The sequence below is a fragment of the Natator depressus genome, chromosome 1 (genome assembly GCF_965152275.1).
Source record: "Natator depressus isolate rNatDep1 chromosome 1, rNatDep2.hap1, whole genome shotgun sequence".
NCBI classification, from domain to species: domain Eukaryota; kingdom Metazoa; phylum Chordata; order Testudines; family Cheloniidae; genus Natator; species Natator depressus.
This window is the reverse complement of record NC_134234.1, coordinates 261,543,250-262,696,682: the sequence shown is the minus strand read 5'-3', so window position 1 is coordinate 262,696,682 and position 1,153,433 is coordinate 261,543,250. Positions and strand designations below refer to the sequence as shown.

The 1,153,433-nt window shown below is 43.1% G+C and overlaps 14 protein-coding genes and 3 long non-coding RNA genes across 28 annotated transcripts; 9 read left to right on the top strand and 8 right to left on the bottom strand.

Moving 5' to 3' along the window:
* Positions 1 to 14,392: 14,392 nt before the first annotated feature.
* On the top strand, positions 14,393 to 57,458 carry SLC17A8 (solute carrier family 17 member 8). 2 transcript variants are annotated; one of them, XM_074950989.1, is made up of 12 exons: positions 14,393 to 14,891; positions 27,159 to 27,411; positions 32,310 to 32,428; positions 39,688 to 39,802; positions 40,384 to 40,471; positions 45,067 to 45,153; positions 45,915 to 46,048; positions 48,403 to 48,552; positions 49,628 to 49,760; positions 53,495 to 53,605; positions 55,054 to 55,181; positions 55,768 to 57,458. In XM_074950989.1, exons 1-12 carry the CDS (start codon positions 14,791 to 14,793, stop codon positions 56,104 to 56,106), a joined length of 1,758 nt encoding a protein of 585 aa, XP_074807090.1. In that variant the 5' UTR covers positions 14,393 to 14,790; the 3' UTR covers positions 56,107 to 57,458. The 2 variants fall into 2 exon arrangements, with proteins under 2 accessions (XP_074807090.1, XP_074807082.1); XM_074950981.1 differs by having other exon boundaries at positions 45,915 to 46,060.
* A 54,964-nt stretch (positions 57,459 to 112,422) lies between these two features.
* On the top strand, positions 112,423 to 161,131 carry NR1H4 (nuclear receptor subfamily 1 group H member 4). The gene is made up of 9 exons (XM_074950970.1): positions 112,423 to 112,564; positions 120,722 to 121,084; positions 127,907 to 128,059; positions 131,803 to 131,936; positions 133,280 to 133,378; positions 135,533 to 135,632; positions 140,375 to 140,521; positions 157,889 to 158,002; positions 160,682 to 161,131. Exons 1-9 carry the CDS (start codon positions 112,534 to 112,536, stop codon positions 160,918 to 160,920), a joined length of 1,380 nt encoding a protein of 459 aa, XP_074807071.1. The 5' UTR covers positions 112,423 to 112,533; the 3' UTR covers positions 160,921 to 161,131.
* Positions 161,132 to 173,350: 12,219 nt separating this feature from the next.
* On the top strand, positions 173,351 to 206,682 carry GAS2L3 (growth arrest specific 2 like 3). 2 transcript variants are annotated; one of them, XM_074941821.1, is made up of 10 exons: positions 173,351 to 173,543; positions 174,573 to 174,792; positions 185,787 to 185,834; positions 188,087 to 188,255; positions 188,993 to 189,111; positions 190,748 to 190,889; positions 194,967 to 195,030; positions 195,918 to 196,056; positions 197,148 to 197,255; positions 202,705 to 206,682. In XM_074941821.1, exons 3-10 carry the CDS (start codon positions 185,811 to 185,813, stop codon positions 204,142 to 204,144), a joined length of 2,205 nt encoding a protein of 734 aa, XP_074797922.1. In that variant the 5' UTR covers positions 173,351 to 173,543; positions 174,573 to 174,792; positions 185,787 to 185,810; the 3' UTR covers positions 204,145 to 206,682. The 2 variants fall into 2 exon arrangements, with proteins under 2 accessions (XP_074797922.1, XP_074797923.1); XM_074941822.1 differs by lacking the exon at positions 174,573 to 174,792.
* Positions 206,683 to 274,756: 68,074 nt separating this feature from the next.
* On the bottom strand, positions 274,757 to 276,797 carry LOC141989025 (uncharacterized). The gene is made up of 2 exons (XM_074955289.1): positions 275,878 to 276,797; positions 274,757 to 275,298 (listed from the first exon to the last, which is right to left on the bottom strand). The coding sequence occupies exons 1-2, from the start codon at positions 276,458 to 276,460 to the stop codon at positions 274,757 to 274,759; spliced, it is 1,125 nt and encodes a 374-aa protein (XP_074811390.1). The 5' UTR covers positions 276,461 to 276,797.
* Positions 276,798 to 283,325: 6,528 nt separating this feature from the next.
* On the top strand, positions 283,326 to 566,159 carry ANO4 (anoctamin 4). Its single transcript, XM_074941819.1, has 28 exons — positions 283,326 to 283,660; positions 353,383 to 353,589; positions 380,337 to 380,447; positions 399,522 to 399,658; positions 406,049 to 406,207; positions 445,928 to 446,028; positions 450,224 to 450,268; positions 458,746 to 458,877; positions 484,032 to 484,138; positions 486,165 to 486,220; positions 487,797 to 487,918; positions 497,193 to 497,327; positions 498,282 to 498,378; positions 498,941 to 499,001; positions 503,285 to 503,367; positions 507,510 to 507,650; positions 516,504 to 516,668; positions 522,585 to 522,621; positions 524,249 to 524,360; positions 525,388 to 525,445; positions 529,756 to 529,853; positions 540,916 to 541,058; positions 542,544 to 542,696; positions 545,006 to 545,153; positions 553,627 to 553,746; positions 558,013 to 558,118; positions 561,344 to 561,539; positions 565,543 to 566,159. The coding sequence occupies exons 2-27, from the start codon at positions 353,520 to 353,522 to the stop codon at positions 561,533 to 561,535; spliced, it is 2,889 nt and encodes a 962-aa protein (XP_074797920.1). The 5' UTR covers positions 283,326 to 283,660; positions 353,383 to 353,519; the 3' UTR covers positions 561,536 to 561,539; positions 565,543 to 566,159.
* On the bottom strand, positions 429,277 to 480,545 carry LOC141980528 (uncharacterized). The gene is made up of 3 exons (XR_012637573.1): positions 480,479 to 480,545; positions 476,995 to 477,103; positions 429,277 to 429,352 (listed from the first exon to the last, which is right to left on the bottom strand). It is a non-coding gene; the product is annotated as an uncharacterized LOC141980528 (long non-coding RNA).
* A 4,279-nt stretch (positions 566,160 to 570,438) lies between the features above and the next one.
* Positions 570,439 to 617,366, bottom strand: SLC5A8 (solute carrier family 5 member 8). The gene is made up of 15 exons (XM_074941818.1): positions 616,906 to 617,366; positions 610,262 to 610,327; positions 602,290 to 602,341; positions 599,825 to 599,892; positions 599,242 to 599,396; positions 598,937 to 599,077; positions 594,414 to 594,543; positions 592,773 to 592,861; positions 590,308 to 590,420; positions 588,786 to 588,853; positions 588,371 to 588,457; positions 585,600 to 585,811; positions 579,960 to 580,063; positions 577,418 to 577,503; positions 570,439 to 573,382 (listed from the first exon to the last, which is right to left on the bottom strand). The coding sequence occupies exons 1-15, from the start codon at positions 617,242 to 617,244 to the stop codon at positions 573,251 to 573,253; spliced, it is 1,842 nt and encodes a 613-aa protein (XP_074797919.1). The 5' UTR covers positions 617,245 to 617,366; the 3' UTR covers positions 570,439 to 573,250.
* Positions 617,367 to 631,959: 14,593 nt separating this feature from the next.
* On the top strand, positions 631,960 to 715,540 carry UTP20 (UTP20 small subunit processome component). Of its 2 annotated transcripts, XM_074941806.1 has the most exons (62): positions 631,960 to 632,115; positions 637,217 to 637,297; positions 638,011 to 638,077; positions 638,355 to 638,487; positions 639,068 to 639,256; positions 639,411 to 639,492; positions 640,769 to 640,906; positions 641,405 to 641,560; positions 642,418 to 642,564; positions 643,036 to 643,170; positions 644,302 to 644,379; positions 645,726 to 645,904; positions 647,627 to 647,782; positions 648,321 to 648,409; positions 651,015 to 651,120; positions 652,493 to 652,643; positions 652,884 to 652,946; positions 653,280 to 653,438; positions 655,158 to 655,234; positions 656,155 to 656,234; positions 656,956 to 657,199; positions 658,021 to 658,224; positions 660,209 to 660,299; positions 662,548 to 662,633; positions 663,374 to 663,499; positions 664,728 to 664,894; positions 665,594 to 665,802; positions 670,680 to 670,823; positions 674,702 to 674,781; positions 676,509 to 676,741; positions 677,706 to 677,850; positions 679,818 to 679,905; positions 681,181 to 681,324; positions 682,042 to 682,092; positions 682,179 to 682,331; positions 683,029 to 683,184; positions 684,158 to 684,298; positions 685,512 to 685,649; positions 686,761 to 686,900; positions 687,161 to 687,240; positions 687,923 to 688,233; positions 690,197 to 690,336; positions 690,925 to 691,081; positions 692,205 to 692,303; positions 692,957 to 693,124; positions 693,877 to 694,043; positions 695,419 to 695,560; positions 695,877 to 695,993; positions 697,843 to 698,013; positions 699,646 to 699,774; positions 700,388 to 700,498; positions 702,700 to 702,779; positions 704,057 to 704,126; positions 706,246 to 706,428; positions 707,430 to 707,561; positions 709,413 to 709,545; positions 710,769 to 710,965; positions 711,354 to 711,425; positions 712,548 to 712,811; positions 713,903 to 714,029; positions 714,758 to 714,903; positions 715,081 to 715,540. In XM_074941806.1, the coding sequence occupies exons 1-62, from the start codon at positions 632,071 to 632,073 to the stop codon at positions 715,234 to 715,236; spliced, it is 8,403 nt and encodes a 2,800-aa protein (XP_074797907.1). In that variant the 5' UTR covers positions 631,960 to 632,070; the 3' UTR covers positions 715,237 to 715,540. The 2 variants fall into 2 exon arrangements, with proteins under 2 accessions (XP_074797907.1, XP_074797908.1); XM_074941807.1 differs by lacking the exons at positions 631,960 to 632,115; positions 638,011 to 638,077 and having other exon boundaries at positions 637,272 to 637,297.
* On the bottom strand, positions 658,451 to 671,709 carry LOC141980525 (uncharacterized). The gene is made up of 4 exons (XR_012637572.1): positions 671,597 to 671,709; positions 660,708 to 660,818; positions 660,356 to 660,461; positions 658,451 to 660,266 (listed from the first exon to the last, which is right to left on the bottom strand). It is a non-coding gene; the product is annotated as an uncharacterized LOC141980525 (long non-coding RNA).
* ARL1 (ARF like GTPase 1) lies at positions 713,654 to 726,633 on the bottom strand. Its single transcript, XM_074941812.1, has 6 exons — positions 726,424 to 726,633; positions 722,516 to 722,653; positions 721,655 to 721,736; positions 718,739 to 718,850; positions 716,939 to 717,117; positions 713,654 to 716,723 (listed from the first exon to the last, which is right to left on the bottom strand). Exons 1-6 carry the CDS (start codon positions 726,425 to 726,427, stop codon positions 716,693 to 716,695), a joined length of 546 nt encoding a protein of 181 aa, XP_074797913.1. The 5' UTR covers positions 726,428 to 726,633; the 3' UTR covers positions 713,654 to 716,692.
* A 1,438-nt stretch (positions 726,634 to 728,071) lies between these two features.
* NUP205 (nucleoporin 205) lies at positions 728,072 to 798,452 on the bottom strand. Its single transcript, XM_074941805.1, has 43 exons — positions 798,380 to 798,452; positions 794,488 to 794,630; positions 793,155 to 793,326; positions 791,864 to 792,008; positions 790,284 to 790,443; positions 784,132 to 784,360; positions 781,008 to 781,172; positions 779,978 to 780,153; positions 776,666 to 776,782; positions 774,907 to 775,044; positions 773,682 to 773,832; positions 772,402 to 772,607; positions 770,747 to 770,929; positions 769,962 to 770,012; positions 766,061 to 766,270; positions 764,832 to 764,931; positions 762,043 to 762,180; positions 761,582 to 761,771; positions 760,422 to 760,542; positions 759,586 to 759,667; positions 758,962 to 759,126; positions 754,283 to 754,407; positions 753,222 to 753,336; positions 751,319 to 751,468; positions 749,875 to 749,949; positions 748,970 to 749,127; positions 747,038 to 747,118; positions 746,386 to 746,577; positions 745,174 to 745,444; positions 744,563 to 744,661; positions 743,144 to 743,292; positions 741,898 to 742,089; positions 740,563 to 740,684; positions 738,964 to 739,102; positions 738,605 to 738,731; positions 737,591 to 737,667; positions 735,737 to 735,865; positions 735,398 to 735,524; positions 734,121 to 734,287; positions 733,290 to 733,413; positions 732,415 to 732,543; positions 731,589 to 731,662; positions 728,072 to 730,306 (listed from the first exon to the last, which is right to left on the bottom strand). The coding sequence occupies exons 1-43, from the start codon at positions 798,405 to 798,407 to the stop codon at positions 730,154 to 730,156; spliced, it is 6,045 nt and encodes a 2,014-aa protein (XP_074797906.1). The 5' UTR covers positions 798,408 to 798,452; the 3' UTR covers positions 728,072 to 730,153.
* An 18,623-nt stretch (positions 798,453 to 817,075) lies between these two features.
* LOC141986458 (uncharacterized) lies at positions 817,076 to 826,709 on the top strand. Its single transcript, XR_012639284.1, has 3 exons — positions 817,076 to 817,129; positions 820,796 to 820,895; positions 826,589 to 826,709. It is a non-coding gene; the product is annotated as an uncharacterized LOC141986458 (long non-coding RNA).
* A 5,787-nt stretch (positions 826,710 to 832,496) lies between these two features.
* Positions 832,497 to 950,951, top strand: CNOT4 (CCR4-NOT transcription complex subunit 4). 7 transcript variants are annotated; one of them, XM_074941799.1, is made up of 13 exons: positions 832,497 to 832,739; positions 886,100 to 886,366; positions 904,629 to 904,826; positions 909,049 to 909,135; positions 909,724 to 909,825; positions 910,367 to 910,492; positions 912,893 to 913,017; positions 917,235 to 917,390; positions 920,633 to 920,690; positions 921,044 to 921,293; positions 923,667 to 924,164; positions 948,612 to 948,824; positions 949,599 to 950,951. In XM_074941799.1, exons 2-13 carry the CDS (start codon positions 886,193 to 886,195, stop codon positions 949,898 to 949,900), a joined length of 2,289 nt encoding a protein of 762 aa, XP_074797900.1. In that variant the 5' UTR covers positions 832,497 to 832,739; positions 886,100 to 886,192; the 3' UTR covers positions 949,901 to 950,951. The 7 variants fall into 7 exon arrangements, with proteins under 7 accessions (XP_074797900.1, XP_074797899.1, XP_074797902.1 ...); XM_074941798.1 differs by having other exon boundaries at positions 912,893 to 913,026; XM_074941801.1 differs by lacking the exon at positions 917,235 to 917,390 and having other exon boundaries at positions 832,498 to 832,739.
* Positions 950,952 to 957,518: 6,567 nt separating this feature from the next.
* Positions 957,519 to 980,049, bottom strand: LOC141986453 (sushi domain-containing protein 3-like). The gene is made up of 7 exons (XM_074950949.1): positions 979,991 to 980,049; positions 979,282 to 979,360; positions 978,641 to 979,206; positions 976,020 to 976,208; positions 974,282 to 974,438; positions 965,742 to 965,927; positions 957,519 to 958,058 (listed from the first exon to the last, which is right to left on the bottom strand). Exons 3-7 carry the CDS (start codon positions 978,816 to 978,818, stop codon positions 958,016 to 958,018), a joined length of 753 nt encoding a protein of 250 aa, XP_074807050.1. The 5' UTR covers positions 978,819 to 979,206; positions 979,282 to 979,360; positions 979,991 to 980,049; the 3' UTR covers positions 957,519 to 958,015.
* A 14,814-nt stretch (positions 980,050 to 994,863) lies between these two features.
* On the top strand, positions 994,864 to 1,075,267 carry LOC141980521 (solute carrier family 23 member 1-like). Its single transcript, XM_074941811.1, has 12 exons — positions 994,864 to 995,005; positions 999,106 to 999,258; positions 1,000,863 to 1,001,020; positions 1,042,413 to 1,042,572; positions 1,045,842 to 1,046,023; positions 1,059,833 to 1,059,953; positions 1,061,211 to 1,061,367; positions 1,061,625 to 1,061,878; positions 1,071,139 to 1,071,303; positions 1,073,150 to 1,073,258; positions 1,074,080 to 1,074,175; positions 1,075,002 to 1,075,267. The coding sequence occupies exons 1-12, from the start codon at positions 994,952 to 994,954 to the stop codon at positions 1,075,265 to 1,075,267; spliced, it is 1,875 nt and encodes a 624-aa protein (XP_074797912.1). The 5' UTR covers positions 994,864 to 994,951.
* Positions 1,075,268 to 1,093,733: 18,466 nt separating this feature from the next.
* Positions 1,093,734 to 1,122,358, bottom strand: STRA8 (stimulated by retinoic acid 8). Its single transcript, XM_074950935.1, is given in 11 exon segments — positions 1,093,734 to 1,093,808; positions 1,102,673 to 1,102,784; positions 1,106,042 to 1,106,121; positions 1,108,552 to 1,108,822; positions 1,115,112 to 1,115,264; positions 1,115,708 to 1,115,792; positions 1,117,258 to 1,117,333; positions 1,119,238 to 1,119,435; positions 1,122,196 to 1,122,230; positions 1,122,233 to 1,122,296; positions 1,122,299 to 1,122,358. Coding segments are annotated over 11 exon segments (1,209 nt in total).
* A 2,098-nt stretch (positions 1,122,359 to 1,124,456) lies between these two features.
* On the top strand, positions 1,124,457 to 1,152,051 carry WDR91 (WD repeat domain 91). 3 transcript variants are annotated; one of them, XM_074941809.1, is made up of 15 exons: positions 1,124,469 to 1,124,659; positions 1,131,272 to 1,131,451; positions 1,132,335 to 1,132,542; positions 1,134,439 to 1,134,530; positions 1,136,106 to 1,136,239; positions 1,138,740 to 1,138,917; positions 1,139,197 to 1,139,355; positions 1,141,558 to 1,141,754; positions 1,142,127 to 1,142,277; positions 1,144,416 to 1,144,510; positions 1,145,408 to 1,145,576; positions 1,146,557 to 1,146,665; positions 1,148,627 to 1,148,739; positions 1,150,656 to 1,150,853; positions 1,151,517 to 1,152,051. In XM_074941809.1, exons 1-15 carry the CDS (start codon positions 1,124,537 to 1,124,539, stop codon positions 1,151,679 to 1,151,681), a joined length of 2,271 nt encoding a protein of 756 aa, XP_074797910.1. In that variant the 5' UTR covers positions 1,124,469 to 1,124,536; the 3' UTR covers positions 1,151,682 to 1,152,051. The 3 variants fall into 3 exon arrangements, 2 of the variants coding, with proteins under 2 accessions (XP_074797910.1, XP_074797911.1); XM_074941810.1 differs by having other exon boundaries at positions 1,124,471 to 1,124,659; positions 1,134,439 to 1,134,521; positions 1,151,517 to 1,152,049; XR_012637571.1 differs by lacking the exon at positions 1,151,517 to 1,152,051 and having other exon boundaries at positions 1,124,457 to 1,124,659; positions 1,148,598 to 1,148,739; positions 1,150,656 to 1,150,795.
* Positions 1,152,052 to 1,153,433: the final 1,382 nt, after the last annotated feature.

Here is a 1,153,433-nt window from a genome sequence, read left to right as displayed (position 1 = left end):
CAGTGGTGCAGCTATCCTGATGCAGCTGCACCACTGTAAGATCTCTCATGTAGCTGCTCTATGCTGAGAGCTCTCCTGTTGACATTATTAAACAACCACCAATGAGCAGCAGTAGTTATGCTGGCAGGAGAAGCTGTGCACACTACCACTTATGCCAGCGTAACTGTGTCACTCAGGGCTTTTTTCATACTCCTGAGCGACATAAGTTTTGCCGACATAAGTGTTAGTGTAGACCTGGCCTAAGGAAGAAAGTCCGAGAGAGACAGAGGCCTGGTCTACACTAGGTAATTAGGTCACTATAACTACATTGCTCAGGGATGTGAAAAATCCTCACTCCTGAGCAATGCAGTTAATAAACCAAACCAACCCCCAGTGTAGACAGCATTAAGATGACAGGATAATTCTCTCTCCAGCTTAGCTACTGCCTCTCAAGGAGGTGGCGTACCTACGCATTCAGGAGAAGGTCTCTTGTTGGCATATGTAATGCCGTCAGTGAAGTGCTACGGCTGTGCCACAGCATTTTAAGCATAGAACAGCCTAGAGCCTGAAAATAAGTTCATTACAGCTTGGCTGGTGAATTGTGGCTTGACCAGAATGGACTGTGCTTAACCTTTATTACTCAAGGCTAACCTAAGGCGGACTTCCGATGCTGTGTTCCGCTTGACCAATAAATCCTACTGTTTTGAAATGCTGTTTGGGTTGTCGCTGAAAATACTGCCCGGGGACCATTAGTCCCTGAAGAATGTACAAGTCTCTACTAGGAGATTATCTCAGTTGGACTTGCTGAGGAGAGCTGACGGTGTGAAGCGGGAGCGCTTGAGCCTATTAGCTCAGTGTAGGCAGCAGGGAGGCTTTGTGGCCTACCCTGAAGGAAGAGTGAGACCCTTGGGAGTCTGGCACACTAAAAGGGTTCCTCCAAGAGACCATTCCAATGCTGGGGCATAGCACAGATCCTGTGGCTCTCTGACACATGAATATTCACTTTTTGTGTTTAATTTTAAATGATTTTGATAGATTATAATAAGTTTAGGCCTTAACATAGGTTGTCAGAATTTGAAATTTCATTTTCAATAGGCTGATTTTTTTTAAAAAATGTATTTATTTTAAATTAAAAATTAAATTTAAAAAACTCATTTTTTTTTTTTAAATCCACCTTCAGCCCGTGTCATTGTGAACTCCCTTAATGAAAAAGAACTAGACTAAAACTCCTTTTGGAGAGTCAGTGCCATTTCTAACTTGGCCCAGGCATAGCTTCAGAGCAGCACAAACAAAAGACTCTACAATGGTTCTTAGATTTTTTTTTTTTTTTTTTAAGGCTAGATGAGACCATGATGGCGATCTAGTCTGCTTGCTTGCCCAACCCAGACCACAGAATTTCACCCAGTGATTGCTGTATCAATTTTAATTTGTGGGTGAGCTAGAGCATATTTGTTAGCAAGACGTTGAGTCTTAATCCTCCAATATAAACTATGCCAGTTCAGAAGTCAAACCACAGTGTCTCACTGCAATAACACTTCCCTAACCCTGGGGCTACCCGTATTTCCTTATGCAATAGCTGGGTTGGGGATTTTGTTTGTGTATCACAGGTTTTCTTTTCTCTAGCATTCAAAGCACATGGATGCTTTACACAAGCTGTTGCAATGATATACACTTTAAAAGACCCAGACCTGGGATTGGAGGAACACAGTGAACTAATATGCAGGGGGTTAGTGAATTATTCCATTGACTTCCTGTATTCTCAAATAGCAGCTATGGGTAGGTTTGAATTGAGGACTACACCTGCATTACTTAAAATAAATTTTCTAATAATCATGGGCGGACGTCAGTATGGAAGACTATTTTCCCTTTGACACATTTCCCCAGGGTAAGGGTGAAACAGAAATCGTAGGCAATTGTGAAGGAACCAGAATGAGACCATGTTTTGGGTCATCTTAAAACAAAAGCTTTTCAAAACCACAAAGACCTGTTCCTTAATGATAGTTATCGAATCTGGGAAACAATGACACGTCCTGTTTCAGAATGTTCTGTGACTTCAGTGGAGAGCAATAAAACTACCATGAGATGTCACTATAATCTAAACAATTAAGTGAGGATGCTGAACCTAATGCAGCACAGATTTTCAATCCTATTCAGTGACTTTGTAGAAATCATTTTATCCGACTACTGTGTCTTGTTTGTGTGGCTGAAAAAGGCCATGTTTTAAAATGTCATAGGAGAAAGCATGTGTGTATATTTATACAGAAAATGTCAAGATGAATTTGAAAACTCTTTTGATCTGTTACCTTGTCACTTTTCACCCTAACCTAACATGCAGGTCTAGTGTCTTGTGAGGAACTGCCAAATAGATAGTCACACAGAAGGTATGTCTACAACTCATACTTCCTTTGGCAGCATATAGAGGAGTACTTACACAGGTAGCCACCCTACCATAGGTATAAATAGCAGCCTAGAAGGTGAGGCACAGTTTTAGGTGAGTACAGTAAAGACATGCATGAAGCCTGTGGGAACATACCCGTGTGTCTATCCTACACTGCTTTGTACTCCCTCAAGCAGTGCCTCTCCATCTACACTGCTACTTTTAGCAGGGCAGTGTCTCGTCTGTCTCCCCGCTCCAGGAGCCTTTTCCCTCTGCAGGGAAAGACTTGAGCAGCAGAGAGAGACACTGGGATGGGGGAGCTACTGAAGGCTTTCCCTGCTGCCTCACTCTACCAGAGCCCTTCATTGACCTATGTAGTTACACACTGTAGTGTGAATGCATTTTGCTTTTCACTGGTTCATGCAGCTAAAAGTACTCTACATGCTGCCACCACTGCTGGTATGCAGTGTAGACATAGCCAGACACTCAGATTCTAGTGTGCAGTGGGTCTAAAGTTTCAAGAGTGATTAATGATTTTGGATATTGAACTTGCCAGACCTTAAAGATGGCTTGATTTTTCAGAAGTCTCGAATAACCACCTTCTGAAAATGACTCTCTTTTTAAATGTGTCTCAAATTGAACGACTCAAAAATTGAGGAACTATTAATCTCATCACTTGAAAATGTAGGCCAGATTTCTTCATATACTGTAGAGGTAATTTGCTTGCCTCCTTTTTAGCTGTCTTACAGTATTTGCTCAGTGTATTTGATTACATTGTAAGGTCTTAAAACTGCTATAAAACAACAAAGAATGTCTTTCTAGCATATATGTTTAGCATCTGTAAATGTGATAGCAAGTTATCTGCCTTTAGAAACAGGATAGGAGCTTTTTTATTTTTGAGGAAGTTGAAGTACTCCATGTAATAGCATCCACATACTTTTGGAAGAGTACCTTTGGAGATACTTATTAAAAACACCTCACATACCAGCATATAAGATGCAAGGAACTTAGCATTAGTAGCTTCAGGTAGGTTAAATATTAAATGTCCTATTTATTCTATATTTGTAGTTAATAATTTATTAGTATCATGGCACTTTCTGTTTTTCCTTGGATAACTATGGCTGAATCTCTGATATTTGTGACCTGGTCAGGAAGCAGATGCTAGAGCCTCAGGATGAAGTTTTAGGGGCTGAGATTTCATCCAGAATTGTGACTTGGGTTGAACCCGTGCAGGAAGCGTTGATCAAGTTGTAAAAAATAAAAGATCTAGATTCTGATCTCTGTTACTAGATTAACCTAGAGATCAGAATCCCAGTTAAAATCCACCTTCCGATATTGAGCATTTGTTCCAAGAGAACGGACTTTGTAGATTCATAGATTTCAAAGGCAGAAGAATGGTTTCAGAGTAGCAGCCGTGTTAGTCTTTATTCGCAAAAAGAAAAAGAGTACTTGTGGCACCTTGGAGACTAACCAATTTATTTGAGCATAAGCTTTCGTGAGCTACAGAAGAAATCATCTTGATCACCTTGTCTCAGCTGCATAACAGTGACCCTAGAACAGTGGTTCTTAACCTTTACTGCAGCCTGCACCCCTTTGGTTCTCAAAATCTGTTCTCGCACCCCTTAACAAAAATAGTTGAAATAGGTCAGTTCTTTAAACCTAGATATATCATAACCATAGAATGAAAGAGAGCGAATTATATACATATAAACATAGGTTTGATTAAACAAAGTAGTTGTACTTATGTGCCTGTGCTTAATTTGTGCTTTCAATGATTTACCTTCTAAAAAAAATCTGGTATGTCTCGCACCCCCAGAAAGGGGATCTCGCACCCCCAGCGACTGCGTGCACCCCAGGTTAAGAACCTCTGCCCTAGAATTTCACCCAGTAACTTTTGCATCAAGCTCAATAACTTCTGAATCCATTGTGTACATGATTATTTTTCAATGTTGTGATTGAACTTAAAGGGCCCAGAACTGAGATGGGGCCCTTAGTGTGTTGGGTGCTGTACAGATGCACAGTAAGAGACCTGCCACAAAGAGCTTATAAGGTGATAATAAATGTAGTTAGCACATAAGTAGAGCTTTACATTTTCAAAAGGCAAAAACAAACATGCCCTCATAGAACTCTTCTGACGTAGGGAAGAATTATCTCCATATTACAGCTGGGGAAACTGAGGGCAGGTCTACACTACAGTGGGGATTGATGCTCTGAGATTGGTCCACCAGTGGTTGATTTAGTGGGTCCAGTCGACCCCTGTACTTTACCCCCGACGAGAAGAGTATCATAGAATCATAGAATATCAGGGTCGGAAGGGACCTCAGGAGGTCATCTAGTCCAACCCCCTGCTCAAAAGCAGGACCAATCCCCAACTAAATCATCCCAGCCAGGGCTTTGTCAAGCCTGACCTTAAAAATATCTAAGGAAGGAGATTTCACCACCTCCCTAGGTAACGCATTCCAGTGTTTCACCACCCTCCTAGTGAAAAAGGTTTTCCTAATATCCAACTTAAACCTCCCCCACTGCAACTTGAGACCATTACTCCTTGTTCTGTCATCCACTACCACTGAGAACAGTTTAGATCCATCCTCTTTGGAACCCCCTTTCAGGTAGTTGAAAGCAGCTATCAAATCCCCCCTCATTCTTCTCTTCCGCAGACTAAACAATCCCAGTTCCCTCAGCCTCTCCTCATAAGTCATGTATTCCAGTCCCCTAATCATTTTTGTTGCCCTCCACTGGACTCTTTCCAGTTTTTCCACATCCTTCTTGTAGTGTGGGGCCCAAAACTGGACACAGTACTCCAGATGAGGCCTCACCAATGTCAAATAGAGGGGAACGATCACGTCCCTCGATCTGCTGGCAATGCCCCTACTTATACATCCCAAAATGCCATTGGCCATCTTGGCAACAAGGGCACACTGTTGACTCATATCCAGCTTCTCGTCCACTGTAATCCCTAGGTTCTTTTCCGCAGAACTGCTGCCTAGCCATTCGGTCCCCAGTCTGTAGCAGTGCATGGGATTCTTCCGTCCTAAGTGCAGGACTCTGCACTTGTTCTTGTTGAACCTCATCAGATTTCTTTTAGCCCAATCCTCTAATTTGTCTAGGGCCCTCTGTATCCTATCTCTACCCTCCAGCGTATCTACCTCTCCTCCCAGTTTAATGTCATCTGCAAACTTGCTGAGGGTGCAATCCACACCATCCTCCAGATCATTTATGAAGATATTGAACATAACCGGCCCGAGGACCAACCCTTGGGGCACTCCACTTGATACCGGCTGCCAACTAGACATGGAGCCATTGATCGCTACCTGTTGAGCCCGACAATCTAGCCAACTTTCTATCCACCTTATAGTCCATTCATGCAGCCCATACTTCTTTAACTTGCTGGCAAGAATACTGTGGGAGTAAGGTAAGTTGATGGGAGATTTTCTCCCGTTGACCCCCCACCCCCCATGGCGTAGACCCCGCGGTAACTCGACCTAAAGTACATCGACTCCAGCTATGTTATTCACGTAGCTGGAGTTGCGTACCATAGGTCGACTTACCGTGGTAGTGTAGACATAGCCTGTGATACAAACTGTGATCCTAATCTCTAATGTCCAAGAACAATATTACTATTAATTCTGATTGTTTCGCTTGTGTTATCATGGCTGTTTTGCTGATGCAAGCTCCAGCAGGCAGAGACTATGATCTGGTTTGTGATGTTAGAAATATTTTCACTTAGGCTTGACTTTCAAAACTCAGAAGTAGTGGGGCAGGCTACTTGACTAATGAGTGTCTTGCATCATGCTACCTTTATGAAAGAGCTTCTAAGGTGGTAGGTCTGAATGTGTGCTTTTTCTCATGTGATGTCCCCCTCCCCTCCTTGGGATTTCATTTAATGTCTTTACTCCTGTTCTCTCTCTTGATGGCACACTAGTGAGTTCTGCTGTTGAGCTGTGAGATTTCACCCTTGGAATTGATGGTTGCCATTTCTAAGAATTTCCTTTGTCAAGTATGTGGTTTGAGAAGAAAAATAAGGCTCCCTCATTCATATCCAAAAGGATGCTCTAGTGGGTTTTAATTCCCCATCATCTACAAGGCAAAGGAAAGAACCCACTTAGTTATGCTCTGCTCTGGGGAGTGACTAACCAATTGTCTCCTGACCAGAGGATGTGCAGCTAAACCTTATAAGTAGACTGAGGGAGCTAAGTGGGTGGAGATTACAGAGGAGAGAGGTGTCTGGAGGTCTTGTAGTGTTTGATGTCTTCAGAAGCAGGGGCTTTTGGTAAAACAAGTGGTTTCATGAGAATCCCAGCTTCCACTTTAAAAAAAAAAAAGAGAGAGAGAGAGAAAAGGGGGTGGTGGTGGCATGTTTCTGGGCAGCCTGGTTACTAAGAAAAACTTGAAAATATGCCCTGAATGCCCCCAAAGGCTCAAAAACCAAAAGACAAATAAAGTAACCATTAAAAATCCCTCATGGTTTTTAAGCCAACCTAATGAATCCTTGGGATCTAACTCTCAATTTTTTAATGTTTCTGCTTGGCAATACTGGAAAAACAATAAATGTAGAAATTTGAATCGGTGAAATTCAGCTTTTCTTGCTTTCTGTGTTCATTTAATTTTTCCTTCCATGTTTTCTCTCCTTTTTTCCAAATCATTTTTTTCTTCCTTTGTTTATCATTCTTTCATTTTTTTCTACCTTTTCTCTGCCTGCTCCACCTCAAGTCTTTCACGTTTTGCTGTTTCCCCACTGTTTGACATTTTCCCTTTGCTCTTCAGCAATTCCATCCACTGACTCCACTATCTATCTCTTCCCTTCCTTCCACGGAACCCTGAGTGCTGCCTCTGTTCTGAGCAGAAGATGTGGAGCTGTGTTCCTGAGTTCTCTGGCTGACTAAAGTATATAGCAGTACAGTGTGCTGCAAAAAGTGTAGGTGTGTCATCCCTTAGGAGTAGCTCTCCTGACTCAAAAGGTGCTATTTTTATGTAGGAACATCCCAAGCAAGAACATCCCAACCTCACCTTAAGGTTCAAGACACTCATTGCTCTCTGTGTGTGCGCAAATGCCCTCATTCTTGTGTGTCTGTATATGTTGTACCATGTATAGGCCACCAGTACTCCCTCAAAGGAACAGCAGAACGATCCGGCAAGCAGCCATCTCACTGCAGGTACCAGTGATGTCACCACATGCTTGGTCCCAGAATTCACATAAAAACAATCAAATATCAAACAGTTATTTTGTTCTTAATTTAAATGTTCATATTACAATGTGAATAATACTTAGCACTTAGACAGCGCTTTCCATTGGAGACCCTCAAAACCTTTTATATATATTAAAAAGACTCATCATACCTTATGAAGTGGATCGGTATTATCTCCATTTTACTGATGGAGAAACAGAGGCACAGAAAAGTTGAAGTAACTTTTGCACAGTCTCATAGTGAGTCAGTGTCAGTGCTTGGGTTGATATTACAATTAAGTATTTATCAAATGCTAGAACTTTGTATATTTTACAGAAATTAAAAAGTACCTGCATTCAAGATGTTATAAACTACAGCAGACAAACATTGAAAGTGAAAATAACAAAGGATATCAATGGAATTGCACCTACCTACACATTGGGGTGAAATCCTAGCTCCACTGTAGTTAATGGAAAAACTCCCATTGAGCTCAACGTGGGGCCAGGATTTCACCTGTGATCTGAATTTGATTTGATTTTTTTTCTTTTTTTAAATCAATGCCATCAGTGTGAAGTGAAGTTTCCAGTCCTTTCAATGAAAACACGCGCCCCCCAACAACAAATACGATAGCAAAATAGCCAGCCTCTAGGTAAGTGTTACATAAGAATGGCCATATTGGGTCAGACCAGTGGTCCATCTAGCCCAGTATTCTGTCTTCCCACAGTCACCAATGCCAGATGCCTCAGAAGGAATGAACAGAACAGGGCAATTAGAGTGATTCATCCCCTGTTGTCCACTCCCAGCTTCTGTTAGTCAGAGGTTGGGATACCCAGAGCATGGGTTCCATCCCTGACTGTCTTGGCTAATAGCCATTGATGAACCTATCTTCACAAACTTGTCTAATTCTTTTTTGAACCCAGTTATACTTTTGGCCTTCACAACATCCCCTGGCAATGGGTTCTAAACGTTGACTATGCATTGTGTGAAGTAGTACTTCCTTCCGGTTGTGTTAAACCTGCTGCCTAGTAATTTCATTGGGGACCCCTGGTTCTTGTCTTATGTGAATGGGTAAATAACACTTCCTTATTCATTTTCTCCACACTATTCATGATTTTATAGAACTCTATCATATTCCCCCTTAGTAATTTCTTTTTTAAGATGAAAAGTCTGTCTTTTTAATCTCTCTTCAAATTGAAGTTGTTCCATGCCCCTTATCAATTTTGTTGCCCTTCTCTGTACTTTTTCCAATTCTAGTCTATTTTGTTTGAGATGGGGCAGCCAGAACTGAACACTGTAGTCAGGATGTGAGCGTACTATGGCTTTATGTAGCGGCATTATGGGGTTTTTTTGCTCTTATCTATTCCTTTCCTAATGGTTTCTAATGTTCTGTTCACTTTTTTGACTGTTACTGCACATTGGGCTGATGTTTTCAGAGAGATATCCATGATGACTCCAAAATCTTTCCTAAGTGGTAACAGCTAATTTAGACCCCATCATTTTGTATGTGTAGTTGCGATTGTTTTCTAATGTGTATTTGTGACAGTTTGTATCCCTATACTCGCCCTTTTTATAAAACTATAATGGATTTTTCACAAAGTATGTCTTGTGAGTAGGACCCTACCAAATTCATGGTCCATTTCGGTCAATTTCACGGTCATAGGATTTTTTAAATTGTAAATTTCATGATTTCAGCTATTTAAATTTGAAATTTAATGATGGTGTAATTGTAGGTGTCCTGACCCAAAAAGGAGTTGTGGGGGGGGTCACAAGGTTATTGTACGGAAGGTGGCGGTACTTCTCCCCTTACTTCTGCGCTGCTACTGCCGGCAGCGCTCCCTTCAGAGCTGGGCAGCTGGAGACCAGCAGCTGCTGGCCGGGAGCCCAGCCCGGAAGGCAGAACTGCCACCACCAGCAGTGCAGAAGTACGGATGGCCTGGTACGGTATTGCCACCCTTGTGCGTTGCTGCCTGCAGAGCTGGGCCCTCAGTCCGCAGCCGCCACTCTCTGGCTGCCCAGCGCTGAAGGCAGCAGCCCAGAGGTAAGGATGGCCTGGCCTGGCCTGGCCTGGCATTGCCTCCCTTACTTCTGCACTGCTGCTGGAGGGGCGCTGCCTTCAGAGCTGGGCTCCCTGCCAACAGCTGCCGCTCTCCGGCTTCCCAGCTCTGAAGGCAGCACAGAAGTAGGGTGGGAATACTGCTACCCTCCTAAAATAACCTTGTAATCCCCCCCCACCCCACAACTCCCTTTTGGGTCAGGATCCACAATTTGAAAAATGCTGGTCTCCCCTGTGAAACTTGTATAGTATAAGGTAAAAGCACACAAAAGACCAGATTTCATGGCAGGAGACCGGATTTCATGGTCCGTGACATGTTTTTCATGGCCATGAATTTGGTAGGGCCCTACTTGTGAGGTGTCATTTGAAAACAAATAATTTGCTGATCTTTGTTATCCTGGTAAAATATGTTTGGCAACATTGTATTTAAAGTGATAAGATTTTACTGTATGATATTACTGAGACATTCCAAGTTTAGAAAAGAAGGCTCAAACCAGTTTCTCAAAGACAAAAGGCAAACTGATGCCTCAGTCAGGTGTTAACAAAATCTGATGGACTATCACCTGATTAAGCGGCCATTCTTTGGCAGGAAAAAGTGTGTGGGTGAGCAATTTACATCTTGGCAAAAAGGCAGCTGGAAGTTCCCATCTCCCCAGACTTTGTCTCCTGAACCCCAGCTGGAGATGATTGTCAAAGAAGGGGAAAAGGATCAAAATGAGGAACAGCGGCCCCAAATCATCTCTACTTACCGCGTCAACAACACTTAAAGGACAAAGGAAGCATCATTAGATTGGGGGAAGATCCTGGCTGAAAGGATTCCAGCCAGTAAGACTGCTAGACCATATGGTGAGAGAAACTTTGCTTTGAATTTACTTAGCTTGTTAAATTAGGTATTAATTGCATTTTACTTTTTATTTCTTTGTTACCAATTCTGACTTTTATGCCTCATTACTTGTAATCACTTAAAATCTATCTTTCTGTAGTTTATAACCTTGTTTTATTGTTTTATGTAAACCAATGTGGTTGGATTGAAATGTTTGGGAAACTCCATTTGAGATATCAAGATTTGTGCCTACTTATGAAATGACAGACTTTATATGAGGTTGTGTTGTCCAAGAGGGTACTGGGCAGTACAAGATGCACATTTCTGGGGGAAAGTCTGGGCCTGGGAACTTGCTGGTGTGGCTCTGCAGTGTAATTCCTAAGTGGCTGGCCATAGCACTCATACCATATAGTTAGGAGTGATTTACATGCTGGAGGCTATGTGTGAGCAGACCAGGAGTGGTTGCTCTCACAGTGAAGCAGTGTCAGAGGCACCCTAGGTTGGTAAATTGAGGGAACACAGCTGTCCATCAGTGCAGATTGTACCCTGGGAAATGTCACAGCATTACTTTGCATTTATCAACATTGAATTTCAACTGCCATCATGTTGTACAGTCACCCAGTTTTGTGAGATCCCTTTGTAACTCCTTGCAGTCAGCTTTGGACTTAACTATCTTAAATACTTTTGTATACCTGCACATTTTGCCTTTTCACTGTTTACCGCTTTTTCCAGATCCATTATGAATATGGTGAACAGCACGGGTCCCAGCGCAGATCCTTGGGGACACCGCTATTTACCTCTCTCCACTGTGAAAACTGACCATTTATTCCTACTCTTTGTTTCCTTTAATCTTTTTAATCAGTTACTGATCCATGAGAGGACCTTCCCTTTTATCCCATGAAAGCTTAGTTTGCTTAAGAGCCTTTGATGAGGCACCTTGTCAATGGCTTTCTGAAAGTCCAAGTACACTATATCAACTGGATCACCCTTGTCCATACACTTGTTGACACACTCAAAGAATTCTAATAGATTGATGAATCGTGATTTCCCTTTACAAACAAGGCACAAAGTATGTATACAGCAATGCGGTGTTTCATTATTGGTGGTTTTGACATTCTCATGCCCAGTATTTTTAAGGGGAACCCGCCATCCTGAAATCTAGTCGATTTTATAAAATGAGGTAGAAGTAATTTCAGTATTAAACCTGATCCTGAATCCCAGTGACAAATTTTGTGGTTTTACAAAGTTTATTGAAAAATGTCTGCAGTAAAAAGTTGAAATTTGGAAGGACCTGCATGGATTTATGCCGTGAATTTTAGCTATGGTGGATGTTCATTTGCTGTGTGGTTCTACCTGTAGGTTGTCAATCCTGGGGCTTATTTGCTGCATCCCCTACAGCATAAGTATTCGGAATATGCTGGGGGCTGGCTGACTACTAGGCCTCTCCTGTATTGCATGTTTGCTGGGGGCTGATTAACTGCACGCTATTCTGCAATTGTAGGTTAGTCATGCTGAGCCTGGGGTTTCCTGCCATTGCCTGTCATAAATATAAAGGGAAGGGTAAACCCCTTTAAAATCCCTCCTGGCCAGAGGAAATCTCCTCTCACCTGTAAAGGGTTAAGAAGCTAAAGGTAACCTCGCTGGCACCTGACCAAAATGACCAATGAGGAGACAAGATACTTTCAAAAGCTGGGAGGAGGGAGAGAAACAAAGGGTATGTGGGTCTGTCTATATTTTGTCTTTGCCGGGGATAGACCAGGAATAAAGCCTTAGAACTTTTAGTAAGTAATCTAGCTAGGTACGTGTTAGATTATGATTTCTTTAAATGGCTGAGAAAAGAATTGTGCTGAATAGAATAACTATTTCTGTCTGTGTATCTTTTTTGTAGCTTAAGGTTTTTGCCTAGAGGGGTTCTCTATGTTTTGAATCTAATTACCCTGTAAGGTATTTACCATCCTGATTTTACAGGGGGGATTTTTTTTTATTTCTATTTACTTCTATTTCTATTAAAAGTCTTTTTGTAAGAAACTGAATGCTTTTTCATTGTTCTCAGATCCAAGGGTTTGGGTCTGTGGTCACCTATGCAAATTGGTGAGGCTTTTTATCCAACATTTCCCTGGAAAGGGGGGGGTGCAAGTGTTGGGAGGATTGTTCATTGTTCTTAAGATCCAAGGATCTGGGTCTGTAGTCACCTAGGCAAATTGGTGAGGCTTTTTACCAAACCTTGTCCAGGAAGTGGGGTGCAAGGTTTTGGGAAGTATTTTGGGGGGAAAGACGTGTCCAAACAGCTCTTCCCCAGTAACCAGTATTTGTTTGGTGGTGGTAGCGGCCAATCCAAGGACAAAGGGTGGAATATTTTGTACCTTGGGGAAGTTTTGACCTAAGCTGGTAAAGATAAGCTTAGGAGGTTTTTCATGCACGTCCTCACATCTGTACCCTAGAGTTCAGAGTGGGGGAGGAACCTTGACATTGCCCTAGAAGCAGGAAAAAAATTATTTAAAGGGCAGAAGGAGACTATAACCAGAAAGAGTGAAGCAGTTAGTTCTGCAACAAAAAAGCCTTTCAGCCAACAATCTCTTCTTCATGAGGCTTTATTTTTTTAGGTAAAAGATGTCTCATCGATGGCAAAGGAAGCAAATACCTTATATGAATATGAAGGTTAAAAAAGCTCATCTCAGATTACTGACTCGCCTTTTAACAACTGAGTGAGACTCTGTCTTCCAAGAGGCATCTTCTCCACCAACTATGAGAGCAGCTTTTGAGGCATTCCATGACTTGCCTCAGAGATTATGGGCCTTTAGTCATTATTTTGCACCTAGAGGCTTTAATGGAGATCAGGGTCCCATTGTGCTGGTCATTTGTACAAAGAGCGAGAAAGAGAGTGCCTGCTCCAAAGAGCTTACCGCCTAAATAGACAAGACAGACGTAGGACAGGAGGGGAAATAGAGGTACAGAGAAGTGAGGTGACTTGCTTAAGGACATATAGCAGGTCCATGACACATCTGGGAATTGAAGTTGAACCTGGATCTCCTGAGTCCCAGCCCATTGCCCTGTCCATTTTGACCACGCTGCCTTTTGTGCTACTCTTTAAACGTGGGCAAGATCTAATCTGGAAGTTAATGCCCTGTCTGCTGATCATCAGATACGGCATCTACCATCAGTCACAGAGGCTGCTCATTTAACTTTATATCTTGAGGGATCAGGGGAATATTGGAAAGTATAAATCCACCTATTTTCCTATTGATTGTGAATTCAAAACCAGGAGAGTTTTGGGTCTCCCCACCCCACCATCACCAGGAAAGCAAACATACTGGCAGCATCCCAGCACCAATCAAAAAGAGGCAACATTTCTGCCTTTGTTTCCATAACCAAAGCTTGACAAGTGAGGCCTTGCCAAAAGCCAGGCTGCCTCAGGTCACCCCAGCTCAATGCCCATAGTATGCAGGCATTAGGGATTTGCCAGATAGTTGCATTTTTACAAGAGCTTTTGTTAAAAGTCTGAACTCAATGCTAGAAAAGACATGTTGTCCTAACAAAGCCATGCTGAGTGGGAAAGGGTCATCTCCCTCATCCTCTTTGTGTTAAAATAAAAATAAAGAATTAACCCAATTTACAGCCAATCTTTCATTGCCTGTTCAAAGAGCAGCACTTTAAAACTCTTCTGCATCTGCCTGCCTGAGGCCCTAGTGATATCAATAATAAATGACATGTCTTGGAAAGACATATTTGAGCCCAGATCAGGCAGGTGCACGTGGGTAGGGGGCTTATATGGACCGGGGGATAAATAGGGACTGGGAACTGTAGCCTGTAATTCCCATCCTGCATCAGAGAGAACTTGTAAATGTTTAATAAACTTTGCTTCTTCCCGTTGCTTTGGATGAGATCCTATTAATAAATTTGAGTGGCTTGAGGACAGGTTTTGTGTCCGTTACTATAGCATCACCTTGCATAGGATCTCGGCATGAGAGAGGCAGCGGGAGGAGGGAGGGAGAATGAGACTGAGCAAGCCAGTGTGAGGTGCAGGCAACAGCACCAGGTCCAGGAATACAAACATCAGCATCTCTCCAGCTCCTCCAGCTGCAGCCCTTTGGACTAGCCTCCTTCTTGCCAGGTGCAAGCCCTTGTAGCACATACACCGTGGAGCTGCAGCAATTGTGCTGCTGAGCCCTTCCTTCTTCTTAGAAGATTTCACACCAGAGCTCTGCCTGCCTGACTTTCTTGTTCTGGAGGATCTGCGTTGAATTTTCCCTCTGGGCTACTTTCTAGACCAACTGATTGTTGTCCCAGAGATCAACAAGGTGACTAACAGTGACCCCCAAGTCTGAAAACAGCAACTATGACTGCAGCAGTGAATAACTGTTAACCAAAAGGATTTATTTAGAAGACAGACAAGATGCCTTTTGAAGGGTTTAGTTCACTGAAAGACAGATTTTTGAAACCAGGGAAGGAAGAGGTGAAGACCACTGTCAGTGACTCTCTGGGGAATCTGCAAAGGTAAAATCTTATGGAAACATCCAAGAAGGATTCATATTTTGTTTATTAAAAGGAAAGATGTGAAGAAAAATCTGTTAATAAAAATAGGAGTTAAGGTTGCAGAAAAAATAGCTGAGCACACATGAGAAGATACAAACGTTAGCAAATAAAATAACGTTACAGCATTGACTCTATCTAGACTATAAGGTATGTTATGCTGAACAAGAGTTGAAAGTAAATTATGAAACATTACTCTAGTGTTATGTAGAGCATGAAAAAGGACCACAGTTAAACACAGTTTTAAATATTTAATAGAAGTGATTTCTACTTTTGGCTTGCATGTGAAATGATGATCATTGTGCAAATTACGACATGCAAACTGTATGGGTAGATGTTTAAAAAGATTTAGGGTAAAATATTCAAAAATGCCCAATTGACTTAGAAGCCTAGTGACTTTCAATGAGATTTAGGCTCCTAAATTGCTTAGGTACTTCTGAAAATTTTACCCTTGATCAATAACAGAAAAGCCATCCAGTGAAAATCGTGTGTGTGTGTGTGTGTATTTTAGCTAGGGCAAACAGGAGTTTGAAAGACAGAAAAGAGAATCTGGGGTTTATTAGGTGCAGGAAAAAAAAGTTCACCATTTTCACCTTAATTTGGAAGTTTAAAATAAAAGCGTGAACATTTTTACTTTTGAATAATTTAAAAAAACTATACACACACAAAGGAATCAAATTGATAACTAAAGGAGAAACATGGATATTAGTACAAAATAGTAATATCAGTAAAGGCCTCTATCCTGCAAACCTTTACACACATGCTAACTTTAAAGACATGGATAGTTCTATTGACTTCATTTATTTTTATATTTTATGCATAATAAAGTGCCAATAACTTCAATGGTGTTACTCACATGCTTAATGTTAAGCACATACTTAAATGTTTGTAAGATCAGGCCACTGTTTGCAATTTAATTTATTGTTAATTTATTTTATTCTATTCAATTGATATGTGCTTTTACATACAAAGATCAAATTTCTGCTTTTTAGTTTTGGGAGTGCTGGTCCAGGTATAATTCTTGGTGCATCTGTGCTTGTCTTCTATTCAGAGAAAGGGGAAAAAAATGAATTCATTTATATATTACACTGTGGTACATATATGCAGAAGAGTGGGAGAGAATGCTTTTTTTTAAGGAGTCACTAACATATCTCTTGCTATAGTGAGGACTTCTACACCAGGGATGGGCAAACTTTTTGGCCCGAGGGCCACATCAGGGTTGCAAAACTGTATGGAGGGACGGGTAGGGAAGGCTGTGCATCCCCAAACAGCCTGGCTCCCACCCCCTATCCGCCCCCTCCCACTTCCTGCCCCCCTCAGAACTCCTGACCCTTCCAACTCCTCCCTGCTCCTTGTCCCTGACAACCTCCTGTCCCCGACTGCCCTGACCCCTATCCACAGCCCCGTGGGACTCCCATGCCTATCCAACCCCCCCACGAACCTCTGCCCCCAGACAGGCCCCCTGGGACTCCCACACCTATCCAATCTCTGCTGTTCCCTGTCCCCTGACTGTTCCCTGGGACCCTCTGCCCCTTATTCAATCCCCCCACTCCCTGCCCCCTTACCATGCTGCTCAGAGCAGCAGGAGCTCGCTGCCCAGCCAGAGCCAGCCACACCGCCCACGCTGCCCAGCAGGAGTGACAGGCCAGAGCACTGGCGGTGCAGCGCGCTGAGGCTGCAGGGGAGGGGGCACAGCGGGGGAGGAGCCAGGGGCTAGCCTCCCCGGCTGGGAACTCAGGGGCCGGGCAGGATGGTCCCACGGGCCAGATGTGGCCCGTGGGCCATAGTTTGCCCTCCTCTGTTTCACACCTTGTAAACACACTGCAGCATACTCAGAGTATTTATTCCCTGCATAGTTTCTCCTGAACTTTTCTCCATCTTTTATACAAAGCCAGGCATTTGCTTTTTGATTTGCAAAATATATAAACAGTATACACACACACACACACACACACACACAACCAAGGAGCATGGTTGTACAACTAAATCACAAGTCATTTTGCTGTGAATCCTGCTGGTCCATATGAACAAATGTACTTAGGGTTTATAGTGTAACATTCAGGTGGCATATCCATGTGGCTTGTTGGCAGTGCATTTGGTTGCCATGTGAAAAACTCACTCAAGCTTTGAATTGTCTTTGTTACCCAAATGTTGCTGAACTCTAACAAGAGCTGGCAAACTGGTTCAAATACCCATCAGTAAGAACTGGTCTCAAGCTTTGCCCAGAACTTGTTGTGAGCCAAACCAAGCCCTATTTGAGGTAGAGAAAAGTCTGTTAAACTTTTTCTTTTTAAATGTTCACATGCTTCTGCCCTTCCCAATTTTAATGCCAAGGGAGAATACAATGCAAGGCTATTCTCATTGTGTCTAAAACCAGGCCCAAACCAAGAAGCATTGAAAGTTTAATAACAAAACCTGTTCTGGGGAGATCTGGAGCCCAAACTAGTTTGTTTATGTTTGAAAAAGTTCTGTAAACTATTAAAACGTAGCTGTTTAGCTTGAGGTTCACCCACGGCTATTTAAAACAGAAACTAAAAATATGAACTTTGCTTTTATGATGGTAATTGTGCTGGGCCAAATTCAGCCTTGACTTTGTTCCCCATCCAGCCACACTGACTTCAACAGTATGTAAATCAGCACAGAATATTACACATTTTGTAATATTTGGTTGATGACTGATTACAGATTGCTATTTAGCAACCTGTAGAAAAAATTACAGGCATTGGAAAATATGATGGGTTAAAGGTGTGATTTTTTTTCCAAAATAATTGTATAAACGGTATTATTCTACTTTCCATTCAAATATTTTAAAATGATCCTTGCAATTTAAGATCCATTGATCCAATAATTCCCTCCTGTGTGATCTTATGGAAGCTCAAGTTGCTGTTTGTCGTAGGGTGACCAGATGTCTCGTTTTTAAAGGGATAGTCTGTTTTGGGGGACTTTTTCTTATATAGGCGCCTATTACCCCCCACCCGTGTCCAGTTTTTTCACAGTTGCTATCTGCTAACCCTAGCTTGTCATCAGTTGGAATAACTTAGCTAGAGGTTTTAGAAATTGCTTTAACCATTCCAATTTAGAACAAGCTTAAAGTGCAATAATAGCATGTTCTTGATTAGCCTAATATAATGGGGCACCTGAAATTCATTCAGCTGATTTTGGATTTGGATTAATGGGTGTTGGGGCCAGGAGTCTGCAGGCTTTTCTGCATTTCCCAGGAAAACAGGCTTTCTCCTGCAAAACTTCTAAACTCTGCAGACGTATGCGCTTAAGGATTTCCGTGTAGAAAACTTTATACGCTACAGCACAATCTCAGGCCTTGTATACCATGAGGATCTCAGCTGTCTTTGAGCAACCACTTGTGTAGCTGCACCCCTAGTTTAGACAACCAAATCTACTATTGTGCCACTCCGTGTAGTTTACCCCTGCTTGAAACGGGGGTAAGCTGCTGTGTTGCAAATCACAGTTTGCATAGCGTTTGCCTGTCTACACTAAGGTTTTTGCATTGGTGCTGCTATTCCAAGAGTTGGCTATCAATGACTAGAACCTGGACAAATCCCGAGTGATTGAACAAGACCTCAGAAGGTGTGTTCATCTTTGGATAAATGAGGGTTTTATTTGACTGATATTTGAATCCTTGAGGTTACACTGAATCTGCTAATTCTTGCTGCCACGATGAAACTGATGAGTGTGTTGAGGATGGTTAATGATGTTAAAGAGGAAGATGTGAGATTTGAATGTTGTGTAATTGTCTCATGTTGCTACAGCCCCCTTGTATCAGGTAACGGTTATTCTGAAATGTATCAATTTGATCTAATTTATTGTAGGTATTTATAATTTTCCCATCACTATAGCATCTGTGCAATTTTAAATAATTAAAAAATGAAACTGTTTAAATTCTGCTCTATCCTTGTATGTAATTGCCTGTCTTTGCCAAATGTGGTTTAGTTTCTACACCAAAATAAATAAATACAGCAAGGTGAAAGTGCACTTGCTCTAAAAATTATTTTTTTTTCTTAGTAATTTTGGGACTTTTAAAAAGTTCATTCAGGCTGTTTAATCAGTAGTTTTAGTATGAAAAATCCAAAGACCTTGTTCAAGATGAAAGAAAATGACTAGAGAAAGCGGCAAAGGATAAACGAGTACCGTGTCTATGAACACTAAATATAGGAGCTCTACTGACGTTCTGTTTTGAATAGATTTTCAAATATTTAGTGTATGAACTTTAAGGGTGGGATACATACATCCTTAAAATTCCCAGGTGGATTGTGTCCAAAAGTTTAGATGGCTATCTATGGGGTAGATGAATGGGTAATAAATCTGAAAGTGTGTGGATAATGCCCCTGAGAAGTACACACACACTAAAAGGGGACATTTCTGAACTTCTAAAACTAATCCTTCATAAATGATGAAAATAAGAAGGCTTGTAGGAAAATCCAAGAGACTTTTGTATAGTAAGTCCGACCTATCCTGGCAAATGCATCCCAGCATGCAGCATTAAGCTCTCCTCTGGCTTGGAATCACATGCAGACCCAGTCAAGAGGAGTGGAACCTTCCCACAGGAGAGGAGATGTGGAGTGTTCTTTGCTTGCTCCTCTCCCCATATGGGACTACCTACCTGTATGGAAGAAGTGAGTGAAGCCTAAGGCCTGAGGCTCTGCATGGGGAGAGGTAGGGCAGAAGACAAGGCAAGATAAGACTGCTGAAGGGGTGAAAGATTGGGAGTCCCTCAAGAAGAAACATGATCAGATTCGAAGATGAATAATTTACAATGCACAACTGGGAATAGCCTTAAAATCCAGGGGCTGTGGAGAGAGAGGTCATGCATGCCAGGTGGCCATAAATGTTTTTTAAACAAAGCCCTATTTTAAATTATTATTGTAACCACCATTTTGTTTTCTTGTTTCTGAATTTTAGGAAGTACCAGTGTAAAAAGGGCGAGCAAGTGTGCGAGGCCATGCCTTGTGGAGATCTGTTCATCCGTGCTTGATGTCCAAATGTTCATTCTCATATTTTATTTTTCAGAACTTAATACCAAAAAGAAAAAAAATAGTGTGAAGGGCAAAGAAATGGCGTGATATACGAGATGATCATGGCCAGTATGAGCACAGGCGGAACAATGTCCTACAGCACTCTGGTCAGATTAAACTAGACAAAAGAGGGCATTGCATGTATTCTGAAGCATCTTGCAATATGCCTCAGATGTGAGGCATACACACATTTTTTAATTGGGTTACTGTGCTATAAGGGAGATTTGAATATTCAACCTATATCTTCTTAGGGCCCAGTCCAGCTCTCATTGAAGTCCATAGTAAAACTGTGACTCAGTGGAAGCAATACTGGGCCCAAGATCCTAGTTTTCCTGGTTCACTAAGCACTACACCAAGTCTTGGGTCAGAGGAATGTTTTCATGTCTATGAGCATTGTCAGTCAGCTGAAAATGTATAGGTGTGAACAGATGTTTCAGCTTTGCACAATCATCTCATCTCTGCCAGCTGCCCAAAATGCTGCTGTTACTTAAAATCTTACTTCTTCCAAGAAAGTGGAGCGAGAGGCAGGCAAAAGTAAATTAAAGAACTGTTCTTTGAAATATTTGCTTTGTTGATCAATAACTTCTGACTTAGATTGTCAAAGGAAGATAATTACATACTTTGGCTTACTAATTACATATTTTGGCTTACTAATAACTACTTTTATATCACAGCAGTCTTAATAATTTAACCTTTTCACTTTCTATGGTTGTTTACTTCTGGCATTTCACTCAGCTTGGACAATGAAACCAGACGGATCAATTTCACTTTTACGTTCAATTTCCCCAAAGAAAAAAAGGTAATTAAAACCAGTTGCTTAAAGGGCAAACCAACCCACACAAACCCTTAAAAGCAAGAAACTGTCCATTGAATGTGTCCTCATGTAATATATCTTAATTTTCACACATTACTTTCACTGACAAACTTTGATCCTTTGTCTACAAGTCCTAAACAAGTCCAACATTTATACATCCCACATTCTTTGTGATGGTACTATAAAACAAAATTTTAATTCCAACCTCATCAAGATCTCTTAGAAATCCATGCAATGGTGGACAGTATGATATGTTATTTATGATGTGAGGAAGTCTGAGGCTGGCGTTAAACTTTTGTGTTACGGTGAAAACATAAGACATACAGCGTGTGATGTATCAGTTAGCATTGTCATTGCAAAGTGTAGAGACTTCAGAACTTTTAAATGAAATCTCATGTTTGAAAGGATATGGTAAAATCAATAGGAAACCGCTAAATCTATTATTTTTGCCTTATGGATTTGCACAGTCTTTTGCGTGGGACACTACCTGCTGGTTAGGGAGGGATGGTAGGTTACAATTATAGCGGTCAGGAGGATGTTATGCTTAAGGCATTACAGCTCTCCCAGGATGCTTCAGCTAGCTACAGGTAGATCAGCTGGAGACAGCCCACCTGCATGTGCTCTGGCAAGATTTCTCTATCTGATTTCAGTGTGGTAACAGAATAGAATCACTCAACACTGTTTACAGCTATGGTGCTGTTAAAGCTTTGGCAGGACTGAAGGTTCAAAAGGGGCCTTGAATTTCTTCCAAGATTTAAATATGTGTTGTCTCTAGAACAGCTTTTCTGCCACACACCCAACTAAGAGATGCTATGGAGGTTCCACTGGCAGACAGCTATATTTTAATGCTGAGTGTGGAAAAACAACTTCATATTGTCCATATAAGTGACACAACCATTTCTTTTAAATGAGCCTAAAATAATCAGGAAACAAAATCATCCCCCTTAAATACAAAATATGTAAGATCTGCAACAGCTTTGTTCAGGAATCTCCACTTTTTAAAACTCTGAATTCTACTCTTGTGTCTATTGGAAGCAGGGGGGAAAACGCCTACTTCTGATCAAGTTTAGTAACTTTTGAGAAGAAATGAGTATTTAAAAAAATGTAGCAAGCTATAGTTAAGTCTAAGTTGCCTTGTGCCAGCAGGATGGCCCTCAGCACAGTTTTGTGTGTGAAATTATTTCTGTTTTAATCATATCCCGTAATTACAGTGGTTATTTAGACTGTGAGTAAATAGTTCTGACAAGCCCCTAAAGGCTACGGAATGGTGTAAATTAGCCATTTCTTAAGCAACCAGACCAACATCACCGTGACATCTTATCAGAGAATTATGTGAATATCAATTTTTTTTTTTTTTTTTTACTGTTTTGTATGAACGAACATCAACCAAGGGTGAGTGTGGCTATACAACAGGAGATATTAACAAGGGAAAATAGAAGAGTGATGTACTGCAAATATGCTACAGGCCGGGTACCTGGAAAAAGGAAATAACTAGCTCTTATCAGAAAAAGTTAAACCATTTCATAACCTTGCAAAGCAGTTCAGTCTTCCTCGGCGTTTCTAAGTAATTCTGCTCATCATTTCACAGCAATAAAATCCTTCAATAGTAATTCCTCAGGAGATGCAGAGAGTCGCATTCTGAGTCTGTCATTTCAAAGCTGATTTCCAGGTGACAAATAACATAAACTGAAAGGCTTTGTGTAATGCAAGTGCTGTCTAAGGGCTCCAGGCTTCATTGGATTAAGCACATGCTTAAGCTTATGAGTTGGCTATTGACTTCAACGTGGATATTCGTATGTTCAAAGTTGATCATGCTTTTAAGTGTTTTGATGGATTGAGGCCTAAGGCCCAAATCCACCATTTTAAAGCAATGAATAAAAAGTTAATGTTGGGAAGGGAAAAATTTAGCTTATGTACAGAGAGTGCACTTAAAGTTCATTCTGCTCTTAAGGTAACTAACTACCAGTTCTACCAGCGATATTCTTGTAGATTGGGCATGATGAATATGAAATGCATAACCACAGAAAAATGAACTTGCTCTTGAAAAGACAAGTGCCTAGATTGTTATGCTAGTTGGTTTTGCAACTTTTTAGTTGTGTTAAAATGAAAATTCTTGCTTAGCTAGACTTTAAAACTATACATAGCAAAATTGAATCTTATATTGGGTGAATGGCAAGAGGTGCAAAACTGTGATGAATCCCCCAAAGCAAAGATGCTTTTCCAAAGCTTATTCACACCTCTTCAGTCTGCAAAATGTGGTTGGAAATCTCACACTAACAGTATTTTTTTTCCAATATTTCTAAAAAATCCTGCTTCTGGTTGGATTGGAAAGCAACGTCCTGTGTAACAGCATTGTCTAAATGTAAGAGATTTGACTCATCTATGCTAGGGCCAGGAGTAGTATCAGAAGTAGGAGAGTGCTTTGAAAGGAATAATGCTAACTATAATGATAGTTAATGTAAATACAATCATGAGCCAAATGAGGTTTGGTTTTAAAGACGTTTCTTTTATCAATAGTTTAAGCGGAACAGAAAATGCTCTCATGTCTTAATGATTTCTGATAGGTGGGTGGCTTAGGGCAGTGCTTCCCAGCAATGGAGGACAGGCCGCCTTGGGGAAGAGGGGAAGGCTTAGCCCCCAGTCAGCTCCAACTCTCATTGCAAATGTGCTCACGTGATGACAGTTGAAGCAGCAGCTGGCTCCTTGAAAGTCACTCAACTTCCTTCCCTATGTCCACAATGACCCCTAAAGCAACCAGCCACAGGAACAGTTTGCATGTAGAGAACTAGTCTCTCACTGGCCCAAGGGAGCACATATAGTCTGGCCCCATGCAGCCACCAATAGCTGCCTCTAAACCAGATAGCATGTTGCCTTCTAGTGAATGAGGATCCAGGAGGGAGAGACAAAGCAAACGAGCAGAGGAATAATAATTGGAATGCACATGCGCACACACACACACACGTAAAAGATGCAAAGGAAAAAGAAAGGACTAGAGGCCAGGAGACAGAAAATGAGATTACAGGAATGGTGCTAGAGCACAGTGTGAGGAAGCACAGCAGGGGGAGTCACATCTTCCAATCAATCCAGCACAATGGGGGCTCAGGAGAAGTCTGGGAACTACTGGATTTAAGGAGATTTTTAAGTGGGCTGTAGAAGTGAACCTGTCGCCACTAGCTCACTGGGTCAAATCCAGGCCAGGACAGCACATTGTTACTATTTAGTGGTGATTTATTGCCCAGTGTGAATTAAGTTTCAATCTGGTTGCAGTGGTCAGTGTTTACATCACAAAATTTATCCCCACAACAGGCAATCTCAGCAAAGAGGCTAGGACCAGGAGATTAAATTATTTTCTTACCCTTCAAAGCACGCTCAAGGCATGATATAGGAACAGTGTGGGGAAGTTTACACTGTCGCTGCAGGCACTGGATCTTTCGTGTGGATAAACAGAAGGCTTGGGAGCTCCAGGCTGCCAGTTTGGCACTTTTCACCAGCACCGAGTTCACTATTATTCTTTTCTAATACTTACATTGAGAGGTGAAAGTAAGCCGATATGGGCCGATACGGTGTACTGGTAAGAAAGTGGCTGCCGGTATGGGCCGGTACACAGCTGACATTAAAGCGCTGCCGTGGCAGAGCTTTAAGCACCATACCAACAGGGCTGCTGGGAGGGGGAGGGCACAAAAGGGGCAGCTGCCCCAGGGCCCAGTGATTTCCCCGAGCCCTTTAAATCGTCACCAGAGTCCCGGGCGGTGTGGGCTGGGCAGGGCTGGCTGGGGGAGTCTGGCCCCAGCCCCACCCTTCTGCCCGAGGCCCCACCCCTTCCGGGGACCCAGAGCCACCCCCCACCTTGCCCAGGACCTCGGCCACCCTGATTACTGGTAAGTCCTTTAAGTTACTTTAACCCCTGTTTACATCACTGAAGAACCCAGAGCCTCCATCACCAGGGGCCTCATGGTGTTAAGTGCTGTAAGCTGGAGCAGTCATTGCCCAGAAGAACTAATAGTTCTGGTAGCTATGAATTCATTAAGAAGAGATGCTTGCACTAAATAAAGCGAAGTTGCTTTTGTCTGACCAAATAGGGGGATAAGAATTTATTAGAGCAATGTCTCTCAACTGTTTGGTCATGACCCCTGGGGGGTTGGGAGGTGTTGATAACAATTGAAAGCAAACAAAACCTTGCTTCCCCACTCCCTGCTCATTCTTATCCTTCAAGTTCTAGTATTCCATCAACCTCTCAAAACACACACACAAATAAATTATATAGGCTTATTGTTAGTATGGATACACTTTTTACTCTTACTTTTATAATACATGCAAGGACGTCATGAACATTTTTGATATTGAATAAACGGTTGCCCACCTGAAAACGCTGAGAGACACTGTATTAGAGCAATCTGAGTGTGCCCAGAAAGGTGGTTGTTAAGAGATGTTACAATATTTTTGTATTAAACAAGTTGCGTTCCACTTGTATTGGGATGTTTTTGTAAATGGTGTCCAGATATTTGTATAATAGTATAACCTGAATACTCTGCATGCCTTCCTTCAAAAAAAAATTATTTGAAACTGAAACAGGCCCAGAGATCTGACTACCCCTCTGTCATTCTGTTTGTGAGTGCCAATCTCAGGGATGACTGTCAGAAAACAGGGCAGACACCCCAAACAGGTGGTGCGTTCTGTAATGAGTAGGGCCCTACCAAATTCACGGCCATGAAAAACGCATCACGCACTGTGAAATCTGGTCTCCCCCCATGAAATTTGGTCTTTGTGTGCTTTTACCTTATATTATACAGATTTCACAGAGGAGACCAGCGTTTGTCAAATTGGGGGTCCTGACCCCAAAGGGAGTTGCAGGGGGGGTCACAAGGTTATTTTAGGGGGTCACGGTATTGCCATCCTTACTTCTGCTCTGCCTTCAGATCTAGTCAGCTGGAGATCGGGGCGGCTGGCCAGGCGCCAATCTCTGAAGGCAGCGCCCCACCAGCAGCAGCGCAGAAGTAAGGGTGGCGACACCATACCAGGCCACCCTTACTTCTGCGCTGCTGCCTTCAGAGCTGGCCGGCCGGACAATGGCAGCTGCTAATGGAGGGCCCAGCTCTGTAGGCAGCAGCGCAGAAGTAAGGGTGGCAATACCCATGGGTGACGTGTCACATAGGCTGGGGAAGGCTTTGCTTTCCCAAACAGCCCAGCATGGCCCCGCCCACGCTTCTCCCTGAGTGAGCCACCTCCTGCTTGCCCTGCCCCAGCCCACGCAGGCTGCTCCTCTTCAGGGAAGCCGGCTGGGGTGGCTTGGACTTGGGGTGGCTGGGGGGCCCCGGGTGCTGGGGCTGGATTGCCTGGCGCTGGGGCCAGGAAGCGGGGCCCATGAGCCCTACGCTTTGGGGGCCAGGGGAGCCCACCCTGTGCTCAGGGGGTGGGGCTGCATGCTGCCTGCCCTGCGCTCTGGGGCGGGGGGGGCACACACTACCCACCCACCCTGTTTTCAGTGGCTGTACTGCTGGCCCACCTGCCCGGTGCTCCGGGGCTGGGGTGGGGCTGGCGGCCGCAGAAAGGGGGAGGCTCCTTCGGGGGAAGGGGCGCGCAGGTCCTCAGGCGGTGGGGTGGGGCCGGCTGGGGACTAGCCTCCCCCATCTGGCGGTTCACCAGCCGCCCTTGGCAATACCATACCATGCCATCTGTACTTCTGCGCTGCTGCTGGCTGCGGCTCTGCCTTCAGAGCTGAGCTCTCAGCCTGCAGCCACCGCTGTCCAGCTGCCCAGCTCTGAAGGCAGTGCCATTGCCAGCAGCAGCTCAGAAGTAAGGGTAGCAGGTCCGCAACCCCCCCACCCCTCACACACGATAACTTTGCGACCACCCCTCCAACTCCTTTTTGGGTCAGGATCCCTACAATTACAACACCATCTGTAAAATGGGGCTGCTAATACCCTCCTTTTGTATAGCACTCTGAGATCTATAAATAAAGAGAGCTTTGTGTGTGCTTTCAGTATAATTTAGAACATTTGGTAATTATGGTTAAACTGGAGAGCACTGGCAATGTGGAGTTTATTTTCCTTTGTGGAGTTTGTCATTTCTGATAACCTCAGCACAGCTTCCATATTTGTGCTTGCAAACAGCACTTGCACGACCATCTGGCCAGTTAGATGTCCAACTACCTGATGTGGGTCTGTGGACTTGGAAGGTTGCACATGCAAAAAATTTCAGGCAGCTTTTGAAGATCTAGCCCTTTAAAAGTGTAACTGCTTTTTAATTCACTGCATTATAGCAAGAGTTAAATCTCTTCTACGGATTTAGTGTGTTGTGGCCGATTAGAGTGTGTTGCTGCCATGCACATATGAAAGAGTTTTACTGGCAGAATAATACATTTTCCTTTTCTCCTTCATATCCTTTTAGAAAAATTGATGGAACCAACACAGAAGAAGATCACATTGAATTGACTGAAGAGGGAAGGCCTGTGCTGGCGACTACTCACAAACCTCCCCTATGTGACTGCTATTGCTGTGGACTACCCAAGCGCTACATCATTGCCATAATGAGTGGTCTGGGCTTTTGCATTTCTTTTGGAATTAGGTGCAATCTGGGTGTTGCCATAGTGGAAATGGTTAACAACAGCACAATCTATGTGAATGGAAAACCAGAGCTTCAGGTAAAGAAGCATCTGTTGGTCTTCGTTCTTATCTGGCCTCTACTACCGCACCATCAAAGTACCTCACAAATACTTATCTTCATAACACCCCAGTGAGGTAGGGAAGTGCTATTGCAGATGGGAAAACGGAGACGCAGAGAGACTAGCCCAAGATCACACAGGAAGTCTGTGGCAGAGCCATAAATTGAATTTGGGTCTTGTGGGTCTCAGTCGAATATCTTAATCACAAGATGGGCCTACTTATAGAAACCTACATCTTTCACACAATGCATGGGCATACACTGGTCCAAAGAAGGTGCTGAGCACCCTCTACTTATAATGGCTTCCCCCCCAAAATTGCTTTTCAATCCCAGAGGTGGTCCCCTCTGGGTCAGGGTTTGGTCCCTCTCGGTCAGGGTTGAGCACACCATGGAGCAGCATATAGACAAGGTTGCCTTGCTGTGGCCTGTACAGAGCTTGTTCTGAGTCCAGTGAGCTTTTTCTGAGTTCCAAACTGCTTAGTTTAACATTAGATTAAGCTGAGAAATGGGAATGCAAAGATTTTTAGCGTTTCCATGCAAGGTACAATTAACATTTTTTGGATTGTTTTGCCTTTAGCCAGAAGTATTTCATGACTCATGTTTTATTTAGGCTTGGGCATTTTACTGTTTAATACCCAATTTATTGGTTTTCCTTATGGCTCAGGCGATATTGTCAGATAAATGCATGGGGATTCCTGTGCATTGCCATGGGAAGGGGGTCGCGTAGAGAAAACAAATCTAATAGCATTGCTTCTAAACTTCTCCCCACCATGCTTTAAAAAGACATTGTTTTTGGAGCAGTCACTCCCAAAACGAAGGGTGTTCTGCAGCCAGGTCTGGCAGGTGGGAAGCAACAGAGAAGGGAAGTTGCGTGTGCAAAACCTAGTAACTCTTGGGGGACAGGGAGCTACTTGTATACAAGGAGCAGCAACCCATCCCACTGATTTCCCTCGTTATCCCTTTTGCAGGAATATCCCCAAAAGATAAGATGCTAAATGGGGAAGAAACATAAGGGTTATCACGATCAGAACAGTATCCTGGCTCTGATAGCAGCCAATAGCAGAAATGTCCAAGGAAGGTATAATAACCTCCATAATAAACAATTATCAAGAACATAGCTAAGGGGGAAGGTCTTTCCTAATCCTCAGTAGTAATTAGTTGTTTTATGTTCTGGAGCGAAAGGTTGATATGCCCTGTACATTTATCCTAACTAGTGTAACTCCGGATGATCCTATTATGCATATAGGGCCAAAGATTTAAAAAACAGGTGCCTAAAGATAGGCTCCTAAATCCTAATTTTTGAAAATCAGGTCATTGATGAATTCAGTGCTGAGAACCTAGCAAAGGGGAGCAATAGGCAGACATGCCAAACCCATGAAAAAAAAATGCAGAAATTGGGCTTGTTTTTGGCTTAATTGGATTGTGAGTTGCTTGTTGGCTAGTTTTGGGCTGTAGCTTGTTGCTTGTTTGGCTTGTAGCTTGTTGCTTGTTTCTTCTTTTTTTTGATTGGCTCCCAGCAAAGGGGGGCAAGCTGGGGCAAGGGAGGGAGAGAGTCAGGGGTGCACAGCAGGCCCATTACAGTCCCAGACTGCACGCCGGGGGGATCTAGTCACATAGAGTGTTGGGGCTTTTAGGGATTGGCTTGTTTTGGCCTTGTTTTGAAATGGGATTAGCTTGATTTTTGGTTTATTGTGAAAGTCGGGGTGCTTATTTACCACGTGAAAGTTGGCAACTCTGGCGATAGGGTGCCCAGTACTTTTGAGAATCAGGCCACTGCCTCAGTTTGGTTTTAGGGGCCTAACTTTACAAAAACTCATTTAAAAAAAAATTTTAGTCAGCAATGTCTGATTTTTTTTAAAATCCTACAATTATTCTTTACTTTTGATGTCTTCCATCATTCCATCAGTGGCTGGGTCTTTAACTTAACTGCAGTGAGGGGGGAAAAGTTTGTCGTCATCAAGTACCGAAGGATCAAAGTTGCTGGTCCCACAGCTAGAGTGATTTCTTTAAGACCTCACATCAATATCTTTATTTAAGTGGAAAAATAGTCTTTTCTCAGGTGTATTCTGTTGACTTCTTGACTTCTGTGGGAGAAGTAGTGAAGTCCAATAGTCAGGGTTTGATTCTGCTCCATTAACATCAATGAGAGGTTTTCAAGTCCTTAGAGCAGGTGACTAATACCTTAGGGCCAGATTTTTAAAGAGATTTGGATGCCTACAGGTGCAGATATATGCCTAGTGGGATTTTCAAAACCACTTAGGCGCCCAACTTCCATTCATTTCAATTTGAATTAAGCATTTAGATGCTTTGAAAAATCTCACTAAGTGCCTAAATTCCTGTAAAAATTTTGCCATCAGAATTTTGGGTCTAATTCCTGGCTCTGCTACTGGCTCCCGGTGTGAACTTGACTGTGTTACTTACCTTTTCTGTGTCTTTTGACTGATTTTTCTAAAATGGGGATAATAACCTACTTCACAGGAGTATTGAGCTTTAACTTACATTTTTAATGTGCTTTGTGCTCCTTGGACAAAGGCCATTCGCTGTGGAACTGCAAAGCATCATATTACTCCCAGACGTAGCAGGAGAGCATAGCCTTGCCTGCCTGCCTGCCTATAGATGGCCTTTGTTTTGCCATTGTACACATTTTTCCAAGTCATCAGCTCAGCTCTAATGGGAAGCAGGCACTTCCTTGCTGCTACCAGTTTGTTACTAGAGCTGCTTGGAAAAAAGTCAAAATCTTCATGAATTTTTTTGAAAATTGTCACCAGTTTTTAGAAAAATGTAAAAAGGGCCCACAGTATTTTTCAAGACTAAAAAATGCTGATCAATTCTACTTGTGATCATAGGGACATTCCCACCCCTATGACTCTAAAGACAAGAAGCTTCTTTCTTATCATTCTATGTGGAAGATGGGAGCTGGATAAACCCTTCCCATCATGCTGTGTCTCCACAACCTTTCCCATTCTTCTCCCTCCTTCTCCTCCCATCTGCTAAACAAACTGATCAGATTCAGCAAGCACTAAATGAGCCCCCCAGAAGTGGATGGAAAGCCTACTACTTCTTCCTCACTGGTAGTCACCATTGGCCAGTCCCTGAGCATGGAGCTGCATGCTGGCCCTGGGCTTATTCTGTCTAATTCCTGATCTCTAGGATCCATCCAGCCTATGCTGCTTCTCACAATGAGGCAGGACTCGGTAAGAAGCAGAATAATCTCCTACACAGGCCAGGGAAGAGAGGGAGCTCCCAGATGAGAAGAGGCAGGTTGAGATTGGATTGCCTGTGCCCACAAGTCTTGATTTAGTCCTTACCCTGCTCTGGGCACAAATCCTCCCTTCTTCTTGAGAAGGTGCCCTTATAGGTCTCCCAAACACCAAGACACTGGTCAGTCCTTTGTGCTTTCAGGACTGACCATTATTTTAAGCTTTAAACTAGAAATCATTAATAGAAAATGGGGACATTCTGCAAAGTTAATTCATGCACTTGGAAAAAATAACCATAAAAAAATACCCCAGCCCACTAGCATGATCTCATCTGAGTTTTGTATTGATGGGTGAGAGCAATGTTTTCAGCTCTTTGTTAGAGTGACTGGCTAATTAAAGTGTCTGATCAAAATGAGAAACTGTTTTGCATTTTGTTTGTTTGAAAAAATCTAACAGGGCGAACTGAGTCTGCCTTGTAGCATACAGAAAGGCACAAACATAAACCAAAATGTCACTGCTAAGGACTCTCTTTAGTTTCCATTTTTTGGGTAGTGTTTTAGTGAGGCTTCCTGATTAACAATACAAATGATGGTGCTGTTTTTGAAAGATTCATCTGAAGGCTAACCACCCCTCCTCTCTGTTTCCACACCATGAGGATGACCATGAAACAGAATGTCACACTTCTCCTATGCCCAGCAGTAGAAGGTTGATCCAAACAAAGGATGTCACACAGGCTCATTTAAGCATTCTTACAAAGAACAGTAACAGCTGCATGCAGGGAGAGCTTTGAGAGGTAGACTGAAAATATTTCCGAATGCAATTACATTAAATAGGGACAGATACACACAGTTCAGGCTTGTGTCTGTTCATCAGATATTTGTAGGCTATGGATCATCTGTGTTGATTGCGCTGGTACCCCAATTTAAAACTAATATAATTCTTATCACATTTAATCTAATATAACATACCTAGCTAGCTATTTTTATCCAGGTTTGTTTTAAGGAGCCATCTCTCCCCACTAGCCAGCAGAGTGTCTCCTCTTTGGGCATTTCATCCCCACCTCCTCCCTCCCTCCCCTCCCCTCCCCTCCCCTCCCGTCCCACACACACCACTGAACACAGATGGTTGATGCTAGGAATCTAAGGGCTCAACAATAAAAACACTGCAATCAAATAAAAAGGTCCAAATGGTCCAAATATGCATCCCACCCAAAACAAAGGATGTGTCACAAGGGCAAACATGATAACTGCCAGGGACCTAACTCACCAGATGAAAGAGATCAGTTCCCTATTAATGCAAAGAAAAGGAATTTAAAAAGGGGATTGCTATTAGGGCCTCAAAAATGGTCAAGGCAGATCAGCGCCAGGAGGTAGTTGCACAACGACTTGACTGAGGAAGACCTGTCCTTGGTTTTATCCTGGTTGAACCCCAGAATCAAAACTTGACTGCTTAAGAGATTATCTCAAATGTGTTTCAAGGCACTATTTAATGAGCTAGTTGTCATAGCCGTGCTGTAACGGGTTGAGAAGTAGTCTGTACACGTCCAGTGTATGGTATCCATGGTACTATGGGAAGTGTGGCTCTAATGGTGACTTTTAAACAACTTCCAAACAGGATTTATCCAGGAATCAATATGTTAAATATTCACCTTATAGTTAAAATGCTGTTTCATTTGCAGAAAGCTCAGTTCAGCTGGGATCCAGAGACAGTAGGACTTATACATGGCTCATTTTTCTGGGGTTACATTGTGACACAAATTCCAGGAGGGTTTATCTCAAACAAACTAGCTGCTAACAGGTAAGATAAAATAATGGGGCATATAAATATTTTTTCATGATCACTGTTACATCATTTAACATAATATTTTATTGTGATAAATGTATTTCAGGGATATTATGGGTAGTAATCAATATGTGGTATTTATGTCTATTATGGAGTGGTGCTACTCCCGCTGTAGCTAACAATGGAGCTAGCTTCCCAGTCTAAGCTCGATTTCCGACTCCATTCTAACAGGTTACAACATTGTGCTCATCACAATAGTACCTGACTGCATTCCAGTAGCAAATTAGGTGACGTGACTAACATCTATCACATGTTGTTTGTTCTCTTGTCCTCTCCCCAGGGGACAGAAATATGTGCAATGGAGTGTCTTGTTTTGGTAGGGTTTTCTGATGGGGGTGAGGAGTGGGTTTGCAGGTGTTTAATATACATGTTGTTTTGTATTTGGGTTAGAGTAGGCAGGTCAAAGAAATGCACTCCTAATAGAACCCAAACCACTTCGTCTATCTGAAATTTTTACATGTTTCATGTCATCCCAGAAAATGTTTTCTGAAAAGTTTTGGGCAAATCACACAAGGGGATTTACACATGTCCCTGTCATTTGCTTATTTACACATGTCCCTGTCATTTGCTTTTCAAAGATTTTTCTAATGCTTTTTTGGCTCATCTTCTCTCTGAAATAGATTCGCAAAGAAACTTCAGCTTTTTCTCTTCAAGGATCCGTAATGTATAGAGATGCTTTTCATAGGTTTTGAAGAGGAGCATGTTGGAATTGTGGAGCTATTTAAAGATGCTATCCTGAAAGTGCACGTACACACAAAAATACAGCTAGACCTTCGCTTAAATACCTGTATTATGGGCTGAGCTAGTGGTAACATCTATGGCTAAGGCCGCCTAGCACTTTGCATTAAAGCCTCTGTTTTCAGTTTCTTGTAACTTCACCAGACTTTACACATTTGTGCAGCCATTTTCCAAGCTTGCTGATTTTAAAAAAAATTCAAGTTAAAAAACCCCACTCAATTGTTTTCAGAATGAACTTTAACAAAACTAGCTATTTTTCATTAAGTAAATAGTATCTGCAAACATTTGTTTGAAGAGTTTCCAGGATTTGGAGCATGAACATAGGTGATGGATAAATAAGGTTGTCTCAAAATGTCTGGTGGTTTTCAAGATGGCACTATCTCTAATATTGTTAACCAGGTTTTCTAAAGTATATATATGTGAGGGGGGGGGGGAGAGATCACAGAAATTATAGATGGAAAATAGCTGTTTGGTCATCAAGCCTATTCCTTCTCAGTGTAAGGTAGATGTTTACTTACTAGTGCTTTGCACCATCTAGATACAAATGTCTCCACAAATTGAAAAGAGTTTGTTTATTTGTATGGTAAGAAAAGAAGGGAACAGTACAACTGGCTTCATTGTGCTGTCTTGCTTGAAATCAAAGTCCCTTGCCCTCTGCATTTTGCCAAGAGCTATAAAAAGTTACATATGGCAAAAGTCCACTGCATGGCAGTTCTTCATCAAAGCATAGAGTCCCTCCCATGCACAGCTACTTCTATAATGACTCTGGGACTTTTAACTTTCCACACGGAATGGTCCATGGCTCCAACCCCTCTCCTCAGATCTTCCAAAATGTACTCTGGGCTTAGTTTGCATCATTCCTCTTACAAAATTAGCATCCTCTACTCTTGATTCCTCCACCAGACAAAATTGTCTGATCTCAGTGTTTCTCTTATCCATCCAGTCTGCAAATCAGCTGGCCTGACCGTAGAGGTATCCCCAGTCTTCTGATCTCTCTGAGCTGCCCACAGAATGGACCAACTCAAACTTCCACAAACGTACCAATATTTTACCGAGTAAAGCTGAAGAAATTTTTTTTTAAGGTCTGACAAATAGCACTCTTGGTGGGAAGATGAATCTGTGAGACCTTACAGCTGATTTAAAATACACATATCCATTTCTACAATCCAAATACACTGCAAATTACATACAATCTAATGGAAAATGTGAACTCAATCCAGAGCATTCTTTCTATAGTGAAATTTATAGTGTATCAAATTGTCCGTATTTTAAATAACATAAAGTTATTGCTTGTAATATCAAAAAACAACAACAAAAAACACCATCAAAAACACTTCTGTGACATTTTGGTAGGGGTTTCCATGTACTTGTATTGAAAAAGTACAGAATATGTCCATATCAGCTGGTACATGTATTCTCAAAAAGAAAAGGAGTACTAGTGGCACCTTAGAGATTAACCAGCTAACACGGCTGCTACTCTGAAACCTGTCTATATGTATTCTGTGGCTCATGAATCTAATTTATGGTCTCAATATGCCTATTTGATCTAATAACCAAACTCTACCAATTCAGCAGAGAAATTGGTGCTGGGATGGGAACCTTAAATGGGTGTATCACTTACCGTACATCACAGGCAAGAATTCAGTTAGGTTTTATACAGGAAGTGGCAAGCTACTGTTATCGTTCCTAGCATTAATTATACTACTTGGTTATCATGTTCACTTTGCATCAGAGCCTCCAAATCCTGTTTCTAAGTTGCAGAATAGATTCTCAGAGAAACCGATACAGACACAACAATTTTCTCCAGCTTTTACTGACTTTTTAAAAAAGTACATTGTACTTTGCTCTTTGGTCAAATTAATTTTTGGTTGTTTCCTCTATTTTCTTGTAAACAACAAAATCATAGGTAATTGTGACCTAACTGCATTTATTATATCCATCCATAGGCACATATCATGCTATTGATGCACACAATGTAATACTTCTGTGGCCACATGATTTTCATAGTTGTCATCTATGCAGTATATTGTGGCCTCAAGGACTTGACCATGATAAGTATGTTTAGAACTCAGGATGTCTTAAGACAGACTAGGTCCTTGAAAAATTCCCTAAAAGGGAAATTTCTATTTGCAGTAATAGTATTAAGGTTTATATCTAGAGATACTCCAAACTCCCTTGTGTTTACTCATGTTTTCTCCAGATTCAGTCCTGGTGGGTTCACCACCCATCCCAAGTTTCTCTTTTAGAAGAGGAAGGATGGCCTTGTTGTTAAGGACCTGGATAGTAAGTAGGAGATCTGGGCTCAATTCCTGACTCTGCTACCGACTCTCTTTGCAAACTTGGGGTGGTTGTTTGATCTCCCTGTGCCCCTTCTATAAATGGTGATAGTATTTATTTCTTTCCCCCTACCCTTTGTTGGTCCTGTCTGCTTACACTCTAAGCTCTTTGGGACAGGGACTATCTCACCACATGTTTGTATTGAGTATAGCACCACCGTAGAACCTCAAACTCAGCTGAACTCTCTAAGCCCTACTATAATACAAATAATTTATAATAATAATTTCAATTCTCAGCGCAAAGCTCAGCTGAAAACTCACTGGGTAACCTGGTTTTGTACTGGAAGTGATTCAAAACCACTCAAACCCACAAATTTCCCTTCATTATGGTGTAAAATCATAAATTACCCAACATTTCCACAGATCCACATTGACTTGAAAAGTTCACATCAACCATTTAATGACAGTGCCCCTTAAATTACTGCTCACCATTACAAAATATGTCTGATTACTGTAAGCACCATTTTAACTTGTCCATTGTTATTTCCTAATAAAAAGAGACTGAACCTGAGGCGCATCCTGATATCGGCTTTAAGGAATAGAACACCAATGGTCAGCAGAGTCTATCATTTAAGAGCTCTGTTCTGATTTCACAATGGCAGCTTGCCAGGGACCCAGATGGGGAGGCGAAAAGAATACATGAATGAATTAGAAACACTGGGCTATTTTTAGCCAAGGAAGAGACCAGCTTATCTTAGATTCAAGGTACTACACTGCTGGCAAGATGATGGCTGTTTTTGCAAACATGCCTCACCCTCATAAAGAGTAGCAAAACACTAGCTAATTCTAGCTCAGCCACTCTTATTTATATCTTTGGTGTACAAAGAAACTATATGGAATGAAATAATACAGAATGTGAATTCAATTATTAGAACTGTGCAAGTGGAAAATAAATCCTACTCTTTCCCTGTAGATAATTCTTTCCCTCACATTTTTACCTACATTCTATGTAATGCACTGTAATTCCCTGAAGCGTGAGGGCTCCTACAGCACTACAATAAAGAATGCATTTCCCTTGATGGCAAGGCGTGGCCAGTGTAGACAGCCTCCTCACCTCCTTTAGTGATGATGGATGTAGCACAACTAAATATTCACTCAGCTTTGAAAATGGCCCCTTAAATGTTCGTGGGTAACCATTTGCTTCCACCGCCATTTTGGCATTCTGATTCTTAGAACACTTTTCATATTGACTCTGTTCATTTTATTGTTACTGTCCTCTCCCAGCCCCTTTATCTGTTGTGTCCCTCAGCTGAATCCTGCTTGTCACTGAAGCGGTCAAAGGCTGAGACTGTCTTCTTTGCTGATGTATGTACAATACTTAGCACCCAAAGGAACCTTGGGTTCGTAGGCACTACTGTGATTGTGGAGAATCAGGGAGTGATGTGTTTTAATTTTATGAATATCAGGTGCACTGCAATTTACCTGTTATCATGCCAGACTACAAGGAGCTAAATCAAGGGAGTCTGTTTGGAGACAAACAGGAAACAAAACAATGGCAAAGATGAGGTACAGTCCAGGTAATAGCAAAGGTCCTTGAGGAAATAATGGGGAAGTTATTAATTGGGCAATACACCCTGCATGGTTACAGCTAGGCAGGCAAGGTTTATTTGCCCAGACATGAACCCAGGACTAGTGGGGATGCTAAAACCTTAATGATGCTGGTCTGGCAAAGAAGGTGGGGAGGGAGTTGAGCGCCCAGGGACAGCAATTGACAGAGACACTGAGAGAGAGAGAGAAATGGCAGCAAGCGGGCTGTTTTTCTTGGATAGAGACGGGGGATAACTGGGCTGAGGGGAACTTACAAAAGCTGGCAGGGAAACAATACAGTGTAGGTAAGACCCCAGTCAGATAAGCCTTTGTTTGTTTGTTTGATCCCTTTGCTTTGTGTGCTCTGTACATGTGGGTGAATAAATAAAGCTTTGTTTTGAAGAAAGCTTTGTTTTGAGCCACTTTAATCAGCTATTGTCACAGGACGAAAAGGGCTGACAGGTGCCAAACACAGTTGGGCCTGTCAGAATAACATGGCTGGAAAATGGGGGAGGAGGGGATGCAGCCCAGAGATCAAGTCTGAGAGTGGTAGAACTTGTGGTTCTACCCAGAGATGGGTGAAGGCATGCTGGATATAAATCTAGCTTTGGCATGCGGGGGAAGGACTAGAGGACCTCTTGAGGTCCCTTCCAGACCCACATTTCTGTGTTTCTAAGGTAGCAGCCCTGGGGGGCTGCTTTAATGTCTGCCAACTGGCTATGGTCCCTGTGCACCAGGGCCAAATATGTGCATGAGTGGACCGTGTCACAGGGACCTGATACTTCAACTTTGCACTAGGTGAGAGCAGACTAGGATAATTCTCAGTGAGCTGGATCTGGCTGATTTGAGACTTAGGCAGTGCAAAGGGCACAGAACCCAGCCAAGAATCTGACTCATTAAACTTAAAAAGGTGGCCTGAAAATGTCCTGTTACTACTGTAGACATCTTATCAGGGATCACTACTGTGATATGATCATTAAGCTGGTTCTTGGTGATATCAAGTTTAATAATTTCCAGAGACATTGGATTAGTGAACCTAGGAGATGCATAGCATATGTAATGCAATCCACAGAACTGATTTGTTGTCTAGAAATGAAATTCATAGATTTTGTCGACAAGGTATGAAAATTTGAGAAATACAGTAAGTTTTAGTTAATTCTTATATTAATAATCCTAACTAAATAAAGATTCCCATTTTTTGTCAGGTACCTTCTTTCCACCTTATTATTCCCACTGTCTATTTTTTCTGTTTTCTTTCCTGTGGCACTGTGGGGTCCAGTTTTTCAATGAATTCTTTAAGAGGGCATCCAAGTGCCATATATGAGGACTCAGACAGGCAAGTAGGTGCTTCAGCTATGCCATGGCCCTAGAGATTGGCAAGCAGTGCTCAATTTGTGCCAGGGCTCAGCCCCGGAACCTCTGGGCTTGCCACATCATTTATGAAAGTAAAAAAAAAAAAATTGCTTGAGCATTGGCACCTAATTGCTTGAACCATGGCTCTTCTTTCATTATAAATTAAGCATTGCTGGCAAGCATCCAGTTTATGCCAGGTAGAAAATGATCGTCATATGATTCAGTTTCAGACACTTTTTCTGTCACTTCTATTGTTACTGTTATTTACTATTTTTATGGTGCAGTAAGTGTTGAACTGCTCTCTATTTACACTCAGAAAACCCCAGGCTGAAAGGATTCACAGTCAGACTTGGGTGTACTAGGTAAACCTGCACTGGAAAGTTGGGTGGTCCTGTCCTTCAACTCCAACTATGTTGGGCACCCAAGAATGTTGCCTATATCTGTGGTCATGCCACAGACCTTTCTGCTACTCTTTTCTTTGTGTCTGAAATCGAATATATAGGTTGGGTGACTGCAGCCAATATAAATAATTTTCAGAACTCCTCTAGCCCTATGTGAATTCAGATTCTTGATTAATTTGAACATAGCCGTGCCCTACCTTATTAAGAATTCAAGAGTACGGATTCATAATTTTTTTGTAGGGTGCACCATATCTTATTAAAGATGCTGCCTTTTAGACACGTCCCCTCCCAGTCACTATCACATAAAATCCTCATGGCAATTGCTGACATGGAAAAGTAATATTAGGAAAGTAGTATCTTTTAAACTGTTTTCTAATGCAGATTAGCTGCTGGAAACTAGCAGAACCAGCAACATGGCTCAGGAAAGCACTTGAGCCAGTGCTTCACATTAAGCATGTGCTTAGATTCCCTTGAATTCAATAGGATTTAAGCATGGGCTTAAGCATTTTCCTAAACAGGGATGCTTTCCTGAATCAGTACTCATGGAACCAATCAGTTCACCATGAACCTCCAGCAAGTGCTCTAAGGACCCCAGTTTGAGAAGAAGAAAAATACCAGTAGACTTTTCTGTACCAATTTTTGAGTTTATGCAAAACTCTTGTTTTAGGTAGAGGACTCATCCCAGGGATAGATTCAGCTCCGGTGTTTGTAGCTGCAACTCTGTTGACTTCATATTCAGGATTGACCTTGGCTCATTGTGCAAGTCCTTTGCAGGTGAAATGGCACAAAGTATGGGCCAATGTCTTTTCTGCCCAGTGAACAATAATTATATCCACTTTTATGCTGTTTCTTTCCACAGGGTATTTGGAGCAGCTATTTTCCTAACATCTACACTGAATATGTTCATCCCGTCTGCTGCAAGAGTACATTATGGCTGTGTTATGTTTATAAGAATTTTGCAAGGTCTCGTAGAGGTAGGAGCACTCAGCATTTTGGCCTGATTATATTTTGGGGGGTTCCGTTTTATAATGTCAGAAAAAGATTCACTCAAGTTTTCTAAATCTTATTTTCTAAATAATCTTATTTTCCTTATTGTTCCTTATAATTTCCTTATTGTTCATTTTTAGCAAGTGATGTTAGTTTGTTTTACTCCTGCCAAGTATTATTACTCGGGAAAAGCCCCATCTTTATAACATTTTTTATGCTTTTTAAGTTGATTAAATTTTAATTATACCCATTTACATATTTCAATTAGTCTAAACTATAAAGTGAAAAGACCAGGATTATGGAATGGAAAGTAGATCTACCACATTTTAATACTATCATTCACTGCATGCACTATATATGTAAACATTTCCACCACAGCACTTTACCACTTAAATTCTTGTTCAAAGCCATTCAAAATCTTCATAAGCAACCAACAAACTTCTTCATAGCTCTCCTTAACCCTTCCCGTACCTCTTAATATTGAAGAGCAATTATACCAGTTGAAAATAACAGCAACTGTATACAGTAAAAGCAAAATCCTGTGATGTGTGTATGACATATTTGCTAGGGCGTGACCTATCCAGCATGCCATGGGATGTGGAGCAAATGGGCTCCCCCGCTGGAGAGAAGCAGGTTGGCAACCACGTCTTTCTGTGGTAAGTTTAGTGATTTCTAGATTTTCTGACCCTGTGTTTCTAATGTATTGGTGTTTCCATTTAGAAATGCCTTATTGTATTTATTCCTATTGGTTTGCAAGTGAAATATGGAGGGGGAGGATAGTGATGGAGAGGAGAGAGGACCAAGACGAGGTAGAACTGGTGGGTTGGTGGGTGGGGAGAGAATGCTGCAGAGACGCTGGGACAGAGAGGTGAAGAGAAGAGTGAAAGCAATGAAGGTAAAAGTGGACAGTGGGGGGAAAAACAAGGAAGAAAAATCACAGAAAAAAATAGCCTGCTAGCAAATGCAGGCATTGAGGGACTAGGGGTCTGTAATATCAAATACAGGATGAAAAGAGGGAGACTAGGAAAAGGCAAAAGTGCAAAAAAGGGAGACTTTTTTTTAAAGAATGTACAGGAATTTCGCTTTATACATGTTTTGAATCTACAATTTAATGGATGGGAAAATCCTGACAAACTCCCTCAGACCCCCAGCCACTTTGGATACTGTGGAACACACCCCATTTTATATTTGAGAAGTGAACTGGTATGAATGAAAAATTAGGAAGCCACAATATTTCTGAGTAGCTGCCAGATTTCTCTGACTAAGCGTCAAAGAGCCACAGGATTGGTGCTATGGCTCCAGCTTTGGAACAGTCTCTGGGAAGATCCCTTCAATATGCTAGGCCCCCCTAGGAGTCTCACTTTTCCTCTAGGGTAAGCCACACCACTTCACTGCCTCCTTAGATTGGACCTCTGGGCCTTCAGCTCTGCTGTTTCACACTGTGAGCTCTATTTGATGAGTGCCAATGAGACCGACCCCTGAGGGAGACTTGTACAATCTTAAGGAGCAATGCACCTATGCAAGCATCTGCAGTGACACTCAGCCAGCATTGTCAAACAGTAGGGTCTATCAGTCGTCTGGAACACAGCATAGGAAGTCCTTGGTTAGCACAGGGAAATGAAGGTTAAAGTGCAGTCCATTCTGGGTAGCCAGAGCCCAGCCAAGCTGCAGTGAACCCTGTTGTTCAAGTTCTGTCACCCCGTCCATCTGATCTCCTTTGTCAGACTCCCAGGTGTGTGCTCCCAACTGTTTCCCCCAGTCAACACCCTACCTTTTATCTTTCCCCCTGCCCACACACACACAGTCCTTTGTTCCCAAGCTGGGGATGGGAGGCAAGGGACATCCATATCTCTCTGCATCATTGGTTGCTTGGTGTCCATGTTCAGGCAAGTGGATTTGGCACTTTCTTCTCAAGAGCTCCATTGATATGGGACCTAAGGGCCCAGATAGCTAGGCACCATTCGCACCTGTGTCTTAGCCTGCCCTGAGAGCACACAATCTCTTTGCACCCACTCTGTAACAATGCTGCATGTAGGGGAAACTGAGGCACACATGGGCTTCATAAAAATGTTAAAAAATTCCACACTTTGTCACATCAAATCCTTGCATTCATCTTAGTTAATCCTGCAGGAGTAATTTGGGACGTAGACTAGATATGAAACTCCAGCCTGAGTAATCACCAGTGAAAAGTATTTGCAAATGAGTTATTCCAAGAAACTAGTAGAGTGAGGTGTTCTCTGCATGTCTGACAATAGTTTGTACGTAGGTCAAAAGTGTTCATTAACAAAGTATGAGCTAATGTCAAACAAACAGTGAAGACCTGAGTCTGCTCCTTCCTCAGAATAATTCATTAGCAGTACTTCTTACCTATGGCAGAGTTAATCCAGGAAGACCTCAGAGCCAACTGGCAGCAGCCCACCGTACAATAACTCATATCAGGCCAGACACCCATTCCCCCCAACACATTGTTGTCATAATATGTATCTAAAAGGTGCCATGTAAGGCATCATACGTAAGGTTACGATTTTGTCACGGAGATTGCGGAAGTCATGGAAGCCATGACTTCCAAAGACCTCCGTGACTTCAGCCCATGGTGGCTGGGAGCTGCAGGGTCCCGCCGCAACCCACAGCACCTGGTGGGGTCCCCCCACAGCTCCCAGCTGCCGCAGGTGCTGGGGTGACCCTGGAGTTCCTGGCCACTCCGGGCAGCAGGCGGCTCCAAGCCACTTTGGTGGGGACACTGCAGCTCCTGGCTGCGGGTGGCGGGGGACCCCCGGAGCTCCAAGCAGCGGGGGTCTCTGAGCCACCACCAGGGGACCCCGCAGTTCCTGGCCGTCCCCCACAGCTGCCCAGCGGCACCCCATTTTGTCATGGATATTTTTAGTAAAAATCAGGGATAGGTCACGGGCTTCAGTGAATTTTTCTTTATTGCCCCTGACCTGTCCGTGACTTTTACTAAAAATATCTGTGACAAAATCTTAGCCTTAATCATACGTAAACTGGTGACACACTGGTCCCGAATATAATCCGTGATGTGTGTACAGGTTGTATAGAAAGAATGTGTGTGTGTGTGCTGGAAATAAGTTCTTAAAATGTATTTGGGAGGCAGAGCAAAAACTCAGCTTGCCCTAGACAAAGGAATGTGGACTTACCTGCCTGAGCAGCTTGGTTACAAGCAGAGGACCATGAAGGTACATTTACATACAGGGTAAACAAAGCTGTCAAGCAGCAACTTAGAGAGCATACTGGGGGACAGAGTCTGCACCCCAGGAATCCTTCCTGGCTCTTGAGGCAGAGACCATGGACTTTGGGTAATACAATGGGAGCAAACAGGCTTTTAGTGATCTTTGGGAGCAGCACCTTTTGATTCTCTCAGTGCTGGTTTCCTTAGCCTGGAGTTGCTGATAACTTGATGTGAGTAACAAAACTGCTTAGGCAAAGATTGTAACTAGCGAGGATTAAGTTTTTTGGTCACTAGAAATCATGTTTTGTTTGTAACCATACCTGTCTCTTTTGTTCCTGCTTAGTGTCACTTAAATCTCTGGTCTTTGTTACTAACCTTATTCTTGTTTTATTACAAAACCATCTTAGTGCTGAGTATTACAGTGAAGTGCAAGACTTCAGCTAATCTACCAAGCAGCATGTGCGCTCTGTATCTTTGGAGGCAACGACCCTAATAATTTCTGTGAGGGTCCAGTAAGAGGGACTGGACACAGGAGACATCCCTGGGGAACGAGGTTTTGCTGATTGTTACCTGCAAGGCAAGATTTAGACTGGCAGAGACTTGAAGACTTTGCTGGTGAGGCAGACAGGCTGGTGTGTCAGGGAGCTGACCCACAGCTTAGCAGCAGCAAAGCTCTCACTCTCGCTAAGGCAGTGGGGTAACCCAGTGGTTCACAGTTCTAGGTATTCTGACTAGAACAGGTCAGATACCCACTTGCCAATGCTAAACTAGAGTTTCATCACCAGTCTACATGAATTCTCAGTGGAAATTCCTTGTTCAAACACTTAAATGCTCATGTCCTTTTCCACATCACACACCTCTTTTGGTCTGGAACTCAGACTTGTTAACCTGTTGCCATGTTGAAAATTGACTCTTTATTTTAACCATTTCTGCATACTATTGGTATAGTCCAGTAGTTCTCAAATTTTAGCAACCCGAGGACCCCCATTTTGATTTACAATTTTTCAGGGACCCTCAAGTCCTCCGCTCATCCCTTGCCCTGCCCCCTTCCCTGAGGCCCTGCCCCTCCTCTGCCCCTTCTCCGAGACCCCTCCCTTGCTCACTCCATTCCCCCTCCCTCCGTCACTTTGTCTCCCCCACACTCACTCACTTTCACCAGGCTGGGGCAGGGAGTTTGGGTGCAGGAGGGGTGCGGGCTCGGAGAGGGAGTTTGGGTGTGGGCTCTGGGTTCTGAGAGGGAGTTTGGGTGCGGTGTGCGGACTTTAGGTACAAGAGGGGTGTGGCTCTGAGCTCTGGGAGGGTATTTGAGTTTGGGAGGGGGTGAGGGGTGCAGCCTCTGGGACGGAGGGAGTTTGGGTGCACAGAGTTGGCACTCAGGGTGGGGGCAGTGCGCAGAGACCCCTTGTCCTCTTCCCCCACCCCCAAGGTCGGCAGGGCTGCTTCCGGGAGCGGGGCAGGGTCAGGGGAGGTAGGAAGCCTGCCTTAGTCCCACTGCGCTGCCGGACTTTTAGCATGCAGGAGGTGCTGGGAGGGAAAAGGAGGGAGAGGAGTTGATCATAAGGGCCCGCGGACCCCAGTTTGGGAAACGCGCCTACAGTCAACATATTGTTGAACATACTGATGGCAGGTCTAGATGAGCAATCCACTGTTGCTAGCATTGGTGGAGTTTCACGGGGACAAGCATAACAATGGGAGAATGTATTTAAGTTCTCCGTGTAAAATTGTGGCTGCTCACTGCTTCTGAATATCAGGCTCTTAACTTCTCCGTAGCGCAATTCATCCATATGCATAATACAGATAATACAGCTTACCTACCTCAACATATGCTGCTGCATGATAAAGGTACCACCTGGACTTTGTGATGCTGGTCTTAAGAGCACACTGTAGTTGCTGGGTGGTGGAACCAGGGGTGCCGGCTTGAAGTGGTTTCCATCATATACAGGGTTTACAGTTTGGTACACAAATTATTCCAGCCTCCCTGTGTAGTTGTTCTAATTCCTATAGGAAACAAGTTGGAGGAATTAGGTAACATAGCTGACATGTTTTCTCAATCCTTTTGATCTTCAGGTTCCTACGCTGGGGCAGTGGTTGCCATGCCCTTGGCAGGGATATTGGTACAGTACATAGGGTGGCCATCAGTCTTTTATATTTATGGTGAGTTGTTTAATGTAAAATGGCGCACAGTTGGATCAGCATTGTTAGACAGTGTAGTACAAATCTGATTTAAAAGTAGTACCAATCAATATTGTTCAGTCTTATTGTCAGCTTTCTGTGAAGTGTTACAAGATACTATGGTAAAATGCTTTTAAACTGTAATGATTTCAACATATAGTGCAGGGCTACATACTGGCGAGCCCTTGTGAAAGCCCACTTAACCACCCAAAGATGCCCCAAGCATGCTGATACATCCCTGAAGTTGCATCTTCTCTGTGCTTAAACGCTTACCCATTCACAAAAAAGTAGGGGCTCCAAAAGCCACGCACAGTAGGGAAGCTCACCCCTGCATGTTTGTCTGTTTCAGAGGCAGGATAGTTTACACTGATCCTTTGCACAGAGTGTGCTGCAAGGTTTGCCAATCAGGATCTGCTTTACATAGCCCATACCAATTTTTTTTTTCGGATTAATCACAATTCCCCCGGCCCCCCACGCACATCCCATGTAGATATGTGCTTCTGCCTTCCCCCACCTCCCCAGGCACATAAGTGCAGTGTGCTGAATAAGTGCTCAGATACCCCTGTGATGGGCAGAGTATAAATACACAGCTATAACTTTTCCATGTGAATTTGTGCAGATTTCCTGCCGGAGTTTGATTTGATTTGGTCCTCAGATAAATAATTGAAACATTAGGCATTACAGATACTTTACCATTGCACAATGGCATTTGAAACCAATCTGTTTTCTTTCCACCTCTACAGGAATGTTTGGAATTGTTTGGTACATGTTCTGGCTGCTTCATGCCTATGAGAGCCCTGCTGCACACCCAACAATAACCAGTGAAGAAAGGACATACATAGAAACAAGTATAGGAGAAGGGGCCAGCCTCGTTAGTGTAAGTGCAAATGTAAGTATAATTTAATGGTCATAGACAGAAAATACCTGGGTTTTGGTGGTCATTGTCATTTATGGCAAACAAACATATTAAAACTTTGCATTACATCAGTGTGTGGATAGGGATACAGTGTAGAACTTTAGCATACATAAGGGAAGCTTTTATTTTCTTAAAGGCTACAGAATCCAGCCCATGCATAAAAATATACAAATCCTAATCAATATACACAATTCAATGTCCTTTCAGCTCAAGGGTTCTACTCCTGTCTAAACTTAAGGGGACAGATTCTGATCTCGCTTACGAGTAATCCAACTGAGTTCAGAAAAAATGAAGTCAATTTTGCTCCCTAGCTCAGACGCTGCCAACAATTCTTGTCCGTGGAAGGTCTGAATGCACAGTCGGGGTTCTCTGACTCTCTTGATCTTCAGACAGCCTACGTTTTTTGTTTTTGTCCCCCCCCCTTCCACTCCCCAGACCTTTCCTTAGCTTTGTTACCAGTAACAGACTGGAAACCTGATTCCAAAATATATTTTCCAATCAAATTTGTCTTCCTCCATTTATGTAACTTGGTTTTGCTATTGTTTGTAAAAACAAAAGCTGTTTCTTGATAACCTATTCCTTCCTGGCTTCCATTCTTCAACATTCTGTAACAAAATAACTAAAATTGTCTTTGGATTATTGATGATTTGGCTAACAATCGTGGTGGTTGGATAATGTGTCAGATTCTACCCTTGGATGCACAACTGATGCATTCATTGAAATCAATCAGACCTTGGCTGGAGACACACATGCTCATCCAAGGTACCATTGCACCCTTAATATTAATTGGATCAACATAAATACATCCATGTGGAGTTCATACCATGCTGTGTACATAATAGGTCCATCTTAAAAAGAAGAAAAAAAATATATCCATGTTATCATCATTACAAATTGTTTCTTTTAGGAATTCTATTGTAAATAAGCGTGGTTCTGAAGTAATTTCCTTCCTGCTGTACGGATTACTGAAGCATAAATGGAAACTCAAAGTGAGAATAGTGAATTGCATAAATTCCATTTGATCCCAAGGACTTTACTTCAAGTCCCAATTTAGACTAAAACTGATATCTGCCTGTCACTTAATTACTGCATATTTACAATATTGAATTTATCAGATTGAATCACACCAGAAGACATTGAGGAACATATCAAGGCTTTCCCGCAATTTACTTTATAATTCTTCTTACCCACTGTACCACTGTTGCTCTACACCAGTGGTTTTCAAACTTTTTTTTTCTGGTGACCCAGTTGAAGAAAATTGTTGATGCTCATGACCCAACTGAGCTGGGGATGAGGGATTGTGGTGTGAGAGGGGCTCAGGGCTGGTGCAGAGGGTTGCGGTGTGGAGGTGAGGGCTGAAGGGGTGAAGGGGTCAGGGCTCAGGGTGCAGGCTCTGGGGTGGGGCCGGGGATGAGGGGGTTGGGGTGCAGGAGGTGGCTCTGGGGCGGGGAGGGATCAGGGCTGGCAGGGGGTTGGGGTGCATGAGAGGGTCAGGACTCTGGGCTGGAGGTGCAGGCTCTGGTGTGGGGCCAGGAATGAGGGGTTTGGGGTGCAGGGAGGGGCTCTGGGTTTGGGGGGGCTCAGGGCTGGGGCAGGGGATTTGGGAGCAGGGTTGGGGCGTGGTCTTAACTTGGGTGTCTGCCGGTCAGCGGCGCAGGGGGGGGTGTGCTAAGGCAGGCTTTCTGTCTGTCCTGGCACCGTGAACTGCGCTGGGCCCTGGAAGCGGCCAGCAGCAGGTCCTGCTCCGAGGCGGAGGTACGCATGTGGCTCTCAACCGCAGGCACCCCCCCCCAAGCTCCCATTGGCCGGGAACTGGCTGGAAACAGTGCAGAGCTGGTGCTTGGGCTGGGGGCAGCACGTGGAGCCCTGTGGCACCCCCACCTAGGAGCGGGACCTGCTGCTGGCCGCTTCCAGGGCACACAGTGCGGTGTCAGAAAAGGTAGGGGCTAGCCTGCCATAGCTGGGCAGCACTGCAATGGGACTTTTAATGGCCCGGTCGGCGGTGCTGACCAGAGCCAGCGTGACCCAGTGCCTTACATTCTGCGACCCAGTAGTGGGTCGTGACCCACAGTTGTAAAACCACTGCTCTACACAGTCTCTCAAAAGTCCTAACCCTTCAAAGAAAGAAGCTCTATCTTGCTCCCAGCCACAAACCCTCAAGGAGTTGATTCTCCCCTTGCTTAGACCAGTATAAATCAGGAGAAACTGTTCTGCAATCAGTGAAGTTGCACTGGGGGATACAACCAATATGAAAGGAAAATCTGTCTTTGCCTTGCTTTTACCTGTACAAAACATCTTCAGTTTGTCTGTTCTAGAAATTTAGTACCCCTTGGAAGAAGTTTTTCACTTCAATGCCGGTGTATGCAATTATCGTGGCAAACTTTTGTAGAAGCTGGACCTTCTATTTGCTGCTTATAAGTCAGCCTGCTTACTTTGAAGAGGTCTTTGGCTTTGCAATAAGTAAGGTACGTTTCTTAATTCCAGCTCTTTCACTTTGGACCTGGTCCTGCAAGGTGCTGAGAGGCCTCAACTCCCTCCAAAGCCAGTTACAGCTGATAATATCAACGTTTATCTTTAAGCTTTTTTTTCTTATTTTTATCTATTTAAATTTTCACAGTTGTGGGAAATTATGAGGGGAGAGGGTTAGACAATAATTGAATGACAGCAGACATTGAGATTGAAAAAGGTAAAGCTTTTATAACCATTAAAACACAAATTGTCAACATCACATGTCAAAATATACAAAGTAAATATCCTTAAATCAAACCCTAATAAGTTCTCAAGTAGCATTTTTCTTTCTTTGCCAAGCCATAAATGTCAATTATTATAGATAGAATTATTTTTGTTGGTTGCTGTGTATATGGTGAAAACAACGTTTACTGACATTTACCAATAAAAATCTAATCCTTCTAAGCTTATTTATAACAAGTGCTGGGGTAAGTGGAATTTTAACTTTCTTCTAATTAACTCCTTGGCAAGAGGAACTATAAGAACCAGAAAAATGTATGAAAATACTAGAGTGAGATTCCCAACCATTCTCTGGCTCCTCTAAGCTGACAGAGAGGGACAGAGTGGCATAAAAGGGCCCTAAAAGCCCCATTTCAGGCTGAGGGAGAGTTCCCCTGATGCAGAAGCTATGGAGAGAGCCAGAGAGCTGCCACCCAAGGACCCTGTCACAAGCCCTTGTGTAGGGGGACCCCCAAAGGGGCAGGATAGGGGCAGTAGATTTCTGGCAGTGCTGTGGCCTACTGGCTGGCCAAAGGAGGCTGCCATGACTCAGGCCTCCGGGGCTGTCTAAATTATGCCAAGGCCTCTCCAGCTCCTAGAACAGCACAAAACTGGGATGACACAAAGGTGGCTTAAAGATACCATAACCCCCTTCTCCTTGGGCTGAAAATTCTTTAAAAGGTGCAGCCCGGAATCCTCTGCCTTAGTATCTGTTTAAACAAATAAATACCAGAAGGGAAAAATATTGTTGAACAAAAGATAAAAATAGAACAAGAGAAGACATTGGCTTACATATACTTTATTTAATTTCAGGTTGGCCTTTTGTCTGCAGTTCCACATATGGTCATGACAATTATTGTTCCCATTGGTGGGCAATTAGCTGACTTTTTACGAAGCAGAAAGATTTTAACCACTACCACTGTAAGAAAAATCATGAATTGTGGAGGTACTGTTGGATTTTACAGATCAAACATATAGTCATGTGTTGCAATTTCTGCACAAATCACAACTTCTCTTTCCATGGGTTTCCTATTTTTCCCTCTCAAAGCCCAGAGAGTGACTGCCAACTTCCACATTGCAGCCCCTTTCTGCTGCAAACTTCCTGGCTTTGTATCTTAGCTATGCTCTGCCCACCCTGCCAGAGTTACCTGCAGGGGGCTGTGTCTTCCTCCCACCGTGTCTACCCCATGGCACGTTTGGTCGCTCTCCCTGGTAACTGGGCCTGCGTGGGGAGCGGGATGGAACCACTTCTCTCACTGGCTGAAGATGGCTGCTCTAGGTCACTGCTCTGTCCAGTGCAGCAACTGGCTGAGAGAGAGCCTGGCTGGGGAGGCAGCAGTGGCCCACCCCATCTGCTCCCTGCCCAGACCTGGCTACTGGGGACAAGCCAGAAATATGCTGGGATTGAGGGCAGTGGTGATTCTGGCAGGGGCCAAACAAATCGAGGGGGAGGCACAATGGAGAAGAATAGAGTCCCTCTCTCACTTCGGGTACAGTCAAGGCAACAAAAATGGGTAACAATTTAACAGTAAAGTATTACAGGGTAACTCGGAGGCATTGACACTGACGCACAGGCTGGGTTGCCCACTGGGGTGAGTCAGTGGGTAGAGGTGGTACTTCCTCCCCCAGGCCCACCACCCAGGGCTGAAACCCAAACTCACGGGCATCTCTTAAAGTCACAGAATCCGTGACAAAATTGAAATGAATTACAGGAGAGAAATATTTCTCTCTTTTTTCCAAGTTTGTTTACTTGAGGTATTTGACAGTACCTTGCATATAATCATGTTCACTGTTTCCCCTGTATAGTCAGTGTGTCAGTTTCCCTGGTTTTTTGTCTGGGTCTCTCACACAGCAACAGGGAAAAGAAGAACTATTAAAATAAATAAACATACAAACAGTAAAATCTTATAAAGAAAAGGAGTACTTGTGGCACCTTAGAGACTAACCAATTTATCTGAGCATAAGCTTGCGTGAGCTACAGCTCACTTCATCGGAGGTATAAAGTGGAAAATGCAGTGAGGATGTTTTATACACACAGACCATGAAAAAACATGATATAGCTCTGTGGTGACCTAGAATCCTATTTTCGACGTCTCCGACTCAAGGAATATTTCCAACACTCCTCTGAACAACATACTAACATACTAATCCACAGAGACCTCCCTACCAACACTACCAAAAGAGGGATTCTAGGTGGACTCCTCCTGAAGGCCGAGACAGCAGACTGGACTTCTACATAGAGTGCTTCCGCCGACATGCACGGGCTGAAATTGTGGAAAAGCAGCATCACTTGCCCCACAACCTCAGCCGTGCAGAACACAATGCCATCCATAGCCTCAGAAACAACTCTGACATCATAATCAAAATGGCTGACAAAGGAGGTGCTGTTGTCATCATGAATAGGTCGGAATATGAACAAGAGGCTGCTCGGCAGCTCTCCAACACCACTTTCTACAAGCCATTACCCTCTGATCCCACTGAGGATTACCAAAAGAAACTACAGAATTTGCTCAAGAAACTCCCTGAAAAAGCACAAGATCAAATCCGCACAGAGACACCCCTGGAACCCCGACCTGGGATATTCTATCTACTACCCAAGATCCATAAACCTGGAAATCCTGGGCTCCCCATCATCTCAGGCATTGGCACCCTGACGGCAGGATTGTCTGGCTATGTAGACTCCCTCCTCAGGCCCTATGCTACCAGCACTCCCAGCTATCTTTGAGACACCACTGACTTCCTAAGGAAACTACAATCCATCGGTGATCTTCCTGAAAATACCATCCTGGCCACTACGGATGTAGAAGCCCTCTACACCAACATTCCACACAAAGATGGACTACAAGCCATCAGGAACACTATCCCCGATAATGTCACGGCAAACCTGGTGGCTGAACTTTGACTTTGTCCTCACCCATAACTATTTCACATTTGGGGACAATGTATACCTTCAAAACAGCAGCACTGCTATGGGTACCCGCATGGCCCCACAGTATGCCAACATTTTTATGGCTGACTTAGAACAACGCTTCCTCAGCTCTGTCCCCTAATACCTCTACTCTACTTGCGCTATATTGATGACATCTTCATCATCTGGACCCATGGAAAAGAAGCCCTTGAGGAATTCCACCATGATTTCAACAATTTCCATCCCACCATCAACCTCAGCCTGGACTAGTCCACACAAGAGATCCACTTCCTGGACACTACGGTGCTAATAAGCGATGGTCACATAAACACCACCCTATACCGGAAACCTACTGACCGCTATTCCTACCTACATGCCTCCAGCTTTCACCCAGATCACACCACACGGTCCATTGTCTACAGCCAAACTCTACGATACAACTGCATTTGCTCCAACCCCTCAGACAGAGACAAACACCTACAAGATCTCTATCAAGCATTCTTACAACTACAATACCCACCTGCTGAAGTGAAGAAACAGATTGACAGAGCCAGAAGAGTACCCAGAAGTCACCTACTACAGGACAGGCCTAACAAAGAAAATAACAGAACGCTACTAGCTGTCACCTTCAGCCCCCAACTAAAACCTCTCCAACGCATTATCAAGGATCTACAACCTATCCTGAAGGACGACCCATCACTCTCTCAAATCTTGGGAGGCAGGCCAGTCCTTGCCTACAGACAGCCCCCCAACCTGAAGCAAATACTCACCAGCAACTACATACCACACAACAGAACCACTAACCCAGGAACCTATCCTTGCAACAAAGCCCGTTGCCAACTGTGCCCACATATCTATTCAGGGGACACCATCACAGGGCCTAATAACATCAGCCACACTATCAGAGGCTCGTTCACCTGCACATCTACCAATGTGATATATGCCATCATGTGCAAGCAATGCCCCTCTGCCATGTACATTGGTCAAACTGGACAGTCTCTACATAAAAGAATAAGTGGGCACAAATCAGATGTCAAGAATTATAACATTCATAAACCAGTCGGAGAACACTTCAATCTCTCTGGTCACGTGATTACAGACATGAAAGTTGCGATATTACAACAGAAAAACTTCAAAACCAGACTCCAGCGAGAGACTGCTGAATTGGAATTCATTTGCAAATTGGATACAATTAACTTAGGTTACCTTGCATAATGACTTAACCACTCCCAGTCTCTATTCAAGCCTATTTCCCCTTGTTTTTTCCTACCATCCCCCTCTCCCCCCCGCCCCGTTCCTCAGACGTTCTTGTTAAACCCTTGTGCTGGAAATGGCCCACCTTGATTATCATACACATTGTAAGGAGAGTGATCACTTTAGATAAGCTATTACCAGCAGGAGAGTGGGGTGGGGGGAGAGAAAACCTTTTGAAGTGATAGACACCCATTTTTTCATGGTCTGTGTGTATAAAACATCCTCACTGCATTTTCCACTTTATGCATCCGATGAAGTGAGCTGTAGCTCACGCAAGCTTATGCTCAGATAAATTGGTTAGTCTCTAAGGTGCCACAAGTACTCCTTTTCTTTTTGCGAATACAGACTAACACGGCTGCTACTCTGAAACCTAAAATCTTATAGTGAACCCACAAAAAATTGGCAACTGATTGCATTAACTCATATTTTAAAACTCACTAGATTGATTTGTCCTTATTGGTGTCTTTTTAACCAGTATATTTTATAGAACTTAATTTAGTCCCGTGTTTCTTTTGCAGGTTTTGGTATGGAAGCAACTTTGCTTTTGGTAGTTGGTTACTCTCATACAAGAGGTGTGGCTATCTCCTTCTTGGTGCTGGCAGTAGGATTTAGTGGATTTGCTATTTCAGGTAAAGCTTCATCTTATTAATTATCATATTAGCTACTTACATGGCTGCTTATGGGAAAGCCCTGTTTCCTGCTCCAACAATGATTATTGGAGTACCTGCATTATATGGAGTTCGTGAGAATCTGAGTCTTTATCACTCTAGGTTTACAATACCTCCATGCTCTTCAGATTGCAACACACATTTACCTCAGAACATTGGGCTGTTACCATTCAAAACATTAAACCTAATAGGATACAGGGCTAACTATTCTGAAACTCAAATGTAAGATGAGAAGGTTTGAAATGTGGTTTAAACAGTCAGTATAATTCTCAGACTGTAATCATGCTGGTTCTGTCTGTTTGCTCCTCTGACAGCCCCCTTCAGTCCTTCTGTAACTCTGATACTTGCAGAAAGTGTATGAATTACTTCTCCACTGCCTGTAGCCTAGTTGTCAGCTGGCTTTTCCCCTGCCAGCTGCACCTGCTGGGTCATCACGCTGTGTGTCCTATAACTGTCTCTGCCCCTGGACAGGTAGTTCCTTTCAACTCCATGGGCTTATCCAGCACATGCTGGGCTCTGCAGCTCCTTGGACACCATTGTTTTCCAGATGGTGACTTCTGTTCATCAGGAATTCCTGGTAATGAGCATGGAAGGCTGACCACAGAGAGATCCTGATAAAGAGGAAACTTGTGTTCCACTGCAGAAATATCACGATTTTTCTCATCGGAGAGGAGTTTTTATTTCTAATTTCCATTTTACCAATACTCAGCCTTTCTAGTGCTTTCAGTTCCCTGGAACTCTTGAGAAAATACCGTTTGGAATGTACATGGCTTTTCCTTGCAGTTATCCGCAGCTGATACGCACAGCTTTTGTTACCTACAGTATTACACTGCTTGACAATCACTTAAATTGCTTTTTATCTTGGGGTTTCTTTTCTAATAAAATATTTATCCACTAGAAATCTACAGGAACTGTAATTAAACTTTCCACTATATATTCTGGCTGTCTGGTATTTTGGCAAATTGTCACTAAAACTACAGGGGAAAAAGTTTCTGAAAATGCTCCCTAAATTAAAGCATGAAACTCAGTTGAAGAATTAGAGACTCAGACTTATGAGTTGTTAATCCTTTAATGAAAGATTCAATGTTGGGTGCATCACTTCAGATGCTAGGTGACTGCAGGCACTGAAGCCTTAAAGGATCAAGTAGTCAAAATAAGCAATATCTCCTGTACTCTGTTATGCCCCAAAAGTGGAGCTGCAGGGGTTAAAAGAAGGGGGAAGCAGGATAAAGGGGTGCAGCTTCCCCTTTCTTTGCTAAAAGCAGAGGGATTGCTCCCCATTCTCCCTAGTCAATGCAGTGTGGATTCTCGCTCCTTTGGCAATCTCCTTTAACCACTGTTAAGCAAATCGTATTAGCCCCGGGGCGTGAAACTGACTGTGTAGTTGATTGTTGCTGCTGCTGTTACAGGATTTAATGTCAACCATTTGGATATTGCACCCCGGTATGCCAGCATTCTGATGGGGATCTCCAATGGTGTGGGGACGCTGTCAGGAATGGTGTGCCCACTCATTGTTGGTGCGATGACTAAACACAAGGTAATGTTTCCTTACCTGTTTCTAGAATGAGGATTGAATTACATGCAAGATTAAGATCATTTCAAAGGTTATTGGATCTCTAATTTTTTTCAGCAGTATGTGTGGTTTTTTTCCCCTTTACCAAAATACTAGGTGCTGTATCCTCAGCTGGTATCAATGGAAGGGGGATACCAGTTTACACCTGCTAAGCATCTTGCCCTGAAATTTCACTAGGGTACTGTCTTAGGGTGGTATCATGCTCTCCTGCAGAAAAACCCGCAAGAGTTACTTGGAAAACTGAAGTGTAATACTGCTGAGGTTCCTAAGCAATCATCGCTCTGAAATGGGGTTTGCCTCCTCGCATTTAGTAAGGGCCATGGCCTTCTAACTTCATGAGTGTCCTACAACCTGAAATCCCATTAGTATTTTATTAGCTATCATTATGGAGGAAAAAGAAATATTCTTTACAATTATTTTCTTCAAATGTTTTATTTATAAAATTAGGAATCAGACAATCAATGTACAATGTGTGCTAACTCCTGGTCTAATCCAGCAGTTAATATTTCCATTTACTGCAAACCTAATGAGTCCTATATCATTCTTTCAGACCCGGGAAGAGTGGCAAAATGTCTTTCTGATAGCAGCTCTTGTGCACTACAGTGGAGTGATATTCTATGCTATCTTCGCTTCTGGTGAGAAGCAAGAATGGGCTGATCCTGAAAGCCACAGCGAAGAGAAATGTGGCATAATCGATCAAGATGAACTGGCTGAAGAAACGGAACTGAGCAGTGATACTTTTGTTAGTCCAAAGAAAACATACGGCGCTACCAGTCAAAACAACGATGTGCGGAAAAAGGCATGGAGAAAGCAAAAGGGAGTAATGCAGGACATAGAGGAACAGACTTCCTACCATTATGAAAATGGAAATTTTCAAGATAGGTCATAATATCTGAAAATGTGTGATTCGTGTGGCAAGTGTCCCAGCCCCTCCTGCCCAACCGCCTCCTAGTCAGACAGTATCCATATGTACTTGCTTATTCATTCATGGAAAATCCTGCCAAATGGCTAGATGTAAGCTGGAGTAATTCTCTCCTTGTAGCACAGAAAAAGAGCTAATAGAAATATAACTGGCAAACCTAGGTTTGGCTTTCAATCAGATCTGTGTGGGATGGACTGAGGGCTCCCTACACAGCCCTACTGAATTTAGCATTGGTGAAGCAGGTCTGTCTGCTTGGCTCTGATTGTGGGAGCAGGGCCCTTCAAGTAAGGAAAAGGCCATAATGGGTTGTGGGATTCATAGTAATTTAATGACATTCCCCCTACCCCAATGTGTGTTTACTAGGAAGCCCATAGACATAGAAGTTTGGCCATTGTTGCCTACCTAGGACAGGGGTTCTCAAACTGGGGGTCATGACCTCTCAGGGCGTTGCAAGGTTATGACATGGGGGTCATGAGCTGTCCCCACCCAAACCCCACTTTGCTTCCAGCATTTATAATAGTGTTAAATATAAAAAAATATGGTGTTAATTTATAAGGGGGGGGGGTCGCACTCAGAGGCTTGCCGTGTGAAAGGGGGTCACCAGTACAAAAGTTTGGTCAAGTTTTAGGTTCCTGCTGAGCGATGAGAGTGAAGGAAATTTAAAATTATTAAATTAAAATATAGTCAAATATGGTCACCCAACAGCAGTAGGGGAATGTGTAACCAAGATTGCTGAAACGATTATTCCAACAATGCTTTTGTTCCAGGAGAGAGACTTTTTTCTTTATACATGATGCACCCAGGTTGGATCAAGCAATATAATGGCTACTGTAGAGATTATTTCCCTCAACCTCCCCCACCCCTGATTTTGTGTTGGCATGAAAAAATACTTTTGAAACAAAAATCATCTTCCTATTCATCATAGTCCCATAAAGATAAGATTTTCACTCAGTTCCTTATTGTAAAGCGCTTTAAATATATTTTTCTAGAATAAAATGTGGGTAAAATTATAGGCCTCAGCCTAGCAGCCCTTGTTTCCGTGAATGAGATCACTTATGTGAGTAAAGTCTATAGTTTTGGGCCTATAGCTCTTTCCTTTTACATACTGCTGCCGTGTCTCCATTGCTGTGAGTGAGGTATGGTACGTTTTTTTGGGAAAAAGGGTTTCTCTTTAAAGAAATGACCCGATTCTCAGATATTCTAATTTTACTCTCTCTCTGCTATCAGTACATGTTGGATATCATAAAATGGCTTTAGATTTTTTTCCACCATCTTTGGAAGCTACCAAGATTACACTGGAGCGGCCTATATCATCTGAAACCTTTAGCTGCGCTCAAAAGCTCATTGTGGCAATAATAATATTTTCTTAATGAAGAATTTCAGTCAACTGTTTGTTTTACATTCGGATAAATGTCTCAGTAAAATCAAGTAAAATGACCCTGTTTACTTTGTGATGTTTTATGTCACATCTCAATCTTGTCATGTGGGGTTATAATGCATCTTTTATAGCCAATGTAAAGTGCATGATAAGATTAGAAATTTAAAACATGTTATAGGCACTAATCTGGCTGTTTTACTGTTGTGTAATTGAGTGCATAGGTGGGACTATCCTTAGAGTACCCGTTCGCTGAAGGTGGAAGGTATGAATTTCAGCTAAAGTAGACAAACCCATGCTAAACATAACAGTGTAGTGGCAGAAGCAGGACAGGATAGCTGCCCAAGTGCATATCTAGGGTCTCAGACTGGCTAACCCACCCAGCCACTCGTGCTGCTGCAGCTGCACTTCTATTTCTAGTGCGCTAGCTAGATCAGAGCTAGTGCAGGTGTGTCTCAGGAGGGTGACCAGGTATCCTGATTTTATAGGGATGGTGCCAATATTCAGGGCTTTGTCTTTTATAGGCAGTTATTGCCCTTCACCCTCTGTCCTGATTTTTCACACTTGCTATCCGGTCAGCCTACATCTCTGGAAATTACACCTTCCAGCTCCAGTGTAGATACACCCTGAGACATATTCACTTGAATCCACAGATGACTTATCTTCCACACACATAATTAAACAAGAGAGACAAGGAAGTCAGCCAATCCTCTTTCCCTGACTACAATCGCTTTCCTATACAGCAAAATCCAGTCTAGAATATATAGATAAAACCAAATAGAATGGGCCAAATTCTCTGCTGATGTAAATAAATGCAGAGAATTTGAGCCAGTATCTTTACCACTACATCAAAAATATAGTTGTCCTTTTACACAACACAGTCTATTAAAAAGCAATGGTCATCTATTAATTTTGTAATAATTTGATTATCCAAATCATACAAACCCCTTTTCCTATACATTTAAAAATGCCACAAGTAAGTCCTGTTCTATTAGAACAGAAGAAAACCCAACACACTTTTTGCTCTTTTAGAAACCTTTAAGCTAAATTCTAAAAGGGTTCATTGGCTACCTATTTGATTAAATTTGGAATAGCTACAAGAAAAAGCTTTTTCTTACAGTGTGTAGGGAGCCAGGGTGGCTTCCCTCCGAACCAGAGGGTAAAGAGCCACCCTCTCAGCCTGAGTGGGCGGGACCAGAGCGAGCTTCCGCCAATCCCCGGAAGGGGAGGGGTGGGACAGGAAGTACAAAGGGCGGGGCCCTTTGCCCAGTGAGGAGAGCACCAGGCAGGGAGACAGACACAGGCTGCTCCCTTGCGATCCTGCTGCCGACCCATGGGAGGCCCTGGGCCAGGAGGAACCTGACCGGGAGGAAGGCCTGTGGCGACCAGGACTGCCAGCCGCTGAGTACCCGGAGGACCTGGAGGGGCCCGGCTGTAGCCCGGGCCAGCGTGAGCCCGACACAGAGGGGGAGCTGGAGCTGCCAGCGGTGGAATACCCGGACGAGCTGGAGGGACCAGAGAGGCCCGCTTGCGAGACCGGGTAGGAAGTAGCCCAGGGACAGAACTGCACCTTGAGGTGGGTGTATTTGGTCAGCGGGGTGTGGATGGCCCCCCGCTAACCGAGCGGTGGGACCTTCGCCTCGCCACTGTCAGGGCCCTGGGCTGGAACACAGTGGAGTTGGGTGGGCCTGAGTTCCCCTACCCCGGCCAACCCGCCTTGGGTAGCAGGACTGTGCATGACAAACCCGTGCCGACGCTCCCCTGCCGGAGGGGCGTGCTGCAAGCTCGGGCCAGCACACCTTTCCCGCTAATTCCCCAGCGCCCAAAAGGTGTGACTGAGGCCTGCCAGTGGGACCATAGCTCTCCATCGCCCCCTAGGGGCTCGGAGGACCGATTGAAACTTGTCACACAGCGTATAGTCAGTCCTTTGGGATTTAGTGTCACAGGAGGTAGTCAAATATTGCGATTAGATTACAAAAAGGGTTGCATCAACCATTCCCAAATTATTCCTTTGCATCCACCATATCTTACTTGAGAAAGAGAGCGTGAGCAAGAGCATTAGCTCCCTTCATATTCACAACCGCACAGACAACCTCCCCTTCCATTTACAATCACATAACATGTCTGGGGCAGTTACAGCAAATGTTTACATGCAACAGTTTTTTTTATATATATATACATATATATGTGTGTGTGTGTGTGTGTGTGTCTCTTTTTAACTTGGTAGGGAGGAACAAGAAAGACAGCCAGCCAGCATTCCACAGTTTGAAAATCACTGGGATAAACTACTTTATGAACAGTAATAGTTACACTTCGGCATGCTAAGGGTAATCCTTATCTATAGGGCACATACATTAAGTGCAAATTATTCTTAATAAAGAGAGACAAACACCTCAGTTTGGGAGCCAACGTATCTGAGCTTTATAGGACAATCTCTAATGATCATTATTATTATTTTTATTGTTTGATCATCCTAGAAGTCCTCAGAGTGATTTCCTTCTCCTTGTACACTATTACACATTTGGCTAGGAGCTCATTCCTAACTGTTCAATAGATTGCACTGATTCCATGGAAGATCCATTCAAGATGATTTTAGTGGGAGCTGAGCCTTTGTCAGAACCTCAAACACAGTGACTCAGACCCTTTCAGGTTTAGCTGTTCGGTGCAACTGAGTCTTTTCACCTTCCTCTGGAAGTTCTAATGGTTGTCACAGGCAGAATACAAGGATCAATGATCTAATGTGTTATGGCCACTCCTCTGTTCCTCAAATAAGGCCCTTTAGCCAAAAAGAATAGGACTCCTTAAAGACCATTCAATTATAGGGGAGTGAGTGTGTGTGTGTGTGGTGGGGGGGGAGGTGGAGACGGATACAGGGCAGGGAACAATGTTTATATCTGAAGGTTCGCTTGAATCAAACTTCTCTGATATAAAACCCAAATAACCGTTCTGTTATTGCTAACTTTGTTTAATGTTGTGCACATGTTGGAGGGGTGGGGGTGGGAGGCATGATAATCCTCACAGGCTCAGGACTGTGGCACTTCATGTAAGTCCTCATACTCAGTAGTTTAATCATATCAAAATCATATATTGCAGCTGAAAGGCAAAATTTCCCAAGAAGGCAAATAACAACTTCTAGCAACTGCTGAAGCTTCTGCCTTGAGCAATATCATCAGATAGTAGTGGAGAGGGAGTGGAAAATCCCAAGCATTAAAACGTTTTTGCCAATAAAAGCACTGGCATGAACATCTGACCTCTGTCTATCACTACGAGGAGATCATTGACCAGCACAGCCAGTGCATCTCTGTATGATTGTATGCCCAAGCCTAAAACCAAACTCACTGGGATCAAGTGGTCTTGAGGACTCCAGAGCTATTTGGACACAACCTTTTCAACTCTCTTGTCACAAGACTCAAGACAGAGAAATTATTGCAAGAGTGTCAGTCTAAAGAGTGTTGTGACGGGTTGGATCACAGAAACCCCCTTGGGAGCTGCCACCTGATGTGTCAAGACTACTTCTGCCCCTGCTTTCCTGCCCTGTCAGCTTAGGACTTCAGTGCCCTGCCTGGTTTGAGCCAGACCTGCTAGCCTGTTGCAAACCCAGACCCAGGTCTGAACCACCTCCCCTAACAGCTGTAGGCTTAACTCAAAAGCAGCTTACAGAAGTGTTCCTGTCTTTAACACTCAAATGCCCAATGGGGTCCAAACCCTAAATAAATCAGTTTTACCCTGTATAAGAAACTCATAAATTGTTCGCCCTCTATAACACTGATAGAGAGGTATGCATAGCTGTTTACCCCTCCCCCACAGGTATTAATACATATTCTGGGTTAATTAATAAGTCAAAAGTGATTTTAGATACAGAATACAGAAAGTAGAATTTAAGTGGTTCCAAGTAGTAACAGACAGAAGATAGTGAATTACCAAGCAAAATAAAACATGCAAGTCTAAGTCTAATACAGTAATAAAAACTGAATACAGATAAAATCTCACTCTTAGAGATGTTTCAATAAGTTTCTTTCAAAGACCGTACACCTTTCTAGTCTGGGCACAATCCTTTCCCCTGGTACAGCCCTTGTTCCAGCACAGGTGGTAGCTAGGGGATTTCTCAAGATGGCAGCCTCCTTGTTCTGTTCCACCCACTTATATATCTTTTGCATAAGGCAGGAATCCTTTGTCTCTCTGGATTCCCATCCCGCCTTCTCAATGGAAAAACACCAGGTTAAAGATGGATTCCAGTTCAGGTGACATGATCACATGTCAGTGTAAGACTTTATTACCCGCTTGCCAGCACACACGTATACAGGAAGACTTACAAGTGAAACGGAGCCATCTTCAGACAACTGTCCTGGTTAATGGGAGCCATCAAGATTCTAAACCACCATTAATGGCTCACACTTTGCATAATTACAATAGGCCCTCAGAGTTATATTTTATATTTCTAGTTTCGGATACAAGAGTGATATATTTATACAAATAGAATGACCACACTCGGTAGAGTATAAGCTTTGTAATGATACCTTACAAGAGACCTTTTCCATGAATCATATTTTAGTTACATTATATTCACACTCATCAGCATACTTTCATAAAATCATATAGAGTGCAACATCACCAGCGTTTCTTCTAATAATTTCTTCTTTAATAGAAATCATCCTTTGGTGCACTTACAACCAACTCCAGGAACAGCCCCATCAGATTCCCAGTAGCTAGGAGAGGCATGGCTCTAACTCACAGGGCATAGTCCATTGCTCTCTTAATACCTCTAGAACGTTGACAGGAGGACTGTGCATTTGTTTCTACTAGGCATGGTTCTGTCGTATGGGCTTGAGTTGGATCTGAGCAAAATTATTCAGAAGTTCCTCATGGTGAGAAACAGCCGACTCAGTCACTAGATGCAAATGACTTGAATTAGCCATGTGGTTCATGATCCTAGAACTGCCTTTATGAAATCAATTTTTGAACAGTGAGTTTAGGCAGCCATTTTCACAAAATAAAAACCTGACACTATATGTCCTGTGAATGTACATTTTATTGCAAACTCACTGCATTAAGGGTTTTTCATACATACTTGTTCTGAAGTGATTCAGCTGGGTTTTGTTCCCTTTAGTACAGCAAACATTAAATCATGCCCATCTGAGGCAGAGTATAAATGTGAAACATTATTGCCTAACCCAGTGAATTTTAGATTATAATTAACAGATTTTAATTAGCTGTAGAATCCATATTCCTACTCACTGAATCTTGGCAATAAGATTATCACTTCAGGTGGGTTTGCGATCCAATTGCTTATCAGTAGAAAAGGCAGGCTGATCTTTAGTCTCTGTCCACACTATAACTTATAACTAAATTTGTTTCAGAGTAGCAGCCATGTTAGTCTCTATTCGCAGAAAAAAAAGGAGTACTTGTGGCACCTTAGAGACTAACCAATTTATTTGAGCATAAGCTTTCGTGACTTGAGCTGTAGTCATGAAAGCTTATGCTCAAATAAATTGGTTAGTCTCTAAGGCGCAGCATCCGATGAAGTGAGCTGTAGCTCACAAAAGCTTATGCTCAAATAAATTTGTTAGTCTCTAAGGTGCCACAAGTACTCCTTTTCTTTTAACTAAATTTGTGTAATTAGTTACTAAGGGCTTGGCTACACTTGCGAGTTCGAGCGCATTAAAGCAGCTTCAGGTGCCCTAACTCACGATGCATCCACACTGGCAAGGCACGTAGAGCGCCCAGACTCCGTGGCTGGAGCGCTCCTGGTACTCCACCTTGGCAAGTGGAATAATGCTTGATGCTTCCCCGCTGGAGCGCCGCGGTGACAGGGTGGACACCCTGGTCCATTAGTGCACTCTGATTGGCCTCCAGAAGTGTCCCACAATGCCTGTTCTAGCCACTCTGGTCATCACTTTTTGAACTCTACTGCCCTGCCCTCAGGTGACCAACCGTCAGACCAGCCCTTTAAATTCTCTGGGAATTTTGAAAATCCCCTTCCTGTTTGCTCAGCCAGGCATGGAGTGCTCTCAGCACATCTTTCCAGGTGACCATGCCTCCATGCACCAGGCGATCCCCAGTATGGAGCAATGGTGAGGTGCTAGACCTCATCAGTGTTTGGGGAGAGGAAGCTGTCCAGTCCCAGCTGCGCTCCAGCCGTAGGAATTATGATACCTTCAGGCAGATATCAAGGGACATGATGGAAAGGGGCTATGACCAGGATGCTCTGCAGTGCAGGATTAAAGTGAAGGAGCTGCGGAACACCTGCCATAAAGCTCGCCAGGCAAACAGCCACTCCAGTGCTGCCCCCACAACCTGCCATTTCTACAAAGAACTGGACGGGATATTTGGGGGCGACCCCACCTCCACTCCGAGGACCACCATGGACACTTCAGAGGCCAGTTTAACAAGGCAGGAGGAGGAAAGCAGGAGAGAGGGTGCTGAGGAGGAGGAGGAATACACCCCAGAATCCCTAGATGCATGCAGCCAGGAGCTGCGCTCAAGCCAGGAGGAAGGTAGCCAGTCGCGGCAGCCGGTGCTTGGGGAAGGACAAACACCAGAGGAGGTTCCCGGTAAGCGGCTTTTATTTTGGGAAGGAAGTTATTCGGTGTGGGCTCTTGGGGCGAGGAGGGTTAGGGTTGCATGCATGCCTAGATGCGGAATAGGGTGTTGATGTGCTCTTTCACATCGCGGTAATCAGCCTCAGTGATCTCTTCAAAGGTCTCATCCAGAACTTGGGCAATACGCTTGCGTAGGTTTCTTGGGAGAGCCACTGTGGTCCTTGTCCCAGTCAGGCTAACATGTCCGTGCCACTGTGCTATGAGGGGTGGGGGGACCATTGCTGCACACAGGCAAGCTGCATATGGGCCAGGCCGGAAGCCGCATTGTAGTAGAAGACCCTCCCTTGCTTCCCAGGTCACCCTCAGCAGCGAGATATCTTCCAGGATGAACTCCTGCGGAAAATGTGTGGACAGTGTTCAGTGTAGGGGCCCCCTGCAGCTGTTGGCTCTCCCCAAGGCACAGAAACCCAGAGGACAATACAGTCATGAAACAATCAGTCCCTTTTGTCCCTGTGCTTACTCACCATTTTGGGGCTCCTGTGGGTTATGTGCACTCACTTTGGGACGGGCAAATTCTGCTATTGTGTACACTGTGCTTGCCCTTAAGTATGGGGGAATCATTGCTCTGTCTGGTGTGAACAATGCTGCCTCTGTTAACTGTTGCATTTTGCCTTTACAGATGCAGCCGTCTGTGTTATCACTGGCCGAAAGACTGCAAAGAATTCGGAAGAGGCCACATAGAAGCAAAGAAGACATGCTGCATGAAGTCATGCAGCAGTCCCTTAACGAGAATCTAAAAGCACAGGAGTGGAGGGAGAGTGAAAGGAGGATCCACCAGCAGAATGAGGAGCGCTGGCACAAAAGCGCAGAGCTCCAGCAGCAAAGCACGGATTAGCTGATAAGCATCCTGGAGCACCAAGCGGACTTGATCCAGGCGCTTGCAGCCATGCAGGTGGAGCACTACTGCGCCCGCCCACCCTTGCAGCCCTTGTCCCCAAACTCTTTCCCTTGTGTCCACATGTCACCTCCAACCCACTTTCCCCAACATCTGGGTTCTTATTGCCACCAGCTGCCTCCAACACTTGTAGCTTCACCACCCAGCCCTGAAAACTATGACCATTACCCACTGCACTCAACCCCCATCACCATGCATTATAGCCATCCTGAAGTGCAGCACTCAGACAGGAAGTCTGAGTATGAGAACAGGACATATGCAAATCTGTGACTGAACCGTTCCCCGCCCCACCCTTGCCCTTTCTGTTTCCCAAGTTGTTGTGTTTCTTTTCAATAAATGGATTTTTTGGCTTTGAAAACATTCTTTATTATTGCTAAAGTAAAAGATATCTTAGCTCAGGAAAGCAACAGGCACTGCAAGTTAGCATATCAAACACAGATTCCAACTAACATTAGAACCACCACTCTTCACTCCCGTGCAGGGCACCAAACATTACTGGTGGCTTTCAGCCTCAAATTGCTCCCTCAAGGCATCCCTAATCCTTGCAGCCCCATGCTGGGCGCCTCTAATAGCCCTGCTCTCTAGTTGTTCAAATTCAGCCTCCAGGTGTTGAACCTCCGAGTTCCATGCCTGAATGACTCTTTCACCCTTCCCTTCACAAATGTTATGGAGGGTACAGCACGCGACTATAACCACGGGGATGCTATCATTGGCCAGGTCCAGCTTCCCATACAGAGAGCGCCAGCAGCCCTTTAAATGGCCAAAAGCACACTCCACAGTCATTCTGCACCGGCTCAGCCTGTTGTTGAACCACTCCTTGCTGCTGTCAAGGCTCCCTGTGTAGGGTTTCATGAGCCATGGCATTAAAGGGTAAGTGGGGTCTCCAAGGATCACAATTACCATTTCAACTTCCCCTACAGTGATCTTCTGGTCTGGGAAAAAAGTCCCGGCTTGCAGCTTTCTGAACAGGCCAGTGTTCCAAAAATGCATGCATCATGCACCTTTCCGGGCCAGCCTGCGTTAATGTCAATGAAATGCCCACGGTGATCCACAAGTGCCTGGAGAACCATAGAGAAATACCTCTTCCGATTAATGTACTCTGAGGCTTGGTGGGCTGGTGCCAGAATTGGAATATGCGTCCCATCTATTGCCCCTCCGCAGTTAGGGAAACCCATTAGTGCAAAGCCAGCCACAATGTCATGCACGTTACCCAGAATCACGGTTCTTCTGAACAGGATGCGATTAATGGCCCTGCAAATTTGCATCAACGCAATTCCAACGGTCGACTTTCCCACTTCAAACTGGTTAGCAACTGATGGCGGTAGCTGTCTGGAGTTGCCAGCTTCCAGAATGCAATAGCCACCTGCTTCTCCACCATCAGGGCAGCTCTCAATCTCGTGTCCTTGCACCGCAGGGTGGGGGCGAGCTCCTCACACAGTCCCATGAAAGTGGCTTTTCTCATCCGAAATTTCTGCAGCCACTGCTCATCATCCCAGACTTGCATGACGATGTGATCCCACCATTCAGTGCTTGTTTCCCGAGCCCAGATGCAGTGTTCCGCTGTGGTGAGCATGTCCTTGAATCCCATAAGCAGTCTCGTGTTGTATGCATTACTAACATCGATATCATTGTCGGAGTCCTTACTGTCAGTTTGGATCTTAAGGAGTAACTCGACTGCCAAACATGACGTGCTGGTGAGGCTTGTCAGCATATTCCTCAGCAGTTCGGGCTTCATTCCCGCAGACCGAAAGGGAAGACAGAGCGCACAGTACAAAAACCATTGAAAGATGGCGCCAAATGTGGACGGAAGCACAGGGATTCCTGGGATGCGAAGCGATGCATCATGCGGTATTGGGACAGGACCCAGAATGCCCCGCAATCCCCACCCCCTTCCCACAAGCCACAGCGCCAGAATGGGAAGAGGGGCTCTGTAGGATAGCTGCTCATAATGCACCGCTCCCAATGCCAATGCAAGTGCTGCAAATGTGGCCATGCTAGTGCGCTTGCAGCTGTCAGTGTGGACACACTACAACACTTTCCCTAATGCACTCTCCGAAGGCTGGTTTAATTCAAAGTGCTCTACATCTGCAAATATAGCCATGCCTTAAGATGATTGGATCTCAATACAGATCACATACCACATGGTTAAAAGCATTTAGTTATTGTGGCAACTAGCAGTATTTCATGCCTGCTAGGGGCTTAGGCTGGCACATGCTTTCTGTAACCAACTCAGCGCCTGGGCGGGAAATTAAAAATTTTGCTTCTATCCACCTGTATGCTGCCAAATTAAACAAAGAGACAGAACTTCCAATGTGGGGAAGATGTTTATTTCCAGGACCTTATTTCCATCTCAGCTCCAAGAAATGCCTACAGAAGACTCTTCCTACACTGTCAAGCATCAGAGGGGTAGCCATGTTAGTCTGGATCTGTAAAAGTGGCAAAGACTCCCGTGGCACCTAACAGACATATTGGAGCATTAGCTTTCGCGGGTGAATACTAACTTCGTTGGATGCATGTAGTGGAAATTTCCAGAGGCAGGTATAAATATGCAAGCAAGAATCAGGCTAGGGATAATGAGTTTAGTTCAATCAGGGAGGATGAGGCCCTCTTCTAGCAGTTGACGTGTGAACAGCAAGGGAGGAGAAACTGCTTTTGAAGCTGGCGAGCCATTCACAGTCTTTGTTTAATCCTGAGCTGATAGTGTCAAATTTGCAAATGAACTGAAGCTCAGCAGTTTCTCTTTGAAGTCTGGTCTTGAAGTTTTTTTTGCTGCAGCATGGCTACCTTTAAATCTGCTATTGTGTGTCCAGTGAGGTTGAAGTGTTCTCCTACAGGTTTTTGTATATCGCCGTTCCTAATATCTGATTTGTGTCCATTTATCCTTTTACGTAGGGACTGTCCAGTTTGGCTGATGTACATAGCAGAGGGGTATTGCTGGCACATGATGGCGTATATTGCATTGGTGGATGTACAGGTGAATGAACCGGTGATGGTGTGGCTGATCTGGTTAGGTCCTGTGAGGGTGTCGGTGGCGTAGATATGTGGGCAGAGTTGGCATTGAGATTTGTTGCATGGATTGGTTCCTGAGTTAGAGTTACTATGGTGTGGTGTGTAGTTGCTGGTGAGAATATGACCAAAATTGACCAATCTACATGGGAGGTCCACTTCCTAGACACCACAGAGCAAATAAGTGACGGTCACATTAACACCACCCTATACCGAAAACCCACTGACCGCTATGCCTGCCTTCATGCCTCCAGCTTCCACCCCAGACACACCACACAATCCATTGTCTACAGCCAAGCGCTGAGGTACAACCACATTTGCTCCAACCCCTCAGACAGAGACCAACACCTACAAGATCTTCACCAGGCATTCTCAGAACTACGATACATACATAAGGAAATAAGGAAACAGATCAACAAAGCCAGATGTGTACCCAGAAGCCTCCTGCTGCAAGACAAGCCTAAGAAAGAAACCAACAGAACTCAACTGGCCATCACATACAGCCCCCAGCTAAAACCTTTCTAACGCATCATCAATGATCTACAACCCATCCTGGACAACAATCCCTCACTTTCACAGGCCTTGGGAGGCAGGCCAGTCCTCGCCCACAGACAACCTGCCAACCTGAAGCATATTCTCACCAGCAACTACACACCGCCCCATAGTAACTCTAACTCAGGAACCAATCCATGCAACAAACCTCAATGCCAATTCTGCCCACATATCTACACCAGCAAAACCATCACAGGACCTAATACGTCTGTTAGTCTATAAGGTGCCACGGGACTCTTTGCCGTTCCTACACTGTGCTACTAATAAGGACTTCATTTCTCTAGGGAAGCTACCAAGAATTGCTTCCCTATACAACTGATGTTTTCTAGCTATTATGTGGTAGAAGTTTAATACAATCAAATATTCCCTCTTCTTATGCTTGGAAACAACTAAAAGTGGGAGTTAAATGAGATTTCACTCTCACTGAGAGGAAAACCATGGATTAAAGATAGAAAGAATGGAAACATCAGCTGAGTAGGAATGGAACCCACAGAAATAACCTCCTTGTCCAACGGGATACACAGAATTTTGGTCAAAAAAAGCAAGAGCAACCAGATGTTAAATGAGCTCCCCAGAGGGGTCTCATATGGTTCCATGAATGTAACATAACTTGAATTGAAATTAGCAAGGTAAAACTAATCCAGGGTCATGCAAAGTGTGTCCTCCAACTCAGATGCTGCTCCGCATGCATTTCTCTGTTTTAGGACTTGTCTATGCTTGAAACTCTACAGTGTCACAGCTGCAATGCTGCTGCTGCCCCAGTGTAGTGCTGCAGTGTAGCCATTACATCCGCCCAACAGCAGGGGTTCTCTCATCGGTGTAGTTAATCCAACTCCCAGAGGTCGGAGCTAGGTCAGTGGAAGAATTCTTAGCTGTCTACCCTCGGGGTTAGGCTGGCTTAACATGTCGCTCAGGAGCATGGATTTTTCTCACCCCTCAGCGATGTAGCTGGGTTGACCTAACTTTTTAGTGTAGACCAGGCTTTACTCTGATCTTATAGTTAACTGGTTACAAAGATCCTGGGAGGTTAGTTATCAGTTTAAAAACATGTTGTAAAAGGGAATATTGGCAAAACAGATTCATTGGTCTGTATTTCTTTCCAGTTTTCTTTCAAACAGTTAAACAATGGACCTGAGGTTGCAATTAATTTTATTTTTGCTTTGAGAGGTCCTTGCAGGAAGATAAGATTCTTCTTGAGGTGGGAAGGGAGGGAGGAGGGAAGAGAGCAAGAATAAAGGGGAGGAGTAAGGGGCTGGACAGAGTTGGGGGCACAGAATAGCCAAATTTCTACTTCCAAATCCTGGAAACTGAGATTAACCTGTTCCAGATTTTCGATCTAAAATCCATAAAATGGAGCTGGTTTAGGTATTCTATACACTCCCAAAGTTCAGGAGAGTTTGAAGCTGGAGTCCCACTTTGGTTGCATTTCTAAATGTAACACCTAACAATTGCCTGGAAAACAAAAATGGAAAAATTTAAACCTCTCCCAAAGATAGTGTTACCACACAAAGTATGCCTTGGCTATCTATAACCATGAGGCCATTCTATGACTAAGTAGTAGAAATCCCATCTAAACTTTTCCTTTTTAAAGCGGTCTAGAATTACTGACATACTAAAACTAATTATTTCTTAACTTTTATCTGATACTGATGCTTAGACAGGGCAAGAAATTCATTCGGGTTTTATTAATCACAACATGTTCTCTGGCGTGTTTATGTTATTTAGCATATGGTGTTTTTAAAGCTTCTGTATCTGCTAGATTACATAACTAAAGAAATAGCTTCACATGTTACTGTTAGAAATGCAGTAATATTTGATTGACTAGTTTATCAGTACAAAGTTGCCTTTGAAACAGTGAAGTTAAAGAGCCAGTTTTGAACATGCTTTCTCCCAAGAACTTATAATGCAGACATTTTAATTTTCCAACATGATAAAATCTGGCAAATGAACTGTCAGCTCAGCTGAACTTTTTGCAAATGGCTTTCATTCATGTATGGAATATCTGGAACAGTCAATAGACTACATTTTATTAGTGTATAATTATGGGTATTTTTTAACCCACTGAGTTTAAAAAAAAAAAAAAAAAAAGTGTCCAGATTCTTACAACACAACATACCCAGCTAGTGCTGGCAGCTGTTCCGCTATAATATGTTTGATTTGGTTTTGACTATCCGTACTATAGACTGTAAGCTCCTTGGAGCAGATCAATGTTCTGTTCAATATGTTTGGATAGGGCTGAGCAAACTGCGGAACTCAATTTTGGGAACAAAAATATTGCTAGAAAAATTTTTTCTCCCTCTGTTCTTCAGAGTTTATGCAGGGGTGGGAAAAGGATGGAAAATATTTAATGATTTATATAAAGTTTCTGATGATTTGGCCATTTACAAAATGCTTGTATGTCTGCAATTCTATATAGAGATACGGCCATGATTAAGTGAAAATTGGTCTGGAATTTAGTACACGATGTATCTATAATTCAATATACAACCCTATGGAAAAAAGGCCAATGAACCAACTGAAACTATCTGGGGTTTAGAATGTCTAATAGTTTCATCTGAGCTGAAAGGGCCAAATGCTCAAGGACCTGCTCAGATCATCAAGGACACTTCTGTCAGCAAAACAATCTAAAGCACTGACACTTTTTTACGTGGCCGTTAATAAAACCAGACTGTCAACATGAGACTTGCCACAATCAATAATTTTTAGGACTCAGGATGACAGTAAATGGCCAGCTGTATTTTTTGCAAGGCACCTAGACAATCGCTGAAGAATAAATAGGTGCCTAAGGCATATGTTTATGGCCAAGATTTTCAGAAGTGACTCGTGATTTTGGGTTCTCAACTTGGGTTCGCAACTCAGAGAGACCTGATTGTCAGAGAGTGCTGAGCGTCCACCCTCTGAAAAGGCAGCTCTTTTAAGGGGTTTCAAGTTGAAACCCCCAAAATTGAGGCGCCCCAAATCACTTCTGAAGTCACAAGTCACTTCTGAAAATCTTGGCCGTGATGAATATTGCTAAATGCAGTCAATTTGAAACATCAGAAAGGTGGCTAGATGGATCAGGGGACTAGTGAGGGAGTTTAGAGCTTATCACAACTCCATTGCTGGCTTGAAGTAACCTAAGATGAGTTGTGTGAACTAATGTAGATGGGTGTTTGGTTGGCTAAGCAGCCACATTTCTTTTAGTGCCTTTTGGACAGGCACCCATTTTACAACCATCATACCTCCAGTGTGGCCTCTTACTGGTAATCTCAGCAGAGAAGCCTTAGGAACACACTCCATCCCCCTTTCAAACTGAAAACCAGAAATCGAGCTGACCCACCACATCATCCAGTTTTGTCACTTGAAGAACTGAAGAGTGGTATTATTTACATCATAAACATATAAAACAGCCAAGAGGCTTAAAGTGTTGGGTTAATTACTGTTAAATTCCTGGAATAAATTGACAGCATTCCAAACAAGACGTTATCAGCTTCTTTGCAATACAGTACATTTTACTGGCATGCTGTTCAAAGGGTTCTGTTGCAACTCATTTTTAGGACAATTACGTAAAACCTGATGTAGCAGTGAGTGACAAAGGTTTTATTTATTTAATGTTATCTGTTGACTTTTAAAGGCCTATGTACTAGAGACAGATTAAGCAACAACTAGTCAATTATTAAGCTGATACAAGTATGAACAGTACTCATTTTAAAGAGCTTTTATGCTACAACTATAAAAAAATATAAATCTCTGTTGCACGGAGGCTGAGCCAGTAAAATTTGCTGTTGCAATAAACGTTTTTCAGTTCCTAATACTTATTTACAGACTCCGGTGTTTCTAAACTATTATTTTCTTCAGGCAACTATTACTTGTATAAACTAGTTCTAGATTTTCATGAAGTAGAAACATATGTTCCATAAATTTCATTTTAGATCATCTTTATAGCAGAGGTGGGTGTCTCTTTGGCAAATTTTCCTAAAACGATTGAGGTGTTGTGTTTTAAACAATTCATATATATCTTCAGAGTGCATGGTAGCATATTGGTGGTATTAAGGTTCAGCACAGATCAAAGTTACATTACTTAAGTATTTAATTAATCAACACTCTAGTTAGGCTTTTCTGAATTTGAGTTATCTTCTTTCCTTGATTCAACTGAAAGGGCTAAGAACTACTTAATCTTTTCTTTAACCCCCTGTAAATGAATCTGACATGTAGAAAACAGAATGCAATTACGTGGTTTACATGTATTTCCAAATCAATATTCTATATTCAACAGGGGATGGATGCTGTTTTCAAATAACTGAATTCTTTTTTTCTCCATCAATCTTTTATTTGACAGGATGTATATTTGTTGGCTTCACATCATTCAGTAGATAGACTATCTGAAGTACAAAGCCATGTGCTAATGTCTCTACAAGGTTATTTCAGTGCAGGCATGAGAAAAGGAATTCTCCTTTCTTGTGTTTGGGGTTATGTCTATGCTGCAATTAAAAACCCATGGCTGGCCCATGCCAGCTTACTTGGGGTTGTGGGGCTTGGGCTAAGGAGCAGTTTAATTGCTTTGTAGACATTCAGGCTTGGGCTGCAGCCTGAGCTCTAGGAACCTACAAGGTTGGAGGGTACACCACAATTAAACAACCCCTTAGCCTGAGCCCCGCATGCCCAAGACAGCTGGCACAGGCCAGCCACGGGTATCTAATTGTAGTGTAGACACATCCCTTGTGACAAAAACTCTCCTTGCAATCTGCTGTACACACAGGAATTCCTTAGTTTAATAAATGTAGAGCAGTCTCAGTTGCATCCAATAATCATGCTACTACTGTGTTTTCCGCTTTTGATGGGGTGTAAAACTTTTGCTTTCACATTTCTGCCATCAGCTGACGTTGCTGGGAAAAGCCTAATGCAAAGGGTGCAATTTTCTGCTGACCACTAGCAGAGATTGCGATTTTGCAGTGTGTCAGTTTCCCACTTCAAGAGAAATTAATGACAGGTTCAGGGCATTTTCTAGAGTAATTAATTTCTTCCTGAAATTTACACAAAGGTCCTGTTTAGCATGAACAGAAATTGAAAAAACAAGAGCAAAACCACACACACAGGCATTCCACTTGCACCAACCACTAAAACCGATGCTGGAACCAGAAAGAAACTCCGTTTTCTGACCCTTTGTCTCTCTGTCCTGCTTCCAGCACACAGTCTTCTCCTGTGAAGCCTTCCTTATGAGATCTCAAACTGGACCCCCGCCCCACCAAAGTCACATGGTCCTCAGCATTCTCAGCACGAAGCCTGAGCTAGTTCATGTGGACCTAGGTGCCCCTTTTGTCCAGCAATTCTACAAAACAAAGGAATGTCAGACATGTTTGTCTATATCCAATGTTCTTTGTAGCTGGCTTCACTGCTAGTCACCATCTGGACAGGAACTCCCCTATGTCTAGATCTTTCTGTGGAGAATTTCAGATTCGATATTTATCAATAATTTATAACGTACCTTTTATAATCTCCTTTGTCATAACACAATCAGTTTCTGTGCCCAGGAGATGGAATGAGAGGTGCAATAATAGATCACTAAACACTGCCGTGGAGCTGAGGGGGACCAGAGGTTTACAGAGACTTCCACAGTCATGGGCCAGCTGCTGAAATGGTTGTGTCCCCTGTGCAAGCCAGGCTTACTCTCAAGGTTGACAATTCCTTTGCTCAGGTGGAACACAGCTGTTGTGGGAGGGCCTGAATTTGGAGACTGACAGTTGCTGAGGTAGTAGGGCCTAATTCTATGGAGACTTTGAAGATAAGGAATGAGGCCCAGATCCTCAGCGGTGCCTACCCCCCCTTGAATTCAATAAATAACTTTGAGGATCTGAGCCTGGAACCATTAGCTTGACTGTTTGTTTAATGGGGAGCCAGGGCAGACAAGGAAGCAATGGCCTGTGCTTCTGAATAGGGGAACTGCAGCATTTTGAACTCAGTGGAGCTTTTTACAGGGTGATTCTTTCACACCTAGGTATATGGGCATTGCATTAGCTAGACTCTGGAGGTCATGAATTTGTAAACCACCATGTCCAATTGCAGGGCTGGTAGGATGCGTCACAGTCTCCTGGCCAGGCCCAGGATTATTTATTTAAGGATTGTTATATTATTATAAGGATTACTTATTTATGTGGGATCCGGTAGGTTTTTATTTATATGGGATCCCCAGGCTACAAACTGGCTTGATGACTTGGGTGCAGACCCCTCACATGATGGGTGATGTTTTCATAACACAATTTCCTACAAGTGCTTCCCATGCCTGACAACTTATTTCTGTCTTGCCTGGATTTAGCTGCTGATGTCCTCTAAGCACTGAGTAAGATGGGAGATGGATCTTGAAATGGACTTGGCATTGGAGGGTTGCCATTGTGGAGCACAGATGATTAGCATGATGTGCTCAGGCTGATCTGCTCTATTTTGGAGGCAGGCAGCCACATGTAGAACTAAGGATAGTTTTTTGGACGGCCTTTAGGGTCAAGGTTGAGCTTATTGCAATAGTCTATACATGAGGGGATGTAAGCATGGATTGCTGTATTGAAGCTATATATTGAATATGGTGTTCAGCTATAGTCACCCTACCTCAAAAATAGAGACCAGAAACAGGATGTTCAGAGACTGGGCACAAAAATGATCAAAAGCATGGAAAACCTTTCATATGAAGAGAGAGTGAAAGGAATGGGGCTGTTCACCACAGAGAGGAGATATGTAAAAGTAATGAATGGAGAAGACAGATTAGGCACTTCTACTAATCCTTTCTCATCATACAAGAACTAGGTTAGGGGTGTTCAACAAATTGAAAGGTAGCAAATTTTAAAACTGAAAAGGAAATATTTTTCCACACATTGTGCCATCAGCGTGTATAACTAGTTGCCTTGAGATATTGAGTTTAGCAGGATTCAGAAAGGATTATCCTGAGTTATACTACTAAGGATTAAAAAAACCCAGTATTTTGGAAAGGATACGAGCTCTCATGCTTCAGGATATCAGCCAGCCTCTAGCCACTGGAAATTTTCCTTATGGGCTGGTTATTCCATAACTTCCTACTGCACGGTTTCTTGCACCTTCCTGTGAAGCAGCTGGTTCTGGCAACCTTCTGGAACAGGGATACTTTTTTTTTTTATACACTTAATTATTCTTGTCACCATTCTTCGAACCACCGCTGTTTCCGATATATCCTTTCTGCCCTAGGGCAAGATGGGGACCTGAAATGTATCTGTATAAAACGAGATCTGAGATAAATGAGGGATTTGCCAATGCAAAGGAGGCATATTTTAGGCTATGACCCGATTTTGAACAATATGCTTTTCAGATAAGAAGATTCTTCATTAATAATACTATGAGATACTTAATGTCTGCAGTTCTGGACTTGTTTAGCTTAAATTTAATACGCTTGATATTGCATTTAATGTCTTTTTTAAAAGGGAACTAATTTGTTCTTTAAAAGGAAAGCTTTAAAAGGAAGCTAAGGGGAGAAAGAAAAAGGTAAAGAAAGAAGAAATGTAATCCTCTGTCTCCTCATTCATTTTTCCCTAACTCTCTCCTCAGCTCCCCAACTCCCATTCTTTCTATTCAGGGCCTTCAAACCTCTCTCTCAACCCGACAGGAGCTATAGGTCAACACAGTCAGTGGGGCACTGTAAACCTCTTAGGTACACGCGCGCCCATTGCATAGAGCATTTTTAAAATGCCCTTCCATTCTCAGCTGTGGTTGCTGGTCTGTTCTAGAAGACGGCTGCAGCTTTGGAGTCCTTTGCTGGAATGTCCACATGTTCAATACACCACACTGGCCCTGGGAGCAGTTACCCTAACAAGAGCTCTCATGCAGAAGATGGAAGGACAATACTATTAAATTAGCAGCTGTGCTGGCGCATAGAATTAGGATGAAGGCATTTAAAAGAAAAATCTGATTTTTTTCCTTATTTTTCTGAGTGTGGCAGTACCCCAGCTGTCTTGAACCTAGAATCATCATTGTCTCATCCCCAGCCCCCTTCTGTGTCCTCTCAGCCCCGGTCTAATTCATCGACTGTCTTCAGTTTGACTCACTGAATCCATTTTACGCGCAAGCTGATTAGATACACATCCCAATGCAGTCACCAAGGAAGGCTGTGTGAGCCTTAAGTAGGAGATTTGGGTTCTAATCCTGCTGCTGTGACTCCTCTGCTCAGCTGAGACAGGGACCAGAAATAACATTCACTCCCTGATGATAGTCTGAAAAGGAACAGAGACAGAGCCACTAGGTGTTTATGGAAACATAACTGGAGCCTTACATTTGTGCTTTGAAGGAAAAGCCCAACATAACCCGTACCCACCAAATGAAACCTCAGGGCTGCGGAATGACGTCCTTTACAGTTAAATCTCCCACTCTTTCCTTGACAGCCAGGCCCAGGCCTCCTGGTCATACCGGGCAAGGGTGGGCAGTGCTTAATTTGTAATGAAAGATGTGCCGGGGCTCAAGCAATTTTTTTACATTCATAACTGACACAGCAAGCCCAGAGGTGCTGGGGCTATGAACTGCCAAGCCTAGAGGTGCCAGGGCTCAGCCCTGGCAAAAATTAAGCCCTGGGGGTGAGCATAGTTTCCCACCAACCCTGAGAGATGCTGCAGTCAAAGTTGTCAGATGAACTGCACCTCTCTTCTCTTTGAATGCCACCCCACCTTCAAGTCTCAGGCAGCCACTTCACTCAGGATGGAATCACATGATTCTCCCACTATCAGACCAGACCTTGGGTTGCAGTCCCTTGTGTATCAACAGTGATTACCTCAACAGGTCTGACTTCTGTCCAGCATCTGCAAGTCTGTTCCTTCCGGGAACAATGACAGTGGTAAGCGGTGACCACCCAGCGTCCTTAAAGGAAAGTATTATTTAGTTAGAACAAAAGCATTTCAGAAAAAAACTGGCTTTAAACTAATAAAACAGACTGTAAACATGTCTATCTTACCAGGAGTCTAACCATCTTCCACCTGGGATCCTCTAGGTCTAAACTTCCTACAGAGACCTCAAGCGCCTGTCTGGTGTAGTCTGTTCCTTTAACTCACAAACCATTTTTTCTCTCCCAGCCTCAGGGAAAGAGGGAAAAAAAGCTGCTTAGTCATTTTGATCACTCCACTTTCCCCTAAGGTCAAGTCACTTTTTAACAGTTTATAGCCCTGTGATTTGTTAGTTCCCAGCACTGGCTGAACAAGGTTTGCCAATTGTTGGAGACCAAATGTAAGGTCCTCAAAGCTGGCAGCTTTGCCAACAGTCTTTCCAAGTGGGTGCTGGGATGTCCTTTTCTGGGGCCATTGTCTTCTTCCTGTTTGTTCATACAACATCCCACTATTAAGTGAGATCAACACATTCACATAGGAAAGCCTTATCACCCAATATACAATAACTTCCCCTCACTGACCAGATTGCATACAGTGTTCATAAAATTATTACCTCTCTGTATTCTAATAGCAATTCCCTGACAGTCCCAGCTACTGCACCATACAGGAGCAGGGAGAATGAGTTTTAGAAGCTCAAAAATCTTTGGCTATTTCTCAATGTGAATTGTTAAACTCACCATTTTAATTGTTTTTTTCAATTCACCTTGAACAGTGGTTAGTCATTACTGTGGACTCATCACCCGGCAAGTTTGAGGGGGCACATTGCTTCCGATGTTCTGGAGCAAAAAAAAAGTCTATTTTCAACAGGAAGATGTTTATCTTTCTACTCCTCTCACCAATAACCCACAGTAGTCTCCCTCTCACTGATCCCACTTCCAGAGGAAGAATGCAGCAGACTGGCAACTAGTAGAGGTAGTCTGAAATTTTCTGATAGGAATAATTTATCTCAGGAAATGCTGATTCATTGAAAACGAAAACTTTTGTGGAAACGTGGTTTTTCAACTGATTTTCCCCCAGAACAGGGGCAGCATTTTGATGGAACCCTGCCTGTCAGGCAGTTTTCTAAACTTGCCTGAGAGGTCATCAATGGAAATCTGCCTGATTTCCTGCCAGCTTGCCCCCTGGCTCCTCAGCAGCCTGAAGAGTCAGCCAAAATGGGAGCCGGCAAGCCATGGGAGCGTTGGTTCCCAGGATCTGAGCTCAGCTGTGGCTCCCATGGATTCTAAACTCCCAGCTCCCTGTAAGCCTGAGCTTCAGAGACTGGACTCCCAGGAGGAATTGTGTTTTGAAAATTTTGAGACAAACCATTTTTATTATTTCAGAATCAACTTTTTTGGAATTTTCCTTTCCTTGGGAGATTTTGAAATTTCTACTTTTCATTCCAAAATGGAATTATTTCTTTTGAACATTTTCAGAACTCCTGTTCCCCCCTGTTCTAGGGGAACAGGAAGTCCTATTTGCAACCAGCTCCAGCAATAAGTGCTCTATCAAGTTCCATGATCACGTATGTACATCCCTGCAGTTCTCATTGCCTGAATAAGGACTGCAGAATGTGGCTTACAATTTTTCACCACCACCAAGCTACTTTTGCCCTGTCTTGCATGCTCATACTCATTGGCAGACTTCTGCACTCACACAAAGACCCCATTTAAATAATTGGGGGCTTAAGTACATGATTAAACTTAAGCATATGCATAAATGCCTTGCTGAAATGATCTCCTAAGTTTGGAAATTTTAGCCATAGATTCAAAATCTAAAAATATCCTAGGATTTATTTACAGTAGAACCTCAGAGTTCTGAACACCTCGGGCATGGAGGTTGTTTGTAACTCTGTACAAAATGTTATGGTTGTTCTTTCAAAAGTTTACAACTGAATATTGACTTAATTCAGCTTTGAAACTTTACTATGCAGAAGAAAAATGCTGCTTTTAACCATCTTAATTTAAACGAAACAAGCACAGAAATAGTTTCCTTACCTTGTAAAATCTTTTTTTTAACTTTCCCTTTATTTTTTTAGTAGTTTACATTTAACACTGTACTGAACTGTATTTGCTTTATTTGTGTGTCTCTGGTGCTGCCTGATTGCGTACTTCTGGTTCCAAATGAGATGTGTTGTTGACCAGTCAGTTCGTAACTCTGAGGTTCTACTGTACAATACTTCACGGATCACTTTTGACATTTAGTTTCAAACAGCTATTTATTAAATAAAAGGACAGCAAATTAATTTACTGGAATAACATTTCACAATATTTGTAGCTCTCCAAATATTTACATAAACTAAGGATAACCTTTATTGAAATCATTCACTACCAAGCTGTCTAACATCAAAATGTCAGTGGGGAAAATGTGAAAGAGTTAAATATATATTTACATTGAGGACTCTGGCATAACTATTTATCAGTAATATAGCGATAACATATTTAGCTCAAAGCAATTATTCCTCCAATAGCTTGTAAACTTGTAACCTTTTAGAAACAAAATAGTCCTGAGCTATAAAGCCACAGAATTGCTATCAAAAAGAACAATACTTAAAATAAATGGGACATAGTATATAATCAAAATATCCAAAAATTACTTATATATAAAGCTCCAGTTGAAATCAATGGGAGCTGGCTCAGGTCTTAAATGCTTAAATAGATACAAATTTAGGCCCCCAATCCTGCAACTGATTTTACATGGGGCCCAAGATTCTTCCTGCACTGCTTCCATTGCAAGATTGGGGCTTGTAAGGAATATATTTCTACTTGCTACAGGGCATTGGCTAACCATTAACTGTCTATGGCATAGGTGTGGGAACTAGTGGTGCGGGGGAGGGGTGCTGCAGCACCCCTCGGCTTCCGGCCCCATGTGCCCGGGGTCCTGGCTGCCAGCTGCACACGCCTGGGGCTCTGTTCCCAGCCTCAGCTCCTGGGGGCAGGGAGGGGAAAGGGGGAGAGTGGACAGGGGTAAAGGGCCTGGTTTTCAGCACCCCCACTATTAAAAATGTTCCAGCACTACTGGTCTATGGTTAGGAAGAAATTTCCACTCTGGCCAGGTTATTCCATAATTGACCATTATAGGGTTTCTTGACCTTTCCTCTGAAGAATCTGAACTGGACATTCTCAGAGATGGGATATGGGATCACCTCAGAGAAGAAAAGAGGATTGTTGCATGCATCCGGTCATCCAACAATCCTCTTTTCTTATCTGCAGTGATCCAATATCCCATCTCTGAGAAAGGAGAAACATAAGAGATCAAGTTATGAGAAGAAAATGCTTATAATAGGAGGTTTATCAACTATTATATAGATTTTATGGTATGGCTTAATGAAATTATTCAATGAGGTAAATAAATCTTAAAAATTGAGTTTATTATAGTCTTCTCTCTACTTCCAAAATGCAACAAAAATGAGCAGAATTAAAAGGAATGTCTGCTGGAATAAACTGATTGATACTTTACACATTGTTCTTTTATTTCTACAGAAGCAGCCTTATCTATGAAGATTACTTGACTATCTTAGCTTGATAAAATTTATTGTAAGTTGGTGATAATTCTGTCCATAATTAAAAAAAAATCTTTCCTTTCTTCACTAAAGTGGTAGATAATGGTAATATAAGTAGAGCCCTTGTCACAAACTGGGACATGCGATCTGGCCTAATGGTCAGAGCAGAGGTTGTCAGGCCTAGTGGTCGGGGCTGAGTCAAAGGCCAGGAACAGTGACAAAGGTCAGGGACCAGAGTCAGAGCCAATGGTCAGGGACAGCATAAGGGGCTAGAAGTCAAGCCAAGGCTCAGAAACCGAAGAGGGCTGGAGTGGACTGGGCAGGACAGGAACAAGGCTAGGAGCAGAGCGGGCACAGGAGAGATCAAAGCTGCAAGTATGCTTATTGAGCAGCCAGAGAGCAGTTGCTGCTGTTGGGTTTAAAAGCAGGCTTGCTGTCTTCCTTGGCCAATCAGATGGAGTGGTCAATCAGGCAGCCCTACTGTGCTCATAGGCAGCCTACAGACTGGCCAGACATAGCTGCAAGTCCTCATTTCTGACATCCTGAGATTCAAGAAAAATCAGATCAAGGCTCGAACCAGGGATTTTCCTAGTGAGCTAAATAATAGATCTACTCACTCCAATACAGATTACTACATCATAATGCAGGGGTGTAAAGCTGGCAGGAGGCAGATAAAGGTATTAGCCCCATGTATATTTGGGTTGTGTTCAATGCTTTAATCCAGGGCCCTGGAAAAACTTCAAAAGGTTCAGTTTGGGCAGGCACCCAAAAATCTGCACTATCCATAACTTTTGGGACTGCAGAATTGGGTGGATGTGCTCCTTGAACAAAGAAGATTTCATTCAAGTCTGAAAGAGTCCCTCAGTCTGTCATTAGAGTCCAACTTCAGGTTTGGGCTCTGGTAGCGACTGGTTTGTAAATTGTACGAGTATTGTGCTAGTGCTCCAAACGCCAATTTGTGAAGTTTTCAGAAGGCTGCACATTGAAATGTGAACGGCAAAGTGATGTTGCTATGCAGAGTGGAATATAATTGGTCTGTAGTGGTCTGGATGGCTGTTGTGGTGTGTATTGCAAATGCGGGTGGGTTGGAGAGGAGAAACACAGTTCAATATTGAGAGTTAATCTCTCTCTTTTCCCTTCCTCCTTTACCAGGTTGTGCTATTCATACTTTGATTGAAAAAAATATTTCTGATGCCATGATTTGCCTCCTCATGGCTAACCAATGGCTATTGTGAATCTTACATTTAGCACCACAGAGATTGAGCTCCATGAGATAGGTCTTAACCCACGTAGAACACATTGCATATATAGGGGAAACACTGAGGAGCAGGGATTGCAGATTGTCCTACTAACCTTGGCAATGTCTATAGTGCAAGGTAAGCCCAGGCTCAGACTCAGGCTTGAGGCCAAACCCCCACTTCTGTTTACACACAGATCGCTCAGACCTAGGGTCCTAGGACCTTGTGCAGTTGATGATTTTGAGCCCGAGTCAAGCCAGAACCCTGGGTTCAATCCCTATTGCTTTGCAGAGTAGACGCAGCCCATCCTGGGAGTCCACCGAAAGTATCCCACACTTTCATAGACTGACTCCTTTGTCTCTAACCCAAGAATCTCCAAGTGACTCCAGGGAAATGGAAGCAACTTTCCTTGTTGTACTGCAGCAGCTTGGTGAGTCAGTGTTTAACTTTCCATTGTTTTCTGACCACCATGCTGCAAACACACCTTTTGGAGAACCTTCTGCGTTTGCAATGAAGACGGCCAGAAGTAGTCCTTTGCAAAGCACGCTGCTTCATGGTCAGGGGAGCACAGCCAGATTATAGTTAACTTCTGCTGCAAGGCCAGCAAAACAGTGGATTTTAGTAAGAGTACCAGGAATGACCAAGCATACCAGAAAATAGAGAAGATGGCAGTGTTAGAAATTTACCAGCCCAGTGCAGGGAGTGGGTTAAGTGGTTCAAGACCAAATACTGGAAAACCAGGGATCAGAACTGAACCACGTGCAACTCACCGGCATCACGTGAGGATGTTTGACTGGGTACTATGCCAAGAATGAAGCCAGTAGTGGTGCATGATGACCAGATCAGCCAGGATGGTGCCTTGCTGGCCCCAGAATCCAACATAGGGACTGATGGGAGCCAGCAGCAGGCGCCAAGAGAGGTCGTGAAATGACTGTGGGGGTGAAACCGGTCCCAGAGGAGGCTTTGCCACAGGAGCAGCTGCAGCACATCCTGGGTCTGTACTCAGAGGAACTTGTTGATGCCCCTTTGCAGAACTGGCAACAGACATGGAAGGGACAGAAGCCACCCCAAGCATTGTAAGTTTCTGGCTCCATTTTAATGTTTGTTAATATAGGCAGCAGGGCAAGTAGGGCGGTACGTTCTGGTACGCCGTACCAGCAAGATATTTATAGTTGGTACGGCATACCAGAAAGACAGCAGGAGCAGAACCTGTACCCGTCTTTGGCAGACCTCTCTTTTCCTGTTCCAGGCCCCTTGATCACTACAGGCTGCAGTAACTCCACAACTCACCCATGCTGCAGCAGAAACCTGGGCTCATGTACCTTCACAGACTGCTCCAAGTGGAAGCATTTCCACTGTGAATTTATGTTGAAGTTCTGGAGAGATCCAATAGGCAGGCTCAGTACCCAAAACAGAGGGACTTACTGCTACAGGAAAGGGATAGAGAGAAGCATGAGGAAAGGCTCAGGCTGGCTGTGCAGTTTGAGAGCAGGGTTTCAGCATACGAGCAGACACTTGCTTCCCAGTTCCTGGAACAGAAATGGCAGCAAAGGGAGGGTGACAGAGCTCACCAGAAAGAGCTGTTTGAGCAGCTTCTATCACTGATGGCTGCAAGAGTACTGGCTCCTGCTGTATCATGCCACGGCCGGAGTCCTCTCCCCAGTACCCTGTGCTGCAGTCCAGAAACAGCTTGGACAACTCCATGGCTGAGTAGTCCTGCAACTGGGCCCTCTGAGTGGCTGGACAGGGCAACTTTGCTGCATGCAGTCCTCCAAATTGACCCCTCCACTGTGGATGCCTCTACCGCTTCCCCCTAGCACCAAATGTGTGGCAAAAGTGGAAGGAAGGGAAAGGAGAATCATAGGACTGCAAGGGACCTCGAGAGGTCTTCTAGTCCAGTCCCCTGCACTCAGGGCAGGGCTAAGTATTATCTAGACCAGGGAAGGTCAAACTACGGCTCACGGGATTGCCTGCCCCATGGTGCAGCAGGGCTAAGGCAGGCTCCCTGCCTGCCCTGGCCCTGCACCATTCCTGGAAGCAGCCAGCACCACATCCCTGTGGCCCCGAGGGGGGGACGCGGGCAGAGGGCTCCGTGCGCTGCCCTCACCTGCAGGCACTGCCACCTGCAGCTCCCATTGGCTGGGAATAAGGGACCACAGCCAATGGGAGATTCGGGGCTGGTACCCACAGGTGAGGCCAGCACGTGGCAGAGCCGCCTGCCCCATCCCACCCCCAGTAGCCACTGCCAGACATGCTGGTGACTTCCAGGAGCGGTGCAGGGCCAGGGCAGGCAGGGAGCCTGCCTTAACCCGCTATGCACCGCTGCCACCCTGGAGCTGCTCGAGGTAAGCGACGCCGGGCCGGAGCCCACACCCCGAACCCCTCCTGCACCCCACACCTCAACCCCCTGCCCTGAGCCCCCAACCCCATGCCTTAAGCCCCCTGCCACACCACTGCTGCACCCCAATCCCCTGCCCTGAGCCCCCTGCCACACCCTCCTGCACCCCAACCCCCTGCCCTGAGCCCCCTCCTGCATCATGCACCCCTCCTGCACCCTAATCCTTTGCCCTAAGCCCCTTCCTGCACCCCATACTCCCTCCCACACCCCAACCCCCTGCCCCAGCCCTACATTCCTGGTCCTGCATACAATTTTCCCACCCAGATGTGGACCTTGGGCCAAAAAGTTTGCCCACCCCAATCTAGACCATCCCTGACAGGTGTTTGTCTAACCTGCTCTTAAAAATCTCTAGTGACAGAGATTCCACAACCTCCCTGGGCAATTTATTCCAGTGCTTAACTACCCTGACAGTTAGGAAGTTTTTTCTTGTGTCCAACTGTGACAGGGTGTGACTCACGACTACAGTGCCTCCTGCTGGCCATCCTGGGAATTAGCTCTGGTTCACCAGTGCACCCTCATCTAGTGGCATCTTGCCATTGTCATTTCTGTCATCAGGACCTGTGTTACTCTCAGGACCACAGTGTCCTCTTCTGGACACAGCCCTCCAGCTGTACCTCACTTGGTTCTCTGCCCCCCTCACTTCCAGGGGGCCAGCAGTCCTCTGTCCAACCACTTGCCTTAGTGGCTGGCTAAAGTCCAGGGTCTATTCACCTGCATCAGTGGCAACTGGAGCCAAAGGCAGGGGGGTAGCAGTCACGTGCTGTCACCTCCAAACCCCACTGTCTGTTTCCCTGGGCCACTTTCCCAGAGCCCTAGCACCTTCTCCATCTTTGTATCAGAGCCTCAGTCTGCCAGGAGCTCATTCATGCTCCCTGACCCACCAAGTACTGCTCTGACCATGGTGCTGTCTCTTCTCCCTTCCTTCAGGGCAGCCAGTCTTCCCTCCTCAAACTCCAGGGAGTGGCTGAAACTGCTCTGTTCAGCAGCCCTTCTTATATGGCTCAGCCTGGCCCTGATTGGCTGTCTCTCTAAACCTTCTCCTGATTGGATGACTATACAAGCCCTTTCCTAATTGGCTGTCTCCTGCGCAGCCTCCCCGTGGCTGCTTTAACCCCTCTTCTGCCAGCGTGGGGCAGATGCCCCACCACACCAACCTAAATCACCCATGCTGAAATTTAAGCCCATTGCTTCTTGTCCTATCCTCAGAGATTAATTAGAACAATTTTTCTCCCTCCTCATTGTAACAGAATGGAGAGGAGGGTGGGAGGGAACATGCAACAGTAGGTTATTTTTGTCTTGTATATGGTTTTACTGTTTGGACTTGTTCATTCACTTTTTTAAAAAAGGTTTTGTTGTTTCTGATGTTTTGGTGTGGTAATGGCAGCTGGCCTGCCTGGCAATGGATAGATGTTGCATTTTTCTAAAACATGTTTATCAATAAAGCTTTACATTTTATCAAAAAAGTTTAGTGCTATCACTGCATCACATCATACAATGCGTATTTCAATTAATGACGGTAACACATGTTACCGGGACAATTGGGAATTTGCATGCAAGTAACTGTATTCCTCAGCACAGTTAGCAACATTAATCCATGCATCAATCACTTCATTACATCAATCCATATTATGACTTAACCCCCACTTCTCCCCCGCATTTGATAGGTGGTCAGATCATTCATAAGTACATTGAATGGCAATCCACCCCCACATCCTCCCTAAGCACTGAAACCCTCCACAAGCAGTCAGCCCCTTCCTTCCACCACAAATACATTCACAGAGGTACTATTCTCCCTCTTCCATTGGCCCATGCAAGTCCATAACCTGGGAGCACAAAGCATTCCTGACTTCTGTTGCCTGGGAGCATCCAGCTGGGATAGCTGTACTATCTGGCTGAAGATACTGGTTCAGCGGCTCCTCACTGTCATAGGTCCATTCACAGGGAAATGGCTCACCTCTGGCTTCACAAAGATTGTGAAGAGCACAGCAAGCCACATGAGGTCCTTGAGGAGGATAAACTATGGTCATATGAGTTCTATCAATGGCCACTGGTGTGGTCTGTAAACCCAATTCTTTCAAAGCCAGCAGCTACTTTAGGGATATCTTTTATGTCTACCATCTTGGGGTAAATCACGCGCCTGATTGCCTCAGAAACCTCCACCACCATCTTACTGGACCAGCATGGCCAGCCCCATGTGGGTGTCTTTACCCTGTAGCGACAAGGCAAACTGCTCAGAAAGCTTCAGAAATGTAGCTGTCTTCATGAGAAATTTTTGGACTCACTGCTGGTCCTCCCAGGTCTGCACGGTGATGTGATCTCACCAGTCTGTGCTTGTGGCCCTGTTCCAGCAGTGCTGGTCTACATAGCGGGCATCAGTGGCTATCCTGAGCAGCATCCACCAGTGCGAGTCTGCCATGTCTGTGTTCTCCTCTTTCTCCTCCTGCTCAGTCAGCTGTCTTCGGTGGGTCAGAAAACCCTGCTAAAATGTCCACAGTGCCTCATGGAAGCTCTTCCCTTTTCCTAAAACAGGAGTGAAAGCACAACCGAGAGCAGTTCTGCAAATGGCGCCTCCACCACATTGTTGGCTCTGGTTGTTGGCAGCATGCAGTCCAAAATCACTGCTTGGGAGGCTGTGCTGGTGGGCTGTTCAAACTTCATGTGACCTGCAGAGTGGACAATCAAGTTTTCCCAAACCGCATCCTGGCCAAAGGGCTAGAGCAGCCAAATTTCAAAGGAGGGCAGAAAGGAATCTGGACATAGTTGGTTTGACTCAGATCTGCGTGCTGTAATGTGGACATCAGTGCCCTGGGTTGAGGCCCAGGCTAGAAAATTCTTAACCTAGCATTGACAATCAGTGTAGATGCTCAAGCCCAGGATTTGCTAACCCAGGATCTGCTGACTTGAGTCCCACTAACCCTGGGTTTGCGTTGCAATGTAGACATACCCTATCTGTGGGGAGGTGGCTGCAGCATGTGGCAAACCTTTGCTCTGGGAAGATCAGCAAAAATGGGACTGGGATTATTTGAGTAGAAGAAGCTTAGAGGAAGGAGATAGGAGGATGGGAAAGCACAAATCACAGCTAATCTTGTCCCTCTCCTTTCATGGAGTGTGGGTTTTATGAAGCAATATTTTCTATACATGCTGACTTTTAGCACTGAATGTTACTTATTTTTCAAGTATTATACATATATATCCACATCTTCATATTTGAATACTTTTTTATAGGCTGTCTGTATTCTTCATCTACTTTGGACCAGTGATATATGATCCAAAAATCTCAGAGTAAAATAAGCTACATAAAGAGCTGGGATGAAATTCTGACCCCATGGGAGGAGTTTTGCCAGTGACTTAAATGGGACTGAGAGTTCATCCTGATATCTTTAAAAAAAAAAAAAAAAAAAAAAAAAAAAAAGCAGCACATTTGCAAAGCATTAGCCATTTAAATGAACCATAGTTAGAGCTAGACATAAGTTACTAATTCCTTAGCCCTGGTCTACACTAGGACTTTAGGTCGAATTTAGCAGCATTAAATCGATGTAAACCTGCACCCGTCCACACGATGAAGCCCTTTATTTCGACTTAAAGGGCTCTTAAAATCGATTTCCTTACTCCACCCCTGACAAGTGGATTAGCGCTTAAATTGGCCTTGCCGGGTCGATTTTGGGGTACTGTGGACACAATTCAACGGTATTGGCCTCCGGGAGCTATCCCAGAGTGCTCCATTTTGACCGCTCTGGACAGCACTCTCAACTCAGATGCACTGGCCAGGTAGACAGGAAAAGAACCGCGAACTTTTGAATCTCATTTCCTGTTTGGCCAGCGTGGCAAGCTGCAGGTGACCATGCAGAGCTCATCAGCAGAGGTGACCATGATGGAGTCTCAGAATCGCAAAAGAGCTCCAGCATGGACCGAACGGGAGGTACGGGATCTGATCGCTGTATGGGGAGAGGAATCCGTGCTATCAGAACTCCGTTCCAGTTTTCGAAATGCCAAAACCTTTGTCAAAATCTCCCAGGGCATGAAGGACAGAGGCCATAACAGGGACCCGAAGCAGTGATGCGTGAAACTGAAGGAGCTGAGGCAAGCCTACCAGAAAATCAGAGAGGCGAACGGCCGCTCCGGGTCAGAGCCCCAAACATGCCGCTTCTATGATGAGCTGCATGCCATTTTAGGGGGTTCAGCCACCACTACCCCAGCCGTGTTGTTTGACTCCTTCAATGGAGATGGAGGCAATACGGAAGCAGGTTTTGGGGACGAAGAAGATGATGATGATGACGAGGTTGTAGATAGCTCACAGGAAGCAAGCGGAGAAACCGGTTTTCCCGACAGCCGGGAACTGTTTCTCACCCTGGACCTGGAGCCAGTACCCCCTGAACCCACCCAAGGCTGCCTCCTGGACCCAGCAGGCGGAGAAGGGACCTCCGGTGAGTGTACCTTTTAAAATACTATACATGGTTTAAAAGCAAGCATGTGAAAGGATTACTTTGCCCTGGCATTCGCGGCTCTCCTGGATATACTCCCAAAGCCTTTGCAAAAGGTTTCTGGGGAGGGCAGACTTATTGCGTCCTTCATGGTAGGACACTTTACCACTCCAGGCCAGTAACACGTACTCGGGAATCATTGTACAACAAAGCATTGCAGTGTATGTTTGCTGGCGTTCAAGCAACATCCGTTCTTTATCTCTCTGTGTTATCCTCAGGAGAGTGAGATACCATTCATGGTCACCTGGTTGAAATAGGGTGCTTTTCTTCAGGGGACACTCAGAGGTGCCCGTTCCTGCTGGGCTGTTTGACTGCGGCTGAACAGAAATGTTCCCCGCTGTTAGCCACAGGGAGGGGGGAGGGTTGAGGGGGTAGCCACGCGGTGGGGGGAGGCAAAATGCGACCTTGTAACGAAAGCACATGTGCTATGTATGTAATGTTAACAGCAAGGTTTACCCTGAAAGAGTGTAGCCAGTGTTTTATAAAATGTGTCTTTTTAAATACCGCTGTCCCTTTTTTTTTCTCCACCAGCTGCATGTGTTTCAATGATCACAGGATCTTCTCCTTCCCAGAGGCTAGTGAAGATTAGAAAAAAAAAAAAACGCACTCGAGATGAAATGTTCTCCGAGCTCATGCTGTCCTCCCACACTGACAGAGCACAGATGAATGCGTGGAGGCAAATAATGTCAGACTGCAGGAAAGCACAAAATGACCAGGAGGAGAGGTGGCGGGCTGAAGAGAGTAAGTGGCGGGCTGAAGAGAGGGCTGAAGCTTGAATGTGGCGGCAGCGTGATGAGAGGAGGCAGGATTCAATGCTGAGGCTGCTGGAGGACCAAACCAGTATGCTCCAGTGTATGGTTGAGCTGCAGCAAAGGCAGCTGGAGCACAGACTGCCACTACAGCCCCTGTGTAACCAACCGCCCTCCTCCCCAAGTTCCATAGCCTCCACACCCAGACGCCCAAGAACGCGGTGGGGGGGGCCTCCGGCCAACCAGCCACTCCACCACAGAGGATTGCCCAAAAAAAAGAAGGCTGTCATTCAATAAATTTTAAAGTTGTAAACTTTTAAAGTGCTGTGTGGCATTTTCCTTCCCTCCTCCACCACCCCCTCCTGGGCTACCTTGGTAGTCATCCCCCTATTTGTGTGATGAATGAATAAACAATGCATGAATGTGAAGCAACAATGACTTTATTGCCTCTGCAAGCGGTGATCGAAGGGAGGAGGAGAGGGTGGTTAGCTTACAGGGAAGTAGAGTGAACCAAGGGGCGGGGGGTTTCATCAAGGAGAAACAAACAGAACTTTCACACCGTAGCCTGGCCAGTCATGAAACTGGTTTTCAAAGCCTCTCTGATGCGTACCGCGCCCTCCTGTGCTCTTCTAACCGCCCTGGTGTCTGGCTGCGCGTAACCAGCAGCCAGGCGATTTGCCTCAACCTCTCACCCCGCCATAAACGTCTCCCCCTTACTCTCACAGATATTGTGGAGCACACAGCAAGCAGTAATAACAGTGGGAATATTGGTTTCGCTGAGGTCTAAGCGAGTCAGTAAATTGCGCCAGCGCGCTTTTAAATGTCCAAATGAACATTCTACCACCATTCTGCACTTGCTCAGCCTGTAGTTGAACAGCTCCTGACTACTGTCCAGGCTGCCTGTGTACGGCTTCATAAGCCATGGCATTAAGGGGTAGGCTGGGTCCCCAAGGATACATATAGACATTTCAACATCACCAACAGTTATTTTCTGGTCTGGGAATAAAGTCCCTTCTTGCAGCTTTTGAAACAGACCAGAGTTCCTGAAGATGCGAGCGTCATGTACCTTTCCCGGCCATCCCACTTTGATGTTGGTGAAACGTCCCTTGTGATTCACCAGAGCTTGCAGCACTATTGAAAAGTACCCCTTGCGGTTTATGTACTCGCCGGCTTGGTGCTCCGGTGCCAAGATAGGGATATGCGTTCCGTCTATGGCCCCACCACAGTTAGGGAATCCCATTGCAGCAAAGCCATCCACTATGACCTGCACATTTCCCAGGGTCACTACCCTTGATATCAGCAGATCTTTGATTGCGTGGGCTACTTGCATCACAGCAGCCCCAACAGTAGATTTGCCCACTCCAAATTGATTCCCAACTGACCGGTAGCTGTCTGGCGTTGCAAGCTTCCACAGGGCTATCGCCACTCGCTTCTCAACTGTGAGGGCTGCTCTCATCTTGGTATTCATGCGCTTCAGGGCAGGGGAAAGCAAGTCACAAAGTTCCATGAAAGTGCCCTTACGCATGCGAAAGTTTCGCAGCCACTGGGAATCATCCCAGACCTGCAACACTATGCGGTCCCACCAGTCTGTGCTTGTTTCCCGAGCCCAGAATCGGCGTTCCACAGCATGAACCTGCCCCATTAGCACCATGATGCATGCATTGGCAGGGCCCATGCTTTCAGAGAAATCTGTGTCCATGTCCTGATCACTCACGTGATCGCGCTGACGTCGCCTCCTCGCCCGGTAGCGCTTTGCCAGGTTCTGGTGCTGCATATACTGCTGGATAATGCGTGTGGTGTTTAATGTGCTCCTAATTGCCAAAGTGAGCTGAGCGGACTCCATGCTTGCCTTGGTATGGCGTCCGCACAGAAAAAAGGCGCGGAATGATTGTCTGCCGTTGCTCTGACGGAGGGAGGGGCGACTGACGACACGGCTTACAGGGTTGGCTTCAGGGAGCTAAAATCCACAAAGGGGGTGGCTTTACATCAAGGAGTAGTTCAGGCAGGACTTCACGGAGGGTTCCAATAAGAAATGGTGCACCTAAGTTATTGTTCTTATTGGAACAAGGAGGTTAGCCTGGCCTCTGATTGATACATGGCTAGATTTACCTCGCTGCACCTTCTCTGTGAGTGACTGCAGTGTGACCTAGAGGAATGAGTCCCCTAGACAGGGGAGGAGGCAAATGAGTACAAAAAAAATCTGGTCTATTTCTTGTTTTGATCCACTCCATCTATCTTTTACATCTTTGGCTGGCAGCAGACGGTGCAGAAGGACATATTGCCTACCTGCTCACCATAAGACGGTTCAATAGGACTGACTGCCGGACTTAAGAGAATGACCTGGTCAAGTCACTAAAAATTTAGTCCCTGCGCCCATGTCTGCCCAGGCACTCCTGATCGACCTCACACAGGCGACCAGGAGTACCTCGGACATGACGAGGACGGCTACCAGTCGTATTGTACCGTCTGCTGCCACAAGGCAATGGGTTGCTGCTACTGTGTAGCAATGCCGTACCGCGTCTGCCAGCACCCAGGAGACATACGGTGACGGTTACCTGAGCGGGCTCCAGGCTTGCGGTGGTATGGCGTCCGCACAGGTAACTCAGGAAAAAAGGCGCAAAATGATTGTCTGCCCTTGCTTTCACGGAGGGAGGGAGGGAGGGAAGGGGGGACTGACGATATGTACCCAGAACCACCCGCGACAATGTTTCAGCCCCATCAGGCATTGGGATCTCAACCCAGAATTCCAATGGGCAGCGGAGACTGCGGGAACTGTGGGATAGCTACCCACAGTGCAACGCTCCGGAAGTCGACTCTAGCCTCGGTACTGTGGAAGCACTCCGCCGAGTTAATGCACTTAATGCACTTCTGTGGGGACACACACACTCGAATATATAAAACCGATTTCTAAAAAACCGACTTCTATAAATTCGACCTTATTCCGTAGTGTAGACATACCCTTACTTTCCTAGGGTTCTTAAACTGACATATGGGAGTTCTGTATTGGGGAAAGCATGTGAGAACAGGACCAAGTTAGTCCTATTTTGTGTTTTGTTTCACTTAACTCTTTAAAGGACTAATCCTTTTTGAAGATGACTCTTTTCATAGATGTTACATCTCTGCATGGCTGAACTGTTGTCTCTTAACTTGTCTTATTTATATAAGAGCTTACAATCACAAAGGGAGTTTGAAATCTCATGTCGCCTTCATGAACTTATTTTACAAGGTCTTCCTCATTTCTTCGCTTGACCCTTCTTGTTGAAAACAAACTTGAGAGAGGGGTTCAGTATCGCAGCTAATTTTTGAGATCCAATATTCATCACCTGGATGCCCTGTAGATGTATTCTCACTGTTAATGATCTGAAGAGACTTTTAGAACAGAAGCTATCTTCAGTTATACATGTATTTCTAATATTGTTTAGTGAGGTACGTTTTATTAGTGCACAATACTATTTTAATGAAGATATCCTATTGGTGAATAGATGGACTTGAATTTACCCCCTTAACATTTTGTAAAGAGCCTCTTGTCTCATTATAGATGACTCACTTGATTTGATCTAATTCTCTTTTCTGTTTGATTTTTCATTTGCACGTCTAGCCACAATAAAATATGAACACCTGGCTCAGGGAACTAGTAATTCCACATATTGTTGCTATAGGCAACAGTCTCTTCCTTTGATCCAGAGATGCTTGCATTGTTCTCCTCAATAATGCTATATAAATATTGATTGGTTGGTGAAGCAAACTTTGCCTTTGGCCTCTTCATTATTCTAGAGAGAAGAAAAATAATTTAATGAAACAGTTGTAAGTGAATGTGGCCTAGCATGACCAGATAGAAAGTGTGAAAAATTGGGACGGGGGTGGGAGGTAATAGGTGCCTATATAAGAAAAATTCCCAAATATTGGGACTGTCCCTATAAAATTGGGACATCTGGTCACCCTAATGTGGCCATTAATTCCAGCTCCTTTGCTATTGGCTGTAAAGCAGCTTCCAAGTCCATGACTTCGTTGAGAAGGCCTTTTTACTAGACCTTTTTAAAGAGTTAGCTAAAATCTATCTCTAAATTACAGATATTCTGTGACAACAGATGTTTGGGCCCAATCCTGCAAGGTTATGGCTACAAGAGTGGGGAATTGGAGGGCTCCAAAACTTGCACTGAAGCATGAGGCCTCACAAGGTAAAGTTGGGTCTGTGAGCTTGGCCTCCTGGGGTATTTGAGGCTTCCTGAAACAGTACTGCTGCTCCTCCTGTTGGAGTGGAGGACAAATTCCACTCCCTATGCTATTCTCTTGTGAAAATTTTTGTGGGGCTCCTTGTGGCATGCCCTTCTCCGAATGCCCCCCGAGTGGCTATTTTGATAGGAAGTGTCAGTTTGGGCCACTGGCTTATCCTGAATAAGACACTGGAGGAAAGTGAGTATCCCCTGTGGGGAAGGATTGTTGGAAGAACTATCATCTTCAAAAGTGAGGTATCAGCTTTGTTAAATCCATAATTTTACTGAAGCTTTCAGAATTTTGTGAAGGCACCACTCACAAAGACTGCAGCGGAGATGTATTTAAGAAAGTGAGCCGTGAATATCTAAATATAAACCAGTTTTAAAATATAGTGCACAACAAGTGCATGCTGGTGTGAGTCCTGGGTATAATACACAGAGCACTGTTATCAGACCCACATTGGCTCCAGTCATTCACTTGTTGTTCGCCTGGGGCTTATTGGCTGCAGGGTCGAAAACTCCAAGGTTCAGTATTAACCTCATGACATTGGTCCCCTATTGATCTTTCTACAAATTATGATGACCTCTTCTGTACATGGCTTGCTGCTGGGTGCATTTGCTAGGAAATACAAATGATGCTGATTGGTTATTATTATTTACAGTCACAGAGGATTGGGGAGAGACATCAAAACTCCAAATTCCATAAAAATGAGGATCAGGGTGAATAAAATATTTTTTTCTTTTAATGGTTATTTTAGAGTCTGGGGAACTTTGGGGGGCCCTAAGGCCCTGATACTTGCCCCCCCCCGAAGCCTCATCCCCTTCTGTGCGTTGCTATCCATGTCATCTGTAGGCAGCATGGCCACCAACAGCACCAGGGAGAGCAGAAGAAGCTGCCCGAGCAGAGAACACAGCAGGCTGCTTCTGCTGCTTCAGATGTACTTGGAGAGTGATGGCAGGAAGGAACCACTGTTTCCTTCTCTGCCACAGGCAGTATCTGGTAGCTTGCCAGATAGGGGGAGAAGAACTTCCCTCTCCCCCCTTTAAATAAATAGCTGAGCTAGGGCCGGGAGAAGAGGTGGGGGGAGCTCTGTCACTGAATTCAGTGCCAGCTCCCTCTTGTAGCAAAGCATGGGCTCTGCTCATCTCCTTTCTCCAACAAGAAAACTTGCCTCGTGAGTCTCTGCCTTCCTGCCATTGCTTCCTGAAGTGGACGGGACAGAGCAAATGCTGTAAGGAGGAGGGCAGAAGAAGCAAGTCAAAGTGAGATCACCTCTCAGGGCTGACAGCTGCCTGCTATCTCTTCTATCTAAGTACTTATATGGCCCCCACTGTGGCCAAAGTATCTGAACTCCTCACAGACCTTAAAGATTGACATTATCATCACAAGGGGCAAGGATGTATTATTCCCATTTTACAGAAGGGGAACTGAGGCACAAAGCATTTGAGTGAAGTGTTCAAGGTCATCAAGGAAGTCTTTGGCAGACCTGGGAACTAAACCCAGATTGCTTGAATCTCAGTCCAGGGCTGTAACTACTGTTCCCCAACAACCTCTCCTTAAAGCACAGTAACACTCTGAAATGTTTGTTCTTTCCTGAGCAATGTAAAAATAACCGAGGTACTGAAGGAAAGTCACAGAGCTGCCTTGGAACTCCAGTCTCCATGAGAACATGCAAGGGGCTCCCCATCTGCATAAGGCCACTGGGTTTGGACTCCTATTTCTGTGTGAAATGGTCAACATCCACAACATGCCTTTTTTACGGCTGCCCTGCTGTGCGTGCTGGCTTAGAATAAGACCCCTTCCCAGAGTGTCCAGTAAGCATCCAAAAGTTCTGATCTGACTGACTTTCTGGGTTTACAAAGTTTTAATACTTGAAATCTATGTTTAGATAGGTTAGCAAAGAAAGAATTGTTAATGAGTAATCTTTGTCCATTAGGGCAATGAGCCAATGAAGAGATGAGCCCAAGCCCAGAGTCAGCCGGTTATCACTACAGGCTTCTGTTAAACCTAAAAAAGCAAAACAAAAATGTTCCTGTTTGAAACTTATTAGGATTTTGAACTGAGTGCAGAGGCTTTCCACGCACGGCCATTCTCAAGACTCTGGAAAAGGACAGTAAGTAATAATTGCTTAGTGGGTATTAATCTTGCTGTTTGATCATATTTAGTCATGGAGTACAATTTTTTTCTCACTTACATTATTTAATTAATGTAAATGCATTTCGAGGAGCTAGAAAAGTCAATGATCTGGACGCCAAAATCTCTAAATATTACTTAAATGAATGAAAAATATATTAATACTATAAGACAATGTAATCTCATCAGTATAGTGTGTGTGAGAACAGATATTTTCTTTGAGAAAATTTCATTGAATTGATGAAAAAGTAGCGACCATTAGGGTATGTCATCTTACATCGGTAGATATGGCATAACTTTAATAATAGGCCAGTTCTACCTGTTGATTTATACAGATCATCTGTATAGCAGCAGCTGGCATCTTTGACCTGTTAGAAACTGAGAGCATTTTAAATGTGTGTATAATGGGAGAAAAATAGATTGTTCTTCAGGAAAGATTTCAGAGTAGCAGCCGTGTTAGTCTGTATTCGCAAAAAGAACAGGAGGACTTGTGGCACCTTAGAGACTAACCAATTTATTTGAGCATAAGCTTTCGTGAGCTACAGCTCACTTCATGGGATTCATTTTATGAGTCCTCCTGTTCTTTCTTCAGGAAAGAGTTATTGTTTTATGTACTTCTCTTTTGTTGGCAAATTTCAGGTACAGTTGGTAGTGTTTCAAAATAAAGCCTCTTTTAACGTTCAGAGCTTTAACACTTATTTTCATATAATCATAAGTAATGATACACAGTGTCCTGCTAGAAGCGTCTATTGTCTAATTCCAGTCACAGCTTTTAGAAACATAGCAGTTTGTCCTGAATTGTTCTGCTAGACACTTATGTTAAAAAAAAAAAAAAAAAACCTGAGGTAAAACACTCTTACTCTGAATCTATTGTTTATTATTATGTTCATTACAGTAGCACCTAGAGACTCCAAACATTTGGATCTCAGTGTGCTAGGCACTGTACAAACAAATAGTAAGAAACAGCCCCTGCTCCAGCATTTACAGTCTAAATAGGCAAGACAGACAAAGGGTACTAGGGGAAAAAGAATGGCACAGAGACATGAAATGATTAGCCCAAAGTCATGTATTAGCAGAGCCAGGATTAGCACCCAGCTCTCCTGAGTCAAATTGCAATGCCCTATCCACTGAACCACACTACCTCTTTTGAAAGGTTGCTCACTTTTGTGTATTAATGTTTACATTATTTTTTTCCTCAGAAAGACCTTTCAGTCTATTCTACATTTTAGCCACAGGAGAGTATCTCTTTACTGAGCTAATTTTAAATGAATTGTTGAATTCCTAACCGTAATTTTCAAACAAATAAGAAAACAGTATTTCGGTCTGTGTGTCACAGAGTTCTCACTCTAGCCCATGTCCTTCTCATTACTTTATGTCATATGTTGTATTGGTTACCACCATGCCATGCAACTCAAAATTACTTGGTGACATGGGCTGGAAATAAAAATCTTCAAATTTGTTCATGTTTCTCAAATATTTTTTAAAGAATTAAAAAAAAAATTTTAAAAAATGAAGACACGGCATTAATCATTCCAGAAAAGATGTAAGACTCTGATTCAAAGCCCATTGAACTCAAGGGGAATCCTTCTACTGATTTCAGTAGCATTTGGGTCAGGTCCTAAATTTATGCCAGTATTAACATTTATTTTGGGGGTATTTGGTAGTTCAGGTATGTGAAGAACCGAACGCTCATATTACTTTTTTGGAAAATGTACCTTACTAATCTTTATGTATGAAAAATTCTGTCCCTTGTTTGGTATCTTTTTCTTCTAATAACTGAAAATAGATTTGATCACTCTCACTAAAGAAGATAACAAATATGACTAGATTTTCATGATAATCAAACTTATGTTTGTACTTTACCTGAAAATATGTGATTATGGTGCTTTTGCCTTTCAATGAACCTAGATACTTTTGAAATTAATTGCTTCAACAGAGGCCTGGTCTTGCTTTAACTGAAGCCAAAAGCAGTTTTGCTGGCTTTAACTCTGGTGGGGCCAGAAGCAGGCTCTTGATAGGAATATACAATAAAACTGAAATATATATAAGAAAACTCTGGGATTATATATATAATAAAAGTGAAAATCGTGTGTGTTTGTGAGTGTGTGTATGGAATATATATCTCCATTTAATATGGAATATTAAAAATATATATTGAATGTTTGAATCTGTTGAAGTATAGTAGGGCATCTCTGTGTAATGATGATATAAATGTTGCACTTAACTCAAAGTATTTAATAAGTATATGGTGAAAATAATCTCCAGGTATTGGGAATCAGATACTGTTCAATATCTGATTATCTAAAAGAATTCTCTTTGTTTTTCCATTGTTTCTTTACTACAAATAATTTTGTCATATGAAAAACTGGATAAAAAGTGGCAAAATTCATATCAGCTTGGATAGGTAGATGGGGAAAGAATATCTATTAAAAACTAGCATTCTAGCTTCCAAATCATGTCTGTGCTGTTTAATTCCTTTGTATTTTAGTAAGGCCTCCCCTTTCCTAGGTGGACATTGGTCTTCTATCCAATCTATTTTTTTCTTTCAAGCATCTACCTTTTACCCATAGTAACACATTTTTGTTCCACCTGCAGAAAGAATATCAGATAGTCATTTACTTTAGGGTTTATGCCAGGCTTATCTTGATAGAAAGAAAGTAGATGAAAGATAGACATTTAATCATTTTGGTAACCTTCTAAAAGAAGCTCTTGGAAATCATTTTGTTTTTGGGATACGGAGCTTTGAATTAAGAGAGAGACTACTGATCACTGCTCATACAAAGGAACTGACTCTGGAAGGAGTGGTGATGCAACTTTAATGTTTGAATTCTCAAAGAAAAATCTTCTACAGTTTGTGAAAACACCTCTGCCAAAATACCACATGTAGTAAGAAAGACTCAGTCCACAGGTGAAGATGACATCACTTGCCACACACCAGATGATATCAGCCGCATGATGGCTCTATATTTCTGTTCACTGCGGACAAGATTCCATTAATCAGAACAAGTATCAGAGGGGTAGCCATGTTAGTCTGTATCCACAGAAACAACAAGGGGTCCGGTGGCAACCGGCACTGTTTGTTAATATTTGAATATGTATTGTAGTAGCACCAGGATCAGCCCTTTTGTGTTAGGCACTGCACAATCACATGGACAATCCCTGTCCTAAATACCTGGCAGTGTGAATTATTCAATAGTAAACTATCACGCTTATCACTGACAAGGAAATATGAAAAGAACTAAAGATTTATAGCACCTAATTACCAGCTCAGTTGCAGGAAAGTTAGACTGGTGTTAAGCTCTTAGTCCTGCATATGTCCTGGGGACTGTTCAGTCAAGTTTGCAGAGGTGAAAAGGGCCTCCCACAGCTGTTCTCAAGGAGCAAGATGCAGAAACCCTCTCCAGATGCCCTGAACAATGGAGTTTCGTGCCACCCGATAGCAGCAGCAACTATAGTAGAGAAGCTGCTGGAGGAGAGGACAGAAGCACAGTCAGGGGTTCCTATAACTGGTGATTAGTAAGGGACCTTCAGGTTTGGGAACTTGAGGCGGGGGTTCATGAGAGAGCTGCTAGTCTATAATTCCATGCTTCCCTGGATCCTCTGTGGGGGAAACTCTCACAATGGGTTGCCATCTTCTTGACAGCTCTAAGTAGGAGACATTAGGAGATATATTTTGTCAGATCAGCCCATTTTGTCCCTTCCTGGCTGTCAGAGGACCCTGCCCCTTCCACTGGGACCCGGGAGGGCCACTGCTTTCCCTGACAGCACCCCCCAGTGATATACATTATAGTCAGGGAATCGAGTGGGGAGGGGCTTGGAGGTGGCCATGCTGAGCAGGAGGGGATGGGCTCTCTACCCCCATTCCAAGATACCAAGAGACTTCTGCAGTTGTGGAATCATGATTTTCTGCTGGCGATTGGTTTACATGTTTGCCACAGAAACATCATCTGGTCTATGATACAAGCACCATTTGACATTTCTGTGTAAACTGTTTATGTCTGAATGGACAATTTTAAAAAAAGCTGTCCTAATTAGAGGACCTTGGTTTATGTTAGGAAAGAGCTTAATAGATCCCTATGAACCAATCTAAAAATAATTATACACTTATTTTACTTGTTCCTAACATTAATTGCATGCCAGTTGACTCAGCTCTGGGATTTCTTCATACACTGAGACTTTATTAGACTCTTCCACTGTGGGTATGGGAGCTTTCTATAGCCTTTATTGGTTTACAGATACTGGGTTCAATTTTTAAAAGCAACGAAGTGACTTAGGAGTCTAAGTCCAATGGAAAGTCAATTAAGTGCTTTTGAAAATGTTACTCATTGATTTCATTTACCCATGGAAGCCTGAAACCCACACTATAATTTCCAAGTGAAGGAATGCTTCATTTAATAAAAACCTCTGAATACTGGGTCATAATAATAAAACAGAACAGGAAAGACAAAGCAAAAAATTCATGGTTTTTTCAGTGTGGGCAATGAAAATTCAGCAGTTATATTATTATTACATTTTAAATTGCTTGAATTAAGGAAGCACTTTTATAAAGGGGAAAACCATGCACACATACCAATCGTCTCCCTAGTCCATATGGTGGTTGTTCTTCATAGCTTTTCTCTCTGTTTAATCAAAAAGCTCTTTGTGTTTTAAATGGGGAGAGTGCATACTGATTGCTAAGGCACATTGTCTTCCTGCTTGAGCCATGATACTCTGTAATGAAAACTGTAACCCTGAATTTGTGAATAAAGGTGGGAGAAACTGTATATTTGTTTTGAGAATTTTGTTATTTTTTTCAAAATATGGAAAAGCCAAGATTTTCAAGGACAGGAGCCTAAATTTAGGCTTTTATATCCATATTTAGGCACTGTGACAGGGTCGGGCCAGATGGCTAGAGGAGAGTAATAGAAGGCAGATATATTAGCCCCAGGCTAAGTAGGTCCCTTTTCCCTGGGTAAGGTAACAGGGAAGGTTCCAGAACAATCAGGAACCTTCTGGAGACAATTAAGACAGGCTGATTAGAACACCTGCAGCCAATCAAGAAGCTGCTAAAATCAATTAAGGCAGGCTAATCAGGGCACCTGGGTTTTAAAAAGGAGCTCACTTCAGTTTGTGGCGTGCGTGTGAGGAGCTGGGAGCAAGAGGCACTAGGAGCTGAGAGTGAGAACGTGGACTGTTGGAGGACTGAGGTGTGCAAACATTATCAGACACCAGGAGGAAGGTCCTATGGTGAGGATAAAGAAGGTGTTGGGAGGAGGCCATGGGGAAGTAGCCCACGAAGTTGTAGCTGTCGCACAGCTGTTCCAGGAGGCATTCTAGACAGCTGCATTCCACAGGGCCCTGGGCTGGACCCCGGAGTAGAGGGTGGGCCCGGGTTCCCTCCAAATCCTCCCAACTCCTGGTCAGACACAGGAGGAGTCGACCTGGACTGTGAATTCAGAAAAACGGCCAAGCTGAGGGCTGCTGTGAAGCTCCAAGGCGAGCAAATCTGCCAATAAGCGCAAGACCCACCAAGGTAGCGCAGGAACTTTGTCACAGCACCTAAATAAGTGGCCAGATTTTCAAATGTGGTGAGCACACAACAGCTCCTCTTGAGGCCCAATACTGTGTGTGCAGCACATTTAAAAATTCAGGCCACTTATTTAGGAAATTATGAAAGAATAATGTGACAGCCTAATCCCCATCAGCTGCTGTGGAAAGCAGAATTATCCCATATAACATATGTCGTTGCAAGGAAAAGGCACAACATTTTTAAAAGGCTAAATTGCACATTATAACTTCACATCAGGGTTTGTTATAGTAAATACTGAAACAACCTTCAGAATTCTGGCCTGTAATATGTACACAGAAATGAATTATTATCTTGCTTTACTTATCCTTCTTTCTTTATCTTTCAAGGTTTCCTTTCAGCCTGTGCCCTGACTGTCACATTGTTCTTCAATTAAAGACCAGATGGGATCTGAAATGAATCTAATCGGACATTCCCAGCTACCTGTTGCTGATGGATTTTCACTTCCTGAAGGTCCTAATTTATTTGGTAAGTCATCAAATTAGCTTAAAATGTATCTACAGCAAATTATACCTGAACCAATAGCCTAGAATCAAAATACTGAAGTCCTACAGTCAGTCACCATGGTCTATGCTGTGAAATCAGTTTTTACGCAGAACTCCCGATTTAAATGAATGACAAAATAAGGCGCAATATGTGTTGTTACGTGCCACAGTTTAACAAAGCTTGTAGTTTACTATTATAGCATTATTCTGCTGCCATGATAAGTTATTCAGCAAGGATTGCCTATTATAGATAGGCAGGAAATGATCTTCAGGTTAGTCATTTATGTCCAGCTGAGCAGATACAAAATATTTTTAGTCAATTTATAACTAAATGATACTATAAAATATGTGTATTGCCTTCTTATATACATTTATGAAAAGAATTGAATTGGTATTAAAACCATTACTCTGTTTTTATAGAGACCATTAAAAACTGTGCTATTAACTTTAGTACATAATAAAAGTTATAATAAAGGCTGCAAAATTCTACATAGCTGAGACTCCACTGCATTTTTCCACTGTGAAGCATGGGCTTGTTAACGAATGAAGAATACTCTGTCAATATTTTATGAGTACAGGGAAGCTGTCTTCTATTATATGTGTTACTGGGAAAGAAGAAAATAACTAAGATAGCTGCCCTTTCTTCTACACCAATGTTGCCCCTCTTCTGAGTTGGAGCATATGTCTGGGGCCTTGCAAAGTGGCTTCCCAGTCGAGGAAAAAGTAGTGACAAGAAGTCTGGGGATATGCTACATGTAACATGCTTTCTTTATACCTATGCATCAGTCCTAAAATGCAATGGTCAAACAGCATGTAGGACAATCTCTTCTTCCAGGAATCTCAGCCCAACACCAGCACCTGGTTCTCAGAAACTCTGCCACAAGAATTGACTAATCTGAGCCCCAGGCAGAAAGCAAACTCACTTGCTGTTCACACAACTTCCTCTCTCCCACAGCATCCACTTAGAACTTTGCATAACCCAAAACTAACCACAACACAGCATGTCTTCCAATGCCATGTCTACACTAGCAGTGTTTTGCTGGTGTAGGAACACCAATATGCTGCACTGACAAAGTGCTTCTAGTGCGGATACAGCTATACTGGCAAAGCTGTACTTTGTACCAGTATAGTAAAACCACCCCTCACAAGCAAAACAAGTTATACTGGTACAAGCACAGCTTTTCCTGTATAACTTCGTCTACACTAGGGGCTTCTGCAGCAGCGCTATGTCAGTCAGAGAGCACACCCCTGACTGACGTAGCTCTGCCAGCAGAAGTTCGTAGTGTGGACGTGGCAAGAATCAAAACTTGCTCACATAAGGAAAAAATTCTTGGAGGACTATGTGTAACCGCATCACCTGATGATGCCTGCACTGACAACAACTGCAAAGGGCCATCTTGGTGATCTGGTCCATTTGCTGTATTAATTATTATTGTTGTTATTTATTCGGATTACATTTACTGCTTAGAAGACACAGACTAGGTAAGGGCTCCATTGTTGTATTCACTGTACCGTCCCTGCCCTGGACAGCTTGGAGTTGTAGGCCCTGGTACTGCAGTTTGCTGCATGCAGGGGGACTGCTATGCCTATATGGAGACCCGCTGAAGTTAGTGGGACTCTGTGCAGGCACAGAAGTCTGCCTGTGCACAAAGAAATGCAGGATTGGAGTCTACACAGACAAGACTGACAAAGGTGGGATTAAGGTTATTGTTACTGTCCCGCTTTTATAGCTGGGAAACTGAGGCACAGAGAGAGTGACTTGCCCAAAGTCACACAGAAAGTCTGTGGAAGGGCCAGGAGAGGAACCCAGATCTGCTAAGGGGCAGTACAGTGCCTTAACAAAACTATTTTTCCTCTTTATGAATTTTCTTCTTCACAAAGGAATTTTGCTTCTAAATATTTTTTGAAGGAAAATTTACTTTCCATAAAATTGCACATTTCCCTGGGAAAATTTGAATATGCTGATTTTTTTTCAATTTTTCTCCAGGAAAATCAAAATGAAATATTTAATTTGGGGCTAGAGGTTGACCTAAATTGAAATATTTCAAGGAAGTTGTAGTTTTGGGTGCTTTTTTCCTGCATACTCCCCCATGGGACAGGCTCCCTGTCTGGACCACATCTCAAGTACAAATTGTATGCTAAGATCACACAAGATTGTGTTCATCATTTCTCTTTTCCACATCAGTTTGTTAACAGCGTATATCTGGATCCCCTGTGGCTCAACTGGAATGTTAATGAGCAGATGTTTGAGTGGGGAACCTCCGTGAAACAAACTAAACCTATGAATGCTTAAACTTTAAAGAGATTTTTTTCCCCCTTGACTTTGGAGCTACTGTCCTGTGCTGGGAGAAGTATATTTTAGGAAATTCAATACCATGCAGTTTTTAAAACAGCAATAAATAGCCACAATTTTAGATATATTTGTCTATTTGTGAAATCCCATGGTCACAGGCCAAAATCTATGAAAAAAGGGGTGGCATTCAAATTTTGGGGTCAAATTCTGGATTAATTTTCACCAGTAAAAATCCAGAGTGATTTTGATTGAATTACTCCAGATTTTCACTTGCGGGAGAGTAGATTTTGGCCCCAAAGGTCTACTATGTTATTAAGTTCAGTGATATTTTCTGGAAAAGAGGTTAAGGCTGGGCAAAATACAAGGAAGTGTGTTGATTTAAAACATGTTCTCTTCAACAAGGGCTTGACTGACCCCTGCTGAAACTATCAGTTCTTGGGGCAAGGCTTGTACAATCCAATAGGACATGCATGAGGCAATAAATAATATGATATAGTGGTCAGAAAATAGTACAGGGACTTAGGAGACCTGGGTTCTAGGGTTCTGCTACTGGCCTGCTGAGTGACCTTGGGCAAGTCACTTCATCTCTCCGTGGCTCAGTTTCTCCATTGTGCAATGGCATAATGCTCATTACCTCCTTTGTAAGGTGCTGTGAGAGTTACATATTATGTGTGTGCACTGCCTAGCAAAATGGAACCTTGATCTAAGTTGGGGTATTTCTGTAATATAAATAATTAATGTATAATGGAATTGAATTAGGCCTCAAATCAGAAAGGACGTATTTCACCTACGCACAACTTTCAACTGTCCCTCTTTTAGAGGGATCTCACTCAATTTAGTCCAAAGCTAGTATGTTTCTCTTAAATTTGGCGTCCCCACACTTTTATTGTTGAAAATTATTTGCATCAGAAATACAGAATCATGAAACCAAGATGAGAGAGCATTACTTATATTAAGGAAATGACTCTGAGTGCTTTTTAAATTTTGTGCATGAATACTTCTTTGTGTCCCTCAATTTGGTCTTTGCGACACATTATGTTCAGCTTTGGGCCTTGGCAGATTGAGACTTATACACGAAAGGCGGTTAGAGGGTAATTTTATATTATAAAGACACTTGGAACAATTAAATTTCTCATGCAATGCCTCATATATTATGGCTTTGATATAACAGGAGGGGCTGTTAGTCGGTCAAAATTGATTTCTCTACAAAATATCCTCCACCCCTCAAAAATCTAAACACATTTTTCTTTTGTGTTTCTTTTAAAGTATTGGCTTTGCTTTGTAGTTCATTCAGGCTAGAGCTACCTGGAAGCCATTGTTAGAACCATGAGTGTATGTCTAAGTGTCCCTTCGAATGTACAGTTCTGAGTATTGGGGGTCTAGTTATTTAGTAAAGTTATGCTGTCATTGTGCAGGTTTACACTGTGAAGCTGATCACCATGGTAATCCTAAAGTAGCTCTCAAGATTTATCAGCACTTAAGATTTATAGTTGCAAGAAGTTCAGTGTGTCCTTCAGGATAAACAATTTCACTTTTGGTGGCTGGAGACTAAAAATTGCTGTATTAACAATATATTCCTAGGGTAATGTATCTATTCTAGTTAATGTCTATTTAGTCTCTCGCTCTTTAACTGAGATTTTGTTTGTGGAGTTATGAACTCCTGAAAAGAGGTGCTCCCTTTGGAAATGACAAAGTGACCTTAACCAGAGCAGCGCATGTGAGCGCCACTAAAATGTAGACATTTCTTTATTATTGTGTCTTCTATAACTGGAAAACAAGTTCTGTTTATCTACCTTGTCATTCTGATGGTTTAGAAACAAACCAGATGTCTAATATATCTGCACAGCAAGCATCTCTTGTTTGAAGAAGTCAGCAAACAAATACATTAAACTACCCATCTATACCACATTATTTGTAAGGAGAATGGGGACCTCCTATGGAGAGAAAGTTCCTCTTCTTCCCTCCTCCCCTATTCACCCACAGCTATGACAACTGTTCCAGGTAAGGGAAAGGGGCCTGTCCCTGAATAGGGGCTCTATGAAAGGCAGAAACAGAGGGCATCTGGGATTTCCTTGTCCAGCAGGAAGGGGCAATGGGAATAAGACATAAAAAGAGCAGAGAACCAGGAAATAGAGGGCAGTCAACTGGTCAGTGCCTAGAAGGAGCCTGCTGCTGGAATACACATACTTTCAAGATAGAGCTTATTTCCCTATAAAAACAGAGGAATTTGGATGTAGATACAGTTGGGTTTTTTTATGTGGCAAAATTTTGGGATACCCAACAAGGGGTCAGCTACTCCTCTTTTGATTCTGATGATGGTAAAAAAATTGGTTGACACCTTTAGTAACTGCAGTTGAGTTCATCATGCATGTACCACTGATTGCACCACTTGAGCACACTTGTGTGCATTAGAGCTGATTGAGAAATTTGCAAATTAAAAAAATTTCAATAAAAATAGGGTCAATTTTTTCCCCCCCAAAATGCTTGTGAAAAATGTGTCCCTTTTTTTGGCCAGCCTTTCTGTTTCCTGTGTTTTGTTTTCTGTCCTCTTTATCTTTTTTCCTCATTTTTATTGGTAAGTAGAAATGAGAGAGAAAAGGAAAAGCCTTTCAAACTGGAGTTAAAACTGAAATGAATAGAATTAGACTACTAGCCTTTTCTCTCCCTCCTTCTTTCCCTATTTAGATTGGTTCATTTTCTCCTCACTGGCCAAATGCTACTTATTTTACTTACCCAACAAAGTCCCATTGAATTGAATGGGACCAATTGTGTAAAGGAACCGGGATATCGCCCAGTATCATACCCTGAGCCTGTTGAAAAGTGGTACAACGCAACCTGCCAAACCAGGTTTTCAAACACTTCTAATTTATGGGTGAAATCCTGGCTCCAGTGAAGTCAATGGGAGATTTGCTAATTACTTCTACGGGGCCAGGATTTCACCCTATATTTCTAGAGTCTTATGCTTACTCATATTGAGTAATACCTTTCTTCTGGAGTAGTTGCATTGGAATCATGGTAATTGAAATCATGAGGTTTACTTGAGGAGTAAAGTACTATTCAATATGAGTAAGGGTTGGCCGAGTCAAGTGATTTCTTGGCTGCTTCGTATCAGTGTAAATATCACTTGGAAATAACAAGGAAATTCAGTTAATTATTAACTATTTATCATGATCTAGTAAATAGACAACAAAAAGAGAATAGCTGTGTGGGCTTGACAGCATGAAGCCCTTTTTTCGTGAATTCAACCCAAATATTTTTTCAATTTTTATAGGTATTTCCATCACCAATATTTCCCAAATATTCCTCCAGTGATAGCAATGTGCTACATCTAATAAATAGGCTATTAATCTAGTATGTTTTAAAGATTGTTGGTTTTTCAGTGGAAGTCCCAGTCATAGGATGCCAAGGTCCATTGCTAAATAGCAGTTGGTAATAGATTTAATTTGGTTTATAAAATAATCCCATTTTAAGACTGTTCTAATAATTGGGACTACAAATTTACCCTAACTGTGAGTTCAGTGGTAAAAAGTGAGTGTAAGTTCATAAGATGTCACAATAACCTATAAAATGTTGATGGGAAAAGGTATGAAAGGGAGACAAACTGAATTAGTACAAACAAAAAGACCTGCTGGTATAATTCAAGGATTGTGTTAAGATCATGCTTAAGAAACAAGAAAAGTGTAGAACCAGAGATCAAAATTGGTGTATCAGAAACTAGGCCCAATTGGTGGACAAAATAATGAGAAGATGGTCTGTTTCACCCATCACTCTCCTTTGCGGCCCATAAAGAAAGAGACTTTGGGGAAAAATGACTACTAGATTGAGTTTTGCCATCATGAGTGTCTAGGGTTGCCAGGCATCCAGTTTTCGACCAGAACGCCCGTTGAAAAGGGACTCTGGCAGTTCTGGTCAGCACCACTTACCAGGCCGTTAAAAGTCCACTTGGCGGTGCAGCAGGACTAAGGCAGGCTCCCTGCCTGCCCTGGCTCCGCACAGCTCCCAGAAGTGGACGGCATGTTCCTGCGGCTCCTAGGCAAGGGAGTGATCAGGGAAGCTCCGCGCACTGCCCCCGCCCCCAGCGCCGGCTCTGCAGCTCCCATTGGCCAGGAACCACAGCCAGTGGGAGCTATGCAGAGCTGCCTGGCTGTGCCTCCGCCTAGGGGCCAGACATGGCAGCCCCTTCTGGGTGCAGCGCGGAGCCAGGGCAGGCAGGGAGCCTGCTTTAGCCCTGCTGCGCCGCCGACCGGGAGCCACCTGAGGTAAGTGCCACCTGGCCGGAGCCAACACCATGAACCCTCTGCCCGAGGCTGGAACTTGCTCCCACACCCTAACTCCCTCCCAGACCCTGCACCCCCACCCACACCCCAACCTCCTGCCCTAGCCTTGAGCTCCCTCCCGCACCCAACCCCCCTGCCCCAGGTCGGTACACCCTCCTACACCCTAACTCCCTTCTGGACACTGCACTCCCACCTGCACCACAACCCCCTGCCCCAGCCCTGAACCTCCTCCTGGAGCCTGCACCCCGCACCCCGTCCCACAGTCCAACCCCCAACCTGAGCCCTGAGCCCCCTCCTGCACCCAAACTCCCTCCCGGAACCCGCACCCTCTCCTGCACCTTGAACCTCTTATTTCTGGCCCCACCCCTGAGCTCGCATCCCCAGTTGGAGCCCTCACCCCCTCCCACACTCCAATCCCCTGCCCAGCCCAGTGAAGTGAGTGAGAGTGGGGGAGAGCGAGCGACTGAGGGAGAGGAGCTGGAATGAGTAGGAGTGGGGCCTTGGGGAAAGGGTGGTGAAGGGGCAGTGCAAGGATGTTCGGTTTTGTGCAACTAGAAAGTTGGCAACCCTATGTCTGCCGCACCCACCGTCTCCTGGGATGCCGGGTCTTTGTCACCGTAATCCTGAAAGATGTCCTGAACTGATTGGGCTAGATGATGTTGCCATCTCTACTGGCTCTGGCTGAATCCTGAACACCACCTGGGATGTGAGACTTCATTTCCATTCCCCCCATGTGCCCTTTTCTTTCCCCACCTTATTTCTTCTCTTTTCTATCCCTCTCCTTTTGTCTTCTGTCTAATCAGAATCTGAATTAACTGGGCAAGATTGTATATTTTGCAACACTGCTGTAAGCCTGTGACCAGAAAAAGGCAGCTAAATTCAATGCCCTACACAGCCTAATGCTGGTACAAGTTTGTTAGGTCTCAGAGTGGCTAATGAGACACGTGCTGTGTTTGTGTTTCTCCAGAAGAGAGGGTGCAACTGAGAGTCAACACCAGAGACAGAAGCTGCATTTTCTGTCTTTGCTGTACTTTTCTTTCTCCTTTGTATATGTTTGTTTTCTAGAAAATGGGATTGGACTTTAAAACAGCCAGCAATGCTGACTGTTCCAGCCCATCTCAACTAACTTCTTCATTCTCCCCTACCCCGACCCCAAAGGACAGTTGTTACCATCTTCAATACCATCTAAGAGACTGTCAGACAAGGTTTTTTTTCCTTCTAATAACTGTCTCCAGCTAAAGGGAAAGGGAACAAGGGATGCTATTAAAATGAAAGCCATTTTTAATACTTTAACTGTTTTCCCTTCTTTTCTGTATCTTTAATAAAAAGATGGGAGATAAAAGGATTATTAATGGTGCTTTTGCCATGGTGCTAAGTAGGCTGAGGTCTCTATGCCAAACCCTGAATCTTGTTTAAAACTGTTTCATGCCACACAGTGACTGGGTTATGTTAATACCTCTGGCCATATATTCCATCTAAATTAATACAACAGGGACATAGCCACCTAATATGTGTGAAATGCCCTTGCACCCACCATTTTCTTCAACAGTTATCCCTTGCCCTTTCTACAAGGGACAAGTCTTTAGACATGAGACGACGTCATCTTTAGGTAAGGACTGCATGCCTAACATCTTACATGTACATACAGGTGCACAAAATCTGGTATTAGGGTGTCAAATGGGTTGCAACGCTTTGAATATGTAGCCCATTACAGCTTTCTCTTGAAACTTCTTGTATAGGTTTTGTTAATCTGCATGACGTTCAATCTTGCAGCTTCAGATACTGTGAAGATGGAAGGTTGTAGATAGATAGAAAAATAGAATTATACAATTGATTCAAATAAAGAGGCTCAGTTTAAAAAAATCTGTAATTGTAGTTTCGAGACTGAACTTGATAAGTTTATGGAGGGGATGGTATAATGAGGTTGCCTACAATGGCATATGGCCCAACTGCTACTGCTATTAGCAAATAGCTCCAACAGCTGGAGGTGGGACACTAGATGGGGAGGGCTCTGAGTTCATACAGAGAATTCTTTCCCAGGTGTCTGGATGGTGGGTCTTGCCCACATCCTCGGGGTCTAACTGATCGCCATATTTGGGGTAGGGAAGGAATTTCCCCAAGCTCACATTTGCAGAGATCCTGGGTTTTTTCACCTTCCTCTGCAGCATGGGACATGGGTCACTTGCTGGTTTGAATTAGAGTAAATGGTGGATTTTCTGTAACTTGATGTCTTCAAATCAAGATTTGAAAACTTTATTAACTCAGCTAGAGATTACGAGCCTATTGCAGGAGTGGGTGGGTAAAGTTCTGCAGCCTATGATGTGCAGGAGGTCACACTAGATGACCAGGATGGTCCCTTCTGGCCTTAAAGTCTATGAACTTGTGCTGATTTCCAGCAATTTCTCCCCAGAATGTAACACAGTACATGTGGGAAATAACTAGATATGTCAAACTCACTGGAAATGTGACAAGTTGGAGAAGAATGGGAAAAATAGAGTAGAAGTATTTTTGATGGCATGAGTATTTTTTATAGAATTCATTAAAAGACCCCCTGGAGTGGATAGTGAGATACAAGAATAAATTAATGTAAGAAGCAGAAAACAAAGCAACATATTTAAGCAGCGCTTAATGACTGGACAATGAAAAAAAACTCAAAAGTAAATGCTATATAGTAGCTGTATCAGTGACATAGCACCTTAGTGAATTGTAGAGACTGGATCCATTTGTTAGCTTTTGTTTGGTTTTTAAAAAATCTCTAAAATCAATGGTCGGAAACTATTTAACAACCAAAAGATCATAAGATGAAGTAGCTAACTATTTGTATCCAGCACCATCTGGCAGATGGTGCAGCATCTGGCATTATCATTATGATAAATAGGCAAGTGGTCGACTTCCAAGTCAAAGGGAAACAAAGCAGCAAAAACTAAAACAGAACATTATGTATGTACAATAATTATGGACAACAAATGATCCAGTGGAGCAGAAGTAACCTGAAAGATGTTCTAAAATAATGAGAAATACCTCAACTAAACCTGAAGGAGGTGAATGAATAAGGCTATGTGGCACAAGGTCATTTTATAGGACAGGACAACAGAGAATCACTTGTGTGCTCAGTTCCTCCTATGCAGGTTTTTAGCTTTTAAAAGGAATGATATACTTTTAGGGCCTGATTCTATATACACTTACTACCAGGTATCGTGGATACTTTCCTGAGCAATTTTATTGACCAAGAATTTTCTAGAACACGTGATTCTTGTCTGGGTAAAGATGACAGAATTTGGCCATCCTAAAATAATAGAGTTTTCTCTGTGCCTATGATACACATGCTGCATCAGCCAGTCAAAATGATTTTGAATGGTTAATCTATTAAGTTTAGTCACCTAAAAAAAGTAGTAGATTTTTATTTAGACAAAATACTAAGGTGAACGAAAACAAAAAATTACAAAATTGTAATGGAGGAGCTATTTGGAAGAGCCCCCTTGAATCCACTCACCCAGAGAAAGGTATCCAGATTTTAGTAAAGGACATTTATACTGTAATTTGGCATTGTTATTCTCTCAAGCAATTAGAAATAGGCTTCACTGTAATGAAGTTAATCAGTAAACTATATAACCTCTGGCCTGTATCACGCCTTAGCTAGTCTTAAAGAAGTTCTAGTTTTCAGTTCAGAGTAAAGCAACAAGATATTAAGGAAGCAGGACTAAGGAAGTGTAGATGATAAGTACTGACAAGAAAAAGTAAAGAGAACAACACGTTAAATAGCCCAAGTTTTTCAGGAATTGTCATGGAAATGGTCGGAATGAAGACTGCTAACGGTAGGATATTGTTCAAGCTCATGTTTGATCTATTACATTGTACAATATATCTGTTAAATGCTGTGAATCAGCTTGATGCCAGAGGCTGTCTACCCATGCCCTTAGACACCTGATAATAGTTTTTTCGGTACTTAAGCCAATTGATTAGCTTATGTTTCCCATTTTGGTTTATCCTGTGAATCACAGGAAATACATTTTGTTCTTTTTGGCTTAAGATCATTTGCTCTCTGTGACTCTTATGTTACATTAGTTTTATTAGCAGGCTCGAGGCCTTAAGGTTTAATTTGTTTGCTGTTCTTTTTCTTATAGTTTTATATTGACAATATTTGTTGTGCCAATGCACTACCACTGTAACTTCTGTAATATTTTGCATACAAATTCTACAGCCTGTATATAACTTCAACATAATACTGAAAATAAAGGGTGAGATTTTCAAAAGCAGTCAGTGATGGCTAAACTCTGATGGTAAAACTTCCTTTTACTTCAGTGGGAGTCCAGTTAAGCAAATGCTGAGAGCTTTTTAAAATCCCACCCAAAATATTCACATGTAAAATTGGAAAAAAAAATCTTCAACAAATCTCACCCACCAATTACATAATGGGAAAGTATTCACAAACTGATGGCCAGATTCAAGAAATAAAATTTCACTCTGACAACATTAGTAAAATTTGAGACATTTTGTGAAATGTTCTAATTACAATTTCTTTTGCAAAACATAACCCCCAATTTTTTCAGACCTATTAGTATTTATTTCAATTATCATATTTCAAAAATGATTACATGTGTGTTTCTGATGTGAAAAGCGTAATGGAACAGTAAGAACATATGAACATAATACATTACTAGAGACAATGGGTCTGCTTCTGATCCCACTTACACTGATTTACACTGCTGTAACTCCATTGCTGTCAGCAGAGTCACTCTTGCTTTACAAAAAGAAAAGGAGGACTTGTGGCACCTTAGAGACTAACCAATTTATTTGAACATAAGCTTTTGTGACCTACACCTCACTTCATCGGATGCATGTAGTGGAAAATACAGTGGGGAGATTTTATATACACAGAGAACATGAAACAATGGGTGTTACCATACACACTGTAACAAGAGTGGTCCCTGAAACAATGGGTGTTACCATACACACTGTAACAAGAGTGATCAGGTAAGGTGAGCTATTACCAGCAGGAAGGCGGGAAGGGAACCTTTAGTAGTGACAATCAAGGTGGGCCATTTCCAGCAGTTGACAAGAACGTGTGAGGAACAGTAAGGGGGGGAAATAAACATTGGGAAATAGTTTTACTTTGTGTAATGACACATCCACTCCCAGTCTTTATTCAAGCCTAAGTTAATTGTATCCAGTTTGCAAATTAATTCCAATTCAGCAGTCTCTTGTTGGAGTCTGTTTTTGAAGTTTTTTGATGAAGAATTGTCACTTTTAGGTCTGTAGTCAAGTGACCAAAGAGATTGAAGTGTTCTCCGACTGGTTTTTTAATGTTATAATTCTTGATGTCTGATTTGTGTCCATTTATTCTTTTACATAGAGACTGTCCAGTTTGGCCAATGTACATGGCAGAGGGGCGTTGCTGGCACATGATGGCATATATCACATTGGTAGATGTGCAGGTGAACGAGCCTCTGATAGTGTGGCTGATATGATTAGGCCCTATGATGGTGTCCCCTGAATAGATATGTGGACACAGTTGGCAACGGGCTTTGTTGCAAGGATAGGTTCCTGGGTTAGTGGTTCTGTTGTGTGGTGTGTGGTTGCTGGTGAGTATTTGCTTCAGGTTGGGGGGCTGTCTGTAAGCAAGGACTGGCCTGTCTCCCAAGATCTGTGAGAGTGATGGGTCATCCTTCAGGATAGGTTGTAGATCTTTGATGATGCGTTGGAGAGGTTTTAGTTGGGGGCTGAAGGTGATGGCTAGTGGCATTCTGTTATTTTCTTTGTTGGGCCTGTCCTGTAGTAGGTAACTTCTGGGTACTCTTCTGGCTCTGTCAGTCTGTTTCTTCACTTCAGCAGGTGGGTATTGTAGTTGTAAGAATGCTTGATAGAGATCTTGTAGGTGTTTATCTCTGTCTGAGGGATTGGAGCAAATGCGGTTGTATCGTAAAGCTTGGCTGTAGACAATGGATCATGTGGTGTGGTCTGGGTGAAAGCTGGAGGCATGTAGGTAGGCATAGCGGTCAGTAGGTTTCCGATATAGGGGGTGTTTATGTGACCATCGCTTATTAGCAATGTAGTGTCCAGGAAGTGGATCTCTTGTGTGGACTGGTCCAGGCTGAGGTTGATGGTGGGATGGAAATTGTTGAAATCATGGTGGAATTCCTCAAGGGCTTCTTTTCCATGGGTCCAGATGATGAAGATGTCATCAATGTAGCGCAAGTAGAGTAGGGGCATTAGGGGACGAGAGCTGAGGAAGCGTTGTTCTAAGTCAGCCATAAAAATGTTGGCATGCTGTGGGGCCATGCGGGTACCCATAGCAGTGCCGCTGATTTGAAGGTATACATTACAGTGTGTATGGTAACACCCATTGTTTCATGCTGTCTGTGTATATAAAATCTCCCCACTGTATTTTCCACTACATGCATCCGATGAAGTGAGCTGTAGCTCATGAAAGCTTATCCTCAAATAAATTTGTTAGTCTCTAAGGTGCCACAAGTACTCCCAAAAATTCAGGTTGGGGAAATCAGTTTTAAACTACACCTTAAATTGAACTGGGGCAACTTTCTTGTGTAGACAAGACCTAGGATAAGTTTCCTTGAAAATCAAAGGCAGGTCCCCGTCACTATAGTATCTGAGTGTATCTCTACACTGCAGTTAAAAACAAGCTGCTAGCCTGTGCCATCTGACTTGGACTAAGGGGCTGTTTAGCTGCGGTATAGACATTTGGGCTCAGGATGGATCCTGGGCTCTAAGACTCTGCAAGGTGGGAGGGTCCCAGAGCTTGGGCTGCAGCCTGAGCCAGATTGTCTATCTCACAATTAAACGGCCCCTTAGCTCGAGCCCTGCGAGCCTGAGTCAGCCAGCATGGGCCAGCTGCGGGAGTCTAATTGCAGTGTAGACATATCCTGAGTGCCTACCAGCACTTTAAAGTGTGGATATAAAGATCTGTCTCTCTCTCCCTCCCACCCTTTACCCCTCAGTGAGCAGGGACTGGCCGTAATTAATTATTTTTTTTAATGTGATGTTATTGTGGGAAGGCTAGGTCAGAGAAATAAAGATGTATGGGTTATTCAGGTTTAGCCAAATATAGAGAGATTTGTGTGTATTTGGTTTCTTCTGGAAACAAATATACAGCTCTAGGAACTATGAGGGGTTTTGTACATGTCTACACAGGTCTAACTAAACTCCCACAGTTCTGTCCCAGCATTGTACTGAACCCACCGTAAAACCCTGGATTGATTTGTTTTTCTTTTTGGGAGGAGTGCTGCAGTCTCTTACTATTATTTCAAAGCCCTGAGCAGATCAGGAAAATGGTTTAAAGCTTCTGTAGCATTTCTTGGAAATGACATAAAAGTAAAAATGAATAATGTATTTTTTATTTTAGTCCTGGGATCTTCCCACTCCCATTTGTGTAAATCAATCAACCAAATAATTAAAAATTAGCAAATGACATGTTATGTACCCATAACTAAAAGTTGTTTCCACAAAACAGATACTAAATATTTGTGCAATGGTTGTATAGTTGGAATCTAAAGTAACTCTTGTTATTCTACATAAATAATTTTGAACAATCTTACTAAATAACAGTCACAATAAATTGAAAATATAATTAACAGAAACAGGCCAAATATTTATTAATACTGTGCCCACGAGTACCCAGAACTTTGTTTTACATTGGAGTCTCCTGCAAAGCAATAGAGCCCACAGCAACTCATTGTTAACACAACATCATGCCCGTGTTTTTCTGTGCTGCTGCTGACAGATATCAACGATAGTCTTATGGTTAAAGCATGAGATTGAGAATTAGGAGACCTTGGTTCAATTTTAAGCTCTTCCACATACTTCTTGTGTGACTTCCAGCAAGTCACAAAATATTTTTGCCTTGGTTCCCCACTGGTAAGAAGGGGATAATGTACTTATCTCTTTGTCTGGTCTATTTAGAGTGGAAGCTCTTTAGAGCAGGGATCGTCTTTTACTATGTATTAATATCCTGATAGTATCTGGGATCTCTAAGTGCTACTGTAATTTAAATAATTATGAGTGGTATGTAGCACCATTGTCCTCCTTTGGCTTTGTCCCACAGCTTTCCAGACATACCTATGTCTGCTTGTCCTATGGCAGCATCTCTGCTTCTGCTAACTGTACACGTCAGTACATGAGTGGATGCTATGTTGATGGTGTACCATCTAAGCAAGTAAAAAGAACAGAAGTACTTGTGGCACCTTAGAGACTAACAAATTTATTTGACCATAAGCTTTCGTGGGCTACAGCCCAAGTAGATACTGAAAAGTGATTTGCGTCAACTTTTGCAGTGCTGTACGCTGGTAAGGGAGCAAGATGTAGCACAGCTGATGCCATGGGACATCTGGAATGAGAGTTTAGTTAAAACAGGAAGTTACAGTTCTGGTATTGCTTGAAGGGTGACAGAATAGAAGGACCCCTTTCATAGCTAATAATGTCTTGCTGTCATTGCAGGTGTTCCTATCTTTTATTGTTGGTACTTCTCCTTTCCTTTTGACTCCTTTGAACTGATGGAAACCTGGGGTGGGGTGGGGGAGAGAGGGACTGTTTTTGTACTGGTAGAAGTGCTCCTCAGAGTTCCCAGCCACACCTTCTTTTCTGGTGATTATCCCTCAAAAAGGAAAAGGAAAACAGAAAAAAATACTAAATTTCTTCTGATTTGTAAATACAGTACAAGTTAAAAAAGTACACTTAGCAATGTTCATCAATGACAGTTTATCTACAGGGTTTCTCATCTGTCTCACCATAGACTTCAGTGGGAGTTGAGGGCATTCAGCATCTGACAGGTTTGGAAACTTGAAACACACAATTTATTGCACAAAATGCCTCTTGTGATAAAATCTTACAAATCCTCGTGGATGAATGTTTGTTGCCTTACTGCAGAAATGTCAAAACCTGAGCTATCACCTGTCATTGTGTTACAGTAGACTTAACAGTGTTTACTGAGATCTCAAGCTTTCCTCCAAGCCCACTCAACATTAAATACAGAGAGAAAAGGAGTTATCTAAAGCTGAACTGAGTAACTTCCTGGAAATATAGTTACTTCTCACAGAGCCAATTCCCCAGGGGTCAATGTGAATTTTGCCATGCCCTTCAATAGCACCAGGATATGGACTTTCTTGAACAGAAAGTTTATTGTAATTTGTAAATCACTTTCCTCTTCTCTGTCCAACTTACTGATATGTTTCTTAGATTTAAACTACATCACAGAGGGAGTATTGAGTGTTGTTGAACTGGTTATAATTTATAACTGTGAGATTTAATTTTAATTTGTTTGCATTTTGAAAGTGACTAATAGAATTTTAAAAAGTCCATAAAGTACAAGGCTAAGGGAGCCTTCTGTTGGTGCTATTTATCTCTAGGACTTCATTGTTGTATGCTGCTTTTACAGTAACTGCTTCAATTCCTTATCACATTTGGTTAGCTGGTGCCATGATTTGTTATTGTCTTAAGAGGTTAATGCTGCAGTCCTTATTTGGGAAAAAACTCCCTTGTCTTCAATAGCCGTTTCACCAAAGGGGTACAAATCTAGCCCTTAATCTGCACTTTATCATAGGGGCTTTTTCCCCTGCGGCCCACCTGTGCAACTGAAATAGGCACTGTGGCCCACTAGTAACACTTCCCACTGCTTTCCAAGAGAGGACACTGAGGGTAAAGATGGTGGTGGGGATTGCCAGGGTAGGGCCATGACTCGAGCTGTTTTCAGGGTTGATGAACCTTTAAATTATGCCCCCCGCTATCAGCCTATACAGTATGATACTGTCCACTCCCGCCTTGCCCACCAGGCAGGTGAGTCATTGTTCCCTCAGGCTGATCAAATGGTAAATCAGGGATGGGGCTGCCGAGCACACAGCCTGGCCTTCCCAGGCTGCCACGTGTCCGTCAGGGAGAGGGGCATTGTGGGACACATGCAGCCCCTGACCTCAGCAGGGACCAGAAACAATCAGAGGGCGAAGGGGAAAGGCAGGTTCCACAGTCAGCCCCCGCTGACACCCTCCGCCTCAGCAGCTCACTGAGTACCTTGAGCTTGTCACTTGGCAAAGCTGCCCCAGTCACCGATCCAGCATCCTGGGATACCTCACACACACCCTCTGCCCGTGAACGAGGGAAGGGTTTGGGAGCTGCCAGTGCTGGACAGAGGCAGGCACTTGGGCTGGGCCTGGCCGTTACCTATAATTAAGACTGCGAGTTTGTCATGCAGGTCACGCAAGTCAGGGATTCCATGACTTTCCAGTACTTCTGTGACTTCCGCAGCCGGCAGGTGCAATTGACCCCAGGGCCACCTGAGCAGCTCGGGCAGCCCTGGGGCCAGATGCACACCCCCCCAACAGTGGTGGTCCCGGGCTGCCCCCCCGCCAGCAGCGGTGGCAGTCCCAGACTGTCCCCCGCCAGCAGCGGCGTGGTGGTCCCGGGCTGGCAGGGCAGTCCCCCGCCGTGCCAGAGCAGCTGCGGCAGTGGTCCTGGGTCAGCGGGGCTGTCCCCTGCCAGCAGCGGCAGTGCTAGTCCTGTGCTGCCCCCCTCCCAGCACCAGTGGACACCCCAGCAGGTGCCCCGGAGCCCCCACCCCAAGCATCAGAAGGCGCCCCAGAACCCCCCCAGCACCAGCAGGCACCCTGGAGCCCGCCTCAGCACCAGCGGGTGCCCCAGAGTCCCCCTTCCAGAGCAGCAGCTGTGCCCCTAGAGCCCCCCAGAACACCGAAGATTTAGTCAAGGGTATATAGTACAAGTCATGGACAGGTCAAGGGGATGTGAATTTTTGTTTATTGCCCATGACCTGTCCATGATTTTTACTAAAAATGCCCATGACTAAACCTTAGCCTTACCTATAATGGTCCTGATCATGGCATTGTCCAGGAGGAAACAGAGCAGCACCATTGAACCCTTCTCCTTGGGGGAGGCTGTGGGGCTGATACTTCAGGGGGCCTGCCAGCCATGAATCACAGGGTGCAATGACTCAGAGTGGGAACAGCTGCGAACTCTCCAGAAATCCTCCAGCTGTCCCGAGAGCTGCCGCCTCAGGGGGCCGGCCCCTTCTCCTTGCCCTCTGCCCATAGCCCAGCGGCTTCGCTTTGCCCTCTACCACCTGCCAGTGTGCTGGGCACATCTGGCCCTGGGCAGGAGCCATTGCTGGCCGCCACTCTGTTGCTGTCCACTTCACAATACAACCCCCACCCACCGCCATGCCCTTACCAAACTCTACCCATGGCTCCACCTTTGGGCCACAACCCACAGTTTGGGAACCCCTCCTGTATCTCATATCACTCTCTATGCTTGGAATATCCTCCCTGATCCTCTGTGTCATGTAATCTCACGCTTCCCCTTCAGACCCCTCCTGAAGGCTCATTTATTTTGGTTAACCTTCCAGCTCTTGCTAAACCCCACCTTTGTCTTTTCTCCCAGCTGTGTTCCCTCATGCTATGATACACTAACTCCAAATAAAACAGAAATGAACAAGATATGTGTATCTCCATCTTACTGTTGTAGCCTTCCTCCTTCCCATAGCCCCCTTGGCTTCTGTTTGCATTTCTTTGCTGTGTTTTTGTGTCTAATTCAGATTGAGAGCTCCTTTGTAACGTGGACTGCTTTCCCTTAATTGTCTGTAGAGCATCATGTACATTTTTAGCTCTGTAGTAATAATAATCTTTCAAGATTTTCTAAGGAAATAGCAGTGCAAAATATTTTCATTGCCTGTAATAAAGTAGCTGAGAATGTTAATTTATACTGAGAGCGTCTTTCTGTGTATTTGTACAGACCTAGTGCATAGGGGGTTCTGTGACTGGGGCCTCTGGATGCTCAGGGAAGTATAAATATTATCAAGACTATTTTAGAGTTCTTTATGTTTAGTCAATACAATCTCTAGGATTAATAAATAATTTTTTTCCAGTATCTGAGATTGGTATATTTAGGAATGGAAACTGTTCCAGTGACTGTGGTTTAACGGTACTAATGCATATTGTTTCTGCATTATTATGTAGGTGTTCTTACAGAGGCAATGAGTTCTCCAGTGCAAGAACCAGATGTGTCACCTTATACACAGTACAACAGTATGCCGTTCCCCCCAGTTCAGCCTCAGATTTCATCACCACCTTATTATTCCAACCTTGGCTTTTACCCCCAGCAGCCTGAAGAATGGTATTCCCCTGGAATGTATGAACTCAGGAGAATCCCCTGTGAGAACTTTTTCACAAGAGAGACAGAACTAGCGGATATACCTGTAGCCAAGAAGTCTAGACTGGGCCACTCCACGGGAAGAGTGAAAGGAGAAGAGCTATGTGTTGTCTGTGGTGACAAAGCATCTGGATACCACTATAATGCTCTGACTTGTGAAGGGTGCAAAGGTAGGGCAAAATATGAATGAATCTGTCACAAAATAAGTTTGGGGGGAAATGGATATTTATTTCTGAAATTTCATTTTGTCTTAATTGAAAAGCTCATTCAAGTGCTTACCCTTTGTAGATCTTTGCATTTGGACCCAATGCACTGTTATTAACTGGCTAGGTGGTAGTACTGTTGAAAAGGATCTGGGGGGTTTAGTGGATCACAAATTGAATATGGGTCAACAATGTGATGGAGTTGCTAAGAAGGCCAATATCATTCTGGATTGTATTAACAGGAGTGTTGTATGTATGTAAGACACAGGAGGTAACTGTCTCACGCTACGTGGCACTGGTGAGGCCACAGCTGGAGCACCATGTCCAATTCTGGGCACACCATTTCAGGAAAGATGTGGGCAGAGCCCAGAGGAGAGCAATAAAAATGACAAAAGTTTTAGAAAACCTGACCTCTAGAAAAGGTTAAAAAATTGAGGATGTTTAATCTTGAGAAAAGAAGGCTCAGGGGGGTGACCTGACAACAGCCTTCCAATATGTTAACGGCTGTTATAAAGAGGATGGGAATTAAATATTCTCCACATCCACAGAAGGTAGGTCGCAAAAAAAAATAACAGGCTTAGTCTGCAGCAAGGGAGATTGAGGGTAGAGATTAGGAAAATCTTTCTGACTCGAAGGGTGGTTAAACTCTGGAACAGGCTTCCAAGGGAGGCTGCGGAATCCCCGTCACTGGAGGTTTTTGAGAACAGGTTGGACAGACACTTATCAAGGATGGTCTAGGTTTATTTGGTCCTGCCTCAGCACAAGGGGCTGGACTTGAGGACTTCTCAAGGTCTCTTCCAGTCATACATTTCTATAATTCTATGATTATTTTCCCTGGGACACATTGGTAGTTTCATTCCTTAGTGGATATAGAATATACATTGCCTTGCAGCACTGTTGACTGTCAAACTTAAAGCAAAAGTGTTTGTCTACCAAAACCTATCATCAATCAATCAATCCATCCATCCATCCATCATTGTCATCAGCAGCAGCAGCAAAACAAACAGTTGATTTAAAATAAGAACTATCCCTGGTCAAGCCTCCATCATTTCTGAGTTCTGATCCGTAAATATTGTTTAAACCCCCCTCCCCACAAAAAATTCAATCTGTAGAGTATTACATTGCATGTCTTTCATTTCTTGAGAAGACAGCATGAGGGTAAAATGAGCAGCTGAAAGGACTGGTAATAGTATAAGAGCTTTTCACTTCTATGTTGTCAGTTCAGCATCTAATCCAAGTCAGTAGTGACTGAAAGTGGTCACCGTCTGATGGCTTGTTGGTGGCCTATGGGAACTGCATGGGTGCAATTAAAAAGTTATTTCCAGTGCTAGGACTAGTAACAGTCATCATTTTAATATTATTCTATAAGGAATACCTCCAAAATTGATAATATCTCTAAAACTAGAATGAACATTTTAAGTGTGCTCAGTGAACAGAGCCCACACGTGGCAAAAAAAGCCACTCACCGTTATTAGCGATCTGTTGTGGGTAGTTTCAGCAGAGAGGACAAGGACATAGCAGCTGAATAACTCTTACTCCTAGAGGTGGTTCTTCCAGGGCACATTGGTAGATAATTGCATCAAATAAGGAAATTATCCTTCCCTGCAACATAAGTCAAGACTCTTGAGCCCAATAACTTGTGGATGGAACTATGTGTATCTTTCAGAAAAAAATCCAGTGTTGATTTAAAGACTTCAAGTGATGATAAGTTTACGACCTCCTTTGGTAAGCTGTTCCAGTGATTAATTGCCCTCATTATTAAATGGCTTTTACCAAATTAAATGTAGTAATTTTCCCAGCAGTTATAACTAGAGACTGAGGAAACAACATGGTAAAAACTAAAAACATTTTGGGCCAAAGTCATTCCAAGTACAACTCTCATGTAAGTGTTGGGATCAGTGGTGACAGTAAATGTATGTTCAGGTCTCCTTGTTGATTTTACTTAAATCATTCTGTGAAACCATTATATTACTGTTTTATTGGGATAATTCATTTTGTGTTTTCACTGTTTCATTGCTACAACATCAGTTACAGAGGAAAGCACAACCCTTGGTCAAAGACTGTAAAAGTTGAATTATTTAAGGTTAATGTATTATGTTTCTGCAATAAACTTTAGAATGGCTTAAAGCAATAGTAAGATGATGTGCTGAGGGGGAGAGGAGAACAATTCTGTTTAAAAAGCTGGATAGTATGTTTTAATGGTCTTAGCATTCTGCCTTTCTGGTGCCCTTCACCCCAGAGCTGGCTGCATTTCAGTGGTGCTAAATGTGTGGAGTTAAGCACTTTGGTCTCCTTCAGAATGAAAGGCTCTATATAAAAATAAGATATTACTATCAACATTAATCTACAATTTGAATAGAGAGCCAGTGCAAAGCATGATAGAACCAATTAAATATATCTGTGATACCTGAATACAAACCAGTCTATTTATATTTGAAATTTTGAAGAGAATTTAGTGAACCTTGAGTGGTTTACTTATAAACTGAAAGGGCTGCTGACCTTATATTCTCTCTCTCCTTTTTTGTGGGGGAAAAAAAACATGTTTTATTGGCTCACAAGAGATTTGTATTCTGGAGCTGTGCATATATTCAGTTTTTTGTGACTATATTACTATCCACATACAAATACACGTAAATATTGCCCATCACTTGGCAAGAAAAAAATGGTTTGAAAATCTGATTTTCTATTTATCCTTTCCCCAAAATATCAATCAAAAAGCAAACTAAACAGGATGCACACCTCTTAGATCTAGACTTATGCTAGAATTTTTTTAAAAGATACTTTAAAAATTGAAAACTTCTGTGGGACATCTCTCATCCCTAATTGTGCAGTTATAAATTATTACATCATTCTACAATAATGGCATAATGGTCCATAAACAATGAGACAGTTTACAAGTGTTATTACAATGTTTGGGATATTATATATTACAATATTTTCTACAGTCTGTTCCATTGTAACACCTGTCCTGGTTAGGCATTATAAAACCTTCTTTCGGTATGTCTATACTGTAATTAAAAAATCTGCAGCTGGTCCGTTCCAGCTGACTTGGGCTTGGGCTAATTGCAGTGTAGACATTGCTGGAGCTTAGGCTCAAGGATCCTGTGAGGTGGGAGGGTTCCAGAGCTCGGGCTGTAGGCCGAGCATGAATGTCTACATCGCAGTTAAGCAGCCCCGTATCCTGAGCCACACAAGCCCCGGTCAGGTGGCATGGGCCAGCTGCAGAAGTCTAATTCCAGTGTAGACATACCCTGTGAGGAGGCCTTAGAGCACATTTGGCCTTAGAGCACATTCCTAACTGGAATCTAGAGACCCCTCTGGAAAGGGGTATACAAAGGTATACAAGTCACATGAATTTAGTGGGGCAGACTATAGCGTCATACTCATTTATTGAAGTCACAAAATCGTTTACATTGATAGAAAAGTGGATTATATACTCTGTCCCCTACAAAATGGCCTAGCTGATTTTTATTACCCCCAAACTATTCCTGATAATCCTTGATGTATGTCATGTCAAACCACAGATATTTCCTGTTAAAGTCATTCCACATTCATCTTCTCGCTCTCTCTAGAAAGTCAGGACAGTTTGTGTGGTGATGGAACTCAGCAGTATTCTTTGAAATGTCAATACTCTGACCGTTCAAAGTAGGCATGCATTGCTTGTTCATTGGGTAGCATTTAGAAGACTTGATTCGGAAATAGTGAAGTCAATGGTGTTACACCAAAGTAGAGTTTATCTCATTGTGTCTCAACACCAGTTCTCAGCAGACATTCTCCTCATGACATGACTCAGCATTGTTCAGCTCTCATGGTTTTAAACTCTGTGGAGCTGTGCTGGTATAGTAAATTCACCCTTTTGGTGGATTTCATTGTAGAGCACTTTTCATAAAAGGAAGAGCTAGAATCAAACTGTGTCCTTTTAGTTGAAGAGGCAACTCCTCTTGTTCTTTAATGTCTTATACAGTATATGCAACATACAATTCAGTATTTGGATATGATAGAACTGGTTAATTTCATTTGATTCATTTTGTAGGAGAGAGATAGACCACAAACATGCTCTTGTTTATTTTCATGCACCAGATGACCTCTACCTGATGCAAAACCAAACACTTCAACAGGGGACAGGGTGGGAAAAGCAATATATACACTGAAGCCCCCGTCTCACAAATTGTTCAATGTATCTGTATAAAGCCCAATTAAAGTTGGTGAGGGTCTGCCTGTGAAGAACAACTTTCAGGACTGGGGCCGGAAAAAGGGAGTTCTACCCATAACTAACCCTAATCACTGTTGAGGCTAACAGAACAAAACACATTCATGGTTTCTAACTGAAGCTAGTTGTTGAGATTTTGCAAGATCAGATAAGGTTAGCAATGTCAAAATGCAAAAAACACCTTATTTTTAACCCCCCCCCCCGACACTGTCTCCCCAAATATCTTGCCTGATTTGCCTCAGATTGTCCCAAAAAATTCTCCCTTAGCACAAGATCACACACGTGACATTTCAGTACGTTTGATTTAACTCTGGAGTTGTTATTACTAAGGGATATGTGTCAAAAATTGGGCTTATAGGGGAGAACTAACTTTGACATTACTAGGGAGAAGACTATCTAGAGAGAAACTGCTAAGAATGTCACTCCATAATAAAAATGGGATGAGAGTAAGGTTGAAAATTATGCTTTGCCAGAGCAGAAAAACACAGTTTAGTCACAGTTCTAAATTTTGTTGGTTTATAAATCTCACTGATTTGGCATCACTACATGTTGTCAATAAGATGCATTTGCTAAAGCTTTTGCAATTCTTTACATACAAATAACAGCTAATAAAGTGTTGCCTAGATCTTGTTTATGCTAGCCATAACAACAGCAATCTGACTTCTAATGGTCATAAACATATTTGCATACAGCTTTTGAATATAACTATCATAAATGATTTTCTTCATGAATTGCAGCCTTTAAATAAATTGTTTAAAATAAAATTAGAACATGATCTGAAACAAATTGAACTGCCATTTAACTGGTATTGAAAATCTACAGTTTAAACCTAGACCTTTTCTTCCTTCCCTGACCAGCATATGGAAATGTGTTAAACTCCATGTGAATGGCAAACAAAAATAATGTCTGGGTCTGACTGAAAGTTCCAAATAATCTGCATTTCAAAAGAGGTTAGTGTCAATCAAGTATATTTGAATGGAAAAAGAGAACTATTCAAAACACACAGTACAGGAGACAGGAGTCAAAGAAGTGCCAAGTTTGTTGTTGCTAAATAGAATTTTATTATTTTTTGTAACAAAATGTTAGGGCTGGGATGGATTATTTAAATTAAAGATGGGCCTGAGCCATGACACTGTAATTTGGATCCACAGTGAATTTCTCAACAATTCAGGGGTGTATGTAGGCATATGTGTCCTAGTTCAATGCCTTTCAGAGAGAAAACAAAGAAGAGAGCCAGATCTGAACTTCCCCCCCGAGTTGACTGTGGGTGATTGGATCCTGTGTTTTTGTTCAGTCCCACCTTTAGTGAATGGAAGTGTCAGGTAGAATACTACCAGGGCTGAGATTAGGGTTAGCCTGTACTACAAATCAGCCATGTGCCCTCAGGGGCTTCCAGGAGTCCCTTTTTAAAATTCTGCCACCAAACCGATGGAAGAGTTGAGATTATTTCCCATGCCTGACAGAGTTCACTCCCTCTTTGAATGCTGCTAAATCATCCCATCTAAAACGCAGCATTCGAAAAATGCTATGCTTGCAAAATGAAGCACTAAAAGTTCAGGAAATGTTAAAGCAAAGGTTGCCTGTGCAACTTTATCTTTGCCCCCCTAGTAAATGGTATTATAATCGTCTTTTATTGCATAGAATTTCACTGCATGAATGCATACTGTCTTTTCCACAGTAGCGCAGTCTGAGTACAGGTTGGACAGTGAATAAGGGCTTTGTACTGAATCAGAAAGGGGTCTGTGGATCCATGATTTTCTTTGGGTTAATTTCTGTTTGCAGTTCTTTACACCAATGTAAACCTGGAGTGAATCCAGGGAAACTAAATTCCGTGAAACTTGACTTCAGTGGAACTAATTGTGTGGTTAAAGTTAGAAAAGTGCTTAAGTACCTTGCTGAATTAGGGCCTCAGTGTACCAGAAGGGCAGAGTTTAATGAAGGAGGCAGGGGGTTGTTGCAAACGAGGGAGGAATCGTCTACTTTAATATGTAGGATGAAACTAAATATAGTTCAGATGCTTCATTCTGGATGGGCAGGCAGTTTGTGTGACCCTGCTTACACGTGTTTGCAAGTACTCTAATTCTCGGTAATTGAGACAATGGGAATTCACTCAGATGGGTTTGCTGCCTGCACTCTCATGGCTTGTCCTGTCCTCAGAGTCCTTCAGGTGAATTGTAGCCTCATAGTTGTTCATTGGCTATTAGAGTACTGTCCAGTATTGTGTATAATCCTGGTATTTGAACCACAGTGATGGGTTCCAAATTTGCATCTGAACCTTCTCAAGGATCCCAGATATTTGGATGTGGGATTTTAGTTCAGGCCAATGTCTAGTGTATAGACCCACATTATATAATATCTGGTTCTAAATGATATTGCATGGACCACTTAGGTGCAAGTAATGGTTTAAAGTAGCAATAATTCAGCCATCAGCATGTCCAAGTGATACCAAAAGAAACTGGAGTTGTTGCAGAATGTGTTGCATTCAGAGGGTGAAACAGTTATGCAGTCTCTTTTCAAGCTAATCAGTTCCCCAGTTTGCAGTGCCTTCTTACACATCTATCTCACTGTTGTTTGCACAGGCTTCTTCAGAAGAAGTATCACTAAAAATGCTGTATACAAGTGTAAAAATGGAGGCAATTGTGAGATGGACATGTACATGAGAAGAAAGTGCCAGGAGTGCCGCCTGCGGAAATGCAAACAAATGGGGATGTTGGCTGAATGTATGTATACAGGTATTTGCATCAAGCAAGCAAAGTACTTTGAAAATATATTCAATCTTACATTTGTCTAACTGGGCTGTGGCTAATATGCTGAAACCTCCATACATATACAAAGGTGGGTAAAACCCTCAAAGATATAATCTAGCAAATCTGAAGGCATGAACTGTAGCATTAAAGGCACTGCAGTCCATGCTCAACAAATCTTATTGAATAGGCATGACATACCCATGAATGATGAGATTTGGTTAATGATAGGGGACACCAGAGCGTGAGGTGCGTGATGATCTGGTGGTGAAGAAAGGACTTTCCCTGCCAGAGTGGGCTGACACAGCGAAAGGCAAGAGCCAAAGGGGCTGCCCAAGTGTGAGGAAAAGCCACTCCAGTAGCTATGGAAAAAGGATGGAGGTGGTGGAAGGCATCAATTGGAGAAGGGGAGGAATACAAAGAAGCAGGGAATTTTCAGTGCTATGTAGGGCAGAGAAGGAACAGACTTACCCCTACCCAAAACCACCTTTTTATGGACTGCCTGCCAGCCCTTCCCAGGCAATTCCAATGCTTGTATGAAGTGCTGGCAATCAACCAATGGCGGATCTCCTGAAAAAGGAGGGCTACCATTGGCTGGAAGTTGCTGTGTGCTGCAGTCCTCCTCTGGCAATCTGGGCTGGCCTGTTAAGGGGCAGCCCTTTTTTTAAATAGTCTCATTAGTTCTTCTAATGGAGGTATAGAGCTATATAGGTACAATCACCTCCAAAGAACTTGGCTTTTAGATTTAAACCACGTTTTATATTAAAAAAATGGAATTCAGGCTGACATCTTAATTATATACATTACCAAGCTCCAGGCCAATGTACTTTAAACATCTGCGATACTGCACTACACCCCAAAATGAGGAGTTAAAGTTCTACCAGTAATTCAATTTCAACTATAACAGTAATAGTCATTCCATATTTGAAGGCTCACTCCTAGAAATATAGTGTACACACCTGCATATGCTGCCTTCAGTGAATAGGACTGCAGTTTATTCTATTTATTGATGGCTCCAATCATTTTAGCACACTGTAGTGTCAAACCAATTTAGGTTCATACAGGAAATTAATCTACTCTGAGTTTTTAATATACTTCTCTTTTTTAATCTGATCATGGGATGCTATATTAACTGTTGGCTTTGTGAGAAACAATAACCTCCATCAATATTTGGAATGCATGCAAATATAATATAATTAATCTTTCATTCTGTAAATTGAACAGACTACAAAGATCCTGAGATATGACATATTCTCGTACAATACATAAATATCCAAACAAATGCCACCAAAGTGATGATAGCACTCAATGAGTCAGTAAGTGTCATAGGAAAATAAAAACCCATGGAGTTGGACTCAGATTCATTGTTCCACAAATTCAAGAGATCAGGATACTCTGAGTGACTCATAGCAGCAGCAAAACAACAGATCACAGAAAAAAAATAGGTTAGTGTAAATAATACTGACTGAGGACACATGAAACTTTTAAACTGGCTGATCATTTTCTCAAATTGGCATATGTGAAACAAAGACCGACAATAGGTGCTGCCATTTGAATCTTTCTCTGCAATGGAAACACTTACTTTGTTACTGGGTATCTCATGTTACTCATAACTTAAACATAAGCATGTTCTAAAGCACTTCAGTGAGGACATTTTGCAAGTCACCATTTAACAAGTTTCAAAGGAAGACCATACCGTATATGGTTGGTTTTAGATCAGGGCTTGACAGGGTGGTAAAACCTCAAGCTTCTATTTATACATTGTCTTAAGTTGAAGAAGTTCCTTTGAAATAAAAGGTTACCTTGAACTTTGTTTCAGTTACTCATACCAGAGGGTTGCAATTATAAACACTGAAGAATTTTGCTATAGCAAAAAGGGAGGTAGAGTCTTATAAACATTTATGGCCCTACTCACTAAACGTTTCCATGTCCTTTGCACATAAACCACAAATACGGTGAAATTATTTAACCATCAGCTTCAAATATATTTTTGTACTTATAGTTGCAGTTCTTTAGCGTGACCTGAGTTTCTACTTAAAGGCCAGATTCTGCCACTCTTATTCCGGCTGAGTCGCACTCCTAGTCTCACTGAAATGGAGCCATTTGTGGAATTAGAGTAAAATGCTGGCTGCATTGAAGGCAATGGGAGGTTTGCAACTAACTTCAGTGGAGCTATAATTTCACCCCCAAAGTACTACTCAGCATAAGTAAGAATGGCAGAATCAGGCCTTTAGTGTACAGGACACAAAGCAAACCAAATTTTCCCCAGAAAAGAAATAGGCCAGATCCTCATCTGGTATAAATCAGTGTAGCTCCACTGACTGCCCCAGTTTACATCAGCTGAGGATCTGGCCCAATGGTTTTAGTAGGATTGCTTTACATCTATTCTTTAGAAAAATAAAGCTAGGATGTTGTAAAAATGAGGCAGTACAATCACATACCTTGATGCCAATTATTATCTGCAACATTCCTGTCACTGATATTTTCCTATTTCAAGGTACTATATGTAAGTCTTATTTTAATCATGTAAACTTCCTCTTCTCTCAGTGCTGTTGGTAGGTTATTTTATATAGTGCTTAAACAGGAAATTAAAAACATTCACAACTGAATTCAGTGTTTACATATCTTTCCCCACCATCATATATTTTCTGAATGAGTCTCTTTTCCTGTTCTGCATTTTCAAGATTGGAGAGCCAGGCAGACTCCTTGAAAGAAACTCTAAATTGAAGTTCTGTGATGATTATATTCTTAGATCCATTCATACCTGCTTGCCTGTTGGTCAGTTTGCTGGTTTTCTTTTGAGAGTTGGTTCTGTTAATTGTTATTATTTAGTAATTGTTCAGCACAGATGATGTGCTGGTTGCTGTGCATAATGCACCTAAAGATAGCCCCGACCCAAGTTGTTTACAGTCTATAAGAATAAATACATAAAGTGACAAATATTTAATTTAAGAACACAATAGACTCTAATCAATAATAAACCCTGGGCTTGATTCAACCTGCTGGTGCAGGGAGGTACAAATTGTGGCAGTTGACCAGATAATGCACTGGATCAGCACATCTCCCAGACACTTCAGCCATATCCTCTCCCTGGCCAGCATGATTCACTTTTGGTTTGTACCAGCAACACTAGATCTGTCAGCAGAGTGGCGCTGCAGATGCCTGTGCCCCTTCTAAGTGGATGTTCTGCAAGTGAGGCTGCACCCTGGTTTGCACTAGTAGAAGTTGGCTCGTCCCAAAAATGCTGATCATAACATCCATAGCCTTTCATCTATGTATCGGAGGGTATGTCTACACTATGAAATTAGGTAGAAATAATCCTTCTTCATTACATCATGGATTCATACAGTAAACAAATTAGGTCGATTTTTTGAGTGGCCTAAGTACTTGTATCTAAGGAGAATGCTGTCTTCAGAAAGAAAAGGAGGACTTGTGGCACCGTAGAGGCTAACAAATTTATTTGAGCATAAGCTCACGAAAGCTTATGCTCAAATAAATTTGTCAGTCTCTACTCCTCGTTCTTTTTACGAATACAGACTAACACGGCTGCTACTCTGAAAGCTGTTTTCAGAGAATGTCTTGCATGGGTAAGTCGTTTATTGGTGTTAAAGGGCAATATGTGGGCATGCTCATGTACTTACTTGGTTCCACACTGGTATGTGAAAATTAACCTACCCTAAAATGTCTTTTGGGGTGCGAATCCTATGAATGTATTATTTGCAATGCTGCAGGTTTGTTAACAGAAATACAATGCAAGTCAAAACGTCTAAGAAAACATGTGAAACAGCCGCCTGATCAGACAGCCAACGAAGATAACGAGGGAGCGGACCTGAAGCAAGTGACATCTACAACTAAAATATACAGGGTAATAAAATTCATGGAAATAGTCTGTACAATAATTAGGATGTTTTAGCTACATGCAACGAACACAGCATACTATGGTTACACTGAAGTAATTTAGAGAATCACCTTATGTAGCCAGACACATTTCCCTCAGTGTTTATAGTGTTTACCTATAATTAATGAAGTAGCCTTATTTGAGGATCTAAGGCATTAGTCTACGTCAATAACATGTAAAACGATAACTTCTCATATAGATTCTAAGGGGAGGTGTCTTGACCCTAACATGTTAATTATGCATGCATGTGCATATGCACATGCACACGTTAGCATACACATTCCACACAGAGATTAGATCTATGTGGTAGAAATATGCATGGGATAAACTGAAGAATACACATTAAGTAAAATTCATCACATGGCTGTGCACATTATCCGTGGATATTTTTACGATATATATTTACAGATCTAATCTCTGCATGGGATGTGTCTATTGAATAATTACGGTTTTATAAATTATCATGCACCTTTGACCACCTCACGTGCACTCTGTCATGAATCCATCTCCCTCAGGACTACTATTAATATGCCAAATCTCTGAGTACCTGCAAACAGTTGCCATAAAAAGATCAGTTTGATAGAAGGAAACATTGCTCTTTCTCCCCAAATGTGGAATTCCAATCCTCCAACACTACCCCCCAAAAAATTTACAGCTGCCCAAAGGCCATGATGGCAATATTCAGTCCTTACTTGCATCAGTTACAGATTTAAATTTGGATACCTTGCTGCCCTTCAGGACTAGAAATAGGAGCAAAGGAAAAGCAAGATTTCTGACATTCCAAATGGACCTAGTGTTTGCTTCTAGACCTGGAATGTGCGGAGATATTAGACCTTAAAATCTGATATTCTTAGGTATAGAAAAGCAATATCAAGTCACGTTAGAGGCTTTTAGTGCTTCTTTTGAGCCTTACCCAGTTGGGGACACATGATAATTACGATACCTGAGATATACAAAGAGTCCAGATGTTTTTTGAAACTCGCTAAAACATCTATAAAATAGTTTTTCTGTAACATAAGTGTCATGTATAGAATATATGAGGGTATGGTATTGAGGTTTTGGGATGTCCACATAACTCACTAATTACCAAACCTGACAATACTTCCACTCCAAACTCATGCTGGTAAAACATTTATACCACTCTATCATTGATCTTTTGTATACATCTGCAGTCTCTAAGGGGCTAGGCAGACTTCTCATCTTGTTGACATCCAAATGTAAGACGTAGATCGATACAAACTTACTGAAGTAAGAGATGCTAGATCACTTCCAGTTACTGAACTTTATGGGGTTTTTTTCTGCCAGTATAGGAGAAAGTAGAACTTACCCCAGAACAGCAGAACCTTCTTCATTACATCATGGATTCATATAGTAAACAAAGAATTCCTCAAGAGGTATCAAAAAAACTTGTAAGTACACAAATTAATTAGTCTTTTGAAAGTTGTCATTTGGGTTGTATGCAGAGACTACGGGGCTTTATTATTATTATTAACATTAGTTAAGGTGGTCTAATGAGGGCTGTGTTTGAACTGCAAGCTGTCACTTTAAGAGTGGGAGGGTTTTCTGGTCCTGTTTGCAGGCTACAGGCTCTGTAACATCTGGGAGCAGCTTAAAGCAAGTTGGGGTGAGTTATGTCAGTCTGTTTTAGGGAGCAGTCTGTTTCCGCGCTCTTTTTGTTTGTAAACATTTTGAATTCTAAGAAATAAAGCAACCTTCCAGCAAGGATATTTATGTTTTTTTTTAATTTAATGTTTCTGGGTGTATGCTGTGAACATAAGTTAACATTTATATGGAAGTAGCACCTAGAGCCCTCAACCAGGTTGACACTGTACAAACACATAGTAAATTACAGTACTTGCCCCCAAAGAGTTTACAATCTAAAAGAAGAGTTTACAATCTAAAAGTATATAAGAAAATCAGAATCTGTTCTTAAATCACTACAATCTGACCATTTCTTTGTTCATTGAACCCAAATATTGAGGAGAAGAGTGTGCTTCTTGGGGGAAAGTGACTAACACCCTCAAATCACTCAGATAATGATTAATCACTGAAGACTTTCAAATAGGTAGTATAATGTGATGCTATATTGAATATTGCTTAACTGAAATCTACATTGACTAGTAGAATCTGAATTTGTGTGAATAAACTACAGCCTCCAACACTGTTGTCATAAAGTCGCCGTCACACACAAACACACATATAAAGACACTTGATCTTTTGGTCTGGCTGAGCACAGCAAAGAATCCAGGAAGTGGGAGGCAAAGGTGGCTTTTTATTGCCTTATCAGACTATGGTTATTCTTCCTAAGTGCAAGTTAGAGCAGCCTTAGGACTAGATCTGGTAAGAAAATAATCGCAAAAAAAATTCGGACTTTTCAACAAGAATATCAAACCAAAAACTTGAAATGTTTCAGTTTTTGGAACCAAAAACTTCTTTTTTTTTTCAGTTTTTCCTTTTGGGATTTCTCCCCCCTTTCTTTCTTTCCCTTTCTTTCACCGCCTCTCTTTTTCAGTGGCAAAATGAAAAATAAAAGAAGCAGAAAAAGGGGAGAAAAGATAAAGGGGGAAAAGAGAGGAGAAAATGGGAGAAAATATTTTGGTTTCCAAGTTTGAAAACTAAAAAAATTCAGTTTGGGGGTTTTTTTTTGTTAAAAAAATGGAAAATGTCAATAAACAAAACAACAACAACAAAAGTTTTGAACAAAAAATGTTGACCAGCTCTCCTCAGGGCTCAATCCTTTTGACTTTCCACTATACCGGGGGAGTTATGTGGCATGTGCGGAGAACTGGCTATGCCAGTTCTATGTCACTTGGGTTTTACAACCACTTCAGTTGTCTACTTAAATCAGCTATACTGTCCCTTTGCACTGCTGGAGCAATTTTTTGTAATGATATATTTCTTTTCTCGTCGTTGTGGTGAATCAATGTAGTAGCTGGTCTGAAACTATGCTACTTGTTGCTGCAGTTCCATCAGATCTTGCAAGCACATAGGGTTGGGCCAAGTAAATACTTAGATGGGTGACCTCCAAGGAATATCCTGGGTGCTGTAGGCAGTAATGTTAGTTGAGTAGTTGGCACCCTTCCCCTTGAATCCATATGAACTAATGTTCCAGTGTGGTACTGCTGGAGGTGCGGTTACACACACGATATTGAAAAAGCAAGGTTCTGATCACTTGGGGTCCGTAAAGGTTTCATGCTCTTTTCATAAGTGTAGGACTGTTAACCCTGGTGATCTGGCCAAATTCCAATGATATTCCAATGATGATATTCTGCCTTTCTAAATTCCCAGTGCAGTTGCAACTGAATACAGTGTCTTTCCTCACTCCTTAATCTAAACTACTGTGTAACATTGCTTTGTAGTGGCAAGCAGCTGCCACAATCCACCTGAAATCCTAAAATCCCAAACTTCTGTTTACTTTTATTACCTATTATATTACAGAGGTGTTGTGAGGATTAATTAGTAAATATTTGTGTAGTGCTTTGAGATATTCTTACAAAAAGAATGACAGAAGTCCAAAGTGTCAGCTTTTATTAACCATTGTTTTTTTAATTTTAAATACTTAGTTACAAGAGGAATTCAGTGCTGAAGAAAATTTTCTCATCTTAACAGAAATGGCTACCAGTCATGTTCAGGTTCTTGTGGAATTCACCAAAAAGTTACCAGGTATGTCACAATGGACCAAATCTTGCTCCCACGGAAATTAATGACAAACCTCCAATTGATTTTAGTTGCAGCTTGATTGCTATGTATATCTAGGTATGTATAGCTGAGAGGATGTATAATAGTATGTTCCATTGTCCCTGCCAATACACATAAGCCACTTATGCGACCTAAAAAACTGAAGCTTTATACTCCAAGAGACTGCTTTGAAAGATTCAAACTTAACCAGTTTCAGAAGGAATATCCTCTATATCTATTCAAGGACAAAATGTTCTGGGTGTTTTAGGAGTCTTTGAAGGTCCATTATTTTAAAATAATGTTGCAATGCAAAATATTGCTCCTTAAAATTGACTCTAACACTTTAGAAACTTTATTTTATTCCCTGTGCCCCCTTTTCTGTTTAAGCCTTTAGGTCAGTGTCATCCACTGAAGTGTGTGTGCTTAGAACATTGGCTTTAAGTGTGTGGAAGGGATGTTTATCAAGGTTTGTGTTTTGGACTCCTTGAATAATGAATCACAGAATCACATTGAAAACGAGATTTCAGTTTTTCAATTCACAGTGGAAGAGGCATTATAAAAATCTAGCATCATGCTACCTCGAGAGGCCAAATGTGTCACAGCTCTGTTAGGTTCATTCTGAAGCACATCCTGCCCCATCCCAAGTGGCTTCAGGTACAGCACAAGAGGCAGAGTTTTTCTATTTGGAGAGGAGGAGTGCAGAGTATATGCAGGTCATCCATCTCTACTCCTTTGTCATGGAACCCATCTCTGTGTGAGGCTCCCCGCACCTTTCTGTGCCATGTGGCTTGGAGTAAAGAGGCGTGGAGGTAGGGCGGGTAGATTCACTGGTCATTAATCCCTACACAGAGGTTTCTGGAGTCCTTAGTTCAGTGCCCCATCCACTAGACCAGGGGTTCTCAACCTTTTTCTTGCTGAGCCTCCTCCCCCGTCCCCAAACATGCCATAAAAACTCCAGGGCCCAGGGGGAGGGCAACCAAAAATTAAAAGTCAAAGTGGGGGCTCAGCTCAAAAAGTTTGAAAACCACTCAGGGTCAGGCAGGGGCTGGCTAGGGGCCATGTGCAGAAAGGGGGCGGGGTAGCTCAGGGTGCAGGGAAGGGGTAGCTAGCAGTTGTGTGCTGCTCCCCAAGGGCTTTGCCAGCAAGCAGTCAAAGGAGGCTGGGAGTTGAGGAACAGCTGCAGCGCTGGGCACCAGCAGCATGAAGGGGTGCAGGCGGGGGGAGATGGGGAAGTGCCTCGGCTGCCCGCTCCATGGTACCAGCCAGAGCAGCAGCTGCCCCGCACTGCCCCGTTCCGGCTTCCTGCCTCTGACCTGGCCAGGGGGTGGGGCCTAGGAGCAATGTGGGAGAGGAGGAGGTGAGGGGGTGTGTATGGGCCTGCCCCGCTCTGGTTAAGGCACTGCAATTTATGAGGGAGCAACTCTGCCCAAGGGCTTGGGGTTTCTGTCCTGTGGGGCACCAGGGCTCATGGACCCACTGAAATCAGCTCGCAACCCCCGGGGGGCTGTGGATCCCTCATTGAGAACTGCTGCACTAGACCATTTTGCCTCTCACCTTCATTCATACATACATATTTTCATATTCTAATATGTTAAAATTTCATTTTTTCTAGCATTGCCCTTTTCCTCCCTCTGTTATGGGATTATTTTAAAGCCTCTACAGTATTACAATTCCAATTGTATTTTCTTTTGCAAACTAATGGGCACAGGTTCACAGGAAATAAATGAAAAAAATAAAGTGAATGAGTTTTGAATGGGTTCAGTTCAGTGCTGAAAGATGATAATGCTACCAATTCTTTATTAACACTAAAGCAGGAATTTAATTTGTTCTATGCTAATCAAGTTGAAGGCAATCTCACCTGATCCAAAACAAGATTACACACACCTACATGTGTGAGTGAGAGGGGGAGGGAGACTTGGAAGGATGCGAGCCTGGCAGTTTGAAAAAGGAAATGGGGGGGAAACCCTTACAAGATTTCTGTAATACAGATGGTCTGTTGGCCTCAAGTCAAGAACAAAGTGAGGCCCAAATCTTCAAAAGTCTCCACTAATTCTGACTGCCTCATTTTGGGCACCCAACTTGAGCCTTATTTTCATAGCTGCTGAGTACCTGCAGTTCCCATTGATTTCAACTGGAGGAGGTGGATGGATCCTCAGCACCTAAGAAAATCAGGCAAAAGACTTCCCCTGGGCTCCTGAAATTAGTGGATTCTCATGAAAATCTTGGGCTTGCAGTCTTGTTAGAGTAAAATAACTTTGAGATGGAAATGCGGAACAAACAAGCTCTTTTCGGAGTTATGTTCATCAGTGTATACTGAGGAAAAAAGGGAAAGGGCCTTCTAGGATCAAATACAACTGCCATTTGAAAATTTAAAGTAGTGAGATTTAGCACAGTTTAGTTGTTGTGACTTTAAATCTGTGACTTTAACTATTTCCTTTCATTCTCTGTATTCTATTTCCTTGTTTGTGTGCTGCTTCATGGACTTGGTACAGGCTCATTGTACTGGGTCTGTAGTGGCAGTCAGCATGAACTGGGCTTTTCGTAACCTTCAGTTCCACTCTTGTATGTAGAGGCCCCATTCTGCACTCACTGAAGTTTATGGGAGTTTGGCAATTTACTACAATAGGGGAAGAGCCCAGGCCCACAGAAAGGATAAATCCCTATCCAAAATATAGGGGGAAGCCTTTATCCAAAATAACAAAGCTTAAAAATCATGAAAAGGAGGCATGATTTTTGATTGCCAGCCCCTTGTTTGCACATATCCCTATACAGCAGAACCTCAAAGACACGAACACCAGAGTTATGGACTTACCAGTCAACCGGACACCCTGTGAAACAAGAAGTCATCAGTCAGGAAGCAGCAGAGACAAAAACCAACAACAACCAAAAAACAGCAAATACTGTACTACCTCGGGGCTTTAGCCCTGGGGCTCACGGCTTCAGCTATGGAGGGGTTGGGGCTGCAGCCGCAGGGTGTGTGGGAGGGTCTGGAGTCTAGACAGGGCGAGGGCTGGGGGTTTATGACCCTCAGGAGCATTGGGGCTCAGAGCTTTAGACTGGGGGGAGCACTGGGGTTTGGGGCTTCAGCCCTGTGACTCTGCTCCTGGCTTCTGCCGCGTGGGGGGTGCCAGGGCTCAGCATTTCAGCCCCACGGATCCGTTTCCAGCTTGAACCCCGCAGGGGTAGCCAGGGTTTGGGGCTTTAGGTATGAGGGAAGCATTGGTTTCAGTCCCAGCACTGACCCCATAGCTCAAGCCCCGGTGCTGCCCCCAGCTGAATCCAGGCTTAAATGTACATGTAACCCTTCTGCCTGTCAGAGTTGGCAGCAACAAGGGCCGGGTTCAATATCTAGGGGATCCATTCCAATAACACAATGCAAAACTGGCTTGAGCCCCCACCCAGTGACCTGGGACAAATATATACCACCCCCGCTGGGCGCCTCCAAGAGGCAATACTTCCCCTCTCGCAAGCACAGAGTCTGAGTGTAGCAAAAAGCCTTTTAATAACAGAGAGAAACAATGTGGCATTATGTTGGGGAAACACCACCAACAGGATTCATAACACAACCCATGAGCAAAACCCACCCCAAGCAAATTGGGGCATGTCCTTTCCCTTTGGTTCTTGAGTCCAGCAACTCAAAATCACCCAAAGTCCAACGACCCAAAAGTCTCTGGTCAGGGCAGCCCCAGAGTTCAAAAGTTTATCTGCAGAGTTTTTACCTCCCAACCTGGGTGGAGATTTGGGGGGGGGGGCTGTTAAGGGGCACCTTACGTGGTCCAACACTGATGGCCCCACCTCTCCATGGGGCTCCACTCCACCAGTCGCTCTGCTCGCCGTCCCACAAACTGAACTGCTCCGCCAGCCGCTCCACTCGCTGTCCCGCAAACTGCTCCGCCAGCCGCTCCGCTCACCGTGCTGCAAACAGCTCTGCCATATAGCTTCAGGCTCCCCTACTACTTAACACAACACTCAGTGATGTCAGCTTGTAGTAGGGAGCCACAGTGCTGGTACACCATTAGCCCAAAGTGAATTCAGCTCAGCAGCCTGTAACTAGACTCCTAATGGAATCAAAATTAGCTCTGATATTCCACAGTGGAGAGAGGAGGAAGTGCAATTAGCATGTAAGGCCCTCACCAGGGGGCCCATGCCACCAGGTATTAATACCTGTTCCCAGTCTCTCTATTCACAGAGTTTTGGAACCCATGTCCCTTGCCTAGCGAGTGCTACCTAGTTGATGGCGAGTCCCTCCATCATAACAAAAGGCCAAGTACAGTTCCACTGTCCTTGATTCCCATAATCAGGGTAATAACAATCTATTCTTCCTGCCCCAATAACAGAGACACTGGGGATCCCACAGCAGCCAAAGTGACCATTTGGGCAGCTCTGGCCTCCTTCTAGGCGGGGTGGGTGTGCCTATGCAAATGAGATCAGCCCCTGAAGTTCTTTTCCACAACTTGCCACCCTCACCACCAGATGTCAGGGTGGAGCTCATCCTGACTCTGCTTACATCCACAATACTTAGCAGCCCTGATAAGGACACAGTTAGCTCTTATACAGATGCATGGCATGCCTGCTAACCAAATTCAGCTTAGTGGCCCACTTGGCCACTAAGAATGCTATTGCTTGGCTCAGCGAATATGCAAATGCTAAATAAAATAAATGGCACCTTATGATTAAGAACTAAAGGACCTAAAGTACTGATGTTCTTATTTCTAATATCCTTCCAGGCTTTCAAACCCTTGATCATGAAGATCAGATTGCTTTGCTGAAGGGCTCAGCAGTAGAAGCCATGTTCCTTCGTTCAGCTGAGATCTTTAATAGGAAACTTCCTGTAGGAGATGCTGACCTCTTAGAAGAAAGAATTCGCAAAAGCGGTAGGTGCTTTATTTAGTGGAAAAAAGACCTGCTTTCATGGGTCAGCATTTGTCCTTGAAATGTTAGCTCAGAATGTTTATAATTGGTAATGAAATAGTTTATTTGAATGTTGTTCTTCTCGGTCAGCCTTGAGTGCAAAGGTCATGAGGTAAATGTTTAATCATAATTTCATTGTAAACATTATGAATTAAGCTATATCAAATAAACTAATGTATCTCTTCAAGGGTGAGTATAAAAGAACTGTGACAATAAAATGCCATTCTATTGTGTTGTTCAAATAAAGTGTCAGTTTATATGCTTGTAAATGTCATTAATATAACAAAAGAATTATAGGTTATTACTGTGTATGATTGAGAGGGAAAAAACCCTGCCTCTCTGGGTCAGTTGGTAAGAAGGATCACGGAGAATAAAGAGCACTGAACAATGATGGTTGTAATGTATTTTCAGTACACATTCTGCTTCATAAGGGCTCTCAAAGGTCTGGTCTGCATGATGGAATTTTACAGTGTCTGAACACAGTTCTCAACAATTGAGAACAACAACAGCTCAACAACAGCTGAATAGGGACTGAACGTGGGTTAGGAATTGTTGTAGACTTGGAAAAGTTCTGTATTGTGTCAAGTCACTGTACTCATATTTCAGTGTAGAGTATGTAGAACAGTATAAACAAGTCATTGTCTGTATGAAATTTTAGTTTGTACTGACTTTGCTAGAGCTTTTTATGTAGCCTGTTGTAAAACTAGGCAAATACTAGAGAATTTAATGTACCCCCGGAAGACCTTTGTGTTCCCCCAGGGGTATGCTGATTGAGAACCACTGAGCTAGTGAACAGGAGCAGCTAACAGGGGAGTTTTGCAAGGGAGTTTAGAGAGGGAGCCTGAGAGCCAGATACACATTATTAACAGTCTCTAAATTTAGGCCAATAAACACTCCCACCCAAAATAACAACAACAACAAAAGCTACATGAGTAGAAAGAATGAAGGCAGAAGTCCAGCAGCAGAGTGGAGGCTATCCAGTTTATTGCACTGAATGCAAAATGTATGATTACGTGCCTTGTGGGCAGGTGGCATATGTGTGCATTCATTGCAGGGAACTTGTGGTCCTCAGAGACAGTGTACGGGCTTTGGAGACCATAGTGGCTGAACTGGAGGAGCTAAGGGAGACAGAGAGGTACATAGATGAGACTTTCCAGGACACAGTAGAATGGTCCCACCCTCAGTCTGTGCTGTTAAGAAGGATGAAAGTCTTGGGAAGAACATCAAAGTGGAGTAGAGGGAAATGATCCTATAGTTGGGATCCTCCTTCCAGATGATTTCATGGTATACTCTCGCACTGAGGATATCTCTCCGAGGGAGGGGACCCAAGTTATTAGAAAGAGACAGGTAATAGTAATGGGGGATTCAATCATTAGAAATATAGATAGCTGTGTTTGTGATGACTTGGAGAACCACATGATGACTTGCCTGTCAGGTGCAAAGGTTGCAGATCTCTGGAGACATCTAGACAGGCTTATGTGCAGTGCTGGGGAGGAGCCAGTGGTCGTGGTGCATGTACAGTGACATAGGGAAAGATAGGTGAGAGGTCCTGGAGGCCAAATTTAGGCTACTAGGTAAGAGATTGAAGTTCAGGACCTCCAGGGCAGTGTTCTCTGAAATGCCTCCAGTTCCATGAGCAGGGCCAGTTAGACAGGCAGAACTGCAGGGCCTCAATGCGTGGCTGAGACAATGGTGTAGGGAGGAGGGGTTTAGATTTATTAGGAACTGGGGAACCTTTTGGGAAAAGAGGAGCCTATACAGGAAGGGTGGGCGCCACCTAAACCAAAATGGAACCAGATTGCTGGCGTGTCAAATTAAAAAGGTCGTAGAGCAGTTTTTAAATTAAGGGCTGGGGAAAGCTGATAGGTGCGGAGAAGCACACGGTTCGAATGGAGGCATCCCTTAGGGGAGGATCTATTAACGGGGAATCTCTGTATGTTAGTAAAGAGGAGAGGATAGAAGCTGATAAAGTACAGATCGGAGCTGAAGAGAAACAGATGAAAAAGAGTGCCATTCAATTCCATCATATAATGGTAGACAACTAAAAAGTGACAAATTTTGTAAGTGCTTGTATACAAATGCTAGAAGTCTAAATACTAAAATTGGGAGAACTTGAATGCCTGGTAATAAATGAGCCTATTGATATAATAGGCATCACAGAAACTTGGTGGAACGATGATAATCAATGGTAGATGGTAATTCCAGGGTACAAAATACATAGGAATCACAGAGTAGGTCGTGCTGGTGGGGATGTGGCACTATAAAGAAAGCATAGAGTCAAATATATTAAAAATCTTAAATAGATCAAATTGTATAGTAGAATCTCTATGGATAGAAATTCCATGCTTGAATAATAAGAATATAGTGGAAGGAATATACTACCAACCCCCTGACCAGGATGGTGACAGTGATTGTGAAATGCTCCAGGAGATTAGAGAGGCTATAAAAATAGAAAACTCGATAATAATGGGGGATTTCAACTATCCACATATTGCCTGGGTACATGTCACCTCGGGATAGGAGGCAGAAATAAAATTTCTAGACACCATAAATGACTGCTTCTTGAAACAGCTAGTCCTGGAACCCACAAGAGGAGAAGCAATTCTTGATTTAGTCCTAAGTGGAGCACAGGATTTGGTCCAAGAGGTGAATATACATGAAGTTCTCAGTAATAGTGACGATAACATAATTAAATTTAACATTCTTGTGTGGGGAAGGAAATACTAAAGAAGCCCACTGGAGTAACATTTATCTTTAGAAAGGAGAACATAAAAATTAGGAAGCTAGTGGAAAGTAACAGGTACAGTCACAAATGTGAAATGCCTGCAAGCTGCATAGAAACTTCTTAAAAACACCAAAATACAGGCTCAAATTAAATGTATACCCCAAATTAAAAAACATAATAAGAGGACCAAAAAGTGACACCATGGCTAAACAACAAAGGAAAAGAAGTGGTTAGAGGTAAAAAGGCATCATTTGAAAATTGGAAGTCAAATCCTACTGTTTCCTGCATAATTTAGGGCTCTCTCCTCCCACTCTGGGAGCAATGACCTTCTGCGGGTTAATGGGACCTTTTCCCAGTGAAAGAGCCTTTATCAGAAAATAAATATTCTTAAACATGTACATGTATTTATTAGCAATCAACATTTATACCCTCCCCTAATCTTATTTTCCAAAAGATGAGGCCTCCCTCCATGAATTAATTAATTATGTCAGGCCAGGCCTTTGCTACTTTCCCCTAATTCTTTTTATATCAGCGTTTGTCTTTGCATTATATTTTTATCTTTCTGTGCTTTTGCACATTTCCAAAACCACAGGGTGGTAGTCATTCAAACTACCATTAAAAATAGGCTTACAATACAAACTAGAGGGTGCAAGCTTACCTCCTTTTTATGCTATTAAAACTTCTAAAATATCCCAGACAGTAAATTTCTTGAGGACCCACGGCCTCCAAAGAGCCGGGCAAAATAACCTTCCATACCCCTCCTGGTTTCACTATATATAGTCTTGCCTCCCCCAGACTTTCCTGCCCAAAAGTGATGGGGTTAAAAGTGTGTGTTTGCAGGACTGCTTTCGCTCTGACCAAAATAAAGCCAAAACAGTAATCATTTTGCAGCTGATTCTGATACTCTTACTCATATTGAATAGGTCCTTGCTCCAGCAGTAGTCCCAGTGATTTTGAAATTAATCAGATTACTCATGGACTGAGGTACTACTCTGCATGAGTAGGGGGTATCAGTGTCAGGCCCTTGGATATTTGCAATGTATATAGCTTCAGATAATGTAAAGGGAAAAAAAGCATTGTCAGTACAATTCTCTCATCAAAAATTTTCATTACCTTAGGCTTGAACATACAATGCAACATACAAATATGCAAAGAATACCTAAGTTTACTTCGTACTTTGTTGAACTTATACCAGTTAGTTAGAAAGCTGCAAATCTGCAATGTTTGGCTGTAAATTTTCTCCACTTTAGAGAGGGACAGTTGTTATGAAATGCAAAATGATACTTTTGTCTATCTCACAAATGCACTCTGTTAAGCTCAACAAATATTTCTTTCATACGCCATCTGCCACTGACTTATTACAGGATGCTTCTAGAATCTTAAAATATCGTAGGAATTTAATGGAATATGTAGCCCAGATCCCAACAAAATTAACATAATAATATGCTACAGGATAGAAAAATTACAGACTCTTTTTGCAAAAAGAAAAGGAGGACTTGTGGCACCTTAGAGACTAACAAATTTATTTGAGCATAAGCTTTCGTGAGCTACAGCTCACTTCATCGAAAGCTTATGCCCAAATAAATCTGTTAGTCTCTAAGGTGCCACATGTCCTCCTTTTCTTTTTGTGGATACAGACTAACACGGCTGCTACTGTGAGACTCTTTTTGGTGTTTTGAAGACTAAGGTATAGACACATGAACTGTTGTAGCATGCCTGACAGTTTATTAGTCTACTGCAGTGGTTCTCAAACTAGGGCCACCGCTGGTTCAGGGAAAGCCCCTGGCGGGCAGGGCTGGTTTGTTTACCATCCGCGTCCGCAGATTCGGCCGATCGCAGCTCCCACTGGCCGCGGTTCAGCGCTCCAGGCCAATGGGGGCTGTGGGAAGTGGCACGGGCCGAGGGATGTGCTGGCCGCCCTTCCTGCAGCCCCCATTGGCCTGGAGCGGCGAACCGCGGCCAGTGGGAGCCACGATCGGCCGAACCTGCAGACGCAGCCGGTAAACAAACCGGCCTGGCCCACCAGGGGCTTTCCCTGAACAAGCGGCTGCCCTAGTTTGAGAACCACTGGGAACCACAAACTTTAGAGGAAAAATGCTTGTCTGAAAACTCACCACAACACAGCTGTTCATATTTTATATTATTTGGGCAGTTTGTTTAAAATGAATCAATAATTAGAGATAAATAATTCCATATTGGAAAGTAGTCTAGCACATAAAAAAAATGGAATCTCACTTTAGTAAGTAGTCACAGGGTCAAACTTCAGAGTTGGATTATTAATATCTGGGGCCTAAATTTTCAAAAGTGACTAGTGATTTGGGGTGACTCTGTTTTAGGGTGTCCAACTTATTACACCCTAAAGGGGCCTAATTTTCATAAAGCCCTGAGCACCTATCTTCTGAAAATCAAATTTCTTTAAGTTGTCTTAAGTTGGACACCCCAAAATTAAAGCAATTTTCACTTGTCATCTTTGAAAATTTTAGTTAAGGTGTATATGTAAGCATAAATATTACTAATGCAATTCATTTATATACACAAGTTATTGGGCTCAATACAGGGGTAACTGGGTGAAATTTAATGGCCTGTGATATACAGGAGGTCAGATTAGATGATCTACTGGTCCCTTCTGGCCTTAACCCCCATGAATATGTTCTACTAAAAGTTGCAGATACCCACTGCCATTATTTCTTGTTAACGAAAATGCTAAACAAATAATTCAGGCAAAGAAATTAAAACTAACCTAGGTAAGAAGGCAAAATCCAAGAGCAGTAAAAAATATGATGCAGAGGGGAGAACAATGAAAAACAAGCAGCAAACGTGCAAGACAAAGTTGAATGAAAAGAAAAACCACACAAACAGAAAAAAGAACCACTGAGGAAACATAAATATAGCTGAGCAAAATTCAAAGCAGGTAAGCATACTATATAAAAGGGTAAGGATGAGAGTAGAGGGAAGCAATAAGGTATCAGGAATACTTGGATCTTCTAGAAGGGCACCAAGACTGACCCTCTTAAAAAGGAGTAGTATATTTTTGAATTTCGTCCTTAGTCAGAACTTCAATCCATATAGGATCATTTTTAGATGTAGGCGAGTGTCTAAATGTCAGCTGGGTCCTATTGTCAGGCTTTGATATATGGACCCATGAAAATGGGGAAAAACTGCCTGAAAGTCGCAAGCTGTCCAATGTTTTGTCCTCTGTCATGATGTGCTCTTAGAAATGGCTTTCATCTATTAATATTTATGCTATTCCCCCTCTACAGTTGTATTGAATTTAACATTTTCCTGATAAAGAAACCATAGAGATCTGGTGGCGATGACCTTTCAGCATTAGCAGCTTTCATTTGATTCTTATGCTGATGCAATATGGTTTTATTTATTAGTGTGACTAACATACTGGCTAAGTAGCAGCACATCTCACCAACTGTCTTGTTTATGCCCTCAGGGTCTTTTACATAATACGATATAAAAGTTCTTTCTTTAAATGTTGCTGAAACTGAATTCCTCTCCTACGTGGGCTACCGAGGAAACCTATTTAATGTTAATGAAAGCTTGTGCCTTTTTTTTATGTTAATTGATGCTGCAGAATGCGTACCACGTTGCAATTACCTGGTTATATCTGTGAAAGGCTGACATCTCAGGAATATGCCTAGTTTACTTCTGTAATTTTAAAGGTGCTTTGCAGATTCCACTTATTGATAGTGCAATATTATTAAAACGTTTATGAAGGGCAAAATATTTTCTCAATGAGCATTTATACACTGTAACTATGATGACACCTGCTTTTCTGGAAGTCATTAAGCGTCAGATTCTGATTCTTTTACTCTAGCACATTATTCCACAAATAAGCCTGTCGATATCAGCGTTAAGGAATAAAATGCTACTTCGCATCAGTAAGTGTGGTAGAATCTGGCTCTAATTTTTCAGTGAGTAGAAGAATACTTGTCAGTGTGAAATACACTATTGCCTATTGCCCTTTAGCACCTGAAACCCATCAACAATGAGATAAAGGCAGGAAGGGAAGTAACCACTTTATTCTAAAATATTGGTAAGAGTCTATGTTCTGTCCTTGCATGTGAACTCGTGGTTCCCACTGATTTCAGTAAGAGTCTCTCATGTGCACTCAAAGGCAAAATTTGGCTCAGGAATAATGGACAATCACTTCCAGTATTTCCAGCTTTATACATAATAATAAATTAATAATAATAATACTAAAATAAATTATTATTATTATTGTTATTATTATTTATTAATTACTTGTATTACTGTAGCATCTAGGAGTCCTAGCCTTGGACCAGGACTCCATTGTGCCAGCTGCTGTACAGACACAGAAAAAGAAGACAGTCCCTGTCCCCAAGAGCTTACAATCTTAGTATCAGACAAGAGACAACAGATAGGGGAGTGCAAGGAAACAATGAGGCATTATTGATCAGCATGACAGGGAGTGGTCTCAACATACAAGCAGCCCACATGTTGTCAAGATTTTTGCATCATACTAAAGGAGAGTTTTAAGGAGGGATTTGAAGAGGACTAATGACTTAGCTTTGCAGATATGTACGGGGAACTGCTCCCACATGTGAGGGACAGCGTGAGAGAAGTTAAATTTTCAAACAAATACCTTTGTACTAAGTGGTCAATGGAGGCTGGTATCTTGGGCCAATCGGACATGAGAGTTGACTCCTTGTTAGTGAATGTGAGAGGATAGGAAAGGATAGGGCCTTGAAAGTGAAGACAGGTAGCTTCTGTTTGATGAGATAGAGAAGGAGGAGCCAGTGGAGGGATCGCCAGAAAGTGTGACATGATCAAAGTGATGGTCTATGAAAATGATCTTTGCAGCAGTATTCTAAATAGATGTCAGTGGGGCAAGATTGTATTTGTCGAGGTCAGAGTAAAGGGTGTTGCAGTAATTGAGACACGAGATGAGAGCCAGGATGAGGGCTTTAGCTGTGTGGATGGCTAAGAAAAGTTGTATCTGAGAGATGTTTTTCAGCAAGACTTAGATTTGGCTGGGATGTGAGGACCTACAAATAGTTCTAAGAAGAAGATAATGCCCAGGTTATAGCCTGAGTGACGGACAGGATGGTAGTGTTGTCCACAGTGACACAATTTTTAAAACACGTTCAAAATGGAATTGCTGAAAAAGAAGAAGACAAAAACAAGCAAATAAACACAACCTCTTTAAAACCGGATGATTTAACATCTTCCGTAACATTTCACTGCATTGTAATACACACAGCCATGGGTATATATAGAATGGGAAAATTCTGTTCATGAATATTTCAGAGCCACATGAAGTAGCCAATTCCATATTCCTGCATTATAGCTAGATAAATAGGTGTAAGTGTTTAATTCATATCTACAGAGGCAGGGGAATACAGCATTCTAATTGCAATACGCAGGGAATTTTCTACTAAATTTGCACACTTAGACAGACCACAGAGAACACAACCGCTTTCCTTCGATATAAATATGCTTCCCAAGCTGACTACTACTGTATGTTTATATATATAGACTAGAGTCACCAAAATTAAGGGAGGTATAAATTATACTTCCTTGCCAGCCAGGCCTTCTTCCCTACCTGCAGGTAATTCCGCCAACGGAGGGTGTGTGGTGTTTCCACCACCACCTTCCCTCAGGGGGTTTCTGCTGGGATAGTACTGAAAGAGGGTTGGGTTGTGAAACAAGTCACAGACCTGGCACATACAATTTCTAGGGAGTGAGCTGAGTTGCTGAGGCGTGCACATTTTAATTGCTGCCCGGGGAAGCCCCTCTGGTTGGGTGCTTTTCCCACTTTCCTACCGCCTGGGGGAGAGTAGCCAATCAGGGCTGCTGCAGGAAGGAGGCAGAGCTCTCTTCCCCTCCCCTCAGCAACCTGACACCATTCTCAAGGTGGGAGGACAGGGGCATCATATTCTATTGCACGGGGGACAGTCGCTTCCCCCCAGCCTTGGTTTTCCCTTCCCCAGACCTTTCCTAGCTCCTTGCCAGTTGACACTATGTTGCCTCCCCAGGGCTGGGGGTTGGGCGGCACTGCTGTGGTGCGGCCTGGGCTGGGGCTCCTAATCTGCATGTTGCTCCTTCTGCTCCTTCTGGTCACTGGCTGGGCAGGAAGCAGCAGCGGCAGTCTGGACTGGAGCTGACAATGCAGAGGGAGCCTGGCCCCAATCCTTGCCCTAGGCTGGCCATCACTGAGACACCTTCCTCGGGCTCGCCATCTCCCTACTCCCTGGGATAAGATGGCCATGCCATGCCACCACCCTGCCTACATCCAGGATGGGACCGCGCTCCTCCCCCATGAGCAGCTGTGGCCTTAGCAGAAAGGTGGAAGGTGGGATGCTGAAGTGATGCCCCTGGGAGGAGGGAGACAAGGAGCCCAGCAGCCCATGCCAGCTCTGCTACCACCTCACTCCTGTGAGCAATGGGCTGCTTCCTCTGCCCCCCAATTCTCTCCTTGCAACACCCACCCTGGGAAGTGGGAGAGAGGACTCTACTGCAGCCCCCTCAGGTGTGGGGGGTGAAACCCCCCACAAGCTGCAGTAGGAACAGAGGTGAGGCTGGGGGGACAGAATTTATGAGTGGCAGATTGGGGGACAGGATTGATTTGGGGGTGGGAGACAGAATTAATTGCTGAGCATGGGATGGGCAGATGTGGGCATGATAAGACCCCCACTTTTCCAAACCATGTTAAGCATTGGCTGGGTAGCTTCTTTGGTCTGCAGTTGTGGTTCCATTTGAGCCTCACTGGTGAATGCGGAGGAGATGCACCACTTCCTTCACTGGTCATGACTTCTTCTCAGCTAATGCCTCTCCCTGCTCATCTCCCTAACAGTCACCTGATGGAGGAGAGGTCGTGTGTCCACTTTCTGGTGCTGCAACCTCTCTACTAAGTCGACTATGCCCTGCCAGGCTCTACACCGCTCGCAGCCAGCAGAGACCCTGGGTGTATCTGCCCCAATTATTATAGGGTCCTGTGATGCATTTCACTGTTAACATTCAAATAAAATAAAAGTCAAAGTTTCCAGTGAAAGTTTCTGAGTCTGGAAAACAATTTTGATAGACAAGATTCTGTGAGAGATTAGTTATAATTTAGTGAGTAATTAATACATTTTGTTTTCCATAAAACAACAGTTCATTTACTGCTAGGATTAATATCCACTGGCACCTTCACACTTATCCAGATGAAAGATCTTTTCATCCATATTAACAACACAGTATTAGTCATTGTTAATTAGAACAAAACAGTCTCCCTGGTAGAAGTTTTTTAAAAAAAATCTAGATGTCATAAACACTTCTCTAAAACTTACCTTCAGGTAGGTCTGTTTAATTTTTATTATTGAAAAGAGGCAAATGAAAATAAATACATACAGAAAATGTAGCTTATAAATAAATGTAGTGATAAATACTGACTGGCTACTAGGGAAAGGAATACTCATTTTCTCTGGTTTTAACCAGCTAACTGCTTAGGGCTTGAAGCTGCGGACCTCATTCACATTGCCTTTAAGGAGTGTTTCGCCAGTCTAAGAATTTCAGGACTCAACCCTTAAAAGCAAGATAAAAATCATGTATATGAAACCATGGATATTAATAAAGTTGTACAATAGGTAAAGTGGGCTGGACAAATAAGAGTCTCCGCTTTGATGAGCTTTCATGAAAAGATTTCATGACTATCTCCCATTGATTTCCCTAGAAGTTGCATCAAGTCATTAGACAGTAAAGCTCTTCAAGGCAGAGACTCTTATTTGTTTAGGACACTTTACTCATATATTGAAGTCAATGAAATGACTCCATAGAAGATGGATCAACCCTTGTAGGCCCAGATCTGTATGATACATGACATTACAAAATGGCACACAGAGTAGAGCATGTTCTTTGTAGCTGGAATGCTTCACAGAACAAATGGGACTAGCAGAAGATTTTTGAAAGCGGGAAGAAGGGGTGGCTGGTGAATATTAATCAGGAAGATATGCCTACAGAACAATATACAGCACAGATTTCTTCTACATCTCGTACAGATTTTTTATAAACAAAAGTAAGAGCTAGCATTTTTTTCTCAAAAAGAAAAGGAGGACTTGTGGCACCTTAGCGACTAACAAATTTATTTGAGCATAAGCTTTCGTGAGCTACAGCTCACTTCATCGGATGCTCACGAAAGCTTATGCTCAAATAAATTTGTTAGTCTCTAAGGTGCCACAAGTACTCCTTTTCTTTTTGCGAATACAGACTAACACGGCTGCTACTCTGAAACCTGTCCTTATTTTTTCTGTTCTAGGTGAGGCCAGAAAGACTTTTAAAATCAAATTAAAAATTTAGAATAAAACTACAAACACAATATGTCTTGGCTTCACTTCTAAACTGCAAACTGCAGCAGTGACATTTGAGAAGGTCCCATAACTCCCCCTAGTTAATATCCAAACGCCACCTATAATCTGCTTCTTAAGCACCTGAAGGGAGATGAGACCACCTCTATATTTCATAATAGCAATTAAAAAAAGAACAATCAGGCATTTTAAACATTTCTCTCTATTTTTTTTTCTGATGGGGCTTATTAAGTCCAAACTGAAATATTTTCAGTCATATAAGAAAACAGCTCCCTCTTGTGATGAAACAGCAGTTAGTGCATGGTGAAATAGTGTGGAAGAGGTCTGTAGAAAGATGAATAGAACAAAACCAGAAAAGCCTCTTCCACTGGGGCTTATCATTTTACATATTTACCTAACAATAGTCTCTTGCTTCATTTGACTAGTGAAACATTTCAAAATTCTATTCTTTTTGGTATCAACGTAAGCATACTCTCTAATACTATAACACTCCTCTTCATTCTTTCCTCCCTTTCCTGTTTATTATTATAAAATTTATTATTTGTATCACAGTGGTGCTGAGCTCAGGGCCTCATTGTGCTAGGCACTGTACAGGCATATATGGCTTGTCAACACTGAAAACACTACAGCGACACAGCATAGACATTACCTACACCAATGAGAAAGATTCTCCTATCAGCGTAGGTAATCCACCTCTCTGACAGATGATAATAGGTCAGTGGAAGACTTCTTCCATTGACCTAGCACTATCTACATATGGAATTAGGTCAGTTTAACAATGCCTCTCAGGGGTGTAGATTTTTTCACACCTCTGACTGACATAGTTAAATCAATCTAATTTTGTAGTATAGACGAAACCCTAGGCTATGTCTACCCTACAGTTTATGTTAGCATAATTTATGTTGCTCAGGGAGGTGAATAAACCATGCAGACATCTATCCCAGAACAAGAGGAGTGTAAAATGCTATCACGTCTGAATGGTGGTGTTCTGTACCCACTTTGCACTGTTATAAATGACTACACAATGTGGTGGGCAATAGAGAGATGGGCCGAGGAGTGCACAGCACAGCCCCAGAGATGAGGAAAGGGGTGGGCAAAGGTGGCTTTTGGGCTCATGTAGATCTGGGTCATTACATAAATGGCTGGTCTTCTGCTGCTCTAAGTCATGCCCAAACTGTCAATGGGCAGATAAAGACAGATAAGGCAGCCATGGATCAGAGAAGGTGCAGGGAAACCCCAGCCATTTCCCCCTATGTAGGAGCCACTGGAGAATCTCTCTACCCTGGGATGATCTTTCCATGGCCACCTATGCCTGTTTTAGATCCAGATTCCACTGCTGGCATGGTGCAGAGTGACTACATCCTTCTCCAGAATTGGGACCTCTGATTGTTGTCATTTTTATTTTGCTTTGGGTACACTGTGTATCAGAGAGGCTAAAGAAAACAGCGCAGAAACTCATCACCACCAATGCCAACCATTCAAAGCTCAAGTCAGCACCCCAAAAAATGTGATTGGCTGAAAAATCATGAGATTTTAGAATAAACTACACTTGGGGCTCCTTTTGTTTGCCTTCTAGCTTTTGAGACGCTGGGGTACCCTCTAGTCATGTTTTCAAGCTTTTCTCCACAACCATAAGGGCTAGAAACTTTTTTAAAAAACAAAAGCTGGGATTCTCATATAATCACTTGACTGCAGGGGCTGAAGTACCAGATGTCATGAGACAATCAGGAGAGGTGGCAACAAAGGAAACGGGGGGAGAGCAATGAGTCAGGAGTGGGAAGGAGGCAGTCTTGCTAGGATTCTCCCTTCCCTCTCCTATTTTCCATGCTTCCAATCAAGAAGATGATGGTAATCTAATGGCACAACAAATTTGGACATATTTGGTTTGCTCCCAGACCGTCATGCAGTCATTTTTGTGCCATTCACTTCCAATGGGGAGTTCTTTCTGGCAACCGCCAATGCTAAACTGTACAGATCTTTTACATTTTTCAGTTTTCATATGAGCTTTGGCATTTAATTTTGTCATATTTAATCATAGTGGTACTTTTAAAAAGCATTCTCTTTCTAAAGGAATAGATGGACCTGAAAGCTTAGTGAAACAGTTGTTCAACATTTTAAATAGCTAACTCTGATAATTATGAGAAAAATTACAGTGGAAAATTAGAGGCTCTGGCTGTAGTTCATTGTTTTTGAAGCCCCAAGAGTACAATTAACTCACATATGACAAGCGGACGCTCGTCATACATTTCTGCTTCATTGATTCTGACCCTTCTAAAAAGGGCCTGACTATGTGAAAACTTGTGATAAGAGCTTCAGTATTGCAGTTCGTAACCTGAAATTAACACAGGTGGTTAATGTTATATGTTTAATTACAGTGTGCACCATGGGTTAGATTTACTCTCCAAAGAGTGTGTTCTTTGTTGCTAGTTTATTCCAAACAGTAGAAATGTTTATTCCTATAGCAGCAGCAGAAAGTGACTAATCATAGTTTAGTCAAGTGACCTCTCAATTTTTCGATTTTGCTTCCTGTGGCTTTGCATCCACTGATTTTCACTTTGAGTTTTCGGGTTTGAACAATCTCCAAACCTCAAAGCAAAATGTGACTAAAACTACAAAGTTTAGCTTCCTTTTTGTGTAAATCATGAAAAACCACAGTGGTTTCCACCCAAAGCCTTAACTTTTAGCCAAGATTAGCTCAAAACTCAGAAATACGTTTCCTCCTAGGGATTGAGATAACTAAAGAACAAGTCACAAAGTTTTCACTTTTGGAAATAGAGTAGGATCCCTTCCTTCAAACCTATGGGGTTAACTGCCCTGGCATTGCTACTGCAGAACCACTGGTGTGGAATTCGAAACACACCCCAGACGCCCACCATCAGACAGCTTCAGGCAGCTGTATTAAGCAATCTTGCAACAGCCCTATTTTAATATGAAAGTTATAATGTACCCTGCGCTCCGATAAAAAAGGCATGAATTCATTGGGCCTGATTCTCAAGTGCACTAAGGCACAGTGTAAAGGAGATAAAGTGGGTTTGAATGTAATTAAAGTCCAGAGTGCTGTAAAGGTGCCTGAGCATAAATAAGAATCAAGCCCATGGTCTCTAGACCCAAGAGTCACAGAATCATAGAATCATAGAATATCAGGGTTGGAAGGGACCTCAGGAGGTCATCTAATCCAACCCCCTGCTCAAAGCAGGACCAGTCCCCAGCGAAATCATCCCAGCCAGGGCTCTGTCAAGCCTGACCTTAAAAACTTCTAAGGAAGGAGATTCCACCATCTCCCTAGGTAACGCATTCCAGTGTTTCACCACCCTCCTAGTGAAAAATTTTTTTCCTAATATCCAACCTAAACCTCCCCCACTGCAACTTGAGACCATTACTCCTTGTTGTGTCATCTGCTACCACTGAGAACAGTCTAGATCCATCCTCTTTGGAACCCCCTTTCAGGTAGTTGAAAGCAGCTATCAAATCCCCCCTCATTCTTCTCTTCCGCAGACTAAACAATCCCAGTTCCCTCAGCCTCTCCTCATAAGTCATGTGTTCCAGTCCCCTAATCATTTTTGTTGCCCTCCGCTGCACGTTTTCCAATTTTTCCACATCCTTCTTGTAGTGTGGGGCCCAAAACTGGACACAGTACTCCAGATGAGGCCTCATCAATGTCGAATAGAGGGGAACGATCAGGTCCCTCAATCTGCTGGCAGTGCCCCTACTTATACATCCCAAAATGCCATTGGCCTTCTTGGCAACAAGGGCACACTGTTGACTCATATCGAGCTTCTCATCCACTGTAACCCCAGGTCCTTTTCTGCAGAACCGCTGCCTAGCCATTTGGTCCCTAGTCTGTAGCGGTGCATGGGATTCTTCCGTCCTAAGTGCAGGACTCTGCACTTGTCCTTGTTGAACCTCATCAAATTTCTTTTGGCCCCATCCTCTAATTTGTCTAGGTCCTTCTGTATCCTATCCCTACCCTCCAGCGTATCTACCCCTCCTCCCAGTTTAGTGTCATCTGCAAACTTGCTGAGGGTACAATCTACACCATCCTCCAGATCATTTATGAAGATATTGAACAAAACCGGCCCCAGGACCAACCCTTGGGGCACTCCACTTGATACCGGCTGCCAACTAGACATGGAGCCATTGATCACTACCTGTTGAGCCCGACAATCTAGCCAACTTTCTACCCACCTTATAGTCCATTAATCCAGCCCATACTTCTTTAACTTGCTGGCAAGAATACTGTGGGAGACCATGTCAAAAGCTTTGCTAAAGTCAAGGAACAACGCATCCACCACTTTCTCCTCATCCACATAGCCAATTATCTCGTCATGGAAGGCAATTAGATTAGTCAGGCATGACTTGCCCTTGGTGAATCCATGCTGACTGTTCCTGATCACTTTCCTCTCCTCTAAGTGCTTCAGAATTGATTCCTTGAGGACCTGCTCCATGATTTTTCCAGGACTGAGGTGAGGCTGACTGGCCTGTAGTTCCCAGGATCCTCCTTCTTCCCTTTTTAAAAGATGGGCACTACATTAGCCTTTTTCCAGTTGTCCGGGACTTCCCCTGATCGCCATGAGTTTTCAAAGATAATAGCCAATGGCTCTGCAATCACATCCGCCAACTCCTTTAGCACTCTTGGATGCAGCGCATCCAGCCCCATGGACTTGTGCTTGTCCAGCTTTTCTAAATAGTCCCGAACCACTTCTTTCTCCACAGAGGGCTGGTTACCTCCTCCCCATGCTGTGCTGCCCAGTGCAGTAGTCTGGGAGCTGACCTTGTTCATGAAGACAGAGGCAAAAAAAGCATTGAGTACATTAGCTTTTTCCACATCCTCTGTCACTAGGTTGCCTCCCTCATTCAGTAAGGGGCCCACACTTTTCTTGACTTTCTTCTTGTTGTTAACATACCTGAAGAAACCCTTCTTGTTACTCTTAACATCTCTTGCTAGCTGCAACTCCAGGTGTGATTTGGCCTTCCTGATTTCACTCCTGCATGCCCAAGCAATATTTTTATACTCTTCCCTGGTCATTTGTCCAATCTTCCACTTCTTGTAAGCTTTTTTTTGTGTTTAAGATCAGCAAGGATTTCACTGTTAAGCCAACCTGGTCGCCTGCCATATTCACTATACTTTCTACACATCGGGATGGTTTGTCCCTGTAACCTCAATAAGGATTCTTTAAAACACAGCCAGCTCTCCTGGACTCCTTTCCCCATCATGTTATTCTCCCTGGGGATCCTGCCCATCAGGATCATATACAAACATACCATACTTGCTCTAAAAGAAGGGGCAGGAATTGGGCACGGGATTCCCTTTTTTCTGGGAGAACACCAGTCTCTTAGATTAATGAACCAGCTGAGGTTGGCACAGTCACAGGTTCTAAGGGGTTTGGGAAGCTAGCAGCAGCTACATACCCTTCTTTCCCTACTAACTGTCTAGGATGCTGTCTAGGATGCTCCTGTTTGGTTTGGCCCAAATAATAATCAGAGAGCCAGAAAGTGTCATTGTTCCTTGGTCCAAATACCTTACAGATGCAATTGTCACACAGCATAATGCCCTTGGCTCTGACCCCCAGGGTGAACTCAGGGTATGTCTACACTGCAATAGAACACCTATGGCTGGCCCATGTCAGCTGATTCAGGCTCACAGGTTTGGGCTGTGGGGTATAAAATTGCAGTGTAGATGTTCAAGCTCGGGCTGAAACCTAGGCTCTGGGACCCTCCCTTGTTGCGGGGTCCTAGAGCCAGGATACCAGCCTGAGTGTTTACACTGCAATTAAATATCCCCTTAGCCTGAGCCCCATGAGTCCAAGTCAACTGACACAGGCCAGCTGTGGGGTTTTAACTGCAATGTAGACATACCCTGACAGGTTTTTCTGGGTCTGATTGCAAATGCAGGGGCTAGGGGATTATTTGGCAAGCTGCGTGTATTGGATGCAGAAAGCCAGCAGACAGACAGATGCAGTCATGAATGTGGCCCTAAGAGAGAGAGACAGAGCTTTTTGGGGCACAGGACTCACTGGAATGGCAGGCTTGGAAACCATGAGCAAAGAAACTGTCTCCTGTTGTTTGTTCCTACTGTGTTCACAAAAACAGGACTTTGTGTACATTCTTTGGGAGTCAACAGGATTTCACTAAAGAAATACTGACTATCACCAATTTCTCCTTTAACGGAAACAACCTGGCAAAGGCCCAAATATTTGGCTAGCTGCTTAGGCCAAGAGGGCCACAGATAAAACTATTTATTTTTAGTATATTTTTAAAAAATCTGATTATATCACTGAATTTTTTAACAGGTATCGCTGATGATTACATAACCCCCATGTTTGGTTTTTATAAAAGCGTTGGAGAACTGAAGATGACAGAAGAAGAGTATGCTCTACTTACAGCAATAGTTATCTTAACTCCAGGTAATTTCTATTTCTAAATTCAATAGTCGACAATAATTTTTACATACAGGAAATCATAAAAATGACTTGCCTGTAGCAGCTAAATAAAAATTAAGATATTGTTGCTTATCAGAAAGGGCTTTTCTTTTCTCTTGTATGGAAAACTCCCAAGTGTTGATGATATATCTGAGCAAATCTGTCCTAACATTCCATTGCGATTTCAGTGGAACATCAGAACTTTGAAAGGAAGCTTCCACATCATGTATACTGTGCTCAAGAACCAGCAGCAAAGGGATTAAGTCTTGAAGAACAAACTCTGGCTGGCATATCATAAGTACATGGTAGAAAACCTGCAGGCAGAAGCAGGGGAGGGAAAGTAGCCGTTTTTTATGCTGTAAGCTCCGTCAGGACCAGGATTTTCTCTTTTCTATGTTTATATAGCACCGGTACAATGGTGCCCCAATCCCAATTAAGGCCTTTGGTCCTACTACAATATATTTACTATTATTACTACTTGTTCCTATTCCAGCTTTCACCAAAACATACGAAGAAGTTTTATGGTACCAAAGGCCTTCCATCACAGGAGTGGTACAGGAGAATTCTGGGACAAGGCATACAGGTCATAAAATGGCTGGAATAGGGACCAATTACTTATTCACATAACTTGGCAGTCACTCCCATTCCAACATGCAATATGGCAAAAACCAAGCTCTAAGTACAGTTCTTACTGGTGCCCATGGATCGGTGGGTATAACAAGCCAGGAGAGGCTAAGCCTCCCTTGGCGCAGCCGCTGCTGAACCAGATGCCTGGGCTGTGGTGGCCCCGCCTCTTTCCCTCCCTTCTGGGAATGGGCTTCCACGGGAAGGTTTTGCTTATTTATTATGCGCCATGCAGGTTTCCGGGCGGCTGAGGCGGCGGTATCTGCTACTCAGCTTCCCCGGTCCCTTGGACTCCCCAGGGAGATTACTGATGAACTCGGGAAGCTGAGTAGCAGATACCACCTCCTCAGCTGCCCAGGAACCTGCATGGCACATATAAAAGCTTGATGTTCTCCATCTGGCTGCTCCTCTCCAGCACTCTCCACCCCCCACTCTGGAGGTGCCCACTGCCACTTGCCAGTTCCTTCTTTCCTCCCCACTCAGCCCCCTCCCCGCTTGCCCACCACCGCTCACCCGCGATGGGCCAAGCAAGGAGGGGAGAGGAGAAGAAGGGATGCATGCAGCGAGTGGGGAGGGGGCTGAGCAGTGGAGTGGGGGAGGAGGGACCATCGAGCAATGTCAGGGGAGGCCGAGCAGGGAGGAGGGGGAAAGGAGAGGAGGGGTGCCAGTGGGTAGGGGACCCAGCTGGGGAGGGGGCAGGGTCTGGGGAAGAGCAGGGGCAGGGCCTGGGGTGGAGTGTGGGCGGGACTGTGAGCAGAAGAGGTGGGATGGGGAGCTAACCTCTCCGAGAGGAAGCTTTACCCGCTGCCCATGGTGGTACCAGGAGATGGCCAGGAAAAGAGTCATCCACCCCCCCCCCCCCAAAAAAAAAAAAATTAGATGGGGAAGAACAATGAAAACCAAAAAATTTTGACCAAAAGCTTTCAGCTGAAAACTAGAAATCTTGATTTGTAAATGCCACCATGTTGCTGAATGCAAGATGTAGTTTGGATGATTCATGCCCTCATTCTCTTCTATGGGCCCGTCTCCCTGGCTGGCCTACATAGCTCATGATACATGACTTCTTCCCCTCTTGGTGAGCCCTCACAACGTATCATGAGAGTTCCTGGTTGCAGTGCATCATGGGAGATGTAGTCAAGGTGGGGAGCCCAGCCCATAGAGGAGAACGGCGACACAAGGAACCTGAATTACAATGCCTCGGAGGTATGGTGGCAACATTTTCTAATAAAAAGCTTTTAGTGTTTGAAGTTAAAATGATCCATCGACAGCTAAAACTTTTCACAAAAAAGATTGTTTAGTTAAAAATCCAATTTTAGCTAGAAAAACAGTTTTGATGGAAAAATGTTTTCCATCATTGCTTAGAGCTTTGTGCTGGTCCTCTGTACTGGGATGTATTTCATAATTTTAAATGAGTAAAAGATGAAGGATCAGCTTTGTTTTATTATTTAATTTGTGTGTGTATTTTCCTGTAATAAAAAGAAGCAAACTAAAAAGAGGCCAAGTTATTGTCCCCAGAAGACCAAGCTGCTGGCATGAGAAGCTTCTGCCTGAAAATTAGTTTTTTTGCTAGTTATGATTGGTTGCAAGAAGGGAGTATGTATTAAAAAGAGCAGTCTCAATCATAATTGCAACACTAGGGCTTGTCTACATAGTGCATTAGTGTGCACCAGCTGGGGTGTAAATTCTAATGCACAAAGCACACTGATGAACTTTAGCGTGCACCAGTAGGATCCACAAAGACAATTGGTGCACGATACACTGGTGCATATTAGAATTCAGCCTCCCCCCCCCTCCCCCCCCGCTGATGAGCACTAATGCATCATGTAGACAAGTCCTGAGATCCTTACGCTTCCTCTTGCCTTGAAACATTCTTTTTGGCAGGTTTGACTGTTGCCCTATGCTAGGGTGAAAAGGTTTAATATTACATACTCTAGGCTGCAGTCCATCCATTTCTCATAAGAGATTCAGAGAAGTGTTTGCAATGTACAAAAGTACATACTTGCCAATTATTTTTTCCTTATTCTTTTTAAAACAAACCAGATCGACAATACATAAAGGATAGAGAGTCTGTGGAAAGACTTCAAGAACCACTCCTTGAAGTTCTACAAAAACTCTGCAAACTTTACCACACTGATAACCCTCAACATTTTGCATGTCTTCTGGGCCGTCTTACAGAATTACGGACATTTAACCATCATCATGCAGAGATGCTGATGTCATGGAGAGTGAATGATCATAAATTTACCCCTCTTCTCTGTGAAATCTGGGATGTGCAGTGATAAATATTTTTAAAGGACCAAATAGCATTTATTTTCATAGAACTACTCAACAGTTATTTCTTTAACTTTTCTTTATTTCTTTTTTACACACAAAGAAAACACACAAAGGATTTCATACAGAAACTTTGTTCATTATTTACTGAATGTTATGTAACTATCAGCCTTTCACATGTGAATATAGAACAACTTTCCCTGTATTTATACTTTCAGATCAAAAAGATAATCTTCAGCATCACTGAGATACCCTATTAGTTCCTTCTGAAATGAATGATTATATTTTTCAGTTCTTTCTTTTAAAATGGGTGATGCAGATTTTCATAATATTTGTTCATCACAGTACTATTATGCTTGACCTTTTGTATTAAAGGACATTGTTCAAATATTTACTGTAATAAACTAATGGAAATGATTTATGCCTCGACATACTTTTATCTTTTAACCATGAAATGTGTTAATTTGAGATGTCCAAGCTCTTATTTGCTCAAATGGTGGACAACCAGTTGGCTCTAGCAAATGGAAAGAGCCTCAAAACAGGCTATTGAACTATTTCTTGCATGCCATAAATATGTAACTTCTTGTTCTCTTTGCATTATCAATATTCACAAGTAAAATTGAGATAACATTGTGTATTTTGTGGAATTCCACCATAGACTATCCTATTTTACAATAGGTTACATAACAGAAATAGCTATCCGTGATCAGCAGCTCTGAGCTAAATCTCACTATTGATGTCTTAGAAACAGGTATCATTCTTAAAACTAATACAATAAATGTAGCACTAATTTTATGGGGACACTATTAAAGGGACACTGTAAATCTGAAAATCACAATCCTCTCTAATGTTACAAGTAAAATCCAAGAGTAATATAGCAAAGGTTACATGGAAAATATGTGCTGGAAATGGCCCACCTTGATTATCATACACGTTGTAAGGAGAGTGATCACTTTACATAAGCTATTACCAGCAGGAGAGTGGGATGGGGGGAGAGAAAACCTTTTGAAGTGATAAACACCCATTTTTTCATGGTCTGTGTGTATAAAACATCCTCACTGAATTTTCCGCTTTATGCATCCTATGAAGTGAGCTGTAGCTCACAAAAGCTTATGCTCAAATAAATTGGTTTGTCTCTAAGGTGCCACAAGGTCTCTAAGTCTCTAAGGTGCCTTTTCTTTTTGCGAATACAGACTAACACGGCTGCTACTCTGAAACACGGAAAATAAGCATTTTTCTCTACTTTCTCCAGTTTAAAGAAAAGGAGTACTTATGGCACCTTAGAGACTAACCAATTTATTTGAGCATAAGCTTTTGTGAGCTACAGCTCACTTCATCGGTTGCATTCAGTGGAAAATACAGTGCGGAGATTTATATACACAGAGAACATGAAACAATGGGTGTTACCATACACACTGTAACGAGAGTGATCAGGTAAAGTGAGCTATTATCAGCAGGAGAGCGGGGGGGCGGAAAAACCTTTTGCAGTGATAATCAAGATGGGCCATTTCTAAGGTGCCACAAGTCCTCCTTTTCTTTTTGCGGATACAGACTAACACGGCTGCTACTCTGAAACCTTTCTCCAGTTTGTTTACTTTGTGGATCTGATGGCACTTTCTGCCCCTTAACTTCCACTATTTTCACTGTTTAGTCAGTTAACCAGTTTCACCTCCTATTTCTGCAGGTCTTCTACACAGCAAACAAGGGAAAGAAAACCCTTTTTAAAATATGAAAATACAATTAGAAAACCATAAAAATTGCCAAGGTGGGGCTATGGGGTAGTGTAGTAACATAAACTAATTTTAATTTTTTTAACTGAGTAGATTTAAAATCGTTCACGTATGTCACTTTAAATAGTTTAGGCCTCAAATTTAGGCCCTGATCCTGCAATGTGGTGTTTTGGGATGATTCATAGATATCCAGGTCAGAAGGGACCATTATGATCATCTAGTCTGACCTCCTGCACAATGCAGGCCACAGAATCTCACCCACCCACTCTTGCAATAAACCTCTCACCTATGTCTGAGTTACTGAAGTCCTCAAATCGTGGTTTAAAGACTTCAAGGAGCAGAGAATCCTCCAGCAAGTGACCCATGCCCCATGCTACAGAAGAAGGCAAAAAACCTCCAGGGCCTCTTCCAATCTGCCCTGGAGGAAAATTCCTTCCTGACCCCAATTCCTGTGCCCATGCAGAGCCTTGTTAATATCAATAGGGCTTCAAGCAGGCAGAGGGTATCATATTGCAGGATCTAGACCTCACATTGTTGGGTACATAATTGTTACAAAATCTAACATAAATTAAAAAATGTTCATGATTTTCAGAAGAACATGCAAACAATCCAGTGTTTCGATAAATTCCTTTGTGCTGGTGGAAAACTGAATAGTGCACTAGTACATGATGAAACTGACTAGAAAGAGGTGAGCCTGGTTTTACTAAGAAAAGTACAAAAACTAGTTTTGATTTTTCAGTTTTAATACCTAGAGCTGGTGAAACAATGAAAAAATATCATGATATTTCATAATTATTTTCATTCTCTTCATCTTCTAGACCAGTCGTTTTCAAACTTATTTTCTGGAGACCCAGTTGAAGAAAATTGTTGATGCCCATGACCCAGCAGAGCTGGAGATGAGGGATTTGGGGTGTTGGAGGGGCTCACTGGGGCAGAGGGTTGGGGTGCGGGAGTGAGGGCTGCGGGGTGGGGCTGGGAATGAGGGGTTCAGGGTGTGGGAGGGGGCTCTGGGCTGGGGCAAGGGTTGGGGTAAGGGAGGGGGTCAGAGCTCTGGGCTGGGGGTGCAGGATCTGGTGGGGCTGGGGATGAGGGGTTTGGGGGGGCTCAGGGCTGGGGCAGGGGATTGGTGCGGGGTTGGGGCGCAGGCTTACCTCGGGCAGCTCCCAGTCAGCAGTGCAGCAGAGGTGCTAAGGCAGGGTTCCAGCCTGTCCTAGCACTGCGGACCATGCTATGCCCCGGAAGCAGCCAGTGGCAGGTCCGACTCCTAGGCAGAAGTACACAAGCAGCTCCACACAGCTCTTGCCCGCAGGCACCGCCCCCACCCCGGAACCGGCCAATGGGAGTGCAGAGCCGGTGCTCGGGAAGGGGGCAGCGTGCCGAGCCCTATGGCCCCTCTGCCTTGGGGCCAGAACTGCTGCTGGCTGCTTCCGGGGCGCAGCGTGGTGTCGGAACAGGTAGGGACTACCCTGCTTTAGCTGGGCAGCACTGCCGATGGGACCCAATGCCTTACATTCTGCGACCCAGGACTAGGTCGTGACCCATGGTTTGAAAACCACTGTTCTAGACTGCATGTTCTTTCAAAAATTTTTTTTCTATTTTTGAAATATTTCTCAAAAACTGTTTCTTTAAAAAAATTCTGTTTTTAAAAAGGAAAATGATACATGAAAAATGATAATTAAAAATAGTAAATATTGACAATTTTTGGTGAGAATTTTTTATTAAAAAGAGAATTTTAACTAAAAATTTTAAAATATTGTAATAAACTATTAATAACAACATACTGTTAGTAATACAGGTAAATTATTGTTATATTATTAATTATTATTATTATTATTATTAGGTCCTGCCAGTTCCTATCTAATTGCTTTGACTAAACATTTGATTGTAGAAGTTGCAGTTCTGATAACCCCAAGCAGTGAAAAATCATGAGTCAGGACCCCAAAATTATGAAATTAGCTTAAAAATAATGAGATTTTAACAAATAGGTTTTTTTGGAGGGGGGGATTATTTATATTATGGTCTTTGCCCCTTTAGGGTTCAAATTTTCAAGTTTTTGTTCACAATCATGAGGGCTGGATACTTTTTTAAAAAACAAAACAAAACTGAAAGTTTCACATATTCAGATAACATAAGCTGTAACAAAAACCACTAAATATTGTGATAAAATCATGAGAGTTGGCAACACTAAAGTTGTGGCAGAACAATATTATTATCCTAATCTAAAACAGGGTTCCTACTGATACAGATCATTTATAACTTTTTGAAGTGGTCTTTTGTCCGAGATGTTTTGTAGTAACAATACAAACATATCCTCTTCTTTGTCCTGCCCACTCCTTTCCCCATTACCCATTAGGCTGGAGTGCTTTTTTCTTTGATGTTTTTGAGCCCCTTTGTCACTAGTGGCTAATATTGCCTTATCTACAACTAAGGCTTCCATCCCACAAAGATGTATACATGTGCTTAACTTTATATCTGTGAATAGTCCCATTGACTTCAACAGGACTTTGCACATACGTATTTTCAGGATTGGAACCTAAGCGTTTTCTTAAAATCTCCACCTTTGCACAGTCACTTTTGTTGCTCCATAAGGCGTAGGACTGGTGGGTGTAGCATGTACAACAGCGGAATTGTCTAGATCTGCTCTGAGCAGGGTTAGAACTGACTGGTGAAAACACCTGTGCCCTGTTTATGCTAGCACTCCCACCTTTGCTGCCCTAGGGAACAAGAGTTGCTTTCAAACATTATTTGATCCTTAGATTATAAGGCTGACATTCTGCTCAGCACACCCAGAACTTTAAGTCATTGTATTACCACATTGCCTCAGCAGCTTTGATGCTGCTAAACTGTGTGTCAGCCTGTCTGCTTGCCAGCAAACTCCTTGAGACTCTGCCCGTCTAAACCTTGCCTTGCCGTAACAATCAGTGAACCCCAGTTCCCAAGTTCCTCAGAGACGTCTCCTTGCAGTATCCAGGCCCTCTTACTGTGACGCTGCCAGAAATTATTAAATTCGCTGCCTCTAAGGAGACAGAGCACACATCAGTCTGTTAGGCTAGTTGAAGACTTACACTTCACTTTAATACACAGTACTGAGATGGTTTTGTCATAAACCAAGGATAAGTTTATTATTAAAGACCAGAGATGTAAATGATACTAAACAAGAACAAAAGAGACAGGCTATAAACAAAACACGCCCTCTGTGACTAAAACTTAATTTTAGCAAGTTACAATCTTTTGCCTGTACAGTTTTTTATTTATATCAAGTTACCAGCATCCAGACTACTATACCTCCAGACTAGGGGATTGGCTCAGATTGTGGTACCCTATGTCCCCTAGTCCTGGATCAGTAAAATGTCTTTTTGATACCCTTATAAATTACCCAGAGTCCATTGAAGGCTTCCTGGGGTGCAATCCTGACCTCTGGTGAGTTCACTAAACTCCTTCCTCTGTTGCTCATTAGCTTGATTGCTTCATTTACCTGATATATACATGTATTTTCACTGTCCTCTGCCTATAATCAAGCCAGTCATGCAGGGGAGTCCACATTGCTATGACTATGGCAGGCTCAACATCTGCTCTGCCTCTCAAACACATTTTAAGAACATATTTCCAGCACCCACATATAACTTTTTGTACACAACCCGTATATACCTCATGCAATGACTTTCGGTGCCAGCATGTCACCAGTTTACATGAAACACCTTACAAGAAAGCCACCTTTTAGATATATATTATGACAATAGTGTGTTGTGGGTAGTGAGTGTGTCAGGCCTGATATGAGTTACACTATAGTGGGCCTTCTGCCAGTGGGCACTGAGGGGCTCTTAGAGTCATTGTGATCATCTAGTTTGACCTCCTGCACAACACAGGCCATGGAATGACACTGAATTAATTCCTCTTTGAATTAGAGCAGGGCTTTTCAAACTGGGGGTCATGAGATTATTACCTGGTTGTCACGAGCTGTCAGCCCTGTGCCCCAAATCTTCTTCAGAGTCACTGCTTTCCCATCCTGTAAGTATGGCTACATTCTTTGTTCCTAGAGGTATACATTTACATTTAGCCATATGAAAACACACAGTTTGGCTGCACCCAGTTTACCAAGTAATACAGATAGCTCTGTATTAGTGACCTAATTTGTGGTGTGAAGTCCCATTATTTACCACAAGGCCCGTTGACAGTAATTCCAGGCCCCATGGCAGAACAGTCAATGGGCCTCCACGCATGCACCAGCCACAGGGACGCGGTCCGCCTGACATTTGGGCGGTGCTGTGCCTGAGCTGGCTGGTGCCCAGTGGCTGCTGGATGCGCTTTTCCAGCACGGCCAGGGCTTTCATATGCCCGTCCGGTAGGGTTGCCAACGGTCTAATCGTGCAAACTCAAATACTCTTGCCCCACCCCCTGTCCTGCCCCTTCCCTGAGACCACGCCGCTGTCCTGCCCATTCTCCATGGCCCCGCCCCCTGCTCACTCCATCCCCCCTCCCTCTGTCGCTCGCTCTCCCCCACCCTCACTCACTTTCACCAGGCTGGGGCAGGGTCGGGGTGCAGTAGGGGGTGAGGGGTGCAGGTACTGGGAGGGAGTTTGGGTGCAGGAGGGGGTGCAGGGTTGGAGTTTGGATGCAGGAGGGGGTGCAGGGTTGGGCTCTGGGAGGGAGTTTGGGTGAGGGAGGAGATGTGGGGTTGGGCTCTGGAAGTGCGTTTGGGTGCGGGAGGGGATGTGGGTGCGGGCTCTGGGAGGGAGTTTGGGTGCAGGAGCGGTTCAGGGGGTCGGCGGTTACCTTGGGCAGCTCCCGAAAGCGACCGGTACACCGCTCTGGCTGCAGCGCTCCTAGGCGGGGGCCCATGAAGTCTCCGCACGCCGCTGCCTACAGGTACTGCCCCCGTAGCTCCCATTGGCGGCAGTTCCCGGCCAATGGGAGCTGCGGAGTCGGTGGTCGAGGTAGGGGCAGTGCACAGAGACTCTTTCCTCAGGGGCTGCAGGGACATGCCAGCCACTTCTGGGAGCAGTGCGGAGCAAGGGTGCACAGGAAGTCTGCCTTAACCCCACTGCACTGCCGGCAGCAGTGACCGGGGTCCCAGGCCCTTTTAAATCATGCGGACCCCTGGGCAATTGCCCCCTTTGGCCCGTCCGTCAGCGGGCCTGTTTACCACTCTCCCAATCTTTGTGTCATTTGCAAACTTTATTAATGATCATTTTATGTTTTCTTACAAGGAACTGATAAAAATGCTCAGTTGTGTAGGGCCAAGAACTGATCCTTGCCTGACACCACTAGAAACACACCTGTGTCATGTTTCAGAGTGGCAGCCATGTTAGTCTGAATCAGCAAAAACAACAAGGAGTCCTTGTGGCACCTAAGAGACTAACAAATTTATTTGGGCATAAGCTTTTGTGAGCTAAAACCCACTTCATCAGATGCATGGAGTGAAAAATACAGGAAGCAGTGTATATACATTACAGCACATGAAAAGATGGGAGTTGCCTTACCAAGTGTGGGGTCAGTGCTAATGAAGCCAATTCAATTAAGGTGGAAGTGGCCTATTCTCAACAGTTGACAAGAAGGGGTGAATATCAACAGAGGGAAAATTATTTTTGTAGTGCTAACGAGGCCAGTGCAATCAAGGTGGACGTAGCCCATTCCCAACAGTTGACAAGAAGGTGTGAGGATCAACAGAGGGAAAATTACTTTTTGTAATGACCCATCCACTCCCAGTCTTTATTCAGGCCTAATTTGATGGTGTCCAGTTTGCAAATTAATTCCAGTTCTGCAGTTTTTCATTGAAGTCTGTTTTTGAAGTTTTTTTTTGTTGAAGAATTGCCACTTTAAGTCTGTTATTGAGTGTCCAGGGAGACTGAAGTGCTCTCCTACTGGTTTTTGAACGTTACAATTCTTGATGTCTGATTTGTGTCCATTTATTCTTTTGCGTAGAGACTGTCCAGTTTGGCCAATGTACATGGCAGAGGGACACTGCTGGCACATGATGGCATATATCACATTGATAGATGCGCAGGTGAACGAGCCTCTGATGGTATGGCTGATGTGGTTAGACCCTATGATGGTGTCCCTTGAATAGATATGCAAAAAGAGTTGGCAATGGGGTTTGTTGCAGGGATTGGTTCCTGGGTTCGTGTTTTTGTTGTGTGGTGTGTAGTTGCCGGTGAGTATTTGCTTCAGGTTGGGGGGCTGTCTGTAAGCAAGGACTGGCCTGTCTCCCAAGGTCTGTGAGAGTAAGGGATTGTCCTTCAGGATAGGTTGTAGATCCTTGATGATGCATTGGAGAGGTTTTAGTTGGGGGCTGTAGGTGACGGCTAATGGCGTTCTGTTATTTTCTTTGTTGGGCCTGTCCTGTAGTAGGTGACTTCTGGGTACCCTTCTGGCTCTGTCAATCTGTTTCTTCGCTTCAGCAGGTGTGTATTGTAGTTTTAAGAACACTTCATAGAGCTCCTGTAGGTGTTTGTCTCTGTCTGAGGGACTGGAGCAAATGTGGCTGTATCTTAGAGATTGGCTGTAGACAGTGGATCATGTGATGTGGTCTGGATGAAAGCTGGACGCATATAGGTAAGTATAGCAGTCAGTAGGTTTCTGGTACAGGGTGGTGTTTATGTGACCATCGCTTATTAGCACTGTAGTGTCCAGGAAGTGGATCTCTTGTGTGGACTGGTCCAGGCTGAGGTTGATGGTGAGATGGAAATTGTTGAAATCCTGGTGGAATTCCTCAAGGGCCTCCTTCCATGGGTCCAGATGATGAAGCTGTCATCAATGTAGCGCAAGTAGAGTAGGGGTGCTTGGGGATGAGAGCTGAGGAAGCGTTGTTCTAAGTCAGCCTTAAAAATGTTGGCATGCTGTGGGGCCATGCGGGTACCCATAGCAGTGCCGCTGGTTTGAAGGTATAAATTGTCCCCAAATCTGAAATAGTTATGGGTGAGGACAAAGTCACAAAGTTCAGCCACCAGGTTTGCCGTGACATTATCGGGGATACTGTTCCTGACGGCTTGTAGTCCATCTTTGTGTGGAATGTTGGTGTAGAGGGCTTCTACATCCATAGTGGCTAGGATGGTATTTTCTGGAAGATCACCAATGGATTGTAGTTTCCTCAGGAAGTCAGTGGTGTCTCGAAGATAGCTGAGAGTGCTTGTAGCATCGGGCCTGAGGAGAGAGTCTACATAGCCAGACAATCCTGCTGTCAGGGTGCCAATGCCTGAGATGATAGGGCATCCAGGATTCCCACGTTTATGGATCTTGGGTAGCAGATGGAATACCCCTGATCAGGGCTCTAGGGGTGTGTCTGTGTAGATTTGTTCCTGTGCTTCTTCTTTTGGTAACCCTCAGTGGGATCAGAGGTAAATGGCCCGTGTCATGTCATGGTGTCACCTGTGTCATGGTGATTCTCCCTGTATAATTACATTTTAAGACCTGTTAGTTGGCCAGTTTTTAATCCATTTAATGTCTGCCGTGTTAATTTTTTATTGTTCTAGTTTTTTAATCAAAATATTGTACAATACCAAGTCAAATACCTTATGGAAATCTAAGTATATTACATCAACATTATTACCTTTGTCAACCAAGTTTGTAATTTCATAAAAAAATTATCAAGTTAGTTTGAAAGGATCTATTTTCCAAAATGTTGATTGTCATTAATTATATTTCCCTCCTTTAATTCTTTATTAACTGAGTCCTCAGCTGTTCCATTATTTTGCCCAGTATTGATGTCAGGCCTATAATTAACCAAGTCATCCTGTTTATCCTTTTAAAATATTGGCACCACATTAACTTTCCTTCAATCTTCAAGAACTTCCTCCATGTTCCAAGACTTATTGAAAATCAACATTAACAGTCCAGTGAGGTCTTGGAAGCAACTTATCAGGACCTGTTCATTTAAAAATGTCTAATTTTAGTTCCTGCTGTCTAACATCTTTCTGAGTTACTATTGGAATAGGAAGTCTTTCATCATCATCATATGATACGATTACATCATTTGGATTTGTCCTAAATACAGCACTGAAGTATCTATTTAACACTTCTGCTTTTCTGATTATGGACAATTTTACCATTTCCATCTAATAATGGACTAATACTATCTAGCTGGTATACACTAGTATTTATTAAGTACTATTATTTAATTCTCTTCTCTGACCAGTTGAAACAGACAAGGCTAGAAAATGATGTTTTTGGGTAAAGAAAGTAAAACCCACAGCAAAATGACCCCTCTCCTCCCCCATTTTATAGTGGCTAGAGCAGGGATGGGCAAACTATGGCCTGGGGGCCACATCTGGCCCTTCAGATGTTTTAATCCAGCCCTCCATCTCCCACCAGGGAGCGGGGGTCAGGGCTTGTCTGGCTCCATGCCGTAGCTCTGCACAGCTTCCAGAAGCAGTGGCATCTCCCCCACTCTGGCTCCTACACGCAGGGGCAGCCAGGGGGCTCTGCACGCGGCCCCTGCCCTAAGTGCTGCCCCCGCAGCTTCCATTGGCCAGGAATCACTGCTTGAGGTAAGCGCCACCCGGAGCCTTCACTCCTGACCCCCTCTTGTACCCCAACCCTCTGCCCTAGCCCTGATCTCCTCCTGCCTTCTGAGCCCTTCAGTCTCAAACCAGAGCACCTTCCTGCACCCCCCAACCCCTCATCCTCAGCCCCATCCTAGAGCCCACACCACCAGCTGGAGCCCTCACCCCCCCTGCACCCCAACCCCCTGCCCCAGTCCCGAGCCCCTTCCCACACCCTGAAGTCCTAATTTCTGGCCCCACCCCAGAGCCCTCACCCCAACCCCCAGTTTCATGAGCATTCATGGCCTGCCATACAATTTCCATACCCAGATGTGGCCCTTGGGCCAAAAAGTTTGCCCACACTTGGACTAGAGTTTGCACAGCACACAGCAATTTCTTGCCCACCGTAATCGTGGAAAGAAACTGTAAGCAAGGCCACATGTACTCCACAGTAACTATGACCTAAACTTTGCAGCAAGACCCCAGTATTCTTTGGCACTCCAGAGCAGTAGACTCTGCTGCAGCTTCAGCAAAATTCAAAAACTCGGATTTGTAGCAAATGTGAAAATGAGTAATACACACACTACAGTATCCCTGTGTCTCGCTATTACATTCATTTCTTTTGTGCTGTCTTTACATTTTTAATTTTTGTCATGCTGAACATTCCAGAGCTGCACTGCAAAGTTGGCAGAGGGAAGCAGAGGGTGGGTGGGGTGACTGGGTTGGGACTTTGGCACTCGGGGAAGTGTAGAAGACAACTGTTGGCTTGGAAAAGGGGACATTAGCTGGATGTTAAAATGGTCAGCTTGAAATGGCTAACAATCAAATTGACACTGCACATGATTCTCTGACTGCATAACCAGATGGAGGCAACACACCTTCTGGGAGTAGGAGCTATTGTTTCTGGTGTCTGCAGACTCAGGCAGCTAGTGCTGCTCTGTTCCCAGAGGGCTCTCATTGGGAAGGTTATCCTCACACCACAGAATATCAGGGTTGGAAGGGACCTCAGGAGGTCATCTAGTCCAATCCCCTGCTCAAAGCAGGACCAGGTCCCAAGTTTTTTCCCCCAGATCCCTAAACGGCTCCCTCAAGGACTGAGCTCACAACCCTGGGTTTCAGAGTAACAGCCGTGTTAGTCTGTATTCGCAAAAAGAAAAGGAGTACTTGTGGCACCTTAGAGACTAACCAATTTATTTGAGCATGAGCTTTCGTGAGCTACAGCTCACTTCATCGGATGCATACTGTGGAAATTGCAGAAGACATTATATACACAGACACCATGAAACAATACCTCCTCCCACCCCACTCTCCTGCTGGTAATAGCTTATCTAAAGTGACCATCAAGTTGGGCCATTTCCAGCACAAATCCAGGTTTTCTCACCCTCCGCCCCCCCCACAGACAGACTCACTCTCTTGCTGGTAATAGCCCATCCAAAGTGACCACTCTCTTCACAATGTGTATGATAATCAAGGTGGGCCATTTCCTGCAGAAATCCAGGTTCTCTCACCCCCTCGCCCCCCTCCAAAAACCACACACACAAACTCACTCTCCTGCTGGTAATAGCCTATCCAAAGTGACCACTCTCCTTACAACCTGCATGAAAATCAAGGTGGGCCATTTCCAGCACAAATACAGGTTTTCTCACTCCCCCACCCCCATACACACACAAACTCACTCTCCTGCTGGTAATAGCTCATCCAAAGTGACCACTCTCCCCACAATGTGCATGATAATCAAGGTGGGCCATTTCCAGCACAAATCCAGGTTTTCTCACCCCCCCCCCCAAACTCACTCTCCTGCTGGCAATAGCTCATCCAAACTGACCACTCTCCCCACAATGTGCATGACAATCAAGGAGCATTGGCCTGCTAAACCCTGGGTTTAGCAGGCCAATGCTCAAATCACTGAACTAGCCCTCTCCCCCACAAAGCACCCTTCTGCAGCAGGTTCGGGGGCTGCAGAAGAGCAGGGTGCATGGGCCACCGACCCTGTCCCGCCCATGGGGACAGTCTGCAGCGACACCCTCCCCCTCCCCGGGCGCCTCCTCACTCTCCCCGGACAGAGCCGAGCCCGGGGACGGGGAGGCAGCAGCACGGGGCTGTCAGGTGATGCTGTTGCAGCCGCCCCGGGCCAGGGAGCGACCGGCGGTTCGAGGCTGCGCCTGGAAGGCCCTGCAGCGGGCGAGGCCGGGCTCGCCCGACGGAGGGGCGGGGCTGGCTGTGGCCGACGCCCAGGGCTTGCGGCCCGGCTCGCCAGGCTCCTCCTCGCTCCGCCCGATTGGGCCTTTCGAACGGCGCGGGCGGGCGGAGGCGAATGAATCCGGGCAGGGAGCTGCGGGATGCCCCGGCTGCAAGGGCTCTGCCTGTGTCCGCAGCGCGCCAGGCCGCTGCACGGGGGGAGCGCGAGTTCTGCAGCTGCCGTCTGTGAGTACTTCCCCCCAGCGCGGCACACGGGGACCGCGCTGTATCCGAGGAGCAGCCCGGAGGTCAGCTGTCGACCCCACACGCTCGCTCTGGGGCTGAGGGAGGGGACTGCGCTCGGCGAATTTGTAAAGCTGGGGCTGTGTACAAGCGTCTCTCCTTCTGGGGCGTGGGGGATGATTTATTTTAGTGCGGCGCAAAAAAAGCATGAAGGATGCTCTTGGTGTGTGAGTTGCAGTGCGATAGACAATCTCTGAGCGCTGTCTGACATCTGCCCTGCAGCCAAACTGCCGCAGCAGCAGGATCCTGTGACAGGTCTCATTGAACAGGTCTCCTCTTTCCATGAGGAATCTTACTGGCATTGAAAATAAAACTAACCTTCCGAATAAGTTGCTGCTAACAATGATGATGATCATTATCATCCAGATTTGGAGATAATGTGACTTGGAACCTGTTCTAACTCAGTCTTTAAGCATTCTTGATTTGATCAATACACCCTTCAGTTCCTGTTGCTAGAGATCTTTGCCTCTCCCTCTGGCAGTGGAAAGAGATCTACACCTCTTGAAGTACAATGAGATGAAGTGCACTTTTGAGCTGACTGGGGTTGTTCATAATCAATATCAAGTACTTCAAAGTCAGGCAAAGGAAAAGCTAGAGGAATCATTTTAACTGTAACTTGCCAATTTTAACCATATGGTATATTAAGGTGTATATTAAACAGCATAACCATTCTCTAAAATTACATATAAGAAATATTTTTTCAGTTTATATGTTGTATCTAGCATAAATCTCAGTTTGCGGTAAGAGGAAATTGCCATGGGAACTTTTCCATTTCTTGATTTTTGAATGTTTAAAATTACAATTGTAATGTTTTGTTAATGTCTTTGTATTTTGTAGGTTTGTGCTGGAGGACATTTTATAAAACACTAGTCTCTCTCTGAAAGTATATACAACTCTAGAATGAAATGACAGCACCGCACCACACCATGAAACTATGAAACTTAAATAATGTGTATTTGTATTGCCTTCAAGGGGACTACATTTGGATCTGAGGGCAAGTGAAGGCAGCTCACTTCGCCAGATCATAAGAATGGCCATTCTGGGTCAGACCAATGGTCCATCTAGCCCAGTATTCTGTCTTCCGACAGTGGTTGGGGCCTGATAATCCAGAGGGAATGAAGTAGAACAGGGCTATTTTTCAGTGATTCATCCGCTGGGAATCAGAGGCTTAAGGACACCCAAGAGAATGGAGGTGCGTCCCTGACTAATAATCATTGATGGATCTCCATGAATTTATCTAATTCTTTTTTGAATCCACTTTTACTTTTGGCCTTCACAATATCCCCTGGCAATGCGTTCCACAGGTTGATTGTGCCTTGGGTAAAGAAGAAGTACTTCCTTTTGTTTGTTTTAAACCTGCTACCTAATAATTTCCTTGGGTGACCTCTAGTTCATGTGTTATGTGAAGGGGTAAATAACACTTCCTTATTAATTTTCTCCACACCATTCATGTTTTTATAGACGTGTGTCGTGTTATCAACAATTGAATTTCATCTGCCATTTTGTTGCCAGTCATCCAGTTTTGTGAGATCTCTTTGTAACTCTTCAGTCAGTTTCGGACTTAACCATCTTGAGTAATTTTGTACCATCTACACACTTTGCTACCTCATGGTTCACCCCTTTTTCCAGATAATTTATGAATATGTTGAACAGTACTGGACCCGGTGCAGATCCTTGGGGGACCCCGCTAGTTAACTCTCCCCATTGTGAAAAACTGATAATTTATTCTTACTCTGTGTTTCCTTCTTTTAACCAACTACTGAACCATGCAAGGACCTTCCCTCTTGTCCCATGGCTGCTTATTTTACATAAGAGCCTTTGGTGAGGGACCTTGTCAAAGGCTTTCTGAAAGTCCAAATACACTAGATCACCCTTGTCCATATATGTTAACCTCCTCAAAGAACTCTAATAGATTTGAGACATGATCTCTCTTTACAAAAGCCATGTTGACTCTTCCCAAACATATCATGTTCATCTATGTGTCTGGTTGAAACAAAATGATCAGTCTGCCTGGTTCTGAAGTTAGACTTACCAGCCTGTAATTGCTAGGTTCACCTCTGGGACCTTTTTAAAAAAATTGGTGTTACATTAGCGATCCTTCAGTCATCTGGTACAGAGGCTGATTTAAGTGATAGGTTACATACCATAGTTAGTAGTGCTGCAATTTCATATTTGAGTTCCATTAGAACTCTCTTGGGTGAATGCCATCTAGTCCTGGTGACTTATTACTATTGTTTAATTTATCAATTTGTTTCAAAACCTCCTCTATAGACAGCTCAATCTGGGACAATTCCTCAGATTTGTCTTTTAAAAAGAATGGCTCAGGTGTGGGAATCTCCCTCTCATCCTCTGGAGTGAAGACTGATGCAAAGATTTCATTTAGGCTGTGTACACAACTTATTTAAGCTACGTTGTGCAGGGGTGTGAATAAGCCAGCCCATGAGTGACATAAGTTGCGCTGACCTAAGCGCCAGTGTGGACAGCACTATGTCAGTGGGAGAGCTCCTGCCTCTGCTGGAATAATTAAGTCTATGGGAGAGCTCTCTCCCATTGACTTAGAGCATCTGCACCAATGAAGCTGTGCCACTGTAAGCTCTGCACAGTGTAAGCCATAGCTTCTCCGCAGTGGCCTTATCTATCTTCAGTGCTCCTTTTGCACCTTGATCGTCCAGTGGCCCCACTGATAGTTTGACAGGCTTTCTGCTTCTGATGTACTTTAAAAAATATTTACAGTTAAGTTTTGTGTCTTTTGCTAGTTCCTCTTCAAATTCTTTTTTGGCCTGTCTAATTACACTTTTACATTTGACTTGCCAGAGTTTGGTTGTTTTCTATTTTCCTAGGCAGAATCTGACTTCCGGTTTTTAAATGATGCCTTTTTGCCTCTAAGTGCCTCTTTTACCCTGTCGCTTAGGCACGGTGGCATGTTTCTGGTCCACTTACTGTTTTTAATTTGGGGTAAAAAATTTAATTTGAACCTCTACTATGCTGTTTTTAAAAAGTTTCCATGCAAATTGCAGGCATGTCACTCTTGTGACGATTCCTTTTAATTTCTGTTTAACTAGCTTCCTCATTTTTGTGTAGTTCCTCTTTTTTGAAGTTCAGTATTACTGTGGCAGTCTTATTTGGTATTTCTCTCCCCCCGCTCGGGCCCCCCCTCTCTCGATGTTAAATTTAATTACATTATGGTCACTATTGCTGAGCAGGTCAGCTATATTCACCTCAGGGCCTTAATAATCAAACTTGGATAAAGCAGGCTCCCAGGAACCACAGGTTCAAATCCAATCGGGTCAATACTGCCCTTCCGAAGTGGATCCTGTAAGATGAGTGCCACGGGGATCTTTTGGAAGACACCTTTAAAATCAGGGTGCAGTGTTCTCTACCTGGACCCTTGATCCCAGTACTGATTTTATAGGAATGTGGTTTGTGCAAATGTCCTTGGCTAAAATTCCCATTCCTGTTGTTCAGTGTGCCGAAAAATGGTGGGCTGCATTTTACCTTGTAAAACATTTTGGCATCTTTTGGGATACAGAAACTCTATATAAATGTAAAGTATTATGTACCTTTGGACTTTAAGGCATAGATTTATCCATCTGAAATCTTACTAGTGTTGTGTAAGGATTTTCAAAGTAAAACACAGGCAGGTTTTCCATATTATAATTTGTCCTGCTCCTGCCAGGGGTCTTTTAAAACCTTTTACTTGGTTCCTGACTATAGCCATGTAACAGGATGGCCAGGCTTTGCCTACCCAAAGAGCAACATGCTGAGACTTTTAGGGCTGCACTCCGAGTTCCTGCCTTGCTGGGTAAAAAGGGTGTTTTTTATCAGTCAGTTAGCTTACCGTGATTGAAAAGCACTATTGAGATGTGCTGTTGAGGTGCCTTTTCCTCACTGCTAAAAAAGGTGCGCATTTTACCTTGAGGTAACTAATGTGCATGAGCTATTCTGAGGTGGAGCGACAGTGAAGTCCAGGCACTCCAGTTTTGCCGTGAGGTAAGCTCCCTGACGTCAACCCGTGGAGGGGCTATAGAGCTGTTTACTTCACAGTAAAATTGAAATGTTGTGTTTTTTACCTCAGGATAGCTCATGTGCATTAGTTACCCGGAGGTAAAAAACACTTTTTTAGCAGTGAAGTCCAGGCCAAACGTATCTGAAACCATGTTAGCTGGCTCTGGCTGTGTTGTAGCCACGGGGCCCCCCAGGCTACACCCATTCTTATCAAGTGAACCAGTTACACCTTTGCTGTAAAGATGCTGCTTGCTGAGCTGACATGTTCCAGCAGGAAATGCTCCTTGACTTGAGTGAACTTCTCTGTCATGCAGAGACTTGTATGAGTTCAGGAGCCTCACTTCTGTATTAAAGTTGGGAGTTGCAGAATGCTGTATACTCCATTGTTTAGGGCTCCAGAAAGGGACTCCCTAAGGAGCACGGTTGCTATACACCCTGATGAAAAGATCGGTGGTTGCCAAGGTGTTTGAGCCCTGGTGACTAATTTGGTTCTTTCTCTATTCCATGCCTTTGAGGCCTTCCCCCGCCCCAGGAAATCAATTTGAAAGTAAGCAGAAGTTTTGTTTCCTATGATGTAATTGGAAGGCTATAGTTGCTGTGGTAAAACATATAGTAGCACGCTCTAGGCATCACATCTGTTCTGATACATTTAAGAACCTAACATACAAAACAAAATTGTCAGTATGTATAATGAAGATGTCCTGGATATATTAAATCTACACCAACTGACATTATGAAGGGAAAGAAGCTGTGTTTTTTATTTAAAAATGAACATATTTTGTAGGGATGTGGGTTCCAACAATACTGTCAGAACTAATATAAAACTTCCATCAGTTTCAGAATGGTCTGTTTCTGACTGTCTTGGGGGTTGCAGTCTTCCACCCCAGCATGCTTTATATTTAAATCTTCAACCTATATTTAGAGAGAGACAGTCTTACATACAAACATTTTGTAATGAGTTTATAAATGGCTTTGGCTTCCACATCCATCTAAATTAGTGGCTACCTCCTTTATAGTTCAGATGCCAATAACTGTTGAGTTGACTCTTTTGTTGTATTGCTCAGTGTCTGAACTGCTTATGGGTCACTCTAATTACAGCATATGTAACTTTGGACAGATTTGTAAACTTGCATTACAGAATAGCTTGTATCTAATTTAGCATCTTTTTGCAACATAATGACTTATAGGGCTAATGAGTATGAACTACCCATCTTATTTAATGCATCTAATAGATTGACATTTAAAACAATGCACTAATGTCTTGTCTTTATTGCATTGTTAGCTTGACCTGTAACTTGAGTTTTTCCCCTAACTCCTGTCCACATACAAATCTCTAGCTCAAGTTAAGTGATGCTTTAAGCTTAAGCTAACTGGCCTGACAGGGAGGTGGGCTGAAGGTCAAGCGCTGCTAACTGGAGTTTATAATGCAGTGGGGATGCAGCAGCTCAAGGTACAACAACTCAGTTTTGCTGATCCAGTCACTCTGAGTTGCCAATCACGCTCGCTTGAGGTAGCTGGCTTGAGTGTAGTAACTTGAATTAACTGTTACAGCGCAGACAAACCCCAGGATGCACGTCCTGAGTTCTTATTCATTTTTGCAGTAAATGCTTTGGTTTAGGGTGACCAGATAGCAACTGTGAAAAAACAGGACAGGGGATTGGGGGTAATAGGCGCCTATATAAGAAAAAGTCCCAAAAAATGGGACAGCTGGTCACCCTATTTTGGTTCATATAGACTGGGATCCCTGTGGTTCTGTTTCCTGGATCTGCTGTACACCAGGTGGTGGCACTGTGGGGTGTAGAGAGCAAGTGAACCACCTTACGAGGGCATGTCGAAAGTGTGTGTGTGGGGGGGGGAGTTTGCCTGGGCCATTGAGGCCTGTGCAGGGGGTGTGCCCCAAGCCATACCATCTTCCTGAGATACACTGACAGCTGTGTGATCCAGCACCCTCCCCTACCCTCCACTTAGTTCCATCACCCTGGCCTCCCCGGCTTACCTCTGAGCCTCCAGTTACTGCCAACTCCTGCCTCCATTAATGAATCAATTAATGCCTGGTCTGCACCCCACAATAAATCGGCCTAGCTAGGCCCCTCCAACAATAAATTCCGGGGGAAGGAGACCAAAGCCCTGAGGTAAGTGGGAAAACGGGATACCGGGAGGAAGGACAGGCAGGAACGTCTGTGAGGGGAGGGCTCCTGCCTCATACTGAGAATGAGGGGCGATCAGCAGGTTCTCTCAAGTGCTTATATACGAATGCACAAAGCCTTGGAAACAAGCAGGGAGAACTGGAAGTCCTGGTGATGTCAGGGAATTATGACGTGATTGGAATAACAGAGACTTGGTGGGATAACTCACATGACTGGAATACTGTCATGGATGGTTATAAACTGTTCAGGAAGGACAGGCAGGGCAGAAAAGGTGGGGGAGTAGCACTGTATGTAAGGGAGCAGTACGACTGCTCAGAGCTCCGGTACGAAACTGCAGAAAAACCTGAGTGTCTCTGGATTAAGTTTAGAAGTGTGAGCAACAAGAGTGATGTAGTGGTGGGAGTCTGCTATAGACCACCGGATCAGGGGGATGAGGTGGATGAGGCTTTCTTCCGGCAACTCGCAGAAGCTACTAGATCGCACGCCCTGGTTCTCATGGGTGACTTTAATTTTCCTGATATTTGCTGGGAGAGCAATACAGCGGTGCATAGACAATCCAGGAAGTTTTTGGAAAGCGTAGGGGACAATTTCCTGGTGCAAGTGCTAGACGAGCCAACTGGGGGGGAGCTTTTTTTGACCTTCTGCTCACAAACAGGGAAGAATTAGTGGGGGAAGCAAAAGTGGATGGGAATCTGGGAGGCAGTGACCATGAGATGGTCGAGTTCAGGATCCTGACACAGGGAAGAAAGGTAAACAGCAGGATACGGACCCTGGACTTCAGGAAAGCAGACTTTGACTCCCTCAGGGAGCAGATGGGTAAGATCCCCTGGGGGACTAACATGAAGGGGAAAGGAGTCCAGGAGAGCTGGCTGTATTTCAAGGAATCCCTGTTGAGGTTACAGGGACAAGCCATCCCGATGAGTCGAAAGAATAGTAAATATGGCAGGCGACCAGCTTGGCTTAATGGTGAAATCCTAGCGGATCTTAAACATAAAAAAGAAGCTTACAAGAAGTGGAAGGTTGGACATATGACCAGGGAAGAGTATAAAAATATTGCTCGGGCATGTAGGAATGAAATCAGGAGGGCCAAATCGCACCTGGAGCTGCAGCTAGCAAGAGATGTCAAGAGTAACAAGAAGGGTTTCTTCAGGTATGTTGGCAACAAGAAGGTGGTCAAGGAAAGTGTGGGCCCCTTACTGAATGAGGGAGGCAACCTAGTGACAGAGGATGTGGAAAAAGCTAATGTACTCAATGCTTTTTTTGCCTCTGTCTTCACTAACAAGGACAGCTCCCAGACTGCTGCGCTGGGCATCGCAACATGGGGAGTAGATGGCCAGCCCTCTGTGGAGAAAGAGGTGGTTAGGGACTATTTAGAAAAGCTGGACGTGCACAAGTCCATGGGGCCGGATGTGTTGCATCCGAGAGTGCTAAAGGAATTGGCGGCTGTGATTGCAGAGCCATTGGCCATTATCTTTGAAAACTCGTGGCGAACGGGGGAAGTCCCAGATGACTGGAAAAAGGCTAATGTAGTGCCAATCTTTAAAAAAGGGAAGAAGGAGGATCCTGGGAACTACAGGCCGGTCAGCCTCACCTCAGTCCCTGGAAAAATCATGGAGCAGGTCCTCAAGGAATCAATCCTGAAGCACTTAGACGAGAGGAAAGTGATCAGGAACAGTCAGCATGGATTCACCAAGGGAAGGTCATGCCTGACTAATCTAATCGCCTTCTATGATGAGATTACTGATTCTGTGGATGAAGGGAAAGCAGTGGATGTACTGTTTCTTGACTTTAGCAAAGCTTTTGACACTGTCTCCCACAGTATTCTTGTCAGCAAGTTAAAGAAGTATGGGCTGGATGAATGTACTATAAGGTGGGTAGAAAGCTGGCTAGATTGTCGGGCTCAACGGGTAGTGATCAATGGCTCCATGTCTAGTTGGCAGCCGGTGTCAAGTGGAGTGCCCCAGGGGTCGGTCCTGGGGCCAGTTTTGTTAAATATCTTCATAAATGATCTGGAGGATGGTGTGGATTGCACTCTTAGCAAATTTGCGGATGATACTAAACTGGGAGGAGTGGTAGATATGTTGGAGGGCAGAGATAGGATACAGAGGGACCTGGACAAATTGGAGGATTGGGCCAAAAGAAACCTGATGAGGTTCAATAAGGATAAATGCAGGGTCCTGCACTTAGGACGGAAGAACCCAATGCACAGCTACAGACTAGGGACCGAATGGCTAGGCAGCAGTTCTGCGGAAAAGGACCTAGGGGTTACAGTGGACGAGAAGCTGGATATGAGTCCGCAGTGTGCCCTTGTTGCCAAGAAGGCCAATGGCATTTTGGGATGTATAAGTAGGGGCATAGCGAGCAGATCGAGGGACGTGATCGTTCCCCTCTATTCGACATTGGTGAGGCCTCATCTGGAGTACTGTGTCCAGTTTTGGGCCCCACACTACAAGAAGGATGTGGATAAATTGGAGAGAGTCCAGCGAAGGGCAACAAAAATGATTAGGGGTCTGGAACACATGACTTATGAGGAGAGGCTGAGGGAACTGGGATTGTTTAGTCTGCAGAAGAGAAGAATGAGGGGGGATTTGATAGCTGCTTTCAACTACCTGAGAGGTGGTTCCAAAGAGGATGGTTCTAGACTATTCTCAGTGGTAGCAGATGACAGGACAAGGAGTAATGGTCTCAAGTTGCAGTGGGGGAGGTTTAGGTTGGATATTAGGAAAAACTTTTTCACTAGGAGGGTGGTGAAACACTGGAATGCGTTACCTAGGGAGGTGGTAGAATCTCCTTCCTTAGAAGTTTTTAAGGTCAGGCTTGACAAAGCCCTGGCTGGGATGATTTAATTGGGGATTGGTCCTGCTTTGAGCAGGGGGTTGGACTAGATGACCTCCTGAGGTCCCTTCCAACCCTGATATTCTATGATTCTATGAAATTAATGCTTCTCCCCCCACAATTAGTTCTGTACAGACTCCTCGGCTGGGGTGGCAGGAGTGGTGACAGAAATCCCCTGTCCTTCCAATGCACACACAGTTCCCCAGCCTGGGTGATGGTGGCAGGAGCCCACACATATGCTGGGCTGGGATGGTTGTGCCCACTGCTTTGGAGGGGGAGGGGATGAAACCCTGCCTCTGCTCTCTCCTTCAGGGGGTGAAGGTGGGATGCAGCTCTTCAGGTCAACTTACTCTTCATAGTGGCAGCTGACTCATCATCTGAACTGCAGTGGCAGGACTGGAGCCACTTCTGCAGATTTATTGACTGTCTTGGTTACAGTGTTCTCATTCTGAAGGCTTCCACTATAAAAACCAGCACTAGAGACTTAATCCTTTTTAAAAAGAAGGCAACTTCTTTAGAATGGAAGATGGCAATTGCCTACCATAGATTCCTACTTGCCCTGGGGGGGTAGATTTTTCAAGCCCTAGTTGTGATAGTTAAGACTGCTGATACCTATACTAAAAAGCAATTACACTTCAGAGTGTTATAGTGGAGTGTTTGGTTTAATGTGAGAAACTTCTATGTCTGGAAATTAACAAGCTTCCAGCAGCAGCAGCCTTAATTCTGACACTCACCCATCTCATATTCCAAAGAACTCCAATATCCCGGGGGGAGAAGACTTGTCTGTTAACCCACTTACTAGTTATGAATCAACTCCCCTGTGGATCACAGCATCTCACATATCTCTACACACTGGCCACCTGAGACCCGGTCCCATACCCACCAGCCCATTAGGGGCTATACATTCCAATTCCCCCATTCACCTTCCCTGTATTAGACCAAGGGCCAATCCACCTGACACCGGCCAACACCCATCTTTTACCATAACTGCTATACCTGTATGTGCTGTGGTAACCTACATTCGTCAACAGTATGAACTCCACATCTGCCTGTAACTGGTGGTTTGAGAGAGAATTTAAATTAGCAGTCTGTAATCCTAGTTTGAGTCCTTTGGGGACACGAAAAATGTGTCCTTGCTACGATTATTCAAATGTTTACTGTGTAAATGCAGAGTATTAGCTTCTTAGAGAGCCCTCCCATGACAACTAAGATTGCAAAATAACTTATGTAAAAAGAAGTGCATGAAGTTCAAGGGTCACAATTTTTCCTCAATCCCTTTGTTTGTTTGTTTATTTAAAAAAGACCAGTTTTGTTACGCATTCCCCAAAAGTGCAGATGCTGAACATTCTTGTAATAGCTGCTTTGTGAATATTTTACTGTGTTCTTGTTTTCAGCACTCTCTGTGAATTAGGCCACCTTTTGTTCTTCTATTGGCAGTTACCATGTTAAGTCTCTTGTTTGATTATGTGGGGCTCCTTATTTTAATGAGAGCAGCTTTTCTACTGGCTGTTCCATCCATATATATATATATATATATATTTTTTTTTTTTAAACCGTCAATGAAGCCTCTTACTGGGGCTCTCTCTTGGGACAAAGGATTTCTTATGCTAAAGGAAAATATATGCCCCTGGACTAACTCGTGGGAAGCATACTATGCTCATTTGTAATGCCTGCTATGTACCCTGCCCTTTTCCTCTAATGTGTAGAGAGGAAAATGACAGGGAGAGGACAATCCCACTATTTATTTTGTTTTCCTGCAAAATAAAAAGGTGATGTAACTCTTGCATGTTCAGATATAACCAACTCAGGGCATCTTTGGTAAATCTTTAATTGATCAACTTGACAAGTCTGATACAAAGAAAAAAACTTCTGTCTGAAAACAAACTGATTTCACAGTAAGTGTAACTGCATGGTCTTAAGGTATGTTTTGTAAAGTTTATTAAAATATGTTGTAGTGGGTGGAATACAAAGGCCAAGGTAATGGGGAGAATAGATGGGAAAGAAACAACACAAACGCTTCTTAGGAAATGGAAATACTTCGGTTTGTAGTAAAACTTACAGTTTAGAGAAAGCTAAAGACTTGTGTTACAAATGTAAGTTTACGTTTCTCTTTGACTTTACACACACACACACACACACACACACACACACACACACACACAGAGTCAGAACATCACAAATGTGCTTTAATCCCACTCTGGCTGTGCGGTGACTCTAGAACTTTTTCCTGTTGTCATCAAGCAGGTTTTTCTTTTTTTAAAGAAATGTCTGACAGATGTCTTTTCCTAACATGTGGTATTTACTCCAGCGTGATTGACAAATTATGAAAGATAAATGTATATTTCAGAGTTCATGCAACAATTATGTTGGGCATTCCTGTATCATATGTATGAAAGACATTCTGAATTTTTTTCCTTTCAGTTTTATTAAGTGCATGTGTGATTTAATTTAATTATTTTGCTACTTGAAATAGAATTACACCATATATGAAATGCATTATAGGATATGGCATTCTTTGGAAAGGACATTGGGGTAGGGGTTATCTTGTTCTGTGTTTTGTACAGCGCCTTTCATAATGGGGTCCTTGTTCAGGATTGGGGCTCTTAGGCCCTACCACAGTTCAAATATTATATAATGAAAACATTTTGCTTTTGTCTTTCTATGTGAATTTTGACTTCTCCTTTGTATTGCATGTGAATAAATGAATTTTTATAAATCACTTCCTTTTCCATACATAATATTTTACTTTAAAGACTGAGAAAACCTTAACACATGATTTTCTGCAGTTATACTGTTTGTGATATATAGGAATGGACTCCAACAACCTTAACTTCAAGTTAAGGTTTTTTGGGTACATGTTGGATAACTGATGTAATAGCACACTTGGAATTTTCTTCCTCTTCTACAAGTCGGAGAGCTTTGACACCTTCTTGGAAGCACGTGAACCATTTCAAATACTATTTATAGCTAAATAGAAGTGAAAAAACTTGCCATTTTGTCCTGTAATATTTACTGTTTTCTGACGGGGTAGAGTAGTAAAATATCAGGTCAAGATTCTAACTGTGTTAAGAGAGTCAATCTGACTGTTTTCACCCAATAGTTTTTTAACTTTTATATGAAATTAGAAGTTATTCCATTAAAAATAATTTGCTGGGTTTTTTTTTTTTTGTCTCTTCCTCCCTCCCGCCCCCATTTCCAGGGAAAGACTCTCGTATAAATACAGATGACCATGCAGCATTCAGTTCAGGTAAATGACATTAATAATAAAAATGCTTGATATTTCTTATGGCACCTTTTCTTTATGCAAGGATCACAGGGCACTTTGCAAACAAATTACTGCAAGGCTCACAATTGTCCCTGTGAGAACTTTACCATCCCCATTTTACAGGTGGGAAAACGTAGTCACAGAGGTTAACTGACTTGCCTTAGGTCACACAGGGAGTCAGTGGCAGGACTGATATAACCCAGACATTCTGGAGCCTAGCCTTCTGTTTCAACTGCTAGATCACACCACTTCTCCTTGAGTGTTTTTATCTAAGAGCCTTTCTAAGGCAAAGTAAGAGACTAAATCAAACACAATTATTCCTAAAATATAGTGATTTTATTTGTGTAACTATTAATATTTAGATTTTGCAAAGTGATTAATTCTATAAGAGAATATATAGTCAGTCCATCCACAAGTTAAAAAGTCTGGTGGGATCAACTGGCTAATCCTGGATGAACTCAATCAACAATTAGTTGTGTGTCTGGACTAGGTTATTGGGGTGATGGGATGGTGAGGGAATGAAATTTTGTGGGGTGAATGAGATCCTGTGAGAGGGAGGGGTTTTGTTTTGTTCATGATTTTTTCTTCATCCCCCATTATTCTCCTTGACTCCCTAAGCTAACCCTTAACAATGTTACTGATAGACATTTCCCTCTCTCATGGGTTTTTCCTTTCTTTAAATTCCACAAGGAATTTCCCAATGGAAGTTTGCCAGGAATCATGGGATGAATTACTCCCAGTTTACCCTTCTGTCCCCTTATCTCACAGGGTCATATTCCAATGATATATCTGTGGAAGGATTTCTATATAGAAGGTGTGAGAGGAAGAACTTGAATTTTTCCTTTCTCATTGTCTCCTATTATTCAGACTTTTTTCTGCTTTACTCTGTGGTGAAGTCTTTCCTCGCTGCTTCTCTCCCTCTCCCAGTACCCAAACTGTCCTAAAGAACTTGCAGTTCAATATAACGTTTTCCTCTCAAGTACTCCAGTGGAACTCCATTGAAAACAGTGGAGTTAAAGGCACAGATTAATACAATTCAGAACAAATTTTCATCTGCCCTGGTTTCTCTGTTACGTTTTGTTTTCTTGACAGTCACTGGGCACTGCAGGTAAAGTTTCTGCAAGGCTGGCTTTTATATATCACGTCAGAATTTCTTATTTCTTTGCTAACATGAGACAGGTGTTGACACAGGGAAAAAATACAATTAGAAGACTTGGACTGATATCCTTTTTTTATTGATGCTATGGTATATTGAACAAAGGAGGTCTTTCTTCCTGCCCCATAGTGAGGAAAACATTTTCAGTGCCCCTGCACATTGCTTTAGAATGGTTGACTACAAGAGGTGAAGACTAGTGTCTAAAAAGTGTGTGTTCCTGTATTAAACAAGTCTGAACAGTAACACATTTTCTACTTTCAGAGTGATAGCCGTGTTAGTCTGTATCAGCAAAAACAACGAGGTGTCCTTGTGGCACCTTAGAGACTAACAAATTTATTTGGGCATAAACTTTCATGGGCTAGAACCCACTTCATCAGATGCATGGAGTGCGAAATACAGGAACAGGTATAAATACATGAAAAGATGGGAGTTGTCTTACCAAGTGTGAGGTCAGTCTAATGAGACAATTAAATTAACAGCAGGATACCAAGGGAGGAAAAATAACTTTTATAGTGATTAATGAGAGTGGCCCATTTCAAACAGTTGACAAGAAGGTGTGAGTAACAGTAGGGGGAAATTAATATGGGGGAAATTAGGTTTCTACATTTTCTGCTGTAGCATAAGAATTTTAATGTTCTTTTTTCCCTCTAAACAAAAACCTCCTGTGAAATCTTTGATCAAAGAGAGAGAAACCAGCAGCAAATTTGGTTTTAGACTGTAGATTTGTCTTTTTATATTGTGGATTCTGCCCAGTACTAACTTTCTTACAAGTTTTATGAATTAATTCTTTATTTATAAGGCAGTTTAAAAAATAGACCTTTTTTGGGAGAGAAATTTTTCTTATATAACTCAGAGGGACAACTGTAAATCATAGTGATGTGGTAGCATCTGAACTTAGGAATGAAGACTGAAAGCTGCAATAGATTTTTGCAGGGTTGATGAGTGGCTTAAAAAAATCAAAATTAGATGTCTTATGTCATTACTTGATTATTGTTTGTGTGAGGAAATTATCAGATTCCATTACTGGAGGTTGCAGCTACTAGAGCCATTTGTTTTAACTTACTGAAATCTTGTTTAGGTGTGGTTTGGAGATGATATTCCTCTAACTCCACGAAGCCCTCTGACTCCCAGACATGGCCCGGGCTTGGCAGATGTTTGCCTATATGATCAGTGGATATCTGTGCGGCATGAAGCAACTCTGGTGCCTATGCAGGAAGATCTATCAATCTGGCTATCTGGATTACTGGGTAATGCTAAAATACATCATTGTCTAATGAATTTGAAAGATCCATTATCCTGGCCAATGTTGACCTTTCATATTCATAAATTTGCTAAGAGCGAGTGAATGTGACTGGGCTTGCATAATAAGGAAAATTGAATTAAAATGCATGTTCCAGTTTCAGATTTTATGAGCAGACAACTGCCGATGCTAGCTTAATACCTCTTATTTATATTTCCTATTCAGTGACTGGTCTGTCTGTAGTCTAGTTAAATAATGCATATTTTATTTGATTTTTATCTGTGTTTTAATAGAAATAGTTTTATAGGCAAATAAACATATTTAATTGTAAACGCATGCCAATTCTCTTTTTACAATCCAAAGTTATAGGGTATAACTAACACAGGCTGAAACAGTGGTTGTTGAGAAGGGGGAAACACAGTACAAATACTAATTTAGAGATGTATCTCTATTTTTTAGATTTAATAAAAGCTTATATTTATATTACTTCACTGGCAGTTGATTTTTACGGTGAATATGTAAGGTAGCGGAAATTTTAAAGTTTATGCCATTCATCAGTTGTTTTAGTTGAATGGAATAAAAACTGGTACTCAAAATACTGATGATTTCACTTCTATTGTAGACTACAGCCCAACTTTGTGTCTTTTTAATGGTGGAATGCCATGTCTGAGTTGTCTGCATATAGTTTGTGTTAGCTTGCCTTCCTCTGGAATAATTCTAACATTTTCCAATTTTTATTTTCAGGGGTAGACGTTACAGCGGAACGGTTGCTGGAAGAGCTTGATAATGGCGTACTACTCTGCCAGTTGGTTGGTGTCCTTCAAAGTACAATTAAAAAATGCTGTAGCTCAAAGGACTTAAGGGTGAGCCATCTGACTAGTACAGTAATTGATAAACTTCATCACTTTACATTCAGCCAATTTTTATCTGCATTTAACAAAATTGCATTCTGTGTGCATTGTACTTGGAGATAAGAAACACGATGTCTTTTTTTTGTATGCGTACTCTGTGTTGTAGAAGCTGACAGGAAGGCCTCCATTTTTAACTATAGCTAAATATATTAAGGCTATATATCCGTAACTAACTGCTAAAATTCTTCTTGAGGGAGGTGCTTGATAGTAAAAAGGGAGCAACTTTCACAGAGCACCATGTTATATATTTATAAGTAGGGTCCTACCAAGTTCACTGTCCATTTTGGTAAATTTCATGGTCATAGCATTTTAAAAATCTTGAATTTCACAGTTGCAGATATTTGAATTTAAAATTCAAAGTAAGGGTGAATTTAAAACCATGGGGAAGGTTGCCAGGCTATTGTAGGGGGGTTATGGTATTGCCACCCTTATTTCTGTGCTGCCTTCTGAGCTGGGAAGCCGGAGAGTGGCAGCTGCTGGCCAGGCACCCAACTCTGAAGGCAATGCCACCACCAGCAGCAGCGCAGAAGTAAGGGTGGCAATACCATACCATGTCACCCTTACTTCTGCACTGCTGCTGGCCGCGGTGCTGCATTCTGAGCTGGGTGCCTGGCCAGCAGCCACCCCTCTCCGGCTGCCCAGCTCTGAAGGCAGCATGGCAATACCATGACCCCCCTACAGTAGGCAGATTTCGCGGGGGGAGACCAGATTTCACGGTCCGTGACACGTTTTTCATGGCTGTGAATTTGGTAGGGCCCTATTGATAAGGGACACCCATGAATGTTGCAGATCATCATTGGCTGTGAAAGGAAGAGAGAAGATGCCTCACCTATATCCCCAAAGTTAATAAACTGCTTTAGAAAAAACTGAAAGCAAGTCACTACTTTCTAAAGGAAACTCTACCCTCTTCCTCCCTCCGTACCACAGCCATCTGCTTATGGAAGGGCTTGAAAAGTGCCTGACTGTGACAGCCAGTGCAGTTTCACTATATTCTGGGGGGATGGAGTGAAAGGACTGTGTCGTCCATGTAGCTAGTCAACACCCTCTGTGTACTCTAGAGATGCGCTCTAAGAGTAATCCTTTTGCCGCATTGTACAGGGAGTTTGAGGGTGCAGCCAGTGGAACCATGACTGCGTAGAGCCACCACCTAAATTTCCCCATGTGCTGTGAGTTGGTGGAGGTCAGTGATAGAGACTGCTTCAGGAGAGGCCACACTACTGCATCCCAGGATGCAGAGTTGCAGTGGAAGATTTCTTTTCCCCCGCCTTAATTCTTGACTTCAACAGAGTAACCGTACACACGCTGTCTTCTTAGACGGTGCACAAGAATGACGACTTGCCCCTTGAAGGCCTATATATGACCTGGCTGTAGCTAGCCATCAAATGGGGAAAGCTTCATCTGCATTCCAGATATGCATGTAGGTTACATCAGCTATTAAAAAATAATAAAATAGTTATTAGCCAGCCACCATTGTTGTACTTTAAATGTGATATTCTTATTTGATCTTATGAAAATGTGTTTCAAAATGTCATCTATGTATCTGTGTGCACAGCATATGTACATTAATTTTTGAAATACTTTTTGCCAGAATTTTCCTATGAGACGTGTTCCATGTAAGAAGAATGCACCATCAGGATCCTTCTTTGCTAGAGATAATACAGCCAACTTCCTGAACTGGTGTAGGTGCATTGGAGTTGATGAGACTTATCTCTTTGAATCTGAAGGGTTAGGTAATTATCTCTTCTTGTAAAGTTATTTTGGGGGCATAGAACTCTCCATGGACCCTATCCTGACCCTTACTGTGACACTTTCTTGGGGTGCCCAGGATTGTGACTCACCCCTCTGCCTCAGCTGTAGAGAGAGAGTTGCTGGTGCTAAACTGTGTATCAGTTCCCCGACAGGTTTCAGAGTAGCAGCCGTGTTAGTCTGTATTCGCAAAAAGTAAAGGAGTACTAGTGGCACCTTGGAGACTAACCAATTTATTTGAGCATAAGCTTTCGTGAGCTACAGCTTACTTCATCGGATGCATTCAGTGGAAAATACAGTGAGGAGATTTACACTCATTCAGATAGCCACCCAAACACACACCTCAGGACTCTGCCAACACTTATTTTGCTTTGCAGGGTAACACTTAGTGTACCCCCATCCCTGAGCTCCAGAGAAGCATCCCCCTGTAGTGTCCAGCCCCTGGCGGTAGACACTCACAGTAATTACCAAGTTAATCTGTCCCCAAAAAGACAGTGTACACACAGCTGGAAGGTTACACATCAGAATCAGGTCCTCTATAACACTGAATTATAATTTGTTTATGGTTAAAACGAATAAGTTTATTAACCAAGAACCGAGATTCACAGATTCAAATGAGTATTGAGTAAGAATAAGGGAAACAGAAATGGGTACAAATGAAACAAAGTATAAAACATTTTCTAGAGAGTAAAGCTTTTAACTGGTTATAATCCTTGTCTAAAACAGTCGCTCACCTAAGATTTTCTGCAGGGCTTGCTAGTTTTCAGTGATAACCAGGACCCAGATTTTATCCCTTTGTCCTTTGAAATGTATCCTTCTGAAGTGCACCCCCAGATGAGATTGATTTATTTATTTATTTTCTGGCATGCTGACTCCATGTTGAGTTCACATCCCCCCCCATCAATGTATTTTTCCTGTTCACTTTACATGCAAGTGGAGTTCCTGTGTATTGACTTTACCGTGCTTAATTTATATTTCACAGAGAGAGAACTACCTTCCCTCCTGTCTGGAAGAAACCTGGTTCTCCCTTTGTTTGGTTACAGACTTTAAAGCATAATATCCGTACATATGCATAATTCCTCATATAATCTTAATACATCCATTTACAACAACTTTAATGATCAGTATGTCACCAGCTTTCATTTGATACCTGACAAGATGCTTTTGGATAAATACTATGATTGCAGTGTGTTAGGTGTAGTGAGTTTGTCAGGCCTGATAGGAGTTGCTGACAGAACAGTGAAACCTTTGCCAGTTGGCACTGAGGCGCTCTTCAAACCATACTTGTATGAGACAGGAATAATCATATAAGCAGTGATTGGGACTTTGATAGGACTGCTCATGTGAGAAGCTTTGCAGGATCACTTGCTTATGGCTGCATTGAGTAATCTGACTGAATAGTGTCTTTGAAGCCTCTGAAAAGTTGCATTGTTGGAGGAAAAAATAAAAATAGTGCAGTGAAATGCCACATTTTCTGCATAGCAAAAAACCCCCAAAACAGAATAATTGAAAGAAAGACAAGCTTTTTTTTTTTAAAGTGCCAAGAGACTACATGGAAATTGTTAAAACACAAAAATCTCCTTTATTCGGTATTAGAAATCTTTCTTGCTATATAAAGTGGTCAGAATAGTACACGCATGATGGCTAAATTAGAGAGCTACGTCAGGATTCTGTGCCTGAAGTTACAACAGTCTGTTAGTAATTAACGTTTACCTCAGGATCTACCCTATATGACTCTCAACCCCTGACTTTTCCCCCTCTAACTAGACGGTTATGAAAACAGATTGTCAATAGAGTTTATGCCTCTAGTGTTCAGCCTGTACTTTGTTACCAGCAGCTGCTAGACTGATCTTCCAGATGGAATGAAATCTTTGACTGCTCATTAAGAAAAATTGTATATTCATTGTAAGATAATTAATTGTTTTTGCATCACCTACTTTTTAAATAGAAACAAACCAGCACAAGCCTTTCTGTGGCAACTCAGGTACCCTTTAAATATTGCAAAATTCTTTGTCTATCAAAAGAACATATAAAATTACCTATATTTGCAATGTACATTAAAACTTGCAATAGTGACCAAAAATGTAGTTTGCAGTTACAGTAAGGGTGATTTTATTTATTTAATTTAAAAAAACTGTTATTACACACTGCTAATGTTTATGACACTTTAATGGCCTCTGTCACTGCTTACTCATTTTATTGGCTATCTATTCTTTGAAATTCTCATTGCTACCATTTGGAGGTGCCCATTCCAGTTCCTGTCTCTCTGTCTATCAATCTAATCCAGGGGTGGGCAAACTTTTTGGCCCGAGGGCCACATCTGGGTGGGGAAATTGCTTGCAGGGCCGGGGCAGGGGGTTGGGGTGTGGGAGGGGGTGTGGTGTGCAGGAAGGGGCTCAGGGCAATGGGTTGGGGCAGAGGAGGGGTGCAGGGTCTATGAGGGGGCTCAGGTCAGGGGGTTGGGGTGCAGGAGGGGTGCGGGGTGCAGGAAGGGGCTTGGGCAGGGAGTTGGGGTGCAGGAGGGACGCAAGATGCGGCAGGGGGCTCGGAGCAGGGAGTTGGAGCGCAGTAGGGGTGCGGGGTGCAGGAGGGGGATCAGGGCGGGGAGTTGGGGTGTAGGAGGGGTTCAGGCTCCAGCCCGACGCCACTTACCTAGAGCGGCTCCAGGGTGGCAGCGGCGTGCACCGGGGCCAGGGCAGGCTCGCTGCCTGCCTGCCCTGGCCCCGTGCCGCTCTGCTCAGCGGCCGGCACCACGTCCCTGTGGCCCCTGGGGGAGGAGGGGGTACAGGTCTCTGCATGTTTCCCTTACCTGTGGGTACCTCCCCCGAAGCTCCCATTGTCTGCAGTTCCCCGTTTCTGGCCAATGGGAGCTTTGGGGAAGGTACCCACAGGCAAGAGCAGCATGCGGAGCTCTCTGCCGACCCACCCCTACCTCCAGGGGCTGCAGGGACGTGGTGTGGCCGCTTCCTGGAATGGCGCGGAGCCCGTGACGGTGGCAGTCCCCCGGGCTGGATCCAAAGCCCCGAGGGGCCGGATCTGGCCCGCGGGCCATAGTTTGCCCACCCCTGATCTAATCTAATCTAAAATATTAAATTTATTGCTATATTTCAGTCTTCAGTGGTGCAAGTAGGAGAAAAAAAATGCTTGTGTATATCCCCAGTTCACTCCCTGTATAAACTGAAGAGCCTAAACTCATTAAATGCACTCTGAAACAACTACTTAAAATATGTTTAACTTCCTTGGGATCAGCAGTCAGGATTTCCTAATGCTGTCTTGTTTTGTTTGTAGCTAGAAGTATTTTGAAGTCTGTTTATTGCTGTTTTCAGAAACTGGCTCTGTGGCATAAATGCCAACGTTGTGTGCCTTTGGCAATGAGTCTTATTAGGGAGGCTGCAAGTCTTCTCACCCCAATTCCCCCCCTGCCCAGACAAGCTTTCAAGCTCTTCTTGACTGGTGAAGTGGGAATGGCTGCTTTTGTGATTTGGCAATTACCTGTTTCTGTCCAAGAGACATACTGTAAAAACAACCCCTAGAATGGGCAGGAGGTTATGGAGGTAGCCAATTAAGTGACCCCAGAATGGCATTCACATGGGCAGCAGTGTGTTTCTGGATGCTCTGTCCCCCTCGCCCACTCTGATACCAAGCCAAACATCTTGATTGCTAGTGAAACAGAAGCTTGAGACTTCTGTTTGTGATCTAGGCATAAAGCTACTTGTCTTCACTTTCAAGGCCTTCACAGCCTATCCCACCCTACCCATCTTCTCTCATTCACTGTCAAGATGTCAACTCCCACCTCCGATTGGCCCTTGATGTCAGCCTCCATAACCCACTTGTTAAATTTTCAAACAGGCACCTTCTGTCTTGTTGAGGCTGTTTGTAATATCCCACACTTGAAAACTTAGTCTTGTGTGTTTATGTATCTTGTTTGCAGGATGTAAAGCTGGCTTAGGGAATGGGTGAAAACCCTACCTGCCTTCTATTTTCTGTACTTAGTTCACAGGCCACCCCTTATCTGATAGAGCTTTTCAGACGTGAAGTATGACTTATTTTTTCCTCTGTAGTTTTGCACAAGGATCCAAGACAGGTGTATCTCTGTCTACTGGAAATTGGTCGCATCGTATCGAGGTATGAACTCCGTGTAGTTTTCTAACTAGAAGTTAAAAATTGCTTTCTGTTAAGCATATAAAGTTTTAGTGTTGGGTTACATACCGTATTTTGCAAATTGAAGTCTTTTAATACAATGAAAATAGATTCTGTTTTGGTTCAGAGAGTAATTAACAGCTCTGCTGTTATGGCCTACCTATGCTAAGGATACTCTTGAAAAATTTCCCATCATTGCTAATACCTGCCTGAATGCTTTCTAGTGAGGTTCAGTTCCACACTGCTGCTTAATACAGGCTATGTCTGAATGTCACAATCAAGCACATAGATAGCAATAAGATATCTACATTTGTAAGGAGGGGAGATCATGAATGGAGACCTAAGTGGCCTCAAAAACAGAATTTAACTCTTGTTCTTAAAACTTTAAATTTGAAAAATGCCTCAACTGTTGCAGTCATGTCATACCTTTGAAAACCTCTAAGTCTTCTCAGTCTCCTGTTTTCCACTGGGAATAAGAACAACTTTCTTAACATTGCCTCATAACTTAAATTGTTCCGATCTGGTGAAAACTTTACTATCTTCTGCTGTAGCCTCTCTGAGACCATCTTTCCCCCACTGTGGTACATTCACTGGGGATGTGTACCTGCTACTTAAACGGAACCCAGACAACAGCAAAATGATTCTAAGCAATTTAAAGCATGTCTGAGAGAAATTCTAACCTTAATGCTATTATTTGACTTATTAGATAATTAATCCTCTGACTGACCAGACTTTTCTTATATGAGCTGTTTTTTTTTTCTCTGTTCAGTTATTCAGCACTTTGCATGTATTTTCTTCATTGGCTCCTTTGTATTTGTTTAGTTTCATAAGGTCTCCTCTTACCCCATTATCATCTTTGTATTTGTGTTCAGGTATGGAGTTGAACCTCCTGTGTTAGTAAAACTGGAGAATGAAATTGAGTTAGAAGAGACATTGTTAATGACCTCTGGGCCAGTAACATCTCTCAGCACCCCAAAGTCATGTTGCCACCATGGGGAACTGCATGAAGCAGTAAGTAATTGCACATATTTTGTGCGGTGTAGGCTTTGAATTACTCCAGCTCCTAATTTTGCATATGTGCTATTTAGATCATTAAATGCAAGGAATTTCTATGTAGCATATATGTACCTTCTTGCATTGAAAGGGCAAGGATAGGCCTCTGCCAATGGACATGTTCTAAATGTACACAGTGAATCCTTTTTATCTATAAGTAGTAGTATTAAACGGGTGCATGACAAACACTTCAGCAAAGGGAAAGCTTGTACTGAAATCTCTCCCTCCTGCTTTCCTGTACTGATGGAAGACAGGGAAACACTGGATGGGGAAAAAAACTACTGGATGTATAAGTCTTAACTGGTATTATTTAGTGGTATTTGGCCAAACTATTTAATATTAAAAGAATAGGCTTTTTAAAACATATGTTTCAAAAGAAAGGGTTTTTTTTTAATATGAAAACTTGCTAAAGAAACAAACCTGCTAAAATATCTTGGAGTAATGTGAGAACAAATTTCTGTAGTTGCACCCCTAAGGAAACAGACTTTCATCCAACTATCTTGGAGAATACTGGTGCTTTTGGACCAAATACAGAATCTTGACCAATTTGCTCATCTTATGAGACAGGTCAGACTGGGCCTACTAAAAACCATTTCAACAATTCAAGAGTGGCCCAGTCATCTGGTACAATTCCTTGAGACATAAAGTCTATCTTTATGAAGCTACCCTTACGACTGTTGACAAATGAATTGGGGTAAAGTAAAGAAAGGGAATTTAAATACGAAAAAGTTTGTTCTAATAAAATGAGAAATTAGAAGCACCAGATCTGAGCTATTCAAAAAATTAAAGTAATCTTGTGCGTGCGCATATGTTCTCGTGCGTGCACGTGTGCCTTTTTATGACCTTCTTTTATATTACATCTAGGAGTTTTATCTGTTCAGGCCATCTTGTAATGAGGGAAAGTTTTTTGACAGGGACATATTTAATCTTTTGCCATGGTTAAATGACCTATCAGTGGTTAATCCACAAAACAAAAAACACCACACACATGTAATCTTTTTTTGAAAAAACTCAATTTTCTAACAGATACTTTCCTTTTTAAAATCTAGGTTAAGCACATAGCAGAAGATCCTCCCTGTAGCTGTTCCCATAGATTTTCGATTGAGTACTTATCTGAAGGACGTTATAGATTGGGAGATAAAATACTCTTCATACGAGTAAGTGTGGTTCCTCAAAATGTTTCCTCACCTCATTTGTTAGCTTTGCCTCCATCCTATACGGCCTGTGGTCTGGGGTTTTTCACTTGGGTTCATATGTCTGTCCAGCACAACAGGAATGTACAATCTGCATGTGTTTTGTCTCACTGGATTCATCCCTGGACCATTGGCAGTGTCCCTCCAGTCTTCTTTCCCCTTGGAATCTCTTGCAGGTCTTTGGTAACCTCTGGTGACCTAGGAGCATAACAGGGAGGGAATAATGTTTAGACACATGAACACTGGAAATCAAGGACAGTAGATTGTTGTAATGTCCCATCAGAACGTCCATACACCCGTCTGTAGTAATGACAGTTTTATACCCTAGGGACCTCGGAAAGGGACCGGTATCCGAGGGTGGCCCATCAAAATACTCCTCTCGCCACCAGCTTGGTGGAATGGCCTCAACCTCCGCTTGGAGGCGGGGGTAATTGCTCTACAATGGGGGCAGACATTCACTCTATGAATAAAGCTATGAGAAGCAGAACTGGCAGGAACTTGAGTTTGGTCATAAGGAAAGTGTTGTTTTTTTGTTTTTGTTTTTAAACCTGGCTTAGAAACTGGTGTGTGGATAGACTGGGTGGGCATTACAACAACCTGCTATATTAGACAGTTGATAGAGTAGTGTGTGCGGCAGCCAGGAGACTTTGGAGTAGGGAGAAAGAGGCAGAAAACTTCTTTTTTCTTCTGACTATTAGAGGGTGGTTGGAGCTTCAAATATAATACTGTCTAGCCAGAGACTGAGCCAAAAGCATCTTGGTTGAACCTTCAGCACCTGCTCTCCAGCAGCTGTGAATCTGGGATTTGTGTCAGAACACTGCAGATATTTGGGTAGTGTCAGGGAGGGTGGGAAAGACCAAGAAAGAGAAAGATGACTTCCTGTCTGGCTAACAGGTTTAATCCTCTAGTCTGTAGATGTCTAGTACATTTCCTTCCCCCTCCCACCCCCCCAGTCCTGGCTGTTGGCACTCTGATCTGTATGAACTAATTCGAAAATATTAGTTTAACAAGGAAACAAGCACTGAAGTCATGAAATATTAGCTACACAGAAACTGATCACTATATATTTGTGTCTTCATGACTTTCATATTAAATTTGTATACAATTCTTACATTTCATAAAGAAATTCTCTAAAAGGGGATATCGTGATTTTTATACTGTAAATAATGACCCAAACATCATTGCCATGTAAATAGTGACAACCAGACAGAATCCCTTAAGTTTAAAGTATAGTGCCTTACTGAATTGTGTCTGCACTTCGGGTTTTGACTCTGAATAAAGGAAGATAAATGAATAGAATATTAATCCTTGAATGTTGACTATCAAACTTCTGGGCTATTGAGTAGTGTAGCTGATCTACCCCTTAACCTCACAAATTCTTATGCTATCCTAAATGTTGAAGGGGCATCATCAATGTGAAAACAACTTTTCTGTCTGAAAATGAGGTACCTATAGTTTGAAATGACACATACAGTTACTATAATGGAAAGAAGTAGGCAGGAACAATTTTCCTTTATTATTTCAGTTTACTGTGTACATGTTACAGACCTGCCTAGTAGCTACCCCCAGTTCGTTTTAAATGGATCCAGCCTTCCAAGCCAGCTGGGTCTGAGCAGAGTCCATTCACTGTTTTCTAGCTCTGGGCCTGTAAGGCAGATGCTTGGGTGCAGACTCCCTGTCCGACACTCTTCCTTGCAGTTTAACTCTGCTGTCCATCTGCCCTAGGCTCCGAAACCAGGGCTGTTACCTCCCAATCTGCCCTAGTTGCTTATGCATGCACCCCCAGCGTTTAACTTTGCCATAGGTGCTCTGGTTATACTTTAACTCCTTAGGGACCAAGTGGCAGGTAAAGCAAGGAACACAGGTATTTCTTAACCTCGGTAATCCTTACTCTCAAAACATACAAGAGTTACAGATCTTTGGGAAAAATAACAAGCCTATACGCCCTCTCCCCTGAGTGTATGTTCACCCATCTCATGAGTCCTAAGCCAGTCAGTATGTCAAGTGGACATACTGCCCTCCTGCCATCTGGCAATGGTTGGTCAGTGAGAGAGAGGAAGCCTTGAGCAGATCCTACTCTTAAATAAAGCTTCTGTCTCCTCTGTCAGGTGACCAACTGATCAGCTTCAGAACCACAGTTGGGTGATTAACTGGGATGGTGCAGCACCCCGGAGCCAAAACTGGGAAAGCCAGTTTCCTTCTGCCTAGCCACACTCTGTAGCAAAACCGTTGTTCTAAAGTTGGACGCCTTTGGTTGGAAAGCAATCACAGTTGATTCTAAAGTTGGTTTCTCCATGGAGGTGTTGGGCATTACAGTAAGCTGCCTTGCATCTGTCTTTGACCGCTCTAGGCAGTTCCAGTTACATACCGAAAGGATAGGTCACGTTCTTTGAAAGTCACAATTTGATAGAAAGGTGGGTGAGGTAATATCTTGTACTGGAAGGAAATGTTTTTGGGTTGCTGTGGCGGGGAAAACACCACAGCAGCTCCAACACTGTAGCATTTAATTTCAGAAAGGGGAACTACACACAAAGGAAGAAGTTAGTTACACAGACATTAAAAGGTACAGCGCCAAAAGTGAAATCCCTGCAAGCTGCATGGAAACTTTTTAAAGGCACCATAATAGAGGCTCAACTTAAATGTATACTCCAAATTAAAAAACATAGTAAGAGACTGCCCCCATTAGCTAAACAACAAAGTAAAAGAAGCAGTGAGAGGCAAAAAGGCATCCTTTAACAAGTAGAAGTTAAATCCTAGTGAGGAAAATAGAAAGGAACATAAATTCTAGCAAGTGAAGTATAAAAATATAATTAGGAAGGCCAAAAAAGCATTTGAAGAACAACTAGCCAAAGACTCAAAAAGTAATAGCAAAATTTTTTCTAAGTATATCAGAAGCAGGAAGCCTGCTAAACAACCAGTGGGGCCACTGGACGATCGAGATGCTAAAGGAGCACTCAAGGAAGATAAGGCCATTACGGAGAAACTAAATGAATTCTTTGCATTGGTCTTCACAGCTGAGGATGTGAGGGAGATTCCCAAATCTGAGCCATTCTTTTTAGATGACAAATCTGAGGAACCGTCCCAGATTACGGAGTCATTAGAGGTGGTTTTGGCACAAATTTGATTAACTATACAGAAATAAATCACCAGACCAGATGTTCTTCACCCAAGAGTTCTGAAGAAACTCTAATATGAAATTGCTGAATTACTAACTGTGGTAACCTATCATTTAAATCACCTTCTGTACCAGATGACTGGAGGATAGCAAATATGACGCCAATTTTTAAAAAAGGCTCCAAAGGTGATCCCGGCAATTACAGGCCGGTAAGCCTAACTTCGGTACCGGGCAAACTGGTTGAAACTATAGTAAAGAACAGAATTATCAGACACATAGATGAACAGAATATGTTGGGGAAGAATCAACACACCTTTTTGTAAAGGGAAATCATGCCTCACCAATCCATTAGAATTCTTTGAAGATGTCAACAAGCATGTGGACAAGGGTGATCCAGTGGATCTAGTGTACTTAGATTTTCAGAAAGCCTTTGATAAGGTCCCTCACCAAAGGCTTTTAAGCAAAGTAAGCTGTCATGGGATAAGAGGGAAGGTCCTTTCATGGAACAGTAACTGGTTAAAAGATAGAAACAAAGGGTAGAAATAAATGGTCAGTTTTCAGAATGTAGAGAGGTAAATAGTGGTGTCTCCCAGGGGTCTGTACTGCGACCAGTCCTATTCAACATATTAATAAATGATCTGGAAAAAGGGGTAAACAGTGAGGTGCCAAAATTTGCAGATAATACAAAACTACTCAAGATAGTTAAGTCCCAGGCAGAACTGTAAAGAGTTACAAAGGAATCTCATAAAACCTGGTGACTGGGCAACAAAATGACAGATGAAATTCAATATCAATAAATGCAAAGTAATGCACATTGGAAAACATAACGCCACTATTACATATAAAATGATTTGGTCTAAATTAGCTGTTACCACTCACGAAAGAGATCTTGGAGTCATTGTGAATAGTTCTCTGAAAACATCCACTCAATGTGCAGCAGCAGTCAAAAAAGCTAACAGAATGTTGGGAATCATAAGAAAGGGATAGATAATAAGACAAACTATCATTGCCTCTATAAAGCCATGGTACACCCACATTTTGAATACTGCGTGCAGACGTGGTCACCCCATCTCAAAAAGGGTACTGTATATTGGAATTGAAAAGGTACAGAAAAGGGCAACAAAAATGATTAGGGGTATGGATTAGCTTCTATATGAGGCAAGATTAATAAGACTGGGACTTTGCAGCTTGGAAAAGAGATAACTAAGGGAGGATATGATTGAGGCCTATAAAATCTCTGGTTGGGAAGACAATAAATAAGGAAGTGTTATGTACTCCTTCTCATAACACAAGAACTAGGGGTCACCAAATGAAATTAATAGGCAGCAGGTTTAAAGCAAACAAAAGGAAGTATTCCTTCACTCAGTGGAACTGTGGAACTCCTTGCCAGAGGATGTTGTGAAGGCTAGGACTATAACAGGGTTCAAAAAAGATTAGCCAAGATGGGCAGGGATGGTGTCCCTAGCCTGTGTTTGCCAGAAACTGGGATTGGGCAGCAGGGGATGGACCACTTAGTAATTGCCTGTTCTGTTCATTGCCGCTGGGGCATCTGGCATTGGCCGCTGTCGAAAGACAGGATACTGGGCTAGATGGACCTTTGGTCTGCCCCAGTATGGCCGTTCTTATGACCAACTTCTGCTGGTGAGACTGACGAGCTTTTGAGCTACACAGAGCTGTTCTTCAGGTCTGGGAAAGGTAACCTGGCACTGACATGGCTATAGCAACATTGCATACAACAATTTGATACAAACATAAACCAATCTGTCACATTACACTTATTATTTTATTACACTATAATTCCAGTTATCTGAATTCCCTTTTTCTGAAAACCCTACTTATCCAAATCCAGTATGTCCCCTCTCCAGAGCCCTGTGTTAGTTTAATAACTTTTTTTTTATCCTAATCCAGTTATCTGAAAGTTTCAGGTGTCCCCCAGGCCATTTGGATAAATGGGAATGTACTGTATTTGTATTTCCATAACACCTAGTAGCCCATAGACACTTAGTTGCCCCTGCATATTCAGTCAGTGTCTCAGTTGCTGGAAAAAACCTTATTAATGTCAAGAGGGGAGCAGAAAAACCCTGAAATCCTTTCCTTAAAAAAAAAAGGGGGGGGGAGGGGGAATTTAAAATAAGGGGAAATTCAGGCTATTATTTAAAGGCTGCTATTCAGGAAATTCAGGCTATTATTTAGAAATAGGATACATTAAAGTTGCTAGTGTCTTTCACTTCCTGTGTTACATTTGGTAATAAATTGTGTACTAAAGTAGATATGATTTTAGAGTTCTGCCATTCTCAGATGCTGCATGGAAAACATGTGATGGTACGTGTTGGTGGAGGCTGGGACACTCTTCAAGGTTTTCTTCTCAAATATGATCCATGTCGAGTGCTGCAATTTGCAACTCTGGAGCAAAAAATCCTGGCATTCCAGAAAGGTGGCCCCAATGAAGACACCCCTGATTCATCATCTAGAACTCTGCAGCCTCCTTTCATGAATCCCATATCGGCTATTAATATGTTTCAGAAACAAAATTCAAAACCAGCCACTCCTGTTTCAGTTCTAAAAGCTGCTCAGGTGGCCAGTGGTAAGCAGGCATTATCTAAACGTCCACAGTCACCTGCCCTGTCGTCCCCAAAAGCAGCAACCAAGTCCATATCAGCTCGTTCCAAGTTACAAGGATCTCCAGCAAAGGGTGCCCAGTCTCCTTTCAGATCCTTAACAGGTGCTTCAAAGAAACTGGATTCTTCTGCACGCAACTTACCATCTTCTGTTATTTCAAAACTTGCACAACCTGTAAACAAAAGTTCTTCACCTGCATTATTAAATACTGCTCCTGATTGTTCAGGGCCACTGTGCAAACGCATCTGGTCCCCTGATATTCCTAACATCAAAATTCCACCATCCCAGAATTCTCCAGCAGCAATTTTACATCCTACCCTCTCTTGCTCTACAAGTCAGCTTTCAGAATTACCTGGGACAAGAGAGATGACTGCTTCGAAACAAAAATATGCTCCTTCTAAATGCAAAACTGTATCTAACTCTACCACCAAACTTAATTCTGTTGCTTCAAAATCCTCATCAAAATCTGCGAGGCCACCTAACGCAAATCTGCCTGTTGTTTCTAAGCCTTCACATTCTTATCAGTCTCTTGCAAAAATAGCAAAACCTGCTTCCAAATGTAACAATGAAGCATTGGGAATAGGGTCCCGGCCTCCCAGAATAGTGCCACAAACAGGATCTGGCCCAGGGAGGAATCTCAGAACCACTCCTGTCTTAAAACAGCCAGGTTCTGCATCTTCGTTTGCAGCTGGTAAAACATCACAGTTAATGCCTCCACTGGCATCTCCAAGCAAGAGCGTAGCTTCAGCTGCTAATAAACGACCTGCAGTAAAGTGTTTACAGGGGCAAGATAGCAGTATAAGCCCACAGATAGGATCCAGTTTATCAAAACATCCTGAGCGCACTCCATTATCTGTTGTACGACTTCCCCAAACTTCAGCCAAAGCACAAACGACAAAAAAGACAGCACAGCCTTCCACAACAAATCTCTCCTCAATCAAAACCTCCCAAAAGAGCGATGAAATCCTGGCTTCAACAGCCAAGAAACCCCTCTCAAAAGGAAAGACTACAACTGCATATGGCAAGGGGACGCCTCGTGTATTAAAAGATCCTATTTTGAAGGCTAAACAAGATGATCACTATTTTGTTATGACTGGCAGTAAGAAACCCAGAAAGTAAGCAGAAATATGGTGCTTTCCATTTAAATAGCACTACACTAATCACACTTTTATGTCTCAGACATGTATGAGACCTAAGTGTGTTTTTTTTTTTCTATAAGGATTTACTAAATACTCTGTCCATACTTTGTAGTTAAATACCATTCCACTTTTATTACATATGAAAAGTAACTTTACTTGCTATTCACCATAGCGCAGTACAGATAGAGTACACCAGTTTGTTGATACCATGATGATTTAAGGCTGTTTTGGTTTTGGAGAGGAGGACTGTTGCTGCTTTCCTTAAATGGATTTTAGCTTCTTCTAGATATTTCTCCAAAGTAGGATCCAGATGATGATTCAGAACGCTCTGGTACATAGGTGTCAAGTACCTGCTGTTGCTAGTTACATTACATATACTGTACGTGTATAATATCACTAAAAGCCAACTTATTTGAAAATAAAGATAACAGGATTAACACTTTCATTTGGATGGGCAGTTGATACGGATTCTACGAATTAGGACTCTAGGCCAAGATTTTCAAATGGCTGGTGATTTTTTGGGTGCACACTGTGAGATGCCTTAAAGTGGCCTGGTATTTCAGAAGGTGCTAAGCATCCAAACTCTGAAAATCTGGCTGCTTTAAGGTATCTCAAGTTGGGCACAAGTCTCTTTTGAAAATCTTGGCTTTGGCACTCATCTTTTTAGTGCCTTAGCATGTTGAGTCTCAGTAACACTCTCACACTGAATGTCATGGCTGAATGTCACACTGTTGTTTTTTATTATTATGACAAGATACATTTTTTTAAAAATGAAAGAGGATGGTGCTGTTGACAGTTTTATTAAATTGCCATTGTTGTTTTTAAAGTGTCTCTTCCCCCTGAGCTACGTCTTCTGTTTAAATCTGCTATAATAACTCTACCTGGTCATTCCTTTTTGGAGTTAAGTAACCGTTTCCCAAAGTGCTAACAGGGCTACATTCACCCTCTTCAGAGGGCTGCATGAGGCTTCTTACATAACACTTAAGCCCTCAAAATAGGGTTTAAGAAGTACTAGTATGGTGCCTCAGCCTGGTGCTAACCTTTGCACAAGGGTGAAATTCTCCCTGAATGAATGAAAAACTATGGTCACTTGCACTAATTACCACCTCTGGGTCAGTGTTATCTGAAGTCAGGATATTTTACAAGTTTAAAGAACGGCAATGCAAGCACTTAAAAGGAATCTTATGTCTTACATTTCATAAATGAAATATGACTGTGTGACTTACAAACTGAGAGAATATTTTTCTCCTCCTAAAGAATTTACCTATGGGCCAATGATAAGGATACATGATAGTCTGAATTTTTTATTCTCAGAACTGGAGTTAGAGCTGTTTATAAACTAATCATGTTTTTTAATTGGCAGTGGCAGCCTCATAGATCTGTCATTATCAGCACCTTGTTAATTCTCCGTTATTTATGACTGTATTTAAAGTGTGCATACATACTGTAGAGTACCGGTTAGTCTGTTGAAAGTGGATGTTGTGTAAACAAGCTACTAGCTAATACTTTGGAATATTAAATACACCAACCTTCATATCTGAGACAGCAAGTCTCTAAAAAGCTTGTTTTTAGCTACAAAATTGTCTGTTTTGAAAAAAGTCTGTTGCTAAAGTGCTTTACCTACACAGTGGTGAGTTTGGCCCAGTGTATTTGTAAGTGGGAAAACTCTAGTGACTGCAGTGGAATTAATCTCATGCTAGTAATGAATTTGGACTGTTGACTCATACACTGAAAAATTCTCTTCTCAGTGAGAGAGCTGCTTAAGAGTAGACTTCCAAATATCCTGTAGTTAAGATTCAGTACATCCTCTTGGGTAGACTAAGGGCAGAACTCTTGGGTTTCTTCTTTATGAACTATTTATGTTTTTAAAGTTTTTTAATTGCTATGAAATACTATCTAAGTACATACTAATTCTATCATACTTTGAAATATGTCATCATGGTTTAAAAGAAGAGGAAATTGGATGATTTCATCTTTGACTTGTAAAATTTAATGTATTAAATGAGAGAATCACAAAGTAAAGCTTGAGTATCAAGCATAAACTTCTGAGCTGGGAAAGTGTGGCACTGCAGGGGATAAAAATGTGCCTTATATCTGAAATCAGTGCAATAAGCTATTAAACGGTTAAGCAATGCACATTAAGTTCCACTTTTGCATTTACAGAGATCAACCTGAGCATTGTGCTAAACAAAATGTAATAGTTATAAAATGTTGACCTAGGTTCAATCTTTAACACCAGTTGCATAACTTGACTAAGGCTTACATCCTGTAACTTGGCATGGAGTGAATCCAAAAAGGATAGCAGTAGTCAAATTTAACAAAACAGCTCTTGTCATTCTGAAGGCCTCTAACAGGAAATCTATAAGTTTTTTGCAATGTTTACACTGGCAAAAGATATGTCTAATCTCCTGCTTGTACCAAATTTTTGTGAAAGAAGTTGAAGCAAATCCCTGAATTTTTGACCTCTTTTCTGTACTAACACCAGTTACTTTAAATAAACTCTTTTGTTTTTTTAGTCAGTGATTGATTTAAAATGTACAAACTTGTTTTGCATTTTGGTGTATACAATATTGCACTTCTATAGATGTGGTGTTAAAGTTTTTTATGTTATAGCACAAAACATGAAGAAAATTCTCTGTGTTGAGCCAATATTAAGATACAAAGGTCTGTGCCCAATTAATTGCTTCGGACCAGATTCCGAAATTTTAATTCCATCAGCTCATTTCAGTGAGGCTATTTGCAGAGAAAGGCATTACTCAGGATCAGATCTTTAAGCTGTGAATAGCCAGACTAAGACTAGTCACAAATCTTTTTGAACTTCAGTTACTCGTTTCCTCATACTAAAATCGTGTGTAGAAGGTGAGGAGATTTGGCAATTACACAGACATTTTAACTTATCTGTTGGACCCAGTCCTGCTTTCATTTAAGTCAATCAGACTTTTGCTATTGACTGGGATGGAAGAAGGATTGCGGGGCCACCTGAAAGAAATCACCAGGGTAGTTTTTTATTGTTGCAAAGGGAAAACTATATGCTGGGACAGACTGGGGCATATTTTGTTGAAGTCAACAATGGGCAGCTCAAACAAGGGGCACTCAATAAAATATTACACTGTCTATAGAAACAACCTCTTTGCCTAATGGAACTACTACCCTGCACAGTGAAAGAGTGATCTGTGCCCCTGGTAATAGCAGACCTGTTTCTGTCACAGTAGTTTTGCTGGAGTAATTTCTCCTCTCCAAAGTGGGTAAAATTGGAGATCATGAAAAGAAATAACATAGATTTTATCTGTGCAACTTCCAGTACTACCAACAGGAGTCACACAGCGAAGTTTCCTTGTACTTTGTTAAAAATGTATCCCTCAGTGCAACTGAAATATTTTTCATAAGGTACTGTCAGCAGCCAAGGATACTGTTTGAATGGCCTGGGTTGGTCCTTGAAGTGGGCTCCAGCAACTTAAATCAGCGAAAAGGCAGAGACTATAAACCTAATATAAATGAGTCCAAAAGTCCTTGGTACTCAGTGCTTCATCCCCAGCTTCTGCTGTTGTACTCCAGAAGCCTTAGAGATAGCCTGGTGCGAGCTCATGCGATGAGTTGTATCCATAATTGATAATTCTCAGAGATGTTTTGCTGTCTGCAATCAGGATGGGTTCTCAACCTCTGCTTGCCTGTGGTTTTTTTTTGTTTTGTTTTTTTGGGGGTGGGAAGGTGCTTGTAGACCCCATCGCGCGTGCGCGTGTGTACTTGGGGCAATTATATAGCCTGTTATATAGACTTATAAGGTTGAATAATGAGCCATTTTGCTACAATAGTCCTCTAAAGTCCTATTTTTGGATTGGGGCCCCATTATGGTGGTTGCTGTCCAAACACAGCTTGGTTGTATTGTGATGAGCCACCATAAGTACATTTGACAAGAAAATGTACATTCTGTCAATGTTGTTTTCCTTGTTACGATACCCCCTTTTGATCTTCTGCATAGGTTCCAGTAACAAATATTAAATCTATACAAAATAGTAAAAATTCACCAATTGTAAGAAATTGATGAAATATCTTTTATTGTTACGTGGAGGCAAAAGCTTACATCAACCATTGCTAAAATGGGTATTGATAGAAGAGTTTAATTTTACTTTTTTTAAATCAAACTCAATGACACTTTTCTTCATCTTCAGAATTAATGGAGGAAGCACAGGAAAGAGTAAGAAAAATGTGAATATTAACATAGTAGATGCTGGTTTGCAATTATTGAGTCAATCAGATCACAGCTTTCCACTACAAAAGGCCAAATTCAAGCCTGGTATAAGTGCATTCAATTCTTCTGAGCTCGGAGGGAAATGTCACAAGACTTAAAATGGCAACTGAATGAAATTTTATAAATTTTAAACCCTCTTTCCCAGCCCTGTGAATATGTATTTATTATGAAAAGGAGACAGCTGGAGTTGATCCTGCCAAAGCTATTGCATCAGTTGCCATCACTGCTGGCTAGTGTAGGGGCCTCATACGCAAATGCAGGAAGGAAATTTGGTTCAACAGTCACAGGTGGTTTTAAAAACAAAAAACAACAACAAAAAAACCAACAACCTGCATATATTCTATATATTTGTAAATGGGTATGAAGTATTGCTTATCTTATCCTTCTGAACGTCAGCGTTCTGAATGCATGAGCTACATGGCTTTGCTGTTTGAAACATGCTTGAATAAGATTATTTGTCCAAGCTGTCAAATTATTTTGAATGGAACTAAAATTCTTCATGACTTCTCCCAAATCCATTTACAATCAAGTGCTAAAAATTATGTTGAGACATATGCATTATGAATGTGTGGACGAATGTCTGTATAGACAGATTCACCCACAAGCACACACTTAGTACCCCTACATCTGAGCATCAGCTATTCCACCTATGGAAGGGAATATCTTTTCTCCCTCATGGTTTTCTGTTCACCAAGTGTCAAGCCTGAAATACTTGAATTTGTGTTCTATTCAATAGTTTCTCTGCTCCTTTGTTTTTGTCTTGAGAGTCCTTTGTGTAACAAATGTGATGCAGTAGATCCCAATTTTGAAGCACTGAAGTAATCCAAAGGCTCAACACTTCCATGTTTAATCAAAATCAGCTCAATTCACGCTAGTCTGTGATTTACTTCCCAGCAAATGATGGGAGGATATAGCCCCAATACTGGAGATGACTACTGAAAACTATTCTGTACGCACACTTCACCAATAGGCTGAAGGCACCAGAAAATGACCAAAAATAAGGAAACTCATACATGACTTTCTATGTATATACATGCAGAAATTTATGTTATAAGGTACCATCTGTAGAGTCAAATAGATAAAAAGCTGCAGTCAAGCAGGTAAAAAGAAAATTCATGTATCCCAGAAAGACTTCCACATAACACTGTGTATATTCTCACAATAACAGATGTGTGGTAGAGATTGCTCATGCCTGCTATTCCCAAAATGTGTGCACTGCCTCGTGAAGAAACTGTTCATTTTGAATCCATTGTTGCAGAATGGTTTCAGCCATTGTAAATCAAAAGCTTGGGCCACAATAGTGTAGATCCATCATAAATACCATTTTCAGAGAATATTTGGGGAACTTTTCTCTCTTTTTATTTCTCTACACACCCTCAGAAGCCACATGTGAACAGGGAAAAAGAAAAGCGTGACATACAAAGCAAGGTGGGGAAAAGGCTGATTAGATTATGAGGACAAAAGGAAGGAGGACCGAGTCTCAAGCAGATTTATCTCTGAATATCATGACTATTCCTAGGTTTAAATGCTAATGTGAACATTCCATTCATGGAGCTTTTATAGGCAAAATATTCCATCCAGTGATTTTGTGGGTCTCCGTAGTAGCTAACAATTTTTCATGAGTCAGAAAAATTCTATAGGTTCAAATTATAGCAGAGGACGTAACCTATTGCAATTGGTGTGCAAAACCAATGCCGTTAAACATGAATCTTGAACATACATCTGGATGTATTATTCTCCTGATGCTACTTAAATAAAAAGTTTCTCTTCCCTATTCTAGTGATTGTTCATTCATTACATCTATCATTTCTGCAATTTATACTTAGGAATGGGATACCAATGTTGGTAGTGTTCTTTCCTTTATACTATTACCACCCCGTGATTCACTGAACTGTCACTAAGGCAAATGTTAATGGCTGTGTGCGGGGTGTTGATGACACATGATGATGGGATTTTTTTCCTCTGATTTGGATTCTACATAAAGCTTCTGAACTGGTTTCTTTACTTTCTTTTCTTTATGAATGAAAATTAAAGACTCTTGTTGTTTCTTCCTTTTAAAATCTGATGAAATGATAAAGCATTTTCTTTTAAAATTGTTTCAACGGGATGGCTGCAGAGCAGACTAACAAACTTCCTTTATTTTCATGGAAAGGAGAACGTTCATTCTTGAAACAAAAATAAAACTTTGCTGATCAAAGAGTATTATGGGGACCTCTAGTGGCTAACAAAACCACTGTCAGTGACCCAGTTTGCAATTGTATCTGAGCTGCTGAACCCTCTGTTTAAATCAATGGACAAAATTTTCCTCTTGGATCCATGCTATACCTTTCAAACTGCTGATGCCCAAATGTGGGGCATGATAAAGTCACAAAATGATGCCAGAAATTTTAAAAGCTGTGAAATTCTTTCATTTAGTGAAACTGATGTTCTATAACTCCATTTCATGATTATTTCTGATGTAAATAATTTAATGCTAAAAGTGCAGAGACAGCAAATTTATGTGGAATGTAGATAACTTTGGGACAAAAACGTGTTAAATCCCTTTAAAATAAGGAACATTTGAGAGGCCTGTTCCACACGATGGGTCTCTTATACTTGCTACACTCCCCCCTTGACTTGCAGTTGAGCTTCCAGACATGTTACAAGTACAGAATAGAGAACAGAGCGTGACAGACACGCTGTGGATGAAATGCTAATCAGAGAGATGGATTTATGCCCTACAAATAAAGGCTGATTGGATGGCTTAAAGGCCTAGTTTGTGGAAGGTACTGCTTTTTAGATACAGGAGAGAAAAGAGGGAGATTAGAGGGTTTACAGGAGCAAAAGAGAGGTGGGCTGTTTATGGAGAGGCAAGAGGCTGAACACAAAGTGTTGGTTGATGACTTTTGCAACCAAGGTTTTAGGGGTCTGGGAGTACAGCTGGGGGCTTGAATGTGAGCTGGGGTAGGGAGCAGAGGCAGGAGGCACAATGTAAAACTCCAGGGCCTATAAAACCATTAGGGCCAAATTTACATCTTACCCCAAAAAGAACATGTTTGGATAGCCATACGGTGGTAAAAATAGGATTCTTCACTGTATTTAACTCAAATGTGATATAAAAAAAACCAGTGTAATATCAAGATCAGGTTACCTATATTTCCAATGTATAAACATATACACTGGCTGCCAATCACTTGAAAACAAATTGTAATAATTGCAATTCAGGTTTTGATTTTATGTAACTCTGTCTCCTCCCACACTCTCACTCTCCAGATAAACATTCTTTTTACCTTTTCTAAACTTTAGCTGCTGTAACAGAGACCTCCCTGTACTGGCACCTGTGGTCCCAGAAGAACATAGATAATTACCATAGTGCGTCATTCTGATGTACGATATGTCTATTAGCACCTATTTATTTGCTGAGTCTAGCATTCTATAGACCTCTGTGAAATAGGATCATAATAAATTATTTGTATTGTGCACACACTGCAGCAGTGACCCTGGCAGTCCCTTGAAGGTATTTATTACTGCATTCAAAACTAAGATGAGCAGAGTGAGTTTGTTTAAAACAAACAAAAAACATCATAAACACTCAGGGCCTATTATACTCTCTTGGAGTTAAGCTTGTTTATAATATCTAAACTAGATCCAGTAGTCCTGTGTAAATGCAAAGGTGAGTGATTTGTCTTTTGATACATCGTTAGCAAGAGCAGAGGTGTGTGATCTGTATTCTTGTACATCCTTAGCCATAGCAAGATCCCCAGCTATGGTTATTACTTAGTCCTGCCTTGAGTGCAGGGGGATGGATCTTCTGCAGGGGATCTAATCAGCCCCTGCAGTACCAAAGTGGTAGGTTCATCATGCTATAAGGTTACTGTTGCACTTAGAGTATTGGATCCAGTCATTGCTACATGCTGCATGTTACATATGACCACAGGGGAATCTGCCCTGGACAGTGTCTGACCTTATAAAGGCAAACGTTGGAAAGTTTATGCAAGTTCATTTTGGCCATGGCTTTAAACTGGACCCTCACTTAGGTGCACAAGTCTGGTCTATTGAGCAAGTATATAAATATGCTAGAAAGGTCCCTTCTTCCTTCTCATTTAAGTCATATCTTGAGGATTTTAGTGGTGCATAGTTCTTGTTCTAGCCCTCTGCACAGAGGTGAATTTCACCCTCACAGAATCCCTTGGAGCTCTTAGAATGATCTCCCATTCAAATGTATATAGGTACAATATTTCAAACACACACAGTTTCACCATCTAGTGTGTGTTTTTCACCATTATTTATATTGCAGCAGTACCCATCATGCTGCGTGTTGTGCAAACTTTGGCCCATATTGTGCATTCCTTATTTCCACTAATGAGGTTCACACAAGTAGTCCCTTGCAAGTCAAATGGAAGTCAAGGTATGTGTGAATAGCTGCTCACCTGTGTTTGCACAGGGTTCACTATCTGGCCCATAAAGGAGGACACCGTTCCTGTGTGAAAGAGTTTATAATCTGGAGGTCAGACAACAGATGAAGGGTGAGATAATTGGATACAGTATATGAACACAGGTTGGTCTACACAGGTATTGTTGCATTATAGTCTCTGTTCTGGGTTATGTGTGGGACAGGTGTGCAGAAGTCTTCCATTTATTTTCAACCTGAATCCACCATATCAAACACATTGTTCAAATGAAGGGTTCAAAAACCATGACTTTTTAAAAAATGGCATCGTTTTTCCATCTGCCTTCTACTTTTTGAGGCTTTTGAGAGAACTGACCCATGCCAAATTAGTATGTGCTCATTTCAGGTTCAAAGTTCAATCTTAAAGGCACATGTGGAGATGTGGGCATCTCTGCTGGCTGGTTGGAGAGCGACTTCGATTACCCTTGCCTGTTGTCTGAGCTGTCATTCCTGCTCTACTCTCCTTTATCACTATCCCTCCTGCTCCCTTGTACATTCCCCTTCTATGCCTGGACACTCTCCTGTCTCACACCTCTTCCCCTTTCTCCTGAGTTTCGTACATCTCATTCTCTTCTTAAGTCTCCTCTCTGCGTCACAATCTCTCTTCCAATCCTCCTCATACACCCATTCCCTTGTCTCCCATAGCCTGTCTCCCCCACCTCACTCCAGTTACCTGCTGCTCCCCAGACTGACCCGCCCTCCCTCCTGACAGCAAGGTGCGTGTGCACCACAGTGAGAAGAAGCAGTTCTGGTGGGCTGCTGTTCTGAACATTCAAACGTCAACCTTTAGGTGCACATTCAAAAAGGCGAGTCTCCCCTCTGCCTGCATGGAGGAGGACTCCTCTTACCCCTTCCAAATCCCTGGGACATGGGTAGTTGCCATCCTATTCTTCTCCATTCCTTCCCCTTATCACTATCCTTGGCCAGTGCTAGCCCAAAACATACTAATAATTTAATAGGGGGGCCCCTGGAGCTGCTCAAGGCTCTAAGCAATTGTTTAGTCTGCTTATGCTTCGCACGGACTTTGATCCCAGCTATTGCCTTCCCTTCATTACCCTCCCCCACTCCACACCACCCAGACTCTTCTCCCACTCACATGCTTCCTCTGTGCCCCAGCCAGTCTCCTACCCCCACCCCACCCCAGCATCCTTACCCTGCATTTTCCTCCCTTTCTCTTTAGTGTCCTGCCCCTCACATTTCCCCCCTTCCCCATCACAATCTACTGCCCCTCTTTGGTCTCCCTTATATTGATCACATTCCCTTGCAGCCTCACTCCTCTCTCCACTCTCCTTTCAGCATCTGCCAAACCCTCACATCCCCCTGTAAGCCTTCCTCCCTGCACCTCCACAGTGTCCTCCTGCTCCCAACACTGCCTTGCATCCTCTGTCTCCTTCTGGGGCTCAGAAAGCTCCACAAGCTGCTCTCAGACTCCACTGATGGATGGAGCAGACGCCAAGGCACGAAGAACAGCAGTTTCCTGTGTCCCTTCCTTGCTGCAGCATAATAGGGAAAAGCCTTTCTCAGACCACCATTTTCCTAAGTCTTGGCATGGTGTAAGAGAAGCTGTCTTTAAGAAAGATGGCTGCCAGCTCCCATTGTTTAGAATGGGACAGAAACCAGGCTGCCCTCAGAAGATGGCTGCCACTCTGTGGTTAGCAGCTGGACAGGAAGCTATGAGGAGACAGAAGAATGTGGGGAGCAGAGGGGAAGCAAGGTCTGCTTTGCAGGAGACTGAGGGGAATGCAAGGAAATGTGGGGAGCAGGATGACACTGAGGTGGTGCAGTTGAATTTGGAGTGCAAGGAGGGAGACTTGAAGGATTTAGGGGAATGTGTGGGTTTGGAGGAGCCAAAAGAGGAATGTGGAGTAAGAAGGAGGCTGAGGAGGTTGTAAAGAAATGTGGTGATTACCTGGGAGACTGAAGAGTTGCAGCAGACTGTGGGAATGAAGGAGGAAGATGTGAGGGGTAGGATATTGTAAAAGGAAAGGGAGGAAAATATGGGGGGAGGAATGTAGGGGGTGGGGGTGGGAATGGGATACTAGATGGGATAGGGTGGAGCATAAAGGAAGGGGGGAGAGTGAGACAGCTCTCCACATCCCAGGGCTTAGGAAAGGGTAAGAGGAGTCCATGTCCAAGCAATCAGGGAGGAGACAGGTTTTTGCCTGTGCATTTAAGGTTGATGTTTGAAACTGAAATAATCGAGCACAAAATAGGGGTGGACTGTTTCCCTCAGAGATTCAAGAGTCAGAAGGCAATTTAAAAACATCCCCCAAAAGATACATATATAGAATTTAAAAAACGTGAGTTTTTAGGCCAGTCTTTAAATTTTGGGGGTTTGCAATACTGAGACTGACAACATGAGGGAGAGAACACAACTCAAAGGAAAGGAAGGGAACAGGAGAAAACACTAACAACAAACAAAAAGCTACTTGAGATGCACAAGAGAAGAAAAAGTGGAACTAAGGAAGGGAAAGAAGGAAAAACAAAAGCAAGAGAAACCTGATAAGTTATTTTTTTTAAAAGTTTAGTTAAAAGCTGAATATTAAATATTGATACAAACTGTTGTATTGTTTGAAAATATAATACATGTGGCATCATAAACATACATGCTGTTATACACTAGGACTAGGTGCTGTAAACTGCGTCAGAAAAAATAACCAACACTCTGTCAGAAAGACTTGCAATGCAAAATCACAGGTGGGAACTAAAGTGGTGTCCTTGTTGTTTTTGTAAATGAAGCCTATCAAAATGCAGACCAGCTCAGCTCTTTGTCCAGAGTCCCTATGAGAAGAAATGCCACTCCCTACTTTCTGAATGCAGTTCTCCTTTTGTATAGTAATTTATCTTCAATAAATTGAGAGAGCTGAATTACTATCTGACACTATAGAATCTGATCATTGGTGCTCCATTGCCAAGGTAAAGAAAGAAATTTCTGTGGGTCCCTTTGAATCACTCCAGTTTGTTGATTTAAGAATCAGTGGTGAAAGAATAAACAACTCCATGCCTTATTTTTCAATATCTGGACTAATCCCATTCTAATTTTTCCCAGTAATTGGGGAAAAACAAAAATTTTCAGAAGAAAATTGCCTTTGCTTTTATGATTTGCATAAGGCAGCATACCCAGAGAAGTCAGTTTCTTTTGTGTTGGAATTGGGTGGTTATTGGACACGAGTAGGGAGGGACTGTATTAGGGGAAATTAGGGGACCTATTCTGAGTCTCTTATAGCAGGATGTGGGGGAAAGGGCAAGGCTATTTATGGCCCCAATGTTGCAAACATTAATGCATGTGCTTAACTTAAATCAGGACAGTAGTCACTTGAATCTACTTAGATGCATAAAGTTCAGCACATGCGAGTTTGCTATAGAATCCAAGCGCTTTGTGCAAGCGACTTCAGCTGTTATTCTTTTGGATTTTAATTCTGCAAGACACTATAGCAACTAAATAGCTACTATATAGCAACTAAACTGCCTATATTCTGTGCAGTTTACTGTTACGTTTAGTCAGTATTTTTTCAGTAGACTATTTTTATGCTTCTCATTTATGCTAAATTTTGATAGCGTGTTACCAGTTACAATAATACATAATACCTAGCACTTCTATAGAGCTCTTCATCAGTTGATCTCAAAGTGCATTACAAAGGAGATGAGCATCATCATTCTCAGTTAACATATGGGGAAACTGAGGCACAGATAGGGGAATTGACTTGCTCAAGGTCACCCAGCAGACCAACAGCCAAGCCAGAAGCAGGGTCTTCTAAATCCCAGTTCACTGCTCTATCCACTAGGTCACACTGCCTCTCAAGCACTTGTCTTTTAAAAAAGAACATGAATAACTTCAGAGAAATTTATAAACTGATACTAGGAAGTAGGGCATTTCAAAACCATACGTTTTGGTTTGTACAGAATCAGCTTTTTTCCAGTACAGTTTTGTGTTCAGACTTTGGCCTGATTTAAATGCATTGTAGAGCAAATATGTTATCCTGTACAAGGACACAAATTAAAGAGAATTATACAAAGTTAATACAATTTATTTTACTGTTTAAATAGCTGAAAAAACAAAGTAATTGCAGCTGGAGATTCCCCTGAACCAAAATCTAAGATCTAAACAGAATTAAAAGCTGTGACTCTGTCTAGGCTTCTCCAGAACTCCTGGAATTTACATATCAAACTATAGACATCAGTCATGGGGGATTAATCTGGGCTGGAGTTGAAGTCAGGAGGTAGATTCATCATATGATACTGTGAGGCAGAGATTAAGGGGACCTTAACGGGTTGGCAGCATTTGTCTGAAACACTGCACCCTGTTAGCAGGCATTGATGATTCTAGGAAAGTGTTAAGTGGGTTTTGTTGCCTCACTGAGGTGGGTGCTTTGTTACCCCCACCTGGGTATAAGGGAGCTGGAGAAGTGGGGAAAGAATACCATTAGGGTGTGGACTGAATATTTCTGTGGAGAAGATATGTATTGTTCTTTCTCTTGGGCCTTTTCTACACTGGGGTTTTTAGCCACCAATGTAGTTATATTGCTACAAACCCCTAGTGTAGCTATGGTGTATTGATGACAGCAGAGTCTTGCACTGGTACAGCTTACCCCCGTGCAAGTCAAGTTCACACCAGTGTAGTATGTCTGTACTAGAGGGTTGCAGTGATGTGGTCACATCTGTGTGACTACACAGGTTTCTACAACCCCCAGGTAAGCGCACATCTAATGCTCTGGGCACCCTTGACAATCTGTTAAATTATACTAAAATAGACAGATCCATCAGTTCCTCCAGATCAAATAAAATAATCCAGCAAAACCACAAATATAATAGAAATTAATTTACCCATGTCCCAGGCTGTCTTGCTACCAGTACCAGCCTTACCCATCACCCATGGGGAGGTTCTCCTTGTGGAGATTTTTCTCAGATGTTTCTGCTGGGGTGTTTTCTCTCCCTTTTCCAATAGGACAGGCTGGTCACCAGACTCTGTGGGTCAGCTTGCAGTAGGGCTGACTTTTTTTTTTTGCAGAGGCTCTGGTCCTGTCGATTGGCAGCATAGTTCTAATAAAGCTACACTGCCAGGGAATCCACCCTGTCAACATGGAAGGAGCCTTTGGAAAAGTCACACATCCTTAGACTGTATTACTTTTCACGTTGAGCTCCATGGGAATGCTACACATCCCCCTTTCTCCGTTTATTCCCTCTTGGAGCACCCTCTGTGAGGAAGAAAGAATACTATGGAGGAGGCTGGCACATCTCTTTCATGCAGGAGTGAGAGAGCTGTTGCCAAGATCTTAAGCCCTTGTTATGTGAAATAATGTAATAAAATAGTACGTACCTGCATTACAGAATGGACACTTTGTTCACATACCATAGTTTTAATAATTTATGGTAATAATTTATAAGCTAATATTGCTAGTAATAGTAGTTTTCATGACCGCATTTCTGAGAGTTTGGCTTTTTTGTGCTGATTATATGTCTGAAGTGTCGCAAGGTTCTGCTGGTCTCTTTTAGTGAAGTCCTGTAGACGAAGCCAAATTCTTCCTTGTGCACATGGGATTTTTGCTCATGGGAAAGCTGCTTGGACATTAAGAAGCAGAATGTGGCCCATATAACTTTTTCCTATGGGAAGAGCCACCTCATAGTTGTACCTCTTAATCTCCCAAATCTGATTTGAGGCAACGACCCTCAGCGATGCACAGAAGTTGTTAGTCCAGATAGAGTAAAATGCTATGAGATTTATTTAGCAAACATTTCTGTAACTTCAATTTATGACTAATCCATGTGTGAGGCAAATAATTATAAACCTGAGGATTATCATATTCATATTGTGTGATGGAACATCTGAGTATTTGGTGTGGGTATCCCTCTTAATGAGACATAGCTGAGAGTTATGGCTCACTTCCCACGTAAATTGGAGAGGAGGAACATACTGATTGCCAAAGATGGAATATAAATGACTGAATTCAACCTCTCTACCACCAAAGACCAGATGGTCAAGTCAGCTTTACATCACCTCAAGTGTCAAACTTTCTGTGACTAACATCAGGATTTGGAAGTTAGGCAGAGAGAGATTACAAAAGCCTGAGCAAATACATGTACAGATAGTGCTATGGTGAAAACTGGATTCCTATTCAATCTGGACTTTAAAAGAAGTCAGGAGCACATAATTTCAGTGTTCTGCAGTTGTGAAAGAAAACCATGCATTGTAAGAGCAGAATCTCTGTCAATTAATTCTATTTCTTACCATTGTGTTTGGATAAATATATATACACATGCATGTACACACTTATCAGGTGTTTGTAGAATTAAAGAGAGCTGATGTAGATTTCAGCACTTTCTCGCCCAGTACCAGGCTGCAAGTGGAGTTCGTTATTACATTTTGTATGGCAGTGTGCACCTGTAAGTCATCTATTCTGACTGTGGAGAAGTAAACTAAATTAATCTAATTGTCTTGCTTGAAAAATACTCCAGGTAAGACTAATTAGCTCTTTGTATTTAGGTTAGCTACCATCCGCTCCTTATTAAATAAAATAATGTATTTCTTTAGAAGACCTTACAAAAATTGAACTGTGGAACATACAATACCTGGTTTTCTTGATAATTCCCCCTAAAATGTAAAAACAAAAACAACCCTCCAAAACAATCTCAATCTTTTTTTCCCCTGTTCCTGGACATGTATGTTTAAGTGTTTGCAGAAAAGTACACAAGAGGAAGAAAGATAACAATCAAAGTAAACCTTTTTGATGCATGAATCGACACCCCCATAATCTTACTGCTGTAGCCTATACTACTTCACCCCTCTGGTACCTCTGTTCCTGTTTTTATCTTAATTTTGTTTGTGAAATCCTTAGCGCACGGAGATAATCTCTTATTTGTCTGTAAACCATCATGCAGGTTTACTGCATTATTACAAATACTATTAAAACAACTGTTAGGAACATGGGAAATCTGTGTTATTTTTATGAATATTGTGTGTACCTCTGTTTATTTGAATTGAATGTCAGGGTAAAGGTCTACTGTGAAGTGTCGAGGAGCTACTTCCACATCCCAGGAAAAAGAGTACAATGGCTTTACCCAAACATCCTGCCACTCAAGAACACTTAACAGTGTGCTCTTTGGTAGTCCACCTCCATCCTTTGGTGTGCTCTCCAGACAACTTTGCCAATGCGAGGGAGGTGCTAGTGTGTGGACATGCAGAACAAGGAGGCCTGCCTGATTTTAAAAAGGGACACTCCCTGAATCTCAGGAGAGGCAGTGAGCATAGAGGCAATGTCTGCAGGGAAGCAGACTGAAACCAAGTAGCCAGAAGCAAGGGTTACCTGGGATAAACTGAGCCTGCCTAAGCTTGGAAGGAAATAAGTGTAGGTAAGAAATATGCATAAGCTTTTTGTTGTTTTAATCCTTGTCTTTGAATACTTGGTTCCTCTGGATAAATAAGTATTTTGTTCTGAGTCATTGCATTTACCTACTGGTTGCAGTTTCCAAGGGGAAATCTCTTGCAGATCAAACCCAGTTGGACGTGCTGAGGAAACATTATTGGAACACAGAGGGCTGCAGCCCACAGACCTAGTCTGAGAGTGGGAGAACCACAGGATTCCACCCAGGGAAGAGTGAAGTTGCAGAGCTTGTCACTTGAAAAGATGCTCTTGAGAGGACTGGAGGGTGGTCAAATGTACAGGTAACCCCGTAACTGTAACAACAGTCATAGGGAGTCTGATATTTTCAAAAAGCCCTAATCTAGAAAAACAAAATGTTAAATTATAGCACCTAATGTAGCAGCACCTACAACTGTTAATTATAGCTATATTTACAAATGAATTATAGCTATATTAAGGGGCCTAACCTTTGGACTCAACCTCTGATCCCCTCCTAGCTGTGGCAGTGCTGCTAATTTGCCCCACTTACCCACGGTTTGTTTTTATGTAGTTAAAACTGTAAGATATTGCCATGTTTGAAATCGGACCAAAGTGATTAACCAAGTGAATTGAATAAAATATGTTTCAATTAAATACATCTCTTAGATCTGTTGAGATGTTTTCAGTGAATTGGAATTTTATGGGTCAAGGTTTCTAAAGCTGGGTGAATCATTCATGAATATATACAAGCTCCATGAAATTGTTAAAATAGTGATAATGTTAATTATTTGTCCAGCGCTACTCACCACAGTGTAACACGGGGTGGGCAACCTTTTTGGCCCGAGGCCACATCGAGGTTGCAAACCTGTATGGAGGGCCAGGTAGGGAACGCTGTACTTCCCCAAACAGCCTGGCTTCTGCCCCCTCCCACTCCCCCCATCCCCGCCCCGACTGCCCACCTCTGGCTTAACAGAATTAGAACTTGCAACTATCAGTTTGTTTTTGAAACAAAATATAGTCTTCTAGCAAAGAATGGCTGTTGTGGATGCAAAGTGATGGCAGGATCCATTACAATACGAGTTAGCTTTAGAGCTATTCAGACAGGTCCTGATCCAACAGCCACTGAAATTGGTGGAAAGACTTCCATTGACTTCAGTGAGCTTTGGATCTGGCCCACAATACTCAGTTGACTATTTGTGCTATTTTATATCATAAAAAGTACTTTGTTCGTCTGCCACAACAAGACAAAAACTCCCCCTTTTCATCCACTTGATGGGTTTGCTCTAATTGAGAGGCTGTCTTTGCCAAAACAGGATGTTCAGAAAAGAGAGGTTTCAGAGTAGCAGCAATGTTAGTCTGTATTCGCAAAAAGAAGAGGAGGACTTGTGGCACCTTGGAGACTAACCAATTTATTTGAGCATAAGCTTTTGTGAGCTACAGCTCACTTCATCGGATGCATTCAGTGGAAAATACAGTGAGGAGATTTATATACACACAGAACATGAAAAAATGGGTGTTATCATACACACTGTAAGGAGAGTGATCACTTAAGATGAGTTAATACCAGCAGGAGAGCGGGGGAGGGGGGAAGAGGAGAAAACCTTTTGTAGTGATAATCAAGGTGGGCCATTTCCAGCAGTTAACAAGAACGTCTGAGGAACAGTGGGGGGTGGTGAGGGGGAAATAAACATGGGGAAATAGTTTTACTTTGTGTAATGACCCATCCACTCCCAGCCTCTATTCAAGCCTAAGTTAACTGTATCCAGTTTGCAAATTAATTCCATTTCAGCAGTCTCTCATTGGAGTCTGTTTTTGAAGTCTTTTTGTTGTAATATTGCGACTTTTAGGTCTGTAATCGAGTGACCAGAGACATTGAAGTGGTCTCCGACTGGTTTTTGAATGTTGTTATTCTTGACATCTGATTTGTGTCCATTTTATTCTTTTACGTAGAGACTGTCCTGTTTGGCCAATGTACATGGCAGAGGGGCATTGCTGGCACATGATGGCATATATCACATTGGTAGATGTGCAGGTGAACGAGCCTCTGATAATGTGGCTGATGTGATTAGGCCCTATGGGTTGGTCCTTGCCTACAGACAGCCCCCCAACCTGAAGCACATACTCACCAGCAACCACACACCACACAACAGAACCACTAACCCAGGAACCTATTCTTGCAACAAAGCCCATTGCCAACTGTGTCCACATATCTATTCAGGGGACACCATCATAGGGCCTAATCACATCAGCCACACTGTCAGAGGCTTGTTCACCTGCACATCTACCAATGTGATATATGCCATCATGTGCTAGCAATGCCCCTCTGCCATGTACATTACGTAAAAGAATAAATGGGCACAAATCAGATGTCAAGAATTATAACATTCAAAAACCAGTCGGAGAACACTTCTATCTCTCTGGTCACTCGATTACAGACCTAAAAGGCGCAATATTACAACAAAAAGACTTCAAAAACAGACTCCAATGAGAGACTGCTGAAATGGAATTAATTTGCATTAATTCAGTAGAGGCTAACTCTCGTTGGAGTCTGTTTTTGACGTTTTTTTGTTGAAGAATTGCAACTTTGAATTTTGAAGAATTTTTGAAGTCTTTTTGTTGTAATACTGCGACTTTTAGGTCTGTAATGGAGTGACCAGAGAGATTGAAGTGGTCTCCGACTGGTTTTTGAATGTTGTTATTCTTGACATCTGATTTGTGTCCATTTATTCTTTTACATAGAGACTGTCCAGTTTGGCCAATGTACATGGCAGAGGGACGTTGCTGGCACATGATGGCATATATCACACTTCTGCCTTTTCTGCATTATTACTGATAATTCTACCATTTCCATCTAGTAATGGTCCAATATGATTGTCAGGATTCTTTTTGTTCCCAATTCACTTAAGAATAAGGCTGTCAAGCAATTAAAAAATTAATTATGATTAATCGCAGTTTTAATCACACTGTCAGACAATAATAGAATACCATTTATTTAAATATTTTGGATGTTTTCTACATTTTCAAAAATATTGATTACAATTACAACACAGAATACCAAGTGTACAGTGCTCACTGCATATTATTTTTGATTACAAATATTTGCACTGTAAAAAAGATAAACAAAAGAGAGTATTTCAATTCTTCTCCTATAAGTACTTTAATGCAATCTCTTTATCATGAAAGTGCAACTTATATCTAATTTTACATAACTGCACTTAAAAACAAAAACATGTAAAACTTTAGCAGTTTTTCTCAAACTTTTTTGCTGGCAGCTCCATTTGGACTTAAAAAAAATCATGACCCCTCCTCCCACTAGAAAAAATTGTGATCCCCTACCTTCAGCCTCATGAGGCTGCAGCCTTCAGCCTCCATCAGGACGTGGGGCTCTTGCCTTCAGCTCTCCCACTACCTCCGGAGCTCTGGGGCTCAGGCCTTCAGCCCCCCTCGGGTCTCCAGGCTTCGGCCTCGCTTGGGGTGTAGGGCTCTGGTTTTGAGTGCCCCTCAGGGCTCTGGGCTTCAGCCCCTCTCGGGGCACAGGACTCCAGGTTTCAGCCCACCTGGGACTATGGGGCTGAGGGCTCCAGCACCCCATATCAGCTGCCAAGCTCTGGTGCAGGGGCTCCAGCCCCCTGCTGCCTCTGGAGTGTGATTAACGTGTTACAAAAATTAACACATTAATCGTGCTGTGAATTAATCCTTAATTGACAGCCCTAGCTGCAAAGTGAAAGGTCAGTGGAAGTGACAAAGGAGCAGTAAGACCTGGGTGTATTGGTTGATGACTATGAGCTGCCAGTGTGATGCAGCTGTGAAAAAGGCTAATTGAATCCTAGGATACATCAGGCGAGCTATGTCCAATAGAGAGAGGCAAGTGTTGTTACCATTGTACAAGGCACTAGTAAGACCTCATCTGGAATACTGGGTACAATTCTGGTTAACAAAGATGATTTCAAACTGGAACAGGTTCAGAGAAGGGTTGCTAGGATGTTCAGAGAAATGGAGAAACTGTTTTAGAAGAGGAGACTTAAGGATCTTGGCTTGTTTAGTCTAACAAAGCGAAGGCTGGGGGAGGTATGATTGCTCTCTATAAATACATCAGAGGGATAAGCATGATGAAGAGAGAGGTGCTATTTAAGTTAAGGGCCAGTTGCAGTGCAAAAACAAATGGATATAAACTGGCCATCAACAAGTTTAGGCTTGAAGTTAGATTAAAGTTTCTAACCATCAGAGAAGTGAAGTTCTGGAACAGCCTTCCAAGGGAAGTAGTGGGGGCAAAAAAACTAACTTGTTTCAAGACTGAGTTTGACAAGTAGGACCGTCAAGCGATTAAAAAAATTAGTCGCGATTAATCACAGTTTTGATCACATTGAATGAAAAGATGGCTATATGTAGCTATGGCAAAGCTAAGTTGCAATACCCATCAAAGTACTTCAAGTCTGCAGTACCAGCTAAATGCTAAACATGCATTCTCGAGCTCCTGATAATCCACCGACAGCACATGAATCCCACCAGCCGTGACAGAGCATGCTTACAGAGTTTCAGGATTGCTACAAGCCCATGGATCAAACAAAGTACAACAGCTTAACCAATGCTATTGCAAAGTGGATAGCTATGGACTGCAGACCACTCAACATTGTAAACAACAGAGCTAAGAGATATTATTCAAACTGCATCTTCTAATCAGTCAGACATCTTGCCCTTCCAAGGAACCACTGCATCACAAATACATGACCTATATCACAATGAGAAGACTACAAAGTTGGAACTTCTGAAAAATGCACTAGCTGTTGCTTTAACTGGTAATCACTTGTCATCCTTGAGCAATCACAGCTATCTTGGAGTTACAGCACACCCGACTGAAGCCGCATGGACACTGCAGTCGTTTGCTTTAACAGGAACGCATACTGAAGAGATACATTATGCTGAAACATGTGTAGAGCATTTATTGAATGTTGTGAAAGAATGGAATATTCAAGAAAAGTTAACATTTAGTATTAACAGCGTGATCAAAACTGCAATTAATCACAATTTTTTTAAATTGCGATTGATTTGTTTTGAGTTAATCGCTGAGTTAATTGGGTCTAATGTACATTATCACAAAGGCAATCTTTCTTCCTTTGTTCTCTTTCTTTTCTGTTTGGGGTATGAACCTGTAGGTCAGGTGGGAATTATCCTAGTGTAATAGTAAATGAGCAGCAACATTAAAAGTTCAAGGGGGGGAGAGGTGAGATAAACAATTGATTTAAATAATATTTACATTTTTGTTACTTTTTTGATTCACATAATTTATCCACTGGATAGTGATATAGTATTTGGTGATCATACCCGTGATAGACTTCAGAGGTTGGTACATATCTGTTTAACTTTAAACTTTCTGTTTAACTTTCTCTCCTTAGGTAGAGCAAGCTGGGGAGAAACCCTTGTAAGTCCTTATCCTGCAAATGCTTGGCATGCAGCCACTTACACACATGAGTCACTTTATACATGTGAGTTGTCCCACAGTGGAAGTGTTCATATTCTTACAGTTGCATGCATAAGTATTTGCACAATTGCAGTCTTAGCCTTGAACGACAGCAATGAAAGGGTTAATACATCCCTGTTCTGATCCTGTTGATTTCTTGTAAAGGTCAGAGCATACATAGCAAAACGTTCTGTTTTGACATTGGAACATTGTTCTTCTCCTGTGGATACGTGGTTAACTTTTATATTGTCTCCAGAAAAGAAGAATCTGATAAAATAAACCATGTCTACGAGGGACTTAATATATATACACCCTTTTTTCTCAATACGAGTGTATACGTTTTGATAGTAGCGTTGGTGATTTATCAGGCCTTTTATACAGTTGTTTTGCTTCTAATTTTAAAGTTTTCAGAATAATTTCCAGCTTTTATATAACAAGCCTGAAACATTATTCCCATTGTGAAAGAATCACACAGCACAGCAAAAAAAAAAAAAAAGTTTAAATACGTATTTGAGCAGGATAAGAGCAAAGGACAATTTCAGAAGTTATTTCACTTATTTCTGGGAGAGAAACAAAGAGAACAAGTTATTTTATGTCCCACTAATATTTCTTTCTTTCATTCTTTGCAAGATCATTCACTCACATCTGGACACTACTTAATCAAATAAGGATATTTTCAGAACAACAACACAGTTTATACATTAGAATTCAGATTACATTGTGTTCTCTTGTAGCAAAAAAGTACATGTAATTCAAAACAAACATTACAATGTTTAACTCCATGAAGAAGTCTGGAGTTTGGGGTTTCTGGTCTCTTTCTACTCCCTACGTCTTGCTGCTCCTTCATATTGGCTCATTTCAAGGTGCTGTGCCTCCACCCTGTACACCTTATCAAACAGATATCTGGAAAAAAATTCCTCATTCCTGGATTCTGATGCAGTGCCCTTTAGATTATTAATGGTGAAGAGCAAGAGAACAGTGGCTATCAATTAGCATAAAATAATGCCTTTATAGCTATCTCAAGGGAAAAACACAGTGAAGATAAGGCACTTTAGTTATATTGCGAAGTAAACTCTGCGAGTTCAACCAGAGGGGGTTGTAAAGCTGACCTTGCCTTTATCTTATGGTAAAACAAAAGTGCCTTGAAAGGGTGGAAAAGAGGGCAGAATTTGCACAGTATAAAAGCTGAAAAAAATCCCCTGGCTCTATTACCTTCCCCCTGCCCACTCTCCCAAGGACCAGTTGGCCAGCTGGATATCCACCGTAAAGTCCCTAAGCCATAACACTGTAAGGTAAGCAACAGGTTTACTACTTGCAAAATCTGTAATGAACAAATTGTAGAGCCTTTGATAGCTAGTAAAATGGATCAAATTCAGAACTGTTGTGATGCCATTGAAGTCAAGGGAGTTACACCAGGAGTGAATTAAATCCCAAATATCTGAAGGGGGAACCAAGTAGGCTATGTGGAAATGAGACTCTTAGCAAAATTTCCGGTATGTAAATTTGATTTGTTAGAGAAGCTTCTACTTCGTGAATATCTGTCAACACACATGCTCCTTTCCTAAGCAACTTCTGCAAGGATGCAGCTCGCACATCCTACATCTGCCCTGTCTTGCCAAGCTAGACAGCTGCACCTGGATCACACAGAATGACCTTGTTTTGGGTGTCACTCATTATAAGGACCATGGCGAGAGGATTTTGCACTGCGAGGGTTGTTAGGAAGAATAGCATGCGCCTTTGATTGTCGGTCCCTTTGCAAATTTACTTTAGCTAGTTGATTTTCTTTCCTTGCAAGAATTCAGTTCCCTGTGGAGATCTGCAACAGAGTAACCTTTCTTGGAGCAGCAGCAGCAGCATCAGTCATCTGTACCACATGAAAGGAGAGCAGCTCACACACTACCTCATCTGCCAGAGGAGCAAGGTGTATCTTGTTGCTGGGACAAGGCCTCCTAGGCAAAAATCTTTAAATGGTGAGATTGTGTGTGTGGCATGTGGCCGGTGTGTACTTTGCAGGCTGCAGGCAGTAGCTGGAGCCCACCTAGAAGACTCCAGCCAGGTAGCAGCACTGGGGAGAGAAGGCGCTGCAAGATGGGGGCTACCCAGAAGCCAGCGAATAAGGGTGAACTGCAAACACCCCGGACAGACCTGGCTGCTTTCTGTAGTCCTGCCAGCAGCCCAGCTCAGAACCGAGGCAGGATGTCTTCCCTGACTACACATGGTAAAGATATTTTCTTATTATTGGGGTAGGATAGTCTCTGATTAATGTGATTGGAGAACACTATTATTTTGGGGTGGGGGATGCAGTCAGGGTGGCAGATCACTGAGTAATGTGGCAGGAGATCCATGTGGGAGTCATAAGGGGCTGATGTAGGGGATCACTGTGTCTCAGGGATATGGGGTGGAGTAAAGGACTCTGCACTTAGGGGATTTTAGGACGTGACGCTATTGTTCAGCACATTTGAGAACACTTGTCACACAAAACTATGGGATGGAGCAAATGTGGGAGCTTCTCACTATGCAAAGTAGAGCCACACAAGTCTAAGATGCAAACCAAGGCACTTCTCAGAAGAATGCAGAGAGAAATCTGTGGAACTATTTTCAGATCTTCACTATGTGAGGTGCAAAGATAGTGGTTTAAAAAGTGGCTGTCCAGTAAGAAGGCTTGAGGGTTTCAGAGGGATGTGGATGCAAGGATTTCTTGCATCCATTTAACAGAGGGGAAATAAATTTCAGGGATTATTCATGGGAGCGCTGCACCTGAAAAGCTTTGCAGGATTTTTCAGCTCCATTATAGTTCATCTTCAATGGGGGAAATATTCCTCATGATATTAGCCATTTTATTTAGTTTGTTTATTTGTAATATAGGATGCATTTGTGTGCTTTAAAGCAAAGCAAGACTATTTTTAACACCTGAAAGCACATTTATGAATGAATTTGCAGTGTGGAGATAGCCTGAAAATTCATAAGCACAATGAAACTTGCTGTGCTTCCAGTCACAAGTTTTGTTAGGCTAGAAAGCAATCTCCGTAGTCATTTATCAGCAACTCTGTTCACTGCCTTGGTGTTAAGAAGCTGCATTAGGAGCTAGACTTTTGTTTCCTTCTTTATAGTAATTGTTAAAATCTGGATACACATTTTAAAAAGTCAGTGGCATAAATTTTACTGTAATTATGCATTATTTCTAGCACCATCTTAAAATGGAGCTGTGGGTTAGTGTCAGTTGGCAGAGTGAAGCAGAAAAAGCAGTGTATGCTTTTATATTATACTGGAAGATGTGTCCCTCCATTACTCCCACAAGGTTATACAGTTCCCTGCCATCTGCAATGATCCATAGCCTTGTGCTTAGTTTGAAAGATCAACTCTGATATATTTCTGAACACTTAAAACATTTTAAAATTAACCTTTACCAGTAGGTTTTATAAACTGCATGTCGATATGAGCTGTTTTCATAAAGGTTTCCCATAACTCCTTGGAACACAATTTTGATTGCTATTAGGGCTTTGTGATTTAATAGTTTTAAATATTATCTTACATCTCCGTGGAGCCTATAGCACCTTACAAACTCTGTAGTTGCAGGAATCACTTCACCAACTGCTGAAATGAAGCCACATATAGATAAGGTGAAACAAGCTGCTGATTAAGAGGGCTTGGTAACCGTACAAAACCATGCAGGAAAGGAGTAGGACTGCATCCAGTTGAAAATGCACAAAAAGCTCATTGCCTTATTATTTTTATCAGATAATCAACTCTATGTTGCTAGGCCCTTGCCAGAGTTGGGCCTAGTGGATATTGCTGCTTAAGTGTACAGTTAGCTTCATTATTAAGATAAATTACCTAGTGATTTTTATTTTTATATCTTATATGATCTGTCTTCACAGCAGCTAACTCTGTAATGTATGACCAATTTACTTCATTTCTAAACTTCAGATGGGGTACACAAGACTTTTCAAGTTCAAACGGTCTGTGCATGAATTGCTCAGTGTTTCAATTGCACACTCCCTTTTGGATGAAATTCCCCGTGAAGTCCGTGTTCTGTACTATGGGGAACAGCCCTGTACTGGCAGGGGAACTGGCAAGCTGACCTAATAACTCATTCCATTCCTAATGTTTATGATTTTGCTAGGAAACTGCCAGTTCTGTGAGTCATGACTGTGGTTGTAGATTCTTTAAGGGCAAAAAGGAGAACATAAGAGGAAGCTGCAAATGGTACTGGAGAAAGCAAGCCCGAGGAAAAGTATGAAGCCAAACTAAGATGATAGCACGGTTTACAAATTTTTCTATGGCCTTCTGTGCATCTCTCTGGTCACTGCATCTGAAGACTATCCATATGAAAACAGTATAATATGTACATGTGTGTCCAGATGTTATTGACCTTTCCTGAATGTAGAATGTTTTCTTCTCTCATGAAACATTCAGACCCACAGGATAAATTCAGCCAAATTCAGTCTGTAGTAAGTGGGTGCAACTCCCACAGAAATCTCTGGGCCTAAGTCAGTATTCATACAAATGGTTGTTTAAATTATAACTGAGAAGTGGGTGTAAGCAGCAGAACGTGCACTGACTTGACATTGTAGGTGTGCAAATTGAGTGGATCTTGAATATTGTGGTAGGAAGGAGGCACTGTAGCCTGTAGTAGGGAAAACAGCTACCAGGAGGGTTTAAGAAAAAGCAGGTTCAGTCTACCCATTTCAATTTGTGCTGCAACTAGCCCCAAAATCCTGCTGTCTAATTCAGCTCTGGTGTAAGTGGGCACTGTCACAGTTCAGGGCAACTGCACCTGCATTTTCCCTTAGTGGTTCAGCGAGGGCACCCAGTGTCAGGCTTCCACTCCCTAGTTATCTGTCTTGGGTGGAGAACTGCATATCTCCTTTCTGACTGGTTGTTCCCAGGCTGAACAATTCCCTGCCTTCACTGTGTTATTCCCAGCAAAAGACAGTTGTCTTGTTTCTCATCTTATATTTAGATTGTAAGCTCTTTAACGGTAGGGAGGTGTGGTGGTAGTGGGGCGGGGCAATACAAATCACCATCGTCATAAGCAGAGACATTTCCTTTTCAAGAGGTAGTAACATCCTACACCTGTTCCCCATTTGAGGAAGGAACAGTAATGTCTCTCTGTCATGATGACTTTTGACTACTTAAATTGTTGATTATATCATTAACCTTTCTGAATTTTTAATCTTACATTTTCGTGGACTAAGAGAGGCAGTCACACTCTTTCAGCTGGGAGTAGTTGCTACAGTTGTGTCAGCCAGATCACAGTAGGTAAGCAGATACGTGAAATCGCTTTTAATTTTGCGCAAAAATAAATCTGACACAATATTTGGTTTTGCATGTAAGTGGAAAAATGGATGAATTAGCCTTACGCCTCTAGGTGCAAATTCAACCTGAAGGTTTGTTACCTTCTGGCGGTTTGGCCATCAGGGAGTTTGGTGGTTTTCATTTGCCAATGGATGGGAACCAGCATATCTTGAGCCCAAATTGTCCGTAGTCTCAGCAGAAGTGATAAAGATGGGTTGGGTATGAAGCTCCACTAACTCGTAAAGGTCCCCTACAGATAAGTGGGGAGGTTTCATGGGCAGAGGGATGTGCAGAAGTGGGTGCCTCTGGAGCCTGTGGTAAGATGTTAAAACCTTATTTTAGTCTCCAGGGCTGTTGGCTGGGCACCTTTCACACTTCACTTTGAGTTCAGGAAGGACAGAGGGATTGATTGTTAGCCTGTCTGATAATAGCAGTATTACTATTCAGTTTTTAGCAACATTTTTTATTGGTCATTGACTTGCCCATCATTACATCTTGTTCTTTTAAAAAAATTCTTTAAAAAATATTTAAAAAAGACATTACCCTGGATTTGTGAACAAACACTGAATTTCATCTCGCATGGTGCTCCCCTTGTACCAAATTTTGTTAAGTCTATCTTTAATACCTCAGTCTTCTGTAATCTCGATTAAACTAAATAACTTTTTTCTACCTGCAAACGATGCCACCTCAGTGTTCCGATCATTAATGAATATATTAAACAACCCTGGCCCTAATACATCTCCTGTTCCTCTGTTACGTTTTAGCCATGTCGAAAATTGATTTTACAATCTGAAATGACAATAGATGAAGGATAAACCCTATTTTCACAAATCTGTTATTTTGCAGTTAGGCGGAGGAGAACATCCATCTAGTTAAGTATCCCTGATCTGAAAAAGTAAAAGCCCGTGTTATGAGAGCATTGACTTTGGTAGCTTTTGGCAAGGACTCTGGTTAGGAAGACATCCTAGATTTTAAGGCTGGAATGGACGATTATGATCAAATTGCAACTCCATCTCAAAGCAAGAGTAATATTAAAAAATGGAGGGGACAAATAAAAGATTCCATGAATGTTGTAATATGATTTATTTTTAATTTGGTGAATCGGGATTATTGAGAGAGTTATGTAGAGAAGTATTATAGCAAATTCTTTATACGTCTTGGGCTTCTACAAAAAGCTGTGTGTAGTTGGCTAAAAGTGGCTTTCTCTTCCTCATGTCAGTTTGGATAGCTTAAACAAGACAGGAATCTTATTGTTTTTTGTGAATGGAGAGATTGAACATAACTATGTGTCAAAAAGCCCTGGGCCCCACACAGTGTCTCTCAAAATTTTTACTAGAATTTATGTGGTTTTGCTGTTTTAGTTTAAAAAGAATCAGACAGTCAAAAGTAAGAGAATGACACTGCACAGGAAAGCTACATGAGTCGAATTGTGTAATAGTGTCTTTTTAGGGTACACTGCAAGACTTTTCTGTGCTTTTCCTGGGCATAATAGGGATAACTGGGTGTGGGGGGTAGCTGAGAGGAAAATAGATTGTTTTGGGATGAAGAAGTCTCTATAGGTACATCCTTTATAAATGGCTTTTTTGGCATGTTGTAAGCTCTATTGCTACTTGTACACTTTAATATACCATGGGAGCTAGTGATAGGACAAAATATAAATCTAAATACATCTTTTAAAAATATAACTGGATAAAAACAATAACTAATTCAACTGGTGGTTGAAGGAAGAAATTTTGAGAAACATATTTGATGACTTGGGGCTAAATTTTCTCCTCTTCCATGAGCACAGGAGATGGGTGATTGTTAGTGATCAACCCCTCCCCTAATCTCATGGAAGCTGCTCCAGGTTGCACCATGCAGTCAAAGGTCTGCAGATTGGCAAGGAATGGATATGGGGCAGGGCCAGAGAACTAGATGCTTTCTGCAGCCTCATTTGCTCTGCAAACCCACAGCGATTACATGTGCAAGATAATGCTAATGACAACAACAACCCGTACAATACCTGTAATTTACAAAGCTGTGCCATTTTTTCATCAGACTCATTTCCTTGTATGTTTTATCTCCATGTGCTACCCTTTGTCAGTTTGTGTCTGGTTCGTTAGCCTAACCAAGGCAGGCGTGGGCTCTTGTACCTTTGTAGTGCCCCTAATGCAATGGGGACCCAATCTCAATTCACACCTTTTGGCACTACGAAAATACAAATATGTATAACAATAGGGGTTAGGCCAGGCATGGCCAACCTGTGGCTCTGGAGCCACATGCAGCTCTTCAGAAGTTAATATGCGGCTCCTTGTATAGGCACGGACTCCGGGGCTGGAGCTGCAGGTGCCAACTTTCCAGTGTGCCGGGGGGTGCTCACTGCTCAACCCCTGGCTCTGCCATAGGCCCTGCCCCCACTCCGCTCCTTCCCGCCCCCTCCCCTGAGCCTGCTGTGCCCTCACTCCTCCCCCCCTCCCCCAGCTGCCTGCATACCATGAAACAGCTGATTGGGAGGTGTGGGAAGGGAGGGGGAGGTGCTGATCTGCGAAGCTGCTGGTGGGTGGGAGGCGCTGGGAGCAGGAGGTGGGGGGACTGGGAAGCTGTTGGGGTGCTGCTGATGTGTTACTGTGGCTCTTTGGCAATGTACATTGGTAAATTCTGGCTCCTTCTCGGGGTCAGGTTGGCCACTCCTGGGTTAGGCCATGGCAGCACCACTCGTAAATCCCCAGAATATAAATAAGATTTTTCCATTAAAGAGCAGGAGAAAACGATGTATTGAAAGGATACAGTGGCCCTGGTGTAGCTGTTTGATTTCAGCAGAGTTATGACGCAGGTGAATTTGGGCCAGTATCGTTAATATTTTTGATGTGGCCTTTCCTCAGAAGGGGAGAAGTTATTTAAGAGTTAAAATAAAAATAAATCAACTCCTGTATGTTAGATTGTTTTTTATTATTATTATTTTGTATGCTATAAAACAGACCAAGCATATGTTTTAAATCTAAATATTATTTCCAGGTTATGATGCTACTGGGCCATTTGCAATAGGTTTCTCTCACTGGAAAAATCCATATGCATATGGTGATCTTCATCTTCCTTTCTACGTCTCTGAAGATGCTGGCATTCCTGTATATCGATCTTTTGAACCACAGGTTGATCTATCAGCTACTTTATCCTGCCCAGCTTCACTGTCTATCACTCCAGTGCTTTCCTGCAGCAGCAGTAGCCAGGAAACTCTGAATCAAGACTCCACAGGTAAGATTTTTTTCAGATGCTCGCTCTTCAGGGCCTAGTCTAATCAATAGTTTGAGTGTGCAAATTAAGAGATTAGTTCCTGCTGTCATAGAATCATGGCCAAAACTACCATTGACTTCAGGGAGAAGGATTTGGCCACATGGACTCTATTCTGGAACCCTGGCTCACACCACATAGACTTTATTCCAGCAAGTAGTCTCAATGAACTAAATGCACCAAAAATAATGGGCACCAAATTTAAAATAGCATCAAGATAACCAGCGGATGCCTGCATTAGTCTAAGTCGGATTCTCAGCCTGGGGGGTTGCAAACAGACATAAGGAGGTTGCAACCACCATGCCCTTCCCAAATTGCTAAGTGGGACGGTTGAGGGTCCTGGCTAGATGCCAGTTAGATGAAAGCAGGGACCAGGGTGATCCCAGTAAGGAAAAGGGGATCATGATACGGAAAAGGCTGAGCACTACTGGTCGAAAGCACCACTGATGCTGAGCACCTGTATCCCCAGGCTTGAAGCTCTTATTAATGTTTGAACTTGTTTACTTTTAGAAGGTCCTAATACTTTTTGAACCATTTGCTGAAGTGAGCCTCTTGGTAATGAACATACATCAAGTATATTATACCGTTATTTGAGTTATGCTATTTCAGTTTTAATCTCATAGTACATAACTAACAATATGATTAGAGGGACTGATGGGAAAATTAAGATGCCCAGCCAAAGAATAATGGGTACTGAAACTCCAGGTAAGTGCTGAAATCAAAGAAAACCTACATTACTTCCCAGAATCTCATACTCTAACTCTCATTAATGACTTAATCTCTTGCAATTGATCGAACTTTCATACCATTGTATTTCTTTCAAATAAAAATCCCAGTTTCAAGTACTTCATTTACTGCACCTAATGCCTGCTGTTCTCACGCGGTGACAGTTACAAATCAAGCCTGGTTAGGCACCTGCTAAGCAGTTAGCACAAGGCAAATGTTATAACTTTCAGTAGCTATTTTGCTTATCTGTTACCAGATACCACGAGTGTAAACATGGCAAAGCCACCTTTCTCAGGAAAATGCTTTGTTATCTGTATGAGTTCTGTGACTGCCTCTTGGAAGTTTAACTGGTATCACAGTTTACCCTGCCTCCTCTTCTTTGTGATAGAAATACGACTTCTGTCAAGATATATAGCAACTTAACCAGACAAGGAATAGTGATTCTTGTGCTTAGCTGTAATTGTTTTTGCAAATGGGTCAAAAAGTCAATTTAATTAGTGTTACTCTAACAATTCACAAATACTGCCATCTAGCTAATAAAATTAACATCATTTTCAAAATTCAGCTAGGCCCAATAGGGAACTGCTAGTCCTAGGGAACAGACTCCAGATTATAAAGTGAGTATATAGCACAAACGACAGATTGTGTTTCTTATTGAATACTACATAGTAATATAGTTGTGTATGGACATCCTGATTTTATTGAAGAGTTTAATAGGCTGCACAGTGGCATAGCTCAGTGTGATCTGGTACATATCTCATGTAAGAGTGTTATTTATGTGGTTACAATCACATTGGTATTTTATTTTATTGTATTTTAATTGTTCTGTATTGCAAGTGGTGTCCAAAGCCTCGAATCAGGATTGGTTCCTCATTGCAATAAGTGCTACTCAAACACACAAGTAGATGCAATCTCTGCCTTGAAAAGTTTACAATCTCATTTTAAATAAGATGCAACAAGTGAGTGTAATAAACCATAGGAAACTCAGTGCAGTGCTTTCATTCACTGACAGCAGCTGCAGATGGTGAATTATCAGAACAGTCACCTGGAGTATCGTCCTCTCTCGTGGGTTTCTACTTACATATGCAAATTGGTATCATGCCGATGATGATGACACATTTATAGACAACCTCTTACTCAAGGATTCCGCAGGTTTTCTCTAAATTTCAGAAACTGAAACGATCCTCTCACAAATAATTAAAATTCAGTCACTTCTGATGAGAAATGATGCAGCCATTGAGCAATGTACAGCAACACCACACAGGACAAAGAGGAAGATACCTTGTCCAACTGAAACCAAAGGTAAATGTTCACGAGGCAGAAAGTAACGAACCAAGTTCGAATTTGGGTAGGAGACTGAGGCTTACATCTCTAGAAGTTATATTTTAGGTAATTTGGATCCAAAACAATCTGAGCAGGTCATTTACAGGAATTCACTATATAATTTGATGTAGAATATAATGCTACAGCCATTTTCCTATGTAGATTATCTACCATGAATGTACAACAGTCACTTTGTAAAGCTTTTTAATAACTAAAAAACAAATTAAGCAAAACCACTGGTCAAAAATCACCAGTTTATAACATGGACCTATGCTGTGTTATAAAATGAAGATATTTTCATGTAACACCACAGCCTCTAAAGTTACAGATCTGGTCATCTTCTGTATGTAAAGTGCCAATCATGCTAACAGCTATATGCTAGTACTAAAAATAAAGACTTAAGCATAAATATGGTTCATAGTAGAAATCAAAAATGCCTTAATTGAAAGTTTATTATAGTGGCATCTGAGCAACTGTAGTTTTGACCGCTGTGTTAACACCCTTTCTCTGCCCCTCCCCTCGCAAGAAAGCACGTTCTCTGAATGCTCTGTGGGATGTTCTGAATAACTTGGAAATTGTGAATATTACTACTTCAGTACAGTATGCAGCCCACTTTAGAGGCTTTCAGTGTGAATGCTTTATCTTGCAATAAACTGGATATTTTAAGAACTCATGGTTGATGTTATTAAGGGGGGTTCAGGGGAATACACCAGAGTTTAAATTATAGTCTTAGATGCCACAAGATACTGTCACTAAAACTGAACTATTAATATTAACACAATAAGATGCAATGTAATATGATACAGCATAAAGGATACAGAACTGCAACAAATAGCATTTGGATCAAAGATCCATTACCAGCTATATAAATGGGCACCACACTCATTTAAAATGTTTTAATTTTATTTTACTCTTTATGTTGGATTACAATGTTCTGTAATGGTGGATAATTTGCAGAGTAAGGTTTAAATTCTGTCTTTGAGTATGGGAACATAACTTCTATTACGGTCAGCAAATTGCAAGTGCTTTAGAAAGGAATCCTCTGACATTTGACATATTTGTTTCCTGTAATAGACATTTTGGTGGGAAGTTTGCCTGTTAATAAAGGTTGTTTTCTTCTAGGAAAAAAACAGGAATTAATCCCGTATGAAATTTCCTAATTCAGAATCAAGTATGAGGGAATATTAATGGGAAACCTTCCATTTTTTCTTCCTTGCTTTGCAAATGGCAAGTCACACATCAGGGCAATAGGTAAATCTTTTTATTCATCCCTGAATTTGTTACTAGAAGTGTACCCTACTGTGGCAGTTCTCAAACTGTGGGTTGGGACCTCAAAGTGGGTTGCGACCTCATTTTAATGGGGTTGCCAGGGCTGGCTTAGACTTACTGGGGGCCTGGGCCAAAGCCCAAACCCGAGGGCTTTCGCCATGGGTGGAGGGGCTAAGGTTATAGGCCCCCTGTCTGGAGTTGAAGCTCCCTGGCCTGGGGCAGTGGGGCTTTGGCTTTGCCCCTCCCCCTCACCCCATAAGGTGGTGGGGATTGGGCAGGCTCAGGCTTCAGTCCCCGCTCCTGGGGTCCAGTAGTAATTTTTGTAGTCAGAAGGGGGTCATGGTACAATAAAGTTTGAGAACCCCTGCCCTATTGTAATTAGAAACTTCACAAATGTTAATTAAAAATGATAGAGGCCTATGGTGAAGAAAAGTACATTCCGCAATCCAGGTTAATATTACTTTTTCTTTTCAGAAATCAGATGTACTATAATGTATAAATGAATGAAATGGAGAAGTTTGTGTATATTACTTATTTTGGGTGGAAGTGGAGGACCTTAAATTTGTCCCCTTATGATTGGCCCTAGTTGGCCTTTTGTTTAATGACATAATTGGTTTTTTATCTCCCCTCCCCCTGTATGGGAATGTGCACCATTTAACTTTCTAAGTTTATGTATTGTATTTCTAATTGATTTTAGATTATCAGTCTTCTCTATTGTTATTGACTGTGCTAGTGGTTAATTTTCCATTTAGTTGTCAAGAAAATGTCAGACAGACAATAACTTCTTGATTTTTATCTAAAATTTTATTAGGTTCGGGAAAGATGGTGAGGAAGATCCTCTAGAAAATCCTATCAGTTAGCCCTGTGTATCTGCCATGCTGTTAATAAGGATGCTCCAGGACTTTATTCTAAATGAAAGGATTACAGCATTTTTTTCTCTTCTGATGCTTGCTAGGTCAGCCCTGCATCTCCTATTCTTCCACACTGCTGTTTCATACCTGGCCATGTTCCCAGATCTGCCTCTGCCACTCATAGCAGCTTCCCCTAATGAGCATTAGGGAATGAGCCATACTAAAACACACCTTCAACAAAGTTCAGCAGGAATTGTGAGAGTAAAAAAACCCTGTAACTTGCCAGTGGAAGCTAGGAATACGGCATTTCATCATTATTTCTTCATTCATAGTCTAATCCACTGTGCCTACAGCTGCTAATTGTTGTCCCTCCAACTAAAAAGAATGGGGAGTACTTGTGGCGCCTTAGAGACTAACAAATTTATTTGAGCATAAGCTTTCGCGCGCTAAAACCCACTTCATCAGATGCATGCAGTGGAAAATACAGTAGGAAGATATATATACACACACATACACACCATGAGAAAATGGGTGTTGCCATACCCACTATGACGAGAGTGATCAGCTAAGGTGAGCTATTATCAGCAGGAGGAAAAAAAACCTTTTGTATGTAGTGATAATCAGCCACACTATCAGAGGCTCATTCACCTGCACATCTACCGATGTGATATATGCCATCATGTGCCAGCAATGCCCCTCTGCCATGTACATTGGCCAAACCAGACAGTCTCTACGTAAAAGAATAAATGGACACAAATCAGACATCAAGAATTATAACATTCAAAAACCAGTCAGAGAATACTTCAATCTCCCTGGTCACTCGATTACAGACCTAAAAGTCGCAATACTACAACAAAAAAACTTCAGAAACAGACTCCAACAAGAAACTGCTGAATAGGAATTACTTTGCAAACTGGACACCATTAAATTAGGCTTGAATAAAGACTGGGAGTGGATGGGTCATTACACAAAGTAAAACTATTTCTCCATGCTTATTTTTAGCCCCTACTGTTATTCACACCTTCTTGTCAGCTGTTGGAAATGGGCCATCCTGATTATCACTACAAAAGGTATTTTTCCTCCTGCTGATAATAGCTCACCTTAGCTGATCACTCTCGTTATAGTGGGTATGGCAACACCCATTTTCTCATGTTCTGTGTGTGTGTGTGTGTGTGTGTGTGTGTGTATATGTATCTTCCTACTGTATTTTCCAGTGCATGTATCCGATGAAGTGGGTTTTAGCCCACAAAGACTTATGCTCAAATAAATTTGTTAGTCTCTAAGGTGCCACAAGCACTCCTCGAGTATCCTCGTCCTTTTTGCTGATACAGACTAACACAGTTACCACTCTGAAACCTGCCTCCAACTAAAGTAATTTAGGCCATGACCTCATGTACAATTCAATATTGCCTTCTTCATACTGTACATAAGGTTTCTTGCTCTGTCTGTCTGTCCACTCAAATGCCTGCTCAGGTAATTGGACTCTCTCCCTTTGTGAAGCACTTGCAGCAGCAAAATGGATAAATTTGTGATCATCTCTAGTTGGACCAGGGTTAAAATAGAAGGGTATGTTGATGGATTGGGGGAGAGAAAGGGAATGGAAGGGAAGAATGATTGTGGGGGTCAGTGGAGAGAAGGGAGGAGATTTTAGATGGCAAAAGGGGAAAGGTTAATCAGGGTAAAGTGGCAAAAGCTGAAATTCTGAGGGAAAGAGACAAGTAGCCAGAAGAGAATAACTATGAATGTGGAATGAATTAAGGAAAAAAGAACAGAAAATCTGGGAGATAGAAGTAGGGCCCTACCAAAATCACAGTCCATTCTAGTCAATTTCGTGGTCATAGGATTTTAAAAATTGGACATTTCATGATTTCAGCTATTTAAATCTGAAATTTCACGGTGTTGTAATTGTAGGGGTCCTGACCCGTAAAGGAGCTGTGGGGGACGGAGGGGAGGAGCGCATGGTTATTGTAGGGGGGGTTGCAGTACTGCTACCCTTATTTCTGCACTGCTACAAGTGGCGGCGCTGCCTGCAGAGTAGCTAGAGAGCGGCGGCTGCTGGCCAGGAGCCCAGCTCTGAAGGCAGAGCCGCCGCCAGCAGCAGCACAGAAGTGAGGATGGCATGGTATGGTATTGCCACCCTTACTTCTGCACTGCTGCCTCAGTTAGCAGCCACCACTCTCCGGCCACCCAGCTCTGAAGGCAGCTCAGAAGTAAGGGTGTGTCAAGGTTCCTTCCCCACTCCGAACTCTAGGGTACAGATGTGGGGACCTGCATGAAAAACCCCCTAAGCTTATTTTTACCAGCTTAGGTTAAAACTTTCCCGAGGTACAAACTATTTTACCTTTTGCCTTTGGACTTTATTGCTGCCACCACCAAGCGTCTAATAGATATATAACAGGGAAAGAGCCCGCTTGGAAACGTCTTTCCCCCAAAAATCCTCCCGAAACCTTACACCCCCTTTCCTGGGGAAGGCTTGATAAAAATCCTCACCAATTTGCATAGGTGAGCACAGACCCAAACCCTTGGATCTTAAGAACAATGAAAAAGCAATCAGGTTCTTAAAAGAAGAATTTTAATTGAAGAAAAAAGTAAAAATCACCTCTAAAATCAGGATGGTAAATACCTTACAGGGTAATCAGATTCAAAACATAGAGAATCCCTCTAGGCAAAACCTTAAGTTACAAAAAGACACAAAAACAGGAATATACATTCCATTCAGTACAGCTTATTTTATCAGCCATTTAAACAAAACAGAATCTAACGCATATCTAGCTAGATTACTTACTAAGTTTTCAGACTCCATTCCTTTTCTGTTCCCGGCAAAAGCATCACACAGACAGAGAGCCTTTGTTTCTCCCCTACTCCAGCTTTGAAAGTATCTTGTCTCCTCATTGGTCATTTTGGACAGGTGCCAGCGAGGTTATCCTAGCTTCTTAACCCTTTACAGGTGAAAGGGTTTTTCCTCTGGCCAGGAGGGATTTAAAGGTGTTTATCCTTCCCTTTATTTTTATGACATGCCCCCCAAATCACAGATGGGGGGAACGCTGACTGTGATTTCTTCCTGGAGCTCTAGGGGAAAACAGAGTTAATAAGACACATGCACCTCTAAATATACTTCCAAGTATATAAAGACTAACAATATTTTCCACATCTCAAGGACGATTTTAACCACTTGATTCTGGGAAACTTTCACCGGAGATTGCATCAGCCACTTTGTTAGAAGTTCCTGAGATGTGTTGGATGTCGAAATCAAAATCTTGGAGCGCTAAACTCCACCGAATAAGTTTTTTGTTATTTCCCGTGGCGGTATGAAGCCACTGTAGTGGAGCATGTAGGGGGTTTTCATGCAGGTCCCCACATCTGTACCCTAGAGTTCAGAGTGGGGAAGGAACCTTCACATGGTGGCAGTGGTGGGATTTAAAGGTGTTTACCCTTCCCTTTATTTTTATGGCAGGGTGGCAATAGTGCAATCCCCCTAAAATAACCTTGTGACCCCCCCTGCAGCTCCCTTGAGTCAGGACCCCCAATTTGAGAAACGCTGGCCTCCCTACTGAAATCTGTATAATATAGTGTAAAAGCACACAAAAGACCAGATTTCACAGGGGAGACCAGATTTCACCGTCTGTGAAACATTTTTCATGGCCACGAATTTGGTGGGGCCCTAGATATAGATAAGTAAAAATGTTTAAAAGTCTAGTGTACACGTATTACAAAGAAATATACACTAACATTTGATTTGGGCTTCAGGGTCAGGAGGCGGAGGAGCAGGAACTAACTACTTGTGGGTGGAGGAGCCCTCAAAAATGCAAAGTAGATTAGATGAGACCCAAGTATTCTTTCTGTAGGAGCTAGGAAGCTGTAGAAGAGGGGTGAGTAGTGGGCTCAACCCCATCCTCACAGCAGCCAGGAGGAAGAAGAGTGGAAAGCTCTTCTTTCATTCCAGCAGTGAGAGAGAGGACAGAGTTTCAAATTTATCAAACTCCTGATTAGCCACAGGCTGAAAGCAGTGAAATCCTTGCTGATCTTAAACACAAAAAAGAAGCTTACCAGAAGTGGAAGCTTGGACAAATGACTAGGGAGGAGTATAAAAATATTGCTCAGGCATGCAGGAGTGAAATCAGGAAGGCCAAATCACACTTGGAGTTGCAGCTAGGAGGGGATGTTAAGAGTAACAAGAAGGGTTTCTGCAGGTATGTTGGCAACAAGAAGGTGGTCAAGGAAAGTGTGGGCCCCTTACTGAATGAGGGAGGCAACCTAGTGACAGAGGATGTGGAAAAAGCTAATGTACTCAATGCTTTTTTTGCCTCTGTCTTCACGAACAAGGTCAGCTCCCAGACTACTGCACTGGGCAGCACAGTATGGGGAGGAGGTGACCGGCCCTCTGTGGAGAAAGATGTGGTTCGGGACTATTTAGAAAAGCTGGATGTGCACAAGTCCATGGGGCTGGATGCACTGCATCCAAGGGTGCTAAAGGAGTTGGCGGATGTGATTGCAGAGCTATTGGTCATTATCTTTGAAAACTCATGGCAATTGGGGGAAGTCCCGGATGACTGGAAAAGGCTAATGTAGTGCCCATCTTTTAAAAAGGGAAGAAGGAGGATCCTGGGAACTACAGGCCAGTCAGCCTCACCTCAGTCCCTGGAAAAATCATGGAGCAGGTCCTCATGGAATCAATTCTGAAGCACGTAGAGGAGAGGAAAGTGATCAGGAACAGGCATCATGGATTCACCAAGGGCAAGTCATGCCTAACTAACCTAATTGCCTTCTATGATGAGATAACTGGCTCTGTGGATGAGGGAAAAGCAGTGGACGTGTTATTCCTTGACTTTAGCAAAGCTTTTGATACGGTCTCCCACAGTATTCTTGCCAGCAAATTAAAGTAGTATGGGCTGGATGAATGGACTATAAGGTGGATAGAAAGCTGGCTAGATCATCAGGCTCAAGGGTAGTGATCAATGGCTCCATCTCTAGTTGGCAGATGGTATCAAGGAGAATGCCCCAAGGGTCAGTCCTGGTTTTGTTCAATATCTTCATTAGTGATCTGGAGGATGGTGTGGACTGCACCCTCAGCAAGTTTGTAGATGACACTAAACTGGGAGGAGAGGTAGATACACTGGAGGGTAGGGATAGGATACAGAGGGACCTAGACAAATTAGAGGATTGGGCCAAAAGTAACCTGATGAGGTTCAACAAGGACAAGTGCAGAGTCCTGCACTTAAGACGGAAGAATTCCATGCACTGCTACAGACTAGGGACTGAGTGGCTAGGCAGCAGTTCTTCAGAAAAGGACCTAGGGGTGACAGTGGACGAGAAGCTGAATATGAGTCAACAGTGTGCCCTTGTTGCCAAGAAGGCTAATGGCATTTTGGGCTGTATAAGTAGGGACATTGCCAGCAGATAGAGGGACGTGATCATTCGCCTCTATTTGACATTGGTAAGGCCTCATCTGGAGTACTGTATCCAGTTTTGGGCGCCACATTACAAGAAGGATGACAGTTTTTCAAATTGGGAAATTCAACAAACCTGTTCCATGAAGAATTTCATGAATATTCCATGTTCCCCATGACATAGGAATAAAATATGAAATGTATAAGATCTGTGTCTGAGAGTTTTCTAAGTGCTGTTTAATTTGTTTGAAACTTGGCAACACCCAGAGCATTCTGTTTAACTTACGGTCTCTGCCACATACTTATTTTATTTTGTTGGTGTGATTTTTAAATTCAAACCTTTTTCACTTGTTGCTAAATTGCAAGATGTATTTACACAGTAATATTGCCATCTGCTGTGTGTGCTGTATCTAAAATGGACAAAAATCTAACTGATTATTCTTAAGTGCTCTGTAAGATGACAATCTGAATTTATTAAGTTTTGATTCCCTAATGTAGCGTGAGTGTGATTTTTAAAAACAAGTGAATTCCAGGAAGATTTAAAATCTGGCATAGGTTTCTGATTTTGATGAACAAATCTGTCTTGTACATTCTACCTTTTAAACAGGCTTTAAAACTCATTTCAGATAACCGTAAAATGGAAATGTGCTATACAAATAATTAATTTGTGCAAGTGACCGTTTCTGAGAATGGTGTGAAGCTCATTACAATGAAATCAGTCTGTTACCAAGGTAAATAATTTTGGCTGTAGTTTTCAAAGGGGTCTAAAAGAGTTAGGCACACAACTTCAATTGAAAGTCAATAGTTTTCAGTGTGTCCACTCTATCTTCATTTTTTAAGGTGGGAGGGGAATAGCTTTTGCCAAGGGACAGGCATCTGAGTATGAACTTATTTCATATCGTGACCAAGAGCATATTGTGTCTCAAGGAAGCACTGATTTCCCTCAAGGATGTGACTAGGTTATAGAATTGTTCCAAATTGGAGGTGGGCAAACTATGGCCTCCGGGCCACATCTGGCCCATGGGACTGTCCTGCTCAGCCCTTGAGCTCCTGGCCGGGGAGGCTAGCCCCTGGCCCTTCCCCTGCTGTCCCCCTTCCCCACAGCCAGGGGTGAAAGTAACTTAGAGGGCTTACCGGTACCTCGGAGTCCTGAGCGGGGGCGTGGCCTCAACTGGAAGAGGCGGGGACTTTAAAGATTTAAAGGCCCTGGGGCTCCGGCTGCAGCTGGGAGCCCCAGGGCCTTTAAATCACCCCCCTGAGCTCCCAGCTGCAGAAGCGGCTGGGAGCCCTGGGGCTCAGGGGCAATTTAAAGGGCCCGGGCCTCCAGCTACCACTACTGCAGCGGAGCTCCGGGACCTTTAAATTGCTGCCCGAGCCCTGCTGCCTGAGCCCCAGGGTAGTGGCGGCAGGGCTCGGCGGTGATTTAAAGGGCCTGGGACTCCCTGCAGTGGGGCTCGGGAGGGGATTTAAAGGGCCCGGGGCTCCGGCCGCTGCAGGGAGCCCTGGGCCGTTTAAATCGCCAGCCTGGGGAAGCTGGTACGGCGTACCGGCATACTTTCACCTCTGCCCACAGCCTCAGCTCGCCATGCCGCCAGCGCTCTGGGTGGTGGGGCTGCGAGCTCCTGCCGGGCAGCGCGGCAGGCTCCGGCTGGGCAGCACGGCTACCAGTCCTACTGCTCTGAGTGGCATGGGTGGGGAGGTTGGATAAAGGGCAGGGAGTCCCTGGGGGCAGTCGGGGACGGGGAGCAGAGGGAGGTTGGATGGGGCAGAGGTTCTGGGGTGGCGGGCGGTCAGGGGACAGGGAACGGGGGGGTTGGATAGGCATGGGAGGCCCGGGGGGCCTGTCATGGGGCAGTGGTGTGGATAGGGGGCGGGGCAGTCAGGGGACAGGGACAGGTTGAATAGGGGGTGGGGTTTCGGGGGGGCGGTTAGTCCCAGGTGGGAGTGGTCAGGGGACAAGGAGCAGGGCGGGGGTTGGATGGGTGGGGGATTCTGAGGGGGCAGGAAGTGGGAGGGGGTGGATAGAGGACAGGGGCCTGGCTGTTTAGGGAGGCACAGCCTTCCCTATCCGGCCCTCCATACACTTTCGGAACCCCAGTGTGGCTCTCAGGCCAAAAAGTTTGCCCACTCCTCTTCTAAAGAGTGCTGCAAATATGTCATGTGTGACTAGATTTTGGGTATTAAACTCTCTTAAAATCCAGTCACTTACCAGGCAGTGCTGCCTGCTAATGTGTTCTAATTTCAGTTCAGGACCTGCATTTTGGATATACACCAGGCCCTCGCTAGAACACGTGTCTATATAGTGTGAATTCGCATATAACGCGGTCGTGGCCATGGATCCCAAATTTAATTACTTTTTAATTGCAATTCATTTTAACACGGTACCGCACATGGATCCCAAATCCCGCATTCTAGCAAGGGTCCGGTGTACTACTCTTGGCTGGCAACTGCATAAATGTTTGGGTGAGTCAACCACCACAAGGTGGTGCTGATGCCTTCTAATGACTGGCTGAGTGGAGGTTTAGCTCAAGACATTCTTTGGGACTGGAAATCTGAGCAGACCTGGGGGGGACATGTATTTTCATGAGTGTAACTGGATGAAACCACTGTCAAGGCCACAGATCTGGACAAGTAGAGAAGCTGGTGACTCAACTGGAACTATAATTTAAAGTATCAGAGGGGTAGCCATGTTAGTCTGGATCTGTAAAAGCGGCAAAGAGTCCTGTGGCCCCTTATAGACTAACAGACGTACTGGAGCATGAGCTTTTGTGGGTGAATACCCACTTCGTTGGGTAGTCTAGGAGGTGTCACAGGACTCTTTGCTGCTTTTAGGATTAATACTTAAATTATAAAGACTCCTTACATTGAGGGGAAATAGGAGAGGAAGATGTGAGTATATGTCCTGTTCCTTTAAATCCGTAGCAGGAAGTGTCAAGGTTCCTCCCCCACTCTGAACTCTAGGGTACAGATGTGGGGACCTGCATGAAAAACCTCCTAAGCTTATCTTTACCAGCTTAGGTCAAAACTTCCCCAAGGTACAAAATATTCCACCCTTTTGTCCTTGGATTGGCCGCTACCACCAAACAAATACTGGTTACTGGGGAAGAGCTGTTTGGACACGTCTTTCCCCCCAAAATACTTCCCAAAACCTTGCACCCCACTTCCTGGACAAGGTTTGGTAAAAAGCCTCACCAATTTGCCTAGGTGACTACAGACCCAGACCCTTGGATCTTAAGAACAATGAACAATCCTCCCAACACTTGCACCCCCCCTTTCCAGGGAAATGTTGGATAAAAAGCCTCACCAATTTGCATAGGTGACCACAGACCCAAACCCTTGGATCTGAGAACAATGAAAAAGCATTCAGTTTTCTTACAAAAAGACTTTTAATAGAAATAGAAGTAAATAGAAATAAAAAAAAATCCCCCCTGTAAAGTCAGGATGGTAGATACCTTACAGGGTAATTAGATTCAAAACATAGAGAACCCCTCTAGGCAAAAACCTTAAGTTACAAAAAAGATACACAGACAGAAATAGTTATTCTATTCAGCACAGTTCTTTTCTCAGCCATTTAAAGAAATCATAATCAAACACGTACCTAACTAGATTACTTACTAAAAGTTCTAAGGCTTCATTCCTGGTCTATCCCCGGCAAAGACAAAATATAGACAGACCCACATACCCTTTGTTTCTCTCCCTCCTCCCAGCTTTTGAAAGTATCTTGTCTCCTCATTGGTCATTTTGGTCAGGTGCCAGCGAGGTTACCTTTAGCTTCTTAACCCTTTACAGGTGAGAGGAGATTTCCTCTGGCCAGGAGGGATTTTAAAGGGGTTTACCCTTCCCTTTATATTTATGACAGGAAGCGAGGCAGAAGGGAGGCTGGAAAACATGCTAGGTCTAAATTATGAAGCAAAGAGACAGTAGCTTTAGGGATAATGCCTATTTTTTCTTTTTTCTAATAAAGATCCTCATTTTAAATCCCAAATACTAAGTGATCTCTCGTTCTCGATCTCTCGTACTAAGTGATCTCTGGGTTCTTCCCAGCTGATGCCAAGTCATTGCCTGTCATGCTGGCCGATATTGTTTCCTTGAGTTGTACTTCCTTATCTGTAAAAAGAAAAGGAGTACTTGTGGCACCTTAGAGACTAACAAATTTATTTGAGCATAAGCTTTCGTGAGCTACAGCTCACTTCATCAGATGCATTCCTTATCTGTGTGTGTCCATCTGTTTCCTGTTTTGTAGTTCAATTGTAAGCTCTTTGGTGCAGGGACCATCTTTTTGTGCTGTGTTTGCACAGCACGTAGCACAATGGGTCCAGGTCCATGGTAATACAAACAATAAATAATAGCAACAACAATGCTATGCTTGTTGATACAGGGCCTTTAGAAAGGTTTCCCCACTTTTTCTGGGAATCTGCACGCTGTGATGAAAGCATGCGTGTTTCTGTAGTACATATCTTTTTGGAGTGAAACGTTCACCAGACTTAGTTTAAAAGAAAATCTTTAAATGTTGGTAATGGTTTTCTTGCTCGCCTGTGTGTGTTTTAGAAGGATTTTTGCTGGGTGGTGGGCTGAGGAGCAACACCACCAAACATGCTTAGGCCCTCCACTCTACTCCACTCCACTCAGCCACCTCACGATCCTTTGCAAGCAGAGTCTGAATGAGCTCTCCCCTGACATCTAGTAGTGAGTCATGGGAGAAAACATTAGGAATGAACCATATTTGCATAAATACACCTACAGCTGCTTTGCCAAAGTGATCAATTTTGATTGGTGATGTCTTACAAATCACTTTAGTATTGAGTAATAAAATGTTGGTATCATTACTGTATGAGTAAAGGCCTGCAGAACTGTACTTGCCTGCCCTGATTAGGGGTTCCCCCTAAACTGAACCTCACTTGCTAAGCAGGGGGTTAGGATGCCTGTGAAAGAGAGAGGAGGTGAGAATAAGTATTCCTACTGGTGGTGTGGGCTCTGCTTAAGGAGTCCTAGAGGCCATTTGACCCTCTTCTCTCCACTGGTTAAAGACAGAGCTGATTAGACTCAATTGAGAGTCCTTGTTTTGTTCAGTGATCACTGGAGTTGAATTCATTGATAACCAGGTGCTAAGCCTTAGATCTGGTGTGGGACAGCGTTCTGGTGGAAGAGACTGCGTAGCCTGCGCTAGCCCACTACCTGCTGGAATCACTGAGAGCTGGGTTTCGTGGTGGAACCTCAGAACGTGGTGCTGCAGGAAAGAGGCAGTGGCCAGCAGTTGCAGAGTGAGTGACAGTGCAGTGGCTGACGGCGCAGCGGCCGACGGCGGTAGAGTGAACAATGGCGGCAGCAGAGTGAATGGCAGCAGCAGAGGACAGCGATGGCCGAGTGAACCTCGGCAACTGTGAGCCAGGGGCAGCAGCACAGCAGGTAGGGCATTTCTCAGTGCTCTCCCTTCACCCCCAGGGTGGGAGGTGAACTCAAGTGAATGCACCTTTGATCTCGGAGTCCTCTCCAGGGGTGCCGGAAGAGGGCGGGCCAAGAGGCCAGGGCCTCCCATTTGTGAAAGAGGATGGGCCTGGCCTGTCCGTCTTTCGCCATAAGGCCAGTCCCCCGGCCAGACCAGAGGCTGGGGCCCGGCCCAGGTAAGAGTGGCCTGGGAACCTGGGCAGCTGTGCGTAGCCACAGACCCTCCACCTGCCTGGGATGTGGGGCCGGAGAGCAGCCCCCAGCCCGTGTCCTCACCCCCCAGACCTCCTGCCCAGGGCAGATGGAGGGTTTGCAGCTGCCCAGGCAGCTCTTACCGTGGCCCAGCTATGGCTGTTCAGCTCCTTAAGCCCAGCCCGCAGGCCAGGCCAGAAGCTGAAGCTGGGTCAGGGTAAGAGCCATGTGGGCAGCAGTGAGGAGCCAAGGACCCTCCACCTGCCCTGGGTGGGAGGCCCAGGGAGCAGGGACATGGACCGGGGACCGCTCTCGGGCTCCACGACCCTGGGCACGTGGAGGGGCCTGGGCTCCTCGGCCTGGCTCCAGCTTGGTCAGGGGGTGGGGTATGGGGGGGGGGAAGAGGAGGGGTGGGTTGGGGCCATGAAGGGATGGGGCTTAGTGGCCCCTACACTTTTAGGAAGAATCTGTCACCCTGGGTCCTCACTGACCAAGAGCAGCAACTGTGAGTGGGGTGTAGTGGAGGGAGAGGGGAGTGATATGTTAATGGAACATTTGTTTTTGGACTTTCACACCATAAGGTGAGAAACTGAAGCAAAGGACGCTGCCCAACATAATCTGGGGTGAGATGTTTGCTCTTGATCAAATGCTTTTGAATCGTGGTTGTGGTGTTTTCCCAAATTAATGCTGGGCCACTTTTCCCTTTTTTTAAAAAAAATTTATTTGCTGTACACAGACTCAGTGCTTGTGAGAGGGGAAGTATTGCCTTGTAGAGGCACCTGGGATGGTGTGTAATTTTCCCAGATTACTGGGTGGGGCTCAAGCCAGTTCTGTTTTGTATTGTTAAGAGGAACCCCTAAATATCTTGTTGCTGCTGCTGCCACAAGGCAGAAGGGTTGCACTTCTTCAAATACCTCCTTAAAACTTCTCTGCCAGGATGTATATGAAACCCTTCTGCCCGTCAGAGTTGGCAGCAACAAGGGCTGGGTTCAGTATTTAGGGGTTCCATTCCAATAGCACAATGCAAAACCGTCTCGAGCCCCCACCCAGTGACCTGGAACAAATATATACCACCCCCGCTGAGCACCTCTACAAGGCAATACTTCCCCTCTCACAAGCACAGAGTCTGGGTGTAGCAGAAGCCTTTTAATAACAGAGAGAAACAATGTGGCATTATGTTCAGGAAACACCACCAACAGGATTCATAACACAACCCACGAGCAAGACCCATCCCAAGCAAATTGGGCCGTGTTCTTTCCCTTTGGTTCTTGAGTCTAGCAACCCAAAAGTCGAACAACCCAAAAGTCTCTGTCAGTGCAGAGTTCAAAAGTTTATCTGCAGAGTTTTACCTCCCAACCTGGGTGGAAATGGGAGGGTTAAGGGGCACCTTACATGGTCCAAAGCTGATTGCCCCACCTCTCCGCTCTACCAGCTGTCCCACGAATCACTCTGCTCTGCTAGCTCCCGCAAACTGCTCCGCTCCACAAGCCGTCCCATGAGCTGCTCCAGCCGTCCTGCAAATTGCTCCACTCCACCAGCTGCTCCAGCCATCCCATGAACTGCTCCACAATATATCTTCAGCCCCCCCGCTACTTAACACAACACTCAGTGATTTCAGCTTGTAGTAGGGGAGCCTCAGTGCTGGTACACCATTGGCCCAAAGTGAATTCCACTCAACAGCCTGTAACTAGACTCCTCCTTCCCTCTTCACTGAGTTTTGGACCCATGTCCCTTGCCTAGCGAGTGCTACTTAGTTGATGGCGAGTCCCTCCATCATTACAAAAGGCCAAGTACAGTTCCACTGTCCTTGATTCACATAATCAGGATAATAACAATTTAGTCTCCCTGCCCCAATAACAGAGAAACTGGGGATCCCACAGCAGCCAAAGTGACCATTTAGGCAGCTATGGGCTCATGCTAGGTGGGGTGGGTGTGCCTATGCAAATGAGATCAGCCCCTAAAGTTCTTTTCCACAACTTGCCACAACTCACCACCAGATGTCAGGGTGGAGCTCATCCTGGCTCTGCTTACATGTACAAAAACAAACAATACTTGCACAATAGTTACACAGCTGGTTTGCTGTGACCAGTGTTTTTCATGCTGACTGGTATTATTTCTTTGTGCTCTTCCCATCTTTTTGTTTAATCCACCTGTTCATAGTCATACTTACATAGTAAGCATTTGGGGGCAGGGACATTATCTCTGTACAGTGCCTAGCACAATGGGGCCTAGCCTCTCAATGCTACTGTAGTACAAATGAATAATAATGCTCTTCTTTGCTTTCTTTCTGCTCAGACTTGCCTGTTGGTGAAAAAGACATTTTAAATTGGAAGGAAATCAGCTCAATAGTTCTATGAATGCACTTAGTGTATCTGTAAACTTTCTGAATTTTTGAATGCTTGATTTCTCAACCTTAACATTTAACTAATGGTAGGTTTTTGCATTTGATTTTATATTTACATAAATTCTCATAATTATTGCAGTTTCCTGCCCTCAGATACATATTTCCCTTTTTGTTTTTCGTGTAGCTTATGCTACAAAGCCTCATTATGAGAAATACAATGTGGTTTTTAAATTATACTGTTGCTTATTCTGAAGTGATATACATTAATATTACTTGGATTGACACCACTGAGAGCAGTTCTCTTAGTTTCTCTGGACACAATTTGTTTATAATATAGGTTATCTGTATGTATTGAATGTATTGTAAAATTAAGACAAAGTGGAGAAATGATGGTTTCTCTAACAAAAGGAATTGATGAAATGTTGGCAAATCAGGTTTTTTCACTTTATCTGGATTGTTAGATTTGAGGGTGTCGGTTATTTCCTGTGATTAAACAAAAATTAGCTTCTGGCAGAAATTTATTTGTGTGTGTGTGTGTGTGTGTGTGTGTGTGTGTGAGCGAGAGAGCTTGTGCAAGGTGTTGCCTTGTATCTACAAAAGTGGCACAGCACACGCAGTGGCGGGTCATGCTTCCCTATGATATCCGCTTGCCTGCAACAGGATCCAGAGGAATCGAGAGGTGGCAGAGGAGAGAAAAAAAATGCCGGTGCACCTTTCAAGTAGTATTTAAATTGTCCCAATTGGACTTTGAAGTTGACACTTGCACTGAAGTAACAGGATGGAGGAAAGGGGAATCCTGCCTGGATTACTGCAATTTGGCTGAAGTCAGGGCTGGAAATAGTGACAAGATTTGTATTGTGATGGTCCTATCTGTGCAGTAGAAAAAATTAGAAACCAAAACACAAACAAACTGATTGGTGGAGATTTTCAAAGACACAGAGGACATCTAGGCGTCCAACTCCCATTGAAAGTCAATGGCAATAGGGCATCTAATTCCTCTTTGTGCCTTTGAAAACTTCCCTCTTAGAGAATGCCACATAACAGAGTAAAAGCTTTGTTATCCGGCATTTTGGGGAAATGGGGGTTGCCAGTACATTAAAAATTCTGGTTAACTAAGAGTTATATGGAGGGAGGGAGTTTGGGTGTGGGACGGGGCTGGGGGTTGGGGACCAGGAGGGGGTGTGGGGCACGGGCTCAGGGAGGGAGTTTGGGTGTGGGAGGGGGCTCAGGACAGGGAGTTGGGGTACAGGAGGGGTTTTGGGGTGCAGATGACACTCACCTCGGGCATCTCCCCAGAAGCGACAACATGTCCCTGCTGTTCCTAGGCGGAGGCACAGCCAGGCAGCTCTGCGCGCTGCCTCCATCCGCAGGTGCCACTCCCGCAGCTCCCACTGGCCACTGTTCCCAGCCAATGGGAGCTGCGGAGCCAGTGCTTGGGGTTGGGCGAGGGCAGCACATGGAGCCCCCATGGCTGTTCCTCCGCCTGGGGGCAGCAAGGACATGTCGCTGCTTCCGGGGAGCCATGCAGAGCCAGGTAGGGAGCCTGCCGGCCCCGCATCACCTGGACTTTTAATGGATATCAGAAATGCCGATTTCTAGAGCTTTCTGGTTGATAGAGTGCCGGTCAACAGAGCTTTTACTGTATAATACAAAGAGGTTGCATTATATTGTGCAGAATGCAATGGAGTTCCTCAGATTGTGCAGTTCAGTTCCTCTTCTCTCTTGCATCCCTCCAAGATTTCTCCCTTCTCTGACTGTGTCTGTACTAGCAAAATTCTGCGTCAAAATTCTCCACTGGTGGTAGCAACTGTAATCTATAAAGAGCTCCAGTACTTTCACCACCATGTTGTCTAACCCAACTCTAAGTAATGTGGAACTGCACCAATGGTGAATAACATGATCTAGTGCTGACTAGGTCCGGACGATGATTAGGGTATGTCCATACCAGTTTCCCAACTCCAGCCATTTTTGCTGTAGTCTTGTTTTTGTCTCTTTTTAAAAATGTGGTTAGAATTTTCTTGTCACAAAATGCAAAATATTTTCCCCGTCTCTTCTGCTGAAGAGATCTTGAAACTTTCAAGAAAAAAAAATACTCTCCTTTCCAGGTAGAGAACATGCGTGGAAAACTAGCTCAAAGGGAGCGAATGTTTCTGGGAGTTCGGACCTTGTGAAGATGGGGTTATGATGGAAATTTGTTTTGCAACTTTAACAGGAGTATTCACAACTGAGGATGGCTATGCAATTAGGAATATTGTGCTGATCTTACTGCTAATGCATATTGGTATCTGTGTTTATAATTAGTGTGTGTATGAAGAAGGGAGATAATCCCTTTAATTCTTTTACCCACCTTTCCATAGAATTTCCTTGTGTTGTGAATGGCAGCTGTTTAATTACCTCCAGCATAACTGCTGACCGTAATCTCTGTACAAGAGCGCCCTGGCTGGAGTGCTGACCGCAGTTTTGCTCCTGAAATGGAGATGGTGCATTTTTCCCAAATAAAACTCTGCAGAAATGTATTTAAATCTAAACAACCCGAAATTGCTAAAAAGCATACTGCATTCAATCAATGTGCTGAATTATGATCTTAAAACGTTGACTATTTCAGTCATTAATAGCTTCTTTGCTGACTCTTGGGACATAAAATACCATTAAGTCAATACTTTTAAACAGATGACTGTGTGCGCCTTCATAATTCCAGGATTGTGGAGAGCTCATAAGCATATCATAAGCAGATAATATTGTTTACTCAAAGACTGTTTGGCTTACTTAATCAAAATGTACAGACAACAAAAAAGCTTCACACTTAATGACAGGGAAGAAAATGTCTTAAACTCATTATTTGCTATTGATTTTTCTGACTCCATCATGGGCTCGAAACTAGAAGGTGCTGAACAATCTGGCTGTGGTCGTGCAAAGCACTTAAAAAAATGCTTAATTTTGGGCATGTGAGTAAAAACACTGAAATCAGTCTGACTCTCTAAAAGTAATTTTCATCCAGCTATTGTTAACTGTGACATGCCTAGGCGGAATGAATCATTCTAGTTTCATGGTGTGCAGGTGTCCCTATCACCAATTGTATCATGTATCAATAGTGTTCTCTGTATCCGTAAAAGAGGTTCAGCATGGGCAGTGGCAATGCAAACTTTCCTATGATGCCCTGCCAATGTGCCTAAATTGTTCTACAGAGAGCACCTGTAGAGTTGGACGTGAGTCCAGTCTCCATGGCCTATTCACATCTAACTTCCCTGCTGAAACTGCCAATAAGGTCTGTGCGGTTTTTTTGTTTGTTTGTTTTTGGAGCAGGGAGGGTGGCGGTTGGTTGAGTTTTTAATGGAATAAGAACACTTCTCCTCCAGGAACTGATCTGACATCACCAACTGGTAACATAAGTTTGAACAGCCATCAGATGTTAGCACTATTTGCTTATTACCAGCCTGGGCTTTGTTTGAACCAATGGCCCTGGAGCTGAAAGACTCTGTAATATACAGTGTCTCATTCTCAAATTGCCCCGAGCCATACAGACCTCTTTCTATTCATATACATTTACATCCTTGTCTCTTATCTAATTCTTTCCTGAATACATTTCTGCCACAGCCAATGACCATAGTAGATATTAAATGAATTTATTTGAATTTCAAATTTCATGAAGTTTTTTTCCTTCCCTTTGGCCAATATTCTGTTTAATATGCTGGTCTTACTTCTGTTCAAGTTAATCTGAAAACCAGAAATTAGGCCAAGTTAAGTTCCAAGGAGGGGACAGCTGGGTATTTTCAGGCTGAGACCCCTATCTCTGAGGCACTTTTTTCCACTGGCAGTCCTCCAGTGATAAAGAAAGCAATCTTTAAGACTTGGTACAAGATCCATTGGCCTTTAAATATGGTAGGGGTTTATGGTGGCGGATATAATGGAGAGTGTTCTAGCTTCTTTGGCTTGTATTAACTGGGCAAGTTGTAATGTCTGTATTTATGAATATTGAAGCTTTGTTAAATGTTTTCTGAATGAATAATAAATAAATAGCTAAAAGACTACCATAGCCCAATCATTTATTTCAGCTCTCATAAGTAACTGAACAAGAATGGGGTTCCTCCAAAACGTTTCCTGAGAAATTAGGCACTCTGGAATAGATAGACTTTTATATAGTTGCTCATTAATGGACATCACCAAGTTAAAATCTTGATAATATGATATCTCTAAGTGAGAGAAAAATGCTTGTGCTAGAAAGACTTATTAAAAAAACCTCTGGTAAATGTCCTATAACTGTCTTTAAAATACTGTGAATGATGGCCAGGGCGGGAGAGTTGTTCAGTGTAGTTAAACAGAATAAAAAGGGATTTTTATTTTGCTCCTTTCTGTATGGGTTTCCCCCCATTATCTCAGTGGTATAATTTATTTTTTTAGTCCTATGGGCATTCTTATGGCTGAAAGAGAAACTCTCACAATAGGTTTTGTCAATGAAGCAGTATGTTGGGAAAACAAATAATTAAAAACAAATAATCCCCCTCCCACACACACACAAAAGAAAGAAAATCCCACTCAATGAGATTTCCCAGTGTTTTAATTTTATTTTATTTTGGAGGCAGGCATGAATAAGATTTATCAGAGTGGGATGAGGGATGGGTGGAGAAGAGGAGGGAAACCTGTGCAATGCTACAGTGCATGTCTGAGGCAGAGAGCAATGATTAGATAACTAAAAGGGAATGAACTATATATAATAGCTCCAATTAGGCCCTTGGTTTAACTGTTCTCTTTCTTCAGAGCTCAGCTTAAAGAAGGAGGCCTGTTGGCCCTGGTAGCTGTGAGAATCCTAGTGCTAGGGCCCAGCAAAGAGTTTGGAGAGAGTTGGAGATGAATTTAAAATTCACAAAGCCACTTCCTTTTCCACCCATTTCTTCTTTCCTTTTACTTATCTCCTATTTCTTTCCTTTGCCCCATTTTATTTTTCTTTCTTTACCACAACCATTTGCCACCTCACATCTCTTGACCTTCCTCCCCCCACCCCCCTTCTTCCAACCTCCTGAAAAACTTCCTTTAACTTGTTATTCCCCCTGACCCAACCATTTATCTTGGGTCTCACATTAATTTTCCTCTCCCCCACAATGCCCAAATTCAATTATCTTCAGCTCTACCAGTTAGCTGAGAGCATGTGTGAGAGCAGAGGCACCTTCTGGGGAGTTAGAGCCAAGAGACGAGCTAAAGAACCACCCTGAGATGGAGCTACTCCCTGGCCAGCTTGCCAGTGGGACCCTTTGTTTATATAGTAGGATGGTGAGGGGATTATAAGGCATTTGCTAAACCTAGTTGTCCCTTGCTCCTGCTTTCTTCTGGTGTCTCATGATAAGTTTTTATATTTGCATGGCTTTGCTGTGATCATGTGATACTTCCCATACAGGAGGCAACAGAAATATTTATCATTTAATCAACTTCAGGTAATATTTTAATGATTGTTGTGCAATGATTATCAGTAAGACCTGAATGGTTTGAATTTTCATTCATTTATATCTTAATATCTGTTTTATTGTGACTTTAGGAACAAAAATGGTCCAGAGGGTTTTCCGTATTGCCCTTTTGTGTGTGCCTTCTTGGTTTCCTTGGAAGATTTTATAAATAAGCATAATGCTCATAAAAATGTAGGATTTGATGACTGACAGAAATTCACCGTTTATCCATAGAACAGGCACAGCTGTGTCAGTTTACGTACCGTCCCATCAGCATATCTCAACCTAACCTGAACACAGTGTGAGAAGACACAGTAGTGCAGGCCCAATCAATCTATTGTGCAAGACTATATTTTTGCATTTTGAAAAGAAGTATTTAAAGTATTTGTGGCACATCATACTCTGATTCCCTGCGCTGCTCTGACTCTTGTGCAGTAAGTGGTCTCTACCCCTTTCTTTTTTAGGAATATAGTTAAAGGTATCGGCATCATGTGCAATGGTTACCTCACAATAACCCACTTATTTCCCGTTATATGCATAGGAGAAAAATGGAAGTATGTCAGATACAATTGTGTGGCTGTTGTGGACAAATGCTGCCTTTTAAAATGGCAAACACTGTAATTCCTCTGTAATTCTTCAAGAAAGAAAATCTTTTCCTTTTCTTTCTTTTTGTTGTTGCTTATTCCTCTTGCTTTTATTCTTATTATTAACTTATTATTAATTTTAATACTTCTCTTTGGTGCTTCTCTAAGGCAGCTCCTTGCTCTCTCAGCTGCCAAATATACTATCATGCCTGGGCCTGCAAAGTTCCAGTCAGTAAGATGAAAATTCTAGAAAGTGACAATTATCTGAAAACAAGACGTTAGAGAGGAAGTGCTTGGGCAACCCTAATGAGAGGTGTAATTACCACTCCACTTAGAAATAATAATAATCTTCAGCTGTTCATCTGCAGGCATCCAGGGCCCTTTGCAAAAGTGCAGAAGCATCATCCCCATTTTGTAGATCAGAAAACTGAGGCACAGACAAGTTATGTGACTCTTTCACAATTTCACAAAGTGAGGACTAGAGTCTATGCCTCCTGGCTCATACTCGACCCAGCAGACTATCTATGGAGAAAAGATTACATTTTGCTAGTGTATTAGCTGAGATGATATTTTAGCATCTACACTAACACTCCCTGATAAAACTGCAAAGAGTATCCGTGTCTTCAATTATGAGTGGGAAATGAGGCTGTGACATCAAAAATTGCAAGTATCTGTTTTGTCAGTCTTCGTTATATAATGTTCTTGAATTGAGGCAGCAAGGGAGTGAAGAAGAAATTGAATGAGTCATTGCTAAAGAAAGGAGCTGGATCAGCATTAGGTGCTGAGCGAGCTGGGCATCTGAATAAGGCAGGCGATTTATTGTAAGGAACAGGCAGTGACGTCACTCTAATGAACTTTGAATGCTGTAGTAAATTCATGATGATTAGGGTTGTTGATGCTTGAAATATTTTGTTTGTTTGGCCATTGAGGGCTGAAGGAATGCCTATCACATCCGAGTTGAAACCACAATTACAAGCTTAGAAAAAGAACATAATAGGTCCAGTTTCAGTTTGGTTTCAGACATTAGGTAACTGGAAAAGATTTGGGTTTATGGAAGAAAAGTAAGGTGCTGTCTTCCGCAGTTGTAATGACAGTAGGTGATGGCAAAACACAGACTGATGCTGATGTGGTTTAAAGTTGGCGTTTGACAATCCCATGCAAAGGTTCACCTGTTTGGTACCAGTGTAAGCCATATACTTTTAAAGAACTCGTCAGTTTACATTTTTAATGGTGAATGATTAGTAGCTACAGCTACAGTTTTGTTCTTTGGCACATGACACAAAAGCTGTGGATCCCAGTGGATGCGTTTTCAGCACCAGTTCACATTGCTCCATGTTCAAAGGCACTGTGAGTTGTGCACTGTGCATGTGAAAATGATGTGAGTTGTGCATTGTGCATGTGAAAGTTGTGCATTGAAGTCTTCCATTTGCCTAGTCTCTGAAAATGTGCACATTGACTAGGATACCTGAGTATTGTAGGGAAGGGTTATGAAAAGTGGGTGATTTCTAGAAGGCTCAGGGACCAATGTGGATTACAAACTTTTGGAAAAGAAAGCTAAGATCTGCATCCCTGAAATCCTTATTTAATTAAACTTCATAGGTACATGGTCTAATGTACAATTTATATTATATTTTAATGCGTTAGAACACAACCTGCAAACACCTCTGCATCTCATATCAAGCTTGTGAGTAAGTCCTATGAGGTTAAGGAAATGACACATGTACATAAAGGTATTCAGGATGAAGCCATTAGCTTGTATATATTAGATAGCTTTAGTTCCAGATATGAAGCACAAATTGGTTTAACCTTTTCATGCCATTTGTGAATATTAAAATGAAGTATTTAAATCACCTTTGGAAAAGTTTAGTTAAAAAATTTAGTGCCATAAAGTTTGAATAGGTAGTGTTTGAATATAATCGTGTTTGAGAAAAAAAATGTTCCTAGAGTTTCAGCTTGTGCTTAGCTTGCATCTTGGGCTGCTGAGACACTTGACATTTGTGCCATGGAGACAGGAGTACAAAGGCCTAGACTCCTTTATCCATCCATTTTTTCATCTTTCTAGTATCCCACAATTATTTCCCTTCAGCTCTTTTTTCCCCCTCTTCTTTTCTCCACCCCCTTCCCATTGTATTGATTCCCTGTCATACTTACAGCTTCCATCTTCCCTGCTGTTAAAAAAAAAATCACCTTGGAAGACATCTTGGTCAACTGATTCAAACCCAGTGAAGTCAGTAGGAATCTTTCCATTAACTTCAGTGGGCTGTGGAACAAGCTCCTGGTGAGCATCTGTAACCCCACTATTGGGAGTGCTGAGTACAGTACAGACATTGGGATTGCTTTTGAAATACTTGCCATGGATGCTTCACTTTCTTTATGGTCAGGCAATATTCTGTGTCACGCTGTCTGAAATGGCTCATGATCGAGAGGTCCAACTCTGGGCAAACTGTCAAAAAGCAGGGCAGACACCCCAAACTGGTGGAATGTTCTATAATTAGATTTCACCAACCCAGTAACAAGTGTGAACTCCAAAAGTCCTATAATAGTCTTACAATGGACTCACAGACAGTCCCCCTTGGACACTCCAGGCAAGATGGACTATGTGATAAATGGCCACTTACCCCACAGATCACAAAATATTCAGATTGCTCACAGTCCCAAGAGACCAGTCACTTACCCAAATTTGTACCTTAGATCTCACACCAAAGATAATGCCTGTAAGCCAATCCTGTAATAAACTAACTAAAAGTTTATTAACTAGGAAAAATAAATGAGAAAGTTATTGACAGGTTAAAGCAAGCATATATATATACACAAATGAGTTTTCAGTCTGTATTTCAACAGGTGACAGTTGTAGCAATCTGTCAGTTCAAAATGTCTTTCAGGACTAACCCATGCCAAGCAGCATGGGGATCTCTTGCGTATGTTTAGGAATCTTTGCCCTGCAGAGTCCAGACAGCATAAAAGAATCATAAAATCATAGAATATGAGGGTTGGAAGGGACCTCAGGAGGTCGTCTAGTCCAACCCCCTGCTCAAAGCAGGACCAATCCCCAACTAAATCCATCCCAGCCAGGGCTTTGTCAAGCCTGACCTTAAAAACCTCTAAGGAAGGAGATTCCACCACCTCCCTAGGTAACCCATTCCAGTGCTTCACCACCCTCCGAGTTAAAAAGTTTTTCCTAATATCCAACCTAAACCTCCCCCACTGCAACTTGAGACCATTACTCATCTGCTACCACTGAGAACAGTCTAGATCCATCCTCTTTGGAACCCCCTTTCAGGTAGTTGAAAGCAGCTATCAAATCCCCCCTCATTCTTCTCTTCTGCAGACTAAATAATCCCAGTTCCCTCAGCCTCTCCTCATAAGTCATGTGTTCCAGTCCCCTAATCATTTTTGTTGCCCTCCGCTGGATGCTTTCCAGTTTTTCCACATCCCCTGCTGGAGGAGAACACATCAGTAATGGATGTTTATCCAAATGGAACCTGAACGCTGACATTTTTGAAGTTTGCTCATCACCAGTTGTGATACTGTCAAGTGACCATGCCCCCTTCTAGTAAGTTCTCTTATCGTCTCCAGAAATAAATGGTTCCCATTCTCTTGAGATGAAGGAGGGAATCTCTCTATGGGGCTAAATGTGAGGAAGTGAATACGGAAAGAGGAATCTCCTCCATGGGATGACTACTAAAAGAACTGTGGCAACACTCGAGAACCCCTCCTAGTTCTCTATCTGATTTGCCAGTTTACTGGTAAAGTGCAATACAGTGAAGTGACACTGAAAAATGTACAGTGGGGGTTGTTACAAATGTATTCTCTGTCAGTGATTTCCCTTATTGAACCTGCTCACTTTACTAGTCCGAGGACTATTTTCTAATAGCCTGTGCTGAAAACTCCACCTGGAATGTGTTCCGTCTCCCCTCCCCACCCCCCGTGTGCAATAAAAATTCTGCAGTTGGAACTTAGCTGACAATTTTGTTGATAATGCCTGACGGAGAACAGAATCCATCTTGCTCCTATAGCTATATGTTGAGTCTCCAGTGTAGTAGTACAGTAGTTTACACTTTTTTTCATCAGTCAAGAAAGTAGGTATGACTCAAAGGCAACCCGGGAGCAGATGTTTGAATATGACTGTGTCATTTTAAGTTACTTTTCTGATTATAACCACACTTGAAGTTATCATTGATTTGACTAACTTTAAATTTAGTCAGTCTCTGTTGAGGTCCGTGGCTTGGAGTCTGCTGTGCTGCCTTATAGAAGTCTAACAAATTTCTTTCTGGCCCAGACCCAGGCATCAATGTTTAATAAATTAGAATATAGAGGAAGAAACTAAAGGAAAATAAAAACAAAATATTATGTTCACTTTTATAGTAACACTCAGTACAATCATTCTTCTTTGATTTATTTTTTGCATGTCTTAGATGATTTTAAATGATAATCCTGGCCAACATTTGTTATGTTGGAGTTCTGGGCAAATAATTTTTTCTGGGTGCTTTGTCCTCATTTTGTCTCTTTTCTGTGTAAGAATGAGAGGAGATTGAATGTACCTTTCAGACAGACTAATGTGTAAAACTGTCTCTGCATACCTTTTCTACTTCCTCTTTTTAGGCCAGGCCAGCAGAATTCAGTCCATAACAACAGGAGGAGGAAATTGACTAGAATCTTAATATCACAAATACTCTGCGTAATACTGCTTAAAAACGCAAGAACAAAAGAACCGTCATACTGCATCAGACCAATGGTCCATATAGCCCGTATCCTGTCTTCTGACAGTGGCCAGTGCCAGATGCTTCAAAGGGAATTAATAGAACAGGGCAATCAAGTGATCCATCCCCTGTTATGCAGTCCCAGCATCTGGCAGCCAGAGGCTTAGGGACACCCAAAGCATGGGGTTTCATCCCTGACTGTCTTGGCTAATAACTTATCTATTGCTTTTTTTTTTATCCAGTTATAGTTTAGGCCTTCACAACATCTCCTGGCAGTGAGCTCCACAGGTTGACTGTGCATTTTTTTGAAGAAGTATTTCCTTTTGTTTGTTTTAAACCTGCTGCCTATTAATTTCATTGGACGACCCCCCTGGTTCTTGGTTATGTGAGGGGGCAAATAACACTTCCTTGATCACTTTCTCCACACCAGTCATGATTTTATAGACTTCTAGCATATTCCCCCTCAGTTGTGTCTTTTCCAAGCTGAATAGTCTCCATCTTTTTAATCTCTTCTTTTAAGGAAGCTGTTACATACCCTTCCTCATTTTTGTTGCCCTTCTCTGTTTCAAGATCTTTTCAAGATCTAATATATCTTCTTTGAGATGGGTTGACCAGAACTGCATGCAGTATTCAAGATGTCAGCATGGCATGGATTTATGTAGTGGCATTATGAGATTTTTTGTCTTATTATCTATCCTTTTCTTAATGATTCCTAATTTTTCGACTGCTGCTGCACATTGAGTAGATGTTTTCAGAGAACTAGCCACAATGATTCCAAGATCTCTTTTTTGAGTGGTAACAGCTAATTTAGATTCCCCATCATTTTGTATGTATAATTGGGATTGTTTCTCAATGTGCATGACTGCATTTATCAACATTGAATTTCATCTGCCATTTTGTTGCTCAGTCACCCAGTTTTGTGAGATCCCTTTGCAATCAGCTTTGGACTTAACTATCTTGAGTAATTTTGTATCATCTGCAAACTTTTCCATCTTGTTGTTTACCCCCTTTTCCAGACCATTTATGAATACATTGAACAGTACAGATTCCTGGGGGACACTGCTATGCGCCTCTCTTCTGAAAATTAACCATTATTCCTACCCTTTGTTTCCTGTCTTTTAACCAGTTACTGATCCTTCCCTCTTGCCCCATGACTGCTTACTTTGTTTAAGAGCCTTTGGTGAGGAACTGCGTCAAAGGCTTTCTGAAAGTCCAAGTTCACTATATCCATTGGATCACCCTTGTCCACATGTTTGTTGACCTCTTCAAAAAATTCTTATCATAAGAACCATAGGAGTGCAGGTCTGGAAGGGATCTCAGTAGGTCATCTAGTTCAGTCCCCTGCACTCAAGGCAGGACTAATTAATAACTACACCGTTCCTGACAAGTGTTTGTCATGCCTCACCTATCCATTAGATAGGTGAGGCATGATTTCCCTTTACAGAAGCTGTGTTTACTCTTCCCCAACAAATCATGTTCTTCTATGTGTCTGATAATTCTAGTTTGATTTCCTTCAGAACTCTTGGCTGAATACCATCTGGTCCTGGTGACTTATTACTTTTTAATTTATCAATTTGTTCCAAAACATCCTCTACTAACAGCTCAATCTGGTCTGTTCCTCAGATTTGTCACCTATAAAGAATGGCTCAGGTGTGGCAATCACCCTCACATCCTCTGCAGTGAAGACTGATGCAAATAATTCATTTAGCTTCTCTGCAAAGGCCTTGTCTTCCTTGAGTGCTCCTTTAGCACCTCAGTCTTCTAGTGTCCCCATTGATTGTTTGGCAGGCTGCCTGCTTATGATGTATTTAAATTTTTTTTTACTGTTAATTTTGAGTCTTTTGCTTCAGAGCTCAGGATGCATTCTAGTCAATTTACTTGCTAATCCACTCACTGTAGCAGGGGAGTACAAGAACCAGAGAAGAGCTGGTCTTCTAAAAACATATGCTTGTCTGATCTGTGTGGGAAACTTTTGGATGTTGGCTCCTCCTTCGTGCTCCAATTACATTACTTCTCTGAACGTTGTGGGATGACCAAGTGTATCCCCAGCCACAAAAAAGGCAGGGAGGGCATGGGTGTTTATAGTGCTACCACAACATGATGCTACCCCAAAACCCAGGTATAATCCCTCTCCCATGTTTTCCAGTCTGCAGCAGAAATACACACACTACATCCTATGCACATTACAACCTTCAGGAGGGGGTAGCGTGCTTCCTTTTTAGTAATCAACCAGCCCTGCCCTTACCTATCCCCTGGAGCTGGGATGCATGGCACAAACAGTTCTTGCCTTACTTTGAGCACAGGGACTGCAGTTTTTCCTGGCCCTTGCGGGAGGCATGCAATGAAGAGAGGCCCTATGTGCACCACCCCCACCCACACGGGCACCACAGCCAGGGACAATCTAGTCCCTTAAAGAAACCTGTTACATCTGATTTTTTCCCTGGAGTCAGGGGCGCTGGAACAATTTTTATAATAGGGGTGCTGAGAGACATTGAACCAAACTGTAAACCCTGTATATGATGGAAATCACTTCAAGACTGGAGGTTTGGCAGCACCCCTAGTTCCAGCACCTATGACGGGAGTACAAAAGACACTGGTAAAGTCTCGAGGAAAAGTCAAACACTCGACTTCCCTTAGGAAAGATTGCATGAGTAAGGAGGTAGTTTAAAAGCTTAATCCTGGAAGCATAAGGCTAAGAGTGTGGTTGTCAGGAAAGGGAGAGGATGATGTCGTTCCATGACCCAGAAATGCACACTGTGTCGTCTACTTCTGGCATATCTATGTGGGAAATCTCTTCTGGGAGCTGCCAAGTTGGGAAATATTAACATAACAGTGTCACAGGGTGTGACCATGTCCTCCTTGCACCTCCTGGTTTATGATATCATCTCTCTTCTCTTTCAGTATTTATTGGAAAGCTAACACACATTTCATAAAAGTTATTTTCCTCCACATTTTAGGCATAATTTTAAAACCAATCGCTGGCCTCAGCTGGTTTATAGAAAATCTAGGCTAAAAAATAGGTCATGTTTAAAAAGTTAGCTAACATGTTTCAGCCAAATATTTTAAACATTAGTGTTGATAGGATTTAACACTTTTTAAAAATTGTGTTTGTTTATCATGATCAGCTTTGGTTGGGGAGCCTACAACGGACCACAACAAGTTAACGTGATTTTACCTATTTACATTACCTATTTTCCTATTGTAGACATGGCCAATGTCTCCTTCAGTCATTGATTGTCTTCAACACCTCTGATACAATATTTCAGTATTATTATTCCCCACCCAGTCTAGTCTTGCCTTGTCTGGTAAAGGTCACAGCAATGCTTTGCACAGAACCTCCACTCCCACCACATGTAGGTATTTGCTCTCACTTTTCATCAGCCTCTGATTACTAGTCCACCTGGGCATTGGGTCTTCCATGTCACTTTACTTTGTGAGGATAGCGTTCATCACCACTTGAACCAGCAGGCTTTTGACTTTAGCTTTTTATTAAGAAAGCAATAGTGAACGAATGTAGAAGGAACTCAGAAGCTTCTCTCCAGGGATTTCCTCACTTCCTCATGACTTTTTGCCTCTCCTTACCTTGGGTCATGATCAATAAGTCTGTAGCTTTGGAGACTTTTGTGGGGGAAATGGAAGCAGCAGGAATTCTGGGTAGCTACAGCAGCAGCATACTCTGTAGCCACTTTGGGCAGTGACAGCAACTGGATTCTTAAGTTACGCCTTTCTGACTATGTTCATTAAACTGCTATGGCGCCATTGTGAAGACTTCATGTGGAATAGTGTGTACAATTCTGGTCGCCCATGTTCAAGAATGATGAACTCAAATTGGAACAGTGCAGAGAAGAGCTTACTAGGGTAACCAGGGGAATGGAGAGCCTATCTTACAAGAGGAGACTAAAAGAGTTTGGCTTGTTTAGCCTAGCAAAACAAAGGCTAGGGGGTAATACGATTGCTCTGTATGAATACATCGGGGAGGGGGCCAAGGAGGATGAAGAACTATTTAAGCTAAAGAACAGTCTTGACACAAGAACAAAATGGCCACAAATAAATTTAGACTGGAAATTAGAAGACGGTTTCTAACCATCAGAGAAGTGAGATTCTGGAACAGCCTCCCAGTAAAATTTGTGAAGTAAAAAACATAATTAGTTTTAACATTGAGCTTGATAAGTTAATGTGTGGGATTGTGTGATGTGGTCGGACGCTGGGCTCGATGGCTGGGCCTTCTGGATCAAGTTTTATGTTCCTAAAGTATCATGCTTCAGGGCTACAGCTGTTCAGCTGTAGGCACCAGGAAGGGAATTCCACCTCTGCCCCATTGTATTCTGTTTTTTTGTGTGCGTTCTTTCTCTGAAGAATCAGAGATGGCCATGTCTGAGGATGGAACACTGCACAGGGTGGGCCAGTGCTTTGAGGAGATACTGTGGATTCTGTTTCTCAGGTACTTGGCTGGGTCTTTCTCACATGTTCAGGGTCTAAGTGATTGCCATATTCAGCACCAGGAAGGAATTTTCCCGAAGGTCAGATTGGCAGGGACCTTGGCAGAGGGTGTGGGGGTGGGAAGTTGTGCCTTCCTCTGCAGCATGGGGCACTTTGCTAGGATCATCTGGGTATATCTCACTTAATCAGTAAAAGATACTGCTTCATGCGCCTGATCTCTCTAATGTTCTGGAACCAACATGGCGACAACAGTACTGCAAACAACAATGTTTCAAATTGATACATTTTTATGTACAATTTAGCATCTACCATGGACCAAAAAAAAGTCAGAATTAAAAAGAACAAAAACAAGCCCTACCATTAACCATGACCAGCTTACATATTTTTAAACATGTTCCTGTTTACCTTAACTCAGTGCATTAAATTAAACAGGAACAAGACACTCTTATTTTGGAACACACAGCATTAATGAGGATCAATTAATTTGGAACAACTCCTTATGTAGACAAGGTGGCTAATGGCATTGTTTATGGCAGTTGCCTAGAACGATTCATTATAATAGCTATTTGAAGCCATAACCAGAATTTTGGAACTTCTGTTTTTCTTCATCCCTTCTTGTTTAGGGTACTATGTGGATCCCACATGATTAGTAATGGTATCATTTCTCAAAAAAAATGTTTCCAGTGTGGGCTCTCTGACAACACAAATCTTTATTCTGGTATATTTGTCTATTGTATTCCTAACAGATTAAAGGTTAAGCCTTCAAAAATGGAGGGCATCAAAGTGCTTACATGGCATATATTTCTGAGTGATCTGAAGTAACAGATCAACTAAGTGGGCAGCAGGATGAATGTAAAGAAATGTTCTCCCTTTCTTGGAAAAACATTTGAACTCTCTTTAAGATTTTTTGTCTCTTAGATGTAATACTGACTTAGCTTGTGCTTTGAAAATACATTTTGAAAGAGCAATAAAAAGGATAGGACCATGGGGGAGAATCCAGTTCTGCAAGATACCAATAATTTGGTCAACATTAAAGTTCATTAGATGGAGTCAGTTTCAACAGAGTTTGATCAGTCCTGTCTTTGATGTTTAGCGATGTGAAATCTTTTCTTATGGTTTCTGCTGTGAGGTAGAAGCCAGAACATGATTCTCTTGCCAGGACTATCCTGAACGTACAATGAATATTATACAAAATAGAACAAGGGCCTAACATTTTTATAACATTTTGTTTTTAACAATGATTTAGGCTTTTTTACATTGATCACAGTGCATCAATGTCTAAAAGCCTTTAGGTTTATTTTCTTACACTTGGGGGATGGATCTAGCTGTTAAGAAGCCTTCTTGTTGACAGTGCAAAATCTCAAAATTTTATCCACGCTCCTCAAGAATAGGTACGGAGCAGTTCTCACCTTCTGCCGGGCTAAATATTTGAAATTTTGTTTGGAATTCACCTTTAACATTTCTGCTGAGCACCATACTAAGGGTAACTTCCCTGCCTCCTATTTTGACATAAACATTGTTCCAGTTTCAGCTTTCACCAAGAGGAATATAACTATTCCCATCTTTGATTCAACCTGTGTCGTCTGTGGAGGTGCTTTCTTTTCCTTGCATTTTAAATTATCTCACCATTTTGAAAGTTACATATTTGAAAGGCTTAGCATTAGACTAAGCCAGTGTAAATTCAATAATCTCATGATATGCTTCATGAAAGGCCTGTTGTCCTTACTTGATGCTGCATGTGGCTGTGTTTAATTTGTTTACCCCCATTTAGATGTCATCAGCCCTTGTTGCTGGTAGTTCAGTGATGATAAGCAACAGTGACAGCTATTATGTGTTCAGGAAGAGCTTACTCAGACTGCAGCATAATGTGTTGGCTTGGACTCTAAAGCTATCATTAACTATTGTGAAAAAATACTGTGGATTCTTTAACTTTCACCCGAAAAAGGTAGGTAGACTTCAGTTTGAAATCTGATCAAAAGGACAGCATCCCTGCAGTGCAGGACTTGTCTGTAGTAGGCACTGAACTATAGGTTTGGCATTGACTGATTATGAGATTGTGAGGTACAAATCACCACTTTCTGGCTGTAAACTGAACCGTGCAGGAAAAGTTTGGCCTTTTTTTCCTCTTTGAATAAAATAGACAATAAACATTTGTTTGCACCTACAGTAAAAGTAAAAAGGTATGTGGCAAAATCACTTCTGGGTCTTTAAGAAAAAGTCCCAATATTTTGATTTCAACCACATTATCTCCTGAGCATCTGTTCTAGGTTTAATGCAGATATGAGGATAAATGCCTTATAAAGAGGGTGGGAAAATAATTGTATGGCCTATTAAGGGATTTGTTTTATTAGCAAAGCTTTCAAGTCTTTATAAATAGGTAAGTAATTGGAACAAAATAGAATATTCTGTTTCATTAATTGGTGATCTTTTAAGAGGTGTAATTGCTTCGCCTGCTATGATGTTTGTATTCCTATATTGTTAGCACTAATTTGCTTCAACTTATTGTATAATGAAGTATTCATTAATATGGCATTATATGTAACCACGACAGCTCAGTGGCTTACAAAAATATCCTTTATAGTCACTAAATGTTAATGATCAACTTCCCAATTTAAAATACAATTAAATTGAGACTTTGGTTTGATTTTTAGCAATAATAAGTCAATTCATGCAAAATTAAATCTGAGCTAAGGAAACAAATAGGAAATGAAGGGTACAGGGCCAGAGACCAAACAAGATAAATTATTTCTGATAAGATCTTTTAGACATGCGGTAAGTGCACTATGCATGTGAAGCATGGTCTACACGCTGAAAGGGCTGCCATTCCTGAAAACTAGTGTGAATATCAACATATAGTTTCCTTAAAACACCTGAGACATGGGAAAACAGGCTGATCCTTAAAGGTTGCAAGTTTTATTTTATTCAAATCTCGTATGCCCAAGTTTTTAAATCAGAAACAAGCAATATACTTTGGCAGGGAACCCCCAATATGTTCTTTAAAAAAAAAACGGAAAGAAGGAATTTTTTGAGGCGCCCCAGGACGGGGTCTTTAGAAGCTGTGGAAGAACTTGCTTGTTCCCTTCCTTAATTTACTGAAAAAGAAGAGTACTTAAAAAACCAAACAAACTCAAAAACTCCATTCAGAAAAACCCACGGAACTAACAAGACATACAGTAACTCCTCACTTAACGTTGTCCTGGTTAACGTTGTTTCGTTGTTATGTTGCTGATCAATTAGAGAACATGCTTATTTAAAGTTGTGCAGTGCTCCCTTATAGTGTTGTTTGGCAGCCACCTGCTTTGTCCACTGCTTGCAGAAAGAGTAGCCCGTTGGAGCGAGCTGGTGAGGGCTTGGAACCAGGGTGGGCCAGCAGCCCCCCATCAGCTCCCCTAAGTTCCCTGTGTGGCAGCTGCCCAGCAGGCTATCAGTTGCTGGCAGTTCAGTTGTCCCTCTCCCCACTGCCATGAGCTGCTCCTGCCCTCTGCCTTGGAGCTGCTCCCGGGAGCCTCCTGCTTGCTGTGCAGGGGAGGGGGGAAGAGGGTGCTAATGTCAGGGTGTCCCCTTTTCCCCCTGCTCCTGCCCCAGTCCTTTACCCCGTCTCCACAGAGCAGGGGGACATAGGACAGGGCTCAGGACAGAGGGAACGTGCTGGCAGCAGCTGCTGTCTCAACTTGCTGATCTACTTAAAAGGGCAGTGTATTTAGAGTGGAGTCAGCGTACTTAAAGGGGCAATACACATCTCTCTCTCTCTCACACACACACACACACACACACACACACACACACACACACACACACACACAGAGTGTGTGTGTGTCTCTGTCTCTCTCTGTCATGCTGTGTCTCCTCCCTCCATTTGTGCTGCCTTGTAAAGTGTGAGGCTACATTAAAAACGTGTTAACCCTTGAGGGCTCAGCCAAGTGCTAGTTCATCATTTAGTAAGGCATTCCCTGGGAAATATCCCTCCCTCTTCCACCCTCTGACTCCACCACCTCAACCAAGCTTCACAACCATCATTGCTGTGTACAGTATTAAATTATTTAAAAATTTGTGTGTGTGTGTGTGTGTGTGTAATATATATATATATATATATATATATATATATATATATATATATATATATATATATATATAAAAATCTTTTGTCTGGCAAAAAAAAATTTCCCTAGAACCTAACCCCTCTATTTACATTAATTCTTATAGGGAAATTGGATTCGCTTAACATTGTTTCGCTTAAAGTCACTTTTTTCAGGAACATAATCACAACATTAAATGAGTTACTGTACTCAAGTTCTACCCTTCAATTGCCCTGCTTTATCTTGTTTTTGTCTCCTTTTTCTGTACATAGTCAATCTAGATGGCAAGATCTCTGGAGAATCTTGTCTGCATATATCTCTAAAGGACCTAGCCCTGTGTTGCTGCTACACTAAAAATAAACCATAATAAATTAGGTAAGCTCATGGGTTTCTGGAGGTGGATATCCACCTTTACTTTTCATTACTAATTTCACACAGTTAAAACACAAAGGCTGTATTTTGTAGTGCAGCCTATGCAGTGCTGCAGAATACTATTTGCAAGGCTGGAAGAAGGGGGTATAATGAAGATATGTACATATTAGCACAAACTTACACACTGTATTCACAAAGGGCAGTTTCTGAAATACTGTAGTTTTAAAACTTTTTTCCTGTTTGGATTTTTTTTAATTAAACATATCAAAAGAAACTCTTTGGCTGGATCGCCATTTATAACCAAACAATTCAGAATGTATTAGCCAGCTGTTAAAAAAAGAAAGAAAAGAAAGAAAAGTAACAAGACATTTTTAAGAACATCATACTTCAAGTGGTAAAGCTCAAGTGACTGAATACCTGCACCTCTGCAACAGGATAACAGACTCAACTGTCACCCACAGACTCCTATCTTCCAGACAAACAGTTCCCCTAGAGAGCACTCTGACACACAAGCAACTTCCCTTAGTTGCTGAAGCAACAACCCTTAGGGTATGTCTACACTACGGAATAAGGTCGAATTTATAGAAGTCGGTTTTTTAGAAATCGGTTTTATATATTCGAGTGTGTGTGTCCCCACAGAAGTGCATTAAGTGCATTAACTCGGCGGAGTGCTTCCACAGTACCGAGGCTAGAGTCGACTTCCGGAGCGTTGCACTGTGGGTAGCTATCCCACAGTTCCCGCAGTCTCCGCTGCCCATTGGAATTCTGGGTTGAGATCCCAATGCCTGATGGGGCTGAAACATTGTCGCGGGTGGTTCTGGGTACATATCGTCAGTCCCCCCCTTCCCTCCCTCCCTCCGTGAAAGCAAGGGCAGACAATTGTTTCGCGCCTTTTTTCCTGAGTTACCTGTGCGGACGCCATACCACCGCAAGCATGGAGCCCGCTCAGGTAACCGTCACCGTATGTCTCCTGGGTGCTGGCAGACGCGGTACGGCATTGCTACACAGTAGCAGCAACCCATTGCCTTCTGGCAGCAGACGGTGCAGTATGACTGGTAGCCGTCCTCGTCATGTCCGAGGTGCTCCTGGCCACGTCGGCTGGGAGCGCCTGGGCAGACATGGGCGCAGGGACTAAATTTTTGGTGACTTGACCAGGTCATTCTCTTTAGTCCTGCAGTCAGTCGTATTGAACCGTCTAATGGTGAGCAGGCAGGCAATACGGATTGCTAGCAGTCGTATTGTACCATCTTCTGCCGGGCAGGCAAGAGATGACGATGGCTAGCAATCGTATTGTACCATCTTCTGCCGGGCAGGCAAGAGATCACGATGGCTAGCAATCGTACTGTGCCATCTTCTGCCAGGCAGGCAAGAGATGAGGATGGCTAGCAGTCGTACTGTACCATCTTCTGCCGAGCAGCCATGAGATGTGGATGGCTTGCAGTCCTTCTGCACCGTCTGCTGCCAGCCAAAGATGTAAAAGATAGATGGAGTGGATCAAAACAAGAAATAGACCAGATTTGTTTTGTACTCATTTGCCTTCTCCCCTGTCTAGGGGACTCATTCCTCTAGGTCACACTGCAGTCACTCACAGAGAAGGTGCTGCGAGGTAGATCTAGCCATGTATCAATCAGAGGCCAGGCTAACCTCCTTGTTCCAATAAGAACAATAACTTAGGTGCACCATTTCTTATTGGAACCCTCCGTGAAGTCCTGCCTGAACTACTCCTTGATGTAAAGCCACCCCCTTTGTGGATTTTAGCCTCCTGAAGCCAACCCTGTAAGCCGTGTCGTCAGTCGCCCCTCCCTCCGTCAGAGCAACGGCAGACAATCATTCCGCGCCTTTTTTCTGTGCGGACGCCATACCAAGGCAAGCATGGAGTCCGCTCAGCTCACTGTGGCAATTAGGAGCACATTAAACACCACACGCATTATCCAGCAGTATATGCAGCACCAGAACCTGGCAAAGCGCTACCGGGCGAGGAGGCAACGTCAGCGCGGTCACGTGAGTGATCAGGACATGGACACAGATTTCTCTGAAAGCATGGGCCCTGCCAATGCATGCATAATGGTGCTAATGGGGCAGGTTCATGCTGTGGAACGCCGATTCTGGGCTCGGGAAACAAGTACAGACTGGTGGGACCGCATAGTGTTGCAGGTCTGGGACGATTCCCAGTAGCTGCGAAACTTTCGCATGCGTAAGGGCACTTTCATGGAACTTTGTGACTTGCTTTCCCCTACCCTGAAGCGCATGAATACCAAGATGAGAGCAGCCCTCACAGTTGAGAAGCGAGTGGCGATAGCCCTGTGGAAGCTTGCAACGCCAGACAGCTACCGGTCAGTTGGGAATCAATTTGGAGTGGGCAAATCTACTGTGGGGGCTGCTGTGATGCAAGTAGCCCACGCAATCAAAGATCTGCTGATATCAAGGGTAGTGACCTTGGGAAATGTGCAGGTCATAGTGGATGGCTTTGCTGCAATGGGATTCCCTAACTGTGGTGGGGCCATAGACGGAACGCATATCCCTATCTTGGCACCGGAGCACCAAGCCGGCGAGTACATAAACCGCAAGGGGTACTTTTCAATAGTGCTGCAAGCTCTGGTGGATCACAAGGGACGTTTCACCAACATCAACGTGGGATGGCCGGGAAAGGTACATGACGCTCGCATCTTCAGGAACTCTGGTCTGTTTCAAAAGCTTCAAGAAGGGACTTTATTCCCAGACCAGAAAATAACTGTTGGTGATGTTGAAATGCCTATATGTATCCTTGGGGACCCAGCCTACCCCTTAATGCCATGGCTCATGAAGCCGTACACAGGCAGCCTGGACAGCAGTCAGGAGCTGTTCAACTACAGGCTGAGCAAGTGCAGAATGGTGGTAGAATGTGCATTTGGACGTTTAAAGGCGCGCTGGCGCAGTTTACTGACTCGCTTAGACCTCAGCGAAACCAATATTCCCACTGTTATTACTGCTTGCTGTGTGCTCCACAATATCTGTGAGAGTAAGGGGGAGACGTTTATGGCGGGGTGGGAGGTTGAGGCAAATCGCCTGGCTGCTGGTTACGCGCAGCCAGACACCAGGGCGGTTAGAAGAGCACAGGAGGGTGCGGTACGCATCAGAGAGGCTTTGAAAACCAGTTTCATGACTGGCCAGGCTACGGTGTGAAAGTTCTGTTTGTTTCTCCTTGATGAAACCCCCCGCCCCTTGGTTCACTCTACTTCCTTGTAAGCTAACCACCCTCCCCTCCTCCCTTTGATCACCTCTTGCAGAGGCAATAAAGTCATTGTTGCTTCACATTCATGCATTCTTTATTCATTCATCACACAAATAGGGGGATGACTACCAAGGTAGCCCAGGAGGGGTGGTGGAGGAGGGAAGGAAAATGCCACACAGCACTTTAAAAGTTTACAACTTTAAAATTTATTGAATGACAGCCTTCTTTTTTTTGGGCAATCCTCTGTGGTGGAGTGGCTGGTTGGCCGGTGGCCACCCCACCGCGTTCTTGGGCGTCTGGGTGTGGAGGCTATGGAACTTGGGGAGGAGGGCGGTTGGTTACACAGGGGCTGTAGTGGCAGTCTGTGCTCCAGCTGCCTTTGCTGCAGCTCAACCATACACTGGAGCATACTGGTTTGGTCCTCCAGCAGCCTCAGCATTGAATCCTGCCTCCTCTCATCACGCTGCCGCCACATTCGAGCTTCAGCCCTCTCTTCAGCCCGCCACTTACTCTCTTCAGCCCGCCACTTACTCTCTTCAGCCCGCCACCTCTCCTCCTGGTCATTTTGTGCTTTCCTGCACTCTGACATTATTTGCCTCCACGCATTCGTCTGTGCTCTGTCAGTGTGGGAGGACAGCATGAGCTCGGAGAACATTTCATCTCGAGTGCGTTTTTTTTTCTTTCTAATCTTCACTAGCCTCTGGGAAGGAGAAGATCCTGTGATCATTGAAACACATGCAGCTGGTGGAGAAAAGAAAAGGGACAGCGGTATTTAAAAAGACACATTTTATAAAACACTGGCTACACTCTTTCAGGGTAAACCTTGCTGTTAACATTACATACATAGCACATGTGCTGTCATTACAAGGTCGCATTTTGCCTCCCCCCACCGCGTGGCTACCCCCTCAACCCTCCCCCCTCCCTGTGGCTAACAGCGGGGAACATTTCTGTTCAGCCGCAGGCAAACAGCCCAGCAGGAATGGGCTCCTCTGAGTGTCCCCTGAAGAAAAGCACCCTATTTCAACCAGGTGACCATGGATTATATCTCACTCTCCTGAGGATAACACACGAACGGATGTTGCTTGAACGCCAGCGAACATACACTGCAATGCTTTGTTGTACAATGATTCCCGAGTACGTGTTACTGGCCTGGAGTGGTAAAGTGTCCTACCATGAAGGACGCAATAAGTCTGCCCTCCCCAGAAACCTTTTGCAAAGGCTTTGGGAGTATATCCAGGAGAGCCGCGAATGCCAGGGCAAAGTAATCCTTTCACATGCTTGCTTTTAAACCATGTATAGTATTTTAAAAGGTACACTCACCGGAGGTCCCTTCTCCGCCTGCTGGGTCCAGGAGGCAGCCTTGGGTGGGTTCAGGGGGTACTGGCTCCAGGTCCAGGGTGAGAAACAGTTCCTGGCTGTCGGGAAAACCGGTTTCTCCGCTTGCTTGCTGTGAGCTATCTACAACCTCGTCATCATCATCATCTTCTTCGTCCCCAAAACCTGCTTCCGTATTGCCTCCATCTCCATTGAAGGAGTCAAACAACACGGCTGGGGTAGTGGTGGCTGAACCCCCTAAAATGGCATGCAGCTCATCATAGAAGCGGCATGTTTGGGGCTCTGACCCGGAGCGGCCGTTCGCCTCTCTGGTTTTCTGGTAGGCTTGCCTCAGCTCCTTCAGTTTCACGCGGCACTGCTTCGGGTCCCTGTTATGGCCTCTGTCCTTCATGCCCTGGGAGATCTTGACAAAGGTTTTGGCATTTCGAAAACTGGAACGGAGTTCTGATAGCACGGATTCCTCTCCCCATACAGCGATCAGATCCCGTACCTCCCGTTCGGTCCATGCTGGAGCTCTTTTGCGATTCTGAGACTCCATCATGGTCACCTCTGCTGATGAGCTCTGCATGGTCACCTGCAGCTTGCCACGCTGGCCAAACAGGAAATGAGATTCAAAAGTTCGCGGTTCTTTTCCTGTCTACCTGGCCAGTGCATCTGAGTTGAGAGTGCTGTCCAGAGCGGTCAAAATGGAGCACTCTGGGATAGCTCCCGGAGGCCAATACCGTCGAATTGTGTCCACAGTACCCCAAATTCGACCCGGCAAGGCCGATTTAAGTGCTAATCCACTTGTCAGGGGTGGAGTAAGGAAATCGATTTTAAGAGCCCTTTAAGTCGAAATAAAGGGCTTCATCGTGTGGACGGGTGCAGGTTTACATCGATTTAATGCTGCTAAATTCGACCTAAAGTCCTAGTGTAGACCAGGGCCTAGTCTGTCTTTTCAAAAACTCCTGAGAGCTCCATCATAACCCAAATTGGCAGCTGACCCTTAACCTATTTAGAAAAAAAAAACCTTCAGGAGAACATTCATGACCAAAACAAGGGTAATATTCCCTCCAAAAGAACACTGAAAGATAGACTGGAAGCTATTGCCCCAGTCCTGCACAGCACTTACATACATACTTAAGTGCCGTGCTGGATTGGAGCCTAAGCCATCATTGGCACCAAAATGTACTTGGAATTGAATAATGACCATCTTCTCAGATACCTCCCCTCAAACATTCTGAGACTGAGTAGTGGTCACTGGCAAGCACTCCAGTATCAAGAAATAGGTTCTTGAGGAAGAGGCAGGTTTCTAGGGCCAAAACAAGATATACCCTACAAATAATGTACTTTTAAGCCTAAATGGTAGGATTTGTGCTCACAGTTAAATGCAGGTGCAAAATTGCCTCCTCCCGCATCTCCCAAAGGAAGCGTCTCATTATCATCCTTAAATAAAGAAAATAGCTAGAAAATCATGAACTAATAAAAACAATCCCCATTAGAAACATTTTTTCTTGGAAAATCCACTTAAAATGATACTTCTATGACATTTATATAGCCCACAAAGACTTCTCTAACGATATCTTGGAAAATCCTCTTTGTAGCTGTTTGTAGTTTTTCATTTTCTTTTAACTCTTGGATTTTTTGAATGAATTGAATTCTTGGAAGGGGGCCTGGTTTGACAGTCCTGGAGATCGGAAACTTTATCTGCAGAATTAGGTTTCTCACAATCAGCAACAAGTTTTATCCTCATTGTTCTTGCTAATTGCTATTGATTGCCTTCAGCCTAGACTGGATTTAAACTTAGGACTCAGAAGTGAAAGTCTGTTACCAATTCTATCCTCTTCCATTTTGTACAACTTCAGAAGTGGCTGTAAAGGATTCCTTATGAGGAAGAAATTCAAGATGGAAGCTATGAATTGGCAATTTTGATTTTGTTTAAACCATTATGTTTTTCCTGGAATTCCACTAAACTTTTCAGTTTTCCATTTTCCCCACCCCACACACAACTCAGAACCCACTTCACCCAGTGAGAGAATGTGTCAGCAGCTTCAAATACCATTTCTACAAGTACAAAAGTGTGCAAAAAACTCAGTTTTCACTATTCTGGAGTCCAGAAGCTATTTCAGTTTCATGTTGAATCAAACCATCTTGTGTCATGCTTAATTGGTCTGAAAAAAAATCAAAGCACTTCCATAATTGTGAACTGTTTTCATAACAGAATGTTTAAGAACATTTTACTAGATGCCCCAAAAGCCACAATCCCACAATTTGAAAAAGAGGGCTACATTGGTTTAAAAAAAACAGTCTGGCTTGGAGTGGAAGTGAAAACAGGTATGTATCAAACTGCTTTGTAAATTCACTTTATAAATTGTAATATCAATTAATATCAATTATAAACACAAGTGCCTTTAATAGACTAAACTAATTTAAACCAGTAACAAAACATTTTAAAATTTATTAACAAATCAAACATGAATTACTAATATTAAATGACCAAAAGTAGACATTCTGTACATAAATGATCATGTTCACCTTCTGAAAGTAATTGTATAAGCAAGTGTTAAATTAAATCTAAATAAAATGCAAGCCCTACCTCTTTGATGAGGTTTTTTCCTCCCACGAACATCCCAGAATGGGAGGGTGGCAGAAAGTAGACTACAAGAAAGAAAAAGCACTATGAGAGGGGAGGAAGAGAAAAGATGATTATGTTGCTAGATTAGATAAAAGGAATATGGGGAGTGTTTTGCAGAGCCGCAGCCAGCAGCAGTGGAGAAGTATGGGTGGCAATCCCATACCATACCATACCATGCCACCCTTACTTCTGCACTGCTGTTGGCAGCAGTATTGCCTTCAGAGCTGGGCGCCCAGTCAGCAGCCATCGCTCTCTGGCTGGCCAGCTCTGAATACAGAGGAGAGAGGGTGGCTGCTGGCTGGGCATCCAGCTCTGAAGGGAGTAATAAAATGTGGTCTCTGGTCACAGATGACAGGTGGTTGCTCTTCAGTTTCTTCAATCAAATTATAGGGGAAAATGTTTCATGGCCTCTGCAAGTAGTCACTTGTAACAGATGGTCTCTCTTCAGAGGTCATCGCCAAGGCAGGATTTACTGTGTTTTACTGAATTCGAAGCCTGCTGTTTCTTTTATGGGGGCGGCAATCCAACTGTTTGTTTGGTACATTAGTATTATCCCAGAATTCTTTCCAATGTTCTTCAGGATTGAATGAGGATGCTTTCAGAACTTTAGCCTGATCCCAAAAAGGTTTGCAAGATTTCAGGCATGTTACTGGAAGGTTTTGGAAGTCCTCATGAATTGGGAAGTTCAGGCTGGCAATAGTTTGCTTGTACTCATGAGCTGTATAAGTGTCTCTGGATCTTAGGGGCAGGGGATATTTATTTTAATGTTCCTGTTAAATTCTCCTCACAGCACTAAGATGCACACCTAGAGATTTGATATGTGAGCTGCCCACCCAAACTGGTCCTCAATATTCAGCAACTGAGTATGCCAGTGTTAGAGTGGCTGTTCAAAGTGTGTGCCCATTGCAGATGAGGCTTGTCCTTTCTTTTACATTTTTGCAGATGTCTTTTCCAGATGAGCTTTAAAAGTCAAGTTTCTGTCCAAAGTTACACCCAAGTATTTTGGACAAGGCTCATTTCTGACCTGTTGACCATAAAAGGTCACATTAAGTGGTTACTTGACGGCTTTGTTGTTTCAGTGAAAGGCGATTACCAAGGCTTTGGAGATGTTGGGGTGGAGCTTCCAATACTGAAAGTATTCCTACTATTACCTTGAGGTCTCTGGAGAGGATGTCACCGACGGCGGTGAGGTCTTTGCCTTGTACTGCAAGAATTATGTCAGCGTAAATGAACTTATGTGAAATTGTGTCATGTAAGTCACTAATATAGATATTAAATAGCGATTAAGCCTGCATGGATCCTTGAGGTAAACTATCATTGAGGGTGCGTGCTTTGCTGATCGGCTCATTCAAAAGCATGTGGTATCTATGGTTGCTCGACATTGTGGCCTGGAGTCACACATTGCTTCGACATTTGATGAGCCTTGATGCCTTCACCAATAGTTCATATCTTTAAACCATGTCATGGACGGCAGATAAATCTACCAACACTGTTCCACATTTTAGATTGCACTGGAAGCCAGCTGCAATGTAACTAATAATGTCAACAACCTGGTTGTAGCACTTTGTCCTGGTCTGAAGCCAGCCTGTTCCTTGGGCAGGATGGCCTCAAGGACGGGGTGAGATGGGCCGGTAAAACACTCTCCATTAACTTATGAGTGGTGGAGATAGGATGACCAGATGTCCCGTTTTTATAGGGACAGTCTCGTTTTTTGGGACTTTTTCTTATATAGGTACCTATTACCCCCCACCCCCTGTCCCATTTTTTCACAGTTGCTATCTGGTTACCCTAGATGGAGAGGAGTGACATGGGGCGATAGTTGGTGGCATCATTTGGTGGTTTCCCACATTTGAAGAGTGACTATTGCCACACACCAGCTTTGTGGGCTTTCCCCTGTTAAATGTTTGGCAGTGAATAGGTCTGGCAGCCATGCTCATCCCTTTGGCCCCAAATTTTCCACTTTTAGTGGCCATAAGGGCCTTGTTTGTTTTCTTCTGTAGTGGTGACATGGCAGGGTTTTCTTAGACATTTAGAAAGAGCACTTTCTGAAACTTCTGTCTAATCAGCTTGTCAGTTTTGGTCTTTCAATTACAGAGAAGGTGTGAGGTGACAGCACTGTGTGTTTCGTTTGCTGGTGTTTTACTGAGTCAGTGTCTCCAACCTTATGGAAGAGTGCCCAGGCTTTGCTCCTGGAATTAGTGAAGTCAAGACCTCCACTGTCTTGTTCCATCTCTTCAGGCGGCAGGGTTCAATGACTCTATTAGTGGTTTTGCTGTGTCCGGATCACCACTCTTCTCATATTCATTGAAGAGTGCCTATGCCTGTGGCTGAAGAGAGCCTTTGTCTTCTGCTGCTCAGAAGGAGTATAGACCTTCTGATAGCCACGAGGAAGGTGTTTTGTAGCAGCTTTAATAAGAAGGTGAACAAAGCATAGTCATAGTTTTCTGGGATTGGTGTAATATGGTGAATCCAGTCTTCAGCTTCTGCGGTGTAGGCAACCTAGTTTGCTTTGCTGGAATTCCAGTGTGGTTTCAGTATTGATTCAATTGATGGAACTCCAGAGCTGAAGTGCAGAATACTGGGGCAGTGCTGGCTGCAAGGAACATTTCCAAGCACTGTTAGTGACGCTTGCAAAGGAACACTGCTATTGTCTTTCTTCAGAAAACAGAGGTCTGGATTGCATTCAGTATTCCCTCTGGCAATGACTCATGGCTTAATCCTGCTCATTTCAGCCCAAGGCAGTTTTCTTTTTTCCTTTTCTTCCTCCTGAGTTCCTTTGCTGAATGGCTGCAGCACTGCACTCTGAATCCAGTTTATTTTGCCTCCACATGAGAGCGCAGTTTTAAGTTCACTGGCCTCCCTTACAGAAAGCTTCAGAATGTGAGCATTTCCACTCAGAAACTTTGGGGAACATCAGATAAATTGGATTTGCAGTTGTTGCTGTTGTTAAGAACCAGGCCATGGGTGATCTTGCCTAATGGTCAGGTCAGAAGGCTGACCTAGTGGTTAGAGCAAAGGTGACCAGGTCTAGTGGCCAGAGCCCAAATCAGGAGCCTAGTTATTAAGTCTAGGGAGTGAGCTGGAGCCAAGGAATCAGGAGCCAATAGGGTGACCAGATGTCCCAATTTTATAGGGACAGTCCCAATTTTGGGGTCTTTTTCTTATATAGGCTCCTATTACCCCCCACCCTCTGTCTGGTTTTTCACATTTGCTGTCTGGTCACCCCAGGAGCCAAGGACCAGAGCCATGGTCAGAAACCAAATTCCAAACCTATGGAGTGAACTGGAGCTGAGAGCCAGGAATCAGGAGCCAAGAGTCAGAGCGGAAACCAGGAACAAGAAGCCAGGGAGAGGGAACCAGGAGCAGGAGGCAGGAGCAAGGGTCAGGAGTGAGTGCCTGGAACAAGGAAGGAGCTGAGAGCAAAAGGAGCCAGACCAGAAACACAGTTGCGGGAGTGGAATGCTATTGAGCAGCCAGGGACCCTGGGCTGCTGCAGGATTGAAGAATGTGCTTACTGGTGTCTTCAGCCAATCAGGAGCTCAGGATCATTACTGACTCAGCTGAGGGCAAAGAGGTGGGTCTGGGTTCAGCTGTGGATCCCTGACCATTGTTGACCTTTCTTTTAGGACAACCTGTGGATATGATGTTTTGGACCTGTATTAATTCTGGCTTCCTCAGAATAGCTGAGCTTTCCCTCTCCCCACCATGCGGTGTTACTAACACCTAAACAGTCTCTTTGAAATTATTCTAATCCATTTCATGGTATGGCAAAAATCCATCCTTGACAATTTTTTAAAGGATATTAAAATCTAAAATCATTTTTAATTGCAAAATATGTCCATTTGGGGAGTATTCAGATTTACATTTCACATTCGGGTCCATATAGAACCCAAGATCCAGCCCCCAGTGTGAACTATACCGTGCAGTAGGATTAGGAGCAATTTCCCCTGCCGGTGGAATACTTAAATGCACCTGACTTAAATCCACAGATTGGGTAGGCTCTCAATTTTTTTAATAAACTCCATAAAGGTGCATATTTCCAAACCTGTATATCTCTACTACAAATTTCCTCAAGTCTTTCTGTAGTAGGATACACACCATATGCACCAAAGTATTTAATCCAACAATAATTTTAATTGATGAAACTTTTACATATACATGCCACATAGATCTGCTACTATGTAGGTCCAATAATATGTTGAAAACCGTACTGATTTTCACAAGGCTAATTGTGAACAAAATCCCAGCAACAAAATCCCTGTTTTTAAATCTTTAGTATGCTTTCCTTTTTAGGGTAAAATAAAATAAATCTTTGAAGAGGTGGCAATTTTCAGTGCTTCTCCTGTATACATAATAGATCATGGCTAGCAGATTTTGGGTTAACAATACTAGAAAGTAGGGGCAAATTAAGTCTCAAACTTTTATTCTGTGTTGTTTGTTTGTTTGTTTATTTGTCCTGACTTTAGTGTGACTGCAGAGACATAGAAGCTAGTGTATCTGAACGGCAATGTGAAGACCTCATATTGGGTACCTTTCATGCTTTATCCTTTGAAGGGAAGCCACAGCACATGCAGTCAATTTATTTGTGTAGGTGAAAATAAAGCCTCACTGGGGTTAAGAAGCAGATTACCCTATGAGTGTTCTTAGCAGTGGAATGTGAGGTTTGCCTCAATGTTCTGCTGTCAGTGCTTTGGTCAACTGTCATGCTGACACAGCTCACGCTCTTCTGATTGGTTGTTTGCAATGACTGATTAAGAATATTGATGCGGTCTCTCGGTTCCTTTCCACTTGGAAGAGAATTCTGTTTTCCCCACCCCCAGGCCACCTCTAGGATGCAAGTAATTGTGAGACTATGAAGATGAAAACAGAGCAGCCTGAGTGACTGAGGAAATACAACAGTCTGTTTTAACGGCAGAGCTATGTAGCAGTTTTCTTCAGACTTCTTAACATAGATTATACAGCACAAACTGCTTATAGGTTTTGGAAGGCTGTGAGAGGACTTACTGGTTGTATACTAGTATTTTATGTATATCATCACACTATCTTGCCTGTGTCTGGGCAGCTGTGGACGGAACTTCATTTGGATGTCTTTCTGTTGAAGATACATAAAAAGGATCCTTAATCTGATTCTCTTTGGATCTTTCTATTTTGATGGTAAGTGCCAGCATGTATTGGCTGAGCATAGCTTCTTTGCTGCAGTGCTCTCTCCCTCTCTCCCTCCCCTTCTATTCTCAGCTAAGCCTAGTGACCTTCATTCAGTATCTAATGCTCATTTTCATCTGCTTCATGTTGCAGTGTTTTTAGCCAACTGAAATAAAACTTTTTCTTTATTTTTCTCCTGAAAGCCCGAGCTTTTAAATATCAGTTGAAATCTGAGTCCTATCTCTTTGTCCTTGAAACAGGAGGCATGGGAACGTGTTCATGGTTGTGAGCGGCAGCAGTGTTACAGGCATTTGGTGTAACTGAATGAAATTACAGATTTGATAAAGGTTACTCCTGCATACAGATCTGCACCACAATACTGGAAGGACAAAAAAGCCTGCACTTGACTAGCCATCTAGAAAACTCTGTAATTCTTCAGCTTTAAGTGTGGTGCACACGTGTGGATTGTGCCAATGATTGCTATCCTCACCATAGTTAAGGAAGGTTCTGTCCGTATTTCCAGTATAAACCCTTCTCTTCAGGCATCTGCAAGTTGGATGGTAAAATTCACTCTGAGCTGACCTCTAAAAACCTACTCTGAGTGGGCTGGGGGGGAACTGATTGAATGACCTACCAGGTCTTTCCTTCTGTAATCTGTGTGATTCTAAATTCTTCACCTTTGAAAGTGCTTTTATAACGCTTCAGAGGAAAAAATGCCTTTAAGTTACAGTAACAGAAACCATTCGCTTGCTTCATCCATGCTTCATGCTATGTTAACAAGTCTGATTTTAAAAACAAAAAATAGGAAGGTTGTTATTTAGTCCGTAACGGAAAGTATGTCCTGGAGGTATTTGTTTCTAAAAAGAGGTTGAGCCATTGAGGATTAAAATGACGACAGCACAATGGCAAACTGGTATCTTTTTTAAAGAATATTTTTACAGCATATTTGGTAGCAGGAAGCCATAGTATGCAAATATTTCTTATGACTAAATGTATTTCATATTGTGACTCCATAATGTGGATTATCTATGTATGTCCATTGTACAGTGTAAGAATAATAAACACTTCGCTAAATCATCGGGGGTCCACTGATGGGGTAGGATACAACACTACAGTTCAAGCTTGTTACGGGCTGATGTAAATCCTTGCACAGCTACCTACAAGCAAGGCAACATGCAGATATGCTGCACCCCTTTTGTTCACTGAGGCAGGATAAGGGCAGAGTTTCTTTTAACTCGGAATTTTCTCTTATCAGGGTAGGCTAGAGAGATGCTGCTGCCTGGAAATCAGTTTTCATTGTTGAATGTATAATAAATTATGGATTCCTTAATAAAGAAATCTTTTGTTAGTGATGTAGCCTGTGATCTAGAGTACGTGTTTTATTTGCTTAACTGTAGATGTTTATCTTTCTCCTCCAAAGTGAGTGAAGACTCTAAATATTGCCATATAACCACCTGAATCTCTTTCCAACACTTTGGGCCCAATCCGGCCTTTATTGATAGGAGGAGGCAGGGCTTGCTGTTTGCGCAGTAATTGCAGGAGGTGCTAGATGCTATGGTGATGGGGCCATATACATACCTGTATGTGTGGGTAGCTGCACTGTGTGGTGGGGCACATACTGCTTCTCCTCTGAAACAGAGCAGCGTGTGCCAACATTTAGCATGTGTTGGAGAGGACACCACACGCTCCAGACTATTGAGGTCTGGGTAGGCTCCCTAACATGCAGACCCAGACATCTTTAGAGGATGATGCACTGGTTGGTGCAATACCGTTTCCTGTCTCCCTCCCTAGTGTGCTGTTGAGTGCTGGAGTTCTGCTGAGTCCTAGGTTTGGGATCCTGCCCTGCTGCTGTATCTGTGGGAGGTAAAGATGTCTGTTATCTTTCTCTGTTAAGACACCTGTGCAGTACAGAGAAAGATTTCATCCTTTCAGAATGTTTTAGCAAAGCGCTTCTAAAGTGCTTGGGTGCTGCATGGTACCAAAAACATTCTGTGCTTTCAAATGCATGGGGATTATTGTGTTTTTGATGTGGGTAATAGAGGCTATTTGGATTATTTTCTTTCTATTTTATTAATTTCTGGTGACTGTAATTAAAATGTAGAAGTAACTTTGTGTTTTTGAAACCAGCAGGAATCTTCCTAATGCACACATGGAACTATCAACTCCAGTGCATTACTTTTGACAGAGTAGATTCAGATCGCTGTTGACATACAGTATTGACTGAATATAACATAATTCTCTGTGTGTGTATGTAAAACTATATCCACACATACTGTTTTGTTCCCTGTAATATTTTTGTAAATTTTATTTAAAATATATACAAAATAATTTGTAAAAATGCTTGCACAAGTCTGGGTAACTGATTCAAGGCAGCTGAATTTGAGAACTTTTAAAGATTAGAGTTAAAAAATAACACATTATACTGTACATACTTTAAAAAAGATTATTACAAAACCACATTTTTTCCCGCTCCCCAAAACAACGTCTCCTCTCAGCAAACAGCTAACCAGGCCTTCTCTCAAAAATGACACATACATTTGAAAAATGAATTTCTTGCAAAAGTTATTTTTGATTATTTCTTAAAAACTAGACACAAAACCATGTCTTACCAGTGCAATGACAAATAGTTGAAAAGCCAAAACTACATCAGGATATGTGTTCCCACTTACCTTTTTCTAAAAAGTTTTCCATGTTGGGGAGAGGGAGAAGAAATTATCAAATTTACTTTGTCAGAACTTAGCTCCTCAATATTCAGAGCTGAATCTTGCAATAGAATGTGCTAGTGTGGACCCTTATGTCTATGATCTGTCCCACTTAAATCAACAAACTGTGCGTCTCTGTCGATAGTCTGTGTTAGCAAATCCCACTGCAGGATCGGGGTGTAAAACATAATGATGGAAAAAATATGGGGGCTAAGGATGAGGGGGAAATTGCTAAAATAACATTGCATAAGTATAAGTATAAATGCTTTTTAATTCTCATAAAGCTCTGAAGAAATGCTCTGATATGGGGCTGCGCACACAGTACTTCCCTGTCTCACAGCATGGTGTCATGTTAATTCCTTTGCAGAGTGTCTGAAGTCTGCATAGAAAACAGCTGCAGGGGAAAAAAGAAAAAAAGGAAAAAGCCCTGTTCCTTAGTGAGCTAAAAACATCCATTGGTCTGATGAAGTCTCTGCATTATTTTTTCTGTATATATTTAATGTGCATTCTTCATCTTGATTTGGCCATGGGAGCAGGTTCTTTAAAGGTTTATACTCACCTAAGACTATACAGATACTCAATCCTACACATTTATAGCAAATATTTAACATACAGAAGAACTACATTTACAAATAGCTCACTTGATTTCCATGTAACTTTTTCCGTTTTCTTGCTATGTATTTCATCACATCCTTTTCAGCTGCAAATATATTGTCTTTTCTTTTTCTGTTATACACAGTGCTGTCTTTTCTCTCCTGTGAAACATAAACTCCAAATGTTTCAGTATTATAAATGACGTAAAAATTACCCTATCTTATGATCCTGTCCTGTAGCGGACATTCAGACACTTTAAACTACTCTCCCATAATTTATTAGGCAAACCTGATCACAGACCAAATTCAGGTCTCAGTTACACCCCTGTAAATCTGGAGTGACTCTGTTCAAGCCAACGGAGTTACTCCAGATTTATATTGGTGAAACAGAGTAAAATTTGGCCCCATGCCTATTCGGCTAGGGCAAATTATTAAAGTAATCTCTTAATCCAGCGTTTCCCAAACTTTTTTGGCCACGGAACACCTGGTATATATTTATGGAACATTTCTAATATTATTTTCTAGTCATTTGGTTTTCAAATAAAAAATGGCATTATTTATGCTCAAATATATTTTATTTTATAAAACAAGCAAAAATATAAATTTAAAGTAACTTGAACTAACCATTTCTAACTGGAAAGCGCGTATAAAGCAGTTCAAAAATCAGGTGCAAGACCCTTTTTTAAAATTACGATTCTTTCCCGGAACACCGATTCACGCCATGCGGAACACCAGCGTTCCGCGGAATGCAGTTTGGGAAACGCTGTCTTAATCTATAGGTATATTTGTTGTGGGTTTTGTGAATATGAAACTCTATGGGAAATTTAAATGGAGTCATTTTCACTTTTAAATTACTGCAGAAATATTTATTCTGTGAGTGGCACATCTCTCTCTTCAAAGTTGAGTCAAGCCAATTTTATTTCAGTGGTAATCCTAGGTCAAGAACTTTACATAGTTATCTCATTTACAAGAATGCACAAATCAAGCTGTTTTAAATTAGAAGTCTAAAACTGGGACTTACCAGATAGTTCTTATAACATGAAATGGAAAGGATTCCAATATCACAACACATGCTGTCTTCAAGGGTCCTCTCTATAAGACCTACAAGACATGTGCACAGAGGCACATAAATGAATTTTGTCCCAAGAAAACACAGGTAGTGAAAGCTTTTTCATTATGCCTCTCTTCCATGTAAAAGGGAAAATGTAGCTATATCTTAAAAGATGCAATGTAGGGAGGTGTTTGGGGGTCGCTCGGCAACTCCCCAAAGCAGGGGCAAATCTGGCTTCTGCTGGAGAAGGTGGATAGCTAGTGAGAGCAGGCTGGAAGCTTAGGGCAGGAACAGGGGCAGGCTGAAAGCCGGGGTAGGCCATAACACCATGAGGAAGAGTTTCCAGCCATGTGATGACATTGCACAGACTGGCTTGCCGCTCTTCCTGTGGGATTTAATAGCTGTCCCTGGGGGTCATCTGACCCAGTCCTTGCTCACACCTGCTGATGCACACCTGAAGGATGAGTCATCGCAGGTTCTGCCGAGGGATGAGTCATTGCAGGCTATAGTTGAGGGCTTACCTCATATTACCCCCTCTTCAAGAGCATCTCTCAGGTGTCTTTGGACCAGGCTTGTCAGGACTAGGTTGATGAAATTCATGGACAGCTTGGATGTCAGTAGCCAGTTCCCACCAGCATTCCTCTAGGCCATATCCCTCCCTCCCTCCCAGTCAACCAGGTATAGGACCTTTTTCTGAAAGATCTTGGAATCAAGAATTTGCCTTATGTAACACTCCTCTTGTCTCTGCACCATGACAAGAGGGGTGATGAGGCTGTTTTCATCTGGGGAGGCAATTGGGTATGTGTTTCATTAAAAGGAAGACATGAAACACAGAGTTCACTTGCATCCTGGGGGGCAACTGGAGACAGAAGGTGACCAGGTTATTTTGTTGAATGACCAAAAAGGGACCAAGGTACCAGCAGTCAAGTTTAGTCAAGTTTTCAGGAGGGATAGGCAGTGTCCATATGTTGTGTGGACAGCCATATCTTGTCCCCAACAGTAGCTGGAGGGGCAACTCAATGATGGCAGTTGGTGAAGCGCTTATAGTCCTCCTTGGCAGCATCCAACTGGGGTTTCAGTTCCTCCTGGACATGGTGGAGGTGTTTAGCAGAGGCTGCAATGATGTGGGAAGTCAGTGGTAGGGATGGTTGGAATCAGAGGTGAAAGCCATCGTTGGAAAAGAAAGGGCTTTGGTAGGTGAATTTGTGATCAGAGTTGTTACAAGCAAATTCTGCAAAAGGTAAAAGTTGGACCTGTCATCCTGGTGGCAATTAATAAAACAACAGAGATACTGCTCCAAAATTAGATTCACCCATTCCGATTGGCCATCCGTTTGGAGGGTGATATGCTGCGGAGAGGTGCAGGTTGATGTTCAAGAGGCGGAATAACTCTTGCCAGAAGTGGCAGACAAATTGTGATCCGTGGTCAGACATGATGTTGGAGGGTAATCTGTGGGGCTTAAAGACAGGATCAAGGAACAAACAGGCTGTCATATGCACTGTGGGGATCTTCCAATAGCGCATGAAATTGGCAGGAGATCAATGACTACTAGTATGGCTGTGTCGTCCTGAAAGTTGGGGAGATCTACAATGAAGTCCATAAATATGGACTCATAGGGTAGGGAATGAGTAGGTAGTGGGACCGTGGTGCCCAGAGATTTATTACAGTGGACCTTTGTCCAGCAGCATACCTTGCAAAAGTCAACGTTGGCCCTAATGGAGACATGCAATCTTGGCCAATGGAAATGCCGCAAAATCAATGTTATCATCTTCCACTGCCTGAAGTGGCTGGCTGGAGTGAGTCATGGCATAGTTAGAGAATTGCAAGGTGAGATGGATCTTCTGGGACATAAACACAGTCTCAGAATAATATTACCCCAATGGTTTTGGTGACACTCCCAACAGTTGTGCAAGAGCATGAGTCCCAATTTCATGGCAGACTGTTAGAAAACCAGGTCACAAACCCCAAATTAGTCATGAGTTCTAAACTTAGATTTCACCAACAAACTGCCCCAAGTGCAAACTCTTCAGGCACTTTAACAGCCTCAAATGGAGTCACAGACAGTCTCCTTGGATACTCCAGTCTGTCTTGCCACCCAGACAAGGTGGCCCTTACGATCAAGAATCACAGCAATATTCAGGTTACTCCTAGTCCCAAAGGTCGAGTCACTTACCCTATGTCAATTGCATCTTAGATCTCACACCAAAGATAACACTTGTAGCCAATCCTATAATAAACTATATGAATATTTACTAAATAGGAAAAGGAAATTAGAGAGTTATTTACAAGGTTAAAGCTAGCAAATACAGAAACACAAATGTGTTAGTCTTAGGTTTTAAAGGGTAATAGAGGCTTCTATAATCAGCAAGCTCTATTTGTCTTTTAGGACCTTAGAGACTAACAAATTTATTAGAGCATAAGCTTTCATGGGCTACAGCTCACTTCATCAGATGCATAGAATGGAACATATAGTAAGATGTACATACATACAGATAAGTTGGAAGTAAGCTTATGCTCTAATACATTTGTTAGTCTCTAAGGTGCCACAAGTACTCCTGTTCTTTTTGCGGATACAGACTAACACGGATGCTACTCTGAAACTTGTCTTTTAGGGTTAACCCTGGCTAAGCAGCTGGGGATCTCTTGGTTTTGTTCAGGAAACTCCTTGCCCGTCCCCTACAGTCCCAGCAACAGAGCTGCTTAGTTCTTTTTGTTTTGGGGTTTTATCCCCTTCCCACCATGTGCTCTCAACTGCAAACTCAGCTGGTGGGAGGAGTCTACTTGCATGACTCATCTTCACAAGGAAAAGAGCAGAACAATAAGAGTCTTTAGTTCTTTTGCTGATGATTTCTCAATCCAGATGTAGAGAGTTTCGAGGTGTAAAAAACAACCATAGCCTTTGTTTTGGGAGGACCATACAATTTCTGTAGAAGAGCAGCTCCTCCTACTAATTAATGTCCCTCTCCTGTATGGTGATTTGGTGATTCATACAGTCAGACGCTCACACTACACCTGCCCAAATATTACATTACAATATGGAATACAGATATTACAAGTAAGATTAATGCATGCAGCTCACTAGCTTTTGATAGAGTCCAAACATTTTCTTATAAGTCTAATGTCTATCCCAGAGGCGCGCAAGCTACAGCCCACAGGCCGTGTCTGGCTCATCAGACCTTTTAATCCTGCCCTCAAGCTCCCGCCCGGGAGCAGGGTCAGGGGCTTGCTCCTCTCCGTGTGACTCCTGGAAGCAGCGGCATGTCCCCCCTTTGGCTCCTGCACATGGGGGCAGCCAGGGGGCTCTGCGCACTGCCCCCCTACCAAGTGCTGCTCCCGCAGCTCCCATTGGCTGGGAACTGTGGCTAATGGGAGCTGCAGGGGTGGCAACTGTGGACGGGGCAGTGTGCAGAGCTGCCTGGCCATGCCTCCACCTAGGAGCTGGAGAGGGGGACATGTCGCTGCTTCTGGGAGCTGCTTGAGGTAAGTGCCACCTGGAGCCTGCACCCCTAACCTCGTCCCGGGCCCAAACCTCCTGCACCAGCCCTAATCCCCCATCCACCCTCACAACCCCTTGGTCCCAACCCAGAGCACCCTCATGGAACCCCAAACCCCTCATCCCCAGCCCCCCCACACCCTAATCCCTTGCCATAGCCCAGAGCCCCCTCCCATACCCTGAATGCCTCATTTTTGGCCCCACCCCAGAGCCCGCACCCCCAGCCAGAGCCCTCACCCCCAATTTCATGAGCATTCATGGCCCGCCATACAATTTCCATACCCAGATGTGGCCCTGAGGCCAAAAAGTTTGCCCACCCCTGACCTATCCCATAATATTAACCCACAAGTGAGCCAGACAGATTTCAGCTTTGAATCTGTCAGTGTTTAGTTGAGACGGGGGGAACTTGGCATGAATTGGCACTTGATCTGCCAGTGTTATAGTCTTTACCCGCTGCGAGGGACTCCCTTTTGTGCGACAACACGTCTGGCTTGCCTTTGCAGCCCCCTGCTATTGTGATAGCACAGCCTCTGGATTGCATAAGCGACCCTGTCTGTCTCCATGATGAAAAACTTGGATGGGTGCATTAACACGGGTGTTGAAGTGAAGGCCACCTTCAGTTAGGCCTCCAGTGTCCAGAAAAAGGCAGAGGGCAAACAAGATGCAGTTTACTTCAGCTGTGACTGAGGCCGGCCCCAGAACTGGACTTGCAAGTGGGGCTGATGGGGGGGGGGGTCTGCTAGTGTTGGGGCACATGCTAGGATTTCCAACTTTCTAATTTCTGAAAACTGGACACTACAGCAGGAGTGGAACTGGAACCTCCTGCTCCGCCTCTTCCCACAATGCCCTGCCCATGCTCCGCCTCTTCCCTTGAGGCCCTGCCCCCTGCGCCTCTCCTACCCTCCCCTGTAGCTCATTGCTCTCCCCCATCTCCCTTCCTCTTCGCTTGAGCCTCTCCATCTCCCTCCCCCTCACCTCCCCAAGCTGGGCTTCCTCTGCTCCAGGGCTGGGACAGGAGCTGCAGCCCCTGACACAGAGCCTGCTGCCTGCCCACGAGATGCAGTAGGAGGCAGTCCCGGCTGAGCAAGGGCTGGTGCTGGTTGATGACCTGGCACCTTTCCTTCCTGTGGTAACTGGATTTTGGTGTCTGTTCAGTACATCTGACTGGACACTGGATAGGTCCCTTTTTGACTGGACTGTCTGGTCAAAAAATGGATACCTGGCAACCCTAGCACATGTGAGTAGTAGAGGGGGTCTGTCTGGGGACTCTGATCCCCTTGTTATGTTCAGCCATGATCCCTCTATCAAGGCTGAACAAGGTCATTTACTGGTATCGTGGCCGGCCTGAATGTGTGGCGGCACCCTGAAGCAAAGTGGCCGCACCCTCCACAGTACAGACAGAGGCCAGTCCAGCACTGGGACTCTCTCTCAGTCTGTGAGGCATCTTTGAATGGTGTGGATTTTCATGGGCTCTGGTCTGGTACTGGGCAGAATGCATTTTCAGGGGGTTGTGGTACTAGGCTGGGGTCCAGTGTAAGTCCTCCTCTTCTCCAGGCATTGCTCAAGCAGCCTGTTGTCTACTGAGATACCGAGCTTGAGGTAGGACGACAACTCAGCAGGGGGGTTGACCTGAGCCAGCTTGTCCTCTGTGGTGGTGCTCAGCCCTGGAGGAAAGTAATAAAACTCTACTGCCTTATTCCAGGCGGTATTGGCAGACAGATGCTGGAGGTGGGCTGCAGAGGCTGAGACAGACTGTGAACTCTGCGTGAGGAAATGCAGGGCGACTTTGGTGGTCTGGGCCTCCTGGGCCATCAAATATGAGCAAGAAGAATTAGATGAATTCTTTGAAATGGTCCAGAAATGAGTCCTCCTGTTTCAGAAGGGGATATCCAGTCCAGGGCTTCTCCTGTTAGTAAACTGATAATCAGCCCCACCTTTGCCTGGTCATTTGAGTACAGGAACAAAGAGGCACATAAAAAGAACCCAATATTCTTTTTCTTTTTTTAAAAAAAAACATGTCATGACTGGAGGATGTATAACTCGTGATTTTAAAATTCTTATGGTTGTCAAACTATTTTGGGGTTGTAGATGTGCCTTCATTATGTTGTGAAGGCCAAAACTATAACTGGATTCAAAAAAGAATTAGGTAAGTGCCTCCGGATAGGTCCATCAATGGCTGTTAACATAGATGCTTAGGGATGCAACCCTATCCTCTGGGTGTCCCTAAATCTCTGACTGCCAGATGCTAGGAGTGGACGACAGGGGATGGATCACTCGATGTTTGCCTGTTCTGTTCATTCCCTCTGAAGCACCTGGCACTAGTCACTGTTGGAAGCAGATGCTTTGGAAAATCCCATTAGGCACATATCTGCATCTTTAGGCACCTAAATACCTTTAAAAAAATGACTCTCATAGATAGACTCATAGATATTAAGGTCAGAAGGGACCATTATGATCATCTAGTCTGACCTCCTGCACAATGCAAGCCACAGAATCTTACCCACCCACTCCTGCAATAAACCTCTCACCTATGTCTGAGCTATTGAAGTCCTCAAATCATGGTTTAAAGACTGCAAGGTGCAGAGAATCCTCCAGCAAGTGACCCGTGCCCCATGCTACAGAGGAAGGCGAAAACCCCCCAGGGCCTCTTCCAATCTGCCCTGGAGGAAAATTCCTTCCCAACCCCAAATATGGCAATCAGTTGAACCCTGAGCATGTGGGCAAGATTCACCAGCCAGATACCCAGGAAAGAATTCTCTGTAGTAACTCAGATCCCACCCCATCTAACATCCCATCACAGGCCATTGGGCCTATTTACCATGAATAGTTAAAGATCAATTAATTGCCAAAATCATGTTATCCCATCATACCATCTCCTCCATAAACTTATCGAGTTTAATCTTGAAGCCAGATAGGTCTTTTGCCCCCACTGCTTCCCTTGGAAGGCTATTCCAGAACTTCACTCCTCTGGTGGTTAGAAACCTTCTTCTAATTTCAAGTCTAAACTTCCCGATGGCCAGTTTATATCCATTTGTTCTTGTGTCCACATTGGTACTGAGCTTAAATAATTCCTCTCCCTCTCTGGTATTTATCCCTCTGATATATTTATAGAGAGCAATCATATCTCCCCTCAACCTTCTTTTGGTTAGGCTAAACAAGACAAGCTCCTTGAGTCTCATTTCATAAGACCGGTTTTCCATTCCTCGGATCATCCTAGTAGCCCTTCTCTGTACCTGTTCCAGTTTGAATTCATCCTTCCTAAACATGGGAGATCAGAACTGCACACACTATTCCAGATGATGGCTCACCAGTGCCTTGTATAATGGTACTAACACCTCCTTATCTCTACTGGAAATACCTCGCCTGATGCATCCCAAGACTGCATTAGCTTTTTTTCATGGTCATATCACATTGGCGGCTCATAGTCATCCTGTGGTGAACCAATACTCCAAGGTCCTTCTCCTCTTCTGTTACTTCTAATTGCTTATAACTAAAATTTTTGTTATTAATCCCTAAATGCATGACCTTACACTTCTCACTATTAAATTTCATCCTATTACTATTACTCCAGTTTACAAGGTCATCCAGATCCTCCTGTATGATATCCCAGTCCTTCTCTAAATTGGCAATACCTCCCAGTTTTGTGTCATCCGCAAACTTTACCGTTAGCACACTCCCACTTTTTGTGCCGAAGTCAGTGAGTGACTTGCCCAAGGTCACACAGGAAGTCCGTGGCTGAGTTGAACCCAGGACTGTTAAGTCCCATTCTAGTACCATATTACCTCAACCATTCTTCCCATCTTGATTGGTCATTCAGGGGAAACACTGACATTTCCTATATATAAAGTACAGTCAAGTACACAAAGTAAGCTGGAAAAATACCCTCTAATCTCTTAGTCTGTCATTTTAAATATGACTTGTAACAAGTAAAAAAATTAAGGCAGAAGTATGATTTTTAAATTGGTGTCCTTTTAGGTTTACCATTTTCTTTACAAAATGCAAAGAAATATTTAGGATCTGTTTGCTAAGTAACTTTTGATACCATTGCCTGTTTATTTAAAACTTCCTGTTTGTTTGTCTTTCCGCTGCATGCTATGAAAGGCTATTGAGATTTTCAGACAATCTAAAATTCCTGTTTTCACACTGTTACAGTGCATGCCGAGCTAAGTGAGTCAGAATTCAAATAGGGTGTCCTGTGTAATTACTGCAAAGCAAGTCACCTTATTAGTTTAGAGACTTCAGGGTCAAAATGTATTTTAGGGACTACGCTTAGCATTTAAGTCTTCTGAGCTGCATTTATAGAAATGCCTGCGATTAGAGAATTTTATCCATCATGAGTATTACATTGAATTCTTATATATCTTCTACACAAAATCATTATATTAAAAGAATGTTAAGGGTGCAAACACAAGCATTCATGAGTTAAGAAATGCCAGTATTAAGGCTGCCTGTGCAATCTTAATTTGGCCCCCTTATGCATGTGCACTATGATACAGTCTTTAATTACACAATCACACACTACGTTTTCCATACGATGCCTACCTTATTCAGTGCACATTATGGACGGTGCTCCTTGAATGGGTGGCTGCTCAATATTTCTTTTTGTCTTCATCATTCAGTGTGTGACCCCATGCATCATTTACTGCTTACCCTTCAGCCCTTGCTCTGAATAAAGAATTATACGTTTTTTCATGGACTCTTTTATGGAACTCATCACCATAGTACCTGAGTGCGTGTGACATGTTAATGAATTTATCTTCACAACTACCCTTCAAGGTAAAATGGCATAATTATTCCCTTTATCATTTTAGTATTTTATTCTATCTGGGGATCTGAGGACCCGAGAGACGGAGGTTCAAAGGGTCCATTAGTGTTGGGTGCTGAATTTCAGATGCCTAGCACCTAATTTTTTTGAAAATATTTAGCATTTTCTAGCATTTATATAATTAGAGCAGAGCTTGTGTTGACTTTAGGAGCAGGTGAGAGTGTCCAGCCCTGCAGCTAATCTGGCCTGTAATGTCTCAAGTTGGGCACTCAGAAAATGAGGAACACACACTTTGTGGCCACACCTGAAAAGCTTGCTTTGTGTGACTTGCCCAGCATTGTGTGGCAGAGTCAGGGATAGATTCCAATTCTCCAGGGTGGCATTCAAATGCCTCAACCCCGGGACTCTCCTTTCTCTTCCTGCAATCTCCTACCTCATTCACAGCACACCTTCCAACTTCTGCAACCTATGGGGCAGGGGCCCTACAAACAGCAGCCTCCTTCACTGCATGACCTTGATTTATTCCCTGAGCAGCATCCATCTTGTGCACTCAATAAGGCAGAGGTCTTGTGGAAAACTAGTAAGGACATAGTGGAAAAATTGCTGTGTGGGCAAAGGCAGAGAGGCATTTCATAGCTGTGGATATGGTTATTACTGAAAGTACAGGGAGCCCCTCAAGTAGCTGTTATATGAGAATGTATGGTTTAAGTATTTTGAAATGTAATTGTGTTTAAAAATGTCTTCTGTCTTGAAGAAATGATGAGAAGTTGAGGCAGCCATGTTGTGTGGAGGAGCTCTAAGAACAGCAGCGCTCAAGAGTGCTGGATAGTTACATTGGTAGTTATTAGTTAGTAAGAGTCTGATCTTGTTTCACTAAAGAAAAGAAGAGTTTTCAATTGGAGTCGGACTGGGCCTTACATGTATAGCATCCTTGCCCTCTAGCTGAGACCATTTCATTTCAATGTCAAGGCACTCTTAGCTCATCTGAGAAAACGGCTATGCTACAACTTGCGGTACATATGGAAAAGGTCAAATTCTGTGCAAGCCTAGAAACGTGAGTTTTCCTGATAGCAGGAAATGTGACATGCTGATGGAATTCTACCCCAACAGGTGCCATATGCTCCACACATTTTACAATTTTAATCTGTCTGGTTTTAGTGTTTCAGTTTTGCTGAATATGTTCAGACACCAAGTGAGAGGAGATAATTCAGAGGCAGGTTCTTCAATTAATGAGGGAATGAAAGAGACACTGCAGCTCGTCTGATCTTGTATAAAGAATATCACTAGAAATTGGAGAAATTGAAAATCCTTAATGAAAGAGTGGAACAGAATCTAGTGCTGCAGTTGGTCAGGAAATCAGTTATGAGTAAAAATGCATGCTGTCTGTTTTCATCCTGCCCCTACTGCAGGGTATTTCCCAGTTCAGGCAGATGCAGCAGTAAGATATAGCCAGCAAAATCTCTGCAATTAGAATTTGCAACAGTCTAGACTGTTATCTCCCCAGTTGACTTTAGAATAAGTGTTCAAAGAAGTTTAAATCCAAGGTATCTAGCTCTGATGTGGCATGAAGTGGTTATCAAATCTTCAGCAGATCAATTATAGCTTTTTTGTGAAATACAATTTAGTATTGAAAAGTGTTGATAATGTAAAAGTCTTGCAAAGTTCACAATAATAAGGAATAAGTAGGTGAGGCCAGGAGACAAGTTAGGCAGCCGATGTGATGTGATTACTGCTTATTTCACTAATCGTAACTGTCTCGCCTTGTGCTCCCGTCTTCTGTTTGTTCTATCCACCTGTGTCTTGTACTAAGCCGGTAAGCTCTTTGGGACAGGGACTGTCCTTTTGTTATACGTGTGTACAGTGCCAGGCGCAATGGGACCCTGACCCTTGGTTGAGATCTTTAGGTGCTACTGAAGTATAAATGAATAATGACAATAAGATGAAGTGTGAAGGAGTGGTAAGAGCACATTGGAGTCTGCTCAACAGTTCACTGGTTGTAGACAACACAGATGAAGTGAGGTTTGAGTTGGGTTTTAGGACAGGACTGGGGAATCAGGGGGCTAGAGGGAAGCACAGCAAGCAGGCAGATTGTTCCATATTTTTTCATCCTCATTTTGAAGGATAATTTATAGCTGCTGACAATATATGAAGGCCAGATTCTGATACCCTTTCACTGAATATTGCCTTACTCCATAAATACAGGAACTCCTCACTTAACGTTGTAGTTATGTTCCTGAAAAATTCAACTTTAAGTGAAACTATGTTAAGTGAATCCGATTTCCCCATAAGAATTCATGTAAATGTGGGGGTTAGGTTCCAGGGAAATTTTTTTCACCAGACAAAAGACTATATTACACACACACACACACACACACACACACACACACACAGTATAAGTTTTAAACAAACAATTTAATACTGGTACACAGCAATGATGATTGTGAAGCTTGGTTGAGGTGGTGAAGTCAGAGGGTGGGATATTTCCCAGGGAATGCCTTACTGCTAAATGATGAACTAGCCCTCAAGGGTTAACTTGTTATTAATGTAGCCTCATGCTCTACAAGGCAGAAGGAATGAAGGGAGGGGAGACAGCGTAGCAGACAGAGACACACACCGTGTGTGTGTGTGTGTGTAAGTGTGTGTGTGACTGAGAGATGTGCATTTCCCCTTTAAGTATGCTGATCCCTGTCTTAAGTACAGTGCCTTGTTAATTAGATCAGCAAGCTGAGACCCACCTCAGCTGCTGCCTCCGGGACTGTCGTGTGTGTCCCCCACCTGCTCTATGGAAGATGGGGTAAGTGGGGTGCAGGAGCAGGGTGGAGGGAGACACCCTGACATTAGCCTCCCTCTTCTCTCTCTTCCCCCCTGTTCCCCGCCCTACCCCGCACAGCAAGCAGGAGGCTCAGGGAGCAGCTCCAAGGCAGAGGGCAGGAGCAGCACATGGCAGTGGGGGGAGGGACAGCTGAACTGCAGGCAATTGATAGCCTGCTGGGCAGCTGCTGCACAGGGAACTTAGGGGAGCAGGGAGCTGTGAGGGGGGCTGCTGGTCCACTCTAGTTCCAAGCCCCCACCAGCTAGCTCCACTGGACTGCTCTTCCTACAAACAGTGGACAAAGCAGGTGGCCGCCAGATGACGGGAGCATTGCACAACTTTAAACGAGCGTGTTCCCTAACTGATCAGCAATGTAACAACGAAACAACGTAAACCGGGACGACTTTAAGTGAGGAGTTCCTGTAGTCCCACTGAAACCAATGGGGCCACTCATGGAATAAAGAGCAACTAAACTGGAGTAAATGTATCACAGTCCGGCCCTTAGCTCAGTGCTGTACAGCACATAAAAAGGATAGTCCACATGCTGAAGGGTTTACGGTCTGAAAGATACAGAAAGCTGGGAGATCTTGAGCTGGGGATTTTTAAAATTATGCAATTGCTTTCTTTAGGCATTTTGGAGGAAGTAAGTTTTTAGAGACATTTGAATGAAGAAAGAGTTGTGACTTGATGAATTGAGATGCATAAAATCAGCATTTTCTCTCAAGTTTGGGAGCATACTTTTTCTTAACCTGAATCCAGAATAATACAATAAGTCTAAACCCCTCACAGTTAAAGGACTATATTCTCTTCCACAGATCACACTCCTATATTGCACTTAAAAAATAAAATATAAGAGGTTAATAACACTATGCTTAAATGTTATTGAGTTGTGAGATAATAAAGAATTGTTTGTTGTACTAATGAATTTATATTTCTTTAAGAGTGAGTGTAAGGACCCTGGAGAAATAAAAAGATTATTTTGTCAATGAAAGCTGGTCATAGGTATCCATCCACAGGCATAAAGTTCCCCTAGAAATCAGGTATTGGACTTTAAATACATGTTCAGGAGTCATGCAGTTTGTGTGATACATTTATCAAGGGATTAGCATAGGTCAATATAAATCCTATCGAAGAGCTGCTCAAAATTGATGTGAGAAGTCTATTTTAGTAATCTCTAAACTAATGAGCTACAATAGATCTGTGCTATCTGGATTACTACAAGGAAATTACTGAAGAATCCTTACTTAAATTATAGTCTTAGGGAAATTACAAATAAACAAACAAAATACCAACACCAGGGCCAGATCAATAAGTGTTATTGCTTTTGAGCCTTTCGCCTCTGAGTCACTGGCTAGAACCCAGCTCAAGTGAGAAGCTGTTGCTATCTTTTAGCAAATTAGTTTCATGTAGGTGAAAGATGCCTAGTTAACTAAAGTCCACATCACAAAAAAGCCCACTATGCCCAGTTGTGAACCTTGTTATCTGACAGTCTTAGCAGAGAGGACAAGCACCGAATAGGCACAGTGTAAAATGCAGGAAGACTGTGTGGAAGCTTGTTATTCTACTGAGATCTATTTCTCAGGGGCAAACTGTCAATATTATCCACAACAAGGCTTGGACTGAATAGCTGGATGAACTGTTTTTGTAAAAAAAAATTATATTTATTAATTTTATTACAGTCAGCCTTGAAAATAAAAACCAATAGGAAAAGAGAGCTATTAACAGCCATCAGTCCTCCCTCTGTAAAGCCCTCAAAGTATTTGAAAAATTTTATTAACTCTATCTAGAGAGTTAGAGCCTTAATTAAGTAAAACAGAGAGTCAGATGTGGAAGAAAATAATGCAAAGTTTAGAAACACCACAGCTGCCATACAATGCAAATGTCACAAAATAATCATTAACAGGAAGCATTATAAAGAAATGAAAGCAAAGGCTCAGGCTGGCCACAAACTAATGGGTACTTGTAAATTAATGAAAGGAACATTATTGCAATTCTGGAAGAGCTGAGTTCTAGGTACATTCCCCAACCAAATTCAGAGGACTTCCGTTCTCCCCATCTTATATTTTCTCCCTAAGCCTCTGACTCAGGCCATAATAAAATAGTGAGGCATTGTCATAGTCTTAAAATAAATAAATAAATCTTAACAGTTGGTGATGACTTGTGGCTGCCACTTACTAAGGAGCAGCAAAATGAAATAATGATACTCAAGCAGGGAACCACAACCTTTAATGTCACAAACTTCCTCATTGAGCTGTTTGTTAAAAATCCCAGCGAGAGGTAATTAGACAATCAGAGTGTGAAGAGGGTTAACCATCCCCTTAAAAGGCAGAGATAGATAAAAAGGTCCAGGAGCTCTACCTGCAACATTCCCTGGCAGCACCATATTGAATAACCGAGCCCTTAGTTTGGGAATTCTTATTCGTAGGACGTCTGCCTGACAAACTTGAAGTGTCACCCACCTCCACTTCCTTGACAAGAAAAAGTACTTTCTGTCTCCTCCCTACTCTAGTGCCTTCTGATGGCTACAACAAGAGGTCTACAGCCTTCTCACTTTTCCAAGCGGTGGGAAGTGTCTCTTCTACTCTGTCTCTCTGCTGGCGGACTATTTTTGGGTCCTTCTCTCCTATGAATAATTCCAAATCCGGCCTTTGCTGCTGCTCAGAGTTTTTCTCAAGTAGTAACAGTGGCAGGAAATGGATCTGATCTGGGTCAGTTTCACTGCTGCCTACAGGATTGTGAATAACTGCAATGAAAGCTGAACAGAACCTTCACTCTACTGCTGCACAGCAAAGCTAAGAGCAGCTGCCGAGGTACAGGAGCTGTCTGTTTTCAGACTCAGTGAAGACAACACTGAGTTGGCTTACGCTCTGCTCACCTTTGGACAGTTACCTTTACAACCATAAGGCCTTTTCTTTATCTTTTTATGAAAACTTGGATTCTGAAGAAATCAATGGCGAAGGCCCTCACATTAGCTACAGAGAGGATCCCATTTCTGGATTTTTCTAACTCTGTACTTAATTCACCACTGGAGTAAGCTGGTGCAATTGTACTGAACACAGGAACAAAAGAACAACAGAGAAATATATTTGCTTTAAAAACTGTAATAAATTGATGGTGGGTTTTGTCGTTATTTAACTATTTTTGAATTGCCTTTTACTTGAGAGGGAGGTACGGTGCATTGGCCTGACCATAGCAATTAGAGGTTAGGATTCCTACGTTCTGATCCTGACTCTGCCAGTGATTTGCTGTCTGGCCTTTGGGCAAGTCACTCAGGCCTTGTCTACTCCATTGGGCATTAGCCACAATTTCAGCCATCATTGTACCTGCAGCAGGGCAAGTTTCCTTGTCTGTGCTGAGGGTATCCACTGGTACAACTAGACTCATGGTTGAAATCAGGGCCAATTCCCAACATAGATAAGGCCTTAACGTCTCTACCTCAGATTCCTCGTGCACAACGGAGATAAAGCTCACTTAATGGGTGTTTTGCAAATTAAAACCTTTGATTTCTGGTGAAAATTACTCTCAATATAGAAATTAAGTAAACAACTTTACTTTAATTATCCGGCTGTATGCTTGGTTTTCTGTAATTAGGTTAGCTAATTTGAATATACCACTTGGGGTGGAGTGTGGGAGTGAGGTTCAGAAGAGGGACTTTGGTGATGAACCAGTGTTTAATAAACAGGGTCGATCCTGAAACCCTGTTAACTAAAAATCCTGAATATTTAAAATCTAACTGTAGATTTTTTTTCTTTCCCCAAAGAGCCTTTGCTTATATTAGAAAGTGAGTTAGAGGAACATCCCTGCATCGCTCTCATACCAATCACAACCAAAAGTTTATTGAGTTCAAGATTTTTTTTTTTAAAGAGTGAGTTCTACAGATCAGCAGGTTTCTTTGAAATTCCCTGCAGTAAACTACATGGACAGTGTGTTTTGCATCAGCAGTGTGGGTCCATTATAGCTGTACTGCCTTATCCACTGCCACACCAATACACATTTGAAAAAAGAATCAGGGATGTCCACAAGATTTAAACCATATCTTGAGTCTGGTGAGCCTCCAGTAGAATCAGGTTTGTCTTTACATTTCAGCTTCATTTTATAATGTAAGGTGTTTTCTTAAATTTATTCAAACATTGGTTGTATTTATGGCTCTCTTGTTGCTATAATCTCCTTCAGTACGTAATATGTATTGAGAAAAATATTGCAGGTACTGCTTTCTGCTTAATCGGTGCTTGCTGGTCGACTGACGAAGATGAACTTAGTCATGAGTGTGCAAAAATTCCCTGCATGTATGAAACCTATTGCTAAAGTGCACACTAATTCCGGCTGTCTCCATTAGATATATAATTGACTTCGCTGGGCATATCAATACATACTAGTCCTTTTGACTAGTTTAAAATATAGAGGCAGATTTTCTCTTGCACCGAAATGGAGGGAAGGGACGTAGTGGAGATGGTTACAATTCCCTGATTCTCAAACTGCTCTGGTTTATCCCTGACATAAATAGGAACAGCCTAGGGCCCTAAGAGCAAAAAAGAGTTGAGAATTGCTATAGGAGCGTTCTGTTCTGCCCCTCTCTCGCCCATCACATTCCTTCCCTGCCCTCAACACTCCGCTATTCTGGGGTGGGGGAGGGTGTGGTTAGCACAGGAGTCAGCTCGAAAAGGCTTCACACCAGATGAGAATTCCCCTCCCATGGAGGAGTTCTCAGTTTGACAGCTGTGGCCAGGTTACATCCCCCTTGCACCGCTCAGTTATGCAAAAGGAGACAGAACAGGGGTGGACAATTTAAGCCATTGTGGTGATCAGAAATATTACAAAACCTGACACTTATTTTTATTAACGGAAATAGTGTGTGTTATTACATGAGGAAGAGCTAATATGACCAATCAAAATTTTTTCATAGTTCAATCCCAGGCCTCAACTTTTGAATAATATTATCATCATCCTTATTTATTATTTGTATTGCAGTAGGGCCAAGGTGCCCCAGCTGAGATTCACTGTACTCAAAACCCATGTGGTGAGGAATCTGAAGCACAGGTAAGCCGCCATATGCTAGTAAATGGGTGATCAAAGCAAAGGCGCACATAAGATGTTTCAGTTTTGGATGGTGGTTAGTGGTTGCTCCACTCAAGTTTCTGAAGCTGGGCTGATCGGTAAATGAACATTGCCCCAGGTTTCTGAACAGGGATATTCAGCTGGCAAACAGTCTAACTATGGTGAATGTGAAAAAGGGGGGAAGAAAGTTACAAATTGCATAAAAATAAAAAGGAGAATTTGACAGAGCTACTCTTCAACTGTTTTTACTGAAGTTTAATATTAGCAAAATACAGTTGTGAACCTGAGGGAGACTCCAAAAAATCACTTGGTACTTATCCTTTTTGATTTACATTTGCTGTTTTTTATGTTGTAACATGTTGCCATGGAGGAATTGACAACTCATGGCATTAGGGACCCTTGGACAGCACCTTTGAAGATGCCCACAATTTAAGGCTTCAGTCCCGTAAACTGATCCTCATAGGTGGTATTTCTTCCAGATCAGGCCTAAAAGAACAGCTGGAGGACTCAGAGAATTGGTAACTGGGTCTGAACATTCCACCTGTACGTCATAAACTAGAACTTGATACAGGCTGGCAGTGACCTTGTGTTGATTGCCAGGTGGTCTGAAATGACTTGGTAGTTTTAGTCCTGTGCCTGGAAGATGTCCACATCCCAGAAACCACCATTACAATTGGCAGTCAATACAGTCCAAGCAGAGAGCTTAAGAAGTGACAATCATAAGGACAAACCCTAGCTGTAGTTCCCTCCTGCTTACAATTGAGGTACATTAGGTGGGGAAGCTTGTACTACTTTGCTCATTATGTGAGTGCTTTGGAACTTCTTGAAATTGTAAGCAAGAAGGAAGGATGGCTCACAAAGCTCTGAGGAGTGTTGGAGTTCCCCCAAGATCTCTTCCACTTGGTTCCCCAAGAATTCACTCTGACTCCAGCCTCATCCCTTAGCTCCTTCATTTGGCACACTGGCAAAGCTACACTGGAAAGGAGGACAGTCATTGAAATGACTCCTGTACTGACTGGTAGCTAAAATAACACTTTACCACTGGCCCTCTGTTCCTCTTCGCAGCTTCAAGCAGTGATCCTGGATGAGAAGGTGGGGAAGGAGGTGAAACATATGCTCCCTGGTTTATTGTGGAGGCCTGGAAATTGAGAGTACAGCCTCCTGAGTGATCCCCTTCCTGGATTGTGCATGGGATATGGAAGGGGCCTTTCCCCATAAGACTTACATTTAAATGTATACACTTTAATACTTTATATAGTCATAAATTCAAAAAAAAATCCTTGAATGCAAACAAATTCAAGACAACAACAGCACTAGAGCGTGGAGAGAAATGTGTACAGGAGCTCACAGAGCAGGGCTAGTGCAGAAGTCTTCAGAGTCAAAAAGGCGCTCTTCACAGCAGTGAAACTGACTATACACGAAGCTCTCTTGAATACAAACAGGAAACAAACCAAAAAGACGGGAGATACTATTTTCCCCTCTAATCTCTTTCATTTTCAATAAAGTAAGGTGTTACTTAGAACAATAGCGAGTAAATGCATTGCAGGCCTAAGTGTGACTCTTTAAACAAAAAAGACAAGATTCCAATGGTAGAGCTGAGATAATCAGACCAATAAATGAGATTAAACTAGGCTGTTTTACTGTTACAATATATAGGAAGTGCACTGCTAGATCAATATATAGAATATTACCATTACAATATATAGGAAGTGGTGTGTTAATTCAGAACATTGATCCAGCTAATGTAGTATCTTGACTTTGGCAGTGGCCACTATTTAATGCTAACAGAGGAAGAAGAATAACCCTCATAATGCATCTAGCCAATTCTGTACTGTTGGGACATGTGGGAAGGTGATCCCTTCCTTGACTCCTTCGGGCGATCATTGTAATCCTCTGAAGTCTGAGATCTGGTTTCCTTGGTAACACTGTCATAGCTTGCATAGTAGCAAATGTCATTAAATGGTCATAAAATGATCCAGTTTCTTTAAAAATTCTGTTGAGCCATTTGTCTTGGTGGCCCTCATCCAGCAGTGAGCTCTACACAGGCTGACAGTACAACTTATAAAAAATATCTCCTTTTATTGGTCCGCTCTCTACTGTAGCAGTTAACAGCTCCAGGGGTGTCAGGAGCAAGGCTGGGAGAGGGGAACAAATGATAGGAGATGGAATGGGTTCATGGGAAACTGTCTTCCACACACCCCAAGACTCAGGAGGAGCCAGCAAGGGTATCAGTTGGAATGGTCTGTCCCTCACTCCCTGCCCTGAACCAAGGAGCATGTGTCCCCCCCGCCCTTCCTTTCCCAACTACTCCAGAATCCTTTCATGAAGGTATGGAGAAGGACAGAGGGCCAGTGGGAAAATGTCTTTCCTGGCTGTGTCCCTGCACTGAGCTCAAAAAAGTGTTTTCCCCCGGCCCTCCCCAGGTCTCTGCATGGAACTGGGGAGGGAACCAGACAAAAAGTCATGCTGGGGATTCCCTTGAACTGTGAACCAACGCATTCCCTTTTCATTCTCCCAGGGACCTAGACAGAGACAGGAGAAAGAAGGAGGAAGCAGGTAGTGAACAGCGTGAGCTGAACGGTCCCCTCACCAGGGTCAAGGACAGCAAAGGGCCTGGATGCTGAATCTCTCCTCAACTAGTTTAAGTAAAGCAGAAGGGTCTGAAGGCTCCCCACCATGTCATTCACATGCAGAAGGGAAGAAGGTTTCCAATGCTTAGTTCAGTCTATAGGGCCAGGGACCAAGAGGGAGGGTGCTTTGGGGGCAGTGATTCTCCCATCCCCAGGCTCCCTTCTATAGAGCCAGAGGAGGCAGAGACAGCAGGGAGGGGATAGCCTAGCTGGGTAAGTGGGGAGCTCTTCTCTCACCAAAATGCCTCCTTGTGGCCCCAGTGGCATCAGAAGCAGGTAAAGCAAGGAGCTCCTGACTGTTGGAGATTAGTCCCCAGGGACAGGGATGGCACTGGGATAGTAGCAGATTCCGCTACAAGCCTAAAGAGAGCAATGAGAAAAGTTGGTGCCCCAGATCCTTCCACGGGACCAGGGAGAGCACAAAGACAACTGTGAGAGGAGCAGGGACAGGCACTTTGCATTGCAGTTCCAGACTATCAGTGATGTGTGTGTAGCAGGAGGGGTCATCCTTCAACATCAGTCACTAGGACTGTGGGATAGGCATACACTCTGGGCTGTTGGTTGGGGCAGGGTGAGTGCACCTTTAAGGTGTCGCAAAGGGGGTGATTCAGTTTTGGATATACCATATCACTAGTATTATTATTTCACAGTTTTTAAACCATTTTTTTAAAACATCAGGGCTGTTCCCTCTCAAACACCTGTTTAAATCATGAAAAAAGTGTGATTATAATTCAACTCTGACAGGAATTAGAGACCCCGGAATTTAAAAAAAAATTCTCTAGACAGACAAACATGAAATTTCATATTCATGCTTCAGAAGGTGATATTCAAAGCCTCCACCTCAAACGGAGCCAAGGCCAGACACACAGGGTATCCCTATACTGTAGCTGGCAGCTATAATGTCCGGGTAGATGTACGTGGGTAGGCGTAGATGGACTAGCTCTGGGCAGGCGTACATGGGTAAGCATACATGTACTAACTCTGTTTGAGCCAGTGTGCTAAAATTAGAAGTGTAGCTGCAATAGCATGGGTGGTGGCTTGGGCTAGTCGCTCGCGTGTGTTCCCAGGGGCTCAGGCAGGACTGTGCTCAGGCGACTAGCCCTAGCTGCCACCTGTGCTGCTGCAGCCACGCTACTATTTTTAGCGTGCTGGCTGGAGCAGAGCTAGCACCTGTATGGCTACCTAAGCCAGGAATTACACCTCTCAGCTGCTGTGTGGACAGACCCACAGATAAACTGAAATAGCTATTGTGGAGATCTCCAGAGTCCAGACACACCTAGGGCTAGACTGTGCAGCCAGGGTGAGCACTTACAAATGCAGTCAGTCTCATTGAATTCAGTGGGATTGCTCCCATAAGTGCTCAACGATAGGAGTTAGGGTTGCAGAGGGTAGCACTTGCTGTCTGAGAGTGGCTAGGCTCTGTCCACAGTAGGGTCATTTCTTGTCTGAAGTATTGTTTGAAAGATGTTGTTTTCCCGCCCTGCCCCCAGCTCATTTTACTTGCTTTACTTTATTATTTGAGCACCAATAGTGTGCTTACAGCTGTAAATATAATAAATTCCTGTCTTGAGATATTGACAGACTAGTTTAGACACACAACACACAGACACAAATAACACACTGAATGGTGATATAAACTCAAAGTAATGGAGAAAATCATTGCTTCAGGGTAATCTGCTATTACTGGCAAGTTGCCAGCCCAAATAAAATGGTGTTAAAAAGGTCCTTTGTATTGTTCTAGTTCTAACTCTGCTGGTGACTTCTGCAGACTTTGGAAAATTGTGGATAATAAGATTCACCTACTTCATAAAGGAATTGTGAGGATTAACTCATGAATTTTTGTAAAGGCTCTGTAAGTAAACTTGGAAGGATTAGGACTTCAGGCTCTAGGACCCTGTGTGGTGGGAGGGGCCCATAGCTCTGGCTCCAGCCTGAGCCTGGAAGTCTACACAGCAATGAAACAGCCCCACAGCCCGAGGCCCATGAGCCCGAGTCAGATGGCATAGGCCAGCTCTGGGTTTTTCTTTGCTGTACAGACCTACCCTCTGTGCCTCAATTCCCCGTCTTTCAAATTAGGATAATAGTGCTTCCCTCCCTCAATGGGGTGTTGTGAGGATAAATGCAATAAAGATTTTGTGGTGTTCAGTTACTGCCTGGGCCAAATAAGTACCTAGAGATAGATAGATAGATAGATAGATTCAATAGAAAGCCCATTGACTTCACACTGGATAAGGCACACAAACAGTATATTTCATTCACTATGGCATAACTTTATAGGTTGCAATAATTTATTTTATGGCTTAGAGAAGTCAGTTATTGTAAGTCATTAGAAGCCACTTGAGTTATCATGTATCCTTAAATTTTCTTATGTCCTTTTATAATTTGTGAGTAAAGCACTTCCCTGTCTCTACTAAGCATTTGCTGTTGATGATTATGATACTGGTGACCACAAATGAAGACGGAAATACTTATCAGTTATAAGTTAGAACCAAATCTGACGTGGCTATTTTTTTCCTTAAAAAATTGAGTTGTTGCCCTGTGGTGCGGCGGTGGCCCACCCCTTGAGAAAAAGGGCTGAACCAGGCCTGAGAGGCGGCGCAGACCAGCAGCCAATCAGAGAAGGCCTCGGGAGAACCAATCAGAGCAGGGAAAGAGGCAGCCAATCAGGGCCGGGCTAGGTCCTATATAAAGGCTGCTTAGTAGAGGTGAAGGTAGTCACTTCCTGACTAGCAAGGGGGAAGGACTGGCTGCTGAGCTGAGCTGAGCTGAGCTGAGCTGAGCTGAGCTGAGCTGAGCTGAGCTGAGCTGAGCTGAGCTGAGCTGAGCTGAGCTGAGCTGAGCTGAGCTGAGCTGAGCTGAGCTGAGCTCTGGCCCAGATACCTGCCAGGCTGTGGCTTTTGCTAAGAGGGGTTGCGAAGGTGTATAGGGTCAAAGGGGAAGTGGCCCAGGGAAATAGGCAGGGGCAGAAGGAGGCTGCCACTAGAGGGTCCCTGGGTTGGGACCCAGAGTAGCAGGTGGGCCTGGGTTCCCCCCCCTTGCACTGTCCCTAGCTGTTGAGGAGAGAGACCATGACTGCCCCTGCGATAAGAGTCTAGACTCTAGGGTTGTGGTTGGCCACTGAGGTAGGGACAAATGGTAGAACTGCAGTTAACAAAACTGCCCGGAAGCGGGGGTGGTGAGACCAGACTAGTGGGCAGTGTCCTCAAGTGAATGTAGAGTGCCCTGCAGAGGATGCAGCTGAGCAGGGAGCAACATAGGTCCCGGGACAGAGGAGCGGAGACAATGAACAAGCTACCACGTGTTGAGGATGCCCTGCAGCGGTCATGAGCTAATTCTTGGAGTGATCAGTGGGAGGTGTCAGCGGTGGTGAGTCTGGACCCCATCACAGGCCTCCTGTCAAGTCTCCTGTGGCCTTCAGTCCTGGAAAGGTTATGCACCACTTGTCATGGCCTAACTTACCATCCTTATGCATGCAAGGGTCCCATATTGTCTACCATGTGAGAAATATGGGTGTAGCGGGGGGCAGCTTTTGCCACCAGTAAGATAGTTTACAGCATGTGTGAAAACTACAGTATCTGATACTCATTTTCCAGACTTGGTGCCCTACTAAATACATTTTTTCAGTACATTTTGCAGTTTGTGTGTGTGTGTGCATTTCAGGGTGCCATGTTGCAAATGTTTGTATAAATTGTCCAAGCCATATGCTTAGAAAGTGCTGACTTGTTTCCCACCTAAAATTGCAAATGAAGAGCAAATTAAAATAACATAGTGCAGGCATATTGCACTTATGAGTGGTTGTACCAACTCTGAGATTTTGCAGCCCTAGGCAAACAGGAAAATGACCATCACTTTCACACTAAACATTCATTAGACATTTTGCTGTGTTAGGTCCCATCTACCCAAGAAAATTGACTGATTGCTGACAACCGTTCCCCATCGATTGGTGCTGAAAGGGATTTAATTGCTGGAGTAGATTGGGGAAAAAACTTTTCAGCATCATTACAGGAAGTATTCTTGAGGCCACTTTCTGTAGCAGTTTTGTCCCGGCTACACTGGTGGGTAAATTTTCAAGCACTGGTTTGGAGACCCATCTATGGCAAATATTGTCATGGGTCAGTTTCTTAATCAGCTATAGTACGGATCCATCTGTTGTGGTAGAGCTTGCCTTCAGGGCTGGCCCACAACATTTTGGCACCTGAGGCAGGGAGCTCAAATGACGCCCCCATGGCCCCTCACTTGGGCCAAAACTTTGAAAAGGTCGTCTTCCTGTTCTACTCCTCTCATGATACTGCTCTGCTATCTACCCCAATAAAGGAGAACTAACAACTTAAAATGCCTTGTTCAAAAATTTTAAGTAACACTTACATTTGCTGTTCAGGCATTTGAAATTTTGATTATTCAAACAGATAAAAATACCAGACAAGAAAAGTTAAAGTGGTGCTTTCCAGGGCTTCTTAGTTGCAAAGATTTGAACTGCTTCCTGCTGAAGGTCCACAGTCTGGTCCAGCTCATGATCTATTGAGATGGTTGCAAGGCCAACCAACCTCTCCTGTGTCATTGTGGAGTGCAGATGTTTTTTATTAACTTCAGCTTGGAGAAGCTGCGTTCTTCACTGGTAACTGTTACAGGAAGTGTTAGAAGTATGCGCAGAGCAGCAAAAGCATTTGGAAAGAGTGGTCATCTTATTTTTGTACATATATTCCAGAACAGCCTTTGGAGTTGATCCTGCTGAAAAGAACTGAAAGCCCTTTCAAGATACATCACCTAAATCCCTCGCATCAATATCGCGCATGTCATCATGTGTCAATGCTATCTCTAGTGCCCTGCATTGCTGGTGTAGGTCTTCAGGTATAGTGCGGAGTTTTGGAATATCATACAACATCCCAAATATACTGCTGTGTTCCTTGAGCTGCATGAAACGTTCTTTAGCTGACTGTATTGCACAGTCTAGCACCTGGTTAAAGAATTCAACTTTGAATTGTTGTTTGGGGTCTCTTATGGGATTATCCCGTGCCTTGTAATCAAAATGTCGTCTTCTTTGGTGACTCTTGAATGGGTGGGAGAATAGCTTCAGGGTGAAGTTCCTCTGCCAACTTCTGTGCACTCTTCAGAACGTTTTGAAATCCCTCATCTGGCCGGTAAGACTGTAGGTATGACTTTGCTTTCTCCAGTTGTTCCATTGCTCCAGATATATCAGGGTCAACACCATGGAGTCTCTTGCTTACAACATTTATTTCAAACAGTAAGTCATGCCACATCACTAAGCCACACAGAAATTTGAAGTTATGTATGTTTCTGGTGATTCCATTTCCCTCTGCCACTGTTCTCCCATAAACAGTTCCAGTCCTAGCGTCATCCCCAATAATGGCAACTATGGTGGCAGCTATCTTCCCAATTTGGTGTGTGTTAGGTTTTATCGCCTCCATTCAACTTTCCCATCATGTGGCACTCAGTGGTTTCAGTGTTGGAGGATGTTCCCAGATGATGCTTCAAAATTTGCCATCGATGAGTTGATGCAGAGAAAAATACATAGATGCTTTGAATTACATTAAAAAATTCAGCAGCCTCACTAGAAGCTGATGCTGCATCACTGACCACCAAGTTCAATGAATGAGAACTGCATGGGACAAAAAAGCTTGAGGGTTTAACTCTCAGATCTGTGTCTGCACTCATCTGTTCTTTCCTCTCATGTTGGCACCATTATCACAGCCCTGACCTCTCATGTCCACTATCGCAATTCCCGTAGCTTCCAGCTTTTTAAGAAACTACAGGAGCTGATATGACAAATGTGCATCATCAATGTCAAATTCTAGAAAATGCTCTCTGACAGTCACCATTGCAGGGACATTTTCACTAGGTTCTGTTGTTGTTTTTACAAAACACACCATTAAAGTCATTTGTTCCGTATGGTTGATGTCAGGTGTGCAATCCAGAATAACAGAGTAATATCTTGCTGACTTAAGATCTGCCACAATCTTCTGTTTGAGTTTTGTTGCCAGTAACTGTATGATCTCATTTTGAATTGTTTTTCCAAGGTAGTGGTGTGTACATTTCTTGGGTGGTGACTCTTCTTAGATGCTCCTGGAGTACAGCATCAAACTCAGCCATCAGCCCCACAATTTTAAGGAAGTTTCCATTGTTTGGCACATACAGCTGGTCTGAAGTGCCAGGCAGTGCTAGGTTTTGGGTAGCAAGCATTCTCACAATGGCAGTGAGCCTTTTCAGAACATTTTGCTGGTAAAGAGACTCTGATGCAATCTTCTCTTGATGCTGATCATCTATGGTGGCCTTTAACCTTAGTCTCCTCTCAAGCTCTTTCCACCTATGGAATGTTCTCTGGTGATCTGCTGCCTTCTCATGGCATGCCAGATTTCTAGCCAGATTTTTCCAGTCCTTTGTTCCTGTGGAACCCAATGTGGCTGGAACATTAGACTGGAAGAGTTTGCAACAAAAACAGTATGCAGCATTTTGGGTTTTTGAGTAGATAAGCCATGGCCTCTCCACTTTGTCACCATTGGGGATTTCACGCCAGTAATGTGTTGGATGGAAACTTCATGTTCCCCAAAGACAATGAAAATAGAAGTTTCGCTTGCTGTAGCCCATGCAGTACAAGGAAGTCCCTCAGGCTACTGCTCAAGTGGATCCACAGTCCTGGATCATCTAGACTTAAGGAAATAAAGTCAGCAGCAGCTGTTTCTTGCACCTCCACCACACTGTTCTCTGATCTATACTTTTCTTCAGGAATGTGCCTGGTTACATCCATTTGAGATGGAGATATGGATGCTGCAGTAGCTGCCAGGTCACCTGCACTCCAACTAACTGGAAGATCAGGTATCTCCTCACCACTCACATCCTCACTGGGGCCGGAAGGCTGACCGTGAACATTTGTGTCTATGTATCTCAGGAGAGCTCCTTCCTGCCTAAATAGAAAAGCTTCCTTTGCTTTCTTTCTTTTTCTGAATGCTGTCCCAGAGGGTCGTTTTCTTCTTTCACTCATGACTGCTGTTCTGTGCCAACTATAGTGGCTCTCAACACTCAGTTGAAGGGGACAAATAAGCAGGCTGGTATCAGGGCCTGAGTGAGGGAAGATATCTGCGTCTTAAGGGCCTAACTGGCTCCTACTACTTCAGCCGACTGCCTGTTCTCCTCAAGTGCGTTCAGGGAAGCAGCAGGAAACAGGAAGCTCCCTGAGAAGCTGGTGTTAATCAGTCCAGGCTCCTGGGGGTGCTAGAGAGGTACATAAGAGGCTCCTCCTCCTCCTCTCCCTGCTGCTTTCTGTTGTTCCTTCTCACCTTGTTCTCTTAGCTGCCTGTTTTATGTCTCTTGTGCCCTCCTTCCTCCAGCACAGCACTCCACCATCTCTGTGCATTTAGAGCAGAGAGAATACATACGCACCAGCAGCAGACACAATTTTCTACACTCTGGGTCCTCGTGGCGCACCCCCCCCCACCCCCCCAAAAAGTCTGGCATCTGAGGCAGCTGCTTCAGTTCGCCTCATGGTAAGGCCAGCCCTGCTTGCCTTGTCAACCCCAGAGTTGTCACGCTGAACTTTTGAGTGGTTAAGAACGATGGGCCTGATTTTCAGAGATGCTGTGAACTCACTGCTCTCACTTACATCAGTAGGGGCTGTAAGCATTCAGCTCTTCTGAGAATCTGGCCCAGTTACTTAATTGTTCTTAGACAAACGGCAGCATAGCTCATGCTAACGCAATATGGCAGGGATGTCCCTTTTTTGCATCTTTTCCTGTTTTGATTTGTTTGCAGTGTTTTTATTTGTTGCACATATATAGTATCTTTGTAACTATAAATACTACCAGTAATTCAGATGCAGCAAAGCATCATTCATTTCGTCCTAGTAGCTGGTACTGTGTTCTGAAGTGATAAATCTAATTTTAGCTTTCTGTATTAGAATTCTGTTTGCAAACTTACTATGTGGTAGGTATGATGCTTCATGCTGTAATATTTTTATATGGCTTGATGAATATCCTTAAGTATGTGGAAACTTCATCAAAATTAATCTTTCATTTAATCTTTTTTCTGAAATTGGATTTTAAATGCTAGATTTAAGTAACTTGTCAATATTGAAGCTCTGAAAAGTATGTGTACTCTGTATTTTGGTGCATTAAAGCTACATTATTCTGGATCTGGAGACTTGCTGGGAAACTGTCTAGTTTCACAGAAAAGAGTTTGTCCATCTCCCTACCCAGCACTATCTTATATAAAATATTACTCAGAAAAATCTCTATCTCCATCAGGTGAAATATTTTTCATGCATTGGAATGGGGAGGGGAGGGGACTTGGGGTGAACTAAGTCACAGTAATGGCACTAAGCACACACAACTCCATTCTAGCCCCTCATCCATTCAGACTCTTCCAGCAATTGTTTTACTTTATCGATTTAAATCTGCAAGTAAAAACCTTGAGTTAAATAACCAATTTTAAGTTTGCATTTGTACTTTCAACTTTTTTTAGGAAAATAACTAAAATCTCATTAGTGTTCAACTAAAACATGGTTTTTTAAAACTAAATTTGGTACTTCTTTGGGAGGATATACCATATCTGCACACTTATTTAAGCAGTTATATAGCTTAATTTACCTTTATTCAGGTTTTTAACTTACGTTTATGTTAAATTGTGAATGATGCATTTCTAATTTACTAAATTTCTTTTAACTTGTGATTTGTCTCAAGCTGTATGTGAACAGAAATAAAAATTCAATTAAAATACACAAACATTATTAATATCATTAAATTTACATTAAAAGTGCTGGATATATAAGAAATTTATCAAAACACATTTTGCATTTAAAATTAACTGATTTTATTCAACAAAAGTATGGTGTAGTTTTTTTCTAGACACTGTGTTCTTCAAGATCGTAGAAGGAGTAGATCCCATCGTCTCTTACTTAGTTTTTAATTCATAGATTGGAAGAAGAAAAACAAGCTTTCCTGTTTTTCTCTCTTCCCTCCCCCCCCCCCCCAAACTTCTAATTGGTTTCTTTAACACTGGTCATTGAACTGAACCAGTTGAATGAACTAAGATAAAAATATTCTCTTTGCACTTTCAGAAGAGGCTCCTGCTATGAAAAGCTGATTTTGCATTTCAACAAACTCTGGTTCCTGGTACTTAGCCAATGATTTCCACCAAGTCAGTGGTATGGCTTTCTTTAAAACATGGTATCAAACATGTATCCTTAATATTATTGCTTGTATTTTAATTTACATGATTTTAATAGACTACAATTTTAGGCCTTAACACAGGATGTTGTAATTTCAAATTTAATTTTTGAATTATTTAAATTTAAAAATCCAATTTAAATGTTCAAAAATCTAATTTTTTAAAAAAAATTAGATTAAATTTTATCCACCCTGCTAGAGTGACTCAGTGTTAATACTGGAAATATTAGGTTTGTAAAGAAATCTACATGGCAATCAAGCAAATGTTTAAAGTAATGTTACTTTTGTCACTATCTGACTGGGAGAGTGCCATTTAATCTTAATGCAGTGGAAGTTCTTAGTTTTTGATACTGCTTAAATCCTTTTCGGTTTAGACTTTTAGATCCTTTGTGATCCTGCCATATGGTGTAAGTGGCACATTTATTTGATACAAGACTGAAGAAAGACTTTGGTAATTTGAATGAATTGGAACCTGAAATGCCTTAACTATTTATTCAGAACCTGAATGTCCTTAGTTTTTTTTTGCTGTGAAGAAGTGGTGTTGTAACTCAACATGGGTTCCTCTTGTCTGTGTTTCATAAGTGGAGCAAATGCATATTAACTAGGTGGGTCAGAGATTCTTCCACAGAAGAGTTTTCATTGAAAAATGCCAGTTTGTCAAAACCAAAACACTTTGTGGAAACACATCAGTTGAGATTAAATGTTACTCAGGAAACTTGGTTGGGAGGGTGAGGGGAGACCGAATGAAAGAGACTGCAAAAAAAACCCCAAGCACCGCCTGGAGAGCACACTTATCTGGGATGTAAGAGACCAAGGTTGATTCACTGGACTATAGTTAGTCTTTCTCTCATGGTTGGTGGGGTGTGGTGTGGGTTTTTTGTCCCCCCCCCCCCCAAAAAAAAAAGTTTGAAGTTTCATTTTTGTTCCAATTTAGAATCAAGCCAAATTTCAAAACCTTGAAATTTTTTGCAGAATGGATTTCTTGCTTTCCAGCCAGTCCTAATGTTAACTGCATGAACTGAGTCATGCATTAGTGGTAAGAAGTGGACCTTCCCTCTTCTGCTCCCCTTATCTCAACACTTGAGGCCTCAACAGCCTCTTTGACCTCTACACAATGGGGATCTCTGAGGCCTGAAAGAATGGTCACCTGAAGGGTTGGAGTTAGGGAACAGCCACTCTAGGCACCAGGCTCACAGTAGAAACTACATATTATCTCAGTGAAAAGCCTTTGGAGGCTAATGCTGCAATAGCTGCATTAGCATTTGTGCCAGCTGATTTTTAATTTTCTTGCTTTCAGAGCTTTTATTGGTGATTTAGTAGCTTCTTAGGATACCCTATAAACTGGTTTAAATAGTCTGGATTCAATTACCAACCATGCTTTCAAGTTAGTGTTACAGAAGAGTACGGTTTATGATAATATCAGAGAATCTAATCATTCCAGAAAGTCTCCAGTTTGATTTTTACATTAGTTTAGAGGTGTGTAGTATATTGATCTATTGTATCTTTTTGTTCAAAACACTCAGAGCTTTTACGAGTTATATTCTACCTTAAGCTATCACAGTGTTCATCACGTTTCCATAAAATCAAATTCATGTTTCTTTCAATCTCTTTATCAAGGTTTTATAAAAGCTTTGTGTACACATTCTCAACGTGTACTTCTTCCACATGGAGCGACAATGGAGTTTTATTCTTCTGTGGCTCTTTTTTCAACGTGACTGTAGCCATTAAATAAATTAGAAATCATTGTTTGAGTATTCTTTGTTCGGCACACTTACCTGTGAAGATTAACTTCATAGACACATTTAGTTTTTCCATTCTGTTTGAGTTTTATTCCGCTCTGACCCAATGATGTACTGGGGAGAGATCCATGGTGGGTTCTAATGTATTGAACTGTATACATCTTTTAAGCTACATAATAAGAAAGTCATAGTGTCACCACTAGAAGAAGATCTTGTACAAACAAAACTGGCTATTGTGTTAGGTTATCCTTACGCTGTGAGTATTTTTCATTTATAAAGATCGTGGTAAAGTGGAAGTGAGGGATTTGTGCTCTGAGGATGTCCTATAGAAATAACAGGTGACTATTAGAGCTGGTTGAATTATTTGGCAATAAATTATCCAGAAAATTTAACTCTTATGTCGATGAATCATTAACAAACCAATCCTGATAGCCCATAATGTATTTGACCAATGGTCTTATGCAAACAAACATTTCCTCTGAGTTGTTTGTAAATTATTCACTTTGACTGTTCATGGTCTTTGGTCACTAAAATGAAATGGAACTGTTTGTGATCCCTGATTGGATAACTGAAACTTTCTATAGAAGAGAATAATGAATAGCACAGTGCTGACATGAATTTTCAAATGAATAATCATATGTACAAATAGCTGTTGAACTCTTGATATTTGCAAACATTGTCTCAAATAGACTGCTGGTGCATTACATTGTGCATAAACATATCGTGTGCGTACACACACACACACACTCTCATTTTGCAGTCTGAGTAGGGCCATTAGAACCATCTTTTAAAAAGAGTAACAAGATAATTTGTGGTTTAAAAATTCCATTTATTCACTATTTCTTGTATTGATTATTATCTAGCATTAACAATTATCCTATTAGTTTTACTTTGAAACCTTACTGAAATGGCACCAAAATCCTGAATGGGCACTGAAACTTGTGATGTCAGTGCAAAATGACATACATCCTTCTGATCTCTGAAGTATTAGAATTACTGTACAAGCAAGTCCTGCAGAAATACCGCAGAAGTGAGACCGTCGAACTTTAGATGGGGGTGGGAGGGCCAAGTTAGCATATTGATGTTGGCCATGCTGTATGCATAACTAGCTCAAGCTAGTCAGGGAAGTCAAATTTATAGTAAGTAGTCATGCCTGGTTTTTAAATTAGTCAGAACATCTACAATGCAGAGTGCATAGAATTATCCATAGAGGAGCTGGAAACTGTTCTCACCGAGAGCGCAAATTTAAATATCAATTTATCGTTCATTTAAGTGAGAGAAAGACAGGCTCTTGTTTACATCACCAAAATGAACAAAAGTTCAAAACAAACACTGGAGAACACTGCACCTTTTGCAGTTTGTTTTAATGGGTAGTGAGGAGAAAAACGGGTTGGGGGGGGGGGGAGGAGAATGGCTTTGGTGAAGAAACTGTGCAAAGCCAGAAGCTTCCAGACCTCAGCATTAAAACGCTTTATGAAAAAGATTAACACAAAGCATCTGAGCCAGCCCAAGTTTACTGGGAAAATTCAGGTCAAACCCTGGATTAATGCTTTGTGTGTTCCACTGATAACCTTGATGTTTTCCTTCTTATCTGTCTCTCCCTCTCATGGTTATTTAAGACCCATATTCTTTCTATTAGGGAATCCAAAAATGTCTGCAACTGCTCCCAATGCCATCAGTCTTTCACATAAATTGAGCACTAATACAGTATCTTTGATTTTTCAATACTGGAATATTTAGATGAGTAATTAGCAGACCTAGTGTTAAACAGCTGTTTCTCTGGGTAAAATTCATTCTGTCTGCACAAAGCCTAAGTAATTGGGTTTTATGTCCCAAGTCCATTAAAGTTTGGTAGGGAATTGGGGGGAGGGGATGTAGATCAAATGTATGCTGGCCATAGGCCTCCTATGCAGGCTGTCTGTGGCCTCTATTCAGTTTATGGGCTGCAATAGTCACTGCAGATCATCCACCTGCTTTATGCTGGTGATTTGGGACACTCAAGATGCATCCTGTGAGTTGATATCCCAGTTTTTATGTGCCATTCTGAATTGGCCTACTTGGGGCCATAAGAAATCTCCCTGCTGCATTCAGGAGCTGTGTAGGTTCCAATGCAAAAATGCTTTGCCTGTCCTCACTGCCTCCCTTCAGACCTGAGTGAATTTAACTCCTTAAGTGTAACCAGTAATGCATGTGTTGTGTTATCACGGGACCATCCATGGTGTGCTCAATAAAATCATGGTTTAAAAAGGTACTTGACCTTTAATAAGCTGTGTCCTGTCATTGCAATGGCTGCCCAGACATATTCATCTGTGTGAGAGGATTTCTGTTAACGTTGATTATGGATACAGTCAGGGCCTGGGGAGGAAGTGACGCATCCCTTCCAGGACTGACCATGCTGGCCAATCGCACCGGCCTATGGGGCCCCCCAAAGCGCAGGCCCTGGAGCAGTCACCCCATTTTGCTGTACCCGAGGGATGGCTCTGGGTACAGTAACCATGAATGACACAATGGTCAAAACATCATAGACTGAAAATCAAACACTATGGTCCAGATCCTCAGCTGGTGGAAATCAGCCTAGTCATGTCTAATTATGTAAATTTTGATAGGGGGGAGTAATTACCCATTGGAACAATTCTCCATCACTAGCAATTTTTAAATCAAAATCAGATGTTGATTGTCTAAATGATCTGCTCTAGGAATTACTTTAGAGAAGTTCTGTGGCCTGTGTTTATACAGGAGGTCAGACTAGATGACCACAGTGGTCCTTTCTGGCCTTTGTATCTATTAATCTATACCAGCTGAGGGTCTGGCCCTTTGTGGTTTTTCATATTATAAAACATTACAGGGAATCCTCCACTTGATATAGGTAGAGGCCATGCAGAACAAAATGCAGATTATTTTGGTGAAGTGGAGGAAAGCTGAACCCAGGTCACCATTCTCCTTTTAATTAAAATTGATACATTTAAGCCTTCCCTGGCAACCAGGCTTTGGACGAAAGGTAAGCTCACCATTGACGCAGTGGTATTGGAATACAAGGGTTTGTTGTGACGTTTCTGTCTCCCTCTGATACCTGTTTAACTGTTGTTTCAATGTTAAACAGTAACGTTCCATGCTCCCCACCACTGCCTTGGGTTTTTAACTGAGACCGGTCAACTTGTTTACATTGGAGGGGTTAAGATAAGGCCACTCTTGCTTTCCAAAACCCATTCTTTACCTGATGTGGAAAGTGAGCAGCATTTGTGCTACAGATCCCATCCCTGCCTTTCCATTTCTCCATTTGTCTAGCCCCACCATGTAGCATACTCGTGTGTGGCCAGCTTGGCTGGTTATTGCGTCTGCTGCTTTCTCTTGACCCCAGCACTTCCTTCAGGTGGGGGAGAAACGCTGCACCATACCTACATGTTACAGCACTTCGTCTTCCCCGTCCTCCCCTGCATCCCTTGCGTGCACTGCGTGCAAGAGAGATGGGTTAGCTCTGCTCCCTGACCCCTGATATCCCTTCATTTGCAGTACAGTCAGAGGGCAGCAGAAGATAAGGAAGAGAGCCCTGGGAAGGTCTCTTTCTACACATGGACTGTTGTTCTACTTTATATTGTCTTCCAAACCAAGCACAGCTTCTGGTGCAAAATCCTGCCAGAAAGAGCTACATTTTAAATAAATAACAGATAAAGGGGAAGATTTTTCAAAGACGCAAAGAACAGTTAGGTGCCCAGCTCCTATTGAAAGCCAACAAAAATGGACACCTAATCCCATTTGTGCCATTGAAAAATCTCTCCCCATGAGAACAAGTTTAAATGAACAAGCAGAGAAGGAAGATAATAGGTAATACTAGCTCATACAGAGTGTGCACCCTCTGGCCAGCCTCGCCTTGCTCAAATAAGATAGTAAATTACCAGGGTGAAAGTGAGGCATAGAAAGGGAAACAAAATCTTCACTCCCTAGAATTCTTTGGGAGAATATATTTCAAGTCGTCTTTGTTTTGGAGAGAGGTGGTTGACCTATAGATGGAAGGAGAGGTTGTCTTAGGTCATGACTACACTGGCAGAGTTGCACCGCTGGCACTTACATTGCTGCTCAGAGAGCGCTGAAGGGAAACTGCTGTTGTGTGTTCACACTGTCAGCTGCCTGCACAATAGCATGTTCACACTTGCGGCGTTTGCATCGGTATTCAGAGTGGTGCACTCTGGGCAGCTAACCCACAGAGCATCTCTTCCTCTTCTGCTGCTAAGAGTTGTGGGAAGGCAGAGGGGGTCACGGGGCATCCTGGTTCCTGTCCCAATGCCCCATGATGCATAGCTTCTCATCCCAGCAATCCCTGTGCTTCAGTCCGCATTTGGTGCCATCTTTCAATGGTTCGTGTACTGCGCGCTCTGCCTCTTTGGTCTGCAGGAGAGTGAGTAACTGCAAATGGTGAGTAACTGCAGGGTCAGGGGAAATCAGTGTTCCAGGACCGTACTGTACACTGGGCACGTGGCTCCAAGTGACAGCAAAGTGGCGTGGGAAAGTTACCCTTAATGGGGCAAGAAACAAAGCAGTTCTGCCAAAGTACATGCGGCAGCGGATTGCACAGTATCTCCATGAGAGTCTCCTGGAGATCTGAGGTGCATTCCCTTGAAGTGAGGGAGTCAATCAACACCTTGTTCCGCTGCTCAGACTAGGCACTTGGTGGTACATGCATCATACAGACACAAGCCTGCTTTCTGCAACCCTCCTCCCCCCAACAACTCGCTTCAGCGATTCCCATAATCAAAGCCACTTACCAGGGGCGGCCTCCTCCTGTTTGCACTTCACCAAGATCTGACAGCTGTGACTGGCTAGCCTCCTCTGGGGTAGAGAAGAGCTCCTGGCTGCATGCATCTCTGACTTCCAAGTCATCCTCTGCCTCTGGGTTCCCCTCCCCCTCCACATCTTCGTCCAAGATTTCCTCCTCCTGGCTCGGTCCACTCTCGACTGGCATGTGAGCCACCAAAGTATCCAAGTGGCCTTCGCAGTGGACGTGAGGTTGCCAACAAGTATCACATCCAGCTGTTTGTAGAACTGGCAGCTCATGGGCGCAGCACCAGAGCGGCGATTTGCCTCCTGCACCTTGTGGTAGGCGTTCCGCAGCTCCTTCACTTTGACCGTGCGCTGCAGTGTGTCCCAGTCATGGCCCCTTTCTGTCATGCATCGTGAAATCTGCCATGGGTATCATAATTCCTATGACTGGAGCTCAGCTGGGACTGCACAGCCTCCTCTCCCCAAATGCTGATGAGGTCCAGCAGCTCAGCATTGCTCCAAGTGGGGGATCGCCTGGTGTGTGGAGCAGGCCTGGTCACCTGGAAAGATGTGCTGAGACCACTGCAAGTGTCACCGAACAAACAGGAAGGGGACTTTCAAAATTCCCAAGGAATTTAAGATGTGGGGCTCACTGTGGGTCACCTAAGGACAGGGCAGTAGAGTTCAAACCAATGACCAGAGAGTTGAGAACAGACATTGTGGGACACCTCCTGGAGGCCAGTTGCAGCACTGTAATCGACCAGGGTGTCTACATTGGCATCGTGGTGCTTAGCCCCAGCACAGAAAGCTGTATGCCTCTCGTCGGGGTGGTGGTTTTTTTTGTTTTGTTTTTTACAGCGCTGCAACTGTGCAGTTTCCGCGAACTAAGTGGCTTGGCAGTGCGTCCACCTCGGGAGTTACAGCGCAGAAAGCTGCTTTACTGCACAGAAACTTGCCAGTGTAGACAAGGCCTTAGAAAAGTTATGTCTGTAAGGAAGAGAAGGAAGGGATAAGGCAAGCAGAATCTGCATGTTTCTTTGTGATTTATACCAGCTAAGGATCTGGTCCACCGATTCCAAGCAAGTCATCAGGATCTGAGTGACGTGTGTCTTACATGCCTCCTTATAGAAATGTGATCTTGGTGATTTTCTGTGCCTGTGCTGAAGGCTTAAGACTTCAAGTCTTTGTAATGTTTTGGGTTTATATGGCTGTCTGTCAGACTCGTGAATCTTTCAACGTAATGTGTGAAAAGAGCCTCAATTATTTATAAATAACCTCCTTTTGATATAATGTTTGCCATTTTTACATCTCACCTTTCAGATGTTTCTCACAGGGTATGATAGGTCTGAACTATACAATTATTTCTCCCTGCATTATTATAATCTGATGTTTGAGAGGGAGGCCTGAACTGAATCATTGATCACTGATGTCTGGACAGCTGAATCATTTTAGAGCAATACTGCATCAGTTGGGGGAAAATATGTGACTCTCTTGTGTTTCAGAATAACTTGTATTGTTTTGATTGAACATATTTTAAGTGTTCATCTTTAATAGACTATGGTCACATACCACAATCATAGTGAATCCTCAAGAAAATTGAATTAGCATAAGCAAGATCATTTGTAAAACTCATGTGCTTTAAAATAGGGAAAAAAGGATTGTAAAGATGTCAACTACAAATGATATAAAATCTAGTGCAATGAATTTGTGATAACTTTAAGTTTTGTGCTGATTAGCTCACTTGTCATCTCCTCTCTGCCTTCCACTCCCATATAAACCCATAGCTGTTATTAACTATCGCTTGCGTATTGTGTCTCCAAAGGAAGTTTTATAACACATTTAAAATTAAATAAGCAGCAAAATGACACTTTAAAGAAACATATATCAGTAAAGGAAAAAATCTTTTAGAAGCAATACAGCTTATAATTAATTAGTCAAAACTCATTGTATGCAGTCAAGTTAAAACGCATCTGCCTCTCTCAAGAAAAATTACCCAGTGTCTTGGAGTGTTCAAATGCTCCCCACACCTGGCTGATCTTGTTGCTATATACTGTAAATAGAACACGGTCTGATGCCACAATTTTCATATGGCAAAACAGAGCAATCCATGAAATAATAAACTAATTCTGTTTACCATCTTACCTGGAGAGGAGATAAGGAAACCAGGCATCCATGAAACTGACTCTATCTGTGACTAGCAATATCCGTCTTAAATTAAAATCAGTATTTATGAGTTCATTGCCCTACACCTTGTAACTTTTTAGTTCACTCTCGTCAGAATGGTATGTATCCCAATTCCCTCCACTGGACAAATCAGTTTACTCCTATAAAGGACAAGGCATTGTCTGTATAACAGAACTGGAAATTCATAATGTATCAAAAGTACAATAACAGTAAATGGTTAGTATATTTCAGTTATTTACTACCCACACCGAAAATGCAAATTCAATAATCTCTCTTCCTTGCCTTCCCCCTCAAAGAAAACACTTTCAGAGTCACCATCGCATTCTCTTGTCTGGCCACAGACGACAGCTGATTTCTTTAATTTTCTGTAGCGGGTGATTTGTTGACCATGAGAAAAACAGAAAATAAATGTTTACATTTAGAGAAAACCAGTAGCTTAACAAAAACCTGTAGGGTGACACTTCGGAATGGGTTCCCCTGAACTGTAAATTTGGTGGGCTGAATGGTGTTTGTCTAGATGGCCTGTAGTGAAGGACATTATTGCCTGCGCTTCCTTAAACTCTGTTCTTGACTACTCTCCATAAGTGTCTCTTGAATTCCTGTCGGACCATAACAGTGCTGTGACATACTTTATGGGAGAGGACTTTTTAGTCTGTGCTCTTTGGACAGAGAGTGCTGAGATGGGGCTAGGCTCCAAACATCTTCCTTTCACTGCCTCTCCTAAGAGACTGAAAGTTTTTTTTGTTTTGTTTTTTTCTTCTGGACAGTCTGTGTGAAATTGCTAAATGAATCTAAAATGAAGTGCTCTAATTTTAAAATAAGTTTTATTTAGAAAAGAGAGAGAACAGATAAAAACAAAAGAAACACTCTGGATAATGTAATCTAGACACTTGGCAAAGCCCATCTAGATTGGTTCATCTTAGGTTTGTTTCCAGCACAGTAACAGACTTACAGTTTGTAGAGGGCATAGTTTCCTTATCAGCCCTCAGCCTGTCACAGATGCATTCTTTATCTTACTGGCACCTGTCAGAGTCCTAGCCTCTGATAATCCCATCTCTCTGGTTTCTGTATATCTCCCTATTTCAAGTCCCTTTTTCACTTAGTCTGTGATCCTTTGCTATTCAGAGTCTTACAGGGTTCATTATCATATCAGGGTGAAATTACCTCAGTATTGCGACTATATAATGTTTGACTAGAGGGGTCATCTGCCTAAAGTCATCTTAAAAAAAACCAAGGGCGCTGAATCTTGATTTGCTTGTCACTGTTCCTTGCTAGAGATGGCTGGAGTTCCTTAGCGTATTACAATTAGGAAAAGGTCTGATACTAGAACTTTGTGATTTTATAACATCTGATTTAAAGTTCACTGATGATGAACTTTAAATTAAGTGAAGATGAAGCATTTCAGATGGTTATAAGACATTTAAATGATTATTTCTATAGTGCCATAAACATGTATAGCACATCACTGACAGCTACAAGAAGGCACAACCCTTGTTCCAAGGAATTTACAATCTAAATTAGACAAGGCACAAACAAACGGAAGAGTTGATATAAAATGGAATTTATACAGATATACATTATTGAGGTTTGGCTCTTGTCTTGTGATTCCAGGATTGTTTTTCCAGGAAGGAAAGTGGGAGAACATAGTTAGCAGTGAAAAGGTAATCAAAAGATAAAAGTTCCTTGGCGAGATTTGGGCTATTTAGTTGTACTGGACTTGGTGGCTGTTTCAGGCACAGGACATAGCACGAAAGAAGGTGTAGAGATTCATTTGGGAGGAGAAGATGAAGAGCTCCGTATAGGGAGAACGCTGAGGCAGCAAAATTTATAGATGATGCAATTATTTGAGTAAATCAAAACTAGAAAAGATTATATGAAAGTCTGCTGGACCTAACAAAACAATGCGAATGGGCAGCAAGATGGCAGATGAAATTCAGTGTAGATAAGGTAATGCATCTTGGGAGAAATAACTTAAATTTTTCATACCTCGCTAGGTTCTGAACTCACTATAATTACACAGGAAAAAAACACATAGGTGTCATTGTGGACAATTGAAGGAAATCTTCTGTTCAATGTGCAGCAGTGGTCAAAGAAGCAAACAAAATATTTGTCTCTATAAAGAATGGGAACATAGAAATTGCCATATTGGATCAGACCAGTGGTCTCTCTAGTCAAGTATCTTATCTCCAACAGTGACTAATAATACTATATGAAAAATTGTTTCTGGAAACATTTCTTTGAAGAACCCAAAAGATATTCATATTTTAATGGTGTTGAGGAGCTCAAAGTGGTGGCCATTTCTAGGGTTCAGGGAAGACAGTCCATCTCACCTACTGAAGTCAGAAGTATCTACTGAAGTCTATTTCCATAGCTAGTAGGGTTTTGAGGTGTGGCTTCAGTAGGTCAGAATTTCCCTTCAGTAGGGATGCTGTTTAAAATTAGTCATAAGGACAGAACTCACCCAGTATGCAAGGGTCAGTATATTATCCCAGGAGAAGCCAATGGAAGGCTAAATATGGTGGTTGATGTTGTGGCTAACGTATTTGTTGTTGCTCAGATGAATTATTGCTTTTCAGTAAAGCTGCAGCCTTTTCTCATAATGTCATTGCTCAACTGTCTTGAGGCAAGGAATTTGATTAACTCGTACAGAGTATGAAGTATCTGGTCAGCTCACCAATGCATTACTTCACATTGTAGGAAGGAAAAAAATATAGGGAAAACGGGGGGTGGGGGAGAGAACAAATTGAAACCCACTATAATGGGATTAACAGGGCACAGGTCCTGTCTAGACACCAGAGAGAAAAACCTTGTTGGTATCTTAATTGTATTAATTAGTTTTGTAAAGGAGATAATGTTTGATAACTTGAACACAAATTGCATTGTGTATGAGCTACAGTAGAATTTTCACATCTGTAATAGCCGTAGGTAATGAGTGATAATCAGAATGCTAAAATTAAGCATGCCAGCTATTTTTGCACATAAAATGTCCATGAACATCAGGAAATTATGCAGCTAGAAATCTCTGTTTAAATATAAAGACTTTTTCCCCACTGGGTTTTAATTTATGTCAAAGTATTATTAACTCAGAATAATGGGTTAATTTTAAATACCGTTACAGTGAGTGCACCTTGAGAACCTTCATCATAAGGCATCATGAAACCGGAAGTTCACATTTTAAATAAGAATTCTGCTTCTAATCTCATCAGGCAATTAATTCCAGAAAGCAGGTCTGTTATAATAATTAATGTGAAACAACGATTACCCAACGTGAAATATAGCATGGAAGATGTAAGGAGACCTCTAGCTGACCCAAACCAATAAGCTTATGTAAATAGTTTGTAGCCCTTGTTTGTAAAACAGTTTTTTTAATTATCACACACCCCTCACAGTTAATAAGAACCTGTGACTGGTAACGAGCACAACTGGGCTCATATAGGTGTCCAGCAGTTGGGGGCCATAAGCAAGTGTTAAACTCACAAGGGTTCCTTTATCTACAGCCTTTATCAGCAATTGCAGGCAAGATATTCAGATGCTCATAATGCCTTTATCTACTGTATCCAATATAGCACTGCAGCACACTGTGAAGAAAAATTCTACTCTCAGATCTTCTCCAGTTTCTTTAGCAGAGCTAGACTTAAATATTTTTCAGACACTAACCACATAAGAATTTCCTGCTCATGAGGAGAGCAGAATATCAGAATCAGGGTCTGCCATACAGATCAGAGAGCAGAAGTTTACCCTACATTTGTTACATTAATTCCAGAAGTACTTCTTCCAGCTGTTATAGCACCAGAATCCCTGGTTTGCTTATACTGAACGTTATGCCCAAATATCTCTGGTGCGGTAGACGTTTCTGGGAATATTTATAAATGGTACAACTACCTGCTGGGTATAGTTCGTCCGGATCCTGAATTTTGAAATTTATCATTCTAGTGGTGCAGTTGTGTGATGGTTCTTTGTTTCAGTTTGGAGGAAATGCTTTTATTATGAAATATTCAGATTTTTGGCACTTAGGTGCTCTCTTTGTATCTTTACCCAAGATTCACACAATGGAGTAAATCCATGAAAGATTTCACTGTCCATTTTACAAAAACAGTTGCACTTCTGGGACAATCCAGTCCAATTTCTTATGTGTGTGGTGTGTTGTGGGAAAAAAACTGTAGTCCACTCGCTGCACCTTCCTCCCAGGCTTAGAGAATTAAATAATATAGCTGAGACAGTGTATAGAACGAATTTCAGAAAACAGTATTACAAAGGCATTGGATGTTGTTGTGAATACATTGGCAACAAAGATTAAAAATAGATATTTTATGAGATTTGAAAAGAGATGGAGAATGGATGAGGAGAAATTTTGAAGGAGAAAGTGTGTTGGGAGGAACTATTCCAAATAGAGGTTGCTGCAGAGAAGGCATTTGCAATCCCTCCTCACCGAGATTAAGAGAAGGATCTAGGTGACTGGAGGGACTGCATGCACTACACTGCGTCTATTGTACTGCGGCACCACTGAAACATACGAAGCTTGTGTTATTTTCCTTATTTTTACCCCAAGAATGAGTAATTGGGCCCCAAAATGACATTGGAGCCTTCACTGTTTAACGCAGTGCTTCTAGGTCCCGATCCCACTCTCCTGGAAGTTAGATGGGAGTCCTTCCATTGTCTTCAGTAGAAGCTGGATCAGGCCCCTCGCATGGAACATCCATTAGTTGTGGTTCTGCTATTGGAAGCTTTCATGAGAATACATTCTACCTTTGTGACTATTTAAACCAATGCTATTTGCTTGGGATTTCCATTCTTTTTCTTGTGCAAAACCACAAATCCACATTATTATACCGTTCACGTGAATCCGGTCAATGTGAAGCCATAAATATGTGTGTTCAAGGAAAATGTAAAATGCAGCTGTGGCGCTGTGTGATCTGTTACAGCGTTACATTGCGGGCGATTTAACACGGGCAGTTGCAGGCCCCATTCTAAGCCTCTTGAGGCTTTAATAATGCTGCCAAAAAACCCTTCTGGAATTAAACACATGGCACCAGCTCTCAGCTAGAAGTGGGTTTGTTAGCTAAAGAAAATTCAGATTTCATTTTGATTGAGGCAGGATTGGTTTTGTGTGAGTGGCAATTTAATTTCTTTCTCCCTCCTCCCAACCTAGAGGTTGGGTGACATTTGAAATAAAACAAATTGATCAGAAATTCACCCCTGTATTTGTTTCTTACTCATGCACAAGGGCTTTACCTGGTTGTAAATCCCATTAAAACCAGGGGGGAAATCTGTTGTGACGGGTACTTACTTCTGTTATGGTACAGTATATTATTTTTTTCAGATGAAGGAATATTTAGTATGAGAATAGGCAGTTCTTACTAGCTATGCCATTAAAAGGAATAAACCCTTTATAAAGAATCTTCACCATGGCTCTTGAACTGTTCGATGATGGGTGACAGGACAAAAATTTAGGTGAGATTAGAGATTCTGTGTATTTGATAATGCAACAGTAGGCATTAGAGCTGGCAGGAAAGAGGAATTTCCATTCCATGAAAAAAATTGATTTTTTTTTGTCCCGAATCAGGCTGAAAAGTCAATTTTTCACTGAATTAACGTTCTGAAAACATTCAGTTTCAGGAACATTGATACTTTTTGTTTTGATAACTTTGACACGTGGTATCCTGGGTCAAAAAAGGTAGAACTGTTTTGTTTTGACATATAACAAGAAATCCATTATCTTACATCTTTTTCCAAAAAAATTCCAATCATATTGGTCTATACTGTTTCCCATTTATCTGAATGAGTAACAGGAAGTGTTTGGCCCGTTAGGGTGACCAGACAGCAAATGTGAAAAATCAGGACAGGGGATGGGGGGGGTGGGGGTAATAGGAGCCTATATAAGAAAAAGACCCAAAAATCGGGCCTCTCCCTATAAAATCAGGACATCTGGTCACCCTATGGTCAGTTGGGATTTCCCTGTGATCTAAAGTAGCAGCTACTCTACAGTATCTACCATAGATACTGACTTTTCGTTTTCCCCGGGGGAGGCTCCATCCCCGCTCTGCCCTGAGGCTCCATCCCTTTCCCCAAGGCCCAGCTCTTGCTCTGCCTCTTCCTGTCCAGATCCACCCTTCCCCTGAGGCCCTGCCCCCCTGCTCTCCCCCTGAGGCCCTGCCCTTGCTCCGCCTCTTCCTGCCCCCACTCCTTCCCCCCCAAAGCCCCCCTCCCTCCCCCACTCTTACTTCTCTCTGCCCTCCCCCGAGCCACCAAACAGCTGTTTGGTGGTGCTCCCGATGAGCTGATTGGGGGCGCTGCCAAACATCTGTGGCCGGTGTGTGCTCAGCACCCGCTATTCTTTTTTCCTGTGTGTGCACGGAGCCTGCGTCTGTAGTATCTACACGCACTCACGTGTTCTGAATGTTGGCAGTTTCCCAGTGTAGACTCCCTGGGGCGGACAGGCATCCAACTCCCATCTACTTTCAGTTGGCTGTAGGTACCTAGCTGCTTTTTGTGCCCTTGAAAATCTCCCCCAGATGCCCATCCACTATCCCTATTTAAAATGGACACTGTCAAATAGTTTAGGTTCCAAATTTAAAGTTTGTGGGCTAGAATATTTTTTATTTGTAAAATCCCATTTGAATAGCAATGACAAGGAATTGCAGAGAAAAGTGTTTTTGGTTTTTAATGAAAACCTTCCCGTGAAGTGCTGGAAACCCAAACAGAACATCATTCTGCTCGAGTGCCGTGATTTTGATGTGTTGGAGTCCCCCAAACAAGATCATGAAACTTTTCTGGGGGTTGTGAAATAAACAAAAATAAATTCAATAAATAATAGAAAATAGAAAACAACTTATTTTTGTGGACCTGTGAATCACGTTGTCGTATGCTCTGCACAGATTTGACGTGTTACAAACATGATGGTGCATGTCCAACAAGCAGGCCTATTCCTCTTGTGTAATGGTGAGGCCTTGTCTTTCTTTCCTTGTTCGTGTCTTTCTTTCCAGGAAGTGTTTTGAAGTGTTTGGTCTGCCATGTTTTCATCTTGACTATATCTATCTAAACAGCACTATTTAATCAAAATGCAGTTAACCTAACCCGGGAGAAACTATGCTGCAGTTCAGCTGAGGTTTAATAAATTAGGAAAAAAATTCAGAGCCAAAGCAAACCCCTGGCCAAACTGACTATACATAAAATAATATAAATTAAATCATGTTGACTGCCAGGGCGTGATGCTGGAATATTCTCCCTAGCTAGCTTGGCTCTTTAGCTAGTATTTATTCCTGAACACAAAATTAGTTGAGCTTTTATTACTGGCATGTCTACTTTTTTAATCAATCTCACTCTTTAATTGCAATGAATCATTCAGACATAGGTAATGTTCAGCATTCTGCTTGTTTCTCGACTAAAAAGATGTGGGATTGACACATCCAACAATTTAAATGATCTTAGGTATATGGTGTTTTTCACATCTGTAACATCAATTTCCCAGTGTGTAAACAAAGACAAATCAAGAACATGGAGGTAAGGCTTTTGCAGTTCTGAATAATAAGACTCTGGTCTATGAAAAATACAAGCTTTAATCCTGTCTCTCTCTCTTTCTCTCTCTTTGTGTGCCTCCTAGTTGCACAAGTCACCTTCCTAGCAGGGGTGTTGAGTATACACAGAACTTTCAAATGTGGTAATTGTGACACTGGTAAACCAGGTGCCGGCTCTTGCCAAGTCTGTAGGCCTCAGCTGAGCACTGACAAATTCAGACCAGCTCACCTATGGGTTAATATTGTTCAAGATTGGTGTTGAACTTGTAAAAATGTGTTTAGTGTTTAGACTCTATGAAATGCTTGTAAATCACTGCATACATTAATCTTAGGCCAGGTCTACACTACAGATTTATATCGGTATAACTACATTGCTCAGGGGTGTGAAAAATGCACACCCCTGAGTGATGTAGTTATACCGACCTAACTCCCAGAATAGACAGCACTATGTCAGTAGGAGAGCGTCTCCCATTGACACAGCTGCCACCTCTTGGGGAGGTGGAATAACTATGCCGACGGGAGAAGCTCTCCCATCAGCACAGAAGTGGCTTTACTTAAGCTGCATCAGTACAGCTGCGCCAGTGCAGCATTTTAAGTGTAGACCTGCCCTTACTCGTAATGTCTGTATCCTGTGCTATAAGGTAATATATAAGCTTTGCTTTATCATTGTAAAAATGCTTGCTCTTAATGTGTGAACCTAGGCTGGAAAAGTGGTTCCCCTGCCCATCCAGAAGAACTGTCAAGACTAAGTGGGCCATTGTGGAACATCACAACACACAGGCTGGTTTAATGTCCCTTGTACCCCATGAAGGTGCTAAGTCAGAGAAAACACATCCCATCAGCCTGAATTTCTGGAAGAGGGAAATAAAGATAGCTGATATGAAGATTTTTTTCATCTCTTTGCTGTTTGGACTCTTACCAGGGCGGGAGCTAAGAAACAAAAAAGCAGAGATCCCCAGGGTCAACCTGGGTTAGCCATAAAAAGACATTCCGTGCTGACAGATTGCTATGTCTCTGTTACCATTCAGAACCATGGACTGAACTCATTTCATAGAATCATAGGGACCCTGAGAGGTCATCTAGTCCAGTCCCCTGCACTCATGGCAGGACTAAGTATTAACTAGACTAGCGTTTCTCAGATGTGACCACATGCGGCCACTGGGGGCTTTTCTTGCAGCCTTCTGGGTGGTGGTTGGGGGTGGGGAGCAGCAGCCTCTCCCCTGGGGCCACCAGGAGAGGTTGGACCCTGCCCCTCTCTGGAGCCAGAAACACCAGAGGAGCAGACAGCTGTTGTGAGTTCCCCACCTTCCCCAGGGCGGTGGGGCTCAGGCTTCCAACTTCAGCCATGGGATGGCGGGTGGCAGGCTCCAGCCATGCAGTGGTGGGCTTTGGCCATGGGCTCCTTCCTCTGGCCCCTCGGCGTCACCGCCATTCCTCGCTGCCTTCCACCCCATCACACCCAACCCCCTCTGCCTCCCTACCCACCTCCACATCCAAGGCTTAATTTGTCTTCCAGCTTGCCAGGGCTGAGTAAGTCTGCTGTGAAAAGTGATATTTGTAATTTGTTAATATCACTTTTCACGGCCTCCCAGCTAGCAAACAAGTCTGCTGCTGTGAAAAGTAGATATTAACAAACTACTTACTAGCTAGCAGGTCTTAAAAACCAAACAAACAAACAAAAAAACCCAACCCACACAACAAACCAAACCAAAAGAAACAAAAACAAAAAAAAGACAAGAACATGCAAAGCACCTTATTTGTGTTTCTATTCTGTTTAGGTCCAGTAAAGAATAAAGACAACTGTATGTTTTTATTTTTGAGTTTGCAAAAAAGAAAAAAATCCTTGCATGAATAAATTACTATGATTTGGACATGTACATGTACATATGTATTAGTTTTTCCTAAAGTTAACTAAGTACTTTACGAAGAATTGTCATAGCAGCCACCAGCAAGAATTGGTGGCCACCCTCTGAGGCCACCAAAAACTTTTGTTATGAGAACCCCTGATCTAGACCATCCCTGACAGGTGTTTGTCCAACCTGCTCTTAAAAATCCCCAATGATGGAGATTCCACAGTCTTCCGAAGCAATTTTTTCCAGTGCTTAACCACCCTGACAGTTAGGTAGTCTTTCCTAATGTCCAACCTAAACCTGCCGTGCTGCAATTTAATCCCATTGCTTCTTGTCCTATCCTCACAGGTTAAGAAGAACCATTTTTCTCCCTCCTCCTTGTAACAACCTTTTATGTACTTGAAAACTATATTATGTCCCCTCTCAGTCTTTTCTTTTCCAGACTAAACAAACCCAATTTTTTCAATCTTCCCTCATAGGTCATGTTTTCTAGACCTTTAATCATTTTTGTTTAATCATTTGTGTATTTATGTTCCCTGATTTAACCTGTAAATAACTGGTTACCAGGATTGTCTTTGGTGTGAGATCTAAGGTACAAATTAATCTGGGGTAAGTGACTGGTCTCTTGGGTCTGGGAGTAACCTGTATGTTTTGTGATTTTTGGTGTAAGTGACTATTTATCACTAAGTTCAGCTACCTGGGTGGCAAGATGGACAGTCCCCTTGGGCATTCCAGTCCATGACTCCATGGTAAGACTGCTATAGTGATCTAGGACTTTGTAAGTATTACTGGATTGGTGAGATCTAATTATAGAACATACCACCAGTATGGTGTGTCTCGGTTGTGAGCCATTCTAGACAATGTGACAGTAATACCCAAGAATCATCACTTTTAGACAGAGTTACAATTAGCGTGGCATTGGATCTGTTACTCTGTTGTTCTATCCAGAAGTGTTCTGTGGGAGTCCTTTCACAGCGAATCGGGTCTTCATTAAGACTGTGCTCCAAAAGCTGAGCAATATGCTTCTTCTGAAAAGCAGTGATATCTGAGGATTAACTGCTTCCTGGCATCCCAAAGGGATGGGTGTTTCATATTCTCATTTGGTCTTCACCGATCTCAACCTGTCTCTGCGTGGCAGGTTGTAGCTTTTAGAGGTTGTTTTCCCTTTACGTCTCTAGTTTCACTTCTGTTGCATGCATGTGCACTCTATTACGGCTTTTTATCCCTGCTGTCATTTATTCGGTCTTGGAGGTGGAGGCCAAGTACATGATTTCTGCAGCATCAAGCCAGCCTGGCGGAGATTCTAGGCAGAATCTCTGGAGTGAAACGCACACACAGAGAGAAAAATCTAGCACTAGGGGTTTTATTCCCCCCTTTATTTCCAATTAACTTTCTTGTTCAGTGTTTGAAGAAAACTATGTCTTCTGTGTTTCTTTACCATTGACTGATGACCCTGAAGACATCTAGCTTTCTTTCCACAAAAGTAACATAACTTCAGAAACCACCAGTCTCTCTGAAGCAGCAGTTCTCAAACTGTGGGTCAGGACCCCAAAGTGGGTTGCAACCGCGTTTTAATGGGGTTGCCAGGGCTGGCTTAGACTTGCTGGGGCCCGGGGCCAAAGCTGAAGCCTGAGGGCTTCCATCCTGGGCAGCAGGGCTAAGGTTACAGGCCCCTGCCTGGGTCTGAAGTCCTCAGGCTTCAACTCTCCCCACAACCCCCCAGGGCAGTGGGGCTCAGGCTTTGGCTTCCTTACCCGTGGCGGTGGGGCTTGGACTTACTCAGGCTTCGGTCCCCCCTCCTGGGGCCATGTAGTAATTTTTGTAGTCAGAAGTGGAGGTCATGGTGCAATGATGTTTGAGAACGGCTGCTCTAAAGAGACTGCTAGAACTGGTCTTTCCTAGACTGGGACTTTCCATCTGAAACTCTGGGAAGGACTGCTTCCCATGGGTGGCAGGCATCATGGGCCAGGGGAGGCTGTGCCTCCCCAAATGGCCTGGCATGATTCCACCCATGCTCTGTCCCCAGAAGTGAGTTCCCATCATGGCCCAGGCTGGGACTGGGGTCGGATGGCCTGTCGCCTGGGACTCAGGAGGCTGGGGCTGGCTGGTGCCCGCCCCACGGTCTGGGGCTGGGTTTGGGGTGGCTGCAGCTTCAACTCCGGGGCTGGGGTCGGGGTGGGTGCAGTCACACTGCCCGCACCATGCTCTGGGGCTGGGTTTGGGGTGCTGCCATGGTGCCATCCATCCCACGCTCCGGGGTTGGGGTTGGGGGTGCTGCGGCCAAGGTGGCAGTGCTCTGGGTTGGGTAGGGGAGCAAAAGTGGAGGGGGTGCGGGGTCTTAAGCAGAAGGGGAGGGGCTGGGGATTAGCCTCCCCCAACCACTGCCCATGGTGCTTCTCTTTTGCCTGAGGCTGAATTGCACAGTATAATTGGCTATTTCTTTCTTCCTTACAAAGTCTTAACTGTACAGTGTTGTTGTAGCCATGTGGTCCCAGGATATTAGAGAGACAACGTGGGTGAGGTATAGGGTGACCAGATGTTCTGATTTATAGGGACAGTCCCGAATTTTGGGTCTTTTTCTTATATAGGCTCCTATTACCCTCTACCCCCTGTCCCGATTTTTCACATTTGCTGTCTGGTCACCCTAGGGAAGTAATACTTTTGATTGGATTACCTTTTGTTGGTGAGAGAGACAAGCTTTCGAGCTTACACCGAGCTCTTCTTCAGGTCTAAGCTTGAAAGCTTGTCTCTCTCAGCAACAGAAGTTGGTCTAATCAAAGATATTACCTCACCCACCTTGTCTCCCTAAAGTCTTAACTAGTAAGGCAAAGACCATACCAATGGATCACAGAGAAAACAATCTGGAAGCACTGCAAGAAAATAAAAAACGTCTGGTGCGGAATCTTACTTGCACAATAGCTTACTTTATGTGCATATTGCATTCCACCTGTCCCCTCCATCTAGCAAATAATTTTGAGTGTCGAAGTGCTAAATTTCTGTATCCCAAGTGCATGCTGTGGAAAGCCATGAACCCAGCAGGACTAGTGTGGCTCAGATGATGAGGGTGTGTTTTGGGGGTGGAGGGTTAAGGATGTGAAGAACTTGCACAGATAATCAACTATCCCTGTGCGCTGCAGAATACAGTTCTATGGGGACTCCTTGTGCATTGGTACAAAATTTATTTTTTGACGGGAGAGGGAGTTAATAAATTGCCAGGGAATCTTCAGTGACCCTGCTCCTCTTCCTCCCACCAAAGAGCAGTGCAGAAACTGCAAAGGCTACTGAAGTAATAGCTACAGAGTAGAGCTGCTACTCTCTGGGCTGGGGGCAGAGCAGAGAATTCTTTTCACGAGAGCTGACTGGGAATTTTCCAGTAAAACATTTTTCATTGGAAAATGTTGATTAATCAACACTGAAACTCTTTGCAGGAGAGGGAAGGTTTTGACGAATCTCCCAATTTGAATAATTTTAACAAGTTTCAAAATTGTTGATAATCGCCCATTTTGAGATTTTTGAAAAGGCTTTAATTTTGAAATTTAGTGAGTTTTTATATTTTTTCAAAAAGCTTTAAAAAATTTAATGAAACATTTTGAAATTATTAAAATAGAACACCTTGACTCAATCTGAAATTTCATGTGGATTATCAATTCACAGAAAATGTTGACTTTTTGTCCTGATTCAAGACTGGGGAAAAAATACAAAATCTCAAACTCTTGTGGGATGGGAAAACCATCCTCTGATCAGCTCTATTTTCTACCTTACTCTCATCTAATTCTTGCAATTCATTCAGGTTTTGTGCAGGGAACATGATTTGTGCAGATGAACATAAACAGAAGTGCTTAGTATAAATACACTGCATATGGACTTATGAAAACTTAATTTAAAAAAGAGAGAAAACACAGTTATAGTAGGAACTGTTTTTAACCAAATGTTCATGCTTCTGTTGATTGCTATTACTATTTATATGAATATAATACTTTCAGCATTATGTTTATCTTTTAAATTAATCAAATACTTGCCATTAGATAATGTAGTATGTTTCAGAGCTAATGTGGTCACCAGATAAAATAAAAAACCTTGAATATCTTGAAACCTTGAAACCTTTTCCCAGGCAACCATGAACGTAGAAATATTGACATACCATGCCTTGACATTTTCAATCTATTTTTTTTCCCCTGCATTTAAAAACCATGTGTTGATATCTGGCCCTGAAGCTTTAAGGTGAAGCAAGTACCTAAAAACAGTTTGACGGGTGGTATTAATCAACTGGATCTACAGCAAACATTTAGTTAAATATCTACAACCACTTCTGTCAGGAGAACTAAAATATTAAATATGTGATGAATAATGCAAATGTCTTGGAGTTCAGTGATCTTTATATGAACTGGAAAGTAATAAATGGCTGTGGTATTTAACAGGCACAAAAACTATTACTATTTCTACAGTGATAGCATGTAATAACGAGAGCATAACCTCATGCTAATCATTGTACATGTCTTAAGGGGTGAAGCTCTGTTCCTTTTATATGTGAGTGGAGCTTTCCATTCATCTGCCCATGAAGAAGAAAGAGTGAGGTGGAAATTCAAGGTTTAGGGTTTTTGGAAAACCTCCAAAATTCTACAAAAAGATGTAGATGGGAAAAGCCAATACCGTGAGATGGGTTCAAATGAAATTACATTCTGAGGCACAAAAGGAAACTTGAAAAAGGCTTCGAGCCACTCTTTGATGTGCTTTGGCTTTAGCATTCCTTCCTTGGTTGTGCTGTTTAAAATCCTACCAACAGGACTGCTGCGTGGTCATGCTACTGCAATGCCCCAAACACCACCATAATTCCCTTTCTACTGTCTCTCCCTCATTTTTGATGGTGCTGCCCGGCCCATTTGCTACAGCTTGACTGACTGGCTGGGAGAGAGGAGTGATTTTTTCCCCCAATCTTTTTTCTCCCTTTATCTGCTATAAACATTTATTCTCCATTTGCCCCTCTCTTTTTCTGATTCTCTCTTATTTTGGAGATATTCAGACCTTGATACACATTTTTGCTAAGGTCTTGCCCTGCTGATAAAGGAGGCCCTTAGTATAAATAAGAATCAATTCCACTCCTCTTTAATGGCAACAGATTTACACTATTACACTTGATTCATGAAGACCTAAGCTCTAGTTACAGAGCTATGCAAAGACATTTCTTTCTCAAAAAAGGGGAATAAGTTTCAGTTTTGAAAATTAATTACCATGGCAACCTCTACAGTATATTTCCTGATGTAGGAAGTTGCTTCTGAGCAATACGCTTCTCAAAGAGTAAAGTGAGTTCTTACAGCCTATAATAAAGCTATAAGAACCAGCGAATTCCAGAGCATTACAGATTTAACAAGAATCAGATGAGGAGCTTCAAATGCAGCCAGATTTTCATTGGGGAAAATAATTATTGGAACGTACTGAATGCTAGCTAACCTAACTACCATGCGTACTTATACCTGTAAGGACTAGGTAGAGCTGGCCAAATTATTTGCTGGGAAACTCATTTCCTGAGAGAATTTACAGTGACAATTCACAAATATTTCTCTGATCTTTACAACATTTGTCATCTTTTCATTATTTTTGCTGCATTTTCATGCACTTGTCATTTTATCAGCAGTTACCTCTGGGGAAAAAAGAAAGTGAGAGAGAAGGGCAAAGAATAAGGGAATCTCGTCCAGTATTTCATACTTTTAGTGAAAGGCAGCTTTAGTAGCTGGTTCTAAAGCTTTACTGCTGGCTTCCATCTTCTCTACTGCACCTTTTAATATCCCTTCAGGCAAAAACAACCTTCAGAGTGTGTGCGCGTGCACACCTGTGCCATAGCACCCAGGCATTGGAACAAGAAAGAGGACTCCTCTCCCCTCCTACATCATTTTCTGTATGTAACCATCTTAATTTGTATAATTATAAATCTTTTGAATCCACATTTTTGCACACTCCTTTATCCCCCTACAGCCTTCTTTTTACCCTGGCTTATGGGCTTTCCAAAAGATATAATGTGCACGGAAAAGATACTGGCTCATTTGCATGAACGTTGGCTGCTGCCCATCAGTGACAGATGTCAGTCATTCACTGACGGTAGACTCCAAATTTTTGAGGAGCAAACATTTAAATGTTTACAGGCTAGGTTCAGACAAACATTCAGCACTTCAGAGTGGTGTGTGAAGTTTAATTGAACCTCCAAATATTTTGCATTAACTACACACTTCCAAAAAGATTGCTGGGTGACTAAATTCCTTCCCCAAAGCAAGGCTCAGCTTTCTTCCTCATAAGCAGCCAAAACACTTGCCCAAATGTTCATATCCTCCTGTACCTCTTTCTACTCCCAGCTTTCTTATATCAACAAATCTGGTAGCTTCACCAGTTAGCCCGAGTTATCACTTGCTTCACGCTTCCTTGACCTCTGGAGTCTGTCTGTGGTTGCATCCGATGAAGTGAGCTGTAGCTCACAAAAGCTTATACTCAAATAAATTCGTTAGTCTCTAAGGTGCCACAAGTCCTCCTTTTCTTTTTGTGGATACAGACTAACACGGCTGCTTCTCTGAAACCTGTCTGTGGTTAGTGTCAGAACTCCCAGCTCAGATAAGATTGAGAGCTTTTGACTACATTTCTTTCCTCTCGCAACCTTCAGGTCTCTCAGCTATACCATGGTGTGATGTAATTAGTAAAGTTATTTGGAATTAGAGCCCAGCACGCTGACTTTAAATACGTATAACTGGGTGCCTACCTACTGGTTTTGTTTAGTGGCTGTATCGTCAAGTCATCTAATACTGCTGGAATTATAAATAGGGCTTCTGATTTCAGTTTTAAAAGATAAACACTGGTAAAACAGCCCTGATATGAGGAGGAAAAAATAAAAAATAAAATTAGTGTTTAACCAATAAACATCAGAAAAACACCAGAAATGGTTACCTCTATCGAAGGGTTTGTCTACACTGAACAGCAATGCGGGCTACAGGGGTGAGATTTCTCAAGTGCATTAACGTGTCATGTATTTATTGATCTGTGTAGACCCTGCTGGTGTGCACAAGGGAACACTGCAAAGACATTATTCGTTACAGTTTATATTACTATAATGCAGTGGTTTCCAACCTTTTTATGCCCAAGATCACTTTTTGAATTTAAGGGCAACCCAGGATCTACCCTGCCCCTTCCCCAAAGCCCCACCCTGCTCACTCCATCCCCTCGCTCGCTCTCCCCCACCCTCACTCACTCTCCTCAACTGGGGTAGGGGTTTGGGAGAGGGTGCAGGCTCTGGGCTGGGGCCAAGGGGTTCGCAGTGTGGGAGGGGGCTCTGGGTTGAGCCTGGGGCAGGGAGTGGGGGTGAGGAGTTCAAGCTCTGGGAGGGAGTTCAGGTGCAGGAGGGGGCTCCAGGCTGGGGCAGAGTGTTGGGGTGCAGGGTGCTGGCTCTGGGAGGGCAGTCAGAGCTGGGGCAGGGGTTTGGGGTGCAGGAGGGGGTTTGGGGTGCAGGAGGGGGCTTGGGGTGCTGGCTCTGAGAGGGGGGTCAGGGCTGGGGCAGGGGGTGGGGGTGTGGGGTGGTGGCTCTGGGAGGGCGGTCAGAGCTGGGGCAGGGGTTTGGGGTGCAGGATGGGGTTTGGGGTGCAGGTTGGGGTATTGGGTTCTGGCTCTGGGAGGGGGCTCGGGGCTGGGGCAGGGGTTTGGGGTGCACATGGCTCCGCACGCTGCCCCCCTCTGCAAGCACCACCCCCACAGCTCCTGTGAGGGTGGTGCTTGCAGGCAGGAGCAGCGTGTGGAGGGAGACCCCTAACCCCCGGGGCTGGCAGCTTCCTGGAGCAGCATGGGGCCAGGGCAGGTAGGGAGCAAGCCTGCCTTAGCATCAGCCCTGCTGCACCTCCAGAGATCGCGATCAGCTGGGGGGTTCTCTAGGATCGACTGCTTGGTGACCACTGCTATAACAATTAATTACTTATTAGAGTATATACAAAGAGAGAACCTCAAAACGCCCTGATTTTTGGACATCTACATAAAACTCAAAAATTGCTAAAAATACTCCCTCCAAATGAAATTAATATCTCTCCCTCTGTCCCCCCCCCCACCCAAAACAGAAGGCCTAATTATAAACAACAGATTCTGTTGGTATTCGCTGTGCGTCTCTTGTTGTGATTTCCTCTCCAGGAGAATTGGTTGTATAAAGCCTTAAGTTATGGAAAGTTTGGATTGGGCTTTTTTATTTTTTACATTCAAGCTAATTAAGAAGTTATTTAAAGGAGACAATCCTGAATTCTACCCTTATAACTGAGAGTAAAAGTGGTTAAAATAGGTTCTATGACTGTCATTCTTATTATGTAATATATCCGTAGGAAACTTTTTAGACCAAAGTTAGCAACAATTATCTGATGCTTTCATTCCTTTAAAACACCCAGGTATGTAGTAATGAATGCAGTGACATTTTTTATTTCATACAAATGCCATGAGAATGGAGTTAAGTATAAAAGATTAGTTGTACATTACTTTCTTGCCTTAATTGTAACAAAATAAAGGTTACCATAGATTGGAAAATAGAATCAATGCAAGGATTTTTGTCTTTGTGACAGAACTTGATTTTAAGATTCCAAGCCTATTGAAAGGTGAAGACACTGTTTGACTGATAAGCAGATCAACAGTACATTTGCAGAGTATCACCATCGAAGCATATGCTGTGTCTGTGAGAATGCTGGCGACAGGTCATATCACATCAACGTGGGTTGAATGAGCTCTTTCAAGTAGAAACAAATATTATGATTTTTACATGCCCAGGATTCTGAAAAACTTGGCATGAGAGTTGAAATTATGTTCCCTGTCAGATACATTTCCCCCACCCCCCACGTCTTTCTGGTATAAGACACTACTGCTAGGAGAGAACTGCTTTTCCTATCAGTGTGCACGCAAGAAAACCCAGTCCATATGCGATTTACAAAATAAATAGATTCTGGGCACACAGCTAACACAGGAGCAACCTGATTCTCATGCTTTTATAGTGGATGATTTTTGTTTCCATAGAAAGGGAAAGATTATTTTTTGCAATGTCTAAGAGAAGGCAGTAAAAATATTGCAGTGCTATTTATAAAATTAAGTGAAAGAGATGACCTGTTATATAGTGCAGAAACAGACTTTTGACTGTTTCAGACATTTATAGGTATTTTCATTGTAATGTGTAAATCCGACATCAAGCAGTTAATGAAAATTATCACTTTGCATAATTTAACATTTATGGCCTGTATATGCACAGCATAAAATTGAATGTGAAATTAGCGTAAAAGAGAATGATCACTGTATTTGAAATGGTGGCTGTCTACAGTGATTTGATTAAGGAAGTCATTTGAAATAATTCTTTGGGTGTGAAGATACTATATTGAAAGCCTTGATATATAAGACAAAATTACAAAGCAATGGGGAAAAACAGGGAGGGAACACAGCCCGAGACCACTAAGTGTTTTGATCCCACTTCTATAATCTGTAGAGAGCTTTTGAACTCTTATGAGAAATAACCAACATCCTATTTGGCCTAGTATAACAATGTTTTATTTAATTTTTCTTATATTTACTTACATAACAGATTATTACATTGGAAAGCTAATAGTAAACCAAACCAAATATAAATAGTGTAGTACAAGGGTAGCCAACCTGAGCCTGAGAAGGAGCCAGAATTTACCAATGTACATTGCCAAAGAGACACTGCAATACGTCAGCAGCCCACCATCAGCTCCCCCATCCCGCTCCCTCCCCTCACCTCAGGATCAGCTGTGTGCAGGAAGCTCGGGGCGGGGGGAGGAGGAGGAGTGAGGGCACTGCAGGCTCAGGGGAGGGGGCGGGAAGGGGTGGAGTGGGGGGCAGGGCCTGTGGCAGAGCCAGGGGTTGAGCAGTGAGCACCCCTGGGCATATTGGAAAGTTGGCGCCTGTAGCTCCAGCTCCGGAGTCGGTGCCTATACAGGTTTCAGAGTAGCAGCCGTGTTAGTCTGCATTCGCAAAAAGAACAGGAGGACTTGTGGCACCTTAGAGACTAACCAATTTATTTGGGCATAAGCTTTCGTGAGCTACAGCTCACTTCATCGGATGCATCCGATGAAGTGAGCTGTAGCTCACGAAAGCTTATGCCCAAATAAATTGGTTAGTCTCTAAGGTGCCTATACAAGGAGCCGCATATGAACTTCTGAAGAGCCGCATGTGACTCCGGAGCCATAGGTTGGCCACCCTTGGTGTAGTAGATGGATTTTTTTTTAATTGGATAGTTTTAGTTTTATTTTGAAAGGGCCTGTGCAAGATGCTAGATATAAAAGTACACGCTGTCATGAACAAGTTTTGTGCATTGCAGGGTTGGAAGGAAGATACAAAATCAAAGAAGCTGTTGTTTAGGGGAAAAGGGGAGAATATAACAGTCATTTTCTTCTAGCGGCTGGCTCCTTTACAGATGTATCAAACAATGGTGCTAGTAACGATAGCTAATGGAGACTCAACTTTATTTTCATCAGGTAGAGCTGCCAGCTGGGTGGTCTGAGAACCCCAGGTCAAATCGGAGCAGGAATGAAATGCCCAGAGTGAAACCAAGGGAAATAATATCAAATGTGGGTGTATTCTCCATTTGATGATCATTTTCTTGCAAACCATAATCACCTCAGGACAATACCCAGAATATTCTAATTCCAACTCACCTATTTTATTCACTCCAGAATGCACTTAGGTATACGTTGTATTAGTTTAGGTGTTGAAACATATATTACTGTCGCTCAGTGGTTCTCAAACTTTTGACCCGTGACCCCTTTCACACAGCAAGCCTCTGCGTGCAACCCCCCTTATAAATTAAAAAAAAACTTGTTTCTATATTTAACACCATTACAAATGCTGGAGGCAAAGCGGGGTTTGGGGTGGAGGCCAACACCTCGCGACCCCCCCGTAAGAACCTCGCGACCCTCCCTGAGGGGTCCCGACCCCCAGTTTGAGACCCCCTGCTGTAGCTGAAAGGATGCACATGTATGGAGGGTTGCTATTGCTGCACACGCACAGGCATGGGAGTTCTGCACAGCAGGCGAGTGTCTTTCAGGTTCTCTGCATGGTGATGGATATAACAACTGTTGTGGAATCCCTAGAAACATCTCTGCCCCCAAACCTCCTATTTTCACTCTTTTTTAATAAAGAAATGTAATGCACTAATGATACCAGCTGATTGCTGAGAGTTCAACCTACAGAAGTCAGGAAATACAAAAATGATCTTTTCTTGTTGTATCTGTGGCTTTTGTGATGCATTAATACCCTCTCATAGCCTAACTGCAAATATGAGCATGCTTAAGAGGTACATTTTCAGTTAGTGGAGGTTATGTGGCTAATCCCACATTCAGGTTTAACAGGCGTCATATAGTTAAAACCAGCCCTTTGAAAGCATAGCTCTTAATAATTCTAGCATTAACAGTAGGGTGCAGTTGGCTCTTCCAGGAGGGAAGTTGCAATTGTCTGTCGCCAGCTATTCACAAGGCTGAGGGGAAGAGCTAGCTTTTTCAAAAGACCTTGCATCAGGGAGGATCTGCCTTAACCCTTATTCCATTAATGGGGATGCCCTTCAGCTATATGAGACTTAAGTGCCCAGTTAATGGACTCTGTTATTCTGTTGCTTTCCAAACACACTACTGCTCCTGCATCAGCTCACCTAGTTTGCTGAAAGAACCATTATAGTGTCACAGAATGCAACTATCTGTAACCACTTTATTGCTATATATTATTAGAGCTAGATCAAGTACCATTTATTTAGCCCTTTCTTCTCAGATTTATCTACTGACAGGTTGTGATTTTTACTGATTCTTTTTTTATTATTCTCTTCTGTTCACTTACTATCTGTGATAATCTATTGTGCTATTTAAAAAAGTTTTCCAAATTGCCATCAGAGCAGATCTGGGATGCAAACCACCTTGCACATAAAGTTTATAAATATTTATTTACATTTATATTATGAGGTTTTACTTTGTGTAAATGTTCTTGCAAAAATCAGAAAGAGGAAAAGAGCTGTCAGAGATACAAGCAAAACAATAAGGAAGGTTTTATTTGCAAGAATATTAGTGAATACGGTTTACTCATATAACATGAGTGGTGGACCATCAGTGCTGTCCTATGCACTTGGTACGTCCTCTCTGAACAGCTAACGCCTTAATGGAATATTGACACTTCACAGAATGAAAAGTGCTGCCATTGCACAGAAGTTGCAGCATTGTTCTTCCGTGGAATGATGAAAGAATGGACTCAGGGAGAATACATTTACCATGTGCTCTTACAAAAGAGAGTGTGTATTACAGATGCAACATATCTTTGATCACGGACAGTTACTTTAAAGACGTTTTAGTTCTTTAAACTGGTATTTCGTCAACCACACCTTTTAGCGAGTTAAATACCAAAAAGTAAAAATTCAAGGTTTTGAAATGTACGATTACCCAAGTTTCATGCTGTTCTAAAACGTACAGGCATTTTAGTCTTCTACCAAGGTGGATATAGCCAAGGGGGGAAAAAAGGGGGTAGAAACTAACAGACTATCTCTCCCCATTTCCATGAACCACTTCACCAAATTCAAATGGATCAAAAGCTCATTACCTGACTACTAGTTTCTTTCAGAGTTTTATTATTTTTCTTCCAGAATGATGATTTAGTCCTAAATTGGGTTCATGATTTATTCCCTTAACCTTATAAGCACAATGGAGAGTTAGTTGGAGTCTCTTGAATGGAAATCCTAATAACACCCTGTCTATGGACAAGGCAAGTAGACCTAGCCTTTGAGTTACCACTGTGTTATTGCCAGTTTGCTGAACTCTTGCCAAAAAGGTTAGGTAACAAATGAGCATGGATTTGCACTAGCAGCTTAAACACAGCAGATGCCATCTCCTCTGGAAGTCACTCCTCACTTTATGACCATTCTGTTGGCACCATGTGCTGTGTTGAACCTGTCACTTACCTGTCGAGAAAAAGAATATTGTACATGAGTAATGCAGGAGAGAAAAATCCTGGTACACATGGACTCTGGCCCCTGCCAACATGGCAGACTGGGTTGCAGCAGGTTACTTTTGAAAAACATAAGCATAAGTATTTTGAATGGAAGAGGCTGAAAGTGGGGATTTAATTGTATATTATAGGAATTCTGGGGAATGTAGTTTCCCAGCAGGCAGTAGTTCGAAAGGATGAATTAAAATGATAAAGACTGAACTTGATTCAGCCTATGGCACATGTACTTTAGCCCAAAATATGGGACACAGCCTGTTTACCTGAGTAAACTTAACTGACTGTAGAGAATAACTTTCTGTGGGATCAACATTCCGAAAAGGAAAATGCAAAAAAACTTTGCTCATTTAGCTTCTGTCTTCTGATGATCATTGGGCACAGTTAAAGGTGTGAAAAAATAAGCTGTGGACACTAACCATTATGAGTTAGAGCCTCTAATGGCATAGGCGCCGACTCCGTGGGTGCTCCAGGGCTGGAACATCCCCGGGGAAAAATTAATGGGTGCTCTGCACCCACCGGCAGCCAACCCTTTTTCCATTGGAATATGCCATTTCACTGAAATTGCAGTTTCCCAGGGGAATGTGTTGATTTTGACAAACTTTAATTTAGAACTAAAATTAAATCATTTTGTTGTTGTCAAAATGCTCCATTTCAACATTTTTTTTGAATGGAGCATTTAAATATTTCATTTTGAAATGACTTCATTTTATAAGTTGATTTTTAGTACATTATTTTATATTCTTTTATAACTTAAAGTTGAAATTGAAACAAAACATTTCAATTTTGGCAAAATAAAATATTGTGATTGCTCCAAAACCGTTTTTTTGAAAATTTTGAAGTATGATATTTTGTTCCCATTTGGAAGAGAACAAATTTTAAAATCACAGAATTTCCTGTGAAATGGAAATTCTGATTCCTATAGTTCTCTAATTAATTAAAGTAATTATAATTAGATAAAATATATATTAAGTAATTATAGAAAGGCTCTTTTAGAATGTCTTCTGCTCATGGAAAGTCAGAGGAGCAATTCATTGTTTGTTCACTATACAACCAGAAAAAGTCAACTAGTTTACCTAGCCAAAATATTCTCAGTAGGGAGAGTGCCTCATATTTACTGCATCCACATTAAGCATTGGATTCAACATTACTTTGTATACTACAAAAATAGATAATTTATATAGTAAATAATTACATCATTTATTATAGATCATTGCTGATGAATAGTCACAAAACACTCAGAAAGGTAAATAACATTTGAAGAATCAGATGTGGAAAAATATGTAGCAGTGATGCATGAATTATGGCAGTGGGTCTAGGGGGTACATCAACTCATCTAGATATTTGCCTAGTTTTACAACCGGCTACATAAAAACACTAGCGAAGTCTGTACAAACTACAATTTCATACAGACAATGACATGTTTATATTGCACTATATACATTGAAATTTAAGTACAATATTTGTCTTCCAATTGATTTTTCAGTAATAGTGTGGCTGCGACACTTTTTTGTATTTTTATGTCTGATTTTGTAAGCAAGTAGTTTTTAAGTGAGGTGAAACTTGAAGGTTCACAAGACAAATCAGACTCCTGAAAGGGGTACAGTAGTCTGGAAAGGTTGAGAGCCACTGAATTATAGCATAATTTGTTGCAGAATAGCTACAAATCAATAAATAACATAGAATATACTAGACATTAATTAAAATACACAGATCTAATCTGCAAATTATGACTTGACAAATGTAGGCATTGCTCAAAACAAATAGGAAACTTTAGGCGCATGCTATCCCTGTATGGAAAGGACTGAGATATAGGGCCTCATTCAGCAATTCATTGGAGCCCTATAGATTTCAGAGGGACTCAGCATGATTATAGGAGTATGCTTGGGCCGTCTGATTGCAGTATCTAAGTTGTCATTGTTAGTGCTGGTCCTTCATTCTGGCAGACACAGGAACTTCTCCCTCTATTTTTTGAATAACTATTCAGAATACATATTGTTCTAATAGTACTAAAAGGCAATCCAAACTAAATGTACAAGTTACAACAACATAGTAAAATAAATGGTAAATAACAAAACAAAACACCCCGCTGCCAGCACCACATCCTAGTCAATTAACAAAATCAAAAAAGCAGACAGTCCTGATAAGAACTCAGTCATCTGAAATGGTAACAAATGACACTGATTGCAGCCTGCTGGGAGAATGGAAAGGGAACATATTTTACTCACAAATTGTGAGGCTTTTTTTCTTAATAGCCTAGCAAAAGGAGCAGCATAAACATACTGTGTCTTCCGTTTCCTTTTTGTGTATAACAGAGTGAGCTGTTACAACAGACAGCTAGGAATATAAATATATGCACCTTAAATGCATATAAATAAAATACCATTCATTTATTTAGATGTATACTCACAGCCATTAAAAAACGCACATGTGCCTTGCTGTAGGAGCTCGTAGACCATGCAAAAAGTCATTCCTGCAGCCCCCCCTTTAACAGTTAATCAATATATCCACAGCAATCAACAATAACCCAGTAGCAGAAAAAAATGCTTGAAATCTTTAGGATCTCAGCAGAACAGTCCCATTCTTAGGCAGATACTGCAGCTTTAACTCCATGATCAGTCCAGTTCCAGAAAAGGGTACAATGCGGTTACATTTCCCCCCCACCCTCCCAACTGATCTGATATTGAGTGTTCTCACATTTTCCGTACAACAGGGAGTAATCTAGGGTTAGGTGCAATGTTGTTATTACTCGTTACCAACGGCAAGTTAGAAGTTACATGACACTGTCACTGGAACAGAGATACTGCCTACAGCTCACTCAGAAATGATTTAATTTAATGCAGGGTTTCTCAAATGTTGTTGTAACACTCCTCTCCCTAAGATGTGGAAAAAACTAGCCAGGCCTCGCCAGACATTTGTGTTCTCATGGTAAGGTGTGGGGTGAAAAAAGAGAGCTGCCTTTAGGTAGTGTTTTCAGGGATGTGGAGAGGGGGCAGCAGGTTAATTTTTTTCTTTTGTTCAGCCATTTCCACCCAGATTCCCTAGCAAGCAGAACAGTGCATAGACCATTCTAGTTGCTCTCTCTGCTGAATCAGAAGTGAGAATGATTTAGCATGAAAAACATTCATCTCATTGGCCTTTTCCCTATGGAGGTTAGCTTCACAGTTTGAGAAACAGTGATGCCATGAGTATAGCACCATTGACTAATGGAAGTGTGGCAGTTTCCACCAGCTGAGAATCTGGCCCCTAAGTGAACCAATCCACTTTTTACTTTCTTGCATTTAGAAATCAATAGCAACCAGATGGGTGATTTACGCATTTATGTGACATATTTAAACGATCCCATTTTTTTCTGCCAAAACCCTCATTCATCCTTGTGCCTTGACTACAGCAAGCTCCTCCTTTCTGGCTTCCTCTTTACAAGATCTTCTTCTTCTTGACTACTTGCTCTGACTCTTCGGGGTGTATTATATTGATGCCTGGACTGCACAAACAGTTTGCAAAGCTGAGTCACTGCTATAGATAGGCTTGGAAGGATTAGATTTTTATTGGTAAAATTTGGTAAAACGTTGTTTTCCCTGTGCATGCAAACCAACAAAAATATGTTTCAGAGTGGTAGCCGTGTTAGTCTGTATCTGCAAAAAGAACGAGGAGTACTTGTGCACCTTAGAGACTAACACATTTATTCGGTCATAAGCCTCCGTGGGCTAAAACCCACTTCATCGGATGCATGCAGTGGAAAATACAGTAGGAAGATATATATACACACAGAGAACATGAAAAAATGGGTGTTGCCATGCAACTGTAATGAGACTAATCAATTAAGGTGGGCTATTAGCAGCAGGAGGGAAAAGAAAAACTTTTGTAGTGATAATCAGGATGGCCCATTTCCAATAGTTGACAAGAAGGCGTGAGTAACAGTAGGGGAAAAATTAGCATGGGGAAATATGTCCATCGATAATAACCAAAATCTACAGATAGGCAAAGTAAGAAAAATGCTGCTTGAGAACTTATTAGAGTTTGATGTAAGGATATTTACTTTTGTATATTTTGACATGATGTTGACTACTTGTGTTTTAATGGTGATAAAGCTTTAACTTTTTGAATTGCAGTGTCCGTTGTCATTCAATAATCATTGTCTGCCTCACATTGTCTGACACTCACCCCCTTGGAGTTGACATCATCGGACTGGGACGTGGAGTTGTACACCTCTAAACGATGCCGGCTCTGATTGGAGCGGCACCGTTCAAGACAGGAGGCGGGGCACACTGTCCCCATATTGTCTTAGCCAGCGCAGTGACAGATGCCCATGCAATGGCCCTTTTGGACCCCGTGGGTGTACCATCAGACCCGGGGGTCGTACTCAAGAAGGTCGCTGTCAGTCACCTCAGAAGGACAGGCTCCCCCACAGTCTTCCATGGCTCAGGAACCACCTCGTGGCACCAAAGCTGGCACCAAAGCCAGCACTGAGATCGGGGCTAGTGCTGCCCCCAGCGCAGAGTACGAGGTCATCAGCACAGGGTGACCCCTGTGAGCCAGAGGGACTAGGCATCATCTTTGTCTTCCCCATATGAAGTGGTAGCAGGGACATCAATATCACTGACTCCTGTGGACAACAGAGCTCCAGGAGCTACTAAGGAGAGTGGCCCAGAACCTGGGTCTTCAGGTGGAGGAGGTGATTGAGACAACTGATCCTATGGTGGATGTTTTGGCACCACTGAAGTTTCTGGGGCTACATACACCAGCCCCACAGAGAAAATTTTTTAAACCCCAGCCTCTTCTGCACTTCTGTCCTGCACAATCCAGGCAGGATTACAGCAGGAAGCAGGGCAGGAACCATAGGTGAAAGTCACCTTAGCCCCCTTCCAATCAAGGCCAGGGTTTGGCGAGGCAGTCCCCTGGTCCTAAGCTTTTGAGGGTGCGCCCAGGGCAACACACCAGACCAGATCTCGGATGCTTCTCCATGTTTCTTGAATCATCTATCCCACTTGTATCATGCATGGGCCCAGATAACTTCAGATCACTGTGTCCTGTGCACGATAGAACTGGGATATTCTCTCCAATTCTGTTCTCTCCCTCCCTCCCAACCCCCTTCTCCATCCCTCTTCAGGTACTCCTCTCATGAGCAACTTCTAATACAAGATGCCCCAAATCTTCTTCTTTCTCTCACAAGCAGTCCTACAATATAATCAATAGAAATGTTAGTAAAAAGAAAAGGAGTACTTGTGGCACCTTAGAGACTAACCAATTTATTTGAGCATGAGCTTTCGTGAGCTACAGCTCACTTCATCGGATGAAGTGAGCTGTAGCTCACGAAAGCTCATGCTCAAATAAATTGGTTAGTCTCTAAGGTGCCACAAGTACTCCTTTTCTTTTTGCGAATACAGACTAACATGGCTGTTACTCTGAAACCTGAGAAATGTTAGTGTTATGAAGGGAGCAAGGCTTACCCCCAAGTTTTAGTTTTCCTTAAACATGGAGCAATATTTTCATTAATCACTTTTGTTGCCCAATAGATATCTGATCTAAAGGTTTGATCCTGCTCTCCCTTACACAAGCATAAATCAGGAGTAATTCGGCTGAAAGCAGCGCAGTTATAGCAGTGTAAACAAGATATGAGATCAGAATCCGGCTTTACACCTATAAAGTGGCATCTTTCCCTACGAATGTACAGTGCATTGTATGTATTGGAAATTCAAGCTGCCTTTTTTTTCTGTTGGGGCAGTTGTGGTGATTTTTACCGTGAGCAGCACTTTCTGTGCACTTGTCAGCTACATCAGATCCATAGAATTTGGGGAAAAGAGTTGTGCAAAATAATTTGCAATGAACACCAGAAAAAATCAAGATAGTATCAAGGTTTTGTATGAAAAAGCAGAATCATTTTGCAGATTCAAGCTTGTGTCTGTTGTGTCATTACTCTTTTCCACCAAAATCAAAAAATGTTCCTCCAGAAATAGTCAGTGGTCGAAATGACTCTTTGTTTTTTTGTTTTCTTGGTTTTTTTTTAAACCTCTGATGAAATTTGACAAGATATGTGAATTTTTCTAAAGAAAAATGTTTACCTATCTGCAATTCTAGTCAGGAGTGGAGTGTTATTAAATAAACTCAGTGATGGTTAACCTATTGCTACTGCCCTTCATGAGGTGCGTGCCCCTTCTGTAGGAACTCCAGTTAATTCCTCCTTCAGGGCAGTAACTCATTAGACTGGGACTGTATATTAATTTAAATACCCATTATTGTGCTGGCCCTGTTGTCACCTGCACAGCAAGAGTAAAGAGGTTAACATTTTTTATTTTAATACAAAATTCATGCCTTTGTACTTTTCCCAAGAGGGCTGTTACCGCTCCATTTTAAACTGTGCCGATTGATATATTTTAGTGATTCTGAGCTGGTCTCCTGCATCTAACAGTGCTATTTCTCATTCCCATCAGGTATAAGTTTATCTATTCATGGGGCTGAAAAGCGTGTGCAAATCTATCAGAGGAGAAGGGCAGGAAGCCATCCGCTATCACAGCGTCTGCCTGCGGTTAGGCATTCTTCACTCCCACAAGTCAGAAGGTCAATAAAAATGGAAGCCTCATCTTCTGGATCTAATATACCAGCAGTTACTAATGGAAAAACAAAAATCCACCACGCAGGTAACAAATACGGCTTGACAACACTTTTCAGTTTGGTTTACAGACGGGCATATGCTATGAATCTTTGTATTCATACGTTCAGATCATGCTTGCATGGGAATCAATAGATTGATCCAAGGGTCAATAGATGGATGGTCATTCTGCCTATATTTGGTATGCTTGTTCACAAAAGTTGTGAGTTCTGTCAGACAAAGCAAGAGTTAGGACAGCTGGCTGATTTATGGGGAATGGGAAATAACAAATCAAGTGTCCTTTTTTTAAAAAACAAACAAACAAAAAAACAAAAACACCCCAATTACAATATCCCACAGTAATGTCCAAACACTGCCACTTACAGCGCTTTGAACTTTTTTTGTAGAATATGGGTGCATTTTATATTTGATTAACTTAATAAACAATGGCTAGATTCAACCCTCTGAATTCTGTATGCATCACTGTGTAACTCAACAATCTGATTTCTTGATTTGAAGATGACAGCATGTCATAAATCAGAGTGCAGACTATGGTTTGATTCCTGTGCTAGACTGAAAACTCTGTAGGACTGAAGGAGTAATTTGTAGTATGGATTAACTGTATAGTAAAATTAACCTTTTTTTATGAGGACAGAGTCTCCCGGGCACCATAAAATCCTAGTGGAAACTAGAATACACTAATTGTTAAGCAAATTTCCAGAGCTACTTCTAAAGTATTTTTTTTTTACTTATTCCAAAGGAATACACGTGGAGATGCCGTGTTCAAACATACTTTTGCAATGCAATGCAAATAAAACTTCAGATCTGAATGAATTTAAGATTAGGGCTGTGAAATAATGTGGTTGGATTTTGTGGTTTACACAGTGCAGGGTCTCATGGGACTTTCAGTTTTGCTGCACTTAAAAAGGTCATCACTGCCCCCATGTAAATAAATGGGATCTATTGTCTCAATGAGTGGGGATTTATGTGGGAAATAAGGGAGTTCCACATGTAAATCTTTGCGTGCTGTATTTACACGATCTTGCAGATTATTTAGTAAATGCAGTACATTAATTATTTTAAAAATTACAGTGGCGTTAAATACAAAATATGTGTTGTCAGCTGCTATACAATTTGTATTGACTTGAATTTTGGATGACCATATTATTCACAACAGCACAAGTTATGCATATCTTACTAAACATGTGCTAATTAAAATGTTATAGCATCCCGCACCATCACATATTTTACTGATGCCAATTACTTTGTCCATTTCTTAGTCCTTTTATTTTTAGCTTGTTTTTTTCTCTTCTTTGAAGCACATTAGTTACTATTGAAACAATGTTGTCATTGGTATGACAGAACTTCGTGACCTCCACCTGCAGTATAATGTCAACTGACAGCATTTTAAAAATGTAAAATCATGTTTTGTGAAATACAAGTGTTTACATAATTATCGTGAACATGTACACCATGTTACAGTAACAATATTCATTTTTGTAGAGATGTAGATTATCTTTATATTCAGTCATGAATATGGTTTATGGTTTAATACTAAATAATACATACAGAACAAAATAAACAAATATTGACTCTGATTTAGGAAAGTATTCCTAATGGGATGGATTTAAACATGTCCCCACATGCTTTCCTGAATTGGAGCTATTAGTAGATGTCAGAATGGTTTTTGGATGACTTTCTTTGCAGACATTAGCTTCCTATAAAATTATGTAGGGTTAGTTCATCTCTATTTATGGTGTATATGTTGTTTTTATAAAACAATTAGCAGCCTGTGTGGGACAACCCAATAGAGGAACCTGATCCCATTTGATGCTTGGGTGCCCTAAACTTAATTTGAAGTTAACTCCTACTGCAGTCAATGGGCCAATATTAGTAAATTGTTTTGTAATTACATCTCTCGTCATAGATATCTTGAAATATCATACTTCATTCGGTGTTGCAGTAAAACAATGTTGTGATGTAGGGCCTTAAATGTGATTCTATATCAGAAATCAGAATTTGTTTCCCTTTTGAAGTTAAATAACAAAAATCCCGCATACATGCAACTTACTTCTAAGAAATACTGTGCTGGAATATCTTCAGTAATAAATATTTCTTCTGAGAGAGAAGATTAATTTAAATTTTAAGCATATTTTATTAATTCATATTGAATGACAAATTAACTGTTGTCATCATCATCTTTAGTTCTATAAATACCTACTTAAACACTGTTTGTTTGTTTTTTTAAAAAAAATCACTTTATTCAAAGACATAGGTCAGAAATGGGGTGGTGGTGGAGAATTGAAAAGGTTCTCACTCTTATTAATAAGAGAATCACAGAAGTTATCAAAGAATAGGACTTTAAAGTATTTTGTTCTCAGATCATCCCCCTGCCATTGCAGGGCTGTTGCCTACATTATATTCTTGAATAATTTCTTAAGTCTGATTTTAAATAGCTCAAGCAGTTGAGTTTCTTGCTCCCCTCAGAGGTAATATTCACCCAGTCAATTCAGGCTGAATATAAAGTAAACTTCCCTAATAGATCTCACCATTAGGGAAGCTTACTTTATATTCAGCCTGAATTTTCTCTTGCTCAAGTAACAAATATTCAGAACATGAAGAGATTCTGGTTAAATTGGAAATCTAGAATAGGGCTAGGAGAACTTGAAACAGTGGTTCTGATTTTCATTAATCATAGAAATCAGAGTTGAGGTAAAAATCAGACTCTTTTCTAAAGTGCTAGATCAAAAAGGAATTTGGTTTTCTTCCTCTGACCGTGTCCTGCTACTGTTTTCTACCCACACAGATGCTTATCTTTGTCATTTTTCTTCCTGCCCAGAATGGTACCATTTAATGATTTATCAATAATTATTTTCACTTATTTATTTTGACTAAGGCTGAAAGTCACCTAAGTTGTAATGAGGACAATGATAGATTTCTATATGTCATCCAGTGGCTGCCTTATCAAACAGCACTTCTTTTTTAGGTTGTCCCCTCCCCTCCCCATACACACAATTTTATTTACTAGTGGATAGTACTGCAGCAGCAATCTGATGGTGTCAGGAATGAGGGCTTGCAGCTGGTCCTGGAATCAGCTAGCTAAGGACAGCTGAAACCTCTAATTGGCCAGATCACCTGATTGGCTGAGCAGCATTGCCGGGACTGTTCTTAAGCACAACGGTAGCACCTGGCCACGGGCTGCTCAACGCGTATGCCTGCAGCTGTGATTGTGCCATCTTCCTAGGCTGGTTCCAGTCCTGCTCCTCTGCCTGGTTCCTAACTCCATCTCTGAGCCTTGGCTCAGACTTCTGGATCTTGACTCTGGCCCTGGCTACTAGGTTTTGACCCCCCTCCCCCGCCCCACGAGTCCACGATAGATAGCTTATACCATTGCTCTATGTGTTGCCCACATCACTGAAGTGGCAATATAGCAGGGAGTTTTCTGTAGTATGCCTTGCTTTGTAAAAAGCCCTTTCTCCAGGGTGAGGCTGAATAGAGTTACTACAACAACTATTAACCTACCAGCAATTTTTCAACTCAGTGCTGAATAAGAAATAGAGAGGCAGTCTTGCTGTGGAGGGTGGCAGTGAATCTGCTGTTTTAGTAATTGCCCTTAAACCTAAACTCTCGCCAGTAACTTCTTTCATATAGTTTAAAAATTACATTTCTATCAGCTCAGATGTTCTCTTCATAAAATTTCCTTCCCGTCTATGTGGCTATCCTTGAGGTCTCCTCGTCTCACATTCTGCTTCTGCTTCTTCTTGATCACTTGTGGAGACATGATGTGACACTGGGGACCATTGTGGGGTTCACTGTTAGTTGGCTTTTCTGCTGTACTTGCTCTCTCCACGTGTTAATACTGAGAGACTTCATCATCATCTTGCTCCTATTACGCCTCTGGCTTTTAGGGCAGTGACAAAGCTCCTCCACTCCTGTCTGTTTCTGGCAAGTCTTTCAATGGTTCCCCAGTGGTGCCCCAGGTTTTTCAGCTCAGCTTCCACAGCTCTTCCCCATGTTGTTTTTGGGCGGCTACGCAAAAAGTGTTAGTCGTTTAACTAAAGGAGGGAAGTCATGTTCCTCCAGTTTAAATTGGTGCAAACATCACACCTTTATTTAAACTGGGGCAGTTGGTATGTGTAGACAAAGCCAGAGTGTAGTTCTGTACAGACTGAGCACAGAGGGAAAGAGCAACAGCAATGGATTAGCCCTGTCACCAAGTACTACATACAAACGTAGTCATGACTTCTGATGTCACTGCATGCCTTCCTGTGAGGTCAAGAAGCAAACTCTCTGTCTAGAAGAGGAAACAAAGACTAAAAAGGGGGTGCCCTTTCCCCTAGATCATAATGATATGAGCATTTATACTGATCTAAATCTTCATTCCTACACTGGATCTGGGATGGGCTGGGGGTTCTGATTTCTGGCAGAACCAAACCACCATCCTTAGTCTGTGGTAAAGTACTTCTCAGTCATGGGAACTGTTGTGTTGTGGTTGATGAGGCATTGGCTTATGAGTCAAAACACAGGGGGGCAGATCCTCAGCTGGCATAAATTGCCATAATTACAGATCTGCCCCTAGGGGTCTCTTCTCAACAGTGCTGTTGGTTTTCTATGTGATCTTGGGCAAACCACGCTATACTTTTCTTTCTCCATATGCAAAATAAGGACAATAATGCTTATGCACATTTGTAAAGTGTCTTGATAGTTATACAAAATGCTAGGTAAATTCTAAGCATTATTATTACTATTCTACTTTGAATTATATTTCCATTATTTAACACTCTCATTTCCTTTCAACTATCTAGCGGAATATAGAACCTTTTAAAGAACAGTGAATTTTCCTTATGGCTCTAGCATTATGTTAGTCATCAACTATGCACTTCTTCTGTCTCTATTTTTAGGTGTTGCTAGTTGCAAGGGGTTTTTGTTTTGTTTTAGTGTGTAATGTGAATCTTAAAGAAAAAGAGCATTGCTTAAATAACAGATTATTTGCGGAACTGGAAATCAGACGACTTTCTGATGCTTCTTCATTGTCTTGCTCTCATTCTTATGTAAGTGCCTATCCCTGTGTAGAGGGCTTAAATGGAAACAAAGTGGTACATATGCCTTGTGCTGGCCCCCTGCACAAATGTGCTGAAGTAACAGTTTTGTGATTTTGTAGAAACGTAGGGTGAAATTCACCTTTATGGAGAGAGTCAATGCAAGATGCTTCAGTTCCATGCAAGCCCTCAAAAGAGAGACGGGGATTTAAATAGCATATAAGCCTTGTACTGGGGTCTCCTCACAGTGGTGAATTTTGCTCAGATTTCCTCAAGGTGCTGTTTTGAGAGCAATATAATGAGCAAGGATCAGGAAGTCGTATTTTTAAGAAATAATATTGATGAACTCGTCAGTTCTTACCCTACTTAAATCGAATATAGGAGATGGACAAAACAGATTTAGAAAAATGTGAGGACCTTATGACTCTGGGAGATATAGAACTGTGGATGTTTCAGTAGATGTTAATTCTTCTGATCAGAATGGGAGTTACCTCATTTTTATATTAATATCAGAAAATATTGCTGGGAATCAAAGGTTATTTTTAGTGATGAATGAACCTAAACTCTTGTGATTCAGTTGGGGCAATGAATCCAACATTACTGTAATTATGTGCATCCACAAAACAGAACTGGAAATATCTTCTTTGTGAGATTTGCAGTATTTCTTAGGGGTGGGGATTGATCAGTCCAAAAGGACGACAAGCACAGTATTTCTTTTAGTGTTACTGCATTTCCATTTGCACTCCTGGATGGAATTCAGAAGTGTAGAGACACTTGAAAATGAGAGAGTTGGGGAAATATGGGAGATGAGTTTTTGTTCAGGCTTGTTCCTTTTCCTGAATCAGATGTTGTATCTCTAAACATTTTGTAAAACATCAAGACCTATAAGAGAGCCTTTGAAAAAGACAGCATTTAAAAGAGAAATTTCTCTCCCTTTCTCCTGGAACACAAACTTCAAAATTCTGAAAAATTCTAAATTATGCTGTTTGAGTTATCCTATCTTTAGGCAGGAAAAACACAGAAGTTGCAGTGTGGGGAGCTTCTGCAGGTTCACATACAAAGATCCATATTCACATTTCATTGCTCCTATTCTATTATTCAGTCTCCTCTGGAATTCAGACTAATATGCAATAGGACTCCACTTATGCTACATAAGGAATTCCAGTCTGGGAAATTAGTGTGCCAAAGATGAAAGTTGTTGGATGATGAATTGTTCCAAGGTAACGATGGGACTGCGGGAGTGTCTGACCTGTCTGCCATGAGATGGAAAATCAGCTAGTTTTTCTAGCAAAGAAAAGTAATTTGTTAAAAGAGCTGATGGTCTCAGTCTGGTTTCTAGTTGCCGTATCCATATTACACGCAGAAAACTTTTCCCAGTGGTGGTAAGCAGTACCCCTTTGGCTGTCGCAGGGCCTAGAACAGGGCTGAACAGGCCTAGAACGTAAATTGTCTTTGTATTCCATGGTGGTCCCTCTAAGTCAGGGTTAAGGCAATTGTTTGGCAAAAGGGAAAGCTCACACTGCTGTACCCTTGTCTGGTCAAGGAATAAATAGGACTTCAGTTTCCAATCTGTTAATGTGACATATTCAATGGGTACTGTATTTGCCTGTTGAAAACTTATTTTATTGAGGATGTACATAAGAGTCCAGTAAATAGCTAAGAAGCCCTTAGTCCAACAGAGTCTAAGAATGTTCTGTACACTTTTTGCTTAGTGTCCTATTCATTATTTAAAAATAAGAAAACCCTCACAAACCCAAAGAAAAGTTAAATTGTGAATTGGAATTTATTTGATATTCCAAATAGGTAGTATGGGTACACCCATGTATAAATTCAGAATGATCTGGACAAACTGGAGAAATGGTCTGAAGTAAATAGGATGAAATTAATAAGGACAAATGCAAAGTACTCCACTTAGGAAGAAACAATCAGTTGCATACTTACGAAATGGGAAATGACTGCCCAGGAAGGAGTACTGCAGAAAGGGGTCTGGGGTTCATAGTGGATCACAAGGTAAATGAGTCAACAGTTAATACTGTTGCAAAAAAAGCAAACATCATTCTGGAATTTATTAGCAGGAGTGTTGTAAGTAAGACACGAGAAGTAATTCTTCCGCTCTACTCCACGCTGATACAGCCTCAACTAGAGTATTGTGTCCAGTTCTGGGTGCCACATTTTACGAAAGATGTGGACAAATTGGAGAAAGTCCAGAGAACAGCAACAAAAATGATTAAAGGCCTAGAAAACATGACCTACGAGGAAAGATTTGAAAAAAATGGGTTTGTTTAGTTTGGAGAAGAAAAGACTGAGGGAGGACATAAGTTTTCAAGTACATAAAAGGTTGCTACAAGGAGGAGGATAAAAAATTGTTCTCGTTAACCTCTGAGGAGAGGAGAAGAAGCAATGGGCTTAAATTGCAGCAAGGGAGTTTAAGGTTGGACATTAGGAAAAAACTTCCTGTCAGGATAGTTAAGCACTGGAATAAATTGCCTAGGAAAGTTGTGGAATCTCTGTCACTGGAGATTTTTAAGAGCATGTTAGACAAACACCTGTCAGGGGATGGCCTAGATAGTACTTAATCCTGCCATGAGTGCAGGGAACTGGACTAGATGACCTCTCGAGGTCCCTTCCAGTCCTATGATTCTATGATAATATTTAAATAAGCTTTATATCCAAATACAATGAAACACTTACTGAAATCACTAGTTCCTTGCATTCAAATAGACGTCTAGCATGCTTGTTAGAATTCACAGGATCTTTTTTGTAAAGTTCTTGCCAGATATCATAAATTGTAGAAGCAACATTAGAGAAGCTGAAAGGAGATGCATGTTGCAGTTGTCATGCTTTTCCTGCTTTTTTTAAGCTGTTTTCGATTTGTATGGTTCAGTGAAATGGTTCACGTTTATTAGTTTACTTAATCACAGGGTATGAAATAAAAAGCAGGGGTGGGAATGTAGTGGTATTATATAGTAGAACCATTAATTTCAGAGGCTCTGAAAATGTGCAATTTTTGCGACTGTGGGAGTCCAGAAACTAAAGTTAAAAAAAGGTACTGTACTTTATCAGCTCAATTTCAAAGTCTCTTTAGCTGTGACCACCTTGATGGAATTCAGAGTTGAGCAAGTATTACACAGTTTACAATGTGTTCAACAAACCTCATCTCTTTTTCTGTTCACAGAATGTCCATAGAGAGGTTGTGATTTCCTCAGCTTTATCGATTATTCAAATTGTGTTATGAATATTCAATATTCAAGCTGTGTTGCTTAGAGGTGATTGGTCGGAAACCAATGCTATTTTTGTTACTGTTGGGAGGAGTGCTTCTGGTGCAAAGTCAAGCATCTATGAATTCAAAATTTGTTTTTTTATTAATGTTTCTGCTGGTAAAACCCTATCACTCAAATAATCCCAGGGAGCAACTTGTACAAAGGGCACAGCTGAAACGAATTCATCTCAACGTTCAAATTAGTATTCATCGAAATATTTTTACATTTACCCAACTGTACTAGAGCCTTATTTTTTTAAATACATTTGTGCAGGGTCTATCCAGAATTTCTTTGTTTGTGATGAGGAGAAGTGGTATAGAAACTTGAACATTTCTTTCTACCCTGTTTCTGAAACTAACTTGCACATTACAGTGACAAATAATTTCACAGATAAAAATGTTATACCATCAGGGAGCTAAGTTTTCCTGAAAGATGCTGAAGTGAAAGCTTCGGAGACTGAAATCTTCTCTTTATCTACAGTAAAGATACAGAACAGTGCATGTTTTATGCACCACCCTGCCAATATGTACCAACTCTGAGTTGGAAAGATGACATTACCTCTCCGGATAAAGAGAGAGTTCAGACTCCCAACCCATTCATTCCTTATTCACTGCCAGCAAGGGGAGCAGTTAATGTCAGTTGCAATTTGGATGCCTGTCAACTAAGAACTGGGCAGAGACTGTGATTACTTCTTGTCACTAGCTATTTTGAGGTGGAAAGCTCCAGATCTGTTGCCAGGGCACTCAGTCATCCAGCCCACTCCAATATCTATCTATATTGTTGTTGTTTGGTTCACAGCTACTATTACTGTGTGAGGGAGAGGTCTAGTTCTTTAAAAATTCCTGTGCTGTATTAAACTCATAAACAATTCTCACTAAGGATTAGGAGAACAATTTGTGAACAATTGATATTCAGGCAATCCAGTAATAAAGGACGGTGCTTGTAAACGGGCTCTCTCTTGTGCTTTTTAGATTGTAAGCTGTTTGGGGCAGGGACCATGCCTATCTTTGTGGTTTTGTACAATGTTTGGCACTGATCCTGACTGGGGCCTCCAAGCATTACCAGCATAGGAATAAATAAATAAATACTACAATAGTAAAAGTAAATGTTGGACATGACTGGGCCATTGTGAACAGTAGCCAGTGAGAAGAACTGAAATCAAAAGAAGAGGTATTATCATATTTCTTAGGTTATGGCTTCGAAAGAGTTTGACTGTGAATGCAACATCAGTCTTTCCTCCCCTGAGAGACCTATATTTTAAAACCTTGATCTTTTCAAAAGCATATGTTTCTTCACCAGTGATCAGTCTCCTATTTTGTGCTATGAGATGACCCTTCTTTCACTGATGCACTTAGTTACGTAATATAATCATTAAAATTAAAGGACACTTAAAATTAAAAAGGTCATAGAACAGTTTTAAACAAAGGACTGGGGGAAAGCTGACAGGTGCGGTGGAGCACATTGTTTGGACTGAGACATCCCTTAGGGGAGGATCTATTAATGGAGATTCTCTGTGTCCTAGTAAGGAGGAGAGGATGGAAGATGATAAAATACCGGTAGGATCTGATGAGAAACAGTCAAATGAAAAATGTAATGTAATCAAGTAATGGCAGACACCTAAAAAGTGACAAGTTTTTAAAGTGCTTAAATACAAATGCTAGAAGTCTAAATAAAGAGATGGGTGAACTAGAGTGCCTCGTATTAAATGAGGATGTTGATATAACAGGCATCACAGAAACTTGGTGGAATGAGGATAATCAATGGAACACAGTAATACCAGGGTACAAAATATATTGGAAGGCTAGAACAGGTCAAGCTGGTGGGGGAGTGGGACTATATGTGAAAGAAAGTGTAGAATCAAATTAAGTAAAAATCTTAAATGTACCAAACTGTACCATAGAACTCTATGGATAGTAATTCCATGCTCTAATAATAAGAATATAGCAGTAGGGATATATTACCGACCACCTGACCAGGATGGTGATAGTGACTGTGAAATGCTCAGGGAGATTAGAGATGCTATAAAAATAAAAAACTCAATAATAAAGGGGGATTTCAGCTATTCCCATATTGACTGGGTACATGTCACCTCAGGACGGGATGCAGAGATAAAGTTTCTTGACACCTTAAATGACTGCTTCTTAGAGCAGCTAGTCCTGGAACCTACAAGAGGAAAGACAATTCTTGATTTAGTCCTAAGTGGAGCACAGGATCTGGTCCAAGAGGTGAATATAGCTGGACCACTTGGTAATAGTGACCATAATATAATTAAATCTAAAATCCCTGTGGCGGGGAAAACACCACAGCAGCCCAACACTGTAGCATTTAATTTCAGAAAGGGGGACTACACAAAACTGAAGAAGTTAGTTACACAGACATTAAAAGGTACAGTGCCAAAAGTGAAAGCCCTGCAAGCTGCATGGAAACTTTTTAAAGACCATAATAGAAGCTCAACTTAAATGTATACCCAAAATTAAAAAAACATAGTAAGGGAACCAAAAAAATGCCATCGTTTGTAAACAACAAAATAAAAGAAGCAGGGAGAGTCAAAAAGGCATTTTTTAAAAAGTGGAAGTTGAATCCTAGTGAGGAAAATAGGAAGGAGCATAAACTCCTTTACAAGTGAAGTGTAAAAATATAATTAGGAATTAGGAAGGCCAAAAAAGAATTTGAAGAACAGCTAGTCAAAGACTCAAAAAGTAAAGCAAAATTTTTTTAAGTACATCAGAAACAGGAAGCCTGCTAAACAACACCTCACATGACACATTTTGTACAAGGTGCATCATCATTATGTCATAATCATACCACTGTGATGAATATGGAGTGCAAAGTGTCACAAATAGATATTACATTTGTAATGTTTCTAAGCAAGTAATGAACTGTGTTATTTACAAAGCTGGTACATTATTCAAGTAGACATAGGGCAGGGCTAGAACACTCAGTCATTTTGTTCCTGTACTGCTGGTTTTATAAATGTGTCGTCTTTGCAATATGGTTCTTGCCTGAAAGAGGCCAAGACTTATCCATTTAGACCAAAAACTTACATGTCAGACACAATATGTCTCATATAGTCTGAGAAAAAGCTTCTTGCAGATGGCCTTTCAAAAGACTGAACAAAATAGCCCTGCATTCTTTAGACGTGTAGTTATGATTAGGAAGGGACTCTGACAGTAATACACCTGGGTTCTTTATATTGTGCCACCAATCTCCATATCAAGTTTGCTCCATTTATGAGAAATACGAAGACTTATTTTCCAACTGCAAGCCCCACAGGTCAGTCTGGTCTCAAAATTAAGCTGTGTCCTTTCTTAGGAAAAGTTGTGAGGTTTTTTATTTTTTGAATGAGGAAAGAACTGATATAAAATCAATAATTGTAATTGCATATCAGAGCCAAGAGAAAATTCCTAGCACTCCTGGGTGGCCAGAGACGAAACACACAAGAAATACATAAAAAATCAATATGACAGTTGATAAAAGAATAGTACAAGTACGACCAAAAACTTTGTCCTCTGATTCATTCTTTGTGCCAGAAATAGGGTTCTTGGATCACAGCTAAGATTCCTTTTTGTTGGTGTTACATGAAGAACAATATAGTGGATCTTATTGTCTCTCAGCTACACATACATGTCAGGTGTCTAAGACACCAAGGGCCAGATTATTTTTAGCCCTTATGCAAAAGAAGAGGACACACTGAGCCTTTCTCCCCATTGTGGGAATGAAGCACAGTTGTTTTTCCTAGAATGAGGGAATTGCAAGGACTTCTTTCTGTACTGCCCTGGGAGCACTGCCTTGGCCCTGAACACACCTTCCCTGCCTACATCAGCCTCTGGAGTGTGAGTAGTGCATGGGGGGGGTATGCTGCACCCAGTAAAGCAGTGTAGTAGAAAGCATGTTCCCCTTGCATAATAGGGAGCTCTAGGAAGCGGAATGTTTCCCAGTTATATCCCTGGGGCAATGCAGTTGTTCACTGCTCCAAACATAAAGCACAACTGAGGCCTGGTTTACAATACTGGGTTAGGTGACGTAGGCTGCCTTGCATCGACTTAGCCATGGAAGTGTCTTCACTTAAATTTGGGTCCTGCCGACATCAGTGCCTCTCGATGCCGATTTTACTAACACCATTTTTCCAAGCGGTGGAGAGTCATGGTTGATGTAATTAGGTCGACACAGTGTCAGTGTAGACACTGCGTTGCTTACATTGACTGCTATTGGCTTTCAGGAGCCATCCCACAATGCCCCCCACTGACAATACAATCAATACACGTGCTCCTGGTGAGGACATGCACCACTGACACAAGGAGCAAGTGTGCTCACGCAAGCAATTTAATAACTGCGGTGCTGTATGCCGACATAAGTTAGGTTGACAATTTAGTTGTGTAGACATTGCCTGAGTGTTCAGTATTTGCAGTTACAGAACCTCATAGGTAACATTCAGGGTTCTTCCAATAGTAAATATAGGGAAGCACCAGTACAATGGAAAACTGCACATAAGCCTCAATTCAGGAGAGCACTTAAGTGCTCTTCTGGATCAAGGTCATAATGAAGTAATACCTTAGCTTAGGTAAATCTGGCAAGCTTTTAAGGACCATCCAAGTTGTGCCTACTTTAATGCCCTTTTGTACTGCTAGAATGGCGGAAAAAGACTTCAGTGTAAATGAGAATCAAGTTCACAGGGCCAGATTCACCTGTCTGGTTAAACTGTGCTTAGAGCAAGACAAGAGGAAGGGATGTAACGGTGCCCTTAGTCCACCTTTACAGCTCCCTGATCCTCAACCGGCTTAATGGGTTGGTTTTCCAGCACAGTTGAGCTGCTGGTGTTTGCTGTAGGCATGAACCGGATGAATTAGTGTGTTTGGATAATGATGGCAATGATAAATAAGGCTAAGATTTTGTCACGCATATTTTTAGTAAATGTCACGGATAGGTCACGAGCAATAAAGAAAAAGTCACGGAAGCCCATGACCTATCCGAGACTTTTACTAAAAATATGCATGACAAAATGGGGAGCTGCGGTGTCCCCAACTGCCCCTGGGTCTCCCTCCCCCACAGCCTGTTGCTTGGAGCTAGCTACGTGGTCCCTGTCTGTCCACAGTGGCTGCCAGGAGCAGCGTGGCATCCCCGCTGCCAGCAGCGGCTCAGATCTCCCAGCGCCCCACTACCCATGGTGGCTGGGAGCTGCAGGAGCCCTCGTCCCCTCCCCCCCCCCCCGCTACCTTTGGTGACTCAGAGCTCCGGGGGAGGCGGTGGGGGTACCCTGCAGTTCCCAGCCACCTCAGGCGGCAGAGGGACCCTGCAGCTCTCGGGCACCGCAGGCTGGAGGCCTGGAGGTCTCTGCAAGTCTCAGATTCCGTAGCCTTAATGAAGAGCTATGATATAAATGTATTCTGTTTAATTGCCTGTAACGCTCGAATCCATTTGGAAAGACAGTCTGGAATCTCATTAAGGTTATTCTGATGTGACATTTTATAAAATCACTGATGGCCCGGAGGATGTCAGTTAGGTCACATTCCTCGTCCCTAATGCAGCCAACATTTCTGCTTCCCCCATCAGCCCATAGCTGGCATTAGACTTGATCAAGCTCTTTGAAATGAACAATTTATTCAACAAATGTTGCTTCCTTTATTCCTTATTTGTCTACAAACAGTTCATGACATGGTATAAAGTTAAATGACAACTACACTGATCTTTCATTCATAAAAATCACCACATTGATCAAATACAGGTGAGTTTTTGATCTTACATGGTAGGTAACGAAAATGGAAGACTGCGTATACTTTAACAAGTGTACTGACAGTGTAAGAAGAAAGAAGCACAGCCAAAGTATAATCAATCCTACTGTCACTTTTAGGTAAATTAGAGTAAGGGGAAATGGACTAAATTTTCTGGTCTGTCTAGATTCCAGACTTTTCCAAATGGATTCAAGAGTGGCAAATAAACAATTACATAAACACACTATTACTGTTGCCCCTTTTCAATCTGATCAGCTAGTCAAAGAATGGCCCATAAGGATGTTCATGTTGGAAATAGAAATTGATGGAGTCTGATGCTTAGGGGGATGTTGTTTATTTGCATAAAACAGGCACATCCTGTTTGTTTACAAGGAATGTACAAAGTTCTGCTTCCCCAAATGCAGGAGGACCCACAAACAAAAGGAGCAGTTTCTTAGCTTACAGCCCCAAGCCTCTTTAGCCAACAGCCCCAGATGCTCGCTAGCTCTTTCCAAACACTGTGCTTGCAGGCTGATGTTTGGCTTTCTTCCTTTTGCCTCTGCCCCTCTCTCTCTGTTCTGTGTATTCTGCCTACCCGCACCTCTCTCTCACCACACAAACCCACCAGCAGAAACTTTTGAGTGGGTTCACATACTCCTTTGTCCTACATGGGGGCTTAACTTTAGTTGTGCTAATTGAATGGTCCCTTCTGACCTATCCATTTTAATTCAACTGTTTTAATTTCTCCCAGTTTATAATGTTAATGTATCATCACTGTTATCCAACCAGTATTTTTTATAAGGCTCATTTCTGCAGTGAACACCCACATGTACATTGGATTTTTCACTTATTTCTAAAATGTGATGATCTTAGCTATTTCTGAAATCACATGAAGGTTGTTCCATCTGATGAGTTCTGAAACAGCACTTTCCCCCCTCCTTCTCTAGTGGTACTTTTGTGAGGTTCAATTACTGTCACTAGAATTTAAATGTACGAAATGCTGTCTTTATTCTTTTGGGAAAGCCAAAGACAAATACTTTTCAAAATGAAACAGTATTGTTCTATCTATTTAAAGATACTATAAATCAGCTTTGTTTAGAAGTCACATTTATTATATCAATTGTGTGTTTTTATAGTATGCATATAATTGACCAGATTCTGAACTCAGTTACATCTAGGGTTTCCACCGCTGAGGGACCAAAAAAAAAGGGACATCTGGGATAACCCTGAGCCTGTACAACTGGACAGCAGGCAGTGTTTACTGAGCACCCTTGCAGATTTCCCAGGACAGCTACCTCAAAAAGGAGATGATCCTGGGAAGAGCTGTACAGGTGACAACCCTAATTATATCAGCATAAATCCAGAGTAAGCCTGACTTCACTGGAGTTTTCCTGGTTTTACATCTTTATCATTGAGAACAGAAACAGTCTATAACATAAGTAGGCCCAGAGTCTCCTGTATGATCTCTTCATTTTGTGCTATTCAGGAGGTGCAAAATAGATGGATTACAGCCAGAAATGGCCAGAAAGATTTCTCCTTGCAGAGGGTGATTCCTCACATTTGTAAAGCCAAGAGGGGTAATAGAGCCAGCGCCTATGCTAGCCACTAACCCTACCCCCCACCCTCGGCATAAGGGGTCTGCTGAGGTAGGGGAGGACTAAGTGTGGAAGAATGAGCTCCGTTCTGCTAATTTTCCACCAATGTAAGATCCCTTAGGAACTTTATGCTAATGGCATAAGTTAAAGTAGCCCCTCAGCTGGTCTAACTAATGCCAGACTCAGGCCAGTGTTGTATCATGAAGCTATAACCAGCTGCTTTATCGTCCTCGTCCTCCCCTGAGCCAAGCAGAGTTCCGAGGCAGGGACGCATTGAGCCCATAGTGTTTACAAGTATCTTAGCTTTATTCACATTAAAATAATTCATCATACATCAAACCTTAAACAAAGTCTGTTGCAATACAAAAGAGAACCCTTAAAGTACTTTTATAAAATAATTAGTATAGTTATTACATTGAAGTTCTTGATCCAGCTGTACACCAAAAGCCAGTTGTGAAACAGTTGTCATTCTTTATAAAAAGACAGAACAATTTGGCTTTGGAATCTTGTTTTTCTATTGCAAAATGGTATGTTTATCTTTTCCTATTTAAAATGTAAATAACTTCTTGTATTCATTTGAATCACTTTTGAAATATTGTTAAAATTAACCTGGATTTTTTGTACTTTTTCACCAGTTGTTGATTCTCTGCCATTTCCCTTACAGACAGATGTTATTGAACCTATAGTCAGAGAGGATGTTGTGAACTGTAGTAATGTTCCCATAGAAACAAAGAACTTGATTTTCTACTCTGAACCATCATCGACTATAGCCTGTCTTATGCAGTGGTGTTGTAGCTGTGTTGGTCCCAGGCTATGAGAGAGGTGAATGAGGTAATATCTCTTATTGGACCAACTTCTGTTGCGGGAAGGGATAAGCTTTTGAGGAAAGCTTGCCTCTCACCAACAGAAGTTGGGTCCAATAAGAGATATTACCTTACCCACCTTGTCTCTCATAGTCTGTAGGATAATTGCTAAGGCACTTACGGTCATCAAGTCCCTAAGTTGTAGTAATAATAATAGGTTGGCAGTCTACCAGGTCAAATGCTTTCTAAAGGTCTAGAAACATCACCTCAATTTACAGTATTCATCCAGTTTCTATCTTAATGGAAATATATCATGCTTTAATGTAGTAAGGATAGAATCCTGTGGCTTAAATCTAAGATCTGTAAAGGCTTTTGTTCCAATCTGTATCATTATATACTTATAAATGATATAAAAGTGTGGGAAGTGCTTTCTATAGATATAGAAAGACAGATTCCCTTGCTACATAGGGGAAAAAGCTTTCAAATTATGGAAAAATACATAACTGTTAGCACCATTGCACAGTTGGGGAAACCCAGCTTGTCATTACAGTTGCTTGAAGTGATCTTGAAAAACTTCAGAAACCAGGTGAGCCAAATTCTGAACTCTGTTGTTCCAGTGCTACTCCACAGAAGTCAATGGAGATTGAACTGAGCAGAATTTGGCCTGGCACTTTCTTTGTCTTAATCATGCAAACAAACAACTCCCACCCCAAAATAATAAAATGCTAGAAGGCCTGAAATGCATAAAAACAGGTAACTCTGTAAAAAAAAAAAAAAAAAAAAAAGGAACAGAATATGATAGCTGTTGTTGCAGTAAATCGGTGTTTGGTTCCTCTCTGGAGAAGTGCACAGCACAGGAATCTTCATGGCTCCTTTCCTCTAGCTCCCAAGAGAAACTAAGACCCAGCTACCATGAATAGCAAGCTGTGGTGGGCAGTCAGCTACCTCTGGAGAATGGTAACAGGCCCCACAGGTATTCCATTCAGGTGACCTTGTGCTAGTGCTGGTTATGAATAGCCCATCAAAAATATTGATTTTTGTCTATTTTTTTCCATCATGGAATTAGAAACAAAAACATTTTTGTTTAGAATTGATTTGAATTGAAATGTTTAGTTTCAGATCGCTCTGATGTAAATCTCCATTGACCTGAGCTCTCATGCAGCAGCAACACCAGAGGGACGATCTGCACTGCATCATGGGAGCTGTAGTTCAGCTGGGGAGCTCAGCATATACAGGGGAGAATGGGAATAGAGGGAGCCAGAACTACTGCTCCCATGAGGCAGCTCAGCTGAATGCAGATCAACGTCAAACTGATCCAAAAAGAAACATTTTGATGTTTCCAAATCAAATTTTTTCTAAAATATTTATTCCATGAAAAGTTTCATTATTTCAGCTCAAATGTCAAAACACTGGAATTTCACACAGGATGGACAGTCTTCTGCCTCCAGTTACGCCTCTTGGTTCCTGACTTTTGCCGTGTGCGGGGTGGGGTGGGGTGACAAACCTTTCCTCCTGGACCAGTGATACTCAAACCCTAGTGGTTCAGGAGCCATATATAAAGTTGATAACTTTATTGGTTATTAACATAGTAAAAGCACCCTGATTGGTTAATAATTTAGACTGGGTAATAATTAAATCAAACAATGTTTTAATATCATGTGCTGCAAAGAGCCACAGGAGAAACATTAAAGAGCCACTTGCAGCTCGCAAGCCTCAGTCTGAGTATCACTGCCCTGGACAAATTAATCCTAAAGAAACTCTGCAGGGGGAACTGTAGAATTTTTCTCCCATTTGTCTCTTCTTCTGGGTTTTCCTGCACGAGGCAATGATCTGGGCAGGGTGACCAAGAGAAACTGAAATCTTATGACCAATTTAGAGCTGGTTTGTATGAAACCAGATGATCCCCATGTGCTTAAATTTGGGGCTTTATTAACTACAGTCCAACAAAATGCAAATTCTTGTATTTATAAGGGTTACTGTCCACACATATAATGTACTTAAATATGCTTTTTCCTGTAACTCTACTTTCAACGGTTCATTCTTTACTCCCTTTTTACTTACTTGAATGATACAGTACTAGCTATGTTGTCAACGGCTTTTACATGATGGAGCACGTTAGACTATGTTACACTACAGTTTTAACAAACACCTGTGTACATCTCCCCTTTCAAAGCAGCTGCAGAAGCAGCTGTGTTTTAAACAACCTATGCCTGCAGCAGCATTCTCTCACATTCTGCTTCTCCCCAAACATACTAAAGCTCCCCAGACACTGATTAGCTGTCATCCACAGTCACGACTGCCAGCTCAACAAAACGTTACACTGTCTGGCATCATGCAAACAAAATCAAAGTCATTTTAATCTATGGTTTCTGCTTTTGACACGATAGATGAGCCAATATGTTCTCCATCCAAGTTCATAAGGTATGAATCATTAAAGCCAATCCACCAATTCAGACACTGGGAGGGTCTGTTTAGGATTAATTCCTTTCAAAAAATATAATGGCAAAATGTAGGTAAATAAAGTTATTGATTTCATATCTGTACCACTCTTGCTAAAATATCTTGATTTTACACAGCACCTTTACAGTATTAAAGTGATCTACCCAGCTGTATATAATAGGAACTCTTAGAAAGTTTTGCATCCACAGGGATTATTCACCCACTCCTGAAATCTGGTCACCTCTGGTGGAACATAACAACTAGTCAGTGTCAGTAAAACTGTACAACAGGTTTCGGCCATTTTAGGAGGGGATGTAGAGAATAATTTCTCTAACTGAAACTACAAGCGGGCATTTTATTAGGCAAAATATAATTACCCATGTTGGGGTTTCCATTACTATTGCTAAATGTTGTCCTACTAAAGAGACAGATGCCTCAAAGAGGACCATCTACCACGTAGCATACCAATCATTCGCTAATCATAATCCATATCAGGTTTGGAGTTCAACCATTACAAAATTACATGTTCAATGCCAAAGTGATAAAGAAAGTCAAACCACTGAACTGATAAAAGTCACTGGGCAGCTACCTCTATGGCAGAATTCTTTAAAGCAATAAACCTTTTCTCTGCAGAAACCTCTTCGGAGGAAACATTTTCTTCATTTGGACTATTTCACTGCAATTTGGGGTGGAAAAGATTATAGTTAGAGAAAGTAGGATAGCTAATCTTCCTGTTGGAAACAATGATCAGAAGCCAAGTGGCAAAATTAAGACATATTGTTCTCGAAAACCTGGCTGGTCCAGTGAATTACAAAGATCAGTTCAGTTCTCCTGCATGCATTCAAAAATATTGAGATTTCAGAAATGTCGACACTCACTTTATGGTCCTGTTTATAAAAAATGTTCTCTCTATTTCTAGGCCAGTTTGTGAAAAGTGTGCACGTGTTTTTCTGCATGCATGAGCTCAGATGCTCACCTCCAAACCATAATATGCCTATATCCATACACACAAATCTAGAGGTGTGAACATCAGAATTTGTGTGCGTACAAAAATGCACAAACTTTTGAAAATCTGGTCCAAAACTGATTATTAAGGTGGGCTTTTGAATTGTGTGACACATCTTCTAAATGTTACTTGTGATAATAGCTTACATGATCTATACAATACGGCCCCGATCCAGGAAAGCACTTAAACAGATGCTTAATTTAAGAGAGTACTCATGGTTACCAGTAGACACCTGTTTAGGTGCTTTGCTGGAGCTGGGCCTAAATGACACTTTGTTTTAACATACTGATCTAATATGTTTTCAGTTTATTTTATGAATACTTTAAAGATTGAGCAAGATGGTTGTAAAATAAAATTTTAATTTAGAGCCAAACCTACATATTAAAATGAAAAATGTTTTAAATCTGATTATTAATTCAGGGTAGAAAAATAGTATATTCAGAACAAATAAATGGAAATACTGTCGTGCTTTTTGAGACATAGTCACAATGGTGAGAAATGCTATGGCTGCATTTTAAGTGTTAATGTCAAGTTTGTGCTCAGTTACCTCACTTAAATTGAACTAGTGTCAAATTGAACTAAAACCAAATCTTACTTTTATCTTTTAAAACCTTAAAATTTAATTTCATATTTGCTCCACTTCTACTTTTTTGTATTCATTTTATTGTTGCAGAGAGAAGACCATTTCCTACTAACAACCCAGGAAGTATCCCTTATAGTTTCCTGTAGGAGGATCAGACACTGTGGCAGTAATGAGGTAGCAGTTAACTGCTGAAACAAGGTAGAGATGCTAAAGTTAGGCTGGTGATGCTTCAAATAGGGAATGACCTGGGAAAATCTGAGCTAGTTTGGGGTACTGGAGACCAACATCTGTAGCTTGCCAATGATATCTGCCAGCCTGGGGGATTCTCTCTAAGGATATCTGGAGGCAGGGAAAAGATACTCAACAGCTGCCCAGAGAAGTCTGCCATTGTAGCAGACTGGGAGCAGTACACATGGCCAACTAAAGAGATCTGCTTATTTGCGCCAGAAAAGAACAATGTGTCCTTCCATACATATCAGTTTACCTTAGAACTCCCCCAGACCAGGTGGGAGATGTGGTGTGTGGAGTTCTGTCAAACCAATTTCATTATTAACTCCCAAGCAATGTAAGCCTCCAGTGTCCACTTTCAGTTTCTTTATGCTCCTGGAAGAGAAGAATAAACACGTTTAATTTGGCCAGTAACTCAGCCATTCCTCCTCTCAAAAACGTTCAGCAGCCCTCCCATGAAAGGGGCTAGGAGAGAGAGACTGCCAAGATTCAGCTTTTTCTTCTTCCTTTTTCTGCAGCATGAAGGATGTGGGAGAAGGAAGGCTTTCCATTGATTTCACCTGTAGTTAGCTCTTGGAAGGCTCGGGTGTTGGCCTATGTTGTGAATGTGAAATGAATACAACCTTACTCTTCAGTTCGTGCTGGTGAATGCAAGATTGTGGTTAACAATATATTATATCATGGATGATTGACAAAGGATGAGGCCTCCAATTTGGTGTGTATTACAGAAACCCAGCTGGATGATACTCAAGTATCAGGGGGTACTGGATGACACTGTTGATCTGGTTTTCATGTAGTCTAGCCAGGTATTAGGGCAGTGTGAACTGAAGGAAGATGAGTGAGGAAGTGAAGTGGCTGTGCTGTTTGCGTACAGACTGAACTGCAGGGAGACTCCCGTACCAAAAATGGATCAAATACCGGGCATGATATCCTGGTCCCACTGAAAGAAATAGCAAAATTCCTGTTGACTTTAGTGAGGCCAGAATTTTTCTCAGGATTCCATCTAGTAGGCAAATCCTGACATGGAATTAAAATGGGGATATTTTGAGTGTATTGATTTCCCTGATGTGCTGAAAGTCCCTTCCTGAGCTCAGGAAGTTGCACACCATGGTGGTGATAGTGGTACTGTAGCTGATAATGCTTAGTGACATTAACAAATTTGGATGATGAGTCTTCTGTGTCTACTCATGATTTTCATCCTGACCATGAGATTATGCTAAATGGTCGTTAGTTCAGTCTTGAATGTAATGTTTGTGTTGGAATTATAGGCTGGGCAATTGGAAATTTTGCTCAGGTTAGGGACTGACCATTGCTTTTGCATGTTCTGATTGGGAAACACGTTTTGTGGAGAGGCAAGGGAGCTGTTTTGATGGTCTACCCTTGCACTTTAACAGAACTGAGGAAAAATATTGGCCCTTGGATGTACCATTCTATTATTGTATGAGCCTTTGATCTCAACCATTGATAAAGTGGTGCTTAGGCAATCTCTTTGCTGGCTTCATCCTCAAAGATCACCTTGGTTTACAGATGACCTGGCACAGAGGGAAGATAACTAGAGCAAAAATCATGGGATAATTTCTTTGCCTTTACTAAAGAATTTGCATAGCCCTGATTAGAGGATTTGTTGTGGCTGGTGGGTGCCTGGTCCAGCCGAGCTGTCTCCACTGGGAGGCTGATTTGTGTTCCTACTGCTGGGGGGAAATTGTGGTGCTTCATTTGAATCATATGTTGTTAATGTGGAGTGAACTGTCTGCATCCATTAAGAAACCAAAGCTAGTGCAGAATGCAGTGGGCCATTTGTCAGAAGGATTGTCTCACTGAGGAGTAGGACACCAGTGCTCAGGCACAGCATCAGTTGCGTATTGGTTTTTGAGCAAGATTAAGGTGATTTAGACATACAGCACCCTTAAATGGTTTTGAGATGGCCTGTTCAACAGGTTTCAGAGTAGCAGCCATGTTAGTCTGTATTCGCAAAAAGAAAAGGAGGACTTGTGGCACCTTAGAGACTAACCAATTTATTTGAGCATAAGCTTTCGTGAGCTACAGCTCACTTCATCGGATGCATAAAAGTGTAAAATGCAGTGAGGATGTTTTTATACACACAGACCATGAAAAAATGGGTGTTTATCACTTCAAAAGGTTTTCTCCCCCCACCCCACTCTCCTGCTGGTAATAGCTTATCTAAAGTGGTCACTCTCCTTACAATGTGTATGATAATCAAGGTGGGCCATTTCCAGCACAAATCCAGGGTTTAACAAGAACATCTGAGGAACAGGGGGCGGGGAATGGGGTAGGAAAAAACAAGGGGAAATAGGTTACCTTGCATAATGACTTAGCCACTCCCAGTCTCTTTTCAAGCCTAAGTTAATTGTATCCAATTTGCAAATGAATTCCAATTCAGCAGTCTCTCGCTGGACTCTGGTTTTGAAGTTTTTCTGTTGTAATATCGCAACTTTCATGTCTGTAATCGCGTGACCAGAGAGATTGAAGTGTTCTCCGACTGGTTTATGAATGTTATAATTCTTGACATCTGATTTGTGTCCATTTATTCTTTTACGTAGAGACTGTCCAGTTTGACCAATGTACATGGCAGAGGGGCATTGCCTGCACATGATGGCATATATCACATTGGTAGATGTGCAGGTGAACGAGCCTCTGATAGTGTGGCTGATGTGATTAGGCCCTGTGATGGTGTCCCCTGAATGGATATGTGGGCACAGTTGGCAACGGGCTTTGTTGCAAGGATAGGTTCCTGGGTTAGTGGTTCTGTTGTGTGGTATGTAGTTGCTGGTGAGTATTTGCTTCAGGTTGGGGGGCTGTCTGTAGTCAAGGACTGGCCTGTCTCCCAAGATTTGTGAGAGTGATGGGTCGTCCTTCAGGATAGGTTGTAGATCCTTGATAATGCGTTGGAGGGGTTTTAGTTGGGGGCTGAAGGTGACGGCTAGTGGCGTTCTGTTATTTTCTTTGTTGGGGCCTGTCCTGTAGTAGGTGACTTCTGGGTACTCTTCTGGCTCTATCAATCTGTTTCTTCACTTCAGCAGGTGGGTATTGTAGTTGTAAGAATGCTTGATAGAGATCTTGTAGGTGTTTGTCTCTGTCTGAGGGGTTGGAGCAAATGCGGTTGTATCGTAGAGCTTGGCTGTAGACAATGGAGCGTGTGGTGTGGTCTGGGTGAAAGCTGGAGGCATGTAGGTAGGAATAGCGGTCAGTAGGTTTCCGGTATAGGGTGGTGTTTATGTGACCATTGTTTATTAGCACCGTAGTGTCCAGGAAGTGGATCTCTTGTGTGGACTGGTCCAGGCTGAGGTTGATGGTGGGATGGAAATTGTTGAAATCATGGTGGAATTCCTCAAGGGCTTCTTTTCCATGGGTCCAGATGATGAAGATGTCATCAATATAGCGCAAGTAGAGTAGAGGTATCAGGGGATGAGAGCTGAGGAAGCGTTGTTCTAAGTCAGCCATAAAAATGTTGGCATACTGTGGGGCCATATGGGTACCCATAGCATTGCCGCTGATTTGAAGGTATACATTGTCTCCAAACGTGAAATAGTTATGGGTGAGGACAAAGTCACAAAGTTCAGCCACCAGGTTTGCCGTGACATTATCGGGGATAGTGTTCCTGACGGCTTGTAGTCCATCTTTGTGTGTAATGTTGGTGTAGAGGGCTTCTACATCCATAGTGGCCAGGATGGTATTTTCAGGAAGATCACCGATGGATTGTAGTTTCCTTAGGAAGTCAGTGGTGTCTCGAAGATAGCTGGAAGTGCTGGTAGCGTAGGGCCTTTTGAAACCTTTTGAAGTGATAAACACCCATTTTTTCATGGTCTGTGTGTATAAAAACATCCTCACTGCATTTTCCACTTTTATGCACCAGATGAAGTGAGCTGTAGCTCACGAAAGCTTATGCTCAAATAAATTGGTTAGTCTGTAAGGTGCCACAAGTACTCCTGTTCAACAGAGTGCCTCTCTCTCCCCATGTTAGGCTGCCATATTTGTGATCTGTAGAAGTACTCCAACTAGAACTCTCTTGGTTTTGAAGGGATAAGAGGCTGCTGACTAGGTGTTCTCTGTAAGAGTCCCTGGGCCTTGGAACTGACTTCTTTCTGCCCTTGTTGGGTGTGCTGCAGAGCTCATCTATTTTCTTGATCTTTTGGGAGTGACAATTGAGATGTGAGGAGGGTAGGTGTCTGAGGAAGATGGAGTATTTTAGATTTGTCGGTTAATTCTAGCTAAGAGGTGAGGCTAGGCTACTGGTTTTGAGGATATTAACAAGGAATACATGTTTAAAATTTATCAAACGTGAGGGTTTTTTACCTCTTACACCAACTGAAATAAATCAGTGACAAACAAACCACTTAAGTCAATCCTTATTTCTTTACTCTCCATCCCAGTTGTCTACAAATCTCAATCAGGGACTGCAATACCTTTCCCTGGCCTGTAGGTCATCCACTCTCCTTTCTGGGGCAGAGCTTAGTCCCTAGCCTTGTAGGCCACCTGCAGATTTCCCAAGGTTGCTATTATTTGAAATATCAGCTGTCTCACTTTAGAAACTCTTTGTTCTTGTCAATAAATGTTGTCTCCTACTACCGCAATGACAGATTACCTTACAGACTCTACAAGGGAAACTGCCTCTGATGTAAGTAGTGGAGTCTTCTCTCTGGAACAAAGAAATAAACTGGAGCATATATGGAGGTAGTTTAAAAGTATAATCTTTTTCCTGTTGAATAAAAAGACCAAGTTAATTCACTTTGATTCTCATATTTCCAAAGAGTGAGGTAACAGAGTTTGGCACTCTTTAAAATCGGGCTGGATAACTTGGTCAACAGGAATCATGTTTGTTGCTATGCAAACTAAAATAATGATGGGATAATCGAATCTCATGCTTCATGGTGAAAAAAAGACTGCTGCACAGGTCAGGAAGGAATTTCTCCACCATTTTCAGAACCAGTGCACAATTGACTTGATGCATGGCAAAGTATGAGGGGAAGGAAATCATCATAATCAGAAGCATGACTAATTAGCACTGATGGAAGCAGGGGATTGGGCTTAATGGTCTGATGCAGTATAACAACCTACGTATTCCTAAATCCTATAAGTGATATTTTGCTGATCATTGTAATCCCATGGGATATGTGTTGTGCTTACTCAAGGAGTCACTTGTACTTATCACAAGTGCTGTAACTCTTTATTGCTCTCCTTTGAAAATATGTTATATGTCCAATAGCCATGTCTCAAGTCTTAACCTGAGCTAAAATAGTCTGCAGACCAAAGCCTATATGCACAGTGCATCATCAAACCTCCAGAATAATTTTGCCTTCCTCTTGGAACACAGCTGTGTTACTGTACATGGGAGGGTCAGTTTTTCCAATTGTCTAATTTGCACATGCAAAAGAGCATTTTGGCTTGCAAAATGGATACATTATGTCTGTTCCATGTGCAACTAGATTTGAAAAATTGACTGCCTGCCTGTGCCAGTCTATAAAGTGTTGCAGAATTATGAAATGCACTATAATTCACACCATGGCAGCCACAAAACATCAAGGTGTGAATCATTCAAACCTCTTCAAAATGCACAGCAGTATTGCAGCACTTCAGGGGCTGGACTGCAACACCTCGACAAGTAAGCGGTCTTGTGCTGTTATCTGAGTGATGTACTGTCCTTGCTCTTTCCTTGCTGATGTCTATCATAGGCTGTTTGCTGTCTTGAGACTTTATTTGGCTTAGTGGGGTTTTTTTTTATTTGCTTGTTTTATTTTTGCTTATTTATTGTAGTGGCATGGAGATGTCCATATGCCTCTCCCCTTTGTTTTAACATAGTGGAGTTTGTCTTGTGGTTGTTGTGGTGAGAGGAACCCACTGTACAGGATGGTGAAGGAATTCAGCAGTGATGTCAGTGGGTAGTTGACATAAGAGGATTTTGTTGATGCTCTGTGTTGTCTTAACTCAGTGGAGGAACAACCAATAGATTCTGGGTTATCTAACAATACCTGTCTGGTCTGTAGGAAAATTGACTTGGGTGGGGGGGGAAAAAATTAGCTAGCTTTAGTTATTGTGGCAGCTGCCTCTCCGCAAAGCCCCTTGCTGGATTTTCTGCTGCACTGTCACAAACTCCATCAATCTCTTCGATTTCTTCAGAAGGAACAGAGGACTTGCAAAGTAACCAGTTGGAAACGCAAATTTCGATAAAGCCAGATGTCCAGAAGAGAGATGTGGACTTTTCAGAAATTCTTAATGCAATACAAGAAAGTAAGTTACTACTTGGTTCTAAAATCGGTTATATTGTACAAGAGCTGACTGAAATGAATCAAAATAATGTAATACTTGAAGGAATGGTTAAACTGGAGAACTGAATGATGTGAATAAATTGGAAACTTATGAGAGAGTTCAGTGGATAATTTAATTTCAACAGTAGTGAAAACTATTGTGGCCAAGAATCAAGACTCGGGGCCCAGTGTCCCTGTTGCTTTATTAACTCCCTTATCACCCTTATTCAAGGTTTTATTTTAAACTAGTTGTCTTCTCTGATTTTCTGTTGAGAAAAACAGCTCCTTAAATCTTCAAATGCTACAAGATATACAAGTGTGTGTTAAAAAACCCGTGTTCTTCTTTAGTTTGGTCAGAAATGCTAGGTATCATACATCTGATCTTCCATTCAAGTGACTGCATCATAAATTCTTGGGGAGTCCTGAGTGCAGCATAGTTGCAGCAAGACGGTTAGTTGTTTGATTAAAATCAATATCTTCTTGCTTACCCTTTCTATGCTATAGATTTGTACTGAAGTCTACGTGCTTTCTAAACTGAAGGAGCATTTTCCATGAGGATCCTTGAATGTAGAACTTGCTTCCTATCCTCTTTGTCCATTGCAGCCCCAATATGTTGATTATCAAGACACACTGTAAACAGAATTTCTTTTTGTATGTGTGTTTGGGGAGGGGTGGGTAGAAGAATGCAGTGACTTGATGAAAGTGGTGGTTAATTTGCAGGCTGACTTCTGTGGGAAGGATTAGAGTGTGAGGGCATGTCTGTCTTGATTGATTGTGTGTACAGTATCTTAATTTTTTGTACCAGTGCCTGGATTGAAGGCTCTCTTCAGTTATGAATATGAATAACTAAATAGCACAAAGCTGCAGTGTTTGTGTTGCAAACATTTCTGGGAAATGCTTAACCACTTTCTTCCACTGCTCCTGCTTTGTCAAATAAATATTTTAAAAGTCACAACAGCTTTCTACTAATATTAGATTTTGCAAAACTTTTTTTTCTTAAAACAAATTGGATTTTGGGACTAGACATATTGATAGAGTCCCTTTCAAAGCATCATTTATTTTGAGGCTGCCTTTCCCCATGTTCCCTAGGTAATGTGTCACACAATAAGACTCTTTTATTAGGTTATGTGCTTATACTGGGCAATCCAAAGTGTCACTGAATAGTGTGTGCAAGTTATCCAGAAAACCTATTAAAACATATTTAAAACTGCTGTAAAAGATCCCCACTTCCTAAAGAAAAGAGATGTTGGTTTGGTAGGGGGCTTTAATAACAAAATATTTGTAAATAATGACTGCATCTAACCTGCATTCAGTAGTTAGTCGTCACTAGCGTATGCCTAGTTCATCAGTTCCAATAGTTTAAAGAAGAATGGACATAAGCATAAGATCTAAGTGTGAACTTTGTTATAAATAGGAATTTCAGTGCCCATGCAGAAAGGGATCAGATTGACAGCCCTGGAGATTGAGGTCCTTTATTTATCCATAGAGCAGATGCAGCCACCATTGGCAATGTATGCTCCATGCACCTCACCACTGTGTCTTAATTCTCCTTTGGAGAGACCACATTTCATTTCAGAGCCAGAGTAGTTCATTCTCCAGGCCTACAATTCTTGGTGTGGCCACCTGCTTGCAGTGCAGTCTAATTTGCAAAGGTGGGCTACACATCTGAGGATTTTCTTGCTAACAGCAGTCAGGTGTGAATAGCAAATAATTAGGATATAGTCAGGGCCAAATTTACACCTTACACACACCTAAGCACAGCATCTTCAGGGTCCATTTCCCTCCCCGCCCCCGCCTACAGCTGGCCTATGTGTTTTCCATGAAAATGAAATGAAAAGAAAAATATTTTAAAAAATTAAATATTTATTCAATGCAATAACAAAAAACACATGTAATTAAAACAATCACGTAGGTAGCAGGTAGGTGCTACTTTACTTCACATGCACATAGAATCATAGGATTTCATCTAGTCCAGTCCCCTGCACTCATGGCAGGACTAAGTATTATCATGTTTTTTCCTTGATTTCTGCTCAGTGAACATTCTAATGATATCCTCGCAATCCATACCTTTTAGAAGTTCTCCTACAATAGTTAGAAGAGTCCAGAGTTCTGACCCTCGGGAGCACCGGCTTCAGCCCTGTGGGGGGCGCTGGGGCTCAAGGCTTTAGCTATGAGGGGAGTGCTGGTTTCAGTCCCAGCACTTCCCCTGTAGCTAAAGCCCAGAGCCCCAGTGAGCCCCACCCCTGCTGAAACCTGGAGTGGAGTCGTGGGGAGCCCCAAGCCCTGGTGCTCTCCCCTCCCTCCCCCCAGGCAAAAGCTGGGAACAGAGCCTTGGGGCTGAAGCCCTGAGCCCTGGTGCTCCCGAGGGTCAGAAGCCCTGACCCCACCCCTGCCCGGAGTCCTGACTCACCCCCATCCCCCAGTGGCTGAAGTCCAAAGGTCTAATTCTAAGTTACAGACATTTCAGAAGAAAGAACGAAGAGTACTTGTGGCACCTTAGAGACTAACAAATTTATTTGAGCATAAGCTTTTGTGGGCTAAAGCCTACTTCATCATTGCATGCAGTAGAAAATACAGTAGGAAGATATGTCAGAAGTGCTTCCCCAGACACTGTACAAAAACATACAACAAGTTGGTGGGAATGTGATAAGAGAAATTTGGCAAAGTTAATAAAGGTGGTTTATAAGGAAGGAAACAAACAATATTAAAAACTGGAGTAATGGGGCTTTACAAAATAGAATACTCTTTACTGTGCAAGAAAGTATTTTCAATGGTTTAAAATTTCTTAGGCCTACTTAGCTACAGTGGGTGGAAATCAGGCTTGGTTTAAATCAATTAATTTATCATTAATTTCAGCGTGGTCATGATTTCATCCCCCGCACCCTCCTTGGCTTTGTGTCTGTTTATAAAGGTTTCTTAAGGCTTTGCTGCTGTTTATAAAAGTTACATCGTCCAATTAGAGAACGGAAACCATAACGTCTGAGAAACCTGTCCCATTGCACAGACCAAATACCAGAATCTGACTAGTGAATACTCCTAAGCACTTCTGAATAGTTCGCAGAAACATATGGGCCCAACGATATTTGTAAACAAAATATAGGAAATAATGGACAAATTCATAACCTCATGACTGGATTGTGGGTGATTCATAAACATAAATAAGGGCCAAAAAAATCAGAAGGAGAAATTATTTGCAACTAGTAATTTTGCCAGTCCTGATACAGACACGCGACGATAGTCAGGAAAAGTGCTTCTGATATATCTGTGTTAAAGTGAGCATCAGCGTAGGTAATACAATTGAAGCTCTTTTGGCTTGGAAAGCTATTTGGGGAACTCTGCATAAAGGCCCTGCAGGCTGTTTGTGTCTTATGTATCAAAAGTCTAAGATCCTTGGGTTATGCTTTTAAAAATTAGCTCAAAAATCTATTTGTATCAAGTAGAACTGGTTTCAAAATAAGTATTTTCAGGGAAAAAAAGTGTGAAATGAAATTTTTTGGAGGGAGGATTTTGAAAATGTTTGACTTCTTTTTTCTAAAAAATCCAAAACAGATCAATTTTCTGTTTTTGATTAAAAATGGAAATTTTCAAAAGGAATGAAAATTATCTACAAAAACATTATCTACAAGGCCACTTTTGTTAGTGTCAAGATTGATAATACAGGTTAAAAGAGAATGAAAATCATGAAACACCATTCATTACCATGGTTCTCTTTAGTCCTGCAATATCTCATACAGGAAGATATCTGACTCTTAATTATTTCTGATTCTTAATATTTACCATTTGGTGTTTGTTGACGGGATCCCCAAGCATCACACCAGTGGGTACAGCTGTTCTTACAATAGATAAGATACAATAGGTAAGAACGGCCATATTGGGTCAGACCAATCCTCCATCTAGCCCAGTATCCTGTCTTCCGACAATGGCCAATGCCAGGTGTATCAGAGGGAATGAGCAGAACAGGTAATCATCAAGTGATCCACCCACTGTTGCCCATTCCCAGCTTCTAGCAAACAGAGGCTAGAGACACCATCCCTGCCCATCCTGGCTAATAACCATTGATGGACCTGTCCTCCATGAACTTATCTAGTTTTTTTGAACACTGCTATAGTCTTGTCCTCCACAACATCCTCTGACAAAGAGTTCCACAGGTTGATTGTGCGTTGTGTGAAGAAATACTTCATTTTGTTTGTTTTAAACCGACTGCCTATTAATTTAACATCATGATTTTATAGATGTCTATTATATACCCCCTTAGTCATCTCTTTTCCAAGCTGAGAAGTCCCAGTTTTATTAATCTCTCCTCATATGGAAGCTGTTCCATACCCCTAATCATTTTGGTTGCCCTTTTCTGTACCTTTTCCAATTCTAGTATAAGATCACACGGGAAATCCTGACCATCCTCCTCCTCTGCATGTGGATTCCTCTAGCCAGCACCTCAGAATCAGTGCCATAGCCTCTCTGACATAACTGAATCTGCTTCTCTCATATAATAATGGGCAGAAGCAGTGCATTACTTTAGGTCTCATCCATGCTTGGCTAACAGAAGCCTGGAAATGATGCTGGTGCCAGTGAGTTCTGGGATCCAGCATAAAGGATGATAGTTGTTTGACCTGCTGCTCTGACAATTCCCTCAGACAATTTCTTTCTTCCCCTTTTTCTAGCTACTTCTGCTCAGGTCACTGGATCAGTCTTTTCCAGGCTTGCTGGGTCAACGTTCGGTCCATATCCACTCTATCCTCCTGTATGTGTCCATTTACCATTTTCTAGGCCACCCGCTTGTTCTACACCTATGAATTCTAATCTCAAATGCCTCCTAAACAGGATTCCCACATTCCACCCTTTGTACATGCCCATATAATCTCAGACCTCTCTCTTGCACCTTCTTGCTGAAACTGCAGACCTTGGTTTTACTCCTGATGGCATCATTCCACATGAGGTCCAGCAATGTCAATCCTCTGACTGCCTATGGTTTCAAGATTTCTCAAGTGCCTCTCTTTGGTCACCCAAGACTCTGATCCATAAAGAAGAGCTGGTCTTATCATAGTTTTGTATAGGTTTCCCTCAAGTAGTCTGGGCCTGTGTTTATCATAAATCAGTCCACTTATCTTGCACTAGACTTCCCTGAATTCAGCAGCTTTGTTTGTAGTTCTCTGACTTTTCCTTTTGCCACTAACCAACTCCCACAAATCTCTGGTTCTGCACAAGTCACCCATATGACTTCAGTGTTTTCTTTATTCATTTTGGGGCCAGCAGAAGTATGAATAGCAATGAACTAAGTTCTGATCCTTGGTGGAGACCAACCTTCACCTCAAAACACTTTGTTCCACCAAAGGACAGCTCCACTTTTGTCATGGAACCATCATACAAATCCTTAACCATCGGGACAAGGTCCTCCAGTACCCCATAGAGTCGTAACAGCGGTATCTGCCCTCACCTAAGTACTTTGCCAGATTCTTTCTCCAAATCAAGGAAAGCCCAGCCATGCCTGACATTTCCCTCCACCTTCTTTTCAACTAGCTGTCTGGGAATAAACATACCATCAATAACCCCTTTTCCATTTCTAAAACCAAACTGCTCCTTTCCTAAAATGGCATTCACTATTTGACAAATGTGACGGTCTATGATTCTCTAACAGTTTCTTACAGCGGGACAGCAGCTTAATTCCTGAGGGCTTCAAACATTCATAGCCTCATAGACTTTAAGGACAGAAGGGACCATTGCGATAGTCTAGCCTGACCTCCTGCACATGACAGGCCACAGAACCTCACCCACCCCCTCTTGTAATAGACCTCCGGCTGCATTACTGAAGACCTCAGATCATGCTTTTAAAGAACTCAAATGTGAAATTGTGGAACTATTAACTATGGTTTGTAACCTGTCCTTTAAATCAGCTACTGTACCCAGTGACTGGAAGATAGCTAATCTAACACCAATATTTAAGAAGGGCTCTGGAGGTGATCCTGACAATTACAGACTGGTAAGTCTAATGTCAGTACCGGGCATATTAGTTGAAACAATAGTAAAGAATAAAATTGTCAGACACATAGAAGAACATAAATTGTTGTGCAAAAGTCAACATGGTTTCTGTAAAGGGAGATTGTGTCTTACTCATCTATTAGAGTTCTTTGAGGGGGTCAACAAACATGTGAACAAGGGGGATACAGTGGACATAGTGTACTTAGATTTCCAGAAAGCCTTTGACAAGGTCCCTCTCCAAAGGCTCTTATGTAAATTAAGTTGTCATGGGAAAAGAGGGAAGATTCTTTCATGGATTGAGAACTGGTTAAAAGACAGGGAACAAAGGGTAGGAATAAACGGTAAATTTTCAGAATGGAGAGGGATAACTAGTGGTGTTCCCCAAGGGTCAGTCCTAGGACCAGACCTATTCAACTTATTCATAAATGATCTGGAGAAAAGGGTAAACAGTGAGGTGGCAAAGTTTGCAGATGATACTAAACTGCTCAAGATAGTTAAGACCAAAGCAGACTGTAGAACTTCAAAAAGATCTCACAAAACTAAGTGATTGGGCAACAAAATGGCAAATGAAATTTAATGTGGATAAATGTAAAGTAATGCACATTGAAAAAATAACCCCAACTATACATACAATATGATGGGGGCTAATTTAGCTACAACTAATCAGGAGAAAGATCTTGGAGTCATCGTGGATAGTTCTCTGAAGACGTCCACGCAGTGTGCAGCGGCAGTCAAAAAAGCAAACGGGATGTTAGGAATCGTTAAAAAAGGGATGGAGAATAAGACAGAGAATGTCTTATTACCCTTATATAAATCCATGGTACTCCCACATCTTGAATACTGTGTACAGATGTGGTCCCCTCATCTCAAAAAAGATATACTGGCCTTAGAAAAGGTTCAGAAAAGGGCAACTAAAATGATTAGGGGTTTGGAACGGGTCTCATACGAGAGAGATTAAAGAGGCTAGGACTTTTCAGCTTGGAAAAGAGGAGACTGGGGGGGGATATGATAGAGGTATATAAAATCGTGAGTGGTGTGGAGAAAGTGAATAAGGAAAAGTTATTTACTTGTCCCCATATTATAAGAACTAGGGGCCACCAAATGAAATTAATGGGCAGCAGGTTTAAAATAAATAAAAGGAAGTTCTTCTTCACTCAGCGCACAGTCAACCTGTGGAACTCCTTGCCTGAGGAGGTTGTGAAGGCTAGGACTATAACAGAGTTTAAAAGAGAACTGGATAAATTCATGGGGGTTAAGTCCATTAATGGTTATTAGCCAGGATGGGTAAGGAATGGTGTCCCTAGCCTCTGTTTGTCAGAGGGTGGAGATGGATGGCAGGAGAGAGATCACTAGATCATTACCTGTTAAGTTCACTCCCTCTGGGGCACCTGGCATTGGCCACTGTCGTTAGACAGGATACTGGGCTGGATGGACCTTTGGTCTGACCCAGTATGGCCATTCTTTTATTCTTATGATATATATATATATATATATATATACAGAGAACATGAAAAAATGGGGGTTGCCATACCAACTCTTAACGAGACCAACCAATTAAGGTGGGCTATTATCAGCAGGACAAAAAAAAACTTTTGTAGTGATAATCAGGATGGCCCATTTCAAACAGTTGACAAGAAGGTGTGAGTAACAGTAGGGGGAAATTAGCATGGGGAAATAGAACTTAATTGATTGGTCTCGTTACGAGTTGGTATGGCAACCTCCATTTTTTCATGTTCTCTGTATTTATATATATCTTCCTACTGTATTTTCCACTGCATACATCTGATGAAGAGGGCTTTAGCCCATGAAAGCTTATGCTCAAATAAATTTGTTAGTCTCTAAGGTGCCACAAGTACTCCTCGTTCTTTCTGCTGGTACAGACTAACACGGCTACCATTCTGAAACCAGACATTTCAGAGTTATGGGCGACCTCCATTCCTGAGGTGTCCATAACTCTGAGGTTCTCCTGCATCATTGGAATGTTTATAATTTTTAAAATAAGCACACTAACCACTAACTGCGTATATATTAACTTTTTAACTTTTAACCCACTTTTAGGTACCCGTACAACGCCGGCGCCCCTAGGCCTGTGCCTAGTGTGCCTAATTGGAAATCCAGCCCTGGATATAGCACAGTTAAACATTCTTGCTAGGTTGGTTGGCCTGATTGGTCTTTGTCTGCTACTTTTATTTTATGTAGGCTGTGCAACAGAAGTAGCATTAGAATGGCTGTCACTGCTTTTAGCAACCACATTTTTGTTTGTTAACGTAAGTTTCCTGGGCATTTTCTTTCATTCTGTCTAACTTTTGTAGGCTGGGACATCACTGTTTGCTAGATTGCCATGTATGATTGTTGAACAGGATTTTTCAATTTTTATTTTATTTTTTAATAGAAAGACTTTAGTGTAAAGCTGCTCTGTCTTTATTTTCCATCCTGCTGATCTTGTGCTGCTATTCTCCTTTAGAGCGCAAAGTAAGAAAAAGTGTACAAAAGATATTAAAGACTTACAAGCCATTTCTAATGTTTCCTATCAGAATTCTCCACTTATGAACTCCAGCTCAAAATATATTCTCAATATTTTTAATAGGAAAGATTTCAGCTTATTCTGCCTTAAGACTAATTATTTCCCATATGCTCTTGTCCGTGGTTATACTCAGAATCTCTCTGAAATTGCCCTTTGCCAGTCAGACACAATCCAGAGATAACTACCTATAATGAACCTGGAAATGCTAAAACCACACCTTACAAAATTGGTCAGTTATGTTGTCTGGAGTGGCTCATGACCCATAAGTGCCAACCTCAGGGCAGACTATTAAGAAGAAGGGCACAAACCCCACATTGGTTGTGTGCTCTATAATTAGATTTCACCAACCCAGTATCAAGTGTGAACTCAAGCACTATAATAGTCTTAATATGGAGTCACAGACAGTCCCCTTGGGCACTCCGGTCTATTTTGCCACCCAGGCAAGCCTATCTTTGTGATAGATGGTCCCTTAAAACAAAAATGACAATAGTATTCAGGTTTCTCCCAGTCCCAAAGGACCAGTCACTTACTCCAGGTCAATTGTACTTTAGATCGCTCACCAAAGACAATGCTTGTAGCCAATCTCTATAAAAAACAATCTAAAGATTTAATAACTAGGAAAAAGAAGCAAGAGATTATTTACAAGGTTAAAGCAGGTAAACATACAATCACACAAATGAGTTAGTCTTTGGTTCCAAAAAGTAATAGAAACTGCTGTAATGTACAAGCTCTATATGTCTTTTAGGCTAACCCAAGCTAAACGGCTTGGGGATCCCTTGCTTATGCTTAGAAATATTACCCTCTCCAAATTCCAAGCAACACAGTGGTAAGAATTTCTTCTTGACAGGGATTTTGATTCCATTCCCCCAGAGTTCAAGCCATGATGGGATGAGAGTTTGTGCACCTACCCTCTTCATCGGTGTTGCTGAAGCAATCAACAAAGTTTTTTGTCCACTGATGTTCCACAATGGCTTGTCTAGTGTCTATAGGCCTTCTTTTGTTTGACAAGAGATGACACCTTTTGTGATAAACTGGTATTTCACACTTCTTCTCTCCTGACAGTGCGGGTTTCTAAGTTTCATAACAAACACATCTATAGGTACAGAGCAAAACATGTAAATATTACCTTATTACATGGTATACAGGTATTGTAAGTGAGATTAATGTATTCAGCAGCTCACAAGCATTTCATAAAGTCCAAACACTAAACAAATCTCTCTAAATCTAATAACTATTTTAACAATACTAACATGTAGGTGAGCCAGTTGGTTTCCAGCCATGCATTTGTGGTGTAGGGATCTTGTCATGAGCTGGCACCTGATCTGCCAGCATCACAGGGGCCATACAGTATCTGAACTACACAAAACATTTAAACCAGCCAGAACCATCTGCAATTCACAAGAAGCATGCCAAATTACCCAGAACCACCTTTATTCTGTCAAAATTAATCTGCCGAGAATCTCAAGATCTTCTTAAAGCTGGAGTGCTAAACAGAGGTGTTCTAAAGTATTTACTATAATATATTATTCTTTTAATCTTCTTTCAAAAAATTTCTCCATTCCCCATACTGTACTATTGAAGATGTGCAATGGAGAATGGAGAACTTTTAGAAAAAAAGATTAAAAGTAGCAAAGGCTTCAAGTGTAGTTTCCTAGTTATTAAATTGAAAGGGGGAACTTGCTGTCCACAGGAAAGCAATCAGTTTATAAAAATATCTTGGACAATTGTATACCTCTGATTTGAGACCTCTAAGCTATTGACCCTGATGATTTGCTTCAAAATATTTACCTTTCTTTTATCACTGCTGCAAAGGGAAAAGTCTAGAAAAACCTGTTGCTGTTCAGAGTATTTCCTATATGATGAAAGTATGCAGGTTGGGGAAGCACCTTGTGGTATGGATTTCCAAGGATTTTTTTAAATTATTTTGATTTACTAATTTTTCCTCTCTAAGTTGGAAGTATTTTCTAACATCCAGGTAGATTTCTAAGAAAGACTTGTTTAATTTCTGATTATTTAATTGAAAATGAATCATGGAAAAATGGGTCCAGATTGTGGACATTGTAGACTGATCTCCGTACAGAAAGCAGATTGTAAAATTGTATCCAACAGACTTGCTCAGAGCTTGAATCTTTCCATATCACAACGGGATCCTTGGCCATGACTAGGGCTCCTAGGTGCTTTACTATTTCATATAAATAATAATTAATAATAATTGCCAATGATGAATAACACATGAAAATATGAGGCATCAGCCAGAGTAAAACATCATCTGCTCACAATAACAAGCAATGGCTCCCATAAAGGAAAGGAGAAAGCAAACCACCAAAGAAAGACTTGAAAAATTTTATGCAGAAATCAATGCGAGGACATTGGACAGTGGTGTAAAGAGCTGGAAAGCATCAGTGATCGAAGATTTATTTATGGCTTTACAAGGACACCTCAAAAGAGACAGAGGGCTTCATTATCAGTGCACAAGAACAGCCCTTAAGGCTTAATTACATTTGAAACAGAATTGACCGACAAAACTGCTCCCCAAACTATAGACTGTGTTCCAAAAAGGAAGAGATGGTGGAGCATGTGTTGAGCACCGGCAGCAGCATAGCTGGGGGAGAATTTATGAAGAGATACAATGAGGTTGCCAAGTGTCTGCTTTGAAGCCTCTGTAGCAAGTATGGATTTAACATCACAATCAATGAGCTCCAGAAGACAGCACTCTTAGGCACTGCAAGAATGTTAAGAAAAGTCAAAGGAGATAGAATGAATTTGAGCACCTAAAATGCAGGAATTCTGTGGCGTATTTAACAAAACTCCTGACTTCCCAGACCTGAAGAGTTGATGCGTGGTCAAGATTTATGGGTGACTCCTGGTAAATTATAGATAGTAGCATTCCCCTTTTTATGCTTAAAGATCCTGAGTGTTGTGAAGGCTATTTTTAAAAATCCCCATGATGTAATATTGCTGAATAATAGTAATAGATATTTTTGTCAAAAAAGATGGTCTGAAGAAAGTGAAATGGTTCACAAAAACATATGGATTTATTTGAAATTTCCTAATGTTTGACAGTTTATTAGAAATATTTTGGTATAAGTTTAAAAAAATTTCCTGAAATTTCACACACAAAAAATCATGTTTCCACTTTAACTTGTCATTGGTGCACTCTAACTTGTTTGCTGACTGAGCTTTCTCACATGTTGCCATGTGGTGGTCTGGGATTGGATGGATGTGACACAGAGGCCCATTGGTGGTTCACTACAGTAATCAATTCTTGTCAGACCTGACATCCTCACTACACCTAACACACTGTCATAATCTGTATCTAAAAGGTGTCATGTAAGGTATCATATACAAACTAGTAACATGCTGGTCCCAAAAATAATTGTGTGGTGTGCAAATAGTTAAAGATTTGCTAGAATTATGTTCTTAAAATGTGTTTGGCAAGCAATGCATAAGCCCAGTGTGCCCTAGACAAAGGAATGTGTATTTGGTTGTCTGACCAGCTTGGTTATCAGGCAGAGAAAATGACGGTACATTTACATGCAAGATGAACAAAGCTGTCAGGAGAGTAGGAGGGGAAAGATGACCACTTAATCTCCTGGGGGAGTGGAACCTGGACCCCCAGCAAGCCTTCCTGTCTCTTGAAGCAGGGTCAATGAACTTTGGGAAGATATGAGGAAAAAGGAAGACAGACATTTTGGCATCCTTCACCTGAAAAAACAAAGGAACAGAGCACTTAGAGATCTGTGAAAGTGTCAGAGAGTCTGGTCAGCCATGCTGGAAACAGACTTGGTGAGAAACACATCTTTGAACCAGAGAGTCTAGTTTGTTAAATCAGGTTTTAGTTTTAGATGCATATTTTTACTTGTCTGCTTGTAATCCTTTCTACTTTAATTCCTTATACTCAAGATCACCTAAACCTATGACTTTTAATTTAATAAACTAGTTTTACTTTTACTATAAACCAGTCCAGTTCTTTGATTAAAATGCAATGTTTGTCAACTCCAGTTAAATTAAGGAGCTTCTGTTTACTGGTTTTTTAAAGGAACCACAAATTTACCCTCTGTGAGTGTTCCAGGAGAGGGCAGGACACTGCAGGGCAGACAGTTTTGGGAAAATTTGGAACTGGAGAGGGGGGTCTGGGGACAAGCTCCAACTAGTAACTGGGCAGTATAAGCCATGGTGTGACCTGAATGCTTGTAGGCTGGCTGTTGGTGTCAGGGCTGTGAGCAGTATAGCATTTAAAGCATCCAGAGTTGCAGGGCAGGCGGTAACACAACCCCTTAGTGGTTTGAGTTGAACCCCAAAGCATCACATTGGGTGTACCCATGACTGGCTCAATTGACTCGCATGTCACAGAAGCTTTACTGTTTCTCTGTGTAGGATGGGGCTTGGTGCTTGAGGCTAGGATGGGATTCATTGTATGACCGACCATGTGCTTAGTCTGTCAACAAGCAGTTTTTTGAAGTACTGGTCCAGAAAAGAAGATGGAAACATTTGGGACATGTGTTAAGAATGAAACTAGGGTGTCTGCCATGCCAGGTATGCCATGGGGCAGCTGGAGGAACATGTGAAAGGGGCTGGCTGAAAGAATTCCTTGGTACTTAGAGATAAAAAATTTGTGCCTTCACAATACAGAGGACATGCAGAGAGAGGCCCAGGGAAAATAGGAATGGCGGGACCTTGTTTGTGCCCTAATGAAAGTTTGATGGTGCAGGAAGGATGCAGATTCGGTTCAGTGGAATGGATGAACTAGTTACTACTAGCAGCAGAGCGATGGGTACAAAAGAAGGCTTTAAAATACCACAAACATTATTAAAATTGAGGAGCAGGGAGAGGAAACAACCAACTTTTTTGTTAAACATTCTTTTGAGAAATTTCATTTTTGATATCCAACAAGCCTTATGAAAAAAACGTTCTAAGAAATGTTAGAGCCACATATTCAGCATTGGAGACTGAAACTCAGTTTATCCATAGAATAGAAACACCATGCCCATAGCAGTGTAAGGATCTCTATGTTCTCTCAATCAGCATGTTTATACCCTAACCTGAAGAGGGACATAGACACCTCTAGAGATGACAAGGGACTTCAGTATCTATAATTATTCTGTCTTTAGCCCTTTTGCTTAGGTTGCCAACCAGGATACCAATTATTATGGCTTTTTGTGACAGAGAATATTCTACTGAAGACTGTTTTGAAAGACATTGCAAACTAATATCACGTAGGCCACTGAGCTGGATTTCAAAGTGACCCCAAAATAAGATTGTGTTTCATTACAAGTCCTCTGAGTCATCCAGTCTGTTTTAAACCAGTCTTTAAAAAAAGTAGCTAACTATCTATCTAAACCACCCAACTGTGTACCAGTTTGGAAACCATCCAGGTTGCAACTCTGTACATTACTAGCACTTAAGAAGCATATTATTCAATGTCCCAATGACCTCATCAGTGTTACAGGGGCAATTTTCATGGAAGGATGAACAGTTAGCTCATGAGTAAATTCTCTAGTGTGCTATGCTCCAACAATCTCTCCTTCAAAATCAGTCATGCATGTCTTCTTTAATCTCCCCTTGCTGAAAGATAGACTTACTTTGGATAACACATGGAAAGTCTCACTAACTCAGTCTCATATTCCTTTGAGATAGTATAATGAGGCATTGATAAAGTACAGTCTAGCATGGTCTGTCTTTAAGGGATCTCCTTCAACATTCCAGTACAGTGGAGCTACTGGTAATTCAAAATGATTGTCAGCCCCAAAAGTTCTTATTTTTAAGTATTGTGATGGATCCTCCTCAAGTTAACATGTGCAAAGACAGATTGTGATCAACATCCAAATTATTACTGAAGGAGGCAGAATTTTTTCAGGCAGCCTGCTTGAAGTGGAAGAAATAATATCATGAATATGAATAGCATGTATTATCTTGCCTCAGCACTCTTACCCTGCTTCAAAAACTCCACCACTATGATTACAGACAGGAGGGAAAAAACATCCTTTATGTTGCTGAATATATAGACTGGTGGTGAGGCAGTGGGCAACTTTTTCTGCTGAGTCAGCATTGAACTAGTGCCGCAGTAGGTTGCTTTGGAGCACTATGTTGGTGGACGACACCCTCTTCTGGATGGAAAGCTACATCCTTAACCACCTGTCACTAAAGATGCCCCGGCACTTTTCACAAAAGTAGGATAAATGAATAATAAAAAATAACTATCATGGGGTGAAAAAGAAGAGAAACTAATAATATGTATGATTTCAGAGTAACAGCCGTGTTAGTCTGTATTCGCAAAAAGAAAAGGAGTACTTGTGGCACCTTAGAGACTAACCAATTTATTTGAGCATAAGCTTTCGTGAGCTACAGCTCACTTCATCGGATGCATACTGTGGAAAATACAGAAGATGTTTTTATACACACAGACCATGAAAAAATGGGCGTTTATCACTACAAAAGGAACAGTGCGGGGGGGGAGGAAGGAATAAACAAGGGGAAATAGGTTACTTTTTATAATGAATCAACCATTCCCAGTCTCTATACAAGCCTAAGGTAATTGTATCCAATTTGCAAATTAATTCCAATTCAGCAGTCTCTCGTTGGAGTCTGTTTTCGAAGTTTTTTTGTTGAAGGATAGTCACTTTGAGATCAGAAATCGAGTGACCAGAGAGATTGAAGTGTTCTCCGACTGGTTTTTGAATGTTACAATTCTTGACATCTGATTTGTGTCCATTTATTCTTTTACGTAGAGACTGTCCAGTTTGCCCAATGTACATGGCAGAGGGGCATTACTGGCACATGATGGCATATATCACATTGGTGGATGTGCAGGTGAACGAGCCTCTGATAGTGTGGCTGATGTTATTAGGCCCTGTGATGGTGTCCCCTGAATAGATATGTGGGCACAGCTGGCAACGGGCTTTGTTGCAAGGATAGGTTCCTGGGTTAGTGGTTCTGTTGTGTGGTATGTGGTTGTTGGTGAGTATTCGCTTCAGGTTGGGGGGCTGTCTGTAGGCAAGGACTGGCCTGTCTCCCAAGATTTGTGAGAGTGATGGGTCGTCCTTCAGGATAGGTTGTAGATCCTTGATAATGCGTTGGAGGGGTTTTAGTTGGGGGCTGAAGGTGACGGCTAGTGGCATTCTGTTATTTTCTTTGTTAGGCCTGTCCTGTAGTAGGTGACTTCTCCAACACATTATCAAGGATCTACAACCTATCCTGAAGGATGACCCATCACTCTCACAAATCTTGGGAGACAGGCCAGTCCTTGCCTACAGACAGCCCCCCAACCTGAAGCGAATACTCACCAACAACCACATACCACACAACAGAACCACTAACCCAGGAACCTATCCTTGCAACGCGATTACAGACATGAAAGTTGCGATATTACAACAGAAAAACTTCAAAACCAGAGTCCAGCGAGCGACTGCTGAACTGGAATTCATTTGCAAATTGGATACAATTAACTTAGGCTTGAAAAGAGACTGGGAGTGGCTAAGTCATTATGCAAGGTAACCTATTTCCCCTTGTTTTTTCCTACCCCATTCCCCGCCCCCTGTTCCTCAGATGTTCTTGTTAAACCCTGGATTTGTGCTGGAAATGGCCCACCTTGATTATCATACACATTGTAAGGAGAGTGATCACTTTAGATAAGCTACTACCAACAAGAGAGTGGGTTTGGGGGGGGGTGGGGGAGAAAACCTGGATTTGTGCTGGAAATGGTGCACCTTGATTATCATACACATTGTAAGGAGAGTGTTCACTTTAGATAAGCTACTACCAGCAGGAGAGTGGGGTGGGGGGAGAGAAAACCTTTTGTAGTGATAATCACCCATTTTTTCATGGTCTGTGTGTATAAAAACATCATCTGTATTTTCCACAGTATGCATCTGATGAAGTGAGCTGTAGCTCACGAAAGCTTATGCTCAAATAAATTGGTTAGTCTCTAAGGTGCCACAAGTACTCTTTTTCTTTTTAATAATATGTATGATTGTAAAAAAAAATTGTTTTAACCTTGGAAGGTATTCAGATATAGTGGTGATAAACGGATATATAGGTAGGGTAAGTAAGATGCTCGATAAGACTATTGGACCTAATATCCTTGCTAAAGCAATCTGGGATCTATGAGGGTGGAGGGTGCTATGTAAAACTAAATGATTACAGGACAAAGTGTTCAGTGTGAATTAAGCATTGTATAATTCCTATGTGTGGTCAGAAGAAGTATAGCTGAATAATGCAATATTTTACCTAATTTGTTAAACCATAAGCTTGGTACACAAGATGCAGTAGCTACTAGTCTGGCATAGAATGCCATGATAATTGCCTAATAGCAAAGCTTTATTGTTATGTCATCAAGATGGAAAGAGCAGTTGAAGACCCTAAAAGCTATGATTTTTCAATTCAAAATGAGGCAGTTTGTCTTGGTATATTATTCTAGTTTCCATAGTGGAGTCAATCTGATGTGAAGAAAAGTTTGGGCGGGGGGTTTGGGTTTGTTTGGTTTTTAGAATTTTTTAAAAGTAGCTTTATATGCAAAGCTGTTAGTCTGAAATGCAGCATTTATCATCTAAACCTACCTGCTCTCGTTTTATACTTGCAAAAAAGGAGCATAAATCTTTAACCTTTGGATAGGTTTTCAGTAAAATCTCCTTATCCACATAAAGCCATTGGATATTAGATCAGCATAAACATGGATCCCCTGGTTCCTCTCCTTTCTTACCCCTCTCCTCCCCAGCTGTGCCCACCACATCAGCCCATCTGGCTTTCCCCTTTCATGACACACTGGTGTTCAGTAGTCTTGCACAGCCACTCAGCCAATGAGCACTCAGCACAACCTCAGAGTTTAAGTAGTATAGGACATTTCACCTTTATTAGTACATCTATAGATAGTCCTCTGTGACCTTGTTTTACTGTAAATGATCATGAGAAGTGTGATATATCATTTACCGTGGGGTACCTGGTGGGAGGTTATCCAGCTATCCCAGAAGAAGGACAGGAGATACTTGATATTAATTTTAATCAGGCCACAACTTTATTATTAGATGTCTGGGACTACCCGCTGGATAAAAGTGTACAGTGCAAGCAAATTCATGTTCATTCAAATAACGACCTGAGGCTTCCACCAGCCCCTTTCATTTTCCATCCAGGTCCCCCAACCAATCTGTGGCTTGGACCTTACCATCCATCCACCCCTCATAAGAGGGTTAAGGTAGGCTATAGGAAAGGGAGGGTTGGCTCCCTGCTGTACCAATCATAGGAGCCCCAACCCCTCCACCCCATTCCATTAACCAGCATCTCCTTTTCAAGTCCATTACCAGGCCATTTATCTGGTCACTGGATGCTTTCCCTATGGAGTACCTGCACTGGACATCTGCCCCACACTTACAAAACAAGTTGAGACATATAGCTTAACCACTTTTCTCCTCACCATAATAGGTCCTCCCTGACACCCGCTGTGGAGGAGGCGAAAAAACCCCACTCCACCAAAGCCAATATGGTGGCGAGGGAAAAATTCCTTCCCAGCCACCCTACAAAGGAGCGAGTAGCACAATGCCCACAGCAGGTCCTAACCCAACCAGACTTTAGCACCTTGAGGGGAGGGAGAGTGGGTGCTGCCTTTCCTGCTCCATGGAGAATGGGCTTCCAATGTCCAGGGTTACACCTTGTAAAGACTTCTGCCCTCACATTCCCAGGGGCTGAGTCAGTGCTGCAAAGCTGACCACTCCCCACCTTTTTGCAGTAGTTACTCACCTCCTTCCCCATCCCTCCCATAAAGCACTACTTCCTTCCTCTGGCAAGCCCAGACAATGTTCTCCCTGCCCACTTCAGGTGCAGTGCAGTCATTTTCAGTCCTGATGAAACAATACAGTAATGCAAATAGAATGATTTCCTGACCTCTCTTCAGACTGGATATAATATGTGGATTTAAATCACTGCTTCTCTCACAACCCTCTCAGTGGCATCAGACAGACCAATATACTGAGAGACAAGGTGGGTGAGGTAATATCTTTTTTTGGACCAACTTCTGTTGGTGACAGAGACAAGCTTTTGAGTTTACACAGAGCTTTTCTTCAGGTCTGGGAAATGTACTCAGTGGATACATTGGTAAATACAAGGTGGAACAGATTGCACTGTGGTCATTCTCAACCCTCTGGCTATGATACCTATGAGAATCTCTGCAACATGTAACAGGACACTTCAGAGAATATTAAAAAATGTTGCCTTTTTATTATAATACATTTTCAGAGGTCACTGTAATCCCAAAGGCAAGCCTTTAAACCAATTATCTGAAGAGAAGCCAGGAAATTAGCTAGCATATCTTTTATTATGACAGATTTTTTTTTTTAATTTGCATCATAAAAGTATTAGTTTTCCTAAAGCTTTGTTGCCTGCTAGTGAAAATATCATTGTGCTATCATACGACCATTGACAACCACAACCCCTTAAAATTTTAAACCAAAAGGTGTTTATCTCATAACAAGCAAAAGTACAATATTTGGTTATTATAATGTATTATTTTCAGTGCCTGTTTTCAGCTTTAGTTTGAAACTCTATTTTTGGTTTTGTTTTTGCTTGTAGTAGCCAAGGACGTGAACATTTTTTTTGATGAGTTAGAAGAAGTAAATAGCCCTTCCAAAGATAATGACTCTCTTCTTCACCATGGTAATTTGACCAGTACTTCAGATGATGCCAGCAGATTGGAAACAGTTGGAGAGGTAAGAGCCAATAGACTAAGCCATACAGGGAATAAATGTAATTTTTTGAAAGGCTTATTCACTGCAGGCCCACTCTTATCCAATCCTGTGATCGTGTGTGTGGGCCCTTAAAAATGACCTCTGCTCTAAAATCATAACATGGAAATATAAAATCTTTTGGGTTCAGAATCCCTTAATCATTCTTGGGGCCCTTCTGTGAACCCTCTCCGATTTATCAACATCCTTCTCGAATGGTTGATGCTACAACTGGACACAGTATTCCAGTAGTGATTGCACCAATGTGTTATTGGTTCATCTGGCCTATCAATGTGTCACTGCATTAATCCTCAGGGACTGGAATGATCTCATGCATTTGTGATAGACAGCACTGGCTACCAGACATGGGACATATGTCACCATCCACTGGGTAGTGCAGAGAAGAACAAATCTGATCATGCAAAATGGTGGTAAGTAGTATGTACAGAGATGGGAGTTGTGGCTTTGCAGCATACAATTCCCCCCCTTCCCATGCACGGCTTGCAGCATTAACTTCCTCTTAGTGACTTCTTGCTTCCTCAGGGCTGGGGTCCACTAGACAGAGCGCTGAGGATCAGGCAGTTTGTGCATTAGGCCACAATCCACTGGGCTGAGCAACTCTGTTCCCAGAGATCTGTCTCAAGTGCAGTTTTTCACTTATACCACCAGTGGTGTGTCCAGTAGGGGAGGACTAGTCAGATCTTCAGTGGAATAGGAGTAAGTAAGGCCAAAATTTTTCAAAGTGGGAGCACAAAGCTTAGGCCCCATAATTCATATTTAGGCATGAAAAAAAAAATAAGTGGCCTGACTTTTAAATGATCTGAGCGCCTACAACTCGCAGTGGTCACCCATTCAACCTTAATTCACCCCTTGACCCCCCCACCTTGGGCATATGCATTATATTTTTAATTACATGATCACATACTATTTTTTCCACAGTATCCCGGCCTCATTCAATGTACAAAATGGGCATGCAAAATGAGTTGCAAATGGTTTCACTACAGTTACACAGACAAAGATATAGATCTGTCACTTCCTAATCTTTGAGTGCTTGATTTTGCAGCCTAAATAGCATTATTTTAACATAGGTTTTTTCCTATGTCATTATTATTTATACTACACTACTGCCAAAAATGTGGTAGGCCCTATACAGACACATCAGAAGATGCAGCTCCTGCTCCAAAGAATTTACAACCTAAAAAGTAGTGACGGAAAACTATATACATGCAAAACATAGTCCCTCTTCAGATCATAACTGTACTTGAGTGCACATATTCCTGCTTATTCTTCTTTCCTATACTCATAATCCTTAGTGGCATTACAAGTTATTCTCCAGCTACCAAACATAAAGTCACATACAGAGGATTATGATTTCAGGTGGGAATAAGCAACAAGAGCAGATGAGCTCTTTAGACCCAAAGATCCTATTTTCATACAAATGTCCCTTGTAATGAAAAGCGAAGGACCAAAAGATATGGGAAATATGATAAAGCAAATCTGCTTTTAAGTGAAAGGTGCTTCAGCGTTTCTCATGGTGAATTGACTGCTCTTTAAAAGGAAGTGCAGGTAAGCAGCTTTAAAATTCCCTTGTCATCCTACTCATATTTCTGTTAAAGTCCTATTCAACTTTCTACTGTGATTACCGCCATGAAGTGTATTCTTGTTGTACCAATAAATTAAAAACCAGCAGGATCTTATTAAAGGGAAAAAGGCAAAATACCACATTTATTGTGAATACAGAAAGAATCATAGTAAGCAGTTAGTTACAGCTGTAACATTCCATTCAATCTCATCTTTATTCACTCATTCATTCATACAAACACACACACACACACACACACAGGTTCTGCAAGGTTGTTATCATAGTAAGCAGTTAGTTATAGCTATAACATTCCATTCAATCTCATATTTATTCACACATTCACACACACACACACACACACACACAGAGGTTCTGCAAGGTTGTCATCATAGTTACCAGCCTTAGAGTTGCTCATGCCAAGCCACTGGCCAGGTGGCCTGGACATGAGGAGGGAGCAGGGCCTTGTCAGATGCTCATCTGATGCTCCTGGAAGTTGGTTTGCAGAATCAGACCCCAAAGTTCTCACTTTTTAGAGTCTCTTTTTATAGGAATTTCTTCCTAGGCCAGTCTGTGGGAATTGCTTCATCATGCTGTTGCTGAATCAATCAGCAGATGGCACATTCCTGACGGCTCCGTGCTGCTAGATGTTATCTTGTTCTTTGGTTCTCCCATTCTTGAGGCTGTTGGGTGGATTCCAGTCTGCCCTCCGGGGGTCCTCTGGTTATTTCCACTTGACGCCTTCTTCAGCCGATGGACACTGGATTCTTAGGCTGGCACCTCCCTGATCATTCAGTTATTATCCACACCAAGCATCCATCCACATACATCCTCTATCTCTATTTTAATCACAATTGTTAATACAACAAAAGGGCGAGGAGTCTCTGGGTGCTGTTTCTGTTGTTAGAGTATTGCTTTGAGTCTCTGTGAATTGCTTTGAGAACAGACTCTGTCTTAGAATGTACTAACACAATTAGCAGCTTGCAAGTTTCACACATAGAGGGAGAGAAACAGTACCAAAACCCAAGAGACCTCTTAATTAGTAATACCCTGGAATTTAAACTATGGGGAATCAAACTCATTTGTGATTTTAATACAGAACTTCTTTAATATGATCCAACATTCTGACACTAGAGGGCCATAGATTTTGAGCATATCTTTGATACACATACTATATAGACTCTGTGTGTTTGTCTCTGTATGTATGAGTTGCAGCTATATAAATGTGTAGGTTATAAATGAGGCTGACAAGACAGCAAGAAACTCCATCAAGAAGTGTTAGTCTTTTTTTTAAAACCAAAATGGCCTGAATTGGATGGGACGGTTTCACACTTCCGCGGGAATGCCATTGTCATGAGCAGTCATATTAGGAGAAGGAGAGGGGATATATCTCAGGTAGTTAGGGCCAGTCTCAGAGGTAGGTTTTTAATATCAGAACAGAGACTTTGAATTGAACTCTATATTAATTGCAGAACCAGTGCAGTGACTGGTGCACTGGAATGATGCATTCCTGGCAACCTGCGTTGCTAAGCAGATGGCTGCTGCACTGGATTTTGCTCCACCCCCAATATCAAAGCAATAACTCTCAGTTTAATTTTAAGATTTCAGAAAAAAGCCTAAGTCAAAGGTGTTATCAGAATGTGCGCATGCGGAGTGTGTGTACCTGAGGTTATGTAACCAGAAGAATCCAAAGATACACCAGGGAAAATGGGGCAAAATACTGACTGTTTGCTTAAGAAACATTTAAAGAAAAGCCAATTGTATTCTGAGGAGTTACATCAGAGTCAGAGACTAAATTCAATCATTAAAATGGGAAACAGAGGAAACTTCAATCTGGCTTTAAACATAAATCTGAATTTAACCTGTACTATGGAGTCACTATGGACACCTCCATAATATACATAAGATCACTGGGGCAGATCCTGTGCTGTACCTCCTGGACACGCAGCACAGAACCCACAGCCCAGCGGGAGAGGGGACAAAGGTGGCTTGCCTTTGAGCCACTTGTGTGCCCTTTGTATTTCCAGGTACTACTTTAACTTACAGTGGTCTCCCAAGGGCTGCATATAGGGAATGGAGAAGGGACCACAATCAGCCCCATTGTTTTTAAAGACTTTGCTTTACCTTTCATTTACTTAAATATCCCCTTGCTTTTTTTCCCCTCCCCACCCCCCCAAAGTCGCAGTTTTATAGGGAAAGTTAAGCAATATGTTTTCCTGAATTATTTTCATATTTAATGCTCTGCAGAATCTTTCCCTAGTGTATTGCTGATGTCATTTATCAGTACTATATACAATATAGATACAAATGGTCTCTCATCATTTCCTAATGCTTTTAAACATTTTTCTTGCCTTCTTTTTTACTTGACAAACCTTACATACTGTACCAACTCTGCACCTGGCAGGCATTGTGAAGTCAATATTTTAATGAGCGGTTCTTTCAAAAATTCCCCTCTTTTAGCCTGCAGCGAGTCTAGTGTCCCAAGGCTAAGGGCCATGTGGAACCTTCTCATTTGCTTTCACGTTTAAACTAAGATGCTTTCTCATAACCAGAACCAAGGAGGCAAACACCAAGCACCCTTGTTGGGAATATTTATCCTTTTTTGCCTGCAAGATACATTTATTATATTGATCGTGCACAGCGTTCAGACTGCGCCATTTAAAATGGGAGACAGTTCTCCTCTGGGAAAATGGTCTGAAAATGCCTGACAGTGCATTTGAAAGGCAGAATATTTGATTTTTAAGAAGGTTTTTTTTAATTTAATCAGCCACAGGGTTTAGTTTATTTCTGGCAGGGATGGTTTGCCAGTATCCAGATAGAGGGTGACTCATCACAGACAGGAAACTACCTCAATTGTCTCTTCAGTTTGGCCGTGGAATGTTAGCAGGAGAGCTCCTGCGAGCTCTTCTCCATCACTCCACTCTCTCTGCTCATTCCAATGGCTGAAGAGTTTTGTTATTTCAGTGTGTAACACTGCTTATGTCAGGCTCTAAGCACTTTAACATTTCTTTTAAAAAAAAATCCCTCAAAACACATTTACAACCTCCACACTTTGAGCAACATACCCCATCTACACGAAAACATAAACCTACCAGCTGACAGGGGTGGTACTGCAGACGATGGGGTGTGTGTGTGAATGTGTGTATTATATAATATAAAGAGAGAGAGATGGTTGTAAAAAGTGTGAGGGATAAAAGGCAAGCTTCTCCTCCACACTGACCTGACTCTTTAAAAGAGACTGGTTTCCTGGTTTATTAGATTTTTGGAAAGGAATCAGTCTCTGCTGATCTCTGTTTACTAAAGCAAAAAAAAGTTAAATCTGTTTGCTTGTTGCAAGGGTAGCAAATTCTTGAACAGATCCATTATTTATAGGTAATAGTCAAGAAGTAGTGTTTTCTTTAGCTGTTGATAAAGATAGACTGTGAGTTATTTCCAGTCTGGTAAATGCAGTCAGAAGGTATGTTCACTAGTTCCATAGTGTTCTAAAGTTAATCTAGTGGGACTATGCTGGGATGGAAACAGAACTTTTGTGTCTTTGTCATGGGGGTCACTCACCAGCATGGTGCCTTCTGCTGGCCATTTCAGGGATTAGCTCTCTCAGCCGCTGCACCCTCTCCTGGTGGTGCCTCTCCTGTTGTCATCCTCACTTGCAGACCCACAGTGTCCTCTTCATGACTCGGCCCTCCAGCCGTGCCACCATCCATGTTTTCCCTCTTCCGGGGCTGGGGGCGGGGAAGAAGTATCTCCGAGTTCTACAGTCCAGCCACTTCCCCAGAGGCAAGTGGGAGGGACCTGGGCCTGCCCATTACTCTGGTTCCCAGCCCAGGATCTGTAGATAGCAGCTTCCTGCTGCCTCTCCTTAACTTCTCCACCAGTGCTGCTTAAGTTCCCTGGGCCACTTCTCTATGGCCCCAGCACATTCTTCACCCTCTTCTCAGGGCCTCCAGCCCACAAGTCCCAGCAGCCAGCAGCTCCGTTTTGCTCCCCAGGTCCCTGCCACTACTGCTCTGTCCAAGGTGCTAGCTTCCTTCCACCTGCAAGGCACCCAGTTCTCCCTCCTTGAGCTCCAGAGAGTAACTGCCCCTGCTCTGCCCTGTGGTTCTTCTTATATGGGCCTCCTGAGCCCAGATTGGCTGCTCCTTGCAGCCTCTCTTCCTATGGGCTGCTTCCCATGCAGCCTCCCTAGGGCTCTATAGACTCCATGCATGCCAATGTGGGCGGATGCCTCATCACAGTCCTCTTCTGCCACCTGTGGAGGGCTACTGAAGCTGTTGCTACCATACAGGGGACCTGCCAGCCAGGGGTGAGTTATGCTCAACACAGTGGGTCATAATCACCATCACATTGAAATGCTTCCAATTCTTTTACTTTGTTTGTATGTGGATATTTTAGTACATTAAACTCTTAGTCTTCAGCTTTTGTTTCAGAATAACTCCATCCTTTACTTAATTTTATACGTTAAAAGTTCCTGTCAGACTTCAAGTGACATAAAATCTCCCTTTGTCTCCCTTTCCTCCTGACTTTAAAGCTTGCCTAACGAGGCATACTAGTTTTGAATCTGGGAGGTCAGTACCCCTTCTGCTTAAGCAGAGACCATCAAATCCAGAAGTATTTGTGTATGGGATGCTAGACAAAGCTATCAATCTTACGAAACATCACACACAAAGCACTTAAAGACTTCTCCTAATTGCTTACCAGTCAAGCCTTTTATATTGAATCTCACTGAAATTTATAGCTCCTTAGGTTCAAATGGTGATAGTCAAATATGCTTTGATAATTGTTTTTGCTCTTCACAGGGAGTACCTGATAAAAACAAATCCAATGGGCTATATTTTAGGGATGGAAAATGCCGGATTGACTACATTCTGGTGTACAGAAAATCCAGCGCACAGACAGAGAAGAGAGAGGTATTTGAAAGAAATATCAGAGCAGAAGGACTACAAATGGAGAAAGAGGTAAGAGAATTTTTATGAAAATTTTAAAATATAAAACTCTATAGATTAGTAGGGCCTGATTCTCATTTACTCTAAGGCAGTGATATTCACACTGAGGCTCAGGAGCCGCAAGTGGCTCCTTAATGTGTTTTCTGTGACTCTTTGCAAGACATGATATGTCAAACCACTGTCTGATTTAATTATTAACCAATCAGGATGCTTTTACTATTTTATTAACCAATTGTAGAATACTTGGTCATTTTGCTGTGAGAATAATAGATATATAGTAAATGAAACAGTGAATTCACACTACTTTGGCTCTTTTGGGTAATGTTGATCTCTAATTTGGTTCTTGAGCCATTGAGGTCTGAGTATCACTGTTCAAAGGCCTCTTTACACTGCCCTGGCAGAGGAAAGGGGTCTTAAAGTGGGTGTCAATATACAGAGCAGTGTAAATGGGTCCTAGTGTAAATGAGAATCAGACCCATAGATTTTAAGGCCAGAATGAAACACTAAGATCATCTTGTCTGATCTCTAGCATTACACAGAATATAGAATTTCATACAGTGACCCCTGAAGTTGAGGGAATAATTCTTCCCTACCATATAAGTGAACACTATCAAGCCTTCAACTGTATTTATTTTAGCAGGGGCAAATCTTATAAACGTCATACATGGGTAAGTGGCTTAGTAACATGAGGAACATACTTAAACATGTCTCTTCAGATGTGCACATTTTCTGCCCATCCGCCACTCCTTTTTACACTTATGAATAAGTTAGTGTGCATGGAGGGGGCTTGAGTCTCGGTGCCAGTCAGTGTGAAGGACTATGACTAGTACTTAACCTTACTTGTGCCTCATGTACTCTCGCTTGTACTGAAGTGTAATGTTTGCTATTATCATACCATACAAGGATTTATAGATTCAAGGCCTTCCTGAACTACCTACCATGTGTCTGTTTATCTACCTGTCTTTATACACTGTCCCACTGATTTTTAAAATGCATGTTATCAACCATATGCCTGTAGTTCTTCTGCACATGCCCTTGAACAGCACACTTCCTATCAGAATGCTAACTGGGGGAAAATGGCAGGCCTTTCTCTTTGAAAGGAATGAAAATTTTATACCTATCTGCCTTCCTTTTAACATTTTTTTCTGATGGAACGTAGATATTGTATAGTGGTTACCATTAGAACATCAACATTTACCAGTAGCTACTACATCAAGGTATCTTGGAAATAACCTTCATGTCACAACCGTAGTTTAATGACAGTGTGTTTATTACATAGGTTTCTTGCTTGTACTCACAATCCCCTGTTTCACAGAGGAAATTCAACATCATGTTAACTTGTTATTAGCTAATACAGAAGTATGTGGCTGTTCAGCCCAGATCACAAAATCTGATCTTTCATAAAATAAAGTCAATAACAAACATGTGAAAATATTTTTGTAGCATATTAAGTTTTATCAAAGCAGAAGATGAACATGGAATTAATCCTGCCTGTTGATCTGTCTGTCAAATAGTTCTATTTTGAATAACTGTTTTATTTTGAGAAATTTGAAACAGGCTTTTGGATTTATTATGGTACTGAGACCAACGGTGAAAGCTACGAAGGCACTATCTTTTCTGTATTATGGACCTTAAATGCAGCATTTTGCATGGGAAACTTTTGAAGTATTTGTCTTTAAGGTACTTGGTATCAACTTTTGATGTTCTCTCTCTGGTGGCTATACAGTTGTCTTCTTTCAAGTCAATGTGCCTTTATTGGCATTTGCTCTTTTACTGCCTAGAATACAGGTTTTTCTCTGAATGTTCCGCCATCTCACTATTCATTTCAATTTCTCTGTTATGCCATTGACATGCAGCTATATTTCTCATTAATATTGTTTGACCCAATTTGACTTCTTGCTAGAATTAGTAATTGGACATCTCTAAATTTAGTTTTCAGAATGATCAAAATGAGGTTGTTACATAGCTCTAGTAAATACTTTTAACATCTAAATGTGTAGTCTTTTAGAACATATGACTTTAACTTTATAAAATATGTATCTTAGGGTTTAATTTAATCATTTTGTCCTTGAATTGAATTACAATCAGAGGAAATAAGTAGAATTACAGTACCAGTAGCTTTCTCTGTACATTAGCAACCTCCTTAGATAATATCTAAGTTTGAACTCAGTGGAATGACTGGTTAATGCCTTGATTGTGTGTCATTTCAATTGCATGGGTCTGTCCTTTGATGAGAGTTCCAGACCAATCTGGGTTTCAGTGCTGGAATGTATAAGTAGCAGCTTTGACTGGTGCTCGTTACTATTACATAATGAACCTGCTTCCAGTGGGAAGAGAGCTAAGTTTACAACTGGAGAAGATGTGAGAGCCAGCTGTCTCCAGTTCTGGCTGCTGAAAGTCAGCAGGTATATCAGTTGTGAATCTTAGAGTAAGGTGAACATGGGTTATTCAATAATTTTCTGTTTGGCTCTTGATTGTTTTTCATCTGGCCACTTCACTGTTTGTGATGTTGCTTTGGGATTTTGATATTAGTCCTGTCTGCTTTAGCCTCTTCAATTTGAGATGAAGTGTTGAAAAGTAAACTTTAAGGGCTATTCACGCTACAACTTTGACACCAAATTCACCAGAAACACTGCAATGAAAGGATGGCATATGATACTGGCTACCCTGACAAATGCAAATGATGCAAGAGCCTGTGAAGGCAGTTTTTGAACCAGTAAGACAAATAGCATGAAATGTAAAAGTTAAACCACAAATGCAGAGAAAAGAAGGGCACAATATCAGAAACATGAAGCTGACAAAATCTGGACAGTTCCTGCCTGATGAAGATTATAAACATTTTGCCCAGGTGTACCATCCCCTCAGACAGGTTCCTGAGCTATATTACATGGCTCTCATTTGGAAATTCCACCATAATCTTATTATCTTCAGCAATAAACAGTGAGGAGGTACTAGCATGAAAAATAAATCCTTAAATACCAAAGTGATTCAGATATAGAGGGCAGAGCTGTGATAGCAGTAATTAATCTGAGTGGTCATGAGTTCACAAATGGCTAAACTTACACACTGAGCAGCACTGGTGCTGATTTTTATGTGATGTTAAAATAAATATTTTTTTCAATGTATACTGAATTGGAGATCGCATTACTGTCTTGTCCCAGTTCGACCTGGGTCATAGCCAATACATCTGTGACTGTGATATACAGAGATTCTAGGTATTTAATGCAAAAGCCTAACATATGTTTTTAGGACTTTCCACTCCAGAGATAGACTATATCTTTTTTAACAGCCAGATACCAAACTTTCTCGTATTGATTTCTATTTTATCTTACATGGTCTCACAAATGATGTGAATAGCTGTGTTATCTGGGTCTCAGGATTCTTATCACCCCCTATTGTTCAGTTTATACAACTGGATGCAAAAAAAAAAATTCAAGTTCCTGTATTTAATGGACAGCTCAAAGATGAGAATACTGAGTTTGTCTGTCAATACAGTTTCAGTGATTTCTATAACTACTGTATGGGAATCTTGTGTGGCCTATCAGAGAATTCTAATTGGAAAAATATTAATGGAAAAACAGTAATTAAGAGGCTTGTGTTCATATATTGAAGGTACTTCTATCTCAACGCATATCTGATACATGAAAAGATGCTTATGATACCTAGTCACTCAGAATAGATTCTATTTGATTTCAACTCAGTTTATTTTTTCTTTTATTATAGTTCTCATAACTTATATTACAGTTCTATAGCTTTATTATAGTTCTTATAGTTACTGCGTATAGAATTGTTTTTGCTTACTAACATCCTTTTATCCACATTTTTGAGTACGCCATTCATAAAATGAATGGGAAAATGTAGCTTCAGAAACATTTGCGTGATGATAAATGTGTATATTGAATTTGGTTAATTTTGAAGGGTGAAAGTCTTAGCTGTCCTCCCCATGGACTGAGTTCAGCAAAGGTGGCTTAAAACTACGTTTGCACCTTCCTAATTCTGTGCTGCTCTGCAGTACCCATTAGACAGCCCTAGGATCAGTCTAAATTAGGGCAACCTGTCCCTTGCTGCCCAGGGGCCACAGTGCTGCTCTGAAGCATTGTATCCATTCCCAGTGCATCCCTTGCATCCTCAGCCACATCCCCAGTATGCCTCCTACTCTTGTGAGTTGCAAACATTTTAGTACGGCAGCTCCCTTGTACATATTTTAAAATGTGGTGTCGCCCTACAACCAAATACTGTTTTTTGGTTTGTTTGTTTTTTACTGGCACAGGACACTAGATTCAAGAGGGTCTTTAAAATTTGGACAATTTTGCGACTTGTCCATCACATGGTTTGTTTAATTCTATAATCCAATTGCGGCAGTGCTCACTCACCTTTGGTGTGCCCCCTTACGTCGGTGTGGGATGTTGCCACCTCCTGAAATCTGCCTGCCATGGGCCCTAGGTTTTCTGTGGCTCCACCCAAGTCACCTACATTCAGACCCATTCCAGGGTAGCATAAACAAATCCAGACAAAAGTCCAAATGAATAATTCTTCTGCCCTCTTGGGCTACCGAAGTCTTCTCTTCTCTACTTAAAAACCTTATCTCAGGGCTCCCTCCCACAGAAGCCTACTTTGCTCCCACTGTGAGTTTCCCTCTGTAGAAAAGTCCTGCCTTCCCCGCAGTCTCTCCCTAGATCTTGCCCCTGTTTTTCCAGGGCCCACCACGGCGACCAGTCCTGTCCTTCTGGCATGGGAATGGTTTTCAGTGCTGTGGCTGCTTGTTCCCCAATCATAATTCTACACATGTCTGTTGCTGCTGGAAATAGAAGGGTCTTTCCAATGGTGTGTGCTTGTTTGCATTTTGTAACCTGCATGGCCACAACATAAGATGCTTCTAAGTCTTTCTGGGGAATAGTTGCTTGTTTAGACATGACTTTTTTTTTTTTTTGCTAATGCTTCTCATTTGGTGGAAAAAATCACAGCTCTTATTTACGAATGCTTGGTATTTGGTTTCTAAATGCCTCTGTAGTTTCCCTGACCTCAAACTTTCATTTACTAACACCTGAAAATAAATGACACATTGTGGCTGTGGACTTTGTGCAATAATATTGAGACATGAAAATCCAACATAATGTAACTGTCATCGCATTATCTACTTTTCTTCCTTTTCTGTTTAACTTTCTTAAAATCGTCTTCTTCTTCAGCCAAACCTTTGCTACGTGTAGGCTTAGCATTTGGTAAAAAATGTTCCATTATAAAAATTAGATGCACCAGTCTCCCCACTCAGTCTCTGTCCCCATTCCTTATCTGCTAGTTCCACCAGCACTACAAGCCTCTCTTTGTCCTCCACTCCAGCAGGGAGCTTTCCTCCAAGATCCTTCCTGCTGAATCCTGCCCCCAGCAGCAGCATCTCTGGAGAAGGCCCACTGCAGGAGTGAAGGGCACAGAGAGATCCTCCTCTTCCCTCCCCCCGCTGCCATAGCAACAACAGTGTAAGATGCATAGATAAGATGCAGGTGATTTTTAAGTCTAGTTTAATAGTCTCTTAATTTGAAAAAAACAAGCATATGGATTAAAAAAATTTCCCAGATACTCGTGGCTCCACCATGAATCCTTTGGGGCTCCCCAAAGCAACAGTGACTCACAGTTTGGCAAGCACTGCCCTACACCTGTACTTGCAAGGGGAAATTCAGAAGGAAGCCTTTAGGCTGTTTTCTGCACCAAGAATTCTCCCTCACGGATCAGGATCTTTTAGAGCCCCTCTTCATCACTCTGGCACTTTTACCAGGCAAAAAGGGGCTGCAGTGGGGGTGAGAATCTCACCGGTTGTGTTTATATACTATAAATAGGCCCAATAATGCAACCCTAGCTATTTTACCTAAATAGCATAACAAAAGTCACTTTAAATTTGCTGATATAAATAAATAGGAATCTTGCATGAGTAGTCAGTCTGCTCATGTAAATTAGGATAGTAGGATCAGGCCCTGTATTTTTATTTTATATATGTAGGTTACCGTTTCCGTATGAAATCAATAAAATGTTGTAAAACACCAAAAAAAACCCTTCAGTCCTCTATGTGCCAACAAGCAAATACTGCATGCCCCTCAGAGTCACTGGAGGTAGAGCATTGCCCATGAACTAATTTCTGATATTTTTCAAAAATCAGTCAGCATGTTTGGGTTTCAGTCTGCCTGTTGATGTTCACTTTCAGTTAAAGAAAGGGCTGGTTTTGTGTATCAGCATTTCTGTTTTCTGTTAACCATTCGTGTTATGTGCTTTAGTGCTCCATGCCAGATTCAAAACTTCAACATGGTCACCATCCGTGTCAAAATGTTACCAAATCATCCCCTAATTGTGCTTGATTTTCTGCCTTAAGCAGCAACTGATATTTTTTGGGCAACATCTGGCAGTTGATGTGCAGCAGAAGTATAAAATAAGCACTCGTTGCAAGACAGCTCATTTTTACCTTCAACTAATGTGTGTGAACTGATAGCTACCAGTAGGTATAGTTTAAGTCTGAAAACCATTTGGGGATCATTCTGAATCAAAGATACTATATAAATATATTATTATTTTTTGACTTTATGGGTTCTGAATGTGTTTGTGGAGGGATAGTAAGTACTCTCTAAAGTAGTTTCTCTTAATATGGCTATAACTTTGTGCTAATGAGGACAAGGCTTTAGAGGTTTAGGAGTGTGTATTGAGAAAGCTGCATGTACTCAGCAATGACTTGGCTCAAGACTTGTTGAAAGTAATGAATGCAATGAGAAATCACAAATGACAAGAATACACAGTATAGTATAATATAGTGACTCTTGGCTGATCCCTGAATGTAAAACCAAAATTAGATTAAGACCATGTCAAAGTGAGGTAAAAGGCTTGAAATACAGGATGAGTAGAGAACAACCTTTAAAAGCTGAAACTTAAAATACAATTAGGCTCAGAAAAGTGATTATGTGAAAATGCCACATTTTTAATCAACAGCTCTTGCTCCAATATATATTCAGCTATATCAGTGTTCTTTTCTGACAAAAAATAACTTCTCCTACTTTGTTCTCTTGTTAGTACTTCCGAGCCAACACAGTTACGGTGGAATGAGCTGTGTTCTGTTCCCGCTCATGCATCATTGACAGTGTTACTAACGAAGTTCCAGTTGTACACCCTTTATTATTGGTTGTGATGCATGAGTTGGAAAGAATAGCTTAACTTGCAGAACCCAAGTTGTGTTTGCAGAGCTGGCAGTTAGAAAAGGTATCTTGTAAGCTTAGACGTCCTGAAATTATCGGGACCATCCTGATATTAGGGGCTTTGTCTTTTATACTCAACTATACCTCCCCCTGAAAAACAAAAAGTCTCCTGATTTTTCACACTTGCTAGCTGGTCACCCTACCTAAACTCAGCATGTGGGTCATTGAGAGGCAGTAATTTTAATCACTCTAAGGTCTTGTCCACACAGAGCCTTAGTGTGCAGCAAGTTGGGTTGTAACTCAACAGTGCTGTATAGCCTGCTGCGCACCAGCTAGCTGTGCAGACCTGCTGCCACACACTCAAAATTCCATAGTGTCTTTTGACCTATTGCTGAGGATCTGCCTTTTAAGTGTTGATGCATTCTGAATGGGCTACGTTCTATTGTTTTGTTCGTATTACTAGTTATATATTGTCTCTCTTGCTACCTGAAACTTAATTTTAAAATATACTTTGGGAAAGTTGCAAGATGAGTAAAATCAAATTCCTTCATGTCCTTTCCTTTTTAATTCCCTGTCCTCATCTCAACATCATCCCTCCTGCCACATACACACACCTGCCCATGTTCATGCACACCCACGCACATATGGAGAAACTGTAACCAACATTTATTTCAAAACTCCTACTGCTTTCTTTAGAGCCTGGATTTCACTCTACAACTGCATTAAGCCAAATACCAAGAAATCTGATCTCGAGTTGCAAAATTTTCTCTCCCAGTTGGGACAGACATTTGGGAAAAGCTACATCTTCTCTGATCTTCCCTTTTGAATAAGATCAACTGCAGTGTCAATTTACTATCTGACATGTCTTCTGTTATACACTATGTTAAGCATTTGGATAGATTTGAGTCTCTATAAGAGGGCATTTCAGTCACTTACTTTTCTAATCCTATTATCCAGTATGTAAATAACAAGAGCTAATGAATTTACAAAGGAAGTTATACCATATGGGGTAGCTGCAGTTTCATGAACAGCATAAATACCACATTATTAGCAGGCAGAGTTTATTCTTTAGATTTCTAAGCACCATGCCTGATTGCAATCACAAATCAAGCACTTAGGCATCTAAATGACAATCATAGATTCTAAGGCTTGAAGGGAGCATTGTGATCATCTAGTCTGAGCTCCTGTATATAACACAGGCCACAGAACTTCCCCATAATAATTCCTAGAGCAGATCTTTTAGAAGAAACATTCAAGCTTGATTTAAAAATAGTCAGTGATGGAGAATCCACCACAATCCTTAGTAAATTGTTCCAATGGTTAATTATTCTTATTGTTAAAAATTATGCCTTATTACCTGCCTGAATTTGTCTAGCTACAACTTCCAGCCATTGGATTGTGTTACACATTTCTCTGCTAGACTGAAGAGCCCATTATCAAACATTTGTTGTCCATGTGTTTATTTACTTACAGACTCTAATCAGTCATCCCTTAACTTTACATTTGTTAAGTTAAATAGATTGAGCCCCTTGTGTCTATCACTATAAGGCCGGATTTCTAATCCTTTAATTATTCTTGTGGTTCTTCTCTGAACCCTCTCCAATTTATCAAAATCCTTCTTGAATTGTGGGGACTAGAACTGGACACACTATTTCAGAAGAGGTTGCCCGGTACCAAATAAAGAGGTAAAATAACCTCTCTACTCTTACTTGAGATTCTCCTCTTTATGCATTGTAGGATCGCATTAGCTCTTTGGGTCACAACATCACACTAGGAGCTCATATTCAGCTCATTATCCACCACAACCCCCAGATATTTTTCAGACACATAAACTGTGCCTGCAAAATTGCAGGTGCAACAAAAGAATCCTTGTTAAGGCCAAGCTGAAAATCAAAGCCAACATACACATTAGCTGTGAAAGTGAAAGTCTAGTCATTTACTTCAACATGTTTAGCGGCACACTCTCTTTGTTGTTTTCCTTTGACAAGTGGCAGGTAATCCATGTGGCTCAGCCTGGGCAAGCCATACACAGATCAATTACCCATACAAAGTTTCATTCTAGACTGAAAAATAAATCAGTTAATTCTGTAATGCAAAAAGCTCTCTCAGGAGACTTTAATGAAATCCGTGTTTCAAAGATAATCCAGACAAAAGTGAATAGGTATCGAAAAGAATGGCACCCAGTGCCAGGTTTCCTTTTCATAGATTGCACTGCTCCAAAAAGGCTTTGTCAGTATACTGTAGTGGCATCTTCAGTTACCTGTGCATTATGAGAAAAAACGATTTGGTAGCCAAGCAAGATAAACAATAATGGGGGGTGTTTGTTTGTTTACCATGAAGCTCAGTGAAGATTTAGAATATGAGCACTGAAGAGGTACTCGGAATTCTATTTGGATGGAGTTGGAACTCAAATTTCACAATGCACAGTTTAAAAAGTAGACTTTTGACCCATTTTCCTGGGATGTGTCTAGAATTCTTTATAAAGTAAATGCTCCATGTAGTTCACAAATTACAGTCTTTTACACAGAATGCACAGGTGGCAGGCAAAAAAAACTGGTGTGAATGTAGTAGGAAATGTTTCATTGAAAGCATTGATGTGCATTTGAAGAGACTAGAATAGCTAGATAGTATTAAGAAACTGGAAAAACTGTTTAATACCAATGGACTGAAAAAATTTCCACGAATAGTCCATTTTTTTCTGCGGAGAAGTTCAGCATTTTTCTCTTGACATAGTTTTCTGTTACCCACTCTTTGTAAATCAGGGAGTTTAAAACCTTTGGATGACACTGTGTTCAGAAACATCTGGCCTACAAAGGATTATATGTGGAGCACTCCGTCTGAAGAGGAGATAATTTTTCATTGTACATTAATATGTTCTGTCTCAGACTCAGACTTTAAGGCCAGAAGGGACCATCATGATCATCTAGTCTGACCTCCTGCACATCGCAGGCCACAGAACGTCACCCACTTTCTCCTGTAATAGGCCTCTCACCTCTGGCTGTATTATGGAAGTCCTCAAATCATGATTTAAAGACTTCAAGTGATAGAGAATCCACCATTTACTCTAGTTTAAACCAGCAAGTTTCATTGAAAGCATTGATGTGCATTTGAAGAGACTAGAATAGCTAGATAGTATTAAGAAACTGGAAAAACTGTTTAATACCAATGGACTGAAAAAATTTCCACGAATAGTCCATTTTTTTCTGCGGAGAAGTTCAGCATTTTTCTCTTGACATAGTTTTCTGTTACCCACTCTTTGTAAATCAGGGAGTTTAAAACCTTTGGATGACACTGTGTTCAGAAACATCTGGCCTACAAAGGATTATATGTGGAGCACTCCGTCTGAAGAGGAGATAATTTTTCATTGTACATTAATATGTTCTGTCTCAGACTCAGACTTTAAGGCCAGAAGGGACCATCATGATCATCTAGTCTGACCTCCTGCACATCGCAGGCCACAGAACGTCACCCACTTTCTCCTGTAATAGGCCTCTCACCTCTGGCTGTATTATGGAAGTCCTCAAATCATGATTTAAAGACTTCAAGTGATAGAGAATCCACCATTTACTCTAGTTTAAACCAGCAAGTGACCCATGATGCAGAGGAAGGTGAATCCCTGCCCCAGGGTCTCTGCCAATCTGACCTGGGGGAAAATTCCTTCTTGACCCCAAACATGGTGATCAGTTAGACCCTGAGCAGCCAGACATCTGGGAAAGAATTCTCCGTAGTAACTCAGAGCCCTCCCCATCTAGTGTCCCATCTTTGGCAGTTGAGGATTTTTGCTACTGGCAGTCGCAGATGGGCCACATGCCATTGTAGGCAATCTTATCATACCATCCCCTCCATAAAGTTATCAAGCTCAGTCTTGAAACGAGTGAGGTTTTTTGCCCCCACTGCTCCCCTTGAGAGGCTGTTCCAGAACTTCACTCCTCTGATGGTTAGAAACCTTAGTCTATTTTCAAGCCTAAACTTGTTGATGGCCAGTATATAACCATTTTTTCTTATGCCAACATTGGTGCTTAACTTAAAATAATTCCTCTCCATCCCTGAAGTTTATCCCTCTGATGTATTTATGCACAGCAATTATATCTCCCCTCAGCCTTCATTTTGTTAAGCTAAACAAGCCAAGCTCCTTAAGTCTCCTCTTGTAAGGTAGGTTCTCTATTCCTCTGATCATCCTAATAGCCCTTCTCTGCACCTGTTCCAGCTTGAATTAATCTTTCTTAAACATGGGAGACCAAAACTGCATACTGTATTCCAGATGAGGACTCACCAGTGACTTGTACAGTGGTAATAATACTTCCCTATCTGTACTGGAAACACTTCACCTGATGCATCCTAGGATTGCATTAAGCTTTTTCATGGCCACATCACATTGGAGGCTCATAGTCATTCTGCGATCAACCAATACACCCAGGTCTTTCTCCTCCTCTATTGTTTCCAACTGATATGTCCCCAGATTGTAGCAAAAATTCTTCTTGCCTTAAATGCATGACTTTGTACTTTGCACTATTAAATTACTCCCATTTTCAAGGTTATCCAGATCTTCTTGTATGATAGTCTGGTCCTTCCTGGATTAAACTGTAATTATTCCATAAAATATATTTTTTGTAGCTACACTGATTTCATAGCAGAGTATTTGTCCATTGTAGACTCTAGGATAACCTGTTAGATCCAATAGTCTGTAGCTATTTAGAGCACAGTGAGAGCTTTAGATCCTCAAGGATTGCAAGACAGGGCCCTTACAGTACAGTTGTGCTGATTTGGTGGTCAGAGCTCTAAAATTGCCCTGAGTTAGAGGAGAAGCAGGTCTCTCTGAAAATGCTAGCCAAATGCCTACTAGTGTCCCATTGAATTCTCTAGGCTTTAACACTAAGTCACCCTGAAAAATGGCATCTTACTTACCCCTGTTCACCTGCATGTTCAGAAATATTGTAGCAGCCTCATAGAATTTTAGGGTTGGAAGGGACCTCAGGAGGTCATCTAGTCCAACCCCCTCCTCAAAGCAGGACCAATCCCCAACTAAATCATCCCAGCCAGGGCTTTGTGAAGCCTGACCTTAAAAACTTCTAAGGAAGGAGATTCCACCACCTCCCTAGGTAACGCATTCCAGTGTTTCACCACCCTCCTAGTGAAAAAGTTTTTCCTAATATCCAACCTAAACCTCCCCCACTGCAACTTGAGACCATTACTCCTTGTTCTGTCATCAGCTACCACTGATAACAGTCTAGATCCATCCTCTTTGGAACCCCCTTAATAGAGCTGGTCAAATTGCATTGAAGCCAAAATACTTTGACTAAGTTTTCATCGGAAGGGTTTTTGGTTCTTGGGCACACTGGTCAGCAGAGAGCATATGTGCTACATTCACCCTCTGTAACCTGGTGGTTGGAATGTAAGTCCCAGGTTCAAGTTTCTGCTCTGCCTAATTCAGAGTGACCTGCATTGGAAAATTTTACTCGGAATCAGGCAGAGCAGAGGCTTGAAGCTGGTTCTCATACATCCCAGTGCTAACCACCAGACTACAGAGTGTGAGTCTTACCCTCAAAAAGCTCAAGTTTTGATTAGAAAGCTGAGACTCTGACTCAGAACATTTTAATGAAAATAAAACTAAGGGCTTGTTTCGGTTCCAGTGCTGAGCTAAAACAAATGTCAAAAGTTGCCACAAAACAGAATCGTCATCCTCTAAACAGCTCTCCTGATAGGGCCTGCCACTACTCCACCCCATGCACGGGCAGATGATGCAGCAGAGTAAGGTTGCCTTATTTTCTCTTATTCCCCTTCATGGGTGCATAAAGCAAATGATAGTCTCCCCCTTAGAGAGATGTTTACCCACCATATATCTCTTAGTTTTTATTGGGGCTCTTGAGGCTTAGTGTGTGATCAGAGTTCACTACAATAATATTCAGTTTTAGCTTTATTTGTTTCTTGCCCTTTCATGGGTGTAATGCAGAGACGATTTGAGTGAGGTTTAACAAAGCCCGAACTGGGGGAAGCATTCTGTTGAGATAGCCATGAAGAATGAAAGCCTGTGCCAGCTAGTTAGACATGGCTTTCTGTTTAAGCTATTTTCTAAATTGCAAAACCCCGTTCTGCTCATGTAAACCTTTTATATTCAGACATAAAAGCTTTTCAAATAATCCCTCAAATGCCTTGTAGGCAAAACAGTTTAAAGTAACATTCCTTTGGCAGTTTTAGTACTACAGTATTTATTAAGTCTGTTAGACAGCCTTTGTAATTTGTATTAATAGGTTTACATAGAGCTTTCCATTTACAAGGAACAGCACTGACTCCTCTGTGAAATATTCACTGTTAAGCACTAATATAAAAACATTGTACTTATCTTTTGAAGTTACATCTCTCTCCTTTTCTTATCCCTGTTTAAAATTTGAAACTGTCCTCAAAGATGAAGACCTTCAGAGCTAAATAAAGACAGAAGAAGACTAAAATGGAGAGCTGTTAGTTTTGGGGTCTTGATCCTACAATTGTTCAGTCTGCAGAATTCCTGTTGGTTTCAATGAGAATTCTGTACATGGCATGTTGGCTGTTATAGACTTTGGACCTTCGTGTTTTAAAATTTAGCTTGCTGACCTTTGCTTTGAGTTTCATATATGAATGTCACATTTTGAAATACTGCAACTGTGGGATGTTAATTATAGCTCAGTGCCCAGGTATATTTTCATTTGCACAAATATGCCCAAATATACATTTCTGGGAAGTACAGTTATAATTCTTTCCCCTCTAGAACCTTACATATTTTGATGTTGGTTTAATAACAGATGTCTAAAAATGAAAATAAAACATTCAAGTGTTTAGAACATAAACACTTTGACTCTGGCATAAATAGGTTTTACAATGAAGTCGAATCAGTTAGAGAATTAGTTTCTGTCCCAAACGGTTAAAATCCATCAGATTTTAGTGAATTGTTTTCCATATATTTTAGTTTAACATGCTTGGTCTCAGAACTAGAAACTGTTTCTGAAACACACATCAGCAAGTTCCATTGTCTGTTTCCTATTAGCTTGATTTCTACTTGCCCAAGTCAAAGGCATGTTCTCCCCTAATATTAACATTCTTTCTTTTGAGAGGAAAAATTACATAATGACTTTTTATCAATGTCATATGACCTCGTTCATCCAGGTGATTCTTTTAAAAAATGGTCACGGAATTCAGACACTTATAACACTCTTCCTATCCCACTATGTATCTGAAATATACAACACTGTTTTTTTTCTGAATTACCAAAAATAAGAGAAAATAGCATGTTATGTAATTTTTCATTTAAACTGTTCATAAAATAGAAGCTGTTACAGAGATACCCATGGTATGGGCAAAGCTTCTGAGGCATATTTAAGTATGTCACTCTTATTTGTTGCTGTTCTTTATACAGACTTATAAAATGGTTTTGGATGTAAGCTACAATCAGATGGGCTGAAGAGGCTTAGAACCCATTTAATTATTTCTCATAATGCACAGTTGGGATTTACAGCCCTTTCACCGTCCATATCATTAAGCCATTTCCAAACATTTTTAAAAAGAATCAAATAATGTTTTAAAAGTATGGAAAATGCTTAAAATGCATATAATTTTTATAATTTGTAGTTTAATCAAATATATATACATATTGTTGTGCATATCTAGAATGTGCTTTGAAATTCATTTGCATTTCTCTTCTTCCCTTCCCATCATTGTAAGTGAAATGACAATTTTCTGAGTGACTCAGTATCAAAGTTTGCCACTAAATTCTGAAATCTTCCACCCCTGTAGCATTGACACTGTTTGGAATCCTCATCCCTTTAGACATGATAATGGTACTCCAGTGTATTTCCTGTATGATCATTGTGTATATAGGCACCTAACTCCCATTGATTTAAATGAGTTTTAGGCTCCTAAATACCTCTGAGGATCAGAACCACAATGTCTCTTGTCTACTAGGAATCTCTTTATCTACGCTACACAACATGTGAGTCATCCTGGCTGACAAGCCCCTCTGTGAGACAACTGTAATTTTTGTTTGCTATGACATGACCCAGCCAATGTTGTTTTCAATGTGTACGTGTACAATGGTGATTGCTAGGGAACCTGCATATTACTTGATTGCAGTTAGTGTCCTGGGTGATGTGGATCATTTATTCCCTCTTATTTCCCCTTCATTCTTCCACTGTCCATTCAATGCCTACCTCTGCTCTTCCCATAGCTAGACATTAGCAGGCCTCCAAATGATTCTGCTGCTGTCATGTTTGGAAGGATAACTACAAAGAACAAAGGTTAGCAAATATAATGCTGCTTAACAATTGAGCAGACCAAAGCTGGCAGAAGTGGCTCTTTCCTGAAGTCCACTATTCCCATTCACTATGAAAAAGCATGGATTGGGGGAATGATGGGGAGGGAGAGGAGGAAGTAAGAAGTCCTCCTCCCTTCTCCCACTTTTCTTTCTCCCACCTCCTCATAGGGCTTTATCTGTGTCTCCTGCTCTTCTTCCTCTACAATCTCTGTCTGGGTAATCTCATGGCCTCACACAACTTAAGCTATATCTCTATATTGATGACTCACAAATGCTAACTCATGCCTCCCTCCCTCCCTACCTGCCTCCCTCCATCAGAACACGTGTTTCAGTTTGACTTCCTGACATCTCCTCATGGATGCCTTATTTTTCCTCTCAAATTCTTACCTCTAGCCCTATTCTTGATCATTGGGAACAGCGCCGTCATTTTGCTCCAAGTTTGACTCCTTCCCTTCCATTGCCCTTCACATCCAGGCTGTGTCCAATTCCTGTTGCTTCTTCCCCCATAGTATTTCAAGATTAGACCTTCTTTTTCTGTCCAGACTTCTAACAGCTCTTGAGCAGGCCCTTTATTATCTCCCATCTTGTTTACTGAAACCTCTTCTTCTCTAACTCTCTGTGGCTATCACTTGAGGATCTCTCACCCTCAGTGGATAACTGGAGGAAACTTGTAGCATGCAATGTTTGGCTTCCTATAAAACAGTGTAGAAGGATGTCACATTCCAGGATCCAATCCAGACCAGTGGGGGGTTGTCACTTCCTGTCCTGTGACGTGGGGTGCCTCACAATGTTTTGTCATTGTAGCTCCCAACCTGGGCCACTTACAAACAGCCAAACAGCATGAAGATCATATCCTGAATCTTTGTGTATAGCTGCAGCCCTGGTCCCACAACTCTGACCCCAACAGCCTGTCAGCAACACACCAGCCACACTCTGGCTTCCAACAGCCTTGGTTACTACTTGCAGGGTGAACCCAACACTCTCCTGATCCTGAATTTCCCCGAAAATGTGTGTTCTGCAATGTCCTGTCTCTTCCTGGATAGTTCAGATATTATAGATCCATTGCCCCTTAAGGGGTCAATATCCAACAGTTTGTTACTTTAAACGGAGTTACCAAATAGCTCAGTTAAAACACAATACTGGATTAGTTTTGATTAAAAATGCAACAAGTTTATTTAATTATAGAGAGATTTTAAGTGAGCATAAGGTATTAGTCAGAAATGGTTACAAGAGAAATCAAGATACAATGGTTTCTAGTAGCTAAGATTTAACAAACTAGACTTGATTCAAGGTAAAATCCTTACCTCATGTTCCCAGCAACATTTCTGACCAAATTCTCAGGTCAGGATGCCCTTCCCCCCTCCGCCCCCCACCCCAAGTCAAAGGGCTGGTTCCTTTGTTGTCTTAGATGGAAGAGAGAGTGAAAAGCAAAACTTTTCTCAGAAACGTCTCTCTCCTTGTCTCCTGTTGGAGCTGTTCCACATTGTGTAAATAATTAAATATTCCTTGGGACATCAAGAAAGACACTAAGTCTATAGTGTGGTGGTTAGGGTACTCCGTTGGAATGTGAAAAACTCTGATTCAATTCTCCCACCACCCAGGTGAGTGCCCTAACCACTGGGCTGTTGGCAGGAGTGTGTGTGTGTGTCTCTCTCTCCCACAGACACACGCCTGAAATTTTTTAAAATGTCTCAGTTTTGTTCTGATGCAAAAGAAAACAAATGTAACACTGCATTGTTTTGCAAAATGGAATTCTTGTTTTCTGACCAACACTACTACTGACTACTACTACCGCTAAAGACAATTCCCTATTTTTTACATAAGACACCACTTAACAAAACAGGAGAACAGAGTTCACAAATACACACACACACACTTTGTGCGACTATGGCAAGGTAAAATTAGATTGAAACTCTACCACCTGTAGTGCAAGGACTGTGGTTGTGTCCAGCTCTTATGTGAGTTTGTAAGGAACTGGGCAGGCTACTTGTATATTTCTTCCCCCTCTTGCTCAAAGACAGGCACAGTCTGGCCCTAAATATTTACCATCAGATCCTCGGTACATTGTAGGTATTCTTGAGTATTGATAGTTTGTATTTGACTGCAAAGTACAGGTATGTGTTCCCAAAGACAAATTATGTTTCTAAAGGCACTTAATAAATTGCATGGTTTTAAATTGGCTGTGTTTTATATCACCTAAGAATTTTGATTGTATCCTTTTACAAACTCCGTAATATGGGCTGATCATTTTATGTCTGGAAATCATGCCAAATGCAGGTTTAATAATGCATTGTGTCCCTGTTCAGAACATACTCTACCTAATTACATCAACAGATGCAGTTCCCAGGAGCAATGATAACAATTTAATATAAACATCCAAAACCATAAATCTATTACACTAATTATACTACTGGGTACTCAGCCACCTGGTAAATCGGATTGTTCCTTTATGAATTAAATTGATGGTTTCATGAAGAAGAGGCTTTCTTGTCATGCCTTTATACATTTGACTTCAAAAATAGTTATACTTGACACAAAGAATCAGCTTCTACTTTAGCTAGTGATAAGTATTTGTTGATACTAAAATATTCTGCCCTAATACCTACTGATACCTTTTGAAAGTATCATCAAATTACCTGAAAAGGGGAATTACCAGGAAAAGGGATAGTTTGGGGAAAGCTCCCTTCCAAAATACCACTGTGACCTGAATAATTTTTATTTTTATTTTAAAAAGTCTTCATCTCTTGATTGATTTTTTTTTTTTAGACAGCAAAATCAAACTGTGCCTGAGAGGAATGAAAAATATCAATAAGAAACAAAAATCAAACAAACACTTTAGAAAACTAAAGTTCCAGACTACTTCTTCATCTTACCTTGATAGCATCTCCATAAGTCTCATCTGCTTCCTCTGTTCTGTTCTGTTCAGGTTCATATACCCTACTCCCATTAATGTAGCATTTGAGCACCTTCCAGAGTTAGAAAATTAAACAAGGAGACTCATGTCTGTTAGTTGAAGTTTTTTCTGCATCCTGCTTCTCCTTGTCCTGCCCCCCAGGAGTAGGGGGAGAGGTAATTGCACTTGTAGTGTTTTTAGTTTGTTTGGGGTTTTCTCAGTGAGTTGATGATCTGTTTTAATCTTCGGGAAGGCAAATTAGAAGAAGTACTTCGTGGAGCTGGATTAGCACATGGTGAGCTTTGCAGTAGTTCTGAGTTGCTGATGGAAAGAGTTCCCCAGGCTCAGGCCAATCCCCACTAAAACCTGAGAAAAGCTTTACTCTTGGGAAAGACAGTTCCATTTTTCTTGAGGCATGGAACAGCTGAGGATGGTTGAGGGTCCTGAGGATGAGGTGGTCCTTAAGGTGTCCTAGGATCAGACCATTTAGCACTTTGAACATAAGGTTGGGGGCTTTAAACTTACCCCATTGTTCCAGGGTGAGCAATGCAGAGACTGGAGAGCTGGGGCGGAGTACTGTTAGCAGCCTGTTTTGCTGGGGAGGCACACTGCTACATTCTGCACCAGCTGCAGTTTTTCAAAGGCTGAGGGTTTCCTGCCCAAATAACCTGCAGTGCCATAATCCAGACAGGAGATGATGAAGAGATGTGTATATTATCATTGCTAAGTCACCATCAGCCACAGCATTTGCCTTCATGGCCTCATGCGGCAGAGAATTCCACAGGTTGACTCGGCTGTGCATAAATCCTCTCTCTCTTTCTCGATTCCAGTGCAAAGTGACTAGAATCATTATAAAATCTGAATGGTTTGAGTAAGTAATGGTTTGCACTCACCTAGCACTGATGTAAATGACTTCATAAGGTGTGGGGCTATGGAGAATCAGGCCTCCTGTGTCTTGAATTTATCAGTTTTTCTCTTTCTCAACTACCTTAGCTTTCTCTGCTTTTGCTGCTGGCTCTTCTTATTCATCTTAATGATGCTGACTGCTTTCCTCATCTTTCCCGCGTTTAGCATTTTGCAGCATCTTTACTGTTTCTGCTTTCTATGTCTTGGATTTCTTATGTATTAACTAGGGCACTTCTTTGTCAGACCTAAAGAGCTGCTTAAGAGAAACCATTTTCCTAAATACAGTTCAGGGTGATTTTTCCTTTTGCCTTGTTCACATCATATACTGAAGCGCTTCATACACTGAGAAGAGTTTATTACTTTGGACAGTTGCCAACATTTAGAGCACCAGACTTTCTGTTTTCCTGTTAACTTTGCTGCCACTCTGCTTTCATACCATGTATGGTAGTGCTGTTTTTCTCAGCAGTTGCACAGAACTCTTTCCTCATTAGTGCTTTGATAGTTTTGTGGTCATCTGTGCCTCCCAAACTCCTAGGTTAAATGCTGTTTGAAACGCTGAATAAATGTTGAGACATCTTTTATCTTGTCCCTATTTCCTCTGAGAACACTGTTTTAACAAGTCAGTGGAATATGGCCATTCTAGAGCCCCAAGGGTTTTAATACTCCCTCCCTTAAGTAACTATTCATGAATTTTTAAAACAAAATATGGGAACCAAAATAACTGATTCCAGTAGGCCAGTAAAAAAATCTGGATTCCGTTAACTATGGCAGTGGATATAGAACTGCTCTACACAATGTGACTGTGACGGGTTGGATCACAGAAACCCCCTTGGGAGTTGCCACCTGATCTGCCAAGACTACTTCTGCCCCTGATTTCCTGCCGTAGCAGCTTAGGATTTCAGTGCCCTGCCCGGTTTGAGCCAGACCCGCTAGTCTGCTGCAAACCCAGACCCAGGTCTGAACCACGTCCCCTAACAGCTGCAGGCTTAACTGAAAGCAATTTAAGACGTGTTCCTGCCTTTTACACTCAGATGCCCAACTCCCAATGGGGTCCAAACCCTAAATAAATCCGTTTTACCCTGAATAAGGCTTATACGGGGTAAACTCATAAATTGTTCACCCTCTTTAACACTGATAGAGGGGTATGCACAGCTGCTTGCCTCCCCCCCCCCCAAGTATTAATACATACTCTGGGTTAATTAATAAGTAAAAAGTGATTTTATTAAATACAGAAAGTAGGATTTAAGTGGTTCCAGGTAGTAACAGACAGAACAAAGTGAATTACCATGCAAAATAAAATAAAACATGCAAATCTATGTCTCGTCAAACTGAATACAGATAAAAACCTCACCAGTTCCAGTAAGCTCTCTTTTACAGACTAGCCTCCTTCTATTCTGGGTCCAGCAAGCACTCACACCCCCTGTAGTTACTGTCCTTTGTTCCAGTTTCTTTCAGGTATCCTTGGGGGTGGAGAGGCTATCTCCTTAGCCAGCTGAAGACAAGATGGAGGGGTCTCCCACAGGCTTAAAAAGACTTTCTCTTGTGGGTGGAGACCCCCTCCTCTCTCCTATGCAAAGTCCAGCTCCAGGATGGAGTTTTGGAGTCACCTGGTCAAGTCACATGTCCATGCATGACTCACAGTTTTTACAGGCAGAAGCCATTGCCCACATGGCATCTTGAATGTCTCCAGGAAGACTTCTTATGTGGATTGGAGCATTCCAAGATGCATTGTTCTGTAAGTGCTTCTTAATTGGGCACTTAACTTTGCGAATACCTTTCTCCGGGAACTGACCAAATGCTTTACTACAAGGTTATTTAGAAATCAAGCCAGTACATGGCCAATATTCATAATTTTGAATACAAAAATGATACGTGCATACAAATAGGATTAATAGATTCAGTAGATCAAAACCTTTACATAGATATGTTACATGGCATATGTAACATAGAACATATTCCAGTTATGTCATTTATAGTCATAAGCCTCTTTCCATAAAGCCTTATGGAGGGCACCGTCACAGTGACATTGTGGTTCCTCCATTTCAAAGGGATGGGCTTGCTTACTTCTAAAAATTCTAAACCTAATTTGAAAATTATAGTAATCCAAAACTGTTCCTCCAGGGTTGTAAATGGAAAAGGTTTTTGATGCTGGAGGTGTTCCCACTCCACGTTCAGTCATGCCTTAGTGGATGTGGTGCAGTAGTGAGCTCAAAAAGTAGTATGTGTGATTAGTAGTGTTAAATGATGGTGTAGGGGAACATCTAGAGAGAGAATAGTGCAACATGGTGCAGAGTGAGTGAGAGAGACTGCGTATGATGCTGAGTGCTGAAGTGAAAGAGTCCTTGTTCTTAGCTTTTACTTTAAACTATTTCACAACTGATGACCACTATCTTCCACCTTCTCTTTTCTCTCTAAGGCAATGTGATAACTGTAGTCAGTAAGACAATATGGTCCCACTGGTAAATATTGTATTAAGAAATCACACATACTATCTGTGGTTAAGATTTCAATGGTCCAGTTACTCAATATTCATTTCTTTTCAAAACCTAATAGAATGAATATACATTTATATGTTACTGTGCAATTTTTTTAAACCCATTTCTTCCCTAACTGGCACACATTTCTATCCTGATATTTGAAAAGAGATCATCCACAATCGTACATATTCTTTTTCAATTGAAGTCAACCTTGTGACACTACAGTATTGAATGATGTAAAATATGGTGTCTATGCATTACATTTCTTGAATATGTTGGGTGTGATTTTATATTAAAAAGATATGGTGAAATCTTCATCTTATAAATAATTGTATTTCCAGAAATGATGGTTTGTTAAGAAAATGTTCAGTGTTTTGGATATCTTTCTTTTGTCTCATGCTATAATGTTGATGAAACTTTACCCCATACTTTACCACACCTACTGGAGAAATGATTCAATGTTTGGTGTTTTTTACAGGTGGATATTTCTTTTTGAAGTTGTATTTTCATAAATTCATCAGGGAACTTTATGTGTGTGTGTGTGTGTGTGTATGTATAAATGTACACATATATAATATAATAGACAAGCCCAGGGTTAAATTCACCTCTTTACAACATACGTAATCAGATCAGAACTGACATTGCCTCATGCTATGGTGGTGTTGGACCTCTAACCAAAAAAGATACAATTAGGACTAACTTCTTTCCCAATAGTCTCTCCCCGCAAACCCCAGGGTTCATAAATCTGTACATGCAAGCTCAGAACTGGGATAGCAGACAAAATCTATAATTTATTTATTTTGACCATTAAAATAGTTTTATATCTCCTAACTTTTTTGTCATATGTAAAATGTTTTGTATCAGACATACTTTATCGGTAGGTACATTGTAAAAAGGCAATAACTGGCTAGTGGTGGAGAAAGTGGTTAGATTATTTTTAGCCTTTTCAGCATAACATGCGAAGGGCAGATGTTGCGTTATGGCAAGGAATTAGACAAACCGTAAGGAAAATCATGAGTTGTCCTTATCATATATTGACCTTGCTTAATGTAAAGCACATCGTTCAAAGCAATGAGAATTGTGTGGTTCTCCATAAGGTCCATTTTTTCATTTGTACTCAGGGATATGATTAAGTATTTCAGCTTTCTGCTTTCTCTCCAGTTATAATCAGTCCATTTAAGAAACCTCAAGAGCTTCTATAGAATCATCAGTATTGTCTTTTGCAGACTCTTCCAGTTCTACTAAAACATTTTTCCATCTTCAGGTAATCTAAGTAGCTACATAAACCAGGATAATCCACTCGTAGTCTGGCTGGATAAAGAGGGTTGAAGAAATGCCTAGCTCATCAAGTTGTGTTGGGGGGGTTGGTTTGTTTGTTTGTTTGTTTGTTTCTTGCCCACTGAACTGTAACTCTTCCTCCTCTTGGTCAGCCTAAAAGTATAACAAAGATTAATCCACTACATTGTCTATTAAGTTTGATTTCCCTTGGTCCCTTGTTGCATCCTATACTTAGTTTATCATAGAAAGCTTTACACAATCTAGCACAGTTTTAGGATTTGGGGGAGAGTGACATATCAGGGTTCAATCCAGATGAGTGAGGGGCTCTGTCACCCCTGCCCTGTAACCTGGAGTGCCCTGCAATGTCTTACTGCTGTAGCCTTCAATCTGGACTGCTCATAAACAGCCACCCGCATGCAGATCATTCCCAGATATTTGTGTAACTGCAGCCTGCCAGTCACACCCTTGGCTCTCCACCAACCTTGGTTATACTGCAGGGTGATCCCAACATATCCTCCGTTCCAGACTTTCCCCCAGAAATGTATGTTTTTTACTACCCAGCCCTCTTCTGGACAGTCCAAATATATTAAGTCTCTTATTCCTTTAAGGGGATAATATACACTAACTTGTTTTCTCAAATGGGGTTACTCAGACACTTCAATTTAAATACACTGGATTAGATAAAACAATCTTATTAGCTACAAAGAGAGAGATTTTAAGTGAGTACAAATAATGAGGCATAAAAGTCAGAAATGGTTACAAGAAAAATAAAGATAAAATACTTTCTAGGTGCTAACTTAACAAACTATATTCGATTCAAGCAAAATTTCCTTATCACATGCTTCCAGCAAAATTACTGACCAACCTCTTCAGGTTAGGACCTCTCCCCCAGAGTCAACGGCTGTTTCCTGTGTCTTCTCAGGTTAAGAGAATGTGATGGGCAGGGGGAGAGAGAGGGGTGTGGTATCTTGGGGTGTTTGCCCCTCCTTTTATAGTTTTTAGTCCCTCTTTGAAAAATATTTCCATCTGAGAACCAGGAGACAAAAAGTGTATGTGGACAGATGTTTCCTGCTGGGTTTTTTTTTCCACCTGTTTGAGCTTCTTTTGTTTTCCCTTCCTGCTTGATGACTCTGTTTACTGCTTAAGTGCAAATTAAGGCAAGCACACATTCCTTTGTTTAGGACAGGTTTAGAACATGTATTAATAACATCCTACAGGGGGATCTAATAACTTCACATACAGTGTTGCCACACATATTTTATCAGGACATTACTGATCAGCAAGTTATGAGTTTTCAGATGATACCTCACAAGGGATACTTTGAACAAAGATTATTATTATTCTTATTATTTATTATTATAGCATGTAAAATATGAACGCAAGGGTGTATTCTGTCATAGGGAGGAATTTTTTTTAAGGAGGGACCTTCTCAATAGAATTAAATTGAATTTTTTTTAGACAGTTATAGTCAAATATCATCCAGATGAGTCAAGCCTATTCCTACCATTTCATTTTGCTTTAGAATAATTTCACTGATATCCTGAGTGGTCACAGAAACTCTGCCATTTACTCTGCAGATTTCTGAGAGTCCCTCTCCTGATTTGTATCTATCAAGTTTACAGATTCCTGCAGTGTATTGAAACATTTGTGCACCATTAGTAGTCTGTATGTCATAGCTGCTTGTAAATCTACTATGGTAGTCTTTTTAAATGAGTATGTTCTGCTGTTGACATAGGGTGGAATTCACAGAGGTACTTAGGTGCCTAACTCCCGGGATCTAGGTGCCTAAAAACCTTTGTGAATCCCAGCCATAGTGGAGAAGAGGAGAGGGAAGATGGCTAGCTACCAACTGAAGAAGACTGAAAGGGTCTTTGGATAGATTTGGAACATAGCAAATTAAACAATTTAAAATTAAGTGTCAAAAGACAGCTCCTCAAAATATCACCATGTCCAGCAATCCCAGGGGCAGCACAGCTGCTAAAAGTCAGATAAACAAAGTCCTGAGTCAAAAGAAAAGTGGGACAGGAACAGACACGTGGGTCAACCCATCCTTACAGAGTTTTTGTACAAACACAGTACAGACAGGCATTCTCCAAAGCCATCTTTCCTCCCATCTAGAGATAGCTCAACCTCTTGTGTTTTCTTTGGTAGTTTTACTCTTCTCTGCATCATGCAACAAAGAAGGGCAGAGAAGAGTCTAAGGCCCCAATCCTGCAAGCTGTTTTGTGTTGCGTAGACCCTGGCTTTCGCTCATGCACAGCCCTGTTGACTTTAATGGGGTTCTCCCTATGCAAAGCAGCCTGGACAGTCGAGGTTTAAGTGACTAACTTCAGCTGTCTATTGTTTAATGTTTAAGGTAGTACAATAGATCCTTTTCTGTCATAAAATAAAGCTATAATAATTCTGTCTGAAATCTTTGTGTGTATTTGTTTTTGTTAAATTTGTAAGAATAATTGTTGGAGAGAAAATAAATGACCTTTTTCAATGTCAAAGCAATGTTTCTTTAATAGCATCTACAATGCCTCTAAAAGCAACTATGAATATTTAATAGGCAATTCACTAGGTGTATTTCCTTCAAAAACTGACTAATGTGAAATATGTCTGAAACGGTGAAGAGTTGTTTTCATTCTCTACATTTGGTACATATCACAGAGAAAGTCCTCTGATAAAATCTGCTACATCTGTAGAAATTAATGTTCCCTGTCTGTGGTGCTAAAAGTAATATAGGGCACTTGAGACATTTAGCCCTTAGCAGTATCAAACACAAGGTTTGGATGCTTACAGCTCCCACTGTACAAAATGAAAAGTTAGTGTTTTAATATATCATTGTTTCCTCATCTGAAAAGGTTTAGTTTGATATCAGTGTGCCCCAGGGACCTCTTGATGCCAACTGGCAGAGGGCATAAGGTGTGCGAAAGGGTTACAGGAGTCCCCTGGGTCTGGTATTTACATTTTAGTTCACCAGACTGCCATGTGAAGTCTCTAATAAAAGCCAGTGTCACACTGGTCATCAATATCATTGTGAAATGTATGTATGAATATTGTATAGGGAGTTATGTATATACACTGAAAATGTGTTCTTATGGTTTGTGTCTAGGGACTGCTCACTAACAAAGGTGAAAAACAGGTTCTGTTTCTGATAAGGAATGTTTACCTGTCTGTTTACATGCAAATTAAATATTGTATTGTTCACAATGGGCTTCCACTCACAAGTCTGAGCCAAATCCTAATGAAGGATTGTGGACACTTCAAAGATAAGAAATTAACAGGAAGAGGTAAACAGCAGGAGTTATTCTGTGCAGGGTAATACAATGAACGTTTGAAACTATATATCTGAGGCACAGATGAACCCCTAGAGATTCCTTCAGTCTCTGATGGGATTGGTCCTATGAGAAGAGAGTGGTTGAAAACACTGGCGAAAGAACTTGGGATAAGCTATCTTGTAGGAGATAGGGGAATGCCTTGTTAGTTAAATGTACTCTTTAGAATGTGTTATGATTTTGTTTTATATGTAACCATTTGTTTCCAATATTCTTACTCACTCTAACTTGAATCTTTGTTCTTTGATAAACTCATTCTTGTTTTCACTATAAATATATCTAACTGCTGAGTGTTATGCAGAATTGTGTTTTAAGGTAAAACTAGTAAGCAGTGGTGTACTGTCCCTTTGGGAACAGCAGGCCTCGTAATTCTGTGAGCGTTCAGTGGATAAGGGGCTGGACACTACAGTGAGTGCAGGGAGCCCACCGTTAACCTGTACAGAGAGGGCAAGGCCTGCAGACACCTAAAAGGCAGTGCTTGGGTTGCCAAAGGCTGGTGGAGTCAGGGAGTTGACCCACAGCAGGGACAGACAAGACTTCTTCACGCTACAGGCAGGTGGTGGTGCGGCACAACCCTGGTTACCCCTGGGAAGCATCCCAATCAAATAAATGTGTTTGCAGGTGTATAAAAAGCCATCTTCTTGTTCATGTCCATTTGGATTTTAGGCACATGCCTTTGTAGACCTTCACATAGTTAATATTTCAAATTCCTATAGTGCCTTTCAGTTCAGAAGAAACCCTAACTCTGTTACCCGAATGTAAATCCATTGAAATCAAGGAAAAATAGATATTTTAATTGTTGCAGGTTTCTGTCCCAGATGCCTCAAATCCATATTCATTCAATGCTGGCTGTTATGGTGTCCCTTGAAACCTCTGAAAGTTAGACCATAGCCATGCAAAACTCTCCCATAGGACTATTTATGCCTCATCTGCCTCCATTCTCTAGGAAGCATTATCCCAGTCGGGGGTATTGTTTCAGCTTCACTGATAATAATTCTGTATTGTCTCACGGTAGTGTCTACTTTTTTCATGGCAAGTGCATCTGAAGTGACAGTAATCAGATTTAAAAGGCTCTTTTGTTGTTCCTTGAGTCTAAGGAACGTGCAGCCCCTTGTTTCATACGACAAATTGTATTGCTGTACAGTAGACTCAGATATGGAGATGTTACTCACACTTCGGGCAAACGGCCTGGCCTAACGTTTTGCTCAAATCAGCCCCCTCAAGCTTTGTCTACACTAGGGCAAGTGTTCAAACATCTGTCCCTGTTGCTAACAACATAGTCAGTTCCACTGGTGTTAGCAATGTTGGGAGTTTGTCAGCTGTTGGTGGTAGTTAAGCATTGTGTCATTTAGATCTGCACTGAGCAGGATTAGATGACACGTTGCTTATATACTGGCAAAAGCCAGCAGCCTGTCTATGCAATCGTTTCCAGTGTTGCTAACATCACTGGAGCTGAACTGGTGGAAAAGTTGTACAACGATAAAGTTTAACTTTGTGTCCCAGTTTCATAACAGGATTTCACACACTCAGTAAATTATTTTACAATGTCGTGCTGTGGCTGAGTTTCTTCATTTCAGAGTTACTCTATTAATAACTACCTGTTTCTTTTGTTGGACAATTTTTAAAAATCATCCTATTTGTATCCTTGTCTGGATAATAGACTACTTCATTTTGTCTACAGTTTTTCTACAAGTCAAAGGCTTTACTAAAACTGTGTGCACTCTATTCCCCTGGCTCTCCGAACCTGTAATATTATTGAAAATATTTATCATTATCTAGGTCTTAAAGAAGACAGTGTCCATTATTTCTTAAATTTCTTTAATCTATCTGCCTATCATATTAATATAATATTATGCCTGGAACTAAGGCATATTGACAGGACAGTAATTATCTAGATTGTTGTGTATGCACATTTTGAGATTTTGGCACTAGCTTATCCTTCCTCCAATTTTAGGACATTGCCTCTGGATTTTACTGCAGGTTTGCAGAACAGTTTTGTTAAATTGATACAATATGAGTGCTTGGTTTCTTTGTTTTTTTCGGTAGTTCACTCGACAATGCTTATTAATGATTCTGCACTGTTGATGTAACAACGTAACTCTTGGAAGCCATGGATTTTGTACTTCCTGTACTACTTAATTCTAAGAAGCTATATTGAGTCTGATTGTACAGACGGAAGATCATTAATGCAAACAGACCAACTTTGAGAGAGAGGAGAAAATACAATCGCCTTTCTCTTCTACTTATTGCGTAATGGTCTCAGCAGGAGCAATTCTGTCTTTCTGTCATTATCTACGCCTACGGTGCCTATCACTGTGATAACTCAGCACCATTCATATCAGTTTATTTAGACCTGGTTTACACATAAAGTTTAACAGTTGTGGGAGTGACTTTTTTTTTTTTTTAACCAGTGCTGTTAAAAGCTCTGATGTGGAAGCAGTTATAACCCATAGAACTGTGCTTCTATCAGTATATGTTATGCAGTTCGGGGGAAACAGGATAAGCTATAATGGTGTAAGCGCTTTTATCCCATATAGCAGTGTTTATATTAGAGGGTATAGCCTGTTCAACTCTTCCCGTTGTGACAGGGTCAGGCCAGATGGCTACAGGAGAGTGATCCTATTGGGATCCAGGAAGTGGGCGGGCCCGCCCCCGCCTACTGCTAAAGGATCCTCCCCCCGCCCCCCCAGCCTAAGAGGGGGATCCACAGGACCTGGACACCAAATAAATACTGGGGACAACTAATGAAATAACAGGGACAGGAATGTGGTCAAAGGGTCAAACAAAGGGAACCGGACGGGGATACTGAGCAGAGAACCCTAGACAGGGCCCACTGCTCGTCAAAGGCATCAAGGGAGTCAGTAGACACCGCCCAGAGGAACTCTGCCCGGATACGTGAACGGATGGAGGATCGGAAATAGGCCCCACAGTCACAGGAGACTCCATTGGCCAACCTCCTCACTCTGGTTTTATAGATGGCCATTTTAGCTAGGGCCAGGAGGAGGTTGACCAGGAGATCATGTGACTTTGTGGGGCCGCGGATAGGGAGTACATAAATAAGAAGGTGAGGAGAAAAGTGCAACCAAAAACGTAATAAAATATTGGTGAGGAGCCGGAATAGGGGCTGCAGCCTGGCACACTCCAGATATATGTGTGCCAGGGTTTCCCTCACGCCGCAAAAGGGGCAGGTGTCTGGGATAGGGGTGAACTGCGCCAAGTATGCGCCCGTGCTCACGGCTCCGTGAAGGAGCCGCCAACTGATATCCCCAGCGGGCCTCGGGACCAAGGTGGAATATAGGCTGGCCCACCGGGGCTCCTCACCCTGCAAAGGTGGCAGGAGGGCCCACCATTTTGTATCGGGGCAGGACACGAGGGTGAGGGCGTGAAGGGTGTGGAGCACAAGCGTGTATAGATGTTTCCTTGGCCCAGTCTGGAAGCAGACCAGCTGCAGCTCGTGCAGCTGGCTCACGGTGAAGGGGCGGGAGGGTTGGTTGGGTCCAGGGGGTAGGAGCCCAATGAAAAGGTCTGGCGGGCCTGGGGTGGATGGGGCGCGCCCTCGTGCAGGACCCAGTCGAGGTAAACCTGAGCAGTGGGCGGCAAAGCGGCCCTCACCTCCTCAAGTATGCGCCGGGAAGTACAAGGTCTGGAGAGCCCCATGCGCTGAGCGAGCATCAGAGGATTCAGCCAGTCTCCCCGGTCGTAATCCAGGAGGTCTCCGACTCTTGTGACTTCTGCCAGGACCAACCTCTGGTGCACCGAGGGGGACTCCGCCACCTGCATGCGAAGCTGGGGGTTGTGTAGCAGGGGCTCCGCGAGGAGATCTGCCCCCTCAGTGGCTGCCATGGACCTGGTCATTGAAAGCAGTTTCCAGGTCCGGAGGAGGTCCTGGTAGAAGACCGGCAGCCCAGAGAGGTCTCGCAGAAGACTTCTCGGATGGAGATAAAGAAGCTGCCGGTCGTATCTGAGTCCTCGGAAGCGGTGCAGGAAGGCGTGCACCAGTATGCTCCACGCTGGACTACCTGCACTATAAAGGAGCCTCTGCAGGGTCTGGAGGCAGAAGACATGGACCTGAGTGTGCAGACACTTCAGACCCTGCCCTCCCTCCTCCAGGGGTAGATGGAGAACCCTTGCAGGGACCCACTGCAGTCCTGACCAAAAGAACTCCAGAATCGATGTCCGGAGGTTGGCCAGGAAACCCGGGGCCGGGACCAGGGTGTTGAGCCGGTACCAGAGCATGGACAGGACTAGTTGATTAAGCACCAGCGCTCTCCCTCGAAGGGAGAGGTACCGGAGTAGTCCTGTCCATTTCTGGAGCTGTTCTATCACCCTGCCCTCTAAATTGTGCCAGTTCTCCGGCGGAGAGGGATGCGTGGCAGAAAGGTAAACGCCGAGATAGAGCAGTGGACCCGCTCTCCACCGGATGGCCTGAAGCGTGGGTGGGAGGGAGCTCGCCTGCCAGCCGTCCCTGACCACCAGGCCAGAGCTCTTGACCCAGTTGACCTGGGTGGAGGAGGCTGCTGAATAGATGGCCTGGCAAGCCTCCACCTGCGCCAAGTCATCCGGGTCCTGGACCACGAGGAGCACGTCGTCGGCGTATGCTGACAGGACCAGGCACAGCTCCGACTCCCACAGCACCAACCCTGTCAACGTCCTGCGGAGGAGACAGAGGAAGGGCTCAATCACCAGAGCGTACAGCTGGCCCAAGAGGGGGCACCCCTGCTGTACTCCTCACCCGAAGCTGATCAGTTCGGTCAGGGTCCAGTTGAGCCTGACCAGACACTCTGCGGAGGTGTACGGCACCCGGAGAAAACCCACAAACTGGGGTCCGAAGCCAAACGCCTGCAGAGTGCTCAGGAGATACCCGTGGTCCACCCTGTCGAACGCCTTCTCCTGATCCAAGGACAGGAGGGCGAATGACAGACCATCCCTACACCTGAGTTCCAAAAGGTCCCGGACCAGATATACGTTGTCAAAGATGCTGCGGCCTGGGACAGTGTAGGTCTGGTCTGGGTGGACCATGTCCGCCAGCATGGACTCTAGCCGCAGCGAGATGGCTTTTGCCACGACTTTGTAGTCCGTGCTGAGGAGCGAGACGGGACGCCAATTTAGTAAATCGTGGAGGTCCCCCTTCTTCAGCAATACGGCGAGCACAGCTCACCTGCACAAAAGAGGGAGGACCCCGCTCTGCAAAGACTCAGCCCAGACAGTGACTAGGTCTGGGCTGAGGACGCCCCAGAACACGCGGTAGAACTCCACGGTCAGCCCGTCCATGCCCGGAGATTTATTGGTGGGCATGCAGCGGAGGGCTTCTGAGAACTCAGCCAGAGTGAGAGGCAGCTCTAGCCGGTCTTGGTTGCCCACGCTGACCGTAGGGAGCTCCTCCCAGAGCACTCTGCAAGTGTTAGGATTGGTCGGATCCAGGGAGAAAAGGCTTGTGTAGAAGGCTCTTGCCCTTCTGCACATCTCCACTGGGTCCGTGAGGGGGGTGCCATCTTCTGCCAAAAGATGGGTGACGAGTTTCTTGGTCCCCCTCCTTTTCTCCAGGGCATAGAAGAAGCGGGAGCTGCGATCCATCTCCTGAAGGAGACGGATGCAGGTTTGAACAAAGGCGCCCTGGGCCTGATGATCCTCGAGGGCCCGGAGCTCCTCCCACTTCTCCCGGCATGCTTCTCAGAGGGGCGGATCCTCAGGGCTGGCAGCCAGATGACTCTCCAGCTCTAAGACCTCCCGGTCCAACTGCTCTATCGCCACATCCCTCCGTCGGCTGGCGCCCCGGGTGTAGTCACAGCAGAAGAGCCGGGCGCACACCTTCCCCAAGTCCCACCACCGCTGCGCTGAGGGAAAGGTACACCGCTGCCCTTGCCAGGCCAGCAAGAACTCCTGGAAGGATGCCACGAAGCCCACATCCTCCAACAAGCTGTTGTTGAAATGCCAATAGGCCAGCCCTGGCCTCTCCGCGCAGAGGGAGGCCGTCACTGTGGCTAAATGATGGTCAGAAAATGGGGCCAGCCGGATGCTGGAGGAGTGGGCTCGTGAAAGGTGGAAGTGTGATAAATAAATGTGGTCCAACTGGGAGTGGCGCAACCGATGGGCCTCCACCCGGACAAAGATGAAAATGGAAATGTCATCCGGGTGGTGGTCGTGCCAGACGTCCACCAGGGAGTGATGTTCCACTATCTCCCCGAGGACGTCTGCGGTGGCCGGGCATTGCTCAGTCCCCGAGCGGTCCCACTCCTTGAGAGTGGTGTTGAAATCCCCGCCCAGGACCAGGCACTTGTGAGGATCCAAGGTGCCGAGGAAGGCAGAAGCCTGCTGATAGAATCACAACTGCTCCAGGCCCGATGTCGGGGCATAGACGTTAATGAGATTGACCACGAGCCCCTCCATACAGACCCGGAGGTGCAGCAGGCACAACCTCGGCGACCCCCAGCACCTCGGGCTGTAGGTCGGGGGAGAACAGGGTTGCCACTCCAGCCGTACGAACTGTGAGATGGCTAAAGTAGACCCTGTCCCCCCATTCTAGCGACCAGCTCTCTTCGGCGGCCGAATCCGTATGAGTCTCCTGCAGGAAAACCACAGAGTACCTCCCCCTCCCGAAGGAAGGAGAACACCTGGCACCTGCGGCGACCCATCCTATAGCCCCGGGTGTTCAATGTTGCAATGATGAGCGGTGCCATGAGGAGGGCTGGGGGGGGATCCTCGCCGGCAGGGACGCTCGCGGCCCCCATTGGGCCATGCAGGAAACCGTGACCTACCCCGTAGTTGAGTAACAAGTCACGGAAGCCGTGGGCCCGCTGGTAGGCTTCAGCAGCCTGCTTCCCGGTCCTTTTCCCCTCCCCCATAAGGGCCCTTGCAGCCTGGAGGATCTGATGAAAGTCCCCACATCGCTGGAGAGCAAGCTGTACCTTGTTGCGGAAGCCATGGACGTCTTCTAAAAACTCCCGCAGCTCCCGTTGCAGTGCATGGGGGGGTGGGATTACTGTCTCCTGGTCATCCCCTGATGGAGCCCCTGGCACAGCCCCATGGCCCACCGAGATGGGCAGGCAAGTTGTGGGAGCCCGATGGACTGGAGCCATGCGGCCCACCTCAAACCCTGGGGTAATAGGGGGCGGCGGAGGGAAGATAGCAGCCCCTAGTGGGTCGGGACAGGGAAACACAAAGGCTGCTCCCTGGGGGTCATTTGCTGGAAAAGGGAAGGAGACAGCCCCAGGGGCGGTAATAACATCGCACGAGGTGGAGGGGATAGGGACAGGGTCGGCATCGGGGCAGAGCCAGGGGCAGAGGTGAGAGTCTGGGCTCCAGAAGCCAAGCAGCTGGGTGGTGGCACCTCCCGGTCAGGCTCAAGGGTTCGGGGGGTGGGGAGGGGGCTTTCAGCAATGCCGGCTGCAGGCTCTATGGTGGGTTTGGCAGCCACAGCATCAGGAGGTGGACTATCTTCTGTAGGGCCCCCACCCGGGAAGGAGGTCGATTGCGCCACACCAACGAGGGGTGCCCCTGGTGGCTCGGGTCCCGGCCGTGTGGCACTGGCCATCGCCTCAACAGGCCCCACCTGTCTCGGCCCCCGCCATCGTGAGCGGGGAGGGAAGGGGAGACACCAGAAGGAGAAGGGGAAAGGGGAAGCAGGTCAACCACTCCTCCCCGCTAGGCTGCAGGCAGGGGAGGAGGGCGCCAAAGGGGGTGGCCTGGATGGGGGGGCAATCAGGGGTTAGGGATCAATGACCAACACTGGGTGGGATTCCGGCTCCTCTAGCTGCACTAGGGGAGGAGGGGATACAACAGCATTGGGGGTGCAGTGAAGAGGGTTTAAACTAAAATGGGAGTGGCACAAGCGCATGGGAGGGGGCATGGGCGCACGGAGCGAGGGGCTAAGTGGGCTGGAGGTAGGACCGGGAAACCAAGGGGCTAGCTTCAAAGGCTGGGGCGGGGCAAACAAACAAATGCTGCAGAGGGATGCGGGCAGGGCAAGCAAACAAACTGAAGCTAGTAAGGGGGGCTGGGGCAAAAAGGGGGGGCAAAAGGCTGCAAGGGGCAAATGGGGCAGGTAGCAAAGGGCAAAGCTGTGAGGTGGGCAGTCCGGGGGGGGGGGGGGGCATGTGCGCCTACGTGCGCTTGCACAAAGTCAGTTTGGGCTGGCTTCTGCTTCTGGCCCAAATGGTGGAAATAGGGCGTGGCAAGCCAAGCAAGCAGCTGAGTCCAGAGGCAGGAGCTGAGGCAGATGGTAAACAGCCAGTGGGGGTGATGGAGGGGGCAGTGATGGTTGTGGGGGACAGATGGATTGGGGGGGCAGCTCCACGCCACACCCCCTGTGTCCCCACAAACACAGTCAAGACTCCCACCACAAGAGCACAGTTTGAAAGATACTCAGTTCAAAAGGCCCCCTCCACAGTGGTCTGCAAAGTCTCTAGGTGCTCCCACACTGGTAGATGGTCCTCTTCTTCTCCTCCTCGGGGCTTCAGCAGCTCCAGGCAGCAGACTCCGCAGCAGCCGCTCCAGGAACTCCAGGTGGTGGTCCGGGCAGGCAGAAAGGACACCTCTCAGGTGGTGGTGGTGTCCACAACAGCAACGGCTGGGGCTGGGGTCCCTCACTCCTCTCCTCTGGGGAGCAGGCCAGCAGGTTCCCCTCCCCCCACAAGGGGCTGCAGATGGAGCAGTAGCAGCCCCAAGAATGGGGGGTCCAGCAGCTGGCTAGCAACCAGGTAGCAGAGAAGGGGGGATGGTGTCTGGCTTAGCCAGGGGATCAGCTAGAGCAGCAACAGCAGCAGGGAGAGCCCAGGGCCTAGCAGCAGCAGTACCAGCAGCAGCCCTCTCCCTCCTTCTCCCCAGGCCAGAGGGCTACAGGAGAGTGATAGAAGGGAGAGCTATTGGTCCCAGGTAAAGCAGGTCCCTTTTCCCTGGGTAAGGGAACAGGAGAGTGATAGAAGGTAGATATATTAGCCCCAGATTAAGCAGGTTCCTTTTTCCTGAGTAAGATAATGGGTTGTTCCAGAACAATCAGGAAGTTGCTGGAACCAATTAAGGCGACTAATTAGGACACCCGGAGCCAATTAAGAAGCTACCAGAATCAGTTAGGACAGGCAGGCTAAGCAAGGCACCTGGTTTTAAAAAGGACCTCACTTCAGTTAGTGAGGCGCGTGTGAGGAGCTGGGAGCAAGAGGTGCAAGAAGCTGAGAGTGAGAAGGCATACTGCTGGAGGACTGAGAAGTACAAGTGTTATCAGACACCAGGAGGAAGGTCCTGTGGTGAGGATAAAGAAGGTGTTGGGAGGACGCCATGGGGAAGTAGCCCAGGGAGTTGTAGCTGTCACGCAGCTGTTACAAGAGACACTGTAGATAGTTGCAATCCACAGGGCCCTGGGCTGGAACACGGAGTAGAGGGCGGGCCCGGGTTCCCCCATTCCCCCAACTCCCTATTTGAGACAAGCGGTGACCTAGACTGTGGGTCCCACCAGAGGGGAAGGTCCCTGGCCTATCCCCTGTCCCACTAGGTGGGTCAGCAGACACTGTGGGGATTGTACTCCTCCCTTTCCCCAAGCTGGCGAGTGATGAGGTTAGCTGAGTGGACGGCAGGTTTGAGCCACTCACAAAAGTGGCCAAACTGAGGGCTGCCGTGAATCTCTGAGGTGAGCAAATCCGCCAATAAGCACAGGACCCACCAAGGCAGAGGAGGAACTTTGTCACACCGCATAACTGTACCAGCAAAATGCTCCTAGTGTAGAAAAGATTGTTAGTAAATAATTGAGGGTATCATGCAAGTTGTGGAAACTTCTTGATACAATTTTAAAATATTTTTCTAAGTTTTACTTTCAAGGATAAAAGAATCTGATCATTCTAAGCCAGTTCTATTTTCCATTTAAAAAAAAGAAAAGAAAAAGACAACGAATTTAATGCTTGTGACAAGTTAGTAGGTTGATGGCACTGGAGACTGAAACCCATTATTTGTGCTACACAGAAGCAATGAAAGTTTCCATGCTGGCCTGTTTTGGAGGCTGGAACTGGAAACATTTAGATTTAAATGTAAGAGGCTAATTTAAAGGATTGGTCAGAGCTGTTTTTTTTAATAGAAAATTGGGTTTTCAACTAGAGAAAAATTTTAGTGAAAGTGTCTGCTTGCCACTAAAATTTCTGAGGTTTATAAAAAAACAATTTGCCCCAAAATTTTGAGTTTTCAACCAAAAAAAGGGTTGTTGTTTGCTTGTGTGGGATTTTGTTGTTGATATTTTGTTATTTTTAGATGAAAAGACCATTTTTCTTCTCCTGACCAGCTGTACTAATTAAGCCTCCCTGGCCATTCAGTTTGGGCCCTTCTGAAGACCGCCAACAAGGTACTAAGAGAAATATATATTTTACTCTCCTCTAAGGATTGGATTGAGAGTACCAACTCATTTCAACACTGACCACCAGACAGTTATCATCGGCTGACAACTTTTAGTCACTAGTGCCCCGGCTCTCATCCAAAGAAGTGATATAAGCTCCCTATCTCTTTCCTATTCCCATGAGTTGCATTGCCGAGGTTTGTATTTGTTTATCATCTTCCCATCACTTTCCAGTCAACTGTTCCTGTTGAGAAATATGGTTTCAGTGTGTCACAGAGGAGGACTGTTGTATTATTTTTTGTGTCAATAATGTGGAAAAAAAGCGGTCGCATGCAAGAGACTTGATTTTTGGATTGGAGTGATTTTAGTACTTCATGGTTTTCATGCTAATAAAGATCATTTATTATCAATGACCAAGTAATCAAGGAAAAGGGCTAAATTCCCCCTGCTTTACCATGGCTTTCCCTGGCATGGTTGAGGCACACAGCTCCCAGAGGTAGAAAATGTGTGAAAAGCAGAAAGGTGTGAAAAGCAGCTGCCAACTTCCCCTCTACTAGGGAGCTCATGGAGAGTTAGCACGGCCTTAAAATTGGGTGGGACTGACTGACTGAGGCTGTGTGGCCAGTGCAGCCAGGAAGTCCATTGATTCAAGACATCTCTGCTCCTGTCTGGAGCTCCTGTAATGTCCCAGTGGGAAGAAAAGTTGCCCTCTCTAGGCAGCAGAAATCTGAGGGAGGAGGCAGTGAAAACACCAACTCACCTCCCTTGAGGCTGCATCCCCCAGAGGTGCAGCAACAGTAAAAGTGAATCAAGCTCCATACATTTACTCATGAAAAATGCAGGTATAGGTGTTGTTAAATATCGCTTTCCAAGGGCCACCTGGCCAAAACCTTGGGAAGGCTGGGGTGAGTTATTGCTTCCTCCCAAGGGCGGTCTGGAAATTCCCTTTTTATATAGCTTTCTAAATAGTTGTATGTGTGGAGGGGATGGATGGCAGAGAAGACTGAGATTTGCCTGTGGCTGCTCTGCTGTACTCTTTCTTAGCACTCTGCACTGAATTGAGCAACAGGAGACTTCAACTCAATTTTCAAATGTGGGCCCAGTGAATGCCACATTAATCCTGCATTTGGGTGCACATTTCAGTATTTAGGCATGTAAATGCCCATTCAACATGTCAAAATGTCAATTTGAGCATTGGGATGCAAGCCTTCGATATTCTATTAAGGTCCCCAGGTTTGGAAACTGATCTCAGTAAACTTGGCCCGACCAGTGAAAAGGAAAGATTTGGTTGCGAAAAAGGTTGGGGGTGGAAAAATGTATTTGTGGTACAGGCCTCCAAAGAAAGATGTGACCTGTAGGTTGATACTGGATATTATCATCCATAAATGCTTTGGATTTTTCATAAAGATCGGAGATCTAAATTGACAGCAACTCACCATTATCTCTTGCTTCTCTGCAACTGTGTAAACATGGTACTAAGTATATATACCACCTACTCACTAATTATATACTGGAGGAGAAAGCCATAGATGAAGCACAGAAAAAGCACTTAGAAGTAGAGAGAGACCGTATTTAATTACTACTCTAATGAAGAGAAGATTAACAGAAGCTATCCATTGAAATATTTTTGTAGCTAAGATGATTCACTGGATATTTTCTGTCAGGTATTTTATTAGGACCTATTTTCTCTCTTCAGCGTAGAAGAAAGCTGCATTTCATTTTTTATTTCCCTTGTTTTGCATCCACCTTTCTTTTTTTCTTTTAGAATTTCTCACATTTTTCCTCATGAATTTTAACTGTTCATAACTACTGTGAGAATATGACTTTTATATGAATAATTTCTCACTCATCCTCTTCCTCAGAAGAAGCCTGAAACCCTCCAAATGTGTGTTGTTTAGATTTTCTACAGATAAAAACTGATGCAATCACATTGCAGGGTATCAGTGAAACAAACCACATCCGATAAAGGAAACATTTTATTTCTCTTGACTACTTACAGATTTATGAGGCTCCTGTGTGAAAGGAAATGTTTAACATCTGAGAGATTAAATTCAGATAATTGGGGAATATCCATCCACCCATATCATTACCCTCATCCTCAGCAGTGAACAGGCCCCCTTTAACTCCAGTCATGTTTCCTGGTTATGTGTTGGTGGGTTTCGATGGTTAATAGAGAGCTGCTGTGGCTGTCACGAATTACATTATAAGTAATTCTGTGGGAATTTCACAGGCTTTTAAAAAATATGTGAACAGCTAACATTGTGGGTACATGGACAGCTATCAGCATTCTTCTTCATTACCTCTTTATGCCCTGTCTTGTCCTCCAGCAACCACACAGTCCCACAGACCCCTTACGTTTCCCATGTCCTCTCCATACAGAGCCTCACTTTCCCTCCTGGCCACAAGCACAGCTGAATTCCTCCGCTCCTCCCTATCTGTGCACCACTATACATTATTCTCTTAGGGTGATAGTCACTCTGACATCCCATGGTGGATACAGGGATTGCAAGGATTGAGGGCAGGAGGGAGGTCTCCTCCCCCTCTACAGTCTGTGGAATTTCCCCAGGTGGGAGAGTGCAGATAGCCCAAGGTCATGCTGATAAAACCATGTCATTGTGTATTCTTTTTCTTTCATGAAAACATATACACATGCACACGTGGTAATATCTGCTGTAGTATAACATAGACCCCCAGGTTAGGAGGTCCTTGTGTCCCTTAGAGGGGAGAAGTAATCAGGCCCCTTGTGTGCTATAGTGGCAGGATCAGATCCAAGCCTCAGCCTCAGTCTGTTTCTCTAAGGCTAGCAGGAGCTAGGAGTGCATGTGAAGCAAAGCACTCAAACTTGAGGCTCAGATGAGTATTCCTTGCACTGTTTCCTACCCATCCCCTGTAATGGACATGCTTTTCTGGAGGAAGACAGCCCATTGGAAGGAAATCATCAGAGCAGTATCAAGGATGATGTTTTATATGTGCATTTGTGGAAAGAAGAAACCCTTGCAATTCTGAAACATATCTGTGGGTGGGTGGAAATTGACCAGTGTTAAAGGTTCTTTGGCCCTCATTTGGCTTGGTGGCTGTTCTGTTTTTCTGTTGCAGTCGTCTTTAACAAACGGTGATATCATCTTTGTGAAGTTGCATGCCCCGTGGGAGGTCCTGGGCAGATATGCAGAAGTAATGAATGTAAGAATGCCTTTCAGGTAGGTGGAGCTCAGGCTTTACTGTAAAGAGAGTGTAAAACTAAAACTGAAATGCGCCCGGAAAAGCTATTCTATGAAATACCCCACATCTTTAGAAAATATAAATGGAGTGACACCGATACCAGAGTCACTGATATGTCTTGTTAATTTGCCTGCAATTTTAGTAGAATAGCAGTTTTAGCAGTGCTGCTATTTTCATGGGGTATTCTGTCTGTAGGCCCTTTAACCCCTTCACTGCCGGAGCCCCCTGCATACTCGTGCGCTGCTGTTTTTTAAATGGACATGTCCTTGAAATCAATGGGCAGTTGAGACGATCCAGGTACTTACGGCAGCACAGAAGGTGCATGTCTGTTAGACATATCTGGCATGTACATCACCTGTAAATTGTCTGTCTGTATAGTGTGTAGTTGGGGAAATACAGAACATAAATAAGCATTCAATCTAATAGAAGATTGGAATTCAGATGGAAGATTTTCTTTTGAAACATAGAGTTTCTCTTTGAAGGAACAGAAATTGTATTCTGTGCTATTGATGGCCAAATCAATTCCAAATGGTCATTCAGACCAATTTTTCCCTCTTGTCAAATATGATTTGTATGATGGGTTTCAATCCTGATATTAAAAACAGTTTTATTCTACTGGTTATAAAAACTGTGTTAAAATAGTGTAAAGTGTTTGGCTTAAATGGGCCAAACCCAAAGCTTCATAGGTTCTGGTTCTCCTTTCACTTCCTGAGATTACATCAGTACAGCTCCACTGATTTAAGGGAGTTACTCCTGACTTACTCTGATCTGAGCAAGAGGAGAAGAAAGCCCAGAGTCACAAATGGTGATTGATCCCAGAGTAAAGCCCCTCAGAGAACTTCTATGGATGTCTCCTCCCCATTTTGAGATGAAAATGTACCTTTTATATACTACATCCTGTTGTGTTGTCATAGTCTTAGTTATTAGGAAAATTAAAGATGAATTAAGGACAGATTTTCAGGCTCAATCTGCATTTAGTAGGATTTTCATTTTAACACAAACCTCAGAATTCTTTAGCCTTGTTTAACTTTCCCTTCTGTGCGTTTTTAACATTAAAAAGGAAAAACTATGTAAATTGTATCATGAACGACTGCAAGGGTATTTATACAGTAGTTTAAAAAGTGTGCTACAAATATTAAGACAATGGGCCAAGTTCTCTCAATGTAACTCCACTGATTTCATTGGCATAACAATGGGATGAATTTGGCCGAATAAACTGTAACAGCTCTTGTTTGTCAGATGGGAGCATGATCCAGCAAAAAGTAAAATTTCGGGTAGAAAACCCGGGCCTTCCTGATCTGGCTTGCTTACCAGAAGTCACCATTTTCAATAGACAGCCGTTTCAACATGCATTTAGCTTATATTTAAAAACTAAAAATGACATTCAGTGGTTCTTTGATGTGCTGTCTGTCCATGGCTTCCTTTTTTGCACAGCCATTGCAAAGTATTATGCCAGTAATCTATAATATGAAGTCACTGCAATGTTACTGCAAAAATGTGTATTAGACAAAGTTTTTTGTTAAACATTTTATACCCAATATTTTAACAGTAACTTAACTGTTTAGACTGTAAACACGAAGGCCAACATTTGTCTGCCTTGGTTTTTGTTTTCGGTGCCTAATCTGAGACACCTGTGCCCTGATTTTCAGAGCTCCTGAGCACTTGCAGTTCCTGATAACCTAAGTCTCAGCACTTCGGTAAACTAGGCCTTTTGTGCCTCAAGCAGGGGACCCAACATTGGTAGAAACTTCTGAAGATTTGGGCCAGACTAGGCAGCATTTTCAAAAGCACTCAGTATTGGCCTAACTGTGCTGCCACTGAATTCAGTGGGAGAATTAACATTGACGTCACCAGAGGCAGGTGTATGCAAAGGGGGCAATTGCCCAGGGGCCTGGGAGATTTAAAAGGGCCGGGGGCCCCCAGCCACTGCTGGCAGCACAGCGGGGCTAAGACAGGCTTCCTGCCCACCCTCACTCCGCACCGCTCCTGGAAGCAGCCGGCACGTTCCTGCAGCCCCTGGAGAGAGGGTCTCTGCGTGCTGCCCCTGCCCTGAGCACCAGCTCTGTAGCTCCCATTGGCCGGGAACTGAGGCCAATGGGAGCTGCGAGAGCGGTGCCTGTGGGCAATAGCACACGGAGACCTCTGGGCCCCCTGCCTAGGAGCCGCTGCCAGAGGGGTGTGCTGGTTGCTTTTGGGAGCCGCTGAAAGTAAGCACCAACCCTCTGGCCCCCTCCTGCAGCCCAACCCCCTGCCCCAGCCTAGAGCCTGCACCCAAACTCCCTCCCAGTGCCCGCACACACCCCCACACCCAAACTCCCTCCCAGAGCCACACTCCGCACCCCCTCCCACACCCAAACTCCCTGTCCCAGCCTGGTGAAAGTGAGTGAGGGTGGGGGAAAGTGAGCGACTGAGGGAGGGGGGGATGGAGTGAGCAGGGGGAGGGGCCTTAGAGAAGGAGTGGGACATGGGCATGGTCTCAGGGAAGAGGCCGGGCAGGGCAAGGGTCTTTGGGTTTGCGTGATTAGACAGTTGGCAACCCTACTGGGCGGGCATGTAGAAGCCCTGACCATGCTGGAAGAGTGCGCCCAGCAGTGCAGCCGGTAGCTCGCTGGGCAACAACCAGCACAGGCGCAGCACCGCCCAAATGTCAGGCGGGCTGCATCCGCGCCGGCGCGGCTTGTGTGCGCATGGGGGCCCATTGACTGTTCTGCCCTGGGGCCTGGAATTACTGTCAGCAGCCTGACTAGGGGTAGTGTTAGGTCAACACGGAGTGCTTTTGAAAATCTACTCCACAATCTGGGCTTTGATGATCTGCAAACTATCTTACATTATTTAAATTCTAAATGCTGAAAGTAACTGAAATTGATAACTAATTTTCCTCCCTCTATTGTTTTAAGCAACAATACAGCTTTTATTTTAAAAACTTGCCAAACATAATTGCTTCTAAGGCACTAATGGATATTGCCATGGTATTTTAAAATCTGTCCAAATATGCAGAATGAGCTGTGTGGTGTGAACCCTTCGTTTTCCAGAACTGGTATAGATCAGCATTAAATGATGGAACGTTTCAGAATACATAGAACCTGCCTTGGGTTAACAATGACTTCCAGTGGATGACAAAGTCAAACTAAGGAGCAGGAGACTGGAGTTCAATAAGACATCCAAATCTTGCTGTAAGGAAGATTAAGACACCCACGGCTGAACTGCCCTCAAATTTTTGAAATGTTTTAAGATGCTGAAGGCAGTGGTCCAAATTCTGGCAGGCACTGTGGACAGGAGCATACCAAGAGAACAACGACCAGCAGCAGGAGAACGGGGTGGAACCTGGACACCCCATTCTGGCTCCAACTGGAGCTGATAGGGATGTTGCTCTGCAGGCCCTCTGTGACAAGAGCCAGGAAGGGGCAACCTGGGGTTGGGTCATAGGAGTGAGGGGGTGTGGTCAGAATGCTTATACTTGTGCACTCCTGACTCCTCACTGACCCCTATGCATGTATCCCTCCTCCACCCCTGCCCACACACACACACAGCTTATTCCGTTCACAATAGGAGTTAGGTATGCCTGATATGAGGGGTGGGAGAAGTGGGCTGCACATGGGGCATGTGCCAACCACATATTAATTTTGCTTCTGCAGTCTGTATGTTCTTCTGTTTGGGGCGGGGGGAGATAACTTCCCAGAGACCCAGCATTTATCCTGATAAATACTGCATGTATGATGGTATAGTTTAGTGTCAGGCTTTGGTTTCCACTTTCCTGGATTTTTAAACATTCCCCTATTTAAACAACATGTAATTTATCCAATGCTATATTTAATGATTAAATTATTGATGTTAAAAGCATACAGTTTAATTTATTCACATTTGTATTTGCCTTGTAAAGAGCAGACATCCATTTGCTGAATACTTTGAAACCAAAATGTCTCTGAATCCCTGTCCTCCAGGCATTATAAACAGCAGAAATAAAAAAGTAATGACAGAAACAATTACTTTCCTGCAATTCAAACAGCGTCATAATTTGTCTTGGGCTCCTGTGACAGTTTTGTTAATCTCTCTTTTTAGTCTCTTCCTCCACCTCTTACAGGCTTCTATCTTCAATTTCCTTCCTTGCTAGTTCATACTGTAACTGACGATGGGTTTTCTTCTCGACTGGCTTCATTTTTGCTGTTCTTCCAGGAGAAAAATCTATTACCTGCACCGCCGGCACAAGTTCATGAACAGGTTGGTAAATCCCTCAAGCTGGTGTATTTCTTTGGCAGATCAGAGTTGATAGTCAAACTCTTGGGAAGGTTCAAGTTGTAAGGAGAGTTATTAATGTACATTCAAGCCTACCATTCCTGCAAATACAGTAGTTGCACTTTCAAGGTTTCTACCATTTGAGAGAGATTATCAGTTTTTCCCATTTTAAGTATAGGGAATCTCAAACTGGTGGAATCTTTCAAAATGGAAGAAGCTTTTTCAGGACAACAATTGCAGCTATTTCTCTTCCCATGTAGCTCAGTAAGGAATTTTGGGAAGCTAACAATATCATTAGAATCTGTTATTTATTATTCACTTTCAGCAATACACCCTTCCCCTCTGATGGTAATGTCAGCGTTATTTATTTATTGTGCTGTCAGTGTGCATAGTGCTTTAGAGTAATAGACAATGAACCATATTAATCTCTGGTGTAACTCCATTAAAATCAATTCAGTAACATGAGAGATTAATCTTTCCCAAGATCTCTGCCTTGAAGCACTTCTGCCCAGTTGCCAAATGCATTAAAGACATGTTTGATGCATGCTTTGTATCTAACTTGTAAAATAATCAAAGGTTTTCAGTCTTCACAATTTTCACCCTTTTTGTTTGACTCAAGCATTTCCTTGGCCAACTAAGCAAAAATGTTTCAAAAAATATCGGAGAAATGTACCAGAGAAATGTGGCAAGGCTCAGTCTGTATGCTGGGATTTAGGCTTGGTCTGTATGCTGGGATTTAGTGCCTGCATGATGGTGGGATTTTCAAAAGTGCTCAGCACTGGTCATATTCTTCTCTCCTGGAAGTTAATAGTGACGCTCCCATTGATTTTGTAGTGGTGTGGCTGCTTATTGCCTCTTGAGCACCCCCTAATGGACAGAGGTCACTGTACAGCAGCCTGCCTCTGTTGCTGGCCCATATATTCAGGGCCCTTTAAGAAGTCAGAGTTCACAAAGTAGTTCAAAGAAACCCCAGAAGGGACCCCAGGGAGCTGTCTGGTGCACATGGTCGTCCACTCCCTCCAGGTCCCCAAATCCAGTTCAGTGTCCCTCGCCCAGTAGTCCAACACAAACTCTTTCAGAACAAAACACAAACTGACTCAGTCTTCACCCCTGTTTCAGATGGGCACAGCCCCTTCCTCACTGAGGCTCAGTCTCTCCCCTGCTTCTTGGGCAGGGTGTCTCCCAGGTCTCCCAATTTAGAGAGCTTCCTCCTGCTTCTTGCAATCTCGGTCACTCTCCCAACTCCTCGCCCCGTCCCCCACAGCTTCCTGCTGCCTTTTACCCAGGGATCACCTGATTCCACCCAGGCTTTGTAATCAGGGCTGGCTTAGCCCCGGGCTCTCCAGCCCATGGGAAAACCAACCTGTTACAGACTTCCAGGGGAGCAGAGTTAGGCAAACACTGGGCACTTGTGAAAACTCCTGCTTGAGAGTGATGGGTGCTTCACACTGCAGATTTGATAGAAGGTAGATATTTTACAGGTAAAGATAATTTACTGTAGATTGACAAGTTTATTTGGAATTTATTAAAAATTCAATCTTTTTACTTTATTATGATATTAAATCCCATTATTCCCTGCTGATGGTATGAGGGTATCAGCATTGTTCTAATATTATAGTAAACACATGGTTTCATTGGTAGATGGTATATGATCTCTCCATGGAATACAAATCATTTCCTTGGTGGACAGAAAAATTCCATGAATCCTAAAGCTTGTTACTTCCCCATCTCCCAAACAAGTGCTGTAGGGTTTGGTAACTTTAGAATCTCAGAAGGTCAATGACTTTTCTAAGGCAATGTCAAGTATGAGGGTACTAGTGGAGTTATATCAGCCCAGGGATGAAGTCAGCCACAAAGTGCTATAAAAGTCGTCATTCCCTAGAAAGTGGGCAGATAGTGCATACCTGAAGCAACACATTGTTTTTTGGCCAGACGGAAAGAGTTAGTGTTTCGTGACCACTTGCACTGAATATAAAAACATTCCTGGTCCAGAACTGGTGCAGTGCTTGAATGGAGTCACTACTGAGTCTCTCTCCTGCCACCCCAATCTTCACAACTGAATGGCACTGAGTTGATTTGGATTGTAATTAAAGGCACATGGTTGGTTTGACCAAAATAATGGCACACATTGAAGGAGCATGCATAGGTTCGTGTGTGTGTGTGTGTGTATGTATGTATTCATATTCAATTTTTTGTTTCCATTTGCTTGCATAATGAGTCAATGTGCCATTTGAGCCCAGTATAATGAGTGATTTGATCTTTTTATAGTGTTTAAGTTCCTGGATGACGAAAATACCTGGCTAAATCTAGACCTTGTATTATATCAGTCCTATAAATAGTTCCTTGAGACAAAAATACAAACCAAACAAAAAATCCTGGAGAAAAACAAGCACAAATAACAAAGTGTTCAGATTTATTTCCAGTTCTGTAGAACACTAATATACAAATCCAGTCTGAGGCAATAGGGACAGGTTCAGTTAAAATGAGAAATGACTTGAATGTTTGTCCATTTCTTGAGCTAAACCCAAAGCTTTTTTGAAGTTTGGGCAATTTTGATAAAGGACGTGTTTCAGGGTGCAGTCTAGTGCAGGCCACCCTGCAGCATGGCACAACAGTCACCCTGCCCTCAGTTTCCCACTCAGACAAACGCAGATGCACCCAGGCATTTTAAATAACGTTCTCCCTCTGATTGTCTGTTTTATTTCCATAACATAAAATAAACTTTAGAGCTGATTTTTAAAAATGGAATTTCTGTACCACAAGAAATTACAATATTTTTGTCCAGTTGTTTTCATTCAGAATTGAAATTAAAAAGTGTTGATATTTCTTGGAACAAAAAGTTCCAAAAATTTTGATTTGGAAACTCTAAATCTTCTTTTTTATTGAGTTTGTCGACATCATTAACATCATGGGAGTCCCATGTGGCACCATGGTGGCCAGCCACAGAGAGAAACTGCAGTGCATCATGAGAAATATATCCCTATAGGGGAAGACGAGGGCATGAAAGATCTGGAACTACAACTCCCATGAAGCACTGTGGCAACTCAGACAAACACTGAGATTAATGTCAACCCAAAATGAAACATTTTGATTTTCCTAATGGAACATTTCACCAAAATCAATCTTTGCCTACAGAAATTTTTGAATTTGACAAAACTCCCAAAACCCATGAGAACGTGTTTTGTTTGAATTTCTTTGACAAGCCCAAAGAAACATAAAGTTTTCTGTGGCTCTGCTAGATTTAAACCATTTCTCTCCTAGTTGGCAGAATTCTCTACAGCCCTCCTTCCAGCAACTGCATCACTTACATCCTTGGTGCAGGGTTCTCCACAGCCCTCCTTTTAGGTGCTGCCTTAGCAATCCTTTATCCCATACCTATAGGGTTCTCTGCAGCCCCCCCAAGGGGTTTCAGTCCTTCTGCCCTTGGTGCAGGGTATCTCACAGCCTTTCTTCTAGGAGCTGTGTCTGAATCCTGGCAAGTTCCCTAGCAACCTGCCACCATCCTTGCTCTATTTCAGAAGAAACTTCCTGTACTCCCTGCAGGTCTCCCTCACTATATGAACATCTTATAGGCGGTCCCACCTTCAAGCTGTTGTCATGTGATCCTTGGTCACATGACGCAGGTACAGGCCACAGCTTGGTAGCTTAAGCCCTTACAGGCACAGCTCACACTGTGACAGGATCCAAATGAGGGGATCCCAACATAGATCTGCACACCTCCTGTCAGCCTCCATATTTCTTACCCAGAAATCATTCCTTCGGTGGGGAGGAGACCAGACAGCCCATTTTCCTCTTCCAGGAGGTTGGGGTAATAAGTATCTGTTTTGGCCAAGAGGGAGTTACCGGAAATGGAGAGTCACAGGTGAGGCTGGGATAAATTTGGGAAAGGATCTGAACTTTGAAATGATAGCTGAACTAAGTCGCTGAGCCTTTAGATGGTCACCTGTAAGTCCTGCAATGTTTTTGAGAAAGTAGCTCAGGAGAGGGACGTCAGTTAATTTTTCTTACGTGATTTTTCCCTGCCTTTTTTTCATTATGGTTTATATTGCTCTAAAAGGCACAGTAATCCACACATAACTAGCTAGAATGAATTATTTCTTTGTAGGTAGCTGTGTGTGCTTCTCTGTTTTCCAAATTCTATCCACTTAGGGCTCAATTCAGCAAAGCACTTAAGCACATACTTAAAGTTAATCACTTGCTTAAGTCCTTGCTGAATCAGGGCCTAAGTGGACTTCTATTCTTGCGTGTTCCCACATCTGAAGCTCAAGCCATAGTGAACAGTGATTTCTGGTGAAGAATCCTAGAAATTAGAAATGTGGAAAGTTCTGCTATATTATGCCATCCAGTCCATTTCCCAGCCAATTACAGATATGTCAAAAAGAAGCTTTCTCTGGTCATGCTAGCAGCTAGTCTCAGCTGGAGTGTATCCATTGCATATCTTACCTCTCTACTTCTAAAAACTGTTTTAATGTTCTGTATCATTTTAAATTTTCAGTTTTCCACTGTTTCACGGTATGTCTACACTAGAGCTGGAAAATGTAAATTCCAGCATAAGTAGATATACCTGCACTAGCTGCACTAAAACCAGAAGTGTAGCTTCAGTGACGTGGGCGGCAGGATAGTCTATCCACCTCGAATGTGTACCTATGGTCTTGAACGGAACCATACTCGGGATGGCTGGCCCCTTCCGCTGCTCATGCTGCCACAGCTACACTTCTGTTTTTAGCACACTAGCTCAGACCTAGTGTGGGTATGTTTGCTTGAGCAGGATTTTATACCTTCCAACTCTAGTGTAGCCATGCCCTCAGAATCTTTCCAGATCCTCGATACCCCATTTTGGGAAAGGATTATTACTATGTTGTATTCTTCTCAGTATCGCCTACTGTTCCACATGGCATGTAGTGAGAGCTACCCGGTTGATATGTGTAATGCTAATGAGCCATAGATTAGCCTCAAAAAAGCAATGAAACACAACACATTTTAACTCTTCTTGTCTGAGTGTTGAATGAAGGGCAGTGTTTGTTAGTGTCAACCCTTTGCCTCCCCCTGCTTTTTTGAGGGAGTGAGAGAGCGAGCAAGCAGCGTGAAGTAAAATCCTGCATCAGTGGCTGGTGGCCATGCTAAAGCAGCATGAAGGCATCTTCTAAGAGTCTGATCCTTTTGACTGTCAGAGGAGAGAGAGTGGCAATATATTCTAGACCTGTTGGAGCATGCATCCTCTTGAGAGCTCTGAGTCATCAGGGAAGGAATGAGTCCACTGAGCATGCCAAGGAATCGGAACCTTATGAATGACAAACCGATCAAATTCCAAACGTGCTCAGTGTGAAGTCAACATGAATAATTTATTGTAAGCCCTGTGTGTGCTGAGATAAAGCTACAGCAGACATATCTCGAATGTGCACATTGTCTTACAAGATGAATGAGGAGAGGATTGCAGATTAATGAGCTTTCTAATACTCTTGAAAATCCAGATGATTTTACTCAATTTATAAGCATGAAACTGGATGCTTGAAGACATTTGTGTTGTCCTCCTCCCACCCCACATTGTCATTAAACTAACACAAAATGTAGTACTATTGGGTCCGGTTTTCCCCTGCAGGAAAAGCTGCAGGTCAAAGGAGATTAAATCCTGTGAGGGAAAACTTCCCTGCTATCGTCTTGGGATACCCCTCTGACCTTGCAAACAATGTGCATGAAGTGCAAGGCCTTCTGTGTGGAGGCTCTGTGCTGCCACAGTAGATATAGCTCTTGCAGCTCTAACCCTATTTCTTGGCAGTTTGGTGCCAACGTACCCCCACTGGGGAGGAGGGTGTTACAGAAAAATAACACATCCCCTGAAAAATCCCTGACAAACTCCTGTTTAAGACTCAGATACTTCTCCACTTCTGTCCTGGGTCAGCAAGTAAAAATGCTGGTCACCTTAAGTAAGGGTGAGGATGGCTTGGAATAAAAGTGCTGTCCCCGCAGGCAGACCCTATTAATTTAGAAGAACAATTAATAACGATAAACTTGTCCGCTAAAACTTAGTGGGCACTAAAGCTGGGGAAGTTATTTTCAAAACCAATTCAAATATTTAATGTATCCCTTTTTCCCATTTTGAAAATTGCGTCTAAACAGATCTCAGTTTTCCCATATTGATTTGTTTGTTCAAGATTATTCAATGAATGTTTTAGATGAACATATTTCAGCCTGTGGTCAGTGCTTAATTTGTGCTGGGGCTTGCTGAGGCTGACCCCCGCCAACGCTAGGGTTGGCAGTTCATAGCCCCAGCACCTTGGGGCTCCTGGCCAGCAGCTGCCGCTTTCTGGCCGCCCAGCTCTGAAGGCAGCGCCGCTGCAAGCAGCAGCACAAAAGCAAGGGTGGCAATATCATATCATGCCACCCTTACTTCTGCACTGCTGCTGTCAGTGGTGCTGCCTTCAGAGCTTGGCACCTGGTCAGCCGCCACCAGTCTCTGCCCACCCAACTTGGCACCTCCTTTGTTACAAATTAAACACTGCCTGTGTTTTGTTCATGAACTAGTCACTGCAAGTATTGCTTTGAGTATTTGAGATTCACCATTTGAGCTGATCACATGGTATTGTTACTGTAGCCTAATTGGATGAGTGTAGTTCTTAGGGTATGCCTATCCTGGAGCTGGAAGGTAGAAATTCCAGCTCGAGCTGACATATCTATGTTAGCTCTGATCAAGCTAGCACACTACAAATAGAAGCATAGTCACAGAAGTACGGGGTCGGTATGGGCTTGTCGCTGGAAGTCCGAGCCCATCTGAGACCAAAGGTACGTAGCTGGGTGGCTCGCCCATCCTGCTGCTCTTGCTGCTGCAGCTACACCTTTATTTATAGTGGGCTAGCTCTGTCAGAGCTAATGTAGGTGTGTCTGCTCCAGCTGGAAATGATACCTTCCAGATCCATTGTAGAATCAAGCTTTCAGTGCAAACATGCACGATTTAAGAATTTAAAATTTATATTCTGTGAATATTCTTCTATGTTCACTTAAAATTTCCTGTTCTGGCAAGCAGTCCTAATGGTAAACTCGTTCACTAGAATACTCACAGAAAGAGAACATGCAAGACACACAAACACAGGCAGAGTAAATGTGTTTAAAAATTTGATCCAGTGTTTGTGAATAATGGTTTGTAGTACTTACCTACCTTTAGAGAAGACACAAAAGTGACTCCAGTTTCAGAATTGAGGAGCCGAGGATGAAAATTGCTATTTTTTTCTGTTCTGAATGGGAATTTGAAGTAATTTTCTCACATTCTCAACTACTTCAGTAGGAATATCTGAAACCCTTCTGACCAGAGATGACATCAGAGAAATCTCAATAACATTTGTTTGGGTTGTGGAGTTAGTTAGCTGATTTTTGATTGGAGGAGAAGAGGCAGATAAATTTCCAAACTCTGGGCTTCACCCAACAGTCACTGAAACGAATGGAAGGACTCCCGTTGACTTCGGATGGTGTTCGATCAGGCCCTCTGCCCCTGTCTAGCAAAGACTTACCCAGTACTTAACTTTAAGTATACAAATAGTTCCATAAATAGGATTATTCACATGCTTAAAGCTAAAGCCTTTGCAGGATTGGGGCCCATGTCTTTTACACCCAGGAAGTAATAGTGCAGATGCTAAGGTGTTAAGCGCTCTTGAGAAAGCAAAACATGTTTTGCAAGGCAAATTTCTTATCTGTGTTTTCTCTGTAGCATTTTTGTTTGGAGTTGGTTTTGATTTAGAATGTTACCCCCAATCATCTATAATTCTTCTCCTTCCCTTGGTGACTGTGTGTATCTTTGAATGAGTGCATTGCAGATAAACCCAGCCTTTTTTACCTGCTTGGCCTCTGTTTGTTTTTACCTGCTGAAGTGAGATTATTAACTGCAAGAACTGGCTTTGCTGTCAGCTCTCAAACCGTGCGCTTTGAGTAGTGTGATTTGATAAAGTGTGCAGTACCTCAAGATGTTGCAGTTGAAACAAATAAATGAAGTGGTTTGTTTTGATTCCTCCTATGTGATATATGAGTCTGTGGTAAATAGCAATGAAAATTTTTTATTTTCCTGGGGTTCTGTTGCCAAAGCTTTCTGTCCTGGTCTCTGCAATCCTAATGTTTACTTGTCCTGAGTGTAGAGTGTCAGTCAATTCCCATATATAGATTAAGCTTTCTGAAAAGCCAGGAAATGAAAGCTTAGAGAGTTGCCAAGAGTTTACTGAGCTTTGTTACGATTTGCAGAGTCATGTACTGTAAATAAGAAGACGCTGCTCTACCAGATTCTGGTTATTCATAATCTGAGTACACTTTGGCTCAAAAATGTCATATTTGGCTTCTTAGTAACCGTTAATTCTGAAGTCTCCTTATTTGTGGGGGGGGGAGTTGTAAGTAAAATCTCTCTTTGGCTGATTATAATGTAATGGATAAGCAGGCACTGCTTGTTCTCTGTCTCATTTGATTTTACCTTTTGTGTACTGCAGGATTGAGAGACAAATCAGCAGGTTTCGAGGATGGTTACCTAGAAAACCTATGAGACTGGACAAGGAGACACTGCCAGACCTGGAGGAGAATGACTGCTATACTGCCCCTTTCAGTCAGCAAAGGATCCATCAGTGAGTATTTTATGATTTAGTTTAAATGCAAGGCAAAACTATACTACCAGATTAATCCTGACAAAGCCAAAGCTCAGTATATATATTTAGGAATATATCCGTGTAGTTTCTTGCCATATCATGAGGGTCCACACAGACCACTGAAATAGCAAGAAGTCTGTCTACGTTTTGGAGGGCTTGTCTAAACAAACACTTAGTTTGAGGCAAGCTGGGGTGTAAATCTACAATGCATTAATGTCCTGTGCACTGCATGTCCCTGTGGTCCCTCCTATTGTTCACTAAGGGTATGTCTGCACTGCAGTTAGACACCCGCAGCTAGCTTGTGCCAGCTGACCTGGGCTCGCAGGACTTGTGCTGCAGGGCTGTTTAATTGCAGTGTAGACTCTTGGGCTCGGCTGGAATCTGGGCTCTAGGACCCTGTGAGGTGAGAAGGTCCCAGAGCTCGGGCTGCAGCCCTAGCTGGAATGTCTACACCGCAGTTAAACAGCCCCACGGTCCGGGAACTTGTAGTGTGTGGCAGCAGGGTCTACATGAACACTGCAAGCTTGCGGGGTAGATTTATACCCCAGTTTGCTGCAAACTAAGTGTTCATGTAGACAAGCCCTGAGTGTTAACATCCAATCCAAACTCAATGGAAATCAATGGAAATATTCCCTTTGATTTCAGTGGGCTTTCAATCAGGCCCCTATGTAAGTAACTGACTTCAGTTCCCATAATAGCATCTAGGGCCAGATTTATAAAGGTATTTAGGTGCCTAAAGATGCAGGTAGATGCCTGGTAGGATTTACAAAAGCACCCAACTCCCATTGAAAGTCACTAGGAATTAGGCACAGACTTATTTTCTATACCTATTCAGAGAGTACCAAAAATATATCTGTTAGAAACTATAGTAACTGAGCCTGCATAGGAGACACAACAACCCTTTTCTTCTGTTTACTTTATGCCAAACAAAGGGTAAAGTGCAGCTGTGCTCTGAAAAGAGACCATGTAGATTATGGCACCTTCTTACACAGCAGATCTATGCCCTGTACATACTCAAAGTCAGATCTGCTTACATCAGTGACCAAAATACATTTGTATTGCTTTTTATTGCTGTTAGCACTGCAGAGCAAACACAGCTCTGGAAGAGAGCCGAGTTTTCTTTGTTTGTTTGTTTTCATTGTGCACCATCAAAAGAATTGTTTGCTAAATTCCAGTTTCAGAGCCAGTCAGTTCTACCTGTGCACATGTATGAAAAGCCATAGTATTGCACAGATGTCTCTCAGGGCATAGGTTGGCCTGTAGACCGATGTATAAGAAGGAAAGAAGATTTTTTTAATGTTGTTACTGATATAATACTGAGGCAGCCTGCACTCCTTTCCCCTGTGTATGCTGTGACCTGACATGATTCTTGCACTCCCCCATTTCCTATCCTCTTTGTTGTTCCAGTTGATTCCCCCTCATTAGGCACCTTCTGAAACTGAATGAGTTGCTATTAAATATTCTGTTAGTGAAATGTGTGTTGGCTTTTTAATTGTTCTGGGAATTTCATCCCATGTAGGTGAACAGGGCTTTTTTTAGGTGTTTTTAAATAATTTTCTCATTGGCTGTAGAAAACAAGTGTTGACCAATTGGAAGTGTAAAGCTGAAAGGAAGTACTTTAGTAGCGTAAATGAAAAACCAAGGAATTGTGTATACAATTGAGTAAGAGATGCCCTCAGATTAAAAATCATTTGGTGTAATACTAGAAAGTGCTTCTCACAATATGCTGTATTTGGAGATTTTCCTGGATTTAGGTCTAGTCTACCTAGGGAAATGTATTGGAATAATTATGCCAGTATAAGTGTCCACATGGGGAGTTATAGTGGTGTAACTAGAGGGCTATAATTATACTGGTATAATTATGCCAGAAAAATTTCCCCAGGTAGACAAACCCTTACTTAGCTCACACATATATAGCTATGCACTGGCCAATACTTCCAGCCCATGATCTAGCAGTGCACTTTCCTGTGTTTGCATTGGCGACGTGTTGTTTGGCAATGCGTTGGAGCCTCTCACAGCACTGACCGGCTGCACTGGAGGCTGGAGATGTGTGAAAGTATGGAGGTGAAATTGATACACTGGATAAAGAGAAGAATGTGTCAGATTCCAGGCTGTTTTGAAACCTCACCTTTCTACCTTAAGGACCATTCACTGATGTTGTACCTTCAGGGTTGCACTCCTTACTGAGAGCTGTCCCAGCACTAGCTGGCTTACAGGCTAGGAAGTATTTTGTTTAGCATAGTGCTAAGGCTTCTCTGGGTATCATTATGGTAGCACCTAGGATTTGTCGGGAACCATAAGGGCAAAAAAGACAGACCCAGCTCCAGAGAACTTACGTTCTAGGTGTCAGTCTAGGGTTGCCAGGTGTCCAGTTTTCAACCGGAATGCCTGGTCGAAAAGGGATCCTGGCGGCTCAGGTCAGCACCGCTGACCAGACCATTAACAATCCGGGCAGCGGCGTAGCGGTGGTAAGGCAGGCTCCCTGCTTGCCCTGATTCTGAGCAGCTCCTGGAAGCAGCAGCATGTCCTCCCTCCGTCTCCTACACGTAGGGGCAGCCAGGGGGCTCTGCACACTGCCCCCGCCCCAAGCACCGTCTTTGCAGCTCCCATTGGCTAGGAACCGCGGCCAATGGGAGCTGCAGGGATGGCGCCTGCGGACAGGGCAGTGCACAGAGCCACCTGGCTGCGCCTATGCATAGGAGCTGGAAGTAAGCTGCTTGAGGTAAGCGCCACCTGGACCCTGCACCCCTGAATCCTTCCCACACCCCAACCCCCTGCCCCAGCCCTGATCCCCCTCCTGCCATCCAAACCCCTCGATCCTGGCCCGGAGCACCCTTCAAACCCCTCATCCCCAGCCCCACCCCAGAACCCGCACCCCCAGCCAGAGCCCTCGCCCCCCGATGTCACAACCCCCTGCCCCAACCCTGATCCCCCTCCCATCCTCTGAACCTCTCATTCCCAGCCCAGAGCACCTGCACCCTCAGCCGGAGCCCTCAGCCCCCCACATGCCCCAACCCTCTGCCCCAGCCCTGATCCCCCTTCTGCCCTCCGAACCCCTTGGTCCCAGCCTGGAACCCCCTCCCACACCCTGAGCCCCTCATTTCTGGCCCCACCCTGGAACCCACACCCTAGCCCCCTGCCTCAGCCCAGACCCCCTTCTATAGTCTGAACCCCTTGGCTCCACCCCAGAGCCTCCTCCTGTACCCCAGTCTCTCATCCCTGGCTCCACCCTGCAGCCCCAGCCAGAGCCCTCACCCCCTCTTGCATTCCAAACCACTGCCTCAGCCTGGAGCCTCCTCCCTTGGCCTGACTCCGAAGTCCTCACCCCCTCCCACACTCCAATCCCCTGAGTTGGCCCAGTGAAAATGAAAGAGTGAGTGAGGGTGGGGAGAGTGAGCAATAGAGGGAGGGGGGATGGAGTGAGCAGGGGGCGGAGTCTCAGAGAAGGGGCGGGGCAAGGTTGTTCATTTTTGTGCAAGCACAAAGTTGGCAACCCTGTGTCAGTTGGAATGCAAGCATGCACAGAAGAACAAAACAGACAAATGGGCTGGGAGTGGGAGGTAACAATAAAACAGAGTTTAGCAAAAAAGGTGGAAGTCTTAGCTCACCACTTGCCTAACTAAGACTTCTGCTGTTCCGCTAAACCCTGTTTTATTGCTGTGTCATCCTCCCAACCCATCCCAGCCTATTGCTCTATTTCATTTTCCTGCTAAGTCTTGTGTGGCACCTAAACTGTACATTTTCTGGGGCAGGGACCTCATTGGTCAAGATGCCCAAGAGATAAAAATATTACTTTGTTTACTTTTGGCTGGTTTACTTATCTGCCAAGTCCTGAGTTCCAGAATCTGTGATGTCAATGCTAAAGCTGATGACATAATTAACATCTAAAGCAGTGTAAACAGTGAAGCGAATGTACTAGTACAGGGATCGGCAACCTTTGGCTCTCGGCCCACCAGGGAAAGCCGCTGGTGGGCCAGGACGGTTTGTTTAGCTGCAGCGTCTGCAGGTTCAGCCGATCGCAGCTCCCACTGGCCGCGGTTCACGGTTGCAGGCCAATGGGGGCTGTGGGTAAGGCGGCCAGCACATCCCTCAGCCTGCACCGCTTCCTGCAGCCCCCATTGGCTTGGGACGGTGAACCACAGCCAGTGGGAGCTGTGATCAGCCAAACCTGCAGACGCTGCAGGTAAACAAACCGTCCCGGCCAGCCAGCGGCTTTCCCTGGTGGGCTGCGTGCCAAAGGTTGCCAATCCCTGTACTAGTAGCTGTTGACATTGAGGTCATTGGCGTCATCAGATGCTGCAGGAGAGACATGGAACCTGAACTCATATTTTCAGTTAAAAAGATGTACAGTTTCCTTGTAAAATGCATTAGTTTATATTTTTTTAGTGGACACGTTCTGTATTTAGAATATCTAGCATTTTTTTAAAGAAGCATTTCAGTTCACTTTTAAACTATGTAGATCATTACCCACCTTTCACAGGAAACTCAATCCAAAAGTTACACAATTTCAAATTTGAGCACTAGAACTACAATTGGTGGTGTACTTTACCCATAAACCACTTCCTTAGTTTTAGTTTGCTTGAGTCAAATGACTCCTTAAATTAATTATGTAGTATACTAGAGCAATTTACCCAGGGGCCAGGTGGATTCTCCATCACTGACCATTTTTAAATTGAGATCGGATGTTTTTCTAAAAGCTGCGTTCTAGAAAGTATTTGGAGGAAGTTCTATGGACTGTGTCAAGGTTCCTCCCCCACTCTGAACTCTAGGGTACATATGTGGGGACCTGCATGAAAAACCTCCTAAGCTTATCTTTACCAGCTTAGGTCAAAACTTCCCCAAGGTACAAAATATTCCACCCTTTGTCCTTGGATTGGCCGCTACCACCACCAAACAAATACTGGTTACTGGGGAAGAGCTGTTTGGACACGTCTTTCCCCCCAAAATACTTCCCAAAACCTTGCACCCCACTTTCTGGACAAGGTTTGGTAAAAAGCCTCACCAATTTGCCTAGGTGACTACAGACCCAGACCCTTGGATCCTAAGAACAATCCTCCCAACACTTGCACCCCCCCCCCCTTTCCTGGGAAATGTTGGATAAAAAGCCTCACCAATTTGCATAGGTGGCCACAGACCCAAACCCTTGGATCTGAGAACAATGAAAAAGCATTTAGTTTTCTTACAAAAAGACTTTTAATAGAAATAGAAGTAAATAGAAATAAAAAAAAATCCCCCCTGTAAAGTCAGGATGGTAGATACCTTACAGGGTAATTAGATTCAAAACATAGAGAACCCCTCTAGGCAAAAACCTTAAGTTACAAAAAAGATACACAGACAGAAATAGTTATTCTATTCAGCACAATTCTTTTCTCAGCCATTTAAAGAAATCATAATCTAACACGTACCTAGCTAGATTACTTACTAAAAGTTCTAAGACTCCATTCCTGATCTATCCCCGGCAAAGACAGAATATAGACAGACACACAGACCCTTTTGTTTCTCTCCCTCCTCCCAGCTTTTGAAAGTATCTTGTCTCCTCATTGGTCATTTTGGTCAGGTGCCAGCGAGGTTACCTTTAGCTTCTTAACCCTTTACAGGTGAGAGGAGATTTCCTCTGGCCAGGAGGGATTTTAAAGGGGTTTACCCTTCCCTTTATATTTATGACAGACTGTGTTATAGAGGAGGTCAGACTAGACGATCATAATGGTCCCGTCTGGCCTTGGAATCTATGAATCCATGAATATTTACTGTTTAGCTGAGAAGGGAGGAGCAAAATAGATATGGGGAGTTGAGGGGCAAAATTAATTGCTGGTCATGGGGACTGGCAGATTTGGGGGTAAACACCTTTAAATCCCGCCTGGTCAGAGGAAAAACCCTTTCACCTGTAAAGGGTTAAGAAGCTAAGATAACCTTGCTGGCACCTGACCAAAATGACCAATGAGGAGACAAGATACTTTCAAAGCTGGAGTGGGGGGGAAACAAAGGGTCATCTCTGTCTGTGTGATGCTTTTGCCAGGACCAGAGCAGGAATGCAGGTAAGAACTCCTGTTAAGAGTTAGTAAGCAATCTAGTTAGATATGCGTTAGATTCTGTTTTGTTTAAATGGCTGATAAAATAAGCTGTGCTGAATGGAATGTATATTCCTGTTTTTGTGTCTTTTTGTAACTTAAGGTTTTGCCTAGAGGGATTCTCTATGTTTTGAATCTGACTACTCTGTAAGGTATTTCCCTTCCTGATTTTACAGAGGTTTTTCTTTTACTTTTTCTTTAATTAAAATTCTCTTTTAAGAACCTGATTGCTTTTTCATTGTTCTTAAGATCCAAGGGTTTGGGTCTGTGTTCACATATGCAAATTGGTGAGGATTTTTATCAAGCCTTCCCCAGGAAAGGGAGTGTAGTGATTGGGGGGGATATTTTTGCAGGGGGAGACATTTCCAAGTGGGCACTTCCACTGTTGTTTTTGTTAGACACTTTGGTGGTGGCAGCATAAAAGTTCAAGGACAAAAGGTAAAAGTTTGTACCTTGGGGAAGTTTTAACCGAAGTTGGTAAGAATAAGCTTAGGGGGTCTTTCATGCAGGTCCCCACATCTTTACCCTAGAGTTCAGAGTGGGGAAGGAACCTTGACAGGGGATGATAGACATCCCCCCACACATGTTTTTTTCAGACCACTTTAAGCACTATGTGTAACTCCATTGACTTTTAGAGCTACTCCTGTTTATACCATTGTGAGAACAGAATCAGGAGATTTGTTCTGTTGGCTTTCTTTAGATGTTCATTATAAATTTCACCAGGAAAAAAAAAAGCATTCATGAAGTATCAGGGATTGGTCAATAAGAGAATTAATTATTTCTCTTTCATCTCGAAATACTATTATGTGTAGTGGTCTCATGCCTAACTCTTCATAGTAATTCTTCAATATATATACAACATTGATAATGATACATTCTGTGGTCAGCAATGGCCTGTCCTAGGAAGCAGACCAAAGCTGAATGAACATTCAACCAGAATATTGTGTGGCATGCTAATAAACATACGCTTCCATATCAGATTGGCAGAGCTTCAGCTGTCAGTGTTATCAGCCTTTCACCCCTAAATCTGTCATCAGTTTTTTTTAATGAAAGAGAAAAAGTTACAAGTTAAAGTGAATTTAACATGCAGGTTTCAAACCTGGCAGGTCCTCAAGTGCCATTTTGGGAACAGAGAAATGAGCATTTATTGACGTATTGGGGAGCGAGGAATGGAAAGCTATCATCTTAGAAATGTTATGGTAACTTAGCTATTTGTTTTTCAGTGCTAAGGTGTGCCAGATGAATTTTCACACTGTGTCTAGCTGAGTCAACTCAAGTAAATTTGCTAAAGTACTTATACAAAACCGTATGTTCATCAGGGACAAATTCTGCCCTCACAAGTGAACGGGCTCTCCCATTATTTTCAATGGGAGTTGTATGTGCCCCCAAGGGTAATATTTGACCAACTTGTTTCTGCTTGTAGGTGGTTTTAGTTGGTGGCAGAGGGAAAGGTTCGCTGAGTGTTCAAAATGGGTGAAATTCACTCCACTTGCAAAAAGCCAGGTGCAGGTGCCACTTCAGCCTATGGCTTGGAATAGCAGCCATATCTCCTCCACTCCTGTTGCATAGTGTACTGGTACAGAACTGCGACCACCGCTACCCTCCCTCCCCTCCCCAGACCAATAGTAACATTGACTTGCCATGCCAACCTTGCAGTGGGGAAAGGCTCTGGCAGCTCCCTGCTGCTTAGAGCCTTTCCCCACTGCAGGGAACAACTCCACCAGCTCCCCACTGGTGGCACCCTCCCCCCACTGTAGGGAAAGTGGTGAGCAGCTGAGAGCTGCTGAATGCTTTCACCCTCCATTGCTGCTGAAACCTTTCCCCACTCCCTCCCCCCACCATAGGCTTTCACTGACATATGTAGCTACACACCACGGCGTGTTTGCAGCCTGATTTTCTCTGTGCTGTGTCGCTACACATACCCTACAAGCTGCCGCCAGGGGTGTGTGGTGTAGACGTAGCCTAAGCATCCCTTCCAATGATTCAAGGTGTCTTTATTCAACTGATTCCTTACCCAACATGAGCTCCAGTGCAACAGTGTGGCTAGCTAGACTAACACAAACCTTGGATGTATAAACAAGGGAATATCAAATAGGTGTGAAGAGGTCATATTATCTGTTTGTGGCTGGGCTGTCACAGGGCGTCACTGGCTGTTTAAGAGGGAAGAGGCCAGTGTATCTGTGACTGGTCAGTTGACCCCCAGTTAAGCTTAAAAGAGGCCACCTGAAAGGAGGAGGTGCCTGAAGGAAGACAGAAGGGGGCAGGCGAGAGCTGCCTGAGAGGAGGCTGAAATAGTCAGGACGGGCAGGTAAGAGCTGCCTGGGAGCAGAGAAGAGATGGATGGAGCAGCAGCGAGTTGCCCACGGAAAAGAGCTGCAGGAAACCAGCAGGAGAGCAGTAACTGTGAGCTGCTGGAGATGAGTGCTGAGAAGGGGGACGTGGATCAGCATTCACATCGCATTCCCTGTCAGTAACCGGCCCACGCTGGGGAAGCGAATGATCCAACCAGCGGATCAAATTTGGTGATGAATCCTGGTCACATGCCACCTGCAGCACCTTGCGCATATGCTAAGAAGAAGTGCTGAAGAAAACTGTTGGGAGGACTGTCTAAGCTGGAGAACGCTGCCAAGCTGCAGAACGGCTCATGCACAGTGGCCCCGATGAATGAGGGGAAGAACCAGTGTGTGGTCGCTGTAGGCAGGCCCCAGAAGCAAGGGCTTGACTCTGGAGAGAAGTCCCAAGGAGCATGGGGATTCAAAGGCAAGGAGGCCTTGGGAGTGTAACACACTGCAGGGAGCCCTCTGACAGAAGACCTGAATGGAGGACTGTGGGAGGAGCCCCAGGACAAAGGGTTGGTCCTGGAGGGAGGTTCCCCTGAGCAGGGGTAGGACTCACAGGCAAAGAGGCCTGGGGGAGTGTAACGCTGCAGAGACCCCTCTCGTGGGAGGCATGTCTTGGGGCTACAGACGAAGACCCATGAGAGAGAAGCAGGTCTTGGAACTCTAGGTAGGAGGCCTGAAGAGTGGGGGCCCTGGAACAGGGCCTACAAGAACTGGGACAGAGTAGTAAATGACTCTCAGGTGATTGACCTGGGAATGAAAGGCGATTGAAGAGCTGCTGCATTGTAAACTTGTTTTACTTTGTGGTTTTGAGAGGAACTGTTGTCACTATGATGGAGCTGCACTTGTGGTGCAGGGTGTGGCACTTGTATGAATAAAAGGGTTTGAATTTGCCACTGGGAGAAACAATATTCCTTTGGGTGGGCCATATAAAGGGGAAACTGAGGCAGATGTATGTGTGTCGTGTCATGGCATGGCCAGCTGCAGGAGGGTGCCCAAGCAGGGGTCACTCAGTGATGGGCACTGAAGAGACCACTAATGGAATACTATGTCCAGTTTTGTTTAAAAGGATGTGGAAAAATTGGAGAAGGATTCAGAAAAGAGCTACAAAAATGATTTGAGGTCTGGGAAACCACTCTTAACAGTGAGCAACTTAAAGAGCTTAATATATTTAGCTTATTGAAGAAGGGTTAAGAGGCAACAAGTTCATGGTCTAAAAGTACCTACACAGGGAGAAGATAGCTAATACTTCAGCACTCTTTAATCTAGCAGACTGAGAAATAATAAAATCCAATGGCTAGAAGTTGATTACAAAAATTCAACTGGAAAAAAGGTGAATGTTTTTGTAATCATCTGAGCAAGGGATGTGATAGATTCTTCATCACTTGAACCTAAAATTGTTGGTCTCAATACAGGAATTACTAGGGAGGTTCTATGACCTTTGTAACGCAAGCGGTCAGACCAGATGATGATAATGGTCCCTCCATCCTTAAAAGAAATGGGCTGGTGTAAATCAGTGTTGCTCCAAGAATCTGGCCTTACGAATCCCTGAAACAACACTAGATGGCAATGCAACAAAACGCTTATAAATCCTGTCTCAGAAAATATAAATACACAACAATTGCATTTTGAAATGAGAATTTCACTTAATTATCGTGCTCACTGGTCACACTCACTGTAGTTAAGGTTGTAGAACAGTTATCTGATCAGCCTGATTTTATATGCTTATAATTTTCTGAAATATTTATCTTTTTGAGCTGAAATTTTTCATACTTAATTTCTGCCTGAAAGCGGTTTTGTTATTTTCTTTCTTTCTTCTTGCTTCAAGTTCCCTTTGGCTGTGTTTGAGTTCATCAAGGGTGGAGAAACAAATCAACATTTTCCTATTTTTTAAATTCTAGTTACACTTTTCATATGCAGGTCTGCAGCAAAAATATGGCTAAAATTTGAAGCTTGAAACTTGGTGTGGACATAGTCTTCATTGGTGATGGGTTCACCAAGTGACAGGCATTTTAGAAATGCCGGGATGGATAGATTATTTCTGCCACAGTTCAGGGCAACGACACCTGTATTTTTCCTCAGTGGTACAGCAAGGGCACCCACATTTGGCTTCCAGCTCCCCACCTGTTGCCTCCCTTGGGTAGAGAGATGCATGTCTTTAATTTCCGACTGGAGCATTCGCAGGCTGAAAAGTTCCCTTGTCTTCATTGTGTAATTCCCAGCACAGACAGGTTGCCTTAAAACACCTGATTGCTTTCTTTTCAGAGACAGATAACAGTGTAATTGCTACAGATATAAGTTACCACCCAGTTCTTTTTAAGCAAGCCTACTTTATTCTTAAGGTACAAAGCATTAAGGAGAAAACATTAAAAACAATAAAAGAACCTATGCGCATGCTAATAAGTTTACCAGAGTTCATCCCAACTCTTACATGGACTGTGGCAAGTGACATCTTTTAATACCCCACTGTAGGGGCATCTTTGTGGTTGCAAGTTTGTCAGAGCTTCAGCTCAGAACAAGTTTCAAAGGGTTGGTAATGAAGGAAGTACATTAGCATCGCCCCTCCCTACTAGAGAAGCTGTAGCGTCGCGGGGGGGGAAGCAGCCGCTCCCCCCTGAGCACAAGCGGTGCCTTTTTAATTTATAGGCGCCTTTTTTAATTTTTACTCCCCCGGTGGCGCCCCGGGTCTTCGGTGGCACAGGCCTTCACCTGCTCCAGCTCGGCAGGGGCCTTCACGCGCTCCAGGTCTTCAGCGACATTTCGGCGGCAGGGGCCTTCAGTGCCGCCGAGGACCCAGAGTGCTGCCCGGTGAGTACAAGCGGGTGGCAGCTTTTTTTCTGTCAGCTGCCCCTGTTGGCTCCACCTAGCTATGCCACTGTAGCGAAGGTACATTCAGTGCCCCAACAACACATACACTATTGCATTTTTAGTACAATATACCCCAAAGGTGTTAACCCTAATTCAGTATGGCTTAATTTAACTCAGTAAAGTTATCTTAATTCCATAAGGTTTGTTCAGTCTATTACAAGATATTGACAGTCTATCACAATGTTTTGCTTTGTTTGGGGAGAAAAATACTTAAAATACTCCTATGCTAAGATATTAGCAGATTGTAAGCAAGGTCTTTCCCCTTTCTGAACGTCACAGCACGCTCTTCCTTGAGTAAAGGCCCAGGCTGGGAGAGGAATGTATGAGAGAGGCTTTAAATACACACTGCTAAATCCGCAAAAACCTGACAACAGCGACAGGAGAAAAGAGCAGATCTCAAGATTTTTAAGGTGTGACTACAATTTTTGCAGTGTAGCCTAAGCTTTTATTGTGAAGGCATATCTCACGGTGTGCATCATAAAACTGTCAATAGTGAAAGCATTCAAATCTCCTCCTCCTTTCCAAGTAGCAATAATGGGGAAGGGGGAATCTCCGAACTAAAGGGAAATTGTTCTATTCAGGCAAGGTTTTTTAGAAGTTCTGGGAAGCAAAAGGGGAAATATAGAAAATAATAATCTGGCCACTAGGTGTCCCTGTCCTTCAGAGGTTTTGGTTCATAAAGGGTCTTTTTGTGCAGGCAATAATTTTTCTGAAGACTGTCGGCTATGGGAATGTTCACTACACAAGATCTGAAATAATTTTTCGTTCAGAGATCACAGTAATTCATTGTTATTACATTAGATCTTAGCTATATTTTTAAATGCGTTGCTGCTCAGCTGGGAATGGAAACTATATTAATTAGCTGTGAATTTCTAACACTCTACCTTCTGGTTAGGAAAAATCTCTATGCAGCAATTTTGAGCATTTGAGCTATGTGTCAGGATTTGTTTTTTCCTTTCCCCTTCTTTCAAAGAAAAATATGGAAACAATTCAACTTCTCATTAGAGATTTATCTACCATATAATTGGATAAAACACTAAAAATAGTAAATGGAAAATAGTTCCATGTGCAATCATACCACCTCAGGCTGAGGAGGGCTGTGCTGGAACAATATCTAGATAGCTGAAAATGTTGCAGTTTTTTGCAGTGTGTTGTAGCTGTAGAGGTACTAGGATATGAGAGAGACAAGGTAGGTGAGGTAATATCTCTCTTATTGGACCAACTTCTTTTAGTGGAAGAGACAAGTTTTCAAACTTCACAAAGCTCTTTTTTAGGTCTGGAGAAGGTAACCAGATTGTCTAAGCTAAACACAAGTTGGGACAGATTGTTGAGCATAAGGGGTTCACACTTGCTGTAGGAGACCACTTAAAATGAAGTGTGTAATTAAGGGTTATCAGGCAGCGGGGTGTGTACAAACTGTTGTAATGAGCCGTAAAACCAGTGTCTCTGGTAAGTCCATGTTTTTCAGTGTCTAGAACAGTTAGGAACTTAAGTTCCCAGGCTCATCTTTTGAAGGTGTTGTGCAGGTTTACTTTGAGGACTGACGGGTCAAATGTGGAGTGATTGCTTTGTGAAAAGTGTTCACTCACACATGATATGGTATTTCTGTCTGTCATCATTTTGCTGTGCAAGTTCATTCAAGAGTGTAGTGATTGTCTGGCTTCACCCACATAGTTGTTGTGGGTCATTTGATGCACTGGTTGAGGTACACCACGTTTTAATGGGCATGCATAGTGCCCGTGGGTCTTTTTTTAAACAGCAATATTCAATATCTTCCATAATTGTTAGCAGTGTTGTTGTAGCCATGTTGGTCCCGGGATGTATGAGAGACAAGGTAGGCGAGGTAATATCTTTTATTGGACTAACTTCTGTTGGGATAAGGGATGAGCTTTTGAGCTTTACAGAGCTCTTCTTCAGGTCTGGTGAAGGTAACCAGTGTCTAAGCTAAATTTGAGTTGTGACAGATTGTTAAGCATAAGGGATTCACATGTGCTGTGGAAGACCATTTGTTGTAACTTGTAGATACTTATTTAAATAAGCATACTTATGTATCCCTGAGTTCAAAGGACTTATTTTCATTTCCACTAAGTTCCCTTGAGGTATATAAGAATCCAGCCCCACGTCTTTGTCAAACTTCCAGAGTCTCTCCCTCTCTCTGGGTGCAATCCAACTCCTTTTGAATCTATGGGACTTTTTCCACTGACTGCAGTTGGGCACTGGATTGGGCCATCTAGTGCCTCTACAGTACATTGCATTACAGTGCCTCTGAGAGGTGGAGTCACTTCTCTCTCTCTCAGCATCACTGTTGAGTCTGTTATAGTTTAGCTTATTTTGCTGTTTTGAAGAGACCATCCCACATGGCCATTCCTGTCACAAAGTCATCTTTTGTATCAGCCTATATTTCCAATCCAGTAAAGCATTTCATTACATGGCTAGGATTAAGTTGAATAGGGATAGCTGCTGAATTGGGGCCATAGGCAATATTTTGTTAAATTTAATGTCTTTAATTCATCTTAGTATTCTTATTTCTTTTTATATACCTCCTAGAACATACATGCAGAATAGTATTAGTATTTGTGTTCGTATTATTTGTCTTTATGGTATTGTTAACTGTGTTCTGGACCCCCCTCAGCAATTTTGAAATATGGATCCAGTCAAAGATTCCTTGCTAACATCACAAGTGTGGATAGTGTGGTGTATTTCTCTTTCTTTTATTCTCTCCCCCACCCCCCAATTATTTTTTAATCTCTTGTTGTCTCCTATTTAACCAAAAGGTTTGCATGATGGTAAGTCATAGCCTAGGCTCCACCCTCAGCTTTAACTCATGCCAAAGTGCAAATTGCCTTGTCTTGACTAGACTTTTACTAGGTTTTAGTTAGATTGAGCTGGCTTTCATGATCAAACGTCACTCCTTTAAAACTTAGTCAACACAAAGCCTGTTGGAGCCTATCTAGCCTAGAGAAGAAGATGGTGGTGTTACTTTGTTTTTTAACTGAGTTAGCGATCTTGAAGTAGCTAACCCCTTTTGAAACATCACTTGAGCTGCCTCCTAGCTCAACCCCTACCAGCTAACACAACTGTAAAGGTGTTCAGCTCCATCTAGGCTGTTAAGTGGTGTTTCAAAGCTCATGTCTGAATATTTTCAGTGTAACTCTTAGTTATGTATCTAGCATCAGGATATTACCGTGCTGGACACATTAGTAATGGAAATGCGTGTGACAACCCAGGCAGAAAAGGTTTTGGAAGAAGACCTCTGATTATTTTGATTGGGAGACTGTTACAGGCATTAAGGGTCAGCATGGAAGAATGCACAGAGTGAAGATTAAGCACAGTCGGCAAAAAGGCAATTAGGAGTAATGTTTGGGCATGGTGAACGGGCAGGATTGGATAAGTGATTGGGCCCAAAACTATAGGCATGCACCCTTGTTGGGTGTGTTTTGAAATGATGAGTTTCAGAGCCTTTATAATTTATCTGTGCTTACTCTTCGCCTTCTCTTGTCAGATCTCCCCTCCCCTCAAGAGGCTTGCTATGTCATCTCTGGCTGGATGGCAGTTGTCTGGTGTTTGCATATCATATACGAGAGCTGGTTGCCACAAGACATCAGTACTAATGCCTCACTTGCCAGCAGAAGCCATAATTGAATGTGGTTTCACAAAATTGCTATGACAAGTTCCTTGCCCTTCTCTGAGCAGTTGGCAATCTGTAGTTACACCTACTGAGCCCTTTGTATGTGATGACAGGGCACTTCCTCACCGTAGCGTCCAAATTGTGTTAAACTTTAATCATGCAGGATTGTGTCCATCTCTTTGTCTTGACATCTCTCTTATGCCATACGGATAGACCAGGGCATTTGGCTTTAAAATCCCTCCCGTTGTCTTGTGTTTATGCAGCCATCATTTATTCCTCTTTGATTTTTGTAAGGTTGGTCATATTTTTCCCTATGATGTTCCTGTTCAAAATCTTTGTGCACCCAAAACTGTAAACACTGCTTAATCATTTCATTGAATCCTTTCCAATTCTTGCGGTTTTATAAGCTGAAAAACTGTGCAGAAGCAGCAGATTTCACTAAAAACTGATAAACCACATCTCTGGTGAATGTTCCTGGGAAAACCAATTTAAATTTACGAGGCGCGGGTGGCGGGGGGAGACCTTATTACTTTCAAGAAGATGCACTGCTGTGGCTTGACACTTTGCAGTGATGTGCCTGCTTGGAAATAGGCAAAGAAACTAACACATGCCCAAAAAACCCCAACCCCTTGCTACCCACAGCTGGGAGTTGTCAAAGGGAACATTTTTTTTTAGATAAATGTATAAGGCCTCTGGTATTTCATACTTTGCACACAATGGAAATGCACAGGCAGGAGCAATGATATACCTGCTTCAAAATGGCAAAATATGGTGCATATTGCGATTCTCACTTTATACTTGCAGGACTATGTTGCTTATGATGATAGTATTTCTGCCTCTGCTGGTCCAGTAGTAAGGGCTGCTGTTGCCCCACCCCAAAAATAAATGATAGTAACTAGTTAGTAGGGGTATATTTTCAGGAACAGTGGAGGGAAGGCCCTTTCCCCGTAATAAGGGAAAGCTTGTTCCCTTAATATACAGCTTTCTTAGTTACAAGGATTACTAGCTCACAGTCTAAGAGCTGAATGTCTGCAGCTTCCGTTGCTTTTAATGGAAGTTGTGGATGCTCAGCATCTCTTAGGTTCAAGCCATCTGACTAGAGCTGCTAGTCCTTGACTACTAATGGAATGTGTTTAGATTCCACTCTGGTTAGCATCATTGGTTTGACTTGAATACCTAATGTTTGGGGTGCCCTGCCAAAGAAAAGCTGGTAAATGCAGGAACGTTAGTGTTTAAATTGTTTGTCTCTTTGGTTAATAGAAAATATCCGGTTCTTTGTTTCCCCCAGATAAGTTCAAAAATAAATTAAAGAAAAAAGGAACAAAATCTGCCCCCAGGTACCTGCACAGAACTTCCATTGAGTGAGAGTTAAATACACTCATCTGAGAGCAGAATTTGGCCCCAAAGTGTTTGCACAGTGAAAGTTTACAACCTGAAAAGTTCCCAAAACAGAATGTATCAAAAGGAATTAATTGGGTGCTTTGCTCCTGTTGCCTTTGCATTAGTTTGAGACCATTCTTTAGATGACAGTTGGCTTTACTGCCTTTATTCTGCCTTGTTAGCTGTGGCAAGATAGTTTGATATCTCCAGTTCTGAGCCTAATTAAGAAAGCTACCAATTTCATTTCAGAGCAATTAACCTACTTTTGTGCCATATAATGTAACAAATACAAGAGCAATATGTTTCAGCTGTATGACATTTTCCAAAATGGGCTTTAATTAAGGACTGGTATCTTTGCTCATCTGGGTAGTCTCATTAACCTCAGCTGGAGTCTGCATATGAGCAAGGACTACACACAAGGTCTGGGTTGTAGGATCAGGCTAATGGATTTAAACTCTGTGGGCGTGGACGGCAGGTATAAGAGCCAAGGGGAGGCTAAGTCTCCCCAAACAGGATGTGATGCACCTCCCTTTGGAGGGGTGCCAGGCTGCTGCCTTTGGAGCACTGCCGCCAAAAGGGCACCCAAGATATGGCCCCACCACACTCCACTCAAGGCCCCGCTCCCACTCATCCTTTTCCGCCGTGACCCCGCCCATGCTGCTCCTCTTCCCATCCCCCCTCCACTTCTTCCCCAGAAGCCCCCTTCCCACACCTCTCCTGATGGGCCCCCCCGCGACCCTGCTGGGGGCAGAGAGGTACAAGTGGCAGGCAGGGGAGGGGTCCAAGCAGTGCAAGTAGCAGGAGGGGGACCTCAGAGGAGGGGGCCAAGCAGGAGCAGGGCCTGGAGCAGAGCTGGAGGGGGGAGGGGGAGATGGAGAGTGGGCAGGGCCTCAGGGGGAGGAGACCAAGCAAGGGCAGGGCCACAGTCTGGAGCAAGGGAGCAGGGCTATGATCTGGGTGGTAGTGCCCCCCCCTACTTCTAGGGAACTTCCAGTGCTTATAACCAGCCTCCCCAAATGTAGGGGTCATGCGCTGCCCATGTCTGTGGGGCAGAGACCTTGGCTCCATGCATGTCTATAAAATGCCTAGCATACTACACACATAATGTTAATTTTTAAATATATATATTTTTATATTATGAATAAGCAAATCAGTTGGGCTAAAATTAGAAGTTTATCCCAAATTTATAACAAACCTACCCTGAAGTTTTAATGAAGATCAAAGAAATTTATTGTTTAATAATCATAGTCAGGACTGCAAGAACAGAATTGCTGAACAAATGCTGTTCTCTAGGCATTTATAATGCATCTGAAGGCAGAAGGGGCTAGAAGTCTCTCAGGAGAGCTTAATCTTATGCCGTTTTCAGTTTAGTGAGGTGCTTATTAAGTTTAATGGATGCTTATTCAGACCAAATCTTGGAACTTTGTGAGGTTTATCCATCATGAATTGAAACATGTAGTATCGGGCGCTTCGGAGAGCATCCTGGAAATTCCTTTCAGATTTCAGCTCTAGCTCCATCCCTAAATGTTGTTCATAAAACAATCTTTAAATTTATTCCAAAGATACCAGTTCACCACTCAAATCAACAGAATAGCCACCCAAGAAGACCTATCTACTACAAAAAGTTGGGGACAGGTTCTATGCTGCACCTCACAAGAGGAGCAGCTCAGAAAGCATAATACATGAGAAAGCTGGCAGACCTGGCTTTAAACCACTTTTGTGCTGTCTAAATTCTAGGCTGAGTGGGGTCCGGTGTGATCCCTGGTACAAATTAGAACAGCCTAGGGGGTGCTCTAATTACAGCAGTCTTTACCTGTGTGTCACTGATGCCGTGTCACAGCTCAAAGCAGTCCAGAATTTTTGTAGCACTCAGCTTTACGGAGACTCCTCACTTCTGAGAGACATCCTCCATCTCTATGCGTCTGCTATGGGTTATGTGGGAGAACAACATAGAGCAATAAGACTATGTACTATGTAGGCCTGACACTGTTCCTGCCCTGGGGAAATTTTCTCCTGGATGGTTGTGGAGCCTTTATAACTCCTATATGCCACTGGAGTAATATATGAGGGAGTGAGAACCTAGTTCTGCTATAGGTTAGTATTCAAAGCAGTGTAGATCCCAACCACCCAAAAGTGAAATCTGGTGTGTGTATTTTTTAAACTGAGTGACACAGGCTCAGAATAAGATAAACGACAGAACATAGTGGAGAAATAAAACAGTAAAAAAAACCCTGAAATTATGGGAGGTTTTCTGTAATCAGAACAGTATCAGTTACAGCTTGACTAAATGGACTGAGTACATGTGTGGTATAACTCCAAATGTCTTAGCGGAATCGCTGTACCCGAGGGATGACGCCAGCTCCATGTCTTTTCAGAAACTATTTTCAGGAATGTTGGATTATTACAATCAGGAAATAGGGCTATGTATAGTAAATCACCTTCAAATAGGTGTGAACATGTATGTGTGTGGTGTGTACAGTAGTAGGTAAAAGGAAGCTCTGAAAGATATCTACATTGTAATAAGGCAAGTTCCAGAGACACACAGGCTGCATTTTAAGAGGGTGACACACATGCTATGGAAGAGGGACAGAGAGAGAACCATGGGTTCAACAAAATCACAATGAAGATTTCTGAATGCCTTAAAAATCGCTTTATTAGAGCTGATACTGTTTTGAAATTATTTTCCCATGCAGAGTTGTTGGGAGCAATTGACTGAGACCTGTGGTATTTTAGAGAGCCCCCATAATGTTGATTTAGGGTAAATAATGCTCCACATTTTGTTCAATGACTCTGCTAGCATGTCTTTTCCTGCACTTGGTACAGGGACGGACTGGGTCACCTGTTAAATTTTGTTCCATTTCTAACCTCTGCAGTTCTAGTCCCTGTGAAATTTAGTATCTTTCTCTGGTGTCACCAACATACACATTCAGATTGATTCAGCCAGTTCTAGAAAAGATGGGATTCTGCTAGATGATCAGCATTTCAGTATGTCGATGGAATTTTCATTTGTTTTTTCCTTCTCCACTCTCAGCAAGATAAATCAATACTCTTAATGCTACAGTTACTAAATTTTAAAATAAATGCAAGTAGCTAAAGCAAGGCATCCTTTGGAGCAAATAGTTGTTCAGCTCCTTTGCATATTCCACCAACATTCAGTTCTGTATCTTTTATACATCTTAGGCTGTGTCTACACTGCGCACCTTACAATGGCGCAGCCGTGCCACTACAGCCGCACCATTGTAAGGCACGCAGTGTAACCGCTCTTTGTCGCCAGGAGCTCTCCCAGTGACTGAATAAAACCACCCCCAGTGAGGCGTGATAGCTTCAGTGGCAGGAAAGCGTCTCCCACTGATGAAGCGCTATCCACACCGGCGCTTTTTGGTCGTTAAAACTTTTGTCATTCGTGGGGGAGGGGGTTTCACACCCCTGAGTGACAAAAGTTTTAACAACAGAAGTGCAGTGTAGACATAGCCTTGATTTTGGACGGTCATAATAATATGACATAGAAATGGTTATATAGAGAGCAGCTTTCAGTGTGCTTGCGCAGCCATTTAGGAACAATCTACGGTTGTATCACTACGTAGATTCATAGATTCATAGATATTTAGGTCAGAAGGGACCATTATGATCATCTAGTCTGACCTCCTGCACAACGCAGGCCACAGAATTTCACCCACCACTCCTACAAAAAAACCTCACACCTATATCTGTGCTATTGAAGTCCTCAAATCGTAGTTTAAAGACTTCAAGGAGCAGAGAATCCTCCAGCAAGTGACCGTGCCCCATGCTACAGAGGAAGGCGAAAAACCTCCAGGGCCTTCCAATCTGCCCTGGAGGAAAATTCCTTCCCGACCCCAAATATGGCGATCAGCTAAACCCTGAGCATATGGGCAAGATTCATCAGCCAGATACTACAGAAAATTCTTTCCCGGGTAACTCGGATCTTACCCCATCTAATAACCCATCACAGGCCATTGGGCCTATTTACCATGAATATTTAATTACCAAAACCATGTTATCCCATCATACCATCTCCTCCATAAACTTATCGAGTTTAATCTTAAAGCCAGATAGATCTTTTGCCCCCACTGCTTCCCTCGGAAGGCTATTCCAAAACTTCACTCCTCTGATGGTTAGAAACCTTCGTCTAATTTCTAATCTAAATTTCCTAGTGGCCAGTTTATATCCATTTGTTCTTGTGTCCACATTGGTACTGAGTTTAAATAATTCCTCTCCCTCTCTGGTATTTATACCTCTGATATATTTATAGAGAGCAATCATATCTCCCCTCAACCTTCTTTTAGTTAGGCTAAACAAGCCAAGCTCCCTGAGTCTCCTTTCATAAGACAAGTTTTCCATTCCTCGGATCATCCTAGTAGCCCTTCTCTGTACCTGTTCCAGTTTGAATTCATCCTTCTTAAACATGGGAGACCAGAACTGCACACAGTATTCCAGGTGAGGTCTCACCAGTGCCTTGTATAACAGTACTAAAACCTCCTTATCCCTACTGGAAATACCTCTCCTGATACATCCCAAGACCACATTAGCTTTTTTCACAGCCATATCACATTGGCAGCTCATAGTCATCCTATGATCAACCAATACTCCAAGGTCCTTTTCCTCCTCCGTTACTTCTAATTGATGTGTCCCTAGCTTATAACTAAAATTCTTGTTATTAATCCCTAAATGCATGACCTTACACTTCTCACTATTAAATTTCATCCTATTCCTATTACTCCAGTTTACAAGGTCATCCAGATCCTCCTGTAGGGTATCCCTGTCCTTCTCTAAATTAGCAATACCTCCCAGCTTTGTATCATCCGCAAACTTTATTAGCACACTCCCACTTTTTGTGCCCAGGTCAGTAATAAAAAGATTAAATAAGATTGGTCTCAAAACTGATCCTTGATGAACTCCACTGGTAACCTCCCTCCAGCTTGACAGTTCACCTTTCAGTAGGACCCGTTGTAGTCTCCCCTTTAACCAATTCCCTATCCACCTTTCAATTTTCCTATTGATGCCCATCTTATCCAATTTAACTAATAATTCCCCATGTGGCACGGTATCAAACGCCTTACTAAAATCTAGGTAAATTAGATCCACTGCGTTTCCTTTGTCTAAAAAAATCTGTTACTTTCTCGAAGAAGGAGATCAGGTTGGTTTGGCACGATCTACCTTTTGTAAAACCATGTTGTATTTTGTCCCATTTACCATTGACTTCAATGTCCTTAACTACCTTACAGTCATAATCATAGATGTGCAAAATAATTTCACACCTGCAAGGAAAATGGACAAACCTTTTTGCTGTCTTATCTGGGAAACGGGTAGAATGAACCCAGAGAAGGAATGTAAGCCTTTCAATGCAGGAGCTCAAGGTTAAGTTCAAGTGCAACTTGCTGTGTGAGTTGGTCTCAAAAGTGATTGCCATGGCGACTAGTATTCACTGCTACCCAGAAAGGGAGGCCTTGGAGAGGGAAGTCAGGCAAACATCAAATGGAAAAGATGAAAAAAAAATTGCTGAAATATTTTTTAAAAACCCACCAATCTGCTTTACACATGTCTTTGAGTTGATGTCTGTTATAGAACATGACAAATTAGCTGTGGCACAATGCCAGAGTTTAGGATACTGCAGTGAGAAGCAGAACGATTCTGCTGACTCATGTTGGTTTATGCTAGAAGCTAGATGTGGGGGGGGCTTATTTGCTCCAATCCAGGCTGTAAAGGGTTTGTGTGCCCCTTTGAAGAGGGGCAGAGAGAACTTGCACCTGAGGCCAGAAAGGAGAAACCTCAAAACAAGCCAAGCTTGGGTTGAGACTGAAGTTTTATGATCATTTAACAATAAAAGCAAATCCCAGGAAGTGGTAAACTTGAACAATAAGGACTTGTCTTCACTGCTCAGTGGCTTTATGTTACAGCACTAAAACCAGCAGTGTAGACGTTGTAGCATGGGTAGAACTTGGGCTCTCATGCCACCTCCCTGCCAGCTCCTGCCTGAGCCTGAAGGTCTCCACAGCTGTTTTTAGCTCTGTAGTGCAAGCCCAAGTTGGTGGACCAAGGCTCTGAGATTCGCTGCTGCCATTTTTAATACGCAGTGTAGACCTACCCACTCAGGCTAGGCTAACTTGAGAGCAGTTACCTTGAGTGTAAATAATGCTGTAGTGAAGACATGTCCTTAGCAGTTCAGGTGCAAAACCTGTGGGTGGATATGTGCACACTTGTGATGTGGAGAGAGCAGTGTGAGAACATTCCCTATTCACAAATCTTATTATGTTGCAGCAAATAGAAGGGACATTTGTATTGGTTGTTGAATTTCAAAAGATTTGGTGTTTCCATTGGATAAGCATCCAAAAATGTAGATGTTTATCCAAACCCCTTGGATATAGAGGTCTTACACAAACTTTCTCATGTAAGAAACTCAGGACTCTGTTTTTGTTTGGGCCAGAAGTACTTTGAGGACAGCTTTTTTCATGGCATTCTAACATTTCTGCTTCTGGTCCCAAGCAGAACCTGGAAGTAAAAAGGGCAAGTAAATAAAAATGAAATATAATGGAGGAAAAAGTTAAGCAAACTTTTTTTGAACTTCAGAAAAGCTTTGATTTTGGAAAAAAGATCAGGGAGAGTGTCTGTAGTCCCTGATAATTTTCTCCCATCCCTATAAAGTAGTATTGTAGTTGTACGCTGTGTGGGAGAGACAGGAAAAACACAAAGTTTGCCCAGGATACAGAAGAGGGGAAAAGGCATCAGTCCATTAAAGGAAGAGTTAAAAAATATCAAAACCTGCCATGTTAGCTCTGTAAAAGGCAAGAAGGGCAGCCAGTAGTAAGCCAGACCTAAAGAAGCACCACAGAGACAAATCTCACATTAGTGAGATTGGTGGCTGAGGAAAAGTTAATAGCATTCCAGCACTGAAAAAGCAAACTGGTTTCCCGCCTCATCAATGATTGAAAAGTGAAATAAGTCAGAAACACCACACCTGAGGGCTGGACTCATGCGAATTCTACTCCTAGTAGGAACACCAAGGAGGCAGAAAAGACAGAAGATTTTAAAAGCCACTAGGGCTGTTCATGCTATGAGAGCATTAAATGGGAGCTGATGAAGATCTTGGGTGAAATGCTGGCCTGGTTGAAGGCAGTGTGAGTTTAGGAATTGCCTTCAGTGGGACCAGGATTTCACCATTTGTGTTTTGTTAAAATAGTTGAAAGTAAAGTGGGGTTTTTTTTAAATGTGGCAGCAAGCATCACAAAGGGAAATAACCTAAACTCAGGCCCAGGAAACTTCTATAAGCATGGGTAATAAAGAGGTATGGGCTGGTGTACCACTCTTATGTACTATAATATTTTGTTTAATGTCTCTAGTTTTTGGATTTTTCTGTGTGTCTTGGAAGCAGGACACCAGAACCCTCTGGAGCAAATTGTATGTGGTGAGGAAGACCTAAAATACAGTAGGAACTTTTTGGCAGGAGAGAGCCAGGACCTGGGTATTTCACGCAGCCCTGCACAATAGGGAGCTATTTCCCTGACTGCTTTTCCCATATGAATGTGGAGGGGGAAATGACCATGTTGGGTCTGTGGCTAGTGGATCCTCTCTGAAAAGGGTATATTTGCTTGGCCAAAACCCTGTGGGGGAAAAACATTGAGCCCCAACTCCTCTACGCTGCAGCAGGGGCTCTGACCTGGCTACATGCTGGATCTACTATTCTGGTTATTTCTGTTCCTTTAGAGTTGTTTCTGACCCCTGCTCTGAGTCCACTCTGCATTTCTGTGAGCTGATCTCTCTAGGAAATCTGTATGATTGTACCTGCTCATTCACTCATTAACTCATTCACTTTCCCACTGCCTCACTAGCCGACGTGGGGGGAAGCCTGTTGAAAAATGAGTCTTTCCATTGACTTCAATGGGCTTTTGATCCAGTTCTAAGGGCCAGATTTTGAAAGGTAGGCAGGTGCCTAGTGTGTGGAAATCCCACTGGGCCCCTATGTGCATCTTTAGGAGCCTAAATATATATATTTTTAAGTATTTAGCCCGAAGACCCTATTTTCCTCAAGAGAACACAGAGACCCTGTGAGTTAGTGTCCAAATTCACTTCCTCTTGGTGATGTTTAGCTGGTACCTCAGAGCCCAATAGCACAACATACACTATGCTTCCTACAGTTTTCTAGTGAGCTTGGTAATTATTAAAATATCAAATTCCCCCCAATATGTGTGTGAAATGTTGTTAAGAAATATATACGTTATATAATATGCCAACCAATCTAGTAAACATAATGCAATTTGCAGTTAATCCTTCACTTAGTTTTCTTGATTTATTATAAATTTACCCATGCTGTTGCATTTGAAACTGAACTTCATGTAATTTCATGGTTAGCTCCTGAAAGTTAATTTTCTAACCCATTTTAGCTTACAGTATCAAACTGTCATATATGATGTTTTCACTTTATAATGTACAATATTTATAATGTATTATTTCATTTTCAATATTCATGTGGTTAATCTGATCTGTGTGTTCTAGAGCAGCACTTTTAAATCTCATTTCTTTGCAAAATGTGTGCATGTATTATGCAGTGTTTAAACATTTTTTTTAATGTAATGCTTATGAAAGTGAATGACTAAGTAGCAAGACCCTCTGCAAATGTCTCCTGTTTAGTCCTGGCTTTCAACGCTCCTGAGGAGCAGAGATTTCCTATTGTGCTAAATTGAATCACAGTGTCAAGTTCCTTTATTGTATAGTCCCTGTACTTCGCTCATACACCGTAGATTCTTGATGTGCTATAAAAATTAATGGAACTTAACCTTTATTTTAAATATTATACCACTTATTCAGGGGCCAGTCTTGTTTGTGTTTTTTATTTAGCTTCATCATACACAACAAAGACACTTTCTTCAACAATGCTACAAGAAGTAGAATAGTACACCATATTTTACAGAGAGTGAAATATGAAGAAGGAAAAAACAAAATTGGTAAGTGCTCAACAAGGTGCCTTTTAATTTGGTGTAAAAAATCAATAAAGCCTGGGCATGCTCCTTATAGGTCAGTTTTGGTTTTTTAAATCTCCTCACTGGGTACATAGCTCACACATTTCGAAGGTGGTCACTTTTTCTTGGTATGCCCAGTCATTTCGAAGACAAGGCAATGGAATGTTGGGCTGCTTTTCCATGAAAGGATATGGCTGACACCTCAGAAGACTATTTCCCTGTGCAGTAGGAAAGGCTGATATAAGGTAAACAAGAGACACACAAGGTATTGACTGATGACACTAAATAGACGTATTGTCCCATTGCAAAAGGAGAACTTACAACTCTCCTTGGGTCAAAGTGTGGAGGTACTTGGAGGGATGGGGAACTCATGCAGCCCTGAGTTTCAGACTCCAGCAATCCTGCATGAATCCCTGTTTCCCTCTCTTCACTCATGGAGGTCATGGAGGTTACTACTGCTCCCTGATTCCTTTCCATGGAGGGACAGGGAGACCAAGATTGAGTTCTCCACAAATTTCCTCTGCAAAAAATGGTGTCTTGACACAGGTGTGGGTTGGCTGGAGAGCTGTGTCCTCCTCCTCTCTGTTTGCCATGCAGAAGAATGTTCTTCATTCTAGTGGGCCTTTGCACTGCTCCTGGCTGAGAGCTCCATGTCCGAATTGTCAGCTGGAGGAGCCTTGCTGGGATAGCAAAACCCATTTAGTTTCCCCAGCTGACAACAAGCCAGGGAGGAACCTTTTTCCCCGTGCTCCCAGAATTAGGGAAGCACCACACGTGCTCAGTGCGTCCCTGATGTCATCTTCAGCACCATGGCTGGAGTCAGATTCCACCCCTGAGCAATGGGAAGAGTCAGGGGGCTGCATATTCCACATGCAGATAGCACCTGGGCTGCTGTGTTCTCCTACTTGCCTCAGGATCCAAGTATCCATCCATCCATCCATCCATCCATGTGGCTCCCACCACTGTAGTATCAGATTGTCTTCTGCATGGACTTCTGGACTGTAGGAGCCTAGCCAGGCTAAATAGCTCTGGTGGGCTTCACACAGTAGACACACCAAGAACCAAGATGTGGCCCATAGCAGAGACTAATACTACCAGCAAAAATGATATTTATGATAAATTAATGCTTTTCATTGGACTATTCTTATAAGATTTCCTCAACTGATTAAGAATAGAATATGGAGTCTTTTGCCTCTAGCTCACTGATTTGAATATCCCCAAGTGAATACTGCACTGTCCAATAGCTGTTCAGTGGCCTTTGAGTAAATTTCCAAGTAAACAGTCATCTTCAGCACAGCTGGCACTGAGTACTTCTCTTGTGTTGTTAGTCTTGGCTGAGGGGCCAAAGCCTTAATGGACAGGGAGAATGAGCTATCCTTTGCCCCCCTACTAGTGGTCCCTTTGGGTCTGAGTTCAGGTATGTTGTTGGGCCTCACACTGCTACTACCTGTCTTGTGGCTGATCTGTCAGTAGATAGCTTCAGTCTCCAGGCCATCAATCCAACAGCTCTCAGAGCAATAAGTTAAACATGTAATGATGTTATTTTCATATGGAGATTAAGGCTTTTGGCTGTTTTGTTACACTACGATACAAAAATTCAACGGTTTTGTCTGAAATTTGCAGAATGCCAAGAAATGTGGCATCTCGCCTAAATGAAGTTTCCAAATAGATCCTCACACAGACTTTAATATATGATTATTAGACCAAAATATATGGGGTGAAAGTCAACCCCTATTGACTTCACTGTGGCCCCCAAAGCTTTAAATTCAAAGCATAATGAATTGTAGATTGTGAATAATATGATCAAGTACAGTAGCAAGTATCTGAATGTTGTATTCATCCTTCCCTTGTGTCCACCATAGTATGACAAACCTATGAAAGAAGTATTTTGTTACTTGTATCTTTCACTGAACTTCATTTACCAGTCTCATCATGAAAATGTGCTTTGCCCTCCTCATTTTACAGTTATTCGAGCCCTGCTTGTAATTAAATTAATATTTTTGACTTTTAGGTCTGAATCGATTGCTTACTAATGGCTCCTATGAAGCTGCATTTCCTCTTCATGAGGTACTTTTCTAACGTTTCTTGTTGGCTTTTAATTCAAGTTTAATACCAATGTCATTGAGCCTGAGTCTCCTCTTACTCTGGTTTTACATTGTATCCCCACTGGCTTCAGTGAAAAGTTACTCCTTATTTACACAGATGGTGTGAGCATTTTCTGTGCTTTCTTTCATTTAATTCAGCTCATTAGAAAATGTTGATGGCTTTTCCTGAAAATTCTTGTGTTTCAGACTCACACACTGTCCCCCATTGGTGGCCATGAATAATGTTATAGTAACAATCATGTATTACAAAAATTCTCAAACGTTTTCATGGTGTGGAACACATCCAAATACAGAGAGTGTCTGGGGGCACCACCTCCCTCCCGTTTACAATCACACAGATCATTCCTACTCCTTCACTTGCAATCAGAGCTCCCACTAGCAATCCCTGTGGCAACTACCACAATTGTTTTGCATGGAAAAGCAACGTTAGGGATGTATTTAATGTGCATTTAACTCCTTTTAATGCTGTTTAGCAGCTAGAAACAAAGAGGAGCCAGTATCACGTCACCAGCTGGCTCGTCACAGTCTGACAAGCAACGTTACTGTTTTTATGAATCACACTTTGACAGTTACTCATATATTGTATATTGAAGTCCAAAACTCTTTATCTGAAAGCTTGAAATCTTCTCCTTTTAAGCTAATGAAATCAATTAAAACAGAATTATGCAAAACATCATCTGTTGTATATTGGTTCTTACACTGCCCACATCACCGTGGCATCTGAGCACCTTTCAGTAGTGCATGAATCCTTTACTTTCTTCAGTATTTTTACACCCCTTGCTATCCCCACAACCTCCTCACTTGGAATAATTCCAGCATCAGTATCATGTTAAACACATATCTCTCAAAGTGAGCAGCCTCCTTCAGAGCTGCAATTAGTACCACTTTGAAGATGGTTATTTCACACCACTAACTGTGATTATGCATTACAACACAGGTTTGAGGTAAGTGTGGCTTACCTTGTGGAGTTAATGGCAGAATACAGGTAATAGAACGCAGGATTCCCGATTCCCAGTCTTAGGGTATGTTTACACAACAGCTGGAAGTCAGATTGCAGCTTAGGTAGGCATACCCATGCTAACTTTAATCTATGCCCACCTGAACTGCAATCACACTTCTCATTTCAGTATAAACATCTAATCACTAGACACACTGCATCTGCTGAGCATGCATCTCCCTTAAATGAAGATTTCATGGAGGGACCCATTTGTTCTTAACCTTTTGCATACTGCAATCCTCTTTTCTACATCAGGCCTGCCCTGGGAACCCCCTCCCATTTACCAATATGGAAGGATAGGGTGGTCATGACCACCTGACATCTGTTTGCAACCCGTGATCTGAACAATGCCGGTTACCAAATACAGATCTAAGAAAAATCAACCTTTAAGACAAACAAATTCAACCAAGCCGATGCTAAATTTGTCTTTTTGTTTTCATGCAAGGATTTTGTATAAACTGTTCCATTAAAACACACCTCTAGTTCCAGAGATTTCTTGGCAACTATTATTCTTTGCTCAATATTTAAATCTGTATTTTAGGGAAGCTACCGAAGTAAAAATTCCATAAGAACCCATGGAGCAGAAAATCACAGACATCTGCTTTATGAGTGCTGGGCCTCATGGGGAGTGTGGTATAAATACCAGCCCTTGGATCTCGTACGGTAAAAGTTTTTATTTGCTTTTAAAATGTTGCACTGTGTACTGGGATACAGAGTGGGATAAGATGGTAGGAAAGTCTAACAGAAACATGAAGGGCTCAGTTAATTCCTCTGACAAATGAGCCTAAACTCTCACAGTATAAAAGTGTGGGGGCATGGCCTCCCCAGCCCCCAGGTCTGGTGTCCCTGGGCCCCAAGGGTGTGGGGAGCCTGAATGTTCTTTGTGCCCAGGGCCCCAATAAATCTTAATCCACCTCTGGCTACAAGGATCTATACATAAAATCTGTATTTAAAAGGTAGCAGCATCATTGAATATACTGATACGTTGGCAATTTGGGTGGGCCATTAAGAGCCTGCAATTGATAGAGTTAATTAGTTTTTCTTTTTTAAAGTACTGTAGTACTGTAACTGATAGGAGCCTTTTGCTTTTATTGTTTTTTTAATTGTTCTGAAATAGAAGGATTTGTAAAAGATTCCCAGGAAGCACTAGGAGTTATTCTTTAAGGCTCCATAAAGCTCATTTTTCTGCAACTTCATAAAATGGGAATTTGCTTTTTCTAGGGAAAAAAATACTCACAGAGGAATTCAGTCATAGAGGTTTGCTTGAGTCATGTAGTTTTTTTAAAATGTGCTAGAAACCAAAGTGAAGCACGGTAATATATTTTTAGTTAGTACATCAATTGTTTAGATGTTATCATTTCTTTTTGAGCCCATTGGCCAAGTCTACACTAAGGAAATTTTCAAAACAAATTACACTATTGATTCGGTGGTGAACCAGTAATTGCATTGAAGTAGTTTTGAGTTTGTTTTTTAAATTTCCCTAGCATAAGAGATTACATTAGTTTCACAGTGTAGATTGTTTCTCTCTTTTTTGAAATATTTCTGTTAATTGTGTTTGAAGTAACCTGCAGACAGGGCTGTTGTTCTTTGGTAATAGTTTACATTTGTGATTGTGTCATGGAACAATCATCATCAGAAGGCATCATTAATTGGGAGTGTCACATCTGAGCTGTGAAGTTCAGATCCTGATCCAAGTTTCCCTAAAGTCTGAGGGAATTTGGATCCAGTGTTCTTTTTCGGTGTTTGTGTGTGCAAAATGGCTCATCGGGCATTTAAATGGCCATTTATGTACGGAAGTGTGGTAACTGGGTAAGCACACAATTGCACTTGGACCTTGGCACAGACTTCCTTTAGAAATCTAAGCATAGCATTTAAGGGCACTAACTCATTCAGTTTCTCTTCCCAGTCAGTGTCATCCAAAGATTATTCTGAAAGAAATGTCATCAGAGCAGTTTACACAACGAGTGTACAGGTGATTCAGTGTACAGGGCTACATGAGCAGGAGGAGAACTAGTGACGGGTATGAGGCTTCCTGAGTATTCACAGGTGACTGAGTAAAAGGAGACATCAAACCCAGACTGACATTTTAAGTTACTGCCATATATCCTATTAGCTGTTGGCTTACAACAAACCCATTGCTGATTGTAGTGCAGGCACAGAAGGAAGGGTGGCAGGAAAGGAGTGGGCACCCTTTTCTGTCTCCCCTCTCAGCTGCTAAAACACTCCCATACACCCTTCCCTAACCCACACCAAAACATCCCTCTGTACCACCTCTCCTTCCTCACGTGCCACGTGCCCTGGTTTTCCACCTTGAACAGTTGACCACATTAGCAAAAACTGCTGTTCACCTCAATTCTAACTGCGTGAACCTGTGTACCCAAAACAAAAGGGTTTATGCTAGTTCTGCCATGAGTGTTCGTTTCATAGCTTTCCCCAGCCATGGGTACTGTAGAAAATCTATGGAAAGCCCATGCCCAGAGGAAGTGGGAGTTGAGGGTTAACTGTTACGTTCCTAATGGGCCAGCTTTTCAGTACCCACCATTCCCAACCAATATTTGTGTTGTCAGACTCTTTAGAGAGGCCAAGGACTTAGTGAGCTACGGACAGTGAGTAACCTTCTCATTCATAGATATGATACTCTCAAGTCAGGTTAAAGTCACATTGCCAGGGTGATAAGAGAAGCTGTTGCTTTTATGCTTGTTTTTTCTTGCCATTAAATGTAGTCTTAAATCTCCAACGTGCTCAGTCTGGCACCTTCCGTGGCCATTAACTTTACTTTAATCACACCAGTTGGCCAATATGGGGATCTTAGTCACTAGAAATAAACACGGAAACAGCATTTGAGGGGCATCGCACAATTCGGTGTTCATTCCGCCTGGAAGCACCGGGGAGCATGAGAAGTACCGATTCTGCACAATTGCAAATGCGTTGTTGTTAATCAACAGCTGTGAAGGGGTCAGCTTACTTGCATTGCTGCCGAAATTTAATTTCCATACTGTTGTTACAAGAATCATTCAAAATCACGAGAACTGAAAGTGATTAAAGGGGGACAATCTCTCTCTCACTCTTCCCTTCCCTCAGTTCATTCACTTTGACCTTGCTCTGTTGAAGTGGATGAAAGCAGTCCCCATTGACTTCAGTGGGCTTTGGATCAGTCCCTTTGTGCACTGGCCAACGCTTTGTGCATAGTCTTTTTTTTCCCCTCTGCTAGATAGCCATAGCTGCATTAAGTTTGTTTATGTGGTATAATAATAATAATATAATATTTATATTATTAAATATTATTATATTATTATATTATTAATATATATTATAATATATATTATTATATTATTAAATCCTGTATAGGATTTTGTACTGAACTGTCAAAGGATGAATGAATTAAATAAATTTTCTTGACTCAGATCCAAATCTGTCTCTCTTCTAACTTCCTGAGTGCCTTCTAGGTATCCTGATCCCAAGCAATCATATAATTAAGCTTGATAAACTTAGAGAACCCCAATAATAAATTGTATAGTGCTAAAACCAGACTTTGCTTATTCTTTTATAAGGCATTATCATTCTAAACACTAACAGGCTACAAAATCTGTCTGTTGTTGCTAAATATCTAGGGTGAAATCTTGGCCCCACTGAAAGTCCTTTGTAGTTCTGCCACTGACTTCAGTCAGGCTCAGTTTCACCTCTACATACAGGGGTCTTGGAAGGCTGATTTTCCTACTGGGATAAAGTTACGGTTGTGGCATGTTGTCTGTAGTGTTGTGGTTGTGCTAATAGTGATGTGTGGGTCTCTGGATAGAAGCAAGAGTATTGGCCATTTGATGACTTCACTTTTCATTTCCTTGCTTTTGAGGTTTTGTGTTAGGGAATGTTTTCAGTAGAGTGACCTTATCAGATACACAGAATGTTTGTTAGTATAATTACTAATGATCTGGAAAATGAGGTGAAACATGAGATGGCAAAATTTGCAGAAGATACAATGTTATTAGGGTGAATCAAAACAAGAGAAGACTGAATAACTTCAGAGGGACCCACCAAAGCTACGTGAATGTGCAGCATGATGGTAGAGGAAAGTCAGTGTTGACAAACGCCTGGTAATGCACATTGAAAGGAATAATTTCAACTACTCATATACATTACTGAGTGCTAAATATACTGTAAGCGCTCAGATAAAAGACAACACTTTGGGCAGCTTAATGAAAATCTCTGGTCAACATATAGTGACAGTCAAAAATAGGAAACAATGCATAGCTAAGCTCATGCTTGGTGCAGCTGATGGGAAGAGAAAGGTAAATGTGGCTGTAAGCCACCTTTGTCTCCTGGGACTGACTAGAGTCCAAACCAGCCCCCAGTGTAAAGTAGAACAGACACAGAGCTGCTCTAACTGCTGCCAGCTGTAATGGTCCCCTAGGGATCATTCTGTTGGCCTGGGATAAATAGAGTACATTTCCATAGTGCTCATCACAATAGTATGTAAGCAGAGATTTAGCTGATATATTTGTAGAATGAAAATACTGAACTACTGATCATTGCATATAAAATATGGGCCTGATTCCAGTCTTACTCTCAATGCAGTACATGGAGTTGTCACAGTGTAAAACGTGAGTGTGACAAGAAAGATGCCATTTCTCGGTATGTAAATCAGTATATAGCAAAGCAATGGCAGTAAAGAGTGCTCTTTAAAAGATAAGTGTTCACAAGTGGCCTCAGTTGTCTCCTTCCTACATTGCAGAAGTTTAGATTGTCAGTGGCAGCACCTATTCTTTTTGCCATTTAATGTACAAATTAAAACTGAGATCAGCCTTGGTATTAGAAGAAGCTGTTGACTTGATCTCTGGATCGTAAGAGGAGCACTGCATTTTGCAACCAGCAGACACAAAGGGTTCAAATAGGGAAAAAAGTTGTTTGTCAGGAACGGTTTTCAGTTAAGGGGGCGGAAAGAGAGACCATCCGTGCTGGAGTGTGAAAAGCACCATAACACAAGAACGAGGAGGACTTGTGGCACTTTAGAGACTAACAAATTTATTTAAGCATAAGCTTTTGTGGGCTAAAGCCCACTTCATCAGATGCATGCCATGGAAAATACAGTAGGAATATATATATATATATATATATATATATATACACACACACAGAGAACATGAAAAAATGGGGGTTGCCATACCAACTCTAACGAGAGTAATCGATTAAGGTAGGCTATTATCAGCAGGAGAAATCTCGTCTACAGGGTTCAGAGTTGCTGGGTGAGCTATGCCTTAAACCTCTTTTTGTCCCTCTCAAGTGCACTCTTCCGGTGAAACAGGCCTGGCTTCCTACACCTCACTCTGGGTGGAACCCCCATGCAGTTTAATCACTCTCAGTCTGAATCTCTGGGCTGCAACTACCCCACCCCCCTGTTTACCAACCGTGTTAACACAACAGGCTCAACTGCATTTGGCACCTGTCATCCCTTTTTCTCAGGGAACCAGTGACTAATTAACGTGGCTCAAAAGCAGCTTCTTCAAAACAAAGTTAGGACTTAATTGCAATAGGAAACACAGAATTTAGAAAAAGAGGTTATTGCAACAAAGAACCGTATATGCATATTTCCTACCTAACCTTTATCTATCCATAGCTCAGGTAGGTCCAGCATATTCCCATCTCTGGGTTGGGAATGACAGCCTCCTTGCTGCACTCCTTGTGGCACTCTGTCGCCGTGTGTCTCAGTCAGTTTGGGGTGTCAGATTCAGTCTGCTGACAACTCACTCAGCCCTCTCCTCTTTCCTGAGGCCAGCATCTTTAAGGTTTAGGAGCCCCTTTGATCCTTGGTTTTGCTGGGAAGAATACACCACAGCAAACTAGCTGGAGGCAGGCAGGGGATATCCCTAGTGAATAGCTTCCCGATTGTTCCCCAAGGAGTTCTTATCTTTGTCATGGTTTCATTTTCTGTTGGTTTCTCCCTTAACAGTCTCCCGTGACTTAACTCCTGGCAGTCAAGCAGATTAATATTGAACACCTAACCTGAGGAACATAAAAATACTACACGTAACTCCCTCATTTGCCATAGAAGACTGTCTTTAATACTTTGCTTCACTACTCTGATTTATATACATTGGTGAAAATAGGTGCTGATGCAAATAATCTCATAAAATGTAAATTATCTTTCTCAGTGGAGCAGACAGATTGTCAGCCAAAAAATTAGGCCACAGGGTTCACTCATGCAGCTAACTCATGCATCTGAAACTGATGTCAGTGTGTCTTTGTACAGCGAGACTTGCTACCCTGGTCAGAATTGACCATATTACTGTCATGTTTCTGTCTCTTTAGCCAGAAGAATTGTGAGCTCTGTTGAATGACAGAGGAATAAAAGCAATATGACAACATTGGCCTTTGGTACAGTGAAGCTGAGTTTGAATGATGATGATCAGTGTAGATCAGTCTTCACATTGCTTTAAAAATACAAAATATAATCTTAATTCAGACAGATGGATTGCTCAAGATGGAAACTCTTTGACATGCATTTTAAAATTGATGATTTCATTTATTCCAGGCCAAATGTTGCTCACTCTTTCTCTCTCCTCCACTGCCTCTCACCCAAGAAACAACATGGGTGTTTTCTTCCTTAGTGTAAAAGACTGACCAAGAATGGTTTCAGGTAGTCTAAAGGCAACAACATTGGTTGGTTTCACTCTTTGACCCTGGCAGTCAGATGCCTCAATAGTAGCATAACAAGTTGTGCTGATGTAAAATACATTTAAATTGACCTGACACCCCGCTGTGATTTGACCCTAAAGTTTCTGAAGCACAGGATGATTATATTTCCTCATTCTTTAAAATGAATCTGGAGAATGATCTTTTAAAGTATTCATTATTATTATTATGTATTGATTTATAAAGCATCGGACTTCATGATCAAGGTGCGGTATGCTTTCAATCCATGTTGGAATTGTAAAATAAATTTTCTAGAGACTGATAAGCGAAGTTCCAAACAGAATATGAAAGCAAGGTAGAAGAATGCTCTTTGATTCATCAATTCTTCTTCGGGAGATTACACATATGCATTCCACTCTTGGTGTCAGTGCACCCAGCACATGGCCATTGGGAACTTTTTCCCTCAGAGGTACTCATTGGCCGGTTCAAGCTCCCCCTGCTGCCATGCATCACTGTGTGCAGGTATAAAGGGCAGAGCTGCACCTAGTCCTCCTCAGTTCCTTCTTACCACCCGTTGTGGTCGTTGGAACTCTATACTATACCAGACTCTGTGTGTGTGTGTAATTAGTCTATTTGTCAGTGTTAGGACAATAACTTTTAAATGCATTATATAAAAAAAAATTCAGACTTGTTGTTTTCCCCATCATTGTTTATTCCATTCACAGTACCAAGGTATGTCCCAGTCACTGGATTTCAAGCCGTGTGCTTTTTGCTCCAAGCCTGTGCCAGTGAGTGGCCTGCCCAATAGCTGACTGAAGTGCTTAGGGGAAGCACACGTGAAGGACCAGTGACAGATTTGCAGGGAGTTCAAAGCTAGGACAAAGAAGGATAGGGAGGCTAGGCTGAAATTCCTGTGATGGAGGCGGCACTCAGGCCACCATCGGAGCCAACCCAGTATGACTCGGTGCTGAGTGCTGCAGCTTCAGTGAGCAGTGCCAGTGTTGTCTTCCCTGCATGTCGCCCCTCAGTACCATCCAAGGGGAAACCTGTTATGATGGCATTGCTCCATCCATCACCAGGCTCTCAGCACAGGTCCCTGGCACTGACTGGATCAGTCCCGCCATGGTCAGATGAGGGGAATCTTCATTGTCAGACTTGGAGGTGGGATCTTACATATCACAACCCCACAGCAGGACCCGCTGGTCTCTGCACAGATCCTATCTTCCCATCTATCACCACAACGCTTCAATGGGACCTGCCTCAAGAATGTGGCTGGGACAACGGAACTCTGCCTCATATCGGTGGCCATTGTGGAGTCCTTAGGCATTTCCCACAGCTTCCAGATCTTCCCCACACAGTGCCATACCCAGTGCCCTCACCTATCAGGGCTGAGTCCACTCACTGAGTGGCTCTGTCCCCAGAGTCTAGCACCAGGCTTGCAACAGGGTCAGTGTGTTCCTGTTACCTTTGGGGAATTTGCTGGTATCGAGGTGTTCTGGTACCATCCTTCCGGAATATGCTTGCATAAGTGCTCTGTGCCTAGCACTTCTCAGGAATATGTGTTTTTGCAATATCAGCACTGTGCTTGCCAAATTCTGTGAGCAGGGCCTGCCTCTTGCGCACAACCTGACTTTGCTTCATATCAGCAAAGTTTTGCTTTGGTTCAGGCCTCATAGCAGGCCTCTGATACAAGCCTTATGTCTCAGGCTCTCTTCCTACTACACCAGACACTTCCATAAATCCTCCCAGTTGTTCATAGAAGGGGTAGAAGAGTAAGAGGTCAGTCCCCCCTACCCCGAGAATTTATTCCTGGATTGCATTTTGCATACTCTTGAGCTATAAGTTGGCTAATGTCTAGGGTTGCTAGGCATCGGCTTTCAACCAGAATGCCTGGTCGAAAAGGGACCCTGGTGGCTCCCTGCCTGCCCTAGCTCTGCATGGCTCCCGGAAGCGGCCGCCAGGTCCCTGCAGCCCCTAGACTCATGGGTGACCACGGAGGCTCCACACTCTGCCCCTGCAGTGAGGACTGGCTCCGCATCTCCCATTGGCTGGGAACTGTGACCAATGGGAGCTGCAGGGGTGGCACCAGGAGGTGCGAGGAGCCTCCCTGGCCGCCCATGCATCTAGGAGCTGCAGGACCCTGGCGGCCACTTCCTGGGACCCACGGTAAGTGCTGCCAGGACCTCAAACCCCCACCCACACCCAAACTCCTGCCCCAGCCCGGTGAAAGTGAGTGAGGGTGGGGGAGAGCGAGCGATGGAGGGAGGGGGGATGGAGCGAGTGGTGGCGGGGCCTTGGGGAAGGGACTGGGCACGGGCGCTCAGTTTTGTGCGATTAGAAAGTTGGCAACCCTACTAATGTTGCTCTATCCAACAGTGTCACAGCTAGGTCACAATTGGCCTCTGTGGCCTTTCTGGCAAGTGGCAATCTTGTTCTTGGTCCACATACTTGCTTCCTGCTATGCTGTGGCTCAGGACTCCAGAGATGATGCTAGAGTGGGATGAGTTGTTCTTCAGTCTTTCTTGAAATAGATTCCAATCCTGCCTCCTATGGCTTGTGAGTTATCAAGAGAGGAATGCACATGTGGAATCATTCAGCAACGAAAAAACAGTTACTAATCTGTTCTGTAACTGATGTCTTTGAGCACATGCCCATTCTACGACCTGCCCACCTACCACTCCTCATCAGAGTTATGGCAAAAAGGAATTGAGGGGGGCAAGGGTTGGCTCTGCCCCTTCCTTATACCTGAACACAGTGGCATGCAGCAGCAGGGGGAGCTCAAGCTGCCCAACAGCTACCACTGAAGGGGAAAGTTTCCTGCAGCCATGCACAGGGCACACCAACACCAAGAATGGAATGGACATGTGCAACACTTCTTGAAGAACAACAGTTATGGAACAGGCTAGTAACTGTTTTTCTTGGAAATGCTCTGGGGCTGATTCTCCTTTCCCTTGCACCAATTTTACACCGGTGTAACTACATCAATTTCAACAGAGTTACTCCGGAAACACTCCTGTATAACTGAGAGCAGCATCTGGCCTTTTGTTTCCTGGACATACAGAACCAATTACCACATTTTCAAAAAAGTTCAACATCCAGCACTTCCGCCCTCGATGGGAATTGTTGACTGTGCAGCATTTTTGAAAAACAGGCAGGCGCCTAAGTATGGATTTAGGCTCCTGTTTTAGAAAATCTTAGCCCCAATTTCTCCCCTCAAATATGACTTAAATCTTCCTTTTCTGTTGCAAACAATGCTAAATAAAACCTACAGAAGCTGGCAGGTAACTTTGCTCTGTTGTATTTTAAACAGACGGTATTTTGGTGAGAAAATTGGCTTGTACTTTGCCTGGTTAGGCTGGTACACAGGAATGCTCTTCCCAGCTGCCTTCATTGGATTGTTTGTCTTTTTGTATGGAGTCACAACACTGAACCACTGCCAAGTCAGGTAAAGTGAGCACTTTTATTAGTGACGTTACCCATATTTGTACACATTTGGGGTTGTTTTGTACAATTTGGTTCTGTTTTATTTCTTCTTTTAAAATTCACCATATGGTGTCAAGTCTATAACAAAAACAATGTAAACACATAGGGTAAGATTGTGCCCAGCTTTCACAAGGTAGTGGAGAACGTGCATCAAGTCTCCCTTGTGTTATGCTCTGGCACATAGGCTGGATATCATCTGGTCCCCTGAGTGCATGGACTATGTAAAGCTAGGGGTGCTGCCCAAGCTAGCTTCTCACAGCGATGGGGAGAGGGTGGAGCCATGGCTTTCTGACTGGCTGGCAGAGGGGAGAGGAAATGTCACACCCCAAGGAGAGTGTGCTTCCCAAAGCTCCAGACGGCACTCTTCAGGCATTGTGCCACCTGGAGCTCCTCTGGGGGTGTTGCACTTCTACACTGCTTTCCACCCTGAGGCAGTGCCTGAAAGAGTCCTTTGAAATTAACAAAATTCCCTTTAATCTGCACTCACCATATTCCTATCTCCTTCTGTTGGAGACCTCTCTTGGCTCAGGGACAATTTAGAAATGGTAAAGTGCTAATAACTCATCCTGTCAGCCACTGCAGGACTATTCGCTACGTGTTTTCTAGTCCTTTTTGATTTTGCTCTTTTTTAAAAAAAAACAAAAGGACATGCCATCTAAAGGTTTCAAAGTGCCTGTGTTTTCTTGAGAAAGGCATGATTCATTTATGAAGTTGAGAAGACCTACACAGTCATAGTGTATGTATCTCAGTGTTGTAGACAGGAAGAACATACTGACATCATTAACAGAAAGCACTAGAAATGTATGATAAGAGAAATTTAATTCACCATCTGTGATTTCAGAGAAATATGTTGGTCCATTTTAAGAATGATAGTTGTGTATGAAAGTATCAACCATTATCTTCTCTCTTTTTCCAGTAAAGAAGTCTGCCAAGCTACAGATATTATAATGTGTCCAATATGTGATAAATACTGTCCCTTCATGAGGTTGTCAGACAGCTGTGTTTATGCCAAGGTACATTTAAACTATCCAAATAGAATATGTTTATTCTGTCTCAGTATTTTGTGAATATCTTCAATAAACTTGGTTAAATAAAAAAAAGTTCCAAGTGACGGATCAAATTCAGTCCCTTCACTTCAATGAACCCACTTTTACTATGACTGAATTTGGTCTTTAGAACTTATTTACACGTATATGCAATTGCACTTGATATATTCAGCAGTCACAAAAATTATGTCCTAGCACTTGGAACAGCACTTATGAACCATCTTTTGTGCATAGCTTCTCAAAACAAATTACCTTAGGCTGAAAGGATGAACTACCCCAGAAGTTATAAATAGATAAGAGATAACTGTTCAGCTGATATGGGCCTTGACCGCGAGAGGTGCTGAGCATCTGTAACTCCCATGCTGAGCACAATTCAGGGTAAGGCCCTCAGAGAGGATGTTGGTCTTCAGGACAGTCAGTCTAGTGGCTCTCCTAAGCACCACCCAGTTTAATCTTTTAACAAAACAGAATAAATTGTGAATAGAACTTTCAAATAATGAATTCATCAGGTTATTGGTCTCATTCACAGGTAACTCACCTTTTTGACAATGGAGCTACTGTCTTTTTTGCTGTTTTCATGGCAGTGTGGGGTAAGTCTTTCTTTGGATTCGTGTAATGTTTAGTACATTTTCCTTTAAATGTATGGGGTGAGATAGGACCCTTTAAACTCCAGCATGCCTAGTTTCAGATGCTGAAATGCAGAGTCTTGGCTTGACTCTTCCCAATCAAGTCTTTTCTGGTTCAGTGGAAATGTGGAAGGAAAGGGTAAAGAATTTATATTTTTAATGTTCAGTTTCTGGACATTTTAATTTTAAAAATGGGTCAAATAAGCAGTATCCAGGTGGACATTTATATCCTGGTTGAAAAACTAGAGATTTAAAATATGTTGCTATTGAGTTAAGTTCAGGAGTCTTTATTCAGTCATTCCTCAGGCCTTGTCTTTTCTGGGGAAAGGCATCATGTTATATCCAAGCATAAGTGCTGGAACAAGGAATGTGCGGGGTGCTGCAGCACCCCTTGACTTGAAGTGGTTTCCATTATATACTGGGTTTACAGTTTGGTTCAATGGCTCTCAGCATCCCCACTATAAAAAAAATTGTTCCAGCACCCCTGTATCCAAGAAAAATTCTCAGAGATATGGGATGCTTTCCTGAAGTATATGTATGATCCTATTAAATGCATGGGCCACCCCTCGCTAGGCAAGTAGGTAGGTGGCTAGCCTCTCCCATTTCTTGTACTGCCATGGCTATGCTTTATTTTCAGTGCACTAGATCTATCAGAGCTGGAGTGGGTATGTCTCCTCAAACTGGGAATTACATCCCTAGCTTGAAGTGTAGACATACCCTCAGAGACATGGAATTTTTCTGGGGAGGATATTCTCACCCAGGCTTACCAAATCTCAGAAATGGACAAATACTTTCTCCTATCAAGCATCTGGGCTTGATTTTCAGAGGTGCAGAACATCTGCAGTTCCCACTGACTTCAGTTGGAATAGTGAGTACTTAGCACTTGTGAAAGCCAAGCCCTACATTTTCAAGTTTTCTATTTTAGAGGAAAAGACCTAAATGTCATCCCTTATGCCAAAAGATGCATTGTGCTTAGTGGAAACATTAGTACAGCCTCTAGGGAGGAATGTCACTAATTTTATTTTGCCTACACTAGTTCTTGCTAAAGATACAATAGCTGTTGGCTAAGGACCAAGTTATGAGAAACCTCCATCCTCTACTACACACACACACACACGTTCACGCTTTGTACAGACTTGTCATAAAAACTGATGTTTGTCAAAAATTAAGCAACAAACAAGTTCTTGTAAGGTCAGGTAACATTATAGCAGTTGCTTATTTAAATGAAATTTGAGATGGAGGGGGAGAATATTACAATGATTTTGTTGTTCAGCTTTGTTTGACGCTCAACACCAAAATTGTGTCATTCTTCAACCGGCGCTGTTATCCAGAGGCAGTCATTATGAATCCTTCACCAGAGAAGCACCTGAATGACTTTAATTTATATGCCTACCTCTTCCTTTCTCCACAGGTTTTTTCAGGAGGCTAAGAGACACTAGAAAAATTCTAATTATAGTGCCTTCTTGACTACACGGAAGCTTGTGTTCTCTGATAAAGGAATTAACACTGGAACAGTTGCTGAAATGCAAAGTTTAAAAAACAGAAACTAGTGGAAGTATTTAGTATTCTTATTAGCGATAAGAAATGCCAATATACTCCTCGGAACAAAAAACATTCTCCTTCTTCTGCTCTCAAAGGGGGCAGAATCTGAGGAGGTTCTTTAATATAAATCCAGGAGAAAGTAGTGTATTCAGGAAGGTTAGAAGAAATTAGAGTATTCATCAATGCTCTGAAATAAAGTAGGGTAAGAAAAGAGAGATGAACAATAGGTAATTAACCACTAGAGGAAGCCAGCCTCAGAACTATAAAAGGTCACAAGTTAGACTGAAAGTGCTCAGGGAAGTCCTGTCTAGGAGAGTGTTTTGTAGAAGGTTGCTGTTAGGTTGAATCTCAAGACAGATTGAAAGGAGGGCAAACAGTAGTGTAGCAGAACTATACTAAAGTATGTCTGTAAGTTCTGAACTTCAGAGCTTTCCAATAATTTTGTTTGAGCATATGGGATAAATGTACATTTTGAAATATCCTAACAGAAGTATGGCAAGTATGATGAAATAATGTTATATGCCGTGTTGTCATAGCTGTGTTGGTTCCACGATATGAAAGAAACAAGGTGGGTGAGGTGATATCTTTTATTGGACCAACTTCTGTTGGTGAGAAAGACAAGCTGTTGAGCTCACACAGAGCTCTTCTGCAGGTCTGTGGAAGCTCTGTGTAACCTTGAAAGCTTGTCTCACCAACAGAAATTGGTCCAATAAAAGATATTACCTCACCCACCTTGTCTCTCTAGAATGATGTTATACTGTCTTGTGCAGAAATGAATGCTGAATACATGACAAAGGATATTAGAGATGATCTGACTAGAAAGGAAGCAGGGGGATTTCACAATTTGATACTTTTAGAAGCTCTCAGTATTACAGAAATGCAGTAAGATTAGCTATCAACAACATATGATATAATAGTCAATGGGGGAAAGAAGGGCTACTGACCTCAGTAGAAAAAGAGTGTAATACAATAAAAGGAAATAGAATATTGGAGATCATAGTAGTGAATACTGTATAAATGAAAAATAGTACCAGAAACAAACTTCAAGAGCCATAGGCAGAGAGAGATTTCAGAGTAGCAGCCGTGTTAGTCTGTATTCGCAAAAAGAAAAGGAGTACTTGTGGCACCTTAGAGACTAACCAATTTATTTGAGCATAAGCTTTCGTGAGCTACGAGCTACGAGCTCACAAAAGCTTATGCTCAAATAAATTGGTTAGTCTCTAAGGTGCCACAAGTACTCCTTTTCTTATAGGCAGAGATACTAATTGTGGATTTATTCCCCCACTGTGTACTTTAAAAATTAGAAGGGAAAACAATTTGATTCATCTTGGATTAGTCTCAAAAGTTCAGAAAATTGGACAGAAAATCTCACAACATTCCTAATACAGTGTGCTTTTGAAGGAAGGAGATGTGAGGACAGTAGTCATTCTCACTGTACTTTGCTACTGAGCCTGAAAGTGTAGAGAGGGGCGATGGGGGAGAGAGAGAATCCAAGCTGACATGGTAGTAACTAAATGTCATTACTCTCTGAGGGCTGATTTCTAGCCTGTATGAAATGAGTTGATGCTCTGAATCCAGTTACTAGGAAACAAAACTATCACCTGTGTGCATCACAAAAACCACCATAATAATTGACATTCTTGTTGGCAGTAGGCAGGCTAAGGACTGAATCAGCATAGAGAATGAACTGCATTCTTGTGTGCTAAGGTGATCCCTCTAGGACAAGACTTGGGGCACATTGTCAGGCTGTTGTTGGGGAGGCTTGCACAGTCACTGCTGGGAGCATTCCTGCCCTGGTCTGTGAATAAACAAAGGTTTTCCATTTCCAGGGCTGTCAATCTGGCACCTCTGATGACCATTAAGGGCCAGATCCAAAGCCCACTGAAGCCAGTGAACAACTCCCATGGATTTTAGTGGGCTTAAGTGTAAATAAATAATGTGTTTATAAACAATGCCAGTTTGATTCTCCAAGACATGGATTATGATCAATTGACTAAATACTTCCCGATCTTTCCTGCCAATATAAAACACGGTGGCAAGCACAACCACTTTTCCGACTACTGTAGTGCAGTGAGTGCTGTACTTATGTTATACTCCAGTGAGTTAGGTAATTGTGGTTCATTTGAAAAAAATTAACTCAGTTATCAATGCCAGAAACATCTGTTCCTGTATTTTAAAGGCAATGCCTTGGATTAGAAAGGCAAGGCACCAGTTCCAGTTTCCTCAGCAGCTCTGTACTGAATTGCATGTGCACTGGAATCTGATTAGAAACTTCTTTGCTTCCTCTGGATACTGATTCCTGTGTATTTTAAATAGTCTTCTGATAAGGCAAGCTACCTTTTTGATCTACATTGTTCCCAAGAAACCTTTGTCTTTCCCATTGGTCTATCTAAATTTAGCTAAGATGACTCACAGAAGCCATTTAATTCTTTTCAATCTGTAACTCATTTGATTGCAAATTAAACATGTTCAATTAGCACTAAATGAAATCACCAAAGCTTCAACCATGTCTGACACAAGCCAAAGTAGAAAGAAATACCTTGTGAATGCAGCTTTGATCATCAGAAAGATTTGCTGTCAAAGAAGTCCATTTATGCAAACAAACGAAAATTATGGAACAGCTTAATTCAACAATAATGCTAGTAGTTAGCATATTTTCTTCATTTGAAAACGATCTTGTGATTTCTTTTTTCTATGTGCTCCAGCAACTGTTTTCCTGGAGTTTTGGAAAAGAAGACGAGCAGTAATTGCTTATGACTGGGACTTGATAGACTGGGAAGAAGAAGAGGTTTGTCGATAATTTACTACTTTAATCTTGGGTAGAAAAGATTCTGGTTAAAAATCAGCAGCCAATTTTTCCCTTAGTTTTATTATCAATTTCTCTTTCACATCAAAAGCTATAAAATAAACCTTATAATTTATCTTTCTGTAAGGATGAGCATTTTCTCCCAAGATGCTTCATCTAGAGCTGTGAAGAAACTTGCTGCAGGCCAAATTGTGCTCTCATTTTTCACCAATGTAAATACAAACTAACTTCATGGAAGTTTTGGGGCATTCTCTGGGTTTATGGCAATGTAGGTTCGAAAAGGATCTGGCCTCCATTGTGGTAGAACTAGCAACAATCACACTAAAAGAATCTTTCAGCATGATTTAATTTTTTTAAAGCAATTACTTTTTAGTCCATAGGTTTCAGAGTAACAGCCGTGTTAGTCTGTATTCGTAAAAAGAAAAAAGAAAAGGAGTACTTGTGGCACCTTAGAGACTAACCAGTTTATTTGAGCATGAGCTTTCGTGAGCTACAGCTCACTTCATCGGATGCATAGCATATCGTGGAAACTGCAGAAGACATTATATACACACAGAGACCATGAAACAAAACTTCCTCCCACCCCACTGTCCTGCTGCTAACAGCTTATCTAATCACTTTAGATAAGCTGTTAGCAGCAGGACAGTGGGGTGGGAGGAAGTTTTGTTTCATGGTCTCTGTGTGTATATAATGTCTTCTGCAGTTTCCACGATATGCTATGCATCCGATGAAGTGAGCTGTAGCTCACGAAAGCTCATGCTCAAATAAACTGGTTAGTCTCTAAGGTGCCACAAGTACTCCTTTTCTTTTTTCTTTTTAGTCCATAGACATTCAGATTTTTAAAAATGCAACAGGTTGACCTTCCTGCCTGCCCTTGAATAACTATACATCAACCATCAACATCAAGATGAGCTTCCTAAGGTGTTGCTTTGGATAGCTGCTAAGAATACTGATGAGGAACCTCAAAAGGTTTTCACAGCTCCCAAAAGTCTGGCTGGTCTTTGTTTTCACATCACAGTAGGTGTAAAACACAGTGCCATACAGACACTGAAATGGATAACAATATTATTGCCCAGAAGGCTTGCAGTGAAGCAGCTAAATTCACCCAATGCCCAGTGAAGGAAAATCCACTAGGATAGGAGGCTGGGGAGGTGAAAAATAGCCACAACCTCCCTTCTGCTGTGGCTGCCACACAGGCATGGAGGGCTTTGATGGCAATGGAACTATACAGGGAAAGGGCAGGATGCTAGGAACTTGCAAGGTGGATTTGGAACCCCTGCATGGCCTGGAGCATTGCTGCTCTGAGTTTCCTTGCTCCCAGGCATGTAGGATTCTTTTGTGGGCAGAGTCAGAGAATGGCAGGCGGAGCTATGTTCCTTTCCTCCACAAGGGGTTCACTGCCGTTGTGGGAGGGCTACAATAGTCATTAGGCTGCAGTAATGGTCACAGTGGCTTGACTGCTAATCTGCTGCCTATGGGAAAGAATTCCTTCCCCAGGGTCACTGTAGATTTTCCCAGCACAGAACCAGACTTCTCAGCCTAGGGACGGAATTTGTCTCTTTGGGAAGAGGCCACATAATGTTACATTTGCTTATTTGCTGGCAAGATGGGTTTTCTTTAACATTGGTGGTGAGGGAAATGAGTGAAAAACACAAAGGAAAACAAATGGCTGCTTTGGGCCAAGTGGAGAGTCCCTGTGGAATCCCAGAGTATAAAGGGGCTGCTAAAGAACTTAAAACAGACTCCTATGCAGCAGGAGGCTTCACTGGCATTGCACACATGCTGTCAGACCAATCCCAGGATTGCTTTGGGACTGTTATCAATGTGTCTAGAGCAGTGGTGGGCAGCCTGCGAGCCATATGCGGCCCATCAGGGTAATCCGATTGCAGGCTTTGAGACATTTTGCTGACGTTGACGGTCCGCAGGCACCGCCGCCTGCAGCTCCCAGTGGCCGCAGTTCGCTGTTCCTGGCCAATGGGAGCTGTGGGGGGCCATGCCTGCGAATGGTCAACGTCAACAAAATGTCTCGGGGCCTGCAATCAGATTACCCTGATGGCCCACAGGTTGCCCACCACTGGTCTAGGGGATAGTTAGGTCCTGAATCTGCTGAAGTGTGCCAGTGAAAGGTCACCTGTAATAGTGAGAGTGGCTTCAACTGGTGCTGTTAAGACTTAAGATGCTAATTAGGACTAAGCTGTATTGGTCTTGCCTAGGTTGCCAACCCTCCAGGATTGGCCTGGAGTCTCCTGGAATCAGCATCGATCTCCCAATGACTATGGAAAGCAATCCAGGAGATTTTAATAGGCTATTTTAAGCAAATGACATTACATCATTTTGGGGGGAAAAAATCTCCCAGAATAGCTTCAGTCAGCATTGGCAACCCTAGGCTTGCCTCCTACTGGTTAGAAGCCCACACTGATTAGGAGCACAGAAAAGTTCAAGAGGCTGAAGTGCTGAATTTTGATTTGAAGGGTCCAGATTCAAACCCAACAGGGGTGGATTCCTCTCATTGAAAAGACACTTAAAGAAACTAACAAAACCTTGTAACAATTATGAGCATTCAAACTGCCTTTCCATGAGCTCTGGTGCCCCAGTATTAGTTATTTGCGCGCTTCTTACGCATGCAGCCCCTTTACAGTTTAACCAGCCTGGATTTGGGATTGGGATTTACCTAGCATTATGGATATCAGTGGAGCAGCCAGGCCAAATCTGAGTGAGTGGCATTGTGACCTGGTGCATGAAGCAGGTTGCAAGGACGCAAGACAGGAGCCATCGCTGCTGGGTGAGTGGGGGCACATTTGCTCTCCAACCCCTGCCTTCCCGGGCCTCCCCAACTGGCTGGGGCTGGAAGAGGGGGCAGAGAAGGGAGACAAGAGAGTCAGGAGGCTAGGGGGAGCTGAGCAGGGGGCTTGGAGGCTGGGAAGGGGAACAGGGGTATTCTCCTATTTTGTAGCCTCCTTGCTGGGAGGGGGCATCTGTGTTGTTTTGTGTCTATTTCAGTTAGGACCGCCCTCTTCCCCCAAAGGATCTTTGAGAGGCTAAGGCCAGGTCTACACTATAAACTTACATCAGCATAACTACATTGACCAGAGGTGTGAAAAGTCCACTCCCATGAACGATGCAATTATACCAACCTAGCCACCGGTGTAGACAGCGCTGGGTCAGCAGGAGGGCTTCTCCTGTCATCATAGCTACTGCCTCTTGTGGAGGTGGATTAGCTACACTAACAGGAGAAGCTCTTCCATGGGCATAGCAAAGTCTTCACTGCAGCGGCAGAGCTGCACCATTGCAAGTACAAACCTGTCCTAATTCTCTCCCAGGACAGAGACAACCTGGAGGGCTGGTTTGTGTTTTGTTTTGTTTTGCTGTGCCTGTCTTCCACTGTCACTTAAAGGAGTGATGATGTCAGACTACAGCCTACAGGGGGATAGCAGCATCCTATCAGAATTCCCTATCCACAAGAGAGGGCACAGCTGGGAGAGCAAGAGCAAGGGGGCTGGCGGCAGCCACTTAATGCAGCTGGAAATGAGGGCCAAAGAGAATGTTGCCTGAGTAAGGGGTGAATGAATTCTGCAAATAGGAACAGCTTTAAATACTGCCCTTTATCTAACTTTCTCCACATTCAGAGATAAATCAGTTATAATGAGGTGCAAGATACTTTTTCAAACAGTGAGGAACCTCTTGCTAAAACTCGGAGGGTACACAAGTATCTAGCAAGCAGTTTTATTTACAAGTGAGCTTGGAAACAGGATTAAGTTCAATTTTATTCCTGCTTTGCCGAATTGCTACTGTCTACTATCAAAATCCTAGAAAATTTCCTGGTGTCATCTTTGAAACAATATTATTTACAGATATACATTTTCAAACACTCTTGTTTCTGATAGTAACTAACTGGGGAGTTTGTTAAATTTTATGTATGTAATTCTGTGAAGTTAGATGCCTTTTTTTACAGTGATCTGTTTTCCTCATTAAGAGCTGCTGATTTCCCAACTGATTTCCTGATTTAAGTGTCTGGTGCTTAACATCACTGAAGTATTACTAGAAATAATTTTATGAAAAAAGTGATCTGAAGTTTGACGTTGCCTACCTGTATTGTATGTAAAAATTGTTCCTCTCTTTTTTAGGAAGAAATACGTCCCCAGTTTGAAGCAAAGTACTCCAAGAAAGAACGGATGAATCCCATATCTGGAAAACCAGAGCCTTATCAAGCATTTGCAGATAAATGCAGCAGACTTATTGTTTCTGCATCTGGAATATTTTTTATGGTTTGAGAACATTAATTTCCTTTCCGGTTACAAGAAGGAAAAGTTTAGTTTAAAAATGGCAAACAGAGTAGTAATTTTGCAAAACAGATAATTTGGTTTGTCTGAATGCAGAAGGTGGAATTATAGTTTATACTCTGGTTTAAAGATTGTACTGTCTGTTACAGCCAGAGTTGAGCTGCCCGGTCCCCTTGTGGATGGTTACCAGTCTGCTGTACTGAACACAACCTTTGGATCCCATGTGCTTCTAGCCAGCTGGGTCTGCACAGAGCCAAGACATTGTTTCTATTTTTGGCTTCTCAGGCACACTCCTCGGGTGCTGACTCCCTGCCTGGTCCCCTATCTGAGGATGTGGGACTCCACATCCAATTGCCCTTAGCCCTGAAACCAGTGCTGTCCCTCAGCAGCAGGTTATGCATGCCCCACTTTCACCGCCCCAAATTGTACCTCCATGAGCACTCCAGTTTATAATTTTACTCTTTGGGGATTCATAGCAGATAAAGTAAGGAACACCAGCTTTGCAAAGGAACTTCTTAAATATGCACACTTTACTCTTAGCAGAGGAGAGTACAGATCTAGGCAAAACAACAAACTCCTGAACACAACTCCTCTCCCCGCTCCCTCCCCGAGTCCTCATCACTTTTGAGAGCCCTTTGGGTTTTGGTCAGTGTCCATAGGGGAAGGCTTCTGTTTCCCTTTCTCCAGATGTGTGTGTCTTCTCATTCTACTGTTGGAATGATTCCCCTTTCTAAAGAGCATTTCACTTTCAAAAGCAATTTCTAGTGCCTTTTTTCTGTTTCTGTTCTTCCACTGAGATTTTCCATGCTCCAACCATGTGTGGCATTGCTGGCAGAGAGTTGTTAAAAATCAGTGGCTCTGCCAATAGCAACCAGGATAGAACTATTCAGTGTTGAGGCCCCTTGGTGGTCCTGTTGCAGTTTCCCAGACACACACTGTTCCTGCCACAACATCAAGGTTCTAAACCACAATGAAGGTTACAATCATAAATGCTATTCATAAAACAAAAGGGAATTCATCAATTGACATACACACCCACTGTCACACAATCTTTCAGTAAAAAATACCCCTGTTTTAAAAACATAAAACAGGATTTGTTTTAATTCATGCTAATCAGCATTGTTAATCTGGAATAGCTCCACTGACTTCAGGAGAGTTACTATGGATTTACACTGGTAGAACTGGGATCAGAATCTGTGTGGTATCCAGCAAGCCTCCAGCCAGGGACATATGCAGGGAACTGGCTTAGAATGAAAATGTGGACTCATTCACAATGATTTAGTTACTGGCTTACAATAAATAAATAAAAACAGGGCATATCTCAAAGTCCTCACCCAAGTTTTGCTCGATCCTTATTCATGCAGCATCTCACTGACTTCAGTGAGAGTTCTGTTGTTGTAAAAACTGAGGTTCAAATCCCTGAAGTCAAAGGGAATTTTCCTGTGTGACAACTTGAAAATCAGATCCACTGGTGATTTTAAAGAAAAACCTTTGAGGAAATATTCTCCTTTGCTTCCAAAATACATCTGTCAATCGTTAAGCTAAATCAGCTTTCCAATACAAAGTTATAAAGGCTAACCGAGGACTTTGTAGTGAAGGCTGGCTGTCACCACCTTTTCATAATAGATTAGACACAATATTATCTTTAAATTCAGAATCTTTCTACCTGCAACTGATCTTATTTTCAGATTGCAACACTTGAATTAAAAATAAAAATATACAAGAACCCTGTTTGCTGCCCTCTTTCTGAGCCAAGTTGCACTAATTCCCATCAAAATGAGCAGTGTTTTTTAGGATTTGTGTCACCAGCTGTTTTCTGCCTTCTTCACTATTGATAATCAGTGCAAATTCATTTGTACACAGGGTGAAGTATGTATATAACCTTTTTGAGCTATGAGGGGTCTTTTAAACTTCAGCTAATGTTAACTTCAAATGCTAAACACTTAATCAAATATCTCACAATCTAAAGCCAGCCTGAATGTATCTATCTTCCAAATTGCCTTTTTCTCTGTTTTAAACAGAGTGCTTATGCTTTACCTTCGTGAAAAGTCCTTGAAATTATCATTTGGGATGATGACACTTCTTTTGCTAAAGTCAGAGATCACTTGAAAAATCATGAGATTTAGATTTAAGTCAGAACTTGGAAGCCTGGATATTCAAGTACTATTTGGCTTTGGCAAAACAAATTCTGGACTGTATTATTTTAGCCTCCCTTCCCCCACCTTGTTAATCTTAGAAACAAGCCAAGAATTATTTTCAAAATTGATTTTTTGTTGTTGTTGTTTGAATAGCACAGGCTTCCACTGGGTTAGAAATACATGGATTTTTAAAACTGAAAAGGAGTACTTGTGGCACCTTAGAGACTAATGTTATAATTCTTGACGTCTGATTTGTGTCCATTTATTCTTTTACGTAGAGACTGTCCAGTTTGGCCAATGTACATGGCAGAGGGGCATTGCTGGCACATGATGGCATATATCACATTGGTGGATGTGCAGGTGAACGAGCCTCTGATAGTGTGGCTGATGTGATTAGGCCCTGTGATGGTGTCCCCTGAATAGATATGTGGGCACAGTTGGCAACGGGCTTTGTTGCAAGGATAGGTTCCTGGGTTAGTGGTTCTGTCGTGTGGTATATGGTTGCTGGTGAGTATTCGCTTCAGGTTGCGGGCTGTCTGTAGGCAAGGACTGGCCTGTCTCCCAAGATTTGTGAGAGTGTTGGGTCATCCTTCAGGATAGGTTGTAGATCCTTGATAATGCTTTGGAGGGGTTTTAGTTGGGGGCTGAAGGTGACGGCTAGTGGCGTTCTGTTATTTTCTTTGTTAGGCCTGTCCTGTAGTAGGTGACTTCTGGGAACTCTTCTGGCTCTATCAGTCTGTTTCTTCACTTCCGCAGGTGGGTATTGTAGTTGTAAGAATGCTCGATAGAGATCTTGTAGGTGTTTGTCTCTGTCTGAGGGGTTGGAGTAAATGCGGTTGTATCGTAGAGCTTGGCTGTAGACAATGGATCGTGTGGTATGGTCAGGGTGAAAGCTGGAGGCATGTAAGTAGGAATAGCGGTCAGTAGTTTTCCGGTATAGGGTGGTGTTTATGTGACCATAGTTTATTAGCACTGTAGTGTCCAGGAAGTGGATCTCTTGTGTGGACTGGACCAGGCTGAGGTTGATGGTGGGATGGAAATTGTTGAAATCATGGTGGAATTCCTCAAGGGCTTCTTTTCCATGGGTCCAGATGATGAAGATGTCATCAATATAGCGCAAGTAGAGTAGGGGCATTAGGGGACGAGAGCTGAGGAAGCGTTGTTCTAAGTCAGCCATAAAAATGTTGGCATACTGTGGGGCCATGCGGGTACCCATAGCAGTGCTGCTGATTTGAAGGTATACATTGTCCCCAAATGTAAAATAGTTATGGGTAAGGACAAAGTCACAAAGTTCAGCCACCAGGTTAGCTGTGACATTATCGGGGATAGTGTTCTTGACGGCTTGTAGTCCATCTTTGTGTGTAATGTTGGTGTAGAGGGCTTCTACATCCATAGTGGCCAGGATGGTGTTATCAGGAAGATCACCGATGGATTGTAGTTTCCTCAGGAAGTCAGTGGTGTCTCAAAGGTAGCTGGGAGTGTTGGTAGCGTAGGGCCTGAGGAGAGAGTCTACATAGCCAGAGAATCCTGCTGTCAGGGTGCCAATGCCTGAGATGATGGGGCGCCCAGGATTTCCAGGTTTATGGATCTTGGGTAGTAGATAGAATATCCCAGGTCGGGGTTCCAGGGGTGTGTCTGTGCGGATTTGATCTTGTGCTTTTTCAGGGAGTTTCTTGAACAAATGCTGTAGTTTCTTTTGGTAACTCTCAGTGGGATCAGAGGGTAATGGCTTGTAGAAAGTGGTGTTGGAGAGCTGCCGAGCAGCCTCTTGTTCATATTCCTACCTATTCATGATGACAACAGCACCTCCTTTGTCAGCCTTTTTGATTATGATGTCAGAGTTGTTTCTGAGGCTGTGGATGGCATTGTGTTCTGCACGGCTGAGGTTGTGGGGCAAGTGATGCTGCTTTTCCACAATTTCAGCCCGTGCACGTCGGCGGAAGCACTCTATGTAGAAGTCCAGTCTGCTGTCTCGACCTTCAGGAGGAGTCCACCTAGAATCCTTCTTTTTGTAGTGTTGGTAGGGAGGTCTCTGTGGATTAGTATGTTGTTCAGAGGTGTGTTGGAAATATTCCTTGAGTCGGAGACGTCGAAAATAGGATTCTAGGTCACCACAGAACTATATCATGTTCATGGGGGTGGAGGGGCAGAAGGAGAGGCCCCGAGATAGGACAGCTGCTTCTGCTGGGCTAAGAGTATAGTTGGATAGGTTAACAATATTGCTGGGTGGGTTGAGGGAACCATTGCTGTGGCCCCTTGTGGCATGTAGTAGTTTAGAAAGTTTAGTGTCCTTTTTCTTTTGTAGAGAAGCAAAGTGTGTGTTGTAAATGGCTTGTCTAGTTTTAGTAAAGTCCAGCCATGAGGAAGTTTGTGTGGAAGGTTGTTTTTTATGAGAGTATCCATTTTTGAGAGCTCATTCTTTATCTTTCCCTGTTTGCTGTAGAGGATGTTGATCAGGTGGTTCTGCAGTTTCTTTGAGAGCGTGTGGCACAAGCTGTCAGCATAGTCTGTGTGGTATGTAGACTGTAATGGATTTTTTACCTTCAGTCCTTTTGGTACAATGTCCATCTGTTTGCATTTGGAAAGGAAGATGATGTCTGTCTGTATCTGTACAAGTTTTTTCATGCAGTTGATAGATTTCCACTCCATACGGCTAAATGCAGTGCCTTGCATAATGACAGGTTTCAGAGTAACAGCCATGTTAGTAACTAACACGGCTGTTACTCTGAAACCTTTTAAAACTGAAATATCCTTGAAAAACAGTAGCTTAAAATAAGAGAAAAGGATGTTTTGTAAAACTTAAAATAAAGGCAGTTCTATATGTGTCAGTAAACCCAAACGTCACCAGGTTCTGCCTGAACCTTCATTCACGTCCATAAAGAGAAGTGGTTGAATCACAAAGCTAATGGGGCTGTCGCCCGCTCCACCTTCCAACTGCCACCCTGAAAATCTACTTACTTTGCTATCTGGATGCCTTAATATAGTTTGGTTTTGAAGCTACCCCTGCAAAGTCAAATGCGTTCTGTTGTTACCAACAGTAGTGTCAATGATAAACACACTGCAGGCTCCTCAAAATGTTAGTGCATTGAAATAAGAGTTTTTTCTAATCACTCCACCTACTGGTGAAGATCAGTATTATACTTGTCTTAAAATATTGTCTGGTTAGATCCCAGTGAGTGATATTTCCTTAACATCAAAAGTAAGCCTGTGCAGTCAATTTAAAATCCAGAAATAAAATAATATCAATGTTGTGATGACTTAAAGATTGCTATATTGATAATTTTATGATGTTTTCCAAAGTAAAGTGTTAGTGAGATATCCTGGGTAATTTAAGGGAAGATGGTAGAGGTGGGGGCTGTGTGGGAATATTTAGGTGATTTTTTTATATATATGTATTGGATGACATGAAAATCTTTCAGATATGCTGTAGCATTTAGTTGTGCCAACTTAGATTTCCCTATAAATTTTGCATCAGAAGCAGGAAGTTTGCCAAACAATCAGTGGGACCACTGAACAATCGAGGTGCTAAAAGAACACTCAAGGAAGACAAGGCCATTGCAGAGAAGCTATATGATTTTTTTGCATTGGTCTTCACAGCAAAGGATGTGAGGGAGATTCCCAAACCTGAGCCATTCTTTTTAGGTGACAAATCTGAGGAACAGTCCAGATTGAGGCATCGATAGAAGAGGTTTTGGAACAAATTGATAAACAGTAATAAGTCATCAGGGCCAGATGGTATTCAGAGGGAATTCAAATATGAAATTGCAGAACTACAAACTGGTATGTAACCTAACACTTAAATCAGCTTCTGTACCAGATGACTGGCGAACTGGTTGAAACTATAGTAAAGAACAGAATTATCAGACACATAGATGAACATGATATGTTGGAGAAGAGCCAACGTGGCTTTTATAAAACGAAATCATGCCTCATGTAAAAGGAAATCATGCCTCACTTCTTTGAGGGGCTCAACAAACATATGGACAAGGGTGATCCAGTGGATATAGTGTACTTGGACTTTCAGAAAACCTTTGACAAGGTCCCATACCAAAGGCTCTTAAGCAAAGTAAGCCGTTGTGGGATATGAGAAAGGGAAGGAATAAATGGTTAGTTTTCAGAATGGAGAGAGGTAAATAGCAGGGTCCCCCAGGGATCTGTATTGGGACCAGTGCTGTTCCACATATTCATAAATGATCTGAAAAAGGAGGTAAACAGTGAGATGGCAAAGTTTGCAGATGGTACAAAATTACTCAAGTAAGTCCAAAGTAGATTGCGAAGAGTTACAAAGGGATCTCACAAAGCTTGGGTGATTGGGCAACAAAATGGCAGATGAAATTCAATGCTGATAAATGCAAACTAGTTCACACTGGAAAACATAATCCCAACCATACATACAAAATGAGGGGGGTCTAAATTAGTTGTTACCACTCAAGAAAGAGGGCATGGAGTCATTGTGGATAATTCTCTGAAAATATCCAATCAATATGCAGCAGCAGTCAAAAATGCTCACAGAACAAACATTAGGAACCATTAGGAAAGGGATAGATGATAAGACAGAAAATATCGTCATGCCACTATATAAATCCATGATAAATATAAATCCACACCTTGAATACTATGTGCAATTCTGGTCGTCGTGTCCCAAAAAAGATATATTAGAATTGGAAAACATACCAAGAAGGGCAACAAAAATGATTAAGGGTACGGAACAGGTTCCATACAAGGAGAGATTAAAAAGACTGGGACTATTCAGGTTGGAAAAGAGACGACTAACGGGATGAAATAGAAGACTATAAAATCACTAATGATGTGGAGAAAGTATGGAATTCAGCATATAAGCCTTTACCATACTTGAGTAATTGGTGATTGATCCAACCCTAGAGGGTTATTCTTGAAGAAGCCAAAACAGCTTTAAAATGGCTCATATTGTTAAATTTCTGAATCTGTGAACATGAGACAAATTTCTTCATATTTGTTGTTATGTGGTTACAGTCTTCCCTGAAAGAAACTTACAAATCCTGAAATTAACACTGGGAGCCCTAAGCCAGAAATGATCCTTTGTAACTGTGACATTTGTATGCCTGTCAGAACCTTTGTGGCTTAGAGTTAGCAGAATAGAAGAGTTTCCGCTCAAATTTTTAAAATGAGCGGAGACAATTTTAATCACTTTTTTACCATGAGAATAATTTATCTCCTTGTTTTACTGTCAAACTAATGATTTTCTCTCTCAAATATTTATGACTGACCAAACGCTTCTTTAAACATTAAAGCCAAAATACCGAGCCCCCAAGGGAAGGTGTTGGAAAGTCCATCCCTGTCCCCTAAACCAGGGCTGTCCAGCCTCAAGCTAGTGCCTAGTGTAAATTACAGCAGCCTCAGGACTACTGTGTTTTACTCTGGCTGCCCATCCATTCCAACAGGTAAGGAGCATATGGGCATAGGGATAGCCACACCTGAGTCAAGAGAAAGGGTGGGTATAGAAGTTTCTAAGGCCACTCTATACCACCTAGGAATCCCCTTCTCCACAGGGAATCGTCCTCTAGCTCACTAGTAGGGTAACTTTGTGGCTGCTATATGCTTCCAGAGTGGCAAAGAGTAGCTTTAATGGATCAGATGAACTGGTCCTATGTGTTCACACACACTTTAACCTTCTCCTTGTCATGTTTCTCTACATATGGATTATGCCAACCTCTGTTAAACCGATTCTGTAAATAAAAGAATGTGAAAATGGCTTGAAATTCTGGGGTGGGGGGAGGCGTTGATTGTTTTTTCCTAAATAACTATGATGTATCACATTTTTGTCAGGTTTTACGAATGCATTCAGGTTGTAGTAATGCATGTGGACACACCAAACCTGACTGGTTTCTATTCAAGAAAATGTAATTGCATGGTAACATAGCTAAGATATAGTATATAATGTAGACTGGATAAGATGAGTCACCCATGCTAATAACAAAATGTTTGAGATCTAGGTTACTGGCTCAAATGGGACACAAGTTGTTCATGACAGTTTAATGCCCAACTGTTCTGTATGATATGTCACAACTGACTTCGTGACCTCAGCTCAACTGGAAAATTTTCTACATCAGACATCTTTTCTAAGTATTATCAAAGATGCCAGGGATGAAATTATCAAAGAGATTGAATTTACCATCCCTAAATATAATCCCTCCAAAATAGTACAGTGAAGCAGCTTGTTAAGGTAGTGTGATGAAATTCTCTGTTGCTTCCTGAGTAGTATTTAACACAGGGTGAAATTCCCCCCCGGGCAAAGAGGCAGCACAAAGCCTATGTACCACTTTGCATATTCAAAGTATGACTTATGTGGTCCATAAGCCATGTACTGACCCTCTCCAGAGTGGTGAATTTTACTCAGTGTCAGTAAGGCAAAGCTTTAATTTCCAGGGCTAGCAATCAAGAACCATTCACTAACTCTGGAAAACAGAAAATAGTTGTGTTTTTCAAGAGAATGATTAAATGTAGACATGATTTTAATCAGATATCAAGTGTATTTTATATTATAGGAAACGGAGAGGAAATCAGATATTAATCCAGATGAAACCCCTCTCAGTGAAAAATTATGTATGTTTCAGGACTTGTTTTTTTAAGATAGGTTTATTTTTATAGTCTTGAGAATGTCAGGAAGAAATCAATTCCAATTGTGAGGAATTTCAGGCTTTTCTGTTTTTCCCCCCTTTAGATCTGTGTGGTGATTGCTGCTGTTTTTGGCATTGTTATTTACCGTGTTGTGACTGTCAGCACTTTTGCTGCCTTTAAGTGGGCTTTAATCAGGAATAACTCTCAGGTTGCAACTACAGGGACTGCAGTGTGCATCAACTTTTGCATCATCATGCTACTGAATGTGGTAAGTAAAGATAACCAGGATCCATAAGCAGTGGGTATAATAGGCCAGGATGCTGGGTTGTTTGTTCTGGCGATTTGCATGGGCTGGGCTTCCACCGGAAGAAGTTTTTGCTTATTATTATGCACCATGCAGGTTCCAGGGTGGCTGAGGAGGTGGTATCTGCTACTCAGCTTCCTGAGTTCATCAGCAATCTCTCTGAACTCCAGAGAGATTACTGATGAACCTGGGAAGCTGAGTAGCAGATACCGCCTCCTCAGCCCCCCTGGAACCTGCATGGCGCATATAAAAAGCTCAGGTTCTTTGGGAAGAGCTTTTGCTTTTCCTGCTGGGGGTCTTGGGAGGGGAGTCACGGCACAGCTGGGGTGACTCAGGGCTCCTCTGGCCATGGGGGCAGCTCAGGGGTCCTCCGGCCATGGCGGGGAGGCCTGGGGATCGGCCCTCCAGCAGGTAGGGGGTGAGGTTCACCACCGCCCATGCTAGGATCTAAAGCAAAGTGCACACAGGCACTTGATCTATATGTGCCCCAGTCTGCATGTTGCTGAATGCCCTCAACTGCTACTGACTTTAATGGGAGCTGAGGATGCTTGTTGGGTTTGACTCTTAGTACCTACCATACCTGTGTAATTGGCTTCAAAATTCACTTAAGTACAATACATGTTTGAAAAAGTCTACAAATTATATAATTTTAAAGGGACATATTCAAGCCTGGTTGGTTCAAATTTGTTCTACACGATATTCCTTCTATTTATTTGCAATTTGCAAGTAAGTCTTTAAATATGCTTTTTTAAACAAAATGGTTCAGTGTTCTTTTTTAATATAGAGGCCAAACTTGCTCCTCACTTACTCACGGCAGAATTTTCCCCTTAGGGATAGATATATACAGACTCTCTTTCTACAGGAGAGCACTTACCTGCATTGAAAACTTCACAGGGAGGGATTGACATTGAGTGGCTGTGAATTGTTCCATCAGTTACTTCTAATGCTAAAAGCATGCCAATCACTGCATTCTAGGTGAGAATTCTGGGAGGGTGGATTGAGTCTTGCTTGTGAGTCTGATTGGGCCTGGGATAAAGGGATTCCTAGGCCATCTGTTCCTAGGTGGTTAAAGTTCCAGTGGGGTAGATCACAATGGGTTGGGTAGGTAAAGGGCGAGTTTACCCATCCTCTAAGGTGAGAGAGTTCTTTTGGTTTCCCAGGTGCTTCATGTAACTTCTATGTAGCAGCAATTGTCAGATGTGTTTTTCTGTCACCTGCTCTTGGCAAAAAGGTTGCATCCTTTTCCTTCAGATGCACATGTTGCCAGTTACCCATGTTGTTGCCACCTCGAGGTTGTGTTATTGCAAACACTTTACAAAGAGCTACATCTTCAAACCATCCAAAAATTGCAGCTAATTCAGAATGTCTTGCCCCACTTAGTAAGTGGAGTTTCTTGCTGTAAGATTATTATTCCTTAGCTCCATGAGCTACACTGACGGGAAAAGTCGATCTAAGCTACACAATTTGAGTTACATGAATAGCGTAACTCAAGTTGACGTAGCTTAGATCTACTTACCGTGGGGTCCATACTATGCAATGTCGACAGGAGACGCTCTGCCGTTGACTCCCCTTACTCTTCGCGATCCGGTGGATTAGAGGAGTCGACAGGAGAGCGATCTGCGGTCTTCATTGATTGCCGTGTGTCAATCCCTTCCCCCCCCCCCCCCCCGGTAAGCATAGACTAGCCCTTAGTTTCCATGTGAAGTATAAGGTGTTAGTTCTAACCAATACATGTATAAATGCTGCCTACTAGAGAGACCACTTCACTTCCTATGTGATACTGAAGCATTTGCAGTCATCTGAGATATTCAAACTAACAGCCCTGGTTTACAGGCAAAGTGGCTGTGAGAAGCCATCACCACAGGAACTCACTTCTCCTCCTTTTCACACTCAAGCCTGCATTTGGTGCCCTTTAGGACAAGCTGAAAGATTTGTCTGGTTTCCCATGCATTTCCCAAGGGAGAGAAAGGGGAGAGTTGATGGAGAAATTGGAGGGAGAAGGATAGGATGGAGACCAATAGTGAGCTGGGAAGTTGGTTTGAGGACTCTGTTTGTAAAAGTTTTTTAATGTATTTTATTTAAAGTCTGTGGCTTTTATTTATTTTTTTTTTGGAAGTATGCCTAGATCATGTGATAGGAATTATGAAGAATAAACATAAGTCAGTGTATACCTCTGTCAGCAAAGAACTGACCACCAAACTTCCAAACATCTGTGCACTGAGACAACAATGAAACAACTCAGAACAGAAGTAGATTTCACTTTCTAGCTCCCAAAGACTTCTACTGTTAAGGGGCAAAAATTAAAATAATGGAAAAAGCCATGAATAATTTCCATGTTGATTTTTTTTCTGACTTATCAAGTGGAGTATTGCAAGAAAACTTCTTAAACCTTACAGGTACTAACAAGAAATAAATATTGTCTGTGAACGGGACAATAAGGTGAGGACCAGGGAAAACGAAATCCCATAAGTATACTAAAGCATGACTATGAAACATCTTTTAAGGAGGTGGTGAGGTTTTGAACTTAACATTTTGCTTTCCACACTGAGTTACAATAGGTAGTGGGTTACAATAGGCAACTAATGGAGATCTTCTAAAATACTAACAGCTTCTGGCTCCCATGAGCGATCAGACAGTTAAGTCCTATACAAGCTATGAGCACATAAAAATGAAGAAAAATCGCATGGGGCAAGCAAAGAGAGATTAATATAAACAGAACTTGAGGTGAGAAGAGAAAAAAGATGTTTAGAACAGTCTGGGAATCCCTGTAAGACAACATGGACTGCAACCAAAGACTCTAATACACTTTCACAACCTGTCTGCTATAAGCATCAGGGGAAAGCTCTGGGTCAAGCATCTTCTAGGTTGGATGCTTTGAGAGCTGGATGGATAATATAGTTATGCATTCATCTTGACAAGATTCGATGACATTCAAGCTGACTGTCTCCCAGTTAATCATGCAGCCTGCACTGAGAGCAATCACAAGCTTCATCTTGGGTAGTAAAGCCCATTCATATCGATAACATCACCCAAAGAAATATGAACACTGAATAAAATGGGATCCTAAATGAAGCCCTTTGAGATTTGTAGTGATAAACTGTAGTCGCAGAAAAACCGTTCCAAGCATCGTTAACAGAATCGTAAACACTGTCTGATCCAGGAGGAATAACAACAAAACATAATATTCACACACAGACATGCAGGTCATTGAAGATCTGTAAATGGGCACTCACCCTGATCCTGGCAAGGAATCAAACACACGGCCCTCTAGCACTTTTATATTCTCCATAGGGAGGTGCTTTTAAAGCTGGAAAGAGACCACCTTTCAATTATTTAAAAAAAAAAAAAAAAAAAGGATTCAGATCACCACTGTTTATTTCAGACAAGGCAGAAAGCTCTACAGGAGAAATGTTGTTAATAGCTATGATAGAATGTCAAATTACTTGGATTCCTAAGCAGCTGGTTTAATACGTAGCCTGTGTATAACTCACTAAACCTCAGCAACAGTTTATAAAGTAAATTGTATAAAAAGGAACTGTGTAAAAGGAATTGTATAAAAAGGGATGGGTGCACTTTGGCAACTAAGGGCCCAATCCTGGAAGATGTTGAGCTCTTTGAAGAGGTGTTGTGTCCCCTCCACTCCCATTAATGTCTATAGGAATTGAGGACACTCAACACCATGCAGGATCTGGCCCCAGATCAGTAGAAAGGGTAATACCATTTGAGACAAATGGATACAGTGATTTAGTTTTATAATAAAAATGAATTCTGTGCATTTATATAGTATGTTGTATGTTCACCCCTGCATAAATACTAACTCATGTCAAAGTTTCTCTATTAAATAAGTTAGCAGTCTTTCAGAGGAATTTGAGACCATGATTCCTGCTATCATAGACAAGTGCCAATAAGGATTTAGAAGAACATCAGTGGTTCTGAATAAAGAAACGCATTTGGCAACAGTGATATTCTCTGACCTCCTATGTCTCTCTCCCAAAGAGAGACAGACAAGGTCTGTTTTTGTTAGGGCTAATTTGCTTGTTAAGTTTTCCATAATTTCCCTTGCATTTGCAGAATTAAATGACTTTTAACAGATGGAACACAGTGCTAAACTTTTCATTAAAATCCACACACTTTTCAGTTTCAATGTCAGAGATTTCCAAGGTGAAAATTAGTGATTCCTCTCAGGTGTAGGAGAGAACATGGTCCAATGAATATGGCATTGATCTGGGAATGAAGAAACCTGGGTTTTATTCCTGGCTCTGCCAATTACCTGGTTTCTGACTTGTATTAATTTAGAGGGAATAAAGGGCCCAAAGAGTCAAAGGTATTAACAAGACCCTCTCACTGTCCGACATTAAACAGTGTCAAACAAACAGGGTTGGGTTTACAGAGACGTCAGCCTGCTTGCTACCATGTCAAATGCACCATTAAAAATCCTTTTACTAAAGATACAGAAAAAGAAGAAAAACAGTTATTAAAGCATTTGAAATGTAAAGTGTTAAGTTAGGCTGTCACTTTAACAACATCCCTTGTTCCCTTTAGCTGTAGAGCCTTTAGAAGGGGGGGAAAAACCTTGTTTGACAGTCTGTTAGTTGGTTTTAAAGATGTTAGTAACTGCCCTTTTGGGGAAAAGAGAAGTTAGTTGAGATGGCGGGAGCTGTTGTTGTTACTGTTGTTAAAATCTGATCCCATTTCCTAGAAGGCAAAACAAGACACACACGCACAAGGGGAAAGAGAAGAACAACAAAGATAAAAAATGAACCTCTGTTTCTGGTGTTGACTCTCACGTGCAGCCTCAATGTTGGAAGAAAACAGGCCCAGCACACAGTTTTAATCAGCCACTCCAAGACCTGCAAACTCATGCCAGCATCAGGCTGTTTAAGGCATTGCATTTAGATGCCTTCCTGGTCACTGGCTTACAGTAGTGTTGCAAAATATATAGTCTTGGTTTGCTAAGCCAGAGCCTTACCAAACAGAAGGCAGAAGGAGACGTGTAGGAAAAGAATAAATAAGTTAGAGAAGGGAAAGGGCACACTGAATGGATGTGAATGTCTGACAAAGTCTTTCATCCCAGGTAGTGTTGGATTTAGCCAAAGCCGGTGGAGGAGGTGATGTCATCTGGGTCCTTCTCTCTCTCTGGCCTGGTCAGGTCAGGACATCTCTTAGGATTAGGAAGAAGAAGATCCATTGGTGTCACACTGGGTCCTGAGATCCCAGGAGATGGAAGGGGTGGCAGCCATGATGGTGAAGCTTGCTCCTTCCCCTTCTCTTTGTCTTTCAGTCAGCCAGCAACACAGTAGCCAGCGTTCCCCCCCAAAAAAGTTTCTTTGGGGATCTCAAAAGGGGAGTGATGGGTGGAATATCTTGTCCTCTTATTATTTTGTCCACCAGCTGACACACCAATTTTGGTTCACTGATTTTTGGTTCCACACTTTTCTTGTTTCCCAAGTATGATCTTACCAAAGTCCTTCAGTGATATCAGTAGGCCTTTTTGTTTGGACAAGTTCAGTCTGTCTCTCTCACTTTTAAACCTTTTCCCATCAGTATTTGTTAAATTGACAATTAAGGGTAAATTTGTAGATCCAGTTGTCATAACAGACCTTGGACAAATTACTTAAGCTTTCTGCACCACATCTGTACAAGGGGATAATGATAACTCTCCTCCTTTGTAAAGTGCTTCTAGGGATGAAAGGCACCACATAAGCGCTAAGTATTATTACTGTTATCACAATGCCAACAAATTTTACCAAACAATGAGGATCAGAATTTCAGTTTTAAAATGGAATAATTGTTGTTCATCCTAGAAAACAGATCTATATCGTTAATGATGTTAAACTGTGCTGGTCACATTTTTCAGAAGTTGTTTCTTATTTGTTGCAGTTGTATGAAAAAGTTGCTCTTCTTCTGACAAATCTAGGTAAGTGGTGATAAATATACAACTGAAATAATATTTTATTGATTTTGGTTTATACCTCAACTCTCGCTTCATTCTAAATATTGAGCATGAAATTCTAGCTCCATTGAAGCCAACTGGAGTTTAGCCATTGACTTCACTAGGTGCAGGATTTCTCCCTGAATCAGTATCCCTGTCACATTTACAAAATGCTGCCTAGGTTAAAATAATACATGTTTTTAAAATATTGTACTGTGTTTCTAAGCACATTTATACCTGTGTTTATAGTTTTTCAAAATATCCATCTATCAATACGACCTTTAATTTCAAGTCCCACCTTCAAACCTGACTGTTGCCTATTAACAAGAACACTGCTCTCTCTTCCCCGTCCTCTCCCAGCTATGTCCAGCCTGATTCCTGTCTGAGCTTTAATTCCTAGATACTATAGGAATGAAGCTCTGATCTGAGATGCTGCAGTTGGGAGAGGAAAAGGGTAATCTCCATTTTCAGTATGAACTATTATTTTATTTACATAACTGTGCATGGTGCTTTACAGACAAATTAAGGTAATGGGCCCAGATCCTTAATTTGTGTAACCTGTCGGCGCTCAGTTGAAGCTCATGGAGCTATGACAGTTTACACCTGCTAAAGATCTGGCCCACGATTCCTGTCCTAAATATCTTAAATGCTAGGGACTCAGCCAAGCATATGTTTACCACAGGGCCTGATTTTCAGAGATGTTGCCTACCCACAGCTTCTGTCAGCTTCAGCTAGTGTTGTGAGCACTCAGCACTTCGGAAAATCTGGCCCATAGTGTGTATTACTGCGAGTACTCCTACTGAAGTCTGTGGGGCTACTCAGAATGGTAAATACCATGCCCAGTACTGGCAAGCATTCGCAGGACTGGGCGAGGTGTGTAGACATAGCACAACAAGTGTTGACTGTTTTAAATCTAGTTTTGAGCACTGCTCAGAATGGGAGTCAAGGGTCCGGATATTGTGGCTTCCGTTCCCCACTCCTTCCTTATTTATCCAACTGTTTCAATGCATTTTGTCTAAATCCTAGAGTGTGAGCTCTCTGGAGCAGGGATTGCATTTGTGTTAGTATAGTGTCTAGTACAGTGCTATCCTGAGGCCTGTAGAGGTTCCCTGATGCTACAGCAATGGAAATAATAATTAAAAAGAACCATGAAGAAAGCATTTGTTTCAGTTGTGCGAAGTCTGCTTCAAGTTGAGAATATATCATGCTGCATACTAGTGTGCATTCTGCTAATCTAATTGTAGTAGACTGAAGAAATGAAAACAACAGAAGAGCAGCTCAGTTTATAGTACATGGAAGAATCCAGGAATTGTCTATTTTGTGTCCAAATGAAGGAAATTGAATGTGCATGTTACCTCTAGCAAACTGGCAAACCATTTCTTATAATCGCCTGTAATCTTGCATAGCCAGCTATAAAACATCAGATGAGGTTTGTAAGAGTTTTTACAAGCCCGCTTGCTGTGGATTTTTTTTTAATACAAATTCTACTGTCATCTTATAAATTGAGACCAGCAGGCAGCTTTGCCAGCTCTAAAACGTGCCTGCAGTCCCTCAGTGTAGTAAAACTCCTAATCTGATTAAACCTCTCAAACTCTGTTTTCTTTACTCACAGAGCAGCCTCGGACTGAGTCTGAGTGGGAGAACAGCTTCACTTTGAAAATGTTTCTTTTTCAGTTTGTCAATCTGAACAGCTCTACCTTTTATATAGCATTCTTCTTGGGAAGGTAAGAATCAGTATCTGCTCACTCTATGCTTGGGACAGAGAGCAAAGAAGAAAATGATAATGCCATTAATGAAACAAAATGGGCCCATGTGATCACGCTTGCTCAATTGCAAAGTCCAAGTTAGCAAAGGAAAAAAAGTTTAAATTTAGATTTTCCTTTAAAAAGGTATGGAATATGTAGATCCCATTCTCAGACATTTCCTTCATACTAAATTCTAAAAATTCCACTGCAGAGAACTAATGTCTTCAGCTGATAAGACATTTGCAGGTCGCTTTGCTCTACTTTTTATATGTATAATTTATACAGATAAAAGAAGAACTTAACGTTTTGTCATCTAAGTAACTTTTGGTTCACCTGATGTATGCTTCGGCCAGTTTGCAGCAAATTCATAATTATTACAAGTGATGGAATTTGCTTTTTCTGCTGAAAATAAGATAAATCTTTGCATGTCTGTTCCTGTTTGTTCCCCACAGAAATCAGAAAGGCATGTGAGCAGATTTGAATTACCCATTAACTGAGCTAATTGTTTGAGCGAATACACAGTATAACTGTGAAAAATTTGCACCCTTGGTGAAAACATGTTTTCACTGGATTCACAGGAAGTATGACACCAAATTTTTCATTATGTCAAAAGGAAGTGGCCCAGACGGGGGTTTTGCATTTCATGGTCTCTTTCCAGCCAGTAATAACACATTGTAAAGCAGTTCAAAATGGAGCTTCAGAGCAAAATTCTCTTGACAGTGTTACTCAGTCTTGATATTTTGCTCTTCCTACCTGCTGAACGTCAGAGAATGAAATATCAAGTATAAGAACGTAGGCATTTAGCTAAAGCACAGATGAAAATTTGCTTAGCTCTTAACATAAATTATATTAGAGATCCTTCAAATCATTCTGCATAATTACATCTTTGATATTTAAATCAATCCTGTTTGGGAAAATGGAGTTAAAACAACTATGTTGAGCTTTTTTCTAAGATTCTGAACAGAGATCTAGTAAGAAATAGCTGATGTTTGCTCTTATGTTGAAGATTTACAGGACACCCTGGTGCCTACTTGAGGCTGATAAACAGGTGGAGACTGGAAGAAGTGAGTATTCTGTAACTCTCAGGCTTTTAGGGGCAATCAGATTGAAGCCCATGGATGGCACAGGATGTGTGCAACGGCAGACTCTGGCCCCCTGCTTAGGTTATTTTGAATGTATCATTGAGTTTCCAGGGGCTCTCTGACACTACATCATTTATTGAATTCCTCTTCACCTGCTTCAAAAAGATATTTACATATTGATAACATGTTTTTTTAACCCTTAGCTTTTGGGGTCTATGTATCATATTTGGGTGACATTAATAAATGGCCTCAACTTGATTTCTCTTTTTTAATCATGTAAACAAATATCAGACGCTTTCTATTGTTCATCCTCAATATGAATCAATTCAGATATGAATCTGGGTCATTTTCCACCTCTAAAATACTCTTTTCCACTCAGTCAAAAAATTATGAGGTCTATTTCTTGTTTCATTTGTTAGGATATAGATATTCAGGCCTGTCTGTAAAGGCCTATACTCTAAGAATTTAGGTGTATTCTTATCACTTAGCTAGTTATAGAGGTATAAAAGAAGAATCAAAATCACTGTCTGCCGGTGTAAGGGCCTTCTCTTACTCTGACAGTCTGACGCCCTGTTCTGAGGCTAAGGCCTGAAGCAGCCATAAGCTAGGAATCAGAGTAGCAGCCATGTTAGTCTGTATCCACAAAAAGAAAAGGAGTATTTGTGGCACCTTAGAAACTAACAAATTTATTAGCGCATAAGCTTTCGTGGGCTACAGCCCACTTCATCGGATGCATAGAATGGAACATATAGTAAGAAGATATATATATATATATATATACACACACACATACAGAGAAGGTGGAAGTTGCCATACAAATTGTAAGAGGCTAATTAATTAAGATGAGCTATTAGCTTCAAAAACAGACTCCAACGAGAAACTGCTGAACTTGAATTAATATGCAAACTAGATACCATTAACTTGGGTTTGAATAGAGACTGGGAGTGGCTGGGTCATTACACATATTGAATCTATTTACCTAAAGTTAAGTATCCCCCCACCTTCTTGTCAACTGTCTAAATGGACCATTTTGATTATCACTACAAAAATTTTTTTTCTCTTGCTGATAATAGCTCATCTTAATTAGCCTCTTACAGTTTGAATGGCAACTTCCACCTTCTCTGTATGTGTATGTGTGTGTGTGTGTGTATATATATATATATATATGTGATATATATATATATATATATATATATATACTTACTATATGTTCCATTCTATGCATCCGATGAAGTGGGCTGTCGCCCATGAAAGCTTATGCTCTAATAAATTTGTTAGTCTCTAAGGTGCCACAAGTCTTCCTGTTCTTTTTTCTATAAGCTCGGAAGTGTATGGTCACATCCTCACATTCCAAACTAGTCACATTGAAATAAGGCAATCTGGGGCTGTTAGAAAGGTGATCTGATCTATCACCTCCAGAGAAAGGGAAGAGCCTAGAAGATGTAAAAGGAAATTTAGTTGATAGTTTTCTGTTCGGTAAGAACTCACTTATCAATAGACACAGCTGGGAAACCCTTATGTCTTTATAGACGTAGTTGTGAAATCCTCACTTCTGTATTGTTTTGTCATTATAGTTCCCACTTTACTGTTGTTTATTTGCATGGTCTCTGTCTGGTTCTGTGATTGTTTCTGTCTGCTGTATACGTAATTTTGCTGGGTGTAAACTAATTAAGGTGGTGGGATATAATTGATTGGATAATCATGTTACAATATGTTAGGATTGGTTAGTTAAATTTCAGTCAAATGATTGGTTAAGGTATAGCTAAGCAGAACTCAAGTTTTATTATATAGTCTGTAGTCAGTCAGGAAGTAAGGGGGGGAATGGGAACGGGGAATGGGGTTGGGGGAATTGGAATCATGTTTTGCTAAGGGGGAGGAAATTGGAAGCATGTTTTGCTAAATGGGGGGAATGGGAACAGGGAATGGGAACAGGGACACAGGCAAGGTTTTGTGGTGTCGGAGCTGGGGCGGGGGACACTAAGGAAGGAAATTGGAATCATTGCTCGCTGGAAGTTCACCCCAATAGACATCAAATTGTTTGCACCTTTGGACTTCGGGTATTGTTGCTCTCTGTTCATGCGAGAAGGACCAGGGAAGTGAGCGGGTGAAGGAATAAGCCCCTAACAGCATTATTGACCTGCAGCCTCAGATCTGAAGCAAACAAAATCCACTCAAAAATAAATCAAAGAAACTGAGCAAGCTTTCCAGTAGTAATAGTAATCAGTGCTTACAAAATACAACGGTGAGGCATGAGGGGGGCTGGCTTTGCAATTCACACAAAAAACAATCCCATTTTTATAAATCTATTCAGAGTTCAAAAATAGCTGATGGATATTGTAAATGAACAGCTGGCAGCGTGTGAATAAGTCAGAGTCTCCAATGTTAATATTTGGTCACCCAAGTAACATGGTTTTGTTCCTGTTTTTTTAGCTGAATGACAAACATTTTCACAAATGAATGACAAATGGCAAATCTTGAGTAACAGGTTGCATGCTGGAATTCATCATCACTTCCAAATCCCCCACCCACTGGCCTTAATAGAATAGAGGTTATCCAAATACTTGTGAATAATGACTAAGATGGATCCTACAATTGACAACACATGTTCTTAATGCAAGTTGCTTATTCACACATCAGTTTTTTTTTATTATTTGAGCAGCTGTACAGTCCAGGGAACAAAAAAAGTCATAGGTGGACAGATGGAAAGTTAATGTTCTCAGTCTCCTCCATCAAAATAGACCTACTCCAAAATGTAGCCAAAGCAAAATCGTGTGTGTGTGTGTGTGTGTGTGTGTGTGTGTTTGAAATAAGTGAGCTAGCTGATATATTCCTTGATAGTTCAGTAAATGCCTTTCTCAAGTTGGGCTGCAAAAGACAATGTCTGGCAAAAAGATGCAGTATTATTCTTTCCAATATAGAGGGCCCATACTTATCAACGATATCTCTGACCGGCCTTATTTAGGATTTAGACTAGATGACCCTTGCAGTCCCTTCTGTCACTATAGTTCTATGATTCTATATACATGGGTAAGAATATAATATCGAGATATATATCAAAAACAACTTCTGACCAGCCCTTCACTGATACCAGGGGCAAGGGCATTATCCTACTGAGATCCCCTTGTCCAACATCAGTGGCCAAATTCAGGCCTATTGTAAACAAGTGAAACACCACTGACTTTGATAGAGTTGCTCCAGCTTACCCTAGGGCTGAATTTACTCATGTGACTAACTCCTGTCAAAATATAAAGATGATGTTAAATCAAAAGAGGGATTATCTACTTTCTCTGTTTACTTTAATTTAACCTCTTTATAATGCTGAGTGGGGTTGATTTTTAAAAATCTATTTGCCAACCTTGTTGACTTAAGGTAGGCTTCGGTGAAGTCAATAGAGAAAAATAAACAGGGAAATCTCAGCTCATTGTACAATGGAAAACAGTTCCCATCAGAAGGTCACTATATGAATTATTGTGACGTTTTTCTCTACTTAAATGAAACCGGAATATTTCTGTATCAGAGAAGAATTATTCTGATCTGTCTATACTGCACACAATGTTCACTGATTCAGCTTTGATACCCCTGTTTATGTCAGGATAGTCGGTTGTGCAAAATGTTGGTCTGAGAACAGTAAGGGCTAATCAGTGCAGTGAGTTCTCAAACCTCTCTACTTCTTACAATGATTGATGAAAGTATATGGAGCTACACCAATTTACAACAGCTGAGCATCCAGCCCAAGTCAAATCCAAATCACTCCAGATTGAAGCAGATACTCAGGAAGAAAAACTGGCAAGCAATCATTTAATGTCCAGAGTCTTAAGTATCTCATAACAAGACATTAACTTGAGTCAAATACTAAATAATAATAATAATTAATAATGTACAAATACTGCATTTTAGGTGTAAACTAACTGTCTGAGGTGTCAACAGAAATTTCCTCCCCATTCCTTACAGCATACACTGCCTGATCCAAAGCCTACTGAAGTCCATAGAATAACTCCCATTCTCTTTAATAGGTTTTCCATCAGACCCATACAGAATTACACAGTGGGCTATTGTGGCTACGGTGTTGCCTTCATCCTAAGCTTCTGGTTCTGGCCAAGGCAGGATGCTAGAGATTGGACTTAAAGGACTTACCTGCTCCTTCGGGTTTACGTTAAAATAGTAAAAATGAACGCTTCTTTAAAAGTTTTATAAATTACTATACATTCATTTCTGCAAATCCAAAAGGATTAAAAGAATCAGAATGATTTCTGCTTCTTTAAACCACTGGGTTTTTTTTCTTTACTCTGCAGTGCCACCCTAGTGGATGCCTTATTGATCTCTGTATGCAAATGGGTATTATAATGGTGCTAAAGCAGACCTGGAATAATTTCATGGAACTGGGCTACCCGTAAGTAAATATACTGCCTACCTTTACGTAGGTCACAGAAAAATATTATTTTCATTATTACCTTCTGAGTTTCTTAAATGGGAGAAGAATACAACAGTAATTATAGTATCACACCTAAACACAGTGGAGAACTCTTCTCAGATATTTCCAGATGGATAGTGTTATTTACATAGGACAATGTCTACAGAAATGAAAATAATATAAATAATACATTATTAGAAAATATTTCATTTTTAAAGTTGTGGTATTTTCCCATTTAAAAACATCTGTTTCTGTACCACTGCTCTATTCCCTACACTGAAATGTTAGATACATGCTTTTTAGTTTATGCCACTAAGTTCTAAGTAGATTTCTCCTTGTTGGGTGACATAGGATACCTGAAAGGCGAGGCGTGAGCCAGAAAAAGTGCATTGCTGGCACACAGGCAGTCAAAAATGTGCAAGTAGACAAATGTACTGACCTGGCCACATTTACTGACAATGTATATGGTAACACTAGGCTTTGTTCAAGCTAAGAGGGACTACTGTTATTTCATTTAACGGTGCCTGGGTTTAATATTTAATGGATTGTTATAGACAATTGGCAATACAGATCAATGGAGTGGCAGGCCGCTGGGGACAAATTAGCAAGTGAGAGAAAAATCAGCACTGTAAATATTTGTATCCTTGCAAAGTACCACTGTTCACATCAATTTGCCGTGCTGCAGAAACCCCAGCAGAGGCAGTGCAGTGTAATGGAGATTTCAGTCTCTGGGGCTGCAGAAGCCACATCACATTCACAGCAATTCTTTTAAGCAGCCTTAGCCCTTGCTAAACAGAACCGTGTAGATGTTGTACCAATAAAATAAAAACCAGCAGGATCTTATTAAAGGGGAAAAGGCAAAATACCACATTTATTGTGAATACAGAAAGAATCATAGTAAGCAGTTAGTTATAGTTATAACATTCCATTCAATCTCATATTTATTCACACATTCATTCTCACACACACACACACACACACACACACACACACACACACGTTCTGCAAGGTTGTTATCATAGTTACCAGCCTTAGAGTTGCTCATGCCAAGCCACTGGCCAGGTGGCCTGGACATGAGGAGGGAGCAGGGCCTTGTCAGATGCTCATCTGATGCTCCTGGAAGTTGGTTTGCAGAATCAGACCCCAAAGTTCTCACTTTCTAGAGTCCATTTTTATAGGAATTTCTTCCTATGCCAGTCTATGGGAATTGCTTCATCATGCTGTTGCTGAATCAATCAGCAGATGGCACATTCCTGATGGCTCCGTGCTGCTAGATGTTATCTTGTTCTTTGGTTCCCCCATTCTTGAGGCTGTTGGGTGGATTCCAGTCTGCCCTCCGGGGGTCCTCTGGTTATTTCCACTTGATGCCTTCTTCAGCAGATGGACACTGGATTCTTAGGCTGGCACCTCCCTGATCATTCAGTTATTATCCACACCAAGCATCCATCCACATACATCCTCTATCTCTATTTTAATCACAATTGTTAACACAACAAAAGGGCGGGGAGTCTCTGGGTGCTGTTTCTGTTGTTAGAGTATTGCTTTGAGTCTCTCTCTGTGTGAATTGCTTTGAGAACAGACTCTGTCTTAGAATGTACTAACACAATTAGCAGCTTGCAAGTTTCACACACAGAGGGAGAGAAACAGTACCAAAAACCAAGAGACCTCTTAATTAGTAATACCCTGGAATTTAAACTATGGGGAATCAAACTCATTTGTGATTTTAATACAGAACTTCTTTAATATGATCCAACATAATCCCCCTTTTGACACTAAGATTTATAATCGTCAGTGTCACTTTCTATGTAGCCTATTCAAGAGAAAGTACCGTGAGGCAATTTGAGTTTGTGATTCCAAATCATGCCACATACATGATCCTAGTGATGTATCTTTACTACAAGGTTCTGGGGCAACAGGCAAGGTGAGGCACACCCACTTTTGAGGAGTCCATTCGGTACAACCTCTAGTGTCCAATAGCTTCCCTCCCTCCCCAGCCCACTGGCTCAAGGTCCAGGGTAGCCAGAAGGATCCCATGTGTAATATGGGGAGTGGGTTAACCTTCAATACCTTTGCCTCCAGGGACTGTTGGTGTGCAATTTTGACAACAATTTCTCCCATTAACAAGTCTGGTTTTACAATACTGGAAACATATTGCATCCATTCATATTGATAAGTGTCAAACAATGATCTCTTTCTTTTTTAACAAATGCATCAAACCCTTAATATTTCCCAATATGACCCGGAACATTTTGTGTTCCAAAGTAGCTAGGGCAAGTATCTGCATTTCAGTGCATCCCATAGCTATGGCTGTGTAGTTTCCTATTTCTAATATTTTTTTTCTTATGGATAAGCCATGTGGTAGTATTAAGCCATTACCAAAGATTCCATCGGCCTTTTAGGTTACCCAGACCAATTTGGACCAAATCTACATTGGCATGTACTTGTTTTTATATCAGGCTGTCCTGTAGCTGGGACAGAGAGCTTAATTTATTTTTAAGTTCCTGCAGGTCTTCAGTATTTTTTTTTTAAACACACAACAGTGCTAGCAACAAGACAAGACAAAACACAGAACACAAAACACAATTTCTGTTGTGACAGTAGATTCATGGTATTGGGTTGCTTTTCAGCTGGCATCAGCTTTTCCTGATTTTCTGAAAGACAAAAAGAACATGTTTCTACCCCTTTTGGGGTGGCAGATTATTGCTTAAAATATTTCTTTTACAAGTACCCTTGCTGATTACAGGCAAAATGGAGGAATTGCCCCCACATTTTCCTGTTTTTGTTCTATAGGCAGGACAGGTTTCAATGGCTTTTATCTATTAAGGGTTATGGGGAAATTATCCCACTGTTTAGTCATTAAATCCATGAGTTTTCCTTCTTATACAGCAGACCAAGTTTATAATGTTTTTCCTGCTGTGTTAAGCTTTAAGTTTTATTTACAGGTAATAACTGAGAAGCATCATTACCATGCGACCTTAAAGGGTTTTTCCAAAAATCATACACACTATACGTTACAGGGATACTTATTATCATTAAATTTATTAAAATTATCTTGTTATCCCATGCCTTTTATTTAGACAATTTGTTTGCTGACCAGGTGTGTCCTTTATCTGCAGCTCCTTTGTGATGGTAGTTCTTTCCTTCCTTTATCATTTAGGTAATTTGCATTTTCAAAGACGCTTCCTGCTTTTGGATTTAAAGCCATCAGCAGCTCAGAGACTATCTTAAAAGGGACACAATCAACTTTCACCAGAGTTTTGGTCACTTTTTAAACTTCTGCTTCCAAAACACACAGCAATCTAAAAAAAGAAAACCCAACTTATTGTGGCTCCCTTTTCCATTTGTGCCTTTTCCTCTTTTCATGAAGACAAGCAGAGGGAAGAATCCTTACATGCCTCCCACAACAACCAAATTGCTGCTGCACCTCTTTTGGCAGCACTAGAAGGTTTGTATATGAGGATATACTGAGCCAATCTATCCTCCAGGTCCGAAATAGTGGAGACATCAGCTAGGGCTTGTTTAGTCCAAGGACTGTGCCCAAATTTTTGAAGGATTTGTTTAAAAGGTGTAATTTCTTTAACAAAAGGTGAGGTTGGAGTTCCTTCTGACTCCATTCCTCCCTCTGGTACTGGCTTACCCTGTTTTCTTTTAAACATCTTAACATGGATATTTCAATCTCTTTGTCACTGCTGGTATTACTTAGCCAGTGACACAGCCTAGATTCTGAAATCATAGCTTAATCTATGCGTTTTTCCCCTGCTACCTTCCCAGAGGCCAGCAGGTCCCCTGCTACCTTCTCGGAGGCCAGCAGGTCTGGTTAACCTATTTCTCCCTGCTACCTTCTCGGAGGCCAGGAGGTCTGGTTAACCTGTTCTCCCCTGCTACCTTCTCGGAGGCCAGCAGGTCCCCTGCTACCTTCCTGGAGGCCAGCAGGTCTGGTTAACCTATTTCTCCCTGCTACCTTCTCGGAGGCCAGCAGGTCTGGTGAACCTGTTCTTCCCTGCTACCTTCTCGGAGGCCAGCAGGTTCCCTGCTACCTTCCCAGAGGCCAGCAGGTCTGGTTTAATCTGTTTTCCCTGCTACCTTCTCGGAGGCCAGCAGATCTGGTTAACCTAATAGAAATGCCTAGCTCAATAGAGCTGGCGGTGTGCACACCAATATTTACAATAACTGAGGTTTTTTACCAATATTCCCCCTTTCGCAATTCTCCACCAAAATGTTGTACCAATAAAATAAAAACCAGCAGGATCTTATTAAAGGGGAAAAGGCAAAATACCACATTTATTGTGAATACAGAAAGAAGCATAGTAAGCAGTTAATTATAGTTATAACATTCCATTCAATCTCATATTTATTCACACATGCAGTCATACACACACACACACACACACACACACACACACACACACACACACACAGGTTCTGCAAGGTTGTTATCATAATTACCAGCCTTAGAGTTGCTCATGCCAAGCCACTGGCCAGGTGGCCTGGACATGAGGAGGGAGCAGGGCCTTGTCAGATGCTCATCTGATGCTCCTGGAAGTTGGTTTGCAGAATCAGACCCCAAAGTTCTCACTTTCTAGAGTCCATTTTTATAGGAATTTCTTCCTATGCCAGTCTATGGGAATTGCTTCATCATGCTGTTGCTGAATCAATCAGCAGATAGCACATTCCTGACGGCTCCGTGCTGCTAGATGTTATCTTGTTCTTTGGTTCTCCCATTCTTGAGGTGTTGGGTGGATTCCAGTCTGCCCTCCGGGGGTCCTCTGGTTATTTCCACTTGATGCCTTCTTCAGCAGATGGACACTGGATTCTTAGGCTGGCACCTCCCTGATCATTGTTATTATCCACACCAAGCATCCATCCACATACATCCTCTATCTCTATTTTAATCACAATTGTTAACACAACAAAAGGGCGGGGAGTCTCTGGGTGCTGTTTCTGTTGTTAGAGTATTGCTTTGAGTCTCTCTCTCTGTGAATTCAGACTCTGTCTTAGAATGTACTAACGCAATTAGCAGCTTGCAAGTTTCACACACAGAGGGAGAGAAACAGTACCAAAAACCAAGAGACCTCTTAATTAGTAATACCCTGGAATTTAAACTATGGGGAATCAAACTCATTTGTGATTTTAATACAGAACTTCTTTAATATGATCCAACATAATCCCCCTTTTGACACTAAGATTTATAATCGTCAGTGTCACTTTCTATGTAGCCTATTCAAGAGAATGTACTGTGAGGCAATTTGAGTTTGTGATTCCAATTCATGCCACATACATGATCCTAGTGATGTATCTTTACTACAAGGTTCTGGGGCAACAGGCAAAGTGAGGCACACCCACTTTTGAGGAGTCCATTCGGTACAACCTCTAGTGTCCAATAGCTTCCCTCCCTCCCCAGCCCACTGGCTCAAGGTCCAGGGTAGCCAGAAGGATCCCATGTGTAATATGGGGAGTGGGTTAACCTTCAATACCTTTGCCTCCAGGGACTGTTGGTGTGCAATTTCGACAACAATTTCTCCCATTAACAAGTCTGGTTTTACAATACTGGAAACTTATTGCATCCATTCATATTGATAAGTGTCAAACAATGATCTCTTTCTTTTTTAACACATGCATCAAACCCTTAATATTTCCCAATATGACCCAGAACATTTCGTGTTCCAAAGTAGCTAGTGCAAGTATCTGCATTTCAGTGCATCCCATAGCTGTGGCTGTGTAGTTTCCTATTTCTAATATTTTTTTTTTCTTATGGATAAGCCATGTGGTAGTATTAAGCCATTACCAAAGATTCCATCGGCCTTTTAGGTTACCCAGACCAATTTGGACCAAGTCTACATTGGCATGTACTTGTTTTTATATCAGGCTGTCCTGTAGCTGGGACAGAGAGCTTAATTTATTTTTAAGTACCTGCAGGTCTTCAGTATGTGTGTGTATATATATATATAAACACACAACAGTGCTAGCAACAAGAGAAAACACAAGACAAAACATAGAACATAAAACACAATTTCTATTGTGACAGTAGATTCATGGTATTGGGTTGCTTTTCAGCTGGCATCAGCTTTTCCTGATTTTCTGAAAGACAAAAAGAACATGTTTCTACCCCTTTTGGGGTGGCAGATTATTGCTTAAAATATTTCTTTTACAAATACCCTTGCTGATTGCAGGCAAAACAGAGGAATTGCCCCCACATTTTCCTGTTTTTGTTCTACAGGCAGGCCAGGTTTCAATGGCTTTTATCTTTTAAGGGTTATGGGGAAATTATCCCACTGTTTAGTCATTAAATCCATGAGTTTTCCTTCGTATACAGCAGACCAAGTTTATAATGTTTTTCATGCTGTGTTTAAGCTTTAAGTTTTATTTACAGGTAATAACTGAGAAGCATCATTACCATACGACCTTAAAGGGTTTTTCCAAAAATCATACACACTATACGTTGTTACAGGGATACTTATTATCATTAAATTTATTAAAATTATCTTGTTATCCCATGCCTTTTATTTAGACAATTTGTTTGCTGACCAGGTGTGTCCTTTATCTGCAGCTCCTTTGTGATGGTAGTTCTTTCCTTCCTTTATCATTTAGGTAATTTGCATTTTCAAAGACGCTTCCTGCTTTTGAATTTAAAGCCATCAGCAGCTCAGAGACTATCTTAAAAGGGACACAATCAACTTTCACCAGAGTTTTGATTACTTTTAACTTCCGCTTCCAAAACACACAGCAATCTGAAAAAGAAAACCCAACCTATTGTGGCTCCCTTTGGAGCCCTAATAGCATTTTAATTAAGTAGCATGGTATGTTTGCATTTCTTTTGCCCCTTCCACAATATACCCTGCACATGTTCTGGGGCAAATGCACATTCCTTCCATAGTTTAACTTCTATAACATTATCCATATCAATTTTTACATAAGGTGTAACTATTTCTTTTTTTGCTTACAGAGTTTTCATGTACCTTTATCAAAGTGACAGTCTGATTACTCAGAGCCATTTTAAGACTCAGTGTTTCTAACATTGCTTCTTTTTGTTTTGTGCACCTCACCCCTGCTGTTGCTTCAGAAGGGCACTGTCTTTTTTATAATATTCCATTCAATCTCATATTTATTCACACATTCATTCATACAAACACACACACACACACACACACACACACAGAGAGAGGTTCTGGAAGGTTGTTATCATAGTTACCAGCCTTAGAGTTGCTCATGCCAAGCCACTGGCCAGGTGGCTTGGACATGAGGAGGGAGCAGGGTCTTGTCAGATGCTCATCTGATGCTCCTGGAAGTTGGTTTGCAGAATCAGACCCCAAAGTTCTCACTTTCTAGAGTCCATTTTTATAGGAATTTCTTCCTATGCCAGTCTATGGGAATTGCTTCATCATGCTGTTGCTGAATCAATCAGCAGATAGCACATTCCTGACGGCTCCGTGCTGCTAGATGTTATCTTGTTCTTTGGTTCTCCCATTCTTGAGGCTGTTGGGTGGATTCCAGTCTGCCCTCCGGGGGTCCTCTGGTTATTTCCACTTGACGCCTTCTTCAGCCGATGGACACTGGATTCTTAGGCTGGCACCTCCCTGATCATTCAGTTATTATCCACACCAAGCATCCATCCACATACATCCTCTATCTCTATTTTAATCACAATTGTTAACACAACAAAAGGGCGAGGAGTCTCTGGGTGCTGTTTCTGTTGTTAGAGTATTGCTTTGAGTCTCTCTCTCTGTGAATTGCTTTGAGAACAGACTCTGTCTGAGAAGGTACTAACGCAATTAGCAGCTTGCAAGTTTCACACATAGAGGGAGAGAAACAGTACCAAAAACCAAGAGACCTCTTAATTAATAATACCCTGGAATTTAAACTATGGGGAATCAAACTCATTTGTGATTTTAATACAGAACTTCTTTAATATGATCCAACATAGACTTTTGAGTAAATTGCCCCAAAACACTACCTACTTGGCAAGCAAGGTGTTGGGTACTCTCTTCTTTCCTTCTGTTTCACAGTTCTCTCCTCAGCATGCCATGATGCTGTAGCAAACAGTCACATTCAGCTCCAGTCTGAGGAATTACTGTACTTAGAAAAAACAGCCACAACTTTGTTGCTTCTCTTTTCACTCCCCACATCTTTTGTCAGTTTTTGACACTCTGGTTCAATCTTTCTGGCATCCATTAACGATTACCTTGAAACCTAATGAAAAGCCTAGAAGGAGATCACAGAAGAGGCGAGCAGGAGATGGGAAGAGATCAGTTTAAAAGGGTGCAAGATTTAATAGAAGTAATGCATAGGTGCTGGAACTACGGGTGCAGGGGGTGCTGCAGCACCCCCAGGGTTGAAGTGGTTTCCATCATACAGGGTTTACAGTTTGGTTCAGTGGCTCTTAGCACCCCCACAATACAAACTGTTCCAGCGCCCTGAAGTAGTGTCTGTTGGTGCCTCCACTTTAGAGTTCCAGCACAAAGTTGAGGAAGTATGAGGAGTTTGCACAGCTGGTACCTGTTCTAGGGACAGAGGCATTCAGTCAGGGCCGTCCTTACCCATACGCAAAGTACGCAGCTGCGTAGGGCACCAGGAAATTTGGGGCACTAAATTGCCCCAAATTTCCTGGTGCCCTATGCAGCTGCATGCTGCTCCAGTGGCCAGCCCAATCCCCCGGCTGGCTGAGCTGCCCAGGAAAGCTGCCCCCGCCCCTGCTCCGACTCTTCCCCATGGCGCCCCCACCCCTGCTCCGCCCCAGCCTTGCCTCTTCCCACTCCTGCTCCGCCCCCACTCTACCACTTCCCCAAAGCTCCCGCCCCTGCTCCTCCTCTTCCCGCCTCTGCTCCGCCCCTGCCCTGCCCCCACTCCACCCCTTCCCCTGAGCAACATCCCGGGGGACTGCAGCAGGGGTCGGGCACTCCCAGCACTCACCGGGTGGCGGGAAGTGGAGTGACCCAGCCCCAGCCCACTCCACGCCGCCGGTGAGTGCTGGAGGGCGGTTCCCCATTGCCCCCCCAATTCCCAAGGCTGGGAGCCAGGGCCCAGGGGAGCAGAGCGGAGCAGGCTGGGGCCGGGTCACTCCACTTCCTGCCGCCCTGTGAGTGCGGGGTCGGGCCTGCCCTGCACTTACTGGGCGGCAGGAAGTGGAGCGGAGCAACCCAGCCCCAGCCCGCTCTGCTCCGCCGGCTTGTGCTGGGGGACAGTTTCTCCTCTGCCCCCCCAAGCCTGCTCCTGCCCCCCCTCCCGTGGAGGCCTAGAGCCAGCTGCCCCCCACCCTGCAGGGGAGCTGTGTAGGGCACCAAAATGTCTAGGGATGGCCTTGCATTCAGTCTCTAGTGCCATGGCTCCCTCCCTCTATCCCCATGAATCCCCAGCAGGCATGAACCTCTCCTTTTTCTGCCAAACAGCCTAGCTAGGAGTTCTCTGATCTTCCAGTTAAATGCCACATTGTGTCTGGCCCTGCTTGGGTGCCCAAAGGGTTCAGGGAGGATCCTCTACCCCTTCTGTACAGAGGCCAGCTACAGTGTGGGTGGGCCCTGCGCAATGCAGCCATTGTGCTATACTAGGGCTGATGGAGGTGGAAGCTTCCCCAAAGGGCATTCACCAATGAGAGGAGTCCGGCGCCAGGGAGCCCCCACTCCAGCATGTGCTCCCCCAGAGCCCTTGGAGAAAATCTGGGTGAGTCAGGGCCTCTTCCAAAGGTTCCTGTTTCTATATGATTTTTATAGTGGGAACCTGAAAGTAGCCTATCATGACTCTCACTGAGGTGTGACATTAACCTGGGTTTTGAAATTTCTGCTGTAAAAATGCCAGAGAGCTTTAGGAACCAGACACCAGAGAGTAGCACTGAAATGCTGCAGAATTCTAGGGGCCTGGATGATAAGCAGTTTATGCTGTAATGGTTACATGCTTTGACACACACATGCAAGGCGAAGGCATGAAGCTCAAGTGATGCTTCAGCTTGATCGGAAGATCACCCTCTGCAGAAGCTCAGCACGATCCCCATGGAGTTTTCCAAACAAACATCAGTAATGTGTGATGGGATTGAGAGGAAAAGACAGCACAAGGAAGCGGTGGAAAGGCCAAAAATAGTTTGGGGAACTGTTAGTGAAGTAACAGAGAGAACGTCACAGTCAAAACTGAAATCAAATCTTCAGCTGAAGATTTCTAGCTGATCTAAAAATGGACGTCAGTTCTGTTTCCCTGTCACACACCCAACCCCGTGTACTGGAGAAGTCATATTTCAGAATAAATGTGCAAATAATTAGGAAATTCTGTATAAATTATTGATTTGGTTTGGGGATGGGAACTTACTTCTAAGGAGAAAATAAAGCATATGTACATATGCAAGCCACACTACCCTGTTTTAACTTTTTACATCAACTGCTATTCCGATGACAACAGTGTGTCCACAATCATTAGCCTGCCCACTTGTCTCTGCCTATTCTATTACTGAACATTCAGTTCCAGAGGACACATTTCCATTCAAAGAGAACCATACATCTCCCTTCTTAGCTCTGATTGACTCAAGCAATTTGCCATTCTAGGCAGGGAAGAGGAAGGAAGTTAAATCAGAAATGGATATATGTCCCATTTCCTCATTAAGAACATCTGTATCTGAAAGACAATCCAGAAACTTTTTCCCATCTTAGAGATAAAGGATAGCATTCTGTGCTACCAGCCACATTTGTTACTAATATCAAGCTCTCTCATACATTGATACATTCAGTTTACAAAATATATTGTCTAGTCCAGCCTAGCCTCTCCCTCAGGATTAATAAGTAATCCAGCTAAACTTGCCAGTTTGTCCTTTAATACAGCTAACAGTCAGAGAATGGAATAGAGAAAGGGGTGGTCCCATGTGTCTTCAGATTCTCACATATCTCTGTTGCTAATTGGGAAATGGTAGCCAATAATAGATTCAGCCCCATATTAAGGTTCTTCCACCTGCAGTTTGCACATGCACGCTAGACTTCTATGTAGTCACTTAACCAGTGTTAAGGCTTCTAATTTAAAATCCTGAATAACCAATAAATGGGTGTTTACAATTTATTTGAATATGCAGGTTAATTCAGAACTGGTGGACCAGGAGAAAATTACGACAAGAACATGGCTCACAGAGAAAAGCAAGCTTCCCACAGTGGGAAAAGGACTACAATCTTCAGCCTATGAACGCTTATGGACTCTTTGATGAATACCTAGAAATGAGTATGAAAATGTTCTGATTTTGCTCTTTTATGCTAGATTTTAATGTCAGTACATTTTTTGTTTTTTTAAGCCCAGAGGGCTGAATTGTTTACTTAAAAACTCCAAAGTACTGCTGTATGAAACTAAAGAAACTGCAGAACGATTTCCATTATCACAAGTCAGGTGAGGAATGGGAGTGAATTGTTAAGAACCAAACCCAGGCAATATTTCTAATAATCCCTCATGTGATGTACTAAACTCCCATTTGTGAAATGTTTTATCTGATTAGCTGCCTTCATGGAGAGAGAGGGATATTCTCTAAATTGCAGCCTCAAAATTCTTATTCCCTCAACTGTATAGTTTCTTGTGTCATTGTTATTCCTTATAAAGCAAATTCTACTGAACCTTGATAAGGTCTTAATGTCAAAGCACTTACTTTTCAGCTGTCTAGCCTGTGACTGTATGATAGGGTATATTTAACATTTACTAACTAATATTTACAAAATTGCTTGCTTCTAAGGAACTCTGCTTTCATAAAACGAATGAAGGACAAAGGACTTTTGTCTGTCTTGACTGAGCTGCACATGTAGTGGATAGAGCCCTCTCTTGACTGGCGCAATTCCACTGAAATTAAGGAGATCTGTGGAAGATCAGCTACTCTGAGAAGCAGGCCCTAAACAGTTATGTCAACTGTAGAAGGGCCTGCTCTGCTCCTGCCTTTTTGCACAACAGAAAATGGCTCAGACTTTTATTGATTGTGTATCCACCAAGCCATTTATCTGAGTTCCCTCCACCAACAACTTTACAGGCCCATGCAACAGTACTAGTTACAATAGCCTCTGTGCTTTAGGCCCTCAGGACCTGAAAGGAGCAGAGGTCTCCCTTCCCTGAAGCATCTGTGAGGATGGACTCAGCAGGAGGCTTGCCCTGTTTCTTCACCCTCCAGGTCTCCTTTCTATGCCTCCTTATCAGTCGTGAGCTGATGGGCTCATTGGCTTATTAGCTCCCCCAGAACACCTGTGTGCTTAGCTAATTATCTTTAATTACCCTAATCAGCTTCTTCTGGTGGAACTAGTGAATGTCGGAATGCAGGTTCACCTGTTAACTCCCTACACTCTGTTGCATCAATGTTTTCAAAATGTAGATACCTAAATAGAAGTGGCCTAATTTTTGAAGGTGCTGAAATTAAAAAAAATAAAATAAAATCAGTTAAACAGATCACAAAACAGCTCTCAAAACATATAGTTCATCAGCTTTTGTCTCTCTGTAGCAAGGAGCACAGATATAGTTCTCTAAAAAGCTCTCAGGAAATTCAACCATTTGTTCTCTCACCCTAGTGCTGGTCTTTTGGAAAAAGAATTGCCGTATTGATACCACTAGCACCACAGAGTGATAATATGGTACTTCATAATGAGCAAGTTTACTCGCTACATGGCATCTTAGTAGCCTGGCATTTTGCATGTAAATACAGTATTGAAAACACTAACCTTTTATTTCCTTTCCCAGTTCTTCAGTTTGGATTCACAACCATCTTTGTGGCAGCTTTTCCACTGGCACCACTTCTGGCCTTACTTAACAATATTATTGAAATCCGGCTTGATGCATACAAATTTGTCACACAGTGGAGGCGGCCATTAGCCTCAAGAGCCAAAGATATAGGTGAGCTGTTTATGTGTCTCTTTAAAGACAAAGTATTGATCATCTGATGAACCCAATGACTTTAAATTAAACTTTTAAATTAAACTTTAGCTTTGACTCCCGTCCTCTTTCTCATTATACAAAATAATGCACAATTTTGGCTCCTAAAAAAAAGGTGTAAACATTCAACGCAGGTTTGTTTTGATCACCTACTAATCCAAATTGGAAAATAGGTTTTTAATGGTGGATGACTTATCAGTCCAGATTTTTAAACTAAGTGTTCAGTGATCTCTGCTGGGTTTTCCTTTGGTGGATGCACTTTCTGAGTAGTACATGCAGCTGTTCACTTTGAATATAATAATGAGTTAGAGAAATTTAACAAATGATGCAAATTGAAGTAATTTCCATCTCCGAGAAGCTTTGCACAGTTTCTACTCACCCAGACAAAAGTAGGTTTCCCTTTGCCTGGTTGAGAAAACTACCCTCATGTCTACAAAGGTCTTTGAAGTGCTGAGAATATTGCCAGGTTTCAGAGTAGCAGCCGTGTTAGTCTGTATTCACAAAAAGAACAGGAGTACTTGTGGCACCTTAGAGACTAACCAATTTATTTGAGCATAAGTTTTCGTGGGCTACAGCTCACTTCATCGGATGTATAGAATGGAACATATAGTAAGAAGATAGATATATACGAAGGTGCCACAAGTACTCCTGTTCTTTTTGAGAATATTGCAAACTTTCCAGGACTGACTAAAGGATAGGGGACTCCAGCTACTGGCTAAATCTCCTCAGAGTGGCTAGTCTCTAGCTGGCTGGTAATAATAAAAAATAATAATAAAATAATAAAAAATAATCTTTTCACATTCTTACAATTCAATCATGTTTATGATTTTAAAATGTAATTTGAAGAATAGAGATTTAGGAAACATCCATTTACAACCAGATTCTGACCCCCTTATTCACAGTGAATAGCTCCTTACTCCAATCCCAGTTCAGCAAAGTATTTCAGCATGTGCTCAAGTGCTTTGCTGAATCAGGGCCTCTATGAACAGTTGGCTTCAGTGGGACTGCTAGCAGAGTAAGATGTAACTAAGCATGGGTAAAGGTATGGCCTCTTTGAGTGCTCCATCTTCAATGTGAAAGGTTGTGAACCTGTCCTAGGTGACAGGAAAGGAATGTCAGTCACGAGTTGCTTGGTGGGGGTGGTTTTCTAATAATGGATAAGCAAAATTGTACTCCTAGCATTTAAAGAAGTTTCAGATGCTTTCTTAAATCAGGTCGCCTAAGAATGGTCTTCTACAGATTTCAGTGTATTTTACTGTCCAAGAATTCTTGGATTGTCTCATTATCTTTTGGGGAATATTGTACTGGTGTGTTCCTCTAGTAATGGTTTGGTCCATGGTTTTTATTAATCATAAATATTTCCCCATCATCCCTAACCAAAACAATCATAAGTGTTAAACATAGGTCAGTTCTTCACATCATACACTTCTCTTCTTTGATTCCCGTCCGTCAGCTCAACAGCAACCATGGGGCTGAATGAAGTATTTCCACCACTTTCTTGTACCAGCTTCACGGCTTTGTTCAACTTTCATACACCTAACTTATTAATGACTGTAGTTTAACAAAGACTCATGCCCAAAGAAGAAACACTTTTTTTTTTGCAATGTCGTGGATCAAACGTTAAAAAAGAAACCTTCAGTCTTGTCTTATTAAGTTCCATGAAAGTTCTCCTAATGACTTTCACTGTGTGCACAGCCCTCTTAATGAAACTACGATCATTATAGAAGATAAAAGGCACTCACAGTGTAGGAGTGCTTTGATGCTTGCTACTTTTTAAAAGTATTTTAGAACTGGATAAGCAATGACACCTCTCTTCCATCATAGGCATGGAACCTCAGGAAGAACTGCTATATCAATATTCTTGCCTAAGATTCATGCCCTCGCCATTCATGCATGATGAACATACATGGTGGCTTGGCTAGCTATATTCATGCTCATTTGCTGGGATGGCATTTTGCCTGCTCACCAGTTGGAAGACCTCACTCTAGTACCATGTAATGATGGGTTCATACTGTCAGCCTGTATATCATTGCAAGCACCGTTGCTTCCTCAGGAAAAAATCCAGCTGTGACATTATCTAGTGCTAGACCCACATGTCCCCTAACATTTAAATAAATACACATGTTGATGCTTGCATGGCTCAGAAAGGAACATGCGAAATGACTGAGATAGGAAAAGTCAAGAATTCCCAGGCACGTTGCATGCAATATTTAAACTACTTTAATAATTGTCTTCCCTGAAACTAATGCAACATTTTCTATATTGGATAGGAATTTGGTATGGAATTCTGGAAGGCATTGGAATTCTCTCTGTTATCACAAATGCATTTGTTGTAGCTGTGACTTCAGATTTCATCCCTCGACTTGTTTATGCTTACAAATATGGACCTTGTGCAGGCCAAGGAGAAGCTGGACAAAAGTAGGCTTTCTTTAAGAAAATATTAATGTGCATGAAAATCTCTATTTCCTTGAAACATAAATAGCATTACTGTCTCCATATTTACAGATTCCACTAACAAGAATGTACTCCAGATTGCACTGCCATAGTAATTAATACTTTTGAGTATCAATAATACAGTCTGTGAGTAGCTGGGATTTATGATCTTAACTCAGGGAAAAAGTTCTGGATCAGTTATAGAAGGTTCAGTGGCTACAATAACATGCTATTATCATAATCAATATATTGGCCCAGATCACCAGCTGGTGTACCTTGTAAATGTGTAGTCAAAGGAGCTATACTGATTTTCACCAGTTGAGGAGCTGGGCTGTCATTTGTAGCTTATTCACTAAACCTCTTTCTGCTGATGTGGGATTTTACAAGTATTAATCCAAGAAAAGTGCAGAGTCTAATCAGAAGAGGCAACTCCAGCTTCATCAGCCAAGCTACAATTACTGAGCAAAATAACTTCTGTACTCCTTTAAAAAAGACAGAGCTCTTATATTAGGGCTTTTGAGAGGCAGTCCTGAATTGAGTCCGTGCTGTTCTTCTGCATTTTCATTCCAGTGTTGAGAAACACTAAATTACAATAGTGTGTGCACTATTAGCCTGCAACTGGGTATAATTTAAATTGAAGGGCATCTTAAATCTAGTGTGCTGGGGTAGAGGGGAGAAACCCTGAATGAAATCATTGGTTTCATCCAACCCAACTGAACTCCAAATGTTCAAAATTTGCAAATAAGCTCCTCGCCACTCTGGCAATAAGTGCTGTACTACATTAAAAGCGATAAGCTAAGCAAGCTAAGCAATACGTAGCAATAGTGAGCTTGCATTCTGCTATCAGATATAAATATTTCACTTCATAGCTTTATTTTCCCTCCCAGAAAGAGCGAAGGGGATTCTTTCTGTTGTTGCTTTTAGCCATATTTTGGATGTCAGTGCAGTTTAGTCACACCAATGGAGACAGTTCATGATTGGCAATGCTACTTAATTCATTATCCTGTCAAGGATTTGGCATTTTCGTATATGCTGGAAAAATTGTTCTGTTTCCATAAAGAGTTGTAGAAAATCTTTCAGTTGGTAAAGTGCTAGGTTTGATGCTGATCATTGGTGGGCATGTGCCTCTCCTTGCTGCCATTGTGTTTAGTGTAGGGCATGTAAGTGGTGTCAGCTTTTTTTTCTGCTTTATTAATTTCTTTCTTACCACAGTCCCAGAAAATGCATTTTGAAATTACATTTGATAAGGAAGACAATATAGTGCACTTGCTTTCAAATTAGTTCTGTTTAGAGACATTGGCCTGGCTTAAGGAAACAGATCTTAAACTGTTGTATTTTAAAGCCATTCACACAGTTTTCCAGCAATACGTTAAATAACATAAGAGACCAAATCTAATTCCTCAGAAGAGACCAACTTGGCTAATGCCTTTCTATGTCAACATTGCAGATGTAGTACATTACCATCAAGATAGTAGAAAATTATTCTTCAATTCTACAGGAATAGATAGTTCCCAAAGTTCAAGAATCTGGACCATGTAGCATAGGATATTTTAACAGTTTTGGGAGGAAAGGCATCAGAAAAATCATGCAGGATGCGAAAGAAAATATTGTAATTAATTTCAGCTCTATAGCTGCTTTAACTGTAGGTCTTGAGCCATAGCCAGATGGAACACCATTCAGGTACTAATCTGGTGGACACACAATTTCCCACAGAATTTAAGCTTACATTTTAAAAATAAACAACCAGTTTTACTGGTTGGGAAAAAACCTTACAAACGAGAACCCATGCAATTCCACCTTAGTCTGTTGCCAAACAATTATTTGGAGAGATGTGAACTGACTTGTTTGATAATTCTAAACCCTAATAATGGTGATCTAAGGCACAGCCTAAACTAGGAAATTGGCCACATCCTAAAATGGTTTTCAGGAAGCAATCTTGTAAAACAGTTCAGGTTACACCAGGGTGCTGGCTGCAGCCTGCCAACATTGATACAACATAAAACAGTGGTTGAAAACCAGTTTAAAAAGATTCTCAAGCCTGGGTAGCCTGGCTAGGAGGCCACCAGACTCACTTCAGACAGGCTACCAACTTGCTATCGGATGGTCACGATCAGTTTGTAGTCACTGTCAACCTTGGATTGTGTTCGGTTCACTGAATTAAGTCATTTAGCCTTGAGAATGGCTTTCATCTGCTGTTTAAAACAGATTAATCCACACAGGTCAGCACTGGCTAACACATCAGTACAACCTGAATAGTTTTCCTGAAAAACGTTAGCCATTTTCTAGTATAGAGGGGGATAAAAAAAATCTCAATATTGTTCACTATTTCATTGATGATCACTTCTGAAGAAACATTCAACTAACATGCTGATCCAGCAGGGCTGGCCTTACCATGAGGCGAACTGAGGCGGCTGCCTCAGGTGCCAGACTGTTGTTTTTTTTTGAGGGGGGGGTGCCACTAGGACCCAGAGTGTAGAAAATTGTCTGCTGCTGGTGCATATGTATTCTCTCTGCTCTAGATGCACAGAGACGGTGGAGTGCTGTGCTGGAGGAAGGAGGGCACAAGAGACATATCAGGCAGGCAGGAGAAAAGGTGAGAGGGAATAACAGAAAGCAACAGGAGCTGCAGGGAGAGAGAGGAGGAGGAGGAGCCTCTTATGTACCTCTCTCGCACCCCCAGGAGCCTGGACTGATTAACACCAGCTTCTCAGGGAGCTTCCTGTTTCCTGCTGCTTCCCTGAACGCACTTGAGGAGAACAGGCAGTCAGCTGAAGTAGCAGGAGCCAGTTAGGCCCTTAAGACGCGGATATCTTCCCTCACTCAGGCCCTGATACCAGCCTGCTTATTTGTCCCCTTCAACTGAGTGTTGAGAGCCACTATAGTTGGCACAGAACAGCAGTCATGAGTGAAAGAAGAAAACGCCCCTCTGGGGCAGCATTCAGAAAAAGAAAGAAAGCAAAGGAAGCTTTTCTATCTAAGCAGGAAGGAGCTCTCCTGAGATACATAGACACAAATGTTCACGGTCAGCCTTCTGGCCCCAGTGAGGACATGAGTGGTGAGGCGATGCCTGATCTTCCAGTTAGCTGGAGTGCAGGTGACCTGGCAGCTACTGCAGCATCCATATCTCCATCTCAAATGGATGTAACCATGCACATTCCTGAAGAAAAGTATAGATTAGAGAAGAGTGTGGTGGAGGCACAAGAAACAGCTGCTGCTGAGTTTAGTTCCTTAAGTCTAGATGATCCAGGACTGTGGACCCACTTGAGCAGTAGCCTGAGGGACTTCCTTGTACTGCATGGACCACAGCAAGTGAAAAACTTCATGTTCCCCAAAGACAATGAAAATAGAAGTTTCCATCCAACACATTACTGGCGTGAAATCCCCAATGGTGACGAAGTGGAGAGGCCATGGCTTATCTACTCAAAAACCCAAAATGCTGCATACTGTTTTTGTTGCAAACTCTTCCAGTCTAATGTTCCAGCCACATTGAGTTCCACAGGAACAAAGGACTGGAAAAATCTGGCTAGAAATCTGGCATGCCATGAGAAGGCAGCAACTCACTAGAGAGCATTCCATAGGTGGAAAGAGCTTGAGAGGAGACTAAGGTTAAAGGCCACCATAGATGATCAGCATCAAGAGAAGATTGCATCAGAGTCTCTTTACTGGCAAAATGATCTGAAAAGGCTCATTGCCACTGTGAGAATGCTTGCTACCCAAAACCTAGCACTGCCTGGCACTTCAGTCCAGCTGTATGTGCCAAACAATGGAAACTTCCTTAAAATTGTGGAGCTGATGGCTAAGTTCGATGCTGTACTCCAGGAGCATCTAAGAAGAGTCACCACCCAAGAAATGTACACACCACTACCTTGGAAAAACAATTCAAAATGAGATCATACAGTTACTGGCAACAAAACTCAAACAGAAGATTGTGGCAGATCTGAAGTCAGCAAGATATTACTCTGTTATTCTGGATTGCACACCTGACATCAGCCATACGGAACAAATGACTTTAATGGTGCGTTTTGTAACAACAACAACAGAACCTAGTGAAAATGTCCCTGCAATGGTGACTGTCAGAGAGCATTTTCTAGAATTTATTGACATTGATGATACTACAGGAGCTGGTATGACAAATGTGCTTCTTAAAAAGCTGGAAGATACAGGAATTGTGATAGCTGACATGAGAGGTCAGGGCTATGATAATGGTGCCAACATGAGAGGAAAGAACAGAGGAGTGCAGACACAGATCCGAGAGTTAAACCCTCGAGCTTTTTTGTCCCATGCAGTTCTCATTCATTGAACTTGGTAGTCAGTGATGCAGCATCAGCTTCTAGTGAGGCTGCTGAATTTTTTAATGTAATTCAAAGCATCGATGTGTTTTTCTCTAGGCATCAACTCATCGATGGCAGATTTTGAAGCAACATCTGGGAACATCCTCTCTGACGCTGAAACCACTGAGTGGCACATGATGGGAAAGTTGAGTGGAGGCAATAAAGCCTATCAAACACCAAATTGGGAAGATAGATGATGCCATAGTTGCCATTATTGGGGATGACGCTAGGACTGGAACTGTTCATGAGAGAACAGTGGCAGAGGGAAACGGAATCACCAGAAACATACATAACTTCAAATTTCTGTGTGGCTTAGTGATGTGGCATGACTTACTGTTTGAAATAAATGTTGTAAGCAAGAGACTCCATGGTGTTGACCCTGATACATCTGGAGCAATGGAACAACTGGAGAAAGCAAAGTCAGACCTACAGTCTTACCAGCCAGATGAGGGATTTCAAGATGTTCTGAAGAGTGCACAGAAGTTAGCAGAGGAACTTCACACGGAAGCTATTTTCCCACCCATTCAAGAATACAAGAGTCACCAAAGAAGACGACATTTTGATTACAAGGCACAGGATAATCCCATAAGAGACCCCAAACAACAATTCAAAGTTGAATTCTTTAACCAGGTGCTAGATTGTGCAATACAGTCAGCTAAAGAACGTTTCATGCAGCTAAAGGAACAGAATAGTATATTTGGGATGTTGTATGATATTCCAAAACTCCTCACTATACCTGAAGAAGACCTAACCAGCAATGCAGGGCACAAACAGGGGTGGCAAGATGTCTGGGCCCATGGTGCCCGGGCTCTAGCAATATTTAGGGCCCAGGGGCCCGGCTCTACCAATGTTTGGGACCAGGTCTCTCCCCCGGCCCCGCCTGCCACCCCCACGCACCTCCCCCAAGTGTCCCCCGGCCCCGACTTCCTGCCCCCGCATGCCACCCCCAGACCGGACCATCCGTGCCTCATCCCTGCCTCTCCCCTGCAGCTCCAGGCTGACTCCGCTCTGCTGGCTCCCAGCATCAACTGCCGCCGCAGGGTCCTAGTGCCCCCCACTCCCTAGTGGCAGAGCAGGCTGACCCTGACCCTTCCCTTCTGCCTTGGACCCTTCCCTTTTCCAGCAGCACCCTCCACCAGCACAGGGCCTCCCCCCACCCCCCGCCTGCAGTCACCTCTCCTGGGCAAGGGGCAGCCCCATCCCTCACCCCCATTGAGGCTATATGAGGGGCAGCAGGGGAGGAGGGGCACATGTGATGGCAGCCCCCCTCCCCCGGAACCCACCACAGGGATGGTGAGGGGGCTTCCTGGACCTGAGATGGGCCCTAGGAGCACGTGCAGTGACAGTGTTGCGGGGTGAGTGTGCTGCCAAGGTGGGGAGGGGCGGGCCCTCCCCCAGAGCTCACTGCTGCCGGCAGGGAAAGGGCTGGGGGTAGTCCTTCTCTCTGGCCCCAGCCCCGGGGCAGCCTGCCTGCACCCCAACCTCCTCATCCCCAGCCCTGCCCCACCCCAGAGCCCACACTCCTAGCCAGAGCCCTCACCCCAACCCTCTGCCCTGGCCCCAGCCAGAGCCCTCATCCCCCAGCACCCTAATCCTCTGTCCCAGCCCTGAGCCCCCTCCTGCATCATGAACCCCCAGCCCACACCCCAACCCTCTGCCCTAGCCCTGAGCCCCCAGCCACACCCCAAACCTCTCATCCCCGCACACCTTCCCACCCCAACTCCCTCCCAGAGCTTGCATCCCCTCCCATCACCAAACTTTCTCCCAGAGCCTGCACCCAAACTCCATCCCAGAGCCTGCACCCCTCTCCCCCTCCTGCACCCCCACCCCCTGCCCCATCCTGCACCCAGCACCTAAACTCCTCCCAGAGCCTGCACCCTAGACCCCCTCCCCCACCCAAACTCCCTCCCAGAGCCCGACCTCTCACCCCTTTTGCACCCCAGAGCCTTAGGCAGATGGGGGGGCAGAGTTTGGGGGGGCGGGTTCTGGGCCACCCCGTTGACACATGATGACATGCGTGATATTGATGCGAGGGATTTAGGTGATGAACTTAAAGCCCTTTCAAGATACATTTCAGCAGGATCAACTCCATAGGCTGTTCTGGAATATATGTGCACAAATAAAATGATCACCCTCTTTCCAAATGCTTTTGTTGCTCTGCGCATACTTCTAGCACTTCCTGTAACAGTTACCAGTGGAGAACGCAGCTTCACCAAGCTGAAGTTAATTAAAAAACATCTACGCTCCACAATGACACAGGAGTGGCTGGTCGGCCTTGCAACCATCTCAATAGAGCATGAGCTGGCCCAGACTGTGGACCTTCAGCAGGAAGCAGTTCAAATCTTTGCAACCAAGAAGGCACGGAAAGCACCACTTTGATTATTCAAACAGATAAAAATGCCAGACAAGAAAAGTTACATTTGCTGTTCAGGCGTTTGAAAGTTATGTGTTACTTACAATTTTTGAACAAGGCATTTTAAGTTGGTTCTCCTTTATTGGGGTAGGTAGCAGAGCAGTACCATGAGAGGAGTAGACAGGAAGAAGGCAGAATTGCTACCTATCAAAGTTTTGGCCCAAGCCAGGGGGCATGGGGGCGTCATTTGAGCTCCCCGCCTCAGGTGCCAAAATGTTGTGGGTTGGCCCTGTGATCCAGTATGACTGGATGTCACTGAAGTTAGAGATGGGAAAGACATGGCACCTCAGTGTGGAAAAGGAATGGTAACAGTGTAACGCTCCTTTAGACTCGCGTTGAATTTGGGGCAGTAATTTTGCAGACATGGCTGAGAATTCTGTTGGCAGCTGTGATTGTCTTTCTCAGCCAGTGGCAGGATTAAAGCCTCTTCAGCTTTATGCACCATGCTGAATAATTTGGCTGGACTTTCATGCACGTGGCCCGTGCAGAGCAAGGATGGCATAAGACTCTTGTCCAGCTTCATCTTTAATGATATTAGCTGTGAATTTGAACCAGCAAGGTGATCTCTCCCAGACCTCCTTTGCCAGACCTTATTACCATTAACCAACAATTAGGAGCTAGTGTCTCTGAGCCATGAAGGAACACAGGAATTGCTACACTGGCTCAGACTAGTGGCCCATTTTAGTGTGATATCTTGTATCTGACAGTGGCCAAAACCAGCTTTAAAGGAAGGTGCACAAAACCCCATAATGGCCAGTTATGCAATAACCTGCCCACAAGGAGATGTTTCTTTCTAACCTCCATCAGCTAGAGATTAGTTTATGCCAGGAAATATGGGTTTTATATTCCTTATTAAAATTATCATTTCTAATATAACTGTGAGTGTTTCAGTATTCAACAAATGTCTACTCCTTCCTTGAATACTACTCTTGGCCTCAATGATATCTTGTGGCAATGAGTTCCATGGGTTAATTGTGATGTAAATGGTATTTCCTTTATCAGTTTTAAATCTATTGCCTTTCAATGGCATTGAATGTCCCCTTGTTCTTGTATTATGAGAAAGTGTAAATAGGAGGACCCAATTTATCTCCCTTGTGCCATTCATTATTTTATGTATCTCTGTTGTGTCATCTCTCATTACTCTTCTAGCTAAACAGTCCCCATCTTTGTAATTTCTCCTAATACAGAAGCCTTTCAATGCCTCTAATCATTTTTGTTCCCTGTCTCTTAACCCTTTTCTATTTCTGTTACATACATAACTTTTTAGATAGAGTGACCAGAATTTGAACACAGTATTCCAGATTCAGATGTGATGTATGAGTGCAAGTGTGGGAGGGGGCAAATCTAAGTACTTTAAAGGAATCTAATTTTACATACAGGGTGACACTAAATTGATTGGGGAGGGAAGGAGAAGGTATAAGTTACACTAACTAAGGCGCTCTGAGATTTACCTCTGTTTTCTGGGTCAGCTAATCTCTGCATTTTTAAGCATGCAAAAAGGGGATTTTGGTGTGAATTTGCTTTAACAAAGTTTTGAAAAGTAATCTATGAAACAGCAGATTTGGATTGAGGGAGACAGAAATTACCACAACATGCTTTTCAAATATTAATAGGTATCACTGTTTAGGTATAGATTTAGGAAACCAGGGAGAGAAATGTCCTCCTAAGTGGGATTGGGCTGAGTGTCCTGACTTCAGGGTTTCTTGTTCTCCAGGTGTATGGTAGGCTACGTTAATGCCAGTCTATCTGTATTTCTGGTGTCCGACTTTGAAAACCGTTCGGAACCAACATCTAATGGAAGTGAATTTTCTGGCTCACCGTTAAAATATTGCAGGTAAGAATCTCACCAAAATATCCTTTTCTTTGTAAAAAATCACCAGGTGGAAGCATCATGCTAGAGTCTCTCTTGACTTGTTTTCAAAGTTTAAAAAATGAAATGAAAAATGCATTTTGTATGTGTAAAAGGAGTAAAAAGTACAGAACACCACTTATACTGTGCCTATGAGTGGGGAGGTGCCCAATCTTTGGAATAAGGAAGGCTGCCTTGGCAACTAGCCAGGATCTTGAAGGACATCTGAAATTTGCATAAAAAATGTCTTTCTAAAAAAACAGAACTAAAAGAACTGCCCACAAGCATATTCTTTGCTTATCCTTCAATTTCCACTGACAGATTGTGGAGGAGACTTGGTCTGATCTTGGGTTTTAATCCTGGTTCTAATGCTGACTTTCTTGCTCACTCTACCTGTAGAGTAAAATTCACCTTTCTGCAGAGAGCCTGCATAGGTCTATGCACTATGTAAGTCCCACCTAAGCCCTATTTTGATGGCTTATGTGATGCCTAGGACTTATACAGGCTCTGTGCGTAGGAGCGAATTTCACCGTACGTGAAAAACCATTGCAAGAAACACCCTGTGCTCACAATACTTGTACAACATCTGATGTCCCCATACGATAATTGTCCCCATACGATAATTGTCCCATGCCTTATGTCGGAGCTGGTTTTAATGGTTGGTTACAACACCTCAGATAGTTTCTAGCTGCAGTTAAGCTGAACTAGTAGAAACTCCAGTGGTTTCTCTCCATTGCACTGGTTCAACCAGTCCTAGCTCCATCCCACAACTGTGTGCATCATATATGGAAATTCCCCACTGTCCTCTGCTCCCGGCAACAGTGTTTGCCACTATGCGATGGGGCTTCATAAGACCCAGAAAACACCAGTGCAACAATGGTGTTAAGATCTGCTCTGTGAGGATGCACACACATTGTTCCATCAAAACAGTGTTGCAGAGACCTGGTAAAGACCTTTGCAAAGACAAGACTCTCTATTTGTCCTTGAATAAGTCTCCTAACCTCCCTCTTTGGTTTCTCCATCTCTTAGTGGTGATAGCATTTACTTACGCCCAAATGTCATATAAGAATTAATTTGTTAATGTTTTCAAGCTCTTTGAACATGAAAAGGGCCATATAAGCACTAAGTATTATTATTGAAGGGGCTTCGCATCTGCAGGAAATTCCAACATTTTGTTTTCATCCCAAATTTGGATGAAAAGTCGAAACTTCAAATTTTTTCACAGAACAGAAACTCAATAAAGTTTCATTTTGGTAATGTTGGAACTTTTTTTTTTTTTTTTGGACCAAAATGAAAATTTTGATATCCATGAAATCAAAATATTTATTCCATTTTGTTGGAATGACCCAAAATGCTCTGTTTCAAGGGGGAACTTGGGTAGAACAACTGTGTAATGCTGTTATTTTATAATGCAGAGTTGGTTTGTGAACATGAGCTCAAATGACTGCAAAGCCTCTTCTTTATTATGAAACAATAAAATATCCTTTGATCGGTCTCTAGAGCCCAAGGGTACTTTAGTGTCCAGTGAAAAGACTCCTGACATTTTGTTAAGTCTGAAAATAATATTTCTTGCACTTCTATAGCAAACTGAGCAGTTTTCCTCTGAAGTTATTGTTTTCATTTAGGGAGCTGAAACAATTATGAGGCTCTACTGCACACTATTTGGCAGGATATAACCCTAAGAATAGGTTAGATCAATACATATCCTATTCTGTGATACAGAGCTGCTGGCCAAAAAAGGCTTCATTCCAACTTAATAATCTTAATATTTTTATAAGACTTGTCTCTGACCATCCACCACTTAATATCAATGGGGTTACAGATTAAAATAATATTTGGTTTTGATATTTTAGAGAAATAGAAACCAGCGCTGTTGTGCTCCTTCAGGGAGTTCCAAATTCTGCAGCTGTTAGTCAGTGAGATCTCCTGTTGAGGTCAATCTGAGATTTCCCTGGGTAAGCACTAAATGCAGGCTTCAGGATTTGGCCTGGGATACACATGCATGTGTAACACCTACAGACCCTGGTTGTCAGTGGGCGGGATTGAACGAACCTGGGACCTCTGGAGCTTAGTGCATGAGCCTCTACCGCATGAGCTAAAAGCCAGCTGGCTCTTAGCTAAGGCTGTAGAGCAGACTCATTTAGCTCTCTCTCTAAGTGGTCTCCGTGCCACTAGATGGGACAGAACACCACAGCCAAGGAGGTGTGTGGGTTACACGTGCTACCATAATAGTCATATAAATCACATATGTATTCTTAAACATTTCTTGCCAGAGGGCTCACAGCATTGTGGTATCTAGGGCTCTGCCACAGTATTAATAATGAAGTCATCCCCATCATCTAAAAATAAACTAATTCTTACTTGTAAACCAGGCCCTTTTATCAAATAAAATATTTTGTCTGGCATGAAGAAAGGGTGGGGGAGAAACTCCACAAATTTAGCCCAACAATTAAACAAATCTTCCACAAAAACAACTAAAAAGGAGGTAGTCTTAGCTCTCATTCTCATCCTCTGGCATTTGTTACAGGGAGGCTAACTGGCCTTAACCCACTTCAACTAAAGCAGGATTTGGCACTTGAATCTCAGTTTGCTAATTCAAACTGCCACTGCAAAATCACTAGATACAGCTATGTTCTTTGGCGAGTATATTTACTTATTAAATATATATGTCCCTGCCTGTGGAATGGAGAGTGTGACTGACTTTCTTTTAATCGGTTTACAAGACATTTAATCAACCTGAATTCTACTGGTTTCAGAGTAGCAGCCATGTTAGTCTGTATCCACAAAAAGAACAGGAGTACTTGTGGCACCTTAGAGACTAACAAATTTATTTGAGCATAAGCTTTCGTGACCTACAGCTCACTTCATCGGATGCATGCAGTGGAAAATACAGTAGGGAGATTTTATATACCCAGAGAACATGAAACAATGGGTGTTACCATACATACTTTAACGAGAGTGATCAGGTAAGGTGAGCTATTACCAGCAGGAGAGGGCCGGGGGTGGGGGCGAACCTTTTGTAGTGATAATCAAGGTGGGCCGTTTCCAGCAGTTGATCTTGGTAATTTCAATTGTACTTTAAAGCCCCATATTGATAGGAATGAAAATTTAGTTTAATCGTTTATCTGCAAAGAAATTACAGAGAAATGTATTCCATAATGTAGTTTGTGTGATGGATAGGAGTCCTTTAATTTTCAAGCAAGACAGTTTATGCAGACAGATCTGTTAATAATTTACCATCGCTATTACAGAGCCCAGATTTTTCCCTCCATATGAGACACAAAACAATCTGTCAAAGTCTTCCCTAGTTCCTGGGCTGCTGTATTTATTTAGTCCCTTACAAGTACAAAAATTACCAGATTACCATAGAAGACCCATCTCTAGCTAAGGTTCCCAGCCAGGGCCTTCTATTACAGTCCTTAAACAGCCACTAATCTTCCTCTTTTGTAAAACATTTCATGCTCAGGAGCCAGTGTTTTGGCTGCAGAAGGGAATAAGTGGGCAGCTAAAACAATTTGCACTGAAGATGCTGAAATGTAAGAAGAATTCAGTGCTGACTGAAATCCCAAAACACAGTTTATTCCATTTGTGTATAGATGCCTCTCTAATCTGAGGCCTATCGGTCAGAGAAAAAATATGTTTTTGTTCATCTTATTTCTCCTGTGGGTTTGGGTTGCTTTTGTTTCTAAATTAGCTTAGAGCTAAAAACTTCTGTGTATTACTTAACAAGGTATATTCAGACATTGTTCATACCCAGTTTTCAAACCTGTGTAGGAAACAGATTAGGCAGAAGCCAAATTTCCCCTCCTTTTTAGATTAGGTTTCTGTGGGATTATTTTGGAATTACCTCTTTGACAATAAAATCAAATCCATATGAATGTTATTTTATTGAGGGCTTGGTTCTTCAAAAGACAGTTTTTAAAAACAGTAGACCTGATTCTCCTCTCACAGTGGTTTTACCATGGAGTGGTGTCACTGGGTGAAATCTTGGCTCCACTGAAGACAATGACAAAACTCCCATTGACTTCTGTGTGGCCAGGATTTCACCCATTGACTTCAGTGGAGTTATTCATTATTACCATTGGTGGAAGTGAGGAAAGAATCAGTATTTTAGTAACTTGTATCATTTTTGGCTTGAGATCCCTGTTGTTGCAAGGAGGATATAGTCAAAGAATAGCATTCTGTTATGTTCTCTGTGAAGCGTAGCAGTTTATCACTGTACTGAAATGCAACATTCGGTTTGTTTTTCAGGTACAGAGACTATCGAGACCCTCCTCATTCCCCGGTACCCTATGGCTACACATTGCAATTCTGGCATGTCTTAGCAGCACGGTTGGCTTTTATTATTGTATTTGAGGTCAGTTTTCATATAAGGGACTAGATGATATAATTAATAATTAAGCAATCAATTTGCAAATACCTAGAAGATAATAAGATAAGTAACGGTCAGCATGGGTTTGTCAAGAACAAATTGTGTCACACCACCCTAATGACTTTCTTTGACGTGGATAGGGAGGAAGTGGTAGATGTGGCATATCTTGACTGTAGTAAGGTTTTTGATATTGTCTCGCATGACCTCCTCATAAACAAACTAGGAAAATACAATCTAGGTGGAGCTACTATAAAGTGGGTGCATAACTGGTTGGAAAACCATTCCCAGAGAGTAGCTATCAGTGGTTCACAGTCAAGCTGGAAGGGCATATCGAATGGGGTCCCGCAGCGATCAGTTCTGGATCCGGTTCTGTTCAATATCTTCATCAGTGACTTAGATAATGGCATAGAAAGTATAAATTATAAAGTTTGCGGATGATACCAAGCTGGAAGGGGTTGCAAGATCTTTGGAGGATAAGATTAAAATTCAAAATGATCTGGAGAAATGATCTGAAGTAATGGTCTGGATGAAATTCAATAAGGACAAGTACAAAGTACTCCACTTAGGAAGGAACAATCAGATGCACACATACAAAATGGGAAACGACTGCCTAGGAAGGAGTACTACAGAAAGGTCATAGCAGATCACAAACTAAATATGAGTCAACAATGTAACACGATTGCAAAAAAAGCAAACATCATTCTGGGATGTATTAGCAGGAGTGTTATAAGCAACATACAAGAAGTAATTCTTCTGCTCTACTCCACGCTGATTAGACCTCAGCTGTAGTACTGTGTCCAGTTCTGGGTGCCACATTTCAGGAAAGATGTGGAGAATTTGGAGGAAGTCCAGAGGGGAGCAAAAAAATGATTGAAGGTCTAGAAAACATGACCTATGAGGGAAGATTGAAAAAATGGGGTTTGTTTAGTCTGGAGGAGAGAAGACTGAGAGGGGACATAACAGTTTTCAAGTACATAAAAGGTTGTTACAAAGAGGAGGGAGAAAAATGGCTCTCATTAACCTCTGAGGAGAGGACAAGAAGCAATGGGCTTAAATTGCAGCAAGGGCGGTTTAGTTTGGACATTAGGAAAATCTTCCTGTCAGGGTGGTTCAGCACTGGAATAAATTGCCCAGGGAGGTTGTGGAATCTCCGCCACTGGAGATTTTTAAGAGTAGGTTGGACGAACACCTGTCAGGAACGGTCTAGATAATACTTAGTCCTGCCTTGAGTGCAGGGGACTGGACTAGATGACCTCTCAAGGTCCCTTCCAGTCCTATGAGTCTATGATTAAACGGTTGCAGTATGTACAAGGCCTGTGGAAGTGGTTAGGTTATGGACTTGGGTGGAGTGAAGAGCGCAAGAAGGGAGAGAGTAAAGAAAGAAGTATAGAGATGTATCCAATGAGAACCCTTGGATTATTCGCTGGGTTGGAAGAACCTGACATAAAAAAAGCTCTATGGGACAGAGGATCAGGCCTCTCTTTCTGTTTGGAAACCACCTAGCACATTGTAGGTGCCACAGGCACTGGCTTCCTCTGGGCCCCAATGGTGCTCAATCTCCTGCTTTGCCCCAGGCCCCGCCCCCACCCAACCCCTTCCCCAAAACTTCCACCCCCACCCCACTTCTTCCTGCCCATGCTCCACCCTAGGTCCTGTCCCCACCCCACCCCTTCTCCCAAGTCCCCACCCCCACCCTGCCTCTTCTGTCCCGCTTCACTTCCCACCCAGTTCTGCCCCCTCCCCTGAGTACACCCCATCCCCGCTCGTCCCCCTCCCTCCCTCCCAGTACCTCCTGCACGCCGCTAAACAGCTGATCATGGCAGGTGGGAGGCGTTGGGAGATAGGGGAGGAGTTGATCAGGGGATCCGCTGGCAGACAGGAGGTGCTGGGAGACAAGGAGGGAGCTGGCTGCTGGTGGGTGCTACGTACCCCCTGGTTTTTTCCGTGGGTGCTCCAGCCCTGGATCACCCATGGAGTCGACACCTATGGTAGGTGCTACTGGAAAGAAAGAACAATTATCATAAAAGATTTAGCTAAGACAGAAGTACTTAAGGGAAGCTTTGTCATTGAGTTTGGAGATGGAGATCAGTGTAAATAACTACACTAAATAATAACAACTGCAACACGCCATCCTGAACCTAGAGTTAATGTAGAGCAGTTTAAGGTGTGGCTGCTTTGCATTTGGACTTAGCTCAAACACAGCAGAAGATAGATACTAGGACGTATCTCTTAAAAGAAAAGTTATTCATCTTGCAGACAAACAAAAACGGAAAGCGATGTGCCAAGGCTAAAGGATCATCGTCCCTCAGATGTAGCAAAACACACCAGTTTAGATATTGCATCTTTCTGCTGCTGACGAGAGAATTCATAGGAAGAGTTGCTACAGCTTCTATTCTGTAACCCTCAAAGTAAAGAGCCCAAATTGGAGTGAAAAATATCCTTTTTCATCTCCAATTTGTCTACGTGAGACGGAAGAGGGCTCTGGTTCCACCGATTGTTCACCCAACTTCAGAGAACAAACTCCAAAAAACCTCTTTGATTAAACAAAATGGAAAAGAAGAGAAGAGCAGAACAATTCTCCTCTACCCCACCAATTTTTATTCTAATGTGCCTAAATCATTAGGGACAAAATGATTGATAAATGCACCGGATATTTAACAGGGACATTTTAGGTAGATTGCAGTGTGGTTTTATATTAGAGGTACAGAACATTCGAAAGCAGCATTGTTTTCCAGTAATAATGACTTGGGTCTGAAATCACTGGGAGTTTTTCCAGAGTAAAAAAAAGGAGTAAATCCTTTGTCCCCTTTCCTGCAGTGTGATCCACTAGTATTGGCCCCCTACCTCCAGACAGAGTCCACCTGATTTCAGGGCACAGACTCCAGAGTCTGAACTAACAGATCACACAGCAGGATTGGGGCCTTAATTTCTATACTGAACTTTGTGACAGTATTATTGCGCCAAATCAAGCAGTGGTTTAGTGCTTGCTCAGGCATCGGCCTCCGCTGACTTCGGCTGGAGTTCTGCCTGAAGAGGGACTGCAGGATTTGGCGCCTTAATATTTCAATTTTTAATAAAAGTTTGAGTTCTAGATCAACATCTTTTTGTTACCTAGGAGATTTTACTCCCCTTTGAAAAATGAATCAAACTGGAAACTGTAGTAAAAAGATTAATACTTTTTATCCCTCTTAAATCCTTTTGTTTTCACAGCACCTTGTCTTTTGCATAAAGCACCTGATTTCATATTTAATCCCAGACCTTCCGAAAGATCTGAGGGATCGGATGAGGAGAGAAAAGTACCTGATTCAGGAAATGATGTACGAAGCAGAACTGGAACGTCTGCAGAAAGAACGGAAGGAGAGGAAGAAAAATGGAAAATCTCATCACAATGAATGGCCCTGACTGGGTGAGGGAGAAATTATTTAAATGGAACCATTAATTCTAGTTAGTTATTCAATAACCCAGATTTATACTGGGTTGGGAATAGTCAGGAGTGGATGAGAACAACTTAAAATTATATTGCATGCAGTTAGCATGCATATGCCCCTATTCAAAATGCACACATCAGACTAAAGTCTCTGCACTGGACCCCAGACAGCTTCCAAGGCCAGTTTAAGGTCTTGTTCCTAACCTTAAAAGCAATTCATGGATCAAACCCCAGCCACATTAAAGACCCAGTTTCAATCTATGAACCGCCACAACAGTTACACTCCTCTGGGACAATACAGATCACAAAACCCCGGACAAAGCACATGAGAGCTGGGGACAAAGCATTCTTGGTCGAGGGGGTCTAGCTATGCATCATAATTCCAGAGATTAGGCAAATCCAGAATCTTGTCTTGTCTTCAGGAAGTGCTGCAAAGTCATCGTCTTCCAAAAAAGACTTTTCACCAAAGCAAGAATAACACAACATTGACACCCCCATCGGCCTTATAAACCTCAACCAACAAAAACAAAATAGCAAATTAATAAAATCTAAAAAATCAAAACCAAAAACCTTATCCCAAGCAAAGATTTTACCCCAAAAAGGGAGAAGTGGCAGGGACTCCAGGAAATCCACTGGTGGCTTCATTATTGCTAATGATTTTATGTAGAAGGAGCTGAGATATTATGTGATAGGCAGCCACATACACCATGAAGATAGATTGATTCACACTTCTATAGCACTTTCTGTCTAAGCATGTTAAAGTGCTTCACAAGCATTAATGAACTGAGTCTCCCAATACTGCTGTGTGGTTGCCAAGCAAAGTTGAGCCTGTTTTACAGGTGTGCGAAGATGAAAAGCCCATTGGAGGAGTTGGCTGCGCAGCTCTTTTAAAGAATAGGCAGGTGCCCAATTATGGATTTAGGTGTTTAGCATTAGGTGTACTTGAAAATCTTATCCAGAGTAGTAGCCTGCTTTTCAGAGGTGCTGAGCAGCTGCAGCTCCCCTTGAGGTACATAGAGGACTGACCAGTACTCAGCACCTCAAGCCTTAGGTGCGTCGCCTAAAGTCACATGCCGGAGGTGTGGGGCACAACTATAACCCAGATTTGTTTGTACTGCATTAGCACCTAGTGGCCTCCAGCACGGATTAGGGAATACTGTACACAAACATAACAAGCAGATGGTCCATGTCCCACAGAGTTTACAGTCAAAAGATGAAATGACAGGTGGCTACAATTACCAGAGGGGGAGCGCACAGCCATCCAAGAGCTCCTGACTCTGAGTCTTGTTCTTTATTCATGAGACCATCCCTCCAAAAATGTGGGAAGAGGTTTAAAAGGTACATTAAAATATGAAATGACATTAAATCCTACATGCAGAATAATAAGATGATAATTCTGGACAAGTAATGGAAAAAGAATTGGTCACTACAAACATCAGCCAATAACTGATCTGACTAAAAGGACTCAGGGATAAACAATTTAGGTCTAAATTATTTTGCAAAGTGTTCAGCTTTCCACTGTTAAACATTCCAAAAGCCACTCACCCGAATTACATGTGATCTTAGGAACCAGCAACTGAATAAGTGTCAGATGGTGTGATACAAATCAGAACATGCTGGCTGGATGTTGTTAAAAGTAAGCTGGGTCTCACTCCTAAGTAATAACACTGAAATGCCTGCAGAATATAAAAGCATAAACACCATCCAGGGCACTCAGCAGCCCGATCTATAGGAATACAAATGGACACACAGATCAAAGTGAACGTAGACCTGGTGGGATTCCCTTAGAAACAAAATAGGAATGTGAGTCAAACAATTTGATTTAACACTTTTCTAAGTAAATAGAGCGCCAACACTTTAACCAAGTCCGTGAAGAAGGCGGCACAGACCTGTCCCTTCTCCGGAGCTTTCCCAATGGATTTCAAGCTGCATCCTGCTTTGTGACAAGTTAACAGCAGCTCCTCCCACACAAGGTACGAGAGCCCACTCACCCAGGCCATGCTGGCAGCTTCACTTTGAGATGTCCCTCTTCTGGAGAGCGGTATAGCGGCAGCGTACACACGTTTGCAAAACATTATTGCCTGGTACAAGATTCTGCCAAACACGTCCTTTGGCAGAGCTGTCCTCCAATCTGTGGTACAGCAGTGCTCCTCACACCCTCCTCCTCAATTAATACTGCTTGTGAATCACCTAGACTGGAATACACTTAAGAACCGTCACTCAAAGAAAGAAAGGTTACCACAGGAAGTGGCTGTCATCGCAGTATGTGGTCCCTATCTGTATTCCACTACCTGCCCTCCTTCCCCTCTGCTGCAGAGCCTTATCCTAGGGCTATTCCTGATTAAAAGGTGGCCAGAGAAGCGGTCGGTCCATGCCACCACTTGTGCCCTCAGTTTTTTAGAGGGGGAGGAAGAGAAGGGTGCCAGGTGCAGATCGATGGCCACTGCTAGCACGAATCTTCCAGGCCCATGGAACCCATGCACACTTCAAGTGGATTATAGATAGGGACCACACATCTTGAAGATCTCCATTACTGTACGAGTGAGTAACCTTTCTTTATGCAAAGTAATGCGCCAGAAGATACGCACGTGTTGGATAGCTGTTTGTTTCCCAATCATCGCTGCAAGGTGTATGTGACTTACACAGCAATGGCAAATGCTGACTGCTCAGCCGCTAATGCTCATGCAAAGCATGTTAAGGCCAAGTTCATATAAACAAGTAGATTAAATAGACTGAGATTAATTTGTTTGCAAAAACTGTATAAGCTACTTTAAAATCACAGGTGACAGACTTTCAGAAAGAGTTTGCTAAATAGTAAAATCAGATGCAAGTCACACCTAAATCACGGTCTTATATATGTGTTTTAAGCTATGCAAACCTCCTCCAGTGAGATGTCGCTCTGGCAGTTTAGATCAGAGACATTCAGTGGTGCAAGTACGGTGGTATGGTCCAGTTCGCCGTACCAGTAAGATACTTATGGCTGGCACTCTGTACTGGAAAGACACAGGAGAAACAGAACACGCAGCTCCTCCGGCATGGCTGTACCGCCCCCAGCCCCGCCCCCAGCCCTTTCTTGCAGCTACGTCTCCTGTCTGGGGTTTGTACAGCAGCTCCGCTAGGGACAGGGCTGGGGCGGGGCTGGGGGCAGTACAGCTGCACCAGAGGAGCTGCTGGCGTGGGGCCACTCGGCGGCCCCACGTTCTGCTCCTTTCGCCACTGTGGTTCCAGAGAGCCCTGCAGTTCAGAAGTCTTCAGCGCAGCGGGAGGAGGACAGAGCCCCACCACCCAGGTAACATATGATGGATTATGGGGAGGGGACGGGGAGAGAGCGAGGACCCCAGGCTGGATGCGGGGGGGTTGGAGTCACATGGGGAGGTCACGTGCCTCCCCTTTAGCTGGTGCCCCCCTTTGTGTCCCTCCCATGAGTGCAGCGTACCAGTAAGAAATGAATTCTACTTACACCACTGGAGACATTCCTAACTTTGAATTGCGCCATATTATAACAATCTGATTTTCACTCTTGAGGAACCTCAGCAAGTCAACATGACAAATCAAATAAAGTGAAGCAAAGATACAATCAACTGCTGATTGCTTTTGAGACCAGTTTTCAACACAGCTATGTTTTGTTGATACTTCATTATTCTAAATTGCGAGAAGTTGTCTTGGGTATTGCTGAAAACAAGAACATAAGCTGGCACTGGAAGCTGTCAAAGTTGGCTCACCTTGAGCCTGATCCTGCAAAATCCTGAGACCCTCCAGGAAGGTGCTGAGCACCCTCTAATTCCATTGACTTATCCACTCAGCACCTTACAGGGTTGAGCCCTGCCATTCTGCACAACAGAGTTCCCCTTTGTCTTTCACTGTTATACAGCAGTTCAAACAGAAAATAGTGAGTATGTGTGTTTGGAGGGAGGCTAGTAAGACAAATGTATAACAAAAATTGTAGCTTTCTAATGGCAAACTGAATTGTTCTGTTTTCTAGGTAGCAAATGCATTCCTGTAGTGTGTTTCTGATCTGGTATTGTTTTTGTTTATGGCTCCCGCTGATGGACCTGTACTCTGTTTACTTATCCCAAGAGCACTACCTTGAAGAGAATGAAAAAATGCAACGTCAATGCATGCCACAGACATTTTACATAGCAAGCAGGACAGCACATTTCAGAGGATTTACTGTGAAATCATTTTGCAATCCAGCATATGACTGATATCCATAGACCACTCTCAACAGAGCTAGCATGTATTTTATGGGCAATTATACTCAAGTTTTTAAAACCAAGGAAAAATTGTATACTGGGACTGTTTTTTCAGCCTGTTTGGTACGTTTTTTGCATTCTGTCCTATGCGCATTTTACAGAACTTAGAATAATAAATGTAAATTAAAAACCAGGATACACTGACAAAAAATGCCCAGTATTACAAGACCATCTATTTTCAAGCCACCAAATAAGACAACTGAAACCCTGTTTACAAATGAGTTCTTTTTTTATTTCAGATCTTTGTGCAGAGACTTAGGTTATATACTATATATATAAAGTATATAGATTGTTTATTTGTAAATAGCAAAAACAACCAACCTATGGAGAAGAATGTCAAATTTTTGCACCTATAAAAACGTCATCAACATAAAGCCATGTTTAATGCTTGTATGTGTTGCAATAACTTTAAAATAAATTATGCATATGAAATCTTTGTTGTTGAGCTTTTGTAAGTCATCTTATGTTATCTAATTTTGAGCAGGGGGACAAGTCTAAGACGAAATACAAATGCAAGCCCAAAATGACCAAGAACCTATCTTAACACTTTCTCTGTAAATCCATTGTGTATTTATTTACTCTGATGAATTAAGAAAGGGAGGACTTGTGGCACCTTAGAGACTAACAAATTTATTTGAGCATAAGCTTTCATGAGCTACAGCTCACTTCATCGGATGCATTCAGTGAAAAATACAGTGGGGGGATTTATATATGTAACCCTTCTTCCTGTCAGAGTTGGCAGCAACAAGGGCCGGGTTCAATATCTAGGGGATCCATTCCAATAACACAATGCAAACCGGCTCAAGCCCCCACCCAGTGACCTGGGGCAAATATATACCATCCCCGCTGGGCGCCTCCAAGAGGCAATACTTCCCCTCTCGCAAGCACATAGTCTGAGTGTAGCAGAAGTCTTTTAATAACAGAGAGAAACAATGTGGCATTATGTTGGGGAAACACCACCAACAGGATTCATAACACAACCCATGAGCAAAAAAACCACCCCAAGCAAATGGGGGCATGCCCTTTCCCTTTGGTTCTTGAGTCCAGCAACCCCAAATCACCCAAAGTTCCAAAAGTCCAATGACCCAAAAGTCTCTGTCCCTGGTCAGGGCAGACCCAGAGTTCGAAAGTTTATCTGCAGAGTTTTACCTCCCAACCTGGGTGGAGATGGGAGGTACATGATCTGAAGCTGACCACCCCACAGCTCCATAGGCCTTCGCTCCGTTCCGCTCCACCAGCTGCCCCACAAACTGCTTTGCTTGGCTCCGCTCTGCGGCCCACAAGCAGCTCCCGCCGTCCCACGAACTGCTCCACCAGCCAGTCCACGAACTGCTCTGCTCCGCGTCCCACAAGCAGCTCCCACCGTCCTATGAACTGCTCCATCAGCCTGTCCACAAGGCACTTCAGCCATCCCGCAAACTGCTCCACAATATATCTTCAGGCTCCCCCACTACTTAACACAGTGCTCAGTGATTTCAGCTCTTAGTCAGTTCAGCTCTTTGGTGAATTCAGCTTGTAGTAGGGGAGCCTCAGTGCTGGTGCACCGTTAGCCCACAGTGAGCTCAGCAGCCTGTAACTAGACTCCTAATGGGATCAAAATTAGCTCTGATATTCCACGGTGGAGAGAAGAGGAAGTGCAATTAGCATGTAAGGCCCTCACCAAGGGACCCATGCCACTAAGTATTAATATTTGTCCCCAGCCTCTCTCAATTCACAGAGTTTTGGAACCCATGACCCTTGCCTAGTGAGTGCTACTTAGTTGATGGTGAGTCCCTCCATCATAACAAAAGGCCAAGTACAGTTCCAAGCACAGGTCCCATAATCAGGGTAATAATTTATTCTTCCTGCCCCAATAACGGAGACACTGGGGATCCCATAGCAGCCAAAGTAACCATTTGGGCAGCTCTGGCCTCATTCTAGGCGGGGTGGGTGTGCCTATGCAAATGAGATCGGCCCCTGAAGTTCTTTTCCACAACTTGCCACACCTCACCACCAGATGTCAGGGTGGAGCTCATCCTGACACTGCTTACATATACACAGAGAACATGAAACAATGGGTGTTACCATACACACTGTAATGAGAGTGATCACTTAAGGTGAGCTATTACCAGCAGGAGAGCAGGGGGGGCATTCCTGGCACATGATGGCATACTCGTTCACCTGCACATCTACCGATGTGATGTATGCCATCATGTGCCAGCAATGCCCCTCTGCCATGTACATTGGCCAAACTGGACAGTCTCTATGTAAAAGAATAAATGGACACAAATCAGATGTCAAGAATTATAACATTCAAAAACCAGTCAGAGAACACTTCTATCTTTCTGGTCACTCGATTACAGACCTAAAAGTGGTAATTCTTCAACAAAAAAACTTCAGAAACAGACTCCAACGAGAGACTGCTGAATTGGAATTAATTTGCAAACTGGATACAATTAACTTAGGCTTCAATAAAGACTGGGAGTGGATGGGTCATTATGCAAAGTAAAACTATTCCCCCATGTTTATTCCCCACCCTCACCCCCCCCCCGCTGTTCCTCAGACGTTCTTGTCAACTGCTGGAAATGGCCCACCTTGATTATCACTACAAAAGGTTCCCCCCCCCAGCCCTGCTCTCCTGCTGGTAATAGCTCACCATAAGTGATCACTCTTGTTACAGTGTGTATGGTAACACCCATTGTTTCATGTTCTCTGTGTATATAAATCTCCCCACTGTATTTTCCACTGAATGCATCCGATTAAGTGAGCTCCAGCTCACGAAAGCTTATGCTCAAATAAATTTGTTAGTCTCTAAGGTGCCACAAGTCCTCCTTTTCTTTTTGCGGATACAGACTAACACGGCTGCTACTTTGAAATCTGATGAATTAAGTTTCCCCTTGTGCTTCGTATAGAAGGGCTCCATCCCATGAAGGGCTGAGTGTCATCTGGAAAGCATTGAGCACTCACAATTCCCATGGATTTCATAGAAGTTGAGGGTGTTCAGCACCTTGTTCCCAAACCAGACCAGATGAAGGGGTGGATTAGGGATTTTTCATGCAGTCTTTACTCAGGCAAAAATTCCCTGGCTGTGGGTACCCCTAGCAGAGAGCAAGACAAGATTCTGGAGAAAAATTGGCCTCAGAAGTCACAACGTTATTTAATGGACCAGTCAGTTAAAACAACAAGAAGGACAAAAAAAGCAAGGGGAACAGCAGTCACTCCATTAGCCAGGAGCAAATCCTTGAACCTAACTCATAAGGAGCCAGGTGACCCCATGGTCCCCTGTCCTCTGCAGAATCCCAAGAGTGTTTGTCCATGAGCATCTAATGCCAAGGCCTCTGTCCCAGACTAGGAGATTGAAAATCACCTCAAAGACACAGTTAGACTCTCAGCCACCCTATCCTCTCCTCTGGTGGGTTTCTTAACTGGCTAAGGCTTAAATTATTATCTCTGATCTCCCACCCAGACAAACTGGGGGTGACATACAATATCCTCTCCACCCCTAACCCCCCGTATATAGCCTAATATTAATAATTTGCCCCTCCTATAAAGACTCTCCCAAACTAGTTACATGAGAACTGAAATGAATAAGTGCTCACATAAATTAGCCATCCTGATACAGAAAATGGCAGGTTAATGTAATATATTATATGTATGTTAATATATACAAGGACAGCATTTCAGTGACAAGGGCAGATGAAGGCAGGCTTATGTGTACATTGCCCAGCAATGTTCATCAGGGTTAATGCAGAGGAATTATTATTTTGTATCCTGTTTAGTGCACACTTTACCAAACAAATGAAAAAGAAACGGGAGACCAGCAATACTGGGAGACCATAGCATCCTACAACAAGGAGACAGCAGTTCGGCGGGCACCCAGTTGAACTTGAGCATCCAACCAGCACTGAGAGCAGGTTTTCAAAGAGCAAGCAACATTCCACTCTGAAAATTACCCTTTTTGTCTGAATAGCCAGAACTGGGCTCCCAAATCCTCTGCTGCACACTGAAAAGAGCCCGCTGGTGAAAAGCCCCCTCACCTCCAGGTGAAAAGATATTTCTCACTTTGGCGCCAGGTATCTGCTCACCCTACTTTAGCTCTCACTCCGCCACTGATAGATTCTCACTGTGAAACTGCAGCAGAGCAAGAAGTGACTTAATTAGTTTTGCTGCCTTCCGAAACAGATGTCCGCTGTTTCCCTTTGTGTGTGAAGTGTTCAAATGTAGCTTCTGTCTTGCTGATTTTCACATCCTCTCCTCCTCAGTGGCCCAAAAGTTGAGCAGGAGGAAGTTCATGTCGCTCTTCATGTCATTCAAATGTCTTACTTTATGGCAAAGGCAGAGTTAAAGCTCAATAAATGACTTCAAATAACGTTTCAGGCCACAGGTTTAGTGCCTTGGGCTGTTTTAATAAATTACTTTGTTACAATATTTAAGGTCTCTCACTAAAATGGGAATCCTGCTATTTACCCTCCTTGATCTCTGTGGGTGAGAAGTACCATTGAAGCTAAAAGAAAAGGAGTACTTGTGGCACCTTAGAGACTAACCAATTTATTTGAGCATAAGCTTTCATGAGCTACAGCTCACTTCATCGGATGCATCCGATGAAGTGAGCTGTAGCTCACGAAAGCTTATGCTCAAATAAATTGGTTAGTCTCTAAGGTGCCACAAGTACTCCTTTTCTTTTTGCGAATACAGACTAACACGGCTGTTACTCTGAAACCTGTCATTCATAGAATTATAGAATCATAGAATATCAGGGTTGGAAGGGACCTCAGGAGGTCATCTAGTCCAACCCCCTGCTCAAAGCAGGACCAATCCCCAATTAAACCATCCCAGCCAGGGCTTTGTCAAGCCTGACCTTAAAAACTTCTAAGGAAGGAGATTCTACCACCTCCCTAGGTAACGCATTCCAGTGTTTCACCACCCTCCTAGTGAAAAAGTTTTTCCTAATATCCAACCTAAACCTCCCCCACTGCAACTTGAGACCATTACTCCTTGTCCTGTCCTCTTCTACCACTGAGAATAGTCATTGAAGCTAAGTGTTACAATTTATTACATCAGCATGCTTTTAAACTGAGATGCAGTATTTCTTTTTTGAACACACCAGAAGCAGAAGAACTAGCTTCTTGCACCATCAGATTATCAAGCCTTTTCTGCTATACATATACCAGCTGAGGATCTGGCCCGATTGTGCACCATTTTTGTTTCAGCCTTCTCTGGGCTATTTCAGTAAGCATTTTAGGTAAGTTCCAGTAAGCATTTTACTTCCAGAGACACGTTTGTAGGCTATACAGAGAGTACTTGCTGCAAACACTTATTTCCCAAAATTATTCTAGACGCTGAAGAGTATTTTTAAAATTAATCTATAATACAAATGTTGGAGGTGTAAACAGCTGAATAGCTAAAAACACTGGGAAACAGAGTCAGACCAATCATTTTACCCAGAGGTTCGACAGCTTAGAGCAATTATCAACTATCTTTGAAACCTAGTATATAATCTAACCCCTTCTGAGGATAAAGGGGTAGAAAGCAGAGCTGGGCAAAGAACAAATGGGCGTTTTTTTGTCATTCGTTGAAAATTCTGAAAAATTGGGAAAAATTAATTATGGGACAAATGAAAATTTTGGCAAATTGAAAAGTCACAAAAATTTTGTTTCTGGTCAAACAAAAAATTTAGTTTCAACAAAATCTAAATGTTTCATCTTTGACTAGATTTTTCAATAAATGTAAAGGAAACTTTGAAGCTAAAAGTCATTGGAACTGAAAAATCGAAAAACTTCATTTCAAAACGTTGAAATAAACCATGTTGGTTTTTTTGGATTTTTTTTTTCCAACCAAAAGAATATGGCAATAAATCAACATGAATTGGCAAAACATTCCCATGTCACCAAATTTATGTTTTTTTCACCAGAAAAAGAATTTTGGTCAGAAAATATTGCCCAGCTCTAGTACAGAATTCGCTTGTTCCATTAACACCGAGACAAAAATGGTTTTATCCACAAAACTTTCATTTTGGTTACATTGCCATTGAAAATAGGTTTTAATGAAAAAATGTCGCTTAGCTCAACCGATCAGCCATGGCAGGTTGTTCCTACCAGAAGCGGAGTGTGGAGGCAGCAATAGTGGGTGCAGAGCAGCTCTGGTGCTGCTTCACAGTCTGGTAGGGGGAGCCTTCCTCCCACCCAGCTCCCAAAGGAACTCTACTAGGGCCAGGGCCAGCTCCAGGTGCCAGCTTACCAAGCAGGTGCTTGGGGCAGCAATTAGAATGGGGTGGCTGTCCGTGTCCCACGGCGGCAATTTGGCGGCAGCTCCGCCGCTCTTGGTGCGGCGGCAATTTGGCGGCAGCCCCGGCGCTGTTGTGGCGGCGACTGCTTGGAGTGGCAAAATTGCTAGAGCTGCCCCTGACGAGTGCACACCCTGGCTGGTCAGACTATACACTGAGAAGGAAATGGAGGGTAAGCATGGTACCAATCGATTCACTGTTGAATTCCTTGCTCAGAACATATTCAGATACCACCATGAGGGAGGACTTTATAAAAACTTAAATAGAAGGTGCTCAGGGGTCAGCACTTCTTCAGAGAAACATTATACTAGATAATACCGCCTTCACTATAAAAACACAACCACCTTGTGACACTGCAAGAGTGTAAAATATTGACCTTGCAATAGAAACAGTATGGAATTGATCAGGAAAGAAAAATAGCCATGTCTGTGAAAGCTAGATGCTCTTTTTAAAAATAAAATAAAATAAAGCTGAAAAGTTTACTGAGTTTGAACCTAACTATTTTTATAGGAGACCAAACCAATACTGAATTACAATTTCACATAGAAACATCGGCTTTAGTCCTCCCTATAGAGGTCCCCTATAAGAGGCAGAGGCCTGATTCTGTTTTCACTTTCAGCAGTGTAAATTAGGAGCAGCTCCACAGCAGTCACTGGAATTATTCTGGGGAGAGACGGAGCCAGCCTGATACCTTAGAACTGAATGTGTCATTCAGCGGATTGAGAAAAGCAGTTGTTTACCAAACCATCGCTTGGCTAAACGACTATGCACACGCCAAAGAAATACCAAGCCAATATCGTTTGTTTCTTGCTGTGCACAATGGGTTCATTATTGGAGGTAACACAAAACATTGTCCACATTTGAGTATGCTTAAAGTTCACTTGCTCTTAGTTCCTGTTCACTTCTGTCACAGGCACAGATGCATGCCTTTTGCAAGGTCTCCCAAAATAAGTAGAGTTGTATGTTATGAAGTACCCACTACCCACCTTTTCGTTGGCCCAATATGCTCTGATTCCTTTCTTGGAATCAGTCTTAATGGCAAGGTCATTCCAATGTGGTGATGGCCTGAAGTTTAGTAGGGATTACTGCACGTAACCCCAAGTAGGGCGGTTAACTAACTCTTCACAGAAATGCCAGCAATGTCTTTAACACAACATCTACACTGTCCTCTTAAGTCATACATGTGGACCATTGACTTTTTCTTTATTTTCTGTGACATTCATTTCAATGTGGTTGAAAACTGGATTGTCGGTTCCTTCCTCCGCCATGGTGAAAGGTTTCCAGTTCAAAACTTCCACTTTCTCATTCTGAAAAAGAGTTCACATTGTGAGGCATGGAATCATGTGCACGTGCTCACACCCCCTACATACACACACGCACTATTGCTGTTGTCTACTGCTGGATCCGTCCTCTAAACTAACTCTCACTTCCTGATGTCCTTGCTGCACAGGTGACATACACAGGATGCATTACAGTGGGGCTCCAAAACATATCTCACACAACGAACATTAAATATTTTCAAAGGAAGTGGGAAAGAGTGAGGCCCAGGGAAGGAGCAAAGGGAGCAAGAAGGGGAATGGAAACGTATAATATTTCTGACTTATTCCAAGGGAGAACGAGATTAAATAAATAGATTTGTTTTAATAGGTAGGGCCTAATTCTTAGTTGGTGAGGTTTTTCAAACTTGTCCAAGTCAGGAGCCTAAGTCCCTTTGACTTTGAATGGGACTCAGGTGGGTTTGAAGATACTGCCCATTTACACTATGGCCCCTTTACATCATGCTGACTGCATGAAGGGGACTTGCATCAGATGTAAATTTCTCATTTAAATGTATAGGAGATCAAGAGTCACTACATTTTTTAAAAAAAACTAGTTTCAACATTTTCAATTCATTTAAAAAAAACCCAAACAAACCCTTAATTCTGAGCAAGGAGAGTTTCCTATCAAGCTTTTCAAATAAGAAATAAAAGTTAAAAAGCAACCAGAGTCGCTATTCAAACACAGGGCCAGCACCATTGTTTTCCATATTGATTTAAAAGTTGTGGTGGGGTCAGTTAGCCTTTAGCATGGAGAAAATACACTAACCAGCTATGCTTGCACAGAGCAATACTGGGATGGTTTGTTTCTGGGTTGTGAGAGTGAAAAAGAAGAGCATGATTCTCCTATGAGGGCCTGATCCATCCAATGCTCATTGTAGTTGATGGGAGTCTCTCCCGTTGACATTATGATGCTCTGGACTAGTCCAGTAGTGAATCAGGTGTAACTCCACTGAAGTCAAGAGAGTTTAAGTGATGTGAATGGGGGGAAGAATCAAGCCTGTAGCTGGGGATTTTAACTAGTAGGACAGAGCAGGCTGATGCACGTAGGTGGAAGAGAAAGCATAAACTGATATACACTGCAACAGCTGGAATTTCTCTAGATATACGAGTAGGATGTGTGGGTTTAATCACATACTTTGCTATTGTCATTCAAAATGTATCTAACACTTGTCCCTGGCCTCAGAAGAATAGCTCCTGTATTCTTGTGTACCAACTTGTCATCACCACCAGGAGCTATTGTTCTTCTAATCCTGGTGCCTACCTGCATTTCATCAGTGAAAATCAGAGTTTACTGGCCTCCTTGCTTCAGAGAATGCATCTTCCTTACATCTAACTACACCTAAACAGAAATCTCCATTTGCCTAAACTGGCTCAGCCAAAATGGAAGGCACCCACATATTTTGCCTCAATAATTAAGACAGTCTTTAATAGTAATCATTTCACCCACTCTCCACCCAGTTTTTGCTCTATGTAATAAGCCAGTTGTATCTGGATCCAAGTACTATGGCCATCTAATCTGCGCGCATCAGCATTCACATGCACTTGCACATTTGGTTCATGGCATTATGTCCTCATCTGGTGTAAAGCAGTGGAGCACCATTGCAGTCAGAGGAGCAACGCTGATTTACACCAGCTGAGGGTCTGGTCCATTTTCTACATGGACAAATAACATGTGATGTATTAAAAAAAAACCCTACCTCTACTGTATATAGTTAGTAACATAAGGTTTTCATAAGGGGAAGAGTCTGCAAATTGGATCATCTTTGAAAGATGCTTGCTACGTGGCACACCGCACTAGCCAATGGCTGCCTTAGCCATTCTTTCTAACTGAGTGTACTGAAAACATAGACCTTAGAGGTGACGTGCAGTTAATTTTTTTTTTTTATCTAAATGCTAAAGGCCACATTGTGAGCCTGCTCCTCACACAGGTGAGCAGCTACTCTCATTGAGACTCCTCAGGGGAGTGAGCCCCACACTGGATAAAGGCTCCAGGCCAGATTCTCAGCTTGTGGCAATTGTTGTAGCTGCACTCAAGTCAATGGAGTTATGACAATTTAAAGCCTCTGAGGCTCTGGCCCTCCATGTTTAAGGGACGTATTTTAGAATGCTGCTCCCTGACTGCTGAAACTTTTCTGGCTTATTTTAACACAAGGGGACGGACCACTACAGCATTGCCAAAGGCAGCTGCCAACAAGCTATATTTTTCCTTTAAGAAGTGTTGGCTCTTTAATAATCTAACTATATTTTTGAGCGGTTTAGCGCCAATCTACTCAATACTTTTTTCTTCCATTTTTTTCCCCTTTTCTTTTTTGAATGGAGGTGTGTGTAATGTGGATCCACAAGCTGGGAAATTTTTCCCCTCAAACTGTAGCTGGTCTAATGACCAATATCAGAAATAAGCTCGAGAGCAGATTTACAAAACAAGAAAGCTTTGCTGAAGTGCAAAGGCACCACTGGCCCTCATTTTATGAGGCTAGCTAGGGAGCGCTCGGTTATTCTCTCTAAACTGCTGACCCAAAGCCCAATACTACCTGCTGCTGTAGCCATAAATAGCTGCCTTGTCTATGCCAGCTACCTAATCCTGATATACCTTGTGCACAGCTGCTGCCTTAAATGAAGTAGTCATATCAGAAAGCATCAGTGTCTCCTACTGGATCAGCCATTCATATGGGTTGGGGGGCATGAGGTGAGGGGGAGAGAAGTGAAAAAAATGTAGTCCCCTGGGGGAAGCTCTTGCTTCTCTGTCACCTTATTGCCTCTTAAGGTGTGCTTATGCTATTGTCTGCCTTGTGTGACACAGAGCCAGACAGGATTACACAGCTAGCAGGCTAATTGACCCAAATTCAACCTTTGGAGAGATATAGATAGATAATGCTGTGTTTTTTGTGTATTTACATATATATTGTTAGAGGTTAACAAACAGTTCCTGTCTATTGCTGTATTCTGTTAATTCAGAGATCAAAAGAAGACGTTAACATTTAAATGAATTGTATACGTATTAATATCACTGTCTGAATTTCTCTTTGAAGTTTGTGATAAATCACATGTAAATGGCTGGAGATAGGCAATGCCTTATGTTAATCCATATATCTAATTACCGGTGATGTTTAGGAAATAGGAAGTTACTTCAGAGACACTATGGTTCCCCCCAGGACTGTATGCTGACAAGAGGCTTCCCGGGAACATTCTAAAGGTGTCTTGGGACCTTATCCTTTCATCTCAAATCTGCTTATGCTTCATCAGGAGAAGCTTGAGCCACAAGATTGAGGTCTCCAGTTCCATTCTGGATCACCCTGATATTGAACATTGGACTAAACCTATGGACTAATTCTGAAAGAACTCTTTGCAACTCTAAAGCTCCCCAGCTCTGCTATGAAACTGACCTAAGTTCACATTTGTATGTATAGTGATCTTTTAACCAATAACTCTCTTTTTTAATAAATTTTGCTTTAGTTAATAAGAATTAGCTGTAAGTGTGTATTTGGGTAAGATCTAAAATATTCATTAACCTGGTGGGTAATGTGTCCGATCCTTTGGGATTGGTAAAACTTTTTTATATGATGAACAAGATTTTCAGTAATCCTCATAATATTTGACTTGGCTGTCTGGGTGGAAGCCCAAGACTGGGTTGCTTTAATGGAACTGTGTTGTTGGCTTCTGGGTAACCAGTAAGGTATTGTATTGTAGAAGCTGTTTTGTTGCTGGCTTGGTGAATATAAGTATTAGAATAACCACCAGTCTTCGTGATTGTCTGCCCCATTCTTTGCAGTTTGCCCTAACTGAGCAATGTCAGTGTGGCCCCCCTGGGATCCCAGTCACATCTTGTATGTTTGGAGTGACCAATACTGAATTGTACAGAGGAAGAAACTGAAAGGACAGGATCTGAATCAAAGAGTGGACGAACACTGAAACCATTTCTTTAGAAAAAGTAACACCCCCACCCTGGTGTATTTGTCTCTGTTACCCAGGAGGACAGATTGCTTGAAGGAGGCAAACTAGAATGATACACATAACTATACTTACTGTCTTGGGTTTAAAAAATGAGAAGTTGGACAGTATGTCCTCTTTGGTCAGCAAGAATTTACGATCTATGTTCTGCTTTATTCCTCCTGCAAAATACCCACAGTGTTAAATTCTTTATCAACTGTTTTTAACAAGGTAATCCTATTCAACCGATAAGGGTACATCAGAAGCCAGCTACCTGCTGTGTCCAGCCTTCCCACACACTTTGTCTTAAAGGACTATTGTCATGATGTGAACAGGGCCCATCCTACACCAAATGACAACCTAGGTGAGGTGCATCTTCGGCGCCCTCTCCCCCTCCATTTGTTAAACTTTTGAATACTGTGACAGGGTCAGGCCAGATGGCTACAGGAGAGTGATAGAAGGCAGATATATTAACCCCAGGTTAAGTGGGTCCCTTTTCCCTGGGTAAGGTAACAGGGAGATTCCAGAACAATCAGGAACTTTCTGGAAACAATTAAGGCAGACAGGCTGATTAGAACACCTGCAGCCAATCAAGAAGCTGCTAAAATCAATTAAGACAGGCAGGCTAATCAGGGCACCTGGGTTTAGAAAGGAGCTCACTTCAGTTTGTGGTGTGCATGTGAGGAGCTGGGAGCAAGAGGTGGAAGAAGCTGAGAGTGAGAAGACATACTACTGGAAGACTGAGAAGTACAAGCGTTATCAAACATCAGGAGGAAGGTCCTGTGGTGAGAATAAAGAAGGTGTTGGGAGGAGGCCATGGGGAAGTAGCCCAGGAAGTTGTAGCTGTCACGTAGCTGTTACAGGAGCCACTGTAGACAGCTGCAATCCACAGGGCCCTGGGCTGGAACCCAGAGTAGAGAGTGGGCCTGGGTTCCCCCCATCCCTCCATCCCCCCAACTCCCTACTTGATACTGGAGGAGTTGACCTGGACTGTGGTTTCCACCAGAGGGGAAGGTCTCTGGCCTGTTCCCTGATCCACTAGGTGGATCAGCAGAGACTGCGGGGATTGTTCTTCTTCCTTTTCCCCACGCTGGCCAGTGATGAGGCTAACTGAGTAAACGGCAGATTTGAGCCACAGAAGTGGCCAAATTGAGGGCTGCCATGAACCTCTGAGGCAAGCAAATCCGCCAATAAGCGCAGGACCCACCAAAGCAGAGGAAGAACTTTGTCACAATACCTTATTTTTTATTGAATTTGTAGCCCATTTCATGACTTCAATGCAAAGTTTGTATGTATGATTTATCCCTGTCATGATAGGGATATGCAAATGTATGCAAATTTATCCATGTCATCCCTGAAGATGATAAATTTGCACTCCAGGATCTGTAAATGTGTATTTATTCATGCCATGTATAAGCTAGTCTGGAAGGTTCCACAAGATTTTACAAAGGTCCAGAACATTCTAGGAGGATAGTGAAAAATGAATCCACGTACGGAACACCTGAAACATTTTACTTCAAACATTTTATTTTCCCTTTTGGTTACTAACAACACAAACAGCACCCTGAGCCTGGTGCCACCCAAGCCCAGTACTCTAGGCAGTTGCCTGGGTCACCTGCCCCTAAATCCAGCCCTGGATGTGAAGCATTGAGGAGGAAGTGGAGGAAGGAAAATGAGAGAACTCCTGGGAGCTCCAGAAAGCATTTGAGGAATTCTAGAGTAAAGAAACCGATGACGATGTGCCTTACTCTCCTCCGCTTCTACATGCAGTGAGCCTAATGGAAACCATCCTGTTCACTATGTTTTAGTATGTGTGGCCTTAGTGGTGAGCTGAGCATGCAGGATTCAGATCTAGATTAGTTTTAGGTTAGGAGTTAGATTGAATCAGGTCTACTATCCAACTGCTCTCACTGGCCTGAAATGTTGAGAGATCAGCTGCACTTTTGTGGGTTTTTTCTACCGCATCCAAATTGGATAATAGCCTCATTTTGGATTTTCCTGGAACCAAAATCAGAGGGTTGGGTTGGGATCTTGGGGTTCAGATCCCAACTGTCATGCCTACTCTTCGGGTCTTGGTAATTTGCAGCAATCTATTTCACTAGACTTTTCCTTGGGCAGCTGACATGGCTTTACACCATGAACCCTTCCTTGGGAGCATGGCTTGGCAAGCGTAGTGAAAATGGGCACTGGGCATGCTCAGTAAGCACATTTTGAATGCTTTTAACTCACTCAAAGCAAAACCACTATTAACCTCTGGGAGAAGGAAAGATGCTTCTCCTGAGGCCGGGCTATCTCCATGCTGGATGGCAGCTCTGAAGCCTCAGCCCCAGCTCAGGTTTAATGCAATGGGTAAATGGATTTTTTTCGCCCCAGTCTCCTCAGGTTCAAAAACTGCTGACGTTACTACCTCACAATTCAAAGGAGAAAGAAATGCCCCCTTTGGACAGAGACCATGTCTGGAAAATTTCAGGCCAAAAGATAAAGGTTCTAGAAAGCTGTGAGTGAATGAAACCAGAGAGTGCACGCTCAACCAGAGTGGTGACTGAAACTTCTCGTAATAGGGACGGTTCCATGTGTGTGCACGTTAATGTGGAAAACAACGTATAGTTGTGTTAAACCAAAACTCTGGAAAAGGTACCTGTTAAGAGGCTGACAATCATTCCCAAAAGTATTGTGACCAGGGTCCCAAGTGTGCTGAAGTACAGATACGACAAGGAATACCAATAATCAGCCAGGACAGGTCTAGGAAAAGTGGGGGAAATATTTTGTTAGAATCTTCTTCAAAATTCAGACAACCTGAAAATGCATAAAACTAGGCACTAAGACAGTAAATATAAGAAACGTTTTGTGCTAAAAAAATAATGTGCCTCATGCTACTCTCCGGCGGAGAAACTCACCTGGCACTCAAACTCTGAGGTAAAACTGGCAGTATCAGGCCAGTATGGTGGGCGAATGGGCCATGGCCAGTAAAATCACATGAGCCCGTTCCTCTCCTAGGAATTCTGGCCAGAACTGAAGAGTCTGGCCATAGGCGGCGTGTGAGTCTTTCCTTTGGAGAGGCTACGGAGCACTGGAAGCTCCACAGAAGTGTGTGGGGGGGGCACTGGCACCCAGAACGCGGCCCCGTCTCTGCTTGGCCTCTTCCCCCAAGGCCCTGCCCTCACTCCGTTATGCTCTGCTGAGTGGCGCCTCACTGCCCCCCCACCACTCCTCCAGCTCCTTACTGCCCCCAACCCCTCGTCACCTGGGCTCCTCACTGCCCCCTCTCCCGGGCTCATTGTTGTCCCACCACACCCCTCAGGGTTCAGTCCCACCCTTGGAAGGGAAGGGGAGAGGCCCGTGCTGCAGCTGGGGGAGGCAGGGTGGCTCAGGGGTGTGGCTGCCCAGAGTTAAGCCGAAGCTGGCCCTCGGGAGGCAGGAGCTCCAGGGCCACTGCCGCTTCCCCTTGCAGCACAGATGGTGGCATGGCTCATTCGGCTCCCACCGCTGAGGGGCACCGCGCTCCAATTGAGCCAGAGAAGCGCCGCCCAGTTCTCTCCAGGCTACACCAGCGGAGTGCCAGCCCTGTGGCTCTCTTGGGGAGGGTGGCAGTGTCCCTGGTGTCTTAGGCATGGACTGCGCCATCACTTCTGCAGATCTCTTATTATTGATGGTGCTGTGCACTAAATCTCAGTTAACCAGGGTCCGGTCAACTAGGTTTCAGCTCTCTCTGCTTTCAGGGCTTTGTGCTACAAAGCAGCAGCAACAAACCACCATTTTGATCCCCTTTGCAACATGCCACAGAGAGAAGCACGTGGTCTGGACCAACGTCTTTGAGCATGTATGGCTTTGTTCTGATGGCCATAGAAACATGACTGCCTAGCGCCTACTTGGCACTTAAATTTACACTGATGACCATTTAAATTTGCTGAAACTGAAACTTTGATTTTCATTTTAGAAACGGTAACAAATTATCCACTGTTACTCTAAGTAGTTGCTTGAAGCAGAACAGATATACTGCAGAACCTACTAAACGCAAGTGCTTTGGGGTCTAAGGTTTGTTTGATCTTATATGTAACATCCCACCCCTCATGCTGGTGAATCAGTACATAGACACAGGCACACGGGAGCAGTGATCCGTCTAATCAGGTATCCAGCTGCTTCAGGGAAAGGCCTAGGAAACTCACAATTCACCTAACCATGCAATACTACACCAGCTAAGGGGAACTTTTTCCTAAGGATACCCAGCTGCTGACCCAGTTATATCCTGAGACATAAGAATTGACAGCCCTTAGAATTTTTAATCTAAGCATTGTCTTTTAATCTAATTTAATCAAGCTGCTACGTCTTGTTCTTGGGGGGGTGAGGGGTTGTTCTGTTTTGACTGTATGACGAAATACAATGTAAGATAATATAACAATCGCAGAGGGAAAATACCCCAGCATTTCACCCAGTTGCACTTCACTCTTATGGTTTTGCAGAACGTGGCTAGTTACTTCCGCATAGATATGATGCTGTTGGTTAAACTGTTGCTGGAAGATTCACTGAAAACTCTTAATCACCCTCAAGGTTTAACCTGCTTAGATAGTAAAACAGCAGCAACCCTGACAGTATGAAATAAACACAAGTCCCCTTTGCCTATCCACACTGCAGAAACAAAACTACTTTCCAATAAGGCACATGTAACTGTAGAACTCTACAGTACTGATCCAACGCCCACTGACTTCCAGGGGGTTCGATAAGCGCCCCCCAGTAGGAGAAAACACAAAATGCTGTAAACAAAAGAAAAAGAGGCCTGTGATCTGGCCGACCAAAAAGGGAAACCTGCATACCCTACAACAGACCCAGGATGACCAAGGAGACACCTCATCACAAGAAGAAGAGCCACTCCACGTTTTGTCTTTGGCAGTGGGCTCACAGGAATACTGGGTAACCCCGTTGTTGGACGGCAAACCTATACGCATGGAACTGGACACCGGTGCAGCCGTCTCGCTGGTCTCTGAGACTGTGTATAAAGAAAAGCTACAGCATCTTCTGCTTTAAACAACAAAAACAGTTCTGAAGACGTATACGGGAGAAGCTGTGCCCATGTTGGGCACTATTGATGTTAAGGTGGAGCTCAATGGACAGGCTGCTAAATTGCCACTGTTTGTGGTGAGAGGTAATTACCCAGCCTTAATGGGTAGATCTTGGCTTAGGAAGATCCAGCTGAACTGGGCAGAAGAGCACCAAATGACTAAAGAAGAAACCAGTCTGCCCGCTATACTAAGGAAACATACTGCTGTTTTTGGAGAGGATCTGGGAAGTATGAAGGGAATCACTGTGACATTGAACATTAAACCTGACAGTCAACCAAAATATCTGAAAGCCAGAACTGTGCCATATGCCGTCAGGCCGAAGGTTGAAGCAGACCTGGAGCACCTGGTCACTAATGGAATCCTAATACCAGTTACCCATAGCCCATGGGCAACTCCAATTGTTCCAATAGTGAAGAAAGATGCCTCCCTCTGGATTTGTGGTGATTTTAAAGTCACTGTCAACCCAGTGTTGTGTGCAGAGCAATACCCGCTTCCCCGCATCGATGACCTCTTCGCAGGCCTGGCTGGGGGACAAAAGTTCAGTAAGACTGATCTGAGCCAAGTGTATTTACAGGTGCACGTTGATGAAAAGTCCCCAGAACTGTTGACTATTATCGGCATAAGGGGCTTTATCGATACTGTTGCCTACCCTTTGGAATAACGTCTGCTCCCGCCCTGTTCCAGAGGGCTATGGACCAGATCTTGTGTGGCTTGCCAGGAGTCCAGTGCTATCTGGACGATATCCTGGTCACTGGAAGGAATGAGGAGGATCACCTAAAGAATTTAGAGGCTACCCTAGAAAGACTGGAAGAGTATGGCTTATGAGTCCACGAAGACAAGTATGAATTCTTCCAGCCCTCTGTTGAATATTTGGGACACATCATTACAGGTCTTTGTAAGACCCCTGCAAAAGTTAAGGCTATTGCGGAGGCTACCCCACCTCGAAACGTTAGCCAGCTTTGCTCGTTTCTAGGACTATTGAACTATTATGGAAAGTTCATCTCACAGTTAGCCACACTGCTAAACCCACTTCAGGAACTCCTTGGGCAGAACAAGGCCTGGAAGTGGACTGAAGCCTGGGAGGTTGCATTTAACAAAGCTAAGGATGCACTGCTAAATTCTGAAGTCCTGATGCACTTTGATCCATCCTTACCCCTACAGTTGGCCTGCGATGCATCCCCTTATGGAGTGGGAGCAGTCGTGTCACACATTATGCCTTCGGGAGAAGAGAGACCTATTGCTTTTGCGTCATGCACTCTAAACAAAGCAGAAACTAACTATGCCCAAATCGAACGTGAGACATTGGGAATCGTTTTCAGAATTCAGAAATTTCATCAGTACCTGTTCGGACAGAAGTTTACTCTTCTCACAGGCATCGACCCCTGACTTCAATATTTGGACCCCACACAGGCATTCCCTCATTAGCTCCTAGTCATATGCAACATTGGGCATTGTTGCTTTCTGCGCACACATATGAAATCAAATATTGGAAATCCACTCTGCACGGCAATGCGGATGGTCTCTCAAGGCTGCCTTTGCCAATTAAACATCAAGATATTGCCCAGAAGGAAATCTTTTACTTTGAACATGTAGAGAATACACCTATCACCACTACTCAGGTAAAGAAGGCAAATCGAGTTGACCCAGTATTGTCCCAAGTTATGGACCTGGTGATGCATGGAACATCTCTACTAACCTCTCCGGTCTCACCCAACCTTGTTACCTACATGTCCAGGAGGACAGAGTTATCGATCCAATCTGGTTGTTTGTTGTGGGGGAGACGCGTCATTATCCCACCACCACTGAGATCACAGATGTTAGAACAGCTACATTCTGGTCACTGTGGAATAGTGCGCCTGAAGGAAATTGCACAGAGCTATTTTTGGTGGCCTGGATTGGACACTGCTATTGAAGAGAAGGCAAGAGCTTGTATGTCTTGTCAGTGTGTGAGGAATGCACCCCAGTGGGCACCCCATACCCATGGGACTGGCCTGAAAACCTGTGAAAATGCTGGCCCCCTTGAAAGAAGCAAGTTCTTGGTGGTGGTAGATACCCATTCTAAATGGCCAGAAGTCTCTATAATGGAGTCCACTACTGCAGAGAGTACCATCCAAAAACTATGAGGACTCTTTAGTCGTTTCGTCTGCCAGAACAACTTGTGAGCGACAATGGACCGCAGTTCATCTCTCAGGAGTTTCAAAATTTTATGAAGGCAGATGGGATACACCACATCACTTCAGCACCATATCATCCATCCACCAATGGATTAGCCGAAAGATTCATGCAGACAATGAAACAAGCTTTGAAATTGGCAAGGGGACAATTATCCATTCAAAAGCGTCTGGACACCTTCTTACTATCCTACAGAAACACACCTCATGCTACGACCAAGGCATCCCCGGCCTTTCTAATGATGGGACGACAGCTGTGCACTTGCTTTGATCTGCTGAAACTTTCTGAACCCCGACAAATTGTGCAACGTCAGCAGCAAGATCAAGTCAACAGGCATGCACCCAGAGCAAGAGGCCGAACCTTTAGCCTGGGACATCCGGTTTTGGCTCGGAATTATAATTCTGGAGCTAAATGGGTCCCTGCCACTGTCATCGCTCAAACAGGGCCTGTTTCCTACACAGTTTGGACTGCAGAGGATCTCGTGTGGCGGCGACATGTAGATCACTGTCACATGTAGATCACTGCTGCCAGGTCATACCAGTCCTCAGGACATATCTTCAGTTGAGTTGCCTGACTTCACCACTTCCGCTGAGACACCGAATCAAGAGTCACCTGTTCCTGACTTTTCCCCTCCATTTCTGCCGGTGGCAGAGATACCCCTCTGCCCAGCACGAGCTTATACCACATCCTCACCCATTCGCCCTCCAAACCCTGAGCCCATTGTCAGGCCCGCGCCCAAGAAACTTTCAGGTGCACCAACACCAGAAGTCCGCCTTAATCTAGCTAGAGGCAGAAGGCCTCCTCAATGGCTGGATCTTTAGCGAGGGCAAACCCATGGTTACAGGGCAAAATAATCCCTGGGGTTTAGCCGGGAAGGGAGGCAGTCTATCCTTCTCTAGTTTAGTGTTTGTTTTATTTAGGGGACGTTCTAATTAAGGGGGGAAGGAATATATTGTGTATTTGGTTGTCGTGGTAATAGAATCTTGTACAGATGGTCACAACATTTTAAATCAAGGACTGGTGCACTATGTGGCCGATTTGTTATATACCTTTCAGTGCCTTGCAGACGTACAAGGGTTGTTAAAGTTGGCATTTCGGTTGTTGCAGTCCAGTTGCTTCCTGTTCCTGGGCTGCCTATATCACAGCCGATAGTTGTGAGGTTTAATGGCATAGTTCTCTCAGGGAGTGGAGGGTAAATCTGAGCCCCAATGCCAACCCAGAGTGAAACAGTAAAGCCCCCAATAAGACCTACAAATGCACCCTGTAAAACAAAGTAAAATCGGATTGAAATGTAAAGCAAAAAAAACCAAGAGGGTTGACAAAGAAAAACACTGTCAAGATTTTTCAGAACTGGGTGGCCTAATTTTCAAAAATGACTTAAATGGGAGCTGTTGGAAGGTGCTCAACACTTGAAAACGAGGCCACTTAATCAGATGGCTAAGTATGGGCTTGAGTCTAACTTTAGGCGCTAAGGTCTGAAATTTTTGGCCCGTGATTTTTTTAAACAACTTCGATCAGGTAGAAACTATGAAGGCACAAGCCTTTTTTTTTTTTTTTAGATTTTATTTTATTTTGTTTTGCTATTTTATTTGAATAAGCTGTCCTAACACCTTGGAGCAGGTACATTGTGAATTTTGTGCATGTGTTTTCCCCCCAATATTCTGTCTGCAATAGGAGGAATTGCTTTAGAGCAAACACTTTTACCTTTTCTAAAGATAGGAACTCTCTTCAAGATCTGAACAATTAATTAAACTCCGATTTAGCTGCAGCCAATTATAGAATCATAGAATATCAGGGTTGGAAGGGACCTCAGGAGGTCATCTAGTCCAACCCCCTGCTCAAAGCAGGACCAATCCCCAATCAAATCATCCCAGCCAAGGCTTTGTCAAGCCTGACCTTGAAAACTTCCAAGGAAGGAGATTCTACCACCTCCCTAGGTAACGCATTCCAGTGTTTCACCACCCTCCTAGTGAAAAAGTTTTTCCTAATATCCAACCTAAACCTCCCCCACTGCAACTTGAGACCATTACTCCTTGTCCTGTCCTCTTCTACCACTGAGAATAGTCTAGAACCATCCTCTCTGGAACCACCTCTCAGGTAGTTGAAAGCAGCTATCAAATCCCCCCTCATTCTTCTCTTCTGCAGACTAAACAATCCCAGTTCCCTCAGCCTCTCCTCATAAGTCATGTGTTCCAGACCCCTAATCATTTTTGTTGCCCTTCACTGGACTCTCTCCAATTTATCCACATCCTTCTTGTAGTGTGGGGCCCAAAACTGGACACAGTACTCCAGATGAGGCCTCACCAATGTCAAATAGAGGGGAACGATCACGTCCCTCGATCTGCTCACTATGCCCCTACTTATACATCCCAAAATGCCATTGGCCTTCTTGGCAACAAGGGCACACTGCTGACTCATATCCAGCTTCTCGTCCACTGTAACCCCTAGGTCCTTTTCCGCAGAACTGCTGCCTAGCCATTCGGTCCCTAGTCTGTAGCTGTGCATTGGGTTCTTCCGTCCTAAGTGCAGGACCCTGCACTTATCCTTATTGAACCGCATCAGGTTTCTTTTGGCCCAATCCTCCAATTTGTCTAGGTCCCTCTGTATCCTATCCCTGCCCTCCAGCGTATCTACCACTCCTCCCAGTTTAGTATCATCCGCAAATTTGCTGAGAGTGCAATCCACACCATCCTCCAGATCATTTATGAAGATATTGAATAAAACCGGCCCCAGGACCGACCCCTGGGGCACTCCACTTGACACCGGCTGCCAACTAGACATGGAGCCATTGATCACTACCCGTTGAGCCCGACAATCTAGCCAACTTTCTACCCACCTTATAGTGCATTCATCCAGCCCATACTTCTTTAACTTGCTGACAAGAATACTGTGGGAGACCGTGTAATAGTAATCCAGGCTGCTAGAGCCTATACACTAGCATGCCTACCTCTTTTAAAAACAGTCTCAATTTTTTTAGAAAATGTCCCCAAGGACTAACTAAGAATTTAATTGGGATTTAAGTACTGTGTAGACCTTGCCCTGGTTCTCTGAACAGAGATGAATCTCACTCATAATTCATTGCAGACCACAGAGATATTACAAATACAAAAGTTAACAATATTTGATTTAGACTCTTATCAACTATGGTGCTGTGCACTAACTCTCAGCTCACATGTGTCCAGAGAACTAAATTTCACTTCTCTCCTGCTCTCAAGGCTTCTTGCTACAAACACCAAAATGTTAGACTTTATAAACTCTGGAGAACACCTCTGTTTTTAGAGTGTCATAATGTAGGAATGCCTTGGGCAATTCAGTTTGACTCATAGATAATATTTACCTTGGCCTCAGATCTAAGGGGTGGGTGTGGGGGTGGGTGTGGGGGTGGGTGTGTGTTTTAGATGAGGGTGGCCAAAACAGGCTTATAATGGAAATTCAATTTGCAGCCATAATTATGGAGTAAATGTCGTCAGGCCACAAACTAACAACACACTGTTCTTGTTAGGCTGTTTACAGCACATCAGTACTGATTCTGCAGCATTGTGCAAAGACAAATCACTGCTTTAGCCACAGGGAACAAGGAGAAAATAAGTGATTAGTGAATCTTTCCATTTTTAACTATATTTTTTTCAGACTAAACTACTGGCCTTATTACCTAACTATTGGGGTAAGAGGATGTGGCGGGGAGGGGGTATGTATGAAAAATGCCAATCTAAAACATCTCCCATGATGCCTAAAACAAATTATTGGGGGGAGGGGAGCGAAATGATCCCCAAAATGACTATTGTATTTCGCAACCGCAAGACACACAGCTTATACTTACGATGGGGTTTGCAAAGGGGGAGAGGATTCCCAAAGAAAACAGTCCTAGAAGAGGGCCACCAACCATACCAAAAATACTGAGAGCTGCCTGAGGAAGAAAACAAAGTCTTATATCAAGTATCACACAGCAAAGCCAAAACCTTCAATGTGATGCCATGGGGGTGGGGAAGGAAATGAAATATCTGCAATTAGGGATTCAAGCTGGCTCCAGGCCAGATCCTCAGCTGGAATAAACTGGTGTAGCTCCATTGTTGAATTACCTCAAATTACACCAGCTCAGGATTCAGTCCTAGAATTTCCAAGGTAAATACTCATTAAAGGATAAAAGTTAGTCACTTAATAGTAGCCAGTGATTGTTCTTTTCAATAATTTCTTCTAGTTAATGAAACAGAGGTGAAAAGCAATTAAACATGCACCTGTAACAAACCGCCCAGAAGGGATGCCAGAGCGGCCATGGCAATGCACACGCCTCCATAAAAAAGACCTGAATGGGTGAGAAAGACAAATGTATCAATTTAAATCTCTACAGTTAAGTTTCCTTCCAGTCTAATACTACTGCTAATAAAGCCAAAAATATATGGCAATTAGGATGGTCTCTGAGAATGGCCAAACCAACAAAAGGCCAGGCACTTTATTACCTCAGGAGGGGATCGCGCAAACATGACAAATCCTTTTACAATATGTGGTCACTGAAGATTAGTTGAAAGATTAAATCTTAAAAAGAAGTTGGGATGAGTAGGGGATAATACGCACAGCAAGAATCACTTACATTCCTTCTCTAATCCTCTGCGCCAACACTTTTTATTTATTTGAAGAACAGATCTTCCATCCCACCTGAGTTTTGTTCCAGTGAAAACACTTTTAGATTATTGGAGTTCCATGGCTAAGAATTTCCCATACAGCCAGGAGATAGGCAGCCTAAGCAAATGAAGTCCCTCTTCCTCCCTAATGCTGGATGAACACTTTAGTTACATCCACAACTCACAAAGCTCTAATTTACAGCTACAGTGGGGACACATTAATCCCAGTGCTTAATATGAGAGGTCAGGCAACTATCCAAGTTCAGACCTGTGAGCCTCCATTCCCATAGCAAACAAAAGCTGGCATCAAAAGTTATTAATAGTGCTTAAGAAACTATATTCTCAGGTGACAATGCTGTTGTAACACCCCTCACGGCTCTGGTGTGCTCACTGGCAGGGCGTGGTCTCTTGCTCGGGAATACAATGAAGTAATTGGCTGTATTCTTCTATCCCTTACTAACCTTATTACAGTAAGAGACATGTTAATTTTTCCCAGCAAACTACCTGGGGCACTGTGGGCCATATCTTCCACTGATGGCAACTGACGTAGCTAGCAAAGAAATCAATGGAGCATCACAGATTTAAACCAGCTGAGGATCTGGTCCTGTATGTTCAACTCAAAATTCTGAGATTGGCTGCTTGGAGGCATTAAACAGACTGAGGGCTTCAGGGTGTATTGTAGCGGTCGTGAACCCTCACATTTTCTAGCAGGAGAGTGCGATGCAGTACATTTCCCCAGCCATGTACCCTGTCAAATAATTCCATGTTCAAGTGGCTGATCACAAAATTCTCTCCCATGCACCTGCCTTCTGACTGATGGAATGCAAATTAACGCCATTTCAACCCAAACCCTTTGGGTCTTTTGTATTAGGAATCTAGATTGAACAAGGCTACAATATAACTTTACCGCTTAAAGATCAAACAAGATGTCCTTTTCCATGCTCACTTTAAATAGCTGCTCCCCTTCTCCCCCACAGCTGAAAACTCTTGGCCTGATTCTGATTTCACACAGGTTTCATACTGGTGTAATGCCATTGACTTTAATGAAGTTACTCCTGATTTACACCCTTATAAGTGAGATCTAAACCAAGCCCTCCTTCTTTATGATGAAAGTGGAAAATATCCTTCACAAACTTACTCATGCCCTTGGAAATCCAACCTAGTTTCTTTTCAGAGAGGGAGCTGAAGTAAGGTTTAATGAGATCCTCAACAGTTACAGCTGCTAAAGCATTGATGCTGGAGGACACTGTGCTGCAGATGACAAAATTTGAAACATTTTTGTTTGTTAGGAACTGAGATTACAAACACTTAATAATCAAGATAACGGCAGAGAGATACTGTCTGCAACAATATCAGAGACCTTATGTGGCTGTAACTACGATACATATTGAAATTATTATTACTAATGGAAAAAAACTTGACAGCACTATCTGTTACATTTTGCAATTGCTTAAAATATTTGTTCTCAGAGAGGATAATGCATGTTTTAAGAAAAAGAAGCAATCAGATAAATGAGTGGAAGGAAATTTAACATATGTTGCTATAGATCAAAGGATGACTGGTACTTTAAAACCGTTTTTGAATTCATTATTATGTATCGCATCCTTTGGGCTACGTACATGTACATCGTATGGCATTTCATTGACTATTTTGGATGCACTCTCCAGGCTCAGGCCAAAACTCAGAGCCTAAAGCTAGGATCCTAAATCCGTATTTAAATAAGTGGGCTGGTTTTCAAAAGTCAGTAAGAACTGCTGTGCACCTGACACTTTTGAAAATCAGCTGCTTTTTCAAGTGCCTTGATGTGGATTTAGGAGCCTAATTTTGGGCACCTATTTCTGAAAAATCTTGGCCTAAATCTTAAAAATGACATGCCTGTATTGTGGCTGGAAAATGAGTATGCCGCGGTGCAGACCACAGCACATACAAAATACGCATCTCCGCACACTTAATGGTTAATTATGAGCTCCAGTGAGCATCTGATAGACTCCAAGGGAACCACTTGTCCCAAACACTTGAAACATCAGCCCCTCTCTCCTGAAAGCAGATCTAGCTACTACTGAATAACTCTGAACATCCTGGATCATATAGAATAGTATCAGACACATTTCCTTACAGAGAAACATGCCACAATGCCTACTATTTCCCTTCTCTTTAATATTCCGGTGGCACCACCAGTGGCCAAAGTCTGACAAGATTAACTAATTAACAGAATTCAAGTAGAACACCAGAGTTACAATAATAATTTGCACTTCTGCAACCCCTTCCATTTAAGGATTTTAAAGCACTTTACAAACATGAATTTATTAAGGTGAGAAAGTATTATTTTATTCTTCCCCATCTAATCCAGTATCTGGCCTCTTGTAGTGGCCCAGTCACTGTGCTTGTCCGGAAGGGCAAAATGCCAATCACCTACAATCCACAGTTTGTGCAGTATCAGACATTTTTATACATTACTCTCACAAGCAATCAGCTTGCACCCCAAAGTGTGAAAATGTATTGCCCTTATCATCGTGTTTATTTACATATCTACAAATATTAAGAGTCAAAAAATTATTCAACCACAGCATTATAACAGTTGCTCTGGGTATGACTGCTATAGATAAGGTTGTTAACCGTTTCCATTCTAATCCCTGATTTTTGCACACTCAAGATTATCCAAAATGTTCACATTAAGGGCTGAAATTTTCCATGCTTGGTCGCTGCCAGAAAGTATACAACTTTGGAAACTTGAAGCAAAAATCTTTTCAGCTGTTTTTCAATTATCAGAAGGTGGGAAATTCATTTTTTTACCACCACCATTTGAAACAAAATATTCTGACCATTTTCACAGGATTGACTCAAAACAGCTGTATTTCTAAATTCCAAACACTAGTTTATAAATAGCCCCTAATGAGCAGAATGTGCTTCTTAAGTCGTAGGAAGAAGGCTTTAAAATACAGTTCTGAAGGTTTGGAAAAGGAAGGATTAGCAATAGAAAATTCCCTTTAGCTGCAGCTGCCCTGTTTCCCTATAGGATTTCAGGAATTTACAGGTGCAGCTAGTGAAGTAATAGCTTTGAAGTAAAGTGAGGCAGAGCTTGTAAGTGCCATACTTTGCTCATGACAATGGAGCTTATAGCGCCAAGGCTCAGACTATCCCTGTTGGTGGAATTTGTTAACAATAAGAAAAGGAGGACTTGTGGCACCTTAGAGACTAACCAATTTATTTGAGCATGAGCTTTCGTGAGCTACAGCTCACTTCATCGGATGCTGTAGCTCACGAAAGCTTATGCTCAGATAAATTGGTTAGTCTCTAAGGTGCCACAAGTACTCCTTTTCTTTTTGCGAATACAGACTAACACGGCTGTTACTCTGAAATTTGTTAACAATGGAGACCAAATTGCTTCAATGCAAGGAAATTTAAAGCTCCACTGGTGAAGCCTGAAAAGCTTTTAAGATGCACCCGTTAAACAGCTTCTAATTTGTCCCTGTTTAAAGAACGGCAACATATGCATGCAGGGAAATTAAATGCAAAGGATCTCGTGTAAATGCAATTTATGCTCCAGTGAGCATGCATAAAAACGGCCAATGTATGTCATTGAGTTCAGAATGATTATATTACCTTAATGTCCCACTGTAGGCGCTAGCCACGAAAAGCCCTGGTACCCCTGGAAAATCTTGTAGAATATCCAATACCAGATATGGCATGAGCTGAAAAAAGCATAGATTGAGAAATATTATAATTTTACCTAATCTGTGTTCTTGATTTTAAGGTATTGCTTTTATAATGTATCCAAACTTCATGCTGCCCTTTATTCTAATTTTAAATGTCCTCTGTTTCACACTTTATTCAGATGGAAGTGATGACTACCTGACAAAGCCAAGAGGATAAAGCTGCCTTCATAGCACTATTCTCCTCACTGCTCCCTTCAACTAGCCCCAAGAGACCCACTGCCAGGGGCCAGGACCTGGAGGTGGTGGGACTGAAGGATCTACCACTTCCCTTAAAATCTTCCCTCCCCACCTCTTTGTAGTGATTCCCTGCCTCAGTCATGCTGATTCATTGAATGCTAACTGAGATGCTTCCTCCCCCCCACGCGACTGGGGCACACCCTTTGAATAGGGGTTCAGGCTCAGTGATTGATGGGGGCAGAGAAGGCAGTGGCATAGAGCCTCCATGGAGACCACCCTTGTCTCTCAGCATCTCCCTTGAGCCATGTGGATCTCAGGGGGAAGAGAGAGCCATAGGTTTTGGGTCTCTTGGTTGTAGCACATGGGAGCAACCTCCACCCTCCCCCAAAAAAGAAAATGATCCAGTTTCCTACATAGGGCTATCATACTTGGTCTTCCTTGTCCTATGTATCACTAGGGAATAAGAGGATTTCTGGCTCTTTATTTTATTAACCCTGTCATCCCTTATTGCAAATAAAATACACTCCTGGGTTTCAAGTGTCCCAAAATGTTCCTTAATGTATCTTTCCAAAGGGACAGATCCTGAGAGCTCAGTACCAATGTGGACACAAGAACAAATGGATATAAACTGGCCATTGGGAAGTTTAGACTTGAAATTAGAAGAAGGTTTCTAACCATCAGAGGAGTGAAGTTCTGGAATAGCCTTCCAAGGGAAGCAGTGGGGGCAAAAGACCTATCTAGCTTCAAGACTAAACTCGATAAGTTTATGAAGGAGATGGTATGATGGGATAACATGATTCTGGCAATTAATTGATCTTTAACTATTATGGTAAATAGGCCCAATGGCCTGTGATGGGATGTTAGATAGGGTGGGATCTGAGTTACTACAGAGAATTCTTTCCTGGGTATCTGGCTGGTGAATCTTGCCCACATGCTCAGGGTTTCAGCTGATCGCCATATTTGGTGTCGGGAAGGAATTTTCCTCCAGGGCAGATTGGCAGAGGCCCTGGGGGTTTTTCGACTTCCTCTGTAGCATGGGGCACGGGTCACTTGCTGGAGGATTCTCTGCACCTTGAAGTCTTTAAACCATGATTTGAGGACTTCAATAGCTCAGACATAGGTGAGAGGTTTATTGCAGGAGTGGGTGGGTGAGATTCTGTGGCCTGCATTGTGCAGGAGGTCAGACTAGATGATCATAATGGTCCCTTATGACCTTAATGTCTATGAGTCTGAGAGCACCCACGACACTGGAGATGTGTGGGCTCAGCCTTATACCTTGGGAACAGCCCCTAAGGGCAACAATCCTAATTCATCCCCAACTATTAAACCACTGAGATGTTTAGTGTTAAACCTGGTCTGGTGCTGACACGCGCTTTGCTGTCCATGGGTCACAATCGTGGTATATGGAGTACATTGCTAGTCCACAAAACACTGCACAGACAAGTATCGCCCAGAGTCCCAAAAGGTTGATATAGAGAGATCTGCACAAACATGAAAGGAAACAACAACGTTAAAGAGTTAGCCATAGCACTGTACAGCACTGTACTGTAATGTTGCTAAAGATGCACATGTCCTACTGTACCTGTATTCACTTCCTCATTGGCAGCCAAAAAAAAAGAGGAACATTGTTAACTGAACACTTCTTAGTCCAGTTACAGACTGTGGTCTGTCTGGCTACTAAAGCAGTGCAAAGCCACTAACTCCCAGCAACACACAGAACTGTTGAAAACCATGACAAGCCAGAGAGTAACTCATAGACTAGGAGCCACACTGTGAGCCCCTTCCCAACCTAGTGAACAGTTACTCACACAAGCAGTGACGTGGAAGTCCATGGGATTGCTTATGAGCGTAACTGGCACTAGCAATGGGTTCACAATATGGCTCCAAATACATGATCACCTAAGCTGACAGTTATTAAATATAAAACCCCTATTCTAATTTTGGTATTGTATAGCCAATAGCAGAGGTCCATCCTGTAATGAAATCTAATCATGAGATCATGTGACCTCTGTGGTTATTCTTCATGTCTCACTGTATTTCTTCATTGCAGACCACAGGAAGGGAGCAACCCATTCCCCAGTGTGTTCAAACCTCAGAGGGAGTTTCAGAGGTGGTTGCCCTAGATCCAGTCTTAGTGAGATGTATGGGCTCCCCTTATTTAGCATCGGCATTCCTGTGCCTCTGGTGTCTTGCACTATACGGCTCTACTGTTCTTAAACAGTGCCAGGGCCCCAGGAGGAAGCAATGGGGAAGAACTTTGTAAATGTCCCCTAACAAAGCTAGCACACCTTGGAAGGCTGCCATGGTGCATGCCCTTCTCCTGCTGACTTGGCATGGAGTCCCTCAAAGCTATTGCTTCTAGGAGGAAATGGACTACCCACAGTCTGTGAGCTTTCCTTCTTAGTGCCTAGGTAATCTTGCAGACTGATGTAGTAAACTGACTACATCTCCTGACAGCACTAGCCCAAAAAGGCTCCAGCTTCAAACATTAATACAACCTCTGCTACCCTAGGTCTTCATTCAATATTGGCTATTCAAAATGCTTCAGTCTTCTTGTCCACTTTGGCTTCCTTCTCTACAGAAATGGAGCTCCTGCAGATTACTGGAGGTGTCTAGGTACTTCTAGCTCTAGACGGGTCCTAGTTTCATAAAGTTAATTACCCTCTGGCTCATCTTCGGTGCCCTACTGCAACCCATAATGCGGTATGTTCTTCAACAACGTGGTTCTTTCCCTGTACTTCTATAAGATTAATTGTATTCTAACCAGCAGCCATTTCGTTGCCTGATGTCCATTGATTGCCATTGAGGCCCTGCCGCTGTGCCAAGCAATCAGAGCTGCATTGGTACCTCCAGTATCTAAGCAAGTGTATCAGCATCGAGGGTGCTTAGGAGGCCATTCAGTGCTTCCAGTGCCTGCGAAAATGCACCAACCCCGGGTTACTTTAGAAGGTTCATTGGGATGTGTGCAGGAGAGTAGCTCTGCTCTTCAAGATCTTAATGGGGATGGAAATGTACGTTACTGGGTGCACTGGTGTAATATAACTGAGCCTGCAGCCTGGTGTACTTCGTAAAACTCATCAGCACAAGAGACAACCTGACTTAAATCAAGTGTCTGATAACAAAACCTGGGCATGTTAAAGCTGATTGGGTGACCCCACTGCCAGTGGTCACACTTGGGCCTTGTCTATGCATGTAAATTGCAAAGCTTTAGCTAAATTTGTTTCTAGACTAATTTAGCTAAAATGTTCCAACCCTGTATCATGGACCCTCTCATATAGGGTTGAGTGTGTCTTATATCAATTTACCATAACCTGATTCCTTATCAATATAAGCTAAACTGAGATAAGGCACTCTTAGACTGATTGAAGATGGACATGCAGAAGAATTTTGTTAAATTAGTACAACTCTCACAGGTAGACAAGGCTTTAAGTAGCATGTTTTAGCCTAGGTCACTATAGTTAAAAATAAAACAAAATTGCTATCAATTGAATGATTAAAGGCATAAAAGTATGACCATGCCCCGATTACTCACAGCATTTTCAAATCTTGTTTTTAAACCATGTTGGCAGCTGGATGTCAAATGACAATCAATGTTCGTTTGATCTTGTCCTGACTTTAATCCTAGTTCAGAGTGACACTCTATGACTTAAGAAATGAGTTGCTCCCACTAATTCTGAATGAGTAATACTGGGTGGAATACTCTTCTGCAAAGCTGGCATTGTGTCTGGGAAGACTATGTAAGTCTTGCTTTTTAATAAGAATTTAAGATTTCAACATTCAAACCCATCGTGTGGTGCCTTTGAAGAGTTATTTGAAGCCAGGGATTGGTAAGGGGAAAAATAAGAGGTAATAAACTAGTAGGCTGATGAGTCAGTATCACACCTGCATTTATCTGAATTTTATGATTCTTCCACTTTAAACACCTGTACTTCTTTCAAGGGAATACATCATTGTTCAAATACAAGAATCTGAGTTGCTTGGTTGTGCTTTCTAGTCACAAAAGTACAGGTGCATATTTGGGTGGGGTGAGATCCTATCTGAGACAGCCAAGAATCCTGAGATACTTTTCTCATCCCATGGTTTCATGCGTTACCAGAAGGCATGGAATGGAACTTGTGAAATCATTCGCACTGTGCACCCAGTTCATCATTGTACTGCACCTTGTAAATCCTTTACATCAGTGTAATGTGAGTGTAAATTGCTACCATTCTGATGTGGTAGCGTTTCACATCTACTGTGCACTGGTGTAAATGACTACCCAAAGAGCAGGGCAAGAGTGAATCTTGTTGTGAGGGTTTTAAGGCTCTTGCAAAAGAAACTAGGCAGCTGCTGTATCGCCAGTGTTTACACCTCTGTGGAGATGCAGTGTTTATGCTGAAAATTATCCAGGCCTCAGGAAATGATCATATTCTCAGGCACAGATAGGGTGACTAGCAGCTGTAAACTCAATTACCCTTGCCTGTAGGAAAGCTGGCAGAAGGGGGCTAAATAAAGAGTTCTCCATGAGGTTTTCCTTGCAGAGATTTCCAGAAGTGCTCCCCAATAAGAGCAGGGCTCTCCCATTAAAATGGAAAGGCTTCAGGGCTCACGCACAGATTCCTGGGACGCTAAGGCCGTCCACATGGAACCACTGTATCTTCACAGCCGCTCTGGCCACGTGACTCCAATGGTGCCAGACTCCTCTGGTCACAACTGAACTGCTTCCAGGATGCCTTTAAAAGATCCCGTTGCACAGGGGGTGGGCAGGGTGCAACCAAGTAATATAGCTTCAGATAGGGATGCTTGGAAGAGTCAACATCAATGACATGCAATAGAAGCATGACACATGAAGCTCTTTCCCATACATGAGCAATCCACTGTTGAAGTGAGATGTGCCTTCTGTCTGTGTAAAGGCTGACCTTCTGAACAAAGCAGCATGACCAAGGAAGAGGCATTGGAGATACAATGATGATGCATAACAACTCATTCCTGTTATAAATCTGATTGCCTACAACACTAGTTTTTCTTACTGCTTTAACCTTCAACATTTTAATTCTAAAAACATAGCTTTCACCTGGAGGGGAAAAAATTGTTTTAATTATTTTGCCCACGTTTTAAAAATATTAAACCTCCAACATACTGTCCCTTCTATACCTTATGGCATTGTATTGTGGGGAAGGCATTTTTATTTTTCATACATTTCTCACATAAGTAAATCTATACAGAAAGCTTACTGATCACCAGTCTCCAGCTGCTTACAGCTTCAGGAGAGAGATCACTTGATCATTATCTGTTAGGTTCATTCCCTCTGGGGCACCTGGCATTGGCCACTGTCAGTAGACAGGATACTGGGCTGGATGGACCCTTGGTCTGACCCAGTATGGCCATTCTTATGTTCTTATGTCAGGTCACTAACTGTTCTGAAAACAAAGAATATGATTCTTCAGCAATTTTATCATTGGGCAATCAATTTCAGTAGCTTTATGACGGAATCCTTTAATATTTATTCTGGTACAACTCCCATTCACTGATTTAGGTTTAATATAGTACCAAGCCAAGATCTGGTGTTATTAGAAGCTTTGCACAAATAACACCTATACAATTTGGTCTCTAGGTTGCAAATGAACTTAATACAGCTTTTGTGTGCATGCAAACCAGCATCATAAAACAGTCTGGCACAAAACTGAATGTTGCCATAACTTATCAATCCTGGCATTTATTCTTCCAATTTGCTTTCGTCCTTGTTCACAAAGCAGAAAGTACAGGTCGTTACTACCTTTCATGAACAGGTTGTATATAAATTTAAAGCATTCATTTAAAAATCTCCCTTTATGAAAAACAGATAGTAGCTAAAGACAGGCACTGAAGAATTACATTTACCGCACACAGGCTTACAATTTTGCTTGGAACCTGGTTTTGCAGGCAATGTATCTCTGAACTTGAGATTGGTTGACCCCGTATATGCCAGTCCAGGTGAAGGTCCCACCTATGAGAATTGTCCAGAAGGTATGTCTTTGCAAGGGGTTGGGATTAAAGCTAAATGGGAGAAAAAAATAACAGACTCAGAATATGGACAAAAATGGTGCTTCTCCCTCTGCCCCAGTGAAGTTAATTCAATTGAAAACCCGTGTGGACGCAGTTTAACACTTTTAAGATTGTTTAAGCTGGTCATGTTTTAGCCTAAGTATTTACAAACTTACTCCCAGAAGTTTAATCTTCCCCCATGGTAAGAATCATTTAGAATGCGTCCGATTCCCTCTTGAACCACCACAGCACGTATAATCACAGATGAAAATCCAGCTACCATGATTCCAACCTGGAAAACATCTGTCCAGACTACTGCCTTTAGACCACCCTGTGTGAGGAACAGCACATTCAATGTACAGTAGGAGCATGAAATTAAGATGCAATTATAAATTTCGCAAATTCAAATTTATGGGCCAGCTCACCCCACCTGCGGAAAATCCCATGGGAAGGGCAGGGTGAGGTGATCTGTTTTTCTGAGCCCCACCCACTCCTGCTCCCAGTCTGGCCAGTCTCTACCCAGGAGAGTAGAGAACAGTGCTACAGAGAAGACCACAGCCCTTTCCATGTGGGAGTGGGCAGATGCACAGGTGTTTTCCATATGCAGTTTGGAGCAGGGGAGAGGATGACCAGGCCCTCTGTCTTTATTCAAGTTTAAACTCAATAATTGTACACTACGTTGCAGTGGAAGGTTGTTCTATATTTTAACTAAGCAGTTAAAAGAAGGGGGAGGTTCTTTAAAATGAACTGTCAACATACCAGTGTGCAATAGAAGGTACAGACTACTCCAGTTGTGACCACTGCACCCCACAAGTCAAATCCTGTGACTGAAAAAGAGGGAAAATGTACAATTGCAAACACTGTTTTTGAAAAAAAGTAAATCCTTTAACATTCAACCACATTTGTAGGTTGGTCTGATTGCCTGGAAAAAAAAGATTAGAACCATTTTAAAACGAAAAGTAGAAAATAATAACAATAGCACTCACGTGATTTGTGCACTAAAACCAAGGGACTTTGACGGACTAAGAATATAACCAACTCATAACAATAGTTGTGATAGACTTTGCAAACTGCTGAGCAATTAGAAATATTTTTGCATCTAAGGCAGACGTGAGCAACCTGTGGCCCATCAGGGTAATCCTCTGGTGGGCCGCCAGACAATTTGTTTACATTTGCACAGCCGTCCGCAGCGCCCAGTGGCCACGGTTTGCCATTCCTGGCCAATTGGAGCTGCAGGAAGCAGCAGCCAACAATTCCCTGTGGCCCGCACCATTTCCTGTCGCTCCCATTGGCCGGGAACAGTGACCGCGGCCACTGGGAACTGTGGGCAGCTGAGCAAATGTAAACAAAATGTCTGGCGGCCCACCAGCGGATTACCCTGACTGACCACATGTGGCCCACAGGCCACAGGTTGCCCACCACTGATCTAAGGACTAATTTCCCTTTAATTAAAATTTTAACAACTAAAACTATATCCTAACCTTTTAAGTCCATGAGTTATCTCATTGACTTCAACACAAAGGGATTTGTGCAGATAGACAGTAAGGGAGTCCCATTCAAGTCAGGGTAACTGAGAGTTGAATTTGTCCTCAAGTCTTCAATCTCTTATAAAATCTGTCACAACTACTGGACCAATGCTCAAGTCTTCATTTAGGCAAAAAGTCAACAGGAGCTTAGGAAGACTTCTTAATTGGGCCCATAGTTACTTATGTTGATGTCTGTCTTAAAAACCTAATAGTTTTATGTATTTGTAAGGGGACTCTTGCCCCCTTATTAACATTCAGTGGGGGTGTTTTAGGTGCTAGCTCCCAGTACTCAAAGGGGAAGGGTCGATGGAGAATCAGGACCCTGAGACTGACAGCCCCCAGGAACAACGGGGAGAGGCCAATGCTCCAGGTCAGCCTGAATGACAGGGTAGGCAGGCTAATCAGGGAGTCAGGAGGCCAGGGAAGTCCCGTCCTTCGTGTGAGCTGGAATTGCCTGGGTCAGACAGAGTGGGGCGGAGCTAAGGAGAAAGCAGGGGCCCAAGCTAAGCTGGGGAGCAGAGCTGGGCCAGATCCAGAGGGACCAGAACAGCAGCCCAGAGAGAGCAGACCCTGTCCTGGGAGCAGAGCTGCAGCCCCAAAGCCAGAGGCACAGCCCAGAGAGAGCAGACTTGCCCTGGGAGCAGAGCTGCTGCAACCAGAGCCAGAGGGCCAGAAAAGCAGCCCACAAAGCAGGTCAGTGCTGGGAGCAGAGTCACAGAAGCAGCCTGCAGAGCAGACCTGTCCTGGGAGCAGAGCTGCAGCAACCAGAGCCAGAGGGGCCAGAGAAGCAGCCCAGGGAGCTGGAGGCAGAGCAGCAGCCGTGCTGAGGCAGAGTGGAGCTGGAGCTAAGACAGAGTGGAGTTGGAGCTGGAGCTGGGGCTGGAGCAGTCCGGAGCTGGGTGTCGTGAGCAGCTGGGGAGAGCGAGGGGGGACCCTGGGCAGTGGGCCCAGCACAGGGAGATGCCTCAGTCAGGAGGTTCTGCAGGCCAGACTCGGAGGGGGATTGGTAACCCCGACAGTGCGGAGGCAATGCTGGGAAGAAGGGCCCTGCCACCTAGAATCTGAGAGTGTGTGGCCACCACCGGAGCGAGTGTCCAACCCACAGCATCCCTGCAGCACAGCCAGGACCTGAGAAGGAGGCCTGGGGCTTACAAGGACAGACTGTGAACTGCCCGGACATTCCAGAGACACTGTTTGTGATGTTCCCTGCCACAGAGCGGGGTGATGTGTTTCCTTTAACCTTTCCCATTTTTCCTTATTCTTTTTAAAATTAATTGTTGATTAAATAACTTGCATTTGCTTCAAATTGTATGTAATAATCAGTGGGTCAGAGAAGTGGCCAGTGCAGAGAGAGTACCCTGGAGTGGGGACACCCAAGCCCCTGTCCTAGGTGACCACAGCAGGGTTGGGGGTCGAGCCCCCCCAGGAATCCTGGGTCCAGCCTTGTTGGGGTTACAAGGACTCTGCCAGACAGGAGAGTGGAAGGGGAGTCCTCAAGGGCAGGGAGGCCACTGGGTAAAGGAAGTGGGAGCGAGGACTCAGATCCTTTCGCTAGCCCACTTCACCAAGGTAGTGCAGAAGCCAGGAAAGTTCCCCACAATAGCGGGACTATTCCCCCGCTTACATATTGCAAAAAAATAATTAAATAAAACAAACTACCTTGTAAAATGTAAAATAATTAGCATATTTTCCTTTTACCTTGGTTCAGTGCCAGAGCTGGAGCATAAATAACAATTCCAGTGTATAAAATCTAAGGAGGATAAAAGAAATACTAAATCAAATTAAAAGGAACTTGTTCTATACCTACTTAAACTAATTTACCTATAGTATAGATAGGTAAATGTATCTATAGGTAGACATAGAGTCTATATCACCAGTACTGTGCAGTATTAAGTAATAATTCCTATCATTTATAAGGGAAAAGTCAGAGGCTACCTAGTATTGCATTCTTCATGGTATACTGTTCCTAAAATGAACACTACAATGGCTCTTAAATACCCAGGCCCTCTTCAACTTTTCCTGGCTTTTCTACAAAGTAGCATATTGTTTAAAAAAGTGCAGTAATCACATACAAATGCCATACTGCAGAAACCTGTGGAAAGAGGAAAAAATGCTGAGGCTGGCAAGTACTTTGCCAAGAAACCTCTTGCAATGTTAATGGCACTAAATATGCAAACATAACTCCGATTACCCAGGACTAGAGCTATGCCATTAAATAGTCATTCTGGTGTAGTCATTAGGGTTTATAGGCTGCCAACATTGGAGGGTGACATGCACATACAGGGTTGTGAACTGGTCTGATTTTCCATCCCTCACCGGAAAGAGTTAAAGACAAACCAATCTTTTCCCTTATGATTATTATCATAATGGGACACCCAGTACTGATACCGCCTATAGTAGTTTGATTTATTTATTTTTAAATCCAGTTTGCTTTTTAACTGTTGGGTTAAATTCAGCCTTGGTCTTAGAGTCACGGAGTTTAAGATCACAAGAACCACTAGATCACCTAGTATGACCTCCTGTATATCACAGGCCACCAACTCTACCCAGAACCTGCACACTAAACACAAGCACGGAGATTAGACCAAGGTATTACAGTCCACAGGAGAGTAGACTGTGATGTGGCACAAGCAGAGAATAGGAAGGACCCAGGTGCACCAGTGACTGAGGCCCCCATAATGGCAGGGAAATGATTAAGTTAGATCTACCCAGATAATCTTGACAAGTGACCTGTACCCATATACTGCAGAGGAAGGCAAAACAAAACAAACAAAAAGGTCACTGCCAATCTGACCTGCGGAAAAATTCCTTCTCAACCCCACATATGGCAATCAATTATACCCTGAGCATGTGAGCAAGAACCAACCAGCCAAGCATCTGAGAGGGAGAACACTTGGTGCCACCTCAGAGCCCTAGCCATCCCCATCCAATGTCTCATCTGCAGCAGTAGTCACCCCGGTGCTTCAGAGGAAGGAAGTTTAAAAAAAAACAACAACAAACCTTCAGCTTTCATCTTGGTGTAATTCCACAAGGCCAAACACAGAGATGTAGCTTGGAGTAAACAGGTGCAATTTCCATGGAAGTCTCCGGACCAAATTCAACAACAACATCAGTAGTGGGGGTAAGTTACACATTGAGGAGTTGATTCTGCATTCACTTATACCTACTTTATGGGATTTAAATCCACTGACTTCAGCACAGTTCCTCCTGATTTACACTGGTGTGAGATCAGACTCCAGCTCACGTGTAAGTGGTAAAGTATCATAACCTGCAGTTACTTGGAATTCAGCAAGTGTGCAAACTTACACATATAACATACATTCCCTTCTATAGTCCTCTTGGCATGTAACACAACAAGCAACTAACAAGAGAGGAAAATAAAGTCACTCCCCGGCTCCTTTAACTTGTACCATCATATATCCAGCCTTCAGTGGTTTACACCGATAATTTTCGTATTGACCTCGGTGAGGACAGCACCTTGTTAAACCATCAGCTGAATTTCCCCACAGAATTCCAAACTGGTGCCATTTACAACTGTTTTGTGTACTTTGGGCCAGATCTTTGGCCCAGTTAAGGCTGCTCCACACTGTTCTGTAGCACAAAGAAGCCATAAATTCAGCTAAGACAGGGTGGCAGAGGATTCCCCCTATGTTGAGGAATCCTCTGGTGACCATAGGGCTGCCATAGCAACTCCTATGCCATCCCCTTTCCACTGTCACCTCCACCAATGCCCCCTTCCCCTGGTGAAAGGGGGACTGGTCAGGGTATCCCTACACTCCGGCAATCTTCAGGTGCCAGAATGGCCCCGTGAAACTGTGGGCATCTATGTTTAACATATAGGCTGCTCTAAATTATGTTAAGGGCCAGGCTCACTCCCAGATTGGGGAAACGCAAAGGTGGCATAAAGCCACCTTTCCCCTCCACGTTCCTCCTGAGGTGTGCTGAGTGTATCCCCCCCACAGCTCAGGATCTACCTCCACAATGAAAACCATATCAGTGCAAGCTGCACTGTTTTGTCACTTATACCTGTTTTCTGAACAAGCTACACCTAACTTGTAGCCTTCACAAATTATAGCCCTGGTCTACACTAGGATTTTAGGTCGAATTTAGCAGCGTTAAATCGATGTAAACCTGCACCCGTCCACATGATGAAGCCCTTTATTTCGACTTAAAGGGCTCTTAAAATCGATTTCCTTACTCCACCCCTGACAAGTGAATTAGCGCTTAAATCGGCCTTGCCGGGTCGAATTTGGGGTACTGTGGACACAATTTGACGGTATTGGCCTCCGGGAGCTATCCCAGAGTGCTCCATTGTGACCACTCTGGACAGCACTCTCAACTCAGATGCACTGGCCAGGTAGACAGGAAAAGAACTGCGAACTTTTGAATCTCATTTCCTGTTTGGCCAGCGTGGCAAGCTGCAGGTGACCATGCAGAGCTCATCAGCAGAGGTGACCATGATGGAGTCCCAGAATCGCAAAAGAGCTCCAGCATGGACTGAACGGGAGGTACGGGATCTGATCGCTGTATGGGGAGAGGAATCCGTGCTATCAGAACTCCGTTCCAGTTTTCGAAATGCCAAAACCTTTGTCAAAATCTCCCAGGGCATGAAGGACAGAGGCCATAACAGGGACCCGAAGCAGTGCCGCGTGAAACTTAAGGAGCTGAGGCAAGCCTACCAGAAAACCAGAGAGGCGAACGGCCGCTCCGGGTCAGAGCCCCAAACATGCCGCTTCTATGATGAGCTGCATGCCATTTTAGGGGGTTCAGCCACCACTACCCCAGCCGTGTTGTTTGACTCCTTCAATGGAGATGGAGGCAACATGGAAGCAGGTTTTGGGGACGAAGAAGATGAAGATGATGAGGAGGTTGTAGATAGCTCACAGCAAGCAAGCGGAGAGACCGCTTTTCCCAACAGCCAGGAACTGTTTCTCACCCTGGACATGGAGCCAGTACCCCCCGAACCCACCCAAGGCTGCCTCCTGGACCCGGCAGGCGGAGAAGGGACCTCCGGTGAGTGTACCTTTTAAAATACTATACATGGTTTAAAAGCAAGCATGTGAAAGGATTCATTTGCCCTGGCATTCGCGGCTCTCCTGGATGTACTCCCAAAGCCTTTGCAAAAGATTTCTGGGGAGGGCAGCCTTATTGCGTCCTTCATGGTAGGACACTTTACCACTCCAGGCCAGTAACACGTACTCGGGAATCATTGTACAACAAAGCATTGCAGTGTATGTTTGCTGGCGTTCAAACAACATCCGTTCTTTAACTCTCTGTGTTATCCTCAGGAGAGTGAGATACCATTCATGGTCACCTGGTTGAAATAGGGTGCTTTTCTTCAGGGGACACTCAGAGGAGCCTGTTCCTGCTGGGCTGTTTGCCTGTGGCTGAACAGAAATGTTCCCCGCTGTTAGCCACGGGGAGGGGGGAGGGTTGAGGGGGTAGCCACGCGGTGGGGGGAGGCAAAATGCAACCTTGTAACGAAAGCACATGTGCTATGTATGTAATGTTAACAGCAAGGTTTACCCTGAAAGAGCGTAGCCACTGTTTTATAAAATGTGTCTTTTTAAATACCACTGTCCCTTTTTTTTTCTCCACCAGCTGCATGTGTTTCAATGATCACAGGATCTTCTCCTTCCCAGAGGCTAGTGAAGATTAGAAAGAAAAAAAAACGCACTCGTGATGAAATGTTCTCTGAGCTCATGCTGTCCTCCCACACTGACAGAGCACAGACGAATGCGTGGAGGCAAATAATGTCAGAGTGCAGGAAAGCACAAAATGACCGGGAGGAGAGGTGGCAGGCTGAAGAGAGTAAGTGGTGGGCTGAAGACAGGGCTGAAGCTCAAATGTGGCGGCAGCGTGATGACAGGAGGCAGGATTTAATGCTGAGGCTGCTGGAGGATCAAACCAGTATGCTCCAGTGTATGGCTGAGCTGCAGCAAAGGCAGCTGGAGCACAGACTGCCACTACAGCCCCTTTGTAACCAACCGCCCTCCTCCCCAAGTTCCATAGCCTCCACACACAGACGCCCAAGAACGTGGTGGGGGGGGCCTCCGGCCAACCAGCCACTCCGCCACAGAGGATTGCTCAAAAAAAAGAAGGCTGGCATTCAATAAATTTTAAAGTTGTAAACTTTTAAAGTGCTTTGTGGCCTTTTCCTTCCCTCCTCCACCACCTCTCCTGGGCTACCTTGGTAGTCATCCCCCTATTTGTGTGATGAATGAATAAAGAATGCATGAATGTGAAGCAACAATGACTTTATTGCCTCTGCAAGCGGTGATCGAAGGGAGGAGGGGAGGGTGGTTAGCTTACAGGGAAGTAGAGTGAACCAAGGGGCGGAGGGGTTTCATCAACGAGAAACAAACAGAACTTTCACACCGTAGCCTGGCCAGTCATGAAACTGGTTTTCAAAGCTTCTCTGATGCGTACCGCACCCTCCTGTGCTCTTCTAACCGCCCTGGTGTCTGGCTGCGCGTAACCAGCAGCCAGGCGATTTGCCTCAACCTCCCACCCCGCCATAAACGTCTCCCCCTTACTCTCACAGATATTGTGGAGCACACAGCAAGCAGTAATAACAGTGGGAATATTGGTTTCGCTGAGGTCTAAGCGAGTCAGTAAACTGCGCCAGCGCGCCTTTAAACGTCCAAATGCACATTCTACCACCATTCTGCACTTGCTCAGCCTGTAGTTGAACAGCTCCTGACTACTGTCCAGGCTGCCTGTGTACGGCTTCATGAGCCATGGCATTAAGGGGTAGGCTGGGTCCCCAAGGATAACTATAGGCATTTCAACATCCCCAACAGTTATTTTCTGGTCTGGGAATAAAGTCCCTTCCTGCAGCTTTTGAAACAGACCAGAGTTCCTGAAGATGCGAGCGTCATGTACCTTTCCCGGCCATCCCACGTGGATGTTGGTGAAACGTCCCTTGTGATCCACCAGAGCTTGCAGCACTATTGAAAAGTACCCCTTGCGGTTTATGTACTCGCCGGCTTGGTGCTCCGGTGCCAAGATAGGGATATGGGTTCCGTCTATGGCCCCACCACAGTTAGGGAATCCCATTGCAGCAAAGCCATCCACTATGACCTGCACATTTCCCAGGGTCACTACCCTTGATATCAGCAGATCTTTGATTGCGTGGGCTACTTGCATCACAGCAGCCCCCACAGTAGATTTGCCCACTCCAAATTGATTCCCAACTGACCGGTAGCTGTCTGGCATTGCAAGCTTCCACAGGGCTATCGCCACTTGCTTCTCAACTGTGAGGGCTGCTCTCATCTTGGTATTCATGCGCTTCAGGGCAGGGGAAAGCAAGTCACAAAGTTCCGTGAAAGTGCCCTTATGCATGCGAAAGTTTTGCAGCCACTGGGAATCGTCCCAGACCTGCAACACTATGCGGTCCCACCAGTCTGTGCTTGTTTCCCAAGCCCAGAATCAGCGTTCCACAGCATGAACCTGCCCCATTAGCACCATGATGCATGCATTGCCAGGGCCCATGCTTTCAGAGAAATCTGTGTCCATGTCCTGATCACTCACGCGACCACGCTGACGTCGCCTCCTCGCCCGGTATCGCTCTGCCAGGTTCTGGTGCTGCATATACTGCTGGATAATGCGTGTGGTGTTTAATGTGCTCCTAATTGCCAAAATGAGCGGAGCGGCCTCCATGCTTGCCTTTATGGCGTCCGCACAGAAAAAAGGGAGGGAGAGGCGACTGACAACACGGCTTACAGGGTTGGCTTCAGGGAGCTAAAATCCACAAAGGGGGTGGCTTTACATCAAGGAGTATTTCAGGCAGGACTTCACGGAGGGTTCCAATAAGAAATGGTGCACCTAAGTTATTGTTCTTATTGGAACAAGGAGGTTAGTCTGGCCTCTGATTGATACATGGCTAGATTTACCTCGCTGCACCTTCTCTGTGAGTGACTGCAGTGTGACCTAGAGGAATGAGTCCCCTAGACGGGGGTGGGGGGTACGCAAATGAGTACAAAACAAATCTGATCTATTTCTTGTTTTGATCCACTCCATCTATCTTTTACATCTTTGGCTGGCAGCAGACGGTGCAGAGGACTGCATGCCATCCACATCCACATCTCATGGCTGCCTGACAGAAGATGATGCAATACGACTGCCAGCAATCCATGTCGCCTGCCTGCTTACCATAAGATGGTTCAATAGGACTGATTGCAGGACTAAAGAGAATGACTTGATCAAGTCACTCCAAATTTAGTCCCTGCGCCCATGTCTGCCCAGATGCTCCTGGCCGACATGGCCAGGAGCACCTCGGACATGACGATGACGGCTACCAGTCCTATTGCACCGTCTGCTGCCACAAGACAATGGGTTGCTGCTGCTGTGTAGCAATGCAGTACCGCATCTGCCAGCACCCAGGAGACATATGGTGACAGTGAGCAGAGCGGGCTCCATGCTTGCCGTGGTATGGCGTCTGCACAGGTAACTCAGGAAAAAAGGCGCGAAACGATTGTCTGCCCTTGCTTTCACGGAGGGAGGGAGGGAACGGGGGCCTGACGATATGTACCCAGAACCCCCCGCGACAATGTTTTAGCCCCATCAGGCATTGGGATCTCAACCCAGAATTCCAATGGGCAGCGGAGACTGCGGGAACTGTGGGATAGCTACCCACAGTGCAACACTCTGGAAGTCGACGCTGGCCTCGGTACTGTGGAAGCACTCCGCCGAGTTAATGCACTTAATGCACTTAGAGCATTTTCTGTGGGGACACACACACTCGAATATATAAAACCGATTTCTAAAAAACCGACTTCTATAAATTCGACCTAATTTTGTAGTGTAGACATACCCATAGAGTACCTGGCTGACTGCCAGCTTGGCATGGGACAGCAAACTTTTTGAGTGAGTCAGCATAGAAAAATAGCTTTCTAATATGCAGTGAATGTTTTCCCATCTGCTTTCTGGCATCCCAGACAAAACGTGTTCTTGCCACAATCATGATCAGATTTTGTCTAAATTAAAAGAAGAATCGAGATCTAATCTTTCAACTTCTTCATTTTATTTAGAAAAAATGACACACCGATGGCTAGAGGACCAATAAAATTATACCAGCAGAACAGTAACATACTATTTTTAAAAAATCTTCCTTTTAATGATCCAGACAGTTTCAGATATAAGCTTTAGCACAGAGAAATACATATTTTCTTGGACATGTTTCTAATATGTATTGAATGATTTTTCGCTGTGGTTTATGAATAGCTTGTCCCACTTTTAGCCTTCAGTTTCTTAGTGAATATTATTTTAGGGTGAGATGACATCGGTATTCAAATATAGTGGTGTTCCACTATTCTTCTCATGCTTTCTATATCTCTGATGGGTTTGTCCTTGCTTTACAGGGAGGGACAAGTACCAGTGCCAAGTAGCAAGCAACCAGCTAGCATTGCAACGTGTGTTTAGTTCAACGTTCCCTAGATACTCGGGTTACTCAAGGATCCTCTGGGCAGGGAACAAAGAGCAGTTCTGGAGAGTGCATGCTCTTCATTACTAGGTAGTATGAAGAACTTCCTTGTCTCTTTCTTTCAAGTCAATATCTAATATTTCACAATAAACTTAGCAACCACTTACACGTGACTACCAGTTACACCACACTAAAATAATGCTCAAGGCTATTAAAGATCAAAGAACCTGTTTGAGGTTTACTTGCCGTTTGTATAATGAAGAGGATTGTCCCACAGAGACGCAGATATTTATTAAATCGAAGCTCCAAATACTGCAAAAGAGGTGAATAAACAACTTTAATGTCAAAAATTTACATTTATAGAAATGGTATTAAGACACCTCCTGTAAGAAAAGATACTACTGTTCAGCAGAAGTAACCGTTTTTATATTTACATGGATGGCTGGCAGCTCTCATGATCAACCTGATCTTGTTTTCTGCAGACATCACTGTCATTTAGTTAAACCTGAGAGAAGCTAAATATTTATCTACTTAGTACAAACTGGAGCACAAAGAACAGAGTTTGGTCATATATACATACATATGTAGTGCTTTCTAGCACAGGTATCTTACAGAATCTTTTCAGACAATAGTTATGCATTGTGACTGGACAAAATCCAGCCGTTGTTATGCCTTTAGCTACAATCCTAACTAGTTGTGAGGGAATATAACTTTTTTTATTGTGAGGCAGAAGAAAAGAGTTATCTCTACCATCTTTGAAAACTGCCAAGATTTTCATTTGCAGCCGAACAGCTGCCTGAGAGGGGCAGAAGGCTTTCAGTTTAACTGGGTCATCTAAATCTGGATCTCCTGCTACTGTAACAGGACCAGCAGCACTTGCCCGAGGCATTCACTGTCTGTTAGCATTATATATAAACCCAACTTCTGGCATGGTGTATAATAATAAATTACTACGAATAATGATACCCAGATCTTACACAGGATGAATAGGGCCCTACCAAATTCACAGTCCATTTTGGTCAATTTCATGGTCATAGGATTTTAAAAAGAGTAAATTTCATGATTTCAGCTATTTAAATATGAAATTTCAGGGTGAAGAAATTGTAGGGGTCCTAACCTAAAAAGAAGTGGGGGGGGGTCACTGGTTATTGTAGGGAGGGTTGTGGTACTGCTACCCTTACTTCTGCGCTGCTGCTGGTGGTGACGCTGCCTTCAGAATGGGGTGGCCAGAGAGCAGCGGCTGCTGGCCAGGAGCATGGTATGGTATTGCCACCCTTACCTCTGTGCTGCTACCTGCAGAGCTGGGCCCTCAGTCAGCAACCGCCATTCTCAGGCCACCCAGCTCTGAAGGCAGCAGTGCAGAAGTAAGGTGGCATGGTATGGCATTGTCACCCTTACTTTTGCGCAGCTGCTGGTGGAGCACCGCCTTCAGAGCTGGGGGCCGTCCAACAGCCACCGCTCTCCAGCCACCCAGCTCTGAAGGCAGCACAGAAGTAAGGGTGGCAATACCACGATCCCCCCTGAAATAACCTTGTGACCCCTCTGCAACTCCCTTTTGGGTCATGACCCCCAGTTTGAGAAACTCTGGTTCCCCCATGAAATTGGTATAGTATAGGGTAAAAGCACACAAAAGACCAGATTTCATGGGGGGAGACCAGATTTCATGGTCCGTGACGCATTTTTCATGGCCGTGAATTTGGTAGGTGTGGTAGGATAAGGCCCTGAAACATAAACACTTGTATTAGAGGCCCAGTATGACACCTAAGGCCTGAACTAAAGTAATGGTCAAGACTTTGCTAACATAAAGCAAAATTAAGCTGTGAGCCAGAGGCAGGCCCTGCTCACAGAAGCTGGCAAGAAGAAGGCTGATGCTGCAATTATACACATACCTGAGCACTAAGCACTAGTAATATAAACATGGGCCAGGATGGTACCAGAACAGACCAGGACTAGCACATTCCACAGAGATAACAAGAAAGACAGGGTCCTAAAGGATAACATGATGGATAGAGTTGTTTTGTTCAAACCAACATGCACAAGATGATAGGCAACACCTTACTAGGTAGAGGGGTTGTACCTCAATACATCAGGAGTGATGTGTAACTTGTTTGTACCTGTGTATAAGAATTCACACCTAAGGAGTTGTCTTGGTCCAGCCTAAGGGGCAGTGGAGAGTCCCTCCACTGACTGAGCTACGTCCATTGTCAGGGGGCACATATTCGTAGTATGTCCTGTACAGTCTGCGGAAAACTATTACTGTGCTTCGTTTGACAATAAACCTGCCTGAATACCTTCTCGGAATCTGTGGTCACTGGGGGTTCTCTTGGGGTCTACTGTGGAGGGCTGGCCTTACCATGAGGCGAACTGAGGCAGCCGCCTCAGGTGCCAGACTGTGTGGGGGGCGCCACTAGGACCCAGAGTGTAGAAAATTGTGTCTGCTGCTGGTGCATATGTATTCTCTCTGCTCTAGATGCACAGAGATGGTGGAGCGCTGTGCTGGAGGAAGGGGGCACAAGAGACCTAACAGGCAGCCAAGAGAAAAGGTGAGAGGGAATAACAAAAAGCAGCAGGAGCTGCAGGGAGAGAGAGGAGGAGAGTGTCGTGGAGGCACAAGAAACAGCTGCTGCTGAGTTTAGTTCCTTAAGTCTAGATGATCCAGGACTGTAGACCCACTTGAGCAGTAGCCTGAGGGACTTCCTTGTACTGCATGGACCACAGCAAGTGAAAAACTTCATGTTCCCCAAAGACAATGAAAATAGAAGTTTCCATCCAACACATTACTGGCGTGAAATCCCCAATGGTGACAAAGTGGAGAGGCCATGGCTTATCTACTCAAAAACCCAAAATGCTGCATACTGTTTTTGTTGCAAACTCTTCCAGTCTAATGTTCCAGCCACATTGGGTTCCACAGGAACAAAGGACTGGAAAAATCTGGCTAGAAATCTGGCATGCCATGAGAAGGCAGCAAATCACCAGAGAGCATTCCATAGGTGGAAAGAGCTTGAGAGGAGACTAAGGTTAAAGGCCACCATAGATGATCAGCATCAAGAGAAGATTGCATCAGAGTCTCTTTACCGGCAAAATGTTCTGAAAAGGCTCATTGCCATTGTGAGAATGCTTGCTACCCAAAACCTAGCACTGCCTGGCACTTCAGACCAGCTGTATGTGCCAAACAATGGAAACTTCCTTAAAATTGTGGGGCTGATGGCTGAGTTTGATGCTGTACTCCAGGAGCATCTAAGAAGAGTCACCACCCAAGAAGCGTACACACACCACTACCTTGGAAACAATTCAAAATGAGATCATACAGTTACTGGCAACAAAAGTCAAACAGAAGATTGTGGCAGATCTGAAGTCAGCAAGATATTACTCTGTTATTCTGGATTGCACACCTGACATCAGCCATACGGAACAAATGACTTTAATGGTGAGTTTTGTAACAACAACAACAGAACCTAGTGAAAATGTCCCTGCAATGGTGACTGTCAGAGAGCATTTTCTAGAATTTATTGACACTGATGATACTACAGGAGCTGGTATGACAAATGTGCTTCTTAAAAAGCTGGAAGATACGGGAATTGTGATAGCTGACATGAGAGGTCAGGGCTATGATAATGGTGCCAACATGAGAGGAAAGAACAGAGGAGTGCAGACACAGATCTGAGAGTTAAACCCTCGAGCTTTTTTTGTCCCATGCAGTTCTCATTCATTGAACTTGGTGGTCAGTGATGCAGCATCAGCTTCTAGTGAGGCTGCTGAATTTTTTAATGTAATTCAAAGCATCGATGTGTTTTTCTCTAGGCATCAACTCATCGATGGCAGATTTTGAAGCAACATCTGGGAACATCCTCTCTGACGCTGAAACCACTGAGTGGCACATGATGGGAAAGTTGAGTGGAGGCGATAAAGCCTATCAAACACCAGATTGGGAAGATAGATGATGCCATAGTTGCCATTATGGAGGATAATGCTAGGACAGGAACTGTTCGTGGGAGAACAGTGGCAGAGGGAAATGGAATCACCAGAAACATACATAACTTCAAATTTCTGTGTGGCTTAGTGATGTGGCATGACTTACTGTTTGAAATAAATGTTGTAAGCAAGAGACTCCATGGTGTTGACCCTGATACATCTGGAGCAATGGAACAACTGGAGAAAGCAAAGTCAGACCTACAGTCTTACCGGCCAGATGAGGGATTTCAAGATGTTCTGAAGAGTGCACAGAAGTTGGCAGAGGAACTTCACACTGAAGCTATTTTCCCACCCATTCAAGAATACAAGAGTCACCAAAGAAGACGACATTTTGATTACAAGGCACGGGATAATCCCATAAAAGACCCCAAACAACAATTCAAAGTTGAATTCTTTAACCAGGTGCTAGATTGTGCAATACAGTTAGTTGAAGAACGTTTCATGCAGCTAAAGGAACAGAATAGTATATTTGGGATGTTGTATGATGTTCCAAAACTCCTCCCTATACCTGAAGAAGACCTACACCAGCAATGCAGGGCACTAGAGACAGTGTTGACACATGATGACATGCGCGATATTGATGCGAGGGATTTAGGTGATGAACTTAAAGCCCTTTCAAGATACATTTCAGCAGGATCAACACCAAAGGCTGTTCTGGAATATATGTGCACAAAAAAAATGATCACCCTCTTTCCAAATGCTTTTGTTGCCTGCGCATACTTCTAACACTTCCTGTAACAGTTACCAGTGGAGAACGCAGCTTCTCCAAGCTGAAGTTAATAAAAAACATCTACACTCCACAATGACACAGGAGAGGCTGGTCGGCCTTGCAACTATCTCAATAGAGCATGAGCTGGCCCAGACTGTGGACCTTCAGCAGGAAGCAGTTCAAATCTTTGCAACCAAGAAGGCACGGAAAGCACCACTTTGATTATTCAAACAGATAAAAATGCCAGACAAGAAAAGTTGCATTTGCTGTTCAGGCGTTTGAAAGTTAAGTGTTACTTAAAATTTTTGAACAAGACATTTTAAGTTGTTAGTTCTCCTTTATTGGGGTAGGTAGCAGAGCAGTACATGAGAGGAGTAGAACAGGAAGAAGGCATATTGAGACCTTTCAAAGTTTTGGCCCAAGCGAGGGGACATGGAGGCGTCATTTGAGCTCCCCGCCTCAGGTGCCAAAATGTTGTGGGCCGGCCCTGCTGCCGTGTCAGCTATCTGCACAGAGTGGGGCCAGCACACAGAGGGAACACACGCACGCAGCCGACTGTTATCAACATTGAACAGAGCAGAGCACCACAACGGTGACATCTGACGACAGTAGGGCCCTAAGCATGAACCACAACCTTCTGCCTACAGTGTAGGCTAAGACTCAAGATCCTCAGCTGACAGTCAATCTTGGCTTCATTTGACTTTTTACCCTGAAATTTCATTCCCTTGTCTTAACAGAAACATCCATGTACAGTTGGGTAAAGGAGATCTCCTTTACGGGCCAATCAATGCAGATACAAATACCTCATTATTTCAAAGAGCTGGCATTCATCTTTGAGTCTTTGCAATTGTTTAAACATCATTGAATTTTGAATGGATGCATACAGAAAGGCACAGTTTAACACTTCGGTGAACAAAATTAGTGTTTGAACTATGGTAGTCCGGTCGTACCATCAGTGAGGGGAATGAACTTAATGGCTGCACTATAATAATACTGCATTTTTTACCCATCTTTTTCAGGAGTTAGTGTCTAGTCATAATTAAGAGCCCAAAATGTATGTGGTGCAAAGTCAACTTGAGGCAACTAGAGATTTGTACTGGAGAATTCCCCCTATGTTGGGGAGAATCTAATGGAGCTGTTCTTCCACCTCCTGTGCAGAAACTTCACTGCTTGGTATAAGAATAGGCAAGACGCAGGAAGAGTGAAGGGGCGATGTTAACAAGGCTCCCTCTTCCCCATGGATGCTAGATCCCTCAGGTACTTTATGCCAGAGGCCTAAGTTAAAATTGCCCTGTGTGCAGCTTTTACCACACTGGGCTGGGGTGCAGTGGAAAATCAAGTCCTAATTTTCTAAAGCCATATTTTGGCACCCAGGTAAAGAAGTGGCCTGACTTTCACATATGCTGAGCACTTGCAGATCTCATTGTATAAGTACTAAGGAAAATCCAGCCGCTGCTATTTAGGGCCCTGATCCAGAGACCTATTTATCTGTAAACACAAGAGGAAGTCCCAGTGAAATCAATAAGACAGTTCATATGCTTGACTGTTCATATGGGTGTCTAAATGATCTCCTGGATTGGGCCTTTGTGCCTCAACCTGGATTTAGGAACTTAAATTGAGGCAGGCACCCAGGATTGGGAGTTTCGGCTTCTATTTTAGAGGGCTTTTCTTTGTGTTTTATTATTTATTCCAAGTCACAAACCAATCTGTGCAAAATTAAATCCACAGCTTGGATTGAAAAGCTAGAGGGCTAACACTCTCCAGGAGAAAAAACAACTAGGAGTACTTGTGGCAGCTTAGAGACTAACAAATTTATTTGGGCATAAGCTTTCGTGGGCTAAAACCCACTGCATCAGATGCATGGAGTGGGTTTTAGCCCACAAAAGCTTATGCCCAAATAAATTTGTTAGGCTCTAAGGTGCCACAAGTACTCCTTGTTATTTTTGCAGATACAGACTAACAGGGCTACCCCTCTGAAACCACTCTCCAGGAGCAAACTCATATGGAGTGAGTCCATTGAGACAGGAGACCTGCCATGGCCTCTGCAAGGGGGAAATATCAATTGGAAGGGGCGGGCTACTAGAGAGGCAAGGCCACGTGGGGGACGTCCTGAGAGACACAGGCATAGCGGATCGGTATGGAGGGCATAGCGAGGATGCTGAATGGGGCTAGTGCTCCCTAGTGGGGAGAGGGCGGCAGCCCCGCTTACCTCATAGGTGCTGGTGATCCCCAGCCTGTAGAAGACGGGCAGGAAGACCTCGGCGCTGATGACCACCACCAGGAAGTAGGTGATGGCGAAGATGCAGAATATGGCCCCGAAGCGGTAGATCTCCGCCGGGGTGCCCAGCACGGTGACCGCCGACATGAAGCTGGCGGTGAGGGACAGCGCCACAGGCAGGGCGCTCATGCTGCGGCCGCCCATCAGGAAGTCCTTGGAGGTCTGCTGGCCGCCGCCCGCGAAGGCGTAATACACGCCGATGACCGCGGAGACCAGCAGCATGGCCCCGAACACCACATAGTCCCACACGGTGAAGTGCCCGATGCCCATGGCCGCAGGCGCTCGCAGCGGAGGGGTTGTGTTTAACTCTGGAGGCGGGGGGAGGGGGCCCTCCGGGGCTCGCTACACGGGGCTATGGCCGGCAGCCAGCGACCCTCGATTTGCGCGCCCTGTGCCCGGCGCTGCGCGTCCCGTTCCCTGCGCGCCCTGTGCCCAGCTCAGCGCCCCCGCTCCCTGTGCCGGCTCTGCGCGCCTGTGCCCAGCTCAGCGTCCCCGCTCCCTGCGCGCCCCGTGCCCAGCTCAGCGCCCCCGCTCCCTGCGCGTGCTGTGCCCAGCTCAGCGCGCCCCGTGCCCAGCTCAGCGCCCCCTCTCCCTGCGCGTCCTGTGCCCAGCTCAGCGCGCCCTGTGCCCAGCTCAGCGCCCCCGCTCCTTGCGCGCCCTGTGCCGGCTCTGCGCCCCCGCTCCCTGCGCGCCCTGTGCCCAGCTCAGCGCCCCCGCTCCCTGCGCGCCCCGTGCCCGGCTCTGCGAGCTCCGTTCTCTGCGCCTCCGTGCGCTTGTGAGTGCCCTGGACCCGCTGAGGGCTCAGGGGACCGTTCTCTGCTCCCCTTACCGGTGCTGGTCTCGGCGCACGTGGACTCAGCTGCGCGGCCCCAGAGCTGGGAACCTCAAGAGCAGTCACCAAATAAAAGTCCCAGGTGAGTGGTTGACAGAAACCAGCTCAGCAGAGGAGCAGGAGGTGAATGCCCAAGATCCACCCACCCTCTGCGTCCTCCCGGCGCGGCATCGCGTGGCACACTATGGGAGAGTAACCCGGAGGAAGATTAGCTGTTAAATGTCTCTCTCAGCTCTTGCGCGAAGAATATTGCGTCTGGCTTTTATGAAGAGGGAGGGAAGTGTTAGAAGGTGCTAATATGACCTTAGCCCTATCGCACTGATGGCACAGTGTCAGTCATTTCAACATACGTGTCCCTCTCATCCCTATGATTAAGAAGTTTGCGGGTGGGAGGAAATCAGCCCATCCTCGAAACACTCACCTTCTTCTTCCCAACACTTATCAGGATTTCGTGCCATTATTTGCCCCACAGCCCCCAAAAGACCTGGAGGAGTCCTGTATGTCTGATTGTATGGTAGGCTGATACAGGGATCAGTGGTTTTCAACCTGTGGTCTGTGGACCCCGGAGGTCCACAAACTATGTCTAAGATTTCCAGCGGGGTTTGCACCTTCATTCCAAGTTTTTTAGGAGCCTGCAAATGAAAAAAAGGTTGCAAACCACTGCTCTAACATGTAGCCATTATCTACAATCCTGTAATTTTCAATATTACTGCATAGGTGTTGTCTCCCTACAGCAAGGCAAGTAGCAAACCCCTTCATAGTCAGAAACCCATTTAATACACCTTCTCTGTAAAAGACCTTCCCTTTCCCCCATACTCAGGTAACCTCAGGATCAACAGTACCATGAGTCAAGATATCTCATTAGAATGAGACTGCTCACCAACATGCACCTTCACCAACAGCATTTGGTGCCCTTTACGTTCCCGGGATGTTTTCTAGCATTTCATATTCAGATAAAGATACTGGTATCGCATTTCCCAAAAGAAAAGAAAAGACAGAAACGTTTTTAATAAGTGCAACCCTGCAAATTAAATCTTTAATATGACCAGATTATATGAGGATCTTACTTTCTAGCTGTATGAAGCCCCAAAGTGGTTGGTTGCGTGTTCCAATGGCTTATATGGCACCATAATGGATTTTCTTAGATTTGGCACATTAGGGCCTCTTTGAACTATTCAAAATTGTGTCAGCCAGTGGGACTTTCATTTGAAGAGTTTGCACATGCAGGCTTCAAATAAATGAGTGTCTCACCTGTGGAAATGATTCACTAGCAATAGATGGAGCTGTCTACCTCACCCCTAGAAGATATTATCAACAGGTAACATTTGCAACAATACCTACGTGACTTAGGAGCCTAGAGTTGACTTTCAGTTAGACTGTAGAATTCTAAAGAGACAAGGTGGGTGAGGTAATGTCTTTTACTGGAACAACTTCTGATGGTGAGAGAGACAAACTTTCGAGCTTACACAAGACTTCTTAGTCAGTTAGGTACTGTTGAAAACTTGAACTGATGTCTCTGGTCCCAATCGTCTTTTGCAGGACCCTGAAATGGCTGTTTGAAAACAATTCCCTACACTATTTCCCCATATCTAATTACTAGCTGAGCATGACTCTGTTCAAACATCTGGCACAATATTATGTTACAGAATCTTCCCCCGCTCTCTGTTTACTACAAAATAAAATTCTGAATCCATAATACTGCATTTCTACAAGATTTTTTTAATCCAACTGAGCTTTCAGTGGCTGCTGAGTGTTGGTTATATTTTGAAAGTGCTCTCAGAGCATGTGTGTAAGGATATCAATGTCCATCCATAAAAATAGTATTTATATTTTTTTAAAAACTCAATTATGATTAAAACCTTTAAAAACAAACACTTTTTTCACATAAAATTATTCTAAAATGGGATTAGAGTATGCAAAGTGGTCAGAGAGCACGCATTCGAGGTCTGCTTGGACCTAATTTTAAGGCATGACCTGGACCTGAACCAAAGCTGAGCACAGCCCAAGCACGTTGATCTGTTTTCAGAACTGACCTGACCCAAACCCAACACTTCCCCCCAAAAGTGCTGCTGCCCCATTCTTGGGGTTCAGCCTGAAGGGGTCTTCCCACTCCTCACACCCTGGGCCTGTGAACTGTCCCCGGCTGCCTCCTGCCCATGTGGTCGATGCAGCAGTAGCTGCATGCCCCACTCCTGCCAGCCACCACCTCCTGATTGCATTGTGTGTGCTGGGAAGTGGGAGGCGCTGCAGCACATTGGCATGCTTGGGCCTCAGCACACCAAGTACAGCAAGGTGGCAGCAGTAGGCAGAAGTAGGGCATGCAGTCGCTGCCACGCCGACCCCATGGACAGAAGGAGGTGATCAGAGACAACCCAAACCAAGGGGGTTGAGTTGTTTTCATACCTGGCCCAACCAAAACCCAACATTTGTAGTCAAATCCAGTTGGGTTTGGGTTTGGGATTAGGTTGCAAGGCTCCACTATTCATGGAGTTATGTTAGCTAAACTCAGGATAGGGCTGGCTGAAAGACAAGAATTCCACTTTGCAAAACATTGTGAGGTTTTGAAAATTGTTTTCATTTTGCATTGGAACAAAACCAGACCTTCTGAAATTTCTTTGTGAAAAAACATAAGAGCAGCCCCACCTCCAAATAGCCAATAGCCTGGGGATTAAGGCACATAGGCACTTAACTGAGGTGTGGGAGCCCTATTTATAAGTCCCTGTTTGACCTGATTTACGGCAGGTACTTGAATCTGGATCTATTACATCCAGTGATGAGCTGCCAAAATCTGAAGAACCGGTTCCTTCAGTCGCTCCGGGTCTTCGGCGGCATTTCTGCGGTGGGTCCTTCACTCACTCTGGGTCTTCGGCGGCACTGAAGTACCTGCCGCCGAAGTGCCGCCGAAGACCCAGAGCGAGTGAAGGGCCCGCCGCCGAAGTGCCGCTGAATACCCAGAGCGCCGCTGGGTGGGTGAAAATTAAAAAGGGATTCTCAGCCAAGGGAGCCTCCCCAGCCGGGAGCACTGGCAGGCCAGACAGGACGGTCCTGCGGGCCGAATGTGGCCCACGGGCCGGAGTTTGCCCATGCCTTTAACAACCAGTTCTAAACCGGCTTCAAAATTTAACAACCGGTTCGCGCGAACCGGCACGAACCGGCTCCAGCTCACCACTGCTTACATCTCCCTGGATAGCCTAAACACCAGGGTAAGGAGTCAGTCTCTCTCTCTCTGTGGAGTCAATGAATATTTAATTATTTATACAAAGTGGGAACAGCTCCATGTGGGGGGTGGGGGGCGAGCGAGAGCGAAAGACTGACTGGCTCTATAGCCCCTAGCCCTCCGGACTCGAGGCTATGCTGAGGTCTCTCCCTCTCTCTTTGAACATCCTGGACCTGGGAAAGTTTCCTGACGAAAGTTTTGTCAAAACTGTTATGTTACTGCTAAAAGTTTTGGTTTCAATGAACCGTCATTTTCTGATGGTAAATAAAACATTGCCTTGGAAATTTCCCAACCATCTTGTGACACAGAGAGCTGGGAATCAGCAACTGAACCCATGCTCTGGTCCCTGATTAACCAAGTAGGCCCCAGGGAAGGGCCTGGTTAAGGAGAGGCGTTCCTGATTACCAGATCAGATTGGGGTTGGGAAGCTAATGAGCTAATTAGCCCATTAACAAGGAGAGTGGATAAAAGAGCACAGGAAAGAAGTGATGGGGGAAAAGCAGTAGCTGGCCCAGTCCCAGGCCCAAGCCCACATGACAAAATGGAGTTCTCTTGGAGGAGATACCTTTCTATCCCACCTGTCCTCTGGAGAATGGGTAGTGAATTTGGATGACATTGTAAATACTGTGACTGCACTAGTATTTTAAAAATGGTGGCGTGAAACACTGTAAATAAACTGCATGGTGGGATCTACAAAAGAGAAGGCCTCTGAGCAGTCTGTGTGAAGCAAAAGAAGGATGGGAGCCAGAGGAACCCCTCACCCAGCTCTAATCAGGATGGGTATAAACAACCGTCTCTCTCACAAATATACCTCTGAGTGCTCTGCTCATATCTCTGTGTTCGTAGTGATTGTTTGTTCTTGTTAACATATTATAGGCCATACAAATGATAGTCCAGATAAACAAAGCATCAGCTGTCCCACATTTATGCATGACTTTAAATCTAGTTAGTTATGCTTTATTGCACAGTGTCATATCAACAGAAATAGTATATGTCAAACTATTGTTGTGAAACTCAAGATGGACTATGAGGGAATCTCTTACAGCATTCATCTGTTGTAGGTGTGGTTTATTTTTCTGAGGATTTCATGCAAGCTGATTTTCAGATATCATCATAAAGGTGCAGAAGGATAATCATAAATCCTCTTTCTTGGCTAGTTCAGCCTTTTTGAAATATTGGCAATAAATGGATATCAGACCAATATCCTGAATCATAGTAAATCAATCAGGGCAGCGCTATTGAATTCAATGGCACTGATTTTTCTCACTCAGACTAATGCAAACCAAGAGTAACTCCATGGGAGTCAGTGGAGTTACACAGGTGTAAGAGGAGACTCAAGTCCATTTGCTCTTTCTCATCGCTACCGTGTAAACATAACTGGTTGTCAAGCAGAGAGAGAGCCCATTTCGTAGTTATCCTATGGCCACTTTGCATCACCTACATGGGTGCAAAGCAGCCATATAGCCCTTCACGCCCTCCCCACAACACACCTGGTGCAGGAGACTTGGCTCTGTGACTTCTCCTCTTGCAAGAGCCCATGGGTTAGGGGGCATTCCAGGTTGGGTCAAGGTCAGGAGGGTGTTGGACAAGGCAGTCTTGTGCCCCATCTATTTCCCTGGGCCCAAGTTAAGGCAACCTTCAGGTTAGCCCTAATTAGGGCCCGATCCCAAACTGGCCCTTGGCAGGCCTGGGGTCACAAACCAGCTCCATGCCTGCCTCAGATTCTGCCCCAGCACAGGGCTTACTTCCATCTTCAGACATTATGGTGATGGGGTCACTAAAAGTATCTAGACTGATTGGCTAGACAGTCCTCTCCCAGTCTTGTGACCATGGGTAATGACAGTGGAACATGAGTTTCCTCTTCTTATATGACAATACAAATCAGGTTACAGACGAGGTCAAGCCCAGCACTGAGAGAGATCCTGCATTCCTGTCTACATGCCAGATAGCTATATAAATAGAAATATCATTTCTTTGATAATTTTTTCTAAGATCAAGACAACCAAGATCCATGTATATCTCAGTTTGTTGAGAATGGAAATGGAAGCTGACTTTAGGGCACTGAAGTATGTGTAGATGAAAGCTGGGTATTGGCAAAGGCTGTTCTCCTAAAATCCTTAAAATGGACTAGGAGAGCAATGGGAACGAGAGGTACAGCTTGCCAGTGTTATAACAGCATTCATGGTTAGTTCTGGCAGATCAGGAGCTAACAAAGTTTAAATTATAATTTTGTTCTGAAAAGTAACTCAAATATATGTGGGTCTGTCAAGTTCCAGATCAGTTCACAAATAAAGAAATGTTTGTTCTAACTACCTGTCCTGCAAACACTGAACTGGAATGTGCAAGTCGAGCTGTGTTCTTCTCTGTTTCAGAAAATGCCAATTCATCTAAAGTGAAACATTTCGTGGAAATGTCACCTTTGATGAAAATTCATTTTGAAATGAAAATTGTAAAAGAGCATTTTGATAAGGTCAGAATGTTCTATTTCAACCTTTTCAGAATGAAATGTTTTGAATTTTCATTTTGAAACAACTTTTCACTTCAATTTTTTTTATTTTATAGTATAGAACATAAAATGAAAAATATATTGTATAAAATAGCTAAAATCAGAACAAATATTTTGATTTTTGTCGACACACAACCTTTGGACCTGAAACCTGTTTTTTCTTCAGAATTTTGGTTCATGTGAGATTTCAAAATATTTTGTTTTTATTCCATTCTGGAATGGAAGAAATTCTGAAATCATGAAACTCCCCTTGAAACAAAAAATCTGGTTCCTGCACAGCTTTACTTACACATCATCATCAGTAACCCTGATTCTGATGTAGTTAAGGTCCAGTTGAAGATCACTGAGGGTCAGTGATGATAATGGTTTGTGCCCCTGAACGTTATTTGCCATTTGGTTCTGCTTTGATCTATCCTGTTAGCTATGTTTGACCATACACTGTTATTTTGAATGACTAACACAGTATCCAGTTATCCGCACACCAATACTGAGTGAGTTTATCTTAATTCCATTTAAATGAATGGAAAAGGCTGCATATAGATACCTTGTTATACCTGTTTTATCATGATGTTTTAAAAAATCATCAATAAAAAGAAACTCAAAAATATTTTTACCAAATTGCTTAAATAATTGTGCATATATTTTTATGCTCTTCTGTTAATGGTCTTTGGACATTTCAAAATGCCCCAGCAGTGGGTACTAAAAGGAAAGATATAATCATTACTATTCACTGTGGAATTAGGATCAGCTCACTTAAGAAAGTAATATCCACTTGACAGCTGTTTTCTTAGAACTGGGACTTTCTTTTACAGGGTCTTTCTGTATTTTTCACTCTTTTGTTGACAAGTAATTGGATTTGCAATTCCAACAAAAGCATGCTGGAACTTTCTCACAGACTACGTTCCATCTGTGTCCAGTAATAATATGGATTAGTCATCTAGTGCTTTTTGTCTTCAAAGTCCATCATACACAACAACTAATTAAGCATCGCAACAAGTATGGACCTGACCTTGCATTTCTTGCACCTCCAATATTTCTGCTAAATGCAATGGGATGTTGCCCACCACTGATCTAAGGGAATGATCCCTGTTCAAATCCCTTCTCCCCTCAGGAGGCAGCAGGGGGCTGGATGAGTACTCTATATACTAGGATAAAGGTTATAAATGCCCAGAGGCTGCCTACCAGATCAGGCCTCCCCATGCAATTTAGGTGACCAACACCTATCTATCCAGGCTTGTGTCTCACTGGGGCTTAGGTAGGAGATAGGGGTCTCCCTATGCATGGAGGAAAAAACTTTGGTGTGGAGTGAGTTTAGGCACCTACAGAGTTAGGCAGCTGCAGAGCAGGAGTTTCTTGGATTGCAGTGGTGCCTAAAAACAGGACTGAGGCAGCTAAGTACCTTCATGGATTGCATGGTAGGAGCTTAAATACCTTTATGGATCTTGGCCAAAATTACTACCGTAGGATCGCAGAGGGGGAATTAGCACTAGAGCTGAGAAATACTGCAGGGGAGGGAGGGGAAATCAGATATTAAATTGACATTTTAAATTAATTAACTTTGACTGCTTTTCTGTTTTGTTTTCCACTGGTATTCTGGCAAATAAGTTTTGCTAGCAAATTGATTTTAAGATCAATTGCTCAAATAGTCTCTGAAAGCATATTTCAACTTGCATAACCAGCCAACAAAAATGCACATTCTACAACCAAAATGTGCACTGTTGTTGGTTAATTAAATACATCATCAATCAGGGAACAGAGATAGTACTACATGATGCATGTAAGTCACTGACACAGCTTGAATGTTAAATATTTGTAATGAACTTTTTATGAAAGATCTGCAGCCCAAGAATCCTTCTGCCATTAATTTAAAATAACAAATAAATATGAGAATTTCACAATTTGTTCATGGACTATTCACAAATGGATAAAGGTACAAAATGCATAATTATACTACGTACTCACACTATAATTAAAAGTGGGTCATTGTACTGTGCAGACCACCTGCACCTCTCTCATCTTTCACTGAAGTGATGAATTAGTTACATGTTTGAACTTTATCCTCTTGGCTTTAGGATTCCTTGTTTTTTTAAGGTTTTTAGTTTTATAGAGACAGATTTACAATTCAACCAGTGCGTTAACTTGAGGTTAATGAACTAGAAAGAGCTGACAAATGTTCACCAGAAAGATACATGAAAAAGTTAGTCTCAAGGTGGCATTGTTCTTGGTTTCCTCTTCTATTTTTTTCCTTCTTTCCCTTGCTCTCCAGACAGTCTCTACTGAATCTGTCTCTATCCATTGGTAATTTTGTGATCAGTCAAGTGACAGGAATAAGTACTCCCATGTCCCTAGTGACCTAACACTTCAACCTGTCCCTTTAACTCCTACTCCACATGCCTCTTGTGCTCCTTCACTCCTTCTTGCATTTCCTTCCTCTCCATTAGCTGTAACTACTCTCTCTCCTCTGGGTCTTTTCCTTCTGACTAAATAAACACCCATCTTGCAAAACATTCTCTCAAACATACCTTTCCTCTTTTAACTGGCATCATCCTTCCTCTCTTTGTTTCCAAAATCTTTGAGTGAGCTGTCTACTCCCACTATGTTCCCTCTCCTCTAACCCATTTCTTGATCCTCATCATTCTGGCTGCTGCTCTCTGTCAACCCACCTCCTTCCCAAGGGCACTCTTGGTCAGTATTCACCGGTGTACATTGCTTAAGGTGTATATGTGAATAGGAGATCATGTGTTTGCAAATCTGTTATATGTTTAGGTGTATCAATACTGTCCATGAGTAAATCAGAGCCCCTTCCTTCCAACACACACAATGGAGTCCAAAGAAAGGAGGTAAGATCCAGGACCTTCTCTTTAATGTTCTGATCTGTTCATCTGTAAAAATTCCACCAGATGTTCTCCCAGTGCATTCAGTTATGGGAAGTGATTTTACAGTGTCAACCACAACTGGAAAAATGGAAGAGAGAAGAAGGGACAACATGGGATGGGGGGAAGAAGAGAATAAACAGAGAAGCAAGAATCAGCAGATTAAGAAAGGAAGAGAGAAACAGTGGAAATAAGAGGGGGGGGAGAAGCTAGAGAAAAATTCTGAAAGGGGTCAAATAGAGAGTAGCAAATAAGGTAAAACATAAAGAGAATTAAAAATGCAAATTAAGGAAAAGAGAGATAAAGAATAAAAATAGAAGTGAAGTGAGTACATGGGCCCATCCCCCAGCTGATGGTTCAGATCCCCAGTGATGCTAGTTTGCACCTGGAACCACTGGGTTGGGTCGGGCAAAGGTGGCTTTATGCCTCTTTTACGCCCACACATTATCTTGGAGCCAGTTAGATGGGGGAAATATAGAATAGCCTCAAGGGTCATTCCAGAAGCAGGTACTGTGATAGATTGACAATAGTTTGTAATATCCTGGACAATATCTGAATTAAGATAAACCTTACTGAATTAGTGTTAAGACCTTTGGAATTTATCTTATTACAAATGCAAATGTTTATGTACTACTGTGAGATTGAATAGAACTTCTCTAGCAGGCAGGATCAATGCAATCTCTGGAAAGTATGAGGAAGTTCAAAGGTTTATTTTGAATAATACCCCTGAAGTGGATTTTCTTAGGAAATATTGGGAGGGGAGGGAAATGCAAATTCTCTCCCTTTGAAACCAACTTTTGAAGGTACACCTTGGGGTGAAAGACCCTTTGTGTACTAATTACCTGCTTCTGGGATCTCCAGTTCAAAGACCTTCTGATCTGTATTAAAGGGTGGGCTAAACTTGTCATGGGTGTGCTTGTTCTGATCTGAAGCTGTGCAGGACTCCCCTCACAGGGCTGGGGGTTGAAAGATTTATCCTGCCAGAAACCCTGTTAGAGTTGGGATAGTGTCTGGTAAGCATATTAGCATGTGTGTAGGTTCTTTTCTTAATTTTAATGTGTTTTCTCTAATGCTTTGTACCTTAAGAATAAAGTAAACTTGCTTAGGGCACGCCGTGTGGTAACTTACAGCTGTAGCAATTACTCTATTGTCTGTCTCTGAAGAGAAAGCAAGCAGGTCTGTTTTGGCAGACTGTCTTTGCCAGGAAACACAGTGAAGGCAGGGAACTGGTCAGCCTGGAGATACCCCGGTTAGAAGGAACAGAGATGTGTGTCTACACGCAAGAGAGGCAACAGCGAGTCAGCTGGGAGCCTGAGAGTTGGTGCCCTTACTAGACCATTGAGGGGAAATACAGGTGCAATTGCTCTGAACTGTAACAAGAAACACCAGAGATTAGGACAGTAGGCAACACTTCAAGCAGATTGTCCTAGATCAGGGATTCGCAACCCTCGGCACGCGGCCCATCAGGGTAATTGGCTGGCGGGCCGTGAGACATTTTGTTTATGTTGACCGTCCACAGGCACGGCCCCCTGCAGCTTCCAGTGGCCGCGGTTTGCGTTCCCGGCCAATGGGATGGCCGCTGCTTTCCGCAGCTCGAGGGACGTGATCATTCCCCTCTATTCGACATTGGTGAGGCCTCATCTGGAGTACTGTGTCCAGTTTTGGGCCCCACACCACAAGAAGGATGTAGAAAAATTGGAAAGAGTCCAGCGGAGGGCAACAAAAATGATTAGAGCACATGAGTTATGAGGAGAGGCTGAGGGAACTGGGATTGTTTATTCTGCAGAAGAGAAGAATGAGGGGGGATTTGATAGCTGCTTTCAACTACCTGAAAGGGGGTTCCAAAGAGGATGGATCTAGGCTGTTCTCAGTGGTAGCTGATGACAGAACCAGGAGTAATGGTCTCAAGTTGCAGTGGGGGAGGTTTAGGTTGGATGTTAGGAAAAACTTTTTCACTCGGAGCACTGGATGATGAAGCACTGGAACAGGTTAACTAGGGAGGTGGTGGAATCTCCTTCCTTTGAGGTTTTCAAGTTCAGGCTTGACAAAGCCCTGGCTGGGATGATTTAATTGGGGATTGGTCCTGCTTTGAGCAGGGGGTTGGACTAGATGACCTCCTGAGTTCCCTTCCAACCCTGATATTCTATGATTGTATGATCATGATGGTCCCTTCTGACCTTAAAGTGTGTGAGTCTAAATCAGTCACCATTTCCTGTTGGGTTAATATCTGACACATGTGCCCAGTTACCAGCTTTAGTGTTAATTAGAGTCTCAGTTTTCAAACTGTGAGTGGGTTACAAGTTTAAAAATGTTAAATAGTGTTTGTGACTTTTGAAAACATCTCTTATGTTGCAGAACATCCAGCTTTCTTGCTGACATCAGCCAGAACAGGGTTGAGTTCTTCTCCCTATTGTCTGGTGCATATGCTAGTGCCTAGCCTTCTCTTTTATGAATTTGGGAGCATGCATATCCCAGGAAATCCACAATTCCATAGTGTGCCTCCCACAAGAAAGAAAACCACAGATCTCCTGAATTGTGCCGCTCACAAGCTTGGAATATTGGGTGGGATACACTTTTCCATAGCATTAGTTGGGTTTAGGCATAATCTACCTGCCATACCTGTACTTCCTCATGGAGACATTTGGGTATGAGAGTACTAATGCCAACACTTTCAAACCTGGATGCCTAAAGTTAGGCATTTAGGCCCAGATCCTGAAAAGTAGTTAGGTGCCTAATTCATGGGCGTTAGGTACCTAGCTCCCTTTGAGGATCTGGGCCTTATACCAGTCTGCCCCCACTGAATGTAAATGGCACAAGTCCCAATTACACACCAGGAGGAAGATCAAGCGCTGGAAATAAAATAGTTCTTGTGACCTCACAGGTGAATACAATCATCCTCTTTTTACATATCTCTATCTCAGTTACGTATCTGGCCCTTATTACACAGTATCTGAGCTCTCCTTAATGTCTTTATCCCCACAACAGGGCATGATTTAGACTGTAAGCTCATTGAGGCAGGGATTCGCTGTACAGTGCCTAGCACAATGGGGCCCCGTTTTTGGTTGGCCCATAGGGTACCTCGACATGACGAACGAGGAGTGTGATTCTCCTGCACATGTGCACACGTTCACACTAGCTCTCACTGAGGTAGCACAAGTATAAATAGTAGCGGGTAGCTGCGGTAGCACTGGTCGTGGCAGCAGAGACATGGCTAAGCCTGCCTGAAGCCGATGGGTATGTACTCAGGATGGCTAAGCTGTGCTTCTGCTGCCATGACCTTGGCTACTCTATACTCATGCTTGCTGGATGAGAGCTAGTGTGAGTGGGCGTAGCCAAGCAGGGGAATCACATCCAGCTCATAATGCAAATGTAATCTTAGCCGTTACTGGGATAAATATGATTCAAAATAATAATACCCACTTTATATGTTGGGATCTGAGGCACACATGAAGTCTGTGGGAAGGGAACCCATATCTCTCAAATCCCAGGCTTACAGGCTAACCACTGGACCAGCTTTCCTTCCAGCTGGAGAGGGAGGATAAGGAAACAGAGGTATAGAGAGGTGAAGCGGCTTGCACAAAGTTACACAGCAAGCCAATGTCCAAGCTGGGACTAAGAACACAGGTTCCCCACGGGACCCAATTGCTTTCCTAAATGAGTGCGTGGTGGGTTTTTTTTGTTATGGTTTGGGAGAGTAGGGGTGTTTTAGCACACCTATCTCAGCAATTTCCAAAAGTTTATTAGCATGGCCCAGTGTACAAGTGCAGCCCAAGTTAACATCCCAAGTGTCTAGATCTAAGAAAGGTTTCACACTGGAGTAGGGGGAATGCAATATTCAGTGTGTCAGTCTTGCATTGTTGTACATTTCTGGTTTGGTGGCAGGCTGTCATATACTGCGGGTGTTTCAGCAGTGTCTTTCCTTTCTTTCAATGATACCTGTAAGTCTTCTTCACTGCTCTTTCGTGGGATGCAAAAACGCAATGTAAATACCATTATACAGATAGCACGAGTAGCAGTGTCAAACATAGGGTACAGACACATACAAAAGAGTCTTACATTGAAACACCAACTTTTATTTGATAAATACTTTTAGCAGCACCATTATAGTAGTTCAGATGATCAAGCACTAAGATACTTATATAGAGAGGGCCAGTGGTTAGGGCACTAGTCTTAGGGAGACCTGGGTTAAGCCCCTGCTCCACCACACGCTTCCTCTGCAACCTTGGGTAAGTCACTTTGCCTATCTGTACCTCAGGTCCCCATCTGTAAAATGAGGATAATAGCACTTCCCTACTTCCCGGGAGTGCTGTGAGGATCAGTATGTTAAAGATTGTGAGGTATTCAAATACCGTAACTATGCGGGGCATATAAGTACCTATGATGGATAGAAATAAACATAACTTTAATTTATCGTCACTAAACCTGTACCAAGTAAATATAGTAGGGGTGCTTACTAACTATCCCACTAATATTTATTATGTAGTAGTGATGTATCTATATTGAGGGCTTGAAAAATCCACCTGCCCAGGATGAATAAGAAGCTCTCTCAAGTGAGTATATGAACTTATTTTTTATTTAAAACAAAACAAAAAACCAACAAAGTTTCTAGCCCTTATTGATTACAAAGATGGCCGTCTGTAACCAAGCGTAACCCTGTGCTGTACAGTAGAACCTCAGAGTTACGAACACCAGAATTATGAACGGACCAGTCAACTACACGCCTCATTTGGAACTGGAAGTACGCAATCAGGCAGCACCAGACACGAAAAAGAAAAAAAAGCAGTACTGTGTTAAACGTAAGCTACTAAAAAAAATAAAGGGAAAGCAGCATTTTTCTTCTGCATAGTAAAGTTTCAAAGCGGTATTAAGTCAATGTTCAGTTGTAAAGTTTTGAAAGAACAACCGTAATGCTTTGTTTGGGATTTTGAACATTTCAGAGTTAGGAACAACCTTCATTCCCGAGGTGTTCGTAACTCTGAGCTTCTACTGTATTTGTCTTTCTGAGGCCTGGTGTACGCTGAAAAATTCAAATTTTTTGTGTAACTACGTTGCTCGGGGCTGTGAAATATTTCTGTGCCCTGAGCACTGTAGTTAGGTCAACCTAACCGCCCATGTGGATGCAACCAGGTGGACAGAAGAATCCTGTCGATTCTCGGACAAATGGTCCATTTGCACTGCAGCTATTAAGACACTTGCAGGAACATGGAGATGCCGGGGAAAGCCACAAGCACCCAGGCATCGGGGAGGCAGAGCCGGAGGCTGGCACAAGACAGGGCCGCAGGGGTATTTTTCAAGCTAGCTTGGACTTGGGGCAAGTCCTGCCGGGTCTGATCGTGCCAATGTGCGTGGCGCTGCCAGTGTGTCCGGCACCAGACCAGCCGCTCCGTCCCGGGAGAAGCCCGGGCTCCTGGGGCAGAGGAAGCAGCAAGGCAGGACTCTCCTTGGACCAGTGAAGCGGCTTTGCCGGGTAGCAGCGAAGGGCTGCCGGGAACCCTACGGCCGGCCCGCCCCCAGCACCTCCCCCGCCCGGCGCACACGCGGCTCCCGCCCCACTCCGGCAAGATGGCGGCGCCCAGCAGCTAGGGCCGCACGTGTGTCTGGGTCCCGGCGCCCCGCGGAGGAGGCCCCGGCTGCTGCGCCCGGGCTCGGAGCCCGCCCGCTCGGGGCCATGAAGCCCAAATCCGCCTCGCACAAGTCCGAGAACACGCACAGGGTGAGTAGCGGCCCCGGTGGGCGAGCGGCGCCGCCGGCCCTGCCTGAGCCCCCGGCAGAGCCGCAAGGGAGACGCCTGGTCATCGGACGCAGCCCCGGAGAGTGGGGCCGCCGAGCGCTGGCCTGGCCTGGGGGTGCAGCACGCGGCGGTGGCGGGTTAACGAACTGTCCCCGGGCTGAGAACACACGTCTGGGGGTGGCTCCTCCTCTTCCTCAAGCAGTATCTCCCTCCCTCCCCCCCCATTGCTCTTTTGGGCTCCCTGCTTATTCTTTTGAGGCCCACATGCTGTGCTGGGCCCTGAAGACACAGTTGTGAAGAGGTTATAATCTAATCGCACCGTTCAAATGATTTTTCTGTTTAGAGTCCAGATATTACCCCGATCACTCTTTGCATTTCCTGTTAGAATGAGTTTCAGTTCATTTGGCCCTCTGCTATTCACCACAGGCCTTATCAGAATTCCTCCTCTCCTTTCCCCTCGCTGTGTGGAGTAGAGGAAACCAAAAGCAAAACTCCTGCTTTGGGGTCCTCACACTGTTAGTGGACAGGAGAGCAAAAGCTGTAGTTTCCTCCCTGTCTCTGAGTTCATGGAAACTTCTTCATATGAGCACAGTTTTGCCTACACTAGGGAAAAGCGAGTACCACTTTTCCAAACATAGATGCAGCACATGTTGTTGGAAATCTGCAGATTCACCTACGCTAGGGAAATTTGTGTAAAAAAATCTTACCATTGCCAATATCAATTTGACTGGCTCCACCAGTGCTAGCAACGTTGGCTAGTGTAGATGGCTGCTGGTAGCTTTTGTGTTATAAGCAGGGTGTCTTTTGGATCAGGGTTAGATAACATGGTGCTCAAGGCAGCAGACCATCCCTATGCTTGGGACCTAATGTTATCACCACCAGTAGAGCAGAAGTGATGTGAGCAAATTTTTGTCAAACTTTTCTAGCGTAGAGAAGGCTTTTTATGAGTGTAAGTAAGAGGGGAGGTGGAGGTGTGGCTGGACACAACATCCTTTGGCAAACCCCCAGGGAAACTTCCACAGGATTTTCTGTAGACCCTGTCACCACAACATTATAAGTGCTTGACTTTGTTCATTTTGTGGGGGTGAGAGTAAAAGTGCGGGGGTTAGATGGGCATGGAGTCTATAGTAATGAGACTCTAGAGCAGTGGTTCTCAAACTGGGAGTCAAGACCCCTCAGAGGGTCGCGAGGTTATTACATGGGGGGTCGCGAGCTGTCAACCTCCACCCCAACTCTGCTTTGCCTCCAGCATTTATAATGGTGTTAAATATATAAAAAAGTGTATTTAATTTATAAGGGTGGGGGTCGCACTCAGAGGCTTGCTATATGAAAGGGGTCACCAGTAAAAACGTCTGAGAACCACTGCTCTAGAGGGAATCAGACTCCCTGGGTATGGCTGGAGGGATTCCCTGTCCGTCTGATCTGATGTTATGAGTCTCAATGATTTTCTGCGGGGTTTTGGGATATCTGCATGATTGGAGCATCCTGCCTAGATAACACAGAACACTCTACAAGTGCCAATAACATTTTTCCCTCCTGTATGTTTTTCTTCTACAGGGCATGATTTGACCCTAGAAAACCTTTTAGTTACATCTTTCTGCATTGTTATAGCAAACCTTGTATTTTGCTGAGGTTTTTTGCAGGAACATGTAATAGCCCTTATAATCTATTTAATGTGAATATCCCAAAAATGGGTTCCTAAGTGATGTAACTGATGTTTAAAGAGACAGCATTAACTCAATTATTATATTTTTGTCTGACGGTTTTGTGCTTGCTATAGTTACAAGTAATACTCAACACTGGTATAACAGAAAGGAGATAACAAAAAAAGTTCTCCTAATTTTCTGTTTTGTTTACTTTGTGTATTTGACGACATTTCACATGTACAGGTGAGTCGCATCATATGTGCATTTAACTTATGTGAATTCAACTATACGCACTCGGCAAAGAAAAAGAAAAATAACAAGATACCTGTAAATAGTGCGGGTGATTCTGCCCACCATTCCACTCAATGAGTGTATGGCCCGGAGTGAGCGTGAGATGGGAGACATGAATCTGCTGTTCCCTCAGTCGGTCTCAGTTCCTGCGTGCCTCTCATAGTGTGAGCATCTTGCCGCGCTGAGTGTGCTTCTAGTGTTTAAAGATACTGTACATATTTTTCGTACAACATGGCCCCTAAATGCAAGTCAACTACTTCATCTGGTGCTCAAATGAAGAAACCGCGATCTATTCCAATGCTGGAGGAAAAACTGGCTGTGCTGGACTTATTGAGAGATGGTATGTCGGTCTCCAACGTGGCGCGTAAATATGGCCGCAACGAATCTAGCATCCATGCCATCAAGATTCGAGAGAGAGAAATTCGTCAAGCCGTGGCATCAAGTGCTCCAATAACTGCTAAGGTGACGAGCCAGGTGCGTGATAAGACTTTAGTGAAGACTGAAAAGGCATTAAACTTGTAGCTGGAAGACATGAACCGTAACCGTGTGCCTGTCGATGGCAACACGTTGCGAGAAAAGGCTCTTAGCCTCTACACGCTGTTCAAACCTCCCACCGAAGCGGGACAGCCTTCTGATGAGAAGGAATTCAAAGCCAGCCAAGGTTGGCTTAACCATTTTAGGAACCGCTTCAACCTCAAAAACGTGCAGACTACTGGTGAAGCTGCATCTGCCAATGAAGAAGCAGCAAAAGCCTACCCTGAACAATTAAAGAAAATCATAGAAGAAAAGGGCTATCTTCCGGAACAAGTTTTTAATGCTGATGAGACTGGGCTCTTCTGGAAAAAAATGCCCAACCGCACTTACACTTCGAAATCAGAAAGACAAGCCCAATTTGCTGAAGTGTTCCAAGTAGTGAAACACTTGAATGATTTAATTTCTGAATAAGATCCCTCTATGGAACGAAGCCTCAAAATCACACGTAGCATTACGGACGATTTGAGACCGTATTAAGAAATGTTTGAGCAGCTCAAGAGACAACAGCGACAGTTTCCGATCACCATGTTTTTCAAGGAAAAACAACCAGCAGCAGATGAGCCTACGCAATCAACTTCTTGAGCTGAACCAGAGCCAACCACTTCGTCTACGACTCGCTCTCCGTCACCCAAGCTCTCCGTCACCTCCATCTCCTGGCTCGACATCAAGCCCTGACACCCCCCTGTAATTACCCCCCTGTAATTAAAAATACAGTACTGTAAAATTATATTTTGCATATGTACTCTTTATTATATACTGTACATTACTGTATACATTATACATATTACTGTACAAGGCTGTGTACACAAAATCATGTGCAGTATACTGAACTTTATGGGCGATTTAAGGGATTTTCAAGGGTAATTTTGACTGTACGCGATTTTAGCTTTATGTGCTGACTTTAGAACCTAACCCCCGCGTAAGATGTGACTCCACTGTAGTCATTTTCACTGTTTCCCAAGTCAGACAATGTCCCCCCCTTGCTGAAAAGAGTCTAGAAACCCACTGACAGGGTACGATGAGAAAACCCCCATAAAATATTTCAGAAAGGCATTTACAAAAAATTAATTGAGGGCATTAAAGACTACTCAGTCGGAAATTGTATTTTAAAATAAATCCAAATAGTGTCTGTTTAAAACAGTGTTTAGTTGAATGATGCAAAATATTTGCTGTAATTCTTTGTTTTGGAAAGACTCTTTATACTGAAATATAACTAGTGTTCGGTCGGTCATTATTATTTTTATAGACATCTATAGATGAGCAATGTTCTGATAACTGAAGACAATTATGAACATGAAGATAATATATCTTTTTAAAAAGTTCTTGTGTTACTTATAAAACTTTAGACAGTGTTAATAATCAATCTTCCATTGTGGTCATGCAAGCTAACTGGCACTTGCATGCACACCCCCTTTCTTCCCCCTCCTATCCCTTACCTACCCTATCTCTACTCATCCATTGAAGACAATGGGGCACTGCATGGGCCTTACTTAAGGCCAGGATCAAGCTCTGTGACGGGGGCCAAGCGTACCGACCCTTTGAGCCGCCTACAATAATCTTCAGAAGTTCAAGAGCTGTGTGCACCTGTCAGGATGGCGGGGCTAGAGGCTTTAGCCCCCCAGGAGGTGCCTTCCGGGGTTTGGGGCTTCAGCCAGAGCAGGGCTGAAGCCCCAAGCCCCTGCAGGTGCCTCTTGTGGGGCTGACGCCCCTAGCACTACCCTACCATAGGGGAGAAGGCCCAAGCTTTCCCCCCACCCCCTTTTGGTAGGTGGAGAATGGGCAGGGGCATAGGGGTTTTGTGAACCACACTTTAACTGTAAAAGAGCCGCATGTGGTTCGTGAGCCATGGTTTGGCCACCCTGCTCTATGGTATGTGTTAGAACAGCTGTGCACTGAAAACTAATCATTTTAAAAATCTAATGTTTACCTTCCTTCCCACCTTCCATTTATGCTCTTAGCTTACTTAAGTGTGCTTCACCCCCACTTAGGCTTTGTCTACACTGGCACTTCGTTGGACGTTCGGGGTGTTAACCCCCTCCCCCCCATGACAAAAATGTTACTGACGAAAAGCGCTGGTGTGAACAACGCTTTGTCGGAGAACTCCTGCCGACAAAACCGCTGCCGCTCGTGGTGGGGTGGAAGTTTTCTGTCGGCAGGAGAGCTCTCTCCTGCCGACAAACAGCAGCTACACCGCATGCCTTGTAGTCGCACGGCTGTAGCGGTACAGCCGTGTTGCTAAAAGCCTTAGAAATGAAACTTAAGTGACTGCTGAAGGTCTTTGTTTTTGTTCTCCTGCGTTAACAGGTACTACAGTGTTTGGCTGTAAACACCCCAGGCAGATATTTCTATTCACTCCCCCAATTGAAAAACAGACTAACAAAAAGACTGATTTCATTGACATAAAACCAGAATCTCTCTCTCTCTCTCTGTATATATATATAAACAGCTTAATTTACACAACCTGAACTATTTGACAGTGTTTCCTTTAAAAACAGTGTCTGCAGTTATATAGTACATGTCATTGAGACTCATGTAAAAGGGATAATTCTGAAATAAACAGAGCAAAGGCAACATTTGACTTCAGGTTTTTTTTTTTTTTTTTTTTTTTACAGTTTCTCACCTTCTCTGAACGCTTAGGCAATGTTAATATCGATATTATTCATCGGATTGACAGGACTGGGAGCTATGCTGAGGTGAGAAGAATATAATAATTGTGCAATTCTATAACATCTTTTGACCGAGGATCTCAGAGCACTTTAGAAATGTATATTCACCAAGGTTCAGATTATCTAAAGATATTTAGGCGTTGCTCCATTTAGACAGCTAAGTCCCATTTTCAAAAGTGACTTAAGCATTTAGGAGCCTAAGTCTTATTGAAAGTCAATGTTTCAGATTTGTTTGTAAGAGAAGAAAAAACAATGGAATAAAGTGAGGTCCTGATCCCGCAAAGACATACACACATTGTTAATTTTATGGACAGTGGATAGCTCCATTTATTTTAATGGGACTAACTCCTAGTGTTTACATGTAAGCACTTACGTAAGTCTGTGCGGGATCATGGATTTAATTAGTTAATACATTGTGAAATTGCAGTAAAATCTCAAAGTATGTTTTGCACACATCAATAGCGTTACTTTTTAAAGATACTCTGATAATAAAACATTCAGGAGCTTATATGGCTTTGCACTTCGCATTATCAGGCCATGTATTTTAAGCATTAAATGTGTTTCAGTAACTGATGCTGTTTTAAAGTGAAGTCATCAGCATTTCTTTAAATATCTCTCAAATGAATACTTGAGGCATTTCATTGTGCTTCATCTGTTGAGCCTTCTATCTAATCTTTACATTGAAAGAATAGTTTTTATTTAGGGCTGTTTGGCTAATGCATGATCTTGATTTCTGACAGGAGGTTGAAACCTACTTTTATGAAGGACTGCAGAAATGGAGAGAACTGAACCTCACGCAGCACTTTGGTATCTCTTTATAGTAAATAGTTTATAATTAATTTGCACTCTTCGCTTGCATAATGAGGTCATGCTTTACAAGGTGGAATTTGTTTACCTAGAATACCATCCTAATGCACGGGATTAGGGTCCTGGTTCAGAGCTCATTGAAATCACTGAGAGTCTTTCCATCAGTTTCAGTGGGTTTTGGATCGGGCTCTAGAGGAGGTGTTATTCTCTTTAAAGTCCTTTACGTTTACCAGTAACTGGGACACAGTTCTTAAGTGTTCCTTTGTTTTTTGCACAGTGAAATTCTACAAAGAAGTGGCCGGCAAATGCCAGTCATTCAACCAGCTGGTGTATTATCAGGATGCCATAGTGCAGAGCTTGAAGACTCATCTGCAAGTCAAAAACAGTCTTGCGTATCAGCCCCTTTTGGAGTAAGTACACACTGTAAAATAAACTCAGTGCCTTTGTGTCGATGTAGAGTGAAAAGTGTAAATCACGTCAAAAACATTGTATATGTGTCCTTGTTGTCACTGAAGAAAGAATTGCATTGCACGCATGTTACTGAGAGCGAGCCATACCGGTGATATTTTCTGTGTCTTTTATAATAGCATTCCAATTCTATGGTTTACTTTCAAAAATACTCCTAGAATATAACCAAACAAATCTCCTCAACAGCCCAAGAAGCATGTTGGTGTGAGCTCATATCTTGTCACTGACGTGTTCATGGCTGCTCTTGGTTTTGAGTCTCACTCTTAATGTCACCTAAACATGAAATTATTTGAGGTGGTTTGGTTGGTTTGTTTTCAGTTCAAAAACCCCTTTCGTTCAAGCTAACATCATGTGTGGTGGTCAGATAAGAGACAGTGACAGCTTTACTTCCAATGAATCTGCATACTGTACACGCACTAGAGCCATTTTAATCTGCAGTGTAGTTGCACAATCAGGCAGTGACTATTTAGGTGTTTGGCATTTTAAACATACAAACATTGATATTTGTTATTTGAACTCTAGCCTTGTGGTACAGCTGGCTCGAGATCTCCAGACAGACTTCTACCCTCACTTTCAAGACTTTTTTCTGACCATCACCATGTTATTGGATACCCAAGACACAGAGCTTCTAGAATGGGCTTTTACCACTCTTTCCTACCTTTACAAATACCTGTGGAGACTGATGGTGAAGGATATGGCCAATATATATAGGTAAGTTTTATTGGTCTGTGTTCACTAGATTATATTTTAATGTAAATGCCTCTTACTCTTCAGAATTAATTGTCTTTTTAACAAAGTAATTATTGATGAGTTCTTTCTGGCTGAGTGTGAGTTGAATGGTTTTAACTGCCTGTTGTATTTGTAGTTTATACAGTACCTTGTTGGCACACAACAAACAACACATCAGAAACTTTGCTGCAGAAAGCTTCACCTTTCTAATGAGGAAGGTAGGTGACGTGTTATTAACATGACTTTAACAGCTTTCCACGGGGCCCTTGGCTTCAAGCTAACCAATACTGAACAAAGCTGTAATGTGTCGTGACAATGGGTGCCCTCTAGAGAATAAAGGGGCTAACAAAACACAAACTAGCATTCTATCCATTCTGAGGGGTTTGGTTTGGTTTATGTAGTGACAAAGATTTTATAGGAGACTTTATATGTAGCACAGCCGGAACAGAATGTATTAATCACCTCACAGGATCAGGCCCTGGTTAGATATGTAATATAGATGATTTTTTTTTTTTTTAAGAGCAGTGAAGCTGAACAGCTCATGGTCACCTTTCCAACATTTCTGTAGAATCCCCGATAAGGAGAAAGGAACTCCACTGGACCTGGCTGGACTGGGCCCTTAGTTTTTATACTTCACGTTTGGTCAATGCATTTTTTAAATAATGATTTGAGACTTTTTGCTGCATTGTTTACAATTTCTGTGCCTCTTCATTTGAGCACAGAAAATCTGAGTACATAATTTTTCTAGCCAAATTAATCAACCCTAAACTGCCATCATTTTGGTGAAGTAGGGAATAGAATGTATAGCCATTTGGTGTTGATTAAGCCAATATGTGCAGAAGCCAGGGTTCTCTAAAGTGACTGGTGAATTTGGCTGCCTTGAATTTTGGACATCCAACCTGAGACACCTTAATGGAGCCTGATTTTCAGAAAGTGCTGATCCCTAATCCCTACAATTCAGGACCCTTTAAGGAGCTACAGGTTGGGCACCCAGAAACTGAGGATTTTGAAAATTTTTGGTAGAAATTCAAGCAGTGTTCTTCCATCTGTTTGCAGCATCAGAGTTCTTAATTACTGAATTCTGACTTAAAACGGTCCGGTCCTTTTCTTAGACCCTAATAGAGTCCTTAGTGTTCTAGTGACTAGTTTACTACCCCTTATTCAGTGTGACATCTCATTAAAGCACTTAGCATGTACGTAACATTAAGCATGTGAGTAATCCCATCCTTGTTCGTCAAAGCTCTTCAGCATGTGCTTAAGTCCCATTGATTTGAATGGGCATTGTTAGTGGACCTACACTGAGCGACACCAGCTGAGGATCTGATCCTTCCTCTCCATTCTGTTGATACACGTTATTGTAGCAAGAGCAAGTTTGAATTGTTGGAGGGTGGAGTAGAGGAGTAAAATGGCACTGTCAGGAGTCATTTATGATTTCTTTCCATTTGATAGGTTTGAACTGAAGATAACTTTTTCTCTGTGGATTTTGTTTTGTAGGTTTCTGATAAAAATGCACTTTTCAATGTAATGTTTCTTGATCTGGGAGAGCACCCAGAAAAAGTAGAAGGCGTGGGACAGTTACTCTTTGAGATGTGCAAGGGGGTTAGGAACATGTTTCACTCCTGTGCAGAGAAGGTAAATAGCCTGAGCATATAAACCAAGTGGAAAATGACAAAGTTTTAAAGTACCTAATACGGGACATCACTATATTAGAGCCTGATATCGCACTCCTTGAAGGCAATAGGTGTCTTTCTGTTTGCTTCAGTGGATTTGGGATGTAAATTATGCTGTTTATTGTAAGGTAATACATGTAATGATATCTCTTTAAAGGTGGCTTTTCAAGTTTTTGCTTTTAGTAAGTCCTGGGCAATATTTGTGTTTTGAAATGATTGCGTTGGGTGATAATGTGCATTTCTGTGGATTTATTTAGAGTCTATGAAACAATTTTGGATTTAAATATTAACTTTGGTACTGGGCAAAAAAAGACAGTTTTATAGGGGATCCAAATCCCCGTAATATTTTTAAAAAGTATCACATTGTCATTTAAAAAAAAAAAATTCTGGCTAAAGGGTTTTAGAAATTTTTGGTCTCTTTTCTAAGCATGAAGACATAACTGGCCTTTTCCTTCCACAGGCTATAAAGTTCATTCTGCTAAAGCTTGGGCCCATTACCGAGATTGAAGCTAAACTCCCATGGATTATTGTTGGAGAAGCTTTCAAACATATGGTAAAATCAGCTGCAGTGCATATCTACAAGGAGCATTTTGAAGTTCTTTTCAAATGTTTGGAAGTAAGTTTTAATTGCTGAGAAGCTGAAAAAAAAGATGATCTCCCTCCCCAAGAATAACATTTTGTGTGTGTTAAAGGAAAGGTGTGTGGTGTGTGATTTTTTTCTGCAGTAGGAACATTAAAATAAATGTTGCACTAAGGAGGAAAGCCTGGCCTTTTATCTGTGGGGACAGAGGGCCTGATGGTTGTTGAACTGGTGCAGTTATGCTGTGCAGTTTGGGGTGGGATTTGGGGAAGGTAACCACTGCTTTCCTGCCATGGTTTTAGCTGCCAGTGAAGATCCTTCTCATCCTCTCTTCCCACCCCAACCAGTATAATAACAATTCTTTGCCTTCCGCTATTAGGAGTTGTTTTATGTGATTAGTATTTTTGCATTCCCTGGACTAGATTCTGATCTCACACTAGTATACAACAAGGGTGAAGTATTGGTCCCACTGAAATCAATTGCAAAACTCCCACTGACTTCAATAGGACCATGATTTCACCACAGGAGTCAGTGGAGGTACTGAGATCAGTTGCGGTCAGAATCTGGCTCCAAACGTTCACGTGTAGCTAAGCACAAGGTATTTGTTTCTTCTCCTGTTTCTTTCCTATGCAATCCGTAAGCCTTCTATGAAAGAGCACTTCACCTTGCAAGACGTTTGTTTTTCCATCCAAGGGGTGTGCGGTGTTCATTATTGGATTATTGGAACCATTTGGCTATATTTTTCCTTTCCTGGAAGGGTTCATTTGTTGGATCAGAATAAGAAAGCTAGCAATAATTTATCAGGCCAGTGGAACATGCCGTTACCAGAATCACTGCAGCTTAGCGTTATCCGTGACAGGATCTGATCATTCATGTGAAACTGTCTCTTGCAGGAATCGGTGTTAGAATTGCAGGAGAGAATAACAAAGGCCAACTGCTGCGAAAGCTCAGAACAGATTGAAAGGATATTGCAAGTGTATTTGATCCTAGCAGAACATGCAAATGGGTCCAAAATCTCTCAACCTGAAGCAGTTTGTAAGGTGGGTCAGACCATCCTTTAGGCTACTGTGCACACAGATGGAGGGTGGGAAACCAGAGCATCTTCAGTATGCTCACCTGTTTTCTCTGGTTGTGTGGGTGTGCTGAGGTTTAGAAGTTGGGTTGGGGTAAAGTCAGTTTGGCAACTTTTGGGAGCCACCCCAGCAAATATATGGGAATTCCCCTGTGTAATATAATGCTGACTCTGTCATCGTGATCTTATGGGTGTCCTTCTCTAAATGAATCCTCCACTGAGAGCAGGGCAGGAGGAGAAGTGGTCATGGACAATAGCTGCTGAGGACCATGTGAGGTCATGGTTCTTGAAGGAACTGTGCTGCTGTGGAGAAGGCAGCAGCCTGAGCAGCTGTGAAAGAGCATTTCCACAGGGGTCCTCATCCCCTCTGGCACGGCTGGGAGAAGTCATTGTCCTGCGGTGCGTGTGACATTGCCTTTGTCTCTCTCGTATTCCTCAGACGTTAGCAAAAATGTTACAAACATCTGATCTCTCGGTGCCTTGCTGTAAGACCCTGCTTAAAACGCTTTCTATTTTGCTGCTTGCTGAGAATGTTTTCCTGCCAGATGCTGTGACCAAGGAAACCATTGAGAAGGTAAGAACCACAGATCAGTCTCTCTTGAATGAGTTGATTGCCACACACAGCACTTATGTTCTAGAAAATGTGTTACTCAGGGCTACTCTCATCCTTTTTGTGCAGGCGAGGTACAAGCCACTCCCTGACTCAGCATATGGTGAATTTAGGGGCTGATCCAAAGCCCAAGTCTGTTGTTTATTTGTTTGACAGTAGTGCCTAGAGGTGCTAACTGAGATTGAAGTCCCATTATGCCAGGCCCTGTACAAACACACTGTAAGCAACAGTCCCTGTCTAAGCAGACAAGGAAACAAAGAAGTAAAGTGATTTGCTCAAGGTTGTACAGCAGGTCAGTGGTAGAACTGGGATTAGAACCCAGGTCCTCTGACTCCTAGTCTGGTGACCTGTCCACTAGACTGTGGTGCCTCTTGATCTCAGGGACCTTTTTATCAGGCCCTTTGGCAAGCCTGACAGTATTTTCTAAAGCAGGTTACAGGTATATATTAGCACCATTGCTGCTGCTGCCACTGGACCCAAACACAATGCTGCTTTGATAGTGTTTGCTTATTTTTAATCTGTTTTGTTGATTGAGGTATATGTGAGATGGCAGTATTTATTTTGGACATTTCAGTTTTCATATGTTACTGTACATATTTATAATATAATTAATATGGGCAACTAGTTGTGCTGTAGGAAAAATAGATTTGCAGAGCAAAACGAAGCAATGGAGGTACATCTCTTGTATTTCTTGCAAAGGATGAAACCAAAAAATGTTTTCACAATAATGAAATAAGGCTGGAGGAATTATTAAGTCTGTCCGGTCTTTGGTGTTGATCTCTGGCTTAGTAGTATTAATTTTCTGCCTATCAACCCAGACAAATCTCTCAAGTTCTTCCCATAAGACCTGCACCCCGTCTATGTGAGTAATCCCATTAAACTCGATGGGGCTACTCACGTACATTGGAGTTATCCATGTGTGTAAGTGTTTGCAGGGTCAGGAGGGGGGTAGGTATTTATATGTAACTCCTTTCAGCACTAAGAAACACTGTGTGCACTGGAGGAATATAGCTCATATGTCTTGATTCCCTTCATGAACAAATAAAGTGCCTGTTACTTATATGCCCCTTATAACCCTTCATTTGCATTTGACAGGTATTTGGAAGTGGCTTTGAAAGGCGCCTCCTTTTGGATTTCTCCAAAACAGTGTTTTCAATGAATGAGTTTGAGCAGGTAGGTGAAGTTTTCATTCATGTATTTATTTTGTAGTCAGATGAGTAATGGAGGAGTTGTGTTTCTGGGTGGGAAAAATGAGCCTGATGGAGAGTTGTTTTGATTGCTGACCATAGGAATGCCATTACACTTGGCAAATTCATAATATATCTAGTTCCTATGATGAGTCATTGTTATTTGACATATATTTGAACTATCCATCTTCTGTGTCTTGGATGTGACCTGATGGGAGTGAAAGGAACTGTTAGTCACTATCAGAAGAATGAAAATGGCAATGCAAAAAATGTCTTTTCTTTACAATTTCATAGATTTTTAAGAGCCAGAAGGGACCACTGTAATTATCTAATTTGAACTCCCACGTAACACAGATCAGGGGATTCCTGCTGGGTTACTGAAGGGACAGACATGGTCCAGGAGTCAAGGAGATGTCAGTGGTCTCTAGTTAGTGTTATGTTGCAGCTTTGCATCTGACAGGAGCTTGAACGCCCATTGTGGCTGCACACCTCAATATGTACCCCCAACACATGCGTGCCAATGTCTTGTCTCTGGTATTGGTGACTTTTTCATGGTAGATTGGTTAACGGGGGATGTGTCTCAATGGAGGTATCAGTAGTCTGGGGATTTCAAGGTGTCTCTCTCACCTCTTTCCAGATCTTTTTGACGCACATAGGACAGCCCAGAGAGATGGGGAAATTGCAAGGAGCGTACAGAGAGGCTCTCGGTTTTAGCCAGTCCCCGTTTTGAATGTAAAAGAGACAGTAAATGGGGAGGATAAAAGAGGGTTCCTACCATAACGAGTTGTAGCTTCCTCAGCTGAGGTCTGGTCTCTGACACCATGATTCAGAAGCAGAAGCAGTGAATGGGGCTGCAGATATCTGTGTTGATGGAAGGAAAGTGGGGAGAGGAAACAAGTGTGAAGACATGGGGTTGGGATTTGTATGGAATTTCTGTGTGGGGGTGGCGAAGGCTGAAATGGAGAACCAGGGATGTCTGGTGGGTGGGGCCTGAGCATGGTGGCCCAGGGCTCTGAGGAGAGGCATGGAGTTGAGGGGAGCTGGTTCTCTCCATTCTGCGAGGGGCTGAGCTTGGGGATCCTGAGCTCTGTCGGGAGCCTGGAGTTGGGACAGGCCAGGGTCTTTATGTCAAATCACTGGCTTCTCAAGGGCTCCCTGGTACTGATGCCTCGGTATCTTGGTGATCAGATGCATCAGGACTGGAGGAAACCTTTGTACTGCCACAGCTCATCCCAAAGAACTTGGCTTCCCTGGCCCTAGTGTCTCGGATCCCTGATTTGCTTGGTCAGAATTGGAGAGGCATGTTAAATCTCAATTTCTTTTTCTTTTCAGCATTTTCTTCCATGCTTTCTAGAGTACGTCGAGGACTGCTTCTCTGGAGAAGATGTGCTAGCTAGGGATGAGGCCATGGCAATTTTGGCTAAACTCATTCTGGAGAAAGCAGAACCTCCCACTGTTGGCTCAATGGCTTTTGAAAAATATCCCCTTGTTTTTACAGAACCACCGATAGGGTAAGTCTCCTCACGCTCCACAGACACTTACCTTGGAGCTCTTTCAAAAGGTTTGGAACGTAGTGTTGCTAAGCCGACTGACAATGGCATCAGAACTGCCACTTCACCTAGTGTTCATTCTTTCTTTGAGGACTTGGAATAATTTCTGCAGAGCTAGGCATTTAAATACTTGCTGCATTTCTGTCACAGAGAGGGGTGAATATTTGTCCCTTGTATAGGATTTTGTCTCATCTCAAAACAATGTAGAAATATTTTTTCTTCCTCGTATTCTTTGCTCCTGAGAATACCGACATCAGGGGCAAGAGAACAGGAAGAAGCAAATCAAATTGTATCTGATTGTATCTCTTTCTCCTCAGCTTGTCTTTCATATGTCACATACTCTCTTAGTCTTTAAGCTCTTTGGGCGTAGGGACCATGTCTTCCTAAACATTTTGTTCAGCCCAGGCAGGCCCCAATCCCGATTTGGATGTCTGGATGGCACTGCAATATAAATACCCAAAAATGATTATGAAGGAACAGCAGCAGCAGTCACAATAAATATTCTGCTGGGATGAATTCCACGTGGTCCTACAGTCTGTTTTTGTTTTAATCACGTTTCCATTTAGATGGTATCCAAGTGTAAGCAGGATTCTCCCATTTGGGGGCTATTTTTGTACAGTTCGGCATTTCTCATAATAAATCTGCAGGGGAGTGCTGATTTTTACCTGTGGGGAGAGGAGGGTTATTCCCCTTCTACACCCCCAAGCTTCATTTCTCTGCAATTTCATGAACATTTATTCTTCTCTACAGTAATAGTGAACTCTTTCTCCATTGGCCTTTGTGATTATTAAGGATTTAGTTATGAGTACGCTCCCCTGCACGGGCTACCCACATCACGGATGACCAAAGAGGGGGCAAAAGGAGAGCACCACCCAGTGGGTCACAACACTACTTCCTCGTGTGGTGCAGATTGGTGGGGAGTGGGAGGACCCAAGGGTCCCCAGCCTCCACATCCCAATGCACTTACCAGTAACAGCCAGCAACATGGGGGAAGTAATTTGCACTAGAAAACAGGCTGCTGCAGTCACTTACCCCCCATGGAGCAAGGAGGAGGTAGTCAGTTTAGTCCTAGCTCTGCATCTGGGATAATACAGCTACAAACTGCTCTCCAGTTGGGGCAAATGGCAGGGCCTTTAGGTATCAAAAGGAGAACTTTCCTTATGACTAACTTCATCTTGGGAGTGAGATCAATTTGTAGCCTGTTGCAAATTCAGATGTATATGAAGTTGTTTTGGAGGAAAGTTGGTTTATTTTCCAGGAGCTGGATCAGTTTGCTTGAGAACCACTTGCTGTAGAGCAGGTCTTACAGCTGTGTTGGAAATGTGGCGGAATCCCTTTAATGAATACAGAGCAGCATCAAAAAAGACACCATTCTTTTATACTTGAAAATCAATGGAATAACAATGTTTACAGTCCAGGAGCAAGCCCCAGATTCTGCTGGACCTCTGAATGCTGAGATGTAACCTTTTATGGAGCATTTCCTGCCTTGCACATTAGAAATGACTGTGTGGTCCTTTGTGCCATGGAGATAGTGAAGATCCCATCAAAAAGTGTACTGTCCAAGTCAATGTGAAGCTTAGCCTTTTCTTCAAAGGAGACAACTTACTTTTAAATGTCAGAGGAAGAAAGGTTCAACTGCTGTTGTTGAACTAGGTTACTGATTAAGCTTGGTTTTGTTTTTAGATCCAATACAAGACAGAAGATGAGTAAGAGAAATGGAGAAAGGAAACAAATGCCAGTGTTGGATCATATTCTGTCTCTAATCCACTTACCAGAAAATGAAGACATTATTGATCTTTCACACCCTTGGGCTGCCCTTGTTGTACTTCCGCATGTTAGGTGAGGATGCTAACCATTCTGTTACTGTTGTCTTGTATCTGAATCATAATACTACTTAGCTCATGTCTGATGTTTTTCACATATCGCTCTTCATTCAGAGCTTTTGCAAAGGAAAGGGAAAGTATTGTTACCCCCATTGTATGAATGGGGAAACTGAGGCACAGAGCCATGATGTGACATGCCCATGGTTGCCCAGCAGGTCTGTGGCAGAGCTGGTAACAGAATGCAGGTTTCCTGCTTTCCTGTTCAGAAGGTCACATTTGCTGGCATGAAACGGAGCCCTTAGAATTTTGTTGGTTCAGTCCCTAGGAAGAGAGCATGCTCAGTCAGTGCAATTACATTTTGTGGAAGAAAGACTTAGAAAGTAATCATTGATGAAATGATTTAGGTTGTGAAATTGACTTAACAAAATAGTTGACTAATAATCAATTTGTTTGAAATCTATATTTAACATAAGAGAAATGTGAGAGAGAATCCAATGTTATCAAGTGTCTGACTTTAACAAAAAAATAAGCGTTTGTACCTTTATTTTTGGCAGACCAATAGACAAGGAAAAAATGCTGCTACCAGTTACAAGTTTTATAGAATCTCTCTTCCTGGCTATTGACAGAGGAAGGCTCCGCAAAGGTCAGTTACAGTCATCTCTTGTTCATTAAGTTTTTACTGGCACATAAAAGACACAACTCTGCAATTATACTAGAGACCCAAGACATAACAATGAATAATAACTGCATTGTATCCTGATTTAATAAGCAGCATAATGAAACATGAAAGGCAAGATGGAAAAAATAGCATACAGGAAATAATATACCAAATGCCATCTATAGTAATAATAGGATGGTGAAATAAATGTCATGCCAGGGACATGTAATTGGACAAGGAGCTCACAAAAGTATAGACTCAAAATCTGAGTGACCAAGATGTTTAGAAAGATAGAATTTGAGAGACAGATTGTCAAGAAAAGGAAGAGGGAGTAAAAGAAATGGAAACTAAACCAAGCTGGGTTATCAAAGTCAAGTTTATAGCAAAAAGATAGTGATACACTTTTACATGTGTTCTTTGACTACATTGTTCACAATCTTTGGCTCTAGATCTGGAATTTTTCTTTCAACATCCTGGGTCTTGACAGTAATTCTAAAACTAAATAGCTTGCCTACATGTACAGCTTCACATATTAACAAATTGGTAGTCCTCTCTATAACCATTGCCCAGAGAAATCTTCTGATTTAATTGGAAATATGCATCAAAATTATAACAGAGTGGTTTAAAAAAATTCAGCTTCTTAGAAAAGTATGAAAAAGTATCCAAACTTCCCTTAGTAAAGGCCTTTGAGGTCTGTGGATGAAAAGGACTACATAAGAGGTAGGTATTCTTATTGGCTATTAAATCCATTATAATTACTATTAATCTGCATAGAAATATCCAAAGTAGTATACTACATTCTGCTTTTCTTCTCTAATATTGCTTAGTCTGCGTCAGGAACATCCCCTATACTTCCTAACCCCTTTTTTCTATGTGGTATCCAGCTGTTTTAATCTATTGTAATTACTTTAAGGGGGGGAAAAAACAACCAACTTTCTAAATCAGGGTGGGCAAACTTTTTGGCCTGAGGGCCACATCAGGGTTGAGAAATTGTATGGAGGGCCGGGTAGGGAAGGCTATGCCTCCCCAAACAGCCTGGCTTCCGCCCCATTCCACTTCCTGCCCACTGACTGCCCCTCTCAGAATCACCAACCCATCCAACCCCCTGCCGCTCCCTGTCCCCTGACTGCCCCGCCCCCTATCCACACCCCGCCCCCTGACAGGCCCCCCGGAACTCCCACCCCATCCAACCTCCCTCCCCTCCCCCGTTCCCTGTCCCCTGACCACCCTCCACCCCATCCAACCACCCCCTGCTCCCTTTCCCCTGACCACCCCCTGGAACCTCCTGCCCCTTATCCAACCCCCCACTCCCCGCCCCCTTACCATGGCGCTCAGAGCAGCAGGAGCTCGCATCCCTGCTGCCTGGCTGGAGCCAGCCATGCCGCCGCTCTGCCCGGTAGGAGCAGCGGACCAGAGCGTTGGCGGCACAGTGAGCTGAGGCTGCAGGGCCCGGGTCTAGTCTCCCTGGCCAGGAGCTCAAGGGCCAGGTAGGACGGTCCTGCGGGCTGTAGTTTGCCCACCTCTGTTCTAAATGGATATATAAAGCCTGATTCTGCCATCAGTTTCTGTTTTTAAATGGACAGCTTCCCATTTATTTCAGTAGGGAATTCCCTGCACAGACTAATGGTAAGAAAGAATCCCCAGGTAGCTGGGGAATTAAAGCAAATCAAAATTGGGGAGATTTTCTGAGACACAAGGAGGATTTAGATTCCCCAACGCCCGTTCATTTTCTGTGAGGGTTGATTGCTTGACTGTCCTTTGTGCCATTGTAAGTCTCCCTTGATGTCCCTTGCATAGGGACAGTGACTCTTCTGTAAGGGAAGAATGAAGGGAGTGAACCCTCTGGCCAATTTAGGAGTGGCATTGACGGGAACTGCGCTTCCCCATTCCTGGCTGAGAGGATTTTGGCTGCAGTTTGGTGTTGATTATGATGGGAGTGGACCTGTCAGCAGTAGAGAAACTCTCTAACTCTAAAGAAAGGGAGCAAAAAGGAAACTACTTTCAGAGTTATCTTGGGTAAATGAAAGCCTAGTCCCATTAATTTTAGTGGGAATTGAGCCTCTGAATCACGTAGATGGGTTTGCAGATCCCACCCTGCATTTCCAAGGTGCAAGGACATATGGATGCTTGTGCAATTATCGTGTTCCCCCCTCTGCCCCCCTTTCCTTTCAGTAATGCATTTGACAGCTCTTTCTGGTTTCCCAAGCATCATTTGTTGAGCAAAATTCTCTGAGACCCACACAGCAGAGCTTAATTTCAGTACTGCTCTCCTCATATGCCCAGACTTCACATAGACTGATACAAACTGGGTATTCTGCATGTTCAGGGATGGCAGGGTTTCAAGATGGAGATCTGCCGTGATGATCAGAGGAGAATTCTACTCTAAACTTCGATCGTGGGTGGTGATGAATGTTGAATTGTTGCAGTTAGAAATAAAAATGTCATTTGTGGGCTATAGCATGTGAAATTACATTATAATCCTGTACACTTCTGTGGCACCTCTCATTTGAGGATCCCAAAGCACTTTACAAACAGAAATTCAATGTGAATGAATAACTACACAGTTTGTTCCCATTCCCTCTGCCCTTAGGAGGCTTGTATGTGGCCTGCCAAGCTGTGAGCACGCTACTTAGTTTAGCAGAATCTTCTGAAATTCTCCATTTGTTACCTGTGGAACGTGTGAAGAACTTGGTGAGGTAAGGGAACTTTTGACTCTCTGGTGTTCCACTTAATGTAGTGAAGAGATAACTTTGCCTTTATTTAAAGGCTATTAAGCAAAACAAACACGCTTGCTTTGTTTGTTTCTTGTCGTCTTACACCAGCATGTTTCTTCAGGTTTTTAGCCATCCGGGGTAGGGATGTTGTCAGGCACTGCCAGCTTACTGTACTGTATGGTGTACGCTTTATAGCCCTATCTCCTTAATAACAATCTGCTCCTTTGAATTGTTTGAAAGCTACAGATTAACTTTTTTGTTGCTGTTGAACCTGTGAATGCAACAATGCTGGTTTTGTCTTGCGGGATTGCAGCCAGGAATCTTGTGTTTTGTTTTACTTACAAAAAAAAGTAAAGTGAAAATAGTCTTGGCTAAACATAAATATCACATTTTAATTCTTGTTGTGGTCTAGAGGATTCTCCCACAGTATTAGGATGTTTCCATTCCCTCCCTTAAATATTGATTTTAGACATTATTTTGTACTCTCCCTCAGTAAGAGGGAGCACCTCTCTTTTGACCTCCACATTTTAATAAACACTTACGAAAACTGACTACTCCATTAACCCTCTTCAACTAATAATTAACATATATAATAACTAGGGCCCTACCAAATTCATGGTCCATTTTGGTCAATTTCATGGTCCTAGGACTTTAAAAATAGTACATTTCATGATTTCAGCTATTTAAATCTGAAATTTCACAGTATTGTAATTGTAGGGGTCCTGACCCAAAAAGGAGTGGGCGGGGGAGGGAGGTTCCAAAGTTATTGTGCGGGGCGGGGGTTGCAGTACTGCTGCCTTCAGAGCTGGGCAGCTGCAATGGCGGCTGCTGGCCGGGAGCCCAGTTCTGAAGGCAGAGCTGCCGCCAGCAGCACTGCAGAAGCAAGGATGGCCTGGTACAGTATCGCCACCTTTGCTCCTGTGCTGCTGCTGGCGGGGTGCTGCATGCAGAGCTGGGCACCTGGCCAACAGCTGCCGCTCTCTGGCTGCCCGGCTCTGGGAGGCAGTGCAGAAGTAAGGATGGCAATACCGTGATCCCTCTAAAATAACCTTTTGACTCCTCTGCAACTCCCTTTTGGGTCAGGACCCCCAGTTTGAGAAACGCTGGTCTCCCCCATGAAATCTGTATAGTATAGGGTAAAAGCACACAAAGGACCAGATTTCACGGTCCGTGACACGTTTTTCATGGCCATGAATTTGGTAGGGCTCAGTTAATAACTGAGCAGCTACAGAAAGTGTTTGAGATCTGTATCATCTCCCAACATAGTTCTCCCAGTCCAGCCAGAGAAAACAGATTGGGACAGATTTTTTTCGTGGTTCACCTTGTACAATAATAAACAAATATTTTGTTTCAGCACCTTTCCTTCAGACCCATCAGCCTTACTACTGGCTGATCTCTATTATACGCGGTTGGCTTTGTGTGGTTGCCAGGATCCTCTTTCCCATGAGAACTTGATGGATTTGTTTGATAAACTGAAAACAAATATTTCCTCCAGCATCTCCAAGGTAATCTTCTTTTCTAACGGTTTCCAATATGTGCAAGCTGATTTGTGTTTTAATGGAAAAAAATGAATTCTTAACTAGCGGCAAGTTGTCCTTGCGGCTTTTGAAATAAGCTGAATAAGGAAAGCCTAAAGGTGAAATGTGCAAGAATGAATGCTGTTCGTCTCTTTAAAATTGTGCCCATTTTCAATGGCCTTTCACCATTTGCAGTACGCCTCTAAAACATGCTTTCACTTTTAATAGGTCCGACTCTTGACAATAAGGATTTTAAATCATTTTGAGGCTCAGCTTCCTACATCAACCAAGGTAGTATTACAATTGCTGCTTTAACATTTCAAAACCATGGTGTGTGGGGGGGTTAATATAAGTGGTTTTCTTGACACTGACTTTATTTGCCAGTTACACATGCTAGGCTCTGTTCTTTAGCTAAAGTGGGCTCCCTTTATACTTGGTTTGTTTTTTCAGACTGTAACTTTATGGGCCCGATCCTCAGCCGGTGGAAATCTCTGTAGCTCCATCAAGTTCAGTGGAGCTATGTCAGTTTACAGCAGCTGAGGCTCTGCCTTTAAATAGTGAATTATGACAAAACAATTGTCTCGAGGAATCCTCTAACAAAAGGCATTTCACTGATTTGTTCAGGATGATGGAACAGGAGAGCTTCAGTCCGTGTTTGCCATATTACTTCAAGCTGAACTCGTGCCAGCCAGTGTGAATGATTATAGAGAAAAACTTCTTCATTTAAGGAAACTGAGGCATGATGTGGTGCAGTCTGCAGTACCAGATGGACCTTTACATGAGGTGAGACGTTACTGCCAGATCGTACACTGGATTGTTTCCTTTTTATAAGGCAAGAAAATTTTGCATTTTACTTCAGCGTGAGTTTTTTCATTGACTTGTGAAGGCTTCAGTAAATGCAGGCCGGAAACAAACTAATCATCAGGAGTGAGTTAGGAGCTCAACTCTCATTGCTAGTTACTGGGACTTTGCTCCCGACTCCCTTCGGTTTGCAGCATCAGAGCTCAAAGATGCAGGGTTTTCCCTGAAGATCAATGGTGAGCAAGGTGGAAAGATATCAGCATCCTGAACAAACACCTCATCCAGCACACAACCAAAGAACCATGTGGGTTTTCGCTCCCATGGAAAATATGGGTCACTTTAAACCACATCCGCACATTGCATGGTATTACGCACCTGCCTTCTGCATACATGGGGACTAAGTGCTACAAACTTCTGTTGGTATAACTACGTTGCTCCGATGTGGAAAATCCACACCCCTGAGTAACATAGTTATACTGACGTGACCCCCAGGGTAGACAGGGCTGTGTTGACAGGAGGGCTTCTCCCATTGCCATAGCTACCACCTCCTGGGAGGTAGAGAAGCTCTCCCGTCGGCGTAGGTAGCATCTTCATTAAGATTTGCAGTACTGACTCCCCGAAACAGACATCAAACTATAGAACAGTGCCCAAAACCATCGTATTCCGGCGGTATCTCTGCTGTCCACTCCACATCACTGGAAGCAATCAGTTGGATTGCCAATCTAAGCTTGGACATCACAAAAGGAGACAACGACTTGAGTGCTTTTGAAAATCCCACCGGAGCAGTGGTCTCTCTAGCCCCAGTATCCTTTCTCCACCAATGGCCAGTGCTTGAAAGTATAAGGAAAGTATAAGGTGCCATAATGCATTTAAATGTGCAGTATTGCACTAAGTTGGGAAATATCTTTGGCTCCAGTTGGTGATCAGCATGTCTTGTTGTTGGGTGGTTTTATCCTGAACTGACTAAACTATATTTGCCTCAATATCTAGTCGGGGCAGAAACCGAAAAAAAGTGGCGGTGTTTCAATAAATGTTCTAAACATGCCTGCAGAGAGCCGTGAGAGGAGAAAGCAGGTGGAGGTGATGCGAAGGGCTTGGGTGAGCTGTTGGCAATTTATCCCCTGACCTGGCAATGAACTCTGTGTCGCTGGACCTCAGGGGAGCTTTGCATGGGCTCAGGGTCTGCCTACTTGGAGCTCATTGCAGGATTGAGGCCTTATAGATCGCAAGGACATCTGTCTATGGTGGCTGAATCTGACCGTGCTGCTGTGGGCTTCACACTGTCGAGGATGCTACGATCAGGGTTTTTCCTGTACTAGCTAAATGTTAACTTACTACTGATACCTCAGTGCTTTTATAACTTTCCTCCTTGAGTTGTAAACTCCTTGGGGCAGGGATTGTGTGTGTGTGTCTGTATGTCACTTAGCTCAATGAGGAGCCCAATCCAGATGGGGCCCTGGGTCTAATGCAGTGTAAGCTCTTCAGGGCAGGGAATACTCTCCTTGTTTATATGTTTGTATAGTGCCTAGCACAATGTGGCCTTGGTGCTACCAAACTGTCTTAATTATTGGTGTTGATTCTGAGAGATTTTGACTTCATTGCTTTTTCTTGCAGTTCATCAATCAGTGAAGCTGTTTTTATACCTACTTTAAATATCATTGTTAGCTTTTTAAAACAAAGTTTTCTTGTGTGTCACTGTAGGTGCCTCTTCAGTATTTACTGGGAATGCTCTACATTAACTTCAGCCCTCTCTGGGATCCTGTTGTTGAGCTCATAACGTAAGTATGTGCTAGTGGGTGGTGGGAGCCTGTTGTGTTGCATTGCAGCTGCCCCTGGACTTTTAAAAAAAATGAAATAAAAATGTGTCGCATCCCTAAAAATAAACGCAAGTACACACAAGCATGATGCACATTTACATGAGGTACCACAGAAATGCCTCTGTCAAGTAAATCTTGCTCTTTATAGACTGTTACTTTTTAACTTGTTTTGGGATTCACAAATATTAAAGACAACTCATAGGCAACAGTATTGTTAAATTACATCGAGGATTGGGACACAATGGTAACAGACTCGAATCCGAGATAGCCAACTCCTTATCTTCCACGATTATGACTATCACATGATAAGTGTTATATAAATAATAAATCAGTCCGTCTCTCTCTCCTTCCTGCCCTCACTAAGGGCCTGGTACAAAACCTACTTAAGTCAACGGAAGAGCTCCCATTGATTTGAATGGGCACTGGATTGAGCCCTGAGTTTGCAATGTCAGCTTTCAGGGTGAATTGCCGGGATTTTGACCACTTAGCTTTTTCTCTATACATTCTGCGATATTATGTGTCATTTTCTCCATAAGAGAAGTGAAATCATGAAAATGATAACCTGCATCATCAGTGGGGCGCTGACTCTTCATGTTGGTTTTAAGTGCTATGTTATTGCATAGGCAACATTGAAAGACTTGAAAACATCTCTACCAAAGGGTCCCTTTGTATTCACAGGCTATAACTAGGCTATTCTGATAACAATGAACCTTTGGGATCTTCAGATGAAGGCAAAGAAATGTTATAGCCGCACACAGCAAAAGTCTTGCCTTTCTGCATGTTGACTAGGGCTGGACACCAAGCCTTTGAACACACTAGCAGTATAACTGGCTAATATCACATGGAATTTTTTACTTAATTACTGTCTTGTTTATTGTTAGATCTCATGCAAACGAAATGGAGAATAAACAGTTCTGGAAAGTCTATTATGAGCACTTGGAGAAAGCGGCTGTCTATGCTGGTAATTCATGTCTTGTAGATGTTTAGACACTAACTTAACTATGGTTCAGGTGGTTCATGAACAGGGCTGGCTTTATGCTCTGGTGCGCTCCAAACTGGCAAAAAAGGAAAAATCAGGACGTAAGTTTCCCCTCTACCTTTCTGGCCTCATTTCCTGAGTGGAGATCTGTCAGAATTGTTGCCTCCCTCTTGTCCTACTTGCCATGAGGTAAATAGGGACAGTCCATGAGTTGCAGAGTCCTCCTAGCATATGGAGCACCAGGCAGTGCTTGTTTTGTGCCTAGACTGGCTCTGCTCATGATGATGAGGGACAGTAGGAGTCTGTGAGGATTTTTAGTAATGTCTAGTCTCTAGAAAATCTTCCTCCCACCCTGTTCAACATGGAATCAGTAGAATTTCTGCCAAATGTATTTGTTTTCCTTGACCCTGCTCTTGAATGTGAATACTGGATTTCACTGTATGGCACAAGGACAGCCATTTATTGGGGCTACGTGTGCTTAAAGTTAGGCCCCTTGCTGAAGTTCTGACATCCTAGGGTACCTTCTAACCTGTGTTGCAGTTTCAGATCAATATTAAGCAGAATTTGCTAGGTAGATGGCCAACATTAATATAAACGGTTGCTGTTATTTACCCAAGGGCACTACCCTACCACCAGCAATTACTGAATAAACTCTTTGAAGATTTCTTGAAGTAATGAGGATGGTGGTTTGTTTCCAATATAGAGAGAGAGCTGCAAGATGAGCTGAGTGAAGAGCAAGCAGGCACTGCAGATGCAGAAAGTGAGAAGATCCGAGAAGGAAATGTGGGAAGCCTGTATCTCGAGCAGCTGAGGTTTAGAACGGATTGCAGTGAGCGGATAGATTACGCAAACTTCCGGTTTCTGCTTTGGAAGGCATTGGCCAAGGTTCCAGACAGAGTGGAGCCCAGGTCAAGGGAGCTTTCCCCGCTTCTCTTGAGATTCATTAGGTAAGTGACCATGTTCAGCAATGAGACATGTTGCTTGGAAATGTCATAAATGAAGGCAGAGTTACTAGGGTCCCTATAAGACAACTGATGGGTGGGTTTTGTTTTGTTTTTAATGGATTATATTTTCTGAGACCTCTGAATCCAGAGTGGTATGATTTTATATCGAAGTTGGTCCTTCCTTTTGGTTAAACATGGCTCATGCCAGAGAGAGAGAGAGTGGAAAAAATAAAAGCAACCTGAAATGTAAGTTGTCAATTGACTGCTGCGTTGAGCCCCAGTTTACTAATGAGTTCTGGTGACACAGCCTCGCTACTGCTATGGAGGGTGTAGTTTCAATGGAAGTAAAGTGTCTTGGAAATAGACATGAAGATGAGGCTCTTTCTTGTCTCCCCTGTTTGTAAAATGAAAGGAGGTATTTTTATTCCGGCAGAGATAGGAAAATACCTTTTAGTGTATCTAGGGCCTGGTTCGGTGCCCACTGAAATCGGTGGGAGTCTTTCTATTCGCTCCAGCAGGCTTTGAATTAGGCCCTCACTCTATTCCCCCTGCCAGCCTGTGACTCTTCTTTACAGTGTATTTCCTACAGTGCTTTGTCTAGACTGCTTTTACCTGTTTTCAAGTGAGAGGGCTTCCACTATATAATACATCATCGATTCCATGTCCATCTGCCTGCTGAAATGAACCCCTTTTGGGGATCTTGAACTGTACAGTGTCACCAGGCACAACTCTGTGGATAATTGGAAGTTCCAATTGTGAACAGCTTCAAATAAACCTCCCGCCAGCAGATACTGTTCTATTGATTGATTTTATTTTTAATATAGCAATGAGTATTACCCAGCAGATTCTCTGGTGGCTCCAACCCAGGATCTTAGAAAGAAAAACAGTGGTGTAGTAGAAGAGGAAGAAAAACCCACTGAAGAGATACACCAAGCTACCAAGGAGGAGGAGAAAGAGGAGGTGGAGGGAATGGACGAACCGGTGGTTGAAGGGTTGCAGAAAAAGAAAACAAGAAGAGCTGCAGCAAAGTGAGTTTTGCTTTGTTTGATTGGGCAGGGAGCAAGTGAAATGCAAACGTTAACCATTTGGTGTTTTAAAAGGTTTCATAGGACTGGGGTGACTCGCTTTGTTATGTTTCAGAGTAGCAGCCGTGTTAGTCTGTATCCGCAAAAAGAACAGGAGGACTTGTGGCACCTTAGAGACTAACCAATTTATTAGAGAAGTGGGCTGTAGCCCACGAAAGCTTATGCTCTAATAAATTTGTAAGTCCTTAAGGTGCCACAAGTCCTCCTGTTCTTTTCGCTTTGTTATGATCACTGGGCTTATGTGCATCCCTTTCCCTTTCCTTTGTCTGTTCTAGTCTTTCGTGAGATTGTGAGCTCTTTTGTGAGCGGGGATCCTGTCCCCATGCAACACCTAGCACTAGTTTGGGGGCCCTGACTGGAGGCTCTGGGCACTACCGTAAGATGAGTAATAGGCCATCGCTTTGCATAATTTGAAGCAAAGATGGTGCGAGGTCTACGATTCCCAATTTTGGTTGGACGTATTCCTGGAAGTTTCATCACTAGTCTTTAATTCCTGGAGACTCCAGGACAATCCTGGGGGGGTTGGCAACCCTAGCGGGATCCCAAAGTTAGTGTTTGGGGTCGGTGGGGGGGGGGAGATAATTGTTTCCTCTGTGTGTGTGTCTGTTTTTCTTTTAAAGTCAGTGGGAGTTGATGGGCGTGCAGCCCATTTTGAAAATCATTGTAGGTACCCAATTACGGATTTCAGAGTCTAGCTTTAGACACCCATTTTTGAAAATCTTGGCCATGATGTCCTTGTTCTGGACAGGTTTTTTGGTATTTCTTACTATAAATATCTGCTATTGTGACTTCATTGCTCCACAGTATCAAGTTATTTTGTGAGTAAATAGTCTATGGCTTGTGTCTTAAAACACAGTTTTGAAACTTCTTGATTATAGCCTTTTTTACCCGGTTGATATCTGTGAAATACGCATTTTAGGTGATTCACATGAACTATTTTTGCCTGTCTGTGAATGACATTTGTAGCAACAAAGAACTTTACAAATGTCATCTTGCACATTCAGATGCAATGAATTCTAGCCTATATTCTGGCTAAGTTGTAGGTGTTTTATCAGTTCTATTATTTTGTTCTGTTCCCTAATCTGAGTGGTTCATATCTGTGAATTAGTAATAATTACAAAAATCAGATTGTCACCAGATTTGAACTTTTGCTTCAAAATGTTCTTGTTCCTAAATGGAAACTTTAAAATGCTGGTAGCAATAACTAAGGTGTAAAAGATTTACTGGCTAGTTGTTAATGAATTCTTTAGTGAACGCTTTTCCTCTAGACCCTGGACTCCTCATTATACTTTCAGATTTGCATCATTGTAGTTTAGGCTCTCACAAAATGTATATTACAAACTCCTCCTTGAAAATGATGGAAAAATAAGAGCTAGGCGTGATGTGAGAGACTAGAGTGTGCCTGGTAACATGCAGAGTGCACAACTTCATCATTCAGCAGAGACCATAGTACTGGCTTTGGAGGGCAGGTAATGGTTAAAGCACCTCCCTTTGCTGGTGTTAGACAGGGTGGAGGAAATTCAAATCATGCAGCAGATTCAGTAGAATTTTTTGGTGTGAAGCTCTGCAGGGAACTGCTGAGTCAGCATAGACTCTTGCTGTTCTGCACGTGTACCTTTTTGACCAGTCCTGACCGTTTTTGGCACGGTTGATTTCCCCCTCCCTCCACTTCTCCCTTTCCCCAGCAAGTGGAGATGTGGCTGTTCTTGGGTGGTACAGTCTCGTCCCCAGCTCCAGTTTACCCCTACTGCTCTTTTGCACTGGTATAAATCCAATCCTTCCACTGCCATTTGAGCCTGTTGGTAAATGTAGTCCTACATACTGATATTCAGAAACTCCGAATCTTGGTACCATTCTCCTGCCATTGGTAGTAACACAGGGTGTGTATCTGTTTCATTGTTAAAAGCGTGTTTTGTTTTTGTTTCAGGCAGCTAATAGCCCATTTGCAAGTTTTCTCCAAGTTTTCGAATCCACGTGCGCTGTATCTGGAACCAAAGTTAAATGAGTTGTACAATCAGGTGATAATACTTAACATTTTTGTATTGCTTAATAAACAAATATATTCCTGTCTTACCTGAACACCAAGCCAAAGGGTCCTTCTTTGTAAAGAGAATGACTGGTGCAGTGCAGTGTACAGCAGTTGTGTCTTAAAGGGACACTGTCCACTTGAATATCACCATCTGAAAATTTTGTACCGTGTTAAAAGTGACTCCTAACGTTACCATAGCTTGGCAGTTCTTGACCTTTTCTATATTGTAGCCCCAAGGTACAAAGGAAAGTTTCAGGATCCCCTTCCCATCTAGCCATGGAGAAAGAAAGCTTGGTCCTGACCATCAGTCTAAGCCCTGGTCTACACTTAAAATTCAGATTGACCGATGTCGCTCAGGGGTGTGAATTTCTCACTGCCTTTCGGAGGGGTGGCTTACCTGCACTGACGGGAAAATCTCTTCCATCGGTGTAGAGAAGCGTCAGTGGGCAGAGCTGCGCTGCTGTAGTGCCTGTAGTGTACACATACCCTGAGAAACCGTGCCAGAGAGCTGGAAGAAATTGGAGAGAAAAATGCCTTGCTCTTTATTTTTCAGTTTCTTCACTTTTGTTGTTTGATGGTGTCCATCCCTCCCCAGGCTCTGCAAAGGGGTTTTACCGGTAATAGCAGGCCACAAAGCTGAAACTGAATGTAAACAGGCAGCAAGCGGTAGCCAGAGGTGTGAAGAGAGAGGAAAAAAAAAGGGGAGCATGTGTGGCTTGTATTGCCTCAAAGTCCCCTTCTAAACATAAATGGGCAGAAGGGGAAAAGTAATTTTTAAGGGAAATTATAAAACTGTAAATCCAGGATATGCTATTTAAAGGGTGCTCCCTCAGGAAGCCGGGCTGAGTTTATCAGCTTGAATTTTGTGGAAATAAGTCTTCGTAAAAGTGTTCTGCAAAAGGAATTGCCAAAATCTTGTCTCCTTTAACAACACGTGTTGAATGATCATCCATGAGACATGAACTTAACTTGGATGTGTGAATGTATGTCTTGAATGATCATTCGGCACATACCAGCTAACCATTCATTCTGCGTTACTGCTTTAGTTCCCCAGTGTCCAGCCTGTCTCAGATCACCAGCTTCTGCTCTAGTGGAATGCTTCAGCATTCATTGTACTCCTGTAAACCTCTGAACTTGGCTTAGGAAAGAGCTGCTCTCTGTGGGTTCGATTGCTTGTCTGTGATTTTTAGGAAAATATTGAGCAGATTTGTACATTTTAAAAACATTTTATTTAACCAACATTTTTAAAGAGTGCAGAACAACCAAACATGGCAAAACAGGCATTTACCTGGTCTGCTATTTGTTAGCTCCGTGCTCAAGCACAACTGCTGGATTGATACCATGCCTTCAGAATGCTGGGGTGTAAGAACAGATCACATCAAAAATGGGGATTCTGATATGTGCTGTTTATCATGAAACTGAAGAACTAGGTGGGGGAAAGGGGAGGTTTTTGGTAATGTTCCCTATTCCCCTTAGCCTGGCTACTGGGGGCATTCACCCTTTAATGCTATTGATGGGTTTTTGATTATTCCTCTTGTATTTCTCTTTTTAACAAGTCTAATATTCTGTGTGCATTTTCGTAACTTGGATGTATGTGGTGCAAACATTTTGGAATGGTTTGGCTGATCCATTATTTTACCTAGTGTGACACAAAGCCTGAACCAAAGCTGGTCCGAAAGTGATCTTGCAAAAGACACTCTATAAAAATAACTTGTTAAAACACAAGTTTATGATTGCTTTGTTTAATTGCTGTACCCATCAAACAGGGGCTCTGGAACAATTTGTACAGTTGGGGTCTGAGAGCCATTGAACCAAACTAACCCCCGTATATGATGGAAACCACTTCAAGCCAGGGGGTGCCTCTGCATCCCCAGCACCTCTAGTTCCAGCACCTATGCCATCAAATATCAGCAGTGATATCCTGGTTTTTTTGTTTTTGTTTTGTTTTTGTTTTTTAGAAACAAGTAACTTTTGTGTTCTGTAATTATCTCTCTTGGATGTATAGTGGTAGGAAATATTTGCTGCTTGGTGTCTTTTAAATGACTGTTCTAAAATGAAATTCCGTTTATTGTGGATCCCTTTAGGTTAGATGATTACTTCCTTCCCCCCCCCCCCCCCCCAAATTTAAGGGCTGAATTCTGTCTTGAATAAATCATCTTGATATAGTGGTAGAAGGAGAGGTATGTATTATTTGGGCTTTCTCCTAATTTTCTTGTCTTGTAAAATGTTACCTTCAGCTGTTGTCCCATCAAGACCAGAATGTGCAAAAAGTAGCCCTTGACTGCATCATGACTTACAAGCATCCACATCTACTGCCATACAAGTAAGAGCTTTAAAATTCTTCCAGCGTAGATAAATTACTAAGTATCACATCAAACGTATATTTATGATATTTGGCATCATCTGCTTCTAAGAGAAATATCCACAACTTTCTGAACCAAAGAAAAAATAATACTCCTATTCCGAATCTGAATTTGGAAATGGACAGAATTAAAAAAAGCTTCTCCTATTTATATTTAAAATAAAATGGAAAAAGCTTTTGTAGACTATAAAGAAGAAAAGAGGTTGTCTCCTCCATGCCATTGTTCCTGAGATCTAGATATAGTCACAGAAGGTAACCTGGACTAGTCTTGAAAAGCAGATATCTGAGAAGTGGAATTGCTGTTTTGTTTTAAAGAAGGAGGAGGAGTGCAGCAGGGCCATGTTCATTCAGAAATGGAAAAACTGAAATATTTTATCTATCAGATTTGAACTCTTTCTCAAAACAAAACAAACCTTTTCCCTCATCCAGACCCACCATGGTATGTAGTGGCCAATTGTGTTCTTTTCGGTAAAGGATTTTTGTAGTTCTTTATAATCATTAGGTAAAACTGTCAGCACAATACTATTGCACCCACTTGGATAGCCTTTACAGAACCTTATATGAAAAGTAGTGGTTTGTGCAGTGATGTTGAGCTACTTGATTTACTTACCCTTTTATTAAAAGGGTAAGGACGTGATCTTTGAATAAATTGCACAGAGATCTGTTTTTTAAAAAAAAATAACTGTGTTTAATACTGACAGGGAGAACTTGCAAAGGTTACTGGAAGATAAGAGCTTTAAAGAAGAAATAGTCCATTTCAGCATATCCGAGGAGAACACTATAGTTAAAATGCAACACCGACCAGATCTTGTTCTTGTTCTTATGAGGTGCGTGGGTGAAACACTGCATAAACTTTGCATATTAAAATAAAACAATGGCTATAGAAGAAGCATAATGCAGCCTCTGGTTGATATTTTAGAGACAATACAAACTTATGGCTCTCACAGCAACTAAGGCTTCCTCGTTCATTACTGTACGTGATATTCTCTTTAATACATTTGTGTGTGTGTAGTATTGTTGAATGCATTAGTTAAGCTCATATTTTCCAAAAAAGTTCATCTTAAATTCCTAAGAAAAAATCTGAGAGATTTTCACCCTCAGGGTATTAGTTATTTGATAAATGCATGGAAATAGCGATTTACAGTGAAAGTGCTTCCTCAGCTATAACGTTGTCTTCATGCTAGCAGAGAGGTGGGCAAACTACGGCCCGCGGGCCACATCCGGCCAGCGGGACCGTCCTGCCTGGCTCTTGAGCTCCCGGCCGGGGAGGCTAGCCTCCGGCCCCTCCCCCGCTGTACCCCCTCCCCCTCCTCTGCAGCTACGCCGCCACACGGGCAGCGTGACTTGTGCCCCCGCCCACGTCCCAGGCTTTCCAAAAAGCCTGTCCTGCCGCTCTGAGTGGCATGGTAAGGGGGCGGGGGGAGGGGAGGGTTGGATAAGGGGCAGGAGGTCCCGGGGGGCAGTCAGGGGACAGAGGGCGGTTGGATGGGGCAGAGGTTCGGGGGGGGGAGGGGGCGGTCAGGAGACAGGGAGCGGGGGGGGTTGGATAGGTGGTGGGGTCCTGGGGGGGCAGTTAGGGATGGGGGTCCCGGGAGGGGTGATCAGGGGACAAGGAGCAGGGGGGGTTGGATGGGTCGGGAGTTCTGAGGGGGGGCGGAATAGGGGGCAGGGGCCAGGCTATTTGCAGAGGCACAGCCTTCCCTTCCCAGCCCTCCATACCTTTTCGCAACCCCGATTTGGCCTTCGGGCCAAAAAGTTTGCCCACCCCTGTACTAGCACGATGCTTTGCTAATTCATACTTAAGCCATGCTCCCATTCAGATCACTAGCAGAATTTCCAATGACCTTGTTGGGAGCAAGAGCATGCCCTTTCTGTTAGTGCTACTGGGTGCCAAACAGCAATAGAGGTAATAGTGGGGAGCATTAGTTAAGCCATGTAGTTCAGGTTATACTTTCTAAACAAAGATTGTGAACCAGCCAGACTGCTCCTGCAATGCTTCAGAAACAGGCAGCTAGTGGAGAACTCACTAATACAATTTCCTTTTGGCTTTTGAAGAATTCTGTATGGGCGGATGAGAAACAAAACTGGAAGCAGAACTCAGGGCAAATCTGCTGCAGGCACTCGTATGTCAATTGTTCTGAGGTTCCTTGCTGGATCGCTGCCTGAAGAGATCAGAATGTTCCTGGACCTGCTCTTCGAACCTGTGAAGCACTTCAGTGCTGGTATGCTTCTGCCATTAGAAATTGGGGATAATAGTTCTTCCCTACCTCACGGGTGTGGGGAGGATAAATACTTTGAGGACTGTGAGGGACTTAGATGTTATGGAAATGGGGGCCATATAAGTACCCTGGATAAATTAAAGCACCCATGGCACTGGTTATTTTTTTAAAATAAGAGTCAAGGTTTCCCCTGAGCCCTTGGCCACAGTTTCCCTTCCCTGCTGTACAATGTACTATTATTCCTGTACCGTTATTACAGAAGTGAGGCACCGAGAGACTGAGTGACTTACCCATGGTCACCCAGGAGGTCTGTGGCAGAGCAGGGAATCGAAACCAGAATGCCAGAGTCCCAGGCTGGCATCCTAACTATTGTGTTGTCCATCCTCTCTGAAGGGCTGGTGAGCACAATGCCACAGGGGTATTATGAGGATAAGTGCATACATTGATTGTGAGGCACTCCGACACTACAGCAATGAGGGCCATATAAGAGCCATGATAGACAGCTGGGACTGTTTGTTAATTTTACATAAGAAGCTGAATTAGGAGCATTTAAAGATCTTGTAATTTAGGGCCAGATTTTGCCACCCTTTCTCACATTGAGACGAACCTCAGACATTGACATTTGGCCCATTGAAATCGGGTCCTTACTTACCAAGGTAAAGATGAACTGATATATTTTCACTGTCCTCCTTCCTTCTGTAGGACCGTGCCAGGTTGCAGTACTCCAAACAATATCAGAACTGGATTTATCTAAAGTCCTGCCTCTAGGCCGCCAGCACAGTCTGTTCAACAGCTTTGAGGTTGTACTGAAAAATATGGGCCATCTGATCACCCGGTACTTACCTGAGATTTTACAGATTTTACTTTGTATGACAGCAACAGTATCCCACATCCTTCAACAAAGAGAGAAGGTAAGGAACATGATACTGTGTATATATATATTTTTTCTCAACTCTATTGGTTCAAATTACGCTTGGTGCCAATAAGGAGTAAAGCTTTAGAAACCAGTGAATAATAGAAAGATGGATAAAAATATAGGCCAGCAACATTGGTCTTAAAATGCTGCAGTGTTTACATAGAAAGAGTATATTGCTGTTAAACAGTTGTTTAAAATGCTGTTAAATTGTTGGCATTTCAGTCAGTCATGGTGTTGAATATATTTAATAAAATAGGCATTTTAAAACATTGCATGTAACAATTCATACAAACAAGAATTTGAATGTCAAATGCATTTTTTAAAAAAAACAACTACATTTCATTAAACCAAAGTGCACACGCTAACTAGGAGTTTGTTTGGGCAACTAGAGCCCTTTCTGGACTTGAATTCAAACAGGTAAAGAAAACTTCTGTTTCCCTTTTTTTTTTTTTTGGCCTTAATATCATGGTTCATCTCATGCTTCTTTAAGTGCTGTAGCAGTAGCTAGCAACAAGGGAGGGGTAATTTAGGACAGTTACAGTCCATAATCCAATTTACAGTAGTACACAAGTAATTTTATTTATCTCTAGAGTAATCATTTTTGTACTGTAAAGTTATTCAAGTAATGCTATCTCTCACCTTCAGATGTGACTGAGTAACTCTTGGAGAGGTATTTGTGGTGCCATGCTGTCATTTGTTAAACTTAATTTAACACTTCATTAGCTAGTGAGGTGTTAAGAGTTCAGAGAAGGATGCTAGAAATCTGTTTATCTTGGATAATTATTACAAGAAATTCCTGTGGGTTTGAGAGTCATTTATTGCAGGAAGGTATTGCCCAAAGAGTTAAATATCTACTTTTGTGGTTCTGAGCTCAGTTACGGGTTTAATGTTTCCTACTGTTCACTTTCAATATGGAATCTGTCCTTGTCCTTACACAGGCCTCTTCTCAAGAGGCATGCTATATCTCCTTCCTCTCGTTTGAGTAGATGGGGAATCTGATTCAGTTTATTTGGTGTAAAAATTATCATCTATCATTCTAATTTTTAGTAGCAAAAATCGTGTCTCTTGTGATAAAGATTGCGGTTGAGCATTAGACAAGGTGGAAACTAAGCTCAAAAGAAACAAGATTAAAGCACGGGACCTTAAGGGGAAGGACAGCAGAGAAGTTTGTATAAGCAGTAAGATAAGTGCCTGGAAACAGATTTGGTATTGGCTGAGGAGGAGTGGAACCACATCAAAAGAGAGAGGATTGCAGCAGCAGAAGAGGTGTGTGGACAATACAGTTGGGGAAAATCAAGGGACAGAGAGGAATTGTGTTGGACCGACGAAATGCAGGTAGCGATCTGAAATAAGAAAATGGTGCATAAAGAAAAAGACATAAGCCCACCAAGTGTGAATGAAAGCAAATACAAAGAAGCAAAGTGAGCTGCTAAGCAGGCAGTGACGGAGGCCAAAGAAAGTGCCATAGATGACCTGTATGCGGAGCTTGTAAACCGCCCACATCTGGCTGGCCAAAAGATCTATAACATTGCAAAAATCAGATGCAAAGGGAAGGAGTATGGTATTGCAGCACCATTTGTAAATGATGACCAGGAGAGACTGCTAGTAACACCTGAAAAAATGAAGGTGAGGTGGAAGCAATACTTTGAGAGTCTCTTAAATAAAGCAAACCCGTTTTTGGAAGAGTTGCCAGTATCCTAATGTGGTGCCTGAGTCTGACACAATGGAGGTGAGAAATGCAGTCTAGATAATGAAGAACAGTAAGGTGGTGGGACCGAGGAAGTGACAACGGACCTGGGGAAAGTCCTATGCGAGAGAGGCATAAAATGGATGAGCAGAGCGGTTAAAGCAGGGGTCGGCAAACTTCGGCTCGTGGCCCATCAGGGTAATCCACTGACGGGCCGCGAGACATTTTGTTTACGTTGACCGTCCGCAGGCACGGCCCCCCGCAGCTCCCAGTGGTTGCGGTTTGCCATTCCTGGCCAATGGGAGCTGCGGGAAGCGGCACGGGCCACAAGGATGTGCTGGCTGCTGCTTCCCGCAGCTCCCATTGGCTGGGAATGGTGAACTGTGGCCACTGGGAGCTGCGGGTGGGCCATGCCTGCGGACAGTCAACGTAAACAAAATGTCTTGCGGCCCACCAGCGGATTACCCCGATGGGCTGCGTGCCGAAGGTTGCTGACCCTGGGTTAAAGCCATATGGCGAGATACGTGAATATCCAAAGATTGGTGCAGGTCTATCTTGGTCCCAGTACATAAGCAGGGGAGCATCCACAAATGTGGAAACTGTTGAAGGATAAAGTTCCTGTTGCGTAGAATGAAGGTACTGGAACACATCTTGGATCCTACGGTTAGGAGAATGGCGGAACCCCTCCTCAGACAAGAACAGTTCAGCTTCAGGAAAGGATGAGGAACCACAGATGCCATGTTTGTAATTCGGCAAGTGATCAAGAAGCAGTTAGAGCACCAACAGGATATCTTCTGGGCTTTAATAGACCTAGAAAAGGCATAGTATAAAGTGGACAGAAGGATGCTCGCTCTAGTGCTGAGGAAATGTGGCATGTCTGAGGATTTAATATCACCGAAAACAGCGATCTGAGCATGTTTTGGAATGACAGGCCCCTTTGATGTGAAAGTCCAACTGCATCTGGGGCCTTTAGTCTGCTGCTGTTTATCATGTTGATGGAAGATCTCAATGGGAAAGGTGAGAAGCTGCTATATGCAGATGACATAGCTATAAGAGTGTTCTCAGAAGACGAGCTAGAGTAAAGAGTAAATCAATGGTAGGGCCCGGTAAGCTGACATGGGAAGAAAAAGGATATGACTAAGACCGAGGTAATATGGGTCAGTAGAGGTGTCTTAGGGAGACTGAATATAAAGATGAATGGAGTCTGACTAAACCAGACTGAGCAGTTCAGGTATCTGGGTTGTGGACGACAGTGAGCATGAATGCGAGATACAGTCCTGACTGGGGAGTTCTGGAAGACAGTGGAATAACATCTCACTGACGCTGAAAGCCCAACTGTATGTAGCAATGGTGTGCCCTGCAATGCTGTATCGTGCAGAAACACGGGCAGAAAAGAGATGGGAAGTTCAGTGCCTAACGATGTTTGAGATGTCTTTGTGCAGTATAGTCCCACAAAGGGATGGATTGCGATATGAAAGCTTTAGGATAGAAGTCTCAGCCCATGATGTGGCTGACAAAATCCGGGAAGTGCAACTTTGCTGGTTCAGACAGAGAAAGAGAGTGAATGAAGAGGACCTGGGGAAGATGGCATGGCAGGAGAGGGTGGAGAGGAAAGAGACCCCGAGGAAGTGATGGTGGATTGCATCAAAAAAGATGGTAAGCTGATGGACCTTAGTGCTGCCTCGGACTGACGAAGATGGCAGATGTTTGCACGGTGACCCAACCCTAGATGATGGGATAAGAGGAAGAAGTAGTAGTTTCTAAGTCACTTAGGAGCTTTTGAAAGTGTTACCTAGAGGCCGTGTCTACACTTTGGGGAGTGTAGGGTACATGTAGCTACACACCGCAGCAAAAGGCAGATGCAACCACAGTCACTGCCATGTGTAGCTGCATGTGACAGTGAAAGGCTCTGGCAGGGGGAAGCAGTGGGATGCTACACTGGTAAAAATAGCATGGAGGCACTGCATGGTTGTGTAGAGAGCCATGTAGGGTATGTACCCACAGGGTTCTGGTGTGTCTATATTCCATTCACCTAAGAAGGGCCTCACCATCTACCCTGCTGTTTATACCCATGCTGGGGAGGCATGCGGTGTCTGTACTCTACGTGTTGCCATAAGTGTAGCCCTTCCCAGAGGAGACCAGCAGAAAAGGCTGTAATATTATAAACAGATGGCTGATTAGCATGCTTAATCTCAGTGTTGAATATCTTCCCCAAGGAAAGCTATAGAATGTAACTTCGTTACTGTTAAATGCATGGGTAGCGTAACTCTTTTTACTACATTTTAGCCCGCTCCTCCTCACTCTGTCTTTGCTGGATTCCTCTCTCTCCTCTAAGCTTGTTTTCATGTGCTAAGAGGAAACTGACCTTTGGTCACTGGTTTTGGTTGTGCTCTTTTGGGGGGGGGGGGGTAATTTATTTAATATATTTTCATACAGAAACAGACAAAGAAAAGTACAAAAAAAATGTATGTGAGCTCCAATAGAATTATGCAATTGCAAGATTTTACAGTTTGACAAAGCTGCAAGACCAGGCAATGTACACAGACATAACATGTTAGGGTGGGGTAACAGTAGTAAAATAGGAGGGAAGGAGGGGACCACGGTGGGAGGGATGGAGATTTGGCATTCCTTGAACCATCTCAATATTTTTTTATTCAAATGTATCTAGAAATGGGGTCCACATTTCTCTGAATTCATATAATTGCTCTCTATAGCAATAAGTTATTCTGTATTTGGCTGCTAATTCAGATAGGCCCAAATACCACAGCTCTATTCTGGTGGTACTTTTGAAGATGTGTAAAGTAGTACTGTTTGAATATTGGGAGTGGGGTATGTAGATCTCTTAAGGGCAGTGCTAAAAGCTGTAGTATTCGCTTACAGTGGTTTTGGCCCCAGTCCTTCAGTGAGCTGTGTGCGAGTCGGCTCTCGTTCCCAGGCAGAGTCCCAGTTAAGACTTGTGACTCAGTGCAGGATGGGGACCTTAGTCAGAAAGTTAAAATCATCTTTACAGGATAAAGGTAACTTGTTCACGATAGCAAACAGGAGGAAACAGTGTAATAGTCCAAGCAACAGTCACTCATATCCATGATTGATTAAATACAGTATTTCATGCAGGGTAACTAGCTTGTTCTATATAGCAGGTGTATTGCAGCAAGAATAGGTATTTTTGTCTTTATTTTTTCCAGATCCAACTAAGGTTTATTAACCCACTGAAAAATTTGAGGCGTCTTGGGATCAAACTTGTGGCAGAGTTTTTTTCTGATTTTGAGACCTACAGCTTTACAGTGGATGAGATTGATGCCATTTTTGAGGCAGTGATATGGCCCCAGGTAATGTTGACAGAGTAATACATTTTATTCTGAGTTATCTAGTATGTAAAGATAAGCAAAGTCTGGAAAGAAATTGAAATACTTCTCTGATGGATTGTATTTACGTGGGACAACCTATCCTAAATTCTCAATTATTGAGGGACAATCTACACTCATCGCTATACTTGCTTTCCACAAGCTATTCTTAGTGTAACTTTTTATGAGTGAAAAGAACGAGGAGTACTTGTGGCACTTTAGAGACTAACAAATGTATTTGAGCATAAGCTTTCGTGGGCTAAAACCCACTTCATCGGATGCGTGCAGTAGAAAATATAGTAGGAAGATATATATATACACACAGAGAACATGAAAAAATGGGGGTTGCCATACCAACTCTTAATGAGACCAACTGATTAAGGTGGGCTATTATCAGCAGGAGAAAAAAAACTTTTTTGTAGTGATAATCAGGATGGCCCATTTCCAACCGTTGACAAGAAGGTGAGAGTAACAGTAAGGGGGGAAAATAAGCATGGGAAAATAGTTTCACTTTGTGTAATGACCCATCCACTCCCAGTCTTTATTCAAGCCTAATTTAATGGTGAATAATGAAAAAAGACTGGGAGTGGATGGGTCCCAGTGAATGAGAGAGACTGGGAGCTGACTGGCTGACTGGCTTTTATACAGTCAGGCCCACTCAAGGCTCGCCTGGAACAAAGCACTCCCAATTCACACTTTTCAAACCACCAATCAAGCACACGGTCAAACTATCCCACAACAGACACTCAGATACTCACCAACACAGCCTCCCTAATGCAGCCCTTAGCGTACCTCCTCTCAGGCAGATCCCAGGCAAACTCCCTCTGTTAGCCGCTCTGCTGTTCGCTGCTCAGCTGGTTCGCAGCCGACTGGCTGACTCCTCGTTCTTTTTGCTGATACAGACTAACACGGCTACCACTCTGAAACCTGTTTTTATGAGTGATGTATCCGAATATTTGGATGCTGGTATTTAAAATTTAACGTATTGTTAAATTTATTAACCTTAATTTGGGATACTGCAGATTATGTGCTATATTCATTGTATGGGACTTTTTAAACAAAACGTTGTACTTTTGGATAATTTAAGCATTATAGCCAGATATATAAAAACTCTTTTTAACCTGTATACTAGATAATTTTAACATTTGCTGCCTAGAAATCTCTAATTTCATTTGCTTGTATTACGTGTGTGAAGGGCCGATCTTGGGTCTTAATAAGAAGGCCAAGCATCTGATTAATGCTGAGACTGCTTCTATATTCAAGCCATAATCAAAAATACTTACAGATTAATCTGAATAAAGTAAAAACTGTATCTCTCTTCTTTAACAATTGAAGCAGACTACTTGCTCTGACATTTCCTGGGGAACAAAGTTGTACTGTTGGTATATGTTAGATGCCTAATCTGTCCAATTTAAAATGCCTGAGTATTTACCCTTGAAAAAAATCTGAATAGTATCAGACAGTACCTTCGTGGGCTAGGTGTTCCTGTTCTGCGGTCAGTCTTAACCTATAATATGCCCCCTTCATCCATTTCTGTTCATTTTGCTTATTTATTCCTTCCATATTTCTTGCATCTACCAGTATGGCACCTTACATGTGGCCAAATGACAGATGAACTAGCTGTATGCAAAGCACATAACCTTGTACCTCAATTGATTAGGTAGAAGAGAATGTTGTTTTCCTGTCCCTCTTAGCCTTTCAGCTGTCTCTTTCTATGCCCCCAGCTACCCCAGCATTGGGAAACTAAGACTCCGATTCAGCAAAGTCCCAAAGAAGTCAAAGCAGGATGTGATTAAGTGCTTTGCTGAATCATTGTCTCAGAGCTTTGTGTTTGGAAAGCACTGTGTACATAAGAACGGCCATAACTGAGTCAGACCAAAGGTCCATCTAGCCCAGTATCCCGTCTTCCGACAGTGGCCAGTGCCAGGTGCCCCAGAGGGAATGAACAGAACATTCCCAGCCTCTGGCAAACAGAGGCTAGGGACACCATCCCTGCTCATCCTGGCTAATAGCCGTCAGTGGACCTATCCTCTGTGAATTTATCTAGTTCTTTTTTGAACCCTGTTACAGTCTTGGCCTTCACAACATCCCCTGGCAAAGAGTTCCCCAGGTTGTCTGTGCCTTGTGTTGCCATTGTCTGAACATTTTCCAATTCCAATATATCATTTTTGAGATGGGGAGACCTCATCTGCACGCAGTATTCAAGATGTGGGCGTACCATGGATTTATATAGAGGCGATATAATATTTTCAGTCTTATTATCTATCCCTTTCCTAATGATTCCCAACATTCTCTTAGCTTTTTTGAGTGCTGCTGCACATTGAGTGGATGTTTCCAGTGAACTATCCACAATGATTCCAAGAGCTCTTTCTGGAGCGGTAACAGCAAATTTAGACCCCATCATTTTATATATATAGTTGGGATTATGTATCCCAAGATCCTTTGGTAGCTCTTCACAGTCTGCTTTGGACTTAACTATCTTGAGTAGTTTTGTATCATCTGCAAATTTTGCCACTTCACTGTTTACCCCTTTTCTCCAGATCATTTATGAATTTGTTGAATAGGACTGGTCCCATTTGATAATGCTCTATAATTTCTGTAAATAGAAATGATAACTGGTTTAAAGAAATAATGCTCATTTCCTGCATGACCTAGTGTATCCCAGGGGGTGTCTACACTGTAATTAAAAACCCACAGCTGGCCTGTGCTAGCTGACTCAGCCTGAGCCCTATGAGCCTAAGAGGCTGTTTAACTGCAGTGTAGACATTCAGGCTCAGGCTGGAGCCTGAGATCTGGGACCCTGCGAGGTGGGAGGGACCCAGTGTTTGGGCCGAGCCTGAATGCCTGCACCGCGGTTAGCCCCTTAGCCTGAATCCTGTGAGCCTGAGTCAGCTGGCACAGGTCCCTGTCAGTATCTAACTGCAGTGTAGGCATATCTCCAGAGACCAGCACTATATGGTAGGCTCCAGAAATAATCCAGTAGCTCCCTCTAGCGGAATTTCAGCCATTGATTCTCTCAGAGATATTTTTTGCAGAAGACTCATTTGATTTTGTGCGTTATTTTAAAGGCTGTGAAACCATGAGGCTTGTGAGATGATGCGGGAGGAGGGAGAATTCTAATCCTAGTGCTAGGAATTGGAGTTTCCTTATGTTAACTGCACAAAAATCTACTAGTGGGACTCGGTATCAGTAGTCCACATAGCAGACTTCCTTCCCATAGGATTGTATTAACGATTCCTTTGTTCAGAAAGATATGTTCAGAAAAGCGCTGCTTTATACAGAGCAGTGGGGCACGCAGTCATTTTGGGCAACTGGACAAGCTTTCTAAGACTTAGATCTGTTCCCCACCATTGCCTCCATTTCAATTTTACACCGTCCAATCTGCAGTGCAGACTGAGCAACCCTAAACCCCACTCTCACCATCCTGGTGCATTAAACCAAAAGAACATGGACAACCTCCTGGCTGCTCAGTAGCAGCCAACACGTAGCAGAGGCGTTCTCAGTCATATTGATGCCGCTGATCCTGCTGCAGGCAGGAATATAAGTGTGAGACAGTCACTTTGGCTGCATCTGTGTGCAAAGCACAAGGAGAGGGAAAATAACTCCCAAGGGGAGGACAAAACCAGTGGGTGGGATAATTTTGTTTTCAAGCTTTTAAGGTGAAACAAAAGATGCTCTCTTAGTAGCTATCAGCAGTATTGAAGGGATTAGAAAGTGAGCAACGATTTTTTTTTTTTTTAAGATAAATTTATCATTCACAGAGAATTATTTAAACTTGTTTTCTGTCAAATTTGATGTTTTAAATAGTGATGCGTGGTCACACTGTTTTTTGTTTTGTGATTTATCCTCTCTTTGTCTTCTAGATCAGCAGGCTCGCTTCCGAGAGCCAGTATTCTCCTACTCTGTTACTCAAACTCATTCACATCTGGAGCAAGAATTCCAGGTAAACTTTTCCTTTTGTGGAGAAGCAAGATGAATGCATAGTGTCTGCTGTGAATAACACACAACACGGAAAGAAAGATAGTCACACATTATTCCTCCTTGCAACCTCAAAGAAGTTATTGGGTACAAAATGGCTGCAAGAGCAGTATTTTGATCAACTTGTAAATTTCATAGATTCCAAGGCCAGAAAGGATCATTGTGATCACTTAGTCTGACCTCCTGTGTAACGGAGGCCAGAGAACTTCCCCCAAATAATTCCTAGAGCAGATCTTTTAGAAAAACATCCAATCTTGATTTTGAAATGGTCAGTGATGGAGAATCCACCACAACCCTGGGTAAATTGTTCCACTGGTTAATTACCCTCACCATTAAAGAGGGTGATTTTACACTTCATTTAATGTTGTTCAGCTCTTTTTCATCGTAGTTCACAAAGCCATGACAAAGGACGGTATCATTATTCTTCTGTTACATATGGGGAAACTGAGGCTCAGAGTGGGGAATTGATTTGTGCAAGGTCTCTCAACAGTTCTGTGAGAGCATCTGGACTAGAATCCAGGTCTCCAGGCTCCCCAGTCTAGGGCTGTATCCACTGGACCAAGCAGCTGTGCTTGCTTTTCTTTTCCTCTTTTCTCTTTTCCTTTAATACTGTACTTTCTTGTTATTGCTTAACAGTATTTTACATAGGGTATTGAGCCTGAGGGAAGAGTGTAGAATAGGGAATATACCAAATACCTGAGTTCCAGCCACTCTATTTTAAGTGGTGGACTTCGATTTTCAGTTACATTTTTCTGAAAATGTAGGTAGAAACCTGGGCCTCAACCCTGCAGACACATATACATGTGCTTAACTTAAAATGCATGAATAGTCCCATTACCAATTGACTTGTCAATGGGATTATGTGCATGCTTAAAGTTAAACATTTACCTAAGTGTTTGCAGGACTGGGGTCTTAATTCTGATTTATTTCCCCACGGAATAAACAGGGTATGAAATAACTATAGCTATGTTGCGTCAGGACCCCGGTGTATCTAGTCTATGATCTAATGCTCCCTAATAAATGCAACTCCCGATCTTTCCAGTTTCTGGAGATTATTCTCTGTAATATCAGGCCATTTCCCCCACATATGAACAGCCAGGAAGGTTTGTAGCCAATATCTAGCTCAGATTTTGAGGGGAGAGGGATGAGTTAGTGGAAAGTGGTAGCCAATCCAGTTTTAAATAAAAATCTTGTGTCCTTCCCCTTTGAACTGTATTGGTTTGTTAATGTTCTGTAGTGTCTGCTAGATCCCTGTTCACTATTCATTTACAGAATAACATGTGAGTATTGGATACCGCTCAGATATAGAACTAAAACAAGTCAGAAGGAGTTGGCCTTTAGATATTTGGGGTGAAATCCTGGCTCTACTGAAGTCAATAGGGCCCGGATTTCACCCCTGACTTTTAACTCCCTTTCGCACTCTCATTTGGTCCCATCACCATGGTATTTCAGTGCTTACCTCCAGATTTACCATTGTCAGAAATGAAGAATGTATTTTCTGTTTATGTACCAAACTGGTCTTAGGTCGTAAGAATTTTTCCTTTTTAATGGTCTCCCCCAGAAGGTAGAAGAACATCTCTTTACCTTCAGTCTTTTTGTATGTGACTTTATGGAGGAAATGTTTGTAAAACTTTTATTTGTTTTTTTAAAAAGTGAACTGTGAATTTTTCTTGTTCTGTGTCTGTTACTCAGGTATTTCCCTTTGCTGGCCAAGCAGAGACCAGGGCACCCAGAATACGATACGCTGTTGAATGTCTTTGCTCTGCTGTCCACCAAGAATCTCTGTGAGGCAACAGCTGGTGTTGTGATGGATGTGGCTAACAACCTCCTCAATAGTCCAGATTTTGAACCCACAGACCTGGTTTCCAGCTTGACAGTGACTGACTGCGTTTGTTTAGAGTCTGACACTGATGGAATGACAGAAGGTATGAATGAATAGTAATCATAATGATGAGGAACTCAACTGTAAACATGAGTGTATGTTTTGGATCCTGTTGGGATATTCTGCGCCTTTGGCAAGAATGCCTTTTTAGAAGGAAAATTCCCTGCTAAGGCTTGTCTTCCCTTAGTACGTTCATTCATCCCTGTGCAGACAAGTTCCATATTTGTGTGCTAGTCGCCAGGACCCAGAAAGGTTTATTCTCTGTTAAAGGGAAGGGGGAGAATGTTCATAGTAACGGGCGAACTCCGTTGGTTAAGTTATAACCCGGAGGGCAGCCTTGGCAATTAGGACAAGTGGCTTGCACAAACGTCCACTTAATTTTTTTCTTTGAAAATAAATTCACCCAGCCATACACTCACTGCAATTCATTTTAATTTGCACTCCCTTGCAATAAAGACTTGTAGTTCATTACCTTTACCCTTTGCCTGCACTTCCTTTAACATTGGTTAGCTCTTTTTCAGCGGTTGCTCTCAAAGCCATGACAAAGGAAGGCAGGGATTGTTATCCCCATGGTACAGATGAGGAAACTGAGGCTCAGAGTGGGGAATTGATTTGCACAAGGTCACACAACAGTTCACTGACAGAATCGGGATTAGAACCCAGTCTGGGGCTCTGTCCACTGGACTGGCTAAGCCCTTGTGTCACAGACTTGTTAGTGAACTAATGAGGAGGGGAGCTCTTGAGGTTTTTGTGTGTGTGTGTGTGTTGGGGGGGGGGGGGGGGGGCTTGTAATAACCTTCAGTCCCGTAGAATTTTAAACTCCTGCAGGGCTGATTTTCAGAGGCATTGAGCACTCGCAGCTCCCGCTGACTTCCTTTGGAGTGGAGGATGCTCAGCACTTCTGAACATCAGGTCTCCTAGTTCACCATTGTTCCCATGTTTGTGTAGGATTGGGTCTCTTCTTTTTGTTCTAAAACGCATTGGTAACCACCTTGTATCCATTACAGAGTCCCCCAGCTTGGGTGCACGGTTAATTCTGCCTCACGTTCCTGCAGTACTTCAGTATCTCAGCAAAACCATGTTAAATGTGGAAAAGGTGAAAAAGAAAAAGTTCAGAGCTCAAGTCAGCAAAGAGCTCAACATTCTTTCCAGGTAAGTGATTCCTCACGGTTCAAAAGAGAGAAGCTTTGAAACAATGATCCCTCAGGATGGACTGCAAATATAGAATCAGTTACTTGGTCACAACGAATTTAAAGTCAAAGCCATTTAAAACGTGTGAACTTATATGTCACTCAACTTCCAGGTCACTGGTGGTCAATTCCCATCACTGCTGACTGAATTTTAAAAGCGTCCGTAAGTGAAACTGGCACTGTGACAGAGTGTGTGTAGCCTAAGGCTGACTCACCAATCTGTGCATTGACAAGTGTCCCCACAAGGAGATAATTGGTTAAGGACTGGATGATTAACCAGTTAACAAAGTGAATCAGCTCCTCAGTCCAGGAGACAAAGAGGGGCATGGGGAAGTCAGGAAGGAAGAGCCGGTGAAGCCCAGGAACTCGGAGGATATGGCTACGCTGCAGTTAAAAAACATGATTGGGCCGTGCCAGATGATTCAGGCTCATGGGACTGTTTAATTGCTGTGTAGACATTCAGGCTTGGGCTGGAGCCCAGGCTGTAGGATCCTGTGAAGTGGGAGGGTCCCAGAGCCCAGGCTGCAACCCGAACCCAAATGTCTACACATAAACAGTCCCTTAGCTCGAGCTCAATTCAGCTGGCACGGGCCAGCCGCGAGTGTCTCACTGCAGTGTAGACCTACCCTGAGCGATGAGATCTCTCCCTCCTCTTGCTATGTGCCTTGGGAGAAGGTAAAAGCCTTTTGTTGTGGGGAAACAAGTACTTGTATAGCACACCAAGTAAGGCAGTTGGCATTGAACTTGCTGCTGGTTTGGATGAGGACTGTTTGCGGTGAGAATCCAGGGTGAGGGAGCCCCGTCCTGTGACAGGCACTCTAGATATTAATACTATGAGCAATCTGAGACTGCTCCCCTTGGGGCTATAAAAATATTAAAGTGGTCAAAAGTGGCTGCAGCAGTCTGGTTTGCATGGATACAGCAAACTTGTACGTCGGGTTCTTTGTAACTGTCTTCCCAAAGTAGGAAACAAATCATGAATTTGCAGGGCAAACAGTTATACTGTGTTTCCAGAAAAGGAGAAATATAGATGTACATATCCACACAGGCACAGAGTGGATCCAGTTACCGAATCAAGACCTTTGTTCCCAGACGTAGAAAATTCAAAATCGTAGTCTGAGTTCAGATGTCAGCCTTGACTTTGAATTTCTTGCCTTTCACCGATTTGTGTCTCAAACTTTATGTTTAAGTGTACTTTTAAATGATGAAGAACAATCAGTGAGGGCTGTAAAACAAGGGAGTCATTGGACTTTTTAATCCAGGCAGATAAGTTACCCAGGACTGATTGATTGTCTGTTGCACAACTTTGTGTTGAGGGCACTAAATGTATTAAAATGATCAGAAAAAACCTTTATGGAAAATAGTTTAACATATCCACCTTGTTTAGTTTTTTGTTCTTTTTAAAATTCAAAATACTAATGACTATTTAACAGGAGACATATTTTGTCCTCGTATGGCAACTCCTACATGAGTGAAGGCAGAATTTGGCCCTCAGTGACATGCTAGGCATTAGTTTTGAAATTGACCCTTGTGCAATTTAAAATGGGCTGATCTGATTTTATTTGAATATTCTCTTTAAAAAATCTTCAGCTGATTCCTCACATGCTAAATTGCATCCTACTGTTAATGTAAAAGTTTGAGGCCCTGATCCTGCCTCTGAGTGTATGGGTCTTAGGTCCACAGAGTCCTTTTGAAGTCAGTGGCTCTATGTGAGTTGAAGGGTCCATTCACATGGATTCAAAGGCAGCATCAGGGCCTGAGCTTGTAACCCCTAAAAATACAGGTTCAGAATGGATGTGCTGACATAATTTTCTATTCTAGCACCAAAGCTTCACAGCTTTTATTGAGCTCATGAAATCCCTGTTCACTTTGTATGGGTGAGTATGTGGATGCAAGATTAACCAATTAACCTTTTTTTAAATAACATAGGATCAGCAAGTTTATACAGGACAAGGGTCAGAGTTCTGTGCTCATCAGCCTCCTCCTCCCTTTCCTTCACCAGAGTAGCATTATGCAGGTAGGTGTTACTTCTTTCAGTGAAACACGTTTATTTTCTTTTGTAAATGGGATTATTTTTATGATGCATTTAAAAAATCTAGTAATTGCGTGCGAGTTATTGCAGTCATTCTTAACCATTTGAACTGGTGTAATAATAAAATCTATAGGGTATTTCTAGAATGCAACTCTTGGTGCCAGGTGCAAGACTACGATAACACCGTTTTTGGCCAGGAAAGGCCTTCTGTTGTACCCCCCTTCTATTCCCCACACAGGCTATTCCGTCATATTAAGCTGCCTTCCCCAGTAGAATCAGTCTTGGTGGTTGTGTTGCAAGAGAAAACATAGCTGGGGTGGTTGTGCCCCCTCTTTTGCCAAGGGAAGATTTGCCGAAGTACCTCTGTGATTTCTAATGCTTTGACCAGTCTCACCACTGCGATGTAGTTTATTTCCCAAGTAGCAGGAGCCCATGAAACCCTCACACGTATTATTGCGACAGTTTTTGAGCTGCTGTGATCCATCAGTTGCAGCCACTGAAGAGCAATCTAAACACACACTGGAGTAGGTCTGACATTCCTTCCGGTATCCACCAATGGTGCATAAGTATGTTGTGAGAGGAGAGATAAAGGTAACAGAGTGTTATACACAGGGTCCCGCTTGTTTGTCAAGTCTCATTTTTCAAAGCAAGACTCCATCCCCGGTGATTGAAGTGCACAGGCCATCCAGCTGCAGGCCCAAGTCGTTAAATCAAGATGTGGATGCCTTTCTAAAGGGTGTGCCGGAGTTCAGTTAGAAATTATGGGCTTGATGTAGGAATTACTCGGTGAAATTCTGTGGTCTTTGTTATACAGGAGGTCAGACTAGATTATCATAATAGTCCCTCTGGTGTGAAAATCTACGAATCTATAAGGAAATGTATTAAGTTTTGTTAGGAAGACAGTCTAACTACATGCTGCTGTAACAAAGACTTCATTGCTCAGCTCTGCCAGTCCTACTTGCCTTTCATTTGAGAAAGGATCCAAAAGAAGTCACCATAGGCATGATTAGTCTAACCTGCTCACACTGTGTGATTAATAGCTAATTAAAACACCGAGTTATCTCTCCAAGTGCTTATAGGAAATCTGTAATGAGGGAATTGATTTTCTGCTTCCAGTCACTAATTCTCATTTAATATTTGTAATGTGCATAAATCAAATCAAAAGCTTAAGAGCACACTATGGCATTAGACACTTCTCAAGGAAACTAAATGATTTAACAATGCTCTTATGATTCTTGGACAATTGTCTCTTTCTTTCAGGATACAGAGATTGACATCTTGGTGACAGTGCAGAACTTGCTGAGGCATTGCTTAAACCCCACAAGCTTCCTTAAGCCTCTGGCAAAACTGTTTTCGGTTATCCAGAACAAATTATCTCGACAGACACTCTGTGTGGTTTTTCAGGTATCACATTTTTAAGTGCCTTTCCGTAATTTTCTTATCCTTCTAGTTAAAGATAAGGAACAATCATAAGTAAATTCATCTGCATTGTTCCATATAGACTTATAGATCTTTAAATCTACATCAAGTTATATAATAAAAATAATTGAGCCTGACAGCTGTTAGTGAAGTAGAAAGACAGTTGTCTACATACTGTTTTGGCCTGCTGCATTCCGATTGATGTGCGAATCTATTTAAATCTGTTGCATTTTAAACCAATCAAAGAGCACCTTATCAATAACAAATCCTCTGCATGTATGAGCAAAGCAGGATTTTGACTGCCTGAAGTAGATTTTATTTTTACTCTCCCATCCCCAGTGTGATAGGAATCACCTAAGCTGTTTTGCATGTTCCTGGAATGGCACACGTTACATTGATTTTCAGCAGGAAATCTGTGAAACATACAGCATAGATCCAGAAATTAGAAATGTGCGCCTTTGAAATCCAAGGAGAGAGGCCCTGGTGTTAAAATGACAAAATGTCAGTTTCTCTCCTTCACACTCTCCTGTAATTTTTTAACCTACTTTCTAAAGGGGTCAAAATTAAGAGCCTGATTCTGCTCCAAATTGTAGTAGGAAGAGGCTCTACGGTTCTAATATTTATTTGCTGTATATGATTTAACTAGTTTTGGTTTTAACTTTGCTTTTTCTTTTTGATTTGCTTTTTTTTTTTTTTTTAAAGACTTTATCTGATCTGGAAGGTGAATTGAAATACATTACGGAGGTAGTTAAGGTATGTACATTTTTTACTTTTTTTATTCAGTGTGTTGAATCATTTTTTAAAAAGTCTTTTAATGATTTGTTGTTCGTCTCTGTTAGTTGAATGCCTTTGATCAACGACATCTCGATGATATCAATTTTGATGTTCGCTTGTCAGCGTTCCAAGGAATCACTTCTCAGGTCAAAGAAATGCAAAGAGTGGACATCAACTTTCTTATTCCAGTTATGCATAACTGTTTCTACACCATACAGGTTAGTGGAAAGTTTCTCCTCTTGTGTTATCATAGGGTTTGTGTAATTAATGTTACTTTCCAATTCTTTTGCTAGTTTTTGGTGCCAAGAAATAGCATCCATAAAATGGTTTCCTTTTCACAAAAACCAAGATTTGAGACTTCCCTAGTGATGTCAGTGCTGTGTTTTCTATGAATGTTCTGACATGCAAGCACAGTGCAGCAAGAGGAATACGAACTGCCTAACACTGGCCCATGGTGCCTCTTCAGCACAGAGCCAAGGACCTCTGTGATGAATCTGGGCTGCACAGCCACAGAGGCACACTGGGAATCTTGAAAAGCTGATTTTCCCTCAGTGGCAGCTACAGGGGCCCCATTCTAACACTCAGTGAAGTCCAATGAGAGTCTTTCCATTGAGTTCAACAGGCCATTGGATCTGGCCCATAGCTTCTCCTGGGAAGGGGATAGAAAGTTTTGTATAACTTCTGGATCCATGGTGGGCTTTGTTATAATATTTCAAATGGTACCACCCAGTCTAGAGTTGTGGAGAGTAGATGTTCTCTCTGTTACAGCTCTCTGAAACAGATGTGTTGGGGTGGAGGAGGGGGAGAGTAGTAGTCAAGTGTTGAAGCTGTAGCTCATGGTGAAATATGGAGATTTAGTCATTCATTGAGGTGTTGTTTCTAGACTTACGTGATATTATCTTTTTACCGTCTCAGTTAGGGGACATGTCTTTAAGTGACAGTGCCAGCCTGTGCTTGACCAGTATTATCCACCGGATAGCAGAAATCAGCCACACAGAAGATGAATACAAAGAAATAATCCAGCACACTCTCCTGCTGTCTCTGAGAAAAGGACTGAAGAGCAAGACTGAGGTAAGCACTTGAGGTCATAATGATTATCCCCTGGTTATGCTGATGATTAGGGCCTACCAAATTTATGGTCCATTTTGATCAATTTCACGGCCAGAGGGTTTTAAAATTGGTCAGCTTCACATTTTCAGCTGTTTTCATCTGAAATTTCAGGGTGTTGTAACTCTGGGGGTCTGAACGTAAAAGGTACGTGGAGGTGGGTCTGATCTCCCTCCCCTCCCACCCCCCAGCAGCCCTGCAGGGGAAGAACAAGACCTGTCCCTCCCCAGCCCAGCAGGGACTCAGAGCTAGGAGTCCGCTGGCTGGGGCACTTCTAGCAGCAGGGGGAGATCGGACCCACCTCCATAAGCCACCTCCAGGGCTGCTGCCCAGCACTGGAGCTTCCTCAGCAGGGGGCTGCACTCGGAGGTGGGTCTGATCTCCCTCCAAGAGTGGCTGTGCAAGGAAAGGACAAGTTCTGTCCCTCCCCAACCTGGCGGGGACACGCAGCTAGGATCCCCCTGCTGGGGCACTCCCAGCAGCAAGTGGGAGATCAGATTTCACAAGGAAGGGCTTATTTCACGGTCCGTGACACATTTTTTGCAGCTGTGAAATTGATAGGGCTGTGCTGATGATATTAGAATCCATGAGTCATTTGATCATCTTTACCATTGTAATGGCAAACAGGAGTGGTTTAATGCACAGAAAATTTATTCTTGGATTTAAATCTTTAAAAAACAACAACAAAAAACCAGCCCACCCTCTTTTCTGTATTTCCCTGCATAGCTTAGCTTTCCTCTAGGTAGCCCTCTGGGGCAGGAATTTTCTTAATTTTTGTGTACATTGCACAAAACTAAACAATCTGTACTAAACAAATAATAAAAGGCATGACTGTGTCAAACATGTTTGTAAGTAGCACTGACATTACTAGCTGTTCTACACCAGGGATTGCTGCATTTCCTATCAACACTAATCTGTGGTCACTTGCTGTTTGTAGAACATTCAACAAGACTATACTTCGTTACTTTCCTGCTTGATTCGAACTTTTCCAAAGCACCCAGAGTTTCAAGACTTGGTCCAGCTAACTGACTGTCATGATCCTGAGATGGATTTCTTTGAGAACATGAAACATATTCAGGTAAAGCACAGTGTGCTCCTTTTCCATTGTAAAACATTAGCATTTGTTCAGGAGTAAAATTTGCAAAAGTGACTTAGGCTTATAAAGGCACTGGGCGCTTAACCCAGAATTCCAGTGGGCGGCGGGAACTGTGGGATAGTTACGCACAGTGCACCGCTACGGCATTCAATGCTAGCCTTGGTACTGTGGACGCACTCAGCCGAATTCACGCGCTTTAGTGGGGACACACAAGACCGAATGTATAAAATAGCTTCCGAAAATTGGAACAGAATAATTTTGAAATAATTTTGTACTGTAGAAGTACCCTTAGGTTCACAGCTACTTCTGAAAATGGGACTGGGTGCCTTAGTTACTTCAGTGATTAGCTGTTTTATTTCAACTCTCTTTTATAAATCTCAGTAAAGTTTGTATTTACATACAATTGTTCATACGTTAGTTACAGTATCTTGTATTGTCTGTATATATACTCTCCATCATTTGGCTAAAAGGAGTGATCTCTTCAGTATTCATTAGTAAAATGTCATAGATTCTAATGTTCTTATTTCTTAGCAGCCCCATGTTCCTGATTATAACTCATTCTTGCTTTGTCCCTTCTTAACAGTATGAATAAAACCAGTGAGGGTTTGTTGTACAAACACTATCCATGTATGATTGTATTGAATACATTGATTAATAGTCTTTGAAAATATTTTAGCATGCATGTAGGGCCTGACTTGAATGGGCATTGGATCAGGTCTTGAATTTCCTAATCTCTGCTGCATCTCTTCATTCCTTTTTAAATATACCCATCTGGAAGCTTCGATTTCCCCTTTTTGCTTAGAATAAATATGTGACATACAATATTCCTTTTCAGAGAGAGCTTTTCTTACATCCCTAGCTACATGCTGCCTATGTTGTCTAAATTTCCCTTCTCACATCATTTCTCATCCACTTTTCCCCCATTATAATCAATTACCTTCTCTTATGGCATCCTCAAAGCATCAGACAAGCCACTGTTTGTGATTTATTTACTGAATTGTGACATTCATAAAGGAGCAAAGCTAGAGAAGGTTCAGAGATGGAGGGGGGAAAATGTAACCCTTCGATAGAAATGATGACACACATTTATTTAATTGTGTTTAAGCTTTTGGCACTCTTACAATTGCTACATCAAAAATTATTAAACCCAAATGTTCTGTTGTTAAACATTCATGAATTTGCCAATCTCTCCCAGATCCACAGAAGAGCTCGAGCCTTAAGGAAATTGGCGAAGCAGCTAACTGAAGACAAAATCGTCCTGTCCTCCAAATCTCTGCAGAACTACATCATGCCTTATGCAACTACGACAATTTTTGATGAGAAAATGCTTAAGGTAGGTTTTTAACATAAAGCTAATTTAATACCAATGTATCCATCTTTGTCACATTGTTCTGCCTACAGTACTTGTCACCTTAAAAGGGTGACAGATGTGGAGTATTTTGCTTTTTAGATGACAGCACTGTGCCTCTTTCCATTGGTGAAGGAGGATTAAGAAGGCACAGATGCAGCTAGGATCCAGTCCTGTCAGATGCGAAGCAATTCCTGCATCTTAGAGAATTTGGTCCCTTTATTGCTTTCCTTGCTTTCTGTGTTGCTAATTTCCTGTCATACAGATGATTAATTTACGAAGTGGTGTGAGTGGAAATTTTTCCCTCTGTCTCCAAAATTCCCAGAAGCTCCATTGCAGAGAGCTTGTCATATTAGTTTCTCAAGGAGACAGTATGCACCTGGTATGGAGTGTGTACAGAGAGAGAGATAGGTATGACATCAATAAAAAACTCAGATCATCCAAAGTCAGCAGCAATTTTGTAATTGAAATAGACAGACTAGATGTCATCATGCTTCAAGTTGTCATTCTTGTTTAAAAGATTATTTCTTGTACAAAATATATGAAACAAAACTACTTTTAGGGCCAGGGTTACATAGACTCATAACACTATGTCGGGTTGATATTTAGAAAGCCAGAGGTGGGTTTTTTTTGTTTGTTTGTTTGTTTTTAAAGAGTTGTTCTGTATTGCCTGAGAGATTTCAGTGTTCTAGAGATAAACAGCAAAGGATCCAGCAGGGAATCACAACAAGCAAATAGGATTTGTTCAATTTTTGTAATGTGAGAAATCCTCTTTGGCCCAGACACTGAAAATGCTTTCATGTGTTTATCTTTACACAAGTGGTCCTGTTGTCTTTGATGGGATTACTCATGTGATCAAAGTTTAATACGTGGATAAGTATTTGCAGGATTGGCACCTTAGAAATCAATTTCTTAGTCCGTTCTATGACTATCTGATTCATTTTCAGGGACCTGGGAAAATCTGAAAGAGTTAAAAAGAAATCCCCCGTATATTGACTTTGTTTATTTTAGTCCCGTGTTTCATTGATTTAAATACATTTTATATCTTGTTTAAAATACATTAATCATGATGATTTTTTTGTTTGTGTTTCGGCAGCATGAAAATATGATAACGGCTTCAGTTGAAGTTGTAGGCGCTGTTTGCAGGCGTCTCTCTTGGTCAGCATATATGTACCATTTAAAACATTTCATACACGTTTTGCAAACTGGACAGATGAATCAAAAACTGGCTGTCAGGTACAGTAATGCTTGTTTTCAGTGCTCACTGTCATGCTACAGATAAAGATTCAGCATGTTAATGGATGGTTTTAGGATTTTAGTGTTGTCACTGTTTTGGGGCAACTGCACTCTCAGTTGGAGTCCTGTAACTGAAAATCAGTTGGAAAAAAAAAATCCCCAAAAAAGTGGCTTCAAGGTTTTTTGACCCACGATCAGTGTAAACATCCTTTTCCTTATATGAAAAGAACTGACCTTTTATTCAATCTGTTGTCTGACAGCTTGTTAGTGACTGTGCTAGAAGCTTTTCATTTTGACCATGAAACCCTTGAAAAGCAACTTGAGACTCTTCAGAATGAAGGTGAGTTTTCAGATTCCTAGTGATGGAACCTCACATGCTAGTTGCTCATAGTCTAGATACTTAAAGTTTTCGGAGTAGCAGCCGTGTTAGTCTGTATCCGCAAAAAGAAAAGGAGGACTTGTGGCACCTTAGAGACTAACAAATTTATTTGAGCATAAGCTTTCGTGAACATCCGATGAAGTGAGGTGTAGCTCACGAAAGCTTATGCTCAAATAAATTTGTTAGTCTCTAAGGTGCCACATGTCCTCCTTTTTAAAGTTTTCTATCGCTTTATACCTCAGGTTTATACCTCAGGTTAGCTCCTTCAGGCTTTTAAGATATACTAATTGGAAGGCCTGTTTTGACTAATCTAGTCTCTTTGTCTGTCTTCATAATTAGCTCTGGTCTTGAGGCTTCCACAGGCCAAAATAGCCTTGGCATAACTTAGACTGGGCTAAGGGATGCTCTGACTTACACTGGCTGGAGCAGCAGTCTTGCAGGAATTGCTTTGCTGGCCAAAGATTGGGTAGAGTGCTGTGTGCTCCACCCTGCCCCTACTAAAGCTACAATGAAGGAACTTGTGTTTGTAGCATATTCACATTTGTGGTTATCTATTTAGTGACTTTGGGGCTTTTCTGGAAGTGGTGTGGGGACATCTCACATGCTGCCTCCACGTGGTCTGTGATTTGATTTTGCCTGACAGATGCAGAGGCCATGGATGCTGAGGAAGCAGCAGAGAATGAAGCCATGGAATTGGAGCAGAGTGAGGGGGAGGAGGAGGCTGAGGGAGACAAGAGCAAGAACCTGCCTGAGGACAGTGAGAAGCAGGGGGATCCTGCACTGATTCAACATGAACAGGCAGGCACCGGAGAATCTGAGGAGACCCAGAAAGCCACAAAATCCATTTCTTCCCTTCCCAGAAATAAGGAGGAGCTGGAGTGTCTGATTGAACACATTCAAGGGACAGTAACTGGCAGCATCTTGCCCAAATTACACAGGTGTCTTGCCGCAAAGGTGCGTGTTCAGCATTGAAAAGATGGTCTGTAAATATACGTGGCTGTAAGTGACTCTTGTGCTGGTGCCAAGAGCCAGGCTGAAGTGTACTATCCAGAGAACAGGTACAGCGTGTGCAGGAGAATGGCAAATTGCCTAGACTCATTACTTCAACCCTTGACCTGGAAAGAGGCCATATCGAAGCATGAGAGAGTGTTCACTCTCCTTTGCATGTCATTGGGATTGCTGACAAGCCCTTATAGAATCATAGAATATCAGGATTGGAAGGGACCTCAGGACGGGGAGGGATAGCTCAGTGGTTTGAGCATTGGCCTGCTAAACCCAGGGTTGTGAGTTCTGTCCTTGAGGGGGGCCATTTAGGGGTCTGGGGCAGAAATTGGGGATTGGTCCTGCTTTGAGCAGGGGGTTGGACTAGATGACTTCCTGAGGTCCCTTCCAACCCTGATATTCTATGATCTAGCCCAACCCCCTGCTCAAAGCAGGACCAATCCCCAGCTTTTGCCCAGATCCCTAAATGGCCCCCTCAAGGATTGAACTCACAACTCTGGGTTTAGCAGGCCAATGCTCAAACCACTGAGCTATCCCTCCCCCTTCAATTCACCTCGGTTGTGACACATTCACCTGCCTGCTATGGATGGGTTTGGAACCACTTATTTCATGCAGGCCTCTCAATGGCCCTCGGCTGATTGTCAACACCCAGTTTAGTTTCAGTGTTACAGATGTGGAAAAAAGATGGTCCAGTGTTTAGGGTGCTCGCCAGAGACCTGGGTTCAGTTCCCTGTCCACGAGACTTCTAGTATGGGCTTGGGAAAGTCACTTAGTTTCTCCGTGCCTCCGTTCTGTAAAATGGGGATTCCCTGCCTCATGGGGGTGTTTGGAGGATCAGTATATTGCATACTGTGAGGTGCTTGGTAAAGGGCCCCATATAGGAACCTAAGACAGATGGGTTTAGCTCAGCGGTTCTCAACGCGCTGCCTGCGGGCTACAAGCGACACAGTTAGCACACAGCTGTGGCCCTGCTGTGTGCTAAAGGCTGCAGGGCCCACAAGGATGGGGTCTGGGCTGCCAAGCTGCCCCACTGGCACAGCAGGGTCTGGAGTCGCCGGGGCTGCCCTGCCCTTCTCTGTCCCATGTGGCGGGATCCAGGGCTGCTGGGCGTGATGGTGACCAGGGCTGCCCTGCCCTGCCCTTCCCTGCCCGATGCAGCTGGGTCCGGGGCTGCCCTGCCTTGCTGCATGGTGGGGTCCGGGGCTTCCCCGCCTCCCAGCCCTGCAGTGGGGTCTACTCCTGGCCCCACTCTGTGGAAGGGCCTCTTCTGGGCAAGGACAGGCGCTGGGCATAGGGGTGGGGTGCGGCGCCCACAATGGTTCTCAACCTGCAGCCTAGGTAACACATATGTGGCCCACAATGATAATTAGGTTGAGAACCTCTGGTTTAGCTAAGCACTGTGTTCTTTTCATTCTAACAGTTGTAATGTTGAACACTGAAGTATACAGTTGAAGTTCTCTAGTGTGTACTTGTACAGCACTGGCTCTCCATGTGCATATTCTCCCTATTTCCCTTTCGTCCCACTCTGCTGCATTTGGGAACATGGGGAGAGCCCAGGAGCTAGGGATTCTTCCCAGCGGGAACACGGAAAGGAGCACAAGTTCATTCAAATGCGCTGAATCAGTTTGTGAGGGAAACTCCACTCTAAACAGTGTGTCACTGTAACAGAGTCCCCTGATAAAAAGTTTCCAAAGGACATAGTCTATGAAGTGCTCTGGGGTCCTTCAGGATGGATACGGTGTTAAGCACATATACAATAACGTTTGTTAAAAGGTAATTACTGGACTGTCCAGCTTACTTAAGGCTTTAAAATGCAGTCAGCCTGCTCTTCATGGGGTTAAGAACTGGGTACTTGAAAAAGTTGTTCATTTGCATCACCAGTGTAGTGTTAAAAGGGATCTGCCCCATGTTGCAGGTGAAAAGAGATGAGGAACACAAGCTTGTGAAATCCAAGGCTGTGAACGATGAAGAGGTGGTTCGGGTGCCATTAGCGTTTGCCATGGTCAAGGTGATGCAGTCTCTCCCACAAGAGGTGATGGAAGCTAACCTGCCAAGGTATGGGGGCAGAGTCGCTCCTCAGATGTCAGTTATTGCGCTAAAAGATTAAGGGCCAGATTTTTAAAAGCCTGCATTTTTGCATCTGGCTAAAGCCAGGCTGGAGAGAAAAGGTCCTTAAAACACTTGCAGATTTTTTTACAAACGTATATTTTCACGATGTCTTTGGGTTTAATGTTGATGCCCTTTGGCCTTTGACTTTTTCCTTATATAGGGTCCAGCTACATGTGAAAAGTGCTTGATAAATCCTTAAGTAGTAATCAGAACTGTGGGGTGAAGCATTAAGAGGTGACAGAGCTGGGGGTTAGAAACCGGACTCTCAGTCCTGTAATTTAGCCACCTTTCCTCTCGTACAATAGCACCATTTGAGGATGATACATTTGTGTGTGATACACACATGGTCTTAAGGCCATATGTGAAAACAAGAGGGCCTCAGTGCTTGGTTTTGAGGATAGCTCAACTATTCCCTATGTAAAACTGTCAGAGAAGATCAATGAAATTGGCCTGGAAAGCAGCCAGGGCAGTTAGTGTAGCGTTTGGTTCTGTGCTGGTTTGTGACTGTGCTGAGCTGTTGATCTCTGGTTCCAGCATTCTTCTGAAAGTCTGCTCGCTTCTGAGGAACCGGGCGCAGGAAATCCGGGACATCGCACGCAACACCCTCACCAAAATCATGGAGGCTTTAGGAGCACGGTACCTGCAGTATGTCTTAAGAGAGATGCAGTCGATTCTCATCCATGGCTACCAGGTAATCCCATGGTTCTTCCTCTTGTTCTCTGTAGCTTTTTATAATTAAGAACATAAGAATGGTCATACTGGGTCAGACCAAAGGTCCATCTAGCCCAGTATCCTGTCGTCCCACAGTGGCCAGTGCCAGGTGCTTTAGAGGGAATGAACAGAACAGGTAATCATCAACGATCCATCCCCTGTCGCCCATTCCCAGCTTCTGGCAAACAGACGCTAGGGACACTGCAGAGCATGGTTTTGCTGGGAGTAGACTTCAATGGGAAATTAGAACCAGGATTTTTACTTTGCTTTGTGCTGTGGAAAAATAACGTAGTATTAATTTGTAGTACAGTAGTGGTTGCAGGCCCCAACTGAGAATCAGTCCTCGTTGTGCTAGGCACTGTACAGACAAAAAGGCAGTCCTGGAAGATAGACAAAATGGGGAAAGGCAGTGATATTGTCCCCAATTTACAGAAGGGTTAAGGGTGAAATCCTGACCCAACTGAGGTTTTCCCCCTGACTTCAGTAGGGCCAGGATTTCACCCTCAATTCCTTGCCCAAGGTCACACAGTCATAGAAACCCAATCTCCTGAGTCCCAGTCCAGTGCCTTAACCACACGGTCATTGTTCCTCTCACTGTAACCTATGATAAGAATGACTTGTCAGATGAGCTGTCTCAGTGGGGAGATGCTCGCTTTCTGCTGCTGGACTCTGGAGATGAAAAGTGCTGGTCTTAGCTGTGGGAAGAGAACAATCTCTAAGAGCTCTATCTGTCTGTATCACCGTCTGCCCAGAACAGTGCTGGTATGGCTCTGGACATGCGTGTGTACCATTCTAGCTGTCTGAAATGAGCTGCTGGCCAAGCAGGCATCTTGGGATATGCTGAAATGGGTAAAAAACACAAATTTTGAAAAAAGTGACTCATTTTGAATTGAGTTTTGGGAGCGCGGGTAAATCCTTTCCAGCCGTGGGTTTTTGGACAGTTCTCAGTAGTTTTCCTGTCGAGAGTATTTGAGTATATTGTTTGAGAAATGTGAGAGCTCTACTGTGGGAATCCTCAAGTCTGATTATTTCCAAAACAACCCCACCACCAAAAAAATCCCAGCTTGGGAATGGTAAATGTAATGCTGATTTTTTGTCTCTAGGTCCATGTGCTGACTTTCACTGTGCACCTGTTACTGAAAGGCCTGACCAGCAGGCTTAGCACTGGCGATTTGGACACCTGCTTAGACATTATGATTGAGGTAGGAGTTAATTGAAATGGAAGTCATGACACTTGTCAAATGCGAAGGGAACATGCTTGGATAAAGAGACATGTTGCAAGAGATGACGCTGGCAACCTCAGCCTTCTGAAAGGGGGGATCTTTGACTTCAATATACGTTGATTGTGTACTACAAAAATCCTATTCTTAGCACAAGTAACTGGCTGTGCGTGTGGTGGCGGGAGAGGGGAGATAACTCTCCATGCATAGCTTGTGCTCTTCTACTGCAGTCTCACGGCTACAGGTGCCATTGTGATCCTACACCACCCCCTTATGGGGGAAGAACTGGCCTGCCATTCCAGGGCACATCCACAGGTTCCTTCCCCTTGTCTCCAGGAACTCTCTCCATAGCGGATTCAGAGAACACCCATGGAGCTGTGTTCCACAGGGAATTGGTGTACGGACCACCTGCATGTGTTCCCAGTGTCCCCTTCCCCTCTGCTGCGCCTGATGCAGTACTGAGTCCTTTGTGCCTGCAAGACAGGGGAGGGCAGAATCTGCTTTGAGCTTCCAGGACTTTTTTTTTTTTTTTATTGTGGTTGCAAAGAAAATGCCGTTTTCTGCTGTTGTTGCAATAATCAAGTCCCTAGTGATTCTGCTGTTCTCATTAGTTTCTCTCCACTATATTTCAAAAGATTTTCAATCAGGAGCTGTTTGGGGATGTTGCTGAGGAAAAGGAAGTGAAGGGGATAGTTTCCAAGGTCATGGAGGCTCGCAGAAGCAAGAGTTACGATTCTTACGAAATCCTTGCCAAGTACATAGGGAAGGACCAAGTCACGAAGCTCATTCTTCCATTGAAAGAGGTAAGCATATCCAGTCAGCACTTTCGGTAGGAGCCCTGCCTTTAACACTGAATGCGATCAGATGGGCCGTGTGAAAGGAAGAATCGGAGAGCTCCGAGGGGATAAGGTGGCATAACCGCACAGGTGGGATCTGGCTGTTCATTTTCCCTTGCTGGAAATCAGTATTCTTTTAGAGGATAAAATAGGGATTTACTATTTATTTCTATAGCAAGAGGTAACTTACCTCCTCCTTCTCCCCACCCCGTGCAAAAGAAGTATCCACTCTGGATGTTTTCTGCTCCACCTCTCAGATGTGATTTGCCTCTGATTACATTATTTATATCAGAGCTCATAAAGGCCCCGATCCTGCAAGTTATTCTGCCTGAGTGGAAGCCTGTGTATGCGTGGAACCCTGCTGAAGTCAGGGACTCCAGACATGGGAAAATACCCACTCATGCGGCACCCTAGTGACTTGAGTGGGGCTCTCCACGTGAGTGGACCTCTGCCCATGTAGAACACTGGCAGGAATGGAGTCCCATACGCTCATACGCTCTGGGGCCCCACTGCGCTTTTAGACTCTTCATTTGCTGATTAATCTGGAGGTGGGTGGGGAGAATGTGAAGGGGTTTCTCTGTCCTGGTGAGGCGGGTGGGCAGCAGGATTCTGCTTGTGCTGGAGGCAATTTGGATTGGCCGATCTTGTAACTTCCTCCTGCTGCCCACAGAGAGCTGCCCTGCTGTGTTAAAGCTTAACATGACTCTTGTGCTGTCTAGATTTTAGAGAGCACCATGAGCTTGAAAATGTCCCGCAAGGTGCACGAAACGTTACGTCGCATCATGTCAGGGTTGATCCTAAATCCGGAAATGAGCGCAGAATCCATTCTCGTGCTCAGCCACGGCCTGATCAGCGAAAATCTGCCCCTGCTAACGGAAAAAGCCAGGTAAATTACAGAGAATGACATTGTCCATCTGCTATTGATTGGTTTTTGCTGTCTGAGAGTTCTGGTTTCTTGAGATTTTGCTCTTGGAATGATTCTGTGAAATCTGGGGAAACTACAGCAGGTCATACGGAGAATCATAGAATATCAGAGTTGGAAGGGACCTCAGGAGGTCATCTAGTCCAACCCCCTGCTCAAAGTAGGACCAATCCCCAATTTTTGCCCCAGATCCCTAAATGGCCCCTGCAAGGATTGAACTAACAACCCTGGGTTTAGCAGGCCAAAGCTCAAACCACTGAGCTATCCCTCCCCGCCAAGTAAACTGTCAGACTGGAGGAAGGAGGTCTCCCATGTTTAAGAAAGATGAATTCAAACTGGAACAAGTGCAGAGGATGGCTTTTAGGATGATCCGAGGAATGGAAAACCTACTGTATGAGAGGAGATTTCCCCCAAATCAGATTGGCAGAGACTCTGGGGGTTTTTCGCCTTCCTCTGCAGCATGGGGCAGGCCCACTTGCAGGTTTAAACTAGTGTAAATGTGGATCCTCTGTAACTTGAAGTCTTTAAACCATGATTTGAAGACTTCAGTAACTCAGCCAGAGGTGAGGGGTCTATTACAGGAGTGGGTGGATGAGGTTCTGTGGCCTGCAACTTGCAGGATGTCCGACTAAGTGATCATGATGGTCCCTTCTGGCCTTAAAGTCTATGAGTTTCCCCAAACACATTAAGGTTTCTCCCTCATGCTCCTCACAGCCTTAAATTTACACTTCATCCCAGGTTTGGACAGATTATACTGAGCCTCTGAAAGCAGGGCTGCCAAAGTCTGAAGATGCTTTGGTTAGGAGGTGGTAGACGCGGGACTCTCTCAGGAGTCTGTACTTGTATCCCGTGGGCTGCTCTCCTGTTGGAAAAGGGTTGGATTTCGGTGGCTTCCCTGCCTAAGTTTTTGTTCCAAGTGTTTTCGTTTTCTCATTTTAGCTAGAAATGGGCCGATACAGGGAAGGGCCGTTTATAAATGAGATGAAAGCTGTGGTTATTGTGGATCAGGTTTAGAAATTGAAATGCCTTTCAATTTGGACAGTTTTTTAAAAGAAATTTTAAATTTGCATTGCGCTAGCTATTGGATTTTGCCTGTTTGGGAAGGTTTTTACCAATGATAAACTTAAACGTGAGAAAACAGTAGAAATGTTACGTGACGCAAAACACACTTCTTAGTCCTCACAGAAGAAAAATGCTCTTCCGTTTGTTCCATTGACTCTTTCACTGCCAGGACCTGAATGTGCTCCGTGCAGTGTGTGTTGTCAGCAATAGAGGCAGTGAAATTCTCTCCAGTGACATCAAAGTCTAACTGTACCTTTCACCTCATGATAATTTTCAGAACGAAAGCCCCAGCTCCTCCAGATCCTCGTCTGCAACCAGAAAGCTGCCTGTTACTCCCACCCGTCCCAGCTCGAGGCGGGCAGAAAGCACCTGTTAGCAGCAAGACTAACATGCATATCTTGGTCGACTCAGGACTTAGGGTAAGGGTCTCCCCAGACGTGAAACAAGTGCTGTGGGGTCAATTGTTCTGCTTTCCTAAAAGAAAAAATACCCTCTGTCCCTGTCTGGTATTAATGACAATCCCTGGGGGTCTGGCTGCCCATAGCAACTTCAGTGCGGGGCTTCTAGGGTGCTGCTAAGAGCACTTCATTTGTTAAAGTCTTAATGTGCTGTTGCATGGTTTCTACTGTGTCCTGAAATTGTGTTTTGGGGTTTTTTTTAACCCCTTTTGAGTTACATGACAATGTCCTCATCCTCTCTTTGTGACTAATGAAAAATGTGTTTTCAACACTGTAGCTACTGCACATGAGCCTGAAGAGATCTAAAATAAATTCCTCAGATGAGCATGTGTTAGAAATGTTGGATCCTTTTGTTCAGCTGCTTATAGATTGCCTGCAATCCACGGATGTTAAGGTAGGGGGTCTTAGCTCAATTTACACTTGCCTCTTCTACCCAGCTCCATTTCAGAATTCAGGCTAACCACGGATTCCAAAGACTTTGCTACGTTGTCCTTGAACTATAAAGCCCAGTTTCAAACCTGATTTCTTAGCTGTTAAGGTAAATTATTAGTTAGGGGGTACGATACGTTGGGAGTTTTGTAATCCAGGGGATACTGAATGTTTTGCCTCTGAATTGCTGGTTGAAACATGGCCAAAGTCAGCAGTGAGGGGTTCTTACCATGCAGGTGCTGCTAGACGTCTGTGAAATACATGGCTGCTCTTGATCTGGTTCTAGCAATTGTCACTGTCCCCATCATAACTAGCCTCCTTGTTGGGAATCTCAGCAGAGTCCAAGGATCGAACGGGCCTAGAAACAGGACCTGCCCAGTTGCTCCTGGAGGAGAGGTCCCTTGAGATCAGAGTTGAAGGGCAGCGTAGGGAGCTGACATGGTCTCTGCACACCTCGTGCTGTGGCTGTTCTGCAGCTTAGGCCGTCTGCGTCTGGTGGTATGACTGTGACACCTTTGCGACTGTAGTTCACTTACAATAATAATTAAAAGGGAAACCCTAAATTTTTCTTCCCCTGTAGAGAAAAGGTAACAAGATCCTGCTGTGAAACTTTTCCTTTCGTTTCCTTCTCTTCCCCCTCCCCCTCTTTGGTCCTGTTCAGATTGTAGAAACTGGAGCAGAACCTGCTCCTGCTGCTGCTGCTCTTCTGCCTGTGGGACAGCCACACTCAGTACTGACTACCCTGCCTTGGGAGGGAGCTTCCCAAAGTTTCCTTGTGCTGCCTTGGGCCTGCCCTAATTGGCTAAACTTGGGGCCCCTTCTGTTTTCCCTAACTCCTTAGCTTGATTTCTCCCCTCTCACTACCACCCATCCCGTTCCCTTTGCAGTGCATAGGTATAAAATCCTGGATTCCCAGTGCCAGGGGGTCAACCTGCATCCCTTTCCTTCACCCGAATGCACTGCTGACTGAGTAACGTAGTCTGACAAAAACCTTATGCAGTCCTTTATAACTGGCTTAATCTCGCTAAGTGCTGGGCATGCCTATCTCACTAAATCCATGGGATTTGAGGGCACTCAGCACCTCTCTCAGGATCAGGCCCACTAGGACAGTTAAAGCTTCAGAAGCAGAATGGTCTCGTAGCAAAGTACCAATGTTTTGTGCTCGGTAGCAGGCAGGTTCTAAGCGAGGGGAGAGCCGTGAGGTTCTCGCTTGTATGCCAACTTGCGGGGCAGACATCAGGTTAACCAGTCACCAGGCAGTGCAGCGGTACTGTATCCAAGTGAGCAAAGCGGCCAAATAAACCCCTCCCTCTGCAGATTTTGGGGTGTTCAGGAATGCAGAGTCTGACCTGGGCACTCTTTTCACCACAATAGAAGGCACCTGACACACTGGCTCTGGTGGCTCGACTAATTTGCCAACAAACACCGAGGCCAAGATTTTCATGTGACTGGTGATGTTGGGGAGACAAAAATGAGACTCCTTAACGGAGCCTGGTTTTCAGAAAATGCTGAGCACCCACCCTCTGAAAATCAGACCCCTTAGAGGTGTCTCAAGCTAGGCACCAGAAAACAGCAGCCACATCTGAAAATCTTGGCCATAGATTGGCATGTGCTATGTATTACCTTTCCCGTTAGGTTGACTAGCAATTTCTGTTTCACGTAAAAGGTTTGGGAGATCTTAACTTGTGTGTTAATTCCAGCTTCCATCTGTAGATAGTCACCCAAGCCTGCTAGTAATTATAGACCGGGGAGGGGGGGGAATGCTCTTTAAATCCTGTTAATCTCACATGCTGTTCTTTGGCTCCTGTTCCCAGGTGATCACCGGCGCCCTGCAGTCTTTGGTGTGGATTTTAAAGTTCCCTTTGCCTTCTATTGAAAAGAATACAGAGCAACTAACCAAGCAGCTTTTTCTGCTGCTGAAGGACTTTGCCAAGCCAGGAGCAGCCAGGGGCCAGAACTTCCATTTGGTGGTGAACTGTTTCAAAGTAAGCGGGGCCAAATAGAACAGTTCATAGGCGACTCGTGGGGAAGGAAGGGTCGAATGTCCCCTGCCCCCCCCCCAACAGCTCTGAGCATGCCGGGGTGAGGAGTGGAAGGGGCGGGGCCAGAGCCGGAAGAGAAGGGGCGGGGCCAGAGCCGCTTCCCCCCAGGCTGCCCGAGACGCTGCCCGGTGCAGCCCAGTGGCGGACTGTGACTGGGAGAGCAGCAGGCTGCCCCCTGCCCAGGCTCAGCTTACGGGGACAGTGGCCAAGGGAGCTGGGACGCTCTCCCCCCCCCCCCCCCCCCCCAGCATGCTCAGAGCCTGGGCAGGGAGCGGGCTACCGCTGCCACCCCTCCCCAGCAAGGCTCTCGCTGCTGCGCACAGAGCATGACGCGTGGGCTCCAGTTCCCTCAGCTGCTGTCCCGGAAGCCAAGCCCGGGCGGGAGGCAGCCTGCTGCTGCTGTAGCCAAGTGCTCTCCCAGGCAGCTGTTGCGTTGCACGAGGCAGTGTCTGAGTGTGGCTCAGTCCTGCTCCTTGCTGGTGTCTGGCTGCCGGGAAGAGCAGCCAAATGTGCCCTGAGGGGGGAGGGGGAACCGGCGCGGCAGGAGGACAGAGATTTCCCCCCCCCGCCCCCAGGTAACATGGGCTGGGGAGAGCATGGGGGGCCTGGCTGGTTGGGGAGGAGACACATAGGGAGCTCATGTGTCCTCTTTAGCTGGTGCCCCTCTGTACGGGGGCAGGGTGCGTGCACCTGTCATGCGCGGAACAGTTTCATGTTCATTTCATGGAATCAGGAAAGTCCAGCTATAGATCCCTCAACCCTGCAGTCTGTGCCTGCACGGAGCCTCTTCTGCCCCTCTGCATGAGTCAGGACGCTAGGGAGGGAAAGAAATGGTCTTGCTGTTGCTGTCTTCACTGGAAACCTCATAAAAGTCACCTGAATGAACCCAGGTCTCTGCGTCAGCAAAGTGTTTTACAGAAGCGTGTTTGTTGGGCAGTTCTGTTTCACTGAAACAGTCTTTTGCTCCCATTGTCTCTCTCGATAAATGTCACTTCTGTTTGATCAGCTTGTTTGCTTTTAAATTAAATGGGTTTAAAAAAACCCAGCAGCTGAAATGAGCGTAGGAAAACTGGGCAATTAACAGCAGTAATCTTTATTGTGCATAGTGTCCTTCTGACAAATATAGCTTCAAAATGCTTTACCAAATTATGGTTACCTTATCCCGGGGATAGTTGCAGGATAAATAATACTAAATAGAAGCGAGGAAGGATTTTTTCTCAATGTGGTCCCAATTCCGCAAACCTTTTTGTTCCCGGGCCAATGTTTTGTTGAATGTGTTGGTGTATATTTCGTCTCCAACCTTGGTCACACTTTTTGTCTTGAATTTGCCAGCTGTAAACATGCTAACGTATGCTTCTTATGGGAAGACGACTAGCTGAATCCTCCAGGGTTAAAGTTTGTGTATTACACCAGTGCTATCCACTAAATCAGGCTTCAGACAGATTTCAGTTTTTCAGGAAGAGTGTGTGTTGCTGAATGTGGCAGTTATTGATTTTATCGCAGTACGGAAGTGCAAATTGATCTGCTGGAACATGCCGTTCTAGTCACGTTCCAATACCTGATTTTAATTTGCAGTGCGTAACTAGACTTGTGAGGAACACAAACAGTCACATAACAGAGAAACAGCTCCAAGTGTTGCTGGGATATGCTGAAGAAGATATCTATGATTCCTCGCGTCAAGCCACTGCCTTCGGCCTTTTAAAGGTATTGCTATAGAGCGTGTGTTTGGTTTACAATTTCCGGATTGTAGAAATGAAAGTGCTTATACTGTCTACCTGTTAATACAAAGCAGGTGAAAGATTACAGAATGTCTGTTAAAGGTGCCCTTGCTATAAAGAAGGCCATGAAGCTTTTCTGCTTGACCTTAACGTTAGAAGTTCAGGTTCTGTCTAGGTTAGACCAGTTTACAATGATGAGAGAACTAGTGAAATGATGAGATCACAAGAGTTCTTAGAGGAAAAGTAGAGCAATATGGAGTTTAAAACTGTTTCTGGGAGTTGTTTTGTTAACACATTTAACTTCAAAGAGTAATGAACGTTTTGGATAAATGATGCCTGTGTTAAAGACTTGACAATCCCCGTCCCTTCAGCTGAGCTGTGAGAGCTCACCATGAACATGCTGAAGGTCCTCCAGCAAAAGCAGACCTGACTTTGCAGGCCACCTCCTTTAAAAGGAGTTACTCTGGCAATAAAGACATTCAAAGGCGGATGTTAAAATAACACCAAAGTTTGTTTTGCCACTGGGTGGTGCTGTTGTATCTGACAATGCGCAAGCAGAATGAGAATGACGCAGGTTGTACTGTCACATGTTTTTTAAGGCTATTTTATCCAGAAAGCTGATTGTTCCTGAAATCGATGCCGTCATGCAGAAGGTTGCCAAGTTTGCCATCACAGGCCAGAGTGAGCCAGTGCGAGTCCAGTGCAGGCAGGTTAGTAGAAGGAGGTTTCTTTCCTTAAGCTCCGTGCTCTATTTTAATAAAACCCTATTAACAGAATCTCTTTTATTAATGATGATAAGCATGTTTAACAGCCCAGCTTCTAGCACTCAACCCAAAACTGGCCTCATGTCTTAGGAGTTGCCTGACTGGATCAGACCCCAAGTCCATCTAGTCTGGTATCCTGACTCAGACAGTGGTCAGTACCAGATGCTTCAGAGGAAGATGTAAGGCTCCCGCAGCAGGCAGATATGGGATAATCTGCCCCCTCCACCATTAAGTCTCCTCTTGATCTATAATAGTTCAAGATCAGCTTAAGCACTGAGCAGGAGGTTTAACATCTCTTACACCTTTTTTTGTTAGTAATATCCGTTTATAACTCTACATAGTCTTGTTATCGCTACAAATGTTGAGTCCCTTTTTGACTCTCTTATTTCTCAGCCTTGATTACTTCATGTAGCAGTGAGTTCCACAGTCTCATCACACATTGTGTGAAAAGTATTTCCTTTTGAATTTCCCACTTTTAATTTTGCTGCAGGCCCCCTTTTTCTTGTTGTATAAGATAGGGAGAGCAGAAGCTTCCAAACTTCCTTCTCTAAATCATTCATTATTTTATATACTTGTCCCCTCTTATTCATCTCCTTTCAAAGGTAAAGAAGCCCAATTTCTTGGTTATTCTTGATTTCCTTCTCTGAACTCCCTCTCACATTTAGGATTTTACTGTCTAATAAGGAACAGCGTTACAGCCCTGACTCAGCTAGATGCCCAAGTACGTGCTTAACCTGAAGCACAAGAACAGTCCCAGGACATTATTTCTAACATGCTTAAAGACCAGTATATCCTCCTATGCTTTGCTGAATTAGGACCTGAGTTACAGAGGGAGGAAGGGATAAATATCTTAAAGTGCAAGGTGAATCCTACCTCCTCTCAGAGAGCAAACTGGTTGGCTCTCTGCAGTATTTGGAAGGGTTCCCAGGTTGTGGCTGGAAAAGGAAGGGGTAGTATTTAAGAGGTAGAATTGGATGACAATCATTATCAGGGGAACACGGTTCCAGATTGTGGGGCTAAAAATAGAAAATAGAATTTAAAAAAAACAAACCATCCTTTGCACATGAACCCTTTTGAAATCACTGGAGCATCAAGACACAGCAAAGAAATTTGCCACCTGGGATGATGTGGGTTCGCCCTACTGTATTTGGCTCTCGAGAAATGAAAATGTTTTCTGAAGAAATAATTTGCAGCCAGGCTGACCACTTGGATATTTTTATTTATTTTCTGTATTATGGTGTGTCTGATGCCTACTGCGACCTTTACAGCACCACCCACATAAACTTAAATTCATGCTAAGGCGTCCTTTTTTAACACTAAAGGTAATTAACCTTTGGAACAATGTTCATAGTTCACTTCAAGTCTTTACATCAAGACTGGATGAGTTTCTAAAAGATCTGCTCTAGCTGATACAGGAATTACTGTGGGAAATTCTAAGGCCTGTGTTCTGGAGGTGGTGAGGCTAGATGTTCACAATGGTCCCTTCGGAGTCTGTTACTATAAACGGCAGATTTATAATGGACACAGCTGATGATCTTAGCATTAGGGACCGTACTAAAATGAGTTTTAGTTTAATATTTAGAGAACTTATTTTGAGGTTTGTTGAGCCTGTCATTTTAAACAGAGACATCATAAATTCATAAGTGCTAGCGACAGTCATTACCAAGACTAAAGGCTTGTCCACACTGTGGGCACCGTAGCAGTGTAGCTATGCCATTATAACCCCACAGTGTAGATGCATCCTACAGCAGTGTTTTTCCATCGCTCGAGGAACTCCACCTCCCCAAGTGACAGTAGCTAGGATGACTGAAGCATTCTTCCAGTGACTTACCGCATCTACCCTGGGCATTAGGTTGGCCTAGCGACAGCGTTCAGGGGTGTGGATTTTTCACACCCCTGAGGGCCGCAGCTATGTCGACTTGAGTTTTTAAGGGACTGATCTTGTAAGGTGCTGAGTGCCTGTAACTCCCATGCAAGTCAATGGAAGTTGAGACGGCTTGTGCTTTGCAAGATGAGGGTTTACGTACACATGAAAGAGAGGTGTGTATCTTGTTAATAGTTTGTTGCAAAAAGCGTTGCTCTCATCATTACATTTTCACAAACTGATCCCGTTGTTTCTGGTAATTCTACCTTCTCTCTTTTTTCAGATTTACCTGAAATACATTCTCGACTATCCCCTTGGTGACAAGCTGAAACCCAATTTGGAGTTCATATTTGCTCAGCTCAAGTGAGTTTGCAACCCTTGTTGTGTGCGTGGCTTTTCAAAAAGAGCAGTGCTATAAACCCTTTCTCATGCAAGTGTTCCATTGATCCCAATGGCCCTGCTCATGAGAATAAGGGTATGCAGGGTTGGCACCACGTTTGCCTAGCTGTAAAAGTAAAACGTTCACTTTGTTAGAAGCAAACGAAAGAACATTTATGGCAAATAGATACCGCACCTATCGATCTTTTCTTAATTTCTGTACTGGTTTTGTCTGTTGCTGTTACATAACCAAAGTATGGCTTTAATTGTTTGCTGTTAATGGTTAGTCAGCTGCACTGCTGGCTTGTGTACACACCCCCGTCATCCACATGCACTGTGACAGTGAATTACAGAGCACGCCAGTGTGGTGGGCTAACTGCCCCTTGTGGACCGTGTTAACGTAGCCCTCTTCACGGGATGATGTTAACACAGACTTAAGTAGCTTCTAGTTTGCATCAGCAGCATCCGCCTCGGGCAGTTACAACACATTCTGGTGCATTCTGCAAATGTCCCCGTATAATTTACTCTCAGTGCCAGCAGCATATTCCAATACCTGCCATGCTGACTCAGTGGCGTTGGCCATTAAGTGTGGGGTGGAAGAGTAGAGCCAACAGCCTGCCCATTCCTGTCCCTGTACATGTGCTCTGGGAGGTGGAGTAAGTGGTCACCGTGGTTGGTTACTCCTAATGCCAAGACCCAAGTCCCAGGTAACCTGCACTGGGGTGCAAGGGAGGTCTTTAGTCCCCCTCCCTCCCTTGCATGGGGAGGTAACACATGGTAAGCACATCCCCAAAGGACCACTGCCCAAGTGGAAAGATGGATGGGATCTTACAAAAAATAAACTAGTTGGGGTTAGAATGACGTCTACATTGACGCTGCATTCATCAGTGGGTCCTCTTGTGTATTGTGAATTCTGCTGATAGAACACATAACATGGAGGGCTGAATCCTGCTACCCTACCCCACTCAGAAGTATCTTACTCCTCCAGTAGTGTCTGTGGGGTGGCGGAGGGGAGAGGTACTTCTCCAGGTGAGTAAGGCTGTCTCTTAGTTATCACAGTTCAAATGTGTTAGTCTTCAGTTAAGCAAGTTGAGCAAATTGTTTGTCTCCACTATGGAACAGGCATTGATTATAAAGATCTGTTTGTTCAAAGATCCTTGGTGCATATATTTGGAGAAACCCAAAATGTTTGCAGTTTTCTGAATTTCTTGCAATTTTGGAAGATACTAACCCACTCCATCTTGTTAATTATTTTCTTTCAGTTATGACTATGAGACAGGAAGAGAGTCTGCGTTGGAGATGATTGCTTACCTCTTCGAAATGTTCCCTCAGGTAACATATGTCTTAGTTTCAAGCATCAAGCAATCTGTGCTTTTCAGTTATATCCAGTAACTGGATTTGCAGATTTATTAGAACTGGATGCACTTGGCTGTTCACATCCTCTCCTGTCACAAATGTACGGCACAGTTCTCAGAACATCAGTGTTGGTTCTGCTCTAAAAAGTGACAGTTGCGATGACACACTGGAGTTGCACGCGGATTGTCTTTCAGTGGTTCCATGTCAGATTTGCTCATTTTACAAGCAAAATGGTGTTGCTATATGCACTAGAACCTGCTTAAACCAACGTGGAGATGTTTGAGTTAGTGAGAAATGCTAAAAGAGCGGAAATGAAACACAGCAGGACGGGGGAGTGCATTCAAATGCAATCACTGTATAATGGAGACGCAGTAGCTGTTCTGTAGTTCAGGTTGAAGTAGCCTTCTATGAGCTTCCTTTTCCCTTCAACTTTGGGGAACATTTTTCAGAAATGTTAGGAAGAAAGTCGGCATTGGAATTTTAAAGCTAGGCTGTTTGAAGAATTGCCCTGTTCTTAAGATTTTCCTAAATCTTTTTTTGGACTTCCCATCTCTAAACTAATTTGGCCAACAATCTCCAGACTTGTGTCTTGGCTTTTCTGGAGAGAGAGAGTGTTTTTAGTGGGGGGACTCACAACGAGATCTAAAGAACTGGTCTCATGTCCGTACAGAGCAACATTTAAAACAGCATTACATTTATTTATAAACAGACCTGCTGCTGACTCCAGGCAGTGCTGCTGCAACTGCTGGGCTGAACCAGAGGCTGTGAGCGTGGATGGGGGGGGGGATGTAGGAGACTCAGGGAGGAATGGGAAGAAAGCCCATCATGCATGAGATGTGAATTTCCATCTATCGCAGTGGTGCCCAAACTTTTCCTGGCGTGCCCCCAGTTTACCAATAATGGAATCTGTCCACACCCCCCTTCCATTACTGCACAGTTGGCTGAGCAGAGGAGCTTGGGCTGAAGGCGGAGCTGGGGGCAGAACTGGGGGTGGAGGAGGAGCTGGCCTGGGGGCAGAGAGGGAATGAGGGCAGAGCTGGGTTGGGGACAGCAGGGGGTGGAGTGAAGCTGCGGTTGGAGTCAGAGCTGGTCTGGGGGCAGAGCGGGGCTGGGTGGTGCTCCCTCCCCACCCCTCATGAGGGCTGGCCTGGGCCCCACCATGCTCCTCCACCCCTGGAATGTTCCTCTGCAGCCCTCTAGGTTTGGGGACCACAGTTTGAGCGCCACTGATCTCTCATATGTAGGTGGCTCCAATTCCAATGATGTCCGAGCACCTTACAATCTTTACTATATTTATCCCCCCAACATCCCTGTGAGGTAGGGATTAAATGGGGAAGCAAAGCACAGAGAGACTAATTAATTCCCTGCCTTGACAAGGGCCTCAGGCATTAGTGGCACTTTGGTCTCTCCTGCTCTCTGCCTGAGGCACACAGCATTTTAGTCTCCTGAGGACTGAAATACTTCAGGGCTTAATGTAGAGCTGCAGTTCCCAAACTGTGGGTGACAACCCCAGCAGATGGGGTCATGACAATCCCTACTGTGCACAGGACGCCATTTTGCTCCACGCAGCATGAACGTCACAAAACATGGAGGATGCCATTTCACTCCACAAAATGGCATCCTCTATGCAGCGTGACCTTGCACACACCATACATATGAGGTCACGCTGTGCGGAGGACGCCATCTCGCTCTTCTGGTGTCGTGGCAAGAAAGACTTCATTAAAACGGGGTCATGCTGGCAGAAAGTTTGAGAACCCGTGATCTAGAGGTCTCTGGGTGAAGATGAAGGGCCTGTGGTACACAGGAGGGCAGACGGGTTGATCGGATGGTCCCTTCTGGCTTTTAACTCTGTGAAATACGTGGATTGCCCAAGGTTGCATGAGAAGTCAGTGGCAGACCAGCAGGTACAGGTCTCTGAAGTCCAACAACTGGACCACCCTTCCTCTGTTTGGCTTCCTCTATTTGGGCCCAGAGTTGGGCCTCAGGAATCCTCCTGTTTGTGTTGGGGGGTAAAATAAAACCTTTTTTTTTTTTTTTTAAATGCGGAAAGCCTTCTGGAGATTGCCAGGTGATTGATTGATTTGTTTCCTTTCAGGGATTACTCCATCAATACTGCGGGCTGTTCTTTGTCCCTCTCTGTATGATGATGGTAAATGACGACTCTGCCAAGTGCAAGAAAATGGCAGCCATGGCAAACAAATCTCTGCTCATTAAAGTAGATTCTGCAAACCGAGATCTGATGTTCTCACTAGTCACTATGTGGTTTAACAGCGAGAAGGTATTATTCGTTTCAGTGCACCCCAGCTCTTTTCACTGAGAGAATGGAACTGGAGCAAATCCGGGGTTTATAAATGTTTAATCTCAGAGGGTAGGTGGTGTGTTTAGTTAAACTTGTGTGGTGGTGCAGGGATAAGATTGTGGAGCGTACTAGTCCTAGAGTCACAGCTTGTTAAAACTCCACTGTCCTGCAGAGTTCTCACTGGCAAGGAGAGGAAGAAGCTATGTAGATTCATTCTTGAATAGACCCAGCAGAAGTGGCTGCTGTAGCTAAGGTTATAAAACAATTTCCATTAGAGCCTGCCTTGTTTTACATGCTTATGGCTTTCTGGAAGTTCACCATTTGGGTTGAACAATTCTCCTTGTTCAGTGTTTGCCCAAAGCTAGATGTTTTGGTGGTGAAATTTGAGCAAAATCCCCTTGAATTTGAGCTTAGTAATTGGCAGATGGTGCTATTTTTGTTCATCTGCTGCTTAGTCCATCCTCTCTATTACTGGGATGTAGCAGATTTAAGACCTTTTGGGTCCAGTCCTGACTTGAGTGGTTCTGTTGACTTTTTGAGTAGGCAAAGTGTGTCTCCATTTGAGCTCTTTCATCTACAATATGCTAATCAAATAGATGGTCTGAAGCTACGGGTAACTTTGTGTTGTGCTTCAAAACCCTGTAGTTTTGGAAACTTGCTAAAAATTAGCATTCTTGAAAGTTCAGCTTTATGCTGTGAGCCTACGTTTCCTCACACGACTAGGGATATTGCGTGTCTTAGGCTCCCAACCTGACACCATAAAGAGGCCTGATTTTCAGAGTGTGGATTGGTGCCCCACATTCTGGAAATCAATTTCCTTTAAAATTGTCCCAGTTTGGGTATGCAGAACAGAGGCACCCAAAATCACTAGTGACATCTGAAAATGTAGTGCCTTATTCGCTGAGTTGTATTACAGAGTGATGAGTTCTTCATATTATATCAAGACATAATGATTGCTCTGCCCTCCTCTCTGTTGGCAGAGCTCACACAAGAGGCTAGCCACCCAGGCCTGTGGTTTGTTCGTGGAAGCCGAGGGAGTGGCGTTCGAAAGTCAACTTGGAGCCGTTCTCCCACTGATCGAAAAAGAAATTGAACCTCTGAAATTTGAAGATGTAAGTCATTAGACCAGGCATGAAACTTTGGGAAAGAGACAGGTTTAGCTGGGGAAATTGCAATAAATAAGTGGGAGGGGGAAGAGAAAAGGATAATGGAGGCAAGAATAAAAGATTAAACTCTTTGGGCCTGTTACTTGACCAGCATGACTGATGAGACGTGTGCCCAATACAGAAGTTCTTAAAGGGACACTGTCAACTTAAAAATCACACTGTGTCTGTAAATGAAAACCTTCTCATGTGACATGTCAGCCTACAGGGGGGTTGGTCTGCATGTGTGTGTGGGAGAATCTAATAGAACCACCAAGCTGTATGCATGTCTGTGCTGAGTGACCACACGATCATGTTGCTGCAAATGCCAGCTCTTCTTGCCCCAGCCTCTCTCCAACTTTTGTCACCCTTGCTCATTGTCCCATCTGAAATTCCTATTGTCAGCTCGTCAGGACAGGGACAGGTCTGCTGCGAGGTGCCCAGCATGCTCTTGGGCACTATAAAATAATGGTAGTAAAATGACTATGGTGATTGTCTCCTTTGTTTTATTGGGAGGGATAGCTCAGTGGTTTGAGCATTGGCCTGCTAAACCCAGGGTTGTGAGTTCAATCCCTGGGGGGGCCATTTAGGGATCTGGGGCAAAAATTGGGGATTGGTCCTGCTTTGAGCAGGGGGTTGGACTAGATGACCTCCTGAGGTCCCTTCCAACCCTGATATTCTGTGATTCTATGACTGGAACCGGAAGAGATTAGAGAAAAACCATCTGACCTTCTCTTTTTATAGTTTGTTGACTTTGCGCATTTGAGAGCACTTGATGTGTAGCGTGTCAGCTCTCCCTGTCTGGGTGAGGCTCTTCCACAGCAGTAAGAGAGAAGAAACACTCCTTTAAACAAAATGGGGATTGTAGAACCACAGAAATGGGCAGGGGGCTGATGTTGCGTCTGACACTTTTTGGGATCCATTTATTGAAAACCAGACTAAATATCAAGGTGATGGTGTTCTTGTCACTGAGAATATCAACTCCCAGAAACCCATAGGTTTACATAGATATGAAAGGTCAGCAATACTGCACTGTGATTCTTCGTTTAACCTATAGAAAATATTAAAGTATTCAGTACAATTCCCTTCCTGTAATTCAGTCACTGGTTTATATGATGAAAGTCAGTTCAGTGCATCTGTTTTGGCTTCAGATTACATGGCTTCCACTGATTCTGATCAGTTGGTGAGCACTTTGTGATACTAATCACTAGTCATAAAGAAGCTGCCATGTATTTAATCAGGAATGCCAAAACGCTGAACAAGATAGAAGAGCTCAAGGAAGACCCAGGTGATGTGAGACGACTACAGCTGCAACTGGATTAGTCTGACATGGTTGCTGACACTGTAATCACTACATGTACATCCCTAATGATCCTGTGGATAAGCAGGCTTACTACAGTCAAGCTGATAGCTGCAGAGCTGATCAAAAGCAGGAAGCAGTTTAATACTATGCAGTTTACACTGTGTCACTCTAACAGGAACAGGGTGCTTCACAGCTGCTCCCGATAAAGTCAAACCTAGTTCATGAGAGGATTAAGTACTAGTTATAAATGATATAGTGTGTTTGTGTACATATGCCTGCATGTACATATATATAGAGACGAGCAACAAGGCAATCTTCCTTTGGAAACTGAATCCTTGTGAAACAGTTTTAATGGACTCATTACACTAAATTCATATAGTTAAATATAAAGCGGTCATAGGGGTCAATGTGGAAGACTTCAGCCATCAGTTAGATATTAAACATACAAAATAAGCCCTTCTGTACAATTCTAGCCAGCCATTGTAACTGTCTCTTTGTTGATTTATTTTTCTTTTTAGATAACAGAAGAGACTGAAGAAAAGGCAGCAGACAGATTGTTGTTCAGTTTTCTTACTTTGATAATAAAATTAATCAAGGAATGCAACATTATTCTGTTAACCAAACATAATGAGATTTTGAGCAATATCTGGCGTAAGTATGAATAATATTTTCTCCTGTATTAGAACTAAGATTATTGGTAATTTGTGTAGTTGTGGTTGCCCTGATGCAAACAGACAAAGATCTGTGCAGTAGGATTTGCATTTTGAAGAGGCATCTATAATATATGGCAGTTACTAGTGAAAGAACAGATGCTAATAGAAAAGGTTAGACCATCAGTGAAAACGATCTGCCTCTCTCTTCTGGTTGCTAAGAACTGTTTTGGGTAATCCAGACTGGTGCCTGTTCAGCTGTAATTACATCCCCTTAGAGTACAGCTTTCAGTTCTCTAAGAAAAATGGTTTTCTCTGTCAGGTCATAAAGAGCAGCCAGTGAACAGGTGACACGTGGCACAGCAGCTCTTAAACAGGGTGTGTGTTTGGAAGGTCCATCTCAAAACCATTTTATTGATTGGCCGTAAGTGATGCACTGACACATTAAGCTAACTCATTTTGGCATGTGGCGTTGGTGGGTTGTATTTTTTTTTAATTGCTTCTCTCGCAGTCTGAAAAGGGCTTGTATTGGATTGTGTCTGAAAGAACTACAGGCCTCCAAGGGTCTTTTTAGAAATCCCAGCAGGCGTCATTGACAGGCCTGGAGGTCCGGAATTCATCCACGGAACAGATGCAGCAAGGGCAGAGGTGATGCAAAGTTCCCCATGCTGCACCGCTGTTGTCCTTCAATGTGTGGCTGGAGATAGAAGCTCTAGGGGAGAAAGGGCAACCACTGGCTTCTTTGCTGAGCTTGTCTATAAGGTTGCCAGTGGTGATGGATTTTAGAGCGTGGTCACCTGTCCCCTGAGAACCGGACTGAGACCTTCAACACGGCTCACGGGAGAAGTCACTGAACAGCCCCTTGTTTAAAAAAAATACTCAACAGCAGAGTTCCAAACCACAGCACTTAAACTAATGTGTAGGCTGTTCGTGGATGGGAGCATTGCTGTAGCCTACTGGAGTGTTGTTCTGATGCAGGGGAGGGGGCTCTCAGATGGCCACAGCTTTTGTTCCCTGCCGTCCTGGGCTGGCTTGGAGTGGCTGGTGGCCCAGAAGCCTGCAGTCAAACTCAAAACAAATCAGCACAGTTTACAGTACTCTCCTCCTGACTGTAGCATGAACAGTGGCTGGGCATGCGCACAACCTTGCAGAGGTGCCTGGGTACTTTCCCCTCTCATATGGAAAGGGTTATGTTGGTTGAAAAGCTTTTTCTTTCCCCTGAAGGTCACGTTCAGTCCCATTTGTGGTACCCGCACAGCTGGGTGTGGCTGACTGCTGCTCAGATTTTTGGCTTGTTGTTTGCTTCTCACAAGCCAGAGGAACTTGTTAGCAAATGGAATGAGAGGAAGGCAGGCAAGAGCAAAAAGACCACGGTGGAGCCAGCAGCGACCAGGTTCTTCACAGATGAGCTGGACAAAAAGGTAAGGATGTTCCTGCTAATTCCCCCCCGGAGCCAGTGTCTGTCGCCTGGCTGGTGTTTCTGATTGTCGCAATGCAAAGTAGCATTAGTTGCTGGTCTCCCATTTGTCTTTAAAGTTTGGACGCTCTCCACTGCTCTGTACTGATCGTTGGCAGGCTTCTCCCATAGGATTGCAGACTGCCTCCCTTAGGTCTCACCCTCATCAGCAAAAAGGCTCCCATGAAGATCAGTATCTCTGAGCAAGAATTCTAGCCCGTCTAAGTGTTTGGGCCTCCCGTTAGCCTTTGGGAACTGTCTCTGTAGGACGGTAAAATAACCCCTTGGGCTACGTCATCATCCTGCATGTTCCCTGTCATGTAAAGAATTCCAACTCCCTTTTCTCTCCACAGATGAAGGAACTTGCTTTAGCGTTCTGTCACCAGCTGCAGTCCAAGTTCCTGGATCAGTCTCTGGGAGAGCAGGTACGAGTCTGAGTAGGTTTCAAACTGCTGGGGATATAGACCAAACTATGGGATAATCCACTATCCCTACAGAAAGCATGAGTGCTCTTGGCTAGAAAGTGGAACACTTTCTATATGCCATAGCAATGGTGAACGTTGAGGTGAAGATAACATATCGCCAGAGAACCAGATTCTCTGGTCAGCTGAGATCAGCACTTATGCAAACGGCCTAGTGGAAAATTCTGTCTGTGCGGAGGAACTTTCTGTTGATGTAAATCTGCCGGCAGTAGCGCTGCCTCTACCCACCTGAGCTGCCCTGTCACATCTAGTGTGAGAGGCAGAGGAGGCCTAGCAGCGCGTGGAGGCTGTATGCTGGAGTGGGGCTCCGTGATACCAGATCCTTCATCGGCAGAAGGTTCCTGAACTCCCAGGGCTGCCCTGTGCAGCCCTCACATGGTGGGCTGGGCATCTCTGAATCATGGAGCTACAACCAGCTTCCCTGCAGCCAGCTCACCTCACTCCCCCCTTGCACGTACAGCTCAGACAGGGTGGAGAATCAAAGCCTGCCTGCTTGCTGTGAACCGATCCTTCTGCACTCAGCTTGAGTTATATAGCTGAGCTGAAGTTCTGATGTCCGTTGGAATTGGCTTAGATCCACCCAGTGTGAGCCAGATTCTGTTCTAGGTTGGGCAGGCCACAAGGAGCACTCCCACTGCTGGCCCTGGCTAGACATAGAGCCTGCTCCCTCTGAGCGCTGCTATGGACGCTAGCCATCTCCAGGGGAAGAATGTGGGCATGACCATAGCATCCCCACCAGCTCCCAGGGCAGCCTCTGTAAGGGCGCTGGAGATAACTCTCTGATATGTGCTATGGCATAATTCTGAACTGTTTGGCCTTAATACATTTTCCTCTCAAACGGCCTGATCCCAAAGCCCACGGGAATTTTCCATTGGCTTCTATGGTCTTTGGATTGGGCCCAAAGGGGGGTGTCCGCATTCTAAGTGCAAAACTTGCTTTGCTGTGTGCAGCCGTCTTCATGAATTGCACTCCCTTGGGTTTGATAATCCCAACCTCTCACCTGCCTCCTTCATGCCCCAGGGTCCGTACTGGCTGCTCAATTGGTTTTTCTTTTCACTGTTGAAGGTTATAAAGAACTTGTTGTTTGTGGCCAGAGTTCTCTACCTTCTGGTCCCAGATTCAGAGGAAGGGGAGGAGACCAAAGATTATGAAATGGGAGGGCAGGAGGATGCTTCTGAAGACGAAGGTGAAAAGGCAGCATCTGCTCAGGAAGAGAAGGAAGGCGAAGCAGAAGAGAAAAGCAGACCAGCCACAGTGTTGTGGGTGATGAAAAGACTCTCTCTGATGGCAAAACGAGAAGCAGCATATTCCCCTAAAAACCCTGTGAAGGTAAGAACTGTGTTGTCCCTCCCTCCATTTGACAGCATTGGGAGCTGCTCGGTGGAAAGCCTACCAATGTTGTCCTTTAGCCCCTCAGAAACTAGCTTGGGGTGCCTGCTGGGAGGCAGGTGCTGGAGGTGGGTGCTAGGCTAAGGAGGAATAAAAGTTTCTGAGTAGCAAGAGATGGAGCTTGCTGCTGTAGAGAGTCCGTGTTCTGTTTCTCTGCTCTGCCTTCCCTCCCTCTGCTTCCTGCTCTACCTTCTTTCCCCACCTCTGCTCCTTTCATTCCCAGGCCTCCACCTTCTCTACATTAGTGTTTTTTAACTTTGAATGAATTGGTCAGTCAGGATGCTCCACGAATGTTTGTTCTTTATGCTGGGAGCCGTGTGTGTCCTGGAACAAATGCTCAGTGTCCAGACAGGCACGTAGGGGAAAGTTCCATCTTCCTCTTTCTGCCTGGGGCGCTAGGCTCCGCCCTCATCACTCCCATGAAGCACCAGAACGCACCCTCTCTCCCTTAGCCAGGGTCACAAGTGTTACCTGCCACACAGCTCATGGTGACAGTTTGGTAGGGCAGAGGTTCTCAGACTGTGGTCGGTGGGCCGTGGGTAGTTCCCTCTAAGGTGTGCACCTGGGCAGAAGCATACGAGAGAATGAAGGGCCACCCATCTGTGTGGCTCCACTAATGAGGTGCATGGACCAGATGCTGAGGAATAGGGGGTACATGGAGGGGGGAATTTGGGATGTGCACGGCTGCGGTGGGGAGAGAAAGAGGTGACTTTCCCGGGCTGCAGCTGCTGGGGAGAGACGGCACATCCATCCCCTTAGAAAGGTAAGGCTACTGCTATTAAAATAGGAGTTGTGCACTTTTATTTGTAGAACAAAAAATGTTTTGTTTTTTTTTTTTATATCTAGCGCTTTTATCCAAAGCACTTTACAATAGTTAGCTAATGGTACAAACAACATTTGGAAAGTTCATTAAGTGGTCCGCCGAGACCCTCAACAATTTTCAGGTAGTCTGTGAAAAAAAAGTTTGAGAACCACAGCTGTGGTTTTTTTTCCCTTCCAGTCTCTCATTTCTGGCATGTCTGTACTTTCAGAGAACTTGCATCTTTAAGTTCCTTGGAGCTGTAGCAGTGGATCTTGGGAAAGACAGGATCAAGCCATACCTTCCAACAATCATCACGCCTCTGCACAGAGAGCTGAGTAGCACCTACGCAGAACAAGGTAATTGCCAAACCCCACTAAGGAAATGGCACTGGGTCTGTTCTGCTTTGCACTGTCCATGCAGACAGCCCCAATCCAAACACCCTCTGTCAATTCACATTGTCTCCTCACACCCAGATGCCTTCATTCAGGGAGTGGAAGCTAAAGCATATATGGATAGTGGAGCAGGTGAGAACATGAGATGGAGGAAGGGGACTCATGCAGAGGGAAAGGTGATATAACCAGACTGACTGACAAAGAAGGTGACCATGAGGCGTGGCGCACACAGAGCTATGATGGGGAGTTGGGAAATAGGCAAGCTTATTACAAATATGAAGCGCTACGATCTGGAGGCAGGACTACACTTCTTGAAGTATATGAAATGTTCCTTAGTTGTTTCTGCCCTTGTTAGTTGTTTCCCCCTCCCATGACACTCCTGAATAAGTTCTGTCCATTGTGGCTCACTGAAAAATGGCCAAAAAAAGACATTAGTGCAACTCCTGTTTAACACGTTCCTGAACACTGCTTAATGTGCAATTCATTTCTACAGGAAACATGCTGTCTGGGGGTAAGTTCCAATGTTACATGCAGGTTAGGCCCTTGGAAAATAAGCACCAAAGACAAATTTTCGCTTTTAAGAGTTTGTGTTTTCATGCAAATGGAAGAGAAATCAGTAATGTACAAGCAGAGTTCTCTAAGTAGACTGTTTCAGAATGAGGACTTAAGAAGTCATCTCTTTATTTTACTAGATCCAACACTGAAGAACCTCTCCCAGGAAATCATAGAACTGCTCAAGAAATTAGTTGGCCTGGAGACCTTTTCACTTGCCTTTGCTTCTGTGCAGAAACAGGCTAGTCAGAAGAGGGCTATCAGGAAAAAACAGAGAGCACTGCAGGTAAGACTTTATTCTCAACTCTGATTGCCCTTTTAGTAGAAAACAGTACTAGAAATTTTAAAGGCAGCACCTTACTTGAGAGGTGCTTGATCAGAAAGATTTTTTAAAGGGACAATGTCCGCTTTAAACATCACCATATTCTTGAAAAGCACAAAATTAATTTCTGCTTTTTATTAGACTGTAGCGAACCCTGACATTGCTGCCAGGAAGAAGCTGAAGAAACACAAGAATAAAATAGAAGCAAGGAAGAGGAAAATAGAATTCCTGCGCCCTGGCTACAAGGCAAAGAAACCAAGAAGCCATGCGCTAAAAGACTTAGCAATGGTGGAATGAAACATACTTGGAAACAGCTGTATGGTCATGTATATATTTGACGCATAAACCTGATTGTGCAGTACTGGAGGACTCTACTTGGAAAGAAATTCAGTGCTCTGAATATCTCAGCAACACCTAACACAGGGTAGAGAGCTACAGCCTCTCTTTTTTTACATGAGTTCATTCTTAATGTATTTATTTGTAATTAATTGTAAAGTCTGCACAGATCTTATATAAAAACCATCAAGCTGTTTGCTCTCCTTTCATGCAGAGAATGCTACAGGCTGACTTGCCGTGCATGAGTAAAATATGGAACACATGAATGTACAGTTTAATATATTAAGACTGTCCATTTTTCTAATTAAATATGCTTGAAAGCACCTGTTGTTCAGTGTTCCGCCCTGATCTTTCAGGTATGCTGCGCACATGAGATCTACCATAAAAAGCCGTGCGAGTCCCTTAAATATTCTGTGGGTTAAGGATGAATACAGAGAACAGCGGTAACAGCAGAGGGCAGCTACATCCAATACTCTGGTAGTTACAAGGGCAGTTGATAATCACTTAACTTTGCAATGTGACCACAGAAAGGAGCAAGGTTCTGCCAGCTGCCAAGGGAGAGAACTACTCCTAACACAAAAAGAGAAGGAAGCTACTTCACCCATCCCCAACTTGAAATGGTGCAAAGTAGGGTAATGAGCACTCCTGTCATCTGGACATCACATTAAATACCTAGCGTGCACAGCTATAGGGAGTTTATCACTTACGTAAGGTGACATTCAATCCTAGCCTCTAAGACTGAGCAATACTAACATTTGTGGGACGGCATCTTTGAAAAATATTTTACCTGCTCAAACAAAACTTGCTACCATCATGTGTTAAAATACAAAAAACCCTGCACTTGCTTCAAATCTGGAAGACTGCTAGATATATCCTGCAGCTGAGATTCTAGCTCTGAACACCTAAATACTAATTTCAAAAGTAGACTTTCCTCATCTCCAGGTGGGCTTTTCAACTCATGGCTAAGAAGTGGGGATGGTCTACGAGAGTGAGCACTAATGCTCCGTTGAGTTTCTAACAGCACTCTAAAAGTAGCTCAAAACAGGTGACAGGCTTCAAGTGTGGGACATGCACATAACAAATATTTAGACTTCAAAGATTTTAGTGTTTACATGAATAAAATAGGTGATGCTACTAAAATTCATAACAAAAATTTATTTTAACCTGTCTCAGTCTATTGTCAATTAAGTCTTCCATACAAATTAACATAAGTACATACCTTAACACAGAAGAGCAAGGAAGGAGTATTTTAATATAATACAGACAGACATTCAGTTGGTTCAGTGTATGTTTACAAGACAAGTCAGCCCCCTTTACAACAGTCAATTCCCTCAGTCCTATTTACAGTACGTGGCATTAACTTGCTTGACGAAAGGGAAGCTTGGATGTGTTTAACCATCACATGGCAAGGTTGTTTTTACTGCCGGTTCTTCAAGGCCTCCACCAACCTAAGGAAAAAATTAAGTGAGTTTATTTACTGAAGACTCCATTTCCAATATGCCGAGAAGTTGTGCATGGTGCCCTGGAATAATCATGTAGCCTATGGGCTCATGCTTTGTTCACTTGGAAAAAGTTAAAATTAGCACCAAAAATATCCAATGTTAGATCCTTTTGAGGAACATTATAACAGCATTAGTTATCAAGACTTGAGTTAAACAGTTACCATTCCATTGCCTCATCAAGCCCAGTGCCTTTGGTTGCAGAGGTTTTGAAAATCTGCCACTTTTTGTCCTTCAAAGCTGGTAGGCCAAGTGAGTTTGCCATTTCTGTGGGAGTCATGGCCTGCTCCATGTCCTGTTTGTTTGCAAACACCACTAAAATGGCTTTTTTCAGCTCTTCTTCCTAAAAAAGAAATCTATGCAAGTAACTCTATTCTTCCCCTGACCTCAAGAGAATTTAAAGCAAACTACAGGTTTATTCAATGTAGAGAAAACTTCAGTTTTCAGTCTTTATATACAGTAAATCCTTCAAAAGTAAAAGCTAGGCTTACTGGTAAACCTAAACTAAAATTTGATGCCAGTTCCCTTTGCTCCTGGTCAGTTTCCCTTAGAAAGCAGTTTCAAACAGACTGTTTTACAGAATACTTTAAATCCAAGTACAGATTTTTATCATTCATTGGGCCAACAAAGGTATTCAAAGTTTATTAAATTCAATGACTTAGGGCACAATTCTGCCACCCTTGCATCGTAAGATACTAAATTTCATAAGTAATCCTATTAAAATCACTGATATCACTAAGTTTAAGGCTGGCAGAACTGGACCTTGAATAATGACAAAGCACTAAGAAGCTATGCTAGTAACAGACTATATTCAGGCTAGTGCCCACACAAAGGCTTATCTGAACTGGCATTAAACATATGGCAAATATTCTGCAGTCGAAAGCTTTGTACAATAACTCCTCACTTAATGTCATCCCGGTTAACATTGTTACGTTGCTGATCAATTAGAGAACATGCTTGTTTAAAGTTGTGCAGTGCTCCCTCGTAACATTGGTTGGCAGAGCTCCCTGCTTTGTCCACTGCTTGCAGAAAGAGCAGCCTATTGGAGCTAGCTGGTGGGGGCTTGGAACCAGGGTGGACCAGCAGCCCCCCTAAGTTCGCTGTGCGGCAGCCGCCCAGCAGTTCAGCTGTCCCTCTCCCCCAACTGCAGTGTGCTGCTCCTGCCCTCTGCCTTGGAGCTGCTCTCAGGAGCCTCCTGCTTGCTGTGCAAAGGGGGGGGGGGGGGGGGAAAGAGGGGTGCTATTGTTAGGGTGTCTGCTGCCCCCCCCCCCGGTACCTCATCTCCACAGAGTGGGACGGGAGACATGACAGGGTCCCAATGGAGGGAGCTTGCTGGCAGCAGCTGCTGCCGTCAACTTGCTGATCTACTTAAAAGAGCGTACTTAGAGTGGGGTCAGCATACTTAAAGGGGCAATGCACGACTTTCTCTGCCATGATGTGTCTCCTTCCTCCATTCCTGCTGCCTTGTAGGTTGTGAGGCTATATTAACAACGTGTTAACCCTTGAGGGTTGAGCTGAGTGCTAGTTCATCGTTTAGCAGGAAGGCATTCCCTGAGAAATATCCCTCCCTCTTCCACGCTCTGACTTCACCACCTCAACCAAGCTTCACAATCATCATTATTGTGTACACTATTAAACTGTTTAAAACATATGCACTGTGTGTATATTATGAGAGAGAGTTTTGTCTGGCAAAAAAATTTTTCCTGGAACCAACCCCTCCATTTACATTATGGGGAAATTGGATTCCTTTAACAATTTCACTTAAAGTTGCATTTTTCAGGAACATAACTACGACATTAAGTGAAGAGTTACTGTAATATGCTACTTCCTTCCTAAGGATGTAAGACAACTTGATTCCAAGCAGAGTTCATTGTCGTAGGTGCTGGTTTGTTTTAGATTTGCTTTAAGAAGAAAGATCTGCAATTAGTATCTTAATTATCTAAACGGTATCTTTGTTTTCTTACCTCCAACATAGCAACAAGTTCTGATTTTGAAATGCCAATTCTGTCTCGATCACAGCTGTCTACTACATAAATGACTGCATCTGTATTTGAATAGTAACACCGCCAATATGGCCTAGAAAAGAACAGGCTAGTTTAGTTCACATAAAGTTTAGTTTTACTAAGTGAAAGGAACCCAACACAATGGCAATTATAACAATGTGATGGCCAATACTTGGAAAAAAACAAAACAAAACAAAACAAAAAAAACCCACAAACCACTTGCTCAGGGAGAGTCAAGTTGTCCCCACCAGGTAAGTGGCCTAAAAGGCAACTAGTATCTTAAAAGGGGAGGAAAGGAGCAGACCACTCCAAACACTATTACTCAAAGAAGAAGGGAGTAAAACTACTTGTGGACAACTATTTATTGGCAGAATGAAGATGTGCCAAAGTTAAGTTCATTGTTTTGAGGGGCAGTGCTGCAGATATTTCAGCTAAGTGTTTCTAAGCCCTGTCTTTTACCATGAAAACTCCAATTAAGCTTTAAATAAAGTTTCACAAAACTAGTTGTGCAAAAAGCATCTGCCATGGATTTTGCTATTAAGGCAAAAAAATTAAAACAAAAAAATAAGACCTGATTTGATCCTTCAAACTGACTAGTAACTAACTAGGTTCCCAATTAAATCTTATTTTAGAAGAATTGTGCCTACTGAAGTATTTTATTCAGGATCAAAAAAGTGAGGTTTGCATCTGAGGAAAGTAGTTCTTGATCTTTAGCAACTAAAGTTTGTAAAAGTCTATTTTTGAAAGAAACATGGCAAACAAGATTCCACAAAAGGCTATCTACTGCAAGAGATGAGCATATTCCCAAGGTTGTACTATATCATTACTCATTAAAATTTTCAAAGGAATTTGTTACCCATTCCTAAATTTAACATTACGGCTGTCAAAAAGTAATTGTGCAATTAATCATGCTGTTAAACAATAGGATACCATTTATTTAAATATTTTTGGGTGTTTTCTACATTTTCAAATATATTCATTTCAATTACAACACAGAATACAAAGTGTACAGTACTCACTTTGATTACAAGTATTTGCACTGTAAAAAACCAAAAGAAATAGTATTTTTCAATTCACCTATCACAAGTATTGTAGTGCAGTCTCTCCATAATGAAAGTTGAACCCACAAATGTAGAATTATGTACAAAAACTGCATTCAAAAAAAAAAAAAAATGCAAAACTTCAGAGCCCTCAAGTCCACTCAGTCCCACTTCTTGTTCAGCCAATCGCACAAACAAGTTTGTTTACACCTGCAGGAGAATGCTGCCCACTTGTTCACAATGTCACCTGAAAGTGAGAACTGGTGTTCTCATGGCACTGTTGTAGCCACCGGCATCACAAGACATCCACGTGCCAGATGCGCCAAAGACTCATGTCCCCTCATGCCTCAACCACCATTCCAGAAGACATGCGTCCATGCTGACGACGGGTTCCGCTCTATAACAATCCAAAGCAGTGCAGTCCGATACATGTTCATTTTCATTATCTGAGTCAGGCACCAGCAGCAGAAGGTTGATTCTTTTTTTTGGTGGTTTGGGTTCTGTAGTTTCCGCATTGGAGTATTGCTCTTTTCAGACTTTGGAAAGCATGCTCCACACCTCGTCCCTCTCAGATTTTGGAAGGCACTTCAGATTCTTAAACCTTGGGTCGAGTGCTGTAGCTATCTTTAGAAATCTCACATTGGAACCTTCTTTGTGTTTTGTCAAATCTACAGTGAGAGTGTTCTTAAAATGAAGAACATGTGCTGGGTCATCATCCGAGACTGCTATAACATGAAATATATTGCAGAATGTGGGTAAAACACAGTAGGAGACATTGAACTCCTTGGGGGAGAGTTGTGTCACAAATTTAATTAACGCATTTTTTTTTAAATGAGCATCATCAGCATGAAAGCATGTCCTCTGGAATGGTGGCCAAAGAATGAAGAGGCATACGAATGTTCAGCACAGCTGGCATGCAAATACGCAACGCTAGCAACAAAAGCGCCATGCAAATGCCGGCGCTCACTTTCTGGTGACATTGCAAACAAGAAAAAGGCAGCATTATCTCCTGCACATGCAAACAAACTTGTTAGTCTTAGCGATTGTCTGAACAAGAAGTAGGACTGAGTGGACCTGCAGGCTCCAAAGTTCCACATTGTTCTGTTTTTGAGTGCAATTATATAACACCCCCCTCCCCCAAAAATCTACATTTGTAAGTTGCACCTTCGCCACAAAGAGATTGCACTACAGTGCTAGTATGAGGTAAACTGAAAAATACTATTTGCACTGTAAAAATGATCAAATATACACACTTTGATTTCAATTACAACACAGAATACAATATATATGCAAATGTAGAAAAACATCCAAAATATTTAATAAATTTCAATTGGTATTCTATTGTTTAACAGTGCAATTAAAACTGCGATTAATTTTTTTGAGTTAATTGCGATTAATCGACAGCCCTATTTATCATTTTAGCCTAACATGCTAAAATGTCGAGATATTTTCAAAGATACATGGAAATAAAGCTAAGCATAACCAGCTTCTATTATCTCAACACTGCATAGATTAGTAGAAAAATTCGTTTAAAGACCTTATTTCCTTAACATTTTTATTTGCATACAGATAAAGTTTCTGTATTTTGTATCAGAAAAATGGATTGCAAAGTTTAATGTATTTAGCCAAACCAAACGTAAGAACATTCCATACAACCACTATCCCCTCATAACTGGAATGCTTCTAAAATCAAATTTATGGGCTTGATGTTCAGAAGTACAGAGCACCCAAGATTCCCACCAAAGTTCTATGTTGTCAGCACTTCTGAATATCAGGTCCCAAGCGTTCATTCCAGTTGGTTATGCCGTATCAGTCTCAGTAATGTGAAATTTCTTACCTGATACTTGTCTGTCCTCCCAAGTCCCAGACTTGAAACTTTAGATTCTTGTATGTTACTGTCTCAACATTGAAACCAATTGCTGAAATATATATAGAGAGAGACTACCTTAGTGCTGCTCTTGGGGAAGAACATTCCAGCAAGAGAGGAGCTGTAATACATTCCAACTTCAGCTAGAATCTTTAATCCTCACAAGTGTAATTAACGCCTACACAGCTAGTTAAGTCCATACTTCTTCATAGATCATGTTACTAGCTGCTTTTTTTATGATCAAATAAATGCACTATGCTTTGACTGAGACAAAATGCAGTATTTTAAAAGAAATAAAAGTAACTTCTAAAAAAATTTGTGGAGTTACAAAAGTATATATATGGCTGTTTTAAATAAGGGTGCTGTTTATAACAAAAGCTTAGGCCCAGGGACCCCTGCTTTCCCTGTGAAAATGAACGTAAACAGAGCAAAAATGAATTTAGCATTGACTTTCTCTTTCCTGTCTAGAGAATTTGATGTGTAGACAAACAGAGCCTTCACAGAGTTCATGTTAAAGATACATTTGAGAGCTTGACTTTGCCGGACTGCCATCATTAGTGCACATTAATGCTATAACAAGAACCTACCAAACTTATGGTAACGAAATTCAGATGTGTGGCTAAACGCTTTAGTTTGTAGTTAGCAGCATTAAATACTTTCTCAGTGTAGCTGCATATGGGAAGACACACAAACTAGGATACATGAGGTTCAAGCAACTTCTAAAGATCGCCGATTAACTAAACCAAACTTTGTGCATGCACACTTCATCAACAAAGAAAGTGTATGTATTAGATCTTCACTGGATCAGTTAGTCTTTAGAGAAGCACTTACTGGGGATGGTGGTAACAACTTCACCAACTTGTAGCCTGTACAGAATTGTTGTTTTTCCTGCCCCATCTAGTCCCAAGATTAAGATTCTCATCTCCCGAGTGCCAAACAAACTGGAAAAGATAGTGGAAAAAAAGCCACCTAAAAAATAGAACAGAAACAAAATTTCAGTACCATGTTACAGTAGCACTAACACTAAGAAGTCAGAGAGCTTTGACAACGTGTCCTATTGAACACCAGGAAGTATATCTGCTTTAAAAATATCCACTAGTCTGAACTACTAGATTGTTCCCTTCAGGGGAAGTGAAAACAGCTCAAGCTGTTGATTAGTTACATACCTGCCGGCTCAATCACACCTACCCCTTCCTGTTCTCCAAAAGTTTGACCTCAGTCAGTAAGATCAGGTGGCAGAAGCAATTTTTCCTGCTGTTAGTTCACTATCTGCCAGTAGAGAAGCAAATGCTTATTCTTTTTTCTATTGCCCTCTATGTTTCTGGTGCATTAAATTACACAGGGACCTTCAAAACCTGATGTTAGAAAGGAAATTAAGTTCTCCTTCAGTATGACCCACCCACACGTACATTTACTAGTTTAATAGGGTACATGCTGTATAGTCTGATATATGCTAACTGAGGCCAGGTCTACACTATAATCTTACATCACTATAACTGCGTCACTAAGGGGTCTGAAAAAATTCACACCCTTGCAATGCAGTTATACCGACCTAACCCCCTGCTGTAGACAGCGCTATGTTGACAAGAGAAGCTCAACAGGTGGAGACAATGCTGTCAATGAGACATAGCTATTCCTTCTTGTGGAGGTTAATTAACTACACCGATGGAAGCAGCTCTCCTGCCAGCGGAATAGTGTATTCACTGAAGCACTACAACGGTGCCGCTGCACTGCTGCAGTGTTTTAAGTGTAACCATGTCTTTAATGTTAAAGATTATGAAAGTGTACTGACAATAAATGTATACAAACAGGTGTCTAACCCACATTCAGAAGTGTTCACCTAGGCTGGGACAGGAATAGGAAAAGGGTGGCTGAACAGACAGATTGTTAAGCAACAGCTTCAACTGTCTTCATTTCCACTGTAGAGAGAAACAGTACAATACTGCAAACTACCGTAGATGTTAATGACCTGACTTCCTTTTCAAGACAAGTTTTTTAATCCACGTGGAATACATTCTAGACAGTTGTTAGTTTAAATTCAGAGCTTTAAAGAGATGGGCTAGGTTCAAAATTTGACCTTATAGGCAACACCTCCAAATCAAATTAATGAGAAACTTTACATCAAACTGTTACGATTAGAATAGGCATGCTTGTAGGACCAAAGAGTGCACCACCCAAGCTGAGTTTTGTTACACAAGCAATAAAACTATTTTTGAAGTGAGGCCTTAGTTCATGACTCCATTCCAGTTAACTTTGTGTCAATCGTCTAATGTGTAACATCCTTATTTGGTATTCCACATCCAATCTGTCCGGCAGTCCGTTTGCTGCTAGCTATATAACTAGCATATCTACGAGATAATTCTTTCCCCTTAACTTTACAAGCCTGACAATAAGCAGCTTTGGGTGGATGGGACATGTCCTCCTGCAACCTCAACTGTCAACAATTTTGCAAATATCCTGCCTAAAAAGAGATCAGATCACAATATTCTAGATGTGGTACATAAAGGGACACCACCAACTTAAAGTTACTATTCTATTTGAAAATTATTTTACCTACTATATTTATAACACCTAATACTAGAACTGGAAGTTGTGAGAAATAGTATAGCCAGTTTCCCCTTTTATTTATGTGGGTCTCAAAGTGGTTGTCAAAACACAAAGTGGTAGGAAAATAAAAGGGGCAGGATGAGGTAACAAAGAGCTTTAAATCTAATTTTATTTCCAGTTGATATTGCTTACGTGTCCAGCCCAAAATGATTTCATCGATTCCAAGGCCAGAAGGGGTCACTGGTGTCACATGATCTGACCTACTGTACAACACAGACCACAGAACTTCCCCAATATACTTCCTAGATCTTTCAGTGAAAACATCCAATCTGGATTTAAAAATCGTCAGTGAGGACAAACCCCCACAACCCTTGGTAAATTGATCCAGCAGTTAATTACCCTCACTGTTAAAAATCTACACCTTCTAATTTCAATTTATCTAGTTGCAATTTCCAGCTGGTCTTGCTATACCTTTCTCTGCTAGACTGAAGATCACATTATCAAATATTTGTTCCCCATGTAGGTACTTATAGACTGTAATCAAGTCACCACTTAACTTTTTCTTTGTTAAACCAAATAGACTGAGCTCAAGTCTCTCACTATGAGGCATGTTTTCTAACCCTTTAATCATTCTTGGGGCTCTTCCCTGAATCCTCTCCAATTTCATTCTTCTTGAATTGTGGGCATCAGATCTAAACACAGTATTCCAGTAGTAGTCACACCCCAGTGCCAAATGCAGAGGTAAAATAACCTGTCCGCTCCTATCTGAGACTCCTGGTCAAGCATCCAAGGATTACATTAGCCCTTTTGGTCACCATGACGCACTGCAAACTCATGTTCAGCTGATTATTCGCTAGAACCCCCAAATCTTCAGAGTCCCTACTTTCCAGGACAGGCCCACATCCTGTAAATATACCCTACATTCTTTGTTCCTAGATGTGTACATTTGCATTTAGCTGTATTAAAACATACACTGATAGCTTGTACCAAGCCATCCAAATCGTTCTGTATAGTGACCTGTCCTCTTCATTATTTACCACTCCCCCAATTTGTGTATCATCTGAAAACTTTATCAACCATGAATTTATGTTTTCCTCCAGGTCACTGATAACCATGTTAAATAGCATAGGGCCAAGAGCCAACCCCTAGAGGACCCCACTAGAAATACACCCACTTTGAGGAACAGAAAAACAAGGTTGATTGGAAACTGCTTCACAACCAGAGATACTACTGTTTGTGGTTAATGATTGCTGTGTCTGCATAAATCCTACCAGATTCTATTTCAGTCCAATATATCCATCTCAGATTCTCTTTGTATTTTTACACCTATAGTATCAAATATTGAGTTGATGGCTCTAGTAGAGTCATCAACACTTTGAAGAACATTCCTGGTGTTCAGTTGTACAGAGCAGAACATATAAAGCTGCATTTAACTTTGTTTTCCTTCAAATAGATACTGTACTGCATTAGGTAAATGGCAATGTCTCAAGTATGGTTTAGAAGAACTATCAGATGAAGTTATTTGAGAGATCAGGAGAGACTGTGGCACTGGGACTAGACAGGGAGATTACAGCACTTTACACCCATCGTGACAAAGGAGCTTTGTATCATTATCCCCATTTTAACGGATGGGAAAATGGAGGCACAGGTAAGGAACTGACTTGGCCAGGTCACCCTGTAAAGTGGTGGTAGAGCTGGGAACTGAACCCAGGGCTCCGGGTCCCAGTCCACTCAGTGCCCCAGCCACTGAGCCTCCCTGACAAACTTCTGGTTGCAGGTGCAGCCTCTGCCCCAGCTTTACCTTCGTAGCGCCCTCACATCGGTTTTCTCAAAGGCCGTTGTAAAGACACGACCGGCGTTTAAGCTGGCGCGTCGGCCGCTGCTGGGGGCTCCGGGAAGGGAAGCTCCGCCTGCTCCCCCCCGACCCTCGCCAGGGACCGCGCCCTGAAGTAGCGACAATGGCATAATCCGCCACGGCACCGACCCACGCAGCCGCCTCGGCCAGGCCGGGACTTCCCACTCCTCTCTCTCCCCTCCTCTCTCCACTGCCGGCGCCGGGGGGTCCCGGCTCCCCGCCCCCGAGCAGCAGCGCGGCCCGGGCCCCCGCCCGGCACTGCGGGGCCGAGTCTCGCGCCGCCCCCTCCCCGGCAAAGCGCCGGCAAGACCCGTCCCCGCAGCCCCCCGGTCCTCACCCATGGTGCCGCCGCCGCCGCCCCAGGCCGCCGCCGCCACCAGCTTCCACGTCGGCTCAGTCGCTCCTGCTGCGGGAAGTAAACGAGGCGCCACCCGCAGCCTCCCGCTTTCGGCACGGAGTCGAGATTTAGCCCGTTGGAGGCGGTGGGGGAGGGGCCCCGTGGCCCCACGGCTGACGGGGGCAGAGGGTGGAGCGCGCGCAGGATTCCCTAATCCCGCGGGCCAGGGACGCTCCCCCACCCCCACCGCCCGGGCTTCTTCCCACCAACGCGAAGCGACGAATCTGCAGCCGCGGACCCGGGCGCTAGAGCCGCTGCGAAGTGCCGAGGAGGGGAGGGGTGACTCGGCGCAAATGGGGCGTGGCCTGCTAGCGGGAAGGGGCGGAGCTACCCGCGTTCCTCCTCCTCCTCTTCCACTTGCCTCTGGCCCACGGCCGGCGCCGGAGCGCGGAGGGTTGTAACTAGCCGGGAAGGCTCCGGGCCTCGGCGCTGCTCCCTGCCCAAGGGGAGGAGCAGTGCAGAGCGCAGCACGTCCCCCTTTAGGCATTGTTCACAGGCAGGGGGGTAGGGAACAGCTTTACAGTCATACGCACCCAGTCTTTGCAACCCTGCCTTCAGCCCCCACTTTTTACTCAGGATAGTCAGGAGCGGGGCTAGTGCCTTGCACCCTCTTACAATCCTGTGTCAAAACAAGGGGACAAAAGGATTGAAAGACAAAACATTAAGCAGGGAAGGACCCACTCTGAATTTGGTCTACTGCCTTCAAAGCCCTGGAAGGGTACAACAGAAGCATGGAGAGGGTTTTTTTTTTAAGTGTAATTTTGCAAACAGTGTTTATACTACTGTGCATCGTGCCAGGACTGTAGTTCTGTCCTCCAAGGTACACCTCTAAAAGCTGCAAAGCAGAAGAGAATCTATTCTCCCATCCCTCAGCTCATAATATAAACACTACCATATACATTGCCTCCTCTGAACAAATATTACTGGGTTATTATGTTAGAGGTCTAATACCAACTGAGATGAATCAAAATTGCTGAGGACAGATTTACCACTCTGCTTGCCTTTCTTATGGAGCAGATATTCCTCTGTACACAAGCATCTATGTCAGCAAAATGTCTAACCTAGTGAAAGTGTGCAAGTTACACAGTAGATACAGAATAGTAAGGTACAATAACTGTACAAGACCAAAAGGAAGCTTTAAAGAAGTTATTTTCCAGAGGAGTTGCATCACCCTATTGCAATATAACATTTTTTTTAAAAATCACAAGAGGGATTTATTCAACAAATGATCCTTTAAAAGAATAAAATCTAAAGAATACTGTGCAACCCACTTAAACATGTATTATAGCCACATCCCCTCATTTAACCATTTTTAAGGGGCATTGAGCCATTCAATATCAAAATCTTCACTAATATTCATTAGGTTATTAATACCAGTTACTGCTATTTACACTTATTTCCCTCATTTATTAGCAGCAAGAATTCCAGTTAATTAAGCTGAAATGTTTATTGCACTGGAGTATATGAACAATACTTTTACAGCTTAACAAACATCATAGAAAAGCTTAGGTATTAACTAATTACAAGCCATGTATTTTTTCACAGCTATTCATGTTATTCTTTTTTTAAACAGGACAAAACTAGAGCATATATGAAACAAAAAGTAAAACAAAACCCACTGCCTTTCTGCCCCTGCATGGGTTTTAAAAAAATGACATCTCTTTCCAAGATGTCTCAGTAGTGTAAATACAGAAGTTTAAACTAATTTGATCAAATAACTATGGACACAGGTTAAAATGAATTGTTCATTTTTTCCATTTAGGTCATTCCTGAAATTGCTATGATTGGTAGTGTAGTGTTAGGCTTGCAGCCCAGAAAAAGCTGCTATATATTTGTACAGCACAAACAGTGTGGTAGGTGCTCTACAGACACTTATCTTCATAAGGTTCCCTGACCTAAAGAGTTTCTAATCTAAATAACATAATTACTGTTGATTTGGGACATAAGAATATTAATAATATGGGTGCATTTATCAGGATTGTTAAATATGTGCAGGGTGGCCAGATATAAAAGAGGAAAAATGGACGCATGCCTCTGTTTTTTAACTGAGAGAACAAAGAGGAATGGTTTCAGATAATGCATACTATAGGTCCTTGGGCAATAGGGTCTACTATTTTATAAAACATGGTAAAAATGTGGCAGATTATTACAAAATGTATTATCCAAAGAGTAAACCAGAATTTGAAAAGTTATAGCACCACCTATTTATGTTGGTGTAGAAGACAGTAAGTTAATTTCATTGGCATTCAGGAGTCCTGACCCAATAGGGAACTATTATTAGCAAAAATTAAAGAATTCCCTTAATCTGTTCTTGAAGTACTGAACAAATACTAGTCCGTTATCATATCACTGTTTTCCAAGGTGCAGTAAAGTACATTAAGCCAGCAGATTTCCAGAATTATAGTTTTGCATTCTCTTCACAGGGAGTCCTGTCCACTTACTTTCTTCATTTTGTGGGGATAAGATAGGTGTTTGTATGAGGAAGAGAAGGGAAATTGGTTGAGAATCACGAAGACTTCACTAAAGAATAAACAATTTGTATCTAACACTATTCTGTCAAAACCACTAATAACCACAAATTGAAAGACTGGACCATAAAATAATCCCAGCCAGACAAATATACCAATCTACTGTACAACACAAACTGATGACAAAGGGAGCAATTATTAATTGTGATTAATAAAAAATACTAGGCAATGGAAATTTAGAAAAGACAGAACTCACCTGCAAATGTGAACAGTCTGCGGTAAAAACAATATATGGAAAGTATTAAAGAGTTCCAATGGCAATGTATACCAGAGTTGATTTACTATTCTTCTCTGTGTAAAAGATGATTTTGGTATTTCTTTTTCCTCTTATGGACCAAACACAATGTTCAAGTCTGTTTCCTTTTTTGTCACAAATTTCATTCTGTCCCTTATGTATCTTTATGCCCAATGCCTGGCACGCTAGCAAATAGGAATGAACCCCAAAGGAGGCCTAAGACGTAGAACAAGCCACATAGGAGGAGCCAGTGAATAGACCTCAGCTTTTCCAATCACATTTCCCAGCATGGGTCAGCCTCCCCCCACATACTTCCCCATTTCCTCAGCACCTAGAATCGTACAAATGCACATATATACATTCATGTCTGTTGGAAGGGAACAAGACAAGAAGTGAACAGAAGCAGACTAGTCACTGGATGGAATAATGGCCTTCCACCAAGCAATCTATTTTGAGAAGGAGACACACATCTTGTCCTCAAGAACTGGACCAAGAAATCCACATTTCCATTAAGCGGGTGATCCACAGTGTGGAGGAAGCATCAGTGAGAACACCATAAATGGGGCCAGGCAGTTTCGCATTTCTTTCAGATCATCACATGGATGTGTGCAGATTTCCCAAATACAAAACTCGAGATTCTTGTTAAATTTTCCATTGTATTTCCAGTGTATTCTGTCTATTCTTTTACAGTGACCATAACGCATCTTTAAAAAAATCCTTTATTTTTCCTGTGAGGATGGCAGTACGCAAGAAAGAATACACAAAACTGATTAATTAGTGATACGAAAAAAAGGTAACAAAATATTTTTGGCCATCATTTAGAAAAGGTAGGTTCTATAAAATCTGAGTTTAGGCAGTTTGCCCTGGTTCGTTACTTGTGGAGGCAGGTAGCATGAGGAGGAGTCTTTTAGGTCCTTGATACCCTTAGTAGACCACGGATGCGTCTGACAAGTGCTTGAATGAAAGTATAGCGTGACCGGACTTTCGAGTATAACCCTTCAATATCAAGGAGCTTCTTCTGCAGAGATTCACCAAAGCTGTTGGTGGCTTCAATCTGAAGCTGAGGAAGAGAAGAAATTTGGTGAAATGGACAGTGGTGTCTAGTCCTCTTGTTAAAGGAGGTCTTTTCATCATTAATCACCACCAATCACCCTTACCCATGCCACACCCCCTTCCATTGCTTCAAGCCCCCTCTTAGAAGACTATAAATATGACCGGGGGGGGGGAATCTAGTTTGGCAAATATTAAACAGATCCTTATGTTTGTCAATCTGAATCATACACTGGAAAGTATTTCTGTGGAGGGTTTTCTGGTGAAGTACTTAACATTTTAAAACACATGTATATGTTTTGACTTTAAAAATACTACTTGTGTGCTGCAATCTAAGCACATGCATGTTTGGCAAATCAGAGCCTTAGTGTTATATAACTTGACTTCTTAAATTAAGGAATTGTAGTAGAGATTTGCCCTTACAGGCAAAATTCTCAATATATGTTACAAGCTATATAACAAAAATCTATGTATTGAAAAACATGTTTTGTTATTACTGATGGAAAAGGCTATTTTTAAAAAGAGCTGAATTCTAGACATTGTAGGATGTTATTGTATATATTCTCTTGAGTGGTTGGGTATAGCCACAAAAGCGTATGCACCTTATTTTGCAACTCTTGTATATTGTTAATCGTGATTGAAACGAAAAGTGTTTAATTTCCTTATTTGCACACAAACATCAAGGCTTTATGTTCACATAGTTCTGAGAACAGATCATTAGTTAACCTATGCTGGTTTTGCTAGCTGTACCTCCAAAGAGTACAAATTATTTTAGATTCTACATAAGCAGTGGCAATTTCTTAGCTACATCATAGTCAACTCCCCTTTCTCTCTCTTTACTATGGTCCATCTGCAGCTGACCAAAAATGAACAGCTGCAGCAACACACAAAACTAGGAACCCTATCTTCAATACACATCTTTCAAGCACAACTGACAATTTATTTCAGAAGCAAATTATTAAACAGCTGCAGTTTATTAGTCTAATTTACAAGAGAATAAGAAAAATATTTTTTTCAGTAATTCGGACCTTGGTATTTCATTTGCAATGTTCTAGATTTTGTGCATTAACATGGCTGTGTGCAGGATTCAAAAATACATGTATAGCTGTGCAACTGATACTTTTTGAAAAATCGTGTTACACCCTATTTGTAGTTCAACTAAGCATTTAGCAGCTAGGTATCGCAGATCAGTCCTAAACATGGAAGCTATAGACAGACTGCTGACAATAACTGCATGTTAGCAACACATCAGGTATGCCGTAATTAAGAATATTTTATCTGCTACATCTCACCTGATCTATGTCATGCTGGCTCACTCGATTCTTCCCATTTCTGAAATCCAAGTTAGGCTCCAAACTGAAGAAATCTTGGAATAAAATTCACAAATTTAAATTCTTAATTCCACCTGCTGGTGAATACCATATATGTGCAGGTATGAAGCAAGATTAACACAACAAATGCCTATTTTGTACATAACAGAAAGTTAAACAAGGATGAAGAGAAAAATCACAATTGATCTTTCTTGACCTATTGATGAATTCTCTCTCAACCATTAGTGTAGTAACTTCATATAGCCCTGGATTACACAACATGGCATGGTCAACAACAATAACCTCCCCGTATTATCTTTCCTTCCCTGACTTTTTTCCCTTCCTCACCAAATCCACTGGTGAGTTAATACTGTATCAAGTTAAAAATACTTTTAGAAAACAAATGTCCTTACATCTGTTCTTAATATCACCTTGAATTATTACATTTGAAAACATTTTTAAAAATATGTAATTTACTTTTCACCATTATTACTTGTTTACTTTTTCAATTTCACTCAGTTTGACCAACAGAAACAAGACTTGTTTCTAGACAAAACTCATTTTTTACTTCTCATCCACTACTACAATGCAGCAATATTTGGGCTGCAAATACTGCATGGGTATGTTTAAATCCAAACAAAAACCTTTTATTACAAACAAATTAGTCAAACGTTATTAATGTTAAGTTTTGTAAAAATCTATTTTAGAAAACCTAAATTTTGATGTTCAATCTCTTGATATTGCCAGATATTTTTATGTTTAATTTACAAACTAATGTAAAGGTACCTTGGGGTTTAAGAAATGTTACCTTGTAGCCTTCTGCTCTTAAATGGAGTCCTGGAGGCCAGCAGCGAATCTTGGGAATCAGTAGGGGTGCAATGCAATAGATAGTATTCCAGGTGACGCCAAAGAATAAAGAGGCATGTTTCTATGATATCTGTAGACATGCTCAGTGAAGGAGACTAAAGTTAATTTATGCTGATTTTAGATTGTAGCCCTTTTAGAGGTTTCAAAAGAAAGCTCTGATGTTGCAAAACTTCCATGCATGTTTAACTCCGTGCACGTGAGTAGTGATTGCAATCGGCCTATTCATATGGGTAAAGTTAAGCATGTGTTTGCAAGACTGGGGACCAAGGTGTCTGTTTCTTGGGAACTGAAATGACTCTGATAGACAGCTCCTAGTTGCCACGGCCCTCCATTTTTTGCACAACAGCAGTTCCAAGTTACTCACATGGCTTTTACATCCTGACAGCATGCTTGGTGGACCCATACACTTGATTCTTTTACTGTTACCTGCTTCCAGCTCTAAGAGCTTTGTTATTCAGCTGTATTTCCACTTCACCACAATGGAGGAGAATCACCAGCCTAATCACGTCAATTAACTTTATTTGTTGTTGATTTCTGTGGAGATGATGCTATGTTACTATTGACTTTCTTTCAGAGCTGCTACCACAACTAGAAAATAAATGTTTACATGCTGAGCATAGAGAAACATGTGCCTCCTCTCAACTGATTTAATCATCAATATCTGAATATTTTCTTTCCTAAGATTGGCATTTTTTAAAGTGGCCTGAAACCCAATTGCCTGCTAGGCAATAAAGCAAACTACTCCCGTTTCTCAGCCAACTTTTTCAATTTTTCTGGAGTGTCATCACTGGAGCAGTCATAATTCCAAAAGGATACAGGAACATAGGGAAAGCAACTTGGCCCGATTATTTATCAGCTTCACCAGACGCCGCCTTGCCAAAACGTATTTTTGGGCAGTAGAAATTTTGTCTACCCCAGCTGGCATCACTGACTGACACAGCTATGGCAAGAAGAAAAGATGCACAAAGATTCAACATTATGTAGCAAACCAGAACAAAGTGTTAAAAGTCAAGAAAATACCCACAACAGCCTTGTAGAATTTTGTCTCCTGGGAAAGTTCTCTCTCTCTTCTTATCCTCCCTCTCCCCCCACCCCAGGCACCACAAAAACAAATAAACCAAGTCCTACCCCACACTTTTCTGGCAAAATCTAAAGTGTTCCTTCAGGATCAAAACTATTTTATCAGTTCATGTTGGTGGAACAGCGGTCACTTATCTTCAGTTCAATTATCCCTCCCCTCTGTAACCCAATCGCTGCAGAGACTGATGGGAAACTCACACCTGTTTAATGTCTACTTATTTTGTCTGGCTGGCTAGTCACGAGACATCAGTGGTGACCAGTCTGATAAAGGTCAGCATGACATATACATTAAGAGTGACAGTAGTAATAGTTTCCAGTATAATTCGCAGTAAATATCCACTCAGTACCCTCCACAAAACTTAACCTGACATTTTTTCATCCTAATATAAATGACCACTTCCATGGCCATTTAGTTCCCACTTCATCAACTCCAACACACCCCGACAGTAAAAAGGAATAAGTATAAGATTGTCACAGCTCCATACTACAGTTATTTCTACATTTAGTTTAATTTACAGGCAACAGATACTTCTGACTGTTCATAATAAAGTCTACAGATTCTGTTACCTCCTTTATCTCATCTGGTGGGAGCTGCTCTACATTCTGTAGCTTGTTAACATTCTGACGGTGGCTATCATAGTAACTGAAGAAATCATTAGCATTCTGTTTCAGCAGATAGACAATGATGCCCAAGCCAGGCAGGCGCCAATATGGGACCACCGGTGCTTGTGTATCTAGGGGAGACCACCATCAAAGTTAAAACAAGTTCTCTCTGAAGCCCCCACAGCTATGCAGCTTATCCTCTACTGTTTGTCACCACCGTAGTGTCAAGGATATGTAAGTACTGGTAAACTTTATTTTGGATGTGTGGGCCACACTTATTACAAATGAGATATTAGGACAAAACTCAGTGATTTCATCTCTTGCTGACACATGGCAGGCAAGCAGACAGCTGTTAGCATTCAATTCCCCACATTTTCTTTTGTGATGAAACCTTATCTTTTCTGCTTTGTGCAGAGCTCACATCCAGTCTCCCTCCCTGTTAATCAGCGGCAACAAAAAGAGCTTAATGGTATATGCCCTACAAGGGGAAATTTCAACTGTGGTGCAAAATCATTATTTCAAGCCTGGGGCAGTAGGAGCACTGGAGCTATACGTTAGCCACAAAAGATTACTTCCATGCTTTGCACAAGAGCTCAGGGTTATTAAACCCTAGAATTTTGAAGTGTCCTCTGACAGTCATTCTGGGATGCTGAAAGGATAAAAACAAATGACTTCACATAAACCCAATCCATTTATCACTCAGGCTTTCCACCATAGATCACTTTCAATAGTAAACATGCTACCTATATTTTTTCACTGAACTAACTCAGGCTTCAAAGGTCTCAAAAAGCTAATTTTTATAGTAATAGTAATTCTACACCTTTTAAGATGGCTATTCTAACAGGGGAAGAGGAGAATTCTTGAAAAACATGTTCTTACACATATAAGATAATTAAATGGAAAATAAAAGTCACTGGTTGGATCAAGGCATTGGTATCAGGACAACTTAGAGATAACAGTACCATTTCTTTCTAATAGCACTGCAAAATATTTACTGCCAAGAAAAACTTAATTTGTGCTGTTGGGGTTTTGGTGTATTGTTTTAATACACTACATTTTCCACCAGTCAATCTCATGCTACCCCCATCCCCCAATTTGTTGCAGCTTGGCACAATTAACATCTTCAATAAGTTAGAAAAGGCATGTTGCACACGTCATGAACGAGGTGTATTACCTGCTATCAGTCCAACTTTCACAATTCAGTCTCGGATACATACAAAACAAGTAAACCAGAAACTCACCCTGACGGGGTCCATCTCGGTTAGTTGACTCTGACAGACTAGGAGTGAACAGACAAACTGTGTGCTGAAAGGTGGGGGCACACTGTAACATAAGTGACTGGCAGTACTCCATTACATTTGCACAGATCTACAGAAGAGGAATCACAGCAAGTCAATACAAGTAAGACTGATGAAATATTGGGTAGACAATTAATACTATTTTCAGAACTCTTCAAATTGCATACATCAGTATGACGACTAGAAATGGCTACAAATCACCCATGCCAGATATCTCACAATTCCCAACTGATGATTTTAGCAGTGCTGTGGACATGTAACTTTGTTCCTCAATTTCCTCACCTGTTGCATGGCCAACTCAATCTCATCCCTCTTGCTCACTCTGTCTCCCTCAGCATTGTCATCTTGCAGTTTAAACTGATTGAGTCTGTCTGAACCTCCAAACCGACTTAGAAGTCCTAAGCACTGGCGCTGTGACAGGAAGCAAACTTTGGTGAGTGTCTCCACCAAATAGTTAAAAAAATCCTTTGATATTTACAAGCAATAAAAATGATACATTTGCATTAATAATAATCTTACAGCCCTCATTAACCCTTTACTATCCATTCTATAACACAAGAAGTGGCAATACAAATTAAGCATTTTACATCACATGGGAGTAATTTTGTAAGCTAACCTTAAACTCATATTTACCTTAAAATGTTTAAATCACAAAGAATATAAGTTTACTTTTTGCCTGTCCTTAAATCAATTTGAAAGCAAATGGTACTTTTAGAGGGCCCCAATGGAACCCAATCTTAAATTTTGAGAAATTATCCCAATTCAGATATGTCCAGTTTAGTTAGACTGTATCCTCCAGTATGTCATCTGAAAACACACTGGAGATAAATGTGTTCAAACCCTCCTCATGTTTTCAGTTTCCTGAAGAAGGCCCAATGCCACCAAACTGTGTTGGTTTAGATAAGAACAGACAACACTGGATTGTGATTAGCACCAACCATTTACAAATTCTAAAACAAAGATTAGACGAGAAGATACTAAACCGTGTAAATTTGAATTAACCAACCATTTCCAAGTCAAATACACTGTACATTGCATGGTTTGACAGGACAGCAGTAATAACTACCCACCAGGATGGTTGTGTTCTTAGTTTAAGTAGGGCTATTATGATCACCAAATATACCTCAAAACACTGAACCAGTTCCACATGGCAATTATTAAAATACACCTTAGAAATACTTATTGCTAAATACTTTTGGGGGGAGGGAGGTGTAGAGAGAAAAATAATTAAGTCTTCTTTTCTTACTTGATGACCACAGCGGCACATGGGCTAGAATACAGTACTTGCTGTCTTTTCACTCAATTTGTTATAAGCATATTATTCAGGCCACCCAATTTTTAAATTAATAAAGAAATTAAATTGCCCAAAACAGGAACCCTTTCTCTGGTTTTCCAGGGGGACTCATGCTGAGGGATGCAGAAGTTGAGCACTCAGTCCCATCAGTACTACAGCAGCTGCTTACTGCTTGCAAGCCCACTTTTGGCTCATCTATGGAGTAGCAATAATCAGGGTTCAAGAGAACACATTATCTTACTCTCCTGTCCAAAAGCATTTGGTGTGGCAGCCTCTTTATACAATTAGGTGAGAAAGAAGTAGTTCCTACTAGTGGAAGAAAGCAGTACAACAGCAAGGCTTCAGAGCAGAAAGTAGGGTGTGAACCCTGGATATGGGACTGTCGTTACGGATTCTAATCAAGACCTACTGCCCTGCACCATATATCTGGTTTCTCCTTAAAAGGGACAAGGAAAGAAATAAGACATTGGGTGTGTCAGACACATCAACAGGTGGAGCTGAGGATGTCCTTGTGGTGAAAGTGGAATACTTCTGAATTACTTCATTTTGGTATTGGTCTCAAATCCCTCCTCTTTCTTCACATCTAGTAGATGAATCCTACAGATCTCTGCAGGCTCGACTGTAAAATGAAAGTCTCTAATCTAACTTTCCTTTTGTCAAAGTCTTCAATTCTTTTTTTTTTTTTTTTTTTGCTGGGGGAGAGGAGGAGATAAGTTTCTCAATTCTTAGTTAGAGAGTAACAGATATTCGTTCTATGAGAACTGGTACAAAATTAGGATGCAATTCTCATTTAAATATGAAATTCCTAACAGACATGAGACTAAAACATAAAACTCAGTTACCTGAAATCGTCCTATATGCCCTTGTAGCTCCATTTGTGTCCCTTCGTTAATATCGATATCGAATTCACCTAACACACCTAACAAAACAGACATGAGAGGATACAATACTGGGTGTTTTTTCTTTTAATTAAAAACACTTATGGTTTAGTATTTTACATTTAACTAATAGAGCTGGTCAGAAAACGTCCATCAAAATGAAATTTTGACAAAACTTTTGCACAAACATTTTGCACAAACATTTGTGAAGAATGTGTTCAGATCTAGCTGTAGCTACTAGGATATATACGATTATGTAATTAGATTATTTATTGAGTAATACTATATGCATTTTTTAAAATAAAGTTTTGGGGTGAATTTCAGCACTTATGAAAAAAATGAAGCCTTGGCAAAGAACTGGCAGTTGTTGTGCTAGTCTTTCCACATAGCTAAACCAATAAACTTCAGTTACGACCTACAGCACTGTGCGGCCATTGTAATTCTAGTCATAGGCCCCTCGTGAGGAAACACTGCCAATCATGACTAAACATAGTATGGTGAATTTGGGAGGAGCCCAAATATGTCCACAAGGGTCTAGAGAAGACCACCAAACCCAGCACAATAGTGAATAGATATTTTCATGAAGGTAGACCCTCAGAGAGAGGAGGTTAGTGCACTAACCTTCAGTATCACCCCCCAAAAAAAACTTTTTATAAATAAAAATGTAGGAAACATTAATTACCACCAACTAGGAAAAAAAATAGATTATTTTAGGCAAATAAGTTCCTGTGCCTCAGTTTTCTCAGTTGTAAAGTGGACTGGCTGAACAATCCTCTTGTATCTACCTCCCAATTGCATTGTGAAGACGAACTGTAGTAGGCTAATATTAGAACACTGAAAGCACTGTAGAAGTATTAGGTATTATTATGCAAATGCAGCAGGAAAGTCAAGCCTACATCAACATATTGTGGATTCCACATCCACTGTCAGACGAGTATAACAAAATTGGAGTTTTTGCGATTTAAGATATAACCCTACCAGGCAGAGCTGCTTTGCTGATTATTCCTGTCAGAAAGGCTAGTTCCTGAAGTGATCCTGCACTGACATCTTGACACCGCAAGATTGCCTGAATAGTATCTGAATGGGATATTAGAAACTGCAAAACCTAAACCACAGAAGGGGGGAAGGAAAACATGAGTGATGAAAAAATTGAATAGTAATCTAATAAATAAAATCAGAATTATTACTTTAAGAACTTCAGTGCAATTTCTCATATTGGTGAGAACATTATAAAGAAAATGTTACTGACGGAACAAATATTATACATAATCTGGCAGCAAACAGTATCATCAGCCAATGTTGGACACCGAAAGATCATTCTTGGTCTCTTAGCTTACCTGTCCAGCTGCCTGCAGATGTTGTGCCATGCTGGATGTGAGGATCACCTGGCACAGCTGGAGGGCTGGGAGAAGAATCTGGCGATAGCGCTCCACAGGAGCAGGAATGAAGACAGGCGGATCTCTCATTCCAAACATTCTGAAGAGATTTAAGATGAAAGGTATCAATAGTTGAAGGAAACTGGAGGCTACAAAAACAGACAGTTTACAAGCACCCTAAAGGGTACGGAAACATCACAGTACTCAATAATAGCTCCTCAGTTAAGGCTATTAGCTTTCCAGTATAAGGCCAATTTCACACAAATCCCTTTTTAACTTCCTCAGAAAGCTGCTTTAGATCTGAAGTTTCCCATGCATTCTCTAGCTAGAAGACAATGTTTCTTTGAAAATGTCCAGATTAATCAGATGGACTTGGTCTAGAAACAGCAGATTTGTTTTCCTCAGTTGTCCTCAGTGAAAACAAGCGGCTTCAAAAACACTCCTTTCAGGTTCCAACAGAGCATGTAAACTCCAGCTGATATATTTAGACCTCAGTGCTTACTGAAACTCCCCTATACCCCCCCTTTTTTTTAAGTTTCTAGCTATTCTTGTTGCAAAGATTGCCTTGGAAATGTAAAGTGAGTATCAGGGTTGGAAATTAGTCAAGATGTTTTTTCCTAAACATACAAGTTACTCCTTTTCTTCCCCCAGCCACCTCACAACCAAAAGTTGCACATTGTGTCCCCACCCCAACAGATACTGGCCATCTGAGCTCCTGCTCCTGGTTGCTAGCACCTTAAAAATAATTAGACATACAAACTTCCCGCTGGGAAAGTTAGGCAGCGTTTAGGTTACTCTAATTAACCAATTTAACAACACTGTACAACTCCATGGAGTTCATAGAATCACAGAATATCAGGGTTGGAAGGGACCTCAGGAGGTCATCTAGTCCAACCCCTGCTCAAAGCAGGACCAATCCCCAATTTTTGGCCCAGATCCCTAAATGGCCCCCTCAAGGATTGAACTCACAACCCTGTGTTTAGCAGGCCAATGCTCAAACCACTGAGCTATCCCTCCCCCCAAGTTGCTGTGTCACATATTACGAATATCATGAAACAACTTGGAAATTAAATTTACTTCAATATTATATGTTCTGTGTGTTCTTACAGGAAGGAAGAAGAGAATGCATCAAACACAGGCTCTAACCACCACCTTCAAACCACCTCCAATCCCTCAAAAATTAAGTCTATAATATATAGAAAAATGGTTTAAACAACACTAATTTTCGCTGCTGTAGATTTCAGCAACTTCAGCTCTAAACTAGCAGAACCTAATTTATGTTTAAAAAATTCTGGACTACTTTCCACAGAATCAGATAAGCTAGAGGGCTTTATATCCTGGAGCCAACTGGAAAGTACCATAATTTACCCCTTTATGCCTGGTAAACCGGAATTTTCCATGCCAATAAGACAGCTTGAATTTAGCTACTGAAAAGTTAAACAGAGAAAACATTTTTAACACAAGGATGAAAGACTGCAAAAGTCAGTGATTTTCGCATCCTCCAAGAATGGGTTTTATGGTCTAGCACTCAGTTGAAGGACCAATTCCATGGACACCTACCCCTGATGATGTGTCTCTGGTCGCATGTCATATACCTGACACTGTGCAAGCCTCACAATCACTCCAGACCTCAGCAACTCTAATGCCCCCTGTTGGATTTTAGCCACTCTGGTCAAGAATGCCTAGAATATAGAAGAGAACAGAGAAAAAACTGTCATGCAAACTTAAAGTGAGACTCCATTTATAGGTTTCAGAGTGGTAGCCGTGTTAGTCTGTATCAGCAAAAAGAACGAGGAGTACTTGTGGCACCTTAGAGACTAACAAATTTATCTGGGCATAAGCTTTCATGGGCTAAAACCCACTTCATCAGATGCATGCAGTGGAAAATACAGTAGGAAGATAGACAGACAGACAGAGAACATGAAAAAATGGGGGTTGCCATACCAGTTGACAAGAAGGTGTGAGTAACAGTAGCGGAAAAATTAGCAGGTGGAAATAGTCACATCAGCCACACCATCAGGGGCTCATTCACCTGCACATCTACCAATGTGATATATGCCATCATGTGCCAGCAATGCCCCTCTGCCATGTACATTGGCCAAACTGGACAGTCTCTACGCAAAAGAATAAATGGACACAAATCAGACATCAAGAATTGTAACATTCAAAAACCAGTCGGAGAACACTTCAACCTCCCTAGACACTCAATCACAGACCTAAAGTCGCAATTCTTCAACAAAAAACTTCAAAAACAGACTCCAATGAGAAACTGCAGAACTGGAATTAATTTGCAAACTGGACACCATTAAATTAGGCTTGAATAAAGATTGGGAGTGGATGGGTCATTACACAAACTAAAAACTATTTTCCCCTATTGTTACTCACACCTTCTTGTCAACTGTTTGAAATAGGCCATCCTGATTATCACTACAAGAGGGTTTTTTTTTTTTTTCCTCCTGCTGATAATAGCCCACCTTAATTGATTAGTCTCGTTAGAGTTGGTATGGCAACCCCCTTTTTTCCCATGTTCTCTCTCTCTCATTTCTATTCCTACTGTATTTTCCACTGCATGCATCTGATGAAGTGGGTTTTAGCCCACAAAAGCTTATGCCCAAATAAATTTGTTAGTCTCTAAGGTGCCACAAGTACTCCATTTATATTAATGTTCTTGCCCTCCTTGCTTTCAACAGTATCCCAAAATATATCTATTATATGCAGAACAACTTTTGCTGTTGTTGAAAATACCATAAATTGAAAACATACTGACGAAACAGAAAGGCCCATATAGTTTTTAAATATGTCATCTGTTAATTGGACACGCACTCTTATCAAGAACGTGAAGCTCAAGAAAGCAACTTTCGTTTGTGAAGAAAACAGTCCCGGGTGAGCTCTTACCATTTTGGATTCATAGGTGTAAAGAGCTTTAAGTAAAGGAGGTTGAGGCGTGAGTAAGCTCTGAAGAGTGAAGTCATCATCTGCTAGGCTATCCACAAGCACCTTCAGGTAGCCACTGTTGGAGAGATACAAGAGCCATTGCTGCTGCTTGTCTACTGAGACAATGCGATCAAGTAAAGCCAGTGCTAGCATCTAAAAATAATCAACAAAAAAATAATTAAATCAATTAGCCAGAATGCTGAGATTTCTAATACATGCCTAGAGACAGGCAACATGTTTATATACTGAAATTCAGACCTTATTTTGGTCCATTGTTTGTAGAAACCTCTTAACAAAACTGAATATATTTTTTCCCCACACACTAACCTGTTCTTTTATTTGGAAGTTACTGCACCATCTAGTTCGTGGGGTTTTAATACAGAGAAAACCAACTTGACTCCCTTTGTTGTTTATGGCTCTATCTAGCAAAACTAATACTTAGAATATTTTCAAAATGCTTCCAAACACTATAGGGACACTTATCTACTTGAAAATAATATTTGTTTTTTGGGTTTTTTTTAAGTCTACTCTTGTTACAAGTAGCATATAACCTCAATATAATCTGAAAAATAAGTGAAAACATTTTCTCTCTTCAGTTTCTTTACTGGCACATTTGACAAAACTACCTGTCTTGTCATTTTTACTCCTTCCCCTGGATCTTTCATACAGCAAGAGGAGAAAGAGAATGTTTTAAAAAATTGAAAATACGATGGTATAAATCACTAAGTTAGGACAATGAAATACCTGAAGCTATCTTTAAACACAGTTTTTGAAAATGATGAAGTCCCTGTGAGGATTTTATTCACATTTTATAAGTAAGGAAACAGACACAAGGAAATCAAGAGATTTGCCCAAGATCAAACAGCAGGTCAATATCAGATCTAGACATGGGATTCAGCAAGTCCTAGCTTCCAGTCCTGTGCTTTGTCCTCTAGACCATACTACCTCTGCAACAGCATTAACAATGGCCCTGCTTCTGCACAGCTAGCAGGGTGAGTTCACACATTGCTTTTCAATGGACCATACCAAAATAATGGTTTTTTTAAAAAATATATCTAAATTGTCGAGTGATTTTTTATTTCAGTAGATATTTGTAATACTCACCAAATTACAATTTAAAAAAATTATCAAATGTTCACCGAAATAGTTGAAAAGCATCCCTTAAAAAAAAAAAAACTTTAGGCTACAAGGGAATAGATTCATTTACCCGGCCTATCTCATGGCCATCACAGGCATCTCTGCAGACCACCTCCATGAGGGCAGCACCGTAGCTTTCAATAATTGCCATGTTTTCTCGCTGCAGTTTACTGAATGCATCTTCTGGAGCTGTCAGACGTTCCCACATTGTTTTTTTGGCTATGAAAAAAGTGAGAAAAATAGAATTAAAGAAGATGCAGAAGGATGAAGTGGTTTGATGCAGCAAAACAGCAGCCACTTCTTTCAGGACATTAAAGTAGTCATAATCTATACATAATCTCAGTAAGGGGGGGTGGGGGGGGAAGCACGCTTCTGAAGTGACAATACAAATATATTTGTTCCTGTACAAATATATTTGGTCCTCAAATCAGTTACTCTGGCCAGAACATCCAAGTAGGGGGTGTGTGTATACATGTACGTATATCTCCCCTCCCCTCAGATGGTCTGGTCAGGAAAACTTACTGTAGGATAAAATACATATACATGCATAGGAGCTGGAACTAGGGGCATGAGGGGGGAGGGGGGTGCCTGGCTTGAAGTGGTTTCCATTATATACAGGATTTACAGTTTGGTTCAATGGCTCACAGCACCCGCACTATAAAAATTGTTCTAACGCCCCTGTACACATGCAAACTCTTTCAACTGAACCTAAAAAACTTCAACTGAGATTAAAGCAATCAATCTTAAGGGAAGCAAACAAGATGCATCCAGTGGAAAATAATTATGTCCAAAGCAATCAATAAACTGTAAAGGAACTGTAACAATTTTACTGACACTTTCAATCATTGCAATTCCCAGCACTAATAAAATCATAGTGGTGGTAGTCTGAATGACCAGGCATGAGAACCAAGCTTGATTTCTGATCCTGATCCCTTGCTCCGAGATTCAGCAGTGGCTAGGAATATTGAAGAGGCAAAGAATTCAGCCCTTAGACAGAAAGAGTATGGCTGGCACCAGTAGCCCTGCTGATTGCTTAAGGAGCAGTCTTGATTAGCTTTGAAAATGAGTTCCTTTCAAGTCATCTTCAGCTAGAGGAATAAAAGCAGCACCAAAGAGCAGTAAGAGGTTCCTGTAGTTCCAAATGAAACACTGAGAGAGTACATAAGCAGGAGTGCACAGAATGTTTTCCAATAGCTTCCAACAATGTTAACAAATTTAATACATTTCCAACAGGCCCTGAGACCTTTAACAGATTTGTAATTATGGTTCACTCCTCGTTAAATGGACACTGAATAACAAATCACATATTTTAGTCCTTGATATCAGGAAATCCAAAGCTCATGGTACAGAATATATTTTGAATGAATACTTAGAAATGGCCGTTGACAATTCTCTGTCCCGACTTAATTCTAACACAGTGGGATAACAAACAGCACTGGGTTTGATACACAATTGGTCATCTTTTTCTCAAAACACAATTGTATCCTACCTGCTTCTAAGGTGTCTGGTTCATCTGGTCTCTGGGCAATCTGTAAGTAATAAAGCAGTGATCCATACAGATGTGTTCTCACACGTTGGAATCCACCACCTGGTCATAAGAAACAGTTATTTGTAACAGGGAACAAATTGGTATAAGTCAAATTATTATTCTATTAATACCATCTGTGTCCCCCACTTAATTTATCTTCACAATGCTAGTGCTGGCAGTAGCAAAACAAATGAAAAATTATGTTTTCTTATACGAGAGCTTTGTCTTTGGCGTACCGATCCAGGGTTACGAGAATGAGTTTAGCAAAGCAAGGTCTTGTCTGATAAGCTATAACCACTGCAATATTCAATCCCCTTTTATACATACACACTACATAGCCCTCCACCTCAACGGTTCTGATTTTCAGGATAGCACGCTAAGTAACTGTCTCCTCAGAGTAACATAACTTACAGGATGTCTATAAAGGTAACTCTAAAAGGTGCACCTGTATTAATGCCATAAAGAAGTTCAATCCAGTGATTTAAGGGTGGTTCACAGTGCATTTATGCAGTCTTGGCATGCTGGAATCCACTCACAGACAGTGCAATTATTTTATGCTTTTAATGGCATACCTGTTTTCAAAATGAAATCCAATAGTTTTTTTAAGATGATATGGAGGGAAGAGTCACCAATGGAAGCAAAACCCACAGATATGCCCTCTGAACCAGGTGATGATGTGAAAGAACCATCCAGCATCAAGACATACTGGGAGTGTCCAGGTACAGGGACTGCAAGTGGCCGCTTTTGCTCAGTGCGCACAGACTGGCTAAGGTGGGCAGTGAGGGTAAACACAGCCCCTGCCACCACTGGCATTAACTCCTGAGCTGCATCATCATCTAGAATCTTAAGAGGACGGGGGAGGAAAAAGAGAACATGTTTGATTTCAGGAGGTACCAGACCACTTATTCAGCTGCCCACATCTACATAATTTCTGCAAGCAAAAGGAATGCATCTTAATGTTACATTATTTGACATTTTTATTTCATTAAATTAGAAATAGAAGATTTTCTATACAAAATAAATCAATATCTGAACACAGTGTCTTTTTTCAAAAAGAGTGTAATATAACATTTTGGACTAGACTATTAGCCTTATGGTTCTCACTCCCCCAAACCACAAACATAATGACATGTATTTGGGCAGGGAAACAGAAGGGAGAAGAGTGCAATGGCTGTATTAAAGCCTGATTTTAAATATTTCACATATAAACAAACAAGTTAGAGAAAGAACAATTCAGCCATGTTACATTTCAATATCTAAAAAAAATTCGTATTAGTAAAAGGAAAAGTTAAACAAGACACAATTTAGAAAAACTTGGTACCCATCTGAGAGCAGCCACAAGAATTCTTCAGGAAGGGGATAAAGTCAGTACTTCATTTGTCTCATTTCATTTGACCATTTAAAGGGTGAAATTACCTTCTCAGTTACTTGTTTATATAAATATCCTTTGCAACCCAAGTTCTTTTCCTAACTTGCCTTTTTATACATATAAAATGATTTGGCACAATTATTTCTCTGTTGTCTTTACAAACTGGTAAAAATTATTCATTTGCCAAAGTTAATAAAAGCTTTAGCAAAATAAATAAATAAATAGATCGCTCTTCCCTCTCTCCATAGCACATGCAATTTTTGCTAGCATAGTGATAGTGATGGAGGAAAACTGAAATACAAACACAGCCCAGCAGATGTTTTGTAAAATGGTAAAAAGATGAAATTTTCCCTTTAATGCAAAATCAAGTACCACCAAAGTTAAAAAAGATGGTTGGTTTCCAAAAGAGAATTACCTTGTCATGCACATCTTGTAAGAGGTCCCGGATAATCAGCTGTCTATCTTCAGCCTGTATGAGGTCTTGTGGGCAGGCAGTGAGTATAATTTCCACCAGCTGTCTCCAGGACTCCAGTGCATGCCGCTTTGCATGGAGACACTGCAGCAACTTGTTCCGCTCCACCACATACTGCAGAATTGTGTTGATCTCCTGGACTCCCAAGAAAAGGAAATTTTAGTTAGATTATATAGCACAAGAATATGATGACAGACTGCAGGTGGCTTGTCTTACTTTATGGTCATAGTCTCTGAAAAAAACAAACCACTTAAATATCTTTAGGCTATCAGAAAAAGCAATGGGATTGTTCTTTCAATTCAATGGGACTAGGGACTTTTCCAAGTAGGGTGTAAATCTACAGAGCTCTAGAGTGCCGTGCACTAACTGGCCATATGGACCCTGCTACCAGGCATTAAAAGTTCCCTCGTGTGCTTTGACCTTCTCCCATTTCAAACATCAGTAGGTCAAAGCACACAAGGGAACTTTTAATGCCTGGTAGCAGGGTCCACACAATTAGTGCACAGCAATCTTGTGTGCTGTAGATTTACACCCCAGCTTGCCGCATACTAACTCTCTACCAAGGCAAGCTCCAGGTTATTTTGACTAGACTTACCTCCATAAGTAAAGGTCTCTGTCCTATGGCTGCCATTCCTGGAAGGGCATTAACTTCTGCAACCAGAACTCTGTGAAGATACTGGAATTGAAAGAGCAGGGGGAAAAAAAAAAAAAATCAAACTAACAGAATGAAAGGGGATTCCAGTATGCCTAAATACTGCCGTGTCTAGATTGTGAACTTCCCCGCTGTCTGGAAATGTTTGCAACACAAACATAGTGGATTCAGCTTAGGAGACAGCTGCACACTTAGGTCTTGTCTACACTATCAAGGTAAGTCGACCTAAGTTACACTACTCCAGCTACAGGAATAACATAGTTGGAGTCAATGGAGCTTAGGTCGATTTATTGCAGTGTCTACACTGCGCTGCGTTAATGGGAGACACTCTCCCATTGACTTACCATACTCATCTCGCTCTGGTGGAGTACCAGAGTCGACAGGAGAGCGCTCTGTGGTTGATTTAGCAGGTCTTCACTAGACCCGCTAAATCAACCCCCGCTGCATCGATCGCAGAGGCAGCAATCCCCATTAAGTGTAGACATGGCCTTAGTTTCCTTGATTTTGCATATCCCCCCTTATCTCACCCCTCTCATATTACTGCAGCCCTTCAACTGCCCAACTTCACTCTCTCTACCCATTGTGCTTCACACCCTCCTCTCCTCACTTCCCATTCTCCTTTTCCCTAACAGTTTTCCTCTTCCTTTATCCACCCCCTCTTATTCCCACAATCCCTTCCTCTTCCCACTTCAATTGCAACTGCTCCCTACTCCAAAAAAAAAGTCTTAAAGATTTTTAAAACAATTATATTTTAAAAGACATGGAACACCCTGGAATCAACATGGCCAAGTTCTTACAATCACCCAGATCACTGCTTCCATGTTGTACCCTTTCCCCAACCCTTTATCTGCTCTTTGTCTTACAGACTTTAAAGTCTTCAAGGCAGGGATTTGGTCTTCCTATATGTTCATACAACACGCAGCACAATGGAACCATGATCCTGACTGCAGCCTTTGCATGCTACTCCAATCTACAGGTATATAAATAAGTGACAATTTAAGTGACATTATTAACAAAATTTGGGGGGAGAGGGAGTTTAGAATGGAAAAACATTGCAGAGCACAAAAACTCCCCTGACAGCATCCATCATCAGTATAACACAGATGGAGGACCAAGAGCTCTTATACAAGATATGGACATTAAAAAGAAAATCAGTTTTAAGTCTAATTAGCTCACACGATGAAACATACAACTAAAAACAGTAAAAATAACTGTGTGTTCACATACTGAAATGGCTAAACTCTTTCTTTTGGAGAAGGAACAACAGGTTTGGGTCTGTAAACAGAGGTAAACCTAATGGCTCTTAATATAATAACCAGGCAATTATAGTGATGTAAGTAGTTGCTAGACAAAACTTGTTTGACCTGTGTTTGAGCTAATGAAGGAGAAACAGCAAGGGTAGCAAACAAGATCCAGTTAAAACAAGTTCTGAGTGCTTCAGAACTTTCTACTCGATAATAAAGGGTAACAATAATAGCAGGTGAAGTTGCTCAGAAGGTCCACAGGTAGCCAAGACTCTGGAGCACTTGGTAGAGGTGGTGGTTCTGCTCCTGGCCCTACTGTAACTGATCGCAGCTCACAGTGGTTGGGAGGGTGGGGGATAGATAATAAGTGAATTGCCAGTTGTTGCATGCTTGTAATGTGCTACTGAGCTGATCAGCCTTTGAACTAATAAAGATATTTTTAGTTTAATTGTCCGCTATCTAAACCTCATTGGGAAGGTAAATCCCAACACAGGGGCCAGGGTCACTATCAGTGTGTACAATGACCAGTAATAACAGAACCCAAACCCCACCAGCCATTTTTTTAAAATTACCAAATTAAATTTTAGACACCGTGTCTATCTTGAGACAGCACTCTCCAAATACTGCTTACCTTGACGTTGCAGATAACTTGCCCACGTGCATTCTTGTGCTCACAGTTAGCAATGACCTGCTCAACCTGAGCACGGTCAAAAAAATCCAGTTGCAAAGGTTCAGGGATCTCCTGGCTGAAGTCAATGGAATCCAGAATACTCAAGATCTTCCTGCGTACTGTGGAAGAAAATGAACTATTATCCTATTCAGAAATTCCAAGTTCCTACTGGGACCTTAACTGACCTTTGTAAATACAATTCTTCACTTTAACAAGCCTCACAAGAAGAGCTTTCTGAGCAGCTAAGGCTATGAATCTATGTTAACAGAATAGATATTTGTCTTTTATGATTTAGATGACTAACTCATTTCTACAACGTCATTTCTCATTTTATATATGCTCATGGGCCAAAATTTTCAGGTGTGTAAAATTCAGCTCCTAAATAAAAACAGCCTGATTTTAAGAGGTGAAGAGAACTTGCAGCAACATTTGGGTGCCTGACATGGATTTAGGAGTTCAACTTTAGTTACCTAGGTTTAAAAAAAAAAAAAAAAAAAAAAAATTTAAACACAAATGCAAATATTTTCAGTCACAGAAACTTAATGATACTATTTAGGGGTGTGTCACAGTAAGTCGCAAAATGGTTATGTGCCAGTTCACTTGACTGCCTCCTCCTGCCTTTTGCCCTCCCTTGTGCATTACTCTTTTACCTCCTCTCCTGTTCCAGTATTTTTCCCTCATTATAAAACTGTCACTTGCTTTCTAAAATCCATTAGTTCATGCTAGATAATAGTCTGCATACTGCAATTGTTGCTTTTGCTTATGTCTCCCATTTTTCATGCTGAAGTAGATCTGCTAGAGGCAGCCCTTCCTGTTCATAAGCAGAAAATCTTTATTAAGAAATAATGAATCTCCAGAGCATTTACCTTTGGAGGCAGTGTCAATGTGAAGAAATGCACTGATTGATCGACTTTCATCTTCCATCCCTCCTTCACCATCAGCTAAGGGTATTGAAATACAATAAATCAGAAAACGAAAGTAGAGAAAATATGCAAACAATTTGACCAAGCCTGAAAGGGCACATAACACGACAGCAGACCAGTCAATTTCTCACTTTTAGGTCACTACTTTTAGGATGGTAGAAAGTGAAAACAGTTATTGTCTGTTCACTGGTAACTGGTAATGTCTGTAGAATACTTTAAAGGGTTAAAACACAATGGAAATGATAAGTATTGATATTACTGTTTGGTGGCCAATGTAAAATGAATAGATGGTCTCAATCCAGTTCCTAATAATCAGACATCCACCTCACCAAAATCAGGTCAGGGTTGAGACTGGTGAAGGCAGATAGGGGAGAAACTGTTTGGTTGTGGCCCTTTCTGTGCATCTCCTCAGCTATTCCACTTATTTCATAATGTGAAGATTTCTGCTGCCACCTTTTAACCTTTGTTTTGCAGAACAAAGTAAATATATAATGTGGTGACATTGTGTCTTTGAGTTGCAACATTACATCAGTGAGTACGGTCATGATACAATATTGTATCATAATGGTACAACCTCAAAGCCTGAAATAACTTGGGACTCGACTTGCTACAAGAGACTTGTGAAGAGTGAAACTGTCCGACTTTCAGCCTGGGTGAAAACCTTATCTAAACCAGCCAGCAAGGAAGACGCTCCACCTGCTGGGAGATAGAAACAAGCAAGGACTATGAGCCATCAACCTTTTATATAGGACATGATTTTACCAAATCCATCTACTTGCCTCTAAAACCAAGTGTCTAGACTAGTGGTTCTCAAACTGTGGGTCGGGACCCCCTTTGAATGGGGTTGCCAGGGCTAGCTTAGACTTGCAGGGGTCCAGGCCTGAAGCCCGAGGCCCACTGCCCAGGGCCAAAGCCAAAGCCTGAGGGCTTCAGCTTTGGCCCCTCTGCCCAGAGCAGTGAGGCTTGGGCTTTGGCCCCCCGACCCCGGGGTAGTGGGGCTCAGGGAAGCTCAGGCTTCGGTCCCTGCTCCTGGGGCTGTGAAGTAATTTTTGTCGTCAGAAGGGGGTCGCAGTGCAATTAAGTTTGAGAACCCCTGGTCCAGACTGATACAGAAGAATGAACGGAGACACTTCAAACTAACCAACAGCCAAACAAAAAAGAATGAAAGGGAGAAAGAGTGGAATCCTGTGTTCCATATATTGCAGTCCACATTCCTCACTCCCGCAGTGTCAATACCAAACCAAATACCAGAAAGGTTTTCAAATGTTAGATGAGAACTAAAATGTGTATGTATTAAAAGAGGAGTAATTTAAGTAAGGAAAGAGGACTCTCTCACTAGTTCAAGTCTTGGTTTCCCTATTCTCCCCCAGAACATACCCCATTTTACCTAAGTAAGGTTTTACAGGCATGTCATCCAGCAGCAGATGCAAGAGTCTCTGTGTGTGGGAACGCTGGCGGTTCAGTGATGTCACACGCAGTTCTATAGATGCAGTTTTCATCAGCCAAGACATCTGGTTTAGTGCTGAAATCTCATGTTCTAGGTAAGGGAGATACAGAAAGAATCATACAGCTGAGTGAAAATAATACTCCATATTACAAGAAAATTGTTTCTTTGTTTGGGTGGGGTTTTTTGGATGGTGTGGTTTGGATGGATGGGTTTTATAATGGCGTGTGAGAGAAGTGATTTTCAACTTAATTGAACCTGGCTAAATTGTTTCCTTACTTCTTGCTCATGAAAGGTAAGGACTGACAGAAGTCCATCGCCAGGAATAGCTGCAGTGTGCGGTGGTCACACATGCATGCACAAAAAATTCTGACAATTAGTCTCGGTCTTAACTTGCAGCACCATCTACATTGCACAATACTCTGCCTTTTCTGAGCAAAGAGGGTCAATTCTGATAAATTATGGTGTCTTTATGATCTGAATAAATATCAACAAGGCACTAAGCAGAGACAGAATGTACTCAGCCTAAGTCTACACTTACAGCTGCAAGGAGAGCACACACTGGACACCCAGTTAGCACTGGTGTAAACAGCAGTGTAGATGGTGAGGCACGGCTTAGATGAGTAGAGTAGAGGAGTAGAGCAGAGCACCCTACATGCCTGAACCCCACAGATATATACCGTGAATGGGCTCTCTACAAGCCCAAGCAGCGCCTCCCGTATCTGTAGCGTCCCACTGCCTCCAGACTGCCAGAGCCTTTCCCTGCCACAATGAGAAAGGCTCCGACAGCAGGGATAGGCTCCGTCAAGGGGGAAAGAGTAGGGAAAGGCTCCGGCAGAAGGGAAAAGCTCCGTCAAGGGGGAAAGAGTAGGGAAAGGCTCCGGCAGAAGGGAAAGGCTCCAGCAGGGAGAAGCTGACAGAGCCTTTCCCCACAGCCTCCCTGCTGCTGGAACCTTTCATTGCAGCATGTAGCTACACATGTAGTGTCTCTACTTTACCCACTGCCATTAGTTAAACTTCACCAGGCTTGAACTGTCGTCTCCAGAAATCTTCATGTTCTATGTTCATCTAATTTAGGATTGTAAAATCTTTGAGCGAGACACTGTTTTTTAATCTCTGAAAAGGATTATCCAAAGTCATGGCACTATATACACATTCACTAACAAATAGTAAATTAAGACACTGCATCACCTAGACCAGACTTTGTTACGTCCAATTAATTTTTAAACTTATTCTCATTATTACAGCTGAGAAATACCTTTAGAAACGTTAAAATGTACCTATTATTCAAAAATTAATGCCAGCACTAGAAATAATCTCAGCCAATTATTCATAACAAGGAAGCCCTTCATAACATTTCATAAAATTCATACTTGGCATGGTGCAACGAACAATTCACTTCCTGGCTCTACCTGGATCCACAAGCCTTCCCCACTTTTCAGAATGTAAGATTCCATAGTAGGATCTAACAGATTTGTAATGGAAGTGAAACTTACAAACACTCTAGACTTTTGTGGGATTCGCAAAGTAAACAGGGATGAACTGCAAACCACAATAATAAAATATTTTGAGAAAAAAAATGTATCTTGAAATGTGTCTCTCTCTTCCATGCCTACTCAGTCTGCAAACTTGATATGATGGTATACAACAGCTTCCCAATTAGTGTGGATTTCAGACTAGCTAATCCAAGGAGATTACTTGGCTAAATCAACAAGTCAGCAGACAGGTTGGATTAAATCCATTCAATCAAGAATTTACCTAGAACCTTGACTCCTCCCAGTATCAAAGGGATAAACTTAATTTTAAATTAACATGAATTTTTCTTCTAAATAAAAAAAAGTTTTACCTTTGATAGAAAATGGCAAATGCTGCAACTGAGAGAATAAGAAATCCTGGCTGGTCCTCAAATATCTCATAGTTGGACCTGATGTATCTGAGCATGCACACAACTGATAGATCACCTGATAACGGAACAAAAGTAAGATTTTAATTTCTGTTCCAAATTTAAAAGACACCAAGTCAAAAGAAAAATAAAATACACACAAAAATACATGACTTAACTAATACTGTGTCTGTGTTTAAAACAAACATCCCATCGGTCTACTCCAAGGCTGAATAAATCACTTATAGCAAACACCAGATTGTCACACCACTGAAGGACTAGATGAACAGGTAGATGATTAGCTTCTGTTCATACATGCTGTGGCACCATATAAGCACCATCCTGTTCTCTTAGCTGGGAAGGTATGGAGGCTTCTCAATTCTTGGATCCACCAAAGGAAGGAAATATACTCCATGTCTTCCTTCCTGACTTTAGAACCAATTTGAATGAATTCCATTTGAAGTCATTTTTATTTCGAAAGGCTTTTAGCATGACATGGTGACTTATTTATATTTTTTATCTGATTTGATTTCATATGCAAGGCACCTAGCTCATCAATGATGCATACATGCCTAATTAAATTATGTCCATTTAGAGTACAATTATTTGTCATTGCTGCAAAGTTAAGGGGAGACGCTCCACACACTTTACAAGTAAGGATTAGTCTTAATTTTTATTCTCTAGGCAAACAATTGATGGTGCAAAAATAGAGTAACACACTCCTTGTTTAATTAACCAGCCACAGATTAGTAGGAGAAACACAAATCAAAGGTTGCTTTATAAAGAGTATCCATTTACTAACTTTGACGTGATTGCAGATTCTTTATATTGTAAATGTGCAGTAATCCATTTTTACATACTGATGGGTAGAAGGAGTAAAAGTTTTAGTATGTAAAAAAATCTAGCATAAACATTTTGGAACAAAAACTGTATCAAATCACAACCACCTCTGTGCTCATTACTAACCGAGAAGTGGCAAATCCTGTTTCAGCTTCTGCCAACACAAAATATTCTGTATAAAATACCTGATAACACAGTTCTGCAAGATGGGGAGATTCTTGCACTGCTGTAGGGCCCGTCCTTGTTTCAGTCCCTTTCTCCAGTATATTCAAGATAGCATGAAGGCAAGTTCTGGGGCAACCCAAGACACCTTAAAATAGAAGATTAATTTTTTTTTTTTTTTTAGCATTGGTTGACTTTCATAAATATCATTAACATGCATAGCTTACATATTCACCCTCACACAGACCATGGCACTGCACACACAGTTCCATGTATCAGCATTACAAAATCTGGCAGAGATTTCAGTATGGTAATATAAACTGAAGTGGGAATTGCACCTTATTAAAATTCATAAGAAAGTGTTTGACAGACTCTTTTTTTGCATTAGTAAAGAGAGAACAAATAGTCCCATATATGTCAAACAGTTTATTTAAGACCATTTTCCTTCAATTCAATTAAAAAACTGTGAATTCAACAAGTTTTTAATATTCTTGATAAATTGCATAAGAATTTGGGATTCCTGCTCTCTACCAAGCTTTGAATTATTGGTCAATATTCCATTGAAAGGAGAGTTGAATACTCTTGTCTTCCATTGATTATATCGTGAAATTTACATGGTTAAACTTGCACACCAACCAAGAAAAAATGATTCAATGTGAAAATGGAACCCTTTCTTTTCATTCTTTTTTTAATCACTATCTCCTTCAAATGATAAAAAGAGCAAGTTCCATGCCTGTAGTTTCAGAATCTGGTTGAAGAGTAGGATGGGGAGGAAACATCACTAATCATATTTGTTAATCTATGGCATGATAATCACCCAACTTGTAAAATGATTAATAGTATCTAAATAATAATAAACGGTCTATAGTGAGATATAAGAAATTAAGGATTTGAGATGGCAACGTAAGCCATGAGAGCAAAGCATCATAAGCATCCCAATGTGAAATGTTTTGTTTAACTGCTGCACACAGATATGCACATCTATCACTTCCTACCAGAAAGAACTGAAATAAAACAAACCTAAAGATCCTAAATATATTCAAGGTATTCTCTTGAAAATCATTCTTTAAATATCTCCATTCATCAGAAGAACAGAATTTTTTTTTTTCCATGCTAGAGTCAGATTCAACACAATTTACTTAAACCGTTAAACCAATAATATAATGGTCACCTGGACTGAAATCTCCATACCTGTTTTCAATGCTAAATGAGTTTTAGAAAGTCAAACATATAAATACTTGTGGAGTGTCATAATAAATTGAAGATCTACTTAATGTCATAATGATGTAAAAGTACTTTGCACCTAGGTCAGAATGGAGACATTCAAGATGACTATATTAAGTGCCTCTAGCTTTCCTGGTAAGGCTACCTGTGGATAAGATCAAGTAATTTACATAACTGGCCATTGTTAAGCTATTATACAGTAGACGCTTGTTTGCAGCAACACCTTGTAAGTGCCACTGCCGCACGCGAGCAACATTTCCGCTGGGAACGCTTTCCCCATATGAATTGTCAATGCTCCACATAGCCACTTAGGAGCAACCTAGCAAAAGTGCACCGATATGTTGCTACTAATGAGAGTCTACTGTATTTTGAAACTGCCAAACCCACTGTCAGCAAGTAAAAGTGACCTGCAAGTGGGAAAAAAGGACTCATTTCCTTGTGTGTGTTTTTGGTGCACAAATATATTATTTTTTTCACATTATAAATTCAGGTTCCATCCACCCCACTCTTCCTGGAAGGTTATGGACAACTGGAAATTTGCTGGGATTATATCCAACATCAAACAACTGCAAGCTGATTGGGAGGTGTATTTGGTTTTGTTCAGAGTATTTAAAACAGGTTTTTATATCTGTTTCTTCTTCAAGGCTTTGTCCCACCTATATGGGGTTGGCTCTTCAAGTCTTTCTTCATCCCGGTCTGTCTTAAAGCTGTTCCTTGGAAACTCTGCAGCTAATCACATACTTTTGTATGATATCTATCTACCTATCTATCCAGTTTTGGGTCTTCCAACACTTCTCTTAAACTTACAAGCAGAGGGTAAAACTCTGTTTCCTATATATTCTTCCGATCTTTTTTCACATGCCCTCAACCTGAATTCCCTCAACCTTTCTATAATTAGTACCACCACACTTCCCTAATGCTTTTGTTCTGAACATAGTCCTTCCTTGTTACTCTAATCATTTATCTCAACATTTTCATTTTCCGCTGTATTCAAGATCTGCTCCTACGTCTTCCTCTTTGCCCAGCATTCAGTGCCATACAAAAGTACAGGTTTAATTACGATTGTGTAGATCTTACTTTTCAATTTGATAGGCATTCTCCTATTGCAGATAACTCCAAACAGGTTTTTAGTTGTTTTCATTAACACCTATTTATCTAAATCTATAAAAGAGGTGGAAGAAAAAGTCTATTTCATAAATATACCTCACAACAAGGGCTATCAAGAGATTAAAAAAATCACATTGCGATGAATCGTGTGATTAAAAAAATTAATCGTGATTAAATCGCACTGTTAAACAATAAGAATACCATTTATTTAAATATTTTTGGATGTTTTCTATATTTTTCAAATATATTGATTTCAATTACAACACAGAATACAAAGTGTACAGTGCTCAGTTTATATTTATTTTTGATTACAAGTATTTGCACTGTAAAAAAAACCAAATGAAATCGTATTTTTCAATTAACCTAATACAAGTACTATAGTGCTATCTCTTTATCATGAAAGTTGAACTTGCAAATGTAGAATTATGTACAAAAAACTGCATTCAAAAATAAAACAATGTAAAATTTTAGAGCTTTCAAGTCCACTCAGTCCTACTTCAGCCAATTGCTCAGACAAACAAGTTTGGTTACAATTTGCAGGAGATAATGCTGCCCGTTTCTTGTTTACAATGTCACCTGAAAGAGAAAACAGGCATTCACATGGCACTGGTGTAGCCAGCGCCACAAGATATTTACGTGCCAGATGCGTTAAAGATTCATGTGTTCCTTCATGCTACAACCACCATTGCAGAGGACATGTGTCGAAGCTGATGACGGGTTCTGCTCAATAACAATCCAAAGCAGACTGGACCGACGCATGTTCATTTTCATCATCTGAGTCAGATGCCACCAGCAGTTGTTGATTTTCTTTTTTGGTGGTTTGGGTTCTGTACTTGCTGTATCTGAGTGTTGCTCTTTTAAGTCTTCTGAAAGCATTCTCCACACCTCACCCCTCAGATTTTGACTGGCACTTCAGATTCTTAAACTTTGGGTCGAGTGCTGTAGCTATTTTTAGAAATCTCACATTGGTACCTTCTTTGCATTTTGTCAAAGTGAAAGTGCTGTGAAAGCGTTCTTAAAACAAACATGTGCTGGGTCATCATCCGAGACTGCTATGAGATTAACTGTATGGCAGAATGCAGGTAAAACAGAACAGGAGACATACAATTCTCCCCCAAGGTGTACAGTCACAAATGTAATTAACGCATTGTTTTTTTAACAAGCATCATCACCATGGAAGCATGTCCTCTGGAATGGTGGACGAAGAATGAAGGGGCATACGAATGTTTAGCATATCTGACATGTAAATACACCAGATCCTCACTTGAACGCGGGATTTGGGATCCATGCGCGGTACCACGTTAACACGGCGACTGCGTTATAGCGGGGACCGCATTAAAATGAATTGCAATTAAACTAATTAAATTTGGGATCAATGGCCGCAACCACATTATATGCTAATTTGTGCTATATAAATGTGCGTTCTAGCAAAGGTCCGGTGTACCTTGCAACGCTGGCTACAAAAGTGCCATGTGAATGCCTGTTCTCACGTTCAGGTGACATTATAAACAAGAAGCGGGCAGCATTAGCTCCCGCAAATTTTAACCAAACCTCTTTGTCTGAGTGATTGGCTGAAGGAGGATTGAGTGGACTTGTAGGCTCTGAAGTTTTACGTTGTTTTATTTTTGAATGCAGTTATTTTTTTGTACATAATTCTACATTTGTAAGTTCAACTTTCATGATAAAGAGATTGCACTACAGTACTTGGGTGAGGTGAATTGAAAAATACTATTTCTTTTGGTTTTTACAGTGCAAATATTTGTAATCAAAATAAATATAAAGTGAGCACTGTACACTTTGTCTTCTGTGTTGTAATTGAAATAAATATATTTGAAACTGTAGAAAACATCCAAAAATATTTAATAAATTTCAATTGGTATTCTATTGTTTAACAGTGTGATTAATCGCAATTAATTTTTTTTTTTTTTTTTAAGAGACTTGCTATTCCTGACATTTCTAAAAGGTTTCTAACAAACAAAAACAAAAGAAAATCCACCCATGCGCACACACACACACACACACTTTACAGGCCTTCTTTATACATCTTACAAGGCAAAAATTCACTTTCTTCTTCCACAGATTACCTTAAGGAAAGAAAGGCCAACTCCTACGTGATAAAACTGGTTCAAACCAGGTTAGCATCTGTATATCTCCAGGTTCTCCTTACTGTAAAAGAATGTGTCCTGTGGTAGCTTACACTCCATATTTGAGTATCAGTATACTTTTAAAATCCAATTCTTTAAGGTTAAGGCCATTCCCCTTGATGTCATGAACGAGGAATCAGGATTTCTTCCACTGAGCTTTCCAATATATGGTCTCAACATTGATACAAAAGCTAGATAAATGCTAGATCCCCTTTTCATCCACATACCTGGATCTTGCAGATTTGTGGTGCTGACAGGTTTCTTCAGTTCATACCCCAAAAAATACAGGGCCAGGTTGGGTGGACTGCATTCCAGAGAGGTGATGAGAAGGTTCAGGATGTGGATTTTTGTTTCATGGTGGATCCGAGACTGCTTCTTTTCAGATTCCAGATCTTATTAGAAAGTGAAAAAAGGTCAGATGAAAACTGAAACGAAGATAACGTAAGTACTGCATGGCCTTCCCTTGCCACAACATACAAACCAAATAAAAGAAAGCTATAAGTAAAACTCAGATCACTCTAGAAATTTCCAGGAATTAATTCCAAATAACTATTGAATATAATCCTACACAATTTGTCCAGAGCAATTTATAATATTTTCTCTTAAGAACTGGTTCAATTTTGAATAGGCTGTTCTTACAATATTGTCCTAATTTAAAATAAATGAGGAATACTCTTCATCCAACTATGGGGCCCTCTGTGTAATTGAGATGCCAAAACCATAACGGTTTCAGGGTTTACTTGCTCAGTAATTTGAAAGTTGTACTTGCTGAAAGCACGCTAAGGAAATACACGCAATTTGAAATCTACACAAAAGATAATCATGTAAATAAAATGTGACCAGTCACATACCATCTTCTGGATTAATTAATTCCTCTGCATCTTCATTGTCCAAACACTCCACAAACCCAGCCATCAGCTTCTGACTTATACTCTGGATTCAGAAATGGAGGGTTGGGAATGAAAAACACAGAGAATTTTGATGAAGATAAAACACTGATTTAAGTACAAGATGATTTTAAAAAATGAAGTTTTATAGTTTATTTCATTGACAAAAATGTGATCATACTAGTGAGCATTCATTATTGGGGTCTTACCTGTTCTAAGCATACATCAACTGTTAAGCCACATGATAAATAATATTTTAAACTCTAACGTCTTAAAAATACGTTACATTAACCTCCCTTAGGGAGGACAGTCTAACCAAAGAAAAGGGTTAGTATGCCATACAAAACTGTCCGCTCCTTATCGTGGGAAAGGTTCCATTAAAAACATAATGCCATGAATAAGTAGCCAATCTTTATGGTGCTATGGCAGTGGTTCTCAAACTTTTGTACTGGTGACCCCTTTCACATAGCAAGCCTTTGAGTGGGACTCCCTTTATAAATTAAACACACGTTTTAACATATTTAACACCATTATAAATGCTGGCGGCAAAGTGGAGTTTGGGGTGGAGGCTGACAGCTTGCGACACCCCCCCCCCATATAATAACCTTGCAACCCCCTGAAGGATCCTGACCCCCACTTTGAGAACCCCTGTGCTATGGAAAAATAATCTGTTCTTTTGTACAGACAAGGCACTATGTAGCCTTATCACATATAATCTAGGTTTGTTTTTATTAAGTAGTAAAACTATTGTTTTCCCATCACTACTTTCTTTCCCCAAATTCAAACAGAATGGTGGTTACCTGATCATGTGTGAAATCTCCTACTAGCTTTATCTGAATGTTGGAGTTACAAGAAATGCAACAAAGGATCTTGGCACTTTCAAAAGCCAGTTCCGGATTGCTGTTGCCATGATAAAGATACCTTTAAAAAATTGCAAGAATAATGTAATTAAATTGTTGGTCACTCCAGAGTTCCCAGAGAATAATACCCAGAGGAAAAAAGAGCATTTGTAAACTGAAACAATTTAAAATAAAATCTGAATAATCCTGTATATATAGCAAACTTTTTAAATTATAGATTGAGAATTTTGTCTACAAAGGTACACAGCAGCTAAACCCTCTCCACACCAGTAATAAAGACTGACCAGGAGAGAGATTACTCCCAGAAATTTTTCTGCTGTTTCTTTTACCCTATATCCACCTTAAAGGGGTCAATATAAATGAAAGAAGGCATTTGGACACACCCTTAGGAAATAGGTGGACAAAGAGCAATGGTCTGAAAGACATCTATCTGAAAACTGTATACTTACTATTGCTATACATAACATCTGAGATTACGATAACAAGAGGATTAGAGAAAAAACTACACACTTTGTTTTTACAGGGCTGCGTGTGTAATGATTTCACTGTTTTTCCTCTGTAGTCAGTTTTCCAGTTGTTTGTATTGGCCTGCCTATAGTAAAATGCCAGTGTAAACCACAAACATTGGCAGAGGGACTCAATGGCAAGTGTGGTACTTGAAACTGTATTGCTCCCCGTTTGAAAATCAAGTTAATAGTATCCCTTTAATGGGAATAATTAACGAGCAGTGCTGCAAAAGGCTACGGTGGCAGATTGGGTCAAAGGAACTTTTACTGGCCGAATCTATGGCTATTGTGAAAAAGTCCAGGTTGGAGAAATGAAGGTTATACACAGGTAAGCAATGAATTTAAAAGTTCGGAATTTCACAAAAATTATGAGTAACTCAGAAGAATTCCTCAGAACAGAGGAATTGCCCCACTCTTGCAATCAGATGTATGCAGGTGGACCCTTCAAGCTGTGCAGAATTCACTGTTCAGCGAGGCTCTGAGCAAGCAGAAGGGTCTACTGTATGGATGCAACTGAAGAATTACAGCCACAATGGCCTCTCTTCACTTTCCAACACAGCCAAAGTGCCTGTCCCCAAAGTAATTTGTGCCTACCTGGCAATGTTTACCACATTGTCTGCCTTTTTAGTGCGGGGGTTGATTCCTTGCAGCAGCTGTTCCAGAGGTGTGACAATTAGGGAAAGGTGGCTCTCACGTAAGAGGTCCATAAAGAGGTTCTCCTTCTGTAGGGTCAGATTAAGAAGTGCAAGGCAATATTGCACTGCTTTCTCCAAATGCATCTTCCCTACAGTACATAAGCAAAAAAGCAAACACATACAATAGTTACAAAGCAAGCCACAATTCCTGGAGCCTCTACAAAAAGGTAATATTTGAACAGCTCATCAAAGTACTCTTTCAGAAAAGTACCTTGAGATCCGATAACTTTTTTTCAGTTAACTTCCCTCAGAACATAACTTTATATATTTGAGAAACAAAAGATATATAGAAATACCAGTGTCACATCGCTGTTGGTAAACTCTTCATTAATATTTTAAAAATAAACTAATGGCACATACCAGGAAAGGGGGCATACGTATCAAGCTGTTTAACCCCTTCTTCCAGCAGACTAAGGGACAGTTCCAACATTGGTGACTCATTCAATAAATGATACATCAGACTGAATCCAGGTGGTTTATGCGCTATTATTTCTTCTCCTAAAAAAGAAAAAGAAAATGGGGGAAATTACTTACTAGTAATTCTGTTTGTCAGAGGCATCCTCTTACTCCATTCCATACCAGAAAACATCTCAACAATAGCTACTGTAGCAATCAATGTGATATATCACAGGAAAATTCTTTGGAGCACTTTCCACCCAAAAGCCACTTAAGCAGACAGCAGCTCATAAAAGCTAGGAAAGAATAGTGGTGGGCGATTGCCACAAGACAGACTTCGAAATCTAAAATCAGAATTTTAGCTTTCACCAGGTGTACTCTTCCTGGAAACATCCAACCTTTACATTTAAATCAGTAAAGGATGCCCAAGCCACAATCTCTTCAGAATCACCTACTCTGGGTTCTTCAGGATGATTTTAGATCACAGAAACAAATTTGCATTACTTTAGATTCCTTTGAAGACCTTGTGTGAGGAAAAAAGAAAACTGAAGATGCACGAAATGTTTAATATACGTATTATAAATATCTGCTGCAATGAACTAGAGCGTAGAAGAAAACTATTGGTGGTATGATACTCAAAGGTCATCAGAAAACAAAATCAGCTGGCAAAAGAAAAAACGTTGTAAATAAGAAAAAGTCTATATTAACACTCCCAGTTTACTTATCCCCCTAAAAAAGACAAAGGAAGATGATGTAGGACACAAACACTGGAGCTGAAAGGATCCTTTTTACTGTGTGATCTAGAGGCCTTCCAGTCTGTGCCAAACTTACTAGAAAGACATATTTCTGCCTGTCTCTCCACCTACGCACTGTTTCTAAAAGTTCTTTGAGCCTGTTGCAAATTAACAAGCATCACTTAGTGAAAAACTTTAAGAGGAAACCTCACATTAAAAAATGTGCAGTACAAAACTAAGATGAATAAACTCAACTTTAGCCTCAAACTCACTATAATGCAGCAATTGCCTTCTTTCTTGGCCTCAGAAGAGTAGTATCCCTCATTAAAATTGAGTTCAGGAAGTACTAATTTTAACATCCTAGAATGAATCATTTCTAAACTAGATAACCTTCACTGTTCAGTAACATCAATAGAAAATTGGCTACAGAACACATCAAGTAAGCATCCTTAACTGGCTGTGTGATTACAATGGAGATTTAGATATAAGCCATAGAAACAGAAATTCAGGCCCAAGAATAAGATAAGATATTTAAAATCTCAAAGTAAAAATAAATTGTCAAATGCTGTTTTTAATGAGATAATTATAGTTGCTAGAAAATCTAAGGCAAAGTCATAATAAATATAATGCTTTCTTCTCATAAAGTAGCAGTGCCTATGTCCTAAGGCAGAGAGGTTCCCCACAAACCAGCTGCCAAATGGTTATTGGTAAACCACAGAACACAGTAGGCAAATGACTGATGTCTCCCCATATAGCCAGTAATTAATAAATTGAGATCCAGTCCTAAAAGGTGAACCAATTACCATTTCCCGAATCTGGTTCCCATGTCATGGAGACAAGATATAAGGTTTAAAGCCTAGACCCATAAGTTCAAGGTTGGCATTTCCACCAACTCCCATCTTTTCAAATATGTGGCTACTTTAAGGACTATAAGCATCTATTTTCAGTCAGGCCCACACCCCACCTGTGAGAGCAAGCAGTTGGACTAGAAGAAAAGATCATCTCTCACAAAAGGACAGGAACATGCCATAGCAAGTCTGCAATACAAAGGAAACAGCATCTACTTATTAGAATCAGCAAAGGGCAAGAACTGAGTCCTGTAAAGCTGGTTTAGAGCTTTTGATCCACAGGGTAAGCTTTGCCCTGATGCCCTCTTCCTTTTACAAGAAGCATGTTCTTTTCCCTACTGCCTTTCTGCCTGTCTCATTTCTTTCTGCATTCTTTTCTTCTACCTTCTATAGAGAAAGAGCAAGAAGAAAACACAAAGACTCAAACTAAAGGAATCTGGATGCTAGTACGCAAGGAAGAAAAGACTGAGTAAGTGAGTGGGTCATGCTTTTTTACCAATTTTGATAGACAGTTCACTTGCCTCCTTGGGTCCTGGTAACTAGCGATTTATTGCCGTATGGCAGGATGTTTTCTGCTGTGGTATGCGGGGGCAAGGGAGTAGAAAATACACAACGAAAAGGTGCTCCAACGTCTTATATTATATTTTTACTATAATACTATATATTATTTTTTCTGAAGGAATGCAAAGTGCTTCACAAATTATACATACGCAAAAAATTACTTCACCACCATCCAGAGTGTAAGGAAGCAGCTGTTTAACAGTATAGAATATTCATACTACAATATCTAAATGAAATTGCAGGACAAGTTCTGGTCAACAAAATGTAACTTCCTAATTCGATTTTGGCCATGATGCTCCTAATCTTCTGAGTGTGTTATGGGATCTTTAATGACCACAAATGTGCAGGATGTCAGTTTTATATCTCATCTTAAAGACACCACCTCCAGAAGCACATTGCCCCCTAGTTCCATGCTGGGGCATTGATTCATTATTGATTCAGAAAAGAGTGCAGCCTACTGAGTCAGCAGCACATTAGAGTTTCTTGGATATTTCCTATCTAAGCATGGACTCAGCTTGCTTGTAAAATGTGATAAGATCACAATACAGAGGTATGGAAGTAGAGTGAAAGTAATAATCTTGTTTGACAGTACATAAATGAACAAATTAACCTTGTAACTCCACATATTGGTCCGCAAAGTCTTCAAGTTGAGGTTCGTAGTCTCTCAGCAGCTTGTAAAAAACCTCCAGAACCACCTCAGCTACCTCCCACTGTGGACAACCACAAAACAACACACCACACAGGATATTATTAATATTCACAAAACCAGGATGACAGAACAATATAACTAGAAGGGAAAGTGAAACAATTCAACAATGGATTAGGCAAGACTTCAAGAAAAATGTGTCTGCTTTTAAAATTACCATCCCACAGCACTAGGAAATTGCTTAAGTCAGAGAATTTGAAATACTATCAGTGTGCTTTTTTGAACTAAAAAGAACATCTGCAAATATAACGACAGTGTATTTTTAGTATATTCAAAACTAGATGCAAACTTATTCTGAAATGTATAAAAGAATGAATATGCTGGTAAACTTGACTGTTTGCCTGCCTGGGTCACTCCACTTTCAATGTAAATGCATTGTCATCAAAAAGAATCATATTGAGGAACTCAAATTCCATGCTTCAAGAAGTTAAAATACTATGTTAACACTATTTGATTAAATAATCTTGTGACATGGTCATGATGAAAGAACTCTAACTGGTGGATGAAGGTTCTAATTATTCAGGTCTATGAAAGCTACTTAGGTTTAGCGATCATGAGCCAAACTGGTAAAATTCTGGTAACAAAGCAATTTATAAAATATCATAATGTAACAACTGCAGATAGCGAACTCCATGTATTTCTCACGTGGCTAGAGACACTTTACCTTCAGAAATAGAGTTCTTATCATACCAAAGAAGTATGGAAACTCAATACAACTCACACCCCGACTGTTTACTAATTTTATCCTGCTTTTGACAATGCAAACAGTGGTGTTTGAAAATGCTCTTTCCAGTCTACATTCTGTGCTCCACATTTTGGCAAACTTCGGCATCTCCTTGCTGGCTGTTGAAAGGCTATCACATCTTGTCGATTTAATGTATTAGTATCAAGAAGCTCAGTGCTTCTCGCCCTTTAAGGACAACCAAGCGATTCTTGAACAATGAAGATATATACTGTAAATCTCTCTGCAATCTGCTTCTCAGGAGTGGAGGATGTCATTTGGCTACAGCTTTGATTTAAAAGAATCCATGGACTCATCACAGCTGCATCAAACTTGCACATCACAGCTCTTCCAAGGCCAGGGACTAAAGTGCTTTAGTCCCAAAAGAACTATCTTCACAACTAAAAATTACCTTTTCAGCAGCAATCCGGTAAGCTCTGGTGCGAAATCGGAGAAACACAGCGTCTCTGAGGAACTGCAGATAGGGGTCAAAGCCTGGTGGGCGCAGTCCTGCGCCCAAGTTAGAAGGGAATGAACTCTCCACCAGCGTGCTGATTAGCTGACAGAAGGCACGGGTTAAAGGGTACTCCTCACACCGAGATTCAACCTCATTCAGTTCAACCTTCCCAAGAGGAGGGAGGGAAAAAAAAAAAATCAAGGTCTCAACTTAAGAAATAACACTAAAGAACCAGACAACAGCAACAAGATTCCACCTCAATAGATTTGTAATTAAAATTAAAATACATTCAGAATAATAAGGCTGAAACACAACCAAAAAAAGGGAAGGGAATGTTGATTGAAGGCTGAAAGGACTGAAATTCATTCTCGTTGACTTCAGTGGGAGTCAGGGTGCACAGGGAAAGTAGGATTGGGCCCAATTTTTTTTTTTTTTTAATTTAAGAAGTTACCTACTTTGACACTTCATTATTTGAAAAGCAATTAGCATAATAATGTAATGATAGCTCTTACTCTTATTAAGCTCAACTGTTGCTTTATCTACCATTCTTTTTAATAGCAATACCATTTCCTTCGCCACTACTCACCACAAAAACAAGCAAAGAAACAAGTTAAGCCACAATGTGATGCACATGCGCTGGCTCCAACACTACATCCAATTCTCCTCTGTGGGGCTCTGCACAGGCACAGAAGTCCTCTTACATGCATCAGATTTCAAGATTGTAGCCTAAAACATATTCTAAGCTGCCACCAGTTTTCAAGTGTCTTGGCCATTAGGTGATTTTAAAAACAATGTTGGAAAAGAGGACAGATAATAGTTTATAGTACATTCACCTCTTAAAATGGTTGTTTACACAGAATTAAGATTGACTGGCAGTGCCTTATACCGTTCTAAGATGTTAAAAGCACCTGTATTTAAACCTCTGAAAACCAGCAAATACAGAATTCCAGTACACAACTGCCCGACCCTACAACCTCTACTCCGCCCTCTGGAAGTGGCAATGGCCATTGGGGATATACGGTAAGTACGAATCATTCTGGGCTGATAAGCAGACATGAGGAACGACTCAGTGTTCTGGGAGGACACAAGGCATCGCCAGTCAACCTTAACTCTGCATTAAAGTTTTTGGGCAGTGAATTTTCCTGGATTTTTGAGGAAGTGGTGGTAGTGTGGGAGCATGACTGAGGGGTGCCTGTGGGAAGGCACAAGGCTGGGAACACCTCACTGCCACTCTCTACTGGCTCTGCCCTCCTCCTGACCCCTCTATCCTCCCAATAGGGCTGGAGAGGCCATGAGAAGGAATGAAGGTGGTAACAGAGGAGCATATCTACCAGCTGGAGGCAGCAATGGAGGGGAGCCTCATACTTTTTACTTTTCTTCAAGACCTCATGTAGAGAGAATGGACTCTGTACTATCCTCGGCAGCACAGCAGGCCTGAATGCTCAGCTGAATCAAATCAGCCCATAGAAATTAATGCAGCCTGACACAAGAACTCAGAGATGTGAAGTGACCCCTTCATCTCAATGGATGTATGCTCCCCTCTCCCAGTGCTGTAGAATATCAATTCTAAACAATCCTGTTACACCTCTGGTTTTAAAGAAATTTGAATACTAAAATAAGACTTATTGGAGGGAGGCAGCATCTGAGGGATCCCTTGATCAAATGACTCCAAATCTGCACCACTATCTCTATGCCTAGCACTAATGTAACCCAGCAATGTTATATGGGGTGGTAATGTCACCCACGGTTAAGGCTGCACCAAGATTTCCATTTTAACTGGAGTGAAAAAGGTCTACAAACTCTCTCTTTTTGCATCATAATATAATTCTTAAAAGTTTACTGTAATTTGTTCACTGCTTTATTTTTCTATAGCAACATGTGAGGCGAAAAATATTGTTTGATGCGACTTTTTTAAAAGGGCCAAGTGACTAATTTTTTTCTAGTGTCTGACATTTCCCTCAGACTCCCCTCCACCTCCTTTTGGTTTTTTACACACAAAAATTACAATACTTTGAGAGATAAAACTGATAGGCATGAACCTTTGGTTTGTGTAGATCATATGAATTATTGCATAAAGTTGAGATTTGTTTTCTATGTTTATTCTATGCTTATAAACATAAGCTACTTTTTGACTGATGATAGTATGCTGGCACCACATTAGTCAATGCTGACCTTATGCCAGCCCTGAGAATAGGGCTCTCTATTACAAGTGCATTTGCTGATGCTCAGTATCCCCTTTGATCATGCTGACATAGGAGTTGCAGCTATTTGCTTTTCTTTGATCACACTCAGTCTCACTGCTCAGGAATGAGATGCATACAGCATGATCACATTATCCTAGTGCTGCTGCTTACTAGTCTTCCATCTTCCTTTTGTTTAATTAAGCTATTTCCTTGACAATACTTCTAATGTAAAATGAGTATGCATGTGGGGACTACACTCAAATATTGGTTCTTAAGTCATAAGCTTTGTATCGGGACAAAACTTCCAGAAGGAGCCTCTGCAAAACACAGACAGAGCAACTAATGAGTACAACACACATTCTCAGCAAGCTGTCATGGGCAGGATTCAAACTAAATGTATGTGGGTACTGCTTGGGCTGAATAGCCATGGCACATCACCCTGAGCCACCCACTTACTCTAACATCAGGCTGCCTACACTTTGTCTTGCAACGGAGCCCCAGTCCTGCTGTACACGCACAAATTACTTTCTCTGGCTTTAGAGACACAAGGTGGACGAGGTAATAATATAGTTTATTGGACCAAATTCGTTTGGTGAGAGAGAAAAGCTTTCAAGCTGCACAAAGCTCTTCGTCAGGTCTGGGACACGCTTGCCAGTTTGGCTCAAGCCACACTGTAAATCCAGCTTTAACAACTTTTTAAATATTGTTTTTCCCAAGAGAAAAATGAGTGTTAGACACTAGCTAAAAATCAGTTCTGAGTGGATGAGATCAGTTATGGGAGGATCAGAGCTATAATAAGAACAGATGGGTCCAAAAAAAGTTATAAGAACTTAAACTGCAAAAAAAATTGATGTGGTATTTTTGGAGACACCCCTCTGAGTGATGTAAGTTACATCAAATTAAAGCAGTGGCCACACTGCACTATGTCGGCGGGAGACACTCTTCTGTGGACATAGGTTCTGCCTCTCGCGGAGGTGCAGTAATTATCTACACCAGAAGGGCTACAGCAGCACCGATGCATCGGTGCAGCTGTGTGGATGTAGCAGGGTAGTGTAGACTTGCCCTTAAACCACCTGTTAAACAGTAAACAAGTTTCAGCCTTAGCTATAATGGAACTACTGCCCAACTATAATGATATACATTGCATGTCTGATTAGAATGTAACCTTTACATGTGTTTTGTTTAAAGGGGGATGGGGGGAGGAAAAGTCTGAAAACAAATGAGAGCAAGAATACCTACAAAAGTCTGATGAACTAATCCATACTGATAAGCAAAAATGAGTATGATTCCTTTTTCTAGCTAAATCACAATGGATTTTACGTGACTTAAAACTGAGTGATAATGCAGAAAAAAAATGAAAGACAGAAAACAATAAGCAGTCTAGGAATTCTAGAAAAATGTGTACCTAACAAGAAAGAAGGGCAAAGACATCTATTCCATACATATTAGAAAGCTGCTAGGCATGGCCAAACAAATTTTAAGAACTCCGTTAGATTTACAAAGCAAGATAAAAACAGACTTCTAGGAGCCCTGAGTACGTTTGGGAATAACAGATGCAAAGCAAAGAGGGATTTTATTTCAAGACTCAATAGCAGGCACAACCTCTACATTTTCCCCCTTGCACTCATCTGTATAGAAATCAAAGTGGCTTCCTAGAAGAGAAGAACCCTTACCTCAATGCCAGTTGCTTGCCTCTGACCTGGAGCTCTTACAGTCTGTAATATCTTAAACAGAAAGGGGGAAAAAATGTGTTTCTACATAGCTACTAACAGAAATGGCTGATGTTTACATTGTACCAGAAATGCTTATTGTATTCCCTACTAACCACTTCTTTCAGGGGGAACAGGAGCTTTTAAAAAAAAAAATCTCTAATCTGCTGATAGAACAATGGACTGCCCATCTCTGAGAGTTGTACAGATACTCCACATTCACTTTTACCCCCCAACCCTCAAAGGGCTAGGTCATGTTGCTTCTTCATTTCAGCCAAGCACTGGACAGAACTCCTTCCAGTGCAGTGATGTCACTCCTAAACCATCTAGAGAGGTCAAACGCTATCTTGTGATCTCTAACAATAGCATTACTTCAGGATTCACAGATCTTTATGTCTCCCCTGGTATGTGAGTTGGGGACTGGTCCTGCTTTGAGCAGGGGGTTGGACTAGGCGACATCCTGAGGTCCCTTCCAAGCGGGAGATTCTATGATTCAAAGGGCCGGTTTCTCCCCATTCCCTTTCCTTGCGCAATAAGAATACACCACTATTATCAGTACACAGGCCTTTTCTACAGTAAGAAACAATGTGAATTTGATAATCAGCAATGGAAATAAATGATTAAAAGAGCATTTAGGAAAAGCGTGTCATATTACTGCTAAGATTTAAGTATATAATGTTAAAATATATTACAATTCAACCAGGACTCAGTTACTACAGTTCTAAGCAGCATGCAAAATCCTAAAATACCTGTGCATATTCCAGTGATTGCCAGAGTGAAGCAGCTATCTCAGGAGATTTCCCAAAGGCAGTAAGAGTCTCTAATAGTTCGGCTTTCAAAATGGGAGGGATGCTACATTGCAGGAGTCCCAAAATGACTATCACTGGAGTCCACTGGGGGTGCTCACAGAGTGCCAAACGAGCATTCTCACTCTGCAGAACGATACACAAAACAAGAGGGGAGGGTGGAGTACACATTGTCACTTTGAAAGGTCTTGGAGTTTTGCATCACCTAACTCAAATGATTCAAAGTCTCAGGGCTTGTCTAGACTACCGAGAGGGGTCCATCTAAGATACGACAGCTGATGCTCTCCCGTCGACTCCGCTTGCGCTCCTTGTTCTGGTGTTGACGGGAGAGCGCTCCGCAGTCGATTTATCGCATCTATACTAGATGCGATAAAATGACCCCCGCTGGATCAATCGCAGTCTGACGATCTGGCGGGTAGTGTAGACAAGCCCTAAGCAATGGTGATGCCATTTTCTAGCCCAACACATCTTAGAGATGGGAAGAATGGAAGACTGCTCCAACTTAAAGCATCACTTTTAACTGATTAAAAACATTGATTAAGAAGCTTATTTTTAAAAATAATTGAATACAATTACCAAGTATTTCACCCTCTTTCTTCTTCTTTCAACATGTACTAAAGGAATTGTGCACATATGTGCTGGAAGCTCAAGTCTCTTCTGTAACTCCCAAGCATATACTAGCAGGAACACACTCACACAACTGTCTCTAGAGAAATCAAGTGCTTATACCTCAACAGCCCCTTCACACCAGAGCAGATAAGGGCTCTGTCATTATTTCTATTACAAGCCTGTATTATCTATTTTTAACATTCACTAAGTTGAAATTAAACTTGTTAAGATCTAAAAGCTGGGTAGGGCTAGTTAAAGCATACCTGAGATCTCTTGCTAAGCTATTCAACTGGCATACAGTTCTAGTATAGCTAGATATTCTAAGCATACTTAATATAGAATTACCCTCTCCTCATGTGGGTATTCAGTAACTGAACTAAAGCTGTACCACCTATGTAGAGCCTGCACTGACGTATTATTTTCATAACCATTGCTTGGAGTTTCCACCCCTTTAACTCAAGGTGCCTTTTCAGCTATAGGTCTGGCAGCCATTTAAATCCAGCCTGGAGGTAAGTTTCACTAGCAGTTTGTTTCCCCTGCCATTTTCTCTCTTTTATTTTAGTTTACTTCTTCTGGCTTTTCCCCTCTCAAATTATTAAATGTAAATGCTCAGAGTTCTTCAGCTCTGACTTGATTTCTTTTAAACTCTTCTTAGCTGTGAAAGAAAGAGACAACTCTTCCACAACAGGGAAGGGAGTCTTGAAAGTCAAAAATCAGCAATTTGCAGTACCAACAACAGACCCTGCCCCTTCTTGCTTTATCACATGCTTGTCCAACCGAGTCATTCCTGCTATCACTTATGAAGTCCAGAAAACAAATCACAGCAACTGCTAGCTGACTCTGCCCAGAGTGCCATTTTGGGCAAACGTGGCATAGGTCACCACTAGTTAGTTACGTGCAAACTCAAATCTGTAAGTCAGTTTAAATGTCATCTTGCAAGAGATACAGAAACGTACCAGCGAGACACAAGAAAGAAAAGGATTACCTACCCACTTCACTATAGTAGTTGTAAGCTGTAAAAAGGAAATCAATCCATCCTGTTCTTTCTGGGTGATTCCTCGGAGGGGGAGGTGACGGTATTGAACACTATCTGCACTTGGCAAGTCCTTCCTTAAGTGCTCATGATACAGCATCAAGGAGCGGAAGAAATGCTCCCAGGAGACAGGGCTGCCACCTGTTCCTTGGATGTTTTCAGCTGGAAAAGAAAAATGTTCAAACTGATTACAAAATAATTTTGCTCTTTTACAGGGTGGCAAGAGGATATCAAACTTTAAAAAACTGCCCTAACTTGTACTCAGCACAGTATTCTGGAAGCTGAACTAATAAGAAATTCTTCTCACTATGTACGAGAGGTTGTGCACTTTTATTATTATTTATCATTTATGTTAATGTCCACAACATGTGAGTTGTTTCTGAAAACATTCTGAGTTGAGGAAAAAAAAAAAGTGTCTATTGGCATCCATAAAACACCTCCCCGTCCCTTCTCCTTAACCATCTGTACCCTGCAATGGCACACCAGAATTGGAGATCATCAGTGAACTCAACTTTCAGTTCAGATTCAAAGTGGGCCAGAGAGGAAAACAAAGTTTATGATAAAAGCCTGGTGTTGGTGAGCTTTGTGCTCTTATGGTCTTTTTGAAGAGCTATGACATTACTAATATGATAATCAGGTGTAAAATAGGTTTACTGTTTTAATCATGCTATCGTATGGGTTTATGAATCAGAAGCTTTGTCATGCTGAATGTGTAAAGACAATGTTAGTCTCGTAATTTTTTCCCCGACAAGCTAGTATGAAAACAAAACAGAAACTCTTATATTACCTGTGTTACAAATGATGGCACTTTGTCAGGATGCCTCTAAAAGCAACCTCAGAAATGCCAGCCATCATTTAAAAATGTATTTGGAAATCCACAGCCTGGCTATTTTATGCTAATAAGTGACTCTTCAACATGCTGTACTGAGCAAAAGTGCTATATTGAAGCTCTCATTGATTTTAAAATGTTTTATAGCTTTCTGTTAAATATATTAGGAATTCAGCCACTCCCATAATCAGGACACTCAAATATTTAATTAACATATATAAACCAGTATCTTTATGCAGACCACAAATGAAAGTGAAAATGAGTTTTACCTCTGTACTAAAGGTGTAAGACTAATAGTAGCTAACTAAGTAGTAAACTACAATTAATCTCATCCAGATCTGCATTCTTGTCTAATTTGTCTAGGAAAAGAGTTGGGAGGTGAGCCTACTGTCAAACACCTTTCTTACCATGACTGCTGCCATTGACCTTCAGCAAACTGAAGCAATAATGAGCACACTGGGGCCCACTGGCCAATCCCCGAAGCATTTTCAAATATGGGATGTAAATTGTGGAGGGGAGTAGGTCTCCCATTTGTCTAACAAACTTTGACAAGACGACCTGGAATGAAAAAGGTAAAAGTTTAAAAAGAAATCTAACCGTATTTTGGGGGTGACAACAGACACCAAAATGATATCGTATATTCTGGTTTGGACTTAAAAAATACAAAACCCTCACCACAACTCCAAAATAAATACACTTGTGAACTGCTTGTTCTGTTTCATTGAACAGAAAATATCCACATTTTGAAGAGAAAAAGAGATACACAAAATATTCAGGATATTGCAAAGGAACACATGTTAATCAATAAGGGTGCAATACTCTTCCATAACATTAGCTGCAGTGATGCCAAAAGGGGAAAACTATGAAGAAAATCTAATATGTCTTTCTTTAAAAATAAATCTAATCTGAGACCATAATCTCTAAATAATTGCATGGTAATTAGGTTACTACAGGGCACAGCTAAGGTTGTTTGGATGCCTTAACTGTGCATTTCTTACCTTAACATATTTGGATTGGTTTTAATCCTAATTTATATCCTTGGGTTTTAGATAATTACAACATCCTTGTAATGTTTTCTACCCTTAAGAGACCTTAACTGCACCTTAACAGAGTTTTGCCTCTGAGAATATCAATAGAACACTTTGATATAATCAGACAGAAGGTACAACGTAAGAGCAAAATATTATTATTAGTCATGTTCACTGAGAAAATGTAGCTGCTTGCGTAGAAGTCTTCGATTAGGTAGCTCAAGCATAAACAAGAGTTTTGAAAGTGGTTAGATTCTTTCCCATTAATACCCACCGACACCCCAGAGAACAATCTACAGCCAAGGACAACTGGTAAAGGTTCCCTTTCTAGCATGCCTATAGTGCCCATACAACAAATGGTGGGAGCACTGCACTAATATCTTGGCAATGGATAACAGGTTCTTAAGACCATACGAGAGTGGTTCTACCAGTTCCTCAAAAACCATCTTTACTCCTCTCGATTCCAGGAGCTATTGGTGCTCCAGCCTGCAGCTTTTAACACCATGACAAAGGTAAATGACACACATTTTAAAAAAAAAAAAAAAAGGGAAAAAAAAGTTTTTCCACTGAAAACATTGGAGGAAAAAAGTTGAATTTGGCTAACCTGGCGCTGAGGAGGTCGCTGATGGGCTACTCCAAGATAAGATCCCATAATGGTGGAGCTTTGGAGAGGTTCTGAAGGACACCAATACTCAAGAGCAAGTTCCAGATTAAAGGGATCCTTCCTGTACAACTCAGCAATCTGTAGGGGGACAAAAAATACGGTTCTAGAGAGAAAAAATGTCAATGCAAATAAAAAGGCCAAGATTTTAACAATGAACACTACTTCAGCACAACCTGGAAATACAGGAAGAAAAATAATCTCATGGTTAATACATAATTTTTTTAAATATTCCCTTCCTGAAAATGGCAATTCCTATGCAGTAATGTGAGAACAATCCATAGCTAAAAACCCCTGAAATTTCCAGATTTTTTTAATAATAATAATTATTTGTAAATTTCAATGGTATTCTCCCTCTGTTGCCTATAAAACCCTGGATATCAACACACTGGTATTTTCTTTAAATGAGCATTTGGGTATTTGTGCTGCAATTAGCTTAAAATAAATCAGACAGTGTTGGGATTAAAAGCTTTTAACTGTTCTTTGACTGGTCAAATTTCCTTCAGAATAATTTCTGTTTCAAGTTCTTCATTTTATAGGTGTGTTATAGCTTTGTGCCAGAGCCATAACAAGTTCTGATTAAGAAGGCATTTTCATTCTAAGCCCCTTTTTTAATGATTTATAAAATTGCCTAATAGTTTTTGTGGAAAAAAAATATTTTTAATGTTTCTCTAGCTTTAAAATGGTTAGAATTTAAAATTTCAAACTTGCCTGGTACACTGTATTTAAGGAGCAATTTGTATACTTCACCAATTCGTTTTATTATAACATTTATTTCTTAACAACGATGGAAAAAATGTACACTGCCCACATACAGTATTTGAATATGTTATCTAACTTTAACAATCACAAATTGAAATAAACACACAAGACCAACTTTATTTCTTTTAAAACAAACAAAGAAATAGAATGGAAAAAGACCCTTCTATAGAGGCAACATTATGGTTGAAATTTTACTCTAATGAAACACAGGAAATTTAGTTACAATTCCCACATCAGCTGTAACTTGGTCTTTTTGCATTTAAGATCTCAACACCATGTATATAGCAGCCTTGCAAAACTGTTATGAAAAATTACAATATCAGATGCAAAAAAACCTACACACTCACCCTTTACCATAATGACTAATGATCATGTAAAAATTAATGATACTTTATTCACCCAAGGTGAATAGATAGAATTTTGCTGGGATGATGCAGAAACACAAAACACTACATAAGCACAAAGTGCCTCAAATACTGTTAGATGGGAACCATAGTTTTGAGATTTGTAAACTTGGAATTTCAATTTTAAAGTTGTGTTAACATGGGGGGGGAGGAGTTGCATTTAAAATACTGTGGTGCTACAGTTTAGATACCCGAATATCTTTTGACGTATGATTGTGTATACGTTGTGCAGTATTTTAAATGTAACAAATGGTGCAATATTTATATGTTGAACAAAAATAAACTAATATTTATTAGAAGGGGGAAGTCAGGTCAGCAAATTAATTCAACTACATCACTAGTTAATGAAAATATCTACTTCTGATTTAACCAAAAATATGAAGATTTCCACTGACAATTAAAAATAGGTAAGGTATGCCCCACACAGTATCTTCTTATTCAAATAATGTGTTTTACTGTTAAGGTATCAGAAGTTTTCAACAGGAAAACCCCCAAATAATCCCTTTTTACGAACATAATTAAAAAGTAGGACTTACTAAAAGCATAAGATGTTCCAGATCCCGCCGAAGGGAAATAGGTGGCTCATTACCCATCTGCATACTCATGTGGATCATACGAGCATCTTCATCTGCACGGTTTCTCAGCTGTTTCACCTATACAATTTATGAAGTGGAGAAGAATGTTGGTCTATTTTAAGCCAACAAAAAAAAATCATCTTAAAGATTACAAATAGCAACCTAGTCTTATCTATTTTTATAAAACATTTTAACACTCCTAAGCATGTCCTTAATAAACAAAAATGCTATTGAAATAGATTGAAATTCATTTTCAAATTGCAGGGGTTTATTTTAATTTTCTGTTTAAATTGTTACCATATCAGCCAATAGTAGGAAGAAATTCTCAGCAGTTCAAGGTATAAATCAAATGTCTGATAACCAATAATATGATAACCACAATGTTATGTCCACATGGATCCCTCCTTCCCTGCTACTATGGAGTCTTTCTCCTCTAGGACAGGGGTTCTCAACCTGGGGGTACGCAGAGGTCTTCCAGGAGGTGCATCAAGTCGTCTAGATATTTGCCAAGTTTTACAAAAGGCTACATAAAAAGAACTAGCAAAGTCAGTACAAACTAAAATTTTATATTACACACAATAACTTGTTTATGCTGCTCTATATACTATACTCTGAAATATTTATATTCCAATTGATTTATTTTACAATTATATGGTAAAAATGAGAAAGTCAGCAATCTGTCAGTAATAGTGTGCTGTGGAACTTTTATATTTTTTATGTCTGATTTTGTAAGCAAGTAGTTTTTAAGTGAAATGAAACTTGGCGGTACACAAGACAAATCAGACTTCTGAAAGGAATACAGTGATCTGGAAAGGTTAAGAGCCACTGCTCTACAATTCTGTATTGGTGAAGAAAGTGAGGGATGGTTGGATCTGCCCTGTCCATTATGCCCTCAGGTGAAGGGGCACAAGGTTCAGGCATGATTCCAGACAGACACTGCTGGTCAAAAGAATTCCATCTTGTGTGCATGGAGACCATGTGTACCAAGAGTGGGATCCATGTGGACAAATACTTGAAGAACCACCACTAATTCGCGGAGCTGATAAATCGAGAGAAATATTTAACCACTTTGTTTCTCTCAAGGCTCTTCTCATCTGCAACAAGAGCCTGATCCAAGTCAATGGGAATATTTCCATTGACTTCAGTGTGATCTGGATCAGGCCCCAAAGCTACATCCTCTAGATAGATTAAATGAACTTCTGTACCAAAATCAAAAATTTAAGTTAATTATACGAATATGCCTGTGTATGTGGAGTGTAGAGAGAGAAAACAGAGCTAGCATTATAGGATAGTGCCTTGTATGAACAGAATTGAGAAGAACTAAATTCCTCAAGAAATCAGCTACTATACTGAATGGTAGCAAATGTCTTCTTTATCTTTTTGAAGAGTTCTGGGGTGACCTAGGGAATTACATGCCAGTCAGCACTGCTTCAATATCAGTAAAATTGTTTGCTATAATTAAAGTGTTAAAATGGCTAGAATGAATGCAATATGACAGGGGGGAAAGAAAAAAGTATATCTTCTGTAATGAAAAATTGTGCCTCTCTAATCTACTAGAATTCTCTGAATGTGTCAACAAATTATTGGATAAAAGAAAACCAGCTGACATAATTTTTTTGAATTTCAAAAAGTCTTTGACAAAGTACCTCACAAGTGACTACCACTGTTGTCAGTGCACTGGCCCAAAACATAATTAACCTGCAGAAGTTTCTGCCAAAATATATCATTGAGAAAAAGAGCTTAGTAGGATTTAAAAAAAAAAAAAAAAAAAAAAAAAAGATTAAGCATTTATGTGGATAATAAAAACATTCAAAGTTCTATAATGTAATAAGGCATATAAATTCCATAATCCAACTATTACCTAATATGGATTGGAAAGGATTCTTTCACAAGCAAGAATTCTGTCTGCTGCAAGGTTTTTTCCTCTGAAGCAACTGTTACTGGCCACCGACAGAAATAGGATACCCGAACAGATGGACAGACCACTGTTCTGATCCTATATGGCAATATTCTGTTCCTAAATAGAATTCCTTTGCACCTCTAGGTCATCGCTTTAATACAGTCCAGGGCTGCAGCTAATGGAAAGACATTACTATACTGTGACTATTCAATGATTACATGAAATGAGCCTATTTCCTAAGGGATATGTCTGCATCAGACAAACAAACCACCTTTGTTCGCAGCTTTAGCAGAAAGGCCAAAGCCTGTTACAGCATGTTACTCCCCTCTAGGTGTTTGTGTGTGGTCCCTACAGAAGTGGACGGAGGCACACTAGTGAGGCTGTGTACACAGGATACTTGCATGGACATTGCCACTGTTGTACCTGCTGTGAATTCAGAAAAGCTTTTAAATCAATTCAGCAATCATCATAATAAACAAAGAATTTTAAATAAATGAGAATTTAAGCAGTCTACAAATATGTTTATATGTGCACTCAAAAAGATTCTTAAAACTGAAGGAATGATTTTTTCCCCAGACATTCTCATGCCAGCCTAAAATGAACAAAGAGATCCTTTAAAGGTATGCACATAAAAAAGAATTAAAAATTATGACTACACAGTCATTATCTGGCAACTCAAATGGACACAGAACTGCTCGACACAACAAACACAAAATAAAGCTTTCACCAATTATTAAAAAAAGACACTACACTTTCCCAGATCTCTTGCTTTCAATGCATGGATACAAGTTCTTGCACAAATGAAATAGCTCACATTGCTACGAACACATCTTTTTTATTTTTGCTTTGCAGCACAAGTGTTTCAATTCCTGGTAAATCAAATTGTTATATCCATAGGAAAAGTATTCTGCTGCAAGGAAAGATAGCACCCCCCCCCATACACATATGCAAAAGTCTATTCCTGGCAAAAAATTAAAAAGCACTGACACAGTACGGTGGGATTACTGATCTTTTCCCATTCACAAATAACTTCAGCTGCGATACTATGTCGCTATAGAAAAAAATGGCATTTATTAAAAATTATAAGTACTACCAAATGAACAGTTTGCTTTTAAAATTTCACTATACTCATGTAAACTTTGATTTTTAGAGCATCGTTATTTGGAAACTAAATTGAAAACTGTATTAATTCCATAAATCAAATACATAATTAATTGGCAGTTTTCTGAATCCTAGCACTTCAAGACCATGGTGATAGATGCCTTATCTGGATCTCCATATTATCCAAAATTGCTATCTGCTCCTGTACATGACATTTGGATTATACATCCAAAATTCTCATCAACTGCTAGTCCACATGCATAACAACTTACTTTCATCGGCATGAGCGCAAGAAAGTCTGTGATAAGGTTATGAATTTTGCGGATGTAAAATTCTTCCTGGTAGAAGTTTTCAGACCCCACCACAGATTCAGTAAGGAACAGGAAGACATCATCAGAAATTGCTAGCTCTGCCATTGCCTCATCGGCCTCAGTGAATTCTGCAAGAGCTAGAAAGAATAAAGAAGGGGAAGAGGAAGAAAGAATGCAATTATCTCACTTACCAATGTTTCAAAGTTCCTGGCTTACTTGCAAATGAACATAAACGTATACTACCTAAGTCTTTTGGATGTTCAAAAGAACAGTGGTCTGTAAAAGTTATGCCAATACAGTGGGACAGCCAGTACTTGAACTCTGATCAAAGAGGAAAGATGTGCATAATCCACTTAGTCCTCTGAATAAGTGAGACCAAATCCAGTTATGCAGGGCTGTAGGCCCCTATTATTTATAACAATCAAAAACTATTCCTTTAAGACCGTTAGAACTGTGACGTTTAACTCTGATTTAACTTCACAGAAAGGATATTCTGAAACTGATCTAATTCTGATCCACTACAGCACTTCAGAAGTCCACATCTTTTGGAAGAAAACTATCCAATGTTCTCAAATATCCTTTCAGCAGACAATGTGTTTTACAATATCCAGCTACAATGGAGCTGCCTTTAACTCATAAAGGCTATAACAAATTGGAATCTATTTTTGTTTTTTAATGGTAGAGTTACCAGCATAGGGCACCAACTAGCATTAAATGAAATTTTACGCATTTTTTCAGCACAATATTAATTTGCTATTGAAATGAAGGGATATTATGGAGTTTGTATCATGAAACAGTAAGTATTTCTAATCCTGTGTATATTTCAGACTAATATAATTCTCAGTCGAACTCTCAAATACAAGTTATCAGTTGCACAGTTCTGTGATAGAGGGCAGTTACTGTTCCCCCAAGAAGTAACAGCTGCTCTGACTTGTAGTATTAAGGGGCCCTGAAGACTTAGCTATAGCATTTTCACTTCGGATTCATTTACCTGTCACATCAGACAGCTGGGATATTCCTCGCAATGCTAGTGCCCATGCTAATCTAACAGTAGCTTGCAGCCCTGGTAGTTTCCATGGTTGAGAATCTTGAAGGCGAGTGTGGATTGTTGCTATGTACTGTCTCTCGGTTAACAGAGGCAGCTGGTGCATCAAATCTGGAAAAACAAAGTGACTCATCATTATATAAAAAAGTGAAACACTAAATTCTCATTTCCATTAAAAAAAAATATGAACAATTCCTGAAATGTACAGCCTTGGAGAACAAATGTAGCTTACTTCTCCAATTAGCTATTACAATAATTGTCACTTTTTCTATCTCTTTAAACTGATCAGTTGATTCTTTCAAGTAGTCTGAAGCCCAAACAGTATACAGTAACTCCTCACTTAAGGTTGTAGTTATGTTCCTGAAAAATGCTACTTTAAGTGAAACGATGTTAAGCAAATCCAATTTTCCCCATCAGAATTAACGTAAATGGGGAGGAGTTAGGTTCCAGGGAAACTTTTTCATCAGACAAAAGACACTCTCTCTCTTTCTGTGTATGTGTATATATATATATATATATGTATGTATATATATATATATACACACACACACACTCTGTGTGTGTGTGTGTGTGTGTGTGTGTGTGTGTGTACACACACACACACACACACACAGTATAAGTTTTAAACAATTTAATACCGTACACAGCAATGATGATTGTGAAGCTTGGTTGAGGTAGTGGAGTCAGAGGGTGAGATATTTCCCAGGGAATGCCTTACTGCTAAATGATGAACTAGCACTCGGCTGAGCCCTCAAGGGCTAACACATTGTTGTTAATGTAGCCTCATACTCTACAAGGCAGCATGAATGGAGGGAGGGGAGACAGCATGGCAGAGAGAGACAGAGACACACACTGTGTGAGTGAGAGAGAGAGGCAGGTGCATTGCCCCTTTAAGTACGCTGACCACACTAAGTCAGAGGTGGGCAAACTACGGCCCACGGGCCACATCCGGCCTGCGGGACCCTCCTGCCCGGCCCCTGAGTTCCTGGCCCGGGAGGCTAGCCCACAGCCCCTCCCCTGCAGCCTCAGCTCACTGCGCCGCTGGTGCAATGCTCTGGGCGGCGGGGCTGCGAGCTCTTGCCAGGCCACACAGCTGCAGAGGGGGTTGAATGGGGTCAGGGGCTCAGGGCGGGCAGTCAGGAATGGGGGGGGGGGTTGGATGGAGCGGTGGAGGGCAGTCAGGAGCAGGGATTCCGGGGGTGGTCAGGGAGAAAGGGTGGTTGAATGGGCCAGGGGTCCCCGGGGCGGGCAGTCAGGAAGGACGGGGGCAGGGGGTTGGATGGTGCGGCGGGGGGCAGTCAGGGACAGGGGTTCTGCGGGCGGTCAGGGGACAGGGAGGGCTGGATGGGGCAGGAGTCCCAGGGGGGCCGTCAGGGGGAGAGAAGCAAGGAGAGTCGGATGGGGCAGGAGCCGGGCCACGCCTGGCTGTTTTGGGAGGCACAGCCTCCCCTAACCGGCCCTCCATACAATTTTGGAAACCCAACATGGCTTTCAGGCCAAAAAGTTTCCCCACCCCTGCTCTAAGTACTCTGTCTTTTTAAGTAGATCAGCAAGTTGAGACAGCAGCTGCTGCCTGCAAGCTCCCTCTGTCCTGAGCCCTGTCATGTCCCGACCCCTGCTCTGTGGAGATAGGGTAAAGGAGCAGGGGGCTGGGGGATTCCCTGACATTAGCACCCCTTCCCCACCCCTGCACAGCAAGCAGGAGGCTCCCAGGAGCAGCTCCAAAGCAGAGGGCAGGAGCAGCACACAGCCTTGGGGGGAGGGACAGCTGAACTGCCCAGCAATTGATAGCCTGCTGGGCGGCTGCCACACAGGAACTTAGGGGAGCTGATAGGGGGGCTGCCGGTCCATCCTGGTTCCAAGCCCCCACGGGTTGCTCTTTCTGCAAGCAGTGGACAAAGCAGGCAGCTGCCAAACAATGTTATAAGGGAACACTGCACAACTTTAAACGAGCATGTTCTCTCATTGATCAGCAACATAACAATGAAACAACGTTGACCGGGATGACTTTACGTGAGGAGTTACTGTACAATATGCATTCATTTAAAAGTTTTATGACTCAACCTACATTTTATACTATTTCTTTCTCTATGTAATAAAAAAAAGCAGCCATCATTCTCTGGATGCAAGTACAAAAGCTACGAAACAAGACCGCTACCACCTCCAAAGTCAACCTAAATGACTCCCTTCCAAAAACCAAAACTTGACTCTGTCAATATCCCTTCCTCAAGCAGAAGCCTGTATTAAATCAATAGGCCTTGCAACAAACTCTGAAAGTTATATATGTCAGACTCCATCAATATAAAAGGGAAACAGAATCTCGCATCTTCCCCAGCTTAAAAAAAAAGGACTGTCCCATTGCACATTGAAATAAATACATTAATGTGCAATTACTTACTCACTTGCTCCTCCCTTATTTAAAAAAGGAGAGAAATTCCATAAAGTTACTTTACTGCACTGTTAGAGGTGAGAATTTACATGAACAAGTCAGAAAAGTTGTGAGTCAACTGTAACTGCACCATTGTGTGTGTGTGTGTGTGTGTGTGTGTGTGTCTATCTCAAGGTATAAATGTAAACAGCATAATGAATCTTAGAACATTATAATTGTTCATCCTCAAAACTCTTTCAACATGAATGAATTAAACTGCAACATCCCTGCCAGGGTATTCTCAGCCCCATTTTACATGAGGAAATTGAGCCATAAATAATTGAATTGACTTACCCAAAGCCACAAAGGAAATCAGTGTAAAAATTCAGGATTACAACTCAAGAATATTCAGGATTAAAACTCTAGTCCCATACTCAGACCAGGTCCTTCCTCTATTACCCACTGAACTCCGTCTTTTTCATCTAGTATCAAGTACATCACTATAAGTAGGTTTCAAGTCAACCTTTACCCCAGTGAAGTATTTTCACTGTATCAAGAAATTTTCTACTTAAAATGTATACCCCACCCAAGTATGATGCCTAACTGTAGTAAATAATGATTAAAATGTTAATGATAGTAACAATTAAAGCTAATACATTTTGTGGAATAGTAAGGTACAACTTAAGAAAACTCTACCATTACCTTCTCGATCCTCTGTGCTCTGTTCTAGAAAACTGACATCAAAGCAGTAAAGAAGAGCCATGAGGAGGGACAAATTCACACAGTCCAATAAGCCATCAGCTTCAACTGTCACTTTCTCCAGATAACTAATAAGGATTAAAGTATCATCCCTGCTCAGTGGAGACTGGCAGGTCCAGACAAACAGGCTTTCAGCCAATGACTGTCGGCACTCTTTGATAAGGTCAGAAACCTAGTTAAAACAAAAAAAAAATTTTACAGTTATTTTCATACAATTATTTTCAAATTGTTCAAGCTTGTCTTGCTCAGTCAGTCAATATAACTAGGACCAATTACACAAGTTTATTTGGAATCCCAAATGAACTTGTGAATCTGCTCTTCTTTAAAACATGATTGAATCAATTAGGATTTATTCTTGGCTTGATATATACATGCCATCGCCATTAACATGAATGGGATTTACACATGCATATGGCTAGGATCTTACTGAATTCACGGTCCATTTTGGTCAATTTCATGATCAGGAGGGCTTAAAATTAGTTAACTTCATGTTTTCGGATCTTTACATCTGAAACTTCAGTGTTGTAACCATGGGGGTCCCGATCCAAAATGTGGACAGGATGGGAGGGTCGCAAGGCTATTGTAGGGGGGTCATGGGATTGCCACCCTTACTTCTGCCCTGCCACTGACAGAGGCACTAAAGCTATCACCACCAGCAGCAGCGCAGAAGTGAGAGTAGTAGAATATGGGGGTGGGTTTGTTTGGGTTTTTTTGCCGTATGTCCGGTTTTCCCAGCAGTCTCCCGCTTATGTAGGGAGTTAACAGCTGGCGCCACCGCCTCCCCACGAGGGGAGATGACAGCTGGCACTGGGGAGCTTCCTGCAGCTGGGGCTGATCCCAAAGGTGGGTCTGACCCACCCCAGAAGTGGCCCTTGCAGGGGAAGAGGAAGTCTGGTCCCTTCAAATCCCTGGCCAGGACTCGCAGCTGGAACCCTGTGTAGGGTAGGAGCCCTTGGCTGGGCACCAGATTTCACAAGGAAGATCAGATTCCACGATCCATGACACATTTTTCACAATCATGAATTGGTCCATGAATAAGGCCCTACATATAGACAACCCTGAGAGTCTGAAGCGGTGTACTTTTTCTGAGTCTCCATTAATGTACGGAACAAGATGTGTAAACCCATTTTTTCTTTCTAACACACACAGGCATTTTCTTAGCATGTTCTAAACCTATATTAATATTCAAAGCCTTGGTAAGATCTCAAACTAAAAGGACTCCTCTCACAAAGCCAATGCTTTAATTTATAGAATCATAGAATATCAGGGTTGGAAGGGACCTCAGGAGGTCATTTAGTCCAACCCCCTGCTCAAAGCAGGACCAATCCCCAACTAAATCATCCCAGCCAGGGCTTTGTCAAGCCTGACCTTAAAAACTTCTAAGGAAGGAGATTCCACCACCTCCCTAGGTAACGCATTCCAGTGTTTCACCACCCTCCTAGTGAAAAAGTTTTTCCTAATATCCAACCTAAACCTCCCCCACTGCAACTTGAGACCATTACTCCTCATTCGGTCATCTGCTATCACTGAGAAGAGTCTAGATCCATCCTCTTTGGAACCCCCTTTCAGGTAGTTGAAAGCAGCTATCAAATCCCCCCTCATTCTTCTCTTCCATAGACTAAACAATCCCAGTTCCCTCAGCCTCTCCTCATAACTCATATGTTCCAGTCCCCTAATAATTTTTGTTGCCCTTCGCTGGACTCTCTCCAATTTCTCCACATCCTTCTTGTAGTGTGGGGCCCAAAACTGGACCCAGTACTCCAGATGAGGCCTCACCAATGTCGAATAGAGGGGAACGATCACGTCCCTCGATCTGCTGGCAATGCCCCTACTTATACAGCCCAAAATGCCATTGGCCTTCTTGGCAACAATGGTACACTGTTGACTCATATCCAGCCTCTTGTCCACTGTAACCCCTAGTTCCTTTTCTGCAGAACTGCTGCCTCGCCATTTGGTCCCTAGTCTATAGCAGTGCATGGGATTCTTCCGTCCTAAGTGCAGGACTCTGCACTTGTCCTTGTTATCCTAACACTAAAAACTCATAAATAAGATTGTTCACAGATTAACATATGTAAAATGGTTGCTATTTATCATAAATCAATTTTTTAACATATTATAAATGGAGCAAACAGCATGGTCTATATAAAGGTTGCCCAAGCATTTCCATGCTAAAGGCATGATTTTCAATTTATTATTTTCCAAAAATGTATTTGTTAGACTGAAATTTGATATACTTGCTCTCCAACAGGGATCAGTTTGTTTGTTTTTCCTGAAAGTTCCACCAAAAGTAAGAACAAAGTGATAAAATCCTACTGAGGAAAATAGAAAAGAGTGTAAACTCTGGCAAATCAAGTGTAAAAATATAATTAAGCAGGCCAAAAAAGAATTTGAAGAGCAACTAGCCTTCCACAAAAAAAAAAAAATCCCCGGCCACTGGACAATCAAGACGCTAAAGAAGCACTCAAGGCTGTTGTGGAGAAGATAAATGAATTCTTTCCATTGCAGAGAATTTAAGGGAATTTTCCACACCCGAGCCATTCTTTTTAGCCGACAAGTCTGAGGAACAGTCTCAGATTGAGGTGTCAACAGAGGTGGTTTTGGAACAAAGTGATAAATTAAACAGTAGTAAGTCACCAGGACCAGGTGGTATTCACCCAGAGTTCTGAAGGTACTCAAATACAAAATTACTAATAACTGGTGTGTAACGTATCACGTACATCAGCTCTGTACCAAATGACTGGAAGACAGCTAATGTCACACTGATTTTTTTTTTTTTTTTAAAAGGCTCCAGAGGCAATTCTAGCAATTGCAGGCCCGTAAGCCTAATTTCACCACCAGGCAAATTAGTTGAAACTATAGTAAAGAACAGAATCATCAGACAAATAGATGAACACAATATGTTAGGGAAGAGTCAAACATGGCTTTTGTGAAGGGAAATCATGCCTCATCAATCTATTAGAATTCTTTGAAGGTGTCAACAAGCATGGGAACAAGGGTAATCCAGTGGATAGAGTGAACTTGGACTTTTCAAAAAGCCTTTGACAAAAGTCCCCACCAAAGGCTTAAGTAAAGTAAAGCAGTCATGGGATGAGAAGGAAGGTCCTTTCATGCTTTAGTAACTGGTTAAAAGATAGGAAACAAAGGGTAGGAATAAATGGTCCATTTTCACAAAGAAGAGAGTTAAACAGAGGATCCCCCAAGAATCTTTACTGGAACCAGTGCTGTTCAACTTATTCAGAAGTGATCCGAAAAAGGGGGTACACAGTGAGGTGGCAAAAATACACAGAAAATACAAAGTTACTCCAGATGGTTAAGTCCAAAGCTGACTGTGAAGAGTTACAAAAGAATCTCCCTAAAGTGAGTGACTGGTCAACAAAATGGCAGATGAAATTCAATGCTGATAAATGCAAAGTAATGCACATTGGAAAACATAATCCCAACTAATAATACAAAACGATGGAGTCTAAATTAGGTGTTACCACTCGAGAGAGAGAGAGAGAGAGATCTTGGAGTCATCACGGATAATTCTCTGAAAAATCTGTTCAATGCGCAGCTAACAGTCAAAAAGAGCTAACAGAATGATAGGAACCATTAGGAACGGGATAGATAAAAAGACATAAAAATATCATGACAGTATATAAATACATGGTACACCACAACTTGACCAGAGCTGCGAGCAGTCTTCACCAGCTTAAAAGAGATATATTATAACTGGAAAAGGTACAGAGAAGGGCAACAAACATGATTAGGTGTATGGAACAGCTTCCATATGAATAGAGATTAAAAAGACTGGGTCTGTTCATCTTAGAAAAGAGGTAACTAAGAGGGGATATGATAGAGGTCTATAAAATCATGACTGATGTGGAGAAAGTGAAAGTGTTATTTACTCCTTCACATAACACAAGAACCAGGGGGCCATCCAATAAAATTAATAGGCAGCAGGTTTAAAACAAACATAAGGAAGTGTTTCACAAAATGCAATCCACCTGTTGAACTTCTTGCCAGGGGATGTTGTGAAGGGCAGAAGTATAACCAGGTTAAAAAAATTATATAAGTTCATAGAGGATAGGTCCAGCAATAGCTAAGATGGTCCAGGACACAACCCCACGCTCTGGGTATCCCTAAATCTCCAACTACCAGAAGCTGAGACTAGACAACAAAGGATGGCTCGCTCACTCTATAATTTCCCTGTTCTGTTTGTTTGCTCTGAAGCATCTGGCATTGGACACTGTGGGAAGACAGGATACTGGGCTAGATGGACCATTGGCCTGACCCCGTATGGCCATTCTTTATGTTCTTATGCATTTTATCTGTAACAGATTCTCTTCCTTTCCCCTTCTCCACTCCCCCAAAGTCCATCGTGTATTTGAACAGCTTTTGTATGTCAGCCAAAGGGGACAGAGAGTTCAAATCTGGAATATTCCCCCTACTTCACTGATTTGGTGCCTTTGGGTCAGTCAGTAAAAATCAGATTTCATTTGGCTGTATTTTAAGAGTTCCTAAACTGTACTTGACACATGCTCACCATGCTCACTGGTAAAATATGAAAACTAACCATCTGCCAATGTCCCATTTTTATTGTGCATGTATTTTTATTAATAGTGAAACATTGATTAGATAATCTTTCAATATACCAATGGATTTGTGCATGTATGCATATTATAGTTGAGTATAATATCAGTTTTAATTAATATGTAGAATATTCTGGAGTATCATCTGTAAAATTGCATATGGAAGGAAGCAAAGGTCTGAAATACATTTTCTAATCTGCTTTAATGTTGGTTTAACATTCATACAAAACATTTAATGTAAATATCATTGTTCTTTACATGATTCCTGGAGTAACATCAAAGTAGATGAGAGACTAGCTCCTTGCTTTAGGTCCCCAAACTGCCAAGACCATATATTATTATACTTTTCAGAAGGACTGTCACTACGAGCAGTAAGCACAGAAAAAAAATTGTAATGTTAAAGTTTGGGTCTGATCCACTTCCCATTGCAGACAGTGGCTATACGCACAAGAACTCTGAATGGTGCAGAAATGAGCACTCTATTTTCTAGTACTTTTCAATATTTACTATTAGAGGTATATCTTGCCAAATTAAATTTAACACAGCTGGATATACAAAATATGCTTAAAATGACTGGACCCTATTTTGTCCTCTTTTATTTGTTTTTGAAATATAGTTCTCCATTTTTAATCCCCCTCTTTTTTTTTTTATTTGTAGTGCTTAAAGTAAAAAAAAAAATTACTTTGTGTTCTAGATTTTATGCTATATCTTTATATTTAATTTGCTCTTCTGTTGTCCTTGCTTCTACTACTTTGCTGAAGGTAGAGAGGGGCTGCTCTGGTAAAGAGTAGGGGAATTCACGCAGGACAAGCATGCAGAAACCCACCCCCTGAACTGGGGAAGCCAAGTTATTCACAATATCTCATCCACTGACAAAGGATGAAGAAGCAGAGCGGAGGAAAATAAAAATCATCATCGGTAATTTTGGAGACAGGGGAGAAAGATGCCACTACAACCCACCAGCAGATATGAGGGAAGGAAAGAAGCTAGAATCACAGGCAAGGGAAGGAGATGACAAGAGTATCAGCAGTGGATCAGCAGGCTGAGAGAGAGATTTTGATTTACCTCAGCAGTTCCTGTCTGCAACTACTATCAGAAGCCAGAATGTTGGCTTTTTTACTCCTTGGTTTTTTACTCCTGAAAGCTGCAGCATACAGCCTTCATTGGTTCTTTTCTCACCATCCAAACACAACTACGGCCACAAGTTCCTGCTTCCTCAAACTGAATCCTCTCTTTTATTTGATATAGTGTCCCACCCTGAAAGCTGGAACCGTCTGGTTGATCAGCCTCTGCTCACCAGCTGATCTCCAGAATGTCTTGGATCCTGCCCTCAATCAGTAAGTGGAAGAAGTAGCAGATGAGGAGAAAATGATCTAAAACCGGAGTACAACTTAAAAAGAAATAAACAAACTGCCAATGAGATTTTATTTCAGAGAAGACCCACAAATTTAAAACAAAATATTCTGCAGGGGATTATAACTACATTTTAATCTTTGCAGTAATTTGCCGAAGTGATTCTCTTACCTCTTTGCGATGTTTCTCACTGCCCAGACCTCGCTCCCTTTGTAGTTTCTCAAACTCACTGTTCACATTAATATGAGATACCAGAGTTAGGATCTTCTGAGTCAAACCCTGCTCCATCAGCTCATCTGTAAAGCGTGTTGTCATGGACACCAACTCTGTGCTAAAATGAAGAGACACAATGTATTAACAACTGAAACAACAAATAATGCTATTCCTGACCACAGTAGAAGAAATGTGATGAACAAGGCTACGATTTAGTCAACGGAAGTCACAACACTCATGGATTCCGTGACTTCACCGGACCTCCATGACGTCTACGCTTCAGGAGGCGGGACTGTGCGCCCCTGCCCTGCAACTGGGGCTGGTAGGAACCAGGACCCTGCAGCCCCAGCCCCGGGGCTTCTGCTGGGGATGTGCGCCCCAGCCCCGCGTCGTCCTGTGCTTGGCAGGGGCTGCAGCCACGGCCGTGTGCCTCAGCCCTGCAGTTTCCTGAGGCAGTGCACCCTTGCCCGGCAGCATCCCAGGCTTGGCGGGGCTGCAGCCAGGGCTGCGCGCCCCCTTTCCAGCTTCCCAGGGCCATGCACCTTTCTAATTCCTCCATTACCTTCACTGTAAGTAACAATGCCCACATTCACATTCTACAGACTTCTCTTCCTCAGCAATCCTTGCAACTGGGCAAATTTCCATAGCCCCACCACTCCAGTGAGTTATCCATAAATTGATCATCCCTATTACACTAGGGTATTTGTGATTACACTATATCCCAACTCAATACAAACTATGTTAGTATACATGGAGTCGACCAGCCAAGGTATGCTTCTACTGTATACTGTGTTTGTTTTGTATTTCACCAAGAGTACCTCACATGCACATATTAATTTCTACAATAAAATTTGCATTTAAATAAAAATAAGTTAAAATTTCTCTGCTTCCCAGACTGTAAGAGCTAGGAGTCTTGCAAAGGCAGAGAACTCAGTCTGCGTAGTGGACACAAGCACTTCACAACATGCTTGAGTGACTACCACTTGTCAGTGCTTGGAGCATCATTAACTGGCTCTTCAGGGAGCAGCACTTGCCACAACACAGAGCCAGAAGGTGAAGGGGTATACAGGAGCAGAAGAAAAGGGGAATCCCAGGTAACCAATAAAATGTATTTAAAATATGGAAGGTTTCAGAGTAGCAGCCGTGTTAGTCTGTATTTGCAAAAAGAAAAGGAGTACGAGTGGCACCTTAGAGACTAACCAATTTATCTGAGCATAAGCTTTCGTGAGCTACAGCTCACTTCACTTCATCGGATGCATTCACTGAATGCATCCGATGAAGTGAGCTGTAGCTCACGAAAGCTTTGCTCAGATAAATTGGTTAGTCTCTAAGGTGCCACTCGTACTCCTTTTCTTTTTAAAATATGGAAGAATACTGTGCTGAAAAGACATGAAAGCAACACCATCAAGGTATAGTGAACAAATCTGAAAATTCTTACACCCCCAAAAACTAACCAGCCTAGAAGCCATCAGTGGCCAACACACAGAGCTTTTTGGCGTGCCTCATATCCAAGTCCCAAACGTAACTAAAAGACAGACCTGAGTTCCAATGTCCATGTCTTGCCCCGCCGTGACTGGATGAGGGCTCGCAGTGAATTGGCAATGCATCTCTTTCCATCCCAGTACAGAAGAACTGCCACTAAACCCCTTGTAAGGCCAGGAAAATGAGGTTGCTGGTGCTCCCCTACAGAATTAAAAATACAGAACCACCAAAAAAAAAAAAAAACAACCCTCAACATACATAATCAATCACATCTTTGTATTTGATTGTCTTATTTTTTTTTAACTAGAAGTACAACAAGCCTATAACAAAACTCTGAGTCCAAATTATATTTGAAAACAAATGTTTATCTTACCCTCATACACTGCACAAGCAAAGGACAATAACAGTTTAATTGTACTTAAAAGTCAGTTTTTCAGTGCTCATTCAGACAGAAAACCTTAATTTCCAATTTTGTTTAATTTGCTTCAGGACTTCATGACGACCTCTCACAGGTGACAACATTTTACCAGCAAGGTCATATCCACATTTAATAAAAATAGGCATATTCAAAAAACTCATATCAGATGTGACAAAGTAGCCGATAATGATTCCTAATGGAATAGCTTTTTTAAAAAACAGACTTTAAAATCAGAAGAGATTATGATGATCATCTAGTCTGCCTTCCTGCACACTGGAGGCCGCAGAACTTCACCCACCCTCTCATGTAATAGACCCATAACCTCTGGCTGAATTACTGACATCCTCAAATCATGATTTAAAGACTTCAAGTTAAAAAGAATTCACAAACATCATCACTTTTCTGCCTGTCAGATAATGTGGATTACTTGCAATCATATTATTCATATCCTGAGCATCAGCTTCTATGTCATGGCACACAGTAAAGCCATAAGCTCATAGTACAATTAACACACACGTCACAAAATGAATCACTACTACATTGTTTTATGGAGAAAATAATCAGCTATAAGTAATCAATTATTTCTTGAATCCAGTAATAAATTACTTGTTCAAAATAACTAACAATCTTGATTGAGAGCTCGCTACAGATTATTTCCCCTTTTACAATGACTGACTAAAATAATTTAATGGATTCAAAATATTACTTTTCTACCGCATTACAGTACTAGGAATCATTTTAGATCTTTATGAACATCTTACAGAGTTGGACACTAAAGCCCTAATCCAACAGAGCATTTAAACATGTGCTTAGCTCTAAATAAACGAGTAGTTCCAATAAGAAGCCTGTAAGAACTGAATTGCCCCAACTCTCAGGATGTATTTAGTGTTCAATGAAACTATTGTCCCCTCAGTTCAGTGCCTCCTTACCAGCTAGAAGGAGTTCAACAGCTGCCAGCTCTCCAATATCAAAGAGGTCACTCAGGATAAAGGCTTCTCTAATGAGCTGCTCTGGCAAAAGTCTGGTACCCTGCTGACCCTGGATGGCAACCCCTTCAGTACTTGCCTTCTGAATCTTCTCGTGTTGTTGCACATTCTTTGGCTATAAAAGAAATAAGTAACAGAAGTTCCCAAAATGGCAAGATGCGGAACAATTATTCATTTCTGTCAAAGCTGATCAGAGAGCAAGCAAAGCTTGTCACATTAATTCTTCTTTACAACTACCACTCTGACATGTTAGGCTTTCATCACAAGCATTGCCTATATTTTTTACATTCAGGTAGTAAAGGTGTCCTCAAAGTTATTTCACAGTGTAATGCAGAGCAAGGCTTCTTGTGAGGCTACACCAAAAATGATCTTATATCATCAGTGCTGGAGCTTACTTTACTTAGAATTATTTAAGCTCTCAAAGTAGCTTTTGATATATTCCCAACAGGAATTTTCCCATCAGAAACTGATCTAACCTTGATAAAAGACAGCATGAATGTTGATGAGAAACTGTTAAAGAATAAATAGTTTTACAAATAATATATTATTCCTTTTTTGGATGTCGGTCAACCGCTAAAATGTAGAGAAACAAGATCCTATTCGTGACTAAAGCCTTCAACCTATCAACTTTACAAATAAAAATGAAAACTTCAACTATAGATGTTGCAGGAAAGATATTTTTTCCTTACTGTAATGTTATTTTTAAACAGATATCTACTCCTCCATCAGTCAAGTGCTAAATGGGTTTTTCCACCTCATCCCACAATCTTCAGAAGGAGCATCCCGTATGCTTTTTATTTTCAGATTGTTACCTGTTTTGCCTGCCGGCATGCTTAAGTAACTGCATCATAAGCATGGAAAAAACACAAGAAGAAATAATTATGTGTTCCATCTCAGAAGCCTGGATCAAATAGAAAAACCCATCAGCACTTGATTGACTGAGCAGAGGGTATTTTGATGGATAAATAAAGTATCCCTCTCCAAACAGTCTGTTTGAAAACCAATGAAACAAACTTATGATCAACATTAAATTATTTAAGTGTTCAATTGCAAAAGAAGCCAGATAAATAATAAGACTCTTTCAAGTAATTTTTATTCTTATAGCATCAAAAGGTTCCAACCAGTATTGCGACCCCATTTTGCAAGGCACTGGATAAATATAAAACACAGGATAATCACTCTTTGAGGTTGGGGCTAATCTTAAAAAAGGAAAGACAAACAAAGCACACTAGTCTCTCCCCAACCCATTACAAAAGAGAAAAAGTTAGTTAATTACCGGATTTCTGTACAGTGAGATAAAGTCAGGTTTGTGTTTCTTTAAAACCTGGTCCAGGAGATGGATGGCTTCAGGTTGCCTTTTCCAGATACCATTTACCACTGTTTGCCAGATGTCCTTGTATGGACCCCACAAACTGGCAGCTAAAAAGAAAAAAGTTTGAAAAAAAAAATTGTATTGTAAGTGGGAAGAGTAGAGGAAAGATTATTTCTCCACACAGTACGTTCTAGAAACAGACTATTGTTTACATTTACTGCATAGTCTCAACGTGAAAACACAGGAAATTATGCAAACAAATCTTTTACATCCAAAGTGAGAATATGCCACTGAATAAAGACAATGCTTTTCTTATATTGGGAGGTGGAAATCTCCTTGGATTGGGCAGGGAGGGGACAGGGAGAAGAGATGAAGATGACAGCTGATAAATTCTGGAACCATATTTTCTTTACACAGACATATTTGTTACAGATATAGGCCTGATCCTGCATCCTATCAACTTCAGCAGGACTACTGGGATAAGTAAGGGTTGAAGAGTGCACCAGAATCAAGTGAGGCAAAGCAAGCTTCCTGCTTTCAGCTGTTGATACAACAGACCAAAATGGAACAAAATCAACAATATCAGAAACTATACATGAACAACAGTGCTCTGTCATACTTGATTTATTATTACATCTATGTAAAACATTTTGTTAAGCTATTAAGTTATATATAACCTTTCAAATGTTGTCATCCTTTTCTGATTTTAACAGAAATACAGTTTACAAGGTGATTTTTATTCACCAGATTGTACTATATTAATAAGTTTTTTCCCGATGTTTGTTGCTGCCATACCACATAATGACAGGAAAGTGAGAAATGCAGTAAACAAACAAACAAACAAAAAATACCTAATAAAGCATTGTATTGATCAACATCTGACAGAGGTGTAAATTCTGGCTATTAATATTTTATACATAAATCCTTAGGACTAGATAATACATGTTCATCCTCTACAGCAATAAAAAAAGTCAGTTATACAAATATGAATTTGTTTTACAATACAAAAAGATTAATGAAGCAGCATTAACTTAGTACATTGAGATGCTTTTCACAAGGGTTATTTTTGGAAGCTACCCTGTGTTACCAATTGTTATTTAGGCCAAGTCTCAGACCCTGTTCTATAATCCAACTCTCCTCCTTCACTTGTTGCCACTGGCACAAGTTTTGCTTGGAAATGCTATATCTGAATTTAGCATTGAGGATGAGCGATCTCTCCACATTAGAAAGGATATCATTCTGGATCAAAGTTTCTTTGCACAGGGAGGAATTTAGGAAACTTACACTAAAAGTTTACTTACTTTCTTTCACCAGCACATACACAAAAAACAGCATCCTACATTATCTATCAACAGCAAACTTAATATTCAAACGCTGATACCATAATGCAGAATCATTCTTCAGTCTAGATAGCAAAACTGGAAGCAGTCTGAAGGCATGATATTTGGTAAATAATTCCTGCCTACAGAGTATAATCTAGTATTCTGATGGTTTAAAAAAAAAACCTCTCCAAATAACCAGCTACCAATCTAACATAGAAATGTCAAAGTTTTATTTGCTAGATATATCTGACATTCCTGAAACAATTTACATATTCTTCCCAAAACAAATCACCACCAAAAGTACCTACTGTATTATTATTTGTATTGCAGTATGCCTAGAGACCACCAAATCAAGGATCAGGGCCCCACTATGCTAGGTACTGCACAACACATATAACATAAAGATGGTCTCTGCCCCAAAGAGCTTTTAATCGAATGCCTTGTCTACACACACAACTTGAAATACTTTAACTAAAACTGGGTTAGGCTTTGTTTTCACTGCAAAAAGGTGTAACTACCTCAGCGTAAACTATCTCAGTGTAAACTCATAGTGGAGACAAGGCACACATAGTCTGTATCAGCAGAAAGAACGAGGAATACTTGTGGCACCTTAGAGACTAACAAATGTATTTGAGCATAACCTTTTGTGGGTCTCTAAGGTGCCACAAGTACTCCTCGTTCTTTCTGCTGATACAGACTAACACGGCTACCACTCTGAAACATTTAAACTCAGTGTTACTAGTAGAGGTCACCTTTATATTGGCAACCTGGGGTTTACCTCGACTAACTACTCGAGGAATGAACTACCCATGCCTTGTCTCCACCATGAGTTTACATTGAGACAGCGATACTTTTTTGCAGTGAAGACATACCTTTAGTTAAACCAATGCAACCTCTATAAACATGTTCATAAGTCAGTTTACACAAGGCCTATATCAATTTAGTTTAAGTCCAACTAGCAATTCACCCTAGCCAACCAGTGAAAGTAGTAGCAAAATGAAACTGACAATTCTGATCTGTTTCATTATTTCTAAACAGTCTTGGAAATAGCAGAAAATGGAGCCCAACCATATCTATTTTGCTCTGTGACAGCTGGAGGAAAACACCAAATTTTGTGAATATGGGAAAGAAACTGGGGAAGACAAAAAAGGGAAGCTCAAAAAAGAGGGAAGCCAGAACAGGGAAAGGGAACAAAAAACCTTTAGAGAGTGAAGCGCTTTCCACTCTACAGCATCTAGAAGACGAAAAAGACAGGAGCACATTTCCACCATTTCTTAGCTAAGCACGGATTCTCTGAGCAGGATCCAACAGTACCCTGGTGGGAATTACAGCATGTCCTCCCCCCAAGATGGGCTGAGAATGGTGTTGTATGCACATGTTCATCTGGACCCAGCTGCAGCCCCATCATCCTCTCCCATAATCTCAAGGATGTTTTAGTAGTTTATTTCAAACCACAGCAAAGATTCTTCTTCATGAAAAGTAAGCCACATGCAATGGCCTCAATCCTTAAAACATGTACACGCTTCATTTTAAGTGGGGGAGTATTGCCATTGGCTTCAAGTGTTAATAGGACAGGGCTAAATCTGGTTCAGCTATTTCCAGTTCAGGAGTAGGGCTGTTTCTAAAAGGTTAGGGTTTAGATGTTGGAAATATACCTGCTGGAGGGAAACTCTCTGCACCCATTAGGGAGTAATGAACACACCAGATAGCACAACGGAGCAGGGGGTTCTGCCTCCCAAAGCCTCATCTTCCTCATGTTACCTAGGTTGCCAACTCTCACAGTTTCATTATTTATACTGCTATAGTGGCTAGGAGCCCTAGTCTTGGACCAGAACACAGTTGTGCCAGGCGCTATGCAAAAGAACAAAGAGTCCCTGCACCAAGCAGTGTACAGTCCAAGAGTGAGACAAGAAATGAGAGATGGATTCAGCAGACAGGGGACTACAAGGAAATGAGATAGCATTGGTCAGCACCATAAACTGTGGGCTCAGCTCACCAGCAGCCTAACTGTTGTCATAGGATTTGCTGACTCGGGACGCATTTTGTGTTTTTCTTAGTGCTCCAGCTCCGGGACTCTTGTGATTACGTGAGACTCAAGAGTTTTCATTTCCATGCTGGAGGTGGGGCTCTAGCCTTGGCGGCTGGGGCCGAGAGCCCCTAGGGGCTCAGAAACCAAAAGGCAAAGAACTAGCCTCCATCTATTCATTTGACTTCCCAGCCGGTAAAGAGCCTGCACCAGCGGCTCCCCCCGCGGGACACGGCGCCCGGCAGCCGCTGCCGGACCCAGACTCCGAGAAACTGGCGGGGCAGGAACAGCCGGGGCCTCGCCCACGCCCGTCGGGCCGGGGCCGGAGCCGCAGCCGGAGCCGAGGGGCCCCGCGCGAGGACAGGGGCCGCAGACGGCGCCTCCTCCACTCCCCCCCAGGAGCTCCTGGCCCCGACGGGGCGCCCCCGCCTGCCCATAGGGGCGGGGGAAGCACGAGCCGGTACCGCGCCGCCCCCGATAACCGCCCTCGCCCTGAGGTTCGTTTTACCTGAATTTACCGCCAACAGCGCCGCCATCTTGGAAATCCACTAACAGGCAGGCACCGCCCCCGCAGAGAGGCCCAGAAAGAGCTGGGGCGCCCAATGCGCTGCCTGCCTAGAAATATCACTCTCCTCGCCGCCTACAGGGAACGCTACTCCCCGTAAAACTCTAGTGGGAGGGTCCCTAATATGTTTATAAACTATACGCCGCACCCCGGGTAGTGAGTCTCTTTTAAACAGGCAGGGCTGCCTTTGGAAAGCCGGGGTCTACAGGGGCAGAGCGCGATGCATGCTGGGAATTGTAGTTCATGTCTGGATTGTATGAAATTATGCAAACGACTGAACTAAAATTCCCACATAGCCCATCTGTCCCACACTCTTCACCCAAGGTGAAACAGGATGGGTGAATGTGTTCAGAACCTTTATTCTCCTCAATAAAAAAATCACATTACTAGTGAGTCCATTATCATATGTGCAAACCGTTAAAAAAATATATTTGCATGAGGATCACACCAGGGACAAAATCTACTCACCCACCCTTGAATCGGAAAAAAATGTTATCTTACTGTCCTGTTTAATAAATAAATAAACTATTTGATTAAAAAAACTAGAATTTCCAAAGGTTATATTAATATAACCTGTTTAAGTAGTCACAATGACCAACCTTTCCTCCTCTACGTGATCCTTTATAATTTTCTCAGAAAAGTGTTTTTTTGTTTGTTTGTTTTTTACTAGAATGTATATTAACAAGCTGGACTGCAATGTTACAAACTAGATCAATGTCTGACAGGAAAACAGACCTCATGTCCCATCTTGATTATCACTACAAAAGTTTTTTTCTCCTGCTGATAATAGCTCATCTTAACTAATTAGCCTCTCACAGTTTGTATGGTAACTTCCAACTTATATATATATATATATATATATCTTACTGTATGTTCCATTCTATGCATCCAATGAAGTGGGCTACAGCCCACAAAAGCTTATGCTCTAATAAATTTGTTAGTCTCTAAGGTGCCACAAGTACTCCTGTTCTATTTACAAAAATGACACAACTGTAATAAAAATAAGTATTAACAGTGTGCAACTTAGTTTATATTATGGTCTGTGAAGTGAGTTCTATAGCAATTATAGTCTTAATAGGAGAAGTCATTGGGAAGCATTAGTGTGCTTGTTTCCTTATTAATTATATATTTCACATTACATTTCTTTGTATTAATGTGTTTTCTACTTTTATTAAAACATTTTCAATGGGACTGCTCACAGTAATAAAATTAGGCACATGTATAAGTGTTCACAGGATCAGGGCCACAACTGGAACCTTATGAGCCAATCAGACTCTATGCATACAGTTTTCAGAGTAGCAGCCTTGTTAGCCTGTATCTACAAAAAGAAAAGGAGGACTTGTGGCACCTTAGAGACTAACCAATTTATTTGAGCATAAGCTTTCGTGAGCTACAGCTCACTTCATGCATCCGATGAAGTGAGCTGTAGTGAGCTGTAGCTCACGAAAGCTTATGCTCAAATAAATTGGTTAGTCTCTAAGGTGCCACAAGTCCTCCTTCTCTTTATGCATACAGTGTTGTTGTAGCCGTGTCAGTCCCAGGATATTACAGACAGAAGGTGGGTGAAGTAATATCTATTTTTGGACCAACTTCTGTTGGTGAGAGAGACAAGCTTTCAAGCTTACACAGGGCTCTTCTTCAGGTCTGAAGTTGGTCCAGAAAAAAATATTACCTCACCCACCTTGTCTCGCTAATCAGATACTATGTTTCATAACTCCCATCTTACATAATGAAAACAACATATATAAGTGTTATCCCTCTCAATTTTTTTCCTCCCTTCCTTTTTCAGGTCCTGATGAAGAAAGTGCCTTCCATTATGTTACCTCTCCTTAGAGCCATCACTGTAGGAAAATATGCCTGAAATGTGTGCCCTAAGAAAAGTGTGTGATTGCATTCATTTCTATAGACACTAGAAAATTTCCCAGTTTTTCAACTAAAAGCCATAAACCAATATACACATTTTAGGTTTTCAAAAACTGAATATCTTCAATTTCTGCAGTTGTTCATTAAAAAACTGGGAAATTTTGAAAGAAACAAATATTTTCAAAAAATGTTTTTTGGTGAAAAATGGCCTTTGTTCTAGAAAAAATTAATTTACCAAAAAATAAAACTAAATTTTAATTTTAAAAAATCTTTAAGTTTTTGACTAATTCTAAAAGCAAATGTATTGGATTTGGAATCATATGTCTTGTAGTCTTTGACTATAGACTACAGTTTCCTATCCTGGACACTAAGAGACCTAGCCATCCCAATGGAGTTCAACATGGGGCAAGGAACATTTCAATTGTGACAAGATCAGTAGTCTCAAAAGACAGTTGAGGAAAGGACTGTCAGAAATTAAGAGGAAAATGCACAGAAGAGACTTGGACACATATCTAGAGCGAAGGAAGGTGTACTAATATCTGACAAATCTCCCACATCTGAATATCGCCTACTGCCCTCCTGCTTTGAAATAGTATCTCTTACAAGGCTCTTCCAGCCATTATAGTGATTGCAACTTTTCTTCAGCATATTCCCATAGAGATAGGAGATGCCTTCAAGAGACACATTTATGTCAGCAGCCAATAGCCTAACATTTTCACACTTGAATTTTATTAAAATTAAGTTTCTCTTGCTGCAAAACCATGTTCGACAAACTATATCCACGGAAAGCAGACAGCAAATTCTGACGAAGTAGAGGGGAGAAACACAACAGGATAGGAGAGGAAAGAAAAGAGACAATCCAGAGAAAGCAGAGACTCTGGAGAGTCAGGATGAATTAGGGAGAGACAACTGAGGAAAAGAAACAAAAGCCAGAAGAAAGGGAATTACAGTGGAGAGTAGTCAAAGCAGAAAGAGGAGAGACGGAAAGAAAGCAAGAACGAGAAAACCCATCCTGCCAGAAAGAATTCCTCTCACAGAGCTTGAAGAGTAAATATTTGAGAAAGGGATATCTTTTCTTTAGACCATTGCTCACATTGAACTAATTTGTTTATTTTAATAAAAGGAATTGTATTCCGTAAACTCTTCCTCATTCTGGTCCTGGCCATTTGTCAATTATAGATCTAGCCTCCTCAGAGGTCAGAAAATGACAGAGGTGACGGGAGACTCAAATTTTTTGATCTCAGGCAGGAAAAAATGGTGCAAGAGAGGGGGTGGAAATTGAAAGTAAAAAAGATAAAGCAGAAAACAAAAATAGGAAACTGATTTATTCTGGCAGAAGGGAAGGTTACCACATTTCTTTTGGCATTAAGATGTTTCCAGATTGTATGCGTTAAAAAAAAATCCCATTGGAAGAGGAGATCCTGTGTAACCTGCACAGATGTAACATTGAAAACTTCCAGATAATTCATTGACATGCTCTGCCAATAGCTTAGATAGCAGCAACAACAACAAAATACAATGAAAAATGAGTAGGAGAGGAGATCCTTCAGGAAAAACATACAGTTTGGCCTGGTCTATTTACAGTTTTTATACCAGTTCAACTTTGTGTGTGGGTATGATTTTTTTTTACCAAAATAGTTATATCAATACACTTGGGTGAATTCAGTTACACTGGTACAGTAGTACCTAATAGCAGTATAGCTTATTCCCTTTCATGTATGTGAATAAGTTATACTGGTATGAGCACCCTTGTAGTGTTCAAACTAGGGAATTTGTAACGCTTTATCTATACTGATATAGTCCACACTAGGGAGGTTGTACTGCTTTAACAGTACTGATATAGTTAAAGTAGTACGACTTTTGGTGTAGACAAGCCCCTTAGACAATGATCCTTTGCTTATTCCTACTTTATTTGTTATCTTGTAATTTATGATCCCATTGTTCACACAGAATCACAGAAAGGTGGAATATGTCTTAGTCTACACTTACAAGTTATATCGACACAACTACATCAGTTAGGGTTGTGAAAAAAAACACACACCCTGACTGACATAGTTATGCCAACAAAACCCACAGTGTAGATGCAACTATGCTGATGGAAGAATGCTTCTGTCATATAGCTAGTCATTTGGGGAGGTGGTGTTTCTACATCAATAGCAAAACTCCTTCTGTCAGCCTAGGCTGCGTCTACACTAAGGGGTTATGCTGGCATACCTATGTCAACATAGTCTCCGTAGTGTAGATATAGCCTAAGGGCATGGCTACACTTGCAGATGTAGAGTGCTTTGAGTTAAACCTGCCGTTGGAGAGTGCAGTAGGGAAAGCGCTGCAGTCTGTCCACACTGACAGGAACAAGCTCTGTGGCGTGGCCACATTTGCGGCACTTGCAGCAGCATTGGGAGCAGTGCATTATGGGCAGCTATCCCACAGAGCACCTCTTCCCATTCTGGCGCTGTGACTTGTGGGAAGGGGGTGGGGGGTGTAGGGCATTCTAGGTCCTGTCCCAACGCCACGTGATGCATCGGTTTGCATCCCAGCAATCCCTGTGCTTCCGTCCACATTGGGTGCCGTCTTTCAATGTTTTTTGTACTGCGCGCTCTATCTTCCCTTTCAGTCTGTGGGAATGGAGCCCGAACTGCGTCACGTTTGGCAGTCTTCCCGGTCATGGCCCCTTTCCATCATGTCCCTTGATATCTGCCTGAAGGTATCATAATTCCTACAGCTGGAGCGCATCTGGGACTGGACAGCTTCCTCCCCCCAAACACTGATGAGGTCCAGCACCTCGCCATTGCTCCATACTGGGAATCGCCTGGCACGTGGAGGCTTGGTCACCTGGAAACATGCACTGAGAGCACTCCACGTCTGGCTGAGCAAACAGGAAGGGGATTTTCAAAATTCCCAGAGAATTTAAAGGGCGGGTCTGATGGTTGGTCACCAGAGGGCAGGGCAGTAGAGTTCAAAGTGATGACCAGAGTGGCTAGCACAGGCATTGTGGGACACTTCTGAAGGCCGATCACAGCGCACTATAGGACCAGGGTGTCCACACTGGTGCTGTGGCACTCCAGCAGGGGCGCAGCAAACATTATTCCACTCGCCAAGGTGGAGTACCAGCAGCACTGTAGCCGTGGAGTCAGAGTACTCTATGTGCCTTGCCAGTGTGGACGGGTAGTGAGCTAGTGCGCCCAGGGCTCCTTTATTGCACTGTAACTCGCAAGTGTAGCCAAGCCCTAAGACTCATTGATCCTGCTGGCTTGGCTCAAGTCATCCCTGGTTTAGCCAATGGAGTGTGACCAGAGATGGATTTGATGCATTGTGCTTTAATGATATTCTGAGATAGAGTTTAGACACAAAACAAGAAAAACAGTCAGTTCTGTGGCTTTTACTGAGTATTACATATTTGGTTGTGATACATGAGATCCTCATATGAAAGGTGCTATATACTGTAAGTGGAAATAATTATTCCTAATAATTAAAATTATTAGCACATGGGACCCTGACTGACATTCTAGGAGCTACCTACTATAATACAAATAAATAATAATATACATAGACATCATAGTTGTGAGCTAAACCACACATTTATAACAATGGGGTTATTTTAGTATCTTTTTCAATTTACCATAATTTCTTTTCTAGGCTTAATTATTAGTGGCCTTGTTATCACCTGCAGCTTGATGAGTCAGAGTGAAAATTAAAAGGCATTTCTGCATTGTAGCAGACAAAAATGGCTTGTAAAAGAGGTACTTCTTTATGCAAGTACAGTACATTCTTTACATTGTGGAATGTGCTTGTGCATCCCAAATGTTGGAAGAGATGCGGTGTTGACTACTGATCAGAGCACAAGAATTTCTGAGACCTGTCCCTGCTCTGACACTGTCTGTGTCTCAGGCCTGGTCTACACTATGAGTTTATGTTGGATTTAGCAGCGTTAAATCCGAATTAACCCTGCACTTGTCCACACAATGAAGCCATTTTTTCGACATAAAGGGCTCTTAAAACCGATTTCTGTAATCCTCCCCAACGAGGGGATTAGCGCTGAAATTGACATTGCCGTTTTGAATTAGGGTGAGTGTGGACGCAATTCGAAGGTATTGGCCTCCGGGAGCTATCCCACAGTGCACCATTGTGACCGCTCTGGACAGCACTCTGAACTCGGATGCACTGGCCAGGTGTACAGGAAAAGCCCCAGGAACTTTTGAATCTCATTTCCTGTTTGGCCAGGTGAGCTCATCAGCACAGGTGACCATGCAGTCCCAGAATCAAAAAAGAGCTCCAGCATGGACCGAACGGGAGGTACTGGATCTGATCGCTGTATGGGGAGAGGAATCCGTGCTATCAGAACTACGTTCCAAAAGATGAAATGCCAAAACTTTACAAAAAATCTCAGAGGCCATGAGGGACAGAGGCTACATCAGGGATGCAACACAGTGCCGCATGAAACCTAAGGAGCTCAGACAAGCGTACCAGAAAACCAAAGAATCAAACGGACGCTCCAGGACAGAGCCTCAGACATGCTGCTTCTATGCTGAGCTGCATGCAATTCTAGGGGGGGGCACCACCACTACCCCACCCCTGTCCGTGGACTCCGATGATGGGGTACTCTCCGCCATGGCTGAGGATTTTGCGGATGGGGAAGATGACGAGGAGGAGGACGAGCTTGGGGAGAGCACACAGCACACCGTTCTCCCCGACAGCCAGGATTTTTTTATCACCCTGACTGAAATACCCTCGGAACCCAACGAAGCCGGAGAAGGGACCTCTGGTGAGTGTACCTTTTTAAATATAATACATATTATAAAAGCAAGCATTTTTAATGATTAAGTAGCCCTGAGGACTAGGGATGCATTCGTGGCCAGTATTGCTACTGGAAAAGTCTGTTAACGTGTCTAGGGATGGAGCAGGAATCCTCCAGTGACATCTCCATGAAGCTCTCCTGGAGGTACTCTAAAAGCCTTTGCAGAAGGTTTCTGGGAAAAGCAGCCTTATTCCGTCCTCCATGGTAGGACACTTTACCACGCCATGCTTGAAGCAAGTAATCTGATATCATTGCATGACAAAGCCTGGCAGCGTATGGTCCTGGTGTTTGCTGGCATTCAAGCAACATCCGTTCTTTATCTCTCTGTGTTATCCTCAGGAGAGTGATATTGTTCATGGTAACCTGGTTGAAATAGGGGAAATTAATTAAGGGGACATTCAGAGGTGCCCGTTCCTACTGGGCTGTTTGCCTGTGGCAGAAAAGAAATCCTCCCCGCAGTTAGCCACACGGTGGGGGTGGCGGGCATTGGCGCTGAGCTGTTCACGTTTGGCTAGCAGGGATCTTCCCTGATACCAGCCAGGCAGTGGGGGAGGGGAAAAGCGATCATCCCAGAGAATTGGATGCGGGGAGGGGGTTAGTTTGGTTTCTGCTGCTGCACGTTAACAGGAAAACCACAGCACTAAATGGCCAACTCAACAGGCTTTGCTTGGTATGGGAAAGGAGGGCGTTGCTGTCATGAAGGTTGCAGAAGCCAAAAGACTATGGCTTACCATGGCCGCCTGCAAGCCGAATTCTGTTGCCCGGCCCTGCGTGTGTGATCTCTAACACCAAAGCCGCAGGCACTCAATATAAGATGCAAAATGCGAGCTTGTACCAAAATTACATGTGCTATGTAATGTGAATAGTATTGTTCACCGTGAAAGAGTATAGCCATTGTTCTGTAAAATGTATCTTTTAAAATACTTCACTCCCTTTTTTTCCTCCAGCAGCTGCAAATGTTTCAAACCTCCCTCCTCCGTCCCAAAGGCTATCTCAGATAAGGCGGTGAAAAAAACGCATGCGTGATGAAATGTTCTCTGAGCTCATGCAGTCGTCCTGCACTGACAGAGCTGTGTGGAGGGACACAATAGCAGAGTACAGGACAGTGGCCAATGAACGTGAGGAGAGGTGGTGGCAGGAAGATCAGAGAAGGCATGAGGCAACGCGAGGGCTACTGTGGGATCAAACGGACATGCTCCGGCATCTGGTGGAGGTTCATGAATGGCAGCAGGATTACAGACTGCTGCTGCAGCCCCTGCTTAACCGCCCTCCCTCCTCCCCAAGTTCCATAGCCTCCTCACCCAGATGCCCAAGAACACGGGCGGGGGAGGCTCTGGGCACCCAACCACTCTACCCCAGTGGACAGCCCAAGCAACGGAAGGCTGTCATTCAACAAGTTTCAAAGTGGCCTTTCCCTTCCCTCCTACCCTCCTCCCACACCCCACCTGGGCTACCTTGTGAGTTATCTCCCTATTTTTATAATCAATTAATAAAGAATACTTGTTTTTTAAATAAAAAGAAAAGGAGTACTTGTGGCACCTTAGAGACTAACCAATTTATTTGAGCATGAGCTTTCGTGAGCTACAGCTCACTTCACAAAAGCTCATGCTCAAATAAATTGGTTAGTCTCTAAGGTGCCACAAGTACTCCTTTTCTTTTTGCGAATACAGACTAACACGGCTGTTACTCTGAAACCTGTTTTTTAAATGATAGTGACTTTATTTCCTTTGCAAGCAAGCTGTGATCGAAGGGGGGAGGGTGGGTGGCTTACAGGGAATTTAGAGGCAACCAAGGGGGCGGGTTTTCATCAAGGAGAAACAAACAGAAGTGTCACACAGTACACTGGCCAGTCATGAAACTGGTTTTCAAAGCTTCTCTGACGCGCAGCGCTTCCTGCTGTGCTCTTCTAACTGCCCTGGTGTCTGGCTGTGTGTATTCAGCAGCCAGGCGATTTGCATCAACCTCCCACCCCACCATAAACATCTCCCCATTACTCTCACAGAGATTGTGGAGTACACAGCGAGCAGCAATAACAATGGGAATGTTGGTTTCGCTGAGGTCTGAGCGAGTCAGTAAACTGCGCCAGTGACCCTTTAAACGTCCAAATGCACACTCTACCACCATTCTGCACTTGCTCAGCCTATAGTTGAACAGCTCCTGACTACGGTCCAGGGTGCCTGTGTACGGCTTCATGAGCCATGGCATTAAGGGATAGGCTTGGTCCCCAAGGATAACTATAGACATTTCAACATCCCCAACAGTTATTTTCTGGTCTGTAAAGTAAATCCCTTCCTGCAGCCGTTTAAACAGACCAGAGTTCCTGAAGACGCGAGCATCATGAACCTTTCCCAGCCATCCCACGTTGATGTTGGTGAAACGTCCCTTGTGATCCACCAGTGCTTGCAGCACCACTGAAAAGTACCCCCTGCAGTTTATGTACTGCCTGCCCTGGTGGTCCGGTCCCAAGATAGGGATATGGGTTCCGTCTACAGCCCCACCACAGTTAGAGAATCCCACTGCAGCAAAGCCATCTAATATGACCTGCACATTTCCCAGAGTCACTACCTTTGATAGCAGCAGCTCAATGATTGCATTGGCTACTTGACTCACAGCAACCCCCACAGTAGATTTGCCCACTCCAAATTGATTACCGACTGACTGGTAGCTGTCTGGCATTGCAAGCTTCCACAGGGCTATTGCTACTTGCTTGTGAACTGTGAGGGCTCCTCTCATCTTTGTATTCTTGTGCTTCAGGGCAGGGGAAAGCAAGTCACAAAGTTCCATGAAAGCGCCCTTACGCATGCGAACGTTTCGGAGCCGCTGGGAATCATCCCAGCCCTGCAACACTATGCGGTCCCACCAGTCTGTGCTTGTTTCCCGGGCCCAGAATCAGCATTCCACGGCATGAGCCTGCCCCATTAACACCATGATCTCCAAATTGCGGGAGAACGCAGTTTTAGAGAAAAGTGTGTTCATGTCCTCATCACCGCCCTTCCATCGCCTCCTTGCCTGGTTTTTCAGGTGCTGGTTCTGCATAAACTGCACAATAATGCGTGAGGTGTTTACAGTGGTCATCACTGCTGCGGTGAGCTGAATGGGCTCCATGCTTGCTGTGCTATGGCATCTGATCCTGCTTGGGCAATCCAGGGAAAAGGGCGCGAGATGATTGTTTGCCATTGCTCTGGCGGAGGGAGGGGCGACTGACAACATGGCTTACAGGGTTGGCTTACAGGGAATTAAAATCAACAAAGGGGCTTTGTGAGAAACAGAATGGCTCCCTCAAGGATAGAACTCAAAACCTCAAGGACAGAACTCAAAACTGGGTTTAGCAGGCTGTTGATTTCACAGAGGGAGGGAGGAAGGAAGGGAGGAGAAAATGAATACAAAACAAATCTGGTCTATTTCTTGTTTTGAGCCACTTCATCTATCTTTATACATCTTGCTGGCAGCAAACTGTGCAGTATGACCGCTAGCCATCGTCATCTCCTGGGTGCTCGGTAGAAGACGGTACAGTATGACTGCTGGCCATCATCGTCTCCTGGGTGCTCGGTAGAAGACGGTACAGTAGGACTGCCAGTAGGACTGAATCGCTATGAGATGAAACTTAAAAGGGTAATGACCTGACTGAGTCATTCCCATATTTGCCCAGGCGCCCTGACCTCATCCAGGTCAGTTAAAAGAGCACCCTGGAATATGTCGACAATGGCTACCAGTCATACTGCACTGTCTGCTGCCAAAAGGCAATAAGCTGCTGCTGTGTAGCAATGCAGTACCGCGTCTGCCAGCACCCAGGAGACATACGGTGACAGTGAGCTGAGCAGGCTCCATGCTTGCCGGGGTATGGCGTCTGCACAGGTAACCCAGGAAAAAAGGCACGAAACAATTGTCTGCCATTACTTTCACGGAGGGAGGGAGGGAAGGGGGGCCTGATGATATGTACCCAGAACCACCTGCGACAATGTTTTAGTCCCATCAGGCATTGAGATTTCTACCCAGAATTCCAATGGGCAGCGGAGACTGCAGGAACTGTGGGATAGCTACCCACAGTGCAACACTCCGGAAGTCGACGGTTGCCTCGGTACTGTGGACACACTCTGCTGACTACATGCACTTAAAGCATTTGTGTGGGGACACACACAATGGACTGTATAAAAATGCCTTCTACAAAACCAACTTCTATAAATTCAACCTAATTTTGTAGTGTAGACAAGGCCTCAGGTGTGTCTACACTACAGAGACTATGCCAGCATAGCTATGTCAGCGTAGCTGTGCTAGTATAACCCCACTGTATAGACACAGCCTGCACCAATGGACAGGGTTTTTCTATCTCTGTAGGGATGTCACCTCCCTGAATATCTGTAGCTAAGGTGACAGAAGCATTCTCCCATTGCCATAGCAGCGTCTACACTGGTAGTTAGGTTGACATGGCTCCAGCATTCAGGGCTGTGTTTTTTCATATCCCTGACTGTTGTAGCTATGTAGATCTAACTTTTAAGTGTAGATTAAGTCTCAGTTTACTCATCTGTAATAAACTGGTATAATATTTCACAGTAGGTCTGGACTGCTGAGCTATTGGGTGGTTACTATGGTAGAGATTGTGTCCCTGCCTAGACTTGCAAAAAAGGTGTATTTTTCAATTGTGTTAGCTCAACTGCATGAAAAAAAAACCCCTTACCACTTGTTAAGATGCAGGTTAACATATCGGAAACCTTGTTAGCTGACTGTGGCTATGTCTTCTCTGAAAAAAAGCTATGTTTTATACATCAGCTGTCTCAAAGTAAAATCTTAGTGGAGGCAAGCCACAGGTAGTTTTTACCTCAATGTAACTAGATCAGCAGGAGGTATAGGGCTACAATGAGGCAATGACTACAGTACCTTGTCTCTAGGAGGATTTTACATGAGTTAGGGCTTGTCTACACTTAAAATGCTGCAGCTGTGCTGTTGTAGCACTTCAGTATAGACACTATCTATCTAGGTAATCCACCTCCACGAGAGGCAGTAGCTAGGTTGATGAAAGAATTCTTCCATTGACCTAGCACTATCTACATAGGGACTTGGGTCAGCTTAACTATGCTACTCAGGGGGGTGGATTTTTCACACCCTGACCAACATAGTTATGCCCACCTAGTTTTCTAGTGTAGGTGAAAAAAACACAGCTTTTTTGCAGTGATGACATGACCTGTGCTGTCACTTAGGGAGGAGCAAAAAGAAAAGGAGTACTTGTGGCACCTTAGAGACTAACCAATTTATTTGAGCATAAGCTTTCGTGAGCTACAGCTCACTTCATCGGATGCATAGGGAGGAGCATAGATTTTAACTTCATCAGTTTAGCAATTGCAATTTCTATGTCATGACTAGAGTTTTAGAATGTGTTAATCACACCTCTGAATCCTAATTTAGACAAGACCTTTAGCTCCATAGGTTTTCAAAAAACAATGTATCTCTATCTGGCTTCCCATCCTAGGTACTTCCCATGATACCTAGACTAGTCAGGAAAACCATACTAAGTTGTTGCTAGCATGGTTTCAACTGTAGTAAGGAGACGGGTTCTTCCTACTCCAAGGCAGAAAATGGGCTGAAAGGTCTCAGTGTTTCTTGAATAACTGCCTCAGAATCTGCTTGGGGGTGAACATTGACATCTATTGGCCCTCTTACCGGAATTGCAACAATTAGCAATTATTATACTAATAATATCTTTTTGAAATAATTATTTATTTGCTTAATAAATAATACCAATAATCTTTTCTTTTCAAAGGCTGGATCTCTCCGATCATACATTCATGCTAGAGCAGTCAAATTAAATTACTATTATTGGTCAGATGATGCATCCTGATTTGTGTGGAGAATGGGACTTTTCATTAGATAATTCCTGCTGGTTGGTCCACTGGTCTGTTGATCTTTTTAATCTTTGTTCCCTGGCATGGGGTTAAGAATATGTTTTGCCCCCCCTTCAGAAATAACTTCTGATTTTAGCCCAGGTCTCAAAAATAATCTGATGATTGTGACAATTTATCAGATGGTGGCTGATGAAAGAAAACAGTTAACATCTCCCTGTTACCACATAAACTGGGATTCTCCCATAAAAAGTGACTCTAAAAATGGCAGTGTGGAGTTCCATATTACTACTAGTAATTTGTATTGTAGTTGTGCCTAGAGCTTCCAGGCCCCATTGTGCTAGGCACTGCACATATGTAAATAAAAAGACAGTCCATGCCCCAAAGAGTTTGCAATCTTAGCATGTTGTGAGAGATAATAGTTGGGTAAAACAGACAAAAGGGAGAATGAAGCAGGAGATCAAGGTACAAGGTATCAGGTAATTATAGGTCTATCAACCTGACATTACTCCCCGGGCAAGATAATCAAGCATGAAGCATCTGCGTGAAGGAAAAAGGATACCATTCCCCTGGGTCAGAAGCCCACCACTGGGTATCTGGCTAATTAGCCCAGCTGCTGCACCTGGGAAAAGACCATCACACTTAATTGGCTGATCTTCATAAAAAGAGGAGCAGAAAGCAGAAGGGGGTTGTAATGCCTGCTAGAACCTGCAACAACTGCTAGGAAGAAAAGTACAGAGAGGTAAAAGGAAGATTGGGGAAAGTCCTGGTATCACAAAGCCTCTAAGATAAGAACCAGGAACTTTGGGGTTGATGAACTTGTTGGGTAAGGGACAGGCTTGGAGTAAGGGATTTAATCCCTACAGACTCTGATGGGAGAGGCTGTGAAGGTTTGGTCCTGTTTTTGTTAAGAAGGTTGAAATAAAACCCATAGCAATTAATCTGTCTGGAAACTACCCTCCCTGGATTCTGTGAAATGGCTCCAGGCAGAATTTCCCTGGGGAGAGAGTGGTCTCAGCTGGAACTTGTCTAGGAAGAGCTGGAAGAGGGTGCTATAAGGTAGGCCCCAATCCTTTACTGTCTGGCACAGGACTTGATTAGTAAAGAAATTAAAGGAGGTTAATGTAACTTAATGCAAATCAACATGGGCTTATGGAAAATAGATCCTGTCAAACTAGCTTGATACCTTTTTTGGATTAGATTTCAAGTTTGGTTGATAAAGGTGATCATGTTGACATAATTTTATATTGGTCTAATTTTAATCAAAATGTGGTACAGAAATCCACATATATTAACATGGCACATGTTACATGGATTAAAAACTGGCTAACTGATAGGTCTCAAACTGCAGCTGTAAATGGGGAATTGTTATAAAAGGGGTATGCTTCCAATGGGGTCCCTTAAGAATTGGTTTTTGGCCGGGGGGATGAGTTATATAGTCCCATGGTGCCCGGGCTCCACCAATATTATATGGGCCCATGGTGCCCTCGCGCGCGCCTCCCCTGGAGTATTGCTGCCTGGGCGCCAGCCCTGCTGTGCCACACTGTGCTCCCTCGCCTGCTGCTGCTGGCCACAAAAGGGAGTGGTGCCGGCGGCAGGCTGAGGTGGCAGCTGTGCTGCCACCTGGGGGGGGGGAGAGGTGCACACGTGATAGCAGTGGATGTGAGGGGGCTTCCTGGACCTGACAGGGGACCTAGCAGCATGTGCAGTGAAAGTGGTGTGGGGTGAGTGTGCTGGAGAGGGGGGCTGCTGCCCTACAGAGCTCGCTGAGTCTGGCGGGGAGAGGGCTGGGGAGAGTCCTCTCTGGAGCAGCCTGTCTGTACCCCCAAACTCCTGATCCCTGGCCCCACCCCAGAACCTGCAGCCCCAGCCCTGAGCCCCTTCCTGAACCCCTCATCCCTGGCCCTACCTTGCAGCCCACACCCCAACCCTCTGCCCTAGCCCTGAGCTCCTCCCAGCTCCCTCAGCCAGAGCCCTCATCCCTCTGCAGCCCAATCCCTCTGCCCTAGCCGCCTCCCAAACCCCTCATCCCCAGCCTCACCTCAGGGCCCCCAGCCAGAGTCCTTATCTCCCCCCTCCACACCCTCCATATTGTGCAATATAAGAAAATTGTTAAATGCTTATTGTTTCCAGTCCATTTTTACATTTAAAAAATAGATATTGGCTTACAAGGTGGGTGGGTGGGACCCGTTCTGGGCACCACCAAAAGTATACAAACCTGCCACCCCTGTTCTTGGATGACCCACATTGGAACCCATAGGGGATATCCTCAAAGAATTACAATCCATACTCGATTGGGACCACATCCTGAAAGAAATCTTTTCCCAAACTCCCTCTTCTGGCCTTCCATCAACCCTCCAGCCTCACCAAGCTCATCAGAAGCAAGCTCCCTACAGACCAGGACACACCAATTCAAAGTGGCACTGGACCCTGTCAGAACAGCAGATGCAAAACTTGCAGATAAATCTCCATTGTAACAATGATCAATACCCATCTGTCAAGATTTATGGGTCATACATGTGCATGTCACAACAGGTGGTGTACCTCCAGTGCATCAAATGCCCAAAAAACAACAATGTGGGTGAAACCAGACAATCACCATGCTCCCAAATTAACTCCTACAGAAAAATGATAGACAAACTCCATATCACCCACTGGTGAAAATTTTTCATAAAGTGATCAGTCCATTTCTGATCTTCCAATACTCATCTTTAAAGGAAACCTGCACAACATCATCAAAAGACAAACTTGTGAACTTAAACTCCTAGCTCTGATAGACACCAGAAACCATGGACACTGGTTTTACAGCTCATTACAACAATTTGTAACTCACCCCAATGCCTGCTCTTTACTTGCCCACTTCAAACTCCTTATGCATAACAATCTAACCCTCACTTGCCCACTTTTTTTCAAGGGGCATCCTACAACGTTACCCCTTATGTTTAACTATCTCTCCCAACTTGTATTTAGCTCAGACACTATTCCTTTTCCCCAGACCTGAAGAAGAGCTCTGTGTAGCTCAAAAGCTTTTACCTACCAACAGAAGTAGGTCCAGTAAAAGATTTTTACTGCACCTACCTTGCCTCTCTCAAATACAAATAGGCATATGGACCCATCTGAAAAGAGCTTAAAAGAGGAAAGTGGTGTTCAAGTGGATTTGAAGAAAGAATAGGAGGAAGTTTGGCACAAGGAAAATGGGGGACTTCACCAGGCAGGAGAGGCAACATGGAAGAGATAAGACCAAGAATAGGAGGAGGAGAGGATAAGGGAGTAAAGGAGTGAGGGGAAGCAGGGTAATGAGAGGAAGTGTAGACAAGTGGGAATTGTGCAGAGGCTTGAAACTAGTAAAGTGACTTGAAAAGAATGGTGCATTGCAAGCAGCAGGAAGTACCTTTGTCTTGTCTGCTTCACCTGCATGCTAAAGTTGGTTTGAGTTTTGTAGAAGGAAAGGATTCTCTGTAAGAACTTTGTCAAACTGCAAATATCCTTATATCAGATGATTCCATAGTCCTTTTGGAACTAAAATTGGAAGCAGAGATTAGAAACTTTTATAAATGAAGAGCTAATTGGTTTCTTCTACAGGCTCTATGAATAATTCAGGATCTTTAAAGAAGAGAGCTCAAACTGAGCCTATCCTTGCATTCCCATTTCCCTGTTTTTCTGTAGATACTAAGTATACTTAGCATCATTTAGATATCATCTTAGTAATTATAGGCCTGTTAGCCTGACATTGATCCCGGGCAAGATAACAGAGCTGCTGATATGAGACTGGATTGATTAAGAACGAGAGGATGGCAATGTAATTAATTCACATCAACATGGGTTTATGGAAAACATATCCCAGCAAACTAACTTGATAGCTATCTTTGAGATTACAAGTTTGGCTGATAAAGGTAATAGTGTTGACATAATATATTTATATTTCTGCAAGGTATTTGACTTGGTACCACATGACACTTTGATTTAAAAAAAAAAAAACTAGAATGATATAAAATTAACATGGCATATTAAATAGATTAAAAACTGGCTAACTGATAGGTTTCAGATTGTAACTGTAAATGGGGAATTGTCATTGAGTGGGTCTGCAAGGATAGTTCCTTGGTTCTATGATGATTGATATTTTTATCAGTGACCTGGAAGAAAACATAAGATCATTGATAGTGTGCAGATGATCCAAAAATTGGGAGAGTGGTAAATAATGAAGAGAACAGGTCACTGATTCAGAGCAATCTGGATAGCTTGGTAAACTGGGCATAAGTAAACAATATTGTGTACATATTAAAACAGATCTAGGATCAAATGTAGGCCCTACTTACAAGATGGGGGACTCTACTCTAGGAAGCAGTGACTCTGAAAAAGATTTGGGGGTTGTGGTGGATAAACAGCTAAACATGATCTCCCCATGTGAAGCTGTGGCCAAAAGAGCTAATGTGATCCTGGAATGAATAAACAGGTTGTTTTACCTCTGTATTTGGCACAGGTGTGACTGCTGCTGGAATACTGTGTCCAGTTCTGGTGCTCACAATTCAAAAAGGGTGTTCATTAAATTGGAGAGGGTTGAAAGAAGAGTCATGAGAATGATTAAAGGATTAGAAAACATGCCTTATAGTGATAAACTAGAGTGAGCTCCTTGAGTCATCTTAACAAAAAGAAGGATAAGGGGTGACTTTATTACAGTCTATAAGTATCTACATGGGAATAAGTCTTTAATAAAGAACAGTTCAATTTAGCTGAGAAAGGTGAAACATAATCCAATAGCTGGGAGTTGAAGATAGACAAATTCAGGCTATAAATAAGGTGTACACTTTTAATGAGTGAGTAACCACTGGAACTATTTAGCAAAGGTCCTTATGATTTCTACATCACTAACAATTTTTAAATCCAGATTGGATGCTTATCTAAAAAAGATACCCTAGGAATTATTTGAGGTAAATTCTTTGGCCAGTACAGGAGGCCGGTCTAGATTATCACAATGGTTCCTTTTGGCCTTGGAATCTGTTTAGTATAATAAATTGCCATGTCAGCAAATCAACTGCCTTATTGGTATTCATTGGGTTCAGTAAATTCCATATCTAATTTGCAGGCAGTAGATGTTTGTTCTAATTGACAGCCCCACAAACTCAGTCTGGGTTTGGACAGTTGAGCTGGGTTCTTTTTATCTTGCATATCATTTTGCATCAGTTGTATAGCTTCTGCAGACTAAATTATGCCCTCAATTACATTTGTACAATCCCATTGATTCCAAATTATGAATTTGGTGAAATGGATGTGACCCGACATAAAGGTAATGAGATTGCACAGGAATCGAGAGCATAATCAGAAGGTAATGGGATGCAAAAGCATATCTGTGGTCACAAGATAACCTAGTGCAGTGTTTCCCAAACTTGGGACGGCGCTTGTTCAGGGAGAGCCCCTCGTGGGTCAGGCTGCTTTGTTTACCTGCCGCATCCGCAGGTTCGGCCGATCGCGGCTCCCACTGGCTGCAGTTTGCTGTGCCGGCCAATGGGGGCCGCGCCGCTTCCCTGAACAAGCAGCGTCCCAAGTTTGGGAAACACTGACCTAGAGGGTCTCTATTACTGCAGGAGATGCGGGGGGGAACCCAGCTTGATAGAGCCCATGCTAAATTGGCAGAGCTGGCAATTTAATACTTGCAAACTAAGCACACTTCCTATGGGAATAGGTGAGACTCAATGAATATGAACCCCACATTTTAGGGTAGAGCCATGTTTTAAATACTTCACAAATTATATTGCTATGCCATTCATTATTTTGCAAGGTGCAAGTTTCTTTAGTGTTCTGCATGTATTCCTATTCCAGTAGGAAATCTGAAACAAAGCCTTGTTTGAACCATCTGCAGAATCAGTACAAGGGTAGGAAACTGTAGATGGAAGGAGCAGCTTTCTGCTCTGACGTTTAGCACCTACTGGCTTGGTTATAGGGATGTTCCATTTTGGTTCCCCTGAACCTGTCTATGGACCATGTCATAACCATACTGCTAAGAGTAGCCTAGAATTCCTCCTTACCTGTAAGGGGTTAAGAAGCTCAAATAACCTGGTTGGCACCTGACCAAAAGGACCAATGGGGAAAGAAGTTACTTTCAAATCTTGGAGCGGGGGAATTCTTTGTTTGTGCTTTTTGTTGGGTGTTCTCTCTCCATCTCCTCCAACCAATCCTGAACCAGTCTCTAATATTACAAAAATAGTAAGTAAAGCCGGGCAAGGCGTGTTAGATTATCTTTTGTTTTAGCTTGTGAATTTTCCCTTTGCTAGTGGGAGGCTTATTCCTGTTTTTTGTAACGTTGAACTAAGCCTAGAGGGAGTTCCTCTGTGTTTGTGAATCTTTTAACTTTACAGGATATCTTTCATCCTGATTTTACAGAGGTGATTCTTTTACCTTTTCTTAAAATAAAATTTTTCTTTTAAGAGCCTGATTGATTTTCAGTGTCCTAAGACCCAGGGGGGTTGATCTGTGCTCACTTTGTAACCAATTGGTTAGGATATTATTCTTAAACCTCCGCAGGAAAGGGGGTGTAAGGGCTTAGGCTCCAAGTGACCCTCCCTGAATGTTTGTTTAAATCACTTGGTAGTGCCAGCACACCGTCCAAGGACAAAAGGGATTTGTGCCTTGGGGAATTTTTAACCTAAGCTGGTAGAAATAAGCTTAGGGGGTCATTCATGTGGGTCCCCACATCTGTACCCTAGAGTTCAGAGTGGGGAGGGAACCCTGACAGACCACAAGGGTCTTTGTTTATGCCTTGGCAGAAATAATTTGAAGGACACACAAGCACTGAATCTAGTCACTGATGGGACAACTCTATCAGTTGATTGTGTCTACTCTAGTCTGACCTCCAGTTAACAACATGGCTACCAACAACACTGCATACTCCAATTAAAAAAGTAATGACTTACAAACCACACATCCGTTACAGTTCCCTCTTTCATTTTCACGTGGTCTGTGTGTGGAAAGATTAATGAGAAACAATCTCGGCTACTATGGGGCTATTATTGAGACTACAGACTCAATTCCTAGTGAGGTGACACCTTAGATGTTGGGAACATTGAACTACCTGATGTGCTTGGGTGATGAAGGCTGAAGTTTATGGTTCCTGCTCACTCAGTTGCTCAACTGCTTACTAGTGGGGTAGGGAAAAACATTTTTCTTCAGTGCAGGTTTCTTGAGTGCTTGGCATTTGTAACTCATAAATCTCCTCTGAACAATGTTGGTCAGGTGGTCAAAATACATGGTTGTGACCCTCCCTAATACTAGAGAACTTTCCTATCCTAAAAAGCTGGTTCAGGGAAGCTAAATCTCTGCCTTCAAAATCTGGGGCTGAAAAACAATTGATAACTAGACCAAACTTTAAAATAAAATGAGCACCAGCCATTAAACAAGATGAAATTCTCAGTGTTAAATTTTATATGCCTGAATTAGCAGCAAAAGAAAGAATGGCTCATTGATGTAGATAGCAATGATATGAATTTGAAGAAATGTGGACCCTGTTTCTTGATACATTTTGATAAACAATGCTGCAATGGGTCAAATAATGCCATTCCACCTGACCTGTCTGCTTTTCCCCCCTCTTCCCAGCTCTCTCCTTTCCTTTTAGGCCTGTTTGTGTTTTTTTAATTGTTACCCCTATCCTAATATGTTCTCTATTAATATTGTCTGATTTTGCATTGCCAGGTCTTTGTCAAGTTGTATATTGCATAACTGCTATAATTTTATTAACTATCCTGTGAGATGTTATTTGTTACCATATTCAAGGTGCAAGTTGTTTACCTTTTGTTTTGTTTCTCAATTAAAATTCATAAAAATTATTTACAGAAATACAGTAACAAGTGTACAGTGACAAGCACACTGGAGTGCCAATCACTGACTGGGACTGCTAGGCTCTTCTGCAACCCAGATAAATAATAATAATAATAATAATAATAATCGAGTGAAGCTTAGAGAAAGCATAAAGGAAGATGAAACTTACTTGGGAGGCTATCCTTGTATCTGTTGTCTTCAGTATAAGATCTCAATCTGTATATAAAATATTGGTTTGAGAAGCAAGGTTTCAGAGCTTAAGAAATCTCACATCAAACAGTGACCCACTTAAGTTGTGGGCTTTTGTCTGCACAGAGACATCACACCAGTTGTCTTGTAATATTGTGGTAACTGCAGCTTGTGAATATGACTTCAGTAAATATAAGATCATAAGTCTTTTGTCTTTACAGAACTCAATAAATACTTGCCTGACATTACTTTTCTAAGCACTCAGTAAACATCACTGTGTTGCATCCCTAGGTGACATGATCTCATTAATTACATAATTTCATAGCTTTTTTTATGTCTCATAGTTTTAGCATTACTTAATGTACAACAAGGCTGTACAGTTTAAAGGTCAGGGCAGAGTAGGAGCTGGGAAAATTTTGAGTTACTGATTCATTGTACAACACTGGGGATGAGGCTTGCTTTATGCTCACTCAAAACAAGCAGCCATATGGGGAGAACCAAGCTGTAAGAGGCCATCAGAGAGGGCTTGGACTTCTTTGTAACAAAGGCTTCAGTGTGCCTTTATTTGGGTTACAGTGCTCTGCTTACAGTGCTCTATTCTAGAGATTCTCCAGGTTTTGCTTCAATGAACAACCTTATAACTGAAGGATCCTCCCAAAAACCCAATCCCTCACTGTTTGATTTTTCTAACATCTCATTCTGTGTAGCATCAAAAAAAGGCCTTACAGACATGTTTGAGAACCACCCCTCTAGACTAACTCACCTGGTTTATATGCAGCTGCCTTCCCATTAAACACCATGTTAAAGAATACACATCTGTGGTAACTTTTGTAACAGTTGCCACTAGAGGTAGTGGATACTGAACTGTCATGTGACAGAGGTACTCATCCTTTTTGTAACCTTAAGCCATGCCAGGTTCCTGGAGCCAGGAAACAAAGTTTAGGTTTTTATCAGTGCTCCTGTGTCACACCTTATTAAGCTTTACCTCCAGGCCACTGCACTGCAGCCATTAGCCCTCTACACCTTATATTTGTCTCCCACTAAAATAGTCATGGCTCACTTTTAGTGTGTGTGTTTGAATAGCTGCTGTTGGTTGGGCCTATGATTTTAACAGGGGTAGTGTTTTTACTTTTGAATCTCAAATCTATTAATGTCTCTGTCAATCAGTGGGACTGGGAAACATAGTGGTTTCTCTTTACAGCTTTTTCTTTAATAAGTCTTAAAGCTTTAATTTTGTTAGTAAAATCTCCCACTAAAAACTCCCTTGCCTTTGACCCCTTATGGAGCACTAATAGGTCACTTTAGGTGCTGGGGGTGAGATCTTTGGACCTGCTCCAGCCCCTCAGAGGCAGGTAAAAGGGCTGGAGTGGTGTAAAAGGGATCTAAAAGCCCCTCTAAAAGTTAGGGTAGAATCCCCTAGGTGCAACCACTGAGCAAGACAGCATCCAGCTCAGGCTGCCTTCTGAGCCTCCTTCACAAGCCCTGCCATGGAGGGTGTTTTGGGAGCAAAACATAGACCTCCTCTGATTATAATCCTAGCTCTGTCACATACCTCAAAGTAATCCACACACATCCTCATATCACAAATATACCTTTACCAAGCAGGCCCAACTACTGCCTCTACCATTTTGTGTAGGTACACCAAACACCCAGTGTGCTCACTGAACCTATGGTGTATTCAAATAATTCCCATTGGCTGCTGCCAGGGGAACCGAAGGAAGGTGATGTGTGCCCCGACAGACAATATCCTGAACACTCCCTATGGAGTTAAGATAAACTTTACTGAATGAAGATAAACCTTACTGAGTTCATTGAATGACAAATGCAAATGTTTATGTACTGTTGCAAGATTGTTTGGCACTTCTTTAGCAGGAAGACAAGACTAATGCAATCTCTGGAAGGTATGAGGGAGTTCAAAGGACTGTTTGGAACAATATGTGAAGTGGATTTCCTTAGGACATACACTGAGGTGAGGGGAAGAATGTGTTCCCATCTGAAGTCAGCTGCTTGAAGCGATGTCCTAGGGTAAGAGCCTCTTTGTATACAAATGACCTGCTTCTGAAAACTCCAGTTCAAAGACTCTTGAACTGTATGAAAAGGAAATTGAGCATGTTATGCGGGTGCTTGTTTTGAGCCGAAAATCGAACGTGTAACCCCTAGGATACCCATAGGGTGGGGCATTTAGACAGCACTTGCGAGAACTCTTGTGAGAATTGGGATGAACTTTGGTAAGCTCATTAGCATGTGTAGGTTCTTTTTTTTAATGAAAAGAAAAAGGAGTACTTGTGGCACCTTAGAGATTAACCAGTTTATTTGAGCATAAGCTTTCGTGAGCTACAGCTCACTTCATCGGGCTTATGCTCAAATAAATTGGTTAGCCTCTAAGGTGCCACAAGTACTCCCTTTTCTTTTTGTGAATACAGACTAACATGGCTGTTACTCTGAAACCCATTTTTTTAATATTTTGTTTGTAATGCTTTGTACCTTAAGAATAAAGTAAGCTTGCTTAGAAAACTGTGTGGTAACTTTTGTCTGTAACAATTACACTGTTATCAGACTCTGGAGAGAAAGCAAGCAGGGCAACCTGTGTGTGCTGGGAATGACACAGTGAAAGCAGGGAACTGTTCAGCCTGAGAATGCCATGGTCCGAAAGGAGATGGGTGTATGATTCTACCAAAGAGAGGCAAGAGCTGGAAGCCTGAGAGTGGGTGCCCTTGTTGAACCCCTGAGCGGAAATACACATGCAGTTGACCTCAACTATGACAGCGTGAACTATCTTTCTTTTTGTTTTGGGGTGTGTTTTTTTTTGGTCCTTTAATAGTGTTAGATGGAATCCTGTGGGTGAGCATGAATGGGTTGTAAAAGGAGGTGAAGAGTTTGTACATTTCAGCAACTGTGGGGTTGGCAGAGTAAAGGTATGGGTGGTGTTGGGGCATTGCTGAAAGAGGGCAGAGTTAAATTTGCATGGGCAAGCTTAACTCTGCATTTCCTGGTTTTCAGAAGTTGAGTTTTGCTCAATTCCATGTTCTGCAAAGGGGATGGTGTACCACCATGCAACCTGAACTTTGTGTCACCGGTTTTTTGCCATTGGATTCGTCATTACTTTGCACCTTGTGGAATCACTTATACCTTTGAAAAGAGGATGTAAAATGCTACCAGATCAGAATGGGAAATGTCTATACAAGATGTAATAAGTGGAGAATCAAGCTTCAGGAACCCTAAGGTGCCCTTGCTTGGACAAGTTATGACTTCTTTGTGCCTCAGTCATCCAAGATGGAAAGCTTTTTCCTACCCAAACTAAATACAGTATGACAGATGAGCTTTCCTAGCCAAATAAATTAACCATAAAATAATTTTGGCTGTTCAGTTACATCAACAATTATAAACTTAATGCATAATAAATCTGAATTAAGCCATCTATTTCTCTGTTGTGTAATAGTACAACAGAGCCATTGTTACCCCCTCAATGGTTCTATTTATATATTATGACTCACCAAGAACTGTGTGTGGTGGTATTCCACCTTTTGTGAAAATAAAAAGGTCCATGCAGCAATCTACATAGGTTTTTATGCTGCTCCTGATGCAATAATAACACCTAATCAAAGGGTGAATGGGAAATGTGAAACTGAAACAAAGAAACATTTTTCTTTTATTTGTATCAACTGTTCTTCATAGATTCCAAGGCCAGAAGGGACTGTCGTGATCATGTAGTCTAATCTTTTGTATAACACAAGCCATAGAACTTCCCTAAAGTAATTTATAGAGCAGAACTTTTAGAAAAACATTTTATTAATGTAGTTTAACTGAAAACAAGGCTTAAAGGTCTTGGAAAGGAAACCAAAGCCTAAGGAAACCAATGAGGTAATACCTTCATTGGTGTACACCCCTCTCCCCCGCCCCACAAGTGTTCTTGTCACACAGTAATTAACGTAAGGTAAATCCTAAGGAAGAAAACTGTTTGTAGTTTTCACATGTGTTAGCAGGTTGAGGCAAAATCTAGGCTCCCCACTAGTGAACGTGGGCTGCTGGTGGCCTGCTTCTTCACTCCTATGTTTAAGAGATAAGAGTCTATTCACCAGCCTTGCTTCCTTCAGTAGGATTTTCTCATGTTACTATGAGTTAGCTAACCCAAGGTAAGAACACACCTTTCATCCTAGCAAGCACAAGGCCCGAGGCTCTTTCCATTGATTTCCTTGGCTTTTAATCAGGTCCAAAGTGAGTAAAGGTATGTCTTATGCCCATTAAGGAAGAAAGGCTCGTCAGTAGACTCCATCTCCAAAACGTGCAAGTGGAGAGGCAGGCCACCAGCAGTTCATCTTCTTCCACAGTCCTGATTTCTGCAGGAGGAGCAGACTTTCAGCAATCTCTCACTGCAATCCATTTGTTACCCAAGTGGGAAGAGACTGATTCGCAGCTTTCACCTATGATCTTGATCCTCTTCTTTCCATGGGGGAGGAGGGGGAACTGACCACCAGGATCTCACATGAAGTGGTTTTCTCTAAAGGAAAGCAGAGCTGTTCAGTCACCCCGTATCAGAACCTGCTGGCACACATCACATCACCTTGGGTATCTTGCAGTATTGTAAATTCTTAATACTTATCTCAGCAGATTTTTAATTACCTAGAATTCTTCTCATTGTGATTTTTAACCTGAAGTCTTTCTAAAATGTATCTGAACACACGCAAAATTAAGCCTGCTAAACTATGAATAGGTTTGTAGATTACATGTTTTATTGTTTGCATCCTAGTACTTGCACATTACAGCCACCATTTTCTGATATGGATATTTAAAATTCAGCACATAAATCCATACATGAATGACTTTCAGAGGTGCTGAGCTCTCACTGACATCACTTGAAGTTGCAGATGGTCAGCACATTTAAAAATCAGACTTTTTTATGCCTAAAATATGGATTTATGTGCATAAATTAGACACCCCATTGATAAATGTTGTCCTTCAGATACGGAAAATGATTATATTAATTATGAGGGCATTTGTATAACTGAAAAAAAACCTCAGCACTAGAAACTTACTCTAAAAACACCAATTTGTACAGTACACTTCCTAGGTTTGGCCCAAATTGAGTTTGTACAGTCAAGCTGTTGAGAATGGCTCCAAACCAGGAGTACCAACCTCAGGGCAGATTGCTACAAACCAGGGCACAAACCCCAAACTGGTTGTGAGTTCCATACATAGATCTCACGAACCAAGCATCAAGCGTGAACGCCTTAAGCACTATGACAGCCTTAACATGGAGTCAATCCCTTTGGGTAGTCCGGTCTATCTTGACACCCAGGCAAGCTTGCCTTTGTGATAGGTGGTCTCATACACTGAAAATCATAACAATATTCAGCTTGCTCTGTCACAAAGGCCCACTTAGTCACCTCCAGTCAACAGCATGTTACATCTCACACCACAGACAATGCTTGTAGCTAATCCATAATGAACGAGCTAAAGATTTATTAACTAAAAAAAAGAAATTATTTCCAAGGTTAAAGCAGGTAAACATACACACACAAATGAGTTAGTCTTAGGTTTCAAAAGGTGGCAGATGATTCTATAATAAGAAAATACTATATGTCCTTTAGGGCTAACCAAGGCCAAGCATTGGGGATCTTTTGCTTATGCTTAGTAATCCTTGCCCCTCAGAGTCCAAGCAGCATAAAAGGTAAAGTTTCTCCTTGTCAGGGATTTTTATTCTCTTCCCCTAGAGTTCAAGCTGATGGAACAAGTGCACAGGCATATCTTCTCTTCATGGGTGTGCATGGCAGGGGGGGTGGGGTGGACAAAATCTCTTGTCATCTGATGTTCCATAATGGTTTGTCCTGTGTCTATGGACCTTGTTTTGTTGGGCAGGAGATATCACCTCCTGTGGCAAACTGGTATTTCAGTTGGCAGTAATGTTTCTCTCCTGCCTGGTCATTTAGTTTTAGAGCAAACATTTTTACAGTTAGAGCACGCACTTAATCTCATTTATGTCTATATCCCATGTTATATGGTAAATATTTAATACATGCAGCAACATACCAGCATTTTATAAACCTAACATCTATTTTAACAATGCTAACACACAAGTGAGCCAAACTGGTTTCCAACTACATATTGGTCAATGTTCAGTGTAGGTCTATCGGCCTAGACATGAGTTGGCACCTGGTCTGCCAGCATCACACAAACTAGTTATAAACACCTCAAAAAAGTGTGACACAGTACCATGGAAGAGCAATGACAACTTTAACTTTAGAGCCGCAAGAGTTGCTATTGTGAAATGGGTTATCAGTCTTATTTACAGCTGAAACTTTTATATAGTTACTTATTATAATTGTATAGAAATTTTCTACAAGTAATTCCATTTTGGTTTTTAAGATATGATATACTGCCACAATCAAATTGCAGCTTGCAAATAAACACTAACATTTTATAACCAAGTTATAAACTCAAGTAAAACACGGCCTCCTCCTGTATTTGACCTATAATTCACACTTGGCTACTGAAGGCTAAGAACTGAGGTGTTTGTCTATTTTTTTAAAATCCAAATTAGAGTAGTATTTATTAGATCTATTCAACATTTCAAAGGTACAATTGGTCCTGTAGCACTGAATTCTAATATCACATAACATAGCAAATATTTTAAAAATTCTGTAGAGAAAAACACATTCCCATAATATATTCTGTTTCCTTAACACACATTTTAAAACCCTCTCCTAAAATATAAACTTTTAAATCCTTGGTGGTCATGGTACCAGGCTGGCATCTTTCCCCTCTGGATATATGCCCTGCCAACGCCTTCAGTGGCAGTCAATCTGCCCCTGTAATGCCAAATGGCACTCAAGAGACCTTAATGTAGCAAGAGAACAGACCAGAAAACAGCACATAGCATAACCTTCAGTCTGTCAACATGTCAAACACAGGCTGTAAAAACAAGGAAATGTTCTGTATCAGAATATAAAGCTCTGGTTCCTTTGTACAGCAACCAAATTTCTATGTCATGTAGTTGTGATTAAGGCTCTGTCTATATGCAAGACAGATCTTATTATTCTAGGCTCTCTAATCTGTCCTCATTGTAATATGTTTCTTTCAACTCTGTAGGAACATCTTCATATTCCTAGTTAACATACGTTGGCTTTCTATTTAATATATTTTAATTACTCAAGCTTCAGAGGGGTAGCCGTGTTAATCTGGATCTGTAAAAGTGGCAAAGAGTCCTGTGGCACCTTATAGACTAACAGACGTATTGGAGCATGAGCTTTTGTGGGTGAATACCCACTTTGTCGGATCCAACAAAGTGGGGATTCACCCACGAAAGCTCATACTCCAATACGTCTGTTAGTCTATAAGGTGCCACAGGACTCTTTGCCACTTTTAATTACTCAGTCTGTCTAATGTCAGACTGTCAAACATCAGGATTTATAAATCAGTTGTGTTATCTAACATTTCTCTGGCAAAGGAAAAATTAAGCCTGGACAACTGCAAATTATAGCCGGAGCTTGTGTGCTGCTGTGATCTTTTTGCGAGTGTGTATGTGTACCACTACACATTAGTGAAAGCAATGTCAGACCTTCTCTACATGTGGGATCATGTCACACCCAGCCCATGGAGGATGTAAGTCTTAATGCTTAGAGTTAATGGAAATTCTCCTTTAATTAAAGTGTTCTATTTCCACAGTGGCCATGGAATCAACACACTGGGCAAAGTACTGCATTTTCCCAGTTCATGCAGTTTTTACTTAATCTCAGCAGAGTCCTTACATCTGAAGCATTTTTACAAGAGAGCTACTAAATTGGAAATCGGGAGGAAGTACTACATGCTGTTGAATGCCAGCATGGGGCAGTGGAGAAAAAAAATAATTTCTTTTGACTATAACAATAAATGTACTTAACTTACATTATAAGAAGAAAGTATTGTGTATTATTGTATGTTATACTCTTTTTAAAAGCTGATCACTCATCAAAAACAATAACCAATATTCTGCTTAGACCTTGTCTAAATGGAAAAGTTGGTTTTTTTTTTTTTTTTTGGAATAACTAATTTTTTCCCCACATAAGCAACACTGTATCCAAACACAGTTCCCACCCCTCCCTGAATTAACCTGCTTTTTATTCCAAATTAATTCACTTTTGAAGTGAAATACTCTGAGTAATGATTTTTTTTTTTCCAGAATAAGGTTTATGTAGATGCATGTGGCAGTTGTCATATTTCAGATTAACTATTCCACTTGTGGCAGTTCTCTCACTGCTATCCCATGCTGCATTGCTTCTTGCCTGGCCTGGCCTGGCCTGGCCTGGCCTGGCCTGGCCTGTGTGCGCTTTTCTGCTCTGGGATCATCGTGACCAGAAGTCTCCTCCCCATTTAAATACTGGTGTGCTGCCAGATGCATCCCTTTTGTGATACCAGCTTGTGGCAAGTTCACATACCCATTATTGCAGCCATGCCCTGTGTTTCTAAGCAGACCCCGCAGGAGGTCCTGGACTTCCTTGCTCTCTTGGGAGAGGAGCATGTCTAAGCCCCTCAGAACAGCAGTCACCAGAATGCCAAGATCTACAAGTGGCTGGAAGAGCAACTGCAGGAGAAAAGGTACTCCTGGGACATGGACTAATGCCGTATCAAAAAGAGCTCCAGCAGAACTACAAGAATACAAAGCACAAGAACAGGCCCTCCAGTAATTCTACCTACCCATACTATCAGGAACTGGACTGGACTTTTGCAATGGAGGGCACAACTGAGCCCTGGCATGGGGTTCTGAATAGTTTGGGAAGGAGGGCCTTGGAAGGCACCCATGTGATGCTGAACCTCAACCAGGAGGAGATTCTTCCAGACAGCCAAGATCTTTTCAGCACACACCACACTGTAAGCCAGAGATCCAAGTGCTGGAGATGGCCTCCGAAACCCAAGCAGCAAGCTAGCCTGAAAATGCTGCATAAAATGGAGCACTACTAGTAATGTGCTGTATTACAACCATATAAGGGGATTTGTTCTGGGTATCTGTTGGGTGCTGCCATTTTGGCTAGATGTGAGCTATGAGCCTTTCTTCACCTGCTGGGCTTCCCCGCCATGAGCATGCTCAAAATGTCATCCCCCAGCTATTGGCCAAATGTTCTGCCCCTCTAACCTCCTTCCTGTGTCGCTCAGTTCTCCCTCTCTCTCCCGGTCAACCATGGCACCACAGGGGTTAAAAATCAAACACATTGCATGGTACTCATGTTTATTGTAACAGCAGATACTAAAAGAGAAAAAGCATTTTGACTCAGTGTTTTTTACATTTTGCGAGGTAAACTGCCAAAATTAGCCATAGAGATTATAGTCATGGCTATTTTTCATCAAAGCCTCAGCATTGTTAACCCCTTGGTTTCAAACTAATTACTTCAAAAGTCTATTTATTTTGTAGTGCACTTTTAAAGAGCATTTAAGGTAAATTTCCATTTTGACATGAACATTACAAGGTAATGCAGCCTTCTTGGGGCAGGAACAGCCTCAGCCATTTTGCCAGTTAGAGCAGAAAACGCTTCCTGAGCAGCAGAACAACAAAAAGAAACTTATCCCCTCCCACCAAAAAGGCTGAGTGCAGCAGTTCACTGCTTTGAGGAAGTTGGTTCTGCCATGTGCTGCATCCCCCTAGAACCATCCCTGCTTCCTGGGGATGCCAGGATCACCAAGACTAGATGGTATTCACTCAAGAGTATGGATGGAACTCAAACATGAAAGTGCAGAACTACTAAGAGTAGTATGTAACCTATTGCTTAAATCAGACTCTACTCCAGATGAGTACTGGCTAACTAACGTAATGCCAATGTTTAAAAAAGGCTCCAGAGGTGATCCTGGCAATTACAAGCAAGTAAGCCTATCTTCAGTATCATTCAAATTTGTTGAAACTATAGTAAAGAATGGAGTAATCAGACACACAGATGAACACAATATGTAAGGGAAGTGTCAACACAGCTTTTGTGAAGTGAAATCATACCTCACCAGTCTATTACAATTCTTTGAGGGGGTCAACAAGCCTGTGGACAAGGGTGATCCAGCTGATATAGCATACCTGGACCTTCAGAAAGCCTTTGACAAGTTCCCACACCAAAGGCTCTTATGCAAAGTAGGTAGTCATAGGAGAAGAGAAAAGGCCCCCTCATGGATCAGTAACTGGTTAAAAGATAGGAAGCAAAGGGTATGAATAAAGGGTCAGTTTTCATAATGGAAAGAGGTAGATAGCAGGATTTCCCAAGAATCTGTACTAGACCCTCTGCTGTTCAACATATTTAGAAATGATCTAGAAAAAGGGGTGAACAGTGGAGGGGGCAATGTTTTCAGACGATATAAACTTACTTGATAGCTAAATCCAAAGCTCACTGTGAAGAATTACAAAGAGATCTTATAGAACTGTATGACTGTGCAACAAAATGGCAGATGAAATTCAATGCTGATAAATGCAAAGTAATGCACATTAGAAAATATAATCCCAACTATGAATACAAAATCATTCAGTCTAAATTAACTGTTATCACTTAAAAGAAAGAGATCTTGGAGTCGTGTATAGTTCTCAGAAAACACCTGCCCATTGCACAATGGCAGTCAAAAAAAGCTAACAATGTTGAGCACTATTAGAAAAGGAATCGATGATAAGACAGAAAATATCATAATGTCACTATATAAATCCATGCCATGCTCATACCTTGAATACTGCATACAGTTCTGGGCACCCCATCTATCTTAGAATTGGAAAAGGAACAGAAAAGGGCAACAAAAATTATTAGGAGTATATAACAGCTTCCATATGAAGACAGCCTTAAAAAAACCTGTTCCAATTAGAAGAGAGATGACTAAAAGGGGTTATAATAGAGGTCTATAAAATCATGAATGGTGTGGAGAACAGGAAGAAGGAAACGTTGTTTACTCCTTCACATAACATGAGAACCAGGGCTCATCCAATTATATTAATAGGCAGCATGTTTAAAACCAACACACAGTCAACCTGTGGCACTCATTGTCAGGGGATGTTGTGAAGGCCAAAAGTATAACTGGGTTCAAAAAAGAATTAGATAAATTCATGAGGACAGGTCCATCAATGGCTATTACCTAAGATGGTCAAGAATCATCCCCTGTCATGCTTCTGGCACTGGATTGCAATCACTCGATAATTGCTCTGTTCTCTTAATTCCCTCTAAAGCATCTGGCATTTGCCACTGTGGGAAGACAGGATACTGGGCTAGATGACCATTGGTCTGACCCAGTATGGCCATTCTTATATTCTAAGACAGGTGGTTTTTCCGTTCCACTCCTGTACCAGCTAGGTGGACATCATCCTGGTAAACAGCAGTGCTGCATATCTTCCCAGTTTGTTCACTACCTTTTTGAATAAGACCCTGCCCTACCTCTTGGGGACATGGCTTACAGTAACATTCTCCAATGTAAGCATAGCCTGCAGAGATACACATGCAATTACTAACCTGCACCCTGCTGCCTCCCCACCTGCCAACACTGACACAGCATTGATTCAGGGATTCTATAGAAAGGAGAAGTAAGGTAGAAAATGTCTTACCATCTCCAAGTGCACCCCATACAGGGAAAAGCAGGTGTTAATGACATTGCAAAATTGAGAAAAAAGAAACTTTTTATCATTGTTCACATGAAGACTAGTATTGGCACTCAGGAACTGTGGCAGAAAGAGGAGACTGTTTATAAAGTGGGGAGATTTGTGTGAGGTGCTAGAGAAAGACAAAAGCAAATGTTAGCTGCCACTGACTACAGGGCACAGGTACTTTACTGGACGCTTCTGCATGAAGGTTGGTGTGCAGTTTATTGCTACCACTGCTCAAGAAAACAGGACCTAAGTATATTTTGTAGTTAAAGAAATGACACCAAGAAAATACCCCACTCAATGTCACCTATTTCTATTCCAAATGAGAAACTGACGTGCAAGGCTCTAAAAAAATGCTACTGCTCAGAAAAGGGGCAACAATATTTAAATGATTGTTACCATATAATAATGAGGTCTGTGCACATACAAATGCTCAGCAAAAATGGGGAGGAGGTTTACAGTGATGCTGAGTATGCCAGGCAAGGCAGAATGACAGCTTCCACTGGGGCAGCAGCAAGAAGTGGAGCAGTATCAAAGGCTGAGGCGAGGTGCAGTGAAGACAGTGGGGATGACGGGCAACCTGATTGGTGGAAGAGGAAATCAAATTCTGCAGATTCAGAGGCAGATGTCTTCAAGAAGATGGTATCCTGCCCATCAGGAAGTGCTACTTGATCTCTATTCCCAGAACATCTCTGCAGCTGTGGGGCTAGATTAGGGGGATTGGAACATGGGGGAGGAAGGAGACCCACCACAGTTGGGGACTATGGCAGTCAATTAGAGGATATTAAAAATGGAGAGAGCTGTGGCACTGAGTCAAAAAGGTGGCACAGCACCTACAACTTGCAGGGTGTGTGAAGCCATCAGGAGATAGCTTATGTATTCACTATACAGAATAAGAAACCACTACAGGCATCCCTAGTGTACACCACAACAGGGTTGGGCAACAGTGCAATCTGTCAATGGGAGGTCAGGGTACAAATATATGTGATCCCTGATAAAGTAGCAAACCACTGAGAACATAATCTCACACACCTGAGATGTTATCATAAAGATTCCCCGCTTTTCTCATGCCTGTAAAATGAGTAATCGTTGCTACAAAATGTATTTCCATTTAAGTCAATGGCAAAAAACATCCACTAACATCAGCAGAAACAGGATTGGGCCCATAAAACCCACTGAAATCAATGGGCTCAGGCTCAAAACTATTCACAGTAAGGATTTTAACAGCTTTCCTTAACTAAATCCTATTGCTTGAAATATACCTGATAGCATGAATTTTTAAAAGAGAGTTAACTACATGGACAATCTAAAGGAGTAAGTAATAACCAACTGGTTTTGATCTAGGGGAAAACGAAGCCAAACTTTTAAATCAGCATAACTTTTGAATGAGCTGTAACAACAAAACAGTTTGTTGTCTTTTCAGCTGATTTCGCAGAAACGTTCCTCCTTTGCCCTCTAAATAAGTGTGGTTAGGTCACCCAGTTTTCAGGTATGGTGCAAACCGTGGCCATGGCAAGTTAGAGTGGGGGTGAGGCTGGGAAGTGGAGCAGGTGAAAGCTTGTGGCAGGTTGTGGGGAAGGGCAAGGTTGGGAACTGGAGCGGGTCAAAGCCCATGGCAGGTTAAAGTGGGAGAGGTAAGGCTGGAACTTGGATGAGTGCAGGATGGAGCAGACGCTGGCAGGGCAGCATGGTGCAGAGACAAGAAGAAGGTGACAGGAGAAAGTAGACACACAGCGATGCAGGGTAGAGGGGGCGCAGTGGGGAAGGAGAGGCGGGGCGATGCCGAGGCCTCAGACAGAAGCTAGCGGGAGAACCGGACAACCCCAGCCCCAGATCCGCAGCTGACAGTGGCAGGTTAACGCAGCCCATTGCCACCCATTAGCTCCCCCAGCCGCCTCCGTTTCCTGCCCAGCCAGACTACAAGTCCCAGCGTGCCCCGGGCGGTCGCCTCCCTGGCGGCACGTCTCCTCTACCCCGCCCCCTGACGGCTGATGCGCACGCGCGTTGGCGGCGGCGTCTAGGGCAGTCTCCCTAATGTAAGATGGTGGCCGGCCTGGCGGCGGAGCGCACGGAGCCCGGAGATTACCCGTCTCTCACATAAAGGTCGTCGGAGGAGCCACTCCGCCCCCTCCCGCCAGGCCCGGCGCTACCAGAGATCCCGCCCGACAGCGCTGCTGCTCCTGCCGCCCGCTCGCCGGCCGCCGTGAAGCAGGAGAGACTGCGGGCGGGGAGGGACGAGGAAGGCGGGTGAGTGTGCGAGCAGGGGCTGGGGGAGCCGGGCTACGAGAGAGCGGAGGCTTCGCAGGGACCGCGCAGGCCTCAGTCCACCCCCCTCCCCCGGTTCGGCCCCCGGGAGCGGCGGGACCCCGCTGTCTAGGGGGAGCGGAGGCGCCCTGCCCGGGAGGTCGCGAGGGGCGCCCAGGGGCTGCCCGTTTTCCGGCCCCTCGCGGGGAGGGGAGCAGGGGTGGGAGGGAGAGCTCGGGGCCGCGCTCGGCACCGAGGGGCTGCCGGACTGGGACGTGGGAGAGGAGGGGGCTGTGCCCGGGAGCGTCTCACCCCACCCCTTCTCTCCAGCCTCCGGGGGAGGCCGCACTGGCTTGGGTTATCTATTTCGGTGTGATTCTCTTATGGCTTGGTGGAAATTTCCTCTCTTCCTCCTCCCCCTCCCCAAAACTGGGCTCCATTTGTTCTGATTCTCACTTTTGTGGGAGACAGATGGTAAATGGCAGCCGTCTCTTTTTTCCTATTATTTTGGACAGTTCATTTAACCTTCTCAGATTTGTCTCTTAGCACATCCGTATTTAACTTTCCAGGGCTTCTAAAACATGCTCAGTCCTCGAAACCTTTTCACAGGCTGAGTTAGGAGAAGGAAATGACAAGGCTATGGGCTCACATCGTGTTCCATGGCTTGCCATATGCTCTACCTGCCAGTTTCAGTGTGAGCTGGTGGTGCTTTCATGTGCACAATAAAAGGAGGAGGTGTGCACTGGATAGTCATCCTGGAACACTTCACTGCTACAGTTCAGAGGATTTGTATGGCTTTGGACTGTGTGCTTGAGACACTATCAAATGCGGAGTTATTAGGAGGGCAATGAATGCTATGTAGGGCAGTGGTTCTCAAACTTTTGTACTGGTGACCTCTTTCACATAGCAAGCCTCTGAGTGTGACCCCCCCCATACATTAAAAACACATTTTTATATATTTAACACCATTATAAATGCTGGAGGAAAAGCAGGGTTTATGGTGGTGGCTGACTGCTCGTGGACACCCCCCCCCATAATAACCTCGTAACCCCCTGAGGGGTCCCGAACCCCTGATGTAGGGTATATGTTACTCTTTAAGCTGGATGTGCAAGTCCTGAAAAAGGTTGGTTTAATTTTACCAAAAGTTGTAAAGGTTATGTTAGCATATAGCATGTTTACTGTCTCTGTACTTTTTTCTAGCTTATTGTGCTTATCTGCAATACTGCCTGTGTTACATTCTATTTTAGTTTTAAAGTATCTGGACTTCAGTGAACAGATATTTTGACATCACACTTATGTAAGCATGATCACAGGCATTGACTAAAAGATAAACAGTAATACTGAAAGACAAATCTGTGGAAGAATTAAGTTGTTTTCCCCTCCCCACTTTGTATCTGGAAACTCAGGCTACGAAAAGGAAGAGCAGAGTGAAGAAGTAGTGTACCTTAGAGGTTGGATGGCGTTCAGGTGGCCTATGAATACTCCAAATATACATCTCAAGTATACTTTTAGTTTTTCAGTAGCATTGCTAATAAAAGGAGGAAAAAAAAGTAAGTGCACAGTCTAGAAGTCAAATGGAGTCAAGTGTATTACACCTCAGGATTTTTATGGTCCTGTAATAGACTCTTTCCATTCCATAAACAAGACTAACGCATGTATGGGTTTAGAAACATTTGGCAGTCAGTCAGACTAGACTTGACTTGGCTGACTGGCAAGGAAAGCTCATGGTAGGAGAGGATTGTTTTTGTATGGTAAGGGGTACTGACTACAAAATGCACTCTTGTTCTAATTAGCATGTTTTCCTTTTAAGTTTCCATTAAAAGTTTTTAGGTGGCTAGCTTAGTTTTTTCTTACAGAAAATGCTATAGGTGCTTGTCAGTCTTAGGGCTCTAGTTTTTTTTAATTTGGAGCTGATTATTTCAAATGGATGACGTGTAAACATACAACTTCAAATTGTCTGATTATAAAATGTATTTTAGGCCTTAGACAACCAAATCCATCATTTATAGACCTGTCTCAGGGTACAAGACTGTACCTTGCCATCTGGTGCAACCAAGCAAAATTGCTTGGCAAGGCTACTGTATCAGGGGTTCTCAGACTTTCACAAGGGTGAACAACATCTTAATAGACTATCTGGACCACCTTTCATCCCACTTGCGATTGTATAACATCCCTGTGTCAACTTCAGCAATTGCTTTTTTTGTAAAGTAGTAATAGGGAAGTATTCATATATTTTTAGCAGTCTTTAGTATGCGGTGTTCTTTTTTGAGAAAGTTAATGACACGGTCTTTGCTATTCAGTTCAATACATCTCCTTCTTCACTATCTGTTCTTTTCCTCTCAGCTGGAAATGGCAAGAAGAGTCTAGGCTATAGGACTGCCCATCTCTGTGAACTACTACTGATCCTTTGACCACAGTTTGGGAATCTCTGGAGTAGGTTACAGAAATAATACTCGGTTCTTATATACTTTCATCTGTAGGTGTCAAAGTGCTTTACAAAGAAAAGTAGTAGTATCCTTGAATGACCAATGGGGAAACCAAGGCATAGAAATAAATGATTTTCCCGAGTTCGCACATCCAACATTGTTGGAGCTAGGATTAGAGCTCAGGTCTTTTGTTTGCTTAGCAGTGTGGTGGGCCTTCTGTCAGGCTCTGTGGTTCTACTGTGCAGGAGGGAGTGCAAGATGTGAGGCATTTACGGAGGTTCTTATGCCAGGTGAAATAGATGGTGGATTGAATAAAAGCATTTCTGTAAATAAAACTGCATTGTTCCAGGGTAAACTCTTTGGCTCAAAGATAGCAAAACCAGATAACACACACACTTTCTACAGATATCTACTGAACCAGAAACTTCCATTATAAATTAGTTATTTTGCAGGATATTTCCCTAGTTCAACATAAGCAACCTTAGAGCAAAAATTGTCCAGGCCCCACATCCTGTGTATTTTTCCATAGTTGATGCAGTGGTTTTGAAGCTACTTCAAGTATCAAATTGTTTCTAGTAATGCAGTGAACATTTACAATCACAGGCTTGACTTCTCACTCTGTTTGGAACTCTGGTCAGCTTCACATTAGTTAGTGGACTGACCTCCTGTTCAGCTTTGAGAAAGAAATTACAGTGCTCAACCTAGTCATATGTAAATGGCAGCAGAATGAAATTCCATTATTCAAGATCTTTCTGGTGTTCTAGGAACATTGTAACTAAAACGCACTATATAATTTCTCAGACTTTCTTCATCCAAACTAAGCCCGTAAGTAGTTCTACTGGAGGAGGCTTGAAATATTCTGGAATTACAAAATAGTATCTGTGTGACCTAGCAAGTTTAGGAAGCCTGTGTCCAAATTTATACAGGAATTCAGGGGCTGGAGAATGACACTTCTTTCCATCTCCTGCACAATCGGTAAGATGTGTACACAGTTTTTTGTTTCTAGATGTCATCTTAGAGTTACTTCCATAATCTGTTAAATACATAAACAACATTTGACAAACCAGTCATTAGATCACAAGGCAGAAGACTTAACTTGCTATCAGTACTCATACTGGGAACTGGGGTTGAGGTGGTGGTGGAAATGGGACTGTTATATCTGAAGCAATTTTAGAGCTTTTTACAGTTCAGAGGTAAAATGTAGATGGATCCAGAAGCTTGAGTAAACACTACTGAGGTGAGTGGAGACAGGTCACGCTTCCTGGAGAAATCCTGTTCCCTCAGCAACATGGTGGGCCTTGTGTCAGGATCTGTGCAGGAGGGAGTGCCAAATTTGGGGTATTCTTGCGAGGGTTTCCCATGTGCTGCTGCATAAAAAGGATTTGGGGTGTGGACTGCTGCTATACCTCCCCATGCAGGGAAGATGGCTCTAGCCATAAGCTAAACTATTGGCTATAAAGAGGCTTCACTATTGTATTGTGGTGAAGTTTTTTGGTGGGTGTGAGGAAGGGTAATATATACCTTCTCCCACTCCAGTGTAATTCCTAGGAATATCTGGGCCTTAAACATTTACACCTGTAGAGTTTCAGGTTGACTGTCCAGATGCATGAAAACACTACATGCATTTGATTGATACTTAGGTTTACTTTGCAAATAAGTGCTAGAAATGCAATTATTTTTAAAACGAAGATTACACGCTGATGAGTAAGTCTGCAAAGAAATTCGTGGCTAACTGCCTCACTTTCCAGAGAGTGGCAAGTAGAAAGCTGGTGAGTAAATTTATCAAACCTTGAACATAATACAAGCAGCATTACAGTAATGACCAAAAAGTTGTGGTCATCTTGTGACAGCATTGGAAATGAGCAAGTAATTTAGTGAGCATCCAAAAAGTACTTTATTCCTAGTTGTTGGTTCTGCACACTTCAGGTCTTTAGGCTACAGGCCATCTTACTGTAATCTTGTTAGCTCTTCAGTAGCCCAAGATATAATTTGTTTACTAATGCTCGTTAGAGAGAGTGTTATAAGTGGCAATTTAACTTCTCAGTGTAAGAATACTGCTAAGCAATTTTGTCATACTCTAAACTAGTCTGTATTAAACTGGTAATCATAAAAGGAAAGCAGTGATTTAACTTTCTGTAGGGTAAAACAGTGACTGCTGCATGAGAAGGTTCATCAGCAGTAGCCCCTCTTGGCGTACTGTAGAAGTGATAAGGTGGTCACTTACCTGCTGCAGTGAAAACTTGGCTGCAAAAAAAAAATGTAATTCATCAGGTGAGCATCAGTTGAAGGCAGTTTATCTAGTAAGACTCGCAGTTTTAAAGGTTACTTTGCTGTTGACAGTATAGATTTAAACTTGAATTCTGCTTGGGTGGTGTGTATTAATTTTAGATTAGATGGTCAGTAGCCCAAGACTACTGAAGGTATAAAATACAGTACTTCCCATAAAGATGGGTTTTTTTATTATTAGAATCCGGCCTATTAATGTCACAGTTGCTTACCCCCTGGCCTTTGGAGAGCTGCTATGCTTTACAAAATATTTAACAACATTTGAGGATTGGAATGCGAAAGGGTAGTGTGTTGAAACAGAGGTACTGGTAACTTAAATTGTTCGCATTAGAAAGTTCCAAGTGGGCGGGGGTTTGGTGTAAGGGAATGCTTGGGGTAAAAAATGGAAGTGTGTTGTGGCTGTCACTCAAGATTTCTGGTTTGCAGTACAATTTAGAACAACAACAAAATGAGGTCAGGAGGGAGTTCAGCAGTAACAATTAAATGTCTGTAAAGTGTACTTAAAGGTTTGTGTTTCTGTTGGTTCAGCACAACAAATAAAAAGGGGTGAACTGACGGGCAGTGCTACAGTAAAAGATCTGAAGCTTCATTATGATGAGTAGAAGTTACCCTAGGCTTTCAAATATATTATCAAGCAGAAACCTCCCTCTCCCTCCATTTATTTCCTGTTTCATCGCCAGTGGTGCTTGGAATAAAATGTAGACTGAAGGCTTGTCTTCATGTACAGTGCTACTGTGCCGATGGGAGAGCTCCCATCAGCGTACTTAATCCACCTCCCTGAGAGGTGGTAGCTATGTTGATGGGAGAAGCTCTCCTACGGATATAGGTCTGTAGTGTTGACCTGGCCTTAGTTTTCACCATCTATTTATACTGTCATTGAGTCTTCTGGTAATCCCTAAACTAGTAAGAAAACTGTAGGTCAAAATTATGTTATAGGTCAATTTACCTTGTAGTTCAGATCTGTTTACATGTTTTTCCTATTGTATTAATATTATGGACCTGAATCTCATTTACACTAAGGCTCCTTTATGCTGCCAGAATTATGTAAAGAGGCCTTAGTGTAAATAAGAAATAAGCCTAATAAAACACCTCCAACTTGGCTAGTGACTCAGTCTCACCGCTGTTGTGGATCCATGCAATCATTTTTCTCTAAAGCAACCCATTTTGTAAATTGTCTGTTGATGTCCTCCCTTTTAAGTTGGAACTTTCCTTCCAGCTTTTGATAAAACACAAGGATCATGGCATTTGTAACGGAGAAAACTTGTTTTCAAACGATAGCTCATTTTTGTCCTTGAAAGCAGCGGTAAAGAAATTTTCAGCACTCATCTGGCAAAGGATATATTAAGTTGAAACTTCTTGTATGGATAGCTTCATCATTAGTAGCAAACTGGCTCCAGAACAGCAGATTGGAAGTCTCTGGAAATTAAATCATGAATTATACAGTTTACAATAGCACACAAATTCTAGTTCAATCTTTTTGTGTAGTTTAAACGTTATTCTTTTAAAATATTAAAGACAAAAGTTGGGAAATTCAAGCAACTGTTAGCATTTACAATCTGCAGAAGTTTAAAAAAAAAAAGTAGCTTACAGCTACCTTCTTTCCTATATGGCTGGTAGCTGAGTAGGAATTAATACTAGAACGATCATGTGAACAGCTCACAACTATAACAAAAGGATTACTGACATCAAGATTTTTAAAGATGTGTTACTTAAAAACTGCAAGACTTGAAGTCAGCTAACTATGCCCTATGGCAGGCCTGTTGTCCTATCTATTTGTACTGTGGCTAGCGCACTGAGACCCTAAGTCTGACCTGAGGACTTAGGTATTTCTGTTTATATAAATCTATAGCACAGTGAAACTTCATGCAGACCACCTGCCCTTGGTGAGCACTCAAAGATCTTCCTAGATAACACTAAAATGCTAGTTTTAAGAGAACATCTTTCTGTGATCAGAGACAGCCTAGAACTGATGCCAAATACAACAGTACCTTTTTGGGGAAAATGGCTCAACTACTTTTGACTTTGCTGTCAAGTGCACACTGTGTATAGTCTTTTCACAGAGAGTTCGGCATTTTCCCTAACTCAATGTATTGCAGTAAGTTTTTTACACTGAATCACTAGAAAGTAGTTAAATGTAATAGAAATTACGTTTTTATTTCACCTGTGCTGAATAACTGATGGACAGAGCATTATTGGCTGCAACAAGTAACCTGTTCTACACTTAAAAAACAGCTCCGCCCCCCAGTGCAATATTTGTATTTGATTTTTATAAACTATTAATCTAAATGTTGGTATATTAAGTGACTTGCAAACAATAAAATAAGTTTTGGAATCAAGTGTAATTTGGTTTTGTGGGATTCCTTTCAGCTTTCTGTGTTAGGGTCTTTTAATAAAGACAACAACTTTTTATAAGTCCTTGAGTGATCAGTTAATGTAGTTTCCCCTGTACTTAAAATGTCTTGGCTGGGAGAATGGTGGAAGATAACTTCATTGAAAATTGGATTAGCATTTGACAGCACCAGTTCATTGTTTGATGTTTATAGTGGGGTCAGATGGTCTGAAGACCAGAAGGTTGCCAGTGTATAGCCGCATAGGGGGAGGGGGAAGGGAAGGGTGCAAGTGCATTGAGACAACTAATTCTGTTATGTACTCTATTTCAGAGGTGACTTTTCCCTCAGTCTGATTTAGCATGAGCAGAAATATTTTGGGGCTTTCTTAGTGTCTACTCCTTTGATTTTAGACTTGTGCTTACATACTCAGTCTTTCTAACTGTTCTTCTCTTGACCTTGTTAAGCCAACCTTTTGCATGTTGTGTGTTAGTATATTTTTTTCTGTCTGAAGGAATTTGTCCGCTCTGAGGGCAGTAAAAATGGAACAACTGTTTTATCCTAAGTAGAAAATGACTGCAGGATCCAGCCTTTAAGTAGGCAGATGGCTGAGCCAGTATGTTTGCCATTAACTTTCTTTTCAGACTAAGGTTTTTTTGCAGGATACATTTGTGTATTCATAGACTAACAGATAACTTGCTCAAGGTGTTACCTTACCAGTTTTTGTCATGCAAGAAAGGTCTCAAAAATTTTACCTACCCAAATAGACCCAATCAGGTGTAGCTAGACAATTGGGGTGATGATGGGTAGTGAACTTGTTACTGTTTTTAGATTGTAAAAGATATTTGATTTAATGCTTTGCTTTTTGGCACTTTCCTAGAACGCTGCCATCGCTGATGCTTCTTATAAAAGATTACTTAATACAAGAAAACCACTTGCGTAGGACTTTTTGTCCCTTAATAGTTCAGGTAACTTTTAGGTTTTCTTCCATTTCCCACTTATCTTCCCTCCCATAACCTTTAAATCCATGACAATGTCCAGGTTGTGGTGGACTCCAGAATCTGTCAAATGCAGCATCTAAGATGTCTAAATGTTTATGCCAAGCAGTGATGCACTCCTTTCTGCTAAAAGTGTTTCCTTGAAAGTGCTCCCAACTTCTTTGACCTTGTGTAGTAACACATTTGTATTTCCTGGCATAGTGGAACCAGAGGCTGACATTTGGTGTGCCATCACAGAAATCCCCATTGTCCTGCAACTTTTGCAGTTTTGAGTGAATCTTGCATAAGACCATCACACTTTTCTGGGTTACCCATAGGTGTACAGGGAAGCTGCTAACGCATCCTGCAATCCTTGTAAGTTTTACCTGCTTCTGTTACCACAGTGGTGCATAAGCATTAAGTGCAAGCTTCCTTCATTCAGCACTTATAAGTATGTGACTGTGTAGTGGTGTTGTAATCTTGATCCAAGTTTAAAATAGCCTTCCTAAAATGTTGCTCTTCTCTTTCGTCAAAAGACAGAAATGACAAGGCCACGTTAAAATTCACCTTTCTTATATCTAGTCCTGTTTTTTTAAATTTAGACTTGTTTAGACACAAACAACTATGTCTTGTTTTGTTGTAACCTGGAGGATTTTAACTTCCAGTCGCCACCTCCTGCTGAGGTCCTGTAAAACTGCCATTATTATTAAAGTGTAGGACTATGTGATGCTGTTCTTGGAGCCTGTAAACTGCACCCAGTCAGCCACAGTAGCAACATTTGAGTAATACAAAACAATCCTTCCATCTGAAGAATAAGCTTATTTCCCTATGGTAGGACTTTAGCTACTTTAAAGTCTTCTAGTTGTGCATTTGTCAGCCTTTGTCTTTGTCTCTGTTCACGTAGTCTTGGTAAATTCCTTACCCCTTATTTCCCTTGGAAATATACTATAATTACTAATGTGGGAAGTGTAGATTTTTTTTCCCTCTCAGGCTGTCCATCTTGACAAAAATCACTGGCAGCCTTTTTCTAAGGATATAACGTGGACGTTAAGACATCTAGACTTGTACTTCTGAGACTTGAATCCAAAAATACCAAAAGTGAGATGTGACTTGAAAATTGTAACTAAGGTTGTACAGTGTTTTTATTTAAATTAACCTTAAAATTTAAATCACTTATTTGCATTTTGTTAGTTCTTCACTTTATTTTGCTAAAGTGAATATTTCTTTTGCTTGTTTTCTTGGAATTAGTGTCATTAATAGAATTTCAGATTTTTATATAAAGGTTTTCTCTTAAGCTTCTCACTTATTTCTTATTTATGTTGAAAATGGCCAGCCCATTTCTTACTGTGAGAACCAAAATTTTCCTCCAAAATTGATCTACTTCTCAAAGCTATTAATTGCCCCTTTAACCAATTCACTGTAAATCTGCCTTCACATCCCACTTTGGAAAAGTCTGGCAACAGTTTCAGTATATGCTTTTCTCCTTTTGTTGCCTCTGGGGAAGTACTCAGGGCAAAGACCAATAGCTCTGGTATGAACCGTTGGTGGCATTGTTCTGTAAGACTGTTCTGTTCTTTTACTGAATTGTGAAAGGAAGATAGGGATTGTGGGTACCCCACTCCAAGCTGGTCATACTTTGTGTGTATGAGTCTACTTGTTTCAGTAGAGGTTTGGAAGTTGTGTTGTCTATTGATGGGCCTATATGAAATGAGTGACTAGCCCTAGTGTGTGTGAAATGGATTGGTAGCTTTAGCATAGAAGAAGCCGCTTATTGAATGGAGACAGACTGAAAATACACTCTCTTCCTTAGAGGTATTTCTTGACGTGAAGGCTGAAACACACTCATGTGGTATAGAGAAATCTGTATTACCATTGTTGCATCTGATCTGTTGCTAGAAGACTTCAGTTTGTAGAACTGTCAGTCCAGCAGCTTTCAGAAAGGCAACATTTCAAATCCAAAATGAAATGCACAGAAGTGGTAGGAAGGTAACCCTCTTACTTTCCCATACCCTGTCCATGGTACTGCATGTATGTGTCCTGTCCTTAGTGAGTAGAGCAGGTCTGAGAGGGTATTTGAGTCTTGGCTCAACAGCCTATCACTTCTGCATCTTAAGGCTGGAGCAGAGGTATGTGTATTAGTCAAACTGCGGCAATTTTTAGTTTTGTTTTTGGTTCAGATTACATTTCTCATTTGCCTTTCATGCTAGGTACTAATTTTTAATGCCCCAGGAAATAATAGTGGCCTGGCATATGGTTAATGCTATAGATGATGATAGTCCCTTCTCTGTATGGTATATATGAATAACTTAAGTGAGACAGATTGTCCACTATTTAACCTTAATGTATTTTTACATTAAAAAAAACTCCAAAGTAGCTTATGCAGTTTATTACTGCAAAAACATCACTGATTTGTTGCAAAATGTGAAACTACTTGGTTTTGTGCTTCAACTAAGAAAGCTTTTTATTATGTTGGTCAGCAGTAAGTTTTTTTTTTTTTTTTTTTGAACCAAATTCTAGATAAAAATTCAAATTGGTTGCTGAAAGTAAATAGAGTAGTTCACTGCTTGTGCAGGAAATGCCCAGAAAGAGAGGGCTGTCTGGCCTTGGCATATGTATATTGTTTTTTGCTCTGGATTGGACCTGCCTGGTAGTGTGAATTATAGCATTCGTCATGGATTTGACAGGCACTATCTACAGATTTGAGGATTTGTTTTTATGCCACTTAAGAAAATGTTTATAATTAACTTAGTCATGTTAAAAATGTTAGATTATAGAGCTCAAGGATACAGAAATAGCTGCAGGTTTTTTTTGGTACTTGAATTACTGAGTCAGTAATTGAGACTAATAACTCTTTACTCCTTTAACCCAACCTTTTAGTCATACAGAGGTTTAGGGTGGGGTAGTCTTATGGAGAACAACTTATTTATCTAGGGCCAAAAAGTGTAGTAGGGCATTAAAAAAGGACAGGTCCCAATGTTTGAGAATTCTGTTCCATCTTGTGAAAAGTGCTGACGTGACAGTACTGGATATTGAAGCCCTCTGATTGTCCAGTGAACAAGTACTGCTTGGGTAATGACAATGCAAGATTCATCTACCAATGTACTGTGACCTGGAAATGAGGATAGCTCAGCCTCCAGGCTGATTTAATCCTCTGCTTCTTTAGATTCCTGCTAGACTGGTGTGTGTGTGTGGGTAAGTACTGCCTGTATGGACTCTTGGCAGGTGAACTGGACTGTGGCTGGCAGATATGTAATAACCTGGATTAGATTTGAGCAGGTGAACTAAAGGTGGAAAACTGTGGAACCGTATTACTAATTCTTGGTGTAAAATAGCCCTCTAGAGAACACACATTTGAGTTCCTCTCTGAGGAAAGCAATGGAGATGACTTTGCCAGCCTTTTCTGCCTAGACGCATCAACTCTTATTGAAAGTGTTGAACATAGCAGGATTATTCTTTTGTAATTTGCCTACCTCTATAATTTGTGAATTGCATTTAGCATCTTTTCATATCCAAAGATTTTATTGAAAGCAAGTATAAAATATCTTCTTAGCCTTTCCTTGTCTAAAAATAAGAATTTAATGTTAATTTAAAAAAAGTTGTAAAAGTTTAATCTTCTAAAAATTTCCCCTCCTGCTTTCCTGAAAGGTCCTTTACTGTACTCAGTGAGAAGTCCCTCACCTTAACTCCCTTAAAGCCAGCCCACACAGTTGATTGCAAACCTGAGGGGTTATGTGAACTGTTTTCCCAGAGCCTGCTTTGAAGGACAGTTTTCCTTTAAATCCTGTTAGCCTCCATATCATCAGATTTTCAAGGAGAGCAGTAAATTACTAGGCTTAATACTTTTTGCATCAGTTAGCATATGTCTGCATATATTTCCAGGCAAAACGACATTAAGGTAAATTTGAGAGTACATGTCAATAAGATAGCATAATGTACATTAAAGGGATTTTGCAGTTATCCAAAAACAGTATGTTAAGATCAAGAAATTCAGTATTAAGGTTAAATTTAAGAAATCCAAATATGTTAAGGTATGGAAATGCACAATTAGGGCACTTGAAAAACCTTCAGTGCTCTGTAGTGATGTCATGCAATAATCATTAAGGCATTTTAATGCTTTTGGTCCCAGATAAGAGTAAATTGATTTTTAAAGACATTCAGTTTCCCACTTCAGTATCACCACAGGATAGTGCACCTTGCATTTCTCTCTCCTGCACTCTAAGGAGATCTGGTACAAAGGGTAGCTTATTAAAAGAAATATTTAGGATACCAGTCACTTTTCATAACAAAGTTTGTCAGTAGAGTCTGGTACATAAAATCTTCTTCAGAAACACTCACAAAGAATTGCCCCGTGTCCATTATCTTCCTCCTATTGAAAAGAAAAGGAGGACTTGTGGCATCTTAGACTAACAAATTTATTTGAGCATAAGCTTTCGTGAGCTACAGCTCCCTTCATCGGATGCATTCAGTGGAAAATACAGTGGGGAGAACATGAAACAATGGGTGTTCCCATACACACTGTAACGAGAGTGATCAGGTAAAGTGAGCTATTACCAGCAGGAGAGCAGGGGGGAAAAAACTTCTTCCTATTGTTCTTAGTGAGACTGAGGCCATAGCATCCCTCAATTAGTGCACCCCCTTCCAGAATGGTGGAAGCCTCCCATTGTTTCCAGGGAAAATGACTATAAGTCTTTTTTATTTAAAAAAAAAGTCTTTCATTTAGCCTGTGAACAAGATTTCAGTGAGTTTTAACTATTAGGGAAGTTGGAGTCAGTTGTATTGGGAACAATCAGTGTGACCCCAAGTGCTAATTTTAAAGAACCATTTTAGTTAGTTTTTTACCTCTTTAACCAATTCATTCTGTAGTCAGAGTAAGTGCTGTAATTTTCTCGGAAGGTACCTTGTATTCTTCATGTGTAACAGTGGTTGAATGTCCCTGCTTTGTATGCGAAACTGAGCCTTAACTGTGGAACCACAAGTGGTACTTCCATAATGTGACCTTTAGAAATGTATGGTGAAGGGTTCTTTGGTCTAATCTAGATCAATTAGTTTGTACACCTACCATTCAGTCTTATGTATAGCAGTACATAAGCCAGAAGGTGGAAATGGGCGACAGGGGATGGATGACGTGATGATTACCTGTTCTGTTCATTCACTCTGGGGCACCTGACAGTGGCCACTGTCAGAAGACAGGATACTGGGCTAGATGGACCTTTAGTCTGACCCAGTATGGCTGTTCTTATATTCTTATGTAGTATATTTCGAGGAAAAATATGCTATAATTTTAAATTTCACTTAATTTAAAACACAATTAGAACATTAGAATTAAAACTGAAACGGTTTCACTGCAATGTTACTTCTGAAAGTGAACATTTTGCCCCCTGACCTGTGTGTGTGTGTGGTTTAAAAACAAACAAAAAAACACACTATAGACAAGCCATATTCTTCCTAGTGGCAGGTAGAAGCATATCCTAGGTAGAATTCTATACAATTGGCCTCATCCCCCTGCAATTATGGTAACAGTGGTTGGCTGAAAAAAAGACAAGAGACCCGGGCACCTGCTATTTCAAAGACCCATAATGCCAAAGGACAGTAGGGATGGTGAGGGAACACCTGTGCTGCTAACATCTCCAAAACATTCATCCTGCTGGGAGGGGAGGCTCTTTGTGTCCCATAAGTACTATAGATTCTTCAGGAGACATGAGTGCTCACCCATCTTGAGTCTTATACCTATGGATCTTTTGAAGTTGTAGCAGCAGCAAGAGTACCTTTTCTCTAAGCAGCTGTTGGCTACCTCTCCCTGTCATGTAATTTTAGGATCTACCTGGGTGGTGCATCTTTCTAAAATTGGGAAGGAGGGGTGCAGCTGGGAGCCATAGACATCTAAAATTTGCAACTGCATCTTTAAAACAAGAAAGATTTGCCACTTAGTTACCCTTGCCCTCCCTCATTACAAAAGTTGCTGTAAGTGCAGCCATATTAAGATTTTTCAGACAACCTTAACTCGGATCCTGTATGAATGTTAATATAATATTTAGCCATTTGAAACCCCCTTCATCGTAACCATCAATATCATCCACACTTCCAGTAGTAACCACAAACCTTCCTTTACCGCACAGTGCTGTACTACAGGTATAGAACCTGTCAGTCTCAAATTGGCCACAAACCCCTTCTCCAGTTCACCCTATTGGTTATGAGGCATTTCTTCATAAAATCTCTTCTTGTACACGGCACTGCTTTTCTTTCTACTGTTCCATTGAGCCAACGACTGTGATCTACTTCATCTATTGTCCACGGTAATACTTAATGCTTATTCTCTTCAAAATGCTTTACAAACACTAGCTAATTAAACCTCAGCATTCTTCTGGGAGGATTTATCTTTATTTTATGGCTGGGAAAACAGACACAGTGAATCACTGGTACAACTAGAATTAGAAGTCCTGATGTCAGATCCTATGCTTATGTAAAATAACTCCTCAGAGTAGGGTTATTGTGTTATAATTTGAAGTACATCTGGGCGTCAGCCTGTCCCAAAACCAACAACCAGGATTTAGTAGTCGTCTGTTGCAGTGGTGGTATAATTTACTCACAGCTGAGAGCTGCGGGGTGTTACACTGGGATAAAAGGTTATTTAATGGTAGACAAGATGATACAACTGGTATGCAAAAAACCAATCCCAACATAACAGTGATTTTATTTAAACTTGAACAAACAAAGCTGGATTCCACCTACATACAATAACATTAAATAGATTAAGAGTGTGTGTGTGTGTGTGTCTATATTTATATTTATATATATATATATATATATTTATATAAATATATAAAACTTCTAAGTGCACTAAACTAAATATAACCCTCTAAATAGAGAAATATATTTATCTCTGTATGCACAGGCTATTAGCTTTATAGGTTGTGGTTGAGGGTAAAATTTTAGTTCAAAGTCCCTTTTCTCCAAATCTCTCACTGGGTACTAATGCCCAAGTTAGTCTTTGAGACTCAGATGCCTCTCTTGATTTCCTGAAGAGATGGACTCGACTCCACTGGTACTTGTTTGTGGGGATGCACATTAGATTAGACCCACAAGATTGGAACGGTTTTTGGGACTCCTATTCTGGGGCCATGTGAATCATAAGAGGTGACTGGAGATGATGCTCAGGAGCAAACAGGAACAGATGCTCAGGAACACGTCATCAAACATGGACTGATCCTGAACAGCTGGCTTTAACTTAAAGGGACTCTCTTCTGCATGTCTCTGTCCTGCTCAATCTCACTCTCCACTTACTCTCTGTTTCTCTTAGTCCTGGTTTCCCTCCCTCCCTCTCCCCTCACTCCCTTGCCCTGTTTCTCTCAGGTTACTCACAGACTCCGTTTCTCTCTGTCAAGCTCCACACTACCTGCCTCTGTCCCTCAACTGCCCCCCTCTTTTCCAACTCTCACTTACCCTCTCCCTGAGGGGGAGCAGTCATCTCCTCGCACTTTCTCAGAGGGAAGGGTTACCTCTTCTCCATAGAAAATTACGCTGTATTCACCCTGAACACACCAAAATCATATATTCCCATATAGGGTCGAGTCCCTTTGTTGTATTTACATTTATTTCACTACTAGATCACATTTGTCAGCCAGATGGGGAATATGTATCTCAGATCTCACCCCTTCCAGAACAAGACTCGCATGAGCTTTTATGCTGCTCACTCTTCACAAACTAACTGACCATGAATGCCAGAGTAGAACAGTCATCAAAACAGTAAGACGCTTGCATCGAAGTAATTACATTTTAATTTATAGTTAATCATTTTTCACATAATTGAACTTGTTCATACTGATATTAGTATCTCTATCAGAGAAATGGTGAGTGGGGGTGGCAGGGGGTAGGGAGGTGCCAGTCAAAGTTGTCTGCAGAATCTCAGCTCTGAATTTCCTGTGCTTCAAATATATTTAGTTTGTTTAATTGATTTTTACAACCTTAACAGTATCTTTTCTTTTTGTGTTGAAATTTTCTTTTTTGGAAAGGTGTGAAAACATCATTATGTAAATTTTAACTATCCTGTCTCTGAACTCCACTGGTTTGTCTGAATGCCAGAATTTGCAAACTTTGCAGGCTGTACCTGAAGAGGGAGAGACGGAGCCTTGTTTCCTGGCCTTGAAAGTTTTACTTGGATTGAATAGGAGGAACATGTGGATAGAACCCTTCATAAGTACACATCACCCGGGAAACTAACAGGGAAGACGGTTAGGTTGGTCATGCATGATCTCCTTCCAGGGTGACAATTCTCTAAAGAGGCTCATATCCTTTCATTGGTTTTCTACAGCCTTCCTCCCTCCTCTACAATCTTGAGTTCTTTACCCCTGCCCATACTCTGTGTGTCTCTGAAGACCCTCTGGATCTTGTGGCCTTTCCCATCTGTCTGTGCTGGGACAAACAGCATGCTGCTTCCCTCTTTCCATTATATGTGTGGGTGTGTTCTATGTAGATTCTTATACCACACTCATGTAAGAAAAAATGCACTTGGTTTCACAAAAAGTATTCTTACAACTTGGGGGAGGGGAGTGCTGGTTATATCCAGAAGTATCTTAAGTGGCCTATCATAAGAGCAAATCTGCTTGCTTCTGAAATGGCAAATGTTTGTTAAAGGCCTAGAATTAAATCTCTGACAGGGATGATTTAGAAGTATCCTGAGAGGGCATGGCTCTATTAGAGACAGTAAAACCACAACAACTCTCCCTTTAATCTGGTATTTGAACAGGAACAAGGGCTTCCTGGTTGCCCTTTAAAGTACATTGTTAGTGTTCAACACCTTGTAGGAGAGGTCCCTAAAACCTAACTACATAGTCACTACCATGGTTTGTAATTGCATAGCATCCGTCACAAAGCTGGGAACGCATGTTTGACCCATTAGTTTGTTCTCCCAGTTCTATGTACAGTGGGGAGTTAGATTAACGAACCTTTAGTTTTTGTTTAACCTGGCTATTTAGCTTTAATGGAAGTTGCCGAGTTTTCTCAAAGTATTTGCAGGTTACCTTTACATAAAGTTCAGTTAAGCACAGAAAACAGCTAATTTATGAAGCACAGGATCAGCAATGTACATAAGAGGGAAGGTCTATGTTTTGTGTAGCAGGACAACTTGCATAAATAGATGTTAGGATATAAACCTATAAAAAACTGCTCTAATAAGGTGGGTGGCAGGAGTAGACTTGAAGAAAAATATTTGATGGGCAGAGGTTGGAAAAAAGAGCATGCTGCACGCTTTCCTTTTACTTTACATCTGAACTCTCTTCCCTATTGTGAATCTACAACACTTCAAAGAAAATCAGCTTCGTTTCCTTACATCCTTACCCACTGGCTTATAGGATCAGGGATTCACTTGTAATGTCAGGAATTTGTGAATTTTCAGCCTCCAACCAAGTGTCTAACATCCAGATGTTAGATACTTAGTTCTTAATGGAAATTCCCAAGGAAATGAGTGAATCAAGGAGAGGCTGAGGCTCTGCAGACTTCCTCCCAGAATTCTGGTTTAGCTAAAGTAGACAATAGGACTCTCTTCCCTCCTGAGGGATGAGGACCCTGAGGCCTGATCTACACTTAATAATTGGACCTACATAGCTATGTCAGTTAGGGTGTTTTGGTGCTGGGGGTGAGAAGCTACTGCTCTCAGGGATATGGTGTTATGCTGACTTAACCCCCCTGGTGTAGTGCAGCTGTGTTGATGGAAGAATGCTTCATATACCAATGGAAAAAACTAGGGCTGTTGATTAATTGCAGTTAACTCACGTGATTAACTAAAAAAATTTAATCATGATTAAAAAATTAATTGTGATTAATCAGTTTTAATCATAGTGCTAAAGGATAGAATACCAATTGAAATGTATTAAATATTTTGGATGTTTTTCTACATTTTACAACACAATACAAAGTGTACAGTGCTCACTTTATATTTTTTATTACAAATATTTGAATTGTAAAAATCAGGGTTTTGGAGCAATCAAATTTTTGAATTGCTCTGCTCCAGCTCCGCTCTGGCACCAGTAGTGACTGCTCCAGCTCCGCTCCGATTCCGCTCTGCGCTCCAAATCAAATTAATTTTTAACTAAATAAAAAAGTGCATACTGTAATTTTGAAAAATTTTTATTCAAACTTTTAAAACAATTTAAATGTCATCAACAATGATACAAACTAGAATAATTCATAAAATAAAAAATTATTGCAGCAATCAAGTCGTCTTTCATAGCCTGCTGCAAATCATTTAAAATTAACTTTAAAGCTGAAAATCACTCTATACTAGCTTGAATTGTTGGCCTGCTCAAAGCAATTCTACAGGAAGCCTGAATGCGGTGTGGGTAGCTGTGAATGGCCTCAAAAATAGACTTAACTTTTAGCCTACCAATAGACTTCATTGCCTCACAATCTTCCCGAAAGTTTCTCTCAATTAATGCTTCATTACAATTATGAATCGCAGAAACTCACCGCCATCTGTCTTGTTCATCCAATTCTTTTTCGAAGGCGTCATCTTCTGGAGAATTGGTGCTTGAATTATTTCCATTTCCCTGTGATGGTTGAAGACGTCTCGGGGATGGATGCTCAAACAAGTTCAGAGTGGAGACAGAAGTTTGAGAACAGCCTGCTATTTCTGAAGGATGTGAACTTTCTGAAACTGCAAATTTGATTGTTGATGACTCCTTTTGTTGATTCATTTTCTTCAACCTCTTTCGCCAAGTTCAAATGTAGCAATAGATTTTGTTTTCGAGTCTTTGAGCAATATCAAGGAGCCCTTCCTTTGTCTTTGCCATTTCCCTTGAGGTAAGAAGAATCTGATTCCGTGGGTCAACATAAACTCCTGCAAGGAAATGAATATTGTCAAAAAGCTTCTCTTTGCGTTTCTGCATGGAGGATAGAATTCCTTCTGAAATTTGTCCACCATTTTCTTGCAAGAATTTTGACAGTTTTCACCATTCCTTCATTAAAACTCCTGGGGTTACATCGACAGCTTGAAGATTCACGGTTGTTTGGTTTGGCTTTGCCAAGAGGTGTTGCAGGTTCTTCACTTTGTCCCATTCAGCTTTTGTTAACTTGAGTTCTTTTGTTCCAGCAGCAGCCACTTGTTCACATAAGGTTGGAAAACGAGAAGCCGATCAATCATCGCAAATGTTGAACCCCAGCGAGTCACAGTATCCAATGATTGAGTTACCCCATGTAGATCAAGCAGAACACTTCAAATACTTGGGGTTTGTAGTTTGACAACAACTTGTCGAATTTTTGCCAGAAATTTCTTCTCATGTTCTTTGTTTAGTCCATCCCAGATTGCCAACGGAAGAGTGAATACCACACCTCATCAGTTGGACTTTTGAGTCATCCTCATGAAACCATGTTGGAAGTCATTAACCCAGTGTGCAGCAGCATCCATGTTGAGTTCGATTTCATCCATTCCTTTAGTTCCTTCATCAGGCAAAATAGCTTCAGTTCTGTCCACATCCCTGGTCTCAGATGTAGAAATGGTTTCATTGTCCTCACTGAAATTTTTGACGGCACACGTCACGTTTGCTGCATTGTCAATGCAGATGCTCAGCACTTGCATTTCACTGATCCCAAATTTTTCTAAAATAGCTTTTACTTAACTTTTCACATACGAAGAATTGTGACGCCCTTCAGTGTCGATTATGTCCAAAGTTTTTACCGCAGCTTTATCTTTTCCTTCTTCGTAGTACTGAGCATTGATTGCAAGGAAATTTCTGTTTCCACGGGTTGCCGCATCCATTTTCAGATAGCACAATTTTTGCTCCAAAGCTTTCTTGAGCTCTTTGTGACCAGACTCAGCTGTGCTGACAACTAAACGATGAACCACATCGTGCCCCGTCGAAACACCAAGCTGCCGACCCATTTCACCTGCGGTTTTTTGGAATCCTTTGTTCTTTAGCCTGAAAGTAGTGAGCGGTGTTGAACTCAAGCAAACCATTTCTCTCAGCCCTTCACGGAAAGTATTGGCATCCAGGGTGACTGTAACCTTCGAGGACTTCAAATGTGAGTCAAGTTTTGTTGGCTCAATTTTGGGTTTCTTTAAGGATGCATTTCTACAAAAAATCTTTTCTCCAGCAGTTTTCAAAGAGCCAGATGAACGTCGTTTAGCCATGTCAGCTTTTTGTTTTGCCTCATCTTCCTGGTCCTTTTTTGTAACCAGAGCCACATAGTTTTCAAGATGGTTATGTTTTACATGCCACCAAAGGTTGAAACTTTTCACGGCATTTGCTTCACTTGTCTTGAAGCTACATGGTTTGAGCTCGCCATTCACCTCCTTTTCCACCTTGTACGTTGCCGATTTCTTCTTTGCTTTTCCCAAAAGCCCAAATTTGGGCTTTTCAAATTCAAAAGTAAAGATGTCGTTGAGATCCTTTCCCATAAATCGGCTATCAATCATGGGGGGCAGATTTGATTTTTTTTGTTGAAGCCATGGCCAAATCTTTTTGTGCTGCTACCGAATCCAAATGTTTCTTGTTATGATCTTTGAAAAGCAATTAACAAAGGAATTACTTTTTTTTAATAATGTACCTGCTTGTGATATCTTAATCACTTAAGGTACTTTGAATTTATTTTGGATTTTCTGGACAAAAATGATCGCATTTTCTTTTTACACAATTGTTAAAGTATATTTTAACATGTTTCTTGCAGTTTTAATGAAGTAAGAAGTATTGATATACATAATATAAATTTTTATTTATAAATTACAAGTTTTTCTTATGAAATTTTGCGATAAAAATATTCGAAATATTTTCCAAGTTTTTAATTAATATCTCAAACGCTTTTATATAGATATATCAATGAAATTTAGTATGTGCCATAGCATTAGTACGTGCTATTGCTGTTCTACAACATTAATTGTTGGGAAGTAATGAGGCTACACGTTACAAAGTTGACAAACTTTATCGGGAAAGCAGATTCAAATTGCAAGCACAGTCCTTTTTAGTAAAGAGAGCAAATTTTCGGAAATATGTTTTTGCTTCATCAGGTAGAGCAAATAACAGGTTCTATCTTGTATAATGTTTGCAGGCTGATGAAGGAAAAAACATATTTCCGAAAATTTGGTCTCTTTACTAAAAGGAGTGTACTTGCAATTTGAATCCGTTTTCCTTATAAAGTTTATTTCCAATGCCATATCATACAACATCATTCAAATAAAATTATTTAAACTACAGACGTTGTGAACTGGGGGGACTGGGCCAATTTTATTTAATATTTTTTAAGTCTTTGACTGTTTAACAGAGATGATTTTGGAATATGACTTAATGCTAAAACATGCATTAAAATGGTACTCTTAATTTATTTAGTATAATGAACCGTTTCAGAGAAAACTGTTTAAAATTTTTAATCTGCTTAGATGCTTAAAATGATACAATTGTACTTATTCCTTATTTTTCAACTTTGGAACCATCAATTTTAAATGTAATAAATAATAACCAAAAATTAACTACTTATGGAATATAATATTACCGCTCGTAGCCAGGGGCAGTTGATGACAAACCTTTCTTGAAATATGAAATGACCAACTACCAATTCAGGATGGCTATGGTTTAAATAATTTTGGATAATGTAATATGGTAGCACATACTAACGTTAAGACACAGACATAATTTCATTACTTCCTATTAAAGCGTTTTTTGAGATTAATCAGAAATTAACTTCTCATCGCCTCCTTGAAGGGACTGTAGCTCCCTTATGAAGAATTTTAGGACACGTGTTCACAAGCGTTTTTTCTTAAAATGACCAAAGGATTCACCCCCCCAAAGTTGTGCTGGACATTTTCCAATCACTCTGGATATATCAAAAAAATCACTCCTAACTTATGCAAAAATGTTTACTGTATATTTATATGCCTGCTGCCCGCGACTTATTCAGTAAATTTAAAATGACAAACAACACTACCAAAAGACCGTTGAACAGATGACATATAAAATAAGTCCGCCAGAGTGACTTATTATTAAGTATTAGTGATATGGGAGCATGTACAAATGTACCGGTAATGGGAGCCTATATGAGAAATGAGCTTAAGTGGTTAATATCTCCTGAGATATAAATATATCAATAAACATAAATATTATTTTTTTTGCAATATACCTGTTTGTGATGTCTTAAATGTTGCGTCTTGCGTGACACTTTTCTTCTGTAATCACAGCACTCAGCGCATCTCGTTGATCAACCCTTACAAAAGTAGTATCAACACATATTAATCTAACTAATCGACATGAGTACGTACTCGCCTAACCTTGGCACAAGGGTGGGAGCAGTCTGCAGTGTTGCCAGATGCCTGATAATTATCTGATTCTTTAATAAAACATATCTCCAGAAAACTTTGTAATTTTGTATCTGTACATTAAATCTTGATTTCGGCTGAAGTGAGAATAACTGTGACATATTACGTAAAGTGGTAAAGTAGATGTTAATATCAATTGTTATACAATCTAACTTTTTGGCACCTTTAGGACTTCTTGCTAAATATCATTCGTTTTGGATTGAAAATGGAAAAAAAAAAACCTGGAGCAGTCAAGGTTTTCTGTGCTCCGGTTCAACTCCAGCTCTGGGCAAAAACCTGCGGCTCCATTGCTCTGCGCTCCGTTCCAAAGCCCTGGTAAAAATGATAAAATAAATGTATTTTTCAATTTAAGTCATACAGGTACTGTAGTACGATCTTTGTCGTGAAAGTGTGCCTTACAAATGTAGATTTTGTTTTTGGGTGCAGTTATGTAAAACTTTAGAGCTTATAAGTCCACGCAGTCCTACTTCTTGTTCAGCCAATCGCTAAGAGAAACAAGTTTGTTTACATTTGCGGGAGATAATGCTGCCTGCTTCTTACTTACAATGTCACCTGAAAGGGAGAACAGGCGATCACATGGCACTTTTATTGCAGGCATTGCCAGTTATTTACGTGCTAGTTATGCTAAACATTAGTATGCCCTTTGTGCTTTGGCCACCGTTCCAGAGGACATACTTCCATGTTGATGATGATCATTAAAAAAGTGTTAATTAAATTTGTGACTGAAGTCCTTGGGGGAGAATTGTATGTCTCCTGCTCTGTTTTGTACCTGCATTCTGCCATATATTTCATGTTATAGCAGTCTTGGATGACCCAGCACATGTTCATTTTAAGAACACTTTCACTGCAGATTTGATAAAATGCAAAGAAGGTACCAATGTGAGATTTCTAATGATAGCTAGAGCACATGACCCAAGGTTTAAGAATCTGAAGTGCCTTCCGAAATATGAGGTGTGGAGCATGCTTTCAGAAGTCTTAAAAGAGCAACACTCTGATGTGGAAACTACAGAACCTGAACCACCAAAAAAGAAAGTCAGCCTTCTGGTGGCATCTGACTCAGATGGTGAAAATGAACATGCGTTGGTTTGGATTGTTAGAACCCGTTAGCAGCATGGATGCTTGTCCTCTGGAATGGTGGTTGAAGCATGAAGGGACATACGAATCTTTGGCGCCTCTGGCACTTAAATATTTTGCGATGCTGGCTACAACAGTGCCATGCGGATGCCTGTTCTCACTTTCAGGTGACATTGTAAACAAGAAGCGGTCAGCATTATTTCCTGCAAATGTAAAGTAACTTGTTTGTCTGAGTGGACAAGTAGGAGTGAACTTGTAGGCTTTAAAATTTTACATTTTTATTTTTCAATACAATATTTTTGTACATAATTCAACTTTTGTAAGTTCAACTTTCATAAGAGATTGCACTACAATACTTGTATTAAGTGAATTGAAACATACTATTTTATTTTTTACAGTGCATAGATTTGTAATCAAAAATAAATAAAAGTGAGCACTGTACACTTCGTATTCTGTGTTGTAATTGAAATCAGAATATTTGAAACTGTAGAAAACATCCACAAATATTTAAATAAATGGTATTCTATTATTTAACAGTGTGATTAATCATGATTAACTTTTTTAATGGGTTGACAGCCTTAGGAAAAAACCCTTCACTCAGTGTCGGCTATTCTACACTACGGAGTTATAGCAATGTAGCTACAGTGACCTGTATAGTCTCCATAGTGTAGACATACTCTGACTCGCAGTGCTGTCAGTATCCACAGGTGGTGTATGATATGCCAAGAGGCTAGAGTATGCTTCTGATAGAAAGTTAAAAGCCAATAGACCTGCAGGGACTGAAGACATAAGGGCCTTTTCTCTGTTACATTTGACTGTGAGGTTACCTACTCTTCTGCCTTTGGGTTGCTGTCAGGACACTGAGGACTTCTGAAAAGCCCCTATGATACATTTGAACTCTGTAGGATTTTGATTTAAAAAAAAAATAATGAAGAGACTGGATGCAGTACTGTCTGCATATAGAGGGTGTCACAATGGGAGGTATCAGTTGGTTCTATTAATTTCAGTGTGATATTAACTGAAGCTTAATTTAAAATCTCAATATTAACTATTTCACTGATCCTTTTAGCAGAAGCTTTTGTCAAAAAAATTAATGATTGCTGTACTTTTCTGTCCCTTGTTTAGGGCATGAGGAGTAAGTTTTATATACAAATCTATACCATTTTCCCAGAGTGTTGCTCTCCACAAATCAGTAACCAAAGTAGCCAATTGTTTCCACTTTCTCACCTCATTCCAACTCACTGAACAGCTAGAAAAGGGAATTTGGAGGAAGACACCAAACAAGTAGGTAGAGGCACAGAACCAATGTTCTCTGCTGCACACTATCAAAATTTAACCTTACCAGATAGGGAAGATGGAAGATGGCATCTCTACAGAGACAGAGTTAAGGTTACTTGGATCCCATGATTCTTAAAAGAAATTCAAACTTTCAAAAGTACGGAAATTCATAGGCAAGTCTAACCTTAATTCTGAACTTCCTGGGTTTTGAATATGTGGCTTTTAATTCTCATATTGAAAGTTAATGTGCACTGAAACCACTGGTACAGACCCTGCAGCCTTGGTTACACCTTAGCTAAGCGTTTTGTGTAGGAATAATATAAAGGCCAGTCAATATTGCTTTTGTAAGAATTAGAATCATAGAATAACAGAGTTGAAAGGGACTTCTGGAGGCCATCTAGTCCAACCCCCTGCCCAGAGCCGGACCAATCCCAACTAAATCATCCCAGCCAGGGCTTTGTCAAGCCTGACCTTAAAAACTTCTAAGGAAGGGGATTCCACCACCTCCCTCGGTAACGCATTCCAGTGTTTCACCACCCTCCTAGTGAAAGTTTTTCCTAATATCCAACCTAAATCTCCCCCACTGCACCGTGAGACCATTACTCCTTGTCCTGTCATCTGCTATCACTGAGAATAGTCTAGATCCATCCTCTTTGGATCCACCTTTCAGGTAGTTAAAAGCAGCTATCAAATCCCCCCTCATTCTTCTCTTCCGTAGACTAAACAATCCCAGTTCCCTCAGCCTCTCCTCAAAAGTCATGTGTTCCAGACCCCTAATCATTTTTGTTGCCCTTCGCTGGACTCTCTCTCCAATTTCTCCTCATCCTTCTTGTAGTGTGGGGCCCAAAACTGGACACAGTACTCCAGATGAGGCCTCACCAGTGTCGAATAGAGGGGAACGATCACATCCCTCGATCTGCTCGCTGTGCCCCTACTGATACATCCCAAAATGCCATTGGCCTTCTTGGCAACAAGGGCACACTGCTGACTCATATCCAGCTTCTCGTCCACTATAACCCCTAGGTCCTTTTCCGCAGAACTGCTGCCTAGCCATTCGGTCCCTAGTCTGTAGCGGTGCATTGGATTCTTCCGTCCTAAGTGCAGGACTCTGCACTTGTCCTTGTTGAACCTCATCAGATTTCTTTTGGCCCAATCCTCCAATTTGTCTAGGTCCCTCTGTATCCTATCCCTACCATCCAGCGTATCTACCACTCCTCCCAGTTTAGTGTCATCCGCAAACTTGCTGAGGGTGCAATCCGCACCATCCTCCAGATCATTAATGAAGATAATGAACAAAACCGGCCCCAGGACCGACCCTTGGGGCACTCCGCTAGATACCGGCTGCTGACTAGACATGGAGCCATTGATCACTACCCGTTGAGCCCGACAATCTAGCCAACTTTCTACCCACCTTGTAGTGCATCCATCCAGCCCATACTTCTTTAACTTGCTGACAAGAATACTGTGGGAGACCGTGTCAAAAGCTTTGCTAAAGTCAAGGAATAACACATCCACTGCTTTCCCTTCATCCACAATTGTGCCTCTGTAACGTGAGAATTCCAACATATGAAGGAAAAAACTGTTATAATTTCAAAGACTTTAATAGACCTTCATAAGAGTAGTAACTGATGAGAGATAATGATCAGTCAGGCATTTAAAACTCTGGGAGAGAAAGCAGTAAGAATAAATGGCCTGTTCTTAATGTAAAAATAGGTTAATAGTGGAGACCTTGTACTAAGATTGCTGTTGTATGCTTTCTAGATGAGGGCTGAATAGAGGTGGCAAAAGCTTTTTGAGGACACCACTATTTGTTTAATCAAATATTTTGCTTTTTTAATTATTATTTAAATATTATTTAATCAAATATTCAGGATGTGGGCCTACCATGGATTTATATAGAGGCAATATTTTCTTCTTTATCCCTTCCTTAATTATGCCCAACATTGTTTGTTTGCTTTTTTGACTGCTGCTGCACATTGAGTGCATGTTTTCAGAGAACTATCCACAATGACTCCAATATCTTTCTTGAGTGGTAACAGCTAATTTAGACCCCATCATTTTATGGATGAGATTTGTTTTCCAATGTGCATTACTTTGCATTTATCAACATTAAATTTCATCTATTTTGTTGCCTGGTCACCTTATTTTGAGAGATCCTTTTTGTAGCTGTTCGCAGTCTGCCTGGGACTTATCTATTTTGAGTAGTTTTGTATCATCTGCCAGTTTTCCCCCTTACAGTTTACCCCTTTTTCCAGATCATTTATGAATATGTTGAATAGGACTGATCACAGTACAGACCCCTGGGAGACACCACTATTTACCTCTCTCCATTCTGAAAACTGACCGTTTGTTATTCACCTTTGTTTCCTATCTTTTAACCAGTTACCAATCTATGAGAAGACCTTCCCTCTTATCCCATGACAGCTTTACAACTGGTAAAAAGTATTCTTTAGTGCAAGCCCAGATGTTGGATTTTAGTCCCTCCCTGCTAATACATGGAGACAAAACACCACCTGAGTAATTGAACTGACGTCCTTCTGAGGATTCTGAAGCAGCAAAATTCTTAGTTTGTCTTGAGCAGGTAGAGCAGTTCTTTAGCCCCCCACACCACAAATTCCACATACTTCAGAGAGTACATGAGCCAACACTTTCAGGTGGAGCTGCTTAAATATCGTGGTTATCAATCTAAGTGGCTTTAGTTCTCAGGTACAATAAGCCCCTAAGGGTACTTCTGTAGCAGGAGTGGCCAAACTTACTGACCCTCTGAGCTGCATACGATAATATTCATAACCTTGAAAGATGGGTACTCCTGCCAGGGCTCGGGGCTCCAGCCCTGTCAGGAGCACCTGCTGGGGCTCAGGGCTTCTGCCCTGCAGTAGGGTGCTGGGGCTTCTGCCCCATAGGAGGCATCTGCCAAGATTCGAGGCCCCAGGAGGCATGCCCTATGGGGCTGAAGCCCTGAGCCCCACTACCCCACCAGAGGGCAGAAGCTCCAAGCTGCCCTCCCCACCAGTCTTTTAGGCAGAAAATGTGGGGGGCATGATGGGCTCCAGGAGCCGCACTTTAACTGTAAAAGAGCCACATGTGGTTCATAAGCCACAGTTTGGCCACCCCATTCTATAGGGCAATAAAGTATCTGTGGCTAGCCTGAGTCAGCTGACTTAGGTTTGTGGGGCTTGGGTTGCAGAACTCTAAAATTGCAGGGTAGCTGTTCAGCCTCAGGAGCTTACAATATGATGATTACAATATGATGGACAGCATCAGAAGCAATAAGAGTGCTTTAAAGGCTCTGGCCCATCCTATTACAGCACATGTTGTCTGTTTAGATGTGGGTTTTGGGGGACAGTCCAAAGTCAAATAGCTTTGTAATTTTTTTTTAAAAGATTAGACATTTAGTTTCTGCAGATTTGCTAACCTTAAAATGTCAAGGGCTACCAGTCCTACAGGGAAGCAGTGACTTTATATGTAGGGTCAAGAAATTTCCCCTAATGTGCAGTACATTGTTATATGCATTTTACTGGTTTATACTTTTCCTTGAAACCTCTGGTATCTCCACTGTTGAAGATTAGATTACTGATATATAGTGGTATGGTAACTGATTTTTATTATGAGGAGACTAGGGAACATGGCAATGGATCTTAAAGTCCTATACACGCAATGTGACACATCTGAACCACTTTTTGTGGACTATTATTTCACAAGATTATGCCAGGAATTATATGAAGCAGCTGGCAAGTAAGTGGCTGTATTTGGTATATTCAGATCATGTAGCTGAATGGATACTATTTTGTATTTCAGTATCCTTTTATCTGTATGAGGCTCTATGTATGTATTTACAGCCTATATTAATATTGTAAATTCAATCTCCATAATTACGTAAAGTGTTACATCATGTTAGTTAGCCTATAACTCAGAATTGCCCATATTAAGTGTTCAGGTAGACTAATTTGCCAAATTGATGTTCTACTGAGGTGTGTGTAATCTTTTGGGATTCATGCCTTTGTGTTATGTAGTTTGATCTGTTTGTTACAAGACTTACCAGTCTGTTAACTGCTGTCATTTTCACTTTACACTTGAAGACTATGGCAAGTATAAATTTTAATGATCTGGAAAACAGTCATTCAGTTGTCTGAAGAGCAGTCTGAGTTGTGAAATGAAAAGGTGCCAGCAGGTGGGGGAGGACACTTGCTGGAGGACTTGACCTAGCCAATTAACACCAGGAAATGTCCATTCTGGAGGTCATTACTGCTATTATAAGTTAAAAAATGTAAACAGGGAAATGGATGTACAATAGAACCCCCAATTATCTAAATATCTGACACTTAATATAGACTTGACCGTTGTGGCTGGTTCTCTTGATTAGACAGCTGGTTGACTTCACCAGTAATCTTACTCCTGGGAGAATTCTTGTGCCAAAAAAATTTAAAATTCTGAGCACAATATTTTAAGATTTTGCAAATTTTATTTGTCAAAATAGCACTGTATAATCATGCCGGTTTCAGTTACTTTGGTAAGTTATTTCAAAATACCTCTCTGCAATTATGTCTCTAACAATATAGACACACACACATTCCCTCGAGTAGAGAGTTAAAGAAATCCCTATGACAACCTAGTTCCTGTTTCTCTGCCCCCATGCCCCCCGCCCTCCAGCCCAGCCAGGGGGCCAGACATGCTCCGCCCTCCAGCCCAGCCAGGGGGCCAGACATGCCCCACCCTCCAGCCCAGACACTAACTCCCCCTGTCATCCTCCCAGAGCATAGCTGCCAGGCCTCCCTGGCCCAGACACTCGCATCCTCTACCCCCCAGAGGCCAACTGCACCCTGGGCCCTTCCCCCCCACCCCCTGCCCAGATACTCTCACCCCCTACCCTCCTAGAGCTTAGGGATCCAGAGGGAGAAACCACCTGATGCTAGGTCCTGGGCTTGCACAGGGTTTCCTGCATGCCACCACCTCCTTCCTTCAGGGTGTGCTAGAAACTGCAGCTGCTCAGAATCCTCCAGTCCTCCCCTTCTTCCTCCCCCCTCCCTGCAACCTTGTCTTCCATTTGTGAGCTGGGCTCTGCCAGGTCCAGTGGATCCTAGTGCCGGCCAGCATCTCTGCATTCCCCATGTCTGTGGGGGGAAAAGGAAATTCTGTGCATGCAGTATTTCTGCAAAATTCTGCATTGTGCAGTGGTGCAGAATTCCCACAGGAGTATAATTTCCAGCTCAGTAGAGGTGCTAGAAGAGGCAACTGCTGGGAGGAATGGGATATGTGTCAGGAGGAGGGCGCTGTGGGTGGCTCTATTGTGAAGAGTTTTAGGGACGCAGAGAGAGACCTTCCCACCTTAGAACGTCATCCAGGCTTCACTTATTTGAAACCACTGGTAGGACATTACCCTGCATTGGTGTGTCATTCAGATAATTGAAGTTCTACTATAATTGCCTTTAATACGAATCTTGAGCTGTGTGCGTGTCTATATTTAGTGCTGGGCTTCTAATAGTTAAAGATCAGTACAGTAGGACTCCATTCTAAATATTTTGTTTCTAACATATCATTCACTTTGTGTAACTTCATAGTAACATTTATTTCTTGTTCATATCAGTGTGCCAATGAAAGGTCTTTATAGTCTCTTCCTCCATGTTATTGATACACATTTTAAAATTGCTCAGAAGCCTTTTATGTATTAAGCTCTTTCCGATCTGAGTTTTTTTGAAGAATTTAAATAATCCCTAACAAAATAAATGTTTTTTGGTCTTATCCTGCCATCATACCTCAAGGTCTCTTATAAGAAATATATTTTTCAATGCTAGGTGAACAAATGAAAGGGAGGTAGGTAATGGTGGGCCATATGAGTCCTTGGTTTGATTTAGAATATAAGAGTAGCAGTGCCCCTGACATCTTGGCTCAGGAATTGTCTAATAGGTAGCACTAAAAATGATTGAAATAACAGCGATGGAAACTACATACATCGGGAAACATACTCATTTGTTGACAATGGGTATCGGCAACTGGTACAACTAGATTGGTTCGGAGTGCTTTAACTGGAAGTGTGCAGTACCTTACTATGTGCCTAAGTGTTCTAGAAACTGTGCTTGACCTTGGATTTGATCCTGTCCATGTTTGTGGGGGAATCATTCTTGGCACTGATTCAACTGCATGTGACATCTTTTAGCAATGGGCAAATTTCTTGACATATGCAAGGCTTCAGTGTTGCATGCTTGATATTGACGTGTTCAGTCCAGCATCACGTTATCACAGTTGATCCATGGGAACATGTGGAAGATGTCTGTGCTAGCCTTTTTTCCTTAGGTTTTGCACTGTTACCACCACCAGTATTATCAACAGTGGAAGTGCAACACCTAACATTTTAACCAGTCATCTAGACGTGCTTTAAAGTAGAACTAGGCAAAGATGCCAATGGCTGCCAGAGTCTTGTCTATACAAGTACTACTGCTGGTGGAGCTGGAAGTTACAAGGGGGGGGGGGAAAGGCTAGTGTGGAAAAAAAACGTGTGTGTGTAAATTTGAAACTCGGAAAACCCAGTTTCTGAAACTAGGACTGGGAGAAACATGGTCTCTTAACTTTCTGTTTGGGTCAGCCCTTATTTCAGTTAATAGTAGCGAAAGATGTTAGGATCTTACAAGGTCCTTAAGCATATACATTCTAGTTTTTTGGCCTTTCCACTTCTATTTTGCTATTAAGTTTTTTTTCTTAGTGGAAAGTAGCTAATTTATAATGTTCGTTCATATTTTTCATCTTTGAGATGACCTGCTTACCAAGGATTATCTAATTACTAGTCACATGAAGCCCTAATATTCAGGATGGATTGGTTGAAGTTGCTGATTTTAATAATTTAAGTCAACAAGCAGGAAACCTTGATTTTAAATAATTGATTTAAATTGTTTTTGCATTTTTACTTTTTAGCTATTTTCCTAAAAACAAAAAACCCACACATTGATTCTTGTTGGCTTGTAACCATTAAAATGTTGATTTTCAGCTAAATATAGCCTTTGTACTAAATTTCATGGTACTTGCTAATTGGAAGACTCTAAGCACATTTATTTAAGCCGTTATATTGCTTAACTTACAAATTTTAACACTTTTTTTTAAAGGGTTAAAAATGGTGAATGACGTTGCTTTATTCGAATTTTGGTTTTTTTACTCTGGATTTGTCAAGTTCTATTTGGATGGAAACTGGAATTCAATTAAAATGTTCAAAACCAGCCTTTAATTGTTTTACGTGCTGGATGCATAAGAAAAAAGATCAAATCATATTTTGCGTTCAAAAATGACTTAAACAAAGGAAGTATTAGCTGACTGTCTCTGATCAGCATGTCTATCAAGATTTTAGAATTAGTAGATCTCTCTCACCTCTCACCTAGTTCTTATTCACAGATTGGAAGAAAACAAGCTTTCTTGCTTTTTCAACCCATTAAACTGAAATGAAGAAAACATTCTCTGCACCTGCAGAAGAGACTACTGCTGTCAAAAGCTGTTAGTGCTTCAGCATTCTGATTCCATGTATTTAGCCCACAAATTCCACAACCAGTTCAATGCTTTGACTTTCTTTAAAACTTCATCAGAAAACATGTAGCTAAATCCCATTTTTATTTAATTTAAATTATTTTGATAGATTTAGGACCACCTGTATTAAGGCCTCATGTGAAATTAAAGTTTAAATAGCTTTATTTTTAAAAGTATTTCATTTAAGTTAAAATCAGACTTAAACTCATTTTTGATTATTTTTTTTATTTAAAATCACTTTTTTATCCACTCTAATATTTCAGTAAACTTTTTCAGGCACTTTTTTGTAAAATTTACTAAGGAGCTTGCATGAGTCTGGTGTGTGTGTGTATACACACACACAATGTGATACTTTTAAATTAAGCATATAATTGCTTTTGGTGCTCATAATCACTGCTGCCAAGTGAAAATCTGAGTGAATAGGAATCTTTCTGGTGAGTGTCATAAAGTAAAATTTAAGCCTTTATTTAAAATGTTTCTTGCCTTGATGATTGCAGAGAACTTTCTGAATTTGAAGTGGTGCAGTGTTCCTGATCCTGCAGATAGCTGAGATTGGATTACAGTAATGTCATCTATCGGGGCTACACATTAAGACCATAAAGATACTGAACCTAGTGCCAAATGTCTGCCTTCTTTATTAAGCAGCATGTCATATAAAATACTCTGTACTAGTGTCCATACTCTACTGGCTGCCAGTAAGTATCCAGGTAGAGCTGAAGGCATCGGAAGAGTGCCTAAAATCTCAGTTATTGGTTTTAGTTTTTAAAAGACCTAAATGCTTTGCAGCCTGGTTGTGTCAGATCAGCAGAAGCACTCAAACTGGAACCACACCTTGGCTTAAACAGAAAAGAGCCATTGAAAGGGCTTTTTAAATGAAAGCTGCTCTGCTTTGAGACTGGCTTCCTCTCTATTTAACAGCCTGTATATACCTTACACAGCCAGCGCATTAAACTGGTTGACAAGGAAAATATGGGGGAAATGATTTGGTTTAGTAATAAAACTGAATTCATGTGTCAACACGTTTTGTATCTGTTGCTGTTTTTAAAGGTGATCTGCAAAGCACTTTTGTTTTGGGTGCTGTATGGTGTAGAAAGGTCTGAAAGTTTTTTTTTTTAATTTTTCTTTCTTGCTTATATTTTATCTTGGAAGTATCCAGTATTTCCAATATGATCTTACCTGGTTTTTCTGGAGAACCTTTGGAGGAATTGGAGCACACAGTAAATATCGTAGTGCCTTAATTGAAGAGGAGATAGTGTTGAATCGAAGCTTGGAATAAAGGAAGCCTTTGTCATTTGAAGTTAAATGGATATTAAACAATAAACAAGATTCTTAAATTGTACGCTGAAGAATCTCTTCCCCTCTAAATTGCTTAGGTTTCACACTTTGCTTTAGTGACTTAGCCATTAGAGCTGGGTGAGACTTTGTGGATGAATAAATCAGTTGTTGAAAAATGTAGTTTGGTCAACCCAAAGGCCTATTTGCCTCATAGTTTAAGTCGGAAAACTTTTTGGGCTAGATTCACAAGGGGACTTTGCCATTCACAAAACAGGACTCAAGAGATGCTGGTGGTAGTGCTCCCTTAACTTTTAGCCCAGTGATTCGGGGCACTCACCAGTGATGTGGGAAACCTAGGTTCAGTTCCCTCCTCTTCCTGATGTGGAGCAGGAATTTAAACTTGGATTTTGCATCTCCCAAAACAATGTGGGTGTTCTGGGGCAGCGCTCTCTTTGTATGAAATACTTGAGTAGTTATTGAGACAGAATATGTGACTCCAGCTTGGTGGTTAGTACACCTGCCTGTTCGGTGGGAGATCCAAGTTGAGATCCTGGCACCACTGAATATTTAATTCAAACGAAAAGGAATAGTGTCAACAGGAGAGATTGAGACCTACTTCCAAAAATTCCATAGCCTGGTGGTTATAGCACTTTTCTGGGGAAGTAGAAGACCCAAGTTCCTCTGCCTGCTGTGGAGCAGAGATTTGGAGGAACTGAACCCTTGTCTCCCAATCCTGGGTAAGTGCCCTAACCACCAGGCTAAAGTTACAAGAGTGGCACCTCCTACTTGGCCATTTTGTAAATCTAGTTCTTTAAAAATGTCTGGAAACTAATTTTTTTGGGATCAAACCATGTGCTTCGTTTGACCCCAAATGGCCTCTTTCTATTTGACCTTTTTTTGGAAAAGTTTCAGATTCAGCTTGATCCACCCTTCCCCCCCATCCAAAAATAGCCTGCAAACCAAAAAAAAAAAAACAAAAAAAACCCCCCACCACCGTTACTTGCTGATGTCCAGTGGCTGTAGTCTTCAAACCTAAACAGGACCAACATTTCTAATGTAAATAAACAAGCATACAATTTTGGGGGGAAGCTCTCAGGCCATTATACATTAAAGAAGCAAATTGTGCAAGTGCTTTTTCCCCCTTGGGCCCTCTTACATTTTGGAATGTCAAGAAGTGACCCTGCAAGACTGAAAAACAATGTATTCCTTACCTCAAACTCTTGACTGATAGTGTGATATCTCATTTTACCCTTTCTCTGACTCCAGGATGCTGCAAAGGTGGAACTATGGGGCTCCTCACTACACTTCTGTACATCCTCTTCCCTGTCTCCGTTGGTAGGCTCTGCCCTCCCCTTTTAGTATCTCCACTCCCTTGTCCGGTTTTTGAAGTGCAGCATTAGTATTTAAGCTGACTCAGTTCTTGGTTTCACTGATGTCCATCGGATTCTGAATAGCAATATTGAAACTGATCTGGTGTGTTTTGTCACACTTCCTTGTTTCTTAGAAAAAATTTACAGTAACAGAAGCATCACTGCAGTGGCTCACATTTGGAAGGTTATAGTTACTTCTGTATAAGGGCTAGAAACTTACTTTAAAAGCTTAGCTTCTTCAGAAATTAATGCCTTGGACCAGGGTTTCCTGATTTTACCCTCTTAGTGTGGACTACATTTTAATACTATCATGTGGACTATCTCCTTCACCTTGCATGATTCTGTAGCATCCCTATGGAAACTACAGTTGTTAAATTGTGTTTAACTGATTTAATGCATTTAACAGCTGGTCATAGGATTCTGGCTCTTCATTGCAGCTAACTTCCAATTGATTACCAGCACAATTCTCTACTGGCCAGTTCAGGAGCTTCTGCCTTAGCCCATTCACCCACCCACTTGCTATCGGAAGGCTTCTGCTTGCCTCTGGACAATGGATGTCGCTTTCCATAAGGAGTTGAATGTTTCTGGGACATTGGTAAACACAACTCTCCAATCATTAATGTGTTAGGGACAGCACCCGCTGCACATCTTCTACAGGATTTATGTAGTCTTTTAGCTGTCATTGTCCTAAGAACAGAACATAGTGTCCAGGTATATTAAGCTACTTGAGATATGAATACTGTCCGTTTCATGTAACTAAATAAAAAAACTTGTTATGTAATGCACCTTAATATATTATTTTTGTTAATTGCACCATATTCAGAAAGTGCAGTATGCGATGACTGACTCAGAGGCATGTCGCAGAGGATACTTACAATTTAGAGGAAGACGGTTATCTAACTTGATGCTAAAAATATATATAGGGAGCAGATTGAGGGAAGTCTTCTGGAATTGAAGGTTCTCCAGGTTCATTCAGGAAAGACCATAGGTCGGTCTGTCTCTCTCTTTTCTCCTTCCCCCCCCCCCCCCCCAACTAACATGGGAATCTGTGTACTGCATGTGTTTTGATCCTTTGTTATGCTATTTATGGGCTGCAACAGGACTGAGTGGTTTTGTGATTTCTAAGACCACTGCCAATCCTGCTCATTGCAGTATCATGAAAATTAAAATTCTTAATTTAAACCTCAAACTATTACCTTATGTAAAAACTGAATTTCACTTAAGTTTTGTTAACTACTTTCTAATAACATTCATAGTTGTGTTGCTACGTTCCATGTTGCAGTGCATTTCAGTGGTGAAGTGATTCCTTGTGCTTGGGTATCTGTGGAATAATCCCAACTGTAAGATTTGTTTTATGGGAACTATTTCAGCTAGATTCAGAGAGTAAACAGAAGTCCCACTGTCAGATTGATTATTGGATAAGATGATGGCTGCTGGTAGGTGGCTCTAAAATGCCAACTATATTTAAATTTTACAGTCCCACATCTCTACATGGGGTAAAGTGCTTCACTTTGTGAATTTCTAGGTTGGCTTTCTGTGCAAAAATAGTTCTCTTCAGAACTAAATGCTGTCTAGAACTGAATATAGAAATATTAAACTAATCTACAAGATATCTTTGTTACAATCACATGTTCTCATGCCTCCCCTTCACTGAAAGAAGGAAGCAGGCTGAATGAAAACCCTAATATGCAGAAGCCTTGCACACCTAAAAGTTGGGTTTCCTGCCTGCTTGACGTGTTGGGAATAAGCTGAGAGGCATCTGACTCAGCAACATTGAGATGCCAGTCAGAGGGGAGAGTGGTAGAGGAATAAAGAACTGAAGTGACTTGGGTGGGGAGAGGAGAATGAGCTAGCTGCTAGTCAGAGGCCTACTTGGTGTAAGCCACACATGTAATGCCTTGGGAGAAGGAGAGAGAGGACGAGAAATGCACTGCTGAACATGTCTTGAGTCAGAGCCTTGGTTGGAATGTACTGGGGCTTGTCTACGTTGGAAAAACTGGGCTCATGTAATTGGATTTTAAACCTCTCTAAATCATTGCAAATACCTAAAAAAGATGCACTTAAACAGCCTTAACCTTTCTTATATCAATTTAGCTTGTATTGGTAAGGTACTGAATTAAGCTAAACCAATTTTAAGCAGAACTTAAATGTGTGTCTCTGAGTTTGCACCACTGTCAGTTGATTCAAAATCAGTTTAGTTACACTGGTGCAGTATTTCTAGAGAAGTGCATAGTACTTTGATCAGAGGTCTTTGGGGAGGAGAGCAATTGCTCTGGGCTCTTTAGTAGTTCAAACACCATCTTTTGACAGGCTAGTATCAGGTTTCCAAATGAGACAGTTGCCTGTGCAGTAACATAAACTTCAGTTTGATTATTTATTATTTCAGCAAAACGTGATTTAATATTTTGAATAGGGAGATGACCTTTCTCTAACATTTAGTCTTGTAACTGCAAAATAGGGTGGTGCTACCTAGCACCAAAGCTTAATTTGCAAATTAGTCTTTAATTTTAAACGCATTTTAAAAAACTAAAAATGATATGCACACAGCATTGTTTGGGTTTTTACTGAAATGTGTGGAACACCTCAAAATACCTAGTTGGGGTTCTTGGGGGGGAAAAAAAAAATCTACCTGACTCAACCAAGAACACTGAGGGTTCTGAGTCATATAAGTGTAAAACACACATGTGGTAAGAGAAATTTAGATGTAAAATTTACTTTCCAGAATTCATGGAAAGCTCCATGTTCATGAGCCTCAGGTCAGAAAGATGAAAAGTTGTGTATTGTAGTAAGCACAAGAAGCTTTCTGATACAGGCAACCCTACTATACTTATTGTAGCAGTCCTAAAGGTATGTCTACATAGTCTGTGGCAGTGAGCCTCCCAGCCCAGGTTCACAGACTCAGGCTAGCTGGGTTTGCGCTAGTGCTGCAAAACATCTGTGTAGACAGCGCTTTGAGGTTGCAACTTGGGCTCTGACGCCTAAGGGGAGAGTAGGGTTTCAGAGCCTGAGATGAAAACTCAAAGGATTTTCCACACAGCTATTTTTTAGAGCACTAGTGCAAGCCTGGCTACCCTGAGTTTATCAGCCTGGGCTGGGTGGCTCGTTGCCGTGGGCTTTGTAAACATGAGAGTCCAAGTCATAGATGAGGACTGTGTTGTGGTATATGCTATACAAACAACAACAAAATACTCCATGCTCCAAAGAGCTTACTATCTGTAAATATAAAACAAGGAACAGATGGATCCAGACAGATGGGGGAGTACATAAGAACAGCCACACTGGGTCAGACCAAAGGTCCATCCAGCCCAGCATCCTGTTCCCCAACAGTGGCCAATGCCAGGCACTGCAGAGGGAATGAACAGAACAAGCAAACATCAAGTGATTCATCCTGTCGCCCATTTCCAGCCTCTGGCAAACAGAGGCTAGGGACACCATCCCTGCCCGTCCTGGCTAATAGCCATTGATAGACTTATCCTCCATAAACTTATCTAGTTCTTTTTTGAATCGTTATAGTTTTGGCATCCTCTGGCAAGGAGTTCCACAGGTTAACTGTGCATTGTGTGGAAAAAATACTTCCTTTAGTTTTAAACCTGCTGCCTATTAATTTCTTTTGGTGACCCTTGGTTCTTGTGTTAGGAGAAGGAGTAAATAACACTTATTTACTTTCTCCACACCTGTCATGATTTTATAGACCTCTATCATATTCTCCCTTAGTTGTCTCTTTTCCAACCTGAAAAGTCCCAGTTTTATTAATCTCCCCTCATATGGAAGCCATTCCATACCCCAAATTGTTTTTGTTGCCCTTTTCTGAACCTTTTCCAATTCCAGTATATAAAGAAAGTGACACAATTTTGGCTAGTATGATGGGCAGTGGTCTCAGGTCATCAACTGCCTAATGGTTGTCAAGTGTAAAACATTTAGAACTGATTTTTTTTAACGTGCAGATTAGAGGACTGTTCATGTGAAATGCATAGAAATAGCAAATATCACTGTCAAAGTTCCTATTGCTTAATTGCTCCGCTAAGTAGAACATGAAATCCATATATTTTTCCACCTTAACATGATTTAGTCACTAAACATGACTTCCATTTGAGAAATTTTTGAAATGCTCCAATTTACAGGTTGAAAATGACAATCTTTGATCAAATGATATTACCATTCACAAAGTGAGACTTTATGGAAGCAATTTCAGAACCTCTTAGGTAAATGGCACAAATGTATACAGATAGCTGCAAGCACAATAAAATTTAGAAGATTCCACTGACTGGGGTGCAGCTGATCAAGAGTCACTGTACATGAGGTTTGTGTAGGAAGAGAAACCTTGTACTCAACTTCCATAATACACATGGAAGCTGGGACACTTGGTATTGTGTGGAATAAGAACAACTTTAGGGGTTGTAAGGATTAAGGGAAAAGAACCTAATTCAGAACTGACCTGAATTCAGTTGGTCCAGCTTACTGATGTGTTTGAGGCAATGGTAAACTATATCGTAGCTATCCACTACGTATGTTGGGTTGCTAGTCTGGCCAGACTACTGAGGGTGATAATAGCAAAAAGTTACTTGACTGTCAGCCATTTAAAACATATCTACTGCAGAAACTGAGCTTAGGGGCTGATGCTGCCTCAGTTAGGGATGGTCTTAAGGCAAACAAACTTGAGCGCACATCATTTCATGATCTTAACTGCTGTTAGGACTGAAGTTTGTTTCCCTCTTCAAGGAGAGGATCTCTTGTTAGAGGCATTGCACAATCTAAAAAAAGGGCTATGTTGGAACTCGGAGCAATGAAAGCCTATCTTGGCCCTTATGTCTAAATCCTTACTAGGTATGGCACCCTTGAACAGGTACACTTTTTTGAGTTTAAAGGCAAAGGTACAATGTTTGAACCTTTCGATGTTTGAAGCTGCTGCTGAACATATGGATGCCAGATTCACCAGGCCACAGTGACCACCATTTCCACAGAATCTGTGTTGCCATCATGGCTTAGTGACTAAAAAATATTGGCCAATTATGGTAATGCAGAAACTGACAGTCTGCTGGACTACTTTAAACAGATGTTGAGTGCCCTATATCAGTGACTGTCTTTACAATTAAATACTGTATTATCCACAACAAATTACTGCACATGATGTTTAACAAAGCTGTTAACCACTATGCCATCTGCTTTTCAGAATAAATTGGTTTTGGTGGAAATATTGGTGTAATTGTCCTATATCAGTGGTTTTCAACCTCTGGTTCACAGACCCCTGGGGGTCCATGGACTGTGTCTGAGATTTCCAAATGGGTCCGCACTTCCATTCAAAATTTTTTAGGGGTTCTCAAATGAAAACAGGTTGCAAACTACTGTCCATGAGCACTGCAGTGATAGAATGTGGGGCTTCCACAGGGAAATCAATCCAGATGAGCCTGCACACACATGTGCAGCAAAATATGTGCTAGGGCTTAATAAAGATAAGTATGAGTGGTCCAAGTACAGTGGTCCAACCCTGTCAAACAATTATTACTGGCTTGGAAAAGGGACCAGAAACAAAATGTCTTAGTGGAATCATCCCTGTGACCGTTTAACAGCAGGCAGCCCTAGGGGAAGATTAAACTTGTGTTACTGTATGATCAGATCTAGATTTCAAACCAGGTGGACATTATAATGATATTTAGATATAGGATTTCTTAAAAACTTGAATTTTAAACTATATAATCTAATTTCTGTCCCTGTTGTTGGCGCTGAGAGGCATTTTAACTTTAATTAAAAAGTGATGATGAAATTAAATGTGAAAAGCAAGTAAATTGACACAAACACAAGAAAGTAAAAATTAGAAACTCTGCCAATGTAGTTCAAACCAAGAAGAATGCAGTGAAATTCCTTTAGGTACTCTCACAACACTATTTCACTTCAACTGAGAGAATAATACAGCCTGAATACTGGAGCAAGCACATTTCCATGTTGGACGAGACCTGAAGTCTTAGCTGCTTGTGGACAAGTGGTCAATCTTTTGTTCCTAGCCTGTAAAGTTTATTAATGGAGGTCTTGATACTGTCCATGGCACACAGTGAATCAATTCCTTGAGAATACATAATCTCAACATGTTTATTTCAAATTATGTGCGTTATGTATGGTGTGTGCTGTTATCTAGCTGTGCATAATGGCTTATTCTCTAAGCTTACATAAAAATTTATGTGGTGGCCAACTTTTGCTTTGATTAATAAAAGGGAGAAGATTAATTCTGTGTACATAACTTTTCTTTTATCACATAGCTATCTTAAAATAGTTCTGCTGAATGCTAGGTCTGTAAACAGTGATCATGTCACCTCTGATTCAGCAGTTGGCCATCTGACACCTCTATTTTGGCTAGCAAGATGCCTTGAGGCCATTCTATTAATTCTTCAACTTTATATAGAGAACTCTATTCAGGGGCATTGTGCTGACTATCTTGTGGCTTTCATTTTGCCTGTTTCAGTTGCTAGTGAATATTGCCTGGTACTGGGGGATACTGAGATGCCTACTTGATTCTCAGTGAATCTTGCTAACCTTACAGTGTCCACCCCTTTAACTCTGACACTTGTGCAATGGTTGTATTGTGATCAAGTTGTTAATATAGACCACAATGCAGCAATCTATTCGTCCAGAATGAAGACTGGGGGAGAAGCAAATTGCCTAATTTTAGGGTAGGAATTATGTGAACTTTTCAACTACCAATATGATTTACTTTAAATGTTAACTAGATTGGTAGCAGAAAAGAAATAGTAAATAAACCCCCTTCTCTTGTCATTCAATGAACAAATTAAAATAAAGCTGGATGTTTGAAAGGCCCCTTCCTGCTCACCAGTAGGGAATTTTGCTATCAGTCAGCAACAATAAAGTAAAATTTGAAAAGGCATGATCACTTTTACTGCAGCAAACCACAACCTTCTGATTAGCAGTGTCACTGACCAGATTGTTGTGTAAATCACTTCTGCTTGAATGCTATGAGCCATAGAAGCAAAATGCCTTGATTTGTTATAGGGATGGGGTAACTGGGAGAGGTGATCTCTTCACCCTTCCAGTGAGTAGAGGATTACGTATCTGTCTTGTTTCAAAAAGTTAAGGGTAATCGGAAAACCAGTGAGCAGGAATAGTCGGCAGGGGGAGAGAATGGAAAGTTCCCTTCACGTCTCATCAACTAGGACAGAGTGTGGCGCCTCTGTTTGTATTCAGGAAAAGCAAAAGTGAAGCTTCATCCCCTAATGATTTCCATAGTGATAGGTTAAGTTGGGGAAGGACAAGTTCCAATAGTGTGTCATTTGGGAGGCAAGGGTCAACACCAGTGAGGTCATCTCAAACAGGCCTAAAGAGTGACTCGGTGAGGACGTCATTGCCACTTCGCTAAAACCAGGAAATGAAACAGGCATGTTGGGATGCTCACCAAAGAACAGTAGCCAGATTCTGTTTGGAGCCTTTATTTTTATCAGCCTTTGTTAGTAGATGTGTGGGGAAACTTCTTTTGTTTTTGGTATTGGCATTTTTCTCCTGGTTCAGTATTCATTTGTGAATGCTGTGTGGTAAACCAGTTGTCTGGGAGCAGTTTCAGCACCATAGACTGTTACCACAGTGTTCCCATCCATTTCCTCCTTGAACTCCTGAGGAGGCTGACATCCGAAATCCTCAAGATAGATTTATATAAGAAGACCTTCTCTTGAAGGATCCAAAATAAGGAAAATAGAGTTGCAGAAAAAAGTAATTAGCATAATATTTGAAGTTAAACATTGGCTCTCATTTTGAAATATTTGTAGTATGTACAATTTGTTCTTGAACACATACAAAATTAAATATTGGGGCCCCAGCTGATGAACAAGCCTGGGATTCCTCCTTCCCTGCTACCACCAAAAAATCTGGCCATGTCCAAAAGTGAAATAATAAAATCACTGAAATGTAGGCCTGGAAGGGACCTAGATTGGTCAACTAGCCCATCCCCCTGCACTGAGGCAGGGCTAATTATTATTTAGGCCATCTTTGATAGGTGTTTAGACTTTTTTAAGAACAGGTTAGACAATGACAGATTTCACAGGCTCCTTCTAGGTAACTTGTTGCAATGCTTAGCTGCCCTTACTGTTAAGAAGTGTTTCCTAATGTCTAACCTAAATCTCCTTTGCTGTAAATTAAGCCCCTTATTACTTGTGCTGTCCTCCATGGTAAAGAGAATAATTTATCACCGTCCTCTTTATAACAAACTTCTATTTACTTAGACTGTTTATCATGTCCCCCTCTGTCTTCTCTTCTTCAGACAAAGCAAATCCAATTTTTCCAATCTTTCTTGTAGGTCATGTTTTCTAGACCTGTAGTCAATTTTGTTGCTCTTCTCTGGACTTTCTCCAATTTGTCCATATTTCCTGTAGAGTAGGGCCCAGAACTGGACACACTACTCTAATTGAGGCCTTATCAGTGCTGAGTAGAGTGGAAGAATTATTTCTCATGTCTTGCTTACAACATTCCTAATACATCCCAGAATGGTGTTTACATATTTTTGTAACGGTATTACATTGTTGACTCATTTTATTGGTGATCCACTGTAACCCCCCAGATCCTTTTCTGCAGTACTCTTTCCTAGGCAGTCATTTCCCCATTTGAGCAATTAATTATTCTTTCCTAAGTGTAGTACTTTGCAGTTTTCTTTATTGAATTTCATCCTATTTCAAACCATTTCTCCAGTTTGTCAAGATAATTGGAGGACAGGATCAGAAATCCTAAAGTGCTTGCAACCCCTCCCGGCTTGATCTCACCCACAAATTTTATAAGTGTACACTCTGTCATTATCCAAATGATTTATGAAGATATTAAATAGAACCAGTCTCAGGACAGATCCTTGTGGCACCCCACTCAATACTACTGAGTGTGGTTTTCTAACCAGTTGTGTTACCCACCTTATAGTATGTTTGTCTAAGTTAATGTCTCTAGTTTGCTTATGAAAAGATCATGTGAAACTATCAAGAGCCTTACCGAAGTTGAGATACCTGGTATCTGCTGCTTCCCCCTAACCATGAGGCTTGTTACCCTGTCAAAGAAAGGTGGTATTAGGTTGGTTTGACATAATTTGTTAACAATCCATGTTGAGTGTTATGTATCACCTTATTTTCTTCTAGATGGTTTAAATTGTTTGCTCCATTATCTTTTAGGGTACTGAGGTTAAGCTCACTGTTTATAATTCCCTCAGTTGTCCTTATTCCCTTTTTATAGATAGGTACTGCATTTTGTCATTTTACAGTCCTCTGGGATCTCTCCCATCCTTCATGAGTTCTCAGAGATAATCCCTCATGGTTCAGAGACTCTTCATCCATGAATACTTAAGGAACTGCCTGTATTTCATCAGGCCCTGCCAAATTGAAGACCTCTAACTTATATAAGTTAATTTTTAACTTGTTCTTTTCCTGTTTTAGCCTCAGTTCCTACCTCATTTACACTGATGTTCACTGTTAGTTATCCAATCTCTCCACTTTTTTTGGTGAAAACGAAAACAAAAAGGGCATCTGACACTTCAGCTATTGCTGCATTTTCTGGTATTGTCTCTCTCTCCTTACTGAGTAATGGGACTACCCTGTCCTTGTTTTCTTCCTGCTTCTCATATATTTGTAAAACGTTTTCTTGTAACTCTTTGTCCCTAGCTAGTTTAATCTTGTTTTGTGACTTGGCCTTTCTAATTTTGTCCCTACATGCTTGTGGTGTTTTTGTTTATATTCATCTTTTGTATTTTGACCTAGTTTCCACTTTTTGTGCAACTCTTCTATTGGTTAAGTCAGGTTGGCCTCTTGTCATACATCCTTTCCTGCACATTGGGATAGTTTGCTCTTTAAAAAACTGCCAACTCTCCCTGAGGTTTTTTCCCCCATAGACTTGCTTCTTATGGGATCTTACCTACCGGTTCAGTGAGTTGGCTAAAGTCTGCCTTCTTGAAGTATATTATCTTTCTTTATTCTGCTGTTTTCCCTCCTACTATTCTTTAGAATCATGAACTCATCATTTCATGATCACTTTCACCCAAGCTGCCTTCCACCTTCAAATTCTCTACCAGTTCTTCCCTATTTGTGAGAATCAAATCTAGAACATCTCCCCTAGTTACATATGCACATAAATGAGCACTTATGTCCATAAGCTTGAAAGAGAATTGATAGTTACAATGGAGTGAAAATGGAGATTTCCAGTGGAATGGTCCTTTGAGTCCAGGGATGGGCAAACTTTTTGGCCCGAGGGCCACATCGGGGTGCAAAACTGTATGGAGGACAGGGTAGGGAAGGCTGTGCCCCCAAAACAGCCTGGCTCCTGCCCCCTCCCACTTCCCGTCCCCTGACTGCCCCGCGGCCCCTATCCACCCCCCCCCCCCCAACAGGTCCTCCGGGACTCCCATGCCCTATCCAACCCCCTCTCCCCCCCCGACTGCCCCAGAACCTCTGCCTCCTCCAACCCTCCCTGTCCCCTTACTACTGCCTGGTACCCCCTACCCAACCCTTCCGCTGCCCCCACCTTACCATGCTGCTCAAGCGGCAGGAGCTCACAGCCTTGGTGCCCGTGCAGTGGCATGGCTGCAGGGGAGGGGGGCCAGTGGGGGAGGGGCCAGGGCCTAGCCTCCCTGGCAGGAGCTCAGGGACTGGGCATGACAGTCCCGCTCATATTTGAGTCTATGCAGAAGTGCAGTTTCAAAACATAGTAGGGCTTTGTAAAAATCTCCTAGTTTGTTTGCATGCATTTCAGCAGATCTTTTCTGCAGGTTCAGTCCATAGACTTTGTGACCTGTTTCATTTCAAGTTACTGGTATGTTAAAGCATTCAGTGAAACATAAACAGAAACTCACCTGCACTTCCCCTTCTAGAGGCCCCTGGTTGCCAGATGTGTTCTGGAAGGCTAGTATTTTATTCATGTATCCTTAGCCTCATTTTGATGGAGTTATTGGCTAGTCTGCTTCCTAAGTTTAAAAAAGAACTAAATAAATTCATGGAGGATAGGTCCATCAATGGCTATTAGCCAGGATGGGCAGGGATTGTATCCCTAGCCTCTATTTGCCAGAAGCTGGGCATGAGCGACAGGGGATGGATCACTTGATTATCTGTTCGGTTCATTCCCTCTGGGACACCTGGCATTGGCCACTGTTGGATACTGGGCTAGATGGACCTTTGGTCTGACCAATTATGGCCGTTTGCTGCTCCCACTGGAGCCTTAGAACATGACAAGCACGCTATCTCTTCTCTATTCCCTCCTCCCAAAAGTCCCTGATATTCTGGGGATTTAGCCTCTTTTCTGCATGAGGATGTTTAGAATCAGTTCACTCATGCAGCCACAGAACAAGAGCACTACCCCCTTCTGGCAAATGTAAGGTATTGGGGTGTGCAGAAACAAGCCTACCTCTTGCCAGTGCCCTTTAGGAAACAACTAGATTGGGTAACAAGCTGTCATCTCTGTAAAGAGCTGTGGGGAGTTAGTGAGGTGGTTGCCCCTTGAAAACCTTAAATACGGAAGATAGCACACCACTGCTGCACCTCTTCCCCTAATCCCAAGTAGAATAGGAGGAAAGGAGTGGCAGGGTCTGTATTCCAGCTAAATCCAAAATTGGGCAAAGCCTTCCAGCCAAGTAGAGAAATACCTGAAGGTCACTAAACTCTTTGTTGAAGTTTTGGCAGTTTTTGTCCCAAAATGCTAGACTAGCCTTTGTTTTGGGTTTGGTTACAAAAGGTTTGAGAGACTGTCAGCTAGTTTCAAAACAATCAAGTTATCTTAACATAAATAAATAAAATCCAAATTTCAATAGAACATCCTTTCAGTAGCATGCCCTGAATTTTTTTCTTCCAGTGTTAAGTTTTTTTCTGCTTGGCTATTATAAGGGTTTTTTTAGGGCTGTCAATCACATTTAACTCAAGTGATTAAAAAAAAAATAATCACAATTAATTGCAGTTTTAATTGCACTGTTAAATGATAGAATACCAATTGAAATTTATTAAATGATGTTTTTCTGCATTTTCATATCTTGTAGTCTGTTTTGTAATTGAAAATGAAGTGTCTAATTTTATTATAAATATTTGTACTAAAAATGATAAAAGAAATATTTTTCAGTTCACCTCATTCAAATACTGTAGTGCAATCTCTTTACGTTTGTAAATTGCACTTTCAGGACAGATTTTTTTTGTTACATTGTTTTCTTTTTGACTGCAGTGATATAAAACTTCAAAGCCTACAAGTTCACTTAGTCCTACTTCTTGTTCAGCCAATCGCTAAGACAAACCAGTTTGTTTACATTTGCGGGAGATAATGCTGCCCGCTTCTTACTTACAATGTCACCAGAAAGTGAGAATGGCCATTTGCATGGCCCTTTCGTTGCAAGGTACTTACATGCCAGATATGCTAAACATTTGTATGCCCCGTCATGCTTTGGCCACCATTCCAGAGGACATGCTTCCATGCTGATGACACTCATTTAAAAAAAAACCAAAAAAAAAAAACCGTTAATTAAATTTGTGACTGAACTACTTGGGGGAGAATTGTATGTTCCCTGCTGTTTTACCTGCATTTTGTCATATATTTCATGTTATAGCAGTCTTGGATGATGACCCAGCACATGTTCTTCATTTTAAGAACACTTTCACTGCAGATTTCACAAAACGTGAAGAAGGTATCAATGTGGGATTTCTAATGATTGCTACCACACTCAACCCAAGCTTTAAGGATCTGAAGTGCCTTCCAAAATCTGAGAGGGACAAGGTGTGGAGCTTTCTTTCAGAAGTCTTAAGAGCAACACTCCAATGTGGAAACTACAGAAGCTGAACCACCAAAAAAGAAAATCAACCTTCTGCTGGTGACATCTCACTCAGATAATGAAAATGAACATGCGCTGGTCCATGCTGCTTTGGATTGTTATCGAGTAGAACCTGTCATCAGCATTGACGCATGTCCCCTGGAATGGTGGTTGAAGCATGAAGGGACATGCGACTCTTTAGCGCATCTGGCACATAAATATTTTGCAATGCCGGCTAGAACAGTGTCATGAGAACACCTGTTCTCATTTTGTGGTGACATTGTAAACAAGAAGCGGGCAGCATTGTGTCTCCTGCCAATGTAAACAAACTTGTTTGAGTGATTGGCTGAACAAGAAGTAGGACTGAGTGGACTTGCAGGCTCTACAATTTTACATTGTTTTATTTTTGAATGCAGTTTTTTGTACATAATTCTACATTAAGTTCAACTTCCATGATAGAGATTGCACTACAGTATTTGTATTAGGTGAATTGAAATACTATTTTGTTTTTACATAATAAATGTGATCAAAAATAAAGTGAACACTGTACACTTTGTATTCTGTGTTGTAATTAAAATCAATATATTTGAAAATGTAGAAAACACCCAAAAATATTTAAATAAATGGTATTCTATTTAACAGTGCAATTAATCGCAATGAATTTTTTTAAATTGCTTGACAACCTGGGTGTGGGTGTGTTGTGAGGTGTGTTTTTGTTTTGTTGAGAGAAATGGACTCTCCGGGCTTGACGGAATTTTTTTTTATAATTTTGATAAGATTGGTTTGTGTAAGCATTTTTTATTTTAGCTATTTAAATTTTCATAATTGCAGGAAATAGGGGCAGTCAGACAATTTTATGGCATGTTGAGATTCAAAAAGTTAAAGCTTTATCATTTAAACACAAATTGTCAACATCTGGTGTCAAAATGTGTAAAGTAAATATCCTTATGCCCTTAAACTCTTAAGTTGTCAAGCAGCATTTTTCTTACGTTGTCGATCTGTAAATTTTGATGGTTATAAATGAAAATAATTTTTGTCAGTTTGTGTATATGGGGAAATCAACTTTTACCATCATTTTACCAATAAAAATCTAATCCTTCCAAGCTTAACTTTACAATGGAACAGTGAAGCTGACTAGACACAGCTGTCAAGGGAACCAAGTAAACAAACTGAAAAATGGAGAAACTTTTTCACTTTTCTAGTTGTTTGGATCTTGGGTGTTTAGCTATGGTAGGCACACAGTTTTCAGGTAAGTGTAACTTTCAGGTTGAAGGTGTCCCTGGCAAGCAACCTATTAGTTTCCTATTTCACCTATTTGCTTTTCTCATGTAGACATCCAACAATCTGGAGGACTGTACTAGGTAGTGTCCAGCTGTGCTGCATCCTTGTGTAATGTGTTAAAAGAAGGTTGCCACCAAGGCTCACCCAGAAACAGGAAGTGGAACTATTAGAGTCCAATTTGGCTGCCTTGTGTTGTCTGACAGAGCTTTTACTTTTTGTACCTTTTTGAGGCTTTTTCTCTTCTGAGAAGATGTATTCGTTTTTTTTAACTTTCTTTTGGAACTTGATCTTGAAAACCAGATACTTTTGATTAAATGCAAGATATTAAAAGGGGATGTGATACAGTGGGAAAGCCAAGATGATGGCAACAATCATACAAATATTCTGAACTGCCTTCCAACTGGTATGACCTTATTGCTGACTAAATATCCCTATGTATTTTAGTGGCTCTATATGAATAATCCACTAATGCTGCTTTGTTCTGCCTTCTATTTACTATTCCATTGTGGAAAATGAGCATTGTTCTTGTGTGGCAATGGCACACTGTCCCGGTATATTAACATCCCTGGAATGGGGAGAGACTTTGGTGGAATTTCTTTAAATAACCTTTTCCAGAATAAATAAAAATGTTGCTTTTCTCTTAGTTTCAAAACCACAGAACACAGCTGCTCTTTACCGTTGGCTGGAATATAAAACAGGCCTATGGCAGACTATGCAGAAATCTACTGGCTTTATTACCAGCAGCTGCTGAACTTAGTGCTAACTTAAACAGCTCATAAATGTTAATCACTTCGCAGTTTTGCTAGAGAGCCTGTCTGCATGTCTGAGGCACTAGCTAATAAGTGGTATGTTTTTCATGAACTGGTGACTTTTTCTAGCAGAAGGTCCAAATATCAACTTCAGTTGTCAGTAGAATTATTAAATATGTTGGCATCCTTTTGAAATTGTGTAACATTAAAAAAAAATTACTTTCATTAGCATTGGCATTGCTTGATTCAGACATATTTCAATAGCCTTAGATTTGCTGAACATGCAATGGAATGAGTAGACTGTTCAACAGAATACATTGTTTGCTTACTGGCCTGTTTTTAGACATCTGACTAAATGTAATCCAAATCTAATCTGAAGAAACTCCATACAATTCTCCCTGCACTTCCTAGATAGAAACTAATTCCACCACTTACTCAGTTTAGGTAGTCTGCTTCCAGCAAAACTGATCGTTAAATACAAATGCAATAACTGTATTTAATTTTTGCAAATTTAATGTCAGGAAATGTAAACTTTAAGGTTTTAACTGAAGTGTTAACTTGACATTGCACGCATTTGCTTAGTAAACCCTTGAACAGCAATGTATTAAGGTATCCTTTTTAACAAGAGAAACAAAACAATACAGATGCCTAAAATAAGGGCAAACTCCAAGGCATGGGGATTCTTTTATTTATTTTTAATTGTTTTGTACAGAATGTACTACAGAAGGGCGCTGAATCTGGCTTGGGCCTCTGGGTGCTACTGTAATACTGCCACTAATAAAAGAATTGTGTTGTAGCAATCCTAACTCTTACCTTTTGATTTTTAACTGTATATCCTAAATTTCATTAGCACGTTTTTTGCTTTTTACCTTCCTAGGGAATCAAGTAGGAAGGAAAGGGGGGGAAACTGGGAACAGCAGAAATATTATTGGTGCATGCCAACTAGAAACATAGTACCTTTGATACGTCTGCTCCTTTTAACCTCATCATTACGTGAGCACTAAAGGTAGTGGGCACTTAAATACACACTGTGTTACTTCTTTTACCAGGACTGCACCTGACTTCATGTACTTGAGGACCAATGTTCCATCTAATTTTTTCCATCCCTGTGCGGAATAAATTTTATGCGCACAGAGCTATGTGCGGATGTGTGCCACCAGTAGAGACAAAAAATCTAGATATAATGTATACTTTTAAAAAGTTACCATAGGGATAATTACTCCAGCCAGGACAGGTTAGGCGTTTTAGAACTCCTATTCAAAGAATTAAATTTAAGTGTAAGAGAAATAAAAAGTATGAAATGCATAGACCAGTCAAAACACTAAAATAATACGCTTTGAAAGAATAAAATTACGGAGAATATATGTGCATTGCAGGAAGTACCCAGAAGTAACAATAATAATACGAGTATGTGTTGGGAGGTGAGTGTGAAAGAGACTGTGTGACCCAGAGACAGTGTGTGTGCTGGCTGCTGGGGAAGTTTCTGAGAGATGCTGAGTGCAGTCTCTTTAAGGCACTCATGGAAAGCTCTCCTGCTCTGTCCTGAGCCCTGTCTCCTTTCTCCTGCTCTGCGGAGATGGGATACATGGGCAAGGGGTGTATGTGAGTGACTGCTGGGGAAGTCTTAAAAACCATGCACTCTCTTTTTTTTTTTTAAGAAAGGCACTCACTGTTCAGACCTCAGACCGCAGCAGCTCAGAGTCCTGAGCCAGCTCTGTGGAGCTCCCATGCTCTATGGAGATGGTGGGCAGGGGGAGGGGGGACAGCCTGACATCAGCAGCCACCCATCCCCCTGCTCTGCACAGGCAACAGGAGGATCCTGGGAGCGGCTGTGGGATGGAGCAATGTGGCTGCAAAGCAGCAGGGGGAGGGGCACCTGAACACACACTGCCGGATGTGTGCACTCTGCTAATCAACTGGGCTGCACTTGAATCTCTGCTGGGTAGCCACCCAACCATGCAGCTTGCAGGGAACACAGTTGAAGACCCTCATTTTCACCAGACTAACCAGGGATTGGTATCAAAACCCTTCTTGCCTCCTTTCCCATCTAGGGAGGGGGAGGACCTGACAGACCTGCTCGTCAGACAGGTGATCTGGGAGCGGCCTATGGATTTGCTCTCAGTCATGTATTTTAAGCTTCCTCTATACTCTTCATACAGGCAGTAGGTCCTTCCAGTTCTCTTACAGTGGCCAGCCACACTTCTCTTAGATGGTGCTAAAGATCCCTGCAATGACAGGAAAATGATTAAATGAGATAAATGTGACCTGCACCCATGTGCTGCAGAGGAAGGCCAGCCCTGCCCCCATCCCCTAAAATCACTGCTAATCCGATCTGGGGGAAAATTCCTACATGACCCACATAATGTGATCATTTAGACCCTGAGTATGTGAGCAAGAACTAGCCAGCCAAGCACCTGAGAGAAAGCAGAGCCCTGAGCAGAGCCCACCTCACCAGTGTATCATCTCTAGCTGTGGCTGTCCCTGTTACTTCAGAAGGAAGAAGAGGAAATAACTCCCAGAACACATTGGAGGACTATTTTCCTGGTCCCTGCCAGTAGCAGGTTGAAGCATGAGCTTTAGGAGCTTAAGATATAAACCGGAAGTAAGCCCCAGGGCTGTTGAGCCCTGCTCCCCATCCTCACAAACAATGTTAAAAATGTCTGCCTGCCAAGTTACAAATGTAAAAGTAACAGTTCCCTAATCAGATTTTTAGCAGGAAAAACTTAATCCATCTTCTCCGTCAGCATGCACCCAAGCAGATGAAAGGATTTTTCCCTAGGCTTATAAATTTTACATTTGAGCAAAAACCAATTATTGAAAATCTTTTCTAAAAGCTATCCTTCTGGAAGAAGTTGAGCACTGAAAATGGGTGTTACAATAGAAGCCATTTTCAAAACTTAGCTGTGGTATTAGTTATGCAAAATGTAATTAAGCAAATGCCATAATAGCTTTTGTCAGCATACCAATGGTAGTGTGAATTTGGCACTGATGAAAAGCTCCAGAGTGATGCCACTAGGAAAAAAAGTGGTAGCCTACAGAAAGTGGGTTGATCAGTTGCGGTGAACAGGCTTATGTACACATCAGCTGTAACTTAATGGACAGCTGTAGCTACTGTCAGCAGTGTCTGAGAATGCAATAGACACACACTAAGTTCCTCTCTCGTAGTTGCTTCAGGTCAGGGTTGAGGAAAAGAGCTTTTACTGCTTTTTTTGTTAAATTTCTGTGCTTAAAAAAGGTTTCTTAACCTACTGACTGAGACTGGATTTGAACCAGTGAGCTTGAAATAATTCCCAATCTCTGCAAATATTTTATAAAGCAAGTAAAGTTCATTTTTTCACTTCATTGCCACTTCCCAAGATCGACTTCAGACACTCCCTAAATGTATCCAGGAAGGTTTGCATGTACTCCATGTATTGCTTTTAGGTATTTGTGCTCATCTGCAAAATCTCAAATCTAGGGTTTGTTGGGCAAGGACACTTGGCCAGCAACAGTCAGAGCAATGACTTGCTAGGTAGGGAAACACCAATAATAGCACCTTTCCAACAGCTCATGTGACTCAGAAGCAGAACGAGAGGCCCAAGTTGGACTTAGTGAATAACTCATGTAGGAAAGACTACGGGGGTAGAGCGAGAGAGGAAAGGCTATGGAGAATTGAAAGATACAACCAAAAGTCTAAATTTGTCATTTGGGTTTTCTGTGTTGTTAAAATGGGTTTTGCAATATAAACTTGAATACTAACTCAATGACACATTTGTCTTATTTTTTTGCAGATCTTCAAGTTGCTCCATTTTAATTTTCAGTGCAGACCTTTCTGCTCCCTTAAGTTATTATAAACTTTTTTGCTGCTCTGCAAACACGTGAAGATGTCTCGCAGCCCTGATGCGAAGGAAGACCCTGTGGAATGCCCTCTTTGCATGGAGCCCCTGGAGATTGATGACATCAACTTCTTCCCTTGCACCTGTGGCTACCAAATCTGTCGCTTCTGTTGGCACCGTATCCGAACTGATGAGAATGGACTTTGTCCTGCTTGCAGAAAGGTAAATATCCTGGAATAACTGCTTACCTTGCATATGTCTTGAGGTTCTTGCATTGGTTAGTACTCTTTTACATCAGGGAACCTTGCTTCAAATGACAGTGTAGATCTGGTGTGAGCGTCTCACTGTCTGGATGCCATCTGTACATATGAAAATCATTATGCAACCAGTAGTCGTCTCTGCGGAATAGATCGAAGTGGAATAGCAGTGGAGGGTGCAGGTCAGGACTGAGGTCTGTGGGTAGAGTTAAAGGAGAAATAAAAAATCTGGGAATCAGGATAGTGATGCGCTGATGTATCTGTTTGGGGATAGATGGCGAGGATTGGAACAGCAGGATATGCTTCAAGTGAGGGTTAAGGTATGGTGGTGGAGCTGTGTGGGAGTTCATAAAGCACCCCTTTTTGCTGTACTTGTTGAGCCAGAGCTATTCTTCATTTTTATTGACACCCACTTTACAAGCCATTAGCTCTTGGTGAGAGTGCTTGACGGGTGTCTAGTTTCTTGCATCTTTGTTACCAAATGCTCAATGTATTTTGAGTGCCATACTTAGACTTCGCCCATTCTATCCAGTCACAACTCCAGTTACCTGACATATTTGGTTCTCTCTCTTTTTAAACTTCCTAAGACTGATCTTCAAGTCTGCTGCCCTTCGTGTCTCCTAGGGTCACAACCTTGGAATCTTTGACTTTTCTCTTTTCTTTCCTCCTCATGTAGTCTCAGCTAAAATCTGTTGCTTCCTTCTGCCTTCATCACCCAACACACCTCTTCAGAAATCCTTGGTAATGTCTCCTTTAATTATTATATCTTCCTCTTGTCTCCTTGCTTTTCACCTTTTTTCCTCTAAACCCAGCTACAGAGGTCCCCCCTTTTTCCCCCCATTCTAAGCATGTCCCTGTCCTCACTGAATCCCTTCATTGGCATCTTGTCTCTTTTATGGTATCAATTCCAGCTCCCTTTCTAGGCCTTAAGTAACCTTGCTACACCTGCATCTGTGCACTTGCTGCCTCATTCTTCCATATGCACCTTCAGTCATCTTACCATGTTGCTCCTTTGGGCCTTGTCTACAGTAAAGAAATTTGGCATGCTAATCACTGTTTGGAGACTCTAGCAAGCCTGAAAAGCACCACACATTGACATACAGGTGTAATCAGTGGTGCACAGAAGCTAGCTTCACTGTTTTGGATTGGACTTTCTACAAGGAAGACTAATCAGTGTCATCGGTCACTGTCTGTTTCCACCAGTGCAATGCCATTGTCGACAGTAAATTCTATTGTGATAATGCCAATGATATGATTATTCCTTCTGCTACAGTCCCACAGTACCTGCTTATGGAGTCTGTCTGATTTACCTTCTGTACTCTGCTGGCTTGAGGACAAGCTTTCTGGACTCTTTTTGCCTGTGCAAATATTGCTTCATGCCCCCGAAATGTTGTTGTACAGTACTTCTTGCCAGTATTCACTCCTTTGATTACTGTGTGCTTGCAAACTGGTTTTGGAGCATGTCTCAGAAGCCACTGTAGAAACATGCTGCCAGGTATTCCTCAGCAGACTTCCGGGCACTAGTGAATGTCTGGATTAAGGAGATCGTTACAGCTGACCTCTGTAATTTGGAACACTTTGGCTCATGACTAGGTGTCTGAATACCTTACTGAGCTGGATATCATTTGCTCAGGAAAATAATGCTGGGAGAAAATAGAAGGACTGGCGGTGCAATGTTAATAAGGCTGGGGATGTCAACAGCCATTCCAGGGCAGGGAGGAAAATCTGCCCTTATGATGAACCAGACCATGTTCTTGGCACTCTCCCATCTTTGGAGCATGAGATGCTTTTGGACAGAACTGTGGTACCCACCAGTGGGCTGTTGAGGAACCTTGAAAGAAGAGAACACCACCTCCCATGGTGCTCTCTGAAACTAGTGGGGCAGACCAGGATCCAGGAATGCCAGAGGCTCTGCCAGGATCCCAGTAACATCTGTCCAAAACTCTGAGATGGTAGCTGCAGCAAAAGCAGTCATGTTGGTTTGTGAAGATGACACCGTTGGAGACTGAAGGGATATCTGCGCAAGGTATATGTGTTTGTGTTTTTTAACTCAGGTTTTTACATGGTTGGGGTTTGGGAGCAGTTTTCTGGGTTCACGTGAACATTCATATGGGTGTGAAACAGGATGAAGATGATGTAGCGTCATGTGAAGATAGAAGTCCTCTCTTCCCATCTGCCTTCTCTGGTTCCCCTGGTGCATCAGCCCTCTAATTCCCTCATCCTCTGGATATTGCCAGTTTTGGAAGTCCCACCCGTAATGCCCATCACCACCTTTCCCCATTCACCTACATGGATCAGTTCTGAGGGCAGAAGTACTCTGCTAGCTGAGCCATGCCATGTGATCATTCTAAGGCTAAGTGCACTGCACGGCCTGGTATAGAGTGCATTCACTACACACCACACCTCACCAGCACAGGTATAAACCTCTGTGTAGATGGTGAACCATTGCTTAGGTGAACAGAATATGTGCCAGAAACTTAGGGCATATACCTTACATGGCTCTCTGTGCCCAAGCAGTGCCTCCCCCATCTACACTGCTGTTTTTAGCAATGTAGTGTCCCACTCCTGGAGCCTCTCTCGCTGCTGCAGGGAAAGGTTCTGGTCGGGGGAGGCAGCAGGCAGAGGCTCATTGACGTAAGCATATTGACTCACTCCATATTTCTCTTTTCAGAGACCACTTCTGCAACAAGGCAACAAATGGGAAATGTTTGGCATATCCATTACATGGCAGGAATGTGACCATGCATTTGGGAATACAAGAAGCAGAGTGCTTGACAGATCGCTTGGCAAGGAACAAAAACTAGATCTGTTTTTCAACGTTCAGAAAAACATGGAAAGAAAAAATTTGAAGTTCGAAGAAAAATGCAACTTCTCTTTAAATGCCAAGGGAAATTTATGCAAGAGGACAAAGAGTGTGTGAGGAGCTATGTACATCATGATAAAGAATAAGACTTCAAAACAAAGTTTTGAACTTTTGATAGAGTACATGCAGGGCCAATAGCAGTTTGCACAGTTAGTCCATATTTCAGCATAAGACAAAATCTGGCTTGCTGTTTTGTTATGGATTAGCTACATTTTTGGAGGTGGCTTCCATGTTTCGTGGTAAAATAAATTATGCAAATCAATCTCAGTTAATAGTTCAGCAGGCGTAGTTTGAATTACCTTAAACAGCACTGCTTTACTACCCCCTATCCTCTGTGTCCAAAAGCATCTAAATGCTGGTAATACTTTTATTAAAAACTAATTTATTCATGGTATCAAACCCACTAGCAACTATAGAATCAGTGATGTTAAGTTAAACTGCTAACATTTCAGTATGCTGCCTTCAGGCATTAAGCGCATCGATCCCCTTGCATTCCTACAACAGCAGAATATGAGCACAAAGCAACTCTGATTTGGTTCATATGCCTGTTGCAGGTAATGTTCATAATTGTCACAAGTTTGGTGGCACACCTTTGTCCACCTCCATTCTTTGCTGCAAGACTCATGCCTTCCTCTGTCCATTGTCAAACACCTCCTTTGCTTTCACAATATTGGACAGAATACAACAAGCGGATATCACGACACTGTTCACTGTATTCAGTAGGTACTTCCACTTTGCTTTCAGCCTTTCAGAGGCATACTTGACCACCTTTCTGCACACACTTTGTAGCTGTATCACTCTGCCCTCGCCCACTCCAGTAAACATCTAGGAACTGTGCACCATGATCTTGTAAGGCTTTTGTCACCATGGAGTGGTAGACTTTTGTTAGTTTATTCCTGGGCTTGATCAGGTGCGCATGGGTTCATCTATAGCTCCAGAAATTCAGGAAACCCAGCTGTTCAAATCCATCAGTGGTCTTGCAGATGTTTGCTAGCTTGATTGTATGCCCCTGAAACACTTGATCTCTGTTGCTATATTCAAGGGTTTCCAGTCCCACTGGTGCCTAATTGACCAGTTGCTATCCAGGGTAGACCTCTTCCTTGGGACAAACGCTGCTTTTTTTCTACAGAGAATGACGCTCTCATGCAGGTGATCTGGAGCTTCCCAAAGGGGTGCAAAAGTCTCCTCCTTCGAGTAGTGTCCCTTTGGGTGCTCCACTGTAGGTGTATCTGTTTTCCCGTGCCTCTTATCGGAGATTTTGGTAGCAGTGTCCATTTGGCCAACACATGAACTCTTCCTGCCTTGAGGCTAACTAGTACTGCATGGGTGAACCATCCCCAGTTCCTTCTCAACTGCACTTAGCCTAAGAGCAAATTGCAGTCCGCTTTCTCTTTACACCAGAGTTTGAGTTCAGTTTCTTAGCTTCTTTTAGCATTTCCATTAGATTTTTCTTACTTTTATAAGGTTTCTGGTTTTTTTACTGTTTTAAAAAAAAAACCTTCCCCCCGTTTTTTCCCTTTTTCTCATCTGGGGATCACCCCCAATAAAAGGGCATGCCTGACTCCCCCGGGTTTAAACGGTGTCTTTCCTGCAGGGAGGCAGTACTGGTTACAGATGACACTGCTACTGTGTCGGTGCTTTGGAGAGCTCACATTCCACAGAAGTGCACCTTCTGTCAGCAATTGAAGGCTAGATCCAGAAAGAACCAGGAGTTAAAGTTGAAACTCCTTATGGAGGATGTTCTTAAACCAGCCTCTGACCCTGGTCCCGAATCCCCTCCACAGTGAAGATTGTCCCCAGAGCCTTCTACGTCTAAGGAGGGAGAACCAAAGAGGAAATCTTTGTACTCTTTGCAAGGCCTCCAAAAGAGAGCTGCAAGTCCTCAAACTGAGCCCTGGACCAGCCAGAGGAGATCTCTGGCATGGTCAGTCACCTCAGCTACAAAGCACGGTATCCAGAGGAGACACGGGTCCTCGGGTGCAGACACCACTTATAAGCCTAAAGACCTGAAGGGCGGAGGCTCTGAAGCGGTGACACCACCTGTCAAGAGCCAGAGCAAAGACTGTAATGTCTCTGTGAAAGCAGTACTGATGTGGAAACCCTTGGTATCAGCTACTTCCAAACAACCATCTTCGGACTGATCATCTCGTGCAAGATCTCTGCCGATTTCCTCGGTATCAGTGAATCAGCACCAACAAGCCTTGATGGTGCTGATCACAGTGGTACTGCAGGAGTTTCATTTTCCCAGAGATCTCATGGTGGCTGAGACTCTAAGAGTTTCCCACTTGCTTGATACCAGGGCCCTGGTACTGAGCACATCTCGATCCCTGGAATCACCACTGGCACCAGGGAGTTGGCCACCAGTCTCCTTGTCAGTTCCAATGCTGTCCAGTGAGGACTCTGATAGTGACCAGGATGATATCCTCTCACTGTCCTCACACCATGGCCCATTTCTACATCAACCAGGGCCCTTCCAGTTACACCCTCAGTCCAAACCTCAACCTTCTTGGTACGACCACCTGTGGGTTCCACCATACTGGGAACATGGGCAACCTACAGGCACCATACTTCTCGGGCATCTGGTGTCTCCTACCAATCGTCAATAAGATGGTCTCCTTCAGCCTCTGCATCCAGAGCTCCAGAACCTCAAAAGAAAACTTGAGCAGGAGGCCAGATTAAAGAGGTTACACCACAAACCAATATCTCCTTCTCACCAGGTGAGGCAGTGATAGCCCCCTCCATCATCCATGGAGGATGATTTTAAACTATTTCATGATCTTACAAAAAGAGTAGCAGATACTACAAATTCCCCTTGAGAAGGTGAGACCTGACAAACCTTCCAGTCCCAACCTGTGGATCTGCCGACTCAAGACGTTGTTCCTCCATAGTTCCAACACACAGACCTGCTGCTCCAAGGAGGTACAAGAAGTGTTGTTACACAGTAAACAAATTGTCTACCTGCCACATTTACCTGCAAAAATGGAAAAGATTCCAGATTTGGTATAATTCCAAGCAAGTTACCTTGGTATCTTCCTCCCTCCCCATCGTGCTAAACTACATACTAGGCCTCAAGAGGACAGGGGTATCTCTCAGCTCAGTCAAAGTACATCTTGCAGCCATAATGGCTTTCTACAAGCAGATAGAGGGATATTCTGTTTTCACCCGTCCAACAACAGAGATTCCTCAAAGATATAGCAAAAAGAAAAGGAGGACTTGTGGCACCTTAGAGACTAACAAATTTATTTGAGCATAAGCTTTCGTGAGCTTATGCTCAAATAAATTTTAGTCTAAGGTGCCACAAGTCCTCCTTTTCTTTTTGCGGATACAGACTAACACGGCTGCTACTCTGAAACCTGTCAAAAATATAGGAACCCTCTTTCCCCAAATCAGGCACCCCATTCCAGTGAGGGACCTAAATCTAGTTTTAAAGAGCCTAACTAGACCGCACTTTGAACCTATGGCCCCTTGTTCTCTTACACATCTACCAATGAAGACAGCATTCCTAGTAGCCATCACCTTGGCATGGAGAATAGGGAAAATAGCAGCATTAATGGCACATACACCCCTTCACAATTGTCTTTTAAAGTCAGTCACTCTGAGGTCACACCCAAAGTTCATCCCCATGGTCACCTCGTCTTTTCACATGAAACAGTTCATTCACCTTCTACCCAAAGCCGCCTCATGACAACAGGGAGGCTACACTACATACACATGATGTTAGGAGAGCCATGGCCTTTTATTTGGACAGGACAAAGGCCTTTACGAAATCTCCTAAGCTCTTCCTCTAAATTGTGGAAAGGTCAAAAGTGTAGCAGTATCAGCTCAGAGACTCTACAAATGGGTCTTGAATTGTATTAACTAGTGCTACCATGATCGTAATTTGCTACCCCCATCTGGAATCCATATGCATTCCATGAGTGTTTTCCATCTCTGTCACGTCATTAAAAATGTTTCTATGCCAGAAATCTGCAGGGCAGTGACTTGGGCATCTGCTCATATTTTCACAGAACACTATGCAATTACTAGATTTTCAGCTCCACGGTGTTGTCATCCATAATAGACTAGACGCCGAAGCCCTGACCCTCCATTGGGGATACTGCTTGGGAGTCACCTATCTTGGAGTACCCATAGGGATGCTACTCAAAGAAGAGGAAGTTACTCACCTTGTGCAGTAATGATAGTTCTTCAAGGTGTGTCCCCCTTGGGTGCTCTACAACCCTCCCTTCTACTTTGGTGTTCTCAGTAGGGGAGCTGCAGTAGGGAAGGAACTGAGGGTGGTTCACCCACATGGTGCTAGTTAGCCTCGAGGGAGTGCTCTCCCTCCCTTGTGCTCATGTGTGGGCCAAACAGTGCTACCAAAACCTTCAATGAGGGACGCAGATACACATACAATGGAGCATCCACAGGGACATCATTACTGCACAAGGTGAGTAGCTTCCTCTTCCTCACTTAGTTCTGCAGTTACCTTGGATAAGCAGGTGTATCCAACAACCCTCACACCATTTGTAATCACGCTCCTGACTTCAAAATGGCATGCAGTCCACTGAACTTTGTCTTGAAGCAGCTCATGGAGCTGATTACTTTGATCATGGTGGAGAATAGAGCCTTTCACGCAACATGAATTCCACTGTTGGACTCTTCCTCTGACTTACTGTGTGTATTGCTAGAATTTGTTCCTCTTTCTCTTCTGGGTCACCTGGGATGCTTGGTGATTGAATGTTGAGGATCTCCATTCTGAAAAAAAGAATGCATAGAATGGACACACTACCCATATTCTCCTTTACATTGGGGCAAACTGTTTTAGTTTTAAGTGGTATGGTTACCTATTATAGATACAACCTTGGTTTCCCTCCGTTCTTAGCCTCATGCCTCAATCCTCACTATCCCCTGTAACTGAAAGCTGCCTTGTGTGCCAAACAGCCTTTCCTCCAAGTTCCTCTTAAGAAACTCTACCTACTTCTAGGTAATATTCTTTATCCTCTTCATCGTTTAATAGTCTGCATACAATTAGACAAAGATCTGTTCAAGTTTAAAAAAAAAAGTTCCTTACTTCAAAGAGCCAGCTATCTGTGAAATGCCATATAAACTTAATGCTGTGTCCTTCTAAAATGATTACCCGAGTGTGTGTCGAAGACATAACTTGTGATAAGCATGGCTGTGACCAAGCCTCAAGAGTGGGTCATTGATTATGATCCAACAGTTATTCAAGTGAAGTGTGCATGAAGGATTGACTGTTGCATGGGGTTTGTTCTTCAGTTGTGGTGCTACAATACCTTGATTTTAAGCCACATTTCCTTAAAAATCCAAGTTCAAGGGTAGATCAAGTCAATATGGTGTTGCTGTGCATGGAGTTGAATGCATCTTTTCCATTAACACTAATAGAATGTGTCGACTTTTAAATTCCTGTGCATGGCAATGAAAAAGTATATTCCCTATACTTTCAGTACAAGCTCTGTCCTTTGCATACCAGCTCAAGTACTTCAGATTAGCTGTTTGTCCAGGACAGTGTAGAGAGACTGTTTGTTTGGTATCCTGCTTCTAGTACTGGTCAGTGTATTGTAATTCAGGGGAAGGTTATATTCTTCTATAATGCACCTAGTCAGTCAAGTCTGTTGGGTGTTAGAACATGGGGAGAGAATTCCCTGTTTTCCGTGTAATTGATTAAGTTTCATATTTTAAACTGTCAGCCCCAGAGGAAATTCCATAATATGTGCACATGTCATATCTTCAGCATCACTTCAGTAACTTCTTCATTCTCATCAATTTTAAATTTTGTCTTACAATGCATTGTGTATATATATTTTGGTATATAAACTGTTATTGTATGTCTCAAACTGTTATGAAGACTAGTTATACATTTTATAATTCTGAGTTTTGTTTTCAGGACTGAGAACGGGTAGGAGTGCCTTGTGAGCAGCAGGGTGTGGAGGATAAATATATAATAGCCTTGACATGCTTTCTGAGTTGTATGTCTTCACTGCAAAAAGGGGTGGTTTTACCTCAAGATGGCTGTCTCAATGTGAAGTCCGAGGAGTGATGAGGCACTGCAGTTTTTGTTCGAATGCTTGTTTGTGTCCATTTCATGTTAGGTTTGTGTGTGTGTGTGTGTGCTGCATGCACCGTTGCTGGAGATTTTTCCATCCATCTGGCATCCATCAGGCTGGCTCTAGTGCCCTCTTGTGTGCCATATAAGGAGTGCCACCAGCCACGGACCCTCTCAGTTCCTTCTTACCACCTGAGATGGTTGCTGAAATGTCTTCCCTTGCTTCAGCAAGGTGCCTATCGGTGGTTTTCTTCTCTGTATTGTAAGTTTAGTCTATAGTTTAGTTATAGTGTATACATTGTAAATAGTACGAGGAGTACTTGTGGCACCTTAGAGACTAACAAATTTATTTGAGCATAAGCTTTTGTGGGCTAAAGCCCACTTAATCAGATGCATGCACTGGAAAATACAGTAGGAAGATATAGATATAGACAGAGAACATGGAAAAATGGGGGTTGCCGTACCAACTCTAACAAGAGTAATCAATTAAGGTGTGCTATTATCAGAAGGAGAAAAAAAACTTTTTTAGTGATGATCAGGATGGCCCATTTCAAACAGTTGACAAGAAGGTGTGAGTAACTGTAAGGGGGGAAATTAGCATAGGAAAATAGTTTAGTTTGTATAATGACTCATCTACTACCAGTCTTTATTCAAGCCCTATTTAATGGTGTCCAGTTTGCAAATTAATTCCAGTTCTGCAGTTTCTCATTGGAGTCTGTTTTTGAACTTTTTTTGTTGAATAATTGCGACTTTTAGATCTGTAACTGAGTGTCCAGGGAGGTTGAAGTGTTCCGCAACTGGTTTTTGAATGTTATAATTCTTCATGTCTGATTTGTGTGCATTTATTCTTTTGCATAGAGACTGTCCAGTTTGGCCAATGTACATGGCAGAGGGGCATTGCTGGCACATGATGGCATATATCACATTGGTAGATGTGCAGGTGAACGAGCCTCTGATAGTGTGGCAGATGTGATTAGGCCCTATGATGGTGTCCTTTGAATAGATATGTGGACAGAGTTGGCTACGGGCTTTGTTGCAAGGATAGGTTCCTGGGTTCGTGTTTTTGTTGTGTGGTGTGTGGTTGCTGATAAGTATTTTCTTCAGATTGGGAGGCTGTCTGTAAGCGAGGACTGGCCTGTCTCCCAAGATATGTGAGAGTGAGGGATCATCCTTCATGATAGGTTGTAGATCCTTGGTGATGCGCTGGACAGGTTTTAGTTGGGGGCTGAAGGTGATGCCTAGTGGCGTTATTTTCTTTGTTGGGCCTGTCCTGTAGTAGGTGACTTCTGGGTACTCTTCTGGCTCTATCACTCTGTTTCTTCACTTCAGCAGGTGGGTATTGTAGTTGTAAGAACGCTCGATAGAGATCTTGTAGGTGTTTGTCTCTGTCTGAGGGGTTGGAGCAAATGTGGTTGTATCTTAGAGCTTTGCTGTAGACAATGGATTGTGTGGTGTGGTCTGGATGAAAGCTGGAGGCAAGTAGGTAAGTATAGCAGTCAGTAGGTTTGCTGTATAGGGTGGTGGTTATGTGACCATTGCTTATTAGCACTGTAGTGTCCAGGAAGTGGGTCTCTTGTGTGGACTGGTTGAGGCTGAGGTTGATGGTGGGATGGAAGTTGTTGAAATCATGGTGGAATTCCACAAGGGCTTCCTTTCCATGGGTCCAGATGATGATGTCATCAATGTAGCGCAAGTAGAGTAGGGGCATTAGGGGACGAGAGCTGAGGAAGCGTTGTTCTAAGTCAGCCATAAAAATATTGGCATACTATGGGGCCATGCGGGTACCCATAGCAGTGCCGCCGACTTGTAGGTATACTTTGTTCCCACATGTGAAATAGTTGTGGGTGAGGACAAAATTCAGCCATCAGGTTTGCTGTGACATTATTGGGGATGCTGTTCCTGACGGCTTGCAGTCCATCTTCGTGTGGAATGTTGGTATAGAGGGCTTCTTCCAGAAAACACCATCCTGGCCACTATGGATGTAGATCACCGATGGATTGTAGTTTCCTCAGGAAGTCAGTGGTGTCTCGAGGATAGCTAGGAGTGCTGGTAGCGTTGGGTCTTGAGAGTCTACATAGACAATCCTGCTGTCAGGGTGCCAATCCCTGAGACGATGGGGCGTCCAGGATTTCCAGGTTTATGGACCTTGGGTAGCAGAATACCTCTGGTCGGGGTTCTAGGGGTGTGTCTGTGCAGATTTGTTCTTGTGCTTTTTCAGGGAGTTTCTTGAGTAGATGGTGTAGTTTCTTTTGGTAACCCTCAGTGGGATCAGAGGGTAATGGCCTATAGAAAGTGGTGTTAGAGAGCTGCCTAGCAGCCTATCGTTCATATTCCAACCTATTCACGATGAGGGCAGCACTTCCTTTGTCAGCCTTTTTGATTATGATGTCAGAGTTGTTTCTGAGGCTGTGGATGGCATTGTGTTCTGCACGGCTGAGGTTATGGGGTAAGTGATGCTGCTTTTCCACAATTTCAGCCCGTGCACGTTGGCGGAAGCACTCTATGTAGAAGTCCAGTCTGTTTCGACCTTCAGGAGGGGTCCACGCAGAATCCTTCTTTTTGTAGTGTTGGTAGGAAGGTTTCTGTGGGTTAGTATGCTGTTTAGAGGTGTGTTGGAAATATTCCATGAGTCGGAGACATCGGAAGTAGGATTCTAGGTCACCACAGAACTGTATCATGTTCGTGGGGGTGGAGGGGCAGAAGGAGAGGCCCTGAGATAGGACAGATTCTTCTGCTGGGCTAAGAGTATAGCTGGATAGATTTACTATTTCCCCATGCTAATTTTCCCCCTACTGTTACTCACACCTTTTTGTCAACTGTTTGAAATTGGCCATCCTGATTATCACCACAAGTTGTTTTCTCCTGCTGGTAATAGCCCACCTTAAATGATTACTCTCTTTTGCGTTGGTATGGCAACCCCCATTTTTTCATTTGTGTGTGTGTGTGTGTAAAAAAAAAATATATATATTTCCTACTGTATTTTCCAGTGCATGCATCTGATGAAGTGGGCTTTAGCCCATGAAAGCTTATGCTCAAATAAATTTGTTAGTCTCTTAGGTGCCACAAGTACTCCTCGTTCTTTTTGCTGATACAGACTAACATGGCTACCACTCCGAAACCTGACACCATGCAAGGCATTGTAAATAGTGTTACTGTAGAGGGTACCCTCTCCCCTTATTGTTAAGGGTCTCCCATTACCCCTGGAGCTGGGCTTCAAATCTTTTGCCGCCTGTGGCAAGCCTATGTCTGTGAGCAACCCACATTCCAGTTGTCTGAAGAGTCTGGGAGAATCTCGTATGAAAGATCACTGTCAAATTTGTTGAGACTTTAAGCCTTGCACAAGGGACAGAGTGATCAGACTTAAGGCTATCCTAATGGAAGCCACTCTTTAGACTGGCTTCAGAACCAAGCTACTCAGATTCAGCACCGAGCACTTCAGCCTTGGTGCAAAGCACTTCTCCGGCACTGTGTACCTCCCAGCACTACTCTCCATCTCTGATGCTGAAGAAGAAACACTAAAAGCAGCACACCAACAGGGGGCACTTGCCAGTGCCAAAGAATGGCAAGCAAGGGGAAGGCAGTGAAGTGCAACCTGCGTCGGGCCACTTTTCAACCTCTGGTCCCATGGCGGCACCGTTGAGATGGTTGAGTCTGGTGCTGGATCCCTCACCGACACTGGGAAGTCGTGGTGCCAGCAGAATTGCAGTGCCTCCAACTCGGGAGTCCTTTGCAGCGGCTAGAGATTTGCTGTCACTCCTGGTCCTGCCTACCCTGTTTAATCAGCTGCCGGCTCCGTCAACCTCGAGCAGGAGAGAGCACGGTGCTCCGAACACCTTTCTGTCACCCGCCCCTGTGGTACCTTCTAGAGGGAAGCAGTCTCTTTTCTCCTCTTCTGTTCACCGGACCCTTGGCACCAACTGGAGGCAGCAAGAGGTACTGCTCTCCCATGGTCACCTAGAGAGGACTCTTTGTCTGAGTCCAACGTGGAGGTCTACATTCAGCCTAAGAGCCATCAGTATTCATCCTACATGCCATCAGACCTCCAGTGCGGTGCTGGTGCCTGGCCAGGAGGACAATGGCCTGTGCAGTGGCCATGCTGGAATCCTTGGGGTTTTCCCTCGGTACCGGGTCCCCCCTCCCACCGATCCTTTCAGTTGCGTCTGAGAAGTGGTCTCCCACTCCTCCACATTCGGCACCGGACACTGACTCTAGTACCGACCCTAGTACCGATCTACAGGATGTGCTGCCTGTGGAGGTTACTGAAGCTGAAAAAGAGAAAGAAGCCCCCTTTTCCAGTACAGGCCTCTTGCTTCTCCTCCTCCCCGGATGAGGCCATCTCAGGCCCGAGCAGCTAACTACCACAAGATGACTTTCTGGCTCATCAACAGCACCTAAAGCGGATAGTGGCTAAGTTGGGGCTAGAGATTGAAAAGCTCAAGGGATCATCCCGCAGCCCCATTGACATTCTGGTTGCAGCAGCTCCATCTAAGGTGGTCTTATCCATTAATGAGGTGGTAATGGATCAGGTTAAAGTCCTGTGTCAGACACCATCTTCTCTTCAAAATAAGGGGCAGAGGAGAAATATGTGCCAGCCAGTGGGTATGAGTATCTGTACACTCATCCCACTCGTATCACTGGCTAATGAAAGGGACAGACAGGGCCAGTCGAGTGCTACTCCCAAACAGAAGAATGCAAAGAAACGTGATCTATTTGGGAGGAAAGTTTATTCAACAGGTGGTCAACAACTACATATCTCAAACCAACAAGCCTTACTGGGGAGTAAGACTACAATTTGTGGGACTCCTTGGCCAAATTTAAGAACTCTGTGCCCCAGGAATCAAGGCAGGAATTCTCAGCCCTCTTAGAAGAGGGAGGGAATGTTGCCAGAGCCTCTCTCCAGGCGGCACTGGACGCAGCAGATGCATGGTGAGGACAATGGCCTCTGCTGTCACCATGAGACTATGCTCTTGGCTGCAGCCCTTGGGACTCCCTCACGAGGTCCAGCAGTCAGTCTGGGCCTTTCAAAGGCTCCTCATTTTCAGAGGAGATGAACATGAGACTGCACGGCCTGAAGGTTTCAAGGGCTAGCCTCATGTCCCTGGGTCTCTATGCTCTGTCTACTTTGAGGAAGCATATCAAGCCCCATCAGCCACCACGCTTCCCAGCTCAGTGTCTGAGAAGGAACCCTGTAAAAGAAAAGGGAGAGGTTTATAAGCACTGTCAACTACTTCCATCCACCTCAGCCTCCCAGCTGGGCTTGCGTAGGCACTTTGGTTGGCCTGAGCAGGTCTTTTTGAAGGTGTGCCCAAGGCGCTATACCAGTTCCCCCTCCTCAGATCCTGCCTCTCCTTTATTTTTGGACTGACCGTCCCACTTCAGTCCGGCATGTTCCCACATAACATCAGACCTCTGAGTGCTAAAAACAGTGGTGGTCGGTGATACCCTTCAGTTTCCATCCACCTCTACCTCCCGCCCCCTATCCCCATCCCTCTTCAGGGATCCTTCTCACAAGCCTCTCCTCACCCAGGAGGGTGCAGACCCTCCTACGGATGGGGGCTCTGGAGGAGGTACTGCAAAACTTGAGAGGGAAGGAGATTTACTCCTAATATTTTCAAATCCCAAAGGCCAAGAGAGGCCTTTGATTCATCCTGGGCCTGTCGCCTCAACTAATATCTCAAGAAACTGAGATTCTGCATGGTCTCCTTGGCCTCCACCATTTCCTCCCTAGATCCAGAGGACTGGTACACCGCGATTGACTTGAAGGACACTTACTTTCACATTTCTATCTTCTGTGACCACAGAAGATTTCTCAGGTTTATTGTGAACCAAACTCATTTCCAATTCACTATTCTTCCCTTCAGCCTGTCCGCAGCCCCCTGGATCTTCATGGAGTGCCTGGTGGTAGCTGCCTTCCTCAGATGGCGAGGTGTTCTCGTCTACTTATACCTTGACAAGTGGCTGATCAAGGGTTATTCAGAGGCTCATGTAAAGACCAGCATTTGCGTGGTTCAAGCCACTTTCCGAGTGCTGGGCCTCTTGATAAATGAGAAGAAGTTGACTTATTCCAGTTCAGAGAACAGTTTATCGGGCCAGTGCTTGACTTGACCCAGGCCAAAGTCTTCCTTCCAGAGGTCTGATTCCAGATTATGTCAGATCTGATATCCAAAGTCATGGTTCACCCAATTACAACAGCCCGGATTTGCCTCAAGCTACTAAGTCACATGGCCACATGCAATTATGTGGTCTGGCATGCAAGGCTACACCTCAGGTCCCTGCAGACATGGCGAGCTTCATTTCCTCCCTGAACAGACACCATTTGGACTCAGTGCTTGCTGTTCCAACACTGGACCTCTCCTCTCTCGACTGGTGGTGGAAGGACCCGCTGTCGGTAATAATGTGAGTCCTGTATCTCGCCCTGACTCGGCAGTGTCCCTAGTCTCAGACATGTCAGACCTAAGTTGGGTAGCCCACCTCAACAGATGCAGGGCTTGTGGTCCCAGGAAGAACTCTTCCTGCACATAAACATCAGGGAACTCGGGACAATTTGCTTAGCCTGCCAACTGTTGCTTCCCAAGGTCTCAGATAAGGTGGTGTGAGTTCTGACAACACCGCAGCCATATTCTATCTCAACTAGCAGGGAGGAGCTTGATCCTCCATCCTGTGTCAGGAGGCTGTACGTCTGTGGGACTTGTGTGAATGACTCGATCCACCTCAAGGCTTCACATCTTCTGGGAGCCCAAAACGCACTGGCCGATCACCACAGTAGATCCTTTTCCTCTGACCACAAGTGGTTCCTTCACCCGGAGGTCACCAGGTTCAAGCCTTAAAGGTGGGGTCTCCCCAAGTGGACCTGTTTGTGACCAAGCAGAACAGAAAATGCCATTATTTTTCTTAATTGCCCGGGCACAGTCCAGGCTCTCTCTCTGATGTCTTCCTGCTTCCATGGACAGAATTCCTATTCTGTGCATTCCCACTGGTCCTCTGGTTCACAATGTCCTCCTGGAAATCAAACTGGACAAGGCAAGAGTTATTCTTAGTCTTGGCATGGCCACACCAACACTGGTTCAGCACGCTATTATATCCATCAGTAGCAACCCCACTTCCTCTCTTCCTGGACCTGTATGGATGTTACATGGCTGAACCCAGAGGAGCAGGCCTGTTCAGAACAAGTTTGACAGGTTTTGCTGGGTAGTAGGAAGCCATCCACTAGGGCTACCTGCCTCACCAATTGGAAGTGTTCCTTGATATGGTCATCCCAACAAGATCTCATTCCAACTCGGTCTTCCCTTTAGTCTGTCTTGGACTACTTGCTCCATCTTAAACAACAGGGTCTGGGTTGTGTCTATCAAGGTGCATTTAGCAGCAATTTTGGCCTTCCACTGACCAGTGAACAGCAGGTCAGTGTTCTCTCATGAAATGATGGTTCATTTTGTTACAGGGCTGGAGAGACTTTATCCTTAGATCAGCTTGCGGATCTCTTCTCTTCCCCCACCTCCCCCTCCCCCCAATGGGACTTAAACATGGTTCTTCCAAGGCTCACAGGTCCTCCCTTTAAATCGCTGGTGTCATGCCCTCTACTGCTTCTCTCTTGGAAGATCACCTTGCTTGTATTGATCATCCAGAAGAATCTCTTAAGTCAAGGGCCTTTCATCAGAGCCACCATACACGGTGTTGTTCAGGGACAACGTTAACTGCACCCCACCAGGCCTTTCTGCCAAAGGTGGTTTCACAGTTCCATAGCAACCAGGCCATTTTTCTACCAGTCTTCTTCCTGAAGCCTCACAAGAACTCAAAGTGGCGACTTCACTCATTGGATATTAGGCATGCCCTTGCCTTCTTTATTGAGAGGACTAAACCCTTTTGCAGATCCACACAACTCTTTGTAGCAGAAAGGATGAAAGGCCTTTCAGTGTCAGCCCAGAGGATCTCATCCTGGATGACCTCCAGTATTCGGGCATGCTATGAGCATGAGAATGTTCCACCATCATGACTGTTCACTCCACGAGAGTTCAGGTCTCTTCAGCAGTGTTCATCGCAGAGGTTCCAATCCACGACTTGGTCGTTGGTGCCTACTATTGCATCCCACTACACCATCACCCAATAGGCTTGAGACAATGCCAGGTTCAGGAGAGTAGTGTTGCAGTCTGCATGTCCATGAGCTCCAAGCCCATCTCATGGGGTATTGCTTGTGAGTCACCTAATGTGGAATGGACATGAGCAAGCACTTGATGAAGAAAAATGGTTACTGACCTTTCCGTAACTGTTCTTTGAGATGTTGCTCATGTCCATTCCATGACCCACCTTCCTACTCCTCTGTCAGAGTTGGCCAGCAAAAAGAGACTCAAAGGGTGCGTGGCCGGCAGTGCCCCATATACTAGCTCATAAGCACACGGCACCAGAGTGCGATAGAGCCAGCCCGATGGATACCACCTGGGGAAACCTCTCTGGCAATGGTTCACCCGGCACGCACACACACCTAATGTGAAATGGACACAGGGAACACATCTCGAAGTACAACAATTACGGAAAGGTTCGTAACTGTTTTTTAAACTCCTGTGTAGCTCGTTGGGGTGAACCCACCTTGGGTTTACTTCAGCTAACTTCATTGAGGTAAAACCTACAGTGCTTGTCTTCAATGAGAGAGCTATCTTGAAGTAAAATTGTGCTTCCTCCCCTCTCCCCAGTGGAGACAAAGTCTGTCTGAAACTGCTAGGCAAACATGTTAACAGTACTATTAAATGATCCAATGTAGTAGCTGTTGTAGTAACCTGCCTCTATACCAAGGGAAGATAACACAAAGAACGAACTGTACAATAGCAAAATTCTCTGGTCAGAAAGCTAAGAGGACTCTTGAAAACCCAGAGGGGCACATTTTGATTTCATGACAATGACCAAATGGATTCTTTTGTTCTATGTTATAGACTGGCTTTTAAAATATTCTTCATACGTATGACAGAATTAAACTGGATGTGTGATGACAGGGCCCTGCCTTTTCCCATGCTTACTGTGCCGCCTTATTGAAATTCCTTGGGAGGATTCTGTCCTGTTGCCAATGCTTGTAGAATTCTCCAACGGGACGAGCAGCAGAGTCAGTGTAATGTTTGTCAGTTTCAGTATTACATGAGTGCAAGTAGGGGTATTGTTTCAAAGTAATGTGAGATTCCCCTCTCTTCCTAAGGGGCTGTGTACACTGTCTCCACAGAGCTGCCAACCAGAAAACTACATAACATTAACATCAATTTGTATATCTAATTACTGAGATTGTTCTCAAATATTTAGTCTCTTAACTGGGTTGCATTTAATGGTGTTTTTTATGTTCAGCCATATCCAGAAGATCCAGCAGTGTACAAACCACTCTCCCAGGAAGAGCTGCAAAGGATAAAAAATGAAAAGAAACAGAAGCAAAACGAGAGAAAGCAGAAAATATCAGAGAATCGCAAACACCTGGCCAGCGTACGGGTTGTACAGAAGAACCTTGTCTTTGTGGTAGGGCTGTCACAGCGCCTAGCAGATCCAGAGGTAAACAGTTCATATGTGCCAGTTCTCCCTGCTGCCTAAATACTACCATAATCAGAATATCTAAAGACCACATCTAAAGTGTGGTATCCTTGTGCTTCACTTGGATGGCAAACTGCATGTCGGTTTTTACTGATGCCAGATAAAACAACTCTCTAGAAATGGCTGCTCCGATGCTTAGGGTCCCTTCACTTTAAGGGCGTGGATGAACTTCCTCCCTCCTTCAAACCTCACCAGCTGTTCATTGTTTTTGTTTCTGTTAATACTAGGTGTACTAACCTTTTTTTGGAGAAACACGTTTGGTTTCTTCAACATAAGATGAGCTGAAGGATTCGGATATATGAGCTTTACCTGTGTTAGACCCACAGCTATAGCCCCACTTTCCATTGCAAGTGTCTTTCCCCTACATCTAGAGTGGTGTCGGTGCCCCTCTTAGTCTCATTTGGTCCACCTACCTGCTGTACCTGACATGCAACTGGTGGTGAGGAGTAGATACTTAACTATTTCAATGCAAAGGTATTAGCTGATAGGGCCAGGGAATCCCCCTACTGTTCCACTGATAGATCAGACTCGTAGAAATTCTGCTGTATTATGTCCCAGTATTGCCTCCATTCCGTTGCATTTTCTTATGGCAGCCTTATCTGGGAGGAAAAAAATCCAGAACATAGGAAGGGAGATCTAAGCATCTGGGTCAGGTGGGCGACAAAAGAACTGAGTTGCCTAAATTGCAGGGCCGTTATCTCTTATCACTCCACTCCTCATCAAAGATGAGTACAAAATTTTCTGGTTAGTGAAGTGTACCCAACACTTTCTATAATAGTTTTGCTTTAATTTTAAAAAGTTTCTAACCTTCATAGTTGCAGAGAACCTTCTAAAAGTGACAAATGTAGTTCTGTCTTCCTGAAACTGCAGGTGCTTTCTGAATACAGGTATGAATTACCAAGGCCCAAATCCTGTCCCTAGTATGCAGTGAAACTGCTGGACTGTGCACTGCAGAATTTCTCTCTGGTTTGGGTTGGAGGAAAAGTACTCCCTTCCACTCCTCTCATGCTGTTCCTTAGATGCAGAGCCACTCCATAGTTGCATATCCAGCCTCAGAACTGGATATGCAACTCACTACTTCATCTCCCTCTACACTGCTGGGGGGAGGGTAATGGCCAGTGGATTGATACTGCGATTCTCTCTGCAAACTCCATCATTGCACAGGTAGCTACTACACAGCTGGGCTCTGTAATGTACAGGAAGTGTGCCTCCCTTGATGAGCTCCCTTTATCATGTTCCTCTGCAGAGTGGAGCTACACAGATTCTGCTAGAAGACAACCCTTGCTGCAGGGGAGGGGGAAGCTCTTTAAAAAACTGCTCCAGAGGTGATTCTCGCAATTGCAGGCTGGGAAGCCTAACTTCTTAGAACCATAGGGTTAGAAGAGGCCACAAGGTTCAACTAGTCTAACCCTCTTACAAGATGCAGGATTTGTTGAGTCTAAACCATCCAAGACAAATGGTTATTCAGCCTCTTTGAAAACCTCCAGGGAAGGAGATTCTATGACTTCTGCAGGCAGTTGGTTCATTGTCCTACTCTTCTTACAGTTAAGAAGCTTTTCCTGAGATTTATTTTAAATCTGCTGTGCTGTAATTTGAAACCATTGCCTCTTGTCCTGCCCTCTGTGGCAACAGAGAGCAAATTTTCTCCATCTTTTTTATGGCAGCCTTTTAAGTATTTGAGGACAGCTATCATGTCCCTTAATCTCCTCTTTTCCAAACTAAACATACCCGGTTCCTTCAGCCTTTGCTCGTATGGCTTGCATTCCATCCCTTTGATCTTTTGTCGCTCGCCTCTGGAACCCCACTTGAGACCTCCTTCCCATATGACATTTTACCATTAGTAGTTACTTTCTGTGGCTGTTTAACCAGTATCCACTTCACGGTAGTTCTACCAAGCCTGCATTTCTCCAGCTTGCTTAGGAAAATGTCACATGGGACAGTGTCAAAAGCCTCGATAAAATCTAGGTATATTTATGTCCACCGCATTTCCCCTATCCATCAAACCAGTAACCTTGTCAAAGAAGAAAATCAAGCTGGCTTGGCATGATTTATTCTTCATAAATTCATGTTGGCTGCTAATGATTACGCCTTCATCCTCTAGGTATTTGCAAATTGACTATTTCATACATTGCTCTAGTACAGAGGTCTCAAACTCAAATGACCACAAGGGCCACATGAGGACTAGTGCATTGGCCCAAGGGCTGCATCACTGACACGTCCTCCCCCGCTGCCCTCGGCCCTGCCCCCACTCCATCCCTTCCGTGAGGCCCTGTCCCTGCCCTGCCTCTTCCTGCCCCTTCCCTGCCCCCATTCCAACCCCTTGCCCAAAGTCCCCACCCCAACTCCACCCCCTCCCTGCCCAGGGGATGCAGGAGAGGTGCGGGGTGTGGCGGGGGCTCAGGGCAGGGAGTTGGGGTGAGGGGTGCGGCAGGGGGTTGGGGTTTGGGGTGCGGCAGGGGGCTCAGGGCAGGGAGTGCAGGAGGTGTGCAGGGTGTAGCGGGGGCTCAGAGCAGGGAGTTGGGGTGAGGGGTGCGGGGGGGGGGGGAGGGGGCTTCAGGGTGCAGGAGGGGTGTGGGGTGCGGCAGGGGGCGGGCAGGGAGTTGGGGTGCGGGCTCCAGCCTGGCCGCTCTGCTCCGTTCCAGGAAGCAGCCGGAACCATGTTCCTGGGGTGGGGGGACATGGCTCCGTGTGCTGCTCTTGCCACTCCTCCAAGTACCTCCCCCAAAGCTCCCATTGGCCGTGGTTCCCTGTTCTCAGCCAATGGGAGCTGTGGGGGTGGCGCCTGGAAGCGAGAGCAATGCATGGAGCTGTCTGCTGTGTGACCCCCTCCCCCCCCCCCCGCCCCCAGGGGCATGGTTCTGGCCGCTTCAGGGAGCGGCACGGGGCTCGCGGTGCCATGGGGTAGGCAGAGGGGCGGGGGGTGGGAGGGGTGCGGGAGCTTGGCTGGCCGCACGAAAGAACCCCACGGGCTGTTTTTTTTTTTTGAGACCCCTGCTCTAGTAGCTTCCCAGGTATCGAGGCAGGCTGATTGGTCTATAGTTACCTGGCTCCTCCTTTTTCCCTCTTTTAAAGATGGGCATTACATTAGCCTTTCTCCAGTCTTCTGGGTTCTCTTTCAGTGCCAGGCAAGTAGGTTGAAACTTTAGTAAAGAACAGAATTATCAGACACACAGATGAACATATGTTGGAGAAGAATCAACATGGAGTTTGTGTTGGGAAATTGTGCTTCATCAGTCTGTTAGAATTCTTTGAAGGCATCAACAAGCATGGGGACAAGGGTGAGCCAGTGGATATAGTGGTCTTGGACTAGCAAAAAGCCTTTGATAAGGTCTCACACCAATGGCTCTTAAGCAAGTAAGCAGTTAGAGGATAAGAGGGAAGATCCTGTCGTGGTTCAGTAACTGATTAAAAGATAGGAAACAAAGAGTGGGAATAGATAGTCACTTTTTTGGACAGAGGTAAATAGTGTGGTCCCCCAAGCGCCTGTACGGGAACCTATGCTGTTCAACATATTCATAAATGATCTAGAAGAGGGCGTGAACAATAGGTTGGCAGAATTTGCAGGCAATACACAATTATTCAAGATGGCTAAGTCCAAAACTGATTGTGAACAGTTAAAAAGGAATTTCACAAAATTTTATCTGTGTCTCCGTAGATGAGTTTTCAAGTCACTTTTTAAAATTAGGACTGATGTGATTGTTTTCTTACATTTATTTTGTAATTTCTGGAGTATCTTTAAAACATGGGGAAATATTAGATCAACCTGATCACCCATGGGCCAGCTTTGTGCTCCAGTCAAGTTCTGGGGTAGCTATTACATAACTGTGTTTTGTGTGCACTGGGGGGCAACCCTGATCAGCTTGATTATTGCAGGATTTGGATGTCTTGGGTTCGAAAAGGAGCTACAAGATTCAAGTGTAAGATATGATGAATACCTGTCATCCTGGCTCTTTGGGGCAGTGTTAATGTTACCAACATTAAGAAAAAGTAATGTAAATCTTGTTTAATTGAAGGTTCTCAGAACAAACTTATCTATATGATCTTGTCCTCTCTCATTTTCACTAGTTAAAGGTCTTAATTGCAAAACTAAGTTATTCGTTAAAAAAATTAATCCTTTAGCAATATCATTGAGTTGCTATTAATTTCCCAATATGTCTGTTTAATTTACTCATTCCTCCTGCAGGTTTTGAAGCGGCCAGAATATTTTGGGAAGTTTGGTAAAATACATAAAGTTGTCATCAACAACAGCACATCATATGCAGGCTCCCAGGTAAGCCATGGTAGGAGATTCTTGGGCTTTTGTTGTTCTGGTATTGTGGTGGCACTGTTCATGACAGGAGTTATGGGTTCAAGAAGAATCTGGGCTACATTTTCCTGATGGAGTGGTGGCTAATTATCATGGCAAATTATCATGGCGGGTTGTGGGGCTGGGGTTTGGAGAATGAATACTACAGCAACGGAGTACATAGAGTAATATTGATTGTATCCTTAAATGACTTTGCACACGCAGTCCTTGGAAATTGTCTGCAAAATAATGGAGGCCGTGGTAGGAAAGCAAAAGATAGAATCTTCAGAAAAGCCCTCTGGAATAATAGTGTGGTATCTATTCTTACATTTCCAGCTACCAAGTACTTTAATAAACCATATTTTAATAAGCTTTTCATTTTCACAAACTTTTAAGAGCCTTAAGCTTCCTTTTTTCAGACCTTCACATTGACTACCTTTCAAGTAAATGAATTGTTTGATTTCAAACAAATGTAATTTTAAACCTTGTTAAATGAATTTTAGCCAGATAGTAAAGGAAAATTAAAAAAAAATTAACCAGAAAGAATTCAACATTGTTCAATTCTTTCTCTAGGGTCCGAGTGCAAGTGCATACGTAACCTACATCCGATCAGAAGATGCTCTCAGAGCCATACAGTGTGTCAATAATGTGGTGGTAGATGGCAGAACACTTAAGGTAGTATTTTGCATTCTGTGATTGGCACATTCAAGGACTTTAACATCTAGTTGCTATATTTTACTCAGTAAAAACATCCAGTTAGACACAGTATTTATATAAATCATCAGAGCTGGTCATAGAATCCACGTGTCTTGAGTTTGAGCTCTTGTGCCGAGTGTTTTGTGGGAGGGCTCAGAAATGAATAGGGGATTAACTCAGAAAATACCAGCTTGTAATTGAGATTTTTTTGGCCCTACCTTTACAAATATGAAAGTAAATCTCTACCCAACTTTGGTCTTGCTTGCTTTTATTTTGATGTGATGAAAATTGATTTTGAAGTACATTCTGATTATCTAGACCCTGGATATGAGTCTCATGTTACTGATATCCTATTTAGGCCTTGTCAAAAAACTTGTTTCAATGAACTCCAATTTTTATGAAGGTATATCGTCTTCTGAGACCTCTGTTAAATTCAGAGAGCTTTTTTGTGCTTGAAATATGGCTTCTAGGTTTCTGTGCTTAGCTCAGCTACTCAGTCTCACTTTTCTTTCTCCTTCAGGCATCTTTAGGTACAACAAAATATTGCAGTTATTTCCTAAAGAACATGCAGTGTCCAAAACCTGACTGTATGTATCTACATGAGCTGGGGGACGAAGCAGCCAGTTTCACAAAAGAGGAGATGCAGGTAGATGCACACAGAAAGGAGGATCCTAAATTGTAGTGTGAATGTCTGTTTTTTCCTGTGTATGACTTATATTAAAGTGTAGTGTAGCCAGCCTTTTAAATATTATCATAGCAAAACTTTTTTTTTTTTTTTTTTTTTTTTACCCAGAAGATACTTAGCCAATTGGGCACTGGTGGTTTTCCAATAAGTGTGCTGTTTTTACAGGCTCAAAAGGAGTCAATCTTCCAAGTATTGGATAGTTAAAGGTTTGTAAGACAATTGTGGGATAGTTTATATTTCCTACTGTATCTCATGAAATGGGTGCTAAGCATTTGGAAGAGTATTAAGATGTTATGAGGGTAATTTATTAGCACGTAATACATCTATAAGTTTACATTAACCAAATTTTAGGTTCATGATTGTCATGAGCGTCTCAAAGTGGATTTTGTTTAGGGATTGGAAGGAAACCATACAGGTTTCTGTTCCTCCCATAATCCAGTAGTTTGGCTTGCATGACTGAAGGTGTGGGCTTCGAAGAATTGCCTTTTGAGTATAGATCAGAATAATGTAGTGGTGTCATAAAAACAGAGTATAATTTTTTTAACTTTGCATGATTTGGAGACTTTTCTCTGAAGTCTTGTGCTACTGAAGGGGGTGTATAAGGTCTCTAACTCTGATTGGATTACCTATGATACTTAGTGGAAGTGGGATGCATAATCAGTACTGTTTGAGTGAGCCGTAGTAAGGTAAGTAAAGTAAGGACTGTTTTTCCCCCGGTACTACTTAGTTTTGTATGAAATGATTTAAAATGAGAAACAATACTTCTGATGTTTTAAAAATGTAAGGCTAAAAAGATTACTTTTTGATTGAGTTGTAATATAGTACAGTATTTCTGGGATGACTTGACATTGTCATGAATATTTCAATTGTATTTATCTGAATTTTTTTAACCCTGATGGGTGTAACTGAGGGCTGTTTACATGGGTTGGCAATGTGCACCATGGGGGTGCGATTTCTAAAGTGCACTCATGCTTTGCACATTAATTGATCTGCGTAGACCCTGCTGGTGCACACTAGATTTCCTGGTGCACTTCAGCAAAGTACTGTTTGAAACAGTACTATGTTAAAGTTTACTAGGGAATATTTAGGGTCTACATGGACCGGTTAGTGTACAACATGTTTGAGTGCTTTAGGAATCACACTCCATAATACGGATTACTGGATTCTGTAGACATACCATTTCATGACACTATATACAAAATATGTGTTAAAGGTGTAATGAACACTTGATGCTTGCAGAATGATGTAGTTCCAATTTTACGGGAGTAAAATTTTGCTTCTGTTTCTAAAGTGCCTATCATAGTGTTGAGGGTCACTGGGCGTTTTAAATTCAATTTGTTTGCATTTTGCAACTTTAGATTTAATTTAAAATTCTTGTAAATATTGAAATTAAACTTGCATGTAATATTACCTTGTAACCATTCTAACCCAAGCCTCATACCAAAAACTTCCTTCAAATTTGGACAGCTTTGGTTGTCGGAAGAGAGAAGGCAAAATATTTTAATATTTAGTCTAACCCTGTTTCAGTTGTCATGCTTAAGTGCCTTCTCTCAAAAAATAAATAATACATAGAAGAAGCTACTCTGCATTAGATTGAATAAACTTTAAATAAGTGGTTCTAATATGTTCTAGGAATGCCAAAAGGATAGACCTGAATTGAATTAATCTCATCCCCTTCTTCACTCCGAAGTAGAGTCTGTGCAGTATGAATCATTCAGGCATAGAAATCTCCCCAGTTCCTGAAAGCAGCGTGCATGTTTCCCTGTAATACTTTGCTGTACAGAAATCCACTTCTGTATTGAACAAACTCCAGTCACACTAACCAGAGTGCTTTTGCTTACCCTATTGACAGCTGTGTGATCCTTTTGAAATAGTCTTTGAAATGCAGAACTGTTCGCAACAGCAAAGAAACTCTTTGAAATGAAGAGACTATCTCCTTCTTCCCTCTGGACAGCTTAATATACATTAGGGAGATGTAAAATGCAGACTACACACTTCTCTTGGAAACTTACTTGAAACTTACTTGGACTGTACTACAACAAACACTTTTGCTTGAACTGGAGAATAAGTCCTAGGAAGGCTTCAGTAAATTGGTTTTCTGCTTTAAAAGGTACCAAAAGAGAAAATGAATTTCATATTAAACCACAAGCAGTTTGGCAGATTCAGCTGGTTGAGTGTATCTGAGAGCATGAGCCTCTGACTCCTTGGAATAACCTTTTGACTGCAAAATTGGAAGCCCAAACTTTCTATTAGAGAGTCAAGCAAAGCCTTATAGCTTTGTGTGCCCCAAGATCTTTCAGATCGGGGAGGGAATATGAACTTCAGCTTAGGTTTCATTGAAAATTTTAACTCTTTCCCCAGGCAGGAAAACACCAAGAATATGAACAGAAGCTACTGCAAGAATTATACAAACTAAACCCCAACTTCCTCCAACTGTCTACGGGTACAGTTGACAAGAACAAGAACAAAGTGACAGCACTGCAGAGGTATGATGTGTAAGTACTGACTGACAACACTTCCCTTTTAAAGTTATTTTCATTAAAATTCCTGATCCTCTCTCCCATCTCACCCAATGCTTGCTGTTTAATATGGAAGGTGTGAAATGTTCCATCTCAAATTTTCGCTTACATACAAATGCAGTATTATGCAGTACTTCATTCTAGTTGTAACAACATGTGCTAAATCTTCTTTGATAAATGAAAGGATTCCCCCTTCTTGTACCACATGGATTTGTGCACATTAACTCGAAACAAGCTGTCGTCGTTTTGAAGCAGATATCAGAAGGGTTTTATTTAATATTTTCACAATTTTTGCAATAACATTAATGCAATTCAGTGAATACTATTAAGCAGCAAATTCTTGGTAATTATCGCTAATGTGGCGTTTGCTTTGTGATAAGAGGGCAGGCAGTCTCTGCTGTCATGGTGGCTGAAGTGTCTAAATATTTGATTTTATTTAATATTTACATACTTCAGTGTTAAGATTTGAACACAGACTAAGGCCTGGTCTACGCTAGGAAATTAGGTCCATATAATTGTGGATTTTTCACACCCCTGAATTACCCATCTCCTGAGCTATGCAGTTAAAGGGACCTAGCTTCTGGTGTAGACAGTGATAGGTTGATGGGAGAATTCTCCTGTTGACCTAGTTACCGCCTCTTGGGGAGGTGGAGACCTATGTTTACTAGAGAACCCCTCCCATTAGCACAGGTAGCGTCTTCACTGAAGTGCTACAGCGGCACAGCTCAAGTGGTGCAGGTACACTGCTGCAGTGTTTTAAGTGTACACAAGCCCTAAAAATCTGGGCAATTCAAAGTAAAACAGTTGAACTTTCGTCTTTGCTTTTACCTTTGGCTGAGAAACAGGCACATGGTGTGAAATATCCTTGGGTGCTACATCCTAGCAAACTTAAATGGTGGTTTTGGTTAAATATTTGAATTGTAACTTTCTATTTCTTTGCGTCTGTCTTCCCATTACTGCTTGTTACTAGATATTTTTCAGCTGTGGTCTACTTTCCAAAAGCCACCTCCTAACAGTTTTTTTCATCCAGTAATTTACAACCATACAAAAAATAAACCAAAAGCTAAAACAAGTAGCTGGTGTGTTTTTGCTAAATGTTAAATTTAAGATGAACAAAGAGGAGCTCTTAACTACTTTCCATTCAAGAAGGGACTTTCATACTGGGGGTAAACTTTTAAAATGTACCTTACATTTTATATAGCACTTCTGATGCAGGATCAGAGTTTTGTGGGCTTGTTAACCCAGTACTGAAACGAATTCTGGCAGCAGCACTAGACAACAGTTTATGCAAGAAAATGAAGAAAACCATATCAAAAGGAAACAGCCAGGGGAGTTTGGATAGTTATATTCTGTCTACCAGCACTGGCATCTGACTAAGAGACTAGGATTATCTTTCCCTACTCTTACAGGAAGTGTCATAATCGTTAATGATTGCAAGTGATTGGGATCTCCAGATTTCTCATCTGAAGCACTGACACCGACTGTCATGCCTTGAGCCTTCGTTTCAATACTAACTTGGAGGGAAGAGTGTAACCAAGTTAACCCAACACACCAACTTTTGCAATAGTCATGTGTTGATGGGTTTTACATCCAGGGCCTGAACCAATTCTGCTTAACTTGAAACCTGATGGGATCCCAGCACAAGATGTTACAGAACAGGAAGTGAAGAATTGCTCCATCTGAAACTGCTGCAGGAATTCAGGTAGTTGGAAAGCAGTTATGAGCATTGGAATCTGGCCAGGCCCCCAGAGCTATCACCCTGGCACTTGTGAAAAATGCAAGTGGACTGAACTTCAGTTTGTCATTCATCTGAAATGCATAACTACAGTGGGAAACTGATTCGGTACTGCTGTGGAGTGGTGGACAGTATCGTCTGGATTGCCAGTGTCCTTTCAGCAGTGAGGAAGTTGGAGGTCTCCATTCAAATATTAATCAGACATGGCCATATGTAGTTTGAGAGCTGATTAAATTATAGACTAATCATATTTAAATTGCTAACCCCTTCACAACTTTCTACTTATAAACAGCTTCTCATTTGTCTGATTCCTTGCCTTGTGACTGTCTTTCTCCTGTTAAATTCTACATCTGAGTCAACAATTTCACAATCATTCTCCTGACTGTCCGGTGTTAGGATTTCACTGAGGGATCGAGCAGAAGCTGAGCTATGAGAAATGTATGTTCAAATGTAAGCCTGCAGTAATAGTAGAGAAGACATAATTACTGGGCAAAAACTTTGTATAAACATTATTTTTCCAAGTTTGTTCCAGTGTGAAAGTCCCTCTTCACGCTATTTTTTCCCTCATTTGTGTGAAAGGCAAATGCTGTAATTTCCACCTGTGTGGGTGTGTGTCCGTAAGAAGTACCTATTGGTACAGCATTCCATAGTTATACAGTAGAAGTAATGACAGTTGTATTCACTTAAAAAATATAGGGTGCTGATACCAGTGGGTTGATTTTAAAAAGTTCTGGCCCTCTTTTTCTTCTGCCACTTTCCTCAAACTTGTTTTTAATGGGGCAAAATGATTGATGCTTTCTTGTAACACTAAAAATGTTTGTCGTTGGCACATAGGGTGAGGGATTATTGCTGGAGAACAGCTCTTAGGAAGCATTTAGCTTTCATAAGCACTTTAAAACATTTTTTTCCACAGAAAAGTCTATGCTATGATTTGAATATTTTGGGATCTGTTAACCCATTAGACATTTTTTTTGGAGGGAGGGGAAGCAGGGAAATGCCTATTGCAGTCTGAAGTCACATCTAGACTAGAATTAATTTGAAATTTTGTCTGTGTTGAAAATTAGTCTCTTGCGTCAGGATAGACTGGTGCAAAGGGCAAAAGAAAATTTTTAATCATGACATGAGATGTAGTATAAATTGATTCTCAATTTGGTAAAAGGTAGTTGATAGGGTGCCGTATTTAACCTCTTCTCTCAAAGATGTAGAGATCTAAGATGAGTTTTATGCACAAATGAAAGATTTGACCTACTTAAATGTACATAGGAGTTGACCCACAAAGAGAGAAGAGTAGATAGAGACAAAATAGTAAATCTTACAATATCTGAGGTGTGGGGACAGCCAGGATTATAATGAGATATTAAGACTGAATAGGAATTTGGAAAATGGTGCTATTGCTAAAGAGCCATAGGAATCTTCTTGATCCCAATTCAGAACTTATTAAATCCACCTGTATATGTGGAATGAATACTTGGGCAGGCAGTAAGTCTGTTATACTTATGAAGAGAAATCAGAAAGCAGGTGTGTAAGAAGACTCAGCTTTTAGTGTATGCCTTTTTACAATGATGCGCTTGTACACTATGCAATCACTTGCCTTAAATGGGATGCTGTTTTCTAAAGTGGATAGGAAAGAACAATAGGAAAAAATGAAGGGAGCTAGAAATTAATAGGTTTTGTGTTGTGGTATTAGCTGATGACATATTTATTATATAAATGTACTTTTACAAATAAACACATAGAAACTGGCTGAAGTGTTGCCTAGGGATGTAATTCCCTGCAGCAGTAAATAACTTCCACTTTGACTACTCCCTCTGAAGTCATTCTTCCAGATCAGATACATTTCATGGAGTGAACTCTACTTTTGTTTTGTAGAGGAAATCATAAAGGTTTTAGATAAAAGAAATGAACTGGGCAGTAATTTGGATAGACTGCTTTAAAGTGTTCTGGAGTGGCTAATTTCATGGTCTGGTGATGGTGCTGTGGACCATCAGGCAGGCAACCAAATTCAATTTCAGCTCTCTCAGGCCAGCCTGGGAAAATCCTCAGGGAGATGGTGGGATGTGGAAGATCTTCAGGGGGAAAAAAAATGATTACTTTTATAAAACTACTAAATACTTTTGTGATACAGTGAAGAAGCTTTAACTGAGAGCAAGCCCATGGGATTTGTTACTGGAAGCTGTCTAAATGGATATTTTACAGTTGGACAAGTTTGGACTCCAATGTAGGTGATCCAATTATCTAATCAGTGGGTAGAACTCTGTTTCCTTCAATCTTCTCTCTTGAGGAGCCTCTTTTATCCATCAGCATTAAAATCTATTTGAAAGATATGCCCAGATAATTCCATTCTTATGGACTGTCTGGTGCGAGGATTCATTTCCTCGGTGGTTAAATTTTTTTAGAACACTTTCTTCATAACTTGAACTCTTCTTTTTTTACTCTTGCCTTTTTCCAGACCCAACAGTAATAACAAAGATGCCTGGCCATCATTACAGAGTTCAAGTAAATCAGCCAACGGTTTAACAATGGAACACAGGAAAACGCCTCCTATATTAGAAAATGGCACAGACACAGAACACATGACTCCAGATGGTCCAGACTCAGATTTCGGGTAATTGTGCTGCCTTTTATACTTTAGCTAGCTTGCTTTCTCTCTCACTTAATGGTGTGGAGGGATGGTTCTCCGGACTCTCTGGTTGGAGAGCTGGATTCAAAACTTGATCAGGTCACATATAGAAACTAGTTTGGGCTCAGCCTAGCCTCTACCCCATTGCAAAAACACTGCATGTATGACAGTTTGGGAAAATCCTAGAGCTAAGATAATAGGTGATGGTGCAGGTAAGGACTGACATGAATTGGCAGCACTATGGTCATAGGAAGCTTGTGTAGAAGCTTCCCACACTAAGCATGTCCTAGCCAGAGATAAGTCCCCCACATTTATGAACAACTTCAAAAGTTCTTCAAGAAAGGTATAATTCTTGTAGTCCATTAGGAGGCTTTTAGTTGATGACCTTTTGAAAAGTTGGCTTATGATGGCCAAAAAGGTAAATGTTGTAATACTAAATACTTACTTCCATCTCTTCACCTTGATGTGTTCTGGGAACTAAGCCACAATATTCAGGGTTTCCTATGGTTTTGTACACTAGCATGAATGGCAGGGCACCACAGTTTGCTGAAATTCCTTTGTGCCAAGGAGTCTCCTCTACTTGTTTGACCGTTTCCCTACATACTGTTACACTGGGTCTCTGAATTTCTTTATAGTACTGTTGGTATCCACTTCCATCATAAACATCGTTGGGCAGATTTTGCAACATCTTACAATCATATCACCCAGGCTGTGATTCCATTAGATCTCTGGGGCTAAACTGGGTTGGACTAATCCAAAGTTTAGAAGGGAGAAGACAAAGGAAAATCCAGAATATCAGATGTAGTAGTGCTGATTCAGCAGCTATTCTTCCTTTTGGGTCAGTATTGAACCAAACCTTAGTATAAGAGAAATTTCACTGTTGAAGGTCACGCCTTTTGGTTGAGATGTAAGAGTCGTCGTCCTCATTTGTGTTCAGAAATCCTATGGTGCTTCACCCAAGAGTAGGAGTGTTAACAAAAGTGTCTTGGGCAAATTCCAATTAGGTAATTCAGCTTCTAAAATTTCCCCTCTAGTTTCAGTTAACTCTGATATTCTTCACTTCCAGTCATTTATTGCTGTGTGCAGCTAAACAGTTGCTAAGTTTCACTCCAGCTGTGGCTGAATTTCACCGGTGGACAAGCATAATATAGGCTGTACTGGGATCTTTCTGAATGGAATGCACTACATAAGCAAAATTATTAAAATGTAGGCGATTCATTGATTTTTGTTTATTGATGGGGTTGTAACTTATAGCTTGTAAATTCTGTTCACTTAAAGACCCTTTGTATAGATCTCAAGTATAATCTGTTTTGCTTCTCAGCAATTGGATTGTCATAAACAATCATGTACTTGCTTCAGGATGCAGCAGTACTATTATTGTCAATGTCTTTGTAGGGTTGAAACGTCATTTAAACATTTTTTTTCTGCCAAGAACTGAATACTTAAGACTTTCCTACATAAGGATATGCAGGAATGTTAATACGAATTAACTAAAGGTGTGAATTTGAAGTGGATTAGTTAAAACCACATTAAATAGTCTCTAAGGTGCCACAAGTACTCCTTTTCTTTTTGTGTGGATGCTGTTGTTCCAAATTAATGGCCTTAATTTGGTTTAGTTCAGTTCATTTCAAAGTGAATTAAGAAGGTGAAATAAGACCACTGTAATTCTGAATGAGGGTGTTAATTTGGGTGAATTTTCCACATGTCTCTGTGAAGACAAGCTCTTAGTGAAGAGTTTGCAACAGAATTCTTGTGCTGTAGATATACATTAACCTTTGTTATAAATCTCTGTTCAAAATGTAAATAGGATAAGTTACAGAACTTTATTTTTCTTGAGATGAGCAAGAAATAATTAAGTGGACTACCTTGGAATAGTCATCTACTACATATCTGTTCCTGTATGATGTTTGTCCTAAATTGTTTTAAAAATACTTGAGGCCCAGTTCTGATCTCTGTCAGGTTTAACCAATGTGCTTATGCACACAAATTGCTTTTACCCAAGTCCTGTGCTCTCTGATTAAGTTTTAAATTAATTCTAATCTCTTAAATGATGATGTTTTCTAGCTAGCCAAATGGCCTTGTACAATAATAGGTGTCCAAACTTCACAGCAGCAGGACATTTTAATAACTGGCTAAGATCTAGAGGGCTGCACTCAAGTAAAATAACTCAACATTAATATGAATAACTTTTTTGCACCAAATACAATGTTTGTAATTTGACCTGTATTGAACTGTGGCTTTCTAATAAAAATGTAATATTCTAAAGTTCTTCATGTTACTTTTGATATTCTTTCTCTGCAGAGGAAAGCATTTGGGTCTGTACAGTCTGACACTTGTACAGGCCTCTGCTGTGCTAGGGGTAGATAAGCTGTACTTGTGGTCATAGCCTGAATTTACAGGACTTTTGCATCTCGCCCTACACTGAAGCCCTAGGATAGCATGGAATTCAGAGCACTCTGGACTGTTCGTAAATGGCTGTCAGAATCTCTTATAATGGCTGCAGTGATGATTCAAAGGGATTTGTGTAGTTTCCAGTGAATAGGATTCTGAGGTGGCATTTTTGTCCTTTTCTCTGTTTTTGATTGTTTCTCTGCATTTCTCTCTTGATTTTAGACCTTGCCTCTACTCGGATTTTCTGAGTCTGGAGACTTAATTCCCTCTCCACCTTAGTAGTTGTCCAGGTCAAAGTTGAAACACCAGTGACAAGCCATTCTGGGAAGCTTGAACTGCCACTGCCTTGTCTTTCTCTAGATGAAGGATGTCAATCTTCAAGGCAGTCAGTCTCATACCTCTTATAAGCACTAAATACACATCAGGGAGTGGGGGAAATAAGTTCTTTGTGCATCTCAGTAACAAACCCATGGTGGTACTTTTTTTTTTTAAACTGATGAAGCAGGCAGAATTGAAGGATAACAAATTTGGGATTGCAGATGGACCATTGGCTGCTCAGTAGAACAATGCACAAGCAGAATAGAGTGTATAGAAATACACCTCTATGGCCATAAACTAAAACTTGGCAAATGGTAAAACTGGAACACTTCTGATTTAAGTCCTCCTCAAACAATAGGAGGACTTTCCTTCATAATCTCTTGAAATTAGTTTTGGGCAGTTTCTGCTCTAGGCGTTTATACCACAAAATAAACCAACTTCTGATGTTCATTATGGTTATTCTGGTGGTTGCATATATCTTATTTGATTTTTTTTTTTCCCCCTTTCACTTTTTCCAGCCCTCTCGACAAACCTTCAGACGCTCTCAGTATAGGAAATGGTGACAACTCACAGCAGGTATGGCCTGAAAGCCAACATTATGTAAATGTCAATTGTATTTGTTTGAAGCTCAGTTGCAACCTTTATTTTGAAAGAAACATATATTTTTTGTGTGTGAAATATCAATGTGGCATGTTAGTTTCTTTTGATAACTGTCAACTAATTTTAAATGTCTTTTGATCCAAAAATAGGCTGCATCAGGCTGATTTGTTTGACATTTAAACTGTGTGCTCACAGAACTAATCTTAATTTAATCTGATTTTTTTTCTAGTCTTCAAACTGAATTTTAAAATGTTTTTTTAATATGGAATGACTTTAAGTCCAAAGATACATATCTTATTCTATTGTCTTTTTTTCTCCCCTGCCACCAGATAACAAACAGTGACACACCTTCACCACCACCTGGTTTATCAAAACCCAATCCAGTCATACCCATCAGTTCATCCAATCACAGTGCGCGGTCTCCTTTTGAAGGGGCTGTAACAGAGTCACAGTCGCTCTTCTCGGACAACTTCCGGCACCCCAACCCCATCCCAAGCGGGCTCCCCCCATTCCCCAGCTCTCCACAGACTTCCAACGACTGGCCCACAGCACCAGAACCACAGAGCCTCTTCACATCAGGTATGAAAACCTGGTTAAGGTGTTGGAAGTCACTCAGTTTTGAAGTTTATGCCTCTTTATTTTTTCACACCATTATTTTAATTACATTTGATAGTCAAATAAATGCATGTTGACTTAATTCTTATCAAGAAATCACTCTTCCCAACATCCCAACTGCTTGTTGGAATTATCAGAGCATCTAGTGTAGTAGTATTCATGTCTGTTTAAATGCAAAAAACACAATTTATTACAGATCTTAGTGTTGAAAGCATGTTGTTCAAATTTTTTTGCATAAAATAACAGAACAATGTAGAGATATGAGTAATATATACCAAAGCCATATTTGTATTATCTGAAGATCCAGCATGCACAGGTTTGTAATTATATTTAGTGAAGTGATTATGACAGTTTTTGGCTGATGGCTATGCAAGCTAGCTTAGTCTCCATATTTTTTGGCCAGTGTTTGACTACACAACCACTCATTTTAGGAAGTGTGAAAGATATTAGGGCCAACTGCAGACACTGAAAGGTAACTGCATTGCAGAGATGGTTTCTTTTAGAATATCCATTCACAGGAATGGGATGTTGTGCTGTATCAGGTACATGAACTGAAACTAGACATACTCTGTGGTGGTATCAAGTGTCTAGTGGTTAATGGCACATAGGTGTTTGTTCAAGACCAGAATACTTTTTGCTTGAGTTAATATATTTTTCATGTTTATTCTTCACCTGAATTCATAATCCTGTTTTGTCATCAAAATTCATACTAAGGAAATGATTGTATTGGAGATTGTCTTCATGTAAGGAATAAGCAACAGTGGAGGATGAACTCCCAGGCAACATAGATCTGGTTTCCACTACTGTCACTTGTGCTTTATGGTTTGTGTTGCCATTTAAATTTTAGGTTATGTCTAAACTATGTCTTGCAGCAGCACAGCTGTACCACTATCACCGTGCTTCTGTAAAGTCGCCCGTGTAGCTGCTCTTTGCTGGCAGGAGAGCGCTCTCCCGCTGGCATAATTAAACCATCCCCAAGTGAGCAGCATTAGCTGTGTTGGCAGGAGATCCTCTCCTGTCAACATAGCGCTGTGCACACCAACACTTTTGTCTGTGAAACTTATGTCAGTCAGGGGAGTGGAAAAAAAACAAAGTTTTACTGACAAAAACAATAGTGTAGATAAAGCCTAAATGTGGAAGATCTACTTTCCTCATGCCTAGTGTCTCTCTTTAATCCTATAATTCTCATACTGGGGACAAAAGTGGAAGTTTAGATTCTAGTCTTCTGAGAAATGATGCACAGAGCAGTTTCCATAATTTCTCCAGTCTTCTCACAGTGGTATGTACTCCTTTAAGCAGTTGATTCCAGCATCTCCGTAACGGAGGGAGACAATGCAAATGCTCATTTGTGATACTGCCTTATAGAAGGGGACTTGCTGGCTCAGAATCTGTCTCCAGCATGTTGTCTCTCATACTTTCTCCAAAAACTGAATGACAGTTTCCAGTGTTCAGAGGCTATGAATTTAATATTTTTAAAACATATAAATAGTAAGATGAACTCACTCTCTCTCTCTGTGTACACACACACGCGCGTGCGCGAAATGAAAACGCAAGGAAGAGTTTTTGGTAACTCATGTCCACAACAGTGCTTCAAAGCACTTATCAAAATTTACAGTACAGCTATTTTTCTTCAACTTCCTTTGTCAAGGTGCATATTTTACTCATTCACGTAATTTGATGGTGTTTATACTCTGCAAGCTATTTCCCAGGGTTGCTCAGAAGTCATCAGTACTTGTTTTCAGAAGTACAAGAGGCCAAATCTTTTCCCCTCCTACAAAATTGTTACATATCAGCCCTGAAGTACAACATTAGAACTGAAAGCAGAATATTTAACAGCACCTTTATTTAATAAGACTAAGGGATTTTTACTCTGTTGCTCTGACTAATGCATTATTCAGTGGAAAACTTTTACTAGTAAAAACTCAAGGACTATTCTGTGCGAGCACCTGTTTAGTCACCCTATATTTCTGTTCTTTGCTTTTACTGAAGGTATTTATTTGGTAAGGGCTTTCTTTTTTGCACTTTAGACCTGTTTCTGCTTTATCCTGCAATGAAATCAGTCCTGTCTGTACTATCTCAAATCACCCCAAATTCCTAGTTAGTTTATAGTGGAGTGAGATAGAAAGATAAGATGAGCTGCAAAAGTGGAAGTGCTTGTTCAAATACCAAATGTCTTTGGGGCAACGTCATAAAAATGTATTAATATGAAAGGTGGCCGAATGTTGACATTTAATAGTGTTGGATCTGAAAACTGCAGCAATAAGATGTTTTTTTTAAAAGACCACGGAGGTGAGATTAGTTGAAATGTTAAATGTCATCCCTCTTCTCCTCCAACAGAAACCATCCCAGTATCCTCCTCTACAGACTGGCAAGCGGCATTTGGGTTTGGCTCCTCCAAACAGCAAGAGGATGACTTAGGGTTTGACCCCTTTGATATCACCCGCAAAGCCTTAGCAGACCTGATTGAGAAGGAACTGTCAGTCCAAGACCAGCCTTCCCTCTCACCTACATCTCTTCAGAACCCTTCCCCGCACACTACAACTGCCAAAGGGTCAGGGTCTGGATTCCTGCATCCTGCTGCTCCCTCAAATGCCAACTCTCTCAGTAGCACCTTTCCAGTCTTGCCGCAGAGGTTCCCGCAGTTTCAACAGCACCGAGCAGTTTACAACTCCTTCAGTTTTCCAGGCCAAGCAGCTCGCTATCCTTGGATGGCCTTCCCACGCAATAGCATCATGCACTTGAATCACACAGCAAATCCCACCTCAAATAGTAATTTCTTGGACTTGACTCTCCCGCCACAACACAGCACAGGTCTGGGAGGGATCCCTATATCAGGTAGGTGAATCAAGGGAGCCATGAATGTGTCACCTGATTCATGCCTTCAGCTTCTCTGAGCCAGGGTGGGAAGAAGGGGATAGCCAGCTACCAGTGCTAGACCGCTACCAGGATTGTCTTCCTGGGATTCTTTTGGGGCAACATTGTTTTAAATGGGCCCTCTCATTTTTTCAGAAGGTTTAATTGGATGTTTAGCCTTGTAACATTGAGCTTTATAAGGAAGGTGGAGTATCTTGTGCCCAATTATTTCATTTCAAAAGAGATTGGTATTTCAGTTCTTCAGTCTTGCCAAGCTCTGGCTTTCCATGAAAACTTAAAAGGAAGACTAGGCCTTGGAATTCCAATCAGACTCCAGTATCAACATGCAGGTGCTAATCCAAGTTTCAAAAAGATATGCAAAAATTCTTTGCAAGCATAAGGGATAAAGCCACCAGCCAGCTGTCTTGGCTAGATTGTTCCCTTTCACATGCAACCAAAACAAACTGCATATTTAACGCTCCATGCTTTATTTCTGCACTCCAAATGGTTTTAATGTTTTACATGCAATCTTTGAAGTCCTAAGAGAAAACAGGCCAGTTCTGGACCATGGCTGGATTGGTGGGATATTGCAACAAACATTGTGACTAGAGGGCTAAATAGCCAGAATATTGGTCTGGTTCACTTCTGGGATTTGGAGCTCATCTTGTACTCCCAAGCTGCCTTTAATAGTTTGGCCTGAACAGGTGTTTTCTGGGAAAAAATATTTGTGGCATTTTATATTCAACATAACTAGCAATTTAAGGAAGAAAAAGTCTCCTAAGCTATTTGCAGTCATGGGTTGAGGAAAGCTGCTCCTTGAGACATTGCCGCTATTATTTTCTTTGAGCATTTTGGAGAAACATGTTGCAACTTCCTAACTGTAAGAACAGTAGGACAATGGAACAGATGGCCTAGGGAGGTTGTGGAAGCTCCTTCACTGGAGGTTTTCAAAAGGATGCTGGGTAGCCATCTGTCTTGGATGGTTTAGACTAGTGGTTCTCAAACTTTTTTTTCTCCATAGACCACTCGAAAATTGCTGAGGGTCTCCACAGACCACTTAATGATCTTTCCAAATGTTGTTTGTACCATTAGGTAACTATTGTAAAGCACTTTGGATAAAAGTGTCATATGAAAAAAACCTTAATAATAATAAAGGTTTTTTTGTTCTAGAAATAAAAGCACACAACTCATATTTTAATATCAGTAGTATTACCTTTCTAATGTGATGGATGTGCCCTCTCTCCACCACTGCGGCAGCCCCCAAGTTGGGCCTGGGAAGAAGGGCTATCCCTCCTGGCAGCGTCAGCCCTGGAGCTGGGGAAAGTTGTCTCTTTGACCACCACAGCCCTGCACATCCCAAATTCCCCCCATGCCATCTTCTCATCCCACTGCCCCCTCCCATCTACCCTCTATTCTCCGCAAGGCCACCACCTCACCTTATATGTGCATCTTCTCCAGGGTCCAGGCACCTAATGAGTGGAGCCACGCCTGCGTGGCTTCATTAATTAGGTGGGTGGCCCTTCATTCTCTTGTATGCAGCCACCCAGGTGCACACTTTAGAGGGAACTATCCGCGGACCACCTGAATGGAGCTCGCGGACCACAGTTTGAGAACCTCTGGTTTAGAGACAACAAAACCTGCATCTTAGCAGAGGGATTAGACTTGATGACCCTTGCGGTCCTTTCTAACCCTACGATTCTGTTCTAATGATTAAGAAAATCTAAAGGCGAGTGACCTAGACATTTTTTACTACATATTTTTGTTACTCAAGTGCAGAAGCTAATTTTGGCAGTTTCTTCCCTCTGCTTTGTCCTCTGAATCCTTGCTGGAGCCCAATCATTTCCATGCTTTTTCCTCGGCTTCCCTGGAGTAAACCAAATTGTAGCCTGAAACAAATGTTGGGAGTGTCCAGACAAGCGTTTACAATGAAGTTGGCTCCCTCAAGTTAAATGATGATTAACACTAGGTTTAAAAAACAAAAAACTTTAAGGTAAACAAGAGGGCCCCTAGTTTTTTGCTACCTCATTAAGGTGTTTACACTTACAACCTAACAGTGCAAATAGATCTTTTCACGAAATTAGATAAAATATATCAAGTCACAGAGCTCAGAATAATTTTCAGTGTCTGAAAGCGCAAATATATTTGATCGTGGACCAGTGGCAAAAGCTGTTAGTCCAAGGGACCAATGGTAGGGTTGAGGTTAGATATCTTGAGTCATTATGGTTAAAATAAATATTCTGTGGTGTTGCAAAGATAACCTCAACTTTGCAATAAGGCTTTTGATTCTGGCAAGATGGGTTTGCAAGGTCATTCTTAAAATCACATCATTTATTGCCTTTTGGCCATGCTGTTTTTCCCTTTTCGTGCTGCACAAGACTTGGGTATCCTTGTTGGTATTGCTCTGGAGGAAGGGCTCCATGGACCTTTGTGCCCATGACTAGTATATAGCCTGTCACTTACACTTTTCACTACCTCTTTTTAAAGGACAGAAATAATATCCTTAAACACCAATGTTTTCTCTCAGTATGTAACCATTAGAACCAATTCATCTTCCAAAAATATTTTTAAGTACAGAAAACACAAAATAAACATCTGCTGAAGTCTCTGTGGAAAGTTCCGTCATGTTAGCTTTGAACTCTTGTTAAGAAAGCATTGCAGGTTGCCTAGTTCACAGTCCGGCAAGTCTGTTAGCTCTCCAACAACCCACATCCATAGTGGTTTTGATAAACTCCTTCAGAGAAGGATATCATCTGCATGGGTGCATTGGCTAGTCTGTTTTTCTCTGATCCAAAATTAATGTAAGTACAAGAAGGTCAGATCATTTTGTTGGATTATGGATTTTTATTGTATGGATTTGTTCTGTTTGTATGGCTCATCATACACGGGTCCTGTTCAATGACTGGGGGCTCCTAGGAACTACTGAAATATAAAATAATTATTCCTGGAAGATAGGAAGTATACATTTCCTCCTATGTTTTCCCGTGGCATGTTGACCTATTAGAACACATCTTATATTTCCCACCACTCACTGATAGAGAGTTCTCATTTTAGATCTTTGATCTGCAGAGCTTTCTACAAAATTACTCTTATCTTGTCATGTGATAACTTCCTTTCCGTGGGCTTCTCTATATACTGATATAATCAAAATGTTATGACCCCTTAGCGTGGCTGTAATTTTACATTCCATATGGGAAGAATAAGTGATCCCGGTATAAGGCACCTTTGTATGGATAATTGCAGCCATACTGGGGGACTGTACTAGTATAACTAGATTGGTAAAATCACAGACCTAACAGATAGTTATACTAATACTAAAATCTGTGTAGACTAGGTCTTTAAGGCTGTGTTTACACTAAGGGGCTGTAACTGATATTCTAACAGGGCCCTGCATGAGATGGTGTGGGGGTAAGCTCATTTAGCGTACAAAAAATAGTGAATTGATAAGTATACATAAAGTTCTATTTAGTTAGGCAAAAAAGTAACATTGAAACTATGACTATAATAGAGAATTTCTCACCTGTGTCATCAGTGGTAGTAATTCTGTAGACAGGGCTCCAACAGCATCCAGCATTTTACTGACATGGTGGTAAAAATACTAGAAGCTGTTGGTGTCTTGCCTACATTAGGGCTTACTGGTAAGATGAACACTTTCATGGATCAGAAACAAATGCTTTCAGGATGAATACAATTTACAAACAATAATCCTGGACTAGTGTTTAGAAAAAGAGGACATCTGAGCCTTCTACGCATCATCCAGTCAACTTGCCTTTCCACTCACCCAGCCATTTTCATGTTTTTTTTATTTATATGTATATAAAACCAAACCTGATTAAAAGAGCCTCACAAAACTTTGATTTGAAATCAGCATACTGTTTGCTAGACTCTTCAGTGCCTTGATTTGCTAATTTCACTACAAATTATTTGGGGATGTTTAGCCAATTAAATTGCTGAACTTTTAATGCTATAATTTTTCATGAAAGTTACTTAGTGCCATAGAGTATGGCTCTTTCAAATGTTCTGTTTTAACCATTATGGTTCCTTATTTAAGGTTACAAAGGGAGAGAACATTTTAAAATTAATATTTTACATTGGTATTCATTAGTTTTATTTTTCAGTGTTAACTTTAGGACACCATATCAATTTTATCTTCTGTTTAGTCCAGAACAGAATTACTTTATTTTGCACTCCTGTAACTCCAAAACAGCTGTTTTTGATGCCCAATAATATAAATGGAAGGACACTCAGGACATGGTACCATCTAAATGTATATAGGACCTGTATTAAGAAAAAAAAAATCACATGTGGATTTGACTTTGCTTGTTCTGATGTGATTCATGAAGGAAATGTGTGATGGTTGTAAGGCTACTGTATTTCTAATTACAAACATTAAATACTTAACCAGGCAGTTGGCCCCATACTCTTCTTTGGTATGCATAGAAATTTTGAAACCGGAATGTTCACCAGGCACAAATGTACCCCTAAACCACCATTTAACCATTTCCCTCAGCCTTCTTGCAGTGATTCTAAAATTAATATCCATATTTTTCAGTTGGCTAGACTATTCTAGATACTGTTTCTTCTGTTTGCAGGGGTTTCATGGTCACATTTTTGTAGGATGATTAACATTTCTCTTCTGGGGATTGGAGTGATTGGAAGATCAGTATTCTACTGTACATATTGTAATTTAGTGTTAATATATAGTAGCACGGTATGATTATATACAACTGCAGAAAACTTATGGACATACCTGCTCTTCTGCGTACCATTATGACAGTTGAATCATTTTCATCAATTTTGCTAAGCCCTGAGATTTGGAGAGTGTAGATAGGGTTGTTGTTTTTTTTGAGAACCCTTGGTTCTGGAATGTTGGTCATAATCAGTCACCTTCAGGGTCTGGTGCCAGAATCATCTCAGACTTTTGCTTGGAGGTAGGTGTAATTGAGAAATTGCTTCTATTGAATCAGGGGTTGTATCACTTGATAGCAAATCTCTTGTACATACACACAATCTGATAGATGGGAGCACTCTGTAGATAGGAAAATAATGCCTGAGTGGACTCAAAGGAGTGGGGGATTCTTTTTTAAACAGGCTTAAATTTGTAAGAATATTGAGCACCACACAAGTCCTCCTATATTGCTGTTTCAACATACAAACACATAGACTGTTACTACATAACAACCAAGGTGATGGCTTACAAAAGTGCACCCTTACCTGTTTGCTTCAGGCCTCTAAAAGTAGAATTGCCTAGAATGAAAAGGGCAAAGCAAATTATATCTAATATCCTTATTTAGTGTTCCTTTTTTAATTTAACACTCCACATCTGAAAGGTTTCTCTCTCTGCCTTCTCCCACCATTTGAGTCATATGGCATCTCATCATATCTATCAAATTTATGCTGAACATCAAATCTGTTTACCTGCTACCGTACCTCAGACAATGTGCTATTAACATCACTGCTTTACTAAGATGTTGGCCTCTGCTGCCTCATTCTTTGAATTCCCATGAGTCAGACCACAGAGGAGGGTGATGTATCCATCATAGCCAGTGCTGAGAGTGTCTCTCCTGCATTGACATCGAGAGAGCAATTTTCAGACTTTCTGATGTAACACCTTCACACCCAAGTCTAACCCTCCTTGCAGTTAGGAATGCCTCTACCTCACTGGTCTTTACCCCTCTGACCTTGTCACTTGTGTGTCTCATAATAGATTCTTTCTAGAGCCTATACAGAGCAAGGTATGGTGGTATGTTTTGAACAAGTCTTGGGAGCCATGAGCTCTTGAGCTTCTGACACACGCTCTGACCTTGGCCAAATCACATGACGATTCTGCTGCAATTTCCCCTCCTGTAAATGGGGATACTTGCCTACCTTGGAGGGATATATTAAGTATGTTGTAAAATGCATTGATGGTGAAAAGAGCTATGTACGAAGTATTATCCAATCTGTTCCTCCATGGCCATGTGACTTCTAACAGCGGCATCCCATCTTTTCTAGTCTCTCACTCCCACTGACCATTCTGTTTGCATGTTCTCTAATGTCTCACTCAATTTAATATTTCCACCTTCTTATCCTTTCCTTGGCCACATGCAAAGGATTTCCATCCACCTTTAATGTAACTGGCCAAACTTGCAGCACTGTCACAAACACTTTATTCGCCACCTGTCACTCTTCTGACATAGTACTTTAAGGAAAACTACCTGTTTACTTGGCACTCTTCCTTGTTTGGTCTTGTCTCAGCAGCATTGCTTGCAACATTTCAACCATTATCAACAATTCCTTTTTCTTCTGCTGCTACCTTCCCAACTCCCTAAAATCTGCAACTACTTGCCCTTTTGTAAGCCTTTCTTTGACCATGACATACACACTAATCACCAAAACTGAGTAGTAATTTTGGGTGCCCAACTTGACACCTTAAAGGAGTCTCCGTTTTCAGAAAGTGAACACTCACTATCAGATGCCAAGTTGATACCCAAGATCACTATTTAGTTTTGCAAATCTTGGCTGGTTTAGTCTTTAACCCCTTCTTTCTTAGCAAAATGATTGTGTTGCTATCAGTGTTCAAACCACGTTTTGCACAATAGCCTCAACTATTTGGAATTCATGTTTCATTAAGACAGTTGCCTAATAGCATCTGTGCATTCAGTCTTCATCAACAAAAGTTTGTCTTGACCTCTGTGTAAATCTTGGCACTCACTGATTGACTTTGTCTTCCTGAATAACTGTTCAGGTGTCGGGTTTCTTTTCATTGTGGTCCTTCCCCCTGTAACACTGCTTTGTCTCTGGTGATTCCTCCTATTGAAACTCAAGAGCTCAGTTGTAAGCCCTTTACTTCCCTCCTTCTCTCACTTGTATTTTAACTGCTACTTTTTCCTGTTTATCCTGATAAATGTTTCAACTGGTTCAGCACAATACATAGTAGATGGCAAATCCACTTATAACCAGTTTTCTGGGATTTCTTTAGTCTTGTCTATCCCACAGTGTTAGCCATGTGAACTCCATTGAATCAGTGTTAGTTCATAGTTGTTTCTGTATATTATATCCTTTAAATCAGTGGTTTTCAAACTGTGGGTCGCAACCAAGTACTGGGTCACGGAATGTAAGGCACTGGGTTGTGGTGGCTTTGATCAGCGCCACCGACTGGGCCGTTAAGACAGGCTAGTCCCTACCTGTTCCAACACTGTGCTGCACCCCGGAAGCAGCCAGCAGCAGGTCCGGCTCTGGAGGAGGGCAGGGGGGCAATGCTTGTGGGCAAGAACCACGCAGAGGCACTTGCGCACCTCTGCCTAGGAGCTGGACCTGCTGTTGGTCACTTCTGGGGTGCAGCACAGTCCGTGGTACTAGGACAAGCGGGAAGCCTGCCTTTGCACCCTGGCTGGGCCACTGATCGGAAGCCACCAGAGATAAGCCCGTGCCGCAGTTCCCTGCCCCAGCCCTGAGCCCCCCTCAAACCCAGAGCCCCTTTCTGGACCCCAACCCCCTCATCCCCAGCTCCATTGGGTCGCGCTCATCAATAGTTTTCTTCAACTTGGTCTCCAGAAAACAAGTTCGAAAACGACTGCTTTAAATTACCACTCTTACGCTGATTGTCAAGGCTCTGCTTACTTCAGCCATGTTCCTTATGGATTAATCTTTCACCTAAATATCGGTCAAGGGTTTGTGGGACAAATTTCAAACTCTGTTCTGCCTTCTGATATCCCATTTTGCCTTCCGTTCCCATGACCATGGCCCTCTCCTTGACTCTGAACTCCCCGTATATGTTTTGGCTGCAAACTTGTCTATTGTCACTTCTGTAACGTTGCCTCTGTGTACCCCCTCCCCTCCCCGTCTTGATGCCACCTCTGCAGAGTTCTTTATCTTGCTTTGAATACTGTAACTCCTTTTAAAGTTTCTCAAGTTCCTGTTTATGTTCCAACATGTGCAAAATGTTGCTTCCCACATATGTGTAGAGTGGAAAGATCTCCAAGCATATACCCAGGCTCCCTACTCATTTCAGGGACCAGATTGACATTGCCTTGTTTTTAAAAACCAGCCACAGATGTTTCATTCTGCCTCTTGAATCTTGTCTCTTTGCTCTCCATCTGCGCCCTCTACTCATTTACTAAATAAGATGATGTTGAGAGAGAGAGATTCTTGTGTGTGTTCAAGAACTTTTTATACAGCTTCTCCCATTTGGAGCAGTCGCATTGTTTCTCTACATTTTTAAAATCTCATTTGTGTTCTTAACTTTGCTGTTAATTTAGTAACTGTATTTAACCCTGAGGTGTTTCAGATACAGTTGTGTGAAAGACGCTATTCCTAATAAACCTCTTTGTATAAATATCAGTGCGCTAGTCTACAGCAGTGGTTCTCAACCTTTTTTAATTTGCGGACCCCTAAAAAACTTCCAGTGGAGATATGGACCTCTTCAGAAATTTCGAATGGAGGTGCCAGACACCTTTGGAAATCTATTGTCGGCATATATAGTTGAATTCTGTCCTGTCACTTTTCAGTCTGTCTTTTGCGGACCCTTTACATTGAGTCCATGGACTACAGATTGAGAACTACTGATCTTATAGGACTTAGCTTTGGGCATTTGCAAGTTTCAATAAACTTTCAACCTGAACTGTCCTAACCTGATGAGCTAACTTGTACACCAGCACTAATAGTAACATTGAGGTTCCAAATTTTCAAAATGTTTTGAACGTTCCTAACTTACGAAATTAGAAAGTTTTAAATGTTTCAAGAACTCTTGGAGCCAAGCTTTTCTCCCTTAACTGCAACAAATTCAGACGGACTGCTAATGTCAGTAACACAGCTAAGATGGAAATAAATGTTTTACTGGTGAAAATGGATTTCTCAGAGGATTAAGAGTGACTTCCTCCTGTAGGTGGTTGGTCTGTATTCAGGTCCACCAGTTGTGAGCAAAGATTATATCTAGTGGCTTTTTACTGTGTTTCACTTTGTAGTGGATAGGTGGTTCATGTGGCTGGCTTTCCTCTTTATTAGTGTCACCCTTCGTGGTAGTTGCACTAGAGGAGCAAAGTATTTCATTAAAATAGATTGTGCTCCGTTCCCATCCCTGGTAGTGGGGAAAGTTAGCACTCTTTGTGGGTAAAAAATACTTCTGTCCTCCATGGCTGTAAATTTGTCACATTTCAGTGCTAATCTTTGTTTTGCTTTTTAAAAAAGGGATTAATTGAAAGCTAAAAGATGTCTAGCCAGAAATGCGTGTATAGACAGAATGAGCCCCCAATTCTGGTTAGGGCCTCCGGATGCTGTGGCTATAGAAGTAGTAGACTTTCCCCTTGTGATAGATTTTTGACATGTTCTTTTTCTGGAAAGCGCTGATCCTTAGGGCCTAGAGCTGCTGTAGCACATTTTTAAAACTTACAAAGTAAAATTCTAAAGTGTACAACTTGCTTTGTAAGTCAATCTAAAAGAAACAGATGTCACCAGTAGAATAGTGAGAGCACACGACAATGCATAAACAGATCTGACCTTGGATAGACTGAGAAGAGGTCAAAAGTTGAGGTCTTTCATGCAAAACTCCCTGTCACTTCTTCCCATTTAAACCAGAGGACTGTTAGCATGCACACTTCAACAGGTTGGCTGCAGCAATATCTCAGAGGAGGAAGCTCTCTCATTACTGAGGGCCCTAAGTTACTATAGGGCTTTATTGGTCAAATCAAATATCCTAAATTTCAGTTAGAACCTATCTGGCAACAAATGCAGATGGCCAAACTCCGATAGTGCACGTTTCTGAATGAACATGTTTCTGAGTAGAACGTAGCTTTTTGCTATCTGCAATTTTTTAAAAAAATGGAGTACCTTAATCGGGTAACTTAATTTGAAAGAATATAAAGAGCTCTATGTGAAATTAGGCTGTCTGACTTGTTTCACTATATGCAAATTTGATCCCTTTCCTCAACACTGGAATCTTGTGTTGGGAAAAAGATATTAAGCTGAATTTGAAGTTCAGTTATTTGTAGGCATAGGTATCTTTTTAAACAAAAAAAAGTTTGCTTACGTAAGTGGGTCAACTATATGTGAAGATGACATTCAGTAATCATACTGAATCCAGGTTCAGATGCCTTGTTTTCCTTTCAGCTTCCTTCTCTACTTCTCTCATCTGACCTGATCACAGAATAACTCTATAAAGGTACCTGCAAATGTACATTAATACTTAACCATCCTAATTTATTTGTTACAAAGACAGAAAAGTCAAGAATGTCTCTAGTGGTCCTCAGTGTGCACATGTGCACTGCACTAATGTTATTCTTTGCTCTGAGCATAAGAATTATAAAATCCTAGGACCAAAAATCCCAACTTAAAATTGCCGTCTGCATTTCACACATTTCTTAATAACATGGTCACAACTAAACCTCATAAAATTCAGAGCACATTCCATATAGCAGTTCCTGTCGTTACACTCAACTCCACAGAAAATTCCAAATATCTGATTTAAAAAAAAAGTAACTGTCCACAAATCTTGTATGGGATTCTCCTTTTAGGGTCTGGAAGTCTTTTTTTTTTTTTTTTTTTTTTTTTCCTCACTGATTTACAATAATCAAGTGAAGGTTGAAGTTCTGCTTAGACTGCATCAGTCATTTGCATTAAACATACCCAGAATAGGTTAATTTTGGTCATCCTATGTGCATGGATGTTATGTACCACTCCATTTTTAACCAAGATGTGCTTTGTATATATCCCAGATAAATATTTGCACTCATTTCAATGTCGTCATTGCTTCCCCTTCAGCTCGTCGTTGCTAGTATTGGCCCTTTGGTAGTTCTCACTGTATAGTAGCCCCATGTAGTATGTTATGTCCTTTCTGAAAAAATTAAAAAGGCTTGGTTACTATCAACCAGTAAACATTCTGTGTATATAATGGCAACTAGGTGGAGGCCTCTACTGACCAATTTTTCAAGTTTTTTTTTAAATCTGCTGAACTGATGTCACTTTGTATGAACAGGGCTTAATGCACTGTGGCCCCAAACTGATTAAGGCTTCTAGCTGATACATTATGTAAATGTTAAATAACCATTTAAAAATTCAGCATCACAGATAAAGGTGTGCTCTGTGAAAACCAGTGGCATGAAGGTATGTATTGCTTTCAAATAAGCTATATTCCTCCATATTTTTGGCAGGCTGTTTTCTCACAGCTTAAATTAAGTGGCTTGCAGCTGTAATGGCACCAAGTTTAGCTCTTTGTTTTCATAACCTTGATTTGTAAGCAGAAGATTACAATCACTCTCCTGAAACTACAGGTAAAAATCTCTTCTCAAATCTACTCTGTGGAACCCCATTCTAGTCTTCTTTCCTTACATGCACAGCTCTCCCATTGAATATCTGACTTCAGATATGCCTCATGGCTCTCTCAAGGTGGAGGGTGAGTACTCTTCCCTTGAAAATAAAATTGGTAGGTGGCTGTTTTTTAAGTCTTATCCAGTTGCTGAAGGCCTAGTTAAGGATCATAACTCCAAAGAATCTTTCTCCCACATGGGAGAAAAGTTAATGGTCACAGGAGCTGAGCTGAGTTCCAGCACTTCCATAAAAGAAACGTTCAAGTTTGTTTCCTGAAAACCATAACTGATGTGAAGGTTGCATGAATGAAATAGATTAGAGGAAATAAAATATGAAAGAGAATAAATGGGAGGATCCATTTGAACCTATTCTGAAGTTCATTCTTGTTCCACATCTACAATTTGTGCTCTATTGCTCAACCCAGAGCAATGATGCAGTGTTATGAAAATTTCCCTGCTTTCCCATCTGCCCCATGCACTACTTAAAAGTGCATTAGAGGGGATTCTCTTTCTGTTCCCTGTTTTCCGCTCAGAACCACAATACAATACATTCTGTGGGGGGTGTAGTGTTATACGCTGTTGTAAAGATGTGTGATCCCTTTCTACACTACTGTTGCTACCACAGTGGAGCTGCACTAGTGGTGAATGTAAACATCTGACTTCGGCAATGCAGATGTATGCTAAGAGTTTCCATTTTATATCATTGATAAATGACACTTTAACTGTTTTTTCCCCTTAGGAGACACATTGGCTATGAGTAGGGCTCTACCAAATTCTCCATTTTGGTCAATTTCATGGTCATAGGATTTTAAAAATCATAAATTTCATGATTTCAGCTATTTAAATCTGAAATTTCCCTGTGCTGTAATTGGGGACCTGACCCAAAAAGGAACTGCGGGGAGGTCACAAGGTTATTGTAGGGGGCGTTGCAGGACTGCTACCCTTACTTCTGCGCTGCTGCTGGCAGCTGCAGCGATGTCTTCAGAGCTGGGCAGCTAGAGAGCGGCGGCTGCTGGCTTGGAGCCCAATTCTGAAGGCAGGGCCACCGCCAGCAGCAGTGCAGAAGTAAGGTTGGCATGGTATGGTATTGCAACCCTTACTTCTGTGCTGCTGTCTGCAGAGCAGGGCCCTCAGTCACCAGCTGCCACTCTCCAGCCACCCAGCTCTGAAGGCAGCAATGCAGAAGTAAGGGTGGCATGGTATGGTATTGCCACCCTTACATCTGCGCTACTGCTGGCAAGGCGCTGCCTTCAGAGCTGGGCTCTCAGCAACAGCCACTGCTCTCCGGCTTCCCAGCTCTGAAGGCAGCGTAGAAGTAAAAGTGGCAATACCAGGACCCCTCTAAAATAACCTTGTGACCGCCCCTTGCAACTCCCCTTTGAATAAGGACCCCCAATTTGAGAAACACTGGTCCGGCTCCCCCTCACCCCGCCATGAAATCTATATAGTATAGTGTAAAAGCACACAAGACCAGATTTCGCTGGGGGGAGACCAGATTTCATGGTTTGTGATGCGGTTTTCATGGCCGTAATTTCATAGGGCCCTCGCTATAAGCCCTGGTCATTAGGATTTTTAGACTTTTAAATGTTTTACCTGCTCATGTCAATGTAGGTTGTAGTCAAACTGAAATAAAATGGTAGTGGTACTCATTCAAGCTTTACTCACTTGGCTCTCAGAATAAGAACCTTCACGGTGGATTGTATTGATCTTCAAAATAGGATCATGCATATCTTCTTCACACCCCCTTGGTGGGACTTGGGTGCCATCGCAGGCTTCCCTATAGCGTGGCTTCCGAGGATCAGACTGGGAAAAACTGTAAATGGTGGTACACTCCAAAGCTCCACTCCCAACCCAAGCTTTGGACCTTTGTGATAGCAATCGTATGTTACTGACAGTAGATTGTGCAGCTCTTCATATGATTATGTCTCTCCTTTCTTGCATGCTGTGATCATCTAAATGCAGTATTACAAATTTACTATTGATCAGAAATGCAAATTACCTGTGGCATTGTTTCAGGTTGCCTAGAGACCTAGGCAGATATTACTGAATCAATTTAGATTTTGTTCATATTTTGCAGGTTATTTTTGCAACCATAAAGATTAAACTCTTTTTAAATAAAACCTTAAATTCTGAAGGACAACATGGTAGCCACAAGGAAAAAGTATTGGCTTGCTGGGCTGCTTGTCTGTCATTAGGCTTTTAACGAGGGCTGTTGATTAATCACAGTTAACTCACGTGATTAACTTTAAAAAACAAAACAAAACACCATGATTAATCGCAGTTTTAATCCCACTGTTAATCCATAGAATACCAATTGATGTTTGTTAAATATTTTGGATGTTTTTCTACCCTTTCAGATATATTGTTTTCAGTTACAACATAGAGTACAAAGTGTACCTTGCTGACTTCATATTATTTTTATTACAAATATTTGCACTGTAAAAAAGAAATATTTTTCAGTTCACCTCTACAAGTACCGTAGGGCAATCTCTTTATCGTGAAAGTGCAACTTACAAATGTAGATTGTTTTTGAGTGCAGTTGTGTTTAAAAAAAAAAAAGAAATTTTAGAACCTACAAGTCCACTCAGCCCTACTTTTTGTTCAGCCAGTCACTAAAAGGAACAAGTTTGTTTACATTTATGGGAGATAATGATGCCTCCTACTTGTTTACAATGTCACCTGAAAGTGAGAACAGACATTCACATGGCACTTCTGTAGCCGGCATTGCAAGGTATTTGTGTGCCAGATATGCTAAACATTCGTATGGCCCTTCATGCTTTGGCCACTATTCCAGAGGACATGCTTCCATGCTGATGACACTCGTTAAAAAAAATAATGCGTTAATTAAATTTGTGACTGAACTCCTTTGAGGAGGATTGTATGTCTCCTGCTCTGTATTTTACCCGCATTCTGCCGTATATTTCATGTTATAGCAGTCTCGGATGATGACCCAGCGTGCAGTTCATTTTAAGAACACTTTCGCTGCAGATTTTACAAAACGCAAAGGAAGTACCAGTGTGAGATTTCTAAAGATAGCTACAGCACTCGACCCAAGGTTTAAGAATCTGAAGTGCCTTCCAAAATATGAGAGGGGCGGGGTGCGGAGCATGCATTGAGAAGTCTTAAAAGAGCAACATTCCGATGCGGAAACTACAGAACCTGAACCACCAAAAATGAAAATGAGCTGCTGGTGGCATCTGACTCAAATGATGAAAATGAACATGTGTTGGTGTGCACTGCTTTGGATCGTTCTAAAGCAGAACCAGTCATCAGCATGGATGCATGTTCTCTGGAATGGTGGGGTTTGGGGTACAGGAGGGGGCTCTGGGCTGGGATAGGCTGTTGGGGCATGGGGGGGAGGGCTCTGGCTGGGGGTGTGGGCTCTGGGGTGGGGCTGAGGATGAGGGGCTCGGGGTACAAGAGGGGACTCTGGGCTGGGATTGAGGGGTTCGGAGGGTTGTGGCAGGGGATTGGGGTGTGGGGCAGGTTCAGGGGTGCAGGCTCCAGGTGGCACTTACTGCAAGCAGCTCCTGGAAGTATGTTTCCGCCTCCCGCTCCGGGGTGCGGCCAGGTGGCTCTGTGCATTGCCCTGTCCGCAGGCGCCACCCCTGCAGTTCCCATTGGCCAGGAACTGCAGCCAATGGGAGCTGCGGTGGCAGCGCCTGCGGACGGGGCAGTGTGCAGAGGTGCCTGGCCGCGCCTCCTTGTGCTACGTCGGAGCCTGAGTGGAGTCACACTGGCTGCTTCTTGGGAGCTGCACGGAGCGGGGCAAGCCCCCGACCCCATTCCCCTGCTGGAGCGGGACAAACTCAGTGATGCAAGATTTCATGTTTTTCATTTCTTCTGTAGCCAGTAGCTGCTGACAGTGCAACATTAGTCAGATAAGCAGGACAGGTAATAAGTAGCAGCTCTGGTTTCTGGTTGAGTTTAAACTCCAATGCAATCTTAGCCATGTAGGAAGCAGAATCTGTGTTAGTTGTGGCTAAATTTTCCCAAGTTTGTTGGTATGTCTCAAACATGTCCATTACTGCTGCTTTGACAAAACAAGTGTCAGCTGAGCAGATGAATGTCACACTCAGCACAAAACAATGTGGGTTTATTTGCTTTGAAATAAAAAAATGAAAACAAAAGGCCAAGAATTGGATGGTCCAAAGCATCAGGAGACTCGTCAAAACTCGGATTAGACAACATATTTCCATTTGTTTGTTCCATCAGTTTAGATACTAAAGCATTGTCGTTATCTTTCAGATATTTGAGTGAGATTGTCTGCATTAGGAAGGGTTTTTGCTGCTGGACAGCGTTGTCTCACAAAGTCACCAATAGGCTCCTCCGCAATTAACAGCGATTGTCAGCGATTTGTGAAACAAAGAGCACACACACATTTGTTGATACAATTGTGCTGTGTCTTCTTTCATTAAAGCCCTGGTGAAAACTCCTGATATTGACTGTTTACCCCAAAGCTCACTTTCTTCTTAAGCTTCTTGTCACTTGCTTTTGAAATGCTCCTTTATTTTGTCAGTGTGAGCACAGACCTAAATGCTGCATTACTTGCAGCGCAATGCATCCTCTTCGCTCCCGTCTTTACTTTCCTTGAAAATTTCTAAGCACTGATTTTCTTGTTGATATTCAGGCATAGATTTGTGTTTTTTGCCCTAGGTTTCCCTCTTTATCTGCAGAGGATTTATTGTTTAAATTCAGTGCTGCACTGAACAGACACAAAGGAGTAGGTGGGCAGAATCTCCTTTTGAGGCAATCATAGACTGTCTACGTTACCGCAGTAAGTTGACCTAAGTTAAGCAACTCCAGCTACGTGAATAACATAGCTGGAGTCGATGTATCTTAGGTCGACTTACTGCAGTGTCTCCCATCGACTTACCTTACTCCTCTCATTCCTGGTGGAGAACTGGGGTTGACCGGAGAGCGTTCTGCCATTGATTTAGGTCTCCACTAGACCTGCTAAATCGACCCCCCCCCAGTGCATCGATCGCCAAAGCATCGATCCCGCGGTAGTGTAGACATAGCCATAGTCGGATAGTAATTTTGATTTTTCCAACCTCGACTGTGTGTGTTCTGTGTTTAACTGCAGTATTGCTTCAGTCTTGGAGCTGCAGGACACGATAGTTGCGGAAAGTATTAGTGTTCAGCAAAAATAAGCACCCAAAAAATGAGTGGATTGATGAGTGTAAATGAGTAAAAACCCAAACTCTTTTAATTAAAAAAAAAAACTTGAAAATTTATTGGTCAAAATTAGTAAAAACTGAAAATGCAGTGCACTATGCATGAGCTGCACCTCCAGAGTGATGAGGGTTAGATTAATGAGTGGATGTAATTTGTCCTATTTTAGCAAATTATGCTTTCAGGATCCTAGCAAGTGAAGCCCTCAGTTGTGCTAAATATTGTGGGGTTACCACAAGTCACTACTACACAGAATCATAAGGGTTCTGGATAGAGGGAAAACATGGTGTCTCCTAATCCTGCCATTAACTCAAGTTTAAACTGTTAGTAGCTGTCTCCACTAAACCTCTTAGACTGTTTTACATTTTAGTTATCCCTTGATTGAAGAAGCCCCTATTTATGTTTAAACCTAAGTTTATTCTTTCTGCACAGATGAGAGAGTACTTAAGATCAGGGGTTCTAAGCTCTCTCCTGTGGACTTAGTGCCTTGGTTGTATGTTATGTATTCTTAGGATGGTTTAAGGGGCTGGTTCCTGTAACGCTTCCCAGGAAGTTCCAGTTCTCGAAGCATTACAGCAGCCAGCACAAAGGATTGTCTTAAGAGCTGACAGATGCTGTGCTATAAGGGGGCACGGTTTCCTGGTACCTCCATTTGTGGTTGTGAGCAAGTTGAGAATCTCTGTCCTAGATTTTGGTGGGTCTCCTTTTGGTATTTGTTACACCACAATCAGCTCTCTTCACCCTTGCCGTCGTCTTAAGCTGTTCATGCTTTTAATGTATGCATCTTACCTTGGTGTGCCCTCTCTTCTTTCTACTGTAGTCTTGTGATCTTCTGGATTTTTTTGCAGCAATTGAATGTCCTTTTTTAAAAACTGATCAGTACTGTACACAGTACCTAGGGCTGGACAAGGGCCTTTATACATTTAAGCCATTTTAGTGCTGACTATTTAATACATCTCCTTATTCTTTTCACTCCTTGTGTTGCTATATGGTGCAATCAGTTTGGTGGCATTGCTAGTGTAATACTTTATTTCATCCAGCTGTGTTCCACTGAACTTTGCCTGTTTTGGGTTACTTGAAGTGCTCAGCCTTCTGCACTGTTGTGCTGTTATATCTTACTCTCGGTAACCCAAAGATCTAAATCTGAATCTAAAATTACAGGAGTGTTTGCTTTTTAATGGAACTAGAATTTATTTAGTATTTTGGCATAAAGGTGGTTGTATTTCATTATGACTTCGAGAACTATTATTGAAGTATGTATTGCAATGTAAGAGATAATTCACATGAGGCACTTATTCTTATAGGATAGGAAACTTGATCTAAATTAGACAAGCTGTTTCCATATATCTATTCTAGACTCCCTTGGTGGGAAAAGTCAAATTCATGTGGAATAGAGTGTAGGATGCTATAAAGATCACAGTCAATTATACAAGGTTAGTAAAGAAGCACAATATATCTGCTTCTGTATAATCAATCAAATGATAGGATTGATTATTAGTTCAAAAAATCAAAAACAAATTACTTTGGAGGAAAGCATAGTTAAAAACAGATGAGTCTAATGGGATGTCATTTTGTCATATTTAATAAAAAGGCAAGAGTAAATTAAGCTTGGGTTATTCATTATGTAAAAGCTTCAAAACAGAGCATATCTCTTGTCTGCATTTTCTTGCGGTATCTCTTTATTCTGTCTTCTGGCTGAATGCAGATGAGTATCCAGTCCAGTTTTTTGCAGTATCTTGAGATATATAACTGAAGTTTGGCAAGACAAAGGATTACATCTGCCTTAAATATTTATTTAATAGGCATGTTATATTTTCTCTCTAAATAAGTAAATCTGACTGAACATTAGTTGTTTCATGGCAAAAATTTGGTCCTAGATCTACATGTTGAAATTCAGGTGACAACTTGATATTGGTCTAATTTTGGAAAATTTCCTCTCAGCCACCTTGTCCGCCATCTAAATTAGACTAAAGTAGGAAGATAAGGGAAGCCACACAAAGATCAGATTCATACATGAAAAGCCTAGGAAGGAAATTCAACCAAAATTGCTCCAGGTCCCAGATTTGGAGATAGCTTACTTCAACAAACTACTGTACCTCCCTCAAAACAAGCTGAATAAGGGATCATGAGAATTAAATTTCAAAGCTCTGACTGTTTACAAATTCCCCTATAAATACTTTGGAATCTAGTCAAACTGATGTTACCAGTGTAGTGTCTAGGCCTTGTCTAAATTAGTGTAGTGTAGTGTTTAGGCCTTGTCCACATATACAGGCATATGCTGCCCACCTGGTTTGGAGGGATAATCTTTAAACATAAGGATATTCTAATGTCCTTTGTATTTGCAGTAAGACTGTCCACTAAGGTATCATTGTGATAGTAGAATTTTTGGTGATGTGGAAACTTGTCCATTAGGAACTCAAACTATCAGTTTTCCACATAGATTAATGGTCAGACATCAAATGGTGGTACACGGTTGGTCGTTATCAGTGTGGGATGAGTTGAACTTCATGTGGTGATGAAAGCTTATCTGTCACTATATACTTCCCTAATTTATCCACCATAGGGAAGGACAGGTGCTAGTGTGTAAAGCTTTTTAGGTACAACTGTTGAATTTCGTGCTTGTGTATCACACTGGAAACTGAACATTTTCAGCAGAAGTGCCATACTTCGGAATCTGTTCACTTCTCAGTGGGGACACAAGTTTCCATCAACATGAACAGAGTTTATGAAATAATGCACACTGGGGAAACAATAGACCTTCATGACTGCAATGCTTGGTTTTACCTGAACCTGTTTTTTAAATGGGAGTTGGCTTTTTCATTGCAGCTTTACCAAATTAATCTATTGCCATAGGAACAAAACCAAAGTTATATCAGACCTGTTTCTAAGATTATCTTGAGTCAGAATAGAAAACTTTTCCAGAAAGATGATGATGTGATTGGTGGATTTAAACTTGGCATATGAGTTCCCCCACATTTTCCTATCCTCCTCCACACACTGCTTAAGTTACTGAAAGAGGCTATGAAGAGAAACAAATGTGAGGATGAGGAAGTATTAGTCTCATATTACCAGTTTAATGGTGATAAATGGAAATAAGTCTCCTAAAAGATATTCAAAATTACACCACCTTCTCCCCCCCCCCCCCAAAAAAAAAAAAAAAAAATCTGGTGGAAGTGGTACGGGGACTTCTTTGACAGACCCAGGTTCATCTGGGGTTTAAATTATTTTTTCATTATCTTCTTGTTTTTATATATTATGCCAGTTTTATGATGCAAATTGGATTAAAACTTAACTTTATAAAGAAAATAGTAGCAACTATGGGACCAGCCGTGGGCTTCAGGAGCCACACTCTTAAATAACATGTAGGAAGCTTTATTATGAGTGGTGGAGGTAATGATGACTGTAGTTAAGGTTGCCCAACACTTTCCATATACGACTCTGTTTTCAGTTGCTTATAACTTTGCCGATCTCTTAGCATTTGGGCTGAAAGTTACCCTACAGTGCTGCAGAAGTATTGCATAAGAACAGAAGAATTGACAGGACGCCTATCTGACCCAGTATGACTTTAGTCACTAATTGAGACTTCAGAAAAAAGTGCAAGAAACTTGGAAAACTATGGATTAACTTGCCAACAAGGGATCTTTGTGAACTGCAGAGGCCAGTGAGGAAGGCACAGACATCTGGAATTTTGATCAAGTGGCTGCAACTTTAATCCCTTAACAGAATAATTTTCTCAAGGCCATTTGTCCTCGGAGCACTGGGGAAGGCAATAGATGACTCACCTATCATCTACCCCCGCAGTATCAATGCTCAGATCCAGAGCATCGTGTTCACCGTACTCAACCCACCCACTCAAAATAAGACCTCATCAAAGTCTGTATTATTCCAATCCCTACTGCATTTTACAGTGGTGGGTAGAGTGGAAAGAGGTCCTCTTCTGCTTAGCCTGGCCCTTAATTAATTGCCCAGTGTCCCAGCCAGCCAAACCAGGAGCCTGTTGCAGGCACCTGGATTGCTCAGTGAGAGCTCCTCAGTTAAGCAGAGCTATCCCATTGGCTGAGTGGTGTCATGGGGCTGCCAAGTGGCTGTAGCCTTTCCACCTATCCCTACCCCAGAAAGCCATGTTGGCTGGAAAAGCCAGCTTGCCCTTCTTCCTAAACTTTACAGTCATTGGTTGGTTTACGCCCTAAAGCATAAAAATTTGTATGTCTTTAATAAACAAAACACCCCCCTTTACCCCTCCATGTCATGTAACTGTGAATGTTCTCATTATCCATATAGATGACAAGTCTTTTCTGAGATCTGTTAAGCTCTTGACCTCAGTGCCTTTCCAAGAACTCATTGCCTCAAATTAATTCTGTTGACGTAAAAAAAAAAAAAAAAAAAAATCTTGTAGTCAGTTTTAAATTTCTTACCTTTCAATTTCATTGAATGTCCCTTTTTGCTCTTGTATTAGGGTAAATTGGAGTGCCCAGTTTACCACCTTTATACTGTTCTATTAATATGTATATCTTCTCTCCAAACCTAGTCCCAACCTTTTCGATCTCTCTTTTTATAGAAGTCTTTTACCTCAAATTGTTTTTTTCATCTCTCTCTGGACTTCTGTTTATGCTGCAGTATGTCTTTAAAAAAAAAAAAAAAAATTGATGCCAGGTTACCAGAATTGATTAGGTAATGTGGCATTTAGACTGTCTTTGGTATTTTCTGTCCCATTTCTTATACATCCTGAGTCCTGACATCTTGCTTGCTTTTTTTGACTACTGCTGCACATTGAGCTGTTTACATTGACGGCATGGTGTCTTTCCTGAGTGTCACTACTTGCCACTAAATTTATATATTATAGTGCCACTCCTAATTACTGCCACATTAATACCAAGTAGGAAATGAACAGTATCTGGTCAAAATCATTCTGCACATTTCAGGCTGGCAGGTATTGCAGAAGCATTGTGTTTGGCCCCTAGTTAGTCATTGAAGAGCATCTTGTCTAGCTTCTGCAACTAGGTGGTGTTGAACAGGTAGATCTCTCCAGTCTACATCCACTTCTGCTGCCATAACACATGGCTCTTGAAGATGGTACATGCACATTGAGAATTTCCCATAATCATTTTTCTGAGTTAATGAATTAGAATCTTCTTGTATTGAGAGCTGAATCCAGCAACTTGATTTTTATGGTGCTATTTATGAGGGCCATGGGCACAAACCTAATAGGAACAGTTGTGACTTGGGTTGCAGCTGATTTTTCACCTCTTCCATGCCACAAATTCATTTATCTTTCATTTCAGCTAGACTTTTGGAAAACTCCTCTAGTTTTCCCATCCGTTGGCTAAACAAGAAGCTGCAAACACATGCCCAACCTTCCAAAGGAATTACAGGGAATAAATTCTAGAGAGCCCAAAACTAGATTAAAGTAAAATAGGAGGAATAACTAATTGACAAGTCAGTGAGAGCAAGTACAAGTGTGTGCACCAGGGTTTCACACTAAATGAGTGCAGAACAAATCTGTGAAAACCCATCACTTTCCTACAAGCATATTGTACAGGGCCTGATATATTAGCCACTGCCTGCCACATACTGTTGAGCATTCTGTAAGATTGTTTGATAATAGCATTATTCAGTTTTGTGAGCTAGGGTTGAAGTAAGTTAGTCCTTAAAGTCTTTATTGGCTTGAGAAAAAAGCTTCTCTGATCTCCTTTTCTGCTATAGCATGTAAGGTTTGAACCACGTTTGGTACTTGAATAATTTGCGAATAGTGAGCAGGCTTTTGGATTAATGATTTCTGCTGTTGGATTTGTTGACTCTTGTGTCTCTAGTCTGCTCACTGGTTGAGACTTGACATTTGGTTTTGCTTCTCCTCTTCTTCAGATGTTACTTTATTTGCTAACTTCTGAAGAATGAGTAATTCTCTCGCCTCAGCCAAGGAGCAAAGATAACGTCAAATAATTGCAAGTATTACAGTTTAACAGCTGATAAGATAAATTTTGTATCCTGAAAATTACTCTGTGGTATGGTGACCAGCCTCCAACTACTGTGGATAACTTCAGTTACTGTGTAGTCATCTTGAAAGTGATTTGATGCCTTTGTCCTCTTCCTGGTTTCCACACCAGATATCTAAGTCTGACTATACTGTGCACAAGGGCCTTCACCCTTACTATGTTTTAGATTCTGCTTGCTGCCATATAGGATGGCATACTTGGTCATGTTACATACATATAAAGAAATTGCTTAGAAAGGCTATTGGTGATTTTTTTTTTTTTGGGCACGTGAAAGGTCGGGAACACCCTGCTGCAATCCTTATGGCACATTGGCTGGGTGTAGTGGATTAATATGGTAACTGGTCTTGCTGTTGATGCCATGGGTTCAAGTTTGGCTTAGATCACAAATAATGATTTGAGATATTTAATCACTTGTCCATATGTTGAGCAAAAATTCCTTCCATATGGAAATATAAACATTTATTCTCATGAGAAGTCTTGGAGAAAGAGGTACCATAACAGGACAGAGGTGGTGTTGGAGAACTTTCACACTGCATGCTCCCTTTAGTCCTAGGCACTCACTAAGGATATCTGTTCTTCACTCTGAGCAGTCAGACTTACAAATGACACTGAAGAATGGCTGGAGTTGGGGGAGTACCCCATCCTTCCCCTTCTCATCTTGTTGAATTGGAATCACAAATTAGATGCCACATGGTCCATTTGGTTGTAGTTCAAACTTCCTGCCAGGGCTTAGTCTCATCCAATGCTGGTAGAGCAGCATTGCCCTACAAATACTGCACTGTCAGAGGCCACTCTTCAGATGTGACATCAAACATCTCTTTTACTCTCTCTTTGGCTGTCAAGGTGGAAGTTGGCATCAATGATTTAAAAGAATAAGATAACTACAGTGTGCTGGCAAACATTTCTCTCAAATAGGAAATGGGATCTTGGCTGACTGTAAATTATTGCTAAATAGGGCTTTTTGCATTTGCTGACACAATCACTGCACCATCAGTATCTTGATCTGTGAAGTGCTTTGGTATACCCGGAGTAGAAGAAGCATTGTATAAAATCAAGGTCTGCTCTGTTTGTCATGGTATCAGCCCCTGCTGTTTCTGTGTTAGTGTTCCCTAAATCATTAAATGTAATCGTCAGGAGCTCAGCTACTGCAGTGACGAATGCAGTATAAGAACCTATATAGAAGAGAATCTTCCAGTGCCAATAGCTGTTATCCCATTGCCCTTCTTTGGTAATGGATGCCCTGAAACATCAGGGTGAAGGAGTTCAGCGTTCACTGTTTGGTGTCTTGTTTCAGCTGGAGCAGATTGCAATGCTGGGAATTATTCTGAAAGATCTTTTAGGAATTTCCTCCTTTGCCCTTAGGCTGAAAGAGAGAGATACATTCTTTCTGACTTAATGCACGCATTGCTACCTTTTCCTTTTGAATCGCATCTGCAGTGCTGTAAATGAGCAAGCTGTAATCAAACAGCCCCGTTCTTTGGTTTCCCCAAGTGACTAATCATGTTAGACTTCAATAGCAGAGCCCTAGCCTTTCTTCACTTTAATATACTGGAAGGCATGCTCAATGGCAGGCTTTAGCATCTGCTGTCTATTCATAAAGCAGATGAATTGGGTAGACTAGCTGCCAGCCATCTGATAAAAGATCTCATGGGTCTTCTCCCACTGGTAATGAAAGGAGAGCCATTGTGCCCTTAATCATTCAGGTCTCTAACTTGAATAAATGGTGACATGAGTGGGGAAGGAGTTAAATCTTTCCCCTGCACCATTACACTAAAAAAGTGAAACAATAAAACATGCCAACCCATCTTGATTAATTCATAGTCCATATTAAAATCCCTAGCCCAGTTTCTTGACAGGGGAAACTGTATTAAATGCTTAATAGAGAAAGAAGATCCCCTTCCCCCACCAAAGGAGGACATCTGTTTCTAACTTCAGCTTTTTATTTTTTTATCTTTCATTTTTTTTGTTGGTAAATCTCCCAGACAACAGCAGTTCTGTAGAGAGTTTAAATATGAAGGAATGGCAGGACGGGCTAAGGGCACTTCTACCGAACATTAACATCAACTTTGGTGGGCTGCCCAATCCTTCTTCCCCCTCCAACGCCAACCACAGTGTACCAACGTCCAACACTGCCACCTCCGACAGCCTGAATTGGGACAGCCCTGGCAGCTGGATGGACCCCGCAATCATCACAGGTAACCATTTCTCACTCCTTCAGCTCCACTGGCAACCATCAGCTGGGTATTGGTACAAACTAATCGGCATCTGAAAAAAAATAAGTCTGTATGCGGTGGTCTCTTCCAGCTTCCATCCACAAAACTTCAAGGAGCCAGGAATCCTTGTGGAACAAATAGGTATAATGAACCCCCACTTAGCCCTTTCCAGTGCATGCCCAGGATCTTCACAGGTGGTTAGAATGCTCAGTGCATAACTGTAGGCTTATGTTGGCATCCCTTCTGCTGGATGGTATGTCCAGTATGTGCACTGCTGGTCTTCTGTTAATGCCTTCAGTGCCTGGACTTCCTAATTTAAAAATGAACGTACTCCACTTGTTTATAAAGCTCTGTTTTATAAGGCTGTCTGGTTGTGTATCTCTGTTAGATAGGCTGAAGCATGATTCAAGCAGGGAGAGCAGGAAGAAAAGCATGCAGTAGTGGTAGAACTGGGTTTGGGTAGGTAATGGACAGGGACCTGGGCCTTGTGATTGGGGGGTGGGAGGGTTGGCAAATGCGTGATGTAAGAATATGGACTTAATGACACAAAGTTTCTAGGAGGGAAACTCTCCTATTTGGATTTAAATGTTGATCTTTGTGGGAAGGGTGAGATATAAACTGTATAAACATGTTTTCTGTACAAACTAATTGTTTTCTCACCACTGCCATCTGTTAGGTTAAATTGACCTCCTTCACACTGAACATGTTTCTGTTGTGACTCACCTGTTTTCCTCCCACTTTTTCTTCTCTTCACAGGGATCCCAGCCTCCACAGGAAACAGTTTAGACTCCCTTCAAGACGACAATCCACCACACTGGCTAAAATCTCTTCAAGCCCTCACAGAGATGGACGGCCCCAGTGCAGCCCCATCACAGACCCACCACAGTAACCCCTTCAGCACACAGATCCCTCTGCACAGAGCCAGTTGGAACCCCTACTCTCCCCCTTCAAACCCTACCAGTTTCCATTCCCCTCCCCCAGGCTTTCAGACAGCCTTCAGACCCCCCAGTAAAACCCCCACAGATCTACTACAGAGCTCAGCGCTGGATCGTCATTAGGAAAGGAGGAGGAAAAAACATGAGAAATGCAGGAATTGCCCCACCCTGATTCCTCCCCACGCCTGCCCACCCACCATTCCCTTCTCATATCTTTCTTTCTGAAGAATCTAGTTCCTGATCAAATCTTCCCCTCCACCCCCAAATGCAATGCGATCACAGGGTCATGACCATATATTTTTTGTTGTAAAGTTTCTGCTGATCCAGTGTTTGAAATACACTGTTTAAAAATACTTCCTTAAACATTGTAAGAAAAAAGAGAGAGAGAAATCAAAGTGCTGTCTCAGTGCTTAAAAAGAGACTATATCAGTCTGTCTTTTGCACATAATGAGCATTTCTGCCTCGCAGAAAGTCAATCTACAGTAGGGGAGAAATGTAATGCAAAAATATAGAATGAATTGCAGAAACATGAACATTTTATTTTTAATTTAAACAAAATTACTGAACATATGGAGGAAAGCAGTGGCCTTGCAGTTATTTTGCATTCAGGTGTCACTACACAGGGAAATTGCTATGTATTTTTTTGGAAGGGGGTACTTTATGTAAGTCAGTAAGAAGTTTGACAAGAAGTGGGTCAAAGGACAAAATGTGTAGAAGTAACTGGCATGTTGCTAAAGAGTGGTTTAAAGAGGGGGAAAGTTTTTTTAAAAATTTTTGGCTTTAGATTTAAAGTAAACTTTAATGTTTTAAAAGTATTCACAGATTTAATACCTAGCATATAACATAATATAAGCAGCTGAAACACGAGTGATATTTACTTCAGTCTTTCTGTCTCCTCTGTCAATCTCTCTTTCTTTTTTTTTAAATTCACCTGATTAGGGCACTCTGGGATAGCACTGCATTGGGGCCACATGATCACCATCAGGAGCGCAACCTTTGACCTCCTCTGCCTGCAGCTTTTACTTAACCCTGTAGTTTCTGGACGTTTGTGCAGTATTGAAAAGACAGGAAAAAAAGAAACAGATAAATAAACATGGTTATAACCTGACGCTAAAACTAAAAACAAGGAAATGTACCTCTTTCTTCAGAATTAAAACTAAAATCTTAAATAAAACAGAAAACTTGATGATGACTTTGTTTTCCTTTTTCTTGGTTTTTAACTCTGCATGGGGTTTTATGGAGTACCAGCAAATCCTAGTAGATTCTTCCCATTCATTTTAAACTGAAACTACTCATTACAATAAAAATAATCTTGTCTTCCCTGGGACTGGGGACAAATAGCACAGTGGTGACATAATAGCATGATGGCACTGAAAGCTGAGCATTGGGGGGAGTTCTAGTTACTGCTTTAAAACTTGGTTTTTCAATCCCTGTACTTCCCAATGCCTAGTGAACATTTGGCAAAGGGACGTCTTTGTTTAAAGACTCAACACCCCTCCCCTTGGGTGCAGGTGTGCAAGAGCTGTTTACGTACGCGAGACCTCTAAGGGTGCATCTACAGAGTGAGCGGCAACTAGTCTCCGAGCCCAAGTCAACAGACTCTGACTCACTGCCATGGGCTGTGTAGATGTACCCTAAGAGGTCTGCCAGGGAGCCCAACCTTGGTAGTCACAGTATTTAAAATAAGCAAACTTTTTGATGGGATGGGGGGCGAGATTAGGGGATGACACATTCAAGCCCTAACTTCATGTCCTCTGCAGGAGGCTTTCCATTCTAATAGCCCCATCGTCCACAAACCAGCTGCAGACTTGGCAAGCTTCTTAGTGATGGTGACTTTAGAAAGCTACTTCCTCTCTTCTCATTCCACATTACCCTTCAGTGCAGTTTTCAGAGTGGCTGCTTTTCCTAGGAGCATTTATTTACTAAGGCTTGTTAACTGAACTGAGGTTACTGGTTCTAGACAGTCATAATTGAAAATAAGCCTTGTGCTCGCAGTGCTCAGAAGAATGCTTTTCAACCTGTTCGTGCCAAAAAAATCACTTGCCTGAAAACTATCAGGTGGTTTAATGGCTTCTGGATTAAAGGCTTCATTTAACAAAAACTGAAAATTAAAGCTGGTGGTGTGGACTGAAATCAAAGTGTGAGCGCCCCCTGCTGTTCCCCAGCAAGCAATTCCTTCATAAGCATGCCAGATGCATGAATTCTAGGTGAAGAAAACAAAAGAAATTAGGTTGGCTTTAATATCCCTATTGAGATCATGGTGAGGATTGGGTTAGTTCTGAGAGACAACCTCTATCATTAGCAAAACTTGCAAACTTCTATTAAAGGACTACAAATCCCTATAAATAACCCTCTTAAAGACTGGTGCAATTAGTTACTGTTAGTTAAGTTAGCGACTCACAAAGTGTGACCATTTCCATGTATTTGGATTCAGTCCCACTGCCAGAGTTTGGAACGTTTAAAACAAAAACCTGCATGTCAAATTCTCATGCCAAGCATTGTGTAGGCTCTAGCTGTTTACAATGTGTTGTGCTAGCCCTATGAGAGTAAATGTACCATTCAGAAGTTTCATGCTAGCTGCATTCTTTTCTTCCTAGGGCTTCACCTCCCTCACAAAAGCAAACTCCCTAGCTGGTAACTTTGGGCACTGTAGTACACAGATGTTACTGCATCCAGCTTGACAGTGTATGGTATTTACTTGTAACCTTTCTCAAATCTAGATTTAACAGAGTGGTGATGATGCAAATTGACAGACAATACATCAGATGGGCTTAATATGTTTGCTGTCTAGTTGTCTCATCTGCTGTCCATGGTTGATTCCTTCACTGGGAGATAAGCCCAGGGTGTTTCTACGCTGTTCAAGTGTATTGCATTGGAAAAGCGGTGTGAGGCTTTATTAGTCTCATGAGGCTCTGGTTACCGATATGGTTTTCTTTTTGCATCAAACGCCGTACCAGTCCTTTTATTGAAAGATCAGTTTACATTTTCATCTGTGTTCTGGCCTTACGTCCGTATCTGTACATGCTTTGTTGCTATTTACTATAATGTTCTCAGTGGCTAATTAATTATACTGTTTGCATATCTTTCCAGTAGTCAGGCCAGAACGCTGCTGCCAACCCCAAGCATTCAAAAAATTGTGACTGGCTTTAAAAATCATAAGATATTTTTAAATTTGGCATATTTGCCTGCTAGTTTGAGTCCTTAGGGTTCATGTTTTCAAGTTTTTCTCCCCAACCATAAGTGCTAGAAACATTGTGGCAGGAGGGAATCAATGAAAGCTCAGAATCTTATGTAATCAAATGGCTCCAGGAGCTGGGGCTTTAAGAAAAACACGAACTATCACAAAACTTATAATAAAGCCATAAGAATTGACCATGTTTTCATAGAGGTTTCTTTGGCTTCGGCACACATTTCCTCCACACTCTCATGCCAGTTGTTACTTTTCTGGGGAAGGGGCAGATTTCAGATATATTTCTGAACAGTAGATTTGAAATGTGTATAAAAAGAGTGTGACTGGAGTTACTGTACTTGCCTCTTGCCTCAGGATATAAAGGTCCACGCCCTATTTAAATCCAAGGTGAGTTAAATCTTAGTTTTATCCTAGTCTGTAGTATGCATGGATGCATTGAATGAGAGCACCACACATTGCAGCATGATTGGCCCTCTCTGCTGTGGAGAGACTGAGAACTGGAATAATATAAGGTGTAATAGTTCAGATATGAGGTGTATTGACAGAAATGGGGGAGAAGGCAGGGAGTGGTCCAGTACTGGAATAATGGGAGCCACTGCAGCATGGAGGGGCATTAGCAAACTTAGTGTTTTCAAATAAAAACTTTCCTTGAGCTCCGCTTGTCCTTCTCACACTCAATTTGAATTATTTTCTATGTATGGAATGTGATTGTGTGATGTGATTTTTTTGGGGGGGGGGTGGGGTGGGGGCGGAAGGTTCTTTGCATATTGCTAGGCAATTTGCTTTTAATATTCAGGCATTACCTAGCTGCATCCCTGCACTAGGAGTACCTTTCACCGAACTGATCACTTCTGGGGTGGTATTCCGAGCTAAACGTGCAAGACTTAATGTATGCAACTTCTCCATTTGCCCACTAAATCCTAACCTAACTCTATGGTCATTCATACCTAAGCTTGGAAATTTCTCTTGTGCTGGCTGAGAACAGCTGGTCATCCATCTACACACTGGTAAGTCTTGCATTTAAATCTATTGCTTTAAGCAAGGGCCCCAGACACAAGATATGGTGCTGAGAAGGAAAACTTGAACACTATTAATTTTGCCTCCCCAACCATGCAAATGGTGTTGTTGTGGCATACAGTATTACAACTGCTTCAATGCATTGCTTGTGAAACATATCTTTGGGTTGTTTGCTGAAGAGGCCTGACATGGTCAGTGCCTTCCCTTCATATGCTCCACTTCCTGTCTTGATTTCAACCCTAGATTATGACCATTATTTGCTTTACAAAGCAAAGCAGTGGCTGCTTAATGGGGTAGGAGACCCTGCACAGTCATGGTTTATTAAGATATTTATCCTAACAAGAAGAAAAGGAGTACTTGTGGCACCTTAGAGACTAACCAATTTATTTGAGCATGAGCTTTTTGCGACTACAGACTAACATGGCTGTTACTCTGAAACCTATCCTAACAAGGGGGCAGAGCAGGATGCTTCCCAAAAAGTGAGAAGCATTGATTGACCTGCCCACTTAAGGGAATTCACCATTCAATACAAGTTGCTTTCGCGATTGCTGAATTGGCCAAGTGTGTCATGAAGACTTTTTTCATGAATGAGAAAGCGCTGGTGGTTCAATGTCAGACTCGGTACAAGCTGCCTATTTGGGTTTCTTGAGTTGCAAGCTTCTTCAATGAGGAGCAACTGCCACTATGGAAGAAAACTATATAGAATGGCAACTGTTCTAGACAGGATCCTAAACACTGGGTGTTGGGGAGGGAAGGGTGCATCCTGTCCTACAGACAGGTGCAATCTGTTACGGTTTAAATGATCACTGTGTCAGATTCGTTGCTCATTGCCATGGAGTCCAGGGAAACCAGCATTTCTTTTTTTTTTTTTTTTCCCCAGCCCTGAGATAAATCTGGCAAATCCCTGTCAATTCTAAGACAGTGTTTGTGAGAGTAGGATGTGACTTTTGGTATGTCTACACTACGAAATTAGGTCAAATTTATAAAAGTCAGATTTTTAGAAATCAATTTTATATAGTCGATTGTGTGTGTCCCCACACAAAATGCTCTAAGTGCATTAAGTGCATTAACTTGGCGGAGTGCTTCCACAGTACTGAGGCAAGCGTCGACTTCCGGAGTGTTGCACTGTGGGTAGCTATCCCACAGTTCCCGCAGTCTCGGCCGCCCACTGGAATTCTGGGTTGAGATCCCAATGCCTAATGGGGCAAAAACATTGTCGCGGGTGGTTCTGGGTACATGTCATCAGGCCCTCCCTCCCCTCTGTGAAAGCAATGGCAGACAATGGTTCTGCACCTTTTTTCCTGAGTTACCTGTGCAGATGCCATACCATGGCAAGCATGGAGCCTGCTCAGCTCACTGTCACCGTATGTCTCCTGAGTGCTGGCAGACGCAGTACTGCATTGCTACACAGCAGCGGCAACCCCTTGCCTTGTGGTAGCAGACGGTGCAATAGGCCGGATAACCATCTTCATCATGTCCAAGGTGCTCCTGGCTGCCTCAGTAAGGTCAGTCAAGAGCGCCTGGGCAGACATGGGTGCAGGGACTGAAATAGAAGTGACTCGACCAGGTCATTTTCTTTAGTCCTGCTGGCAGTCCTAGTGCACTGTCTTCTGCCGAGCAGCCATGAGATGTGGATGGCTTGCAGTCCTACTGCACCTTCTGCTGCCAGCCAAAGATCTAAAAGATAGATGGAGTGGATCAAAACAAGAAATACACCAGATTTGTTTTGTATTCATTTGCTCCTCCCTCTGTGAAATCAGCGGCCGACAATCATTTCGGTGAGGTCTGTCAGAGGCACCTTGAAAAGTTTAATGGAGATTCAGTCCTGCTTGAAATACCCGGGGGAGGGATAGCTCAGTGGGTTGAGCAGTGGCCTGCTAAACCCAGGGTTTTGAGTTCAATCCTTGAGGGGGCCATTTTGTGTGACAGTTGTTTTTGTTTCTCCTTGATGTAAAGCCACCCCCTTTGTTGATTTTAATTCCCTGTAAGCCAACCCTGTAAGCCATGTCGTCAGTCGCCCCTCCCTCCGTCAGAGCAATGGCAGACAATCATTCCATGCCTTTTTTCTGTGCCAATGCCATACCATAGCAAGCATGGAGCCTGCTCAGATCGCTTTGGCAATTGGGAGCACATTAAACACCATGCGCATTATCCAGCAGTATATGCAGCACCAGAACCTGGCAGAGCGATACCGGGCGAGTAGGCAATGTCAGCGTGGTGACGAGAGTGATGAGGACATGGACGCAGACTTCTCTCAAAGCACGGGCCCTGGCAATGTGGGCATCATTGTGCTAATGGGGCAGGTTCATGCTGTGGAACGCCGATTCTGGGCCAAGGAAACAAGCACAGACTGGTGGGACCGCATAGTGTTGCAGGTCTGGGACGATTCCCAGTGGCTGCGAAATTTTCGCATGCGTAAGGGCACTTTCATGGAACTTTGTGACTTGCTTTCCCCTGCCCTGAGGTGCAAGAATACCAAGATGAGAGCAGCCCTCACAGTTCACAAGCGAGTGGCAATAGCCCTGTGGAAGCTTGCAATGCCAGACAGCTACCGGTCAGTTGGGAATCAATTTGGAGTGGGCAAATCTACTGTGGGGGCTGCTGTGATGCAAGTAGCCCACACAATCAAAGAGCTGCTGATATCAAGAGTAGTGACCCTGGGAAATGTGCAGGTCATAGTGGATGGCTTTGCTGCAATGAGATTCCCTAACTGGTGGGGCCATAGATGGAACGCATATCCCTATCTTGGCACCGGAGCACCAAGCTGGCGAGTACATAAACCGCAAGGGCTACTTTTCAGTGGCGCTGCAAGCACTGGTGGATCACAAAGGACGTTTCACCAACATCAACGTGGGATGGCCGGGAAAGGTACATGACGCTCGCATCTTCAGGAACTCTGGTCTGTTTCAAAAGCTGCAGGAAGGGACTTTATTCCCAGACCAGAAAATAACTGATGGGGATGTTGAAATGCCTATAGTTATCCTTGGGGACCCAGCCTACCCCTTAGTGCCCTGGCTCATGAAGCCGTACACAGGAAGCCTGGACAGTAGTCAGGAGCTGTTCAACTACAGGCTGAGCAAGTGCAGAATGGTGGTAGAATGTGCCTTTGGACGTTTAAAAGCTCGCTGGCACTGTTTGCTGACTAGGTCAGGCCTCAGCACAACCAACATTCCCATTGTTATTGCTGCTTGCTGTGTGCTCCATAATATCTGTGAGTAAGGAGGAGACGTTTATGGTGGGTTGGGAGGTTGAGGCAAATCACCTGGCATCTGATTTTGAGCAGCCAGACACCAGGGTGATCAGAATAGCACAGCAAGGTGTGCTGCGCATCCAAAAGGCTTTGAAAACCAGTTTCATGACTGGCGAGGCTTTGGTGTGACAGTTGTATGTATTTGTCCTTGATACAAACTCGCCCCCTTTGTTGATTTTAATTCCCTGTAAGCCAACCACCCTCTCCCCTTCGAAATAAAGTAACTATTGTTTTGAAACCATGCATTCTTTCTTTATTTTTTAAAAAGGGAGATAACTGACAAAGTAGCCCAGGTGGGGCGAGGTCAGGGAGGAGGGAAGGACAAGGCCACATTGCTTTTTGTAGCCATGCTAGAAATCAAACTGTTTGAATGACAGCCTTCTGTTGCTTGGGCCATCCTCTGGAGTGCAGTGGCTGGGTGCCTGGAGCCTCCCCCCTGCCCTGTCCCCCTCTCCACATTCTTGGGCATCTGGGTGAGGAGGATATGGAACTTGGGGAGGAGGTCAGGCAGTTATACAGTGGATGCAGCGGAGGTCTGTGCTTCTGTTGGCTTTCCTGCAGCTCCACCAGATGCTTCATCTTGTCCATTTGCTCCCCCATTAGCCTCCGCTCTTCGCGCTCCTGCTTCCGCTCTTTGCGCTCACTTAATGCTTTCCTGGCTTCTAACACTGAATGCCTCCATGCATTAAGCTATGTCCTATCAGTGTGGGAGGACTGCATGAGCTCGGAAAACATGTCATCGCCAGTGTGGGTTTTTTTTGCCTTCTAATCTGTGATAACCTCAGGGGACGGAGATGATAGGGGGAGCGTAGAAACATTTGCACCTGTGTGGGGGGGAGAAGATAAAGGAGAGTAAAATTTAAGATGATACATTTCTGAGAATAAAAGGGATACTCTTTCACAGTGAATCAAGCAATTCACAGCAGACAGCACATGTGCTTTAGGTACAAGGTTGCATTTTGCCTTTTATATTGAGCACCTGCTGGTATGGTGACACATCACACAAGGCGGGGCAACAGAATTCGGTTTCCAGGCAGCCATGGCAAGGCACAGGGTACACGGGGTTGCATAATATGTTATGCATAACATGTGGGAATGGTTTCAAACTGCAGCACCATCCTTTCCCATAGCAAACAATGGGTTGGGTTTCACAGTTAAAAGGAGGGGCTGCAGTTTTCGGGTGGATGTGCAGTACACACCACCTCCTCCCTCCGCTGCGTGGCTATTCTCCAGGATGATCCCTTTTAGCCAAGTGCAAACAGCCCAGCATGCACGGGGTCCTTTTACTGTTCCCTTACAAAAATTCCTCTATTTCAACCAGGTGACCATGAATGATATCACTATCCTGAGGCTAACACAGAAAGCTATAGACCAAATGTTGCTTGAATGCGACCAAAACCCAGGACCATTCGCTGCCATGCTTTGTGCTCCAATGATTCCAGACTACTTGCTACTGGCTTGGCGTGGTAAAGCGTCCTACCGTGCAGGACGAAATAAGGCAGGAGAGCTTCATGGAGATGTCCCTGGAGGATTCCTGCTCCATCCCCAGACATGTGAACAAACTTTTCCAATAGCAGTACTGGCCGCGAATGCATCCCAATTCTTCAGGGCAAATCAAACATTAAACACTATTGCTTTTAAACCCTGTACTGTAGTTACAAATGTGCGCTCACCAGAGCTGCCTTCTCCGGCTTCAGGGTCGGGGATCCCACCTTCGGAGGGTATTGGGTCCAGGGTGATGAAAAGGTCCTGGCTGTCGGTGAGAACAGATTCACCGCTTGCCTGCTACGCATCCTCCTCCTCCTCCTCCTCCACAAAATCCTCCTCCCTGTTGCGTGAGACTCCCCCCTTGCAGGTGTCCACGGACAGTGGTGGGGTAGTGGTAGGGTCCCCCCCCCCCCCAGAATGGCATGCAGCTGATCATAGAAGCGGCATGTATGGGGCTCTGACCCGGAGTGACCGTTTGCCTCCTTTGTCTTTTGGTAGGCTTGCCTCAGCTCCTTAACTTGCACCAGGCACTGCTGTGTGTCCCTGTTGTAGCCTCTCTCCATCATGCCCTCTGAGATTTTGGCAAATATATTGGCATTTCTTCTTTTTGCTCTGAGTTCTGCCTGCACAGATGCTTCTTCCCATTCAGCAATCATAGTATATCAGGGTTGGAAGGGACCTCAGGAGGTCATCTAGTCCAACCCCCTGCTCAAAGCAGGACTAATCTCCAATTTTTGGCCCAGATCCCTAAATGGCTCCCTCAAGGATTGAACTCACAATCCTGGGTTTAGCAGGCCAATGCTCAAACCACTGAGCTTTCCCTCCCCCCCCAATCAGATCCAGTGTCTTCCTTTCGGTCCATGCTGGAGCTCGTTTGCGATTCTGGGGGGACTGCATGGTCACCTGTGCCGCTGAGCTTGCCACGCTGACCAAACAAGAAATGAAATTCAAAAGTTTCCAGGGCTTTTCCTGTGTACCTGGCTAGTGCACTGGAGTTCAAAGTGCTGTCCAGAGCGGTCACATTGGAGCACTCTGGGTTAGCTCCAGGAGGCCAATACCATCGATTTGTGTCTGCACTACCCCAAATTTGACCCAACAAGGTCGATTTTAGCGCTACTCCCGTCACCGGGGAGGAGTACAGAAGTTGATTTTAAGAGCCCTTTAAGTCGACGGACCGGGTTTGGTTGTGTGGACGCATCCATTTTAAAATCTACCTAATGCAGCTAAATTCGACCTAACCCCATAGTGTAGACCAGAGCTAAGTCTAAGGAGCACCAGGTGGGAGGGTAAGCTCCCAAGGAAAGGTGGGTTGGTTGGTGTGTTTGTGTGTGTGTGGAGTAGGAGATGGGTGCAAAGAGATGGCTGTCCAATGGCAGAAGGGGAACAGAGGTCACATGATGAAGATATGCCTGAGTAGCACTTTTCTTCTGGCCCATCTGTTTCTGTAGAACTTTAGTTTGCAGGAATGAAAGTTTTTAAATTCTGTCCCCCTGCAAAGAAAACTACTTGCATGTGGAAGCTGATTGTTGCTGTCTTCCTGACACTGCAGACAGACAATAGCTCTGAGAAGTTCCACTCTGCTGTTAACTGAAGCCTAACAATTCTCAACTTGCTAACTCACTGCTGGTAACTTCAGCAGATACCTATACCTACTCTTGGACTCAAGGAGGAGCTTGAGTAAACTACCGCCACTTCTTCCAGTCCGACTCGTGGGGGTGTGGTCAGAAGAGTGGTAATAGAAGAAATGAAATACAAGTTCTTCCTTGTCCCAGAAAATAGCCATATCCAGTTGATAACGTAAGAGCAAGCCAAAGGCACAGAGAAACTGCCCCAGCTCTTTAACTATTTTTGAATTGTAATATATTTTTAATATTATCCTGCAAAAACCCTGAGTAAATCATACTCTGCAGCTGACAAAACTTCCACGTTGAGTTGTTACACCTGCAGAGCTAGACCAATGACATAGAAGTCACTGGACTGCACGCTGGGGTTGTCGGTGGTGACAGTGCCGGGATTTGTTGAGCTGGTGCTCGTGGAATTCGGCTCGCTGGTTGGATCATTAGCTTCCCTGACTGCTGTCAGGTACTGGTGGGTGGCGTGACAAAGATGCAGGTACATGCCGCCGTGTGTATCTTTTCTGGCATCCTGCATCCGACTTCACCCCCATGGCTTCCAGTTCTGAGCAATATTGCTCCTCCTCATATCAGACGAGAGATTGCCACTGGCAAGTTACTGGAGAAAGTACGCGCTAACTCAAACCTGCCGCTGCACAATGACCTTTTTAAACCACTAGCCGCATGTTTGCCATCGCGTTGCCCATTATGGTCTCAACTGCCATGCCAGGATGTTAGGGCAGAAACACTCTGGTGAGAGGAATGGATATCTGTTGTAATCCCCAACCGGTCCCTTGTCGCCGACCCCCACAATCTGCCTGCCTGGTTTTGACCTGCCCCGTCTCCAGTGGTCCCTGTTGAACAGGTTCCAGGCCAGGCAAGGTCTCTGTGCAGCCAACCAGTGTCGCTGGGGCCTTTGTGACAGCCCTTTGTGCAGCTGCGGCACAACACAGACGATGGCGCACACTGTCGATGAATGCCTGCTCACTAGGTTCAGTGGTGGCCTAGCAGAACTGCATCACGCCACTGAAGATGCCATCGCTTGGCTAGACGACAATGCACACGCTAAATATTATCCTTTTAAATCATTGCTAGGAAATATATTGCCTCTCTGAGGAGCGACTGATCTTCATATAACATTTGCCAAAGAACAATAAAAATATTAGTGAAGAGCACATTAAAACTGCACAGCCGTTTAGAAATACCGGTCATTGTTTCGAAGTCTCCATTAAGTAATTGGAGTTCTCTCATGTTGGACTGCTATTCTAAAGGCCCTTCTCATCATGGTACAAACTAGGAGTGAAACATTCCTGGCAGAAACCACAGGCAGGTGGAAAATTGTAAATTGTGTAACTTAAACCCAAATCACTATTTAACCCTACTGTATGATGAGATGGTGGTGGAAGGTATCCTGCATGGAGTGAGGTTTACTCCTAGAGTTTAATAAAGATTAATCCCACATTCCTGAACTCCAACATGTCCTCCTCCATTCTCTTTTTTGGTAAATAACCCCCAAGCGGCAAAATGCTTTCTCATACTTGTCTCCTCTCACCTGAAGCAGGTGTTTTGCTTCTCTCTACAGGTTTTGTGGACAGGTTTTGCTAGGACTCAAGGCAGTTCACATACTTGTTCCCCTTCACTGAGTGAGTTGTGCTGCTTTTAGAACTAGAGTTGGTCAAAAAAATTCTTGACCAACATCTTTCTCTCCGAAAATGTGGCTTCACCGAAACCAGAATCCTGCAGGAAAATGTCAATTCCAGTGAAATTCTTCCATTTTCTGTCAGGAAAATCAAATGTTTTGTTTTTGAAAAGGCAGTATGAAAACAAAATGTGGTTTCAAACTGATGCTTAGAAATGCAAGTGTTCATTTCAAAATGTCAACGTTTTGTTTGGGAAATTCCAGCAAGTTTCGTTTGGAAGTTTCTAATCTGAACATTTTTACCACTTGTTTGGAAATTTTTTTTACTGCTTGTCCCAATTCTGGATGTAAACAAACATCGATCTCTGAATTTCATTCAGGGTGGAAATTCCATTTTTCTCTCCAGCTCTTTGAACTGGAGACACTGCTAGCTCCAGAGCGTGTCCCAAAGGCTCTCTTGAATTAAAAAACCCAATTGTGTGTACGGGTTGGGGTGGGGGAGTGTATTCTCTTAAAACAGGTAGAAAAATGTTGCATTTTTTTAACTTTGACCTCCCCCCCCCAAAAGGCCATAAAAATATGAAATCCATGTGAAATTTCCCCCCTCCTTTTGTGTGTTTGACTGGCTTAAATCTTATCTAAGTGACTGAGGAATTGAGTGGTGTAGTTTTCACAGCAGAAGTTGATGATTCCCATCAAATCAGTGTGTTATGCTTTTATTTAACATGGTCTCTGTGGGATCTAGGCACAAACATCCTCTAATACCTTTGGCTCAAAATGCCATTGTCTCTCACTAGATTTACACCTTCTAGGAATCATTTCATACTGGCAGCTGTGATTAGGGAATGCTGCCCTGTCCTCTGCTAAGAATGAAGCCGTTTCACAAGCTTCGGGCATGCTATTGGAGAGTAGAGTGCCTTTCTTGAAGTTTGATTCTCCTCTTGGGCAATGGCTTTTATTACTGATAACACAAGCAGTCCCAGTGATTGTTTCTCGGTCACGGGGGAGTTCTGTGTTGAGAGAGCAGCATGTGCCAGTTCAGCTTGTCTAGTCATTTTCCCAGCAAACAGTAATGCTTTTTATAAGGATGGAAGACTTATATTTTCTCCTACAGCACAGCTGTGAATACAATTTCATTCGAGGGGTCTACATTTTTTTTTTTAACAAAATGGTGACCTGCAAAGGATTTTTTTTTTAATTGTGCTTTGGCCCTTTTTCTGCTCCTTTGTGGTGTGAAAGAAAGGCCTGAAAGGTGGGCTTTCCTAAGCTTTCTTTTCTTTTCCCCCTGCGTTTTTTAAACATAGCTAATATTTCTATATCAGCTCTAGTCTTGTCTGGCTTTGCTGGAGGAGCTGCTATGTGTACTGTCGGCTCTCGCCTTAATTGAAGAAATGAGATGTTGAGTCTACAGTCACAAAATCCGAGTGCCAGTTGAGCCGTTAAGAGGGGAAGAAATCTTTAGCCAGAGTGTTTGTAACTTTGTTTTGGTTAACGCCTATGTAACTGTAAAGGTTTCTTTAATCCAAATGTTCATGTTGCTCGTTCTTCAGCAGTCCCCATTGTGTTTGGTAGACTAGACATGAAGTGAATTTCTAATGCAGGAAGAAAAATATTGGGAGACTGAATTAAAAACCTTTCAGGTCACTTCATCCTTCATGAAAAACCAAAAAGGATGCACACCCATTTCCCCCTTTGCCGTCACCTGTAAGCATTTGTTGCTGTATGTCAACCTCTGGAACTCCTTGCCAGAGGGGGTTGTGAAGGCCAATACTATACCAGGGTTCAAAAGGGAGCTAGATAGATTCATGGAAGATAGGTCCATCAATGGCTATTAGCCAGGATGGGCAAGAATGGTGTCAGAAGCTGGGATTGGGTGGCAGGGTATGGATCACTTGATGATAACCTGTCTGTTCATTCCCTTTGGGGCACCTGCCATTGGCCACTGTCGGAGGACAGGATACTGGGTTGGATGGACCTTTGGTCTGACTCAGTATGGCCGTTCTTATGTTCTTATGCTGTTGGTCCTTGATTCTCTAAGTAGAAGTGATAAGCTGTAAAGAATCAATATTAAAATAAAACCCCCTTTTGTTTCACTTAGTCCCAAACTACACTCCTAAACTAGGATCAAAGAAGTTCCAGTTACATGTCCACCTCCAAAAACCCTCCTCTCTGGACACTTTTCTTTTGGAGATTGATGATGTGACCCAGGAATCCTTCAGTACCAACTGGCCAGGGCATTGCAAAATATCCTGATCCTGGTATGTGCATTCTGTTTCACTAAAGAATATCATGGGAGGTCTTAAATGAAAGCCGGGATCAGGGTGGTTAATATCATGAAATGTACGTACAGACACTATCCAAGGAGTTATATATGTGACAAGATGGCTCACTGCCCTGGGTACCCTGAGAACCATCACAGATGGGCATGTAAACTTATCCACAGAATAGATGGTCAGAATGTTGTGTAATGAAATGCCTATATGTGCTCGGGCTGTATTGTAATCTGCAGCAGTTGACTTCAGCTGTTCACTTGCTCACTAAAACGATCAGGATCCTTATAGCACATGACCTTACATTTTAAACAAGCATGTAAACAGCCTGGGTGCAGAAGAAAACAAGAGTGGGGTCAAATATACTTTCAACATGAAATGTCACTCTTTTCCACCTGTCTGCAATAACCGCTTGAAAATCCAGTCACACTGATTCTATCATATGCCTCTCCTTGCTGAGCTTGGGAGACTTCCAAGGAATTGGTGTTAATAAGGAATTGGGTAATGGCTTAAAATTGTAAGCTGATCACTATCAATACAGGCTTAAGGGCTTATGTTCTTCATATCCTCTGTAGTAGGCTGTGGGTATGTCTCTGGGGGAGTTGGCATGACAAGGCATTATAGCCAGGGAGATATCTCCTGGCTTCTGGGGGAAATGAATGTACATAGAAGAGGCAGATGGTGTTGCACCCGGCCGCAGAACCACTTGTGGGAAGACATGGATTTCAGAGCATAAGCTTTGCATGGACGGCTGGTGTGAATTCTCCTGACTCCTGTTAAAGGCAAAAGTGAGACAAGAGTGAGAACAAGACACTCTGCTAATAGGACATCTCCCTCTGTTTCAACCCAACCAATCCTGCTCCATTCTATTAGAAATATCCAAGGACAGCAGAGAATTCATTTCTATCCTGATGGCAGCATGTTGCAACCTTCCAAAAGGCAGCAGGCAAAAGTGCATTTAAATTGCTGCATTGCAGAGAAGGAATTGAGTAAGGAAGTGGGTAAACATATTAACTGTTCCCCACTGCAAATGTGCCTTCCAGTGCTTAGGTGTAAGACCAAAGGAAAATTAGTTTTGGGTTAGTCCATAGTAAGTGTTCTAGTTACACTGCAAAATAATCACATCTGGTAAATCAGGAAAATTACTAAATTCCAAAACAGAAGAGACCCAGTCTTGCAACAAGGGTTGCTACAAACCAGGACTATGGTGCTTTAGCAGAACCCAGCACTGGAACAGCAGGGACAGTTGCAGCTGGGCATTATAGCATAATAGCAGGCCTCATATCCCAATCTGATCAAAAAACGGGGAGAAAAAGCTGTCCATGATGTGGATTGAAAAGCCTTTGGGGCATGTGTGTTGCAAAGGAGAAGTGATCTGGAATTAACACTTTCCCCAGTGAAGAAGCCAGTCTTTGACTTTAGGGGGTCTTCTAACCAACATTGTTGGATGCAACCTCCATGGGTGAGCAGTCCCTATGGGGTAATGGCAACAAGTACCTTTGGAATCCCTGATTACTGCACCCTGCAAGTGCCCCAGGGTATACAGAACTACGGAGGGCGGAGATGCGGTAATCAAGCCTGTGATGGTGCTTCAGTTTCCCAAAAGCTCCTTGTTGCTTCTCCATTTCCTTGTTAGTGGAATCAGCTTGCCTTGCACCCCAGCATGTCCTGCCCTGCTGTTGCCTAAAAAGTGAAAAGAGAAACAATGAGACATAAAGCAAAACGTTGTAACGCACTCACGTTTTGGTGAGAATCAAAGTTTATGAAGATTTTTCAGTAGGGCTGGTTGAGAACTGCAGAAAACAAACTGCAATCTGTTACTTTGTATTTTTTCAGGGCCATTTCATCAAAATGCTGGAAAACTTGGATCACAGAGAATATAGGCTGACTTTGCTAAACAGGAGACATTTTGCCAATGTTGACTATTCACAGAAAATTACGTTGGTTTTGATAGAACATTTCTTGACAGAAAACTCCATTTTCATTTGCAAAATTTCAACCAGCTCTATGTTTCAGGCCTTTGGGCCCAGGCCTGGTAAGGAGCACTGTGTAGACATTGTATGTGATCACTGGGAGAAGGGGACTCCCTTCAGCTACTCTCATTTCCTCCAGGCAGTCTGCAAGCTCAGGAATCTGGCTGCAAGGGGGTGTAGCATCAAGCCCTATGCGGACTTCCACTGCAAAGTGAGACTGTGCAAGAAATGAATGGGTTAACTCTCGCTGTGCCCCTCTTGCTTCCTCAGGCTTTATATTTATATATAGGTCATTAAGGAGATACTTTAACTCAAATTTATTCTATTTAGACTCTTAAACCATACGAATCACTGTGATACTTTTTCCAGTGTCTGATCTCTGGTAGTGAGCAGTACCAGATGTTTCAAAGCCAGGTTAAAAACAGACACAAAAAATCCTATTACACAATTATGGAATAACCTGCCTTCTAGGAAAAGTGTCCTGACCCCCACCACTCAGTGATTGACTTGTACCTTGAAGCATGAGGTTTTATATCTCTTTAAAAATATCCTCACTAACCTAGCTGTAGATGTTCCCATTGTGCGTGTTCATGTCTAATCCTTTTTTAATCAGCATTACAGCCAAGTGCTTAGTCTATCTTGCAGCAGTGAGTTCTGCCAGTTTAACTATGCATGATGCAAAAATGTGTTTCCTGTCACCAGTTCAGTTTATCCTCATTCAATATTTCTTGGAACAAGGAGCTGACCCTGTTAGAAAGGGTTCTAGTTACTTTTGGCTGTACTTCACTAGTCAGCCAGAGCAAGAATTTGATTCACAAAGGTGGTGACTCCCGTCTACTTCAGGATGTCTAGGGCTTTCTGTTGTATGAATGGATCAAATTAGTTCAGAGAGTCTGTCAGATATTGGGCATACATTTGGTGTCTGGTTCCAGGTGTCCTAAGAGGACTCCTGGATACATGTGGTGGTCTCAGCAGGAAAGAGGCTCCTTGCCATGAGGGATGGTGCGTTCTGTTGTGGACTAGTCACTCTGGCTTGATGAAGCCATTCATCACCCTGTATAGCTCTCTTTGGCAGTTGCTGTAGAGGAAAGGAAGGATTTCTTAGGCCCTTCGCATAGGTGTACAGAGTATTTGTGTTTCCATTTGCCTTGGACTATTTTTCTGGCATCGGTGCTTCACTTTTTCTCTCTCAATCTGAGGCAAATCAACTGGGATTCATGTAGCAAACCTCTGGCTTTCCCTGCCTACTTGAAACCACTAGGGAATTTGAGTCTATATACCACTTTGTAGAATGCAGCAGCTGTTTAACAGTAAACAGCCACCTTACAGTTTTAAAAGGGGAAGTGTTAAATACTGTATCTAACTGCAGTGAGAATGTATGTCGGAAGAATGTGATTACACAGGCTGAAATTTCTGAGGGCCAGTGTATCTAATCTCCTACTTTGCCATGTGATTAATGACCACAGGTGCTCAAGACCTCAGTGTTGTATCACGAAAGCTCATGCTCAAATAAACTGGTTAGTCTCTAAGGTTCCACAAGGACTCCTTTTCTTTTTTCTTTTTACGAATACAGACTAACACGGCTGTTACTCTGAAACCTGTTTGAAAGAGAGTACTTCCAGCAGCATGGTGTCCCTGACCTGGTGTTGGGCACTAGTGCAATAGTGACTTGCCGCCTGGGAAGAGTGTCACCTACTGAATCACCAACCCCCATCCTAGCCCACAATGTTTTGACCCTGTTTAGCGTTTGAGGTCTGCCGGGATTGCAGCCTATGCTGCAGTAAGTTTATGGGAGTCTCTTGTTACAATCCTGCCATCAAGCTGTATAATGGAGTGTTGTGGTGACTTCCCTAATTTTGGATCACCCCTTTCCCAGCCCTGACTGATTGCTGGGGTTCATAACCATTTTGGAAGAGCAATTGTTTGCCTTTGGAACAGACCACGTTACGGTAACAAGTCGCTACTTTAAAAATCCTTCCTGGAGAAGGATACTTAGCTTCCCTTCACCCCAATCCTCACTTGTTATTACAGAAGTTGAGCACTGTGCTATATTATCACTGAACTCCATCTGTTTTTCACAAAGAAAATATAAATATTTCCAGCAGATGCATTTAGCATATTCAGTACCCTAGTTACATTACTTCCTTCCTTGGTTAGGAGAGAACATTTTAAAGTGGGAAAACAAATAGATTCCTCCAGTACCATAGCTTTCCTCTCTGTGCAACGCTACCTCTGTGGCATAGGCTTTATCATGGGCTAAAGGTGATATGCTTGTAGGAGTCCTTTATTAAAATTCTAGCACTACGTCACTCTTACTAGTAAATAGAAAAGGAGTACTTGTGGCACCTTAGAGACTAACCAATTTATTTGAGCATGAGCTTTCGTGAGCTACAGCTCACTTCATCGGATGCATACTGTGGAAATTGCAGAAGACATTATATACACAGACACCATGAAACAATACCTCCTCCCACCCCACTCTCCTGCTGGTAATAGCTTATCTAAAGTGATCATCAAGTTGGGCCATTTCCAGCACAAATCCAGGTTTTCTCACCCTCCGCCCCCCCCCCCCCCCACACACACACAAACTCACTCTCTTGCTGGTAATAGCCCATCCAAAGTGACCACTCTCTTCACAATGTGTATGATAATCAAGGTGGGCCATTTCCTGCAGAAATCCAGGTTCTCTCACCTCCTCACCCCCCTCCAAAAACCACACACACAAACTCACTCTCCTGCTGGTAATAGCCTATCCAAAGTGACCACTCTCCTTACAACGTGCATGAAAATCAAGGTGGGCCATTTCCAGTACAAATACAGGTTCTCACCCCCCCTTCCCCCCCCCAAAAAAAAACACACACACAAACTCACTCTCCTGCTGGTAATAGCTTATCCAAAGTGACCACTCTCCCTACAATGTGCATGATAATCAAGGTGGGCCATTTCCAGCACAAATCCAGGTTTTCTCAACCCCTCTCCCCCCCCCCCCCACTCACTCACTCTCCTGCTGGCAATAGCTTATCCAAAGTGACCACTCTCCCCACAATGTGCATGACAATCAAGGTGGGCCACTTCCAGCATAAATCCAAGTTTAACCAGAACGTCTGGGGCGGGGGGGGGGGGGAGGGCTTCTACATCCATAGTGGCCAGGATGGTGTTATCAGGAAGATCATTGTCTGGCTATGTAGACTCCCTCCTCAGGCCCTACACTACCAGCACTCCCAGCTACCTTCGAGACACCACTGACTTCCTGAGGAAACTACAATCCATCGGTGATCTTCCTGATAACACCATCCTGGCCACTATGGATGTAGAAGCCCTCTACACCAACATTCCACACAAAGATGGACTACAAGCCATCAAGAACACTATCCCCGATAATGTCACGGCTAACTTGGTGGCTGAACTTTGTGACTTTGTTCTTACCCATAACTATTTTACATTTGGGGACAATGTATACCTTCAGATCAGCGGCACTGCTATGGGTACCCGCATGGCCCCACAGTATGCCAACATTTTTATGGCTGATTTAGAACAACGCTTCCTCAGCTCTCGTCCCCTAACGCCCCTACTCTACTTGCGCTATATTGATGACATCTTCATCATCTGGACCCATGGAAAAGAAGCCCTTGAGGAATTCCACCATGATTTCAACAATTTCCATCCCACCATCAACCTCAGCCTGGTCCAGTCCACACAAGAGATCCACTTCCTAGACACTACAGTGCTAATAAACGATGGTCACATCAACACCACCTATACCGGAAACCTACTGACCGCTATTCCTACCTACATGCCTCCAGCTTTCACCCTGACCACACCACACGATCCATCGTCTACAGCCAAGCTCTGCGATACAACCGCATTTGCTCCAACCCCTCAGTCAGAGACAAACACCTACAAGATCTCTATCAAGCATTCTTACAACTACAATACCCACCTGCGGAAGTGAAGAAACAGATTGATAGAGCCAGAAGAGTTCCCAGAAGTCACCTACTACAGGACAGGCCTAACAAAGAAAATAACAGAACGCCACTAGCCGTCACCTTCAGCCCCTAACTAAAACCCCTCCAACACATTATTAAGGATCTACAACCTATCCTGAAGGATGACCCAACACTCTCACAAATCTTGGGAGACAGGCCAGTCCTTGCCTACAGACAGCCCCCCAACCTGAAGCGAATACTCACCAACAACCACATACCACACAACAGAACCACTAACCCAGGAACCTATCCTTGCAACAAAGCCCGTTGCCAACTGTGCCCACATATCTATTCAGGGGATACCATCACAGGGCCTAACAACATCAGCCACACTATCAGAGGCTCGTTCACCTGCACATCCACCAATGTGATATATGCCATCATGTGCCAGCAATGCCCCTTTGCCATGTACATTGGTCAAACTGGACAGTCTCTACGTAAAAGAATAAATGGGCACAAATCAGATGTCAAGAATTATAACATTCATAAACCAGTCGGAGAACACTTCAATCTCTCTGGTCACGCAATCAGAGACATGAAGGTCGCTATCTTACAACAAAAAAACTTCAAATCCAGAGTCCAGCGAGAAACTGCTGAATTGGAATTCATTTGCAAATTGGATACTATTAATTTAGGCTTAAATAGAGACTGGGAGTGGCTAAGTCATTATGCAAGGTAGCCTATTTCCCCTTGTTTTTTCCAACCCCTCCCCCCCCCCCCAGACGTTCTGGTTAAACTTGGATTTATGCTGGAAGTGGCCCACCTTGATTGTCATGCACATTGTGGGGAGAGTGGTCAGTTTGGATGAGCTATTGCCAGCAGGAGAGTGAGTTTGTGTGTGGGGGTGGGGGGGTGAGAACCTGGATTTGTGCTGGAAATGGCCCACCTTGATTATCATGCACATTGTAGGGAGAGTGGTCACTTTGGATAGTCTATTACCAGCAGGAGAGTGAGTTTGTGTGTGTGGTTTTCGGAGGGGGGTGAGGAGGTGAGAGAACCTGGATTTCTGCAGGAAATGGCCCACCTTGGTTATCATACACATTGTGAAGAGAGTGGTCACTTTGGATGGGCTATTAGCAGCAAGAGAGTGAGTTTGTGTGTGTGTGGGGGGGGGGGGGGGGGCGGAGGGTGAGAACCTGGATTTGTGCTGGAAATGGCCCAACTTGATGATCACTTCAGATAAGCTATTACCAGCAGGAGAGTGGGGTGGGAGGAGGTATTGTTTCATGGTGTCTGTGTATATAATGTCTTCTGCAATTTCCACAGTATGCATCCGATGAAGTGAGCTGTAGCTCACGAAAGCTCATGCTCAAATAAATTGGTTAGTCTCTAAGGTGCCACAAGTCCTCCTTTTCTTTTTGCGAATACAGACTAACACGGCTGCTACTCTGAAACTCTTACTAGTGATACAGGTGTAGAGGGACTTCTCCTGCATGATTTTTTTTTGCAAAACAGGTTTAAGTTTTAATATAGTACATTGACTGCACCTTGTCTATACTCAGCCAAAGCTCTCTTTGCTTGCAAAACATTTGGTAGAGCCAAATGATAAAGATCTACAACTCCAATGTTATTTCAGTAGAAAATATGAACTCTGCATTAACTGCAGTTGAGCAAATGGAACCATTGTAACATTTGTGAATTTCAAGTTGGTGGAGCTCTTTGGCCAGCAGGTGGCATTACCAGCTTATCAATTGGCTCAATAACAGCACTGGTGTGGCGGCTTGTTCTCTAGTGAGATGACCCAGTACATCTGCAGTGTACAAGATAAGGTAGACTACTGTGTGTTGCTGTAATAAAAAAGCAAAGGGTGACCAAGGATCATCCAAACCACAACTGGTGAGCTAATGCCTACCAAGGTGTTCCACAGGGATGAAATTGGAATTCAATGAGCATTTCTCTTTTCAGAAGCTTTAATTTAAGCATCCCCAATAGCAGCAAACCTGAAGAGCAAAACTGTGGCAGTCTAAAGGAAAGCTTCCAGAGGCTACGTCTACACCGTAAATGCTACAGCAGCACAGCTGCAGCTACTCCAGTGTAGCGTAGGTGGTTCCTACGTCGACAGAAGGGGTTTTTCTGTCAATATAGCTAATCCACCCCTCAATTGATGGGATTTGCTGTCAACCTGGTTGCATCTATGCTGGAGGTTAGGTCGACCTAAGTAGGGTACTCAGGGTGTAAAATTTTTCACAGCCCTGAGTGACGTAGCTATGTTGATCTAATTTGGAAATGTAGACCAGACCTAAGTATGTGTATATGTTCTCGGGAGGGAATCTGCAAACCGATAAAATTCCCGCATCTCAGCTGAGAGCAGTTCAGCTTTCGACAGACTGGCACAACTGGATTAGCTGCCACAGCCCATAAGGTCCTGGGGCAAGTTGCCTTTGGAACAGACCACATTATGGTAACAAATAGCTATTTTAAAAATCCTTGTCTGTTCCAAAGGCAACTTGCCCCAGGACCTTATGGGGGTGAACCCTCCCTGCTGTAGAGAAGTAAGGTGCTTGGAATGCTGGATTAATCATTCTGGAGCAGCAAAGCAGTCCAGTGTTTAACTGAGACTTCCACAATGTATGGAGAGGGGCCAAAATACAGGTATTTTTTTGCCACAAGTATAGAGCTAAATCATGCCATGTGATGTATGTTGATCTCCACCCCCCCCATAAGTGAATACAATCCATACATTTGTAAAGATCAGTTTTGAATAACAGAAGTTAATCCACATTCTAGACTTTACTGAATACTCTCAACTCAGAGGTTCAGTCTGAAGACCTGAATTTTTCCTGCTTTTCCAAATACAGAGCCCAGTCAGACAGCAGAGGGAACTCTAGTCAAGGAACCCTGTAGCTAGGCACTGTGTGGCCACTGCTGCTGTTGCATTGATGTGACTTGGAGGAACACTATCTGATGTCTGCTCCTGAAGAGCCAATGAAGAGTATACTAAAAATAGGGCTGATGCTGCCAACACTATCCTTCTTAGTCTTAGTTTCCAAGGCCAGAAGGGACCATTGTGATTATCTACTCTGACCTCCTGTGTAACGCAGGCCATGGACAGGAGTGACAGAAGTGCCTTAAAAGGGGCGGGGAGAGGGCACTGCTGCTTAACTGTGGCCCTTCCCTGTCCCTCCCCTTGTCCCTGAGGCTCCACTCCCCTGCTGCCTCTTCCCCCACCCCCATGGCCCCACCCCCGCTTGCTTCTCTCCATCCCCTCCCCCCCCATTGCTCGCTCTTACAGGTGGTAAAAAGCAGGAGGACATAGCCATCCCACTTTTAAAAGTGATGGGGCCATGACCCGCCCCCCCCCCACACACACCATTCCAGCACCCTTGGCCAGGGAGCTCCCCCAAAATAATTCCTAGAGCAGAACTTTCAGACAAACATCCAATCTGGATTTAAAAACTGTCAGTGATGGAGAATCCACCATAACCCTTGGTAAGTTGTTCCAGTGTTATACTGTTAAAAATTTACACCTTCTTTCTAGTCTGAATTTATCTGTCTTCAGCTTTCAGCCATTGGATCATATTATATATCTCTCTGCTAGTTGGAAGATCCCATTATTAAATATTTGTTCCCCATGTAGATACTTATAGACCATAATCAAGTCACCCCTTAACCTTCTCTTTGTTAAGCTAAATAGACTGACTTAAGGAACTCAGTCACTATAAAGCGAGGTTTCTAATCCTCTAATCATTCTTGCAGCTCTTCTCTGACCCCCTCTCCAATTTATCAACATCCTTCTTGAATTGTGGGCTCTGACCTGGACACACTATTGCAGCAAGGGTCATACCTGTGCCAAACATTGAGGTAAAATATCCTCTCTACTGCTACTCAAGAGTCTCCTGTTTATACGTCCCAGGATTGCATTAGCTCTTTGGCCTCAGCATCACACTGGGAGTTCATGTTCAGCCAATTATCCCCCACAAGCCCCAAATCTTTTTCAGTCTGAAACCAACCTGCCTCATTTGTCATCTTCCCCCCTCCCCCCCCGTCACTTGTCATGCCTTTTTATCAGACCTCATGCGCTAGGAATTAGCATTTATGATAATATGACAAGATCCTGTCCAAAATCCAAGGTACTTACTCCTCCCTGGTGTTCAGCCGCTGTGCGCTGTTTCTCAGTAGCCTGTCTCGCAAGCAGCACGCAGCGAAGGAGACAGACATGGTCAGAATGATCACGCCGCTGATGAGAGAGGCTATGACTGCTACCCGGAACCCTTTGTCAAGGGGCTTTGGGATGGCTGGGGAGAAAACATGGAACACGCCTGTAAGGAGTTTGAGGCTGGCACAACAGTAGCTTGGACAGATTGAGGATAATCCCTTGGTGGAGTTAAGCAGCCCTCTCACAGGGCTACCGAGAGCCCTTTCTAAGAGTGGCTGTCACGTGGGCGCTGGCTCTCATTCATCCTTTCTCTGTTCTCTCCAGGGCCAGGTCTCCGTGGCCTCACACAACTGCTATCCTGCTCTAGCCCCTGGGGCAGCAGCTCTTTCTCTCCTGCTACCCTTCCACTGGGTGGCTTTTCCAGTTGAGGCAACCCCTTGCAGTCACTGAACCACCACCCTAGAGAGGGGGAAGGCTGCTTCCTCAAACTTTCCCTATTGCAGTCTCTCTCTCTCTCTTTCTTTCTCTCTCTTCCCCCCCCCCCCACCCCCCAGTTCTTTCATCACTTCTTTACTGCCGCAAACTCTCTGCCCGCTGTGAGCACTGAATAATTGTTAAGAGCATGCAGCTTTTCTGGGCCCTTGGTGAGAGTTGGCTGAGCCACCCTTCTGTGAAATGAGTTTTACGGGGTCTCAGCGTCTGCTTACCTCTCACTTCCTTCCTCCGCCTTCCTCCCTGGTTACGTTCTAGGGAAACAACTCCACCGAAGTGTCAGACTTTGAAGCATGGTAGATGTACTGTGGGATACGGGCCTGCGTCACAAGCAGCTGCGCCTCTGCAATTACCCGTGCCCACAAGCAGCTGGGAGCAGAAAGAGCTCTGCAGTCCCAAGATAAAACTGCCCCTAGAGAAATTCTTTGACTGTCTCCACCCAGTCGTTCACTCAGCTCTACGGCTACCCGCCAATTCATACATCCAGCCATTCATGCCTCTAGCTATCTGCCATTTATTTGCAGTACAGTAGTCTCTTAGACCCCAACTGAGACAAGGACCCCCTTGTACTGGGTGCTGTACATACATATAGGAAGAGACAGACCTAGCCCCAAAGAGCTCAGTCCAAATAGACCCGATAGACTAATGGTGGGAGAAAGGGAATATTGTCCGATTAATGACACATAGACTTTGTCCTCAGCCTGCCTAGTTGCCAAGAAATGCAACACCTTTCACACCCTTGTTGCTTGGGTCTGAGTATCCTGGAACTTGAGGAGTTTTCTAAGACTCCTCCCCCCCCCCCCCCCCCGTTTTTCTTTTAACAAATTTAGCACTTGGGAGTAGTGCCAACTGCTAGTCTTGCAAAGTAAAGTCCCCTCGGTCTCGCCACATAACTGGTGTAGCATGGGCAGTAGTCAGGTGTCGTTTTCACATGTTGCTTCAATAATGTCCCCCTTCATCTGCCTTAAAAACCGAAGGCGCCACCTCCAAGGGTTTTGAGACAGTTCAAATTCCCTCGGGTTGGGTTTTATTGAAACTCCTCCCGAAATAGGCAACGAATAGCTATTGCAGCCCCCGCCCTCGTAATTTGAGTGGCAGAGAGACGTGTCCATGGAGAAGTGGACTGATATTGCTTAAGGCTAGAGGAGTTGTAAGACACTAGTGTAAACAATCTTTTAAGCCAGTGCTAGCTGAAGTGAAGTGACTGATTCATTTGTCATTGCCTTACCCTCGCAGTGAGGTGCTGGGTGACTCCAGTAAGAGGTGTTGTCTCGGAGGAGGCAGGCCAGCTTCTTGCTGCCCACCAGTTGATACCCCTCTCTGCACCAGTACACAATGACTGAGCCCAGGGAGAGGCCGGTGCCCTTCTCGATGTAATAGGATCCGTAAGGTGGAGGGAGGAGCATCACACACTGAACTGGGAGAGAAACACAGCAAATCAATGCTGATCGTTACACAGAAGCTGTTTTTTACCCTAGAAATCAGAATTCGTGTTTCACTGGAGGACCCTCTTTAGGGGCTTCAGGGATGTACATTATGAGCCCTCAAACCTTATTGAAAGAGAAGAGATGACGGATCTTTAACTCCTTTTCTTCAGTATGTTAGTCACTGAAGTTACATGTGTTTAAAATTACCACAATGGTAACTGTAGTTACCGTCCATTAGTCTGCCTGGAAAATCTCTTCCCCTCACAGTTGCTCCCTGTGCTGCTTCCAGTTCAGTCATTTCACCAGTTGGCCTGTGACAGTAGCGGCCTTGATGGAGGAAAGCAGTTAAGCGTGTGCTTCCATGCTCGTCTGAATCAGGGCCACTGTACGCAAGGCCAAGTCACCAAGACCTGCATTTCACGTGCGTGGGTGTGCATACGTGGTGCTGGTGTTCCAATTGGTGACATCGACAGTTAAGGTTGCCTGACATGTTCCATTATACGACCATACTTTTCGTTGTTTAACTTTTGAAAAATTAACTTGTTTGGGCTGAAATTTTCCACGCTGGGTGTCTGCCGGAGGCTGATTTTTCTTTTTTCTTTTTTCTTTTTTTCCTTGCGGGGAGAGGAAGTTTCAGCTACAATAATTCCGCTGTTTCCCAAAATGAGATTTGTTTTTCCCCATATTAAAAAAAGAATCTTAAAGCCATTTAGTTGAGAAGCTCTAGTGACTCCATGCTTTGGAACAGGGCCTTGATGTTGGGCAGGGCTCCTCCTGGTGTCAGAAATATCTTTTGGTGTTCTTGTGAACATTTGCCCAAGTTCGGCTAAGTTTATAAGCCAGCCAAAAAACATCTGTTTGCACATGCTCAGCAGAGGCTTGTTTAGATTTTGGCAGATAACAGCTGTGAAGACACAGTCGACACTGAGCGTGCTCCAGCCCTTCCCACCTCCTGTGTGCAGCTGGGACTGCACAGGCATCATGTCTGCTGAGTGAGGGAGCATGCTCCCTCCCAAGGATCCAGGGGCTGGCTGAGCAGGGTTTTATTGCACTAGCTATTCCTGGCTGATGTGGTCCTAGACCTGGGGGCCTGAGAGCAGGGAGACTGTGCAGTTCACCCCCTACTGGTGGCCAGGCAGCATGGAGGAGAAGGAAGAAGCAACCTGAATGGAATGCATGCAGAAGGAGTTAGGAGCAAGAGGAGGGGAACAAACTGGGGGGGGGGAGGGAAGGGGGGAAAGCAGGGAGAATACAAAGTAGGAACAGGAACAAGGGGGAGGGGCAGGAGCCATTGAGGATAGGCGAGCTGGGGGGGTCCAGAAGTCAGGAGGAAGGGAGAATAGTGGTCAGAATGGGGGATAGGAGTAGACAGGGAAAGGCTGGGGGACAACAGGGGTGGAAGGGTCTATGGCCACTAGACACACTCCTGCACAAAACCTGGAGTTGAACACATTATTCCTGAGTCTCAGCATTCCTTGCTGGCTTGCAATATGTCTGCGTCCCCCTCTCATGGTAGATCCACTTAAAAGCCTTCCGTGCCCAGGGCCTTAGTGATTTCATGTGCTGTGGCTCTAAATATTCCAACCCTACTCATGGCTGCACATGCAGCCTGGATTTCAGCCTCTTTGTGACACAGGTCCTATGGGGCAAAATAGTCTATGATCATGTTATTAAAGCCCATATCAGAATGCATACAGACAGAGTGGCCAAGTTAAGGTACTACACTGGCCAAAGCTTAAGAGAAGTATGTTAAATCTTTTGGAGATCCATCTTAATTTTCTTGTACTCTTTCCCCTTTTCACATTACCTCATGTTCATAGTGTCTGGCCTCAGCCCTTGATGACAAAGGTTAAGATCAGGAGAAGAACAAATGAGTTCATCAGTGTGACATAGGCTGGAAGTGTAGGGGAGGCAGCGTGCTCCTCCGCTTGACGTTCAGAGCGCCTTCTGGTGCTCTTGGGTGACTGGATGTTCATAGCAGCGTTAACAAGCTCTTGAGGATGCTCCGTTCAGACCTCTTTGACCAATGGGTTGGTCATCATGGGGTGGAGGGAGAAGTCAGAGTAGCACAGAGGAACCTCCCCTATAAATAAAGGGGTCAGAGCTTTCACCTCACCTGAAAATTTTGCCTATTCAATTACAAAGCTCTCCCACTGCAGGGATGTTGCCATGGTGCTTGGGGCTATGACTGTAAGCAATAAATACACGTTAAGAGCAGAGTGATACTTCCCACTTATAGATCCCGAGTCTGCCAGCAAATGTGCATAACAGCACTAATATTCTGCACTTTCCTCCCACCCACTCGTGCCTTTCATGCCAACCAGTTATATGGGCAAGTGAGACCCTCCCCCACCACGTCCCAGTCCTCCCCACGTTTGTTCTGCAGCGTAAGGGAGAGAGGGACACTGGCTTACTACAGTACCTGAAAGGTTGCCACAGACAGCGGTTCTATTGGTGACGTCGCTCGGGAAGCCCCTTCCGATACTTCCAGCTCCAGTGAAGGTGGCCCCGGAACTGATGGCGTCACTCCAGGCAAAGTGGAGGCAACTCCAAGCCAGCATGCAAAGGGCTAGACATTTCCCAGACCTTTGTCCCTTCATGCTGTCAGGAAACACAGCATCCTTGGTACTATCCCAGACGCGTCCCAGGTCCCTAACTGCTTGTGCTTTCTTTTTCCTTCAATCCAGGGCAGGCTCACAAGGAACGAGCTGTGTCCTTAAAACTTTAAGCCGCCAGGAGCAAGCGAGTTGTTGCTCTCCAAAGGATTGTCTCTGCTTCACTTACTCTGACAGAAGCCTTGTGCCGAGCCACTCGTCCCTCTCTGTTAACTGCTGCGAATGCTGCCCAGTGTTACTCGCCCATCCTTTTCCTTCCAGTCAACCCCTTGCTTTCCCAGACTTGCAGACAGCCAGTGGTTTTGCCTTCTCCTTCCCACTGCGGTAGTTCAGTGACTATCGAAACTTGCCGCCAGTGCAGGAAACTCAGGAGCTGCATAGGAAGTGAGAAGTAATAAGTGGTTGGAAGTGTAATTTCCAGCCTTCTCTTGCAGGGACTGGGTCTCACCATTTAGTCTTTGTGAATTTGCTGGCTGTTCTCGCAGCAGCTCAGATGCGCCCCCGCCACTGCCTGCCGAAATCAGTGCCTGTAAATGGAGGTGAAAAAACATCTCAAAGATTTGCATCAAATTCTTATTTTGATCCTGTGCACAGAATGCACTCTCCTGGTGTCCTTTCCTCTCCTTGGATCCTCCTGAGTCCCTTTCCTCCCCGTCCACCAAAGCTCAGGGATAATTTTCTGTAAAATCAGTAAAGCTGAATACGCTGTCTCTGATTCACAAGGGATTTTTATAATGATACTTCATTCAACAGCACCAGCAGGGGAACCACTCAAGCAATACATTTCCTTTTCTCCTTGGGTATTTTTTTCCCCTTGCTGTCTTCATGTGTCTTTGACACATCTGTCTAGAACCTGTTGAATGCTTTATTAATAGTATAGGCTAGACTGGTGACCACCTGTTGACTACTGAGATTTCTGAGACTATTAGAGAGACACGGTGAGTGAGCTAGTGTCTTTTATTTACTCCTGGAGGAATTCTGTGCCATTGGGTGGGTGCAGAATTCGTTTTCCCTGCAAATTTCTTTGCTTCCCTGCAGAAAACTGACTTTCTGATGGGGAAGCAAAGGGAAGCTGCAAGAGTGGTCACACGCCTCTCCCCTGCAGTGCTGGCATGTCGTTTCGGGTGCCTGGAGCAGCCAGAAGAGAGGTAAATCACCGTGGCGGGCAGATGAGTGGGGCTGGGGAGGTCCTGGCCGGTGGCTCCTACGCTGCGCTGAACTCAGCTGCCAGTCCTGGCTGGGTGGGGCAGGAAAGGGTGGGACTTCCTCTTCCCCTGCAAGGAGGGGCTGGGGCCATGTCAGACCCACCCCCAGAAACCTCCCCTGGCTGCAGGAAGCTTCACACCCCCTGCCCCCATATCTTGTCTCCATCACTCCTCAGCCGTGGCGGGAGGGTTCACTGTATGGGGAGTTGCTCCCCTGTACGCCCAGTCCCCATGCATTTGGAGCCACCCAGACCTCCTGCTGAGCCCCAACCACCTTCACCTGGACCACCCTCTAGAGTCCCATTCCCCTGCACCCGGAATCCCCCTGCAAGCCCCTGTGCATCCAGATCCCCCTGGCACCTGGACCCCCCACTGAGCTGCCTGCACCCAGATTGACCCACACAAAACCTCTCACCCCACACCTGGATCCCCCCACACTAATCCCCTCCACACTTGGATCCTGTCGGGCTGAGTCTGCTTGCCCCACATCTGGATCGGGGGCCAAGGCTGGGGCTGCGTGCAAGATTCTGGCCTTTCACTGCTGGCCTTTCATACGTCTGGCGATCTGGGTTCAGATGTGCCCAGGTCACAGCTGGAAAGGAGTTTGTGGAGCTCCTCCGCCTGTTGTCCCTACTCGACATCACAAAATGCATGCCACAATTCCACATGCCTTGTGCTCTCTGCTCAGGCATAACAGCCAGGCAGAAGGTGAAGAAGTCCAAAGTCAGGAGCCAGAAGGTGCGGCAGCCTGGGGAAACTTGTTCACCCCACCCTTATACTCTGCCTGTTTGTAGCTAGTGCTACCAGTCCCTGATTTTCATGAGTCACTACACGTCCCCCAATCCAGTCAGAATAGTCAAGAAGAACACCCAAGACGCAGAACACTCAGCCCCCAGTTACTGATTATCTGGAATGAGTGGGAGGCAGTGTGGGAAGGATTGGGTCTAGCACCTCCTTCTCTGGCACAAGGCGAGGATTAGGCTGGAATTCAAACCTCTCTCTTTCCCACCCCTTTTGAGCTCTTCTGACATTAAGTAGCTGGATAAGCGAGCACAAATCTGGCCTGTGTTGCACAGGCAGAGATAAGTCTTGTCACATGAGCCAAGAGTGAGCCAGCCCGGCTAAAGGCCTGGACACAATAACCGTTATTGGTTTTGTGTTCAAAATGCTGAGTAGATAATAACATGGATTTTTCTTTCATTAAAGTTGTTACAAGCTATTCGAGGACTCAACAGAGAGAAAGGGCTCATTTATTCCAGAATTAACATGCTGCGAGTATGACTTCAAAGTTTGGCCTCCTCCCACCTCCAGCTGCTGTCACCTGATCCAATACCAACAGCTGGGCACTGTGCTTTGTAAAAGGTGGGAGTGGATTATCCCAATGAGGGGGATCCAATCACAGGTCAGATGGGGGTGGGGTGGGGAGGCGAGTGGATAAAGACCCTTTCTTCTGTGGTTTGTTTCATTATGGAGAAGCCAGAAAGGAAGGGGTCTGTACAGAGAATGAGATCAGCTGGCTTAGCAGCAATCAGAGACCAGCCATTCTGGCCACACGTTTCTTAACTGCAGGGTTTATTCATGCTCATGTTCACTCTGAGAAGGAAAAGAAAACCAAATGGTCTTATGTAACTGTCATAGAAAGAGAGCCTGAGGCCTAGTATAAGGAGGCCTGGTGTAAGGCCTAAGTCCTGAACTAAAGTCAGGGCCCTGCTGATATAAAGCAAGGTTAGCAGAAGTCAGGCTCTGTTAGAAAACATGCCTACTTGCAAGTCCACAGGAGCTGGAAAGAAAAGGGCGGGTATTGCAAAGAAGTGTTTGGCACAGGACACTCTCACATAAACACATTGTGAAAGAGTTGTACCAGGACACCCCAACACCAGATAGGGTGTAAACACACTCCTGAAGGTGGTACAAGGACACACTGACTCCTCTTAAAGATAAGGTCGGGATGACAGAGTGATGGATAGAGATGCTTTGATTGAACCAACAGGCAGGGAGGAGGTGAGGTTTGATCCAAGGGCATTTGGTACTGACTTAGGCCACGTGTACATGAGAGAGCTCAGTCACTTCCAATGTCCCCACCATGGTCTTCCAACCACATGATCCCCAGTTCCTGCTCTGCAGTTCCACAGCAAGCAATTGCTGCTCTTCCCGTGAGCATAATGTCTATTTAACGCCCCACACTAATGCTCCTCTCAGGCCATGCTCTCTCATGCTCCCCCTCTCTGGTAGCTGCACTTTTCCTCCTGCAACCAAAAATGCAATTTACCTCTGACTGACAAAGACGCACCTTTCTTGGGAAAGTAGGGCAACCTACTTCCCTTTTGAGACAGATGGGGTAACCAGAGAGCTATCTTCATCTGCCCATCCCACATACAAAAAAATCAGAGGCCTCTTTAATTTGATACAAGTTTTTATGTCCAACTCTGCCCACACCCACATAACACTAGTCAGTTTTTGACATGGTTCCTCAAGCCTAGTAGCTCTATAATTTGTTCTCGTGTTCCAGTGCAGAAAAGTTCCTATGATGCCAAAAAGCACAATGTTGAAGGAAAGCAAACACCTCTCTCCCACACTGCAAGAACAAGAACTTCTGAGGGAACCTTGACTGAGGTGCTCAGGTACATAAATATTATTGATCATGATAAAAGGCTACTCAGGGCTTTGCTGTCTGCCAGCCACCTGGGTTTGATTTTTGATGCACTGCACAGAGTGACTTGAACTGGCATGGGGATGGACAGCAGACAGGACTGGGTAGGAGACTAAAAACAGGATGGGGATGAGAATGAGGAGCAGCAGATGAGGTGGAGGTGCTAGGGATCGGAAGTGGAATGGAGATGAGAAAATCCATAGCAACATCACTGGCAACAATGTGTGAGATATCCTTATCAGATTAACTGGTGGTGGTGCAAAGGAGGATGGAGGTACGCTGACAGGTGTGTATGTGTGTGCACGCAGGGGACATCCCCGCTTTGGGATAGCCGGGGGGATGAGGTGGATCTTGCAGTTCCAGAGGGAGGAGATATTGTGGGACTGGAACTGCTGATCAAGATTGAGGTGAATTATAGGCTTGTGCTGGGGATACCTACGCACCGCCTGCTGCATTGCATCTGGACCTAGCCGGTTATGTGAGTCTCCTATATGAGACTGTGCAGTCTCCCAGTGTCGTCTACAGCAATTGCCTACATGAAAAAGTAAAAGTGAGGAAATATTTATGTATTTCAACTGTCTTTAATGTAATGGGTGTCTTTAAAAAAAGCCTAATCACACTTTAGCTGCCCTTGTGGTGAAGGTGCTAGATTGGGATCCAGGAGATCTGTGTTTGAGTCTCTGCTATACCACAGATACTTTTGTGTAACCTTGGCCAAGACACTTAGGGCCCATCAACACTGGCAAGTTTGTGCGCAGTAAAGCCGCTTTGAGTGCTGTAACTCCCGAGGTGGACGCACTGCCAAGCCACATAGTGTGCGGAAACTGCACAGAGGCAGCGCTCTAAAAAACCCACCTCGACGAGAGGTGTACAGCTTTCTGCGCCGGGGCTACAGCTTCTCTGAGTAATTACTGCATCTCCTGAGGAAGCTCGTAGTAGGAAGGGAATATGGATGGGGAGTGCTCAGCTGTTGTGACCTGCACTGGATGTGCCATGTTTGTCTTTCTTCCACAGGATAGAAGCGACTTTGTCTGTACAAAGTGCAGGCTTGTCTCCATATTGGAAGAGAAGGTTCAAGGTCTGGAGCATCAGGTATCGACCCTGCGTTGCATAAGAGAAACTGAAGATTTCCTGGACAGACGTCAGGATATGCTTCTACGGGCACAAGGTTCTGAAGATTCAGAGCAGGCTGCGCAGCACGGACAGGAGGACAGTGAAGAAATTTGGCAACATGTGACCTCCAGAAGAAGAAGGCGGAACGTCCATGTACCAGCAACGCAGATACAGGTAAGTAACCGTTTTCATGTTCTCTCCACAGGTACCATTGTGGGGAGTGGCCCAGATGATAAGTCTGGGGGAAGGGAGCAGAAGGAGACTCCACCAGTTGAAAGGCATGAGATGCACTGTCCTAAGGTTGGGGGTTCCACGACCACCACTCCCAAGAGAAGGAGGCGGGTGGTGGTGGTTGGGGACTCTCTCCTCAGGGGGACTGAGTCATCTATCTGCCACCCTGACCGGGAAAACAGAGAAGTCTGCTGCTTGCCAGGGGCTAAGATTCACGATGTGATGGAGAGTCTGCCGAGACTCATCAAGCCCTCGGACCACAACCCCTTCCTGCTTTTCCACGTGGGCACCAATGATACTGCCAAGAATGACCTTGAGCGGATCACTGCAGACTACGTGGCTCTGGGAAGGAGGATAAAGGAGTATGAGGCGCAAGTGGTGTTCTTGTCCATCCTCCCCGTGGAAGGAAAAGGCCGGGGTAGGGATCGTCGAATCGTGGAAGTCAATGAATGGCTACGCAGGTGGTGTCGGAGAGAAGGCTTTGGATTCTTCGACCATGGGATGGTGTTCCAAGAAGGAAGAGTGCTAGGCAGAGACGGGCTCCACCTAACAAAGAAAGGGAAGAGCATCTTCGCGAGCAGGCTGGCTAACCTAGTGAGGAGGGCTTTAAACTAGGTTCACCGGGGGAAGGAGACCAAAGCCCTGAGGTAAGTGGGGAAGCGGGATACCGGGAGGAAGCACGAGCAGGAGCGTGTGAGAGGGGAGGGCTCCTGCCTCATACTGAGAACGAGGGGCGATCAGCGGGTTATCTCAAGTGCCTATATACAAATGCACAAAGCCTGGGAAACAAGCAGGGAGAACTGGAGGTCCTGGCAAAGTCAGGGAATTATGATGTGATTGGAATAACAGAGACTTGGTGGGATAACTCGCATGAGTGGAGTACTGTCATGGATGGGTATAAACTGTTCAGGAAGTACAGGGAGGCCAGAAAAGGTGGGGGAGTTGCACTGTATGTAAGGGAGCAGTATGACTGCTCAGAGCTCAAGTATGAAACTGCAGAAAAACCTGAGAGTCTCTGGATTAAGTTTAGAAGCGTGAGCAGCAAGGGTGATGTCGTGGTGGGAATCTGCTATAGACCACCGGACCGGGGGATGAGGTGGACAAGGCTTTCTTCAGGCAACTCACAGAAGCTACTAGATCGCACGCCCTGGTTCTCATGGGCGACTTCAATCATCCTGATATCTGCTGGGAGAGCAATACAGCGGTGCACAGACAATCCAGGAAGTTTTTGGAAACTGTAGGGGACAATTTCCTGGTGCAAGTGCTGGAGGAGCCAACTAGGGGCGGAGCTCTTCTTGACCTGCTGCTCACAAACCGGGAAGAATTAGTAGGGGAAACAAAAGTGGATGGGAACCTGGGAGGCAGTGACCATGAGATGGTCGAGTTCAGGATCCTGACACAAGGAAGAAAGGAAAGCAGCAGAATACGGACCCTGGACTTCAGAAAAGCAGACTTTGACTCCCTCAGGGAACTGATGGGCAGGATCCCCTGGGAGAATAACATGAGGGGGAAAGGAGTCCAGGAGAGCTGGCTGTATTTTAAAGAATCCTTATTGAGGTTACAGGGACAAACCATCCCGATGTGTAGAAAGAATAGTAAATATGGCAGGCGACCAGCTTGGCTTAATAGTGAAATCCTTGCTGATCTTAAACACAAAAAAGAGGCTTACAAGAAGTGGAAGATTGGACAAATGACCAGGGATGAGTATATAAATATTGCTCGGGCATGTAAGAATGAAATCAGGAAGGCTAAATCACACCTGGAGTTGCAGCTAGCGAGGGATGTTAAGAGTGACAAGAAGGGTTTCTTCAAGTATGTTGGCAACAAGAAGAAAGCCAAGGAAAGTGTGGGCCCCTTACTGAATGAGGGAGGCAACCTAGTGACAGAGGATGTGGAAAAAGCTAATGTACTCAATGCTTTTTTTGCCTCTGTCTTCACGAACAGGGTCAGCTCCCAGACTACTGCACTGGGCAGCACAGGATGGGAAGGAGGTGGCCAGCCCTCTGTGAAGGAAGAAGTGGTTCGGGACTCTTTAGAAAAACTGGACGTGCACAAGTCCATGGGGCCGGATGCGTTGCATACGAGAGTGCTAAAGGAATTGGCAGATGTGATTGCAGAGCCATTGGCCATTATCTTTGAAAACTCATGGAGATCGGGGGAAGTCCCGGAAGACTGGAAAAAGGCTAATGTAGTGCCAATCTTTAAAAAAGGGAAGAAGGAGGATCCTGGGAACTACAGGCCAGTCAGCCTCACCTCAGTCCCTGGAAAAATCATGGAGCATGTCCTCAAGGAATCAATTGTGAAGCACTTAGACGAGAGGAAAGTGATCAGGAACAGTCAGCGTGGATTCACCAAGGGAAAGTCATGCCTGACTAATCTAATTGCCTTCTATGATGAGATAACTGGTTCTGTGCATGAAGGGAAAGCAGTGGACGTGTTATTCCTCGACTTTAGCAAAGCTTTTGACACGGTCTCCCACAGTATTCTTGTCAGCAAGTTAAAGTAGTATGGGCTGGATGAATGGACTACAAGGTGGATAGAAAGTTGGCTAGATTGTCAGGCTCAACGGGTAGTGATCAATGGCTCCATGTCTAGTTGGCAGCCGGTATCTAGCGGAGTGCCCCAAGGGTCGGTCCTGGGGCCGGTTTTGTTCAATATCTTCATTAATGATCTGGAGGATGGTGTGGATTGCACCCTCAGCAAGTTTGCAGATGACACTAAACTGGGAGGAGTGGTAGATACGCTGGAGGGTAGGGATAGGATACAGAGGGACCTAGACAAATTGGAGGATTGGGCCAAAAGAAATCTGATGAGGTTCAACAAGGACAAGTGCAGATTCCTGCACTTAGGACGGAAGAATCCCATGCACCGCTACAGACTAGGGACCGAATGGCTAGGCAGCAGTTCTGCAGAGAAGGACCTAGGGGTGACAGTGGACGAGAAGCTGGATATGAGTCAACAGTGTGCCCTTGTTGCCAAGAAGGCCAATGGCATTTTGGGGTGTATAAGTAGGGGCATTGCCAGCAGGTCGAGGGACGTGATCGTTCCCCTCTATTCGACATTGGTGAGGCCTCATCTGGAGTACTGTGTCCAGTTTTGGGCCCCACACTACAAGAAGGATGTGGAGAAATTGGAGAGAGTCCAGCGAAGGGCAACAAAAATGATTAGGGGTCTGGAACACATGACTTTTGAGGAGAGGCTGAGGGAACTGGGATTGTTTAGTCTATGGAAGAGAAGAATGAGGGGGGATTTGTGTTAAGGAAAAGTTAGCATATGTGCATATGTGACTTCATTTTGGTTTGGGGCCCACCATTGTCTAAAAGCAAACACATCATGCACCAGGAGGAGTGTTCCTTAGATACTGCATTCCTGTGAACCCCCCCACCCCCTTGTTTCCAGCCTGTCTTGACTCCCGGTTTCTGTTCTTTGTCTGTTCCTAACTCCCTGCCTCCTGGCCTTGATGCGAGCCTCCCATCCTGATAAGAAAGGCTACTGGTGCATTGCTTTAGGACCATGTTGTGTAGCTGAAGTAATGGTTTAGCACGGGGGATGCACTTAGCAGGGATAGGTGGTAGATAAGGGAAGGGTTTGTCTACTGGCTAAGGTTTCCGATGCATGAGGGCAACATGCTTTGCTAAAAGGTATATAATCTCTGTATAACCTGCATTCAGGGTCCCCTCCTGATTAGCAGGGGGGCACCACGCTCGAGCGTAATAAACTTAGTGTTTTTGGGAACTCTGCAGTTGTGGACTTTGTTCGTGTGCCTCAGCCTAGACTCGAACTGTGCGTGACCTATCGGGTATAATTCGTAGCAGTTCCTGTGCGTGACCTATCAGGTATAATTTGCAGCAGTTTGTGTGCGTGACCTGTGAGGTATAATTTGTAACATTTGATAGCTGCTTTTAACTACCTGAAAGGTGGATCCAAAGAGGATGGATCTAGACTATTCTCAGTGATAGCAGATGACAGGACAAGGAGTAATGGTCTCAAGTTGCAGTGGGGGAGATTTAGGTTGGATATTATGTAAAACTTTTTCACTAGGAGTGAAAACACTGGAATGCTTTACCTAGGGAGGTGGTGGAATCCCCTTCCTTAGAAGTTTTTAAGGTCAGGCCTGACAAAGCCCTGTCTGGGATGATTTAGTTGGGATTGGTCCTGCTCTGGGCAGGGGGTTGGACTAATGACCTCCAGAGGTCCCTTCCAACCCTGATATTCTATGATTCTACAGCGCTGTGGTGCCAGTGTAGACATCGTGGTGATTACAGCGCAGCAATTGGCCTCCACGAGGTGTCCCACAAAGCCTGTTCTCACCTCTCTGGTTATCAGTTTGAACTCTACTGCCCTGCCTTCAGGTGACCAACCATCAGCCCCACCCCATACATTCCTTTGCAAATTTGAAAGTCCCCTTCCTGTTTGCTCAGTGATGCTTGCAGTGATCTCAGCGCATCTTTCCAGGTGACCATGCCTGCTCCACGCACCAGGCGATCCTTCACTTGGAGAAATGCTGAGCTACTGGACCTCATCAGCATTTGAGGAGAGGAGGCTGTGCAGTCCCAGCTGTGCTCCAGCCATCGGAATTATACCTACGGACAGATTTCACGATGCATGACAGAAAGGGGCCATGACTGGGACACACTGCAGTGTGGAATAGAAGAGAAGGAGCTGCTGAATGCCTACCACAAGGCGCGGGAGGCAAACCACTGCTCTGGTGCTGCGCCCACGAGCTGCCAGTTCTACAAAGAGCTGGACGCGATACTCGGTGGCGACCCCACCTCCACTGCAAAGGCCACTGTGGATACTTCGGTGGCTCGCATGCCAGTCAAGAGTGGGCCGAGCCAGGAGGAGGCAATCTTGGATGAAGAGCAGGAGGGGGAACCAGAGGCAGAGGATTACTCGGAGGCCAGAGATACATGCAGTTAGGAGCTCTTTTCTACCCTGGAGGAGCCTAGCCAGTCACAGCAGTCGGATCTTGGCGAAGTGCAAACAGGAGGGGAGGCCCCTGGTAAGTGGATGTGATCTTGGGAATTGCTGAAGCGAGTTGTTGGGGGCAGGAGGGTTGCAGGAAGCCGGCTTGTCTCCCACCTCATGTCTAGTTTGAGCGGCAGAACAGGCTGTTGATGCACTCTCTCACTTCATGGGAATCTCCCTCAGAGATCTCCAGGAAACGCTTGTGGAGATGCTGGACAATCTGCTACCGCAGGTTCCTCGGCAGAGCTGAATTTTGTTTCTTGCCCTATTAATGGTAACTTTCCCATGCCACTGTGCCGTCACAGGGAGGGGGCAGGGACACCATTACTGCACACAGGCTAGCCACATAGGGGGCAGGGCAGAAGCTGTAGGCTTGGAGAAGACCTTCCCTTGATTCCTTGCTCACCCGCAGCAGCGAGATATCTTCCATAATGATCACCTTTTGTGGAAAGTGTGGGGACAGGAATGATTATCAGGCCCACCCTACAGGGCTGGCTCTCCCCAAGTGCCGAAGAGGCACATGCCCAGTGTACAGCTGGGTCCAGGAGCAGTGATTTACCCTGCCCCTGCGGCTACTCGCTATTTTGGGGGTCTTGTGGCTTATGTGTGCTTGCCTGGGGTCAGCCAGTTAGTGACCGGTGTGTGAGTGCTGGCTGTGTTTTAAAGAACTGAAACAGTGTTGTCTGTGTTGCAAACAATACTGTTTCTGTAAAATGTTGCATTTAAACTTCACAGAGATGACCTTGTGAGCACAGCCTCCTCCTTTATTATTGGCGGCAGAATGGTTGTGAAGAATTAGGAAGCCTCCAAGAAAAACTGAGGACTTTATGCGTGAGGTTATGATGCACTCCACTGCCGAGAAAAAGGAATTGAAGGAGTGACGGGACAGTGAGAAGAGGGACTGAAAGGAGAACACTGCACACCAGAAAGAAGCCAGGGAGTGGCTCTTACCAGTTATGGAGCACCAAGTGGACGTGCTCCAGGTGATACTAGCTCTTCAAACCAAGCAGCTCCATGCCCGCCCTCGCCTGCAGCCACTGTCGCAAAACTTTCCCATGCGCCCCACCCTACACTGCCAACACACTCTTATCAACCTCCTGGCTCCGCTCTCTACCTGCAGCATTCCACTCCTCCCTCCTCACAGTCTAGCAGTGCGGACTCCCACTACCCACTGCACTCAACACCCATCCCTCTACAGTTTGGCCCTGCTGAAGTACAGCACCTGCCGCATCGTACTCCAAAGGAGAAGGTTGGGTATGATCCCTGGACATACACAAATCTGTAGCTGTCCCAGGACCCCTCCTCCTCTTGAGACCTTCCATTCCCCCATCTCCCCCCCCCCCCCCAACCCCCGCTGATGAATTTTTTCGTTTGGCTCTCTCCTCTGGTGGTTGTCTTTCAATAAAAGAACTGTTTGTTTGAAAGCAATCTTTATTCTATTAAGTGAAACCAAAAGGAGCACTGCAAAGCAACATACAATTATGTTAAGGCCTCTCTTGCATCAGGTGCACCAATCACCTCTTAGCATTACAAGCATTGCAATCCCAAGCATAGGCCCACCTCCATTCCACCCCTTTCCCAAAGTCCCCACCCCAGCCCCGCCCCCATTCCACCCCTTTACCCCAAGTCCCCACCCCGGCCCTGCCTCTTCTCCACCTCCTCCCCTGAGTGTGCTGCATCCCCGCTCCTCTCCCTCCCTCCCGGAAAGTCCTAAGCTCTGCCAAACAGCTGTTAGGCGGCGGGGGGGGTGGGAAGCGCTTGGAGGGAGTGGGAGGAGCAGGGACGCGGCGTGCTTGGGGAAGGAGGAGGCAAGGAGGGGTTGGGGGCAGCGGGAGCTTGGCTGCTGGTGGGTGCTGAGCACCCTCTAATTTTTCCCCATGGGTGCTCCAGCCCCGGAGCACGCACGGAGTCGGGGTCTTTCCGTCAACATGAGTCCAACGATCGACTTTCCCACTCCAAACTGGTTAGCGACTGATCGGTAGCAGACTGGAGTAGCCAGCTTCCACAGTGCTATCGCCACGTGCTTCTCCAGCGACAGGGCAGCTCTCATTCTCGTGTTCTTACATTGCAGGGCTGGGGCAAGGTCATCACACAGTCCCATGAATGTGGCTTTCCTCATGCTAAAGTTCTGCAGCCACTTCTCATCATCCCAGACGTGCAGGATGATGTGATCCCACCACTCAGTGCTTGTTTCCCGAGCCCAAAGGTGACGTTCCACTGTGGTCAGCACCTCCAGGAATGCCACAAACAATCTCGTGTCGTAGCTACTACGTGTGGCGAGATCAACGTCGCACTCCTCTTGCCTTTGTAGTTTAAGGAATAACTCCACTGCCACTCGTGACGTGTTGGTCAGAGCAAGCAGCATACTGGTCAGCAGCTCGGGATCCATTCCTGCAGCCAGAAAGAGGCAGGGCAGGGCACGCAGGACACAAACCATTGAAAGATGGCGCCAAATGCGGACAGAAGCACAGGGATTGCTGGGATGAGAAGCAATGCATCACGGGGCATTGGGACAGGACCCAGGATGCCGCACGACCCCTTCTGCCTTCCCACAAGCCTTAGCGGCAGAAAAGGTGCTCTGTGGGATAGCTGCCCAGAGTGCACCGCTCTGAATAGCGCCGCAAGTGCTGCAAGTGTGAACGTGCTATTGCACAGGCAGCTGTCAGTGTGAACACACAACAGCGGTTTCCCTTCGGTGCTCTCCGAGCGGCGCAGTAACTGCCGGGGCTGTAACTTTGCTAGTGTAGACATGCCCTTAATCACTCTGTTCCTGAGTTCCACCATCTGACATGAGGATAATAGTGTGTTTTCTATTTATAACTCTTTGGACAGGAACTGTCTTATGTGGCTTCCCTGACCTATCACAAGTGATCATTGCAGCTCTGCTAGGATATACTCTTGAACAAGCAATAGAGTTTAAAAATAGATAAAATAATACATTATTTACTAACTTCAAGTACGACTGAGGGAATCCTGATTGCAGAAGTTCTGTAAGTAAAAGAACAGGCCTACATTTTTTGGGTACATTTTTTGTTGTGAATTATTTGCTCCGGTCTATTGCTTAGCTATGGGAAGCATATTTAAAGTTCTTTCCTCATCTAAACCAACCAGAGCTGCTGAGAAAATACAAAACATTTTCCATTAAACTATTCCTATTTTTTGTTGCATATTTTTCCAACTAGCTCTTCTTCCAAGCCACATTACTTTTATTTCTCATATCTGACTGCCCTAGAATTCAATTTTTTCACAACTGGGGAGCACGTATCCCATAAGAGAGACAAAGTGAAGACGACTACTGTATCCATTCTAAACTGCAGGGACATTTAGTTCACCAGTATGGAATTATCCAGGGTGGAAGTTGGCCAGGACACCCTTTTGGGGTCACTAATAAGGAGGAACAGTCAGGAACAGCTCAGTTTTAAATCTTCTCTGGCTACCATTGTAACTAATGAGAAAAGTTTAAAAAATAATCCTTCCCCCCTCTACCCCCCTGCAATTTGCTTAATAATGGTGTATGGACAGTTAAGTGAGAGGATCTGGCAACGAAGCTGGGGATGTTATGCATTTGTATTGTGCGGACGTGCAAGGTTATATTATCAAAGGGGAAAAAAAGGAACATTGGCTAATTAGAGTCCAAATGTCAGTTGGAGAGGTTGTGACAAGACTTTGTTTTTCTGAAATAATCACTGGCTAAATGCTGGAGTACAGCCAAAGATTTTTTGAAGACGGCCTTCATAAAATAGTGTTAAGGAGGTTGAATAATCACAGAAAGAGCAAAGTCTTGGGAAGGACTGAAAAAATATGAAGAGGTAGGAAACATCACAGCAAACGACTGCTTCTTTGAATGGAAAGAAGTTAATATTAGGGAGTCAACGTAGGAGGATAATGAGGGCATCTGCTGAGGGTGTGACAATATATGAAAGAGCACATAGGGAGGGGTGGATGCATTTTAAAAAAAGGAAAAGTATTAATCATAGTCTCGTAATTTAACAATGATACAACCTCCTGGGTATTATTTATTAAGCACTATTATTGTACCTGATATTGTGTGAAACAAGAAGTAGGCAACGTGGTTTAGACACGCAGTGCACTGGATAGGCAGGAGATGGTCCATTCTCAAAAACAGTGTAGTTTCCATGCTCCCACCACCACCATATGCATATTGCTCTTTTTAGGGTGGTTTAGCATTGATTGGCTTCATGGATGAGGTGTTCTGAGGGATTTGCATGATTAAAGAGTGGTTATTTGGGCTCTGATTCTCAAAGCTGCTTAGTCACCTCTTTTATTACCAGCAGGAGAGTGGGGTAGGGGGAGAGAAAACCTTTTGTAGTGATAAACACCCATTTTTTCATGGTCTGTGTGTATAAAAACATCTTCTGTATTTTTCACAGTATGCATCTGATGAAGTGAGCTGTAGCTCACGAAAGCTTATGCTCAAATAAATTGGTTAGTCTCTAAGGTGCCACAAATACTCCTTTTCTTTTTGCGAATACAGACTAACACGGCTGTTACTCTGACATTAGTCACCTCTGAGGATCTCAGAGTTGGTGCACAAGGAAATGAAGCTGACCTGGGGTGTCATATTCAGTTTTGGTCGCCGCAAATGAGGATAGGTGTAGCTGTAAGTGCAAACTGCAAAGCCCTAGAAAAGGGCAATACATGTGGTTAGAAATATAAGGAGAGGCCTATCTGATAAGAGTGCAAAGTCTAGAGCCAACGTTTTCACAAGTGTTCCCTGATTTCAGGTACCTCAAGATTTGGAGGCCTGGGTTTTCAGAAGTCCTGAGTAGCCACAGCTCTATCTGAAGCCAATTGAATAGATGGTGTGGATAGTCAGCAGCTTTGGAATTCAGGCCAAGGGTTTTTCAGGTTGGGCATCCAAAATCATTGGGTAATTCTGAAAATGTTGCCGTAGGATTATTTAACCTGGGAAGGAGACAAGTTACAGGAGACATGATTGAACATTTATGATTATGAAGGGTATGTAGTCAATGTCAGACAAAACTGCTTTTTTTAAATGCTACTTCATAATATGAAAGCAAAGGGACATTCCAAATTAGCGATCAGTATATTTAGGCGGTGTGCTGCTTCATACAGGGGACAATCAATCTATGTAGTTCACAGCCTTAGGAAGCCAGTGAGTTAAATATTGACTTTTAAAGGGGCTGATTGAGCAATAATCAAATTGTATCAGCTGCACTTATTAAGAAAAGGGTAAATAAATCTCATGCTTCAAGTCATTAACTATGTCAGTGGTCAGGAGCCCACATCCATGTAAAGAGCTGCACCATTGACCAAGTGTATTGTTTTTTTTCCCCTCTTCCTCTCAAGTCTCAGGTGTTGGTTTTGGTCTGAGAAAGGATCCAGTATGTCTGTTCATTCTCTTCATGTTGCAAGAAGGTTCACATACAGGATGACTGGGTTGTACCTGAGTCAAAAAATACAATAATGCATTCCACCCTGTTCATCATGCAGAGTAAGGAAAGCTGTCTGCAAACTGAGTTTATTAAAGAGCAATGAAAGCTTTTTCAGAGGATCCAACCCAGGTAGAAAATGTTAATTGGAGTTGAATCAACAATGTTGCAAACAAGGAAATGTTCTGCCTACCTGTGATCCCTTACCTAGCAAGGAAGGATTTTCTGGCATCATTTACTGATGCAATCTGTGAAGGGGAGAGCAGCCTCTTAGTGTGCTCCAAGCACTGATTTTCTAAGCAACGATTAGTTGAACGATTTCCACAGGACGGACAAATAAATAAAAGAAAATTCCTTGACAATACTTCTTACATGAACGGCTGGGACTGAGTTTGGGCTCCTAGAAGTCAGGCTTCCTGTGCTGCTGAATAGTTGTTTGTTCAGGATTTTATTTATTGGAACATGAAATGATTTTTGAAGATTCCCTTCCTCTAATCTTTCTTGTTTAAAGTGAGCCACTGAAGAAAATTGGAAGGAATGACACACTCTGCAGTCAAAGATTGCAATGGGCTGGAGAACCCCAGTTTTATGGTGAGTTTATTGCTTTAAGAAAAGTATAGCTTGCATAAAGTTTGTATGAGTTTTGAGAAGGAAAGTTAACAGGAGCAAGGGAGGAAAGGGGAAAAAGCAGCAGCAGAGAGAGAGAAAGAGAAGGGGTGTGTTAGAGTGAATGAAAGGGGAAAGGAAGAGAGATTGAACAGTCTTTCTAGGGTTCTTTGTAAAGATGAGGCTGACATGATCTGCTATCTTCTTCACTAAATCCTGTTGCTTGTACGATAGTAATTTAAAGGCTGTTTTGCTACTTTGGAGTTCCTTTTTTGTATTCTATAAATAAGAGAGAAAAGATGAGGAGATGAACTGACGTTGCTGTACTATAGTTTACGTATCTGTTTCAGAAGGGATTAAACCTTCTGCCTCTTGTTCCCTGGGTTGGAGGTTTTATATGATGACAAGGGTAGGGAAAATTAAAACTGGTCAAGGATTTTCTTTCTTTTTTTTTTTTTGGAATGGGTCTATTTCAAAAGAGGTAAATTGACGAGAGGTTGATGGAGAGAATTTGGGGGGAACTAGGCACAGTGCCCTGCAGATTTCCAGTACAGTAGCAAATTCATGAGTGAATTATATGCGGTGTTACTAGCAGCTGTGTAACTGTGCTGGAAATCCTGGAAACCAGAGGAGGAGGAGAAGGGATGGTCTTGTGGATAAACCACAGGACTGGGAACTAAGGAGATGGGGAACTTTGTTCTCTCCTTCAGGATACAAGTAACTTCCATTAAAATCAAGAAGAGTTGCTCATATCCTGAGGGGAGGGTTAAGAATTAGGTATCTATTCTGTTCCCTGCTCTGCCACACACTGTTCTGTTTGACCTTGGGCAAATCAGTTACTGCTCCATGCCTCAGTTTCCTCATCTGTAAAGCAGGAAAAATAAAACTTAGCTCCCTTCCCTAGCACTGGTAAGGTGCTTTGAGATCCTCATGTGGAAGGTGCTGTAGAAATGCAAAGGGTTATTCTTTTTATTATTAAAATGCTCCCAGCCACAGCTCAGTTCAGGCTTCTAACTTTCCTAAAGATTGAATCCTCCCTTACCTTGATCATCTGGGGTTTTGTGTTTCAAGCAGTTCATTTTTATTCTGTCAAGATTTTTGGTCAAAATAATGACGACTCTGATTTTATGCTGAGAACAGGCAATCACGGGGGTCGACCTGGGTGTCTGAGCTCACAGGATTGAGGCTGATAATTGTAACAGATCGGTAACGAATCTTCTGCTGCAGGCAACAAGACAGAATCCAAGAGTTGTCCTGCTCAGGCCCCCTGCTGCAGAGGAGGCAAGGGCTTGTCCTGTCACAGAGACTTCTGCTTGTTCCTGCTTCTCCCAAAATGAGAGGTCGATTCCATTCAGCAGTGCCTTGTGCTCTCTCCTTCCCAAGGTTCCCAGGCAGGATCAGGCATTCATGTGGAACTGGCAACGGTACATACACTGTACTAGTTACTTTGCTATAAGCTTCTTTTCTGAACAAGAGCTCCAGAAAGTGAGCTTGCTTCTGTCTGGATCCAGCTATGTTTAATGCTCCCAGCCAGTCTACATAAGGACAAGAGATAGGGTTTTAAAATGTGTTAGCCAATATGTTTTAGGCCTTTGCGCTTGCTGTAGACTAGCTTGTCTATTGAGGATGAAGGTCCAGAAATCTGGATATTTGACGAAAATAGTGCCGTGTCACACCTGCATATTTGATATATGTGCACAGTTTGTCTTTTTTATTTTGACTTAAAAAGTTGTATTTATTTTCTGCTCCTGTTTCTTCACTCTACAGTATCATTTGCTTTGCTCCCTTCATTGGGAGACTGACTTTCTCTGGGGGGGTTGTTTCAGACACACCTACCCAGCTCCCTAATGCCCGCGATCAGAGAGACCCACTCCAGGCCCTGCCCAACCATTGCTGCTTCTCCTCTCCCCAAGGTCCCAGCTCCCACTGTGAAAGCTGCTCACGTGGAGTGTAAGATACTCCCGCCGCCACTGCACCTCACAGTCTGTGCATGCTGAGGTCTGGCTGAAAGGGAAGGTGAGCTGCTCTGTCGAGGGATGTTCCACGAAGGAGCCTTTCTTTCTCGTCAGGGCTGGGTTAGCCCTAGGAATGCGGCAGGGCAGTTGCTCCCACCCTCCCTTTAGTAAGGTAGTGCAGCTTTAACAAGGGCTCCCCTGCCAACACCTCATTGGGTCTTTTGTTTCTTGGTTGAGCAGAGTTCTGGGTTCGTGGACACTGGGTTGTCTGTGCATACAGCATGCTTGGCCACGGAGGGGGATTGGGAAGGAGGAGGAACGTGTCTTGTGGTGGTACAAAACCATCTCCATAGTCCAGCTGTTACCAGATTTGCCCAGTACTTTGGGGTTTGCTCATTTATTAGGGTTATTCTTCTGGGGGGAGGTGTTCTGTAATTCTATTAATGTACTGCTTGTGTCACTTGTGTGTTCATATGGAGCTCTACTTCTCCCTTCTCCAAGTCCCCTCCCAATGGAGCTATCCTGCAGGCCCTAGGTTCCCCAGGGCTGGGTTCCTTCAGTCCCACAATCAGATGAACACACGAACAGAGCAAGTCCGAGTGGACTGGGTCAATCAGCACTCTCAAGCTGACCCCCTTATATGCCCCTGGTCTCAATAGGATGGGCCAAGCAGCACTTTCAGCTGCCGCCCTTATATGCCACAGGTTCAGCACATCCCTGTCCCACCTTCACGTCACAATTGTACTGGTAATAACCCACTTGATGAGCAAACCCCACGGTATTTTTGGGCGCTACAGGGATCTTTAGCTTAGGTAAAAGAAGCGTTGCTGCAGAGTAAATGGGGAAGCTAAAAACACAAAAGAGTAAAGTTCAGAGAGAGAAACAACCAGCTTAGCCATAAAAGTTATTTATTGAATAACAGCGATAACTACACAAGGAGGGCTAAACAAACATAACAGTTACATTATTAAAGGTTAATAGCTGAGGTAGAAAAGAAAACAGAGAGAGAGGGAGGGATCTCACCCACTCCATGAGGCTTGAATTGGTCGGGGTTCCCAGGTGATGGTGGTAGCTCAGGGTCCTGAGCGCTGGAGACAGGCAGAGCCCCCAGCACGATCAGTCAGGAGATGGAGTCCCAGTGGAACTGGTGCAAAGTTTGGGTCCATGCATCAGAATACTTGAACATAGGTAGGGGTTTCTGTAGAGAAACAACAATGGTTCAAGGGAGAACACTAGATTTGTTTATGGGTAAACTGATGACTCAAGGGTTTTCTTTAGGCTAGACAATAGGAACTGATCACTCTTGGCTATGGGTGGAGTTTTCTTCCAGGAAGCTTACAATGCAATTACGTTGCTTCAGTATTTTGGATATCAGTCAAGGATTAATTACTAGAATTGGTCTGATCACTGCTGAGCTGGGTGTGTGCAAGCATAGGTTCATTAACATCTGGAGCAGAGCTCCCCCATGATGCAGTGCTTCCCTGCTTTTCTGGTCCCAGAGTTCAGTGCGGTTCTCTGTTCTCCATTCAGTATGCTAATGGAGATGCCTTAATCTTGTCACCCTTATCAGGAGGGGTCTAAGTGTGTCTCCCAGTGCCCTTCACTGCTCTCTGCAAGTCTTTTCTCTGATCGGTTTTGGTTCAAGCAGAGATGGGGGGGGGGCGGGAAGAGAGGGCTGCTGTCTTTCATGAGTGAGACAGGCTAGATACTGTGCCCTGGTTCCCCAAGAACACAGAGCTGACTGGTATCACAACACATAGGGTAGGCAGCATGTGCGGCTTTTCTCAGCTACAAAGGTGGGTCAGAAGGGGAAGGATAAAAAGAAGAAATGGGTAACCCAGAGGACTGCACCTCCCAAAATGATGATTTTCATTGGATCCTCTCTACACACACACACACACACACACACACCACACACAGTTTTCACATTGTTTTTAAATGCACTTCTTGTTCCTCTCCCAGCCAGGTTGGAGTTAGTGTGAATTAAATTACCCCCCTTCCCACATGTTGACAAGAACCTGGGAGACATACACTGAAGTCAATCCCACTGAAGTCAATGAGAGTTGCAGGTGATGAATACCTCTCTGAATGAGGCTCTAACTGAGGAATGTTCTGTCCTGGTCCCTACAGGTTGAAGATGGAGACCAATACAGTGCCTTGTCTCAACTCCAGGCCAAGGGCCTAAAGGAAGAGAAGAAAGACCAGGGCAAGAACTGCAGTACACTAGTGTACTCTGTCACTGAGATTCCACCATGGTACCTCTGCATCCTGCTAGGGATTCAGGTGAGACCCTCAAGAACATGGTGGAATGGGGTGGGTGGAGGTTTATTGGCTTGTTCATAGCCCTGCTCAACAAGTAAAATGTGAATTAGGAAATGGCTCATATTTACTGGCCATGCCTGAAACCATCTGATTGGCTGTTGGTGCTGTCAAGTCATCCCTGTTAAGTGCATGGGGTCAGATTGTTTTTGTTTGATATATATTTACATTGTGCTCAATGCAATACAAGCAGGCAGATGCGGTCCCAGACCCAGCGAGCTTGCGCTCTAAGGACAAACAGTAACAGACAGCCCATTGAATAACGCCAGTGTTAGTGTTATGGAAAATATCTAAAGACTCCAGGCCCTCTGTGACTCTACTACAATAAAAGCTAAGCAGAAGCAGCACGAAAAAGAAACAGTACAGTTTCTATCAGTTTATAGGACTGCGCGAGAGAAATACACCCAACTTGGGCGATACAGTACAGGCCAATGGAGTAGACTATATGGTAAGATGCTTACCAATGATTAAACTAAGACAGTCATGCTGACTTTGTTTGGACACTGATGGATAGTTCATGCTTTGTTCATTTTGTAAAGTGATCTTGTCAGTTTAGTTTAGACTCAAACTTTGGGCTCTGTAAAAACAAGGTTTTATGAAACCCAAGATGACTGGAAATATTTCCATCATTTTTTTTAATTAAAAAGATTCTAATGAAAGCAACAGTTATTTTGGGGGAACTTTAACATTTCCAGCAGCGTTAGAATCCCAAACGTTGCAGCACCATACTAGTGCATGGGAAGCAGAAAGTGATGTTGACAAGGAACAAAAGCTCTATTTTCATTGCCCAAGCTGAGTGAAGTGCACAATCAGCATTAATAGTGAAAAGAAAATTGGATTTTAAAGATTCTTTTTGTGTTGACTAATTAAAAGTCTTTAAACACACACATGTTTACTGGGTTTATTAAAAAGGTGGGGCCTGATTTTTCCACTTCTTTGCATCTCATGTAGCTATTTACACCTATGCAAACAAAGTATAAAACACTACCACCAGGGTAAATGAGTGGACGGTTCTAATCTGGTAGCATTTTGCACCCACTTTGCTGATATCCCCCAGTAGTGGCTTGTGGCCTAAGGAAGCATGAGCAGTGTCATTAGGGATACTGCAGGCTGAGGGAGTTGATGGTGCCCTAGAGCAAAGCAGAGTGGCTTGAAACACACATTTGGCAGAAATCCAACCTGATACTTCCCACCAGTAACCTGCCCCCCTTTCCTGGTAGAGAGCCCCCAAAATAGCTTTCTCCAGACCCTGGAAATGTGCTAGTTCCCATTGGACACCCCCTTGGGAACTAGGTACTGTTGTTTCTACAGAGTGCCGAGTGGTGGTAAGGTGAGAAAAATGGATAAGGTTGGGACAGGTTGTTAAAGCTCTGACAGAAACTTTAGAACAGCCCCCACCAGAAAATAAAACTTTTAAGAAAAAATTAAGTTTATCAAGAATTAGTGTTGTTGGTGTCATTTGAGTCCTGATCTGCGAGTGGCTTTTCACCTTCCCTCAACAGTAGAATAGTTATACTGGGTAGGTACCGAGCCCTTTTTCATGTTGGTCTTTTCTCTGTGGTTCTTAGCACTACCTGACAGCTCTGGGTGGTCTTGTAGCCATCCCTCTGATCCTGTCCAAAGAGCTTTGCCTGCAGCACGACCCCCTGACCCAGGGTCATCTGATCAGCACCATCTTCTTTGTCTCGGGAATTTGTACCCTCCTTCAAGTCCTCTTTGGAGTCAGGTAGGCAAAATCCTTGCAATATAACCTATCCAAAGGTGGTGAAAGTGATTTGGAGGCTGTAATTGCTATAGGGTCTCCAGTTAGTTAATTGTGATGTATGTTAATGAATGAGAGTGATTTGCTATTTGTGGCTGTTAGGGCATGTTCCAGAGCACACAGAACTATAGGGACTTCCTTTTGCTACAGATCAGTGGGGCAACGGCTCATAAAATGGTGTTCTGAATGACAGCTGGAAAGATAAACCCTGCTACCATGCTCTGTGCTCTGAAATGTGGAACAATACCAGGGACCATTTACTTTCATCCAGGATCGGCACTAGGACTAAAACACTAAATAATAAACATTCTCTGTACCCAGCAAAGAAGACAAAAGAATTGACCATGGTTATGGGATGAGTTTGTGAAAAGCTTTCTCAGAAGACCAGGGATGTGGAGTAGAGCAGAGGGATGGCATGACGTGCACCTTGCAGGGGCAAAGTTCAACCTCCTTGATAGGTCTGAAAGCTTCCTCTTAAGCTAATGCTGGGCAGGTTTTGGAAGGGAGAGATGGAAATCATGCCACCTTTTCAACAGTTTGTAGCTGCCTTGGGGAATGAATGAGGCATGAAGAAGTGGAAGGGGGAGAATTTTCACTCTGATTACCCTTGTGGGCCAGATTGTAAACTGGTATAAGTCAGCATAGTTTTGCTGACTTTAGAGGAGTTGCACCAGTTTTCACCAGCTGAGGAACTGTCCTTCAGGCTGGGCTATCAGCAAGGGAGGCAGCTGCACTGGTTTAAGTGCTACTGTAGACAGGATAAAACCATTATCAATATTGCCTCAAGAAGACTTGCCTCAACTAGTTGCTAAACTGGTGCTGGATGCAGTTTTATTCCATTTATTTACATTGAAACTGTTTTCGGTGCTGGGTTAGCAGCAGCCACTAAATTTTCCTAGAGTGGGCAAGGTCAATGGCTCAGTTAATGGCCACCCCTTGTGACTACTTCAGAATCACATTTTGGAAAAGATCCCTTCAGAGGCATTTTGTGGAGCAGCGGGAGTTTCACCCAAAAGAAAGGGTGATCAGCACCCAAATCTGAGCACCTGCCTTAGCCTAGCCTGGGTCTGAGCAGCCACACCACAAAGCCATATCCCAGTTACAATGGCCCAGATCCTCAATGAGATTGAGGCATCCAAGTCCTATGGGAGTTCCCAGTCAATTGTGGCAAAACTTGTCTGTTCTTTTGGGCACATGTGGGGAATTGTGGGAAGGCTCTGGAAGACTAGCAGCACTTGAGTGATTTAGCCTGCATCGTCACTGCAAAGTGGGTGGGCTACCCACCCTTGGCGGGCTACGCACCCAATTGAAAGCCTCATTTGTACTTTAGCCTATAGCCCCAGAAAGGGGAGCTAGCCCGGGTTAAAAGTACCACCAAACTTGGGTAAGAAGGTTTTGCATGTGGGTGGTGCAGGGTAGGGGCAACACTCAAGTAAGAGACCTGGTTAATTCTGTAATGAAGATGATATACTCTGTGTGTGTATTTTTGTACCACTTGTTAATCTGGGATTCCAGGGTGCGACAGAGCACTGAGGCCTGACAAGTGGGTCAGCACTCTGATCACTGAAGCCTCAATTTGTTTCCCCAGAGATGGCTGATTGAGCAATTAGCTAATCAGAAAGAGAAGCTGGGGGAGGTAAGGCACTAACTAGCTCTCAGCTGGCTCACCTGACAAAAGCCAGGAAGGAAGCATTACAAGGTGTGGAAGGAGCTCAGACTGAAAGAGCCCCTTAAGAGAGGATGATCTCCTTCCTAGGGCTCTAGTAAAAGGGGACTGAAAGACCATAGGGATTAAAATCTGTGATGTTGCACTGTACTGGTGCCAGTGGAAGGGTTTAGAATAAAATACAGACTGAACACTAAAAGAAAGTGGGTCTGAGTAGTTTCTGGGGGATCAAAGGATGGGGTCAGAGCATTGCACTGTTGCAATTGGGGGTTGTCCCGTGACCTGATTCTCCCTGCATCTGGTGGTTTGAAAGTTTGTTGGGGAAAGCTGGGGAAAAGACTCAGTACCTGGGCGTGGAAAAGACCCTGCAATTGGTGAGTGTGCAGCAGAAGGAGCTGCAATGGATGACGTAGACCTTCCAGGAGTGCCACCAATTTGATAGAGAATCCCTGATTGCTTGGGAGGGGGAGCAACAGTGGAGCCTACAGGAGTTCATCAGGGAGCAGATCCAGGTGCAACAACAGTTGGTCCAGAAAGTGCAAGTCCAATGAGGGGACAGTGGGAGTCCTTTATGTGGATGGTTCTTGTGCAAGATGGGCCTAACTGTTGACCTTGGTGCATTCCTATTAACAAGTGAGAAAGTAGCCATGGCAGCTGGTTGAGGTCCTCCAGGTGGTGCCAAATTTCATGGGGGAGGGTCTGGTGGCTTATGTCTCCCTGAGTAAGGAGCAGCCTGGCACTATGAGGTTGTGAAGGTGGCCAGTTTAGAGTGGATCGGGCTTTCTGCCAAAAAATACCAGCGGAAACTTCAGGCTGCTGGATGGACCAAAGTGGTACAACCCAGGGCACATGACCAAAAGCTGCCAGCCAGCATGTAGCCTGGTCTAAGGCTAGACAGTTGAACTATCGGGGAAATTATGGACCAGGTGATAGTGGAACAATTTCTCCAGAGCCTCCCAGGGAGTACCTGACTCTGGGTGAGCAAGCATCAGCCTACCACCCTGGAGGCTGCAATTAGACTCTCAGAAGAGTTCTTGGAAGTCGACTTTCCCAGAAAAGGGGTTTGCCCACCTATGTGCCTGGGACTGGGGAGAAGGGGTAGTGATAAGAACTCTGATAAGAAAAGGGAGGAGGCAAAAGGGACTGTCAGGGAAAAGGGGGATTGTGTGCTTTCAATGTGGAAGGCCTGGTCCTATAAAATGGGACTGCCCAGAGATGAAATGTGGGATTGCAGAATTTTGCACATGGACTGGGGCTCTTGAGGATGTGGCTAAAAGAAAAATGCTGACCGTCCCTATAAAAGTGAGATGGAGGCCTCAAAAGGGGAGAGTGGCTCGAGCCTTGGGATGTTAATTGATCCAGGGAGATTTAGTGAAGCTCCTGGATGAGAAAGTAGAGATAAAATGTGTTGATGGGGAGAAGCCAAATAGCAGAGGTACCCCTAGAAGTAAAAGGAAAATTTGCGTGGAAGCAAGTGGGAATAGTGGAGAGAATACCCCATCCAGCAGTAGTGGGTATTGACTGGAGCATCTTCCTTATAGGAAGAAACAGGGGATCCGGGACCCCACATGGAACAAAAAGGGGGAAATAATGAAGGCCCAAGTTAGCAGAATTAGACTGCCCTAGATAGAATGAAATAAGCCACAGGAAAATAAAACCAGGCTAGGTGAAAAGAAAAAGGTAGAACTGGGCTGAAAAGAGAAATTCAAGCTCTGTCCCAGGGGGTGGGAAGTCCAGGGAACTAGGCCACAGCAAAGGTGAGGGGAAGAACCCAAGGGACTAGGTGGGGCTAGGAGAACTGGAGGCCTTAGAAGAGTGGTCCCCAAACTTTTGAGGGTCATGCCCCCCTTTCCCCTGTCCACGCTTGCCCCCCTGAGCTAGGGCCAGGAGTGGGGCCATGGCTCTGGAGGAGGGGGGCATGGACAGAGGTAAGGGGGCCAAGGCTGGGGGTGGTCTGGTGCCAGGAGCAGAGCCAGAGCCATGATCAGAGGCCAAGGTTGGGGGGGCAGAGGCTGGGCCAGGAATAGAGCCATGGTGAGGCTGGGAATGGGACAAGGCATGGGGCTGGGAGCTGGGGCCAGGGAGGAGCTGGGTGGCGCTCCTTCTGTGGGGCTGGGCTGGGCCTCGCTATGCCCCCCAAAAGGTTCCTCTGTGTCCCCCTGGGGGCGTGCACCTCCCAGTTTGGGGACCTCTGCCTTAGAAGGAGGAGAATGGGCAAAAACAGCATGCCCTACCCCAGGACCAGGAGGAAGAGGCTAAAAAGAGTGGACCTACAGGATGCCCATGATGTGAAGTTCTGAGGGCTGAGACACTTTATGGGGGATCCCCTACCCTCAAAATGCAATTTCTGTTCAGGGAAGATGGAGGGACCAGAAATGGGGCCCTACAAGCCCACCCTGGGGGCAAATGGGAATCTAATGAGGCAAGTGCCTCTTGTAAGGTGGGGACGGGGTGTGTGTGTCTGGGGGGTGAAAGTCTGCTGTTAGGGAATTATGTGACAGAGTGCTGAGGCCTGGCAGCTGGGTCAGCACTCTGATCACTGCAGCCTCCAGTAGCTTCCCCAGTTCATGGCTGATTGAGCAATTAGCTAATCAGGAAGGGCTGGGGAGGTAAGGAACTAACTAGCCCTCAGCTAGGTAACCTGAGAAAAGGAAGGAAGGAAGTGTTACAGAGGAGGAGGACAGGGCTAGCTGAGCCCAGACTGAAAGAGCTCCCGAGAGATAATCATTTCTTTTCATCCTAGAGCCCTGGTAAAAAGGGACTAAAAGATGTAGGGATTAAAAACTGTGATGTTTTACTGTACTGGCATTGGTCAGTATTGGGGTCCACACTCTGAAGGGTCCCCAGTGCCCAGGGTCCCTGACCCCCCTTCCCCCTCTCTGCTGTAAGGTCCTGCCCTGTTGGGCCCTTGGGGCTACTACCCCTTTAATGGCTCCCAGTGGAGCAGATTACTATCATACCAATGAAAAAGGTTCACAGGAATTAACTTGTATACACCTACAGTTTATTTGAGAAGGAATTACACAAGCAGTAAAGGGTTACATTAAGCACATAACTCCTAAGTTAGACATTAAAGAACTATACATTAAGAGCTATACATTCCTCTCAGTGAGCCTGTCTTTCACAAACATACACAAACGGGTCCTGTGCTAGCCTCACACAGTTCCTGCTTGGCAAACAGAGAAGGTAGTTACCATGGCTGTGGACAACTTCCTCCTTCCAGGTCTGGTCTATCTTGGATTCCCTTGAGGCAAGGCCTTGGTTGCCTGGAAACCCCTCTGGTCACAGTCCTACTGGAGCCCAGAGAGCAGAGTTTTGACTACTTTGTCTAGCAGCATCTTCAAGCACCTCTCCCTTTTCTCCTCCTTCTCGTCTCTCAGTAATTTACTTTGCTTGATTCTTATACTCTTTTTCCCTCAAAGGAGTCACATGTCTTAAAAGCATGCCCAGTGGGCGTGTAGTTAATTTTAGCTGATTAGTATTTTGAAAGGGGCTTGGGGTGGGGTACCAAACCAAGACCACTCCACATTTACTCACTCATCAATTATTCACTCTGGCTCTCTGCATGGTGTCCTTGCTGTAGGGTCACTATAACCAGGTTGGCCTGTGCTCCATGCTGGAACTTTGTGCATGTGATATTCCTTTTGGATGGACCCATATTTACTGACCAATAGGTTCAATATCGATCACACACGCAGGCTTTTCCAGTCCTTTATCAAATCTGCATGACCACACCAATTTGGCACCATCCCAACAGTTCCCCATTCGATATTCAATTACCAAAGATAATTGCAATATTGCATCAATCATACCCACAATTTGTACACTAACTATTAGATCATGTGTCTCCTTTTCCGGTTTCTATAAAACTTAAAGCATTATCTTTCGATTATTAGTAGCATAATTCAACAACTCAATCTTATAAGTTTTCCGCAAAGCTTGCTTTTTCTTATATTGCTTACACATCTGATATCCACAACAGAAACATACAAGGAATAATACAGCAGTTCCAGAAATCCAAAATAGTATTGCCCATTCAACTCCATTCTATGTTGTTACTTGACATACGACATCATGCCAAGCACATATTTGAGATATTATTTTCTCTACAGCTTTTTCAACAATTTTATACTTTCGAGCAAGCATACCTTTTACAGATATTATCAATTTAGCTGACCGTTCTATTTGGTCCTGTGTGCCTTGATTAGTTTATCTCCATATCCCAATCTGTATCATTCCACTCGATTTCCCTCAAACTTGGCAATGTTAATCTAGGGCAGTGGTTCCCAAACTGGGGTTCGCAAATTTTCACTAATGGCGGCCAGAGGACCCCAGGCATTGGAGGCAGCAGGTGGGACCCTGTTGCAGGGCAGACAGCCCAAGCCTCAGGGAGAGTGGGGCAGGGCAGTTGAGGCTGGCAGCCTGAGCCCTGCCCCTGTCAGCAGGAGAGCCAGCAGCCCGAACCCCAGTGCTCTGCACAGGGCTGGCAGCCCGAGACCCAGGGAGAGCGGGGCAGGGCAGTTGGGGCTGGCAGCCTGAGCCCTGCCCCCCGTCAGTGGGGGAGCCCTCCGGGCGGGTCTGGCAGCCCAAACCCTGCCCCCATTAGCGGAAGAGCCGGCCGCCCGAACCCCAGCACTCTGTGGGGGGCTGGCAGTCTAAGACCCAGGAAGAGCGGGGCTGGGCAGTTGGGGCTGGCAGCCTGAGCCCTGGCGGTCAGCGGGACCTACAGCCTGAGCTCAGTGGAACTCAGTTGACCGGGGTGGTCAACGGGGTCCAGCAGCAGGAGCCCCATGGAGTGCGGAGGAAATTTAAACTTAAATCCCTGGAAATATTCATTTTTAGGAGGAGGTTCACGAGATTTCACAATTTAGTGAAAGGGGTTTGAGGACTGTTAAACTTTGGGAACCATTGATCTAGGGTGAGTCATAAAGGTTTTAGTAATTTGAGGGTGCAATTGATATTGTTCGTACTGGAAATGAGTTATGTCTCCACGAGTACACCACATCCCTTGGTCCATAAACCAAATTTGTTTGTTTGTTACATTACCCTTTTTCCTTTTGATTCCAACATATATCTTGGTTTATTTAATATAATCCGCACCAGCCATTTTTCCACTATAAAGTCATGGTGAGATTACCTCCTTTCCATTCCAAATTCCAATTTCCTTCTTTAACCAAGGTACCCCATTCCCATTGGGCTCCTAGTATTTGCTTCCATCCTAATCCAGGTATCCACCATAATCCAGTCCCTTCTGGTACTATTTCATATTACCCTGTTTCATTTTCCCACACGCTGGCATATATTACCAGTGTGACAAAGCTCTGTCCTTGCCTCCATGGGTCCCGCATTTCCTGGCGGATTTCGCTAGCCTCAGAGGCTCACTGTGACCCTCCATGTAACCCTTCTCTCTCTAGAGACAAGGGTCACAGTCTACTGAGCCATTTTAATCATAAGCCAGCGAGGGAGGTGAGGAGAAGTTATCCTTCCTTGCACAGTCTCTGTTGTCTCCCAGTCGCGATCAGGGAGCAAAGGTGGGGGGGAGCCTGGGCCCACCCTCTACTCCGGGCTCCAGCCCAGGGACCCTAATAGTATCAGCTATGGTAGCTGACCTTTTAGAAACATAACATGTACAATTCCCTGGGCTACTTCCTCCACAGCAGCCCTCACTTCCTCAAGCTCCACTTCACCCTTACCTCAGGGCCTCCTTCCTTGTGCCTGATATGGTGTGTACTACTCAGCCTCTCCAACAGTGCAACTTCCTCCCACAGCTCCTGACATGCACACCTACCTGGCTAATTGGGAGGCTTTTAACTAGTTTCAGCCAGTCCCTGATTGGCTTCAGGTGTCCCAATCAACCTAGCCTTCTCCCTGCCTTCTGGAAAGTTCTTAATTGGCCCCAGGTGTCTTAACTGACCTGGAGCAGCTGCCATTTCACTTATCCTGGTCCTATTGGGATCCAGGAAGTGGGCGGGTAAAGCTCGCCCACTGCTAAAGGATCCCCCCCCCCAGCCTAAGGGGGGGATCCACAGGACCTAGAAACCAAATGATTACGTGGGACAACTAATGAAGAACAGGAACGGGAGTGCGGTTAAAGGGTCAAAAAAAGGGAACCGGACGGGGACACCGAGCAGAGGACCCCGGACAGCGCCCACCGTTCCTCAAAGGCGTCAAGGGAGTCGGTGGACGCCACCCAGAGGAACTCTGCCCGGAAGCGTGAACGGACTGAGGATCAGAAATAGGCCCCGCAGTCGCAGGAGACTCCATCGGCCAACCTCCTCACCCTGGTTTTATAGATGGCCACTTTAGCCAGGGCCAGGAGGAGGTTGACCAGGAGGTCCCGCGACTTAGTGGGGCCACGGACAGGGAGTGCGTAAATAAGAAGGTGAGGAGAAAAGTGCAACCAAAACTTTAATAAAATATTGGTGAGGAGCCGGAATAGGGGCTGCAACCTGGCGCACTCCAGGTAGACGTGCGCCAGGGTTTCCCTCACGCCGCAAAAGGGGCAGGTGTCCGGGATTGGGGTAAACCGCGCCAAGTACACGCCCGTGCTCACGGCCCCGTGTAGGAGCCGCCAACTGATATCCCCGGCGGGCCTCGGGACTAAGGTGGAATAGAGGCTGGCCCACCGGGGCTCCTCACCCTCTAGAGGTGGCAGGAGATCCCGCCACTTTGTGTCAGGGCGGGACGCGAGGGTGAGGACATGAAGGGTGTGGAGCACGAGCGTGTAGAGATGTTGTTTTGGTGCGGTCTGGAACCGGACCGGCTGCAGATCGTGCAGCTGGCTCACGGTGAAGGGGCGGGGGGGTCGGTCGGGTCCACGGGGCAGGGGCCCGATGAAAAGGTCTGGAGGGCCTGGGGTGGAGGGTGGGCGGGGCGCGCCCTCTCGCAGGACCCGGTCGAGGTAAACCCGAGCAGCGGGCGGCAAAGCGGCCCTCATCTCCTGAAGTACGCGCAGGGCAGTACGAGGTCTGGAGAGCCCCATGCGCTGAGCGAGCGTCAGGGGATCCAGCCAGTCTCCCCGGTCGTAGTCCAGGAGGTCTCCGACTTTGGTGACTTCTGCCAGGACCAACCTCTGGCGCACCGAGGGGGACTCCGCCGCCTGCACACGCAGGTAGGGGTTGTGTAGCAGGGGCTCCGCCAGGAGGTCTTCCCCCACGGAGGCCGCCACGGACCTGGTCGCTGCAAAGAGTTTCCAGGTCCGGAGGAGGTCCTGGTAGAAGACCGGCAGCCCGGAGAGGTCTCGCGGAAGACCCCTCGGATGGAGATAAAGGAGCTGCCGGTCATATCGGAGCCCTCGGAGGCGGCGCAGGAAGGCGTGCGCCAATATGCTCCATGCCGGACTACCTGCACCATAAAGGAGCCTCTGCAGGGCTTGGAGGCGGAAGACATGGACCTGAGTGCGGAGACACTTCAGGCCCTGCCCTCCCTCCTCCACGGGCAGATGGAGATTCACTTATCCTGGTACTAGGGATTTGTTTAGCCTGGAGCTAATATATCTATCTCCCACTACTTTTCCATTGCCATCTGGCCTTGCCCCGTCACACCAGATACACTTTCTGTGTCTTTCCATTGGCTACACCAGAAAGGACAAGAGTGCACTGACGTATGGTACATGTACACACTTGCACCTTCCAGGTATCTTGGAACGATTGATTAATATAAGAGTAGTAATGCCCAGTTAAGACTCTGGGGCCCAGTTCCTTTTTGGCTCTGTTCCAAGATATCTTTCCATTGTTTTCCCAAGATTCCCTGGGCTTCCATACAAACTTCTCCCCAGGATGATCCTGAGTGAATAGCCCTTATTTGGTTAACAATATCCAAAACACTTTCCCCCAACAATTCATTCAATTCCATCACAGAATGTCCCATCTCTTGATACATTATTTCCCCTTATTCCCCAATATGTGCTGACTGCATTAGTTGCTTTAAAGTCTCTCTCATTCTTTCCCTTAGGGTAGAGAGGCTCCATGTGTTTCCCAATCCCATTCCAGTGTTTAGTGTTTCCCATATGGTATCTCTTTTGACCATTCCTCTTTGTAACCATCCTCTGCTACCAAATATTAGGCCCTGGGGGCTACTACTCCTGGATGGATCTTTAATAGCTCCCAGCGGAGCAGATTACTGTCATACCAATGAAAAAGCTCCACAGGAATTAACTTGCATACACTGCAGTTTATTTGAGAAGGAATTACACAAGCGGTAAAAGGTTACATTAAGCACATAACTCCTATCTTGGACATTAAAGAACTATACATTAAGAGCTATACATTCCTCTTCTTTTGACATCCCAGACCCCATATGTTTTATCTTGTGCAATCCATTTAGAACAGTTAGGGTAATGAGTGTCAATCATCCAATCTTCTGGGAATAAGTTTATAAAAGCTTTGATTCTGGACCCATTGTATATGTATCTGCTTCCATGGTCTGGAATTAACCATTCCATACATTCAGGGGAACAATTGGTTACAATATGTTTCTGGGTCACTTTGGTTATATTAACCCATGTTTTACCTTCTATACTCCCTATATATGAGGTATGGCATCTTAAAGCACATTGATGTTCTTCAGGACATTTTTGTCTAGATATTTCCCATCCCTCAAATCGGGTGTTATGACTATGTCCCTTCATCATTATCCATTCATTTCCTAATTCCCATTTGAATACAGATTCACTGCCATACCCTAATGAAGATGTGGTCTGGGTACACCAATTACATTCCCATTGACATATGTCCATATCCACAGTGATGTTATACAATTTCACAGTTGCTCCTATATCTATGGCAGGAACCTCAGTCCCATTTTCAAATCAAGCTCCTTGAATTATACATAGTTGGGGTGTTTTGGTTCAAAGGACTTTTTCTTGGGGTACATCTGGTTTCCATAGTTCTCCAGTTCTAATATCGATAACTTGGCATTCGTGAATTCCTGACTTATGTATACAATTAGTTACACTTGAGGTACAGACACATTGTTTACTATCTGGATCATATTCCCATTCAACTACCAAAGTGTGTTCTTTTGATGTTACTTGCCCACCTTTTGTCAATATTTTAGAGTTGAACCCTTGTATCCATACGGACATACATGCTCTATCTGTTACATGAAAGGTCCATATTCCTTGAGTGTCCTTTTTGGTCCTAAAGGGATTAACAGATTCTGTTACCATACGGTGCCAAACTTCTCCATCTCCAACATCTAGTTTATCCTCATCATAACCTTTACCAGGTCTGCCCACTCTTTCCAGTCTCTGAACCGAGGAATCTGCTGCTTGGATAAAAAGTTGTGCATTCTCCTTTTCCTTTAATTCTGGGGAGATAAGTGGTGTTGAAACATAACCTTTGGACAATGCTACAGAGGTCGTCTCAGAACCATTATTTATTGTAAGGTTCATGCCAACTGGAACTGTGCCTAAATCTATAGTATCCTCAGCAATTAGGGTCTGTCTCCGAATTTCTCTTCCTCCTTTTTCAGTTGGAAGAGGTGTTATAGGTCTGCATACTATAAAAGGTGGAATTAAGGTAAATGGACACTCATATCGGAATCCCCATTCTATCCTCCTATACTGATACTCTCCTGGTTCTACAAATACTACTTCAGATTTCTCCAAGCATCTCCAAATAAGTTGGAGACCATCTTCACAAGAACTTCTTCCTGGTCAGGGGTAGGTCCACCATACAGGACCTCTACTCCAGAGTCTCGTGACATTCCAGTCCCAAGTCATATATCTTTCCTTTGCTTTAATGACCTCTCCATGAGGGGTGCCTATAACACTCAGTCCTATTTCTCGCTGCTTTACCCAGTCAAGATTGGTACCCCCAATTCGAAGGAGAAAATCCATATGATTCCTTGGTATAAGCCCCCATTGCTGTTGGAATTGCTTGATCTTACAGTTTTTGGTTGCTTCTCCCATGGACAGATAGATGGTGATCCAATAGCCATGTGGTGGACGAACCCATAGATGACCCAACGAAACAGTATGTTCCTTGCTTCCATGGATCAGTCTGTGAAAATAAAACAAAACAAAACACAGGCCTCTAACCTTATAGGTTAGTACATCTTACATGACTATATACTATTTTATATCTACCCTATATATTCATGAACTATTATACTTACTTTCTTGATAGATACAGTTTGATTTGATCAGAATGCCTCCATACATCCCCATTCGGAATGGCCACGTGAATGACTATAGGACTGGCAACATATTTCACAGGGAATGGTCCTTTCCATGTGGGTTTTAGCTTACCCTTACTCACCAATTCTTTGAGCATCACTTGGTCTCCTATCTTCCATTGGTACACAGATGGTCCTTTCTGTTCTTCCCTTTGTCTTCACTGATTTTCTTGTGCCCAAATTCCTTCAATTGTTTGTACCAAATCTGTTATCCACACTTCTTTCTGCCCATTAAGGTATCTCTTTTCTAGGTGGGAGTAGGAATTCAGGGGTTCTCATAGCTTGCCTGTCATTAACTCAAACGGCGAGTACTTACTTCCAGCTTGTCCCAAGGCTCTCATGGTCATTAGGATTGCAGGTAAAGCAGTTTCCTAATCTTGACCTTGTGTTTGAATTTGCTTGGTCAAGGCTGCTTTTATTTCTCTATTCTTCCTTTCCAATTTTCCTGCACTCTGTGGGTAGTAGACTACATGCCATTTTTGTTTCATTCCCATCATCAATAATAATGCTTTTACCAACTGCTCCCACAAAGTGAGGTCTTTGGTCACTATCTGTGGTCAAGAGTATACCCCATCTGCTGAGTATTTGGGTCCATAAAGCCTGAGCTGTAGTTTGAGCTGTGTTATCTGTTGTGGGGATTACTTCCACCCATCTTAAAAAATCTATGACCACCAAGCAAAAGGTTTTTCCTGTAGTTCTTTTCAAAGGTCCAATGTAATCTATTTGTAATTTTTGCCGTGGGCCCTTAGTGTCAGATTGGTGTCTCGGTATTTTTTCTTTCCTGCTTTTAGGATTAACTTGGGCACACACTAAGCCTTGTTGACAAAATCTGTTAATATGCATGTCCATTCCTGGCCACCACATTACTTTTTTTTTTTACTTGTGCTAATGTTCTCTTAGCCCAAAAATGTCCTTGTTCATGTGCAAATTGGATTATTTCTTCTCCATATTGTTCTGGAGGTACCCATCTGGGATGGGTTGGATCACAGAAACCCCCTTGGGGCTGCCAGCTGATGTGCCGAGACTACTTCTGCCCCTGCTTTCCTTGCCAGCTTGGAACTCCAGAGCCCTGCCTGGCTGTGCCAGACATGCTTGCTGGCCAAAAACACAGACCCAGGTCTGAACCACGTCCCACAAACTGCAAGCTTAATTGAAAGCAGCTTAAGAAGTGTTCTTGTCTTTAACACTCAGATGCCCACCTCCCAATGGGGTCCAAACCCCAAATAAATCCGTTTTACCCTGTATAAAGTGTATACAGGGTAAACTCAAATTGTTAGCCGTCTACAACACTGACAGAGAGAGATGCACATCTGTTTGCCCCCCCTACCCCAGTATTAATACATACTCTGGGTTAAATAATAAGTAAAAAGTGATTTTATTAAATACAGAAAGTAGGTTTTAAGTGGTTCCAAGTAGTAACAGACAGAACAAAGTGAATTACCAAGTAAAATAAAATAAAACATGCAAGTTATGCCTAATACAGTAAGAAAACTGAATACAGATAAAACCTCACACTCAGAGGTGTTCCAGTAAGCTTCCTTTTACAGACTAGTCTCCTTCTAGTCTGGGTCCAGCAATTGCTCACACCCCCTGTCGTTACTGTCCTTTGTTCTAGTTTCTTTCAGGTATCCTTGGGGGTGGAGAGGCTCTCTCTTTAGCCAGCTGAAGACCAAATGGAGACCCAGCAGCACCCCAAATTGAAAACTTCTGAAATGAAAGAAGGCTAGGAAGGACAATCATCCTATTTCCCTTAACACACTATCAATGCCTCCCTTATGTCCAAATTAATCTTCTGCCAGCTTACCTTTATCTAAGGGTATGCCTTCACTACCAACGTTACGTGGCTGTGTAGTCATGGCACCAGTGCTGGGAGAGAGCTCTCCCAATGCTGTAAAAAAACCCACCCTCACGAGGGGCATAGCTGCCAGCAGTGAGAGCACAGCTACCAGTGCTGGTGCACTGTCTACACTGCCGCTTTACAGCGTGGAAACTTGCATTGCTCAGGGGGGTGTTTTTTCACACCCTACAGCGAGAAAGTTTCAGCGCTGTAAAGCGGCAGTGTAGACAAGGCCTAAGTATTGCTCTCCGCCAGGCACTAGGAAAAGAAAGATGCTGTGCCATGTGGGTTTGATGGAAAAGAGGCACCAAACTGTGTGTGCCATGTGCATCTTGATAAAACTACAGCCCAAATGGTTTTATTATTTTCCTCAGCATGACATACAGGAGGGGGCAATCAAAATCAGCCTGGCAGAACATGCATGAGAACTGTCTCTGGACAGATAAGCAATTGATCAAAATCACATTCTCTGATCTCTTGGGACCAAATCCTGTACCCATTGAACTCAAAAGAAGTTTTTCTATTGAGTTCAATGGGAACAGCCTTTGACATTTGGAGAGCAAAGAACAAAACCACTCAAGCAAGGGCTATGTTGCTTATACCACAGGTATCAAAAGCTGCTGACTCGTGAAAAAGTCAGCAGACATCTGATCTTTGTCCATTGCAAGGGAGAAATCAGCAATAGATAATGTTAGAACAAACTTTGTACCATATCCTACTCATAAGGCCATCTGCAAAGGATCAAGGAAATATGAAGGCTCCAGATTACCTTAAAGTCCGCAGTCTCTTGGTTAGAGTGTTCCCATCGGTATATGTTCATAGTCCAGAGGCTGGAGCAGGAATCAAAAACACTTTAAACACTTTCCGCGTCCCCCCGTTCCCCCCCCCCCCCGAGGACTCCTGACCAACTTAACAGCACAATACATATGCTAATAAACTTAAACAAAGCCTTTGTTTAAGTTTGTTAGCATATGTATTGTGCTGTTAAACCCGTATAAAGAATGAATGCCCCTTCCTACCCACAGTTCTGCTCCTTTAAGGAGCAGAGTGCAGCTCCACCCTCACTCCGGGGTGGGGGCTATTAGCGCCTCCCCAAGTCTTTCCGGTACAACGTACCCACTAAAAATCTCTTGCCGGTACTGCGTACTGGAGCATATCACCCGACTGGCGCTCCTGAATAGATCCATCGGTGAACCATACCCACTTGTGATCCAATAGTGCCTGTAGTAGGTCCCCTGCTTCTTGCACAGGCCACTTGTACTGTGTCTGTTTGGGTACAGGCATTCATGTTGTTCCCCTTCTGTGATTAGAGCATATGGAAGTTGTCAAGGCTGATTCCCCACTCTGGCACGTTGAGTGCAGAAGGTGGGGGCCTGCAAGGATTCTAAAAAATTAATGCTGACAACTCCAGGCTTGTATTAAACTCCCAAGGTTACAGCTTTTCTCTGACCTTGGATGGGTAGATGCTGCCCCCACCCAAGTGCAAAACCCCTTTGAGAACCCAGGAAGGAGCACTTGGTAATTCCTTCCTGTGGAATACCCTCAATCCCTTTCACCCCGCCTCCAGGGAAGAGCTGAGAGAGAAAAACAAAGGAAATCAGCTGTTGCCACCAGCTAATTAAACATGTGCACAAACCTCTTAGGACACAAAATCCAATGCTGTTCTTAAAATAGGTAAATTTTATTAAAAACAAAAAGAAAGAAAATACATTTGGAAACTCAGGCTATTGCTAGATTTTAAAAAACCCACTTAGAAGAATTAAGCATCAAGAATAACCTTCTTGAGGTCCAGCTTAAAGATTACAAGCAAAACAAAAGCATTTGGGGTTAGCACAGAGGAGTCCACAAGCTATAAAGACATAAAAAGAAAGAAACTTAATCACGTCTTCCTAGACATTTCCTGATCTACTTACATATTTGGGGATTTCAAGTGAGTAGTTTCTAGTTTTGATTCAGATGATTTTTCATACCTGTCCCAAAGCTTTTTACAGCATAGTTGCTGCCCTGTCTGCCTCTCTCTGGAAAAGGACAGACAGACCGACCAAGGGGAAGTTTTCCCCCCAGTTTTAAAAAGTTCTAGCCTTCCCATTGGCTCTTTTGGTCAGGTGCCCACTCCCTTCCTTTTACCTATGCAGGGAGAATTTTTAACCCTTTACAGGTATAGCAAGTAGAGAACCGCTACTAAAGGGGATTTTATAGCTAACTGGCTGGCTGAGTGTCCATAAAAGGGAGCTACCCCACCTTTCATTTATCACAGACGTAGTGAGGGTTTCTTTACTTTATTCACCACAAGCCTGCGGTTCTGTAGAATCAGAGCCCACTTAGCCAAATGATGATCATTTACTCTAATATCAGAAGTCTTCCTTTGCAGAATCAGTTTCACTGGGGTGTGAGCTGTTGTTACAATAATAGGCACTTGTCCTGTTATATATTCCCATTTTTATAAAGCCCATATAATAGCCAAGCATTCCATTTCACATGGAGAAAATGTTGACTCATGAGGTGTTAATTGCAGCTTCCATAAGCCACAGGATGTTGTTTTCCACATTTTCCTGTAATAGTATTGCATCTCCCAAGCTGTGCGATACAATTAAGTAAAAAAGACTTAGCTGGATCTGGATATGCTGGATATGGATATGTTTGTGCAGTCATAACTGCTTCTTTTAGCCTTCTGAATGCCTTTTAAGACATGTGACTCCTTTGAGGGGAAAAAGAGTATAAGAATCAAGCAGAGTCAATTTACTTTGTGCTCGCACTGATCCCCCACCGGGTCCTCCATGTCCTTTGTTGGACCGCCCCGCTCCATGTCCCATGCCAGCATGATTAGGACCGCTGTAGCCTGCTTGGTTGCTGTAAGCAACCTTGCTGACTGCCTTCTGGGAGGAGCCACTTATTTTGCTCACTAGCTTTTCTGCCTCCTGTGTCATTTAAATTAATCTGGCCTGATCCAACTCCTCTCGAGATCCTATAAACACCTAACTAGGTTCCCTTAAACCATCATATAACAAATCTGTTACTTGTCCTTCCTCCTCATCAGCTAGAGAACCTGTTAACACAGTCTAGAACTATAAGCCATAACTGACTCTCCCTCCTTCTGATGCATCAGCAAAACTGCCTTTCTTAACTCAGAAGGGGTTAAGAAATATCGAACTATCCTCTGTACCACCACCTCTCTGTCCTCTCGATTTGACTCCGTTTCAAGCTCTGCTAACATTGCCACCCCTTCCGTAGGGCCAGCACAGGTTATTACCAACTCTCTTAGGCCTCCTGAATCCAAATACTTTCTAACAGTATATCCCATTAACCAGGTCAGACATGTTTTCTGAGTCAAGGGGCCTAATTGCTTTGCTAATGCCTGCTTCTCGCTCTTGGTCAACTGATGCGTTGTCTGTTCCAATACGTAGCCTGGGGATTTAGGTATCTGAACCACCCCTACCGGCTGTCTTTCCATTTCTTCCCCTGATTTAACAGGCTCATCCTCCTCATCCAGGAGTTCAAACACCAAACTTCCCTCTTGGTCTTTCACCATTGTACCATCAGTGTTGTATTTAGCTCTGTATCTCTGTTTTCTAATCACTTGTGGACGCCTTACAGATATATCAATGTTATGGTATGTAGCTGACTCGCTGCTTCACTCCCATACTTTTTGCCAGACTTGGCTTTACATATTCCTCCATCTTCTCTTGTGCTTTTTTTCCTTCTGCCACTCCTCCACAGCTTTTTCCCATTCCTTATCATTCCAGGGATCATAATCAAAAGCTATGCTACGAATAGTTTTTCTAGCCACCTGTCAAGGTTCCTTCCCCACTCTGAACTCTAGGGTACAGATGTGGGGACCTGCATGAAACACCCCCTAAGCTTATTTTTACCAGCTTAGGTTAAAACTTCCCCAAGGTACAAACTATTTTACCTTTTGCCCCTGGACTTTATTGCTGCCACCACCAAGCATCTAACAAATATATAACAGGGACAGAGCCCACTTGGAAACGTCTTTCCCCCCAAAATCCTCCCAAACCCTACACCCCCTTTCCTGGGGAAGGCTTGATAAAAATCCTCACCAATTTGCGTAGGTGAACACAGACCCAAACCCTTGGATCTTAAGAACAATGAAAAAGCAATCAGGTTCTTAAAAGAAGAATTTTAATTGAAGAAAAAGTAAAAGAATCACCTCTGTAAAATCAGGATGGTAAATACCTTACAGGGTAACCAGATTCAAAACATAGAGAATCCCTCTAGGCAAAACCTTAAGTTACAAAAAGACACAAAAATAGGAATATACATTCCATTCAGCACAACTTATTTTATGAGCCATTTAAACAAAACAGAATCTAACACATATCTAACTAGATTGCTTATTAGCCTTTTACAGGAGTTCTGACCTGCATTCCTGCTCTGGTCCCAGCAAAAGCAACACACAGACAGAGAGAACCCTTTGTTTCCGTCCCCCTCCAGCTTTGAAAGTATCTTGTCTCCTCATTGGTCATTTTGGTCAGGTGCCAACGAGGTTATCTTTAGCTTCTTAACCCTTTACAGGTGAAAGGGTTTTTCCCCTGGCCAGGAGGGATTTAAAGGTGGTTAGCCTTCCCTTTATATTTATGTCACCACCAAAGCAGATTCCAGCTTATTAATCACTTCAATGCATTTCTTATGATTTTCTTTTCCAGGTGGCTTTGTAGCCTGTTCAGTTAAAACAGACACAGCCCCTTTATATTATTTTTCCTCCAGTTTTATACTTTTGCTTTTCCTGCATTTGTGCATCAATATCACATTCCAATTCCTGACAAGTCTGGGTTAAAGCAGCCATCTGCGGGACATTAGTTAACATTTTGCATCAGAGCAGTTTGCAAATCTCTTTTCATCCCCTCATTTTGCAATCTTAGCTTTTCCAGCTCCTGTTGCAAACTTTCCTTCTGCTGTTTCCAAATCTCCCGCTCCCCTGCAAACTTATTCAGAGCCTGATGCATAATCCACACAGCAGCATTTATCCTTTGTTCCCTCTTAGGAGTAGGAGTGCCACATATCTGATATTTTGACAGCATTTCATTCAAACACCCTTCCTTATTGTGACAGGGCAGAGTGGTCCCGCACTGGTACCACAGAGGTAAACGCTTCCTTCCTGGCAGAGGAAGCCCCACCCTGGAAGCCCTGCTGGGCATGCTCCAACTGGAGACTAGGTATAAAAGCCTGCAAAGCTGCTCAGTCTGGACTGACCACCGGAGGAGAAGGAGGCACACTGCCAGCTCCTGAGGAGGGACAGCCAATGCTTCAGGATCCAGGGGCCAGCCAGGCTGGGACACACCCAGCGTCCCAGATGGAGGTTTTGACAGGAGGGGATGGACCGCAGGACCCCCCCCCCCCCCAGAGTGGAGAATATGACATTGAAGGTAGGAAGTGACCCAGGGGAACTTTAGAGACAAGCAGCGTTAAAGCTGCACTGACGCTCGGCGTGTTGTGGGCGTATCCCCGCCGAGCTAAGAGCGAGGGGGAAACCCGCCAATAGGCAAGCCCTGGGTCGGGACCCGGTGGAGAGGGTGGGCCCGGGTCCCCCTACCACTCCGGTCATTGGGATATACTTCCCTGCCTGAGAGGGGGAAGGCTATGGACTCTGGCCTCTAGGCCACACTGCCCTGATATGCAGGGTGAGTTGTGTGGACTCTGGCCGTTGGGCCACACTGCTCTGATATGCGGGGCACGACACATGGACGCTGACCTTAGGGTCCACTACCCCGACCAAGGGGCGAGCACGGGGAAACTGGCCATTGGGCCACATTGGGACACCCTTAAAGGGACGAGTGTGGCAACTTAAGAGTGGCGAGGCCCCAACACCCCATCCACCCCTGCCACAAAGGGGCGCTGCGGTGCCGGACCTGTCACACTTATACAGGACAGGAACAGCGTTTGGCAACCATGGATCAGAACCAAGATCTTCACATGCCTGTCTCAGTAAACACCTCTCCACCATCCCCGGAGGTTTCAGGGCGTCCCACTTTTCCCCCAGTTCACCGACCCTTCCCTGTCTGCATTTGCGAAACATCATTGACTCTAGGAACGACTAATACAACCCCGCTCACCGGTATATTTCCTTCTCTGCGTACTGTAACTAAATCAGGTACCCGGAGCTAAAATTAATATAAGGCAGAACTGATTCAGAACAATATTTAAATTAGTTGGTTAACACCAGTGATTCAGGATACCAAGCTCAAAGGCCACCAGTTCAGAAAACAGTTTGATTCAGTTTAAAGACCCTTTTCCTTGGACATGACAGTAACCATCCTCTGCTACCAAATGTTGGGCCCTTGGGGCTACTACACCTGGATGGATCTTTAATGGCTCCCAGTGGAGCAGATTACTGTCATACCAATGAAAAAGGTCCACAGGAATTAACTTGTATACACTACAGTTTATTTGAGAAGGAATTACACAAGTGGTAAAAGATTACATTAAGCACATAACTCCTAAGTTAGACATTAAAGAACTATACATTCCTCTTAGTGAGCGTCTCTTTCACAAACATACACAAACAGGTCCTGTGCTAGCCTCACACAGTTCCTGCTTGGGAAACAGAGAAAGTAGTTACCAAGTCTATGGACAACTTCCTCCTTCCAGGTCTGGTCTATCTTGGATTCCCTTGAGACAAGGCCTTGGCTGCCTGGAAACCCCTCTGGTCACAGTCCTACTGGAGCCCGCAGAGCAGAGTTTTGGCTACTCTGTCTAGCAGCATCTTCAAGCATCAATTAAGGAATCCCCTCTCCCTTTTCTCCTCCTTCTCATCTCTCAGTAATTTACTTTGGTTGATTCTTATACTCTTTTTTCCCTCAAAGGAGTCACATGTCTCAAAAGCATGCCCAGTGGGCGTATAGTTAGTAATTTTAGCTGATTAATATTTTGGAAGGGGCTGGGGGGTGGGTATCAAACAAAGACCACTCCATGTTTACTCACTCATCAATCATTCACTCTGGCTCTCTGCATGGTGTCCTTGCTGTAGGGTCACTATAACCAGGTCAGTCTGAGCTCCATGCTGGAACTTTGTGCATGTGATATTTACTTTTGCATGGGCCTGTATTTACCGACCAATAGGTTCAATATCGATCGACATGCAGGCTTTTCCAGTCCTTTATCAAATCTGCTTTTGCTTAAAGGGACCCTGCTCCCAGGATCCTCTGCAGTTCTTCAGCCATGTTTAAGTCACGTCAAGTTGTGCTCACACCATTCATTCAGCACAGCCAGACGAATCTGGCACCATTCCAACCTCTTCCCGCACCCCCAACACCCCGCCCCCTGCTTGCTCATCTCTGCCCCCTTCCCTCTATGTGAGTGATGGGCAGGGCCTTGTAGGGAAGAGGCCAAGTGGGGGCGGGGCCTCTGAGCAGAGGGCGGGGCCATGGTCCAGGCACCGGGGCCCACAAAAAACTAATCTGTCCCTGGGTGTTGGTGGAAGGGTTTGGAATAAAATACAGACTGAACATTGAAAGGAAGTGGGTCTGAGCAGTTTCTGGGGCATCAGAGGTTGGGGACAGAGCACCGCCCTGTCACACTGGAATATGGGAAAAAATAACCATTATGACATGCGTGTTTGTGTTATAGCATCAAAGAAAGACTACAGAAGGGACAGAGATCCCCTTTGTTCAGAGTCAGGCAAGGCTCCCTAATATACTTAATGCTGATTCATTTTAGCTGCTTTTCAACAGTACAAAGACCCTTTTGATTCCAAGAGAAATCTGCTAATCACAATCTTCTTGCACCAAGCGGCTACTTCCTGATGCATTTAATCTGGGAGATAAACTCTTACTTGGAAGTTTCAAGGAGCTCCCAGCATTGTTGTAGTGGCTGCTCATGAAGGGCAAGTACATCAGGAGTTGGTAGGAGAGGAGAGAGAGACCAGTGCTCCTTAGCTGTGACTCAACCTTTGTCAGGAAGGAGATCAGCAACAGATCCCCATCCCAATTGGTGCTGAAAAGATTGTAATGGCTGGTGGTTTTTATATGGAAGATAAAACCACCCAGAGCTCACATGAGTGAGAAATATGTATTTAGATGGTGTATAATCCCTCATGCCTTAGGGCATATAGTGACCTCTAAATGACACAGGCTAGGAAAACAACCTCCCTTGGTTGTGGACAGGTTATTCCATTACTGCCTACTCCAGAGTTTCTGCATCTTCATCTGACACATCAAGCACTGGCCATTGTCAGAGACAGGATACCAGACTAGGTGGAGATACCTATCTAGTGGTGTTTGTCTGAAATATCCCCACACTGTTAGCGAGTGTTCAGGAATTGATCCAGCTGGAGAATGTTAAGTGGGTTCTGTTGAGTTACTGAGGCAGGTGGATTGTTATCCTACTTGGATATAAGGGAGGTGGAATCCCCTCTGGGGGGAACCCTCTTCCCTGGGGGTCTTGCCATTCCTTTACCCAGCAATTAGCTGATGGGGTGTCAGTCAGTGGCTCAGGCCAGAATCTCTGCCTTTGGGAGACCTGATGGTGTTAGCTACTCTCAAATGTTTTTTAGACAGCCTGACACAGAGGGGGCAGAGTTGGGTGTGCCAGCACCAGTCATCTTTGCTGGCAGGGGCTGTGTGGCACACAGAAGGCTGTGTAGAGGCTGAGATGGCAGAGACACCCTAGAACAGTGGTTCTCCACTTACTGTGGGCTGCATATGCAGCTCTCTCTGTTATGTAGTCCACATAACACACAAATATATTCATGCTACCTGTATGGCCCTGAGGATGTCACACGGGCCTCAGCTGTGTGCTCATTGGGCCGCAAGCAGCCCGTGGGTTGAGAACTACTGCCCTATAGCAATGGCTTCAGCCCAGACTTGAAGGATAAACTGTGGGACAGACCAAGGAACCATCTGGAAGAAAACTAATGAGCCTTGGGGGAGCTGAAAAGGATGCATCCCTTGCTCTTGCGTGGGTGCTTGTGGAGACCCTGGCACTCATATTCTGTCCCGTGATGGAATGTAACTTGAGGGGAGATGTGGACTTATCAAGACAATCACCCAGACTCCTGAGGGGAGCCCACAGCTTAGCCTTGATTTGTTGTGTGTTCAAAACAGGAACATATACCAGAAGTATGATAATGGGGAGACACAGGGTCTTGCCAAATGTGCAAGGTCTTGAGATCCTAGGAGGTGTATTGTGTACAGGATTCCCAGGCCTATTCTTTTGCAATAATTCCTCTACGAGCAAATGATTGTGCGGGCAATGCAGGTTGCGAGTGGCCTGCCCATTAGTGTGGCTTGAGACCACTTATACTAGGAGTCGGCCTGAAATGCAGAACATAAGCCAGGTAGGGCATCCACGGATGGGCTTCCATGACATTGGGTCAAATGGGTGGGGTGAGCAGGCTGCAGAGCGAACACTCGTCCTTCTCCCACTTGGAAGCCAAAAGCAGTGGATCCTTCCACTGGCAAAATTGGAGTTTGGCCACAAATAAATTATCTGTCACCTTTGTGCCCCATACATACAATTACTCATGGAATGTCAAAGAAGCTGTTTGAGGCAGAGACCCTATCTGTCTGTTACTGTTATGAGATACCTAGTGCATGCTTGGATGCTTTATAATTAATAATAAGCACAGTATAACAATTCTTTCCTGTAACCTTCAGACGGTTGTCTTGCAAGTCACACTGGCAAGAACTCAGTGAACTATCGAGCATAGCCTCAGCATTACAGTTTGTTCTCAGCCCTCCTAAACCAGCGCTAGCTGCGAACTACTGTGTTGTAATGCCATGTAAACACGCACACCAAGCAGCAACAAATCTATTATTCATTCAACGGGTGTTATTGGGCCTTTAAACAAATAAAACTGACAAACCAAACCACTCTCTTGAAAAACCTCTCTGAGGTTTGAAATAGTTCAGTGCAGTAACAAAAAATGACTGTTTGGGTAGACTACTTTAAACAAGAACTTGCTGGTGAGTTTCTGGTAATGTTACAACAAACAAACCCTAATCTCAGTGTGCAAGTAACCATGGAGGCAGAAATGCATAATTTATAAGAGAAGGAGACAGTTCTGTATATTTATATAGCATGTTTAATCTCAAAATGCTTTCTAGGCTACGGGATATGCCTAAACCACCACTGATAGAGGCTGAGATTTTCAAAGACGACGAGAGGAATTAAGCCATATAACTTCAATTGAAATTAACAAGAGCCATGTGCCTAAATCCCCTTTTTTGGCTTTGAGAATTTCAGCTTTACCTTCTCTGTCTCACTTTTCCCCATCTATAAAATAGCAATAATATTACTTTGGACTAATGTGAGCATTAGCTAATGCATGTGAAGTGCTGTCCAAGGCCAGTACTGCCCTATGTTTCAGGGGCAACCCCACTGGACTTTCATATTCTGATCTATAGAAGCCATACACTTTACTCATAGGCTAGCCAGAGTAACTTGGGAGCAGTCCTGTGTCAAGAGCATGATGGAGAACTGAGATTAGTTGCATTTGCTAGTGAAAGTCTGAGAAGGGGCATACAAGAATTATCCAGTCCACAAATTGTAGTTCAGGGTATTGAAGTGGGTGGTAGTGGATAAGTTTCCTGACTACCTGTATGGAGCCAAGTTTCTGGTACACTCAGACAACAACACATTGACCTATGTGCTCATATCGACTACGTTTGATATCACAGAACACCAATGGCTCTTTGCATCATCCACTGATGACGTAAGTCTTTGGTACCAGCCTGGTCTGAATAATGCTGATTCCCTGTACTTCCGCCCTCTCCTACTGGATTGATGGAGGACTATTCCTGAATCTGGGGTAAAAGCCATGTGCCCACCATTGGACCCAACAGACCAACAAATGACGGCATACTTGCAAAGTGTGGTAGACCAGTTGGATGCCCCTCCAGAAGCTATTTTTGCAGCCAGTGCCTGCTTCACCAATTGGATGTGATTTCTCTATAGCAGCTGAGCAAGTCTGCCTTGAGAAGCTCAATATACTAACTCTAGTTTACGGGAAACTTATTTTATATCTTGGAGAAGGGATAGCCAGAGTCACCAATTAAATCTCAGCTGGATGCACCGCTGTTCTTAAGGGAATAAAGTAAGTGTATGCAGTACAACAGCCCTTTCCTCCGGGTAAGTCAGGGCTCCCTGGCCCTGGAGAAACAGCTAGTGCTCCCTATTAAGTTTAGGATTATCCTGTATTCCCTCCATGAAGACATGGGATACATTGGAGTGGACAAGTCACTTGACTTGATAAAATCCAGATTCTATTGGCCTCATAGGACTTACAATATAGAGAAGCATTGCAAAGCTCGCTCTTGGCACATACAGAGGAAGACATTGTTCAAAAAAATCTTCCCTTTTGGTCAACATCAGCTGTGGATCATTGGACCTGGTCTGTATGGACTTTGAGTTTGGAGGAAGACAGTACAAATACTGGACACGTACGAATGGTCACAGACTGTCTGGTCTAGTATGCTCATGTTTCCCCACTGAAGACCACCGTTGCAAAGGTATTGTCAGAAAACTTTTTTGTCTTCTATGAACTGTCCTGTAGAATCCACTTAGATCAAGACAGATACCAAGAGTCACCTTATCAAGGAGAAAAAAGAAAAGGAGTACTTGTGGCACCTTAGAGACTAACCAGTTTATTTGAGCATGAGCTTTCGTGAGCTACAGCTCACTTCATCGGATGCATAGCATATCGTGGAAACTGCAGAAGACATTATATACACACAGAGACCATGAAACAAAACTTCCTCCCACCCCACTGTCCTGCTCGTAACAGCTTATCTAAAGTGATCATCAAGTGATCATCAAGGAAGGCCATTTCCAGCACAAATCAAGGTTTTCTCACTCTTCCCCCCCACACACACACACACACAGACACACATACAAACTCACTCTCCTGCTGGTAATAGCCCATCCCTCTTTGAAACCTCTCTTTATAATGCGCATGATAATCAAGGTGGGTCATTTCCAGCACTAATCCAGGTTTTCTCACCACCACCCCCCCACACACACACACACCCCCCCTCCAAAAACCACACACACAAACTCACTCTCCTGCTGGCAATAGCTCATCTTACAATGTGCACAGCAATAATCCAAGTTTAACCAGAACGTCTTGGGGGGGGGGGGGGGGTTTGTAGGAAAAAAACAAGGGGAGATAGGCTACCTTGCATAATGACTTAGCCACTCCCAGTCTCTATTCAAGCCCAAATTAATAGTATCCAATTTGCAAATGAATTCCAATTCAGCAGTTTCTCGCTGGAGTCTGGATTTGAAGTTTTTTTGCTTTAAGATAGCGACCCTCATGTCTGTGATTGCGTGACCAGAGAGATTGAAGTGTTCTCCGACTGGTTTATGAATGTTATAATTCTTAACATCTGATTTGTGTCCATTTATTCTTTTACGTAGAGACTGTCCAGTTTGACCAATGTACATGGCAGAGGGGCATTGCTGGCACATGATGGCATACATCACATTGGTGGATGTGCAGGTGAACGAGCCTCTGATAGTGTGGCTGATGTTGTTAGGCCCTGTGATGGTGTTCCCTGAATAGATATGTGGGCACAGTTGGCAACGGGCTTTGTTGCAAGGATAGGTTCCTGGGTTAGTGGTTCTGTTGTGTGGTATGTGGTTGTTGGTGAGTATTCGCTTCAGGTTGGGGGGCTGTCTGTAGGCAAGGACTGGCCTTTCTCCCAAGATTTTTGAGAGTGTTGGGTCATCCTTCAGGATAGGTTGTAGATCCTTAATAATGCGTTGGAGGGGTTTTAGTTGGGGGCTGAAGGTGACGGCTAGTGGCGTTCTGTTATTTTCTTTGTTAGGCCTGTCCTGTAGTAGGTGACTTCTGGGAACTCTTCTGGCTCTATCAATCTGTTTCTTCACTTCCGCAGGTGGGTATTGTAGTTGTAAGAATGCTTGATAGAGATCTTGTAGGTGTTTGTCTCTGTCTGAGGGGTTGGAGCAAATGCGGTTGTATCGCAGAGCTTGGCTGTAGACGATGGATCGTGTGGTGTGGTCAGGGTGAAAGCTGGAGGCATGTAGGTAGGAATAGCGGTCAGTAGGTTTCCGGTATAGGGTGGTGTTGATGTGACCATCGTTTATTAGCACTGTAGTGTCCAGGAAGTGGATCTCATGTGTGGACTGGACCAGGCTGAGGTTGATGGTGGGATGGAAATTATTGAAATCATGGTGGAATTCCTCAAGGGCTTCTTTTCCATGGGTCCAGATGATGATGTCATCAATATAGCGCAAGTAAAGTAGGGGCGTTAGGGGACGAGAGCTGAGGAAGCGTTGTTCTAAATCAGCCATAAAAATGTTGGCATACTGTGGGGCCATGCGGGTACCCATAGCAGTGCCGCTGATCTGAAGGTATACATTGTCCCCAAATGTAAAATAGTTATGGGTAAGGACAAAGTCACAAAGTTCAGCCACCAGGTTAGCCGTGACATTATCGGGGATAGTGTTCTTGATGGCTTGTAGTCCATCTTTGTGTGGAATGTTGGTGTAGAGGGCTTCTACATCCATAGTGGCCAGGATGGTGTTATCAGGAAGATCACCAATGGATTGTAGTTTCCTCAGGAAGTCAGTGGTGTCTCGAAGGTAGCTGGGAGTGCTGGTAGCGTAGGGCCTGAGGAGTGAGTCTACATAGCCGGACAATCCTGCTGTCAGGGTGCCAATGCCTGAGATGATGGGGCGTCCAGGATTTCCAGGTTTATGGATCTTGGGTAGTAGATAGAATATCCCAGGTCGGGGTTCCAGGGGTGTGTCTGTGCGGATTTGATCTTGCGCTTTTTCAGGAAGTTTCTTGAGCAAATGCTGTAGATGCTTTTGGTAACTCTCAGTGGGATCAGAAGGTAATGGCTTGTAGAAAGTGGTGTTGGAGAGCTGCCGAGCAGCCTCTTGTTCATATTCCGACCTATTCATGATGACAACAGCACCTCCTTTGTCAGCCTTTTTGATTATGATGTCAGAGTTGTTTCTGAGGCTGTGGATGGCATTGTGTTCTGCACGGCTGAGGTTATGGGGCAAGTGATGCTGCTTTTCCACAATTTCAGCCCGTGCACGTCGGCGGAAGCACTCTATGTAGAAGTCCAGTCTGCTGTTTCGACCTTCAGGAGGAGTCCACCTAGAATCAAATCAAATCAAATCCGCACAGACACACCCCTGGAACCCCGACCTGGGATATTCTATCTACTACCCAAGATCCATAAACCTGGAAATCCTGGACGCCCCATCATCTCAGGCATTGGCACCCTGACAGCAGGATTGTCCGGCTATGTAGACTCACTCCTCAGGCCCTACGCTACCAGCACTCCCAGCTACCTTCGAGACACCACTGACTTCCTGAGGAAACTACAATCCATTGGTGATCTTCCTGATAACACCATCCTGGCCACTATGGATGCCCTCTACACCAACATTCCACACAAAGATGGACTACAAGCCATCAAGAACACTATCCCCGATAATGTCACGGCTAACCTGGTGGCTGAACTTTGTGACTTTGTCCTTACCCATAACTATTTTACATTTGGGGACAATGTATACCTTCAGATCAGCGGCACTGCTATGGGTACCCGCATGGCCCCACAGTATGCCAACATTTTTATGGCTGATTTAGAACAACGCTTCCTCAGCTCTCGTCCCCTAACGCCCCTACTTTACTTGCGCTATATTGATGACATCTTCATCATGTGGACCCATGGAAAAGAAGCCCTTGAGGAATTCCACCATGATTTCAATAATTTCCATCCCACCATCAACCTCAGCCTGGTCCAGTCCACACATGAGATCCACTTCCTGGACACTACAGTGCTAATAAACGATGGTCACATCAACACCACCCTATACCGGAAACCTACTGACCGCTATTCCTACCTACATGCCTCCAGCTTTCACCCTGACCACACCACACGATCCATCGTCTACAGCCAAGCTCTGCGATACAACCGCATTTGCTCCAACCCCTCAGACAGAGACAAACACCTACAAGATCTCTATCAAGCATTCTTACAACTACAATACCCACCTGCGGAAGTGAAGAAACAGATTGATAGAGCCAGAAGAGTTCCCAGAAGTCACCTACTACAGGACAGGCCTAACAAAGAAAATAACAGAACGCCACTAGCCGTCACCTTCAGCCCCCAACTAAAACCCCTCCAACGCATTATTAAGGATCTACAACCTATCCTGAAGGATGACCCAACACTCTCAAAAATCTTGGGAGAAAGGCCAGTCCTTGCCTACAGACAGCCCCCCAACCTGAAGCGAATACTCACCAACAACCACATACCACACAACAGAACCACTAACCCAGGAACCTATCCTTGCAACAAAGCCCGTTGCCAACTGTGCCCACATATCTATTCAGGGAACACCATCACAGGGCCTAACAACATCAGCCACACTATCAGAGGCTCGTTCACCTGCACATCCACCAATGTGATGTATGCCATCATGTGCCAGCAATGCCCCTCTGCCATGTACATTGGTCAAACTGGACAGTCTCTACGTAAAAGAATAAATGGACACAAATCAGATGTTAAGAATTATAACATTCATAAACCAGTCGGAGAACACTTCAATCTCTCTGGTCACGCAATCACAGACATGAGGGTCGCTATCTTAAAGCAAAAAAACTTCAAATCCAGACTCCAGCGAGAAACTGCTGAATTGGAATTCATTTGCAAATTGGATACTATTAATTTGGGCTTGAATAGAGACTGGGAGTGGCTAAGTCATTATGCAAGGTAGCCTATCTCCCCTTGTTTTTTTCCTACAAACCCCCCCCCCCCCCCAAGACGTTCTGGTTAAACTTGGATTATTGCTGTGCACATTGTAAGATGAGCTATTGCCAGCAGGAGAGTGAGTTTGTGTGTGTGGTTTTTGGAGGGGGGGTGTGTGTGTGTGTGGGGGGGTGGTGGTGAGAAAACCTGGATTAGTGCTGGAAATGACCCACCTTGATTATCATGCGCATTATAAAGAGAGGTTTCAAAGAGGGATGGGCTATTACCAGCAGGAGAGTGAGTTTGTATGTGTGTCTGTGTGTGTGTGTGTGTGGGGGGGAAGAGTGAGAAAACCTTGATTTGTGCTGGAAATGGCCTTCCTTGATGATCACTTGATGATCACTTTAGATAAGCTGTTACGAGCAGGACAGTGGGGTGGGAGGAAGTTTTGTTTCATGGTCTCTGTGTGTATATAATGTCTTCTGCAGTTTCCACGATATGCTATGCATCCGATGAAGTGAGCTGTAGCTCACGAAAGCTCATGCTCAAATAAACTGGTTAGTCTCTAAGGTGCCACAAGTACTCCTTTTCTTTTTTCTTTTTACGAATACAGACTAACACGGCTGTTACTCTGAAACTTATCAAGGAGCTACTGCAGATAGTGGGGGTGAGGAAATCCAGAATGTATCATCTCCAGGGACACCCTCAGCCAGAAAGCTTATTAAACACGTTTGGGGGGCATGTTGAACCCTGTTGAGAAACCCAAGTGGAGCCAGCATGTCAGCTTCCTAAAACATGCCAATCACTGCACAAGGAAATAGTCCACCTGATATTCCCCATGTCAAAGTTAGATTCAGGTCTCACATAATTTGTCAGACCACTCTGTTTATTAGCAAAGCGCTTTGCTAATGCACCCAGATGTGAGCCCCTCTCTGAGGCTCAAGATAACTTATTTATACAGCTAAGCCAAAGCCAATTTAACGTAAGAGACGAAAGAAAGCAGAAACTGACAAATATACATGCATATCTTATTCGCATACTAACGTTTACCAATCTCCTAGCTCAGTAGGAGCTCTAAGTTAATTAGTTTGAGGACCCATTGTCTCACACTCCTTAATGTTTCTCTTCCTGACAACTATATTTCAACAAACCCTTCAAGTAGCATTTCTTTAATGAATTATAATTTCAATATAATTCATTCTACTTTCACAATCCCTCCTTTTGGTCAAGCTACGCAATGACCAACAATGACTGGGTTCCACATATCAATCGTTTTTTATCTCTTTGTTCATCAGTGATATTTAAAATCATCAAATTAGCACTCTGGTTTGGGGCAGCTATCTGTGTAGCATGCCTGACACAATTTTGGATGCAACAGGAAAGTAACTGAAAACATACAAAAATTATTAGGATTCCAAACAGGAGAGTTAGGGCTCCCTGAAACAACCAGTTTCCTATGCCAGAGAAATTGAAAAGGTTACTTAGCCAATTCCATAAAGAACTTGGCTCTTCATGGGGAAGATATGCGATTTGTTCTAAGTGGCTAGCACGATCTATTACCTCATTGGTGTTGTCTGGTATATACACACAGCAGTCTTTTCCAATGAGAGCACAAGTCCCTCCTTTTGCCGCCAGCACTATGTCCAATGCCTGACGGTTTTGGAGGGCCATCTGTCGGATTGCCCCTGTTTCTTTGGCCAGGGCTCTTAAACTTTCTCCAGTTTCATTTGCCATTATTTCAACTACTGCTTGTCACCTTAGGAGCCTTTTTGCATGGTGTATTACTCCCACTAATGGTATGAAGGAACCGCCAATGGCTGCTTCCCAGGTTAAGTGGCTTATGTTATTTACATACCATTGGGCATCTGTTAAGTCCCTTCTTTTTCGCCTGAAATTGCGGAGGCGTTCTCGAGGGAAGGTTCCTAGCACTCAGAATTGTGGGAAGAGTCGGGCGGGATAACAGATTCCTGACCAATTAGCTGGTAGTGCGGTATAAGCTCTGGTCCCACACACCCAGTGATGGCCTATTAAGGCCGGGAAGGGTCAGTTGCACCCATCTGTCATATAGGTGTTTGCAAAGGAGGAGTAGTATCCCCCAAAGGGTACAGGGTAATTCTCGTTACGAGGAGTGGTGTTATTTGCATGACATTGAAAGTTTGTATTGTTTTCACTAAGGTTACTGTAGGGGGAACATGAGATTGATCCCAGGTTGAGAAAAAATTCATATCTCCATACCCGGCCCGCCACTTTTTAGTTTTGTTTGAATAATCCCATACACCATTGGCCACAATATGCTGAAAGCAACGGCTTTTCCCCAGATCCAGCCCTGTCCCATTACATACCCAACACTAATGACCTTTTCCCTCCACCACACTTATCCATTTAGATGCATTTATTCCCACCACTTCCCAAGTGTCATTGCAGTTCCATATTTTGTTAAATGGACGAGGCCCTCCAGTGAGGTCTGGGGACTTGAGTGGGATAGCCAGGACAGGAACACCAGTTTGAGAGTGGGCTGGGATGTGGCTGCAGACTCAGCAATTAGAAATATTAAGGGTCTGAGCTATCCACACCTGCTGCTGCTGGATAAAAGAATTGTCATCGTGGTCTCCCCAGACCGTAAGATACCAGCAACCGAGGAACAGGCAGAGGCGCATGTTGGAGGCAAGGCTCTTCTGGTTCTGACAACCTCAATTGAGGGAACCGCAGTCACAGTTTTACGCCCACCAGCCAGTAGGCGCTAGGCTTGCTACTGCCTTTTTTTTTTTTTGTGTTCGTCGACTGCTTCTGGCAACCCTTACGAGAGCGTAGATTGTAAGGTATTGCAGACTGTTCCTCTACGTCGTCTTCTGGAGTCAAAATTGACTCTGCATTGTCCTGAGGTGATGATTGGTTCTCTGGGGATGGTGCCTTCTTACACTGTGAAGCATGTATCCACGCTGCGATGCCAGATAGTTTAACAGCCATCTGTGTAGTAAGCAGTACCTGATGAGGACCCTTCCACCGGGGCTCCAAGGCGTGCTTTCGATGATGGCGCCGTACGTAGACCCAATCACCTGGCTCGAGGTTGTGGCAAGCATCGGAGGTGGGTTCCGTGGGCCAGGCGACTCGAACCTGTGAATGGAAGCGACTTACAGCTTGCATTAGTCCCTTGCAATACTGAAGGAGCGCACTGTGAGTCAAGTTCAAATCTGGGATGGGAGTAGTGGTAGTCATAGCTCGCATAGGGCGTCCCATAACAATTTCAAAGGGACTTAATTTGTGCCTTTGGGATGGAGTGGATCTCATGTCCATAAGGGCTAATGGTAAGGCTACTGGCCAGCTTAATCCTGTAGAGTCACAAATTTTAGCAAGCTTATTCTTAAGTACACCATTTCGTCTTTCAACTGCACCTGCACTCTGTGGGTGGTAGGGACAGTGCAGCAGGTGTTTGATATGCAATATACGGTCCAGGTGTTGAACAAGTTGTCCAGTAAAATGTGTACCCCGATCACTGGAGAGGGTAGCAGGAATTCCCTTGGCAGGCATAATATGATATAACAAACATTTGGCAACAGACAGTGAGTCAGCCTTGTGACAAGGAAAGGCTTCAATCCAACCGGAGAATAAACATACCATAACCAATGTAAATTCGTATTGTTGACACTTAGGCATTTGTGCAAGAACGGTGCTTGAGGCAGGCCCTGGAACCCCTGGGCCACTTTTACAGGTTTACCAATATTATGGCTTTGGCAAATAGTACAGGCTGCACAGAGGCGGGCTGCAAAAGAGCTAAAATGGGGGGGCCCACCATCCTGTCTTTGTTACAGCAGAGACCATCCCCTCCTTTCTGACATGTGAAACACTGTGTAGCAGGGTGGCCAGAGATGGGTAGAGAGAAAAGGGGGCTACAAAGGCGCCAGTAGGCGAGCGCCAAAAGGAATCGGGATGTAGAGAGCAACCTTGGGCAACCCAGGATTCTCTCTCGGTTTCTGGGGCAGAGTCTTTGAGCAGGATGAGGTCAGTGAGGGACCAGGAGGGTAAGAGAAGAGCGGAGAGCAAGGGAATCAGACATTTCGACTAGGCGCGCTGCAGCAGCCACAGCACGCAGGCAGGGGGGTAAGCCTTGGGCAACAGGATCTAAAGTGGCAGAGAAATAAGCCACTGGGCGGTTCTTTTCTCCGTGCATCTGAGTGAGAACTCCAAGCGCACGCCCAGATTGTTCGTGGCAGAAAAGGGTAAAAGACTTAGAATAGTCAGGCAGCCCTAAGGCAGGGGCAGAAGCCAAACCCTGTTTGAGGGAAACAAAGGCAGAATTGGCCTCAGGGGGCCACGGCATGGGGTCAGGCACAGAGAATCGAGTGAGTTCCTGGAGAGGTTTTGCAAGGGAGGCATATTGGGGAATCCATTGTCTGCAAAATCCAGCCATGCCGAAAAACTTCCGGACCTGGCGTGGGGAGCGGGGTCGGGGAAAGCTAAGGATAGCTTGGACGTGGGCGGAAGAAAGTGCACGGGAATCCTGGGAGAGGAGAAAGCCAAGGTATGTGACAGAAACTTGACAGAGTTGTAGTTTAGAGCGAGAAGCTTTGTGACCCTTATTTGCTAGGGCAGTAAAGAGCACAAAAGAGTCAGTTTCAGAGGCAGACAATGAAGGGGAACAGAGGAGTAGATCATCTACATATTGGACTAGTGTGGACCTGGATGGGAAAACAAGGTCAGCAAGGTCTCAGGCTAATGCTTGGGAAAAATATGACGGGCTTTCAGTATACCCCTGGGGCAGTGTGGTCCATGTGTACTGTTGCCCCTTGTAAGAAAAGGCAAACAGGAACTGGGAGTCAGGGTGAACCAGGACAGAAAAGAAAGCAGAGCACAAATCAACAGTAAAATGAGTTGCATCTGGTGGGATAGAAGCCAGAATCTTTGAGAGAGGCAAGTTTTGATTCTGTCCACCTATGATTTGCCTCTTCCCACCACTGCATGAAACAATCATTCTCTACTTTTGCCAATTTAGTTTTAGGTTGGCCGAGTTTGTCTTTTAAGACGTCTACTCGGTCTTTGTCCCAAGATCCTAACAGTGGCCACTGAATTTTGGGATTCTCCTGAGTTAGCCTTTTGCATTCCCGTATACATCTCCCCCCCTCCCCTCCCCGCCAAGGTCAGCCTTTTGAAGCCATCCCCCACCCATGTCATGAGGTTTTCTGTTCATTAAAACACAACAATGCTAGCAACAAGACAAACACCACAGACAAACACAAAACATAGATCCATGGTATTCTGAGTTATTCTTCCACTGGCGCCAGCTTGCTTGTAGAGTCTAAAAACAAAAGAAACAATTTCCACCCCCCTGGTGGGGACAGATTATTGCTTAATAATAATACCACTTTCTTTTACAAATTTCCTTGCTAATTGCAGGAAAAACAGAAGAATTACCTCCAGGCTGTCCTTATTTTGTTCTATAGTCAGGCTGTTCTGTAGTCAAGCTAGTGAATTACCCCACTCACTGGTCATTTATGAAATTCATGAGGTGGTGTACCTCAGTTTCCCCTCTTGTGCAACAGACCATGTTTGCAATAGTTTCTCTGCTGTACCAAGTTTTAAGTTTATTCTCAGGTAATAGCTGAGACACAGCTTCAGATTTTAGCACTATACACACACAGAAAATTCTCTTTTGCCTAACATCCTTGCACTGTGATTACTCTTTTACACAACTGTACCCCGATTACACTTCCATCTTGTACAACTAGACACAACCAGGAGCAGCCAAGTTAAGTTCCAATAGAAACCCCTTACATCCTTTAGTGATTTTGATTACATTACCCAACAGTCAAATAATTTTGATCAGATCCTCTCTCTGCCTGCTGCCTGCAGCAGTCCCTTATAGATAATTTCTGTGGGAAAAGGGCCCATTTTCCCTCAGAATAGCTGTAAAGACTTCTGGGGACAGAAGCATAGTGGTGGTAGTAGCCACTCTACCTGACCCCCTTAGCCTAGACCATTTTTCCAGAAATTTACAGGAGTCCGGACTCTTCCTAAAATACATAAACTGAGCCGGCATTCCTTTAGGGAACTGTCCCGACTTAGACGTCTGGTTACCCATACAGGAGGACTTTACACACCAGTCACACAAGAAGGAAAGTCGGGTTCGTCAGAGCCATGCCCGGTGCAACACACAAAAGGAGCCCACAGGCTATTGCCTCAATCGCCCTTGCTTTCACACCAAGGGTTTTACCCAAGGTGCGGTGCGTCTGCGATTGTGCAGATTTCACTCACTCAGACCGTGGGGACAGGAACCCTTTGGTCAGCCGATCCCCTGACGGAGACGGCGCCCAGACTCAAACACACCACAGGGAGGACGGATAGACACAGAGACAAGACAGTCCTCAGTCCGGACAAAACACAGAAATAATTACCTGATCAGATTCCTGATGTCAGATCCCGGGATCCCTACCAGAACAGAGTGGGAACCAACAGGTTCGATGGCGTAGACTTCATTGTGGTCATGCACCCTTCTGTTCTGGCGGAGGACCGCTCGGGCCAAATGCCCAGGTGCCGGCTTGCCACGGCCATCCTAAGAACAGTCAGGAATCACGCGGCCCCAGTGAAGACGGTTGCCATCTCGGTGGAACCTCCAAATTGTCAAAGTTAGATTCAGGACTCACATAATTTGTCAGACCACTCTGTTTATTAGCAAAGCGCTTTGCTAATGCACCCAGATGTGAGCCCCTCTCTGAGGCTCAAGATAACTTATTTATACAGCTAAGCCAAAGCCAATTTAACATAAGAGACAAAAGAAAGCAGAAACTGACAAATAGTATGCAAATAAGATATGTATGTATAATGTTTACCAATCTCCTAGCTCAGTAGGAGCTCTAAGTTAATTAGTTTGAGGACCCATTGTCTCACACTCCTTAATGTTTCTCTTCCTGACAACTATATTTCAATAAACCCTTCAAGTAGCATTTCTTTAATGAATTATAATTTCAATATAATTCATTCTACTTTCACACCCGTAACATCGAATGTTTGGAAGAGAATAGACTGCCTGTGGACTTGTGCTTTGGAGTATCTGCTGATGGAACTTCTATCATCTAACATTGTTCAGCTCGTTACACATGAGGAGGAGGAACCTCTTGCTTCTGAAGATGACACAAAGTGCAGCTTCCCATGTGGAAGGCTAGTCTATGAATGCATCACTTATTTGGTGTTCTGAGGTACAGGCTCCCTGTAAAACCTGAAACCCCAGGTCCAGAAGGACTCTGTGATCAGTCCATCTGTGATGCCCATAGGCGTGCGCTGAACCCTGTAGCCAAACCCTTCACACCACCAAAGTATCCAGAGGGAACAGCCCTGGATAGCATGGAAGAGCCTACCGAGGGAGGAATTGCAGACAGTGGCATGGAGCCTGAAGTAGGGAGTACATGACCTGTTACCCCAGGAGATCCATCGATACCTAGGTGCTCTGGGTGAGAACTGAAGCCCATCATCTGGTTAACCTATGGCTCTCATAGAATATTAGCGTTGGAAGAGACTTCAGGAGGCCATCTAGTCCAATCCCCTGCTCAAAGCAGGACCATCTCCTGATGGTGCCTCTTGTGTTCCACAGATGGGTGTTGGGAGTGTGCTGCCCAGTACTGCAAATCCTTCTGTTATCCTCAAAGTTTAGTAGGACATTGTGCTTGTGTGTGTTATATTGCCTGTTTTTGTGGTATTCTTAATCAGAATATGAGCTCAAAAGTATATCTTGGCTGTATTATGTACCACCTTATGTTTATGCTGAAGTACTGGATAATGACATCAGATTTTTCTCAGGTGGGGAATGGCATAACTCTCTATTGGCAGGGGTGGCCAGCCTGTGGCTCTGCAGCAACATGCAGCTCTTCAGAAGTTAATATGCGGCTCCTTGTATAGGCACTGACTCCGGGGCTGGAGCTACAGGTGCCAACTTTCAAATGTGCCGGGGGATGCTCACTGCTCAACCCCTGGCTCTGCCGCTGGCCCTGCCGCCACTCCACCCTTCCTGCCCCTCCCCTGAGCCTGCTGTGCCCTCGCTTCTCCCCCTCCTCCCCAGAGCCTCCTGCACGCCATGAAACAGCTGATCGGGAGGGAGGGGGAGGCGCTGATCAGTGGGGCTGTCAGTGGGTGGGAGGCGCTGGGAGCGGGGCGGGGGTTGGGAGCTGTTGTGGGGGCTGCTAATGTATTACTGTGGCTCTTTGGCAATGTACACTGGTAAATTCTGGCTCCTTCTCAGGCTCAGGTTGGCCACCCCTGCTCTCTTGGGGTTTCCTGGCCCAGGACCTCTGGGCTGAGCCTCCAGGGGCATGTCTACAGCAGTGAGCCTCCCAGGCCAGTTAATAGACTTGGGCTAGCGAGGCTCATGCTAGAGCTCTTGAAGCTGCATAGCCAGTGCTTTGGAGCTGCAGCTTGGGCTGGAGCGTGGGGTCTGAAGCCCAAGGAGGGAGGTGGGCCACACTCCAGCCCAAGTTGCAACTTCAAAGCACTGGCTACGCAGCTTTTCTTAAGAGCTCTAGCATGAGCCTCGCTAGCCCAAGTTTATTGACTGGGCTGGGAGGCTCGCTGCTGTGGGCTGTGTAGACATTCCTTATGGAGCCCTGTTGAAAGGGTTACGACTAAGTTGGCTGCCAGAGCCCTCAGACCCAATTCCCAGAGTGCTTGGAGTCAGAGGTGGGGAGAGAAGGAACTAGAAATCCCTGCTGGGACTGGTTAAGGAGGTTTCTGCATGGGATGATCTGGATGAGCCGTCCACTGGACCAAAGTCAAGTCAGGGCTGCAGATTTTCTGTTTGGAAGCTGAGAAAGATGCGACATGGCTCAGGGAGTCCCTGCTAAATTCCCACTTCCCTGAAGGGAGTTTGTACAGCTGAGTCTTTAGCTGCTTGGACCAGGTATTTCCAGCACTGCAGTGATGAGAATCCACCAGGGAAAGATTTGACCAGCTACTGAGAGCCAGCTGAGACCACAGGAGGATTCCAGACCAGAGAACAGATGAGCCCAGTTGAGAGAGGACCCTGACCCACCCAGGGGTGGAGAAAAATGACGTTTATTTAAAAGCAGGCCCATGCCCCAGCACTGCAATATAGAATCCCAGGATGTTCAGCCTCAGCCTATCATTCACCTTGGGAAGCTGTTAGGGAGGAAGCAGGGGTTTGGAAAAGTTTGAGTGTGTTAGGAGGTGGGGAGTTGGTTTATTTACAAATGTTGGTTAACTATTAGTTAACCTTTTTAATCCTTTCCTTTACCATGTCCTATTTTCCTGTCTCTCCTCCCCTGTCCCAGTTACAGGGTTATGTTTGGTGTGTATCATTCTGTTGATGTTTGTTTTATTTACTTTATTGTCCCCCTGGGTACTGGACTTAGCACCCCTTGCCCGCTACAAACATGGCCATTAATTTCTCAGGGGACAGCGCCCCTGTGTATCTGGCACAGCAAGGAGTCATTTGAGGAACCATGAGTCAAGAAGAGGAACCCAGGACCTGACCTGTTCAAGAAGAGGGGAGAAGCTGCTCCAAATATTGGTCTTAGCAAGCACCAGGCAGAGAAGAGGGCTTAAGCTATGCCGGGGGGGGGGTTACACAGCATTTATATCATCATATTGTCAAGACCTGCTCTAAGCAGCATTATATGATGACATGGTGGTAAAACTCCCTGAGCCTAGTGTATGCTATTGCTCCCACAATAAGGAGCTCTGATGGCCCAGGACTGGTGCTGCAGCACCAGTGGGAGATTTTCAGAAAGAGCTCAGTGCGGATACTGCCTTGTTCTGTGGGATAACAAGGTAATAAAGCTTGGAGCAGGGGCTGAAGGGTGGGGTGGGGGCAAAAGAACAGGGAGGTCTGATTTAAGGAGAGAGTATCGGTATCCCACTAGCATGTAAATGAAGTCCCCATGGAGGCAATTTAACGCAGGTGGTAAAGGCCTAAAACAGATTAAGCTGTTTGCATACTGTCAGGCTGACGATTGTTTAATCTATGTAAAGTATGGATCCCAAGTTGAAAGGTGTTATAGAAGGCAAAGTACTATTATTTATTCAAAACTATAGTGTGTGTGTGTGTGGGGGGGGGAATTGGAGCATTTAGGCCAGCCTGGAAGTCCTGTGTTATCATTTGGCATTGTTACGTGAGAGACAAAGGGCTCAGTTTTCCTCTCCCGCTTCAGGGTACAAATAATTTCCGTTCGCTTTGGTGCAATCATGTGGAGATACCACAACACGTCTCCCCTTCTAGCTTCTGATAAGCCTACTGGGCCAGAAATATACAGAGAAGGGTCCAGTGGCTAGGGTTCTAGTCTGAGACTCTGGGGATCTAGGTTCTGCTCTGCCACAGGCTCCATGGGCAGGCCGCTTAATGTTTTCTGTGTCTCAGTTCCCCAGGTGTGTATTGGCAGTGATAGCACTTCCCTACGTCACAGGGGTGTTGTGAGGATGAATACAGTACAGATTGTGAAGAGCTCAAATACTACAATAATGGGGGCCACATAAGTACCTTAAATGGACAGAAGTGTGGGTGTTGCACTGGAAGGTTTGAGGGGCCACAGAATTAATTATATGCTAGTTGGGAGTGAAACCCTTGCAGTGAGTTTTTGGGTGAGGAGGTGGTATCCTCCTCTAGGAAACGCAATATTACCAGCCCCACCCACACAAAAATCATGTCAGCTCTGCCAAAGTCACAAGGTTGTTGGATTTTTTTTAAGTAAAAAAATTGAGGATCATTTATTTTCCTTCTGGCTTTCTGAGCCTTTAGAGTGCACTTGCTTCACGTTTCCATGATTTTCTCTGCAACTATGAGGGACAGAAACTTAATGAAAGCTGATATTTTCAGGCAGTCTCTTGATCCCTGAAACTGGATTTTTAAGAAAAATCCCAGCTATCACAATAAAATGGTGAGAGTTGCAACACTGGAAACCTTGTCAGAGAATTCTGGACTTGGTGCAATCTGCACTTTGGAGATGTCATGAACTGCATTCAGAGGGGATGACTCAGTCAAGGGCCATCACCCCAACATTCCTTCAATTTGGTGGCAGAATTTTAACCAGGGACTCTCAGCAGCCCCCTCCAGTAGATCACTGCTTCACTGAGAGTTACTTGTAGCCTGTTTACAGAGAATCAGGCTCCTTATTTAAGTCTCAGACTGGGTCTCTTTCCCCTCCCTTTTGCTGTTTCCTAGAGCTTCCCCCTCTGCCCAGTGACACTTAGCCACAAACTTCTGTCAGTCAGGTTTCAGAGTAGCAGCTGTGTTAGTCCGTATTCACAAAAAGAAAAGGAGTACCTGTGGCACCTTAGAGACTAACAAATTTATTTGAGCATAAGCTTTGAGCTGTAGCTCACGAAAGCTTATGCTCAAATAAATTTGTTAGTCTCTAAGGTGCCACAAATACTCCTTTTCTTTCTGTCAGTCACTCACTCTTTCTCTGCTTTGGTTCCTTTCCTTTTCTCGTCTCTCTTCCCTTGTTCTTTTACCATCTTGTAGCACAAAGATCTGATCCAAAACATACAGACACATGCTTTAAGATGACTGTTTTCCCTCCTTAAAAACTACCGCAAATAGGGGGTGAGGGATCCAAAGTTTGAATCCAGAAGCAGCATTTCCCAATTCTTGGGGTACTACTATTGTGTCAAAATACATACCAACTCTTGGGTATTGTTGGTGACAGGGTTCCCAGAAATAATCAGTGTTTTGAAGAGGAAATTGCCAAAGGCAAACGTGAGAGAGGCTGAATCCCCCTTTTGAAATAAAACTTTAGTGTAATTGTGTGGCTTAAAGACACCTCTTTGTTGTCAGGTCTCTGCTGAGACCTCTGGATTTCCCCTGACTCTCTGCATGCTGAGGTGCTTACTGATCCATCTCATCCACCCAAGTCAATTACTCTGAAATATCCTTTCTGTATCTCACTGGAGGAAGACAGTACTACTAACCAAATACTTCCCCTGCCCTGCCTGAGGTGGGGTTCCCAGAGATCAAATAGCTTAACTCTCTGCCCTCTGGCTTGTTTCCAGGTTGCCCATTCTCCAAGGAGGGACTTTTGCATTCTTGACTCCTTCCCTTGCCATGCTCTCCCTCCCTAACTGGAGATGCCCAGCGTGGACGCAGAATGCCAGCCAGGTGAATGCTACTTCGCCAGAGTTCATCGAGGTCTGGCAGTCAAGGATGCGAGAGGTAATCCCTGTGAGCTACTGCCAGAAGGGCAGCTATGAAAACCTGAGGTGTATCATCTGAATGGGCCTTGAGGTGTTAGAGGGAACATGAGATACCTGTTTACTTGTAAATACAAGGCTACGTTCTAACTTGCACCGCTGCAGACATCTGTGGTTTATAGACTTTGCTCATGAACTTGTTCCGAAGGCTGAGGAAATGCTGTTAGAGTATTTTATTTTCTGGGAAAACATATTCCATGTCAGGGCTGTTTCTGTGGTAACTAGTGACCATCCCAGAGCCATCTATGCTAGGAACCCCTCCCCCAGTGGAGCTCCACTATAGCAGTTCTCCTCCCCTGCTGTGGTTTCCTCAAACACCATCCCTCAATGGAGTGAATTCTTCAGCATGAAGAGGGTCCATAGAAAAGAATATACAGCCTAGAGCTGAATTACGCTTTCTGTGTAATCTCTACTGGGCTAGCTGGGGAATAATACACCTTGTTCAACCCCCAGCTCTTCCCTCCATGCCGATCTCCACCGAGGGAGGAGTTCCCCCCAGGAAGGGAAGGAGGAGGGTACTTCAGAGGTGGCTGATACTTCCATCCCCTTCTGCGGAGGTCCTTCCCTGTGTATTGATCTGAGAGATGTGATCCGAACCATTGTAGCTACTGGTCATGTTAGCAGAACATGGAGGACACAAATGATCATAAACAAGAAGGCAAAGAATATGGTCTGCTGGCTAAAGCATGGGGACTTGTAGTCAGGCCACCTGTGATCTTATCTCAGATCTGTCACTTAGTCACTGTTTGACCTTGAACAAGTTGCTTAGCTGCTCTGTGCCTCTGTTTTTCTGCCTGCTGGAGTGCTGTGAAACAGCTTATGTTTGTCAAGAGCTTTGAGATCGTGGCTGAAAGGTGCAGTGCAGTGCAGAGCATTGGTATTACGGTCACTGTTGACCCAAGTAGATACAGTGCAGTCACAGGATAACTGTTTTCTTGCCTTCTCATTTTGGTCAGTGGTTTTCAACCTTTTTTCATTTGCAGACCCCTAAAACATTTTCTAATGGAGGTGCAGACCCCTTTGGAAATGTTAGACATAGTGTGCAGACCCCAGGTTGGAAACCACTGATTCAGGGGTTTGAGCCTCAAGGTGTTAAAAACTTCATCTCACTGTAGGTGGTGGGAGTTGAGGGCACTCAGCACCTCACAGGGTCAAGCCTCATCATGAGAGCCAAGGTATCTAGTAATTCATTCATTATTTAGTGGGATTAACTAATAACTCATATGTAGGGTAAACACACACTGTTTAAATACACAACAGTTACCAAGCACACAAAGGTTGCATGGTGAGGAATGTGTCCTGCAGAGGAAAGCAATACTCAAATAAATCAGAAGCCTGGCTATCCGCATGCCCACTAGCCCTATCTCCTAATCTAAGTGCTGGTGTACTGTAGTTCCCTGGCTGTCTTCTCCTGATTATCTGAACATGTTTGGTATTGCCCAACTGATTCTGATAATTAAGGAGTTTATTGTACTGGTCTGCCTGTGACTATATTTGCAACCCACAGAGAGAAACAGAAGGGACTTCCAGGTCATCCAGCATTTAGAAATTAAATTTTTCTATTTAAATTTTCAGTGTTCAGCTGAAGATTCCCTTTGCTTTGTTATACCAATAAAATAAAAACCAGCAGGATCTTATTCAAGGGAAGAAGGCAAAATGCCACATTTATTGTGAACACAGAAAGAATCCTAGTAAGCAGTTAGTTATAGCTATAACATTCCATTCAATTTCATATTTATTCACACACACACACACACACACACACAGGTTCTGCAAGGTTGTTATCATAGTTACCAGCCTTAGAGTTGCTCGTGCCAAGCCACTGGCTAGGTGGCCTGGACACCAGGAGGGAGCAGGGCCTTGTCAGATGCTCATCTGATGCTCCTGGAAGTTGGCTTGCAGAATCAGACCCCAAAGTTCTCAGTTTCTAGAGTCCATTTTTATAGGAATTTATTCCTATGCCAGTCTATGGCAATTGCTTCCTCATGCTGCTGCTGAATCAATCAGCAGATTGCACATTCCTGATGGCTCCATGCTGCCAGATGTTATCTTGTTCTTCGGTTCTCCCATCCTTGAGGCTGTTGGGTGGATTCCAGTTTGCCCTCCGGGGGTCCTCTGGTTGTCTCCACTCTGTGCATTCTTCGGCCGATCAATACTGAACTCCTGGGCTGGCACCTCCCTGATCATTCAGTTATTATCCACACCAAGCATCCACCCACATACGTCCTCTATCTCTATTTTAATCACAATTGTGAACAAAGCTAGATAAATACAACAAAAGGGCAGGGAGTCTGTGTGCTGTTTCTGTTGTTACAGAGTATCGCTTTGAGTCTCTCCCTATGTGAGGAGTAGTTGTTACAAAGTATTGCTTTGAGAACAGACACTGTCATAGGATATACTAACACAATTAGCAGCTTGCAAGTTTCACACAGAGAAGGAGAGAAACAGTAAAACCAAGAGACCTCTTAATTAGTAATACCCTGGAATTTAAACTATGGTGAGTCTCATTTGTGATTTTAATACAGAACTTCTTTAATATGATCCAACAGCTTCCCTGGCTGAGCCTCAGGAGATCAGAGCACTGGCTTGTCACGCAATCACTGGACCTGACTCTGCAAACCTTGACTCATGCGAGTCTGCATCTGCAGGCTCACGGCCCTGATCAGGACCTGACTAGAAATGAGTTAGGTGGGCACACATTCTAGTTCCCCCATGAGGTGCTTTGGCAGAGCCAGGTGAAAATTCAAGGCTAGAACAGTGGAGTTGGTTGATCAGGACTAAGGTGCTGGAAGAGCTGGGTTAGGATTGTTTGTGCAGTATCTGACCCTTGGTCAATGCCCATAATAGTAATTACTACTTAATTTCCCTTTAATGAACACTAACCTGTGCTCAAAGTCTTTAATAAAGGATGGGTAGATGCCAGGTTGACTTGATTCTGTTTAGAGCTCTTGGGCTTCTGGCAGTCCAGCTCCCCTTGGACAGCTGGCAATTAGGGAGGTAGAATCAGAGGAGGTAAGTCAGGTGGAGAGTTAATGGGCCTGCATTCTTGTGTGAGTGTTGCCCTCATTTAAGGTTTGAGCCAACTCCCATTGAAATCTGTGGAAAGACTCTCCCTGACTTCAGTGGGAGTTGAATCATGGCCCATAAGGTGCTTTGAGCCCACCTAACTAAAATGGACTAACTCAGAAAGAAAGTCTTTAAATCTCTGCTTTCTTGCCCTCTGTTTTTCAGTTGCAGGGAGCCATCATGGTCGCTTCCTGTTTCCAAATATTTGTTGGATTTTCTGGCCTGATTGGATTTCTGATGCGATTCATTGGTCCCTTGACCATTGCCCCAACCATAACCTTGGTTGCGCTGCCTCTCTTCAACTCTGCAGGAGATGAGGCTGGCTCACATTGGGGCATATCAGCCATGTAAGTAACACTTCACCTTCGCAAAACTGGGGTCAGATTAATGGGATAAATAGTCTAAATCAGAAATTGGATCAGGTATTACATGCTGGTGGGGAAATGACCTCTGGATTCTAAATGCACTGTTAAATGGTGACAGGGTACTGAGCGTTGCACAAGACACCGATGGGAACACAGACCCTGCCCCAAAGAGATTATAGCCTTTACGTTTACACACATACCACAAACAGAAAATGCATTTGATTTTTAAAATTCCACACCAGCAACAAACAAGCTAATTGTCATTTTTGTGTGGCATCTTCAGTGTACAAATGCTCTGTCATAGTCGTTCTGTTACATGTGTGCATATATATGTATGTGTAACAGTGTGAGACTCACCCCTGCGGAGCCTCTTGCTGGTCTCTCAGGGAATTAGCTCTTCCAGCCTCCGGAGCACCCTCTGCAGGCCAGTGTCCCGCTTGCCACTGGCCCCCATGTCCCTCCCAGACCCCAGTGCCCCTTTCCCTGGGGTGCTGCTCCCTGGGTCTCCCCTCCCCAATGAACCCTCACCTCACTTCAGTCTTTGGCTACTTCCCAGTCACCATCTAGCCCCCATTCACTGGGGCAGACTGCAGTGTATAAGCCAATCATCACAAGCAAGGGGGGTTTGGACCTGCTGCCTCTGCCTACCCGTGGGCTGCCCCCTGCAACCCCAGTACCTATCTTAGGCCATCTGCCAGGCCTTCAGCCTGGGGCTTTTCCAGTCTGGAGCCTCCCAGTTCCTCTGGCCTTTCCCAGCCCTGCTTCACCTTAGGTACCCAGGTATGCTCCCCAGCAGCCAGGCCCTTCTCCGTCTAAATGTAGAGAGAGACTTTGCCTGCTCCCGGCCCACTGGTCTCTTATAAGGGCCAGCTGAGCCCTGATTGGGGCGTGGCCACAGCTGAGCCTGCTTCCCCCAGTCAGCCTGGGAACTGCTTGCTCCCAACCACAGCCCTCTCCTGGGCTGTTTTAAGCCCTTTAAGGCCAGAGCGGGTGACCAGTGGGTATGTGAGTATGTATTACCCACAAAAACTACATTAAAAGAACATTATTAAGGTTGCAAAGTCAAGCAGTCAGAAGTTAGGAAATGCCAGAATTAAGGTTGCCTGTGCAATCTTAATTCAGCCCCCTTGTTCGTATGCATTATGAGAGTCTTCAATTACACGATCCTTGTGTGTGTAGGCTCGGGGGAATACCAAAGAAACCCCCTTTTTGAAGTTAAAAGCTACATTGCTGGAACTACATAAAAATGAGGAAGTTGGTTAAACAGAAATTAGAAGGAACAGTCATGAATGAGATGCCTGCAAGCTGAATGAAAACTAGTTAAAAACACTATAATAGAGGCTCATGCTAAATGTATACCCAATTTTTTTAAATAAATAGTAAGAGTACTAAGTGCCACATGTCTACACAGAGTAAAAGAGGCAGTTAAAGGTTAAGAGACATCCTTTAAAATGGGAAGTAAAATCCTAGTGAGGAAAATAGAAAGAAGCATCAGCTCTGGGAAGTCAAGTGTAAAAGTATAATTAGGCAAAAAAAGAAGTTGAAGAGCAACTAGCAAAAGACACAAAAATTAAAACCAACCAACTTCAGAAGCAGGAAGCCTGCCAAACAGTCAGTGGGGCCACTGGACTATAGAGGTGCTAAACGAGCACACAAGGAAGACGAGGCTGTTGTGGAGAAGCTAAATGAATTCTCTGCATTAGTTTTCACTGTGAGGAAAATTCTCATACCTGAGCCATTCTTTTTAGGTGACAAATCCGAGGAACTGTTTCAGATTGAGGTGTCAGCAGAGGAGGGTTTAGAACACATTGATAAACTAAACAGTAATAAGACACCAGGGCCAGATGGCATTCACCCAAGAGTTCTGAAGGAACTTAAATACAAAACTGCAGAACTACAAACTGTGGTTTATAACCTATCGCTTGAATCAGCCTCTGTACCGGATAATTGGAGGATACCTAAGGTAATGCTGATTTTTTAAAGAGAGATACAGAGGCGATCCTGGCAATTACAGGCTAGTAAGCCTAGCTTCAGTACTGGGCAAACTAGTTGAACCTATAGTAAAGAACAGACGTATCAGATACCTAAATGAACATAGTATGTTGGGGGAAGAGTCAGCACAATTTTTGTGAAGGAAAATCATGCCTCACCAATCTAATAGAATTCTTTGAAGGTGTCAGCAAGCGTGTAATGGTGATCCAGTGGATATAGTGCACTTATATTTTCAGAAAAGCTTTGACAAGTTCCTACACCAAAGGCTCTTAAGCAAAGTAAGCAGTTATGGGAATCGGTAACTAGTTAAAAGCCATGAAGCAAAGGGTAGGAATAAATGGTTGGTTTTCACAGTGGGCAGAGGTAAATAGCAGGGACCTCCAAGATTCTGTAGTGGAACCAGTGCTGTTCCACATATTCATAAATGATCTGGAAAAGGCAGAAAACAGTGAGGGGCAAAGTTTGCAGATGATACAGAATTACTCAGGATAGTCAAGTTCAAAGCTGAGTGCGAAGAGTTACAAAGGGAAAACTGGGTGACTGGGCAACAAATTGGCAAATTGAAATTCAGTGTTGATAAATGCAAAGCAATGAACATTGGAAAACATAATCCTAACAATCCATACAAAATGATGGTGTCTAAATGAGTTTTTACCATTCAAGAAAGACATCTTGTAGTCACTGTGGATAGTTCTCTGAAAACATCTGCTCAGTGTGTAGCAGCAGTCAAAAAAGTGAACAGAATGTTTGGAACCATTAGGAAAGGGATAGATAATAAGACAGAAAATATCATAATGCCTCTATATTAATCCCTGGTATGCCTACACTTTGAATACTTCATGCAGTTCTGGTCGTCCCATCCTAAAAAAGATATATTGGAATTGGAAAAAGTAGAGATAAGGGCAACAAAATGATTAATGGTGTGTAACAGCTTCCATACAAGGAGAGATTAAAAAGACGGGGACCGTTCATCCTAGAAAAGCTAAAACGAAGGGGCTATGATAGAGATCTATAAAATTATGAATGGGATGAAGAAAGTGAGTAAGAAAATGTTATTGATCCCTTCATATAACACTGGAACCAGGGATCACCCGGTGAAATTAATAGGCAGAAGAAAGTACTTCACATAATGCACAGTCAGCCTGTGGAACTCATTGCCAGGGGATGTTTTGAAGGCCAAAAGTATAATTGGGTTCAAACAAGAATTAGATAAGTTCCTGGAGGACAGGTCCAACAATGGCTATTAGACAAAATGGTCAAGGATGCAACCCCATGCTCTGGTGTCCCTAGACCTCTGACTGCCAGAAGCTGAGACTGGACAACAGAGAATGGCTCGCTCTATAATTGCCCTGTTCTTTTCATTCCCTCTGAAGCATCTGGTGATGGCCACTGTGCGAAGACAAGACACTGGGCTTGATGGACCATTGGTCTGACCTAGTATGGCCGTTCTTATGATCACATATTTTTCCCCATAGGAACCTGCCTCATTCATTGTACAGGATGGTGCTCACTTAACGAGTAGCTATTCAATATTGTGTTGTCTTCTCATTGCTCAATAGTGTGGCCCTAGTCTTTATTTCCTGCACACTATTCAAGCCCTACTCTGCAGAGAGAATTATTTATTTTCCCATGGACTTTTCTGTGGAGCTCATCACTATAGTATCTGAGTGTTTCACAAATTCTAATGGATTTATTTTCACTACACCACAGTGAGATGAGGGGCTGTTATCCCCATTTTATGGCTGGGGAACTAAGGCCCAGAGAGATCAAATTAAAAAGTGTCCACTAAGTCTGGGTTCCCAATTTGAGACACCTGGGACTTGATACAGGTCCCAGTGACTTCAGTTGTAGCTGTGAGTGCTCAGCATTTCTGAAAACAGATGTTGGGATCTCAAGTCAGGCATCCAAAAATGACACAGCCACTTAGTGTCTACCTGTGAAAGGTCTGGATTAAGTGACTTTCCCAGCATCATATAACTCTGTGGCAGAGGCAGGGTTAGCATCCAGTTCACCAGGACAGCATTCAATTGCTCAACCATGAGACCATCCTTTCTTTTCCTGCAATCTCCTGCCTCTTTCACTACACACCTTGCAATTCAGCTGGTCCATCCTGTACCATGCCTAGAGAACACCTTCATGCACTCATGTTTCACTCCATCGACTTCCTCTCCCTTGTGTCCTCCCCTGACGCCAAGTGGTGGGACCTGATGCCACCTGAGGAGGGCAAGGAACTCCATGGGGCTAGCCTATACTCTACTCTAATGTCACGGCCTGCCAGGGATATTAATTGGAAGCTCCTCGACAGAGCTGAGAGCACAGGCATATGCCTGGCATGGTTCACAGGCTCCACCACAGCTGTCCCTTTTGCGGTGAGAGGGAGACCCTTTCACATGTCTATGCAGGGTGCATCAGGTGGCAGCCCCTCTTCCGACTCCTTCAGAACCTCTGACTTAGGTTCTGGCTGTACTTTCCCCATACCTCCTGATCTGTGCTCCCCCACAAAGTTGCAGAATCTCCTCATCAACCTATTCCTGGGGCTGGCCAAGATGGCCATCCATCCCTCCAGGAAGAGGAAGGCGGATGGGGGAAATACTCTGCAACTGTGGGGCCTATTTCCATTTCCTTGTTCGATCACGCCTCCAGGCTGAGTTCCTCTCCGTGGTGTCCACTGACTCCTTCAGTGCCTTTGAAAAGCAGTGGGTGCCGTCAGAATTCTCTGCTTGATTGCTTCTTTTGGTTCTCTGATTTTCAACCAATGACCTCACTCCTGTTCCTCTCTGCCCCTCCCCCCTGCATTGTCCCACTCCCTCACTTGTAGCTTGGGCTTAGCAGCTTCTCCCCCTTAGCTGGGGGTGGGAGGCCTTTAGCTTTGGGCAAGTCAAGACCCACCTGTCCCAGATCTACACCTTCCAACTTCTGCAACCATTGTAGCAGGGGGTCCTACAGACAACAGCCCTGATTCATCCCCAGAACAGGTCCACCCTGTGCACTGAATGAGGCTAGGGTCCTATGGGAAAAAAGAGCATGTAACTATAGGCTCTATTATAATGCATATGCATAGGGGGCTGAATTAAGGTTGCACAGGCAGCCTTACTGCTGGCATTTCCGAACTTCTGAGTGCTTAAATTTACAATCTTAATGTTTTAATATTCTGCCCTGTCCCCATCAACCTGTCCTTGTCTTGGTCCCATTCACCTAGCCAGTACGAGGCGCCACTCCTCAGGATTCTCATCCCAGGCCTAGCCTCCTTGCCTAGCTAGTCTTAGTCCCCTCACTCCTGGCTCTTTGTCTCTCTCCCTCATGTGCACAGACTGGCTCTGTCCTACCTTCTCTCCCCAGGGTCCTCATCCAATCTGTCCCCCCCAACACTTCCTCCCCATCCTTGTCCCAGTCTTTGCCCAGCCAGTTCTAGTTCTCCCTGCACAGCCCAGATTCTTGTTAGATCTGTCCTGTCCCTGTCCCCCGCCACCCCCGGTCCCCTCCACCAGATTCCTAGCCCCAGTCTCCTTGTCCTGCCAATCCTAACCTCCCTCCAATTCCTAGTCTCTTCTTGGTCTTCCTGCCCCTTCCTCCAAGACAACTAGCTCTTATTCCTTCCTCTGTTTCCCTCACTGGCTCCTAGTCTACCAACTTCCTCTGTCCTGCCACTCTCTAGTGCCAGTCTCACTAGACCCCCTTGTCCCAATCTACTCCTTTCCCTCCCTGCAGGTATGGCTCTTGTCCCCTCTCCAATTGCATCAGATGGCTTCCTCCTCCACAGTGCCTGGATGCCAGGGGGGAGGGGTGGCACTGAGAGTACAGGAGAGACAGGCTCCCTTCTCTCCATTCTGGTGCCCAGCTTCACCCTGGCCCAGAGCAGCTGGGAACATCCTTTTCAGGGCAACTTTATCTTTGTCCCTGTATGCCTAGGTGAAAGCCTGCTCTGTTGCTCTGTGGGCATGGTGCATATGCTGTCAGGTCAGCACTAGGAGCTGAGAGAGGCTGGAGCATGCTCAGTGAGGATATAATCTTCAGAAATGTTAACTGCTAAAATCAAATAACTTTCTAATGAGTATATGCAAACTGTAATCTTTTTTCCCCAAAGGCTAATAACTTGGCTACATTTGGGTGGATTTTCACAGGATGGCAAAAGGCACCTTCCTGACCCAACGGCCAAATTTCAAAGCATGGTCATGCTGGAGCTGTTCAAAGAAAAGGTTTTCAGAACTTTTTACTATGGGTAAAACAACTTAATTTCCCTAGCCTCATTCTTGGAAACGGCTGATCTGTTTTAGCTGAAATTTTTCAAACATAGGCATCCTGAGTCAGACAACCAGCATGCAAAACTTCAGCCTGAATGATTGTAGGTTGTTTTCGGTTGCTTATAAAGTTGGCCAGTCTTATAATAGGAGGTGTTGGGTTACCTTAACAGGCAGTACTACCAGCTCCACCTAAAATACCATTTTTCAAACAATTCATAAACCTACCAACAATCTTCATTGGTTCAAGTGCACAAAAGACGTCCGTGAACAAAAGGGCAGATATGTTGGGTTCTGTAGCTTTAGAAATTGGGAAAAAGAAACCAGTGTCTGTGAGAGCTTTTCATGCCTAACCAGTGTCATGGAGTCACCGGGTGATAATCTGGAACGACTCCATATGAAGCCAGTCAGGACTCTGGGGGATCCTCCTCTCTCTGAGCAGACTGTCTCCAGGGCAAGAAGCTTAACAGCTTCGACCTTCTTGAGTCTGACCTTGGAGCATTCAGCATCCCATTCCACACCGTGCGCTTCCCACAGCGAGTCCGCACCGGCGGGGCTCCTGGGGAAGCCAGAGGGCCCTGCACCCCACCTCCGCAGTCAGATGTGATTCTCGGCCAGCCAGTAAAACAGAAGGTTTATTAGACGACAGGAACATGGCCTAAAACAGAGCTTGTAGGTCCAGAGAACAGGACCCCTCAGTCCGGTCCGTCTTGGGGGGCAGGGAGGCCAGAGCCCCATCTGGGCCTCCCTCCATTTCCCCAGCCAGCTCCAAACTGAAACTCTCCCGCCCCTCCTCTCACCTTTGTCTCTTTCCCAGGCCAGGAGGCCACCCGATCTCTTTGTTCTCCAACACCTTCAGTTGGCACCTTTGTAGAGGAGGGGCCCAGGCCATCAGTTGCCAGGAGACAGGGTGTCGGCCATTCTCTGTGCAGACACCATCACACTGGGCTTCTAGGGCTCTGCAACAATCACACACCCTTATCCCATCACTGGCACCAGTTGTCACAGAGTCACCGGACAATGCTTTGGAACTACTCCATACGAAACCAGTCAGGACTCTGGGGGAGCCTCCCAGTCTACTGACAGAGGAGGCTCCCCCAGAGTCCTGACTGGCTTTGTATGGAGTAGTTCCAGAGCATTGCCCGGTGACTGTGTGACAACTGGTGTTAGAGGTGGGTTCTACTGCACCCCGTGAATGGCGCTTCTTGCAGTAAGTGACTGGGGAGCAGTAAAACGAAGGGGGATTAATGAGGACCAGGCATGCTGAAGGCTCAGAGAGGAGTGGTTTCGGGGGGCGGAGGAGCTACCCTTAACCCCTGGGAGTGTGACGAGCAAGAAGGACTGTTGCAGTAACGGCTCTTCCTGGGGACTGCGGTGAGCAGTCTCAGGGGTGGAGAAGTCTGCGGCTTGACCCTGGGAGAGAGGTGGTGACCTGGAGAAGGGCTGGCACACTAGGGGCTCTTCCTTGAAACCATGGGGAGCTGAGAGCGCACAGGCCTGCGAGTCCACAGCAACTTGGGAGCAGCGAAGTGATGGCCTATCACCATCTCCTTAAGAAGGACATTGTAAACCTGTGCAAAAAGAGAGGGTTACGGGTTGGAAAGTTCACCAAAGCACAGTTAGTCATGTAGCTGGAAAATGATGACCTCCCTAAGGAGCAGATTCCTGACCCAGATGGGGCTACAAGAGGATCTGGGAGCAGCTGGAGCAGTAACCAGGCATCCCCAAGACTCCTGTCCCCGACTAGACGGGGGTCTTCATGATCGGGGTCCCATCAGGGGGTCAGACACAGATGGGACTGGAGCTGAGTCCAAAGGAGCAAGAGGACCATGAGAGACAGCGAGAGCCCAAGAAAGAGCTGCAGAAGAAGCAGCAGTAGCAGCATGAACTGGCGATGGTGGAGCAGAGAGGCATAGGGGACTTCCTAGGGGTGAGTGGGGATAGACCCTGGGGTGCCAGTTCCTCAGGGAACCTTGATACTAAATTGCTGCCCCTGGTTAAGGAGTGGGGGGATGTGGATGCCTACCTCACTGCCTTCAAGCAGGCTGGTGATTTGAATCAGGGGGACCCTGCGGGAAAACCCCCGGTATCTAGCTCCCTTGCTGGGTCCCAAAGACATAGATGCCATCAGCCAGATGGGTGGGGTGGTGGACAGGCTTCCACTCTTGGCCCCAACCTATATGTCTTAGCGTGGAGTTTCCTGGGCTCAGGCCCCTCAGAGCCCCAGTGGGAGTGGAAGGTGATGGTCAATGGGGAGACATTCCTGGGGTGGCGACATGCTGGGACAGAGAGAACTGTTGTCAGGCCCCGGGTGGTGTAGGCCCACCAGATGCTGAGGGGCTTTGTGAACTGGGTGAAGGTCCCAGGTATGAAGCCCCTCTCCCTGCCTATGGCCCAGATCCCTGTGAAGACACAGGAGGGGTCGGGCTGGCTGGTAGTTGGGGTTCTCCAGGATATCAACTGTAAGGTCCTGTTGGGGGATGACTGTCTCTCTTTGGGACAGGATCCAGGCCGAGCTCCTGTAATGGCCGAGGATTTGAATTTGAATCCAGGGAAACAATTGGCTAAGATGGAAATGGTCAGTGAAAAGGCAAATGACCTGGCTGGCTGGTGGGAGGAGCTGCTAAACTCGGGATACCTGCCTGCCTGTAATCAGTCCCCTGGGGCAGAGTGGGATGGAGAGATGCTCCCTACCCCCGTGCACACCTGAGAGGGTGCTCACGCTGGCTCTGATGCTGTGACCAAAGCAGCGAGCTCGCTGCCTGCCCCCACTGGGACAGCAAAGGTAGCGCTGAGCATGGGGGGAACGGAGACCCCAGCTGAGTGTGGGGAGACACAGGCAGGGCAGGACGGCTGCCAACCAGGTTTACTTGGTCCAGAGGGGCTGCTGGGAAGTGATCCCATGGCAGGGAGGGAGTTACCAGGGACAGGGCTCAGCAAGGCTGTGACCCCAGCCCAGCCAGCAAGAGGGAACAGGTCCCCATCCCTTCTCCAGCAGCTGAATTCCAGACTGAGCTGCAGAAGGAGAAGCTGAGGGAACTTGCTGGCCACCGTGCTTCCCTTGGGGAAGGCTGCAGGGAAAGATTCCTGTGGGAGAAGGGATTTCTGTACCGGGAATGGGCTCCCCCGGGGGAAGCAGAACTGTGGAGGATCAGGAGGCAGCTAGTGGTGTCCCAGAAGTATCGCCGCAGGCTGTTGTACCTGGCCCATGATGTCCCTCTCTCAGGACACCAGGGGATTCATTGTCCCAGGCAGCGGCTGCTGCAGAACTTTTACTGGCCCGGAGGCTGTGACGCAGCCCAGCAGGTCCTGCGACCCCTGCCAGAGGGTGGGGAAGGCCCGGGAGAAGGGTGAAGCTCCCTTGAGACCCCTGCCCATCATAGAGGAACCTTTCCAGAAGGTGGAGAAGATCAGAGATTGGCCTGTTCCCCAGACCAAGAAACGGGTCCAGGCCTTTATTGGGTTGGCTGGGTATTACCGGAGTTTGTACCCCCTTGAGCTCCCTAGCTGCCCCCATCACTGAGCTATGTAAGAAGGGGAAGCCAGATGAGGTGGTCTGGACCAAGCAGTACCAGAGGGCTTTCTGTGCACTGAAGGAGGCTCTAATCCAGGGCCCGGTAAATCTGGTAAACCCGGACATTGCCAAGACCTTTACAGTGTTCACTGACGGCTCAGACGCAGGGCTGGGTGTGGTGCTGATGCTAAGCGGGAGAGACACCCCATCGGGTACCTGAGCAAGAAGCTGCTGCCCCGGGAGCAGAACTATGTGGCCATAGAGAAGAAATGCCTGGCCATGGTGCAGGCCCTTAAAAAGCTGCAGCTGTATCTATTTGGGCGGCGCTTTAGGTGTATACTGACCACTCTGCCCCGACGTGGCTGTATCAAATGAAAGGGGTTGATGCTGAGATGCTGGTGACAGAGACACCTGGTCAGAGGGTGGCCAAGGTCAAGATGGGGACTCTTAACCAAGAGAGCCCGAATCACAGCCCTCCAGACTGGAGCTCTGGGGAATACCTGATCCCAGTTTGAACCCCAGGGGTTTTGGGGTGGCAAAAGGGCACAGGCTGCATAAACCTTCCCAAATGCGGCCTCTGAGTGCCAGTCGAGCACACCCGACCTAAGGGAGGGCGTGAAACTGGAAGGGCCTGGTGAAACTCCCACCAAGGAATGGGAGAAATGCTGGGGCATCCATGGGAACGTTGGTGGGTTTGAACTTCCCCAGGTCACTGGCTAAAGTGACCCCACTCACTTTGGTCTCAAAGGGGGGAGAGATGTGATGAAGTGGGAATGTTCTTAATGTTTTCTCTGAATGCTTTGTGAGTGCCTCAGTTTCCCTTAGGCATTTCTTAAGTATCTAGGTGGTGGGATAAGGGTGTCTGATTGTTGCAGAGCCCTAGAGGCCCATTGTGATGGTGTCTGCACAGAGAATGGCCGACACCCTGTCTCCTGGCAACTGATGGCCTGGGCCCCTCCTCTACAAAGGTGCCAACTGAAGGTGTTGGAGAACAAAGAGATCAGGTGGCCTCCTGGCCTGGGAAAGAGACAAAGGTGAGAGGAGGGGCGGGAGAGTTTCAGTTTGGAGCTGGCTGGGGAAATAGAGGGAGGCCCAGATGGGGCTCTGGCCTCCCAGCCCCCCAAGACGGACCGGACTGAGGGGTCCTGTTCTCTGGACCTACAAGCTCTGTTTTAGGCCATGTTCCTGTCGTCTAATAAACCTTCTGTTTTACTGGCTGGCCGAGAATCACATCTGACTGCTGAGGTGGGGTGCAGGGCCCTCTGGCTTCCCCAGGAGCCCCGCCGGTGCGGACTCGCTGTGGGAAGCGCACGGTGTGGAATGGGATGCTGAATGCTCCAAGGTCAGACTCAGGAAGGTCAAAGCTGTTAAGCTTCTTGCCCTGGAGACAGTCTGCTCAGAGAGAGGAGGATCCCCCAGAGTCCTGACTGGCTTCATATGGAGTCGTTCCAGAGCATTGCCCGGTGACTCTGTGACAGCCAGTTAGTCAATGCTCTGACTGTGTCGTGGCATATTTTTATATGGTAACAAGTATAGCCGTTCCTGTTAGTGCTTTAAATATCTTTCCTTATCTTGAGTGTTTTATCTACATGTTTTGTCTCTTAGAAAATCTCTTCATCTCATTACATCCGTGCACTTCATAGTGCTTAGAACATTATTACATTTATTGCAGTGACCCAGGCTAAACGAGGCTATGCCAACTGTGTGGAGAGGCAGAGGCAAACCAAGACAAACGAGAGAATTTTAAATTTTTAGAACTTTATAAGGGAAAACACAAAGATTGTAGCAGAAGCATAAATAATATAGAATATTACTGAGTACTGACTACTTACATTAATAAACTAGATGTTACCAACACATTAACCTTTGCAAGCTTGTACACACTAATCTTCCTTTGTGCAGTTAACACCAAGTGCATTGTTTTTACCAAGAATGAAGAAATTTACTTAATATACTGTCATTTTGGCAAAGAATCAACTTTTCCTCTCCTTGGTTCTAAGTCCAGCTCCACTCTTGCTGTCCTATCCTTTGTGTCTCTTTGGCTAGAAGTGCTCCTTAGATTTGGTGTTCCTGGGGCTGTCCCTCTCTTCACTGAGTTTTTCCACAAGAGGGGTTTCTTTACCTAGGGGCCCTCACTTGTCCGGTAAGTGCCTTTGACCTGTGTTCCTTCAATAGATTTTCAAACAGTCATTCTCTCTGTTTGTTTACTTTAGGTCCTTTGTGGGTGGGCTTCTCATGTACTGTTTTCAGGATCTTTTTACTCTAACACAGCTTCTGATCAATTCCCTGTTCCACCAGTTATATTTCCTTTCAGTTCTTTCCCTTGAGTCGCTCTCTCCAGTATGGCTGTAGATTTTATTTCCCACTACTTCCCATTTCTAATAGTGTCTGCTCGCTTACCCTATTCAAATTTTTTCAGCTTCTACTGACTCGAAACCTCTCCTAGTTTTCCTTCTCATTTCCAAGTCCCCTATTTCTATTCTCCTGTTCTTTTATTTTATCACCTCACCTCCTACCAAACTCCAGTTCATCTGCTAACTCAGCAGCTAGATTTTTCTCCTTTACCAACAGCTTGTCTCAACTGCCTCTCCTTCCACCATCATCTGAGCCCCTGCTGCAGCTTGAGCTACTACTGTCCCTTTGGCTGTTCCCTTCCCAGGCCAGCATTTGATGCTGCCGCATCACAACTGCAGGTCCTAATAGTACCTCAATAATTCAACTGCAGCAGGTGCTAGTGTTGGGGCCAGGTTCTGTTATCAACTCCCCACTGATTCCTATTTGGAATAATCCCTTAATTGTACATACATTTAATTTGGGTATAAAAAACTGCATGGCTCTTCAAAGGTTTAACTAACACACAGTAATAGAATGTCTTCATTTGTCTACCAGCATATCCCATCTGCTCAGCATCTGTTTGATAAATATTTTTGTTTGTTCATTCTCATCTAACTGGGGCAGTTATGGCCTGCAAGGTTGTATCCCCCAGTGGAGAATTAGCTACATAAATCCAGCAGTACAGATCACACTGTAGGAAACAGCTATAAATGGGCAGTAATCACAAATATAGACCTAAAAATTGGAAATCAAACTAAAATCACTCTCTGAAGAAAAACGAGAACTGGGTAGAACATCCGGACACTTTGGTTTTCATTCTCGTGTTTCTTTCACAACAAGAACTTGCACAGGTATTATTGGCCATCTGGATGTGACATCAGAACTGGGCCATACCTGCCTGTGGTGGGAAATTGAAAGCCTGAGATTTATCTCTCAACTGATCCTTTTCTCCTTTCCATATGGGTTCCACTTTGCCATTTAAAAAACATTGACATTGAATAAACTTTAAATCATGAAACGAATGTCCTTTCCTTCTAATGAAAATAGTGGGGCCCAAGAATAGTTTCCTATACAACCTGCCTGGACATAACCGATCTCTCTATTCTGCCTCTATTCTATTTAACATCACGTTTAAGCCTCTGGCAGATGTCATACTTGGTGGTTCATTGTATGTAATTGTTTGGCTGGTTTTTGAGGCAAAAAAATCAGAATTGAAAACAAAACCCTCAACAAAACTATATTTAAAATATAACCGAAGGCTTGTTTCAACCTCAACTTTGGTTTGCGTCTTCCTGTGACGCTAAGGGAATGTCTACACTAGGGGTGGATGGTATAAATTACATCTCAAAGGGACATATCCGTGCTAAAAATAGAAGTGAAGTCACGGTGGTGCAGCAGTGGGAGGGGCTAGCCACCTCATGTACGATCCTGTCTGAGATCCTAGGGATGTATTCAGGCAGCTAGCCTCTCCCACCACTGCAGCACTACACGTCCGTTTTTAGTGCACTAGCTCAAATGGCTCAGTGTCGTCTTGAGCTGGAATTGACACCGTTTGAGCTCCAGTGAAGACATGCGCTTAGAGCCTTATTGTCAGAGGTGCTTTGAAATCAGTTGGAGCTGAAGATGCTCAGAACTTCTGAAAGTCGGGTCCTCCGAATGTGGTAAAGCAAACGAGGCAGTTGTTCTCTCTCTTTTTTTTTGGTCTCATTCCAGGGCCATTTTCTTCATAGTTCTGTTCTCTCAGTACTTGAAAAATGTGCCCGTGCCACTGCCATCGTACCAAGGATCCAGGAAGTGCCACTTCTCGAAGGTCTACCTCTTCCAGATCTTCCCCGTGAGTTATCGTTTTTGGACTTGGGTCACCAGATGATCCACTTTTACTAGAACTGGACTAAATCACGTTCAGTTTAGACACCCAAATAATCCTACTCCCATTCACTTCCACTGGAGTCGGTGAGAGTCCTTGGCTGAGTAACTGCTCCCCATTGGGAGAAAGAGCTTCACAGTTTGACTCCTGCTGTTTGACTCCTACCATGTTTTGCATTTGGTTTAGTCTGTTAGAAACTCATTTTTGTGGTAGAATTCCCCCAAAGCGCAGGTGTTTTTATCCTGGCCTTGTAAGTGCCCATGCGTAGTGAAAATAAGTGCTTCCTACTTCTTGACTCGAGATATCTGGTCACCATACTGTGGACACTGGCCCTTACCAGTAATTGAGCCCAGTTGGTGTGTACCACAAACCAAGGGCACTTCTATTTCTTTCTAAAACAATAGTCAGCAGTAGTTCATTGCTAGGATGGTGCTCACAAGACTGATGTTTTTACCAAGTCTGAGTAATGACATAATGCACTGCAGTGTAGCTAAGGATTCTGAGAGCCTGTTACAAGGTGATGATGGTAAGCCTGGCTAGTAATCGCTTGTCAGTATTCACAGCTGCTTCCAACAAAACTTTCTGGGTAACAGGGAAAATTGGATTCTCCAGTGCAGTGATTCTCAACCTGGGGTTAATGTACCCCTGGGGGTACGCAGAGGTCTTCCAGGGCGTACATCAACTCATCTATACATTTACCTAGTTTTACACCAGGCTACATAAAAAGCACTAGCTAAATCAGTACAAACTAAACTTTCATACAGACAATGATTTGTTTATACTGCTCTATATGCTATACACTTGAAATGTAAGTACAATATTCCTATTCCAATTGATTTATTTTATAATTCGATGGTAAAAATGAGAAAGTCAGCAATTTTTCAGTAATAGTGTGGCTGTGACACTTTTGTATTTTTATCTCTGATTTTGTAAGCAAGTAGTTTTTAAGTGAGGTGAAACTTGAGGATACTCAATACAAATCAGACTCCTGAAAGGGGTACAGTAGTCTGGAAAGGTTGAGAGCCACTGTTTCAGTGAAGCTTCTAAACCAGACAAAAAACTGTACAGGGGGAGACTCTTCCATTTCACCTTCATCTTATTGAATGAACAAGCAAGTGGGGGAACAAAAAAGAGAATATGCTTTCAGAATGCAATGGGGCCTTGTTTGTCTGTGAGGAAATGAGGATGGCCATTAATCAGAATACACTTTATGTGGCTGTCTAGGTTCTTCTTGGCCTCGCCATTACTTGGCTGATATGTTTTGCACTCACTGTTACCAATGCCTTCCCCTCGGACTCTGCAGTTTATGGCTATCTGGCTCGGACTGACATCAAAGGAGACGTTCTGTCCCAAGCACCCTGGTTCCGGTTCCCATACCCAGGTATAGTTGTAGTAGCATGTTGTGAATTATTTACTGTTCCTTCTCGTTGTTGTTTTGTGTGTATGCTTTTTGCTTTTAATGATCTTGAATGACCGTGGAAAATAAGGACCCTGAGGAACCCAAATGGTAAAGCTCAGGTGGGGCTGGCCTAGAAGCACAGGCCAACACTTAGAGGAGTCATTAGTGATTTACTTGAATGGATTTTACAGCAAAACTAGCCCAAGTTATCTGACTCGCTCTTTTTTTTTAATTTTCAGGCCAGTGGGGAGTTCCAACAATCAGTTTGGCTGGGATATTTGGCATCATAGCTGGAGTGATTTCCTCTATGATAGAGTCGGTAGGCGATTACTATGCCTGCGCCCGACTGTCTGGTGCCCCGCCCCCTCCGAAGCATGCTATCAACCGTGGAATTGGAATTGAGGGAATTGGCTGTCTTCTGGCTGGGGCGTGGGGAACAGGGAATGGCACCACTTCTTACAGTGAGAATGTTGGAGCGCTGGGAATCACCCGGGTAAGGTTTACTGCAGTGCCACCAGCCCACAGCAGTGGAGTGCTGGGTTAGGTCATCAGTACAGAAAAGTGCAATAGTTTTCAAAGACTGCCTGTACTTGTGGTTTTTATAAATATATTACACACATTTACACCATGTCTTAGTGCTGGGTCTATGAAGTGATCTCAGTCCATCTCAAGTACAAATGTCCTCATCACAAAAAACACTACCACATTCATTTCTAATTGGCTCTCAGGGAGATTAAGGCTCCAATGGGCCATGTGACCTGAACTATCGTTCCATTCCTAGAGGCGGGGGGTTGCGCTAGTTTGGGGGAGACATGTTGTTGGCGTGATGCATGAGACGCATACATGGTGATTATCTGCTCTGCACCCCTTCTGGGGATAACGAGAGGCCTTCTCGCTGTGAGGCTGGCAAGCTGGGACCTTCTCTGAGAGCCAAAGTCAACAAAAATATTGTGGAAAAAATGGAAATAAGAAATATATAGTCTTTAAAAACTGCTCGTGTTCCATGATACTTAGAACTAAGCAATGACAGGGATATTAAAGGTGACACACTTCTTGATAACTACAGATGTCAAACCATAAGGGTAAGCATTTTTAATCATTTTGAACTTGCACTATTTTCTGAATTGTTTTACTCCCATTCTTATAGAGTGACAAGGTGGGTGAGGTAATATCTTTTATTGGACCAACTTCTGCTGGTGAGAGAGACAAGCTTTCATGCTCACACAGAGCTTTTCCTCAGGTCAGGGAAAAGTACTCCAAGTGTCACCTTGCATTTAGTTGTGATGCTAGGAGTATGTTTCCCTAACCTGAAGAAGAGCTCTGTGTGACTAGAAAGAAAGCTTGTCTCTCTCACGAACAGAAATTGGTCCAATTACTCACCTAGCTCGTCTCTCTCATATCCCGGGACTGACACAGCTACAACTACACTGCATTCTTAAATTCATTTGTGTGTATAAATTTCACTTTAACGGTCAGCTCTGAGCTATTCACAACATTATGGGATTGATACATCTGACAGCCAATCAGAAAGCTTTGGCTGTGGTGACCATGCTTAAATCATTCATGAATAAATTATGTAATGTTGTCAGGGGGGCGGCATAGGGGAAGTGGAGGCAGAAGTTGGCCAGTCACAAACTAGTTTATTTCACTGTATTTTATAAACCCCATGAAGAATCCTCATTTCCACAGATACCAGCTGCTGGTTGTTTTCAGCATAGCTGGTATGTGGGCACATGCATGGAAGGCAGTCTGCTCTGTAATCCAGTGTACACGGTTACTAGCTGGTCAATGCAGTGATGTTTCCTATGCATTGGCTAAATGATTCATTAAATGTGTGATTTGTGCATGCTTCATATATATGGGATATGAACTTATTTGAAAATGCACTCAATATTATCAAGTAGCCCACTTTCCCTCTCTTCATAAGCACGATCTAGCTTCAGTGCAGTTACGGCAGTCCTTCTGAGTTAGGTCAGAAATTTCCTTTGGGATCCCATTTCTTGTAAGTTTAGTCAGCTCCACAAATTTGGGGACCAGTTTCATTTCAACCCTGATCCAAATCTTTATGAAGTCAGTAGAAAAGCTCTATTGACTTCTGTGGGAGTTGGAGCTGGACCTTAAAGTATATTTTGAATTTTAGTTTTTATGTGTTTATCATTTCACAGGAAATACATCTTTCAGTAATAAATATAGAAACAAGACATCAATGTCAAGCCATAACTTCTAGCAAAGCATAAATAGGATTTCAGAGTCTTGATGAAGACTTCAGAATCACCTTACAAACAAACAGTAAACTAGATATGTTTTCACCCCATTAAAATATGAACTTAAGCAAGATAATTGGGCTTCCTTTTCTTTCCCTGACGCGATTGAAACAGACTGTTAACTACAGGCTTTGGAATCAAGCACTCAAACCCATGGCACCAGTGAAGTAGATTGTTGACCTTGGTGTCAGTATAATTTGTCACCGGAGTATATTAAAAATATTAGGTTCCCCATAATTGTAGTGTGACCGGGGTGTGTGGACAGGCCACACTGAGTGCCTCACTCAGGGCAGACTGCAAGAAATAGGGCAGGCAGCTCCTAAAAGTGGTAGATTATTCTATACTTGGATTCACCAAGCTAATAACAATACAGCTTCTGCAGTACCACACAGGGTAACAAGAGGGCAAACTACAATCCCCTTTAGGCATCCCAGCCCTTGGTTCCCACCTAGACAGCCAAGGAATATAGTGAAGGGTTACTGAAAACCTGATTCACCATATGTGAGGTTTACCGATCCCAAAGGACCGGACACTTATCCCCAGGTCCATATGAGTCTCAGATCTTACCCAATAATCACACTGATGCCAATCTTTTAGTAACTAAAAACTAAAGGTTTAATAATAAAAGGAAAAAGAAAGAAGAGAGTTGTAAATGGTTAAAAGATCAATATACACGTACAGTCTTTAGGTCTGTGTCATAGGCGAAATGGTGAGGCTACTGATTTGTAATAATCTTTCTGGAATCAATTTAAAGGGTTATAGTCCAATAAGCAACCCAGGTGTACAGTCTGTTAGTCCTTCCATGCATTTTCCAGGCTATTCCAAATAATAATTGGGAAGATCTCTGTCTTATGACTTTCCCTGTTAAAAGTTTAAGCAGACTGCAGATGAAAGGATCAGGCCCCAAGCTTTCCTTTATAGCTCTTCTAAGCAGGCTGACAAAACTCCTCACAGAAATTGTCACAGCAGGGCCTTCCCCTGAGAAAAAATAGAGAATGCAGATCTTCGCTTTGAAGCTAATCTCCTATTTCCTATGCATACACAGGTAAACTAGTTGCATTCATTCACATAAGGCAATTAGTCAGTACTGCATTATAGCATTGATAGTTAAGCTGAAGACAATGTAGATAATATTATTAGTTTCCTGCAGTATTACACATCTTTCATTTTAAGATTACTTGGACACAGTCACATATATAATTAAGACATGAAAGGGAATTAACATGGTTAAACATTGCTTCAATTGTTAAACTTCTAACAAGATACAGGTAAACACAGACAAATACACTCTGGGTATGTCTACACTACGAAATTAGGTCGAATTTATAGAAGTTGGTTTTGTAGAAAGCGGTTTTATACAGTCGATTGTGTGTGTCCCCACACAAGTGCTCTAAGTGCATGTAGTCGGCGGAGTGTGTCCACAGTACCGAGGCAACCGTCGACTTCCGGAGTGTTGCACAGTGGGTGGCTATCCCACAGTTCCTGCAGTCTCTGCCACCCATTTGAATTCTGGGTAGAAATCCCAGTGCCTGATGGGGCTAAAACATTGTCGCGGGTGGTTCTGGGTACATATCATCAGCCCCCGTTCCCTCCCTCCCTCCGTGAAAGCAAGGGCAGACAATCGTTTTGCGCCTTTTTTCTTGCGTTACCTGTGCAGACGCCATACCATGGCAAGCATGGGCCCGCTCAGCTCACTGTCACCGTTTGTCTCCTGGGTGCTGGCAGACGTGGTACTGCATTGCTACACAGCAGCAAATTGCCTTTTGGCAGCAGACAGTGCAGTATGACTGGTAGCTGTCATCGACATAGTCCTGGGTGCTCTTTTAATCGGGCGCCTGGGCAAACATGGGAGTGACTCAGCCAGATCATTTCCCTTGTTTCATCTCGTGGCGATTCAGTCCTACCAGCAGTGCGCTGTCTTTTAACCTCCAGCCAGCAGAAGATGATGGCTAGTCGTCATACTGCACCGTCTTCTGCCGAGCACCCAGGAGATGATGATGGCTAGCGGTCGTACTGCACAGTCTGCTGCCAGCAAGATGTATAAAGATAGATGAAGTGGCTCAAAACAAGAAATAGACCAGATTTGTTTTGTATTCATTTTCTCCTCCCTCTCTCCTTCCCTCTGTGAAATCCACGGCCTGCTAAACCCAGTTTTGAGTTCCATCCTTGAGGTTTTGAGTTCTATCCTTGAGTTCTTTCCTTGAGGGGGCCTTTCAGTTTCTCGCAAAGCCACCCCCTTTGTTGATTTTAATTCCCTGTAAGCCAACCCTGTAAACCATGTCGTCAGTCGCCCCTCCCTCCATCAGGGCAATGGCAGACAATCGTTCCGCGTCTTTTTTCTGTGCAGACGCCATACCACGGCAAGCATGGAGCCCACTCAGATCACTTTGGCAATTAGGAGCACATTAAACACCACACACATTATCCAGCAGTATATGCAGCACCAGAACTTGGCAAAGCGATACCGGGCGAGTAGGCGATGTCAGTGATGAGGAAATGGACACAGACTTCTCTCAAAGCATGGGCCCTGGCAATGTGGGCATCATGGTGCTAATGGGGCAGGTTCATGCCATGGAACGCCGATTCTCGGATCGGGAAACAAGCACAGACTGGTGGGACCGCATAGTGTTGCAGGTCTGGGACGATTCCCAGTGGCTGCGAAACTTTCGCATGCGTAAGGGCACTTTCATGGAACTTTGTGACTTGCTTTCCCCTGCCCTGAAGTGCATGAATACCAAGATGAGAGCAGCCCTCACAGTTGAGAAGCGAGTGGCGATAGCCCTGTGAAAGCTTGCAATGCCAGACAGCCACCGGTCAGTCGAGAATCAATTTGGAGTGGGCAAATCTACTGTGGGGGCTGCTGTAGCCAACACAATCAAAGATCTGCTGATATCAAGAGTAGTGACCCTGGGAAATGTGCAGGTCATAGTGGATGGCTTTGCTGCAATGGGATTCCCTAACTGTGGTGGGGCCATAGATGGAACCCATATCCCTATCTTGGCACCGGAGCACCAAGCCGGCGAGTACATAAACCGCAAGGGGTACTTTTCAATAGCGCTGCAAGCACTGGTGGATCACAAGGGACGTTTCACCAACATCCACGTGGGATGGCCGGGAAAGGTACATGATGCTCGCATCTTCAGGAACTCTGGTCTGTTTCAAAAGCTGCAAGAAGGGGCTTTATTCCCGGACCAGAAAATAACCGTTGGGGACATTGAAATGCCTATATGTATCCTTGGGAACCCAGCCTACCCTTTAATGCCATGGCTCATGAAGCCGTACACAGGTAGCCTGGACAGTAGTCAGGAGCTGTTCAACTACAGGCTGAGCAAGTGCAGAATGGTGGTAGAATGTTCATTTGGACATTTAAAAGTGCGCTGGCGCAGTTTATGGACTCGGTTAGGCCTCAGCGAAACCAATATTCCCACTGTTATTACTGCTTGCTGTGCGCTCCACAATATCTGTGAGAGTAAGGGGGAGAGGTTTATGGTGGGGTGGGAGGTTGAGGCAAATGGCCTGGCTGCTGGTTTCGTACAGCCAGACACCAGGGCTGTTAGAAGAGCACAGGAGGGAGCGGTGCGCATCAGAGAAGCTTTGAAAACCAGTTTCATGACTGGCCAGGGTACGGTGTGAAAGTTCTGTTTGTTTCTCCTTGATGAAACCCACCGCCCCTTGGTTCACTCTTCTTCCCTGTAAGCTAACCATCCTCCCCTCCTCCCTTCGATCACCGCTTGCAGAGGCAATAAAGTCATTGTTGCTTCACATTCATGCATTCTTTATTAATTCATCACACAAATAAGGGGATAACTACCAAGATAGCCCAGAAGGGGTGGTGGAGGAGAGAAGCACCAGGAGGGGTGGTGGAGGAGGGAAGGACAAGGCCACACAGCACTTTAAAAGTTTAAAACTTTAAAACTTATTGAATGCCAGCCTTCTGTTGCTTGGGCAATCCTCTGGGGTGGAGTGGCCAGAGGCCCCCCCATCGCGTTCTTGGGCATCTGGGTGAGGAGGCTATGGAACTTGGGGAGGAGGGCGGTTGGTTACATAGGAGCTGTAGCGGCGGTCTGTGCTCCTGCTGCCTTTCCTGCAGCTCAACCATACGCTGGAGCATATTGGTTTGATCCTCCAGCAGCCTCAGCATTGAATCCTGCCTCCTCTCATCACGCTGCTTTCAGCTTCAGCCCTCTCTTCAGCCCGCCACCTCTCCTCCCAGTCATATTGTGCTTTCCTGCACTCTGACATTGTCTGCCTCCACGCATTCGTCTGTGCTATGTCAGTGTGGGAGGACAGCATGAGCTCAGAGAACATTTCATCACGAGTGCGTTTTTTTCGCTTTCTAATCTTCACTAGCCTCTGGGAAGGAGAAGATCCTGTGATGATTGAAACACATGCAGGTGGTGGAGAAAAAAAAAGAGGCAGTGGTATTTAAAAAGACACATTTTCTAGAACAATGGCTACACTCTTTCACGGTAAACCTTGCTGTTAACATTACATACACAGCACATGTGCTTTCGTTACAAGGTCGCATTTTGCCTCCCCCCACCACGTGGCTAGCCCCTCCCCCCTCCCCGTGGCTAACAGTGGGGAACATTTCTGTTCAGCCACAGGCAAACAGCCCAGCAGGAACGGGCACCTCTGAGTGTCCCCTGAAGAAAAGCACCCTATTTCAACCAGGTGACCATGAATGATATCACTCTCCTGAGGGTAACACAGAGAGATAAAGAACGGATGTTGTTTGAATGCCAGCAAACATACACTGCAATGCTTTGTTCTACAATGATTCCCAAGTACGTGCTACTGGTCTGGTGTGGTAAAATGTCCTACAATGGGTGGTGGAATAAGGCTGCCCTCCCCAGAAACCTTTTGCAAAGGCTTTGGGAGTTCATCCAGGAGAGCCGCAAATGCCAGGGCAAATTAATCATTAAACATGCTTGCTTTTAAACCATGTATAGTATTTTAAAAGGTACACTCACCAGAGGTCCCTTTTCCGCCTGGCGGGTCCGGGAGGCAGCCTTGGGTGGGTTCGGGGGGGTACTGGCTCCAGGTCCAGGGTGAGAAACAGTTCCTGGCTGTTGGGAAAACCAGTTTCTCCACTTGCTTGCTGTGAGCTATCTACAACTTCATCATCATCATCTTCCTCATCCCCAAAACCTGCTTCCGTGTTGCCTCCGTCTCCATTGAAGGAGTCAAACAACATGGCTGGAGTAGTGATGGTTGAACCCCCTAAAATGGCATGCAGCTCATCATAGAAGCGGAATATTTGGGGCTCTGACCCGGAGCGGCCATTTGCCTCTCTGGTTTTCTGGTAGGCTTGCCTCAGCTCCTTAAGTTTCACGCGGCATTGCTTCGGGTCCCTGTTATGGCCTCTGTCCTTCATACCTTGGGAGATTTTGACAAATGTTTTGGCATTTCGAAAACTGAAACGGAATTCTGATAGCACTGATTCCTCTCCCCATACAGCGATCAGATCCTGTACCTCCCATTCGGTCCATGCTGGAGCTCTTTTGCAATTCTGGGACTCCATCATGGTCACCTCTGCTGATGAGCTCTGGCCAGCGTGGCAAGCTGCAGGTGACCATGCAAACAGGAAATTGAAATTCAAAAGTTTGCGGGCCTTTTCCTGTATACCTGGCCAGTGCATCTGAGTTGAGAGTGCTGTCCAGAGCGGTCACAATGGAGCACTCTGGGATAGCTCTGGGAGGCCAATACTGTCTAATTGTGTCCACAGTACCCTAAATTCGACCCGGCAAGGCCGATTTAAGCGCTAATCCACTTGTCAGAGGTGCATTAAGGAAATCGATTTTAAGAGCCCTTTAAGTGGAAAAAAAGGGCTTCATCGTGTGGACGGGTGCAGGTTTACATCGATTTAACGCTGCTAAATTCGACCTAAGCTCCTAGTGTAGACCAGGGCTCTGCATCTACCCTTGGATTCTTATCAATACAAAACCCTAATTAATATTTCTTTGATACACATACATAAGTGAATTGTCTTGATTACAATTGTAATGCCTCCTGTTAAGTTGTTATGGGTCATAGACAGGTTGGCTTGGCTGGTCTGTCAGTGTCACATCTAGTATAAATAATTATTTGGGCCTTTACTAAGATAGATGTGTTTTTTTGTTTTTAAATGGAAAGAATACTGAGGCCTTAAAACCAGGGGACAGAAAAATCAGATTGAAAGATGAACAGAAATATATGAATTATTTTATTTTGAAACACGGTATCACCACCTCCCCAGAATGGATTTACTAATATCTCACATGCCAAGAGGTGTTTGAAAAGGGACAATAATAGTTCCTGGAACTGGTTTTGCTGATGCCATTAGCCAAAAAACCCTCATCTGAAACATGAAATTCTTCACATATTAGCAGGGGAGGAGTAAAATGATTCATTTAATTTTAAAATGTCAACAAGGATTATATAATTCCTCTGCCTAAAGCATGAACATTTCACATTTTAGTGTGGTTCTCTAAAATTTTCCATGCAGCATCATGCTACTTTTAATTGAAGGTTCAACAAGTGTTTTGGTAGTCTTTCTCCCTTAATTTACATAACTATTAACTTTTCCTGAACATCTTTAAAGTTTGTTCCATAGTTTCTTTCTCATTCACATACTTTGCCAGATATGTGTGAGAGGAGAAGCTCTTAGTGTTTCATCATGGTGTTTGGTGCATTGCCTTACCAGGGAATCTCCCTGGCCATATCCGCTGAAAAGTGAGAGAAATCTTGCTTCCTCACTTAATATATCTGGGTTATGGTGTATATGGACAAACCAAAGTACCTACCCAGTTTTCTTTAACAAATGCTCAATCTGTCTTTGAAAGAGATTAAAACAGACTCTCTCCAGTGTCCAAACATGGGTCTCCAAAGGCTTGATCCTGTTCCGGAAGTCAGTGGAAACTTGGTCATTAACTTCAGTGCCAGGAGAGTTGGCTGCCAAGTTTGAAAGCAATTCTTAAGCACCGCTCTGTGCTCATGTGAAAGTAGACTAAGAAAAATCAAATAAACAGTTTCAACATAAGTTCCAGTTGGCCCTAGGAGTTTTTAGAGTGATGTCATAGCAAAGCCCCCAGCAAAAGTCATTAACACTGTAATTTATTAATTAACTTTTTGTGCATGGCCCCGAACTAACAGTAATGGTTCACTATTATTACATGATAAAGTGGCTGACAGTGGTAGGGTATTTCCAGGATAAAGATCTCATGCAACAAGGTAAATTAATGACTGTTCTCAGTCCAGGTTATGTGTTAATTAAACAGTATTCTTTAGAAATCTGCAATCTGTGCAGTTTGTGTACCAATCTGTGAGGTTGCTATGTCTGTAAAAACCTCTCAGGCTGTTGTTTGAGTACTGGAATTTGACCTGATATTGAACAATGTAATCTAATTTGTAAATATGGACGTGGTCAGACTGTGCAATCTCTACAGCCTTCCATCCTCCAGTTGTGTATACTTTGAATAGTGATTCTGTGCTGTCCCCTTTGACACAGGTAGGAAGTAGAATAGTGATCATTGCTGGTGGCTGCGTGTTGCTTGTGATAGGCATGTTTGGGAAGATCGGCGCTGTGTTCGCCAGCATACCAACACCCCTGATTGGAGGACTGCTCCTTGTGATGTTTGGAATCATCACTGCTGTGGGAGTTTCCAATTTGCAGGTAACGGCCTCAAAGGATTTAATTTACAAGACCAAATACTCTTGAGAGAGAATTTTGATCTGCAGTCAGGCTCCTGTTCAGTGCAGTTGTTTACTGAGACAAGTGCCTCATCACAAAAACCACTGCTGTAATTCATGCTAGTTAGCAGTCATGTTGGCAATTTCATCCAAGAGGCCAATGAATGGACCAGAAGAAGGCTCAGCTGTGGTGGGGTCACCAGAAAAGGAGTCCCCTGGTTAACTTATCGTGGGACTGCAGCACTGCTAATAGGCCAATGATGTCAAAGTTACCGTGCCATGGTTACACCACCTGGTGATCTCTACTGTCACCCCAGAGGCAGTCTTTCCTGACGGGTTGATTTGAAGCACATTGGTGTAGGCAGGAGGGAAGCCTGGATTGCTGCTGTTGTGACCTTTTTTTTTTTTCTGGTTAACTCCATTAGTTCCACTGGAATCGTATATCCTGATGCTAGTAAGGCTTTTGGTACAGTCCCACATGATATTCTCATAAGCAAACTAGGGAAATGTGCTCTAGATGAAACTACTATAAAGTGGGTGCACCACCACTTGAAAGACCATTACTCAAACAAAAGCTATCAATGGTTCGCTGTTGACCTGGGAGGATGTATCTAGCTGAGTTCCTACAGCGGTCAATCTGGGTCCAATACTAGTCAGTATTTTCATTAATGACTTGGACAATGGAATGGAGAGCGTGCTTATAAAATTTGCAGGTGACACCAAGCTCAGCGGGGTTGCAAGCTCTTTGGAGGACACGATTAGAATTCAAAACAACCTACACAAATTGGAGAACTGGTCAGAAATCAACAAGATGAAATTAAGTAAAAACAAATGCAAAGTACTTCACTTAGGAAGGAAAAATCAAATGGACAACTACAAAATGAGGAATAACTGGCTAAGTGGTAGTCCTGCTGAAAACAATCTGGGGGTTACAGTGGATCACAAATTGAATATGAGGCAACAATGTGGTGTAGTTGCTAAAATGTCTATTATCATCCTGCACTGTAGTAACAGGAGTGTTGTACATAAGACAAGGGAGATAACGGCCCTGCTCTACTCAGCACAGGTGAGGCCTTAGCTGGAGCACTGTGTCCAGTTCTGGGTGCCACACTTTAGGAAAGATCTGGACAAACTGGAGAGAGTCTAGAGGAGAGCAACAAAAAATGATAAAAGGTTTAGAAAACCTGACCTATGAAGAAAGACTAAAAAAACTGGACATGTTTAGTCTTGAGGAACAAAGATTGAGGGAGGCCCTGATAACAACCTTCAAATACATTAAGGGCTGTTATAAAGAGGACAGTGATAAATTGTTCTCCATATCCACTGAAGAGAGGACAGGAAGTAATGGACTTAATCTGCTGCAAGGGACTTTCAGGTTAGATATCAGGAAAAACTTTCTAACTGTAAGGGTAGTTAAGCACTGGAATAGGTTACCAAGGGAAGTTATGAAATCCCCATCACTGGAGGTTTTAAGAGGCTAGACAAACGCCTGTCAGGGATGGTCTAGGTTTACTTGGTCCGGCTTCAGCGCAGGGAGCTGGACTTGATGACTCCCCAAGGTTTCTTCCAGCCCTAGAGTTCTGATTCTGTACTAAGGAATGCCAGCTGATGACATGGCTCTGTGTACATCAGTGTATTTCTGTATACATTTGTTAATTTCGATTCTACTTTAAACAGCTGTTTCTGCAATAGCGTATGAAATTCTGCCCCTAATAACTATCACTGCATATGTGTGTGCAGGTACAAGGATTCATCAGCAGGTTCAAACAGTTTATAGATTTTGATCATTTTGAGCAGTATGTATTAACACATGTAATCTCTCTGTACAGTATGTGGACATGAACTCCTCAAGAAACCTGTTTATCTTTGGATTTTCTATATATGCGGGTCTGGCAATTCCCAACTGGGTAAACAAAAATTCTCAAGTGCTAGAAACAGGTAAAAATGAGCATCCTCATTTATTGGGACCATCCTCCCAAGTATGAAACTGAAGTCAATAGAGATACAGAAAAGTCACCTGAAATGCAGCCTACAAATGTTATGGGTTAAACCCATGAAAGTTGCCTAGTGGCTGGCACTCCTGCCTTCTGGAGGTGCTGCTGTAGCACTTTCATTGTAAGGAATCTTTAAGATGTAGGAATCTCTCACTGCTAAATGAATACATGTTAACAAATACAGACTTTGCAATGCAAGGAATCCATGGCTCCCATTCATTTTGGAATGTTCCAGTGTGAGAAGCAATGGAAGAACTGGCTTCTTATCATGTCTGAATTCTGATTGGAATCTGTGTCTTTGGAGCATCCTTGGGGCTATCTACCTGCAGTAAAATACTGCCTTTGGAAAAACAAAGGGCCAGAACCTCTTGCTAATTACAACAGGGTGACTCTAGTCACTTTCTTGTCCTTGAACGGTTAGCCCACACATAGTTGCAGTTAATGTGTCTGCCCCAAAGATCTTACAAGTGTCGTTTTATGAATTAGTAAGTCACCTTGTATGCTCTGGCCATTATATAAATTAAACATGGAATAAAAACATACACATGAAACTATCAGGAGGATGAAGCTATTTTAAATTGTAAAATAGCAAAATCTCATGCCCTGGTTTGGAAGAGGGAGCATGTACTTTCTGCTTTTGAGCTGCATGTCTCTCCTTGGCGAGTGACAGGTTTCGAGTGAGTGACTTGTGGCAGGTTGTCATTGGTTCTGTTGTTGGTCAAATATGTCTTTGGGTCCCTTACTGAGGTTTTGTTTTTCTTCTAGGAATTCTCCAGCTAGACCAAGTGATCCAAGTGCTCCTCACCACTGGCATGTTTGTGGGTGGATTCCTGGCATTTATCCTTGATAACACGATTCCGGGTAAGATCAGCTATGGCGGTCTAGCCCTCTGCTTCCTACAGTCTCCCACCATAATTACCAACTATTAAGCTCCACTGGTGGGAATAACGGTGGGAGTGCTTGTGTAGACAGGGCCTCAGTTGCTGTTGGCATTTAAAATGCCAACAGTCATCTGAGGCGGAGCTGGGGGTGGTGTGATCATGGCTGCCATCTTGCCTGACACACCAGGGACCTCCAGAGTTGCCTGACACACCAGGGACCTACAGCTTGAGCTAAAAAGTCAAACCTCCACAGCTAGGAGGCTGTGACAACTCATATTCTCTGTGCACCAACACAAAGGGGGACCTGTAACACACCCCCACTAGGGGTTTACACTGAAAATGGTGGGACATGTTAGGAGAAATACCTACTGTGTGCAAAGCCCTGGCAAGATAGGCTGTAATGTCTACTGATAACAGAAAGGCTTCTGTTTTGAGCAAGCTTAAGGGGGGAACTGGGGACATGGGGAGAGCAAATGTGCACTCAGGCTAGTTTTAAAAGGGATTATTTTAACTGTAGTCAACACGCATTGCATGTGATAGATCCACATTGTAATCGCTGGAGAATCCTGCTTATGATGCTGTTGTATCAGGGAGAAAAGTATCTTCTAATAGTGTGTGTTAATGTTTGTTGAATGCTTTGAACATAGAAAGAAGTGTAAATTATCAATATATCGTATTGCATTGCGAGACTATGCTGGGAGTAGTACGATACCAGAATTGTGTGTAATTAGGGAACTGCACTATATATGTACTTAAGTCTGTGTTAATGGTTCCTCAGTAACTTTCCTCTCGTTTCCTTTTGGTAGGAAGCCAGGAAGAGCGAGGATTCTTAGCCTGGAAAGAGACCTGCCAGGAGGAGTGTGACGAGATTCGTGTTATGGAAGTCTACAATCTTCCATTTGGAATAGGCACCAAGTTCTGCACCTCCTCTTGGGTTCAGTTCCTCCCAACTTGCCCCAAAAGGCTATCTGTATCCAAGAGAAAGGAAGAACCAAAGAGCCTCAAACAGGAAAACAGTTTCAAAACAAGCTCAGAAAGAGAACTAGAGATAGACATGGATACAAAGATATAAGCCCATGGTTAGGAGGTGGACTCATTTACAAAGTACGTGCCATGAAAACCATATTTACAGACATCCTGAAGAAGTTGGAACAGGAGAATAGGTGATAAAACGTTTGTTTTCTATTCCCAGCTCTGCCACTGACTCCTTGTGTGACCTTGAGCAAGTCACCTCACCTCTTTCTGCCTCTATTTATCCAGATGTAGCAAGAATATACTGACTGGCACTGGTCCCTGAGATCTCCCTGACACAGGTTAGGAGGCAGCAAGTTGGTCCCTGGTATCAAAAAGGTTCCAAAACACTGCTCTAGAGAGAGGTGGCCTTGTGACCGACCTGGCTGAAGAAGAGACTTTTCAGTTTCCAAGCAGTTTTGAAAAATTGGGCTGGGGGGAGGGAAACGAAAATGACATTTTTCAAAATTTTGGGGTGAATTGAAAAGTCAAGCCAGATGAGCAGAATGTTTTGGTGATACAGAAATGAAACCTTTCAGTTTGACTTTCAAGTGTTTTGACAAAAGCAAAGGAGTCATAAAATGGCCAGAGGAGGTCCTACCACCACCTCCCTTATAAGCTTTAGCCCTGTGGTGAGAGTACTCACCTGGTTTGTGGGAGACCCAAGTTTAATTCCTGCCCCTTTTGATGGGGAGGCAGAATTTGAACTTGGGTCTCCTGTACTGCAGAAGCAGGTTCTAGCCATAGGCCTATGGCATATTCTGATATGGGGCTCTCTCTGTTTCTCCTCTTGAAGCTGTTCCACTTTTATATAAATAATTGATCACTGGAGCCAGGACTTGACTATGGGTCTCCGTCTCCCAGGTGAGTGCCCCAGCTACCAGGAAAGAGTCATTCTCAATTTTTCCATGGCTCAATAACTGGCTGACCATGAATGACTATGACCTGCCGCTCTGAATGGCAAAGGATCTAGCTAGTTCCAATAACAATAGCAGTGAAGCCGTGACACCATGGGCTAGCTCAGGGGTGGGCAAACTACAGTCCGGGGGCCACATCCGGCCCCTCAGACGTTTTAATCCGACCCTCGAGCTCCCGCCAGGTAGCAGAGTCCAGGGCTTGCTCCACTCTGGCGCTCCAGCCAGGGAGCGGGGTCAGGGGCTTGTCCCGCTCTGTGCGTTCCGTGGCTCTGCGTAGCTCCCGGAAGCAGAAGCATGTCCCCCCTACATGTAGGGGCAGCCAGGGGGCTCCGCATGCTACCCCTGAATCATAGAATCATAGAATATCAGGGTTGGAAGGGACCCCAGAAGGTCATCTAGTCCAACCCCCTGCTCGAAGCAGGATCAATTCCCAGTTAAATCATCCCAGCCAGGGCTTTGTCAAGCCTGACCTTAAAAACCTCTAAGGAAGGAGATTCTACCACCTCCCTAGGTAACGCATTCCAGTGTTTCACCACCCTCTTAGTGAAAAAGTTTTTCCTAATATCCAACCTAAACCGCCCCCACTGCAACTTGAGACCATTACTCCTTGTTCTGTCATCTGCTACCATTGAGAACAGTCTAGAGCCATCCTCTTTGGAACCCCCATTCAGGTAGTTGAAAGCAGCTATCAAATCCCCCCTCATTCTTCTCTTCTGCAGACTAAACAATCCCAGCTCCCTCAGCCTCTCCTCATAAGTCATGTGCTCTAGACCCCTAATCATTTTTGTTGCCCTTCGCTGGACTCTCTCCAATTTATCCACATCCTTCTTGTAGTGTGGGGCCCAAAACTGGACACAGTACTCCAGATGAGGCCTCACCAGTGTCGAATAGAGGGGAACGATCACGTCCCTCGATCTGCTCGCTATGCCCCTACTTATACATCCCAAAATGCCATTGGCCTTCTTGGCAACAAGGGCACACTGTTGACTCATATCCAGCTTCTCGTCCACTGTCACCCCTAGGTCCTTTTCCGCAGAACTGCTGCCTAGCCATTCGGTCCCTAGTCTGTAGCGGTGCATTGGATTCTTCCATCCTAAGTGCAGGACCCTGCACTTATCCTTATTGAACCTCATCAGATTTCTTTTGGCCCAATCCTCCAATTTGTCTAGGTCCTTCTGTATCCTATCCCTCCCCTCCAGCGTATCTACCACTCCTCCCAGTTTAGTATCATCTGCAAATTTGCTGAGAGTGCAATCCACACCATCCTCCAGATCATTTATGAAGATATTGAACAAAACCGGCCCCAGGACCGACCCCTGGGGCACTCCACTTGACACCGGCTGCCAACTAGACATGGAGCCATTGATCACTACCCGTTGAGCCCGACAATCTAGCCAGCTTTCTACCCACCTTATAGTGCATTCATCTAGCCCATACTTCCTTAACTTGCTGACAAGAATACTGTGGGAGACAGTGTCAAAAGCTTTGCTAAAGTCAAGAAACAATACATCCACTGCTTTCCCTTCATCCACAGAACCAGTAATCTCATCATAAAAGGCGATTAGATTAGTCAGGCATGACCTTCCCTTGGTGAATCCATGCTGACTGTTCCTGATCACTTTCCTCTCATGTAAGTGCTTCAGGATTGATTCTTTGAGGACCTGCTCCATGATTTTTCCAGGGACTGAGGTGAGGCTGACTGGCCTGTAGTTCCCAGGATCCTCCTTCTTCCCTTTTTTAAAGATTGGCACTACATTAGCCTTTTTCCAGTCATCCGGGACTTCCCCCGTTCGCCACGAGTTTTCAAAGATAATGGCCAAGGGCTCTGCAATCACAGCCGCCAATTCCTTCAGCACTCTCGGATGTAACTCGTCCGGCCCCATGGACTTGTGCACGTCCAGCTTTTCTAAATAGTCCCTAACCACCTCTATCTCCACAGAGGGCTGGCCATCTCTTCCCCATTCTGTGATGCCCAGCGCAGCAGTCTGGGAGCTGACCTTGTTAGTGAAAACAGAGGCAAAAAAAGCATTGAGTACATTAGCTTTTTCCACATCCTCTGTCACTAGGTTGCCTCCCTCATTCAGTAAGGGGCCCACACTTTCCTTGGCTTTCTTCTTGTTGCCAACATACCTGAAGAAACCCTTCTTGTTACTCTTGACATCTCTTGCTAGCTGCAGCTCCAGGTGCGATTTGGCCCTCCTGATATCTTTCCTACATGCCCGAGCAATATTTTTATACTCTTCCCTAGTCATATGTCCAACCTTCCACTTCTTGTAAGCTTCTTTTTTATGTTTAAGATCCGCTAGGATTTCACCATTAAGCCAAGCTGGTCGCTTGCCATGTTTACTATTCTTTCGACTCATCGGGATGGTTTGTCCCTGTAACCTCAACAGGGATTCCTTGAAATACAGCCAGCTCTCCTGGACTCCCTTCCCCTTCATGATAGTCCCCCAGGGGATCCTACCCATCCGTTCCCTGCCCCAAGCGCCGCCCCCGCAGCTCCCATTGGCTGGGAACTGAGGCCAATGGGAGCTGCGGGGGCGGCGCCTGCGAACGGGGCAGTGTACAGAGCCACCTGGTCTCACCTCCGTGTAGGAGCCAAAGAGGAAACATGCCGCTGCTTCCAGGAGCTCCTTGAGGTAAGCACCACCTGGAGCCTGAACCCCTCCTGTGTCCCAACCCCCTGCCCTGGCCCTGATCCCCCTCCCACCTTCTGAACCCCTTGGTCCCAGCCCAGAGCACTCTCCTGCACCCCCAACACTTCATACCCAGTCCCACCCCAGAGCCCACACCCCTAGCTAGAGCCCTCACCCCCGCCCTGCATCCCAATGCCCTGCCCCAGGCTGGAGCCCCGTCCCACACCCTTAACTCCTCATTTCTGGCCCCACCCCAGAGCCTGCACCCCCGGCCGGAGCCCTCACCCCCTTCCGTACCCTAACCCCCAATTCCATGAGCATTCATGGCATGCCATACAATTTCCATACCCACGTGGCCCTCAGGCCAAAAAGTTTGCCCATCCCTGGGCTAGCTACTTGAGTATATGTCCAGTGCCCACGGGGAGGTTTTGTACAGCACATGCTGCCCTGGCTTTGCTACTAGTTTTGTTGTCGCTAGCTAGATCAACCCTAGCTCCCATACATCTACATGTGCTGCAGTCACACCTCTGATTGCAGTGTAGACAGACCCTTAGGTGCCTAAGTCTCACTTTCAAAAGTGATAGAGGCACTTAGGAGCCTATGCGCTTGTCTACACTACAGAAGCTCAGCTGCAGTTTTGCCACTGAAGTGCCGTAGTGTAGACGCTTCCTGCAGTGACAGAAGGGGGTTTTCCACCCCTCCGAGAGACAATAGAAAGGCCAAGAAAAGAATCTTCTGTTTCCCTAGCCAGTGTCACCATGGGGGGGGGGCGTGGTAGGTCAACCTAACTACAGCACTCCAGGGTGTACATTTTTCACACCCCTAAACAATATAGCTAGGTCGATTTTAATTTTTCAGTTTAGAGCAGGTCTAAATCTCATTTGAAGATCAGTGAGGCATTGCAGCATTGAGTGGAAACATAAAATAAAGGCAGACTCTGCCTGAAGATCTTACAGTCCAAGGCCCTGATTCTGCAAAAACACATGCAACTGTCTAATTTTGTGAGTAGTCCCATTGAAAAATGGGACTTCTCGCAGTGTGTAAAGTTAAGCACGTGCGTAAGTCTTTGCAGGACTGGGACTCAAGACTAGACTAGGAGCAGAGAAGGCAGGCCATACTTACAGAATGGGGGACTGTATCCTGGGAAGCAGTGACTCTGGAAAAAGTCCTGGGGTTCCTGGAAGAGAATCGGCTGAACATGAGCTCCCAGTATAAGACTGTGGCTAATGTCACTGGATGTATAAACAAGTGAATCTCTAGTAGGAAGTTGGGAGGTTATATATGTGGCACTGGTGCCACCGCTGCTGGAATACTGTGTCCAGTTGTGGTGTCCACAGTTAAAAGAAGGATGTTGATAAATTGGAGAAGGTTCACAGAAGAGCCACAAAAATGACTGAAGGATTGGAAAACATGTTTTTATATTGAAAGACTTAAGGAGTTCAATCTATTTAGCTTATGAAAGAGAAGGTTAAGGGATGTCTTCATCAATCTATAGATGTTTCTGTGGGGAACAAATCTGGTAATAGTGGGCTCTTCAATCTAGCAGACAAAGATATAATATGAACCAATGGCTAGAAGTTGAAGCTAGACAAATTCAGGCTAGATATAAGGCACAAATTTTAAACAATGAGGGTAATTAATCTTTGGAACAAGGTTTGTGGTAGATGCTCCATCACTGAAAACTTTAAAATCAAGATTGGGTGGTTTTTTTTCTTTAAAAAACTGCCCTTGAATTTGACGCATGAATTAATAGAGTGAAATCCTATGGCCAGTCTTAAATAGGAGGTCAAACGAGTCAATCACAGTGGTCCTCTCTGCCCTTAAAATCTATGAACATCACAAAGCCTTTGCTCAGGATGGAGTATCAGAGGTGCTGCAGGTCAAAACTGAGGTGTGTTAGGGGGCTTATTCCTTCACCCACTTACTTCCCTGGTCCTTCTCGCATAAACAGAGAGCAACAATACCTGAAGTCCAAAGGTGCAAACAATTCGATGTTTGTTGGGGTGAACTTCCAGCAAGCATGATTCCAGGTTCCTTCCTTAGTGTCCCACTTCCCAGCTCTGACACCACAGAGCCTTACACCTGTGTCACTGTTCCCATTCCTGCCCTTAGGAAATTGGAATCATGTTTTGCTAAAAGGGGAAATGGGAACAGGGAATGGGGGTAAGCCAAACATGATTCCAATTTCCTTACCCCCATTCCCTGTTCCCATTTCCCCTTTTAGCAAAACATGATTCCAATTTCCTTACCCCTATTCCCTGTTCCCATCTCCCCCACCCACACACCCACCCCCTCACTTCCTGATTGACTGCAGACTATATAGTAAAACTTGAGTTCTGCTTAGCTATACCTTAACCAATCATTTTCCTGAAATTTAACTAACCAATCATTGTATTGTAACATATTGTAACATGATTATGTAACCAATTATATCCCACCACCTTAGTTAGTTTACACCCAGCAAAATTAATTATACGGCAGACAGGAACAGTCACAGAACCAGACAGAGATTATACAGACAGACAATAGCAAAGTAGGAACTATAATGACAAAACAATACAGAAGTGAGGATTTCACATCCCAGCTATTGAAAAGTGAGTTCTTGCCAGACAGGATGCTATCAAACTAAGTTTCCTTTTACATTTTCTAGGCACTTCCCTTTCTCTGTAGGCGATAGGCATTATCAGGACAGGATTGTATTCCTAACAGCCCAATAGCACCTTCTTTCAATGTGACTAGTTTGGAATGTGAGGGTGTGACCGGTCGCTTCCCAGTTTATGGCTGCCTGTTGCTTAGCCAAAGGCCTTAGCCTAAGAACAGGGCCTCAGACTATCACAGTAAGAGAAGGCCCTTACACGGGCAGACAGTGATTTTGATTCTTTCTTTTCTCTCTCTCTAACTAGCCAAGTGATAAGAATACATCTAAATTCTTAGAGTATAGGCCTTTACGGACAGACCTGAATATCTATATCCTAACAAGGTGCACTGACAAAGCTGTTTGGGGAACCCAAGACTAGACCAGAAGGGCGTATTACAGATGATGAAGGCGGGATATAAACAGCTATGTGGGAGACCAGGACTGATCTATTAGATAGACTATCTACTATCATCTTGGAAGCTTCAGTGTGAGATGTTTTCCTGCAGGGCTGCCATTGTTTAAATTGGGATCACCATATAGTGGAAATAGAACGCGAGGAATGTACTGTAAGGATTCAGTGTTTATATAAGCTCCTTGTAATTTTGGAGACTGCAGGTATGAGTGTTTGTTTTCCTAACAATTCATTGGGCTGAAAATCTAGAGTTTGAAGAGTGTGTTTTAGTGAGGCACATTACGTGTGCAGTGTAGGCATGATGTGGACAACATTAATTTAAATGACCTTATAGATAGCATGATGTGAAAGAAAAATCTGGTACAGATTTGATTTAGATCTGATGGAAAGAAAATATGATATAGGAGGTTCATGAGAGAGTCAGTCTTCATTGTATGAGCACTGCTGTGATCACTGCGTATCACTTAGCATAACGGTCTCACTGTTAACTTGTTCTTCCCCAATATGTCTGTTGTATCCACCTGTTGTTTTTTGTTGTTGTTATATTTGTATGACACTTAGCACAATGGGGCCCAGATCCCTGATTGGGCCTTTAAAGAACTACTGCACTACAAATAATAAATGTAACCTAGATCTTATTTAAAAGAATTCAAGAAGAGGCAGAAAACTCTTGGTATGGAATTGCTAGAGGGTTTCAGAATTTCATCTGGTCCTGTTAATATTTAGTGTGGTGTTTTCTGAAAATCTCTTCTCTTACTTCAGAGTAAAACCTCTGGAGACTTCTTTATTTTTAATCAGGCAATTTTTCATTTTCAGTCTCTGATGTCATATTTGTTGGAGCTAGATTTGGAAGGATTAGCTTTTTATTGGTAAATGTGAATTTCACCATACACACAAAAGCCAACAAAATATTTCTATTGATAACTGAAATGTATAGATAGGCAAAGTAAGAAAAATGCTGCTTGAGAACTTTAAATTAGAGTTTGATGTAAGGATATTTAATTTGTATATTTTGGTGTGATGTTGAAAACTTGTGTTTTAATGGTTTATAAAGCTTTAACTTTTTGAATCTCAAGCTCTATTGTCATTAAATAATTGTCTGCCATGTCACATAATTTTCCTCAACTGTGAAAAGTGATTGAGAAAAATAAAAATGCTTTAAAAATAAACATTGATATTATCCATCCAAATGATTAAGAAAAATCAAATTCTGCCAGTTGTAGACTGTGTCAAAAACACTCCCTATTATTGATTCAAATGACTTGAAGTTCATAAACACAGATTTCAATTCACAGCAAAATCTCAGTATATGGTTCTATGATACATCTTATACATTGAAATCTGCATCCTCAGAGTAAAACAGAATTCCTGGGATCTAGACCAGAGCTTTAGCTTGCCTGTGAAACACCAGTTTCACTGTCAAACATATTGCCCCTTCTTGTTTATTGTTTTATCTTGTGGTAATGCCTAGGGGCCTCAGCCAGGTGAGAGCCCATTGGGCACTGGACTGGATTCTAGTAAATGAGCTATAGGCAAAGGCCGTTGCTGGCCTTGTAGAAATAGATTCCAAGGCCAGAAAGGAACGTTGTGATTCTCTAGTCTGACCTCCTGTATAACACAGGCCATGAGATGTGTTTGCATGTAACTAGCTGCCCCATATTGTGCTCTGGCCTCTATGGCTTATTGTTTTCTAATTCTCACATTTACAAAGAGAAATCTCAGCACTGTAAATCTGTAGCAGAGCTGTAATGCATTATTACTATTGCCTTGTATTTAATTTCTAGTGGCCATCATCATATGCCCCAGTTATAACCTCTTGCAGCTGTGTAACCTACCCTCCTACTTTTGTTTGCATCACCCACTCTTTTCTTCCTGTCTCCTTCCCTGCTGCCCATCTGCCTCAAACTCCCTTCCTCCCCAAGCGTCCCAGGCTGCCACCCTATGTTTTCAGATTCGCGCACCTCTTACGAAATCGACCGCCTCACATCTGCCAAACCAAGACTCACTGTAAAACATTTTAAAATGTCCATGACAGAAACTAAAAATCCTTCCCTGCTTTGTGATAGTGACCCTCAGCTCACCTGGTGCATTGTATGTTAGCAGTGTGCACTGTCCGTTTAGACTGTAGGGTCTGTGTGATACAGACTGTCCCTCCTGCTTGTTAGATACAGACCATACACTGTTGGTGCTCAATAGATAATCATTCAGTTGGAGGAACAAAATAACCTTCTTTTCATTTTTCTGTGGTGTCCACCACTGTTTCTAGCCTCCTTCCACAAAGCTGACAACCCTACCCAGGTCCATCCTTGGTTTAAACTTCACCTTCAAGCCTCCATTACCTTAAAACTGGTCCTGTTCCTGTAAAGCAGTGTGTGGTGCCATGTATGTAAGATGCTCTGTGTTTTTAAAAAAATAAATAAAAAGAATGCAGGGATAGAACTTCTCCACTTGCTACTAAAATGTGAGCCGTTCTTGTTCATGCAGTGTGTTTCATATCTGGCTGTCAGTGCTGGATTAACACACACACCCTGGGTGCCCAAGTTTCTGCCTCTGGGCATGTGCACTGCTTTCTCCCCTTAGGCAGCCAGATGTCCATCTCCTGCCTAAACCCTAGTGTGATCCATGAACAGGGGCAAGATAGGCATTTGTCTGCCTAAGTTGCATGCTTTGGTCTTTCATCCCAGCAGCTAGAGCACTCGCCAGCTTCAATTTCCTCCTCTCTCCACCTGAGGAAGAGAGAGAGGATCTGAACCCAGGTGTCCCACATCCCAGCTGAGTGCTCAAACTGCTGGGCTGAAAGCTATGAGGTGGGCATCCCCCTCCCCCGGCCATTTTGTGTGATGTGAGGTAGGAGCTTAACTCATTCCCTCAAGAAATGATTTAGATGCCTAAGGGTATGTCTACACTACGAAATTAGGTTGAATTTATAGAAGTCGGTTTTTTAGAAATCGCTTTTATATAATCGATTGTGTGTGTCTCCACACAATGCTCTAAGTGCATTAACTCGGCGGAGTGCTTCCACAGTACCGAGGCTAGCATCGACTTCCGGAGTGTTGCACTGTGGGTAGCTATCCCACCGTTCCTGCAGTCTTTGCCGCCCACTGGAATTCTGGGTTGAGATCCCAATGCCTGATGGGGCAAAAAACATTGTCACGGGTGGTTCTGGGTACATGTCATCAGGCCCTCCTTCCCTCCCTCACTCTGTGAAAGCAAGGGCAGACAATCGTTTCGCGCCTTATTTCCTGAGTTACCTGTGCAGACGCCATACCACGGCAAGCATGGAGCCTGCTCAGCTCACTGTCACCGTATGTCTCCTGGGTGCTGGCAGACGCGGTACTGCATTGCTACACAGCAGCAGCAACCCATTGCCTTGTGGCAGCAGATGGTACAATAGGCCTGAAAACCATTCCCATGTCTGAGGTGCTCCTGGCCACCTCGGTAAGGTCAGTCAGGAGCGCCTGGGCAGATATGGGTGCAGGGACTAAATTAGGAGTGACTCGACCAGGTCATTCTCTTTAGTCCTGCAGGCAGTCCTATTGTACCATCTTATGGTGAGCAGGCAGGAGATGTGGATGGCTTGCAGTCCTTCTGCACCATCTGCTGCCAGCCAAAGATGTAAAAGATAGATGGAGTGGATCAAAACAAGAAATAGACCAGATTTGTTTTGTATTCTTTTGCTCCCCCATCCATGAAGTCCTGCCTGAAATACCAGAGGGAGGGATAGCTTAGTGGGTTGAGCATTGGCCTGCTAAACCCAGGGTTTTGAGTTCAATACTTGAGGGGGCCATTCTGTGTGACAGTTGTTTTTGTTTCTCCTTGATGTAAAGCCACCCCCTTTGTTGATTTTAATTCCCTGTAAGCCATGTCATCAGTCGCCCCTCCCTCCATCAGAGCAATGGCAGACAATCGTTCCGCGCCTTTTTTCTGTGCAGACACCATACCACGGCAAGCATGGAGCCCGCTCAGATCACTTTGGCAATTAGGAGCACATTAAACACTACGCACATTATCCAGCAGTATATGCAGCACCAGAACCTGGCAAAGCGATACCGGGTGAGTAGGCGACGTCAGCACAGTGACGAGAGTGATGAGGACATGGACACAGACTTCTCTCAAATCACGGGCCCTGGCAATGCAGGCATCATGGTGCTAATGGGGCAGGTTCATGCCGTGGAACGCCAATTCTGGGCTCGGGAAACAAGCACAGACTGGTGGGACCGCATAGTGTTGCAGGTCTGGGACGATTCCCAGTGGCTGCGAAACTTTCGCATGCGTAAGGGCACTTTCATGGAACTTTGTGACTTGCTTTCCCCTGCCCTGAAGTGCATGAATACCAAGATGAGAGCAGCCCTCACAGTTGAGAAGCGAGTGGCAATAGCCCTGTGGAAGCTTGCAACGCCAGACAGCTACCGGTCAGTTGGGAATCAATTTGGAGTGGGCAAATCTACTGTGGGGGCTGCTGTGATGCAAGTAGCCAACGCAATCAAAGATCTGCTGATATCAAGGGTAGTGACCCTGGGAAATGTGCAGGTCATAGTGGATGGCTTTGCTGCAATGGGATTCCCTAACTGTGGTGGGGCCATAGACGGAACGCATATCCCTATCTTGGGACTGGAGCACCAAGCCGGCGAGTACATAAACCGCAAGGGGTACTTTTCAATAGCGCTGCAAGCACTGGTGGATCACAAGGGACGTTTCACCAACATCCACGTGGGATGGCCGGGAAAGGTACATGACGCTCGCATCTTCAGGAACTCTGGTCTGTTTCAAAAGCTGCAGGAAGGGACTTTATTCCCAGACCAGAAAATAACTGATGGGGATGTTGAAATGCCTATAGTTATCCTTGGGGACCCAGCCTACCCCTTAATGCCATGGCTCATGAAGCCGTACACAGGCAGCCTGGACAGCAGTCAGGAGCTGTTCAACTACAGGCTGAGCAAGTGCAGAATGGTGGTAGAATGTTCATTTGGATGTTTAAAAGCGCGCTGGAGCAGTTTACTGACTCGGTTAGACCTCAGCGAAACCAATATTCCCACTGTTATTACTGCTTGCTGTGCGCTCCACAATATCTGTGAGAGTAAGGGGGGGACATTTATGGCAGGGTGGGAGGTTGAGGCAAATGGCCTGGCTACTGGTTTTGCACGGCCAGACATCAGGGCAGTTAGAAGAGCACTGGAGGGCGCAGTGCGCATCAGAGAAGCTTTGAAAATCAGTTTCATGACTGGCCAGGGTACGGTGTGAAAGTTCTGTTTGTTTCTTCTTGATGAAACCCCCCCACCCCTTGGTTCACTCTTCTTCCCTGTAAGCTAACCATCCTCCCCTCCTCCCTTCGATCACCGCTTGCAGAGGCAAAAAGTCATTGTTGCTTCACATTCATGCATTCTTTATTAATTCATCACACAAATAGGGGGATAACTGCCAAGGTAGCCCGGGAGGGGTGGTGGAGGAGAGAAGCACCGGGGCGGGGGATAGGGGAGGGTGAAGGAGGGAAGGACAAGGCCATACAGCACTTTAAAAGTTTAAAACTTATTGAATGCCAGCCTTCTGTTGCTTGGGCAATCCTCTGGGGTGGTGTGGCTGGAGGCCGCCCCACCCCGTTCTTGGGCGTCTGGGTGAGGAGGCTATGGAACTTGGGGAGGAGGGCGGTTGGTTACACAGGGGCTGTGGCGGCAGTCTGTGCTCCGGCTGCCTTTCCTGCAGCTCAGCCATATGCTGGAGCGTATTAGTTTGATCCTCCAGCAGCCTCAGCATTGAATCCTGCCTCCTCTCATCAAGCTGCTGCCACCTTTTAGCTTCAGCCCTCTCTTCAGCCCGCCACTTAATCTCCTCATCCCACCACCTCTCCTCCCGGTCATTTCGTGCTTTCCTGCACTCTGACATTGTCTGTCTCCATGCATTCGTCTGTGCTCTGTCAGTGTGGGAGGCTGTCATAAATATAAAGGGAAGGGTAAACCCCTTTAAAATCCCTCCTGGCCAGAGGAAATCTCCTCTCACCTGTAAAGGGTTAAGAAGCTAAAGGTAACCTCGCTGGCACCTGACCAAAATGACCAATGAGGAGACAAGATACTTTCAAAAGCTGGGAGGAGGGAGAGAAATAAAGGGTATGTGTGTCTGTCTATATTTTGTCTTTGCCGGGGATAGACCAGGAATGAAGCCTTAGAACTTTTAGTAAGTAATCTAGCTAGGTACGTGTTAGATTATGATTTCTTTAAATGGCTGAGAAAAGAATTGTGCTGAATAGAATAACTATTTCTGTCTGTGTATCTTTTTTGTAACTTAAGGTTTTTGCCTAGAGGGGTTCTCTATGTTTTGAATCTAATTACCCTGTAAGGTATCTACCATCCTGACTTTACAGGGGGGATTTTTTTTTATTTCTATTTACTTCTATTTCTATTAAAAGTCTTTTTGTAAGAAAACTGAATGCTTTTTCATTGTTCTCAGATCCAAGGGTTTGGGTCTGTGGTCACCTATGCAAATTGGTGAGGCTTTTTATCCAACATTTCCCTGGAAAGGGGGGGTGCAAGTGTTGGGAGGATTGTTCATTGTTCTTAAGATCCAAGGGTCTGGGTCTGTAGTCACCTAGGCAAATTGGTGAGGCTTTTTACCAAACCTTGTCCAGGAAGTGGGGTGCAAGGTTTTGGGAAGTATTTTGGGGGGAAAGACGTGTCCAAACAGCTCTTCCCCAGTAACCAGTATTTGTTTGGTGGTGGTAGCGGCCAATCCAAGGACAAAAGGGTGGAATATTTTGTACCTTGGGGAAGTTTTGACCTAAGCTGGTAAAGATAAGCGTAGGAGGTTTTTCATGCAGGTCCCCACAACTGTACCCTAGAGTTCAGAGTGGGGGAGGAACCTTGACAGAGGCTCAGAGAACATTTCATCGCGAGTGCATTTTTTTCGCCTTGTAATCTTCACTAGCCTCTGGGAAGGAGAAGATCCTGTGATCCTTGAAACACATGCAGCTGGTGGAGAGAAAAAAAAGGGACAGTGGTATTTAAAAAGACACATTTTATAGAACAATGGGTACGCTCTTTCATGGTAAACCTTGCTGTTAACATTACATACATAGCACATGTGCTTTCATTACAAGGTTGCATTTTGCCTCCCCCCCACCACGTGGCTAGCCCCTCTGCCCTCCTCGTGGCTAACAGCGGGGAACATTTCTGTTCAGCCACAGGCAAACAGCCCAGCAGGAACGGGCACCTCTGAATGTCCCCTTAAGAAAAGCACCCTATTTCAACCAGGTGACCATGAATGATATCACTCTCCTGAGGATAACACAGAGAGATAAAGAACCGATGTTGTTTGAATGCCAGCAAACACACACTGCAATGCTTTGTTCTACAATGATTCCCGAGTACGTGCTACTGGCCTGGTGTGGTAAAGTGTCCTACCATGGTGAGTGGAATAAGGCTGCCCTCCCCAGAAACCTTTTGCAAAGGCTTTGGGAGTACATCCAGGAGAGCCGCAAATGCCAGGGCAAATTAATCATTAAACATGCTTGCTTTTAAACCATGTATAGTATTTTAAAAGGTACACTCACCAGAGGTTCCTTCTCTGCCTGGCGGGTCCGGGAGGCAGCCTTGGGTGGGTTCAGGGGGTACTGCCTCCAGGTCCAGGGTGAGAAACAGTTCCTGGCTGTCGGGAAAACAGTTTCTCCGCTTGCTTGCTGTGAGCTATCTACAACTTCATCATCATCATCTTCCTCATCCCCAAAACCTGCTTCCGTGTTGTCTCCATCTCCACTGAAGGAGTCAAACAACACGGCTGGGGTAGTGGTGGCTGAACCCCCTAAAATGGCATGCAGCTCATCATAGAAGCAGAATGTTTGGGGCTCTGACCCGGAGCGGCCATTTGCCTCTCTGGTTTTCTGGTAGGCTTGCCTCAGCTCCTTAAGTTTCACGCGGCACTGCTTTGGGTCCCTGTTATGGCCTCTGTCCTTCATGCCCTGGGAGATTTTGACAAATGTTTTGGCATTTCGAAAACTGGAACGGAGTTCTGATAGCACGGATTCCTCTCCCCATACAGCGATCAGATCCCGTACCTCCCGTTCGGTCCATGCTGGAGCTCTTTTGCAATTCTGGGACTCCATCATGGTCACCTCTGCTGATGAGCTCTGCACTCACCTGCAGCTTGCCACGCTGGCCAAACAGGAAATTGAAATTCAAAAGTTCGCAGGCCTTTTCCTGTCTACCTGGCCAGTGCATCTGAGTTGAGAGTGCTGTCCAGAGCGGTCACAATGGAGCACTCTGGGATAGCTCTGGGAGGCCAATACTGTCTAATTGCATCCACAGTACCCCAAATTCGACCCAGCAAGGCCGATTTCAGCGCTAATCCCCTTGTCGGGGGTGGAGTAAGGAAATCGATTTTAAGAGCCCTTTAAGTGGAAAAAAAGGGCTTCGTCGTGTGGATGGGTGCAGGGTTAAATCGATTTAACGCTGCTAAATTCGACCTCAACTCCTAGTGTAGGCCAGGGCTAAGCCAGTTGATTCCAGGAGAGAGGCTCCTGTTCATGAATCACTAGCAGAAATAGATGCATCTTTGTTGCCCAGAGTTCAGTGCCCATCTCTGGGCAGGCATGGGGCTTAGGACACATTCCTCTGGTTGGCAACTCCCATTGGCTAGCTTAGGCAGCTCCGTGCCTATGGTGTTGGCTCTTGTGAATTGCAGCCTAAGGCACTTATCTCCCCATTCAGTATATAGGGAGCCTAGCCACCTAACTCAGACTTTGTGAATCAGTGTGTCCCTGTGAGTTTCTAGGCCCCCAAAGTTAGGTGGTGCAATGCTCAGTATAGTGCCTAAGTACCTTTGTGAATCTAGGCCTATAGGTCAATGCCCTATACGTCCCGGTTCCTGTTGTCAAGCAGGAACTTCTTTGGGAATTCTGTGCGAAAAAATTAAAAATTCTATGCCTAAAAAGTCTGCACAATATTTTAAAGTTCTGCAAAATTCTGTATGTTTTATTTGTTGAAATAACACAATATAATCACACTAGTTTCAATTATGTTGGTGATTTATTTCAAAATACCTGCCAGCAAGTATGTCTGTAACAATACAGACAACAAAAAAGATCCAGGAAATGTTTTTTGACAATTAGATTTCTTACTAGACATATTAATACAGAACTTTGAGTAATAATTCATTTAAACTTCAGTACAGAACCGTATTTCCTGAACCCCTCAGAAGCAGTGCAAAGGCTTGGGGGGGTCAGGGGTATTGGAGGAGTTGAGGGAGAGAGAAGTAATTGCTGGGAAGGAGCCTGGGAGTGAATCTCGAGGCTTGTTAGGTGTGTGTGTGTGTGGGGGGGGGGGTAGAAGTATGTAACAGGGTTTTTTTGAGGGGACGAAAAGAGGGATTGTTAGGGAATGGGGGAGCCTCCCCCAGGCAGCCCCTGGCTGACCCCTAGCCTCTCCTATTTAGCTAGGCACATCTGCCCTTGTCCCCTGTGTGGCCCTGCATGCCCACCTCCCCTGTATCCAGGTGTCCCTGCACCCTCACTCAGCCAGGCATAGCTGTCCCTGTCCCGATGTGGCTCTACACCCCCAACTACCATCCAGCCCTGGCTGAATGTTGTCACCCCAGTAGCTCCTGTGCCCCTGCCCCAGTCTGCCCCCCCACAAGCCCTTGTGAACCATCTGTATGACCCCCACAGCAGTCCTGTGTGCCCCACTGAGTCCATCCCCCCCATAGCCCATGCTGCTTCATCTGGCCCTGCAGGCAGGGTGCTGTGAGGAAGGCAGCCTCTGCCCCAGCCCTTGCAGCGGCTGGCTGTCCTGGCCCATGTCCTCTTTTCTGTCACCACATCAGCCTTTGGTGGGCAAAAGGTGTAATTGCAGCTTCCCTTCATATCCCTGTCAGAATCAATTATTCTGCAGGGGGAGGGGAGGGAAAAATCTGTGGGGGACATTAATTCTGCACTTGTGCAGTGGCACAAAATTCCCCCAGGGGTAAACTCTATCAGCTTTCTTTCTTTCTTTCTTTCATTTTTAATGATTTTTAGCCTTCATGGCTGCAAAGAAAAATTCAAAAATGTAAACTGAGTGACATCTGTCTGAATTTGCAGAGGGCCTCAAACAATAGCTCTGAGAGTTGTGAGTGGCCCTGTTTATCCTAATGGGATGTTAACTCCAAGACCCTACTGCTCTGGGGCGCCCCTGCCAACACCAGCAGACAGGACCATGTGTGGCAGATGTGTGAAGTGGGTCTGGCTCACCCCCCCAGGCTGATGCACTCTGGTTGTTAAGGTATTGGGGATCCCCCATGCTACCACTCCTGCCTCTTCAGGGAAAGTTGGGGACCACAGCTGCTGTCCTTCTTGAAGGGGGAAAAGGGCCCTATGCTACTGCTTCTCTGGAAGAGGAGGGGGGGCCTACTGCCACTCCAAGTTATGGGGGTGGGCATAGAGATGTGGAGCCATGGGGGGTCTCCATGTTATGATGTGCCTTGTGCTTGCTGTGGGCCATGGTTTGGGAACTACTAATCTATTGGTTAGAGCCGGGGCCTAGGAGATGGCATTGCTGTGCTTTATTTCAAGTTTTGCCATATACTTACTGTGGGCAAGGTCACCTAACTGCTCTGGGCCTTAGGTTACATATGAAATGGATGGTGATTAATTGACATGTTGGTAAAGCACTTTGAGTTCGCTGACTGACAGGTGCTTTGCAAGTGCAAAAGAGAACTATTTCTTCACTATTTTCGGAGAAGACCTCTCTACACGTTGTCCTCTTTCAGCAACCTGTCCATGATGCACCGAGCAGAGGAGATTGCTTGAGCACATTTGGCCAATCCTGTTCTGGTTTTTGTTTGCTTATAGCTCATCGTTAAGTCAGATTGCTTACTATTCCAACCATCACTGGCTGCAGTTTTTTACTGCTTCATTCCCAGCCCCTCCAAAAAAATGTTTCCACTCTGTTGAAAAATTTGAGTGTGTTCAGAAAATAGTCACAAAAATGATCGAGGGCTGGAAAAAATGCCTTACCTTGAGAGAGTTAGAGCTCAATCAGTTTAGTTTATCAAAAAGAAGCTTGAGAGGTGACTTGGTTATAGTGTATAAGCACAGGGAGAAAGTACCAGGTACTAAAGAGTTCTTCAATCTTGCAGAGAAAGCCATAACAGAAACTAAGGGCTGGAAGCTGAAGCCAGAAAAATTCAAATTAGAAATGAGGCACAATTTTTTAAGTGAGGGTAAGTAACCATGGAACAAACTACCAAGGGAAGCGGTGGATTCTCCATCACTTCATGTGATCAAATTAAGATGGGATGCCCTTCTAGAATTTATGCTTCGTAACCAAACACAAATGATACTTTAGTCAAATGTGATTAGTGGGCTCAATGCAGGGTTAAGTGGGTGCAATTTAATGGCCTGTGATACACAGGAGGTCAGACTAGATAATCTAATGGTCCCTTCTGGCCATAAATGCTATGACTATGAGAGACATGACTAGTGGTCAAGTTGATATGTTAGATCAGTATAAATTACACCCCCCTCTCCCCCCCTTTGTACATGACATGGAAGTTTTTCTGCATATGTAATACTTTTTGATTTTGGCGCTGGTCCTTGGTTTGTAAAAATGAGAGATCTGACAAAACCTTATTGCTGAGGAAATGCAAAGTCCACTGTACACAAAAAAACCCCAAACAAATACCCCCAAACAAAAAGAATCATATGAAAACAGATGCACTACACCATCTTTTCTTTAAAACTTTATAAATAGCTGCAACCTAAAACATTTTTAACATATAAATTATGTAACTGATGCACAAAAGCACTGATGAGGAAATGTACAGTAAACAGTAACAAATCACTTCAACACAGTTTCTCCATCCATGCCCTGAAGCAGCTCACTGAAACGGGTGCAGCATCTCTTCACGGGCCAGGCACATCAAGCAATGCTCTGTAATGCTTTAGTTAATGGAGACACCTGTATTTACAAATCTTCATCATCAAAGGTCTCCGTGCACTGCAGCATCACGGTCTCATAGTCAAACTGAGGAGCCTCTTCCTGGAAGACACAAGCAGAGTAATGGGGGAGACAGAAGCTGATTGTGGTCATTAGAAACCTGGTGATCTGGCACCTGCATACTTCCGAAAAGGGACAGTGAGCACTCCCTCCCTTTTCAGTCAGCCACTGACACATGCCAGCCGAAGCGTGTTTGTTGTCTGAAGACAATTTCCCTGTTTCAACCAATTGCGAAGGAAGCAGGGGTCAGTCCTGGTCCAGCTGACATCATTTAGAGATTTCACTGAGTGCAATGGGCGCATCTTAGGTCTTTAATCTGTGAGGGGCTGAGTACATCGCACAAGATATTATGGGCAGGATTCACAAAGGGACTTAGGTGTTACAATGCTCAGGGTCACACTGCCTAGCGATTAGTTGCCTAGGCAATCACCGGAACAACACTGTGATCCACAAAGCCCTGTTAGGTGCGTAGGTGCCTATACACTGAATGGGGAGAGAGAGGCACCTAAGAATGCGATTCACAAAGCTAGTATGCAAACTACCTCAGCTACCCAATGAGAGACACTGACCAGAGGGGTAAGTCCTAAGCCCCAATCCTCTCTTGAAGATCAGAGCCTAAGTCTGGGCTATGCGCAGCTCTGCTAGTGATCCACAAACTGGGGGAAGTTAGACATTCGGTGCAGGACCTGAAACAAAACAGGGTGGGTGGAAGGAGGAACTGCTCCCTTGTAACCTTCATCTTACTGGATAGGGTACTCACCTGGGATTTGGGAGACCCTCCACTTCATGTCCCACCTCTGCCTGAGGAGAGAGAGGATTTGTACAGGGATCTGCCACATAGCAGGAGACTGCCCGGACCACTAGCCTATGAATAGTTGGAGGTGGGTCTCCCTCGAGCTCTCCTGGTGAAGTTGTTCCACTTTGTTAAAAATGCAATATTTACATATTGATTGAGCTGGAGAGAGATGGCTCCACAGCCAAGTGGTTATGGCAGTCCTGTGGAAGGTAGCAATCCCTGCTAAAATCCCTTCTTCCCTCAGAAGGGGGAACTTGAACTGTGTGTGTGTGTGTGTGTGGGGGGGGGGGACAGATGACTCGTAGAGCCTGATTAAGTACCTTATTCACAAAGTTGTAACAGTGATTGATGCCCTCCTCTTCCCCCTCCCCCCCCATCTGTTTTGTGTGAACTCGCCTGAGGCCCCAATGTGGTAGGTGTGCTCAGAGGCTGCGATCCAGATTGGGTCTCTGCACGCAATTTAGGCAGCCAAAAGTCCATCTTTCCCAGTTTGTGAATTCCGCTGGAGTTTGGCTGTCCAGACACCGTGGTGAGGCAGCCGTGTGCAGGCAGTAGCCAGGTGTCTAGCATGAGGCTGCAGTGTGCATGTCCAGAGTAAAAACTCAGGCACCTACAGGGATAAGCAGCAGCTGAGCGAGGTTCTGTGGATCGCAGTGGTGCCTAAAAGTGGGCCTAAGGCACCTAAGTAGCTCTGTGACTTCCCACTGACTTCAATAGCTCAGGATCAGGCCCTACTTCCCCTAACTCAAGAGGTGGATAAGTCCCTCTCCTGGACAGACTTAAGGAGAGTGAGTGTCTCTTGGGAGGTGAGTGAAGCAGAGATTAAAAAGCTGGCAGTCTTTTGACATATGTCTACACTGCAATGTGAGTCCAGGGTCTGTGGGACTCGAGCCCCAGGCTCGGTGTTTGTAAGCCTGGTACTGAGCGTCCATATTAACTGTTGCTCCTAGGTTTAGAATAGCTGCACCTGGGTCTCACACCTGTGCACACATGACCACACTGCAATATTCAGACCCAAGTCAAACAAGCCCAGCCCAGGCTTCTTAGCACCCTCTCCAGCTGTAGCCACTCTAGCTTCTTCTTCTTGGTGCACTGTGGGAAAACATGACTGTCCTTCCCATGGCACTTTACAGGAAGTTGTCACGGCCTGCCAACTCATCGAGCCAAGCCGTCTTTTGGGTCTCCCCACACCCCTTCCCCCCAGCAACCGGAACCAGAAACATGAAGGCATCGGCATTTGAAGAACGTGTCCTGCTTGGGCTTTTACTCCTGTTTCACGAAACAGGCACAGCATCCATCAGACAGTGGTGGACATTTTGGTCATGTTTTCTGAACTACCAAAGGCACCTGTCAGAGGATCGGGACAATACAGACATGGCAGACTCACACTGGCTGAGGCTGCACGTGACGCTGATTCCCCCTCAGTAGACTGACATATTCAGAACAGGACCACACGCACAGACTGGTAAGAGCACACTGTCATGCGGACCTGGGATGACCAGCAATGGCTACAGAACTTTTGCATGAAGAAAGCTACATTTCTGGAGCCTTAGTGAACAGCTTGTCCTGACTCTCCAGTGTCATGACACATGCATGAGGGTGACCATGCTGGTCCAGAAGTGGGTTGTTATAACCATCTAGAAGCTGACTACCCCAGATTGCTACAGGTCCATTGCTAACCAGGCTGGTGTTGGGAAATCAACTGAGAGTAAAGTGGTGGCAGAGGTTTCTGAGGCAATCCGGCAGGTGGTAGACATAAACAATGTCCCTGAAGTAACTGCTGGTTTTGAGAGAATGGGGTTTCCAAACTGTGCTGGGGCCACTGAAGGGACCTCTTTGCCCTCCTCAAAAAGCACACAAGTACATAAACACAAAGGGTACTACTCCATTGTTATGCAAGCCCTTGTGGACCACAGAGGCTGATTTACGGACACCAATGTGGGCTGCATGGAAAAGTTAATGATGCTAGGGTCTTCCCCCGACTGGGAGTCTGTCTTCATGGACAGGCCAGGACATTATTGCCACAAAATGACATTGTCATATGGAGTATTTGTCCCCACTGTTATTCTAGGGGATTCCGTGTACCACCTTTTAATTTGGCTTATGAAACTGTATCCTGATCTCAAAGGCCTTGGCAAAAGAAGGTTTAATTATACTCTCAGTAGTTGCAGAATGGTGGTTGAATGTGTGCTTGGCAGATTGAAATCCCACCAGCGCTGTTTACAGTCGCATCAATGCTGTCTGAATTATTGTGCCTTTCTATGCTCTTCACAATCTCTGTGAATCCGCATGTGAGTGGACCTATGACAGTAATGGATTGCTGACCTGGTACACTCAGCGAGAAGGTGCACCTGTCACAGCTGCAGCAGGATGCACCCGGGCAATAGAAATCAGGGATGCTGTATGAGCCCACATTATGGACTTGCCTGAACCACTGGAAGAGGGAGAATAGTACGTTTATGGATGTCTCTGTATAGCAATTTGTATATAAATGAAGTATGGCTGCTATACACTATGAATGGGCATGTGTGTAATTGTCATGAATTTTTAATTGTGGAGGCGAATACTGCTTATACAACATGGGCAGGGGACGGAGGCTTGTGTGGCATGAACTGTGGATTTTCATCATGGATTGATCTGAATAGACATAGTCATAAATTGTGCTTGAACACAACTTCTCAGCTGTGCCTTATCAGGTCTTGTCTTTATTCTCTGAAATACACATTGTATGATGCGATGCAGTGATGGAAATACTCTTTAAAATGAAATAAAAAAGTGCTCATTTGTGAACATGGCAGTATTACCAAAAATCAATATTGTCAGGCAGGCCAGCTGCCATTAAAACACCAGTAATAAACCAACATCAAAACCGGTGATAAAAAAAAGTGCATAACACAAACACTGAACAGTGCAGAACAGTGAAATAAGTGCAAACAAGTGGAACCAGTGCAAACAAATACATTCCCTACTTCTGTGTGTCCCCGGCTGCCCATTCTCCTTTCCCTTTCTAGCTTGTTTAGCGTGCACTTGGCGCTACTGCACGGGGCTGGAGGACTGCAGTAGTGTGGAGGACTGCTGGGGGTACATTTGCCCTGCCCAACTAGCATTCAGTCCTGGTTGCATGGGCCACCCAACCATGGTATTATCTAATGCATTCCTGGTCTGCAGGACATGGTAGCGTGGAGGGCACTAAGGACATAGTGTGGGTGAGGCAGGAGCCTGAAGTCTTGTGGCCATTGGTGCAAGCAGCCTCTCACACAGGTCTTTCTGCTGCACTCTATCTTCCTCCCTCAAGGGCCCTTCTTGCTCCACAAACGGTGCTGTAAGTCTCTCCTCATGTGCTGCAGTTCTCTCCTTGTGCTCTGCAACCTGTTGGTGTCTTTCCAGCTGCCGTGAATCCTTTTCCCTTTGGTATTGTTCCTGCTGGCAGGCCCTGTCCAGGATGTCCACCCTAAGTTTATCATGGCAATGCTTCCTCTTTCACCACTTGTGACTGTTAGAAATCCCAGGCACTTACTAGACTGTGTCTGGGCTGCAGAGGTGGAAGGGCCTGAAAGCAGACATCAAACAGTACACTATCATCTCAGTACTTCGAAAAAGCTTCGGTGCATCCTCAGAAAAAGTGTCTGTGGAATATCAAGGCCAAAATTAATCCCTTTGTAAAACTCAGCTCCAATATATTCTCAGCGGAATGCTTTGGTTCCTCAGAAACTCCATGGACGCAACTCAGTTAAGCAGAGTGAAAAGAGAGGACACACAATGGTAAGGTGTAATTTTAAAATGCTGTATGTTTAAAAAATGCAGACGACTGTAACTTGGGGGTTTGTCAGTGCTTTCAGGCACTCCACATTCTGCAGGATTTAACAATCCTGGAGGGTCCTGAATGGCAAGGAGACATTCTAGTATCTAGTCCAGGGGTTCTCAAACTTCATTGCACCATTGCACCTTCTGACAACAAAGTTTACTACACGATCCCAAGAGTGGGGACCAAGCCCTCCCGAGCCTCACAGTCCCGGGCGGGGTGGGGGGGCCGAAGCCCGAGTCTCACAGCCCCAGGGCCAAAGACGAAGCTCAAGGGCTTCAGCCCCACGCAGGGGGCCTGTAACCTGAGCCCCACCACCCCGAGCTGATGCCCTTGGGCTTTGGCTGTAGGGCTTGAGGTTTGGCTTTGGCCCTGGGCCCCAGCAAGTCTTAAGCCAGCCCTGGCGACCCCATTAAAATGGGCTCGTGACTCACTTTGGGGTCCCAACCCAGAGTTTGAGAACTGCTGATCTAGTCCATGCCACTGGTGTCAAGTCAGCTGTGTATGCCACAGATTTTCAAGCTTATTGTGACTGAGCAACACATCTATGAGTGGTGTGAGCTGCTGTCCTATAAAGGTGGGCCTGGAAAATATGCTCGTCCCCTATCTGGAGTTCCTACTATAGGAAAAGTTTGCAGCTATCACCATCAGAGATTGGGTCACAATTCATGGGGGGAATCAACAGGATGCTAATTTAGCACCCACATGGATTACTGCCTCCTTATTACTTATGATACAGCCTACTCTAATGACGTCGACCTATGGACTACATGTAAGCCCACACAATAATACAGACTCTCATAAAACTGAACAGACAGTCCCCCCTTCCCTGGCAATTTCTTGACTACATACAATCCCCTGCCGTATTTTGGCCACTAATTTCATCACCCATGCACTACATTTCCCTGTACATTTTACTGGTTACAGGCAGCTTGCTATGCTGTGTTGTGGCTGATTTGTATGGTGTGATGTACTAAAAGGGAAAGAAATGGACGGTTCTTACCTTTAACATCCCAGCACATCTCTGTAAGAATGTGTGAGTATCTAGTAAAAATTTAATCATAAATGCTTGTTTCATTGTTTGCACTTTCCGGTCCCCATTCTGAATTCACCACGTGGTGCTGAATTACATCTTGATGCCAAGATGCTGGCATGCATTTTGCCATTAGTGGACACGTACAGCTACCCACAAATTGTAATAAAATGCACTGGGTCATAACCCAGAAACCCCTCTTACTGGCATATTAACAACAACAAATGTGGAGCCAAACACTTACCAGGCTCCGGGGCTACATTCTGCCTCTTCTGCTTCTGCTGCCAGTTCCATGGCAGGCTGCTCCTAAGGGGGGGCAGGGTGTCATCAAACAGCTCCTCTGAGTATGGATCCAGAATGTGCTGTGTCTGCTCTGGAGACAAAACCTCTTCGGGGACTGGTATGAGCACCAGTCACCAGATCCGGCATCTGCTGGCTCCCCTCCAGCATTATACTAGATTTGGGGGTCAGAAGGCTGCCATCCAGGCTATTGTGAACTGCTGGGGCTCAGTACCCAGCACCCAGTCAAAGTCCTTGCTAAAGAGACAGGATGACGGGGAGTTCCCAGAGGTGTGCATTCTCATCCCTGGCTTTCCGGTAGTCATTCATCAGCCGTTTAATCTGCTCCCTTTATGGTCACCACTCCGCTGAATCCCACCACTGTCTGCTTATTTCTTGGTACACATGGTCATTTCTGGGATTCTTACTGGAGTGGAACATCTTGCTTGCCTCACACCACAGCTCTACCAGAAGCTGACTGTGGGCCTATGACCAGGTAGCAGTGCGCTTGACAAGGACTTCTGTTCAGTGGCCATAGCTTATGCAGGAGATGGTTCACTCCCTTTGTACTTCAGCAATCAGAATAAAATGGAAGGGTTAAATGCTGAGCAGCTGAACTTGAACCAGGGGACTGCTTCCGCTTCCTGGGCGTTGACTGGCTAGTCTTGGGATAGAAAGGCTAGGAACAAGGGATTGTGGGACCGCGTCGGTGGACTCTCAGGATGCGAGTTTGGCAGATTGGTGCCCGAACTGCATCCACGCTGCAAAATGGTGCAATTTGGATGGGACTCAGGCCCATCTTAGGGCATGGATGCTGAGGGCTTGCTGGCCTGAGGTCAGACACATTTCTGTGCAGACAGAAGGGAAGTATGGCTTGAGCCTGAGCTTACACTACAGTCTAGACACACCCATAATTCATCTAGTTCCTCCTTCCACACCAGTGCAAGATTCTGTAGACTGGGGGAAGGGGGGAGTTAATATTTTTAAAGGCACCTTAGTGATCTAGGAGCCTAAGTCCTATTTTCAAAAGTGACTTAAGCACTTCTCTTCCTAAGTCCCATTTACTTTCAGTGTGACTTAGGCGCCTAAGGGCTAGATGTTCAAACATACCTAGGCACCTAGATAGCTTTCTAGTGAATTTACAAAAGCACCTAAGCAGGTTAGGGACCTAACACCCACTGACTTTCACTTAACACAGTTTTGAAAATTCTATCCTAGATCTAAAATAATGTTTTATCTTATCTGCAGTTGAGCAACACTTACAACAAGACCTCAAACCAGCAACCCTGGACAAGTTATATAATTGCATAACTGATCTCCCTGTTAAAAATATTTTCCGTCCATATAATCTAAACATTCTCAGTTTTAGGCCTCCCATTCTGCACTGTGGTGGACATAGTTCTTTTCATTCTTCTGCCTGGTTCTCTCACAAGTATTTTTTCAGGTGGGGTGCCTTAGCAGCACTGAGAACCTGACCAGAAACTTGTCCACAGCAGCTGCATTTGATGAGTGTATAAATAGTCACAGTCATAAATTATTTGATTTGTAAATTGTTTGAGAGAGCAGTGGAAGCAGCACTAATTAGTTTGTACTGGCCAGCTAAAAACCCTTCAGCTGATCAGTATTGTTCTTGTCCCACAGTTAGAGGGAAAGGTGATCATGGGCTGTATTTTATTATTCAACCAGCTACACATTGTGCATCCTGATTACAGTTAAATCTGCCACCCCATCTTTGTCATATGCATGAACCTTAAAGACACTAGTTAATCTGTTCTGGGTGTTTTATGCCATCAGCATTGCCCTATTTCCTGAGCTAACAGAGAGCCTGCAGGAGCTACTGTGCTCGGGGCAGAATGGAGAGTCTGTGGCTACCGGAATGTGGAGCTGCATCTTTGCTCTCAAACCAAGAATCTTGAAGGTTGTATTTTGCCTGGTAGTATTATTCCCCAGGTGTACTGTGCTGCTGCTATCTACATTAAATCCAATACCATGGGTAATTTGCCTGTTTATATCCATTATTATGTGATTTCTCCTTGGATTCCCTTCTAATTATCTGTCAACTGACAACCTGGTATTCCTGAGGAATGAAAGTGCATGGCACATTGGTTTTATCTTGAGGGCTATGCCATCTGAATTATGAAGAACGTCAGCCAACCACCTACAGGTTAATCCATAGCTTCCTCTGATGCTACAAAACTTTTTGTCTTTCACGCTCTAACTCCATTTCTTATTCCCTCTGCTTGTCTCTTCATGACCTAAATGTCACACCACCCCTTCCCATCCTCCCCAGTCTGGGTGCAGTGAGATAGACTCATGACAAAAATCACTCACGCTCTAACAGCACTGTTTTGAAGAAAGGAAAGGGAGAGCACATTGTGACTACCTAATGCAGACAGACATAAATGCTATGCATCTTTACTCCCCCACAAGCGACATGCAATAAAGAAAATATGTATTTTGGTTGCAGCTATTTCTTCTTTCCCCCTCCTTCCTCATCTCTTATATCACGGATGATCAAGTGACAGAAATTAGGAAGCAGAAGTAACAGCAACTATCAGAGAGGCAGGGCTGATGTTGACCACAAGCAGGATTTACTTAGGGACACCCCCACATCCCATGCAAGCTCTGCAGCTCAGAGGCTGACCCAATCTCCCTGTCTAGTACAGGGATGAGAGGGGGAGGAAACAACCTGCAATCTGAATGACTTTCTGTCCACTGGGCCAGCCAGCTCCAATGATATCAGTGAAGTTATTCAAGAGTTAAATTTGGCCCCCATGTCTTTTGTAGCATCTAAAATAAAACAACTGAACCTTGCCCCCTAAATGGTGAGTCGATTAATCTTTGGAATGGAAGGCATTAAAAAAATAATTAAGCCTAAGAGTCCAGTTTGGATGATCCTGAGGAATATGAGCAAAGGCACATCAAATGGAAATCCCAATCTGCTATTCAGAGGAATACACTGCCTCATCTGTAACAAACACTTTGGCAAGGCCTACCTGGGGAAACTGTGTGTTAGCAAAGAAAAGACCCTTTAAGAAACCAGTGATCTGCAAGTAGAGCCGGTGGATATCCTCTGGATTTTCTGAGGTGCAGCCTGCGAACATTGAGCTGAAAATTGAAACAGAAATTATACTTAATTTCCAGTCTCCTGTCTCCTCCTGCTCGCTTCTTTTCCTTTTTATTTATTTACAAACCTTAATTATTTTCAGGATTAATAAAATAAAAGCAAACAACTGAACAATGGGGATATCATTACACAATAAATGATACAAATATAGAAAAGTGATACACGAAACAATTATCAAAGCAAAGAAATTCAGAGATACAGGTATGTGGTAGATGTGATCCTATTATTCCAGCAGAAAAATGTATGCTAATTATAATACAAAGTAACAGTCATATTTATCTGGCAGCCTGAATGTTTTATAGCATCACCTTGTTCAAATTAAGGCCTTTTATTTTTTATGTTACATTTTGAGTGAATGAGACAGCTTTATGTCGTCGTAAAAGTTGACTGAGAATATCAACTATCAACAGCCACACTGTGGCCATATGCTGGACAACTAATCTTGAACCTGACTTCCAGCCTTGCATCTTCTCCTGAGCTCCCACAGAGCTCTGCCAATGCACATAGCAAATCTTTTTTATTCTGGGCCTGAGTTGCTTGAAACCACAGGCTGACAAAAAAAGACCCAATTGTTCTAAAGTAGGAGCTGGCTAGGGACATGTGCAGATGGGGCACTAACTCAGTGTGCCTGAATGCTTCCCCTAATTTTTTAAAAAACAATCACTTGTTGTTTAACTGGTACACATTTAATTCAGTTTTATTATATATTTAAGTGTGTTTTGGTTAACAATCTAAAAGGACTGATTCTCATTTACACTGGTCAAGCAGTGTGAAGTGGAGTTTTGGTTTAAGTGCAGATCACACCGCACATGTTAAAGGACCTTCTAAACTTCTGGACAATTACCATTTCCTAAACTTACAACTTGCAGGGAGAGAAAATCCCACCCAAGACAAAACCTGCAGCAAAAGTACTTCAGAGCTGAGTCACCACATAAAGAAACACAATCCTTGCCCTTGCTAGGGCTACTGGCTGAGATCAAGAGTGATGACATGATCTCAGCCTTTCTTGATGGACTACACATAGCCCTTGCACAGGGAAGGACTTGATGTAATAGATCTTTCCTTTCTCTGACGTTACTATTCAGGTCAAACTACATTTCTGCTGTGTAAGGTATTTGTTATTGTATTAGAATACTAAAAAAGGGTGAAGGAGACTAGTCTAAAAAGTAGGGTTGTCAAGCGATTAAAAAAATTAATTGTGATTAATCACACTGTTAAATAATAGAATACCATTTATTAAAATATTTGTGGATGTTTTCTACATTTTCGAATATTTTGATTTCAATTACAACACAGAATACAAAGTGTACAGTGCTCAGTTTATATTTATTTTTATTACAAGTATCTGCACTGTAAAAAAACAAAATAAATTGTATTTTTCAATTCACCTAATACAAGTACTGTAGTGCAATCACTTTATCGTGAAAGTCGAACTTACAAATGTAGAATTAAGTAGAAAAAAACTGCATTCAGAAATAAAACAATGTAAAATTTTAGAGCCTGCAAGTCCACTCAGTCCTGCTTCTTGTTCAGCCAATCGCACAGACAAACAAGTTTGTATACATTTGCAGGAAATAATGCTGCCTGCTTCTTGTTTACAATGTCACCTGGAAGTGAAAACAGACATTCTCATGGCACTGTTGTAGCTGGCGTCGCAAGATATTTACATACCAGATGTGCTAAAAAGTAGTATGTCCCTTAATGCTTCAATCACCATTCCAGGGGACATGCATCTACGCTGATGACAGGTTGTGCTCAATAACAATCCAAAGCAGTGCAGACTGACGCATGTTCATTTTCATTATCTGAGTCAGATGCCACCAGCAGAAGGTTGATTTTCTTTTTTGGTGGTTCGGGTTCCGTAGTTTCCGCACTGGAGTGTTGCTCTTTTAAAACTTCTGAAAGCATACTCTACACCTCGTCCCTCTCAGATTTTGGAAGGAACTTCAGATTCTTAAACCTTGGGTCAAGTGTTGTAGCTATCTTTGGAAATCTCACATTAGTACCTTCTTTGCGTTTTGTGAAATCTGCACTGAAAGTGTTCTTAAAATGAACATGTGCTGGGTCATCATCCGAGACTGCTATAACATGAAATATATGGCAGAATGCAGGTAAAACAGAGCAGGGGACATACAATTCTCCCACAAGGAGTTCAGTCACAAATTTAATTAACACATTCTTTTTTTAACGAGCGTCATCAGCATGGAAGCATGTCCTGTGGAAGGGTGGTCGAAGCATGAAGGGGCATACGAATGTTTAGCATATCTGGCACATAAATACCTTGCAATTCCAGCTACAAAAGTACCATGCAAATACCTGTTTTCACTTTCTGGTGACATTGTTAATAAGAAGAGGGCAGCATTATCTCCTATAAATGTAAACAAACTTGTTTGTCTGAGCGATTGGCTGAACAAGAAGTAGGACTGAATAAACTTGTAGGCTCTGAAGTTTTATATTGTTTTGTTTTTGAGTGGTTATGTAACAATAAAATATCTATATTTGTAAGTTGCACTTTCATGACAAAGATTACACTACCGTACTTGCATGAGGTGAATTGAAAAATACTATTTATTTTATCATTTTTACAGTGCAAATATTTGTAATAATATACAGTTTGATTTCAATTACAACACAGAATACAATATATATGAAAATGTATAAAATCCCAAATATTTAATAAATATCAATTAGTATTCTATTGTTTAACAGTGCGATTAAAACTGCGATTAATTGCAATTAATTTTTTAAATCGTGATTAATTTTTTTGAGTTAATCACATGACTTAACTGCGATTAAATCGACAGTCCTACTAAAAAAACTTTTTTTGTTCCACTGAAGGAGAACACAGTTCAAAATTAGCTAACTTATCCAGAGGACACCTCCTGGACTCTTTACATCTTGTGAGGGGAACAACAGACAGCTTTAGGAATCCTACATTACGACAGTGGAGAAGACTACACATGCTGATGAAGAATATCAAAAAGATCCCATATCTAGTACTAATTGGGCATTCTTGAGATTAACACAGAGGGTACTTTCCATTCTAATGTAAAATGTCTATTAATTACAAGCTTACAAATTCTTACACCTTAACAAATGGTATGATCATGAGCAAGTTGCTGCAAGCAGTTGTCTTTAACAGACCTAAGGGAGGAGGACATAAATATGGAAGCTGCCTTATTAATGTGCATCAAAGGACGAGGATGCTGGCTAGCAAATTGGGTGTGTTTATAATTACCCTGGACTGGACATTGCTTGTTGAGTCTCATTTCTGTCAAGGAAACCAGCAGCAACATCAAATGCATCTTCAAATAGTATCTACCAAAGAAAATATTTTACATGTCAAAACTATCAGATCCCCTGCACAATGTTATCCAGTCTGTGACAGTTTTCGATAATTAAGTCTTTCTTCCCCTTAGACAGTGTGCTTATTTTCTAGACTGGACCAATAATATACTGTAAAGGCAGAAATAAATTACTTTCATTACTACACAATGGGGCAAAAGGTCCATCAGTTCCATCCAGACTCAGTTTCCAGGAATTGGATTTAGGCCGATGGTTTACAAATCGCTCAATGAAAAGCAGGGATTATACAAGTGCTTCCCAGACTATTTTGCTAGCTGTTACTGATGTGCTCAGCCAAAGATCTCAGCTGTATCAGCCAGTGCCCACACAAGCTCATGCAGCTGTGTGCTCCAGCTTGCAATGAAGCCTGGGCTGCTCTAAATTCCAACACTGCACCGTAGAATTCCATGAGCTCATCCATCCACCCTGCTATGTTGGTTGTTACTCCTGGTGTACATGTAACCCTCCAATACCATTTTGTAAGTAGGTCAGTTACATGAATGGCCTAACTTCCTTCCAATTGAGAGGACTTATTGCTATAATGCACTTATGCATTAAAAGGTAAATACTACTAAAATACCATTAAAAAAGTATCCAACCTTTCTTTGAGCAGCTGAGCACTCAAATAAACACCATTTCAACAAATATTTACAATCAGTTACCTTCTGCTTATTCTCTTTAAAAAATTCCAGCCATCACATGGTCACTAGACTCGCAATTTCAGTTGCACAATTGACTATCACTGGAGTGAGGAAGCTGGCGTATGAAAGTTAAGTTCAGTTTTATTACCCTCTGTTATAAAACGCTATTAAAAAGAAAACGCTTAAGATCTGGGAGCTGATCCTTGGGTCCAGCATAGCTGTGTTCCAAGCAGCACTTGTGAGGCGAAGGTAGGTGTATGTCATCTTTATCCTTATGCCCCCTGATAGATATGGCCATTTCCCGCAATATCTTTGGGATTCATTTTATGTATCATTATGGGCCAGAGATTGTATGTAATTCAGTGGGGGATGGTGACCACAGCCCTTCAGGAACTAAGAACAGTGGGGGTGATTAGGCAAATTCACTCAGGCTATAACATCTCTTGAGAAGTCCCACCACCAAAGAGGGCCACATACACTGGTTAAGACTGGATTCTCCAACAAAGGATGGACTTTTGGACATATGGCCCGAGTTTAAACTGATTCAGCCTGCTTTCTGATCCAGCAAATAGACAGGATCTTCCGTCCAAGGGCGTCCCCAATCCTTCCTGGGAACGGCTGGAAGGACTTTGGCCTACTGAGACCCCACAAGACTAGTAAGCTTGTAGTATGCATATAGGAACTTTTGCTGAGAAAGAGGTGTGTGGTAACTTATTACAGTGGGACATTAGTCTGTTTATAGCCTCTGAAGAGAAAGCAAAGCACTGGTGATGGCCTGTTTTTAGTTAGTCTGGCTTGGTGGGAGTCACACAGTGCCGGCAGGGGACTGTGCAGCATGGAAAACCCCCAGTCAGAAGGGAGAGAGACGTGGGTCTTCACCCAAGAGAGGTGACACCTGAGGAGCAGGGAGCCTGCAGGGCATGCATGGGCGGCGGGTATCACAGGCCAGGGCTAAGTTTTCCCAAACAGCCTGGTGTGGCCCCGCCCACACTCCACCCCTATATCGCCTCTGGCTTCCTGCTCTTCCCCAGACCTGGGGCTAGGGCGGCCTGTGACTGGGGCCGATGTTCATGCTGCCTGGTGCTCTGGGGCTGTGGCACCGGGGTTGGGGGCGCAGGGGCTGCGACGTCCGCCTGGTGCTCCGGCACTGGGGCCGTGCCACCCACCCGCGACTCCGGGGCTGCTCGGGTGGCCCAGGGCTGGGGTGGAAGGGCCAGTGGCCATGGTGGGGGAGCTCTGGCTCCGGTGGGGGAGAGGTGGGGCCTCAGGCAGAAGGGGCAGGGCCAGGGGCTAGCCTCCCCCAATGGTTGGTTCATGTGCTGCCCATGAGTGTGTGCCCTTGTTACACTACAGAGGGGGAATACGGGTGCAATTGCCCTGAACTGTGATGCCCCTCTCCCTCTCTCATAAGCTGGAGCAAACGTAACCATTTCCTACAGACAGAGTCCTCACTTCAGTGCAGATCAGCAGTACTACTGCCATTAAAAGCCCAGGGTACTTAGGGATACCTTAGCAAAACTGAAAAACTGGCAGCCACAGTAGAGCAATGTTTGGGATCTGCTAAGGAGTAAGAAAGATTCAATGTAAACATTTACTGCCATGCCGTTAATGATATTCACTTGGGTACTATGCTGCTTATGGGAAGGTGTCAGTAAAGTGACATGTGTTACCCTTTAAGAGTTGCACACTCTTAGTGTAGCTAGCAACTTTTCCGTGGTTTGGAACTTTTGAAGCCGGAAACCGAGTAGTAATTGCCACCTACCTCCTCTGGGGTGGATACCAATGAACCACTGGGCTCCTGACTATTAGCTCTGCTGTTCCTCACACTACCTTCAGTGCAGGCTGCCTTGGGATCTGGGAGTATATTTTGTCTCTGACTACAGTACTGCAAGATGCTGTCTCTCCTTTCCTCTGGCAGATTCTGCCATAGGTGGGAAACAGCGGTGGAGACCACAGGAAGAGTGACCTCTTCGGTGCACACAATCCCATTCTCAACCAGCAGGTCCACGGTCTGTTTATAAAAATACAGGTACCTGTAACAAGAGGAAGGGAGGAATCTCTTAAAAACAGCTTACGGTGGAGCAACCTAGCGGTTAGACCAGCAAGCAATTGGGTAATAAGTCTTAGATTCTATTCCAACCAATGCTGCTGACTCAGTGGGACCTTACATAATTACTGTTGTTAACATAGGTGGGGCTGGAAGCACCACTTGTTATTGTGCCACAGGTACTTGTTTTCTTTTTGCGAATAAAGACTAACACGGCTGCTACTCTGAAACTTGTTATTAAGGTTGCCCAATATTCACTATTATAAGACTCTGTTTTCAGCTGCTGCTGACTTTCCCAAACTTTAACTGGGCTGAAATTTTCCATGCTGTGTGTTTGTTTCAGGCTGAATTGTTTTGGAAAATTTCAGTCAAAACAATCAGCTGTTTCTGAGAACAAGGCTAGGGAAAAATACATTGTTTTGGCCATGTTAAAAAATTCTGGCAACGTTTTTCTTTGAAAGACTCTAGTCCCTTTGTGCTTTGGAGCAGAGGCGTGAAATTTGGCAAGGTTTGGCCTTTGCCATTTCCATGAAAATATGCCCAAATCTGGCTAAGTTATGAGTCTCAGTAGGGAATTATAATTTAGCAGCTCACTTCTCTGAAGATACCATCCACACTGGGCATGCTCCAGCCTACGGTTGAGCAGGATTTTCCCTGCTATTGCAGCTGTGGGCTGCTGCAGGCTCTGCTGTGTCCAAGTCTGGGCACTAGAACTGAGAGCAGGAAGCCTGTCTCTCTTGTGTGCTCACTGATGGCTTAAGCAGTGTGTAGGAGGAAACAACCTTATTACCATGCAGAGGGGACAAGAGCTGGACCTGTGGGAGGAGCAGGAGGAGAACACTGGGACAAAGAGCACGGGAGAGGGAACTGGGACTGGAGGTTGGTGGGATGAGGGGAAACTAGGATTTGCTGGGTAAGGAGACTGCAGCTGGCTAGACAAGGAGACTGGGAACTGGGGAAGAAAATGGAGGATAAGGTGGGAGCCGGTAGGCGATTGGGGGGGCGGGGCGGGGGGAGAGAGACTGAGATCAGAGGAGCAAGGGAGAGGCTGGGTTGGGATACTGGGACTGAGAACCAGCTGTTCAATCTTTTAAAAATTGTTATTTTGATGAGCCAAGATTGTAAAGCTTGAGGGAAAAAACCCACCAAAACCTAAGACCAGCCGCGTTCAGTCATTCAACTGTCTGAGGTTGTTCCACTGTTCCTGGAGGTAGCAGTACTTGTAGTGGCTTTATAATTTTGGGGTCTTTTCACATAATTTGTTATGCTCTTAGAAAATGCTGGTTTGCCAGCCCTGGAGACTGACGGGTATAATAGCTCCCAAACAGGTGTTCTTTAACCAAACCAAGAGGTAGCAACTTTCAGTGACTATTCACCTGAGCTGAATTTGAATGAGGGTTAAAGAAGGAAAAGACTATATTATTATTATGTATTGCAATAGTTATAAGAATCCAGTGGGCTAGAACCCAAGTCTTTAGGTGACCAACACTTCTGTGCCACCACCTGGCAGAACTGTGGTCAATGCACTGTAAACCCTGGGAGACGAGACACCACTGAAAGTGCCACCCATGGAAGACCCAATTGGCGGCATCCCTTGTGACCTCTGACTGGCCAAGGTACGCTATTTAAGCGTGAAGGAAGTTCCAGGAAGCCATTTGTGTAACAAGGCAGATCTGACCTTCTGCTGAGACAGCTCCTGCCTTGTTCTGGTGTCCTTGCCCTGTCCCAGCTCTGCTTCTGCCTTGGACCCAGCTCTGCTCCTGTCTGCCCTGACTCCAGATACCTTGTTCTGATTCTCGGCTCTGACTCCTGGCTCTGATCCTTGGTTTAGTTTCCTTACTCGTGCTCCGACCGCTAGGCTCGAAGGCCCACATCCTGGTTCCTGACAGATTGCGCAGATTACCTCTGACCCCTCTGTGGACGATGCCCCATTAACAACCAGGAGAGGGCAGGTCTCCAGTTGCCTAGCACAGGGGTTCTGAACCTTCTTCTTTTTGAGGCCCCCCCAACATGCTATAAAAACTCCACACACCCCCTGTGCCACAACAACTTTTCTCTGCATATAAAAGCCAGGGCCAGCGTTAGGGGATGGCAAGCAGGGCGGTTACCTGGGGCCCCATGCCACAGGGGCCCCTGCGAAGCTAAGTTGCTCAGGTTTTGGCTTCAGCCCTGGGTAGTGGAGCTTGGAGCCTCAGACTTCAGCCCCATGCGGTGGGGCTTCAGCTTTCTGCCCTGGGCCCCAGCAAGTCTAATGCCAGCCCTGCTTGGCAGCCCCCCCCCAAAACCTGCTCTCTGGTTGAGAACCATTGGCCTAGCATACCGTAGGGGGCACCAGATCTGCAGAAGTGGGTCACCCACCTCCAGACCAAGGCCCATGCTCTGTGGGCTTGGATGATGCCACTTTTGACAGAAAACCAAGCCCTCTGCAAACAAGTGGCAACAACTTGCAAGAGGAGAATGCTGCACTCTGGGCACGAATGGTGGCCCCTCCATCTGAACACGGTCCTATGGTGCCCCTACCTGAATGCTTGGATGGAAACTGCCAAAAATTCAGGAGACCCCTTAAACAGGGCCATCTACTTCTTATGCTCCATCCCTGGACCTACTCAATTTGTTGCCTGGCGAAGCACTGGACCAGACCTCTCCCTTGGTTGAGAAAAGTAGCCCAACACTGATGGGCTGGAACACCTTTTTGGGGGCTTTTTTCTGCAATTTTCAATGGTCACACATGGTCAGCTGAAGCTGCCAGTAAAGTAGTGGGGTGCGAACCTGCAGGAACAGCGTTTCTGCACTTCTAATGTCATATGCTCTGTATGTGTGAGGTCACGCTGCATGCAGGATGCCATTTTATACAGAAAAGGCCAAGAGAAATCATGCGAGCGGGGGGGTAGAGGAAGGCAGAGTACCTGCACTTAAATAATCAGGACTACACCTCTGGGAGCTGCCCTGTGGAACCTCCACCAGGGACAAGGGCCGGCCGCATCATACGCCACACACTTTTGAGGGATGACGGCAGACACTGTGCATTGAACCAGATAACGATCCGGAACTGGTATGTCCTTTCCCTAATGTCAGAACTATTGGATTGTGTGTGATCCATGCAGCTATTCACCAAACTGGACCTGCAGGGGTGGGGCCTACAACCTTGCGTGTATCGGGGCGGGGGATAAGCGCACTCTTCTGGACCTGAATTTTGAATATTTGGTGATGCTGTTTCACTGGCTAATGCCCCCGCGACCTTTACACCTTTGTTAATGATGTGTTTAGGGACATTCTGGACCAGGACGTTGTCATCTACCTCAGTGACATATTTGCCTTTTTCAGAAAACCATGAGCAGCACAAATGCCCTGTCAAGTATGTACTAAAGAGGCTGCGACAGCACAGCCTACATACAAAATTAGAGAATGGTATATTTCTCCAAACTGCCACAGAGTTTTCAGGGTACATCCTCTCCCCAGAAGGCATTAGGGTGGACCCAAAAAAAGGTGGAAGCCATTTGCAACTGGGCAGTACGCTGGAATACTCAGGCGGTGCAGTGCTTCCTATGTTTTGCAAATTTTTATCAGCATTTTATGCCATATTTCTTGGGGCGAATAGCCCGCATGCCAGCCGGCCTCTGCAAAACCGCCAAACTTGTCTGGTCGCTCAAGGCCCAGCACACCTCTGAACAGCTCAAGACCACAAATGATATGAAGTCCATGCCATATTGGATGCCAAATTGCAACAGGGCAGGCTATGGTACCTCAAAGATTGGGGAGGCTGTGGCCACAAGAAGCAGTTCTGGGAATCTGCTAGTAATGTTCACACACCTGAACTTGGACAGAGCTTTCACAGGGACCACCCAGACTAGGGTGACCAGACAACAAATGTGAAAAATTGGGATAGGGGGTGGGAGGTAATAGGAGCCTGTATAAGAAACAGACCCCAAAATCGGGACTGTCCCTGTAAAATCAGGACATCTGGTCACCCTAACCCAGACAAGCACAGGTGCTGACTTCCCCTCTGCCACATGGGTGCTCACTCCCTCCGCCCCAATCAACCCCGTTCTCCCAAGTCCCCACCCCTGCCCTGCTTCTTTACCGTCTCCTCCCCTGAGCACGCCACATCCCCACTTCTTCCCCTCCCTCCTGGAAAGTCCTAAGCGCCGCCAAACAGCTGTTAGGCGGCGGGCAGGAAGTGCTGGGAGGGGTAGGAGTGGGGACGCAGCACGCTCGGGGAGGGAGGAGGCAAGGAGGAGGTGGAGGCAGCTTCACTGCCGGTGGGTGCAGAGCACCCAATAATTTTTCCCTGTGGGTGCTCCAGCCCCGCAGCATCCACGGAGTCGGCACCTATGCAGACAAGCCTGGCCCAACAATGCCCCAGGAGCACCCTTAAAGCGGGGGGGGGGGGAGTGATATAAGGATCCAGTGAGTTAGAATACAGGTCTGGAGGGCACCCGATGACCAGTGCTTTCATTCCACCCCCCAGAAGCCATGGCAGAGCCATGATCAATGAGTTGCAAACCCTGGGAGACTAGGCACCACGGGAAGCGCCGCCTATGGAAACTCGATTGGCAGCACCCCCTGTAACATCTGATTGGTTCAGACACACTATTTAAGCATGGAGGGAGTTCCAGAAACCTGTCTGTGAAACAAGGTAGATCCCTGACCTGCTGCTGAGACAGACCCTGCCTTGTTCCTGCATCCCTGCCTTGTTCCTGGTCCCCGTTTCCTCGCCCTGTCCCAGCCTTGCTCCTGCCTTGGACCCAGATCTGCTCCTGCCTTCTCTGACTCCAGATACCCTAGTTCTGGTGCTCTGCTCTGATTCCTGGCTCTGACGCTGGTTCGACCCTTGGCATCGTCTCTGCTCAAACAACCACAGACATCAAACTATCCAGATCCCCTTATAATACTGTAATATGTGTCAAGTGTTTTTTTTATTTTATATGCACAATTTACACAGGGATATTTGATCCAAAGCACTTAAAAGTAGCTGCTGCTGGGGTTCAAATGGCACGGAAGCCTGCTGAATAGTACTGTTCTGTGCCTCTGTTTCCCATCTACCCTTTGCCTATTATGTGTGATTTAAGTGGGAGGAACTGCGTCCCTCACTATACCTTTGTCCAGTGCCTAACAGAATGATCCTGATTGGTAAGGAATGGCTGGTGTAGATTCTTATGAGTGGATGAACTAGGATCAGGCACCTGTGTTAAAAACCTAAGTGTGAATCCTGGACCTCCAATCTCTTTCGAGGCTGGCAAGAATTGATAGCATTTTGGAGGGGATAGTACTTTGTGCCGCTACCAGCCCAGGATGACCAGTTTAGCTGACTTAGATGATGGACACAAACAGTTATTCAAAAAGGCTGTGATTCCGGGTGTTGGGTGGAAAACATGGCTACAGTATCACATGTTACTAAAGGGGTGAAGTTGTTCCTACTGGACAGATCACTGCTGGGTTGTGTCAGACAGGAGAGATCCCATGAGAAGGATTCAATATACAGTAGTTGTAATCTGCCATGAAACTTCAAGGTAAATGCCACAGATCCTACATACAGCTGCAAAGGTCTTGCTCTGCATGTGTCAGTGAGGGAGGGGAAAGGGGAACCCATGAGGAGCGAATTACACTATACCACAAAAATCTTTAAACAGCATATTTCAAGGTACTCTACACACTACCTGCCTACAAGCACTGTTTTTTTCCTGATTCTTACAGAAGGAGTAAAGGATAATACTGTAGAACGAAAGCAGACGACTTGTGCCACCTGCTGCCACAACTGCATTCCCATTTTTAGAAAACCATTATCAGCAACAACAGGAAACTTTATAAAAAGCCAGTACAACATGACAGTGAGAGCAGATTGCAGAAGGTTAAAGATTCAGAAAAGAACAGACACTTATATGGATAACAAGAATACCCAGAATTACCATAATTAATTATAACATTTTAGAAGGGATATTAACCCTCATGCTTCATGTTAGAACACTGACATACAGTACTTGAAAGAACATTACATCTCTTTCCTGCGGATGGGGAACCCTCAGAGATTTTCAAAGGCTTGTGAAGCAGGAAGATGCCCTGTGGTCGAGGAGGGCTGGACATGCCAGTATTCAGGCTCCTAGTGCCAGCCAGGAGTGAGGGAATCAATTGAGAGTCATGGAAGATGATCAGTTTCCCCACCAACAGGGGCTGACATTGATGTCTCTGCTGGTCTGGGGATCCTGGAACCCAAAGTCAGACCCCAGGAAAGCTACATGGTATGCAGTGACTAAAATACTACACACTTATACTCCTACCGTTCAAACTCCATCAGATCAGGAGATGAAGTGGCTGGGGACTGGATAAGTCTTGGCTTCCCATCCTCTTCCACTGCGTTTTTTTCAGATTCTTGAATCAAATACCAGACTGTAGAGCCACTCTCACTCATGGCATCTGAAGGGGATGCAGTACTGGAAAGAAAACACGGGACAAGGCCAAATGCATGGCTTCCCAACCAATTTAAAACGGTCCCTGCCAGGAATACTTTGGCAGTCTCAGTGATTCTTTTAGAGCAGGTGACTTTTTTTTTCTTTTTTTTGCTTTGCAGGGCTAATGAAAGCCCCTAAGTGGAGACGATCTACACAGGGAAAGAAAGGCAAATACATGCATTGACTGGGAACGAGACCAGCAACGTGCTCAGAGCTTACACGCACTGAGCTGCTGTAAGGGTCCAATTTTAATAATTTTTTTCCCGCCTGCCAGGTAAAACCTCTTCATCTCAATCTGTGTATTTCCTTCCTTCACAGGGACAGACAACCTCTGCTCTGTAATATTTGCCAAGTGCTTTGAGATGCTTTGCACTTTAGAAGCAAGTGCAAAGTATTATCATTTCTTGATCTGTGTGAGTCCTTACCAGTGATCGCTGAAGTACATCTTGACATATTCCTCCTTGACTTCCTCCAAGCTGGACGGGTTCCCATCCTCCAGATTGAAGGACTCTACTGTCAGCAGAAAGATAATTGTCACAGACTGGAGCATTTGGCATCTCATTCACCGTCAGTCCCAATCAAAAAAAGAGTAACGGTCACACAGAGTTTTTGATTAGACAAAAATGATACCGGATGGGACATTCTGCCCTTCCTTATAACATGACCAGCTGTATTAACAGTTTATGAGCACTGATATCTTCATAATGCTGGCCTTTTCAGTGAACTGATAACTTTGGTTTTCAGTAATAACAGCCAGTGAACCAAAGTCCATGTAATTACCAGTCAATACAATATTTTGTGGTTATTTTCTTTCTCTGAAGTATTGATATTTCGGGCTTTGGGGAGGCTTTCTGACACCACTTAAAACATGAAAAATGTGTTCAACAGCTTTAAACCATCACCATGGAGTTCAAATCTCTACCACTGAAAACAGAAAACATACTTGATTTTTAGTTCTGGTTCCCAGATCCTCAGTCAGGTGAGGAGGCAAGGAAATGGGGCTGGGAACATTGCAGAAGCAGCATATTCTGCCCTAGCGGAGGGAGAACCTCACACCACTCAACAGCAACTGATCCAGCTGATTAAAGGGTATGACAGGTACTGAAAGGAGTCATATCGTACTGTCCTCATCCAGAAGAAAAAATGTGTTTGTTTCAGATTGCTGGGACAGGCTAATGGAAAAGTATGTGTGGAGGAGCCAACAAACCACAAAAACAAAAAACTAACAAACCCACCACTACTTGTCTTAATCATTTCCCTTGGAGTAACTTCTTAATTAAAACTTCTCACTTCCTACATTTTTGTGAGGAAAACCAGAATGGGATTTCTGTCCCCCTCCTGCCCTACTTTTACCCCAGAATAGATTCTCTCAGTGCCCTCCAGTCCAAACTTGGACCCCAACTATGTTTGTGAATCAAGAAGCTGTACACTTAGGGTCAGATTGTGAGTTGAACTATGTACCTATGCAGAGAAGATAAGGGGAGAAAGAACTTCCCTTTGACTCTTTTGTTAATTAGCCAGATTTTGGGTGCACAGATTTAAGAAGGCACTCTATGCTGCTACTGTCCCCTGGAATATGTGCATGAGGAGTGGGAAAAGTTCCCCAAGCCACTGCCAGTGCAGATGAGCCAGCAATAAATGGGGTGGGGGGAGGAAAGGAGGGAACAGCCTTAATTTGCTGCTGATGCAGGCCAGCAACAAACTACCATTTGAATCTGCCCTCCCTCACCCACCAGTTCAAGGGGGAAGCAGGGAGGAAATTGAGAGTCAGAGGAATATCTTTGAAGCACAATGCTTCCTTGGGCTATTCCTGGGTGATACATTTTATGCACTATCTCTTGCTTGGTGCTATGCCTAAAGGCACCCATCTTGCCTTTAATACTGGCTCAGCCACCTGGCTAGCTGTCCCTATTTAACAAGTAAATGAAAGGCAGGCCCAGGGAAACTTTTTCAGGTATATATTTCCATACAGTACCTTTCATCTTCAGCAAGGTACCCAAGGTTTGCTCCAGCTCCTGGATATAATTCTTAGCTTTACGCAAAACCTGACACTAAATACAAAGAGAAAACAGAACCAATCTTCCTGTGTTCTGATTGGACTGAAATTTTAACATGCCTTAAGCGTCTTTTACATCTTTTCCTTTTGCTGACTAGCTATCTCCATGTCCCCCTAAAAACAATTAAGCGGCCCACTGCACTGATGAATGTGAAAAAAGGGAAGAAACCAAGAATCAAGGCAAATACAAATTAAGATTTTAATTTATATGCTGTACGTATTCACATACAGGTTTGGGGTTTACTCTGACAATTCTCTACAGTCAACAATTCCTTTCTAGAATTCCTTCCTTTTGGGACTGTTTGCTCTTTGAGGCATACCTGTAAAATATCATGTACATCAATGGTGCTATATTTATGATTATTATTATTATTAATAATAATAATGATGATGAATAAATCAATAATGAATAATAAAACATAATTGATACAATTTTACGCCTTATGGCTTACTGTTGGATGTTTTCTGACTGTAGGCATAATTTTTTCCTGATCGTTTCCAGTGGGAACTATGTGAGGAGACCTCTTTAGCCAAATTCTGCTCTGTTACACTGATCTAAAACTGGAGTGACTTAACAGCCTTCAGTGCAATTATTCCAGGTTTATACCAGCATAAATGAGAGCAGAATTTGTCCACTTGTGACTAAACACACAGAGGATACAAGAAAGGATTAAACATTTATATGGTTAATGAGAATGTTAGAGATTTTTTTTTGTAGGGGATATAAACCTAATGCTTCAGGGCATAAACCACTCACTCACTGACAAGGATTAGGAAATGACTTCCTCAGTGTGCAGGCCCTTGAACAAATCCAATCTTCCTTGACCCAAAAGGATCATGGCTGTGATGTGATACTTTCAAAGGTAGCAGCGTAAAGCTGGGAAAAACCAATGGGACTCATCAAAGTTCTAAAAGGGAGTCAGAAGTCCTCCATTCCAAGCAATAATAAATGAAAGGTAAGTCTTGTTAGACAAAACAAAGAATCATGTTTTGGATTTAGCTTCTGAGACCAGGATGATTATTAGCTTTGGCTGCATCTCCATCAGAACTTAACAAGCAGAGCTCCCGCCTCAGGCTAAGTTACAGTTAAAGAGTCCAAACAAGTGAAGTTCCTAAATAACAATACTTTGCACCTCTCAAGCACCTTCCATATAACGATTTCAAAGCTTTTTACAAGGACATGCCCTTTTGAAATATGCATTACCATCCCCATTTCATGAACCAGGAAACTGAAGCACACATAACCTAAATGATTTATTGAAGGGAGTCAGTGGTAGAGCTAGGAACAGAACCCAAGACTCCTGATACCCTTTCCCATGCCTTGAACACGATAACATTCTTCCTCCCTGGAAGCATTTAAGTGCCAAACTAGTGCTGTTTCACTTGTTTTTATATAGTCCATTTTGTTTAAACAATTTCTAAAACTAGTAAAACACAGGAAATGGTACAGCTTGATTTTTTATTTTTACATACTTTCCCAGTCCCCCCCCATATAAATTAACTCATGAGGTTGAATGAACTACTTTCCCCTCTTTCTAACCACAACCTACTAGTTTTGATTTCACAGCTGTACGTCAAGGATGAAATTTAATCATGATATTCCTTTATTAGCTTCCAAAATACTGCCATTACGAATGGTTTCAAAGAAGCTCAAAATCTACAAAGTGGAGACAAGTCACATGATAAACCCATGCCAGTAACAACAGAAGGCACTTATTTTTCTTGTTCTGAAGAGAGTATTTATACAAATAGAAGAAACACAGGGAAAGCTGCACATGATAAAATTACACACATACATGAACCGCAAAACATATTGTGATCAGAACGACTACTTTGGTTAACTACACTTTGTCTTTGCAAATATATATCCATAAACAAATAAGAGTTTCTCCTCCATACCTTTGATGCTGAATTGTCTGACTGAGAAAACACAGTTTCCCGCAGGTTGTTGAAGAGTCCTGCTAGCGTAGCCCGGTGTCGTGCCTGAGATAAGCGTCTTCTTGCCACTTGGGGCTCCAAATCTTGCAGATGTGTCAGGAACCCAGGAGTCACCCTGACATATGGGCTGCTACAGTCGCCAGATGTCTCCATCAAAAGCTGCAATGGAACATTAAGTTTTATTAAATAAATAAATAAAACAGCACTTAAAAATAGAGTGAGTCTACAGGATGTGTGGTGGGCTGATGAACAAGTAAAGTTGAAAAAAGAAAAGGAGTAGTTGTGGCACCTTAGAGACTAACCAATTTATTTGAGCATAAGCTTTCGTGAGCTACAGCTCACTTCATCGGATGCATTCAGTGGAAAATACAGATGCATGGTAAATGCATGGTAACACCCATTGTTTCATGTTCTCTGTGTATATAGATCTCCCCACTGTATTTTCCACTGAATGCATCCGAAGAAGTGAGCTGTAGCTCATGAAAGCTTACGCTCAAATAAATTGGTTAGTCTCTAAGGTGCCACAACTACTCCTTTTCTTTTTGCAAATACAGACTAACACGGCTGCTACTCTGAAGTAAAGTTGAGAGTGCTGAAGCAGAACAATCCAGCTCATTTCCCACAGGAGGTTATGAAGGGAATGTTAAATAGTTTTCTCTTCTCCCTGTGAAAGCAAACTATCAATATGTAGTAAACCCTGATCTACCACAGGGGTTCTCAAACTTAATCGCATTGCAACCCCCTTTCGACAATAAAAATTACTGCATGACCCCAGGAGGGGAACTGAAGCCTGAGCCAGCTGGAGCCCCAGGTGGGGAGGGGCCAAAGCTGAAGCCCAAGGGCTTCAGTCCCAGGCAGGAGCCTGTAATCTGAGTCCCGACACCCAGGGCTAAAGCCCTTGAGCTTCAGCCCCAGGCGGTGGTGCTCAGGCCTCAGCTTCGGCCCTGGACCCCAGCAAGTCTAAGCGAGCCCTGGTGACCCCATTAATATGGGGTCATGACCCACTTTGGGGTCCCAACCCACAGTTTGAGAACTGCTGATCTACCACAATGGTGAGCTAGTTGTACAATGTGGCTTGAAACACACTAAAAGTTAAGGCAGGCAGGCAGTTATTTCTTGACCTGAAATGATGTGGTTAATCTTTTTCCATAACATACACTGGGCTCCATCTTGCAATGTGCTGAGTGCTCTCAATTCCCACTGAAGTCACTAGAAGACACGGTTCTTTGTGACATCATAATCATTTTCTCAGTCAAGTGGGATGTCACAGTAAATTATGATGTTAGGTGGGGGTGGGAGAATAAGCAATAGAAGCAGACTTTTTAAAGTCACCCAAATACCCTTTTAAGTTAAATGCCAGTAGTGAAGAAAAAAAGGAAAATACTTACTGAAATTATATTAAACAGAAGCAGAAATGACTTTTTTATACTGTTATCTGCTTTTTAAAGGCCCAATTCAACTGCCATTGAAATCACTGGAAAAAAGCCATTGATTTCAGTGAAAGCTGGAGCAGACCCTATGCTGGTAAAATAGAATAGTATAGTTTAAAATTTCATTAGGGTGGTCACAAATAATATCGACACATAGGAAATTATATTTAAGGTAATTGGTTTCCTTATGGAATAAATATCTGGTATATTGATTTTGTGTTGTACTACAGAATGGTATCCATGCTTTAATGTACTCATTTATTATTTCTGATGTAATGAATTTGTATGAATTTCTCAATCATGGCAAAAGCCAAATAAATAAAAATTAATGTGTAATGAATATCAAATACTCAGTTCACATTTTCTTTTCCAGATACTATCAATGACTTTCACACATGGATTTAGGCACAGAAATAAGCATAATGAGGACATTACATATCCTCCAGAAAAAAGTCTGAATGCAATTACCCTGGAAATGTGAACTAGGCAATTTAATATGGCGCAATTCCACAATCTTTACACAGGCAAAACTACTACACTACTGGAAGTCACTAGAAGTTTTCCCTCTCTAAATACTGCCAGACTGGAGCCATAATTAGCATACTTTCTGAGCAGTCTGTAAAGTACCAACTGCATCATGTGTTCATACCCCTACATATTCTGTTCCTTAAAACCTCCTTCCATCTTTTAAATTATTTTAAAATAATGTCATAAATTATGTACATGGTAATTTCTAAATTTCCACTCATTTAGGGGAAACTAGCTTGCCCTTGCCCTGACCCTTTCCTTAAATCTCTGGGTGAAGATCCTGATTCAAATCTTGATGACATTTTTGTTATTATAGACAGGGGGGAGAGATTATTAATAATTATTTATTATCACTAATAGTTCCAGAGGTTCTGCAACTGAAAAAAAAAATCAGATCAAACAGAACTGTCGCTGTAAAAAGCCTGAATTCATCCTTCAGATACCCACAGAAAGAGACATTTTAAAAAATCAAAGAGGGATTTTTTGGTCTGCTCTTCAGATTATTTTAAATCATATAAATGCATAGCAAGAGCCCCCCTAGGAACCGTTCACCAACAACCTTCGCACACTTCAGAGCTCTGTCTCCCCTTTTCTATGGCCTTTGTCCTTCCTTTCTGGGTCCTGCGCCACTGTTCTATACAGGCTCCAGCCTTTCCCTCATTTCTGTGCGCTCTGCCCCCTATTTCCCTGGGCTCGCTACTTTCTTCTATGGCTCAGTCCTTTCCTACGGACGCTACCCCTTCACTATGAGCTCCCCCCCCCCTTTCTATAGGCGCTGCCCCCTTTCTGGGAGCGCTGCCCCCCTTCCGTAGGTTCCGTTCCCCTTCTTGGCTCTGCTCCCGGGTTCCTCCCCAGCTCTCTTCAATTACAGACAGTCCCAGAGCGGCTGGAGGCCTCAGGCATCTCTGCGAAGTATCCCTCCGAGTGCCTCTATAGCCCGCCCACTCCCCGCCCGTCGTACCCACCGCCCGGTTCCTGCTGCGACTCCCCCACGCAGCTTGTTTGTGCTGCCGCCACGGCCCGGCAACACCGGCAGCACGTGGCAGGTAGCCAATCACAGCTCAGGAGGGAACCTCCTCAGGCCAATCGGAAGGCGCCGGGGTCGGGAGGGCGAACGTTGACATTGTAGCGACTGCCTGAGACGGCAACAAAAGCGCGGGAAAGCGCCGTGGAGGGAGGTCGGAGGAGAAAGGGGAGGGGAGGAGGAGTCGAGGGGAGAGGGGGATCGGAGCAGAAAGGGGAGGGGAAGGGAGGAGGTTGAGGAGCGGGTCTGAAGAGAGAGGGGAGAGTAGGAGGAGGGGGTCAGAGGAGAAAGGGGAGAGGAAGGGGGTCTGAAGAGAAAGGTGTAGGAGGGGCAGGGGGAGGGGAAGGGTAGTGAGGGGGGGCTCTGTTGGGGTGTCTGCAGTAGTGGGGCGCAAAGTAGGGGTGTATGTGAATGGGTGGGAGCCTGCAGCTGGAGGAGCCTGTGTGAACGTGTCAGGAGCTGTGCCACCATCCCACTCATAGGTCAATGTGGTCACTTCTCCTGTCGGCCCCCTGTGGCTGTGTACATCGCTCTGCTTGTGCACACCAGGGCTGTGTGTTTGGGTGTAAACTAGGCCGGGGGGGACACAATGAACACCCCCATGTACTCCTTTGTGCCCTGTTCGAGCTGTCAAAGGCCCCCTTCTTCATTTTACAGGTAGCCCAATAATTAAAAGGCTGGTGCCCCATTCTTTCTTTCTGAGGGCCACTGTGATCCACTGAAGGATGTGGCATATGAAAGGGGATGCCCACGCTTTGTCCCACTGAAAGACACACTGCCATCTTGCTGGGATCTGTAAGGGTGTACGGAACTCGCATTAGCGGAGCAGCTTGCTGCGAGAAAGTGTGGTCAGCAGATACTACAAATCCCAGCATGCAGTGTGGCAGCCTGCTGTGAGCGGTGTGAAGTATTGCATGCTGGGATCTGTAGTCTCTGTAGGCCACACTTCTTTACTGGGAATGAGGGTGGTTAGTCCCTATGTTAGAATTCTGTGGGTTGCGTTCAGCCCCCGCAGTCACATAGTTACAGTGTCAGGAGTAGTTTGGAGAAGGATGTTGCTCAGCTCCTGTCTCCTCCATTCTACTGCTCATGAGTAAGGCTGCATGTCTGTCACGGAGGTCATGGATTCCGTGACTTTCTATGACCTCCATGACTTCTGCTGCAGCCGGTGCTGGCTCAGGGGCTGACCAAGTCAGGCAGCCCCTGAGCCAGTAGCAGCAGTTTGGGTGTGTGGGGTCAGGGCTGGAGCAGGGGATTGCGGTGTGGGGCGGCGCTTACCTCGGAGAGGGAAAGGGGGGGGGTCCCCAGTTCCCACTGTCATGTCCCTGCAGCTCCTAGGCGGAGAGGCCAGGGGGCTCTACGTACTGCCCACGCCCGCAGGCAACACCCCTGCAGCTCCTATTGGCTATGGTTCCTGGCCAATGGGAGCTGCGGAGCTGGTGCTTTTGGCGGAAGCAGCGTGCAGAGCCCTCCTGGCTGCCCCTCTCCCTTGGAGCTGCAGGGACATGCCGATGGGAACCGGGTAGGGAATCTGCCAGCCCTGCCGACCCTCCCCTCCCCACTACCAGCAGGGGTCCCGGGCCGCCCCCCGCTGCCTGCACACCCCCTCCAGCACCAGCAGGGGTCTTGAGCCAACGCTCCCAGCACCCATGGTGCCCCCGAACCGCCCCCCCCACAGAGCACCCACGCCCCCCTGGCCAAAGATTTAGTTAGGGTATATAGTAAAAGTCATAGACAGGTCATGAGCCCTGAATTTTTGTTTACTGTCTGTGACCTGTCCATGACTTTTACGAAAAATAGCCGTGACTAAAATGTAGCCTTACTAATGAAGGATGTCAAGTTTCTAAGCATAAATTATTGATTTTGCTCTTTGGCCCCATGGAACTACCCCTTGGGGCTGTATATAAGACTGGCCAGACTGGGTCAGAGACCAATGGTCCCTCCAGCCGAGCATCCTGTCATCTCACAGCGGCTGGGGCCAGATGTTTCAGTGGGAAAGAACTGAACAGGGCAGTTATCAGGTGACACACCCTGTCGCCTAGTGCCAGCTTTTCGCTCAGCCACCAGCCCCTCCCGCCAGGATCCTCAGGGAGAAGGCGGCATGTGAGAGGAGGAGAAATGGGTGGGCGGAACTTGAATGAGAGGGGGCGGGGCTAAGCGAGGGGGCGGGGCTACCCGCGGAGGGGCCGGGCCGTGGCGTCCGGGGCCGGCGGCTCGCCGCAGCCTGGGCTGGTTCCTCTGCGCCGTGACCCGGCTGCCTGGGCGGCTCAGGGGCCTGATGGCGGCGGCGGCCGAGCGCACGGACGAGCTGGTGCGGGAGTATCTGCTGTTCCGCGGCTTCACCGGCGCCTTGAAGCAGCTGGATGCGGAGATCAAGGCGGACAAGGAGAAGGGCTTCCGGGTGAGGCCGCCAGGGCGGGGGCTGGGGGCGCCCGCGGGGAGCAGATGGGAAGGAGGGAATGGGGCTGGCGCCTGGGGGCAGGGGTACAGTGTGCGGGCGGGGGGGGACGTGAGCAAGCCTTTTGAGACCCTCGCTCCTGACTGTGGGACACCCAGCGTGCCCTATGCCTGACCCTCTCGGTTTGGTGTGAGGTTGAATGCTTTGTAATAAATAACAATGACTTAGCCATGTACCCTCGGTAAGGGGTGCGAGAGATGGGTGCAAGGTGTGGGTGTGTCGGGGCATCAGGGAATGCGAGTGAGGGCATGGGTGTCCTTGTGGCCTACCACAAGGTGGGTTACATGAGTAAGGGGTAGGCCAGACCCATGGCAGTTTGCTGCTGCTGCTGTGGGATTGTGGCGCTTGGGGAATTTAGTGTTGGGAGATCATTATCTATTTTAGAGTTTTTTAGCATCTATCACTGCAGTGCCTGAGTACTTCCCTGAGATGCTAGAGATGAATAAATCAGCACAATGAGATCCCTAATGGACTTTGTGGAGTCTTCTACTCTTCTTCGCTCCCTGGTAGAGGCTCTGCTTAGGCCTTGGCTACACTTACAGATGTACAGCGCTGTGAGTTAAACCCGCCTTCGTACAGCTGAGTAGGGAAAGCGCTGCAGTCTGTCCACACTGACAGCTGCCAGTGCACTGTCCTGGCTACATTTGCAACTGCATTGGGAGCGATGCATTATGGGCAGCTATTCCAGCATTCAAGTGGCTGCAACGTGCTTGTCAAATGGGGGGTGGGGAGGGTTGGAGTGTGACAGAGTGTGGCGGGAGAGCGAGTGGGTTTTTGGGGTGCTGAGAGTGTGTCAGCGAGCTGTCTTGTAAGTACAGACCCCCGTCCCTCCCCCGCCTCTCTCTCTCTCTCTCACTCACTGAAAGCAAGGGGCAGCTGTTTCTTTTTTCCTCACAGACGAGATAAGCAGCCCCTCGTGGAAACGGACCCAACCCCCCTGTCCCCCCGCGCTGCCTCTCTCTTCAAGCAAACATTAGCTGTCGGCACTCCAGATGGAGCCCCCCGCCTGCCTTTCACTCATTCAAAGGAAACAGTAGCTCTGTTTTTTTTTTTTTTTTTTTTATAAGCAGCCCCCGAAAGGGAGCTTTGAAACGGCACTTACACGTCTGAAGTTCACAACAAAACAAGACCGGACGCTTCAGTTAAAAGGATTATGGGGAGTTTCCGGAGGTCAATCAGTGTGTAATAATGTTACTCCCCATTTACACTGGAGCATCTCCACCAATGTGCAACAGCTGTTAATCCTCTCGGGGAGGTGTAGTACCAGGAGCACTCCAGCCAGGGAGTTAGAGCGCTCTACGTGCCTTGCCAGGCACAGTGTGGACGGGGAGTAAGGTAGAGCGCTCTGGGAGGCTTTATTGTGGTATAACGTGCAAGTGTAGCCAAAGCCTTGGGGAGTAACATCTTTTATCATGATGCTGATTTTAGTGGAAGTATTTCCTGAAAGAGGGGTGACTGAAGGGGTGTTAACAGGCCACTTCACCTTGAATAAAGAAAAGGAGTACTTGTGGCATCTTAGAGACTAACAAATTTATTAGAGCATAAGCTTTCGTGAGCTACAGCTCACTTCATTGGATGTAAACAGTGGAAAATATAGTAGGGAGATTTTATATACACAGAGAACATGAAACAATGGGTGTAACATAAATACAGATTGTAATGAGTGATCAGGAAAGGTGAGCTATTACCAGCAGGAGGGGGTGAGGGGGGAAGTGATAATCAAGGTGGGCCATTTCCAGCACTTTACAAGAACAGTAAGGGGGGAAATAAACAAGGGAAAATAGTTTTACTTTGTGTAATGACACATCCACTCCCAGTCTTTATTCAAGCCTAAGTTAATTGTATCCAGTTTGCAAATTAATTCCAATTCAGCAGTCTCTCATTGGAGTCTGTTTTTGAAGTTTTTTTGTTGAAGAATTGCCACTTTGAGGTCTGTAATCGAGTGACCAAAGAGATTGAAGTGTTCTCCGACTGGTTTTTGAATGTTATAATTCTTGATGTCTGATTTGTGTCCATTTATTCTTTTACATAGAGACTGTCCAGTTTGACCAATGTACATGGCAGAGGGGCATTGCTGGCACATGATGGCATATATCACGTTGGTAGATGTGCAGGTGAACGAGCCTCTGATAGTGTGGCTGATGTGATTAGGCCCTATGATGGTGTCCCTTGAATAGATATGTGGACACAGTTGGCAACGGGCTTTGTTGCAAGGATAGGTTCCTGGGTTAGTGGTTCTGTTGTGTGGTGGCTGGAGAGTATTTGCTTCAGTTTGGGGGGCTGTCTGTAAGCAAGGACTGGCCTGTCTCCCAAGATCTGTGAGAGTGATGGGTCGTCCTTCAGGATAGGTTGTAGATCCTTGATGATGCGTTGGAGAGGTTTTAGTTGGGGGCTGAAGGTGATGGCTAATGGCGTTCTGTTATTTTCTTTGTTAGGCCTGTCCTGTAGTAGGTAACTTCTGGGTACTCTTTTGGCTCTGTCAGTCTGTTTCTTCACTTCAGCAGGTGGGTATTGTAGTTGTAAGAATGCTTGATAGAGATCTTGTAGGTGTTTGTCTCTGTCTGAGGAGTTGGAGCAAATGCGGTTGTATCTTAGAGCTTGGCTGTAGACAATGGATCGTGTGATGTGGTCTGGATGAAAGCTGGAGGCATGTAGGTAAGTATAGCGCTCAGTAAGTTTCTGGTATAGGGTGGTGTTTACGTGACCATCGTTTATTAGCACCGTAGTGTCCAGGAAGTGGATCTCTTGTGTGGACTGGTCCAGGCTGAGGTTGATGGTGGGATGGAAATTGTTGAAATCATGGTGGAATTCCTCAAGGGCTTCTTTTCCATGGGTCCAGATGATGAAGTTGTCATCAGTTTGCAAACTGGATACAATTAACTTAGGCTTGAATAAAGACTGGGAGTGAATGTGTCAATACACAAAGTAAAACTATTTCCTCTTGTTTATTTCCCCTCCTACTGTTCTTGTAAAGTGCTGGAAATGGCCTACCTTGATTGGCCAAAAGGTTCCCCCCCCCACCCCCTCCTGCTGGTAATAGCTCACCTTTCCTGATCGCTCTTGTTACAATCTGTATGGTAACACCCACTGTTTCATGTTCTCTGTGTATATAAAATCTCCCTACTGTATTTTCCACTGTATACATCCGATGAAGTGAGCTGTAGCTCACGAAAGCTTATGCTCTAATAAATTGGTTAGTCTCTAAGGTGCCACAAGTCCTCCTTTTCTTTTTATGGATACAGACTAACACGGCTGCTTACTCTGAAACCGTTCACCTTGAATGGTTCCTTGAAATATGTGTTAATTATTTATGCTGAATTCTGTTCCAGCTATGTATTTAGCACTGGCACTCTAAGGGTATGTCTTCACTAGCAACACTGCGGCAGCGCTTTAACGTGCCTGTGTAGTCACGGCACCAGCGCTGGGAGAGAGCTCTCCTGGCCCTGTAAAAAAAAAAACAAAAAAAACTCACCTCCACGAGGGGAGTAGCTACTAGTGCTGGGAGCTCAGCTTCCAGCGTTGGTGCACTGTCTACACTGCCACTTTACAGTGCTGAAACTTGAGCGAGAAAGTTGCAGCGCTGTAAAGTGGCAGTGTAGATAAGGCCTAAGGCTACATCCACACCAGCACTTTTGTCTCTATAACTTATTTCTCTCAGGGGGTTGAAAAAAACACTCCTCTGAACAACCTAAGTTACACCAACAAAAGTGCCGGTGTGGACATGCTATGTCAGCGGGAGACGCTCTCCTGCCAACATAGCTATTGCCACTTGTTGGGGGTGACTTAATTATGTTGATGGGAGACCTCTGTCCCGTTGGCATAGAATGGCTACATGGGAGATCGTACAGCAGCACAGCGGCATCGGTACAGTGTACCGATTGCTAGTGTAGACATGGCCTGAGTATGTTTCCCAGACCTGAAGAAGAACTCTATGTAAGCTCAAAAGCTTTTGTCTGGTTTGGTCTAGGCTAGCAAATTATGTTGGTATAACTGCGCCACTCAGAGCTTGGAAAATCCACACTAAGTGACATATTTATACCAACCTAACCCTGGTGTAGCCAGCGCTATATCGGACTTCTCCCATCACCCTAGCTACTCCAGGGAGGTGGAGTTCCTGCGCCGATGGGAGAAACTCTCCCACTGGCAGAGGTAGCATCTTCACTAAGCACTACAGAGGCCCAGCTGCAGCTCTGTAAGTGTAGACAAGCCCTCTCACCAACAGAAGTTGGTCCAATAACAGATGTTACATTACCCACCTGTCTCACTAGTCTCCTTAAAGAGGAGGGTCTTGCAGTGTATCCTGAAGGTCGCTGGATTCTAGATTAGTCTGACTTCCTTTGGAAGCTTATTCCTATAGCTTATTCCTCTCTTCTGAGAACACTTTATCTCCAGCTACCGTGTGGTTCAGCTGGGGTTTTGTAAACTCTGTTGTTCCAGAGAGAGGACACTTTTAGCAGGTCGCAGGTGGAAATATGGTTGCTTATGTACCTAGGTCCTGACCTTTTTAGGGCCTTAAAGACCAAGGCTTTGAACTGCAACAGGAGTGAATTGGGAGCCAGTGGAGGGATCAGAGTCTGAAGCTGACAAGCTAGTGGTGCTCTGTCTCACTGAGGAGGTGGGCAGCCACTTTTTGTCCATGGTGTGGCCTCTTCATTGTTGACATTCATTCCCGGACACAGTACGTTATAATAATCTAGACTGGAAGTTTCAGATTTATGGATTGCAATGGCCAAAGCCTTGTGTGGGAGATAGGAGCCAAGTTTCCTAGAAAGCTGTAGATGTCTGTCTATATTGTAGTGCACTAACCCTTTGCAGAGTGCAATATTCTTCTGTGAAAGGTGCTATAGAAATGCAGTTGTTATGATTATGATCCTTGTATTGTGGTTCCCAATAAATGCTTCGTAATCTAGATAATTTGATTTGCATACAGGTAATACATTTATCATCTGTTTATGAGCTGACTGCTAGCTAGCTCAGCTTCAGAGTGAGCTGTGGTTGGAGACGGTACTAATATGACAAGGGACATAGGATTGGAAGGGACCTCCGGGGTCATTGAGTCCAGCCCCCTGCTATTGCAACCCTGCCATGTAATCGAGATGGGCAGAAAGATCTGGAGGAGAATCAACAACTTTGACTTAAGCCATTCTTGTTCCTGAAGTTTTAACAAATTATTATTATTTTATATGTACAGTTTGGAACCTTTAAGCATTTTAGATAGACAATATAGATACTTATGTAGAATTATACAGAACTTATCATCTCTGAACACAGTATTGGATACAGTCTCCCTGTGATCCATAGGACTAAACATGCTCAGTTTCTGTGAATGCCAGTGAGTGTCTATCTTTGTTTGCCCAAGGCATAAGTCATACTGCAACCTTGTTCTAGGCCCTAAATCTAGACATTTTTATAGATGACCAACTTTCTCTGCAACCAACTGTATAGCCATGTATAATAAAGTTATTGAATAAAATTAAAACCTCCTGCAGTAGGTGAAATCCAAGCATAAGGACCAGCAAGTAACTGATTGTGATTGAAGTGTCACTGTCCAGCAGCTAAAAAAGGTGCAAAAAGTAAAGTGATAATATCTGATAGTGAAAAGTAAACAAGAGTTTAAGCAGTTTCAATTATTGTGTTTTTGTAACCAGCATAGAAACTTCTTTTTTTTTTTTTTTTTTTTTAGGCTCATGTTGGCCATCAGAAATTAGCACACTGAAATCCTGGTCTTACATCATTGTTCCACACCATTCAATGTCCGTGTCAGAAGCAATTTAAAAGGGACTGTCAACATAAGGCTCCTATGTTGTAAACAAATGAGCTTCTATGCCTATGTTCCTAATATGCTAAGTCAGTGGTCCCCAAACTTCTTCTGTTGCACCCCACCCCTTACTAGTAATGCAATCTATCTGAGGCTGGAAGCAGAGGTGAGGTCAGGGCTAGGGGCCCAGGCTGGGAACAGAGCGGGGCTGGGTGGTGCTCCCGCCGAGCCCCCTGAATGTTCCTTCGCGCCCCCACAGGGGGCATGCCCCAAAGCTTGGGAACCTTTGTGGTAGGTGATTTAAAAGTGAAAGGTTAAAAATATAGTTTACTTGATACGATGCTCTTTGTTAGCTTTTTGCATTGTTCTTATCTTGGATAAATGAAGTTAGTTTCATTTTCAGGTTTTTATATTTGTATTTCAAACTATAGGGGAATATTTTTGTTTAAAAACATTATCAATGCAATTTTAAAAAGTGTGGAAACATTTCTGATGGCCATAGGTTTTATAAAAGCATGTGTTTACAAAATGTGAACTTTGACCGAAAGATTGGCAGTATCCCTTTTAACTGTTCTGCAATTGAAAGATACTGTAGATGGGAGAATGTTACTGTAGAACTGAAAACATTTATCTATTTACTGACTTAAATAGCTAATGCAAAAAATTCTTTGATTCCAACTGTACTTTTGTGGTTAAACCTCGAGCATCAAGCTGTGTATCTATTCTTGTGTAAGTGGAACTGTCACATGACTGAAACAAACAAGCAAACTTTTTTGGTTCCCCATTTCCTTCATCAGGTGGATAAAATAGTGGAACAGCTGCAGCAGTTTGTTCAGAGTTATGATCTGGCTGCCCTTCGGGATTACTGGAATTATCTTGACCGGCGCCTTTTCAGTCGTTTGGAGGATGTGTACCGGCCTACGGTGAACAAGCTGAAAACCAGTTTATTCCGCTACTACCTCGTCTACACTGTTCAGGTATATATTAGTCCATTTGTTCTTAAGATTCTGCTTAAATGGTGTTCATGCAAATAAAATGAGTAATTACCATATTTGGCCCGATAACTCAGAGGCCCTGGTGTTTTGGCTCTAGTTGTGGAGGGGTTGAGTGAGGTCAGTAATGAGACAGAGTCAATGTGTAGAAGGGTGAGTTTTATTTATTACAAGCATCTCTGTGGCACTCATCGCTATAGTATCTGGGTGCTTTTTTCATGATTTAGGTTACAAGTGACACTTCCCCTATGACTCTGTCTGACAACACCAGGAACTTTACATCACTTGTGCATGAGGAGCCTTGTCAGTAGGCTAAATGGATGGTTTGCGGGGGGGATGTCAGAACCATCAACAAAGTCTTTGGAAGACCTGTTCTCTCCCATTCCAATCCCCTGTTCTGGACACATGTTCTGGCACCATCCTTCTGGTGAAAGAGAACTGGATGAGATTCTCTTTGGGTTCCATCAATTGTAGGTATAGGTATTGAGTAACTCGGGGCATGCCCTTCCTTGCCCTAGGGGCGTAAGCCATTAGACCTTGTCTAAACACACAAGCTGCACTGGTTTAACTCAAATCCATTTAATTCAAATGGGTGTAAACCCAACCATTCGTAGGCAAGACCTTAGTGATTGTAACAAAGGAGATCTGATTCAGTGCATTTTTTTAGTGTATGGATTTGGGATTCTTTAGACATGATAGTTTCCATTTTGTTTTGTGTTAATTTGAGTTGCTTTTCCACTGCTCCATTTGATGGTACGACTGGGTATATGGTTTTGCTCTCTGTTCTGAGCTCAGGGTAACTATATTTTGGATTTCTTGTACTAGGAAGAGGTAAAACTCAAGTCACATTCTGCTTCATATGTTTCAGACAAACCGGAATGACAAGGCACAGGAGTTCTTTCTCAAGCAGGCCTCACAACTCCAGAACCAAGTGGAGTGGAAGGATTGGTTTGTTCTGCCCTTCCTCCCCACCCCAGATTCAAACCCTGCCTTTGCCACATATTTCTCACGACAGTGGGCAGACACATTCATCGTGTCTCTGCACAACTTTCTTAGCGTCTTATTTCAGTGCATGCATATCCTTTTAGCTTCAGAAGAATATTTGCTGTTCTGTAGCTGTTTTATACCCCCTCAATTGCGTAAAAGTGATGTTCTGCTTATTACAGCAAAACTGCCAAGAATCTAATGGCATAGAATACTTTAAATGCTGCCTTAAGACCGTTGCTAAGAGTGGAGGCTAATCCAAATCAACAATCCAGATCTTTGGTGATCATCCGTGGATGTTGGAGAGATCATTTTGTTTAATGAACTATCAATTATTTTATATTGAAGACTAGTGTTATACTTGCAGGGCCAAACTTAGCCCTCGCATAAGTAACTCCCACTTAGTCAGGGCTGAGGTTAGCCCAGTGTTAGTGGCTGGGGTGTAGTGACCCCTGAACTACTGTGAGATGCAGGCCTTGTTCTTGAGCCCTTTCCCTCATTTTCTGGACCAGCAGAGGCTCGAATTGCTGCAAGGTGATTCATGATGGCTCATTGGGAGGATGTACAACCCTGTGCTCATGTGGCTTTGGGTTTTTTGGGGAGTTCCATCCACTCCTTTTCCAGTGTGAAGAAAACTGTGTCATGTCATCAGGCTGAGGGCAGTTTTATACAGAAGAAAAAAATGATAGTTTGGATCAGTAGTTCTCAAACTTTTGTACTGGTGACCCCTTTCACACAGCAAGCCTCTGAGTGCGACCCCCCCCCCCCCTTATAAATTAAAAACACTTTTTTATATATTTAACACCATTACAAATGCTGGAGGCAAAGCGGGATTTGGGGTGGAGGTTGACAGCTCGCGACCCCCAATGTAATAACCTCGCGACCCCCAGTTTGAGAACCCCTAGTTTAGATGTTACATGCTTGTTCTTGTAAGTGACCTTCCACTTTGTATATTAGCAGTGTGTCTCTTTGCATAACAGTTCGGGGGGGGGGGAGGGAGGGAGGGATGGAGAAGAGGCTGCAGGGCTGAGGGGTTCTATTAGAAATTACTCTTGGCCATCTTTTTAAGACTATTCCAAGCAAACATCCACATTTAAATCAAGACAATCTTTGGTTTTGGAAAACAGCTCTTTAAACTGTTCCAGGAGACAACCTCAGTCTGGAAAGAGACCACTGAAACTCCTACAAGTTGTTAGGGGCTGTGTGCATGGGATTAAGACCTTGAACAAATGAATAGTTGTGCAAAGAGTTGGTCTTTGCCCATAACGAAACTAGAAATGCCTATTGGATCTTGGTCTAGGCAGAGCCTCACTATATTGTCTGGAAAAGCTAAGCATCATGTGGGGAGAAGGTGTAAACAGTTCACAGGCTACAGTCCCAGTCCACCTTCATAGAGCGATGGGAAGGTTTGCCTTGTGCCAGAGTTGGAAGTCGGGAGAGCTGGCTTCTGCTTCTAGCTCTGTCATACACTTGTTTGAGCCAGTGAAAGTCACTTAACCTCAGTGGCTCTCTGTTTCCCATCAAAAAATGGGAATAATAATACTACTACCTTGCATAAATGTTGTGAGATTAATTCTTTAGTTTCAGAGTAACAGCCGTGTTAGTCTGTATTCGCAAAAAGAAAAGGAGCACTTGTGGCACCTTAGAGACTAACCAATTTATCTGAGCATAAGCTTTCGTGAGCTACAGCTCACTTCATTGCTAATTCTTTAGTGGTTGTAAAAACACTTACAGATCCCCAGACGGAGGGTATTGCGGAAGTACAGAGTAGATGTAGTTGAATAGGCCACAAACCCATTAACAATCCATGATTTTACCCATGCCCCTAGCTATCCATGCTTGCTCCAAGGACTAGTCGGACTTGCTTTGTCTACCACTTGCCTATAAGGCAAAACCCAGACGAGTTCTGTGCATTAACTTATGTGGAAATGTCTTAGCTAAATAGGATGTGCAAATACTGTTTTGAGTTTCTCTTTAACCTTTCTTACCTGTCCCAGTAATCTTGAACTTTGATGCCGAATGTCAGAGGAGCGCTCTCATACAGGAAGAAAATGATATTTTGCGTCAAAAGGTCAGAGGGGTGTGTATGTGTGTATTGTATAAATAGGGTGCCAAAATCAGACACTTGAATGTATTATTTTGAGGTTTGGTTAATGGACTCTTGTTGCTTTTGTTTTACCGTCACTTCAGTTTAACTTTGCCTCTTTTGACAAGATTCTGGCTTTCAAAAGATTTATTCAGTCTTTGTCTATCTGAGAAAGTTTCACCAGTTTTACTTTTTAAAAAAAATAGTTCTGTTAAACCATTGCAAGCCCTTACGTGAGTACTATTATTTTGGCTTAAGAATGTCTTATTTTGGGTTGGCTTAAACCTGTTCCCAGTCAATTTAAGCAAAACTGAAATAAGTGTCCACATAGCCTTTTTGCACCAGTTCAACTACATTGGTTTAAAATCACACTTTAAGTTAAACCTTTCTTGTGTTGCAAGATTTTAGTGTAGTCTAGTTCCCCAAATATGCTAAATTTAAAATTAGTTTTTAAAGGAACATAGTCTAGGAGTTTAAGCTCCAAACTTTACCCTCTGCCTCACAAAAGCTTTATGATCAGATGTTCCACTTCCTGAAATGCATATCCTGTTTTACTGGAAGCTGATCTACTGTATTGTTTGCCTGTCCTAAGATTCCGAAGGATGCCAAACGTAGTTTTTGACACGCCGTTTATCTGCCATTACTGGGGACAGGAAGACCTGTGTCTATGCAAAGTGCAAGGGCTGAAAACCTTTGCTGTAAGGAATCTGTGAAGATGGCTAGTGCATGTGCAGGGAGTAATAGAGGTGTTTTTCCAATTTGATATCTAAAAATTCATACTCTCATGCACTTTTTTTGTCATCCAAACTGAAGCTGTCTTTTATCCTTGCCATGTTACTTGGCTTTGTTTGTAGAATGTAGTGTCAACTTTTAAACTGTACTTGGTAAAACAATACTTTTTTTTTTTTCTTCCCCTTCTTTTTCTCCTTCTTTCTGGCTCGGGATATTAGTTCAAATTAGAAAGGGGACAGCTTCCTGTGAAACATGATCTTAAATTATTTTTTTTAAGAATTAATTTGCATTTTGTGAATAAATGGCAGCTTTCCTTTGAAATCTATGGGGAGTAAGAAGTGAATCTGCATCATTCTGGTTTCACTGTCCAGGCTGAGTGAAGTACAATAAGTGAACAGTATGATAAGAAAACTAGACTCTTAAAGTCCCTTCATTTTCAGTCACTTAGGATGTTACTAATAGGTGAGAAATTAAATATGAATCTTCTACCTGAAAAACCAGAAGCCTCATGAAGTACTGACTCACTCAAGCTAGTTTGCTTTCATAGCTCTTGCTGGCAGATGAGAAAGCAACACTAGAACAGCTGCTTGTGGAGAAAAGTGAGGGGTTTTAGCAGGCAGTGATTTCATGTGGACAAACCATTGATTGTTCTCTGCTGCTCTGAATAATTATTGAACATTGAGCCAGTCAGAGCAACTCCATTTTTTTCCACAACCTACTAGAGTTGTTGGACTAGCGCTGCTGGGCTAAGAAATGGCACATGGTGGTGGTGTCGCTTGTCATTGACATGGAGGGGAATCCAGTGAAACCACAACTAACTCTGTTCCCTTGTTGTAGCTCTTTGCCTTGCAGGCTGAGACCTGCCGAATGAAGAAGGAGGAGCAGCAGCAGCAGGAGGAGGAGGAGTCAGTTGTCCACCACAAACTGCCTGCTTACGTGTCCAACATGGATCGACTTGGGGACAGTGAGCTGTGAGTGTCTCGGTAGGGTCAGGCAGCTACAGGGGATGACAGACTCTTAAACTTTTGTGCTTTGGTGCTGTGATGAGAGCCCTTTCCCTCCTTTCTGCACCTAGCATGTGAAGTGATGAAATTTCTTATAGAATCCCACTTGGGTAGGATTTCATCTCGCAGAAATGAATTGTGTGACGCAATGGATTGTCTCTCCTGTTCTTCCCTTTTGGTGGGGGCCCATTATCCTGTGTCCCTGTCAGAGCTCTGACATTCCCACGCCAGCAGCCATTCTGCCCTTAAATAATGACTTTTCTATAGTCATGGTCCAAAACCACATCTTACCTCAGTGATACTATGCTGTTTTGGACCATGACTGTAGTCTCTGAGGGGTGGAGTTCCTGCCTCACATCTACCTGTCTCACTAGCTGGGGACACCCTTTGGCACCTGCCTATAAATGCTGTTCCTACGTGACTCGGGTTGCTGTTGAGCAAGAAGTAGTGTTCTTTTCTGCTTCTCATAACGCAAGAACTAGGGGTGACCCAATGAAATTAATAGGCAGCAAGTTTAAAACAAACAAAAGGAAGTATTTCTTCACACAACTCACAGTCAATCTGTGGAACTCCTTGCCAGAGGATGTTGTGAAGGCCAAGACTATAACAGGATTCAAAAAAGAACTAGATAAGTTCATTGAGGATAGGTCCATCAATGGCTAATAGCCAGGATGGGCAGGGATGGTGTCCCTAGCCTCTGTTTCCGGAAGCTGAGAATGGGCTTCAGAGGATGGATCACTTGATGATTACCTGTTCTGCTCATTTCCTCTGAAGCACCTGGCATTGGCCACAGTTGGAAGACAGGATACTGGGCTATATGGACCTTTAGTGTGACCCAGTGTGGCTGTTCTTAAGACACTTCCTTGATGCAGCGGGGTTACCTCACTGCCTTACAGTTCTCGCAGCACTTGCTAACATGAGCAAAAGGCTCTCTTCCGCCCTGCAGAGTGGCACTCAGAACCACCAGACCAATGAGCTGGCTCCAGAAACACTATTTTAAAGTGTATGCCTGTTGCCCAGTCTGAAATCAGTAAGCCATAGTGGAGATTATGGCTATGCAAGTGATGATGCAAGATTGTCTAGCTGGCTGACGTGTATTGAATTGAACTCTTATTTTTTGTGAGGCCTAGTCTTCAAACTTGAATTTAGTTTGCATGTCTACATCTTACAAGATTATTCTAGGAACATAAATTTGGCCATGAGAGCTATTTATTAATTTTACTGGGACTTGGACTTTCCCTGCGTCTATTTTATTTGAGTTGAGGCACTGCAGAGTTGAGCGAATCCCTAATGCTGCTGGCAGTGATCTAAACAAAGCTGTGTAGTTTTGAGTGCATGCACAGAAAAGGAGCTTTCAACTGCTTAGAGCTTCATTTTTGAGCTTATCAAATTAATAGATTTTGAGGGCAGAATAGGAGACCATTATGATCCTATAGTCTGTCATCCTGCATAACACAAGCCATAGAATTTTATCCAGGGATTGATGCATTGAGTACTGAGCCACATGGAAAGTTTTAAAGTTCAGCTGTATTTGAGGAAAAGAAAGGGGCAAAAAAGAAAAATATTTTCCCAATGTTGCTTTTGTGTATCTGTATGAGGAAAAACTGACAGCATCCTTGGCTCTTCTTATCTGCGCAACTCAAATGACTAAAGTGATTTTGGTCACTCTTTCCTCTAGAACAAATATACAGGCTTTGGGTTGAGATCAAGCTTGGAAATTGCAGCCTGCAAGCTGAATGAGTTGAAGTGGCTGGAATGGAAATGTTGTGTCATTAACTATAAACACTGCAGTGGGTACAGGTTCTTGAAGTCAGACACTGGGAAGTGGTACAGCAGCTAGCATCTTGGGCTTCCTCTTTTTTCATGCTGTGTCTCTGGCAAGGGGGGTGTATGGGAGTGGAGATGGTTTGGAAGACTGAGGCCTAAACGTCACTAATTTTTTGGTGCCCGATTTGAGGCTTGCATTTCAGAACTGCTGAACATCAGTAAGTGCTGGTGAAGTCAGTTGGAATTGGGGTGCTCAGCACTGCTGGGAAGGCCCACTGACATCTCACATTGGGAATCCAAGATTAGTGGGCACTTCTGAGAACTTGAGCTTTAGTGTTTCCAAGAGTCTCTCTTAAGTACCTGATTGGAATCTTCTTAAAGGTTCCCCCCAGACCTGAAAACACCTCAGTGAAAGCCTGACATGGGCCCAGTGCCTCGCAGGGTCTTTGAAAGGCAGCTTTAGTTTGTTGGCTGAATTCTGAACGAATTCCCATGGGCTGAGAGTGTTGACATGGTGAGGCTTTTTGTTTTGTTTTTAAAACCTGATTTTAGCACAAGATGGATCAGCCCGTGGGAACGAATCTCTGTATTTTGGAAACTAGAAGCAATGTAGTCCCCACTCCTCGGTTATTAGATCTGTCCAGGTTGGTGCTCTGGTTACACCCCTTTCAGGTGTCTTATTTTTATTTTTTTAAACCAGTGATATGACACGCAGCCAGAGGAGCACCGCACACTCTCTTCAATCCCGAGGGGGCTTCCTGTCCTCTCTGCTCTCTCAGGGTAAGAAGGGCCCTTCTAGACCAGCTCTGACAACTGGAGTCTCCCCAACACAGGCTGGTGGGATATTGTTAGGGAAGAAAGAACCATCAAACCATCAGGTAATTCTTCAGTGGGTTCATTGTAAGATGATGCTTGAATAGCCAAAGAGCTAACCTGCGCCACCTCTGCTATTGGCTTATCCTTGAACCTGGAAAACCCCCTCCTGCTATCTACCATCTTGTTCTCATCTGGATCCTGGGACTGAGTGGCCATCATTCTAGTGCTGCATTGGTCTGAGAGCAGCTGGTATCTCGCCTCCCATTTTGCTTTTTATTCAAAGGTCTGGCACAGGGCATTAACAGGGCTCAGGTTTTACAAATCTTCTCTTTGCCTTCCAGAGCACCAAAGGAAAGGAGGTGGCAACAGGCTGCAAGGATGTAAAGAGTCACTTCACTGGGCTTACAGCAAGCGAGGCTAGCTCAGTACCGCAGCGTCAGAGGCGTCTGCAGGATCATGGGAAGGAAAGAAAGGAGCTGTTGTCGAAAGTAGCTTCCCAGGTATTTGGCGATATCACAGGTGGTCTTGGCATTGTACTGTTGTACCGTGCAGTAGAACTTAATAAGGCAGATACACTTTTTTTGTAAAATCCCTAGCCTGATATTCTAACGCCGCTCGGCTACATGAAAGGTCAGTTGTTCTAGCTAATCGGTTACTCTTTTCCCATTCATAGAGTGTTTCTGCAGATTCCTAGCAGAATAGAGGAGGGATCTGGGTGTAAAGCAGGAGTCAGAAGAGTTTTTTCTCTCCTGTCTCCCTCCTCACCATCTTCAGTGGGCCCCAGCTGTGCATCTTCAAATGCATGATGTTTAGTTCTGATCTCACTTTATCAGCAGTGGTACCTAGAGACAAGCCTCAGTACAAGCTGGCGACCAGCTGTCAGCCAAAATAAAATCCCTATCTTTAAAAAGTGGTGCTGTCCCAGAGAAGCTAGCAGCTCTTATTCCAATGACCACTCTTTCTTCACTGTAACAGCCTGGGCTGTGGAGAACAGTTTGACAGGTTTTCCTGGGAAGAAATGCAGAGGCTTGAGGCCTCACCTGTAAGAGTTAGCAACATGTCTTGTACAGAAGAGTGGATTTGCTGTGGGTAGGCAGGTTGCAGAACAGGAGCCACCCCGTGAAAAGCTACGTTTTAGGCTTTAGAAAACCTGTAGGTCAGTAGTGCCACATAAAACAGCCCTGTGTTGTTGGTGCAAACCTTACTGTAAAAGAGACAGGACAGCAGCAGCTTGTATTTCTTATCTCAGAGACCCTGCCTTGAGGGCCCTTATGAGGACGGGGTAGGGACAGCAGTGCTTATCAGTCCTTCCAGGTGGCTCTTCATTGGGTGAGGTGGCACTGCCAGATCATCCAGACCACAATGTGACCCTTGCAGTATTGGGTGCACCTCTCCAGGCTTCTCACCAAGTTTTCTCTGGCCTTCCTATTTTCCCTGGCTTTGTTCAGCTTTCAGGAAGCTGGTTGCTTTAGGGGTAATGTGTTCTTGGTGCATGTGGGTAAAGAGGAAAGGTTATGCTGTGTTTTTTTCCACTGGCGTTCAGCAGTGTTCCCTTCCATGCTAAGTGACGGGAACAAGGGTGATGTTCTGAGGCTTCTGTTTCACAAGCTCTTTGCAATCACGTGACTGCAGATGGGATTTGATTCTCTCCTGTTGCTCAAAGCAGGCCAATAGTATAAATGCAAAAAAAAAAAAAAATCCCCAGTTATGCTTTTGAATATCTTGACCTCTCCAGATAATGCTGTAACAAGATGCAGTCTCCAGGGATCTCCAGCTCTGCTGCTTTCCATCTCTTGTCACAAGAGGAGGAATGACCTTGTGGGACTCTGGATACCTTTGTTTAGTTCCTGACTGCCACAGACTTCCTGTGTGAATATAGGTGTATTGTTTAATTGCCATGCTTCCGTTCCTTATCTGTAAAATGGGCATAATATTTCTTCCTACCCTCTCTCTATCTTGTCATCTTAGATTATAGGCTCTTTGGCTTTAAATGTTTGTATTGTGCCCATGTGTTGCCACCATGGGGCTGCAATCTTGATTAGAGCCTGCATACAATAAGAAAAGGAGTACTTGTGGCACCTTAGAGACTAACCAATTTATTTGAGCATGAGCTTTCGTGAGCTACAGCTCACTTCATCGGATGCATAGCTCACGAAAGCTCATGCTCAAATAAATTTGTTAGTCTCTAAGGTGCCACAAGTACTCCTTTTCTTTTTGCGAATACAGACTAACACGGCTGTTACTCTGAAACCTGCATACAATAATAAATCCAAATATAACAATGATCTGGATAACTAATAAAAATTGAGCCAGGCAGAACTGGGTGCGAAGAAGAACACGACTTGACGTATCTGCATTGGTGTTTAAAACCTTCACAGAGTTGTCTGGTTAATCTGCCACTTTGACAGGCTTTCATTAGAAAAAGATCAGGTTAAAACTAGAACTCCAACCTGTTTTATAAAAGCTCCCTGACGCACGCCATGCGATATGCTCTTTTTCCCCAGGGCAGTTGTGGAAAGGCGCCCGAGGCACATGCTGTGACTGTAATAACGCTGTTCCCTCCAAAAGAACCTTTTAGTTATTGCAAAAGGCCTCTAGTAGCGCAGCTCTTCGGTTCTCTAGTTTGTCAGGATGGATGTGAGTCTCTTAGCCCAGGACTGCTGCCTGGCTGTACTTTCTATAGGGTTCTTTCCTTGCTTTAGGGGCCGAGTGAGAAAAAGCCTGAGACTGGTGCTACAGAGGCAGAACCCTCACCTGAGCTGCATATTGAGCCATCGGAAACCCTCACCAAAGCTTCCGCATTCAGCACAGACGCTGGAGGTGTCAGACAGGAGCAGCCGTTCATTGTCCTGAGCCAGGAAGAATACGGAGAGCACCACTCCTCCATCATGCACTGCAGGTAGTGGGGACGCTTTTCATGCAGTGGAGGTGGGATAGGATTATTATCTCCTTGGGAAGGGGGTATAGGAGCTACTCCCGAGGTAGCATTTCAAGGTGGCCGGCATAGTGTGAGTGCCTTTGCTCCAGGGGGAATGCCGGTGATGCACAGGAGAATGAAATCCATGGGAAAGCAGGAGGGTGTCCCTAAAGGGCATCACGCTTTGAAATTCTGTTCAGATTCTTGTACTGCACCTGAGAGCTCAGCACCTTCAGTTAAATGGCTGCATGTCGCTCTAGCAAAGGAAGACTGTTGAACTGTGTTTAGAGGGAGATGTTTCTAACCATGAGTGTAAGAAGGAGAATGCTCGTTGATGTTTTCTTCTGTGCACAGGGTGGATTGCTCTGGGCGGAGGGTGGCCAGCTTGGACGTAGACGGGGTCATCAAGGTATGGTCTTTTAATCCCATGATGCAGACCAAAGCTTCGTCTGTTTCCAAATCTCCACTGCTCTCTTTAGAATGGGCAACCAAACGGGACAGGCTGGTAAGTAGCACATCTACATGTATACTACGGAGTTGCCACTGATGCCTAGCAAATAGGGGTTATGCATCCGTGGGCATGTTCTGCTGAACTTCAAATAAAATCAGGATAATATCACATGTCAACATATACATGTAGGAACAAAGAATGTAGGCCATACTTACAGGATGGGGGACTCTGTCCTTGGAAGCAGGGTCTCTGAAAAAGATTTGGGGGTTGTGGTATATTCAGCTGAACATGAGCTCCGAGTGTAACACTGTGACCAAAAGGGCTAATGCGATTCTGGAATGCATAAACGGGAATCTCAAGTAGGACTAAAGATGTTGTTTTACCTCTGTATCTGGCACTGGTGTAACCACAGCTGGAATGTTGTGTCCCGTTCTGGTGCCGACGATTCAAGAAGGATGTTGATAAATTGGAGAGGGCTCAGAGAAGAGCCACGAGACTGATTCGTGTCTTAGAAAACATGCCTTATAGTGACAGATTGTGCTCTTTGTTAAGCTAAATAGACTCAAAGAGAAGGTTAAAGGGTAACTTGTAGGTACTTGTGGACTGTAATCATGGGGAAAAAATATTTAATAATGGGCTCTTCAATGTAGTAGTGAAAGGTATAATATGAACCTATTCAGACTGGAAGTATGGTGTACATTTTTAATGCTGAGAGTAATTAACCATTGGAAGAATTTACCAAGGTGAATTCTCCATCATTGGCAGTTTTTAAATCAAGATTGGATGTTCTCCTAAAAGATCTCCTCTAGGAATTATTTTGGGGCAGTTCTCTGGCCTGAGTTCTACAAGAGGTCAGAGGAGATGATCACAAATGCCCCTTCTGGTCTTGGAATCTATGACAATGGAAGGGAGTTGTAAATTTAGGGGATGAAGAGCTGAAACAGAGGGGAGAGTGGGAGTATATCTGGAACAACTCAGCAGAAATTCAGCGCTGCCTGCTTTAGTAGGTAGACCAAAGGACTGGAAGTTGGGATGCTGGCTCCTGTTTCCTGACTCACTGTGTGGCCTTGGTCAATTCAGTTATCCCCTTTCCAGAGTTGGGTGGATAACAGCTTTCTCACGGGGACACTAAAGCTTATTTAATTTTCATTAAGTGGCTTGAGACTTTCAGAAGACCGGCCCTGTGGAAGTGAAGAGCACTACTCCTTATCCTACTGGATAATAGGACAAGGCTTAATTTCTGTGTAGTCCATTCACCTGAGTAACTTTTATTGTCTGTAATTCTATGGGACACAGTAATAGGATTTTACATCATCCCAGTTGGGCAAAGTGGGAGGGAAATGGTCCTGTGACGGGAAAGGTGGTTCATATTAAGGAGTTTCTAATGTCTCGCTGCTCGGTATGAAATGCTGTCCAATTAAAGCTAGTTCTACTGTTTGGGTGTTTTACTTCCCTTGTTCTTACTGAGACATTTCATGCAAATGTAATCTTTCTTGCTTAGAAGTCTCTCCTGCTTGTTCCCCAACTGATAATTGTGGCCTGAGGATTTTTAAAAGTAATGGGTTCACATCCAGTGGGATTCAGCAGCATGAGAAGATGAAAATCCAAAGCCGAATTATTGTTTTTTCTTAATAAAAGGAGGGACAGATGCATTAATGTTGCTGATGTGTATATACTTGGCCCGTTTAAATTTATATTTCTCCTTCCCCTGAACAAAAGGAGGCATCCCTGTTTTCCTAGCTCTCCCCCAAGAAGGAGGCATCCCTGTCTCCCTAGCTCTCCCCCCTCATTCTGTAGGCTCCATGACCGTTTTTGCTCTACGCCAGATCTCTACTCTTAATCTGACACCATTTCTTCTTCTTCCCCATACTCCACCCTGCAGTGTATATCCTGCTTCTGGAAGATGACTTGTTCCTCCCCAGGGTCCTAACCTAGTCCTGTTTCCAAAGTGGTCACAAACTTACCCCTCTCACTAACACCATGCTTTAGGGGCTTTCTAAGAGTAAACTCCCTTGGAATATAGCCAGTCTCCTGTGGATATCCACAAGGGGATAGGAAACTTTCTGATTGATATGTAGTCAGAAGTGAGTGTTCTAAAGAGAAGACTTCCCATGTGGTGTAGTGGTTTGGGGGCAGAGCCATCATCCTCAGTTCCTTACTTTCCATTTCTCTCCCTCATGCTTGGTTTCAAGCTGTTGCTGGGCAGCGGGGTTGGGACAGTTCGTCTCTATGACACCGAAGCCAAGAAGAATCTCTGTGAAATTAACATTGATGAAGACATGCCCAGGTAATCCTGAAAAGCCCTTTGCATTCCTCTGTGTGTTGAAGAGTAGATGGGCTTTCAAAGTTTCTCCTGCATTCATAAGACTCTGTTACCCAGCCCCTATTTCCGAAGGCAGTCTGTCTGGTCCTGTGTGTAACAAGTGCCTTGTGTAACAGGAATTGTTTCATTGCGCACTACTTCTTGATAGCAACCTGCTTCTAGTCCTCTGTAGAGTTTTTTCAGGATGCTTACTAAGTCTCAGAGCCATCACATAGATGTTTGCCGGGAAGATGGACCTATCACTGAAGTGACAAATCAACTCTGCATGTGGTCTAGTCTAGCAGCAGACAAGCAGGACACTTATTGTAATCCAAAGTGTGTTAGTGGACTTTAATATCCCTACATTGAGAAGTCTGGCATCTTTTGTGCGACTTTTAATTAGTCCAGTATGAATTACCTTTAACTAGTACTAACTCTGGTGGCCACCCTATTCTGCCATGACTAATGCACAGCACTCTAAATTATGTTCTTTATGCACAATATCAAGTTCTATCCCAACACGGAAATAACCCCCTCCTCCAGTGAGTGAGCAGATGCTGTTGAAGACATGTTAATGTGTGTGCATTCTGGCTAGCAGCACCAAACCCCCTCAGCACAGACTGTTTTTGCTAGCAGCAAGAATTGTCTTGGGTTGGGGATGTGGCGTGGTTACCATGTCAGGTTGTCATGAAACACGTAGGTCCTAATCCTGCATGGCTGCCGGCTGCTGCTGCTGCTCTGAAGGCCTTGCCAAAGCAGCCTTTCTGGGGGGGATTTCTACCTGGGTGAGGGGGAGAGCTAGGAATGGTGCCCACTTCGGGCTCCCTCTCTGGGTTTCTTATCCAGAGGGACCAAGCTGACTGTGGGTGCTGTGTATTTCAGGATCCTCTCACTTGCGTGCAGCCCAGGTGGCGCTTCCTTTGTCTGTTCCGCTGCAGCACCAAGCCTGATCACCCAGCTGGACCTCGCAGCCTCTGATACTGGAGGGAGAGGCATGAACCAAGTTCCAGGGAAGCTGCTTCTGTGGGACACTAAAACCATGAAGCAGCAGGTATTGTCTCGTGTCTTCACTCCTTGAATCTTCTCACTAAGAACAAGGAAGCATTTTTTTCTCCTAGCCCCCTCTTTAATTAGCAATCTCACTCTCCTCCACTTCCCAAATAAAACCACAACTGAGTAACTAACCAGGCTTATTTTTGAGGGTTCCTTCAGAATACCCCAGCCCCTTGTTTTCTTCTCTTCCCTAGCCCTTGCGAGGGCTTACATGGTTGAATGTTGCTTTCTCCAGCGTCTGTTGTCCCAATCTGAGGTATTTTTAGCAGAGCAAGGTTGCTCCTGCAACCCCCTGTGCTGCCTGGTTAGCACGTGAGGGACACGTTCAAGGTTCACATTTTCCATTTAGCACTGATGCTGAGGTAGCTGAGCAAACCACAGTATTATGAACGCTCAGTGCCACAGCCTTGGCCGGTCATGTTAGTCGTCAGGCTGAACGTAAAGGGATCAACATACAATGCATTATTCCTTTTATTTCTAAAGTGCCTGTAGCATCTGGGTGCATTTATTGACATATTTGTTTAAGGGAAAGCCTCCCAGAGGGGATATAGCTCTCTTGGCTTCTCTGCTTCCTAGCTTTTTATATGGAAGGGTAAGACTGAAAGGGGAGTCATGGGCCCTGTCATCCTGTCCCTATGGCTATGCTCAGACTCTGTCTAATAACTTGCAGAAGTTGGTTCTGTGGTCTTGGAGCCAAGACCAAGAAAGCTCTGACTCAGCCAAGCTGAACAGTTGGTTCTGTCAACTAACACGTCCTGACGAAATGCAGCTGCCATCCAGGGGTGCAGTTAGAGGCGGTCATAGGGTGTGTAGGTAGGGTGAAAGTGAGGGGGTGGGATTCCAGATTGTGGAGGGAGGGCTGTTAGTCTGAAGTCTGGCTAAACAAACTGGATACCTTGGTGGTATCTGCCCCATGGAAGAGGTTTGTAAGGACATAAGCACAGAGTGAAATCCACTAATGGTGACTTTACCTTTTAGCTCCAGTTTTCTCTTGAACCTGAGCCCATTGCCACAAACTGCACAGCCTTTAACCACAACGGCAACCTGTTGGTCACTGGAGCAGCGGATGGAATAATTCGTCTCTTTGGTAAGCGGGGGTCTCAGATGACAACTTGGGTCCTGTTTCACTTTTCCTAGCTGAACTGTCCCCAGAGTGCTCCTCAGCGCAATGAGGTACACATGGGTAGTGCCGTGACTAAAGGCAGAGGTGGCAGCCCCTAGTCTGGGAGCTATTGCTCGGGGCAAGCATGATTTATTGGAACCAGTGTTTAGTGGGGGAAGTTGAATTCTACGACATTTCAACGAGCATCCTTCTTCTTCCCCTCCGGCCCCTAAGAACAGGTGGAAGCTCAGCTTAACCTCTCATCTGGCGAGTGGCACTTCAAGCAGTGCAATTACCCCTAACACAGCACCAAAATCACATTGGTGTGAGCCCAGGCTCCTAGATATTAAGGTCAGAAGGGACCATTATGATCATCTAGTCTGACCTCCTGCACAATGCAGGCCACAGAATCTTACCCACTCACGCCTACAATAAACCTCTCACCTATGTCTGAGCTATTGAAGTCCTCAAATCATGGTTTAAAGACTTCAAGGTGCAGAGAATCCTCCAGCAAGTGACCCATGCCCCATGCTACAGAGGAAGGCGAAAAACCCCCAGGGCCTCTTCCAATCTGCCCTGGAGGAAAATTCTTTCCTGACCCCAAATATGGCGATCAGCTGAACCCTGAGCATGTGGGCAAGATTCACCAGCCAGATACCCAGGAAAGAATTCTCTTTAGAAACTCAGATTCCACCCCATCTAACATCCCATCACAGGCCATTGGGCCTATTTACCATGAATAGTTAAAGATCAATTAATTGCCAAAATCATGTTATCCCATCATACCATCTCCTCCATAAACTTATCGAGTTTAATCTTGAAGCTGGATAGGTCTTTTGTTCCTACTGCTTCCCTTGGAAGGCTCTGGAGTAGGGCATCAGTTCATGACCATCTGGTCCAAAGATGAGTACTGCCAGTGAGCTGTTCTCTCCCCTTCCCGTCGGCTGCTTCCAGCTCATTCTCTCTGTATGCTTTAGCCCATACCTGTGTGTGTGGAAGCCACGCACCCTGCTCAGTGTTCTCTCCTCTGTCAGCATTGGACTTGCACTTGCCTAGCTAAGCCTTCAGACTGATGTGCTGAGAGACCATCAGTCACTCGTGCTAGGCAGAAGTGAGGATCCTAGAATGATGGAAATGACCGTTTAAAAGGACGGAGTGCCATCGTCTTCTGAACGCACTGTGGCCTTCACTTGTTCTCTGGCTCAGTGTGGCTCCGCGTCAGGCCGTCAGCATGCACAATCTTCCTTCCCTGTCCAAATGAGTTTGGAGGTTAAAAAGGAAGGCAAAATTGCATTTGATGCTCTCAAGTGTCTTTTCTCTAGTGACAAATTTGTGTAGACAGGCAGGTGGGCTGTGACGGTAAGCTGCAGCCTTCGCCGCAGCTTTCCTCATTGCACCTTACCCCTCCACAAGAGGTAGTTCTACCTTTCCTTGTGTTCCACTTCCCCTCCACACTACAAGGAAGAACCTTCCTCTAGCTGAAGGGAGGCATTCAAGACGACTAGGTTCTGTGATAGAACCTAGTGTCTTCTCACATAAGAAGATTGCCGGGAAAAATGCTATCCTGTTTTCCTAAATAACACACTCTGGGGTGGTCTGTCCTGGCGTGTTGTACTGCTGGACAGGGGATTGCCTAGAGAAGCCATTGGGCTACCATTGGCAGCCTCTTGTCTCATCTGGTGATGCTCTGAGGAATGGGTGTACAGCCCTATAAAGCCAGAGGAAGTGGGCTTGGATACAGGGCCTTTTGGGATAATAGAAGAACAATACACGTGAGGGATCCTTGGGCTGGGGTGGGTGGAAGGGAAATTGGCATGGCTGGAGAATGGGGGACTGCATGCCGTGTGGAGGGAAGGCACAAGACACCGTGCCTTCAGTTCTAAGAGCCCTTTCTCTGTTTCCCACCTCTGTGCATAGTGACTGTTCAGGGATTGCTCTCCCCTCAGATATGCAGCAGCATGAGTGTGCTCTGAGCTGGACAGCGCATGACGGGGAGGTCTACTCTGTCGAATTCAGCTATGATGAAAACACAGTTTACAGCATAGGAGAAGATGGGAAGGTAGGCTCTGCGTGACCTCACGGCGAGGAGAGGGTAGCGAGATCCTACACAGGTGTGGTAGTGACATGTTCTCCCTGTTCATCAGCTTTGTTGTCTTTTCACTGCGTGCTGTTCCTTCCTGCACAGCTAGAGTGGATGGGCTCTTTTATTGTGCATTGACAATTCCATCCCTGGGGCCGTTTCTCTCTCTTGGCAGGCAGGCCAGTCCACATGGGAGAAGGCGGTTCAAGGGGGGGGGGAAACACTTACCTCTGATGCACACTGGGAGCAATTCCTGGTGGGTGCAAGTGCTGTGAAGCAAGTATTGTAATAAGGAAGTAGTGATGAGTGGTCTGAGGAGGGAGTGGTTGATCAACTGAAGAGAAGAGGTGGGTGAAGAGTTGTTCATTCCACTGTGTATTGAATGCATGCAGTGTGCCAGGCGCTGTAAAGAGGTATAACACAGTCCTTGCTCCAAGGAGCTTAAAATCTGATTTCAGTATCTTCCTACACTAAACCTGAATGTCTTCCCCAGCGTGGAGAGCTCCTATCCCCCCTCTGCCCACCCCTTGGAATACTCCTTTAATTGAGATTGGGTCAAAGATGGACAAGTGCTGATGCTTGTCGCTATGCTGCTAAGACAGCCAACCAAACCCCATCTTCCTTCCAGTGTATATGTTAAATATCCAAGCAAGTCAGGTGGCTCTTGGGATGGCTAACTCAGGGGAGATCCCAAGCTGGGAAGTGGCTTAGTCGCTGTATTTGGATTTATGAGACTAAAGATATTGGCTGCCCAGGCCTAAGGTGCCATCATAAACTTAGTGTGTCCAACCATTATTTAAAGCCACTAATAACCATAAATAGAGGCCAGCAACAGCCTGGACCATATAACAGCAATGGCTGTTTAACCTAAAACAAAGAGAAAATCGACCAATTTGTGGAAAAATTGGAAAATGTCCAGCGGAGGGCAACAAAAACGATTAGGGGACTGGAACACATGACTTATGAGGAGAGGCTGAGGGATCTGGGATTGTTTAGTCTGCGGAAGAGAAGAATGAGGGGGGATTTGATAGCTGCTTTCAACTACCTGAAAGGGGGTTCCAAAGAGGATTGATCTAGGCTGTTCTCAGTGGTAGCAGATGACAGAACCAGGAGTAATGGTCTCAAGTTGCAGTGGGGGAGGTTTAGGTTGGATATTAGGAAAAACTTTTTCACTAGGAGGGTGGTGAAACACTGGAATGAGTTACCTAGGGAGGTGGTGGAATCTCCTTCCCTAGAAGTTTTTAAGGTCAGGCTTGACAAAGCCCTGGCTGGGATGATTTAGTTGGGGATTGGTCCTGCTTCGAGCAGGGGGTTGGACTAGATGACCTCCTGAGGTCCCTTCCAACCCTGATATTCTATGATTCATGCCTCAAACTCATGCCTGAAGCAGCATTCCCCTGCCCAAGAGCCTTCATCAAGGTAAGCCTTGTAACATGCCCTGAAGGCCAACGCACTGCAGGGCTGCCTGACCAATGCGGAGCGAGTTCCAGAGCCAGGGACCCTCTGCAGAGAGCACCCTGCCAGCAGCTCCCTCTGTTGTATGATGGAGGGCTCCACTTAGAGCACCTGCATAGAACTCTGTTGTGGTAGCACGGCCCAAGGGGCGAGGCAGTTTCCAGTGATGACAATTACCTATTGGAACAACTTACCCTAGGGATGGGCTGGATTCCCCATCACTAGGGTGTCATTTTACAAGATCTGCTCCAGCTCAGCCAAAAATTAAAGGCATGATAAAGGGCTGACTGGGTCAGATTCTATGGGCTGCGTTATGCAGATCAGATTAGATCATAATGTTTCCTCTGGTCTTAAACTCTATGAATAGTACTAAACTCTGTGATACCTCTATCATGAATCTATTTCACTGGAAACTTTTATCCCCTCTTTTGCTGTCCTAGTTTATTCAGTGGAATATTCACAAAAGTGGCTCAAAAGTGTCTGAGTACGCCCTTCCCATGGATGCCACGGGTCCCTTCGTGCTCTCAGGATACAGCGGATATAAGCAAGTCCAGGTCCCGCGAGGAAGGCTTTTTGCTTTTGACTCTGAGGGAAACTACATGCTGACCTGTTCCTCCACTGGGGGCATCATCTACAAGGTAAGGGTATGAAAAACAATGGGGAGTTGTTGGAACTGATACAAACAAGCTTCCTTATCCAGAGGCTGAAATTGCAGCCTTTTGCAAGAATCCGTTAGTACTTTGAGCCAGTAAAGGGCCACCACCAACTTGTAGCACAGGCTGGGCTAACTGGTAAGTCTGATTTTTTTTTTTTTTTTTTTGTGGGTGCATACACACTTAACAGTGGTGCACAGCAGGTAGATTGTTTTGTTACAAAAGCCCCATTTGAAGCAGTTTTCCTTTCTGTAAATGCCTAGGAAGAATCCGATATGTGTTGGATGGAATAGACTTCTACAGGCTCAGGATAGCTTAGTGCCAAACTCACAACCAAAGTTGCATTTTGCTGGCTAATTTTGCCCCTTTGCTCTACCTGATGTACTCTGTGCATGCTTTTGCTGGATCTAGTATGAATTTCCTTCTACTGGGTGCCTTTTTAAAGTACTTTAAGGAAGAAAAATGACCTTTTCCCTCCTCCACATATCTACCTGAAGCCCAAACTTGTCCCTGACACAACTGAAGGACATGTGCCTATTGGGGCACCTAGGTTATGTCAGGCTTTAGATTCCCAGTTGAGCAAGCTGCTTCTGGGTGGAAACCTGCTTTAATAAGTTCTTGTGATCTGTCTTCCCAACCCTGTTTCAGCTGAACAGTGATGAGAAGATCCTGGAGAGCTGCCTCTCCCTAGGAGGACACAGGGCCCCAGTAGTCACCGTGGACTGGTGCACAGCCATGGATTGTGGGACCTGCCTCACTGCTTCAATGGATGGGAAGATCAAATTAACAACCTTACTTGCTCAGAAACCTTAAACTGAGCAGCACTGATAGGAAAGAACCAGATGTGTTATGAAACCCAGTGTTAACCGTAGAGGAACAAACTACATGGAAGAGGAGAAGGAGAATTACCTGGACCAAAACTTTTTTACAAACAGCAAATCACTGCAGATAGGAACCTGTTCAGCTACAGGAACAGCGGCTGCACTGAAGAACTGACACCCTAAGATGACCTGTTTTGGCAGCTGCGGAGCCTCAAGCTCTAAGTGGTTGGGGTAGGACAGGTCGAGGTTACATGCAAATGTAAACTGAATGTTGAACTGCATTTTAACACAATGGCTCCAGCTGCTTGCATGAAAACATGCATGAAAACATGAAAATGCCTGCATGAAACTCACAGTATTCTGTATTTAATCTTTTTCTTAAAATAAACTGTTCACTTGCATTTGACTCGTGTACTTATTGCTGCAATAGATTCATACTGTGACGTTGCACTCCATATGTTTATGGACGTACGCTTATAAGTATGAATATGACATAACTGGAATATGCTTTATTCAAAAGGTCTCTTGTAAGGTATCATAACAAAGGTTATAACCTACTGAATATATTCCTCCTATTTGTATGTGTGTAGCATTCTTGTATCTGAAGCTAGAAATATGAAGTGCAACTCTGAGGTCCTATTGTAATTATGCAAAGTGTGGGCCATTAATGGTGGCTTACAATCTTGATGGCTCCCATTGACTAGGACAGTTGGTTGTGAATGGATTTATTTACCTGCAAGCCTTCCTGTGTACGTGTGGGCCAGCCCGTGGATAATGAAGAATGTCACATGATACTGGAATCCATCTTAAATCTGGTACTTTTCCATTTAGAAGGAGGGGTGGGGACCCAGAGAGACAAAAGATTCCTGCCTTGTGCCAAAGCTATAAAAGGGCGTGGAACAGAACACCATGGCTTCCAGTCATGAGAAAACCCCTGCTTTCCACCTACGATGTCTGCTGGAACTAACAAGGGCTCTACCGGGGAAGGGATTGGGCCCAGACTAGGAAGGAGTCTAGTCTGTGAAAGAAGCTTATTGGAACATCTCTGAGGGTGAGATATTACCTGTAATCAGTTTCTTAATGTATTAGGCTTAGACTTGTGTGTTTTTGTTTTATTTTGCTTGGTGACTTACTTTGTTCTGTCTGTTAGTACTTGAAACCACTTAAATCCTAATTTTTATACTTAATAACATTTTTGTTTATTAATAAAGCCAGAGTAAGTGATTAATACCTAGGGGAGCAAACAGCTGTGCGTATTCCTCTAAAAATGGGCTCAGAGGTAATTTCAGCACATCAGGTGACAGTCCCAAGGGGGTCTTTGTGACCGAACCTGTCACAATGGCGTAGTCGAACAGGATGTGTGCACAGCTAATTGCTTTGAGACACTGGTAATAATTTTACGTGAGGTTTAAGTGTGGTGGCTGGAGAACAAACAAAGTGGTTACTGGTTTGTTGTTTTCTGTTTGCTTATTTCAGATAAAGGAAATTGAGGCAGAAAATTAACAATGAGTGAGAGTGAAGCTCAGAAGAAGCAAGAACTGCACAGGTTGCAGATGATTGAGAAGGAAGCAAACCCAACCTCAGTGAAAGGGGTGGGATTTTGTTGGCCAGTAAAGGGTCGGTCAGGGCTGTTAGCTGAGAGCCCACAGATGGATCAGGAACAGTTTTCCTTTTCGGGGACACGGGTATGTTCCTCATGGGGAGCCTAGAGAGGAAAGTCCAGATGGAAGGTGAGGGGGGACAG

Excerpts from the sequence above, each read along its gene's own strand:
- SLC17A8 (XM_074950981.1), top strand. The coding sequence starts at position 14,791 with ATGCCTTTTGAAGGGTTTAGTTCACTGAAAGACAGATTTTTGAAACCA. Across the intron at positions 27,412-32,309 it reads ATGGAAAACCAGAGCTTCAG|AAAGCTCAGTTCAGCTGGGA; the intron begins GTAAAGAAGCAT and ends TTTCATTTGCAG. Across the intron at positions 32,429-39,687 it reads AACAAACTAGCTGCTAACAG|GGTATTTGGAGCAGCTATTT; the intron begins GTAAGATAAAAT and ends TTCTTTCCACAG.
- NR1H4 (XM_074950970.1), top strand. The coding sequence starts at position 112,534 with ATGGAAATGGTCGGAATGAAGACTGCTAACG. Across the intron at positions 121,085-127,906 it reads GACTTGTGAAGGGTGCAAAG|GCTTCTTCAGAAGAAGTATC; the intron begins GTAGGGCAAAAT and ends TTGTTTGCACAG. Across the intron at positions 133,379-135,532 it reads AAGAGGTATCAAAAAAACTT|TTACAAGAGGAATTCAGTGC; the intron begins GTAAGTACACAA and ends TTAAATACTTAG.
- GAS2L3 (XM_074941822.1), top strand. The coding sequence starts at position 185,811 with ATGACCATGCAGCATTCAGTTCAG. Across the intron at positions 189,112-190,747 it reads GTAGCTCAAAGGACTTAAGG|AATTTTCCTATGAGACGTGT; the intron begins GTGAGCCATCTG and ends ACTTTTTGCCAG. Across the intron at positions 197,256-202,704 it reads ATAAAATACTCTTCATACGA|ATGCTGCATGGAAAACATGT; the intron begins GTAAGTGTGGTT and ends TGCCATTCTCAG.
- LOC141989025 (XM_074955289.1), bottom strand. The coding sequence starts at position 276,460 with ATGCAGAGCTCATCAGCAGAGGTGACCATGATGGAGTCTCAGAATCGC. Across the intron at positions 275,299-275,877 it reads AGGCGGAGAAGGGACCTCCG|CTGCATGTGTTTCAATGATC; the intron begins GTGAGTGTACCT and ends TTTCTCCACCAG.
- ANO4 (XM_074941819.1), top strand. The coding sequence starts at position 353,520 with ATGGAAGCCTCATCTTCTGGATCTAATATACCAGCAGTTACTAATGGA. Across the intron at positions 486,221-487,796 it reads CTGCATTTCCTCTTCATGAG|GGAAGCTACCGAAGTAAAAA; the intron begins GTACTTTTCTAA and ends TCTGTATTTTAG. Across the intron at positions 522,622-524,248 it reads TCTTCTTCTGACAAATCTAG|AGCAGCCTCGGACTGAGTCT; the intron begins GTAAGTGGTGAT and ends CTTTACTCACAG.
- SLC5A8 (XM_074941818.1), bottom strand. The coding sequence starts at position 617,244 with ATGGGCATCGGGCACTTCACCGTGTGGGACTATGTGGTGTTCGGGGCC. Across the intron at positions 610,328-616,905 it reads GGATCACCAGCACCTATGAG|TATTTGGAGCTTCGATTTAA; the intron begins GTAAGCGGGGCT and ends CCTCTTTTGCAG. Across the intron at positions 592,862-594,413 it reads GCGTGTCAGCACCAGACCAG|CTCATGCCATATCTGGTATT; the intron begins GTTTAACACTAA and ends TGCTTTTTTCAG.
- UTP20 (XM_074941806.1), top strand. The coding sequence starts at position 632,071 with ATGAAGCCCAAATCCGCCTCGCACAAGTCCGAGAACACGCACAGG. Across the intron at positions 637,298-638,010 it reads GGACTGGGAGCTATGCTGAG|GAGGTTGAAACCTACTTTTA; the intron begins GTGAGAAGAATA and ends GATTTCTGACAG. Across the intron at positions 677,851-679,817 it reads GAGCTCAACATTCTTTCCAG|GATCAGCAAGTTTATACAGG; the intron begins GTAAGTGATTCC and ends TAAATAACATAG.
- ARL1 (XM_074941812.1), bottom strand. Across the intron at positions 718,851-721,654 it reads GGAGGACAGACAAGTATCAG|GCCATATTGGCGGTGTTACT; the intron begins GTAAGAAATTTC and ends GTTCTTTTCTAG. Across the intron at positions 716,724-716,938 it reads CTTGATGAGGCAATGGAATG|GTTGGTGGAGGCCTTGAAGA; the intron begins GTAACTGTTTAA and ends TTTTTTCCTTAG.
- NUP205 (XM_074941805.1), bottom strand. The coding sequence starts at position 798,407 with ATGGCGGCGCTGTTGGCGGTAAATTCAG. Across the intron at positions 766,271-769,961 it reads GGCAAGCAACTGGCATTGAG|GTTGAACTGAATGAGGTTGA; the intron begins GTAAGGGTTCTT and ends CCTCTTGGGAAG. Across the intron at positions 762,181-764,831 it reads CCAATATGTGGAGTTACAAG|GAGAAGAAATAATAGCGCAT; the intron begins GTTAATTTGTTC and ends TTTCTTTTTTAG.
- CNOT4 (XM_074941798.1), top strand. The coding sequence starts at position 886,193 with ATGTCTCGCAGCCCTGATGCGAAGGAAGACCCTGTGGAATGCCCTCTT. Across the intron at positions 904,827-909,048 it reads AGCGCCTAGCAGATCCAGAG|GTTTTGAAGCGGCCAGAATA; the intron begins GTAAACAGTTCA and ends TTCCTCCTGCAG. Across the intron at positions 909,826-910,366 it reads TAGATGGCAGAACACTTAAG|GCATCTTTAGGTACAACAAA; the intron begins GTAGTATTTTGC and ends TTTCTCCTTCAG.
- LOC141986453 (XM_074950949.1), bottom strand. The coding sequence starts at position 978,818 with ATGAAGGGACAAAGGTCTGGGAAATGTCTAGCCCTTTGCATGCTGGCT. Across the intron at positions 976,209-978,640 it reads TGTCTGTGGCAACCTTTCAG|TTCAGTGTGTGATGCTCCTC; the intron begins GTACTGTAGTAA and ends TTTCTCTCCCAG. Across the intron at positions 965,928-974,281 it reads CGGCTGAACACCAGGGAGGA|GCAACAGCAGGGCAGGACAT; the intron begins GTAAGTACCTTG and ends TTCACTTTTTAG.
- LOC141980521 (XM_074941811.1), top strand. The coding sequence starts at position 994,952 with ATGACACACTCTGCAGTCAAAGATTGCAATGGGCTGGAGAACCCCAGT. Across the intron at positions 1,059,954-1,061,210 it reads ACCTCTTCCAGATCTTCCCC|GTTCTTCTTGGCCTCGCCAT; the intron begins GTGAGTTATCGT and ends GTGGCTGTCTAG. Across the intron at positions 1,071,304-1,073,149 it reads TGGGAGTTTCCAATTTGCAG|TATGTGGACATGAACTCCTC; the intron begins GTAACGGCCTCA and ends CTCTCTGTACAG.
- WDR91 (XM_074941809.1), top strand. The coding sequence starts at position 1,124,537 with ATGGCGGCGGCGGCCGAGCGCACGGACGAGCTGGTGCGGGAGTATCTG. Across the intron at positions 1,142,278-1,144,415 it reads CAACCAAACGGGACAGGCTG|CTGTTGCTGGGCAGCGGGGT; the intron begins GTAAGTAGCACA and ends CTTGGTTTCAAG. Across the intron at positions 1,144,511-1,145,407 it reads ATTGATGAAGACATGCCCAG|GATCCTCTCACTTGCGTGCA; the intron begins GTAATCCTGAAA and ends TGTGTATTTCAG.